Source organism: Anas acuta, chromosome 8 (assembly GCF_963932015.1).
Source record: "Anas acuta chromosome 8, bAnaAcu1.1, whole genome shotgun sequence".
In the NCBI taxonomy this organism is placed as follows: Eukaryota; Metazoa; Chordata; class Aves; order Anseriformes; family Anatidae; genus Anas; species Anas acuta.
Window position 1 is genome coordinate 22533143 of NC_088986.1, and position 1010920 is coordinate 23544062.

The 1010920-nt window shown below is 47.8% G+C and overlaps 32 protein-coding genes and 8 long non-coding RNA genes across 118 annotated transcripts; 25 read left to right on the plus strand and 15 right to left on the minus strand.

Moving 5' to 3' along the window:
* The first annotated feature begins 1799 nt into the window (after positions 1-1799).
* LOC137860651 (dimethylaniline monooxygenase [N-oxide-forming] 4-like) lies at positions 1800-7253 on the plus strand. 4 transcript variants are annotated; one of them, XM_068691174.1, is made up of 9 exons: positions 1800-1954; positions 2850-2987; positions 3263-3451; positions 3778-3940; positions 4242-4387; positions 5001-5200; positions 5372-5724; positions 5920-5989; positions 6670-7249. In XM_068691174.1, exons 2-9 carry the CDS (start codon positions 2856-2858, stop codon positions 7052-7054), a joined length of 1638 nt encoding a protein of 545 aa, XP_068547275.1. In that variant the 5' UTR covers positions 1800-1954; positions 2850-2855; the 3' UTR covers positions 7055-7249. The 4 variants fall into 4 exon arrangements, with proteins under 4 accessions (XP_068547275.1, XP_068547274.1, XP_068547272.1 ...); XM_068691173.1 differs by having other exon boundaries at positions 1814-2076; positions 3148-3451; positions 6670-7252; XM_068691171.1 differs by having other exon boundaries at positions 1937-2076; positions 3240-3451; positions 6670-7253.
* Positions 7254-7620: 367 nt separating this feature from the next.
* Positions 7621-78735, plus strand: PRRC2C (proline rich coiled-coil 2C). 11 transcript variants are annotated; one of them, XM_068691169.1, is made up of 36 exons: positions 7621-7837; positions 8875-8945; positions 25327-25494; positions 26682-26859; positions 29789-29895; positions 32523-32660; positions 33552-33772; positions 34128-34207; positions 35158-35291; positions 35375-35462; positions 35748-35886; positions 36824-36895; positions 37660-38299; positions 39104-39270; positions 39892-40138; positions 41059-41272; positions 42088-44454; positions 45438-45646; positions 46283-46437; positions 46936-47281; positions 47735-47820; positions 48774-48962; positions 50856-51107; positions 56014-56103; positions 57845-57946; positions 62127-62340; positions 63294-63497; positions 64195-64307; positions 64831-64967; positions 66355-66589; positions 66956-67063; positions 68532-68750; positions 70557-70660; positions 71900-72026; positions 73007-73243; positions 76867-78735. In XM_068691169.1, the coding sequence occupies exons 3-36, from the start codon at positions 25380-25382 to the stop codon at positions 77125-77127; spliced, it is 8295 nt and encodes a 2764-aa protein (XP_068547270.1). In that variant the 5' UTR covers positions 7621-7837; positions 8875-8945; positions 25327-25379; the 3' UTR covers positions 77128-78735. The 11 variants fall into 11 exon arrangements, with proteins under 11 accessions (XP_068547270.1, XP_068547260.1, XP_068547264.1 ...); XM_068691159.1 differs by lacking the exon at positions 73007-73243 and having other exon boundaries at positions 7622-7837; positions 33537-33772; positions 39101-39270; positions 66956-67078; XM_068691163.1 differs by lacking the exon at positions 73007-73243 and having other exon boundaries at positions 7622-7837; positions 33537-33772; positions 39101-39270.
* Positions 78736-82114: 3379 nt separating this feature from the next.
* MYOC (myocilin) lies at positions 82115-85103 on the minus strand. Its single transcript, XM_068691175.1, has 3 exons — positions 84335-85103; positions 83539-83658; positions 82115-83390 (listed from the first exon to the last, which is right to left on the minus strand). Exons 1-3 carry the CDS (start codon positions 84825-84827, stop codon positions 82606-82608), a joined length of 1398 nt encoding a protein of 465 aa, XP_068547276.1. The 5' UTR covers positions 84828-85103; the 3' UTR covers positions 82115-82605.
* A 1252-nt stretch (positions 85104-86355) lies between these two features.
* Positions 86356-96883, plus strand: VAMP4 (vesicle associated membrane protein 4). The gene is made up of 7 exons (XM_068690756.1): positions 86356-86533; positions 87067-87113; positions 87455-87505; positions 94223-94323; positions 95119-95198; positions 95549-95600; positions 96210-96883. Exons 1-7 carry the CDS (start codon positions 86468-86470, stop codon positions 96236-96238), a joined length of 426 nt encoding a protein of 141 aa, XP_068546857.1. The 5' UTR covers positions 86356-86467; the 3' UTR covers positions 96239-96883.
* Positions 96884-96941: 58 nt separating this feature from the next.
* LOC137860460 (uncharacterized) lies at positions 96942-99073 on the minus strand. The gene is made up of 2 exons (XR_011098923.1): positions 98857-99073; positions 96942-98726 (listed from the first exon to the last, which is right to left on the minus strand). It is a non-coding gene; the product is annotated as an uncharacterized lncRNA (long non-coding RNA).
* Positions 99074-99225: 152 nt separating this feature from the next.
* Positions 99226-102276, plus strand: ITPA (inosine triphosphatase). Its single transcript, XM_068690755.1, has 8 exons — positions 99226-99378; positions 99516-99573; positions 99695-99759; positions 100334-100407; positions 100927-100958; positions 101476-101591; positions 101722-101798; positions 102086-102276. The coding sequence occupies exons 1-8, from the start codon at positions 99316-99318 to the stop codon at positions 102204-102206; spliced, it is 606 nt and encodes a 201-aa protein (XP_068546856.1). The 5' UTR covers positions 99226-99315; the 3' UTR covers positions 102207-102276.
* Positions 102277-102316: 40 nt separating this feature from the next.
* Positions 102317-107244, plus strand: METTL13 (methyltransferase 13, eEF1A N-terminus and K55). The gene is made up of 8 exons (XM_068690752.1): positions 102317-102679; positions 103228-103975; positions 104326-104525; positions 104768-104963; positions 105129-105272; positions 105403-105615; positions 105819-105950; positions 106467-107244. Exons 1-8 carry the CDS (start codon positions 102527-102529, stop codon positions 106739-106741), a joined length of 2061 nt encoding a protein of 686 aa, XP_068546853.1. The 5' UTR covers positions 102317-102526; the 3' UTR covers positions 106742-107244.
* A 4714-nt stretch (positions 107245-111958) lies between these two features.
* DNM3 (dynamin 3) lies at positions 111959-294112 on the plus strand. Of its 15 annotated transcripts, XM_068690751.1 has the most exons (22): positions 111987-112159; positions 129966-130039; positions 138480-138629; positions 139449-139652; positions 139917-140015; positions 140918-141078; positions 144543-144685; positions 148188-148323; positions 149366-149433; positions 151281-151419; positions 155056-155142; positions 158431-158501; positions 162138-162186; positions 163806-163835; positions 170361-170474; positions 226083-226192; positions 237354-237465; positions 241696-241707; positions 269162-269326; positions 273774-274000; positions 275049-275285; positions 287482-291835. In XM_068690751.1, the coding sequence occupies exons 1-22, from the start codon at positions 112014-112016 to the stop codon at positions 287549-287551; spliced, it is 2604 nt and encodes an 867-aa protein (XP_068546852.1). In that variant the 5' UTR covers positions 111987-112013; the 3' UTR covers positions 287552-291835. The 15 variants fall into 15 exon arrangements, with proteins under 15 accessions (XP_068546848.1, XP_068546847.1, XP_068546850.1 ...); XM_068690740.1 differs by lacking the exons at positions 241696-241707; positions 287482-291835 and adding an exon at positions 293280-294112 and having other exon boundaries at positions 111968-112159; XM_068690738.1 differs by lacking the exon at positions 241696-241707 and having other exon boundaries at positions 111968-112159; positions 287935-291835.
* LOC137860461 (uncharacterized) lies at positions 174241-203736 on the minus strand. Its single transcript, XR_011098924.1, has 2 exons — positions 203417-203736; positions 174241-189289 (listed from the first exon to the last, which is right to left on the minus strand). It is a non-coding gene; the product is annotated as an uncharacterized lncRNA (long non-coding RNA).
* LOC137860459 (uncharacterized) lies at positions 210529-222515 on the plus strand. Its single transcript, XR_011098922.1, has 2 exons — positions 210529-221145; positions 221585-222515. It is a non-coding gene; the product is annotated as an uncharacterized lncRNA (long non-coding RNA).
* A 2164-nt stretch (positions 294113-296276) lies between the features above and the next one.
* On the plus strand, positions 296277-307380 carry LOC137860458 (uncharacterized). The gene is made up of 3 exons (XR_011098921.1): positions 296277-296409; positions 301483-306382; positions 306633-307380. It is a non-coding gene; the product is annotated as an uncharacterized lncRNA (long non-coding RNA).
* On the minus strand, positions 298328-299551 carry PIGC (phosphatidylinositol glycan anchor biosynthesis class C). The gene has a single exon (XM_068690754.1). It carries the CDS (start codon positions 299316-299318, stop codon positions 298425-298427), a length of 894 nt encoding a protein of 297 aa, XP_068546855.1. The 5' UTR covers positions 299319-299551; the 3' UTR covers positions 298328-298424.
* A 75-nt stretch (positions 307381-307455) lies between the features above and the next one.
* On the plus strand, positions 307456-347588 carry SUCO (SUN domain containing ossification factor). 6 transcript variants are annotated; one of them, XM_068690043.1, is made up of 24 exons: positions 307456-307616; positions 317925-318033; positions 320225-320326; positions 321673-321818; positions 325075-325215; positions 325394-325541; positions 327498-327618; positions 327844-327968; positions 328473-328540; positions 329125-329232; positions 329603-329708; positions 331956-331976; positions 332223-332278; positions 333290-333381; positions 334069-334134; positions 337181-337255; positions 337757-337850; positions 338856-340019; positions 340921-341008; positions 342360-342464; positions 343774-343928; positions 344239-344330; positions 345432-345487; positions 345638-347588. In XM_068690043.1, the coding sequence occupies exons 1-24, from the start codon at positions 307564-307566 to the stop codon at positions 346082-346084; spliced, it is 3738 nt and encodes a 1245-aa protein (XP_068546144.1). In that variant the 5' UTR covers positions 307456-307563; the 3' UTR covers positions 346085-347588. The 6 variants fall into 6 exon arrangements, with proteins under 6 accessions (XP_068546144.1, XP_068546145.1, XP_068546149.1 ...); XM_068690044.1 differs by having other exon boundaries at positions 344239-344321; XM_068690048.1 differs by having other exon boundaries at positions 345432-345539; positions 345638-345786.
* Positions 347589-356364: 8776 nt separating this feature from the next.
* Positions 356365-360245, plus strand: FASLG (Fas ligand). Its single transcript, XM_068690806.1, has 4 exons — positions 356365-357043; positions 357340-357385; positions 358339-358392; positions 358840-360245. Exons 1-4 carry the CDS (start codon positions 356654-356656, stop codon positions 359232-359234), a joined length of 885 nt encoding a protein of 294 aa, XP_068546907.1. The 5' UTR covers positions 356365-356653; the 3' UTR covers positions 359235-360245.
* A 15268-nt stretch (positions 360246-375513) lies between these two features.
* LOC137860267 (uncharacterized) lies at positions 375514-508488 on the plus strand. Of its 6 annotated transcripts, none has more exons than XR_011098800.1 (11): positions 375514-375930; positions 376737-376891; positions 391749-391879; positions 425842-425903; positions 481562-482025; positions 482453-482525; positions 485982-486115; positions 487117-487176; positions 489912-490155; positions 492249-497752; positions 499894-508488. It is a non-coding gene; the product is annotated as an uncharacterized lncRNA (long non-coding RNA). The 6 variants fall into 6 exon arrangements; XR_011098801.1 differs by lacking the exon at positions 391749-391879 and having other exon boundaries at positions 375515-375930; positions 492249-493268; positions 493404-497752; XR_011098797.1 differs by lacking the exon at positions 391749-391879 and having other exon boundaries at positions 375516-375930.
* Positions 395595-402543, minus strand: LOC137860476 (uncharacterized). 3 transcript variants are annotated; one of them, XR_011098934.1, is made up of 3 exons: positions 402159-402543; positions 397962-398128; positions 395595-397664 (listed from the first exon to the last, which is right to left on the minus strand). It is a non-coding gene; the product is annotated as an uncharacterized lncRNA (long non-coding RNA). The 3 variants fall into 3 exon arrangements; XR_011098933.1 differs by having other exon boundaries at positions 397946-398128; XR_011098932.1 differs by having other exon boundaries at positions 397889-398128.
* On the minus strand, positions 453665-459172 carry LOC137860264 (uncharacterized). Its single transcript, XM_068690318.1, has 3 exons — positions 458627-459172; positions 456306-456336; positions 453665-455334 (listed from the first exon to the last, which is right to left on the minus strand). Exons 1-3 carry the CDS (start codon positions 458861-458863, stop codon positions 454967-454969), a joined length of 636 nt encoding a protein of 211 aa, XP_068546419.1. The 5' UTR covers positions 458864-459172; the 3' UTR covers positions 453665-454966.
* Positions 478191-490085, minus strand: TNFSF4 (TNF superfamily member 4). The gene is made up of 4 exons (XM_068690319.1): positions 489956-490085; positions 486035-487701; positions 481761-481803; positions 478191-480405 (listed from the first exon to the last, which is right to left on the minus strand). Exons 2-4 carry the CDS (start codon positions 486245-486247, stop codon positions 480032-480034), a joined length of 630 nt encoding a protein of 209 aa, XP_068546420.1. The 5' UTR covers positions 486248-487701; positions 489956-490085; the 3' UTR covers positions 478191-480031.
* Positions 507100-519680, minus strand: TADA1 (transcriptional adaptor 1). The gene is made up of 8 exons (XM_068690304.1): positions 519525-519680; positions 519362-519453; positions 519082-519147; positions 513409-513506; positions 510345-510554; positions 509237-509388; positions 508136-508298; positions 507100-507252 (listed from the first exon to the last, which is right to left on the minus strand). Exons 1-8 carry the CDS (start codon positions 519596-519598, stop codon positions 507100-507102), a joined length of 1008 nt encoding a protein of 335 aa, XP_068546405.1. The 5' UTR covers positions 519599-519680.
* On the plus strand, positions 519659-525346 carry PRDX6 (peroxiredoxin 6). The gene is made up of 5 exons (XM_068690320.1): positions 519659-519896; positions 520007-520163; positions 523529-523675; positions 524177-524323; positions 524684-525346. The coding sequence occupies exons 1-5, from the start codon at positions 519805-519807 to the stop codon at positions 524813-524815; spliced, it is 675 nt and encodes a 224-aa protein (XP_068546421.1). The 5' UTR covers positions 519659-519804; the 3' UTR covers positions 524816-525346.
* Positions 525347-526032: 686 nt separating this feature from the next.
* On the minus strand, positions 526033-534335 carry FAM78B (family with sequence similarity 78 member B). 5 transcript variants are annotated; one of them, XR_011098796.1, is made up of 3 exons: positions 531493-531889; positions 528371-529504; positions 526033-528268 (listed from the first exon to the last, which is right to left on the minus strand). XR_011098796.1 is itself a non-coding variant. In XM_068690315.1 (3 exons), exon 3 carries the CDS (start codon positions 529354-529356, stop codon positions 528982-528984), a length of 375 nt encoding a protein of 124 aa, XP_068546416.1. In that variant the 5' UTR covers positions 529357-529504; positions 533494-533640; positions 534263-534335; the 3' UTR covers positions 526033-528981. The 5 variants fall into 5 exon arrangements, 4 of the variants coding, with proteins under 4 accessions (XP_068546416.1, XP_068546414.1, XP_068546413.1 ...); XM_068690315.1 differs by lacking the exon at positions 531493-531889 and adding exons at positions 533494-533640; positions 534263-534335 and having other exon boundaries at positions 526033-529504; XM_068690313.1 differs by lacking the exon at positions 531493-531889 and adding exons at positions 529712-531137; positions 531225-531433 and having other exon boundaries at positions 526033-529504.
* PLPP6 (phospholipid phosphatase 6) lies at positions 531838-535763 on the plus strand. Of its 2 annotated transcripts, none has more exons than XM_068690316.1 (3): positions 531838-531978; positions 532921-533353; positions 534979-535763. In XM_068690316.1, the coding sequence occupies exons 2-3, from the start codon at positions 532960-532962 to the stop codon at positions 535347-535349; spliced, it is 765 nt and encodes a 254-aa protein (XP_068546417.1). In that variant the 5' UTR covers positions 531838-531978; positions 532921-532959; the 3' UTR covers positions 535350-535763. The 2 variants fall into 2 exon arrangements, with proteins under 2 accessions (XP_068546417.1, XP_068546418.1); XM_068690317.1 differs by having other exon boundaries at positions 531859-531964.
* Positions 535764-536664: 901 nt separating this feature from the next.
* On the plus strand, positions 536665-540273 carry LOC137860259 (flavin-containing monooxygenase 5-like). The gene is made up of 8 exons (XM_068690303.1): positions 536665-537421; positions 537630-537818; positions 537897-538059; positions 538279-538421; positions 538578-538777; positions 538890-539239; positions 539373-539445; positions 539572-540273. Exons 1-8 carry the CDS (start codon positions 537290-537292, stop codon positions 539915-539917), a joined length of 1596 nt encoding a protein of 531 aa, XP_068546404.1. The 5' UTR covers positions 536665-537289; the 3' UTR covers positions 539918-540273.
* Positions 540274-540430: 157 nt separating this feature from the next.
* LOC137860258 (flavin-containing monooxygenase 5-like) lies at positions 540431-544208 on the plus strand. The gene is made up of 8 exons (XM_068690302.1): positions 540431-540924; positions 541590-541778; positions 541858-542020; positions 542103-542245; positions 542568-542767; positions 542845-543194; positions 543508-543580; positions 543660-544208. Exons 1-8 carry the CDS (start codon positions 540790-540792, stop codon positions 544015-544017), a joined length of 1611 nt encoding a protein of 536 aa, XP_068546403.1. The 5' UTR covers positions 540431-540789; the 3' UTR covers positions 544018-544208.
* Positions 544209-544443: 235 nt separating this feature from the next.
* PRKAB2 (protein kinase AMP-activated non-catalytic subunit beta 2) lies at positions 544444-551396 on the plus strand. Of its 6 annotated transcripts, XM_068690307.1 has the most exons (9): positions 545776-545972; positions 546080-546181; positions 546511-546688; positions 546830-547020; positions 547745-547838; positions 548395-548515; positions 549704-549837; positions 550059-550127; positions 550558-551396. In XM_068690307.1, the coding sequence occupies exons 3-9, from the start codon at positions 546527-546529 to the stop codon at positions 550633-550635; spliced, it is 849 nt and encodes a 282-aa protein (XP_068546408.1). In that variant the 5' UTR covers positions 545776-545972; positions 546080-546181; positions 546511-546526; the 3' UTR covers positions 550636-551396. The 6 variants fall into 6 exon arrangements, with proteins under 6 accessions (XP_068546406.1, XP_068546410.1, XP_068546411.1 ...); XM_068690305.1 differs by lacking the exons at positions 545776-545972; positions 546080-546181 and adding an exon at positions 544444-544601; XM_068690309.1 differs by lacking the exons at positions 545776-545972; positions 546080-546181 and adding an exon at positions 544444-544601 and having other exon boundaries at positions 548395-548509.
* Positions 551397-551659: 263 nt separating this feature from the next.
* PDE4DIP (phosphodiesterase 4D interacting protein) lies at positions 551660-579460 on the minus strand. 8 transcript variants are annotated; one of them, XM_068690298.1, is made up of 41 exons: positions 579190-579460; positions 578548-578624; positions 577551-577674; positions 577320-577474; positions 576424-576511; positions 571235-571354; positions 569626-569745; positions 569292-569384; positions 568966-569181; positions 568345-568503; positions 567887-568000; positions 567533-567670; positions 567091-567270; positions 566628-566822; positions 565677-565820; positions 564551-564626; positions 563928-564010; positions 563633-563749; positions 562951-563088; positions 562582-562694; positions 561800-561927; positions 558488-558579; positions 558254-558399; positions 557853-558168; positions 557606-557777; positions 557379-557495; positions 556827-557301; positions 556388-556623; positions 556116-556167; positions 555685-555902; positions 555306-555524; positions 554600-554821; positions 554343-554474; positions 554100-554219; positions 553822-553999; positions 553627-553751; positions 553409-553498; positions 552716-553296; positions 552509-552647; positions 552368-552414; positions 551660-552198 (listed from the first exon to the last, which is right to left on the minus strand). In XM_068690298.1, exons 1-41 carry the CDS (start codon positions 579328-579330, stop codon positions 552166-552168), a joined length of 6429 nt encoding a protein of 2142 aa, XP_068546399.1. In that variant the 5' UTR covers positions 579331-579460; the 3' UTR covers positions 551660-552165. The 8 variants fall into 8 exon arrangements, with proteins under 8 accessions (XP_068546399.1, XP_068546398.1, XP_068546402.1 ...); XM_068690297.1 differs by lacking the exons at positions 576424-576511; positions 577320-577474; positions 577551-577674; positions 578548-578624; positions 579190-579460 and adding exons at positions 574386-575346; positions 575445-575845; XM_068690301.1 differs by lacking the exons at positions 576424-576511; positions 577320-577474; positions 577551-577674; positions 578548-578624; positions 579190-579460 and adding an exon at positions 574386-575845 and having other exon boundaries at positions 552716-552853; positions 553139-553296; positions 557606-557774.
* Positions 579461-583710: 4250 nt separating this feature from the next.
* On the plus strand, positions 583711-587162 carry PHGDH (phosphoglycerate dehydrogenase). The gene is made up of 12 exons (XM_068691223.1): positions 583711-583939; positions 584332-584483; positions 584590-584655; positions 584735-584789; positions 584868-584966; positions 585047-585179; positions 585286-585434; positions 585545-585697; positions 585846-585978; positions 586133-586260; positions 586402-586630; positions 586925-587162. Exons 1-12 carry the CDS (start codon positions 583802-583804, stop codon positions 587077-587079), a joined length of 1590 nt encoding a protein of 529 aa, XP_068547324.1. The 5' UTR covers positions 583711-583801; the 3' UTR covers positions 587080-587162.
* A 493-nt stretch (positions 587163-587655) lies between these two features.
* On the minus strand, positions 587656-590709 carry HMGCS2 (3-hydroxy-3-methylglutaryl-CoA synthase 2). Its single transcript, XM_068691225.1, has 9 exons — positions 590550-590709; positions 589971-590422; positions 589566-589691; positions 589188-589352; positions 588945-589113; positions 588662-588832; positions 588262-588368; positions 588031-588156; positions 587656-587948 (listed from the first exon to the last, which is right to left on the minus strand). Exons 1-9 carry the CDS (start codon positions 590651-590653, stop codon positions 587842-587844), a joined length of 1527 nt encoding a protein of 508 aa, XP_068547326.1. The 5' UTR covers positions 590654-590709; the 3' UTR covers positions 587656-587841.
* An 891-nt stretch (positions 590710-591600) lies between these two features.
* On the minus strand, positions 591601-593341 carry REG4 (regenerating family member 4). The gene is made up of 6 exons (XM_068691226.1): positions 593194-593341; positions 592505-592592; positions 592293-592405; positions 592061-592195; positions 591883-591988; positions 591601-591754 (listed from the first exon to the last, which is right to left on the minus strand). The coding sequence occupies exons 2-6, from the start codon at positions 592584-592586 to the stop codon at positions 591681-591683; spliced, it is 510 nt and encodes a 169-aa protein (XP_068547327.1). The 5' UTR covers positions 592587-592592; positions 593194-593341; the 3' UTR covers positions 591601-591680.
* A 1918-nt stretch (positions 593342-595259) lies between these two features.
* On the minus strand, positions 595260-679801 carry NOTCH2 (notch receptor 2). Its single transcript, XM_068691222.1, has 33 exons — positions 679611-679801; positions 670799-670880; positions 660907-661166; positions 659882-660217; positions 653829-653951; positions 639477-639710; positions 638485-638640; positions 637156-637344; positions 635919-636032; positions 634756-634869; positions 631261-631494; positions 630650-630760; positions 628816-629008; positions 626954-627099; positions 625573-625692; positions 625315-625467; positions 622422-622650; positions 619818-620019; positions 616946-617099; positions 615789-615973; positions 614816-614948; positions 612266-612511; positions 610061-610173; positions 608987-609516; positions 607890-608237; positions 607475-607617; positions 606522-606732; positions 605580-605676; positions 605053-605221; positions 600974-601275; positions 600455-600602; positions 599860-599957; positions 595260-598995 (listed from the first exon to the last, which is right to left on the minus strand). The coding sequence occupies exons 1-33, from the start codon at positions 679690-679692 to the stop codon at positions 597652-597654; spliced, it is 7299 nt and encodes a 2432-aa protein (XP_068547323.1). The 5' UTR covers positions 679693-679801; the 3' UTR covers positions 595260-597651.
* Positions 679802-685025: 5224 nt separating this feature from the next.
* On the minus strand, positions 685026-692097 carry SEC22B (SEC22 homolog B, vesicle trafficking protein). The gene is made up of 5 exons (XM_068690877.1): positions 691923-692097; positions 691664-691773; positions 688258-688418; positions 687327-687473; positions 685026-686988 (listed from the first exon to the last, which is right to left on the minus strand). Exons 1-5 carry the CDS (start codon positions 691995-691997, stop codon positions 686834-686836), a joined length of 648 nt encoding a protein of 215 aa, XP_068546978.1. The 5' UTR covers positions 691998-692097; the 3' UTR covers positions 685026-686833.
* A 184-nt stretch (positions 692098-692281) lies between these two features.
* On the plus strand, positions 692282-758950 carry PACS2 (phosphofurin acidic cluster sorting protein 2). 7 transcript variants are annotated; one of them, XM_068690848.1, is made up of 24 exons: positions 692282-692466; positions 712609-712696; positions 716151-716240; positions 719130-719255; positions 721519-721681; positions 722714-722787; positions 723558-723614; positions 725587-725646; positions 726829-726986; positions 728562-728652; positions 729954-730028; positions 730635-730756; positions 731434-731566; positions 732294-732398; positions 733887-733993; positions 734700-734854; positions 738225-738335; positions 740454-740562; positions 746722-746764; positions 750216-750258; positions 750872-751007; positions 753543-753769; positions 755190-755303; positions 756316-758950. In XM_068690848.1, the coding sequence occupies exons 1-24, from the start codon at positions 692339-692341 to the stop codon at positions 756432-756434; spliced, it is 2634 nt and encodes an 877-aa protein (XP_068546949.1). In that variant the 5' UTR covers positions 692282-692338; the 3' UTR covers positions 756435-758950. The 7 variants fall into 7 exon arrangements, with proteins under 7 accessions (XP_068546949.1, XP_068546942.1, XP_068546945.1 ...); XM_068690841.1 differs by having other exon boundaries at positions 692283-692466; positions 723558-723638; positions 729951-730028; positions 731431-731566; XM_068690844.1 differs by having other exon boundaries at positions 692283-692466; positions 723558-723638; positions 729951-730028.
* Positions 758951-760854: 1904 nt separating this feature from the next.
* Positions 760855-764229, minus strand: LOC137860538 (uncharacterized). The gene is made up of 2 exons (XR_011098982.1): positions 764069-764229; positions 760855-761303 (listed from the first exon to the last, which is right to left on the minus strand). It is a non-coding gene; the product is annotated as an uncharacterized lncRNA (long non-coding RNA).
* Positions 763530-844066, plus strand: MTA1 (metastasis associated 1). Of its 4 annotated transcripts, XM_068690849.1 has the most exons (21): positions 763530-763691; positions 780254-780321; positions 782742-782835; positions 790446-790572; positions 790750-790813; positions 796503-796620; positions 798149-798251; positions 801672-801771; positions 803192-803380; positions 804489-804563; positions 812673-812731; positions 818875-818990; positions 819802-819953; positions 821613-821802; positions 822195-822284; positions 824107-824259; positions 825470-825505; positions 831787-831798; positions 835867-835898; positions 838754-838905; positions 842366-844066. In XM_068690849.1, exons 1-21 carry the CDS (start codon positions 763664-763666, stop codon positions 842502-842504), a joined length of 2097 nt encoding a protein of 698 aa, XP_068546950.1. In that variant the 5' UTR covers positions 763530-763663; the 3' UTR covers positions 842505-844066. The 4 variants fall into 4 exon arrangements, with proteins under 4 accessions (XP_068546950.1, XP_068546951.1, XP_068546952.1 ...); XM_068690850.1 differs by lacking the exon at positions 831787-831798; XM_068690851.1 differs by lacking the exons at positions 825470-825505; positions 831787-831798.
* A 6865-nt stretch (positions 844067-850931) lies between these two features.
* On the plus strand, positions 850932-861316 carry CRIP2 (cysteine rich protein 2). Of its 2 annotated transcripts, none has more exons than XM_068690867.1 (8): positions 850932-851088; positions 857570-857664; positions 859192-859249; positions 859630-859770; positions 859856-859924; positions 860107-860201; positions 860361-860418; positions 860502-861316. In XM_068690867.1, the coding sequence occupies exons 1-8, from the start codon at positions 850953-850955 to the stop codon at positions 860567-860569; spliced, it is 720 nt and encodes a 239-aa protein (XP_068546968.1). In that variant the 5' UTR covers positions 850932-850952; the 3' UTR covers positions 860570-861316. The 2 variants fall into 2 exon arrangements, with proteins under 2 accessions (XP_068546968.1, XP_068546966.1); XM_068690865.1 differs by lacking the exon at positions 850932-851088 and adding an exon at positions 857182-857458.
* Positions 861317-869600: 8284 nt separating this feature from the next.
* CRIP1 (cysteine rich protein 1) lies at positions 869601-872732 on the plus strand. Its single transcript, XM_068690880.1, has 5 exons — positions 869601-869760; positions 871849-871943; positions 872046-872103; positions 872241-872288; positions 872389-872732. The coding sequence occupies exons 1-4, from the start codon at positions 869721-869723 to the stop codon at positions 872279-872281; spliced, it is 234 nt and encodes a 77-aa protein (XP_068546981.1). The 5' UTR covers positions 869601-869720; the 3' UTR covers positions 872282-872288; positions 872389-872732.
* Positions 872733-875974: 3242 nt separating this feature from the next.
* Positions 875975-945181, plus strand: TEDC1 (tubulin epsilon and delta complex 1). Of its 5 annotated transcripts, XM_068690856.1 has the most exons (10): positions 877327-877477; positions 877836-877914; positions 884264-884466; positions 895467-895637; positions 901518-901616; positions 921226-921312; positions 925694-925906; positions 928438-928644; positions 929385-929496; positions 930214-930331. In XM_068690856.1, the coding sequence occupies exons 1-9, from the start codon at positions 877361-877363 to the stop codon at positions 929463-929465; spliced, it is 1257 nt and encodes a 418-aa protein (XP_068546957.1). In that variant the 5' UTR covers positions 877327-877360; the 3' UTR covers positions 929466-929496; positions 930214-930331. The 5 variants fall into 5 exon arrangements, with proteins under 5 accessions (XP_068546955.1, XP_068546957.1, XP_068546954.1 ...); XM_068690854.1 differs by lacking the exons at positions 877327-877477; positions 929385-929496; positions 930214-930331 and adding exons at positions 875975-876109; positions 943924-945181; XM_068690853.1 differs by lacking the exons at positions 929385-929496; positions 930214-930331 and adding an exon at positions 943924-945181.
* Positions 945182-946397: 1216 nt separating this feature from the next.
* Positions 946398-959104, plus strand: LOC137860524 (uncharacterized). 5 transcript variants are annotated; one of them, XM_068690860.1, is made up of 11 exons: positions 946398-949049; positions 950580-950806; positions 952192-952573; positions 952880-952964; positions 953805-953870; positions 955545-955702; positions 956722-956830; positions 957043-957177; positions 957274-957484; positions 957686-957834; positions 958609-959104. In XM_068690860.1, the coding sequence occupies exons 6-11, from the start codon at positions 955548-955550 to the stop codon at positions 958963-958965; spliced, it is 1116 nt and encodes a 371-aa protein (XP_068546961.1). In that variant the 5' UTR covers positions 946398-949049; positions 950580-950806; positions 952192-952573; positions 952880-952964; positions 953805-953870; positions 955545-955547; the 3' UTR covers positions 958966-959104. The 5 variants fall into 5 exon arrangements, with proteins under 5 accessions (XP_068546961.1, XP_068546965.1, XP_068546962.1 ...); XM_068690864.1 differs by lacking the exon at positions 946398-949049 and adding an exon at positions 955388-955422 and having other exon boundaries at positions 949982-950806; XM_068690861.1 differs by lacking the exon at positions 946398-949049 and having other exon boundaries at positions 949983-950806; positions 952192-952295; positions 952467-952573.
* Positions 959105-973758: 14654 nt separating this feature from the next.
* Positions 973759-993508, plus strand: TMEM121 (transmembrane protein 121). 3 transcript variants are annotated; one of them, XM_068690868.1, is made up of 2 exons: positions 973759-973781; positions 991095-993508. In XM_068690868.1, exon 2 carries the CDS (start codon positions 991556-991558, stop codon positions 992492-992494), a length of 939 nt encoding a protein of 312 aa, XP_068546969.1. In that variant the 5' UTR covers positions 973759-973781; positions 991095-991555; the 3' UTR covers positions 992495-993508. The 3 variants fall into 3 exon arrangements, with proteins under 3 accessions (XP_068546969.1, XP_068546970.1, XP_068546971.1); XM_068690869.1 differs by lacking the exon at positions 973759-973781 and adding an exon at positions 974804-974998; XM_068690870.1 differs by lacking the exon at positions 973759-973781 and adding an exon at positions 979937-980183.
* A 6754-nt stretch (positions 993509-1000262) lies between these two features.
* On the plus strand, positions 1000263-1007456 carry LOC137860506 (uncharacterized). Of its 3 annotated transcripts, XR_011098962.1 has the most exons (4): positions 1000263-1000460; positions 1002596-1002716; positions 1002790-1003137; positions 1005701-1007456. It is a non-coding gene; the product is annotated as an uncharacterized lncRNA (long non-coding RNA). The 3 variants fall into 3 exon arrangements; XR_011098961.1 differs by lacking the exon at positions 1002596-1002716 and having other exon boundaries at positions 1000265-1000460; XR_011098963.1 differs by lacking the exon at positions 1002596-1002716 and having other exon boundaries at positions 1000267-1000460; positions 1002947-1003137.
* Positions 1007457-1010920: the final 3464 nt, after the last annotated feature.

Genomic DNA, 1010920 nt, shown 5'->3' on the forward strand with positions numbered 1-1010920 from the left:
TCTGAGCTACATCCTCACGGGGAGGATCACCATAAACTCATCCCTCTACAAATGTGTTTCCGAGGCACCTGCAGAGGCCCACCCTGGCTGTTCTTGGTTTTTTTTTACTCCAGAATGAGTTCACGTGTCCCTTCAGAAGTTAAACCCCACAAGGTGCTCTCCTCTGTTCCCCAGGCTTGTGTCAGTTGCCCCCACAGCCTGCCACAGAGAAGGAAGAAAGTGAGAAGAAATAAAACCAAGTGCAACTTACCACATTTACAGCAGAGGCTAGAAACCAAAAATACCTGACCTAACCCTTGTTTTATTCACTTGCACTGAGCTGATGTAATTTTTGATTTGATGCTGATATTTTGCATGTTGGTGATGGGGAGAAATTAATTCAGGGGACTCAAGGCTAAAGCTTGCCTGAGGAGCTGGGGAATTTGCGATGGTCCTGAGGGACTGAGAGACAAAACAGCAGGGAAATTAATGGTAATAAATGCAAATGAATACAGCAGGATTTAAAAAATAAAAAATAAAAATATGTAGACACAAATTATCTCACCTCTCAGCACAGAGATCTGAGTCACCATGAACAGTTGTCTCAAGGCATCGGCATGGGGCTCATGGAAAGCCAAGAGGTCAAATAAAAGGCTGAGAATTATTAGGAAATGAACAGGATGAACCCAGGAAATTTGGTGGTACATTAATCCGTGCTTCGCTTACATTGCTATAGGAGGAAAGATGTAGAAAAGCAAAATACAGGATCCCACAGAATAATTGCTCTTCGATACCAAACCAGCCATATGTGGCTGTTTTCAGCCAGCCAGAGGTGGGGACGTGAAGATGTGAATTCTGCAGGGCAGGCGAACTGGAAGCAATTCCTCAAGTCACCGTGCATTTCTTCTGTGTTCAGTGGAAATGAGTTTGAGGGGAAACTAAATGGTGCTGCCTTTTTCACACAGCACACAACATGGTTTAGTGGTAGATTGGCAGTCCGAGGTCAACTTGTTGATCTTAAAGGTCTTTTCCAACCTAAACGATTCTATGACGCTCTGCAGAGAGCAAAGGGAAAAATAGGTTAAACAAACAAATAAATATAAGCCACCAAACAAACAAAAAAAATAGTTTGATGAAATCCTTTGGAAAAGGCCCACCAGGGTGCAGAGGGGGTTTGGATGCAACTCATGGGTGATTTATGCACATTTGTGCCAGAGGCAGGATCGCTCTACACATGCTCTGTGGTGGGCAGGAGTTTTGGACAGACCCTGTCCCCACAGTGCCTGCCCAGTCCTTTTCTAAGTACATCCCAGTTGCATTTGGGCACAACAGCAGTGCAGATGCAGGGCAAGTGGTCCTTGGGCTGTTTTCAGCTCACCCACAGCTTTGTAAACCTACTTGGCCAGTGATGGCAAGCAAGGCTTTGCTTGGCACAGCCAGAGAGGAGCCCAGCCCTACCCCAAATCAGCTGGGAACTGGGGTTTTTGGAGGCACATAGCTCAGGCTGTCCCTTCCTCCAGCATTAAAAAGCCCAGGCTGGTAGAACTGGTGCATCTTTTAATTTAAGGAACCCTGGCTGCTGGCCTCACTCCTACCCCTGGTGTGTGGGATGGGGATGGAAATGCTCCCCTCACACTTTTGGCTGCCTCTTGCCCCTCCAGGCCGGCAGGCGGGTACAGGGAGAGCAGTGGCCGATTCCCCGGGGATGCCCAGCAAGGGGGGAGGACACGGAGGTCCCCAGGCACAGACACGACCCCGGCGTCATGGGTGGGCGTCCCTGCAAGCGCAGCGCCTTCGGGATTAAGGTCCAGGCTGTTGTGCTGGCAAGTGCTGGCAGCAGAGCGGGTGTAAAGGTCGGAGGTGCACGAGCTGTGCGAGCAGGGCCAGGCAGACTTCTGCCTCGCCTTTAAATCCCTGCCTGGAGAAGCTCCAAGTGAAACCCGGACGAGCCCCGAGCAGCAAAGGCACAGTGAAGGTTTGCTCTGAATTTCCTTGCAGCTGCATTTCGTGTGCTGTGAAGCCAGCCAGCCCCTGCTCTGCTGTCTCCAGTGGGGTTTGGCATCGGGGGTGGCTGCTCCCCGTGGGTGATGAGGACAGGCGAGTTTGGGGATTTCGTGGGGACGGAGCAGTGACGCAGGCTGGGAGCCGCTCGCTTTGCTACGCGGGGTTTGTGCCTGTCCCTGCAGCGTGGATGAGCTGCAGCTGGACGGGAGCCTTCGTGAGTTTGTTCAAGTCTCTTCCTTTTTCCAGGAGGTTTTCTCTGAATTTTTGCCGTTTCCTCTAACTCCTGTTTAAGTTAGCTTACTCTTTGGCATAAAATTGTCTGAAAACAATGAGCCTTTCTTGCGACTTTGCAGTAGGAGTGTTTATTATCTAATCAAAGTTCACATAGGCTCTTTTTTTTTTTTTTTTTTCATTCCTCTGATTTACACTGAAGCTCTGCGTAGGTCAGTTTACCCAGCCTGAGCTCGGAGTTCCTCCTGCTTGGAGCCTGCATTGCCTGAGTTTCTTTCCGTGCCTGTTTGGTAACAAGCAGCACTTCCACAACACTGCGCAACTTTGGAACTGCCACTCCATGTTGTTCAGGCATCAGGCATCACGATTTTTTTTTTTCTAAACCTTTTTGTTTTCAAGATAACACCATTTAATGGAAATTAGAAAGGAGAGCATTCAAACAAGTCAGCCCAGCTGAAAACATTTTTTAAAGCTCTACCAAGAGGGTGACTTTTGCACAGGCAGAAGGGTTGCACAAACTGCCCACAGACCGGGTGATGCCCACAAGGGATGGGGGTGGGAAGAAGTACGTTTCTGCTGATCCCTGGACAACTTTATTCCCTGATTGTCGTGCTCCATCCCTTTGCCACCCGCAGGACACCATGGTGCGGCGAGTGGCCATCATCGGGGCCGGGGCCAGTGGGCTGGCGTCCATCAAGTGCTGCCTGGACGAGGGGCTGGAGCCCACCTGCTTCGAGAGGAGCGAGGACATCGGGGGGCTCTGGCGCTTTGCTGTGAGTGGGCTCTGCTTGGTTTTGCCACCTCCCCATCTCCCCTTTGCCTGCAGCAACAAGGAGGGGGTGGCCATGCCCTCGGGAAAATCCCTGTCCCAGAGTCCTGCAAGCCCTGTGTGCGACCACTGGCTTTAAACTCAATGCTGACCTCATCCTGCAGCCACCAGCAGATTTTGGGGTGCTGGCCCCTATTTATCACTCACATCCCCACGCTGACCCGGAGGAGGAAAGTCATCCCCTGTGCATCCACAGATATCCCTGCTCGCTTCTCACAGGACAACGCCGACGGCGGGAGGGTCAGCGTGTACCGGTCGGTCATCACCAACACCTCCAAGGAGATGTCCAGCTTCAGCGACTTCCCCTGCCCCGAGGATTTCCCCAATTTCCTCCCCCACGGCCTCCTCCTGGAGTATTTCCGAATGTACGCCCGGCACTTCCAGCTCCTGCGGCACATCCGCTTCAAGGTAGGCTGGGGCCTGCTGCAGGGGGGCCATGGGGGGGCTTCAGGTGGCACCATCACCCGGGTGGGATGGGACAACAGCCCCATGAGGGCTGCACGTCTTGTGCATCCTGATTACAGCCTTTTTGGCTCCATGTTTTAAGTTAGGCTGCTCAAGCAGGGGCTGCCCCATCCCGTGCCATCTCCAGAGGGAAGGTGCAGGGCTTTTGTAGCAGCTTCAGGGCTGAAACCAGGTTCCTAAGGGCCCGGCAGCCTCAGCCCTTTGTGGGCAGCTCCTTTCTGAAGCTTGGCACAGCTCCTGACTGCAATTTTATTGGGTTTTGGTATAAGACAACAGTTCTCAGCGTGAGGAAGCGCCCGGATTTTGCCACCTCAGGCCAGTGGGAGGTTGTCACCGAGACCGAAGGCGTCCAGGAGTCGCACGTCTTTGATGCTGTCATGGTCTGCACAGGGCACTACCAGGTGCCCCACCTGCCCTTAGCTTCTTTCCCAGGTGAGCCAGAGCACGTGTGACCCTCACAGAAAGGGATGTGGGCATACCCAGGAATGCGTAAAAACTCCTCGTGAAGATGCACTGGTGCTCTTGCATGAGAATTTGCAGAGCAGGACCATGATGAGGTTGCATAGGAGGGTGGAGAGGGTGAAAGCATCACTATTAATAGAGGGGCTGAGATCTCTACAGGCTTTGCAGCATTTGGCTGCAAGGAGAGGTGGGGAGCAGTGGGTCCAGGGCCAGGCACGAGGCTGGAGCAAATGTGTCTGGTGGTAGGAGATGCCTCCTGCTCTCTGCCCAGGCATCGAGACCCACTTCAAAGGCCGATACCTCCACAGCCAGCAATACAAAGACGCGGAGGCTTTCCGGGGAAAGCGGGTCCTTGTGGTCGGCATTGGGAACACTGGTGGTGATATTGCCGTGGAGCTGAGCCACGTGGCTGCGAAGGTACAGAGCTATGGTGGCAGGGGCATGGGGAAAGTGGGAGGGAGGATAAAACGACCACTTTTCTTAAAGCTGAAGTTAGCAAGACCCACCATGGGGATGTTTCCCTCCCCTCTGCATGGTCCCTGCTCAACCCTTTCTTGGCATTCAGCGTTTTTCTTCCCTCCCACCACTCAGCCCTCTGAACAAGGCTTTGACACTGCTTTATTTTTACCAAACACCTCCCCAAAACTGCCTACGAGCACTCAGGAGATACTCCCAGTACCCGCAGGAATGGCACTTTTTGCTCCCCAGGGGCTTTGTCTCATGAGGGACACCAGAAGATGTGGCAGCAGGGTGTCCACACCAGTGATGGTGGCTGCGACCAAGCTTTGTCCATTGGGTTTCTCAATAAACAGACCTTCAAATTGAGGCCAGTTGAAGAAGCTCTGCAATCCCTGGAGAATTTGGGCCACCTGGGAACATTGCAAAGGCCACCATGAGCTGGTTCACCTGGACACCGGCTGCTTCCCTCAGGACTCAGCTCCTAAGCACAGGAGCTGGGATTTGCCACGTGGGGCAAAAATAGAAGTCAGGCCTCTGGGCAAGAGGCCCTCAGGCCTGCCTTCTCCGCCAGGTGTTTCTCAGTGCCAGGAGCAACACGTGGGTGTACAGCCGGGTGTCAGACCACGGCTTCCCCTTCGACATGGTCAGCACCACGCGCTTTAACCACTTTCTCGAGTGGCTTCTCCCGTCAGCCATCACGAGAAGGATCAAGTTTCGGAGGTTCAATTCATGGTTTAACCACGAGATCTACGGCTTGGCTTCTGTTAAAAGGTGTGTGTGATTTATTTTTTTTTCTTTTTTCTTGGTTAGTTGTTGATTCTTAATGGTGTGAAATCATCTTTCACTTTGGGGGATATTTGCAGCATAGCAAACCATTGGAGAGGACTTTTTGGCCCCCCCTGGATGCTAACATTTCTCTCCTTCTCTTTCTCCATGTGCAAGTTCCAATTTTCATGTAATTATCAACGAAGAGTTGCCATTTTGCATGCTCTCTGGGACTGTCGTGCTGAAGCCAAATGTGAAAGAGTTCACCAAAACTTCAGCTGTTTTTGAAGATGGGACAACCGAAGAGAACATCGACGTGGTGCTCTTTGCCACAGGCTACATCTTCTCGTTTCCCTTCCTTGAAGAGTCAGTTCGCAGCCCCCTCAAAAACAACCGTTCCCTCTATAAATGCATCTTCCCACCCCAGCTGGAAAGGCCAACCCTGGCCATCATGGGTTTGGTGCAGCTGACCGGCTCTGTGATGGCAGGAGCAGAAATCCAGGCTCGCTGGGTGACAGGCATCTTTGCAGGTGAGAGAGGGGCTGCAGGGATGGGGGAGATGTTGGGGAGGGAGGATGGATCAACCTGCTGCTGCCCTTGGCACCATGCTGGGCATTGCTGCATCAATTCTGACAAGGCTCTGGGAGCATGGAAGGGGTCAAAGGGTTGCTGACTGCTCTGCTTATGGTGCTGTGCAAGGTCTCTGGTCTCTTTGCTCTTCTCAGGTGCGTACAAGCTCCCTCCCGCCAGCAGGATGATGGCTGATGTTTTGAAAAAGCAGCCGCCGGTCAAAAGGTGCGTGACACTGCCACACCTCGGGGAACGCTGTGACAGGCCTTTGCTTTTGAAAACATGTCAAGCTGGGCAAAGTTGATCCTTTCTCCCACTAAACCCTTTCTGCTGATCCATGGCTTTTCCAAGCTGAGCTCTGGGATGAAACAACCGCCCTATAGCCTCCCCAGGCCCCACTTCAGCTCTCAGGGGGCTGGAGCAGTGCTGCCCCCAGATCCCTTCTGCCAGGCCTCCATGTCCTGCCCTTGTTCCCGGAATCTGTGTGGAGATTTGTTTTCCTCCAGACAGAGGGTGCCATCTCGTGGCTTCTCCCTCCCTACTCCAGGCAGCAGGGAGCGTGAGGCTGAGGGCCCAGCTCCCTCCCAAAACCCCACTGGAGCGCTGTCAGGGACCAGCTTCCTAGCTCAGCCCAATCCACAGGTTGCATTTTGGTGGTGACAAGCAGGTTACAGAGATAAAGCAAGTTTCTGCCTCTTCCCTGTGCCAGGACAGCTGCTGGTGACCACCACATGAAGGTTCTTTGGGTGCCTTTAGGTCTCTGTGTCCCTACAGCAGGGACAGGCTCAGAGAGTGTGGCTGACATGTATCCCCTGCAATGTGGTGGCTTATTCAAGTCCAGGGCTGTGAACCGAGGTGGAAACACACTATCTGATTTTCTTTATTGATTCTATATCCCATGGAAGGAATCCATCCGAGCCGGAGAACTTGAAGATGAGTTTCATTAACTACACCTCCGACATCGCTTCGTGTGCTGGCGTGAAGCCCAGTGTGCTGTGGCTGCTCCTGACCGACCCCCGGCTGGCCATGGCCGTCTTCTTCGGCCCCTGCACGCCCTACCAGTACCGCCTGGTGGGACGGGGACGGTGGAGCGGGGCCAGGGCCGCCATCCTGACGCAGTGGCAGCGGGCCTTGAAGCCCTTGAGAACTCGGGTGGTGGAGGACGGAGCCTCCCCCTGCTCCTGGCGCTGGCTGGGTCTCCTCGCCCTGCCCACCATGCTGGTGGTGGGATTCCTCCTCTCCAAATCTCCCCGTCCGGGGTGGGTCCCCAGAGGGCTTTCCCTTTTCTAGAAGGGACTGAGGGGGCTGTGGGGGGTGGTGTTGGGGGGACCACGGACTTCTGCCACCAGCCCTGGGCCTCCGGAGGGCTATGGGGAGAGGCTGCAGGGCTGGTGGGCATGGGGTCAGTGCTTCTTCTGGGGTGATGGGCGGCTTGTGGGGTGGGCAAGGGTGGTGTCGGTTGGTTTGCTGGGAATTGATGAGAGGCGGGAGGCAGAAATAAACCTCAGTGAGCTTTTAATGTTTTTAAAGTTTTTAATGTGAGATTTTGCTGTTTTGGGCAACGGGTTGGCTATGAGGGGCAGGGGGACGGACTTAGGGCTTTGCACCCCGGGAGCAGCGAGGAGGCAGAGACCAAAGGCCGGGGTGTGGGGGGGCATCCCCGGGAGCAAACATGGCGGCGAAAATCCCAAAAACCCCCAAATCCACCCCAAATCCTTCCTCCTCCCCCCCCCCCCCCAATGCGGCAGGGCGGGGGTCACGTGGGCGGGCGGGCGGGCGGGGCCCCGCCGTTCGCGCGCGCGCTCGCCCCGCCGGCCGGCCGGCCGCGCGCGCGCGCACGCGGCGCGGTGACGTCAGACGCCGTTGGCGCCGGCTTGGCCGCCCGCCATCTTGGCCCCTGTGTGGAAGCGGCTGAGGCGCGGCGCCGGGAGCGGCCGGCGGCCTTCGCCGGAGCGCGGTGAGCCCGCGGGCGGGTTAGTGAGGCGAGGAGAAAAGAAAAAAAAAAGAAAATAAGAAAAAGAAGAAGAAAATAAAAGGAAATCAAACCCGCAGCGGGCTCCTCGGCCCCGCCAGGTGAGCCGCGGGAGGCCGCGCTTCTCCCCTCAGCGCTCCTTGGGCGGCCTTGAGGCAGGCGCCGGGGGGGAGCGGGCGGGCGGCCTGCGCCTCATGGCCGCGGGCGGGGGCGGCACGGAACGGAACGGGACGGGCCGGAACGGAACGGAACGGGGGGACACGGGAACCGGGAGGGGCCCCCGGGCCGCTGCTCGCCCCGCCGGGCGCGGGGAGGCGGCGCTGGGCCCACGCCGGCCGGGCCCTGGTGCCGGGCCGCGCCGCATCGCCGCGCATCGCAGCGCAGAGCCCGGGGCTGGCCGCGCCCCGCAGCGGGCACAGCGCCGGGCACAGCCCCGGGGCGGCGGGAGGGGGCTGCGGGCTGCTTCCCCGCCTAGGTAGCCCCCTTTCCTTTACCCAGCTCTTCTTATCCGCCTATTTCTCCATCCCTTTACCCTCCTATTCCTCTTGCCTCCCGGTTTTCTTCCTCCTTCTCCACCTATTTTTCCACCTATTTCTTCCCCTCTTCCCCACCTATTTCCCCGCCAATTTCTCCCCCCTTCCTTACCCATTTTTCCCCTCTTCCTCACCTATTTCTCCATCCATTTTCCACCTCTTCCTCAGCTCTTTCTCCATCTATTTTCCCCCTTCCCCACCTATTTATCTTGCCCACCTATTCCCCTTCCTCCCCTATTTCCAAATTACCTACCTATTTCTCTTCCCCACCTACTTCTCCCTCTCCTTCCCCACCTACTCCCCATCCTCCCCTCTTTCCCCCCCCACTTACCCACTCTTTCTCCCCCACTTACCCACTTATTCCCCTTACCCATCTATTTCTCCCTTCACATACACACCTCTCTCCCCCCCCTTTCCTTTTCAAAAAGCTCCACATCTCTCCAGGGAGATTCCTCAGGAAACCATCCCCTTCAAGCTTTTGCACTCTGTGGCACTAATTCTTCCTCCGCAACCCCCCAGGAAAGGAGAGGTTTTCCTATGGGATGCTGGAGGCACGTGCAGTGCGCCACACTGGGATTTTCTGACTCTGAAATATTTATCCACAGCTCTGGAGACACGCAGTAAAAGGACTTCTGGATTATTTGACTTAGAACTGCACGAAGCACCTTCTGGGAAGGTACTGTTGTTTCTGCTCCTAGGGACGAGATTTGTAGGAATGGGATGAACGTGACCAGGGTGGTTTTATTGATAGCGCTTGAAATGTGGTGTGAGCAGAGGTAGATGACATGGCTAAAATTCAGGCAGCCAGCCTGGCGTAATGGGATCCATCACCCAGGGATGCAGAGCTTGAAAATTTGGGAGCTAAAGGTGGCCCAGCCAGTTTCCAGCTTGGGCCCTTTTTATGGGGGAAGGGGAGCCTGCATGAGAGCCTGGTGCTGGGAGTTGTATGGGACACTGTGGTTTTGCTGTTTCTGTCCCTTTTGTGTCTCAGGTATGCATTTCGTAAGCTTGTCCCTTTGTGAAAGGTCTTGAACTCCTTATCATTGAGGAAGAAGTGTTTTTCCTTATCAGTCTTCGATTACTGGAGTCAAATGGATGTGCTAGTAGAAATAAGCATTATTTCCAGCAGAAGGAACAGGATTTTTTTAATAGCTTTGTTTCTTGTGCAGAGGGACGTCAGGCTTAGCCATTGTTTAGCCTTAAGAGCTCTGCCTGGACAAGAAACTGCTTTTTAAGGGGGGAGGAAGTGGGACATGATCTCATTTGTCCATCAGTGAGAAACAAAAGGATGACCTTTTAATGCTGGCTGCCAGGAGCTTAATGGTTGTCAAATTCCTTTGAATCATACAGCAGAGAGGGTTTTTCTTCAAGATTAATTTTGGGATGTTTTAGTGCAGCTCTGCCACAGCTTCCTCCTTGGGACTAAGGAACCTGTAGGTTTTGAGAGTTCTTTGAACTTGATGGATGCTCAGTGAGGAGAGTTTGTCCCTTAGATTATTGTGCTCTGTGCACGAGGATGTGATCACTCTGAGGCAGGTGTGTTATTAAAGGTGGTCATTTGAGCTGAAGTGGGAATTGGCATAGACCATTGCTGGAGTGCAGAAACTTGTGTTTGTCTGTCGCCTGGAAAGCTGCCTTAGTATATAAATGTTCTATACATAAAGTATTGCTTTGGTAAGTAACAGAGGGTAAAATGGGTGTTAATCAATATACAGCCATTTCTGTGAGTCTTGCTGATACCAATCTCCAAAGACACAGAGTATTTGTAGCAGCCTGTAGTTTCTTTGCTCTACTTTAGACTTCATAACTGGAACTCTCCCTTTTTGTAGGGAAATCTGTTTAAAAAAAAAAAAAGTTCAATTTACAGCTCTAACTTCCTTGTTGCTGGAATCCCTGTTTTATGGCACAGATTTATTGCATGCAGCATCTTTAGGTCCTATTTCTCCATTTTCTAAAGCCTACCTGGGAAAGTGAAATGAGCCACGAAACAGGGAAAAGATGGTGCTGTTCAGAAGGGAGCTCTCCTTTAGGTGCTCTTTGTTTTAAAGAGGATTTTAGAGCAATAAAGTGAAAGAATGAAAGCCAAAGCAGTAGATACTTTGTAAGGGGTCCCCTTCAGCCAGGTGTCCTGGGTTACTCAAAGTGCAAGCCACATTGCCAAGGAGCAATTCCAGAACATTCCCCAAGCCGTCTATGGGAGTGATGTGACAGTGGAGAGAGGATGGAAAACAGCCTAAATACCATATATGGGTGGTATGGGTAAGAAGCTTAGATGTGGAGATAGAAATAAAAAGGTAGCTCGTGCAGAAGGACTAAACCCATGCACAGCATGCTCTTGCAGGGGAGCAAACCCTGGTATAGTGTGTTGGAGGCAGGAGTGAGGGAAAGAAATATTCCTCTGTGATCATTTGTTAAAGGAAGAATGGGACTTCCTTAGAGGCCAGATAAGGTAATGAAGGTTGGGGGGGGCTCCACCCTGAAAACGCACCACATTTCCACTAGCTGGGGATGGATGCTGGGCTTGTAATGACGGGACTGCGAGTGGTGTTTTACTGGTAGAACCAGTTGATCGTCTTCTCCAGTGAATTTTTTCTATGCTCAGTTTCATTCCCTCGTGTTTTTCTTCAAGACAAGGTTTCACAAACCCCATAGAAAGTTCCCATGGGTGAAAGCAGGTGCAAACAGAAAAGCTGAGATTTTTATGAGGAGGTGGGAGGAAATAATACCGTGTGCATGTGTTTGTGAAATGAAAATGGAAAGGACAGAAGTCTTAAAAAATGCATAAAGAGCAGAGGAAGATGAAGTCCTAATAAAAATCAGATGAAGACAGCTTTTATGTCTATGAAGAACAGGCTAACAGAAATAGACTGTTTTTATTACAAATACTTCAGCCATTACATAACATTCTAACTAAATGCTAACGAACTAGTCTGTTACAGATTGCAAACACGTATTAAAGCGAGAAGCTTTTTATCACCATATTTTTTGTGTTTATATGTCTGACATTGTCTCGATTAATGGTGAAATTACAATGCGGAATCGCATATCTTTTATCTGAAGTATGATAATGGTAAATTGTTAGCTGATAGAGTTTTAAAAATATGGTGAGCTATGTTTTCAGGGGCTTACAGTATCGGAGACATGAATTACTGCACTTTATCCTGCATCAGGTACGTCTGCTGCAAAAGTATCGGGTGAAGAACTGTGGAATCACCTGATGCTGCGTAACTGAGAGAAGAGATCTCTAATTTGGTGACTTCGAAAGTGAAAGGGCAGGTTTACTCAATACTTAGGTAGCTGGGATATAAGTTGTGGCTCAGCATGCTCTGAGGTACCACATGGATTTCCATAGCAAGACCTTCAATAGTTAGGTCATCTACTTTTACCACACTACTTGCAACAAATTTTCTTTAGCCAATATGAATAGTAAGTCTGAAGCAAAGGTATGTCCTAGAAAGAGAAACTTGCCTTTGGCTTGTGATATGGTGACAGGATTAATTCACTGGAGTAAATAAAGAAACAAGCAACTGAAAATGTTAAACTTCTTCTGTAGCCATTTGGCAGATGGAAACTGCTATGGAAAATGGGTTCTGTGATGCTGGAGGACAGATACATAAAGCTGAGTATGCTGATACAGCTTTTGTAATTCAGTTCATCTTTTTTAAAGCATGAATCGGGTCTAAAGATGAGGGCTGAAGTTGCCCTTTAATTGACCACTGTTGTCCAATACTCTTGTCAGTATTCTTTTCACAGTTGCTTCTCTTACATGCTGGGTATTCTTGAAGTCACAGGATAGGGATAGTTTCTGCTCAAAGAATAATATTAGTGAGTCCTCTCATGGAAGAACACATAAGCGGAGATCAAGGGAATAACAGGCAGCTGGGAGAAGAGACTGAGTAGTAATGAACTCAAAGCTGGACTAGGCCAAGGTTTCTGAAGGAGCAAATTCTCCTACCTTATACCTTTGTATGCACAAGAGTCAGGTTCTGTACTGATGTCAACAGTGAATTTTGGGCTTTTACATCTGGCAACCCTGTCTCTAGCTGTCATGGTGAGAGTATCTGTGACAGTCTTAAAGATAAATGTATGGCACCTCAATATAGAGGAGAAACTGACGTTTTTTGATCTATGAATCAGTTTAGGAGTATGGTGGGAGTTACAGGCAACACAGATTTGGGGTGTTAAGGTGGTGACAAGTAGCTTAAGACATAACACGACTGAGTAACTGTTACTGAACATTTTAAATCATGCTAAGGGTGTACAAAACTCTATAAAATGGTTCATTCTGCAGATTCCTACTGCTCACGGGGTTGCTTCCATCTTGGGCTTGCAGTCTTCAGTAACAGAGAGATCTTGAGAAGGTGAATGAAAAGATGTTGGAAATATAGCTGGAGAAGAGGAATCTATTTTGGTACATCTATTTTGGAGAGGAATGAAGCTCTTCAGGGGTTTATTCCCAGTGTAGCTCTTGTACACTACCAAATATCCTGGAAGAGTTCATGAGCAGAACAGCTTGCCTGAATATTTCAGAGCAACATCTAACTGATTTCTAAGCTAAAAACCTTATTTAAGTAACACAAATCATTACATTTAAATGTGTGGATAGGTGCTTTGAAAAATAAGTTTAGCTTAAAAACTGACAGATTTCTAATTATTTTCAGCTAAGGTCAGGTATATTTTATAGGTGTGGAAAGGTTTGGTATGGAAAGAAATCTGCTGCTACAAGTGAGTTGTGTTTCCTTGAGATGAACGCTGAAACTGAGCAGTGTGTCTTTCTCGTCAAGAAATATTAATTATTACTTGGAAATTGTGGTAAAGGAGCAGGAAATGAAGGTATTGAAAAAGATCGTTTGAATTATTCACAGCGAGAATTGGCTTTATGTTTGTCTCTTAATAAGTCCTCCCCTATTCCATTGCCCACGTCAATGTGGGGTGAGTAGGAAGGGCATAGGAAGTACGTAGGAGGTCTAATTTGGCTTTTTAGAAATCAGTAGCAAGGACTTTATCATCTAAACCTGGTAACTAACTGGACCAGAGAGGCAAAAGGGTGTTCACCAATTTAAATGGCATCATTTCAGAGCTTGTAGGGCTCTTACAGTAAGAGTGTTACAACAAAAGGGAAAAAGAAAACAGTGAAGAGATGGATGATTATTAAAAGGCTTCAACTTTTGCTCCTTATTTGAGTTAGGAATCTGGTTCATTGTCATGTACCTATCGATTATCTTTTGTCAGCTTTCTAAAAAAAAGTGTTTTGCACCAAACAGTGTGACTGTTTTGCAAAATTGACCCTCGTTGAGCCCAATTCTTGTTTCTGGTAATTTATCCCAGACAGCTGTCTGCAGAGGAGCTCATCCTGCTCACTCTTAAGCCTGCACCTTCAGATCTGCTGAAGCGCAGCTGGAACAGCAGAGCTGTGGCTTGCTGCTGCTCTGTATGTTTAGAAATTTCAAAGAATCCAGTGATGTGGAGGCTTCTTGTTGATACCCTTTTACTGTAGGGTGCAAGCAGTTCATTCTTACTCTTGCAAATGGGCCCTTCAACCCACCACTATCACGAATTCTGCTTGTCCTTTGTAGTCTTCTGCACATCTGAATCTGAGCATAGCAAGTGCAGAGCAGTGCTGACCGTTTGAATGTTTTTAGCACTGGTTTGAACAGGGACGGGAGCATCTGTATGTCATTGGTTGCCTAGCTTCTCCAGCAGCCCCCATGGGGGCTTCCCTTTTCCTTCTCTGTTATCAGACACGCTGTTCTCAGCCTGCCAGAGCAACTGCTACTCGGGATACCACTGAGAAGGGGACTCCCCATGTTGCTTTCTGTGTGCTTGAGGACAATGAGTCCACTAATATTTTTGCCTTCCCAGGCTTCTGCTGGATGGCGTGATGCAGTTGAGCAAGAAACAAAGTGGTACTTATGACAGCATGCTAAGTGCTGTTGTAATTTAAGGGACCGTTTGTGATCTTAAACATTAACAGATGCCTTTACAGAGAGCAGCTGTGGTCAGGATAAACTGATCTAAATTAGTTTGTGAGAAGCCTAGTGGATAGTTTAACTTTCTTTTTCAATTAAAAGAACTGAGGGGTAAGACAGGTCACGTTAGTTTCCTTTATTCAGGGAAACATGCACCCACCAGCCGACTATTTGAGTACTGTGTTTTGATAGCAGGTATTTGGGTTGTTTCTGCAGGAATTTGCCCTAATTTATTCCCCTAAGTTTTTCTCAAATAATGATTTAGTTCTGAGGACTTCAAAGTTTCTTCATTCTTCTAAATAATGTTTTTTGTTTTTTGTTTGTTTGTTTTTTAATAAACTCTTGAATATATTGAAAATAAAAATCTCACTTGGCATCTGCAAGTTGAAAAGCTAATTGGGTGAAAGCCCTTAAGTGGTTCTGTTCCCAGAAGTCATGAGAATGCATCTCGTTGTGATGCTTACTTTACTTATATAGAAGCTGCTCCTACTTTTTTTTTTTCTCCTGGTCCTGGCTTCCTTCCAGCACTTCAAAAGTCCTGCAACAATTAAAAATTTACAGTTTCAAAAAGTTTCTTAAACTGCACAAAACTGGAAAAGCAAAAACCTGTTGTAAAAAAAATGTGCTCTAATACTTAGTGGCAGAGAAATGAAGAGCTGTGAAGAAATTGTCGAGCTATTTAGGAATAAAGAAGCTTGTCACAGAAGTGAACTGCAAAAACGTTTTGGATCTTACGTTTGCAACTAAGAATGTATGTTTCTGAAAATGCATTCGGTAGTCTTGCAAAACATCTAGATTATTCTAATTTATGTTTGTGGATTATCAGCACATGGCAAGAATAGCTGTGCTGTGTTAGTGCCTTAGCTTTATGGTGTGCTAGTTCTGACTTACGTGTGGCACGCACTGTCAGTCTTTACTGGAATCTCTTGAAAAAAATCCTTTCTGGCAAAGAAGCTGTTTAAATGTATTTTGTTAGCTTGAAAATGTGCTGGTACTCGAAGGACTTAAAGGAATACTTCTATTAATACAGTGCGGTTATTAGTATTTATTCATCTGCCATTTTCACTTGAGTTGTGGTGGCAATGCTAAGCTTCTTTCTGCCCATCTGCTTTAAGTTGAACAAGCAAGTAATGGGACTCTTCTGATCCATGGCAGGAGGTGAATGCCATGCTACAGCTGGAGTGACCCAAGTACATTCAGTCTAGTGGCACATTCAGGGTTTCTGATTGTCAACGTTTTATGGTGCTTGTGACATCCCCAGCTATGGCTTACAACTTCCTTGTTCAGGTCCATTTTCCTTGGAGCTTGTATACAAAAAAAAATAGTATCAGGAAATTAGCCTAAAGGTTGTTGCAAAGTAGTTGAAAAAAATGACTGAAGTAAATTCGCTAAGCTCAGAAGCAAAACTAAAACCATTTCTGTGTAAGTCATCCAGTTTTATGGCTGTACTGGGGATTAGAGGCGTAAGGCAGAGTCCTGTCACGGTACTTCACTTCCTGAAGGCGCTTGAATGCTGGAGGAAGTGCAGGAAGGGGGTTCTTTAGGGTTTCCTTAGGAGTGCTTGTGTGTCCATCCATCAGTCCTGCTGTTGGACATAGATACTGGATTTTAAGCTCAGGAGTGCTATGTAAATACACAGATTGTTTTTTAGGGATCTGGTAGAATTGAGTTATTGTAAGCCCTTTAGATACGCTTGAATTTACCCAACTGCATAGACTAAATGGTACTTCAGGTGCTTGTGCTTGACCTTGATACTTCTTAAAAATCATTTTAATTTTCGTTGTAAACATGACTTCAAAATACAATGCTATTGTCCTACCGTTAGAGAGATTTTAAGCATAGCAGAGAGCAGACCAGAAAAAGTAAAAACCGTAACAGACAAGCAGAGGAGTGGTAGTCTCAGGAAATGCCTTTCCTTGCTGGGAAGAGGCGCAGGGTTGATTGTGAGACTTGGTCTTGTGTTCCTTTTTTAAGTCACCTGCTGCTGTTAGTGGGTTTTTGCACTCCACTTGCTGCCTGTTGCTTGGAAGCATTCCTTGCTTTCTCAGGACTGCTGTTCTGTGGCGAGGTGCTGCTGCCTCCTTCCAAACATTTGTTTGATACCTCTTGAGCCTGGTGGTATCTTCTAGCTACAAGGTAAGTGTTAAATATGTTGCTGGCCATTGGCAAGCTTGTTCATGGTAACGTTGAAGCTAACTGTCCTAAAAAGTTTCTAGACAGTCTGAGCTAATTAGATTTGTAGGGTGGGAACTTCAGTCTGAATCGTGTGCGTGTTAGAACTTAATTCCCGTTGACTGTAGCAGGAGCTAGATGCCTAAATAGATTTGAAGGATTATGGCCTTAGTCTGAAATTTAAACAGAAATCTAATTGCAGTTCATCAGCCTCTTCCAGTGAGAGAGGTGGTGCCAGTACTTTCTTCTTCCAGCTTTTTTCTTTTCTTAGAGAAGAAGGTTTTTTGGTTGTTGTTTTTATTTTGAACCACTACTTCGCTGTCTTTATTCTTCCTGCCATGATAAGGATTTAGAGTAACAGACTTGCATTGGATGTTCTTACAACCGTAACAATTCTCTTCAGAGCTTGGGAGAGCACCTTGCTTTTACTTTCGAGAGAACTTGATTTGCTTCAGTAGGCGGCCATCTCTTTACAAAGATGACAAGAAAGCTTTAAAAATAATAATAATAATAAAAAAAAAAAGGCAGTCATTATTGGGTCATCCTTTAGTTCCATAGCAACCTTTAAAACCCACTCTTTTTATGTCTCAAACATGGCTTTTCCTTCTTTGATAATTGGCAATGTGCATTGTTTTATGGCTTCTGTAGGCAGTATTATACTAGTTAAATGCTTCATTGCTAACACTTTGTACAGTTTAGATTTGAATCTCCTCTTGTGATAAAGTTAGCTTTGTGTCTCAAATATGAAAGAATCTACAGCCTGAAGAGTACATAGGTATAATTATAAAGCTAAAGGAGTCAGAAGTATTACATCTTCTGCATGTACAATAGATGAGAATTGAATAATTTAAGTGAGACGCTTATTAACTCCAGCATTTTGTTCATGAGAATAGTTACGTTCATGCTTTGAGTACCTCTTTACATTATCTTCTGCCCTTTAAAAGGTAAAAGTAAGTGAGACTGCTGTGCTGATGAACAGCTTCTCATACAGTATTAACTGGGAGACTAAAATAGAGCCACTGGTGTAAAACATGGAAGAAAGTGACATATAATCATAGAAAGCATTGAATCCCCAGGATAACGGTATTGCCTTAAGTAATATTGAGATGTTATTTGTCAAAACACCAACCAGCTTTATATGATACTCCAAACATATAAAAAAAAAAATAATCCTCAAACAAAATGAAAACTGTCCTTTCTGTCCCTAAAGATCTTAAGTAGCTGTAGTGGCATCATTCTGCTTGTGAGGGGAGGGGGCCACAACCTCTTCATTCCCTGCTTTCACTTCAGAAGGAGAAGATTTCACAAACAGTACAGGTAGTATTAATTACCTTAGCTAAACAAAAGTAACCTGTGATATGAGAAAATATTTAGTGTGTTTTTGACAGTTCTATTGCCAGGGAGAGTTTATCCTGCCTGTGACTTTTTGATCACTGTTAGACGGATGCATTTAAGAAGATATGCTACTGATGGTGATTGATCCCATGGATCAGGCTTCTGCTGGCAGAATTATTCTATGGGAATCTGGTTTCTGTGTATGTTAACTGAAAAACTCATGCACGTATAGTTAAATATATATTCAAATCTGAGTAGAGACAGATTTGAGGTTTGCATGGCTGCTGTCCTTTTATCTGTGGCTTTTGACTCCAGACAGCTGCTTTTAATTCGTATTTCCTTTTGTTCTCAGCAATGCTCTGCAGAAGCTGAATAGAAATGACAGATTATTTTAGTTCCCACTAATATTTCTCTGCTGCAGGATGTGTCCTGAAAGTTTATTTTAAAAGTGTTAGTCACTGCTGCTGGTACCATCTTATTATACTTGAGGGATTCCTCATAAAAGTTCTTTTATATTTGTGGTTTGTTACTGGTTCTCCTGTTGGAAGGATGTGTTGAATGTGACTGGTGTTTCTTAGAGAGGACAATTCAACAGGCAGCCTTCTAATCTAAGGCAACAAAAGTTTTGCTTGCTCTGTGGATTGCTAGTTTGAGCTAAAATGATTTGAGGTAAGCTTAGTTTCTGTATTGAATTTTTGAGAGTGCCTGGTTGTATTTCGTTGCTTGGCTGAGCGGCTCTGTTTAAGAGACAGCTAACTGTAGTTTAAAATTGATGCAGGCGTGTTTGTCAATGCTCATTTCTGGCATCCCCACACTGCATTTTTACAAGATGCATCTGTGGGATAACATCCTCAAACAGCTGTTTTGTGTCATGATCTCTTTTCTACCTGATGCCTACCTGGCTTTGGTAAGTTTTTGGGAAGGCACTTTTAGGCCTTGAAGGGGAGCAATTTGAAGAACTAGCAAAGCCTTCTTCGCTACAGCTTTGTCCTATTACAAGAGCTTTGGTTCTAAGGAGCAGAGCTCCACTTTGATTTTCCATTTGAGGGTCATTCACAGTATTTCTCTATAGATTGTCCAATGCTTAGAGGATTGGCCTGTGCTACGTTTTTTTCCTCAGAGGTGATGAGTGCACAAGAGATAGGATGATTAAAAGGGTTTTCTTTTCCAACTCAGCCCATCTACCTTCAGAAAATTTGTAGAACCGGTGCAGTCTCTACATTGTACCCTCTTCAAGTTTGGCTGAAAACCAGTGAGCCCAACATCTAGAGATCTGAAAGAAAACTGGGGATGGAATTACTAGCCTGGCTCTCTAAATAAATAAAATTTAATATAGATCTTGCTCAAGAATGAGTTGTAGCGAGATCTACTCAGAAAGCTTTGAAGATCTGCAGAGCTACTGTTCTTCTGGATGGCAGAGCTATGTGGTTTGTCTGAGGTATGGGAAATAGCTCAAAAGTCCGTGAAATCTTTAATTTTCAGCCTGCACAGCAGCAACCTACTTAACAATGAACACTGCTGCAAATTACTCTATTTAAAAAAAATAAAAATAAAATCCAAACTACATAAGCTTCTTTGTATTACATTGATTTGAAAGAGTGTTTTGCTAATTATGTGTTACTGGGGGGGGGGAGGGTGAGGCTTGTTTTCATGTTATATCAAGCCACCTGGTCCTGAAGCTATTAAGAACTGTTTATAGTGGGATAAATGGCCAAAACATTGATGTTTTTTTCTTTTTTTTTTTTTTAATAGAAATTGGTCCTGAAAACTGTAGTCCCAGAGTGGTGCTTTGAGCACTATAAAGTTGTACATATGAGGACATGAATAAGAGAATGTTAGTTAATGTGTATTGTTCATACATAATGCTGTCAGATGAAGTCGCTATGTTTAGTTGTAATTCTGTTTATCAATATTTTTGTGCAACCTTCTCCTTGTGCAAAACCGTCTATTCAGTAATTAGATAATATTCTTGAGCATTCAGTTGAAAAATAACAGGATTCTTTTACATAATGGGATATAAATTAGACATAAAGCTTCCAGGGGTTCCAAACACATGATATTCAGCATCCTATGTTTCTCATTTAAATTGGCTTTGCTTATCTGTAAACGGTCCATTAATCTCTTTTCTGAAGATCACAGGTTTTCAGAATTTAATTTGAATTTTCAGAATTTAATATCTAGCTGCAGATTATGTTTAGGTTTTACGATTACGAGGCAAATTTTTAATAAAAACTTAAGAGTCTAAATGTGCCAGAATTTGAGTTGAAATGAAAGCTTTCCTTTCTAACAGAAATTTTTAATGGCATGTTATGTGGGGTGTCAGGTGCGGGGCTTGTTGAGGTATTGAGAATGATTTTTCAAAATAGATAACACTGAGTTTGGGAACATCTGACTCTATCATCCATCTGGCATGTGGCAAGAAAGCTTCGTTTTTTTGTTGTGTTTTGTTGTTCCCAAACTTACCAGAACCACATTCTTTAGTGGGCCCAAAACAAAGCTAATCTAATGAAAGTGGAGTTATGGCCAGATACAGATCTGTATATGAGGCCCCCTAACCACTGTTTTAGCCCTCTTAAAATGAGGGTAAGACAGCATGAGAAATCTTTCTAGATTTGTTTCTTGTCTTGTGTTTTGAGAAGTGCTAATTTGTCCCAGTTATGACTAAACTTTCATGTAGTGCTTTTTATGATGCTTCCCACTTCACAGATGGGCACTTGAGGCACTGAGAGCTTAAGGCCCTAGGAAATATTCAGCAAGTTTGTCTTGAATGGTGTGCCTTGCCTTAAATCATTGCAGCTCATCCTTCTTCAGAATCAGCAATGATACAGACTTTGGAGTGGAAGTGATGGGAACTAGATATCCTGTGTTAAATAAGGAGCGTGAAGCTTATGTAAATGTTACCTGTCATGAATGATTGAGCACCCATAGGCTAAAATGGGGGTGACATGTCCTGAGCTGGTAGGACTGCGTAAAAGGTAGTGGTAATATTGCTGAAGAAATCTATTGACATGTTACACTTGTATTTAAGCAAACTTATTTTGTTTAGCAGTTTAAAAACGCTGTGCATAAAATAGAGTTCTAGATGTTCTCATGTGGCCATCTGTGCTTACATCAGCTAGGATGGGATGCCTGGAAAATACAGGGAATAGTAATCTTTCTGCCAGATGTGAGGAATGGTGTATGTTGTGCTTCAAATGTGTACAGAAGCAGATTAGTTGGAAGACCATAATAGAAAGAGTACAGTTATTTCCCATAGCAATAGCGAGAGTTGATCTGCCTCTCAAAAACTGTGTATAAAGAAGCTTTCTACCTGAACTTTTACACTACTCTCTTCCCCTTTCTGTGCCTGTGTGTACTTTACCTGTTCACTGAGATAATAAAATGTGATGTTAGGCAGAATGCTCTTCTGTTCTCACATGTAAGTTTGTAAAACCATTTTTTGTATGTGTAATAAAACCACAAAATACTGACATGAACATAGTGAGGAAACCAGACAAGAATTGCTGTCATGATGTTAAATGGTTTAAACGTCTTACCATTCCAGTCCTGAAAACTTGACCTCAAAAATACTTTCTTCCTTGTTTAATCACAAAAGAACGTTTTTCTCAATTGAAGGTAAAATCTGTTCTAACCTGTGGTTTGTCCTAATCAAATGCTATGTAAATTTTACAAATACATGAACCACTACTATTAAATTCTAAACAGTTTATTTGGGGGAATGCTGAAATGTTCATGAGAGCTAGGAACTTGCTGGAAAAGGTCTGGTGTGTGGGCAGGGGGTGCTCTGTTTGTCATTTGTCATTTTCTTTTATTTTGGAAATAGGATTCTGGCAACCACAGTATAGGAGAAAAGACTGCATATGGTTTGTTCTACAAACTGTAGGTATATAAGACAGGGTACAAGTAAATGTTCCTTGATGGTGGCCAGGGTATCTAGAAGTTGACAGCTCCATACTGTACTAATTTCTGTACACATGCTTCTGAGTTCATTGCAGGATCTAAATAAGTCAACCGGTTGCAGTCTGAAAAAAGACTGGTCCAGAAATTACAGTACCTTTAATATGCAGGTCCTGAGGTCACAGAGGAAAGGTCAGTTAACTCGATAACATTACGAAGTGGCTGAAAGGTAATCTTTGCTCCAGGATTTTGGAAGCACTGCACCTTCAGTAATTATGCATATAGTGACTGTAGGCTTTCAAAAGGAATTGCTGACTGGCTTAAATTTCTTAATGGTGCAGTAAACCCTGCCAGCTGCCATTATTACTTGTACTGCTGCCTATCCGTCTGTTTGCTATCATGGTAATTATTTAATTTTAGTAAGTAGTTCTGACATCTTTTTTACGTTGCTACTGTTCAGAGGTATACAGCTGTCCTGTGTTCTTACTCATTAGACTGTAAGTCTACACCCAGCAGGCAGTAGCATTTGCCTTGGAAGGGTTTGACTAATAGAGTTCAGACTAACTGCTGGCTACCCATAATTTACAAAAGATAAATATTAGAGAAAATTTAGAATCACTCGGTGGGTCTAATAGTTGCCAACCTAGAACATAATTTTATGTACGAGTTAAGCATGTTTTATGTTAAAATACCTCATAGACAGTACTAAAGAGGGAATGATTCTGATGTTCCTGCATATGAATGTGGTATTGTAGTGGGTATACACAGATGAAGTTGACTGAAAATGCAAAGCCATTGGACCTGGACACAGCCTGAAATTTTATTTCTTGTGCCTTAGAACCACGCAATTATCTCTTTATAACTGCTACTGGATGGCACTGGGGTGCTTGTTTAATGTGTGACCTAGCACATATGTTTGTAGAGGGCCAGATGGGCTCAAGGGGAGGATTTGCCATTTCTGACATAAGTACCTAGTCTAAAGTCTAATTTTGCAAGTGTATCTTCTCTGGCAACCGGCATCAGGTATAAACCGAGTTAAATGTGAATGTATTGACTGGCCTAATTTACAAGAACATTGCTTGCAGTGCTTGAGCTATTTTCTGCAAATCAGATTACTGAGGAATGTGCAGTTTTAATCAGTTCAAAATATTCTGTTTCTTTGTAGCATAACTTCGGAAAAACTTGTCAAACAGTGTGAATCTAAATACTAAAAAAGGCATAGAACTCAGCTGTAATGGGTAGACCTACTTTGTTGATTTTTGTAAACTTGACATCAAAAAAGCACGATTGGGAAACAATTACCACCCTTTGTTCTTTAAGCTATGAAATGTTCCAGGAAAAACAATTCTTATAATTAAGATTTGTCTAAGTATTCTCTCTTCTTCTGTAAAGAAGAGTCATGGTTAAGACTTTACATGTTTGGTTTCTACCAAAGGTATGAGATGTCATTTTTAAATTGCATGGGCAAACAATGACCTGAGGTGTTTTTTTTGCCAACTTCTGTTTCATTCAGTGTTGCGAAGCCATTTTGTATTTGCAAAATTTGGTCTTGGGCTTAAAATTATAACCATGTATGGATTGTGTTCATATAGAAAGAGTATGAGAACCTAGCTGAGTAGCAAATCAATGTGGTGTATTACTTCACATGTTTATATGCCTGTCTGAAAACTTGTTTGCCACCCATGCTCTCCTAGTAATTACCTACCCAGAACCTACTTCTCTATTTGATGCTCCAGGATGACCAAGGTGGTCTGTACCATGAAGAGAAGTCTGGAAGGGGAAGAGAACTAAAGGAAAAGAATTGACCGGGTTCTTAGACAGGTGTTTCACTGAGGACCTGATAATAAACCTGGGTTGCCTTGTAGAAGAAGAGGTTAATGCAGGACCTAGACTCCGACTTGATAAACTAGTCAGCCTTGATTCGTGTCCCCAGACTGGCTGAAAGCAGTTGTCTGGTCATGAGTAATGCTAACGGGTGTGTTGCTGAATCATAGATCAGCATTGAGGCAGCCGTGAACAGTGAGTGAATGGTTGCTGGCAATCTGCTTAACTGTTAGCTCCACAGATAAGCTTATCTAAAGTCACTTAATGGGCTATTTGTTTTTTCTTCTCTGTGCCTGTAATGGTGTTTTAAGCACTGAGCTGTGGCTTCCAGTAAAAGCTTGCAATCTCAGTATGTAGTTTTTTGGATACAAAAAGGACAGCCTATCAGCCCTATCCGAAGTCTGTGTTCTGGTTACGTGGTCAACTTGGTGGGCTGGGTTCAGCCTGCTTCCAGCCTCTTTTTCAGGTTTTTGGATGATGGGAGGATGCTGACCAGTCTGGCAAAAAAAATGGGTAAAATGTTTTCCATTTGTGAGAGGGGAGAATACATCTCTTAGCCATGTATATGGCCCAGAACAAAGCTGAAGAATGTCCCATTTGTATCAGTCTGCACGGATTGTAGTAGAATAGCATCTGTCCAAAACCTACTACTGAAGCTGGACCGTTCTGAGGCTGTATGCCATCTCCACTTCTTAATCTTTTCAATCATGGCTTGTAAATTGAAGTAGAAGGAGGGGAGAGTGGGAATGTTATCATTTGCATATAAATTAAACTTCACTGGTCTTTTGCCATTGGGTTTGTCTGTCATGACCAAATAAGTGTTTTATTTTTTTTGGACTGCTTGTTTGTGCAGACTCTTCTGAAAATGAGTGCCTTGTGTTCAAATTGGGTTTCTCTTGAAGGTCTTCTGAGACTGTGAGTTTGACCAGGGAGCTGCTTGATCACCAAAGGGTTTGAGCAGGATGTACAGCTCTGACTTGGTTCTTCTTGTCTGCTCTTAGAATAAAATGCGAGAGTATCTGATAATCCCTAATTTCTGGATTCAACATGGGAATAGATAAAAATGGTTGTAGTAAGGGGTATAATGATTTTTTCAGCGTTTTTTAAGATTAAATTGACTATATAATACTGTTTAAGTGAATGCTCACTTGTGTTGCCACCTGATGATGAGCAGCCATACTGAGAAGTTCCTTCTAAGAACCAGTGAAATATCGGTGATAATTACTGGGTGGTTCTTCTCAAGACCTGTTATTCTGGGGGAAGGAGAGGGATGACCTGTTCTAGCAGCCCTGTAATTTACTGCTGCAAGAAGAACAGTGTAACTCCTAGTTTAAGAAACTCCTTTACCTTGCCTGTCTGAACATACCCTGTTCCTAGCTTTGAAGAAACTTCTGACTCGGTGTATTTATTTTTTTCTAGCTGCTGAGTTCATGATGGTTTTAATTGGAAAAAAGCAAATTCCAGAAATATTGTACCACAGTTAGTGGTATCTAAGCGCTTGGCTACAGGAGTGGGTGAGGTCACTGAGCTTCCCCAGTGGGGAACTAGCTGCTGATGGAAACTCGGCATGCTTTTTTTTTTTTTTAGTGAGATCATAGACAATATTTAACGTTTGGGGGGGGTTGATACTGCTTGAATGTTGACCCTCCTGATGATTTTGTGATGTTCCTTTAAAATGGCATAGAGATTCATAAGGCTTAGGTGCTCCTGGATCTAATGTATTTGAAGGCATCTGCAGTTTGCTTAACAGAAATAGTGGTAATAGCATTAAATATGCTGTCAAGTTTCTGTCTTGTGAACTCTCCCTTAAGTATTGGCTTATATTCAAGCTGTTTTGCTCTTCTGGTGTTTTGTTTTCAGGCTGATTTTGAGGAGTGAGCGGGAGGTACCAGACTCGATGAGTTTCCATCGAAATGTCGGAAAAGTCAGGCCAGAGTACAAAAGCAAAGGATGGAAAAACAAAGTATGCAACACTCAGTCTGTTTAATACTTACAAGGGAAAGTCACTGGAAACTCAGAAAACCACAGGTGAGTTAAACTGACTTTATTTATGCATTCTGTTTCATCATTACTGTTGTGCAGCTAATTAAGAGTGCAAAGGATGTGATCATTATCAAGCAGTTAAAAAAAATTGGCTGTGGTTACAGTCCTTAATAGGAAGAATTGTGGAAAAAACAATCTTGATTACGTTTGCTGGTTACCTATGAGCTAGAGTTTCAGTTAAGGGGGTCAGTGTTTTCAGTCTATTAGCAAAGCAGAATATAAGTAAATAAGAACTGTTCTACAGCTGCAGTTTACGTTTGTTATCAGCATACGACAAGCCATTTCCCAGCTGTGCTTTTTAGTGAATTTTTAGAAGATATTCTCAGAGGTAAAAGCACTGCTGTTTTGAGATCTTTAGTGAACGCATTTGTTCCTTGAGTGGTATAAGTAACGAACTTGGGCAGAACTGGAATTGTCTGATTACAAAAAAAAAAAAGGGGGGGGGGAATGCATATTTTAATGTTCTTTTTGTCAGTTTTGCTGACAAAAAGGAGGGGGACTGTTTGAAGAATTGGGATGGAGGTTCCAAATTCGTTGAAGTTTACTATAATTTTCAAAGGTTGCAACTGAGATGCTTGATATAACGTGTTTAGGATGTTATCTTATACTTGTTCATCTGAATTGAGTAGCTGGTAGGATGAATGTCCAACGTAGTGTGTTGGCTTCACACTTTTCGTAATAGTGGTCTGGAGTAAACACACTGAGGAATGTTTTTGCAAGAGCAGCATCTGCCAACTGAAACTGGCAGCAAAAAAAGTGGGATGGAACCATGTGGGGATTCCTGGACACAAGGCATGTTAAACCCACCAAAGGACTGAGAGAATATCGCTTGATGACGTCTTAAAGGATATTAAGAAATTAACATAATATTTAAAATGGCTCCTCTAACTTTCTGTCCTGAGCATTGTATACAAACAGGGGCCATATATCCCTTTCTGTTTCTGGAATAGGTTAACCATAGTGATACGTTATTCAAAATGCTCAAGTTCTCTCAGGCCAAGTATTTAAAATTCCCATTTTTAAAATGAAGTCATGAAGAATTTGAATTTCTAATTCTTAGTCTTAAATTTTCTCACTTTCTTGCAAACCTTTAAAATTGATTGCTGCAGCTTTGCAGGAATTCTGCCTGCCACCCAGCATTGTTAACTTGAACTTTGTATTTTGACATGTAGTCGCCACACGCCATGGATTACAAAGCCTTGGAAAAGTTGCTATTTCGAGGAGGATGCCTCCGCCAGCTAACCTCCCTAGCCTCAAAGCAGAGAACAAAGGCAATGACCCTAATGTGAACATTGTGCCTAAGGATGGCACAGGATGGGCTTCAAAACAAGAACAGCACGAAGAAGAAAAGTAAGTGACCAATGAGATCAGGGTTGTTTTGCTGTAATGTTTCTCAAGTTTTTTAAAACTAGTGATGGGTAGGGAGTGGGGAGGAACTGTTTAGACTTGACAGTCCTCAAGATAGCTACTAGAGAGGACAAAGCATCACTATAAATTTTTGTAAGGAGTAATATTACTATTAGGGGATAGTAACTGTAGGAAGGGGGACACAACAAAAAGCACCAAAATTGGCTTAATTGCCTTAAAATCCTCTTCAAGCTCTAAGAGGAATCCGTGGGTACACAGCAGCTAAGTTAAATAATACCTTGCAAGTTTGTGAGAATGCAAAGATGTACAGTTTAATCTGTTTTTCCTGATGTAGGGCAGTAAAAGCTTAAATCCTTGGCTTGTATCCGTTGGTTAGAATCTCCTCTTCGTTTTCCTAGCGGTTCTTAATACTTGCACTTTAATTTGTTTGGTTAGTATGCCATAAATTCCACAGCCTTCAAACAAAAATTTTGTATCTTAAATGTCATGCTATAGTTTCACACTGCCACAAGTAGTAATACAAACAAAACAGAAGTGGGGGTGATGTTGATTTTCAGATGTATGCTGTGTATAATTTAATTGCCTGTGCTCAGTTCAGTTTCATCCGCTAAGTTTGTTTCACAATTGCATGGGAAGTCTCTTGGCAACCTCAAAAGAAAATAGAGTAAAATGTTTCAATAATCTAATCAGAAAGTGCTTTAAAGCGAAATTTATTGCCATTTAAGCTTAAAAAAACAATATTGTTCTCACTGCAGAAGTGGAAGTGGCTTTTAAGTGTTTATTCTTCAACATATAAATTGTTCTGAAAACAGAAGATAGAGGCACTGAGTTCAAGTTGTAGGAAGAAATGTCTGCCATCTTCAATCTGGATATAGATCCGGTTTCATGCTGGAAATTGAACTCATGGAGCCGTGGTTGTGGTTAACTAAGCTCTGCAGCCAGTTTCTCAATCATGCAGAAGAGGCTTTGCTGTTTGTTGCAGTGATGTGGTGGTGGTAGTTTGTTGTGCTCTTGTGGAAGTAACAGATGATTGAAGGCTGGCTTCCCCTTCTTGCTGTCACTTCATTTCTTCCTATGTATTTTCCTACATTTAGATGTCGTTTTTGACATCTCTCTGAAAGGCTGTTAGACTTCAGGAGATAGTTTTTGTGTTTAGCTTTTATTTTAGGTTTATGAAACCACAAATTTACGATACTCTGCCCAGTGTTGTATGGTATTTTTTCCTACACATCAGAGGCTATTTACATTTGGTCTAGTTAAATTGGTGTTGAGCTCAATGGCTTGTTTAATAAAAACACAGTTTATAATGTTTGTCCCAGTAGTTGTGTGTCTGTAAATAAATAGCTACCCCTTATCTGCAACTGGAAGGTGTTTGCCTTGGTTTTCGTTATGCTTTATTCTGATAAAAGCCTTAAAAACCACATACACGTAAAACTAATGGGTGGAAGGAACTTGATGCCTCACAGTGGTGTGTATGCCTAGGCCACAAGTCACGTTTCCTAAATTCAAGCCATCTAGAGTTTGGTCAAGTCTTCAGACCATTTTTCTCCAATTTTCAATGTGTTTTTAAGTGTTGCCATTTCTGAGTGTTCTGATACTCACCCCGAGAATACTGGATAAAGGAAATCTCTTTATCAGCTTGGTATTTAGCTCAAATCCTTTTTTCTATTGTTTCACTATTTTGGAGTTCGCATTAATTACTTGTTTCCTGTGATTACTAATTCTTTCCCTGCTGCTTTCCCAAGTTGTTGCTCTTCCTACGTGTATTGCCTCTGTCCCTTTTCCTGGGTAGTGCAGCCAGTTGTGCATTGACTTGATTAAATCAGCTGGCCTCAAGCTGAGTTCTTTCCCTCATCAAATGGTACGCCTATAGGACAGTGCTTAGATAGCTGAGCCTGTTTAGAACTGGAGTTACGTAACAGAGAGGAGCTCCAAGGAATAAAATCTGAGATTTAAAGCATTTACAATTGCTTTTGAAATATTACGCATAGCTGTCTGTTAGGAAGCTAACTGTATAACATTTATAGAGATAACTACAGAATCTGAAGGGTTGTTTTCCAGAAAAAGATGTTAATGGATGTCAGTTCATTGTTATCCTTCATACAAAGCAAATTCATTTTCATGGCCTGTGGTGCAAAGGGAGTAGACTACAGGACAATATTGTACTAGTTGTCTCTTCACTGGTACGATACAGCAGGTCTAGACTATCAGACTTCCCGTGTCATTCTTACGTTACCAAAAAAAAATGAGTACTTGGGAGCTGGAGGTCCTGACTGGCAGAGACATGGATGCTTTGAAGTCTTAAGTTAATTGTATGTGCAGGTTTCAGACATTCTTGAAAGAGGTTATGCAGCATTACTGAATTTATAGATTAAAAAATATTTTCCTTTAGAATACGCTCACTTTTTGGATTGGAAAGAATGAGGAGTTGTTAAATGTCTGTTTTCATTGTCAAGATGGCAAAATTGAGACTGTCTTTGCTCTTAACAGATGTAAACTTTCTTGTTCCAATTCATGGTACCCATAATTTTTTCATAATGTCTCTAGCTTTCATTATCAGTTCTTTTTACTTAGTAATTTCTCACATGCTCGTCTTCTTTCTGTATGTTCATGGCAGTCTTTTTTAAAGGTCTTTCTTCTCCCAGCTCCTGCGCCAAGAGAACATTATTCTGAATTATACCCTTCCATGGCTGTAGATTTTTTTGATCAAATTAGCTAATTTATTCCAATTTTAACTGTTACTGTCACAACTCCTTTTATATGAGAAAATGCTTTTTCTACAGCAAAGTAGTTAGTGGTTCTTCAGCTGCATAGCTACCTCCTTTCATTCACTTGTTTGCTGTAGTAATCCTGACAATGTTATTCTGTGCTCGTTCTCTTGTATTCATGAGTGCTTTTCCTCTAATTTCAGACAGCCAGAGGTGCCACAGACACAGCCAAAACCTGCTGCTCCTGCTCCTCCAGAAGCACCTCCTGTTACCAAATCATGGGCCAACACCAAGCCAGGTGGACAAGATGGTAAGTGATGTTAAAGGTTCTTGTCTAGCCTTGTGGGCTCTGAATGCTGCTGTGAGAGACCCAAACTCAGTCTTGAGCAAGCCAGCTGGGACTAAGAATGCTGTGGAAGCAACTTTCTTGGCTGAAAGTGAGCTAGTCCTGTCACTCAAGCGAGCTCCAGCCCAATTTAGCAGCAGGTCTGACTGCCTTTAAAGGACCTGTGTAGCCTCTTTTTTTTTTTTTTTTTTGATTGAGAGGGAAGTGGTGGTCCTGGCATAAAGTGCTGAACGTGGCAGTGCCAATCATACAATTTTGGCTTGAGAACCGTAAACAGTAGTTGATGTAGTCATAATTTTGGATTGTTTTCTGCAAAATGTATGTAGTCTCACTTCTATTTAAATGTTTACTATGACAGTACTTTTGTTTTATAGATTCCTTACTTGTTTTGTTTTCAAAGTGAGATTATTTTTTTTTCCCCTGGGGAAAAGCATTAGAGCTGTTTTTACTCTGTTTTGTATAATAGTTCTCCATCGTTTCATACAACATACAATTTCCACTAGTGTGGATCTCAGCTTGAGTGTTTTTGTGACAAGTATAACATCAGAGTTAAATCTTTAGCAGGGTTTAAAAATTGCTCCTAGAGTGAGAGCTTACTTAAGATTCCTGTCTCCATTTTGGAAATTAACAACATGTTTTATCCCTTAAATTTGAAACTTGCAAGCTTCCTGTGACTGAAAAAAATACTTGAATATTGTATTGATAGTTTTCTTAATGAAAGATTTCTCTTTCAGATAGAAATATTTGAGTAGTAAAATCTAGATTGAATGGAGGTAACTCTAAGCCATTGTTTGGAGTTTAGCATGTATCTAATGACTTGACCATTGTTTTTTTGCTGTGTTAGAAGCTGCAATTCTAGATTCTTCACTTCTTGCTCTCCAGTGTAATGTTCAGTGTTTCCTTCATTCTCAGATACAGAAAAATACATAAAGCTCTTGCAAGAGTGTTATATAATAGAGGTTTCAAAAAAAAACACACAATGCTGGAATGCAGAAAACTGCAGCAGGCTTTCTGCATAAGCTGATAAGATCTTCTCTGATGTGACACAGCAAATAGTGATTCAGCTCAATGGCTCCAAAATGCATTTAGCTAATTATTTTATGGTTACCATGGTTGCTTCTGTGCCAAGCCCAGATGGTGTCCTCATTTCATTCAATTAATGCAGTAGGGGGGTTGCTGTTTCAAGAAGAAATACAGAATGAGAATTGGCATCAGCTGCTTGCTATCATCCTCAGTTTGCGACTTGGGATACACCTGTTGTGTTCATACTTTGCTGATCTGCAGTTGGCTGGTGGAACTTGTACTTCTTCCAGATGCCTCGTATGCATTCCAGCAGTCGTCCAGCCAACTGCCTCATGCTCTTGTGTAAGACTCAACTTGAGTCAGGCAGAACTAAGCCCTTCTCTGATGCTGTGGGTGACCACATAGAAAAAAGAAACTCTATGATCTAATGACCAGCATTTATTTTTTGGTCCACACATAGATTAGGAGTTGGGATTAATTGCTACCATCAAATCTTTGATAATTCTTATGCTTGTAACGCAGTTTTTAGGCACAGAGCTAAATATTGTGGCATTTGCTTGTCATACTATCACAAAGAAAATGAAAACAGTGAGGATCCCTGTCTTTTGTCCTGTATTGCTATGAAGGATTTTTTCACGGATCACAGAGAACATAATCTCTTCTAGCTGCTGGCTTAAAAAAAAAAAAAAAAAAGAAAAAGCACATATAATGGAGGTTGGATTTTTGGGGGCTGTAAGTGTTCAGATCCTTTTTTTGTCAGTTTGCCTTAGAGCCCACGTAGCCTAATACACAGCCTCTTACAGTAGCTACTAAAAGCAGGAATATGAGCAGGCTGTTATTCAGGCTGTTAGAATAGATATCTTCCCTCAGTAAGATTATCAGTCATTTGGTATTAGAAGGCTGTTGACCTAAGAGGTCAATATTCATTATGTATATGAGATGGGGAGATTGATTCAGAGTAGATGCAAATGAAACCTGCTATAGAAGACAATCTACTTATTTGGCCTCTCTACCATGTGCAAAAGAAGTCTTAAATTCCAATCTGGACTTAGGATGTTTTAGCTTTTAGAAATCAAAACATGACAGTGCTTTGATACTTCTATTGCAATGTAAATTTGGCCTTTAAAAATCCCGAGAAACGTACTAGAATAGTGAATAATCTCAAGGACTTTTTGCAATACCGTGGTTGCCTGTCCTTGGGTGGACAGTGATTATAGAATAAAAGAAGGGAAATCTTTGAAAGGAAAAAAAAAGATGTGCTAACATAGCTGAAGAACTTCAGGTATTCCCCCATACTATGTCTCATTCCATTGGGCAATTTAAGCTGTTGATTATTGCTCTCTGTTGCTTGCTTCTAGATTATTCTCATTCCAAATAAATGTGATAGCTGGCCTAGTAAATTTAACAACTTCGGTAGCGAACGTGAATGTTTTATGAGGATTGCTCTTGGCTCAGTAAATTAATGCGATTCTATAGTTCACATTTTAAAGATGATCAGGCTTATAGGATTGCTTTCTGAACTGTTGACTACGGAAAATTTGTGACTCTGTGAGTATCTTCTTTTGTAGGTCCAGCTCTTCCAGTAAATAGTTATTTCCAGCAAGAGTTTCCCAGTCTGCCGGCAGCTGGGGATCAGGAAAAGTCAGGCAAAGATAAAGATGCATCTGAAGAGACCCATGGATCTGGACCCAGCTTACGACCACAAAGTAAGTATATGGTACAAATTTTTGTGAAATTGCGTGCAGTTGTCTGGAACTCATTTATTACAGGAGTACATGCTCCCTGCATAAAATAGTTCATGAATTTGTTATTTTAACAAACATACCTACAGTAAAGAAACAGCTGCAAACTGTCCTCCCACATGAAAATCGTGTGACTATATCCATCATACAGTTGGCTTGTTTAAGAAATTGTCAAAAAGATTTTTTTTCTACTTTACTGTGTTCCCAGTGTGGAAAACAGGTGTTCAATCCTCTCCTGCGGTCCACTCTATTTGCCAAGTCTGGTCACTAGTCCACTTGTGCTTTGAGGAGCATTGGTTAGTTGCACCGCATTCACATTTTCTTACTTCTACCTGCCAGATATCACAGTGGACACAATGTGTATTTAGAGAACTCTCTAAATAACTAATTAAGTACAGCCCTCATCACTTCTATTCCTTCCTTATTCAATACAGGCCAGGCTCTGGTTACCTGTCTTTACTTAGAAATACAGTGCATAGATAACGTCATTTCGAGCTGCTTAAGAGAATCATGATAGGCCTCTGCATAAGCAGCTTAATCTTTGCATTTTATTATTATCAATACCTTTCCTAAATCACCTTGTGTTTTGGAAGGTAGAGAAAAACAACTAGTGGTCTGTAGATTTAACTCTTACCCTTCAGGATCACAGCTGGAGGTAGGGCTGGAGAGGATTAGAAATCATTCCCTGTTTCTCAAGTGGCTATTGTTTGTGTCAATAGCAAGTACAAAAGTCTGTCCGTGCACATTGCTATGTCATAGAGCTGCGTAGGAAGAATGTATTTTTCCTCATTCCTGTCTGTGAATCCGCAATATAAAATCTGTCCTTGTTTTCTCGTACTGATTCTGTCAATGCAGATGCTACTAACTGGAGAGAAGGCGGTAATAAGGGCAATTCTACAGCTGATCAAGAAGGTCTTGGGCAAGAAGATGGCAACGCTACACCAGCAGAACAAAACGATGGCCAGAAGGCAGCAGAGAAGAGGGATCCACGGTTACCACAAGTCCCACAGCCCAAGCTGAATGGCCAGCAGCAGCCACCTATCTCATCTCAGTACAGGGCAATGATGCCCCCTTATGTAAGTGGTAACACAAAAAGTTTGATTATTGGCTAGTGTGATTCCTTTAAACCCCTCTCTCCTCCCTCCAAGGAAAGCTTAGTAGTTTAGCTAGAACAGTGGGAAAACAACCAGATCTCCCAAGGATCTGCCTGCATATTGTCACTCCTGCTGCACTAAGTTTCAACTTGTCAGGAGTTGATGAATACTTGAATTGCTCCACCTTGGTGGCTTGATGTCACATGCTTGTCGTTTGAGAAGACTGTTTTAATTGAAGAGCCTTCCTTTACTTCCATTATGATTCCTTTGATGTTGTCAGTATGTTTAATGCAATGATGGTTTTTAACAAATGTCTCCCGTTTGAAACTTTTCTTAGATGTTCAATCAGTATCCTAGAATGGCGTATCCTCCTTCCATGCAAGGCCCCACAAGGTTTCCAAATTCTGAGCCCAGTAGGTAAGACACCTTACAAGTGTTCCTGTTTTGTAAGTATGAATTGTGTGTGTGATTCAAACTGGGGGGAAAAAATAATAACAAAAAAATACTTTGCCCTGTAAGTCTTGATTACAATTATATGCTGTCACTGATTAGTCTCAAGTTTGGCTTCTGTGGAGCTGTGTCATGGAGTGGCTTTTGTTTCACAGCTCAACTGCAAAACTTAAAGGAATTCTGCATGTTACAGAGCTTTTGAATCTGAAGAGCAGGAGACAGTTAGGGACGCAATTGTAACTTCAAGCAGCACTTCGACTGTCAAACGACTGTTGTTCCATTGTCACAAAGTAAATTCCTGGTGCTCAACTCTACTGCTCATCAGTGAAAGTAGAACTCTAATCCTTTATGAAATCAATTCTACTCCTTTCTCTGTGTGTTTCCCTAGTTGAGGATGGCTGTGCACATGCACGAAATGGGATATGAGATAGGATAGGAAATGGGATAATATAGGCAGTATGGTATGAACTTTGACTGATAGTCTGTGGTTGGAATGCAGGAAGAGAGCAGGAGAAGCTGGGCAATGACTGAGAGAACTTGAGTATAGGAGTACAAAGAGTACAGAAGCTTTGACAGTGGAAAAAGCATGAAAAATGCAAACAAATATCTTTGAAGCAGATAGTGGCATAAGAAGGGTGGCTTTGTACTGTCAACAAACAGCATGGGACATTTGGCTTTTCTACGAAGTGTGCAAGCAAGGCTATGTTATCTAATCTTTCTCTTCCATGGAGAACTGTGGCGGTGTAGCAGTAATGATTTGAACTACAGTAGTCTCATGTATGGATGATGCTTCACGTTTAAACTGATGTGAGAGAACAGCGTAGTGTATACTTGAAACAATTGTCATACAAGTTGGCCTTCTATCTAGCTATTCTGCTGGATAAATAATGACGGTCACCTTTGTTTCTCTTTTTCAGAGGGCCGAGGGGAAGAGGACCACCTTCGTGGTGTTCAGAACCTATTGAGCGCCCGTCCATTCTTAGTGCTAGTGAACTGAAAGAACTTGATAAATTCGATAACCTTGATGCTGAGGCTGATGAAGGCTGGGCAGGTAAGAACGTCAGACTGGTGATTTCTGTTATTTGTATATCGAATCCTTCTGAATGATTAATGGAATATTTGTTTATGCATCAGGGGCTCAGAGTGAAGTGGATTACACCGAGCAGCTGAACTTCAGCGATGACGATGAGCAAGGAAGCAGTCAGAAAGAGAAGGAAAGTGGGTGAGTTGGTGTTGCCAGTTGGTGTGAATGCCACATAACTAGCTTAGCTCTTGGGAAAGTTGAATGAAATGTAAGAAGTACTCATTTCAATAACGCTTATTGCAGTAATTTAATATTGTATTAAACGGCATAACTGTCTGCAGATGGCAGTCACGTGGGCATGCAGTGGAAGTGATTTTTGCAGTGAGGATCTTTCACTCCTGCTAAGAGATGCAGGGGATAGAAGATAAATCACCAAAGACGTATATGGAGTACACCTTTGATTTTTCTTATTTCTTTGCCCAGTGATGAACAAACACCAACAAAAGATTCTCAGAGCCCCGATGGCCAGAAGGAAGCAGAAGAGCAGACAAATGCTAAGTCTGCCACCCAGGTTTCCACAACAGCGGCCAAAGGGCCTTATGGCAAAACTCAGCTTGATCAGGTTTGTGTCTTCTTCCCTTCGACTCTTCTGGCATCACGTGTCTTTCCAAACTGCCAGGTCGATTGAGGTTGTGAACATAAGTAAAAGCATTAGTTACTGCTTATCTTAGCTGCAATAACTGATGGAGTGCTGTTTAGCTTTTTCTAGTCCCAAAATAAAGTAGCATGTATTTATCTAGCGTGTTCTAATCCATGGATGTGAGGGGGTAAGAACTCCTATGTTGGTTGCTGTGGCTCGAGTGACGTGCCTTAACTTGGTTCTGTTGCCTGTCTGTTCCTGTAAGAATGAAGCCATTCTGGTGTCCATCATGTTTTAGAGTGGCACAGGGCAAATAGCACCCTGTGAGTCCACACATGTCCTGATTTTTTTTTTTTATATCATGACCTTGCTTTCTTTAATACAAACAGTATCGTATCAGCTTGCTTCTTACCTCAGGTAGACACGTTTTCTATAGACCATGTAGAATTCATCAGTTTGACCTTTTTGATTTTTGGATTATCGTGTAATAAAGGAAGACTGCCAACCAACTCAGTTCACATCTGCTTCAGTCTGTTGTTTTTTTCCCCTTAAGAAAAGATACTGTTGGCTTTGTCTGAAAATTTCAGGGAAACATTTTTTTCTGACAACAGTAAGAGCGAAGATGGATCTTGAAATAGTTTCCATTGCACTTTTTCTCTGTGTAAAGATCACGTAGTCTTCCATGGTTTGATGCTACGTTGAACCTAAGGGAAAACAGTGCAGTGGACTAAACTCTGAAATTTGGATGTGTGAATTTTTAAAGTTGTACAACTGTATCAGTATGTGAAATGGAGATGTTCTTGCCCTCTTTTTGCATACAGATTTATATACAAGGTAGTAGAAAACAGTGCATCTAAAACTTGCTAGCCTTACTTCTGTTGTAAGTTTGTTTACCCTGCTCTTGTGTTTGATCCAATAGGATCGGGGTCCAGCGCAGCCCTCTATACATGACAGAGGCGGTCCTGTTCATCCCAAATCTATTCTACCACCGGTAAGAAAGATTAGAGTTGTCCTTATTTTCTAGAGTTAAATTCTTTAATGTGGTGGTGGAGGGAGTTAAACTAGGAAAAGTAAACATGTTTTGCATAGGGGTAAGCCTTTTCTGTAACAAGTAAAGTGACACAGAACCTGGGGCCGAGTAGGAATGGGACCTCAACACAACCACACTGCAAACTGTGTAAAGCAGCCCCATATTGAAAGTGGCGTATGAAATACATGCAAACTTCCAGAGGTTTTGATTATCCATCGTTCGTGTGGAAATTGGAGGGGACAGGGATGTGGGGAGGTTAAGGGCTGAATGTGGCCGAGTATTGGCTGCATGCCCAGGCAGACAGGGAGATGAAGTTCCAAGTGAAGTGCGGAGGTAGCAGCTTCTTTCCAATTTTCAACAGTCCTTTTAAAAATCAGTTATCCTATGACAACCTTGAATTTCTTTGGTTCCTTTGGGGACTTTGAATTGTCCCCCACAGGCTGTAACCAAATCTAAAAGGTTTATGTCATCTTTGTAGTCACTTTGCCTTAGCAGTGATAAGGAGCAGTGACATGAGCCCAACTGAATCTTTTCTTCTCCTTTCTGAGCTCAGGTTGCATGGGTTGTAACTGGAGCAGGAGGGTGGGGTCTTGGTTTGTCTCTCAAACCTCACTTTTTAAAAGTGCAATCCAAATGCATCTGTTGGCTGTAGTCAAAATGCCCATTTCACCTAGCTGTTCCACATAAAATGTGATCTACCTAACTTAGTGATTTAAATATTGCAGCATCCTCCTCCTCCTGATCGCCAGATACCTGGAAGGCAGGGACCCTTTCCCCCTAAACCAGTACCAGATGAAGATGAAATATGGAAACAGAGAAGAAGACAACAATCAGAGATATCTGCTGCAGTTGAGCGAGCCCGTAAACGACGAGAAGAGGAAGAAAGAAGAATGGAAGAACAAAGAAAAGCAGCTTGCGCAGAAAAGCTGAAACGGTTAAATGAGAAATTTGGCTGTATGACAAAACCCTCCCGAGAAGACCCTTTAAAAGAGCGAGAGCGAGAAAGAGAGAGAGAGAGGGAAAGGGAAAGAGAAAGAGAAAGGGAGCGGGAGCGGGAAAGGGAGAGAGAGAGGGAAAGAGAACGGGAAAGGGAAAAGGAGAGGGAGAGGGAAAGGGAAAAGGAAAAAGAGAGGGAAAGGGAGAGGGAGAAGGAAAAAGAAAAAGAAGAAAAAGAAAAACTGGAGAAAGCAAAAGAGCAAGAAAGGGAGAATGAGAAAGAAAAGGAGGCAGAGACAGAAGTGAAAGAAAAGGAGGAGAAAGAAGAGGAGAAACCAGCAAATGAGGCTCCTGAGCCTGTAGAACCTGTGGCAACACCTGTAGTAGAAAAACAAGAAAGTGAAAGCAGGAATAACAAGGAAGAGAAAGGTATGCTTGCACACAAGTAGGAGTTGTCTTTCTTGAAGCTGAGCCACAGAGCATAGTGTAGTAATCTAAGAGTCTAATTTGAATACCTAATTAAGTGCATCTAGACCATTTATTTTCCTGGCACATTACAGCTGCTGACTGTGTCCTTTGAGCTAGACCTGTTTGGCCAGCTCATCAAAACGTTAAAGGAAAAATTGGTTCTGTGATTTAGGCTGGACATAGAAGAATGCAGGAAAAAAAAAATAGGCTTGCTTTCTTCTTGATAAGAGGGTCAGCAATACATGTTGCCAAGAAGCAATGTGAATTATTTCAGCTATTCTGTTCTTTAAGCAAGCCTAGAGAAGTAGATGCGAAGAGCATGTTTAAACTTGATGCATTTTTTTTGTAGTGGAGCTTGAATGCAACAGGAAAACTGTTATTAAACAACGTTTTTCTAAGCTTTAAATGGATAAAAGTGATTGTGAAACTGAACTTGGATGCATAAATAAGTTGATCCGCATTTAATATGGTAGCATTGATGCAGCGCTTCTTAAATTGCATGGTATTGCAACATAAATGACAGCTGATTACACAGTTCAAGTTTAAAAGGGATGCTGAGAGATGGATTAATGACAATATTTTGAGGTGCTGTTCGTAACATTTTTGCATGTCTGTTCTGAGAACTAAAACTGTGAGGTTAGAGAAAGGTTATTCATCTTAGAGAGGTCCTTTATTTGATGATCTGGTTAACATGAAATTATTGTAGTTTTCAAATGCACTCGTCTCACATCTGTTTGTTTTTGGTTTGGTTTGTTTTCCTAGAAGATCAGCCAGTCTTTACCCGACAAGACAGTGGTCGGAATGAGAAAGAGAATGCACAGGTGACTCATGAGAGTGAGCCAGATGCAGGATCTCAGCCACGTCCTGCTGTTTCCTCAGGCTATTCTAAACAGTTCCAGAAATCACTACCGCCAAGATTTCAGAGGCAGCAGGTAACTAACAAGTTCACTAAAATGATGTCTTTTTGCCTCATTCTAAATAAGAATGTGACTGTAGGGATTCTTTTTAAAAGTCTGAGGTGTTGGCTTCCAGCTTCTGTGATATCTATTGTATTGGCAGAATTTCCTTTGCAGTAAGCACTTCTCATCCCTTGCAAAGTGTATAAGGGAGGACAAGACGAGAGGCTTTCAACGCTGGCTGCTTTTTGCATCGATTGCTGGAAGTAGAGCTTTGCCCTGTGGATTCTTTTGGAATCTATCTGATTATCATTGTTTCTGCAGCTCTTCTTTAAAGGGCATGACACTCATGAATGTAATTTGCACTCGGTTCCTATGCTCTGAAGAGCACTTGTTATTCACAACATGCACAAAGTGTAGATTTTCCTATATCTCAGCCAAATGCTAGTAAAACTATAGTTATTCTAAGTTGTCCAGCCTTTTTTTTCCCCTCCTTTTCTCCTTGTTCATCCTGATTCATATTTGAGATGAATTTTCAGGATGCTTAGTATCCCAGAGGTGACTATACTTGTTGTTTCTAAGGGTTATTAATTCTGCTCAAGTCGTAATCTTTAAAAATATTAATTTAATCTTGTAATACTGTTTTCTATCATTCAGGAGCAGATGAAGCAACAGCAGTGGCAGCAACAGCAGCAAGGTGTACTTCCACAGTCTGCTCCCTCCCAGCCCTCTAGTGGCCCTGTACCTCCTCCCCAGCATAGACCCCTTTACCAGCCAATGCAGCCACATCCTCAGCATTTAGCTTCAATGGGCTTTGATCCCCGGTGGCTAATGATGCAGTCTTACATGGACCCACGAATGATGTCAGGAAGGCCTGCAATGGATATGCCTCCAATTCATCCAGGTATAATCTGGCAGAACGTTTGACTGTTGAACTTTCTCAGTTTTGAAATAGATGTCTTTCCTTAATCTGTGTCTAGTAATTGTAAATGGGTAGGTTTTATAAAAAAAGAAAACTACATTATTTGAGACTAAGTAGATTTGAATGATACTGGGAGAATGATACAGTCATACATCAATGTATATCTTTGACTAGAAAGTAAAATGACAGCTTTCTCCTGTATCAAGGCATGTTAGTGACAGGGCTGTATTCAAAATGTCATCGTAAGCCTTACTTGGCTGCAAATGTTAAAGCTGGCATGAGTTGGGTCATTACACTATAAAAATGGTGTGTTTAACCATTTATCTCTCGTGTTAGCACTTGGTACCACTTTATTTAAAAAAAATACCTATTTTTTTTATCTTGTGTACTAGCTAGCACCTTCAGAATACGTGCTATATTTCTGTTTTCAGATTCCTGGCACTAAAAGTCCTTTTTAACTTTTAGAATGGCTGTCTGACTTGCAATTAGAAAAGTTAAATTCTTTAAAATGTTAATATAAAAAAATAGAGACCTGTAGTCCTTAACAGGGTACCATAAAACACTTGTATGTACACTCATCATGCCTTTGCCATTCGGATCTTGCAGCAGAAAATTAATCCACAAGTTTACAGGTGTACAGGCCTGGTTCTTTCCATTATAGTGGAAGCAGACAGCTTTTCATTTTGTTGTTACATAGGGTAAGGGTGGTGAATGACTTAATCATTCTGAAGTCATCTGGCAGTGAAAAACCGTTTGGTTCCAACAACAGAACGTACAGAAAAAAGATAGGAGGAGAGAGAATAGTGCTTCTCAGGACCCCCTGATACCCTCTGTGTTTTATGAGCTAGGTCTCTTTGATAATGTTAAATTGGTTTCAGTTGTTGAAATTAAACCTGTTCCAGGAATTATGCCTCCCAAACCACTGATGAGAAGAGACCAGATAGAAGGATCAGCAGCTAGTTCGGATTCCTTTGAACACATAGCTCGCTCAGCAAGAGAGCACGCTGTTCCTTTGTCAGAGCCCCGCATGATGTGGGGGTCAGACCCGTACCCCCATGCAGAACCTCAGCAAGCTAGTTCTCCTCCCAAAGTGTTAGAAGAGACTGACAACTTGAGGTAAGCCTGAATTACCTACTCTTGTCACTTCTGAGCAATATGCGATAATGCACTTAACTATGTAATTTATATTGTAAAATACTTTTTCAACTGTAAATTCCGACCAAGTTACTGCTGCTTTTCCACACAAAACTTTAAAAGGAGTTGTGACTGGAGGGACACAATGTACTTGGCGCTCTCGTATAAGACATTTCTGCCCTGTAGTAGGGTGTAGAAGGGCATTTTATCCCTTGTTTAGGATCCATAATCTAATTTGATGAATGGTGATTGCCATAATATTGTAAACTTTCAGTTTTGTGGAATGCTGCTGCAGTATTGTATCCTGTCCTTCATCTGCTTTCCTTCTTCCACATACAAGAGAGCTTCTGTCTGATACATCTTAGTTTCAAAAGTAATGTGTTATGTACAAGTGGTATAAACTGAGATAGTCCCTTTGGACCTTTGCTGCATGCTGAGCAGTCAGGAAGGCTTCCTCTACATCTTCAAAATATCTCCCAAATATTTTTTTTTTTTTTTTTTGCTGTACTGTGGTCTCCATGATACTTAGTGATGTTACCCTGCTATCTTGGGGGCTTGGTTCAAAGTACAGGTATAGTCATTAATACATTCCTAAAGCGAACTGTACATTCGACATTGAATTTTTAACCAGGGTAGAATAAAATGAGTCTCTATAAAAATAGCAGGCACTGAAAATGACTGTCTTATGTTTCCTGAAGCTGACATAAATCCTTCATGCAAACAGAAAATTATTTAGGCAAATATTTATCAATAAGAACTCTTCCCCCATTGTAACATTTTTAATTGCCTTGTCTTAGGTCTGAGGCACACTTGGAGCAAGAACGAGTTGCTGTTCCCTCTGCAGCTTATCCTGTAGAACACAACCAGTTGGACTCTCATCCAAAGACAGACTTTTTCAGAGAATCGGGAGAGGTGGAGGTACAAAAGTTCCCAAGCAGGCCTTTGGAAGATGTACAGCCTCTCCAAACTGACACATCTAACACTGCAGCTAATTTTGAAGGAGTTGATGAGAATGTTTCACGCAGCTCTCCAGAAGAACTTGCCCCTGTGGGGGAGAGTCACTCTTCATTAAAGAGAAGCATTTCCCATGGTTCAAGTCATTCTCTAAAATCAGAAGAACAGAGGAATGAGACAGCAGCAAATATCCCTAAACTGATTAACAGGTCTGTTGAGTCAAAGGACATAATTGAGAGAATTGAGGTTAAGCCAAAAAAAGAAGTTTTGATCAGTAATAGAACAACAGAAGGACCAAAACCTGAAAAAACCTTCAAACCGAAGTCTGAAACAAGATGGGGTCCTAGGCCAGGTTATGGCAGGAGAGAAGAAGGCAGTGATAGACCAGTAAGAAGATCGGGTCCTATTAAGAAACCGGTGCTTAGAGATATGAAAGAAGAGCGCGAGCAGAGAGAAGAGCGTGAACAGAGGAAGGAGAAAGAAGGAGAGAAGATGGCTAATGAAAAACTGAGCAAATCTGAAAAAAGTGACAAAAAGGAAGCACCTCAAGTGCCAGTGCCTCAGGCTGAGCCAGAGACGTCTGCCTCTAGCGGTGCTCCTCTAGCTAAGAAGATAGCCCAGGATGCTGCCCCAACACCTGCCAGCTCAGAGAGCAGTCAGCCTGAGACTGTGGTTAAAGTTCCAGTTCAGCCATCCACGCCTCCAGTCTCCCAGCAGCTCCCAGCTCCCCAGCCTGTTGCTGCTCCCCAGCTGCCCCCTGCCATCCCGCAGCAGCCGCCTGCTCAGCCCACACCACAGCAGCAGCCACAAGCTCAGCAGCCAGCTACCGCGGTGAAGGAGGAGAAGCAGACAGAGAAGGCAGTTAACAAGGAGATTGTGGAGAAGCCACGCTTAGAAACCAGGCCAGTAAAAAGAGAGCCTGGCTTACCACCTAGGACATACTGGAAGGAGGCTAGGGATAGAGACTGGTTCCCAGATCAGGGCTACAGAGGCAGAGGTCGTGGGGAGTATTATTCTAGAGGTCGCAGCTACAGAGGTTCTTACGGAGGACGTGGTCGGGGCAGCAGAGGCCATAACAGGGAGTACCCACACTACAGAGATACTAAGCCTAGATCAGACCACGTGCCTTCAGGGCCTGTTAGGCAGAGAGAAGAGAGCGAAACTCGCAGTGAGAGTTCTGACTTCGAAGTAATTCCAAAACGGCGGCGACAGCATGGTTCGGAGACTGACTCTGACAGCGAAGTTCACGAAAGTGCAAGTGACACTCTGCTTTCAGACAAAGACAGCCTAATCAAAGGCAAGCACCCAAAAAGAGAGGAGAGAACCGATGGCAAGAAACCTATGAAGCCACTGTCATTCAAACCCGAAAACAATATCAGAGTAGACAACAGATCTCTAGAAAAAAATTATATAAGAGATGATGAGAATAAACCCAAACCAGGGTTTCTTCCAAAGGGAGAGCCTTCTAGACGAGGCCGAGGAGGGATGTATAGACGTGGTGGTAGGGATCCTGGCGGGCGTCCTCCACGTCCATCCACAATAAGGAGACCAGCCTACAGAGACAATCAGTGGAACCCTAGACAAACAGAGATCATTAAAACAGAAGACGGAGAGCCTCCAAGGAGAAATGAACATTACGGTCCCATACCCGTTGATAAAAGACCTCCAAAATTTGAGAGGAAGTTTGATCCAACCAGGGAGAGGCCACGAAGACAAAGGCCTGCTCGGCCTCCGAGGCAAGATAAGCCACCACGCTTCAGGCGGCTAAAAGAGAGAGAGGCTGCATCCAAGATAAATGAGGCAGTAACCAGCTCATCAACAAGTGCTACGGTCAGTAACGCAGGTAATGAGCCCTCCAACGCTGCTCTGGAAGTTTCAGGAAGTAAGACACCAGACTTATCCAACCAGAATTCCTCAGACCAGGCAAATGAAGAGTGGGAAACGGCCTCAGAAAGCAGTGACTTCAATGAGAGGCGTGAGAGGGATGAGAAGAAAACAGCAGATGTAGCGGCACAGGTGGCTGCAAAGGCAGGAGAAAACACTGGAGCTCCAAAAAGGGAAATAGCCAAGAGAAGTTTCTCTAGCCAGCGGCCTGGCATAGACCGTCAAAACCGACGTGGCAACAATGGGCCAGCGAAGCCGGGGAGGAACTTCTCAGGGCCTAGGAGTGAAAGGCGCAGTGGTCCTCCACCCCGAAGTGGAAAAAGAGGGTAAGTACCAGGTTCTAGAGGGAAACAGACATAGTTGGGGTTGTGTTGTCCTCTTGTGGTTCGCATATGCACCTGTGTCTGTGTACTGTCTGTATTTGTTTGTTTGCAGACACTTAGAAAATGGAGTTAAGAGTGGAGTACTCCTATGAATGCACAATGTTAAACAAGTTTAATAAAATATAGCCCTGTTTCTCAGGGTATGTTTCCCAAATTTTGGATGCAAGCTGGCATGTTAATGTGAGCACTTCTGCAGGTTAATACGTTGCAGCATTGCATTTGGCCTGCTGTATTTAAATCAATCACCTAACATAGAGAAGCATGTTGAGAAATGCTTGCCATTGAGAATAAACTTTGTTTCTCCATATGGTCAGTTTGATTGGAACTTGATAATTATCTAGTGTCACTGCTTGCCTGCTCTAATCCCTGGATTAAAAATATTGGGGCTTTCTGTGGACTAGTCACTTAAATATGATGTGGAAGCAAAAGCTGGGTTTCCCAGGTACCACAACAAAGCCAGAATGCTGGCTTCTGACTCCAGTGGCTTCAGAGAGCTTTTGTCAAGGGAGCCTGTAAAACAGCTATATATTTATCATTTTACGTTTGCACACATTGCATACTGTAAGCTTCTGTTTTTTTATTTTTACTTTTTCCACAGAAGGCTTTGCTAGAGTTCTGAACTGCGTATCTGAGTTTTTGGTGTCTCTACCTTGACTGAGGCAGAGTTCACCTTAAAATTAAATTGGGCACATTTTTTTCTGATTTTTTTTTTGGCAGCAGAACATTGGATATGTCACCAAAACAGCTTTTGCTGTTTAGCTTCTGCTCATTCAGTTGCTGAAAGTAAATGTCTGGAGCCTACTAAGGAGTTGCACAGTAGACACTCACAACCCTATAATGTGATTTGCTTTAGTTCCGTTCTTCATTTGCTCTGTGGCTAGTCATTAATTTTCTTAACAGAACTTTTTTTTTTTTTTATAATGCAGGCCATTTGAAGACCAGACAGCAACCGTGCCCGGTGTTGATCCCACCACCACCAACTCGTTGCATCAGGAAGAAGGAGGTGTTACTGTTGCAGGACAAAAGAGCACCAAGGATGCAAGTGGCAAAAAGAGAGAGGAACCTAAAGCTGGTCCAAAGAAGCCTAAGGAAAAAGTGGATGCCTTGTCTCAATTTGATCTTAATAATTATGCAAGTATGTATTGATAAAATACCATGCTAACAAGAATTTTTAATCCTGCTAGCTTCTCTGAATATAGTGTTGGATGTTTAAAGCTTACAAAAGAGGAAAGATGGTTTTTTAAACACTAGAACAATTGTGTTCTTTAGCATTGCCACCTTTGTCATATTTAAGTAATGTGTGTGCCTGTAAAAGGTGGCATACCTCATTTTTAGTATAGATGAGAGTAATTTTGGTCTACCATCTAATCTTTACTCTGTCTTTCAGACCATTTTCCACCACACTCTAATGATTTGCTTAACCTTCATAAGCAGATAGTGTATATCACTGAAACACAGCAAATATTCCAGATGGCTGTTCATTATTTTAAATTGCTTTGTTTTAAGCAGTTTTAGTTCTTAGTTCCTGGAGAGTCTGGTACAGGAAGCTCCAGATTTTCAGTTTATAAATATCAGTTTCCTGTCTTCAAGTTCACCAGTCTAAAGTTCTTGCACTTAGCAAGAAAAAACTTATCTTTATCGGGACCATCATCTCTATCTTCTTATGGGGAAATTGCTTCTACTCTAAAGTGGTTTTTGCTTGGTGTATTTTACCATGTGCTGCATCTGATGCTGTTAAGACAGCAGCCTCTATATCTTTCCGTTTCTATAGGTGTTGTGATCATTGATGACCACCCTGAAGTGACAGTAGTCGAAGACTCACAGTCTAACTTGAATGATGATGGTTTCACTGAAGTGGTGTCGAAGAAACAACAGAAACGCTTGCAAGATGAAGAGCGCAGGAAGAAGGAAGAACAAACAGTGCAGGTACGAGACACATCTGTAATGCAAAAGACCTTCTTGTGATACTGAGAATGTTGTGAAGTGTGCAGAATCTTCATCCCAAGAAACTATGTATTTTCATCCCTTAAAGATAACTAGATAGTTGTATTAATACTTTATTTTAATTTTAAATGAAACTCATTTTCAGTGGGACGTTTTAGGATTTTATACTTCTTGTTTGGGCCTTGTTGGGTAGGTGGAGTTGGTAAACTGGAAATGTCATTTCTTCATGCTTGTGTAAATCTTTATCATATTGCTTGTGTATCAGTTGATCCCAAGAGGAAAATGGATGAGAAGTAAATCATTGTTCCTCGGATGAGAAGTAAATCATTTTTCCTCAGCTGAGAAATAAATCACTGTTCATGTGGTTAAATACCCATTAAAAAGTTCATTTGAGATAGGCTTAAGCAGTTCTGCTTTTGCTATTCTACAGCATACGTACAAGCTATTAGCTGTAAGAGTAAAATTGGATTCCACTTCCAGGTTTGGACCAAAAAAGGATCAAGCGAAAAAGGTCGAGGTCAGAATTCCAAGCTGCCACCCAGATTTGCCAAAAAGCAGCAGCAACAGGCAGCAGCTGCAGCTGCGCAGCAGGCACAGGCTCAGGCACAAGCTCAGGCACAGTCTCCGTGTGCAACGCAGACTCCAGGTCAGCCACAGGCTTCTGTTCAGCCTCAAAACCAGGCTGCAGGAGGGACAGCGGCAAGCACAGAATACACAGTGTCAGGCAAAGTTCTGCAGAACACCCAGGCTCACAATGGTCTAGGAACTGAACTATGGGAAAACAAGGTGCCTGCTTCAGCAGTTCTAAATGACATCTCCAAAAAATGTAAGTATTGTCATTACTGGACACTGTTTGTCAGCTCTTTGTTGATGTCTTGCTTGTATCTGTGAAAGTATTTTGTACAGGGAGTAGAGGAGAGCTGTCCCAGGTGTATCACTGTAACCGAAGAATACCCCTGAAAAGAGATTTTTATGGAGTGATACTACTCAGTATTTTATGTTGTTGTCACATCCTTGTCACCCTTCAAAAAATCTGTGTTACTAGACTTGAGCAAGCTTCAGAATGTGATGATCCCACTTAATAAAACTACCTAAGGAGCATATTTTTAACTCCTGAATAGGCTAAAAATTTCTAAACTAGAACCTGGGTAATCAATACATCTAAAATTTAATTCTCCTTAGTCAGTTGGTAACTTCAGTCAAATGCATTTGGCAACTTCAGGATTTTGTCTTGTTTTGGTTTAGATTTTTATTTTTTAACTCTTTTCTCACTTATCAGTGGGACCCATTAGTCCACCTCAGCCACCTTCAGTCAGCGCTTGGAACAAGCCTTTGACATCTTTTGGATCAGCTACATCTCCAGAGGTAAGGGTGAAAGGAAGAAAAATAACTCGTGCACGAAGCTTACCTGAATTATTTATCACTGGGATTGGGTACAGATTATCCACTTAGTCAGGCATCCGCATACTGAAACTGGTGTTTGTAGAATTCCATGAAGTAGGGAGATGGTACAGGAAGAGCACAGGACACAAGTGAGTGCTTTTATTGATTGCAAAACAGAAAAAACGTTCTTTGTTAATCAAACCTCGGCCTTTCACAGCTTCTTTTGATAGCTGCTATGCAGTGTATATTTTCAAGTTAAAATACTGTCTAGTTTGCATGTGAACACTTGGTACAGTTCAGTAACAGAAACAGGATGCCTCCAAGGAATCAAATGGTTTTATGTCCCTGCTTTAAGCAGAGATGCAATAAGCAGTAGATGTCTTCTAACCACAGTAGCTCTACTTATCCCCTGGAATTTTCATAGCACTAACTAATTTATAGTCCTGTGGTTTAGTTTGCTTGGGCTGTATTGGCCTTCTTGACTTCATTGTTTTAAAGTGTTAAGAATGTCTTTAGTCTCTTACAACACCATTGTGACTGCATAAGGAGATCTATAAATCTTTAGTCTCCTATTGTTTCTCTTGAACATTGATTTTGAAGTTTTAGGAGAATATTGTGAAAATTAATCTGGACGTTTTATTATTGTACTTGTCTTTCTCCTCTTCTCTACCAGTTCTTCTTGATCTTGTTTAATTATTTTTTTTATTGCTTTTTCTTTTTTTCCTCCTCTTGAACTCTTATAAACAGTAGGAAGTTGAGGAGGAGGGAATGTGCTTTCATACATTGTTTATTCCTCTTGCAAATCTGTTGCAGTCATAAATAATGCTTTTGCTGTGGTGTTCAGCTGAATGTATTTGGTGCTCTTTTTTGAACCAGTGGCAATGTACTGATTTAAAAGTCTTTTGAAACATGTTAAATGCTTGCCTTTTAAATAGGGAACAAAGCCTGGGCAAGAAGGTGGAGTTGAGCTTGGCATAGAAACTATTCAGTTTGGAGCCCCAGCTTCCAGTGGCAGCGACAATGAAGTTGGCCCTGTACTTTCTGAGAAGTCAACTGACAAGCTACCAGAACCAAAAGAACAAAGACAGAAGCAGCCGCGGGCTGGACCCATCAAAGCACAAAAGGTAAAAGGTCATATCTTAGAAGTACAAACTTTTAAATAGCAAAGAAATTGATTCAAAAAGAGGTTACAAGTAATTGATTTAAAAATGGAATAAAATACTCATTCAGTTAGTACTAGACCTATAAAAGTTGCCTTCCACATTTTTGTTTCCTAAAATAATCAAGTGGTTCTTGGAGAGAAAACGAGGAAGTGCATGTAAACAACATCCTAACCTAGCAAAGGTCATCCATTGACCATTTGGAGCAGGACAGGCTAGAGCAGGAACATGGTTATGGATTTGTGATAGCTTTGTTGGGAGAGTATGGATGCAATAGGGTGTTCTTGTTTTGTAGCTTGGGTTTCTTGGTTGCTCCTGTGCTTGCTTTGCTCAGGCTTTCAGAGCGGTCTTGGCGCAGGCTATTTCTGTCCTGGCTCTGCCTCCACTTTCAGTTTTTCCTGCCTGCCTTCTCCCTACGTACCACCACTCCCAGCCAATGGTGGGTGCATGGTGCTCGTCTTGGTAATCCAGCTACAAAACTAAGCAAATTAATACATCAAATTGCTGGGAAAAAAGCCTTTTGGGGAAAGGGAAGAATGTTAGAGCCACTGATTAGAAGTCTCTAAGGCACAGATGTCTAGATAATTAATTTTTTGTAACTAATTCAGGAAGAGTGAATAGGTAATCAGACTTAGCTCAATTAAAATATTTCTCACTCATCCTCCAGAGATTTAGGTATTCTAGTCAATCATCTTGTATTTCTATTGTTACAACTCACAAGGAGTAATACTTTCTCCTCCTGTCATTTAGATTACACTTAGTGATCTTTAAGATTATTGTTATTACTTTCCTCTTAGCAATTTAACTTCTTGAAGTGCGGCCTTAGTGTCTGGAGGAATTTCTTCAGTTAACTGTTATAGTAAAAAGTATTTGGAGTGAAGTATGTCTGATGATCCTGACTGCTGCATTGCAGAGCTTAGGCATTCACTTCTACAAGTGCTTTCTTCCTTCCCTCTGAAGGCATTTTCTAGTCTTTACTGGCCTCTTGAGGGTACCAGATACCTTAGGGCAAACTCCTGCCCTCTACAAACCCCAAAAGCATATTTTAAAGGGTCTTTATCTATTCCTGAAACAGATGGCTTGTATTTATAGAGATAATACCAGCAGCTTCTGGTTTTCAAGTATCAAAGCCGAAGCAATAGGATTGTAGGGACTGCCTTTAAAGAATTTTTGTGCTGCTCTGTAGTGAGATGGGCTGAGTAGTCTCAGCCAGAAAGGATATACCTCTTTAAATAGAACATTCAAGTTCCCTGAGGTCCTTCATTCTGCTTTAATTCAGCTGCACAAAAAGGAACTACTGAATTACAGCAGCTACTTTAGCCATAGTGATTACACTATAAGGCAACGCTTGAACGTGGGTGGTTTCTTGGTTTGTTTTTTTTATGGGTATTTCTTTAGTGCTCAGTCACTAGGAAGAAATGTTGCCACATGCATACATTGAAACATCAGCAAATGAAGGCAGAGTCTTTTGTTCTAGTTTGCTGGAGCCCTGTAAAATTCTGAGACTCTGAAAATTAAAGTTACCTATATTTATATGAAGTCTTGTGGCTTCCTTACTTTTCTGTGCTTGTAAGAAAAGTCAAAATCATTTTCTATCAATTTTATAGATGTTATGTTAGTTGAACTCTGCCACTTCATATAATAGGTCTTGCTTGAAAACAGTGTTGGAAATTTGCAATGTTCAGAGGGGATGCATTTTACATACTTAGTGCTAACTTATTCTCAGTTGGTTTATATATTAGAAAATACCTGTTGGGAAGGTCTTGTTAGATTGAAACAAAATTATTTTAAGCATGTGGGAATATTCTTGTGGGGACGTAAGGGGAAGACATAACTGACAAGTTAACGCTAACTTAGCTTCCAGACTTGAGTCCAGTAGAAAACAAAGAGTATAAGCCTGGTCCTATTGGGAAAGAGCGTTCTTTAAAGAACAGGAAGGTGAAGGATGCCCAACAGGGAGAGCCTGAGGGACAGGAGAAGCCATCTCCCACCTCTGTCAGAAGTCCAGAACCTGTTACTGCAAAGGAAACCAAAGCAACGAGTGAACTGAGCACGGAAATAGGAACAATGATATCTGTGTCTGCTCCAGAGTTCGGAACAAACACAAAGGTAAGAAAAACATTGAGAAATTACAGAGTGCTGTATGTGAAATAAGATTTCCATGATGCAATTGATATTTGGTTGCCTGCTGGTGGTAGTTATCTGGACAGCAGAGCCCACTGTATAGCAGATTTGAAACAAATAGGTACTGCTTGAATTTTAGCAGTTCTTGGGAAGTAGTATGGGGATGTGCCGTCTGTCATGCTCCTGTACAGAGATTGGCTTGGAAAGTTTTAAAGACTTCTGCTGTCTTCCGAACATAAAAACTGTCCTGATGTTTATCTTGCTGTGGAGAGTGACACTGGAGCCTGGTATAGGCAGATTCTGGGAACTCACGTCTTGAGCATGTTTGTGGTATATGCAAGATGAGAGCTCGAGTCTCAACAGAGAACTGCAGTAATGTGCCCAGTGGTTGGCTGAGTGCATGGATGACCTGAGGCTGTGAGTTAAGGATTGTTCTGTGGGGGAAAAAAAAAATAAATCTTTGAACTAGAAATATGCTAAAGCATTTGATGAGGCTTGTTGAGTTTATCCAAAGGCTCTGTATGTCAGTTCCTATTGGCTTGGATATTGTCAAGGTGTATCTCCTCGCAGGACCCCTTCAGGATACGCAGGACTCATGGTAGTTGTCTGCATGGAAGTCTTCTGACTTCTATCCAGTGAGGTGGTGACTTGTTGTCAGGTTTCATTGTTCTGCAGCTCCGTTCTTGGCTGTGATGCATTGATAGCACTGCGTTGTTCATGGAGAGGCTCTCCTGCTTGCCTAATGGCCTGTTTGGGGCCTGGCTTCACTTCTGGCAGCTGTGTGTCTCAAGCAAGAACTGTGTGTGCTCTTTCTCAAATGTAAAGAGGCCTTGTAGTTGGAGTAGCTCCTCGTTAATAGTTGCACCTGCCTTGGTAAAGGGAAAATGCATATTTTATGTTCGCAAAGCAGTTAAGAGATTAGGCTCAAGTGTGTTGCATGCTGTCTCAACCTGTCTTTTCGTTGTCTTAAGCAGAAATCTTCTGACACCGTTTAGGAAAAAATCCTCTGCAGAAGTTTCACTCATGATTTTATCTGTTTTTAAATCTACAGGTTTTTTAGGAAAAATAAAGCAGTCTTAGCAGGTTTTTCCAGGTTGTCCTGCAAGCAGAAGATGCTATTGCAATTAAATCTTGTGCAGAGCAAGTGTTAAGGTGGATATTTGTTTCCTACATCTTAGCTGCAAACTTGATTTTGAGTGGAATGGCAAATAAGTATGAAAATGCAGTGCTGGGATTTTTCAACCTTCCCAGCAGTTTTCATCTTCTGAGTAGATGTAAATGGTAACAACATAAACCAGAACTGGATGAAATGCTCTTCTTGTATGCAGAATCAGAAGTGTACACTGTAAACACCAGATTTTTCAAATATTTGGTAAGGAGGCTATTTGTATTTTGCTTTTTCACTATCTCTCAAGCTTTAAGATAAGGGAAGGAGACTCCTTTTCTAAGCCTCCTGCAGAATAGGAAACATCCTTGATTACTCCAGACTAACTTGCTGGTGAGTAGTTCTGCTGAAGTAAATCAGTATCATGTCTTCTCTGTAAACATTTGAAAAGAATGAGATCTTCAGCAGGGAGGTCTGAATTTTGTGCCTTTCTGGCCCTAGGTAAATGCAGGTTGCTAAGGTGCTTTGAATTAGCATATCATTAAAATGTCAATCCTCCTTCTCAGGGGAAGACCGAATTGAAAGGAAATCTTCCAGTTTGTGCTGGATATGCAAATTTCCAACAATCTCCTTCTTACTTTAAGTGGCTACTAATAGAAGCATTTAATACATGCTGCAAATAAGCCTAAAAATTCCTGTCTCCATAGTTCTAGGTTTGCTTTTGAATTCCTTTGCCGTGAGTAGTTCTCTGGGCATCACTAAGTTTTCTAGGAAAGGGGTGGTTGTGTTTTATATTTAATTCTATTGAAGTTGAACCAACAACCTGCAGATGTATTAGAGAAGTTGAACTTAATCTGGATTTCACAGAAATAAACGCCTCTTGCTATTTTTCAAAATGCCTTTTAAAATAGCTTTAAATACTGTTCCAGTCCTGGAACTGATTTATATTGCAGCAGCTTTCTCATGTCTTCGCAGCATTGTCTTCACTCATTAATGAGGGAAGAGGTGACAATATCTTTAATCTGTTGTTTGAATGTCAGGTGTTAATGTTGTTAGCAAACCTAAATGATTTATCGATCACCAGCAAGGCACACTTTCTTTAGTGTATTTGTTGATTTTAATGTTTGTGAGAGTCAAGCTAGCTGTCTGTCTTCAGAAGCAGAAGCTTTGCAGAATTGTCATCCATCCCAAAACAACCCCCTTAATAGAGCAGCATGTGCACTTAACCATACAGGTCTGTTCTACCTGAGAAGCTGCAAATATAAATCACCTCATGTTAATGAGCTGTTTATCAGGAATGTAAGTGTGATGCTATGAAGCAATTCCAGCTGGTTTTCTCGGGTTTTGTAGTATTTTTGGAGTAAAACCAAACTGTTACACAAGTGTCTGGATCGGGTGAGACACCTTTAGCATTCCCCCAGCCCTCCATCTCAAACTAGTTTTGAAGCTTTCAAATCACAGGAGTGATCAGTAACTGGTTGTGGATGTGGCAATGAAATGTTTGTGTAAGTAGTTGATAAAGGTTTGTCTTTTGGAGATGATGTCAAAAAGGACACTTGCTTTACTTCAGAGTACAGTTCTTGAGATGGTTCAGTGTCTGACAAGCTGTCTGGGTTAGATGCTTTCTATGAAGCAGGAGCAAACCAAACATGGAGGAAATATTAATGATTTGTAGTCCCCTGCTCCTTTGTAGCAAGGTCACCTCTGAGGTCTACCGTATCCTTTTGCTCATAAAGTCACAGGTTTGTGATCTCTTCTTTTTGAGCAAAGTAGGTAGTTATAAGAAGTTTGCCTGTTTTTTCTTCAGATATAAGTACCCTGTAGGTAACTTCCAAAAAACATGTACAGCTTTTTGCTTTTGCTATTATTACAGTTATTAATTTATATCAACCTATTCAGTTGGGTTCCTCAGTAAAAGTTGTACAGAAAGTTCATTTTAATTGAACTAAGAAAGCTTATGATGATGGTTGAGATGTAAAAGACTCTAGACTTTATCAGTAAATGAAGGATGATGGTTAACCAACCTATGACTTACAGAGTGGTGTTCTTACAGTTGAAGTGCTCTCTTAGCTGCATGTTTGGGATGTAGCTCATCCTTGTACAACAGCTCAGCATTGCACATACGCAATGGCAGTTTTGTATTTAATTTTCTTCTAACCAGGAAGCAGGTGAGTTACACTTCATTAGGAGGACCTTGTGATTAAAGCAGCTTTATGTGCTTGCTTCATTCTACCCAAAGGGAAGTTACCCACTGGATTCAAAGAGTAGCGTGCAACTTGCAGCTTGGTAGTTTGGAGTGTGGGAAACGTGTATCTGGTATCCCACCAGTTTAACAAGTAAGAGAAATAAATAACTACACAGAAATAGATTCTTTCTGTTTCCATCATAAATACAACAGTGTGCACACTGTACCCTCTCTTACCCTGTTATTCTTGAGCTTGTTTTTCTAGGCTTTTAGCAAAATAAGCTTATCTTTTTAGGAGGATTCTTTGTTACTTGCTGGTTAGCATCTTGACAATTCAGTTGCTGTGTTAGGAGACATTGCCATAGGCTCCAGCAGTGAATCAAACGTGCACCTTTTCATAGCTTATCATACTGGTTGAATGCCATTGAGTATAATCTCTCTTGTGCTTTCAAAATCATTGTGTTGGCAACACCAGGCACTCATTAGCAATTCTGCTGCTAATTTTTCCTTCAGTTACCTCTTGGTGTTTGGTTCTGTAATAGGTAGAGCCTACCCTGGGCTTGCAGTGGTTGCTAGTGAATGAGTCTTGGCTAATTCTGAGTTGTTTGGTCACACCGTTTATCTAATAGTCTTTGGGTCAGATTCTGATAATACTTGCGGTTCTGATAACACTTGTCTCGAATACAGTCAGTTTTAAATATCCATTCACAAGAACTAAAAAACAGTGCTAAACGTGGCTTTAGAGAGAAGTACCAGTGCATTTTTTTCATTATAGGTCATTCTCTAGAGAGCTGGTAGTGTCATCAATTAGATGCTTTCATCAGGGAGTTTAGAGTTACCACGTCAACAGTCACTGGCTACATCTAAGTCCATGAAAATGGACTTGATTCGTGGCACATGTTATGGTCCACTTACCTGTGATAATAAATAAGCTTCAAGGAAAGCCTCTGAGTAAATTGGAGACTTCACCCCTTTTCTTCCTTAAAATCACTGCCTGGTGCAGAAACTGGGAGGCAGACTTTCACTGTCTGGAGAAACTGTGTCTTAAGACTTTGAGACAGGACTTAAAGAAAATTGTTCGGTCAAATGGCAACCATCCCTGCGTTCTCTTTTTAATCTGGAAGGCCTTACTTGTGATAGATTTAACCAAGAGATTCCTGTTTGTTTAAAGCTACAGAAAGCTTTTGGCTAATATATTTTACTTTTTGAATGTAGTGGGCTAAAAGTGCCTAGAGGTAGCTAAAGCATCTAGGGTGACGGATGATAGCTGGTTACACCACCACACTTCCATATGCCTAGTGTCCTGGCACTCCATCACTTTGTGTATCCTTGATTTAAAGACAGTATTTTGGCTCATCTCCAGGCATATGTTGTGAGGTCATGAGGCAGACTGTAATCTCCCCAAAATTCTCCTGACCTCAGTAGTAATTCAGCAACAAGAATTGCTGGTAATGCTTTCTGACAAGCTTTTGGGGATGAAACTCTAACTTTCTGTTGCATGATAAGCTTTCCTTCCATAGAAAGGATGACCTCTGTCCAAAAAAACTTAAAATCTGATTTAGGTAAGGGAGATATTTTAATGGAATTATTTTTCTTCACAGGAGTCTGTAACAGACTACACTACACCTTCTTCTCATCCTAACACAGTGGCTACTAGCAGTACAAAAATGGAGGAGACTTTGGTGACGAACGTAAGTCTATTGTAGTGATTGACTTGACTTGGAAGACAAGAAAATATTTTTGCACTTCTTTAAAGCACAAAATACTGCCTTCAGTAAACAAGTCACTAGAGTTTCTTTCATGATAACTAGCCATGCACTATCCAATAGTCTTACTCTGAAGGACAGTTGGTTCATTTAATATCTGTTCTGGAATTCTTCAGATATTTCCTTATTTTGTGAACTACCACTATAAGCTGAAGAGCACAAACTGGAAAACATCTAGGGACAATTAAAAATAAAGAAAAAACAGGGATGAACGTAATCAGTGTGTTCTCAGCAGCAGTTGGGGCTTGAACCTGGTATAAGTAGCAAAGGTCTGTAGGTGAGTTTGAAAAAAGGCTTTTGAAAACAGAGCCGTTTTGAACTGTAGCTGGAAATCACAGTGCTTGCATGTGAATGGAGCAGCTTAATGGTTTTTGAAAGCATACAGCAGGTTTTAAACTGTTCAATTGCTATAGAGATGTGATATCTGCAGTCCTCACAAAGCCGATGATACTGGCTGCGTGCGTGTGCTGGACCAGTTGAGAGGACCAGCTGGATTGTGTGTTGTAGGCAGAGTCAAGTTTGTCTTGAGCTTGCTGGTACCAGGCTGGGGACTTGGATCTTGTTATTTTTGTTGTTGGAGTAGCAGAAATATAATTGGCTCGACATTGAGTCACTTGTTGTTTGGGGGAAGGAAGAATCAATAGTAGAATCTCAAGATTTTACAAATATGTCTGTGAATTCCATCAAAGAAATGCTTTTAAGCTTACTGCAGCATCCTTTAATGCGGTTTTGAAGCAATATTGGTTGAACTTACTCTTCTGCTGGATTTTCTGGTGGTGTTGTGGTTTGTGCTTTTGGTGGTTAGTGGAGAAGATTGAATTCTTTTGCATAAATGGTTAGTGTGTGCTCCATTGTGGCAGGTTGGAGTTGGATTTGCAATGCAGGATATAGGGGCTCCAGGCCACAAATGATCTGTGCTATCATCTGCTTCAGAGCTTCAGTATCTGTCTTTTGGATCAGCCTCATCTCATCGATAGGTGGAATTCTGTTAGCTGTGCTCTTTGAGTGGAGAAAGAACTGATCAGAAGGAGTAGGCTGGCCACTGCAGTGTTTTTGATGCGTTCCACTTAGAACATCAAGGAAATCCATCAGTGTTTTCTTCCATACAGATAGAAATAGCTTTCTGTCAAGTTTATTTCCCTGAGTTTGACATCTTTCATCTTTTGAAAGAGAAAATAACTGAATTCAGTTATTGGATGACAAATCTGTTTTGGTTTGTTTCATGGTCCTGTGACTTTGAAGATTTGTAGCTTCCTCTGTTCAGAAACTGCATCTTAGAACTTGAGAGGTCACCAAACTCCATGTGCCGTACTGGTACGGAAGGGGCCAAACTTGGCTTGGGAAGAATTTTTGTATACCAGGAAAGTAAAATGGTGCTTCAAAGTAAATCCCAAAGCAGCTAATTGGTATTTGTTTATGCAGAAGACAAGGATGCTTCAGAACCCTAGTCTTGAGTCTCTTTTAAAGAGAGATAAGAAGCATCTCAGCACCTGCTGAATGGCCTTTTCCCACCTACTAAATTTTCACCTTATTTTATCAAAACCTCCCTGCCAAATGCTCAAGCCTTGAAGAAGTTGTAGCTCACTTAATAAAGCTTGAGCTTTGCTTTTCTGGGGCTTTCGTAATAGACGTAGTTAGAATGTGATGTGTGTTGCCTGCCTTTCAGGTGCCCCTGCCCCACACCCTTCCCCTCCCTAGGAGGGAGACTCTACAACAGAGCTCCAGCCTAACTCCAGTTTCTCCCGCTACCGTCGACCTCACCCTCAAGGTATGTACCACATCCCTCTAAGGGTTGTTTTCTTGCATGCAGGGGAAAGTTAATGGAGAACTTGCTGGTAAACCTTTTTTTAGAGCCTTCCTTTGTTTCCTCTGCTGAACTGCTTTTGCATATAAATGGATGGCTAAAACACAAGACTGTATCAAAGGATGCATTTAAATTCTAAATTTCTAACCCCATTTTGCATTAACACTCGGCATCAACCAATCTTGGCTCCCACTGCCCTGAAAAAGGATCCTAGCATTTTAGCGTTGTACCATAGTGCTCATGACAAACCATCGGAATCCGATTTATTTTTACCTTTTGGTGCGTGTGGCATAAAGAAAGTTGCTCAGTTTGGTATTAAAGGCTACAGAGAGTTGCTTGGTAAGCCAAGCTTGATTTTCATAGCAGTAAGATTCTGGTGCAGTGATCCTGTGTTTTGAGTTGGATGGTTGAAGTTCTAAATATTGCAATGTAGGTGGCATGCTGGTGACTGAAAGGCAGTTTGATCAGCTAGTCAGAACATGCTTTGTTGTGTTGTAAATGTTCCGTTGATTTCTGCTCTTCAGTGTAGAGCAAGTGTGGAGAATATCTTGAGTAGCTTTTTCCCGTTCTGATGGATTTTGGATGGTGTGCATTGTATAACTCACTAACATAGTATTGGTCTCTAGCTTTGCTACCGTATCTTTAGAAGTTTTTGGTCTTGGGGTGTGTTAGGTCTGCTTTGTGACTGTGACTGCAGGTGACTGAACTAGTAGAAACATTGCTGCTTCTAGTGTTGAGAGTGATTTTTGAAATTAGCTTCTCTAAATTTAAACAAAAAAAGCTGAGAACAGGGAATGGGTGCAGAACTAACACTTCGGAGAAATTTACTTGTCAATCCTGGTGAGACTTCAGTCTTGCCAGCATGGTTTGACAGCTGCTTGCTCACGTTCTCTATGGGTGATAGCTATTAATGATCTTGTGTTGAATCTTTGCTCTTCTTTTGTTAACACCTTTTTTCCTGGGGAAAAAAAATGTAACCACTTTAAAACAATAGACATCCAGGCCTGAAAAATGGGGAAAGGGCTGGAGAGGGATGAGTAAATTAACAAAAATATCTGTTTTTCTGTTGCATTCTTGTGTAACAAATTATCATAATCTGACTTTCTGGCACCTGAAAGTTTTTTTTTTATGGAATAGCTGTTTCAAACTGGTTAGCAGCTGGATTCCTACATAATACAGGTAGAAACATTACTACGGCACGATCCCACAAAGAATGTGATGCTGCTCAGCTACAGAGCAGCCTGCCCTGCTCACTTGTATTTTGTTCTGCAGTTCTAGTGTCAGCGGTTTTATTCATTTCTTAGTGGATGATAAATCTTGGATGTGTGATAACAGAATATATTGCAGATAGGTGTTTTAAGGCTACCTTGAAGTACTTTGTGATCAAAAGCTGAACAGAAACTAATTTAAAATCAGCTTTGACTCAGTGTTCCTTACTCCAGCTACTGGAACACTCCCTCCTTTTTGTAACTGTTGAAGGCAACAAGCTTATTTTGAAGCACAGTGACATGGTCACTTCCACAGAAGGCCTTCTGGCCCAGGCAGAGCAGAGCTGCTCCTTCTCTCCTTGCATTTGATATAATCCTTGCTTTTAAAAGGTACTTTTGGAGCCACAGAAAGCAAAGCATTCCCTTCTGTCTTTTAGAAGAGCAAAGTCTCTAAGCTCTGCCTCCAGAAAGGGATAATCCTCTCTCATATCCTCTTTTTTCCATCCCCTATCACAGAAAGCTATCTGTGAGGAGGCTCAGATGAGGAACTCAGCCAAAATTGTTCCAAGTATTTCACATCATTCTGCAAGGGTGTAGGTGTAAGGTGCTCATCTGAGAAAGCTTGTTGAGCACTGTTTTCCTTGCACCAACTTCACTAAAGAAACCTTTACTAAGGTAGACATCCCAAAAGCACTTACCTGCCACTGCTTTTGCTAGTTAGGATGCTGAGAAAAATAAAGTCCAAAGCCATCACAGACGGAAGTGCCTGGCTCCCTTTATGTTCCAGAGTTCAATCTAAAATTTCTGTGTAGGCACCAGAGTCTGGAATCTGGCATTTTTGGCTTTCTTTTACCAGTCACCTAAACATTGGTTTACATAAGGATATTTACATAACCATTTTTCTCCAGTTAGCTTCTTGTGTGGTTAGTACTGGAGCGGTAATGTGATGCGAATGGCCCTGATGGGTCAACAGTGAAGCAGCAGCCTAAAGCAGCCATGATCTCCAACCTGTGCTCTCCTCTTCCCAGCTGAGCAGCAAAATCGTACCACTTTGCACAGCCTCACTTACTGTAGAGCTTCTTACTCCTTCATATGTGATCTGTAGATGGTGCCGCATAAGCACTTAGAGAATACCAGTCTATCTTGCATCCTCTTACAGTTTAAGAAGTTAGAGATTAAGGAGCTCTCTAAAGGGAAAGCTATTTGAAAGCTTGATAAATTTGAAACTTGAATAATTGGTAGGGGTATGGAATAACCTGGCATCTTGCTATTGTTTAGGTTTGGAAGACAAAATTCAGTATGTAGACTCCAGCTTTTTTGCTATTACTGGTTTTTCCAGGACATCCTGAAACTTGATGAACATAGGAGAAGCTTCCATGCATTCTCTGTTCAGATGTCCACAGATATTTTCCTCATCTCTTCATACCAGTGTGGTATATTTATTATTCTGTCTTACCAGAAGCCTGTGTTGTGTTCAGAAAGGAGCCTCTAGTCTTACCTGTGCTCCATGTTATGCAAAATCTTTTCCTTTTCCATTTTGAAGTTTGCTTTGTCTACAAGAATTAGAACCAATTTGGAGGAGAGTGTTGTGATGGGGAAACTGAGTATGAGTATGTGATTGCTGGGTAAGATAGTCTCAAAAATGAAAACAGATTATTTATTTCCAAGTGATTTAATGTACAACAAAGTTTCTCTCCTTCCCCCTTTCCTCTTCTGAGGAATGCAGAGCTTAGCTTCTTTCTGTATGGACATGTATTGACCATGTTACCCACTTCTTTGTGCATTGCTCTGCTTTTTTATCACGCCTGAAGCATCTAGCCAAATAACAGAAATTGTGTTTGGTCTGCCCAGACTGTGCTTAGTGCAGCTAAATCTGGATAGTTGAAAGTGTGACTTCAGGAGTCTGCGAGTCACAGTTAGGGCGCTCTACTGATCAAGGCAGCAAGGGCAGATTTGCTGCTAAGGGTGCATTTGCCCCTTTACAGACACCTTTAAAGACAGCATCTGGCCTTAAGAAGCTCACAGTACTCTGCATGAGGGATTACAGCCTCTGGCATCCAGCTCTGCTCACACAAACTTTCCATTTCAAGGGAAGAGGACAGTTGGAGGTTGTAGGGATGTCCATGGACTGTGTTTGAGCACTTAAATTGATGGGTGTGGTCTGAACATTAACATTTCCTTTTCACTAGTCTATCAAAAGTGTCTCAGTTCAAAGATACAGCATTGTGCATCTATTCTAGCAATAATTAGATTGTTGGCTGCATTAAGCAATGGTTCCTTCCACTCCTGGTGGAAGAGAATTGTGTACAAAATATTTATTGGAAGCTCCACCTTCCTTGCTGTGCAAGAATGAAATTCATTATTACAGAAACAGAGGAGTGTGAAGCGTCTGTAGCACTCATGTAAAGCAGTGTGCACGAGCTGTGTCAGCTCACAATCACATTTTGAACAGCAGTTGCTTTGGAAATCTGACTTTGACTGCTCTCGGGTTTACTGAAGTGTGCATTAGGTATTTTTGTTGGTCACTCAAAACGGATGACACAGCAAGAAAGTAAGGAGCTGCTTCATTTAAAAGACCCAATACTTGTAAGTGGAGGACTTGTGGAAATATCTGGATTCTTTTGTGCCTTTCTTTAGCTTCCCATGCCTTTTGCTCTCCATGTCAAACAAAACCAAGCCAAATTAGTGGGTGAATTCTCTTTTGAGTATTGAACGTTAAGATCATGAACTGTGCACGTGTGCAGTTGGAACAGATAAGAAGCTCCAACTTCAGGCCGTATGCTTTTTGCATGAACAGAGTTGCACGATTACGGTGATTTTTAAGAGGCTCGCATGAAGCCTGAGTTGCCTTTTGAACTAAAAATAACTGTTAAAAGCTGAAGACTGACTGGTTGAACTTCCTAATAGATGAGGAAATTTGTTTTCTTTTTAAATAGATGGAGTCTGCACGCAAAGCATGGGAGAATTCCCCAAACATGGGGGAGAAGAGTTCACCGGTGACATCAGCAGCGTCTCCCATAGCTGGTGGCAGCAGCAGCAGCAGTAGCAGCAGCAACGCTGGGCCAAACAGTGGTACTTACAGCTCCTTCTCTAGTGCATCGATGCCTCCTATTCCTGTAGCCTCAGTTACACCAACAACTTCGCTATCAGGTACTGGCTGTCGAGATTGCAATATCGTGTTGCACTGTTCCTTGGTTATGTGTTTCAAGAGACTAGATTCCCACCACATTTAATGCAAAAGACTTCTGTCAGCTTTGCGAGCATGGAATGTCAGTTCTGAACAATAGCTTCCCAGATACCTCTTAGTTAACAAGGAGATCCTTCCCCTGATTCACTTCAGTCAGCTGAAAAGAATATTGAGAGGACATCTCTGTTTATGCTGTTTATGTGGACTTGAAAGAGGAGGTAAACTGGTCCTCTTGGCTGACTTCATGGTTTCATTTCGTTTATCTGAACGAAGGGAGGGAAATAATTTTTTTCCTTTCTAAGCAGCTGGTAGTTCTGACAGCCACTCACTTCCAGCAGACAGCTTCAAATTTTTGTCACTTCATCCAGCCTGTTACAGTACTACTTTTCATTTGTGCTCTTACTTTCAGACTCAAGGCTTCAACAGCTCATAGCAAATCTCCCTTGTACTGGGGAGAGCAAGTGTCCGACTGCTCTCCACAAGCAGTGCTGGTTCCCACCTTGGTTCTTTGCAGCAAACAAAAGATCCTGGATCTGATTAGATCTTCACAACTAGGAATATTAGAGTATATGTCAAAATCTCAACTGAAATGGTTTAAAAATAACTTTCTTTGGAGCCAGCCTCTCAACCATGAGAGTCACAGCCACTGTACGTTGCAATATTTTGTTGGATAATTGACCAAGATGTATACTTTGGCACTTTTAAGTCCTCCTGTGCTTGAGAAGGGAGAAGTAACTTAAAAGAATTATTCTCCCTGTCCATGCTGCAGTGATGGAAACGGCTGCATTAGTTTTCAGTGTTCTTTCCTAGTAGCACCTTATGCTTCCATAGATGTCACCAAACTGACCACTGGAAGATGAGGGTTTGTAATGTCTTCATCTGTTTTACAATACACTTCTTGTTTCTCTTCTTGTAGGAGCTGGAACATACACAACCTCTTCACTGAGTACAAAGACTGCAAGCACCTCAGACCCTCCCAATATATGTAAAGTGAAACCACAGCAGTTGCAGACAAGCAGCCTGGCTTCTGCAAGTCACTTTTCCCAGCTGAGCTGCATGCCATCCCTCATTGCCCAGCAACAGCAAAGTCCCCAGGTCTACGTGTCTCAGTCTGCAGCAGGTAACAGTGTTCGGCTGAGAAGCCGTGTGGTTGCTTTATTGGAGTTACAAAGCTGGATAAATGAATTTAATTCTCATTTTATCAGCAATAAGGACAGAAAGATGGCAGCATTTTGTGAGCAAATATTCTGTAATTGTCTTAATCTAAATAGGCAAGTGTCTGTTGTTATAATGATAATACCATGTTGTTAGTTCATTGAGGAAGATAAGTTTGCACCTCTTGATGAACCTTTTTTTATTTCAAAATTTTAAATCAATATTCAAGACGAAGAATGACTTAATCTTGATGACTTTATTAAGTGCCACAATAGCTTATAAGCATGGCATTTTTCTTAAAAGAAAGTTCTACGTATAACCAACCTAAACTACATGACTTCAGAGCTTGTTCTTCCCCTTTCATCACCCAAGTGCCTTTTCTGGCCAGAATCTGTTGTTTTGTCTCCTACAAAATTCATGGGACTGAAGATGCATGTGCAAGACTGATAGATTCTGGGGATGAATAGATGCCAAAGAAAAGATACCACAGCTTATTATGCACCCAGCTGTTCAGTTCTGTTTCTTATCCTAGTCTCTCTGGTAGTTGTCACACTGGAAAATACTGACAGCGGCTGCATCTCTAAATCTTGCTGAAAACTTGTTTAGCAGATAAATGTTTGGAAACAGATACTAATTGTATTCCTCTTCCTGAGGTACTGCAGCTCAAATTCCAGCATTTTATATGGATACAAGTCACCTGTTCAACACCCAGCATGCGCGTTTGGCACCGCCTTCTCTGGCTCAACAGCAAGGCTTTCAACCAGGGCTTTCACAGGTATTTGGGAATTTTTTTCTTCCTCTCCTTATCTACATTGACTTTAAAACTCTGCAAATGGGAGCAGGCAAGAGTAGGACTGAAGACTGTAAAAATGAGATCATACCTGTCATTGCTATTTCATACTGGTACATTCAAGTTATCTCTACTGCTTCTCTACTGTGATTGAAAACAATTGTCATAAAATTTGAGAGAATAAGCTTTCACTCAGTGCGCTTTCATGTAAAAGTGCACGTTCGTATGAGGTGTTGTGGTACAAAGTTGTATGGATATTACACAGTTGTTTTGTACCCAAATCTAAATGATTGGTTCAGGATCTTCTGGTTGTTTTCACGAAAAGCATAAAGCACAACATGAACGTATTTTTTGGAACAGGTGCAATACTAGCTCTCCATGCAACCTCGAGGTTTTAAATTCTTCTCTTTGCTTGAAAAGTTGTTACACAAATCCTGGCACACATTTGACTGTAGCTTTTCTACATGACTTTTATCCGGAGATATTTAATGGTTTCTTCTTTCTGCAGCCTGCTTCAGTTCAGCAGATCCCCATCCCCATTTATGCACCTCTGCAAGGACAGCATCAAGCTCAGCTGAGTTTAGGAGCAGCACCAGCTGTGTCACAAGCCCAAGAGTTGTTCAACTCCTCCTTGCAACCTTACAGGTAAGTAGCACATGTAAATTTATTTCCTTTTTGGGTGGCAGAAATTATAGAATTTGCTTCCCTGCAGACTTGTGTCTTGTGTTCAATAGGTACCTCATCTTCCTGTCTTCCCCAAAATCTTTCATTGTTCAGCTGCCTGAAAGCTGTATGAAGAGTGGGTAGTCTGCATCTGCAGATACAGTTGAAAAATTATTGTTCAAAAATCACGCCAGAGATTTGTATCTCTGGAAAACCAGGCTAAAAAGCTGGAGACATCCCCAGTCTTCCATACTAAGAGAACTGGGGAAAATGAAAGTCTGACTCCTTAATTCAGTATTTTGTTTGTTGTTTTCTGGTCAAACCAGCACTGGAATCTAGAAACACTTTGAAATCATAATTTGAACCCCACAGGTAAGGTAGGGTGGTGGAAATTTCATTCCAGATGCACAGGGGATAGGAGATTACATTTTAGAACAAATGCTTTCTGTTTGCTACAAGAGGTGATAATAGGACCAGTATATTTCAAGTGGCATTGAATTTGTCTGCAAACAAATCAGCATGCAGAAAAATTTACACTGTAAGCCTTTCCAAAGTGTCCTTGCAGTTCCTACCAGAAATTATTCATAGTGGTATTCTGACGAATGTTAGTTCCACTTTAATTACTTCTGCAAAGGAACTTCTCAGAGGTATTTGCAAGTGCATGTAGAACAGCCTCCTTGTTGTGATGTAGAAGGCTGAAGCCAAACAAGGTAGACTCAGCAGGGGTTTAACTGAATACACATGTATCCTGAATCCTTTAACCTGTAAGTCAGTCCTCTCTGTCCTGAGCAGTTTTTGTACTGAAGGAATCCGTTTCTCCAGATGCAGTATGTGGCTTTGGGGTTTATCAGATCCACATGTGTTATATAGCCCTAGTGTTTTCTGTCTGGTACTACAGGCTTGGCTGGCTGACCATTGTTTGGAAGACTTTGTTGGACAAAATATTGCCTGTTCTTTCACAGCTGACAAAAAATGTTACAAACAGTTGGCTAGTTGCAGAAACACAATCAGTCTGGCATGCAGTCCAGATTAAATAAATGCTTCTGGCTGATCTCGTCATGTATACACCAGTATGAGTGGACTTTGGGGTTGTGCTGTTAGTAAGAGTACTAATACCTTTCCCACATCTTTAATGGTGCAGAGGGTTGTAGGGTTTAAATAAAAAGCTCAGTCATTTTTATGTGGGATTTAGTAGCATCTATTATTTTGTTGTGTGCAGAATAACTAGAAAATCTACCCTTCTCGAATGAAAACCTGGATAATCTGCGTGTTCTAATTCTGTTTCAGCAATATAATCAATGTTCTTAAATTTTTGGTGGCTGTTGATCTCTGTTTTCATTTTTATACTTAATGCTCCAATCTCTTGCAGGTCCCAGCAAGCTTTTATGCAAAGTGGTTTGTCTCAGCCATCACCAGTGGTCCTGTCTGGTACGGCCTTACACAACTTCCCAACAGTGCAACACCAGGAGCTTGCGAAGGCACAGTCAAGCCTGGCATTTCAACAGACTTCTAATACACAACCTATTCCTATCTTATATGAACATCAACTTAGTCAAGCTTCGGGACTGGGAGGCTCTCAGCTTATTGATACACACATCCTGCAGGTAGGAAATACTCCAAAATGCTGAAGTTCCACAGTGGTTTGATACAGATGATGCAGTAATCAAGTATTGTCTAGCTTGGGATAAGCCTACCTCTTCTGTAATAATTCCATGGCAGTCAAGGTGGCAGAAAACTTGAGACACTTGGAAGAGAATGTGCTTCTAATTTCATAAAGGTGTATTAGAATAATCTCTGGAGTGAAGATTGTTCTCCAGAATAGAGGAATCTTTGCATTTATATCACTATTGGAGCTTCTGGTTTGATATCTCTTATTGTAGGTGACAAAAGGCTACCACTTGCTAATGATGTGCTTTATTACAAGCTGTTATAAGTGTTCTTAAAGTAATGGTGTCTTTCACTCTTCCTAGGCCAGAGCTACACTCACCCAGGCTTCAAATCTGTATTCTGGGCAAGTTCAACAGCCTGGCCAGAGCAATTTCTACAACACCGCGCAGTCTCCCAGTGCTCTCCAGCAGGTAAACTATGGCATGGTAAATTTCCTAAATTGTATTCTTCTTTAAAGCATGTTGGTGAGGGGTGGGGGTAAACTGCAAGAATTGAAAATTGTTAGGAGAGAAAAGCTACTGCAGAAGTACTGCAAAAATGAGTTACTGGGAATTTGAATGGCCTGCAAGTTCATATTGATCACTTGTCTCTGGCCTCCTTCTCTTAAATAGTTCACTTTCCAGTGAAAGGCAAAGATTTAGTAGGTTCGGTGCTGTTGCTAATTGGTTGAGGTGTATGCAGCCCTTATGGGAGCAGGAATCATGGTGGAGAGAGCCAAGTAAACTAAAGGTGTTTTATGTAGCTTAATTCTTAACACCAGATTTCACTTGAAAATTCAGAGCTGCCACATGTCAGTGAGATGAAATATGTAGGAAAAAAAAGTCAGGAGATAGATGATCATACAAGCAAATAGGACAGCCAAGTCAGTAACTATATCAGGAAGTTTGTAAAATAACTCAGATCGTGGTAAGTTCTTGGCATTCTTTTGTGAAAGTTCTGTTGGTTTGCAATGTTCAAGCATTCTGTTGTATTTACAGCATGCTGCCTAGTGGCTTCCTGGTTCAAGTTTTGATTTTAAGTGGCTTTTTTAAAAACAAAGCTTGCAGTGGGCTGGCTTATTATACTAGCCTATTTCATACATGTGAAAAGTTGCCAAGACAAATATTGAGAAAAGCCTTCAAAAATTGGGTCTCAACTGTTGAAACTATAGCATAAAGTATTAAGGACCTTTTAGAAGGGTTAATGGTTTTAATGTGTTGAAGTATGGCTGTTGTTATATTTTCTTTCTGCTATAATTCAGAGCAGAATCTTGCAAAGTTTTGTCCTCATCTGGAGAATGTCATATGCTCTTGTAGTCAAGTAGTATAATTTTGGAAGTTTGGGATTAATGGTCAAACTAGGAAAAGCAAGAATTCCTGCTAGTCAGGTCACTGCTATGGTATTTTCATATGCTTATCACTTCCATTCTGTGATGTTTGCAGCCCACAGCATTCCCTGTTAATGCAGACAAGCGAGAGGCAAATGTGTTTTTGTTTTTTAAAGCTTGGGAATGCTGGCTACTGGGATTCTTGGAAAGTAAAATTTAGCTGTGATCCCAAACAGTGTCCTGATGACTAAAACTATTTGAAGCTTAAAAGAAGGGGGGAGAATGGAAGCTGGCTGTTTCATTCTGCTTTTATTTCCTGAAATGAATTACATTTACTTATCCATGCAAGGAAATCCCATTGTGTGATGTTGCAGTTAGGAGTTAAATGTTATCTTATTCTGAAATGCAAAGACCAGAGATGATGTTGAAGGCCCCTTTCAACCCAAATCATCCTATGAGTCGTTAAGCCATTCACCCTGACTAGAACTGAAATCACAGAGCTAGTAAAGAAAGTTAAATAATGACCCTTGTGTATATGTTACTGGTGATTCTGTATGTTTTTCTCCCCCCAGGTGACGGTACCTTTACCAGGGTCACAGCTTTCTTTGCCCAACTTTGGATCTACAGCACAGCCACTCATTGCCCTGCCCCAGTCTTTACAACCACCACTACAGCACACACCACCACAAGCGCCAGCGCAAAATCTAAGCAGACCTGCACAAGTAACCCAGCCTTTCAGAGGATTAATCCCAGCAGGAACTCAACACAGCATGATAGCTGCAACTGGAAAGGTGATAACATCCATAAATCTACAATACAAAAACTAACACAATTCTGTGCTGTTTTATAGTACCAGCGTGGCAACCTGTGTTTGACTCTTACGCCATCTAAAAACCTTCCTTGACCTTAAAAGTTTGGGAGAGGAAAATAGGAAAGACAGCTGAGATTAGTCCCTTAGTGACCGGCTCTGTGCATCTTGTGAAGATTTAGCTAAGTTTATGTAGTGGCTGGCTTGCTGCTGGTCCACTTGCACTGTAAGAATACTTTGTTTAGTAATGACTGTGGACTAGCAGGGTACTTTATTCATGTAGGATGCCACATAGAAGGTAGTACAGAAACTATTGTCAGAGAAGCAGGCAAACAACGTTACAATATCAGGGCTGGTTTCTGCTTCTGTCAGTGTTTTTCTGGTCTCATACTGGAGCAAATTGCCAGATTTCACTTGTGCTTCCAAACCACCAAATACATTGAATTCATCTGTAATGCTGCCACCTGCTGCATGGATTTTTTTCTGCCATATACCTGTTTCTGTATCGAATAGGGAGTGCTTGAGGCTTAGGGCAGATCTAATCTTCACTAATGCTGTCCTGTCCTCCAGGTTGATTGATGAGTGTCCCAGAAAATTCCAGTCAGGTAGCTGTGGTGAAAAACATTGCAAAAGAAGCTTGTGCATCCATGTGTAGATAACTCTAGATAACTCCCTTCTACATTTGTAGGGGCACTGTTGTTTTTTTTTCTGTCCTGACATACAATCCAAGAGTGAATGTCAAAAAATGAAATCTTTCTGATTCAGCAAACTGGCTTCCATTCACATGGTCTCTTATCTTAGATGGAATTGCAGATTTGTAGGCTTTGGGGGTTTTTGGATAGCGTACAGCACAGTGCACTTGCAGTGCACTTTCAGGTGGCAGTGATTGGTGATGCTGAACGTGAACACTGCTATAAGCTTTCTGTCAGATTAGCAAGGTCTTTTCCTGGAGCAGGAAGTAATCTGTCTCTGGAGCTGCCCCTGAAATTCTTAGAGCTGGTGGCCTAGATTTTAGGCTGCTTTAGAACATAAAGCAACCCTGTGGTCCCAATGTTTTATAGCTGTGATGAGAAAAATCTCTCTCAGGAATTAATTCCCAGTCTTGGACAGTAATGGCAACCAGAATTCTAGATCAGATGGATCAGGTTTTCATGTTGTCACCCACCAACAGAGTGATTTTGCACCATGTAATTTTCTAGCTTCATAGGTTCTGGCCAAAAGCCTTTCACCTTTACAGTTTTCGAGCCCATCTTCCAAGTAGCAGCTTGTTTCTAGCTATAGTTGTCAGGGAAAATAATTGTGGTTGCTTCAACAAGAAATGAGGGAAAGTTACAGTGGAATGGGGATTTTCCCTTAGGTGGCTTTGCTGCCTTGCAGTAAGGGTTCCATCGTGTTCTGCTAAAGGCAGTCAACAATAAATCAAGTAAGAATTAGTTGTTTTGCCATTATGCTTCATAGCTGTGTGTGGAAAGACACTGTTGCAGAGGCTCATTTATTCTGTTGATTGTGTTTGCAAAATAATGTGTGAAATGGATTGCTCCATTTAAAGTCTGGAGATTTTTCATGTGAATGACTTCCATTTTTGCTGTGCTTTTGTGTTGTGTGTTTTTTTGTTTTTTTTTTTTTATAGAACTGGCTTATTTTATGGCACTCTTCCCTTCAGCATTTTTCAGATAGCATCTAAATATTTTCACGTGGTATTTGTGGTGAGGAAATTTTGTTTTAAACGAAACGTTTTAATTTTTCTTGGCTCCTACTGAATTAACATGTTGATTGTTGTGCTTTTCAGATATCAGAAATGGACCTGAAGGCATTTGGGGGTGGTATCGATGTTAAACCTGGAACACCACCAGTTACTGGTAGAAGTACTACGCCAACCTCCAGTCCCTTCCGGTAAATCTCTTTTTAAGCTCAAAATTCCTTGAAATCACATCTGGAAAACTTAACTAATCATATATGAGCAGCCAATTCTGAAAGGTCTGTGGTGAGGGGCTACTAATGGAAAATAAAATGCTTAATCTTAGCTTAAAAGGAACATTCTAGTAGGTGATCAGATCCGCTATGCTTAGCTAGAATAAAATAATTCTGAAATAAGACCTTAAAAATACTTATGAATTACATGGAACTGAACAAGTTAACTAAAATGACCTGGAAAACACAGAGGTGAGCAAAGAAGAGGTGCTTTGGGGTAAAATGTAAGACTGTTACATGAGAGTAAAGTAAGAATTAAAACCAAACAACCAAACACATCAAAGCTTACACCTCAGAGAGCACTAGTTGTGGAGACAGTTCTGTTACAGATCTTACACTGATTGTTGGTTTTCTAAGCTTTTCACAAGAGAAATTAGTAGGCTACTGGCAGGTTTACTTGGTTAATTGGCAGAATTAACAGAATTTTGCTTATAGGCAGAGTGCTCTTCGTGGTGAATTTATTGGGATGTTTGTGGGTGAAGTTATGAGTGGGCTGAAAGAACTTAAAAATGGAACTCTGGTACTAGAAAATTCTTGAAAATTGCACTCCCATGCATAGTAATTATATTTGGTGGCTTTCACTGGGGCAAGCTGAAAGTGGTCCAGGCTTTTCTAGTCAAGTAGAAATTAGTTTGACCTCCTACATGCAATCCTGATGTCTTGCCTGAAATACTTCACCTAAGAAAAATGTAGAAGGATGAAAAAGAAATATTTGAATTCGCAAGCTAGTCAGCATTTAGAACAATTGATTTGATGGTACATATCTTAAATCCTATGTGAGATGACTCTCCTCTTAACAACTGAGCAAGGCTCACCGTAAACCTTTGGTTTTTAGTGTGGACGTACTGGGAAGGTGCACAAAAATGGAAGAGCTCAGAAGTAAAAACTAAACAAATGTCTGTAAGCTTACAAACTGTGTGCATTGGGTCTAGCTGGCTTCCTTGTCACTGTTGCCCTGCTGCTCATTTTACATTAAGTAAAAACGCGTTGCCCAAATGCTGTGTATGAGAACTCTGCAACTTGGTCACAGTTTCTTAAAGGCTTTTCCACCTTTGTTCACCTCCAGCCAAGCTGTATTTCTAGTTAAGTTGCAACTAAAGACAGATGCATCCTTTTGGTTGAGAGCAGTGTGATTCTGACTGACGTTTTCCTTTACTTTAGGGCCAGTTCTACAAGTCCGAACAACCAGTCCAATAAAATGAACAGCATTGTCTACCAGAAGCAGTTTCAGTCTGCAGCTGCTGCCGTGAGGATGACACAGCCATTTCCTGCACAGTTTGCACCACAGGTAGGCAACTGGTGGCTTCCTACAGACAAATCTATTTCTCTGTGTCACTACTGACTTCGCAGCTTAGCTGTGTTCCCTCAGGTTTTATCATGGGGAGATGCAAAATGAAATCCTTTAAAAGAAAATTAAAAAGAAATGCAGAAGGAAACTGATCTCAAGATCAAGGCAAAAAAAAATCTGATCTTGTTACCTAGTACAGATCTTACGGTGTGTTTAATTTCAGGAGTTCTGTGCATGCTGAGGAATCTGTTAGAAGTTGTGAATGATGTCAGTTGTTTTGCTGGCTTCCCCACACAGCTGTAGTGCACCTCATTCTGGCAGAAGCAGGCCATTTGGTTGGGGAATAAAAGTTTTGTGCCTCAGAAGGGTCCCAGTGCACATCTTAACTGTTAAAAGACAGATTTGTGGGTGTCTGTCTGAGATGCAGCTCTGAAGTGTTCTTGGAGCAGTTCAGGTTGGAAAGGATCCCTGGAGATCACACAGTCAGGCCTCCTGCTCAAAGCAGGGCTGATTGCAAAGGGTTTGACTTGCCTCTAGCTTTCCAGGGAGCAGGGCTCTACAAGGGTGCTGTGTCCCTGCTGGAGGTGACTGGGGCCAGGCTGCTGGTTTGGTTGGTTTTTAGTGTTGGGAGTGTTTGACTGCAGGAGTTAGGATTTGGTTTTTGGATTGCAACTAGCAGAAACTACCCAGACTTCTCAGGACTTCCTTTCACTGCTGCTCCTCTGCTGCCTTGCCTGCATCTTGTCCCTTGTTGCGTGCTGTTTCTAAGCTGTCAGTGGTACTTGAAGGCCCAGCAGCATTACAGTGCTGTGTTTTTCTGCAGTTCAAGCGTGGCTTCTCAACATAAACGCCTATTTTCCTGACATTAGTTTGACAGCAGAGCAGGCAATTTTTTCCCCTTTAAAATAACGCCAACGTGCAATCTAGTTGGCAGTTTTCTACTTGCTAAACGTCTCTTTTTGTTGTTTTACCCCACATAGATCCTTTCTCAGCCTAACCTGCTCCCTCCATTGGTAAGAGCCCCATACACTAACACCTTCCCAGCTCCTGTTCAGAGGCTGCCACTAGCACTGCCTAGTCAGATGCCATCTCAGATGATCACAGGCCTCATGAGCCACCCTCATTTACTGCGTGTGGCCAGAGGTCTTTGTGAATCAGTGTCTGGAGCCAGAGGCAATCAGGCCCAGGCTGTGGTGAAAGCTGAACGAGACATGAAGGTTAGTGTTTGACCTGCAGCGCTGTTAACGCCAGTTCAGTCTTGACAGCTTGTAGGGCAGGAATGTGTCTGCAAATCGTGTCTTAATTAAAATGCCTCTGGACACAAAGCCAGTAGCCTGTCCTTCAGCAGCTGGACACAGATCTTCTCTGAGTCTGGTTTGGTTTTTGTGTTTTTAATTTTCCATTAATTGGAACTTGAGGCTAAAAAAAAATGCAAGGAGCTTCCTTTCTCAAGTGATCTTGTGGGGAATAGTTGTGAAGCAACCACTGCTGCAAAGGCAAGCTGAGAATTACCTCTCGAGTCTGGATTTTTGAATGAGCAATGAAGCTTACGAACTTAACTGCTAGCTGGCATTTCACATCTCCTCCACCCCTGAGCAGCATCATGAACCCTCCTGTCCCAGCCAGCCTTGCTTCTAGGTTACTCTGCTAACTCACTTCCTGGTGAAGAGCACTTTGGGACCCTTCATGATGAGGCCAGATCTCCTTACCGAGGCAGAGACTGCAGGACAGGGAGTCTGCACAGGGACACTTGTACACGTAGCTCATCTACCTGTCTTCTGCAGGGTACTGCTGGTGAGGATAGGTGGTGCTGAAGAGCTCCCTTTGCCATAACCCATGTGCTGAGGCATTCAAGCCAAAGAGTGTGCTTTACCTGTGTCACGTTAAAGGGGTGTAGCTGATTAACCGTTACGGGCCCGGTTGGATTCAGAGTACTGAACCAGTCGGACATTCACCAAAACTGGGGGTCCGTTCGGACATTCACCAAAAACGTAATAACCACCTGGGGGTCCGCTCAGACATTCACCAAAAACGTATTAACCACCTGGGGGTCCGTTCAGACATTCACCAACAATGCATTAACCGTCTGGGGGTCTGGTTAGATTCAGAACACTGAACTATCACGGATAACCACCCTCACCCTAGTTGCATTAATGAGAGCTATCACAATGCAATCAAGTATGGTTTATTACAGCAACAGATAATCAGGTTCTTTTGGATTGCCGGTGATAGTGACTTATCTGCAAAAGCAAGCTAGTATGCATGAAATACACAGGTGTTACAGGTGTTCTAGGTGCGGGTTCTAGGTGTTCTAGGTGTTCTAGGTGTTCTAGGTGTTCTAGGTGTTCTAGGTGTTCTAGGTGTTCTAGGTGTTCTAGGTGTTCTAGGTGTTCTAGGTGTTCTAGGTGTTCTAGGTGTTCTAGGTGTTCTAGGTGTTCTAGGTGTTCTAGGTGTTCTAGGTGTTCTAGGTGTTCTAGGTGTTCTAGGTGTTCTAGGTGTTCTAGGTGTTCTAGGTGTTCTAGGTGTTCTAGGTGTTCTAGGTGTTCTAGGTGTTCTAGGTGTTCTAGGTGTTCTAGGTGTTCTAGGTGTTCTAGGTGTTCTAGGTGTTCTAGGTGTTCTAGGTGCGCAGCCTAGAAATAAACGCGTTAAAAGGATCAAAGACTCTATAGAGATTTATAAGCAAATATTCAGATCTCACCCAAAGGCGTCCCAATGGGGGGGGAAGAGAGGCTCAGCCCGTCAACTGATCCCAGGAGTCAGGAGGTCCTAAGGATGTTGTATGTCCTTGGGATGGTATCTCCCCTGACGATGGTATCTTCCCTAACATCCCCTCTCTCTTGGGCCAATTTATATTATTTTCTGTCTTCTAGGTGGAGCTTGAGTGGCTCTAGTCAAGCATATCTTAGTTATGATTGGTGTAAAGTTTTCCCGTCTCCGTTTAAAGTAATAGGCTCCAAGAAATTCAGAGCGCATGCTCAGTGAGGGGTGGTCGCACCTTGGAGGCGGGTAGCTTTTGGGATGGAGGTGTGTTTTGGTATTATAATGATATTATAATGAGCAAAAAGTACACTAGGGTACAGCATTTGTCAAAACATGACAGGTCTTTGGCTTAGGGTGGCAAAAAGTGCAGCTTTGTGCACAAGAACAATCGAGGCCCCACCTGATTACAGAGCCTAGCCGTGGTGTCTCCACTCCACTCCACGCTCCGTGGTGTTCCTTAGAGCTAGCACACCAAGTTTCCCCAGCGCGATAGCATCTAAGGTTGGGAGCCTAGGGAACGCTCAGATAATGCAGTTATGCCCTACCCTGAAAGCCTCTTCAATGCTGTACCTTTTCCTTAAAAGTGTGAATGTTAGTTTTATTTTCCTGGTTACTTCAGGCATTTACACCACAACCTGATGAGCTCTGGTTGTAGCAGAATAGATTTACCCCTTCAGATAGGCCAAACCTCCAGGATTTGTTTTCTACCCCCAGTTTATGCCAGCTGGAGGCCTAACAGGTGATGCTTAGTGTGTTGTCTTGAGTCTGTATTGCAAATTGAGTCGAACTTGTCACAGCAAATACAGACGTGCAGTCCTGGTTTTCTGAATCTCCCTGCAAGCGCTGCTCAGAAGAATGTAAGTTATTCTGTCACGCTTGGGTGCCTGTGATCAAATCATCCAGCTTTCTAGCCCTAACCTCAGGGGATGTCTGAAATTACACAGAGGATTTCAGGTGTCTGTCTGGCTCTAGTAAAATCAGACTTGTTGCAGTTCATCACAGCAGGGTTCACAGATTTTTCTGTTCTGTTACTAGCTTGGCTTCTTGACACAACTGCATAGTATTGAAACCAAGACCCCTTGTTCCAGGCTTTTGCTTGTTTTTCTGCCTGGCTTTCTGTAAAATGCATAAAATACTGATCAAGAGGTCCGTGGAGGCTTAGTGTCTGCATCGAGGTTGGGGTTCCTTGCTTTAGGCAGGTTTTTGTAGCGTTAAAAAGGCATGTGACAGCATTGGAAACAGCACTATAAAGCCCAGAAGATTTGAATTTTGATTCCTGCTTTGCCCGAGTGTGGGCAGGAGAACCAAGTGCTTGCTCTGAAGCCTCTGTGTGCCCAGTGCTGCACTGCCAAATGAAAGGCCTGGTGTAAGACTGCAGCTGGAACACCTGGTCACAAAGGCTGACCTTAACGGGTGCGAGTTGAGGTTACCAGCAGGATCCTGGGGATGCATTTGCAGGAAGTTTGTGCTTCCCAGAATGAGTGCCTGCCTCGAGCTGGAAGCAGCTGAGGCTTCAGCTTCACATAGCACCATCCTGAGTCAGGTTCAGTTGTGTTAGCACTGCAGACTCCAAAGTCTGTCGGAGCAGGAGGGGAAACTTTGGGCACCCAGGAAGCCCAGAGCGAGGGGCAGGAGAAAAGACACAGCTGGCGTGGCCCTTAGTGCCTGCGTAGCTGGGGCAGTGTTGGGACTCAGGCAGCGTGCAGAGATGTTTTCTGGTCATGTCTGACACTGTGGGGTGAAGCTTCAGATGGAGCCTGCTGTGGGCTGTTGGTACTTTTAGGTGCTGTAATGCTCGTTAGCTGCATAAAAAGGTGTTAGATGGTGCTTAAAATTTGTACTTGGCCCTCTCTTTGGGGGGAGTGAGGATTATAAAGAGCCAGGGAAGTCTAGGTATGATGTTTACTGCTGAGGAGCCAAGTGCTGGATGTGGTAGCTTCTGGGAAGCAACTGGATGGACGTGCCTTTCTAGCAAGGTCTGCCCAACGCGGTCAGTCCTTTCATGTAGGATTTACTTCTGTGAAGTCACTTTTATTCCTGTGCCATCTCTTCAGTAAATATATTTTCTCCCTTTCTCAAGGCAAAGCAGAGAGCAGAGGTACTTCAGTCCACCCAGAGATTCTTTTCTGAGCAGCAGCAGCAGAGCAAACCCATAGGAGGCAAAGCACAGAAAGTGGACGAGAACGGGAGCAAACCCTCCGAGGCAATTGCTGACTCTTCAGGAGTCTGCCAAGACAAAACCGAGGAAAAACCTACCCCCGCACCTGCTGCAGCAACAAAACCTGTTAGAACTGGACCAATCAAACCTCAGGCAATCAAAACCGAAGAAACAAAATCTTAGAGGCTGTATTTCCTTGGAGGTGGGGGAGGAGGGGAGGGCGGGTGAGATGACAGCAGCATGAATTTGTAGCCCCGAGGGGGAGACAACAGTTCTCTCTCCCCGCAAGGCTCTAAACAACACAAAGGGACGTAGAAGCTAGCGGCAGTAATGAATTTAAACTGCTGCTCATCCAGCTCAGCTTCTAGGTTCTTGGGTCTTTTATCTTCTCTGACAGCACGAAGGCTGCTTTTTGGTAGTGTGTGTGCACGTTTTACACGTGCGCGGGGGTTTTGGCTTACACACCTGTGTGCTTCCCAAAGCAGGCCCTGCGGAGTAGCACAGCAGGGCAGCAGGTGGTTGGGGAGTGACGTTCCTAGCTGACAAGACGAATACTCTTATTTTCTTCTGATCTTCAGCTGCTATTTATCTTCTTACAAACCCGTGAGTATGAGAACATGCAGATCTGAAGATGGTGCTGGGCCAAGTAATGGGCGTGAAGTTTTTAGCGACTTCAGAAGCTCCTAGCTCGTAATAAGCAGAGGGATTCACCTAGCTGGCAAAGCTGCCCTTCCCGTGTGACGCCCGATGTAATATAACGCAGAGGGTAACCCTGATGTTGAATTTCCCTCTGAAGGCAGTGCTTTGCTGGCCGCTGCTTCTTGGATGACAATATACTGTATTTAGATCACAATATGAAACCGCTACTTGGCCACCTGTGTTCTCTACACCCGCTCCCCCCTCAGTTGTTCACCTCTGGAGCTGAAAAGTTAACTGCATCAATAGCCAGATTTGTTCTGTTCACCCCTGTCCAGCTATCTTTATATGAAGCGAGTGATCTTTAAACGGTTTCCAGCTTATGTCTGTATACAGCAACGAGCACTTAGAACTGTGCCACAAGAATAAAAGAAACCTTATCGGATTAAAATGAATTTTATCGAAAAGGTGCATTCTTTATATCAGAGCTGCGTCGCACCACCTCCTTGCCCACAGTGTGCTGGAAAGTAGAATCAAGTCAAATAATGCCTTTTTAATTGTATCCTCTAGTATTATAGCTGTAGGACAGTACTGTATGATACTTCTGTGAATGTAAGATATCCTGTACCTGCTTATGATATGTAGTAGTGACTGTGCTATACTGGAGCTGTTTTTAATAATGTTATTCTAGAGGTTTTTTCCAGACAATGATTGAAAAGCTAATAAAAAGCACCAGGTACCACATCAGTAGCAGAATTTGCTGTTTTCTTCTGGGATTTTTTTTTTACTTTTTTTTTTTTGGAAGGAAGAGTGAGTTGAAAGTCTAATGTGTATAATTTTGTTCAAATGACTGCAGAAGCTGGAGAGGCTGTTGCTGCTATTGATGCCTAGTGAATTGCTATTGGTTATCTTTTTATATAAATATATATATAATTTGAATTTTTGGAAACTTTAGCTGTGATGTCAACTTTGGAAAAAAGTATCCCACTTGTAGTGTGAGTTGGCATTGTACAGAAATTAACAGCCATATTGGTCTAGAAATGTTAAACTTAATTTTTTTTCCATTTGTACAGGGGTAACGCACTGTATTAAATATGTACGGTCTTATTTACATGGGTTTGATTACAGAAACTAATAAAGTATTCTCTAAATAAAGTATCCTGGTAATCTCATGATTAGCTGAGTGCTGCAGGATGCAAGGAGAGCACCTGAACGTCGTGTGTCAAGCGAAGAGCGTATATTGCAGCTTGGGGAAGCGGACTTCCAGAGAAAAACAGTTTGAAAGAGCTTTTTTGTGTGTTTCTCCCTGTGCTCGCTGCTCCTGACCCCATTCTCCGGTGCCAGTCTCATGCCACAGGGCTTCCAGCTAGCTGCTTGCATTCCCAGGACCTTACACCGCTGGTGAGCTGCTTGGTGTTAGATGTGTGTTTTTAATTTTGCCTAGGCAGCTAGGAAGCAGGCAGCTTCCTTCTTGTGCTGCTGCTCCTGCTCGAGACAGCTGCAGAGGCCTCCCGGTCTCCCAGCTCGGGGTTGCCAAGCGGAGGAGCTGGAGGATGGGATCAGAGGGTGCTGCTCTCAGCTGGCCACCAGAGGGTATGCTCAGATCGTAACAAACCAACCTTTTTCCTCTATTTTGGAGTCTCAATGCAGAAAAACAATTCCTGCCATGGGAAAAGGTGCTGGCAGGCATTATTCCTCTAAGGAATGCAGATGTATGGAAGAAGGTGGCTCTGCGAGCGCTGGTGGGCTGGAAGGGGTGGTCGGGGGGCACCAGCGCTGGAGTTCTGCCCTGCTGAGGTGGGTTCCTGCAGCACTACGGCAGTTTGGTTAGGTAAAGGTGCTGTGACCTGCAACTGGAGTGATGCACGGGATAAAAAACCTCTGAGTAGGTAACCCCACAGGTCAAATGCCCCGCTTACAAGAACCAAACCAGCGCAGCTACAGTAAGCACTCAGGGAAAGGAAGAAGGTGGGAGAGCTGGGTGATTTTTCTGCCTGGTTCATGTTAGAGGGGCCCTCTAAAAATGAGAAGTTGTTCACCCAACTTTTTTTTTTTTTTAAGGGAATTCTGTTAAATGTTTAATCTTCAGCTCTCCAATAAAAAGAAAAGTCAGCTGAATTTCACAAAATCAGCAGTGGGAACGCACTGAGCTTTTGGATGTTTCTCATGCTGAGCAGAACAAGGATAATATTTCTGCCGGAATTTAACGAAAAGCAAATGTTTGGGCATTTAGTAGTAACATTATAGCATTATTTTGATGTAAGCCTCTCCAAAACAGCCTTGAACCACCTCAGTTGCTTCTGAGGCCAGGTGAAGCATCCAGTCAGTGACCCAGGCTCGCTGGCTGTGACATCTGACAGATAATTTGCTCTTGGCTGTTTATGTTAGAATACCTCTTGGTTTTTGCCTTCGAGTGGCGTTTGGTGTGTAACCTCATTGCCAGGACTCTCTTTGGTCATCACAACTCATTGCATTGAAAGTCCCATAAGGAAAGGAACTACTTTGTTAGAGGAATTCGCTATTTTGTTTTCAATAACGTTCAGTCTGGGTAGAGACCGTAACTTCCCTCAAAGGCAGGAGCAGGGGGGATTAGAGTGACTGGGGCTGGATCCAGCAGCCCCGCTCAGCTCACGCTTTCTTGCTGGGCTGTGGGAGGGGAGGGATTCTCTGGGCTTGTTCTGAAAAGCCTGTTAAGTAAACCCGTGTATGTAGTGCTGTTCAGCTCCAGCCAGGCTTTCTGGCACTCCTGTGTACCCTGGCTTGTTTTCGTTTATTTTCCTGGTCAATTAAACGACGGACTTCCCACCCTGAAAAGCCCCCGGTGCTGGCAGGGAGCGGGGAGCCTGGAATTCCTGGTGTCGGGGCTGTCTGCTCTCAGCAGCTCACCTTACTGAGAAGCCTTTGGTGCTGCTCTTCCCGCAGCCACTCCCAAACAAGCCGTCCCTTCATCCCCAGCGGGAGGAGGCAGGCACACAGGGGGACCCTTTTGGTGGCCTTGGGGCTCTCACCCTGGCTTTTACCCCCGTTTTGGGGACACGGGGTTTACCCTCACCAAGACCTCGACCCCTGGGTGGCAGAGCAGAGGTTTGGCTGCCCCTAGGTCCCCTGTTCACCCACCTTACAGACGGCCAGGAGAGCCCAACGCACACTGCAGGTTTATTGCCCGGAGCGGTGACCCCAGGGCTGTCCCCTCGCCCCACCAGGTGCCCGAGGGATGCAGCTCTCAGCCCAGGTCCCCGTTGTTCCCCTCGTACAGCGCCCAGCTGGTCTCGATGGGGGGCATGGGGCTGCGGTCGATGGCGTGGCCGTGGTCGATGGCAGTGCCGCTGCTCTGCTCTGTCACCAGCGGGGCGAAGGTGTCAACCTCAGGCTCAGCATCCTTCAGGACTACAGGTGGCTCCCCGAGGCCGGCCACCACGCGGAGCCGGGTGCGCTGCAGCATGAAGGTGACGCAGGCCTCGGGCTCCACCATGGTGCGAGCATCCCTTGGCTCCCTCAGCTCCCTCGGCTCCCTCAGCTCTCTCAGCTCGCTCGGCTCCGTCAGCAGCACCGTGTTGTCGTTCCCGGAGAAGACGGCGTGGCTGACGGCCAGCGGGGGGATGTGTTGGCGATCCACCTCGCCCAAGCCCTGCAGCGGAGGGGGCTCCAGGTCCGAGGTGGTGCAGATGTGGCAGGACCCGGTGGAGGTGGCGGCCCCAGGCTGGCACATGTTGCAGAGGGAGTCGCAGCGGCTCAGCACCACAGACGCTCGCCGCGGGTCACGGGGAGCCGTGGGGCTCTTGGGCCGTGCCATGGCGGCGAGGCAGGCGCATCGCTGGCAGGGGGGGCACCTTCGCCTGCGGTATTCTGCGATGTCCCAGCCCTGCTGCAGGCCTGCGGGGAGGGAGAAGGGGGCTCTGAGCCTCCAGGCAGCGGGGGTGCACCCGCAGCCCCCCTCCCCTTTCCCCAGCCCACGGGCAGTAAGCACAGATGCCCGGGTGATGATGGGTTATGCCCCATGCTCTGTCCCCCTGCCAACCGGGGCAGAGCCCTCACGCCCCATCCCAGCGTTTTGGCAGGACCCCAGCCCCCCAAACTCACTGGCCCTGCAGGAATAGGGTGTTGCCTGGTGTTGCCTGGTGTTGAAGCCTGCGTTGCCTTCGCACCCGGGGCATCCCCTTGTTCCCTGCCCTTCTAGAACAGGTCCCCCACCCTGCTGCTGGCGGGGGGGGGCAGTGGGTGACCAGTACCACTCAGTGAGGATCGGTGCCAGAGGGGGCCAGGAGCCCACCCTACACTTGTTGGGGCGAGCACCCCTTCATCCCCTGCCTCCCTTTCTGGCTGCAGGACCTGCTGGGTGCCTGTCCCCATGGCCTCCCGGCTCCAAGCGGTGCCACCCCCTCCATGAGCAGCCACAAATCCCAGCGCTGCAGCAGCAAAAGAGCTGCCCTGTCCCCCCGCGTCGGCCAGCCCAACTCACAGACCTGCCCCCCGCGGCCCATTTTAATCTTTTTAATCAAGCAAATCTCCAAGGTTTACCGCTGAAACTTAGACATTTGTTCTGAGTTAATGTTGCGATGTTTATTGGAGCATGTCCCCCCCAGCCGAGGGGAGAGCAAGCCTCCTACAGCCTTTCTACAATAAATACTTAAAACCGCAGGTTCTGGAAGCAGCGTGGGAGAGCTGCCGGCGAGGTGAGGCCAGCTGCAAGCAGAGGCAGCGTGGAGGCTCCTGGGCTCCGGAAGGGGGGACGCAGGCGGCGAGGCCCCCAGCTGGAGATGCCACCTCACCGGTCCTGCTCTTGCACTGGCCTCCAGGAGTGGGAGGCGTTTCGCTGGCTCGGCCAAGCTCCGGAGAAGCACTTCAATTCTCTTTGCTGCCTTGGAGTACAACAGGATTTCACAGGAGGCATCAGCAGAGGCATTGGTGGCCCTGCCGCGGGGCGGTTGGGCAGCGTGGGGTCCCCACTGCCACCCGGGGCCGAAGCAGGCACGTTCCTGGACGGGAGTGACCGTGGCGCATCCTCTCGGCGTCCCCGGTCCGTGCTCACGCGTGGGAGAGGCGGATGGGGTAGGCGACCATGTTGTAGCTGTCCCAGGCGAAGAGCTGCCGCTCCGCCGGGTTGTAGTCCACCATGCTGAGGTACTGGAAGCGGTTCTCGAAGGGGATGCTGAGGGTCCGGCTGGTGCCGGTGGCCGTGTCGTAGGCGAAGTTGACGGTGGCGTTGGGCGCCGAGTAGCTGCTGACGGTATAGAGGGTGCCGCAGATGACGAAGGAGTTGGCCACCGACTGCTTGCGGATGTTGGTCTCCCAGGTGCGCCGGATCTCCAGCGTCTCGGGGTCCAGCTTGGAGAGGACGATGGCCCCCTTGGCCTTATCGGTGCTGTACACCACCCACAGCCCCGTCTCATCCACCGCCAGGTCGATGTCGGTGTAGCCGCCCCAGGAGTAGGGGTACTGCCCGTGGTAGCCGGCGCCCGGCAGCTCCCTCTCGGCGGAGATGGCCTCGGCCCGCAGGTCGTAGCGGGCCAGGGCGCGGGAGCGGCGGGGCTGGAAGAAGAGCCCCCCCCGGTACACCACGGCCCCGGTGCTCTCCAGGGGCCGGGGCAGGACGTGCACCTTGGCGGGGTAGCCCCGGGCCAGCTGCTCGGCCGCCTCGTACTGGAAGAGCTGGCGAACCTCCGTGCCCACCGTGTCCACGCGCCACGTGGTCTCCCGCGTGAAGGGGGCCACGGGCTCGGGGTCCTTCATCCACACCCCGTACTTGCCAGCGATGGAGTCCGCCCGGCCCAGCACCACCGGCGCCCCGACCCACGCCAGCTCACCGCAGTCTGCGGGGACAGAGGCGTTAGGACAGGGGGTGGAAGGGCAGAGCATGCAGAGCGTGAGGGGATCCGTGCATCTCACGGCCCCAAATATCCCGAATTACCCGGTGACTTCCCCCCCCGCTGCCCCCCAGCCCGGCCCCGGTGGCAGTACCCGAGTCCTCAGCTCGCGGGCGGCCGAGCGCCGTCTCCTCCAGCAGCCGGGACGCGGGGAGCTCCGTGCGCTCCGACTTCAGCTCCTGGTAGCCGAGGGGCTCCGGCTCCCACCTGGGGGCTGCGGGGGGGGGGGACAGGCGGTGGTGTGAGCCCCGGTGCTGAGCTGTCGCCCTCCCCCGAAATGCCCCAAAATGCAGGAGCCTGGTGCCCCGTGCTGGGGCTCAGCGGTGACCCAGGGATGGGGACACTGCTGAGTCCATTGCCCCCCCCTCCCCGAGTTTAGAGGGAAATTGGGGGTCCCCCCATGCTGATGCGGTGAGGAGAGCTGGCTCTGGAGGCTACAAACAGCCCAGGTTTGGGGATGGGGAGGGGATTGGGGAGCTTGGGGATGGGGATTTGGCAATAGGGAGGGGATTTGGGGATAGGGAGGGGATTTAGGGATTTGGGGGGGACTTTGGGGATGGGAATGGGAAAGGGATTTGGGGATGAGGAGAGGATTTGGGGATGGGGATGTGGGGATAGGGAGGGGATGTAGGGATGAGGAAGGGGATTTAGGGATTTGGGGGGGGTTCTCCCAGGTGGCTGAGCCTCACAGAGGATCAGCACTGTGCAGGGGGGGCCAGGAGCACAGCAGATGCTCCAGGTGGGGGGCATGGGCTGCGGGGTGGGGTGTGGGGCAAAGGGACCTGACCAGCACCTCGGGAGAATATCGGGGTGAGAATTTGGGGTGGCAGGGGATGGGATGGGATGGGATGGGATGGGATGCCTGGGGGGATCCCATCCCCGGCACTTACCTTTGCTGGAGCCACGCAGGGTGTCCCGGCTGGGCCCCCCTGCACTGGGTGGGCAGCGCGCAGCCCTGAGCCGGGCGATCTCCTGGGTGCTGCTCTCCAGCCTCCTGCTCAGCTCCTCCTTCTCCCTCTCCAGCCTCCTCTTGTCCTCCTCCAGCCTCTCCTTATCCCTCAGCAGCTCCTCGCAGCCCCCCGCAGCCGCTCGCTGGGGTCCCCTGGTCCAGGCGCCCCCCACCTCCGCGCCCCGCGGCCCCGAGCCCCCGAAGCCCCCCGACCCCTCCAGGCGGCTCAGGCGGGCGGCCAGCCCGGCCAGCTCGGCTCGCAGCTGGGCCACCCCACCGGCCTCGGGGCAACTGGCCTCGCCGGGGCTGGCCACCGTGAAGGTGTAGGTGCAGCGCCCACCGGCATCGTCGGCGCGCTGGAAGAGGGCCGTGTCCCCCGGGGCGCCCAGGGCCAGGCTCCCCCCGAGCAGCAGCGTCAGCCAAGCGCCCAGCATGGTCCCGTCCCGCTCGCTCGCCCCGTGTGCCGCCCGCTTTTATAGAAAGCCGAGGGGACGGGGGCGAGGGAAGCTTCCAGATCCCCGCGGTTCCCCCCCGCCACGGGTGCTGGCGAGGCTCCGGCGGCGTGCGGTGGCCGAGGCCAAAATATTTGAGCTGGAGGCCGCGTGCCAGGGGCGGCCGCGAGGACGGGGGTGGAGGTGGCGGGACCCCCGCGGCACCGGTGGGATCCCAACCGGGAGCGGGGCTGGGGGTGCGGGCAGCCACGGCCCCCCCGGGGGGTGCGCAGTGTGCCAGGTCCTGCCGAGAGGGTGGAGGGGGGGAAACAAAGCCCGGCTGTGCTGCGTGGTTGGCGCTAATTGCGGAGTTTATTGGGCTCGGGCTTGTGCCGCGGCCAGGAATAGAGGGGAGGTGGGAGGGGATGGGGAAGTGAGAGATGGAGGGTTGCCCGAGGGCAGCAGGCAGGAGGAGGGAAAAGGGAGAAAATGGAAATGGGGGGGAAAGAGAGGGGGAAAAGAGAGGGGAAAAAAAGGTGAAATATTAAAAAGGAAAAGAGAAAAGGGGGAAAAGAGAAAAGTGAAAAAGAGAAAAGAGAAATCAAAAAGGGAAAAAAGTGAAAAAAAGAAAAAAGAGGCAAAAGAGAAAAGAGGAAAAAGTGAAAAAAAATGAAAAAGGAGAAGAAAAAAGAAAAAGGGAAAAAAGAAAAAAGGAAAAAAGAAAAAAGGAAAATAAAAAAATAGAAAAAAGGAAAAAAGTGAAAAAAGAAAAAAAGGAAAAACGTGAAAAAATAAATAAGTGGGAAAAAAGGAAAAAGTGAAAAAAAAGTGGAAAAAAAGGAAAAAAGTGAAAAAAAGTGGAGAAAAAAAGGAAAAAGTGGAAAAAAGAAAAAAAGTGAAAAAAAAGGAAAAAAGTGGAAAAAAAGGAAAAAGTGGAAAAAAAGGAAAAAAGGAAAAAAGTGAAAAAAAAGAAAAAAAATTGGAGAAAAGGAAAAAAGTGGAAAAAGGAAAAAAGTGAAAAAAAAGAAAAAATTTGAAAAAAGGGAAAAAAGTGAAAAAAGAAAAAGTGAAGAAAAGAAAAAGTGAAGAAAGAAAAAAGAAAAATGTAAAAAAAAAGATAAAAGGAAAAAAATGAAAAAATAACAATGAAAAAAAAGAAAAAAATAACAATAAAAAAGAAAAAATGAAAAAAAGAAAAAATAAAAAAAAAAGAAAAAATAAAAAAAAAGAAAAAATGAAAAAAATAAAAAAAAAGAAAAATCGAAAAAGGGAAAAAAGAGAAAAAGAAGGAAAAAAGATAAAAGGTAAGAAGAAAAAAAAAAGGAAAAAGAAAACAAGTGAAAAATAAAAAGGGGAAAAAAGAAAATACGGAAAAAAAAAAAATAATAATAAATAAGTCAAGGCCGGCACCACCCGCCCCTCCCGGGGCTTTCCCGCGGGCGGTGGAAATTTCCCCCCCCGTGGCCCCGCCCCCAGCCCGATTAGCCCCGCCCCCTCCCCGCCGTGACCCCGCCCCCTCCCCGTAGCCCCGCCCCCTCCGCGTCCCCGCCCCGCGCTGCCGGCAGGGCGCGGTGCCGCTGGCCGAGCCGCTCGATGTGGCGGCCATTTGGCGGGCGGGCCCGGGGCCGGCAGGGAGGGCAGCCATGCCCCCCAAGTTCAAGCGGCACCTGCACGACGACGAGCTCACGGGCTCCGTCAGGAGCGAGAGGGTGAGGGGGGGGGGGACAGCGGCCTTGTGTGGGGGTTTGGGGGTGGCAGGGGGAAGGGGGAGCCCGCTGTGGGGTGCCTGTCCCCATGGGGTGTGGGGTGTGGGGGCTGCTGTGGGGTGTGGGGTTTGGGGTATGGGGTGTGGGGGCTGTGGGGTTTGCTGGCACTGTCCCTGTGCCCGCTGGCAGCGCTGGCAGCAGGAGTGGTGACCTCCAAATGCGCGGTGTACCTGGCTTCAGTGTGCTTGGGATGTGCCAGGAGGTTGTAGGGGATGGTGGAGTTTGTGGGACCCAGGGTGGGTTTGTCCTGTGGGTGTCCATTGGGGTTTGTGATGCGCCAAAGGGCTCCAGATTGGGGTCTGTGATGCCCCAAAATAAGGTCCAACGCGCACCAGCTGTTTCTGTGTCATAGGGTGTCGTGCTGATGTTTAGGATTAGGATCTGCACCTTGTGGGCATGCTGGTGGCACCCCAGAAACGGGTGTGTGTGAAACCCCGAATGCTCATCGGTGGTGGTTTTGTTTCCTTTGTTTGCAGAGGAACCTTTTGGAAGAAGATTCGGATGAAGAGGAGGACTTCTTCTTGTGAGTTGCTGAACGGGCACCAGAACGCTCTAAGGCCGGAGGTGGTGGACACCAAGAGCTGCTTGGTCGCTTCTGAGTGGCAAGATCACTTTTTTTGTGATCGAAACCTTTGGTGTGATCTCCCAGAGCCTTATCATCAAGCGTTAATTAAGACTTAATGAGTGTCACCTGTGTAAAACTGGGGGTGCCACACACACTGCGTGACATAGGAGGGGCTGGCGGGAGGCATGAGAACAATGCTCCCTCTGCAAGGCGTTGGTTCTCTCGTAAATATCTCAAGTCTTTGGTTTAATGATGTTTTCGTTGAATTTTTCATCATTATCGCTCTCTTTCTACTGCAGGAGGGGGCCCTCTGGATCAAGATTTGGACCCAGAAATGACAAGATCAGGCAGTGAGTTCTTGTTCCTCTGTGTCATTCACGTAATATTTGGTTCTGGCGGTACAAACTCCTGCTGCTCTGTTAGCAGAGCGTTTCTCCATGACCCCGAATAGGAACGTGACTTGTGCTTTGCTTCTTCTGGTCGTAATTTCCCACCCTGCCTGCCCATAGCCAGGGATCATCTCACATTTGGTTCCAGCTACCAACGAACTGCCCCTGAGCAGAGGTGGAGGGGTAGGAGTGTATCACAGCACCAAAACAGAGTTCCCAAAGCCCTTGCTGTATTCTGGTGATGACCTGTTCCACCCTTCTATCATTTTTTGTTTGTTTGTTGAGGTTTTTTTCAGCACTAACCCTGAATTTTAACCTTATCTACCCCATTCTTGCTTCATCGCTTTTTTTTTTTTAATCTTCTAATTTGCTTCTCAATGTTTCAAGAGAGCAGGGGGTCAGGAAGGCACAAGGACCATTTATTTCAGGCAGCTGCTGGCCTCCTGCTCTCCTCCTCAGGTGAAAAACCTGGCGGAGGTGAGCGGGAGATGGGCAGTGAGTCAGGGAGCAGCAGGACAAACAGGAAGCCATTACAGCAGGAGGAGGATTATTGACTGTAGCAGTGCAAGAAGGAAGGAGGGAGCGCTGACTCCTCCGAGGGACTCATTTCCTGGGTGATGCTCGCTCCGTGCCCCAGTTTGCCGTGCCCTTAGCTGCTGGGGACGCGATGGTTGCACTTGATGGGAAGGGGGGGGTTGTTCGCAGCCCCCTGGTTCTCGTGGTGCTGTTTCCTTCGCCGGCCTCCGCAGAGCCAGAACAGAAATCTGGGCAGAGGCTGATGACCAGGCTCTGATTAGCCTGGGTTGTTGTGTGAGCAGCCTCAGAATGGTTCCTCATTAGGGTTTGTTTTTTTTTTTTCATGCCAGGAAGAAGCCAGTGCAGCACTGGGATGACTCATTGGGAGCTAGTGTAAATTAGGTTCTTCAAGATAAGACGTAATTAGGGAGAGTTCTGAGTTTTACAAGTCCACAGCGAAGTGACATAATAAAGGAGTTTGGAGGTTTGTGGGTTCCCGTTTAAACACCTAACCGAAGGAGAAGAGTGGGTCATTTCAGTCCAGAAGGCGAAGTTATTTGGGTCTAAGCAGCTCGGTTTGGGAGGTTTGTTAGCACAAACATGTGGGCAGGGTTTTTTGTTGTTGTTTTCTTGACATGCAGCTATAAAATTCACCTTGGCTCCCTCTGTTTGTATCCTCAGCCCCTACGGTTCATTCACGGTCACTGGAGAGCAGTATGGCTGCGGTGGCACCATGTGTTTGGGATCCTCTACCTTGTTTGACTTTCTTTGGCCTTCTCTGAGGTGCCCTTTAGCGAGGCCTTTGATTCTGCACAGGTGGGCCTGAGACTCTGTGGAGTCTCCCTCCTTGAAGATCTTCAGAAGCCACCTGGATGTGGTCCTTGGGAGCCCGCTCCGATTGTGCGAGTGGGGTCCCACCTCGATGAAAAGGTGTAGAAGGGGGTTAATGGTTGCTTCTGGTGGTGTGGTTTATTATTGAGTTTCTGATCAAACCAGTCCCTGTGCGGGATGGATTGATGCCTGGTGTCTTCGTGATGCACAGTTTGTTCTTGTTTCGGTAGAGGAGGAAAAGGAGAGTTGGGTTGCTGCTGAAACACTGCAAGGAAACATTTTAAGGAGGAATTTGAGCATCTGGAGAACTGAGATGTAGCGGGACAAAGCTAGGGAGGCTGGAGCTGTACAGGGCTGGAGAAAATGAGGTGTGAAGACAGGCATGAATGGGAACGGGATGGAGGACTGGGCAGAGGAAAAAGAAACGGGATTATGGGAGCAAAGGTGCGGAACATGTCGAATGTGAGGGGCAAGACTGGAAACTTTTCCTGGCTGTCCTTGGCAGCGAGTGGACTTGGGTCAGGGTGGAGAATCTGGCAGCAGAGCCCCTCGATGCTGGCTCAGCTGCAGAAGGACTTGTTGGGGAACACTGCAAACCTTGCAGGGGAAGAAGGAGACGAGTTAGAGCCAGTGGTAATGGCAGGAGGCAGCGTCACAGTGCCCCCATGCTGAATTTTGCCCTATTTTGTATTTTATATGTCTAGAAGTTTGGGCTCTGTTGGCCCAGCAGCTGCTTGGTTGGGCTGGAAGCTCCCCTGGTAACTTGGTGGCCTCTGTGGTCCCTCAGGCTCTCTCTGAGACCACCTCAGCTCGTGTACTGCCGATGTTCCTGCTCTCAGGTGGCTGTGCCAGTGGGTTAAGGCTCCTGCTCGTGTTGGGGGTGAGGCTCAGCACATTGCTGTGCTTCACCAGGAGACGGATCTTGGGCCCTGTGGTTTCCCTGTGGGGTCTGCAGCCAGACAGAGTGGCAGCCCAATGTTGTTTCCTGAGGAGGGGGAGAGCAGGAATGCCTTAAAGGCAGGAGCTGGCAGGAGCTTCCCAGGGCCTGGCTGCTCGTCACAGGTGGGTGGATGTGCAGGGGTCCCTATCCTTAGTCCAGGCTTTCTCCTGAAGGTGACAGGAGACCGTGTTGTCATTTTTTCATCGCTGGGTATACTCCTTCAAAGGACAGAGGCTTCAGGGAGGCGTAAACCACTTTGTTCCTCACAGCTGTGTTGGAGAATTTGAAGAAGCAACTTGAAAACAGCAATCTGTGGCATGGTTCGGTGCTGATAGCCCCTCGTCGAGTACAGCAGAGGTCTGTCGGGCAGCCCTGCCTCGTGCTCGAGGGCTCCTCCTGCCTCTGCAGCATCTGCAGGGCTTGGCTCCGGGTCCTGTTGCCTTTTCCCCTTGGTTACTGCCACAATAAGGGGTGTTTGGGCATGCTTTGCCCTGGAATACACCGCGCTATTAATATCCCTGCATCAACTGGGGATGGAAAATAGGAGTGTGTCATGCTGGCTGCAAGCAGACACCGGAGAAACAACAAGGAGCCTTGAGCAGCCCGGCCCTGTGCATGGCCTGTTTACGATGTCTGAAGAATGCTGGGCTGTTGGTCCAGCACCGTGACCGGCCCAGAGACTTTGAGTTTTTCAATAGCTAGCCCAGGGTGGCCAAATGGCAAGGCTTCTTTCTCCCTCTCTGGAGCAGGCAAAGCAAAAAGAAGCAGAGCCTAAACCTGGCTAAGCGTTGGTGGATCTCTTCTTGCTGCCTCGACTGGATGCACTTGTTAAAAGCATCGTGTTTGCAGTCGTTAGTAAGAAGAAGGGTCACGGGAGATGGTCTGTGCTGTTGTCTTGCTCGTTTCCCTGGCAGGTATTTCTTCTGCGTTATTTCTCTTGGAAATCTGGCAGGAATGCAATACATGAGATGTATGTGTCCAAAGCCAAACAGGAAACGTGCTTCGTGTATTAGTGGATTCGTTTTTCCCTTGCCAAGGAAAACACGAAGATATTTTCTGCTTGATGTGACTTGAGTTTCCAGCCTCAAGCATGCCAAAATAATGGGAATTGTTGGAACTGTGTGGTTAGTGCATAGGTTGTGCATCTTTCAGCCCCTTCCTGGGGAGGCATCTCTTGTAGCAGTGACAGGTGGGAGAGAGCAGAGAGCAAGGGCTGTCAGCTTGTGGTTGAGGCTCCGTGCGGGGCCCTGGAGAGCAAAGTTTCTTTCCTTGCCTCAATCTCTTCCTCCCTGCTTTTTCCTGGGTTCTCATTTGCATCAGATAGCGAATGGTATCAGGGTGCTCATGTGTCTGCTTTGCAAGGAAGCAAAATATCTGAATACCTATGAGAGTTTAGGCCTTGATTGCTGTCTCTGCACTTCCCATCTGTGAAATGTCTCATTTCTGGTGGCGGGGGCTGGCTGGCTGCGTAACCAGGCTATGGATAGGCAGCGAAGGCGCGCAGCACTTCTCCAGCACCTCGAGTGAAAAGAGGTGGGATGCTGGGGTGCATACTGGGAGGTAGGAGCCTGAGCTCCATCCTCTGCTCCAATAAAGCAGAGCAGCTTTAAGTCACAGACCTGTCCCTGCTCCCCTGTAACATTTTGGGGTGCCCCGGGGCCGCAGCAGCACCTCTGATGTACTGTGCTGGCCGGGGGCACGGGTGGCATGGCACTGCGCTTTCCCATGTGCGTTGGACTCTGGCGTGCTCCCCCTTGTAGCTGTAACCAAAATAGCTTGGTTACAAATCTGTTGTGGGAGGAAATCTCCTTATTTTGAAACCAGTAATGTTTTTAGAAACATTTACATCCTGAAAATGTGTTCTGCCTGTGAAACTGATGTGAAGTCCTTAGAGCTCCTGCCAGGCTGGCTTGTTTGGGATCGCAGATGTTTCTGCTTTTCCTCTCTCACCCCGAGCTGTAGCAGGGTCACTTGCAGCTCTGAGCTGGGACTTGGCCTCTCTGCCTCGGTAAAAAAATTCCCTCTCAAAGCACGTCTCCTTCCCACCTGGTCACCTGCTGCCCCAGAAAGGGGCCGTGGGGCTGTGCAGGACCTGCATGGGGTGGATGCCCTTGGGGGACAGGGTGACACGAGCTTCCTGTCCTCAGTGCCACCCCCTGTGCAGCTCTGCTGCTTGCTTCTGACCTTGCAAAATGCGTGGTGGGTCCAAACAGGCTGGTGGGTTTGGGGCAGGTTTCTGCTGAGAGACATCGGGGGATTTTCTGTGCCTTTTCCCCTCCAGATAGGAAACTCCTGGCGAGCAGCTGCCACCGGTGTGCGAGGCAGAGGCTGCTGCTGCACACTGTAGGCGGATGCAGAGATGCAGCACGGGGAAGGCAGGTTCCTTTCCTGTGGCATCCTAAAGAAAGCAAGGATTTGCGTGTGCTGCCAGAGCCCGGCATGTGCCGTACGAGGGCTGATGAGTCAGAAATTGGCGCCTGGCTGTTCCCGCTCCAGAAGCTGCAGTGCAGCAGCGCTACAAAGCCTGACCTGAAATGCTCAGGTGGGAAGCCCCCTCGCATTGCTGCATTTCCAGCTTTTTATACAGCTTCAGGGGGAGAAAAAAGCCTTTTAGTGCCTTTCCCGGTTTTGGAAGGCTAAGGGAATGTGTGCTTTTCCATTGAAGCCACTATTGCTTGTCGCAGCTGCTCCTCGTGTGTGCATCTCAGCACAAGTGTCTGCTCAGCAAGAGGCACTGAGCTGTCAGGGAGGCAGGAGAATTAGGTCAGTGCGAACCAGAACTCAGTGTCTTTTAATTAAAGGCATAGTGGCCTCTAATTAGATAGGGCCCCGTCCCCGAGCTCTGTTCCTGGCTGTGCAGGGCCTCACTGACCAGCTTTGGGCACGCTGTTCTGGGTCTCTTTTGCCCCGTTTTCCCAGGTCATGGTGCAGGTTGTGCTGTCCTCTTCTTGCCGGGTGCTGCGAGGCTACATGCTGCACGATGCTGGCTCTGCACGTGGTGGGGCTGGGTCTGCAGCTGTAAAAAAAACAAAAACAAAACAAAAAAAACCACTATTTTGGCAAATAGCGTCTTTTGAATTTTCTATCAAAATGATGCCAATGGGCAGGAGAAGTTTTCAGTGGGTTCAAAGAGGAATATGGAAATGGGATGATTTGGTGAGTTGGAGAACGTGGGTGCAAATGATGAGGTGGGGGCAGTCCTTCCCCTTGGGGACACCAAGGACAAATACACATTTTAATATATTTTGATATCTTTGAAGTGCTTAGTTGTTTTTAAATCAGTGCACGCTACGAAGCTGAACGTAAGACTTCCTGCAGAGCGAGTGGCTTGGAGCCGTTTCAGTCTCGTTGCCTTGTGTGTGGTGTTGCCTCCAAGACGTTGCTGTTGCCACTTACTTTCTGAGATCGGTATGTCTCGGACATACCCCATTGTCTCCCCAGGGCCCCAAGAAATGTCTTATTTCTATCTCCAGGAAAATAAAAGTGTATTTAGTTCCAAAATACAAACCAGCCCGTAGCAGTATTTTTCCACCAGGAGAATTTGTCTCTCTTACCAATGCAGCTTTTTTATGGAGTGAATAAATACATTTATAATAACCCTGCGGGTGTGATTTAGGCTACTGTTCACTGAAACGACTACCCACAGAGTTGCGTAACCTGTGAGAAGATGGATTCTAATAAGTTGCTTCAGTTCATATCGGCAATTTCTTTCCTGTCCTCTCGAGGCCCCTGGCAGAGTGGATTTTCATTTTGCAGCTCGGCTCCCAGCGCGGGGGAGTGCACCTTGCTTTGATTTCACTCCGAGTTATTTAACAAAGGTGCAGTGCTGGCTGTGGGGTTTGGGAAGATAAGGTGGGATGTTTTTTCCCACTTTGGTGTGAACTCCTCTACAGCAAAGGTGCCCGCCCACACCAATCCGTGCCTTTTCCTGCTTTGTTTGTGTGTGAAAGGCTCCCAGTGCTCTGGTTAGGAAGTTCTGTGATGTCCTCACGCTGCATTAAAGCCGTTCAGTTTAAATCCCCAGGCAGATGCGTGCTGGTGACGGTGGTTCCTGCTCACATCATGTGTTTGCATCGCTGTGCCTGCCTGTGACGGGAGGGTGCCCCACTTCTGCTGACTTTCCAGCGTTCCCTTAGAGCCCTTTGCATTCCCTGCCCTACCTGGGATTCCTAGACACACACCCGACACGATGCCATGCCTTTCTCATTCCTTCCTCATCTCAAACTTTCTCAGCACCCCCTCAGCCTCCCTCCACTGTTGTCCCCTTGATTTTTTTTTGCCACTGAGCTCACCTGGGCAGCTCGGAGCGAGGGTCGGTGCTGCAGCGTGCAGCTGGAGGTGCTCGCTGCCTGCCGCTCACGCTGCCTCGGCTTTGCTTTGCTCTGCTCTAGTGTCCAGAACCAGGTGGACGAAGTCATCGATGTCATGCAGGAGAACATCACCAAGGTGATCGAAAGAGGCGAGCGGCTGGACGACCTGCAGGATAAATCAGGTGCGACGCTACGTGCAGCTTTGCTGTCTGTCTGTCCTTTTCCCCACATCTCTTCCCCACTGCTGGGCCAGGCTCCCTGCTTTCATCTCACAACCAGGTGCCCGGTGACGGACCTGGGCTTGTATTTGTGCCTCGGGCTGCAGATTTAACTTAACTTTTCCTACATTTTCCTCTTTCCGCCTTCTGCTGCTGCTCTGCACGGCCCCAGCCCACGCTGACCGGTGTCCATCAGTCAGCCCCTCACCCTGCTGTGGTCACTCAGCAGCCTGGGGGTCTAACCACCCCGAGGAACTGCTCCCTCCACTGTCATTTCACCTGCTCCTTGGCCTCCTCCTGCAGCCAGCTGGTGCTCAGCCATCCTGGCTCCCCTGTGGGCTCATCGTCACTGCAGTGATGTGGAGGCAGCCTCCTGAGAGATTTAGGCATGGAAGTGCCGAGGTTTTAGTTCAGAGGCGTTTGGGTGCCGTGACCTAGTCGATCCTTCACGCTGGTGTGGCTCAGTCTGTCCCCTGTTGGCCCTGAGCATTCAGCTGTCTGCCCGTTTGCTGCCTTGCACAGGGAATTCCTGTCCTCAGAGGGCAGAGGCAGCACAAAGGGGGCTCAGTGGGCCTCCGGTCTGCGTGTGCTCTCTAGCGAGGGGCGGCGCGTTGGCGTCTGCTGTGGCTTTGGGTGAATCACGCTGTGGTTGGGCTTCTCCCTTCTTGCCAAGTTCCTTGCTTGAAGCTAAGTGGAGTTGTTGGGATGAGTGGGGGCTCTGTGCCTCTGCTCAGTTGCCTCTCTTCTCTCCTTCCGCAGAAAGCTTATCGGACAACGCCACAGCTTTTAGCAACAGAGCCAAGCAGCTCCGGAGGCAGATGTGGTGGCGAGGCTGCAAGGTGAGCGAGAGCTGGAGTGGTTTTCGTCACGCGGGTCCTCTGGCCCGGGGCCAAACAACGGGGTCACTGCGTGGTGGAATCACAAGGGAGAAATTTAAGCTAGAGGGAGCACCTGCCCTATAGGTTTTTCTGTAGGTGTGAACGCTGCAGGATGAGGGTCTTGGAGCACCCCTGGAGGTGGCACTGCTGGTACAGGAGCCAGCCCTCCGCTGGTAGGGGATGGAGAAGCCAAGAGTTTAAAAATAAAACACAATAAAAACAAAAACTAAACAGAAGCGTTTTTCTAGCTGGGAAGGTGCAGGAGCTACGTAGGGTGCCACATATAACACACCTCCGTGTTCCTCTTGCAGATGAAGGCGATCATAGCGCTGGTGGTGGTTGTCCTCCTGCTCGTGATCATCAGTGAGTAGTTTGGGGTCACTCCAGCTGTGTCTGGTGCTGAAATTCTTCACTCTGTGTAGCAGCCACAAGCAGCACGCGTAGCCCACACCCTGCTTCTCTTCTATAAGGTTTACCCCTGCATGCAGAGGAGCGGGCTCAAGCCAAGCCCCCCTGACTGGCCACAGAAAGCCAGCGTTGCTCTGACAGAGGGCTGGCAGGGGTGGTTTAAGGGCTGGTGCCAGTGGGTTTATTTTATTTTTGTATTAATTCTCTCTGGGGGCTGCTCTCTAACAGTTCTTTTGCTGCCCTTCAGCAAAGCCCCCTGGCCTGTTGCCCTGCTGCCACAGGTAGAAGCAGGAGAGGCGGAGCTGGCAGCGGGGTCAAGCACTGGAGAGGGAGAGAGACTGATGGAAAATCCCATCTGGTTTAATTCTGGAAAGCTGGAAGGAGACGAAGGTGGCAGGAAATTTTGTCTAGCGTGTGTGCAGGCAGCAGATTGCATTGGTTTGAGCTTGGAAACACACTTTCCCTTGTGGCTGCTCGCCGGTTGTCACTGCGGAGGGGAAGGGTTGTCTTTCTGGTGCCGCTCAGCGTGGCTGAGAGCTTGTTTCTCTGTGTTTTTTTTTCCAGTTCCCATAGTCCTGAAGTACCACACCTGATGGGGCAGCCAAGACGTTGATGGAGCCGGCTGTGGGATAAGCAAACTGCTGTGTAACTTAAGTGAGATATCTGTATATAGCTTTGAAGTTGTTTTTCCTCCAAGGAGGCGGCGGCAAGTAGCCAGCTCTAACAGAGCACTGAGACCTGCCAAAAGACCCTTTTTTGGTTTTTTTTTTGGTCGAGTACCTGGCTCCTGCTGACGTTTTTATAACAAGGTTCAGTTCCCAACACGCTCGTTTTGTGGCACACTGGGTCTCTGCTTTGGAGCCGGCTACTTGCCGTTAGGGTTTATCTGTATATATGGCTGGGTTGTAATAATGCCTCCAGTCGGAGCCGTTCCCCGCTCCCTGCTGCGGAAGGCAGAGGGGGCTCTGTCCTTTCCCCGGGGTGATGGAGGAGGAAAAGAGCAAAAGAGAAAGGTGCCACTAATTATGTTACAGGAAACTGGCCCTTCGGTGCAGAACTGCAAGGGTGGTGTTTTTCTCGTTTGCAAAAAGAAATAATAATAATAATAATAATTAGGTTTTACAATCCTGAAGACTTTATTTATGGTCCTGCCATGGGAATGCACAAGCTCGGTGTTTTCAGTATTGCTGCTTAAAGCTGTGACTAAAGACATTCCAGTAAACCTATTTTTGACTGTACACGTGAAGTTCCTGCATGTTCCTGCTCTCCACTGCTGGGAATCCCTAGGAAAGGTGCTTTTTTTTTTTCCAGTGTTTTATTAACCAGAAGGGAGAAGCGTGTAAAGCCCAGCTCCCTTAGCCCAGGGATGCGAGACACAGCACGAGGGCAGCAGCTGGCCTTAAATCAGTGCCAGCTCCTTTTGCTTCTTTGCAATCCGGTGCCTGGGGCTCGTGCCCCAAGGCTGAGGAGTTTGGGGTGGTGTAGGGCCCTTGTGTTGGACAAAACAGGAGCAAAACTCTCCTGGCTTTTCTTTTGCTGTCTGCCTTCTGGTGAGAGAAGCATTGTCCTGCTTGGCCTGTGTCTGACGGAATTTCACATGGAGAGGGGGAAATGATGTCCCCGAGAACCACCAGCGCTATCTCCCAGCCTCTTCGTGTGGGCCCGGGACCTTTTGCGCAGTTTCCACCTGAGCGGAGGCGCTGCACCACGTGGAGAAGGGGATTAAAAGTGAGCACAGCAGGCTGGAGTGCCGGATGCGATTACAAGCTCCACTTGCCCTGCTGATGTATAAACAGGGCTTTTCCCCTCTGTGGGGCTTGCTCGCTCCAGGTGGCAATCCGAAAGCCAAGCTGGGATTTTCTTCCTAACACGTAGCCACGTTTGAAGGCCCCGAGGGCCAAATCGTGCACTCAGTGGAAGTGATAAAAATCACCTTGGCTGTGCCTCCAGCTGCTCACCACCTGCAAAGGATTGAGAGGGCAGACAAAGAGGGAGGGCGTCTGTCTTGGGGGGGTGGCAGGTCTTCAGGGTGCCTTTTCCTGCCAGCTGGAAAACGAGTTAACAGCCCCGTGAGTCTGTATGGGCTGTGCTGTGCCTGCTCCCGCTGCCTGAGGGCGAGTTTACTCCTGCTTCTGGACAGCCTCGCCACCACCTCTGCCTTTCTCTGCCAGCCCCATCTCGTATCTCCTGCTGCCACCCACAGAAGGACCTTGATCTGCAACAGTGCTGGATCCCAGGATCTCCCAGGATGTTGGGCTGCAAGTGTTTGTACTTGGGAGGCAGGGCAAAAAGCTGCCACAGCCCTGAGGACTCTCCTCTGGGTTGCCAGGATTAGGTTTTGGTCTGTTTGGGGCTCAAGTCACTGAATGCCAGCATTGTCCTGAGCACAGACTGTCTGAAGAGACCAGCTCTGGCTGGGGAACGGAACCAAGAGACAGCAGCAGCAGTAAATCAACAGTCCTGGCCACTAACTTCTAACAGTAATACAAGTAATTGAGCAAGTTTTATGGATTTCTTTTTAAGGCTGAAAATACCATTAAGATATCTGGGCTCAGGTATATTACAGAGCAGTCCTCCCTGTGTTCCTTAACAGTGCCTTGGTCTTTATAGTGCTGCCTCTGTAGTCCCACCATGGACTATTTAGGGAACTGTAGTGACTGGGAGGGGCTGTCATTCCCAGCTGTGCTGGGAAGAAGCCGTCTGAGTGCTTTGGGGTTGGTTTTCACTTCGGAGATGTTATGAAGGAGATTTCACAACAAAAACAACTCCATCACCCGGGTGTGGGGTCTGTTTTACTCATTTCCTCCTTCTGCAGATGACAGATCTCCTCCCTAGCTGCTGTTTTCCACGCGATCGCCTTTCACGGGGCATGGCATGCTTTGGCTGGCGCTGTACGTTCCTCCTGCAGCGCCGGTTCTTCCCAGGCTCACTGCTGTGAAGGAACCCTGGGGTCCCTGTGTCCACAGGCAGAGGGCTATAGAGATGTTTAGCTACACGCTGAGGCAGGTGAGGACACGTCTCCATGCTCCTGGCTCCGGGCACTGCTCTGGCTAAGGGGAAGGAGGCTTCCCTTTAGAAACCCTGTTGGAAAACAGGAACAAATGAGGGGAGGGGCGCTGGGTGCTGTGGTGGGGCCGCTCCTAGTGGAGTACCAGCCTTTGCTGCCCCCTTCCTGCGGGGCTCGGCTCCTCTCCCAGCGCCCTGCACACACCCAGCAGTGTCCGTGTGGCAGAGAGGTGACCGATTTGTTTCCGTACAAACCAACAGCAGCGCCTCGTGCCCTCGGCTCGGGCTCCCGCTGTTTTTGCCAGCGGCCCTCAGGTGCGCCCCGAGCTCCCTCCCGCGGAGGGAGGCACAAGGCCGGGGCAGCGGGCGGGGAGCTCGGACAAAGCCGCAGCGCCTCCTTCGGCCCCCGCTGGAACCTCGGGGCCTGCCCGGAGCCGGGGCGAGGCTGAAGCGGGGCGGGGCGCGGCCGCCTCCCCTCAGAGGGCCCGGGCCCGGCCGCGCTGAGGCGACGCCGCCATCACCCCGCGGTCACCATGGCGACCTTCCCCCTCACGGCGCAACTCTCGCGAGAACCCCCGAGCTGAGCCGCGATTGGCTGCCCGTTGCTAGGGGCGAGGCGGCGGGCGCCGCTGATTGGCTGCCGGCCGCGCAGGCGCGAGGCAAGATGGCGGCTCCCGCCCGGCGGAGCGTGGTGTTCGTGACGGGCAACGCCAAGAAGCTGGAGGAGGTGGGGGGGGGGCGGTTGCCTAGCAACGGCGGTTGCCTAGCAACGGCGGCCCGGGCCTAGGCCTCAGGCCTGAGGCCTAGGCCTGGCTTTGGGCCTAGCCCCGGCCCCGGTGCTGACGGGCCGCCCGCCTCCCGCAGGTCGTGCAGATCCTCGGGGACTCCTCTCCGTACGCGCTGGTGGCCAGGAAAATCGATCGTGAGTTGTGAGGGGGGCGGCGCTCCTCCTCCTCCTCCTCCTCCTCCTCCTCCTCCTCCTCCTCTTCCTCTTCTTCCTCCTCCGTCTCTTCCCGTCTCTAACTCCGTGTCCCGGCCCGCAGTGCCCGAGTACCAGGGGGAGCCGGACGAGATCTCCGTGCAGAAGTGCCGCGAAGCCGCCCGCCAGGTCGCCGCCGTCCCGTCTGCCTCCCGCTGCCGGGTGCTGGGTGTTTGTGGCGGCCCCGCTGCTGGTGCTCCTCGGGGGTGCCCCGTGTGGGGGCCTCTCGTGTCTCCTCAGCGCTGCGGGGATACGGCAGGCCCCGCAGGGCAGCCCCGACGTTTGTGGGATTTATAGTTTTCCACCAGTTCCTCACGGTCACCTTCTAAAGCTGCCTCAGGTTTTAAATAATAAATGAGTGAAGATTGGGGTTCATGGAAAACGCAGCTTTATCTTCATGGCCTCAGCATTCCCTCTCCCCATCCCACCGTTCCTGCCCCCCGTGAGGGCAGTACTGCACAGCTCTGCTCATTTTCCCCTGCCAGAGGTCTTCCCTGCCACTCTTCCCTCCCTTCTGCCTGCTGGGGAGGGCACAGGTTTGGTTGTGTCCCTCTGGTGAGGGCCCTCACTGAGGTGACAGAATGGCTGCTGGGTTTTTGTGATGTCCCTGTTATCCTGGAAGCATGAGAACGGGGTTGAGTAAGATAATAAGGTCGGAGGCAGTGCTTTCCTCTAGGTCTAATGCTTCTACCTTTTGCTGTAGGTTCGGGGACCTGTTATAGTAGAGGATACCTGCTTGTGCTTCAATGCCCTGGGGGGGCTTCCAGGGCCATACATGTAAGTAGGTGGGAACTTCCTTCAGCTCTTGTTTAGAGTGAGGAGCGCAGCTTGGCGGGGCACACTTCAAGGGGGACTAATGCTCGATGCACCAGAATCAGTAGGTTCAGGGAGGTGATTACTGGTCTATGTCCTTCACTTCATTCCACACCACCCTCTTCCAGGCTCTGCTGAGCTAAGCAAAGGCATCAAAGCTTTATCTAGTTATGTGTGTGCTAGAACTGGGTGTAAAACACGAACAAGTTGAATTGAGGAATGTACTTCAGCTTGTTGGTGCTCATGAGTGAGAACAGAGTTATTTACTTTGACCTTAGTACAGCAGTAAATCAAATACTGTTACTTTCGCTGTGTCCCATTTAGCTTAAGAGCTAGGTAAAGAGCCCAGAATGAGGTGATTTGACAGTACATTTCAGAGGGATTTAAAGAGCTATGAAAATGTAGACAACAGTGCCTCAAGGATGCCTTTATTTCTGAGTATTAATATCAAAAAGTCATCTCCTCTTTTTTTTTCTCCTTCAGAAAATGGTTCCTGGAGAAGCTCAAACCAGAAGGTACTGCCTCTTGTGCGCTGCTCTGCATGTAACTTGGGCTCCTGGGGGCAAATGGAGCTGTGGAGCCACGGGGGTCAAATCCCAGCCTGTGCTGGGTGCTGCTGAGTGTGTTGTCTCCCCACCTGGCTGCGCACTTTGTAGCTGGCTCCTTTTCTGTCTGTCCCGTTGTGCTCTCTCTCTGAGCCCGTCCCGTGTCCTTCACTGCTTGTGGTTTCCCCCAGGAGCTTCAGCGTCATTCCTGCATCACTGGGTTCCCAAATTGCTGCCCAAATGGGACTTCTTTGTCTTTCGCGTGGGGGACCTGGCAGACCTGGTTCACCTGGGGGACTTCTGGCTTCTTTACTGGCATCATGAGCGTCTATTTGACATTTGTTACCAAAGCTTTGTTAGCTTTGTTTGCTGTCATTCCTCTTCTTTGTCGGTGTGACCACAGAAGCTGCCGTGAGCTGTCTCTAGGTGGGTGTGTGGTGCTGTGCTGCAAACGCCCTGACCCCAGGACCCTCTTTGTGTTGCTCAGGCCTGTACAAGCTGCTGGCTGGGTTTGAAGACAAATCTGCCTACGCTCTTTGCACCTTTGCATTCAGCACTGGAAACCCGGAGGAGCCGGTGAAGCTCTTCAAAGGCCAGACACATGTAGGTGTTGATGGGGGGATTGTAATGCAGCTTTTGTAACTTACCAGCTCTCTTAAGGACAATGGGGTTTCGAAGGGAAGCAGTGCTGAGGCCCCACGACTCACAGGGCTTTTTGGCTTTCTCGTGGCAGGGGCTGATCGTGGAGCCCAGAGGCCCTCGAGATTTTGGCTGGGATCCCTGCTTCCAGCCGGACGGCTATGACCAGACGTGAGTCGCTTTTTGTCTGTAGCCCTTTAGTTTTAGGGAAAGGAAGGGCTTGAGGCTGCGTTTTGTTACCATGTCGAGAGGAATGTGCTGATAAGGAACGGTGGCAGCGAGAAAACACTGCCTGGACTTGAATGGGGTTACGGGGAATCCTGCTTTGGGGTGGGCCTTGGGGGTGTGTCACTGCCACTCTCTGAGCAGCCTGCACACAAAGGGGGGGTTCTCAGGGGCGGGGGGATGCCCTGCAGCACCTCAGCTGCTGATTCTGCCTCGCTTTTTCCCCCCTCCAGCTACGCGGAGCTGCCCAAGGCCGTGAAGAACTCCATCTCGCACCGCTACCGCGCGCTGAGCGAGCTCTCCGCCTTCTTCCTCCAGAGCAGCTCCGCGGAGCCCCCCACCGGCCCCAGCTAGCGGCTCCGCGCTGCCCTAGGGCCCTTCCCGCGGCACCCGGGCCCGCCCCTATTAAAGCTGCTCCCTCCCAGCCGTGCCCGCTCCTTTTTCTCCTCTCACCGGTCCCGGTCCCGGTCCCGGCGCGGCGTGGTCGGGGCGCGCCACCAGCGGGCAAATTTGGCGCGCTTCCCGGCGCTCAGCCAATAGGCAGCGGCCGAGGGGAGGGCGGCAGCCAATCGGCTACGCGGAACGGGCGCGCCGCGCGCGGGGGTGACGTCAGCAGTGGGGCGCGCCGGCGGCAGCGGCAGCGGGGGGCCGCGGGTTCGAGGCCGGGCCCCGCCATGGAGCTGCTGCCCCGCGGCCCCGCCGAGTTCGGCTCCTCCCGGTACTGGGAGCGCTTCTTCCGCCAGCGCGGCCGCCGGCCCTTCGAGTGGTACGGGGCCTTCCCCGAGCTCTGCCCCGTCCTGCGCAAGTATATCCGGCCCCGCGACAAGGTGAGGCCCCGGCGCGGCGGGTTGCGGCCCAGCAGGGTTTGGCCCCGCCTGGGAGCTCCCCCCCCTAACTCGGGTAGCGTCCTGCTGTGGAAGGCTGTGCTTGTTTGTCCTCTGAGTATGTGGTTGGGGGAGTTTTAACCCTGCTTTACCCTCCCCTAAATCAGCAACACAGAGAACTGGCTCGCTGAGGGGACACGTGGTGCCCTAAGCGGTGTCAGCTCCCGGCCCAAAACATGCAAAGCCTCCAGTGCCCTTTAAGCAAGAGCACAGGAGAGGGCCACGTGTCCCCCTAGGACGGGGCTCTGGGGGCTGAAACACACACATAATTCCCCCAGAGATATGCACTGTAGTTTCATCGCTCTGTGCCAGGGTGACTTGTCTCTATAAAAATGTTATTTTAGGGCCTTGCAGGGTGGGTTTGTAGGTCCTACAGGTGCAGCTTTCCATGAGCTCGTGGCTGATGCCCATGGTGTTTGCTTGTAAAATGCTTTGGGGTGTGTGTTCTGGGTGTTTGCAACCATCACAGCTGCCCTTGTCCCCCTCCCCAGGTTCTCGTGGTTGGCTGTGGGAACTCGGAGCTGAGCGAGCAGATGTACGACACGGGGATGTGCGAGGACATCGTGAACATCGACATCAGCGAGGCTGTGATCCGTCAGATGCAGGAGCGGAGCGCCAGCAAGAGGCCGAAGATGAGCTACCTGCTGATGGACGTGCTCCAAATGGACTTCCCTGATGCCCACTTCCAGGTGGTCCTCGACAAAGGCACGCTGGATGCCATCCTCACCGATGACGAGGAGGCCACTCTGTCCAAGGTGGACAGGATGTTTGCCGAGGTCAGCCGGGTCCTGCAGGTAGGAGGGCGCTACCTCTGCGTCTCCTTGGCTCAGGCCCACGTGCTCAAGAAGGCGGTGGAATACTTCTCCCAAGAAGGCTGGGTGGTGCGTGTCCACGAGGTGGCCGGCAGTGGGGACGAGCAGCAGTTTGTCCTGCCTGTCTTTGTGTACGTCATGACAAAGTTCAAGAAGATCCCTGGCTCTGCGCAGCAGATCCTGGAGATCTGCCCCGAGGAGCAGGACAAACCGATGCGGATGGAGAGCGCGGAGCGGCTGGTGGAGGCGGTGAGGGACAGGCAGCATTACGCCCTGCTCTGCAGCCAGCTGAGCAAAACCCCCTGCGGAGAGCAGCTCTCCCTGGATCTGTGTGAAAAAGTCAGCGGGAGGCCTCGCTACACACTGCACGTGGTCGACAGCCCCTCGGTGAAGCCCTCCCGGGACAATCGCTTTGCCATCTTCATCAGTGAGTACAGCTCCTGCCTGCAGCCTGGCACTGCTCCACCCAGGAGCTGCTGTACCGGCAGTGGTCCTGGTCCTGTTGGAGTTAAAAAAGGAAATGGCTCATTTTTGGGGGGTTTGGTTGATGTCTTAGTCAGCTCTGCAGCGGGACAGGTATTTCTAGAGCTGCGTCAGGCTCTGCCAGAAGGCCCTGGCTCTTGATCATCAGTTGTGGAGCGTGGCTGTAGGTGTGAGGCCGCGTCACGCAGCGGTACCTCCTCGTGATGCCTCTCAGCTCCTCCCTTGAAAGCCGGGGTGGTCGCGTGGGGACCGGCACCTGCCCGGGGCTCTCCTGACCGCAGCCCCCATCTGCAGTTCCACAGGGCAGAGAAACCGAGTGGCTTTTTGGGACGGAGGACGGGCGGAGGCAGCTGGCCGCCAGCGCTGGCTTCGGCCGCCTGGTGACCGTGGCCCTGCACAGGGAGCAGCGCTACGAGGGCATGGCCAGCATCCAGGCGGAGCTGTCGGGGAAGGTGATGGAGCTGGCCCCGCCGGGCCTCCCCGCCCGGCAGCAGGTGAGCCCGCTCGCTTGGCTACCCGAAAATTAGGGCTAGGAGCTCCTCAGCCAGCCCCGAGTTCCTCTGCTTTGAGGGAGACCGAGCTGTAATGCCTGATGTCCCCCGTGCAATGCCCACAGCTCATCCCACTGCCCCCCAAGCGCATCTGCTTCACCCCAACCCTCCCGCTGTGCTCAGGGCAGGGCCAGCGGCCGTCCCCACAGCCTGGCTGCTGCCCCACGTCCCCGTTCTCCCTGCAGGTGCCCTTCCTGTCCGTGGGAGGGGACATCGGGGTGCGCACGGTGCGGCACTGCGACAGCAGCCCCCTGAGCGGGGAGTACGTGGTGGAGGACGTCAAGGGGGACGATGCCTGCTACTTTCGCCGCCTCGTCTTCCTCAGCAACAGGAACGTGGTGCAGTCGGAGGCCCGGCTGCTGGCCCCTGCGCCTCCCCCAGGTACGCAGGAGGAAGGGAAAAGTCCTGCTGGGAGCTGCTCTGCCCCGTCCCAGCACGGCTCTGGGAGAGTTTTTGCTCTCTGCCTTGGTGGTGGGACAGGGTTGGGGTGGTGAGTCCCCAGTAAGAGCCCCTGCCTCCAGCCTCACCTTACTCCTTGTCCTTCAGGCCAGAAGAAACGGAGGAAGGACAAGAAGAAAGCCGGCCCTGCCGAGCCTCCCACGGCAATCGACAAGAGCTACCTGTGCTGCGAGCACCACAAAGCCATGGTGGCGGGGCTCTGCCTGCTGGGGAGCCCTGACCCCGTCCCAGGTGACGAGGTGGGGAGGGGTATTCCTGCCCGTGGAGCCCCAGCGCCCTGCCAGCAGCAGTTTTTGGGGCAGGCGGGTGGCTGAGGAGGCAGGAACTGTGCTGGGGGCTCACCCGGGCCCTCTTTTGGCAGGATCCCCGATTGCGGTGCTGGTGGTGGGGCTCGGCGGTGGCAGCCTGCCCCTCTTCATCCACGACTACTTCTCGCAAGCCCAGGTGGCCGTGGTGGAGATCGACCCCTGCATGCTGGAGGTGGCCACCTGCTGGTTTGGCTTCTCCCAGGGCGAGCGGATGCAGGTGCACGTAGCCGATGGCCTGGACTACGTGGCCAAGCTGGCAGCTGAAGGTACCATGCGCGCTGGGGCGGGGGTCCTGGGCTGCTGAATCCTCTCCTTCCATCCATCCTGACCTCCCAAAGAAACCCCGTGAGAGAGAAATGGCTGAAATGTGGCAGAGGGGACGCCCTGACCTCCCTGTTCATTGCTTCCTCGCCCCACATGGCTCAGCCCTGCCCCAAGGAATAAGGAGTCTCTGCGTTCCCTCTTGCAGCCCCAGCCCAGTACGACGCCGTCATGTTTGATGTGGACAGCAAAGACCTCACGGTGGGGATGAGCTGCCCGCCCCCGGCTTTCGTGGAAAAGCCTTTCCTGCAGAAAGTGAAAACCATCCTCAAGCCAGAAGGTACGAGGGGGGCTCTGGTGGTGCCCCTGCAGTCCCCAGGGTGGGCTCGCAGGTCCCGTGCAGGATCCAAGTGATGGGGCCGTGCCGCCCTTTCTCATCCTGAAAAACAGTGGCCGTGACCAGGATGGCTGCCTGGAAGCTGCTGCTCCCAGATTTCAGCTCTATGTGGTTTTAGTGGGCGTTGTGATGGCACAGAGAAAGGGAGCACGAGGTGCAGCGGATGGGCTGCAGCGCTGCGGGGTCGGGCGGGCTGAGAAATCCCCAGGGGTGTGAAGAAAGGGTGCGGAAGGCAGCGGGTGTGGGTGGTACCTGGGTAGGTACCAGGCGGTGGCAGGGACGTGGAGCTGGGCTGAGGGTGCTCCTCGTGCTGCCAGGGGCTGTGCGAGAGAGCGAGGGAGCTGGTGGCACCAGCTGGGCTGCGTTTGTGCAGGAGGTGATGAGCGGGGTGCTGTGTGGGGGATGTCAGAGCTTGCAGACTGCTCTTCTGAATCCCACATCCCTCTCGCCCTGCTGCAGGAGTCTTCGTGCTTAACCTGGTGTGCCGTGACGCCCGCTTGAAGGAATCTGTCCTGACCGTCCTCAGGGAAGTCTTCCCCCTGCTCTACGCCCGCCGCATCGACGGGGAGGTCAACGAGATCCTGTTCTGCCAGCCCAGCCCCGAGGGGCGGCGCGACCCCACAGAGCTCGGGGCACGAGCCCGGGTGCTGGAGGGGGCCCTGCAGCAGCCTGGGCGCCCCTGGGACAGCTCCTACGTGCTGGCGGACATGCTGCAAGCCGTCACCATCATCTGAGGGGGCCCTCGGTGCAACTGGAACGACAAAAGTCCCTGCGTGTGCCACGGCTGGGATGTCTGACCCCGTAGGGGCCGGTTCTGGCCTGGGTGTGTGCCTGGAGGACGAGGCTGGCACGGAGGGGTGCTCCCCGCAGCGGGACAGAGCCCAGCGAGGTTCCCGGGGGTGCTGGGGCCCTGCTCTTTGCAAGGGCCCCTTCGTGCAGTTTGCCTCTCAGGGGGCTGGGGAAGGGGGCTGGGACCTCAGGGGGGGCTGTGCAGCCCGTGGGACAGCGATGGGGTGGTGAGGGGTGCTCCGGGACTGGCAGGGCTGTGTGTGTCGGTCCCCGCTGCTTTCCTGCTGTGGATAAAACGTCACTCGGACCTGTCCCGCTTTCCTCCACGTCTCTGGGAGCTCTGCTCGCTGGCATCTACGTGGAAAACCCCAGTCCTGCCCTGAGGCTGGTGGCAGACGGGTGTAATTGGGCTGAGCGCCGTACAAATAAAGCTCAGGGCTGCTCTTCAGGCCCGCAGTGCTCTGCCAGGCTTATTTCCCCCTAGCAGTGGTGGGACACCACGGTCCCCTGGTGAGAGATGTCCCTGCGGCCTTGGGGCACACCGGGGAGGTGACACGGCCACGGGCTTTTGGGTTGGAAAATGTTTGAGCAGAGGTGCCCGGGGCTTGCTGCCCGCTCTGCCACTGCACCCGCCAGGAGGGTGCCCAAAGCCACCACCTCCAGAGCCTACGGGAGCCCTGGGGACATGCCAAGAGGAGCTCCCAGCACCCCTAAAAAAGGTGAGGCCACCTCCACTCCTTAGGGACACATCTGCCCGCTGCCCCTTCCACTCACCTTCCCAAAAACAGACCCCACCGCACCCCTGTCCCTCTGCCGCAGCTCTCCAGCCATCATCGCTCTGAACTGGGACCTGTAACCCCCCCAGCTCTCCCCATTGCTAAACCTTATCCCCCTCTCAGTGAGCCAGGCCCTCAGCAGCAGCTCCTGGAGGCCTCGGGACAGCAGCAGGCGCAGCTCAGCCTCATTTTGCAGCCACCCGCATCCCTCGCTGCCAGCAGCAAAGCCGCCGTGCCCTCACCTGCAGGCAGGAGCACCTGGAGGGGCCGCAGGCTGCCTTGGAGCTACTTGTACCACGAGGGTGTCAGCGTGGTGTCCCTCAGCCTCCTGTCGTTCTTCAGCAGGGCCCAGGTCACTCCTGAAGGTCCCCAGCCGGGTGCAGACCATGGGGACACCCCGAGGGCTGCCACCCTCTGAGCCAGACAGCAAGCGTGCCTTGGGATCAGAGATCGTGGCTGCTTTTTAATTCTGATTTGGCAGGGGGATCTGCTCGGGAGGCCGATCTGCACAGATCCCTCATCCCTTGCTCCCAGCGTCGTTCTCCTTCGTGCAAAGGGACAACTTTGTGCCCTACTTTCTCCTCTGGCTGGCCTGCTTCTCTGCAAAGGGAGCAGATGCTGTTTGTTTGTTTTTTTAACTGCTTTTGATCCTCCCCAGGCACTCAGTGAGTGTTGGTGTCCAAATTCAGGCCTGGCTGGCCCTGCTGCAGATCAGCCGTGGCAGCTCTGGGTGCCGTGTTCCCATTTCGGCAGTCACTGCGCTGCATCAGGGCCAGCGCGCGAGCTCTGCTCCGTGACAGAGGCAAGGCAGGAGCTCGAGTTGTGCACAAGTCTGTCTGCCCCCACGCTGTTCATTTCTAAATCTCTTTTTGTGATAAGCACCTTTTTTTTTTTTGAAGGGTGTCTGTTATCCATCTAGCTCGGCGATGGCAAATGTCTCAGCTGGATCAGCAGCGCTGCATTTGGGCTATTTTTAACTCCCTTTCCAATTCTCAACGTAATTCCAATGGCACAGATTAGTGTGTGCGCCCTTTATTTTATCTAAACCCTCTCATTTCTTCCCCAGCAGCAGCTCGCACAAAGGATGCGTTCATCCCTCCTTTGTCCAGCCCTGTGTTTCTGCCGGGTTTCCCAACTGCTGCGTAATGCCACATCCTGCTGGAAAAACAAAAGCCATCTATTAGGCAGAAAGTAACGATGAAATCCCAGCTCCTTGCAGCTGCCCTTGCAGTCCCTGACAGCCCTGCGACGCTGCTCCAGAAATGCATCTCAGCCCAAAAAGTGCCAAATGAACGCATGCTGCGAATACCTGAAATTCTTTGCAGGTAAAAGTGCTCCGCAGCTGGAATAAGTGGCGGGTAGTAAATTTTTCCCAGGGTCACCGTAACGTGCAGATAACGTATACGTTTGGCACCCGTTCCTGTTGGGAGCCCTGGCAATGTATGCTCTGTTTACCTCCTTTAGTCTCCACTTCCTTCCTCCCAGGCGTGGGCACACTGTAAACAGGGGGGATAGAAACAAGCGCTGCTGTCACTTAGCAACCTCAGACGGGCTCGGGGATGCTGACTTCTTTCCTTTCTGGATTTCCCAGCCCAGAAAGAGAGCCCTGTGCAGATCGTGGAGCAGCTCCGTCCTGACCCTGCAACCAGCCGGGGTTGCTCGGGGCTGGTCGTGAGACCTCCAGCTGCAGAGACCTGTGCCAGCGTGAGCCCGTCGCAGCACAGAAAGGGCTGCATCAGCCGTGTCCCGAAGGGTGGCAGGGCTGGGGAGTGTTTCCCCATGAATTTTTTCCCTGGGGGAGGCACTTGGCTTGCCTGGCTCTGTGTCCGAGGCAGGAGGCGTGCTGCCAGGCTGCAGCAGGGGACTGCTGCCATTTCACGGGGTGCCCTGGGTTGGAAAGCTGCAGGGAATCCTCTCTGCAGGCTGCAGTGCAGCACAGCCTTTCTTTGGCTTTCCCTCTATCTTTTGCAGCCTCAAGGTCTCCGTTCTGAGCTCTCCTCCCTGGCAGATGCCCGGGCACGATGCTGACTGGCACGGCAATGCCAGCGCCACAGAGCCAGGCGCTGAGCAAAGCCTGGGGCTTGGTGCCTGCGCTGCCTGCTGCCTTCTGCAGATCGGCTGCGTGAGAAGCTCTGCAAGGCTTCGGGTTGGTTTCTGAACCGAGGAGGAGGTGAGGAAGGTCCCTGGAGAGAAGGGAAAATCACGCATCAAGGAGCCTGCCTCTTCTGAACGTGTCCCGGGGGAGGAAGCAAGCTCGGCCGGGCTCTGCTCCCCGCTGGGCTCTGCTTGCTTTCCTCGCAGGGACAGCGTGCCCAGCTGCTCACTGCAGGCATCCTCTGTGGCAGTTCATATATATAACCCGTTCCTCGTGCAGGGAATTGCGCTGGCGTGTATTTATAAAGCAGCCTGGGGACCTGCTCTGAACGTCCCCGTTTTTAGCATCGCGCTGCCTGCTAAGGGAGAGCTGGTTGTGGGAAAGGAACGGTGGCATCTGGAGGTGACAGCCCCCTGCCCACCGTGCCAGGGGAGCCGGGGCTCCTGGCTGAGCCCAACACGTGGCAAAAGGCAATGATAAATATTGTGGGGCACAGCTCTGAGTGCAGGGTAACTGAAGATGTGCCTCAGTGCCCTTCCTTCCTCCTTCTTTGCCGATCTCTTGGAGCTGTTTGAAAAACGGGCACCCTTGTTTGCACGTGCAGGCATAACGCAAGTGTCCATGCTTTTTCCACAAGGTGGGAAATCTGTATTCTTGGCTTTTAGGGGGGGATATTGGATTTTTTTTAAGTCCTGGAGCTGCAAGGGCAAGCACGTCATTTAGTGGCTTTAATTCAGCTCAGGCAGAAATGGTGTTTGGTTTGGAAGCTTCTCAGATTCAGGGGAATAACTCAGTCTTCCTAATAATAGAAGTTAGCTCCTTATTTATTTAAAATTATGGAAGGAAACAAAGACCATTAAAAAGCAAACTAATGGAAAGGAGAGGTCCTCAGGTTACCAGCTCCAGGGGTGCACAGCATCGCTCCCAAGGAATCCTCCCTTTTCTAGGGGTCATTTCTCCCTTGTATGGATGAGGCCCTATTGCCAGGCTGCTCCGTAATTATTTCACTGGGGTGGTAAGAAGCGCTCCTACGCTCGCACCAGGAGGATTTTGCCAAAAAGCGATGCTGCTGTTCCTGACTCCCAGCCTCAGCAGGAACCCATGGGCTGGCAGAAGGCCAAAGAGCTACTCCAGTGCCTCCTGGCATGGCCTGCTTAGGCGGGAGCGTGAAGAAGAGAATCATGCTGCTAATTGGCATAATTATGTCAATAACCCCGGGCCCCATCTAGACAGAAAGGTTCATGAGGTTTTGCCTTGATGTCTGGGGGGGTGATCTGACCGCAGTGACAAAGCAACCTCTGCACAAGCTGTGCCTGTGTTATACTGATGATAAAAACATTTCAGCCCGAAATAAAGCACAGTCTCTCCTGGTGAGATGACCGATGGCCTCTTTGCTTGGCACCAGAACAAGTCCAGCTCTTACCTCGGAGAGGGGCTTAATGACGTGTGTGCAGTTAGGCCCAAACCCCCAGGGCTGTAGGCATTGACGGGGCACTGGGTTCCTCAAGAGTGTGCTGCTCACACAGCTGTTTGCTCTGGGCTTGTGGGTTGCTGCTCGGAGCACGAGGAGGTGCTGGCAACGTGTTCCCAAATCCGCCTTTTGTGAATGGATGTGCCTGGGGGCTCCTGCTGCTGCTCGGCTCCCACACAGTTATCTGTGTACAGTTTGCCTTCCCTTCTTGTGTTTATGGCTAGAAGCTGTTCAGCTGTAGGGATTCACTTTTTTACACTAACTGAGAGCCCCGGCCAAGAAGTTTTGATGATGCTCCAGCTCATTAGTGCCTGTCAGCCACTTGGATGTTCGCAGTCGTTCCCTTTTGTTTCGCTAGTCACGCTGAGCACGACCGGTGTCTGGCTAAATACAGAGGATAACCATCGCTGCAGGGCTCCAAAGCCTGTGTTTGGGATATTTCTGCCTTGTCACTGCTGCCAGCAATCACAGATAAGTCTCGTGCTACGTGCTCAGCGCAGCCTCAGCGTGTGCTTCCCATTGAACCCAGTGCAGTTCTTCCTCACGGCGCTGAAGCAAAGCCTCGAAGACCTTCACGGGAAGGCAGCGGTGCTCTGCTGGCTCCCAGCAGCGCTTCGGAAGGCTGCGGTCGTGACCTACGCGGGGGTAACCGAGCTCCCCCCGTTACCAGCACCCCACTATAGGAGCGGGGCGGGGGGCGCACACGTGGCCGCGCTCCCGCCACGGGGTTCCCGCCACGGCCGCGGTGGGCGTGGCCTCGCCGGCAGGGGGCGTGGCCTCCCGGGCGAGGCCACGCCCCCCCGCGGTCCGGCTGCGGGGCGCATGCGCGGCGCGGCGGCCGTTACCTGTCAGCGGCGGGGCGGCGGGGCGGCGGGATGGAGGGGCTCATCCCGCTCGTCAACCGGCTGCAGGACGCCTTCGCGGCGCTGGGCCAGAGCTGCCTGCTCGACCTGCCGCAGATCGCCGTGGTGGGCGGGCAGAGCGCCGGCAAGAGCTCGGTGCTGGAGAACTGCGTGTCCAGGTGAGGCGGCGGCGGCCCCTGCCCTCCCTCCTTCCCCTCCCCGCGGTCCCCCCCGCGGTGCTCGGCGTGAAAACGCCGCCCGGGTGCCCCTCAGGGTCCGTTCGCTTTGGGTTTGGGGTTTATTCCGGCCGTGTTATGTCTCGGTCTCCCTCCCGAAGGCTGTAGTGCGTTGCTGATGCTGGCTGCGTTGCCAGCATCCCGCTTCCCAAGCGCTCCTGAAGCCTCCAGAGATCCCTGCCGGCAGGCGGATCCTCAGAGTTTTCTTCCAGCAAATCTTTAAAACCTGTCGAGGTTTTGAGCCCTGTGTTCATGAAACAGCCCAAAATGCGTGCGTTGGGGAGGAGAGGCCTCTTGTCTTCCTTGTGTGTGAGGTGGCGTGGTGCTGGGCTCGCAGGCTTGGCTGGGTGCTGGTGGCTTCTCCTGGGTCCTGCTGGAAGGTCACAGCTCCCTGGTCTTGCTCCTTGCCTGGGGAATCCCAAATTCACAGATTTTGGGGGATCCCCATCTGATCCACAGGCTGATCCGCTCCTGTCGGGTGCCACGTACCCCTGCTCGCCCCCTTGCCCAAACGAGCCTGGGTAGCACAAAAGGTAGAAATGAGAAGTTTGGGCTGGTCTGGGCTGTTTGGACAAGAGGCTGGAGCCTGCTGCACGAGCAAGATGTGAATGTTTCGAGCAGGAATTATGGAGAGAAGCAGAGGGCAAGGACTTCTTGCGCCTGCGTACTGCCACGCACCCTGCAGGCGCTACCACAGGCTCTTCAGAGCAGAGTTTACCAGCGCATGTAAAGCACCAGGGCATCTCTGCCATGCAGGAGCTGCGGTCTCCAACCCTCTCTCCAAGTTCCCCATCGTTGTCCTATGCAGGAACTTCTTCAGATATAGCATCAGCTGGTCTGTAGGACCTCCATGCTTGCCAACTTTTGAAGCCTGTTGTGAACGTGACATTAAAATGCATTACTTCAAGCCTAGTTCCGTGAGGTTTACGTAAATATGTTTTGCTCGTGCCTCTTCTCCAGGCTGAGCGAGTGTGCGTGGTCAGCAGATGTGTGGTTGGTTGCTAAGTCGTGAAAACTTGATTGTGAGCCCTCAGCACCAGATGAGTAAAGAGCCATGAGACTGGAAGAGGGCTTCTGGTTGTCAGGTCAGCAGGCAAAACGTTCTGTACCTCTTCCTAGGACAGCCCTGTTTTTACAGGGTAATGAAGCTGATCTCTGAAAACCAGTTTATTGTGTCTGTGTCTGTCTTAATGTGCCTTGTAGAGGTAACACGTCTTGATGTAGAGACGTGTTGCACTCCTTTGTTTGTAGTCTGTTGCATGTGATGTTTTTAAGCACAGTGCAAATGATAATAGTAGTACCACAGCTTTGAAATTCTTGTCAAAACGAAATAGTCCCAGCATTGCTCTGAAATTTGAGTGTTAACTCTTATGTATTATTTTTTTTCACCACATGAATCGTTATCACTAGTGGAGTTTGAACTCTTAACCTTCAGAGGGACAGCTAAGATCTCCTCCTTTTCAGGAATAGCTGTAATTGGTGCCATGGGGTTAGGAAGGGCCTTAACTGCAGGCCCAGGCTGTTTTTTCTCTGCTGTCGGTAGCCACGAGGCTGTTGTGTCTCCTTCAGCGCTTCCCAGGGTCTTTGCTTGTGCAAGAATGGCTTTATTTTTTCCACGTGGACAAAGGAAACAGATTTGCTAGTTCGCAGGTGGTATTGGAGCTCCTGCATGGAGCCTGATGGCGCAGGAAACATGTTGGGCCAGGCTGCGTTATCCTGTTAGATCCTGGTGGTTAGATTGCTCGTGGGATCTACCTCAGCGCTTGTATTTCACGAGGATGAGTTCTTCATGTGTGCCTGCTTCAGCACTTGTGTGACAGCCAGGCCTGTGGGTATCCTTGGAGGCTGGCTTGGAGTGGAGCTGGCATGGGGCTGTGTCAGGTCTCCCAGTGTGACAGTTATCGTCCCTGTTTGGGTTCACATCACCAAGGTACTCGGCGCTTATTGCTCCTCTGTGTGCAGTGAGATCTTACTGCTTTTGGTAGTCAAGGACTCTGTTTGAAGTCCTTGACTTCTGGGTGTTGTGTTTGGATGAAAATAGAGACTCCGGAGGACAGCTGAGGACAGGAGCCATTTGCGTTTATGGGTTAGACCTTCGTGCGTGGAGCTCGTGGCTCGCGTTTGAGGAAGTGGCATTGTCTGAAGAGCATGGTAGGAATGAGTGTTCTTATTACCTGTTTCTCCCTGTGACATAAGTAAATGTGCCCATAAAACGCTGAAGCAGTGTTTAAAGCAAAGGGTCTACTACGGTCGTGATGGAAGCTGGTGGGAGAGATTGAAAAGCCCCAAGGGGAAGCAAGCTCCGAGTCCTGTAGGAGGTACCTTACCTGGCCTGGCTGCATGCCTGCGCTGAGCACAGGACTGTGACCCTATACGTCATTTGTGCTTTTTGAACATCTTGCTTTTGATAATAGCAGGGTTTCTTACAAGAAAACAAATGGCAGGAAGCAATCCTTGGAAACTATGTCCGGAGAGCGAGCGTTTTCTCTTATTCCATGTATCAAAATGGGCTTTCGAGATAACTAAAGGCACAGATGGCAAGCTATCTTGTCAGGGCCTCTTTCTCCAGATTTGAATTAAAGCCTCCTTTTATTCTAGCAGATAGTGAGAAATTAATAATTTAATTTCAAAGCTGAGAGCTATTTATTTCCTTTTCCGCCTAATACGGTATAAGCTGCGTGTAGGCAAATAATTGTTTTATAAGAGATGTGAGCTCCTGATTGTGAGCCTGTCAGTCATAATCAACCAAGAACTCTCATTTTAAGAGCCTGAGGTCTGGTTTTGCAAAACAGCTCTGCAGCTTTTTGATCTGAGACATTTTTGATGATTGTACGGCCACTGCTTAGTGTAGAGCTATTTATTATGAAATAGGTCCTAATTTTTGTTATTCCAAATACAGTTCCTCGTGTGCTGAGCTCATTCTGATTCCTTGAGATGGCGGTGGTGAAAAGGCTGCGTTGAGTCAGTAGGGGAAGAGAAAGGAGTTTCAGTCTGACCATCAAAGCAGAGAATTTCCCCAAAGAGAGTAGACACACGCTTTGCCTGCTTCCTGGGAGAGTTGTGGTTAAATCGGTGCAAATATTTTATTCTTTTAGTTACTAGTCGTCATTGACAGACAAACTTCTTTTTTACAGAAAGTTCACCTCTGTGTGCAACAGGCATGAGAAAGCCAAGCAATAGGAGACGCGGACTGAAGTGTGGCGCTATGTATTCTTTTTTTAATCTTAAGGATTTTCTGGAAATGAGAATCAGCCACTCCTTTTCCTGACTAATTAAGCCATTGTACAGCTGCATTGAGCCTATTAGTCTAGTTATCAAAATACTCCAGTGCACTGAAAGCAAGAATTGTTCCTGGGTATTCCATTAAGTGGAGAGAGTAGCAGTGAGACAGTGGCTCGTTTTGGTTGCTTCCCCAAATACTTTGTCTACATTTAGAGGTTGGAAAACAAACTTGGCCATTTAGATGTGATATCGATGGCCAGGTTTCGTCCGCGGGTATAACTCTGATGTGATTTTAAGCTCAGTTTTATGTCTGGTCTTGAGAACTGATACCAACAAAGTAAAACAAATGCATAGTTAAAACCAAATATGCTGACTTAATTTTTTCATATGTAAAGTAAAAGTTTTCCTTGAAACCTTGAAAGCTGTTTTGAGGATCTGTGGCACTTTAATTTTATTGATTAAAAGATCTCTTGTTCATTAAGAAAAGCTGTGCTCAGTAGTGAGGCAGGGTATAGGGAGCCCTGACCTGTATTCTGCTTGTAAGTCCCATGCATCAAGCAGTTCACAGCGATGCTAAATCCGTAAGTAATTCTTCTGTAAAGTGTACCTATGAGAATTCACGTGGTCTTAATATAACTTTGGCATTTAATAGGCGATTAGTATGTTGTACTTGTTTAGTGATCGCAAGCTTAGCATTGGAAGTCTGAGACCTAGCTTTCAGAAAAACCCCAAACCTCACCAAAAAAAACAAAAAAAATTAATAAAGTCTCATCTTGAATGCCTTCTGAGAAGTCCATGGTACAAATTCAATTGCAGTTGTTATGGGAAGTCCAGTCCATCTCTGCTTTTTAAAGGTAAATTGTCCTCCAGTGTGAGGTTTCTATGTTGTTTTTTTTTTTCTTCCAAGATTGTATGTATTAATTTGCTTTTTACCTGAACTCCTCCATATTAAGAACTGCACAGAGGCACTTCTGAGAACTCAGCAGATTGCCTGACTCTAACTCGACAGCCCTGCTACACCCTGCCTCCAGGAAGAAGCCCTATCCTTGGCGTTTGGCAGCGCTGGAAACAACAAATAACGCGCCCGGTTGTTGTCTTGCTGTTTCCTGAAGGGCATTGCTTCTGGTAATGGTTCAGACTTGTGTAATTTGCCGTTGTAGACAAAATAGGAAACACCGCTTTTCAGTTTAGATAAATGGATATCAGCGATACGATTATTTTGACATTTCCCCGTAAACATAGGAAGTGAAGCTGCCATGGACTTCAGCAGGGAAGCAAAGTGAGGATGCTGTTCTCCTGCCTGCCTCTGACTTGCTGTATGACCTCAAGCTGGTTTTTAAGCATTACTCGCATCTATATCCATGTGCACGTGCAATCTTTACTCTGTAGGTGGGCTTTAGATTTTTTTTATTCCTTTATTTTTAATTTCCTTCTATTTTTAAAGGCAAGGTTAGCATCTCATCTTAAAATCTGCGTGGAACGTCTGTGACTGTAGTCTAAAACTTGCTGTTGAGCATTTTTTCTGCTTTGTGTCACGACTGCTCTAGATATCTGTGTGACACCAAAACTGAGTGGTGGGTCTGCTTCGTACAGCTCAGGTGTGGCAGCCTTTCTCCTTTCCAGAACGAAACCCTTGCTGCTCTTCAGTTTGCCTCTGACAGCTTGGTCGTTGTTTGGGGTTTGGTATCCATCGGTTGATTATTGAGCAAATTGATAATCTTTGAAGGATTCATGCATTTCTTACATAAAGCCTGCCTAGGCTTGCCTAGATTGCAAGCACAGAGGGGCAGAATCCATTTTTTATTTTTTTATTTTTTTTAAGCAGTGCATTGCAAAGTAAAGCCTTTGGTAAATAGAAGCCTGTGAACTCCCCTTGTTCGCTGTGCTCGTGTGCGATGGGTTACTAGGAGCCCTTTTAATGCTGTGCGTCTGCACTGTAAAGCCTGTAGTGTAAATATGCTGAGAGCAGGAAATGAGCATTATTTAACTGTGACCTTGCATCTTTTTCTTCAGCAAGTTGCAGCGAGACGAACAAGGCAGCATTATTGAACTAGAGAGGAGCAAATCCCATTTAACCGCGTGCTGGGCTTTGATGTACTGCCAACTACTGTTGTCTGTGATAGCCTCTGGGATGCAAAGGAGACTGGAGCTGGAGATAAGAGAGGTTTTCAACCAAGGCATCTAGTGATAATGTCAGCTTTCATAATTTGTGCGAGGAAGTTATGCTTTTAATTCAATACCTAGCATAGTATTTTTGCATCCCAGTTCCTGTGCAGAGTCACCGAGATCTCCTTCTTCAGATACGTAGGAGTTCTCCTAGCTGTAAGAGGGCTCGATGTCTGCCCTCACAGCTGATATAATCACAGCTGGACTAATCTTGTGCACTCGGTGCCTTGTTTACTACGTGCAGCACAGCTGCCTACAGATGTACACGTGTATTCGGTAGTGCTTATCTATACAGGATGCTCCAAAATGGTCTGTGTGTGAGCTCCCCTGCTGAGAATAGGCAGGGCAGGAGTAACTGGAAGATATCTCTCTGTCTGTGGCACGAGTGGGTGAAACGGGTGAGGTTCCTGCTCCAAGCTGTGCTGCTGAAGGCATTTTTACCGTAATCTATCAGAGGCGATGTTGTGCCCTTGGGTGCTCACCTGTTAATTTGTCCAGGTGCTCCACAAATGCTGACAGAAGGTCCCCAAGGTCTGTCACTGCTGGGAAGCCCCAGGAGTTGCTCCTCCCCTGCCACCTCTCTCTTTTTGCTGTCTTTCTGTCTATAAATTCGGGCTGTCTTTGTGCAGCACTTCCCATTGTGTTCTCCCTCCATACATTCAGGGGGGAGTAGGAAAACTGAATCTGCTTGCATTTAAGCTTTGCAAAATGATCTGAAATGGCTTGCCTTGTACAAAGGAAGGTAATTGCACAGTTTGACATGTTTGACATAAAAAAGAAATGCATTTTCACATTGCTTCTGAAGAGGCAGAGATTTTAGACTCGAGTGGGACATGGCATAGCAGGTTGCCTGCTATATTCCCTACCCCTGCTTAAAAATTCTGTCTTGGTGGATCTGAGTTCAGGGCAGGGTGATTTGGGAGGAAAAGCAGAAGCTTATTTTGTCTGGGTTTTTGATGGTAGCACTGAAATCTGCATTATTTCAAAGTTCTGCAGCAGCAGAGTAGCCAGAGGTGAGTTATTTGCAAAGTGCAAATCATTAATTACGTAGCGGCTGGCTTCGTGCAGCTGAAATGTGCACAGGACTGGGGACGTTGCTTACTGTTTAACCCTTGCAATCAGAAAATCTGTTTGATTATATTGTAGAGGAATACTTTTTGCTCAAATCTTTTTTATTTTTTTGAAGAAACATTGTTAATAGTGCTTGTGGTCCAAAAGCTTCAGTGCACCGACAGCAATTTAAATGGAATAAGGAATCTCTGTTGTTCATTCCTCGTGGAGAGACACCAAATCTTGCTGCATTAGTATTCACCCTGAGGTTGGATGGGCTTTCATGCTCTCACAACGTATGCAAATGAGTCCCTTCCTAAGAGCAACCATATCTGATTAGGGAAAATACGGTTGTCCTGAGAAGCCGGCTTCACTCTTTCCGCCGTGAAAATCGGAAGAATTGCTGTTTGTTTTTGGGTGTGTGTGTGTTTGGTGGTTCCTCCCCCTGCCCCCCGGCTGGGAGTTGATGGGGAGCACCGCTGTTTCCGGAAGCTTTTGTCAAATCTTAAAGGAGAAAGAGAGAAAAGGGCATTTTCACAAATGGAATTGGGGTGATGCAGCAGAGCTTTGGACGCCTGCCAGGGAGGACAGATGCACCGTGCGCACAGTGGCTTGCCTACGAGCCTGCACGTTGGCAGCTTCCTGATCTGTTAATACAGCAAGCCCACAGCCCAGCATAATCACTGCAAACAGAGCACTGTTCATCTTAGCACTCCTCTGGGTTTGCCTGGCAAGTTTTCATAGCTGTGTGAGACAAATTTTCAGGCCTGTAAACGTTATTGAGACTTTAAAGCTTTCTATCACATAATAGATACATATTTTTTTAATACTAGGAAGTGCATTTACTTTGCTCAGTGAGCAAGCTTGTCTTTTTCAGTGCAGAAATGCCATGTAAGGTATGCCCCATGCTGCCAAAATATGACAATAGATCTGGGGGACCATTGGTGGTCTGTACCTTCTGGTCAAACATCCCCTCCTTTGGAGAACCTTTCGACTCCAGTCCTGTTTAATGGAAGACTTCACCACTGGGACTGGAGTAATTTTTGGCACTGATTTTCTCATAGCCCAGTAATGTTTCATGGGGAGGTGTGATAATTTCTGCTTGCTCGTTGAGCAGAAGAGCTGCTGCTACTTAGGAAAAGCATCTTCCAGATGTGGGAGGCGTGCAATGTCAGCGTCCATCCAAGCCTGCTCTGTTTCCAGCCTTCTGCAGAAGGAGGGAATCTCAAATGTTGTTTTCTCATCATGATGGTGACTGAGTGTTGTCACAGAACAAGCTGTAGTGGAGGTGCACAGCTAGTGTATTTTATTTCTTACCTTCAGAGTCTATGCTCACCGTATTCCTATGGTTTGGGGTTGGGTGAGGATTTTGTATGTTCAGGTATGGGTTTTGTACCTTCCCCCTCTGGATTTTTGTGTAGCTGGTCTCAGCTCTGTAAAGCAGTGAGGGGAAGGAGACCCAAAGAGATGTTATAGTCTGGTAGGTTGTAGTGCTGGGTAACAGCCACAAGATTTTTTTTTTTCTCATGTGAAAGAAAGGGAGAATTTTGGTTCAACTTGTACATGATCACCTGGGAGGGATGGGTCGGATAATTGAGCAGTCCCTGCGTTGGCTCAGCAGTGAGGGATGCTGCTGGGTTGGAGCATGGCTTCTCAGAGACGCCAGGCGTTGGAGCTAGGAGGCCAATTTATCCCCTCAGATCCAGACATCCTCAAACTGCTGACTACTCCTTTCTAACCCCTGAAGGCATGCCCAGCTGTGTGGGCTGCAGTGTGTAGTTACTGCTCCTGGGTATTGCGTTGCACCTTGGTTCAGCAGTTCAGCTCCCCTCTCAGGTGAAGGAAAAACGACCTTGAAGGAATGCTTACTGCAACCTGAGACTAAACTTTGTAAGAGAAAGCGACCTTAGCACTGAATTGTGGTGGTAGGGATGCCACCATCTCTGCTGGGTGGTTTACAAAAAAAAACCCTGGAAAGACTGGTATTAAGCTTTAAGAACTATCATAGCCAAGATTGCTAAAAACCCACAGCATCTTAATGTGTTTAGCTTGCCTAGAATGCCTAATTAAGATAGGTGTCATTGGTCTTCAATAAAGAGGATTAATGATTTTGTACGTCTTCATGTAAGCCCCATTATGTTAAGCTGAGGTTTTGCAGTCAGCGAACAAAGCTGCGGGAGATTGTGTTGCCTGACAGGCGTGCCAAAACAAAAAGCATTTGCTCTCCTGTAACTAACGAGGGGAGGGATCGAGTGGTGTCTGATTGTAAGAATTGGTCTCTGCTTGGAGTTAGTGAGGAAGAACATAGGTAGCTGAGTATCAGTGGGATGTAGAAAACGGTGTATGCTGCTTTAGTAGTGGATAAAACTGGTTGGTGGTTCAGAATGGCAAAGCACAATAGAGGTCCCGTAGACCTGTACCTCTTTGGATTCATCAGCTGGTCTCGAACTTGCTCTTTGCTTACACTGGGTGGGACTCTGCTCCCCCAGCCTCCATCTATGGGGTCAGGCAAATGAAAGATGGGGGAAGCCCTTCTACCTGTGCAGACAGAGGCAAAGAAGTTGCTGAGTACCTCAGCCTTCTCCACGTCTGTCATTACCAGTTACTCAGATATAGAAACTCACTCCTAATGTAAGAAATTAGCCAGCTATAATCACTCACGCACTGCTGTTTTCACCCCTCGGTTTATTTTTACAAATGTTAAAGGTGGTTCCCGGGGACTCCTCCTGTCACCCCAGCGCAGCAGCCCGAAGGGAGCTGGGGACTCTCTTGGGCTCTTCCTCGAGGCTCTGCGCACAAGGGCTGCCACCTCTCGCACAAGGGCTGCCTGATGGGAAAGAAGCACTCACACAACCTCTGAGAATTGGCAAAGGTGTTTATTGCCATGTGGCTCCAGGCTAATGCCTGGAGTGGAGCCTGGGCGATGCGGAATAGGGAGCTTGCCGAGCCCTTCGGCACAGCTGCCGGTGTTCCTTGATGACGCTTTTCAGAGAGCTGCCGGCGGAGTCCCATGTTTGTTGTGGCCGAGGTGGGTCCACTTCCATCGGTTCCTCTTCATCTCGTGCACCCACCTCCATGGGCTCCGCGGGTTGGAGGACGAGCCAGTCCCTGGCAGGGACTGCCCACACAGGCTGCCTTCCACTGGGCATGTTTTCCGGCCACGGTGCCGCACCAGGACGCCTCCCAGTTCCGGGCCTCGGGTCTGTTCTGTTCTCCGCCTGATTGTCATTCACGGAGTTCCTGCTGTTTCCTTTCCCTTGGCCACGGCTGGGTCCCGCATCATGTTCTGACCGCTGGGCATGGCTCCGCTTCCCGTGGCCCTCCAACCCACGCTCTCCGTCATCACTGGACCTCCAGCTAGGCCCAGGCCTGCTGCTGCTGTCTGTCCGAGGGGCCGGCCTGCTCCCCGCATCGCTTTGGCTCCAATGATATTTATCATAATAGCCTCTGGGCCGGGCACCAGACACCTCCTGGGCACTGATGGTTCTTGTGCTGGAGGTGCTGGCCCTCGACCCACGGCGCATCCATGCAGAGCCAGACATCCTCCTCAGTGGTCCCAGGAACAATTTCTTGTCCTCGCACTGAGAAGGGCTGCTGCTCGCCTCGCGCTCGCTTTGCTCGTAACTCTGGCCTTCCTTCAGCCGCTGGCTTTCGGAAGACCAAATCGCTGAGCAAGTGGCGGGCCAGGGGCAGGGGGGCCCCTTTTATAGGGCCCGGGGCAAGGGCGGGCCCGCTGGTGGCCACTGTGACCTCGGCAAAGCTCTGTGATGGAGCGGCCCGTGCGAGGCCGAAGGCGGCTGCCTTGGGAGAGGCCCGGAAGATGCCCTCATGTGGAGCAAGGACGAGGGTTGGGGGGGCTGAGGGCCCCCTTTCTGGGGCTGGCTCCCCCCCAGGCCGTTTGGCTTGCCAGAGAGAAAGGCTGCCCCATGCAACCCTGCCTCGACCCGTTTTCTCTCGAGATCTCCAAGGGTCAGAGTCTGCCGCTAACAAAAAGAAAACCCCACCAACGAAACCAAACCAGAGCAATTCACAAGGCTAAAGCAGTCAAAACTGAAGTACCGATCACATAATTTCTAGGTTGGAAGAGGCCTCAAGATCATCGAGTCCAACCTCTGACCTAACACTAACACGTCCTCCACTAAACCATATCCCTAAGCTCTACATCTAAACGTCTTTTAAAGACCTCCAGGGATGGTGACTCAACCACTTCCCTGGGCAGCCTGTTCCAATGCCTAACAACCCTTTCGGTAAAGAAGTTTGGGCATGGTTTAGCAGTGGACTTGGTAGTGCTAGGTAGATGGTTGGCCTTGATGATCTTAAGGGTCTTCTCCAACCTAAACGATTCGGATTCGAAGAGTAGAAGTGCCCTGTCCTTAGGGAGATTCTCCAGGAAACTAGAGTTGGTTGGTTCTGTTCTGTCACGCTTTAGGCATCCAAGTTGTGCCCTGGCAAGCTTTCAGATGTAAACTGTTCATGTAGAAGACCAGGTTACTTGCTACCGAGAAGTATTAATTTGCTCTTGAAATTAGGCAAAGAAACAACTAAAAGAACTCACTCAATTAAGCAGTTACATATTGTAAGCTCCTCAGTAGAAATCCAGGTTCAGGTCATCTTACCTACCTATCAACTTGTAGCAACATAGTGATCCAACAAGAGCATGGGGGAAAAACGCTTTACTATGCATACAGCTAAAGGCTTCTCCTAAGCAAATATAAAAATTTAAAGGGTAAATTATGCCCTCAAATTTCATGGGGCTAGGGAAAAGCTGTTTACACTGCTCTTAACACTTCTTTCCGTGCCTCCATTGAAGACTCAAACATCAAGACTCAAATTTTAGACTCAAATTACAATTACACTTTGCTGGGTAATGCAGGAAACACTACGTGAAGTGAAAGGTAAACCAGAATAAAGGAGGAAAGTAGGCTCCCCAGTAACATGGAAAACAGACTAGAGGCAAGTTGGGCCAGATCTTCAGTGGGTACGAACTGGCAGGCAGCCAACGAGAAGGGTGCTACTTTATACTTGCTTAACCTCTACCCTTCATGTTCCCCCCCTTATTCTTGCAAATGTTATTTGTGCTAAGATAAAGCATCAGTTAAGGTAAATCCTTACATTCTGTAGCAACCATAGTTTATTTCCTGGTATTTGTTAATATTACGAGCTTATCTGAAAATAAGACAGCCACAGTAGCCATCAAAGCCTTCTGTTTTTTGGGGGTAAGACACTATGCACTCTTCTTTCTTTCCTGTTTTTTCAAAGGTCCAGCATGTTGCATCACTTCCAATGCCCAAAGAATCTCATGGCTATCAGTGACAGCAATGCTTCTGTTTCTAGATTGCCCAAAATAATCAAAAAGACCTGGGCACTCAACCTGAAGCATGAAAAATACCTAAACTCAATTCAATTTATCTGAACGAAGTCACTCACCAACACTTAAATCAGCCTTCCAAAGCACGTTCCATATGGCAGATTTCATGACACGCAGAAGGAAAAGACAGCTATAGTTTCAAAAAGAAGAGCCAAATTTCAATTTTCTTGCTCTGCAGATAACTGAGCCACCATCCTGTAAATCCCTTGTCCTGCTGGCAAGTCCAGGAACAGAGGGGGGTTTTAGGACGCTCACAGTCAGAGCAAGAAAGTCCTTTTCAATTGGGAATAAACAGGAAAAAAAGATACCTCTAACTTGGAAATGAAACTAGAGAAACATAGAATAAATAAGGTTGGAAAAGACTTTCAGGATCATCTGGTCCAACCATCACCCTACCAACAATGTCACCCACTAAACCATGTCCCTAAGCACCACGTCCAACCTTTCCTTGAACACCCCCAGGGGCGGTGACGCCACCTCCTCCCTCGACAACCTGTCCCAATGCCTGACCGCTCTTTCTGAGAAGTAATGTCTCCTCATTGTTTTACTTGTTGAAGAGCAGTGCTCTTTGTTCAGTCCTTTAATTCTTGAAGAGTAGGGGCATGACGTTTCCATTTTTCCACTCCCCAGTGACAGCACCCCACTACCAGGACTTCCCTGCTGTGATGGAGGGAGGCTTGGCAACTCCATCAGCCGGTTCCCTCAGGACCCTGGGATTCTCATCAGGTAGCTGAGTATCAGTGGGATGTAGAAAACGGTGTATGCTGCTTTAGTAGTGGATAAAACTGGTTGGTGGTTCAGAATGGCAAAGCACAACAGAGGTCCCTTAGACCTGTACCTCTTTGGATTCATCAGCTGGTCTCGAACTTGCTCTTCGCTTACACTGGGTGGGACTCTGCTCCCCCAGCCTCCATCTATGGGGTCAGGGAAATGAAAGATGGGGGAAGCCCTTCTACCTGTGCAGACAGAGGCAAAGAAGTTGCTGAGTACCTCAGCCTTCTCCACGTCTGTCATTACCAATTACTCCGATATAGAAACTCACTCCTAATGTAAGAAATTAGCCAGCTATAATTACTCACACATTACTGTTTTCACCCCTCGGTTTATTTTTACAAATGTTAAAGGTGGTTCCCGGGGACTCCTCCTGTCACCCCAGCGCAGCAGCCCGAAGGGAGCTGGGGCCTCTCTTGGGCTCTTCCTCGAGGCTCTGCGCAGAAGGGCTGCCACCTCTCGCACAAGGGCTGCCGGATGGGAAAGAAGCACTCACACAACCTCTGAGAATTGGCAAAGGTGTTTATTGCCATGTGGCTCCAGGCTAATGCCTGGAGTGGAGCCTGGGCGATGCGGAATAGGGAGCTTGCCGAGCCCTTCTGCACAGCTGCCGGTGTTCCTTGATGACACTTTTCAGAGAGCTGCCGGCGGAGTCCCATGTTTGTTGTGGCTGAGGTGGGTCCACTTCCATCGGTTCCTCTTCGTCTCGTGCACCCACCTCCATGGGCTCCGCGGGTTGGAGGACGAGCCAGTCCCTGGCAGGGACTGCCCACACAGGCTGCCTTCCACTGGGCATGTTTTCCGGCCACGGTGCCGCACCAGGACGCCTCCCAGTTCCGGGCCTCGGGTCCGTTCTGTTCTCCGCCTGATTGTCATTCACGGAGTTCCTGCTGTTTCCTTTCCCTTGGCCACGGCTGGGTCCCGCATCATGTTCTGACCGCTGGGCACGGCTCCGCTTCCCGTGGCCCTCCAACCCACGCTCTCCGTCATCACTGGACCTCCGGCTAGGCCCAGGCCTGCTGCTGCTGTCCCTCCGAGGGGCCGGCCTGCTCCCTGCATCGCTTTGGCTCCAATGATATTGATGATAATAGCCTCTGGGCCGGGCACCAGACACCTCCTGGGCACTGATGGTTCTTGTGCTGGAGGTGCTGGCCCTCGACCCACGGCGCATCCACACAGAGCCAGACATCCTCCTCAGTGGTCCCAGGAACAATTTCTTGTCCTCGCACTGAGAAGGGCTGCTGCTCGCCTCGCTCTTGCTTTGCTCCTAACTCTGGCCTTCCTTCAGCCACTGGCTTTCGGAAGACCAAATCGCTGAGCAAGTGGTGGGCCAGGGGCAGGGGGGCCCCTTTTATAGGGCCCGGGGCAAGGGCGGGCCCGCTGGTGGCCACTGTGACCTCGGCAAAGCTCTGTGATGGAGCGGCCCGTGCGAGGCCGAAGGCGGCTGCCTTGGGAGAGGCCCGGAAGATGCCCTCATGTGGAGCAAGGACGAGGGTTGGGGGGGCTGAGGGCCCCCTTTTCTGGGGCTGGCTCCCCCCCAGGCCGTTTGGCTTGCCAGAGAGAAAGGCTGCCCCATGCAACCCTGCCTCGACCCGTTTTCTCTCGAGATCTCCAAGGGTCAGAGTCTGTCGCTAACAAAAAGAAAACCCCACCAACGAAACCAAACCAGAGCAATTCACAAGGCTAAAGCAGTCAAAACTGAAGTACCGATCACAGAATCACATAATTTCTAGGTTGGAAGAGACCTCAAGATCATCGAGTCCAACCTCTGACCTAACACTAACAGTCCCCACTAAACCATATCCCTAAGCTCTACATCTAAACGTCTTTTAAAGACTTCCAGGGATGGTGACTCAACCACTTCCCTGGGCAGCCTGTTCCAATGCCTAACAACCCTTTCGGTATAGAAAAATAGCTGGTTTTGGTTAATGGGCTTGAAAAAGTGAACCTGAGGAAAGACGTTAGCAATTCTTAATGTCTCTTCTGTAGGCCTGGACCGTGTTTTTTCCTGCTTTGTTGTTGTGTAGCACTGATAAATGCAAAAACAACAGAAGCCCTTTGTAGTACTTGGGCGCAGCACACGTCTGCTGCAGAACTGGAGGCGCGTTGGCTGTGGGAGCGCCTGCTCTTTGCACGACAGATTGAGAGATGGCCGTGCTCCTGGTGTGCCAGTCAGGGAACAATGACCGGTCTGCTGGAAATAAGCCCAGGAAAACTGTTGACTTTTGGCCTAATTGCTTCCTGTTGCAATTGAAGCTGCACTGCATTCCTTGGCCAACCTTGGGAATGAAGGCCGGTGCCTTCGCTACCGCGCTGTTTCCTCTAGCGGCCTGTGGAAGGCACTGAGGAAGGTTACGGGAGTGGAAAGGACTTTGGGGTGTGGAAAAATTTCTGTGAGATGAGTTGCCAACATTGTTTGATAGATTTAGATGGGTGATTTATGCTCCTCTGTAAGAGAAATATGGTTCTATTTCGGTTTTGATACACTTTTTTTCCTTTGTCAGCTATAGTCCTGCATTATAACTAGACAGCCTCGTTGAAGGTAACCCCTGCCTAGTTAGCTTTTCATCATTTTGCTGTGGTTTCACCCCTTCCTGAAATTTAAAAGGATATTCCTCTCCCTTGCATGGGACTCTTCCCATTAATGAATTGTCTAATTGCTATTTCAGCTTATTTGCTTCCTGAGCATTAGAGGAGGTGGTATCCTAAAGCGAAGATGGCACGTAGAGATGTGATCTTTCCTTTTTTCCTTATTCTAACCTGAACCACTGTAGGGAAGATCAGACCCTAATTGTTGAGTTGCTATAAACTGATAGTGTTTTGGTATGGCCATTAATAATGTGCTTCCCCATCCTTTGACATCGGTTTTGGAGACCTGGGTTTTAGCAAGTCAAGTTCAAACTAACATCTCTTACCTTTGCATGTTAAATGAACATTTTAGTGGATATACTTGTTCAGACTTCTGACACTGGAAATGACCAGTATTAGCTACTGATTAAGTAAATACATAAGTGATTTTAAAGCTTCTAGGGTAAAAACTATTTGGCCCTAAAAATATCTAATGGTATTCCAACAGATGAGCGGGTTCTAAGGCTGATGAATTCCTGAAGTGATGTTCTTGACCGCTTGGCTGCTTGCATCTCATTTGTGTTTGATCTATTCAGTTCTGGCTGGGCAGCACTGGACAGGCTGTGCTGCCAGCCTCCAGCTCATCACGTCACAGCTGCATTGCTGCTGGGCTGGGGCAGCGGCTGTCAGCAGAGGGACTTGTGCTGGAAACGCTCTGAGAATCAAGATGTAAAAGTGGCTTGATCCTTCTGGTAGGATGCACGACTTTTAAAGGAGTGTGGCTTTGGTTCCCAGCCTTATTCCTGAACAGCCTTCTTCGTTCTAGAAAGAATGCTTTCTAGACCACGGGGAGGGGGAAAGCATCTTCATCCTGTCCTGTGGATTTCAGAGCAGGCGTTTCTGCACAAGCAGTAGCACAGTGTTTAATGTGTTTCACTGCTGGAGTTGTAAGGCAGTACCATGTTACTTTTCCTAAAAAAGTGAAAAGTATGATTTAGGTTTGATTTCTGTGTATTTAAAGAACTGCTTTTTTTTCTAGAAGGAGATTTTCTGTGTTTGTTTGTAGCACCTGATCTGGGCTGTGCAGAGCAAGTGCATGGATGCCCTTGCCTTGTGGTTAAAGCTGAAATTCCAGATTTTTTGAAAATAATAGTAATAAAAATTCCCTGTCCCTGTGGGAGCAGAATTTTAAATTGAGGTCAGTGTCTTTTTTTCTTTTTTTATACAGGTAAAATATGTATTCAGCACTCTGATATGCCCAGCTCTTACAGTATCTCTGCATATTCATGCAGTGCTGCAGCCGCGATGCTGACACTTCAGCACTGCTGCTTGGTTCCAGGATAAACCAGCCTATTGGGTTTTCTCCTAAACTCTCCCTATGAACACTTTGTTCTCCTCACCCTTTGTCATTTTTTTGGCTTCAGACTGTACATTTGGAGCAGAAGCCTTGTGTCCTCCTGCCATTCACTGTTCAGGTGGTTATCACCCTCGCCGAGCGGGAGCTCAGCCAGCTTTCTGCTCATGCTTGCTCGAACAGACGATGGGCTTTTTGACAGTAGTTCAACTTCTTAGAGAGGGTTATCAAATGCAATCTATTGCAGACAGGGAAAGGGAATGTTCTGAAAGTTGTTGGCTTCATTTCTTTGCAATTTTGCTGTCAGCGTTGTGTAACTAGGAGTTGTGTTAATGTGGCGTTCTTGATCTCTGGCTGTGCTTAGTCTGAAGCAGAAAATCGGTAAGTCTTTTTATCCTCTAACTCCCTGAAGAAGGGTTTTAGTGCCTCACGTGGTATTGTAAAGGGCCCTAGTTTGTTTTAAGCGATCGGTTTGTCCTGAATAGCAATTCCTTTCAGCTTCTTGTTAAAGAGAAAAAATAAATCAAAAATCCAAGTATGAAACTGTCATCTTGGTACGCATTTTCTATACCCTAGGCTACTGTCATTTCAATACAAACAGTAAAAGGAGTATGTTTTTGTTATGAATTTCTCTTCTTCCCCATGAGAAAATATCTGTAGCTGGCACTCTGCTGTGAGACAGGCATCTCCCAGTTGATAGGTAAAAGAAATTGTGATAGACCTTTTGATAAACTTTGGCACCTTTGAGAAAGCAATAGGATACAACAACTAGCTTACATGTTGTAAAACATCACAGTGGATTTAAATTACTCTGTGTGTGATGCTTTTTGCATTATCTCTGTTTAACTAGAGTTTGTATTCATATGTCTATATTCTCTATGTATGTTCAAAGGGAGTAGAGGGTAGGACACATTTATTTGGAGAGTCCAGTAAATGTGGGCATTGTTTTTGATACTCTTTCTATGAATTGTATGTTTTGAGACACTATGTGTGATGATCATGAGGAAAGAGAATCAGTAATGCTCCTAGATTGGTAATTTAATTTTGCTATGTATTTGTTGACCCCTTGCTATCTCAAATTGAAATTAACAGCCCTACTTTATTGTACAGCTTGATGTAAATCTTCCCCCACCAACTTTCCATTTTCATTGCAGCTGAAGGTACAGAGGAAGTTCCAAATTAGTCCAATATCTTAGAAACTGGCCAGTCTTTTCTGGGTTGTAACAACTTATTTCTTTTTATATTTCTAGGGATTTTCTTCCACGAGGTTCTGGAATTGTAACAAGAAGACCATTGGTCTTGCAACTTGTCACTGCCAAAACAGGTAACTGCTCTTGCTTCTCAATTTAATGTCTTGACAAAGTGTTGGTGTGTATTTCAGCAGGAGAAAAAAAGTCCACAAAAATTTAAGCAGTGTGAAGAGAGATGCTCCTGTACTGTCTGCAACAAAGGCCTGCTGCTTTGGAATTGTACCCTCAAGAAAATCAATCTCATTATCCTGATAAATCATTAAAGTGTAAATCCTAGAGCACATAGTCAATTTGGTCCAAGATAGAAATTATGGCAGAGGAGAAAAAACAATACATACAAATAGTTTTAAAAATTAACTTTGATTTTTCATTTCTTGATGAGTTTTTCAATTGTGTTAACACCCCAGAATTATGGTATTTCTGCCTTCAGCTCTTGCTCCAGTGCCATAGATTTGGTTCCACACAGCTTGTTTTCGTGACTTGTCTTTTTTAGTTGGACTCACTGCACTAAGTAGAGCAGAAGGTAGCCTTTGTGAGAATTGGGCTTCTGTGTATTTGTCTGGTCAAAATAAAAATACAGCATGTGTATCCCACTGAGCTACGTGAAGTACTGAGACCTGTCATTGGAATTTACCAACTTCGTACTCTTCCAAGTGGTGCTTTGTCTGCTGTTATGTAGCTTGGTTCTCTGGCATATTTTATAAACAGTTTTTCTGTCATTCACTTTTTTTCCATTCTAAACCAATGTAAGCAACAATATCACTGATTTACTGTTGATATCCTCTTAAAATAGTAAAAAGAAAGAAGTTACATCCAAATCAGCCTTAAAAAGGAAAAGAAGTGCTCTTTAAGTTGTGAAACACTGTGAAACTCAGGAAGAAATAAAATTGAAGCTTCCAGTAGAACTTCAATCTGTCTCTGTGTGAGAGATTTAATTAAGTTTTTGCGTGTTCTTTTCCTTAAAGGTCTCTTTGTCATTTACAGGAAGGTAGACTTCAGTCTGCATAGGCTCTAAATTTTTCTCTGAATTACTGCTTGTAAAGAAAGCTTTTATTTTCAATGCCTCTATGAAGTTTGCCATAGTCTTATACTATGGAAGAGAAAAGAAAAAATGTGGAATCCATTATTTATGTATTCCCATCTTAAACCTGGGAGTTTTCAAGTGTGTAGTACGTGTACTGTGCTTTATATATACAAAAAGGTCAAATTCATTTAAGCTGGAGGTGTGAGCTCTTGTCACTGCTGCATCTCTGGCTTTAGAGCCCTGACAGAAGATGCTGAAATGCATGAATAAAATCTAGCTTTGGAGAATCTTTGTCTAATTTTCCCAGCATCATGTAAGAGCAGAAGAAAAACAAAAAAAAGAATCAAGCTCTATGCTGCTATTCCTAACAAAATGGCTAAACTGTGGGGCCAGAAGAATCAGTAAGCCAACTCTTACACTCCTAACCTGAGGTGGTTGAATACTTCTTCCATGACATCCACATCCTAAACTTATCCTTGCCTGAGCTGTATTGCCTTATTTTGTAAAATCATAATTGTCTGTTTGATTAAATGATCAGTTAAAGGGATTCTCTCTCTTTCTGTTTTTTTCTCCATTAGTATATTCACATAATTTTACCAGCTTTAGATAGACATCTCCATTTTTGTATGAGTGCCTTCCTTGCTATGAAGTATTTTTTTTTTGTTTGTTTTCATTTTAACTTAAAAACACAGCAAGAACTCCAAAAATCTGAGAAAGTGAGCTTCCACCTAATTTCTTGTTTCCTGGATGCTGGGACATACTTCTCCCTTCGGGAAATGCTGTATATTTATTGGTTGTGCTTCAGTGCCAAGAAACCTTTGAAAATACAGGCTTTGATTATTTTGTTACTTTCTTTAAACTGCTCCATTTGTTGTTGTTGGTTTTGGTGGTCAAATTCTAAATATCCTTATCTTTAAGCCACTTTTATCTTTCTGAACTAATTTTAAAGAGAGAAAATAAAACTGCTTAGAGAAGCACAGTGTTCTTTTACAGGAAGCAGATGCTGGACTGATTTTTATCAAGTTCATAATTATTTAAAATGCTATAGAAAGTAATTGGAGGACATTATCAGGTTCTTGCTACTGTAAAAAGCTTGGCTGGTCTCTAATGTTAGGAATTTTCTCGACTCTTTTAAAAATAACTATTCTTAATCTCATTATTCCTTGGGGGAAGGGGAATGCTTTCTATATACCGTAAGAGGTAGGCATGGAGACCTGACTGCAAGATATTTTAGATTCATTTTGGAAGTGGTTAAAGCTTCACTTACCCTAGAGTGGTTGCACTAAGGATTCAAGTTTGGCAGCTGAGGCATTTGTGCACACCCCAGAGGAAAACTTTGGCCACTCAATATTTGGCTTGGAGGTGTCATGGAAATGTACAGCAGGGTTTGGCTGTGAGGAGTTATCGGGACCCTCCAGCATCTGAAAGGACCTGAAATATCTGGGTAAAGTACTGGTCTTGTTCTCTGCTTTAAAAATGAGAGTATGCAGGTGGTAACATGAAACAATTCAATACTAAGAAGTGCATCTCTTAAGACATAGAGGTGTTTTTTTGTTTGTTTGTTTTTTTAAGTTTTGCCTACATTGTTTTTTTTTAAAAATTCTGTGTAACTAGTGCAAAGCTATTTTATAGTGACCTGTTGACTTCCTCTAATCACTGTGACAAGTTTTTTTGTTACATGTGGCTTTGTCATTTGCACTTCCACACCCATGCAAATACTGTACTCAGCTGAAATTTTGGAAACAAATACAGAAGTTTTAATTAAATATTACACCTGGCAAGACAGTCTTCAGCAGCTGTGCCTATTTTCTTTTGAGTGTGATAATGTATGAGTTTGAGAAATACATGGTGGTATAGAATAAGTTAAAATATGTACATTAAAAATAAATGTACAGTCCTTCAAAGGACTCTCTCTTGTTCTTGAGTGTCCTACTTAGGGTTTTTCTTGTGTCTTCTTGGGACTGCCCAGCTGCATTTCAAATGAAGTTTTAAATGTGGCCTGCATTTGATAAAGCACTGTACCAGCTAGAGGAGGAAAAAACCAAAACATCTCCATCTTGTAAATATTTGAGGTTCCAAGCTGGCTGTCTTCTGGCAGTGGGAGGCTGGCACTCGTTACTTGTCCCAGAGAAGTCCATTGGCAGCCCTGTAGGTAGGGTCACGGTTCTGCATGCTCAGTCTTCACCTCATATTTTTGACTCAGTTGCTTCTCTTCTTTTGAAGAAAGATGGCATATAGCATCTTGCTGAGAGGGAATTGAACCAGATAAGCCCAAAGTCACTTGTTCTGCAGCAAACAGACACAAATTCTGGTAACGTGGCTTTGTTTCCCTGCACAGAAAGCAGGACTGAAAGACTTCCCAACAAGCACGATGAACCATCTAGATGTGCCTCCATGTCCTTCTCTGTGACCAGAGTTCTGCAGCGTTGGGAATGTCTCGTGTCAGGTCTGACAAGGCTCTTACTCTTGTGTGCCTTCCTTTTTGCTAGTTTCTGAATAGCTCAGCAAACCGAAAGCTTTAGGAGGAAACAGTCCCCTCCAGGAGGATCCAATTCAGGGAGTTTTTAGAAGGCACAAGTGTGGCAGGGTGCTGTTAGCTTGCTGCCTCTGATGGGGAACTGAGTTCAGGTGTTACGAGGCAGTTGTGATAAATTGGTCCTTGGAGGAAGGGGAATGCTTTCTATATACTGTAAGAGGTAGGCATGGAGACCTGACTGCAAGATATTTTAGATTCCTTTTTGGAAGTGGTTAAAGACAATAAGACATGTCTGTAGGAGGAATTCTGTTCACCCTTCTCCTGGGTGAGAAGTTGGATGTGAGGGCAGTTTATTTTATGAGAGCCTGATGTCCAAAGCAGGTAATAGACGTGCCAGTTCTTCAAGCAACTGCTGCAGCCTCAGATACAGGAAGCTCTCCTCTTCTGACCAGACAGCATTTGTTTTATGTGCTCAGCAGTGGGGATGTTTCAGCAGTTACTAATAAGTGTAGAGTGCTGCTTTCATACTTTCTTGCTCTTGATTCCTTTTCAGGAGGAGAAATGCATCACATATTCTTGCAGTTGTGCTCTTAGAAGTATTTTTCTTTGTGCATCTCTAAGATATGTGCTGGCACCCAGCATGAACTGGAACAAGGGTTTTTAAAGACTGCATTAATGTTCAGTAGTCTTGGAACAGCACAAGTGGAATTTCCATAAGCTTACCTAGGTTTCATTTCAACTCTTACAGTTCTCTTAGGGCACTAACCTGTAGTGATTTGTCCTGTGTTATCATAATTCCTTAAAGGAGAGCTACCGAGCTGGTGAGTTTTTCTTCATTTGAGCTGGTGTGCCTTAATTTAGGTGTTAAAGCCTATTTTTAAACATGCAAAATTTTTGTTTCACAACTGTCAGTATATTTCCTAGATGGATTTTTTGATTTAGTATTGCATTAAGATTAAGTACGTTTCTACAGGAGTTAGTTGATATTGGAAGCTGATACTTGTAATTGGTGCCGCTGAGTAAGCTTTGAGAAGATAATGACTTAGAACAACTGAAAAGGTTTTAAGAGTTCGTTTTCCATTATTATTTATTGCATTTGCCACAGATTCCCTTTAACCTTAGGCAATCTGTTCTTCCTCTTGATGTGTTTTCTCCTGCCCGTGAAAGTGAAATAACTATCTAGACTCCTTGAGACTCGGTACTATGCTTTCTAAACATCAGTGACAACAAAAAGGTCTGGTCTGGTTTTGGGTGAAGCTATTGTCCTAGGTCTTATGTTTGTTAAAAATGCTATATAAATGCTGTTATTTGCTATTTAAATGTTAAAATGTCTTGGTGCTAGGAGGGTTGTTTGCCTCGTTTTATTAGCTTTTTAAAGAAGTCAATTTTTCAATCTCTGTGCTAAAGAAATGGCACGCTAAGGTTTTGAAAATCAGTATTGAGCTGAACGTTTTTAGATGAATGAACTGCATGTACAATTGCTGCAGGTGTTCCAGTTCTGCTAATTAGAACATTAAGTAGAAAGTAAATCACCATAAGGTTCAAAAAACATTGATTTTTTTTTTTTTTTTCAGAAGTCTTGTAGGTATTCTTTCTTATTGAAGTTGCTGAGCTTTAATGCAAGTATCTTCTGCTGTGAGTCTTTTAAGCATATCCATCTTTTATTGCCATCTGGTGGCAAAAAAAAGTCCCCTAAGAGAAAATGGAAAAAACCTCTGAAAATAATTTAGGCTGTTTACTACAGCTAGCACAAACAATCTTACAGACCTCATCAGCAGGCATGCATTTGGAGGTCTTCAAGGACAAAAACTCGAAAGGTGCCCCAGTAAGGGAAGGACTTTGCAGGGCGGAAAGAAAGATTGTGGCTGCCCTTTTCTGGATCTCACTATCTGGCAGCCACTCATTCAGACGAACAGGGATGCTGTGGAAAACAGTGAAGGCTGAGGAGGTGCAAACCCCAAAAGCTAAGAGAATGACCATCACCACAGGGTGGTTGTGACTGGTGATGCCTTCTTGGGCGAATGAGAGATTTGTCATTCAAACAGGGCTAACATGTTAGAAGCGGGGTAGTGCTGCCTGTCTGAAACACGAATTTAAGCTGTGAGAGCAGTGTCTGCAGCCTTACAGCACCTTGCTTGCTGCTGCATGGCTGTGCTGTACTGGTAGCAGCGCCTGCAGCCATCTGAGCTGCTCAGCAGCGGCACTCAGAGTAATACAGTGGCAGAACACAGGCCACTGATGTCATGCTGTTGTAAAATACAGAAGTAAATATTGTGCAAGATCCATTAACAGAAATAGTCTGATCTTTAGTCCTTCTGCTTTTTTTTTTTTTTTTTTTTTTTTTCCAGTCGTGGAAAGATTTTGGCTAAAGCTCTGCCTCTAGCTTTAAGAGAAATGTCTGGAGGATGGCTGTGTGAATGGTCAAATGCACAGAAAGCATCATCTGTAGAAGAAGGCTATCGTTGGCTAGATGAAATCATAAAAGCGTAGGGAGAAATGACACACAGGAAAAAATGAGGAGCATTTGGAAAAATGTTATCCCATAACACTTGTTTGCATGATTTGTCTAATGAAAACTGAAAAGGGAACTTATCTTTTATCGTGATACTTCTGGTTGGATGCATTGAAGATAACTATGCTATGGTAGATTTTTCTATCTATGTTATCCAAGCTGCTTTGAGTGATTCTGTGCTTAAAAACAGAAGAGTATTCTACACACAAAGATGTTTTATTTTTTTCTTTCTATTGACATAACTTAAGTTTTATACAGAAAATATATTTCTGAAAACTGGACAGCTAGGCAGGATCACTCGTTCTGAATGATTTTATGTCGATTCCCACAAAAAGTTAAATAAGATGTGTTCCTGGTATGCTTCTGTGTACGAAAACTGAAGATTGCATTAGAGCATGTGCTCGTCTAGTCGGGCTGAGGGCATCATTGCCAAGGACAGGCTGGGGCTGGGGATCCAAACAAAGCACGGCTTGTTCATCTGAATTTTAATTCCGTAGGCTGTGCGTGGCACCCCAGGTTATGAGGAGTTGTAAAGCCTGCTCCTTCAGAGCTAACGGGACTGCAGATGTCCCTGAGAGGAATGAGTAATTGATAAATATTAATCATAGCTGAAAGGTAGTAAACTTTAAAATTTGAATTATCTTCGTTTCAGACAGGGACTCTTTCTGTTATTAAGTGTGAAATGGAATAAAGAGAAAAGCTTCCTCGAGTGTCAACTGATTATAACTGGGCATGACCTATTAGTTGTTTGAATTTTTGAAATCTTTTTCTGAGAAAATCTTATGAGCTAGTGAATGAAAAGGTGCAGCTAAGAATACAGTTTATTTTGTACTTGAAGCTTGATCTGAATCAACAAAGATGTTTAATTCTGTGTACCGTGTTGTCTTTTAATTGGAAATATTTGAATATTCCTTGTTGTTTCCTTAATAGAGAGTTGAATGTTAAACAAATAAACCCCTCATTCATTGTCATCTTTTCTGCTGGATGTGAAAAGGAATATACTATACACTGGAGTACTTAGTGCTGCGAAAAGTAAGGTGGAGGGGTTTTTAGGTGCTCTTTTGCTCTTAAAATGAGATGTGTTATTTTTTTCTCAGCAAGGGTGGGATTCCCTGACCCTCACACTTCAAATTCAAAGGGATTACAGTACTGTAAGGCAGAAACGCTGGTGTCTGTTTTTTGCCTTCCTTGTTTCACTTCTTTTTTGCTTTAACTGTTGCTATGGTTTTGAATGCAGTTTTGACTATTTTATTTTTTAACAATGCAGTCAGCAACAGTAATAAAGTGACAGTTGGGAAACCTGAGAAGCAGACTTCAGTCCTGATGGATAAGGCCCGCTATTCATTTGTCCCCTTGGATCTGCTCTCCTGAGCTGCCATTCTTTGAGTATCAAGCAAGTTCTTTACCCTGGTGTTTGAGGGATTTTTATCAAAAACATTTTGTGGGGAAGAAGCACCTAAAAGGAACTGTGAGATCAGGCCTTGACTACAGAGCAAAATCAACTGGGATGTGCGCCATTTTGTCCAGCCTTTCTCCAGTCCTGCTGCTTAGGCCCAGTAGGGGTGAGGCGTGAGCTCGTGTCTGTCGTTACTATTTACATCGCTAATTTCTGCTTATGCCCTCGCTATGTGGGATAAACATTGTGTTTGTCCTGTTTTGAAGGAAGAAATTGCACTTTTAAGAGATGTGTGTTTGGTTATGCACCTCAAGGGCAGGAAACCCAGAGGGATACAATAAATAGCATCAGTATTTGGACTCGAGAGTCAAAGCAGGTCATTTCTGAGTCTGACAAATTAGACTGTATCTGTCTCTGAAGACAAGTTGATTCCTGGTTGATGGGGCAAGCTGTACGATGACTGAAGGCTCAGAAATTGTGTTTTACCACCAGCAAAATCACAGCCGCATCTATAAAAACTTTCATCAACTTTTAAATGTGGCTTCAATTTAAGCCACAAGAAGTCCTTAGGCATTGAAGACTTGAGTTTAAAAACATTGAAGTGTCTTAAGTGCTCTTATTTTGGTTATGAATGTGTAAAATGTGCAGAATTCCCGTGGTAAAATCATATGTAACACAGGCTGTTAGCTTTTGAAAACAAATGCTAATAATCTTTCATGATACAGAACTTGAATTACTTTTCCTCAGTGTGGTGATGTATTACAGGCAAAGCAATCAGATGAAAACTCAGATTCTGCACTGAAAACTGTTCTTCATTCTGTTAATGTAAATGTTATTTATTTCAATCTTTAAAGTTTTTCCACGAGATGAAATGCTTAGGATATGAGAGTTAATTTGGCTTTTTTAACTAATCTTTTCTTGGTTTTGGCTGGTTTTCATCTGTGCAGTCATATTTATGGCACATGTTCATATGTAATGCTTTCTGGATATACATGATGACGTGCTTTTGTGCATGAACATCTGAAGAACACAAAGGGCTTGAAAGTAGGTGCTTAAGACTGTTATGAGCCTGTGAAATATAGAGATGCTACTGATATTTTTCACAGAATATGCTGAATTTCTACACTGCAAAGGAAGGAAGTTTACTGATTTTGATGAAGTTCGTCAGGAAATTGAAGTAGAAACGGATAGAATAACAGGAGTGAACAAAGGCATTTCTTCAATTCCTATTAATTTAAGAATATATTCTCCACATGGTAGGTAAAATCATTCTCCTCTATATTCCCCATTGTGCTCTATATTCAAGTGATGTAACATATTTCAGAATTCTGTCCATTTGGTGCTCTTTTTGTACGTGTTCTCATTGCTTGATTAATAGTCTGGGATGCAAAGATTTCTGACACTGAGTTGGACTAAAAGTGGGTATACATGTACATGTGTAAGAATCCTCAGTTTCTAATATGTTACGCAGCCGCTCTGCTGCAGAGAGCTGTTGGTTGGCCAGAACACATACTCTATCCTATTTAACATCCTTGTGATTTAAAAATATTCCCGCTGTACATGAGAGTGAAAACAGTCCCTCCCCCAGCACATATTCTATTAGTAGCTCACTAGTAAACTTACTAATAAAGACACCTAGTAGGAGGTGGGAGACATAGTGGGGAAAAATTTTTGCCACCCTCCAGATGCATTCCCTTGAAATATAAATAGGAATGATCTGATGGCCTGTTATCTGTGCTGTCAGGAATGGAAGAAGCTTGGAAAGACGTTAATTTGTCTAAGAGCACCTAGTGAGGTTCAGTATACAACTCACATAGGTGAATAGTGCTTAATATTTAAAATATTAAATAGTATTCTGAAATCCAAGTGAAAGACTCTGGAGGGAACTATGCTATCAAGTGTACTGTCCAGGTTGTCAGGTATTTTATTTGAACCACTAGCAATGTTTATGTACTTAAAAAAGTAATTATATAGGGTTTATATGATTAAAATCTGTCTTCAGCCTTAGATGTGTAGATCTCTTTAGACATGTCTGGTATGTTAACCAATGTTATGATTCTGTGTTTTCCATACAGTATTAAGCCTGACTCTTATTGACTTGCCGGGAATCACAAAAGTGCCAGTAGGGGATCAGCCTCCAGATATTGAGGTACAGATCAGAGACATGATAATGCAGTTCATCGCTCGAGAAAACTGTCTGATACTGGCTGTGACTCCAGCTAACACTGATCTGGCCAACTCAGATGCTCTGAAGTTGGCTAAGGAAGTGGACCCTCAGGGTAAGCATCATTGAAAAAAAAATTGCTGAGCCTTGTTAAACAGATTTGAGGAATGCTTTTTAATTGCTGGCAGTGATGACCCCTTCTTTTCCAGACATACTCTTATTTGTGGTTGTGGCTGGTCTTGTGCAATACTTGTTTTGAAATAATCACATATTTGTAATAATTGTTATAGAATTATAAGATGTAATTGTTCTTCCTGAATATAAATGATTCTTCACTATCTTTTTTTTTTTTTTTCTGCCTGCCTTTGGACCTGGTCAGGCCTTAGGACCATTGGTGTGATCACAAAATTGGATCTGATGGATGAAGGAACAGACGCAAGAGAAATTTTAGAAAATAAGCTACTCCCTCTTCGTAGAGGTAAGAATGTTCGATTGCCTCTATTGTTTGCAATACAAAAGAAGTTTCAGGTAAAGGTGGTGTTAGAAGGTTCTGGAGATGAATCAAAAGTTATTCTGGATTTGATGAGTTCTTAGCTCTTATCACATTCTATTTAGCAAACGTGGAAGGTGGCTGTGCTAAAACTATCCCGTGAGTAAAATAATTTATTTCTAGACCTGGAAAATACACTGCATATTCCAGAGGAAACAGTCAGTACAGGTTATTAGGTAATTTTCTTTTCTGTGCCATATTGCTGTCCTTTGCAACAAAGGAATCTTTTTTTTTTCCTTATATATGGCAGAAGCCAGCATCAGAGCCTTGGCAATCTTGCTGTTAACATAGTTTTGACCCCTTCCAGAAATGTTCTGTTATTGTTCCAACAACTACTGTACCAGTCACTTGCACTGTTAACAATATCAAGAATTTTGCTCCTACTTATACTTTACTGACAGGACCATCATCTTCTTCCAGTTTATGTTTACAGAAAACAATTGATAAATGTGGCGGTCCAGCAGACATGAAGAAATTTCTCAGTTTTCCTGGGTTTTGCTAATACCATATTATTTACTTATCTTATGCTTACCTGTTGGGTATTTCTTAGTTTTATGTTCATGTTTATTTGAAGAGGTTTCTTTGGGGTACACCAAAATTTCAGGTATTTCTGCATTTGAATTGGAGATTTAAAAGGTAGTGTATCTATTTTACGTAACATCCAATTTGTTTATCCTGTTTAAGTTCATTACAATACTTGTACACAATACCTGAAATATCCGAACTGGAAACTTTAATTTGAGCTGAGCCAGTGTCGTTCAACTTAATATGAATTCAGTTATGCAGAGAATAGCTGCATTCACATGCCCGTTGGTTTTGTGTTGTTTCAGGTTATATTGGTGTTGTGAACAGAAGCCAAAAGGACATTGATGGGAAGAAGGACATTAAGGCTGCTCTCCTAGCAGAAAGAAAATTCTTTCTTTCCCATCCAGCATACAGGCACATGGCAGATCGGATGGGAACACCGTATCTCCAAAAAGTTCTAAACCAGGTAAAACCTAAGTTTTTTGTGGTGAGAGGCAGCTCTCATAATGACAGGATCATTATAAAATCTTCCTTAAAATAAATGTTGGCTGGTGAACCTTATATATTCTTTCCTGCTTTTAACCTTTTCACTTTTCATAATGTAATAAACAAAGTTGTATATTACACGTATCATATACATATGTGCTGTGAGAAGCAGAGGACCTAGTTTTTGGACTCTTGTCAGCATACATACACCTAGAATCATTAAGATTGCTAAACATAAATTATCAAGAATGGAAGCTTTCATAATATTCAGTCTTGACTTTTCTCCTGAGGAATGTTTTGTGGCTCAAAAAAATCAGTCAATTCTGGTATGTTATGTATCTAGACCTAAGCTCATAATGGTACCCTGTGACTGTGTAGTTTTCCAACTTCAGAAGTTCTTTAATGTTTTATTCCAGTTTAGATTTTTACAAATTAGTAAAGTAGCTTCTTTTAGTATTACCTAAAGGTTGAGGTTTGGGCTATAGCATTAGTCACAAATGCAGTACAGTAATGTAGACGTACCCCTTACAATTCTTGGGAAGATGCTGGAGGGTAATGAGCCATTTAATGTACTTCTTTCCTCTGAGGCTATACATGGAAGCACATAGTTGTAACCTACATTCTTTTTTTTTTTTTTTGAGCTGCACTGTGGACAATGGGTGGACTTAGGTGACTATGAGCGAGATTGTGTAGAAGCTGATTTTGACCATTAGAGGGTACAGAGGTTCCCTGCTGCCTTGGGGAAGAATTGGCATTCCTTGCAAAAACTCTTAGAAATATGAGTTTGCTCTAGCAAAGCATAATTATATGCATTTGATCTACAAAACTGGAAGTGCAGGTACAAAAGAAGGAAAATGAATGTGACACGTGTAAGTGGTCTTGGAGCACTGGGGTCGTAACATATTCCAATCCCAGCATGCTTTTATAACCACTCCCTGCCCCTTTTCATGCTCTGGATGAATTTGCTCTTACCCAGATTTATTCGGAACTTCTATTTTTTTTTTTCCTTTTTTTTTAACCTGATAAAAATGTAGTTTCTGGCTTTTACTGACAGTTCTGCACTTCCCTGTTCTGTTGAATACTAAATACGATCATAGAAAGTAAGTTTCTCCTCCCTTCCCAGTTATTTCTACATGTATATTGTCCTATTCCTTAACTGTCACATTTCTTCTCGTTTAACAGGGCTTTTTGAAATCAAACTTAGAAACTGGTGGGGAGGGAAGAAGACATTTTTAGAAATCATGTGTCCTGAGGGTTCCCTGTACGTCTGTACTTTAACCATAAAATCTATGCTTTATTGTAGCTTTTAATAGCAACAGTGTACCATACACTAATGATATAAATGACAAATACTGTGATCAGAGGAGATGATTCACACCGCTTTTATTTTTGCGCAAACCTCTGGTCTGTTTCTATGAGTTCATGCCAAACCTTGTCAGACTGCAGGTTTCTTCAGCAGGAAATGGAAGTCAGCTTCCCAGTTACCTGGAGGAGAAGCCAGTAGCTTACTGTCCAAGTCAGTACACTACCTATACCATGCTTCAAGGCGTTTTTAATTCTTTTCACCACTTCAGTAATGTTCCTTTCACAGCTTGAATAGAACATGACCAATGATGCATCTCAAGTCCAAAATGGACAACATCAAATCTTCCCTGCCTCCCTAGAATTGCTGATGATGCTATGATTTTCTCAATTATTACTGGCATTACTATTATTTTTTCAAATGATTACTGCTATTACTATTATTTTGAAACTCAGTTTTACCAGCCAAAACGGGGTTCTTGGCATTTCTAAATGTCAAACTTTATAGTATTTTCTCCAGTTCATTGGAGAAAAATAGCTGGTTTTGATCTGGAATAGACAAAGACCAGGTCAACCTGGCTTTGTCCATTTTTGATAGCAGCTGGAAACAGAAGAAGAGCTCTTGACTAGAAGAAGGAAACTAAGTGGGGCTGGCCTGCTTAATTTCTTGCTGCAGTGACTTTGCAGCTGTTGAATCTTGACAGCCAGGTTAAGGAATACTCTGGACTTGCTCAGAAGGAATGCTAATGCCATTTATTTGTGCCTTAGAAAAAAAAAAATCAGCAGGATGCAAGAACTTGCCTGCATCCTAAAAGTTGGCCTGTGTTTAGGATGCTTTGCCTCTTTATATTTTGAAAGAGTAATAATGTATTTCTTAGTTTTGAGCCTGAAGCAATTGAACTTCATGTTTCCTTGTCTTGCACGTCCTGACTTACATTACTTTATGTACTGCTACCTTTTTTTTTGAGCTGTTTTTTAAATTTATCTGTTTCAGTATGACCTGTCTTCTGTTGCTGTTACCATATGTTGCATAGATATCCCCATATGTAATATTCAAGTGTTGTCCCTAAGTTGTTAAACACATACTATTCATGTTTATGGTTGCAGGTAGTATTCAAATTTTTCTGCATCCACAAGGTGGTGCTCCAGGGAAACTCCAGGTTTTGATTTTGTGCCTTTCGGGTCTGCTGAACAACTTTTGTTTTGAGTTTACATACTTTGGTATTTGACATTATTTATTTATAGACTGTGTGACTGGGATTGAGAAGAGGGTTTGCAACATAGTCCATTGTTGTTTCAATCAAGGAATGGATACAATGCACGAGAAACTTATGGTACAGGTAGTTGATAGTGCTGTCTAAAGACATTTCAGCATATATCTGCAAGAGTAACTGGGATATGTTAAACCTTTACAACTTTGATAAGACTTTTTTACTGTCCTTCAGTTTATTTTCTAATATTTTTAGGTACGGTTTCACAAATGAAGACCATTATTCTTCAGTCATAGAACCTTCTTTGGCCAAAAATTAAGTTTAACTTTTTTTAAAGTGCTATAATCATTAATATGAGGACAAAATCTCTTCTCCTTAGTGTTCTTCATAGAAGGAGGTAGAAATGATGTGAAAGTGACTTTTCTAAGTAGTGGGAGAGTGCTGAGTGGGTGCTCTGTATGTCTGTATTTCCTTCTGTCACTGTTCTCAAAGGGTTGTGGATGCTCAGAATCTATTCCTTGTCCTACACTGCTTTGCCGCTGTGAAGGAATTATCATGCTTAACAAGTGTATAGAGAATTGCAAAACTTCATTAGGAAAATCAACAAAATAGATGTGGCATCAGAATGCAGAGTTATTATGATTTGAGGTTGTTTCAAATTAAAGTAACTCTTTAGTGTGTAGCTAAACAAGTATGTTGTAACAGGGCTCAGTGAGTGAGAAGGTCAAGAAGTTTCTCAAGCCTCCAGATAGTGTGTGCAAGGGGTGTTGTGATGTTCTTTAACTGTCTCCACTGTTTCAGACATCAAAAGGAATTACACTGGTAAACTAGCACAGGTTACGGTTGATGTGCTTGGCAGTTAGAAGGAAATGGCTGTACCCTTGCTTTCATCTTTATTAACAACATAAAAGGACTTTTATTTGCTTTTTAGCAACTTACCAATCATATTCGGGATACCCTGCCTGCCTTCAGGAGCAAACTCCAGAGTCAGCTGCTTTCTATAGAACATGAAGTAGAAGTATACAAAAACTTCAGACCCGAAGATCCAACCAGAAAAACGAAAGCCTTGTTGCAGTGAGTGTTTAGTCTTTTATCTGTTTTTCCACTGTCTGTAGGTTTGTTTTGCTTTGTATTTTTTTTTCCCTAATGGACTTACATTATTTTAAGATAAGGATATGGCTAAAAATTCTATATGTGAATTCTAAAGAATTTTGTGCGTGGTATTCCAGAACACTTAACCACTTTCAGCATGATTTTCACTAAATTAATATTAGTAGTCATAGAAAGAGAGAAACCAGGACAGGAAAAGATACAAAGATGGGTGACATAGATGATTGAAGGTAAGAAGCTGCTTCTGATTGTATGGACACATTCTTCAGCCTGTCATAAAGATGACCTCAGGCAAAGGGAGGAGATCGTTAGAAATCTGTAAGATGAGGTGCTTGAAAAGAGAATAAGGAATGCTTCTTTTTCTGATACGGAAACTTGGCCATCCGAAAGAATTCGAGGATGGCAAGATCAAAATTAGTTGTAGGTAGTAATCCACAGGATGTGCGCCTATGTTACAGAACTCCTTCCTGCAGGAGCTGATACTAATCACTGGGTTCTTTGGTTTAGATGGTAATAGCATTGGCTTGTGAAAATGTGTGAGTTTTGGACAGAATCCATGCCTTAATTGTAAGTGGAAAATGGTCACCTGAACTAATGAGGCTTTCCTGAGCCAGTTGGAGACTTCGATTTAGTCCTTGTTTTTGTAACAGCTGGGTCTGAAAACATAGACCTAAGTCTGTCCCTCGTAACTTTACTTCAGATGTTCTGGTTGAAAGAAAAACCTGAGGATATGACCTAGGACTCCTCTAGGAGAGTACAACACAGTTTTGTTTTTGTTTTTTTCAACCTGTATATTTGGTCATTTAGCTGCTAGAAAAACATTTGACTTTATGACTTGTTAAGTGCTGCTGGCATCTTAGGGTTGCTCTACTATTGTAACACTGCCTAAAGGAAAAAAAAAATCCATTTTAGCCTAAATTATCCTGCTTTTCTAATACCTTCATTTTAGTAGGTGCTATAGCAGAAATTAACTTCTGTCAGTAAGAATTTTCCTTGCTTTTCATTTGGTCTGTGGAAAGTAACACAGCTAGAAACTTCCCTCTGATTCTCAATAACAAGTTCCATAATACATGTAAGAAAATAAACTACCTGCACTTACCCTGTTTACTAGCAAATTTCCTTTCATGAAAACATCACCCATCTAGTTGACCAAGAGAAGCCATTAGATGTAATCTTTTTGGATTTCAGTAAAGCTTTTGATACTGTTTCTTGCAATATTCTTCTGGATAAAATCTCCAGCTAGGTAAAAACATAATACGATGGGTGAACAATTGGCTGATGGGTTGGGCTCAACGGGTTATAGTAACTGGGGTTACATCAGGCTGGAAGCTGGTCACTAGTGGGGTTCCCCTGGGCTCCATTTTAGGGCCAGTTCTCTTTAATGTTTTCTTAAATAACTTGAAAGTGTTTTGAGTAAGTTTGTAGATGATAGGACAAGAGGGAATGGCCTCAAGTTGCACCAGAGGAAGTTGAGGTTGGAAATCCTGAGGAATTTCTTCTCAGAAAGAGTAGTCTTTGGAGCAGGTTGCCCAGGGAGGTGGTGGAGTCACTGTCCCTGGGGGTGTTTAAGGAAAGGTTGGATGATGTGGTGCTTGGGGACATGGTTTATTGGGTGACATTGGTGGTAGGGGGGTGGTTGGATGAAATGATTGTGGAGGTCTTTTCCAACCTTATTTATTCTATGATACTAAATTGTGAGGAATTGTTGACTTTGTTGTGGGTAGAGAGGCCTGGCAGCCGGGAGGGGCAGCCGCACCAAGGGGGTGCCTCAGGCCCAGCACTGCCAGCCAGACGAGGGAAGGGATTGTCCCGCTCTGCACTGGTGCAGCCTCACCTCGAGCGCTGTGTGTTGTTTTGGGCTCCACAGTACAAAAAGAACACAAAACTATTAGAGAGCCTCCAAAAGAGTTAAAAAAGGTGGTGAAGGGACTGGAAAGCAAGATGTCTGAGGAGCAGCTGAGGTAACGCGGTTTCTTCAGAGCAGGCTGAGGGGAGGCCTCATGGCGGCCTGCAGCTTCCTCATGAGGGGAGCTGAGGGGCAGGCGCTGAGCTCTGCTCTCTGGGGACAGCGACAGGACCCGAGGGAACGGCATGGAGTTGGGACAGGGGAGGGTCAGGCTGGGTATTACGAAAAGGTTCTTCGCTGAAGAGGATGGTCGGGCACTGCAACAGGTCCCTAGGGCAGTGGTCACAGCACCAAGCCTGCTGGAGTTCAAGAAGCGTTAGGACAAAGCTGTCAGAAATAAGGTCTGATTTTGGGGTGATCCTGTGTGGAACCAGGAGTTGAATTTGGTGATCTTTGTGTCCCCTCCATCTCAGGATATTCTATGATTCTCCCCCATAAGATAATCTTAAGTTTCTGCAGTCCTCTTCAAAAATTGATTCGGGGAGCTCTACACTTGCACTGTTTCCATAATTTTTGTTAGCCCAGGCTGCATAGTTATCTGAGGTTTAAGAAAGATGATGTGCACTGTTACTTTTTGGCTGAATCCGTTGCTTCAAACATTAGGCCAGATGCTTGTGCTTACTTTTAAAATAATATTAAAAAATCTCTCCCTGCTTATTCTGTAACTGGAGAAATTCTCATATGTATGTCTAAGTGCTTCTGATGTAGAAGTCTAAGCACAACTGAGTAAGCTGCAGGCTGTGATACTGATAGCTAACGCATTGGCTTGTTAGTACTGGCTCCTGGGCGAGTTGTTTGGCATGGGAAAGTTAAGTAACTTGGCTGCCACTGCTCTGCCAGCACTGATCTGCCAGCCCTGGATCAGTTTAATGGCTTGGTACACATCGTGCTGTTGGACTGTGTCTTTTTGAAAGACATTAGAAAGATCAAAGGGTCATTGTGGAGAAGTGGCCTCTCCACAGATGGTAACTCTTGCTATAAGATTGGAGTTTTTTCCTTGTCGTGGTCTGCCCCATTGAACTCTTATGTTTCTGTAATGACATTTAAGTATGAGTGCTTTTCGATTCATACAGTACAAGTATTATAGCTTAAACATTGAGACTTGTATTTGCTTATCCTACTACAAAGACTGCCATCACTTTTTCTTTTCTGAATAAAATAGAATAGCATGTATGTAATAGAAGATGCATTTACGATTTTGTGATCGTTAGCGAAACAAGGATGTAGCCTGGTATGCTGCTGTATGTGTTTCTGACTTTAATATACAGTTTCATAAGCAGTATTTATAAAAAAAAAAAAAAAAAAAAAAACTATGAAGAAATAAAATAGTATATACTGAGCTATGTCCTGTGAGAGAGAATGATGTGAGTGTATGGTGGAATGGATTTGCAAAGAGAAGTATAGCAACCTGCATTGGCAACTGAGCTGGATGAACTCTTGTAAATACTCTTGTAAATTCCTAAACGTGTTTTAAGTCAATAATACATGCATAGTACTGAAGTAACGGTTGATAGTTGATGTGCTGAAGTGTATCTTTTTTCTCCTCCCTTTGAAATTTAGGATGGTACAACAGTTTTCAGTGGACTTTGAAAAAAGAATCGAAGGATCGGGAGATCAGGTCGATACGCTAGAACTTTCAGGAGGTGCCAAAATTAATCGTATTTTCCATGAACGTTTCCCTTTTGAACTAGTGAAGGTATTTATCCATCTTAGTGGTGTTCTTTGAGTTTTATTTATGTATTCCTATGTTCATAGTAAAGCGAAGACAAAGTTTGATCGGAAGAACTTGATTTTAACTGTGAAAGAAATTACATCAAGTGATGATTGAGACATTTAGTTTCATTTCTAGTTGTGGATACTGAGAGATGCTGAGGATTCTGAAATATAGTAGTTAAAATATGATGAAAGTCATAGTTCTTACTGCTTTCCATGCTTTTTTATTTTTTAATCACAAATGGCATCTTCGTTCTGGTTGGGGTGGGAGGGGGGCAAAGAAAAAGCTATGGTTGGCAAATTCAGGTTGCTGTGTTCAAATAGCTAGTACCTGTTAAAACTAGAGTAATAGAAAATAACTATTTTCTGGCTTTTCTACTTCCTGTTTTTGGAACATAAGACAAAGCCAGCTTTCAGTCCCACCTTTCCATAGTGGGAAGGGGAGGGGAAGTGAAGCAGAAGCAAATATGGTGTTCAGAGATGACATTTTTCCTCTTGATACATCTCTTCTTGCTCACCCATCCTCAGAATAACAGAAAAAACTGTGGTTTTGTAGTCTGTGAAGAAGTAAACTGTTTTTTATGGATTTGTTCTATATTCTTTTACCTTTTCTTTCACTGCAGTGACTTCATTTTCCCCTCACCGTGAACCCACTGTATTTCTAGTCTGCATTCTTTGACACTTTTTATAGGCTTCCTTGCACCTGTTTAAAAAACAAAAATGTTGCATCTTCTGAATGATGTTTCTGGCTTACTCCAGCAACTCCATGTTTCTTTTTGGAATGCTCTGCAAAAACATCCCAAAAGGTTCACCCAAAAGGGTGAATAATTTCCAACACTCCTTATTGTTGTCTGTAGCCTTAGTGTTAATACATTTTAAAATACTTATGCCTTTAGTGTAATTAGAAATTAACAGTATGTTAGTTGAACTGGAAGTATAACTTCCAGTTATATAGAGAGAAGTAATATTTTCTATTTTATTTCAAACTTCACCTCATACGATCTCAAATGCTTTTGTTCTTTTAGATGGAGTTCAATGAGAAAGAACTGCGGAGAGAAATAAGTTATGCCATCAAGAACATACATGGTATCAGGCAAGTGCTCCCATGTTTTCAAGCCTGATCGTGTTGCAGAGGGTTTGGTTTCTTTAACCTGTGGAGACACTGGCTACTGATTGCTAGACTACATTACTAAGGCACTGCTCCCAACAGCTGACTTTTTTCTTCCACTCCTTCACACTTCTGTTTTTCAGGTACCTATTTTGGGCTGATCAGCTGGTTTGCCTGAAGAGGTTTAATTTACCTGGAAATCTTGGAAAAGTATTTTACAGAGAAAATCAAAGACTTTTTTTTTTTTAATTTCCAATATAACATAGGATTTCCACTGCATGAAGGCTGTTGGAATTGGTGTAACTGATTGTAACCATGCATACACAGAAGTTCTTAGCTGCCCCTTTTTCTGCTAATTTTTAATCGCCCTACCCAATTAATTCAATATCAGATGCAACTCCTATATGAACTTTTTGATGCATGGTGGACATCACTGCAAAACATTTAGGGAAACTATTCTTTCATTATAATGATCATGGTTTGGGGAACGCTGATGCAGTGGCTTGCTTGAGGAATTTGTGAGTATGGTTTGTGAGGAGAACTTTGTTCATCTAAGAAAAAGACAAAGTTATGAAGTAACGCAGTTTTGGACAAGTCAGAAACCTCTATAAAGCACATAATGAAAGCACAAGCTTAACGACCAGGCACAACGGTGAGCTATCTTGAATTTCAATTAAAAATCCATTTAAATGTACAGGACTGTGGCAGGCAGCATCATCTGGAATTTCAGTCTCATTATGAAAACTTTTTCAAGAATTTGTCTATGTTGGCAATACAAAAATATAGGTGCTCTTTGACAGGTTCTCTTTCTTCTGGAGAAGTTTTGTCTCTGCAGTTTTTGTCCCAGGGGAGTGGGCATATTTGTCTTCCATTTCTTGTTTAACTTCTTGAAATACTGGGGTAGGCCTTGCCTATTTCTTAAGTAGGATACAAGATGTTGGATTCACAAAGAAGCTTACATAAAACATACACACAAACTCCTAAGACGAAGTGTTTTCTTCTTGGGCATAGCGAAATTGAATTCATATGCAACTGTTGTTACCTGCTAGCCGTTACAATGTTGTTGTGATCTAAGATCATGTTGCAGTGGGCTTACAGCCAGCTTCTATAATATGTGTTTTAAGTTCTTAAATTCTCAAATAGATGATTCCAGTAGTTGTGGTACAGTATTTGAACTTTTTCAGTTTTATTGGGGGCAAGGTCTAGATGAGCAATTTGTGGTGGCAAGCTATTAGTTCTGGGCATGTTTTTAAAGTTTGCTTTTTTATAAAACTTACGATCTGTCAAGCTAGATCTTTGCAAGCAGTGTTTGAAAGAGAAGTAAGGGCTGTTTGTTTAAAACTGTTTCTGTGAGATGCTTGTTTATACAAGTTCACATACGGTGCAGTGGCAAACTGAAATTCTCCACGTATGGCTCCGGGTAACAGAACCATATTTACTGTTGTGAGTGCAGAGTGAAATGCAACTATAGGATTCTTACTGGCATACTCTGCAAGTGGTTGTACATGGAGTGCTGCCATTCACCTCTAAGGTTTGGGGAGCTGCTGAAGAGGCTTCACCATATTATTCCAATACTTTTTAGAGTTTTTGCAGTCAAGTTTTTTGCAGTACTAGGTTAGGGCATGTTTCAACATCTATATTCTTACTACACAACTAGATTTTCATTTTTAAAGAGAAAGAAGCAAATTTAGTTCTACAGAAGACTGTATAGGGATATCATCATAATTCAGCTCTAAGCTTCTGAAAATGTAGATGAGCAACTAGGTTAAAAAAAAAAAACACACAACCTTGCAGGATGTATTACTACCTCACATATTCTTTCATGTCCACAGAACAGGTTTGTTTACTCCAGATATGGCATTTGAAGCTATTGTTAAAAAACAGATTGTCAAGCTGAAAGGACCTTGCTTAAAAAGCGTGGATCTGGTGATGCAAGAGTTAATCAACACGGTCAAGAAATGCACTAAAAAGGTAACTTGTAAATAGATCTGGCAATGTAAGTAGAGCATGATATAGTAGCTAACACTAAGTGTGCCTTGCATTCTAGAGTCTTTTAAGAGATTTGAGATAGTTTATTTACAGAGTAAAACTAAATAGTTTCAACTTCTGCAATACTCAAAAACAAATGCTGAACATGTTCTCTTTTTGAGTCCTATATTTTGAGTATGTTCATCTCCTGATTGGAGTTTTCTTGAGTCAGGAGTTGCCCTCTGGCTTCCACTTTATAATCATGTTTTCGTGGGTGCTGCAAATGGAACGTAGGCAGCAACTCTGCTCATATGTAAATCTGGAAAAAAGAAATTGTACTTGGAAAATCTTCTTTCTTAATGCTTACAAGAGGAAGAAACAGTGAAACTTCTCTAGAGTGAAAGCCTCAGATGTGTTCAGAGAGGTGTCCTATCAAGGAGGAAAAAATACTCATTCTGTATTGGGTGGTACCACAGTTCTTTGCAAAGTCAGGGAGCCATAAAATCTCCTGTGCTTTTCTCATAAACCACCCCAATGCTCACAGTGTCCAGCTGTCAAGAAGTTAGAAGTAGAATGCTAGGAAGATTTCATCTCCCTTCTATTTGTACATCCTTGTATTAGTGTTGACAAATGAGCTTGCTGCTGCTGCACAGAAATGTCAAACCTTTATGTGGAAAGCACTGCTGAGTATTGAGCTTCCTGATATGAAAATTGCATGCATCTATTAAAGTTGTTATCCTACAATAGTAATGGCTTATCAAATTGGTTAATCAAAATTAAACGCAGTGTTGGTATGAGTGTTTGGGAATGTTTTTCCGGAAGCGTATGCGTAAGTTGTTCCATAGTGTTAAAATGAAACCTCAAATTTTCCCCTGCTCAGGTGGGACTAAGGAAGCATGTCAGGTATTAATGTGAAGCTGAGTGAATGCAATGATCAGACATCAGTTGAGAGTACTTCACTGATGTGGAGAGGGACAGATGCTATTTTCCCCCCAAACAGATTTCATAGGAAAGATGTTATCTGTGAATATTACTTACTTGCCTGGAACATTGGCAATTAGCAGTTGATTGTCAGTTATCTTTCCTCCTTTTGCTCTGTTATATTTTAGGTAGTGTTGACTCTTGTAGATTTCTTACCTAACTGGCTACTTTTATTTGTTTCACCTCTTGTTCATTTGTCTTTCTCACTGTGTCAGAATGCAGGGCACCCTATTTGTAGCAAGTCCAGGAGCAGGTCTGGGATATGAGCGCTGATGTGCTGAAGTTGTTGAGAAATATCCTGCCATAATCTTTACATTCCTCTGAATAATGCAGCTCTTTATCTCTCAGGAGATAAATGAGCTATTTCTTAAAACAGGAAAGGATGATTGTCTTTTGGTAGAGACCATAGGGAATTGAATTAATCACAAAATTTTGAGCTGAATTCCTAATTCCTTTTTTTTTTTTTTTTTTTCAAATTGGAAAGATAAGTCACTTGAATTGATTGATTAATTGTGCAGAGTCTTTTCCTAGTGCTATCGGTTAAGCTTACCCTTGCATTTTATTGATGATGTTTTAAAGTGCTGTTATTGATATGCAAAGATGTTGCCACAAGGTGGAGCCTTCAAAGAGCTAGAAACTTGAAAATTATTTAGAGTACTGCTCTGGAATTAGACACACAAGAGAGAGGCATTAAGACATTTCACCACAAGGCTGATAAACTGGTTTTTGGTGTAAATTGTTCCCTGCTCACTTGCTCTTGAGTAAGCACGCTCACAGCATAGCATTATTTTTAGAGTGTGCTTAATGTTTAAGTGTTGTATACCAGCTTATGTTTTGTTTTTTTTTCTTTTGTTTAATTTGTCTTCCGGACTATTCCAGCATGCAATTTATTGATAATACTGCAGCCACTATGAATATCTAAGTTGGAGTAGCTAAGTAGGATAAGTGAACAACTTAGAGATGTAGAGATGAATGTACTAACCAGTTAAAAATGTGCTAATATCTTGTTGTCTATTTTGTCATAATAAACAAGGAATAAGGTAGCGCAGCATGGGAAGCTCTTCTCTCAAAGTTTTTTAGGCAGTCAGGTAAAACGTCAGGTAAATCCTTCTGTTGGAATGGTTGATGACTTGTGCTTTAGCAATTGAGGCTTTGTTATAGTGCTCTTATGCACGTTGCTTTAGAATGTGTGTGTTTGTGTATATATATATATATAAATATATTTAGGAAAATAACTTTTATGCAATGCCTTCCCATTAGTTCCCTGGAGCTTTGTGTCGATTGTAGGGTGTATTCAAGGGACATGACAAGCTAAGGTGAAAGGCAGTGCTGTGAGACTGTCAGCCCTTCCTAATGTTTTATCCCAGATCTGCATTTGGAGCCTTCTGCTACTTCTGAGTGGGATTGCTTAGATTGTGACAAGTTGTGTTGCATCATTGCATCTAAATATTTTTTTATATATGATTTGTAATATTTACAAATGTATGATTCTATGTTTTATGATATTACAATTATGATTATTATCAAATCATTTTATGATACTAAAATTTATTTTATAATTCTCACTGTTTACAAATAATTTGTCTTTAGTAATGAGAAGCCACCCTGGGAAAAGAAATTATTTTTAATTGTGAATTTTTAGAAAGATCTGTTACTCAGCTCATTTCCCCAACTCATTTTTTGTCTCTGTAATGGAAAGAGACCATTAGGTTAGGTAGTGAAGACAGATCAATGATAAGTAGTTGTTAACGATTTAAAGTAGACTGAAATATGCAGATTCTATACACATAGCTCTCTTCTAAGTACAATGTGTAGATATGCGTACATGTCTATATGCACGTCTACATGGGGGTATGTAGTGTAAGCACTTCTTATTGTTATTGAAGAGACTGATCTCTTCCCTCTTTTTTTTATCACCTGAAGCTTTAATTCTAAACAATGACTTCAAAATAGAACGATAGTTTAAGTTGCCATTGTTAATGAGCCTTAGGGCTGGGTGACAACACAGTTCTAGATACAACAGATGGTCTATCAGGTATTCAATTCCATGCTTTTTTTTCCTAATGTAATAACAGTTGACAGAAACCAAAAGCTGGAATAAACAACTTTCCCCCCAAAAAATTCATAATAATTAGATACAGCAAAAGTCTGGATGTTTTTTATCACACCTTGATTCATCCACGCCTTGTAATTACAGTGTTTAAAGATGGTTTTCTTTTAGGTTTACGTGATTGCTTTCTTTCTGTGTTGATATTTTGCTCTCTTAGCAGTGTGCTATTCTTGGTATACATTTATGGATTAAATCCTGTCTTTTCTCTTCATATTTAAGAGAGACTTACATTGTATTTGGATAAAAGAGCTGCGAGCATTAAGATTTCAATGTTGCAGTTGCTTTTATTCCAAACAATGATGTCCCAAATGTCCTTTTCTCAATGTGTTGTGGAGCAAAAGTGCAGAAACAATCTAAGGGTTTAAGTCCCTCCAGTTTCTCTGTAAAATTACCATTAATAGCAAGTAAGGTTTCCTTTGTAGTCTACTTAATGGTTAGCCCAAGAATTTATAATATTTTTCCTGCAGTGAGAGTAGTGGAGGTTTCTCTGTTTGTATTCTACTGAAGCCACCCTGCAGCTGTAAATTTGTATTATTTTCGCTTTTCAGCTGGCAACATATCCAAGGCTGTGTGAGGAAACAGAAAGAATTGTTGCTGGCTATATTCGTGAAAGAGAGGAGAAGACGAAGGATCAGGTGAGAGCATATACAACATTTAAGGAAATGTTCAGGGAAACGTTTGGAGGAAGAAAGTTATTACATATAAAGTAAAGTAAGATAATGAAAGATTTCTGCAGCAGCAGGCTACACTTGGGAACGGGGGCGAAATTGCTCTTCTACCACTGAGGTTTGACAGAGGAGACTAGAAAATCCTAATTGCTATAGAAAATCTTAATTGGCCTTTCAAGAGGGCATGGAGGTAGCAAGGAGAGGTGCTGGCAGTACAGAGCCGGTATCAATCATCCTCTCCCTGTCAATGCCTGTAGAGACTGTGACCCAGGAAGGAGGCTGATGTCCTGATTCTTAGTGACAGCTAAACAACGTAATTTAGAGTAAGCCTTGCATTCCTATAATTTACAGTGGGGATCTGAATACTCTATCACATGTTCATCATCATCTTGCACCCTACTGTGCTTCTTGTGTGCTTCTTGGAAGTGAGCATGCTCCTTACACAGGAAAGTAATGAAAGATGAAAGAAAAATTTATCTGCTTGCTTTATTTTAACACAATGACTGTAGTTCTTCTGTCCCTCTTGGTGAAACTCCAGGCATAGAGCTCTGGGAATTACTGTAAAATGAAAAAGGTGAGTCAGTTAATCAATATCATAGCTTAATTCAGGACAGTTGGCATCTGCAGGCAAACTCTGATCCTGTTTTCTCTTCAGTATCTACGTAGAACCAAGACATTTCTCCAATTGTTCTGAGTTTCTTCTCATTTCCTCTTCCTTTTTTTTTTTTCCCCATTAAGCATTAAGAATGCCGAAGACGAAAGGGAGATGCTTTTGTCTCAGTGCCTGTGGTTGTGAGTCGGGCCATGGGCAGAAAGAGCTCGTTTCTCCTGCTTGTTCCATGAACTGGCTGGACGCGGCCCAGCTCCAGAGTTACATTCAGGCTAATGCAACTTGCCTCTATACCAGGGCCTGATGGCTCAGAAACAGCATTACACAACTGGGCACGTCGCCTCCAGACGGTGGTACCTTGTATCCAGTCAGCTCAAGACATGACTTAAGGATACCAGGCCCCAGTGGCAATGTTGGTTTAGTGATCATTCCTGTGCCACAGCGGGCCATCGTCTTAGCTGTGCTGTAACAGCTGTTTGTGGGGGAATGACTCATGATCCAGCAAATGCACACAGAAATATCCAGCTTTTTTAATGCTTTGCTTTCAGGCTTTATTAACAGACAATCCCATGCTCTAATCACAGCGAGGCCAACAAGCAATTGCACTAGAACTCTTGCAGGAGTGACAAGCCACGTAGAGGATGTGTGAGTTCAGGCAAACATTGCTGCTGAAGTTCTGTGTTGCTGAACAGTAGCAAAAGCACATAGGCTGAACTGAGCAATGTAGCCCTGCTGCCTCTGGCCATGTTGGCAGGCCTAAGGTGCTTAGAACCACTGGAGCTGACTCCTGAGGGCTATTTTGTACCTTGAAAAGCAATGTCTCAAATCTGAAGATTAAAAAGTAATCCCTCCTTTGGATTCTAAAATTAGCAAGAACAAGTCTTCTCCTATAACCCCTCTAAAGCACAGAGGGACTGCTATTAAGCTGATAACTTCTGACTGTGGTATTTTAAACTCAGAGTTTCAAGAGTTTGTTCATCAGCACCTTTCCAGGTTCATGGATGTACAGCTTTTCTGACTGTAATTTTCCTTGAAGTTAAGAATAAATAAATACATTTTGGAGAAATGTCTCTAAGACATTGATCATGCAGCTGAGCACTCCAAATCCAGGAAACTGTAAAGCTTAGACTATATGTGAGAAAATCCACTGGGAGTGGAAATAGGAATTATTGTCTAGGGAGTAAAGAGTGTGACAACAAAAATATTTGGGAAAGAGGGGCTCCTTAGCAGTTCTGGTCTCCTGGCTTGCTAGTTAGTGAGCTGTGCAGCATATCCTACTTCGTTTCCCTTAAACTGTTCTGTGCATGTAGTCTTTAAAAATCATCTTGAAAAACTTATTTGCTGTGCTTGTGCTTGCAGGGAGTTCTAGTTAGCACATCCAGTTACTTCAAAATTTGGAAGAAGATACAAATTACTTAAAATTTTATTTCTTATTTTTCTGTTCTTCATTGTGTGCGCATACCTGGCAATTTCCCAGAACAAAATACAAAATACCCCCTTTCTGTAAATGCCAAGAATTGGTCAAATAGGTTATTGTCACATAGTCACATCATTATTTATGCTGTTAACAGTTACCCCTAATAAATCAAAATGCTAGTGAGGATATTTTTGGAGGTTAGAGCTAAACCCAAATCCCTGCTATCTTCTGCCGTGCGTGAGACTAAGTAGAATTTGGAAGTGGTGAAGAATTTGGGAGTGATGCTGTGTTTGTGGAGCTGTGCAGAAATAACTGGACACTTGGAGGAGACTGAATGCTGAAGGGACAGATCCAAGTGAAATTACTGTCTTAGTGTTTAGGTCTTGTTCAAAACCACAGTAGTGGGATGCTTTGATATGGCACAATAAGCATGTAGAAGTTTGGGCTTCATATTGGAAACAACTTGGTGGGATTTCTTTGTAGGTAAGGAGAGCCTTGTATTCCAATAAAGTAGTTGTTATTTCAATGTTTTATAAAAGTAAAATTCATACTTTATTGTCACTGAGGTTTATCCATCCAAGTGTTCTTACTATCACAGTCTGACAATAGTGTTTACTGATAAGTTGATGCCTCAGGGGCATCAGTATGGATAGTGGATTGGGTAATACACATTTTGATGTTATTAGTTTTGGTTATGAAGCTTTGGATAGGAGTGGGAAGAAGATAATAAAAGGCTTCTTCTTTTACGTCACATTCAGCAGGATTTTGTAAGAAATTTGGTGGCTGTGGTGGTGGCAATAGCTTTTTTCCTTGCTCCCTGCTGATAAATGGAAAATGGAAAGATGGGAGAAAGTCAAATCATGGCTTCCTTCAGTCTCCTGTATGTTCAAGAAGCTGAGCAGGGGTGGGGAGTGGGTTTTCTCCAATGTCTTAGCAAGTTCTTTGCCTGGTTAAATTATAAAGTTTGATTTAAATTCTGTCTCTGGGATCTAGAAGGATCAGCAAGTAGTAAGTTGAAACAGAAAATATGGGGAAGGGGCTAAGCTCTTTTGTAGTCTAGTTAATTTAACAAGCATACAAACAGAAGTGGTGAGATTTAGAAAATATTGTTGCTTTGGGCATGAACAATTATGAAAGGAATATTTAATAATGGAGAAAACTCAAAGTTTTGTTCTTGTCTCACTCTTCCACGTCACCCATTCTGTTTTGGTCTCGTCTCCCCTAATAGGTGCTGCTGCTGATTGATATCCAGGTTTCTTACATCAACACCAACCATGAAGACTTCATTGGCTTCGCAAAGTATGTATATAGATACTTTGTTATAAAGACACTGTCAGAGCTTTTTTACTAAGTTCAAAACAGAAGTTTTGGGCGTGACAGTGGAGATGCAAGTTACGAAGTCCCAAATGTGCAGAAGCATGATTTTTCTCAGTATGTATAGTGCTAAACTGTCACGCTTGATGAGGGTTCTTTACCCTTGTTCACAAGCCTGGGTTCACTGAAGCTTATATCTTGGCCTGGGATCACATCAATCTCAGGAGGCAGCTTTAGAGCTGATGCCCTTGCTGCATCTGTTTTAGGACCACTGAAATATGTGTTATCGGTGGTATTGCTGTATTGTTGCTAATACATATTTTGGGAGCTGTGATTCCATGTGAAACAGTTTTATTCAGAGTAATAGATGTCACTGAATTTTAAGTGTGCCTGCTGTTTGGCTCTAGAAGATAATAGTAACAGAATAGCCTCCAGGGCCTGGTTTGATGATGTCCTCGCTTGATTGAAAAGACTATGAGAATATTCTCTATAACGTCCTGCCCAGCTTCCAGCAGTTTTGTTCCTCAGGAACTTCATACCAGCACTTTGATACCAGTCAAAATGATAAAGGTGCCTGCACAGTTTGAAGAATAAATGTTTCTTCAGTCGTATTCATTTGCCATAAGAGCATTTGGAATCGTAACAGGTTTCATCGATGTGTGGCGTTGGCAACAAAGTTTGGCACTGTAGTCATTGTTATGTTCTGGGCTAGTCTAGATAGCACTGTAAATGAAGGCCTACATCTTTGACAGTATGACTTGAAGGTTTAAGACACAAAATTAATATGCTGAGAAGGGAAAAGAAAGGCAAAGCCAAGAACTGATTGTGTTTGGTTTGAACAACTTTCTCTAATATTGTTTGCAGGTCCTGGATATCTCTATCAGTTCTCTTGACAAAAGGCAGGATGTAGGAATGGTAGCTGGCCTTCTAGAGGTCAAGACAACAACCTGCCTGCTATTTACTTCTTTTCATCCTTTCCTGACAGGAAAAAGCCTGCTAAAAACACTTCATATGTATCATGGTGGGTGTTGTGACCTTGGGAAGTCACTGGTCCAACCTCCTGCTCAGGGGAGGGGTGATGTTTAAGTTCAGACAAGTTTGCTTGGGGCTTTGTCCAATCAGATCGTGAAAAGTTCCAAAAACAGAGATTTACCAGCTACTCCGTACAGCCCGTTCTGATGCCTGTCTCTCCTCACTATGAAAAGATGTTTCCTTGTGTCAAGTTGGAGCCTCCCATGTTTTATAGCCTTGGATAGTGGAGTGCCAGGTACATCTGGAGCTATTTCAGTATGTCTCTCCCCCGGAAATAAAACCTTCAGAGATGCTGTTGTTTGAGCCTGTAGTTCAGTCTGTGGTTCTCAATGCTACACCTTTTCCAAGGAGTTAAAATGTCCAAGTTCAGTTTCTTGGGAAAGCTTCTTCCTCTTCTGCCAGTAGACATGTGGAAATCCCCAGCCCCTGTGCAAGAGGTGTAAGCAGGTAACAAATGGCCTTCCACTGAGGTTCACTAATAACTCTTAAGTCTAAGCAAGTCTTTCCAGGGGTTGAAATTGATGGCTAGGCAAGTGTTTTTTGTTGACTTGTGATCCACTGGGAGAGAAAGCTTGATTAACTGAGAACAATTTTAAGTGTAAAACTTATTTATGAGCTAAACAGTAGAGTATACAGATTTTAGCCTGTAATCATAGTGTTGTTGTAGCAATAATGTTAGAATTTGAAAATGAAATAAATCTGTGTAGCATACAGGCTTCTGCAGTATCCAAACATCCCGAATTGTAGCTTCCTCAGATTCCTTAGTGTTTCCTTTGGTTTGCTGAGTCTCCTAGCCAGCTGTCTCCTGTGACTGCCGTGTTTTATAAGTGTAAGTCCTGTGAACCTTGTTCATAAGAATGAGCACAAGGTATTTCAATTCACCTTGAAGCATTGCTGGGCCTAAGGCAGGTACAGTACTTCAGAAAGATTTAAGAAAGCCAATATTTAGAACAGCTTTGTGAAGTTATGACTTGGTTTTATTTCTTTTGGGTGAAATCTTAAGAATATTAATACTTGTCACATCTAGCAGAATGAGTGGTAAAATGTTGGGATTGGGTTTGTTTCCAGTTGGTGTAACTCAAGCACAGCTACGTGATTCAAGCTACGTGAAGGGTAACTTGTATTCAGAACAGTAAATAAAGAACCAGTTGCTGGGCTATTGCTAAAAGATGTGGGTTTTTTTAGTATGATGTTAGTTGTCTATTTAATTAGCCTCCCTAAGGCAGTGAAATGGGGGGAGAATAAAAAGAACACCCAAAGAATGGCAATTAGGTTTTGTAAAGCCATATTATTATGTGCTTCTCAAACAACAGATGAGAATTGGTGAGGGATTAGTGCTGTATTTTCTGTATGCAGGTTATTTAATCATAATTTATGGCCCCAAATTTATGCAATTCAGATGATGTACTGGAGACGTGCGCTGTCATTCGGTCAAAAGTATCTGGGTGATTGAGAGCTAAGCTCAGTAAATAGGCACATGGAATAAACATGGTTGCGGATCTTCTCCCTGACAACATGTAGACTGCCAGTTTGATAGATTATGGCCCTAAAGGCACGATCAGAGTTGGGACAGAGATGAGTTTGCTGCCCCAGCAATTCTTTGGATCAGCAGCTGTGTACAAAGTAGTTTCAGCCTTGGGCCTGTAGGCTGTGATCCAAGCACATCTTTCTTTCTTACTCTTTCAGAGGAGTGTTTGTAGATGATCTAATACGTATGCTCTTTCGTCAGTTAATTAATGCCTGCTGAAATGGTATAATCTAATCCAAAGAAAACTTGCTGTCACCGGTTGCTGCTCTGGTAGTTGTGTAGCAAAGCCTGCTGCTTGAACACTTTTTCCCTTTTTCCAGCGATATTGTAATTGTATAGCCTAATACTTAGAAGCCACATAACACAAAGGTTTTTAGAATTAATGGCAACTTGTGTGTTTGAGACAGGAGTGTGTTTTGTTTCAGGAGTTGACATTACCAGAGTTCAAGCATTGAGGAAAATATTTTTAAAACATTTTAATTTCGAATGTGCTCTGCTCTTGCAAGGTTCCAGCTTTTTGAACCAACTTTATGACAGCTTCATCCATTGGCTATATTTACACCCTCACAGTGCATATAAATATTAGAATAATATTCAAAACAAACTGTCATGACAAGGCTATTAGGAAGCTTCCAGCAGGGGAGGATTTTGTTGTACTGCTCTAAATAACAGAAATGTCTCACTTTTCATCTCTTTTCTAATATTTATAGAGGCTAATGTTTCCAAAGTTACCCCCCATGAGCCATAATTTCCCTGTGCTTTTAGTAACCTTTACCAATGTAAGTAGGATGTTGTTCCAAAAGGAGATGATTAGTAGGAGTTGTCAGGTGTGCGTATCTCTTTTGTGCTAAGCAGGCAAATGTTCATATAAGAGTAAGTACATTAAGTAAGAAAAGTAGTTGTAAAATGCACCTATATGCAATGATTTTATTGTGTATCTTTGTTACACTCGCTTTCTGTGCTGCAATCATAAGGAACTATTACTACTAAAATCTGCTGCTCAGGAACTGGTTTAGTTTTTGAGTTTCTTCAGTATAACTTTTTTCCTCTGCTTTCCTTAGTGCCCAACAAAGAAGCAGTCAGGTTAACAAAAGTGCAGTGGGAAATCAGGTAGGCACCTTAACAGAGAATGGATAATGGCATGTGCAAGTTAATCCCAGCTGTCTGGTTTTCTTGGCTGCATTTATTTTTTGTACATCCATAATTTATCTTTTCTGCTTGAAACATATATAAAATGCATCATCATCTCCTTTTTACTGAAGTTTTCAGAGCCACCTGACTTTCATTGTTACCATCGTTTATTGTTTAAAAACTTGCTACTGTTTGCACTGCTGTTTGGTGCCTCCCCTCCCATGCCATTTAACACATCAAATCTTTCATGTTACACACAAATGTATTTTTTCATTAACTGTGAACTTGTGAATTTCAGAATCCAAACCACTGGTGAGTACTTGCTTGTGTGTGCTTTGTCATACAGTTATTTTTACTAGTTCTCACATGTTCACAGCTTAGTAGCAATGAAGGGGCAATTCAGCACGCAAAAGCATTTTTGCTTTTATGTCTTTTGAAAGCTTTCAGTTGGCCCCACAAAGATGTTGACTGTGTACCATTGTCCTTTCTCAAAGGAAACAAAAAATAATTGATCGTTGGTCTGAAATTAATTGCCATTTTCACTGAGATTCATTAATAAAATCAGTTGGTTATTTCTTTTGATTCCATAATGATATGGGATTGATTCTGCAAGGTGCTAAGCGCTCCTGAGCCTTGCTTCATTCTTTGCTTTTGTGCAGGCCAGGGGTGCTTGGTACTTCAAAGGATCAATCCTTTTTTTAATATGAAATTAAAAAAATAAATGAAAATGCTACAGCTTTGAGGATTTCTGCTCAAGTTGAGGGTTTTGCAAAGTCTTAAACATGAAAAAATGGAAATAGCACACACTTTAAAGAGATATAAAAAAAAAATAGTGGGGGAAAAAACCTTTTTTTATAATGAGTTACCCACATTGAATGTCTTCTTGATGATTTCGTGTGTAATGGGGTGAAAGTTAATGTTCACATTTGAAAACCTTGAGTTTAAGTGTTAAGCTTGTGATTTCAGAAAATCTCCTACTGTGCTGTTTTAGATCAGAGTTCTAGCACTTTTTGAAAACTCTGTCATGTTTTTGGGCATGGAAACCCAACCTATTCCTCCCACCCAGAAATTGCTAGTTATTTTTCAAGATGTTAGTCGCAGTAATCTCATTAACTTGAATATGATGATCCCCCAGAGTCTGGCTAGCATGAGTGGCATTTTTGATGTAATACATGGTTTGGGCTAAAATGAAAAAAGTTGAAAGGTCTAAACACTGAAATGGCTTCAAAGACTTGTCTCTCCCATCTGAGGAGAGACTTCCTTCTTATCTAGCTGTGCCGGAACATGTGTCAAACACAACAACTGTCATCACTTCGGAGTGTCCCTTAAAAGGAAAATCGACCAGTTATCTGACTCTTCAAAAATACACATATAAAATGAATGGTTTTTTAATTAAGTGAATGTTTTTTCTCTAAAGAAGTGGAGAAGCAGCTTGGAGTTTTAAATTATATGTTGCAACTCGATTACTTATTGATATAAGGGCTGAACTTTTTGTTTAAGGATAATAAACAGATGTTTGTAAGTTAATTGTTTGGAGTTGAAAAGAATGAGAAAATGTTTCTGAAATAAAACTTTACTTTTGCAATTTGCTATTTCAGGGAACCAATCTACCGCCTTCAAGGCAAATTGTACGAGCTAAGTTCTGTAAGCTTTATTGTTGCTTTTTCATTTAGCTTCTCAGAGGGCAAAGTTTGTCTCTAACTCATTGGTTTGTTTAATACTTGCTACTAAACTACTTAATGTGAAGCTGTTTTGTTTGTAACCCTTCCTCAACAAAGTATAATTGCAGTTCATCACTTGACTGCTACTAACCTGCTGTTACAACTATGAACAAATATAACTTAAAATGTTATAGAAAACTTTGGATAAAATTAATATGTTTATAACTGACCAAGTTTCTCAAACTAAAACGACTAATTGGTGTTTATTATATAACTGGAAAGCAGTATTTATCTGATGTAAGTGCCTTTGTTTGTAGTAAACATTTTTTTGGAAAGGTGGGCAAATTACAGTTTTTGGTAACCAAAATGAAACTTCAGCTTTTGCTTAAATGAACATGTTTATGGGTACAGGTACTGTTCTTGGCGTTTTGTTTATACAAAGGAATTGCCTCTGATAGAAAAAGTGAATTTATTAATAAACTTAGAAATATCTGAAGTCTTTTTAGCATTCTTCTCATAGCACAAGGAGGATCAATATATCATGGACAGACTCCTTTCTAACCCTTCCAGCTCATGAGTAAATAAATGTGAATGCATTTAATATTACTAATTAGAATTAATTGTCTAAACAGCAGTTAATTTTGTAACAGATTACTCCTGGTTCAGTGATGGTTAGGTGTAAGAAGTAAATCTTTATCTTGTGCATTATTTGTTAATATCTTTGCTTAAAATGTATCCATTTTTCCATTTTTTTTTGCCATATTATCAAATTATATTAGTTAACATTTCAAACAGACCTGAACCAAACTTAGGTTCAGTAAAGGAAAAAGGATTAGGCAGCACTGATTCTAACAGCAGCTGAATTAAATCTCGAGATCATTGTTTTCTCAAAATTATGAGGTGCTCATTTGCAATCACATTAATTTTCATTTTGTGATTTGCTTTGAACTGGAATGGTGCAGATAACTATTACCTGTTTGTGTGTATCTCAGAAATAAGGTGAGCTCGTATTTTTGGAAGAAGTGTGATGCCAATTCCTCTTAACATGTTTTTGCTCCTTTTTCCCCTACTACTAATTTATCCTCTCATGCTCAATCTTTGGCCTCTCTTTGTCTTTCCTTTGCTACCGCCTGAGGTTTTGACCTGACTCCACAAAGTTTCTTTTTAAGCCACAGGTTAGTCTGTCTTCTAATTTGCTTGAAATAATCAATGTAATGCTTGGTTTTATGCAGCACGTTAGCAAGATCTGGATCCTGAAGGCTGACCTACTCCTAACTGTTGTATTATGTATGTTGAGATTAGGTTTTGTTTAAAACTCCCATTCTTGATAAACCTTTGAAAACAAAGGTGTCACGATCCATGTGCCCAGTCAATACCACAATTTACAAGAATGCAGATTACTCCAATTATAGAGGTTTATGTGTCATTTATATAAAACTCTGTTTTGTGTTTCTAATTCTGTGGTAAAATCTGCTGCTGTGCTTGAAGTAGCCCCTGCAATTGGAGAAGGTGCTTATTCTGAGCTATGAGTTTAATGTCACTGTGCAAGCGATTTGATTTGGAGATTTGGGTACGAAGGTTTTGTCTCCATTACAACGTTACATCCACAATCTGATTAATTTCCTCTGAACACAGGTAGGGTTCAGACCCCATCAGTTGGCCTCAGCTATTGTGCTAATAAGTAACTTTTTCTCTAGCAGCACCTTTTTTTTCTTTTTTCTTTTTTCTTTTTAATTAATCCTGCTTCATTAACATAGTTTGCTGCTTCCTGTCTTCAGACACACTTAAATCAGTTTACCTTGCATGACTAAGGAAAAAAAGAGTTTTCAGAATCTTTTAGAGCAAGTAGGTGAAAGTGGAAATTTGTGCCACACTTAGTGAGGGTGTCAAAAAAACATTACAAGGCTGTTCTGTTAAGAAATGCCAGCATTTCTGTAAAAGATTCTCAAGGTGGTGCCTGTGGATGACAACATGATGCTAACTTTGAAATATCCTAGCATGAGAAATGCTGCTGTTGAATTTTCATATGTTCAGGACTAGAAAAATATTGCTGTTCTAAATGACCTTTACTGATACTTATTTTTTAGGTTATCATTCCTTGATGATTGACTTCATCACCTCAGTCTTTGTTTAACTACATTTGCAAGCATATTTCATTTTTTCACTGCTGAGTGTTTTGCTTTGGTAAAGACTTAATTCTACTTTAAAGTAGAGGTGTGTACTTGGCCACTGCCATTATCTTGAAGTTATGTGATGTATCTTCCAGGGAAGCAATGTCACTTCAAGGTCTGTTTTGATGCTGAACACAGACAAGATGCATAATCTGATCCATTTATATTCTGTTATTTAGCAAATTACGGTGAAATGCTGTGTTAGGCTTCTCCTCTAATCTATTGTTCCTTTTTATTTTCTCGTGTTGTGTGTTCACAAGTATTTCAACGGGGTTACATAATGTAATTTCAGTGGAGAGTTATGTTAATTCAACAAAATGCTGTGTTGTGTGGTTGCTGAAGTAGCCAGTCTCATAATGTTTACACTTGCATTTCTCTCTGCTCATCCAATTTTGCTTGTCTTTCCTTAAATCATCGTTCAAATACTTCTTTGAAAGAAGTGGAATGCTTACTGAGTCTCTAATGTATTTCTTTCACAAATATCTTCTTTGGTTTAATGGCATTAGTAAGTCATACAGCAATACATAAAATGTACTTATATCAAATCCTGCTTTCCTGTTTATCCATGAAATGGTGGAGAATAAGAACAACAGATCTCAGTTTTGTGCAGCGGAACTATCAGAAAATGACTTCCTTCTGGCTTGTTCATGTGCTTTTGTACCCTCGAAGTTTCATTTTTCAGACACCCAGATTAGATATCAGGACCCTGAAGGAAGGAACTGTGTCATCTCTTGTTCATCCTGTACATGGAGTCCAACTACCGGTCAGAATATTGTCTTCACTAGCTTCTGGCAATACTCACATTTTTCACCTTCCTGAGGTACATAAATCGTGTCACTAATATCCGGTTTGTGCAGAGTGACACTTAGAAATATGATGTAAGATACTGAAATGGATCTCTTAAATCCAAACCAACCAGAAAACAAACTAGTGAAAACAATAATGATAAACACCACCTTCATTTTCCATGCCGAGTACTGTAAGATATATCTAACAGGATAGTTTAAAAACAAACAAACAAACAAAACATAATCAGAGCATTTTACTTCAAAAAAAGCTCTTAAAAAATCCTTGTTGCTGTCTGTCTATGGAAGGACATTTATTTCTTAAATACATCTTGGGTTATCGTTTGAGAAATTGTAAGGTTCTATTCAGTTCTTCTGGAAAGTAAAGCTGTCACTGTTTTGCATTTACACCATGATCTGAAATTTTGTTATCCCTTGACCCCAACACTGGTACTGACTATTTTTAAAGTGTAGCTGTTTGTTGTTGGGGAAAAAAAAAAAAACTGCTTGGGAAATGTGAACGATTCAGTAAAAAGAACTTGAAGTCTCACTGCTACTCCTTGGATATTACAGGACACCAAGATTGCCTTCTCTCCCATGGTGTTGCCTGGAACTGCTTCCAAGTATTGTGTATGATTATGATTTGTTGTAGTGTTCAGGATATCTTAGAGCAGGCAGTATCCTATTTTTCCAGAGAGGTATATAGATAAGCAGTTCTAGCAATTTACACATGAAAAAATGTCCCCAAGATACAGCTCTGTACTGCTCTTCATGCTGTGCTGTGGGGGAATGACAGCTGGATCTAATCCTCAACACGCAGGATTTTTGAGGAAATAACTGGCAAATTCCTTCTTTGCAAGACAGTGACCAATGTTTGTATCAGCAAGTCAGCTTGTTTCTGTCCACACCCAGTGATGGTTAGGCATCCATGGGGAGATGTGGTGGACTGGAGCAAGAAGGTCTTCTGGAGTTATCGAGGTAGTCCCTACTTTAGAAAGGCAGTACAAAAAGCTTCATTACTTCTTAAACGGCTTATATAGCTTAGATTTCAAAACTTTAGCTTAGCCTGTGCTGATTCCTCTAATGCAAATGTTGTTCTGTTTAAATGGAGGAAAAATAGACTTTGTTAATTGTTCTGCAAAGCCTGTCGTAATGATGAGGGAAAGCCTTCACTGGCATATGCAGAGTGCTACTCATCCCTTTGAAGCATTCATTACTTGTAAGGGTCTTGAGCCTGCTACTTAGGTGTTTCTCACTAGTTTGCTTCTGGAAACCACCTCTTTATCCCCACTGTGACACCTGTCTTTAAGTCATTTACCTTTTTTAAAGATTTGCATCCAAACCAGGCAGCCAAGGCCAGCACAATACTGAAAAGTGTGCTTCTTGTATGCAATATGCTCTTTATTGGAAGCAACACAGCCTCTTGAATTGCACGCAGTGTGGTTCAACAGTGTCCTCTGTTATCTCATCTTATTTGAGTTTCTTTGCAGCATGGGGATAAGCACCACCTCTGTGCATTTGCTGTGAAGTTGTAAAGTATTTATTCTGTTGCACAAATACAGCTCACCTTGTTATGAGCCTAAGTTCAGGTTGTTGGAGAACCTTAATCTCCTGGCTTTTTCCTAAAATTTCTTCCATGGGGCTGCATTAGTGTAGTTCAGCTCAGAAAAAGAGCGTAATTGGTTTGGTTCTACAACTTAGTCTGTATACTTAAGTGTACTGAAGGCCAGTACACTCATCTGGTAAATATGCCTGCTACGTGTTTCCTGCTAAAATTTTGCTTCAATAAACAGCATAAAACGAGGATTTGATGTGTAATCCAAATCATATCAGTATGTTTCCTTTAACTTGCACTCTGACAAGCTTTCCATGTCTGTTTGTACACAGTAATGCTGCCTCTCCACTTAGTGTTTTTTAAATGAACATGAATATTAAAAGCAATGATAAACTTCTGCAGAAACCTTTGCGGTACTGGCTCCTCCATCCAGTCTGCTCAGGCCATGCCATTGAATCTCTCTCTACAGCAGTCACATCCAGTTCTCTCATTGCTTAGTGAATTTTCATAACCAAATCAGTTCTTAGTGATCAGCCCATAGGCTGTTTCTGGATCTTCAGTGATTTCCTTACTTATGTTATGGCCTCATTGGTAGTGAATGGACGAACCACTATCATCTTACTTGAAATGAAAGTGGTGCTCTTCGATTATGTGCAGCACAAATATTTTTGCCAGTCACATGCAACTTCTAATCTCTTTCTTACTTGGGTTAGTTGTCAACAGCCCAGTCCCTTGCCATGTGCAAACCCAAAACTGGTTAAAATGAATGGTGTATGAAAGGGAATTCTGATTCTGAAACTTCTATGAATGACAAGGAATAGGTCATGGATATTGAATGGTTTTCTTTGGCTCTCTGTGAAAATGAACTTATTAGTCTTGTCAAGTCATATGGGACAAACGGTACAGCCTCAAATTTCCTGAAAAGCATGGGGAAGCATGTTTGATCACACATGTGGGACTTTGAGGGAGTTCTTGAGGGCTTCTTTGAGCCCATCTCAATAGCAGAGTAAAGGGTTTTCTGTGGGGAGAAACAGAACAGTTTGTGGTTGCCTGTATCTGTGACATTAGGTGAGTTCCATTTTCTCATTCAAAGTACGATAGGAAGGAACGCTTTTTCTTGTATGTATTGGAAAACAATAAGTGTTCCAATAAAATTAATTTTTTTTTTCTGTATGATCCATAAACCAGTCCTCGTGACTAGTCTGTCTTCTGCTTCATCTCTGGAGTTCTCATTTCTCTTAAGTTTTCTGTTGTCCCTCTTTCTCTGCACAGTGTGGACTCCTGGCCTTAGTATTTACAGGTATACTTTCCCCTCTGTTCTTTCATCTTTGAGTGTTACTTATTTTCTCCAAGCTCTGCTTTTCCCATCTTTCCCTCAATTTTATTGCCGTCATAGGTTTTTTCTCTTTTATTTTTCTGTTCTACCTTACAAGAAGGAAATAGCTCTCATATACCTCTCCTTGCCACTTCCTATCTTAATTTAAAGAGGATTCAGCTGTGGAAGACCTCTCTGCTTCTGCAAGTCCCCATTGTGTGCAAGAAGCTACTTGCTTCCCCAGAAAGTAGGTGCTGTTCCCACTTCCAAGTTCAGAAATGACCTCAATACTTACACTTGTTTAGTATGAATAGCCATATGTAACTTGTATGGACTTTTACTTGTTATTATGCAGCAAATAAATTTTTAATTAATTAAGTTTACGTTATCCTTAGTTCATTCATTCTTCTTGTCACTGCGAGATGGTAGGTTAGGTTTCTCTTTTTCTCCAGCCTTTTGACTGAAAATGTTATTTTCACTTTGTTTTATTTTTTCCTGAATGACAGGAACCTGAAAAAAAATCTGTTTTCAATTTGCTGGACTGAAAAAAAATGTACCCATTCTTGTTTTATTTAGCAAGTATTTTTTAAAAATAATGAATGCTGCAGGTGAATTACATTGAATGAATAAAGAACTTAACTTCTGCCTGACTGCACCTCTGCACAGGTCATCCGGAAAGGCTGGCTGACCATCAACAATATCGGCATCATGAAAGGAGGATCCAAGGAATATTGGTTCGTCCTAACTGCAGAAAGCCTGTCCTGGTATAAAGATGATGAGGTAAGGAATGAATGACTTCTGTTGTCTATTGCAAAAAACAATATTTACTCGCTCTTCTGGTACCAGCTTAAAACATTAAATCAGCTTGCACTGACCTGAAAGAATGGTTTAAGGTTTTACCTGTGTCCATTAAACTTTAAATTTTTGATTCACAGAGAATACTTACTAAGACTTCTGTCAAAACGTTGGTAACAAATACGGGGTGTTGTATGGAGTGTTTTTCTTTTTTTCAGCTTGTGTTTTTTGTGTTTTTGGGGAGGTGTAGTGCCTAGGCACAGTTACTCTTCAAAGTAATTCCAGCAGTTAATTTAGTGATAACAACTGTTCTTTGATCTTGTATTCTGAGAGGCTGAAAAGCCTGACTACAGAGTTCTGTAGCCAACTGTTATGGCTGTTCAGATTTGCTACTGAAAAACCAGAAAATGCATCTTGCTAAGAAAGGTTGGCGCTAATTATTAAATCTGAGGAGAGTAATAAGATAACTGGAAAAAGGTACGCCTATTCGATATGTTGTTAGGCAACTTTGGGAACCTTTTTTTTTTTTTTTTTTTTTTGCTAGTCTGTTCTGCATAGTCCTTTTTTCCAGCAATGTTAGCAATGGTATCTTCAACCAAAACTCAAAGGTAGTTCTGTTGTGGTATTTAGGATAAGTTAGTTACTTCAGTAATGCTGCTGATGGTGGAAATTGTGCTGGTCAGTAAAGTTGTGGTTTTTTAATCAGTAGTCATTTGGGCATTTTACGTAGATTATAAGATTGATGGATAAACTAGGTTAACATTGAAGACCTAGCCTCTGGATCTTACCCTTTGCCCACTTATTTAAGGTTTACAGGGATTCAAATGTATTTACTGTAACAGGAAAACAATTACACGTCAGTCAGAGGAGAAGAGCCAAGCGCTAGGTCAAGAGAAGTTTTATTCTTAGATTATTGAAATACAACTTGAAGTATTTTACTGTAGCATCATAAAAATAAATCAAAAAGAAACGCCAAGGTGCCCTTATGAATGTGAAAATTCTGAAGCTGTCATTTTTTTTCTGATTCACCTTGAATCTATTAGAACGTGGTGTCTTAGGCTAGGTACAGGTAAGTGATGTGGTGAAAGCAGCACCCTTCTTATGTTCAATCTCAGGCGCTTGGAGATGTAGCTAAAATGTGCTGTGGCAACTTCTGAGTTAGTTTTGGTGTTTTGTTTTTTTTTTGTTGTCTGATCTTTGTTTAGTGGAAAAAGGAAAAAATCTTCAAAATATTTATGGAATGCCCTCCCGTACACAACATAAAAATAACTGGTTTGTTTTCATGGTCTGTTCGAGAGAGTCACCTGGAAATCTTGGAACAGTACACAGAGGGAATTGGCTGCTGTATGATTTCCATATGCCCATTTACAAAAACAACAACAATAATAAAAACCACAGATTTTTTTAATTGCTAAACATTTGTGTTTGAGACTCATGCAAATATCTGTAGTTCATTCAGGCTGATATGGGAGATCACTCAGGAATTTCTTTCAGTAGTAAGAAGATAATAGCATAGTATTCTTTGTTTTGCTGGTGGAAGAGGTGCCTTTTTAGGTACAGATTTATAATTTGATTATAATTTGGTTAGTCTGAACTAGGAATAAGTTATACTGTTTTGTTTATTTTATTGCTTCAGGACCTTTCCCAGTAGGACTTAAAATTTAACCAGGTGTGTCTTAGATGCTCTGAAGATGGTAAAAGCCACAGCTTGACCATGAGGTTAATCGACAGACCAGTGACTTGTTTCAGAAACAAAACTACTGGCTTCTGAAAATAAAGCAGCAAACATTCGGTCTCCTGGCTGGATTCCAGTTTGTACAATTGCATTTGGTGTCCTTAAAATGTTCTCCTCACTTTCAGCTTGGTTTGGTAGTTGTCACATCCTGTTCTTGGATCGTTATTGAGAAGGCTGCATGCTCTTGTATCTCCACCCTGGTAAGATATGGAGTCTTCAGCGATGTGTGAAGTGATACCCATGTTTACGTGTCTGGACTGTGCCCGGCTCTGTACGGGTGCGCGCGCTGCGAGGTCGCAGGGAGTTCAGGTCCCCTGCGCCTCCTGCACGGGGACCAGTCGCTGCTGCCGTCCTTACAGGGTAGCAGGAGCCTCTCCTTGTGGCTGGGGAGGATGCAGCAAGTCTGGTTTCACCTCTGTTCTCCTAAGCAGTTGGCCAGCCACAGAGATGAATTCATTCCCCCTGCGCTTCTACCCCTGAGTAAGGAATGCTGCAGCTTCTTGTGCACCAGAGAGCTCTGACAATGTTCTGTGCAAAGCCGCAGCGCTTGCTGGGACCTCTAGGGCTGTGTACCCCCTCTGGTGTAAGCTGAGCCTGCTTTGTATAGTCTGGAATTTACTCTGAGATGAAAATCACTCTGAATGCGAGTAGTTGCTTGCTAGTGCCATTAGGAGGATGTAAATTATTTCCCTTATTTGTGAGTTGTGGCTTCTGTAGGGAAGAATGCAGTGGAATGCATTTTGAGGCAGATTTCAAAATTTGTTGTATGATATCAGCATTAAAAAAAAAAAAGGAACCAATTGTTTCTTTTGTTCCTTATTGACATGGTCTTGTTGCTGCTCAAACATACAACGGGATTTTAATGCTTGATGAGATGGGAATCAGTGCCCAAGAATGCATTTTAGTTTTGTAGTTGTGGATCAGTGTGGGTAAAGCAGTTGTAGTATTAGTTATGTGAATAGTAATCTGAATTAGTTTCTGATCCTGCGTACAGTTGCTTGTGTTCACAAATTTGTTGCGTGACCGTGACTTTGTGCTTTTTCACTCGCTTAAAATGAAGCGTGGAAAATGTTGTGTGCTGCTTTGGGACTTGTAAATAAGTGCAACGTTAGGACCTTCATTCATGTCGCAAATACAGTTTGCTTTAGTAGAGTATCCCATGCACTAGCTGAAGTGTTATGAGGCATATCTACCAAAAAAAAAAAATTCTGAACGCCTTAGCTCTCAGTTGTTACTGGTTTTGGTAGCACAAAAAGCTGTACATTTTTGTGCTCGGGCTTGTTTAGGGGTCAACCTGCAAATGTGAAGTTTCTGAATTAGCCGCTTCTACGTTAACATGGACTTTGGGGACGTGGAACGCCATTGTAGCCTGAGAATCAGCGAGCTCCTGATCGTAAACAGAAGGATAGCATTTGTAAAGCAACGTAACGTTTTTACAGGGCATGGCCTGAGAATTTAATTCATTCTTCCTTCCAAAGCATCCAGAGATTTCAGTGGCGTTACTGGTGCACAAAGGATGCCAAGCTGGGCTCTAGGATAAGCACTTATCAAAATGAGAAATTTTTATTTATTGGATTTTTTTTTTCTTATTTCCCAATCCAATATTTCCTTTTTGCTTCAATAGTAAAGGGCAGTATCAAGTTAGAGATGCAGTTCAGATTGTAATTTCACAGCATATTCCCAATTCTGCGTGGTTTGGGAGGGAGGCATGAAAATAAGTAAGGAGGTAACAGAGCGAAAAGGGGAGAAGTTTCTCCAGGCTCTACCATCGTGCTTGTTTCTAGGATTAACTTGCCACACAGTAAGCTGCGCTCGGCTGCGATGGCTAACAGGGATGTTAGTGATTTTTATACCGCTGGGAGCTAACAACGCCAGTCGCTCAAGTTTTGGGGCCGAGAAGGGTAAGGGTGTTTTGTCCTCCCATTTACAACGGTGCCGCAAAGCTGCGTACAAATAAAACTTCTCGTTAGTGAGTTAATCAGAACGACTAGGAAAAGAGTACTATAGGAAGCACAGTAAAAATTTCAGCAGTGGGTTTTATTGTCTTTTATAGGCACTGTTGCTTTGTCTCTAGGTGGGTCGCAGTACGCGGCTTGGTCACTGACCGAGCGGCTGAGATCCAGAGCGGGCTCTTGGCTGTAGCTCGTGGTGAAGATGCTCTGGGGTGTGAGAGCTGTTTCCCACTGGCCGGCTGTCATTCAGGCTGGGTTGTCATGTGACTGCCTGTCTGTGCCTGCTGTACAGGTGAGAGGATGTTCTGCACAGCAAGTGTAGACAGGCAGACACATGACAACTCCGTCCAGCCAGTCCCTTGGAGCCATCACCGCTGGTGCGGATCGCTTTGAACCAGTCCGGTTTGGGGGGCTTTGGTGGGGGGAGCACACATAACAGAAGTAAACTTTAAAGCATTGGGAGCTGTAGGACAAGAACATAATTCGATTTTATTCGGAAAATAAGCGTCTCATTACATCGGTTGGCATCGTGCTGACATGTATCAGAAGCGATTTCGACAGAGCGGTCACACTGAACATTTGTGAAAACAAAAAGAATCGAAACCGAGGTTTATTTTCTATGCAGCTTGTACAGGAGTCTGCCTGCACACTGGACTCACACACAGTAATTTAACCAGATGTTTTTACTCTTCTTGGAAGCACAGAAATACTGAAGTTCAAGATAAAGGATATGTTTATACAGTACATATTTTCTAGGAGCAGATAAGTACAATAATCTTGCATGTTAAAAATAAATAAAAATCTTTCTGTATAAATGGAGACAAAATTTTGCACATTAACCCAGTTAAGGGGCATGTGCTGGAAAGAAAACTGGTCCCATTTTATATCAATTTTACTAAAATGGGAGAGCTATACACTTATCACGATATATTCCTTTAGCATTTTGCTTTGCATATTATTTCAGTCTAGCTTTCTCTCAAAATCCATGCTTCGTATGGAAACATTTGAAGACATTCAATAAGTTTTTCAGTTAAATATTAGAAAAACAATGCATGCAAATAGTATCATTTTACATCACAAGACGTGGTATTTTGCTAAACTTTGCTCTGTACAGAATACACGCAATGAATGCAATCCAGTTCTGCAATGATGTTTACACGATCATTAGGCTGTTTCAAAAGGTATAAGCACGTTGGAAGCATAAAAGGGGTGGATAGGAACCAGTTGTATTGCTTTTTTCTACGTATTAAATGATTGTTTTATAATGGTGTTCTTAAATCTCCGTTGCTCACTAGTGCCACCATAGGTAAACAACAAACTTGTGCTTTCAAATCCTTCTCAAGCATATCCTTTACGGAATAGTAGCAAAATGCTTTTTAACTTCTAGCCTAAGAGCTGGTTATAAAAGAGATGAATTTACCAAAGGGCTGATGGTGTGGATAGTGCTGAGGTTTAAATTAGTCCAGTAATAAATTAATAAGCAGTTACTTTGGTGCTCTAGCTGCAATCATTACTTTGCCCTAAAGAAAAAGACATTTTGGCTAATATACGATCTCAAGTATGCAAATTAAGGATATCAATTATGTGACTGAAGTATATCAATTTTCCAAGAAACTAACAAGATAGAGGAACTTATCTTAAAAAATTAATCAAACGCAAAACTTGGCTAGCTAATGCAGACATTATAAATTAATTCCAAGGCATAAAATATGCTTCCTTGGATTTTATAACATGCTTGATTAAAATTTTACTTAGAACTACAGAAATACCAGTGTCTGCTTTAAGTTGGCACATCTTCCTACCCACTTGACCATTTTAAAGAAAAAAGTGTCAAACTAGAAGTACTTTTAAAGCAAAAATAAAACTGTGCTTCTTTTGTAGGTTTCATCAAATTTAATTTCTGAATTTAGTTGCTAAAGAAGTCAGTAGTTTGGGAGAAAAATTAGCTCTCAGTTTATCCATTATGGATCTTTGAAACAGCAAATAATGGTACAGTAAAAATCATTGGCAAACTATTGTATAACAAGATTGGGAGAATGAAAATATGCGTTATTAATTAATAGGTTTTTCTATTAACTGTTATCAGGAAACTTGTGCTGGGAGTACAAGTTGTAAGTAGAAAGCTTGAGCGGTCTTTCTAATAACTGTACACAAAGCAAATTCATCAAGGAAGCAGCAAGTGGCTTTATGTTTTTAGCTGAGGCAAATTTATTTTGCCTTCAATTAATTCATTGGGTACTACTAAGGTATCTCTACGTGTTCTTTATTTAAAAGCTGATATTCCTTTAAAGTTGGTGTTTTAGTTGATTTGATAAAATGGCTAAATATTTGTGTTTTGTATTTCATTTATTCGTTAAGTCGGTAGAGGGCTTATGAATATTTTAGAATACTCGTAACAAATTCCAACGTAATATTTCCAGAAACCCATCTTAAGGACACGGCTTTAAATGTTGCTAGCTTGGATATTAAGTTGAGAATTATATTCTCTCCAGCTGTGATCAGGACTTTTTATTTAAGGGGAAGTTGTTATTTTTAGATACTGTTTTCCAGTGCAGCATAAAATGCAGCACAGAAGTACAGTAGCATTATTCAGGAAAGTTTCTTAACTCTGGTATTTCCTGTCTTTTACTAGGTTTGAGCCTGATCCTTAATATTATTTTAGTTTTTGTTAAAATGAAATGCAGTTCAGGAAGCAAAGCCTTCTGCAAGTAAAAGTTAATTTATGCCATAGATAACACTTATTTAAAAAACAAAACAAAACAAAAAAAAAAAAAACAAAACTAAGATTTACAAATTTATTTTCTATGTTTATTTTCCTGTTTAATGCCTTCTGATTTAGAGATAAAGATCGCATCGTTTAACACTATTGAGGAGCTTGGAATTGTTTGGAAGAATTTCACTATTTTAGTTATAATATTTTCTACCTAGCAGTGATACTTGGGTGGTCTGCAGAAGTGTCTGTGGATGCACAGTGATGGTACAGGAAGAGGGGCAAGGAGTATGGAGAAGAGAGCAGTGTCTTTTAGTCTTCTGGAAATATAGATGTGTTTAATTGCACTGGTAATTGTAATACAGAAGACAACGTGCAACCTAATGGCAAGGCTGAAAAATGGTAAATGCCTTTTTTAAAGGAATTTTTCTTGCCTTTGGTTGCTTATTTGCTCTATATTTCTTTAAAGTTGGGTGACTTCCCCCTACGCTGAGTCACTTACTTTAAACACTTAAGGAATATATATATATAAAAAAAGTTAGAAATATTTTCTCCCTCTTCCCCATTTAATTTTGTTGATTGTATTAAAAAAATTATGCCCCTCCAAAGAAATTATGCCCCTCCAAAGATGAAAGAAGGTCTGTTATATTGAAACGCTGACCTCTTTCAATGTTCATACTGGCTTTAATTTGCTTTTTTTTTTTTTTTTTTTGCATTCTGTGATAACAAGAATCATATCCTTTAGCTCATATAACGGGTTTAAGCATTGGTATCCTGATTGTACAAAACTCTCTCCGTGATTTAGCATGTACTGGAACTTGCTAATATTTTTTTCAGTCAATGCAAAAAGTAATGAAAAAGTAATTGCAAAAAGTCCTGAAAAAATTATATGCAGCTATCTTGGCTTTATTGGCATGCATGTTTAAAACCTCTTTTATTTTATAACTATGGAAATCTCTTGCCATAATTATGATCAGCTAGAATTTGTTTCATCTAAAACAGCACTGTTTCAAGAACCAGAGAATCACTTAATTCACTTTGAAAATGTTTTGCTTACTGAGCCGAAGTAGCTATACTTCCTTATTCATTGCTAACAATGCAGGCTTTCTTTCTCTATCTGCTGCTTTGCGCACTGCAATCCCCCCTCCCCTCCCTTTCCAAGCCCCAAGCCAAGGGGGCCTCCTAGATCTCAGCCTTACAGTCTAAAAATGTAACTTTGAAGAGTCATGGGTGTATGGGAGGGGAATCACTTCCTAAATCCAGAAAGGTCATTTAAAATAAAGATTAATGCAAATAGCAGACTAGAGATAAGAGAAACACTGGTTCCATATGTTTTCATTGTCCTTGCTTACATAGCAGAAGTTGACACAAGCTATCTTTAACGCTGCTTTCATTAAAAGCCTATTACTGACCGGATAACAATGCTTTCTTAATTTCTAGATCAAAATTAAGAAAAATCATAAAAGTGGCTATGCAAATAAGCAACAGATTAAAAAAAAATTTGCATGCGTTCATTTTCTCCATGAAAGCGTAACTGAGCAAGTTTCTCAATGCGACTTGAAAACCATTTTCCTACTGCTTAAAGAAAATCACAAAACTTTTCAGATTTGCCATGCCTAAAACAGCAATCAGGCTTAAAGATTCAGAGAGATTAATGCAAGTCTGAATCTGATTCCGTTATTTTAATTTCTTCCTGTGTCTTCAGATTTGCTATTAATAATTACATTTAACTGTCTCGTAATTTCACTTTAAAGCAGAACGAGAGCAAAACTTCCTTCTCCTAAGACTAACGGATTAAAATCCACTAATTTAATTCTGAAAGTAATCTTTGGTGAAAGAAAGGAGGAGAAAGTGGGCAACCTCGAAGTATATATACAACTTAAAAAGCTATAATACTTTTTTAGTCAAAATACATAAGCATTGATGGGAGGGTAAGGGAAATGACAGTGATAGTTCTTGCTTCCTAGGCTTTAAGACAGGCAGCATAGGTACGGTCACGCTAATTCTACGTGACCAGCTCTTCCCAATAGGACTTCTATTGATTATGGAAGGAGCGATGAAAAAGGTAATAATTATATATATATTTAAAACTTGTACAGCATCAAGGCTGTCTGAAACATAACAAGCATTCTGCAAAACTGACTGGTTATAATACTCATGGCTGCATATTTCTGCTAATTCTTTTTATAGCACGACTATTGCAAGCCTTCCTGGCAATAATGAGCACCATATAGATGGGATTTTTTTTCCGGTTGCAGTAGTTTGTTACTAGTGTTAACTTTAGGGGAGCTGACTCTGGTGTTCAGCTGGTATCAAATTGCAGCCCAGACTTTTTGTATTATTCTGTCCGTGGGGATTTCATTCAGCCTGAGGGTTTTTTTCCCCTACCAGGACAGCTGGAAATTCACCAAAGCAAACTTCTGCATTCGTTTACAAATTCCATTTCTATCAGTGGGATTCAGGACACAAAGTAACTTATCGTTATGTTAGAAGATGTTAGAATGTTAGAAGAAATATCAGCAATGCAAGCTATACACGAGAGCAGCAGCAATCAATTGGTGCTGATCGCTTATAAGCAATGGCCAGGCAGGTATTGGGATGGAAAGCTGCTTGTTCTGTTTTATTTATTTATTGTTTTATTTTTTCCATCACGTCCTGCACTTTCAGAGGTAATTTTTCCTGACAATCAAATATTTTGTATCCTACACGGCAGAAGCCAAGCACGGAGTAGTCTTATATTCCCTATGGCATCCCCCAACCCAGTTTTCATTAGCACATTTAGCATAGGTTACTTGCAAAGAAGTTTCAGTTGCATGTAAAATCAAAGTACAGTTCTCCCAGCAGCGAGATATATATAAATATATATATTTTACAATAGTTTAAAATAATATTCATGCATTCTTTTCTATTACTTTATTACTTTAAGAGAAAATAATTTCTTAAAATTGATCTTCAGATCATAGTTCATAACAGGAGCTATGCAGAATACATACTTCTAGCAAGCCTTTTCTGCATTAAAAAAGATATACTCCTTAAATATTTATACCGATTGCTACAAGTTTAAAAAAAAAAATAAATTAAATTTACCTTTTCAGTTTGTGGGGAAAAATAAGCTTTATTTTAAATTAAAAAAAAAAAAAAAAAGAAAAGGAAATGCCCGACTTTAACTATGCTCTTGTACACTTCTCTAAGCAGTATACCTCTAGGTAGTATACCTCGCTCATTTCTTGCATAGGTTTTAGTAAATCATCAGAGCTCCATCTTTCTTGCAGTGATGACTGGAGGAAGGGGGGGGGAGTCACCTAGGTTCGCCAGGTCATAGGCCAGGTGTTCTTCCAAAGTAGGCCTTACCAGAATGTCTTCCCCGCATTATTCTGCAGTCCTCCTTTTTCACAGTGTCCCTTAGCGTTTCTTATTCCCTAGTGTGCAAAACCTGTGAAGAAAAATACTGTATATGAGATCTGAAAGGAGCAATAACTGTCTTCTCCTTGGCAAGAGCAACTGGCGTCCCCAATAGTCCATGTCGCTGCTTTCCCTTGCCCAGTCTAACCAATGTGCAGACTACTGTACAACAGCATTGTCCTGAACAGGTAGTCTGAACACTGGGGCGACGGAGCAGGATCTCCGGACGCTTCTATTTATTTATTTTAAATCCTCTTTTAGTCTTTGGGAAAAACTGCCTTCCTGCATCACGGGTTGTGCTCGGCTCTCCCTCACACTCTGCAGCACTCACTGAAACACACTGAAGTGCTGTGATTTCCAGTCTTGACGTGGCACATTTGCAGCAGACTGGGGATCTGGCAATGAATTTAGGACCAGGAAAAGGGGGAGGGCTGGGCCTGAGAGTCCATATATGGGATGATGTCACCCTAGGGAGGTTTGGGTATGCACTGTGCCGCTGGTGAGACCGCTAGAATTGCCTGCTCTCAGACATGGGTCTGTGTATAAAATGGTACCAGATGTTTTAGTGTAATGTTAAGCAGTCATTTCATCTTCAGGCCAGATTTTTTTCTTCAACTGGGCAGGAAGTGGGCCCCAGTATGGAAAAGCTGTAAAAAGTCAAGATGTACAGTTTCACTGCAGCCAACGGAGAGCGAGTTAACGGAGACGCAGAATTTGCTGTTTTGTGCAGGCTGAAAAACCGAATTTATAAAAAGAATTCTGCTGGAGAAGCTAATGCAACAAGCCAACGCTTATTTTGTTTCTTTTTAATGCCTCCAGTTGTGCTTTTATATTTTGGCATTTCAGACCAAGAAAAGGGCAAATAGGTTCATTTTTTCTTGGAACTGTCAGCGGCATGCAGGCTGCCGAGACTTGAACAGTAATTAGAGTTACTTCCTGAAAGTGAAGCCCCCATGAAAAGTCTGGAGAAATGTTCTTTGTCATAGCCTCTACATGAGTAATTAGTTCCACATGTGGCCTTCCTATTTCCCTTCAGCTATTTTGGCTGGCTGGCTGAATACTTTGCTATAGCTCAAGACTTAAAGAAGCTTTAAAGTTTTCATTTCAAGCATCCACTGTGAAAATAGCTATTTCTGGTGTCATAATAAATTGCTTCTGGTAGATCAGTACTATTAGGCCTGGCATTGTTTTTCACTGGTAACCCTGCTGGTCCCATTTTTCTTTTAATCGTGCTTGGTGGAATTATCCTGCTAAATTTTATCTTTGATGTTTACCAGATCTATTGAATTTTGCCAAGTATGACTTTACCGTAGATTTTAAGATATTCTCCCCACAGGCATCTATCCTTGTTCTCCTGTAGACTTTTTTTTTTCTTTGTTACTCGTGCTGTTGATTCTAAGTGTTGTATTTGCTTTTTTTTTTTTTTTTTTAGTCTGCCTTAGCCCGTGGTCTAAGACAAAGGGATACTTATCGAGTAAGCTCCTCTGAAGTCAAAACTGGAGGTGATTTTACATAGGTCTGTCTATTCGCTTTATGGAATTGTTGCCAGTTGCTCTTTTTCTGCCTAGAAATCTGAGGCAAATGTCAGTATTGGGACTATATTCTGAAAAGTAGATATCCACCAACTTCCTGAACAGCTTTGGAAAGAAGTACGTGTGTAAATCTAAATGCGTGCTGTGAGGGCTCTGGTATCCTAAATACCTTCTGGGGGATGCAGTTCTGCCTAGGTTATGGCAGATTTTCTGGGAACCACAGCTTCTAGAGGCCCGCATGGGGCAGGTTGCAGAGGTCTAACTTGGGGGAGAATTAATACAATAAACGTGAACATCAGGAGAGATGAATTCAGAGTCTCTCTCCAAGGAGAGGTGGTGACGTTCAGCCTGTGTTATTGCGGTGGCACGCCAAGCACTGTGTATCTGTTTCATATTGTGCGTCCAGTTCCACCATTGGGATCATGGTAGGTTAGTTATGTACCCAAGCAGTGGTGAGAGACTTTAATTCAAGAAAGTAGAGGTTTAAAGAAGCTGTAGAAGGAGTTTTAAGGTGCAGAGTACTTGGCTTTCTTAGAAGCAGTAGCTCCAAATCAACATGTAAAAGAAAGTGAATTGATGGCTGTTACAACAGAGTAAGTACGGAACACCATGGACAGGCCCAGCAGGGCTCCTAGTCTACGTATCACAGCACTTGCAGGAGCTGCATGTTTTATTATATTCCCACTTGGCACTTACCTTGTGGAAGAAGAATACGATTTTGGAAAGCGTGAGTAGTGAGAGATTTTTTGTAGATAGGCCCCTCAGTGTAATGGGTGAGATTTTCCCCACTGAGGAACCATCAGAGGCGAATTGCTGCGTGCGTCACCAAGAGCAAGAAGTTGTTACGCTGTCAAGAAAAGACAGGGTTCCAGAGATCCTCTTCCATCCCAGCAGAAGGGGAGGTAGGGCTGACTTTTCAGTATTGCAACGTAGGTTGCAAAGCTCCTGAACAAACCAGGAGGCAAGGCGTTAATGATCCAAGCAGGCTGAGGGGTATGAAATTTTGAATCTTGCTGCTGACTGCAGCAGCAGTAGTCTGTGAATTTTTCACGAGATGGTTAAATGGAACCAGAATAGCTCACCACACTGCGGCCTGGAAATTCTCCTCCTGTAAGCTTGTTTCCTGGCAAAAGTGGAGCCCTAGGGGAATGGAGTACATGAACGGGGGCTTGGGGTTGTTCTGGGTGCCCAAAAAGATGCTAAAGCCTCAATCCTAATACAGTACAAAGCTATTAAGACCTCTTGTGCACGTTTCTTTTTCCTTTGTAGGTTCTGCTCAGCTAGTTGCGTGTGTCTGCACGTACGTTTTGACTACAGTCCCTTCTTTTTTATTTGATCTCTGTTTGGAAAGGCTGAGGCCCAAAAAGAAATAGGCATTTCCATTCCTTCTGATAACAAGTTCCCATTATACCTGAAATATTTAAAATCTTCCACTAAATAGCTCTCCAGATGTACTGTGAGTGGTTTTTTTTTAAGCGCTTCTGACAAAATTGATACGCTTCCAAGGCTTTTGCTTACCTGGAGCTTCTTAAATGGCAGGTTGCTTTCATGGGTGCAGTAATCTTGACTTGGAGAGTTTATATTAATAAATTATTAAGAGAACTCATCTGAAGTGCCTTCCAAAGGTGGTGATAAATTTTCATTTCTCATGAGTTTATCATCATGCAGACATTTCTGTCATGCCTATGAACTCAGCCCAATGATGAAATTATTTTCCACGACCCTAAAATATTCTTTATTTTATTACTTTTTTTTTTTTTTTTAACTTGGAGGAAACTAAGGATTTTGAAAAGTCCAATTCCTTCCTTCGTCATTGACACTTAGTTGGAGGACTACCATGAAAAAGAAAATCTCTGTATTTCTGCTTGAGTATTTTCTTGTACTGGCAGCCCACATTGTCGTACCAGGCCACTCTCCATACTGAACAGGACAGGCGTCTTTAAAATGGTCTTGGTGTGTAGCTAGCACGAGAGCTGTGTGCTTCTTGTAGTTTGTAAAGCTTTCTAGGCTCTATTTACACTAGAGAAGTGGCTGAACTCTTGCTAATGTGCTTTTTTACATCAAAAAGTTATTGCAGCAAGTGTCTGGACAATTGTAAATTTTGTATTGCTATTTTTCAAACACCCTAGATATGATCCAGGGAACTACAGAACAGTAAGTTGGATGTCTGCAGCTGATAAATTAGTTGAAATAACAGCAGAAAATTGAGCATAGTTATTTTTGAAATCATTCTGCACAAGAAAGTTGTCTGCTGTAATTTGTTCTAGATTTTTTGCACATCCACCAGTAAAGGTTAACCCTTTTGGGCACAAAAGCTAAAACATAATTCTAAGAGGACTGGAAACAGGTAGACATAGAAAACAGGGAACAGTAGGGAGAGTCTTTTTCATCACAGCAAAAAAAAGAAAAAATAAAACCCAAAGAACAACCACCCACCATACAAAGCTACTTTCAGGGTCTGATTTTTGTAGCCAAGGTTGATACATATTTGCAAAAGGATGATTAGTTAGTAACACTTGTGGATGACAGTTACCCCCCAGCTCCCAAATTACTGTGAAATTTTGTTCACTTTCATCTATTGCGTGGGCAATGGATCCAATAAATAAGGTAAGGAAAATGCAGGGAGAGAAGAGGTGAGGGTTGAAGTATCTTCATGTGTGGAGAGAGATACTTGCTTCTAGAGAGTTTGTCACCTGTTAATCACCAAATGTCACTGACATCTGGGTGATCTCTTGCAGTCCTGTTGTTTGTTGGTGTTCTGCTGCTAGTTGACCCGTGGTTTTTGCATTTTTTACAGTCTGTCCCTTAGCAATTCTGTTACTTCTGGCCAATGCACAAAGGAATGACCTGTGCTTACAGGTATCTGTGTCTGTTGCTATGAGAAATCATGAAGTGTTGCTCATTTTGCACCTTAAGCTTGTACCATCAGCCTCATCTACTCCTCACAAGGTTATTTGTGACATGGGAAAAAATTCTGAGGTTGGCAGCAGTTTATCAGTGCTACCCAAAGACTCCCTTTGGAAGGGGCCCTGGGTGAAGGCTGCCTGATTGCTAAGAGCCACATCTTTAAGTGCTGCTCAGCTTTCTGAGCAGGCTGGCCTTGGCATTACAGGTAGGGATTTGCTCTTTTATTATTATTAATATGATTATTATTTGCTCTTTTTACTTTAGCCCAGCTCCGTATGTTCTGGATAACCTTCCAGCCTAATGCTCTTCTTCTGGGTAGTGAATAAAGCAAATAATGTGCAGGTAAACTGTAGCCTCGAAACACCGTGTTCCCAGTCCCTTTGTTGACCTCTATTTCACTTGCTCCCTCTGGCCTGCTTTCCCTCTTCATCAAACATATAACTTGGGTGCCTTAGTACATTCATCATTCCACCTTCTCTGTAACAGTTTTCCTTTCTCCTCTGCCACTCTTTTGTTCTGCACGTGCTTTGCCTCCAACTTCGCAAGAATTTGCAAGAGAGAGACGTGAAAGGGGAGAAAGTGGAGCTGGAAGGGGTCAGTCCAGCTGCTCTGAGCACCTAACAGAGTTGAAATTCACAGCAGCTGAGTTTTGGAGCCTGTGTTTCCTCTGTCCTCAATGAGCAGGGGATAACTCTGCCGATGAGGTGGGTGCCTGTTGTTAGCCAGCACTGATGTCCATCCACCCTTGTGTAGGTGAGGAAACGAACAGTTAACACGAGGTTCAGTTCTGATGCCACTCTTTTTTCCTCCTTAGCAGTCTGGTTATTTTCACCCTGGCTGTAACGTCTGCATCGTTTTGTGTTCTTGTATTGTTCAATATTTTTTGCCTTCATGGCCAGTGGTCCAGATTGACCAATGCAGAACCAGCATTGTTTGAAAATAACCAGAGTACCGTAGATCAGGAATCTTCATGTATGAGTGGCTTTGTGCTCCCCCTGTATTTTCTAGTTTCCATTCTGTGTACAGCCACGTGATTGAACATCTGAACTGATTTTGGACAGTAAGTTGTGTTTGGGGAGCTACATACATTCAGCACGGTGGTAACAAGTGATTGTAATAACTGAATGACAGTGTTTAGTTTGCATGCAGGTTATTTCATTCCTGCTAAAATAAATATCTGCCTTGTTGAATTGTTGTGGCCTAATGGGGGAGGTATCCTCTGTGCCTGTCAGGTTTTTCTTCAGGAAAAGAGCAGGATATGGAATAGCTTTGACATTTCCTTAGTCTTTGCTTACTCATACGCAACACACAATTAGTGGAGATGCAAAATTAGCTGAGCTAAGTTAATTTTCAGAGTGGTGGTGAAGAGCATGATATGCCCTAGATTAACACGGTCTTCTTTCCTGACTCCTGTGATCTCCTCAGACTTTGTTTTAGCCCTAAAGCACGTTGGTGTTAAGCTTTTGGACCCTTTATAAAACCCAGATGTGCAGCTGAATCAAGTGTTCTTTCTCCCCACTCAGACTCAAATGATTCACCCAGGTTGCCACATCACTGACTGATCGTCGCGTCTCTCACAGATGTCACTTCTGTGGCAAAGTGTCTCTAGTATTCAGTAAAGCAAAAGAACCAGAAAATAAAAGGGAACAAAGCATTTCGGTGAGTGTAGGGCAATGCTGCTTATTGCCTAGCCAAAGAGATAGAGAATGGATAAACTTACAGTGGTTTTGTTTTTGTTTGTTTTTTTTTTTTATCCTTTCCTGGGAGGGAAAAAAAAAAAAGAAAGAACAACACTTTTTTGAAAATAGAACTGTCTGGGTGACCAAAAACAAAAAAAAGCACATACTTCATAGAAGTTTCTAGTTAAAAGTTCTGTGTTAAGTACTTTGATCTTGTTGGGTTTAAACTGCTGTTTTTGTCTAATTAGAATTTGGGGTTTGATTTACCCCTTGAACGTATTTTTATGAACATTCTTTCTGCTGCCCAACTGAGAGGCAGTTTGTTGTTACTTTTGTGGGTTTTTTATTTTTTTATATTTTTTTTTTCTGGCAAAATTTTGTGTTGCAGCTATTTCTATGTCTCAGTAACATAATACACTCTGGGGGCAGATCTTGGAGATCTTTGACTCTAATGAATACCAGTCACGTGAGAGCAAATACATGATTTATTACTTGAGCATATTTTTGATAGTAACGCCTGGAGATTGTTTTAGTGGGGGGAAGGGTGATCAAGAAAGAGAAGGATGCAGTTGAAGGAAATTAGTGGCAAAGTGATGTTAACTCTCACCTCAGTTCAAGGCTGTGGTTTGTAATGCCAGCGTTGTGAATGATCCCAAAACAAAAACATCCATCCTTTTCACATTGAAGAATAATCTCGAGGGAATTGTGTTGTAGAAGCAGATCTTAAAATGAACACCAGCAATATTGCTCAGGGCCTCTAAAACTGAAAGCCATTTCTTCTAGTATTTATTGTCTTTGGCAGAACTATTATCCTCTCTTTATATTAACTGCTGCATGAAGTGTCGTCTTTGTCTTGCCAAAACTTCTGTTCATAATATAATTTTTTTTTCTTAGGTTGACTTGCCTTTGATAAAGACTTAACAATAACGAGTCAGGTTCTTGCATGTGAAATTGAGAGTTCCTTTCCTGAGGCTGAATATAGAAATCAGTCACTTGTGCCATGCAGAGACACGTGTTCTAGGAAGAGGTGACTGTCAAAGCGTCTCAGTGAGTCTATTGCTCCAGCTCCCTGAAAGGCTTTGGAGCGTACCCACGTAACAGAACCACTCGTTCTGTTTTATAGCTGAGTTCTAAACCATGTTTTAAAACAATTAATAAATGATATGTAAAGAGTAGGTATGTGAGTCATATCCAAGGGTAGGAATAAGAGCTGAAATTTTGTCTGTCCTTTTTTCAGTTCCTGATGCTTTAATTACCTTCTGTTGCTATTCATCTTGAGTATCTAAGCGTAAACATTTGAATTAAAGTTAAGGGTCAACTTAAAAGCATTTTGATTGCCCAAAGATATTGAAGTGTCTTGTCAGACTTGCTTTCTGTAAAATCTTCATGTGAACTGCTGAATGTTGATGCTGCCAGGTATCATTTATTTATATATATATTTTTAGGGTAGTTGTTCCTTGAAAGTGTGTGAAACAGAAGAATTACTGTATCAACAAAGTCATCATTTTTTTCTTTCAATATCCCTGATATTCAAAGTTACTCTTTGTATTAGTGTCTTCCAGGAAGGAAGATTTCAAAATGCTCACTATCATTCCCGTATATCTTCCAGTAAAAAAGAACAAGAATTTTCTACTCGTCATTTGAGCTTCCATAGCCAAAAAGAGGCTGTGTCCTGCTTTCCTGGAAGTATGTGTTGATTTTGCTAGTAAGTTAACGAATGTGTAATTTATCATTTAAAATCCCGATAAGACTGAGCTGCTAACAGATTTTTGTCTGTGATTTACTTCACCTGATTCCAAGTTTTAGTGCTTTGCCATTGCATGATTTCACTAACCTCCTTTAAGCAGTTGAGACAAGCTTTGTTCTAGAAACCTTTGAGCCACTGCGTTGATCAGGTGGATAATCCTAAGTGTTTGGCAGCATCTGTCCATATTCACTGCAACTACTAACCAGTAGACACAGCCTATTGAGGCCATTTATGCTTGTGGTAGAGTTTCTTTTTATGGTCTACTATATTTTTTCGGTTGTTTATTTAGTTTTAGAGAAACTAAATAACTTACTGAAATAGGTTGAGAGATGGAGCCTTGCAAGAAAGGCTTATGAAAAGGTTTTTAATGGTTAGTTGTTTTAAGTCCCTTTCCTTACGGATCTTCCTGATCATCAGGGATAGCTTAAAAGTGTCTGTTGGGTGATACACTCATGACAAATACCAAAATGGATGCCTCTTGGCTCAAACTATTCAGAGGTCAAAAATTTGGGGTTTTCCCCCTGCTGTTGTCTAGAATCATAGCAATAATTTAACTCGTAGCATTAAAACCCCCAAATGAGTAGTGTTGCTTTTTGAAGTCCCTCTGTCTGCCTCGGTGTCTTTTTCCTGTGGGGTCTTTCGTGACCCTTCTCTCTCCTTTCATGTGTTTGCTTTGCTGATCTGTGCTCTTTCATCTCTCACTGACAGTAACCTTCCCTGTGTATTGATCTGTTCCTTTCGTGGCAGTCTCCACAACTTAATTGCAGGCCTCCCTTTTGCTGGTGGAAAAGACCTTGCCTTGGCTCTACAGAATTACCCCCTCTGCTGTCCAAACTGAGTTCTTCATCCTAAAAATGAAGTCTTTTATGTATGCTGCTTAACCTCTTGAGGACCTAATCTTGATTAAAAACAAACAAACAAAAAATACAAAACCTCTTCAGGTACTGCTATTATAAAAATTCTTCACAAGATAAAATTGCCCATCTTTGCTCACATTTCATGTAGCTGCAGTGGTTTCCTTAGTTGGTGTACTGATGTTCATCTGCTATGTGAATCTTGAGTGTATTTTGAAAATTGCCTGAAGCTTAGGAATGAATTAGACAGTTCTGCTGATTCCTTACTGGAACTTCTCTCATCTGTGGGGAAAAAAATACATTAATCAGGGACTGGTTAAAAGCTAAGACTTCCTGAGAGAACCAAAGGCCCCTACAGATTGTATAATCTTTTACTTCAGCTACAAGGAATATTTATTCAATATGTATTTTCCTAAAACCTGAGAAAATAGTTTTTGGTTGAATACTAAACTATTCCCTTGCAGGTAATGCAGAACATGCAGAAGAAGCAGCAATATTTTATGGGTATCGATGCTTACAGTATTATTGACAAATTGAATGTATGTAGGGTAAGACCTGAAAAATCAGATTAGTGGGTAAATTTCAGAGACGTCCAGGAAAATGATGAGTATTGGTGCCTGAGATATTATGGATACTGAAGTATACTTCCGAAAAGCTCTACAGCCAAGCAGGTGTCACAACCCGAATTCCCAGCTGATTGAACTGAGCATCTTTACTGCTGGAAAAGCTCACATAACTGGTCAGTTCATTAAAAACAAAAACAAACAACTTTGTAGTACAACATGATTATCCATTAGATATTTTTCCTCTATGCTTCTCTCTGGATTACTCAAACAAGACTTTGAATTGTTATTAAATGTGTTAGCATGGCCTATAATGCATTTTAGCTGTGTATTGGATGGTTACACTGAGGACATGAGAAAAGACTCGTGTCTGTAACACTTGCTATTGCAAGCTGGAACCAAAGCACCTTGTGCAAGTATAGATTTCTGCATTCTGTTTGGGAAAATACTTTGTCAATGAATGAAATTACTTTTCTGGCTTAGCAAAGCCAGAGTACCCAAGGACCTGTCTCACGAGAAGGTTCAGCTTGTGACCTTGTAGACCAGGGCTGCTTGAGAAACACTAGGGAGAGGTCCGAGGTTATCCCATCACTCCCCTCCACAGATGAACATACATTCTTTTTCGAAGTGGAGTTCACTGGATTTCTACTCAGAACAGGTAGACAAAAGGAATATTGCCAGTAGATTGAAAAGAATTGTCAGGTATCTGAGAATCCTCTGAAAGCAAGTTCAACATTTTGGTTTGGGAAGTTAAAAACTTTAGCTGATTGGAAAAAAAGTCATCAGAGTGGAAGAGAGTTGGTGATGGAAAAGTTTATTCATGACAGCTTGACTTTTTTTTGGAAATGAATTTCATGTGAAGACTCTGCATTAGAAGGTGTTACCCCAAGGCTCAGAAACATGCTGCTTTTTCAGCAGCCTGGCCTGAACTCTGGTTTGGTATTTGAGAATACTAAGATCTGACGTGCCAGGTTGATCAGCGCTGTAGTCTTCTGTAGGGATAACTGGTCTGATACTAGATTTTAGAGCATGTGATACTGTATAGATACCAAGTCAACAAGTATGGGAAAAAAAAAGCGTAAAATTAATTCCTTGTATCATGTATTCATATATTTAGTATTTGTAAGTTTTCTACAGACTGCTGTTTGCCCTGGTTATGTTTTTTTTTTTTTTTTTATAATATACAAATACAAGGAGACATAGAATCAGCAAGACTTCCTTAACCTTACTTTTTTTTACATGTCAAAGAATTTTCAGTCTGCAAGACTCCATCAAAAATAGACCTGTATAACAAGTAACCTTTGATGTGTTCTTGATTTTTCTAAACAGATGTGTATAGTCAGGTGCTAATTTTAAAGGCTATTTCTGTCAGGCAGGAAGACGTGTTCATCCCTTGGTTGCACACATTTTCTCAATGACAAGGTGTTAGCACATCCAGTTTCTGAGGTCTTGCTGGAGTTGGTCTTTGATTCTGCCTGTAAGTGTGCAACATCTGAGTGTCTTGCCTTTACAGCGGCCAGTGCTGTGTCATTCTGATGTGCTAAGTAATGCTTACTGAGAACATCTCCCCATGTATGCAGTCCTTCGTGGACTTTTACCTTGGAGAGGAAAATGGGAAGGTGCTCCAATGTCTTCTATTTCATTTTTGAATCCCTTTCATGACCCCCTTAAAGCTGCTCTCTAAAGAGGAGGAAATCCAAACAATTGTTAACTGATGGCAACAAGAAAAGCATCTGACAAACAGCAGCTTATCCTTCATTCTTGTCCATTGACATGTAAACCCCCTGGGAGTGCTTAGGGAAACCAGGAGCTCGCTGCTTTTGTAAACCTCTCCTGATCTCTGATGGAAACATGGTGCACTTGCTTTGGTATTTGTATGTCGCCAGGAACTGCTGAGAACGCAGGAGGGAAGAAGAAGAAAAAAAGATTAGTCCAGCCTATGAGGAATAGGATGAAAAGATGCATTTTTTATAAACAAAGTCAGAAAGACCTTGTAAATAATCGTTTAAATCATCCAGGAAAGCTGATGGAATGTAATAGCTATGGAAGCTTCTTGGCATAAGCAGTATTTATTGGCTGGGTTTAGCCCTAGCATGTCAACTAAGTATAAAATTGTTAGTGCAGGAAAACTCCATGCGTTGTGAATGGGCACAAAATGCATTAAGCTGTGTGGTGTGGGCACACAGTCTGCCAGGAAACAGAAAACTCTACAGCAGGTCCACATGGAGACGGCCAGCATCATTTGAGCGTGCATATTTTGTACATACTGATTTATTAGCCAGATCAAAGTGGTGCTTTTTAGAAATGATTTACCCTAACGAGACAGAGCACAGAAGTATTGCAGCGTTTTCCTGCACAGAGAGTTGCCTCCGAACTCCTGTGCTGACAACATTCTGAAAGTGGACTTCAGATCCGGATTTGTGGGAGGGATTTCTTAGTTGACTGTCTATGAAACATTGCATGAAGGAAAATGGAAACCATATGCAATTCACTACACAGATCTGGTTTTCATTTAAATCTTTTCCTGTATTATATTTTCTGCTAGTGGAAGAGAGAAACAAACTGCTAGATGAATAGTATAGAGCTTAAAATAAAAGGCAGTGCATTTTTTAAGAACAGAAGAAAAAAAAAAGTGGTATTTGACCAGTACTGTAATTTTGTGTAGGATTCTATAGGAGTGGGACAATTTGTACATAATATTCTGGAACATGTGTTGTTTTAAGTGTTAGTGGATTGAATTGACATGACATCAACAGAGCTGCAAGGTTGCAGAGTTACTAGTGCCATGCCATTCTAGCAGTGGCACCATAACATAGAAGTTCTGGTGAACTCTGCATTTGAGCTCCGCATGCAGAGCTAAAATACGTAGTAGTTCCTAATATTGTTCAAATAATCCTTTATCTGGTGTGGAGTTATGGAAAATTTCACCATCTCTGAAAACAGTCCAGTGGACTTACTCAGAGTCTCAGGGTTTGGGTTTTTTTTTTCCTAGTTTTGAACAGAAGTTCAGTTTTTAAAAGTTCACTGAGGCTCCTTAGCGCCAAAGCAGTCCCGTGTTTTTGCACAGAGCCTGGGAAAAGAAGTGCCGCAGGACAAATAAAATCGAATACAACGCTTTTTAAAAAAAAGCTGAACATTTTAATATATTGGATATGTTATACTTCAAGTTCAGTCTGTGAATGAAAGACTTAAAGGGCTCAAAAGGGAAGTTTTTGAAGATCTTCTGCATCTTTTGGAAGCTGTACAAAATGGAGAACTTCAGTCATCATTACCAGGTGCTCAGGAGTATGTGAGTGGTAAACACCTACATTTGTGCAGTGATTTCAAGCTGTTGAAAGTGCTACCCAGAAATGTAAACAGCGTGGTAAGGAATCTCTTTCATTTGCTCAGGGAAGCAGTGAAAACGAAGCAAAGGAGATGGATCCCGAGATCCATTTTTCCTAGATTTCCCAGGAGGAGGTTGTCTGGATCTACTTGAAAAATACCGACACTATCATAAAGGAACATTGCAGGCATTCAAAAGTGTTTCTGTACCTCCTGTCAGCTGCACAGATTAAGGAAGGTTGAAGGGCCAGTTTCAGTGCTAGAGCTCTTTAAACAGCCGTGCAGTATTTTTGTGGAACTGCGATTAGAAAGTTAAAATAGCTTCTGAGCACAAGAAATGCACTGAATAACTGCTTGTGCACGTTTTACACAGTGAAGGGCTGCAAAAAGAGATACTAAACCTGCAAAAGTAATTGGAGAGGCTTTCGGAAAGCCTCAGCAGATTGCATGCTGATGACGCTGCTGTCATGCTGTTGGTAGAAATCTGGCTTGATTTAATTAATAACAAAGACCTGGAGGCACACAAGGGCATAACCGAAAAGCAAGGCAGAGAAGCCATTGAATGTTTCTACTGTTTTGTCAGTGTTGCACATCTCAAGTGTACTCTCAGAGTATTCGAATACCAAACGGGAAAAGAAATTGAAATGCAACTCAGTGGAATGTAATTCTGAATTCCTGCTGTTTTTAATGTTAAATACAAGAGCGACTTGTTCTGCTTCATTCTTTTGGGGAAGGTGTTGATGAGATATACCTAATTCCAGAATTCACTCGATTCTAAAAATGCCCTGAGATGCCTGCCCTGTGAGAATAGCTACAGCGTAATTTGGAATTGGTGTAGCCAAAGCTTCATACCAAACCATATGTGTGGTGGTTGTGTGTTTTGTTATTGTTTTGTTTTTTTAAAAATAGCTATGCAGTAGTGAAGTGCTGAGTGGACAGGAGGCATAATTATCATATCCTTGTGTGTTAGTGACAAAATAAGTTGTTATTTGGATTACTATAGAATAATTTGCAAACATATTTCACTACTCAAAAGTCCAACAGCTAAAAAAAAAAAAAAGTTAATCCTCATCAAATATACCTGCCTTGTATATCTTGTTCCCATTCAATATCTTACCCTTATGTGTTTTTAAGCTGTAAGCACATCAAAATGCTGATTGCCTCTTAGTGCATCTAAACCTCAGTGCAAAAGACGTGAATCGAAGTTGTGGCATTTGGAACCTGCAGTGGCAAGAATGGTTACTACAAATAACACTAACGTTTGGCTTGTGCTTTGTTTCATGATATGGCTTTTGTTTTTTTAGAAGTTTTCTTTGAGTTCCTTAATTAATTTTGGAGGGAAAGTGAAATAGTGCGTTTTTCAGGTTGGATAAATCACAATGCTGAGTTTGGTCTGATTTTTTTTCCAGGTAGCTAGAGAGAAGCATGTTTTTCTGTGGAAAATGTAGCTGTTTGGATGTATTTGAATTATTTGAAATTTTATTTATATACTTTCCACCTGTTGAGACATGTTTGTGGTGTTCTTTTAGTTTTCCTTCACGATTCAAGACGCTGTTTTGAAACTTCATATTTGGCATACTCTGAGGTATTGACAGACTGCTGCCTTGACTAGGAAAAACAATCATGGGCATTTAAAAAAAACATTCTTGGTGGTGTCTCTCCCTTCTTCACTTTGAAGATTCACCAAGAGTTTAATTATGTAAAGTCAGTATGCTGCTATTTTAGAAGTCTCAGTTATGTTTAAAGATAGTGTGCATTCAATTCCATATCCGTCAGTGCTTTGTTCGTTCAGGGGAGGGGTGATAGAAAATTTCCTCAGTAAGACAGCAACCTTGTGTAAATCTCCATGTAACGTGAATATTTCTTTTCATGACTGCAGTTTAAGATTTAATATCTGTTTATTACAGCATTAGATATCCTTAAAACAAACAAACAAAAAAAACAAAACACAATTGTTACTTGCAGTTGTAGTAGAATCATAATCTAGGAAATAAAAACAAATATTCAAGCTGATCAGTGATAGCAGAGAGAGTAATACATAAAAGTAGTATTTAATTACTTGAAAAAGGAAGACTATCTGATAAGAGATCACAATGCCACTGTTCTCCCAGCAACCTTGTCCCTGCAAATCAACTTGTTCTGAATGGGCTGTCTCAAAGCAAGGTGGAAAATCAGTGAAGAAATGAGCTGTAACTGTAGATGGTTCTCCAAAGGAGGCTTTAGCCCTAAGTGAGGTCTGTGTAAAGCTCTTCTTCTAAGGCTGAGGTTATACTTGTATGCGTACATGCAGTGCTTCATCTAATGAACAAATTAGAAATTGTTTTGTTTTTCTTTCCACAAGTTGTTCATCTTCATTATAGTACAGGTGTGGGGATTTAGAGGTGTGATGTTATCAATACGTTTCACTGGAGATGCTGAAAAAGCAGTAGCTCAGGAGGCATGGAAGGTAAGGAAGCTTCATAATTGACCAGTGTTGGAAATGTTTCCATCATAACGTTTTTCAGAACATACAATTGGAAAGCAAGAGATCAAGATTCTTGCTCTTGTTACCTGCTTGTTGTATGAGTTGACCAAATTCTTTCTCCTGTGGGGTCTCTTCCCTGTAAAGCCCTCAGAGCAGGCCATGCTACAATGGGGTGCAAAGTTCTTGTCTGGATCTGCAGTGAAACAGTAGCTAAAACAGGTAATGGGGAATGGTTGAAGTTATGCAAGATACAGTAGTTAGCTGTGCAATGGGAGATGGACCGTGTGTGCACAATTCTGTGTTAAAAGGCCCTAAGGCACTAAAGGCACTTCTGTCCTGTGAAATCTTCTGCAGTGTCCCCATTAGCTCATGGAAGTCCTACATTTGAAAAGCTAGGAAAAAAATACAACTCCTTATGCAGTATACTATCCCAGTCTTAGGAGAGGAGCTTTACAGAAAGCTCATGTTTTGATACAGCCTCCCTTGGGAATATAATCTGCCAGCTAGCATTTCTGTAGCCTCACGCCTGTGAAATTTGGCTAGGACTGCCTTGCACTGCAATGAATCGATTCAGTTTGCAACTTCAGTGGAGTCGTCTTTGTCACGTGGACCTAATCTTTGAATTTGTTTTTGAAAACGTGTCACCTGTTGCATCTCCCACATGGTCTCTTGAAGGGATTCTGCTGAGCCTTCTCGGGGTCCTTCAATTCATCCCCCCCCTGACTTTCGTCTGCAGTCATATCCGCAAGCCACAGCCTCCTAATTCTGGAGAAGGTAATACTGCACTTCTTGCTGCACCCAGCCCCCTTCCTGCCCAGAGCCATTCTAGCCCTACCTAACCATTTCTGCACTTTTCTTGTCCATGTCCCATATATTTCAGTCCTATCAGAAACTTTGGTGGCATATTACTCCTCTTGCCTTTGTTATCCTTATCCAAGATTTTACCTCAACATCTTCACTGTGATATTACTGCAGTTCCCAAGGTCTAGTGCCCCAAACCTTGCTGTTCATTTCCAACTTCTTTCTACTTTGCCCGTAGATATCTCATCGGTATGCTTGGTGGGGTTAATAGTTGGTGAATGCACTACGCATTGAATTAAAAGCACAACCACAGTTATCGATGTGTGCACGTGACTGCGCATTTTGAGGGTAGATAACTATGCATTTTTCAAAAAAGTGTGGATTTTCTCAAGTGAGGTTGTGTTACCAAAAGATTGATCTAAATAAGGGAATGACTGTTCAAAACAGAGACTGCTTCTCTCAGGGCTTTGGTCTACTTGGTGTTGTGTCTACTTGTGATGTACTTGAGTGTTCTGACAGAGATTTGGGTTTTGTTCTATTTTTCTGTTGGTTTGTTGCTTTGCTGTCAATTCACCGTACAGCTTGTTAGTTTGTAGCCTGTCATAATCTGAGGCCATGCTAATACCACATGTTGGGTTTGGAAGGAGCATCCTCTAGGAGAGGAACACGTAGAGGTTGGGTCTGTTTCACTCACCTCATTGCAGTTGCAGTCAATCTCCTGCAGAATTTCTTTCTGCCTAGAGGTTACATTTATGATCGCCCCCTATCATAATTTCAGTATTTTAAAATAATTAATAAAGATGTCTGGTGAAGGCCAAAAACCTAATGGTAAATTCCTTTTACATAGGGTATGTGGATATAATTAAAGAAAAACATTCTCCAGAGCCAGGAAGTCAGAAATGAGGCCTTACTTTATGGTATCTGAAGGTAACATCAGGGAGCGCTATTAAACACATGCCCAATTTATAGTTTTCTGTGCAGAATCTGATATATTACACCATGCTGTGTTCTTCATATGTTTATGAAGGTGTTGGTGTTTCATTCGTTTAATGTAGCTCTGCTCTTATCTACAAACTTCATCCTCATTAGTTTTATACCTGAACATGCTTATCTGATTGAGTCGATGTTAAAATCAAAAAGCATCTGTGGTTAGATGAACTATAACTCATTTGTGTAGTTGTCATAACTTTGTTGCATTTATTTACCCCCATCTGATGCGTCTTCCCTGAGTTAATTTGGGATTTGATTTGCAATGATAGCAATATAGCTGATTTGAGGTAAAAAGAAATAAGTAATACCAGGCTGTGTCCAGGAGCATCCCTGGTAAAACCTTAAACATCTGGATACCTAGACATACTTTTATTACTCCTACCTGTACAGATAAGCTTCCAAGTGTGAACTGGTTCCTACCAAGGTTCCTTTTTATTCCTAGAAATGGAATTTGGTGTTTTTTTGTTTTTTTTTTTTTTCCCAGCAAAATTAGATTTGATAAGATAAGCTATTTATAAAGTTAAATGTTTTAAAAGTGCTTGTAAATGCACTTAGAAAATCCTTCCAAGAATGTTACCAGACCCCAAGAGGAGGCAATTATGTTCAATATTGTTGTTCAATATGCCTTGTGAGAGCAAATGTTACTGAATTAACCTCATCTTGTGGATAGTTTCCAGTTTCTTATTTCTGTGAGCCTTGGGATATGCTTGCGAAGAAAGAGAAGGTGAAGATTGTGTCAGTACAGTAAGGGGAAAAAAAAAAAGCAGAGAAGACTCAAGGTGAATACTGTCAGGTAGGAGATCCGAGGACATCAGGCTTGGGACTTGGAGAGGAGCATGGTGCTTAGTGGAGACTTGCTCTTGTGGAGCAGGTGGCACCGCATGATATAGTATTTGCTGCTAGAAGATGTGTGAGCCCACAGTTTTGTATTCTCTCTCCTAATTCAGTGCATACACAGAAAAATCTTAGTTTTAGCAGACCAAGAGGAGCCTAAAAAATACAGGCAGCCTCCCAGAAATCTTCATGTGATGGTCATATGACTAATGATAAAAGCAAAAGTCATCCATAGAATGTAGGTTCTCCAAAACTTTGAGACACAAGTGTCGGTGTCGGACCCTGAAAGAGCATCCAAAGATTGCAGTAGGTATACCTTGACAACCTTCTTAGCTAATTAAAAATGAAGAAGTTGGCATTTAGTTAATACCTTTCAGTCTTAGCTAGGTGGCTGTTTAGTAAAGGATGCTGGTGCTTTCTTGTGTTGAAGTATGTATCATCAAAATTAGCACTTTTTATCTATTGAACATGCAGATGTTTACCTTGATAGGGTTTAAGCATGTGAAGGGCATCGACTGAATGGTCCCACCAGGCAATTAAAGGTTAGCCTTAAGAAACTCTTTCTTTTTATTTATTACTTGCTGTTCAAACTGCTCTGGTGATTTTGTTCTGAAAAATATTTATTTTGATTCCAAGGCATTGCTCTAGTGTGTATGAGAGGAAAAAAACTGCTTTCCTGTCCTGTTATCATCTCATGAGTTCTGAAAATAAATGGCCCTGTTCACACTTCTCAGCGTATACAATACGTTTTGTGGCCATTGCTGAAGCATGGTTCTGTATATTAACAGAAATCTAAACCTGCTTGTGTAATACAGTCACATTTTACCTAAAAATGCTGCATTCTGGTTTCCATCTCCATTAGGACCCGTCATAAACTGTGTTACGGAGATTGCAGAATGAATTGCAATATTGCAGGCCTGATTACCTGTTTCCAATAGAAATGACAACTGCAATTTATCTGAAATGTTTACTTTAGGTAGTGGAAAAACTTGAATTTGCTAAGAGATATCTCCTTCAGAAGTCTGTCCCAGCCTCTCCCAGTGTCAAAGGGAAAGCTTAAGAACCCTCCAAATGCTGGATAGTGCGAAAAGCAAATAGAAGAGGGATGCAGATATTTAGGGGAATGTTATATCTCTCCTTGTATTCTTCTCAATGCTGACTTAATTACTTGGGGGTCTGGATTTGCTTTTACTGCTTTCTGCTCCCCCCCACTCAGTCCATACAACTAAGAAAGTAAAGCAGAAGCAGCAGTTGGCTAAATTGTTTGCTTCTGCCCAGTACAAATGCTCTCACAGTTAAAGGATTTGAATGAGATGAATTTAGCTGAGTATCTGAGACTGCAAGATACACATTCTGTCTGGAGATGTGGCAGAGATCCCAGGCTGAGCTGGGATCATGGAGGGTTTTCCTCCATGAGCTCTCAAAGTGGAATCAAGGAGACCTGGTAATACAGGAGCCCTCAACATTATTTTATGGTTGTTTTTCGAAGTCGAACCACGTTTCACTAACCTGTTTTCCTAAAAATTCTATTTGGGGGCTATGGAGTAAAAGTATCCTATCTGTATTAATCCAGTGCCACCTGCTGAGCCAGCAACTGCATTATTCAGTGTCTTTTCTGATAGCAGAGGCATGCTGACACTGATAATCTGACCTCGGTATAAAAGCTACCGCCTTTGAAGACATGTTTCTGGAAATGTGTGAGGTGCTTTCTGTTTTTTTTTCAGGATGTGTTGGATAAAATGTGTGCCCTCTCCTGCAGCTCAGAACTTCTATTTTGCTAGGACAGCACCATGATCGCGAGTAGCATCAAGAGAAATTGGGGCTTATTTTACTTATTACTTTTTTTCCCAATACTTAAGTGCAATTAAAATGCTGTTTACTATAGGTTACACTCCAGCCCCCACCCCCACCCTTCTTAATTGTTTACTTGGAGCTCAGAGAATACAGTTCATTGTTAGGAAGAAAGAGAATAATTCAGACAACTTGGCCAATCAGGGTACAGCTTGTTTTAATTTTTGTACTGCCTCTATTGTGTGGAAAATATGACTTTTATAAGCATGATAGTGCAACCATGAAATGAGAGTTTTTGAAAATGTTACATCCATAAAATGAGAGGGTTTCAGCAATCGATTATGTCCTCTAAGAGCAAAGTATAATGTCAGTTGCTGCAATCTTCTTCAGCGTACGCTGCGCAAATACTGCGACCAGAAGTCTACGTGAAAGGCACATTATTTGCAAAGTCAAGTGGTCAGAAGCTAGAAAATGCTGGATTTATGGCTGTTTGTGCAAATGTAATTCTTCCCTCTTGTATGTGCTTTCTGCGCGCTGAATGAGGCAGGAGTCCCAGAGAAAAATAGTATGCAATCACGTAATCAGATACTTAATCACAATGCATACACATATGGGGCGGAATTAAGGTTGTGTGTGCAGCCGTAAATCTGACATTCCCTGCCTCTCAGGTACTTGATGTTGAAAGAATTTCATTTAAGTTGCAACATTTGTTGGTTTTAGGTACGATTTCCTGACTTTAGAGAGGAAAAGGCTAAAACACAGTACGCAACTGTTAAGGTTGGATGAAATTCTTAACGATGGAAGTTCAGGGTGAGGGGCTGAACCTCACAGCTGGCCCAATTCTCAAGTAACACAGCACGAGCTACTAGGGATTCAAGCAGTGCAGTGCTGGGGACGTTAGCTGTGCTTCCCCAGCAATTAGCCCACTGCAAGGGCAAGCACTCTACCTGCGTTTTGGACCTTCTGCCTTCAGCATTGCAACACAAATCATTGCGAAAGGAGTTGTAGGGATTAACTGCGGAGGCTGGCAAGAGGCGAAAATTGTCTCTGTGCAGCGGGGATTAATTGCTAGATTCAGGTATTGTGGCCACGGGGAAAGCCAAATTCAATCTGTTTTCCTTCTGGGTCAAGAGAAGTGGAATGATTTCATGTGATGGGGAGTAAAAAAAAAAAAAAAAAAAAAAAAAAACCCTTGGCCTAAGGAATGCTTTTATTCTGCTGTGTTTTATCAAGAGCCTGCTACAAACAGCACAAATTTGAGAGATCTTCAAAGATAAATCCACAAGATGGATTAATAATGGGAAATGCAAGGGAGTTAAAGTATTCTAGAGTAATGTCATCTGCTAAATTTGAAATGGTGTGCCCATGCTGAGTCTCCTACAGAACATTAGGATTTTTGGAAAAGAATAGGTGGTTGTAAGAAGTTATCAGCTCAATTTATCTTCAGTAAATAGCCTGTCAAACCTGATGGATAATTGTTCGTGAGTGTAGCAACCGTCTTGCACAAAATAGCCCACCCCCGAACCAAAACAACCTGTAGCTCTCCAAATACTCCTGCCAGCAGTGAACTGCTTTGGGGAAGGCTTTGTGAGCTGAGCTCGGTGCAGCTCCCTTGTCGCCCTGCTGCCTTGACAGCTCCATCACCACGCCGAGCTCCGCTGTTGGAGCGCAAGTGGGATTTGTGCATGCAGCCCTGTTTTTGGGTCAGAAAGCTCGCGGTGAAGTGAGCAGATTCTTGCCCTTCGACCCCTTGCTTTTTAATACATCACCTAAGTTCTGTAGCTCTCATGTGGAACCGCACTGATCAGAAGTGTAATGTGAAACTGATTTTGCAAAACAATAAATTGCAGAGAGCTTGAGGAAGCAGGTGGTTTTAGTTAGTAAATTGCACATAAAATACAAAACATCAGTAAATGGAAGTCTTGGCCCCAGGAGAGGAGAAGCCGTGTGTTTAGCCCACTTGCTTTCCCTGTTGTGGTGATTGGTTTAAGCTCGCTTGCCTTTGGCCCCGAAGGGGGCTGTTCTAGCAGCCTGGAATAGCCGGCGAACAGCAGAAGTCCAGTCACAACCTTCCTGTCTGCGTTTGCTGAGCGCTGTAAATAGTAAGTTACAGCAGCAAGGAATCCGAGCTTCACATGGGAATACCTCCCGTACGGGGATTTCCCAAGTCGCTGGATGTGGCTGCTCTGAGGACCCCGGCAGTCAGAGGGGTCGTGCGGACCCCGTGAGGCCGTGCGGCGCTTCTGCTCTGCGTGACCTCGTGTCGCTCTCAAAGACGAGCGAAATCATGCAAAGAAAAAAAATATCCTTTCTCTGCAAAGCGGCATAGCTTTCCATGAGGCTCAGACGAGCTGCAGGAAGATAATTTAGTTGGTACTGAATTAATCTCACCAATTCGATGCATGTGGTAAGGATGGTGGTTGCTTCAATCCTTACAGTACCAAGATGCATAAATGTAAACTGTGTTTTCTGAGCTGAGCTCTCTTTAATGTTGACTTCTAGCTGTGTTGCTGCTAAACCCGTGCCCAGATCCAAGACTGCAGACGCTCACACACAATTAATCTCACAAATTTATGAATGCCAGAGCATGGAGCAAAATGAAAACAACTGGAGGAATGTATAAGGGGAATAATTGGACTGTATCCAGATGTGCATGTGTAAAACATCACCGATTGACTCCTCCCCCATATCCTGTCTGAAGAAAGGAATTTTTTTCAAAAATAAACTGGGGTTATTTGAAAGAAGTTGTGGTGTCTGAATGAAATCTAATAGGCAGGATTAGTGGCAATTAGGTACATTCTTTGCCGCTTGTTTTTTTGGTTTTGTTTTTTAACTCTTTGCATCGCTGAATTTAACAGATCCCTTGCCAGTCTCAGTGTTACAGCTAGAGCTTTTGCTTACACATATTTGAGCTGCAGGACTGAAAAAAAAAAATAACAAAGATTGTATGAGTGTGCGTGTTATGCCTTGTAAATCTGATGAGTAGCAGCGGGCATTTGTTGTCTGTTGGGGTATTTTTGTAGTGAAGGCTGGTTAAGACGCAGAGGAACACTTCCAAAGTTTTGTAGACAGAAACTTTACTAAATCAAAAAAAGCCCCATCCCCACGTTATATTTGCAGATTGGAAGAGAGGTGAAGTTTACACAGATTTTGTTAAGCTGCTGCCTTTCGGTGAAAGGACTGTCATCGTGTGTGCAGTCGGGACCAGAGCCTTTCCTGGCAGCCACCACTGAACGCGTTCGGACAGACCTATGATTGCAGTGGGGCTGGGAAGGAAGGAAAGTGGAAGGCAAGGAGAGAAGTCTAGAGTGGAAAGAAATCAACTTTCTTTACTGCTTTGTTGATTAAAAATCTGTTGTGCCCCTGATTATTTTAATACGCTTTATGTTCTTCCTCTTTAACACGTTGTATTGCCCACCTTTAAATACTTGAGTGCTTTCTCAGCACCAACTTTTCCTAGACATTTTGTAACACTTATTTTTCTCCCCAAATTAAGATAGCAGGAACCTTGGCTGAGTTTCACAAAACACTCTCACAGGCTTGCTCTACTGTCTCATGTTTACTTTGGTTCTACACCCAAATAGGTTGAGAAAAAGAAAGAAATAGCACTGAATCTTCTTAAAAGCTGCGATTGATACTTACTGTGGGGAAGACTCGTAACGTTCTGATTCTTTTTCTAGTCCTTGCTCACACAGCAATATCCCTGAATCCAAGGACACAAAAATAAAATAAAAACAAAACAAAAAACTGTGGGGTTTGGACCACGAGACTCTAGCCACCTCCCTCTACAAAAGCCTTTATCACAGAGGCACTCTGTGCCGATTTCTTTTCACAAAATCTCGTTTTGGATTTCAACCTTCATTTTAGCTCTGCTTAAAATGGAGCTGAAGCAGTCCTACAGTTTGGCTTCTGTTGAAGGGATGGGTTAGAAGTTGGACTTTTTGTGTTTCGAGGAGTTTAGATTTTTTTTCTTTTTTCCTTTTTTCCTAATGGAAAAGGACAGTCTAAACTGTCCAGGCAGGCTCGTATTGTTGCCAGAGATGTAAAATTCTTGCACTTAAACTGAATGAACACAGAGGCATGATACTGTTTTTACACCAGGTATAAAATTGCCAGACACAAATCTGATTTAACAGAATATGTTTCTTGAACTTAGTGTCAAAATGTTTCCACTAGAATACAGAGAAAGATATTTTTGAGAAACAGCAATAGTCCTTGGATAAAGAGCCCCAGAGATTCATCTGAAAATGCTTTATAGTTGGAAAGACTCTTTAAAAAAAAATAAAAAAATTAAAAAATCAGGATTGCTACAGCTCGTCATGTCGATTCGCTGAAGTTGCAGCAGCTGTTGAGGTGAGATGGAGTTGCCTTGGCAACAGCACATATTGTATAACAGTACCACACCACCATCAAACCCGCGAGGTGAGAAGTAGTTTAAAAGCGTTACTAAAATTTTATGATACGTCTGCTACGTTTTCAACCTTGTGGTTGGCTGAGTTTACCCAGCTTAGCCTTCTTGGAGCCCAGAAAGCTCAGCTGCTGAATAGTACTTGGTGAAGAGAGGGGGGAGAAAACCCAATCTATGTGTGTTTTCTTTTCTCAGTTGTAGTTAAGCTGTCTCTAAGTCTTTTTGTTAATTGTGCCTGTGCTCGTATGCAGTTACTGCTGGATGTAAATGCATTTCTCTCTCCGTACCTTCTTGTTACGAGAAGAGTGACTTTCTGTCACTGCTTTGTGATGAAAACAGTAGGAATTTCAAAAAATCTATCAAAGCGTTGCAGAGAAAGTCCCAAAAACTGGCCTGGATTTGTGGTTGAATTTCAAATGTGGGCAAAATCCTTAGGGCGTTCAAGCGGTGAGCTTTCTGTATCTGTGACAACACCAAGGTACTGTGCTTTCTTTTGCTTTGCTTTCTTTCACAGAACGGTTAAGGTCGGAAGGGACCTCTGGAAGTCATCTGGTCCAACCCCTCTGCTCGAGCAGGGACACCAATCCTTTGTGCTTTCCACAGCTGCTTAAGTTAAGGGAGTATATAATCACTTCCAACCACATGATTCACAAGGGGTATGTGTTTGAGTGCCCCACCCTCTATATCATACTTTCAGCTGCAGAACTTCAGATCCATTATTTTACCACTCTAGTGGCCTCCAAAAGATCTTTAAGCCTCTTTTCAGCTTTTCTTTGCTAACAAGCACGTGTTGGTGATTAGCCATGTAAATTTGTCATCTACCTACACCGCTATTTCACTACTTCTTGATTAGCTTTATCCGACAAAGATTCAGATCACTTTGGGTCTTAGTTTTGGCTGTGGTAGTTAGATGGCTTTTATTAGAAAGCAGATTAAAAACAGTGGCTAGGTTATTTCATAGTTCTAACCTTAGAAGTTCGCGTGTATTTGGTGGGGGGAGGATATGCAGACACAACCAACCAAAAAGTTGGTGTGAACCTGAAGCAGAGGGAGGGGAAAAAAGAAGCAAGAGGAGCAAGTGTTGTGAAAACCCCACAAATCAGAACCACCTGGTCATAGTAGCGAGTCCCATGTAACATAAAGAAGAGCTAACTTCACTTGCAACGTCCAAAAACAAACCTGCGAGATGCTGCCCAAAGCACTAGTTAATAATTATTGCACACAGCTTGGAGCCAGCCCAGATTCTACAGGGCTGTTGGATCCTCTCATGGGTTTGTGCATACCATAGTGATTATTGAATGATTTTTCAAGGGCTATTGTATGCTCTTACTCCTGGGATTTGGTGCCTCTAGTGTTGAGCTGTGGAACTGTTTAACAAAGCTGCATCGACAGTATGGCAGCATTTCTGCTCTCTAGCGATCTCTTGGGCGCTCTAAGTTCAGTTGGCGTAAGCATGCCGTACGGATCTGAATACAATGGTTTCTTGTGCCTGGGAGCTGATCTAGCTGCAGAATGCTTTGTGAAAGTTATTCATAGTGTGCTTAGAGTTGTTGGAGTCACCTACTGCTGTTTTGGAGAATCAGAGGGCATTCAAAAGGCATCTCACCTGCTCAGCTCCATTTCCCGTTTACTGCACTTGGAGCAAGAGCAGTTGGGTCGTGCCTTTATCATGTAACACCGCTCGCTGAGCGAGCTTACAGCCATTCTGGATCGGAAAGCACTGTTAGCACAGCTGCACAGGTACCCGTGCTGCTGAGCTTATTAAAAATCAGGGCTCTCTCACCTAGGTGCAGCCCTTGGAAAGAGACCTGTCCTGCTTCCAGATTCGTGCTCAATATCTGTGCTGTACAGAATAACAACTTCTCATGTTAACTTCTGTGTCCTTCACACAGGTGATGCTGTATTCCCTTTTGCAGTGTTGGTCAGTCTAGCAGAGGATGTTTGATGTTAGTGTCATGCAGGATGTAGAGGAGCCACTTCTGTCAGGTCTGTCTGGAGAAAATGAGCAGTGTTTGTGGCATCATTGCAGGGATTTGGCCCCAGGTGCTGACCCTTGCAGAGTGAAAGTTCTTATAACAACAGTCTTTCCTCACAAAGAACTAGGTACGATGCTAGCTCCTCCACCACAACGTGCCTCTGCTGCTGTGTGGGAGCCCGTTGCAGTTTTCTTGGCAATAGCAAACTGCTGGCGTTCCATGGGCAGGTACAATGACAGGCTGTAGGGCTGTGCCTTGTATTTATCCTCTACCTGGGAGTGCCCTGTGGTGTTTCTTGGACAGCACTAAACCCTGCAGAAGGCTTAATGGGCAAATGTAGCAGAGGATCCTTTAGTAAATTCACTCCTACTGGATCACGAGAGAGACTGAGGTTTTCTAGAGAGCTGCTGGAAATACTTGTTTTTCTAGAGATTTGCAAAGTAGCAACCAGGAGGTTTTTTTCCTGTGTGCACGTAGTTTTGGACTCAACCCCATGACAGTGTGTGTTGTCTGCGGTCTCTTGCCAGAACTCCTCATGAAAACTCCTCTGCTAGGGAGAAATGGGGGCCAGGACACTTGCTTAGCAGGTTGGTGAGAGGTACAGACAGCCCCCACAACAAAAGTAATAAATAAACAAAGAGGAGTTGCTAGTAAATAAGCATATCCTGAGGGTTGTCTCTTCCCCTCAGCATTAGTTGTTTATTCGTCGGGCTTTTGAAAACTAGGAAGAAGAAATGGAAATAATAGTGATGAGGGAGGAATCTTTCCTTACAGAGGACTTTCAAACCTCTGATAGCATGTTGAACAAGCCCTACTTTGTTCCTAGCAGATGCAATTTTGTTTTGTAGTTGCATAGCTTGACAGTTCATAATTTATTTGAGCATGGCTGCGTGGAGGCAAGTCTTAAAGACAGTATCAGTTTGTAAATAATCCTCATTTTCCTAACATGATATGGTTGTGCAGCCTTTGAAATAGGGTCTAGCTGCAACATCTGAGAAAAGAGCACGTTACTGGAAGACTGCCAGATGACCTCCAAGCTTTCTGTCAAGGTGACGAGGATTGTTAGCCCTTGGGGCACGAGCTGTTGTAAGTATTTTTACAGTACCAATTTGAAATATTCCACAGATCCCTAGATGCTCCTGCAATACAAGTGATGATAACGGTCCTGTTACTACTCTTTGAGTTCAGCAGTAGATTGAAATTACCTGAATTTCTCAGATTTGCCCACCTTCTGCTTCCATTGTGGCACAGACCCGTACATTTTGGTGTGTATTTTTACCAGTAAGTAGAATACACTAGGTTCTACCAAGACATCCCTCCTTATTAACCACAAGTAGTAGAACTAATAATAAAATGCTATGCAGCATTTGGGGCTGAAACGTTTTCTAATTGAGCATTTTAGTTACTTGGGTGAACAACCATCTCACTAACCTATCAAATCTTCCAGTGATTTTAGTACTAATTTGATTCTTGGAAGCTATTTTCTATTAGCTGAGGCAAGCAAATTTTTACCTTGGCACTTGGAGCAAAGCGTTTGAACCAGAGAAAAAGCTATTAGGAAGAGGATCAGAAAACCGAGGAGTACATCAGGCTGTTAGATGTCACAAAGATGCCTGTGTTCTGTGCAGGAGTTGTCATGCTCTGTGGCTGGAGGCTGGTGTGGGTGGGTGTAGAGTCTGTCTGCAAGAATTTTGGCTATCTGGTTTCTGGGAATCCTGAATGAGTGGCCATGGCCCTTCTTTGCCAATTAGGGAAGGTTTTCATAGGGGTAAATGAAAATTTCCGGGAAAGCTTTGTCATGTAGCGCCTTAGCTGAAACACATCCATTTTTCTGATTGTTAGAATGTGGGGCTTCAGCAAGATTAAAATGCTGAAGCATGAACAGAAAGAAGTCACTGAAGTGTGAATTGTTGTACACGTTGGTTAAAGTGAAATGGACAGCCTTTTCCTGGCCGTGAAGTCAGTTAACAAACCAGAGAGGCTGGAGCTGTTTTGAGGGTTGTAAAAAACATCAGCATTAGAGTTGTCCATGACTCTAATCTGCAAATAAGGGTTGTACAACCAGGAATGTTCCTGGGTGATTTAGTAGTGTGGGAGTTATCGCTGCAGATGAGACTGGACACAGAATCTTCTTTACTTTTTAATGCAATTTCTAGCCTATCCTCAGCTATTGGTAAAGGTCATAAAAACAGAAAAACCTTCCCAGGATGTGAGTAGCTTTTATGTATTTTGAGAGACATGCTCCATGTGCTAATCCATGATTCTAAGCATATCTAATGTGCTATCTGTTTATCTGAAAATTTCATACTTTTGTACAGCCCTTTTAACTTTATTAGCAAGCTAACAAGTGAGAATTAAAGTCAGGGTAGTGGTTTAAACACTTTGCAAGAAAAATCTTGTAACTAAAAAATAGGATGAACTGTGAAAAGCTGTGATTCAGTTCATACTTCTTCCACTGTTTATCTCATCATTGGTAAGATTGCTGCAAAGAGGTACTGCCACTGTAAAATGAGACTTCACTCAGACTTTGTTGTCTGTTAGATGCAAACAAAACCTGACCATAATGACAAAGCTAACGGAAAAAAAGCACTCCACTTTAGACAACACGCATTTGACAGCATTTTGAAATGTAGCAATTCCTATCCTGAATCAGATCAGCGTTTTATCTGCACGCAGCGTGTTTGTCTGTGAAAGCAGCAAGTGCCAGATGCTGCAGAGGAGCTAAATCAAAAGGAATACTACAGTCCCCACAGCAGACAGTTGGGTAGTGTTTGGCTCACTCCCTGGTTTTATGGAGCTTTATTTTCCTTGCATTACTTCCTCTTTTCTTATCTAATGCAACTGTGGGCTCCAGAGTGATTCCAGGAATCCTTTCTGCTGAATTCTTAGTCTCAAGGATGCTTGGCATTGGTAGTGTCCATAGCTTAAGTATGTGCTTTGTTTAAAGAAACTTCTGTTTATCAGCTTTCACAGAGGAAATGCAAAAGTCAGTCCCTTGTTTGATTTCATCTTCTGTTTATGCTGGAGCAAGCAACATTCACAAACAGAAAACGAATTACAAAGCTTCAGAATGGCAGCTGGGTGCTTGGAGGGATAGGTAGAGCCCTACACCGCTGAATGCAGTAGTGTTCGGTTTATATTAACACATCACATTAATCTCCTTTTGATCACAAACTGATCTATAAAATATTGTGCATCTTCCCTTTAAGAGTTCAGTTGAATAGTTCATGTTCCTAGAGGGCACTTAGTCTATTATTAGTGCATGAGGGCAAAACCTGCGTGTTGCCTAAGCATTTAAAAACCAGTTTTAATGCTGTTGAGCGTTTTAATGCTCAACAATGGGTTAAGAATACTGCACATTTCTGGTAATGCTAGAAGCCGTAATGGGTGGAGTACGGCGATGGGCGTTTTGCTGTAGCTGGCCTGCCTAACCCCTTACTGTACAGCTGAAATACGAACGACTCAAGTGATGGCCAGCAGGAAAGTGGATTCTCAGGAAGCAGTGTTTGATGAAGCCTGTTTAAAAACCTCTGCTGTGCAAAAGAGAGTTGTGCTCTGCAGTAAGAGCAAGGATTTTAACCACTCTCTAATCACTAGCTTTTTCTTGTAAATGCTGTAGGGAAAAACATTGCAAAAACAGTTCTATGGAGTTAGGAAAGCTCATTAGCAACTAGTTACTGAAATAAGGTTCTACATACTCTACCCAAGTTAGAATAATAAAATTAAATAAAAGATGTTTTTAAAATATAGTTTTGAATGTGGATATGTGTTGATAGACACAGCGATTCACTGGCCAGTTTAATTGCTGTAATAACTTTGCAGTAAACCTCTTGGAAATAATAATTTGTTTCAGATAGGTACATCCTTACATAAAGAGAAGACTGCTTCCTCCTTTGTCTCATTGGTAACTACTATAAATTTCCAGGTAGATTTTTGTAATTGGTAACAACGCAAGAAATCCCAGCTGTATGGAGAAATATGGAAAACGTAAGCACCCACTGAGATGGTCAGTAAGCTGTACTTCTAACAACAGAAACTCTAGGAAGAAATGCCTTTTTTCTTTTTTATGCCTTTCAAATTAGCCTCATGAAGATCATACAGAGGTGCTTTGTGGGAGGGCATTGCAGACTGTGGGAGCAGAACAAGTGCCTTTAGGCATTTGAGGTCAAAATGTGAACAAGGACTTAAGACATTTATAGCTGTGTTTCTCCTTGCTTATGAAAAGATTTATTTCAACAGTTTAGGGACAGTTTATATAGCAATCTTAATTTGGGGATAAGAATGCTTTATTGGCACAAGTTATGTGACGCTTTGAATTTTATGTTCTCAAGGAGCTTCTTCACAGTGCACAGTGTATATGTTCCTTCATGTAAGATGCATGAAATAATGCTTTTCTGTAAATTATTTGCTACTGAAATAACAGGACAACACCCTACTCTACCAAGTGGAAACGATGTCTCCTGGGCTAGGCCGGGACCCAGCCAGAAGGGGATAAAGGAATGCATGTTGCAGTATTTCCCAGAGTCTCGATCCCTTCGTTCTTGGAGCAGAACCAGATGTTGACCTACCCTCTGGACCATGGAGGCACCTCTGTGCATTGAGGCTCTTGCTCAGCTGGTCTTGGTGTTGTGTGAGGGACAGCAGGTGCCCCACTCCCCTGGGTTTAGGTTGGACTGGCAGCTTGTTGAGCAGACTGACAGCCCCCGTGCTGGATAAGCATTGCAAGCCCTTCAGATGTGCACCATCGAGTAGGTAAATCAAATCCTCTACTTCTGCAGTTGGAGCCCTTACCTCTGTCTTCGGCAGCTCTGCCCTGCTGCAGCCAACACGTTGCTCCCAGCACCTTCCTGGTGCTGAGCACAGCATGGGAGCTAAAAAAAGCAGTCCTGCAGAGAAGGAACTCGGGGATGCAGACTTGGAGTAAGCAAATTTGTCTGCACCGGGGTAGAGCAGAGAGAAGAGAATGTGCTTAAAAAAGAAAAACATTTGTGAAGCTTTGGCTTTGGCTGTGTTTTCGATGAAGGGTTACATATTGTCGTGTACAGCAAAGATGCCAGCTGCAGAGTAAATAGAGTAAGAGCAGGCTTAGTTTCAATGAACCCTTGTGCTTTTTAACTCTGATTTGCTCTTCTGTTCATTTCATATAATTTAGATAAGAGGTTTGCACATCACTTACAGTTTTTCCTCTTATGTCTTTAAACTGTTGATTCAAAACAGAGGCACTTGAGAGCGCTGAAAGAATAGTGTGTGAGTGGGGGGTGGTGAACTTAGTTTATGTTAGTGCTTCATTTTCTTTAACTTATTTCTTTTCTAATACCCAACCTCAATTATTTTTATTGTTTCTTAAGCTTTGTAGTGAAGGTTAGTGTGAAGGATTGAATATTGGAGGTTTCTCAACATGGTCTGTCAGTAGGTTTTCCACTCAACCAGGCAGTGGGTCAGCTTTTTCCTTGGTCTCTCTTATAATTAAGATACCTTTTTATCATCAAGTCCTACACTAAGTCATTGTAGTGATGGCTGGAAATCCAGGTGATAGTGATGCACACTTCCTGTTCCTTAGATGCCCACAGGGACTTTCAGAACTTCTATCCCTGTGTTTCGGTGTAAACCCCACACCAATACATTTGTTCTTGATTCCCTGACTTTCCCAGGTATTTTCTGTCTGATTGCCTAAACAAAAATACAAAGATGTGTCGATTTTCTAGATTATGTGAATTATCCCACTAGGTCTTTGTTACATGAATTAAGTCATAATTTTGATTTTGTATTGAAAACTTCTAGATTCTCCTGTTTATTTTGTGTGTAGGTCAGTCCACAGATATTTTAGATACCTATGTGGCAGTTTCCTTATTTTACTCCCTCCATTACAGTCTTTTATCCTGGTCACCATATGCAACACTTATCAGTAGGTATTCCTACGTTCTCATTTTCGTCTTTGAGACCATTTGAACTGCGTTAAAGCTGTCCTCACTATATTCCTCTTCCCCACAACCCTGCTTCCCTTTTAGGATCTGGATAAGTAGAGGACAAGAGTTGTAATTCTGTGATTTAACTTCTTTTTAAGCAACCCTGTTTCTGTAGGGGTGCGTGTGTTTGTGCGGGCAGTGAGAATTTTCTTGGACTGTGGGGTAAGTCGAGACTTCATGGGCTAATTCATTTTAATTAGAAATGTGTTCTTCATGAAGGTCAGCTTCAGTCAGCTTTTGTGCTAAACAATCCTAATAACGGAATAACACAGATCTTTTTACTTGCATTGTTTAAGCTCAGGGAACTTCGAGTACAATGGGAATTAGAGTACAATTATTCTTGATTCAGTGGCTTATGCTTGTTATATATTTTTTTCTCCTTTCCAGCAAGTAAAAGAAAAATTCCATGAAGTGGAATTCTCTTCTATATGGCCTCGTGTCCCAGACAGGGTCTGGGATTTTGTTTGTGCCTTCTGAATATATCAGAGGCCACTGCGTTCCCATCTTCACTTACCTTGGAGAAGGAAGTGGGCTCTGTTTTGCAAGAGGACTGCAACACACAGTTACGGTCCCAGTGCAAACGGCAACTTTCTCTGCAGAAAGTCCCTGGATGTAGCAGTCTTTGTCCACGTACAATCTGTGACAGGAGCATCCTTTGCACTCGAGTAGTCTTCCACCTCTGGCACCAAATGTGCTCAGCAGTAGATGAGGGAGGTGAGTGCAGAAATAGAAATGAAAGCAAGAGGAATTTGGGTTCACCTGTAAAGACTCTGCCAGGTTAATTAAATTTTTAAATCTTAGGTTTGTGTTCTTACGCTGAAGAGTGTTTTTCCCCTGTCTGAATTAGGTTCCCCCTTCCCATGTCTGAAAGTGCAATTTCGGGGCGTATTGAAATGTATTTGAAGTATTCTCTTTCCATTAGGGAATGTGAACTTCTTTTAACTGTAAAATTTCCACGTTTATACTGCCTGGTTTTTGACAGATATTTCTTTTTTCTTTTGAGTAATGGCAATAGTTCTGTAATGCATTTTATTCAAATCTGTGCGTTTAGCCTTATGTCTATTGTCAGGTACTTTTTTCCATGAATTACCAGTCAGCACACAGTTTGGTAATTTGTTAGTCTAAAGCCCTCATTATTTCAAACTCTTTTAGTGTAATATATTATTAGACATTTAAAATAAATTTAAACTGCTAGACAATTTAGTTTTTATAACCTTAGGAATATTCTCAAAGGGGAATAGAATGTTATTTCAGCAAAATGAATGAATTGAGAAAATAACCAAAATATACATTAAATTTGGGTAATGTAAACTTAAAAATGGATTACAGAAAATCACGTTGCTTAATAGGATGTTTAAATAACTCCTAGAAAGACTTGGAATATTTTTAATGAACATTTCATTTAAGCGTTTTGTTTCAATATTTTTGAGGCTTTTTGGGTGGTGGTGTAGTTACTGAAATACTTTTTGGTTGGGTTTTTTTTTTTGGTTGTTGTTGCATGGACAGCTTTGCAATAAGCTGTCCTCTTCTATCTTCGAGTGTCTTGAAAACAAAATGAAAAAATGTTTGTCTTAAATGTTGTTCTTCATTAGAGTAGAACACATTAAAAGATGATCTCTGTTGATATTAAGAGTCAGCATCTGAAATCGGTTCATTGACTGCTAGTAAGATGATTTACACCAGTAAGACTTGGTAGTATGAATTTAATTATCAAAATGAGCCGAAGAATTAATTTACATCTAGGAAATTATAAACTTGTGGGGTTAGTACTTGATAGTTTGCTTCACTTACGTATTCCATACTGAAATTTAAGTTTGTACCGATATTTTTAAAGCAGTTATCTTCTTTACAATTTTTCTCTTGTTGCTGCCATGCCTCCTTCACGTTGAACTAATCTCAGTCTGTCAGTGTTAGAGAAGGTCTGTAATATATTTTTCCCGGCAGCGGTTCCTTGTTGGTTGCAGTATCTGTAAAAGCTAAGGACGTTAAGGAGTAATGGAGTATATCTTTCAAAGCACAAGTAACAAGTAATAGGAGTGTTTTGACATAGTGTTTAAAGAAAAAAAAAAAAATCATGGAATTTGGTTTCCAGCCCAGAACTTTGACTGACTGTCTGGGAATTCAGTGCTGTATGTCAGTGTTATGTAGAATTAGTGTATGTGCTTTGGAGTGGTTCTTTACAAATATAAAAGTGTCCTGCGAGTTTAAGGCCAGTGTATTGATGGTTTACAATGTTCTCTGTCAGCATTGAAGAAGACCTACATTCCTGAGGAAGTGCTGTGTCTCCAAATAAATATTTCTCCTCCTTCTGGAGAAGCAGAAGTGTTATCTATCTTGTCTGCAGTCTGACTGTATACTATAAAAATTCGTTGTTCTCACAGGCTTGTTTCAACTTTCAGATTTCAGTGCACTGTATCTGTTGTCTTCTCTGTGTTTGCACTAATGTCGCTGCCTCTCGCATTGACCTTGTTTACCTTGTTCTGAAACTCCTGGAGACCTCCAAAGACATTGCAAATTTCATAGGTTCTTTGAGACAGCGGATGTTGAGCACGTATAGACAGTTTTACTGGAGCAAAAATTGACGTCTTTATTATTGTCTCTTTAAAGTCTTGTTTCCTTAAAATCACTACAACTATCTATCCAAGCTGCCATTTACAAATTTTTAGCTTGATAAAGACGGTTCTTACAGCTATTTCAATTATTGGTTAGATTTTCTTTTTTCCTTAGGAAAAGCCTTGTTCCTTAAGTGTGTTCTTGGGGAGTCCCAGCTGACAGCATCCTGACAGCGATGATGAAGTGAATGCAGGTGTTTATCATCTTAACAGAACTCCTAGTCTGCATGCTGCTATATTCCATTTCTTTTTTCCTCCCTAAGCAAATAGCACGGAATAAAAGAGAATGTTAGGTGTGATTCAGAGTAATGTTTGGTTATAGAAATCCAGGCGAGGGGTAACTGGGATTCTTTAAAGATCTTGTTATTTTATGCAGAGGAGAAATGACATATTTTAAAATGTCATAGCAAGAAATGAAAAGGTTTGGTGTTGGTTTGGATTAGACAAGACAGAAAATTAGAAAAAAATGATTAAAAATAATTTTAATGATTGGGAAGGGTGTATTTTGAGATGGTGAGAGAATGCAACTGAAGAGTGTTATTCTGGCAGTGAGTGAAGACCTCACCCACCATTCAGAAGCAAGGGAAACTCCTTCTTCTCCCAGCTACTGGTAGGCAAAGACGTACTCGCATCTCCCACTTTCTGTGCTCATTGCTCACAGCAATGACAATAGAGTCTCTGGTTGACTGAGCTTTTGTGGCTGCTTGGGTGGAAATTGCTCTGGCAGCCAGAAGTGGCACGGATGTTGCCTCCTGACTTCAGCATCCCGCTTTCCTCGGTGCCTCTCGCACTGCACAGCAGCAGTCCCCCTCTGCTCACAGCCCTGGGCTGTGGCAGCACACGCTTGGTCTCTTAGCAGAAGGCTGCAGCCATCGCCTCCAGTGAAGTGAGACTGATGCCAGAGGACTAAAAATTTGATTTGGGTTTAAGCTTAACATGTTTCACTAACCTATTTCCTAGCTACACACTCTGTTCTACCTGGCTGCAAAGTGCAGCTTTGGGTAGTCTGCTCTTAGACATCACCAATGTCTGCTCAGGACTGCGGAGCTGGGCCTGTGGGGGAATTGCTTTTGGTGCCGAGTGTTTGACAGCTCTCACATCTGATGTTTCAGCATTATCTTGTCACTCTATTTCAGCAAGGGTGCAAAGGTGAGCACGTATGGAATTGAGAAAGATGTCTGTCAGTAGATGAGTTCTGCAGTCACACGGAAGGGCAGTGATGACAGCTGAGCAGTTGTGGCTATTTCTGTTTGAGGAAGTCTCCTTCCTTCCAGAGGTGCTGCTTTAGGCTTTCCCAAGCTGTGGTACCTCCTGCTGACCACCTCTGTCTGAGTTCACCATCTTCCATGGTATGTAAAGGGAACATGTGGCCAATGCAGTAGAATTTATGCCTACGTTCCTGTTATGTGTTGTTAAGTGCATCAAGCACACAACACCTTACCTTTTAGAGTGATACTGCAGCGGGACCTCTTTTCTGTATTCTACTGCAAGTGGTCAGCCAAGCAACACAAAGCAGCTAGCAATGTGTTGTTTCCTTTTTTGCACACAATTACGTGTATGGAAACAGCATGTTGTTGTTATCAGGAGAGAGCTTATGGGGGAGCAGCCCTTGGACATTCCCATGTAATATGCAGCATCTGCAGATTGAAAACCACTGTGTATGCGCAGCTCTACTGCAGACACTTCCTTCCACACACGTATCCTACTGCTAGAAGTTAGTAATAGGCTGCAACATGGTGCCTAGCACCTTCCAGTCATGTTTTTTTGTTGTTGTTGTTGTTGTTTGTTTATTTTTTTTTTTAATGACAGTAACTTTAAAGAATGGTTTGGTGTTGCTTCTTTTGCTGTTTTCCTCTAGCTCTTGATCGTTCTTCAGTTATAATAGTTTCATGATATCTTGGATGTTTGACCAACTTTTTTTTCCCTGTGTTCCCATACTCATCCTTGTCAGGTTCCTTTTTCAGAGCTGAGTTATTGTTCAGTGTTTGCTATGGTGAAGTCTGCATTCCCCACTCGCATTCAAGTCCCTGCTGGGACAGATGATGTACACTGAGAAAAGACTGTAACCATCCCAGGACAGACTTCTGAGACAAGTTAAGGTCAGTTTGAGGAACAATTTGGCTGTGAATTTCAGGAGTGTTTCCATCAGGAATAGTTCCATGGAAACAGTCTTCCTGATGAGTGTTTCCAAGGAGGCTTCAGTCTAATAACCATTAATTTCAAAGGACAGAGGGTTGCAGATTTTCCTGCACATCACTGTGATTATTTTGGGATATTTTTAGTCAAATTCTGAAACACATTCCAAAACCAACTCTCTTGATGTTTTGATGGCATATGTCACTTAGCATTTGAAGGTAATGTTCTTGATATAAAGGAAAAGTGAGAGATGATTATGGAGTGTTCAATTATTATTTTTTTATTTAACAAAGGAGCATCCCCAGAGTTACCTATTTTACCAAAAAAATATATATTTTTTCATGAAGGAGTAAGCATATGGTCCTCCTTACTCTTTTGTTACAATTCAGCAGTTTCTTTGATGAAATTAAGAAGCCAGTGTATGTTTATACATACTACGTAGAGCAAAGAATAAGATAACTTCAGACAGTTGTCTCAGGAGTTAATGTTTTCTGTGACCCAAGTATCCTGGTTTGCCTTTAAAAAAAAGGGGGGGGAGCTGAAATGTAGCTTTCAAAAATGCTGCTATTAAAAAGAATGAAAAAAGAAAAGAAGGAAAAAAATAGAAAGAGGAGGGGTGGGGGGGAGAAGACTTGACACCAGAAGCTCTGTCATACCAGAGTTTCTCTCGGATGTCTGGAAAAAGTCTTATACTTCTGGGATGCTTTCCAAAATATTTTCAGTGACCATTGCCACAGGCGTGAACTTCTTAATGCATTTTGCAGTAATCTCCACCACAGTGAAATTGATTACTGTCTGAAAGCTTTTAATGATAACAAGCAAGTAGGGCAGCACAAATACCATGAACTAATTTGTGTCTGTGTATTTTGTTGCATCTTCAGGAGTCTTGCAGAGACAGATGTGTTGCCTCAGGAAAATCCTGCTTAATTTTTTTTTTCCTAATTATGTAATTGCTTATTTATCATTTGATTTAGGGGATTCTTTTTTTTCACACATGCATGCACACATGCCTCTCTGTGTGCACGCGCACACAAAAGATCTGGAAACAGTCCCTCTCAGATATTTCTTTCGGTATCCAAAAAAAGTGTACGTTGATTTCCTAAATTTTAATATTTTCTAGGATTTATTTTATAGAAACTGAAATGCATTCAAAGGCTTGGAGTAGTTTTAAGAAATGGCTTTCCAGCAGGAAAAAAAAAGGTATTATAGCAAAGGTGTATCTTATATACCTACAAGGGAATTTCAGGAGGCTTATAAATGAGGGTCTCTCTTTTTATGTGCAGGTTGCGGGAGTTGAAGAAGCTGAAAATACAGTTAAACTTGTTTTTTTCATTTTATTTCAGTGTTAACCTAGTATTCCTAATGCAAGAAAAACTTCAGAACTGAAATATGAGCTGCACACCTAGTCAACGAGAATAGGTTTCAGGAATTATGGTTTTTCTTTAAAGACAAAAAGACGTACTCCCAAATAAGCAAAGTTTTAAACTATATGAATGGAAAGCCTTACGCAACAGAGAAGTTAGATCCCACAGGCACTGCTATGTCAGTGTCACTGTGCCTTCTGCCAGCACGGACGTGCAGCACTAAGGCCCTCCATCCTGTGCTGTGGCTCCCACAAACCACAGTGATTGATGGATGATCCGCAGTAGGTGAAGAGTGAAAAATACGAACTTGAGCACCAGCAGAGAAAAACAAGCTGTCATAAGCAGGCTTCATTACAAGGGATAAAAAGGTCAAAATATACTTCCACCCCCCTGCCTTCCTTCAGAGCAGCCACTAGACGCATCCAAGCAGAATTTTTCCAGACTGTTAACTGGTTCATCAGTCGGGGCTTTCTCTCAATTTTAAATGCCAGCACCACTTCAGTGCAGAGGAATTGCTGGCTTCTTTCCCAGACAAGATTTCCCAAATTCAAAATGACCTTTCAAGATTCTAACTAATAGGAGCTGAACAGAGATTTCCTCTCCATTAGGCCTTTTCTCAGATTGATCCTTCCACTGAGAGCACCTCCCCCAGCACAGAACAGGGAAAGCCCAGCCCTTCTACCTGGGATGATAAAAACCTCTTTTGAAAAGGGGCAATCTTAAATCGTGTTGTTCTACATCCCCAAAACTATTACACTTCTCTTGGATGCCCTGATTATGGAAAGGCACGGGGAGTACCAGCGAACTATCTGGCGTTTTTTATTTTGGATCCAACCATTCAAGGTCTGAATCACACAATGGGATTCACGGTTACCTGCCATAGGGCTGAGGCAGAGGGGTGAGAGGAGTGGCAGAAGAGCCCTGGAGCAGGGAATAAGGCTGGTGGGTGCGTGGTTGTGCCATGCCAGCAGGCTGGCTGGGCTGGAGGAAGGGCTTACAGCATCATCCTGCACTGCAGCCTGTGCTGTGGTGTATAGTCCCTCGGGGACAGCAAGGTCAGGTCAGCATGAAAAGGGTTGGGGGAGGCAGAGGAAGCAGGATCCTAATTCTTATCACCCAGATGGTGTTCTGGCTTCTCACCCATGTCTTGCGATTGTCTTGATGGTGTTGTGATCTTCTGTAAGGGTTTCACAAAGGTTTCATATGCTATTGAACACCGTTAGTGCAAACATCTTATGGCATTGTTGGTTCAAATGAAAGCTTGGGTAACTACTGAGAGAGGGTTTGGCAGAGAGAGGTGGAGGCACAGTCAGCCTGGTGCCTGCTCTGTGCTGCACAGTGAGGAATGGGCTGTACATTTCCCCTCCTGCCATTCAGCATCAGCGCAGTTACATCTAGCTGTGCCCTCTACAGCTACTGGGAAATGAGGCAAGGTAAGGTAAAACCCAAGATTGAGAAACATGGTATTAACAGGTAACTGAAAGACAGTCCTGTGAAGTCTTGAAAAGTAGCAGGATAGTAAATGCCTTTTAAGAATGACAGCAGTGACCGTTTCTTGAAAGGACGAAGTATTTCAAATACAGAATTGTGAAGTTTTATGGTTCTATTCCCGAAGAAGTTTGGGCATGCATAAATAAAGTGGCAGAAACAAATATAATACAGCTTCTAATTGAGAAAAAAACACCGTGGGAAATGAATGCCATACTGTAAAATGAATGCCAATGCCAGACTAAAAACTGAGTACACGTTAGTATCAGGTGTAATCCCACAGCTGAATTCAGGAGGAACACCAGAGATGTGACACATCTCTTGAATTTTTAATAACATCTTGTGGGAGAAGGTACCAAAAGATTGGGAAAAATAAGTGGATGTGTAAAGAAGCGTTTAGGAAAGATTGCTGTAAAATCCAAGGTACCAGCTGCCATCGAGAAGACCAGCTCAAACTTGAAATCACATGATTCTGTCATCAGATCTCCCTTATTTAGCTGCAGTTTTTGGTTTGGCCTCTTCAGCTTTGTTTTGTATAAGGAACACTTCTCTGACATGGTAGAGGATAAAGTCTTGTAACATTGAGGGAATGTAAGATTTGGTATTTCTGCTTCTTTCTCGTAGCAGTCTGGGTTACCGTTCTAAGCCTTTGTCACATTTTTATATTGAGATTCTCAGTCAGCAGCTCTCGTTTTATTCTCCAGCATTTTCCTAGAATTGTTTCTGTTCAATGCTGCATAAATGGTTGATATTTAATAATATATATAGCTACATGTGACAGTTTTCTAATGTCATATGCAATTTTTCTTGCCAATACAGGTACATGTGATAAAAACTGCTTCCTTCATACTGTACATCTGCTGTGATGCAGCACAGGTCCAGAGTTTCCACCTGTGTGCTGGTGGGAGAACAGACAAGGGACTGGAGGCATCGCCCCCCTGCCTGTGGAGGAGTCTCAGGGATTGAGATACTCCAACTATTTTTTTCTTAAAGTTTTTGCTCAAGAACTTTAACTCGAGCACTTCAGGAGTCATTTGTATGTAGCACTTTGGGAGTCATTTGTATGTATGTGAGTGCTTCTTGATGCCTGGGTGGCTGACTTCATTGAAGAATTAGGATCTGTTGTGGCAAACTCAGCAACTGCAATAGGAAACTTTTAAAACAACATCCTTTTAGCTGACAGACATCAGCTGTCTCTGCTGAAAACACTGTTAGGTATGTGGTTCTTTCTTGGAATAGAGGATCTGCACGGTGGTCAACGATGATCTGGTTTCAGCGGGCAAAGAAAAAGTCTCGGAGAAGTGTTTGGTTTCAGTGCTTTATCATCAACAGCTAAAACCACGTAGGGGCTGATGGCAGAAGGCTGGAGGGCGAGGTACATAGGTGGAAGGAACACAGTCTCGTCATCTGCAATTTATTAAGTATTCTTTTGCTGTGCTTTTTGTAAAAATGTTAGAATGTTTACATACGCGTTGTTTTTCTGTCAAAGCAGCTCCTTCGGCATTTTATAGACAATTTAGAGTTATGTTTTCTACAGCTGTACCCAGGAGTGTGTTCAGGCCTGAATTCCGCTAAGTTGTCTGTAACTAAATGACTTGCCTTGTTTTTCTACAAAAGTTTGGAGTAATATGAAAGCATCTTACGCTTCATTTTTCAGCTTTAGAGCCAAGTGTGGTAAAGCAAAGACCATTGTGAAGATGCTGTGTGGCTTTCTAAGCAGAGAGAAAAATAAACCGAAATAGAAACTCAGTAAAATGCTCTTGGGTATATTTAAAGTTAGAATATGGTTAACTTTTGGATATTGATTTAAATGCTATAAAAGTTGCTATGAAATGTTCTAAGAGTTTGCATTTCCATCAGATGCCACGGAGTGGGTTATTCTGCACTGGCAGTGAAAGCAGCTCCTGGATGTAAATGGGTCTGGGCCTTTTCTCTTCAGGAGTAAGCAGGCGTATTTCTAGCACACCCCACCAGCATTTCTTGGCACTTTTTTTTCTTCTTTCTTTAATATAGATCGTTCTGGTTCAGCAGAAGAGCCATTACTTCTTGTGTCTGTCTCTAAAACGGGGATAACGATGCAGCCATCCAAAAGAGTACAGCACTACAGAACATCTTCGTTTTGGTCTTACTTCGTGCCTCTGCTGCTTAACGTCTTTGTCAAGACGTTAACATCTTTGACAGAGGTGTTTCGTGGATACCTTCATTTGCTATTAGTGTCCTGAGAGCTGTCCTGTCAGTCCAAACGACGTACAGAATAAAACCCCACTGTAAAACAGCCTTTGCCACACTTTTCCAGCATGGTCTGCGCTTCCAGTTGGGAGCTTGATTGCTTTGGACTTGGATTCCCCACAATTAGTGTCGTCAGTTCGGTTTGGGTTGGTGTCGTGACCCCTAGATTGGAAACTGGTGTTCTAAAACTTATTTAAAAGCGGTCAGCAATTTGCCACTTAATTCCCAGTGACGTAAGTGAAAGTGCCATTAGGTCAGCGTTCACCTCAGACGTGCCTCGCAGTCTGAGCACCGTGTGTTTGCCTTGTCCTGCCTCAATTCTGCTTCTGGTCCTCAGGATGTACAACGAGGAGTAGTTTGTCCTGCGTGCTGCTGCTGTGCAGTCCCTGGCCTGAAGGGACAAATGAGAAAACCCTTTTTACTGACGGGAAGATGAGGAAGTGATTGAACCATTTCTTTCCCTTGAAGAAATCTGTTTGCCTTACAATTCAGCTAGCTGCAGTTGTGTCCAAGGTTTCTTCTGCTGCTGTTCTGACAACCTACAAAGCTCCTAAAGCAGAGGTAGGGGGAAAAAGTAGCTTTACGTTGTCCTCTGGCTGAAAGCAGAATCAAGTTCATTAGATCTGAAGTCCTGGCTGGGCCCGTGCTGGGGGCAGGGAGCCGCCTTTGTATTTTTTGCATCCCTTGTGCCATTTTGGACTTCAGCAGTATTTATTTTTAGTATGTTTAAACACTGCAGAAGGGAAGGGGCAGTTGTAATATGGCATATTTACATCATGCTGTCAGTTCCTGGCAGCTTATTTGCCTGTCAGAGAGCAGGAGAGAACTAGGCCATTAAGGATGTGAGTGCTACTTATGCCCACGAGTGGTGAAACATCGTCTCAAGGGTCAGAAGGCCTTCCCCGGCTAGCAGGTTGGTTTGTTTTTCTAAGGTGCATTATGGGGATTTTTTTCATGTCATGGAGACAGGAATGGGCCACGCTACCTCCCACTTTTTCCCTCTGCTCCTCTACACTGCATAGGAAAGAGAGCAGCGAAGTCTGTGGCCATGAGATCAGCGTGTGCTGGTTTTTCCCTTCATGTCATGCTTAATTTTTCCTCTCATGTCATGCTGAAGTTCTCTGCCCCTTTATAAAAATAAAAATCTATAAATAAAAAAGAACAAATGCTGAGGGGGACAAACTGGACCCACAGCTATGTGCATGTCGTCACTTGTAGAAGTGCGCCTAGCCCCATTCCTCCCAGGCTTCGTACATTCCCCGTTTCTTACGCTGTCAGCTTCTCCGGATGGGAAACATGCACAGATACAGTGCTGGCTGGAGAATTTTTGCCCAGCCATAATGTGATATTAATTGAGCTGAGGCTGAAATGTTGTAGCATTCATCTTGTGTTAAATTAGCTCATGCTCCGTGTGTGTGTATACATATGATTTTTTTCCTCTTTCTTTGGAAAAAATGTTGCTCTGGGTTTCGCTGCCATGCTTGAATGCTTCAGTAATACCTTTCTCCTGGAATTCAGCAATACTTAGGTCTGATCTCTCGTATGTGACACGCTGTCTCTGTTAGGATTTCAAGCCTAGGCACCCTGTGATTTCCCTTTCTTGGAAACTGCGCTGTCTCAGCATGCGGGTAGGAGGCCATGTAAATAAATACCAACCACTTCTTAGCCTTCAGTAGGCATTTCCTTTTTCCTGGTGGCTACAGAAGAAACACTTTCTCACAGTTTGGCACCAAGCGTTTATAAAACTTTCCTGCTTCTGGAATTTTCGTTTAGACAATCAGATTCTTGGTATAGCTTTTTCATTGGTTTCTATTTTTACTCATCTGTAGTTGCCCGGTTTATCAGTAAACCGTGTCTGTCAGAATAAGCACTTAGCAGAAACTTCTAAATTTATGGTAAGGGAATAGTAAAGGATTCTAAACAAATTTTCTAATAACGAGATTGACTTAAAGAATAAAAATCAAGCTTATCTGGTTTTCTTAGTTACGATGGCATAAATAGCATAGACTTTTCTGCCCAAAATGTGTTTTATTATCTGTCCTAAGTGCTTAAAATCAAACCCAAATATTTTATCATGTAGTGCAGCATTCAACTGGAAAATATGATTTGTTTTAATCCAAATGTTAATATGTTTTCAATTTATGTATTAAAGTATTTTTTCAAGTGTGGGCCACTTTGTCGGGGCAGCAAAGCGAACGTGTCGTTACCTTTTAAATGCTACCAGTACTATTTAGCACGTAAGTTTATAATATCAAAACAGATCACATCAATCAAAGGCAGTGTTAGAGGACAGTGCACATCTCCTAATTTTTATCTGTATGTATTTTATCCATAAGTTCCATATTTTGTTTTATTTACTAATTTGTTTAATTTTTTGTTAGTAAATTATTAATTTACTTTGCTTAGTTTTATTTCTCTCAGTGGTAACGCTTACTGAATAGTTGACAGTATCCTCTCCTTTCAGTTTGCTGATCTCAAAGGCTCAGAGAGCACATATTCCACGCGAGCAGAATACAGACGTGAGCTCTGACAAACAGCTGGAGGCTGGCACAGAACTAGACTCCTTCACTGGAATTCTTGGTAGATGGGAGAGTGCAGAATATTCTATATGTGATCTTCTGTGGGCATACTTTCTAGGATGCCTAAGCCAGAGGCAATTTGAAGATAGATCAGATACTTTTTACGTAATACTCCCACACTGGATTTCGTAACTTTTGTATTTAACAAAACAAGACAGTAGAAACCATGCTTTACCAGCATGCCCTTTTGAAATATGCTTTTTCCTCTACTGAGTTCTGTTATAAAGCTGTCTAGGAAAGTGAGCCATTGTTGGACACATCACTATAATATTTTTATAGTTTCACTCTTAGATACATTCTCAGCTAGTTTAGTTTTGCAATCTGCTGAAGCTTAGCCAAGTTAAATTGTTTCTGCCCTCCCAGCACACACATCCCAGTCTAGCTAGAATTTCTTCCAGTTCTTTGCAGTGGAAGTTACTTCTGTGTATTTCTTCTGGAAACAACATGGAAATACGTATTGAGAAAAACGGGTCTTAGCTAGGCTTGGCCCTTTGTCCTTGTCTTAGGACACGATAAAGTGTTATCACAGGCATGTTTCTTACCTGAGTCAACCACATAATGTCCCTGTTTGCAATTCTCCAGCAAGTGCTCTGGATGCTAGACTTCATAGCTAGTTCTAACTATGGCTAAATGGAGGCCAGGCAGTCTTGCTTCATGTTGGCAGGTAAGGGACTGTGAGAGAATCCTCAGCTTTCTTCCTTTTGTGATTTATTTTGGAGTTTTGCTGTGGTTTATCTGTCAGTGTGAGGACATAAAGGAAGTCTAACACAACAGGAACAAGTCATAATCATTGTGCTTTTTTTGTTCTGACCACATAAAGAAGCTTGAGAGTGTTACTAGTCCTTAATTTAGAGTGTCATGAAGCAAGAAACTAAGAAAAGGTGAAACTTGACTGATGAGACTGCTGTAAATTAGAGTTGTGATGCAAATGAGAAAGGAGTTCACAACAGCAATAGTGAATAGATTATTCCTGCCATGTGGATAAATGAGCTGGTTAGATTGGAGGTCAGTCTTGTTTATGTACAGTATATATAAAACCTTGTTTTTCCTGTGATTTTATATTTTCCACTGGTGAAAAGAAGATTATCCCTGGGATCAGCAAATGCCAGAACAAATGCCAGCACAAAATAAGTGATAACTGATTAATTTCATATCACAGGTTACTCCAGTTGCTACACAGACTTGGTATGAGTGTTCTGTATTGATTAGACTCTATTTAGTTAAATTTTACCCTTTTATTTTTAGAAATCAGAGGAATGAAGAAGAATAAATGTCGATATTTATAAATTTCTGATGGAGTTTTAATTATTATTTTTTATTAGGAAACATTTTAATAGGGTTAATGAAAAACAACTGGAATTGAGGCTTCATTTCTGTTGCAGACGTGTCTATGAGAGATAACCAGACATTTCAGTTTGGGATATTTCCTTATAATAAATGTCCCAAAGGCATTGCTGACTAAACGGAGCATGCTGGTATCAGGCTTCTTTGAGACTTATCACATAGCATTGGTTGGTTTAATCTGTTTTGTTTTGTTTTGTTTTTCCTAGGAAAAAGAGAAGAAGTATATGCTTCCTCTGGACAACTTGAAAGTGCGTGATGTTGAAAAGAGCTTCATGTCTAGCAAACATATCTTCGCGTTGTTTAACACAGAGCAGAGGTAAGAGAATGTGCTGTTCTGCAGATAGTGCTATAAAGGTGCATCTGGCCAAGCATTTTAATAACTGGGAGTGCAGTTCTGGTATTTCCACTGTGTGGAGTGAACAAAGATCTTGATACTTTTGATTTATCTGCTTCCTTGCTGTTGCATAATCATGGGATGAAAGGTTAGTGTCCTCCTAGCCACTCGTGGGGTGAAACAGCTCCATGATTAGTCATCTAGTTTTTCTGTAGGGCTGAATAATCATCTCCTGATCCTATTCTTGTTTTGTTTGGCAATCTCCTAGGCTTACCAAAACATTCATGACTTCTGTACCTTGTGACAAGATTTAACTGGTGTAAATCACAAAAGTGTCATTGCTTTCCACTTTCTCCAGTGGAAAAAAACTTGCTTGCCTGTAATCTTCGGAGTCATTCTATTGTTTGTTTGGGTTTAAATACAGCTGAATGGAGAACAAATGAAATTCCTCTGCCTCTCTAATTCACAAGAATCTTTGCTTTGTAGTGTTTTGACTCACCCTTTTTTTCCAGACTCCATCCGCCGATTTAAGTGGTTTGGGCACTCTGTGGAAGCCTGCTGAGGGGGCACAGCTAATTCAGATAACTGTACACAAATAAGTCAAGAAAACATGAGAACAGGCAAACAAACAAACAGAAAATATGGTGACACGTATTTTCATTGATTTATTACTGAGGAAAAGAGTTACATTTGCAGCTAGCTTGGTGGAATTCCGTTTCAGCAGATGAGGTGCAAGTTCTAGAAATTATTTTTCAGGGAAATAAGTAAAATCACCTCTATTGGTAACATGAATCGATGCCATTGTTCTCCTCTTCTTGTCTGCTAAGTCCCTTCACACCCACTCCCCCCCTCAATCACCAAAGCAAGGCAATCCAGTCAGATGTTGCACAAGTTGATGAGGGCTGGATGTGGCTCCCTGCAGAGCCAGCTGTTGTTGCTCCCGAACTGGCCAGAAATAGTCCTTTCAGAAGCAAAGAATGCCCCTCCCTCCTGCACAGTAAAAGCAAAGGACAGGGCTTCTGGGCTGTCAAGTTTCTGCTGGCTCCAGAAGCATGAGGACGCAACGTGAGTCTCACTCTGAACTGCCCCGTGAAGGCTTTGCCTACATCTGCTGACATCTCAGCTAACCCACATGTGGACATTGTCTGCCAGAGAAATGCCCTTTGAAAGTATGTCTCTCAAATACTTGCTGGGAATAAGATTTCAAACACTTGACCACTTGTATTTCTGGAGCACAGAAAAACACTTGGAAAAACTGTTCATGTTTTGAAAAAGCTTATATGATCTTCAGATGCTGGAAAATAATGTAATTCAAGCTATTCTGCTATAGATACTCGTGAATCATCCCGCTATTGCATTTACTTCAGTCAAGAAAGATAACTTTGTCCTGGTGTTATAATCTGTTAATTATAGCTTGATATTTCTCCTTAGTTTGGTTAACGTTCAAATGCTTTCATCATCTTAAATATTAATCGCCGAACTGCTGTGAAAATCCAAGAGAAGCATTCATTTCCATTGGCAAATTTGGGATTTGGGGTGTTATATAGCTGTACTTTTGCTTTTTCTCCAGATCTTCATACTCACTGGACAGCAAGGATTTCAAAGTCAGATGTCTAAAATGTTTGCCATGTCTGCAATAACCCCGCCCGTTCGGGCTGTGAGCAGACCTTAAAGCGTCTGCAAGCTGCTCTAAAAACATCCTTCTATCTATATGGGCATGTTAAGACATGACAGCACAGTGATAAGATGACAAAATAACTGCCGTGGGAGAGGCTGTTGATGAGGACAGTCCTCCAGCTTGAAAGGAGGCAGAATTTGTTCTTGAAGAAGCGTTTATTGTTCTCATTACAACGGCAATCCCTCCGTTACTGTGAAACAGATGATTTTCTATTTTTCAAGATTTGCCTTCTTGCATAAACCGATGAAAAGAAGCTTAGTATCACTTTGCTTTCCCTGTCTCCCAAATTCATAGTTTGTGTCAGCAGAAGCAGGGATCTGTAAGGTCCCTTCCAACCCAAACCACTCTGATTCTCTGATACTGCAACTGGAGTGAAATGATCAACCCTCAGCTGGGGACTTGTGTGCCCTTTCCCCCTTTCCTAGGGAAACTGAAACATGGAAATGGTAAAAATCTGTTGAAGTAAGGAGCCTCGTCGTATTATTTTCTGCTGATGTATTGATCTGATTTCTGAATATGTAGGGGACTAAATATTGTTTGCTTTTCCAAAATTCATGTAGTAACTTAGTTTCTAGTTCCTTTTGAAAACCTAGTAATTGGGACAGAAAGCAGCTTTCTCTTTCGGAGTTTACTGACGGAGGGTTCTGGCTATGGAAATTTTTTACTAGTTAAGACGTAGGTCATTAAAGAACAAAGGCAAAATCATCTGCTCTGGCTTGATTGACAATAGCATGGAGATTATTCTCTATCTCTTTTTTCTGTAATCTATAGGGATTTTTTTTCTTTGACTGTGCAAACTTTCTTAGTGTTCAATTAAAATATTTTAATTTTCAAGCAAAGTCTCTGTCGGAGAAGAACTTTAATCAGCTTGTTCTCATTTTCATTCCCAGCCCCTCACTGCATAGGTATTTGCTGCAGCCATATGTTTCTGATACTGTACATTTCAATAGTTTCCTGGATTATGCACTGCATTTTTTCCATTTATGAAAACCTTTCCAGTTCTGAAATACAGTTACCAGGAAAATCCTCATTTCACTGCATAGAAGGAAAAACCATCTTGAGTCAGGAGGCTTGGGGATAGAGGCAAAAGGAAACTAACAGTATCTGTCATTTTGATTTACTGCAGAAGTCAACAGTTCTCTGACAGGAATCAAATGTGACTTGGTAATGTATAGTAAATGGAGACTGTGATGATTGATTTCACAGTGAAGATAAATTCTCATGAAACGAACGTAATTGCACGGCTATGAAAACCCTCCATTGTGAAATAATTAAATTATTTTCCTGTTACTTTCTAATTAAAATATAAAAAAAAAAAAAAGAAAAAGAAAAAGGAAAAGGGGGGATAAAAAAGAGAAACTTTGGTGTGAAATAAATACAGTATTGCTTAAAGAGCGGGGATGTGGTGGGGAGGGGTGGTTTAGAGTTTTGTTTTTTTGGCAAACTTAATTTATTTAAAATTGTTGAGTGGGTCTGTGTACTTATTTTATAGACACCAAGAAAGACCTTTGGAGATGGACTCCTCTAGTTCATTTACCATACCAGCACTGGGTATTAAAGCCAAGCACGTTAGAGCAAGTGCCCTTTGACTCCTTATTTGTTTTTGGCAGTGTCCATCTATGTGAATCTGCCCCTAAGCAACTGCAGTTGAGCTGCAGGGTGAGGCAGTATGTGTCTAAACCGAAGTCTGTCAAGAAAGTGAGTTCTCCTTTGTGCTGACCATCCTTTTCTCTTCCCTTTCTATCTCCACAATAAGCTGCTGGCAAGTCATTTAGACTGGAAAAGAGATCAAATGTAGTCGAAGTATTTGAAAATAACCATACTGTAGAAAAATTCTAATGCATGTGTGTTTTTTTTATTTGTTTTGGTTTTCTGCTCGCTCTTGTGAGAAGCGGAGTGATAGAAAGTACAATCATCCTTTTCAGAGCATGATTTTGAGAAATTTTGTGAAGGGCTTGAATCCTGGCTGTTCCTCTCTGTGCAGTAAGGATGCTGCCCTTGAGTACTGCCCAGTATTCCCAGAGGGCTGGAGCACCACTGCAGGAACCCAAGGACCGGAGCCAGCTCTTGAGACTCGTGCGAACACAAGACAGTTGGAGATTTTTCCCTGGTGGTGTGAGGAGATGAAGGGTGGCAGAATTTGTAGATGTAGCTGCTGATTGACTTTGCTAAGCAGAGCTAAGAATGGAGGGGAGAGGATTTTGTTGGCACATGCTTACGTACAGTAGGTTCACCTTTTGTGTCAGAACTGGTGGATGTGTGAGACTCTTGTGCAGAGTTCAAGAACAAACAAATCAAATTCTTCCCATCCTAGGAAATTTACTTTGCTTTTAGTATTTCCCTTTGCCTGTTCCTCATGTATTTCCCATAAAAAAATCCAGTGACTGGCACTTTTTCTTTTAAGTAAATACTATGGTTTGGGACAAGAACTATAGTCTTAAATGTGCCTCCCTTTAGGATCTGTGTAATGGTTGCTTATCCGTAGCCTTTCTTATGCAGGAAGCTCTGTTCAAGAAGATGGCATCAAGTCTCCTTGCTCTTCTACTTCTCTGCCCTGCCAGGATGCAGATGAAACAGAATAACCATGTTACCTTCCTCTCCTCTGTGGTTCAGTATCCTAGTAGGATGTGAGGAATGAATTCAAAGCCCAAAACCATTCCTCTGTTTGTCTTCACAAGAACAGGTCCCTGAAAATGAAACGCTCCTCAACAATTGTGAAGCGGTGTGACAGCTGCCATCCCTGCGTGAGAGCTGACTGTCGGGGCAGGCTTATTGGACAAACAGATCACTAATCTCAAAAACAGATGAATGCCAAGGGGCAAAGCCATCAAAAGAAAGCTTTGAGGGCACCCAATAGGACTGGAGATATAGCTGCCAGATGATAAATTTTAGCTACTGGCTCCCGAGCACACAGTGTCAGGAATCATACAGCCCAAGAAACTGCATTGTCTGCTAGGACCCAGGAAAGTACACTATGTCTACCGAGTGAGAGGTACGACAGTATTTATTTTGGGTACCTGTTGTTGGCTGAACGTTGCCCTAGAAGGGGATGATGGAGCATAAGTCTTCCCTGGGACTCCAAGTGCATTAGAAATTTAAGTACAGATTTTCTTCTTACAGACAAGAACTGGTTAACTGCTATGTGTCTATAAGGGAAATTGGGAAGGAGCCAAAATAAAGGGAACTAGTGAAAGGAGACCGGGTCAGGGAGGTGTTGGATGGAAGCCAGGCTAGAGAAAGCCTAAGATGAGATGTATGTTGGTTACTGTTTTTGAATTGCTAAGAAAGCTAAGCCCCAGGAAGAGCTGGACTGTGAGCTAGTCACAGCCCTCTCTGTTAGAAATGGAAGAAAGAGAATCTAGTTAAGTAAAAAAAAAACCCAAGCTACACAAATGAAATCAAGAAAAAAGCTGCTGAGGTTTGTAAACAAGCTATAAGAGCTGGGGAGTACGATATTTAAGAGTAGGAGAAATGCACAAACCTAAACAAGAGCTAGCCCTTGTGCCCCCAACTCTATTCCATTCAAAGTAAAATGAAATAAAATCTGGAATATTTCATTCTTGTCATTATTGAGAAGAATTCTTTGTATGATAAATAAAACAGGATGGTAGATAGGTGGTGCGAGTATTGAGGTCTAAAATTGGCATTACAGAGCAAAGGGTGGTGCTCAGGCAAAGAAACTGCAATGCCAAACCTGGATCTTAAATCTGGGGTGATACCTGAAGAAAATTCCCAAAGAGACTGAAACATCTGTGACATCTGAAACATCAGTGACACCTACCAGAGAGACAAGTGGTGTAAGCATGGGTCAAGTCATGGTAAAGGTGATTCAGCTTGCAGGACAACTCCTTGCTGGCTCACTGTGACCCCAAAAGGCCACCAAGGCCACCGCTGCCACATGCGTTGGAGCCGTGGACGTGCTCCCTCTGTGCATGGCGAGGCTCTGACAGCTGGGAGCAGCTTTTGTGTCTGTGTGGCCCGCAGGGCAGGTTCCAAAACAGGCTTCCATCCCCTACCACAAAAATGATCAAACCTTCTTCTCTAGGGAGTTACGGAATATTTTTGTGCCAGTTACTGCAGCTTTTGGCCTATGTGCTGTTAGTTTTGGCTGCGTTTCTGTTCTGGATTACATATAGAACTTCAGAAATTCCATTGTCCGGGGTTGGCTATATGCTAGGCAGCATCTTTTCTGTTCATTTTCACCTTAAACTTGTTTGTGTGTGTATTTGTGTGTGCAAACTTGAAAACATCCCTATACTTCTGGGAGACCGCTTACATGAGTTAACGGCAAAAACCTTAAGTGCTGCTATTTCATGGCATTGTCTCCGAGATGGTCTCTCTGGCTTTTCTGGATATTAAGAAAAAAGTCTTCGGAGACTTGTGTAATTAATTTTAATTAACATTCACATTGGACTGATCTGAAATGGCACGCCTTGATAGAAAATGTTAGTCATTGCTGTTAACTCATAGCAGATGGCCAGTTTGGGTTCTTTAAAATATGTGATTTACAGAGCCTCCAGTAGAGCTCTCTCACAAGAAAAATAGCGCACACAGTCAGACCTGCTGCTGCAGAATTACAGGTGGCTAAATGGTACGCTGAGACTCAGGTTAGACAAGTGGAGCAGCCCATTAAAAAAGCAGAAGATACACAGTGGAGTTTCATTCGGGGTTATCTTTCTCAATTGTGCACATATATTTGCAGTGCCTGGATTTTGTTATTTTCTCCATTTTTCGCTTTAGGTGACTAATTACCAAGCCCATATTCTGTGTGATTTAATTTTCAGTCAAATCAAAGCTAAGTAAGGACTGAATCTTCTGCATTTGTTGTGGAATAAAATTGGGCCAATTTGCATTTGGTTCCAGATTTGGTGTTCATTTTAATTTGGCATGCGTCCTAATAAAAGATCAGACACTCACCAAAAAAGGATTTTGGGTGATGAGCACAATTGTTTGTAATCCCCATGAAGGCAGATAGTGATGTGTCTTTCAGTCTGTGAGTAGTTTTGCTCACCTCAGTGTCACCATTTAAGTTCAATGTGTTTTGTGTTCTTCGCAGGATTAAAGTTAAATTGGCTTAAAGGCACCACTCTAAAAAAACAATAATATTCTTGCTCTCTAATTGCAGTTCTGTCTCCTCCTATATATTGGCAGGTTTAGGGGCATCTGCATTAAATCTTGGTTTGTTTTCTCTCTCTTAAAAAAAAAAAAAATATATATATATATATATATAAATATGTATATATAATAATAATAACCTGTACATAATAATATAGCTTTGTCTACTGAAATATTCCAGATCCAACCCAATCTAAAAGCTATGTATATGTGGATATGTGTTAATTTATGTGCATGTATATCAACTGGATTTGTGATGTATATACAGTAATTGCCTTTAAATTTTTTCCAGGTTTGTTGAAGCTAAATACTTAATCTTACCTTGGTATTGAGAAGTTACAAAAGCTATTTTATGTCTTGAGGTCTAGCACTTGTTCAGACAGCAAACAGTTTTGATGTGCAGTCACTGCAGGGGGAACCAGCAGGTGTTGAGTCCACTGTAGTAGACGTCCAGAAAGCTCTTTGTGATATCCACTTCACAGTAATTCCCCTGTTGGTCCTGGATCCTACAGCTTTGCTTTTACATACACAATTGAACCTTCCCTATGCAGCGTTGACAAGCCAGGGTTTGGGACTAGTGGGACAGGAATCTCAGTAACTCACCACTGGGCTCAGTGCTCAGTCTCATCTGGCACTCCTGTTCCTTTGTGGATGCTTTCAGATGCCTTATTCTGTTACAGCTTGTTCTTTAGGATTATTCTGTGATGGGAGGGGTTAAAGAAGCAGCTATGCACAATGTAAAGGCCGTTTCTGCATTAGATACTTTGCTTTGGACCCTGAAATATATGGGGGAAAGGAATTCAGAGTGCTGGAAACAAAGCTAATGGTAAAGTGAAGTTGTACAGCTGGGTGTCTGCTGGGCGCTCAGGTAATGGGTCTCTAGACTCTGGTCTAGAAAAGACGTGTTCCGAGGAGGGAACCATCCCAGAATCAGAAATGACATTTTTAGTCCACTTAGTTACTCATCACCGTGAGCAATTGTGTTGTGATTTTTCTGGAACGCACATCTTGAGGCCTGTGTATTTAGGCTACAGCAAAACCTGCAGACAACAAATAGTAATCGTGTGTATTTTCCACTCTTGGAGGGGGAAGTATTTTAATCTCTAGTAAGGCAGCTATAGGTTTATTTTCATGTACCGTACAGGATATTCAATTACGATGATGAGACTCCACAGGAGGAAGCCACATAGGTAGGTGTGGTGCATGCATGTAGCTTTGCACACAGCTCCCCTGTTTGTCTGCTCACATTTAAAAAAATGTTAAATATCCAAGGGAAATGTGGCATGCAGATTGCACGACGAGGCATATTCCCATTTATTGTATCTGTTTTCTTTCTTCAGTCCCTGAGCTTTAAAGTCTCCTGAATTTCAACAGGGCTTGTATGGCTGCGAGTTCTTTTTTGCTTCTTGGTATCCTGTATTATATCACTCTTGCAAAAGTATGTGGCTGCTGTAGAGATGACAATGGGAGTGTGACCTCACTGTTCCATATGGAGTAAGTAGGTGAGGGCTGAGTAGTAACTGTTCCCCTGCGCTGCCTATCTTCAGCAGCTTTAAAAAGTAGAAGGCAGAACAAAACAGAAAAGTTGAGTTGTTTTCAAGAACGTTTTTACAGCTTTCCATGAGATGCCAATGGCTTCCTAATGAGTAAAACATGTTAATGCGCTTTTTGTAAGATTCCACTAGTAACAGAAAAAGGACAAACTCTCTTCAGGAGTTGCTTTGGCTTTTTTTCCTTTGAAAAGTTCCTGTGCCTGTCAGCCTTTCTGGAAGAAAGAAAGGCAAAGGAAGTCTAGTAGCAAGGGAAGCTGCTTTGGGAAGCACACATCCATCTACCTGCCCTAATGCAAGCTTCCTTGGGAGCTCCAGCTCGGAGCAGATGCTGTTTAGCTCTTCATTTATGCTGCAAAGCTGAAACCTGTGTTGCTTTGTGATGGTTGCAGAGCTCTCAGACACTGCAGGGAGAGAGGCTTAGGAGGGCTGGAGACATTGAGCAGCGTGGTCATCAGGTGCCCCTAGACCAAGGAAAGCTCCTGATATACATGGAGACAGGAATGCAGGGCTGCCAGCTCTCCTGTGTTGGAAGTGGCCAGCTGAAAATCCCATCTCACACAGCTACGCTGGCTGTAGCAAGTCACAAAACGCCAAGAAGTTTGATACATAACACAACAATTCTGAAAAAATGTTGTCACAAGCTGGTGTCAAGTTGTTTTGCTCTCACAGATAAGTATTTTTGGAACTTTCCTATCACAATGTTTTATGGCTTTTATGTGCTCTATTGTTATTTTTAGTCATCTTTTCAGAGGCTACCCTTTTGCCATTTCAGCTTCCCTTTCCTTCAGAGTTATAGCTGCTTAGTTAACTTAGCCAAAAAACTTATCTCAGTAAGAGTTTCTTCTAACGATAAATTAAGCTTTTTTTTTTCTTTTTTTTTTTCTGGCGATTTCATTTTGCTCCTCTTTTTGTTTTCATCAAGTCCCTTCTTTTATGCAGTAAATGTTGATTCAGAGCTCCACAATATTTTAAATCGATTAAAATTCAAGTGTTTTGTCATCGATTCAAGATAACAGCACCTGAAGAGGTTGTCCAGGTCCCCCTTTGCTTTAACGCATGATTATTGTGTTTGGAGTCAGAGGAGAAGGTTTAATTTTAAATTTCTAATCAATAGAAAATCCATAGAGTTTTTAATCATTCATTCTGCCAGTGGCTTTGCCTAAGCTATGGGACGTGATTTGTGCTCTGGTTCCTCCTGGCAGGAAACACAGCTGTGCTGCCCTGCATGGCACTGAAACGTGCCCAGGGGACATCCCCAGCCTGGATGCTCAGGGAATGGTGCAGGGCTTTGTGCTGAGCACACCTGCCTGCCTGCTTGGGTGCAGCCATTGCATTGTGAGAGTTGTCACTGATGTCAGGAAATCCCAGTGTGTCCATTAGTGCTTGTAGGTTTAAATGCCATCTGTATTTCCCTGTATTTGCAGGTGGGTGTGCTCTGGTTGCCATACTGTGGTTTCACGACTGCTAATTTTGTGTGTTGGTGTGATGGTGTCTTCATGCTCAAACATGAACTCCTACCATTCAATAATTTTTTTTCTACGCATGTTTTTCTTGAGAGTGCCCCTAAAAAGCAGGGCTAGGAGCTGTCTGGTGCTACTGGTAGTAGGGGAGAAGAAATACTGTGAAGAAATTCAGTAACTACATCAAGTCAGGTGTATTACAGAAGCATGAAGATGAAATCCCACCAGACCCTGAATGCTACAGAAATGTATTTAGGCAGTGATGCTAATAGCTTTATCTCCTGGTTCTATAGGGTATTCACACTTTTTTCTCAAAATACATGGCACAAATCACCACTTCAATTGCATAATGAAACTAAAGAACCGCTGGTTGTTGCTGGTTTTGAAGGTTAAGTAACCTCTATCAACATCTCTTTCCACCCTCAACTTTCTCTTCTCCATAGCTTGCTACGGAAAGAAAACAGTCTTGTTGCAATGGAAGATTGATTCTTGTGCAGCTTTTAAGATCTAGCAAAATGTGGTTTCATAACCTTTGTCAGCTAAGCTTGTGGCCTTTCCTAAAAAGACTGTTGGCTGACAAATTTATAGCAATCTGGTCTGTATATAGACTATGAATTCGGAAACTAATGGCTAAACCGTAAGGGGAAAATCTGTTCTGTTTATTGGAGAATTTACAAGTACCACCTTCCTACATATTCTGTATTTTTCCTTCTTTCTCTTTTCTTCCATTAAGTGATTCCCTATTCATAATGCTTATATTTATCTAATTCTATTAATGACTTGCAATAGGTATTATTTAAACATGTCCCAGTTTTCTTACTGCTATGGCAGACATGAGAGGGGTTTAAAAAAATGTCTAAATGTCATTGTTTTCTTTCCCCTTTTACCGATGATGTCTAACAGCTAAAAAGGGTCCTCTGAAAGGACCTAACTTGGGAAAAAGTGGCATCCTTAATTGTTCTGATACTTGTTGGTTACAGCAGCAATTGGTGACAAGACGCGTAGTTCTGTTGGCATGTCGTATGTGTTTGTCCTCTGCATCACAACAGTCTTTCTTTTCCTAAATGGACCTTATTTTGGAAAAAGCTGGAAAATTGATTTTAAGTAATTTCACGGTACTTTCAGATGATTATTATTTCCAGAACTGTGCTGTAGCTTTCTAAGATATTTTTAAGTACTCCATGTAATTATTAAACAAGCACCTGTCTCATAAACTCTGTTGTCCAAAACAATTACCAAGTCATTTCTGATCCCAAAGGATTTTTAATTTAAAATGCTGTGTGCATGATACAGACTTGTAAAATTCTCATTTTACAATGTGGTGCTCTTTGTTCTAGGAATGTTTACAAGGATTACCGTTTCCTTGAACTAGCCTGTGACTCCCAAGAGGAGGTGGATAGCTGGAAGGCATCTCTGCTACGAGCCGGTGTCTATCCTGATAAATCCTCAGTAAGTTAAACAGCTCACTAGTTTTCCAGTAGCTGCTCTGTTTGAGTCAGAAAAACAATCATATCATCTGGGAAAACACAGTGTCTGCAGATTTCTCAAGAAATTGTAGCCTTTTCACTGAACTCTTATGTGGTAACTTTTAAATATAATGAAATACCTTAAGAACAATTTGTGTGTCAAACCTCAATATAAAAAAATTCCAAAATGTTATTCATTGGAACTGCGTAGTAAAAGCGTTGAGCAAATCGGATTTTTCTGAGCTTCACTGTTTCTATGAATGTCTTCTAAGGTAAAGAAGTTTATTCCTGCAAGCTCTGTATTACAGAACTGACAGAGGCATTCCAGGCAATCATGTATATTTATTTTACTGATTCACTGCATGTTTTTGTGTATGAAACACATGCTAAACCTTTCCAAAGACTGTTTTACTCTGCTAATCATGTGAAGCAAATTGAACAGGAAATAGTCTTTAAAAAAAAAAAAAAGAAAAACACAAAACCAAAAACCACCTCTATTAATTACACAGAAAAGACAGAAAGTTGGGAAATGGACTATGCCCAACTATCATTTCATATTTCTTGGATTTCGTCATTTTTGTGTTTGCTCGTTTATATAAGCCTGGGAGGAGTTGGCGCTGTTCCTGAGGCCCAGCTTCCTCAAATGCCCATAGAGCCGAGGACATAGCAATATGGACTACAGCACCAGACCCAGATCTTGATGTTGAATAGCAGAGCTGCTTAAAGACCATTCAGACTCCAGCTACTCCATTTTATGGATAAGGTTTCCATTTTGAAAGGCCTTTGCTGTTCATGATAGATCTGCAGTAAACACGTCTTTTTCTCCAAGTTCTGGAACTCCCAGGGGATCCAATCAGTGTGTAAGGGGGGTTCCTCATTTTTGGATTTCTTTAAAATAATTTTGAGCTTTGTGCTTGAGTGGTTTGAGATGAATTTTTTCTTCAGTGTTTTTCTCTATTGCTGTTCACCTCAGCTTTAATACTGAGTGAAGGTTTGAGGAGATGTATCCAGAGAGAAGTCTGACTTTAGCCAAAAATATGTCAGTTGAGCTTTTGAAAGTTTCCCCAATACATGGTTCACCTTTTTTTCAGTAAGTCCACTGGGTACCTTCAGGGGAAGATCTAGTCTGGGAAATGATGTTTTGATTTTGATGGAATTTTTTCCTGTTCCTGCTTGTTTCCTATGGAAAGTCTAGGTCCCTTGAGCCCAGGCTGCTGCGATGTCTTCCATCTTCTTTGTCTCTCTCTTCCTCATGCCTCCCTTATACTTGTGATACCTCCATGGTTTCCAGTATAATTCTGCAGAATTCTGCTATTTATGCACCAAAGCAACTCTCAGCTTTCTCTCTTCATACCAAGTTTTAAGGCTACCAACAAAAGCTAAATCAGAGAATCCTTGAACTACTGGCTTCTCCAGTTACTGTAGGAATGAACAGTGAGGATGATAATGATGATAATTAAACAGGTGTCCTGCTCAATTTACATTTCACCTATCAAATATCTCAGGTTTTACCTTTTTTAAATACATGAATGTATTTTTGATGACTCTTCAGTATATTGCCTGTCCCAGTAGATCTGTTCTTAGATAAGACCATCAGAAGTCATTTTAGAAGGTTTAGTTATGAGAGGTTATCTAATTTTTTGCTAAGATCAAAATACTGCGTTTTGTTTTCCTGCTCAGGTTATGATGTCAAAAAAGCTGATTTAATCTTGTGTTCTGTGACATATTTGTCACATATCTGATGCTTTATCGATTAAAAAAAGGGCACACTGGTTGGGTTTCTAAACTTCTGTCCTCTTGACCCTTTCTCCCTGAAAATATTTTATACTCAAAGTAAGTTTTCTGAATAACTCTCATTGTTTTTGTTTAAAGTTAGTTTGTCAAAGCACTCTTAGATACAAGACAAAAGTCTTCTTTGAAAGACAAAAGCAGGGGGGAGTCAGAATTCAGTTCTTCTCTGAGCCAGAGTTATCTTTACATCAGAAAAAGAGTGACTAGCATTGTTCCAAAACCCTATAGTTTGAAATGCATCCAGTAGTCTATTAAGCTGTGCAGGAAAGATCCCTCATCCTGCTCCAGTCTGGCAAAGGATTTTGTTCCTACAGGACTCTAGGTCCAAACGCACGCTGAAAGTCTGCTCTTAACGTTCTGAGTTTTGTAAAGCAAAAGCTCCAAGGCCCAGGGTACCTTGGAAACTTCATCCAAACTTTTCATTAAAATCATATGCCTGCTCCTCAGTTCCCCATCTTCCCCTGACGATATAAAATAGTTTTAGAGACACCCACCAGTCTTTTATTCTCCTTCGAAGATTTAGAGACCCCGTTTTCATCTAAGAGGCGCTGCCAGGAAATGGCAGCAACTTGTGTTTGCTGCAGTCCTTCCCCGCAGCTTTGCAATCCCAGCGTTAAAAAGGCACGGAGGGACCCCAGCCCCTTCCCGGCTGACCTCCTCGCTCTTTTTCCCGTGTGAGTTACAGCTGGTAACTCCGACTCTCCAAGGCTTTGGCACCCGAAGTAGAAAAATTGCTGCTTAGAAATGAAAAAGAGATTAATAGTGCTGTAAACCTGGAGGACTGCAGTGGCGAAGCTGGCCTGCTTTCTGTAACTGCCAGAGCAGCGTGCACAGCCCGGAGCCTGAAGGGAAGCTGTGTGCTTTCATTACCAGCTCCGCCGCTCGTGTGCGGGAGCACCGATAGAAAACCCGACGCGCTCGCCCCTAGTTGGGTTCCTTCTGCGGTGGCAGGAAAAGTAGGAATTTGTCACCAAATTAGAGAGATTTGTTCTGAATTCTCACCAGGAAGAAATCTCTCAGCTAAGAATATTCCTTTTCCTCTTGTTTTTCTAGTAGTGCTGCTTAAAAGTGTCTGACGACAGTGGTAATGGGGCTCAGGCCATGCTGCCACTAATGGGAATTCCCCAGTACTAATGTGATGCTGTAAGCTAAGGCTAAGATTGACTTTTATTTTTTCTTTGTGCCTAAACAAAACTCATTAAAATATTAAAAATTACAGGCAAATATTCCCCCATTCCCCCATTTCCTTGCTTCCTTCTGCCTGCGTTCTTTGCCCTTCTGCACAGAGACGCGTGCTCACACTCATGTGCTGCACTCCTATGTTCACTCTCTTGTGAACTTATCTTTAATCACCCCTCCAAGTTTCTCTGTGAGTCCCCGAATTCTTTTGCACTTTGCCAAGTCACCACTTTCCCCCAGGAGATTTGCTTTTGTCAGGACGTGGGCTTTGACAGCCACCCGGATAGCAATGAATCAGTGTTTTTATTTTTCCGAGCCATATGCAAGTCAGCTTGCTTGATATAAATCACACTGTGGCCAATTCACTTTGAAACGGGATATCCATTTACCAGCTGACTTTACTGCTGGCTTTCTCTATGGATGCATCCAAACCTCCTTTTTGAAAAAATGACTACAACTTTGTGACTAACCTTTCCAGACTGTATTTCTCAACTGTAGGCTGGTGTTTGTTTTGGCTGACTTCCCACTGTATAATATACACTGTTCGTGCCAGCTCATGGCAAAGCTCACAATTAAAAATAAAAAAAAAAAAAGGCACAGATGTTCGTCGTAACTTGTAACTTGTTCTGCACACTCTACCTTGCTAGCACTATCCATTCTTTTCCCCTTTTTCCCTAATTTCACCTCCTCCTTACTTTCACTGCTCATCTAAACGTACAACATTTGCTTTTTAAAAAGCTTTGGATCGGGAAACTTTCCATTCATTGGCGTGTCGTAGGGAGTAGCTGTCGTGAAAGGGTAAGCAGACACGTTTAGGGGGTTGCTTTGCGTACTGGAAGTTCAGCGTTACCAGTGCACGAAAATCCTGCTGGCTTTGGTCCCATCCCTAGATCATTTCAGGCCTTGTTTTCCTCTCCCTTGTATTAGTGTCCACCGACTTCCCTGGAGCTGCTCCTGATTTACACTGGAGGAAGCAAAAGTGGAATCAGAATGTTTGTGTAGAGAGGAAATTTTGAAAAACAGTGTGAATTTACAGCTTCGCTGAGCATTTTAAATCCTTCGCAAATGTCCTGCGCTCCCTGGAAGCTGTCTAACGAAAGGATTCAGCGAATGTTCTTTGAGTCAATTCATTTGGTTTGAGCCATTTCCAGAACTGTGCGAGTTCGACGGAATGTATGTAAAATAAATGTATCTAATATTTCTTTTTTTTTTCCCTCTTTCCTCCTTGCTGCATCCTGCAAAGGGGAACAACAGAGTAAGTTCTTTGTCCTTTTACAAAATCCTTTTGTGTCCTGTCTCAAGGGTTTTGCCATAAAAATCAGTTTATCTTTTGTTTCACACAACTGTTGCCTGCGTACTCTTAAGAGCAAACTCCTGTTAGAAATGTGGGTACAAAAGTGTCTATTAATAGAGCTTCAGTTTAATTTTGGGGGAAGGAGATGTGTTAAGTGGTGCTGAGTGTTGTTTTCGAAGGCATTTCAGTAAGAACGGGACTATAAAACAGTATTGGGACCAAAGATTATGAAGGTATAGTAATAAAGACCTTCTGAGGAAAGGTTACTACAGTCTGATGAAACTCATTACAGCTGGATTTTTTGACCATACATCAAAGCTTGTATTAATGGGCAGTTATAAAAACCCAGCACTAAAGTCTTAAATAACAGATTTGCTGGCGTTGTTGGCTAAGCTGAACTAGATCAGTGTACTGGCTTTGAAGGTGCCTTAAAATGGATGGAGGAGGGTGGGGTCAACATTTGACTTGGCTTCTAGACCCTTGATGTGTTCCAGCTGGACAGCAGCAGAAGGGTGTGGGGTGTGGAGAGGGAGAGCTGAAATATGCATGGTAGGTTTTTTGAAACTAAGCAGCACATAAAAAGACAGTTTTGCTGATGTTGATCTGATAAACTAATAATCAAGCAGTTCCCAGGGTTTGTACGTTTTGTGCCATTTTTACTTGAGTGTAAGAATGGAAATTTCACATCTCACACTTTGGAATATGCGGCAGAGAGAGTTTGTCATACCACGGAAAGAAGTTACACAGCTTTTGTGCTTTTTTTTCTTTCCTGTTGTGGTTTATTAACCCTTAGGAGGATGTGGCTGGAGCATCAGAAGATGCTTTGTAGCAAATGCTGAAGCTGGCCCCTGAAATATTGTCTGTGGTGTCTTGTCGTGAGCTTGTAGCATTTCTCAGGTATTTGGGGAAGACCCAGGTGGGTTTTAAAAGCTCTGAAGGTCTGAGAATTTGTCTGGTTTGAATTTTTATGTTTTAACCACTTTTTGACTGCTGCTGTCTCCATGGTAACTGGGCTTAGAAGCACCAAAAATCTGCGTTTTGTTGGCCGGCCTGCCTGAGAGAAGGGGCTTTTGGTGTTGGGTGGGGAGAGGTTAGGAGAAGTGGTGCGTTGATGGCGTGGAGAGAGGGACTTCAGGTAGCAGTGGTGTGAAATATCAAGGTAATGTTTGTGATGTTTCTTTATGGTAAAGCTGACTTAAGGCTTTGCTGCTGCAGTAGATGCTGAGCTGATCTCCTGCTGAGAGATGTTAGGCTGTGCGTGGTCTGTCAAGGGAAATGGGCATACGTGGGGCACCAGACATCTCCTGGGGCTGGCAGAAACTAAACCTGGAAGCCAGGACTCAGGTGGACAAGCTCTGTTCACCAGAGACCTGAGCTATGGGGTGCTCCAGGGAGGTCAGGACAAGTAGCATCTGATCTGGAGTTAATTGGTAGCAAAAGGCAAAATACATATATACAAGTGTAGGAGAAACCTGTGAGATTTGAGGTGTGGTGGAGCTGTTTGCTCTCCTTTCACTCTGAGCAGTTCTTGATGTGGGCTCACAAATAATTCCCTCTCCAGGCTGGGCTGTCAGCCAGAAGGTAACTCCAAAGCAAATCTCCATGAAAGCCATCCTGATCTTTCTTTCGGACCGAGATCCTTGTGGGGGATCATTGTATCCTCATCTGTGTCCCCTCCCTTCTTTCACACAAGTCGTTCATGCTCAGTTCTGGAGTTTACGTATCCCAGTTAGGTGGGTAAAATTAAAGGCAGCTGCCTGTGGGGACTCAAATCCCAAAGACACCTTCAGACTTCTTCTGAGACTAGCTGCATGGAAAATGAAATGGGTAAATCTGAGAGGTGGTAAAAGAGTTTGAAGAGGGATTGGGAGAAGAGAGGAGCGGCAGGTTGTGGATCATGGTGGTTCTCAAAGCTGCGTCATCTTTCCTTGCTGTGCTGGTACAGATGAACAGGGCACCTAGCAAGGCTTTAACCCTCCTACTCCTGTTGCCTGGTGCCATTCACGCTGGGTCATGTCATATGTAAAGATCTCATGGTGCTGCTTTTGTGCCTCTGCCTTTAGCTTTGCCTCTTAGATTCGCAAAAGTAAAAATAAACATTGGAGTAACAAGTTCCTAAGAAAAAGCAGGGGGAGGGAAGAGAAGAGGGTTTATAGTCATCGGTGGACTACTAATCATTTTTATTTTTACTTTTTATTGTTGCAGTCATTAACGTAAGTGAGATTTCTCACATGGTTAAAAATAAATACATCTTCAAAAGCTTTGTTGGATCGGATCTGTAGAAGGGGTCGTTTGGAATGAGGTAATGGAGACCTACCTCATTCAGCAAGCACATGTTGGCAAGCCACGGCTCGCTAGCGTTTAAACTGAACTCTGCTCCGCAGTCCTGCGCAGAGGCGGGACAGGCAGAGCGCCGGGCAGAGCCCTGAGAAGCTGTTTGTAGTTCAGTCCAGATGCTGAAGATGCTGAGTGTCTTTATCTTTGCGAATTTGCTTCCTCCCCTGTGCATTTTCATCACCTTAATTTAAAAACAAAACAAAAGCCACCAGCCCTCCAGAGCCTGCTGTTTAAAAACATCAACAAAACCTACAACATTCTCATAAAGGTAATGAACATTTACATGATGAACATTTGAATGTTTACAGATTGCAAGGTTAACCAGATGCTGTGTCCTCCTGAAATTTTGATTTACCACTTAAGTCCCTAGGATTTGGAATCAACAACCACAAGATAAACAAAACCCCAAGGTGACACATTTTAATATAAAGAGTTCACCTTTCTTTTAGCATCCTTGAAACCTGTATTATCACTTCTGTTTAATTTAAAGGATCCAGCTCTTCAATGCTGAGGTCAATCTTGAGAAAATTTAACTTAAAAATTCAAAAATCTGATTAAACTGTATTTTTCGGATCAAAGACTTCAAAATTTTGCTAATTATTTTGAATTACTGTGCTTGCTGATACCCTTTACAAAGCACGTAGAACCGAAGTATCCATATAACATATCTGCATCTTGCCTAGTAGAGTTGTCACAGTGTGGATACCACCCAGCACATTGAGCGTTCATCTAATATAAAGTCAGTATAGTTTGGATTGAAATTTCTCCTGAGAAAAACAGAATTCCCTTTGAAAAGAGAAGGAAAGTACTCTCCCTGCGAGGTCAGTTTTCATGTTATTGCTAAAAATTCTTCTTGGTGACGTATTAATTGCTTAGTTTCAAGTCTCTTTTTTTCTTTTTTTTTTTTTTTTTTGGGGGGGGGGAGGGGGGAGGAATATAAGGGTAGTGGGGGCAGTTTTGCAGAACCAGATTCCAAATCAGCTACTTCATTAAGAAGACCAGATGTCCTACTCTCTCTTGAGACATTCCTGGAAAATGGGAACTGAGACCGAGTGAAGTCAGGGCACTCGTTCTGCCGAAGCGTATGACAGCAGCGCTCTCAGCTCATCTGTTTCGTGCTTGGCTATTGACATGTACACGCAGGTTCTGTGCCAGAAGCCACGCATATCTTTGCGTCGTAGTAGGGCTGCGATGCTCGCTTGCTTTTTCAAACCCAGCCATGTTTCTGAAGGGGCTTCAATTACCTGGTAGACACGCGCTCAGCCTCAGCCAGCTGCTGGCTGCGGTGATGTTCTCCGAGCGTCCCAGCCAGATGCAAACTGAAAGTCGCTGCTTCTGCTCGGAAACTCCCGACGCCGCTCTGCAAGTTCAGGTCCTCAACTGGAGAAAGTAAAAACTCAGTTACGTTTGTTATACACCAGTAAGTTGAGCAGCAAATTGTGCTGATGTGCCAGAGGATAAAGCGGTGCACACAGAAGTCTAAACCGTGCATTGACTGCTTTTTAATTCAATATACACATAGATGTATTTTGAGAAAGAAAGGCTTTACATTCTAGGAAAAGAAGAATCCCCTTCAGCTACGACTAAAATTGGCCTCAGGCCAAGTAGGTTTAAAAATAACTCTTAAATGAAGGAGTGTTAAAATATTTCTTAAGTGGGAAAAATGCCATAATTTTATAGACAGTGTTTCGGTCGCTGCTTCAGACAGACGAGCTGAATTTTATAGTGATGTCACGGTGTAAGGGAGCAGGGCAAGGGAGCGTGTGTGCATGCGCACCGCCGCTGGGTCAGCGGCAGTCCAAACTACGGGGAGGAAAGGAAATGGCAGGCTGTTTTTCACTGCCTTTCTTGCTGCCTTACGTTTTCAAGGAAGTGAAAACACATCTCAAATAAAAACAGCTTTCTTGTTCTTCACACTATTTACAAGTTGAAGCAAAAAGCTAGATGCATCCTTGTTCCCCCCCAAACCAGAGCAGCCCTCTTATATTCTTGTAGGGGTAAAAGAATTGCTGGCACGAGAGAGTTAAAAATGTACAGGGGAAAAAGAGATTCATAGGATTGCATCAGTTGCACAGACTGTAACGAGATGCAGGCTTGCTAACTGAAGGATTTCAAAACCAGCCCCAGCAAAGCTGGTAACTGCCTCTATCAGGGGTCGGGCGTTCAATAGCTGTCACAGAGTTTTACATTTCTCCTATTAAATGGACCTGCTGACATTAAGCAAGCTCCAGGAAATTTAGAAATGAGCAAACAGTTTTTTTTATTTCTGTAATGTATTCATGGTGGGCTCTTTACTGTGCTTTCAGCAAGGCATCTGCATATTAAAAATATTTTAGAATTCTTCATTTTTTATGTTGCAGCTGAGTTTCGCACCACTTCTATTCTAATGAAGGATTTCTCTGAAGCTGTGCAGAAAGGTGGAAACTCTCTGGTTGTTTCACAGCGTGGAGCATGAGGGTCAGCCCTGTTCTGGACATATATGCCTACTGAAAGGAGAAAGATTTGCCCTGGGGAAGGTAGTAAAGGCAGCCAACCTCTAAAGATGCTTCCCTAGCGCTGGTCAATGAGTGCTGAGAGTTGGCTGGCAGAGAAAGGTGCCTCTGGGCTGGGCTGTGTGGTGCCATACAAAGATCATTAGGATCTTTGTATGGGATCCCTAGGACTCCAGGATGATGCCTGCAACCTGAGTCCATGTGTCTCCAGGTCTCGGTAGGTGTGGTTGCCTCTCCATCATCCCTTTAGTGCAGCATCAGGGTGTCACCCACGTGGGGAACTGAACAGAAGGGGAAACACTCACAGCTATCCCAGGACTTTGGGACAATCCTGTAAGGTCTTCCAAGTTAGGTATTTCACAAAAAACTACTCCTGAGTAGCACATAATGATAAAAAAAAAAGTTGCAGCTAAATAAAAATATGCACGATTTTATTTTTCTTTCCTGCCAAAAATGTCACCAAGCTCACACTTCCATAGCATTTACAGTGCAGCAGGAAATGTAGTCATTGGACAGGAGGGTGGAGGGCAGCTGGGAAACAGCCAGATGCTTCTTTTTTTCTCCTTTATAAGAGACAACACAATGAGTCAGAGAAACTGTATGCTATTCTGTGTTCTGAACTAAACCAAAGATGTTCAGTGTCTAGTCTGATGTGCAGTTGCATCCTCGATTTGTTTAACCTACCCTCTCTCTTCTTGTGGAGATAGGTTTGTAATTAGTCTCCCCATGGAGAATCAGTTACACGCATCCTGTGTGTGAAATCCTTTGTACTGAAACTTCATTCATAATTCTCCTTTTGCAATGTTGTTTCTTTGTATTTTGTGGTCACTCCTCAGCTCCTGTCTCACAACACCATTGTGGCCTTGGATTGACCAAAGCCCTTCTCTGTTTGAAGTAGTTGCATGACACCTGATGTGTCAACTGTGCTGATTTTGGAGAGGTGGGTTTTGCCACTAGGAAAAGCTGGCTGTGGGCATTTTGTGAGGTTTGATGTCTGCAGTTCTTCCACTTTGGTGACTTATATACTGTTGTTCCTAAAAACTCCTGCTCCTGAAGTTGAGAAACAAGTGGTATTTCTTGCTTCACCGTTACTATCTCTCTCTCTCTCTCTCTCAAAAACAAAACAAAAACTAACTTCTACTTTTTATAATCAAATTATTTGAAACTCAAAGAGAGGATGACATGTTTGAGTTTGGTGGAATATTCAGTAATAACACGTGAAGTTATCTGGCTAAATAGAAGCTGTGTGGTGGGTAGATAGGAAGTTACTGTGAGCTGTTACACAAGGTGTCGGGCTGGCATTGGACCTTTAAATAGCAGATATTCAAACTTTTCAGTCATATTTGTTGCACGGTGTTCTCTTGAGCTGTTCAGTGGTTGGGGTTTCTATACTGGGCAGCATACTTATGGTTGTTTAGGGAAATCAACTAAAAAAATGAACCCAGGGCATGAAATACTCTGGGTTTATAAGTATCTTATGCAATGTAATGTGGCATTCAGTTACGGTGCTTTTAAACTCCTCCTGATTTGCAGACCTAGATATTTTCCAGTGGAAGCAGGAACCCCCATGAACCTGATGTGCGGTCGCAGGCCAGCGTCCCCAGGTGCTGTGCAGACACTGGAGGCAGTCTGTGGCTGGTCAGAACCAGAGGCTGACAGCTGCTGTATCGTCCTTCTGAATTACATATCTTAGAGGTAACCTGGCCGACTCAAAGAGCAAATTCTCAGAAGCGTTTTGAGCTAGATTGTCCTTAGCTTTGCTGTGAGGACAGTGAAGAAAATGGCAGAGGTTGCCCATTTATCCACTTTTGCAGCTGCAGACAATCAGGCATCCTCAAATAACCCAACCTCTCTTTAATGGCCTCTTGTGACCCAAGGGATGTGGCTGCTGACTCTCAAAAGAGGTGAAGTTTTCATGCCAGCCCTGGGCACCAAAGAGCTCTCTGGGCATTGTTCCTTGCTGTTCCTCACCTGGGGGCTTCGATATAGGTAATGGTCTGACTCTATGAGCAATGGCACCAGCAAACAGCCTCAAATGTACAGGTGTCTATAGCTGTGATACCTTCTTGAACAGGATCATATGTGAACCAGAGTTGATGTATTTCTATGTTAGCCTCTGTACGTACGTACAAGTAACCAATGCCCTGTGCAAAGGCAAATACTCGCCCTTTTCTACAGGACTTGATTTCCAGAGCAGTGGCTTCCAGTTAAGGGCTCACTGTTAAACCTGATGAAGCTGAGAACAAAATACAGCATTGTCTGCAGTCCGCAATACTGTCTGTGTTGCACTTGGTGTGGTGGAAATCAGGACCCTTGCTTCAGGAAGCTTGTCATCTCCAAGAGTTTGAAAACCTCAACCCTTTCTCTCTGTGCTCTTTTTTTATATAGTGCTGTGCACTCTTAAACCAACAAATAAATACATATGCTCAGAAATGGGTTAGTTGCCACCAGCGTAGGTCAGGGAAAGGCTGGAACGTGGGTGAAATAGTGGGCATGGTGAAGCCAATTGCAAAACTCCCGTCAACTTCTCGAGGGTTAGGATTTCATCTGCTGTGACTGGACGTATTCTGCTTAGCGTTATAAGTTTTTAGTGGACTGTTGGTTTTTTCCCCTGCTTTCTGTAGTCTGATGAATGTTCTGCTAAAATAGCGTTCTCCTTTCCTAGAACCAGTCCTGGCATTGTCCAACTGAGGCTGTGATTTCTGCCCCATGTCATATTTCTTTTATTTTGTTCCATCTTATTTGTACAGTTTCTTTTGTAAGCCACAGCATGATGCCTTTCTAGCAGCTGTTGTTAATATTGTGAATAGATGCTATTTGTCTAGAAGCTGCAGTTGTGGACCAGGATCCCATTTTATAAACTTAGAATAAAAAAAAAAAAACGTGGTTCCTGGCTCATAAAGCTTACAGTCAAAGAATGTCAAGAGGGAATCAGTGGGTAATTACTGAACAGTGTCCTGTCTGCATTTTTGGTTAGAGGTTTGTCACTAGCCATTGAGCCCCTGGGGAAATAAAGGGTCTTGAAGCAAGCTACCTGTTTGTCGCCCTCTGACTAACAGAGGACGTGGAAATTAGGATGATGTTTTGAATAGTGAATTCAGTGAAGTGGCAGCATGACTTCTTTCTATAGGACTTCTCTTTTTAGGCCTGCAAAGGCAGGATTTATGCAGTTTGGAGCAGGTTTGCCAAGACATCTTCATCTTTGCTTCTTTAAAAATACCTCACTCTAACATCAGCTGAGTACGTGGTAACTTATTTCTGCCTGTCTTTTAAGAATAAGGGGTGATTCATTAATCCTAATTTGATTCTGGTTCATTTGAGCATCCCTCCTTAGCTGGTGAACTAGAACTATCTCAGCTTAAAGTATGGTTGGAAATTTGCTCAAGTGGTTTTCTTGGGTCACTTGAGTTTGAGTGGTTTAAAATCCATAATTGTTGTAAAGTAGCCTAGATGCATAGGAGATTCTTCATCCTTTTGCTGGTTTAATGAAAGACAAAAAGAGAAACTTTGGAAAATTGTTTCAAATGAGTTTGCCCAACACTCTGTGTGTGTGTGTGTGTCTGTGCATTCAACTGTGTCTGCACTCAAAGAGCTTTGGCATCTTTATTCCAATATACTGAATGTGTTTCCTTTGTGTGTACAACATTTTCCTTTCACGACTCAGATCCTTTTGGATTGTATCCAACTGGGGAATTGCATGTGTTTCTAGGCATCTGTGTCTAGAATAACCTGTGATTATTCCTTCCAAGTCAGAATCTCTTGACTGGAAACTACTTCAGTCTCCCTTTGTAATCAGTGGGTCCTTGGAAACAGAAGTTCAGCCATCCAGAGTGCCAGGTAATTGTCCTGGTTCCTAGTTAATTGTGTAATTACGTCATGACAGTAAAGCCAAGGGACTGAAATTTATGATGGAGTGCTTAAATACACATCTTTTCCCTGGTAAGGCTCACGAGTGTTGCTGCTCTGTAGAAGATAAAACGATGCAGCACTTCTCAGTGTCACCTGTACCCTTCTGTGAGCTCCTGGGTTTTGGAAGAACTTCTCAAAGTCCTTCTTACCTGTGTCCTTTCTAGTTGAATCTTCCATTGGATGATGGAATAGATTATTAGGCCTAGAAGTTGCTCCTATTTTTGAGTTCCTTTTATCTTGCCGCTGCATTTTCTCTGTGCAGAGCTCAAGCTTCGTCAGTATTGATGGCCTTCAGGCTGCTCTTCCATAGCTTTTTAAAAATATGTATTTTGTCATATATTACTTCATATAGGAGAGCATTAAGCTATCTCCCAGAGTTTACAGTTAGTCACAAATATCTGAAGGATTGTCCCAAATACCCTGTTTGTTCCAAATTCAACCCTCGACTTACAATGGAAAATTACAGTTCGGGTATCAGTGATGCTACCTCTCGTGTTGCTGTGCATTTTGGTAAAAATACTGCTTTACTATGGTAACTCCCCAGTCCCTTCGGAATTATTCTCTGATGCTTCCAACCTTCGATTTTTTTCCTGACAAGCTTCTGGCTATATTCTGGAAAACTTCTGGAGTCTGCTGTGGATGTATAGCAGCTGAAAACATGGGCAGCAGCGTAAACTGAAATAAGATCCCTACAGGAATAACTTCGTGCAGGGGAGGTTTCCAGTGCAAGTTAAATCGTCTGCATTCACACTTAACAAGCTAAAAATTCATTAGAGGGAGAGGTAAAATTAGAAAGAAGTTGCTACCAACTTTCCAGTCTGAGCTGGACATCTGCAAACCTTAAGAGGCTTTGCTACAAAATGTAAGCTCTGCTTGCTGCAGAATCTCTGTGCTTTTGTTACTTTTCCTACCTGCAGTCTCCTACAGTAGTTTTTAGGCAGTCCAAATTCAGATATCACAGTTCAGATCTGGTCATTGTTTGGAAACCACTGTAACCTCTCTTATTTTTATAAACTTACTTTAGTGAGTTTAAAATCTCTCTGTTGGAAGAAATCCTTAAAAACACAAAAAGAAAGAAAGGAAAAAAAAAAAAAAAAGCTCGTAGCCAGAGAAGTTATACGTTACAAGTTCAGTCCAGCTTTTCTTTGGATAGAGCACTGTTCCTTGCAAAGCCTGCTGTGTGGCTGATAACATATTCCAGAGAGGCTGTGCATGCAGAGAGCTTTTCATTCACTTTCTCAGGGCGTAGCGTGGCAGGATATTTCAATCCAAAGTGCTTAGCTATAAAAGAGGCAGAGTGCATTGAAATCCAGGTATTTATACATCTTGAGAGTACCCCTGCATGCAGGCAACAGAGAAGCGCTCTTCCAAGCTGTAAGGAAAAGCATTATTTTCACGTTTCTTCCCAGTTTGCCCTAGACATATACAAGAGCTAGAATATAAGACAGATTTTGCAAGGACCCACAGCAGTCCTTACTGTTTTTTGGGGTTTCCCAAAGAGAACTGTGCTTGGGAGGTGGTTCTGCTGCCAGAGGTTTTATCATGTGGGCCGAGTAGCATAACAGAACAGACAACACCATCTTCATGTGTTTTCAGACATGTTATTTACTGGGGTTTCCCTGAAGAAAGCTTAGGAATTCTTTCCTTATGACTCACTGACCAAGTGATTGTTTTTATATAAACTTTCCTTCAGCTGGTTGGAGTTGGAACACAGTGTCTTCTGCTACTTCTGGAGTCTGACTTTTCTCTTAATTTCTTTTAATGGCTGTTCCTGCAGCCAACAGGATGGTTCGAACCTCGTGGCCTTCCCCTGCACCCTGACTTTCAGAGTCTTGAAATCCTACGGTGCAGCCAGCTAGCAGAAGTGCTGGTGGCAATCGCCGCTCGTGTGTAATCCCACTTTGCAGCTTTCTGCCTCGGAGGGCTTTTTCAGCTCTGCACCTTCCTTGCGGCTTAGGGAGAGCGTGCAGTTGACGCTAGCCAAACTGGAGTTTGCGTTTCGTGTGCTGAAATTAAAACCTAAAGTTGATGTTCGAGTTCAGCGGCGTAAAGGTTAAAAGCTGGAAAGTGCCGTTTCCATAATGGAAATCGCTGAAGCTGGAGAGACACATGCCTTCTCTTACATCCCCCTGAATCCTTTCCCACCCTCTTTCGGTGGCTGCAGCAGAGCTGTCTTCTGCCAGCGGAGTGGTGCAGAGTCACTTTTAATTACCTCCTTCCACTGCTTTTGATTTCAAGCCCAACTGATGGCGCCAGGGGCTGAACCACAGGGAGATCTCCAAGCAAGCCCTGCGTATGACAGGCAGCCTTGCCAGGCAGAGTCTATACAGCCCACTGCACTTCCTTGTGGTGTTCTTGGTATTACACTTCAATTTTTTTAGCCTGAGACAGGAGCTATGCTAAAATCTATTAACTCTGTAATGTGCCTACACATGTGAAATTCTAGGTTATGGGCACCAGCTTCTCTTCTGCTCTTTATATCAGAGATAAATGAATATCTCCCACAGCTATATATATTACGTGTACAGGTATGTGTTTGACTCCATGGGTAAAATATCCTGTATACACCGATTTATTAAAATGCATGGCGTTATTTTAAGCCAGTAAACATGCAAAGTTCTTGGAGTCTTTTTCATAACCCAGGAGTGGATTTCTTTATTTTTACAGGAACGGGAACGGTTTAGCTGGAATGAAACCGTTCATTCCACTGCATCATTAGCTACAGGCAATCTTCAGTTGAAGCCTTTCCCATTTTTCATGTTAAAGCTGTAATAGGTTGACCTATTAATCAACATGTAGGATGAATTTCTGAGGCTGAAAGAGCTTGTCTGCATGCCTGTAATTTAAACTGATTTTTTTTTTTCTTATGAAAGGAAGGTAGCCAGAAAATAAATTACATTTTAAAGACTTCACCTCTCTCTCACCCCCTTCTACCATTCACCTTGTGATAAACACCCCAATAGTTCTCCCTGGGCGGATAGAGAGATTTAGCTGGAGTAGCACTGGACTCCAGTGCGTCTTTTGATCTTCTCATACTTCTAAAGCAACTTTCTCTTACATTAGATTAGTTTCTCACATGTCGATCGTATCAGGTGTGATATTCAGTCCTGAGGGTTCAGCCCAACTTGCTTTTATCAGTTTAAAAGTTAATTTCTGGATCTCAGATGAAGTTTTCCTCCTCATCTCCATGGCAAAAAGCTGTAGCCAGCAACCCACGTGATAATGGTAGCATCACCATCTTTAGTCAGCTGCTTCCCTGCCTTTTCAGCAGCCTGCTCTTCTCTCGCAAGTGCTCTTACCAAGCTGGATAAAGGCTTTGGGAAGGGTGACAGAAGGTGACAAGTCAGCCTTGGAGCATAGACGAGGACCTTGTGAGCGAAGAAGGAAAAGAGCCATGTAGTTCATGTAAGATGCAGAGCTATTTCAATTCAACTGTCAAGTGCTCTCAAAGACTGCAGTGCTCTATCCTGTGGATGCTAAAAAGCAGTGTCAATGCTATCACAATAAAATCCTCTTGTTCTGGCCATGCAGTTCCATTTGGCTATTAAAAAAAAAAAGAAAAAGTGCAGCAGCCCTGGAAACAGGGAAATACAAAATGTTATCTTTCACCAGATGGCACATATCCTTCTCCATCAGGGCTTGAGACAAGATTGCACCTGTACTGTAAAAAAAGGGTATTTCCTCTACTGGGCCTCCATTGCTCAAAATAGAGACCAACGTGTTAAGTCCTGTGATGGCCACATTATACCAGTATCTCAGGATTCTTGGTTAGAGGTGTTTTGGCTTTCTTTTCTCTTGTTATTGCTAGCTGATGAACTCTAGTCCAGCACAGCAGCTGTCATTAGTCTGTCAACACAAAACTATTGTTTTATCCTGCTTCTGTTTTTTCCAATCCTTGAAGTTATCCATGTCTTGCAGGACACTGTTTCAATCCTCCATCGTGCTGACAATGCCTTACAATTTTGTGTTATGGGCAGAAAAAAATTTAACTGGCAAGTTCCTACTATTCTGTTTCAATTAGATTATCTAGTGGACACTTGGATGATGAAATCCTTCCAGGCTGCTAGTTCTTCTTCCCATAGTGTCGTCTATTTATCTGTTTCTGACTGTACTGTTCCTTCTCATTAATCCCCATCTTTACAAACGTAATTAGCAGCCTTTGAGGGTATCACTTATCACTTTGCTAAGATCTGTCAAGTTTCCCTTAGACAGAAAATCTGTCAACTTACTGAGTCTGGCATGCTCTGTAACCTTTATTTAGCATGTCTTTCATTAAAAACATGTTGAAAAGCCTTACAGACAGCTTTTCTGTAGATCATGCTGCTACTTTTGTACTGTGCTTTTGCACCCACTCCACGGGCAGTAGCAGGAGCTGTTGTGTTGGCCCTGCTAGGAACTGATGACCAGGTGTGGTCCTTTAGGAGAAGCTGCACAATGTAATTTTCTGGTTTGGGGGTGGTGATTTATTCCCTCACTGCTTTCCTTCACACCTCCCTTCTTAGTTAGGAAAGAATGATAGTGATACAACAAGGTGGTTTTTTTTCACCTGGGACAGTTGGTGCAAGAATGCAAGAGCTTTTCTTTAGGAAAGCTTGATAGCCAAAACACTGTGCTCTGAGGAACCTGATGGAAATCTTCTTGTCATATAGCAAACTTCAGGGTTTATCACTCGGATTTTCCCCTACTCAGGTCTGGATGACAAGAAACTGCCCATGACAAGGATGAGGAGTGAAAGCAGTAATTCACGCTCATGTGACTTTGATCTCATCAGTAAGTTGCACCCTGAAATTCAGCCTGTGGCTCCAGACCACCGTCTTCTCTCTGCGCTTTATTTACTTCTTGCCCGGCCACTGACTGGTTTCCTTTTTCATTTTTACACTAGTTCAGTTCCCATTCTTCGTCCAACACTTCCAAACATACAATCACAATCCCTCAGGCTACTTTTTCCATTAGCGTGTGTTTCATATAAGTCTTCACTTTCTCCAGCCACAGTTTAGTTCACATCCTTGTAGATTTTCTTGCTGATAACCATTGCCCATGTGCATGGTATCTGTGCGGGGACATAATGAAGTACATGCATTTATAGGCATCTGTGAATTTAAAGTGTGCTAGTTTGTGCTGAGATACATTTCCCTCGAATTCTAGAGAGGATTGAGCAGACATAAGAATTGTTTAATTTGGAATATGTAATTATCAGTTGAAAAATCTGCATCCTATCGGATGCCTTGTCAACACTTTGTGTCTTAAAACGTGTAGTAACCAGAAAACCGAGGCTTTAACCTTTTCTAGTCCGTGCTGGTCCTGTGAAAAATCGGTACTTCTGTGTGTGTGCATGGGATCTTTGTTCGCTGTGATTAATGTTCCACTAACAGCGTCCAATACAAGTTCGGTGCAATGTACAAAGTACCTTTGATGCCAGACATTCTACAGTGCTGTGCAGAAACTAAAGCTAATAGGCGTAAGCCTGAGAGGACTGGAATGTTTTCAATTTACTTTTAAACAAATGACTTTATTGTGCCATTCTCGCATGGGAGTAAATTCCACAGCCTCAGTGCCACATTAGACAAAACTTTTTTACCTGCTGATTTCTGTTTATACTTGGAGAAAAGAAATTAACCTCAGTTAGGAATTGGGGGGAATTGGACATAACTATTAAACTCGTTGGGAATTTTGCCAGGGGTTTCGCTGAGAGCAGAGTTGGATGGAGTTGCACAGGATGTAGCTGCAGGATGATTTGTGGCGCAAAGTGGAGTTCAGGAATTCTGGATTCCTGAAAATCAAACTCACGAAGGGCACCTGTAGGAAAACCTTTAAAATGGGTTCTGCATCTCTGGCAGTGTAAGGAAGCTGTTGTAATCTGGTTGAATGCTGGTGGGTATCGAAAGGAAGATTTCAAGCAATTTCAGCTGGTGATAGATAAAGCCAAATTCCTGAAGGTAACAATTCTCAAATAAGTAATGATCATCTGTAGAGATACACAAATAACATCTCTTGACCAGAAGGAGAGAAAGTATCTCTGAATTTGTCACATTGACTGCTGTTGTAGTGGTGAAGGTTTTCAGACTGAGAAAGGGAAGATAAGAATGAGTCTTTAATGCCTAAAGGATGTTTTAATACCATGGATTTGTTAAAATAGGAAATACTTGCAAAATGCTTGAGTAAGCAACATGGATCCATCTGTCATTGCTCCAAGTGGGAGACCTTCTAAAGATAATAAATGCATCGTAGGCTTCTAATAAGTATAATACAGAATTTGTTACAGTCTGTTTTGATCAATAAATGAGTGAATGTTAATTACCAACAGAACCAGTAACACTGGATTTTTTAAAGGCTCACTAGGTCTTTTCTGTACTAAACCTTTTTACTAGGCTTTTGGTTTGTGCACGCTGTGGTTTTATTGCTTTATAAATCCATAAGCAATCAAGAAAAGGGTTGAGTTTTGTTCACACTAATGCTTCTATTTTCACTTTCACCATCTACGCTTCACTAGAATTTTATATTTCAATACTGCATGGAAATCCAAGTTAGGAAAAAATGACAAGTTTAGGTGACACTTAAATAAATGTAATTGCACGAATTGGACAAATAAATCCATGCACCTGAAAATGGCTGTAGATCCTTTGGTCTTCCTCTGATGTTTCTAACCAGTGCCTGGTCTTTTCAAAAAAAGCTGCTTCTTTGCTCACCTTTGTGCAATGGCTTCTTGTAAAACCTTACCTCATTTACAAAATGAACAATGTAAATGGTACAAAAATCATTCTGCAATGTCCACGGAGCCCTAAAGCTTTTACTACCTCTGCTTGTTCCTCAAGATGAGTTGTACCTTCCAGAGGAAGACACTGCAAAAGTTTTTGTAGACTGTCAAGAAAGAAGGGGAAGAAGGCCTCAACTATTTCCATTTTGACTTATAAGACAGGGAAATTCTGTCCTGTTTGTTTCTCCTTATTGGTAGCCTTTTTTTCCCATTTTCAAAACCATGGTGTATGTTGATTATTACTGGAAAGAAACCAGTATGTGTGTAGAGGGCGATGGCTTTTGCATAGTCAAGTGCTGCTACAAGTCAAACCTGAGATGGGGAGCGTTACTCGGCAGCACTGGGAAGCTTGTGGGGGCAAAGAGTGCCAGTTCCACCTGCCTGTGGTTTATTTCCATGAGCAGAACAGTGATTTGGTTACAAACGTGGATTTTCTAAGAAGTCTAAGATGTGTTTCAGGATGTTTTGTTAAGCGTCTCTCCCTGCAGTGGGGCAGAAGCCATCGCTTGTGTGTAAGGCAGGCTGAGGGTCACCGGGCAGCAGGGAGCTCCCAGGGCACGCCAGCAGATACCCAGCTGAGCTCTTCAGATGGGAAATTGGACTGTGGCATGCAAACGTCACCAGGAGCCGAGGCTGTGCTAGCTTTGCAGGCTGGATAGAGCAAGGAGAAACGACGTGCTTTTGCCTGAGGCTCCTCAAGCTATCTCTAACCCGCTTGCTTCCTGCCCATCTGGAAACGCGCGCCTCTGACATGTTGAAGTGTCTTGGGAAAGGAGGCGAGGAGGAGGGAACGCACCGCCGGGGAGGCATCTGATCCCCTTTGTCTCCCCAAATACCTGTGTACGGGAGGGATATAAGCTGCGCTTAAAGCTTGCTGCTTGGGGGGCCCCAGTTTGGCAGGCACGCCGGTGGGGAACACATGCTCTGAAGCCGGAGGGTGTCTCAAATGAAATGCTATTTGACTCTCGCCACGCAGGTCTTAATAATCCATGGGTCTTAATATGGCTATAAGGCCATAAATTCAGGGATTTTGACCTCAAAGTCTTTGAGTGTGTTTAAAAATAGCTCACCCATCCTCATTTTATCACTTCATATACCCTGACACAATTTTGGAACCTGCCTCCGTTCCATCGAGCAGGGGAATGCTGTAATTAAGAATCAGTTTTGAAAGGCCGTTCTCTCCTCGCTTAAGGCAGAATAAGGCTGTATGTATTTTGCAGGAGATTATAAACAATTCATTGGCTAAAATTAGCAGTAAAAAGGGAGCCCCAGTTCTTTCCTGTGCTGTGGTTTGTACCACAAAGACTTAGTGTTTTTAAATCATGACAGAGCTCTCTAAAAACCTTGAAAGCATATTATGTATGTGTCATTTTGGCTCCGTTTGGAATAGTCTCACCTCTAAGCCAGAAGGCCATGGGTTCAAGTTCCTTGCCCGCCCTTGGATTTAGCTGTCTCACAGTAATTTTATTACAGAAAGCATTTTAAACTAGAACCACGGGGGAAGAAGAGTGAAACTTTTGTATCCGTAACTGTACTGCAAGGCGTTCAGTCATTGGGGTGATAATTCAAATGACAGCTCTCTTGCTGCCCGTGTTTGTTTTAGTAGGCATAAACCCACAGAACATACTGCCCTAATGTTGTGGCAGCTTTTCTCCTGTTGACAAAGGAACTTCTAATCCTTAGGAGCGTGGATGTGTGAGCAGCTGCCCTCTGTCTGAAGGAGGTTTGCATTTTCATCGTGCCGCCCCAAGGACAGGGTTCCTTGTGTGTGCATCGCTCTGCAAGAGCTGAAAAACCTGCAAAGTCGAACAAATCCGGGTTTTGCTGAACCTCTTGCTACAGATGAGTAACAGAATTAAAACAAAAATTGAAGTTTTGAACTGAAAATGCAACAGGTCAGTTAGAAGCTAATTTGTGGAAATACCCAACTGAAGTGCTAGCTTAGGGTTGACTTGAACACCAATAAAGCTGAGGGTCAGCTCCATACGTGTCTGCTTGGACACTGAGGGAGTATATATGTCACTGATGCCCTTGTAACTTCCCCACAGAGAGGAAGTCAGAGTGACTAAAAGTTCAAACTTAATAGTTTCAGTTTATTGTGGTTTTTGTTTGTTTTTACCAACAAGCATGTGACCTTATAAAGCGCTGCTTACAGACCTGTAGTAACTTACCAGACTCTCACATCTCTCTGCTTCTTAAATACAATTTGCATTTATTTGGGAGGGGGGAGGAGTGGCAGAAAGTCTTTTAGTTTTCTACTCTTTTTGCAGAATACTTAGGTTTTGGCGTATTTATACAAAATGGAAGCCGTGCAACAAAGCAGTCTCAAATTTCATTTGGTCCAGGATTGCGTGGAGTGTAGTTACGCACAAATTATTTCTTCCCTTCAAAATCATTTTCCCAGTAATTTTCAATTTCTGTTCTTGTGGCGCGAAACCAAAATGCTCCTTTTTGGGTGAATTTCTTTTGTTGAGCAATATTTGTTAGGCTTCAGTAACCGTCGCAGCATTTTCAGATTCCTCTCCTGCTCTGCTCGGAGGCCGTTGTGCCACAGGAATGCTGCAGCTCAGATTTGCACTCGGGAAGTTAAGGGGCTTCTGAAACGGGGAGTTTGCATGGTGGTGATCGCTGGTGCTCTGCTGGGTGCTCAGCTCCTGCCGGAATTTGTAGGCTGTTGTCGCTCTGCCTGCCAGAGCGCTTATGGAAAACCCATTCCTGCATCGGGGAACGTTGAACCCTCGGACCTGAGTTATCAAACGAAATGTTTTGACCAGAACTTTGGCCAAGATGTGTTCGGCATATTAAGAACATCTGGGAAAAGCAGATCTATTTGCATAAGATGCTGGTCTTATATGTCCTCTTGATAAATGAGATTAAATGCATACGTTTTTTTTTTCCTTTTCTCCAGATAACCAATTGCTGTAGGGTGCTACAGAGACTATGAGAATCGGGGTGAGAGACGGGGGATAATCCATCTTGTCGTGGCCACATCTGGGATTCGGGTGGGGTGGTCCGTGCAAAGCTGGAGCTGGTAATGGTCTGTCAAAAGCAGGGGTAACGGCTGGGCTAGCCAGCTAGCCTGGGAGGGAGGTGTCCACAAGACAGATTTCCCTACTAAGATGTGGTCTACAGTGGGAGAAAAAGATTGAGAATCCTACCCGTGGAGTCTGGTGTGGTAATGTGGCCTGAATGCGAGGCAAAGGGGAAAGGAAATGGTGCTGCTCTGGAGCACAGTGATCCAACTGTGTGAAATCGGTGTGGGTGCTATTAAAATGCCGTCTTCCTCTCCCTTCCCCTTTCCTTCCTCCCTCCCTCCCCCTCCGCTGTCAGCCTGGCCGAGGAAAAGTCAAATAACGTACGACTGTGTTCCTTGGCATCCCAACTGCAATTTCCCTTTAGGGGCTTCGGACTCGAGAATGGGAGGTTTTAAATCTTGCTGATTCGTGCTATTCCTGCGAGCATATGTGTGAGGGGAGAGAACAATGCGAGCTCGAAACAGAAATTGCAAGTGAGAGAAATCGTTGCTGCTAAATCAGGTGTTGCAGAGGCCAGTGGAAAAATCGGGCTCTAAGAAAAGTAGGAAATGGCTTTGTTTAGAGCTGGGAAGGTTAATGAGAATGAACTAGAAAGTGCTCTCTGTGTATTCAGCCCCCGAGGATTTGAGCAAAGTTAGAGGGATTTATTTACTGATTATCCAGACTATACAACTGGCAATAAGATTAAGTGAGGAATTTTGGAACATGCTGACATTTCTTATTTGCATCATTTACTATGGAGATCATTTGTCGGTGCTGCACTGAGCTTGTGGTGAAGCAGGGCTTAGTCTGGCCCAGCAGAGACGGGTCTGGTACTTCTCATGGCTCGAGGGATGTGGGGGTGAAAACAGTTTAACGTCCTCTTTTGTGTCTCCGAGAGGAAACATCAAGTTTGTCTAGGTGCTTATCAGAGGAGAGTTTCAGAATATTTTCCTAGACATCATTAATTATGGGGAAAAAAAAGCCCAGTTATAGGTGACACGTTGCATTAGATAACTAAAAATAAAAGGCAAGGCTGTAATTTATCGAGCCCCTGCATCGGATACTGTGCAGAACTGCCCCTCTGTAAGGCCTCCCTCAAGTCCTTCCCTCCCAGGACGCACGGAGATGTGCATGCTGCCCTTCTCCCTCTATTCCCATCTGTTTAAGACAACCTGGAAAGCTGGAAGAAATGGAAGGAAACCAAAGAATAAGAGCTCAGTACCAGATCTAGGAACAGCATTGTGATTTTTCTTCTCTGTTCTGGGTTCCTGCCCCTCAAATGACCACATTTAGCGGAAAAACATGCAGCTCTTCTATGCTACACACATAGGCAGAAGAAGTCAAGCTATATTTTAAAGACGTAGTCCTGGGCAATGTGTTTTCCCTCACCAAGCCACCCTCCACACACTGAGCACTTAATGTGCCTCTTCCTAACCCCACAAGGTAGGACAGCTCCTTGTCCCTAATGGGATCCTCCAGCCAAAGCTGGTACATTGCTGCTGGAACTAGGAGAGTTTTGTATGTCACCCTCTGATGCTCAATTACTAAAAGTCCTCAGTATTGATCAGTTCTGCAGGGTTTTGGAGACCAATCTTCTAGGAATGGTTTTGGTGAGAAGAAGAATAACAGATGAATGGCAAGGTGTTATTTCAATCTTTGTGAGCACTGTTACCATTTCTCTGATCAGCATCATAGGTGATTAATTCTCTGTTTTTCTACTTTCATCTTCTCCAGCAGAAGCTGCAAGGCTTCTATTTGCTTCAGTAGCTCAAATCATCAGATGTCTGGCTGATGCCTTCACCCATCGATCACCTTTTCTCACAGCAGTCTCATGATTCTGTTCCCTTTATAATTAATGTTCGCTGCTGTTTCAGGCTATTGTCTTTGGGAATTTGCTTTGTGTATTTTGTAACAAATGCACAATAAATTTCCCCACGAACGTCTTCCATGCTAATCATCACACTTGAAGTTTTTATCATCATGTCTTGAATTCCTGGGTAAGTCACCACTATATGAGACATCCCAAGATCCACTGACCTCTTCTACACTGAAATAATGGCAAATACTATGCCAGTGATATCTCACATCTAGATTTTTTTTTTTCAAATGTGCTCCTATAAATATGAGGCACTTCATGTGTTGTTATGACAAGGAAATTCTTTGACTGAAAAGTTTGCAAATTCCAAAGTAGTATTTGTTTTATAAACAAAGGTGCTGTTTTCCTTATGCCAGCCTCTTTTTGCTTTTGCTTGTCCAGCAGTCTGTTCTGAAAGGCATGAAGCAGCTGTTGGCCCGGAATCAAAACTTGCAGTGCAGGGAGGGTTATGTAAAAGTCCTTTGTGTGAGAGATGTACATGGCAGCAAATGGTGAAACTGGAGTACAGATTCTTTGAGGGGATTTTGCTATTCACAGCAATGTTTTATTTGTTATTTATTTTGTAAAGAACAGAAAGGAAAGTAGAAAGTAGCATTGGATTTTTTTTTAATTTTTTTTTTTGCATTGTCAAAAATGCTCATTCTTGTTGCAGTTTGTAATTTCATGCTGCTTTGCACCCAGTATCACCCAACGGATGGAAGGGCTGCATGTAGTTGTGTAGTGCTTCCCTTGCTATAGAGCAAGATCTTTGTACTCTGGCCATTTCTGAGGGATGCTGGCCTAACCTGAGGAGAAGACAGCAGCTCCCCTAGTCCATCTGTTGATGTGCTTCACTATTCTTACCATGAAACATTTTCAAATTACTGCTTTGACATCTTTACCCATCCATCTCGGAGAATCATCTCTCCCCTTCCACAGAAGTTAATTCTGAGGTCAGTAGTCCCAGCTGATCCTAGTTTTTCCTTTCAACTAATATTCTGCAGAGCCCTGTACGTCCTCCTCAGTTGTTTCCTCTGATCACTCTTAAAATGTGCCACGAATTCCTGGTAGTGTAATAACCAGAATTGGATACACAATTCTTGTGCTGATTTCATAATAGCAGGACATTGTCAGCTAATACTCTGTTTATACTCCGCTGCAGATGCAGTTCCATTTCTGCTGAGCAGCTTCTTAAGTGGCCATTCTCATGCTGTGTGTTTATAACTGATTTATTCCTGCCCAAGTAAAATATGTTCTATTCATAATGGATTTCATTTAGATCTTTAAACTGCTTCTCCAGATCATTGGGAATTCTGCTCCTGTCGTCTGACATATTTACTACAATCCTTTCTACTTTCTTCTCGCCTGTAAATGTAATAATCACAGGCTGTAATCCACCATCCTGAGCATTAAGGCATTAATAAGCACGTTAAATAATACATCCCACATGAAGTCCCCCGATAGAGTTTTCCAGTTTGACAGTGAACCATCAACAACTTTTCTATGGAAACATGTGTCCAACCAGTGCTTGCAGAGGAAGCACACTTCCCTTAATGAAAACATCACGAGGTAGTGTCAGAAAGCTTGACCAAAGACCAAAACCTGTGGCATCTGATGGCACAGCCCTAAGATCCGAATCTCTGCTCTAAAATGAAATGGGACTGAGTTGATGTTATTAGTTGTCAACCTTGTTCGTTGTTGCCTTTTTCTTCGTTATGTGCTTAAAACTAGATCATTTGGCTCAGTCTTACCTGGAGTAGGCTGGTCCTTAATTCACTGCCTCTTCTTTTTAAAGACTCTACAAGAACTTCAGCTGCACAAAGTCCAGAAGAAAAGGAAAATGGCAAAGTTTACAAAAATTGCCCTAAATGCTTATGGGCTATAAGACAAAAAAAATACTCCAAATGTCTCAGAGTTCTGGTAATTTATCATCCCTTTCAGTCTCATAGTTTCAATCAGTTTCATGATTGAAGGAGGCAGGGAGAGGGCCCAATGCAGAGTTGAATGTTTGGGATCATTAACATTGTGTAAATATCTGGGGACCCGCGTGTGGATTCAGCAGAAGGTTTTAGCTAATGGTCTGTGCTATACAATGTCTGTGAGCACAAAGAAGAACCCAAGTAGACGATTGTTGAAACAAATCCAGCCAGTTACATACTCTGAACCAAATCGAGCTCGGCTGCGGCTGTCTTCTGCACGGATACAAAGTGAGCCGGATCGTGTGGAAGGGAAAGCGGGATCCTAACCTCTGTTTGGAGCAGTTCAAGGCTGCTAATGAGAGCATTGTTGCTGAAAGGGGCAGCCCGTGGGTGGCTCAGTAAAGGCAACAGCAGTTCCCAGGCAGGAGATGCTGAAAGCATGAAGAGGGTGGCAAAGCTGCCCTCTGCGAGGGAAAAGGCCAGCTTCCAAGCTGCCCGGGAAATGTTCTGCTGCTGCTGCTGGCTTTGTTGTAAACGCACAAAAATAATGTATTGTCATTTACTTGTGGTTCCTTCCAGTAAGAAAACCTCACTGTGTGAAGCCGTCATGTGGTTTCAGCAGTCCTCTGGCAAAGGCACACTGTGTACAGCGGAGAGCCTCTCAGCTGAATTGTATCTACAGCTTCAGACAAAAATGAGGAGAGAGTATCAGGAATCGGTTGAAGAGACTTAAGAAAAGGCAGGAGGTTAGGACAACTGCAATTTTCTAAGTGTTGGTGCATTAAAGAAAAGCCCTGCTTGGACAGGAATAGCTAAAACAGGTTCAGCAGCTGTAAATTCAAACGTAAATGCAGTCTGGAGGGAATGACTCATTTTCAGGTTGTTGTTATAAACTTGCATTTGTAGATAAAAGATAGGAAAGTAGCTTTTAAATGATGGGTTTCTCCCAGCAGTTGTGGATTTATTTCACAGCGTACGGAGCACTGGTTTGCTGCTGCTTTGGCTTTTACCCGTTCGCCAGTCACCTTCCCGTCTGCTTCCTCTCAGTCATTTTTAATGGAATGCCTTTTTGATTACATAAAATTGGTTGATACACTGCTCTAATGAAAATGCTAGACAAATGCTCCTTCTTGGAACTGACATCAGGAATGTTATACAAGACATTCTTAAATATGCTGGCAGCTGCCCTGAGTGTAATGAAATCATGGAAATTAGAAGTATTGCTCTCTCTGTGTGGCCAGCTCAGGACTGTTTTCAGTGCATTACCCAGTTTTGCTGCGAATTTCGAAAGGAATTACTTTTCCTGAAATTTTCTTGGGCCACTCTGCAACGTGCTTATAATTCCCTCAATCAGAAAAATTATCCTGATATTCTGAAGTACTATTCCTTTTTTAGGATTGCGTGTCATGACGTCCGCCTTCTTCCTTTTGCATCACGTGAAGTCATTCTTCTTGCACCAGGAAGTTTTCAGTCTTGAGAAGACTGATAACTCTTCTGGTAGCAACGCACATGGAGGGTGAAATCCTTTCCCACTGCAGCCAGCACGAAAATGCCCACAAACTGAAGTGGTTTGAATTTCACATGCAATTTTTAGACTTCTCTTGTGTGACACATTAATCCTTACTACGTTTTTAGTACAGAAGGGTGTTTTTAGCATAGTAGCAATGATGCAGACTTCGTGTTTTGCTAGCAGCTTTTCATGCAAGGATTATAAGGCAGCTTATGAAAGAAAGGTGAGACCTGCTGCAGAGCGTCAGGAATAGGTTTTATTTTCACTTTTGTAAGTGCAGAGAAAGTAGACAGGACTGGCTCCTTACCTCTGAGGCAATGTGTACCCGTGTATGAGCACAAGCACCATCCTGGCTTCCATGCTACCTTCTCCTGTGTTGTTTCACCTATTGTTTGTCTGCACCTTTTGTGTGTTTTCATCACGTATTCTGAGCTTTGCTTTTCCCAGATTAATCTCTTTTTCTTTACCTGATTTCTAGCTCTTGATTCTCCCGTAGTCTCTTTGTTATAGGTTTATAGAAGTTCCTAAAGTAACTGCAGTTGTGTTGATTTGAAATAATAATATTTCATTCCTGACAACAATTATTAGCAGTATTAAGAGCCAACTGATTGAAAATACCCCAGATTTGTATCTATTTGTGTTAGCTGATGCTTAACACTTGCTCTTGGGATCAGCAAGTTCTGGCTCAAGATGAGGACCACTGAAAGGGGCCTGTGGCTGCCCCATGCCTGGGGAAAGGAGGCATAGAAACACACTCTCAGCTTTGATTCTCCTGTTCCATTCAGCATGCTGAGGTGGGTATCTCTTGACCTCCTCTCCAGCGTATGCCAGCGCACTGTGGGACGTGCAGGAAGTGCTGCTGTTCATCAAGAGAAGGCCTGGACAGTGTTTGGAGGTGGTGGCAGGGTTGTGCAGCTGCCCAGTTACCTGGGCACTGGATGCACACCAGGAGAATATGCCAGAGAGCTCCTGCAAGGCTGGGTTTCCTTGCTCTTCACTACAATAGCAAATTTTCAGCCTGTAAGCGCTCGTTTCTCAGCAAGTTACGGTATTTTCCAAGGAAGATTGTGGAAAGCAGCAGTTCATTTAGTAGGTGTTCATTCAAAATTCTGGAAGAACAAAACGTATGTAGAATAGGGTGTCTGCATCGCTTCTATCTTGTGATGCCCAGCATTACCAGGCAGCCTCATTCTCAAATGTTGGCACAGAGAAAAACCTGATAAATTTTATCGGTTTGCTACAGTAGCAGGGAGATCTGTTAGAAGCAACATTTCTGGTGTATGAAAAATGCTCACATCAAGGTGGTTTCTAGCATGACAAGCCTTCAGCTGAGATGGCAAGTCTTTAAGAATACTAAGGCTGAAAGCTTTTGCAATAAATTACTGTAAACTCTTGAAAGATTGATCTTTCTTGATTTTTAGACAAAATAAATCAGCAGTGTGTGCTCAGCTCTATTACAGTTTCAAACAAGACGTGGACTCCTGAAGTATTAGCCACTTTCTGTAAATGTCACCTATGAGCCTGTATGTAAAAGGTTAAATGTTTGCAGACTTATTACCCCTTGCCTTAAAGATCAGAGACAAATTACTATTTTTACTTTACATTCTCTTGATGAGGATAATGATAAACATCTGTCACTTCGCTGCTCAGCCAGCTACGAATCCCATTGCAATCTGTAATTTAAATGAGGGGGGGAACACACCGAAGAAGTAAAAATACACGGACAAACTGTACTTTATGTAGACAACAAAGGCAAAAAGAAAGAGAATACAAATCCGTGGCAACTGGCAAAGGGGAATTTTCTGCCTGCAATCACTTGCCTAAGATCTGTGGTTATATGATAGGCATATGATTTTCCATTTATTTGGTATTTCACAAGGAAAATTCAACTAGTTTAGTTTCAAACGTGGAGACTAAGGAACATAATCTGCATGCTGTGACACTTCAGCATGTGAAGGTTATTAACAGAATGATTAAGGTCTATAGGGTAGTGTGTCTACTGTCGTTACAGAATTGAAAAGCATTTTCATCAAGAGCTCTGCCAGCATCCTCCACAGTCCCAAAATGTTTAGGAAGCACCACTGATTATTTTTCAAGTCTTTAGGTTAGCTGTTTTTCCAGTAATTCATCTGTGATTAAGAACAATCTGATCCGTTGAGGCTGTTAGAACCTGCTCTTTTACACACACTTAATTTTGTTTTTAAATGGTACATTGCATCTTATGTCATAATAAAATTAGGAGTTAACAAACAACTGTCATAATTTCACTTACATCAGACAGATTAAGCCACGGTTTATAAGAAGGAAATAAGGCGTGATCTACCTGCTAATGCTGCATGAGCGTTAGGACATGAAACCGTACGAATGGCTTTTTGTGCAAGGAGAGGCCTCTTTGGTGCTCTTCTAGCTCCAGTGGTCTTTTACTAATGGGCTGGCAATGAGTTTCAACGGGTCAAGGAGTCGGTAAAGTGCCAGTGATGTGGAAATTTCAGCTAAATGCTGTGTTGTAAAAGGCGTTGTGCTGATAGCGGTAAGTCTGGCTGGTATATAACTAGTTTTTGTTACTAGTTTATTCGTTTTTGCACATAATTTCTGCTTCCTTGTGTTATGCTTCCAGCTACCCACAGAATGGGTTTGGATTTTATAGTCCATGCTCGTATGGCTTAAGTGCTCATTTTCTTCGTTTTCAGGGAGAAGTATTATATGTCAGAGTTTGTGGAAAGGACATTGTTCTTTTGACTTTCCAGGTTGAAATTTAATTCTTTTGGCATCTTTGAGCCTCGGAAAGCGGTTTGATTTTTGCCAAAGGGATACTGTTCTTTTATTTTTAAGTTTCCTTGGTTTTGTACAGGCCAAACTGAAGCAAAGTGCATACCTTTTAGCTCCCAGTCAAAGTTCCTGGTATTTTCTTTAATTAGGTCAGCTGTTTACATACAAAGATGTTTTTTTTCTCTCCAATGAAAAAGAAATCTCTAATATATAAACCAGCCTATGTTATGCTGAGCCTTGAGCACTGGAACCGATGATGGTTTTGCTGTTATCCATCATAAATCCTTTGTTTATATAGGTGCTATTCACATCTAAAAAATTTCAGGCTGAATTGCAGAATTTGTCACAACTGAGTCAGCCTTAAGAAACAACGATGTTTTTTACCCATAGGAGGGTAAAATTCAATATCCAGACTTACAGCACTACTTTATTGCGTGAGTCAGGCTGGCTAAATCGGAATGGTGAAAAATAATAAAAATTGTTAATAAATATTGCAGCAAGTGATGTGAGATAATTTCTTGGGGTATCATTTACCTCCACAAATCTTTGTCCAAAAATGTTCCTTAACATAAAATTACAATTGGTGTGGAAATATATAATCGAAATATATATAATATATATTTTTCTCTTTGTGAAAACAAGCTTGCTTCTTATATTGCATTAACCTCTAAAATTCCAGATTTCATAATGTCAAAACACTAATGTTAAACAGGTAGGTACTTCCTGTTTTAACTTCCAGTCATTCTTTGTATGAGTTGTGTTGCTGGATTGTTACAGTTTAAATCCATTTTGTTCCCAATATTTTTCCAGTTTGCTTCAGTCCGAAAGACTTTTCCTTTTTTCTTCCGTGCAGACTGAAAATGATGAGAACGGCCAAGCAGACAATTTTTCAATGGACCCCCAGCTGGAGAGGCAGGTGGAGACGATTCGAAACCTAGTGGACTCCTACATGTCTATTATCAACAAATGCATCCGCGATTTGATACCGAAAACAATCATGCACCTTATGATCAATAATGTAAGTAACAGCCAAGGTTCTAAATTATTTTGCGTCTGCCAAATCTCTTCTGCTCGTACAAACACATTTCTTGAATAGAGCAGCAAAAGCAGCACGTATTAAAGAGAACACCCTGCCATAAATGTCACATTCTAAAACAAAATATTCCACTCTTCTTTAGTAGTATGATGTCCTGCAGCCTTCTGAAAGTCTGGCACAGTGTTCTGGGAGGTTATTCCAGCACGCTGAAAGTTGCATTCATTTATGTCTTAATAAGAATATAAATTGTTATTTAAAGGTAAACCAAGGATCCTTTTCTTTTCTCTGTTTTGCTTTTGATATAGTAGGAAAAAAAAGGGTTGGGAGCTCCATCTAGGCAGTCTGTGAGAGCAGCAGAGCTGTGCTTCCTTGATTTTCAGTCTGTAACCCTTTGTCATGGTTTCTTAAAGAAGTTTGTATTTTATTTGGGTTCCTTTATATTTGCAGATTGCCATTTTCAAGGAATAAATCTGGAAGCGTTGGACACTGTTGTTTACATAAGCTGATGTGGTTGTTTGATTTATTGTGTGTGTCTTTCTTAGATCTGAAGATTATTTGGTTAAAGAAATGGCTTTGAGATATCATTGTTTTTCCACTGCACTAGGATCTCAGCCTTCGTTTTTTGGCAGAGTTCTGAATGGACCTCGTTGAACTGAGCTTGCCATTAGAGCCGTTGCTGCCACGTGAATTAATAGCGGAGCACAGAGATCCTGTTAGTTATGTATAGTGCCTTTTCTGTGGTCTCTCAGGTCATCCAACCGATCAGTTGTTACAAATACAATGTGTTGTAACACAAATCTGGTTAGAAAGGAGCATTTATGTTTGACTTGGAGCCACCTCTAGCCTTAGTCTGATGGATTTCATTAGCCTTGTAGAATTTGTGTTGCACTTAGGTGTTTGGACAGGAAATTTCAGTGGGATTTCCAGGGACATACAATACAAGCAGAATATTTGGAAGAGGACAACAGAGACTCCGTTAACTTCTTTAGGTTTAGGGAAGTCCAACCCCAAATTGTGCTCTAGTTCTGGGTGAGTTTGTGCAGAAGAGTACAGGAATGATGGAGCTGCCTGTTTCTGTCCCATACACAGACACAGCCTGAAATCAGCCATGGTCTCAAATTTGTAAGGTGAGCAAGTTCCCTCTGCTTTCCCTCTGCTCTTGCCAGATCACAGCTAGCAACTTGCTGCTTCAACTTAGCACAGCTTTGGTGCCTTTAGAAAGGGCTGTTTTTCAGCTCTCATTTCATAAGCTGTAGAGTTCAGTGAGCAGATACTTTTGAACGTTTACATTAAATTTTCTGCCACTCACCTCCTCATATGGAATAGCTTAAGGGTCTCTGAAGTGCTGCTTTACTCAGGAGGAGAATACTGTAAGATTTTGTATTTCCAATCTCATCAGCTGTTACGCTGGTCAAGTCTGCCATGCTGGTTGAGTGTGGCACACAGAAACAGCATCCTTACCGCATCACCTGCCTTTCAATTGACCTCATAGTCCATAGCTGTGTTTGGGCTTGCCAGTGAGCTAAGCCCTACACCTCAGTCCTAGAATTTCAATTTCTGGCAAAGAGCCAGAATTTTTAAAAAGACCGTGAAGAACTAAAAACGATTCTGCACTAGTTTCTGTGCAGCATAGGCAGCAAATACCACGTTAAACACAACATCTGAGTTTTAAAAAATCAGAACTATTAAAAAAAAAAAAGAGAAAGAAATGCTTGAATGAAGACTGTTGAGCCAAGCCAAAAGGTTGTGCAAAGATCTGAAAAGCAATGGTGCTGTGAGGGAAGGTGGGTCCCGTTAAGTAGTGCACGTGTTCCTTGGAGTCTTCAAAAGTCCTACCCATCCACCTGGAGTTAAGTGAAAATATTCTCCCTCCCCCTTACTGATCATATTCTGTACTTTCTGCTGCTCCATCATGTTGCTTCCAAAACTCCAGGAACAAATTGATCCCAAGGAATTTGTTTCCATGACAATTGTAACCTCCCAAGTCCTCCTAGAACTTCCTTTCCACTTTGTGGGCCTGTAAACGAGCACTTATAATTCAAGGGGAAGTATCAGGTTCAAACTCAGTGTACAGAAAATAATTAGATGTGTCCCTCAGCATGTTTTGAGACCTAAAACTAGACCGTTGTATTCCAAATGCATCCCTTATTCTTCCCTTAGGGTGGATGTTGATTACCTTAAAAGAAAATACATTTACCGCACAGAACTGCATTGAGTTACCATTAGAAATTCAAACACGCACAAACAAAGCACACATTTCAGAATTTTCAGCATTATTTCATGGTGCCTAGGTATCACAGATTATTCAAGAGGGGTGGTCTTGGAGTAGACAACGTATGCTCCACAAGCAGTGTTGATATTAATCGCAGCTGAGTAGAAAAATGATCAAGTATTTGTTACTACCAACCTTAAGGTTAAGGAACAGATTGTTTTTGCATTTGAGACTTTGATGTCTGTTGTAGTCTGCCCACTGATAAATGAAGGTTCCTTGCAAGCCCATCTCACCCCATTTGGACAGGGTGACAGGGCAAGCTTTGCGGTGTTGGTGCTTTGGATGCTGGCTGTGGTTCAGCTTTGACTGCAGGTCTGATGTCTGCAAAAGAAAACATTTTAAACCCTTGCTTTGTATTTTTCTCTATTTTTGTTTTGTTCTGTGTTTTGGGTGGTTTTTTTTTTTTTTGAGCAAAGGCATGAAGAAATGTCACTTTCCCTTTCTTTCCCAAGCTGTGGCCATCATGGAAGGTCTTTATCTTGTAAAGTGCATCCACTTGCAGAAGGAAGGAGATCTGATTGCAGAACTGTCCTTACCGCAGCAGCCTTCCCTTCCAGAAGGGTTCAGGGAGTTTCTTGAGTTTGTGCTAGTGGCAGGCAGGGATCTCTCATGATAATTGTCACAGGATGATTTTTATTTTTTTTTCAAACAGATATTTGTGGTTTAACAATGCTTTTACAATCAGCTCTGGCCTTAATCTAATTTTAGGACTTCTTTTTTTTGAAGTGATGCCATTAAAATGCTCATTTCATCGAGTAGAATGTGATGCTGTTTAACTCCGATATCTGTTTTTAATGTGGAGTCTTTGGCAATCACGAGGAAAGTAGTGTACTCTGGCTCTTGATCAGTACCATCTACTGGAAAACAGCATGAGACTCATGGAAAATTTTTGCAGGCTTTGCTAAGAGTTTGTGCATCTCCTGTCATACGTGAATGGGAAATGACAGCCAAGCTCGGGCAGTCTGGTGTGTTTCCCTGTAAGGTCTGTCCTGGCTTCTTTTCATCATTAGGTGACAAGAAAGGGTCCCGCACCTGTGCAGTTTAACAGCTCTTAATTGACCTCGTGTGAATGCAAGCACTGCCATAGTCTCGTTGTCAGGATTTAGATCAACTAGCACAAACCCCTGTGCAAGTGGAGCTCAGGTTTATGTAATCAGAATCTCGGGAATGTATTATTGTTAGCATCTCCAGCTCAAAAAGAGCTTTATAGAGCAAAAAGCCAGATGAGAAATAGATCAGAACAGCAATGAAAGGTTTGAATGCAGGGATTTAGTAGGTCAGCAGTTGGTCTATTTACCAGCGTCTTATTTAATCAGAGTACCTCTAGCTTTTTATCTCTCGTAATGTGGCCCAGGTTTCCATAACCAGGGCAGGCATAGCAGGAAATCAATATAGTAAATTAGATTACTTGGAGCCTTCTCCCTTCAGTTTGAATGTGTTTGGATGGGATATTTAGAATTTGACAAAGTTGTTGGAGATGAAAGACACCATCTACAGCAGGGTGAATTGTTGCTAAGAAAATAATTGACAAAGATGCTATAAAGCCTGAAAATTCCCATTCCCAAGGGAATTTTGTACCTGATGGTATGCTAATGGCTGACATTTACCTCTGGGTCAGCCATTTAGTATGGGACCAAAATGCTAGCTGACTTGTGGGAGCCACTGGGAAGACTTGAAATTGAATTGTAAACATAGGTGTCAATTTAGAGACATTGACCAGTGTTAATTCTGACCATGTCCAATCTTTCAAAGACAGAAATAAAAAAAAAAAAAAAAAAAAAAAAAAGGCCACAGTTCATGTGGAGGGACTATACAAAACCATCTTATTCTCAGATGTGAATAGCAGTCTCAGAATGTAGCTTTATATTTGCATTAAAACCATCTACGTGCAGGCAGCTGCTCTGCCCAGCTGTGTGTGCCAGCCTTCCCTTGGGTTAGAGCTCACCTTCAGGCTGCTGTACCATCAGCCCAACGTGAGTTCAGCATTTTTAGTCCCTGATATGACCTAACAAAAGCTGCAGTACCAATAGCATTGATGTAAACAAGGTAGCAGGAGAAACAAATGAAGTTTAGGTAGGTCTCTCTCCAGGTTCTATGGATCTATACTTGTTCAGTACTGTATTTTGCTTTGTTTGTTTGTTTTGTCTGATGAAATAGGTCAAAGAATTTATCAACGCAGAGCTCCTGGCTCACTTGTATTCTTCTGAGGACCAAAACACTCTAATGGAAGAGTCAGCGGAACAGGCACAGAGGCGAGATGAAATGCTTCGAATGTACCAAGCTCTGAAGGAAGCCCTAGCGATCATTGGCGATATCAGCACTAGCACCGTGTCAACCCCTGCACCACCTCCTGTAGATGATTCATGGCTCCAGCAGGCCCGCAGGTAAGGATCTTCATATCTGCTTTGTAATGAAATTTCGGATGCGCAGACGTTGTTAGCATCAGCAGCTCCCTCTTTACCCATCTCTTTGGGCATTCCTTCAGGTCTTCAATGACATTTGGGAGGGGAATCAGAAAATCTTGCTGTTATCTAGATGTTTTGTGCTGCTTTAAGTATTTTAGGGATGAAGAACATGCACGTATGTTTCTTTTCTTGTATGTTGCCAAGAATTTCTGGAGCAAGATAGACCTTAAATACCCGTGAACTCTTCCTAGTAAAGCCACCCGCCTTCTTTCCCAGTATCCTGTGTTCTGTTCAAGACTGGCTTGGAGAAAAGGCTCTTTGTAGTTCAGGTTTCAGCGAGCTGCATCCTTCCTAAAACGTCAGGAGCTTTGTGTTCTACCATATTATACTATCAGGAAGCCAAATTCAGAAATCCAGATGATGAGCCCCAGAACAGATGCGAACCTGTATGTATGTTATGTGGCCCCCTATATGTGCTGATTTTTTAAAAACCTTTTCCCACATATACATGTTCTATGAATATGTGTGTGAACACCAGACAAGGTATTTGCCTGTTAGAAGACCATCCAAGGGATTTACAGTTTGCCTGATGCTTCAGATAGCAGCCATTCCTGTCAGCAAATAGTGTTTTGGTTTCTGTAGGAGTATAATGCTTTTTCCTTGTTCCAGCAATCCCACCTATCTTTGCAAATTAACCCTAAGACCTCTTCTTGCAAGCTGTTGTAACACTTCAGCGCTTCAGGCTCCATGGCCTAGCCAATCCATTTAACATAACTTTGTTAGAATTTTGATAATTATCCCATTAGATTTACCTCTTTGATTGTTTATTTCTGACTGTCTTAAGGCATGCTGTCTATGGGAACGCTCTATGTTAGATCTAAGTATATGTGATGCTCTGGCACTGTCAGCAAAAGAAACGCAAAGGAAAAAAGTATATGTGACATTAAAAAAAAAAAGTTTTCTGTTTTTTAAAACAAACAAAAACTGTCACTTCACTGAATGTCTTAAATATCTGATGTTTCACTAGATCTCCTCCTCCAAGTCCCTCAACTCAGAGGAGGCCTACGTTAAATAATCCCCCAACCAGACCTTTATCTGGCCGAGGACCAGCTCCTGCAATCCCATCTCCAGGCCCTCAGTCGGGGGCTCCCCCGGTCCCGTTCCGCCCAGGACCATTGCCCCCATTTCCAAGCGGTGGCGAAGCCCATGGAGGACCTCCCCAGGTTCCCTCTCGGCCAACACGGGCTCCTCCCAGTGTCCCAAGGTAAGATGGCTCAGCTTTCTTGTGGTGGGCATGGTTCTCTTCCTCTAGCATAACAGACAGATTGTGCACAACGTAGCGGAGGCAAGCACGGTTGTTGAGTAAGTCCTGTAACAAAGCAAAATCGTTTATTCCCTGCAGAGAGTCAAAGGCGTTCCAAGGAAGCAATTTTTAATACAAATATGACTTGTTGAAAAGATAGGAACTTTTTTCCAGTCAGTTCAAAGAAACTGGCTTATATTACACTGAGAACCCCTGTTCTGGTTGCGTTGTATCCACATGAGGTGTTCACAGAGACAAGAAGTTCTCTAGCCCTCCACCAGAACATGGGCAGTGGTACAAAAAAATAACTCACTTTTGCCATTTTGAGTGCTCACCAGAGCATGTAATAGCTCTTCGGGGAGGGAACAAGAGCAAGTCCTTGTAGAATCGGTGGAACAAACTGATAGGAGTAGGATTTTTGTTCTGTAAGCCAAATAATTTACAGCCAGTTGAAGATGGTCCAGAGCTATCTAATGGTGTAGGTCGTAGGATGTAGGTCACAAGCACAAAATGATTGATTAAGGAACGGCATTTTCACAATCACATTTCTTTTCCTCCTGAGGTCTTTGCATTTGTCAGTACTTTTAGCTTTGCATATTTTATAACTTTGTGTGGCACTAACTAGTTTTTTTTAATATAAGCTATATGAATAAAATGTCCTTAATATTTATTTTCGTTATGACATAATACACTTAATGATTCATATATACAAAAGGCTCTGATTCCATGGGCTTCGTTAACTTCCTAAATTGTGAGAGGCATGGGCAGATTAGGTGATGCTGGAACAAAGACCTTTCTCCATTTTTTATAAATTAACTCTTAGATTAGAATTAGTCAGTTTGGAGGAAAAAAAAAAAAAAAGCCAATTAAACAGAAACAAAAAGAAAATAGGCACATTTTCCATTTTAGAAATAGCAATGGAAAATAAAACTAATCCACCTTTGTAGAAAAACTCCTAAATGCTTTATTTTAAATAGGTGAGATATGTTGTAGTTGGAACAACTTAAATTTGACGCTGTTTCTAACATAATAATTTCTATATTGTATAAAATGAAGATGCATATCCCAGTTTGAGGGTGAATGCCAGTTCTGAAGCAGCTCTTCAGCTGAACACATGTATATCATCATCATGTTTACAATATAAAGAGTAAACAAATGAGGCGTATCAAATGAATGGAGTTTTCTATATGTATAATTTCCGATGAAAAGGGCATTGCATCAGTGCCCAATCATGAACCAATTTCTTTCATCACAGTGAGTGCCCCATAGCTTGCAGTAGGAAGAAACACAGAATTGCCTTTGGGGATACTAAAAGGAAGAAGTCCAGGTTAGGGTCCCCCACTGGAAGAGCTTGAAGGGCACTGGCATCAGTGCTTCCACTGTGCCACCACTGGACAAACCATGTCCCAGCTACAGAAATATGAGGTCTGGTGTTCAGTCAGTTGTACTACTGGAAAGAACCACAGCTCCCCGGCGCGTCGCACGTTGCCTTGCGAATGAGCATGTCTCCTTTGTCCTGCCTGGCTGTGAGTTTTGCATGAGCATTGCTTTCCTGAGGTGGCTTGCCAAGAGCATGTCTGATGATAATCTTTTTTGATGCTAAAGTGATAGGTAGGATGGAGACCAGGAAGGAATGGCCTAGCTCACAAAAGACACTTGGGTAAGCAGCCTGTGAACGGCTCAATTCATGCCTGCCACTGGTGGCATGCGAAGCAGTGGCTGATAAAGAAGGTCAGTGCTTTGAAAATGCTGAAGCTGGGTATATAATTCAATGTACAACTGCCTGACATTTTTGTGGAAAAAATATCTGCAATACGCATCTTCTGGACTGGATCCTAGTTGTCTTTTTTTTAGAGCTACGAAAGCCTCAGACACAAAAATCTCAGATGCTTAAGAATGCGGGAGGGGTTTGGTGTTTTGCTGAAATTTCAGGTTTCTCCCGCTGACTAAACTCGGAGAGAGGAAATCCCAGGGAAGGGGCTGCAGGGGAAACCACCTGAGGGGGACAGTGTGGCAGGCTCCTGCGCCTATTAAAACTTCTTGGGAGCCCTGGAATTTCTGCTTCGCTTGGTCTGGTTTTAATAACAGCCTTTGCAGGATCATAGGAAATTGACTCAGAAAATGGGTCTGAGATATTAAAAGGGAAAAAAAATAGTTTTAAGGAAGAGCTTTTGTGGAAACTTGAGCTTCTCTGTGACTTATTTTTGAACTGAGGCTCTGTGCTCTGAGCGCTGTGCCACCACTTTCTGCGACGATTCCCTGAAGTGTCAGGGTCTGCCCTGTCTAGGGAGTAGTTAAGCTTCCTGAAAAGAAAGTTGTGTTTTTAAAGTTTGTCAGGCTTTCCAGAGGAGCTCTGTTTTGCGGCCCCCGTCACTGTCATATGAAACTGAAAATCCTGACAGGCTGAATAAGTAGAAACTTTCTATTTTCTCATGTTCTGCTTTAAGATAAAAAAGACCATTTCCAGAGGTAAGAGTTAGACCACCCTGTTCCAACAAGTGGCTGAACACGCGTTTTGTTTGGGGAATTTGCCACCTTATAGTGATATAGTGAGATACAGCCCCTGCCTTTAAAATAATCTTTTTTTTTCCCCCCCAGCTTTGGTTGGGGAGTTGTGCAGAAGGAGTCAATCAGAGGAGCTGGGCAGAAACTGCGAGCTCTCTGCCTTTTCTCACTGTTCCTCCCTCACTGTACAGGGAAAGGAAAAGGGTTAGGGGAGCAGGAAATAATTTTCTTCCTTGCTTCGCTCTGATTCTAAAGCTGGTTTGGGTTATGTGCTCTGAATATTTCTGTAAGGAAACAGAAACTATTTGCATGATACATGCCTCTTTTAATTAATCCCACTTGAGGTGGGTGGATCTCTCCCAGCAAAGCCTGTGAGTAAAGGCCCCTGGCTTTGTTAAGGGCTTGATGCCAAAGCATATATGATTTGTGAAATATTCCCTGCTGCCAGAATTTAGATTATTCCCTCTCTCTCTTAAAAGGCTGCAGTAGTATTTTGAAAGAAAATGCAGCTGTGTGCTCTCTTTGGTAAGGCGGCTTGAGGCAGGCACTAAAGCCACCTCCGCTTACCGTGATGTGCGTTTGCCTGCCTGCTTGGGGAGCCTGATCTTGATCAATTTTAGTTCTGCTGGGGATGCTTCGATTTATGACTTTTAAATGTCCTGAATGGGAATCTCAGCTTTGCCACAAGAAGAACAATTGAATTGGAAATGTTTGTTTCTCCTGGCAGCAGAGCCCCTGGTGCTAGTGGGGGTAGGAGGGTGCTCCCCTTTCCTGCTCCTGTGGCTTTGTGAGGCCTCCCCAGTGAAATGCTGACCTCTACCATTAAAAAATACATGACCCTGCTCGGTGGGGAGCCCTGGGACCTGGCTACCGAAGGGTCTCAGAGGGCTGCAGCATCCACTCAAGCAGGCAAGAACAGAAGAGCTTTTGAGCACATGCATCGTGTGCTCAGGGCTGGTGGCTCACAGTCCCTGGGGCTCAGGATGATCTTTATATGGGAGGCAAGCAGCAGAAAGAGAATTCATGTTGTCGTGCTGTTCACCAGTGGTCCCATGCTCTCTATACCTCTCTTTTTTCTGCCTTCCTACAATTCAGGTCTATCCACAGCCAGTCAGCGCGGGAGGGGTGATGGCTACTGTGCAGCTACATTTTATTATGTCACTGAGGCTAATTACATGACCTATTATGTTTGTTATATAATGATGGCTTGCAACATAAATAAGTAGTTCTGCCAGCCCAGTTTAAAAAAGTGCTTATACTTGATAGTAATTACAGCTAGAAAATCCCAAAGTCAGATGCATTGCAGAAAGCATCGCTGCCTGGCATTTCCTGGTCTGCAGGCTCTGTAGTCAGCCCTTTGGTTGCCAAATACCAACCATGAAGTAAGTTTTCTGCAGTAGATTTTCTGAATTAAGAGTTCTTTGGAAAGATTTAATGGAATGCATAACCCTGTGTCTTGAACGATGAGGGGATCCCTTGCAAAAATTGCATGAGGTCCTCTGATTAAAGTCTGTCATAAAATATTGGCATATAAGGCCAGAAGGATTTTCCTTCGTTAGTCTGGGAATCTCCCTCGGAGAGTTTGACCTTGCAGTCTTAAAGGCTTGCTACTATTTTTTTTTTAAGGGAACATAAATAATAATCAAATAGCTATTTCTTCAAACTTTTAGGGTCATAGAATCTTATGGTGGGATGAGTAAGTGCCCACCTTAAAGCATCCTCTTGCTGAGTTGGATGATCTTAGTCTGAACACCTGAGGATAGGGGTATAAGTCCATCCAACAGCAGTATCCATCTGCCCGCTCTGAATGGATCTTCTGACTTAAAGTTCTTGTTGAAATGTGCACACAGTAATAGGCTTCTTTTGCTGCTGGCTGCTTCAAGCAGGAGATTATATTTTCTGTTATCTATTAGAAAGGAGTTCTGCTTTCCCCCCTCCTCCACTGGCTCCTTTATCACTATTTTGTTTTCCCCTTTTTCTGTACATCCCTTCTTGTCCCTTTCTCAACCATTCTGGTTGCTTCCTCCTTCACCTTCTCCCCTCGCTTGGTTTCCTGCCTAGCGCATTTGTCTGCCTTCCCCACATATTCCCTCCTTTCCTTCTCACTGTCTCATGTTGGTTTCTTTCCAACTTATCCCTTCCTAGCACCTTTGTAAACCCGTCTCCTGCTCCTCGTATTTGTCTTTTTAAAGCCTTTTATCCAGTTTTCAAACCATAAAATGCAATATCTGGCAATCTTTCCTAACAGAGCCTGGTGTCAGTGGCCGTGACGACCACTAGAAACACCAGCTGCACTCCTTAGGGTAGACAAACCTCTACCATGGGGAAAAAACAGCTGAGGAACACTTGTCATCTTACCTGGGGTCATCCGGCTGCTTCAGCCCAAATAGAAGCAATGAAAGAAGTAACATTGTGAATGATGATATGTACTGGAGGGACTGGCCAGAAAGCAGGTCACAGCAGCTTTTGCAAATGTGTAAAATACCACAATATAACAATTCTTGTGGTTTCATCATAATCCTGCAATACTGATCTTGCGAGAAATTTGGAACAGATTTGCACAGAACTGATTGTTCAGTTGCCTGTACTGTAACACCGTAAGAGAGAAACAGCTCCTCTGTCTGCTCCAGGAGCTTCAGTGATCGCTCACCCCTAAAAGGATGGCTTTCTTCTCGACTAGCAAAAGGATTTTGCTCGCTGCCTTCCTTCATATGCCCCTCCTCCAGACGACTGTCCTGAGGATCAGACCAAATGAAGTTCATGGGATGTCAGACATTGCAGCCCAGGTACGACATCTGCTGCCACTGCGTCTGTCTCCTACCAGCATCTCCCTTCAGCAGCCAGAGGCAGGCCTCTCCTCTTTGCATCTTGGTGGAGAAATTGTTCTGATGAGCTATGGTTGGCAATACAGTATGACAGTTGAATACATTTTTGTGAAGAGTCGCTTGTTTTGCGTGGGTTTTAGGCTTGATCTATTTGTTGTAACTCAGGTAGTTCTGACTATCTTTAGTATTGTTCCTGAGCTACATGCTTCTGCCTGTTTTAAAACTTATTCAACAAAATTGGTTTTTAAAACGAGGTGAATTGGGATAGATCTGTTTCCTTTGGGACTGCCCAAGTTACCTCACAATCTGGTAAAGTGGATCAGGCTGAGAAATGGCTCTTCTTAGTGTAGACCAGTCCCGTGTGATGGAGAAGGGTAATTAAAAATTATGCAAGAAAGAGGAAGACAAAGAAAGAAGGAACCTGAAGAGAGCTGTAAGAAGCGATGCTGGGATAAAGATGATATTGTGAGTGCAGTCCCCAAGCACAGCTGAGTCCTGCTTTGGGAGTGTCAGCTGGCGAACTGGATGAATGAGTAATTTATTCACTTAGGTGCTTTCAACAAAAGCTTTTTGCTTGTTTGTTTTGTGTTTTTTGCTTTCTTAGCTTTTTCTCTCTCGAGATACTATTAGAAAAAGGAAGTGGTTTTTATTTTTAGCATCTCACAACTTGAAAAAGGAAAGTAGAGTCAAACAATAGCAAATGTTGTTTGCCAGGAACACAGACAGGAACCCAAAGATGTGTTTTGTCCCCGGTTATTTATTCAATCTCGTAAAAAGGGTAGTTTAACAACAGTTGCTGTGAAGGTTATATAGGATCAGAGCAAGTGTGTTCAACAGGAAATTTTTGGCCTTGTTTGAAAGAGTGGGCTGAATAGCGGTGCATGTCTAGCCTTCCTTATGCTGGAAGAAAAAAACGTACGACAGTATGTTTGAAGAGAAAGCAATGATGATTCGAACTTCCTGAACCTGCAGGCATTTTGAATGGTTCTCTCTGAAACTCTCCTGTCCCTGCAAGCTGTTCTGTTGGTGAAAAGAAGGGCACTCAGTGGTTACGTTAACCATGGTGATATGGATGATCTTGTTAGTCGTCATCATGGACAAGAAGAAATGCAAGTCCAGTTGGAGGTAATAGCCAGGATGTTGTTCCCTTTCTTGTCCTAACTTAAGAAGAGAGCCACAAAATGGGAGAGGAAGGTTGAAGGAAGGAAGGTAGGAAGGCTGAACAGAGTGAGCAGAAATTAATGTGGTCTTTGAAGATGGGATACATGACACAAATTGACACTGCATGTTACAACACAGATCAGTACACAAAACTTGAACTACTGTTGAAAGATCAGATGTTCCTTGTCCCAGTTTTGTGATCCTTCTGTTGTCATCATCTCCCAGGGAAGGAGGAAGGAAGAGCAGGATTCTGAAGGTATCACTCATCACTCCTAACTCTCTCTTCCTCCATGTGGACTTGGATCTTCTGGACCATCCTGACCTTGGGCTTCTGAAGGCTTACGACAGTCCACTAGTGGACTGACTCCACTGGTATTTGCTTAGTTGCTATGTTCCCTGCTGAAGGGCAAAAAGGACACACAGTTTAAGAATAAGTCTTTTTTGATTGCTCTGTGGAATTATTTTTTTAAATTCAAGCTGTTTTCTCCATGTGACACATTAATTCCCTAAAATGACTAATTCCAAAATGCAACACCTGCTTAAACATGCAAACGTATTTGTGTCTGTGACTATATGATAACTTATGATGGTCGTATAGAAAATCCAGCTTGATTTGCAAAGAAATGAATCTAGTGGAGCATCATCTTTGGGAATTGTTTGCCTCTGGAAGGAATTACCCTATTAGGTTAAGTCATGCCCTTTGGAACCACAGGAACACTGTTAGCATTGAGTTAGTGGAGATTTATACTGCTGCAGCATAGTGGTGGCTAGTGGAAGGACAAATTCTTCCCATTTGCTCTTACTTTTTTTTTCCTTTTACTGAGAAGATATAGGCATCAGATAAAACTACTTAACCTAACAACTTTAACTTGCTTATACAAAACACAAAAATTCTTCCACTGACAGTATCGTTCAGCTGGGTCATTTGAAATAGGCTGAACTGTGCAAGTACCCGGCAGGATGGTCGCACCATGCTCTGTGCCTTCGTGGAGCTTGATACGTACATCTGGAGCTGGAGGGCCACTTTAGCACTAGCATTCACGCCGTACCAGTGTGCTGCTGTGCATCTCAGTGCTCCCATTCCTGCCTTGCTTTCCAACAGCAGTCCTCTGGGCATGCTTACTGGAAACATTTCACGTTTGACAAAACAACAGTTTTCAGTACAGAAACAAATGAGAGAAACTTTCAGTCTCTTGGACCATTACGTGGAGGCGAGGGACCATCTCAGACAGGTATTCCCCTACCACTTCTTCCTTTCATCACTACTGAGGGCTGTTTCTCATTTCTCCCCTAATCATCTCCTCCTCCCGATTCTTGTCCATGATTCCTGCCGTACTGCTCTTAATGTTCCCCTTTTTCTGCTTTTCCTATTTTCTCATGACCTGTCACTGATATCAAGTGCCTTTCTTCCTGATGGTTTTCCCACTCCTGCTCAAGATCTTTTCTCCTGAGCTGATATCCTGGAGTCTCCACAGCAGCCACTCCGCATCTGCTGTAGGTCAGGAAGAGTTTTAAGCATGCGTAGACTGTACGCAGGCTAATCAGGTCTGCAAACCGTGTCTTGCCTCTGTTCTTCACCCCTCGTGGCTCCAGTAGTTTCATTTCTGGTTTGGATTTTCTGCCAAATCCGGAAGCTGGTGAAGGTCAAGAGGCAACATGCGAAGATGGATAGGTTGAGAGAAGAACTGGGAAAAGCAGTTCCTAAGTTGTGTGGGTATTTCAGAATCTTAGTAAAACAGGGAAAATCATATAAAAATCAAATGAGTTCAAGGACAAGCCTAGGAATCAGGCTACCCAGTCTCTCTAAATAATCACCCAAGTAAGAATTGATATTTATTCCTCACGTGAAGTAAGCCACTCTTTTATCCTCCTCTCATATGCCTCATGGCCAGAGTTTTAGTGTCACCTACTTGAAAATTTGCCTGCAGTCCGACTTAAAGCCGTTTAGAGATTTTTTAAGAACTATTTTAAAGATTTAAAAAACTATTTTCCTGTTAGATTCTGCAAAGACGATGAACGTCACGTACCAGGGCACTGCGAGGGGCCTGCGTTATAGGGAAACCAAGCTCACGGAGAAGGGAGAGAATAATGGACTTTTGTTTACAGCCTCAGATCTATAGGAATGTATCATAAAATCCAGTTATGTGCATGCCTTCCGCGAGTGTTCTCTGGTGGTCACAAGCAAACAAGAATGTAAAATGTAAGTGGAAAGGAAAGCCTTTTATTTAGAAGTATGCTCGCCGTGCTCCGAGGAGAGGAGCCATCTTCTTCGAGCGGGGCCTCCCATGGTAATTACAGCCATGCCTTACTGAAAGCATATTTTGTGGACTCTGTGTGGGGAGTGATAGCACTTCTCAAAAGGCAAGCGCTTGAAGAGCTCCCATATGTTTCTGATCGAATTTGAAGTCTAGACTTGCTTTATTTAGTTTCTTTTGCTCCGCGCTTGCCTAGCTCGAGTTTTTAGGAGTTCTTTTAAAACTGGAAAAAACGGGGTGTGCTGCTTACGTTAAAAATAAATGTAAAACTTTTCCTTTTAAAAAAGTGCGGGCATGGGGGCAAGAGTTATCCTCTGCTCAAAACCCCACTGAGCTCTTCAAAGGAGGAGTCTCTGCAGCAACATGAGGGAGTTATTAAATACATACTTAGTCCACAATTTTCATTGGTAAATTCTTTATGTCTGCTTAATGTGTGCTAGTTAGAAGGACTGATTCTTTCTGCAGACTCGTTTACTCAACCCTGGGGACCTATGATCCCCTGCCCCTTTAGCACTAACTTTTACAAACACAGTTTCCTTTTTTTTTTAAAAAAAAATTAAAAATAAAAAAAAATCAGCAGACTGTTAAAGGGGCCAGGCAGTGGGACTCGCCCCCAAAACTTGAAAACACAACGAAAACGCTTGAGACAATACCAGGACTCACTGCAGCAGTGCCATTTTTATACGAAGGAGCTTTCTATGAATCCGCAGCAGCCGTTTGCAGGCTGGGAGCAGCTCGGTGCAACTGCTGGAATCGCCCCGATAACGCAGAGAAGACGCTCTCCGTGCTGTCTCTCCGGGTATCATCTTTTGGCCCCAGACTAAACATTTAATTGGGCTTAGTCATATATTTCCTCGCTGCCATGGCAGCTCAACCCGGACCTGGGGGAGGTTGTTTTGCTGCGGCTGCCCCAGCTGCGCGTCCACAGGCAGGCTGCAGCTCCCTCTGCTGCTCCTCCTGCCTGCCTCCGCTGCACAGCTGCCATTTGGAGGGGCTGGCAGCCTGCATTTATGTAACCTTTGCTCAACTCCATGCTCAGAAAGCGGTCATGCCAAAGTCACGCCAGGTTTCCACGGACCTGTGATTTTCGGAGGTGCCTGCTGCGTTATCTCGGGGTGGCAGTTTGGGTGCCAGGTCCCTGCAGAGCTCCATCCTGGCTGGCACATCCAGCCAGCGCTCCGATGTGATCCTTCAGCACTCCTGACCCTGAGGTTCCTGGTAGAGGAGGGGAAGAAAGGGTCTGAATCCTGCTCCCAGTGTAAAATGGTCATGTATTGACTTGTCACCTTGGCAGGGAAGTCTAGAGACAGGCAGTTTCTGGGCTTATCTTTTCCTTTGCTTTTTGACTTGAGCTTCAGCTCGTGCCTTTGTTACTGTGTGCCGGTGGCAAACGAAGCCAAGGTCTCTTCTTGAGCTGACCCTCTGTGCTGGGCTGTGCCCAGGGACCCAGGAGCATGGCCCATCGTGCTGTGTGACCCCGACACTGCCCAGGAGACCGTCGGCCGTAGGACTGGAGGTGAATGGTGCTTTTGCAGGTTTCTCAAGCCTCCCCTTTTCCCTTTTTGGTTAGAGGGTGCCTCTGACTTGTGGGTGCAGATCCTGCTCCCCCAGCAATAGTGTGTGGGTTTAAGGGGCTGGCATGAAACCCTGAGCAGCAGCACTGCCCTGAGAGCAAGGCAACCCCATTAGGGGCAGAGGAAAGGGACAGGAGCTTAGGGCAGATCTGCCCGTGCCTCACAGACATCCCTGCCCATACCCGGGGGAGGAAAGCACACACCAACATACAGATGCAGAGGGGCCCAGAAACACACACGTGTCTCCATCAGGAGGTCTTTGTGGTGCAAAGCGAGGGGCTCGTTGCTGTGCAGAGCTGCACGCAGGGCATCACACCACAGACCCTCGCAGCGCCTGTGGCAGAGGGGCCCCTAGGGAGCCACAGCTTCTCCTTCACGTGGCAGTCTGCAGCAGGAGCCCGGAGCTGGCTGGGGTAGTTTTCAGCTCAGTTCTGGCTTGAATGAAAATTCAAAATAGCAGTCAGGGTGCAATGGTTCAAGGAGGGAATAGGGCTCAGACCTGATTTTGCTTCAGGTTCGGTTGGAGTGATTAAATCCAGGATATCCTCCCCCTGCGCTCTCCAGTCTCTGATCCAGCCATGCTAAATACCAGTTTGACTAAATCACATTATTTGAATTTATTGTGCTGCATTCAACCTCATATTAAAATGCATGCTTGGGCTTGTATCTTTTAAATTTGATATGAAGACAGCTGTATGCATTTTCCCTTGTTTGTAAATTGTATACACATGATATGATGTTTTCAGTAAGCGCTAAACAATGCAATGTGAGGCATTTCAACAAAGGAATAATTTAATGCAACCCAGCAGAAATGCAAAGCCTTAGAAGTGGTTCTTTATGAAACTACAAATTTTGGAAATGGGTCCAGAAGACCTACACTGGAGCAACACAAGAAACAATAGTTAACACAGTAACATTTTTTCTGTAAGAAAAATACACCATGAAGAAATTATATTTTGCCTTTTTTTTTTTTAGCTTGTTGATTTACTTGAACGCTTCAGTTGGCGTATTTTCTGTTTGTTGCATGTTAGGGATTAAAATTCTCATTTCTTCACCAAAAGAGAATGTTGTCATACAAGATGCAATTCAAGCCAAACAATTTTTTTTGGTCAAGTGTAAATTTGTCTCATATATTATGTTCCAGTTCAAAGGAGATTAACACATTGTTGCATTCTTTTCATCTTCTATTTAGTTTTAACCAAATGAGACGTTTTCTTTGTAATCTTCTTCAGAGACGGGGACAGTTCCTAATTTCACAGGTAGAGGACAGAGGAAGGGAAGGTTTTGCTTTGTCCAGGTCGTTATTGAAGTCTGCCAAAGCTGGATTAGAAGCGAAGAGCCCTTGACTCCCCACCTTGTTCGGACCAGAGCTCAGCTTTATATTCTTGTGATGATCGAGGCTGGATTGAGGAATGGAGAGAGTTGTACCACCCATGAAAGAAAATGGGGAGCAAAAAGGCTGTGAAAGAGAAGGAACGGAACAAATAGCAGCAGGATGGTGCTGAATAGCTAGGTAAGAGAGCAGCCTGGCTGTGAGGACCGGCAGGATCAGAAAGCAGGAATAATGATCATCCCCTGGTGCTTCCCCTGGCCTAAGAGGGTAACTGTGTTCAGAGGTTAAGACTGTGGACTGTCGAATACACGAGAGAGCTGAGGTATGCATGTGGCACTCTACTGTCCTCATTGTCAGGCATGCTTAGAACTGTCGTGCTTTGGTGCATGTGGAAATGTGACTTTTGTGTTTTATGTGCATGTGCGTGTTCACGTAGCGACAGCAAACGGTGCGGGGTTCGTTCTCAGTGTTTGTGCTTACTGTCTCTTTTCTCTCTCTCTCCAGTCGAAGACCACCCCCTTCACCTACTCGGCCCACTGTAATTCGTCCGTTAGATTCATCCCTGTTAGACTAAATGAAGTTTCTGGCATGCCATTCCTTGTTAACCAAATATGTGGAAGCAAATTGCTTGGTAACTGTTGCAATAACCAATGTATAGTCGCATGTATGGACATCTATAGGCAAGTAACCAATTTTACTGATATACTCTGTCCATTCTGCTTTGTTTATGAGGTCTTAAATGTTTTGGGAAGGTCTGTACTGTCTTGACTTTTCCTTTCACAATAGCTGATGTTAGCTAACTTACTGACACACGTGTTTGCTCAGGCAGCCATGCTCACGATCCTGTACACTCAAAGGAGGGCTTGAGTTTGTGTGTGTTTGTGCACGTGTTGATTTGAGCTGCATCTTCTTTTCTCTTCTCTGCAAGGAACCTTGCTTTTTATTTGTACCTTCCAGGTTTTCTGCCATTTGGCATTTTACAGTTGTGCCCACCTTCTTTTTTGATGGTTGAACCAGGCAAAGAAAACCAATGTGGTTTCTTATCAAGCTCTTCTGACAGCCCCACACCTCCATGCTTCTTTTGCAAGAAACTTGCTGGAAGGCTGCTTCTCCCATAATTTCTTCTTCTCCGAAGCCTAGTTTATAAGGAATGCTGTTAAACTGGAAGGGTGTGTATGGGACAATGTGTTTTATTTCCTTTCCTCATGGATGACTGATACTTCGAGCTTGGGTGATTAGTAAGGACCGGGCTGCAGTGCCCCAGCCTGCAAGGTGTGGAGCTGTCTCACTAGCAGCAAGGATGGGAGAAGGGTGGTTTGAAGAGCCAGTACGTGACAGAGTGGTGTGTGCTGGCTCAGTTTGTCCTCTGGTAGTGCTTACTCACCTTAGTCCTCCCACTGAACTCGTAGGAAGGTTTATGCATAGGTGAGTGCATGTAGTGTGTATATATATATATATTGCATGGCGGGATCCAGGGAACTGAGCATTGTTTTTGGCCATTTTGTGAAGCAGAGGGGAGGTAGATATATGTACATATATGTATACACATATGCATACACGCATGCACAGCTGTAAATAGGTGACCACTCCTCTGCCCACTGTGTGAGCCAATTCAGAGCTATGGCCTAGATTTGCATCTGAGCTTTCCAAGGATCCACTGTGGATTTGAGATACTTGCTCACACCAGTCGACAAATTGCCGGTATGTCCTCCAAAAAAAGATTTTCTCTTTGCATTTCTTGATATCCCACACACCTCAGATTAGGAGTCACTTTATCCAGCCAGCTACTGAGAAGTGCTCAGCTGTGCACCCTGGCAGTGTATTATTTTAGCAGACGTTCACCTTCCGAGGTCCTCTCTGCCTGTTGCTTTACACGTTCTGTATCAATGCGTTATAAAAACCTTTTGTCTTAACTCGGCATTACTTCACTTTAAACACTTAGAGTCAGTGTTACCCGTGTAGTTTAAAACTTCTTGAGTCGACAGAATTAAGCTAGAGATTAATTTCAGAAAATATTAATTGCTGTTATTACAATTATGGTTACAGATCCCTAGGCAAAGCAATTGGTGGTTTCAAAGGTCCCCGCTATAATCAGTCCAATAAATTCATTTATTGAGGCTGCATGTAGGGCTCCAGCGCGCTGTAGCTCCGTGGTTAGGAAGAATCCAATCAAAGAGCCACAGCCAATGGGGATTTTTGCTGTTAAATATTCCCAGGCTGCTGATTAAATAAGTTGTGTTTGCCGCTGAAGCAAATCATGTTTCTGCTTGCATAAGAGAGACAAGTTTGGGAAAGCATCATGATTTGTATGTTAGCCTAACTTTAATTTCCTGTAAACCTCGTACTTACGACACACACGTGGGGAGTCTAGAGGTCAACATCTGAAGCATGGGGGAGATGGAATTTGTCAGAGCACCAGCACCTCGGTGATCTCAGAAAAGACCTTAAATGGCTGCTGTGTGTTTGGAGAACAGGCCTACAGCTTCACAATCAGGTGCACAGAGTCAGCTTTCAAGGATGAAAAGGCTGTAAGAGGCTGTAAGTCCAACTGCACGTTTCTGGTTTTTACTACCAAAAACTACTCAAAGCATATTTTGATCATGTTTCTTGGTCTACAGCTTTCTGCTGCATGGTACTCTCTGCTGTTACGTGTAGTCCATCAATCAGGTGTATTTTTATAGCTATAGTAGTCCATTTTGTTGCCTGGCCAGCAAATCTGTGTATAGCTTGTCAGAGCTCTATCACTGACTGGCAGCTGCCTTCTGATAGAAAGTCAAGCTTAGCACCTCTTGCAGCTTAGCCACAGAAGGTCACTGTACCCCCAGATTTGTTCAGTGATGCTGCAAGCCTATGGTTTGGGGTTATCCCACCTCACCCTAAGCATTTTGCTGAGTTGCCTCCAGAAGGGGTGATTCAGACCGGTGTGACTGCATGGGAATGCTGGTAAGGTAGGAGCTTAATTAGATGACAAAGCTCTTGGCCTAAAAACATGTATTTAAATCCTCTGTACCTGAGACTTCTGAATTTAATGACTGTTTCTGTCAAGCATAAAGGAAATAGCTAGCACAGTTCAGCACTATCCTTAACTCTGCCCCACAGGAAATTGTATTTCTCAGCGGCAATCCTGAATTGTAAATGAAGCTCCCAGGAGCGGATTGAGGAGAGAAAGAGGAGGCAGCAGTGAGGCATCCGTGGCCCTGGTGTGAGCACCATCTGGTTCTGTGCTCAGTATTGAGCTTGTGGGACGTAGCAGGTAGCTGCACTCCCCTCCTCTGCATCTCCATCACACCTAAATCTGGACCTGCTGCTAAAATGCAATGCTTTTAGATGTGTAGGCTAATAATTAACCTTTAGCACAGATCCAGAGTTCGATGATTTTACCTCTTCTTGCATATATACTTTTTAGAATCAACTATGTAGAATTGTTTCTAGGAAAAATGCTAAGTGCTTCACAAGAAATTGCCAATTCCAACTGAATAAACACTCTGCTCCTAGCCTTGACCCCTTTTCTTGTGCTGTGCAGTGCCTGGGATGGATGATTCTGGTGAGCCATCTCTCTCCCATCCCTTGTTCTCAGAGGAGCAACTTGCCATCACCTCACTCCACACCTGAAGGAGAGGAGAACAGGCTCACCAGTACCTTAAGGGATCTACTGAGGGGACTGGCTGGCTAAGACTGGCTTCTGTCCCCTCTGCAGACACCCTTCCCCAGGGTCAGCTGAACCTGAGCTTCTGGATCAGAGAAGCACAGGTTACTCTCCCTTCGTTTGATCCCCTCTGGCAAAGCTCAGAAGATTGCTAAGGAGCAGAGGAGACTCCCGTTAAGCAACAGCAGGTTTTTTGAGCTTACGTGAGGCAGATGATGTAGGCAGCTAGGTTTCAGGAGGGTGTTTATCTAGTATTGCGTGTAGGCTAAGCCCGAGTCTCTGCCCGGAGAACATGTTCCACTTTTCCTTGTCATGGCTGACCAGCAGCTGAGGAGTTTGCTCATGCCGTAAATAGTTCTTGGCCTTTGATGTCAGGGGATCTTGCGTTACGTTAAAATGCTTGTATGTTCAGAGAAAAGGCTTACGTACATAGTTAACCTGTGTTTATTTTATTGCTGATCTTGTTGCACTTTGAGTAAGCCTCGTAAAAATAGATTATTATATTAAAGGAGATGTGTTAGAGGTTACGACACTTCATGTTAAAGCATAACATAGAAAATATTATACTCTGTATCGCAGGCCAATACACTAAACGTGTGTACATCATATGGAGATTACTGGCTAGTTCTGTCTTTCTGTCTTAAAACAGTCCAAACCTCCTGAATTGAAAGCAGACCTATTTTGCACATGTGGCACTGGGGAGACATGGACTTTTTGGGATGCTTGTGGCACACGTCCTCCCGCGGTGGCACTGAACCTGCTCCCTGGGCTCTAGCAGAACAGCTTCCCTGTGTAAATGAACGTTACTCTGCCTGTCTTTCCTCTTGCTTTGTCTGCAGGCGAGCTGATACCGATGGCTCCTCCCGTCCAGACAGTCCTCCACTCTTGCTTGATATATGATTTGTCCCGTCTTGCCGGCCGTTTGCTTTACTTCCTGTCTCTTTACTTTTCCAGGATGGTGTAAACAATGACTTCTTTTTGTAAGAAGCAAGCGCTTAATTTCTTTCCGAATTTTGCTCTGTATGTTAATGCCCTGTTTCATATGAGCCAAAACATCTGCCTTTGGTTTCGTAGTCTGTAAATGGTTCCTGGTGTTGACCTTTGAGCACAGTGAGTCGATTCCCGAAACCATGGTCATTACCGAGCATCGCATACACCTGCTGTAAACATGTTATGCTGCATTTCTGAACCTGAAATAAACTGTAACTCCTGCTGGGCTTTTATTATTACTTTCTGGATGTGCATGAGCGGGCTCCAGTCTTGTACCGTAATCTCTGCCTGCTCCCCACCTCGGTTGGGTCTGCAGCGAGGATTTACCGGAGAGGTGCGTTGCAGTTCAGATCACTCCAAGTGTCGGGAAAAGGGGAGACGAGAGAGAAGTAGCCCACGGGAAGCATTCAACCTTCTGCCCTGCTAGGGGCTTGGATGCTTTGGGGATGTTTTGCTGAGTGGATATTTTTCAAGCAGAGCCTGGTGTTGGTTTCATTGCTGGGAGAAGCATATTTGAGGGGGGCCGAGAGCTGAGCACAGGGCCAGGCTGAGTCCTCAGGAGCAGAGTAAAACTGTGCCTGTGTACGTGTGCTGCTTGGAAGGGATTTCCCCTACAGCAGTTGTGTATGACCACACAGCTGCCTCAGAATGCCTTGATTACTCAGTTCCTCCCTCAGATTGGTATGAGCCAAGTAACTGGAATGGGTGCTCGGAGAAGCAGGTCTGCATGGCACGAGCACAGCACAGCAGCAGGGGGCATTTCCCACCAAGCAGCAGGCACTCAGCTGGTCCTTAGGTTTGAGGAAATTGGGAACAAAAGGTGGAACAAGCAAAGCAGTAACGGCCCCATTTGCGTTCACAGCAAGCTTGCTGTAACACTTGGGGACATTTTTTTTTAATAGCCTTTAATGGATGCGCCCGAGGCAGTCTGAGCAGTCTCCCTCAGCAAACAGCAGCATGACACACGTGTCCGTCTGCCTGGGGTACGTTACCTCTCCCTCTGTGAGTTGCTTCCAGGCGTGCTGGCCGGCAATGCACCAGTGCTGTGTGCTGGATAACGGGCTGAGCGGCCGCTCTTCTCCATCCAGGCCACGGAGCCATCCACTGCCAAGGGTCTCTCCTGCAGGTTTTGGCAGTAGATTGATTACGCTGCTGTCACCCAAGCTTTTAGCCTTCCCCAGCAAGGTTCCCTTCAGATACCCCAGTCCAGCTCATAGACACATCTTGTTCACTCTCTCCTGATTTCATCAGAGTCTCATTTGAAAAAGCTCTATTGCAAGAGCAGCGTTTGCAGCAGGTAGTGGTGTAGATTTTAAGGCTGGCTAGAGGAAAGCTCTTCTAGGAGGATATTATTTCCTGCACGAAAAGTAGAAAGCCTCTGAGCAGCAACCTTCACACTTGTGATGGGGTTGTCCTAGCTCTCTGGCGCCAGCACATCAGATGGGAAATGGTGAGGATGAAAGCAGAGGCTGTGCTGATAGCCAGCTGATTCTAATCTCCTTCTTGCTCTTTTCCTCACTGTGCATGTTCGGTGCCTTTTTTTTCCTTAACCCATTTTGTTAAGATAAATTTGTATATGAGTCATTCTATTGTATCTCGACCTTTTGTTTTAAATCTCTTCTCCCCCTCCCCTTGAATTTTGGGTTATTTTTTGTCTTTTTCCTAGGCGACCTCCTCCAGCTGTTCCAGGAAGATCGTCCTAACACACACACATCTTTTTTTTTTTTTTTTGTTATGTGCAGTCTGTCATCTTTTCTCCAAAATTATCTTTAATTTGCACTAGTCTATTTGTAAATGAAATATTTTATTTTCAGATGTCAATGATAAGCCTGGATATAAAGAAAATAAAAGTCTGGCTACAAAATGAATGTGTGCTGGTTTTCTATTGAAGGATTTACCTACTGCTTCTCAAATGGAGCCATTAATGCTCCTTCCACAAAAGCAATTGCCTGTGCTCTGTGGAGACCCCCACCCTCCGAGGTGTTGGAGGGAGGGACATACTGCTGGGATTCCACCTCCAATTTCTGAATTCACAAGCCACCAGGACTGCTCAGTGTAAATACCTTTGGCTTAGTATTAGCAGGAAGAAGAATAATCAACGTCTTGAACAACAGAGACTGCAAAAGGCTCCTAACAGATGCTTAACGCACCCGCAGCAGCACCTGGCTGCGTGCTGAGTGGAAAGTTGAAGATCGCAGCAGTCTCTCTGCTGATGAATCTGCACACTTATAGACACATCGCAGCTGTTCTCACCGCTTTTTTCAAGCTAAACCTCTAAATTCTCTGCGAGCTGACCTCGTTGGAGCATCAGAGCTCAAATAGCTGCAGGTAGCTACCTCTGGGATTCCAAGTATTTCTGTCCCTCTGGCATCCGAGTGAAAGATAAGCAGGCCAGGTAAGATAAATAAGCCAGGTCTGACAAAGCTCTGCCGAGTTGGAGCAGTTCTTGCAGCTGATTTAGGACCCCTCTGACAACTCCTCTATCCAGGGAACTGCTGCCCCACCATGCTGGTAAATGAGTTTGCTCAAATGATAGGGGGTTGTAAGCCCAGAGAGCTGCAGACTTGTACAGATTTTTGTTTGCACCTCACTTAGGCTTTGTCTTTTGATGGAGTACAACAAAGGAAACAATAAAGGTATTAGCAGAAAGTGGGGAAAACACAAAAATGCCAAGTACAGTAACTCTTAGGGAGATAATCATTCCTGCTAGACTTCTGAATTGTATGTACTAGACTAGGAATTGCAGGAGCTGGAAAGAGAATAGTGATGGGCAATGTGCTTCCCAGCACCCTGGTTAAAGGGAGAAGTAGAGGATCCTAATGGTCGTGTGAACATAACTTCCAAAAGGTAGGACGAGAAGTGAGCTTGGGCTGGCTTACTTTGCTGCATCTCTCAGCAGTGGAACTCGCTGCCCTCAGAGACAGAGGCAAAACAAACAACAAAAACAGCATTCAGGAATTGTGCTTTTCAGGATTGCAGGAGAGATGACATCTGTACCCAGCTGGCTCTGCAAGAGGCAGGAGGTTTTGGCTTCACTTCACCTCTGAGGTAAGAGAGAATGGGACCAGGCTGAATTTTACAAGCTACTTTTTTTTTTCCAGGTTGTTCAAGAACCTGTTCTGTACTAGGGCAGCTCTCACTGCTTTCCCTCTATGGTATGGCGTGGTACTGAGAAAGGAAGCAATGACAAAAGGTGGCTGATATTTTATTTCTAAGGCTTTATCTACTGCACCTCAGAAACTGCTGCTGCCCTCCTGTCTGCCAGCCAACCTCAGTGTGTTAGGATGTAAGGCACAAAGTTCTTTCAGGGGACGTTTTATAGTGTTATATCTTTCACAGAAACGTTTACCTTCTTCAGAAGTATTTGATAAAAATGTTGTTGGAGATAGGACTGAACTTCATGGTTTTCAGGTAGCTACTCCTAAAATCTCATAAATAGTAGAAGGGATTGGTTAGCATAAGGGCCTTTGTGCTGGGAAACCTTGGCCACGTGCTTTGGCTTCAGCTCGTGGGGTGACTTTCTGAAGAAGCCGTTTAACCTTGTCTGTGCCATTTCCATCTGGCAATGGCATATGTTCTGTGGGTAGGGGGAGAAGGCGGGTGGTGCTGCACCCCAGCCGGTGACATTATGCATCCCAGGCTGCTGCTCAGGGGATGATTTCAGACCAAAATCTTTGTTTTGGTTTCCTGATCGCTCAGACTGTTGCCGTTGCCTCTCGTGGCACAAAGCTACGTGACGTGCAGAGCAAAGCCTAGCGATTACTGTGGGAATTGGAGAGATAAAAAGGTCTTACCTTCAAAGACTAAAGCTTCACTGTTTCCAGGCTTCCCAGACGCTGGTCTCCCACGTGCAGGAGGGACAGAGGCCCCTGCCAGCCCGCTGGGGCTGCTGTGGGTGGCTGCCGCTTGCCTTTCACTGCTGCACGCTCTGTAGATGGAGATTCCAGACGGCACGTGGCAGCGACTCCCCCAGGAGCACGGCTTAGCCCCAGCCAGCGTGCAATTACTTGCGTTTGGGCCAGATTCAAATCACAAGAAAACGTCCCAGTGAGGCGCTGCATCTCAGTGGGACTTGGGAATGACAACTAGAAAGAAAGGAACTGCGCTTTTGTAACACAAAGTAATTTGTATTTAAAAAGTTTAATTCTGTAGAGGTGGTTGATGATGATTCAGCTACGTGCGAACTACAAAGGACCTATTTCTTTGCTTGGTCTCATCGTGGGCACCAGCAAAGCCTCAGAACGAGGCTCAGGTAGCGAGTGCTCAAAGGGCATCCGATTGTACTGCTGAGTTGAACACAGTTATGGCTAAGTTCTGCTCTGTAGGGCATGTTCTGACCTCAGGCACAAAGACGTACTCATTATGGCCATTTATTCCAGCAGTGCTGCAGAGTGTGCAGGCTAACGAGGCACAGAAAGGAAGCAGCAGGGCAGAACAGAGGCTTGTGGCTGCGTGTGGAGATGAAGCTGCCTGCGGCAAGCTGAGCAGGACAAATCCTGGCTGGAGCCAGGCAGAGGTGGCCTGCTGGATCAATCCAAGCCCAGGGATCTGTTTGTAGTGACCCACTGGGGTCTAGTTGGGGTTGATACGATTGTGGCACAGCCACCACATGCCATGGCTAGCCTCAACTTGCCCAATAGGTCTCCATCAGCTCGAGGCCACCCCACTGGGAACCCATCTCCTCCTCCTCCTGGACATGGCCATTCCCCAGCAGAGCAGGTGACCCGAACATCCCAGTGTGGGGCTGTCCTGCTGTGCACCGAGCAGCTCCAGACAAGCAGAGAGCTCCAGTGAAGGTAAGAGCACGGACTCTGGATCATTTCGAGTCCTCCTCAGGGTCTGAGATGAAGCTTTGCTGGGGGAGCAACACAGAGCCACAGAGTCTCTGCTAGTCCTTGTGTTTCTAGCTCCCTTATTGCCCAGAGCCACATTACTTCGTGCCCATTGCCACTTGGAATCATACCTTGGGAACTGATACTTGCACTTTTCCTAACCCAGGGTTGTTTTTGAGAGTCTGAATTTGAGCGGATTAATTTTTAGGAAACATTTTACTTCGGGTGAATGTGTCTGGCAGAAATTATGCTTTCTTGTAGCCTTAAATCCAGCCTCAAAACAAAAACCCCGAGGCTACCTTGCCCTGTTTGCATTAGCCTAATGAACCATCAGATCCCTGCAACCACCTTGAGCTGGTGGTGAGGGACAGCTGCCCCCCAGCCCCATGTGCTGTGCCTAACGATGAAAACAGCCCCCATGCACACACCGGTTCGTCCCCATTATCCTGGATGTTGCACATTCAGAATGGAGTCAGGCGTGTGCTCCACCTGAGATGCACCAGCAATTGATAACCACAAAGATTTATGACTGCAGTTAGGAACAGTTTGGGGACAGCGGTGTGTTTGTGCAGCAGCAGCTTCAAGTAAACCTGACTGCTGCTAGCACGGCCCCTACCAAGACAGAAATTAACTGCAGGAGCCGGGCAGGCTAGATTTGATTCCTTTCTTTGTCAATTTTTAACTTCTTAAATTTACACCAATCCCACTGGAGTCTTGCCCTACCGATGGACTCTGTGCATCTGCTTGGGGTGGCAGCATTGCAGTGGCATTAGCCTGACACAGGACGGGGCCCCCTGGTCCCTGGCAGCTGCCTGGCTTTCTTGGGAACCTCCTCGTGAAGAAATGATTTTCTTTCTGAAGGGCTGAAGAATGTCATCTTGATTGTGAGCATCTGGCTACTCCGCGCTCCCCGCGAGCCTGGAGCACATACTCTAAACCTCTGCAGGTTTTCTTTAATTAAAAACAAAATGAGATGTAGTTGTCACCATGACAACAAACAGCAACATTTAAAACTTGGCAAATGTCATAACAAAGCGCTGGAGGTGTTGGAGGCTCTGCAGTGGGTTCTCATTTCCTAGGAAGCCCAAGGAGCCAGCGCCTGCTCGCTGGGAAGACGCCAGTGCTCCACGTGAGCCGTTTGCCTGCAAAAAAACCCTTCACACTCGGTGGGTTTAATCGAGCAGGAACTCACACTTCTGCAGCAGCGGGGTGCCTTGCCCTTGTCATCTTTCACCATCCCAGAGCATGCGTGCAAAGCTGGTGCTGCTGCATCTTACAGGAAAACTCACTGGGATGGTTTAAACACCTCCTTGCACTGCTTCCAGGGTAGGAGGGGTCTGAGTGGCCTTTACACCGAAAGGAGCAGGGTGAAACACCGCAGGAATGAGAGCTGTCAGCCTCAGCTGCTGCAGGTCCCGTGGTCTGCAGAGGTGCTGGCGGTCTCAGACACTTGGTGGTGTGCATCTGCATACAGGTGTGTCTGCTTTGCCCAAGTTCGTGCCCTGCTGGACCACCTGCCCCTGGTGTGTGATGGAAAACAACTCAACAGCACAGCAAGGCCGGCTCGTCCCAGGCTGGCCTCCAGCTTGACTTGTTTGCCAGGAGCGCCCTCTGTTGCGGTATGTGCGGAGCTGGACAGACGGACACTGGACAGATTGTGCCGGACAGGACCAGGCTGGGCCCTGTCACCACTGCAGCACCCTGGGGCCGGGCTGGGTGCCCGCTGGGTGCACCCACAGAGTGTGCTGAGCTGCAGCTTCATCCCTCTGCAGGATTCTGCCCCGTCCCTCTGTCTCGATGGCCAGAGCTGGACAAAAATACCACCGTGGGTCTGCCAGGCACCACCCTGCTGCAGGGCTGTTACAGAGCACACACAGACACATTTCCCTGTGTGAGAGGTTTTATTGAGCTGGGGATCCCCCCAGAAAAGTCCCTCCGTGCTGCTTGCAGCACAGAGCCCCTCTCCCCCCTGGCCAGGCCTACGTGAGGAACCTGGAGAGGTCCTCCTTGATTTCTGCCTCGTCCCACGGCCCGTGGATGTTGTCCTTGAGCTGCTGAAGCCGGATGAGGCAGTAAGGGCAGAGGCAGGAGATGGAAAGCAGCAGCGAGGCGAAGAGCACGGCACCCACGCTGGAGACGCTCGCCAGCCCTGCCAGCGCCGCCAGCGCGAAGAGCACGGTCACTGCCACGTAGCAGCGCGGTGTCCGGGCCTTCAGCTTCTTCTGCAGCATGGGCCAGAGGGCGAAGATCTGCATGGCGAAGGTGACCATGACGAAGGCGTGGAGGGAGCGCGGCAAGCGCGAGGCCAGGCACACCGAGGCGAAGATGGCCATGTTAAGGGACAGCGTGCTGGACACGATGGCGGCGTTGGCGCCGTAGTCGAAGAAGATGAGGTGGCCGAGGAGCATGAAGACCGACATGGCGTAGATCGTGTCCGTGCTGATGGACTCCGTCAGCGTCTTCAGCACCGGGGAGAAGCCGTAGGTGAAGGCGAGGAACACCAGCGTGCTCTTCAGGTCTGCCCACCGCGTCCGCCCGCTCTCCCGCCGCCCAACCCCGGCGTCGATGGCATCGAAGAGCACGTAGCCGAGCAGCGAGGAGGCCAGGGCCGCCCCGAACAGCCCCTGTGGGCTCAGCACCCCGGCGTCCATGTACCACCAGGTGACGACGAAAACGCAGACGCTGCAGAGCTGCTGCACCACGGCCCCCGACTCGAAGACCACGGCCCAGTACTGGTACTGGCGGGCGTGGATGTTCTTCCGCAGCTCCTCCAGGAACCTCTGGTCCACGTAGTTATCGGGGAAGGGCTGCCGCTCGTACAGCACCTTCTGCCAGCAGCGCCTGGGGCTCGTCTCCACCTGCGCACACACCATGCTGCAGCCCAGGGGCTGAGGAAGGAGCCCGCTGCGGGACCCCTTTGGGCTCTGCCAGCGGGCTCGGGCAGCACCCACCTCCCCCTACAGCCCCCCCCAGGCACGGATAAGAAGCGGGGGCTGCCCACAGCGGCAGCAGGGACCCCTCAGAGCCCCCCCGGCCGCGGGGAAGGGACGCGGGATCCTCCCGGCCCCGCCGCCTCCGCCTCAGCCGAGCCCGGGCGGGCGCAAGGGACGCCGGGGAGCCCGCAGCCGCCATCTGGCGGTGGGAGCCCGGCCCTGCCCGGCTGAAGGGGCCGCTAATGAAATTCTCGATGATTATTAAATGATGAAAGATCCCCCTCCTTCAGCTCGTGACAGAGCAGCAGGCGCCGAGGCTGATTTTAGTTGAAGCACAGAAAGCGTGTGGGTGTTCCCAGCGCAGTGGGGAGGGGGTGATGGGACCCCCTGGCAGCCCACCCCTGTGCTCGTTTAGCCACCCCGCTTTGGTTTGGGGTCCCCTTGGGGTTCCTGTGAGCAACCGCGATGCTTTGGGGACACGGGGGCACCTCAGTGGACCTCAGTGGTGCGAGCTGCCTGAGTCTGAAGGGCGGCTGGGTACGTCCAGGTGGCCCAGACTTTGCCTGTGAGGCACTGACTCACCTGTGCCTGCGTGCCACGCCACGGGACCGGCCACGTCACCGCCCGTCCCCGCCGGTCAGAGGCGAGCCATGGAGTCACCCCTTGGCCCTGCTGGGGCAACGTGGCCGGCAGGGTGTCTTGGCAGCAGAGCAGCTGGGAGAGGGACATTCCCGTCACGCCCCGAGCAGTGCCTAGGGTCAAGGGTGCGAGCCGCGTTGTGAGCGCCTCAGTTCCCACTCTTCATTCCGTGGAGCATTTGGGGTTTGTGTTTCCTAAACCCCAGCGCAGGGGGAAGAAGCCGGCACCAGAGCACTTCCCCAGTGCCCCCCAGCCTGCGTTTCGGCTCTGAGACCACAAGGAACGGCTGTGGCGTTGCACAAGCGACCCCGCCGCGGACGTGCTTGGTTTCTGCAGGGCTCCCAGCCCCGCAATATGCCGCTAAAGCTGCTTGGAAGCGATGCTGGAAAAGGTGACAGGCTGGGATTTAAATAGCTGTGACTGATCTAGGCCTCCACCGGAGAAATCTGAATATCAAAGCATTCAAGGCACCGGTCTCAGGGGCTGCCTCGAAGTGTGTCTGTGTGTTCCCAGAGCGGGGCGATCGGGTGGGAACTGGTGTTTGTGGTGTGGCCCCCGTGCTTAGGGGCCGAGCGTGCCTGAGGCTGCAGGGCTAAGCATGGATCCTGGGCATCCCTGCATCCTTCAGCTCAGGTTTTTCCCTGTTATCCTGCCCGTGCTGAATCCAAAAGTGCACCAGGAGCAGGGCAGGTCACCTCACGGCACACACTCGGCCCTTTTTGCCATCCCGAGCTGCTGCTGCAGAGCCGGGCCCATCCACAGGCAGGTTTTGCTAGGTGTGGGGGTGGCGGGACCGGCAGGGCCGCCTGCAAGCACAGCTACACGCGCCTGGGCTTCATTCCTCTGACAACTGATCCTTGAGTTTTTCCCTTTGACCCTGGAGCTGAAACCTCCCTTTGCAGGAATGTTTTCGGGGGGAGGTTGGCGCAGCTCCAGCTGCTGAATTTTTCCATGAGCAGAGACCGGCCCCTGCCTTACAAGGCCCCACAGCGTTTGCTGCGGCTGCTCTCCTGCAATCACCTATTTAAGGATTTAAGTCCCCAGTGGGGAGTGGGACAATGCCAGCCCTTAGGCTCTGAGCAGCCCTGCAGCCACAAAGCTGGCACTGGTGGCTGTGAGCCCCATGGGAGGATGCTGGGGCACATGGAGCTGGTTGTCCAGGCTCCCCCTGCAGCAGTGGGCTGCTGACCACCTCCGTGAGGGTTCTCCTGTGCTTGCTGTTCCTAAAAAGTACAGCAGACTGAGCCCAGTTCTCCTGATCATCCCCCTTGCCATGCACAGGTTGGGTTTCCTGGCTCCAGGTCCATATCCCTGTCCCAGGGACAAGGTGATCCTGCCGGGGTCCCCTTCCAGCTCGAGGGCAGGGATCAATGGGATCCTGTCCTGTAGGGGATCTCTGTGCAAGTCAACAGTTCATTTATTTTTTTTAATGTTTTTTCTTTTTTTTTTTTTTAAATGTCCCTAGGAAACAGCAGCCAACAATGACGTGAAGAATGCACTCTGCCAGCTGCAGGCCAGGCGCTCCAAGGTGGGACACGGCCAAATTTCAGCTGCCCAGGTAACCTCAGCTCAACCCACACTGTACGTGGCACATCCTTAGCGCCCAGGGAGGAAACCAGGCTTCGGGACACAGCTGCAGCCTGTCTGAGGGACACGCAGGTGGGTTGTCACTGAAGTTGGGGATGAAAAAAGCAGGTTTGTGAGCAGGTTTGGTCTCAAGTTCCCAACACCAGGCAGAGCAGGGCTGGGGCTCCCAAATAAAGCTTTTGTCAGGCAGCTTCTGACTGCATTCCTTGTTGTTTCACCCCAAATCTGAAGCCTGGGGATGGGATGTGAGGTGCTGACCCAGATCTGCCACAGTCAGTGGAAACACTTGAAGAGCTGTAGGCGGTAAAACTCGCCAAAAAATCAGCCCCTTGAGGGACAAAAGCAGGGACAAAAGTGTTTGGGGGTGCTAGCAGCGAGGGTGATGGTTGCTGGCCCCAGCCTCCCCTAGCAGCTCTGGCACAGCACAAGCGGTGTGAAGGGACGTGGTGTTTCCTGGTGAGGTTTTTACTGTCTGCCCAGGGGAAATTTCTGTTCTTTGGCTGCGTAAGTGAAAAAAAAAAAAAAAAAAAAAAAAAACAGAAACAGGCTGGGGGGGTGGGGCAGGTAAACTGGATGAAACGGAGTACAGAAACAGGGCAGCTTTTATAGGAAGCGTACGGGGGCTGTTGCAGGAATGTGAGTTGAAAGCAATTGTCCTAGGGCAGAGTAAAGGAACCTGGTGTCTGTGGTGCATGCTGTGTGCTCACAGAGATGGTGGCTGAGCGCTGAGGCCATCCCTAGATCCCTGCCCCAGACTCCCCCTTCCACTGATGCTGCTGATCCCTTGTGCTAACCAGGGGGAGAGCAAAGCTCAGAGCAGTGGTGGGGCTTTCCTCTGGTTGTACTCTGTCACTGCAGGGGAGCTGAAAGGGGCTGTGGCCTGGGTGAACCCTACCTGTAACATTTTTTCTTGCCTGCAGAGGCAAACCATCCACTTGGGTTTTGTTTGTTCCTGCCCTTGCAGGGTTGCCCTGGGGCATTCGATTCCCTGGGAATGGCCCGCAGGCCCCTGGTCATCTGCCTCCCTGTCTTTAAATATCCGCCAGAGAGCAGAGGGGATGGAGCCAGGTGGGAATTTGGTTTATTTTAGTGCTTGGCAAGATGGGAAAGGAAGCAGCTGAGCCTACGGGGGTGCCCTTTGCATGACCCAGGCGCTTGCACCACTGTGAGCATGGTGCCACCAGCTCAGCCCAGTCCCTGTGCTGTGCCAGGGGAGTTTTGTCTTTTACAGCCCTTCTCGTCCCTTGGTGTACATTTGGCATGCTCCTTGTGCCACCGGTACAAAGCTGCAGGGGATGGCTGCCCCGGGCAGCCCCCAGCCTGGGGTACTGGCAGTTTTGGTTTTGTGTTGAGGAGGTGACAGCTGTGCCACCCTGCTGCATCACGCATCTGCCTCTTTGCCCTGCTTTGGCCTCAATTTGCATGAGGGGCTGCTCCCCCAGCCCCTCAGCACCTTGTGGGCAGCTTCAGCCCACGCTGTCCTCCCAGAAATAGAGCCAAAAACACAGCTTTACGCCTCCAAAGGCAAGTTTTGCCGTTTCTCTGTTTCTGTGGCAAGATTTGGTTTCTCTCTTTGCAGGAGGGCACGGCCAACAGGGAGCAGTGCTGCTGTGGCATGGGGCTCTGTGACAGCACAGCTGGCATGGAGCAGTGGCCTCCACACTGGGGTCACCCCAGCCCGTGGGGGCCAAGGACGTGGTTTTGGTTGTGTCACAGCTAGGACAGGACCAGGGCAATGGTAGGAGCCTGGGAGGTGTCACACTGCTCACTCCTCTGCCTCAACAATCCGTGCTGGGATGCGGGAGAGTGCAGGAGGCGACCACTGGCATTACCTCCGCCCATCTCCTGCCCCAAGCACGCATCCACCAGGGCTCTGGGAGCCGTGGGACCGTGCCTGGTCTACCCGTGCCAGATGTCAAGGCTCTCGATCGGCGCCGGCTGGCTGGAGATGAAAGCAGCCACGCTCCCACACTGGGTCACGCAGTCCCTGCCAGACACTGCTGTTTGCCGTCCCCCCTGCCTGCGGGGAGAGCTGCCTGCCTCCCCTGCAGTGTGGTCACACACCCAGGCGAGGGTCATCAGTGCTCCACGAAGCAGAGATGGGCAAAAACCTGGGGACAAGAGCTTGCAAACTGCCTGGGGACAGATCTGGCTGTGGGGACAGGTTTGTGTTCAGAAGGAGTGGGTCGTTGCCCCATCTCAGGGCACTGGCACAACCGTGGGATCCTTCAGGATGAAATAGGACCTCCTCAGGAAGCCACTGGCCTCAAATCCCCCTGCTGGAGGCCGCAGTAGGACGGGGAGTGCCGAGCCGTGACCCAGCACAGCACCAAGTTGTCAGTGATGTTATGTTTGGCCAGCACCAGCCTTCCCCGGCCCCGGGATGGGGTGATGAGAGCCCAGGGCAGCGCAGCAGCGTTCAGAAACAACATCGGGCCCCCCAAAAATTACAGTGCTGACTTTGGAAGGTGTCACAGCGGATGGGCAGAGTCCCCGTGGAAGGGGGAGCTGAAACCAGTGATTTCCAGTGATGTGCTTGTTCTGGGGCTCGGTGCCGGGACACATTAAGCAAACGTAACGAGGCACCGCGCAGAGCAAGCCTTTCAGTGACCCTACCCTACTGTATCTGCTGTTTATCGGGGGTCACTGTGACCCCTGTCTCACATCCAGGAGTCTGGCAGCCCCGCAGCACACCGTGGCATGCCGCAGGCTTTAGGTAATGCACAGGACGGGTGCAGGAGAGGAAATCAGCAAGCATGCACGAGGAGTTGCTGGGGTGCACATTTGGGATCGCACAGGAACACAGCACAAATGCCACTAGCACCCCTGGTGCCCCGTGCCAGGGGTGACATTTCTCAGGAGCTCCCACAAAAAAAAAAAAAATAAAAATAAAAATCTATCTCACAGCATTTATTGGGTGATAAAAGAGCAGTTGGCAGCTCTGCTGGAAGCAGCATTTCTCCTGTTTGGTTTTGCAAGGAAAATTATTCCAATCCCACTTCTCACACAGCTCTTTCCCCTTTGATGTGAGCTGAAGAGTTTTTGGCTACCCAGACGTTTCAGGGCTTTTTAAAAAAGTTTTACGCTGTTTCGCTGGATTTCCCCCCGCAAGTGGATTCCCCCCCGCAAGAGGTTAACGGTTCAGCTGTAAGTTAGAGGAAGTTATCTGAAGCAATCTTGCAATTTATAGCTTTTCGTTCACTAAATAAGAAACGGTCAGGAAATTAAACAGGAAATTGCATCTGGAAGGAAAACTCAGACAAAAGTTGAGTTGTCAGAACACGCTTAGGAAGGATTTGCTTTATTTTAAACAGTAAGGAGCCAAGATCAATAGTCAGAAAAAGAAGGAGCTTTGTGCAAATTAAATCACACATTAAGGAAAAAAAATAACAAAACACTTGGGGAAGAAAAGAAGGTTTTGTAAGGAGAAGGTGAGGATATCCTATGAAAAATCAGAAGTAAGGCTTCGCATTTTCAGCTTGGAGGTGCTGAAACACAAAGGCCTAGCTGAGAGCTTTACTTCAGCCCGTGCCAGCCTGGTTCCTGGCGTTGCCCACACCGTGCTTCACTGTGTGAGAAGCAGAAGCCAACAAGTGCCAAACACGATGCAGCTGCAGGGATCTTTCCAGGCCTCCCTCCTCCAGCAAAAGCTGCCGAGACGCTGCGTGCTCCTGGCCTCAGCTTTTCTGCAGGGTTGCCCAGCGGGGAGGGCCATCCCCAGCCGAATGGGAATGCTGGGCAAGGGAAAATGCAGCTGTGAGCACTGCTGCTCCTTCTGCAAACTGCAGTGCTTTATAAGGATCCCAAGCAAATATTTGCTCCCGTGTCGCCTACGTGCATTGTTCTCAGGGTTAATTACAGGCTCCAGCAGGGAGATTGGGTAAGCTGTGATGTTGTTTTACCATCATACTCCTCATCTTATCAGCCAGCGTTTGAGAAGCAAGCTTAGCAAGTGCCGAACTGTACGGGTAGGTCAGGGCTGATGACCCGAAGCCTCTGCCTGGCAGGTGGCACTGAAGGTTTTCAGGTGTACGCTTGTACCTGGCGGCACCTGACTCGAGGAAGCTTTTCTCCAGGATCCTTTATTATATTTACTGTGATGGCTTCCCTGAAACAATCTTTGCTATGACAGCTCTTCAACTGTGTATGGTTCAAGCTGCATGTGATTAATCCCCTGCTGATAAGAGGACCATAACACATGGGAGCCGTGCCAGCCCCAAGCAGCCACGTGGGCTGAGCAAATGTGGCCACAGAGGGGACCTGGAGAAGGCAGCTGTGGCCGAGGGTCGTGTTGCATTGCCTCTCGCAGCACTGTCCACCCCCAGGAGGAAGATTTTGGGCACTCCTTGACATGGTTAAAATAGCTGCGGGTGCGACGTGTGCTGTTGCTCCCACAGCTTGGAGAACACTGAGGAAGTTTGGGGGAATTTCCCACCACCAGGGGCACGGCTGGGGGACCTGCAGGGGGATTTCACTCAAAGCAAGAGCTCGGAGCCTACCACCCATTTCTGACAGGGCATTTTAACAAAGGGCCACCCTCCTCTTAGAAATGCCGTTGTTTGACTTGGCAGCGTGTCCTGAAGGTAATAACTGCTCTATCATCATCGCACTGCCACTGTGGAGACTCTGCCCTTTGCGGGAAGAGGTGGCGTGGTTCTGATGCAATCAGCAGGACATCCCCTGCAAGAAGGTGTGACAGCACTGGTAGAGAAAGGCAGCTGTAGTAGCACACCATCAAACCACGGGCACAGATGTGGGATCCGCATGGGACTCAGCAGGTTTGTGAGCTGGAGGGGACTCAAAAGGGTTGGCCTCAGGCGCAGCCCTGTCCTCACCCCATTGTGCCCTTGGGGACCAATGTATGCACTCACAGGGGACCTGCTAGTCTAAAACCAGGTCTGAAAACACTCTTCAGGACTCAAAGCATACTCAACTTTTGGGGCTTGACAATTTTTGGCAAGAAAATAAAAAAGAGCGGGCTGTGCTTCTTGCGAAAACGTGTGCTTTTATGAAACATTTCCTTGGCAGGCTGGCTCAGGTCCCGCCAAGAGCCACCTCAGCAGCACCGTGCCCAGGACGAGCAACGCAAACACCTCTCAAACACCTCTCCTGCAGCCGGGAGGGCTGGAGCTCCTCGTGGGCCATGACTCAGCCCTTCTGCACCTCCCTCGGGGCGAAGCCGCCCTTCCTCACCCCGAGCCGTGGCGTGGGGTGAGGCTGTCCCCGTTGGCCGGAGTCCTGCTGTGTGCACATTTCCAGCGTGGCGTGCTTGTGACCGTTCACCCACGGACCTTGGGGCTCTCGTCATGCTGTGCGGGTGGGAGAGTGGGGTGTCCACGGTGTGATGTGGTGCTTTGTGTCACTGGGGCTTTGCATTTTGTCACGGGGGCTCTGTGGGGCTGTGTTAAAACCGGGATAAATCCTGTGAGCACACCGCTGGAACACACCTGAGCGTGTTCTGCCCCAAGGCTGACCACCCTCTACTTATTACAATGAATAAATTAATAGTAATAACGAATAATAACGGCTTGGCGCGTCTCGGGCACCCCCTGTGCCTAAGCACGCCCCGAGCTGCCTCCTGTGAGGCACCGTCCCTCCCCCCCCCAACCCTTGTATAAAATGGCCGCCGGCCGCCTCCCCATCACGAACTACAACCCCCATCACCCCCCGCGCTCCCCGCGCGCGGCCCGCTGGGAAATGTAGTCCTCCCGCCCCCCCCAGTCGCCTTTCTCCCCCGGACGGGGCGGGGCTCCCCGGCTGGAGCTCGCCTCGCCATTGGGCGCGGCGGGGCGCGGCGCGTGACGCGCATCCTTCCAGCTCAGCGCGTGCGGGGGGGGGGGGGGGGGAGAGGGGAAGGGGGCGGGGCTGAGGCGGGCGGGTAACGGCCGCGCTCGCGCCGGAGCCGCCTCAACGGCCGCGGCCCCGCCGGCGGGGGGAGGATGCGCCGCCAGCCGCCGACATGAGGGGGCCGCCGGCCCGCAGCGCCTGCCTCTGCCTCTGCGCCCTGCTCTGGTGAGACCCCGGCCCCCTCACGGCTCCCTCACGGTTCCCTCAGGGCCCCCTCGAGGCCTGCGCGGGGCTCTGGCGTTCTTCCCCTGCCTCGTTTGGAAGTGTGTGGAGAATTGGGGGGGGCCCGGCCACTGAGGGGACTCTGGGGTTGTTGTTGGGTGATTTGGGGGTACGTTGGTCCCTCTCGGCGCCTTGTGGGGTTTGGGAGGCAGCGCAGTGAGGTGAGGGAGGTAAAAGGCAGTGCGGTGAGTGCAGAAGGAGCTTCTTGGAAGCCCTGCTGCCAAACTGCTTCATATCGTCGCCTTCTGGGGTTTAGGAAACCTTATACTGAGTACTGACAGAGCTTGGAAGCTCAGCCACTAAATTGGTTCATTTCGTCACGTTTTGGGGTTTAGGAACCAACATGCTGAGTACTGACAGAGCTTGGAAGCTCAGCCGCTGAATTGGTTCATATCATCGTGTTTTGGGGTTTGGGGGGCAGCACGGTGAGTGACCTGAAAGTGTGGCTGCCAAAATTGCTTCATATCGTCGCGTTTTGGGGTTTAGGAAACAATACACCGAGTACGGAAAGAACTTGAAAGCTCAGTTGTCTGATCGGTTCCTATCATCGTATTTTGGGGTTTAGGAAACAACACGGTGAGTACAGGAAGGATTTGAAAGCTCAGCTGTTGGGTTTACGTTTAGGCGTTGGGTTTACGTTTAGGCAGACTTTTTAAAAGGAATAAAAAGCTCCTAGCCGCGTGTGGCAGGCTGAGCTGTGAACCTGTTGAAACTGGCTCCAGACACCTTCCCTTCACTTGTAGGACGATTAAGCCTCTTTCCACACAGGGTTCCTATGTGTATAGGTAGGTTTCTTCTCGGAAGTTTTTGTTTCTTCCTGGGGATTGGAGGCGGATAACCTGTTCCTGCCCGGAGGTATGTTGCTCAGGGAGCTGGTCATACATAGGTGACTAGAGAATTTTGTTGTTCTTCTTAATAGGCTGTTATAACAAGGTTTGTCTCTGGTTTTCTGTTATTTTAAGAAAAATTTCAGGTATCTTTTCCACAGTGATTAAGGAATATCATGTCTAGCAAACTTCTTTAAAATCATATGCTTGCTCTGTAAAGTTCAGATGATTTTTGTGTACATATAGGAGAAGAATTGGCTTGAGGTTTTTTCTTTCTCTTTAAAAGATTGCTCTTTCAAGCAGTCTTAACTGATCCCAGAGCTTGTGCTGCAGTATCCCAGAGCTCTCGCTATTAAAGTGCAGATCATGTTCAACCTGCTCGCTCTGACTACTTCTGATTAAAGAGCTCCTGGACTAATTCAGCTGTTGGAAGGGCACAAATCGCCTTCTATAGTCTCTGTTGGACAAACAGCAACTTGTGTTAAAGAGTTTAATATCCTCTGTTTGCAGCATGGTGCTGCAGCTTTCCCTCAGTAGCCATGTCAGGTCTGCAATTGGAAAGTCTAAGTCTTTTAATCCCTGTCGTGTTGCTGAGCTATGTAACATGGTAAGTTGTGGTGTATTTAACTTCTTCCTAAAAAGAAATTTAGAGCTCTTGTTCGTGTAAACTGTAAAGCAACTTTAAATAGTAAATGGAGGGCTTTGACTGTGTTACAAATGTTGGCATGAATGACAACTGGTGGATTCTCAAATACAGTTGTCTGGAAATGGAATCTTGAAAGGATTTAAATGCTGGGGGGAGAGAAGCTGTTTTTACAGGTGAAAGTAACTGTCAACAAATTAAAACAAAAGGAGGAAAAAATGCCAGGAAGCTGGACCGGTGGAGGAATACCAGTTGGGTTAAAGGGGGGAGGATGTCAAGGTTGATTTGACAGCTTTCTAACTAGAAGGTATTTTAAAATATCTCATCTGGTCAGTTAAAAATGTATCTGCCCATTAGAAATGTTCAGAAAAATAGAAGCAGCTCAAGTCTAGCTTGTTAGCCCGAGCCCCTTTGGTAGTAGCAGTATGGAGCTCTGTGGGAGCACAGGATCACAGGTGTGGCACGGGAGGCTTTCTGAAGCACACTGCACGTGGAAGGAGCACAGCGATGAGCAGCCTGGGCTGGTGAGCTTGTCCCAGGGAGTTCAAACGAGTGGGATGGCTGCAAGGCTTTAGAGAAGTAGTTTTGATGGGGATGAGGCTTGGGAATATACTGCTCTAGAAATAAGACTCCCGTTGTCCTGAATTCACAGAGATTTCTTTGTTATGCTTCTGTGAATCCCTTTCTGTGGATGTTTGCCGCGGAAAAACACCTTTTAAAACTTGTGGTGCTTCAGGCTGACAATGCACACGGAGCTGAGTAAGTGGAGTAGAAGCTCATAGGAACTGAGCTGAACCGAGACAAACCGTGACAGTTGTTTGAACAGTAACCTGTGTAAATTGCTCTGACATCAGCTTTTGCCTAGCATGCGCTGCGCTTTCAAAGGGTTAGCTATGCATTTGATAAAGAAATCATGCATGCGCTGATTTGTCTGGGATAGAATGAATCAGAAAGTGCTTTGCACATCCTGATCTACTTAGCTTTTACGAACCCTTTCATAATCTCAGCTTTGCAAGTATGAATAAAAGGAAAATGGGGATTAAGTACGTGTGCACATCAGGGTTGTTCAGTTGTGGCTGCCTTGTGAGCGTGCTGCATTGGTGCAGGAAGGCTCATATCAAAGTGGCTGGCAGCAAGGTGTGCTGTTGCTGTCAGAAGACCCCTGCTGGAGTCCTGCATCTGAATCCATAATGAGATGTACCCTGAAAGCTGTACAGGTCAGCAGCATGTCCAGGACTGTACAGGTACATCTGTACAGGTACATGCTGCTGTACAGGTACATCTTGGATCACTTTGTATTCCTCCCCGTGACAGGTTAAATGTGAAGATTTATGCAGATCTTAATGAGAGGAAATGAAAGTAGGAATACTTTCCTGGTCTTTGGTTTGCATTTATGGTCTTGTACCTTTTTGAGGGTGTGTTTTTGGAAGGCTTCTGCACTAGGAGAAGAGCTCCGACAGTCTGTGCTGTGCTGGCAGTGTGAGAACATCGCTGGGGTTTATCTTGCCCCCTCTGTCCTGAGCAGACAAAAGCTGTTAGCCGGCTTAGAGATCACAGAAGTAGAGGCTTTGCTGGTTGAGCAATTATTGGCCCTGTTACTGACTTCTTGCTTAAACCTTGGGCTTGTCTGTTAACGACAGCAGGGTGCTGAGTGGCAGAGCTGGGGGCGAGATGGGCTGAAGGCACCGCCATGGGGTTCATGCTCCAGAGCTCAGCGTGCCTCTTGTTGCAGAGCTCTCCTGGGGTGGTTTCAGGGGGCTGCCCAGGTGGAGCTGTTGGGGGAGCTCACTTGTAATGGTGGTCACAGTTCGGTCACTATCTGCTGCTTCTCCCACTGCATAGCTACAGAAACCTCCCCAAAAAACTGGTGCTAAAATTAAGGATCGTGTGCCTGCTTTTTGTGGCAGGAAGAAATAATTTGGGTACTGTCGATATGATTAAAAACTCCTGTTTCAGGCATCCTATTTCAGAATGAAGATGTGCTCTTAGATGTGCAGGGTCTTGTTTGGCAGTGTCTTTGCTCTGTAGCTGAGGCCAGGGCGCGAGCTGCCTTGTGACTCCTGGCTCTTAAAGCCCAAGCCGTGCCTGGTTTTTCCTGGCTCATGTGGAGGTGCTGCGTGCGAACAGGGGCTCTGGTGTCTTTCCTTAAAAACAACCCTTGAATATTTACCTTCATTGATTTTCAAAGAATTCTAGAAATGCTTTCATGCCATATCTTCTAAAAGGTTTGTCCTAGAAACTTCAACTTGTTTGCTTGTTGCAGGAGCGGTGCGTGGGAGTGGCGTGTGCCCCCCTTGTCAGGCTGCCGTGCTCCTCTCCGGGACCCTGCCCCTTGTGAAGAGATGCTCCTGGCTTCAGCGCTTCATCTTTTTCTGAAAGGCCTTTCTCTATCTTACTAGTAGTTCCTCTTCGCCCTCATGTTCTTTCCACTGTATTTTCCAGAATGCTTTTTTGCTTTTGTTGTCTTTCACTTCCATTATTAGTCCAGCACTCTCAAAGTCCACATTCCTTTCAAGGGGAGGATACGCAGCTTCTCTTGAAGTTACCGCTTAGAGGAGGTGAGAACAGCCCTCTGTCTGAAGGGAGTAACGTTTCTGAGCATTAAAGCTAGCACGTATTTTGGCTAAGATCAAGGTAATGCAGAAGTGTAAGTCCACTACAAAACTTGCTGTAATTCTTGGGGAAATCAGTGAGCTGACAGAACAGGCAGACCGATCCCAAAACTAGCACAGGGAACTCTTGCTCAGGTGAGTGAAAATATTGCTGTAAATGACTTAAAATCCTTTCGATTGAAATGTCAGCAAATGGTTTGAACTGTTCAAAATAAGCTTGGGTGCTCAAAGGAAACTTCTTGGCTTGGATGAATTTTGGAATGGCAATCAAGGTATTGTTGAAGTCTATTAAAAATACATCAGAAAACATCTGGGAGTCAGGTCGTAGTAGCTTTGCAGTGATCTAGGGCAGATTCCTGCTGCTGAATTTATGCAGAAATTTCACTTCATGGCTCTTTCAGGCTGTGTTTTATCTACAGTGAGTTTTAAGCAGGAGGTGTTGTCGCAGAGCAGCTGAAGGGAAACCCTCAGAGGTGCCTGGGTTAAACAGTGCTGCAGATCCTTCAGGCCTTCCTGGCAGTCCCTGGCTATTCTGCTGTTCCCATGTAGTGCTCAGGATCAGATTTTACAGCGTTTTTTTCCAGAACGGTGTTCTCCCAGCACTTTAGTGTGAAAGTAACTCAAATTTGATGACACGGGGAGCTTCTCTGAAGCTGAGGTTTCCACTCGGGTGGTCCTCAGCCTGGGTTTCTGTTGTTTAACTTGCAGCCTTGAGCAGATGGTGTGTCCTCCCTCAGTCATGAGTTTATATCAGAGCACGCAGCACCTGAAAGCTTCCTCCTCACCCCCAGGGTTCATCAGTGTGTGTCCATGATCTCCAGACCTGATGCAGGGGTGCAAGAGTGATGTGTGGCTGAGGGTGGGATGCGGGACTGCCCCTCCGGGCACTAGCTTGGGTCACTCGGGTAAAGCATGCGGAGCAACCTTGTTTTGCAGCCTCTGTGTGCTATTGCACTTTAAAAAATAAAAATAAAAAAAAAAATCTGAAAGTCATATTTGAAACTGTGAGGATTGGAATTCATTGTCTGAGGCTATGAAATTAAGAATTGTCAAAAGTATCTTTGTGTTGGGCTCTGAATGAGTGAAGTAACTGTCTTCTTGGCGTGGCATTCCCGCGAGGGGACGGTCTGGAGAGCACATTCTTCACAAGGAGTGGGCAGGATACTGAAAACCAAAATTAACTGCAGAATTCAGCAGGGTTAGGAAAGGCTTTGCAAAAAAGCTCCAGTTTCAGTTGTGTTGTGGCACACGAATCCGGAATGCAAGAACAGAGGTAGCACTGCTCCTCAGTTAGTGGATGGGGTAAGAAATGGGGTGTGTCGGTGCCTTTCTGGCAGCATCCTTGTTAGTCTGGGGCTGTGGAAGGAGTCCTTGGCTTGCTTCTCTCTTCAGGAGCCATCATCATTTTAAAAGCTGTCTTGGTAAGGCACGCTGCTCTTCTGTGGTAATAAATGGCTTCTAAATGAGTGGTGTGTGTGTGTTTAAAAAAATAGTAAGGTAGGCTAATGGTTTTTCTTTGTGTGTATCAATGCTTATTTCCAGTTCACGTGCAGAAGTGAGTATTGTGGCCAGGGGTTGTGCTGCAGCTGCCAGCGCCTTGCAAGGATGTTTTCCCTGACTGGCTGAAGCATCGTTGCCATCCTAAAAGCTTGTCTGTCTTTCTCTGAGGTTCGCTCCCTTCTGTGGGTCCTTTTAAATGCAATTCTGTCTTGCTGAGCTCTTCTGGTACAGGCTGATCCCACCAAACAACCAGGTGAAGGTTCCCCAGTGCCATTAGTTCTGTATTGGCAGCAGATGGGGGGTGGCTGGCTGGGGCCTGGGCTTGGATCCCCTGAGCCCCCGTTCCCGGGGCCTTTTTTTAAGCTCTGTGTCTGGTGACAGGGCCTTTTAAATGGATTTACGCAAGGTAGGTTACCGTGTTACCAAGAAGACGAGCTCTGCAGCCAGCAAAGGGGCACCTCACCCCTTCTGCAGGCTCTCTCCCCTCCAGACCCCAAACCCACCCCGCTCCTCCCGCAGAGGCCTGCTCTGCACCGATGCTCTGAATGTTTTTGGTAGGGACGTGCCACGCGGCAGGGACGGCGACGTCTTCCTTCTCCCTCTTAGCTGCTGAACGCGGTGCATCTGCACCTGTCAGTAACACAACCCTCAGGAGGTGTGCGAAATGTCAGTGGTCATCCTGGAAAGGCTGTTCCTTCGCGTTCAAGGAGGTCCTGCAATCAGTACACTCATGAGAGCTTCCTTTTATTTTCCCTTCGCTTGAAATTACTGTCTCAGGGATGTCAGCTCTATGTTGTAACGAGCTGCTTCTCTCTGGCGTCCAAAAATAGGTCTTGTTTGGGGAGAATTTAAGGCAACTCTTGAATCATTTAGAGGACAGATGTGTCTGAACTGAATCTTGTGCAAATGTTAGTGTTTTCTATGGCGCTTCTGGAAAGAAAAGCTTAGGCTGTTTGGTAAGATCAAACTGTGGCAACACTGCTCTTACCTTCAGGTTTTACTCATTAAATTTGTTTTGGGGTTAGCAGTAACGTGTATGTTTCACTTTTTTCTTACCAGTTGCTTACTTTCAGCTTGATTTTTATGCTTGTCAAAACAGTGAGGAGGAGCCACACCACAGTGCAGCTATTGATACTCCTCATCGGCTGCCTTCACGAGTAAAGAGTTGGAGGTGAGCTAGAACTGGACAGTCTCTCCCGAGAAACCTACACTGCGATTTCAAAGCCACCTGCACTTTGCATTTCAGTTCTGTCAAAGCCCTCCCAGCCATCAGCAGAGCATAGCTAATCCATACAGCAATAAATGTACGTGCCGTTCAGAGGGGTGAGCAGACTTTCTGCTTCGGTGAAGAACCACAGTGTGGGCCTGCCCTGGGAAGAGTATGTTTGTGTTTTTTTCCCCTCCGTGTTTGGGCTTGCAGCTTTTGCTTTGGGGTTTGTGCACATCAAGCTGAAAAGTTCATGGTGGATCAGTGAAAACAGCTTTTAAAATACGCTAATGATCTGAAACGACTCGTGCTTAAGTTTCTTTGTTCTCAGTGAGATTTAATAGCAGCTGCTATTTTGAGTCACACCGAACAAGAAGGGAACTATTGAAGACTTCTGTGTTCGGGTTAAGTCACAAAGTGTTAGTTACATGTTTGGAGCAGCCTCTGGTGTTCCCACACTGTTGCCTCACCTGAAGTTACAGCTTGTGCCTGAGACAGTAGATCTAGTGATTGATCTCCAGGACTGTCTGGACGTCAGGGCTGCTTGCTTCCAAGTCAGCATAAATTATTGCTCTTGCCATGAGGAAGGGAAGGCTGCATTCCTGTGTGCAGCTGTAGGAGCTGCTCTGCTTTCACTGGACGTGCTGCCTGAGTTTGCTCAACTCGGAGGGCTTCTGTTCTCAGTCTACACCCAGCCTTTCGTGTTCCTTTTGCTCTGGGCATAGAGAAATGCTTGGTGGAGGTGCTGTGCCACCTTACGGGCTCTACCATGTGGTCTGTGGCTAAAGAAGCCTGCTGAATGAATCTGCAGGGTGGTGACAGGTGGGGAGGAGGCAGAGCGCTGGTGGTCCAGAGAGGTGGGAGACTTCTTCCAAGCGATGGCCAGTCTCACACGGCCTTGCCTTCTGTGCAGTCACGTTCCTGATGCGCAGTCAGATCCTTCCTGCCACTGCTGCAGCAGGGCCCAGGTTGTCCTGTGCGTGCGTATGTACACACCAAGAGTTCTCGGTCCCCTCCCTGGCTTAGAGGGCTCTTGGCAGGCTTGCGGCATCGTGTTTGAGCTGGGGATGAGACCGAGAAGAACTTCCAAATATAAGCTGTGTTGCTCACATTTTTTATACACTGCAGTTGTGTTCTAATAAAGCATGACTTGTGTTTGAAGGCAGTGTATTGATGATGCTGCTAGAAATGGATGTCTTGCTTCTCTGCTAAGTGCTTTTTGTGCCTGCAGATGCGAAAGTAGTTATTAATGCGGTTGTGAAAATGTGCCCTGTTTTAAAACGCTGGTTCACAGCCAGTGCTCTTGTTCCTTTTCCGTGTTAAGGGATTTAATGTTGCTCCATACAGCTCACTGAGGATTGCTGCCTTAGCATAAGCAAAACAGGAAAAAACATTGGTGTGTATGTATAATAAAGGGCTGGAGTGAGCTGTGGTTATGTTCTCTGTAATTTTGGATCTTTTGTATTTTTATGAAGAAACAGGCAGTCATTATAGCTGGAAGAGGAGTTCAGAGGTGCTGGAATTAAAAGCATGAGAACATTTCACTGCAGAATGATTGAAACCATGCTTCAGAAAAATAAGGGACTCAGAGTTTCAGCACAGCTAATTGTTCTGAGCGAGAGTTAGGAAATAGGACTGTGAGAGGCCACGAAGGTCAGTAACATTGCAATTAGCGTGAACAAGCAACTAACCACCTGATAAGATAGGGATTTAAGATGGGCAAGTGCACATTGCTCATTTTCAGCTTACCTGAGACATGAGACTGTACCCACTGCAACCAGTGGTTATTAGGACTTCCATACCCCTCTGCTCAGTGTGCTAGTTTCTGATAACTCCAACTGCTTCACTTGGGCTTCAAGGGCTTCTGTCTAGTTCGGAGGAAAGCTGTTACCTCAGAGGAAGAGGAGTGGGTAGGTGTGACTGACCTGGCCTGCCTTCTTTACCCACCCTCCAGCCCAAGGAAGTCAGATCCCCTGGCTTCCTTGTCTGCTCCTCTGGTGGTGAGACACCTGGTGTTGGCATGGTGAGCACCTGGCTTGTTCTTCCCCTGCTGATGCAGGTGGAAAAGGAGCAATAGGTTTATATAAACACCAGAAGCCTGTTTTTGTGACAGCCTGCAGCCTGGGGAAGTAGCACTCAGTTTCTGACTATGTGCGGGTGTGCTCACTCACAAGTGCGTGCATGCATGAAACTGCTCAAAATGTGGTACCTGACTGTGGGGTGGTGCAGCACGGATTGCTCCTTGTTGGAGGAATCTACACTGCGTATGCTTCCAATAGGGCTGATCTCTGAGCTCTTAAGGCAGGTGTAATTCAGAGTCTAAACCCCAGGCTCATGCCAGCGGCATAGGCGAATCCTGACCCATGAATGTTGTTACTGTTGTGGATGACTGTTAAGGCTGTGCTTTAGGTTTCAAGTCTTATGTCGGAAGGGTGCTGTTTTCTTACATGTATTTGCACAAAGCTCTGCAGCAGCCGTGTGTCCCTGTGTAGGACAGGCTCTGCTTTTGCAGGGTGTGAAGTGATGGTTGTGTGAATTCATGTGGGGTCAAACCTGCCAGCTGGCTGTCATGTCAATATTTTCTGGGCAATCGTTTGCTTTAATATGGCAGGGGACTCCAGTGTTCAAGTGTAGCTGAAGACCATACAGGATGCTGAATTTGCATAATGTGGTTGGACACAGAGCCTGCATGAAGACCTTTGGTGGCCTTTGAGCCTCCAAGCCTAAGGGGTTGCTGGATGGATGTTACCCAGAATGTCCAGGGGCCGTGTACTATGTGCATTGTGAGATGCTGTTCTCGTGCCTTTGTGTAGATGCTGGCTGCCTTATTACAGAAGTAAATCTATTTCCACTCAAAACAGCTGTTTGGAACTAAAAGCACAAAAAAAAAAAAAGAGGTGTTAGTAAAGCCGTTACCTGGTTTCCTACTTGTATCTGTTTTCATTAGTTTTCTCATGGGCCTTTTGACTGGCAGACTTATTTTTGCTAATTATCTTAAATGCGCTTAGTGATATTGACAGTATAGAATTTTCTGAAGAAATAAGTAAACACAGGCTTTTTTTTTTTTTTAAACTGTGGCTTTAGTTTCAACTTAGTAAAAAAAAAAAAATATGCTGCTGTAGATACTCCATGACTGCATGGCAAAGGTTGATTCAAATTCTTTCTATTATGCAGAAACCAACTTGTCACCTTACACTTTGTGACATGGTATCACCCCAGTAACTGTTTTGCTGTTATTTTTGTGTTTTGGAAGTAATGTATATGTAGTGGTGGCTAGGAATTTCTTAAGGTTTAGTCCTCTGACAGCTTTGCTAAACAAGTATCTGTGAACTGTATACAGACATGTTTTGGGAACAACTGAAAAAAAAAAGTTGAGGGAGACGATGCTGAGGGAATATTAAAATGTTATTTATTCATTTAAAATCAAGACTTTGACCTTGTTTTTTCTGTGTTCTTTAACAGGCTTCCTATTTGGCATGTCTTTTGTGAAGACAGTCTTTCATCTGCAGTGCAATATGCTTCAAGTGATGCTTGTGCCCTGGCAAGTGATGGCGAAAACATCCAGGATAAGGTATGTTAAATAAATCGTGTTAATTAGCTACTTAGTCTGACTTTTTATTTGAAAAAATAAAACTGAATCATACACTTTGGTTCATAGCCTTCTTGGCTGGAATGTTTGATGTACTCACGTGTTCTTTGAACCATGATATCTGCCTGGTTTTGTTTCCTTTACTCCATTTGTTGCTCTTATCTGACAGTACAGCTGGACAGGTTTTGGGGGAAGAGAGACAAATAGTCAAGCTAGTAATGGTGGCTCAGTGTTTTCTTTTATTTGGGGTGCTGGCTGTCAGAAGCGGTTATTGGGGGCTGTACGTGGCTCTGTGGAGACCACGATAAGAACTGATGGCCTTGTGAAGTCTTGGCTGCGGTATGCACATTGCGTCTGTGTTGTGTTAGAAACCCAGTGCACGAATGACTGCTATCCTGAATAGAAGCTTTAAGATAACTCGTTTCATTAAGTCCGTCTTCATCCTTTTTTCATCCCCTCTAATAAAAATTAACAAAGCTAAAATAGGTATGTAAAATAAAAAATTGTCTCCTTCTTACTCACATTGCTTGGCAGTACTGAGTGTACTGGGTTCTACCGTGATTAACCCATGGTGGGTTTCTGCATGTTTCAATTCCACAGCAAGTTCTCAAGCAGTTGCGCTGTATCAGAAAGTCATGGTGATTTGATTCAGTTTTATTTACACAGGTAAAGAATCATCCTATGATAAGCACAGATAACAATGTTAAGGGCGTCCCATTTCCCCCTTCAGTCAGTAGTACTGTCATGGTCCTGATTCCATGAAAATTTCTATATGCCACATAAAAACTGGAAAATCACGTCAAGCATTCTAATTGACTCAGGTGGTGAGCTGTCAGGCTAGAAAAACTTACTTTTTGTCACCCGTTTCTTACACATTTCATTGTTTAGGGCAGCTTTTTGTTTTGCCAGCTTGTACATCCAAATAGCATTTGGTTTTATTCTTCTGGCCGCCTGAATTTGGCAGACAAGCTGTGCTTTAGAGCCATAAGAACACACGATGTGTGTTTTGTTTTGCTTTTTAAAATCCTGCTTAGGTTCAATGGCTGCTACAATAAACCTGGAAAGATCAAGTGAGCTTTGAGATTGGGAAGCTGCTGGTGTATGTCTTTCTGCTTCCTTCAGCATTGTTCCCTTCATTCCATTAGCATTGCTACATTATTAAGATAATTTCTTAGCTTAAACCTCAAGATGTGAAAGCTCATACATCATGCTGCAATTTTTTATTCATTAAGGGAAAATCTCAGTTGCGTGAGAAGTCTTAAGCATTTGGCTGTTACTTCTTAACAGGCTGCTGGAGATGTCTCGTAAGGAGCAGCGTTTCAGCTCTTGTTCAGTTTTCTTTAGTTGTCTTCTTGAGTTATTGTTGGTGTTTAGTCTTGTATAGCATAGCGGCCTGTTTTGGGGTCCAAACACTAGCACTTCTGTTTGACCTGAGAATTTTAGATTACCCTTGTAAAAACAAGGGGTATGGGAATTCCTACCAGATTTATTCTCGTATTTTAAATTACTGTTGTAGAAAGAATGTTCTCAGAAGTAACTTGTGTATTGTGTAGTCATTTTCCTTTTAAAAAAAAAAAAGTTTTGTAGAGTGAAGTAAATTGGTTACACAGCCTGGTGCTTATAGACTATTTTCTTCGTAAATTGCATATTCTTGCTCTGTGAACTCATTGCACCTGACAGTAAATCTTTAGTTGTAAAAGCAAAAGCTTTTTAAAAAGGTTACAACAGACTTAGGAATTTATTGTAGTTTCACTGATAAGACTGCTATAAAATGTGCCAGGTGTTACTTTGTAGTCCTTTTTAATGGTTGTCTTTTGAAAGCCATTGTAGGATCACTTTTCTTCCCTCTTTTGGGCAGCACAGGAATAGGGAGGATCTGTCAGCACAGCAGACTATGGCAGAGTGATTGACTTGCCTTAGCACAGGAGCTGAATGGCCTCAAACTTGCCCGTGAAGGTTTAACTGAATTGATTTAATTTGCTGTAGGGTTTGTATGGATGAGAATTTAACCGTACGTGGGCAGTGGTTCTGAAGGTTCATAAAGCTTAGTTTCTTGTTGATGTTTGGGTGGTTGTAAAGGTAGTAATCAGTCTCTGCCAAAGCTAGCTCCTCTTATTAGATTAAGAAGGCATTTGTTACTGCATACATACTGTTTTATCTTTTAATACGCTAGAGGGAAGAGGCTGGTCCCAGACTGGAGTCTGAGCATGCAGACTCAAGTACGCAGAGTTACTCCACAGAAGAGCTACTTGATGACTCTACAAAATCTGACCAGGTAAGCCTATTATTTCACTCACTCTCCTTACTCTCTTCAAATGCTTCTTGTATTTCAGAGTCTTTCATTTTGAGTTGTCTAAAGCTCTTGGTAACCATCTAGGTAACCATCTATCACATTTCACTTGCACGTAGGGTTGCTGCCAGACTCATTTCCAATGAAGAAGAAAACCTGTGAGCTAGCAGATCTTGCATAAGTAATGTGCATAAGTAATAGTAATTTAGTATTTGTAGGTACTGAGTAAATCTTTCCAGGGTAAATTAAAGATGGATGTTACAGGTATGGATGTCACTTAAAAAAAAAAAAAAAAAAAAACAACTCACTGAAATCTTTTATATAGGTCAGACGTGGGGATTGTAGCAGTCACTTCTTATCTTTCATCTTCCATGCCTTTTGTCAGCTTTTTCCGTTGTTTAAAATGAAAGCATTTTCCAAAGGGTTTTGTTTTAACTATTTGCAGGGTTGTTAATATTAAGTCAGTGCCAGGTGCTAAATGTTACAAAGCCCAATGTTACAGATGACTTAACATATACATTTGTGCTCTGTAGGTTACAAGACAACAGAAGTAGGATGTACTTCCGATGATATATATTGCATAGTTTAAATATGTAATTCTGTGGTGTAAACCTAGACTACTTCATGGTTAGTTAAATGACTTAGAGTAATTCTGGTATTGACAAGAGACTCTTGTTTGAAGTGTTTTTATTGCCACAAAGAATTGATCTGACCTGTTTTGGTGGCTGTGTACTCCTCCAGATTCAGAAATACTTATTTTGGTTAGGCTGTGCACGTGCTTTTAAAACTGAGGAACTAGAATTAGTACACCTCAAGATTACTGAACTCTCAAAAGTGGTAAGTGATTTATCTTTAAGTTACAGCAGAGAATAGACTTCTGAATGCATTTCTGACCTCCATTGGCGTGTTAAAATTGTAAGCCTTCCCCAAAGCGCAGCCGAGGATGAAAATTAAACTGTATTGAAGCATGTAAATAGAACTGCTCATTTCAGTTGTTGAAATACTCAAGCTAGTTTTCTTGTGGTTATCTTTTCGTAGTCTTTTCCTCACAGTTGATGAAGCTGTTGCATATGCTTTTCCAGTTAATACTTTTATGCTGTTGTAGGCTGTGAAAGAGTGTTGTAACTGCCCTGAAGTAGCACATGAACGCCAGCTAGGTTTACAAAGAAAGAAAACTTTTCCGATCTGTCCTGCTGTCTGATAATTCAGGTTAATTGATGACGGAAATCTCAATTACTGAACTGTTAAAATTTTGTAGTAGGTGTTCTTACAAGAACTCTTTCTCTGTTCAAGTTTTCTAAAACTTAGGTTCATCTGTAATGTTTTCACAGGCTAAAGAAGTAAGTGAAACAAGCCAGCTTGAAGCTCAGACTCCAACTTCGGTAGATTTAAATGGAGCTTCACCTAGCATAGTTGCAAGCACTGAAAATAATTCCAGTTCACCTACCTCAGAGATATCTACAGTCTCACAGCCTGAGTAAGTTTTTTTTTTTTTAATTCCATTGTTTTGGGCTTTGACAGAATACCACTTCTTCTGATATTGTTAAAAGGGTTACCTGTTCAGGTGTAGCAGAAGTGTGAGGCACGGTACTTTTCTAGACTGTTACTTGCTATTATTTTGCTGTTCTTTGGTTTATGGTGTCAACACTAATGGAATATGCCATCGCTTAATCTGCAGATTGAGAGTTGCATACTTGCTTGACTGTTGCCATTACCAGATTTAAGGCCCTGCTCTGAAAAGGGGAAATTCGATGTCTCTTATATGCTATGTAGTCTGTATTATAAAAGCCACCAGGTCTTCAACATGAGGATTTCTGCCCCTCACAAATGTGCTGCACATATGTGATAAAAACATCATGGTTGAGTGATGGCCTCTGCTTTCAGTTAAGGGTTAACTTCGTAGGGTTTGGGGTTTTGCTCCAGGACTGGGAACAGAGCAGTCTTAAATGAGTTCTGTTATTAAGAGACTGTCAATAAAAAATGACAAATTTCAGTATAAGCATATCCAAGTTGTTTGTAAATCTAGTACTTAGCAGTGTATTGTGAAGCTACCTCTGCTGCTGTAGACAGAGTCCTTTGAGAATTGATGGCCCTTCTTCTGTTTCCATTCTTCTGTGGAATGCTGTGCAGCCAAATTTGAATAGTAGTATAGGAATTCATGTGTTTATATTTCTAGGTACTTACACAAAATTCTCCTTGTTCTTTTCTGCTTAAGGTTATATATTTTTTTTGACTGCTAATAAAGGTCTAGTATTTTGACAGATAAAATTTAACGCATTAAAAGTGAAGTAGAATTCCCTAGTTCTCTTTTTTTTTTGTGTGTCCAGTTTTGCTGATTTACTAAATTCAGTGGTCTTAGCATAGAAAAGGTCTGAAAATCTTGTTGTCTGACTGATCTTACCTAGTCTGCTGGGGCTAACGCTTAAGTACCTTTAAATGTCTTTAATCACAAGTCTTGGAAAATCAAGCTCCCAAAACTTACAGTTTTCATAAAGCAAAACTGGAATGTAACTTCAGTGTTTCTTTTTATAGCTTTTGTGGACTGCTGTACCAACTTGTTTATGTGACTAGATGCAGGCCCTACTGTTGTCAGGTGCTGGAGAAGATTCAGGATCTTTGTTTAAAAGAAAAAGCTCGGTGTCGTGGACTTGTTGAAAATAGTCTTGTGCTACTGTAGTTGCAGAATGCTAGAGTGGTGAACTATGAAGACTCAAACTATCAAACAAAGGAGTATTGAAACTTGTCTTGGAGCACCTGGTTTATTAGTTGTGGGTAGTAGTGCTCTCTTCCTGGTACTTTTTACCGGAAGAAAGGACAGGATCAATAGAGGGGACATAGCATATTTATATATTTTTTTTCAAACTTCAGTTTTACTTTAAATACTAATTTGTAGTCTATTTTACTACAGACTATCTTAATACCCAATAAGGGTGTGGGTGTAGTCCAGCTCCATAGTTAAACAAGATTTTTAAAAAGACTCAGCTGCATTTGTTATTGTTAGACAACATTTTTTCTGTTTTAGGTACTAATTCTTATCAGTGTAACGAATTGCAGCTCCATTAGGTGTTACTGGTCTGGTACTGCAGCAGGACTTCTCAGACAAGATATTCTGGAAATAATTTTACTACTACTAACTACTACTACACACTACTTCAAAATAAATCCTTTCTTGCTGCCATTGTAGCTTATCTTTGCAGCCCTAATTGTGGAAAGCTTATTGAAAAATAATTTGTGCTCTTCTGGTTTTAAGTGACAACAGCTGCTATGCATGGTAAGCTTGGTAATGCACTTGAAAAATGAAGGCAAGGCTACTAACAAATGAAAGTGCGCAAAGCAGGGGGGTGCTGCAGTTCCTAGGCTTGTGCTACTCCTGCCAAATCTAGATACTGAAGGGCAGGCAGGTACACCCTGATATCTATCTGTCTCTATATGAACTTACAGATGTGTGATAAATATGATTATATGATATATCTGGTGCACATATATGTCAATTCATACTTGTTCTATATTTCAAGTTGATTATTATTCATACTGTCATCTAGTCATCATCTTTTCACCAAGATCAAGAATATGTGGAGCTTTTTAATTAGAAGCAGAGTGGTCACCCCTACTTTGGCTGTTAGTGTTATGTGCAGAATTAGCCTGTGTGCATCTCAGACATGCATCTTGGGGGGTTACGGAGAAACTATTCTGTTTATAGCTATTAACTTCTTGTATTTGAGGGGTTTGATAGATTGTGCTACGTAGTCTTGAATGCCTCTGAGTTTTTTTGTTTTGTATCAAGGGAACTTAATCATGTGAAAGGTACTAAAATTGTCCCCCTTGTGTTTGTTATGGCTGCTTCTTTTTGTGAATGTAGCTGTCAAAACCAAAAAGATCACTTCCTAAGTTGCCCAGGTGCTGTTTGTTTTTGCAGATCTGTGCGCTTACGTTGAAATTTAGGAAGCAGAGTAAAGGCTCTTAGTTAAATCTGGCTTATAACCTTCTAGATCAATATGAAACATCCCTGCACTGGAAACTCATCCCTCCCCACCCACTCCATGACTCCTAAAGAGCATGCAGGGAGGCTTTCCTTGCATTTTTGCCCTAGTATTTGTCTGATGCAGTATGTTTGTTCTCCTTGGGAAAGAAGAATTAAAGCAATGGGCAGATAAGCAAGTTCAGGCTGCTCATGCAGCATAGGTAATGATCTACTGGATTACATCATTTCTGTTGCACTAGCAGAAAAAAAAAACGAATGGAAAAAGTCTGGCAGGCTGTGCCACGTACTGTTATGCCACACCTTTCCTTGTGGAGGTTCGGCCAAGTTCTCTTCTGACTGTTCCCCATTGACTTGGTAACATTAGGAGCTTTTAGTGATGGGACTCAGTCTCCTGTTTAAGACTTTGTTGAAAGAAAGAAGATTGCTGGCATTCAGATTGTGAAGCTTGTGGTTTGTAGTAGTGATGGGCAAAAGTATCCACTGCAATGTTTGTGATAAGTTAAGTGGGAGTTCTGGGAGATGGAAAGCCAGCTTTGAGTTTATTTGACTAGAGTGTGAAGAAGAAATTCTGTTCTCGCACAACTGAGAATGCTGTCCCACGAGTATGGCATACTTCATTCCCCTTGTTTTCTTAATTATTTCTGAGATTGTTTTTTTTTAAAACTTTCAAATATCTTTAGTTTATCTAGTTGATTAGCAGGGTTACTTGTGTTATCAGAAGGGTAAAAAGCATATTGTTTCTTTCCTTCAGTGCAATAGAAAATTCCCGTGCTGATACCCCTGTAGTCAGCTCTAGTGAAGCTGAACAGTCAGAACCTGACTGTGATATTGGTGGGACACTTGAGGCTGACCCTCAGAGTGAGCCTTCCTCTTTTGTCAGTCCACCAGAGAGGTGAGTATTGAAGTAGGTTGTGAGACTGAATAATTTAAAGGTAACTGTTCGTTTCTGTCCTGGCCTTACAACAAAGATCTGCATGTGCTTGCTTATCCGCATTTGTATGTGTGTTTTAATATTGTATATGACTGAAAATGTGATTGTTTTGTAGGTCCTAATGCTCTAAAATTTTCAGCCTTGCAGGCCAACATATAGAGAACATATCTTCTTCACATGGCAAGGGAAAGAAGACAAAATCTGAGTTTGAATCAAAAGTTGCAGCAGCTGAAAAAGGGGCAGATCAAAAATCTGCTCTGAATGCCTCTGAGAACTTAAAAAGGGAGGTAAGCAGTACTGAGATTCTGCTCAGCACGCGCAAGAGTACGAAGGCCTTTGTTAAATAATCAACAGTGTTAAAGATGAGTGATTTCCATCGCTTTTTTGGTTGCCACTGTCTAAATGAATAGCTCTTGCATCATAAGCACTGCGTGCGGGTCTGATGTTGCCCTCTCAGCAAAGGTTTAAAATGGAAGAACAGGGCAGCAAGGTCAATCATTTTGCACAACTCAGTTTTTCTGAGCTGTCTCTTCCAGTACAGGATCTAGGGAAATCATATCAAACAAAACCACCTGGAGCAGAATCCAGAAGAACGGTTCTTGGTATAATAGGTAGTGAAAGTGGGACTTCCTGTAGGATGCTGACTTCCTCTACGTGGGTTAAAGAAATGCAGGGGGTTTGTGGTCCAGGTAAGCTTGTAGAACAGAAGTCTGAAAGTTGACTTCCTCGACTGAGTCAGGAAGTCCTTAAGCAGCAAGCAGATAGCTAGAGGCAAAGACAACACTTGGAGGAAATATACAATGTTTGCTGTGTTGTTACTCTTTCCTAAGTATCTTGTTTGCCCAGTGTTAAAATTGGGTTACTTAGCTTAGACAAGACTTAGCCTGAACTGTGGGACTGCCTTTATGTTCTCATTGAGAGGCATTTTATAAGGCTTATTTGTTTTATATAGGTAAAGAATGTCCAAGGCCACAGTAACACCACATTTTGCTATTTTAGGATCACATTTAGATTGCCACTAATAACTTTGTTAACTTTTTAAATGTGTAGTCTATCTAAGAAGTTATTCCCACTGAACAGACTGCAGTGTGCCTTAAAATGCAGTCAGAAGGAGTATTCTAAAGAATTTGACTACAAGAAATGGTGTAAAGTGATTTTTATAAAATGCTTTAAATAATTTTTTTAAAATAACCTAATTCTTTAATGACTGAATTAAATAATTGTGGCATTGCATTGTGTCATAGTTAAGCAAGAGCATTGTTTACTCAGTTGGCTTTTTGATTTGTCACTTGCCTCATAGTCTGGTGAGGATCAGATGTTTCTGAAATTTCTTGGGAGAAGAAAATAGGCATTTTTTTTAGGTCCTCTGATTTCAAATTATATGGGGATGTATATTTGGATATGTCAAATCTAAAGGTCGATTGCACTGTACGTCATGTGAAGAATTCTGTCATATCACTTTTATCTAAGTATGTGTTATTCCTCTCTGTTTGAGGGCTTTCAGTTACAGAACTGTGTAAAATACTTCAAGTACAAAGATGTCAGCCTACAAAGCAGTCCTTCTGGAAATTACACGTAAAATATTGGCTGCAAAACAACAAATCTTCCTCACTCTAAATGCCTAGCAAAAGGTTTTTTCACATGACATGCTGGAAATGTGTTTATATGAAGAAGTTAAGACTTCAAATGGTAGTACAGACTGTGGTTAAATTAAAGTGTAATTACTTTGGCAAGTCCAAAACATGTTTTCTGTATTAAACATAAAATATTTTTTTAAAATATCCAATTCTGCTGGTTTTTTGTGTTTTTTGGAAACTCCGGGGGACCTCTGGAATTCTGATATGACCAGCGTTTGTCTTTAAAGATTTCTGCTGTAGGGAAACCTTTTTTTCTTAGAGGAGAAGCAAAAATCTTGAAGACAAAGCAGATGTTTTATCAGACAGAATGTTTACATTGTACTTGAAATGTATTAATTCAGTGACAAAAATTGTCAGTATCTCAGTGAAAGCCTAAGATTCTGGGAGGAGACCATCACATGTTTATCTACCTTGGTACTAAGTTTTCAGCATGTGTCTAAATGATGGATCTCCTGTTGACTTGATGTAGAAGTTGAGCAGGCATTTTTTTTGTCTTGTTTTTTAAGAAGAAAAAAAAAACAAACACACAACAAACATTAATTCATCTTTGTTTCAGTGTTTGTATTGAAAAATATTTGCAATTGGTGTTTTCTTTCTTTCTTCCAGAAAGACTATAAGAAAACAGGAGAAATTGACCCTACATCTGTTATAACTCCAAAGGATCCTGGAGATATTCCGACATTTGATGAATGGAAAAAGAAAGTCATGGAAGTAGAGAAAGAAAAGAGTAAGTCCAGGATTCATTTGCTTGCTTTAAATACAGATTGCTTTAATCTTCTCTTAAATCTGAATAGTGAAACTAGCTGAATCCAGAATGCAGCCAGTAGGTTTGCATTCCTACTAAAATTACATGAGTAATGGCATTTATTACATAAAAGCAGTGACAGCAGTTCCCTGCAAGTGAAAACATTTGTTATGTGAGTGTTATAATACCAGTATTTTCTGTTCCTAGGTCAATCAATGCACCCTTCTGCTGTTGGTGGACAGCACGCCACAAAAAAGGTTCAGAAAAACAGAAATAACTATGCCTCTGTAGAGTGTGGTGCCAAAATTCTGGCAGCGAATCCAGAGGCAAAGGTAAGCATTCACTAATTATTTATTAGCATGCATTACTTCAGTTTACTGTCATGCAAAAAATAGTGCAAAGTACAGTTACGTAAAAGTTAACACTGATTTTTTTGAAGTCATCTTTTATTTTTGGGTTTGGGTTTATTGTGAGTTTGGGTTTATGTAAAAATGGAACGTAAACTGTGATCTGTCCCTCTTACTTAAGAGGGATTGCTGTAGAGAAAAGCTTCTCTTTGACTGAAATATTTGGAAGGGGGAGGAGAATCTGCGCAGTATAGAAATTGGACAAAGTTGTATAAAATAGCTCACCACAGTAAATAAGCTGTGATTGCCCAAGGCTAATGTGGTATACTGTCTCCTGTATATTACTGTGCTTAAATGTTATGAAACCTGGTATTAATCTTCAGAACTAATACTAAGTTTATTTTCGTAGAGTGGGAGGGCATGGGAAACTTGGTGATGGTATTATCTTCCATACAACGTAAAATACTAATTGTTGTATTCTTTATACAGAGCACGTCTGCTATTTTAATGGAAAATATGGACCTTTATATGCTAAATCCATGCAGTACTAAAATCTGGTAGGTTACAGAGGTTTGCCTGTTTGTAAAGGCTAATTCTAGTTTTCCATCGCAATGGGGGTGCGCGTGTACTATGGAACTGGCTGGATCTTGGTGCATTTGTGCCTGTGAAATGTATGTAGGGAGCTATAACTGATTTAGCAGAAGTCATTTAATTGTGTCCCCTGTAGAACTATGTCTCTGAGTGCTACAATTAAGGAGATAACTTGATTCACGTTGTCATTTGTAGTTGTGACATAACTGTAATTCAAAAGGAAAAGAGCTGGGTATTCAAGTAAAGCTTTTGGTTTCTTTCCTCAGTTGCCAAATACTGCAGGACACATTACTGCTATTTACCATATATATAAATACATATATATGCCTTTCATGTATGACTTAAGTGTTGGTTGCTATCCTTTGTTTTCAGTTCTGTGACTTGCTGCCCTTGATTTTGAAGGGATCAGCAAGTGATGCCTCCTAATTCTACAGCATTTCTGTAGTGTTCTTCTATACCCAGTGAAGGATGGAGCAACAAAGTAAAGGACTGAGGAGTGTAATCCTACAGGTGAAGTGCTTCTATTAATAATTTCCTTTTTGTCTTCAAGGTTTGTTATTGAGCTTTGTGAACCAATCCAAGTAAAACAGCTTGACATTGCGAATCATGAATTATTCTCTTCAACTCCTAAAGACTTTCTGGTGTCCATTAGTGACAGGTATGTTATCAAAATCAGCTCTTCTGAATGAAGAATGAAATAACTATTAAATGTGTCTGTATCAGGCATGATTTGTGTATTATTTTATGCAAATTGGGATGCATTGTGAAATGACAGATTTTCTTTGTGTGTATACGATCAGTTACTAGCTTTTTTCCCCATGTTTCCTGTGTTTTTTGTGTGAAGAATAGTCTTACTTTGCTACACATCTCTTCATTAAAAAGCACAATGCAGCTATAATGCAACTCAAAAAAAAAAAAGTAATAATAACTTACTTTGCAGACAGGTGTTTTGGAAGACATAAATGTCTTTAAACAGCAGAGTATGGAGTTTTGAATTTCATTAGATATTTTTTTTTTTGGTTTTCTAGGTATCCAACAAACAAATGGATTAAACTAGGTACTTTCCATGCCAGAGATGAAAGGAATGTCCAAAGCTTTCCTCTGGATGAACAGATGTATGCCAAATATGTTAAGGTAACTTAAGCATAAATGTTTTTGCAGGGTTGTCAGAAAACGAAGTGTTTGCTGGTTTTACCTTGTATCTGGAAACATGTTATCAAAGCATTCATTGCTATTAATTGCATTAGTTTCAGTATTGGCCTCACACTAAATGTCTGTCAGACAGTCACAAGTGTTACCTTTCTCAAATGGTACCTGATAATGTGTTGGAACGCATGTGTTACCTTGTGTCCAAGAGCTTCCTTAGTTGCTATCTGAATGTAGAAAAATCCAGGCGATGTTCTGATTTGCTTGACTTACCAAACCGTCTTTTGAATATACGATGAAAAATGTAATCCAGTTTTGTCTTTTGGCTGTATCTGCTTGTGTGTATGTATGTACATCTATGCACATACATACACGTTCTCCTGGAGCACAGATTAGAACAGTGCATTTCTTGATATGTTTGTGCAGTATTCTGCTGTATAGTTGTAGGTGAATGTGAAAGAGTAAACATTCAAATTCTGGTTTTGCTTGACAGACTCAAAGTGCACTCTTGCATTTTTTCAATCATAACTGCTATGTGAGCAAATTACTTAGAATTACTGCTACTGGAGCTAAATGTCTCAAATTATAACTTCAGAAGGCTTTTCACATTACCGCAACACAGGTTTTTGGGGAATTATGAAACACTGTTTGCTTTTTAAAAAGAAATCTGACTTTGTACATTCATTTGGAGGTAAAATTTACTTCCAGAGGCTGCTTTGCTTAAAACATCTTAATTATAAGTAGCCTGTACACCTTGCACGATGCATCTAGTTGTTTTTTAAAGTAAACATCAGTGCAACATAAAACTGAATCTCAAAGCTGAGGCTGAAGTCCACTAAAGCAGTATGACCCTTTCACTTCCTGTGTTACGGGTTACTGGGGCAGTGAATGGAACTGAAAAACAGAAAGCAACTGCTTCGTCATGGTAACTACTGAAATTAGGTTTGCCTGATGGGAAAGATCCCTGTCTTGCGTTTGCCATGATCTCTGACCTATCAAAATAGCTTGCAACAGTGTTTATTCAGAAGATTCAACCAGAATAAAATTCCATAAATCATGTGGTACTTGTATAGGGTTAAAAGTGTTACTGAAGATTCTGTGGTGTATTTGAGCTGTAATCCAAATAAAACGCAGACTTTTTAGGCCCTCTCAGCAATGTTACCTTGTAATTAAGGTGCTTACAAAAACCGAATACTGGATTGTGCTATTAAAATGTTCTGTGCTTTCAAGAGGTAGCTCTAATAGTTATCTATTGAATTTATATACCCAGAAATTCTGCATGAGTCAGGATAAAGACCTCATTTATTTTTAATTGTGTTTTCTGGCTGAATTAATGCCTTAAGGTATCTAGAATCTTGACTGTCACTGAAGCTCCAAAATTACACTGGATGCTTCATAAATTAATCTCCTGGAGGATATGGTATTTTGCCTTGAATAATATACTGTGGTAAATTTTTTTAAAGAACTGTTATAGTAATGTTTTCACTTTATAGCATAAAATGTAAGCAAGTTCTAGGAGTGCCTAGTCTGCAGGAAGAGTCCAAAAAATTTTCAGAAAGGTTTATTTTTTGAAGTAGCTTAATAAATGATCTGAATTTGACTTTGTAGGAGAGTTTTTATGAAAATAGTTACCTTGATCTCATTTGCAAATTATCACAGTCCTTCATTGAGAGTGTCTATGTAGTGGTTTTATAAGTGCATTCTACGCTTCCAAGCTGAATTTAGACTAAATACCAGAGTGTAGCTAACATCTTGCTAGAAATACACTGAATGAAGCTTCCAAATGTTTAAGATGTTCTGTGCACAATTTTCCAGTAGTCTCTATAAATTGGAGCATGTTACATTGAACTCAAAGCAGTAGCAGTACATAGAATGCATGCTATGATTTTTTCTTTTGTGTCACTTCCTGTAATCTGTGCTCTTTAAAGGGGAAAAATTACACATAGTGAATATAACTCACCTTAATACTCTGTCTGGAATCGTGCTGCCTAGAAAAATTGAATAACTTCACAAAGTTTATTAATAAAACGTGTTGCATGTTACTTGCTGTCTGCAAGGTATGAGGGCTAAATGAAATCTGCAGATGAAATAGTATTGCAACTTTATCCTTCATAACTTGTCATCCTAGGCATTATAGTAGTGAATTGAAAACAGCAAAACTCTGTAGTTGCCTGTGGCATGTTTGGCCTTTGTACTGACATCTTTTTTTTTTTCTTTTCCTTTCTCTTGCTTCAGATGTTCATCAAGTACATAAAGGTTAGCAATCTCTTCTTTTGGAATGCTGAATGCATAGGGCTTGGGGTTTCTCTGTGGCTCAGCACATTAATGCATGGCAAGAATAAAGCTTTCAGTCTTTTCTGTTCTGGTGTTTTGGGCAATCTGCAAATCCCTTGTATAAAACAAACAAAACAAAAACAAACAAAAAAAAAACACGCTATGTTAAATGGATTCTTAACTCCATGGGTCTTTGGTCTTTCATTTTAAGTATGTTTTATTCTGTAGGTGGAGCTGATATCACACTTTGGATCAGAACATTTTTGTCCCTTAAGTCTTATAAGGTAATGTCAAGTATTTTGCTTTGTATTTCTACCTTTTTGCAATGTGGATTAGTGTGTTCTAACAAGAGCTGGGAAACAAAGTCTGATTTTCAGTATACCTGAGTTAGCTGGAAATTCTGCAAATTGACATAATTGCCTAAGATGACCTGCTGCATAATGTTCTCTTCACATGTATTTAAATAAGCTTCACATCTTTTAATTCAATTTCCCATTATGTAGGGAATAGTTTGTATTTGCTGGAGGTGAGGCAGAGAGGGTAGAGAACAGGGAGCATGAGCAGCCTCCCCATGAGGACATGGGCATTTATTTCAAGGCTGACCAAGCAAAACAAGGAACAAGTGGTACGCTAAAAAGAGCAGGTGTGCTGAGTGCTGTTGAGAAGATGTGTTGCAGGCACCCGAGGTATAACCAGTCAGTAATATTTGAAACATCTAAATCAGAACTGTACGTGTAGTTCTGTGCTATTCCTGAAAACCACTTTAAGTTCTGCTGTTAAAGCCATGCTAGGACTTGAACACAAGAAATCCAGTGTTGTAAACAAAACAATATTTTTAGTGAGTAAGACTGCTTTAAACTGCTTTTATTTGAATTGATTTCAGCAGAGCAGGTCAAAGAACATAGTGTGCAAAATCAGGTAGTCAGGACTTAGTTTGTCGAAGGTCAAGCTGAGGAGATTTAAGAGCTTGTGGGGCACTTGAGATGAGAACATCTAGATATGAGCTCAAGTTGAAAAGGAGAGCAGACCTCTTTGGAATCGTTAGAACTTAAAACAGGATCTTGGTTTGGAGCAGCACTTGAGAACATGCAACAGACTGGATAGGAGTTTGAGAAACTTACCTGGCAGCGTATCTGCTGCTTGGTCTTGGCTAACTGAAGGTAACTATTGCTTATCTGATTTGTTTGTTCCATACCACATGATGTTACCGTTGCTTATCTAATCATCAGTCATGTCAGGTAATTGCATGGCTAATAGACAAATGCTTGATTTTTGTTTTTTAAAACTGTTTGCAGGGTATTTGGTACTAGCATGGTTGAGGAATATGAAGAAATAGCTGATTCTCAGTATCAGTCTGAACGACAAGAACTCTTTGATGAAGATTATGGTAGGCAATAACTTCTGTTTTTTGCTTTGTTTTTTTGGCATACCTTATGCAAGACTGTTGACTTGTCTCCTGTGTATGTTAAATGATTTGACTGTTCAATTTACGTTGTCTTGTTTGATGTTAAGCGTTTCTGGGCTTATCCAAGCATCCTTTTAAATTTTAAACTGTTAGTAACTCTTTGGAGGATTATTTTAAAACACTAGTAATGTCTTAATCTTATTTGTCAGGCTAGTCAATAACACCTTCATGTACTGACAGTAGTGAAGGATAACTAAAACAATCAGAGTAGTGTCCATAGCCTTTTCCCTAGGATTGTTTGGACCATCAATGCTGCAAACAATTGGAAAGGGCTTAGTTGGCTGGCAGGCTTCATAAAAGATGTGTGAAAACACCTTCCCCTCATCCTACAGCCCTCATGTGGAAGATGGGGGAGAGGCCTGTACTAAGCCCAGTTAGCTGTTGGTGAATCCAGGGGAAACTGAAGCTTGAACTCTGAATCTCTTCGTATTTCTCACTGCATTGAACTCGATACTTCAGTATGTCATTTCTGACCTTTAACTCTTTCTGTAGCTTTATTTTTACGCTGTCAAACTGACAGTGTTGAATGACATGTTAAATCTTGAGGTTTATTTTGATTGTTTGTGACATTTAATTGTGATAGTCATAAATATTCTTCTTTATTCATAGATTATCTGTTGGATTACAATACAGGGGAAGAAAAATCTTCAAAAAATCTCCTTGGTTCTGCTACAAGTGAGTATGACTTGGTAGAAAAATGCTGTGCTGAAATAAGTGAGCTGTTTGACATTGGAATGACACTTCCTTATGCAACAGATATGACTTCCTGATTTTCTTACTGAAGCGATTTGTTATGATTCCTATTTAATTGTGTAGGAGTGAACAGTAGCAATTTGAAAATGGATTATCATAAAATACTCTAAAACCAGAACTTTTAGATATTTTTTTCAGAAACCTTGCTTTCTGTGAGTAAGGATCCTGAGCACCTAAAACAATCTGAATTTTACATAGGGCTATAAACATTCAGCATTAATATGCAGTAGAACCGTAATTAGTTGTGAAACTTGGAAATCCAGGCATAAATAAGGTGCTTTATTTATAGGAAGCAATATAAAGATTTACTTCCTACAGCCTGAGTGGAAGGGATGGAGAACACTTTCTGAGAAGTTTGTGTAAATATTGTAGCTTTTGTGTTTTCCATGAGTACTGTGTGTTTTTTTGACAGAACTGATAGTTCTTGGCTGTCTCTTGTCACTTTTCCCTTTTGGAAAGCTTCCAGATGTGGGTTTTGTTTGGCCAAGTATACTTGAATATTCAGTTTTAATGGTATTCTTAACTCCTAATTTATTTAGGATAATATCAGCTGCCAGACACCCTACACTATGCCGCTCTTCCTTCTGGCCCAAATAATGAAGATCTGTTACTTTTGTGTAGATTTGCATTCAAAATGAATGTTGTTCAGATTCTAGACTGCAACCTTAAGTTCTCAGGCTTTCCTTACAGTCTGTAGTGTATGAGAGCTGCAGGGTTCTTCACAACCGTTTCCTAGAACATAGTTGTCCCTTAAAAAGGTCATGGCTATGCATATTGCACAGCTTAGCATGGTTTTGAATGGGGCAATAGGTAGTGGAAAAGGCAGTTTATTTCTAAATGTTAGCCTCTCGCACATGAGAGAAAGCAGGATATTCTTGCGTGACACTGCTTATCTTTGGTTTGTGGCCCAAATCCAAATTTCAAGACAACCTGAGGCATATTGATATTCTGTCCCCAAGTGCAGTATTGTAAGATATTTTTCAATGTCTGAAAAAAAAATGATTCTGTGTGTTTTTTAAGTGTACTTAAGACAGCGATGAAAAGATTTGAAACTTCATTGTTAGTACTTTATCAGCACAGCTGGGCACTAAGACATTGCAGTGGTAATTATTTAATCCTGACTGGTAGATCTTAGTTTTGAGACCTTTTTTCTCCATAATATGTTCCTTTTTTTTTGAAGGCATACTGTGTTTGAGAGTATTGTTTTGGGGGGCTTGTGTGTGTTAGAACAAATGAGACAGAATTCCATTTTGGATTGTCTGTCTTAAATAGTGACTGATAGCACAATGAGGGAGAGGGACCTCAGGGGAGGGGGATAATGAGCTTCAGGTACATCAATTCAAGAAACATTTTGCTGATTTAGCCTGTGTGGGTAGTTCTCTGCTCTTCTAGCCATCTCACAGACTGGCAGGCTTCTATACCAACCTTCAATTCCCCCTCTCTTTTCTTGCTTCTCTGTCAATAATAAGAAATGATACTTCAAGTTTAACAACTTCAAATTGTTACTTTTCAAAGAGTAAAATCCCAGGTAAATAACGTAATTCAGGAACATGGTTTCTGACCCATTCTGGAGGGAGGGCAACATTGAGACTCAACAAAGCTTTGTGAAATCAAAGAATTTTGTCAGAACTTCTGAAATGCCCTTCTGTAAATTTGACCTTATCCATATAACATATATGGCTGTATGTTGGTGGGTGTGGGAGGAATGAGCAATGTAGGGCCAACTTTGGTGTGTTTATAGTAAGGTGCTCTTTCACTGTTCTTCACTTTCTAAATAAGCCTACGTGTTAGCTATGTTATATATGCCTATATAGAGCAGACTCTTTGCGTCTAGTTTTGTGACTTTTTTTATGAGGGAAAATACTGTTATACTTTGGAGAAGGTAATCCAGATCAGTGGATATGTGTTACTGTTTTCTCCCATTTGCCTTGATTGATCTTGATGGTGATCTGTTCCTTGAATGTTGAAGTGTAAGTTTTCTTCAAATCCCCAAAAACTTGGAATTGTTATGTTGCAGCAGCATCAGAGTTGGAAGTCTGATTCAGGATTAATAAGGTTTGCACACCAACAAAGTCAGCTCAGCCTAGTATTAATGAATATTTATTCTTTTGTTTGTCCTGCTGTGGGCATTTTGTCTTTAAAGGAGGAATTCTTGTCTTGTACATATAGCAAATGACATTTCTTGACTCATTCCTTGAATGCTGTCATGACAAATGACCTGACCTGTCTTCAGTAGAGTTCCTCAGTTTGAGTGTTAAAGCTCAAAGTACCTGAGTCAGGGCTTCCCTCAGTGGTTCACAGTCTTTGCTTGAACAGTTGTCTGTTTCACCGTTCCCTGGTTTGAATGGGCTGATGGTCAGTGAGAGTTTCCTCCCACTTCTTGTCTTTGGTGTTAGAAAGTCTCACTGAATGGTTCAGGCTTGGTGCAGCTGATGTGGTTGGCAAATTGTTGCATTTGTTCTGTGAGGGAGGCCAGATGATTCCTTTCTGCAGGAGTTGCCAAAGCTAATGTAGAAAAACTACATTTAGAGCACAGTCTAAGGCAGCGTTTAGAGATGTGTACTGACGCGTGCATTGGCAGCTATTTGGAATTACTGGGGGAGGTTTTGGTGAGCTGCTCCAGACAGCTCTGCCTGAATGCCTAAACAAAGTGGTACTGTGTACTGAGATTTTCTTCAGCGGTTGTGTGTCCCATTTCCCACGTAAACTGTATTTTAACTGCCTAGAAGCTGACTGAAGAAAGACTGTGACTGGTATTAGATACTGATTTTCAAATACAAGCTTCTGACTTATAAACAGAAATCTCTTATCCTTTAAAAGAAATGGATGCATTTCTTATAATTAGAATGACTTTTTTTAAATGTATAATGTGATTAATTTCAGGCAAGTGTTACATAATAGCAGATTGTTGGATGGTATGATCTTTGAGCCCTCTGAATTTGTCCTCATCAGTTGTTTTCCATTTCAGATGCTATCCTCAGTATGGTGAACATTGCTGCTAATATGCTTGGAGCCAAAACTGAAGAGAATTCTGAAGCTGAAGGTATTTATTTTTAGGTTAAAAGCATTCTAGAAAGTCTTATTCCTCTTTGCTTTTTTTTTTTGTTTGCTTGTTTTAATTGTGAGGAGCTTGATGGTCTGCGTTGAAATGATTTTTCTTCACCATCTTTATGGCATTACATCATCAGTGCTGTAAAATACTTATCCTATTGACTGCAAACCATGGAGTGAAGAAGTTGAATCTGCCAAGAAGGGAACTGATACGAATATACCATATGTTTGCTCAGCTATATTCTGATGAGACCTTTACTCTGTTATGCAGCTTTAGTTGTAGAGTCTAACACCTTCTTCCTGGAAATATTCTGAGGCTGTCCATAACATCTGATAGTTAAACTGTTGTTAGTGTTTTCAAATAACTGGAACTTTAATGACACCTGCAGTTGTTGCTTTGTTAGAGTTAACATCTAATGCCCCACCCCAAAATCATGGAAAATAAACATGGCTCTTGAATCTTTGTCCTAATTCTTCTTCCATCCTGCAACAGGGAACAAAAGCATATCTGAAAATGTCACTGCCACCCCTGCAACTTCAACAGCTGCACCAAGACTGCCTGAACCGACTCCTGTTCCTTCACCAGAGTAAGCAATTGGTGTATTTTTGAGTGTTCTCTTAGCAGAGATTAGCACGTACCAGTCTGGAATGTTTGGGAGTAGAATGCTCTGATACAGCACACTGCCTTAAACAAGTAAAAATGAAAGCATTTGGAAAAGTATGGGAAGTTACTAACCAGGGAAATTTATTGCTTTAGTTACTACTTGTAGCTCTTTCATTATGTTTTAACACTTGACAAAATGTCCAAATGCATCACTAATGTTTCCGATAGTTTATATTAGTTTGTTTGGAAGAAGTAAGAGGAGCATTTCGTTCTTTGTGGCTCTTGCAGATTTCTTGGATGGCTGCTGCCTTAATATTGTTTGAGGTTTTGCAGGTTGTCTCCTGCAAGGAAGGTGAATTAGGAATGTAAGCTATATAGCTGAAATTTTAAAAACTGTTTTTGAAGCTTATATTTTTTGCAAGGCTGTCTTTAATGAAAGCACATATGCGAAGGTATGGAATTGGGTGGGGAGGGGGAGTTGTATGTATGAAATCTGTGCCTTTTTTTTTTTTTTAGGTGATGAGTTGTTTAGAATTGATTTGGCTGCTTAAAGCTGAGACTCTAGCTCATAGATATTAAGACATGACTGGTGCTGCGTATAGTGGTTTTATGTTTCATTAGAGACCAAGGAAGGTCAGATGGAAGACTTTGATTCTTGCATTTGGAGGCTGGAATAGAAGAGTAAAATGTTTGCTGTGTATTAAAAATAAATAGATTAGTGGTATTTGAACTGGCAACCCCTTTACAGGATAACGGGACATACCTGATTGGGAAGGTCTTGCTGTTTCCGAAGCTAGGGTTGAAATAAATTGGTTGAAAACCAGGATGGAAATATAGTAGAAAAAAAACTTATGATTTGTGACTGCATCCAAACTGGCCTTTGGTCATAACTTGGTGAATTTTCTAAAGTACCCTACTTCTGCAATCTTCTAGAATAAGCATGTAAACCTGTTGAAGTAACATCCTGTCTTTAACCTTCTTCTTGTAGACTTATTACTACAGATATTCCACAGATAGATAAAGAGCAATTAAATGTGGATTTGACAAAAGAAAGTCCAATTGTTCAGCTAGTACAAGAGTACGAAGAAGACGTAAGCCAGTCAACAGTAACCTTGCTGCCCAGTGATGATCAGGAAGAAGAAGCATCGGCATGGTTTGAACTTGAGACAGACAAATATTGCCCTGACTTGAGAACAGCATGTTGCATTTCTACTTTCTCAGAATATCTGTTTAAATGGTGTTCGCTTACAGCAGCCATCCATCGGCGGCGTACCAAGACTGAAGGTAAACATAAACAAGATTACTCTGCTCATGCTCAGCAGCCGCAGGCAGTTCTGACTGAATCTGTGCACGTGTCAATAGATGAGCCTCTGCCTGAGCAATTAGAGAGCAAAGTTGAGAGGCTGCCTGGATCTACTGCTGCAGTTGACTTCAGCAGTGTGGTCCATGAGGAGATCAGTAATGAGACCACAGATGCTATTGAACTGGAACCAAGCCATCCTCAAACTGTCTCTCAGTCCCTCCTCCTCGAAGTTACCTCTGAAGTTAAGCCATTGCCAACAACAGAGATGGTGCTGGAGCCTGCTAAAGAAGACTTGGGCCAGATGGCACCAAGGGGCACTCCCCCAGTGGATACAGCTGAGATGAGTGCAGAAACAGAGAGGATTGAGAGCTCTGCTGCAGAAGAAACCCCTGTAGTTTCTGAAACCAGTGTGCTCACTGAAGTAAAGGAGATGAGCACAAGAGAGACCGTCGCTACTCCAGTGATCTCAAAGCCTACAGAGACTGTTCTGCAGCCTGAACATACAGTGGGCATGTTAGCCAGTGATGCTGGGGAAGGGAAGGAAATCACTCCAGAAGTGCAGAAACCTGTCGTGTCTCCTGTTGAGTCCGCTGTATCTGAAACGAAGGAGGATGATCAGGCAACTGAAGAAGCTTTTATGTCAATTCCGGTCTCTGGGGGACCACAGAGAACAGCTACAGACTTCTATGCTGAGTTGCAGAATTCAACAGATCTAGGCTACGCTAATGGAAACCTCGTTCATGGATCTAATCAAAAGGAGTCTGTCTTCATGCGCCTCAACAATCGAATTAAAGCCTTGGAAGTAAATATGTCTCTCAGCAGCCGTTACTTAGAAGAACTGAGTCAGAGGTAAGCCTGAGGAAGGATGGGAAAAAGGTACTGTACATAGACATGATTTTAGCCAACTGTGCAAAGGAATTACACAGGTATGCAAAGGAATGTATGGCAGGTAATGCAGTGGGGAGAGCTTTGTGGAAAATTGAGGAAAAGTACCGAATCCTGAGAAGCTACCGGAGACCTAGACATGTGTGGTTAGCTAGGGTTCTCTTTCTGTGTTTTCAGCTACAGTCAACATTTTATTTTGTTGATTTATTCTTGTATTGCTATGTTTTGGGGCTTTTTTTCTTAAGGATTGAGTGCTGCAAACACTTAGCCTCTCTGTAATCACTTCAGCAAAAGTGCGCATCCTCCTGTTGCTGTTAAATTGAGTGACACACACCTACAATGCCTTCTTCACTGGGCTGCTCGGTTGGTTGCTTCCACATAAACTGCTGTGTAATGACTCCTGTTGAAGGGAGCATGGAGGGGGAACTCAGAACTTTATATGAGGGATGCACGTATATTGGTGTTTCATCTGTGGTGATCCTCAGCCATAGGACAACCGGGAAATGTACCTATTTAAGAACTGGTTCCAAGGAAGATCTCTGTTACATTTACTGTTGTGCTGTCTTGGCAGTGAGTGTTTTGCAGAGTGAATCTGCTCCATAGTGAATACCAGTAAATGAGCACTCAGTTCTAAGGTGCCGAAATTATCTTTGACCTTAAGCTTAGAACAAAACCACCCAAGGTAGAATGAAGTGTCCCTGTTCTACGTCTGAAACTAGAAAAGGAACACCACTTGAAGTTTAAATAAAGCTGTTTTGGACAAATGAGAGATTTCTCCTTGCATAGTGGTGTGTTCTGAAGACAAGTTTAGTGCTGTGAGTTTTATGAACTAGCATTTCAGATCTTTGTGCTGTTTTTGTTTTAGGTACCGAAAGCAAATGGAAGAAATGCAGAAGGCTTTCAATAAAACGATAATAAAACTTCAGAACACCTCAAGAATAGCAGAAGAGCAGGTATGGCTTGTTGAAGTACTTATATGTTTTCCTAAATAAGAAAGACTACTTTAAAGAAAGTTGCTAGGACGTAGTTTTTTTCTACTGAAGGTGTTTTTATTATCTGTGTGTCTGCCTTTTAAAAGCAAGTCCATTCCTTGCTTCCCAATCATTTTCTCTGTAGTAAAACTTTGCAGACATGCTCCCAGTCTCTTTTAAAATAAAGCCCTTTCCCGCTTGTTTTTCAGTGTGTCAGTTGTCAGCTGTTAATGGCTAAAAGTCTTAAATATATTTGTCAGTGGAAGTTACCCATGTCACTTCCAACCTTTGTTTCTTGGTTGTAACTACACTCAAAACCTGTTTTTGGAAGCTTTGTTGGGTTTTGTAGCTCTGGTTTAAAATATAGATAGGCAATTACTCTGATGTTGCTGGAGAGAGACCTAACCTCCAGAAAGGGGGAGGGAGTGGTAATGGCATGTCAAATTTGCAATTCAAAGGGGGGCACATATAGCAGAAGTTTTAGTTCCTTCTCTGAAATGTCATTAAAGAATGTGGGACATGAAAGAGAAGGTTTTGTTGTTTTTTCCCTTGAACTACTGTCCTAGCTTTCCTGAGCAGCTGTCAAATATAGCATGAACTGTGTGCTGAATAATCACAAAAGCAATTGTGCATGTCTTAGCAAGCTTAATCCCAAACACTGAACATTTCTGAAGTATAATCCCAGGCATGTAGTTAGCTCATTTGTCAAAAGCAAAGAAAATCACAAATTCCCTGAAATCACACGCATGCTCTTTTTTGCATGTCTTAAATATTATCAAATGCCTCTCTTATGCTCTTTGCACCTTTCTCAATTCCTTGTAAGATTAAGGATCTTGTTAGGACTTCCTCCAGGAAATGATAGCTGCAAAGGGCTTATTTCTGGCTGTCTTGGGCCCCTCTTACTGGGCATCTGCCCACCTGAGCCCAGAACAGAAGCCAGATTTCAGCTTTTAGATTTCAGCTTTGCCTAGTCATCTGCACACATTTTCTGACATGATGGTACTTGGCTTCCTGATAGCCTGCATGCAGCTAGCTATTTCTTCTGCCTTTCATAAAGATAGTAGTGACTGCAGTGAAATGCACTAGGCATAACGTTACAAAACATTGCTTTATACGTAAAAATGCTGATGTTTTGAAGTGTTTATATGACTAATGCTGTATAAACAGTTTCAAATGATAAGTGGAAGTTGTGTTTGAAAAGTGTGCTAAATGGATCATGTGGCTACATCGTGACTGGCTGTGTTGGACAGAATGCTAATGTTGTGCAAGTAAAAGTCCGTGGTAGCAGAATCCTGACAACTAAACAGCATGGGCATGACTCTCCTTAATACAGGATCAGCGGCAAACAGAAGCGATCCAGCTGTTACAGGCTCAGCTCACCAACATGACGCAGCTAGTTTCCAATCTGTCAACAACCGTGGCGGAATTAAAACGTGAGGTAATTATAAATCAGTAATATGGCACAAGAACTCAAGCAAAGGAAACAGATACATAAACATATCTCAGTTTGAAGAGGCCTGGGCTTTTTAAGTGAAGCTTTTCATTTGGGTCAGTAGTTGTTGCTTCCAGTTCCTGCTTTAGCAGTTGGCCAAGGGACGGGAGGAACAGCTGAGTAGTTCGAGCTGTCTGGTGCACAGTGGACTTGATGTAATAGGTTTTTAGTAGAGCCCTACTAGTCCTGTGATTGTAATCTGATCTTGTGATAAAAGATAGAACTTAAGCTCAGATACTCAGTCCAGCTTTCTGTAGTGCATTGGAGTTGATACTGCTCTGTAAAATGGCTTTTAATTAGACTAAGCACTGACTTCAAAGTGGCAGTAATAGGATTTGTTGCACTCAGTGTTTGAAACATGCAGTTGGGGAATGGTAAATTTTATGCTTCAAGAACTTTACTGCCATTTGATGTATTATGTGACCAGTTGTATCGGATGGCTTTATGTTCTCTATCTTCAGTAGAATGGGATGCTTTACAGTGTCCAGCACTTACCCTGCCCACTTGAACACCAATAGTCTTGCAACAGAAGATGTGTGAGAGTGTACTGAACACTGTTGAAACTGGGCTGTGACAACAGACAAGCGTGTGGAGGGCTGTGCTTTTTGCTATTGAGTGGCAGACTAGCATGGCTAAAACCCCCTTCTCTTTTCTTCTCTGGCTATTGTGATCTTTGGAGATAAAGGGAACCTTGGCAACAATATTAGGAACATGTTCTTTCAAATGTTTACATTCTCTAGCCTGGGATTTCAAGCCATATTGTAAACATGACTTTTTTGTGTGTGTTGCCAAGAACGTGTCTTGAGCTGTTTCCTAACACTTAGTAGGGCTCCCTCGATGCCTGGTTGGCTAAGCTCCTGTTAATGAGTGCTGTGCTTTAAATAGGATCTGACAGTGGGTGATCAGGTTATGTTAGACAAGCATCCTGGAATTTGAGCATGACTTTCCCTGAACTCAGTTCTAGTCACCTGAGTCAACTAGTCTGAGCAATTTGATCAATGATGGTGCTGCAGTCAGCGGAATCTTGTCCTGCATTATCAGCTAGTGGTCTTTAGCTGTTAGTCCTTGAATGCCATATGGCCAACATACTTCTGGAAAAACTATTCCAGTTTAAACATTAGTGATAAGAGGGAAAACAAGAAGGTGACTTGAAAAGAACAGTTGTGTTCTTTTAAAGTTCTGGTGTTGAAAGCAGAGTGTAACAGTATAACTGCATTGTCCATTAGTCTTTAACAGCTATATCAAATTCTTTCAGGTTTCTGATCGGCAAACCTACCTTGTGATTTCGCTGGTTCTCTGTGTCATTCTGGGCTTGGTGGTTTGTGTGCAGCGGTGCAGAAGCACGTCTCAGTTCTGTGAAGATTACTTCTCAAAAATTCCCAAAAGTAATCACTACCCTAGCCCCAAAAGGTAACGTATTTGCACTTGAAGCTTAATTGTTCTCGCAGCTTTTATTGATGTTCCCTAAATCTCCTGGGACTGGGGCATCAAGCAGTTACTGCTCTGCAGTAGTGGTCTCATAGGAGCATTTTGGAGCTACTGAACTTAACATGCCTTGGTAGCTTAGTACAAAGATAGTAACTACCGTGTCTGTTTGCCAGGCTTCCTAGGGCACCTGGGCAAATGCTGATTTTGTCCTTCTGCCAAGGATGCTCTTTAATGGAAAAATGCATTGTCTTGAGAAAAACATGCATAAAATCTTTTGGGTTTTGTTTCTTAGATGTTTTTCCTCCTATGATGATATGAATTTGAAAAGAAGAACTTCTCTTCCACTGGTCAGATCACAGTCTTTTCAGCTATCTGGTAAAGAAGGTATTATTCACATATATAATACAGCTAATCTCTAGTGTTACTCTTGACACTATACAATCTGTCTTACTGCATGTGTATGAAAATGGAAATCATAGGTTAATGTTGAAGTACACTGGATTGTAGTAGTTTACTTAAACATTCTTTATATGAGGTGGTTCGTGAATGTTACCAGATGCTCCCAGAAATGTGCTAAATTAAGCTGAAATGTTAGATCTAGGGTGAACACTACTAGAGGTATGGCCTTCTTGTTGGTTGAAACAGTTGATGCAGGTACTCAAGTCTACAAAGCTAGGAAGTTTATACAGAGTAGTATTTCGTAATGCCAGACACAGAAAGCCTGAATGCCCTATTTGGATGTCCTAATGGCCAATCTTGAAACTTGGCATATATTTAGGGATCCAAATTTAATTTTTCTTACTGCAGCTGATAGACCATTCCTCTTGGTTTGGCTAAGAGGATTGAATGATCTGGTTGTTTGAGTATTCACATCAGACTGTGGGCAAATGAATTTTGATTTCTTAGGCCATCATCATTGTGCAAAAACAAAAGTGGCGTTGATCATACATGTAGTAACTACTGACTATTGCAGTTGATGCCGTGCTTCTAGATTGAGCATTCTTTCTTCAGTTTTTTGTACTGTACATAAAACTGGGTGGAAATTTGACTTGATTTGGGAACATTGCAGTAAAGATCAGACTATTTTTTTTCAGAATGGTGGTTTTTTAGTCTTCTCTGCTGCTTAGGCTTGGAAGAATGATTTACAAAGCACTAATGGGGGAACACCAGACGGCTCTTAAGCCAGTCTGAATATCTGTCTGTGCTTCTAGCTGCACATTAAACACTGTTATATTGTTAACGGTATATTTTTGAGAAGCCCACTTCTGCCAGCCACCTGTCCCTTTTCCCCAAGGGGTGTTCTGGGCCATAGGAGCAGCGCACAACCTGTCAGAAGGTCAGGAGTTTCCGTGTCTGTCACTGCCAGCTGCCGTGATAGCAGACGGGAATTCTTTAGTGCCAACTTCACTTTCCGTGTGGTTGTGTTGAAAATGGCTTTGCTCTAGAGCCGGCAGTGTTAGTAAATTCTTGTACTCTTTCTTATAGTGGATCAAGAGGACCTGTACATCGTAGAACCCCTCAAGTTCTCCCCAGAGAAGAAGGTACAGTAGCTGCAGAGGCAGGCTGAGGCTGACACATTCCTGCCGGCAGGTGGTGTGTGTCTCGGCTGCTCTCCTGGCTCCTGGGGTTGGGCTTTAAGCTCTGCTTGCCTGTCAGAAGCTGACCGTTTCTCTTTTTACTTGTGGTTTCAGAAAAAGCGTTGCAAATACAAAAGTGAAAAGATAGAGACTATCAAGCCAACGGCAGAGCCTCCGCATCCTGTCGCCAATGGGGAAATAAAAGGAAGGAAGCCGTTTACAAACCAGAGGGACTTCTCTAACATTGGGGAAGTTTATCACTCTTCGTATAAAGGGCCTCCGTCTGAAGGAAGCTCAGAAACGTCATCGCAGTCTGAGGAGTCTTACTTCTGTGGCATTTCAGCTTGTACGAGTCTGTGCAATGGACAAACCCAAAAGACAAAAACTGAGAAGAGGGCTATAAAGCGAAGACGGTCTAAAGTTTCAGACCAAGGGAAGCTCATAAAAACTCTAATACAGACTAAGTCAGGGTCAATGCCAAGCCTGCATGACATAATCAAAGGAAACAAAGAGATAACAGTGGGAGCACTTGGTGTCACGGCAGTTTCTGGACAAATCTAAAACTAGCTGAACTTCTCAAACAGGAGAGTGTTTGTTCATTTGAGAACAGTCTGTGGTATTCTGTGGGAGGATGGTGGGAGACGAAGAGCTCAACTAATTGGAAAGTATTCAGAAATTTGGTTTCTGCCTTTTTAAATAGATGGGATTGTGTCAATCTTGGCTATAAGCTGCAGCTTTACAAGGCTGATAATTTCCTATGAGAACATCTTGGGGGGGAGGGAGGGCAGGGTTCATTTTATAAAGGTTTTTTCACAGTTCCTGGGGCGGAGATTTTTTGAAACCCAGTTTGTTGGGTGGAATAGGGATAAAAGCCTAATCCTCTTCCTTCAGCTTTGTTCCTATTTCTTGCACCTTCCCATATTTATGTGCCTTTTGTCTATTTATAATGCCACTGGAAGAGGGGAGATACAATTGTTTGTCATTTGATTTATTTTGTAATTTCTCTAGCTTTTTTTGAAGATGCAACACTACAGTGCTGTAAAGGGACATGTGTTGGCCTTCAGCTGGACTCAGTAATGTGGACTGGATACTGTAAAAATACTAATAGGTGGACTTGCCTGACTAAATCCCGGTTTTGCAAACTCAGTTGAGAAAAGTGTCTCACTAGGGTTAGTAGTTAGATTTATTTCCACCTTCCGTTACAAATCAGAGCTGTAGTCAGAAGTACTGAATGAATGACAGTTCCTCTGTAGCATTTCTTGTGTACGCTGGGATCTTACGCTGACGAATGCGTTTGTTACCTAAACTGACTGCTGTAGTTCTCCAGGAGAGATGAATGGGGAGTGCTCACTTTTTCTGTGTGAAGAGTTTAGGGGAAAGCTCAGCTGAAGAACGTGAGGGTGAGTTGGTGCAGCTGGCGGAGCTTTCCAGGCCAGTTCTGGATGTGTTGAGTTTGCAAAGCCTCGAAGTCTACCCTGTCAGGTTGGTTCCAAGTGGGTATTTCCATGACGTTTGCTTTTGTATTGGCTAACAAATGTGCAGTGTTTGTATGGTTGGTATTTTCATATCCAAGTGTTTTTTATTTTGACTGTGACTGTATATTTGGATACTATAGAGTGCGTGATTGGTAAAATGCTGTATGTATCTGAGTGAGTGGAACAAAAGGTTACTCCTTTTGACAAATGTTACAGGTTCATGTTGTAAAAAATAAGTTAACTTATTGAGCACTTTTAGTGGTACCCTTTTTAACAGATCTAATGCCTTTCCTGGGTATTGTATGTAATGTGACTTATTTAAAGCCTTTGTTTTTTTTGCTGCTTTCTTGTTAGTTTATGAATACTTTAGGGTGATGTACTTTTGGATTTGATCTGCACAATTAGCCAGTCGGAGCACATGAATCAGACTCGTTGAACATGAATTCAAAAGGGTTTCAAACCTGAATGAGGAAAATACACACCACCTGAGTGCAGCATACGATGTTGTGGAACAAGAGTATGTAACTACAGAGCTGTAGTGCCATTAGAAACTGTGAATTTCCAAATAAATCTGAACACTTTGTCTTTAATTTAGTGGTACTTTTCTTTTGATAATCAAACTTGTAGCTTAATTTTACCTCTGAGAAGGACTAGTCTTTAAATTTCCATATGGAACCAGGACACATGGAACCATTTGTAGCAAGCACAGCAGTGCTGTGTGCAGCCCAATGCCAAGCTCGTTGGATGTCCAGCCCCTTCTCAACCCTTTTCTTAAATGAGACTTTCCCAGTGCTAATTTCTCTTGACTCATAGCACTCCCTGTGATGAAGTTAAAAACGAATTGCATGTGGGGTTTGGTGCAGGATGGGGACTGCTTTTGGGGGGGATGAATTTTCCTGGTGTGGGTTTTTTTTGTTTTAAATTACCTTCCTTCCTTTTGACGCGTCATTTGTAGGAAGTCTGCTTTCCTTTACTGCCCTGGCTGTTACTGAGCTCTTCTCATCAGTAAGAATTCTCACGCTAAGAATCGGCTGAAGTTGGACGCTTCTGAATTCTTAGAAAAGCCCATTTAATGACCTTCCCATGAGAGACCTCAAGTATGCTGATAGGTATAGAATGAGGCCAAATGAGTCATGATGCAATATGCTGGTGTCAAATGTCTCTGGTAGGGGTTTTTATTTACCCTTGGTTGCTGCTTGCCTGTAAGCATTAGATGAGGGGAAAAAAGTGTTAAACCAGTGATGATCATATATATTTATCAACTATGTGGTGAGAGCATATAGCTCCGGGGCGTGTTAAGTTTCATGGAAGCAGCTACTTGAAGGCTTTGTGAATCCTGAGCTTTTCTGGAACTGTGGTGTTACATAGAGGGCTGGAAACCTTCCTCATCATCTTTCTCTGTTTTATTGGAATAGATAACTCTTGTCCTTTTTTTCAATTGATTTTCCCTAGACTGAATTACCTCACAGCACTGGAGAGCTATCCATGAAGGTTACATGGAAATTATAATTTAGGAATTAGCAGCACTTTGTTGTGCTTCCTCATGCAAGAATTGTTTTCAAAAACATTTTATGTACTCATCCTCGTTATCTTTTGGGAACGTGATACTTAGCCTTGAGCTGAAATGCATTTTTTACGTTCTTTTGCTGATGTGGTCTGTTTTATACCTAAGGTGCTGGTAAGTTTGAGTAGGCAGTGAGTGTTCAATTTCCAAGTATATGTTCAAGTTTCCAAGTCAACAATTTCAGGTGTGAAACTAAATCACTCTTCCTTTATTCCCTGCAATCTGCCCTAAAGTTGGGCAGGGCTTAGAGATCTAAGAAGTTGCTGCATTCCGTGGAGGAAAAAAATAAAATACCACCAATAAAGCTTGTCATGTAATGAACATATAGGGCACATGCTATGGAAATAACGTACATCTAAAATAGAGCAGAGTTCTGTTTCAGGCATATGGTTTGAGGCCACGTGGCTTGCAATTCACGCTGGAGATATGGCAGTTACTGTAAGTGGTAGCTAACAGGGTCAGAAATAATTCTCACTCAGGCTCCCATGTTTCAAAACTGTCTTGGGAAGACCTCATAGTATTCACTCTTCTGAAAGTGTCCCACAAAATCAGTATAAAAAACACATAACATCATTTAGCTGTGTAGATTCACCGTCCTGAAAGCTCCTTATTGTTCTTAAGAAATGCTGCCTCTGGACTCTACAGAAGCTTGTGTGCATTCATCTGGTGTGATGGGGAGGGAGTAAAAGCATTTCCCACAGTGCAGACTTGTTTTAAGTACCCAGCTAACAGAAGCCTGGGCACCTGTTAGTTTTAAAAAAGTCAACTTTTTTTTTTTGGTGCTGAGTCAGTGGAGATTGACAAGAGTCATTGCTGCTAACAGCAGAGTTCATCTGTCATAGGATCTGGTGCATGTCAATCAACGATCGCCTTTCCATATTCTCGTGTTACCTAAGCATTTCAACTATGTCCAGGTCTAAACTTTCACATCAACTACTACGTGCTTCAACCACTGAAAAAGCATTTGAGGAACCTACTGACCTGCTTGTGCTGTTGTGAACTGGTGTGTTTGCCTCTGGCAATAGGATGGAGACTGAACCACAGCTTCCTCTTGCTCTGCTTGCTGCTTTAAATTATTTGTAACCACTTTTTTATTTAAAAAAAGGCACACTCCTAAAGTCAAGTTCTTATTTGCTTAATGTAACCCTTTCATGTGGGCTCTTGAGTCATTTTTTACTTCCCATTTTGGTCTTATTAGTGTCGCATTGACTAGCTTGCAAAACCTGATTCTTTGAAATCAAGCCTCTCCTAAATTGGTCATAATCTATATAGAGATGAAGGTGGCTCATAACACTTGACAAATTCCTGTGGCATCGTGAGTACTTAAAAGGAGGCCTCGTCTATCTTGTGATATTTCAGGTTGGGCGGTTCTTGGTGCGAAATACCAAGAAATCAGGATTGTGTTCTAAGCGGTGAGGGCTGCATTACTGCTCCTTGGGAACAATCACAGAATTGGCAAGAGCCAAGTCTCTGGGGGTTAATGGCTTGCTCAAGCACCTGTCTTGCTTGCCTCTTTCCACAGGTGGGGCAGGAAGGGTGCTGTGTTCTCTCAGGTTTCCCCTTGGAGTGCTGGCAGCTGTCGCAGGACCTATCCTTGTGGGCTGCTGCAGTTGCTGTCCCAACAGGAGGCAGTCTGCCTCCTGCTCCCGAGGTTTCAGATGTGCAGGGAAAAGATGAGCATCCAGCTGCTGGGCAGTCCATGGCAGAGGAAGACTTTTCTACCCTTTAAACTGTTACAAACGCAAGATGCCCTGCTTTAAAAACACAACTCCTTTTCCCGACCAACTGGTTATGAATTAGGCATGACCTCCTGGTCTTCATTGTGATTTCTAGAGGGCTTTGAGTCAGATTGTGCCAAGTTCATTCAGTATAATGCATAACTTCAAAAACCAAACAGATGTATTGGAATAGCCATGAGATTTTTTTTCAATAAAACACATCTCCCTGTAAGTTATTACTTGGTAGGTGGCTTTGGCAGCAGCTGGTATGAGAAGTGCAGCTGTTGATGATGTTACAATGCAGAGGTCTCATCTTTCAACTCCTCAACTCCCTAGGGCACAGCTGTGCTGTGTGTGGTGGGGGTGGACTCTTCTCCAGGATGCCACTGGGAGGTTTTGTGGAGCTGTTGGAGCCACCTGAGCTCTGCTGCAACCTCAGACAAACCACAACACTCAGCGAACAGCTCCGGGGATTACCTTAAGAAGCGTGTCGCAGCGAAGGGAGCTGTTTCCTGTTACAAAATCTGTTGCATGCAGAAGCACTTGGAGCACTTTCTGATCTCTTTGCACCGCAAATGTTTCCATCAGAGGACGGATAGTCACAAACATGCGCTGTATAAACACATTACTGGCCATATCTGCCAGCAGAAGGTATTTAGGCTGTATACATTAAGCATCAGTGGAAATCCAGTATTTTTAAAATATGCAAACTCTAACTATTGTGGTGATATTGGTAGGAAGAGAACTACAGTCTGAGGTGCCTCTATGGTGGCTTCTGCTTTTGCCAGCTTGCAATGTTGAGATGAGATGGAACAGCTTAACAAGCTTCACTTAATTAGTACAAACACATGTTCCACTTCATTTGGAACACTTAAAGTGTAGAGGTCTGACCACAAAGTGCTGTGGGTAGGCAGCCACCAAGCAGCATGTCTCATCTTGTGGAAACCCTGAGTGTCAAACAGCATCAGGTATTGCTAAGAAAATCTGGGGGCTTGTATCAGCTTGAGAAGAGAGAATGTTCCCGGGCCTTGTTTAGCTAAAATGTTAGCTTAGGAAAGGATGGTGAAAATCAGGAATCTTTCCCATGTAGTCCTTCGTTTGATAATGATAATTTTAAGAGCTGCCAAGGAGCTTTCTGCTGCTTTACTGCTGTTTCTCCTACTGCAACTGGTCTCACCATGCTGCTTTTCATAGGTCACTTACTAAGTTACAGATGAGAGGTAGGGCTTTTGATGAGGACTGGAGATTAAGATAATTCTGTGCCTTCTGAAGCTAGCAACGGAAAATAAATGTTTGCCACTCTGAGGGTATTTTTTCCTTTGTTAGATCCGGTGGCTGGAGGCCACGTCCAGCTGCTGGGCCCTCTACGAAGTCACTGAGAACAAGAATCCCTGTCTGTGACTTTTCAGGAAAAGAGCTTGAAGCAGCTAATGAATCTCTATTATTAGCCACAACTTGACACAGTTACTGCTGAAATTTCAAGGTTGTACACACAGCCCAGAAAACTACCTGTAGCTCAGGGTTACATCTCAGGGATGTCAGCTGCAGGTCCCTCAGTGTTTTGGGAATTTGGCTGATGTGGGACATGGGTGTTGAGGTGTCTGTAATGAGATGGGATGTGGCTGTGGGCAGCACAAATGCTGAGGAGGTGGAATTTGCTCAGTGATGCAGAGCTGAGGGGTGAGCCTGGGGGAAGTTGGTGAGGACTGGTAGATCTCATTTTATTTTTTTAATAGGCTGAGAATGGCTGTTCCCAAGGAGGAGTAAAATGGTCAAATACCGACCCAGCCACGTAGGCCAGCAAAACCAGCTGGCATTTTCCAGGGCTGAGGCTGGCTGATGCGCTGGCAGCGTGAGGCAGTGTTGATCCCACGTGAAGGGTTTGTGAATGCAGTTATTGACGGGAAGTCAACATCTGTGTGTTCACTGTGGTCTTCCTCGCAACCTCTGAGCGGCCACAGCAGCTTGTTCCATTTTCTTTCATGACTAAGTTATCGTACGATGTTTAATAACCTGCTTTTTTCTTTCCTGTATATTCAAGCAATTGATCCCATTACCTCATAACCTCTGTACTTCGTTTCTTTTCTTTTATTACATATGCAATCAAAAGAAACGAAATCTTACTCTGCTTTCAATTCCCTCTTGAGCTGCTTTGGCTCTTTCCCCTGCTCGATTCTCTCCTGCCTCAGGCAGAAGGGCTGTGCAGAGCCCTGTACCTCTCCTGCCGAACTTGCACGTGCTTGATGAATGAGAGAACAAAATCTCTTGTTTGCTGGAAGAGGGCCTTAATATGGCAATGCCAGGCCAGAGCTTTCAGAGATGGGTTTTGTGAATGTGAATGTCTCCCTAGTGGGCTGTCGGCAACGAGACCACATCTTTACACCTGCCTCATGCTTCTAGCAAAGAGTGACCATTAAGGAAATGAAAAGCATCACCTTCCCCTGGGAAAATGGAGCTGTTAAAACCATGTAATAAAGAAACAACACTAAGATGTCAGCGCTCACCACAAGGTCGCACAACCTGTGGGATGCTGTGTGATGCTGGGGCAGGAATGGCAGCTGGGCTCCAATCCGTGTGCCTTCCCCTGCCCTCCTGCCTTACTGGACGACCTAAGGGGCTGTGCAGGACCCTCAGGGCTGGCACACTCAATTATCACTTACGTGGGCTGTTAAACCTGACCGCTGCCTATCTCCGGAGTCAGGGCAGTGCAGGGCTGGTGGTGGGCCCTTTGCTCAGTGGCACAGAGATCTGGCAGTGATGGGTGAATTTTTGTGTCTTCTGCACCCCTTAAAGGCTTCAGTGGGTGAAGATAATAGTATGTGTGGAAGCAGTTTTTTCCCCAAGCTTCCATTCTAATGTTCAGTTCAAAAATAAATCCTTTTTTGTTATAAATGCTATCTCCCTCAGCTTTGGCTTCCAGTTAGTGGCTCTTTAGAAAGGCTTTTTTCTGTGAGATAAGAACTCTCTGCTGATAGAAATCTCGTCTCTCTTTACAGATTTTCACGTGCTGTCTATCCATGTCTGTTCTTGAATGAACCAAGGTGAACAAACACCTTTGCTGTCTGGCAGTTACTGCAGCTCCTTCCTGAACCCCTCTGAAGCTGAATATGAACTTGTAATATGAGTTGTGGGACTGTCTGTATCTTCCCAGTTAGCCTGGTGCTATGTGTAAGCTCACACCCACGGCCCCTGTGTCCTTTCCCTGCTGCAAGCTCGCGTCCAGCTGGGCAGCCTCTCTGTGTTGCTTTCAGACCTGTGGTTTATTTCTAATTTCTTGGATGTTATTTGCTATCTAAAGAGTTTATTTTACGGTCTGTGTTCCTAGACTTGCTTTCTTCTGATTGAATTCTCTGTTCTCGTGTTTTTCTTTTTGGCACTGTCTGATCAGTTATTTTAATCTGCAAATATTACTTGCAGTTAATAAAATTATTTCCTAGCTCTGGGGGAAAGGTGTTCAAATAGCACTGTATAGAGGAAAACGCCTGGAGTGAAATCAGAAGCCTTTTCCTGGATGGTGCTCTGCTTGCTTTTTCCAAGACAGTCATAAGGGAGTGTTAATGGGGTGCATCTCTCCTGCCCTATGTGGCTGGAACTTACTGGTTTTGTACTAATTGCCTCTCCTGTCTTTTGGGTTAATGTTCTGAAACCAACACGCCCTTGGCTTTGAATGCTGTCTTTCTGAATGCTTCTTAACCACTTCTTCAGTTGGTCTTGTGTGTAATTTATGCAGCCTTGTGGGTTTTCAATAGTTGCTTTTTAGCATTTCCAATAGTCAGTGTTATAATAGGAAATATTTATTAATCACTTTCAGACGTGTATCTGTCCAGAACCTTGATGTCTTCCTCCTACGCAGTGGTTCACACTGAACTTAATTTTATTTTTCTGTCAAGTATTAGATCTAGATCATTATTCAAGTTCTGCTTTCCTTGAGATAATATATGCATATATAAATGCGTTATTTAGTCTTTAAACCTACTGACATGAACTTGTATCTGTATTTCTTAGCTGCTGCCTGATTCTACTTGCTGTCAGTACAAACTTTAGCATAGTGCTCTGTATCGCTAATAAGAACTCCCACCTTTCCTCTGGGGGTAAGGGGAGCTGGAGGGAAGAATTCTTCTGAGCAAGCTATCATTTTTATCTGCGTAACCATTCCTTGCGTTTTTGCTGATTTTTGGCATACGTGATCCTCTGATAAAGGGTATGGAAAGCATTTACAATTGGTGATCTTCTGGCAGAGAGACAAAAATCAGACACCCCTTTTGTCCTTATGTCCTTTTTTACTGCTCAGCTGTCCCTGACCAGTATTTTGGGTGAGAACAACCTTGCCTAAATTTTGACTCCCGGCTTTCATTAATTCACCCACCCATTAAAAAAAAAGTCATCTTTGTGAAAATAGGAAGCAGTGGGTGACTGATAAGTGCACTTGTGACATTTAAAAAAGCCTGCTCATGTGCCCACAATCCCACCAGGATGAGCTGTCTGTGGTGAAATGTCAGAAAAAGGTGGGGGCTCAGCCTGAAGACCTATAAGCATCCCGGTGGAGGAGAGGCAGAGGTGACCCTGTTTCATGAGAGTATTTGGAGACTCAGGAAGTTCTGGGCTTTGGTCTTTCCTCCTTGGGCCATTACTGTATTTTTACAGCAGTTGAGGGGCTCCAGCTCCAGTGGCGTGCATGGTCCATGTTGCAAAAAAAAACACAGGTATGGTGGTGCCATTGTCCTTGTTGTTCTATGTTGAAGGTAGGCATGACCAGGTGTGAACTGCTGGAGGTGGATTTGTGCTACTTTTATGTCTAGAAACCTAGAAGGACGAGGAAGATGCAGACAGGCTGCTGAAACTATTCATGCTGAGGATCATCACTTCAGCAAGCGGCTGTGGTGAACATCTTCAAAAAGCAGTGGGGTGGCTGGTGGTGCAGGGCTTTGAGGGCACATCTGACTGTTAGCGGTGCGGTTGGAGGCACAGCTCAGCCCTTGGTTTGGAGAAACCAGTGTGCGTATGTTGTTGAAGCGTGCTGTCCTCAGACGCCAGGTTTTGATGTTCCAGATCAAAGCCTCCGTGTTGGAGCTGCTTTCTTCAGCCACAAGAGACAAAACTCCAGTTTTGTTCTTGCGTTAGGCATTTCCTTTTTTCAATACTGTCCCCTACAAGTACACACATCTGTGAAATGGAAGAGCAAATCACTATGGACAGTGTTCTGAGAGTGCCTGTAAATCTATGGGAAATCACATTACCACCATTTAGATACCTGTGGCCAACGAAGCCTTAAATTGAGAAATAAAAATGTTCTTGTCTTTCCTCGTGATTTTGTCCTTCCAGCGTGGCCCAAACTCTGGATCCTTTCTTTAAGGGTAAGAGAAATTCTATGAAGGTGTGTAGCTCAGCATCTATCCCAGGTTTAATCATGAGTCTCTCACCAAGGTTAGGTCCTGCTGCAACACTCACCATTGTCATTAAGAGAAGATTTAAAAACAAAACAAAACAAAAACCTTCCCTCTCTGATGCTTCAAGAGGGCTGTGGGATTAGAGGTAGTATTTGCAGAGGTAAGTGTGGCAGCAGAAGCTGCTGGAAGAGCAGGCTTTTGCCCCAGGGTGATGTTTCTGGTATTACAGTGCACTGCTGGCTCAGCCTGGCCAGTGTCCCCCAGCGATTTGGTGTGGTGCAGGCAGCCCACGGCACTGGCTGTGCTTGGGCTGTTAGTGCTGGGGCAGCTCTGCTGAGGCTGCAACACCAACGATATCTTCCTCTTGTCGATTGCATTGGTTTGTAATAGTGGGATGGTGTCTGGAACCAGGGTATATGCGAAACTATACCCAGGATTTGTGCCATAGGGAGCAGACAAGGTGGGATACAGTAGAAAGCAGTAATTTGTCTTCTGTGAAATGAAGCAATACTTGAGTGCCTGCAGATGTGCTTGGGATCAGGTCTTCATCCTTCTGCCAAGGGGATCGTCCTCAGCTCTGCCTCTTGTGCAGGGTGCCAGAAGCAGAAGAGTCTTTGTTCCCTCTGCTTGTGGTGCAGGACACCGCAGTGGAAAAGCAACTGCCTCTGCCTGAGTGGGCTGCTGGAAAGGGTGGCTGGCTGGTGGGTGTGTGCTGGGCTGATTACTCAGCCCCTGGCTGCCAGCACAGCCCTCGGGTGTGCTGCTAGCACTTCTCTGGGTGCACCTGCTTCCCGAGGCTCGTGTTGTGCGAGCGCCGTCTGCCACTGGCTTCGTCCCGCTGTGTGTGCGTGCTGCCGCTGTGTGGGAGGAGCAGGCGGATGCCCCGAACTTGCAGACGAGGGCGGAAGCTTTTGGGGTTTGCTGTTTCTGCTTGAGGCTTTCATAGAGTTCTGCAGCATCTGAGCTGGGTGTTCACTGCTGGAGTGATGCAGGCATATAAAAGCAGAGCTGGGTCTTCCCCCAGGGCTCAGTCTGGGCCAGCCCCGGCAGTTTTTGGCTGCCACATGGAAGATCACGCAAAGCACGTCCAGCCCATCCCACTCCCAGCCATGCAGCAGAACTTGAACTACGTGTACCCACAAATATTTTGGGTGGACGGCTGTGCCAACACCAGTACCTCCTGCCCTCCGGCACCCCCTATTGCTCCCTTCCCACCACCGGTACCTGACAGGAGGAGAAAGCCAAAGAGCACCAGGGAAAGGAGCAGCATCGGCTTCCTGGTGATCTCCTTGCTGATCCTGATGGCCCTCACTGGAGTGGGGCTGAGCATGTTTCAGATTTTCCATCTGGAGAAGCAACTGGCAGAACTCAGAGAGGTAAAGTTTGGCTGGCTACCTGCAGAGTCTGTGGGGAAAAGTTGGTGGCAGCAACGTGTCTGCCTCACCAGTGTGAGTGGGGCTGTTCATTGCTGTGGAGGACTGCTCTGTTGGTGACTGTGATATATCTGGATGTCTTGTTTGAGTGCTGCAGGGTCTCTCTCCCTGTATGTTTCTTTCCACCTTGCAGCTCTGCCTGAGCTAGCCATTGTTGAAGATAGTCTTTGGCTGCATCTAGATGATGCCCTTATGCTCTCACCCTGCTAAGAGAGCTTGTCGCTCTTCTTTTTTGACAGTCTGCCAGCACTGAACACATCCCTCCAGCTCTGGAGAAGCTCATAGGTGAGTTGATGTAGGCAGAGGAACTCCTCCATTCCTGCGTCTGCAAATGCTCCTGTCAAATTCTTTCCTCCTCTTGTTAAGGGACAAAGGTAGGGTTGCAGCTCTGATGCTCTGAAAGTGCTCCTTTTGTTTGCTTGGCTAAAGGAGAGCTTTATCTCTGGGGTATGGCAAAGGAGTCCTGCACCCTGCCTGCTGGAGTGCTTGGTGGTGTGAACAACGTGTCCCGGGGCAGTCTGCCTCTGCCTTGGGGCTCCCGGGCCCTAGTGAGGCAATGGGTATGGGGGGACTCTGCTGTGAAAATGAGTTCTGGCTGTCTTAACGCTCAGCAATAATGTGCATGGAACAAGGAGAACAGAGAACCAAGATGGGCACCACACATTTCTGCTTTGTCTCCTCACTTGTTAAGATTTTGGGATGACATACAGGGTTTCGTTTTCTTTGGGGGTGGGGGATTCACTCGCACCCTTGAGAAGGAAACTTATTTTTTCCTAAATTTTTTTGGTATGCAGTCTCACTGCAACCAAAACTAGTTGAGAAGAACCTCATTACATGGTGTTTTTTCTCTTACGAAATGACATTTCAGTGAAATTGAAACTTGCCAAAGAACCTAGAAATGTCTCTAAATTTAGGCTTCTGCTTAAGCCCACTGATGAAGCCATTTTAAGATGAAAACTCTCTCTTTGCTCTTTTTGTTCTTCCCTTTGCTTTTGGTCATGTCTAAATCCTTTACTTCAGTGGTTTTTTTTTGTTTTTTTTTGTTTTTTAAACTCTTCCTATTTCCCTGCAGTATTTGTCTGAGCACCTCTCTGCCTCTTTACATTAAGCCACGGTGCCTGTGTGCCTTGTGCTGCTGTGAATCTGCACCATTTCAGCTTCATGGGCAACTCCCTTCTGCTCTCGGGGCTGGCTTTTCCGTGGAGCACATAGCTAATGCCTTCTCTATTTTCATGCAGGACAGGAGAGACAGGCAGCGAAAAAGGAAGTGAGGAAAGCAGCACACTTAACAGGTATGTGCTGAGGGCCCAGCAAGATGTGGGAGCAGAGGATGGGGCACGTGGCTGGGGGGAGAGGGCAGCCTGGCTATAGTTGTAAGGAGCTGCCTCATACAGGCTTTCTCAGTTTCCTTTTTGGTAATGTGTGTGCTCTGGCAGCTGGAAGTTACTCCCACAGCTAAAATCTTCCCCTTATTCAGGCTCTTCAATGAGAAGAGCTCTAGTTTTTGGGCTGGGTTTTGTTTTGTCTGTGGAGTGTGTTGGGCAGAGAGCTTTCAGAAGCAGCTCAGCACCAGGTGAGCACACAGCAGGTGAGGGCTCCCACCTTCCCAAGGTTGGAACAGACATTTTCATGAAAAGGACACAGAAAGCAGCTGACTTGTTGTGACATCAGGTATAACTTATGAAAAGACACCAAAATGCTTGTACTTACTGCAATGCCTCTCTCCTTTCGGCTTCCAGGAAACCCATCGCAGCGGGACCTCCCTTTGGAGTGGGAGCCCGTCTCTGGCCACGCTTTCACTAATGGCATTCAGTACCGCAACCAGGGCCTCGTGATCAACGAGACTGGCCTGTACTACGTGTACTCCAACGTGCTCTTCCGAGGAAGCATCTGCAGCAGCCAGATGTTGAGCCATGTCGTCTACAAGACAAATCCGGCCTCGCCAGGCAGCCACGTGCTGATGGAGGACAAATACATCAATTACTGTGCAAATCAGAAAATGTGGGCCCGGAAAAGCTATCTGGGGGCTTTATTCAAGCTCAGGGAGAGGGACAGTCTGTATGTCAATGTCTCCAAAATCTCTCTGGTTAATTTTGAGGAATCCAAGACATTCTTTGGCTTATTCAAGCTTTAAATGGCACCGTTGGAGCATGGCTGGCAGCAGCCGCAACTCTCCCAGGCATGCACAGGAGGTAAGGGCTGCTTGAGAGGCAGCAGCCCCATGCCAAGCCAGGGTTTCTCACTAAGAAGAAGGAACCATCTTCTGGCCTTCTGTGTGAGTGGGCTCAAGTGACTGGTAAAAGCTCGAAACCAGGCCTCTGGGAAGCACCTAGGCTGTCCTGTGATGACCTGAAGAGAATCACACATTTTCCTCCTCTGAGTAAAATGACAAACCAAAAATGTAGAGCATCAGAGATGCTGTTGAAACTCACTACTTGCTCAAGAAGGCTGTGCTACCTGAGAAGGCGCTGGGGCCTCCATGGCTTTGGACTACAGATGGTGTTGTGCACCCAAGGAGCTTGGGCCAGCACGCATGTGGGGACAGCTGGATGGCATTGAGGAGGCCCCTCAAGCTTGGACCATGCAGTGCCACACCACAGGGGGTGGTGTGGGAGCAACCTCTGGCTCCTTGCCCCAAGCAGTGTCTGTCTGCCCTGCCTGGGCATTTGGCACTGTAATTGCTGTCTGACAGATAGCCACCTGCCAGGTGGCTTGTTAAGTGGGATAGACTTGTTTTTGTGTTAAATTATGGACTATTCCCTTTCCAGAAAATGCTTTCAACCCTCTTTATTTAAATTGCCCTGACAGCTTCACAAGGAATGTTCTGGAAGCGGTGGTGCCATGAGGGGGTCCCAGCCCTGTTGAGAAACCATGATCTGGCTGGCTCCTCTCCACACTGTGGGGGGATGGCTGGGGGGCCAGGTGCCCCCCACATGTCATCCCCACTCACTGACAAAACCTGAGCAACGTGGCAGTGGAGGGAAGTGGAGCCTGAAGTGGAAAACAGTGGCTCCAGCCCCTTCCTGCCTTTACGGCACCTCAGGTTCTCTGTGGAGACCTGGCCCTGGCTGCCCCTAGCATGGCCCCCGTATGAGTGTTTCCTGAGCAAAACAGAGACGGTAAATAAAGATATATTTTTCTAGAAAATGGCACTGTCCTCTCCTCATTTGGCCCTGGAAGCCTTGGGTCAGGGTCCAGGACCCTGCTCCTTCTCCAGCAGCATGGGAGATATCTGGCAGCTTGACTCCACTTTGCTCCTTGTCACAGAGCTCTGGGGCAACCAAAGTGTTGGATCAGGACTGATGAGGTGGGCAGCTCAGACTGAGTTTCCCAAGCCCTGTTTGGCTATCAGGGAGGGGGGCTAATCTGGAAATTCAAGCCTGAGCTGGGGTGGAGAGAAATGTAGGTGGGAAACACTTTGAGAAGATCTGCTGTGCTTCTGAAATGTTGTTTTGGGTCTGTTTTGGGAGCTCTGTTTTGAATGTGGGTGGCTGGGAGCTCTTCCCCACATGCTGGAGATGGGGTGCTGTGGTGTTTGGAGCTGGATACAAGCCTCTCCCCTGTCCCCAGATCATCTTTCCTCCAGGTCTCAGTGAGGTGTGGAAGAGCTTTGGAAGCAAGTCTGTCACTCATTGCTGAGCACAAGTGCTGCCATCCCCTAAAGCCCCAGTGCTCCGTCACATGCCTGCCAGCCCCAGCAGCACTTCACGTGGCAGTCTGAAGGGCAAGGAAAGAGGTGGTGCTTGGTGTTGGATAGCATTCGCTGACTCCAGTGCCCATGAAGTGGTCTGTGAAGTTCTTCCTTTGCATGTGTTAACCTCAGTGCCACCTGCTGTGTTGCTACTGGGCAGTACAGAAAGGCTGTGGTGCCTCGTCTTTTGACTGTTTTCCAGGCTTCTTGTAACTCTGATGTGGTCATAGCAGCACACAACACTTGTTTCCTTTTCCAGGGTGCTGCTCTCTGCTCTGTGGTGTGTGGCCTGTGGTCTGCTGTTGCCTGAGTGAGGTCAACACTGCACTCTTCTCATGCAGCTGCTCCTACAGCACTCAGACCTTTCCATTGCATTTCTCAGGAACCAAAGTGCCTCTAAAGGTCAAAGATAACCTTTTAGGAACCTTTTTGGTTGGCTGTTTCTTTTCCACTGCCCTACCTCCTCCTGCATTCAGAGGGGCAAACCGCATAGTGCAGGGATAGGGGTGTTGGACCTGGACCTATCCCAGAAAGGCTGGAAGTTTCCATCCCCTTCAGATTTGTTTATGCTGTGTTGCTTTCTAGGCATCCAGCTGGGGGGTGTGCATCTGTATGTGCATGTGCCCGTATGCTTGCAGCTATTTCTGCAGCAAAACTAGCTGAGAACATTGTGTGTTTCCTTTCTCTGCTGGCAAGCAGCTCAGAGACACAGGTCATTCAGCACCCAAAGGAAACTGGCGCTGAGGCTATGCACTTGCCTCGTGCTGTAGTAATGAAGGGCTGGAAAACTCCCAAAGTTTTGTATAAATCCACACAGATTAGCTCATCCGGCCTCAGTGTAAACTCTGGGGCGGGATGTGGCAGTTGCTATTGCTGCACATCAGGAGGGGGCAAGGAGCCGTTAGCCTCTTTATCTGATGTGCTGATGGGAATGCAAATCTGCACGCTTGAGATGGTGGCATGGGGAGGTGGACAGTGATGTTATAAATAGTGCTGGGGTCTCTCGAGGTGGACAGAGCTGCCTTTCCTTGCGGTACAAAGCTATGTGCTTTTAGCCTTGCTCCTGAGTCAGAGTGGCTGTCACTGTGCTGAGTCAGTGGCACTGATGCCAGCAGCACACGTGTTTCTGTTTTGCAATCCTTTTCTCAAATATCATTCCAACCTGCCCGGAGAAAAACCACTGCTTAGCTTGTGGGCTCTAACTAAAGATTCAAAGTAAGGTCATGACAGGATCATAGGACTTCAAACTGCACAGAGTTGATTCAAAGAGTGCATGTGCCAGAGCAGCGTTATTGAAGCCATCTGTTTAATTATCAATCTAGTGAGCTATTCATAGATTGGAATATTTGCTTAATGTTGGCATTAAATACTTGATGATTATTTAATGTCGGCATTGTTATTACTTCTGTGATCACTTAAAGTTATTTGATAAAAATATTCAAACAAATTAAATTTAAATTTTAAATGCTCACATATTTTGTTCCTTTCCCAGCAAGAAGATGTCTGTGATGGAAAGGCTATCCCAGCTGCCTTGGCAGGGCTGACCATTGTGACTTTTTTTTTCCCCTGTTTGAGGAAGTCATTCTTCCTTGTGGATCATGTTTCTGGACTGCAGTGATCTAAGCCAAGCTCCTCTCTCCTGAGGGAACAGCCTGGGCCATATGTGGAGGTACCCTGGAGCTTAGGCAATGTTTTAACAGTGCTCCAGAGAACTGCTTCTCTGAGGAGAACATGGTTGACAAAAAGTGATAAGCCCAGAGCAACCTGCTGATAAGAAGTTCCTGCTCTGCTCCCAACACCTGGGGGGCTTTCTGGGGTTCAGAGCCTTTCTTCCTAGGCACAGCCATGCTTTCCTATGTGATCTAGTGCAGACGTGAGCCAGTGGGTCTGTTGCAGGCACACCAAATCTCATGAGTAGCCAAACCCTTTAGAGGTGATGTCTGGGGTGTGCAGCTGGCCAAACCTGCACGACAGAAACATTCATGCTGCTATGTGGCCGAGCACAGTGAGCTGCCTGAGATGGGCTCATCTGTGGTTGATTCGTATCAGACACCACGTTCTATTTACCATGGTAGAGGAAAGGGGAGGGCAGTGTGCTTAGCATTTTAGAAACCTTGGGCAGCTTCTGAATATGTGTAACAACTAAAGTGGCAGGAGGGAAAGGACTGTGTAGATAGGGTCTTTGCTTCTTCCACAGTAAAAGTGCAGTGGAGATGGGGAGAAGCCTGGAAAGCTCTAAGAGACGCGGGATAAATATAAGAGGTGAGATGAGCAATGAGCAGGGCAGCGTTGGGTGCAGCTCCTGCTGCAGCTCAGCTTTCACCCCAACAGAAGGCAGAAACTGCCTTCAGAGGAGGAGAAATAATCCCTGGGCAGCTATGGCCAGCATCTTTCGTATCCGACATATCAGTAGAGCATCTGTGCCTTCTTTTTAGTAACTCGTGGTTACTCTTGATGGGGAGGAAGGTCACTGGCACACAGTGAAGGCTTGAAGGGCACCTGAAACATGGAAGCAGGAGGAGCTGCTGCTGGTCTACAGCTGATCCCCAGCATGTGCTGAGCCAGCAGAGACTCAGACACATGAAACGGCGCCACAACATGGAGCAGCTCCCAGAGGGCTCACTCAGATATGCATCTTGGCTCAGAAACCACACAGCTTAGTCGTTGCAGCTAGCTGTTAAGATGTGTTATATATGACTGTTTCTGCAGCCCTCCAAAGAAGAGTGAGCATGAGTAAGAATGGAAGAACTGATATTTCTGAAGCCACTCCAGAGTCCTGTGAGTTCAGAGAGAGCCTTCAGTTTGATCTGAAAAGCTTCATTCTTGTTGCTTGTTGCCTTTTTTTTTTTTTTTTTTTCCCTTAAGTGTGTGTGCGTGCTTATTCATTTACCTTAAGACAATCTCAGGGTTTCTGAGTTTCTGTTACAATATCTTGTGGGGTTACTCCCAGGTCGTGGAACTGTAAAGAATCTGCAAGCTAGCTATTTACCAGGCTGGGAAGGAGTGTCGTGCAGTGGTTAGAGAGAGGAGGAAGGAAGGAAGGCAGGGAAGCTTAAATATTACTATTATTTTTCTAGTGCTCAGAAAAGTAGGCATGTTACATCATGGTTACAAAAGTGTAATTTTAGGCATGACTAAGCGACTGAGGTTTAACGCAAAAGAGGATGAGGTGAGTAAGAAGAGAGGACGAATTTGGATGCAAAGTGAGGGAAGTTACTTATGTATTGGTGCTTTTTAAAAGATGAAGAACAAAGGCATGACAATTTGTTGCTGATTCATCTCTTGGGGTAATGAGAGTCAAATATTCCATTCCCTACACAACTGAAGCCCTGATAGTCACAAAGTAGGACTGCATTTTGAGGTGCAGGAGACTGCTGGCAGCATCTGCAACAGTGTCCTCTGACAGCTAGAGGTACAGAGCTCCCGGGCCCCTGCCTGGGGTTTGACCAGCAGCACTGCTGTTGGATCCCACCAAAAGGTACTGGTCTGGCGGGTTACCCAGGCCTGGACACCAGCAGTCATGGGAACGGGCACGTCAGCTTTCCGTTGTGAATTCTTTCTTTGAAAATAAGCTTCTCTTTGATTTGGGTAGCAAAGAGACAGAAAGCTCTGTGAACTAATAAATGCTGATGTGTTTTTCTCTGCCTCTCATCTCACTGTTCCACAGCAAGCTCTGTATGGATTATCCTTCTCTAAGGAGAATAAACTCCATTTTGCAAACAATTTCTATTCTAAATCACAGAGAAGTTTGCATCTGTCACTCTGTTTCCCCTTCTTTGCAGCTAGTTTCCTTCACCAACAGTTGAAAGTCTCCTTGCACAGTTTTCTTTTGCCACTGGGGATTCCTCTGGTTTCTTTTGGCACTGGGATTCCAATCTGTCTTAGGGAGTGATAGCCTGCTGGCCAGATAATTCCCTGGGACACTCAGCATGGAAACTTGAGCTGGCCTGGGGAGTAGCTGGGCTTTGAGCCACCTGGATGACTGTCATTAAAACAGACTGTGCTCTCCTGAGCGGTATGCTGGGGATGTGCATTCCACCTGGCATAGCTCATGAGACTTTTAATACAGAGACAAAAGATTTCAGAAAAGTCATCTGAGACGGAGATTTTTCCCTTCTAATTTAAACAGTCTTCAAGCTAGCTGTTTGTGTGGGAGGTTGGATGGATGTGAAGTTCCCAAAGCGGGGTTCAATCTGTTTATGGCTGTTGCAGATCTCAGCTATCAGTAGGTCAGACAAAAGAAATGGTATGAGCTGCCACAGTCTCAGTACAGCTCTAAAGGACATGCTGAAAGAGTGACTTGCTGCTATTCTCTCTGTCCATGCTCCCTGCTGAGGCATCTGCATGGAGAACAGGTATCCAAGATTTGGCTTTCATTAAAATCCTGAAGAAGAAATCCAAATCAGAGAAGACTAAGAGTGCTTTAGCAGCAAGAAAATGCAATTTGCTCTAATTACCTGCTTGTTTTCAACAGGACAGAATCAGGAGAAATTCAGCATATTCAATAAATAAATCACATTCCTGTGCTTGGTTTGGGAAAGGGCAGGTTGTCTGGTTATTTTTAAATAAGCCCAGAAGCGCACTGTTGCAGCCTGTGCAGTGGTCCTTGCTGTTGTGCTCTGAAATCAATCCTGTGCATCCTTGCCACTGAGCAGCCCTGCCGGGCTGTGTGGGGCTTTGTGCACGCGTTGCTTTGCTGCTGCGAGCTAATTTAAGGCTTGGTGTTGTAGGGAGTTGTTGTGGCTTAGTGAGCTGCTTGTCTGTTAGCAGAGCCGTGGCCACTGGAAACATGAAAGAGTTGTTAGCCTTTGAAGTTTTGGGGGTTGTTTCTGCCTCCTGCCCACAGCTGCGCTTGCTTAATTTATCTAAGTTCCCAAGGACTCAAGTGCAGAGCTTTGCAAGGGCTCTTCTGTCACCCTACTCCAAATTTGCAGAGAGGGTAGGGAACGATAATTTTGAAGGCTTGCTTGAAATTCTCTACTCGCATCCTGCAGAGACCCTGCCTGCTGGGCTGGAAGATGTGTCAGGCAAGGCTGCTGAAGGAGAGAAGAGGACAGTAATTGCTTGATCCAGCTGGAATCACCCTTAGGTATTGCTGGGTCTGCACATGGAGCTTGTCTCCTTCTTCCCTGCTCTTGTAGTATGTGTTTTGTCTGCATATGCATTTCCTTCTGCACAGGGGAGTGTTCAGTGGCAAGACACGGTATCTGCCATCGAGCAGTACACACATCCACGTAGTCACGGCATCAGGTGCCATCCCACTTACTTACACAACGGATGTTTCAGACCTGGCGAGGCCATCTACACAGCGCTACAACAGAAGTACCAGTGCAGAGCACTGGGTCTTGAGATGTGTGACTCGCATTTTGATGCGAATGTAACTTGCTGGTCTTCGCTCCCCGAGTGCCCATAAGGTAGAAAAGATACAGTGATGGTTCCCCAAACTGGGATAAAAGCTCAGGGGAGGACCAGCATGTGTCTGTGCACTGAAGACTACAAACAGGCGCTAAATCTGCCTAGGAGATCAAAGAAAACCATGCCACACAACTCCCACCTTCCTATTTTACTCAGAAATGTCATTAGAAAAGCTTCTAAGTACAAGCTGTAGCAGAAGACATCCTGTGGGTCTTTTGGGGGTTTTATAATTTCCACTGTTAGCTCATATGACAGACAGAGGAGAGAAACAGAAAGCATGACAGAACCTAAAAATGGGCTTAGGACCTTTACTGTGGGGCAGAAGTGAGCCTGTCCCAGCAGGGGATGGGACACCAACAGCAGCCGTTCCAGTTGGTACCAGGCTCTTCACCAAGGGCCGGTGGTTTGCTACAAGCTATAAACTGATGCTGTGAGCTCCTGCCTCTCTACACTGCTTCCTCTCTCCTGCAGGACACTGGCCTGAAAGGTCAACTTGCTACTTCAGCCAAAGCTATCCACCCCCCCACTCCATCATCCTTTGGCTTCGTGGAGAGCTAAGTGGCCAAAATTCAACCCTGCTCATTGGACAGAACTAGAAGATGTGCTGAGGGGATGAAGTATGAGAAAATGAGGTGGGGATGACTGTGGCAGACCTCAAGGCTGCTATTTGGTACTGTTGGGGTTGAATGTAGAGCGTACCAAGAGATGTGTAACCGCTGAATTACTTGAAAAATCCTAAACTGGCACTTGGTAGCGCTTTCGTTTCTGCCTTTCAGCTTGTTGCCTGTAAAGCATGCTTAGCACATAACTTTACAGGACACTGTGAAGAAAACCTTGCTAAGTTTTCCGTAGTGCTCATATTGGGGTTATGACAAGCATTGAAAGTGCATAAGGAAATGGTGACAGTGGTGAGTCTTGCCCGTCCGCCAGCCCACAGCCAGGCCAAATCAACACACCTAGTTCTTCAGAGAGAGAATAAGGTCATATGAACAAAGGACACGACTGAGAGAAAATAAACCGATGTTTGTCTCAAATCCTTAACTCTCCAGTAACTGCACTTACACAGCAAGCATTACTTCTCTGTACAGCCTTTTGGGAAGCTTGATGCTTTTTAACAAGTTGCTCTCCTTTACTAACTTGAGATTGTTTTCTAGTGATTTATACCTTTTGCAAGTCTAGTACTGCTGCTGAACACTTTGTTTTTGCTCTTAGGGGTGTGAAAACCTCTTGCAGAACTGTGGAATTGTCTGTTAGCAATATGCTTCACATTATTGGTTTGACAATTTGGTCTTTCTTTAACCCCTTTGACTCCTCTCATTCTTTACCTTTGATCTCTTCTGTCTGTGCGTGTGTGCATGTGAATGGGGGGAGGAGGAGAGACAGAACAAAACCATGATGACCCTGTAGCCCTGTAGCACCGTTTCCTGTGGTCTTAAAGAGCATTTTTAACACAGAGATGGGAACCTGAAGTACATCTGCTTTCTCTTGCTGAGAGTAAAAGGGAGCGGGTAGGCGGCGGAGCCCCACACTGACTTTCAGTAGCCCCCACTTTTGCACAGAGCTGCTGAGTCTGCAGGATGGCGTCTCTCAGGAATCCCTCCTTCCCCACACCACTCAATGGGGTCGTGGTCTGCAATGGCCCTGTCAGCACTGCAGATTTTTTTCCACCAAAGATAGAGCCAGAAAAGCTGCATTCCCTCTTGGCATCCCTCTGGGCTGAACAGGAACAGTTGCTTACCTCTGGGGGAAGCAGGACCGAGCCATGTTGAAAGTAGTCAGAACTCCCAGCAGGAATGTGCTGTAGAAGTAGCACATCTTAAACCTTCTAGATGATCACTCCACACACCTGTGAACAGTGGAAATTTAAAAAATAATTGTTACTTGTGGTGCATTGACCCTGGCTAGCTCCCAAATGCTCACCCAGCTGTTTTCTCACTCTCCCTCTTCAATAGGATAGAGGGAAAAAATGAGATGGAAAAGCTTATGGGTTGTGATAAGGACATATTACTTACCAATTGCCATCACAGGTTAAACAGAATTGAGGAAAACTAATTTATTCCCAATTAAAATTGATACAGATAGCGAGAGAGAAATTAAAACAATGCCTCTTCCTCACCCGTGCTTCCTTCCAGGCTCAGCTTCACCCCTTCCCTCCTGACTCCTCTGCCCAGTGGTGCAGGAATGGCGGCTCTGGTCAGTCCTTTACAGCTCCTGTCTACTGCTCCTTCCTTCTCCCCCTTTCCCCTGCTCCTTTAGGTTAAACCCGCTCCACTGTGGCCTCCCCAAAGCCTGCAGGGGAACCCCTGCTCAGGCAGCGCCATCTTCTCCCCTCCTCTCACCTCAGTGCTGCAGAGCAGTTTTGTGCATTTTTTTTCCTCAGTCCTCGCTGCCAGGCAGTGTTTCGGCTTTTCTTAAATGCCTTTACCCAGAGCCACCACCTGCGCTGCTGCTGGGCTCAGCTGTGGGGTCAGTGATTCTGTCACTGAGGTGCTTGGAATGTTCTGGAACCCTCTGGAAGTGGCGTTGCCCCTTGGAACGTTCTGGAACCCTCTGGAAGTGGTGGTGCTCCTTGAAACATTTTGGAACCCTCTGGAAATGGCAGTGTTCCTTGGAACATTCTGGAACCCTCTGGAAGTGGCAGTGCTCCTTGGAACGTTCCGGAACCCTCTGGAAACGGCAGCACTCCACATGAGGCAGCCCCCGTGCTCTCCTCACAGAGACCTGCAGCCATCAGCTGGGCACAGCCACCCAGCTTCAAATAAAACCTGAAAGGTTTGGGAGGCAGCATTAATGAGAAGGACGGTACAGCCACGTAATGTGCTTCAGCTCTGGCAAATTATGTGGGGTTGTGGTGTCCCGTGTGCTGAGGAAATAGCCTGCCTCAGGCTTGGGGGAGCGGGCAGAAAATGGAAGGGTTTGGAAATGACCTCTGAGGGGAAGAAACACCGTCTTAGAGGCACAGCAAAGACTTGTGAGAAGATGGCTGTAGCTAGGATGTTAAAAACAAGCAGTTACAGTCCCGACACAAAGGATGACTTCCCAGAAGTAGGGACGCAGCCACGTCTGCCCTCAGGCTGGCATCCAGCTGCAGACGTATCTGACGCTGTGGCCCTGCAAAGCTGGTACGTGTGGCGTGAAGGCTGTGCTACAGGCGAGCTCTGGTAAAAACATCCCTGATGCTGCTGAAACTAAACCAAGCAACCAACCTGCCGTGCCTAATTAGGCGTGCAGCGTGCTACTTTAGTGCGAGGTGGTTTTCGGTGAGACCTCACCCATTGGCACTGTCTGCTGTAAGGTTACGGTGAGCTCAAAACTATTTTAATTAAGAGGAAAAACTGAAGGGTTTTACTGTAAATTACGGAAGTTAGAATACAGCAAAAAGAGAGGAGTGAGCCTGTGGCATCACACCAAACTTAAGAGGAAAAACTTGTTAAGGAAAATTAGTAATTAATAAGCACTATATTTGTGTATAGACAGCTTTTTTACTCCCCTTAAATGGAGTAAAACTAAAAATAATTGCAGCCAGCGCTGTAGCAGATGAAACTGTCAGTGACTGGCAGGACACTTGCAGTGCTTTGGGTTTACATTTGGAAAGAAATAGAATACAATAGTATCATATCCATGACATAATATTTTGTTTCCAATGGAGGCTAGTCAGCTGAACATAAAGCTAGCCCATCAAACGTAAACCCAGAAGGCCTGGAGGCTTTGTATGGAGAACATCTGATATTTTTGTTTCTGACTGGAACTGCCCAAGCTACTGATGTTAGTTTTAACTAATAGTTTAAAGCATTAGTTTTAACCATAGTTTAAATTTTTGAGTGCACGTTGAGGAGAGGCCAGTAGTCTGATGTCTGTTAAAAATGAAATTGCTGCTGTGAACTTGTAGCTAGTGACTGGAAAGGAAAGCCTGAATAGAAACTCAGAAGGACCCCTTTTTAGTAAGAGGCAACTCTCAGAGCAAGGAGAGAGAACAAAACAGATGCATGGAGGTTTACCTGCCCACTCAGTCCTCACAGCTGGGGCTTTGGACCAAGGCACTGGTGAACCCCTGCTGCCCCAGTGAGGTCTTCTTTGGCCCCAAGGCTTGTCTTTGTGCTACAGCTCCTCCCTGGGACTCTTCTCCCTACCTTCCCCACAGTCTCGGGACCTTTTCCTCAGGCAGGCTCAGTACCTCCCTGAGGATGGGGCAGGTTCCCTCCTCCCCTTGAAAGCAGATGACAACTGCAAGATGACAGATGCACAAAGCCAAGTGCAGCCAGATAACTGCCTTGGCAGCAGGTACCTGCCTTCAGTCTCACTGCTGGGCTGACAAATGTGAAATCATCAGCACAGTAATGGTGCTAGCAGTGTCCCGGTGGTCTCTGTGAGGGAAGAGTTTCGCAGGGACTACTGCTACGCTTTTGGCCACCTGGGGAGAAGCCTGTTTGCCTGCTGCTCTGTCAATCCACCAGAACAAACCCCACACAGAACAAATGCTCAGTGTGGTAGTCTGTAGGGAATGCTGCATCTCTGCTGTGCCATGGAGCCCTGCTAGAAAGTGCATTTCCCAGCTATCACATAGAGACTTGCAGCCCATTTTTGTGGCTTAAATGTCCCAGGAATGCCCTGACAAAGATCCTGAGACCAAACTCCTTTGCATCGTTTGCACAGATGACACAGGGGCTTGAGAACTTGACTGCAGGTGTAAAAGCATGAAAGGATAGTTCACTCTTCGTTTACTTATTGCTGGGCCTTCTTTGTTGCAGCAAATTTCCCCTTTGAAATAAGAAAACTTCGGAGTGTGAAGTACCTTTTTTTTTTATTTTTTTAAATGCATGTTTGATCTTCAGGCAGCATTTTCCCACGCAGTGTTTGCTGGCAGCTGAAATCTGTAGCTGGGGTTTGCACCACTCTGCATTGTATTTTTCTTTGCTCTTTATTTCTGGTTGCTTTTTTTTTTTAATGCCTTTTCAGGTGACGCATGATTCTTATTGTTATCCTGTTTGATGATTTATATGTTGCTTGTCAGCATTTAGTGTGCTTTGATGTATGGTGGCATCATGGGGTGTATGTGCACCTCTGCATGTGTCACTGAAGTCCTCTCAGCAATCTGTGATGACTCATATTTTTCTTATCCTTTTTGTGTGTGTGTGTGTTTTTTATTGTTTGTTTTTCCCCTTCACCTTTGTTAATGTTTGCATGAACTTAAGTCCAGAATGTACTTTATTTTGAAGTTCCCTCTGAGGGAGATGCTTAGTTATAGCAAGATACTGGAATAAGTAGCTGGCATTGAGATGAGCAGGGAGTGGGAGCTTGACTGAAGATGCAGTACCTGTAGTAGGTGAAAAATAGCCTAAATAGTGAATGCTGGCAGGTTGCAGCCAATTGTTCATGTGTGTATGTGGATGAATGTCCAAAAGTGAACTAATTTTCACTTACTACGGTATCTAAAGCAGATGCAACATCTCTAGAGGCATCTTCTCTCCATGCAGCTTTTATGGTGGATAGCTGTATGCCCAGGTAAAGGAGGGTATATGACTGGAGGTGGAGAAAGAAAATGCAGGAAGGAACAGCTTCTTGTGCCTGGAAGAGTTTCATCCAGTGCATTCCAGCCTTCCTTGTGCTGTGGCAGTAAGCATGTGCAGATAGTTGCAAATGCCCCAAAAGAAGCACTGCTGATGGAGAAAGGATAAGGCAGAGAAACTAATATTGTATGGGCTGTTTATCCCACCCAAAGGTGGCTACAATACAGTGGTGGAAAGGTGGTCTGTAAAAATACTTCACTTATCTTGTAAGCAAGGTTTTAGTGTCCTTCTACTTTACCAAAGAGTTTTGCTTTGCCTGCACAGGTGGGACCTGGCAGCTGAGGAGTGTGAACACCCCAATGGCTGTGTCTGCAAGGCCTGGAGGAAGAGTGACATGGGTGAGTAGCCAGGAGATGTGTTTGGGGTTATGATGTGTGGGGCTGTGGCAAGCACTGGGGAGTGGGAAATGCCCTGAACTCCTTGACAGCAAGGGGAAACTGTGAGAGGGAGGGCGTGGGGGCTGACCACAGAGAAGGGAGGAATTACATAGAAGGCCTTCAAGATCAGCCTGGATGGTCAGAGAGCTCATGCAGGTGCTGTGATTCCCACATGCAGGTGTGTGGGATGCACCAGAAGCTGCAGCCTGGGGATGCAGTTGCCTTAGATTCACAAAAATAGTGTCCTTTGTCTCAGAGCCTGGTATCCTGAGGACACTACACTGAGCTGACTCTTTGCAGTTCGTGGGCAAGGTCATCTTACAGGGGCATTTTCAACTGATGGGTAACAGAGAGGGTAAAAGGCATGGCCACGCACATTAACCCTGCAATCAAGGAGGGAGCCCGAACAAGGATCCAAACCCAAGGGCCTGAGGGAGAATTAGGATTTTGAGGAACATTGGCAGGGGTCTCCACACCGAATGAAGCCAAGGTTCTTCCAGATGAAAAAAAATCTTCGGTGGCAAGAGGAATGCTGCACACAGGTCTCATCTGCAGGTAGGGCAGTTCCAGTCTCCAGCACCATTGCACATGCACCACTAACCCTGGAGATAAGCCAGTGTCTCTGTCCTGCCTGAACTACTTGGCCCTGTCATGCAGTGCTGCCAGGAGGACTTGTGGTCTGTGGTGTTATCACGTTCATCTGCCAGGGCAATGTGGCACTGTGACTGGGTGGTGTGATACTTCCAAAACAGTCCTGGAGACAGCAGGGCACACAGGTGATTCATAAATATTTGCATTCTGCAAATGACTCTTCTCCTGGGACGGGTGAATCACATCTGATGGTGGTGAGGGCTTGTGGTGAGATCAAGCCCTTCTTTCCACGAAGGGTGATGGAGTCTTCCCCAGCCCCGGGGCTTTAGCATCATGGCCCGTACCTAACTCTGGGACCTTTCGGAAACTCCTTCCTCCCTCCTGTTCAGCAAGCTGCCTGCCTGATGCTGCAGCAGAGCCCATTCGTTGTGACCAGATGATTCCTGGGACAGCACCGAGGGCGCGCAGTGGTGTCACCTGGCACCCCCAGCCTGGGCTCGCCCCGTGCTGCTGCAGGCTGGTGTTTTGCCTGCTCTGGAGAGGACCCATGTCTCCTGCATGGCTGCGGTGACCGCCTGCGCTGCCCTGCCTGCTGGGTGGGAGGTGACGTTCAAACATTTCCATGATGCGCAGTGGTGGCGGGGGCAGGAAGCGCTGATAATCTCAGCTGTGAGGAGACCTTCTTCCCTGGGATTGTTGGTTTTAGTCTCGGGGTGGGTTGTGGGATCCTGGGGACCAGAGCAGGGCTAGTGCTAATGTCTGCCTGGCTGCCAGGGTTACCATGGGATTATCTTAATTCCAGAAGCATGGCTTGCCCTGTGCCTGGGAGACAGATTTGGCTTGTGGCTACGGGGTGAGGCCCTCGCATGAGTGTGCGTTCTCCACAAAACCTGCCTCCTCCCTTGGAGATCCCTGAGCTTGGGGAGGCTCCGCTAGGAAGTGATGCTGGCTCCAAGCAGGTGGCGTCTTGGCACTCAGAGAGAGTCTTATTTCAGGGAAGCTCTCCTCCAGCAGAAAGCAAGGAGGAGAGGATGTGCAGGAGGGGCTGAACAGCTCCTCCCCATTCTAGGCACCTTTTGGGGTGACAGGCTTGTTCCACCCGTAGGTGCTTGCGGCGGGCCATTCCCCGTGACGGCTCTCTGCCACCTGGAAGGGAACGTAACAACAGCGATCGTGATAAACAGCTCAGGGCTCATTAGAACAACAGATAGAAACAGAAAATGTTTCCTCTTTATTTCGTGTAAACACAGCTACAGGAAATTGAGGTACCTTGGGCAGGAAGCAGAGGTTACTGAGGACAGGGACAGGACAGCCAGCAGGGTTTAGAGTGCTTCTGGTAGTGATCTTAATTCCCCCCTCCTGCTCCAAAGAATTGTCACATCTTAATTTTGGGATAGAGTCTGAAGAGCCTCAAAGAGTTTTGATATGGGGTATCGGGGATGTGAGGCCCATAGCCTGGGAGACAGTCTGCTTTGCTGCACAGCCTGCACCTTGCAGTCACGGCTGGATGAATGCTCTCAGGAAACGCTTTACAGGAAAAAAGATCTGAAGGCAGGACAATTTATGAACTGCTGCAAAGAAATATACAAAGGTCTTGAATACCGTGGAAGGGAGGCTTAAAGGGCACAATTAAAACCAACAGCCTGCTTTTCACATGCAAATTTTCAGGCTTGTTAATATGTGACTTCTGGATGCAGATACCAAATGCGACTGTGCCAAAGTAGGTTTTGGCAAAAACATGCCTGGATTGCTTTGTGAATGTTCAATGGGAAGCTGAAGTCAGAGTAATCTTAAAAGCAAAATCCATGGGAGACTCAAAAGAAGATTAAGATCCAAATAAGCATTTTGTCTGAGTCCAAAGAAGTTAGAGATGGCTATTGCCAGTAATGCCTTACTGAGACTATTCACCAGGTAGACAGAATAATGCTACTTCCAGCTGTATCCCTGCACAGATTCAGGCAAATGAGACTGTATTAAACATCTTCGGGACTGGACGTTTCCCACTTCTTTTGAAGGTTTTCACATAGTTCTCTTGGGACCAGCGTGGGCTGACTGTGATATGAAGTATATCAAATTGAAAGTTTAGGTTGGCTCATTAGCAAAGCGCTCAGAATTGAAGTGAAAGCAACGGGTCTGAATTGTTCAGCAGAGGCATCCCACGATACCTCTTCACTGGACCTAGTTTGCAGCCTTCCATGGCTCTTGCTATGTCTTTGATAACCTAACCTTGCCAAGGGATGGGTCACTGTTGCATTCATTGCTAAGCACACAATAAGTAAATAAATAAATAATGTCCTAAATGAAGTCAAGAGAACTCTCATAGGTTTGGAAAAGACTATTTTTGGGTAACCTGGGCCTGCTGTGAGAACTGGAAAAAGGTGAGAGGAAAAAATAAACATGCAGTAATAAGATTTTCTCTGATTTCTAACCTTGCCTAGGGGCCTCATATCTAAGAGTCTGAAAGAGGTTTCTGAGAAACTATGTGCTAACTTTGAATCCTTGGAAGAGAAGGAGATTACAGAGACTGGGAACACACAAGTGGCATGTGACAGTAGGTGTTACAGTGCCCAAAGAGCTAATGTCACAGCCAAGCAAATAGTGGGAAAGCAGTCAACAGGGAGGAGCTGAAGGTGTCTGTGTGGTCTGAATGGCTCACAGGTGTTCTCTGCAGGCTAGGCTTGCAGGTGCTTTTAATTTCAACCTGAGTCTGCAGGCCCTAAGGGTTCTAGCCTATTGCTAAAGAGACAGCAAAATACACCTAAAAGCAGCTAGGCTTGGCCTTGGCAAGCAATTCTTCGTGGCTCATCTGTGGGAGGGAGCAGAAGTGTCTTTGAGCTGGAGCAGGCAGAAAGAGAAGCAAAGAGCAAAGAAGGCAGCGGGTGACTTTCATCCCTCCTACCTCTTAACCAGCTTCTGTAGCATCTACCTCGTAGTGAGACTGCAGCTTAAACTATATTGTTTAAGGACTCCGAGGAGCAATTCAGTTCTGGATTGTAACTGCTATTTTGGGAAAAAGAGATACAGAAAGCTCTTTCTCTTGCTGGAGAAAGGCCTGAGATCCACAGGTGAAAAACAGCCTAAGTGGGTGAAAAACAAAACACTTGGTTTGCACAGGGAGGCATGATTAAACTGCAGAATTCTGACTGGAGGTGTCCTCACACCTGTGTGGAGAACAAGTTTCAGCCAAAGGTTAACAATCCTAATTGTATTTAAAGCAAGGCACAGGGGGTGGTGGCTGGTTTAGTTATTCTGCGCTGGAGAGGAGGTGAGGTTTTGTGCTCTTTTACCTTCATGCTTTAAATCCTAAAGTCTATTGTCCCCATGGAGACCTAAGGCATAATTGGTGACTTACATTTTGTGCTAACTAATATCTGGGTGCTGATAATGCACTCCAAAAGGGGGAGCCTGGTTCTTCATAATGCACCAGCTATCTGTTACTGGGCAGTGCCAGAGATTAGGCAGAGGCTGGGGCTTCTGGTCTGCCCCAGGAGCTGGTGCTGTGTAGAACCGTGTTTGAGCTTTGGGACAGGTAGCAGTACAGAGGCTGGACAAATGCTGAAGACAGCAGAATTCCCTTCAACAAGGATATTTGATTGTTGGCCTGCAGAGAGATTTGTGCCCCACAGCTCTGAAAATCTCCTCCATGCTGCCTGTGCATAACTATGCCTAGTTATGAATGTAGTGAGAGGGGTGCCTCTGTGACCTTTGCTAAAGTGCAGCTCCACATCACCATTTACAGGCCTCCCCACGCATCCCCACAGGAGTGGGTGCCTCCGAAACCTCTGGGATTGCAGTCACAAAAATATTCTTCTGCGGCCAGTGACCCAGATGTGAATCCTGCCCATGTTTGTTGCACAGGAAAATGCAAAGGGGAGAGAGTGAAACTCAGCTAACCAGCAGCTGCAGAAGGATAAAAGTGTTTACAAGAAAGGAAACCACCTGTGATTTCAGTCTTGATTTTACCTGACCTGGCCTCTCTTCCTGCTTCCCCCCAGGCTGCTCCTGGACATGTAATGACTTAAGTGACTACACTTGTGTGCGGGGCTGCCCAGCAGTGTAGGCACCTCACTGGAAAACTCCCAGCTCTTCTGCTGTAATCCAATGGTGCAGACTGGGATGTGCTGGAGCGTAACAGGCGCTGCTGTGCAAGGTAAGGGGGAGAGAGACCTTGCAGCTTTGTGGCAGGGAGGGGGCCCTGCTCCATGGCCAGGTTGGCTGCCTTGCCTTGCCTGGCATGGCTTTGATCCTAGGAGTGGTGTTGGGGGACATCTCTAGGTGGTTTGTCTCAAGCTCTCTCAGGCACTGTTTGATCAGAAGCAGTGTGGTGCGCTTGCTTCCCCTCTGAAAGCTGATTTGGTGAGATAAAGTACTCTCAGTCCCAATGGCAGTAGGTATTTCCATTAGACATTAAAAAAAAGTCCTTTTCCACACCACTACATCAGAGAGCAGCTCTACCCACACTCAAATGCCTCTGTATTTCAGTAGCCTGTACCAAAAACAGAGCAGCAGCAGGATTCAGAATGAATGGATGTTGGTGCTCCAGAATTAGATGGCAACAGTCCTTGTATAAAGATTTTTTTTTTTTAACCTCAGTCCACACCTTGTCATTTTGCCCTGTTATGCCTCAGCTGAGAGTATTTCCAGCCTTCTCTCTGCAGTGGGTCTGAAACATGTTAAAGAAACTAGGAGGTTTTGGATTAGCTGTGCTAGGTAAATGAAATGCAAAACTCTTACTTTAATCATGTTAGTAACCTGAATGTTCTCCTCTTTGCCATGGTTTAAATGTCAAAGCTGAGCATCTTCCTGTAAGGGACTTCAAAGCTGTGCTTAGAGTGAGGCCCTCTTGATGTAGCACCGATGTGAAATGTGGTTGATGAGTGAAGCTGTAGGGTGGAAGCCCTCCTTCCATAAGTTCCTGTGCAGGTGTTTTGAAAGGTTTTGGGTGAGGAAGGCTCATTCCTCTTACCTTGAAGTGCTCTGTCTATCCCTTAATGTCTCAATTTCTCATCTATGCTGAAGTGACTTATACACCTTGTGAGATGTGGCTGTGCAACCAGAGTTTTGTCTAGGGGTTGTCGTGTCTCCTGTTTGAATTGAGCTTCTTTTAAAGTAGGAAAAATACCATCTCTGAGTGACATGCAGCTTTGGTGGCTCATGCCTCTTGCTCCTGCCTGCTCCACCACGAGCAGTGACTTTGTCTTGCTGATAGGTGCAGTGCAAGTGTGATGTCTGGTTCTGGGTTAGCCTCAAGCCTTGGGTCTTCCAGAGAAAGTGGTGATGCAACGGGCATAGTGAAACACATTCCCAGCAAAGCTAGTTTACTTTTTCTTTCGGAAACCCTTTTGTCTTTGCATTGCAACTGTACTGGGTTACTCATCCTTACCACGGGATGTGTGTTTGTCACCAGGTCTGGGACAACATAGTGTTACCTGTTTCCCTGTTAGCAGGAGACAGCCCACTTAAATACTTGTTGGAACACCTTGTCTGTATCTTTACCATTCTGGCTGGTGAAGGGAACTGATTTTTCAAACTCCTTGCAAATCTTCCACAATGATAGAAGATCTTTGTGCTACCAGGAACTCTGTTGTTAGGACTAGAATGCTCCCATGATGCCTTTTCCCCTGAGGTTTTACACCATGTTTTTGACTTCAGTATGTTTATTTGCAGAATGGTAACTCCGTGAGTGTTACTCCTGATGGAAATGCTACCTCTCAGCCTGGGTGCATAGGCGGTGGGTATGGCAGAGGAGTGGTGTGGGTGGCCAGTGCAATGGAGCACAGTCTTTGTTATTTCTCTCATGCATTGAGCTTTGTTGTTATGCAGATGGTTTTATTCTGGGTGAGATGAAAGGTGCATTGGTAACTTTTGAAGGATAGAGATTTGTACGTAACAGCTGCAGCTACTGGGCTACGCTGGGAAGGTGTTTTGCCCATCCTATATGGTTTGTTTCTGGCAGCCACAGAGAGTGAGGCAGGGCTGATGAGGATGTCCTTGTCTGTGAGTGTGTGGGAGCAAGTTGGAGAGCTGTGACCAAAAGGAGATATGGCCCTGTCCTCTCCCCATGTGGTAACTGGCAATAAAGATGTGTGCAGGCAGAGGAGAAATGCAAATGGTAGAGCAGCATGGCATGGAGTAGACCAAAGGGCCCTGAACTCTGGGATACAGACACTGTGCTTGTTTACCCACCATGGCACGGGGGAGGACAGGTGCAAATGGCTTCTTGACACACTGATGTGATAAATGTTAGACATATTCCAACAAGTAGGGAAAAATACCATGCTCCTGGAGATTCTGCCTGCCCCCATAATCACTTATATCTGCATTGTTTTTACCCTGCCCACGCATTTCAGCTGCTCCAGTAAGCACATGAAGAAACCACCCTCCCACTGCCAAGTGACTCAGACCGTCACCCCTCCAGGAAACTGCGAGATAATCAGTTGATAATGGTGGCTCCTCCTTAGCTTTAGAGGCGGTGGGACACCTCTCAAATGGCTGCTTGCAGCAGCTCCAGAGGCATCCCCACCTCCTCAAATTCAAATGTGCTCTGGAGATCAAAAAGCCGAGCTCCTCAGCTGCAGCCTGGGACTGGGTTACCTTTGCACGGTGCAAGCGGGGACTCCTCCTGGGGGTGGCTTTTCTCTTTCCTGCCTTGTGCTGGGTTGCCCTTTGAGGCTGCCTGCTCTTCTTCTCTGCTCTCCAACCCCTTCCTCCGTGGCAGCTGTGTGTAGCACAGTGTCACACGTGGGATGGAGCAACCGTGTTCTGTGCAGAGCAAGACAAGGATGCCCCAGTGTGAGCGTGATGGGGGAAGCCCAGAGCAGGCAGGTTAGGAGGAGCAGGGCCTCCCAGAGCAATAGGATAACTGTCTCGTGCCATTTTGGGGACTGTTTGCTTTAAACTGGAACCTCAGAAAAACAAGAGCAAGGCAGTTTATGGGTTCAGAGTCTGGTGCATACACTGCTGCCAAGGCAGTCCTGATACTTCGTGACACTTGATTTTTCCCCCATCTGATTTCTGTGTTCAGCAAAGCAGTGACCAGTCAGGGATTCTCCTGTCCCCCCTGCATGTCTGGATGTGATGACCCAGGGCCATCTGATTGTACTGGCTGAACCTTTACAGGTGTGACACCACAGTCACTCCCATTCACTCCCCTACCATCCTGGTTCTGAAATAACACCGAGTTGATCTTGATGGTGCTCTGGGGCTGGAGACAGATGATTCTCATTTCAAAGTGGCAGGATAGAAACACAAATTAAGGCTGAAACTGGCTGTGATGGAAGCTCCAAAGTATCTGACAGGGCAATGCATAAACTGCTTTGAAGTGAGATGTGCTGTTATTCAGCACAGGCTGTTCAAAGACACCTTGCTCCATGCACATTCAGCATTGCCCCTTCACCCTGGCAGGGTATGGCTGCCAAAAGTCACAGTGGTGGCTTTTTTTCCCACCAGAGATGCACGCTGGTGCCCGCAGCACATCCCTGCAGGACACAGCAGTGCCTGTGGCACATCCCCGCAGCACAGGCTGCTGTGGGAGAGCCAAGGTAAGGGACTTTTGAGGCAGCTCAGGAAGTGCTGCTTTCCGTTTTGCAGTCCCGGGGGCTGTGCTTTGGTTTTACTTTGACAATAAAATAAATTCTGGTGCTGGTCCTGCACCATAACATGTGGTGCAGGTGAAGTTCGAGCAGGGACCGCTAGATGTCTGTACAAACCAGGGTTTGATGTGCAGCGCTCCCAGCTGTGGTTTATGAGTTTATTGGCTCATAAATAGCAGAGATGGGGCACAGATTTAAAAATCACAGTTCTGTTTGGAGAGCACAGAAGGGTGGCTGCAACAGAACGGGGTCAGAGGCAGGGTCCTGCAGCACAGTGTGGGATGGTGCATGACCAAGTGTGGCTTGAGGAGCCAGAGTAATCCTACAACCTCACAGCACTCTTTAGGAATGCATTGTATGATCACTACCAGAGCTCCTAGCAAAGAACCTGTGCAACCCCAGTGAAGTCTGTCCCTTGCAAGGAAGTTTATTTTGTTTATCGACAGAGGAGAGTTTTTTTGCTCTTTGCCTACAGTGAATCTTTCCAGTCGTAGGCCTGACCCCACCTCCACGGTATGGCTCAGTCCCTGCAGTGAGAGGTCGGTGCAGTTGTGCTTCCACTGGCAAGAAATTGCTTTCCAGCCTGCAGCTTGCCTATGAAGTGGGCATTAAGCTGTGTACCAGAGAGCTTTCAAGCCTCATTTCAGAGGGAAATGCAAACTTCTTAAAGATATCACGCTTCAGGTCCAGGCTCTGGTCCTCTGAGAAAGTCTGCAAAGCTTGCCCAGGATTTTCCTTGTACACAGTGAGGTCTGATCTCCCTCCACACCATCCCAGCAGCCCTATGTCACTGAGCACAGCATCTGCTTTCCTTGAGCAAGGGCTCAGGTCTCCCTGAAAGCAAAGGTTAAGGTAGCTTCAAGATGCCCTGCTCCACTGCTGGTAGTGATGTGTCTCTGCTCCCCCAAATTCCCAGGTGTGCTCGTTGAACCCGCGTCCCACCCCAGAGAGCTGCGTTCCCAAGCTGAGGTAGCTTGCTTTGCTTTACCTCCGCGAGACGCGGTAGGGTGCTGCATGATGGGAGGGACAAGAGGAGGAGGAAGAGGCTCTCCTAACGCTTGTCCCCATTCAAGATTCTCCCACTAGAGGGCAGGGAAGGTCTGCGATAGAGCAGGGTGGCTTCAAAGCCTGCTCGAAAGCGCGGAGCTGTCCCTGGAGCGAGAGTCTGCACCTGAGGAAGGATCCTGGGCTCTTCCTCCTAAAGGGCTCCTGGGGCTGGCTGAGCTCGCTGCATGCTGGTCTGGTGCAGGAACAGTCCCTCCATCCCCAAACCCCATCCCTTCTTGCTCTGCTCCCCCTGACACCTCTCTGTGTCTGTGTGGACCCTTCCTTCTCTGCTCCTCCCTTCTTCTGCCCTTGTTTCAGCTCAGGCTGGAGCATCGCCTTAGCCTGCCCAGGGCATGTGGCCCTGCTGCAGAGGTTTGGGGAACTGTCCCAGGGGATGTACAAGGCTCCCTGCACACATTTCTGATGTCTCTGACATGCAGGGAAGCAGAGGATTCAGTGGCTGGGCTTTAGGTGAGCCCAGGCACCTGGACTGTAGAAATGCAGGGTACTCTTTGAGGTAGGAATGTCACCAGCATGGGCAAGGAGGGAGTAGCACGTCCCCCTCGTGTTGACTTTGCGAAGTGATGGGGAATGGCTGTGGGACTGTGCCCCCTTACAGCAGTGTGTGTTAATCCAATGCAACCTGTGGCTGAGGAGATACGGGCCCAGGACCCAGCCACACCTGAGCTCCAGCCTGCTGGTGTGATGGTGGAGCTCTGGGAGTGCAGCAGAGCTCGAGAGGAAGTGCAGCTGTGGGAAAATGGCCATTACATGGTGTGCTCCTCATACTGCATCACACCAGATGCACACACAGTCCGAGTCAAAGGACTTCCTTGGGCTGTAGCTGGAGCCTGTCTCTGCCTGGGAGTGACTGATCAGAGCTGGGGGTGTTTTAGATTCCCAGAAACATGGCCGTGCTCTTTAAAGGTGCACACCAGACCCATGCCGTGCACGTTGCCTGATTTAAACCCAGCCTGCTAGCCAAGTCACAGGCAGGGCAGCGAGCACTGCCCACCAGCATGCCAACAAGGCCAGTGCTTTGGAGCAGACCACCTGCAGCATCTCGTGTGATGTAGCTGCTTGTCTGCAGCAGGGAGGGGGACTTGCACTTCTGCACTCAAAAGTAGCAACATGTTGGCTTGGGTAAACATTTGTTGATGGAAGATGCTGCACTAAAAAGACATGGCTGTGAAGACAAATCCCCTGAAAGGAGCTGTGCATGTTTTCTTGAGAGCAGTCTGCTCTGTGCAGCACTTCTAGGGGTACATCAACACAGCCAGGCTGGGTGTCTGCAGGTTTAGCTCTGTTCCCCTGGTGAGGAAAAAGGGGCTATGTGGTTTCCCTCACCCAAGCTAGCTCGGGTACCACCACGCTGCTCCTCAGGGTACAGAACGGATGTGTTGTTGAGCTGGGGCTGGGCTGCAGTGACTGCTGGCAGCAATCACAGGGCACACAGCGTTCAGCGCTCTCACACCCTGGTCTGAGCTGCTGTGAACTTTGAGCTCGTGAACCCACAGCTGTCTTCAGTGGGCTTGTTTACTGGCTGGAGCAAAGAAGTGCTCCAGGCAAACAGGAACTCTCTGGGTGTCTCAGCCTTTTGGGTGCTGAAAGAGTTCTGGGACTTGGTTAGAGCTGGTTTACCTATTAAAAGAACACTTATTTCTGGCTTTTCTTGAAGGAAGCTTGGGCTTTCAGGAAGATGTTGCCTAAGGATGTCTGTGGCCAATTAGAGTAATGATGATTGGGCTTTATTCCAGAGACTGTTTGTAAAGCACGGAGCAGATTGTGTCTCTTGGTGATCCTATTTTTGTTTTTCCCTTTCTTTATTTCCCTTCCAGTTAGCAAGGCAGTCTATGGTAATTATTTGGGACGGATACTCTTTAAATCCTGGTATTGGGCAAGCTTTGATATACCCTGTGAGGAAACCCAAGAATCCACACTTCGGGGAAGACATTGCTGCTGTTACCCAGGAAGACACCTATTTTGAGTGTAACAGACAAATTCACCAGCCTGCATAGGGAACGGGAAGAGAGAACGAATGCATTTCTTTCCCAGGAATGAAAATGTGCACACTTACATTTCTGGCACAACCGTGGACAGAGCACAGAGGAATGTGAGAACAGTGCTAAGCCCCAGCTGGCTGCCTTGCAGCTGGGCTGTGTCAAACCAGGAGTTAGTGCTGCCCCTCCAGTTGGGACCCATGTATCCTCGTGTAGCCAGCTTTATCAGATGAAGTTTGTTTATAACTTTAAAGCCCCGTGGACTGGTGTACTCAAGCTTTTAAATCTATAAGCCCTGGATGTATTCCCAAGCCTGAGATAGATTGTTTACACTGGGCTGTTTGGAAGTACAAATGCATCCAAGGCTGTGAGGAAGAAAAATAGCACCTTCTGCAACAGCGTCCTAACTACTGTGTCTGGTAAGCAGCAGGCACAGGATGTAGCTGGATGCAGAGCAAGTGTGGGAGGTTGACATCTGGGAATGGGAGAATTGGCTCCAAGAGGAGTGGAAGTCCCCAGCCAGTGCTTGGTGAAGCCTCTGGACAGGTGTGACCTGAGGCTTGCTCAGCTTTGAATCTCTGTGCAGGAAACTGTTAGCAAAATATTGCAAGAGTGCTCAGTCTGCAACACAGCCTTCCTCTCCGGGAGCCACTAGTCCTGGGCCTTCTCCGAATAGCGGGGATAGAAAGCTATTTGAGTTTTGTAGATGCTCAGGGAGGGGATGCCCTCTTCTGTCACTGAAATCTGAGGGTGCCCCAGGACACTGCGTGATGGGCAGTTTCTTACTGTGGCTCTGGGGAAGGCTGCGAGCTGCTTGCCAGTGTCAGAGCCCTCTGGTTCCTGTAGAGCAGGTCTGTTACCTGATGTCATTCCCCAGATTGAATTGCTTTATGTGTGTGGTCAGCCAGAAGAGTCCTCAAGTCCCATCCTTTTTTCATATTTGCATCTGTCCTTCCTTTTGAGCTTTCTTCTTTTAAACATCTGTGTGCAGTACAACATCAGCCTCTAGTTTGTTCCTGTATGACTCAACTGGATGCAATTCCAACTCGTGATGAAGGCAAAGCCAGTGAGATGGAGCTGGAACATGAATAGCAAAGAAGGGCCATCTAAGAGCAAAATGAAGAGCCAAAGAAGGGAAATAAATATGCAGTGCCCTGCCAGAGACTTACTTTCTTATTCCCGGTTGAGAAGATTTTTCAGTAACTGTTGAAGCACGCTGGCGCAATGGTAACCGGGGTCACATTCGACCACAACAGTGTCTGTGGTTAACGATGGCTCATTGGTGCCTACAGTTACTGCTCACAGCCATGGCTTCTGCTTGGCTTTTTATTCGTGACTGATTTCCTGTGTTTCATTTGGGGTCCTATCTGATTACATGCTCTGTTCCATGATATTTGTTCTAACTCTTGGACTGCTGCCTCTGTAGCAGAGCGCTGTGCAGTTGCCTTTGTCCAGCTTCTTCCCAACAAGCAAAAATTCTTGGAAGATGCAGCGTGCTTGTTGCAGCCAGGCAGGAGCTGTTCCTTTGGCCTGGCCCTGTCACTGTCACGGTGACAGTCTTGTTGGAGATGGTGGGAGAGGACTTGGACATCACCCAGGCTCACAATGACTTGCAGTAAGCCTGGTCTTGTCATTGGGAAGCGAGGTGACCTCCATGCGGAGATGAAGATGACAAAGGGAAGGACTTCTCAGAGGGTTAAGATGAGATCAAGAGGTGGAAGTGGGAGAACTTGTGTGTGCCAGCTGATCTCATGAGACATTCCCAACCACATTAACAAAAGCTGTGTGACTCCAGCCCCTTAGCTTGGGGTAATGCTTAGCCCTGACAAGGCGTGTTTTGTGTCACAGTGAAATTACGGTGTCAGAGCTAGCCAGGGGTGTGAAAACCTTAATAATACTACTTGAGAAAGATGAGTCAACCTTAAGCAGTCAGCGTCCTGCACTGGGGGTGGCTCTGACGTTTCTGAAACATGATGCTGAACAAGTCTGGATGTGCTTCTATTTGAAGGCAGTTGCTTATTTGTTTGACAGCAAATAATCCTTCAATGACTTTTCTGTTGACAAGCTTGGAATCTTATTTCTTGTCCCAGAAAATCTTGCTGTAAGTGAGAACCAGCTGGAAATCCTTGAGAGCCAAATACTATAGCTGTTTCTTTTCTGATCAGATGGATTCATTCTCTTACACTTCAAGCAGTTCTTTCAGTGCCTAAAAATGCTCTGATAAGTGTAGGAGTCCTCTGAGCATCCTTTTTCAAGCAAGCTCAGAGCTGTAGCCTTCTCCCACCTTATGAGCTGTTTGACTGGCTCTGATGTGGTTTGTGGTTACGTGTAACATCACTCATGTGGCCCTCATGTGCTTTTGATTTCAGCATCACTAGTGAGTGCACTTTCACGTGCAAGTGTGAGCTTTGCTCAGGAGAAGTGTGCAAGTACTACAGAGAGGCGCTGAGAGTCACCTTCCCCAGTCTGACCTGCAGGGTCCCTTTATCAGAGGTGCAGGCATGTGGTCTCTTGGTGCTGCTGCTGTGCAGCCCCAGGGGACGCCTTGCCAGGCACAGTCCTTGCACTCAGCTGCTGCAAAGTGCAGTAGCTGTGAGTATGCCAGCGTGGGATGAAATTCCCCAGGGTTAGATGGTATCTACAAGGCAGTGAGACGTTAGTCTCATTCCTGCCTTGCCAAATTACAATGCCTCCGTTGACGCTATGATGCAACGCTTGGGGTGTTGGTCTCTTAAAAACTGCAGTCTGGGTGTTACCCTGTCACAATGCGTGGGCTTTGAAGACATTTGTTCTGCCAGTGCCCATGCTGTGTGTGTTAGGCAAATGAAGAGCAGACACTGGCGTCCCGGGTTGTCAAATGAGCCATGATGTGTTGATGGCAAAGAGGGCAGGCATGGTGCTGCTGTTGGAATGTGGTGTTGAGTCAGTAAATTTTCTGCTAAAAGATGACAAAGCAAATGGCAGAAAGTAATCTTTGCAGAAGCTCTGTTTTCTCTAATTGAGGTTTGGCACGGGTCTGTCTGAAGCTATTGCACTGTTAGTGGTGCAAACAACGTGGTGGCGAAGACAGATGCAGGACGGCCTGTTATATTGGGCTCTACTAGAGGGGAACTAATCCAGAGAGAGCAGGGGCAGCTAGTTGCAAGACTAGCTCAGCTTCTTCTGGGAAGTCCTCGTTAACTGCAGCTTGGTGTTCTGCTTTGACTGATGCAAAGAGGAAGCAGGTAGATGGGATTTTTTTTGGCACTGTATTCCTATCATTCTTGGCCTGGGGATATGTAGTAGCGGACAAAGGGTGAAGCAGTTTGCTAGACCTCTGCAAACTGGGTGGAAGAATGAAAAAGATGGAAGGAAGGCATGAAGCTCACTTGAGCAAAGGGAGGTGAGCTCTTGTAAAGCCATCACGACATATCCTACCGGGCAATTTTCCTTAGTCTCTGCTGACTAGACATTGTGAGGACCCGAGTTCAGTGCTTCTGCAGAAAAATATGAATCCCAGGCCCAGGAGTGGTGTTTCTCTGGGCTTAGTAGGGTGATGATTAAAAATGTGATAGCTGATGAACCAAGATGCTGTTGAAGGAACAAGACGCTTCAGAATGGGAACTGGTGCACAGAAGGGTCCTGTTAGCATGCTTACAGTAACTGGTGTATGTATGCCTTCTTAACTGTATCTTCAACTCTCTGCTTGAATGTCGTAGGGCTTAATGCAGTGGATTAGGAAACCAGCCAAACCACAAAGAATAGTTCTCAAAAAGGCCTGACCCCATTAATCAGCAAAGCAAAGATTTCCCCCCCTCCTCTGCTGTACCGTTTCATAGCCAGGGACGTGGCACGCTGTGTTTTACAGCACGTTGCCTGGCGTTGGAAGTGCTAATGGATGTGTGGGGTGCTAATGTGGTAGTGAGAGGGTACCCTAGATGAGAAGGTGACTCTGCTCCAAAATGGCACCCAAGGAAACTAAAACTGCTCAGTGACAGGTACAAGCAGAAGAAATCATGCAGCTAAAGATCATTAGAAACTGGTGATTGAAGTCACCCAGAAATGAGACTCCATCTGAGAAGAGCTCTCTTATAACAGGGATGCAATTAAAGCTCTTTTTAGAAAGGTGAGTTTTTTACTTTGTACAGAGCTTGAGAGATTTCCCTTAAAACCTCTTGTCTTGGAGTTTTGTCTCTCTTAATTCCTTGGTACCTCTACTTCACTTCTGTCCCAAATGGTGTGAGGCTATGCTGTCCCTTGGAGAGGAGGTAATGCTAGCAGGAAAACCCAGTATCCTCTGGTTTGTTTTGCATCTGCAAGCATCATTACAAGTCTTTTTAGTTCAAAAGCTCTTCCACAGAGGAAGTGACGTTCTTATGCTCTTTTCCTCCTGCCACTGAGTTCATAACTCTTCCCTGGTCAGGCCTCACCTGGGGTACTGTGTCCAGTTCTGGGCTCCCCGGTACAAGAAAGACAGGGATCTCCTGGAAAGAGTCCAGCTGAGGGCCACAAAGATGATACGGGGCCTGGAGCATCTTCCCTATGAAGAAAGGCTGAGAGACCTGGGTCTGTTCAGCCTGGAGAAGAGAAGACTGTGAGAGGAGATCTCCTCGATGTATATAAATATCTGAGGGGTGGGGGACAGAAGGATGTAGCCAACCTCTTCTCAGTGGTTTGTGGGGATAGGACAAGGGGCAGTGGCTGCAAGTTAGAGCACAGGAAGTTCTGCACTGACGTGTGAAAGAACTTCTTCACAGTGAGGGTGACGGAGCACTGGAACAGGCTGCCTAGGGAGGTTGTGGAGTCTACTTCTTTGGAGATATTCAAGGCCTGTCTGGATGTCTACCTGGGCAGCCTGCTCTGAGGAACCTGCTTTGGCAGGGGGGTTGGACCCGATGATCTTTTGAGGTCCCTTCCAACCCTGTACAGTTCTGTGATTCTGTGTTATGCAGTGATCCTCAGCTGCATACTTTAAAGGGGGCTGGGAAGCCATGCAAGGCATCTTTGTTGGGTATTCACAGTGGACTCCAGATACGTGCTACTCAGCCTGCTGAGTTTTTTATGCAGTGCTTTTATGTCATTTATTTTGGGTATATCATGCACTCGTGAGGGTCTTAGGAATAGATATTTCAATACTGTGTTTGTTCTTGCCACATAGATAGGCACACTATACTCGTGCTGGCAGATGTCATTTGGAAGTGTGGAGAACTTATGCCTATAGATCACATTCTGGGTCTGAGTCTTCTAGGACGCAGGCCCCAGCGATATTCAGATCCACCTCTCAGATGGCACCCGGCTCACTTCCTTTCATTCTGTTGTTCTGTGATGCATTTGACTTCCAATATCAAAGCCTGACAGTGCTGTGCAGCTGTCTGAGAAAGGTCACCGAAAGCCAGAGGAGTTTCACAAAAAACATAGATGAAAAGTTGACTCAGATTCGCTGAAGAGAACTAAACCCTTCTCTTTTTCTTTTAGAATTATCTGTTTTTTGTGAAACTCACTGGTTTGCTGTGACCTTTATCTTTTACCCAGACGTAAGAGGCTTTGTTTTTGCATTCACGTGGGGAAGGATTTCAATACAGAGTTCACATCCTGTGCTGCAGGTTGGATTGAGACTTGGTTGGTCCCATCACCAACAACTCTTGTTGCCAGCCTCAGCATCTGCCAGTACCTCTGAGTGGGAGGGTTGCAGCTGGCAGCAATGGGGGATGCCTCAATCCAGCATCTCACTCTGGCAGCCTAGAAATATTCATTCCTGCCCGGATGGCCTCAGACCTTGCAAGGCTGTGCCTGTGCTCCAGAGGTTGTGTCCTGAATCCATCCCTTCCTCAGTGCAGTGTGATGCTGGGGGGGACTTCTGTGATATGATGATGTTGGGCCGAAGTTTTTCTTGATCCTAGGAGATAAACAATAGCTCTGTGTGAATGGTGGTGCCCAAGGCCTTTTATCAGCCTGGGCTGAAATTAGAGATTTTGCTGGCATCATTCTATAGCAATAGTCAGTTATGCTGTTGGTGTGGCTACTTTTCTTTTGGCACAGTTTATTTTTCCTGTGTGTAGGTAAAATAGAAGTTTGATATCTGATGAGGTGCCCAGAAAGTGCCTTTGTAGGACAGAGAGCAGTATGAGGTTGTGATGCCCTAGGTGTCTTTTGGGAGGGCTGGTAGTTGATGCACCAGGTCATAGTCTCAGGTGACTCTAGGATGCTATTAATATCCTGTCAGGCACAACATCTTGCTTTGAAACCAGCAGCTACTGGCTGTGGCAGCTGATGGCCCCTATGTGGGTTGGTGGTTCCCGCAGACACCACTGAAACCGATGCTCTTGTCTAGCTGCTGCCATCTGTAGAGAGAGGTTGCGGAGCAGGGTGGAACCCAGTGACACTGCACAGTGGATAGGAGGAAAGAAGCTGTTTAGCTGGATTCTTTTCCTAATGCAACTGCTTTCCCTTTTGAGAAGTTCCATGAGTCACACGTGGCTAAGTTCATAACAAAGCAAGAAGCTTTCATAGGGTGGAATTCTCTCGCCACCAGCAAGAGATGTCCCAGTGCTGTGGGGTGAGCCTTGGTAGGGGTCCTTGTGTCTGCCCAGGCAGCGTGACTTCTAAAGCAAAGTGAATTTAAGCGTTGGTTTCAGAGCAGACTGTCCACAACCTTCTTTCTTGCTGCAAAGTGATCAGGAGAGGCATCTCATTTTAGGGTTTTGTGGGTGGGTGATGGCTGGATGCAAGGCAGTTCCCCAGCAGCAGCCATATTGGCCTGGCAGGCTCATGCCCATGGGGCTTGCTTGCTCTTTGACTGTGGCGATACCCTAGACTTCTGAAACACTATTACAGCTCCAAGCCCATCGTCCTCGTGTTACATGTATAACCATTTCCATCCCTCCAGGGAGGCCTTGCCTCTGTCCCCTCCTGTGGGAAGTGGATGGGGGTTGCTGTGCCTCTCCATAGCTATCTAAAAGGAAAGGAGCTTGTCTAAGGCATGGACACTTCTTCACCATCAGCAGAGAGGTGAATGCTTCGGGGATGGTCTGAGCATTACTTGTCAGAGCACACCCTAGGCAATTTGCATGGTGTGATTGGGCGCATCAAGTCTAAATGCGTGTGAACGTCCAACTTTGATTTCTGTAGCTCTGAAATCAGAGGGGAAGTTGTGAAGAGGCTCCTATTTGTGGAAATAATAATTTGGGAGCCTCTAGTGATATTTTCAGAAAGCTATAAGAAAAGTATGGCCTACATTCCCAAATAAATCCAAAGAAGAATCTTTAAAATGTGCTTTGTCTCATTTGCAATTACAGAAACTGAAACTGGGCTTCTGAATCATTTTGAAGGCTGTTGGGAAGTTGGCTGTTAGGTATCTATCATATTTATTTGGAAGTTTCCCTAGCGGGATTACCATCTGTGTTATGTCTTTCCCTTTTGTCAAGGCAGGGAAGTCATTCTCGGGGCACATGCTGATTGCAGTAATACAGCACTAGCTTTTTCAGTCAGTTGATCAGATAAGAGGTACAATTTCTGTGGGTTGAAAGAGGGACCGTGTGTATGTAAACAGAGAAGAAAGTTGCCCTGATTCAATTAAAACTGTGATTAAAAGCTTTGGCCATCAACCCAGGGCAGATCCTGCAGAAGAACCCTCAGGATTTGGGTAGACAATTTAAGGTGGCTTTAGGTGAAGTGGCTGCACCTGCTGAGCCATAGCAAGTGTGTGTGCCTGCTGGCCTTCCTTGATCATGCATGAACTGCATCTGAGTTCAGACCAGTTACGCCTTTCCCTGTTGATGCATGAACACACTTGTGCCTGTGGTGATTCACAAATACTTGCAGAGGTTTTTACTGTCAGACGAACTCAATCTAAGCCAACTTCACCCTATTAGGAGTCTGCTAGAGTTGACTAGACATAAACAATTCCTTTAATGAGAATGAGCAACTGCAGGAGTGTTCACCCCTCTGCAGCTTAAGTAGTTGCAGCTCACAATTTAAATCTGATCAGCACAGCTTGTTCTGTCCTTTTACCCAACTGGACATCATTCAGCATGTGAGTCGCAGACAGGAATTTTTCTCCATGTTAGAAGGGATGGGGATTGCTGGAGGAATTACAAAGTGCATTGGGAATTGCTGTACTGGGAGACAACCACAAATACCAAGATCAGAGGTACTGGGATGGCTGGAGGTGAGGAGTACTCAACCTTACCTACAACTTCCATGAATTGCCCTTGATCAAAAAGTCAGTGCTGGTTAACAAAATATGCTTTGGACAGAAGTTATGAGGCAACTTCAGTGTGGAAGGATCAGAACTATCATACCAGGAATACTAAGACCAGAATAATAGAAATGGGCTGAAACTCAGCAATACAGGGTGCTCAGTGACTAATAACAAAAATCTGTTCTTAAGCAGGGGCCTCATCAGTTAGAAAATACTGAGAAGGAGAAAAATGTCAGTGTACTGGCTGATCACAGGATGACTATGAACCATCAATGTGATGTTCTTGTGAAAAAGGAAAATTTACTGTGAAGATGCACCAGGTGAGTTGTGTTGACCCCTGGTCCCCTCTGGGACACAGGCACTGGAGCAGATGTAAAAAGTGGTGTGGATGCCCTGTGTCCTTGGACATTTCAGTGCAATCTTGTGTAATAAAGGAAGCCCAGCAAAAAGTCTTCAAGAATGCTGAATGAAATGAAAGGATTGAGTGAGTGTAAAGGATAGGAGTCTAAACTGAAGAGTAGTGCTGTCAGAAGAAGAAAAATGTTTGTCACTATTTCTTACGTGTTGGTTGCAAATGAGGTTTTTGACCATTAGGGTCTAGAATACCATCCTGCTAGAAACAGAAGCACCAGGAAATCTAGCCTTTCCCTAAAATGACATGCTAGAAGGGACTAAAGGACAGGCCCCTAATAGCACAGCATGATCTGTGAGCTGATTCATCCAGTTCAGTGCTCCCAGACAAGCTGTTGGTTAAGCTGCTGCAAGTTTTGTAGATAGTTTGCTGGCACAAGGTTAATAAGTGTAAGCTAGCTCGCTGAAAATGCATTGAAGTGGGCCTTTGTAACTATTTTTTTTTTTTTAAGTATGGAGTTTTTCAGAGATTTAGAGAAAGCTGTTTTAAGTTGTGTGCTCACAAGTCCCAAGTTGGATGAGCTGAATTAAGCCAAGGTAGATCAGGGGAACACTGATTTCAAGAAAGTGCCCCTGCACGTACTTAAACTGATTTTTAACGACGCAATTTGAAAGCCCGTTACTAGATGACAGAGCTGTGATTTCTCTGTTGGTAAAGGTTATGATGGAGGAAGCCAGAGATGCTCAAAGAATTCTTGGCAAGGTGGGGCAATCAACTATTAGAGATTTGGAAAGCAGAGGTGTGTGTTAGTCATCAGCGTGTGCTGGGAGCTGTCGGTAGCTGATGCACCCTTTTTCTGAACAGATGGCTCTGCAGGCTTGCTCCAAGAGAAAACCTAGGTCACTACTGTCAGATGCAAATTGCTCTTCTGCAAAGTAGACATCCACTGCTTTGTCATTATGAACTTCAGATACTTTTTGCTTGTATTTCTACCTTCCTTCCATCAGTGGTTTCAATTCTGTATTATAAGTGATCTAATTTAAGTAGGAAGAGTCATATCTGCAGGAGGGCGAACCTTTATCCTTGTAGTCAGAAGGAACTTGGGTGGTTTTATTTGAGTCAACAGGATCAAAAAAGGAGCAAGCAGCACTAGGAAAGCTAAATTTAACAGTGCTGCCTTGTGAGGCATGTTCTGCCCTGGTACTGTGCAGACTTTGGGGATTTCACTTCCTCCCAGTGCTGTTCTCCAGCAGCTTGGCCCTGGAAGGACACCACAAGACACAGCAAGGGTGCAGCTCACCCACCTACAGCCGGAGTACAGCATCTTCAGGTTGCAACTGCCCTGCTTTCATGTGCAAATCTGGGGGGTTTGCTTGCTGTCACCTGAAATCCTCCATGGTCTACTTGTATAAACTGTGAGCTAAAGAGGGGCTGTATTGGGTCAGAGCAGGGCCTGAAGCAGATGACTGTGGAAGAGGGTGGGTCTCTGCAGTTTCCTCAGTGATTTACTTTCTTTTACGCTTTTGCAGTTTTTCCTTTGCTCTTTGAATGTTTGTTATGATGCGTGCGGGCCCAGCCTCAACCAAACTAAGAATGTTCCTATTAAGGAAGTCTCTCTTCTTACCCAGTTAATGGCTGCTGTATGACTGATCTAAGCAGATCTCTGGTCAATGGCTTTTCAGTGCTCAGGAAATGGATCGGCAGCTTGCCCCATTTGTGCAGCACCTAGAGCTTCTCCTGGTGATCTGGGAGGTTCACAATGAGAGACCCAAGCACTTTCCCAACATGCCAGGTCCAAGCAGTGTGCCAGTTGTGCTGTCCAGATCACTGATGCTTCTTGCAGCCTTCTGAGGAAGGAGCATCTGATTCCTACCAGCACTGTATTGCCTAACTTATCTACCACTACTGGTCCCAGAAATGGATACCAGAAGCTTTAGGTCATCTCCACTAATGTTCCTGACACTGCTGAACCTGTTACTGTTTGGAAGGAATTAGAAACGATGGGAATTTCCTGTTTTAAAAATCTCTAGCAATATGGAGTTAGAGAGAGGGACTGTCCACTTTTGCTTGTATATTTTTAAGATTGCAGCTCAAAGAACTTGTCTTACAGTATTAGTTGGTGTCTAGCAGGCTGTCCCTTAGCAGTCCCAGTATTTCTTGTGATGGTCACTTTTCCTTTGTTTCCTGCTTCCAGGAAGTGCTATGAACTCCCTGGTAGCAGTTTGTTCTCATACTGTTGCTTTCTGCTGAGTTAATTTTCCATAGGTGCCTTTCCAGCCCCATGTGATTCTCCTCAAGCACTCCCTAGAAACAGTACGGTGTTCAGATCAAAGAGCCAGGGGGTCCTGATGAGGCAGGACTGATGTCCACAACTCTTTCTTTGTTGGGGGCAGTTTGGGCTGCAAATGGAGCTCCCGGAGTGGATTTTCTTGGCTCGCTTCCTCCCACACTGATGTATCACCAGGTGAGAAGTGAAGGGAAAGCTGCTGGAGCAGGCTGGGAGCAGTTTATCCTTGTCCTTGTTTTTTAATGGACATGAAAAGCAGTGGGTGTCTAGACCCGGCTTCTCTTTGTGGTAAAGCGGTGCTGTTGTTTGAAGAACCTGGAAACTACTGTTCTGAACATCACTGGAAGGAAACGAGCTGGTTTTGTGCTTTAGCAGCAGGGGATATTTCTTGCCTGGAGCCCTGCAGGCATGTTGGGGTTCAGTGGTGGATAGGTCACACAGAAATATCTTATAAGCAAAAATCCCCCCCTGGAGAAGTTAAACTTCATGGGTTTTATTCTTCTCTCAGTTGCACCCTCCTTTCTGTAATGTAGCTTCGTTTAGTTCCTTGGAGTTGTTCTAACCCACCTCAATGTGAGTAAAACCAGGAGGAGCTCTTGTATTTTCAGATGCAGCTTTGTGCATGTAGCAACTGCCAAATATCAGGCTTACACCTAAAGCCACTGATTTTAAAAGAACCACTGGAAAGTTTAGGATTTCACTTTGACTCATGCTAGTTTTCTTTTTATGGGAACATCATGAAGACTCCCCTTTCTTGATTCAGTTTTGACCCAACCAGAGCTGGGATAGCCCCTTTGGTGGAGCAGTGTGCATGAATTTCATAGGAACTTAAACAGATGCCAAGGAGAGATAGTTAACTCAATAGCATGTCTTTGTGTTTTTTGTTTTTTGTTTTTTTTTCACCTCAGGAGAACCTCTATAAGCTAAAATTAACATTAGACCTTGAGTTTTCACCTTCCAGGTACTGAAATGACCCAGACACCTTGCTTATAATATTAAGAATGAAATTCTAGTAAGAATTCATATGTTAATGTTTGTCTGAAAACAGAGTACAGGGAAGTCTTTGGGGTCAGAAAAAAAAGTTGATATTTATACAGTAAAGTCTAAACAGGTCAGATTTCCTTTAGCAAAAGAATATGCATTGCTCGGGGTTTCACTCGTGTAGTAAAGCAGAGGGTATTTTTATTGCTGCCAGTCAAACAGCAACAAGTTACAGATAAATTGGCAATACAACATGATAAACTTATCATGGTATGAAACCATGGGCTCTGCTCAAACAGTACCACTAACAATTCCTTGTGACTTGATGTGGTCTAGTTATTAGAGTTAAAAGAATTGAAATAGGTACGACTTTATATTAAACCCAGAAACATTGAAACTTAGACTTTATCAGAAGGTAATTAAACAGTCATCTTTATTTACAGTAAGCCTTATTTTTCTCTCCTGCCAAGGGAAAAGACTATTTGGAGTATCGGCACTTGCTTATGTAAGCAGAGGGTAGATGGGTATCTTATCTGGAAATAGTAACTGCCAACTTCAGCTGGGTAATTCTGGTTAAGGAGGAGGTCTGGGCCAGCAATGTTGAGGGCTTTTGACCCATGAGGCTGCAAGTAACTGCAGAGCCACATGGGGTTGCCACCAAAACATCTCATGGTTCTCTGAGCTTGAGCTGGCACTGGAAGTCATTTTAACCCGTGTTCTGTGCTGAGAAATGAAGCTGTGAGCCCAGATGCCTCTTCGTGTCTGCTTCCATGAGAAGAGCAACTCTTTCACCTGCCCCAGCGTCGTGCTTTGTGTGTGAGAGCTGGCCCTTGCTACCTGGGCTTGGCTGAGCTCTGCAGGGCTGCTCACCTTCAGCATTGTATAAAGAGGCTGCAATGCTAAGAGGAAAGAAACCTGGCTGCAAGCTCAGCAAATCCAACACAAATCAAACACCCTCTCCATGCCTTGTCTCCATGGCATCTGAGCAGTGCCACTCCTGAGAAGAGGGGGCTTGTGCCTGAGGAAAGACACCTGTGCTGCCAAGGCCTGCCCCGAGGAGTACTGACACAGGATGTCTCTTTCTGAGATTGTTCTGTGGCCACCCACAGTTACCTGTCTTGCTGCTGAGGTGTCCTTACAGGACAGTTTCCACCAGACCAAACTCATAGTTAAGAAATCCAAAAACAATGCCTTAGCATGCAGCCTGGTCTCGTGTCCAAACCCAATGTGGATAACGGATATATTTGTTTTGAATCAGTCATTCCGGAGTCTGCAATGGTACTTGTTCTCCCACAAGAGCTGTGGGTGTTTTTAATGTATTCCATTTCTCTTGAGCTTTGGCTGTGGGAATAACTGCTGTCGGGGCCAGCTCATCCAGCTCTTTGTGGTCTCATTCATCACATCTTTGGCACCTCTTCTTCCAGTGTATTGCAGAGCTTCCTGAGTGGTGGTGCTGGAGCTTTTGTAACAGGATCCCTTCTCCCTTGAGCAGTGGAGGAGGAGGAGATCTTCTGGTGCCAACGTGAAATGATTCTGGAGATGTGTCTGGCCTGTTGGCCTAAGCTTGCAACTGGTGAGACGTGCAGACTTCCGCTCAGTGACAGTGGAAAAGCAGCACAGGAAAAATAGCCTATGGCAGCTGTGCAAAGGAAAAAAGCTCTAGTCTCCCCTCATGGATGTGATGTCCTTTCTTTGACTTCTTGCCCATTAAGTACATGACTTTCAATCCCTGCCAGTTCATTTTTGTAGTGTATTAATTATTGGTTAATGAAGCCATCACCCGGTAGGAAACCTTGGCTCAGATTTCCCAGGCTGTGGCTTATCTTGTGGGCAAGACTTCCTTTCTGAAAGTTGTCCCTGACAGATGTATTACTTACTCGTGCCACCTCCTGAGGGATGTGAGACCTGGCAGCTCAGCTGCCAGGCAGCTTGCAGAGTCTAGCTGCTTTCCCAATTTACCAGTGTGTTGTGGTTTTTTTTTTTTTTTTTTTTGTCATTATCTTTTATCTACACAGTTGTATCTCTATTAAGTGATATGCATTAAATTATCTGGAAATAGTGGGAGGCTACTTGATTTCTTTGTAGCCATAGACCCATGGCCCTCTCCATGGGTGCTGGTGCAGCTCCAGTGAGAGCTGAGGCTCTGGCTCACCCCTCCTCATCCTCTCAAGCTGAGGGATATCCCAGCTGCCTGCCAGATCTGTGCTCCCATGTGGCAGAGCTGTACTGCCTCCCACTGCTGCTCTGCCTCTGGCTTGTCCTGCACACTGCTGACCAGAGAAAGGTGCTAAAGTGGTGGTGTTTTGGCACCGCTTGCAGGGTTTCCAGCGCTCTGTGTAGGTGTGTGCTCTGTGATGGGCTCTTCCCCGCTCCCCGTGTGATTAGGGAAAATGCATGGTGTCTGTCCATGGTGTTGTGATTCAGGATATAAAGGCCTTTGTCTCTTGAAGTCGTCATGTGAGAACAAATCTTCAGACAACAACCCCTATAATAATTAAGAAAAACAATAAAAATCACAAACTAATCTCTAAATCTAATTTAATCTTCTGGGGATTAATTGGCCTCCTTTCTTTTTCTCCCACTTCCAGAGAGTGTTCCTTGGAAACACTCCAACTCTGTGTAATTCAATCCCTTTTACTCATTAATTCATTAAGAATTTGTCTAAGGAGACGTTAAAGGTTTACAATAGATAGTTTTAACAGTTTTGACCTTAAAAGTCTTTGTTAATGCAGTCTGTCAGGTATCAGGGTTATCTGATACTTTTACCCAGGTATGAGTCCACCTTTTCTCAGCCATTCTTATTGTCATCTCAGTAGTCAGGAGCACTTGGAACAGTCCATCCCACTAAGTTTCAATTCTCTCCATGTTCACATCTGATCCCAATCTCCTGCTCGGAACTGATGGATCAGGACTTCCAAGGGTGTGGTTTGAGCTAATGATCCTATGGTCCTGAGAGATGACAGAGAGAATGACAGCCTGAGTATATAGTTCTTAAGAAAAGCATCTTTTGACGCATATTGAGGTAATTCATTCCCTTTGTCCATGTACAGCAATCCAAATAATATTTTGTATGGGGTAACTCCCACATCTTTTATTGGTGCAGTTTAAATCTGGAGAAGTACCAAAGATAAGCATTTCGTTTAGGGAAGCTGAGTTTCCAGAACTTAGTCAATTGCTGCTTACTGTCTGATGCTCTCCACACTTCCAGAAGAGGAAGGATGCTGAGGAGTGTGACATTTCCACTTAATTCCTAGAGTCCATATTAGCCCTTGCAATATTTCTGACATAAAGTGATTTCTTTGATCAGAGTCAATATTTTCAACAATTCCATACCTGGGAGTTTTTTGTTTTGGAATTACTTTAGTTACTATGTTCACAGTAAGAGATACTGAATGGAAAGCTTCCACCCACCCTGACAAATGATCTACAAGACTAATAAGTATTTAAATCTACCTACTCGAAGGAGTTCTGTAAAATCTACCTGTACGTTTTGGAAGTGTTGAATTCCTGGTTCTCGCCCCCTTTGGGCTGACTGCAGATAATTTTCCTATTTACCTTTTGTACTATTACACAACTGCTCCTTACTTGTTCAGCTAGAGTGTATATATTCCTACCCATGCATATGTCCATAGCACTGCGTCATACATTGCTTGAATTCCTCAATGACCCTCTTGATGTAAAACAGTTAACATTTGCCTCATTAATACTTTATTCAGCATTTCTCTCCCTGATGGGAGTATCTGTTTTCTTTGGACTTGGTGACTCATAATTCCTTAAAAAACTATTTCTCTTAAAACTTTTTAGTTCTTTTTAGTTTTGGGTAGGGGTAGCTCAACGATTCCTTGAATCCTCTCTGAATTTATTCTTCATCCCCCCTCAGACACTAGATGCCTTAAATATTTGACTTTTTCTATGAATTTTGTTTTCCAATACTTCCAAGCCATGTTTTCCCAGGAAGTCGAATAGCTTGTTAGTGTCTTCCTTCACAACTGCTTTCTACTGTTCTGACAATAAAAAATCATCCACATATAGTAACAGTAACACCTCCTTTGGAGGTTGGAATTACTCCAAAATTTGTTCTAGAACTTGCCCAAATAAATTGGTGGCCCTGTAAACTCCTGAGATAAAATTGTTCATCTGTGTTGCTGCTTCTGCCCCATTTCAGGGTCTTTCCACTCAAAGGCAAATATATCTTTGCTCTCAGGGTCTGAGAGCACCCATTAATAATACCGTTATTCCAGCCTAACAATTTATTATTTGAATGCCCAATTTCATTATCAAATCCTTTCCCTACAAGTTATTGCATGCACCCAAGGCAGGGACTAATTGCCCAGTGATTGTACTGTCCCTAGTCGCAGCTTGGTGTCCCCAAAAAGTGATACTGTTATCCCAGTCCCTTCTACTCCCATCACATTTAGGGTTTAATTAGTTAATTAAAGCCTTAATACTTTACAGGCCAGTAATGACCTGGCTGCCTCAGTGTATTGGATTCACATGGCAAGGTTCTGGTAGTGGGGCGGGGGCTGCAGTGGTAGCCCCTATGAGAAGAATCCCGCAGCTGCCCCATGTTAGTTAAGGGACAGTTTCAGCCAGCTCCAAAGGGGCCCATCCCTGCCCAGAGCCAAGCCAAGCCATGAGCAATGCAGTTTAAATCTTAATGAGCACATCCAAGAAAAGATTTAAAAACAAAAAGATTTAAAAGATTTAAAAAGATTTTAAAAGATTTAAAAACAAACAAAAAAAAAAGTAAACAAAAAAGAAAACAACAACAACAACCTGCTGCACAACATCAGCTGGGAGAATGAGGAATGAGAAACCTCCCTGCAGACACCAAGGTCAGTGCAGAGATGTTCCAGGTGTCAGAGCCGAAGCCCCCCTGTGGCACACAGAGAGGCCCCTGGTGGGAAAGGCAGACCCCCGCAGCCCATGGTTTGCTGCAGCAGAGCAGATCTCCATGCTGCAGCCCATTTAGGAACAGCCCAGGAAGGTCAGCACCCCACGAGAGGGACCCCACACCCCACACAGCTCCCAAAGAGCCTGTTTTTTGCTGCCTGTGGAGGAACCCACACAGGAGCCGCCCAGGAAGGTCAGTACCCCCACAACAGAGACAACAGAGCGGTGGGGAGAGTGAGCCTGAAGGAGTGGTGGAAACGAAGCACCACGGACTGACTGCAGCCCCCACTCCTGCCCCAACCCTGTGCTGCTCAGAACAGGGAAGAGGTGGAAGAGAGTGGATGAGGGAAGGTGCCCCCAGCTTGTTTTTTGTTTGTTTCTCACTGCTCCAGCCCATCAATAGGTAATAAAATTTATTAATCTTCCTATGCTAAGTCTGTTTTGCCTGTAATGATAACTGTAGAGTGATCCCCATTGAGGTGCACTTGAGGAGCCCTTAAGGTACACTTTTTCATTTATCAGGGAACCAGCTTTCTGAGAAGCCCTGACTCCCCTATTCTGAATTTATAACAGCGATCTGTCCTCCTTCTTCCGCTCCATATATTCCTATGTGAAGTGGCCAGCCTGGCCACACTTGAAACATCTTCTCAAAGCCTGTCCCTGCTAGGATTGAGGCTGCAACACAGGTAGCTTTCCTTGTCTGCTATTCCTCTGTCTCTCTTCCTCTCCTTTCCATCCTGGGCCCTCTGCCTCACTACCCAGTACGCTGTGAATACCATTTGTTTTGCTCTCTACTTTTCCTTCCCATCTTCCCTCCTGGCGTGCACCTTCATACTACCTGCACTGTTCATTCCATCCTCTCAACGTCTGCAACTTTAATTACAAAATTAACTTTAAAGAGCCTGTGGGCTATTGGGTCCTCAGGATTCATTCCCGAGTACTTTCTACTTCTGACCCTGAGTCTTTCACAGGATTTCCGTGTTGTGGGTTGTTGTTTATTGCAGTTAGATAAGTGGATGCTTCTGCTCTATTGGAATTACTCTCAGTCCGGGGGTGGGTGTTAGTTCTTTCCCATTTTTGCATAGCTGCCTGGAAAATCATTTCCCTCCTAAACATTCTCCTCCAGTGAATAACATACTCAGGATTGACACTTCCCCCCAGGAATACAAATTAGGCCTTAGAAACGGATTTGACTGTTCTGCTAGGCCCTCAATTAAAGGCTTGCATTTCTGTCTTAAAACTCCTAACCTCTCTGCTGGTAAGGGGGGAGTGGCAGCAGCTCTGTGTCAGCCTTGCGCGGCCATGTGGCCCCACTGGGACCCCCCTGCCTCTGCTCCCGCTGCTCCACACTCCCCAGTGTGACTTCTCCTGGGACAGCATCAATGGCATTCCCTGTCTCCCCTCCTGGAGCGGCTGCCGCTGCCTCCAGGGCAATATTAGGATTGTAGGGAGCATAACTTGATTCCTCCTCTGAAAGCAGAACTTTATTGTTTACATATAAATTTCAAGCCTGGATTTTCATCAGACCTGTATTTTAGCCAAAATACTGAAGTTCCTTTTATTAGCTTTTTAAGCCAGACAATTACACAATGTCAAGCCATTTTATAATTTATTTTTTAATATTTTTCCCTAATTTTTGGGTTGTTTTTCCAAATGTTTATCATTCTCTCCAAAGGGCTACCTTTAGGCACAATCCTGGGGTCTCCAACCCCACTGCTGACTCTTGGAACCCTTAATCCCCAGCTCTTTCTGATGTGCTGCTGTGGACTTTACCACCCACAGGGTACCACACGTCTCTACCTAGGATTAGGACAGAGGTGGGTTGTACTGCCGAGCACCTCACTTCACTGTGCTTGGGGTACCTTACACTGAAGGGCCCAAACTCCTGAGACTCTCTTTCACTCATCTCTCTTTTGCTTTGTCCCTCTCCAGCTGAGGGGACTTGATTTGTTCCCTCACAGGACTACAGAACCTTGTGGTCAGGACTCCACACTCGCTTCATGCTATAAGTGCATCTCGTTCACACTCCACACAAGAGTCTCCCCAAACTCAACCCGAGGCAAGATAATGCTGAAGTTTCCCTTACCTCAGTCCGTGCATGGCTTCCCAGTCTGAGTTATTGGCAGTAATCCCTGTGCCTGTTACTGATCTGGGCTGGACTATATGTGGGCTGTGTCTGCGTATGTCTGTGCTGGCCTCCCTTCTCCCCAGAGCTTTGCAGAGCCTGTCTTCAGATTAACAGTCTCGGTCCTTTGCCAGCTGTACCGAGATGACCCACCACCCCTGACGGGACCGCTGAAATCAGTTTGTCACCTTCCTGTCTGTGGTGGTGAGAAATCTTCGTCAGGCAACAAGATCCTGGATGAGCCCCCAAATTGTGAGAAAAATCTCAGTTTTCTTCAGACAGAATCTTCTGTGAAGCTATTTTATTTGGAATTGCAATGGCGGGCATCCTGTCAATTAGAGTGCATTTTAGTAAACAAATCATAATCTTTTATTCCCTTTTACCCGACCCCTGATCACCACCCCTTTTTCCTCATAGGCTGAGTACTACATGTTCACAAGCTACTCGATGCTCCTCTGTACCATATATGTACAATTTTTCTTTTTTTTCAACCCTTTTATTTCTCCTTTCTTATGTTTTGAGAGCTTGTGATCTTTGTTTTACTGTTCTCACACTGCTCATCCTGTTTTTCTCAAGTTTCTACCTTATTTTGGAACAGTGAGGCCTTCTACTGTCCACTTATCTACTTAGCATTTCCCCTTATTACGACTACACAACTACCTTGGAATACAGAAAACTGGTTCTCTACTGCAAAAACACAACTGTGTTTCTCACGGTCAGAAGTCAGTCTCCAGTCACTAGTGGCGTCCCCCAGGGCTCGGTGCTGGGGCCGGTCCTCTTTAACATCTTCATCAATGATCTGGATGACGGCATTGAGTGCACCCTCAGTAAGTTTGCAGATGACACCAAGCTAGGTGCGTGTGTCGATCTGCTCGAGGGTAGGAAGGCTCTGCAGGAGGATCTGGATAGGCTGCACCGATGGGCTGAGGTCAACTGTATGAAGTTCAACAAGGCCAAGTGCCGGGTCCTGCACCTGGGGCGCAATAACCCCAAGCAGAACTACAGGCTGGGAGAGGAATGGTTGGAGAGCTGCCAGGCAGAGAAGGACCTGGGAGTGATGGTGGACAGTCGGCTGAATATGAGCCAGCAGTGTGCTCAGGTGGCCAAGAAGGCCAACGGCATCCTGGCTTGTATCAGAAACAGTGTGGCCAGCAGGGCTAGGGAGGTGATCGTCCCCCTGTACTCGGCTCTGGTGAGGCCGCACCTCGAGTACTGTGTTCAGTTTTGGGCCCCTCGCTACAAGAAGGACATCGAGGTGCTTGAGCGGGTCCAAAGAAGAGCGACAAAGCTGGTGAGGGGCCTGGAGAGCAAGTCCTATGAGGAGCGGCTGAAGGAGCTGGGCTTGTTCAGCCTAGAGAAGAGGAGGCTCAGGGGTGACCTTATTGCTCTGTATAAGTACATTAAAGGAGGCTGTAGCGAGGTGGGGGTTGGCCTGTTCTCCCATGTGCCTGGTGACAGGACGAGGGGGAATGGGCTAAAGTTACGCCAGGGGAGTTTTAGGTTGGATGTTAGGAAGAATTTCTTTACTGAAAGGGTTGTTAGGCACTGGAACGGGCTGCCCAGGGAGGTGGTGGAGTCACCATCCCTGGAAGTCTTCAAAAGACGTTTAGATGTAGAGCTTAGGGATATGGTTTAGTGGGGACTGTTAGTGTTAGCTTAGAGGTTGGACTCGATGATCTTGAGGTCTCTTCCAACCTAGAAATTCTGTGATTCTGTATAGCCAGAGCAAATATTTCCTGCAGTCATCTCTTCTGTTCTAGCCAGTGGAGATGCTGGAGCTCCTGGTGTGATGGTGCTTGATCTTGCTGCCGTTCTCCAGGGTGATTTGGGGCTTTGTGCAAGTTGGACAGAACAGAGCCCAAAGCAATGGGCTGAAAAGTCATGGTAACCACAAGTGACACACTGATGGTTTTTCCAAAATCAACTCGTAAGGCACCTATAAACCTAGATCAGCTTCTGATTTGATCTATAGCAAGATGTAAATATGCCAAATGACTTTTCAATTTAGACAGTCTTCTCCTTCTGGCTTCTTCCAGTTTACTGCCTTTGTTAAAAGTGCTCGTGTTTTAGCTTCCTTCTGCAACATACTCAGTTTTCTCTATAGGACTTCAATCCTCTTTTTAGTTGGTTTCTCATTGACAGCAAAACCAGCTGCGGTAATTGTATTGCTATTCCTCTGGAATTTCCTCAGTAGTTCCTAAAACAATGCTGGTTGGTGTGTAAGGTTATCTTGGACTGTATTACGCGGAAGAGAGAACATTAATTATGAATGAAATCCAAAGCATTTTCCTACACTACAGCATCAGAAAAGGGAGTGTTGTTTTCTTTAGAACTCAAACTCTTGTATTTGCTTTCATTTGCAATTTCCTAAGAAAGACAAATTGTTTTGTTGTTTTTAATTTGCCAGTATCCTTTAGGCATGTTCTGCTGCTCCAGTGCTGTGCTGCTTATTAGGGCTCTGGCCTTGCTGGCGGTTCTCCAGCCTAAACATACATGAACTCTGCTACTTGTCAAAACTGCTACCCTCTGTTGCTAATGCTGGTTATGGTGAAATATACTCCTGGACTCCAGCATGCCTCCAGACAGCTCTGCATGTTGCCTGTTCTACCTGCTGAGATTTCTTTGTAGTGCCTCATAAGAGAACTCATCTTCTCCCCAAGGCACCTCTGTACAGAATTTTTTCCCATCTTCTGCCCCATATGGGTGAGGAAGCCCTGGGTCTCTCTAGCTGCCACTTTTCATTTGCAGCCCACGCAACACAGAGACCTTGGGAGGATGAGAAGTAGGTCCAGAGTTTCCATGTGAAGAAGCAGACCTCAAAAAGGCTGTGAGCTTTGTCTGATCCCTAGCACCAGCACGAGGGATGTGCACCGTTGTGTCCTCCATCCCCTCCTTCCCAACAGCTGGCAGTCCTTGACTACAAATCGGCTGCAAATCCCTTGAAGCACACAAGTGAGCTTGTCAGTCATGTGGTGATAGTTATGTAGTCAGTACTTCTTAGTGCGGCTTGACTGTGAGCAGGAAGTATCACAAGGGAGCCAGGAATAGTAGGTGTTTTTCCAGAAGCGGGGATCCCCAGAAGCACTGGAGCCAATATTGGATGCTCTCAGCTGGTGCCCTAAGATAAGCTGGAGGACGTGTTCACTGCTCAGCTGCTCCCTGTCTTTTTGTGGGTCTTTGTTAACAGGAGAGGTTCACAAACACTAGTAGAGATGTGACTGGAAAAGTACAGGATATCAGGGTGCTAAGAAGATCTGCCTGGGACAGGGTTAGACTTTGCTCCTCCTAGAGACATTGTCACGAGTCAGGTATCTGTACCATTGTCATTTTTGGTGGTAGAAGTCTCTCCTTCCAGATGTGGCTCAAGAAGCAGTGTACCTGGTGTCAGACCACTGGCAAAAGAGGAATTGTGTATTTAGGAATAGATTAAATTAAAAAAATAGCCCCAAGACTGACAGTCCTCATCTCTGCAAGTCAGCAAACTTTGCTGAGATTCCTTCTATTTTACTTTTTTATGTTACTCCAGAGGATTCCATGTTTTACCTCTGTCAGAAACAGGATATTGGACTAGATAGAGTAGCTGCCCTGGAAGAAGAACACTATGTAAAAGTTGAGAGCAATGTGTTGGAGAGTGACATTATGTGAACAGCTTTGAAGAATAGTCTTGGCTTACTGGGAGATGTCTGACCACCATGACCTGCTGCCTCCTTTCCTCTGGAGAACCTTGGTACAGTGACCCAGGAAATGCTAGCAAAGGTTACACAAGCTTTGCCTACAAAGGTGAATAAAAAATCAAGACAGACTAATGTCTCCAAGGAAATTTGAAAAAGAGGTGGTCTCCCCAGTCCTTGCCCTCCTTCCATGCATCGAGCTTGGAGCATGAGCACTGGGATCCAGAAACAGAGGATCTCAGAGAGGAACTGAGTAGAGCTGAGCATGTGTTCAGACTAAGGAGATCTCTTTTAGCAAGGTAATGGCAGCTGCTGCCTGTTAATAGGGATTGCCTGTTAATCAGCCTACAGCTGTTCTAATGTTTTAGGTTTTGTAGAGTGCTTTCAGCATTAGTTTGAGAGGATTCCTTACAGTGCTCATTTGTTTTCTGTTCCTTGTCTTTGTGCTTGGATTACACAAGCTATATGTGGGCAGAGTGAGAGGAAGAAGAAGGAAGGAAAAGGAAGCCTCACAAAGTTTTTGTGGTTTTACCCACAAGACAAGGCAGATTTCCCCTATTTGCATGTTGTCCTGCTCTCTATGGGATAATAAGTGGTCTCTCAGGGAACAATGGTGCGTATTCCTTGGTTCTCTGAACCTGTGCTGTGAACTTATCAGCTCTTGGGAAGTAGGATTGGTGTGCCTGTTATCTTTTATGGCTTAAGGAGGATGTGGTCATCTTGCTGTAGGATGTTTCTAGGAAAAGGTGCAAGACTTACCAGAAATGCACGATCAAATTGGTAATCTAACTGCCTCATTTATATAGAGTTAATATGTTAAGATCTAACTCATGGAGGTTGAGAAGTTCTTAACCCAATGAATCCTAATTTATTTTCCTGTTAGGATCACCCTAAACAATAGTTTCTTGCTAAAACTAAGAAGATACGTGGAAGGATGACCTGTACATGTACCCTAATCCTGCTAATTCTTCTGAAGTACTCAGTGCTCCTTACTGCTAGAGGCACACTTCTCGCCTCAACTACCCTTTACTGTCTGATCTTGCGTAGCTCTTCTTACACACATCCATGGTGATGAACAGTGTATAGCTGTTTGCAAATACTTTTTCTCCCCTTTCTATTAGGAGACTGCAATGCAGAAAGATGAACACTCTGCCTGTCATGATGGCCAAGAAAACAAAGTAGATCCCCCCTGTAATAGCACAAGTGTGCAGGGAGCTGTACTCCTATTACTTGGACTACTTGGGTCAAAGTGAAATCAGGATGATGAGGTTTTATGCCAGACAGCCACGCACAAATTACAGGATCTCTGGCTGTCTCACAGAGCTGGATGGAGCAGCGCAGGGAGTCAAGGAAGCTTAACATGAGATGCAAAGTTATATGCCAGGCTGAAATCTGTACTTTGCAAGGGCTAGGAAGCACAGTTGTGCTCTTAGATTTTAGCCAAATAATGTTTGCCATCTCTGATGTGGATGGAGGGTGGTGTGTAGCTTTATCTGCTCTCTGGAGTATCGTCTAACTCACACCAGCAATTTGTGTTTGTAATACGTGTAATATGAATTTGCATTAGCAATATGGAGCCCGGAGTAGGCTTTGGTTTTTTGCATCTTTTCTGTTCAGCTTATTGCCCAGCATTTCTACCTAATCAGGGACATCTACAGCTGTCAAGTTGCAGATGAAAAAAGCTGGCAGTGATAGTTGCTGTTGAAGTACACACAGCTGTGCTAACTTGCTCTACAGAGGATCTGATCTTTTATTAGTGGAATTCTGATGATTTGACCTTGTGCTCGTGTTGAGTCTTCCCATGCACTTGCAGTGCAGAAAGTATCTGACTTAAATTCTTCTGTAGTGGTTGTTTGCTTCTTCCCAGCCCTCCCACCCACTGTAGAATGCTACCTTCTTGAGGCTGTGGGAATGAATTAAGGAATTCCACTGGGAGCTGGGAAATCTTTTCTCTACCCACCACTGAACTGAAGGACTTGGGGCATGCCACTTGGACACCATCGTGTTTGTCTGCTTTATGTGGATATGAGTACTTTATGGAAGCAGTTAGTTACTGCCACAAGGTCACAGAAGGCATTGACAAATATGGTTCCTTGGAAGGAGATGTGTCAAAATATCATTCTGTATCCGTATAGGGTGTTGAACATTAAACCAGAACTATACAGCCACCTTATAATTCCAAGTGGCACGTTGCTGTGGTGCTGCTTGCTTTCTGCTGACTCTGACCTCTTTATTTCAGTGTTTCCTTCCTTTCTTAATGTTCCTACCTTATATATTTCTGGCTTCTTAATAAATTTAGGGTTTGAAAGGAAACATTTTTTTGGCATTTCTGGTTTGACGTCCTTCCACTGCTAAGGTGTGATGCCTGTTGGTACTTGCAGTGTGTTATTCCACTACTCAAATTGCTGGTGAAATATTCCAGGACAGTCTATGTAAGCAGAGCTTGAACAGTAGGTGCAATTTTTTTTTTATATATATTTTTTTTGAATTTTAGAGAAATTTGTGTTACAGAAAGGTGCAGTCCTTTTGCAGTGCAAGTCAGATGGCTCAACTTGCATAAGGGAAACATAGTGAGATCTCTTAGGTGTAGACCACTTGTTGTTTGCCTCATCCAAGGTAGGTCAGTTCTTGCTTTTGCTAAGAATATCTGAGGATCTTGTGGGAAACCTCATTCCCAGATGGCCCTGGTGGTGTCTTCTGCTTGTTGGAGAATGCAGCCTTTCACTAAATAAGGCAGGTATGATTCATGCTATAAAAATAGAAGGTATTGGAGAGGCTACACAAAAATCTACTCCCCTCCCACGGAGAATATGAATGTTTAAATATGCTATTTTTATCTTGCTCTTGGAATAAACAATCCCAGTACTATTTGTGAAAGCAGAATGTCAACAGAATTACTTGAAAATTACCTAGTTACTTCTCTTTGCAGATAAGGAAAATGTCAGCATGTTGTAACATCCCAGCTGGAGCCTTCTCTCTTTATTTGCTTTAGCATGCTGTAATAGATGGGGTGTATGGGGATTGATATCTGGGAGCCATGCAGTCCCAGTGATGTCACCTGCTGGTGCCACCGGAGAGGAGGCTGTGGTGAGGTCAGGGAGAATTTGTCTGGTACAAAGCCCTGCTCATAGAGGTGAGCAAGGCACTTAGATGGCAGCTCTGGTGTTTCACCAAAGCCTTTCAAGTTGATGCAGCTGTGTAGTAAACTGACCTAAAGTAAAAGTACTTCAAGAAACTGGTGTGTCTCTACCTTGGAGAACATAACCAGGAATATAGCATTTCCATTTTCTAGAAAGAAGAATTCTGAAGCCAAAACTTTTTTATTTTTTTATCCCTAGTGGAAATGAGGCATTTTACACACATGTCCCAGGAGAAATGTTCCCCAAGGGAACATTTCCTAAGGCTCAGCCTGCATTACCTAGAGGAGGTGGAAGAGAGAACCTGAGAAGGGGGTAACTTGCGCAGAGTAACATTGCCCATTTGCTTGGGTCCTGGCAAAATGCATCAGGTGGATAAAGGCCTCTGAATGAGCTGCCCTCTACTTCATCTGCATAGTCCACACTGACTGTGGTTAACAGGTAGGAGGGAAACAAAACCTTTTCCTGCCTCCAGGTGGAAGGAGGAACCTGCTGCTTGGGAAGTCTTCGAGCATGAACGGGTGGATTGGTGCTGTCTGTCTGGAGGTGCACTGACAGCAGCTCATGACTGAAGCTATTTTTGGAAGGTTGCATTGGGATGATTAGAGACTTTTCTAGGAAGGAAAGCCATCTGAGCAGGAGCATGGTGCATGTACTGGCACTAGGGGAGATACTGATATGTTGAAGTAACTGCCTGTATTTCCAGGGATTCATAAGAAAGTCATCAGGATCATAGAGTGAGGGTGGCTGTGAGGCATTTATTCCTTGCTTAATCTATTCCTGAACAGGGAGTCAGAGTCTTCACAAAAAAGAAAAAGCATGGACTGAACAACATCATGGTGGTAATAGGAAGGAAATCACAATTTAGGATGGTAACTGCATGTCCTCTTTAGGGAAGCACTGACATCCCCAGGCAATGTCAGATGTTCTGTCCCACTGCCCATATACCTGATGTGACCGTTTGTCTGGTTGCTGTATGGGAGAGGCAGAGATGGGGATGGAAGGAAACCCCCCTCTCCCTGTGGTGTGACCCGGCATTATTTCCAGGGTTGTGTGAAATGCGAACGTTGTCAGCCCCTGCTGAGTAATATGCAGAGTGCCACTCGAGTTTCTAGAGCCCGTAGTCAAGGACCACAGCAGGGACCACACTACACGTATTTGTCTGAGCTCACCACAGGACTGGGAAACTGGAATTTCCCCTTGCGCATTTTGCTAAGGGGGTGAGAGAGCCCCACCAGGGCTCAAGCAAGGCAGCCAGCCCACCTCGCTCTACCACGTTTGTGAAGAGATGCGACACATCCTGACAGGAAACAGAGAAGTTGCCGAATGCTCTCTGAACTTGGTGCCGGCATCTTTCCTTCCCAAGTCATCCTGCCTACCAGTGTTCCCTGGGCACTGATGAAAGTGGGCAGGGGTTCTGGGCACAGGGACAGCAGAATTTTCCTTGGAGGAAAAGCTCTAAGAGTGCTAATAAGAAGTCTTCCATTCTGTTTTTTAAATAGTGTAGATCACTTCTGTGGACATTGTGGATGATGCAGTGCTTCCCTCAAAGGAAGTTGTAGGCAATCTTAAGGAACTCAGATCAGCCTCCCTAATGTACTTGCCACTGGTTCTTCGCTGGAGCACAGTTTGCGCTGGGTACAGCCAAGGAACCTTGCTCAATTAATTACTGTCTCCTGGCAACCTGTGTTGGTTCTCAGCTCCATTTTCTAACTTCACCTATAATTTTGGTCACATCCAAATACATACATCAAAAACCAGCTATGGCTGCAAAAGGCTTTTTTGTCAGGCTGCCTAGTCACACAGGCAAATGCTCCATATAGAAGGGCAGTGTACAAAATACATTCCATGAGGAGAAGAATCTACTTTGACATTTAGACACATTTCATCCTTGTTTCCATCCATGAGTCATGGTCCTTTTCTATTCAAAGCAAGCAGAAAAAGCTTCAAAAAACTATCCAAAAGGTTCATGGAACTTCAGGGGAAGTAAGTAGGAATGTCCTGTTGATCCATGAATGAAGCTTCTCTTATTCCATATGCTTTAAGCAAAGAATTTAAAGATTGCTTTGAAAATCAGACCATTGCTAGGAGCAGAGGAGCTGTTTTTGGCTCTGCTGAGATCAGCCCACTCACAGCCTCCAGAGGCCAAGTTCAGAAGCCCTGACATCCACAACAGACAAACAGATTCCTCTGGTTCAGGCCTACTTAGCATTTTTTTTGGAGTCAGAAATGATGATCATTGTGGTCACACCTCGTACCATCAATTGTGAACAATACTGGTTATTGTAACAGCCCAAGCTAAATATGTTGTGGGAATTACTGCAGAGCTATGTTGCAGCTGGGTTTGATAGGGAGCATCAAAGAATTCTGGCAATGGCATCTTCTAAGTGTGTGAGCAAACATCATATGATCATTTTTTAATGCTAACGTTACTGGGGTGAGCAAGCCTTTGATTCAGCTCTGCTCCTTAATATTTTGGATGGAATGAGAAATATTGGCCATGGAATGAAGTCTTTGTCTCCATCTGGAAAAGCTGCTAACTCATATGTGCTTCTCTGGAAGCTGTGGGAGTTTTATTTGCCGTAGCTACTTGTGTGCCTCTAATAATAGCATTGCAATCAATAATAAGCAAATGAGAAACTTTGTACTGAGTGAATTTAGGATAATTTATTCCCCATACAGCAGATAAATACAGTAAGAGAAATGAGCAGCTTCTGTGTTATTTTCCAATGTGAGCAAAAGCTTCTTGTAAACTCTGTGCTGTTCTCCCAACTCTTTGGACTTGTGCGAGCTGTGACAGCCAGTAAAACTCTGGTCTGCTGGTACTATTATATACAGCATGTGTTTGTGCACACAAAAGCAAACAAAAAACCATTATTCCTTTCTGGTCTGCCCATCAAAAACATTGCAAGTAACTGAGAGCTGGCTAGCCCCGTCAGGTGTTGGGTTAGGATGTGTCATGTCTTCTTTAGGGATACGGCCTCCCATATTGCTTCTTAACCATTTTTCATTTCGTATCCCGTAGCTAAATAGTGCAATGCAGTGTTCTGACACTTTTTTTTTTTTATTGTTCTTTATATTCCAGTACACTTTTTACTCACTTTTGATATAGTTTCTTCTATGATTCATTACTGGAAATTGGTTTCTCACACCTTTTAGTTAGGGCATGGACTGCCAGTACATAGCTGAAGTACCAGCTCTCAGGAGGAGAATTCATCCTGTAGTGAGCACTGAGAGGCTGCAATCATGCATTTCCATTGGAGGGAAAGCCAGGTGAAAGTGTTGATGTGCAACATGTATCAGGCAGCCTCAGATATTACTGTTCTTTTATGGCTTTGTGCTGTTCTGAGGCATGTTTTGGACATAAAATTATAGGTGGGGGAAAAAAATTGCAAATATTTGGAATGCATTTGTTTAGCAAAGCTCCAAAGGATGTGGTCTCAGTGGATTGAGCTATTTGTAATTTTCTCAGCCTTTCCCAAATGTGATTTTTTAACATGTTAAAAAAAAAAAAATAAAAAAAAATCCTATGTTCTTTTTTTAAAAAAAAAAAAGCTTCAAGATCAAAAGATATAACTTTTTTTTAAGAGATTAAACAAGTTCTGCCTGGAATTAAAAGACATCATGTTTTATCAGAGAGCAGTTACATGGAAATAGAAGCCAACTCATTTCTATTTTAAGACTTTAAACCCAAACATAATGTCTTTCTGGAAGAAAAGTATCGGTTAAACTACAAAGCTAGAGCTTAATGGAGAAATTAACCTTCCTGTGTTACAAAAAATAAATTGAGATGATATCCTTTCAGGTCTTAGAATTCAGTCATCTGACAGTAAATTAAACAAAACCCAAAAACAAACAACCAAATCTTATAATGCAATTTATGCAACCAGTATTTTCGAGTCTTCAGGGCTTGGTAGAATCATATACAGTAATCTGTGAATTCCCACTGACTGAATGTTTTAGCTTCTCATCCTTTTGTGTACATTTCAGATGCTACTCATTTAGCATGGTATCAGAGCTGTTATTACTTGTTTGGATTCCTCACCATAATGCCTTTAAGCTCTGTGGTTTGAGTTTGGCAAGGGCCGCACTGATGGGCCCTGTTGTGCATGGGAGCTACAGTCATTCTGAAAACTGAGCACTTTCTCCTCTCCAAAGCAAGGAGCCAATTCTTTGTGTCTCCTTTGAAGCTCAGTATGGAATAACTCTTCTCTAATTTGCCTTGAGTTGACTGTACATTGTCTTGTGCTTTGGTGAGCTGCTTTGTGCCACTTTCAAGGTAAGGCCACAGAAAGCAGGGTGCTCTGTACTTAGCAGGTTTCCTTCTGATTTAGCAATCAGTGTCTGGGAGATAAGGCAGGGCAATTTGAAGTCTCGGTGTTCCATGAAAGAAAAATCTCCTTGTTGTGTGGCATGTGGGTAGCCTGCCAAACCTGCCATGGGCAGATAAATGTTGGGGACTGATCTGGCTGAGTGCTCGGTACTTACACTTCAGAATCGCCTGCCTTTGCCGCGGCATTTGTTGTTCCTTGGAGCAGCACAGGGATTTCCTAGGAAAGAACTGCCACAATCAATATACCAATCAATAACAGAGCTATTAACAGACCCAGTTCTGCAACTTTCAGCAGTGCCAGTAGTCACTACTGTAGTTCTACAATAGTTTCAGTAGTCTTTCACACGGCCATAAGAGTGAGATAATTTGAAAGTTGGCTTGGAATGAGATGATCTGGGAGGTCCCTTCCAACCCAAACCATTCTATAAGTTATATCGCTCCATCAGGCACTTCTCTCTCCTTTGGGGGGTCACATCAAATCTTTGTCTTTTTTATTTTTTTTTTATTTTAGTTTATTGGCTTGTAACGGTGGGGAATTGCACACACAGTGTGCCAAATTGTAAGAGCTGGTTGCTGTGGCTGAGCTGGCCCATGGGACACAACAGCTGCAAACAGCAGGGACTCTCCCTTGCCATGAGGCTAACTCGGTTGCTTTGATCCTGACTTTGATCTGAGTGAGGGAAGAGCTTTCCTTGTCCAAGCTGGCCAACCCTAGCACATCAAAAGAGGTAGTTGGATACCTTTTGTATTAGACATCTTCAGACTTTTTCCTGTAGTGATTTCTTGAGTAAACAGGATGAGTGAGGATGAGATGGGGATAGACAGAGGATATCCCCATCATTGTCACCTTTGCCTTGGTGGTTTTAAGGGACTCCAGAAGGTTCATGTCATTTTGGGGCTTGTATTTGCAATTTTGCTTGGCAAGACTGAATTACCTCAGCAAACTTGAGCGACTGCAATTTATTTTTTGCATATTGCTTTAACATCCTGACCACATCTATGTGCCTCCCTACTCATGCCTTGGGCTAGTGTTTCTTTCAGTTTTAGCAGTGGTTAATTTGACACAGAATTTGCCACTGCCATCTACCATCTACTGAGGTAGATGGCAACAAATAAGGTTTTTAATCTGCCTGTTACCTAGACTTATGTTGGCTGGGGTACTACATGGGGGAGGAGAGGAAGGAAGTTGGGTGGGAGGGAGCAGGAACAGGAGGAGTGGAGAAAGAGTGGGGAAAAATGTGTACTAGTACCATTTGACCTTTGTAGTGCTAATTTTCCTTTTAATTTAATAGTTCATTTACCGAACTTCCTTTCTTCTTTGTGGCTGCGTAAAATCCCCGTTCTGTGTCCCCAGTGGTAACACACACCCTTCAGCTGCATCTGTGATGCCAAGAGGTACTTAGTTCCTTTGACAAGAGGGATTTCTCCTGCTGTGATGTGGGATATGGTGATTCAGCAAGGAAATGGGCGCAATTGCTTGGGCTCTGCAGTATTTCAATTCTTGACAGTATAAAGAATATCTTAGTTTTAAGCAGCCTGTTGAGCTAGCTGCATCACCTGATCGTGTCAGCAGTGATGAAGCAAGACTTAGAAAGTGATGGAGAAAGGGAGATGTTTTACTCTTTCCCCCCTTCACCCTTCCTTGTAGTATAAGGGGGCGTAATACCCACTGTCACCCACCCGTTTATTCACAGACATGCATGTACATTCCCTCCTCTGATCTGCAGGGACATGTGTGGCCTGTGTATTATAGAAGAATATCAAGTGAAATGCACCAGCTGTGGATGATGACATGCTGCCTGTCATTCTGGTGGTCTTAGATAAACCCAATTTCATTTGACTTGGATTCATTACCATTTCCCCTGTAGTTTTGCCAGTGGGTCTGGTCCAAGTCACTTCTTCATTTCAGTTTTTGGAGAGCTGAAAGCCATTTATTCCCCTGGAGGTAGGTTGTGGGAGTTTATTAATACCCTTATAATGCACTTCAGAATGCTGGCTGGACAACGCAAAGGCAGTGAAAAACATTTTGGCAGTCATTTCACTGTGAGAGCAGAGGAGGCAATTGAACAGATCTGTATACGTATCCAAGCGTTGGACTGAACCAAGCATGTGCTCTTGTCTGCTCCAGGTTACTGTCTTCACCATGGGCCAGCACAACTTGCCTGAGAGAAAAATGAAGGCTTAGGGAAACTGTTGAATTCTTCTGCAACGAGATTGCTTTTTGTTGTTCTTGGCCCAAAGTTGCTATGTATTTTGGAGCAGGAGAAGTGAGGTTTCTTCACAGTTCCATTTTTTAAATCCATGATATAGCACTCTCAATACAGATCCTCATTCCACAGTAAACCTTATTTCATATTTTTAAACCTGCCAACACCTTTTCCTCCATAGTGCCAGTGGCACTGCTTGCCCACAGGGAACTGGGCAGTGGGTGAACAGGAGCTGTGGACTGACAAGGAGTACTGGGGGACCCTGACCCGCCTTGTAAACCTGCCTTTATGTGCCACTATTTAGCTAGAAATCTTCCTCCTTTGCAGAGGATTCTTTGTGCTTTTTTTACAGGTGTTCATCATGTCTTACCTGAATTTATTAGATGGTAGTCAATAAAGCAAAGAAACCAACAAACATGCTGGCAGATAGATCTGTATGCTTGGATTTCCACCCCCCTCTTTGTACAGCTCAAGACCCTGCTTCTCTGGCACCTCATGTGAGGTATTGCCACCCACATCCATGCAAAATGGATTGTTACTAACTTCTTTGGGGTGCTGTCCAGTTTGGGTTCCTGTAATGGGACCTGGATCAGAATTGTCTGGTTGTTTGGTGACAGTACTCTCATGTAATTTTTCCTATCGTCTTTTCATGGGTAAAAATCCAAAATACTCATCAGCCCATCTTGCCAGTTAGAATAAAAATTTCAGGGACACAAGATTTGCTTAGGCGGGCTGTGAAGTCAGTGCAGGTGCAGACTGAGAGGGCTTTCTCCTTTTTATTCCTGACTGCTGTGAGTTGCTCTATGACCCAAAGCCTCACTTTCCTGCCCTGGAAAGGCAGAAGAAACAACTTTGGATTGGGGAACTGTTGTTTGATGTCTGTAAGGCATGTTGGGAAGGGTGACCTGGGGAGCTGATGTCTGAAATGGAGGCAATGCAAGGTTTCTTGTTTGCAAGGTAATGTTTTAACTAACACATTCAACAACTCGCTATGGACTTCATACTGAAATGACCTGTGCAGTTACAGGGAATTTCCCTGGGACTTGCCATAGACTTGCTGGTACAGTCCTGTCTGCTGTGGATGCCCATCTCCAGTGTGTAATAACAAACTTCCCCAGATTGCACTGATGATACAGCAGCAGCTTTTAGGCAGTTCACCTTCAAGCACCTCGAAGTGAGTAAGGAAAACACCCAAAAAGAAAGTGATAGCTGCTGCAGTACTGGTGCTTGGGGACAACCTTCTGTCGACATTTTTGCAAAGCATGAATCAGGAAATTTGACCTTCCTCCCCTGCACAGGCTTCTCATGGTATATACTGCTGTGTGGCCTCTGCTTCCTGTGACCCAGATAAGACTGCAGTGTGCTTGTTTAACATTTACTATGCTCTTCAGCTGTACTAATAGTAAGAAAAAAAAAAAGTGTAAAAGCACTGCAGGTTATCCCTAATCATCTCAGTACTTGGGATTCCCTGAACTGGGGAATACCACGCTTGCATTGGAGAGGAGGTGGCAGATGAAAAGTACCAGAATAGCAGGGAGTCTGCTAAACATAGAGATGGAAGGGAAAAATCAGGGAGAGTCTGCTAAATGCTGGAAGCTAGAGCAGAGGGAGGCAGGCAGGGCTTAGCTGGAATGTGACACAGAAGAGTTTCTTCCATTTGCTTTTTTTTGAGGGTGAAGCCACTTCACCTTATTTTATCATACTTTAGCCCATTTTAACTGCACTCAGTTGGATTGTGCTCTATAATTTCTATTGTAGTATCTCCCCATAAGTAATTATAGGGTTCCTTGTTGATATCCATATCTTTATTTCTACTGAGAGCTGAGTAGTAGGCCCTGTCTTCACCAAAGATTTTACCATCATTCTTTGCTTTCCTCCACTTGTAACACGGATGTTTTTCAAAATCAGCTGTGGCCAAACCCTTAGTTATTTAAAACAGGGCTGGATACAGTATGAATCTAGAGACTGTGGGGAATAGTGCTTAACCTAGCCTGCCAACCTGGGGTCCAGATTTTGAATATTCATTAAACCTGAGGGTCCTAGGATCCTGCCTTGCCTGTGGAGTGCTCCATTGGTCTTTCTTACCCGATTTCTAAACTCTTCAAATTCTGGATGTGGCAGTTACCAAGAAAAGCATGATGGGGGACCAGCAAGGAGTCACTCACATCTCAGAATAGTGCAAACCAGCGCAAGCTGTAGAGTCCTATGCACTCTGTTCCACCTTAGGCAACTGCGGTTAGGAGAGGCTCCAAACCTTCATTAAAGAATTTTCACTGCTAAGCAAAGAAACTTAATATCTTCTCTGTAGTTGTTATCGTGAAAAGGGATGAAGAGGACATGGGGATTTTCTCCTCTTAATGCATTTCCTGGTGTTCAGATGGGATGAATTGGTAGCAAATAGGAAGAGTTGTTCCTGTGGGGAAGTTGTAGTGCGGGGAACACTCGGTAAAACTCTCAGGTTGTGTTAAGTAGAACATGAGTAAAATATGATCATTTGGGGGCACTTCTTATTGCATTGGGTCTGCACTTAGCTGCATATGTGCTCATTTTGAATTTAATTAGCATTTAGAGCTGCCTTACTCATAGTTGGTTTTCCTGGGGTCTGTGCAATTTCCTAATCTTTAGGATACTGGTAGAGTAAAGGCTTCTTAGATCTACCTGATGATGGGTGTGCTTGAAATGGAGCTCACTTCCAGGCAGTGCTGAAGGGTGGACCTTTAGAAAATCTGCTTCGTTGGAGCGTTTCCAGCAGAGAAGTGAAAACTGAAATATTCATACACTTCAGTGATCTTGTAAATGTTGCTTTTGTAGTACCCAGGCTTAATTCCAAGCAAAATCTCACAGAAAGGGATAAATCCATAGGGGTGAGAAGCAGGCTGGTGCGTGTACCCTGTTAGATGGTTCATTTTGAGGGTGGTTGTATAACTGCTACATGGTAAAGCTGCATAGACTACTGGCTGGTGAGACACTATCCAGGTTGATAGAAACTGGTTTATAACCAGTCCCTCCCTCCCGAATAACACCACTCCATTTTTATTCCATCACCTACAAGGTGGTAACTTTTATCTCGGATGAACCTGATGGCTATCATGTGGCCACATGACTCTAAAGCAGACCATCGTCGTGGCTTCAGGTTTTGGGCAATGTTTCATGGTTGCTGGTGCTGCCAAGCTTTCCCACTTGGGCTGTTTTTACTTCTGGTAGGTGCCTGGGATGAGGTGGGAGATGGCTGTTCTGTGGCAGGTGATAAATGGCTGATCTTCATTCCTCTTCCTTGGAAGTGAGGGAATGCTTTGAACAGACTACTTTAAGAGACACCTTGCCACCTCTCTCATGATGAGAGACTAATTACATGCTGTCATGTGGTTAGTATGGTTTAGGAGAGGGAGTTCTCCCATTCTTGTCACAGCTCCTCCTGCTTTCTGGTTCTCAGGAAAAAAATAAAATAAAAATCCCCCTAACCTTGGAAACTCCATTTACTGAACCTCTTTTCTCCATCTTGGGACCTGTCCCAATTCTGCAAGCTAAAAAAACTATTAATCTGAGAGTTGTGCATCCCTTTGTCAGACTCCAACTATGCCTGAGACTTTCAGACTTTCTTTAAATGAGCAAATATTCTTGAAATCTGTGGAAGAACACCTCCATTTTGTTGCCTTGTCAGGATTCCTGCAGGGGAGACACTTTCTTAATGTGGAAAGCAAAGTCATAATCTCCTTAATTCCCTTATTCCTGCAGTCTGAGAGTTTACATGACCTTTCTGAAACTTCACTTTTGTTTGACACATTAATCCTATCCAGCAGTGCTCTTAGCTGCATGCTTAGTCTGACTTCTGCTCTTTTGCTCTGAGTTGGTGCATCCTCTTACTTATCCTGTTGCTTACTTGGTCAGCATGTGCATTGCTGTCATTGGTGGGGCAGTGTCTTTGGTCAGGCGCTGGTATCTTTGCTGCTTGTTGGTTTGTGCTGACCCCTCAGTGCATTTGTCCTGCTGCTGTCTCTGTCAACTGACAATTAAAAGCCAAAGCAGTGTTATCTCTGGTGATGCTGGTGCTGCTGTGCTGGGGATGCAGCAGGAAGCCCTTCAGAGGCTGCCCCAGCCGTAGCCAAGCCATCAGACAGATGGTCTTAAAGGATGGGATCCTGTCTGGTCCAGCCCCTGAGGCTCAGTGATGGAACATACATGTAGACTGCAAAATCCTCCTCCGTACATTGGTTATAATGTGACTGGTACTATCCCACTAGAGGGCAGTTTTTTCATGCATGTTCCTAGTTTACAAATTTCACTCAGTCCTCTTTTAAAGCCAACTGAAATTCAGATGAAAGTTATGGTCACTGAATCATTTCAGCAGCTACAGTGCCTATATGAATGACAAACCCATTTATGTGGAACTACATGACTCAATATAGAGCAGGTATTAAGGAAATAATTTTTTTTAACTGCATCATGTCTTTTGGAACAACTGTGCAACAGATACCTTGTAGCTACAAGCAAAGGAAAGAGGGATGCAACTAAGGCATGTGTTCTGCACTGAGAGCAGGCACATGGCTTCTGGATGACTTCTGCTGATAAAAGCAGAGAAGTTGTGGATGCACCATTCCTCAAGGTGTTCTATGTAGCAGCTTTGTACAATCGAATTTGAACATAGTGGTCACTTTTTATACATTCTGAAGCTTTTAAGTAAACAAGCAGGCCACCACAATGAAAGAATCCACAAAGCCCCAAACTGTCAGTGAGAAAGGCAAGTGCATATTCCTAGGACATTAGTAGTCCCAGAGGTTTTGTTTCTTAGACAAAGAACACTGCTGATAATATTCAGAAAGCCACATGAATGTGAACCATGATTGCAGGCTTACCAAATAACCTAGAGCAGCCTGGGAAGCCTTCTGCACTGTGAGGCACGGCTGTGTGAGAATGTCACGCTGTTCTGCTGGTATGTGAGCAGAGTTTCCCAGCTAGTGAGAAACTAAAAGGTCAGTCATGACCTTGTCCTGTAACTCATTAAGTCATATTTGATTGTGCTCTACTCCATTGGCACAAGCTTCTCCCAAATACTGAGGAACTTGTTTGGCTCTGCTCTCCCTAGCTGTCCATTCACAGCACAGGGGGGATGTGCTCCTCTGCTCTTCCTAGGTGCCTGGAAACATGAAGGGTTTTGTCTTCCTGTGGTCTGAGCTCATGTTAAGAGGAATGTCAGATGGTGACCTAGCTAGGAAGGTTAGTAGACAACATTCATTACTTGTTTTTCTTGTCCAGTTACGCTTCCCCAGGTCATCTGTCACAGAGCCAGGCACAGTGTCTGGGAAGAATGGCTGAAGACAGGCTTCGTCTCCTTTTCCCTGTATTAAGTGTTTCCAGGAATCATGAAAGGAAACATTGCCAGCAAAGCCAAGCTCTGATTCAGCCATTGGGATTAATGGATGTGTACCTCAATGATCCTTGTTCCACTGCCTTGTGGCAAGTGGGTTCCTGTTGAGGGATTTTTGAAACAGCAAAAATCCCATGGCTTGCTGTAGCTGAGCAAACCAAGCTACCAGGGCAACTATGAGAAGTTCCCATGACAGTGTTCCCACATCGCCCAATTGAGGAATTCAGAAAAATATTGTTACCAGTAGCTGGCTTCAAGGACAAGGTCTATGTGACTGCTAATCACAAGGGGTTGTTTTCTTGCAGGTGGGGTTGTTTTCTTATAGTTGTTTGAGTGCTTTTGACCAATAATCTTGTGTGAAGCACTGTCCGCCCCTGTAAAGTTCACTATAAAAGTTAGGCTATTCGGGCAGTAAAATGGGAGCATGATCTGACTCTACTGGTGTCTGTCGTGCTTTCGGCCGTGCTTCCTGTAACATTCCCCCATAAACAAGGTCAACATGGGCTTTATTCCCTGTAGTGCCTGCCCTAGACCTGCTCCCTCACTTTGCCTTTTGAGGAGACTGTGGTGTGTTTTGGGTCACAGATTCGTTTTCAGCTCTCTTGGAAGCTGCATGCTCCACCCCAAATGAAGTGCTGAGACACAGCCATTGAGAGTGCGCACACACTGTGCAGGAAAACTGTGTTGCCTGCCATTGTTTCTCTTTGATTCATCTTTGTGGAACAGCGCGAGCAAGTTTTCAGCTGTTTGGAGCATAAACTGAATGGCTTCTTTGGGCAGGATGCATGGGACTTCAAGCCCATGCAATGCTGAGTGAAGCCCCTGTCTGGAAGCTATCTGACAAGGTCAGACTCTGTTTCTGTCTGTCATCTCATTGGTGTTATCCTCTGTTGGTTGTGTAGGTGCAATTACTCTTCTGGTAAGCTCCAAAACTCATCTGAGAAAAGAGATCATCAGGTCTGTGCTACACTTTGGCAGATTTGATTTTGGGTGTTCAACCAGGCTTCTGTAACGGGGTTAATTCCCATGGTGTGGGATCATGTTGTGCTTGTTTGGTTTTCTGCTTCTTTCATTTTCTAAGTGCTTCCAGACAAACTGGTTCCTGTCCAGCCTCTCTTCACCTCCTCACTTCTTCCTCTCTTCTTTCTCAAGTTTCCCATGAGAAAATATATTTCTGCTAGGATTCTTGTTCTTCACAATTTTTTTTCTTTTTGTCCATGAAGCTTTTGCTGTGCAAACCTATGTCTAGTCCCCTCCAATAGGAGAGGATTTCTATAGGGTGTGAACACGAATCTATGGGCAAAAATATGCTAAAATACCATTTTGTGGACCCCAAGGCAATGGGATTAATATTTATCATAAATATATATGTACAACCCAACCCAGTTGGGTTGCACAATGTGAGCCAGCACTGTTCTTATTCCAAAATTTAGGGTCTACTGCTAGTAGCTTTCTATTTTGTTCACTCAGAACCTGAAAATATTGAACTATACTTCATCTCTACATGGAAAATGGAACAGATAACATACAAGCAGGCAGAGGCACGGTGACTCATCTGAGGGTTTTCAAAATGGTGAGGCAGAACAAGGGCTGAAACATGTCTCACCTTCCCTGGTTTACAGCTTTTAGCACCACAGCTTGTTAGTCCTTTTGTTCAACACCATCTCCTGAGCACTGCTACAGAAAATGACATAGATTGTACAGGGAAAAGAGGCGCTCTTCCAATCTGCACAACAAGAAGTTCTGGGAATAGCATAGAGGGTTTGGGTCTTATATGACTGTGGTGAACTTTCCTAACTACTGTATGTACAGTATATCCTTTGATTTGCTTGCTTCCTATCACACTTAAGTTTTTAACTAGAATGAAATTACTGAATTCTTCTAACTCAAAATTTTTCTTTTGAAAGGAAAACATTTCCAGCGGTATTACCACTTAGCTGTAAGAAGCAAGGGACGAATGAGGAAAGTTACTCAAATTTTGCTTGCTGGTTCAGCCCCCATTTCCCATTCCAGGAAAGGAAGCACCAGGACTGTGGGTGCTTCTCTGGGCTTAGAACTGAGAGCTTTGTAATTTCTGCAGGAGGGACAGATTGCCTCTGTCTGCTCCCAGGTGTACCTCCAAGCCCTAGAGCTTAGGGATATGGTTTAGTGGGGACTGTTAGCGTTAGGTCAGAGGTTGGACTTGATGATCTCTTGATGGTCTCTTCCAACCTAGAAATTCTGTGATTCTTGCCAGCAAGCCAATCACAGGTGTTTGTATTCCTCCTGTTCCAGCTCCACATTTGCAGCATCCTCGTTCACTTGAACAGGGCAATCTGGCAGGACTGTTGGTTTGGGCATTTGATTTGCTTGCAAATGCACATAGTGCTTTAGCCAGTTGTGTGGCCAAAGAGCCATGTTTTCAGTTTCACTAATTAGCACAGTATGAATTCAGCTGTAAGATTAGACCCTGAACACCAATAGTCATGTACCTCCACTAATTTTCAGGCTCAGGCACATCTAGAGATTAGATCTCTCACTTTGACAGCAAGTAGTCTAGCCACCAAGATGCCATACAGAGGATGTGTACTGCTATTTGATTCTCTTTAGTCTTAATTACGCTTCTGTCCAGATCAAAGCCACCTACAGATGAGTGTTGGTTCTAAAGAACCCGTTAATTCCTTGCAGGAAAAATGATTGAGTAAAAGTCAAAAGTACTTGCGATCTTTAATGACGTAGCCCAGCAGTCCTATAGGCTTTTGTCCAAAAAAGACTGCAGAACTGATTTAATGTCTTGGTTGAAAAAAAACTGCTTGTGATTGATTGGAAGAGGAACTTGTGCAGTCAGGTGAACTTGCAGCATTGGAAGGTTTTGTCTGGTGCTTAGCCACCTTAGGTAGCTACTATTAAGCACAGTATTCCTGTCTAGACGGGTAATCGTTCACTTCTTGTTGCTGCTGGAAGAAATACATCCTGGAACTTTTTCTATTAAAAAATGAAAATTGTCAACTGTCTTGAGCGAGTTAATAGTTAACCCTAGGATAAAATTCTCATCCTTTCTCTGCAGAAAGGTCTGAGAGGTTCAGACGGGCTCAAATATGTCAAGCACTGTTTCATGTGCTTGTCTATCCCAGATAGCTGTCTATCCCAATGAGCTGCAAAATAACAGAATAAGCTGAAAAAAATAAATCTGAATTTCCAAATTATGACAAAACTCTGAAATGTTCTTGTTAGACCGAATAAACTGAAACATCAGGAAAGAGTTGAAAGCATTGAGATATCTTGATATATCCCCGTATCAAAATAGTATGCTTTAAAAAATTGAAATAGTACATTTTCTTTTAGTTTGTTTTGTAGTACGCTTTTCCAAGAACTCATTAACTCATGAGCCATACAGCTCCCGAGCCTGCTGCTGACACTTTAACCCCAGACAGAGATACTCTTGGGGGAATAGTAGTGCCACAGGAGTCATTCTGGCTCCTGCAGCTACCCCACAGCTTGATTCAATTAGATATTTCTTTAACATTACAGGAAAGACATCGCTTCAAAGAGCCTGGTTGGAGCAACATTTTCCAGACTGTAAGGGAAGTGTAGCTCTGCATTTCTGGTATTGTCTGGAAATGAAACAGCCGGGGCGTGGTTCAACAAAATGAAGTATTCCATAAGAAATGAATTACCTTACCAAAACTTTGCTTTATAATTTTCTTTGTGGGAAGTTTGTATTTAGAAAAGAAATTATAAAAATAAAAAGGGCTGTTTGATTATTTGATTTTTGTGGAAACCCCAGTTCTTCTGTGAAAACAGATTGCCATTATGTCCTACCGAAGTGTGACAAGGAATAAGTCTTTTCTCCTTTAAAGAAAGCAAAGCAGAACAAAAAACTTAAAAGTTCAGTACAGAGCTGAATGTGCACAAGGAATGCTTCACCTTCCGAATGTCATCTAACGCTTACCTGCACCTTTCCCTGTCCCTGATTATATGGGCTGAAATCCTGACCTTGTTCAAGTCAATGCCAAAACTTCCACTAATTTCAGCAAGGGCTGTATTTCACCCATTCTCTGTTTTAGTAGTGACAGTTAAAAAGAAATACTTAGCTATCATAAAAGTACTGTGAACTGCTTTTAAGTTCCTGTGTAACTCCAGGTTCAGTCCTCTTAGGTTGCATTGGTTCTGAGCTGCCTGGGGAGTCCTACAAATAAAGCTGAGACTTATTCTGATTTTACACTGTGAATTCTGAGCATTCCTGTTGAAGTTTTGTTAAGGAACTGTGTATCTTGTGGTTACCTGGTTGAGTAATACCCAAACTTGTGTTGCTGGTAGGTGTTATGGAGGTTTGATACTGGCAAGTGATTATGTAAAACTGATTTTCCGAGTAGTCTGGGAAAGGGCACCTCTGCTTTCCTTCCTTGTCTGTTTACCACCAGTGGGTGAATGTCACCAAATGGATCACTGTGTGGTGGGCAGAGTGAATTGGGAATAGTAGAAGCCTTCTACTTCTCTTGGGGAAACAGGAGGCAGGGTACATCTACAGGCACTAAACTAGCTTTTCCCACTCCTACTGCTCCCAACACCACTTCCTAAAGCCAGGCCTCTAACAGGCCCCCACCTGTGTGACTGAAGCTTAACCCACTCGTAGATGTGGCAGGGCAAATGTAGTATCCCCTCTGAAGGAAAGACCTTGCTGAGATTTCTAGTATTTCCCTCTTTCTCTTCATGTACCTACAGTTTTCTGGCATTTTCTTCCCACCCATGAGGAACTTTGCTCAGTGGGTTATGATTTTGACCCAAACCCTGTAGTAATGAAACTCAGTTTGGTTGTTTAGCTCCTGGTGTCTGTTGCTAACCTCTCTGCAGACAGCAGAGTTCACAACACACAGCACAGTGACCTTCCAAGAACTCCTGCTGTATGTTTGTGTTTACTCTTGTATCTCCTCTTGTTTTCTCTCTTTCAGACGTGGTGGCCTTTCTGCAATACAGACTACTGAATATCCAACAGTCCGTGTTCTTCTTCCAGGTAAGATACGTGATGGTGTTAACTCTCCAGTAGGAACAAAGAAAGTGGGTGTTCAGATATCATCTGCAGCTTACAAAATCCACAAAGGCATTTTCTAGTGAAAGTAGCTGGTTTTATTATATATTTTTTTTTCCTTCAGAAAAATAAGTTTGTATGTCCATGACACACCTTTCTTCTATGGGAGGTGGATGTTTTCCTCCCTCCCTCCTTAATGAAGTCATGAGGAAATGAAAATTCAAGCCAGGTGAGGAATTGTGCTTAACAAAGGAAAGAGCAAATGTATTTACCAAAGGCAGAAAAATAGGGAAATGTATGTTGAGGGTTCTTCTGTGAGTCCCCTTGCCACAGAGTGTCAGAGCAAAGCCTACCTGGCCCTAGGTTGTGCCCCTAGGAGGAGCTGATGGGAAATGCTTTCAGAAGAGAGCAGCATGTTGAGCATGTGCACAGTTTGACTTCTAGCAATTTCTGATTTAGGTTGTCATGTTTAACAGCAAAACGTTTACAGATTTTAGAAGGTTACACTGTGTTGTTCAATTCCAAAACTGCTTTTACTTTTGTCCTTTGAAGTTGTCCATGGGCATGAGTCTCCAGTCTGCTTAGTTCTGTGCTGTAAGGTAAACAATTTACTTTTGGTTCCTATAAATGTGCTGCCTGAAAGTGTCACTACTGCCCCTCAATCCTGTACAATAACAAATAAATAATCCTCCCCTATTTATGCTCTTATAACTTGTAGTTGTGTGTCTGGTAATGTTTTCCAGGCTGAAAGATCCTTCTTTGCCTAATCTCTCCTCAAATTCTAAGCTTTTGCTGTTCACCTCGCCTCTCTCTCGACCTTTCTAATTCTAGTGTCTTCTAAGACAATCCTAATACTGTTGTGTTTCATGAGTGCAGAGTTGGCATATTCAGAGTATCCTGCACAAGGTCATTGGGTGCAATTAATTCAGGAAGGATTGGAATGTGCGTATGTTGGCAGACTTTCTTCACCAGATGTGAAGAAACAAGGCTTTTATTGACAGTGCCCTGACAGTTTTCTGTTCTCTTACCATGGGCCAAGAGAGCCTTCTGTGACTCTTTAGGTTTCATTATTGTGAACATTTGAGCAAATTTATTATCTCACCCTTCACCCAGAGTTTCACTTATGCTGAAGTTAGAATGATAGTGTATCTTGAAAGCATTTGAAAATATGTGGGGAAACATCCTTAAACTTCAACCCCTGATCTCATATTTTGTTACAAATCCATTTTGGGAACTACACACAATGAATTTCCAAAATTTGTTTTTCAGCAGGGATAGGCGTATCTCAGGCATTCTCAAATACCTCTGTTTATTTGTTAGTTGTAAGGAGTCTGAAGAACTGTTCTTGTTTCTCAAACAAACAAATTCCCTTTATTGGTAGGTGATTAGCAATTACTACTTTTCCTGGTTCTTTAACTTGTGATGGGAAATGAGAATGCCATTAAATGCTTAAATGCTGTTCACAGTTAATTGTCAGTCTGCCAAACTTATTCACATGACCTCCAATTGCTCAGTTCACCTCCTGTTTGGAGCTGCAGGGCCTATTCCTCACTGACCAGGCAGCTCTCTCTGCAGCTCCTGCACCCAGAAGGGTGTTTGCTCTGCCCCTGGCAAGCTCAATTGAAATTTGGCAGAGAAACCACATGGATTTCAGCAACACACCATTTTGTGACTAAAGCAAAAAAGAGTCTGAAGCCAGCCAATTTAAGGATCTGTTTGCGTCTCCTTCATAGGAACTTGTTCCTGTTTGGCAGACAAGTGATGTGATTGTCTGAAGTGGGTCCGTCTCCTTGTCTGGCTTTGGCTTTCCTGTGTTATTTTGCATTAGCAGCAAATAGCTTTACTGTTTACAGAACCAATTGGTAAGATTTTGCCTTGGTCTCTCAATGCTGCTGGTTCCTAAGTGAAAAAGAAAAGTCATATGGAGTAAAGCATGGTGAAATGTGCAGCAGAAGAGCTGTTGGTGTCTGTAGCAGAGGGAGCTGGCATTAGCAGCAAGGCTGCCAGGAAGCAACGGGTCACACAAGGGGGAGATGAGCAGGGTGAGGGCTGTGTGGGAACTGGGCAGGAGGGAGCCAGGAGGAAGCAGGACCGAGCTGGACGGGAGATGCAGCAGTCAAGTGCTGTCCTTTGGGATATGCTGGCAGCGTAACCGCAGTGTTTTCTGATCTCTTGTCTCTGTGATCTCTTGTCTCTGTGGCCCTCTGCCTGTGGCTGCCTCCTGAGGACCTGTTTTATCTGAGCTGTACAAAACAAACCATGTGGGTTTCCTTGAGTGGTGTTAGCAGTTCAGGACCCAGAAATATTTGCAAGAAGCATAAATTCTTTCTGTTGTCTCATTTTACATTTGTCAACAACTTCCATTGCACCTGCATAATGTAGACAGTGCAGAAAGAAATGAGGCTGTAGCTTTTAGTGGTTAGTCTGTTTTCAGCTTCAGATCAAATATGTTTAAATTTAAAGTAACAGCTTCTTGGCTAATAACTTTATTCTGAGATCTTGAGCCTGAGCTCCTGGATTAGCTTGTGTTATCACTAGACTGCTCTAGCAAGTCAACGTGACGTTTTTGTTACTGGAGTAGGAGCTTGCTTGCTCTTTCCTGGGTGTCTTAAGTATGTTTTGGTTAAGAGATCAAATTAACAGGAACTATTCCATGTAAAAGGAGAAGCCTGATTACAGTCATAATAGCCTTAAGCTTGTTTGAAGACTGTTTATTTTAAGCACAAGCAGGAAGGAAGATGAAACGCTTCCCAGGTCCGTGGTGGACAAGGCAAAAAGTCCTGAGCTATGGTAGTGGAGGAACCATCAAGCTGAAACCAAGAGACATCTTTAAAAGGGAGGGGTGGTGAGGAACTGGCATCGACCACCCATGGTAGCTGCTGAATCTCCATTTTCAGAGTTCTCCTGGGTGAGTGCAGTTGATGCTGGGAGAGAATGAGGCCCAGCAGTAGGTCCTAGGGCTCTCCCAGGAGAGCCAGGCTGCTGAAACACCCCTGGCTCAGGCACACACAGGGTAAATGTTCTCGTTAACAAATATTGTTTGTAAAAATGCACTTGTGGTCTCTTCCTTTCTGTCAAAAGCAGAGTGCTGTTTCTTCAGTGATGTCAGTTCATGAGGAAGTACTGAATTGCTGGGCCTTGCTCATGCAAAAATTTCTTCTTTGTCATAAACCCTACTCTATTCTTCATGGCCTCGTATCTAAGTGCACGCCTGTGTGAACTGGCATCATGCAGTTTTCTTGCTTCTTCAGCACAAAAACCAACCAACCAAACAAAAAAAAATACAACAGACACTATTACCAAAAGAATTGTTTTCCTCTGGCTGCTGGGCTCAGCCACTGCACATGTACACACATGCTCTCATCGACTGTGTTTGTGTTGGCCACTTTCAAAATTGAGCAGTGTAACTGCAGAAGGCAGCAGTTGAAAGATCCTTTTATGAATAAGAGTGCTAGAATGGCTTAGGTAGTCTATCCTGCTTTTCTCATCTCTTTGTAACCAAATATTTCATCATGTGGGAAAAATGAGAGTGAAGGGAAAGAGGTAATGAAAACATCTCATGCATGGAAAGCAGAACTGCTGCAACGCAACCTAGCAGTGACCCGGATACGAGGTGGTCTGAGATACCAGATGCAAGAGCTCAGCCTCCCTTAAAATAATTTCTTTGCACCACACGTGAGCCTGTGCGTAGTGCTGCCTGTATGCAAAGGCTGTGTGATGAAATGAGTGGAAAACCCCCTGTGTATCTGTGAGGTCTGAATTCCTTCAGGAGGTTGGCAGCAGTGCCAAATGACCTGGAAAGGCCCTCTTTCATCTCTGTCTCATCACCCACCCTTTCCTGCAGCTACAAGTGCAACATTGGCCACAGCTACAGCAGTGAATCACAGCAGCTCCTGAGCAGATTTCTTGCTCTCGGTATTGCTCTTCTCACCACTTCTAACATGTAACAAATTACCCCAGTCTTCCACTCATCAAATGATTAATTTTCTGTGACATGAGTCAGGTAGTGCTCCAGGTGTTAAACACGAAACAAACTTGGATGCTTGCCCATCATAAAGTTATCTGATTGCAAGCTTGGTGATCGTTATCCTGTTTGAACCAATTATCTCATGTAACCATCGTGCAGCCACCACATCTCAGCTCCAAGGCTAAAGCACCTGATGATTGCCAGGGTTTCAAGAGTATGGCTAAGGCTGTACTAGCTGCACAACAAAGAATGTGTTTTTGAATGTGGATCCAGTTTTTCACAGGGGATCAGTGTCCAAATTCCACCCTGGTGTTTTAAACAAGCCAGACCTTCGTGTGTCAATACAGGTGTTTCAGATGTTTTTTAAAGGTCACAAACATGGTTTGGAGACACAGCTACTTACGCACTAAGCACAAGACAAGCTGTTTGTGAATACTTCTGAGGAAGGACTGTTCTTAACAGTCATATGGCCAGTGCTTGGAGAGCTATGGCTGTGCTCAGCTAAAAAGCTGTGTAAGCATGATTTCCCCCCTCTCCCCCAGTTCTTATTTAGGGGCTTCTATTTGCCAAATAATGGACTGCACTGTTTCTCTGAGGGACTTCTGACAGCAGTGAAGAAAGAAAACAGCTCAAAACTTTCAACTTTGCTGTGAAATGAAGGAACAAGTTTCCTGTCTGCTGTTGCCCTCACTGTCTGCAGTACTTGCCAGATAGACAGCTGGGCAGTGCTTGGGGTCTTCCTGCCCCAGGATGACTTGCGTAGATGATAGGAAAAATTGCTGCAGTATGAGAACAATTGCAGGAACGATTACTAGCAATTAAGGCTGTTAACACAGACCCCTGACCTGCTTCTCAAGCCTTTAGACTCTCTTCAGGGTTCCCAGTCCCAGATGATCTTTAGTTATGAGAAGTGCCTTGGGTTGGCGTGGGAGTGGGTGCTAGGGAGGGAAGCTGTCCTGTTGGGCAGAGAACAGCTGTCCAGGTGGGATCAGATCAGCTAGGAGAAAAGAAACATCATTTGGTGGATGATTGGGTTGAAATGCTGGGGGACTGAGGGGATAGGCATGATGCAGAGCCCTCCCAGCACACTTCTCAAAACAAATTAACGTCTTACTCTCTGACTTCCACCGTTGCTTATGCAATGTTTCTGAGATTAGGGGCTCCATGCATAGTACTACACTGTGCAATAAAGTGTTTCCTTTCATCAGTTTTGTATATGGCATCATTTATTTCTGGACATTCCCTGCCCATTTGCAATGCAAGTCCCCAGTCTGCTTCCTCTTATTTATTCATTGTTTTGTCTGTATTACTCACCCCTTTTCCTGTGTAAACTTTACTTGAGCTCTAAGTCCTTCTCTTCATTAGTTGTTCTGGTTGTCTTTTTTAATTTGTCTATTTTAAAAATAAACCTGCTGCTGACAGTATATCCATGTTCTTGGTCTTTATAATGTCATCGCTTTGTTTGCATCATGCAATTCATTATCCAAGAATCATCAAATGGTTCGGGTTGGAAGGGACCTCAAAGGTCATCTTACTCCACCCCCCTGCCATAGGCAGGGATGTCACTCACTGGATGTGGCTGGCCAAGGCTCCATCCGTCCTGGCCTTGAACACTTCCAGGGACAGAAGTCAACAGCTTCACCCTTATAGTGAAAAATTTCCTCCTGAAGTCTAATCTAAATCTATCCTCTTCTAGTTGAGGCCATGCCCCTTTGTCCTAACATTATCTACCCGAGTAAAGAGTCCTCCTACAGAGTACTCTAAGAGGACTCTAAGAGATCTCTATGTAAGAACTCTTGAAGTACTGAAAGGTCAAAAGGAGATCTCCCTAGAGCCTTCTCTTGCCCAGGCTCTCATGTCTTCAACATCCCCAGCTCTCTCAGCCTTTCTTCACAGGAGAGGTGCTCCAGCCTTCTGATCATCTTTGTAGCCCTCCTCTGAGACCCGCTCTAGCAGATCAACATTCTCCTTGTAGTAGTAGTACTTCTTACAGTACTCTTCCCTCACAAGGGCAGAGCAGAGGGGGATGATCACCCCCCTCACCCTGCTGGTCACACCTCTGTTGATGCAGCCCAGGATGCAGTTGGCCTTCTGGGCTGCAAGTGGCCACTGCTGGCTCATGTTGAGCCTTTCTTCCACCGTTATGGATCCTTCCTTCTTTTTTGGGAGGCTTGGGGATGGCCTTCAAGTGCACTAAAATCTGAGCTTATTGGGAGAAGAATGCCGTTTGCCCTGTCCTTGCCACTACAGCAGCATTCAAGCAAGCAGAATCTCTGCCACATGGAAGGATGAACGGGGCTTAAGGGAAAGCAGTGGGTTTCCCCAGGTAAAGCCCTGAAAGGAGACGTGAAGGCAGGGCCAAGCAGTGTGACACCCTTGTGCGGAGGTGAAGGTCACCCTCCCGGTGACCCTCTCCCTGGGCAGAATTGAAAGCAGTGCTGTTCTGCAGTGATTAACATACCACACTCTTTCTTTAAGAACCTCCTGTCTCTTTTTACCCTGCCATCATTTTAGCATGAGTAATCTTAGCAGTGGAGGTATTGTGAGAATTGGTAAGCCAAGTGTTATCATGCAGAGAAGGGCTGCAGAGCACCAATCTGATTTCCACCACTAGGCAAAAGCTATTTGTTTTCCTCGGTGTGATTGAACTGATTTCAGACAACATGCTTACAACAGAGTTACAACATGCTTACGTAAAAGCCGGGCATCCTCTTTCATGGTCTCACGCCTACCTGTACTGTTGTGCTGCGCTACTTCTGTCTAGTGATCCTTCTTAAAATTTCCTTCCGGTACCGCTTACGCTTGTCTGTGTGCAAAGGAGAACTCTCTCTGCAGCTTCTCCTATTTTATACTAACATAGAAATCATCTGTTTCAGTTTCTTCTGTGCCAGGAGCAATAATTACTTAAGAGGTCTTCAGGTTTCTACCTAGGTGGTGTCTCAGTTTCTATTTTCGGTTTGCTTCTGGGTTTCCGCTTCCACTGAAGTGGATGGTGGCAAATACGAAGAATCTGAGCTGGAATCTGTGCATAAGTCTTAAAAAAAAAATTGTCTTGGCTTGTTCTTTGCAGCTAATGTAATGCTATGTAATGCTAATGTAATGTAATGCTTTGCAGTTAATGTAACGTAATGTAAATGTACCCAATTTTTGGTACCTTGGTCTTTGGCTTCTGGTATTGTTTTCAGAAAATGGATCTGAATGAATTTTGTTACTTTAGTATAATTTTCTGTTTGCTCCATAACTGCTTGGATGGGGGGTTTTGAAACATCAGGTGTGACAAAAGCTTTCTCAGCCTGAGGCATGGCTAGTTACACAAAGCAGAGCCTTCTGGTATTAGAAAGGTTTGTCACAAACCCACAGACTATGCTTCAGTTAACTGAGGTTTGTTGGGTCTCCAAGTTTTGAATGAAGAAGCAGTAGTTGGACCATTTATCGCATTCAGAAACTTGCTGGCTTCTGAAACAACTGACTTCACGTGGTCACCAAAGGGCCCGGCAACCAGTAAGGAAGTGACTGCAAATCTTCCCAGTTCCATTCTGTTTTACTAGGCCAGTGGTTATGAAAGTTTTTGCTATCCTTGTCCCACAAGTTTTCCTGTGGAACACCACTGCACTCTCACTTGAAGCTGACATTTTTTGTAAATGTCAAGGTTTAATATTGTTCCAAAGGCCATCTGCAGAGCTCCTCTGATAGAGTTTCCCACATCTCTGTCCATTGTCATTCTGGGTTTTTGCTCCACCTCATGCAGAGCGTGGTGAGAGAAGTGATGGTAGAAAGCTGTGGATGTCAGTGTGGTGAAGCTGAAGGCTGGGTGCATTTCTCTGTTTGGTGGTAAAACTCTGTGTGGGTGGCTTATCCTGCATCTGTAGTTCTCCAATATCTGCGTTCCAGAGAAGGTTTTCCTATTCTTGTGTGATAAGGAAGGAAGCCTGGCAGTGCAAAGTGGGATGTGCTTCTGCTTTCTGCCATCTGGGCAGAAGTCCAGGGGAATGAGAACAAATGTCCCCAGGAAGACAAGTCCTGCCACAAACTCGCCAGCAGCCAGACGCCTCCTGGTGCTGTCTAAATAGGAAGCTGAGATTTCTCCTGGGACTTCTGAGTCACAAATACCATGCGTAGGAAAAGAGGAGGTGGGGCTGCTGTGCCTACCCCCCCCCCCCTTTTTTTCTGTCTGTCCATCCATCTGTAAATCTAGAAACCACATGGAATAGAAAGGTGGCATGAATATTCAAACATCCCGTATCTGGACCTAGTCACAGATAAAAAGTTGAAATGAAACATGGAAAAAAAACAGGTCGTGGAAGGAAAATTTTGCCTTCCTCATAAACAGAAGGAGAACAGAGAGGAAGTGGAAATGCTGTACATGAAAGAGGTTGTGTAGGTTGACGTACGACCCAAATAATGAAGGCTTGTCCTCCGCTTTCATTAAGGATGGTGTATGAAGTTAATGTTGTAGTCTGTATAAAAAATACAAATATGGTAAGGGAAAGCCAACATCTGGAAGGGAAGCAAAATTTAAGCTTCTCAGTATGAAAATGTTATGGCCCTTAAGTAATCTTTTTCTTTGATTACTGAATTGGCACGTGAAATTGCAGATTGCTTTGAAATGATTTTTCTTCAAATCTGGGGACAGAGAGGTAGTAGATACAATACCCACCTTCAGAACCAGGTGGAAAAAAAAAACAGAAATTTACACACTTCGTAGCTTTCTGCTGAAAAGTCTTAAAATGCAAGAGGAAGGATAGCTGAGGATTAGAAGGCAGTGAAAAGGGGATAAAGGTTTTTTTTTCTGTTTTTCTCTCACCAAGTATGTCTTTTCAGAGGTAATTTAATACATTTTGTTAATGATAACTTATTTCTTAGGAAGTGTAATAATCAAAAATCAAGTAAAACACTGATCCATAACCCCATAAGAATCTATTCCTTCATGGTGGAAATGATAATGAAAATTACAAGATAAAGGTGGACTAAGCTAAAGAGAGGAGTATTTTCAGATGGCAAATGGTGTCAGCGCTAGGACTGACCCTGTTTAATACTTTTTTTTGGTTATGTAGATATTTAGATGTGTCTTTTGAAGGCAGCACAAAGCTGGGATTCATATAACTGTGGAAGGTTGATTTCTCTTACAGGAAAAAAAAAAGATGATCTTCTGAACTGAGGATTGAAAAGCAGTAGCATGAAGTGCAAAGCTGATTTTTAAGAGAAAGGGAGAAAAAACTGTTGCAATACCCTTGTAAATTGTTCCTTAGAGAGGGCGGAGGAAGACATAGAAGGATGCTTTGTCAGTGTAAATGTGATTCAGCTGTAAGATAGCTTTAAAAGACTGTGGGCTGCATTGCATCAGACCTTAAATTCCTAGCAGAGACAAACATTAGTGCAGTTATAGAAGCCACTTTTAAAACCCCATTTAACGTATTGGGTACAGTTTTGATCCCTGCCATTTAAAACAAACATAAACTAGAAAAGGGCAAAGGGACTCCTCAGACTGTGAGGTCAGCCTTCGTGAATTGATTCCTGTCAAAAAACAGTAGTTTGTTTAACCTAGCAGTTAGTGTATTTGCCTAATATCAACCATAAGCCATATTTCTTACTGAATATGTGTAGTGGGAGACTACTTGAGTATAACAGAGTCCAAGACAAATTAATTATGATTAGGTAAAGCTGAAAACCGATGAAAACTTTGTAACCATTCTGAACAGCTTTGTGTGGCTTGTGGGATTGTTTCTATGTGGAATTTGAGGAGGAGATCATCCAAGAATAATCTTAGAATAAAGGGTGGAAATCTTAATAGTACAGGTCCTTGGTGCCCGACCTGTAGCATTGGGTATAGTAAGGAACTGATGGAGAGCATTTAACAGATGTTGATCTAATATTAATGTTCTGCCACTGCTCTGGGACCTTGTCATCTACCAAGATCAGGAAGTTTTTCTACCTGGTGCAAACTGAACTCTGCATTTGTGGTTTTCGCCTTGCTCTGACGTGTCAGATACAGGTGACAACAGGAGTCAAGAGAGCACACAAGGTGTGCTGGCTCTTTTGCTGGCATCAGTTGCTCTGATGCACTACTGGCCAAGCGCATGGCCAGATTTCTGAAGAGGAAGGAACTTTTTCCCTCTGAGATTGTCAGTGACTGTGGTATGCAGCATAGCCATCTTCCCTCCACCAGCAGGGAGTTTTGTCTAAAGAATTGCCTTTATTGTTAAGCAAATAGAAAACATTTTTGTTTTGCTTCTTTGCTCATCTGTTACATGGTTGGGAACTGAGCTTGGTTACCTAGAATGAAATTTAATAACACGAAGTATGAGGCTACTGTTTTGGAAGCTAATAATAGGAATTGCTGCTGTTTCTTGAACATTCACCTTCTGGAAATGGTAGAAGAGTAGGACTTCTGTCTGTTAAAGGAGTAATGCAACTGCAGGGGAAACACATTTTTCTCGTGTCTTCATCAAATGCAGTCTCCATTTGAGAGATTTTTTGTTTTCCACTTTGTTTTTTTCCTGAGAAAGAGGACATCTGAGGCAATGCTGAAATGTTTTGTACGTTACTACATTTTGCAAATATTTATTTCATCTAGGAATAGAAAATAAATGAGCGCACACACTCTGAAAAACTTTGTCACTATCCTGAAGGTTTTCAGTTTGTACTCAACGTACTTTCCCAGATGCAGAACTTGCTAACCTGGTAAACAGATTTCAAGAAAAGCAGCATTTCAAGAAGGGAACCCCAGTCGTGCTGTCTTAAGCAGATGATTAAGAGTGGGTTTGAATTATTGTCCTCGTGGTTTATTGTACGTGTTTACAAAAACTCTTTTTTTTTGTCCCTTTCAGTGTGACTAACTGTCTTATTGCAATATATGGAATTGTTGGCACAGGGATTAAAAATAATCATAACAAATTGCGCAGGACTGTTGTGCAATAATACAGACAGGCATGAACAGACAAACTTCCAACCTTCTCTAGGCTTTCTATCAATGTCGCTAAAACTTTACTTAAGAAAGGGAATGAGATAATCTGTTTTGTCCCATTCCCATTGGACACAACCTTTCCATACTTTGAAGTGTCTCATAGAAACAAAAATGGAGACGATGTAGTTTAAATCATCTTATTGCTCAGACACACATGGGGAAAATGCTGCTTTTCTGACTAAGAATTTGTGCACGTTTTTATGACCATGTAAAGTATAACACAGCTTGAGTATTCAGCCCAGAGATGTACAGAGACATTGTGTTGTGCCCTAAACCACAGGAGAGCAAAAGCAATGCTGGGAATTGAACCAAGATTCTCCAAGGCTTGCTGTAGTGCCTCTGTCAAGAAAGCATTAAGTTTAGACTTCTGTGGGAAAAGAAAACAAAAATGCTTGCAGCTGTTACAGGCTTGAGCTACGCACATGTTTCTGGGGTCTTTTATGTAGTATTCTGCACCTCTGAAAGAAAACTAAGCACTTGGAAAGACAGGTACTTTTTTAACTCTTAATTCTAAAGTCTGGTATACTAAGCAGAGAAAAGCCTCTTCCCTATACCTGTCCTGAAGATATGCCCAAGTCTGCTGTCTGTTCTTCCTGCTGCTCTCCTTCCCAGCATCTTGCACTCCTATCCTAGGGTACCCTGAAGCACGTGCAGAAACACTTAATGGTTTCTGCTCAGCATCAGGTATTCCCAGCTAGAAAAGCAAGCACTGGGGAGGACTGGGGAGGACTCCAGCAACAGACAGGCATGAGAGAGCTTGGAGAAGGTAACACTGGGATGAAAAAGAAATGCATCTGGCTCCCAGATGCATCAGCTCTGCTGGGTAGGTCACTGAGGGCATGCCTACACGAGTGTCACGTTTACTCCGTGCAGGTCTCCAGCTGGCCAACACACTGCACCATGCCTTGTAAGGAAAGGTAGAGATTGTGCTGGGCTGGAGCTGAGGCAGCAATATAAGTGTCCACAACCACATGCAGACATTACCAGTGTATCTCAGCAAGCTTCAGCTGCAGGGGAGGACATTTCCCTATGTTCATCTAACAGCTTTCAAAATGAAGCTGATGTCAACCTGTGTAAGTTAGGACAGCTCTGCTGAGGCTGTCCTGTGAGGACTTGGTCCTACACATTGAAAGTACTGGGATTTTTAGGTTGCAGTCTGTCTCAAAAGGAGTGGTCATACCAGCCAAAAAGAGGATTCTTTGTATGATCATGCTGCTGGTCCCTAATCAAGTACTCTGTGTGTGTGGCTAGCAGTACTGGAAAGAAAGCTTCAAGCCACACACACAGATGCAATAACCTTGTCCTGAGATGCACATCTCACTGATTCAGAAATCAGCTCTTAGGAATTTATGGGTATCTCAGCAGTAGGGATGGATAAAGCCATTGCTTTATCATCAGCATCTGCCAGGTCCTCTTGATGATACTTTTGTTATTAGCCCAAACAACATTTTAGGATGATGCATTGCTACAGTTCTAAACACCGCAAACCTAAAAGCTTTAACACTGGTAATTTGTAGCTGGTGCACTTGGTGGATCAGAAAGCAGGATGGAACAGTGAATTTAGTCACGTTTACTTGATGTTGTGCCAGTGCCACCACCCTTTTTAAAATAAAACCAAACAAATGCTCTGAAAAGGCTTAAGAGTACAAGGTGATTTCCAATAAGTTTCAGTTTTGTTCTTTTTTATTATTATTCCATCTCTTTCATGTGCTGTCCTATAATCATAAGTTAGTCATTACATTACAGGGTGTGAAGTATTTGAGATGTTTTCCAGGTTCATGCTGAACAAACTAAAGATCTGAGTTTTAAATATAGAAAGCTTTCTATTTTGAAGTGCAGTATGTTTTTCTTTCAGACCAGTTCAAGTGTCTCACTGTCACTCATGCTGTTTTGATGTTGTTACATATTTTGGTCATAGACTTTCATAAGCAAAAGGAGATGATCATTTGTGAAGTTTTGGTGGTCTCTGATTCTCAAGTGTGGTTTCAGAGAAGCTGTAGAGTAATGAAAGAAGGAACGTAACAAATCCTTTCTCAACAGGATCTGAAAGGGGATCCACAAAGGGTATCTTGCTGAAGTTACTAATTCCTCTGTGTGCCTCAAGCAGTAAACCTTGTTCTGAGAATAGAACTCTGACATAAATGAAACGCAGATAACTGAAAGGATACCTGTGCTAACGTTCATGCAAATAGGGGGCTGCAAGCAAAAAAGCCTCCCTGTAGGAGGCTGCGCTCTTTCCAGTCCAAGTGAGCATGAGAACCTGCAGGGGTCAAAAGTACAGTCCTCTTTGTCACTGGAAGTCATGCTCCAAAAGTTATTCCTTTCAGTGCTGCAGCAATGTGTGTGGTTCGTAGCCATATTGTGTTGGAGAAGGGCCTTCACACTCTATTCAGTTGTTTCAAATTACTGCGGTCTCTGGTAATTAATGAAAATGAGCATTAAGCCCCAGCTTGTCCTGTCATAATGAATGGTGAATTTTTTGGTCGAGTTTCTGTCTGTAGCAGTATTCTTTGAAATGCTCGCTGTAGGGCTGGTGCAGGGAAGGAAGGAGGAAAACTTTTGACAAATGATATAAGAAATAGTCTGACAAAGAAGGATTCTGCTTGACCAGGGAGTGGGTATTTTTGGAGTAGAGGAAGCTGATGCAACAAGGACAGACTCTGTTTAAACCGCAAGTGATATGGGCTCCTGCCACTTCAAGTCCAGAAAAACATCAGCCACAAGCCTTCCCGACCAAAGAACAGGGAGAATTAATTCCCAGGTAGCAAAGTACGTAAGTTTCAAAATGATGCAGCCACTGCTGATGACACAAATTATGACCCCAAGAAAAGGGCAGAGGATTGCAAGTCAAACAGGAAAAGCAAAATGGATGGGACCAACAAAGTTCTGTTTAAGTGAGGCACTGGAAAGAGAACAAAACCAGTGGTATAGCTCTTTCTGCGATAGCTGTGCTCATGCTACATATATCAGAATTCTGATGGATGAAAGAAATTTGATGGTATTTCTGTTGAAACCATGACAGTAAGTAGGAGGGAGAGCAAGATATTCTGTTAGGAAGTGAATGTATGTATATTAAAGATTATGAATGTTATATTTCCCTAAAATACTTGTAGAAGTCAACTTAGAGTCTAACCAGGTGAATGAACCAGGAATTTCAGCAGTATGGCAGAATCCCATGGATTAAAATTCCAGACCCAGATAGGAGAAATACAGCTCAGCATCTGTATTAATGAGTGCCTAAACTGGATGACTACTCCGACTGTGATACACCACAGGAGGTCACCGAGGCTGCAAGAGCAGCAAATGCAGTAGTAGTGGAAGACTTCCTCCACCTCTCCCTTTTCTCCACACCCACAGATTTGGCAAGTGTCTTATCAAGACATGATGGACAGAAGAGATTTTGAGATACAATTAGTGGCAGATCCCTAGAGGAGCTGGCAAGGAAGCCCCCAAGAGGCAGTAAAGTCCCTTCATTTTTCCCAGCATGACAGACCCCAGGCTGTAACCCAAGAGCCGTTCTGCACCAGCAGTTACACTGCACACTCAGCATTCTTGCAGGAGTGATGAAAGACAAACGTAAAAACCCTCCATACTCACAAATACAGTCAGCTTCAAAAAGGGAAACCACCTAAAAATGAGGAAGCTTGCTGGAAAAACAACAACAAAGGAGGAGGTAACGGAGTTGACCTTTCCAGGAAGAACGGGCATGAGGGCCCGATACGAGAGGCTCTGAGCCAAAGCGTGGCACCCATGCACAGCCAAGGAGGAGTCAAAGGAAGCAGCTGGCTGAGGAGAACAGTCATGTTCTTGAACTCTGGCAAGTTACTTGTAAAATACAAGGCTGATCAAAGAATCTGAGGAGCAGTTCTGTCCATTTCTTACACGCTTCTAGAGAACTGTTTGGGTAGGGGCTGCTCCGTACCAGAAAAGCACCCAGAGGTGGTTAGATCACAGCAGAAAAGCTAAACCAATCGTGTGCCTTCGCATTTGATGTGGGAGGAACAGGCGTGGTTCCCCAACTGGTGTGCGTCAGAGCTTCTGCTTAGCAGAAAGGTGTGGGACAAACAGGTCAAGAGAGCAGTAGCAAATCAGCAAGATCAAGTACTGCCACAACAGAGTCGTGAAAGAAGCTAACTCCAGCTGCCTGCAGTGGCTGGTTAACTTCTCTGACAACCGCCTTGGGGCCTGAGATCCCAAAAGTTGACAGACATGAGACCATCCCTCTGGGAAGGGATCCCAGGGTGGATGTGGAGAGCCAGTGCCAGTGGCCAGCAGAAACCCACCCTGAGCTCTTCAGTTGGAGCTAAAAGCTGAGTTAGTGGGCAGCAACCCTGGAAGTATAATATATTGGGCAAGAGTTGACTATCAACTATTTGACTTTTTGACTATTGACTTTTCCAAAAGGAAATTCTGCTTCTCAAACCTGTTGAAGAGGAAAGATGAGGAATCCCATGGATAAGAGAGAGAGTCAGAGATGCATCCTAGTTAGTTTTCAGAGTCCCTCTTTTAAAGCAAGTGTCTGAGGTGTGTTTGTCCTGCCATTTCTCTCCATTTTGGTCACTGCTGGCAGAGAGATGCTGAACGAGGAACCTCCATGAGCCATTATCTAAATGTGACGCACAGGGCTCATGAGTCTGGTGCCCCACTGAGGGTTTTGGAGAGAGTTTCTATGAGGAGCTGATTTTTTTTGGAGTAGCTGAGGTATTTTGAGAGTGATTTCTCAGGGAATGATCACCCACATTCTTCTGATGGTGGATCAGCTCTTCTGGAAATTGAAGAGAGACCACTGAAGGGGTAGGGGATTGTTTGCTGTGGCATTGGATTGTTTATAGTAAAGTGTTTTTTGTAGTTTGTTTTTCTTTAGTATTTTAACTTAAAATTTCCATCTTATTTCTTTAAATTAGGGGTTTAGCAGAAGCCGGGCTCTAAGACTGGATTTTTACTTTGTATGTGAATTAATGTGCGTATTTAGAGGTAAAGAGCACAAGTATTGTTGTTTCAGATAGAGACCTCCTTAAACACAGCTAATGGTGCAGACCTCTAGTCTGACATAGTCTGAATGCAGTAGATGAAAACACTGGGAGGCACGTAGGGTTGCGCAGGGAAGCAGGATGCTGGTGAGACAGTGCTCCTTAGCAGCTTTGTGGTAACTCACAGCACCTGGCCGGTGTATGTGGTCAAAGAAAAATGTGTGTAGAGAGAAGTCCTTGCAGATACTCACCATTTTGCACAGTTCGACTGGAGCCATATCCAGTTCCTGTGGGAAACAAAATAATCATTCTTCTCAATCTAGGAGCTAAATTTAATATACCCGATTCTTCTCTTTTTTTAAAAATAAATGCTGAGTAGGCAGGTTTTTCTGCACAAAAATTCTACTTGTAAAATATATCCAATGAATGTTAATACCAGTTATTCTGTACTGACAAAGAATTGAAGATTAACAGTAGCAATGGCCAATGTCCATGCATTAAAAGAAAGGCAGAAATCTCTTTAAATACCTTAGATTGCACCTACATCATTAAATTACTGTACAGATTGGTTGGTTTGGCGTTAGTGAAGCAGGAATCTCTGCATTAGAGCTACCTCCACAGCTTTGGTTTGGTCACCTCTGTGTAGAAATCAGGGCAAGCACTTATTCACTGATCATATTTCACTCCCTAGCTACATGCTCCAGAACCTCCTAGCCTTCTTCAGGGCTAACAATGCTCCTTAATATCTATTTGCTGTGTTATCTATTACATTTATATTACTGTTGTTGTTAGAGTGCTTAGTATGGTAAGCCAGGAAATGGGTGAAAAATGACTTTCTTGTAATCTGCAGCTGTGGATACTTGTAACTCTAAAGATCAAAGTCCAGCATCTCAAGTCAAAGAATAAGGAAAATACAATTAGAAGCCACTTTTAAATGTTTTGGCTTATGTTATTTGCCTAGTGTCACGCAAATGTGCTGTTTACAGAAAGAGGGACAAAAATAAATTTGTCAAATTGTCTTAGGTCATCTGTCTGTGAGGCTGCTGTCTGTCAGCTTGCAGTCATCTCTTCTGTGTCCTTATATATCTCAGTTTCTCCAACATTTACATCGTAAAATCAGAGCTCAGACAGAAGAGGTCTTCCTTTTAAAGAATCAGATCAACCCCTAATGGATGTATTTATGTGGAAAAAATGAGCCTTGGGTGCTGTGAGAATGTGCTATGTCATGTCTTGAAAGGGTTGTTAGGCACTGGAACAGGCTGCCCAGGGAGGTGGTGGAGTCACCATCCCTGGAAGTCTTTAAAAGATGTTTAGATGTAGAGCTTAGGGATATGGTTTAGTAGGGACTGTTAGCGTTAGGTCAGAGGTTGGACTCGATGATCTTGAGGTCTCTTCCAACCTAGAAATTCTGTGTGATTCTGTCTTAGCGTACGCAAAAATAGCTTGAATAATAATCAGCATTTGCAAATGTTATATTCTGATATGTCCTAACTTTTGTCACTTGGCCTAGCGACATGAAGATACTGTCATTTAAAAAGTTTTCTTTGTGCCCTTCTGCTAATGGTGAAGGAAAAGAGGCAAAACAGACTCAGGTTGTGAAACACTAAATAAATAGAAATAAGGTGTCAAAACCCCAAAGTGTACCCTTGAAAGTTTTGCTGTGCCATGTTCTGGAGTGCAGTCTTGTGCACCTCTGAAATGGAGGTGCCTCAAACTGTGCTTGGGATTGTTCTTGGGAAGGACTGCTCTGCATTGCTCCCTGGCAGTCCCAGGCAGGGAAGTGCTCACCTTCCTGGTGCCAGCTTCTCCAGTAGGCTTCATCCAGTTGGTATTTTGGGGATTTTAAGAGAAGAAACGGAAGAAGTGAAGAGACAGTAGCTAACTCTGTCTGCTGTAAAAGACAGCGGAGGCACTCTTGTTAACGTTCTACTCTGGGAAGGGTACGTGCCATGGACTACACCTATGGCTGTAGTCCATGGCAAAAGGTGGGCAGGAAATTCCCATCAAGGTATGTCTCCAGTTCAGTGTTTTTCCTGATCTCTGTGCATCTGTTGCCAATGCTGAGCAGCCACAGGCATTTAGAATAAATAATTGTCGTCTTTAAATAACTTTCCAGGGAAAAAAGTGTGAGGTAGACTTACTGAATCCGCAGTTTGTGTGCTTTGCTCATAATATTTTTCCCAACAGAAAGCAGACCCAAACACATGCTTAAGTAGGAGGAAAATCTGGGAAGCTCTTACTCCTTATTCCAAACACACAGCCCCAGCAGAGCATTCATAAACTGATAAAATTACAACATGAAGATGAAAAGGCGTCCCAAGCACTCCTGTGAAGGGACAAATCATCTGAATGCCCTTATCACAGGCAATTTGGGTCTTCTCAGAACAGATACAAATTTCAACTCTACACTTTCAGAGTGCCACAGTGAGTGGCCTGAATGTCACACTTCGTGGAAGACATGTCCTGTGTTGCTTAGTGCTTATCAGAAAGGGATCTGATACTAAGCCCAGACACCCTACAAGCTCTGCAGCAGGGTTCTGCAGGGATCGCATCTTCTGTGTGTCCCTGTCCGCTACTGAAAAGTGGGCATCCAAGTTCTTTGCATGACCCCAGATTTTCCTCCATCTCCCACCAAGTGAGATGAAAGTTAGTTGTCCAGGTCTTTGAGTCCAAGGCGGACAAATGGTGAAAAATTACGATCATGTTCTTAAAGTCCTTGTTCAGGAATCGAGACTGGTACTGTAATCCCAGATCTGTTTGAGACTCATCTGACTTTGTGCCAGTCACTTAACCACTTTGCACTTGGTTTCCATGAAAGCTGTGATGGTGAATTCTCCTTTTTCACACTTAGAGTACTAAGTGTGAATTTGGGACAGGGTACCATGGTTGTGCAGACCAGGTACCACGTGCCCTTTCACTAAATTCGCATTAATAAACAGCAAGTGGTGGGGTAAGCAGCTGGTGTCGGGCACACTGTGTAAGGGACAGGCTGCCCACAAAACAAGCTCCCTGCGGGAACATCAGAGTCTGTCCCACCAAGGCTATCTAAAAAGTGAGCTGGTAGAACTACCTGAGTGCGACTTCAGCTACCTGCTCACCCAGAAGGCAGAGATAAGGTAAACTCCACTCGTGGAATGAGTTTTCTGAGCACTCCTCAATAAAACGTTTGCTGGGTCTCCATGATCTTATGCTAAAAGCATCAGTCTTAGTTCCTCTGGGTGGGGCTATGACAGCTGTGTTGTTGTGTGCCAAAATGGCTGTAGGTTTCCCATAGGATCCCAGGAAAAAACATTGAAGTAGTCTGGACTGTATTTTTATTGCACTCCTTTGCTCATCTAATTAGCAGTCACATATTAATAAACAATTTTGTGTAGCCTTTGCCCTGAGAGGCATACTTAAATCCCTGCTCACAGTAAAATTATCCAAATCAAACGTCAAGATGAAGTTTGGGATGATCATTGCTAAGGGCGGAGTGGTGTCCTCAGCCCCCGCATATTAAAAGGACAGATGATTAAGCAGGACATGTTGTTGTCTTGGTTTAATATCCTCAGCAGTTTCCCCCACTTATGGAGGAGTTACTATAAACAGGTAAAAATAAATAGTTTATATTTCCCCTCCTAAATAGTATCAGAAAATAACTGAGCTTGTGTTTTTACTGCAATGGCTTTTGTGCAATCACCTTCATCACATAAATAAAAATGCTATATAAAAAAACATGTACGTAAGCATGTTGACAGCCAGGAAAATAATTCCTCAGTAAAATTCTTATATATTTTGATCAATGAAAACAAATTGTTTCACTTATTCTGATAAGTGACTTTATAAGGTAGTCTGCAATAGCTTTGTTCTATCATTGTGTTTGTTGAAATGTTTAATGTGCAAAAATCCGAATGTCTTTTTTTATTATTATTATTATTTTCACTGTGAAGCAGTGTGGATGGGGAAATAAGCAAGCTATAAAATTTTAAATCAGAAGCATCTGATTTCGTTGATTCCTGCTGTGTAAATACTAATGATCTTCAGCCACTTTTTGTTCATTCACTTAAAAAATACCACAGAGCTTTGAGCTGGCACAAGTATGTGGTGCTCCCTAAATTAATTACTTCCCTGCTTCTTCCAAAAACAAGATTAATTACTTCCCTGCTTCTTCAGCCTGGCTTTGGCGTGTGTTGGTGTTGGCTCTGTGGTTCACACATGCTTACTTCCCTCCTTACTCTCAGAGAGGTAAATAAGACACCTGGGAGTGTAAGTATGGGAGAATATAGGTCTGACTGTGAGATGTAGGGTCAGAGCAGGGTGACTGAGAATCATTTGAAACCTCCAGCAGCTCAAAGCTTCTCCAGTGGGGCAGGATGACAATTCCTCGCAGGGTTTTTATTGCAGGTGGGGCAACAGAAGGAATTGCTTCTGAAATCGTTGTGGTCATTGCTGTTAAGTCATCTGTCTTCAGACTGTAATGAAGGCGTCACTGAGTGTTGTGTTTTGCAATAGATGGACAGCTTCCTGCTCCCAGTGCTACAGGATTCTGCACATAAGTCTTAAAAGTTTGTCCTATCCTGTCCTGAGAGGTAATTCTGACCTAGAGTTTGAAGATGGTTGCTTTGATCTACCATACCATTTTGCTTGAATAGCCAAAGGAAATCCCATACCAAAACAAAAATCCACCAAACAATGAAGTAATAACAGTTTACAACAAAGTATGTGGCTGGAGTAGTTTTTAGTGCAGATTGTTGGCAACACATGGGAAGTCAACTCCGAGTACCAATCCCTTCTGAAAAACAGGATTTGAAAGGAAGATCCAAGCTGCAGTTGCCTACTCCAAAGCTTTGACCATGCCTCTAGTGGAAAACATTCAGCCGTCTCTCATTCTCCAGCGTGCAGAGAGAGATTTTCTAGGTTTTTCTTGTGCCAAACAAGACTTGTTACAGATTCACTCCCAGTTTCCATCTCCCCTAGTTGTCTCATAGCCTATTTTCAAAAAAGTACTTAAACGCATGCCTAAATAAACATCTCTGCTTTTCAGGAAGATGCTTGAAACACGCAGCTCGTCCATCCCATGCAGTAAGCTGTGCTTCTGCAGACCTTGGGCTGGCTGTTGAAGGAGGGAAGAAAAGCTGCAAAGAGGAGTTGCGTTATAGGCCTGCAGAAAGGGAGAGATCAAAGAGCTGCTGTGCACCCACTCAGGCACTTTCTCAGATCAGAGACTTAAGTATTCCAGGAAAGCTGCCTAACATTTTAAGCAGGAGGATGCGGAGGCACATCAGGATTCACTGGAACATGATTTGCTTCCTTGGGCATTCAAAGGCCCTCTCTTTACTTACAGTTTGGAGTGTTTGGTCTCCCTCAAAATTCAGTGTTTCCTGTCACATCAGAGAGTGCCTATTCCTGCTCTGCTTCACTTACCACAAATGTGGGCTTGCTGCCTGCAAAAAAATGTCTAGGAAGGCCTCTCTCTTTCCTCTGGCCATCAATTTCCTCATGTTGGAGAGAGATTTTTGCATTTCAAGTTTGCATTAGTACTTTGGGAGAAGAACTGCACATAGAATTAACTTGATCTGGTAACATTTTTAAGATTTTAACTTGATGGACATCAAAAGTCATTGTTACTGGTCCTCCTGGCTTCGAGCCACAAGTTCAGGAATTAGCTATAGATCAGGAAATTGATTTTTTTTTCCCCTAATGTTCAGCTCCAGCTGCACAGTTCTGACTCACGTTTAAAGGAAATCGAGAAATGCCAGTCAGAAACGTGAAACAAGACCTTCATAAGTACATGGGCTTGCTGAGATGAGCACAGAAATGCCAAAAACTGGAATCTGCTTGTTGTCTTTCCACCACCATGTCATATGATGCATCTTCCATGCATCTGAAATAGCCACAGTGTTTCCCATTTTAAGCCTTGTAGCAGGCTCCAAAACGCTGTTTGGGCATGCCACAGCTAGGTGACAATCCTATCATAGTTTGAGTAAAGCTTCCACCTGTGTTTCTGGTATCTGGTGCTGTGGCAAAGCCACCAGCGAGGCTCATGATGAAAGCTTTGTGGCACAGCAGCGAGCTTTCAGCATCACAGGAGAGTTAGGATGAGGGAGGGAAAGGAGCAGTGGGAACCAGTGCCTTGGCCATGGAGGAGAGGGCATCAGCCAGCCAGACCTCATTTAAAGCTGGATATGTTTGAAGTGCTTGAGATGTCCCAAAGCCTTCCAGTCACAAGGATGAGGGCAGGGGTGCTTGGGAAAGCTTGGGAAAGCGGGGTGGAGCTTGGGAAAATTCTGTCTGCAGCAGCAAGAAGTTAGCTTGAGATCACAGGATAAAGCGGCACCCATCTCTCCCCTCTTATGCTCTACTGTAACAAAGCATATTGTAACCCTGCATTAGGAGTGAGTCATACCCCGGGGACTTCCTTAAAGTGGCTCTTCTGTGAATTGTTTACTTTGCAAGGAGAGGATGTGTTACTTCCAAATTGTTTCTACTGCTTTGGCAGTTTGCCAGAGGGATGGGTAGCTAGGATGTTGGCCTGTGACAGCAAATGACCACTGCAGCAGCATGGCCATATCGAGAGGCAGATTCTCCATCCCCACTCTGTGTCTGAGCCTTTGTGTTGTTTGTCCAAAAGCAAACATGTTGTCTGCATCGTATGTGAAGGCTGTGCCAGCAGGCACTGGGAACTGAAATGCTAAGGGGCCTTCACACGGTTCAATGTTGCATCTCCAAGGGAAAAAAAAAAAGTCATTGGGTTCTTAAATCTCAAATGAGATGAAAGGTGGGATTTGCCAAATTTATGCAGGGAAGTCCATTCAATATATAAACCTATTTCAAAAGAACTGAAGTAGAAATGGGTTTCTGCTTCTCACCTTGCCAAAGCTCCGGGAACCCCAGCATGGAACCAAGGGGGCCAAAGGACGTGGGCAGGCAGAGTGCTCGCCCTGCTGGGCAGCCTGCTAATGCTGCTGTGCCCTTAGTGATATGGTTTAGTGGAGGACTTGTTAGTGCTAGGTCAGAGGTTGGACTAGATGATCTTGGAGGTCTCTTCCAACCTAGATGGTTCTGTGATTTTTGCGGCATTTGGAAGCTTTCTTTGTCCAATTCTGGCACATTCCGACTGTGTTACCAGATTTTCTTCAAAAAAAGTATTGAGAAAATCCAGATGTGGTGCTTCTGTGGTTTATTTCCTGAGCATTCTTATCGTTCCTTTTACTGTCTCCAGTGAGGATGTTTGCTTAAGGCCTTGCCCTGAGTCCTATGATTAATTTTCATCTCTGCTTGCCTAGGCTTCCAGTGACCCTATGGAAATCGTATCATCTTGTTGCGCCTTTCTTACCTCTCCCTAAAGTGCTGATAATACTTTCACCCCCTCTAGTATATATTTTGCTTATCAGGTTAAAATCTGTGATGACATGGGTTGTCTTTTCCTAGAAATGGGCACGAAATGCTCAGTGCAGTGGAGCCCTGAAGTGAGGAGGTACCAGCACACACCCAAATCTGGATGGGGATGGGGATTGATTCTTCCCAAAGCATCTACAAGCACAGGCCTGTAGCACCTCTCGTGGTGGGCACAGCCTGTGGTGCCCCTTTGGGGGGAAGAGGCTGGGAGGCACAATGCAAACCCTTCTCTAAATCTGGAAAAGAGAGAAGGAAACCAGAGTGCTGCTGCACAGCTGGGGCATGCACGACTTGTCATCTGGGGCATGACTTGTCAGCAGCAGCCTGGTGCCTATGAGTGTGTGGGCTGCACGTTTAAATCTCCACCCAGCTGAGAAACAAGAGGGGGAGACTTCCACGGAACCCTGTCTCTCTGAGATGATTTTTGGGAAATGTAACTGTAAAAACAGTTCTTACTCTGCAGGGATAGGAACAACGGAAACACTTCTCTATAGGCGCTCTTGGTGGACTGTTAGCAGCAGCTTTGAACTTGCCACGCACTCGTATTTAGAGTTAAAACAGGGTTTTAGTGCCAGGCTGGGATTTTCCCTGCAAAAATTTCATCAGGACAGTTCAGAAGTATAGGTTAGGTTGTTCAAAGGAAAAGTGTTTCAGGGCACCCTGCTTCCATCAGCATCCTCCCTTCAGGACCAAGGCCAGCTTGCTCTGCTGCAGTGTCCTAAGCTGCCTTATCTTATTGGACCAATTTGCAGAACTCTTGAGGGGTGGAAGTTACAACGAAAATTAATGAGGGTTTGCTTACGTAATAGACACTACTCTGGAAAATCAAAACTTTCAGTCCTTTGCCTCAAGCAACCCACAACAGAGGCTGTCCTTTACCTTTCTTCCATGCTTGGGCTCCCTGTTTGTGGAGCATCAACCTCTCATTTCCCCAGTCAGAAAGATAACCTTCTTGTTGAGGCCCACACACCCATACCGTGCAATGAGTACTTCATCTGCAGAGCAGGGCTTTAACCACCTGCCCTTCCGGCCTGCAAGACAAGGAGCAAACAAAAGGTCCTGTGGCTTATTGGTGAATAAGCAAGGTTGTCCTGCCCTCTGACAGTGTGTAGTAGGATTTCATGGGAGAGAAGAAAGATTTAGTACAATCGTGGTTAAAGGCAGCGCCATGGAGCAGCACAGAGAGCTGACAGCCACCTTGCCTACATTTGGAGAGTTTCTTATTCTGGTGGTTACAATTATGAACACACAACTCGCTCGGTTTGGGTATAGGAAAAGGTTCTTCGCCGAGTGGGTGGTTGGGCACTTAGCGTGGCAGAGTTCAAGAAGCATTTGGACAGTGCTCTCAGATGCAGGATTCGGGTTTTGGTGGCCCTGTGCTGAGCCAGGATTTGGACTTGGTGATCCCTGTGGGTCCCTTCCAGCCTGGGATATTCTATGATTCTGTGAACTGACTTTTCAGTAACTGATTCTTTAAAGAAAAGGTAATGATGGCTGTGTTCCTATCAAATCTAAATCAGGTTTTGACGCCCAGTTAATAAGGAAATTTGTAGATTTTCCATTACAATGAGGAACATATGAGACTTTAATGGATACTGCTTAGCATCTGTACTGTGAACTCACTGGGTTTGCACATCTTGAGTTTCTCCTCTGCCCGCCATTTCTGCAGGTTGTGATGCTGGATTCAAACAGCTAAGAGCAGACCCTCTGGTCATAGCTCTTAAATTTTTGAGATTACTTGAGGTCAAAAACCCCATCGTGGTCTTCAGTTTCTAGTGCTCCACTTTAACCCTCCATCATCTTCTTACATTTCTGTCTTCTAGTTTCTGATAAATTATGGTGGATCCAAAAATCACAGCTTGAAAAAGTGTGCTTTAAGAAACCTCAGTTACATGTCCAGTCTCTTTTGCTCGGCCACAGAGATTTCTTCTTTTCTGGATGAAATCCTATTTGTTTGCATATAGGTCAGAGGAGCCACAGTCTTTTGGGTTGAGTGCTTCTGCTCTGCTGTGTGACACTTGCTACTCACTGTGAGGAGGGAGCACAACCTGCCTGCTGCCTCCTTTCCCCCTTGGTTGGGTGGATGGCTGTTCCTCCAAAGCACACAGCCACCAAACGTGTATAGCAAGAGCATTACGACATGCGTCGCTCCGTATTCTAGTAGGGTGCTCATGTTTTGGTGAACATTTCCCCAAACCAGGAACGCAACTTGTAACATGCTGTAAGAAAAGGGAAGTTTGTTTCCAGTTAAGCTGGGGCCTGGGGAAGTCGAACTGTGTTTGAACGGGATGGAGTAGCAAACAGCTCTGCCCTGCCCTGCCACCCTGCTCTGACAGCACACAGAAATGGTCTCCCAGGGAGCTCCAGGCCCTTTCTGGGGGGCTGCACCATGGCTCAGTTCTTTCTCTTCTTGGATTGGGAGTAAAATGAACAAATGTGCTGCTTACTAGTTCTGCTTTTGCAATAACGCCTCAAAAAGGGAGTAAATTGGCTCTAGCAAGGCAAGTCAAGCACATCTAGAGAGATTCACTTGGTTCAAGTAGCTACAGGGCTGGAGGTGCTTCCTACTGGCTCTCTTGTGCTCCTGTAGCAGGGTAGGAATTTTAACAAGTGCTCACATGACTTAGAGAACATGGACCAGTGGGTTTCAGGGGGGCTTCTGCAGGAAAAATACCTGGGGTAAAAAATATCAAAGCGCCAAGGTAGTTTTTGGTGACAAAGTCCATTTTCAAAAGTGCCTCTGACACTTTGCTACCTGCATCCCACTGGCTTTGGGGAAATTCAAGTCACAAGTGTTCAAGGGGCACCAAAGGTGAGATTTGGCCTTCTGCAGCACTAAGACCTTGTCTGCCCAAAGGGTCTTGCAGCAGCACTTGTTTTTTTTAGGTTAGCAGCTCTGTACTAGCTGGCCATGTTGCTCCTAACCCAATTAAATTTTTATATCATGCTGTAACAAAAAGTATGTGACTTTCATCAACGATGGAGAGAGTAGCATACTGAAGTGTGGTGATGCTAGGTGGCTTGAGGATGTTTATTAAACAGATGAACTGACTCATATCTTGTGATATTTTGTATTCAAGTATTTATTTTTTAAAATCTGGATTATTCCATTTATAGAAGCACATTTTGGTTAGTTCTGAAGACACAGAACTCTGAACTTTGAGGGCCTTTGTGCCTCTGATCCTGCACGGGGCTATGCAGCGTACTAAGCTTCTGGGAAAGCAGAAACTCCCTGAGTCCTGTAAAGAAAAAAAAAGGCATTTTTTCCAGGCTGAAGGCATGTGACTAGTTACTTATGAAGTCAATCTCATGATACATTCATGGTCCTTTAAGTCATACTTCCCGTAGATGAGAAAGCACATTTAATTAAAAGGCATTCATGCTACAGAGAAGTACGCTACTTTTCGGTAACCTGACATCTCAGTGAAAGAGAATGTGGTGGCAAATGATAATTTCCTGGTGGGAAGTGATAATTTCAGTCATCAGAGAAAAAAGTTTATCGTGTAAATGACTTTTTGACACTGTACTGGTTTAATAATCCTGGGAATTTTCAGAGGGGCGGGATTTCCAGTTTGAGGCACTGGGCAAGGCAAGGAGATGTTTACATTGTTGAGGAATCCGAACGCTTTGGTCCCTGGCAGGGTGGGCTGGGGAGGAAGGGTTGGGGCAGTGCTGTTGTTTTCATGACGTTCATGATGCTGGCCCCACTGAATGCGAGTAGCAATGTGTGAGGACCTCTGCATGCTCTTCTTGTCAAAGAAGGACGAGAGAACAGAGATTTCCCCACTCTTTTTGAGGCACAGGGGAAGGACACAAGACTTAACAGTGACACGCTGATGGGAGGGGGATGCTGAGACCATCCTGCAGCTCTGCTGTGAGCAGCCTTCTGATGGGCATGTTGAAAACATCCCATGGAACAAGGAGGCCTCCAGGCAGTATCTTTCAGATGACATTTCTGCATCTGCCTTCTGTTTTTATCCTTGCCTGGGTGTCGGAGCCAGATTTTCTGGCTGGGGTATTGCAGGGTTTGTGATTTTGTTGGTTTGACTTTCAGTGAGGAGTCTTTCACCCCCAGTGGGGGGTTTTTGGACTTGCTTTGTGTCTCACAGAGTAACTGAGGGGGTGTCTTCACATGACAGCTTCTGCCAAATGCTGAAGCCATATTGCTTGCTTCTGCTGCCCGTCACTTTGCCCGCCTTTGTGCCCCTACGTGTGCGGGCTGCCCTGGTACAGACCTCCCCTCCTCCCCGTTCCCCTGGGGCTGAGCCGCAGGCAGCTCCCCTGTGTGCAGGGCTCAGGATCCCATCCGATGCTGCCCTGGGACTGTGCAGCTCAAAATACTCTTACTCCGTGCTCATACCACCAGCCGCTCGGAGCAGAAGGTTCAGTGAAAGTAGATGAAGGGTAGAGAAATGCGTCAGTCAGTTATCTTCTCGGTCCGTATCAAAGAAGCGAGAGGTACTTGCGGTTTGTAAGATTTTTTTATTTTAAACTGAGGGAAATAAACCAAGCAAAGTAAGAACAAGAGTAACATTTTCATCAGTAACAGATTGCACGAAACAAAACATGAGACTGGAGAAATCTCTGTGAAAGGTTGGCGCTTGGTTCTTTAGAATTAAAATACATAGAATATAAAATTGTAAGAGCTACCAGCAGCACTAACTGCCCCAACCCACCCCAAGCACCCGAAGTGATTATTTATTTCCAGTCAGCTTCTCAGTTGCTTTGCTTTCCCGTGCAAATCCATCCATAAGGCTGGGATGCTCTCTGAGGCACGGCAGAGGGGTTCCACACACAAAGGTGGAATTGGCAGGAAAGCAAAGCACCTAGCCCCTGGGAGAGCCCAGGCAAGGGAGAAAAACTACACCATGGGGCAGCTGGATCACCACGTGGCCACAGCAGACTGGTTTTCCAGGAGCACTTTGCCCTTGCTAAGGCTTTGAGGTCTTCCCGTGATGTGCAGGTGATTTGGTGTTCATCCCAGCAAGCGCTGTAGGTAGTCAAGGCCTTGAAGCGAGCAGCGTCTCAGCTCCCCAAGCAGGTGAAGGCCATGCTGCTCCCCTGCTGGCTCATATTTCCCACCTCCCCACTGCAGGACCGGCCTGGTTGGGCATGTGTTGTGCAGCGTGCCACAACTCTGCCTGCCTGGGGCTGTGTTTCCCTTAGGAATTTCCCCTTAGGAAGCTCCAACGTGGTGTTTCCCTTGCCAGTAGCACAGAGAGGGCAAAGCTGCAGGTGGGGTGGAGAAGCTTTCCTTTCATCACAGACTGTCTCTGAACTGCCTCACCCCCCACCCCCCCACCCTATATGCACCATTCATGGGCAGGCTGTGCAGGAATCGTGTAGAATACCTTAGTTTTACATGGCACCTTTCATTAGAAGGGACCCAAGGTACCAACGTCTACCCAGCTCTGAAATGCAACCAGCTGCAAAGCAGAGCTCCTCCCCAGCTCGGAACAGATTGAATATAGTGACTTGTCTTTCCAGGACCTCAGGGGCAACCCTGCAGTGCATCAAAGACTCCTCATCCCAAAAGCATCTTTCTCTCGCACTTTGTGGTGATCAGGTGCCATCCCTTATTACCAAAGTTTGCTATCCCCCCCCTTTTTTTAGTGACTCTGTCACTGCAGGGTACCAGCCTCTTACGGCATGCGCTCGAGCAAACTGAATTTCATACAAAGAGAAATTGCACGCTCTTCATCCATGACGATAAGTGCCCTAAGGTTTCCTGGAGGGTGTAAGGGAGGAGCTGACCCAGAGCAGAACCCTGCTATATTTTATACAAGCCCCAGTATGTGTCATTCCCCATCCTAATAGCTTCAGGACTGATATTTGCCTCGCAGTAGAGTGTATCTCCCTTCTGCAGGTAGAAAGGCCTACCAAAATTTACCATGCCCTTTTCATCCCCCGCCTTTGGTCCGATGGCCTTGTTGAGACTGATGTTTGGCTCTTTGTACAGCTCCACTGAAAAAAGCTCTGTCACGTTCTTTCGGCGGCTGATCTGAGCGTAGATGAAGTAGTTGCCATTCTGCTTGATTATCAGGTGTTTGCGGTTCTGCTGCACCAAGTCATCGCAGTGCTTTAAGTTCCACTCCCAGATCATGGTAGCTTTGTTGGTGGATGTAGAATAGTTCAATACTGAGGAAAACACAGACAAAACAGGAATGGTGATTAATTGTGTTTAAAGACAGCCTTGTTCTGTACGTGCGCATTCTATTACTGTCTCCTGTTGCCACATCTTGTTCCCTAATCCCTTTCTGACATTTTCTGTAGATGATGATGATTGTTATTGTTACTACGGATCTTTTTCAGCTTACTAACTCAGAAGTGCTAGAAACGGGTCTCAATCTGCTGAGAGAAGCTCTGAAGGACCCTGGGGCCATGGGTGGCTTGCAAGGGCTCCCTGCCATTGCAGGTGAGCTGCTCAAAGCACCCTAGAGAAAGGGAACCTTTCTGAGGGCTGGGTCTGAGCTGGTCCCTAAGGAGAGCTACTTCATGGGCAGAACTGCAGGATGATGAGGGTTACAGGAATCTGCTCACTGGCTGGAACACACGGCCAGGTTTGACTGGGCATAGCACAAGGTGCATGTTTCTGCAGTACTTCATGCAGCAGGCTCTCGATGCAGGGTGGATCCAATAGCAGGTAACGGGGATACCCAGCCCCAGTGGCACCTGCAGCCACTGCCTCTGTCTGGGGAAGCCTTTCTGGTTAGATTAATGCCTGCCAAAGTGTTTCACCGATTTGATGAAATCTCCCTGAGGCTCTGTGCTGGTACACGGGCTGTTTCTGTAGAACTGCCCTTGCTTGAGCCTGACTACCGGCACCGGGTAGCAACACGTCTGACCCTGTGACACTGATTTTAAGGGCTGATTCTGGCAGGGTTGACAGGGTTGCTGGCTGGCAGCCCTAGGTGCAGAGCTGAGGATATCTGTTTGTCATGGCCAGAGTGTCCTATGGGCTCTGTACTTCTGTGGTCAGAATTTACACCTTCCTGTGGAGCAGGTGAGAGCAGGCATAGGGACTGTGAGATGATACTGAGAGACAGTTATCTTTGTCCCAGCAAAAGTCTGACAAAACCAGAAAGCAGCTCTGTTATCTCCATACTTACAAAATCCGTGTGCCCAGCATGTCTCTGGTGGCTGTGGAAAGAAGCAAGGCTTGGTCAGTGTTTTCTGCTGAGACTTTTCCATCTGTCAGTGAGCAGCATTAGCATCTCAAGTGCACAGAAGCAGTCCCCAGAAAGGGAAATAACATTTTAATCTGTAATTACAGTCACTGCTGTCAAATGCAAACAATGGTTTGTTATGAAAAATAGAGTTGTTCTCTGACAAAATTTTAAGTGTTTAAAAAAGATCAGCCTTCTTCATATCCACTTTGGTGGTATTTTAACAAAATAAAGAAGACAACCAGTGCCTGGAGGAGGTCTGCACGTGTCTCAAGAGCCAGGACTTTCATTTCATGCCTGGACTCAGCTCTCACAAATGGTATTGCTGCAGATATGGACTCAAAGCCATATGCGTGGGGAGCTTTACAACGTTGTGCTAATTCACTCTCATAAAAACCATGAATCATTCCTTATTGTGCATTGCAACTTGAAATCATTTATTCCAGAATTGGTGCTTTGGCGGGCCAGCCTATGCTGTAGTGCAGACGCTGCTTTCCCACTGTGCTCGGGGAGCAGCGGAGGCATGCTGACATCAAACTCCTTGCAAGGGCTCCGTTGCCTTGGAGTGCCCCGAGGGCTTCGTTGCAAGGAGAAAGAGGGAAACACACAGCTGAAGCGATGCCATTGAGAGTGTACCTATGTGCAGGATGGGGAGGACAGCTGCTGACTTTAAGCCTACCTCTCTTTAACTGCTACACCATGCTTAGCTCAGGGTGACAGGCACAGGACTTTCTGGTCCCCTAGCCAGGGCAGCTTTCCGATGCCCTTCCAGCCCAGGGAAGGAGGTGGCTCTGTGGGAGCACACGTGGTAAACTGACAGGAGTGAAAGATTTCAGTACATTCCTGTGACTCATGGCTCGGTGTTTGCTTATGAAGGTTATGCTCTTCCCAGAGAGCAGTTTTGGAATTTTGTTTGCTGTCTGGTCAGGGACCCAAAAGAGCAGACTTGAGGTCAAGTTACAGGCGTAGGCACCCAATTGCCTCTCGCATCTTGCAGGCTGCGAGCTCTGAAATGTTTATGCTCCCTGCTGAAACAGGACCTCCTCTACTCCTTAAGAGGTTGCTGTCCTGCGTGCTGGGGAGGGTATCGTTTCCTTGCAGGGAAAAGCTTTTGATCCTTGCTCCTCTCTCTCTCTCTCCAATGAACATAAACCGATGGGATTAAGGACAGTTCTTTCACTTGCTAAAGGAACTGTCTTTCTGCAAGATCATATAAAGCAGGGTGTGAGAGGGCTGTGGGAAATGCTGTGTGTGTCTGGGTGCTCATTGCCATCAGAAGGATGCAGTTGTGACTGCAGGTCATGAACCTGCTACTCACAGCTCTGAAATAGATAGGGAAGGCTGTAGGAGGGAAGCTAAAAGTACCCAAACATTTTTTTTCTTTTTTTTCTTTTTTTTTTTAAATTGTCTGCTAGATAGTGCTGTAAGGTGCAGAGCAGATTTCTCTCTTATGGAAATTGAGCAGATTTCATATTTTATAAAAGCAATCAGTGCTTTGCAGAGTCAGTTCTCTGAAGGGTCCCTGGAGTCATTGTATCCCAAGGTTAGATGATTCTCAAGACCATGAGAACAAGCCATCCTGCCTCCTAACAGAAGGGGACTTTTTCCTTGCCCATTTTCTCCCCGGGACTGAAATTGGAGGGAGCTACATCACAGTGGGATATTAAATACAAGCCTTGGATATTCCCAGAAACTAATTCAGTTTGGAAAGCAGCAAGTAAAAAGCTGGACTTCAGCACTCTAATGACTTGGCTCTCCCTTTTTTTTTTTTTTTTTTTTTTTTTTTGTTACAGCACATGCAGATAGAGAAAAGGGAAAAACAAAACAAAACAAAAAATGAAATTAGCTAATGAAATCCAGAAGACAACATGATAAGACTCTATTAGCACTTGGCAAAGTAGAGTGAAAAGGCTTTGTGCCTGGTCAAAGACCAAGACTCCTCAGCCTCTTGTCCTGACAGAGCATCATCAGTCCACATCATATTAGGAAAGCATACATCATTGATGCAGGAGAGGACATAAAAGAGAATGAAATAAAAACTTGGGTTTTTGAAGCTTATGGAAATAGAAGCAAAATGCTGAAGATGATTTCCCAAGGAACTGGGTCAAATGTTATCAGATACAACTTGGAAAGCAAAAGAGTTAGCAGTCTCCAAGAGAGAAAGAATGACTAGTTTACAGTTAGATGATGTTATAAACACAGCAGTATTAACCATTAGGAGTATATGCATGTTGTATAGTCCAGAGTCAGGAATTTATCCTTACCTGTTTATGAAGGAGCAAACAGGTGACTACTGAGAGCGCAATCAAACCAAATATTGAAGTATATAAAGCCACTTTGCAACACGGACATCTCCTTTGCTGTGGAATATTTCCATTCTCCAGCAAGTTTGGTGCTTCCATGATGCTTATCTTCGGACAGCCAGAGACAAGGATGCAAACAGCACCAAGGTCAGAAAAGGCACTGACAGAATTCCTGATCTCATTACCAGGACGGAGCATGGAGACAGTTTTATGCTGGAGGTTTCCCCATGCTAATAAAGCTGAGAGGAGGAGCCATGGTGTGTTTCATCACTAATCCGGGACTAAGAGGCAATGAGTGAGTGTTTCCTCATGAAACTGAGGCGCAGAGGACTTTCATTTGGCTCCCAGCCCAAAATGACCAAAATGAAACTCCGGTAATAAGCTGTAAGGGTTCCAAAATGCACATCAGACTTTTGTGCGAGTCAAGTTTACAAACTTTTCAGCAAGCATAAACTGAAGGGATGAGGTGCCAAGATGGCTACATGCAATCTGCTCCCGTCTCTGGAGGTACTGGTGCTTTGCGGGGCTGAGAAGCTGGCACCAGACTAAACCCGTTTCTCATTTTGACACCACAGATCTGAGCAGCGATGACGGAAGGGCATTTCTGCAGTTCCCTGAGGACATGATTCATGCGGTAAAAGTGAAACTACACACACTTAAACACATGACTGCAAGCGAGCAGTACTGTGGAGCCACAAGTATGGTCTCGGTGGCAAGTGGAAACGCTTGCATGCAAACAACAGCTTTGACTTCCAAACTAATGAATTGAGCAGAAGGGCAGAGTACGAAAATAGTCCACATTTTTCAAATTTCTTCCACATTGCAGTTTGAAATGAGCTGGCTGATTTTCAGAGTCTTCCTAAAATGATTGATTTAACTGTCAACATTGGAAGTAGTTTATATTTTTACACTGTACATAATCTTTTGACTTTTCTTCTGATATGAATGTGTTCTTCATTGATGTTTATTTAAAAAATAACTTGGATACCCAAGGAGCTGTCACTTAGAGATCTGTGACAGCTGTGCTGCACTCACTAATTCTGCAATGGATGGAGTGCATAGAAAATGAACTTCATGCACTTCAGCATTCTGCTCTTCCCAGTCCTCATTCCAACCTGCAGAGGAGCCTCCACTTGAGGAATGGGGAAGCTTGCTTGTGCCACATCCAGGCAGCCGCTGGGACAGTGCCAGCTGTTGCCTCTCTTCAGGACATCTCCATCGCCAGCCCAAGCACCCCGGCTCTTCTGGATTGCAGCCCAACTCGGACTTTCTCAGAGGAAAGGTGCCAGGGAGCTACTCAGAGCAAAGCCCAATGTGGAAGGGCAGCAGTGGAGGCAGCAGCAAGATGTGTGCTTGCAGCTGGACGTTGCAGGGTCGTTTGCCATCAGGGCACACTCTGGGACAGCTTCAGGGCAAGGCGTGGGCATGCCTTTGAGGAAAACCCCAGAAAGCCTCAATGTGATTTTCCTGTGGCCCACCACCCCCAGATGGTACATATTTTCTGCCTGTCTTGGTGGTGACTCCACATGGCTGACGTCAAGGAAATAGGGTACTTTCCACAAACTCCTAAAAAAGGCAATTAAGGACTTGGCGTGTATGGGGAGAACCATTAACCTCTACCCTGTGTGTATTTTTCCGTTCCCAACCCTGCAGTGATACAAGGGAAGAGCAATGGCTCTCTTTGCACCAGCTCCCTTCTTCAAAGAAATGGTTCATTGAAGCCATGCCTGCCAGAGCCATGGAGGATCCAGCTACTCCTCTGGGAGCATGCAGAATCATGCAGTCACCCCGAAAGGCAGCAGCACCAGGATGACAAATACACACCACCAGCACTGCAGGGCTGGTTTAGGAACCCCATTTTGGCCCCAAAACAACATTGACCTGTGACTCTGACCCTGCAGCAGCAGGCATTAAGCTTGCCACTCCTGGCTTTGACCAGATAAAAAGCCCTGAACAATCAATTTTAAAGCATGCAAATGAGACTTCCTGTGACATGCCATATACTATGTAGGCAGCGAGGGTCTGAAAAGGTGTACATTAAACACAACAAAACTAGAAAGTGGCCCAAGACAGGAAAAGAAGATCTACCAACAACAATTTGAGCAACATTTTTTTTTTTTAATCCTGTAGAATAACCCTACTTTTTGTTTGCATGTTTGTTTTTTTGCTTTGCTACCTGAGATAGAGCCCAGGGGCAGAAAATTGTCAGTCTTAGCACCCAGAATTTGCTGGTTACTTAGAGAAAAGGGTGTTAAAATGGAAAGGATCAGCTTCAAGAAGGGGCTGGAGCTGGGTCCGGACATCGAACAGGCATTTCACTCAGTGGAGGTGGAGTCCAGCTCGTGTTATATTTGCATGAATTACATACTGAGCATGCATACGGTGGCTTGTGTGTTCACAGTTAAGTAGAAGCGCTGAAGGGGCTGTAAATCCTTCCTGCCATCACGCTATCTGTAAATGCATTGCCTGCTGCGTGGCGGTGCTGCAGTTCCGTGCCGGGATCCGTGATGCTGCGGGGCCGGGGGAGCCTGGGCAGGCACTGGCAAGCGAGGACATTTTGTTCTGCAGTTCCCTGCAGCCTCAGCCTGGCCTGGGTGTGGTGACAGGACTGTTTAAATTAAGGTGTTCTATTTATTTTTGGAGAATATTTATGGCTGAGTCTCAACTGCGTTTCCTCTGTAGATCCCCACGGTTTTTGTTTCGGCCAGTGTTTAGCTATATTGCCCCCGGTTAAGAAACAAACTCAGCCTAAAGCCAGCAGTGCAGAGGATATGTTTCTTCCTTATTTCCCATCACTTCTCAAAAGTAGCCCTGGGTCTCGGAATAGGAATGCAACGGGTGTATTTACTGACAGGGTGCCCACTGTATGCTGGTCTGGTCCTTCCTTTTCTTTCCTTTCTCTGTCCTAACAGCTTGTTAGGATGGGATGGAAACAAGTTCACTGTACAAACAGCCATGATTCATACAACGAAACAAGACGCGATTCCTGCCTGCCTTTCCTCCCTTGCACCCTTTCCCTGATTGGAAATGCACGAAGCTCAACCCTGGCATTTAAATTGTTTTGGAATTTGTGGGTGCAGGAATTTGACTCTTTGTAAGCTTTTTAATACAAACTATCTGTCAAGGTGATTAAAGCGCAACTAGTTAGCTTTAGATTAATTAATTTCTAAGCAGGAATTTCACAGCTGCTCTGCAGTCCTAACCTCACTTCCTCTGCCTAAGTACAGGCCCCGGGGCCGTGCTAATTTCTTGGGCCAGGTGCAGAGCAGGACTTGCAGACTTACCGCCCTGTGTTTAGACACGAGCTTTCCGTAAACCAGCTCGACACCAGATGACGATCACGATCACGGTTTGAGTGTTTGTCCAAGCTCCTCTCACTCAAACGCTGGGCTGTGCTTTCCAGCTCAGTCCTGGGGAGATGCTTTCTAAAGCCTCAGCAGTCACAAACCATGCAGTTTCTATCACCACGTGTGTCACCACCCAGCGTACCTATGCAGTTTGCTTAGCCCCAGGGTAAGTTTTCTGAGTCCTGACTGACTTGTTTTCAATGGCAGGATAAGTTGCCCCATCTTTACCATCTGGTGCAGCCTCTCTTTATGGGTGCTTGCGGGAAGGCTGGCACGTTTCCAGATGCCACGTCTTTCCAAGGATGTGAGAGAACCTTTCACCAGGCTGCAGGAGGCTGTGCACCCCAGGGGCTCAATGGGAAGCTTCAGACCCAGGCCACGTGTTCACAGCTGCTTGGAAATCCAGCCCAGCTGGCTGCGAGCAGATGCTCCGATAGGGGGGCTGGGGGTGACGAGCTGACAAGCAGCACTTTTTGCTCCAGGGCCAGCCAAATGCCTGGGCTGGTTTTACGAGCACAGAGACAGTTAATAGAAAAGCCTCGAGCATGTCATACTACAGGCTTTCTCAAGACCCAGTTCTTTGCCAAGACAAGTTTTTAACTGAGCAAATTCTCCCTCCCTAGATACTCCCAGTTGTCTCCCTATGTCACAGCCACCTCCCAGGTGAGTGGGCCAGTCCTCTGGTTTTGCCTCACACTTTCATCAAAGCAGTGGTGCGCCTGATGCTCACTGTGCTGAGCCTGCCAAGGATGACGATGACAGCATGGGGACTCCTCCGGGGCCTGGGAGGAGCCCCAGCACAACTGGAGGCTGTGCCAAATTTGTGATGTTCTTACCTATTCTCTCTCTGTGTTAAATTTTTGTCTTGGGTGCTGTCTGCCTTCAGTTTCTGTCCATTACGTTTCATTTGGCCAATGGCTGCAAGGCTGGCGAGCGGTACGATTGATTGTTGACAGCAGCAGTAACTGATTGCAGCGGTGAGTGAAGCAATGGCTGTATAATTAATGGAGTCTTAGATGGAAAATTGTCCTTTGCATGGTTGGTGCTGTGACTGGAGCTGTAATCCAGCTAAGCCAGCAGCTCCTGCAGGAAAGCTGGAGACACCCCAGTACCATCAGGTAACTGGGAGCATGCCCTTCTCCCAGCAGACCCGTTGGAACAAGAGGGCTGGTAAAAGGGGCTGAGTCCAATTACAACCTTACACCCCCAGTAGCCTCTCATAACTCCGAGGAATGGATGTTGTGTCTGTGGAAATGCATCAGGACATTTTCATTGCACAACAGAGGCTTCTGGTTCTGGTTTAAAAAGAGGCTGTGACTCCGTGTTCCCATCCGGAGCCTTTGGGCCGAGACCAAAGGGTGTTTCTTCCGATGCACAGTACCGGCACTGCTCTCACATCTTCCCACGGAGCTGCAGTGGGTCTGAGGCTGCAGGCATGTCCCCTCCAGCAGCAGGGCTGGCTGGGCTTTGGCCAGCTCCCCGGCCACTGGCCTCACCGCCTGCCAGTGCCACATGGTGTAGTGTGTGCCTGTGTGCCCCAACCAGAGCCTGGGCTATTCCTCAGTCCTTCTGCACAAGGACTAGAGCAGAGCCTGTCGTGGTTTAACCCGGCCGGCAGCTAAACACCACGCAGCCGTTCGCTCACCCTCCCCCCTCCTTCTCTGGGACGGGGGAGAGAAATGGAAAGTGAAGCCCATGAGTTGAGATAAAGACAGTTTAATGAGACAGGAAAATAATAATAACAAAAATAATAATAACAATAATAATAATAATACAATGGTGATAATAGGTAAGTAATAATAGTATGTACAAACAAGTGATGCACAATGCAATTGCTCACCACCCGCTGACCGATGCCCAGCCTCACCCCGAGCAGCCCGGCCCCCTCCCCCGGCTAACCACCCCTATATATTGTTTAGCATGACGTCAGATGGTATGGAATACCCCTTTGGCTAGTTTGGGTCACCTGTCCTGGGTCTGTCCCCTCCCAGCTCTTACTGCACCCCCAGCCTGCCTGTTGGCAGGACAGAGCAAAAGGCTGAGATGTCCTTGGCTTGGTATAAGCACTGCTCTGCAACAATTAAAGCATCGGGGTGTTATCAGCACTCTTCTCATCCTAAGCCAAAACACAGTATTCCACCAGCTACTAGGAAGAAAATTAATTCTGTTCTAACTGAAACCAAGACAGAGCCTTACACTTAGGTCTTCCAGTGGTTGATCTCATGACTAACCACTAGGCCACTTTTCACTGGTCCAAAATAAATATCTGCTCTTCTCCTTTCCTCCACAGTTGTTGCTGAGGAGTAGGAATCCTCGGCCAAACCCAGCTTTCTTCCTCTCCAGAGGGCTCCCTTCTGTACTCTCTCCTTCCACCTGCAGACAGCTGAATGTATCACAAAATATGCGATGTGCGCAGTGTACCCAGAAGGTGGAAAAGGGAGAGGGGAGAGAATTGTGGGTGGCCTTAGACAAACTGCTTTTATCTGCAGCTGGGAAGAAGCCGTTGCAGTCTCCCAGCTTCAAGCATTTCGCCTATCCCCTGTTTTCACTCTCCACGTTAGTTTTCTTTGCTGATGCCAGGAATGAGCACGAGGCAGGGCTGCACTTCTGGGCTGACCCCTCTGCTCCTACCCCAGACATTCTCTCATAGCCTCCTTCACTTTCCATCTCCACAGTGTCACCTCAGAGTTAATGCTCACTTCCTCTTTGTCTTCCTTAATCAGCAGCCATGTAGGATGGTGTTGTCATATGTAAACACCACAAGTGACGCATTCCTCTACCCTCTTCTTCCTTTCCATGTGCCATCTTTCCTCTGCCTTCCCTTACAAATGTTTTTCCATTTTGTATTTTCCATCTGTGAGTATTTTAGCATTGCAAAAGCCAGATCTGCCACCGGGGCAACCACTGGTGGACATCAGTGGTGTCCCTTGATGCAGCTGACAGGGCTACCGCAATAAACTCGGGTGAGGCACAGGCAGCCCCTTTCCATGGCATTTCCCAGCAGGGCTCTCACCATGTCCATGAGGTGAAAAAGTCCATGGTCTCTGTTATGTGTGCAGCCAGATCTGTGTGCCAGCTTCAGGAATTTTTGGACTCGTGGTGGTGTATGAATTGCTTTAGAAAGAATCGTGCTGTACGCAGGGCCGTGGTCAGCTGGATTCCTGTGCTCCTTGGGCTTACTCATATGGTTCTTGGTTTCTGCATAGGTGCTTTTGAATGTTGTGGTTGACAACTTAGAAGCTTATCTGAAAATTAGACCTGCTCTTGATATCTTTGACAAATTTTAAAGAGTACGGTAGGACTAATCTGAGGAATACTACAAATCTTAGCTGTGGTGTGCCTTTTCTAGAATCTTTTCTTCCCCTGTAAGTTCAGCTCAAACCCGTAATTTTCAGGAATGCGATGCTGTTGTGCGTTGTGTGCTGTGGCAGACTGGAAACCCTTCAGCTAGGAGACTCTTCTCATTAGCATCTGGTCTGCAAAGCCTTCCTCCAGGCTGGCAGCCTTTTGCTTTCACCTTTCCTCACCTCACCAGCTTGGTCTGATGCTCCCTGTCGAGAGCAGCGGTGGCAGTGGCTGTGCAGGAGTGACGTGAGAGCTTTCGGAGACACTTGGCAGGGACTCACAGCTCTCAGTGAGAGAAGTGTGCTATCTGGGAGCTCAGCAGTATCCACAAATAGCCTCTGGCAGCAAGATAAAAGATGTGCTTTAGGAAGAGGAGGAGAGAGTTGGGCCTGTAACTGACAAATTTCCGTTCAAATGAAAAATGGAAAAGTGGTGGCCCCACTTTATGCTCACTCTGTTCTTCTTTCCTGTGAAGAAGTATGTGTCAAACACGATCTGTTGGTGGAGTTATATTTAGCCACTTTCTTTTCCTTGTTCTCTAGTTAGCTCTTTTCTTTCCTTCAGGGGCAATGCCTGTAAACTTCAAGCGGAAAAGTAGCCAAGCTGCAAGCTGTCAGCAGCTGTAAGAGGCAGGCTTCTCACCAAAGAAAGTAGCACCAAGACAGTGGCAGCACTGTGTGGTTTGGATGCTGTTACACTGCAACAAGGCTCAACTGTCATAAAGGACCTGATGAAAGAGAGCAAGGCACAGAGAAACCACAGAGCAGTATTAATTATCTCTGAACACGCTTCAGGGCGTGCCAGCGGTTAGAAGTGGGCTGGGGCTGGCAGTCCAAGCGCGGCGATGCGCCGCACAGGAAGCCCTGCTTCAGGCCCTTGGATGTGCTTGCCCAGAGCTGGGGGTGTCTGGGCCATCGGCGCTGATTGAGGAGGCTTGGGGGAGGTCATAGTTTGGGTTTCCTGCTGCAACACTCCCTCAGCCCGAGTCCTTCAGTCAAAGCAAAACACACACAGGACTGCTGGCAGGGAGATACTGCTGCATCTGGAAACCTGCAGTGAAGCGGTGATTTGCCTAGTCCAAAAAGCTATAAAAGAGTCCTCCCCAATTTCTTGGCCACAGCCACCTGGCTGGGAACAGGCAGCACAGCTTCAGCCCACTCTGCATCCTCTGGCTGTAGGAGAGCTGCAGTGTGGGAGCACGAGTGTTAGCAGGAACAGCATGAAAGGGACGGGTGGAGAAGTTCTGACTGTGGCACTTGCTCTTCTAAAGAGCCCGAAGAGGGAAGTGGCTGGGCTTTCGTCTGCATTCTCCTCATGCAGTGAATACCAGGGGCCTTGGTTTAACTAGAATATCATTGTGCTTCTGCACTGTCCTTGGAAAGTCTGTTTGACTCAATTCTTTTGCAGACAGGTGGGTGAGTTAGTTTTGAAAGTTTCTGGTGCTGGTTCACTCCTTCAGCAAGACCCCTGAGGAGATCCTCTGCCCCCCTCCTCATCCCATGCAGGAGCAGGAGTACTTGCACGGCACACGAAAGGTGTTCAGATCACTGTTCCTAAAGACCCCAAAGAGGCCCTCTCTTCCAGGGCTGCAGATGTCATTAAAAATGAGGAGTTTCTCCTCGGTCTCCCATGGGCTCACAGATTAAGCAGATAATCTCTTTCATGTGGGCACAGAGAACAGGTCAGTTCTTTCTCTTGGCATCAGACATTTACAGACAAGCAATCTGTCCAGAGGACACAAGGACTCCTAGGAGATTTTTTCTACACCCCCAAATACCCCAGTTTTCCTGGGGATTTCGTGTGACTGATTCATGCCCTTCCTGGAAAGACAACATTTGGGATTGGACCTTGCAAGTGTAGCTCCTGGAGCAGAGCAGAACAGGCAGGTAAACTCGGGTCTTCAAGCCTCAGTTCAGCTCTCATGGACAACAAGATGCCTGACTTTTCCAGTAAGTCTCATCTCCAGCCTGGTCCCAGCACACTGTACCTCCCAGGTGCTCTTCTGCCAGACTGTTCCTCGCTGTATTTCTATAGCAGATCATTCCTGCTTAGGCAAAGGATAAACCTGCCTGCTATCCTTTCTGAATGGCAACTCATTATTTTAAATCTTCCCTCCAGACTGTTTGAACGCTACCCCTGCCCTTCAGTAACACTCCTGCTTTTGTGTCCAGGCTTGAGAGCCTGTGTTTGCTCTTCTATACCTGCCCCTCGCATAGTACAGTGATGTGAATCAAGCATGGGGTCTCACTGTACAAAAGGGTTCATCTTGGCCCCAGTGGGCATTTAACCTAGGTTGCATCAGCTCGGTCCATATCCACTGCTGGAGCTGCTGGGGTTTCTGTTAGCAGAGTGGTCAGGGCATTAATTTGGATGGGTTTATTTCAGTTACAGCCACCCCATTTCTTTTGGCTTCTCTCTTTAACATGCTGTCTGTGTGACAGCAGAACTTGGCTCTTCTGTGCGAAATTGAGACACTCCTTGCGTGGGCCGAGCATGGAGCAATGGGCCTTCTAGCAATGTGGGAGGTTGTATAGAGAAGGCTAGGACATGGTTCTCATGTGAAATCACAGGGCACTTGGGCATGCTGCAGGGTGTGTGGAGTCATTCCCAGGGACAGTGCTGCACCCTGAGCACACAGCAGCAAGGAGCCAAGGGAGAGGAGCAAGGGAAAAAGAGCAGTTGTTATCTCATTCAGCTCTTTCACTTTCCTTCCACACTGCTTAAAGAAAGTGAAGTGCTGTTTGTTTACTCATCCATCCTACTCCTTCTCTGGCAGAGATCCCAGCTCACTGAAATGCGAAAGAAGAAATCCTACTGAGAGCAGTGACACACTGGTGTGATGCTTCCCAGCCCAGGGCTGGCAGGCTTACATCACCCGCCCCCAGCCACTGAAATCCTCCTCCTCCTAATCCTTCAGAAAGCCTTACAAAGCAGCACCACGTGTTGCATCAGCATCTGGCAGCTTGCCTCCCTCCGTTTCTGCCCTCAGCAGTGAAATGAAACTATGGCCCTGCTGCTGCAGCTTGCCCAGCTCGGAGCCACGTGCCTACTCTGGGACAGCCAGCCGAGAGACCTGGCTCTGAAAACCTCATTGCTCGGTGGTGGAAGTGTGCTACAAGGCACCAGCCCCTTGGGGCGAGTGGCCTGGTGGGCGATGCAGTTCCTGCCTTCCTCAGTAGCTCCCCGTGGGCAGAGCTGAGCTGCTCGGTGACATCCTGAGCCCTGTGCTATCTGACCTGCCCTTACTCCCCACTGCCATTGCACAAGGGATGCCTGTGCTGATTGTATTCTCATAGCTTAGCGCGTGGATGTTGTTTGAAAGTTCCCCCCTGCTGACTTCCTCCACATTGCATCATCAGGCACTGATTTGATTTCCTCCGTGCATTTGAAGAACAGCCGCTTTACCAGCAAAGTCAGCATCGGGAAACGCTGGAGCCAGGGCTGTGCAAGCTGCCTGAACGCCCTCCCGTACCCTGCCTTGCGCAAACCCCAGGGTCACATGCATGTTGCAAGAGGGGATTTCCTCCTCTAGTGCTGCTGCGGAGGCGGCAGGCATTGGTGCACTGTGCGGCCCAGGGCAGCATCGTGGTCTGGGTGCTCTGGCCACCTTTGACCAGATCTTTTCCCAAAGTATTTACCTTTCTGTTCAGCCTTGTGTAATGGTGGACAAGCCATGTAGGCTCCAAGATCCTTACAGTCCTGCCCTACTTGCCAGCGCTGTGGTGTCTTGTGCTTCTTTGGGTTGAGCAGTTTGTGAGGGATTTCTGCCGTGTGAATCTGCTGTTTTCTGAGCCTATCCACCCAGCTGTGACAATTCCCCTGGTTATTTACCTAGTGTATGGAGAACAAAAATGCAGAGTCCTTGTTTTCCGTTTAAACCTGATGTCTGTCCATTTAATGGGATGCTCACCACCTCCCAAGCTAGTTTTGTATGGAGCAGCGAGTGTGGCTCCCAGCTCGCCCTCCCACCCCTTACAGCTCTGTGGGTCCATGCAGAGTCCCACAGCTGCAGGGCTCTCTGCCCATCCCAGGGCCATGCAGCTCAGGGTACCCCCTCTGAGCATCCGTGATCCATGGCCAGAAGCAGGAACATGGTGGGGACTGCAGGCGTGCAGGCCCCGGTGGTGGAGTACCCATGGCGAAATTGAATACTGTGGCTGAGAGACAAATCTTCGGAGGAAGGAGTTGCCAAACCCCTACGCTACTACAGAGGGATATCCCAGTGCAATGTCTTTTGGAGTTCACAGCGTTACGCCACTTAGAAAAGCAAAAAGAATCTCCCCTGCAGCTTGTGGACAGCAAGCCAGATTGTAAATGCCTGTCACAGTAGTGGCCACGCTGTGCTGCAGCCCAGGAGACCACAGGCTTGGGCGAGCACGTGCCGAGTGCCTGTCACTGCTCCTGGGGGACAGGGCACGCTCATGCACGGCCAGCTGCTGAGCCACCGTGCCCTGCCCTCGCGGCCAGTGGGGCAGCCTCTGCTGCCTGGAGCTGTTTCTCTTTGGCAGGTCATGAACCTGCTGCGCTGCTAGAAACCCTGTGGCTCCGTGTCAAGGCTCCTCTGCAGGAGTCTCCTTCCTGTGTTTACTCAGCAAATGGTTTCTGGGCTCTGTCCAGGGGAAGGGTGGAAAAGCCACAAAGGAAAGCGGACTGGGGAACAGCATCCCACACCCAAGGCAATTCCCTGTCCTTTCGTGCTGGGGCTGCTGGACTTGCCAAGAAGGCAGGGACGCAATGGCCAGGCACGGTCCTGGGGCTCAGCCAAGGGCTGCTTCTGCCCCATCAATGCAACTGAGCTGGGTGGCTGCCTACCATCTCCGCTCAATTGCTTTTTGTCTTCTTTTTGTCTTCCGAGAGCCGAGCTTCTATTCCTGGCTCCCGCGCGTGTTTGGAAAACATGGCTTGTCCTCACTCCAGACCAGAGGTAATGGAAAAACGCAGCCCTCCAACTGCTTTCCATGTTAGCACTGCGGAGCTCCCCAGGTTTGCATTTCCTCATGCAGACTTTCCGACTCCCAGGAGATGGCCTGGACAAACATCAGAGCTTGTTTGAAAAAGCAGCAGGGTTTTCCCTGGGACTGTGTAAATGTCTGGTTTAGTAATTCACTGAAAATTTGGAAAAACATCTTCCCTCGCTCCTCTTTCCAGATGGAAGTAGTCAGTTTTACCAAGGTGTTTTGGTCATCCCCCTATGAAGTGTTTTGTTTTGCTCTTATTTGTTTCGTTTTCATTTGTTTGATTTGAAATAACTGCTGTGTGTTTTGAAATGAAGCCTTATTTTGAAATGAAACTTGTAAACAGTTAATTTTGAAAAGAATTAGCAAAAAATCACTGCCTGTGCGGATGTGCCTGCTCAAATCCGAGTCCCAGTTATGTTAACATGACTCAGTCCAGTCCCTCAACTGATTTGATTGAATGTCTGTATTGCATTCGGAGGAAAGAAGTTATTTTTAGCAGAACAGGGGGTTGGTTTTAGCAGAAATTAAGAGATTTTCATCCGAATCTAGTGTGATAACTCATGTAAAGAACAGTTGTAAACCTTTTCCTCAAATCTAACCCATGAGTTGGCTCTTCAGAGCTCCAGTCCTAAGCTCTCCTCACTCATACCTCTTGGCTTAGGGCCATGGCAGCATCCCCAGTTGCAAAAGAAAGACTTCAACATGGCTTTCTTGACACTTGTGGAGGTTCTTGATGCTGCCTCTCTTTCGGTATGCTCAAACCCATGTTCACAGCCACGCTGTGGCGACTGAGCAGCCCTCATCTTCCTGTGGCCACCTGAAGGCTGGCAGTGGTGGTGGCAGCATGGACGGGGTGTAGAGACCGCGTGTTGGGAGTGCTGAGCTGGTGGAGTCAAACGCTGGATTCAGTCACCCCTTTGCTCCGTGACAGTAGTCACAGCAGCCCCTGCTTGGCTTCTGCAAGTCCCTACCACACTGCAGGCATGAGTGATGTCACTTGTGTATAGAGTGCTAGGAAAACAAGGGCAGTTTTCCCTAAGCACAGCACGAGGGAATCCAGTCAGTGGTCAAGCACAGCTTATCTGATGTTTCATACCCCATCGGCGAGTGGTGGGTGGAAAAGATGGTCCTGTCTGTTTGCTTACATGCCCTCTCTATTTACTTCTGGAACGTAAAAGTTGATTGAGACTCAAGACAAAGAAAATAAAACTTCAGTCAGTATTGCAGCCTCAGCGACGTTTCCTGCCCAGCCCAGAAACCAATGTTCTGGCATTACTAGTTGGCACCTGTTGCTCCCCTGTTTAATGATTAACCTCCTCCAGAAGCCTCTCCCCTCAACCTTCCCTCGCAAAAGAACAGCCGCCTCTCTTCCAGCTCCTCCTGGCTAAGGGAGATGTCATCGCTGAGCTCGCTGAAGCGTGCAGGTTGCTGACAGATGCCAGCTGCCCACCCAGCACCTGGCAGGATGATCTCATGCGGCACGCTGCCCTTTGAAGGCGAGGGCAAGGAGAGGAGGAGGAGGCAGGGAAGGTGCAGCCGGAAAGGAGGCGTATTTAGTTTGCAAACATTCTGGCTTCAGGGCATCCCGGGGAAACGCTGTGAGAAAAACTTGTGATAACAGGATAGCTTTGCAGGATTGCAACCTGCCCCCTTGCTCCTACGCAGAGCTAGCATCCCTGCAGGGCTTGTTTTGCTTATCGAGGTCCAGATGTTTCCTTCATACATCCAAGCTGGTGTTTACACCACCTGCCACCACATCAGATGGCATCCAGTCCTCAAAACCGCAGGGACATCCCATGCCTCTTTTTCCCCCTAGCTGCCAAGCTCGTTGGGATGTACGGTAGTTGGAAACTTGTCTGTTCAGCCCGCAGCTCCCTGGGCACCTATTTTTGGTATCCTGGTATGACTCGGTGTGCCTGTTCTCAGAATATCCCTGTTTGTTTCCTCCCTGCTCAAGTTCTCTTGCAGTGGATGGAGGCGGGAAATCACCCAATCCTCCATCTCCAGGGAAGCTTGAAAAATCAGCCGAAGAGCAGAATTCAGCTAGTGATGGTGGTGTCCTGCGTTTGCATGGTGGAAGACAAGGGGCAGGTGTCGTGCAGCCCGAGAGGGAGGTCTGAACGAGGCCTCTGTCATTGTATGACAGCCAGCTGCAACCTTTCTGTTGAGCTTGGGTCACCCCACAAAAGTGATGGGGCAGCATGAAGAATAAGCCAGAGGGAACCCAGCTGCAGCTGAACAGCTGTCACGGGTGAGATGTCCTTCATGAATTTTGCTTTAGGCCCTTTATTGGACCACTGAAACCAGATCCAGGAACAGACAGCAAATCTCCAGTCCTCAACTTTCCTTACTCGTATGCTTCTTGGCTGAGGAACACAGTGGCATCCCCAGTTGCAACAGGAAGGCTTCAGCATGTCTTTGCTGAAGATCTGATGTCTTCTTCCTGGTGTCCTTCAGCCTTCTAGGCAAGGAGGTGTCGGAGCAAGGCAGCCTGGATTGCCCTCTGCAGGGCTTCATGGGCACCTACCTACCTCCATCGCTTGCAGACAGGGAGCAAGGTTGCCCTCTTGGGGCCAGGAGCCTAGCTTTTGGGACAGGGAACATCCAAGGTGGCACCAAGAGGAGCCCAGGCCCCGTGGTCACCAGCTCTACGGTAGAGCCCAGGTACACCCTGCTGTGGTGAGCAGTTGCAACCACCAGCTGACACTTCAGAGGAAGCAAATCCGATTGTCCCTGCCCTACAAGGCAGTGGGATGCACGGGAAGTCACTCTTTCAGGCAGAATCATGTTTTATGGGAAGAGCTGCGGTCACAACACTCAGCAGGAGGGAACGTTCCCAGCTGAGGCCGTGTTGCTTTAGCAATGGCCGGGGGTGGCCTGGTGGTTGGAGAGGATAAAGCTGGCCTAAAACACAGCCGGTGCCCTAGGGACCATTATGTGTGCTGCTCAGGGGCAGAGCTGCTTTAAAAATAGGCTTTAAAGCTCTAAGTGCCTGTCTCAAGCACTGCTCTGCTATTCAATTAATCAGTGCTGGGGACCAAAGGCATCCGCAGGCGTGGGCAAGGGCTGCAGGCAGTGTCATTATTAAATGTTTATTAAGTGGCTGTCGTTGCGCCAGCTGCTGCTGGAGCTGGACTGCTGCTGGAGGCCTGCTTTACCAGGCAATACTGCACGCCGGCTGCATGTCTTAGCTCTTGCTGAATTTGTCTGTTGGCTGGCCCCAACCAGAGCAGGAGCCAGGGGACTGGCCTCGAACAACGTCAGTGTCTCCTGCAAGCCCCCAGCGGCCGCTCTGGTATTTCAAGCTGTGGAAAACTATCACAGCGATTCGGCATTTCAAACAAAACTGGGAGACTGGCACCAAGGTTCGTTGTTGCATCCCACTGCTGAATCCAAACGCCTTGCTGTCGCTGAATGCTGGTATTGCTGGAGCTGGGAGCAATAGGTGATGAGCCCAGCAGATCTGTGTATGTGAGGATGGAGCCGAGCGTGCAAGCATTGCAAAACAGACTTGGAAATAAACAAGCGGGGGCTAAAATCCCTAGCTACAGCAAATCTTCAGTACCAGAAGTGCTCAGATACTGGTGCACAATATCTGTAACCACAGTCCCTGCTTAATCTGTCTTAGTTAGCTGTTGTAACTTCCTGGGTCTGGTAAAAAATGGCTATACTGCAAGAACGGCATGGAATATGCATGCAGCTGGAGTATTTTAGAATATTCATCGATGTGTATCTGAAGGATTTTAACATACTCATGGCGTTGATGATCATGAGGAGGAGGAAGAGGAAGTTTCAGCCCCCGGGGTGTGACCAATGCTCTCAGTCTGGGACCAGAGGGCATGGAACAGGGCAAAGAAGAAAATCTCATTGCTGTTTCTCCCTGCAGCAGCCCCAGTGACCAGACAGTCCTGGTCTTCCCAGGGGAGAGCTGGCGTAGGCAAAGCCACTCGTTCACAGTTACACTATGGTTATAAATGCCAAAAATATTTGTGTCTGAGTGGAATTATTAAACAGCCTTAGGACCAACAAAAAGGTACGCACAGAGTGAGATACCTGATAAGCATCAGTGCTGAGGTGGCACGTTTATCCATGCGCTTCTGCACATGACCCGTGGCAGATTATTATCTGAGCAACTTTCATTACTTAAGAGAGATCCGTGCTCTTTCCTTATGACTGCGCTATATCCTCTGAGTAATCTACCATTTAAAGGTGTTTTTCAACCAAATTGATTCTTATTTAAAATGATGTGATTCTACAACTTCTTGATATGATTTGTAGTAATCTGTCGTACAGTCACTCCTGACACTGTATAAATCATCAGTTTTTCTCTTCGCCTCGTGGTGCTGATAAGCCAAGATACCGCCCAGCCCGCAGGAGCTGGGTACTGACAGGGATTGACTGTCCATCTGTCCATCCCCCCAGCCTCCCAGCGCAGAGCTCCTGAGATGCCTGCAGCCCCTGGCATTGCCGAGCTCTTCTCTCCACTCTCCTTCCACGTTCGTTCATGGATTTCCCAAGCTGGTGAGCTGCCTGCTCCTTCCTGCTGCACGCTCACCACGTGAAGAACCGGTATCTGTCAAAGCACTGATCTGCTAATTGCAATAGTCGCTGGGCTTATCGTGTCTGGTCTGTCTCTGTGGCTTCCTTGGGTTTCGAAACACACTACCCGAGAGAGTTTGTGTGCAGTGAGCAGTGCTGGCCGGCAGCACGCAGGCTGCTTCCAGCCACAGAGGGGAACTCTCATTTGCAGGTCAAGGGTTTTCACCCTGATGCATGCGGAGGAATGGTGCATCTCTCCGTAAAGCCATCTTTGTCGATCTGCTTGAAAAGCCCTTCAGACCTCCTGCTGCTGGGCTCCCTGTGCCTGTTTAGCTGCTAGCATGATACCTCCCTTGAGATGCTTGTGAAAGGCTTTAGCAGCAAGCAGCTCTCCTGCCACTGGTCTGTGTACGTAGCGTTTGCCTACCTGTGTATCTGACTGTGGCCACAGTGCCAGTTTTTGGTGCCTTTCTCTGCCCTTTTGATTGGCTGTGTTTACAATATGAAGCATTGTAGGGGGAGCACAGATGCTAATTACCCAGGAGAGCTTGTTCCCACTAAGCTCAGGCTTTAGTGGCCCGTTAATCTTCCCCTCTCGTTCTGGTACAGATTTCTTCACACATCAGTGTTGCACTGAAATCTCAGAGCACGACTTGCTTCTGAAGAGTGACCTCATCACTGTTCAGCTCAGCCCAGCCCTCCCACGGCCTCATCCCTGCTTGTGACCCCAGCTTGGCTGCTCCAAACTGCCTGCAGATAGCTGGGTGAGTGAGTGAGTGGTGGGAGAGTTATCTCCTTCATCTGCTTCTGGCTGTTATTCTCACCAAACCAGGCTGTATGACTGTACCCACAACAGCAGCAGTCCTGCCTGCTGCCTGACACGAGGCAGCTGAAGGCTCTGGCTGTGTCGGCGACAGTGCAGTCGGCACAGCTGGAAGGATGCGGCACGTGGGCCATGAGGCCCTGGCACGGGATGGAGGCAGCTGCCCTGCCTCTGGAAAGGAGGAATCGAGCATCACTCCAGGAGGTGGCTCGAGTTATTGCAGCCAGCTCGGATGCAGTGAGGTCTTGCTCTTGCACGCAGAAACAAATCTTTTCTTGTAAAGGGTGGGTGCTGCTGGAGACGACGTATGACTGGTCTGGAGGCTTTTTGTACCTGATAAGAAGCCACAAAAATTAGTCCTTCACGTCGTCAAGAGTGGGACGCGTGAAGCATCGGGAGAAGTTTCTTGTTGGTAGGTGTGTTAACATACTCTGGCTCTTATGGAAAATGATAGAGGGAGAAGCAGATGAATCAGTGTTTCAAACTACTGCACAGCAACCCCAAATAACGTCTGAAACCAAATCTGCTTGTCTCCATTGGATGTATGTGTCCTGATAATTTGCTGTGCTGGTGATAGCAATCCAAAGAAGTGGACATTGACAGTAACAGAAATATCACAAATAATAATGATTAAAAAAAGACAAAGGACAGCAAATCCTTTGACTTCTGTGAGATAGGCCAATGGTGTCTTGCCTCAGAGACCTACTTGGTGCTGAAATTGTGAGGTCGATGTATACTTTATGACTCAGATCCTATGCAGGGTTAAATGTTTATCTTTGGAGGTACGTTCAATACCAATTTTTCTTCATAAATAACAGGTCTCTGGGTTTCCAGTGAATATGTATGAATTTTGGCTTACAGCCAGTAATGAAAGCAATTATTCGGAAAGTACAGTTGTGCCCACATCAAGTTTTGTCTTGCCCCAACCCCCGTCCTGTTTTCTTTCTGAAGGCACACTGATGGAGCACCTTGGCCAGTGGCCCAGCTCCGCGCCTGGGTGCCTTGGCTGGCTATCAAAGAGCTGCATTGGCTACCAACCCAGCAAACCACAGCGACAGGAAAAAGTGCAAGCCCATGGGTGGGAGCCCATTTGTGCTTGGGAGCAGCTCTAGCTTATAATCCCCCTTGGGACAACTTTGCCTTATTAAGAGGTGAGCAATATGAGCTTCCAGAATGATTGGTACCAGCTGTCGTATCTGAAAGGTAGTTGTGCAAGGCTTTGCTTTAGGAAGAAGAAATGTGTGTTTGCAGACGTCTGCTTCAGCGAGTGTGGGTTGATAAGAGTAGCACTTCTTTAGTCCTTCCCTCTTCCTGATGTCTGGAAATCTCAAACAGGATCCATGGAACTGCTTCTGGCATCACGTCCCTCCCCCGGGATGGGTCAGGGAGCCCCACCACCTCCTCCTGCTTTCCCCTGCAGGGCTCCTCGCAGGGAGGGTGAGCTGAGCGGGGCTCTGCCAGACCCCGGCTGGTGCCTGGGGCCGTTCTGCTGCAAGCTCCCTGCTTAACACCTTAATGAAACACATACCTTCAGCCTCCAAAGAGCTTGCCACGCTGCTAGCCTTGGCAACCAGACTCTGCTTTCTGCTGCCTGAGCTGGACAGGGACAGCTTTGCAGCGGGGGGATCGGCTGCGCTTTGCCGAGCACATTGCAGAGTCTCGTTCCCTCTCTATCGACAGGCAATAGTCGTGACTCACGCTGGCTTGATGGTGTCTAAAAACCACAGGTTCATTATCCACCATTAGGTGTAACCGTTTGTGGTAGCAAAGGCAATGACTTTTGGAGGGATGTGAAAGGAGATTAAATGTTTCTATCTGATAATTCTCAGGCCTGCAGTGCTCTGCTCTCAGCAGTTTCCTCTCAGCTAGGGAGCAAGAGCCTGGCAGATGACGGGCACGGATGAGGCTAGCTCCTCCCCAAGGGGGACCAGGGCACTTCCATCAGCTTTGCCACGATGTCCCTTGTTTTACATGGGCAGGGAGTGGGAAAGAGGAAGGGATAAAGGAAGGGATACACAGTTTATGCAGTAGTGTGGCTCAAACGAGATGCAGCAGCAGTTGAGATTACTTTAAAATTGTGGAGGAGCCGGTAATTACTGGCTGATGACTGTATGCTGTGTAATGGGTCTCATGGGAAGGCCTTTGAGGCACAGGTCAGGAGGTCCCCGTGAGTCTGGGAAGCAGAGCGCCCCGTCCCTCCGGAGTCGGAGACTTTCTCCAGCAGCTGCCAGCTCCAGGCCTTGCACTTCAGCAGCTCACGCTGCAGCCGGCTCTGAGGGGAGACCCAAAACCTCAGCACAGTGATGTGGATGAACAGAGCTGTAAGATGCAACTCTAGCACCATCTACAAGCTCCTACGAGGCCATAACAACCCCAATAGCAAAACTGAACATTTCTCCTATGCAGGAGACTCAACTTTGTGGAGAAAGGGGCTGCAAGACACGAACAGAAGCTGATGGCTCAGAAACTTACTGGTGAGGATAATTAGTCCCTTGAGTAATTAAGCTCTGGAATGGAATTGTTTCAACCTTTATTTGAAGACAAGTGTGTGTACATGTATATGTAGGTCAGAGGAATCAGTGTGTGAAAGTTTCTTGCAGTTTTTATACTGGTGAACACGTCTGCTCAAAGACAGGGAAATGGATAATTCGGCAGGGTCCCCCCCTCCCTCGAGACACCGCGAGGTCAAAAAGAAAAGTTTTATTAGCTTTTATGGAAGGAAACACATTCTCACTTCAGCTGAGGAGTGTGAGAACACCAAGCTAGGGTCTGAGTGTCGGTGCCTGGCAGTGCCAGTCAGGAGTAAAAGCCCCAAATGCCCCTCACAGGTGGGGAGCAGCACCCTGTGGGCACAAGCCAGCCCACAGACTCTCAGTCCTGAGGAAAAGCTGAGTAACTGCTTCAGCCAGGGAGGTTTCCCCTGGGGCTGGGGAGGGATGTTTGTAAAACCTGCCCACAGCATTGTAATATGCACGGGAAAAGCTCGCCGAGCCCCAGATTTCCTAAGCTGCCTTTGTCACCTGTGCCTGCAGGAGCGGGTGGCCGGGGAGGCGAGGCAGGCGGCAGCAGGGTGCCCACGGAGAGCAAAGCTCCAGAGCACCAGGAGGATCTGCAAAGAGCTCAGCGCCGACAGCCTGAAGTCTCAACCCTTCCCAGTGTTTCTAAGAGACGTAAAGTAACATTCGTATGCCTGTAGTATAAATACATAAATAGTTTTAAACATTAGACTTTGGAGCGCACAGTCAGCGGGCAACTGCTGAAATGTTGCTGGGATTCACTGGGAGCCAGGCGGTCAACTCGCCCTTGAAGTCTGCCCCCCTTCAAGCAGAAATACAGCAGCGGCTGGCTGCGTCAGGGCACGTGCAGGGAATGGCTGAGAGCGCTCTGTCCCTCGACTCTGGCAGAAGCCAGGCAGGTCAGTGCACGGGCACGTCGTGGAGGTTGGGTCTGTGAGCCTCTCCGAGGTGAGCACCTTGGCAGCAAGGGCTCTGCTGCAGGACCTGTGTGAATCCTCCCAGCAATGCGCAGGTTGCACTCGGTCCATTAGAGAGAACCCACCAGACTGAAAGCCTTCATCCTTCTCTTCCAAATTTTGTGTGCCTGGATCAGTTTTTGGTTGAGCCAGTCTGCGTGTGTCTGCTTGAGGGAGATTGTCCTTCAACTTAACACCTCTGAGAGCTGGTGTCAAGATGTAAATGTCCTACCAGACACTCCCTCGGCTCAGGCTTCAGTGCTCTGCCAACAGCTGGAACAGCCAGCAAGCCTCCTCTCTCAAAAGCTGTTCCTACAGATCTCACAGTCACTGCAGGGCCTGCGTTCCTGCTGTCCAGTGCAGTCAGATCGCTGCAAAGAAAGTCCCTTGCTGCCTCTTTCCCTTCTCCTGGCTTGCCAGGCAAAGGGCTGCTAAGCAGATCTGTTCCCCTCATTCTCCAAATCTCTTTAAGACACTTGAGGTGTCTTCCTGATTTAACAGACCTTTATTTTAGCAAATATACAGAGCGTTTGTACTATATGCAGATACTGTCAAATAAATAGAGAAACCCAGAGGTTCTCTGAATATAAGCTAAGCTTGGGAGGCTTTCTTTGGCTTTCATCTCTGTTTTCCTCAAGGACTTCACACGTGCCTTTCTCCAGCATCAGAAAGATCCATCCTACTGCATAGAGCTCCAGAGGTGAACGTGGCGTGCACTACATAAAGCCCATTTGCACTGTGATTTACCTGCACTCCCACTGAGGCTTTCCACAGCCCCAAAAGGAGAGGCTAGAGCAGTTTGCCTGTCCTAGTACAGCCTGTGAGAATGTCTCCCACGTGTGAACGTATCGGTAGGAAAGGCTGTACTTTACATGTTACGTTTCATGCGTCATCTTCTCCAGGGGGGCAAGAGACGGGTTCTAGTAGCACGAGGCTAAATGACAAGTCCATGATAGTGACATTCAAGCTGGTCCACAGGGTGATGTCGTCTGGGGCAAACAAGTAGAGCATCGTGCTGAGATCTACCGTGCTGCTGCTGCCCTGGATGGTTTGCTCCCAGAGGGGCTCATTGGTCTTGTTTTCCGTATTCCTCATCATCAGCTTCAGTGAGCTGTTGTCATCCAGGTCGGAGGAAAGCTTGGCATTCAGGGACACCAGGTAGAGGCCGTCACAAGTGATCATGATGGAGCCATTCCGGATAGGAATAGAGCCGGACTCTGCACTGAAATTCATGGCCACTCCTTTGATGCTTTCACCTGGAATGGAAGAGAGGAAAGATGATCCCGTGAAGACAAAAGTCTTCTTGGAAGGGGGCAGTTTTGTACAGACTGCCTGCAGGAAGGGTGGAAAAACACGGGAAAGGCAGAGGCTGAACTAGAGAATAGGGCAGACTGGAGCTGGGATATCACCCATTCTAGACACGCACAGTCTGCAGTGGAATTTTCCAGGTTCCCATTCCTGAGCAAGCTGTGCTTTGGACTAAATCTTCAGTTTATATGAATTATTCCTCCATGTTTCTGTTTATATACTATTTATTTGCTGTATTGCTTAATTACAGTACAGATGTATTTACGTAAGTAAGGCATCCCCGAGAGTTTAGAAAATACAGCTTCCTCGACAGCACAGAAAATAAAAACAGTAAATAAGAGGAGAGGAATGTTATCAAAGCTGGAAGAGGGAGGAAAAGAGCTTTTTATGGGTGGGCAACAAAATTCCCTGTCTTTTGTGGGGGTATTTTTTGAGAAGATGGGATAAAAAAGCAGTGTAGAAAGGAACAGAAGAAATGAATGTACACGGATTAGAATCAAGGAAATTAAACCAAAACTCTATCATGAAAGGTTTTCTCCTGGAACGAGCAGTGACAGTTCCCAGGGCTACTCTGGAAACATGTCCCTGCTGTGCCGTGGAAGGGCTTACACCCTGGGGATGCTGATGAGAAAACTTCACCAGAAGGTCTCCTGTCAGGCAAAACAGCTGCTCCGGGCTGAGGGCAATTTCTCAAGCTTTTTTTTTTTTTTTTTTTTTTTCTCTAGAATCATGTGTTTCTATTAGGTTAGCTTCATTGTGACCCTCCTAATGTTCCCTGAAGGTAAAACTGCCAGCAATGTTTTAAGTATGACTTGAAAATTTTAGTCACTCCTATTGCTGAGGTGTGTCACGGGGCAAAACACACAATGTGCTCAGCACACAGAGCGCTGCTATTTCTGCCACCCTTCCCCAGGAAATCATTTACATTTTTCATAAATCAGGAAATCATTTACTTGTTTCAGAAATACCCCAAGAACATGCTGCGCGTACTCAGTAAATTCTCAAAAATGCGTTTTTTGTACTTTCACAGAGCGAATGCTTGCTTCAGTGTGTAAGTACGGACTGCAGAAAGCCACTCCAATTTCCCATGTTTCTTCCCCTCAGGGAAAACCCCGATGTTTGGTTTTGCACCTCGCAGCTCTGCCCCTCATCCCCCAGCTCTCCTGGCCCCGTCCTCTGCCACCGCCGTGACACCAAGAGCTTCACGGCCCGACAGGCAGCTGGAGCCCCAGGGGCACCGAAGGGACCTGTCCAGGAAGCGTGAGCAGCACCCCGAGAGACCCCAGCCCGGCCGCCCACCCACCTGCGTAGCGGATGTAGGTCCACAGGACTTTGTCACTGCGAGGCTGAAAAAAAGGAAGAGAAATCCTCGTTAACGCAGCGGGGCTATCGCTTCTGCCACTTTCGCTTTTGTTTCCCCGCTGGGAGCGGGGCTAGCTATACACCTTATCCTATTAGCGTCATTAGGATGATGAAGTGCCACTTTAGAGTGCTTCCCAGCCAGTCCAACTTTCAGCTGGGTGCTGAGCACACCAGGGAGATTTGGTCCCGCTTGGAAAAACATCCAGGTGAGCATTATGATGCCGAGCTAAGCAGCAAGGAAGGACTTCGGGGTTCAGAGCCTCTCTGCATGAGCTCCGTGAGCCTGGCCGGCAGCCAGGGGTGCCCATCAGCAGAGCTGGCTGAGCCCCAGTGCGGCACCCTCATGCTGCAGGGCTCCAAGGGGTGGGTCTGGAGTTATATGGGCACAGAGCAAGAGCTCTCTGCGCGTTCCTTGTCCTCTGGGTCAGGCTGTTACAGGATGCGTGGCTCCCAGTGGCTCCCTTACAAGGGCACTAAGGCATGATTAAAATTGGTTTGCATTTTATGAGAAAAAGTGAATGCAAGTGCAGAAATATGTGTCTTACTGATCAGATATGCAAAACACCAAGCTTCTATATTAGATTTTTAAATCTGAACTTTGCATCTCAAACCCATCTCTCATCTTAACCACAGGAGGCCCAAATCTGCAGTCTCTTCACAACCACAAGACTTCAGCATCATGCCTGATTAAAGAGTGAAAGGTTGGGTTTGCTGCTGTGTTTTCTTCTCTTTACCTATTCCATAGGTTTCCAACGGGAAAGATGGGCTGGTCAAATGTTTGTCAGGCTGCCTTTTATCTATTTAGCCCATTTGTTACAGAAACAAGAGCAGCCTTCTCACTCTGAGCAGAGAAATGGTGCTGGAAGTATCGGACTGGAGAGTGAGCATAGACAGGCAGCTCCGCAGGTTCAGTGCTGCACCCTGGCAGAGGCAAGCGGGGAAGGAAGGAGATTAGAGCAAGACCTCTGTGACAGGGTGAGGTGGGTGCTGGCAGTGGGAAACCTCTGCTCTGGCACCCTCTAGTGATGCTACAGCTGATGCTCTGCTACTTGCACCACTGGCAAAGCTGGATTTGACTAAAGCTTTAGTTGCGTGATCACCCACTGGCTCTGGTGGAACCCTCCTCCGACATTACTGATCCTATCCGTCGCCTTGGCAGCTCAAGGCTATGCATATACTGTTTGTAGGTGCCTAAATGCTCAACTCTTTGGCTCAGCAGCTGGGATTTCCAGGTAGTTTCCCAAGAGATGACAGCTAAGCACAGGGCTGCTGAGTTTCTGAGGTCAAACAGCATCTACTGCAAGCTGGCCGCTCTGGCCATCAGTGGGCAGAGCCTACTAACCACAGACAGGTTGGGGAACAAACTTGTGGCCATTGTAAGAATATCAACCCCATTGTCACTACGACACGTTGCATGTTTCACATGTCTCCGCTGGTTATTGCACAATCTCAGAGGACTTTGCAATTAGCTCCCAATAAATTTTGCTGAGGAGAGAACTGATCCGTAGCACTGGGAGGGAGCCAGTATCAAAGTTGGTCACCCTCTTTCTCTGTTCTGCCTTGTAGTGACTGCATCAGTTTCCCTGCATCACTTACACATGGTTTCCACATCATGTTTGCCTGTTTGGGTTTCCTGAACATGAGATTTGGTGCGGCCGCTGCCAAAGACCTCCTGTTAAGGACACTGCTCCTAGCACGCTATGTCACGGCAGAAGTTTTAGGATTAGGTTCATATTGCATAAAGGGCAAGCCCCTGGGGATGACAGCAAAGCACGGTAACTCAGAGGACTGCTGCAGTCATGGCCCTGAGCGTCAGACAGACTGCGCAACTGTGTGCTGGAAGTGGCTTGTAACTGCTCCAAACCGGGAGATACTAGGATTATGGCCATGCCTTCCTTATATACATTGAAACTCTGCAAAATTATTAAACATCTTGTGATAGATCATTAGGAGCCTTTGAACATCCCACGCCTGCCCAACCTTGCCTGCATCCACCACCGGGGAGTTTCATGCCCTCTGACTGTGCCTGCAAGTGGCCTGCCCTTGGTCTTTTCCCAGCTGCCTTGGCAAGAAGAGGTGACTCCAGCAAAGATGGGAACTCATGAGCACTGCAGATACAAAAGCTGACTACCGATCACTACCATTTTTAGTAGTCGTTCCTTTGGAAATCATAGCTGAGGCTTGCTTTTCAAGCTGCACTGTGATACAAACCAGCTTGCCGTACTTTTTTGTTAAGCGCAGTGCAGACACTGTCTTTCTTGAACGTGTGTTGTTTGCGCCGTGTTTTCACTGAATACTCCAGGGTGTCTTTTTTTTTCATATGACAAAAATAATTAGATGTGCTCTTGCTCTGAAAAAAGCACAGCTGTGTCTGGCTGTTACGGCTAGCGTGGCACTCTCCAGCCCTGGGAGCAGAAGGACCTTCCCAAGAGCAGGGAAGTGACTTCTTGATCACTCCAGTGCTCAAGAGCCTGCCCTGAGAGTCAAGTCAGATTAATACTGCTCCTTCTACTGTAGGCAGTTATAAGGTCAGTCCACAGTTATCCTACCACACCCTGTAATTCCCATGCTATGAAATCCCCCCAGGTACAGCCTGGGAGACCTTCCCGCGCAGCGTGGTGCAGTCAGAGCAGGATGCCGTGGCCGTCTGCCTAGAAGTATGGAAACTGGCTCTCAGCCTGCGCTCAACAAACATTTAAAACTGAAAGGGTCCTGTGGTGACTCCCAGAGCCTGGACTTTTCATCTGCTGCAGTCGCTGCTCCCTGAGCACCCTGATTCAGTCGTTTCTATTGAGGAAGGGAAACTCCAAGCCTGCACCGTGTACCTTTCCCAGCTGCTGGTGCCTTGGGTTTGTAGGGCTGACAGACAGTGCTGTCAGTGCTAGCCCCTGCCATCGTCCTTTGGAGGAGGAGGATTGGAGTTAACATTTTCACAGAATAGAGAACTACTGAGAGACAAGGAGTCACAATCAGAGCATGACCCCGGAGAGGTTTCTGCACCTTGAGCAGGGCAGGATAGCTTGGCCTTCTACATTGGCTTCCAGAGCAACTTCTCTCAATAAAAAAAATCCTAAAAGGAGAAGAGCTCTGAAATGAATGAAATGTGTTATCTTTTAGTGGCATCAGTGCTATCATTCTGAAGTCTAACAAGTGCTGTGAGGTGCAAGCCAGTGAAACTTGCATGCAGCCTGAGAGTTTTCATTAAACAGCAGGGGACCCAGAGCATGAGGCCATTTCTCCCTTGCAGGGTTATACGCCTGGCTTGTTTCTCTGCCAAGCCTAAGTGGGAGGAAAGAGTGAACTCTGTTAAGATGAAGCACAACATACTTTACAGTGTTAACCTAGCTCTTGGAGAAGATGTGGGAGGAGAAGTAACTAGCACATAAGTGATACTGAAATAGCAGCAAAAAGTTGTTGGCAATCCACCAGTTTGCAAACACACAAAAGAGGAAAACATATTTGCTTCATTTTTTACTAAAATCTTGCAAGTCTCAGGCATTTCTCTTTTGTATATTTTTTGGAGTGGTGTTATGTATAAATGAAACTCTCTCTGGTCACGAAATCAGAGTCTGTCTCTCGTGTACACACAGAGGGGCACTTACTGTCCTCTGCAGATACAGATGACTGCTCCCAGAGCCCAGCATGTGCACAGGCTGGGAGCACGGAAAGGTTTCATGGGTCTTGCTAGAGCTGTCAGAAGCTAGCTTGCTTTCCAACATATCTACCTACACATATAGTACATTTTAACAGGTCAGAAGGTGATATGAGAAGCCTGGCTTCTGATCCTTCAACTTGTCCTTATTTAAAAGCAACCAGCTGCTCAGATGATCCCTTTTAATTAAAGTGAACACGTGTGAGTCACTGCAAGTCAGCTCCAACAACAGCTGCTGATGTGGTGAGGCCAGAGCCGCAAGGAGGCAGCCCTTGTCCCGTGGGGTTTGTTGGGCTCCAGCACTGCTGGGCAGAGTCCCCTGCCTGGAATGAGCTCACCTCCTGACAGCCTAGTCCCCAAAGCTCAACTTCGCAATACTTGGAGTTGTTCTGAGGGCAAAAGATATAAAAAACGAGCGATAGTTATTAAGGAATGCATTCAATACCTGTGGCTAGAATAGGGTAAGCCTAAAAGCTTTTTTTTTGTTGTTTTCTTTTCTTACAAAAAAAGCCTATACAAAAGTTTACAGGCCAGCAGAGAACGGGTGGAACACGAGCTCTTACCGTCGAGAGTTGCAGAGAGTCTAGACCAAGATAAACCACGCAGGCAAGCAGTAATATCCACTGAGCAGCCGCGGACACCAGGTGCAGCGTGTTCCTCCTAACCTGCCCTCTTTTCCAGCTCTGCCACTCATCGCCACTCATGCCAGCAGGTTCTCTTTCGCAGTCCATCTGATCGTCTTGCTTTCTCAGCTCCGCATCTGGCTGTCCGTCCATCGCAGCCACACTGCCAGCAAGCACAGCCTGGGGAGCACGGGGCAGAAGAGATAGGTGCTCCCGTCCCAGGGGCAGAAATGAAATGAACACAGTGCCTTCAGGAGAGGGTTTTATGTGCACCAAGAAGCAGGCGGGGGAACTTCTTTGTGACTAATCTGAATTTCCCCTTCCTTTCTTTCTTTCTTTCTTTCTTTCTTTTCTTTTTTTTTTTTTTTTTTTTTTTTTTCTTTGGTGAACGTGGGGGCTGATTTGTTGCATCCCAGTTCAGTTTTGAGTAAGGCCCTTTGAAAGTAGAGAAGTGTTTATGTCTTTCATAACTTCAGCTGTAAATCTCTTAATATATACGTGACATTTCCAACAATAACTAAGAGTTGGATGGACACTGATCTCTTTGCTCAATCTTTTGACAGTAAAAACTCTCATCTTCCTGTTCAGCCTTAGGTTGGGGGTTTACAGGGCTGTCTGCCTCCCTTGTGGGTAGTATATGATGCTGCCGAAATCTCTTTGCAATAAAGAACCAATTAATAGGAGAAGATGTGAGTGAGACAGGCAGGCAGCATAAAGAACTAGAGGCAAAAATGTGCACCCTCCATTTCTCCTCACCTTTGTCTTCTAGCTTTATGGCCGTGGGATGCTGCATGAAACTTAAGAGGGAGAAAATGGGGAACTACTCTGGGAACATCCCTTTTTGCGCTCAGTGAAACCTGCAGTCTGGGGAAGGCACTCGGAGGGACACCCCTGGGCCATGCAGGTTTCGCTTGTGGAAGAGGATTGCCTGTTTCTTGGGACACCAAGAACTTGAAATGCAATTTTTCCTATATGTGTCTAAGGGATTGTATTAAACTCTCCTCTGTTGTCTCTCTTCCCAGCACCTTCCTGTTGCTTGGTCGTCTTGTGACATTCATGTGTGACACAGGGAGCTGATGCAGGTCAGTTGTCCACAGCAAGGGCCATCTCCTGTGCTCATTTCGGTTGACAAGGCTTCATACCCTCTTTTAGGGCCATCCAGCACTGCTCTTTCCACCAAACTTTCAGCCAGAATTTTTCTGCTGTAAATTAGCATTTTGCAGCTGAAGTCAGGTGCTACCTCCTCCTGCTGAGGATCGGTCCCGTTGGGAGTGTTTCATGTGTCTGTCTTTCAGGGTTGAGTTGGCAGAAGGTTTCCCTTCCCAAAATGTTTTCTCTCAGTCACAAGGCACGTGTCCTTTTGTCAAACACGTACCCTGCATGCACAGAAAGCAAGGGTAATGTTCTTTCATGTCTTTTTCCATTTGGGCAAGGAAATTTGTTATAAACATGAACTGAACAAACTGGGGAGTGCAGCAGTTGGGTAAGCAAACTGCTATGAGGACACTGAGCTCTCAACCCACTTGTTCTTGAACAATAACCTCCAAGTTGCCAAAAGCTGATAGATCAAGTCAGTAATGCACTCTGGTATTCGTCTCAAGAACAACCTGGAAATCATGGAAACATACAGAAAAATGTTCAGCTTCTGAATTTTCCATTGTTTGGGTGCATAGAAATTCCAATCCTGTTTTTGCCAGCGGCCGTTCACCAGAGGTGCTGGAGCCTCAGGCTGAGCCACAGCCCACCAAACCTCCCTAGCCCTCTTTCCTCATCCCCAAATATGACAACAGCAATGGTGAGAGGAGTTGGTGCTGCTTCTGGCATGTCTTGGGGCAGACCCCATGGCTCACAGTCCCCACAGCTGGAGCAAGCAGGCACGGAGGAGCACCATGGGGCCAGAGGTGCCCCGTACCTGCCTTCCTACCTGCAGTGAGAGCCGCCAGCGAGTGACTGCAGAGGCAGCTGGCTGCAGGTCTTGTACAGCCTACCAGCAATTTTGTCTGTATTTCAGTGGGGAATCACAGAAAGAGAGAGCAATCATCACACCACGCCTGCCTTCCTGGAAGAGCAAACACTGCCGTGTGCCAGAGCAGCTCCGCCAGGGTTGTTGCTCTGCCCCGCGCTCTCCCTCCCTGCTTCCTCCAGGAAAGGAAACTCAGGTTTGCTGACGCTGCTTAGTTTCTGCAAAAATGCCAGGGGTGCCAAGCTGAGACATTCCCAGCTCGTGTGATCCCATAACTCCCATTTCTGGGCGAGCCTCTGAAGCAGACACGCTCTCTCGCCCATCTCCCTCCCTGACTTTGGATCTTGCACTGGTTTTGTTTCTAAAAGAATGTACCCTGAAAATGTGGGTGGAGGTTGTGCATATGTATTTCTGAAATTGCCTCGTCATTTCTGTACTCCCCCAGTGCAAGTGTCGCTCAGCATGGGTTAACAACATGGGTAGCACCGCGGATCGAAAGCTACATTTCAAGTAATGTCTCTGGCATCGTGTCCGAAACAGGAAAGAGGACAGCTCATTCAGCAGCAGCATGAACACCTATGCACAGCCTTCCGTAGCTGTAATCACCTTCATCTTGTCCGCCTGCCTTGCCTACGAAAACCCAAGTGCATGCAGATTTGGTGGCTTCAGATGTGTGCTACCAGAGCTCCTGCCTGCCCTCCTAGAGGAAACTTTCCTGGCCTTCCTCACCCTGCTGCATCTCAAACTGGCTGCACATGCTCGGCAGCTGCCGAAATTGGCTGCATTGAGCAAAATTATTTTGATGAGGGAGGTGGGGGCAAGCTCTTTTCCACAGAGAGCCCACACTGGGGACTCTTGGGGTTGTGCTCAGCACTTTCCAGTCATCACTTCATTCTAGTGGGAAGACTTCGGTGGCTTGGGGGCTCCGTGAGCCTGTAGGCACTCTGCAGCAGCCTCTGGTTGCTTGGGCATCTCAGTGATTTTCCAGAGAAATGCCTCACGGTGCCACTTGCAGCAACATTATTCCAGCAAGGACTGAAGGAAACCAGAGTTTGTTATGTGTGGCCTGCTGGGGCTTTTATTTATTTATTTATTTATTTATTTATTTATTTATTTATTTATTCTTATGAGAGTCCTATCTGTTACATTAGGCTATTTTTGAGCTTTCCCAGACCAGAGAGCTGGAGGTTTTAAAACCTTGGCTGAAGCACGTCGGTCAAGGTCGAGGCTAGATCCTGCAGTGTCACCTCTGTACCAGGTCTCAGAGCCCCAGCCTGACAGTGTCCCCGTGCCACAGGGCTGCTGTACTTTGGGAGAGGGTAAAAAACATCCTGACCATGGACGCAGCTCCTGGCCCGCAGGGAACATCCCACAAGTGTGGGGTCTAAGGCCTGACAGACCCCATGGGCACCCTCCTCCTCGCTTAAGTTCCCATTTCCCAGGCAAGTACTCTCAGCACACCAAAAGGAGGAAATGGGGAGTTGTATGGGACAGATGAACTGAACTTCTCAGAAGAACAGTGGAACAACTGATCGAACTGTTTGTAAACATCTAGAAGGAAAAAGGAAACGTGGGTTTCCACAAACAAAAGCTCAGGGGGTCTTGTGTGGGACAAGGCAGCCCCTTGGGCAGAGGAGAAGCTGCGGGAATTCAGGGAGCCTTTAGGAAGAGCTTTAGGAAGAGCCTTAGGAAGACTATTTCATAATGTTCATGAAGCACGGTCTGTACAAAGCTGTTGCTGGGTGGAAGTGGAGCTGTTTGCGTGGTTACTGATGGTTTGGTGTCCAAGTGGAGGGACAGGGTGTGTTCTCCTGGGACCTGCCCTGACTTCATCACTGCTCTGTGTTTCTGCAGCGTGCTGGGCAGTGCTGCTGCTCCTTTGGAGGACAGGATCTTACCTGGAGACTGCGGAGTCCCTTGGGAGCAGCTTGGATGCCAGTTTGTCCTGGTGTGTGCCAGGAAGCCTGGGATGGGGTGAGGAAGAAGCACTTCATGTCGCAGCCCCTCTGGACACAAAGCTTTGCTGCTGCCCCAGCCGTCCTGCACAGCTCGAGCTCAGCTCACAGGCAACATCAGAGCACGTGGGGCATGCTCACAGGTGAGATCTGGCCTCTCAGCTCTTCCTGGTGGTCTTTGCCTCTGACTTAAAGGGCTGACTTCCAGGTGGAATGAATTTCTAGCAGAGCAGTGCTGTTGCTCTCATTGCTGCAGTCAGGTAGAGCACGTCTGGTGCTGTGTTGTCCTCTTGTGTGTGGCTGCTTTCCACCAAGGCTGTCTTAGCCATGAGGATAACCACTCATACAGTTTGACGTGGCACAACAGTGGGAAAAGGCAAAGGAAACCTTGCAGTAATGTAAGAGGGGAAAAAAAAAGTCAAATATAACATAGACAGCATTTCCATCCAGGTCTCACTGCTCGGTGTGTGCCTAGAGTGCTGCTCTCTTCTGTTCCCCAGCTAATGCTGTTTAATGCTTCTGTCCACTCCAGAAATAATTTAACTGAGTCAGATTTCCTTATCAGGGTGAAAGATTTTTGCCTAAAAAGGTTACCAACTCCAGTTTCTTTGTCTCACAACCATGTAAACTATTTTTCACCCTTGATTTCATTTCCGTGTGGCATTTTCTCCTGCTCTGTGCAAACAGCCACTGGCTGATAATGCTTCAAGGATTTCTGCCAGCAGAGGCACCACGCCAATAGGCAGGAGGTTGCATTAGTCAGGCTGCTTTTGGCAGTGTGAAATAGTGAAGGACATTGTGAAAATGCTGTAAAATCACAAATCAAAATGTGGACATTTGTGGGAAGTCAGGTGTTTTGGGGGAGATCCCAAAAGCATGCCCAGCCTCGCGAAGCGATGTTGCATTTTACCTTCCCGTGGCTCAATTTGTGGGCAGGCAGAAGGCTCGGCACTAAAGCAGTGCCTCACCCGGGAGATTTTTCCCAGGGAGCAGCTTTAAGGGAGCAGCAAAGCGAGCAGCCGACGGCTCCCCCCGGCACCCCACAGCAGCTGCCAGTTCTGCTGCTGCTCGCAGCCGTTTTCTCATGGACTGTCACCTTCTCAGCCTCTGGCTGGACACCGTTCACCACAATTTCAGCTGAGTAGGCAGGGGCTGCGTGTTCGCTCTGACACCTTGACCTTTTAAAGGTCATACGGATTTCCCTTCATTTCCCTCTGTCGCTGCTTCAGTCAGAAATCACACCATAGCATACCATCAAACCGTAAGATATCAGGAGAGAAAATCAAAGACATATTTTGCCATTTAAAAAAAAAAAAAAAAAGACATAACTATGCAGCTCACATTTAGACAAGCTCTTGGACTCAGCCAGCTTCACTCCTCCTGCAAATGATGTTTTGCTGCAGCTCTTGATTCTTGTTGTGGGTCTGCAGCGTTGCATGAAAGAGTTGGAAAAGGGTTTGACACCATTCCTGTCCCAGCCAAGCCAGCGAAAAAGACCCCCATGCAGTACCACTTCCTAATTCCTGAGATGAGCCGATTTGTCCCTTTTCTAACCAGGACATGTGCGATTCCACTTTACGTGCCTCTCAAGATCAACTTAATCAGCAAAGATTTATCCATCAATTATGGGACTTTAGGGACTGGATCGAGCTCTGGTGTCACGAAAAGTGTGTTGACCCACATGATGCCTTACAGCATCTTTGTCTTGTACCCTATGAACTCTCTCCCTTTCTTGTTTTCTGAGTATTGTTTCATCGTTTTTAGCAGCTGTCAGGTTAAATTCTGGAAAAATAGTTTCCTCCACTGTTTCTCAAACATTTAAAGAGCTCTTGATTTTCCATTCACAGTCATTTAGTTGGTTGGTGTTTTGTTTTGTTTTAATTGTTGTTTTTTTTTCCATCTGGTCAATTTAGCTCAAAATTTCCCCCAATTTATACTACCTCTGGTGAAACATCCAGTAGCTATATTACTGGCTGGGACTGCCCTCTGTTTGCTCACACTGACCATAATCAGATGGTGGTCGCCACTCCCTCAGCAAATACCACTTCTCCAGTAATTAAGCCACCTTTCTCCATCCCACACAGCAGCCTCATGCTTGTCTGTGGCAAGACATCTATCTGCAGCCCCACCAACACTCTCACAGCATCGTCGCACCTGCTGGAGGGAGGTGCTGGTGCTGAGCTGTGCCCGGTCTCAGCAGTTTTCTCTTTTTATTCTTTATCCTTTCTATTTGCAGAAGTCTGAATTGCCTAGATGCAGCTGGAATGGACGGCTGAGAAGTTGCTATTACAGCAGTCTCCTCGGTTTAAGCTTGTGCTTTGGGAGAGACAAGAAGGGGTCTGTGTATCCAAAAAGCAAGCAGCCCGTGGCTCTCTACAGACATCCCCTGAGGTTTTGAAGCACATCTAAAGCAGGTTGTGTGGCTGACATGACACAAGCCCATAACACAGCAGGAGCAGCCGATATCTCCCAGCTCCCTGGCCCCGCGCATCGTGCCGGGCAGGAGCCCGCGTGCACTCACAGCAGCAGCCCACGGACGCTACGGATGGCAGCACCCACAGCCATCACGCGGCTGCACGTTTCGCTACGTGCTGGGCTCCACAGATGAGTGCGTCCAGCAGCAGCAAGAGCCCCCGATGACTAATCCCGGCCGGAGCTGCTCTCTGTATTACGCACCGCGGCACTCGCTCCCCAGCGGGCTTGGACCGGGGACGGCGAGCCCTGCCCGCCCTGTGGTTGTCACCTCGCCAGCCCCCGGGGACACGGGCGGCCACGCAAGGGTTGTGGCAGTACGAGAGCCGGGTATGAGCCATCTGCCCTGAGTAATGGGGGTTTGCCTATGACCCGTGAGTTGCTTTCCTCTTCACCCACCACTTTCACTGGTCCTTGCGTGGTATTCAAACAGCGCTGTCTTGGGTTGTGCCTTTGGTGCCCTTGGACACAGGACCATGGCGAAGCTTCAGGGCAGGTTCTGGAGGGCAGCTGGCAAGCAGGAGGCAAGCAGTAAGTCCCAAAAGGATCCCACGATGAGCCCCGTGTGCCTTTGGGCACCCTCTCCGTTTGCCGGGCAGGTGGGGACAGAGCCCCATTCCTCAGGGCGGACGCAGTAACCCAGGGGGTGTATCTGCCACCAGCGATGTTGAAAGGCATGACGAATTTGTTGCTTTTCTGCTTCTTTCCAATAGCTGCACCCTTTGGGACAGGTTCCTACACTGATACTACGCTGACCAGCTGACTCCACAAAACTACAAGAGCTGTGAGTTATAACTCAGGAATTTTGTGACATCTTTTTCTTGTTTAATTGCCTCTTTCATATCCAGCATTCTAGGATTCTTCTCATTTTTCAGTCTATGGAATATTTAAGACTTTATTTTACTTCCTTCTGCAACAGATCACTCAGACCTCAGCAGGGAAGGAGTTTGCACCCGTAGGTGACCTTTTCCTACCAACACACTCAGCCTCTGCCAAGTTACAGCTGCAAAGGGGCCTCAGCTGTCCGGAGCATGTTCCCGGTGTCCAAGGAGCCGGGCTCCAGCCCCCACAGCCCTTCCCTGCCCACTGCCTTCCCCATGGGTTCAGCTCCTGGCGCTGCTTCCCCAAGCACAGCATCCTAAATGCCAGGCCAGCTCTCCCATGCTGAGATTTAATTCTTTCTAATCCCCTTCCCTGCTGAAAAAAAAAAGGTTTGTATACAAAAAATGGCTTTAAAAAATATGTATATGTACAGCAGCTAATCTTTGCCTTTCTGTCCCAACTCCTAGCAACCTCGAGTGCCACACGTGAACGTGTCTATTTTGAAACATTAACAAGAAAAGTGGTTTCAAGCGATGAAGACTTGTCTTAACATGCTTAAACACGTCTAACCCGGGCTTTAGCAGGTCCTAACCTAGGCCCTTCTAGCAGGGCGCACCCCCAGCTGCTTTCCCACCTCCCCAGCGCGTGCCTGCAGCTGTGCCCTCCTTCCCAGGGCATCAGCCACTTTGTGCCCAACTGGGCCACCAGCAGCACCCCTCGCTCTGGCCCGAGGAAGAGAAATCAGCTTTTCCCTCCAGGCTGCAGCATCAGGAAGAGGCCAGGCTGCTGTGACACGGGGACAGCCGAGAGCTGTTCCTCGCCCCAGCTTCCCTGCCCACGCAGAGCAGGAGTGCCCCTCTGGGAGAAGCAGGTTTTCCTCCCCGTGGCAGCACAGTGCCAACCACAGCGCAGGATGTCTTTCGCTCGCCGTCTCCCCGTGACTCAACTAGGTCAACTGAAGGCAGGCAGCGAGCGAGCGAGGAGGCAGCCGTGGTGCGAACGGGGGTTTCTCTGCCCTCATATGCCACGAGCTCGGGTCGATTTAGGACACTTTCCAGCCCCGATTCGAAGACAGGAGTGATGGGAAATCTGGCCGCGCTTGGGTCTGCTCTTGCTGGAGTTCCCCACGGGCCCCACCACCCCCAAGAGCCCTACTTGTGCTGTGATGGGAGCGAGCCCGCAGGCTTGCCAGGAGGGCTGTGACAGAGGCAGCTCGGTGCAGGGGTAAGTGGCCACCACCGCCAAGCTGATGCGCCTCCTGGTGGCACAGGGGAGCGGGGAGGCACCCATAAGGGGCCTTGCCGGGTCTGAGGAGCCACCAAATCTCAACTGGTTCGTGCAGCACTTTGCCACCTCAAGGGCCAACAATGCTCCCAGACATTTTCCCACTTCCTCTGCTAATTCCTCTATGTTTAGGTTTCTCTCGGCAGGCCTAACTGCACTAATGGATAAATAATATTTAAGGTTATGACTAAGCAATGGCAATGTTGCTGCCAAAAAATGTAGCGCTGGTTAGAGATGTTGATTAGTGATGGAAAATAAAGCCCCTGGTGCCTTTATGGGGCACCCACAGTTATCTGCTGTTGTGATGCACCAGCCCTGCCTGTGGGCTCTGCTTCCCCGCGGTGACACCGGGGCATGGGGACACTTTTTAAGCCCAGTGTCCCTGAGCCGTTTCATCAGGCCAGCAGGAGGGTTTGAGGAGCTCCCTTTTGATCTGGTTTGCTTTCCAGTATTTGTTTGATACATTTGTTTTTCTTTCAGATAAACTGTAGAGAAATCAGCACTTTTGCAGGAAAAAAAAACTTTTGCTATTTGGTGGCTGAAAAAAAAAATATTAAAAAAAAAAATCCCTGCGAAGTTCAGCTGATAACACGGTGGAGTCATCTGCGTAGTGCTGGGAGCGGGCGCAGTCATGTCTCTCCACCCAGCGATATCATCAATACTGCTATGACTTGTGCAGAATATAGGATGGAAAAAACCAAAAGTGCTAGGGTTGGCTGGAAATTTTCAGATGGAGTGTGTGTCTGCAGGCAAGGCCATCGCCAGCCGGCAGCCCGGCGTGACTGGCAGCCCTAACCACACAGCGGCCCCTGGCTGAGAGCCACACTTGGGTGCAAAAACTCCCCTGGCAGTCAGAGAAAGCCCTGGCCCCAGCGCAGCAGCCCTCGGGTGGGGAAAGCGGAGGCAGAGGGGCTGCTCCAGCCTCTGTCGGGGAGATGGAGGGGTCTGCCCTGCTGGGACAGAGGCTGGGGGCTGCCTGAGCGGCTGGCACCCCAGCAGGTGCTGGCTGGTCCCTGCCATCCAGCAGGGGTGGTTGGTGCTGGGCTGCTGGCGCTTCTTCACCTCATGCAGAGCCTCTGTAGGCTTTTAATAACTCAGTATGGGTGTAGTTAAACATGGGGGAAGAACAGGCTGCTTACTGTGTTAGGGTGGTGGTTGTGTTTGCGGGGGATGCCGGTCCCTCTGTCTCTGTGCTGGGTCTGCCCAGAGCCCTAGGGGACGAAACAGGCTGCTTTCCCTGCAGAGCAGCGCTGACATGCTGAGTGGAAGCAGGGAGGAATTTGCCACAGAGCCCAAAGCCCAAAATTTGCCACACAGCCCTGCAGCTGGACTGCTGTGGCTGAGGAAGCCGCGGGAGCGAGCCTGGCGAGCTGTGTCCATCCGTCTGCATGGAGCCCCTGCCCCCTTCCCTCCCCTCCGCTGCTCACTTCCACACCTCCCTCGCACTTCTGTTCAAGTTCATGCCTTCTGGTCTCAGAATACCTCTTGGCAAGCCTCTGGTTACCATTTAATCCAGCAGCAGGTTATTTGAAGTGAAATGTGCTGCTCGCTGCCACAAAACACGACCTGCATTTGGGAAGCCCTGGCCAAGGGAGGGCTGGGCGCGCACACAGGCTGCCCATCCACGGCTTTTCCCAGCCCAAATCCAGCCCCACCTCTGGTGGCTGCCTCGCTGCAGAGGTGTGATCTGGCCGTGAGGGAAGGAAAGAAACCTTTAAGTTGGCTTTAAGACTTGCCGATGTGCAGAAACTGCTGGAGGAAGGTGCTGTGCGGGAGCCAGCTCGTCGTGCAGCCGCTGCGCTCGGCCACTTCCATGCGCTGCCACTCAGCACCGAGCCCCGCGGCCCAGCTGGCACCGACTGCAGAAGCAAACGAGTTCAAACAGCTCAGGTTCCCCGCGGGTTCCTGCAACACGAATTCCTCAGAGTTACTGGATCCTGGCTTCCTCTGGGACTCGTGCTCTCATTTACAGCATGCGAGCTGGCCAAGAGAGGATGAGCTAAAGGAAGCGAACTTGCAGCGTGGCAGCAGAGGGACGGCGACGGCCCTGTTGTGCACCCAGCCAGTGTGCTCAGCATCTTCAGGAGGTCAGCAAAAGAGCTCTGAGTGCAGCTGGAGCAGCTGCCCTTTCCAGCTCGTGTCCTGTGTTCCTGAAAGCAGTGCCATGTTCCCATTCTGACTATTTACACGTGTCGTGAGGGCCTTACCAGAAGTGAGGGACTGCAGGCTGCCCGCATCATTGTGATGAAATCCTGCCTCTTATCAGGCTTGCATGTGGGTTACTTTCCTTCCTTGCCAAAAGATCCCCACCACAAAATACATCTTGCCTTTGCAGCTGTTTTGGAGAGTCAAAAAAAAATGGGCCATTAACCTTTCTGTGCTTTTTTTTTTTTTTTTTTTTTTTTTAAATGGAAATCACCTGCAAGCACGTCAGCTGCAGCGCACAGCATGGGCTTCGGAGCAGGCACTGCACGCTGTGCTGATGACTGGGGGCTGAGCGCGACCTCGGCTGGGCTGGCCGGGGGCTGTGGCCTCAGGTCTCTCCTCCACGGTGGTCTGACTCACCGGGCAAGTGCTCTGAGAAAAAAAACCTCCACGGAGATGCACTCAGAGATCAAGATCTCAATTACCCAGACCACCCCATCCTCTCTGGTTGTTTTTTTGTTTTTTTTTGTTTTTTTTCCACAGACGTAATTTCCTGGCCCAGTCCCCAAGAAGGGAAAAGCAGCACCCTTGTGCCGAGCGAGACCCCACCTGGGTGAGCTCCGAGCCGGGACCACCGGGACCAGGCCACGCAGCAGCCTCTGAGCTCAAGGAGCAGCGAGCGGGCTTCTGGCCGGTGAGCCCTGGAGGGAATCGGGCTCGAGGCTGAGGTGCTTTAAATAGGAAAGTCACTTCTGAAGCGAGCAGAAAAACCGCAGATAGGGACAGCGCAAAGATGTGGCTAAACTGCTGAGGAATTCCCCCGACAGAGTGCGCCGCGGCAGCGGCCCCAGCGCGCCCCAGCTGCTGCCTCCCCGGCCCCACGCCGCCACCACCACGGAGCTGCCGAGGCCCTGGGGGATTTCTGCGAGGGACAGAGCAACGTGCGGGGACACCGGACCTCCCACAGCACACGGCGCCGTGGCTCCCAGCGCTCTGCATAATGACGGTGCTGGCCCAGTAAGCCGAGTGTGACTGGGAGGGGATGCTGGCCCCACACGCAGCATCACACGGGGCTGGGTGGAGATGGACAGAGTGGAGCAGCGGGATCCTGATGGCTGCTTCCCAGCGGTCACGCCGAGGCTGTGCTTCACGGCCTTTCCCCCACAGCTGTTAAGCTGTTGGGAGCCTTGCTGCGTGCTGCTCCCTTCCTCTGGGTTTGCTGTGCTCAGGCTGTGCTCGCCGCGGCTTCCTGGGGCTTGGCAGCGATGCCCAGGGTGCTGTGCTGCCCTTCCCTGGGCTTTTTGGGGTCAATGCAGTGGGAAAGCACTGACCAGCCAGCAGCAGGGATGGGCAAGGGCAGCGCTGGTCGCTCTGGAGGGACAGGCTGAGCCCCAGCTTGCAGCTTTGCAGCAAAAAACAGCTTTTGGAAACCCACCTCTGTGCCCTGCTCCATATATGCCCCCCAGAGGCATTTAGCCTGGCCACAGCCAGTCCCCCTGCTGCCCCGACCCTTCCCAGCCACACGCTGATGCTGAATCTCTCCAGGCTTTATTTAGTTGAGCCGGGGAAGAACATGCACCTGCCCCAGCACAGCACGTTGTTACCCTGCCCCGAGGGAGCACATGTGCCCAGACATGCCTCAGACATGCCTCCAGTGCTCTGAAGGAAATCCCTGGTGCTGCTCGGCTTCCCCAGGGTCAGCTTTAAAAGCAGCCACAGCTCCTCTTGCCTCTGACACGGGCAGGGACGATGGGCTTGTGGTGCCCTCAGCTCCCAGCCACGGGGTGAGCCTGGCCCCGGCATCAGCCCCGCAGAGAGGGGAGCGTGAGGCTGGGACCCCCTTTCCAGAGGGTCTGGATAATTTGTTGAAAGAAAGGCAGGAAGGAAGGATCCGTGACTAATAATCTGGCTGCAGGAACTGGTAGGCCCACGCTTTTAATTAATTAATTAATTTTAATACTCCTTTTAGTAGTAACAAAAGCAAGACCCATTTAGTTTCCGAGCCTGAGAGGGGCAGAAGTGTTGGGGTACCAGGAGCTCACCCTCGCTGCAATCCCCACAAAGGCACCCACGGGAGCCGTGCTCCTTGCCTGTGCCCCCCAGCGCAGCACTCCTGGGCGCAGGCACTGCCCCAGCCGTGGCTCAGGACCATCGAGGCCACGCGTGCAGTGCTTGGTGAGCCAAAAACAGGCGGGCACGGCGGTGGCACGGGGAGAGCTCACAGCCCCACAGAGCAAAGCCATGGCCGAGCCTGAATCCAGCCCCGCAGGGCACCGCGGGAGACACCACGGGCGCCTCCGGGCTCATGCGAGGAGCTTCAGAAAGGGGAAACGTCAGATTATTCCCACAGCACATGCAGAAGCACGGCTGTGGTTAAGCACCAGCTCTGAGGTATTGCTCATTTGCATCGTGCGCTACCTCAGGCGCTTTGATGTCGCACGTGAGGTTATGGTGCCCGGGGTGCCTGGGGCTCTCCTTCACCCCGGCAGGCCGGCTGTGCTCGCGCTTCTCACCGCTGGACGTGGCTGTGGCCATCCAGGCAGTCCGGGGGGCTGCGGGGTTAACCCCGCTCCCTCCCCGTCCCCACCACGGCCGGCTGAGCCAGCAGCAGCGTGGCACCCAAGGGACACGGCCCCACGCACCCATCGCCCCCTTGCCAGGAGATAGTGAGGGCTTTGGGGCCAGGAGGCCAACTGTGCCTCTTGGGGCACTGGGAAGGATGCTCGGCTTACGCCTTTGGGGTATTGCTGTGGGATGGGGCACAACCCTTTGTGCTGCGTGCTCCGTGCCATCCTACAGCCCCTCTATTGCCAAAAAAAGGCCACCTTCTGCAGGACCTGGTGGCAGACAGGGTGACAAAGCACCCAAGGGGCTTGTTGGCTATGGGATTGCAGCACACAAGGGTCAGGGAAGGCTCAGGGACAGTGCCAGGGATGTCATTAAGCCTCTTGGAGTGAGAAAGACAAAGCTGACCCTGCTGAGCCCCCAGAGTGTGTGTGGGGGGGAACTCGTCCCTTGGGGGTCCCTAAATTGCCATTAGGCACAAGCTGGCCCCACAGGCTGCTTACTGGTGTTGGGGGGGTGTGAGCTCCAGCCTCCAGCTGGATGTTGCTGCTCTGTGTTAATCATCCTCAGCTTTGTTTGTTTAATTTATTTAGGTTTTTGCTGCTGAGGCGAGCAGATTTTCAAGAACCAGCTCATCCCTGGAGCACCACGGCGGAGCGGATGTGGGACACGGACATCTTGGCCTCTTCAATCCCAAAGCTACAAACGCTTCCACCACGTGCACACCAAGCCCTCGGGAGCTGGGGACACCAGACTGGGTGAGCCCTGACACCAACCCCGCTGTAGGGCAACCCCAGGCTGAGCAACAGCCTGCGAAACGCAGCGCCTTCAGCGCGGCAGCACCCGGGGTGAGCGCTTGTCATCACCAGCCGGTGAGTGGCAGCGGCTGGAAGGGGGAGCAGGGCTGTGTGTACATGCAGGCCTGCGTGCACACGGGTGTTTGTCTTTGCCTCCTTTGTTTTTTCCACCCGTGGGCGTCCCAAAGACTCAAATAATGCAAATCGCACCCATCACCGGCCAAGTGGGGCAAGGGTAACCGGAGCCCACGAAACCACAGGGAACATGCGAGGCCAAAGGGTGCAGCTGGGCACGGGGTGCACGGGCACATCCTCCGTGTGCCGTGGGGTGTGCAGCAACTTCCACTGCACTGCCTCGTCCCACCCAGCGCCTGCCACGCTGTGATTTAGGTTTTAGCCCAAAAGCTCAGCTGGCAAAACATAAACCAAGCCCCGCACGCTGTGTTTTCCTGGGCAGCTCCAGGAAAAGGCACAAGTGCTGTACCAGGGGTCGAAGCCTTCCCAGACATCCCCCTCCTGCTGGCACGGAGTCAGGAAACCGCAGGAGCTGCAGCACAGCCACACGCTGCTCCCTGCACACAGTCACTGTGGGGCGATGCCAGCAGTGCCCCAAATCATCTTGGGTCTGTGGGAGCACGTTCCACCATTCCTCCCTCTCTGTTTCCCAGACTGATGCTTTTGCAGTACTTTTTAAAAAAAGGAAAGGATGTGTTCACTTCCTTTCTGCTCTGCTTCTCAAGCACACCACCATTTTTCTTCGGGAAGATGGATGCTGAAGACAGCAGGGCTGCACCAGCTGTTTTGGAAACAGGACGCCTCCACCCGGGTACAGTACAAGCTCTGTTTGAATGCGTCAGCGGTGCTGGCTTTCGCAGCAGGCGGGAGTGAAACTGAGAAAGCTGAAGTGGAGGGATAACACAGCCAGTGCATGAACAGCCCTGGGACACACGGCTCAGCAGTGTGTGGGGGTGTGGGGACAAGCAGCGAGCGGCACCTCCTCACCCTTTACACATAGGGCAGGGAAGGGAGCAGTACCAGGACAGTGCTGGCAGGATGAGGGCTGCCAGGCTTTGTGGTGTCTGCTGCCTGCAGTGGCCACACAAGGCAGGCACCCTCCCTGGGTGCTCACAAACCCCATGGAAAGCCAAAGAGCCCAGCTCAGGCTGGAGGGAGTCACACAGAGCCACCTCCATCTCAGGATAGCCCACTAAATCCAAAACCCTAACCCCTTGTGTTACGACTGGATGAGGATGGAGGTGAGCGTTACTCAGCTTAATTTCCTACAGAGCTTTGAGAGAACAATGAATAACAAAACAGAAAACCAAACTTGGAGCAGTCTTCTGGTGAGTATTTTGGAGAAGGTGAGAGCTGAGGTAAAAACAAAGCAGGCTGATCTGCCTTGTGATTTCTTTCTGATGGGAAAATAGCATTTTAGTGAGAAATGAAAGTTTCAGTGGAAAATGTCTGAAATTTTGCTTTTCCCTAGAGCAACGCAGGAGTATCCGCTATCATCAGCATTTCATATAGTTTAATAACAAAATAAAAATATCTGAGAAGCAGGTCTGTAGTTCACAGCAGGGCTTGGGGCCAAACCCTTACAGAATAACACCCAGGGGTGGCTCTGCCAAGCCCAGGCTGGAGCTCCTGAGCTATAAATCAAATTGTCTGGGAGACTGCTTCCCAAATTGTACTGCTGCAGTCCAGCAGGCAAACAGGAAGCCCTAAACCAGGCTTTTCTACCGTCACCTGCAGCAGGATGACAGTTCTGAAACGTGCTGGGGAAGCCTGCTCAGCCAGGCTCAAGGCAGCAAGGGCTGGGGGAATTTGGAAGGATGAGGGAAGGGGCCACAGTCCCAGGACTTGCACAGGGACAAGGCTGCTGCATGCCAGAATGAGGGCTAAACACTGCCAGAGGGCTGAAGGAGGCTACAGGCTGCTCCGTGGCACGGCCAGCAGCCCTTCCTGCGAGATGAAAGCAGCCCCAGCTCCTTCTCTTTCTTCTTATCAAAGTGGAGTTTCAGAAGTGGCGTGTCATTGCACAGAAACAGCTATCTGATTCCGGGCGCATTTAAATTGAACAAAGACATAGCAAAACCCACCAACGGGAAACTGGTTTCAGAAATTCAAATGGAAACAATACTTCTCTTTTTTTTTTTTTTTCTTTTTAATGATAACCAGCCTTTACAACCCATACCATCAAGGCGGTTATTAAACTGATACTTGCCACCTTCAGTGATGATTTTGGCTGGCGCCAAGCGGCACCGCAATGAGGGAGCGGCGCGAGCCACCGAGCATCCTCCCAGCCAGCTTTCAGCCCTCCTCCAGCCCCAGCAGCAAGGGCTGGGCACAGGGCAGACACCGCAGCGCTGGTTTCCATTTCCTGCTGCATGCTGTACCCCCCCTGCTATTGCAAGAAGGTCAGTGCTCCAACGAGACCCAGGAGCAGCTCGTACCGCTCAAACACACGGCCCTTTTACTGAAACTGCCCCCAGGCAGAACAAATCCAAGCCTCCAAGGCTTCACATGAGCATCCTCAGGCTCAGGATAACCTGTGAGCATGAAAACCCCAGCAGCCAGATGCTATCTAGAGACAAAAGCTCATTTCCTGGCAAGAAATGAATCTAAAGTTCTGTAAAAAGAGACCTTCACTTGGATGAGGCATTTCTCAGTGAAAAAATTATTCTTATAAGTGGATGGGAAATACGTGTAACACAATGCTGCCTCAGCCTTTCATGAGTATATAAAAAAGGGAGGGGGAACTCAGCCATCTGATTGGGACCTCTGACCATAATCGAACCATTTGACTGACCACTATCAAAGGTTGAACTTCAACCTGGAGAAGAAAAGACTCCAAGCAGGGCTTACAGCAGCCATCCAGCACCTGAAGGTGGGCCTGCAGGGAAGCTGCGGGGGCTCTTTGTCAGGGCATGTAGCAAATACAAGGAATAATGGTTCTAGATTAAAAGACGGCAGATTTAGATTAGTAAAGAACTTCTTCCTTATATCTGTGAGGGCGGGGAGGCACTGGCACAGGCTGCCCAGGGAAGCTGTGGGTGCCCTGTCCCTGAAGGTGTTCAAGACCAGGCTGGATGGGACTCACGTTTTTAGGCTACAGCCACAGCTACACCTGAAGGTTTTTGCTGCAGCAACTGAGGCAGGCTGGTGAACTCTCCTCCTGCCAACCACACACACCAGCAACCACACCAGTGAAGAAAGGCAATGCCACAACAAACCCTTTGGCTCTCAGAAGTGATTTCCCTCCACGAACCAGTTGAAATCATGCTGCAGAAGGCATCTTCTAGCAGCAGGCACCATGCCTCCTGCTGGGAAGAGAGCTTCATCATCCTTCTGCTACTGCACTACCTGCAAATCCTTCTGCACATCATTTTAAGACACACCAGTCACCACTCCCAAGTCCCTGCCAGGGAGCAGGCACCACCACCCCTCTCCAGTTCTGAGAAACCAGCTGCAGAAAGACAGCCCCTCCTCTACGGAGGCTTTCTTTGAAGACGTCCATCTGCAGCAATCGGTCACACACTTCCTTCCACACCCAGAGCATAAAACGAGGTTTCCCTTCGTTACTGGTTTGTCTGGACAGCAGAGCATTTCTGCAACCCTATTTTGGGGCTCCGGGCATTCACAGCACAGTTTCTTAGAAATGCCAGCAGTCTCATTTCCTCCTTTTTCCCTTTGCCAGTCATCTCCCAAGCATGCCCAAGCACAAGGAAGGTGGTAGGAAGCCATTAAAGTTTTCTCTACTGAGAAACCAGGACCTGCATTTTTAGGCACTGCTGGCAGAGTTTCTGTCCCTCAGAGGAGTTCCTCTTTGCATCAGGCCCAAGCCCAGCTTTTCACAGCCAGGGGATTCTCTGAGCCAAAGCTCGGGCAACAACTGAGAGCCCCCAGCTGCACGAGAAGAGGGGAAGGGCTGTGCTGTGAGAGGCTAAGCTAAGGAAAAGGCAAGGTGGTGTGTGATAGCAAGTGTCATGCTTCATGTTTCTGCTCTGAACCAACAAGAAGAAACATCTTCCCTGGTTGCACATCTCATGAGCAACACGGTTTAACTATTTAGGGTGTTGCAGAGGGACACGTTCATGGTTCTAGGTTCCTCCTCAGCACCAAGCTGACCCAAGGTCAGACTTCAGGCAGGTCTGGCAGCCTGAACTGTATGGAAAAGAAAGATTTTCTTTCTGCATTCTGTTCTCCCAGGGGGCATGGGCCACATCCTGAGATCAGACAGCCATCCTTACCCAAAGCTCATAACATGAATGGAACCAGGTGAACCTCTCAAGCTCCACCAGCCCTGGCTCCTTCCCTTCTTCACATGGCATCTGAGAGCTTTCTACTGCAAATCTGAAAATCCATCAGAAGTTCTTGAGTGGCAACTTCCAGTACATTGCTCCATTCCTACTGGATTATAAATGCAGGCTGTAATTTTCCAATATTAGAGCACGTTCAGTGGAGGCTATCAAGAGCTAGAGCACACAGCTTAGGAGAAGCTGAGAGCAAGAGGTTTGTTCAGCCTGGAGAGAAGGCAGAAGGGAGATCGCGCTGCCACCTGCAATGCTCTGACAGGGAGCTACAAGGAGAGCACAGGAAGAGCTGTAAGGCAGCAGGCACAGGAACAACGTGACGTTCTGGTAAGATGCGATGAAAACCTTCACTGTGAGCACAGCCACTGCATGTTCCAACACCATGTGACAGAAGTACCACGCTTTCGTGCACATCTGGAGACAGGAGCTCTAATTTTAAGGTTAGCCCTTTATTTCAGCAGCAGGTGAACAACAACCCCCACCTGTCCCTTCCACCTGTATTGCCCCAGAAGTCTATGAAGCACCGCTTCTCACAGGGCCTCACATTTTATGGGAAAGTGCATTGAGAACATGAGCCTCTCAGCCTTCCCACCTGTGAAATGGGGCTGACAGGATTTCCTTATTCAAGCCTCTGCTGTGCAGTAGGTGTCCTGGTTAACCCACTTTCTTCAGTGTGGAATTGATGGCTCAGCTCTTCAGAACAAGAGGCTCCGTCTGCGGAGCTTTCCTCCTAGCACATACAAACAGAAGAGAGCGGCACTGCTTGTGCCATACCCAGTGTTGTGTTTCAGAACTCACTTGTGATACTGTCAGAGGCTGCGTGCTTCCTTCACATCTGAAATCCTGAGAGCTGCCCCAAAGTTTCTAGCAAACAAACTGAACGCTTTCATTTTACACCAGAAACATAACAATTATCTGGGAAATCCCCCTCCCACACCTCGGAGTCCATACTTTGGGTGACTTGCTGATCTCGCCATATACAGTTATTTAGGTTCAATGTTGCTTTCAAGAACTGTCATGTAAAAGCCACTGGGGTCAACTTTTAAGATGAGCATATATAGCAATTCAGAGTGAGCCCTTAAATAAGAAAATAGCAGTTGGGAGCAGGGGGGCAGAAGAAGCCTTCATTCTCCACCCTCCCGTTACCCTCTTGCTTAACTCCACAGGGCCATACCTCAAGAAAAGTGACCTAAGTATACAGCTGCTCTCATCCTGCCAGGCCCTGCTGTAGTTCTTTGCTGTTGCCTTTCCCAGCTTCCATAGTCCTCAAGTGGTTTTCTCACGATGGGAGCTACTGATATCTGTGTAGGCAGAGCAAAAGGCTGTGCCAAGCTCCACAGCACATCCCTCGAAACAATGCAGCAACAGCTGCACAGCTCCTGGCAACCCTGGCCCAACAGAAAGTCAGATGGGTCATGAAAGAAAATTATAAAAGGATAACTGAGAAGAAACATCAGGGGCAGGCACAGTCCTCAGTTCTCAGGGTTGCAGTAAAGAAAAACTGCATAGGAAAAGGGAAAGATTACAGCTCTCCCATCCAAATACTTCCCAGGAGAAAATAAGAAGGGAGTGGAGGCAATCACAAGCTTCCTTTCATAATCTTCCAGAGGAATCGGCATCAGTTCCACTGTCTGAATGGCGCAACAGGGACAAAGAACCAAGTCATCCAAGGTACCAATACAGCTGTGGTTAAGACAAACAAATTAACTCATAATGCCTAACATCTTAAGAAGCCTGTTCCCTTCAGCATCTGAGGAGCACCCAGCTGACTCAGGAAGATGGTGATGCACCTGAAACACCACAGGTGAATTTCCTCTTCTACGTGCTGATCTGGCCTGCTCCCCAGCAAAATTAAGAGTGAAATTGCTGTCCCACCTCAGGATGATCACCCCTTGCTGGGGTAGCTAAATCATCAGCTGTCCTGACAGACAGTGGGCACCTCTTGTCACAGGTCCAGCTCCAGAGAACTCCTAAAAAAATTGAACACCACTACTCCAGGACAGGGATGGGACAAGGACTAGACTGACAGGAGAAGCATTACTCACAACCTTGGCTTTACTGCATATTTGTAACTGGTTGATCCCCAGAACAGCCATTGTGCACCTTTTGTGTTTTGTGATGCAGAACAGTTCTAAGACACAGACTATAGAGAAGACTTTCCCTTTTTGCCCTTTTTATGTGGAGTTTCTAATCAGAAGTCCCCCTGGTATAAGAGAGCTAGTATCACCTTACACCATTCCCACCTTCGGTTCCCAACAGCCCGCCCTGTTTCCACCTGAATGGAACAGATCCCACCAGCTGCAACAGAAGTTAGACTGGGCTCCTGGAGACAGAGCTCAGAAGGGAAGGTGAGGAGACAGGTATGTCATGCTCCCAAAGAACACACAAACACCTTCTTTAACACCAACTCTTTTCACCCTCACATTTATTTTTCTTTATTAAAAAAAAAAAGTCTTTGCAAACAAGTCTCTTGTTCCTCCTTTCCAACTCAGTGGGATTGCTGCAAGCACTCCATGGCACACGACTCTTGGGAAGCAGAGAAAGTGCACCACAACTCCATAATATTTCCATAGGAAAAGCTGACTCTTAACTTACATCTTCCTCGAAATGCCGACACAGGTTTGTGAGAAGCATCCCAGTGTCAATCCAAGGAGCAGCACTGGAGCCACCTGAGCTTGGCTCCATGGCTCTAGCAGAGCAGGAGGCCCTCCTTTGCTGCCAGGCGCTGGCGATGGATTTTATCCTGCTGCAGCTCCTCGTGGTTTGGATGCCAGAGTTTCATGACAATTCTCTCAATGTTTAGGGCGTAGACAGTGTGTGCTGGAATAACTTCTTTGTGTACCTAGAGGTAAGTTCAAAAACACGTTTCATGCTCATTTCCCCATGGAGAACCTGTGTCTGACAGGATGAGCAGAGCCAGCCCTGCAGGGCAGGAGCACAAGGAGAGCTCTAAGTTGCCAGCACTGGCACACCAGCCAGCACAGAACTGCTGCTTCTTACACCACTTTCTAAGGAAGTCATTATTTTGCTCCAAAACCATAAAAAAAAATTTTGTCTGACCAAACACAGCACAAATGCTTGACTACAGCACGTATTATTAACACTCTGCCTCCACAGCCTTGAGATAAAAATCTCCAGGCCTTTTCACAACAGCAGAGATCAAGGAGGGACAGAGGGGGTGGAATTTCTCACAGCTAGCTTTAGACATTTTAATTAGCCTGAATGCAAAAGAGAGGGGCCCACAGCCAGGTGTCTCCAGGGGAAGATGCATCCAGCCCACCTCAGACACCTCCACAGCGTCGGGGTGGTCACCGCAGCAGCCTGTGTGCAAGGACCCCAGTATTCCTCTAAGCACCCAGGCAGAAGATGAAGAGGAAAAAGGGACGTGCCAGGCAAGTCATTCAGGGCACTCCTATCAAAACCTCAGTCTAACTCAGTTCTGATACGATCACTGCAGTCTTGCTGCAGAGGAAGAGTTCTTATGTAGAGACAGGGATTTCCTCACCAGCCCTCTCTGATCAAGGGGGGCAGAACAGGCCTGAGACCATGAGTTGACTGTCAGCTGCTCCCTACTAGCAGGAGCAAGACAAAGCCAAATAATTGTAAATTTGAAAGGGAAAGACTGAAACAGACAGGAGGAGGATGAAATCAAATCCCTCTCCATGCATGTAAACTAAATTTGAGTGGTAGGTGGTACACAGGACAGTGTAGGTTGAAGAGCTTACCTGTAACGCCTCAAAAAGGTCGTACATGTTCACGGGAGGGAGGGACGCTGGCAAGGTGTCTCCAGAGCATGCCAGGAGTAGCGCTGCCTGCTGCTCAGCATCATCAGGCGGGGGCTGCGGAGCTAGACTCTGACCAGCAGAAGGTGTCACAGAGGTTGGAGGGCTGTACAGAGAGCAGGCAGGAAAGCCTTTCAGTCAAGGGAACAGCACTAGTTTGGGAAGAAACCCAGCAGGAGCTTGACCCAGCGTTTGTTTTTCTGTACTTGCTGATTTAGCCCTTGTGTATATGAAATTCTATTATCTGTAATTAAAACCTCTGAAATTCCAGTTTAATAAAAAACAATGGAAACTGATCCTCAGCATGCTTCAGACCTGCTTTATAACTAATTGCCATTTGGTAGCTTTTGTTATTCACAACCAAGAGTTTCCACCCAGTCTAAGACTTGATGGCACTCAAAACATTAAACTGAAAGAGCATAGCTGGAAGGCAGAGTTGTTTGGACTAGACTGCATTTATAGTGCTATAACCAAATTTTAAAACACCCACGACCTCCTGTCAACTGCTAGAAGCCTTGCCATAGACAAACACAACTTCGTGTACACACACACGCTGCCAGACATAGCACGAGCTGTTTGACATTTTGGAAACCAAGATGACTCCGTAGCTTTAGTGACCAGAAAGCCCTGCAAAGGAATCGTTAATACATTTATACATTTGGACACAGGTCCTCATCTCGTGGCACAACGGCAGTGCCCCAACAAAGGCTGGGCTCTTCTGCCCAGAGGCAGTTGTCCTGAGAACTCACTCCTGTACCCCTCACTACAAGCAATAATTAGTAAGAATACTCAGAAGGCAAAGGGTCGCCTTGACAAGCCAGTAGGATGGGCACAGACAAGGAGGAGAGACCTACCACTGCCCTCAACTTTGCTGCTGAAAAATCCCCACATCCTTCCTCCCTGTTCAGCAGCACAGCCCTGCTACTTTCATTGTGCGTGAAAGCTGAACACCATTATTAACAGATTCCATTAAGTAAGAGAAACCAAACAGAGCAATTTCACCAAGCTACATTTGAAATTAACCATGTGCTGAGAGCTCCTTACCATTCAATTAAGTTGTTATAAGCAACAACACTGTTCTTCAGATATGGCTGAGGGTTAACATTGCTCCCAAAGGCGTATTTGAAGTGGCCATCTCTCAGGCGGTAGGCTTTCCGCCGGGATATTACAGAGGTCAGGATATCCTTAAGATGGTTCTGCAATGAAAAACCATTGTGGTATTATGGTCACACGTGCTGCTTTGTTCATCCTAGCAAGTTATGGCTATAAGAAGCACAACACCAACACACAAGACAGCAGCAGCGCTGCTGTGACCACAGGGATGTAAAGACACAAGGGGAACGAGATCTGGAACCCGGACAGGCCGCAGCATTTCTCTCTCAACCACCTGACAGAGCTGGACACAGAGAACATGGCATTGCGTGTGAGTACTGTATGAAAGCACGGTTCACAGGCTAATGTGATGTGCAGCTTCAAATGTCACAAGGAGGTTTCTTAAATGCTAGGGAATTCCCAGCCCCGATCCCTTTCACAAGTTAAGAGGTCTTACAATTCACATTAAACAATTACTTGCACTGAAATACCAGCTCTAAAACCAGAGTGAACGGTCAGTCACTTCACAAATTCGGCCTCCCTCCCACATGGGGAACTCAGGTTGACCTCTGGATCATGACTTGGAGAGACCATCCACACAGAGCTCCGAGTAACAGCTCCAAGTAACACTTGGATCTGACCAGATGTTGGGTAACGCACCGCTGAGGCCAAGAACTTCACCTGCAGCTACTCTCTGGTCTGCTACTTCCATGCCAGTTACGTGCATCTGTAGCTTTATCCAGCTCTTTAAAATGGTGCCACTCCATCGCCGTTTGTACGTGACAGGAGCAGCACTTACCAAACCAGCTACTTGAGCATACTAGAGTTCTTCATACACAAGTACTTTGTAATTAATGCCTGCAGGCACAAACCCAAGGCTTCACATCTCAGATGCACAAACCCAGAAGCCCTTTGCTTCTGATTTGACTCCTCCCAAGGCAACGGGGCAGTTGGAGAAGTAAGTTTCCTCCCTCCAGTGAGGGAGGCCACCCCGTGCTGCACACAGAGCCTTTTGCTGCTGGCAGAAGGGGAACACCACTGCTGGCCGGCCCCGTCTCACCTCCACAGCATAAACGACTGCTGTCACTGCCTCCTCCGTGACATTGTCTAGCCCGTGCTCGTAAGCAGTTACGATCATCCTTCCTTCCAGCTGGCCACGTGTAGGAAGCATCATGGTATGGGAACACAGCTTCAGGTCGTCATCCTCCTGAGGATCTTTTGCCACAAATTGCTGGGCTCCAGACAGTGGGTTCTGAGGCTGGAACCGGTGCTGGGATGAACACAAAATTAGAGCATAAGAAGAGACAGCCTTGGTCAGAGCCTTTGGCTCATCTAGCCAAACACTACTTCTCCAACTGGAGCCAACACCTACAGAACATATCACAGGAAAAGTGATATCCCTGCCTCCCCCCGCAGGATAATCTTCCAACCCTCAATGATTTGGGACTGAAGAAATCTAAGCCAGTGTTGATATCCTTTTATTTAAGCACCCGTGAGCTTGTTTCGCAGCACCCTGAACCTCCTATACTTCAGGTATCCACATCCTGCAGCAAGAAATTCTACAGCCTAAGAAGCTGTGCCACGAGTCGCCTACTCTGGTTTGCTCTGTACTTCCCACCTGCTACATTCATTTAGTTTTCCTGCAATTCTCAAATGCGGTCACTGTCCCTTTTATCTCTTCACACTGCTCAGGCCAGTGATGATGTTAGTGGACTTTCACATCTTTCAGTCACTTCCTTCTATGCCGAGGAGTTCTCAGCTACTTAGTCATTTCTTGTGCAGAAGCCTTTTGCTAGTAGCTAAAAATACACCCGTATCGTTTAGCAACTGTAGTTTCCTACCAAGACAAAAGACGGTTATCCTGAGCTTGGGTGATTCTTACATTTCATTCGAGAATAAGGATTTAAGTGCAACAGCTCAGCCAAATTTCAGGTCTGGATTTTGTACGCTGGTCCCCGCGTGCGCTTTCAGTACCCTGAGCAGAGCTGTGCTGCTGAGCAGCCGCTGTTTGAGTGGGTTACGGCCACCTTTGAGAACTGAGTCAGTTATTTAGGGACAAAACATCACAGAACTTGAATCCATACCCAAAAGTAGCACACTTCCCAGCCGATACGCATTCCAGCACAATTCCCTCGCTGTGCTTGTGCCTCTGAGTACTCGTGGTGGCGCCTGTGAAGTCTCAGTCCCCAGGCAGACAGGGAGGCAGTGGACAGAAGCCACTGATCTTTGGACCCAGACATATGCTTGGCCCAGCCCTAAAAATGCAAGGGAACTACACGACCCTGACTCATCCACCATGTGCTCCCAGAACTCCTGCCTTCCCGCTCTCCGCGACAGATCGGGTGGCTCAGGAATAAACACTGCCATGAGGCATCATGACAAATGCATGCTTGACATATAAACAATGAACATACAGCAAAGTGGAGTTTTCACATCTTGGTTTCAGGCGAGGAAAGGGGGCCTGCTTTATTCAAAGGACAGTGTGGCATTTAACTCAAAGTGAAAAACCAATCCACCCACCAGTGATGCGAAAGCAGGTTTCCCTCACAGTAATTTGGAAGACTTAAGCTTTCATTACAGGAAAGCTGCATGCCTGGAAAAAAAGCCTTCCAAATGTAAGCAACTCTAAGAGGAATGCGGTTTGGGAAACCAGAAGCCAATTAGAACAAACTTGTGGCCATTCCCATAGCTGTTGTTCTGCCCAGCAAGGACATGACAGTAAATATTGAGGCACTTCTATGTTCACACAACTCAGGCACTCCACTAGAGAGACACAGCCTTGTTAACCTGCACTTTTATTGACTATTTACTGACAAACACTCCAGGAACACTTGTATAAACACGCAGCAGAAACACGGGGTGTTCAAGCAAACCAAACTGCGAGACTTTCACTGTACCACAACTTGCTTATCAAACTCTCCTCTGCTTGTGACTGAAAAGCTTCGATGAAGTTTTAAAACAACGAGATAACACGAGCCGCCATCACGATTCAGGTCACTGCTGTGAAAAATGCAAACTATTTTAGCAGCATCTAAATATAACGAGCCTTCAGCTGGACTCACAGCCCTCTGAAGCCCCAGTCTCTAAAGCACACCATGTCTAGCAGGGTGCTGTGCACTTTCGCTCAGCCAAGCAAGCGTCTCACACTTGTTAAGAGGTTTTGTGTGCCCACCTTTCTCCCCTAGCCCCACCTACGCAGCTTTGTCTTCTGCACCAGCTCTGGCATTCATCTAACCACAAGGAACGCCGGTCCAGCTGAGTAAGTCAGCAAGAAAAACCTGGGATTTTTTTTCGGTTGATTTGGGGTTTTTTGCTTGGTTAATTTTCTGCCTCGTCAGAGAACTGACCTGGATCAATATGTGGTCAGACACTTGACTAAGCTGGCTCGGAGGCAGACGCTCTATCTTTAAATAAAACGTGAATGCCATTTCAACTTCCCGACCAAACCCACCCACGAGAGCAAGCGCCCCATCCTGACTCTCCTCCACACGAGACCCCCTCCTCACTGAGCTGGCAGCACAGAACAGGCCCGTGAAGGCACCAGGTGCACAGAGCCTCTGCTGCAAAACAAACTGGATCTCGTGCGTTGATCTGTCACCCACCAGAACGCAGCACCTGGCTTAGAACTGAAAACTCCTTGTGATTACACAAAGCATTCTGCCAAAGGCACATTGCCTAACCACTCAGACCACAAAGAGCCCTGGGGAGGGTGCTCAGACCACCAGGGAAGCCTGCCCGAGAATAAATACGAAGTCAGGTTTGCTTCTGTTTAGCAGATGCGTGAAGTGAACGCGATATCACAGAGAAGGGTTAAGATGAACACATGAAAGACACGGCCGAGCGCTAGTGCAGTGACCACAGAGCTAGTTGCTCTGCTGGTTTCTAGAATACAAGCCTGTGCAGCTTTGACATTTAGGTGCTCTCCCAGGGCTCTCCAAGGTCTAATAAAGTCAGCCACGCTGTACCCTTTCTCCCAAGAGGCTCCCACAGGAGAGGCAGCAGCCACTACCTGCCAGCTCCTGCAGCACAGACCACGTGTGATGTGCTCCCATCATCCTGGGGTGCAGAGCAGCTCACCTGACAGCACTTCAGACAGCCGAGGCCATTTGAGCCCTGACACTTACATCAAACTTCTGTCGAACTGAAGAAATCTTCTTCTTTCCTTTGGGCTTTCCAGGTTTAGTTGCAGAGCCACCTGGCCACGGCAGAGATCCAGCACCTTCTACAAAATGAGAAGAAAAAAAAATCTTGACAGGCATCACTGCTTTAGAGCCAGAGTAATGCTGCCCGTGCAGAAAAGCCTTCACATTTGGCCCCCAGCTAAGCCTCAACCCAAATCCAACAGCCACGAGAAGTAATTCTTGTGAGAGGTTTCTTTTGGCAAGCCCCCCCTCCCTTTGGCAACCCCTTTTCAGCCCCACTCGCTGCAGCTCTGGGCTGTATCCCTCACATCCCCACCCCTGGCAGCACCCTAACAGATAACCCTGTACTGGGTCTGGCAAAACCACCACAAACCCACAGCCACGACCCAAAGTCAGGAGTGTGTTGGGAGGAACACTCATGGCAGCCTTTCCTTTGTCAGCCCCTTGCCAGCCCAACTTGCTCACCACCTGTTACTTAAAGCAGAAATTTCTGGCCACACACCACAAAAACCAACGGTGGAAGGAGACATGAGCACAGGCTCCAAGAAAAGCCACACTGCAGGACCGAGCCGTGAGCTCCACCAGGAAGGTGGCACGGGGCTGCCTGGAGCTCCACAACCAGCTCTGGTCACAAGCTGGATGCTTCTGGTCAGCACCTGACCCCCTGCGCCTGCCTTTACAGTTTTTTCTCAACTTTAGCAAGCTTTGCTTCAGGTATTAGTTAGGTGTTGAGATCGGTTGTTCACCTCACACTGAAGAGGAAAGGAGAGGGGGAAAGAACTGCAAAGGCTGCTGAGGCCAGGAACCAGCGACACCTGTGTGAACAGCGCAAGCAGCTGCAGACAGGACAGGGCGAGCAGCACCTCACCTAACTAAGCCTAACAGAAAGGCCCCGTGTGCTGTTGGGCAGCTAAAGCCCCTCCCGAAAGGCCCCCCGGCTGCTTCCCTACCTCCAGGCTCACAGCACCCATGCACAGCTCCTCAGCACAGCGCCGGGCCGCGCTCGCTCGCTGAGAGCCACCAAGGAGCGCTCCCCGCAGCCTCGGGTCTGGACAGCCCCCTTGTGGCTACCAACAACCTCTGCTTCATGGCTCTGGGTTCAGCACAGAGGACCAGCACCGGTTTTATTTGCTGTTATCAGGGATTTGTAAATATAATTACACTGCAGTTTATGGGGAACTACTGGAAGCCCTCGGTCACGCATCGCTTCACGTGCATCACGGCAGCAGTTCCTGACAAAGGGCTTTAAGGATCAGGCTAAAGCAGAGGAATCAGATGAAGTTTATGAAGTTTTAACTGTTAAAAAAAGAGGTTAGCAGCAACCCATGCATAGGGATGGCATTTGCTATTAAAAAAGTCACTATAAAGTTTCCCTACAGCCTATCAGGGAGCTGAAAGCCAGCAGCCAGTTACAGGGCAGGGCAACACGTAGGCACTCTCCGGAAATCAGAGCTCGTGTCGCTGTTCATCGCTGCAACACTGCACCAGAGACCCTAACGAGGGGATGTGAGAAAACACCACGGACAAGCACATCAAGGATCTCTCCTGCCCTTCACAGAAGTCTCAGGACTTGCGTTTTAGGATCTACCAAAGATAACGGAGATGTTCTGCCCTTTAGAGACAAGTCGTTTTTTCCCCTCCTCCTCTCGTCCACAAGCAGAGAAGACCCCTTGGGCAGGGAGGGAGGGCTGGGTGCGTTCAGGACAGACATTTTAAAGCTTCCAACAAAAAACAAATCTCTATTTTATGAGCTTACCCCACTCCACAGCCCTTCCTCCTTGCCAGGAGTATCCTCAAAGTATCCTCAGCTAACTGTGTGACTGGAGGGCAGAGGGAGAAAGAGACAAAAGCAGCAAATAACCTTCTGTCTGACAACATATTACACGCTAATAGGTTACAGCAGAGGCCAAACTTTTAAAATGCCTTTTTTTTTTTAAAAAAAAAAAAAAAAAAAAAAGAAACAAGTTTTAAACTAAACAGCTACTGAATTCAGTCTCTGGCAGTAGGCCTGGAAGATGCATCTTAGTGGACTCGCAGCCTGTAACAAAAGCTTGGCCAGACTTAGAACAAACAGGTGACATACCGTCACCTATCCCCCCGTTATAAAGAGCCTAGGGCAAAAATCTTTTTTTTTTTGTCTCCTTTGCTAGCTTTTCATATCAACAAGCCTAACTAGCACTAAATGAAGACAGCAAAAATTCCCTCCAGTGTTCTAAGAAACCCGGTATATGCTTTCCTGGCCACAAATGACAAGGCTGGGTTGGCTCAGGCATGAAATTTCAGAGGTGTTAGCAATTTTTTTTTTTTTATTTATTTAATCTCGATAGAAGGCAAGCCATGCCAACAACTACTGATAAGCCTTCAAAGATAAGGAACAGATAAGAATGTTTTTCTCCGATTTGCCTCGTCTCTCTTCTCGGCACCCAGAGCACCAGACAGTGGAGGCAGCTTACGTCAGGTTTTCCTGACATGCTGCACCAGGACAGGAAGAAAGGACCAAGACAAAGCCACGACAGAGAAGAGCGGGCAGAAAATGTGCTCCCCATTTCACAGCCCCCATTCATTTGATTTTCTTTTTTTTTTTTTTATGTGTGTTTGTTTTTTTAATTTTTAATCTTCTTGCAAGGTCAGGGGCTGGGCCAAACACCAAGCACGTCCCTGTGGTTACAGCTCACGCTCCCGTTTTCTTCCTTCTCCTCCCTTTTCAGCTCTCTGGACCATGAGCAAGCTGAAGCTATCCCTCAGGAGTGGCAGCCCTTCCAGCAAAGCCCGGGGCAACCCTGGGGTAATGACAGGCTGCTGCTACCCTGGCAAGAGGCCTAATTCTCTGACCCATCTCTTTGTCAGCTCAGTACTGCTATGAATTAAATTACATCCTTACATCATTAACTCGAGTGCTTGCACTGTCTGTGCCTTACTCTGTTAACGTTTAGCTAAGAAATGAGGTAACAGTTCAAGTGAGATTAACTCCAGGGCCCTGCTAACTTACTGCTTGCGTTCACCCAGCAAACAAGGCGGGCTTGGCAAGCAAGTCCACGTGAGGTTAGGAAAGGCTTTGGACTGGGTTTCCTCAACAGAATTTCTTTGGGGAAGACAGACAACCAGAAAAGCCCTTCTGAACAGAAAACGGAGACAAAACAGTCTCCCGCACCACTCAGGTTGGCACTGCCAACCTCAAACCAACCTAGAGGCGCTTTCTGGTGGTTTCGAGAGTGTGTTTTGGGCCGTTCCTCTCCCTCTCCAGGTACATTCCCAGCCCTGTTACAACTGGGTGCCACTCAAGTATTTAAGGGAATCTTCCCAAAGGGTGCTGCTGGATGAAACATCACCACCCGTTTTTAAGGCCAACAAGTCAGATTTAGGATCCTGCTGCATTCTCAGGGTGAGCTGAGCAGGAGTGAAAGGAACCGGTCATGCTTCGTATTCCAGACATGAACCTTCCTCCCACTCCACCAAGTCCCAAACATCCACAGGGTGCTGAAGTGGGACTTGAAGGTCGCACAACCAGGAGCCTAGCCAGGTGGAAGGGAATAGTGTTCCCACAAAGGGCTACAGTCACCCAGTGCTCACCAAGCCCAGGTGGAAACAATAATAAGGCAAAATTTGGATCAGGTGTGTTCGTTTGCATGGCTCAACTCATTTCTCTCCTTCAGAACACCTCCTGCAAGGTTTCCCATTCCAAATGGGAGTCACACAAACCTGAAACGCTAGCCACGTGACTTATATTTTTAAACACGAGGTAGTATTTTAAAGATGTTTATCCCCCCCTCATCCCTCCCACATGAAGGTGGAAAGTACACTTGCTTGTACTTGTCTCCATAAATCATAAACACCTTGTACCAAGAGGCAGGGTACAGATAAGAGCCCGTTACCTTTCCAGTCTTGCACAGAAAAAAAAAAAATGTCAGTCTGGCAGCTAGGGGGAGAGCAGTAAATCCAGGCGCAACATCTCTCGTTCCGTTTGCGCTGCGCCTCCCTGGGTTTGCAGGTACAGCAACACGCAGCAGGCTGGCCCACAAAACACCCGTGGGACATCTGCAGGTGGCCCAGGCTGAGGCGTCTCAGCACTGGGCAGCCCCAAAGTTCTTGGAAGAGTCTGCATCGCCCTGAGCTGAGCAAAACAAACCCTACAAGGAACGTAACGTTACCTGCAGGGTGCCAATACATGCTTTTAAGAGCACACACGATCAGTTTTTCAAGTTGCCCTCCAGGGACAAGAGGAAAAGTCCCTGCAGGGACTTGAAATTAAAAGGTATTAAGGTAGGAAGCAATAATGAGCATAAGGAAGGTGCCTGTGGAGGATGAGCCCCAGCACAAAGCAGCAAGACACTTGTAACCTGTTCCTGAGCAGCCTGGAGAAGGCAGGTAACAAGTCTGAGCTCTTCATGTCTATAAAGACCGGCTGCAAAAGGGCTGCATGGGACTACGTGACTGGATAAAGCAATGGAGGTCAGTTAGCCACAGAGGTGCACAAAGGAACAAACATCAGCCCAGCACACATAAAAACAAACAAACACCAGCCAGAAGCAGCACTGCTCCACCCTCACACTGAGCTGAAGTGTTCCCAACCCATAAATAGTGTCAGCAGTTCTCCATGCCCCGTCCCCACCTAGTTTAGACTCTGTACTTCAGGTGGTGTGCACAGGGGAAGCGTGCTCTCATCCCGTATTTTATAACCCCGCTGCAAGCAGCGAGGCCAAAGCAAGGAGCAGCACGACTCAGACACATCTCACAAATTCCACAAGTGCAGGCAGCCAGAAGGGATGAGCCTAGGCCTCAGGAAAAGGTGCTGAGAACTCAAGGGGAAACAAAGCAAGGCTTGCTTCTTTCCATCGGGGAAGGTGGGAGGGCAGTGGCATTTTATTAACCTAGCTGGTGTAGCTGAGGACCAGCTGTGTCAAGAAGCTGTCACTTTTTTTTTTTCTTCCTCTAGCTGCCTCAGGTACTCTACCAACAGGTATTTGCTCACTTCAAGAAGCTGCTCTCAGATCTTCGCTCACCACAGCTGCTACAAGCTCCCTCCCTCACCACACGGCAGTTTCACATCTTAAATTGCAGCTCAATTGTCCTTCCTATCTGATCTGTAGACTGGGAGCCCTTTTGAAGGCCACAAAAATTAGCTTATTGCTCTGACAACAGCCACTCCAAGTGCTTACAGAGCTAAAAAAGTTACACAGCACGGCTGCAGAGGTTGCGTTAATTGACCACAGCTCAATTAAGAGTCTGCTGTAAGCATTCACAGTAAGCATTTTCCTATCAGATCTATCCTTGATTTCAGGACCAGTCAGGAAAATCCAGCTCCCTCGGATGCTGACCCCGAGAGGGAGGGGAACAGAGGGGCACCAGGGAGCTCGGACGAGGCAGGAAGCCAAGCAGAGCACTGACAGCGCAGCGCCTCCCCTCAGCACACAGCCTGACAGACAGCCGAGAAACCAAACCACCCGACCACAGACAGCAGGCCAGGCCTCCAGCCAGCACATTAGGGTTGTTTTGTTTTTTAATAAAAGCGTCTCTCCTGAAACCTGGATCGCTACCTGGCTGCCTTTGTAGATCTGTGGCAAAAAACACGAATATTAAGGCTGAGAAAAGCAGAGCACACCCAGGTGCTACCACCCTGCAGCCCGATTACCTCTGACGGAGCTCTGTGGGACTCACCTGGTGCGGACACCAAGATCTGGCAGCGGGTGAGGATGGCCAGGAGGAAATCGTTGTGGGAGTGCACTGCGAGGGGACAGACACAGCCCGTCAGTAACACACCCCTGTGCGAGGCACCCACCTGAGGCAGATTTGGGGCTGTTCTGCCTTGTTCCCCTTAGGGGCTCAGCCACCAGGCCCCAAACTCCAGGCACAAACACCTCAGGGCTCTCGCTTTTTTTTTTAGAGGTAAGGGGTGAGGGATGAGGGGGTGTGGGGGTGCCAGCCCCTTGTCCCTCACCGTTGTCCTGCGTGAGCAGCCGGCGGGCCTCCAGGTCGAACTCCTCCTTGCTGATCTTCTGCTTGAACCACAGCTTCAGGTTGGCCCAGTACCTGCGGGCACAGCGAGGCGGGTGTTAAAAGAGTTAAACGGGGAAGGTTTTGGGGTCCGGGGCCGCACTCACTGCTTCACGTTCTCGCCCAGCGCCTCGCTCAGGCTCTTCTTGGCCGCCTCCAGCTCGCTGACGATGGCCGCCATGGCGCTGCCTCAGCGCCCGCCCGCCTCAGGGGGAGGGGGCGGGGCTTGGCGAGGCCACGCCCCCCGCGCCGAGCCCCGCCGAGCGGAGCCGAGCGGAGCCGAGCGGAGCCGAAGCGCCTCGGGTCGGGACCGGGAGCGGGACCGCGATCGGGATCCGCATTGGGACCGGGATTGGGATCGGGATCCGGATCGGTGCCGCCGCCGCAATGCCGGGGCTGCTGCTGGGCGACGAGGCGCCCAACTTCGAGGCGGACACGACGCAGGGCCGCATCCGCTTCCACGACTTCCTGGGCGACTCGTGAGCAGCGGGACGGGGTTGGGATGGGGATGGGATTATTGGGATGCAGGGAGCGGGGCACGGGGAGCCCGGTGCCGACCCCTCACGGCTCCGTGCTGCTGTGCCGGCAGCTGGGGCATCCTCTTCTCCCACCCGCGGGACTTCACTCCCGTCTGCACCACGGAGCTGGGCCGGGCGGCCAAGCTGGCGGCGGAGTTCAGCAAGCGCAACGTGAAGATGATCGCCCTGTCCATAGACAGCGTGCCCGACCACCTGGCCTGGAGCAAGGTATGGGGGCACCGGGGTGACCAGGGGCATCGGGGTGGCCGGGGGGTAGCGGGGTGACCGGGGCTCCAGGAGGATGGGGTGTGCACAAGGACTCGGTGCCTGGGTGGTGCAATGGGGCGGGAGGTGGCCAAAGGGGTCGTAGGGCTTCAGGGGGGAGAAAGCAGGAGGCAGTAGGACACATTAAACATAAATCAGCAAGTGAGAGTGTGCAACAGCTAAAACCATCCCTAGGAAGCTTAGGAAGCACGGCACAGAAATAAGGAGCAGGACAGCTACCGATGGGAAACCCCAATCACAGCGCTGTGGGGCCAGGTGACGGGGTGTGAAACGAGCTCTGGGAAGGGTAAAACCAGGGTTCGGCAACCCCCGGGTGAGCTACGTGCCTCCCCTCACTCTGGGAATGGGAAGGTGCTCACGGGTTTTCCGGGAGTGAGGCACGCATGCAAATAAGGAGCGATAAAGGTGAGAATTTGCGCAGTCCGGCGTTATTTAGGGGCTGAGCGGGTTCAGAAGCTGCCAAGTGGTGGTGTTGCTTAAACTGACCTCTGTACCTGGGTGGTGCACGGCCCTGGCCCACCGAGCCTCAAAAGGGGCCGGGGACAAACAGCACACAAACCCCACGGCAGTGAGTGGGGTCTCTGTGCTGGAACCACCGGTCAGATCCCATTAAACACAACCAAAAGTTTGGGTCGTGGTTCATAACACAGCCTCGTGTCCTGGTTTGTTGGAGCCCTCTGAAGAACTGTAGGGGTGTTGCTGACTACCACAGAGACCCTAAATTTCCAGGAGGCTTTCAAATGAAAATCAGCGCTGAAAGGGAAGGCTCAGCTCTGCAGGGAGATGGGGGGAAGCACCAAATTGTGTCCAGGGAGGGAAGCAGCGAGCTTCCTGGAGGGTGTACAAGACGTGGGGTGCTCGGCGTAGTCAGAGAGCCTGCAGGAGGTGAGCAACGAGCTGCCTTAGGCGGTGCTCCAAAATGATTCAGCACAACCTCAGGTAAAACCAGGAAAAGTTGCAGAGCAGTTTCAGGGCGCCGGTGGGAACGGCACCTTGGGAAAAACAGCCCGAAAACCACAGAGAAAGTCAGAGGGCAGCAGCCCGAGCTGCAGGGAGCTCGCTGCCAGGCTGGGAGAGGCCTCAGACACTCTGGTGTGGAAATTTCTCCTCTGCACCTGTCGAAAGAAAACCTGTGATCGTCCTCCAGAGCAAAAGATCAAATCGGTGGGGATAAATCCACAGCAGGCTGCGGCCTTCTGTGCAGCCTGTGTTTGGTTCTGCCCATCTCACAGACTGCAGGAGAGCAAGACAAGGTGCAGAGGGGGAACAAAGGTGGGGCAGGTTTTGTTCAGTTCCCGGCAACTGGGCCCCTGCTGGGTGGGAATGGGAGGAGAGTTCCCTGAACTGGGAAGGCAGCTGTTAGGAGCTGAGGCCATAAATGTCCTGCCCAGCCCTGCAGCTTGGCCAGAGATAGCACGCCTTGGTGGCAGGGGCCTCTGGACAAAAGTGGTCTGTGTGAAATGCTAGACTGAGATCTAGAAGCTGCATTTTCCTTCGCTAGGTCTTAGGAGTGTGAGGAACAAGCAAAACTTGGGGCAGCTGGATCTCTGTGCAAAATTCCCCCTCGTTCCTGGGCTTTCTCTCTGGATGAAGCTCGTTTCATCCGGGGGAGCAAATGGCTGAAAAATGGCTGAAATTTCACATGAAACAACAGAGACCTCTGCTTCCTTTGGTGCCAGGTTTCAGTGGGCAGGCAGGGCCTGGAAAGTTGATAAGCGGGGCGGGACAGCTGGCCTGGCAGCAAAGAGCAGGGCCGTGAAGTGGAGCAGAGCCAGAGCTGTGGTGTCACTTTGCCCAGCTCTGCTTTCCCAGCCAAAGATGTCACGGCTCTTCTCAAACACCCCCTAGCCACGACCCAGGGGCTTGCTCAAGGTCTCGTAACGAGCCTGTACCTCGGCCAGAGATCAGTCCTGCTCCACTGCTGCTCCAAGGCCTGGCTGAAGGGAAATCCTGCTCCTTCAGCGGGATTAAAGATGGGATCTGCCTCGGCAGCACCAGGTCTGGGGCATGTGGAGAGGTGCTTGGCCCCCGAGGGGTTGCCGCAGGGTTGGCAGAGGAGGTTTCGGGCCCCTCTTTGATTGCTGCTGCCTTGGCCTGGGTGAGCGGGGTGGATAAATTGCGCTGATGCTGCCTGGTTTCGGCTTGGAGCCTGGAAAGAAAAATGGTTTGCAGGGAAGTGAGTAAGTCGTGTGTCGTATTGCAAAACAGGGTGGGGGTTATGAAGCCGTTTTGTATGGAGATTTCCTGCAGCGTGAAGTTACGTGCGTTTTACAAGGAGTTACAGACCGTGAGATTTGCATACGGCTTCTCAGCTCTCTTCATCCCCGCTCTGGAGAGAGGCCTGCATGAGAGCCACCGCCCAGCTTCCCTGCACAGCCTCCTGCAGCTCCGCAGGGCCTTCAGAGACGGGCTGGCCTCCCGGCTCTGCTTTCACGAGGCAGCTGAGGAGCAGAAGCCATCCCCTCCCAGACGGGCCGGCAGGCAGCCCAGCAGCCCCTTTCTGCAGCACGCCACTGACTCACCGAGGCCTCGGGGGGAAAGCAAGCGGAGAGAAACGCTTCAAAGGCAACATCCTGCCACGGGTGCATCACTTGACCTGCTTGCAGCATCCTGAGCAGCCAGGGCAGGGTTACAGCCCCTTACATCACCACCAGCAGCCTGGGGGTGCCAGCACAGAGCCTGCCTGCTCTCACTTACAGCACGCTCCGAGCAGCACTGGGCATTGCCTGGGGCAGCATTTCCAACTCTGCCCTCCCCACGTTCCTCCTGAGCGGGCCCCAGCCTGCTCCAACACGCTTAAAGCCCAGGGAAGAGAGGTTTGAATGTTCACGGCTGATCCTGCAAAGCAGCAGCGTGCTGGAGTCTGGTTTGTTCCCCTGTAGCATAAAGAGGACAGAGGGAACAGGCAGCTCTGTTCTGGGGCAGAAACCTTGGAATCAATTTGCTTTCGCGCTGGCAGCTGCTCTGCTCGTGCTGCCCTGAGCAAGCTTTTCCCAGCCCTGCTGTGGCTCGGCACAACTCTGCAAACTACAGAGATAACGCCAGTGTTTTGGCCAAATCCAGACTGGATTCAGAGATGGGCAACATACAGTTCCTGTGTGAAGCAGATAAGGTTAGGACTGGCACGGGGAGCAGCCTCACAAACTGGTCACAAGGGAGAGCATCCGTGGGAGCTGATGGTTTTCCCCGGGGTGAAAAAACAAAATGTTCCTTAAGAACAGTTAAAAAAAAAAATGTTCCTTAAAGAACACGGTGTGGTTCAGCATTGTGCCCTGTGCACAAGCATCTGGGTGGCTTTGTCTCCGCAGGACATCAACGCCTACAACGGGGAGCAGCCCGAGGAGACGCTCCCCTTCCCCATCATTGCCGATAAGAACCGGGAGCTCGCCGTCAAGCTGGGCATGCTGGACCCCGACGAGCGGGACAAGGACGGCATGCCCCTGACTGCTCGCGTGGTGAGTGCCTGGCCCGGCAGCTTTCTGTGCCTGGTGACCCCCCCTCTGCAGGGCAGCGAGGTTTGGGACCCTCTGGGGAGCTGGGCTGACCTCCCGGGGCTGGGTGCAGGAGCTGTGCTGCAGGAAGAAGCTGGCGCAGCCCTGAACTGCTGGCAACAGCTCCGTCATGCTGCTGGCACCAGCTCGTCCTCGTGCCCGTCCGGACAGAGAGGGAATGGGAATATTAAGTCCTTGATCTGCTGGACCTTCCCTCTCCCCTCTGTGTTGAAAGGCCAGGGGGGAGAAATTTCAAGGAGCAAAACAAGGCAGCGTTAGGAGGAGGAGCTCCCAGAGCAGACGCTGTGCTCCGCATGCCTGGGAGTCGGTGTTTGCTCTAGGAGATAGCCACCCCTCCTGTCCAAGTCAAACAGGACACAAATTTCCCAGATGCAGTAGGACAAACACCTTCTGCCTGGCCCCTGCTGGTGCCCCAGGAGCCTGACTCTGCCTCCCTGTGCTCAGGTGTTCGTGTTCGGCCCGGATAAGAAGCTGAAACTCTCCATCCTGTACCCGGCCACCACCGGGAGGAACTTCGACGAGATCCTGAGGGTGGTGGACTCCCTGCAGCTGACAGCTTACAAGAAGGTGGCTACCCCCGTGGACTGGAAGGTGAGGAGGGGAGCAGAGCTCAGCCATGCCGCGTACGGACAGGGGATGCTGAGGTGCACCAAAACATCTGCCTGCTCCCCTCGGGGGTCACCGAGGGGTAGGGAGAGGTGCTGAGGCCCCGCGGTACGAGCTGCAGGCTCAAGCACAGAGCTGGAGCACTGCCCAAACTCCTGTTCCTCCCCGCAGGGAAGGGTTGGGCTGTGGGATCCCGTTGGATCAGAGGGTGCAGCTCTCCCTTTCCACACCACCCCCGTTTCCTGGCGTCTCTCCCAGGGCGCGTGCCTGGGGCTGAGCATTTTGGGGGGCAGCCGCATCCACCAGCACCTCTGCTGCTCTCACGCCTCCCGTTTGCCCCCCCAGCCCGGCGACAGCGTCATGGTTGTGCCCACCTTACCTGACGAGGAGGCCAAGAAGCTGTTCCCGAAAGGAGTCTTCACGAAGGACCTGCCGTCGGGCAAGAAGTACCTGCGCTACACCCCGCAGCCCGAGTGAGCGGCCCTGGACGCAGCCGGCAGCGCTGCCCGTGCCCGGATCCGATGTCCCCAGCCCCGTGTGACACTCACTGACAGCTCACCCCCATACTAAACCACCCCACGGCCCTCGTGTCCCCCCCCACAGCCCCTCAAACTACAACCCCGGGTGTTTTCTTGCCTTGAATCAGCCCTGCCAGGAGGAGGTTAGCAGACTGGTGGCAGCTCCGCGGCTCACGCTGGGCTGTCTCCCGCTGAGCGCCGGCTGAGCTGCTCCTGAGAGGGATGGTGGCAGCAGCCAGGCCCCGAGGCGCGTCCTGCTGGGCTCCTGTCTGCCACCAGGTCGCTGAGGGTGCTCCAAGCTGCTGTGTGCCTTTAGGAGCGGCCGTCACTAACCCGGTAACAACTGCGTTGGGTCCCCCCCGTAGGGGGAGGAGCTGCAGAACAAAATCTCTCACTTAACTGCTTTCTCATCTCCTGCTGAAAGCTGACCTGATTATTTTCAGCTTTTATGGAAGAGGGAATAGAGGGAATAAACTGGTCTTCAGTACTACGAGCGGTGTCCCTGGTCTGCTTTTGTTGGGGTTCACCCGTGGCACCCCGAATGATTTTGCTTGCTGTGGCTGGGTGTGTGCCCACGCTCCCGGCTGGTGGCAGCACCACGGGGTGCCTTGTGACTGCCCTATAAATCGGGCACTCGGGGAAATAAATGGCAGTGGTTACAGGGTAGCTCCCCAGGGCACGATACAATCCCTCAAACTCCTCCCTGCTCCTAAACCCCAGCATCTCCCAGTGCCCTCACAGCCAGTGCCTGCCCTCCAGCACCCCTACACGCCGGCCAGGCCACCCCACTGAGGCCATCCTTGCCTAGAAGCAGCTGCTTTTCAGGCTGGGAACTCCCGATTTCATTGCCAAAATGAATTCCATTCATACCTAATTGCTGTCAGGAACAACACACGGAATATTTCTGCAAGAAGTGGGAGGGGGAGCTGCAATTCCAAAGGGGAAACCTCCCTTCTCTGGGCATTTTCTCAGCCTCCCCAAGCTTGACAGCTTCCCAAGAAACCCACAAGCTGCGAGAGCTGCTGGTTTCTTGCAGGAGCATGGCAAGAAACGCCCTCCCCTTGATCTGATTGCCCAAGGGAAGAGGGCAGCGCGCATCCCTCTGCATCCCTCTGCTCCCCACGAGCTCGCCAGCCCGAGGCAGCCGGAGTTACTCGAGCAGACAGAACACCTGGGTTCCAGCACAGGTCGAACGTTTTGCTTTTAATCCCAGAGAAGTGAAATGCAACGTTTGTTCGAGTTTGCAATAACATCCAAAGACAGAAGTCCAAGCCCCCTACTCGGTAAAGTCATTTGTGTTTAAGGCACTCTGCAAAACCAGCTTTCGTCTCCTCTTCCTTCCGATTTTCCCCAGACGGCAGCAGAATACCTGATTTTTCTCTTTCCTCCGTAGCGACACCCACGCGTCCTCGCTCCGATCACCATCTCCGGAAATTGGCAACAGCAAATTCAGTGCGAGCCAAACAGAAAGACACCGGGAGGCCGGGCCGATAAATAGGGACGGGCACGGGAGGGAGCGCAGCGCCTGGGGAGGGGGCACGAGGGGGCTTCTGCAGGGAAAGGACGGGCACGTCCTCCCTGCAGGCATCTGCGTCGTCCCCCTTCCTTTTCCCCAGTTCTCCCTTCCCTCCCAAAAGGGGACAGGATGGGAGCAGGTGCCCGCGAGCAACCCTCCCCGTCGGCGCTCCCAAAATCCACGGGGAAGGGAGAGAGGGATGGGGGGGACCCAGCCACCCCTGCTGACCCCCCCCCCCGCCCCGCGTTCCAGCCGTCGATAAATACAAATCAATAAATAAACGTCAAATAAATAAATAAATAAATAAATAAATAAATACAAATAGGGGAATCAATAAATAAGCCGGGGAGGAGAGGGGCGGCGGTGCCGGCGCCTGCCCCGCAGGCGTTCCCCTGCACCACGAAGCCATGCCCTGAAGCCAGAGGGACGGACGGACGGACGCTTCCCGCAGCGCCCGAGCGGCGTGGGGGCACGGCCCCAAAAACGCCAGGGGATGGAGGAGAAGGGGGCACCTCGGGATCCTCCCTGAGATAACGAGGCGCCAGCTAGGAGCAGGGAAGGAGGGAGGAGGCAGCCCCACACCTGCACCCCCCTGCTCCCAGCACCGCTGCCCTGACCATCGCCTCTGGGGGAAAAACCCCAGCGGGTCAAAAATACACTTTGTTGTTTGTTTTTTTTTTCTTATTTCGCACCAAAAGGTGCTTCCCCCTCCGCCTCCTCCCAAAAATGTTTACAACAAATTGGATCTGAAGTTTCCAAGGGCTTGCCAGGCACACTTTTGATAAAGGAAACCTCAGCGATGGCTACAGCTGCCTGTGATTGTGCGTCGGTATGAAAACCCTGGCCAAACCTCACAAAAACGGGGCGCCCTGCAGCGCTCACCTCCCCCCGCAGGGGAGCAAAGCAAACCAGAGCCCGACGCCTGCCTCCCCTTCACACCCTCCTTGCAGAAGGGTTCACCCAGCCCTCACTGACCCGAAATCCGCCGGATCCCAGCCCACCAAACCGAGCGGGGCCGCAGCCCACAGCACCTGGAAGTGCTCGAGGTGCCGGCACGCAGAAGGGACAGAAGGAGCCGAACCCGTGGCAAGCGCTGCTGAGGATCATAAATAGCCTGGGGATTTCACAAGGATTTTTGGTCTAAGATGCCTGGGGAGTCCCTCTGCCTGCAGGGAGCAGCTCCCAGAGGCTCGGGGTGCGTGTCCCACGCTGGGGAAGCACCCCACAGCCCCACAGCAGCAAAACCTCACAGACAGAAGGACAGCAGGGCGAAGCGGAGAGAGAAGGGAAAGCAGCAAAAGCCACATTCGTCTGCCCAGGCCCCTTGGGGAACACAGGGAGCCCGAAGCTGGCCCTGGGCAGGGGCAGAGCCACCGTGGCTCCTGCTTCTGCTGCATCCAGGAGGGAGCAACCACCAGGGCACAGATGAAAGAGAGGAAACATCGCTCCCCTGCCGAAACAAGCAGGGAATTGAGCGCCCAGCCCGCAGCACCAGCACCTCCTCGCCGACCAGAACGATGCCAGCGGTCCAGGCGGCGAGGCAAGGGCAGGGGCGAGGAGAAAGGCAAGTCAAAAGGAATCCCTTATCTGCCAGACAGCTGCAGCGGCACGAGGCAGCGCGCTCTCCTCCTCCCCGTGCGCACCCCTGAGCTGCTCAGCTCCACGGGTGGCTCCGGATGAGGTCCCCACACGAGCAGGCGTTTGCAGGGAAGATGAGCAAGAGCCCAACTTGTCGCTCACGGGCTCCCGTAAGCAGTGGAAGCACCCGAATCCTGGAGTACCTCCAAGGATTTTTGGCTACCACGCAAACGCCGTCAGTAACTGCCTGCTCTCCCTCGCCTGGGTAAACAGGAGCCGCTCGCGGCTTCTCTGCTGGCTGAGGATTAATTTTTGCTTCTGCAAAAAAAAATTTAAAAATAAAAAATAAAAAAAAATAAAAAGGAAAGAAAAGGGCTGGCGGGAATGGGGAGGCTGAGGAACTGCAAAGATTTAGTGCACCTTAAAACTAAGGGACGGGTAACCTGCCCTTAGGTCTCACTCCAAGATGGGAATGAACTACGCCACCTCCTACGTTCACGACTACTCCAAACACACCGAGATGCATGCAAAACGTCCCGCTGCGGGGAGCCCCTCTCGGGCACAGACGCCCCCTGTCACCGGGCTCCCGCGCTGCTCCCAGGCCCTGCCAAGTCCCAGCGAGCGTGACAACGGGCTGATTATCCATCCAAAATGCATAGGTAGAGACACCCAGGGGCAGGGCGGCTGCGCAGAGCCCCCCGCCCCAACTGGCAGGCATGGTCTCGATGGTCTTGACTCTTCTCCGGCTGACGGGGTGGAAGCAGCATTTGCCACAGGCACGGTTGGATGGCGCTCTCGCTCCTCACGTCTCCCTGCAGGGAAGCAGGAGGTGGTTAGCCAAGCCAGCCTCTTTGCCAGCCCTAGGAGTGCTCAAATCCACCTCCTGGGGGGGATCCACCAGCTCGGCGGCCGGGCCAGGCTGACGCTCTCTTTCCAGCTGAGGAGAAGCCGTGTTTCCAAGCGCAGCTACAAAAGGCAGGCGAACCCAGGAGGTCTGCTTTGGCTCAGGAACCACGCGCCCCGGTGCTGCGCTACTTGGGCGGTATCACCACTATGGGCTGGCCTCGCTTGGGTCTCCACATGAGGACTTGGGCATCGTTGGCGTTGGGTTTCACTAGTGCGTTGGGCGGGATGGGCTCCATCCTGCTCAGGATCCGCGGCTGCTCCTGCTGAGTCCTGCCCACCAGCCGTGCCCGCTGGCCCAGGAGCTGCATGGGATCAACCTCAATGTCCACCCGCATCCTCCACTTGATGGTCTGCAGGATGATCTTCTCCTTGGTGGTGGTGTTCATGGCCACCAGCCAGGTGGTGAAGCTCTGGTCCCTTTTAATCCTGGTCAGCAGCGGCACGTTGCTGTTGCTCACGGGGACAGCCCACGTCACGCTGGGGTAGAAGTTGTCGTTCATGCTCACCGAGAACCTGGAGATCTTGTTCGTGGGGCCGACCAGGGTCACCGTTTCCGTGGTGTTGCCGTACCAGGGGTAGCTCACCCCATCGGAGTCGCTGATGGCTTTTACTCTTCCTTCTCGCAGGTCGGGCAGCTCCCAGCTCGACCTAGGGAACGGAGAGAGAAGGGGCAGGTTATCGGGGAACCGGAGACGGCAAGGGAGAGACTGAGGCGAGCCCCAGTGTGCCAGCACCTGCTTTAGACCAGGGGGAGAGAGCACAGATAAAGGGATAACGATTCAGTCCAAAATCCCCCTGAAAAAGCCATTTCTGCTGCAGCCACCGGAGGCTTCGTGCCCAGCCAGAGCCTCGCACCAGAGCCCGTCTCTGGCATCAGCCACCAGATCCTCCCTCCAGCAGCGCTGACTCAAGAGCAGAGCTTGGGAACCATCTTCCCACCTGCAGGAAGCCACCGAGGACCTCATTCAAGCACAAATTTGTCTTCAGCTCCTTCGCTGAGTCAGTCGGGGCCAGCAGAAGCCTCCGCTCTGCCAGCACAACAGCATTTTAATTAACCTGCCGTCTAACCAAACGGGCCAAAACTCATTTCTGAGCCTTCCGCGGGTCACGCTCTCCTTAATCAGCTCTTGATCTAAAGAAAGAAAGGAGAAAAAGGAAAAAAAAAAAAAAAAAAAACTCGCTGTGTGTCAGCTGCAGCACCGCCACGCCGAGCCTGGAGCAGCTCCCCCCATGCCTGCAGCTCCGTCTGCGATTCCTACACCCCTAAATATAGGCTGAGACACATGTGCGGCAATTAAATATCACAATTCCGCCTGCTGCCGCTGCGATGAAATCCCTGCCGCGCTGCTGGGGTTGTGGGGGGGGGGGGGGAAATTCCAGCCAAAATCTTGGCTGCGGCCCACACCAACACCGCCAGGCGGGTGCGGCCAGGCAGGGGATCTCCACGTGGCCGCTACGAGCTGGGAACGGGGCCGGCGGCCACCTGGCTCCGGCGAGCCCTAGCCCAGGTCCCGGGCATCTTTCCTAAAGTCCCGAGAATGGGAAAACCCACACAATTTTGAATCCACGCTTTTAAATTTAAAGCCACCCAGAGCGAGAGGTGGTCAAGGAGCAGAGCGGGGCCGGGGGAGCTGCTCCAGCCCCAGCTGGGGCCATGCAGGCCCCATGGGGCTTTCTGCGAGCCCCCCCCCGCTGCCTGAGAGAAATTAGGGCTCTGCTGCTCCCGGGGAAGGAACCGGGAGAAATGAGGTCGGTGGGACGGGCCGGGGACGGGCCTGGCTGCAGACGTGCGCCTCGGTGTCCTCCTGAGCCACCTGCGTGGAGCCTTCAAGGGGTTTCACCCCAAAACGCTCCCAGTAGGGTGGCAACAAGGGACACGAGGACATGGTGTTGAGGGAGGACAGCGGGGAACCGTGCTGGGGCCTCTGTCCCCTCACGGAACCACAATGGGGTCTCTGTCCCCATCGTGTGATGGCACCGGGGTCCCTGACCCCTCACAGGGGGCCTGTCCCCTCACAGGACTGCTATGGGGTCTGTGGTGCCTTACAGGATGGTGCCAGGGCCTCTGTCCCATCATGTAATGGCACCGGGACCCCATCACCTCACAGGGCCACACTGGGGTGTCTGGCCCTGCACAGAATGGCAGTGGGGTCTCCGTCCCCATCATGTAATGGCAGCGGGATTCCATCGCCTCACAGGGCCTCAATGGGGTCTCTGACCTCATAAGGAATGGTGCCAGGGCCTCTGTCCCCATCATGTAACTGCGCTGGGACCCCATTACCTCACAGAACCACTATGGGGTCTCTGACTTAAGGAACAGCATCAGGACCTCCATCCCCATCACGCAGTGGTGCTGGGACCCCACCACCTCACAGCACCACTCTGGGGTCTCTGACCCCTTAAGGACCGGCACCAGACCCTCCATCCCCATCACGTAATAGTGCCAGGACCCCACCACCTCCCAGCACCACACCGCGCCCTCTAACCCCTTCCAGCACACCCCCAGAGCCCCCATCCCCACCACACAACAACACCAAGCCCCCCGGCAGCCCCTCACCCTGACCCTAAGGCACGACACCAACCCCACGCACCCCCCCACACACCCCATACGCCCACCCCACACGCCCGCAGCTCACACGCCGAGGTCGCTGTAGGTGTTGTAGAACTCCATGTGGTTGCAGGCCTGGATCCAGCCCACCACCCAGGTGTGGCGGCGGGCGATGGGCGGCATGAGGACGCGGGCGGAGGCGCGGAAATAGGGCGTGCGGTAGCGCAGCACCACGGGCGAGCTCTCCTCGATGGCGGTGGCGGCGGGCTCGATGGTGGCGGACACGTCGGACACCACGATCTGCTCCCGCCGCACCCGCGCCTTGCACGCCACGCTCTGCAGGCAGCCCATGGCCGCCGCCCGCTCCTCCCCGCCGCTGTTACCGACCGGACCCCCCCTCCCCCCCCCGGCCCGGTATCACCGCCATCGCCCGGCACCGGCACCGGCACCGGCACCGGGAGGGCGAAGGCGCCGCCGCCGCCGCTCTTGAGGCCCTCGGCGGCCACCGTCTGCCGGCACCGCCGCTAGGGGGAAGGGGGGGAAGGAGGCGGCGGCGCCCGGTGCGGTCGCTGTGGTAACGGGGGGCGGCACCGGGGGGACCGGGGGGGTACGGGGGGTAACGGGGAGGTGTGGGGGGGGGTAAAAGGGGCATCGGGGGGGGGCTTGGGGGAGACTGGGGGGGTACCGGGAGGGTACCGGGGGGGTATGGGGGATACCGGGGGGCACCGGGGGGGTATAGGGGGGTACGGGGGGGGTACAGGGGGCACCGGAGGGGGAATTAGGGGAGACTGGGAGGATACTGGGGGTACTAAGGGGATACTGGGAGGGTACTGGTGGGCACCGAGGGGTACTGGAGGGTACCGGGAAGGTACTGGGAGGGTACAAGGGGCACTGGAGGGGGGCTTGGGGGAGACTGGGAGGGTACTGGTGGGCACCGAGAGGTGCCGGAGGGGTACAGGGGGCACCGGAGGGGTACTGGGGGGCACTGGGGAGATACTGGAGGGCACCGGGTGAACGCACAGGGCACCAGAGAGATACTGGGAGGGTACAGGGGGCACCGGAGGGGTAGTTGGGGGAGACTGGGGGCACTGAGGGGATACTGGGAGGGTACTGGTGGGCACTGGGAGAGTACAGGGGGCACTTGGGAGGTACTGGGGGCACTGAGGGGATACTGGGAGGGTACCGGAGGGCACCAGGGAGGTACCGGGAGGGTACAAGGGGCACCAGAGGGGTAGTTGGGGGATACTGGGGGCACTGAGGTGATACCAGGAGGTTACTGGTGGGCACCAGGAGAGTACAGGGGGCACTTGGGAGGTACTGGGGGCACTGAGGGGATACTGGGAGGTTACCGGAGGGCACCAGAGGGGTACTGGGAGGCACCAGGGAGATATTCAGGGATACCTGAGGGCACTGAGGGACACCGGGGAGGTACCTGGGGGGCACCAGGGGCAGCTGGGCCTGTGAGGTGACAGCAGGAGGCAGCCCAGCAGTGAGTGACCTGCCTTGGCCTCTCCAGGTCTGGTCCCATCCCGGTCCCAGTCCCCATCCCAGCGCCATGCCCAGCCCTCGCAGCAGCCGTGAGCGCCGCGCCGGCCGCCCGGAGTTCGTGTCCCTGCTGAGCCAGCGCGGCCCCACAGCCCCGGACAGCCCAAATCGCCACCGTGAATCCGGGGGCTCCGCGCCCCCACCGCTGCCCGAGGAGGACTGCATGAGGCTGAACCCGTCCTTCGTGGGCATCGCCCTCAGCTCCCTGCTCGCCGTCGACCTCTGGGCCTCCAAGCGCCTGGGAGTGTGCGCCGGGGAGGCCTCGGCATGGGGCAGCGCCCGGCCGCTGCTCAAGGTGGTGGAGGTGTCGGGGCACGGCATCCCCTGGCTGCTGGGCACCTTCTACGGGCTCTGCCAGAGCGACAGCTCGGCCGCCAGGGAGGTGCTGCTCAACCTGCTCTTCGGTGAGGCCGGGAGGGGGCCGCCACGGTGGGAGGATGGGGCCCGAGGGGTGGGGAAGGGCTGAGGAAAGCTGGGTGTCACAGCCCCGGGGGGGAGCCGTCTGGTTCCCAGCAGCTGGCACGTCTGCCCGGAGCTGCAGTACCTGGGTGGCTGCTCCAGCTTCCAGACATTGTGCCCATGCGGTACCTGGGTGGCTGCTCCGGCTTCCAAAAACCTGTGTCCATGTGGCACCTGGGTGGCAGCTCCAGTTTCCAAACACTGTGCCCGTGGGCTCGCTGCAGGCGCTGATCTGTAAAAGCCAATGTGGAAACTTCACCCAAAGCATGCATTTTAATCACGCCTGGTGCTGCATTTCACCCCCCCCAGCATCCTGTCCTAGGAGGTATATGTAAATTCATTTTTGCTCGCTTTGAAGCAGCCGTAGCGCCAGAACAACAGACCTTTCTGGATTCCCAGCTTTTAAGTTGGGAAATTATAGGTGTCTCACAGTGATTGTTTGAATCTCAGTTTGCTTGGTGGGAACTGTATGCTTTCGTGCGTCTTTTCCATTTAGCAGTGCGTGGCTAAATTACAGCACTGGTGGGAAGGGAGCTGGTGGCTTCTGCCCTCTTTCCACAGAATCGTTTGGGTTGGAAGAGAGCTTAAAGCCCACCCAGTTCCACCCCCTGCCATGGGCAGGGACACCTCCCACCAGCCCAGGCTGCCCAAAGCCCCATCCAGCCTGACCCTGGGCACTTCCAGGGATGGGGCAAACACCGCTTCTCTGGGCAGCCTGTTCAGTGCCTCACCTCCCTCGTAGTGAAGAATTTATTGCAGATATCTAATCTAAATCTGCCCTGTTTTAGTATAAAACCATTACTCAGAGCAAGCGTGTTCTGGCACCAGGGCCATGTCCAGCTACAGCCACCCACCTTGGGGTCCTGCAGCACCCATGTGGGGAATGAGCTGAATCTCCCAAAAGAAGTGATTGAACTAGGTTTACTTCTAAGAAAAAAACAACAACAAAAAAAAACACAAATAACATTTGTTCTTAAATGATTAACCAAAGGGAGCAAACTAAAGTGACCGAAGGAAGGACTTTGTGCCCAGGCACAGGCCGTAGGGCAGAAATCAGTCTCTCAGACAAGATTTCCCTGGACGAAGCAGCTCCTGCCAGCACCACGAGCTGGGCTGAGGTAGCGAAAGTGCTGCCTGGTGCGAGCAGCTGCTCTTGCCAAGTCCTGACGGAGCATTTCTCAGACACTTCACCTCTGACTTCTGCCACAGCAGCCTTTAGACTCCTGGGAGCAAGCTGCTGTTGTTTAGTTCACCCCGTTTTTAAGAGCTGAGTAAAGGGCGTTTAACTTGTACACCGGGGCCCCCAGCAGCAGGGAGAAGCCAGATGTGGAGCTGCAAGCCCCCAGACCCACCGAGGACACAGGGACCCCCCTCACACCAAGAGGCAGCTGAGGTGGATTGATCATTTACCTGGGTCAAAGCAGGGCGTGCAGAGCCATGCTGAGTCAGCAGAGGCAGGCAGGGAATGTTAACCCCGCCGGGGCTTTCAAAACAAGGCAGGATTTGAGCCCTGAGCTGCGAATGCTGGGTTTTACACCAATAAATTTCTCCCTCCTCTTCCTCCTCCTAGCCTTGCTGCTGGACCTGGTGCTGGTGGCGGTGGTGAAAGGCATCGTGCGGCGGCCGCGGCCCACGCACAACAAGATGGACATGTTCGTCACCGTCTCGGTGGACAAGTACTCCTTCCCCTCGGGCCACGCCACCCGCGCCGCCCTGGTGTGCCGCTTCGTGCTGCACCACCTGGTGCTCGCCGTGCCGCTGCGGGTGCTGGTGGTGCTCTGGGCCCTCGTCGTCGGCGTCTCCAGGGTGATGCTGGGCAGGCACAACGTGACGGACGTGCTCTTCGGCTTGCTGCTGGGCTACGGGCTCTACAGCGTGGTGGAGTACTGCTGGCTCTCCCCGCTCAACGCGCCTGCCCTCTTTGCTCTCTGGACCCACTGAGAGCCTCCCGGAGGAGGAGGCTCACACCCCGTTCTCTCCATACACACGCACACAGAGAGAAAGGGGGCTACCGGGACTCGAACTGAGATTTCTCCAGCCAAAATTTCACACTAGCAATGCTGCAGGCTCCCAGGCCTGTGGTTAGGTGCTGTCTCGCCCTGCTGCGGGGCTGCCAGGCACCGAGCGCTCCCCAGGGACAACGCAGAGCCCGGGGAGGGGTCTGTGCACCCCCTGGCAGCTCGCTGCTGATCTGTGAATCAGGGTGCCCTCGCCAGGCACCTGCTGCGTTAGGTGGAATAGCTGGGGCTTCGCAGAGGTTTCCCTGCAGCTGCCCGTGTTAGCTGTGCACTGTAAATACAGGTGATGCTGCTGCTGGGGCCTGTCCTCGGGTTTATAAAGAGCTCTGCCTCCTGAGCAATGCGTCTCCTTCCCATCACTCCTGGTTTAGGCGCTGCACCAAGGCCAACAGGGACACGGGCACCTGGCTCCCAGTGCTGCTGGGAAGGGAAGGGGGCAGCCGGGGGTTTGGGCCATCTTTTTCCCCCCTCCGCGGGATTTTCAGTCACCCAGGGGCAACAATGTGGAGCTGTACCAACTGCCACGGCTCCCCTGCACTGCCACCATTCATCCTGGCAACCTTTTCATCCAGTTTTTCTTGGTAGGAGAGGACCACCAGGAGTCCGGCTCCTGCCTCACCCTCTCCTGGGGTCTTAAAATGTTCCCCCTTGCTGCGGGAATCGCCTCGCTGGGGGGCTAAGGGAAAGCCGTGACCCTCACCCAGCCCAGGGCTGCTCAGATCCCCGCCTGCGTTCCCCAAAACCCTCCCGAAGGTGAGGCTGCTCCTTCCACTGGGCGGCAGGCAAGGAACAGGGCTTCAGCAATCCCTTTCTGCCCTCTCAGGAGGAAGGCATTGCGGGGGAGTAGAGGGCAACAGCAGAGCTGCCAGGGACTCTGCCAGCCAGCGCTGATCCCACTGTACCTTGTAAAATGAGCCAAGAGCACAGATAATCAGGAAATTGATGGTGGCGAGGCCGCAGGCACCACAGGCAGTGAGTGAGGGCTCTGAGCAGTGCTTAAATAGCGCTGGGGGTGTGAGGAACAATTGGGGCCAGGTGGGGCTGCTCGTGGCCATTAAGTTCCTGGAAAAAAATTAAGTTAAAAAAAAAAAACAAAAAAAGCCATGGCACTGATGCCCACACGAGGTCACGGCGAGGGCAGCAGGGTGCCGGGCAGCCTGCCCCATGCAGCACAGAGGTCGTGGTCCTGAGCACAGCGGGGGCAGAGTCCCGGCTTGTGGGGACTTTCGGTTCCTCTCGCAGCTGCCACAGGAGAAGGGACAACACGACAGCAAGCCGTGCAGCCATTTCGCAGCACAGCAGGGTGGGGAGGGACAGGAGGAAAGCCCAGATGAGTTGTCCTCCTTGTGCTGGCAAGGTGGAGCTGGCAGAGGGGTCCCAGCAGAGCCAAGGGGGGCTGTGGGGCTGGGAAAGGGGCAGCCAGGAGCGAGCCATGGCTGTGGGGACGTGGGTAACGCGGGGAGGGTGCCCCTGGGGCAGCCAGAGCCACTTCACCCACCCACAGGGTACCAGCAGCGATCGGCGTAAGCAGGTCTGTGCTGATCCCGATAATCCTGCAGGTAAAAGTTCAAGGCAATGTTTGATTTTCCAGCGTGCACGCCGCGGGGCTGAGCTGCCCCTTGCCCCGCTCCGGGCAGCCCCCCGAGGTGTCCCCCGCCACGGGGGTCCCCAAGCGGGCGCCGGGGCGGCTCCTGGCCCAAATCTCTGCCGGAAAAACGAAGCATCCGGAGCGAGCCAAGAGCTGGCAGCCTGCCCTGTGGCTCCGTGGGAGGAGTGAGGGCAGGGGAGGCTCCCCCTCGCCGCCGAGCGCCATAAAGCCAGGCCACAACCGGCCCCGGCTGAGGCTGGGTGGCGCAGGGCGGCATGGCGAGGCGGGTGGCTGTCATCGGCGGGGGCAGCAGCGGGCTCTGCGCCATCAAAGCCTGCCTGGACGAGGGGCTGGAGCCCGTCTGCTTCGAGAGGAGCAGGGACATCGGCGGGCTGTGGAGGTTTGAGGTAAGAGGTTGGAGGTAAGCCGTGCCGGCTGCGGGTGTCAGTAGGGCACCGAAACCAGCCACGGGGCAGTCCTGGGGCAGGATCTGTGCACGTCCCGGTGGGTCCCGGGGAGCCTCACGGTGGCAGAACCCCCCCGGCTCCATCACGAGGCAGTGACCTGCACGGGGCCGGGGCCAGCGGGGTGCTGAGTCGTGCCCCGCGCCCGCAGGAGCAGCCCGAGGAGGGCCGCGCCAGCATCTACCGCTCCGTCATCATCAACACCTCCAAGGAGATGATGTGCTTCAGCGACTTCCCCATCCCCGACGACTTCCCCAACTACATGCACCACTCCAAGATCATGGAGTACTTCCGCATGTACGCCCGGCGCTTCGACCTGCTGCGGCACGTCCGCTTCGGGGTGAGAGATGGGGACCCTGGGGGGGGACACAGGGTTCAGGGGGCTGCAAAACGCTGATTCCCGCTCCCCCCTGCCCAGACCAGCGTGTGCCGCGTGTCCAAGCGCCCCGATTTCGCCACCACGGGCCGCTGGGAGGTGGTGACCGAGAGCGAGGGCAAGCAGCAGTCGGATGTCTTTGACGCCGTGCTGGTGTGCACCGGGCACCACACCGACGCGCACCTCCCGCTGCACACCTTCCCCGGTACGCCCCGCACCCCTCGCTACTAAAAAAAAAGCCCCAAAAAGCCGTGCTGTGGCTGTGCCTGCTCTCCTCGCTGCTTTTTCTCCCGGTTCCATGGGTTTTCCTGCGTGGTTTGGCCCTGGGGTGGGTCTGGCAGAGCCAGGGAAGGCTCCCTGGGGTCACAGCTTCGTTTTGGGGGGGCCTCCAGCCTGGCACAGCATCCCTCCTCCCTCCCCACAGGCATCGAGAAGTTCAAGGGCAGTTACCTGCACAGCCGTGACTACAAGGACGCCCAGGACTACAAGGACAAGAGGGTCGTTGTCATCGGGATCGGGAACTCGGGCTCGGACCTGGCTGTGGAGATCAGCCAGGCGGCCAAGCAGGTGAGCAGCAGCAGCGGGGTCCCCTGGTGGCACCATCCCCAGGTGGGACACCGCAGGCTTGGGACCACCACCTCCACGAGGACACCCATTTTGGGGGGTTTTTGGTGTCCCCACCACCACCACAGCTCTCAGGAGGTGACTTTCCCGTTCGCCCAGGTCTTCCTCAGCACCCGCCGCGGCGCGTGGATCTTCAACCGCGTTGGGCAGCAGGGCTACCCCATCGACATCGTCTTCACCACCCGCCTGAAGGCGCTGATGAAGCAGTTGCTCACCTCCTCCATGGCGAGCAGCTTCGCGGAGCGGCAGCTCAACATGAGGTTCGACCACGCGCACTACGGCCTGAAGCCAAAGCACAGGTGACAAGGGACGCACCCTCCAATGCCACCCCTGGGGATGAGCACCCCTGGGGCAGGACACCGCAGCTTCTCCCCACCCCGCTGCCCTGACGGCTCCTCCTGTGTCCTCCAGGGTTTTCGACCAGCACCCGACCGTCAACGACGACCTGCCCAACCGCATCATTTCGGGCAGGGTGCGGGTGAAGCCCAACGTCCGGGAGTTCACGGAGACATCTGCCATCTTCGAGGATGGCACCAGGGAAGACATCGACGCCGTGGTCTTTGCCACGGGGTACAGCTTCTCCTTCCCCTTCCTCGAGGAGTGCGTGAAGGTGGTGGAGAACCAGGTCTCCCTCTACAAATACGTCTTCCCTGTCGACCTGGAGAAGCCGACGCTGGCTTTCATCGGCTTAATCCAGCCCCTGGGAGCCATCATGCCCATCTCGGAGCTCCAGTGTCGCTGGGCCACCCGCGTCTTCAAGGGTAAGCGAGGCAAAATTCCCCTGGAGCCTGCAGCCCCACAGCTGGGGCAGACGGTGCCCAGCCGTGCCTGGGAGGCAGCAGCCAGCCGTGCCTTTGCTCGTGCAGCCCCCTGAGCTGTGCCTCTTCCCCCCAGGGCTGAGCACGCTGCCGCCGAGGTGCACCATGGAGGCTGACATCAAGCACAAGAAAGAAGAGATGGCCAAGCGGTAAGACACCACCAGGAACCAGCTGGGATGAGGCAGGGGCACCGCGGGCTAGCGGGGGCTGCCGGTGGGCTCCCGTGGCTACGTGCTACCAGAGATGTGGCTCCAAGCCTCCCTCCCTGCCCGCAGGTACGTGGCGAGCCGGCGGCACACCATCCAGGTGGATTACATCCCCTACATGGACGAGCTGGCCTGCCAGCTGGGCGTCAAGCCCAACCTGCCCCTGCTCTTCCTCACCGACCCCCCGCTGGCGCTGGAGGTGCTGCTGGGGCCCTGCACCCCCTACCAGTACCGCCTGCGGGGCCCGGGAGCCTGGCGGGGTGCCCGTGCCGCCATCCTGACCCAGCGGCAGCGCGTCCTCCAGCCCCTGCAGACGCGGCACGTGGAGGAGAACAGCTCGGCCTCGGTCCTGCCGCTCCTCCGCAAGCTGGCCGTGGCCGTGGCTGTCTTCGCCATCATCTTCCTCCTCCTCTAGGCTCCCGCTCGCTGCCTGGTGGGGTTGGCAAGGCCAGGAGGGGGCTGTGTGACCCCACAGCAGCCGTGCCCCCCGTGCCCGCAGGGCAATCCACTTGCTGGCACGGCCCTGAGCAGCAAAGCTGAGCCTCCCAGATGTGGCAGCCCCAAATAATGCCCCGCGGCTGCAGCGGGATGGGGGAAAAACCCTGCCCTTGTGTAGGGAAAACCCCACCCTGCTCAGGCACTGCTGGCACCCAGCGGGGACTTGCCAGGCTGTTCTGTCACCTGCATACCCAAGGGACCTCCTCCGATGCTGATACCTTCACGGCGAAGGCACGGTGATTTTTCTAACTGGATTAAAGTGTCTTAAACAGAGCCAGGAACCTGTCCTGTTATTCACATCCCCCTGTATATCCACGGCAAAGCAGCCACGGATCTGTCCCACCCTGTCACACACAGCCCCATGGGGACACGGGTTGGGTACCTGGCACAGCGCCGGCTGCCCCGGCCACCACACACCGAGCCTGGCAGCGGTGCCCGGAGCATCCCCCCCCCATCTCATTTTCCACCCCGTGACTTGCCAAAATTTGGAGCGGGGCCACGGCTCAGCCCCCACACCCAGGAAATTCCTGGGGGTGACTCCGAGGTGGTTAAGCGCTTACCCAAGATAATGACCCCTTTGCGGCGGGAGGGAGGGCGGGTGGGAGGTGTGGCGCGACGCTGTGGGAACCTGTGGGAACCTGTAGATCACGTCTGGAGGAAACCTCTCGCAATGCCCCCGCTGCCCTCAGCCACCCCTGCTGGGAAGCACCGGGACGCCTGGTGCTGCCCGAGCGGCCCCGCACGCCTCCTGTGCCCCCCGCCAGCCTTTCCTTGCTGCCACCGCCGGCCATGGCTGCCCAGAGAGTGGCCATCATCGGTGCCGGCGCCTCGGGCCTGTGCGCCCTGAAATGCTGCCTGGACGAGGGGCTGGAGCCCACCTGCTTCGAGAGGAGCGGGGACATCGGGGGGCTGTGGCGCTTCCAGGTAAGCCCCACACCGTGCCGGGCTGCCCATGGACCCGTGACTGGGGCCGGCCCTCACCCCAGGGCTCGCTGCTCTGCCTTCGCTTTTCCCATCCCCTCCCTTCCCTGCTGGCTTCTCTCCCACCCGTCCCTTCCCCCGTGCCCACCCCGCAGCTCCCCAGCTGCCCTGCTGCTGGTGGCATCCCTTCCCTACCTGTCCCCGTCCCCTCCTGCCCAGCCCGGCCCTGGCAGCCTGGGCTGCTCCTCTCCCTGCTCGTCTGCCTCTCCCACGCACCGGCACCAGGCGCTGCCTGCCCGGGGGAACCCCCGGATTTGTTCCTGCCCCCGCCGAGCGCTGCTGCTGCCTCTTTTCGCCGGGACCCCCGCCAACCAGGCGTGCGGCGCTGCCCTGCCCTGCCCTGCCACGAGCACGGGAGCCTGGGGCACGCTGCACGGCACCAGCCCGCGATTTGGGGCTGCTGGGCTACAACAACGCTGCTGCTTTTGCCCGTGGTGGGTGCGGAACGGTGATGGAGCAGAGCCAAGGCAGAGACACTGAGAGCAGGAACAGCCACTGAGCTGCCACCAGCACCCTGTGGGGCTCGTGGGGCAGCGGCACCACGGGGGGCTTTGGGAACCCCTCGAATCTCCCCCTGGCTGGCGCTGAGCCGTGCCCCACGCCCGCAGGAGCAGCCCGAGGAGGGCCGCGCCAGCATCTACCGCTCCGTCATCATCAACACCTCCAAGGAGATGATGTGCTTCAGCGACTTCCCCATCCCCGACGACTTCCCCAACTACATGCACCACTCCAAGATCATGGAGTACTTCCGCATGTACGCCCGGCGCTTCGACCTGCTGCGGCACATCCGCTTCGGGGTGAGAGACGGGGACATTTGTGGGGGGGACACAGGGGTCAGGGGGCTGCAAAATGCTGATTCCTGCTCCCCCTGCCCAGACCAGCGTGTGCCGCGTGTCCAAGCGCCCCGACTTCGCCTCCACGGGCCGCTGGGAGGTGGTGACCGAGAGCGAGGGCAAGCAGCAGTCGGATGTCTTTGACGCCGTGCTGGTGTGCACCGGGCACCACACCGACGCGCACCTCCCGCTGCATGCCTTCCCCGGTACGCCCCGCGTCCCTGCCACCAGGTGCTTACCTCTCCCGAGGCCACCTGCACCCGGCACGGCTTTGCTCTTTTCTTGCAGGGCTGGAGAGTTTTGAGGGCTGGTACTTGCACAGCCGGGACTACAAGAGCCCGCGGGCCTTCACGGGGAAGCAGGTCGTGGTGGTCGGCACCGGGAATTCGGGCATCGATATCGCGGTGGAGCTGAGCCACACGGCCAAGCAGGTGAGCTGCGGAGCCAGCCAGGCTCGACACCCTCCTGCTCCTCTTTGCTCCCAGACTGATTTTATTCCCTGCCCAAGCAATCCGAGTTTGGGCAGGCAGCAAGCTTCAGATAAAATGTCCCTCACTAGGGTATTTATTGAAAGAGCGATCCGATTCCAGAGGGCACCAAACAATATCTGCCCTCCCTCCAGCACTGCACCCATCCAAAGTGCCTCATCCCCTCTCAATCCACCCAAGGGGCACAGTGGGGTTGAAGAGTACCTGAACGGGACCGCAGTGGGACGTGGCTCGACACCGCTGCCTCCTTTCTCCTTCCTCCCAGGTCTTCCTCAGCACCAAGCGCGGGGCCTGGGTGATGCACCGGGTGGCAGAAGGTGGCTACCCCTTCGACTTCTCCTACCTCAGCCGCTTCATCCAGCTCCTCCGGAGCCTGCTGCCCCTCTCCGTGAGCAACTTCGTGCTAGAGAGGAAGCTCAATGCCCGCTTTGACCACTCGCTCTACGGCCTGCAGCCCCAGCACCGGTGAGCACCCAGGCAGTACCGCGGGGACCTGCTGGTGTCCCCAGCCTGGCCCCACGAGCTCTGTCTGTGTCCTCCAGGGCCCTCAGTCAGCACGCGACCATCAACGACGACCTGCCCAATCGCATCATTTCGGGCAGGGTGCGGGTGAAGCCCAACATCCAGGAGTTCACGGAGACATCTGCCATCTTCGAGGACGGCACCAGGGAGGACATCGACGCCGTGGTCTTTGCCACGGGGTACAGCTTCTCCTTCCCCTTCCTCGAGGAGTGCGTGAAGGTGGTGGAGAACCAGGCCCCTCTCTACAAATTCATGTTCCCCGTCGACCTGGAGAAGCCGACGCTGGCTTTCATCGGCTTCATCCAGCCCCTGGGAGCCATCATGCCCATCTCGGAGCTCCAGTGTCGCTGGGCCACCCACATCTTCAAGGGTAAGCGAGGTGGGTGGAGGATGCAGTCAGGATCTTCCAGGTGCAGCAAAGCCAAGTCGTTCAGCTGGTGGCACCTCCTCCTCCTTTTGTTCTCCTCCTGTGTAGGAACAAAAACCAACGCTGCATTTCACAACAAGCCTTGCACTTTTTAACCTTGCGGGGTCGGTAACAGGTCTCCTTGCCTGCAGCCTACTTTCTCCCTTTTCTTTCTTTGCAAATGCCTCCCTCTTGCTCCCTGCTTGGTGGCAAAGCACGAGCAAAGGCCACGCTGGGTACAGAGGCCCAGCTCTCCCTCCTTCCTCTCCTTCCCCAGGGCTGCAGGAGCTGCCGCCAACCAGCACCATGCTGGCCGACATTGCGCAAACCAAGCAGAAGATGGCCAAGCGGTAAGGACCCTACAAAGCATTCCCCCTGCCGTCACCCCCACCCGGTGCCCACACACCGAGCCTCCCTCCCTGCCCGCAGGTACGTGGCGAGCCGGCGGCACACCATCCAGGTGGATTACATCCCCTACATGGACGAGCTGGCCTGCCAGCTGGGCGTCAAGCCCAACCTGCCCCTGCTCTTCCTCACCGACCCCCCGCTGGCGCTGGAGGTGCTGCTGGGGCCCTGCACCCCCTACCAGTACCGCCTGCGGGGCCCGGGAGCCTGGCGGGGTGCCCGTGCCGCCATCCTGACCCAGCGGCAGCGCGTCCTCCAGCCCCTGTGCGGCGCGGCCGGGCGTATGGGGCCGCGCTCCAGCTCGGTGCCGCACCTCCTCAAGGTGTGCTTCAGCATCGGGCTGATCGCCGCCACGCTCGTCTACGTCTTGCTCTCGTCTTAGCCCGAAAGGAAGGGGAACGGGGGTCCCGAACACCTGGTGTTGTTGGTCATATAGCTGTGTGGCTGTATGGTCATATGGCTATATGGTTGTATAGGTGTATGGTCTGAAATTTTGGGTACACCCCTGTGGCGCCAGGAGTTGGACTCCATGACCCCTGTAGGTCCTTTCCAATTCAGAATATTCTCTGATTTTACGATTCTGTGTTCTTATTCCTCACTTTGGGGTTTTGCTGGTGGGGGGGGACGCTTTGGGGACAGGGCACACACCCCCACACCTCCCAGCACCACTACGGGCTGCAGAGGCCGGGACACCAACAACCCAAACCCCAAAAAAAGAGGCAATAAAGCCTCTCCCGGTGCCCCGGGGCTGAAGGACCAGGCTCTGCCCCTCTTTCGTCCCCACAGCCCTGCCACCGCCATGGCGGGCTGCCCACAGCAAAGATGGCGGCGCCAGGCCGGCCCGCCGTGAAGCCGCGCCGCCCTCACCCAAAATGGAGGCGGGGCAGAGCGCCCCGCAGAGGCCGGCGGTGGCGGCCGCCATTTTGAGCGGAGGCGGAGAGGCGGCGGCGGCGGCGTTGGGGGCAGGTGGGGCCGCGGCCGGGGGCTGCAGGGGGCTGGGGGGGCTGCCGGGGGGACGGGGACAGGGACGGGATGGCGGCTGTGAGGCACGGAGGGTGCCCGGTGGGGGCTGTGGTAGCGCTGTGGCAGCGCTCCGTGTCCCCCGCTGTCACCGGAGCCCCCCCGGTGTCGCTGCTCGGGGGCTGTGCCCTTATGGGGGACCCCAAAGCCCACCCAGCTCCAACCCCTGTCATGGGCAGGGACCCCTCCCACCAGCCCAGGCTGCCCCCAGCCCCATCCAGCCCCCAGGGCTGGGGCACCCGCAGCCCCTCTGGCAGCCTGTGGCAGCGCCCCACCGCCCTTATAATGAATAATTTCCCCATAACCTTTAAGCTAAACCTCCCCTCTTTTAGTTTAAAGCCGTCCCCCCTCGCCCCGCCGTTATCCCGTTGAGCAACGAGCTGCTCCCCATCGCTTTTAACCCTCAGGGCCTGGCAGGTTCGCTGGGGTGCTGCAGAGGTTTGCTTGGGCTGTGGTGTTGGAAGCATTTGGGGTGCCTGGGCTGTAGGGACAGCCAAAAGGAGGGGATTCCTCGTAGAGAAAAGAAAGGGGAGCTTTGAGAAAGCCTGCTCGGGTCTGTTTCCATACAAGAGGTTCAGCCCTTCCCCCGTGCCTCGCAGCCCAGCAGTGAGGGAGCCATAGCAGAAGTGCTGGGGGAAAAACCTCTGAACACCCCCTGCAGCCACACAGGGACAGGTTGTGGGGGGAGCTGCACAAACCCATGGGCAAACCTCCTCTGGGGCAGAGGGGGAAGGTGTCGGGGTGTGTGGTGCTCCTCTCCCAGCCTGAGCACTCTTGGTCCTCACTGCAGGAGGGTAGGAGTGTGGGCTAGCTGTCCTCCAGCCTTTGGGATTTAAGAAATACTTCGGTAATTGCTCCGTAATGGGCTAAAGGCTGGCTTTGGCTGGCAGCCTCGCCTGGCACCCTGCGTATAACTCGATCTCCTAAACAAAGCCCCAGATGTTGCAGCTAAGCAGGTGAAGCAAGGCTGGCCGTCCTCCCACCTTGCTCTGCGGAGCTGCAAAATAAAGCTGGGAAGGGGCCGAGAACCCCAAACCTGAGCCTGGAGACTCCCTCGTAACCCTAATGGCTCCAGTGCTTGTCCCAGGAGGTGCGTGGCCAGCTGGGCCTGCGTTGCCTTCTCCAGGCTGGGCGAGATGGGGATGAGGGTGCCGGGGTGGCTGGACGTGCCCGTCCCACCCGCTGTGGGACCTGTGGCAGCCTGAACAAGACGTGAACGAGACACAAACACCATCAGAGCTGAGCTTCCTGCGGGCACCACAGCAATAGCCCCTTGCCTTGGCCGAGCTCCAGCTTGGGCGATTCCACTCGGGTGCTGTAAGCGCTCCCTGCTGCTCCTGCCAGGCTCCAGGCTCTGCTCTTCTGCCCGCGAGCTCTCGGAGACGCGCTGGGAGCTGTTACACAGCTGCTACTTTCACTCTCAGGCTGTTTTCTTGCTGGACGTAGCATTTTTTTTTCTGGAGAGCCCGACTGTGGGGCTGTGAAAGAGGCTCTGTTAGCACCAAGCAACCCATCTGCCAGTAAAGGTTGGCTTTATTTTTCCCGTCTGTGCCCTGCTGCCTGGCGAGGGCTTGTGTAAGACACGGCACGACTCATATCTGCCTCAGAACGTAGCAATTAGCAGCGCAACTATCATGATGGTTCATAAGGATAGGGCTATAATTAGGTCAAGCTGTCTTGTTTGTTAAACTCCCCTCCAGCTCCCAAACTTGGCACTGGGGATGAACTTTGGGCCTTTTTTAGGCTTGCTGTCAGTCTGCCCCGGCCAAGGGCGCTGGGAAGCAGCGCTCTCGCTCCTCTCCTCGCTGCGGGAGCCCGCGGGCAGAGGCACGCTGCCCTCCTCTTCCTCCCCCAGGGGCTGCTGAGCTGCCATGGGCAACACCACCAGCGAGAGAGTGTCCGGGGAGCGCCATGGCTCCAAGTCCCACCGCTCCGACGGCTCCAGCACGCCCCACGCCGCCAAGGAGCACCCGCACAAGATCATGGTGGGCAGCACCGACGACCCCAGCGTGTTCAGCTCCCACGACTCCAAGGTAGGGGACGTTTGGGATCCTGGCTGGTGCTTCAGCTTGTCCCAGAGCCCTGTGCTGGGCTCAGGCTGTTTGCGTGGAGAAGGATTTTAGCGAGTGAATGAGGGGAAGGTGAGCGTGGCCCCCGTTGTCTCCGTGTCTCAGCCAGGCTCTGGTGTTCTTTGTCAGATCCCCGGGGACAAGGAGTTTGTGTCGTGGCAGCCGGATCTGGAGGAGTCGGTGAAACCATCCCAACAGGCTCGCCCCACTGTCATCCGCTGGGCTGACGGGGGCAAAGAGGTCTTCATCTCCGGGTCCTTCAACAACTGGAGCACCAAGATCCCGCTCATCAAGAGGTGGGCAGCCCCTCGGGTCACCCTGTGCTCTCCTCTCGGTGCTGGGCGCTGTTCCTCTTGCTCACCTGGCTTTTCTCGGCTCAGAATGCCTGAGCTGGAGGTCACCAACACGCGGCCAGCTTCTCCCCGGGGTGGTGCTGCCGTAGTGGTAGGAAGTTGTGAAACAGCGGGATGGGACAGGACGGGCCGCTTTGTTTCCCAGCTGGATGCCACACGGCTGCAGCCCTGGCCCCAGAGCCCTGCCCAGGTGTGCTGCAGTTCCCTGGGAGCTCTTCCCCAGGCTGTGGCCTTACTCCATGCCTAGCAGGGGCTGTTGAGTTGTCCCTCACACATCTCCCTGCCATCGTGATTTTCTTGTTGCTCTGCAAAACATCTCTGTTTTTCCTGGAAACGCTGTGTAGGACTCCAGGCACAACCCCAGCAAATATCTGGCATGGGTTTATCTCGATTCAGAGCTGTTGTGCTTCCTGCTCTCATCCTGCAGTGCCAGCACAAGTTTAGATGTGTTGTCCACACAGCCTTGCACGCAGCGTCTGACACAACGGCTTCCCTGGGCACGCGGGGCAGGGCTGCAAGCTGAACTCCTGTGCTCCTTGCAGCTGGGCTCCTAGGGGTTTGGGTCGTGCTGGGGCTCTGAGCGTGCTCTTTTTTGGGACCCCGCGGAAGGGCAGCGTCCAGAGCATCACCGGGGTGATGGTGTGCCACGTCTCTTCTCTCTGCACAGCCACAATGACTTCGTCGCTATCCTGGACCTCCCGGAAGGAGAGCACCAGTACAAATTCTTTGTGGACGGCCAGTGGGTGCATGACCCATCCGAGGTAACTCGCGAAGCTTTATCCCTGCAGATCTTGCCCTGGGCAAGAATTAGGAATGATGGGCCTGCAGCAGAGGGAGAGTAGGAAGAGCAGAGGGTATCCACCAAAAAAAAGGAGAGCTCCATCCCATAAATCCTTTCAGAGGCTGGTTCCTATGGGTTTGGACATGCTGTATGGGAAGGTACTGGGTGCCAGTGAGACCCCAGAAAGCTTTAAAGGCCCATCTGGAGTCAGCTACATGGAAAGACAAGCCACAAGTCAGCATTCACTTGCAGGTTCTCCTCCAACCTGACTCACAAAGGGTCAGGGAAGGAGAGAACACTTGCCCATCAGCATGTAGCAGGAAGGAGAATGAAAGCAGGAGGTGATGCAGGAGCCTGGGAGCAAAGGGAAATCCTCCCAGGATAATCAGCAGAGATCTGCAAGCGCAGAGTAGAGCTAGACTTGTGCCACCTGTGCTCTGAGATAATGACACAGCAAAGGCAGCGTGGGCTGGGAGGGTCTGGGTGCGCTTCAGCTGAGGGTAGCGCAGGAAGACTCTTACCTCTGCTCTCTCCAGCCTGTGGTCACCAGCCAGATGGGGACAATCAACAACCTGATTCACGTCAAGAAGTCTGACTTCGAGGTGTTCGATGCTTTGAAGGTGGATTCCCTGGAGAGCTCAGAAACCTCAGGTCGGGGTGAGTTTTTTTTGGCGTTGCAGCTTTGCATGCGCTATTCTCCACCTCCTGCTCTGAGACTCGCTGCTCGGGGGGGGTGAACAGACCCCCCGAGCAGAGGCGTAGGCCTGGAGAGATTCGGGTTTGGCAGCCTGTCCTGCCCGTGTCCTCAGCAGCCCGCAGCCACGGCCTCGTCTCCACGAGGGGCTGTGCTGCTGTAACTTGCTCTGTGCTAGCACCATCTCAGGGCAGGGTCGGTGCCCGCCTGCGGCTGCCATTTCAGACTGGTGAGCGCCGGGACCATCACCCCTTTCTGTCCGCTCGGCTCTGAGTAAGTCATCCGACCCGGGGCGGCAGCTAGGTGAGAGCAGCAGCCGGGTTATTTTCAGCAGCTGCCCCTGGTTTTCACACCAGGGCGATTTGTACTGTTGCTGGCACGTCGCAAACCTTCCTCCGCTCGTCTTACAGCAGCAGGTTGGGTTACCACGCGGGCAGTGCTGGCAGGGAGCTCAGGCATAAACCCCATCTCAGGGGCAGCCCCAGCCTGAAGAGAAGCCCGCAAGCAGCAGCAGCTCCGAGGAGGTGGAGCCCTTCAGGGTGCTGGCTGTCCCCAAACGACGGGGTTGGATGTGGCTGGGAGATGCAGCCCGTCCCGCTTCCAGTGCCAGCGAGCTCCTGTGGACCCTCACCCAGGCTGAACGGCTCCGAAACCAGCAGTTTCCATCCTGGGACCTCCCCGTCAGGCAGTTGTGCAGCACCAGAGAGCTGTGCCTGCTGCAAAGGGTGCTGCTTGGGGGCTGGCCAGCTGCTTGGCCCGGGGAGAGAGACCCTGCAGGGGCCTTGTGGGGGTCTCAGAGTGGATACCGCAGGCTGCCTGTGTTGTGTCAGTGCATGTGCCAGCCTTGGAAATGCCCAGGGCTTGCCTGGCTGCCTATTGTGCTGTGAGAAGTCTGGTCTGTTGCTATAGGATGTGTGGCTAAGGGGAGACTAACGCCTGAAGACCCCTTTGAAACAGAACAAGCCACCTGCCCCCTAGCTGCTGTGGCTTCGAGTTGTGAGATGTGACAAGCCTGCACTGCTGCCCCACTGCATGCTAACCCATCTGCCCAGGCTGGGCTCATGGAACACATTAATGCCTGAAAGACCTTCTTGGATGCTGCTCTGAGCTTGTCAGTCCTGCTTTATCTGTCTCGTGTCTCTTCCCTTTAGACTTATCGAGTTCACCACCCGGCCCGTACGGCCAAGAGATGTACGTGTACCGGCCCGAGGAGCGCTTCAAATCGCCCCCCATCCTCCCGCCTCACCTCCTCCAGGTCATCCTCAACAAGGACACCAACATCTCGGTGGGTACCAGCACGCTGCCTGCATACAGATAACGTCACTTTTTCCCATTCACCACTCTGGTTTGGCCCCTTGCTCTGCCTGGGGCTCAGCTGGGCCGTGTTCACGTTCAGAGCAGCCACCCAGCAGCTCAGGTTGCCCAAGGTGGCAGCTCCATGCTCCCCATGGTGGTTGGGGGGGTTCAGGGCTCTGTTGTTCCCTCCTGACACTCCTCTTGTCCTAGTGTGACCCAGCCCTGCTGCCCGAACCCAACCACGTCATGCTCAACCACCTCTACGCGCTCTCCATCAAGGTAAGGGCAGGACCTTGGGTGAGGAAAGGGGAGCAGCTGCAGCTCCCCGGAGCTGGGACCTGGGTGGAGACGGTGGCAGGGGGTTGAAAGACCCACGCAAGGAGCTCTCAGCTCCCTGGCAAAACGTAGCACACACAGGGGTGTAGGTTGTGGCCTTACAGCCCCAAAATTCCCTGTAGCTGCCTTCCCACAGTGCGGCGGGGCTGGGATCTGCACCAGACCCTTCCCTCGCCTTGCCCTGTCACCGGGTGGATGTGTTTTGCTGGCTGTGGGGCTTGGGACAGCAGGGACCCACTGGGGGGCTCCCCGACCCCACAGAGCAGTGGGAGCCCCTTGCTCACAGCTCTTTTGGGGTGTCCCGCTGCTGGGGTGGTGTGGCCGGGCTGCACGGAGCCCCCGCGTGCTCCAGCTGACGCTGTGCCTCCCGCAGGACGGCGTGATGGTGCTCAGCGCCACGCACCGCTACAAGAAGAAGTACGTCACCACGCTGCTCTACAAGCCCATCTGAGCCGGGGCCTCGCCCGCCCCCCCACACAGGACACGAAATGCCACTTTGTCTGCACACGCTGGGCCACGGGACTTGTGTGGGGACTGGCCGCCGGCTCCAGCCTCAAACCCGGCGGGGACGCAGAGCCCGAGCCTGCTGGGGCCGGTGCCACTGCCCCATCCTACTGGTGTGGTTTGATTTAAGCCCTGGTTCCCACCCACCTCCAGCTCCCCTTGGCTTCTGTGAGTCCGGGGCTGCTTTGCTGCTCACCAGAACAGCCTTTCCTCACTCCCGACACGGAAAGGGCTTCACCTTACCCATCTCCTCCAGCCTGCGAGGGGCCTCGAGGCCGTCCTGGCACCGTCCTCCGCCCAGGCCAGCAGCACTGCGTCTTCCTGCTGCCCTGGTGACGAGTCTCCAAGGCCACACTGCTCGCTGGGGGCCCTGACTGCGGGGCTGCCCCTTCCTCGTGCTCCCCAGCTTTGAGCTCGCAGCTCCAGCCGCAGCCCTCTGCCGGGTTCAGTGCTGAGGCAGCAGGAGGGAGGGAGCAGCCAAAATGCAGCCACGCTTCCCTGCTGACAGGACAGCGCCCCGAAGGACTGAACGCCTGAATGCCCGCCCCGGCGGCACAGCGAGCGGGGCACCTGCGTGTGCCCATGCTCAAGGGGGGCCCTGGGGAGGAGAGCGGGGCACGGCCGGTGCCCCAGCTGCACCGTCTGCTGCCGAAGCAGTGCCATGTGACAGGGTTTTCTCTATTTATTACAGTATTTATTGGTCTCGGTGCCACTGGCCTGGTGTTGGAGGGGGGATTTGGAGTGGCAAAGCCTCACGTGGCACCCTGCCGCAGCATCGCTCACGGGTGCTGGGCTGCTGGTTGTGGGGCAGCCCCTGGGTGGAAGGGAGCATCCTACAGGGCACAGAGCTGCCCTGAGGGGGCTCCAGAAGGGGTCAGAGCTGTCGCCCTGGGCACAGCCACTGCCTACGGCCCCTGCGGCCTGGGGGGCTTGGGGAGGAGGGCAGAGCTGCAGGGACAGGCGTGCCAGAATCACCAGGACCCACAGGAAAGCTTTATTGGGGACTCTGAAGCCGCTGGACAGAACACGACATTTCTTACATCTTCCTCCCGCGCCGGGGCCCCGGCACGCCCGGGGAGCCCCTGGGACGCAGCTCCGATATCCGTACCTGGACCTGTCTCTATATACAAACAGCCACGAGCAGGGGCAGCGTGCAGCAGGGGTAGGGTGGGACCGAGTCCCAGGGCCAGAGGTGCTCGGCTCGGAGGGCCGTGACACCCCACGGGTGGGAGGGAGCACACGCAGAAGCGTGGGGCAGGCAAAGCCCAAGCCAGCAGCAGCTGCTGCGACGCCAAGCGAAGGCAAACGGAGGGAAAGCAACGCCTGGCGCTGCCCCAAACCCACTGCGCAGTGCCTGGTTTTGGGGCAGCGCCGGGCACCTCCCAGCCCTGTCTGCTCCAGCCCTTGGAGGCGGCACGGCTCGGTGGCTGGCGGGCCGTGGGGTGGCCGGGGACATCGCTCCCACCCCGCCTGGGGCTCACGCGACGGGCAGGGCCTGCTGGGCCTTCACCTGGTGAGGGAACACACGTGGTGAGCGCTCAGCTGGCCAGCAGGGTAACGGGGCTCTTGTGGGACAGGGACAGGGACGCAGAGGGTGGGGACAGCCAGCAGTCCCACATCCACGCCTGTCCCCAGGGCGAGGGCACCCCGCTTTGTCCTGGTGGCCAGGGCAGACTTACCTCCAGGTTGGTCCTGGCCTTGCGCAGCACGCCGTGAGTCCTGGTCACTGCCAGGGAGAAGGGGACAGGGTCAGTGAGGTCCCTGCATCACGGAGCGGCCCCATAAAGCAGGAACGGGGCCAGCTTGGCCGTGCCACCTACGCTGGCTGACGATGAACTGCTCCATGCTGTCCTTGAGCCGGGCCATGCTGCGGAGCCGCTCGGCCGTGCTCTGCAGGGCATCGTCCTTCTCATGGAGCTGGGCACGCAGCGCCGCGATCTCTCCCTGCAAAGCCTGCTCCTGGGACGAGACGAGGGCCGTGAGCGGCGCGCCCCCAGCCCCATCCGAGCGCCCAGCACAGTGCTCACCTTGCCCTGGTGCTGGGCAGGGCTGACGGGCAGCACGGTGCTCCAGAAGGTGGTGAGGAGAGAGGCACACTCCTCCAGCACGCGGTGCAGGGTGCTGGCGCTGCCCCAAAGCTGTCCTGTGCCCGGGTACCCCGGGACCTGTGGGAAAAGGGTGCAGGAGTGGCTGCTGCTGGGGCACCCCCATCCTGCTGCACCCAGCGAGCTGCTGTCCCCAGCCCAGCACAGCAGGGAACAGCCCCCGGGGTTGGATCCCCTCCAATATGCTTCGAGCACACTCGTGCCTGCTACAGGGACCCCGTGCTGCAAAGATCCTGCCCTAAATGCCCCGCAGTGCCACCTTGCCTGGCTGCCAGCAGCCCGATTTATCCGTGGTGCAGACAGAGCCTCCCTCCTTGCTCCAACCCTGTCCTGCCCACGCTTTACCTCCTTTCCTGGGCGCATCACACACGTCAGCTCACGGGCCAGCACCTTTCCTTCCAGGATGCGCTGCTCCAGGGAGCGGTAGGTGTCCAGGCGGCCCACAACGTGAGCCCCCGTCGGTCCCTCGCTCCTCCTCACCGCTGGGTCTGCCCCGAGCATCTCTGGGGAGAGCAGAGCGGGGTGAGGACCCCGCGGTCCTCCTCAGGGCTTGGCTTTGCCCTCTCTCCTCAGCAAGGGTGCCACGAGTTTCTTGGTCTCAGCAGCGGTACCTACCATCCACCTGCACTGATGTCTTAGAGGGTGGTGGGGAGAAAGCTGCTGAGCTGGTGCCAACATCCCGCACTGGAGGGGAGGGGAAGCAGCCTGGAACAAGAAGCAACAGACTGGGGCTCCCTGCCCAGGGCTGCTGGGGGCCTTCCCTCCCTCCTTGCTGCCGTGACAGGGCTGGGACAGGCACCCCGAGCTGGGTGAGCTGTGCACGGGCCCTGTACCTGCACGGGGCTCGGCAGCGGGGCCAGGAAGGCTCTGGTAGACGTGCAGCTCCGTGCGCAGGGCCTGCAGGAGCAGGCGGTGCTCATCACCCTGCTGCTGCAGGAGCGTCACCGTGTGCTGCAGCCTGCAGAAAGGTGCCACGTGGGTCTGGAGCCACCCGCACGCCGCCCAGCCCCGCCGGCCCCAAACCTTACCTGTTGTTGTCCTCCTGCAGAGCCAGCCGCTCGTCCCGCAGCTGCCGGATGCTCTCCTGCTGCTTGCTGAGCTCCTCCGCCAGCCTGCGCTGCTCCCCGCGCCTCTGGCCCAGCTCTGCTTCAGCCTCCCGCACCCGGGAGCAGGCGGCCAGAAGCGCCTCCTGCACCCGTGCCAGCTCTGGGGACACGGAGCACACGGGGACATCACCAACACCCCATTCAGCGAGTGGGGTGACCCCACGGGGACTCAGACCCCGAGGGGTTTGTCCCAGCCCTACCTCGGGAGAGGCGGTCGCACTGCAGCCGCAGGCTCTGGTTGTCCTCACGCAGTGCCCGGTTCTCCCCACTCAGCTGCAGCCCCAGCTCCGGCCCCTGGGCGAACACATCGCCGGGCAAACCTGCAACGGGAGACGGGTGCTGAGCCCCTCTCCGCAGCACCACACCACGCAGGGGCCGAGGGCTTTTCCCCGTGCAATGGGGGCGTGCAAAGCCTGCCACCAGTCCCCCAGCTGGCCCCGCACCGCTGGCCTTGCCGGTAGAGGCCAGGCGGCGCTCCAGCTGCTCCCGGAGCCGGTCGTTGGTGCAGATGGACTCCTCCAGGCGCTGGCGCAGGCTGCGGATCTCCAGCAAGTGCTCCTCCAGCAGGTCTGCCCCTGACACAGCCAGGGAGACGTCTCAGGGCAGGGATGGCCGCGCCGCCTGCCCCGTGCCATCCCCACAGCCCTCCTGGGGCTGCGTCTCCTCCCTTTTCCACCCGGGATGCCCCCAAGGAGCGTACCTGTCAGCTTCTGGCTGGACGGGTACCCTGAAGGCAGCGCCCCGTTAAGTGGCAGGCCAGGAGCGGGCACATCCCAGGGGACACGGGTGTCGCTGGCCCCGGGCACCTTGGCCAGGCTCTGCAGGGCGCCGTGCTGGCAGAGCGAGGCTGCGGGTTTGCCGCCCTCTCCAAAGGGTCCCAGCGAGGCTGTGGGCTTGGCTGTTGGCACGGGGAGAGTCACACCTGCACACACACGGGGCAAAAGGAGGAGGAGGAGGAGAGCAGTGAGGAAGAACAGGTAACAAACCCTCTTGCCACAGCCTCCTTGCTATGCCCAGCCGTGCAGCCCACTGTCCCCGTCCTCAGCCCCACTGCCTGGCTCCTGCCCTGCTCAAACCCATTCACCCCAAAGAGCAGAGGTTCTCCTGGCACGCACTGATTACATGAATTGAGTTGTGGGGTCTCAGCTCTGCCCCTACACAACACCTAACCACACCAACCCTCCCCCACAGTGCCCAGGCACCCGCACCACTTGCTAGTGCTGCCTCAGGCTGTGCCCATCCCACCCACCCCACCCCTCGTGCAGGAGAGCCACGTCCCTGTCATCCCTTAACCAAAATATTGGGATCTGGCCTCAAAGCAGTGGCCCCAGGGAGCAGGAGAAGGACCAGGGCAGGGCAGAGGGGGTCGGGGGGGCCATGCAGCACGCAGGGCAGGCAGCACCAACCCTGTGCAGGAGGCAGGCGCTCCCTTTCTCCCAGCTGCCTCCGGAGCACCTGCAGCTCCTGCTGCGCCTCGGCCAGGGAGCAGGCGGGGGCCCCACAGCAGCCCAGCAGCGCGGGGGCTGCGGGCGGGGGGAGCCCCGTGGGCAGGAACGGGGACAGCCCCGGGGTCAGTGCAGGCAGGGGGGCACTAACGGGTTTGGACAAGGAGTCAAAGTGAAGGCCTAGAGACAGGAGAGAGAGGGAGAGAGGTGTTAACGCAGCTCTGGCTCAGTTTGGGGGGGTCCTGTCCTCCCCGAGGTGCTGAGCCACACGGGTGCCCACCGCAGCAGGGATCTGGGTGCTGCACATCCCCAGCCCGTGGTCATGGCCCCCCCGTGGTACCTGTGAGCCGGGCGGGCTCCTCGTGGCACTGGCTGCACTCGCTGGCTGCGTCCCCATCAGAGCAGGGCTCCAGTGCATCAGACACGAAGGAGGCGCTGGTGGCAGAGCGGGACGACTCGGAGGGCGGGCGGCTGCTGCCCGGGGACTCGCAGCGCTCCTGCAGCTTCGCCTCCAGGCTCTCGATCACCTTCTCCTTCTCCTGGAGCTCCCGGCTGAGCCTGCAGGGATGGGGCATCGCTGGGGCTGTGCTCGCTCCAGCATGACACCCCGACTTCCCACCCGTGCTGCGTGGGGTGCCAAACCCACAGAGGGAGCAGAGGCAGCCCCAGGACGCCCACCCGGAGCACCCTGGAACCCCTGAGAGCAGTGACAGAGCAGCCCAGGGTGCTCCTGCAGAGCAGGTCCCCCCAGAGCTCCCTAGCAGCAGGTACCTCAGTGCCAGGAGCTCGTGGCTGGTTTTATCCTCCCCATCCTGTCGATCTCCTGAAAAAAAACAAGCCAGGTATGAACAAGTCAGCATCCCCATACCCCCGGCTGCCTGTACCCCAAACAGAGCCCTCGCAGGACAGCCCAGCTCAGAGCAGGTAGCCCACATAGCACAGGGTGTCCAAACGGTCCCAGCCCTTCACAGCACCCATTAACGCATCCCTTTCCACCCCAGCACGCCCCATTACACCCCAGCACCCACCCCAAAGGCGCTTACTGGTGCCCAGCTTGTCACTGAGCCTCTCGGCCAGCTGCCTGCCCTGTGCCAGCTGCTCCCGGAAGCCCTGGCCCAGGTAGTAATCGATGTCAGTCCCACGGAGGAGCTCCTCGAAGGACCTCAGGGCGTCACGCAGGTGCTGGGCCAGGCTGCGGCTCACCCCGCGGCCCTCCCGCAGCGTCTGCCGCAGGTGGGAGAGCTCCCGGGCCTGAGCTTGGATCAGCGAGTTGTATTTCCTGGGGGGGATTGCAAAACAGGGGGGTCAAGGGGCTGCTTGACCCCCCTGGGTAGCCTGGCATGGACAGGATGCCATGGAGATGTCCGTGAGAGCTTGGCTGTGGGTAGAGCACGTGACAAGAAGCCACCACCTTGGACAACCCTTGGAAACCCCCAGAAACCCCACAGACCCCTCTCTGGCCCCAATCTCCCCCATCCATACCCTGGCCACGAAGCAGATTGCAGCTCCTTGGGAAAACCCCCTCCGGCCTTGGTCGCGGGCAGCTGCGCCTCGAGGAGAGCGACGCGCTGCACCAGCTGCTCCAGGTCGTGCTGTGCCCACGGGGCGGGTGGGCAGAGGGTGCCACGGCCGTCCGACTGCCAGCCCTCGTCCTCATCGGTCAGGCTGTGGGACGGCGAGGCCAAGGCAGCGGGGCCCGGCGGGGGACGCTCGGTGCCCGAGGTGTAGCCACTGGTGATGGAGACGGAGCGGGCCCGGCGCTGCAGGCTCTGGATCACCTTGTTGGCGTTCAGCAGCTGCGCCTTGAGGTCCTTGATGTGCTGGCACAGGGCCGCCACGTCGGGAGGGGACGTGGCTTTCAGGGCAGCCTTGCCCGCCCTGGGTCCCCCCAGGCGGCACGGGGACCCCAGCTCCTCGCCCAGGCTGGGCTCGCTGAACACGTCCGGCTCCTCGCACTCTGCAGGGGGAACAGCGTCACTTTTCCGTGCCATATGGGCGAGGTGTGGGGTCCCCAGAGCCCCTGATTCTCCTTACCAGGACTGGTGGTCTCATCCCGGTCCACTTCGGTCTCGCTTCGCCCGCAGGTCTCGTAGCCCAGGTCCTGGAAGTCCACCTGCACTTGCTTGCTGAGCTGCTGGGCGTGGGGTTCACCTGCCGGGCACCCCGTCAGCTCAGGGTGCCCCCCTCCAGGCTGGACGCACGCACAGGGCATGCCAGGTTTGGCACAGACCCCCCCCCATCCCACCCACCCCACAACTCACGGAGCAGGACGTGGTATTTCTCCAGCTGCTCAGCCTGCGCCCGCACCGTGGCCTCCGAGGCGGCCAGCTTGTCCTGCAGCTCCTGGCACTGCTTCTGTCCCTGCGCCACCTGAGAGCGCAGCTCCGCGCCCAGCCCTGGCCAGCCCCCGCCTGGGGCCGTGCCCTCCTCCTGCTGGAAAGGGAAATGGGGCTGTGAGCTCCCCCAGACCTCCATCCCTGTCCCCATCCCGGTCCCTGCAGCACTCACGTGGCTCCCGTCCCCTCCGCCAGGGGCACTGGGGCAGGGTCTCTTGGGCGCATCGTCCCGGCACCGTGCCTCCAGCGCGGGGCGCTTGGTGGGCACGGCTCCCCTCTCCGCTGCGAGCCCCTGGCTGTCCCCGCTGCCACCAGCCTGGCGGTCCCCGAGGGCACCGCGACCCTTGCGCTGCGTCCTGCGGGGCTCAGGTGACGCGGAGCCCCCCAGCCCGGCCTCCTCCTGCTCCCCGCTCTCCAGCAGCGACGTGGCTTCGCCCATCCGCTCCTTCAGCTCCGCGTTCTCCAGGCACAGGCTCAGCATCGCCTTCCTGGCAGCACACGGCGCCGTGAGGGGTGTGAGGATCCCCTTGGGGCCACCGCCACCCTCCCGCTCCCACACCGGGGGGCTCTTGCCTGATGTGGGACACGGAGGAGAAGCCGGCTTCCTCCAGCTGCGCCTTCAGCTCCCGCAGCTCCTCTTCTGCCCGCAGCCCTGGCATCGCGCTCCTCGGCGGTGCCTTCTCGGTGCCCCTGCTCTCCTTGGTTATCCGGGAGCTGTCCTAGAAGGACAGAGGCAGAGGGTGACGGGGCACAGCGCGACGCCCGGCCCCACAGCCCCTCTTCCCGGTGCTGCACACCCCAACTTACGTGCTGGGTCACGGCACTGCGAGCCACCTCCTCCTCGATGCCGCTGGCGAAGTCGGTGCTGGCATCACCCGCGTCTGTCCCTACGGCCTGACCTAGGAGACAGCACAGCGGGGTGCTCAGAGCGGTGACAACGTGGCACTGGCTCTGTCCCCACCTCTCCGGCAAGGCCACCGGGGCAGGTGCCTGGTACTGGGGTGCTCCCGGGGGGACCGAGGTGTCCCTTCCATCCCTGGAGCCTGCTGTCCCCTGGCTGCGTGCTGCCCCATCCGCACCCGTGGCACCTCGAGCTCGTGGCACTGCCCCTCGTGCCGCGGTGACATCCCAAGCTGTAGCCACCACCTCCTGGTGCAGGAAACCTCCCTGGTGCTGCTCCCACCCCACGGGGCTGCAGGTGCCCACCCCACACAATTCCCTGCCCCGAGAGCTAAAAGGAAGCTCGTGCCCCATAGTACATGGGGTGGGCAGGGGGCTGTGGCCCACCCTGCCCCGCAGATCCAAGCAGGGACACGCTTTTCTGCTCTGTTCCTGGCCCCAAATGAAGGCTCACCCCGTTCTCTGGGCAGCTCAGCCCCTTGCACCTTCCTCCCCCCCAGCCGCAGGTCCCAACCTGCTCCTCTCAGGTTCAGATACCCTGGGCTGGGACGGTTTGGGTCAGGGGCTTCTCTCCCCACGGAGAGCAGAGCCTGGGCAGGTCCCAGACCCACATTTTGTGGCGCCCCTCAAGCCCTGCGGGAGCTGCAGCTGCTCAGCCCGAGGGCAGAGCCAGCGCAATCGGGGCTGGGGCTGAGCAGGGGAAGGCAGGGGAAGATGCCAAACCTGAAGGTGCCGTGCCCTGGGGGCGAAGCCGGGCACCCAAAATGTGTAGATGCAGCTGGAAGGGGCAGCAGCGCCCCAGCGAAGCAGCAGCGCTCGTGGGTGGCACTCAGCACAGGCAAAGCACAGCCCTGGGACCCCCCTGGGGACACAAAGCTGGCAGGTGACACGCCACCCAGCTCCGTGGGGAGCTGTGAAGGGAAAAAAGGCAGCACAAAGGCTGCAGGATGTGCTGGAGCAGGGGAGGAGCACCTGCACAGGGCTGAGGAGCGAGCACAGAGGCTTTGGGGACGCTGGAGAATCACCTCTCCGCCAGCACCCGGCCCCCTGCTCCTCACCGTCATCCACAGCTTCAGGACTGAAGCACAAAAAGGAGTTTAAAAAAATAATAATCATAAAAAAAGGGAAGATGAGGAGGCTGGTGCTGGAGCTCACTGAGTGCTTGAACCCTCCGCAGCAGCAGCCAGGGTGCAAATTGAAGGAGAGGGGCTGCTCAGTGCTGGGGTACTGCCAGGAAAATGGATGAGATGCAAGCTGAGCGCTGCTCGTCTCAGAATCCTGTGTCTCTCGTGCCTAGCTTGAAGGGAATTAGCTGCATGGCTTGAAAAGTGCACGTATCCCCCAGGTGCAGAACAGCCCCTGGGGTGCATTGGCTGTGCTGGAAACAACCAGGCACTTCGGAACAGGGGAGGAGAAATACGGGCTCCAGAGAAATTAAGAGAGAAAGGAAAGAGCTCCACAGAAAGCTCTGAGAAAGCACAGTTTGAGAGGGGGCCCTCACGCACGGGATACTCAGGCTCACCTTTCTGTGGGGAAAAAGAGGACACAGCCAGGAATATCAGGGATGAAACAAAGCCCTGAAGAACAGAGCAGAAAGTTTGGGACACTCTGAGGGCACTTAGTATCAGGGATGTTAGCAGAGGGCAGGGACAGAGCTGAGCAAAAGGCAAGAGAGGGGAGCTGCCAGAGCACCCGCAGAGCACCAGCAAGGGCCGGGCAGCCTGCACGGGGCCCTGGGCTCCCCAGAGACAGGCATCAGAGCCAGGATGGAGGAGGGAAGGGGGGAAGATAAGGACAGGGACACAAAAGGCTCCTACAGAGGGAGATGCAGAAGGAAAAAGAGAAGATGGCGCTACAGAGAGAAGTGAGAGGAAGGGAATGAGATGAAACACGAGAGGGAAGGCTAGCCAAGGATGAGAGCTGCCCAGCAGCACCAGCTGTCCCACACGAGGGCTGCTGGACTCGTCTCGCAGGGAAGGGAGCGCCGTGCTGCCTCCTGGCCCTGCCCCAGCCTGGGAAGGGAAGGTCTCAGCAGGGCTGTAAGGCACGGGGGGTACACGATGTGTGAGGCGGTCACAGGGAGACGTGCAGCAGAGCAGGCAGGGCCCGATGGCACAGCCCAGCAGGATGGAGCTCTTCTGCTCCACCTGCTCCAGGTTCAGCTTCCCCAGCAAGCAGAAACAGCCATGCCCAGAGAGGTACAAAGTTTGCTCTTGCCACCTTGGGAGGTGACTGAGCACGAGACTGGATCCATTCCCCTCTGCGCTTGGGGAGTCACGTCCTTAGGAAAGCTGCTGCTATTGCTTTGCAGTTCTTACATCAGCACCAACCCTCGCAGGGGAGGTGAAAGATGTCCTAGAAAAACTACGGGCACGTGGAACCTGTGTGTGAGACATGCACGGGGACGTACGGGAGCAGACCAGCCCAGACTCTGGGCTCAGGCACCCCAAACCATCTGTCCAAAAACAAAAACCTTCGAAAGAAGGAAGATCTCCTGCGAGGGCATTTGCAAGCCGGGGTGAGACAACTCACAGTCAGTAAGCAAACAAACAAGAAAATATCAGTAAAATCATCAGTGGTGGATTAGGATTTGGTCTGAGCACAAAGCAAATCTTTGGTCCTACGCTCAAAGGCTTGCAAAAGAGCTCCAGGCAAGTGCCACTGTGTCTTGCAGCCATTCCCAACTGCTCTGGCACCCACTGCTCCACAGACACCTTCTCCTTTTGTACCAGCAGCCATCGACCCAAGCCGGGGATGTCACTGGGTAGAAAAGCGGGGAGGGAGGTACAAAAATTCACACTCATGCACTTGGGAGATGATAGAGAACATCTGGTGTTTCCTTCGGAGAAAGGGAATCTTTATTTGGCCCACGGGGGAGGAGGAAGGGGAAATAGAAGGAAATCAACTAAAATGGAATGATTTGAATGTGCAAATACATCAGTGGCCACCGGGGTGAGTCGGACAGGAACATACACGAGACACGGGTGGATTGCACTGATCGCCGTTTCCAAAGCAGCTCAAAAAAAAAAAAAAAAAAAAAAAGGAGACAACGAGCCCTGCCCCAGTTCTAGCGTACCGTTCCTAAAGTCCCAAAGCAACCCTCCCAGAGTCAGTGAGACAGGCTGGCTCGGTTAGTGAACCGTTTCCGTGGCAGGCGGGCGAGCGCCAGTGCTCAGAAGGCATGCTGGGGTAGGACTCTCACACGCTCCTGTTCCCCACCTCCTATGGCGCCCTGCGTCTCCAGCCTGCTCAAACGCTCCAAGCTTCTTCCAAGAGCTTCTTCCAGCTGGCCCCGCAGCTCCTGGACCCCCTCCAGCTCCACCTGCAGAGTGCAGTCTCTCGCAGCGCTAAGCGGCCAAGGGAAGAGGGTTAGACAGGCTGCAGCACGCGCACAAATCGGCCCCTCTGTCTGGGGATTCCTCTTACTCCAGGCACAGGCCCTGCACGCTCCCACAGGCGGCTTGGACACCTCCTGCCTCACCTCTCGGCCTCCCCGCAGCACAGCCATCCCCAAAAAAGGCTCCAGGCTGCAGCAGGGGGCTCCTAGGCACAGCTGTTCTTCAGTACTTACCCAAGCACTCCATTTACGTGCTGCTCTTGCTGGCAGGTAGCTCAAATATCCCCGAGGCTGCAGGCCCATGAAGGGCAGGGGATTAGTGTGGAGGACAAAGAATGCAGGCCCCACACCACTGTGGGATGACCGCCTGGATAAAGATCTGTCCGGGCGCTTCTCCACCCAACAGTTGGTGGGAACTGGGCAGGGAAAGCAGCCTCGGAAAGGTGGCCAAAGGGGGGTGAGACACAGAGCAAAGCAGGCAACAGGGATGGAAATCCCAGGGCCTGAACATGGCAACACGGGGAGGTTGGGTAGCATTTAAATGCATCTTTAGAGGAAGGCAGCCTAAAATCTGGTCTCTCAACAATCGGTGTCTTGGGGATTGCCCCAAAGACCACCCCCACATGCCCCAGCAGCCAAGCAGAGCCGTGGCAGCCTCGCTTACCTGTCTGGGTGCGTGTGGAACTTCACCAGGCTGCTGTAGAGCTGCCTCTCTGCCTGGAGAGCCTCGTTCAGCCGATTCCTTTCAGCCACCAGCCCTTCCAGCATCAGTAACAACTGCTCGGAGAGGAGAGACGAGATGCAACGCTCAGACAAATCCACGGAGGCACCTTGCTGCCCCAGAGGAACAGGGGCTCCTCCTTCCTGATGCAACAACATCTCATATCACAGGGATCAAAGTAAGCAGCATCACCCCCCACAAAAGACAAGAACAAACTCCCCTCGGCACGTCCTGAGGCTGAGAAGCAGCCCTGTAACTGAGCATCAGCAAAAAATACCAACACACCCAGACTGGCCCCGCAGGGCACGGTACCTGCTGCTTTCTGCTTCCAGTAGCCTCTTGTCCTCGCGACTCCGCTACAGCCACTTTCTCCCGCAGCACCAGCACTTCTTGCGTCAGCCTTTCCACGGCTGGAATTTCTTCAGGATCCACCAGCTGCATCTGCAGATCCTGAAAACCAAGAGCAGGAGGGATCAGGGGGGACGGGATCAATAACAAGGACAGCTGGAGCTTTCTAACCCTCCCTGGAACACATTACCCGAAGTTTCCAGTGTTAGTGAAGACCCAGGTCTAAGAAATGCCAGTGCACCCAGTGTGAATTAAACACAGACAACTGCCTGGGGCAAGAATTGAGAAGGGACACAGCACATTCTGTCTGAAATACTCTTGAAGAAGAGTTTTTGGTACACAAGGAGCAAAAAGCTAAATAACGGCCCTCTTGGGGTTTGGGGTCCTTGCCTTCTGGTCCAAGAAGGAGGGATGCAGGCAAACCAGAAGCAATCCCATCCCCAAACAGATACCCACGTTGCTCTGAAGAGACCCCTTGCTTTAGCAGAGGTACCCAGGCACAGCTACCACAGCAAGCCTGCAGCTTGGTTCCTGATATCTTACCGTTCAGTGAACAGAGTGACGTTGAGAGACAGATGCGGGGAAAGAAGGGATTCCTCTGCAGCCTTTGCAGAAGGAGCTGGCCCAGCAGGGCACGTTATCTCACCTTGATGAGGTCCTCTTTGATCTGGATGGTCCTGGTCAGGGACTCCATGTCAGAGGCCTGCACCTGCAGTTCTTCCTCCTGCGTGGCCACAACAGACTGGAGAGCAGCGAGCTCCCGCTAAGGACAGAAGAGGAAGCTGTGAAAACCTTCAAAAAGCCAAAACCCCAAAGCAAGCTGCTGCCCCATCTCTCACTGGGGGCACCCTCATGGTGGAGGGGGTCAAAATCTCCACGGAAAGGCACCCAGGGGTCCCCATAGGCAAGGGAAACCAACACAGGCTTAAACCCCAGCTCACCCTGCTTTCCCTTTCCTTCTTTGCCATTAGCTCCAGCTCTTCTTTGGCGTTAACAAGATCCTTCTCCAGCTCTGCTGGTGATGCTGTGAGTGCAAAGACAGCCAGGTTACTGCAGGGTCACCCTGTGTCTGCCGCTCCCACTGACCACAGGTAAGACAGAATCCTTCTCTTTGGTCAGACAGCTCCACGATGCTCGTGCTTCCCACTACGCTGCCTCTTACCAAACACTCTCCTTCCCTTCCCGACTCTTAAACAGCAGCCCAGGACAACAGCGACAGCCCAGGCCTGCTGCCTCCACCCTGGCCAAGTCCAGGTGTCCTGACCCCAAGGCAAAACCCAAACCAGCTGCACCTTTCTCATCCCTGCCTGAACCACAGTCAAACCCCCTTCCCTGGATGGCTCTTGAATTGAAGTGTCTCACCTCAAACCCAACACCAGCCTCTTTTTTATACTCCCACCCCCAAGATATTCCTGAACCACCACCCAAAGGGGAGGCACAGCTTTATTTCAGAACACCCACTTGCTCCAAGCTCTCTACTCTGACAGTTTCACGTAACCACGCTTCCCTGCACAGCAAAAATCCCTGGTCATGTTGTAAGACTTTTAGAGAAGCTTTCACCCACCTCCCTCTGTCAGGCAGCTGTCCCCCTGTGGGGGTCCGGCAGGGGCTGTAGCTCCACAAGCTCTCTGCAGCATTTCCTGAAAACACAAAAACCACCAGGTTTACATCTTTACAGGGAACCCAGCACCTGCAGCTTCCCCAGGACTCTCAGACCGCAGCAAAGCTGCTTCGTTGATGCCTCTGAAACGTGACAAAGCAATGAAGAGACAGCGGGGACAAGAGAGTTGCACCCAATCTGTAGGCTGGATGGTTGGGCAACAGGGATTTGGCCTTGTGTGTTTGTTTTTGTTTGTTTGTTTTCCCTAAGAGGTTGCTGGCAGTGAGCTTCTTTATGGTAAGGATTAAACAGGTTTCACTCAGCTGCAGCAAGCGTCTTTCAACTGGACTCTACGTAGACCTTTGTCTTCATCCAAGGACGCGGCCCAGAGGGACTATGCAGGAAGGAAAACACAGAGCTTGGCCCAAACACACATCTCTGGAGGCCTCCAGGGCTCACTTTCATCCTGGGAATAGAAGTGAGCCACCTGTTGAAGGTTTTTAAGCAGCTGCAAACATGTCAGTTCACCATTAAACCATTAACAGCTGCTCTAGCTGGAGCATGGCATATGTGGCCTTAGAGCTGTGCTCAGCCTCCGAGGGGTTTTTAGCAAAGCTGCTTTAAAAATACCAACTCCAATTGTGGAAGAGACAGCAAACACCCAGCAGGCTCTGCCAAGAATTAGTGGCATCTAAAATTAGCTCCCTTGTCCCCTCCAGAATGTGACAATGTCAGGGAGGGGATTACAATGCAGCAGCACGGCCCAGCCCAAGGAAGGACGGGGTCAGTGCTGGAAGGTCAGAGGGTGCATTTCTTTCATCCTCACAAGTGCCCCGAGGACCCACACGCTGCCTGATCCAAACAGAAGGAGGCACTGAGTGACAGAGGCCAGTGAATCAACATCAGAGCATCCAGGCAACATTTCTGCTCCTCAGTTTCTTCTCATCCTCCTCCAGGAAGCCTCTTCCCTAATCCCACTTTCAGCACTACCATTCTGTGGCACACCGCTCGCCCAGTTCATCCCACAGCAACGAGCTCTCTGGAGCCACAGGCAAAAAAAAAACAAAAAAACACAGCACACGACTCTTACCTGCAGGGGCTGTTTGTCCTGCTTCAGCAGACTGGTACCAGCAGACTGGGTCCTGAGGGGCTCCTTTCCCAGCAGGTGCTGGCGCAGGAGCTGTAACTCACAGCTCCTTTCAGCCAAGGCATGGGCCATCTTCTCAGTAGCCGTCTGAGCAGGGAAAAAAGGGAAAGGAAGGGCTGTGACCAGGAGCTGCATCCCCATCCTTCAACTTCTTAGAGACTAAATTAAAACATCGCAATATTTATCTGTTGTTTGGTAACAGAAGGGCTCTGCAAACAGCCCGGGAGCTACTGCTGCTGCCCACTCGCAGTGACTCCACTGCAGCCCCCTCGCCTCTGCTCACCAGGTGGCTGCAGCAGGGCTCAGCCTCGCAGAGGGACAAGTCCCTCGGTTTCCCTCACCCCACTCAGGAGGAAAAAGAGGCAAAGGAGAGACAAAGAGATAGAGCTTTGCCTTTCAGCCCCCTTTTTAGGGAAAGAAACTCAATGTAAAGTATTGCAGCTAACACCGAATCATATCAAGTGTGCAGGAGGAGGAGTAAATAGCATTTCAAGAGCCGCAGCTCCTACGTGCCCAGGATCATGCAATAGTTTGGCTTAAGTCTAAGTTAAAAGGCAACGAGCAGAGCCTCCTCAGCCTTCAGAGCTGCCCAAGAAATATCTTTCCTCCTGGTCTGGTAACACCTACGCGAAGCAGCAGCACCTCCACACACCCGACAGCACCCGGGCCTGCCCTGCCCGCTTACTGAGGGACCTGGCAGCCGAACGCTGCTCCAGGAGCTCCCCTCTCACAACTGCTCCCACGTGGGCTGTTGGGATCGATCTAACAGCACTTTGGTGGCTCTCAAATACTCAGCAGCTCCAGCCGGGCAACGCCAACAGCAGCCAGAGAGCAGTTTCCATTTGCTGAACACAAAGCAAAGCCACCCACACCACAGCGCTGTGCAAAACTCACTCTGCTCCACTGCTCCTTGGTGCTCATGGCCTGCAGCAGCTCCCGGATCTCGGCGTCGTGCTCCATCGCCTGGCGGTTCCTGTCGCTGAGGAGGTCCTGCAGCATTTTTTCCTTGCGCTGGAGACGCACGCACAGCTCCTCGGCCACCTCGCTCTGCCCTGGGCCCAGCTTGCAGAGCAGAGTTGCTGTGAGCTCCTGAACAAAAAGAGAGGGAGGGAGAGATGGAGAGACATCGCCACCAACAAGCTGCGACCTGTTTTGGGGAAGAAAAGCTCTTCAGCCTGGATGAGGCAATGTCTAAGCAAGGACAGGGATTTAGCAGTGCTGAAAGCAGCCAGCTGCCAAGACATGGGCACAGGTTGAGGTGCTCTCCTTAGGCAGGCAGCCAGGAGGCCATGGCCTGGGACCCTTCTCTCCGCAGACAAACCGGCTGAAGGCTCGGGAGGCAAAGCCAAGGCCTCACCTCCACTTCCTTGTTCCTGTCGTGCAGGCACGTCTGCAGCTGCTGGATGATCCCCTCCTGCTCCTTCTGCCTGCTGCACGACTTGGCCTCCATCTCCTCCTTGAGCCAGCGGAGGTTTTGGCAGGTTGCTGACACCTGCTCCAGTTCCAGGGTTTTGGCTTTCAAGAGGCTCTCCAGGCTCTGAGGAGAGAGAACAGAAGCAGCTCAAGCAGGGACAAGGACTTTATCCCAAATAAAACCACACACATCCTCTCCAGGCACCACACTCACCTCTACACCCAGCCCTGAAACACGAGTGACCCAGAAACTTGCCCAGCACACGGGGACAGAGGAAGCCAAGCCCCAGCACCCTCTCTCCCCAGCCACAGTCAGAGCATTCACCCAAGGATTCATTTTGCTCCACACCACAGCCAAACTGTGCCCAACGGGCACAAGCACTCACGTGGATGGTGGCCTCGTTGCTGGACAGGACGCTGCGCAGCCTCTCCACGTCACCTCCACGCTCTCTTATCGAGAGACGGAGCTGTTGCAGCTCTTGCTCCTTCTTCTCCAGGGCAGAGAACTTCTCGTCTACTGCTCGCTAGGGTGAGAATAGGGAACAATGAAGAGGGAAATGCTCAGGATGGGGAAGAAGGGCTCTGCAGGGCCCCCTTCTGTGTGGGGCACCTCAGCTCTGCCTTTCAGAGGGCTCCTCTGGAAGGCTGGAGCAAGAAGAGCACGCGGAATACATGGTTGGCCTGGGCTCAGCTCAAAGACTGAGCCACAGAGAAGCCGGGGAGATGTCACCCGTGCTCACCTCCAGAGCAGCATCCCTGTCACTGACTCGCTGCTGCAGCTTCTCCAGCATGGTATCCATGGCTGCGGGGCTCCTGCCCAAGCTTTGCTGGCACTGCAGAAGTTCCCTCGATTCCTAAAGAAGTGTTACACACACACTACTACTAAAACTGGCAGTCCAGGAAAAACAAAAACACAGCAGCACAGAAAACTCTGTACTAATTCCTAGACCCTACGTTGATGGGTATAAGAATCCTAGCACCTGAGTGTGCCTGTCAGGGCTCACCAGGCTTTGATGTGAGCTGCGACCTTTGGACACCCATGCCTCCTTCCTCACCTTGGAAATGTAGAAGTATCTCTTTAGTTTTCTTTGAGGCATGTAAGAAAGCTACCGACTGATTTTGCATCTCTAAATACCAAAGGAGAGAGGAGCAGGGGCCCTGGCTGATCATGCTCAGTTGAGGTCTTCCTGCATCTCACCTGCAGCAGCTGTTCCTTGCGAGCCAGGTGCTGACTCAAACACTGAATTCTCTGCTCCTGTGCCTGCAGCTCGCGGCGCTTCTCCCACTGCACGGCCTGGATCTGCTGAGCCTTGTCCTGCAGCTCCGCCTGCAGCTGCTGCACCACAGCACGCAGCTCCTGCGAGAGAAAAACATTCAGCCCTCAGCAGACTGGCGAAGAGCAGACCAACCTGAAGGAGCTGAGAGCAACAAGGGCCGTGGGAGCAGCCTGAAACGCCCTGCAATGCTTTCACATCTCAAAATCCTCTTCCACAGCAATACAGTCGGTTTTATTTCTCTTCCCAGGAAATCCATCTAAATGCCATGCTCTGGCCACAGGCAGAGCTTACAGGCAATCACAACTAAGCTGCAGCAGCAGAGATTAGCTCTGTAACACTGCAAGAGGAGATGGACGTTTGCACAAGCGCCTTTGTTGATTCCAACTCCTCAGACAGGAGGCTGGAGAATTCCCCCTGACATATTTGAGACAGGGACCAGGCTGGTGCGGGCAGAAGCGATGAATGGGAGCAAAGTACTGCCTATACCGATGCTTCTTAACCCCTGCAACCCCAGAAAGTTCCAGGCTGAGTGCTTGTCATACCTGGTTGTGTTTCCAGGTTGCCTCTTTCTGCTGCTCCTCCTCGTGCACCGTGGTCTCTAGGAGCTGGGCTGCCCTCCTGGCTTCAGCCAGCTGATGCTCTTTCTGGCGCTGAGCTCTCTTCAGTTTCTGCACCTCCAGCTGGGTGCAGAAAAGCGTGTTCTGAAGGTCCAGCAGTGCCGCCTGCTGCTCCTGAGTCGAGGGTGGGCTCTCTGACATCTGACGAGAGGAAAACAGGGAAACTCGGGATTCACTTCATAAGAAGGATTTAAAACTCAGGATCCCTGCAGAACCAAACCAGATGTGTTTCGGGCTTTCCCAGCACGTACCTGCAACTGTCCCAGCTGGCTTCTGTGCAGCATGTCCCGCAGCTTGGCCATGGTCTCATTCTGCCCTTCGATGACATGGTACAGCTCTTCTGTCTGCGAGACAAAGGGTGGGAAGCCCAGTCACCGGCCAGCTAAGCACAAACCCTCCCAATTCCAAGCCTCCAGCACAGTTATGACACAGCAGCGCCACACAACAGTAAGACCTTTGCAAGAAATGATTTCATGAGCTCCAGGATGCACAGCAATGGCTTACGCATTTCTTTCCAGTGGCTGCTTACAGGGTTAGCACGCTTCTCTTTCAGTGAGCGCCACCCCGCCCGTCCAATCCTATTACCTCACTCTCCTTGCTCTTCAGGGCCTCGTTCAGACTCTGAATCGTCCGGTCTTGTCTCTGCGATGTTTCTTGGGCAGATTTTAACTCAACATTCAGTTCATTCAGCTTTTCCTGGAACAACTGCACACGAAAAAGATGTTGTTTTGTCTATCCTGCCTAATTAATGCTATATATAAACACCCTGGCTCAAGTCCCTACAGCCCAGGCATTCACCAGGTCAAAATAAACGAGCCACCCTCCAGAGCCGGTAAATACAGTTTGAGCTGGGTGGAGACCAGTGAATAAACAACCTCTGCTGTTCCTGCACAAGACTCTCTCAGTGCCTCTAGTCCCTCTAATGCAGCCTGCATGTGCAGGGCGGAGGCTTCGTGCTCCGGTTCACAGATTGGGCTGCCTCCCACATAACGTGGGACAGCATTGCTCAGACTGCCCAGCACCCTTCCTAATTCCTAGTTCCCTTAAGAAGGAAGAGCTGCTTCAGCACAAACATTTCCCTACTGGGGAATGTTGTTGTCTGAACAGCAACAACAAACCACAGCACCACACGAGGAGAAGCTGTACATTCCAAAAACTGTGCCTTGTTTATCTGGGGTCCCCCAGAACACTGCAGCTGCACCTTTCCCACCTTGCAGCCCCTTCTCTTCCTGCCTCCTTCCATCACCCAGGCAGTGCTGCAGCAACTGCGGTTGGAGTGATTCTACGTTTGATCAGATCAGTGGCTTATCCAGCCTCCTGGCTTCAGCACAAAGGAACCTAAAGCGTGCCAGGACACCAACAGCACGGCTGCAGAGCAAAGGGGAACTTCTCGCTAATCTGTCTCTGATTTCCAACCTGAGAAACTTCTGCCCGAGACATTTTTACCTAACGAGAGTGACAGAGTGACGTTATCGCTAACAGTTTCAGGACAGTGCTCTGCTTTCACCACGATGAATAGGAGCAACGTAATTTGTGTATTTAAGCAACTGCTTGTTGGTATTGTTAGTCTTAAGATGATAAGCATCTTCCCTGGAACTGAATCAAGCCTCGGTTTCTTAAAAAGCTGCTGCTGCCATATGATCTCCTCTTATTATTCATTAGTTTACACACTCCTGATGTTATCTCTTCTTTAGAGACACTCCCCCTAAAACCTTTAAACACTTCAGCTGCATTAACTACACCTTTTATTTCTCTGTCAACCTCTGTGGGCCAGGCAGCTCCAACAGCTTACAATGTCCCCACATTATAAATAAACATCCTATTCCAATGATTTTGTTGTTTGTTTTTTTAATTTGTTTTTGTTTGTTTTCTCCCATTTAATCCGTTTTCCCAGAGGATATAATTTACCTGAGAGTTCAAGAGCATAAGAAGGAACATCTTATCCCTTGCAACATGCTAAATTTGATTTGTCTCAAGACAACTTGGCTTTTCTAGGAAACTCATTAGGGCCTTTAAAGCTAAATGAAAGCAGCACCCCCCTCTGTGCTGATCTCCCTTAATGTTTGCAAGAAGAAAAAAGAAGCAGGCAGCTGTCTAAGAAGGCAGGTGCCCTTCTCTCCTGCTCAGCCCATGCAAATCCAAGAGCCAGGGGAAAATTCTGTGCCTAGTGAGCCTGCTGTACACGCAGAAATACCTGGTTGGTAGCTTCCAGTTGCTGGATTTTGCCCTGCAGCTCTGTGGCACGCAGATCGGACGTGTGCTCCTCGGCTGCAGGGTCACCTGGAGATGGCTGCTGACGTTCATCTTGCAGATTCTGAGGAAAAAAAAAATAGAGAAATGGCTCAAGCCCTGCAGCGGCTTCTGTTCTGTTTGCCAGCCCTCACAGACCTAGCAGCGTGGGCTTAAACACGCCCTTCTGGGCCTGTGTGCCTCTAGAGGAGCGTGCTGCCTGCATCTCCCCTCTCCTGGGTGGCAGGTTGGCTCCTGGCTGCTCCCCGCCTGACCTGCCAGCAGCTCCCTGCTGCCCTGAGGCTCTGCTCCTGCTCTGCCTCTCCTCACTCCCTTACCACGAGCCCAGCGTGTGTCTGGCTCTAACCACCGTCTGCAGGCTGACGACAGATCTGCTCCTCACACCCAAACCGCATCCCTGAAACCTCCCCGGCTCCTGTGTGCCCTGCTAGCAGCTCCAGACAAACAGAGCCAGCACCGAGCCGTGGTTCCCTTCAGCTCCACGAGCCGTAGCCAGCTTGGTGCCACAGCTGAGACCTCGTGTACCCACGTACTGGGAACGGGAACGGCCTGCTGGCTGAGCACACACTAATCCCCTGTCAGCCCTTCTTACTGTTTTTCTGTCTCCTGCCCAGCAAGCTGGTAACTGTTTATGGCAGCATCCAAACAGAGCCACCCCTGGGCTCATCGAGTGCTCCTGAACACCAGCAGCTCCTCTTTATCTTTCTGTTTTGTTAAGACTTCAGTGAAACCCTAAACAGCCACAGCAAATAATCCTGCCTTTGCTCAATCAGAAGGCTTCAGACAGGGAGAGCTGCTAGAATCTCCCCCACAGTAACTCTTTTGGAAGAAGGCTGATGAAAAGAAAACACAGAGAGGCAGGAGGGAAAAATAAAAGTCACCACCACCAACCTTTCCTCTCCATTTGCACATTCCAAGGAAAAATAAACCAAACCACCTGCAAACAGCTAAAAGCAGGGAGGGGAAAGGCAAAGCAAGCTCCAGAGTCCAAAGTCCCAAAGCCCAAGCTGCCTCCTCCCTCGTGCCTCAGCACAGCCATCTCTCACCACGCAGAGTGTGGCTCCCCATTTTTTTTTCACCCTACATCAGCATTTTAACTGAAAATCTCTCTCTCCTCAGCACAGCTCCAGCAATGTCAGCACACGCTAAGTGAAACAGAACACTTCTTCAGAAAATAATGATAATAACAACAAGCACTGCATTGTCAAGGCCTGCCAAGCTCACATCTGCACCAAACAGTGGGCAAAAGAGGGGCTGTCAGCAGGGCAGTGCCTCCCTTGGTGCTCTGCTGGCAGCCGAGGCAGCTGTAAGAGTGCATCTGACAGAGGCTGGGTTTGGTGGCGTCTTCCTGGAGCTGTGGTGGTGAAAGGGAAGATCTGCTGGCTCAGGAGGATGGTATCGAAGAGATTGCCTGCCCCAGACACCAGATTGCTCTTGGTCATCGTAAATTACGGCAGCCAGTTTAAAGTAGACTGCAGCTTCCAAAAAATGATAAGGGAACTGTGGTCCTTATACGTTCCCTTCACGTTATCAGAAAGGCATTTATACGTGTGAATCATTGGGCTGCAGTACCTGACTTTGAGATTTCTCTTTTTAAGGATGTTGTCTGTAGAAAGAAACACATGAGAATCATATTGTTAACCAGCAGCATCCAGCTTCCCCTTTCTGCTGTTAAAACCCTCCAAACAATTAAGAGCTTTGCCCTTAAGGCAGGCCCCACTCAGCAGCTGCTGCTGCCATGGCAAAAAATGGGCAGTGAAACACACAGCAGGATGAATCCCTGGCAGGGACGGTTGGGTGGCAGAGGCTGGAGGCTAGAAAAGCTCCTCCAGAGCAGCTCCAAGGCCAGGATGGCAAAGCGTGATGCAGAGGGAAGCTGTGAGCACACCACGCTGACTGTGCCACATTTTGGTACAAGAAAGCCCATTTTTCTGCTCCAAATCCCTCCCTAGCAGTGAAAAGGAGCAGCAAGCCCCACGGCACACAGGAGCAGCAGTTACACCCTGCCTTTTGTCTTCCTTCACCAGCTAGAAGCGCGATGCTTTTGCGCACCAGAGGAAAATCTGATTTTAAGCACTCTGTGCTCCACCCTAGCAATTTTCTGCTGGGTTTCCCAGGGAAATGCCTGAGCAGATGGGCCAGCAAGCAGCACTGGCCGAATGGGGAGCGTAATTCAGCACGGCGACAGTTGCCATAGAAATAAACAAGCCCGTTTCTAATCCCTGAGGCTACCTAGAGAATTAGGCGGCACTAAGGCCGCTAATGTGGATGCAATTAGCCTGACACGGCTGTTCCTGAATTGAAGCTGACTGAGGCCTTCTATTCATGAAGGAAAGCAGCAACGGGAGTTACAAGTTCAGCTTTTTGACTGCATGCTAATGAAGATTTCATTAAAGCCAGCAAAACAGGAGCAATCCAGAGCCACGTGAGGACTACCAGCCAGGCAGGTACCGGCAGCGAGATGCCCTGCGAAGGCGGGGGCGTTTGTTGCCTCTCCGCAACAGCTGCTGTTAATTGATGAATCCTTTCAAAGGCTCGGAAAATAAACCAATTATGGAGAACACCAACCCTGCAGCCACCTGCGAGGAAAACACCTTCTCCTCAGGGCACGCGCCGCAGATCTGCACGCTAGGCGGGCTGGAAGCCTGATCTGCAGAGGCAGGCGTTGCTGACCCTGTGCCACTACCAGGGGACAAAGAAAACACGCGCCCAGCAGCTTAACGTTTTCCCTTCAGTCCTGGGTAAAAAAAATCAACTAAAAGAGAAAGGTGAAGTGAAAATGGAGATTTTCTCAGGAGAGAGTGAGAAAGCACAAGGAGACCTTAGATCCAGCCAGCACGCTGCAGTCGCAGGGGGAGCCGAGGGAGGAAGGGAGGGCAGGCTGATTTCCCAGAACACAAAGAGGAAACAGATGACAGGAGAATGACAGGGGAGAAACGGAGCACACCTAAAAAGGACCGAGCTGCCTATTCTTAGCCCCTGGTTCAGCTACACGTGGCTATCTGCGTTATCTCAGCACGGAAGAATGCCGAATGGCCTCGAGAGGCGAGCTGCAGGGACGCCGCTCAGTCGGACGGCGGCACCATGACCTCTACCTGTACCCGCAGCGGCATATAATCCTCACAGAGGTCGTCCCACAGCTCCTGCAGCTCAGAAAGCTCCAAGGGAAGCCCCAAAGAAGCCCTGGACAGGGATTTTCTTTCTGCGGTCAGGAACCCAGAACCGGCATAGGCTAAGCCACCAGCAGCACTTCCATCTGCCAAGTCCCGGCTGAGCTTAGGAGGGGGCAGGCTGGACCTGACGGGAACAGGCAGCCTGCTGCCCCGCGGGCTCTGGACGGGCTTGTAGTCTAACCCCTTGATCAAGCTGAGGGCCAGCTCCAGCCTGTTCCCGCTCAGCGACGAGCTGGGGGTCACGCGGTCCTCTGCCAGATCCTCACATCTGCCGTTCCCCTTCACCCCCTTATCCACATCTTCATCCTTCTGCTGCAGCGGGCCGGCCTCCACTGTCGTGTCCAGGGACTCCACGGAGGACGCGGGCGTGCCCTCCTCCATGCTCTCCCCATCCACCGGCCCTCTGGCGCCGGCAGACTCCGTCGTGTCGCACACGGAGGACTCCTCGTTGCCCATGCTGGCCGACCAGCGGCCGGACAGCCCGCAGGAGATGCTTTTGGCCACCTTCCGTGGCACTTTGCAGATGGCTTCGTAGTCGGCATCGGCCACGCGCAGCGCTGCGCAGCCACGGCAGCGCCGCGGGCGGTTGCTCGCTCCCTCCGAAGCGTGGCAGCTGTGGGGCTCCAGGCCGTGCTCGTCTTGCTCCGTCCAGTACTCGTACCCAGAATAAGCAAAGTCCTCCTGCAGGAGGGCGGCATACCGCACGTCGGGCAGGTTAGAGAGGTCCACAGTCCCATCCCCGGCTCTGTCATCCGCGCCGGAGTCGTCGTTGTTCCTGCGGTACATGCTGGCGATGCAGAACTTGAGGCGGTCCTTCTCCAGCAGCAGCTTCTGCAGGCGCTCGATGGAGAGGGCTTCGATGCGGGCGATGACCGTGTCGAACCTGTAGATGCGGTCCAGCATGAAGGCACACTTGCTGCAAGCGAACTCGGCTTTGCCGTCCCGGCACAGCTCCCTGCCCAGCACGTGGGACAGCAGCACCTGCAGGTTGAGCTTGGCCGCCGTGTGGAAGATCCATCGCCGCTGGTTGCCGCACAGCTCCCGGGCACAAATCCGGCACGTTTCCTTCATCCTCCCTCCTGACTGGCACCACGCCTGCTGCTGAGGGCTCTCCAGGACCTTCCCTGGGCCTCTCCGGCTCCCTCAGCGCATCCCCCGGGGCTCCGCTCCCTCACCCCGAGCCCACCAGCACCTCGCAGCCGCCCTCGTCAGGGAGGGGGCCACACGCTGGGCCTCCTGGCTCCACAGTGCCCTTCTGCCCTACGCCATCCCCTCCACCTCAGCCCAAGGCTGTCCCCTCTCCTCACAGACCCCCTATTCGCACAGACCCCCACTTCTCCTCACAGAACCCCGTATTTCCTCACAGATCCCCAATTTCTCCTCACAGACCCCCGGTTTCTCCTCACAGAACCCCGTATTTCCTCACAGACCCCCCATATTTCCTTAGACCTCCAGTTTCTCCTCACAGACCCCTGTATCCCCTCACAGACCCTCTGTATCCCTTCACAAACACCCAGTTTCCCCTCACAGACCCCTATCTCCTCACAGACCCCCCATATTTCCTCAGACCCCCAGTTTCTCCTCACAGACCCCCAGTTTCCCCTCACAGACCCCCCGTATCCCCTCACAAACACCCCGTATCCCCACACAGCCCCCTATCTCCTCTCAGACCCCCTGTATCTCCTCACAAACCCCCCGTATCTCCTCGCAGTGCCGTGCCGTGCCCCAGCCCCGCTCCTCCTCCCCTCCTGCCACCCCCGATGCTGCTGCCACGGCGGCGCCCGGCTTCTGGCTCACATTTCAAGATGGCGGCGGGCGGGAGGTGCCGCGCCCGCGCCGAGCCCGCGGGGGCTGCCGGGAGTTGTAGTCCGCCCGGCCCGGCCCGATGTCGGCGACAGAGACCGGGCGATATCGCGACAGCGAGCATGGCACCGCCACCACCGCCGCCAACAGTGCCCACCTGTTCCTCCAGGCCGCGATTCTGGTCTGGCAGTGTCCCCGCGAGCTGGTGGCTGGCGGCTGGGTCCCCGCTGGGCTCCTCAGGGCTCCTGTGAGGGGCGGCAGGGTGCTCAGCGCCATCCCTGAGGTGCTCGGTGCCACCCCGGAGTGCTCAATGTCACCCTGAGGTGCTCGGTGCCATCCTCAGGGTGTTCGGTGCCACCTCTGAGGTGCTCAGTGCCACCCCTGAGGTGCTCAATGTCACCCCCCAGGTGCTCAGTGCCACCCCCGGGATGCTCAGTGCCATCCTCAGGGTGCTCAGCGCCATCCCTGAGGTGCTCAGTGCCATCCTCAGGGTGCTCAGTGCCACCACTGAAGTGCTCAGTGCCACCCCGGGGTGTTCAGTGCCATCCTCAGGGTGCTCAGCGCCATCCCTGAGGTGCTCAGTGCCATCCTCAGGGTGCTCAGTGCCACCACTGAAGTGCTCAGTGCCACCCCGGGGTGTTCAGTGCCATCCTCAGGGTGCTCAGTGCCATCCTTGAGGTGCTCAGTGCCACCCCTGAGGTGCTCGGTGCCACCCCGGGGTGTTCAGTGCCATCCTGAGGTGCTCAGTGCCACCCCTGGGTGCTCATTGCCACCCCCGAGGTGTTCAGTGCCATCCCTTGGGTGCTCAGTGCCACCCCTGAGGTGCTCAATGTCACCCCCGAGGTGCTCAGTGCCACCCCCGGGGTGCTCAGCACCATCCTCAGGGTGCTCAGTGCCACCCCCAAGGTGCTCAATGCCATCCCCTGGGCGCTCAGTGTCACCCCCTGAGGTTACTCAGCACCCTACGGGGATGCTCAGGACCCTAGTGGGATGCTCAGCACCCTGCAGGGTTTGTGAGGGGCCGCGGGACCCGAGGTCGGACATGTCACCCACCTCCATGCCGCGTCGTGGCGGCCGTCGCTGCTCCCGCTGTCCCCCTGCGCCCTCGCAGCCTCCTTCAGCCTGGCTGCCAGCTCCTGGCACCGCTGTGCCTCAGCCTTGGCCAGCGCGGTGGCCTGCTCCGCCTCACTCCTGGCCAGCCTGGCCTCCTGCACGGCACCGGGTGAGCCCCGGGGAGCAGCACCGGCCCCCAGCACCGGCCCCGCCGCGGCCCCCGGCGCTCACCTCCTGCAGGAGCTGGATCTTGTTCTCCAGCAGCTCGTAGACGTGCTCCGACTCCCGCTGCCGCTCCTCATAGTGCTGCCGGAGCGCGGCCTCGCTGCGGTTCGACTGGCTCTCTGCGGCCACCCTGCCAGGCACGGCACGGCATGTTATGGCACAGCATTATATGGCACGGCATGGTATGGCATGGTATGGCACAGTGTTATATGGCATGGCACTGCACGTCACGTCATGGTATGGTATGGCACAGCACAGCATGGTATGGCACAGAGTTATATGGCATGGCACAGCACAGCATGGCATGGTATGGTATGGTATGGCACAGCATTACATGGCATGGCATGGTATGGCACAGCGTTATATGGCAAGGCACAGCATAGTATGATATGGCACAGCGTTATATGGCATGGCACAGGATGGTATGGTATGGCACAGCTTTATAGGGCATGGCACAGCATGGTATGGCACGGCATGGTATGGCACAGCATTATATGGCATGGCATGCCATGGCACAGCACTATATGGCATGGCACAGCACGGAACGGCATGGTATGGTATGGCACAGCATTACATGGCATGGCACGGCATGGTATGGCACAGCACAACATGGTATGGCACAGCATTATATGGCATGGCACAGGATGGCACGGCATGGCATGGTATGGCACAGCATTACATGGCATGGCACAGCATGGCACGGCACATTATGGCACATAGTTACGTGGTACAGCACAGCATGGCACAGCACGGCACGGCATAGCATGGCACAGCACAGCACGGCATGGCACAGTATGGCACAGCACAGTACAGCATGGCACGGCACATCACGGCACATCACGGCACAGCATAGTTTGGCACAGGACACAGCACCCTTAGCAGGGACCCAGCAGGGCTCCTGACGTCCCCCGGCCAACAGGTGCTGCCCTTTATTTTTGGCTGGCACTGGGGCCGTAAGCGGAGCCGCGCTGGCCGCCCCCCCGTTCTCGTCCCCGCGCCTCACCAGGTTTTGTCCAGTGCCTGCTGCTTCTCCCGCAGCTCCCGCTTCAGGCTCTCCACCTCCACCTTCAGCTCGATGTTCTGTGGGGTCGGAGGGACGCAGGGTGACCCCGTGCACACCCACCCCACGGTGCTGGGGAAGCACCCCCAAGCCCCACACAGCTCCCTGTGCCCATTGAAGGCAGAGTGGGGGCACAGCCCCTACCCCACAGCAGGTTTTTGGGTGCTCTTGGCCCCTCTGCTGCACGGGGGACGCTCGGTAGCACTGGGGGCTCCATGTGGCCGAGCCCACCCACCCAGGACAGCTGGAAAAGCAGCCGGGTTATTTATAAAATCAGCTCTCCACCAGCATGTGCTGGGGGCACTGGGATTTCTACCACCAGCTGGGCAGATCCTGCCCTCCCCGTCCTTCTCCCTGCTCTGGTCATAGGCAGCGAGAGGCAAACTCCCCCCAGCCCTGCTGCTGTGCCCAGTGCCCTCCCGCTGTCCCTGTCCCGTGCCGACAGCTGCGTGTCCCTATCCCCATCTCCTCCCCATCAACCCACTCCTGACAAAAGGACAGCACTGGGGGGAAATCCAGAACAGAGCAGCACCCCGTCCCCATCCCCGTCCCTGTCCCCATCCCCGTCCCCGTGGGCGCGCTCACCCGCCGGTAGACATCGTCCCGGCTGCCCTCGCCCTTCTGCTGCACGCGCTCCTCCAGGAAGTAGATGCGGAGTTTGAGGCTGAAATTCTCCTTTTTGAGGTCGTTGAGGTGCTGGGACAGCGTGCGGTACCCGTTAGCCATGGCCGGCTCTCCATGGGGGGCACATCCCGGCACCCCTCACATGGCGGCGCCGGGGCCACGGCCGCTCCCTGCCCGCCCGCAGCTCGGTGACGGGTGCCCCCGCCACGGCCCCTTTCCTTTTTTTTCCTCCTCCCGGTGCTATTTGAGGAACCCGGCGGGGACAGACAAGTGGTGAAACCCGAGCCCCGGGCGGCCCCCGGCCGTCAGCCAGGAGGGCGGCGAGGGGGAGCGCGGCGCCCCACGGGGACGGGGACAGCACCGGGGGGGTCCCCGTCCCCTCCTGCTCATGCTGGGGCTGACACACGCATCCTACACACACACCCAGGACCCCAGAGGTGGTCACCTTCTCAAAATCCCGCAGGGTCTGCGTCTGGGCGAGGGGACCCTCCTCTAGGTCCCGGAGGGGACACGTCTGTGCTGTGGGGCCGGGATGGGGCCACGCGCCCGGGGGGTGCAGGGTCCCCCCTGGTTCGGCCGAGGCGGGGTCCTCGTCGCAGTCACCCCACGGCCCCTCTGCCAGGGTGTCCCCATGGGGTGCAGCGTCCTCTCCTGCCATGCTGCTGGCCATGGGGACGTCACCGTGGCAGGGGTCCCTGCGGAGAGGAGCCCACGTCACACACACGGTCCCCCCAGAAAAGGGGCAGTTTCACCCATTTTTCGCCTCTCCCCCTGCTGGAGAGGGTTTGCAGGTGGCTGCTGTGGTGCTTTTGGGGTGGCGGAGGCGATCTCGGCACCCCAAATGTCACCCCAAATCCTGACAGTGCACGTGCGAGGGCGCGTGTGTGCACGCGTGTGCTCCCACGTGCCGCCACCAGCCCCCGGGGGCCGCGCAGATGGCGGTGCCCAACTACAAGCACTTTGGCCCCATTAGCAGCCCTGACCCCCCTCAGCAGGCAGCAGGGCCACCTGAGCCCCCAATAAAATCCCCCAAAGCCTCCCTGGGGTCAGGAGGAGGAGCTGGGGGGGCTGCACGGGGTGCCCCCCAGGAGGACCCCTGTGCCCCCCCGCCTTATCGCGGCTCACCCGCTGCTGGCGGCAGCCGCCATCAGGTTTATTTTCAGCAGGGAAGCGTGAGTCATTTCGGGGTTTAAAGAATAAAGAAAACAGATTGTTGTGTGTGTGTGTGTGTGTTTTTTTTTCCTTAAAATAAAACAAAATCATTTTTCTGTATTTTTCTTTTCCTAATCCCCACGTTTTTGTAACGTGTGGCACAGCGGCTGCCCCAGGGCCGTGTCCCCGGAGCTGGGCACACCGCGGGCACCTCACGGGCAGGGCACACAGCACCACAGCCTGGCAGCGAGCAGGGGAACAACCTGCCAGGAGGGGAAACTGGAGCACGATGGCTCCAGTGCATGGCCCTGCACCCCGCCAGGCATCATACGCGAGGACGCACGGCACCCAGAGGCACCCAAAGGCACCCAAAACCAACCTGAGGCACCCAGAGCCGTGACATCCAAGCAGCTCGGTACCCAAAGGCACAACACCCGAGGAGGCCAAACACTCAGTGGCACAAAATCCAAAGAAGCACGATTCCCAGAAGCGTGACACCCCGAGACACGATGCCCAAGGACGCACGATACCCAAACACCACGGAGCTGTGATACCCGGGGGCACAGCACCCACGCAGACACCCAACGAGGCACGGAAGGAGCCCAGCAGCACGATGCCCACGGTGCTGAAACACCCAGGCAGGGGCGTGCCAGGCCCCTGTGGCTCCCACAGCCCGGCCAGCACGCCCAGTACCCAAACTGGGAGCCCTGTGCCGGGCTGCGGGGACAAGGCTGGGAATTCATCAGCAGCAACAGGGAGGACAGGGCGGTGCTGCGGGAGGACAAGAGCCCTTTCATGCCGGCTGTGCCACCCCTGGAGCACGGAGCAGAGCTGGGGTGCACATCCCTGGGGTGCAGACCCCTGGGTGCAGACCCCTGGGGCCCCCCACCCTCGCAGCCAGCGTGCCCTGGGCCCCGCGGGCAGCCTGGCACGAGGGGTGCCACGGGGCCCTGACTCACGGCACCCGCTGACTCACAGCATCCCAGCGCCTGCACCGGGACCAGCACCCCGGGGTGCCACGGGGCGAGGGCCACGGCCACAGCGGGGTGCGCAAGGGAGGCTGCTGCCCCATGGGACAGTGTCCCCAAGGTGCCCGGCACCGCGCAGAGCCGGGGACTCACCTCCTGCTGCTGCTGGAGCGGGAATTTGGGGGAGATGGGGAGAGCCCCGCAGCCTGCGCCCCAAATCACGGCCCCACTGCAGGGCCACCGCTGCTCCCAGCAGGGCCCACCTGCGCGGTGACCCCATCCTGGTGCCACCCCGGTGCCACCCAGCAGCTCGGCCCCGCCGTGTGGCACAGCACGCCCTGCCCAGCACCCACGGGTCCCCACGGCACGGTGCTGGATGAGGCCCCGTTCCCATCCCGCGGCTCCCCCAGGGGGATGCGCAGGGGCCGGGCAGGGCGATGGGGGGGGTCCCGCAGCCCCCACGCGTGTCCCAGCCCCGCGGTCTCCCCCAGCCACCTCCCCACGGGTGCCCGCGGACCCCCCGCGCGCCCCCAGCCCCCGTGGCCTCACCTCCGCCGAGGGGCTCGCATCCTGCCCCCCGGCCTCCGCCGCACCGGGGGGCACCGGGGGGCACCGGGGGGCACCCGGGGGGCAGCGGGGGGCGCTCCGCAGGCGCTGCCGGGCGGCCCCAGCGTGCGCCGGGGAGGCGGCTCTGCGGCACCGGCCGGCTCCGCCCGCAGCTGCATCCCTCCTCCTCCTCCATCCCTCCTCCATCCTTCCTCCTCCTCCTCCTCCTCCTCCTCCTCCAGAGCCCCCCCCCCCGGTACCCAGTGGGGTGCCACGTCCCCAGAACCCCCCTAATTTCACCCCAGTTGTGTCCCAGCTGCCACCACAGCCGGTGTCACCCAGTGTCACCCAGTGTCACCCCCCCCACCAGTGCGTGGGGCACAGGGGTAGGGTCCGTATCTCTCTGTGGGGACACGGGGACACGCCAGCTGGCACTGCCACCCATCCCGTGTCCCCTGTGTCCCTGCCAGGGGTGCCTGGGTGCCAGCGAACCTCAGGGCCGTGCCTCGGGCTCTGCTCCCCAGGAGAGGGCACCAAGCAACCGGGAAAAGCCGTCCAAGGCCGCCACCGCGGTGGCTTGGCCATGGGCACCGGCGTGGGATGGGGTTTGTAGGGTGCTGGGCACGGCCAAGGAGCCCCCACCCGCTGCAGGGGGTGTCCCCCACCTGTCCCCGAGGAGATGCACGGACGTGGGTGCCAGGAGCCACCGGACGGTGACACCAGGGAGGTGCCATCGCGGGGGCCTGGAGCGAGGTCTTAATGGTTAACAGCAGCTGGGGCTGTGCCAAGGCCCCCCTGCCATCCTGGGGGGCTCTGTCCCCCCCACCACGCGTCCTGCCCTCGGGTGCCCCCAGCCCGAGGCTGCCGTGCCCTGTCTGTGGGGCTGCCGCCCCTCCGAGGGGCTCTGCGGACCCCGCTGCGGGTTTTCTCCAGCCCCAGCCCTTGACCCCGTCCCTCGCCCTGTGCCAGCCACCCTGGACTTTCCTCCCTGTGGCGTCACGGTTGTTCCCTGGCCGTGGCCGTGGTGGGCTGTGCGTGGTGCCGGGGTGTGCGCGGTGCCGGGGCGCACACAGCCCACAGCGAGCGGGTTTGGGGTAGGCTTCACCACGAGGTTTTGTCCCCAGGACAAAGGGGACCCCCTCCGCCCCTCTCCATCCCTGTGCCGGGTCCCCACACTGTCCCCTATAGGGCTGGCGCTCTCCCCATGGGGTCACCGGCTGCAGCCCCGTGGCTCCTGCCCCACGGAGGGCGTTTGCTGGGCGGCTCCCGGGCACCCCACGTAATTGGGAGCTGGCGGCCGGGGCTGGCCCCGTGCCCCAGGCCCCTTATCGGGGCATTGCTCAACGGTGGGCGCGATGCCGGGGCGGGCAGGGGGCACGGCACCGCCTCATCTATCAGCCGTCCCCCCCTGTGGGGCTGGGGACACCCCATTGCTGGGGGGCTGGGGGCACCATGCCCTGTAGGGCCGGGGATGGGGCTGCCAGCAGCACCCGCAGCTCTGGGGTTCAGCCATTTGGCACCCCACAGCCCCCTCCTGCCTCTCCATGGCAGGGAAACTGAGGCACGACAGCGGTGCGAGGGGGGTGCAGGACCCACTGGGGTGCTCAGGGATTGGGGGGGCCCCACCACAGCCCCCTCCTGAGCTCCCCTCTCCATCATCCCCCCTGCCACAGGGTCGGGGGCTCCGGGAAGGGGGCCAAGACCCCGGGCTCGCAGCCACCCAGCGGGCGAGCGGGGTGGGAGAGGAGGGAAAAGAGGTGGGATTATGGAAATGGGATCCAATGAGGCAGCAGCGCAGCCCCACAAACGTGCCCCTCTGGCAGCATTTAGCCCGGCCGGCGGCCCGCAGCAGCCTCTTGGTCGGGAGCCCCACGGACGGACCCCGACAGCCCCAACGTGTCCCCACCATGGCCTTGGCCAAGCTGCAGAAGGTGCTGATCAGCGACAGCCTGGACCCCTGCTGCAGGGACATCCTGCAGGCCGGTGGCATCCAGGTGCTGGAGAAACCCGGGCTGAGCAAGGAGGAGCTGCTGGTGGAGATCGCGGTGAGCGCCCAGGGGGTCCGGGCACAACGCGGGGCTTGGGACACCACCGACACCACCGACTGTCACCCCCAGGTTGGGTGGGTGGCAGCAGGGTGCCAGGCGGGCACCGCGGTGGCCTCACGGCTCCGTGCCCCGGTGGGACGTGACGGGGACATCATGGGGACGCTGTGGGGTCGAGGAGGTCGAGGGCCCCCTCTCCAAGCGGGTCCCGTCCCCGCCTCCTCCCGTCTGATGCAAGAGCCCCGGCTGGTTTCACGCTGCCGATCCCAGCCCTGCGCCCCCGGCAGTGGCAATTCCCAGCCCGCCGCCCCCACGGGTGACAGGCCCCCGGGGAGCGCCAGCCGTCCCCGTAGCCCGTCCCGACGCACGGGATCCTGTCCCCCCCTCTCCAGGACTGCGATGGGCTCATCGTGCGCTCGGCCACCAAAGTCACCGCCGAGGTCCTGGAGGCGGCCGAGAGGCTGCAGGTGGTGGGCAGAGCGGGCACCGGCGTTGACAACGTGGACGTGGAGGCGGCCACCAGGAAGGGCGTGCTGGTGATGAAGTAAGAACGGGGCCCAGAGCGGTGCCACTGAGCTGGGAGGCGTTTGGGGTGCAGGGGGTGACCCCCGAGGTGAGGCCACGTCGGTGACACCGCTCTCTGTCCCCAGCACCCCCGCTGGGAACAGCCTCAGCGCCGCCGAGCTGACGTGCGGGATGATCCTGTGCTTGGCCAGGTGAGCGTGGGGCAGCTCGGGGGGGGCCACATCCATCCTACAGCCCCCAGCCCCGCTCTGACCTCCCCCCCCATTGCAGGCAGATCCCGCAGGCGGCAGCCTCCATGAAGGAAGGCAAATGGGACCGAAAGAAGGTAGGAGGCGGGCACGGAGCGGGGTGGGGGACAAGGGGGGGGGGCTGCAATGGCTCAGCCTTCCCCTCGCCCCCCCAGTACATGGGAATGGAGCTGAACGGGAAGACGCTGGGCGTGCTGGGGCTGGGCCGCATCGGCAGGGAGGTGGCCACGCGGATGCAGGCTTTCGGCATGAAGGTAAGGAGCGGGGCAGGGGGCAGTGCTGGGGGTGGCACCGGCTGCAGCAGTGAGCCCCCCCCCGCCCCGTTCTGCCCCAGACCATCGGCTACGACCCCATCATCACCCCCGAGACCTCGGCCACTTTCGGCGTGGAGCAGCTGCCCCTGGAGCAGATCTGGCCCCGCTGCGACTTCATCACGGTGCACACACCGCTGCTGCCCTCCACCACGGGTAGGGGGCTCGGATGGTCCGCAGGGGGGTGCGGGGTGTCCGGGGCATCCCCCCTGGTATCCCCAATCCTGGTGGATCCTGACGGGACCCCAATCCTGCCCCACAGGGCTGCTGAACGACAGCACCTTCGCCAAGTGCCGCCGGGGCGTGCAGGTGGTGAACTGCGCCCGCGGGGGCATCGTGGACGAGGGCGCGCTGCTGCGGGCGCTGCAGTCGGGGCAGTGCGGCGGGGCCGCCCTCGACGTCTTCACGCAGGTGAGATGGGTCCCCGAAATAACCCTACCCCATCCAGCACCCCTCCAACCCAACCCCGGCACCCCCAAAATGAGTGCGGGGCTGAGGCTGGGCCGGGGCTGTGCCGGCAGGAGCCCCCCAAGGATCGGGAGCTGGTGAACCACCCCAACGTCATCTGCTGCCCGCACCTGGGCGCCAGCACGCGGGAGGCGCAGAGCCGCTGCGGGAAGGAGATCGCCATGCAGATGGTGGACATGGCCACCGGGAGGGGGCTGGCCGGCGTGGTGAGTCCCCCGTGCGCCGGGGAGAGGAGCGGGGACGCTCCGTGCCTCGGTGTCCCCCTTGGCAAAATCCTTGTGGGACCCTTTGGGCTCACCTGTGGGTTTCCATCTCCCATCCCGCTCCTCCTCCTCCTCCTCCTCCTCCTCGCAGGTGAACGGGCAGGCTCTGAGCAAAGCCTTCGCACCCCAAACCAAGCCCTGGATCGCCCTGGCCAAGGCGCTGGGCTCGGTGCTGCGCGCGGCGGCCAAGCAGGCGCAGGGCAGCCTGCAGCTCTGCACACTAGGTGAGGCGGGCAGGGTGCGCCCCGCGCCCCGAGGGGACACCCCGGGGGTGGAAAAAGGAAAAAGGGTCGGGAGGTGGCTGGGAGATGGGGTGAGGGATGGGATAGGGATGGGCATGGGCTGACCGCACCGCCCGCTGCTGGCTCTGCACCCCAGGGACCCCCCTGAAGGATGCCGGCAGCTTCCTGGCGCCCGCCGTGGTCTCGGGCATGCTGGCTGGAGGCAGGCAGAAGGAGGTGACCCTGGTGAACGCCCTGCTGCTGGCCCAGGAGGCCGGCCTGAAGGTTTGTGCACACCCAGAGCTCCACACGCCAGCCTTATTGATGCCCCCAAACCAAACGGCACGACCCCACAGGGCTGCCGTGGCCCCCGGGGACACCCCATAGAGGACTTTGGTGCTGAGCAGCCACCTCTCTGCCCCACAGGTCACAGCCAGCCACAGCGACGTGGCCCCCGAGCCCCACGGCAGCTCTGGCTTGCTGCAGGTGTCCCTGCAGGGCACCCCGCTGCGTGCAGTGGGGACGGTGCAGGGCAGCACCCCGCTGCTGCTGGAGCTCGGCGGGGCCACCTTCAAGCAGCCGGCCCCGCTGGCCGGCCACGTCCTCATCTACAGAGCCAAGGCCACCGAGCCCAGCACGCTGCCCACGCTCGCTGGTGAGCTCCTCGTGTCACCCCGAGGGAGGGAACAGCCCGAGGGGGTCCCCAAAACCGGCCCGGAGTCAATAGGGGGAAGGTGGCAAGGGGGTGATGCAAGGAGAGGTGGAAAAGGGGTGGTTTGGGCACAGGGTTGGGGTCTTGGAGCGAAGGGGTGGAGGAAGGGATAACATCAGGGAGCTTTGAGGGGGTGTGGGGTGGGCAGAGCCCTGCTGCCCGTGGTCCCACACCGCCACGTGGGGTCCCGGTGCTGCAGGGCGAGCTGCAGACCCTGAGCCCTCTCCTCCTGCCCAGGGCTGCTGGGGAAAGCGGGCGTCCAGCTCCAGTCCTACCACAGCTCGGGCGCCGTGGCCGGGGAGCAGTGGAGCGTGGCGGGGCTGTCGGCCCCGTTGCCCGAGCTCGCCGAGCTGAAGCCGCGCGTCACCGAGGCCTTCCAGCTCCACCTCTAGCCCTACACCACCAGCACGGGCTCCTGCAGCACCCTAGAAGCTGGGCGAGCACCGTGCTAAAGAATAAAACATCCAGGAGAGAACGTGCCGTGCCTCGTCCGTGCAGCTCTGCCCCATGGTGTCCCTCATCCTAACCCTAATCCCTTCCCCGCAGCCTCTGCCCCTCGAGGCTCTGCCCCATCACCCCCAGCACTGTTTGCTCCAGGGTGCAAAGGTCTCAGCAGGCGCTGCTGCCGCACCGAGGTCCTGTCTGGCCACGGTCCCCAGGGACCAGGCAGCGCTCCAAGAAGTGCTGAGCCCACCCTGCGTGGCCTCCCCGCTCTTATCCACCAGGAATTGTCCCCTAAAGCTTTCCCCCGGGGACGGTGCCGTTGTCAGGAGCTGGGAAAATGGGATTTTGGCACCCCCGGTGCTGGGCACCCACCTATCCAAGGGGTACGGGGCTGGGAGGTGCCATGCGCCTTGGGCACGTGGGGTGCCTGGGGATAAATCCCATCCCACACCACAGTATTTGGGGGCCCTTTATGGGGTGGGAGGGCTGGGTAGCAGTGATCATTCACAACTGGGAGCCAGAGCTGGGGCATTCCTCCTCGCACCCATGCTTTATTCCCCGTGCCGCCTGCATTTGGGCAGAAAACGCCCCCGTCCCCACCAGCTCGGGGTCCCGAGTGGCTGCTCGCTGCTTCCCCACCCCAAAAGGATTGGGGTCCCGGGGCTGGGGGCAGGCAGGGAGGGCAGCGTCCCCCCTCACCGTGCCGTGCCCTAGAGGGGCTTCCTGGCGTACTGCCGCCGGTACTTGTCATCCACCCGCTCCAGGTACCAGGTGCCGGGGAAGAGGTCCGTGTGGGAGCCGTGGGGAGTGTGGTTGGCTGCGGGGACAGGGCACGAGGCTCAGCGGGGACGGTCACGGGGCCCCAAAGGGGAGGTTGTCCCCCCCGTGGCCCCGCTCACCCAGGTGGTGGGTCTCCTCCCGGCGCTTCATGATCTCGGCGAAGTCCTGCGGGGCCACGCGCTTGCGGGCGTCCAGGCGGGTGGGCAGGTCGGCCAGGCTGGAGAGCAGCTTGTCCAGGGGCGAGCCTGGCCGGGGGTTAGGGTCAGGGTTAGGGTCCCTAATCCCCGGCTACAACCCCACACCACCCTCCCCTCCTGGCACCCAGCTCTGTTCCCCTTCATGGGGCTCACCCGGGGAGGCGTCCTGCGAGACGCGGAGCGAGAACATGCTGGCGGCCAGCCCCGAGCCGTAGGAGAAGGCGCCGATCCTGGAGCCGGCCAGGTCCTGAGCCGAGCACCTGTGGGGGGAATTGGGTCCCATTTGGGGACACCGCCCTCGTGCCTGGCTGTTCCCACAGCTCCTTCCCGGCCGGTGGCTGGGCACGGCTGCTCTTTGGGCACAAAAAGGGGGTTTTCATCCCCGTGGTGCTGACAGAAGGGCTTTGTGCTCTCCAGCAAAGTGGCATGGAAACGCTGGCTCGGGGACAGCGTGGGGAGGGAGGCAAGCCCGTGCCCACGTGGGGGTGGCACGCAAGGAAATTTTGGGGTCTCCAAATCGGCCTCCCCCCCGCCGCCAGCCCCCGGGACTCACTGTGCCAGGAGGGAGGCCAGGCAGCCATACATGGACGGCGTGTACATGTTGCCGTTGCGGGAGGAGAGGAGCAGGGAGGGCTTGGTCTTCTGGTTGAAGATCTCCTGGCTGGCCGCCTGGAAAGCCTTCTCCACCTCCTTGCTGGTGTAGGTGTCCTCCAGCTTCACGCCGCTGCCCGGAGAGAGCCTGGCTCAAACCCCGTGCAGGCAGCCCCAGGAGCAATCTGGGGTGTCCCCACCGCACCGGGAGGGACGGGGGACATGGAGGGACCCCCTGCACCCACCGAAAAGGCTGCAGCCCCTTGTAGAGACCGCCAGACGTGTCGGGGTTGGGGGCAGCCAGGAAATCGTTGAGCAGCAGCCGCCCCACCGACTTCTGCACCAGCTTGCAGAAGGGCGTGTGGAAGATGAGGAACTTGAAGTCGTCGAGGGTGAAGGGCTGCTGGATGCCGGCTGGAAGGCAGAGCGGGGCCGTGAGCCTCCCGCGGGCTGCGGGGCCGTGCGGGCGCCCCGGCGGCACCGCTCACCCTGCTGCCGCTGGCTCTCCGCCTTCCTGCGGTACACGGCGTAGCAGCGGTCCAGCGCCCGCAGGTAGCACTGGATGGACAGGGGCCCGTCCACCACCGGGTACTCGGAGGCCAGGTCAGGCTTGTAGAAGTCATAGGCGTGCTCCATGTGGGTCCCCCGCAGGCCTGGGGGGCACAGGGGAGAGCCAGGTGTCGGGGGCCCAGCACCCTTGGGTGCTGCCCGTCACGGTGACCCCAGCACCGCGATGGCCACAGCACCCACCGGCCTCCCCGGGTGCCTAGGGTGGCACAACCAGCCGGGACCCTGGGGTGCCCAGCGCTGGGCACCCCTTGGCACTGTCACCCCCTGTCCCCGGGGGTCTCGGCGGCAGCACCGACCTCTCTCCAGCACCAGGGGGGCGTTGGGTCCCACCAGCATGGCGATGGCGCCGGCACCTCCCGTGGGCCGCGCGTTCCCCGTGGCGTAGACGGCGATGTCCCCGCACACCACCACGGCGTAGCGGCCTGGGGGAGGACAGAGGGGCCGGTGGGGACATCAGCATGCAGCAGCCTCCATCCCGCGGCCCTGGCACCACCCCAATACCCCAATCCCTGCACCATGGCGTGCCACGGCTGATGCTGCGGAGAAAAGAAGGTGATGGGCAGCCAGGAGGGGCAGCAGCTGCCTCCAGGGCTCGCTGGAACATCCCTGGCTTTCAGGCCACCTCCTGCCTCCTTCCTCCACCCCACAGTGCCCTCCCCGTGCCCGGCTGCCCCCCAGCCCCACGTCCTGCCCGTGCCCACCGTCCCAGGCGCTGGACTCGACCCAGGCGGCGGCGTTGAAGAGCGAGGCCGTGCCGCCGTAGCAGGCGTTGGTGGTGTCGATGCCCTCCACGTCGCTGTTGCCCGAGTCGCGGAAGAGCTCCATGAGGACGGTCTTGACGGCCTTGGACTTGTCGATGACGGTCTCGGTGCCCACCTCCAGGCGGCCGATGGCGTCCCAGGAGAGGCGGCCGCGCTCCACCAGCCGCTGCACCACCGTCAGGCACAGGGAGTTGATGTCCTCGTGGGCGGCACAGAAGCCCATCTGCTGCTGGCCCAGGCCCCGCGTGTACTTGCCGGCCTCCACGCCGTCGTAGCGCTCCAGCTCGGCCTGCTCCACGTACTGTGCGGGGAAGTACACCTCCAGCGCCAGGATGCCCACGTCCTTGGGCCAGGTCCCTGTGCCGGCCGCCGCCGCCGCGGTGCTGGAGAGGCTGCGGGGCAGAGGGAGCGGCGACGGTCCCGTGGCGGTCCCCTCTCCGACACGCCAACACCTTTGGGTGTCACACCCCCCACCTTTGGGCTTCGTGCCCACCCTGCCTGCTCCGTGAAGGTGCTCACCGTGCCTGCGGGGTGGCCATGGGGCACTGGGACACCCGGGGTGCCCGCGCCGGCCCCCGCCTCGCCCCCCAGCAGCGCGCAGCGCGGCCGACCAAGCGCAGCATCTTCGCCCCCGCCGCCGGACAAACGGAGGGACAGACGGCGGGACGGGCTTGACGCAGCACTTTTATAAACTGCCTGGTCCCACCGTGGGCGGGCAGCGTGGCCCCCCCGGCCCTTATCAGCATGCTGGGCCCTGGTGCTCAAAGGTCGCCGAGCACCAGCCAACACGACAGGGACAGCAGAGCGAGCGCTGGCTTTGGAGGGGGGGAACTTGCAGGATGTCTCTGTTTTGTGTCCCAAAGCTTCGGGACATGCTTGGCTGGAGCCGGGCAGAGCAGCGGGATGGGCTCGGTGCCTGTGAGTGACCCACTCGGCGCTGTGCCCACAGGGCAGTGGTGGCAGTGGCACTGGTGGCTCACCATCTGTGGCCACCAGGCAGTGTGCACAGTGCTGTGTGACCTCCCCTGCTGCCTGCACCAGAAGGTGGTGGGTGCCCGGTGCCACCCACGCCATCTGGGACGCGTCTGCCTTTGTCATGTGTGGCTGCTCCGGGGCAAAAAGATGAGGTGTGTGGGGGCAGAGCCGTGTCCAAAACAGCAGAGCAAACAGGCACGTGATGCTTGGAGCAGCACCGCGGTGGCACAGGAGGGGACCTTTGGTCCTGGTGCTACTGTCAACATGGCCCCTTGGACCCGCGTGTGCACGGGAACCGTTTGCACCCAGGGGGGCCCTGTCCCCTGTGCCTGTACACCCAGGACAACCCTGTCCCCACCCAGGGACACTTTATGCATGCACCCTTTGTCCCATGGCTCCTCGCCTCCCTGGTCCCATGGCTCCTGGGGTCTTACCCCAAACACTTCTCTCCCCACTCAACTCCACCAGCACCAGCAGCTGGGAAGCATTGGGAGCTGCAGCAGCACCCTCCTCCTGCCCCTACCCCTGCCTCGCCCCGACGCCCGTGGGCAGAGCAGCCCAGGTCTTTGCAAAACAGCACACTGAATTTGCATGCTTCTCTTTTTATGGGTTTATTTTTAAGAGATAAGGACGGAGGTGGGATGGGAGGAGGGCAGCCAGCGCGGGGTTCGGCGCTCACTGCGAGGGAGTGAACTTGCAGATGAAGTGGTGCCGCCGCTGGCAGTCGGCGCTGGACCACACGGAAAAACCTGCAGGAGAAACGTGCAGAGGGGTCAGCGGGTGGTGGGACAGACCCCAAGCTGGGACACCAAGTGCTCAAGGGGTTTCAGAGAAAGGGGCACGAGCTGAGAGCGAGCACAGGGCTGCAGGCACTCACCGCTGGTTGGGGTCAGCAGGGCGCAGTCCCCCCCACGGGCACCGTTCCCGGGAAGATTGATGGACTCATTGTACCTGCCCCCGTTGGTCCACTGCCAGCTTTTGCCCTGCACACGACAGCAGGGTCAGAGGCACGGCCCCGCCGCCCCCAGCCCCGAGGGCACCCACCGCCCCCTCACCTGCTGCAGCTGGAGGCCGAACCAGACGGGCTGCGAGCGCTGGTAGTAGGAGATGACCCTGCGCAGGGTGGCCGCCTCCTTGGGCTCCTCCACCCACACCAGGTGGGCTCCAGAGTAGCTGTTCTGGCACTGTGCCTGCGGGGGGGACACGGGGCAGTGCAGGGGCACCGGCACCCCGCAACCCTGCTGCAGGGGTGGGGGGACACCCGGCCGTGCACCCCGGTGGGCTTACCTCTGCCTCGTCCCAGGTGCGGAGCTGGCGGAAATACCTGAAGCAGCTGGTCTTGTAGTAGGACCAGCCCACGGGGCAGTCGACTAGAAACCTGGCGCCTGCTGAAGGGAAACCTGTAGGGATGGAGATTCAGCCCTGTGCCCCCCACCCCGAGCCAGAAGCGTCTCCCCAGCTTGTGGGGTGTAGGGCCCCCCGTGGCCGCCAGGACTCACCGGTGACCTGCAGGATCGCCGTGCAGCCCAGCAGCAGGAGGGCACACCTGGCCGCTGCCACCATCCTCTTCCCTTCTGGCATTGTCCCCTGCAAGAGCTTGGTGGGGTCACCAAATCCCTCAGGGACAGGGGCTGCTGCCTTCACATGGGGTGACCAACCCACCCTGCTACAGCCTGAGCCCAGCCCCTCGCAGGAGCTGGCACCCAGGGCTGTGCCCCCGTCCCCTCCCCAGCACAGGTCACTGCTGCAGCCCCCAGTAGGGTTCAGGGTCCCCAGGGGGCATCGCCAGGGGGGTCCCAGCCCTATGAACCAGGGACCCCGTGCCTTGTGCTGGCCCAGGGTAGCAGTAGGGACAAGGACAGAGCAGGGGCCGGTGGGGCTGCAGGGACTCTGTGCATGATTTTGTTTTCTCCCCCCAGCTTGTATCCCTGCCAGACCCAGGCTACGGAGGCAAATCACATGCCACCGCAGCACAGCTCCCCCTTTATCTGCCCTAATCCCCTAATTTGCCAACCCAGCTCATCTTCCCCTCAAAGAAGCAGCGACAAAAGCCAACGCGGGGCCGAAAACTGCATGGCTGCAGCCTGCCCTGTCCAGCGAGGGCAGCGCCCACCACCCCCGGGCCCCCCGGCGCTGCACTGGGGAGAGCGGGCAGCAGCGGGGGCAGGCTGGGGGTCCCTGTCCTCACCTGCCGAACGGAGATCAGAAGGAATAACGGCCTCTTGTTGAGTCCTCGGGGAGGAGAGAGGAGCTGCCCTTTATAGCCCCGCGCTCATCAGGCTCACTATTTGCCGAGCTGAGGTGATGGCCACCATAAAAACCTTACAGCTTTGCGCCCTCCACCTCCGCTGGAAGCCCGCCAAGCTGTCGGGTGTTTGCGTTCGGCGACAGGAAGAACCTCTCCTAGTTGGTCAATAAACCCCCTGCAATTAGCACGAATTACCCACGCAAACGGAGATGCCTCTCCACACCTTCCAGCCTCACACCTGCCGGGGGGGCCCATCCGGAGCACCACAGGATGGGGACAAGGACGAAACCCCCCCGGGGGAGGCCGTCCTGGGGTGGGCTGAGCATCCCCGTGCCCAGGCCCCGGTTACGACCCATGGGGTCGGGGTCGGGGCCCGCGGGGCTCATGCCCTGCCCGGCTCCGCAGTGCGTCAGCCACCGCCTTTGTTTGAACTGCCTGGCGGCATTGCCAGCAGGATGCAGGGCGCGGGGACAGCCCGCGGCCGGGGGCCATCAGATAGTGGTGGGGACAGCCAGCCCCCACGCCCAGCACTGACGCAGGGCCCCGCGGCCCTCTGAGGAGATGAAGAAGAGGAGGAGGATGAGGAGGAGGAAGAGGAGGAGGCGGCAGCTTCTCCAGCCCTGCCAGGCCTCAAGATGGCCGCTGCTCCCCGCCATAAGGCAGCAGCCATGTGCTCGCCCCTCAGGGCTCTCTCATGGCTCCTGCCTCCCCAAATACACAGCTCCTCCAAGCCCAGCGTGCGCTGGCAGGCCCGGCCCTCGCCCCGTGAGGGAGGGTGGAGGATCAGACCCATCTCCCTCGCCCACGCAGCTGTGATGCAGCCGCCGCATGCTGGGAGCAAAGGGAGGATCCAAAGGAGGTGGCTGCCTGCTATCGCTTCTCCAAGGAGAAAGGGATGACCTTGGAGATAGGGCTCAGCCACTCTGGCTAATGGGGACGCTCTTCGAACACAGCAACCCCTCCCCTGAAGACGAGGCTTCACCCGTGCTTTATGAAAAAGCATGGAAATATCCCCCCCCCGGGAGCCTGAGGCTACTCCATTACTCCTCAGCTAAATAAAAGATGCCCCAGTTCCCCGCCTGGCTGGTTCAATGAGGCTTGTTTGGATGCACCAGGACAGGTTCTCACAGGCCGCTCAGCATCAGGGGCAGACGCACACAGCCAGCCCCAGGAGATGCAGGTCGCAGCCTGAGCAGCCCCAAAAACATTGCAGCCGTGCCCGAGAGGCGCTGCGCTGCTCGGTGGAGCTACCTCAACTTTGGCACGGATGGGGAACCCTGTGGGAGGTGGATGAAAGCCTCCTGGAGACTCCTACTCGTCGAGCTGGCTCTGCTGGAAGATGAAGGAGCTACACTGTTTATTAAATTCTGAAATTGTCCCCCCAGCGGCTTTATTATCCCTCCTAGGCATTGTAATTCTGCTAGCAGCTCCGCCAGTGTCCACAGCGAGAGCTGTAAACCTGCCAGGTGAGCATTTGCTCAGCCTGAGGCTTCAGGGGCAGCTCCCTGCTCAAAACCCAGGAACGAAGCCATTGTCAATTTGTTCTCTAATTGTTCCAGTCTGAAACTTTCCAGGTCTGAGAACACAGCGTGGAAGAGCCACACTTCCCAGCTTCCAAGGCTGGAGAATCGTCACAAATCCCCAGCCCTGCTCCAGCTCCCAGGGAAGCGAGAGCTTTTATTCAAAGCATCTCACAAAAAGATCATCTCAGTTCCTCCCCATCCATTCCAGCTGGACCCCCCCCAGATCCTCCTGCTAAGCTTGAGCGTGGCACAGCTCCTTGGATGGAGCTAATGTTTGTGTGCTGCTGAGCCATGACAAAAAGCACTCCTGAACTCCAAAAGCTCTCTCCTGACCTGGACTGCAGAGGTCCTGATGAGTCCTCCCCTTCTCAGGGGCCCAAACAGCTGCCACACGCTGGAAATGCATTTATAACCCCATCTTCACAATGCAGTGGCTGTGCCATGATAGCTGGGAAGGCAAATGAGAAGAGCAGCACACAGACACCGGGCACATACTCTTTATTCTGGGAATAAAAATTGCTTATACATTTTGCAGCAACTATTTTCATAAAAGACTTTTATAAAAAATGTAAAAATAAGCAAATATTTTCCATTATTAATATAGGAAAATGCTGCTGTGTGAATGGTTATTCTACAACTTACGAGATAAAATACCACCTTAAGGAGATATTATCTTTACAAGTAGTTAAAAAAAGAAAGGCAGAGGGCCATCATATTAACACACCAGGCACGGAACTGGCTTCGTTCCACAGAAAGCACTCATCTTGTAAATGGTAGCCACATATATAAAAAGGCACTTGGTTATTTGGGGCTAACGAGGAAAAGCCCTTTGTTTCTTTAGCATTGATGTAGCAACACTTCATTATTTGCAGTGAAACATGTACCTCGACAGACCTCCAGGAGCTCGCGGGCTCCTGCCTGGAAATCTGAGTCAGTTGCAGCTAAACTTCACAGTACACACTGCGGCGAGTGTGACGGGGAATGCTGTGTGCGTCAGAAAAAGCAGTAACTTCAGGACAAAAACTTCAGCCCGAAAAACACGGCCCCTGGAACCAGCTCCTCCTGAGGCCCTGCCTTCATGTACCATTGAGTTGAATCAAAAGAATAAGAAAAAAAAAAAAGCTTTACTCTCGATTAGAATGGAAAGAAACATCGGAGAAAAATACTGTACACGGTAGGATGCTAAATAACCGCTGCTCAGAGGGGAGCGGCCGCCTCTGTCCTTTGGCGACAGCCGACAGCTCCAGATCTCTTTGGAACGCGTCTGCAGGGTTCCCCCGAAGAGGTAGAAGCGAGCCACCCCTAGAAACCTACACTTCTACTTCTGAGTGCTGTAGAGCCCTTCAGGGAAGTGTTACTCTTGTGGAAAAGGGAGAAACAGCGGCTGTCCGGCTAGGGTCAGGGAACAGCTGCTCTCCCAAACTGCAAAGCCGCCAGGGGAGCTCGATGCCGCTGCCGTGCTGTGTAGGCATCGTACCTCAGTCAGGAAATTGTAGTACAGGCTGGAGCTGAGAGCAGAGGACAGCCCCAAACCTGTGGACCGAACTGCACTAGATGGTTTCTGAGCTATTTGGTCAGCCGCTCGGCCCAGCTCCTGGTTTCAGCTGCGCTGCTGGAAGCCTGCTCAGGACTCAGTGCTGCAGCTTCCTTTTGGGAAGGGGAGGACGAGGCAGCACTGCCCCAGGGCTGGAGCGAGAGGGACGCTTTGGAAGGGCTGGAAACCGTTCCCGACACAGAAGGACACACACTGCAAACATATAACGACATCCTTGACGCTTCTCGATAACACCACAGCGAGGCAGCATACGATACCTGTAGGACAGGACACACGGCAGCCCTCGGATGGAGGGGAGGGGAGTGCCGTGCAAGAATGCTGGGAGCTTGCACTATAAGGTTTTGAAACACTCATGTTAATCCCCAAGAGTTTATCAGCAGGCCTGTATGACATCCAGGGCATCTCTTCCGATAGGGGAGCGCGTGAAGGCTGTCACAGACACGCCTGCCGTGACGGGAGCACGGGGAGGGTAGTGTGTCAGGAGGGTCAGGCGTGTCTCGAGGAAGACATACAGCTCGGGAGAGATGTGCCTACAGGCCACCGTGGGGGGAAGACAGGTCAGACCAGCATTTTCAGAAGGAAAAATTTTTAAAAATAAAATAAAAAGGCTTAAAAGAAGACTATATGTATATATAATCTCAGAATACCTTGAGGGCAGGCAGTGAGAATGGTACGGGGTTATTAGTAGGTTTGTATAAGAAAAAGGCTCTCAAAGAGGAGAGGGTGAAGCTGCGTGACAGAAACTGGTGACTCTAGTCACTTGACCTGCAGGTGTTTTGGGAAGTCTGGCTTGCTTGCTGAGCAAGGAGAGCCGTGGGAAGGAGGGGTCTAGGAATGTGGGTGCAGCTCTGAGCTGAGTCAAAACAAGGCAACTTGAACTCGAGGAGAACTAGTAGAAGGTGCTTCGGAGAGAGCGGTTATGTAGGTAACAAAAGGAGTAACAAAATAAGGATACAAAGCTGGTTTTGGCTAAATTTCTGGAGAAACGACCATGAGATGCATTAAGCTGAAGAGCTGTCTCTCCAGATAAGTGGTGGAACGCGTTTAAAAGCGGACTGGAGAATCCAGTGCAGACAGCAATCACACCCGAGGTGGATGGGAGTTGGTTAGAAGCGACCCAGCTGGTCTTCTCCACCACCAGCTTCTACAGTTCTCTGTTTAGGAAAGCATAAAAGCTTACAGCAACCACAGTCCCTCCAACGAAAGAACATCCTGGGCTCATTAAGACTCTTGGATACTACAATGGTTCTTCATTTCCATCCTGGAAGACCTTCATGAGTTCTGGAGTCCGCTTTAGTCAGGCTTCACCTCGGGCAGCCTTCAGGCGTACACCTGCATGTTGTTCCGCTGCTGCTCCGACATGTGGGCGGCCGCGGGCCCGCGCTGGTTGTTACCGGGACTGGTTGCCACATCAGACCAGTCAGAGGCCGAGTGCGGGGAGGAACTTGACCACTGGTCTGGAGATTCGGGCGACGGAGTCAGGTACGGGTGCTCCCCCTGTAAGTGCCGGTTGTGGCTAGGAGTCCGTTCTGTGGCCGAGGAGTAGCAGCTGTGCTGTGACGGAGGCGTGGGGTACTTCCCCATCGAGCTCTGGAACTGGTGGTAGGCTGGGAGGATTGTCTGAGCCACCTGCCCGTCCTGCTGAGGGATGGCAGCCATGGAGAAGGAGGCGCTGGGCAGCTGGGCCAAATCCGGGATCTGGTACATGGAGCTGAGAGGCCCAGCCATGTTCTGAGCGCAGTTTGACTGGGCCTGCTGCGGCAGTGCTTGCTGGTTTATGCCACCCTTGGGAACCAGCTGGAAAGTCATGATAGGGGGCAGAGACTCCCTGGACACTCCCATGTGCTTCGTATCTGCTTGGACCAAGCCGCTCTGCTGCGAGACGCTGGGGTGCGAATGCATCACCTGCGGCACCATGCCGAACATCTCGTTGTACTGAGACTCGTTCATCTCCATGCGGTTCATCCACTCGCTGGAAACGTTGGCCGGCCGCAGCCTGCCGAGCCCGCTGTTCGGAGGGGTCGTTCTGTGCTGCGAGAGCAGCTGGCTGACAGACGGGAGCACCGTGCCGGACCCACGGCCCAAGGGCTGCATCTCGTGGAGGTTGGAGAAGGACATCGAGTGCGCGGCCTGCACCGACGGAGCGGTCAGCAGGGAGCTGGGCGACGAATGCAACACCCCTGGCGACGGCATCACCGGAGACGATGTTGGTTCGGATGCAAAAGCATGGGGTGATTCGAGGGAGTCGACTGGTGACAGGGTTACCGAGCTCTCTGAGAACTGCCCTTTGCTCTCGCTGAGGGACTTCTTCCTTCTCCTCTTTGCGTCTTTGGTGAGGTTTGTGGGCATGATGCCTTTGGCGTTCGGTTTCCGCGACTTCTTGCTTAAGGAAGCGTGCTTCAGATTGAGAAAGGATCTATTTGGGCCACAAATGACCGGGGAGAGGGCAGAGTTCAGCATGGCACCGGGGTGCCCGGTGGGGCTGTGCGCTAGGTTGTACTCGTTGAGAAGCTGCACTATGTCGTGGTGCATCCGGTCCTGGGCCACGTCCCGGGGCAGACGATCCATGTGGTCCGTGATGTCTCGGTTGGCAAAATGGTCCAGCAAGATCTTCGCTGCTTCGAAACTGCCTTCCCGAGCAGCAAGGAAGAGCGGCGTCTCCTCCTGAAAGCACAGAGCAAGTATTTTAGCAGCTTCGTTACAGTGGGGACCAACAGATACCTCGTGTTCTTACAGGTATGGCAACAACTGGAAGCATGGTCTAATGCTTCATTAATTGCCTCCAAGAATAACCCACCCTGGGTTAAACCACCAGGGAGGGATAAATGCATACTAAACCATCCCATCAGGATGGGTGCTGTTCTGCCATGAGTCCTCTGAGGAACTTTAAAAGCACCCGGTGCCTTTCTCCCATGGTACTCCATAAGTAAAAGTTACAAAGGACTAAAACAGCTCAGAACTGGAGCTTGTTGGGGGCTCTACAATCCACTGGGCAACACAAAATGATTCAAAAAGGAAGATCTAGACAGAGGAAAGAAGTCAAGGACTTAGATGAGGCAAAAACTAACGTAAGTAAAGTTACAAGGCCTGCACAGTGCAGACTGTTTCTCACACAGTGGGGTTTCTGCCCCATATCCTCCCTGCATTGGGGTCCCTGGTAATGAGACAGGACACAGCTGCTGCTGTGCCACCAGATCCGACTCTTGGCTAACCAAAATCCAGCTGCTTTACATCAGCAATGGTCCACCCTGGTGCTCTCATGCACCAACTGTGCATTGCACTCCCTTTCTGCAACAAGGGCAAAACAGCACTGATGCCCAGAACATGGCCAAACAAGGAGAACTGCTGCCCCAAATCTATAGTCATGCAGGACATCCAGCACTTGGGGAGAACTCCAGTTGCAGGCCAGGTTTGGAAGACCCACACTGAGCACCCAGTTCAGAAAATTTGAATTTAGTTCACTTCCAACAGCTATGAGATGCTTTGAGATAGGAAGGACAGCCGTGCTGAGCACCACCCAAACCGTACCTTGTTATCCTGCATGTCTCTGTTGGCTCCATTTTTCAGCAGCACTAGTGTTGCTTCCACATTGTTGACAGCAGCAGCCCAGTGAAGAGCAGATTTACCTGCAGGGAAACCCAAGAACTTCGTTAACAAACAGATGAATTATCCTCTAAAGAGCCAAGATGGACAGAGCACACTGAGGGAAGCAAGCAACTGCAGTACAGTTCACAGCATGTGAACGTATCCTGAAGCGATGTTTGCACTTTGGAAATTGTGTGACATTCCCAAGACACAATGGTACTTCCAGCACTGGCTCTCTTTCTGTGTGTTATTTATTTGTTGTTATTTTTTAACAACCTGTCCAGAGAGCCATGTCTGCTGTACACAAAATCCCAGCACATCCAACCCCATATTTCTCCTGCATCTTTCCCAGGACTTCCTAACCAAGCTGCTCTGAAGCAGCCTGCAGTTTGTGATTGTTGGGAGGACATCTGCCAGAGAGTCTGCTGTCCTATTTAGCTATGGAACTTATGAGCAGCCCAACCTCTCAGAGAGCAGAAACCCTCCCCTCCTTGCTTGCACCACATTTGTCCAGCCTGGTTCATCACATCCACGTTACCGTGGTCATCTACGGCGTTCACATCCGCTTGGCAATTAATCAGCTCAGCCACCATTCCTTCCACAGCCAGCCGTGCAGCCAGAATTAATGGGGTTGTTCCGTCATTCATACGGGCATCCAAGTCTGTCACTCTGTTACGGATCAAGATCTGGACAACACAACAAGACAGATTTATTTATTTTTTCCAATAATGCTACAGAGGAAAACCAAGGATTTCAAAGAAACTCAAGAGCAACTGCATAATGAAAAAGCAGCCTGAGCAATGAAATGCAAGAACCCAGATAATGAGTGAGTGATATAGATGCAGTCAGACTTAATAAATAGATGCAGGACAATTTATGCATGCTGAGCTCTTCAGGCTAAGAATACTTGAGGAAACTGGATCTAAAATAGAGTTTCACCTGGCTATCACACTGTGAAAGGTGTGAGAGCAAGGCAGGGAGTGAACAGAGCACAGCCTGCAATGTCTCGTATATTACAGTGTGCAAACACTCTAAAAAGGTTCTTCAGTTGCTGTACCTGAAAGACACCCTGGGCATCAGCAGCTACAGCTGCATGCAGGGGAGTCCGTCCCATGTTGTCCCGTGCGTTAGCATCTGCACCAGCATCCAGCAAACGTTTTGCAGCATCTGCTCTGGAATAACGGGCTGCCAGGTGCAGCGCCATCTCCCCAGTGCGGTCCGTTTGGGCCTGCAGGTTGGCGCCTTGATAGATCAGGTCTGTTATTATATTTGCTGAGGAGTCTTCTGCATCTTCGTCGTCCTCGCTAATATCGGAACTGCCCACACGCAGAGATGCCAGCATGAGAGGAGTACATCCATCTGTGAAAAGAAGAGAGGTGATCACGTTAACCTAACAGTGACAGCAGAGGAAGAAGTCCTCCCCCAGCGCATTGCCTCACCTTGACCACTGACAGCTAGAGTCCCTCTGGTCACTTCAGCACAAACCTCTTCTCCTAACTTAAAGCCCAGACTTAACCACCTGTTTTCCTTCCAAGCAGAATTCCGATACTTAAATCCAACCACAACAGAACTTAGATAATTCTCAAAGAAGTATCATAAAACAAAACAAGTTTGCTGCTGGAGTGGAAAACTTCCTCAAAACATACAGGCTAGCTAACTTTGTAAGGAGAAGAAAGGGCTATAAAATTAAAAACTTCAAGTGTGTAACTATTCATGTGGATACTGTAATAACATACCTAGAGAAAAGAAACTATTTATAGAGAAAAAATACTGGAGAGCTAACACCCAATTTTTGGTGGCATTTCACAGACATTTTCAAACGATTATTGGTAGCATTTCACCTGAAAAGAAATGCAGACAAAAGCCTTCAGATCTATTACGATCTTTATTAAGTCTTCATTAAAAGGACGTTGAAGTTGGCTAAATGAGGCACATAAAGCTGAAAAATGCCCTAGTAAGACTGCCTGAATCAACTTCATCTTGCTTCTAAGACACTTTACCACACCCTAGGCAAAGCAAGAGGGACTGAGATGGCAGCAGGACTGAAGCACTGTGCTAAGTGGAGCTCCACAAAGATGAGCACAAATTTTGCTTCTCCAGCGTGGCTTGCTAGCAGAAATTCAAGACCATCTTTGAGCAACTGCCTGGTTTATTCCACGTACAAGCAGGAGGCAGTTTGGACCCTATAGACAACAACTTCCCTGCCTGTGTCACTCTCAATCTACAGGGCACTAAACAAAGCGTGTGATCACAGAGTTAGGATTCTGTGCAGATAAACACTGCGATGACAACCTCATGTAAGTGGTATGCTTACACAGGAATATTCCCAACTTCTGATCGTCAGGCTTTCCTAACCCTCTTTTTTAGAACAGCTCCAAAACTTTTATAAAACTCTAGGAACTATCCTTCTACAGCTGGGAATCACATCAACCACCCGCAGAGATCATGGCTGCAGCAGCAGACCTGCCTCCCTGAGCCAGGCTGGCAGCAGGATGCATGCTCCTCCTAGCGGCCCGAAATCAGGGCACACAAACCCTTTCACCAAACTTTCTCAGGATTTGTTGGAAGGCACAGAAGCGTTGACATACAGACCCGGGTTCAGTTCCAAGACCCAGCCATGGCTACAGACCCCCTCGCCTGCTGTCCAGAGCTATACCTCTCTTTGTGCTTCTCCCTCCCTCCCACTGCTGGCTCTGCTCCCCTGTCCCAAATGAACACTCAGTATTCCAGTCAGGCTGTGGTCTCCTCCGTACTGCCCTGATACAAAGAGCAGAGAAATGGAGCACAGAAAGGAGCCCTCCTTTTCGCTAGCACTACAGCCCTGAGAAAAGCACTCGCTCAGTCACTGCGTTTGTCCTGGCCAGATCACACTCGGCTGCTGTATGGGGACACAGTTACAGCGAGCACTAAATCCTTCAAAAAAACTAGCTGCCAGCCTCCAGAAAGTCTCCCAGGTATGTGCAGCTCTTTTCAGAGCTTCCTAAGTTGGCCACACACGGGTAGTTTTATGAGGCTAGCAAAGAAGTTCACATCCAGTTTGGCTGTCACAATTAAGTACTTGTTGGAGTATTAAGAAAAAGCCATGGGTGCAATGCCTTTTTTTTTTTTTTTTCCTTCCTTCAAGCTTGTTCTGAAATAGCTGGAAAAGAACTCAAAAAGATCCAGCTGGAGGCAGACACACAGCATGGAAAATTCCAGTCTGAACCACTGAAGTTTTAGCTACTGAAAAAGAGGGCCAAATAATAGGGACAGTTAATCAGTTTTAATTATAGGTGGTGGTACCAGTTATGCCTATAATTGCATTACCCTGGTTACACACTGACAATAACTCCACTGAAAAGAATGTCCTCAGCACTCTGGGGGACACAGAGAAAGAACAGCACGGAGGGACAAAGGTGAAAGCAGTATTTTATAAAAAATAACTCTTTTTGCTGTCTTCTAGAACACAGCCCCGGGTAAACTTAGAGCAAGGCTTTAAAGCCTAAAATTTCACCAGATATGTACAACTGAAGGATTATAGACACAAATAAAATACCAAAAGCTGGGATGCAGAGAACCCACTGGCAAATTCTATAGGAGATGGGACCTCTCGGACCCCCTTCTTGGGCTTCTGCTTGAGACAGAGGTGGCTGCATCTCAGAATTGACCGTTTCTTCCCTCTGCCTTTTAAGGGAGAGGAAGGTGGCCAGGGCAGATGGATGCCTACATCTGCTCTGAGGAATCCTACCGCTCCTTACTAACCCATTACTCCAGCGCTTGTGACTTTTTAAATAGTTTCTTCCACTGAAAGCAACTCAGGGGCTCACTTCTGATGCTGCAGAAGGGAATAGCTTACGGAAGCTTGCTTCAAGTCTCAGTTGCATCTGAATGGCAGGAAAACAGCTCTTAGATCATATTATTCCACTGCTATTGCTGGACAAAGCTTTGAGTGGACACAAACATAAGCAGTCTGAAGATGTAATAACATTACCGCCTGCACTTGGAAAGCTTTTACCCCCGCCACACAACTAGAAGCTTCAACAGGGAAAATTAAAAAAAGCTTAGACTTGGCAGAAACTGATGGTCTGCGTTCTCACACTCCTTATGCAGAAATCTCTCCTTCCTTGTGCTTTGCATTTAGGAGTGCTAAGGGGTCAAGGAGAAGAAAAGACAATAGAAGGGAACCAAGAGATGGCTCCAGACATCATTAAATAGCACGGAAACATTTCCACATAATCCAATAAAAAGCAGCAACAGCAAGATCATCAGAACCAACTCTCTGTGTATGAACAAGAACCATTTTTTCAGCTCTTCTGACCAGGATAGAATTCTTAGTCGACTTCCCTCAAGAAGACAGGAATCAATTATCAGATGACCCACCCAGTCCCTTTCCAGATTACACAGCCTTAGCGCTACAGTTCTAAAAAGCAGCAGAGCTTTCAGAGCTTTTACTGCATCTGAAAATTTGAGTCTGGCAGAAAGAGAGAATGTGCACGCATGTGTATTAAGGAAAAGTTCTTTCCACGTTCAGAGTTGTGGTACAGCGATCAACAACTCAATGAACCCAGCAGCTGAGGATATAACTGAATTAAAAAGAACTCATTAAAACGCTTGCTGCATTGCTGCTCTGTCCCAGCACAGATTACTCACACACTGCTAATCAGGGCATACCCTCTGCCAGAAGTCATCTTATTCAGGAAAAGGCTGCCCTTGCTTCCACCCCAGATAACAGTGCAGGTTTAAGCCCTGCTAAAACGATCCTCAACAAACTCTGCCATAAATCTCTGCAGTGATCCAGCTGGAGAAATTGGGAGTTACTTCCAGCACAAGTCTGCATTCCACACTTCTGGCATTCTGACATCTTTTAGTCAGGCATTGTCATAAAGGAGATCACAGACAACTTAGTTAGCTCCTAACGCTGCTTGTTATGGGAACTCTGTACTGTTTATATGATATCCCATGTGCTGTAGACCATGATCCAACCTCTCCAGCTTTCTTTTCTGGAGTGCACACGAGCTTTTATCAAGTACCATAAAAGTTCTGCTGGTATCTCTGTGTACCCCATATTGTTTTTAAACGTTAGCAGTCTCAGCAGTTGGAAATAAGGGAGGCCAGTGCCTGGCTTGCAGAACATACAGGACACTCAGGAGTACTGACCTGGCCCTCTGACGTTGACATCCAGAACATCGACTTCTTGATCTGCTTGAGGTGGCGTAAGGGCTAGCGACGTGCTCCCACAGACATCTGCTGCCTCCAGGTGCTGCTGCGTCCACTGGCGCTGGTCTATCTGCTCATCAGCTTCTGGGAGCAAGGCTTGGTCCTCAGCCTGAGCAGAGGAAATAAGCAGTTGCTTCAAAGTGCTCATCAGGTGGCCAATGTCACCGAAAATTCGTCTGATCTAGTCAAACATCTCTGCCCTTGGCAGAGGGGTTGGATTTGATGATCTTTATAGGTCCCTTCCAACCCAAGCCATTCTGAGATTCTCATCTTCTCTTTTTAAAGCTAATGAAAGTCTCTACTTATATGAGCTCTTCAGATATCATTAGTTACGTGTTACAAACACCTGAGCAAATGGAGATCTAGGACAAGGGGCATACTCTGGAAGTAAACACAATTCTTCCCCTCATTAGACAAAAGCAGTATCAGTTGTAAGTGGGCGATATTCCACTCTTGGAACAACTTACCTTTGCTTTCTTTGGCTGAGGTCCACCATCACCCGCCCAGTGTTCAGCTGGCCCAGAATCTGCCAGGTTACCCTCTGGTATCTGGACTGAAAGATTTCTAAGAAACAAGGAGAACACATTACTTTACGGCCTTGATCAGACACTACTACTGCTACCTATACGAGCCCGCAGAGGCAGAAATGGGATGCTTCAAAGTGTGGTAGCTTGCAGAGGGACCAAGAAATTAGAAAGGAACAACTACAGTCTTATCTGGAACAAGTATCAGACAGCTGCTGCATGATAGCAGGCACAATATGGATTAGAGCTGCACACCTAAACAACTACAGCACTGAGCTACTGTAATTTCCAACTGGAAATTATCAACCTGGACACTGCAGGACTAGGTCCTGATGCTCCCATGACCAGGAAGCATTCTCAGATGTCACACAGTCACGCTTGGAGATGCTGGCTTCCCAGGCAGCACAGAGAGCATAAATCAGACTGCATACATCTTGCCCCCAGAACCACGGGAGCCACATAGTGAGCTGTGTATTTTGAACTGCCAATTTGGTTAATTCAAAGGAAAGTCAAAACTGCATAAATGGGATTTGTCTTTTAAAACTTTCCATTATTTCTGAGCCATATCTTTAATGGATCGAGGTAGTTCATTGACACCCACCAACCTAAAAATGTCACACCTAACAGAGAAGGAAATTATGCAATTAACAGTACCTAACTGCTGAATTACACAGCGTCAGAAAACCAAACATAGCCAGGAGATTAGATTACAGGACAATAGATTAAAGTTCTTCTGTCTAATACAGAGGTATTAAATTCATTTTAGCTTAAAGGCAGTTTTTCCTACGGAGTTAAGCATCTTTAATGAAAGATTTATCAGCCATGTTCCTAAAATCCTCTAACATGCTAATTAACACGTGGTTAGTAGCCTAAACGCAAACTTACTTGAGTCCAACTGCATCTTCCCCCACCGGCTCTCTGCGCTTATGATTGCTAGGATCCCTGCGCAGGATGAAGCCCTCTGGGAGCCACAGTGAGCCGTGTTTGCGCTTACGCTTCGCCATCATCACGCCCAAGAGAAGGATTAAGAGGATGATCAAAGCTGCCACGGCAAGTAGGTAAAGCAACTGGGTCTTCGGTGGTAACAAGGGCTCACCTAAAAATTCCAGTTAAAGTACAATGAGATTAGCAAAGTTGAGGCAACAATCTCAAATCTACAAACTTCTTCTAGCTGAGTTTTTTCCCCACAGAGGGTATTGTTTCTATGAAGTGACATCTTTAGAAGAAAAGCTTGATGAATTTTAGCCTCTGCTATGATTGTTTTAAGAATATATCATATGTTTGTTTGGCTTTCCTTGATCTTGTATCTCCAAGTATTTTTATAGCATATGGCTGCTGAACTGAAGATCTTGCTTCTCCCTCAAGAGTCCCTCCTGCTGGCTGAAGACAGCCATCCTGAATCAATGTGCTAATCTGCACAAAGATATGAGCATGACTCAGCTAGGAACAGTGTTCTTAGCACTCTAGAAAAAGGTTGCAGCTGAGGGAGTGGGGAGCAGAAATGAAGGCAATTACATTTTGCCAGAGGAAACAAATACCTGCTAGACTGAGAAATGCTCCAGCACCAACTTTTCTGCAGTGGCACCTTTCTCACTGAATTCATGGCTTAGAGCAAGCGAGTGGTTTCTAGGACAGCCAAGATCACTGCAGCATGTGGAAGATTACTGTTTCTGCAAGCATTACAATGGCTAGGCTCCACTCCTATATGCTCTGCCTTACTAAGGAGATGATACCCCCTCAGAGCAGAAACCACACTGAACAGTGAGACATACTAAGATGATGATCAATAACAGCAGTGTGCATTTTGCAAGCCCAACTTTTCCTCCGCAATTACTTACTTTGGACAGACACAAAAGGATAAGGCAACATGCCCTTGATTGCCTGAGCAGCTAAGAGAGCCGCAGCAGCTTCTGTGTTCTGAAAGCATTGCTCCGAATCCTCTGCACACTGACGGTTGTCAATCTCCAGGAACACCCTGGTGCTGCAGAAACACAGTAGGAGAGCACAGAAGTTAGCGAGAGAAACTTTGCCAAAGCACTAGGTTAAACCGTGGCTTTTTAAGATCATCTTTCCACCCCAACACTGAATTTGGCAACTGCAATGACTTTACATTTCCCTATTACAAAAAAAAAAAAAAAAACAACACACAGATGGGTGACAGCCCCAGATAGTCCAAAAATGCCCCAGACACCTAGAAACGAGAGTGTAAGAGCAGTGTAACAAGGCTTGGGGAATACAAAGGCTTCCACTCACCCGATGACCTCTTGCTCTAATTCCCTGTGCTTGCGAATGACCACAAGGGATCGCCGACTCCGTGCTGCCGACTTCTCCCCGTAGTATGGGAATACCATGGGGTTTCCCTGGGAGTCCAGCTTGATTCTCAGATTGGTGTGCAGGAGAGTTCCCAAAGTGCGCAGAAAGCTGCGGACATCGCCCAGCAGCTCATCGGGGGGCATCAGGACCACGATGATGAGCGTCCCCTCTGCCAGCTTCTCAGCTTTGTCACCAGCACAGTCGAGACCATCCCAGCCACACTCCTCACTGTTACAGCCCTGGTCACAGCGGCCATCTGCGTAGTGATCTGCACAATACTTGTCATACCTGGAAAAGTTAAAGGGTTACGGGCAGCATATAGGACATATATTCATATATTGCATAGCTGCAGCCTAAAGGCAAAGGTCTCACACTTATTTCTAATCATCAGTGGCTGGTGTAAATTAACAATTGTGCTCAGGACATAAGGCAAAGAGATGTAACCCCAGGATAAAGGTGGTAGGGTGGAAGATGGGAGTACAGAACACCCTGTGGTTCATTTCTGGTACCAGTGAAGGCAGCTGCTCATTCTGTTTACTAAGAAAAAGCTACAGCACCTCCTGCCTCATCAAGGGAAAATCATGTGCTGTAACATTCATCGTAAATAACTGAAGAGAAAGAAGCATCATGACAAACAAGCAGGAAAACACATGCAGAGGTAGCAAGCAGCTGGGACAAAAATGCAGGTGTTGCAGGCATGCAGTGGAGTTCAGGACAGAAGGTGGTACTACTAGGATCTAGTACAAGGTGCAATGCCCCCTTTTTCACATTTCCACACATCCATCAGGTGGGTGAACACATTGCCATTGCTCAGGCTATCAATTTAGTATGTAACATACAAATCCCAGAACTTTCCAAAAAAGAGACAAAGTAATATAACAGCAGAAACTCCTTGATCCGAATTTTTAGCAGAGTATGAACCAGAACCAGAGACAAAGGAAGGGACTAGAGCAGCGGGTATGAATACCCACTGTTGAAAGCACTAGCAGGAGATTTATTAGCAACACAGAGAAACCATTCCCGGGATTATGCCTTACTTGCATGTTTTGCTATTTTGCTGACATTCAAAGTTGTCAAACAGACACTCGGGTGTGTTGCAGAACTCGTCACACTGTCCATTGAAAAGCATCCAGCAGCGCAATGAAGTGGAGCAGTTGGCCCAAGGATCTTCCATTGTCAGGGAACAGTCGCCTCCATCCCACTGGCAGGCATGAGTGTTACAGTCTTCATCACAATAGCCATCTTTTGCTTTTTCTGCACACTGGGAATCCAAACATCCTAGAGGCTCTTGGCTGGGATGTGTGAGCTGCTCACACTGGCTGCCTTGGGCGTGATCAGGACACTGACAATAATAGTAAGGAGGCTGAGAACGAGGGTGGCAGCTTCCACCGTTCTGGCAGGGGGTACTGGCACAGCCCGTGTTTGTCTGGCATTCCTCTCCCACAGACAGCTTGGGGCAGTAGCACCGTGGGCCAGATGATGTCTGGATGCACTGCTCGCCCTTCTTGCATTTCACTTGCCCACAAGTACTGTGGCTGCTGAACTCACATTTCGCCCCAGAGTAACCCTAGGGGAAAAAAAAATAAAAAAACAGGCTTAAAACTTATTCTTCACCATTCTGAGGGCAGGAGGGAAGCTGTCCCATGCAAACCCTTTTTCCCCAGTAATTCCCTTAGCCTTATCACAGAGTGTGCCGTGATTTTCTGGATCTTCACGAACAAACTAGGAACTTGCATTATTACATTTCTTAATGGACTTACTGCAAGATTCTCTTTGTTCACAGCTCTAAGCACAAAGAATGAAGGATAGCAAAAAATAAAAGTTAAAATTTAATGCTAGCTTTGACAGAAAAGCCAGCTATGCTTCTTCAACAGCAGAGCTGTTTGAGAGTAACAATAGGCAGCATCATTCTTCTACAGTACCTGGAACCCCTGGGCTTCCCAGCTAAGAAGATAAATTGAGGATAGATAAATTAAGAGATAAACTACGGAGTGTCCAAGGACACACATGCAAGTATGCATAAGAACTGTAACCAACAACAGACCAGTGAAACTAATGTGTCTGCAGCCAGAGATGAGGCAGGCAATCCAGTTTCAGCATGTGGTGCTTACCGGAGGACACTGGCAGATGAACCCGTCTGGCATATTGCTGGCAACAGCACAGGTACCTCCGTTCTGACACGGCTTCCGAGGACACACATCTATCACACTCTCGCAGTGACGACCTGAGGTGTGGACACGTGGGGAGAAAAGAGCAGAGAGATGTACGTGTGCACATCATAAACCAGTCACAAAGCAAAACGCTGATTAACAGCCAACAAGTCAAATGCTCCAGTGAAACTTTTTCCCCTGAAGAAGTAAAGCACACCTTTTCAGATAACATAAGGTAAGTAGCAGCCAAAGACTATTGCTATAACAAAATCTACATGGGTTATCTGGAGACAGCCTGCCTCGTCTGCCTCCTCAACAACACGTGTGACAGCAAAAACACCGAATTTGCTGCTGTCACCCTTAAGTCATCCAGGCACAAGACTCAAGAAAATAAGGGTTCCAAAGATTTCTTCACTTTTGGGGAGATGCTCAATAAATCCAAATGCAAATCACTCTCTGACCATGAGTGAACAACACTCAGCATCTGGCAAGGACAAATAGAAAAGAGCATCTTCAACACCACCTAACACTGGAAGTAACATAAGTGCTCAACCATGGACTAGGCAAGGAATCCTGAACACCAGACAGATCACCCCACTTATGCACCTGATTTCCTGGAGAAAATTATGCTTCAGGACCAGATGCAACCTGAGTGAACAGGATGAGCAAGGAGAGCCTCCTTATGCTGGGCAGCCAGGCAGAGGTCTTACTGCACTGACTAGCATTTGCAGCAGCACCCAGAGTCAAGCTCTGGTGCCAGCATTTAAAAAGATGAGGATGACCTAAACATGACTTGGACCCCCCAGGAAAATGTGAATAGAAGTCTCCCCACATGTGCAGCCAAGCCTGAAAGCTCGCAGACAGGGCAGGATGGCCCACAGAGTCCTGGCATCCTATCAGTCACAAACCACAGCAAAGCTCCCCCTGCCTCCTCCCAGGCAGAAGGGTCAACGTGGAATGTGCAGAAGACGAACGGCTGGAGGAAGAGGCATGCTCCCCCTCTGTGCCTAACATTTCCAGACAGATTTCATGTCTGAGACACAGCAGCTCTCCCTGCTCCTCCTGAGGAGCTGCAGGTCTGCACTCCCCATGCTGCAAGTTCCAGTAATGCTTCCATGAGAGCCAGAAGCAACACAAGGCATAAATTATAAAAGAAGAGTTTGTACTGAAGCCTGTGTTTGGCTAACATCCCACACCAGTACCCTACCAGCTATCCTGCCTCCAACTCCATCATGTGTCATTCTTTTAGGAACTTCTTGTGTCAGTCTATGTGATGCATTCAAAAACCTACTGCATGAACTCTTTAAATGTGTGTTCTTGTGATTTATTTGCATCTGATAATCACAGGTTTAATGGAAAAATCTCATTGTGTTTAATTTTGTAAGTAAAAAGGAGTAAAAACTACTGGCAAAGCATGCAGAGAAGGTCACTGGTAAGCAGGGAAAGTGAAAGGTTTTGATGGAGGAAAGCTGAATACATAGGAAGTTAAATTGACATGCAGACTGGGAAGCTGAAAGTTAAGACACATCTGGAGACTATTAGCTCAAACTTATGCCCAGTGGGAGGCAGAAAGCAGAATAGCAGTAATACTGACAAAGATGATGTCTAGAGAGAGCTAGACATAAGTCTGTGTTGTGTGAATTTTTTGCAAAGTTGTGATTCAAAGTTGGATAAATAACCAAGGAATGTACAGCCCATCTATGCACAGAGTATTCCATCCTAGCCACACCACCAATATTAGAAAAAAAGGGAGTGAGGGTTATAAAAGGAGGCTAAAAGCTAAATATGGATACTGTAACTGTGATTTATATATAAAATTCATACGCTGCTTTGCAAAAGGAAAAACCACAGAGAAGATGACACATGAACAGTTACACTTCCACTATCAGGAATGTGAAATTATGAAGGAGAAAAGCATCGCAGAAGACAAAATCCTGGCAGCGAATCGTCTCAGGAGATTCTTTACTCTGAGACAACTCTGGAAGCCCAATTTCTTTGATTTTTTTTCCCCCCTAAAATGTGTTTTAAAAACTGAAACATGCTATAAGGAAATGATCAGATATTGTAAAGGGAAGTGACTAGATAGCATGACTGCCAGAAAGAGAAAGAACGACCATTTTTCAAGATTATTGCTCTGGAACTGGAAGCATGTTTACAAATACTCACCAGTAAAAGCACTGCGACAGATGCACGTATAATCATTTATCAGCTGAACACAATCCAGACTTCCACGGGGGTTACAAGGATTAGAGAGGCATTCGTTGATATCCCCCTCGCATCGCTCGCCTGCAAAGCCTGGGAGGCAAACACAGCTATAGCCCCCGATCTGGTCGATGCACTGCCCTCCGTTGAAGCAGCGGGGTACTCCCGAGTCCGAAACACAGTCATCCACGTTCTCCTCACAGAAGCGACCTGTCAAAATGGTAAAAGAGGCAGTTTGAGGATAAGGAGTCACGGCCTCATTTCCTATCAGTTTAAGAAACACAGTCCTAGATATGAACAGGTAAAGGTCCCAGCTTAATGCAACCCACACCCAGTGCAGTCAGCAAGCCTCGGATCTGACCTAGGAAGCATGTGGTTTAGATCCAGACTGTTCTCAATGATATGTCATACTGGTATTTAGCAGCTTTCATGCCTGACTTAATTTAAGAGCATAATTAAAAACACAAAAACAAAACAAAAAAAGATACACTCAATTTAGCCCTGTGACTGAACACAGCCAGAGCGCCCTGTGCTGTCCCTCGCAGGGCTGTAAGCTTCCCACCATTCATTTCACTTGGCGACAACCCCGAAACTCAGCAAAGATCATTTGTAGCAGTATCATTAGACCAGGCAACAAACCAACAGAAAAGCAACCGTGATAAAACACAGATTCCTGGCCGGCATGCCGTTTCTGCAGTTTGACTTCTGGGGCCTGACAGTAAATTCTCAGCGCTGCGAGTGATGGCAGCTGCTCCCTCTCCCTGTGGGGTTCCTTTTCAAGGGAAAAGGTCTGGTCCCGGTTCTGCCTCAGCCACACGGTGTGACGGATGAAAGGGAACAGAGATGGTAAGCTGAGCAAAGACTTGTCTGTTAGCACGGTTGATTCATGCTAAGTCAAGCTGTTGCGGTGGCTCCCCAGCTGCCACCAGATGTGGCACTATATGGTACGGAACATCCCTTTGGTTGGCTTAGGTCAGCTGCCCTGGCAAGGCACCTCTTGCTCACCCCAAATCTACTGACTGGGAGGGAAAGATGGGGCACTGAGAGTCCTGATGCTGTGCCAGCACTGCTCACAACAGACAAAACATCGCTGTGCTATCAGTGCTGTTCCGGCTACAAGAACAGAGCACACTACAGGGGCTGCTGTGAGAAAAGTTAACTCCAGTAACTCCATCTGCCTGCATATGGAAGATGCTTATGTGGGCATCAGTAAAGTATCCATAGCCTGGGACAAAAATTAGGTCTTTACATCATAAATGATATCAATCTTTTCTAGTTCCTTTCATTTAAAAAAAGTCACCTCCAGAAAGTAATTCATCTCAACAAATAATGACTGAGGAATTAAAAGAAGCACATTCAGAACCCTGTACAATCTTTCAAAGGTGCAGAGGTCCTCTAGTACATCACAAGTTCTGGCAGCACAGAAAACAGCACAAATACATGCTCTGATACAGAGATGAAAGAAACAACTGTTTTTGCCTTTACACTGAAGGCCCAAATTAAGAACAATAGACAAAGAATTGTTGAACACAATGATTTGCAATAAAATAAACACTTATCCAAACTGGTGAGATGTGCTGACAGCCACACTAAACTGAATGAACTGGCAATATCCATGTGCAGGAGGCAAACGTTAGATTGTAAGTGTACTTACAACTTAATTCCTGGTTCATATTTAACATGCATCTGGAGATTTTGCCTACATTGAGGTGACATACTTCAGAAATAAAAAGTAAATTCAGAGGAATGTAAAATCTAACTGATTTGAGAAATAAGATGCCAGGAAAAAAGTCAAGTAAGAAAACATTTGATGATGGGTTCAAAAAAAAAAAAGTGTTCTCTCTGCAGTCCTTAATATTTTCAACACTAGAAGGTAGGGCAGCCAAGTGGTCAGATTTAACAGGGAAATAAAGGTTAGTTTTCAAGAAAGATGGTATTAAACAAGTTGTGTAATCATACTTACTGAGAACTATCATTATGTAGCTGGTCTTCTTTTAAAGAAGACTTTTATTAAAAGAGCTCGAGGTTGCTGAAACAATTTCAACTACCCTACAGGCATTAAACTATCTGCACAGAAGGTTCCAAGAGAGGACAATGCATGCCCAAAATTTAAATGAGACAATGGAAATCATGGAAGAACTAAGCAAGTTTTCTGTATACTTCATAGCAGCTCAGCTAAAAAGAAACCCTGGATTTACTGAAGCAGATAGGGTTGGGAGAGACCTTAATGGCAATCTAGGCCATCCCCATTGCCAAAGAGGCATCATCTATTCTCAGAGGACACTGTCATGACCTATTCCTTTAAAAGAAAGAAAAAGAAAGCTCTGAAAGACAGATCCCATAGCCTAATTTACATATTTATTTTTAAAGGGAAAATATGTATCTCAAGGGATTCAGTGCACTTTGGGAACATTCTTCAAAGGAAATAATGCATTCCCTTTAGACTCTGTCAGGAAACCGGTCAGAAAGGAAAATTAATTCTTGTAACGTTCACTTAATTGCTGAGTTTCATACCCCGAGTGCCTGGTGGACAGGAGCACTTGAAATGGTTGACGAGGTCTATACACGTTCCTCCATTCTGGCAGGGCTGGAACTGGCACTCATCCACTTCATATTCACAGTTGACACCCTGGTATCCAGGCACACACTGCCAGTATAAAAATACGCGTCAGTTATCTTTTCATAACAGATACGTTAGCAGACATCTGAGAAAGGCTAACACAGACAAAGTGAATCTTCAAAGGGACAGATTATAACTTCCTTTGTAGCTGTACAATTGCAAGTGATTTCAAGGGCTGCACAGACAGACAGCTTAAACACACAACTTGACCACATGACTGCTCGGCTGTACAATGCATGCCTGAATTTGAGTGACTTTTTTTCTGTAAAATACAGCAATCTAATCCTGAAACTTCTGGACACTGAGACTGGCTTGGAAATTTTGACTTAAGGCTTACATAAGATCCATCCTTTCCTTCTGGGCATGTGCTTCCAAGGTGTTCTAACATTTTCCAAAGCTTAGGAAGGTTGATATGCCATAGTCTCATGGTCTACAGTACTCTCTGCATCAGCTTGTAAACTTGAAATGCAGTGGATGGCATTCCCAATTTGAAAGACAAGGGATACTTTGCCATTCACCAACAGCGTGAATACAACATTCCTTTAGTGGATTACAAATTTATTTTAATATAAACCACATCTCAAGAAAAAAAATCAAGATATGAACTCCCACCTCTGAGGAAGCAAGGAGCTCTAATGCTTATCAACTATACCTGCCTTACAAACACACTTCCCATTCAGTTTTTAAAGAAGTCTTGCAGGAGCACTGCTTCTGCCACAGCTAAATTAATTTGTTTCCAGGTATAGGTTGCTTTTATCCCCCTTAGAATCTATTCTACCACTTGCACACATTTGATTTCTTTCTACGCCTTTGCAATACGATGCTTTAAGTATTTAGGACACTTCCTAGTAGAGCACTGTGCATTACCTCGCACTGGTATCCACCCAGGTGATCCCGGCAGGTGGCACCATTCTGGCACGGGCTGGACTCGCATTCATTCAGCTGCTCCTCGCAATAGCTGCCCGTGTAACCCACCCGGCACTGACAGCGATGTGTGTTCCCAACATTCAGGCAATGACCAGAGTGCTGGCACAACTGATCCACGGTGACTCCTGAAATGAAGTTTAATAAAGTCAGCAAACACATGAAACACGCCTGCCATCAGCATTGGTAGCTCAGCCAGGAATTAACCCAGTGAATGGAAAGTGTAAAATTGAAAAATCGAAGAGTTACTCTTTAAATCACAGTGAGTCAGAACCACAACCACCTTGTGAATAAAGTCCCTGCTCTGTCACATTTGGATTAACTACCAGCAGCAACATTAGCATGAATTACATGCATTACTGCATTATTTTACCATTGACAAGTGAAAAACAAGTGAAAACACATCTCTGAAGTATTACTGTTTCAGTACAAAGGTTCAACGTACCTAGAACATCTGCAAAAATTATCAGAGCTTGACACCTTCCTCCTTAGACAAGGAGTCTGCTTATTTGGATTTCCTTGACTGAAACTGGCATGACACTGTGCTAGAGCCTAGGCTCCAAGACTCCTTCCAGGAAGAAGTTTAAATCTTTTACACATGCAATATTTGAAGTAGGAAATTAATACTTGGGGGGACAGTCTTAGCTGTAGCTAAAGTGGGCACTCAGTCTTCTCTGAGACAACATGTTGAAATGTAAGGAGTTACAAGATGCCTTTCACAGACAAAGGCAGCATGTCTGAAACCTGGCCTGCCTGGGATTTAGCAGAAAGATAAAACAGCCAAATATTCCAAAAAGGCTGCCCATGCAAAACAGTATTAGTGAAACAGACTTCTGAAAGCTTTTCAATCTCTCTTAAAATATATTTTTAATGGTAGAAACCAATGTCTTATGTCATGGAGAACCAAGAAAGCCTTGACTCCCAGTACAATCTTGCAGAGAGTTTTCTAGCTTATAAGTGGCTGTGACCAACCTCCTAGAGGTGAAGCTCTCTGGGATTTCCAATGCATGCTGTGTCCACAGGGATGTGAGGAAAGGAGGCATGGATTAATGATTCCCTGGGACATGCTTTTAGTTAGAACACCGAAGATGCTTATTTACCCCTTTGTGAAGCTGCCACTTGACAGGAGACATTGGGCACATCGCAGTAAGCACCAGTCCAGCCAGAAGGGCAGACGCATCGAGTCTGGGCTCCAGTTTGGAGACACGTGCCCTTGTTCTTACAGGGAGACCTGCTGCATAGATCCACAGGTGTCTGCAGAGTGAAAAAACACAACAAGATTTATAGCAAGAGCAGTAGGAAACAGTATTCAAAGTATAGAGTTCAAGAGGCAAAGAAAGTATGGTAAGCTCTGCAAAACTTGTTCCATGTGGTATTGGAAAGAAAGGGACAGTACTTCCCGAGTCTAAGCTAAATGCTTGTATGTCTAAGAACGAGCAAACATACAGGAAAGTAAACCCCAGGTGGCAGCATAATTTCATCACTAAGCTGATCCTCACACCTTGCTATGCAGTGCTGGCTGGCTGCAGAGCTTCAGCTGGCTGGGTTTAAGAAAATTCAGTTGTATTTCAAACCAGGCTTCCATTTCTACTTTAGTAGGAAGTTTCCAGCTATCAACAGTAACAGGTCCTTTTTCTTCTCCCAAACTCCCTCCACTTTTTATTTTTTTTTAGGGTAACAGATGTGTTCCACATTTTGCTCTTTGCTTTTCCTTTCATTAGCTCACCACACTTGCTTTTGGCCCCATTTGCCCTAGTATACTCTGAGTTTTTCTGTCTTTGGAGATCCATTTGAAATCCTAGAACTGTTTTAGAAGCTGAAATGGGGTCAGAGTATACTGCCTTTCTTGATTCCATATATAAAAGAGTACAGTATCTAAACAGACTGAAATTCTTAGTAAGTCATCATACGAAAGCAGAGTGAGGACTCAGAATAGCTGTCTGATTTAATATAAACCAGCCACGAACTATCACTTCCTTTTTGAGCACTTAGTCTTCAAAGCAATACAGCTATTTGATTGATTTCAAGCTGACTTGAGGGAAGGATGAGGTTTGTAAAGTGAGTAGTACTGAATTTTGGCTGCAAAACACAATTTCAATTGCAAAAAGTTCTGCTTTTCAGATGCAAACCGTCTCCCCACAAAGACTAAGGAGAAAAATCTGTGCTTTCACAGGCAACCAAAAAGAAACTTGGAATTCAGTTTTATCACACTCATTTGGGTGTGAAGAAGAAAAACACCGAGCCTCTTGCTTCTGCATTTGTAATGAGTAGCTATTTTACATGCAAATTCCATAACTTATGAATCATTGTCTGATTCTGTTCTGTGTATTTAGCTTTGCTAATTAGGTCAAGCCAATTTTCCCCTAAGACAAGAACTACAGTGTAGCTGTTATCTATAATTCTTTCCAATACAGCTTTCAGTAGTGCTTTTAAGTTTAGAAAGTTCAGATTTCTTGTACAAAGGGAGTAATACAACGCGATCAAACTTCTCTGAATGTAAAGCAAGCAGACTTTCTGAGAATCCACATTTAATTTGGGGACGGGAACATTAATCCTTTTCTCAAGTAATAACAAAGCAAACATAACAGAAGAGGAACTACTAAACTTCACAGGACTTTACAATCACTCTCAATACTAATTCTCCCAATGAGGTTTAAGTGGTGTGCCTGGAATGCATAATTAGAGCAGCAGAGGGGCTGCTTTTTTATATCACTTCATTACTTTGCATTCACTTCCTCCATTAGCAATACTTAGAAGCAGACCTGACAATTTACTGTCTCGCAATGTACTTCTGGAAAAGCACATCCCCCACTGCTACTAAAATGCTTATCTAACACCCACTGTGGTATGAAGACACATTAGCACAAAAGACAGTTTCAAAATCCTTGCAAAATTTTAGTGCTTTCCAGTAGTTTCAGACATTCACCATTCTTTTTTTTTTTTTTTTAAATGGCAGCAGCACTCAGACTTCTTATGAAAGAAGCCAATATGGTGTTTGCTGTTCCAAAGCAAGAAAGTGCCTCAAATCATTCTTGCTATTTTGATAAGCACAGGAAAAGAAATCATTCTAATTTGAAAAAGGAAATCAGCACTGTGCTTCCACTGTGATATGCCAAGATTCACAACTTAAATTCAAGTATTTCTATACTTAGAACTGAGCATCATGGCTTAAATTAGACATATTAATTCTAAAAGGGAAACTGGAACATTGTCAAAATAACATTTTCCCATTTAATCTGTAACTTATCTCTTGCAATGTCTTTGTATTTCTGGCAAACTGTCAAATTTACATAAGTCTAATAGGTATTAGTCATTTTCATTATGGTTTTGCAGCTCCTATGCATACTATGGAAAACTAAATTGCCTGAACTTAGGTATATAAGTAAGGCTGGAGCTTTTTATTGAAGTTGTGAATAGCATCACCACTTCAGTTACTGCCCCAAAACTTTTGCTGACTTTATACGCAGAGAGGAAGACCAAAAAATTTTAATCAACCTGGAAGAATTATACAACTCTGTACAAGAGAACAATTAACTTCCATGCCCTGCGAATCAGGCTGATATTCTTCCATTTAAGTGGTATTTTTTCTTTAAACATAGTATTCTGTCTTAAATCAGGACAGTTTTATGCTTCGAATGAAATGCAGCATTTTCAAAACTAACAGCTGTTTTCATTAAAAACACACTTACCTAGAAAGTTCCAGCAACACCTGCTTCAAAACAAACAAAAAAACCAACTGCAAGTATTTTTCTCCTTCCAGAGTTTTGGCCAGGGGCACTTGCTCTGCTAAAGACAGGGCTCTGGACTAAGTTTTTTCCCTGGGCTTACAGGTCAACTACCTCTTAACAAAATTGATAGAATAAAAGCACTTGCCATATTTGCTGCCTCACATCTGACCAGTAACTTCTGCTGTTGAACACTTCAAACAACAGTTAGTTGCCTGTACAGAACGGGCAAGGAAAAATCACCCACCTGACAGTTCTTCCCAGTGTAACCCAAGTGACATATACATCGATATGTGCCCAGGCTGTCCACGCAAGTTCCTTTGTTCAAGCACGGATGCGAATCACACTCATTAATTTCCATGAGGCAGAAGGGTCCTGTAAATCCCACCGGACACTGGCAGGTAAAAGAATTGATGCCATCCACGCAGGTACCACCATTGAAACAGGAGCTGCAGGAGCAAGAACAAAGGTACGATGTAATAAACTCATAAACAGAGACAGGATGTAAACATAACTGAAATGAGACAGAAAACCAGATTGCAGGATCATCTGTGCACTGGTAAGCTTCAGCTAAAGAAAAAAATAAGAGTAATTTGGTGGGACTCCAGTTTACTGTCTTTTACCCTGATGAGCATAAAAGTAAACCAGGGTTTCAATGAATCATTAGTTACAGAGTTAACTTCTCATAGAAAGAAATCTTCCCAGGTTCAATATCACTACAAACAGTATTGTACCACATAGTTTGCTCAAACTGATAAACTGTACACAAGATTTATTATGAATTCTAATTGCATTACAAATTATGAGAAAACAATTTGCCCTTTTTTTTTTAAGCTTCAAAGGAGTCAAAGGTATGTTTTCTCAAGGAAAAATTTCGTAACATGCAAAACACAAGAGTGCTCTTCACTGAATTTATGTGAAAGCATTGGTACTGCTAAATCCCTTCCTCGTCTTCTCATGAGAACCTTACTGAAGTCCTTGATTTGTAAAACTACTCACATATGCACTGGCAGAATTCGGATCAAAGGAATCGTTCCCACCAACCTTCTGATCATAAGAAATCCTGCCAGAGTACATGTCCTACAGAGAACTTACTGGGAAAATTAGGACCTCATGCAAAATTAACTCCTTACAGTTTATTCCTCTGAAGAAATGCCTGCCAGGAATCTCCTGCTCCTCGGAAAATAACCCTAGATCACACTCAAGATAATCATTTTGATAGAGTGAACAAAATGAATTCCCGTCTGTTATCTGTCTTGTGCACTGTCAAAGGGTACTTTCCGTGAGAGAAGTGACTGATTCATCTCCTAGCAAGTTTTAAATATCTAAGTTCTGACTGTAATTAAGTTAGAGATGTCAACACCAACCTATTTATCAGAGCAGTTCTTCTGCCTTGTGGGCTGAATTCCATTTTACAAGGAGCAAAACCTGCCCTTAACGTTCATGACAGAAGGAGGAAACAACAGGAACTGCAAATCATTTGGCATGTTTCATGGCACTCAGGCCCCCACCTCCAAAAAAAAACGGCACTCTCATAGTTCTCACACAAGACAAGGAAGAATCATTTGAACCAAATTCAAATTAACCAACCATCATCATGCTCTTAAGTATGGCTCAGTAAATTTTGGTGGGGAAGGTGTGACTGGTTTAGCTTGGCAGACCGTGTCAGAATTGCTAGGTGCTTCATTCATACCTGCAAGACTGGTTTCAATTCTGACTGATAAGGAAAACAACCAGGATGAACCTCAAGGAAGAACCAGGCGTTCTGCTAAAACACCCAACATACTTCACTTGATTAAACAACTGTTGTGCAAATTAAACACACCCTCATCAGTGACACAATCCTATTCTTAAGATGTTAAAATATTTCCTCCCCCACAACTGCAATGTTATAAAAGATAAGAAAGATCTTCGCCTTGCAGACAGAAAACACATGAGAATAGCAAGAGCTCTACATTTAGGCACCTTATTTACTGAAACCAGACTGAACAGAAGATATTTTGTTTTTTAAATCATTTCAGGCTGTATTAGAAATTGTTTCCATCTGAGAATCTAAAGTTACTACATCCATCCTAATGAAGCTTAAAATAAATATGCAGAAAGATGATGGATACACAGAGTTAACCCTCTATGAGTTTTTAAAGAGTACCAAGTGAACCAACCTTACAAGGACAAGCTGTTGAGCACTTCAGCTCAGTTCCCTACCTCTTTCTTAAAATGACCTGTTTCTAATCTCAACACTGCTAACCCCCAACTAATTTATGAGCATTAAAAGGTTTCTCTGATGATTAAACCTTCCCAGTACAAAATCTGTGGATTTAGTGCCTTTAATGCTTGGTTGCCTCTCCATACTTTTTCCTACCTTTTGGCTTCCATTATCAGCACTGAACTGAGCGCTAATTTAACTTTCTTGCCATTCTGAGAGTTGGCCATTGCTACCATTTTTGCAGTTTTTCTATTTCTCAACACAGTAATTGTTCATAATCAGTCAATTCATTTCCCTCATTATAATAACACTTACCAAAAACACATTATTTGTTTTATTAAGTTAATAAAACATCTGTTACTGTCTTAACATTTGTTAAACACTGTCATATTCCTCTAAGCTTTGGAGCTTAAGCTTCTAACAACGGAACTAAGAATCTAACAAGTCTTGCAAACACAAGACCAACTTTGACATGCAGCTATCTTTCTGCTGGTATCCTGCACAAGGTAAGCAAGCTTTCCTCACGTGTACTGCAAGCATGTCCCAATGACAGAAGGCAGGAAAGCAGATCCTCATCTTTAAAAAGTGCTTTCAACCCACAAGCACACATTTTGTGGCTCGTTAGTATAGCACTGCAGTTCTCACCTCTCAGTGCATTCATCGATGTTGTTCTCACAGTTGGTTCCCTCAAACCCAGGCTGACACTTGCATGTGTAGCTGTTGACATAGTGAGTACATGTGCCTCCATTCCTGCATGGTTCACTCAGACATTCGTTGGTATCTGTTTGACATTTATCTCCATGAAAACCAGGTAGGCAGATGCATGAGAAAGAGTTTATCCCATCCACACATGAAGCTCCGTTTTGGCAGGGATCTAAAAGAGAAGCATGACATTAAGCATCAAAGTGGGTAACAGTAAAATCCCAGGCCTATACTTGTAGCCTTAAGGAGAAAAAAAAAAAGAAGTAATACACAGCCCAGAGGGTAACAAACTGCAAGTTTTTCTTAGCCACTTTGTGGAAGAGATAATTGCAAAGTATTACCAATAACGAATTCACAAGGAGGTGTGGATCAAGACAAAGCTTCAGGGCCTAAAGGTTTCTCTGCTGAGATTTGTTCAACCAAAACCAGTCCCTCAGTCTAAAATTCAAGCTCTGCTTTTTTGATGAATGCCTACTGATAAGACAATACCAGCAGCTCTGCAACAATTTATTCTTCCTTCCCAAGTCTTCTTCACAAGAAAACTTAACCCATTCTTTGTCCAGACACTCTTCAACAGAGGAGGGAACTTGTATGCTTAATTCTAGGCATGCAAGTAGTCCATTAAAATCAAATGTGTATGTGTAAATTTGTGTATGTGTAAGCATTTACACATAATTAAGCACTTAGTATTCTTCCCAGCGTCAAAAGCTGACTGAAGAAAAGCTGGTGGAAAAGCCCAAAAATTCATACTCAGCCTTGGATTCTTCCCACCTCTGTATTTCTTGGCACTTTATTACTACCAAACTCTTTATTTGTGCATCACCTATATTTTGGTCCAAGCTGCCTCGTACTACTGTATTCCTTCTACTTTCATAAGTACTAATCTACCTGAAAGACCTCAACCACTCAGTAGTTTCTTCCTGCTTTGCTCCTTCCACTTCAAGATTTAAGAGCTACATTCCCACGACAGATACTGCTCTGAAGCCAGCTTCCTTTTCTACTCTGCCTTCCCTAGTCCAAAAGTCTGCATATGTAAAGACAGTGAGGGAAATAGAGAGGAGGGAGGAAAATATGGAAAAATGTCAGTAGTTTTTTTAATCTATGAGTATCTTCAAAAGTACTACTAAAATACAAACTGTAGAATGCAAATAAACTCATCCAAAAATTTGCAGTTCAACGTAAGTACAAGATCATTTTGTGCTGGTAAACGAAGAAAACAGATGTGAAAGGTAATTAAAGCTCATTTATTGACTGAGAAATATGCTCACATGATAAAAACTTGTGTTATAAGACAGACACCTGCATCCATTTAAAGGTCATCTGACTACTGCAGAGAAAGAGCACATTCAAAGCAAGACCCCTGGCAGCTATAAAATATTGTGTCTATAACAGCCAGCCACTTATGACTGAAGCCAAAAGCTGTGTGTTAATGCTCTGTGCTGCACATTTATTGGCAGAAAATGGAGACTAGAGTATCAACTTTTCAATAAGTTCCTGTTATTGGAGGATTTGTTTGCCTCATAGATTAAAGACATTTGGCTCAAGCCATGGAAGGTTTTTGTTACGCTAAATGAAATCAGCTGTAGCAGCAATTGGAAATTCTTCTTCAACCTCATGGGTGTGCTACATAACAGACAACACTGGATGAATCTCACAGCTCAGAGAGATTTTCCAGCTGTTAAAGAAAGAATGATGAACACTTCAAATGTTTGTATCTTCAGACACCCACGTAAAACCTAACAGGACAAGCCACAGTTTTGCTGGCTTCAGGAAACAAAGTTTTGGATCAATGCACCAAAGTGACTTTTTTGTACTGTACCTGTTTGCTCAGAAAGTGGTAAGCAAAATCTCAGGCTGAGCCAGATGTCTTGGAATTACTTGGATTCTTCTCTACAGCAGTCACTTTTTTTTTTTTCCAATGAAAAACACTAAACTCATACCTGAAGTCTGAAACACTTCGGTTTGGTTTTAAGCTATTCCAATACAAACTAATGTGTTTTTTTTTCTTTTCAACAGGCAGCCAATTAAAAAAGTAATAGTATATTGTGATAGACTCCAAGGTATGATAAAGCACTTTTCAAATAGCAATGGATGAGCTTTTAAACATAAAACACTTTCCAGGAGACTGGTTTTATCTGATGATACAGAATATGCCCAGCAAGAAAAATAATTCAGTATGTATTTGGTTTCCCTCGTAAAGATCAGTGTTGAGGGCATGAAATGAGCATTTACTTTCTTGTAATTTAAACTGTTTCAAGACTCACTACCATATGGGTGAGCCTCCTGCCACTGATACCTATTCTGCAATACAGTGCCTTCCCGCTGCTAAATTTGCTTTCAAACATGGATCAACTGGAACAGCAACAGAACCCACTCTTCCCAGAATACTAATGTCAGACAGAGACATTTCAGGAAGGACTGCTATGCCTCAGATTCCCACCACACCTCAGTCACGCTTAACTTTGAAATACAGGTAAGCCCTGCAATATTACTTTAAGTTTGCGTATTAAAATTTCAGGCAAATGGAACTCTTCATTAAACGGTGTTTCTCATTAAAGTATGGAAATCATAAGGTTCACTTCAAGTTAAGAATCTGAGGATAACTCCTATCATCACTTAGAATACAATAGTCCATTTCCAGCATCTAAATGTAATGGATTTTGCCTGCCTTAAGCATGCAAGTATTACAAGACTGAGGTTTTAAGGTGTTTCCCCCCACCCCTGGTAAGAGGCTAGAGAGGAACTTAAAGCATCTGTCAAATGGTATTTATCAACAGTAAAGCAAAATTATTTCTAGGTAAAAGGAGAAAACACAGAACAACCCACTGATACTCACTTGACAGGCAGTCGTCAATGTTACTGTCACAGTCTCCTCCAGTGAAGCCTGGACGACATTCACACAGGTAACTGCCTTGAATATTATGGCACAAAGCATGATTTTTGCAGGGCTTCGAGAGACATTCATCGATATCCACTGTACATCTCTCCCCTGAAACATGGAGAGCCCAGAAGTAAGACCTCTCATTGTGCCAGTGAAAGAAAGGCTCAATGCCAACACTGCTCAGTGCTCAAAGTACATTATGTTCCACATTACCTTCCCAGCCAGGGGCACACTGGCAGGTGTAGCCTTCAGAATCAGGAGATTCTTGGCAAATTCCCGAGTTCTCACATGGATCAGGGGAACATGGAGCAACCACTACCTGGCAGTTCACACCTGGAGTGCAGAAAGGGAAAAAAAAAAGAGAACATACTGCTAAGGGCTCGGTGCTTCTCAGAAGAACGAAAAAGGATTGCAACTTGCATGATTTTCCTACACAGCAGTGGACAGCATTTCCACTTTTGAAAAATCTAAGCAGAAGATTAGAGCATTCCTCGTGGGCTCAGTGGGTACAAGCAGACAGCAAACACAGTAATTCCTACTAACCAAAGTTATTTTGAGAGGAGTGACAGGAAGCCAAACTTACTGCACTGAGCTGTAGAGGAGGACAAGGAAGCAAAGGGCGTAAAATTTCTGCCCATGGAAGATAGAAAAAGGTACAAAGATGCAGCAACTACTGCTTATACAAAGTTTTAGTCTTCTTTAATATCTTTTCCCATTGTTACTCTGATCACATCTTTTTATTTACTCTTCTAGTTTTCACATTACCCTTATGACCCAGTTCTAACACTTTCTTCTTCCTTCTTTGAGTAGTTTTTGTAAAGCCATTGCTAAAAACTGAAGACTTAGCCATTTATTCGCTGGGCAAAAAATTCATCAGCATTCTTAGACAGTGCCACTACCAGGCATAACCTTTTCATTGAAAGATTAGCTTATCACATTCCGATGAGCTGTGCATTAAACAGTGTTGCCTGTGCAACATGTCTTGTGGAATGGGAAAAACTCATCCATCTCATGCATGCCCATAATAGCTGCTTTCATGCTACAATTACAGTATTACTATCTTTTTTTTCCCTCTCCCAAAGTATCTTTTCTGCACTTAGATATCTGAAAAAAAAAAAAAAGTCAACATTCCAAGTAGCTGCATTTCCCCATTAAAGGGTTTCTACACTTCAGAAAATTATTGTGAACAGAGGAGCATTAGACTTCCAACAGATTAATGCCCCTTCAATTCCCAGTGCATGTATATAGCTCACACAGCTCAGTTTAACTTTTAAGAAGTTAATTCACAAAGCAAATTTTAATTTACAAAGTAAATTAAGCTGACTGCAACCAGGACATTTCTTAGTAAGTTCAAGCATGGCTTAAATATGCTCTTTCAAAGCATTCCACACTACTGTATCATGTCTACATGAAACAACTGCAATGCAACTTCATGTAACCACAGCATTTTCCCTCTTGATTCCTATTTCCATGAAATTTAATCAAAAGATTAAAACAGCATTTTAAGGGTACAATAAAGGGTACAATACAGGGTACAATTTTAAGGGTACAATAAAGCAGAAAGGCAAAGGAAAAAATATTTTCAAATTTTCACCTTTGAATCCTTTCCTACAGGTACATCTATATCCATTCAACAGATCCTCACAAGTTCCTCCGTTCTGGCATGGGTTTGATTTACACTCGTTCCCTTCTGTTGAACAGTAATCTCCTATCCAACCTGGGTCACAGACGCACTTGTACCTTTAAAAGGCAAAAACAACAGCAATTTGAGAACATTTTGATATAACTCTTCTCTCCAAAATATTGAGAATCAACTCACACTTAACACCATACTCTCCCCTCCTGTTAAGTTTCCACACAGCACTCAGCCAGCAGTATGTTTCTGCTTTGATAAGACATCGCAATGCATTTAAACAAAGACAGAAAAATAAAAGACTAAAAAAAGTGGAGGGGAACAATAGGTTCTAAAGATGAATAGGCTTATTTAATATAAAGTAGTGGTTACAAATGGAAACAGCTGGCTGGGATCAGCAGCAATTTATTCCACCATGTTTCAAAATCTGAAGCAGAGCAGCACTCCACCCCTATGACGTAGAACCAAGGTGTCAGTGAATCACCCTGAACTCCAGCCACCCAAAATACATGCCGGCCATCATGCAGACAAGACTTATTTTATCTGACCCTGAGCATAAGGTGTACATGGGCATAAGCATGAGTGCAGGTGATGACAGACAAGATGAACCAAATCAACTTTTTTCCAAGCTTGCATGGAGGCTGAATTAGAAATAAAGGCAGTGTTGCTGTCAGCTCCAAGAAAATCCCAAATCCTGCCCTACAGAGCTACCAGAAATGGCAAATCAATTCCTCACCAAGTGCTGACAATGCTTCCCAGGACACAGCTTGTGTCTGGGACACACTACTATCCCTCATACAGTTGGGAACTCTCACATCCTCCCTCCCCACACCTGCCAGTTCCACAGCCCCTGTGCTCCCAGGACCCATGTCTTTCGTTTAGCACAGAGTCATCGTTAACAAACGAGGTCTTCATTCAAGGCTCCTGACCTCAGCATTTGGTCTTCCTGGACGGGATGATTCAGTAACAACTGCTGCTATCAGAATGGCTAGAAAAAGCTTTTCTTTCTTCTCTCAGGCATGCAACAGTGTGACTAAAGCTGATGAAATCTCAGCCTTGGATACACTGTTCAGAGACATACACTGCTCAGCAATAAATCTCTTGGTTTTGAGAAAGCTGCTAGAGGAAATGGTCAAAGGCAACTGCTTACTATCAATCCCTGAACTCAAACAGGGTGCCTTGCTTTTTAAAAAAAATAAAAAAAAATAAAAAATGCTTTTCCCTAAGAGATGTAATGACTGGTTTTACTGGTGCAAAATGTTAGAGCTCCTTTCCCTAAGCCTTGAAGAAGTACCTTTATATAAATCCTTCTAATTGGTTGTTACACCTAAATTTCACCAGCAGGTTTCTTCCAAAGCTGCTTCCTAACTTTTGAAATTAGGAGATATCTGGCTGTTCCTTCATGCTGAGTGTTTGGGTAGCAAATGGCACTAGCCACAAAGACATTCTCTATAATCAACATTTTAGATTTTGATGGAGTAGGTAGCACACTGCTCTCCAAATGTTCAATTTGGGACCATTTCTTTTTTTTTAATTGAGCTCACTTGAATTATCAACCCCTCCCTTTATGATATGACAGTCCACCCTGCGCGACATGCCCATGCAGGGCAGAAAATCCTACGCTGAAACAGCACAGTGTGTAGCTGGTGACTCAAGGTCTACACCTTGCTGCGATTACGTCACAGGCAGCAAATAAGCTGGAATCCTAATCTAACTGAGAAATTACAGAAAAAAAAAAAAAAAAGCGAAACCTCAAGTCAAGGTGAAACTGGCAAAAAAAGACATCGAAGGTAGACAAATTTAACACGATAGTTAGAACTTACCCACTAACGATGTGCGTGCAGTTACCGTGCACGCAGGGATTACTGAGACAGCCATCTGCCTGTGACTGACAGTGAGGGTGGTGGTAGCCTTCAGGACAGACACACCGAAAGCCATTGATTTCATTTATGCACGTTCCACCGTTATGGCAGGGGTTAGATGCACATTCATCAATATCCACATTACAGCGTGGGCCTAGAAACAAAACAAAAAAAGCATTATTAAGCAGTATTTCTTAGAAGAACATTTGCCTTACAAGTCTGTGAGAACATATGTTGAGGGAACTCAGTAAAGCCAACACAGAGGGACAGGCCTTGCATACTTAAGCAGCTTTAACTGAAAAGAAACGCTTTGAAAGATGCAGCACTTTTCTCTGCTTGGAAAACAGCACTTATGCTCAGCAAGTATATACAAACCATTCAAGAATCTGAGTTGCATTAAAAATCACTGATTAATATTCATTAGAAGGCCCAAAATCACTCAGTTGTATCATGCTTGGAACAAGCCTCTTGAGCTCCACTTATCAAAGCCCTGGTCTTCTGTGCTGAAATCGCCTACCCTCTGAACAACCAATACTGCCATGCTGTCTGCAGTAAATATAGTTCTTGTGGTTTATTGCGTAAAAGGAACTCTAAATAATACTATATCCTGTTTTGCCTGCCTCTCTTTACTGCGTGTGCCAGGAGTACAAGATCCCTGAAGTAGTGACCCTGAAGTCTTGTGAGGCTGCAAAGCTAAACAAAATAAGTATTGAAGCTGAAAAGCATGTTTAACATGAGGAAAGGACAAAGTAAGGAGACCCCATGCAGGCCAGCTCTTTAAGTACTAGAACAGGTCGATTCACCGTATTACTGAATTATTTTAGCAGCATAAGTAAGAAGGCAAGTAGGATAATAAATGTGGTATGCCAACAACATCGAAAACAAAGTCAAGAATGATCAGGATCATGTTCCTGCTCTAGGGACTGAAGAGTATCACCATGACAGAGTCAATAGAAGAAAGGAGCTTCAGAAGATTAGAAAGATGCCAAGAGAAATGCACAAGACACATGAAACCTCTTAGCACTGTTTCTAATGCATTTCAGATTAATTTTAATTAGAATCACTCAGTAATAAACAGTAACAAACGTGATGAGAAAACTGTTATAAACAGTACCAACTGCCTTACGACAATTATTTTATGAGCATATTATCCTAACATGGCTCAAAACACATTAAGTCCATTATAAACAGTGTTGAGATGTGCTTTAGTCATCAGAACTAGTCCTGATGTAGATCTAAGTTCTGAGCACAGATCTAAAAGCAAATAAAAGCTGCTTTTTTCAGACTTGCTTTTACCATAGTACATAACTTAAAGAGGAAGCAGAAGAGATCACATTATGAAACAGAAATACTGCAAAAAGCGGGTTATTCAATTGGAAACTTCAGAGTGGAGAGCAGCTCATTAAAACACTGAGTTCACATTTCGCTTTTGTAGAAAGAGAAATACTATTTGTGGTCAATGCCCAAGGTACTGTCTATATTGTTCATCATCTTTGTCCCTATAAAGAACCTGTAAATAATATACTGAGGTCACATGGCTGTATTTGTTATAAAACCAAGAACCATGAATTGGATGTAATTAGCTAACAGGAGTGGCATTTCACAGCACAGATTAGGCCATTTCTCTGCTTGGTGTAACTTGCTATAAGGTAAAACACCGAGATTCAAAGATTAAGGTTCACTGCACTGCAATACTACCTGAATCCCTTGCAGTCAGCACGCAAAGAGCAGATTCCTTTGCTATCAGTCTACCTACCTTCAAAACAACTCAGAGCTATCAGGTAGATGACTTTACCTGTATATCCAGGTTTGCAAGCACAATTGTAGCGATTAATGCCATCGATACAGTCCCCGTGAATGCATGGGTTACTTGCACAGTCATCAAAGTTGTTTTCACAGTTCACTCCTGGAAGAAGAAAAATGTTACCAGAATAAGCAGTCCAAATCTTTCAAGATGGACAACAGAATTAGCCCTTGGAAATAGCCAATTAAGAATCCCACCTGCTAGAAAGTAACACTGACAATATTAACATGAAACGATGCAGAAACACTGAGAGGCCAGGTAATGTCACTCAAGTCACTGAGTGATGACTATATGACCCTGAACTTGCACTAAATGTTTAAATGTAAGAATAAGCCATTTTGAAAATTATATCTATTTTTTATCATACCATACACACCTGCACACTTGAATTTTGGGGTAAAAATTCTTCCAAAACCACTTGCAGTACCAGTGAGGGTTAGACAATCCACACAAACAGGAAAATGCAGTAACCAAAATTAACGTGAAGACACTAGCTTTATGCTCTTATCATAAGCTTAGTCTATAAGCAAATTTAGCACACAAGAAATAATTAAATCTTGAATTCTGCTAGAATCCAAGCCTCCCACTTGTGCTTTATGTACCTGAAGTGCCCAGCAAACAGTTGCACTGGTAGCCATTCACCAAATCAATGCAGCGCCCTTGATGGAGGCAAGGATTGCTGTGGCATTCATCTATCTGCTCACTGCAGATGGCCCCCATGTAGCCAGGATTGCATATGCACGTGTACGAATCAATCCCATCTTGACATTCACCGTGGTGGCAAGGATCAGGATCGCAGTTGTTGATGTTCTCCGCACACAAAGTGCCAGTAAAACCTAAGGAAAAATTATCAATTAGAGTAATTAAAGAGGTTAACTGGTACAACGCTGCAGTGAATATAATGCAAGTAGAGGAAGTGTCATATATATATTCGCATATATATATGAAACTGGCAGACAAAGCACCAAGGGTAACTGGACACCTCAACTGCTGTCCATTTTCCAGCCCTGGAAGACAACTGTCCCTTCACTGCTCACAGCAGTGCAGAACACCTTGCATGGAGAATCCTGGCATCTCAAGCATATCTTCCGTGTACTCAGTACAGCAGTAACGAGAGCAAACACGTACATCTCCACAAAACATTTACATGCATCAAGATAGACTATCTGAAGGCACTCTACTGTTGTTATTTCCTCTACACAATACCAGGGGATTTGACTTTTTTTTTTTTGCTATGTGAAATTACTGCAAAGAGGCTGCAGAAACCTTCCCAGGGGAACTCCCCTGGCTCAATGTCACAACTTCAGCAGCTCTGCTTAGCAAGTCTATTGGCCCTCTCGTTGGGAAACCTTTCAGTAATTCCAGTCAAACACCAACTACAAATTTATGAAAGACTGCATGCAATCTCTTCAGTTTGGAACAATGAAACAAGCAGCAATTTGGCCTGTTTCATTCTGCTTCAGCTGGGAAACATCCTGAGCAACAGAAGACAGAATCTATTCACCAGATGGAAAAAAAAAGGGGAGGGGGGACATTCAGGAAGATAAGAACTGCAAACGACTCCCTCAAGAGCCCTGTTTTCCACAGTGGAGCAGAGCGATATGAAAGGGACAATTTAAAATAAATGGCTTTCACAGATGAGGTTTTGGAGCCCCAGCTCATGCTGCCTTCCAGCAATTGGAGATAAGAAAGGTAAAACTTCAAATTTCAGACATTAACTGGAGACAGATACAAACCAAGCTGCAGGCAATTTCAACAGCTGAAGAGTGATTCTCACCTGAGTATAACAACTGGATAACAGGCTCCCCATTTTTCATACAGGTTTGTGGCTAGTTCTCTGGTCAAACATACCAGGTGACGGCTAACATTTCCAAGTTCTGCGAACGTATGCATGGATGAATGGGTGTGGAAGTAGGGAGGGAGAGGGAAGGGAAGCTAGTTAGAGAGATGGATATAAAAAGATGTTAGGGAAGGGAGAAAACCAAACCGAAAAGAGAACGAACAGTGGCAAAAAAAAACAGAGGGAAGAGGGAAAGAAAGGATGAAAGACCTAAGACAACTCAAGAAAAGAAAAGCCATGATCTACCACCGGGAAGGAGAAGTGGAATAATGCCAGAAGGGAAAGAAAAGACAAAAAGCAAGCAGTAAATAGAGCTATCTGTACAGCATTTGGCCAAACATTTTGCAGTTTTCAATCAGTTCTGCAGCTGGTGAATACCATTCAGGGAACATATATCACTCATATTACGAGATTAATAGAGCAAGAACATATTCAAACGTTACTTTCCAGAAACTGACCTGCCCCAAAGACGAATTCCATATTGCAGTCTTAAAGAAAAATGTCATTATTAAATATGATATTTATATACATTTGTTCAAAAAAAAAAAAAATTACCACCTTGCCTCCTACTGTAGTTCAGCTAAACCACTTCAAGATCAGGTATAAATCTCAACCTCTTAACTGAACACACCTTAATGATGTATGATTTCCCTCTTTGCAGAGTTAGATTAGAAAAAAAAACTTGAACACAGAACATAAGAATTCCTCAAAAGGGAAAGAAAAAAAGCGTTCCATACACCACGTGCCTTTCTGGTAGTAGTAGCCTTCCCTTCTCAGCCAGTAACCATAGCATTTCTGTACTGAGCTGGTTCCCAGTAGTTTGACGCCTGAATTCAGAACATGCCTTTCAAGGCACAGCTCTCCACACTGTGCTCCTAGACACGACCCCAAACTCTGCAATAAGCTCTGCAATGGCTTAATGGCACAACTCTGCATTCTTAGGGAATGAAAGCAACCAGACCACATGCTACCTTGAAAAAGACTTTCTAAGATAGTTTCCAAGTTTGGAAAACATTTCAGCTGCTGCTTAATTTTGCAAGTGACAACTTATTCTGTAATAAAGTAATGGAAAGGAAAAATTCTGGCAATAGTTATTCCTCTCCTGATTAGAAGTACTTCACTCCCCTACTTCCAACAAGTTGTTTCTTCAGGTACTTTGGATAAAGGAGAGAGGCTGTGTGTGATAAGAGTGTGGAGGAATTTTTAGGCTAATCTCAACTGTATTCTGTACAGTGCAGAACGTTAGTGAAGTCAAATGAACGTGCCTTAACAATTTGATTACTGTAACGATTCAAAATGAGAAAATGTGCACATACATCTAACTGACCTAGCAGTACATTTCCAGGATAGAGGCAGCTCCAGGGGCTTTCAGCCTCCTGCATAATGGAAGAGCTAAAGCCAGTACCTTCCACATCTGGTCAGTCTCAATCTGCACCATGAGCAACCCCAGGCACCATTAACTGAAAGCAACCAAGAGTTGGTCCTTACTGAGGATTAAAGTGTTAACAGCTTTGAACTGCCTACACCCTCTTATTTGACTAAATGTAAAAATTAAAGATAAAGATATACCTATATTACTCCTAGAGGTTCAAAGACAAGAAAATCCCACAATTAAGTCTGACACTTCTAAAGTGTTCAATTGACCAAGCAGTCAAGGAATTTAGTGTACTCAGAAAGTTTCGGTTCCATCCACAGATCTATTAAAGTTTAAGTATGATGCCTAAGAAATCATTTAAATAACATTCTTGCAGGTAGCTGCTGTGTGCTGGTGGTACTTCTGCTGGACACAATTTTTACTGCATTTCAGTTTTCCACTTTTGATATGAAATAGCCTGAAGCAACAGAAATCAAAATACACAATGGTACTGCTCTGTTCATCTCTTGTTCTTCAGCTGTATACTATAAAATCTGACTTTGAACAAAGAAAGGAAAGCCAGATAAAAGGCTTCACAATGCTGTTTTTGCATTGGGAGATTCCATAGTACCATAGAAGAAGCTGTCACCTTCTATGGGAAGCAAGTGCTGGGGCTGAAAGAGGGAGGCCAGAAATCCCATCAACTGTGAACTCATCATTATCACAAGTAAAACGGTTTCCATACTTAAATGCTGTTCTCTGCTGCAAAGGAGCAGAGGAAGCTTTATAACAAACAAGAAGTATTTCAGAGAAAGTAATAACTCTGACACTTGTTTTACCACCCCCTTCATGTACTTAGGTTAATGCAACTTCCATTCCAGGGGCTCCAAACACAAGACTAACCTGTGGCACACTGGCACTCGTAGCCATTGGGATGGTCAATGCATTTGGCTCCATTAAGACAGGGCGTGCTGGAGCAGTCATCTATATCAATCTGACACACAGCACCACTGAATCCTGAAAGGCAGAGAGATGGTGAAAATCCAGAGGCAATTTGAAGCTTTTAATCTATAGTTGCACTGTGAGAAAATATTTATTAGCAAATCCTTGAAACCACATAAATATAAACCCAGTAAATCTAAACTCAGTTGCATCACTAAGCACACACACCACACCCTGGGTGGATTGGTTCCTCATCCAAACCACCAGCCTAAACATAGTTCCTATCCTGCAGGTCAAAGAAGCCTCAGCTTGAAAACTGAGATGGCCACGTCAAACAGAAACAAAGCAAATGGAACAGCAGTGCTGTCCACTGCTGACCAGCATGCCTGCCTTTAAAACTGAGAGGCCACCAAGAAACACCTTCCTCCAGTAATCAACACCATTAACTTAAAACAATAACACACGCTTTACTACAGCCTTCAGACTGGAGTTACTACAGCAGCAGAGAAGGTGGTATAAAGCAGTGCTGTATCTTTACATGCATTTCTTGAAATAATCCAACTATCAATAGGTTATGTCACACGATGCAGATCCTTGGGCACTTCAAGAGATAATAGGAAAAAAAAATCAAGAACTCCAGGAATGCTTTTTGGAGGAAGGGAACAAAGGAAGAGTGGGATATGGGCCAGAAAGTCATTATTGAGTAAAAAGGGTTGCAGAACAGGCTTTTGTTGGGTATACTCTGATCTCAAAACTTTGGGAGCCAACAGGAAGACAATGATGTTTATAGCTAATGCTGACCCCCTCAGCTCAGCATTTATCCTTTTTTATTTTCCCTACAGAGGAGACCCAGTCCACCCTCCCTCCTCATGCAAGTACCACAAGCTATACTGATGGAAAACCTGCTTCTGTTTGAAAACCTCAAAAAAAACAATATCAAAATGCATGCAGAGGCTCTGATTTTTAAAACATGTTTAGAATTATGCAACTAACTCAAACATACTCAACTAAGACTATAGAAACTCCCACAAAACACACAGCACACACTCTCACTGGTTACCTATCAAGTTCTTGGTAATGTGAAGCAAAAAAAAAAAAAAAAGCTTCCAGAAATAAGTACTCACCAGGAGGACAGACACAGAGGAACCGGTTGACTTTATCGAGACATTCTCCATTATTCACACACGGATTACTTAGACACTCATCAATATCTTCTTCACAGTGAACACCTTTAAAACCTGTTTTTTAAGGAAAAGAAAGTGACTGAAGGCCTTAGAAAGCATCCCTGAGAGTAAAGCTGCCTCTTATATCACTGGTGAAAGTCCAATCCTAGTTTCACTGCAGTACAGTTTGCAGTTTGGGCAGAACCTATGAGGTAAGAGGTACATTTTCTGGTACATTTTCACCAGAAGTTGAAAACGGGTGCTGATTGTGTGCTTTTCTACAGGGGCTGAATGTGCTTACTTAATCAGTGGTAACAGGAGAAGGTTGTGCCGAATTCACAGCTAATGTTTTCTTCCACTAGATAAGATTATGTTTCACCACTTTGGTAGGTATCGATGTATGTGGGTATACAACAATATAAGGTAAAAAGTAACGAAAATCTCAGCAGACAGCTAAAAAACCCTCACGTTTGTGACAAAGAAAAATGCTAAGAGGAGTGAAATATTTGGTTCTACTTTTCAGAACAGATTTGATATTAATCAAAATTCATTCTAGTTTTCATGGTATTAACTAATCACCTGCAGGGGTCACAATTCTTTCATAATACTGTATACAACTGTCCAACTGGCAACGTACACCCTCTTTTTTTTTTTTTTTACCACTTTCTTTCAGAAAGCAAAATAGCAGACTACATAGGTCATTGGTATGCTGGACATGTTAATATTGGACAAGCACAACTTCAACTGACTAACTTTTTTAGTTAGCTTCTCAGGTCAAAGAGAACTTGCATCATTTGAGGTATTTTAAGTAGAAAAAACACCTGAACACTTTTATCCAGAATGTGTATGTATCAGAAAACACAGTGGCTCCTAAAGTCTGCACCTGATTTGCTTATGCAAACAGAAGTTTCTACACGTGTGTTGCACGGGGTATAGTAGCTGGTGGACTGACTTCCTTCACTGATACAGAGATCGGTTTCTCTCTGTCCTCTAATTGTTTTCTACCACCCCACACAAATGCCAATTCCGCCTGGCTGGTGCCACCACAGAAAGTTCTCTGTGCTTCATTTAGCCTCACCCCATTGCAATTTGGTGTTCCACCCCAGCAGAGCTGGCAACCTTTCCTGGACTGCACCTGCTGAGTTTTTTTTTTTCCACCTGTGCTGGAAGTCCCAGCCTTGTCAGAAACTCCCCTCACCTGGCATACATAGACACGTGAATCCTCCGATTTTATCCAGACAGGTGGCATCGTTTTGGCACGGATTTGAATGGCATTCGTTGATGTCCATTTCACAGCGAGGTCCCGTGTAGCCCTTCAAACACTCACAGTGGAAAGAGCCTTCTGTGTTTACGCACTTCCCAGCATGTTCACACGGATTGCTATTTGCTGCAAGAAAGATAAGTGTGTCTGGCAAAACGTTTCCTCTGACCAGGAAAGCCACAGAATCCCTTATTAGTCACGGTCTTTTCCAGCGGTCATTCCTTACTGACAAGCAATAGAGAGGGAAGGACTGTTGATCCCACTGGGAAAGGATACTGTGGCTGAAGAAAACCATGTAGCACTTACTTGCCTGTCAGAGGCAAGAAGAAATATTACCACCATCACCAGTGGACCACAGGAGCAACTCAGGTCCATGTTACTACCAGCAGTTATTAAGAACAGAGCACCGAGTGGCAAGGATTAGAGTTACTGATGCTTTGAAGGCTTTATCTCTAGGTCATCTCGTACTTCACTCCTGAGGCTGTCGAGATGCTGCCACAGCCACCAAACAACGAAACTAGTCCTTCTTGTGTTTTCAAAAGGGAACAGTTTTCAAAAGGGCAGGTCCAAAAAAAAAAAAAAAAAGTCCAGAAGTCCAAGGCAGGCTAAGGAGTGAAATTCAAAGCACTTTCTAACAGTTCTGTGCTGGTTAGGTACTAGCTTCATGTGGCGCACTCTAGTAGCAGGAACTAGCACACAGAAAACTATCAGCAAGCCTGTGAAAGCCCAACTGATCCCCCGAGCAATACTGTGGGATGACATCAGAGAATTACAGCTTTAAGAGCCTATGCAATCACCAGTCTCAGAAGGAACTCAAAAGATCCAGCCGTATTCCAGCTGTCAAAGAGGCTTTGTATCTCTCTACCAAGAGGAAGCTGCAATAGCCCCCACGCAAACCGAGGTACTTCTGTTGTATTCCACAGTTTTAAGTGTCAGCTTAATTATCGCATCTGTTTGTGCACACTCCTCACACAGCACTGCACAATAAAAAAAAGTGGTCAAGTCCCTCATCTCACTGCTTTCCATATTGCAGAGGCTAGGAGTTCAAACATGGACAGCCACTCTGACTGAGCTCTTTGCCTCAAGTCTCACACAGTATTGAAAACTCATCTAGAGACACTGAAACGGAAGGGGGAGAGCAGGAAAGGAGGCTCACTTATGCTGAGAAGCTATGACAAAATGGGTATCATTGTGCCTCCGTTAGTTTATAAAGCAAACAACACAACCCACTGTGAGCGTACTCACAGAATGCAAAAAGGAACTTACCCATTGCACATTCATCCACATCCTCAGTGCAGTCTGCTCCCTTATGGCCTTGAGGACAGGTGCAGATGTAGTGTCCATTCACAGGGTTGGTATCACACAGAGCACCCTTCTGGCATGGATTGCTAACGCATGCATCATCCAAGTGACACAGAAGACCTAGAGAGGCAGACAAGAGTCCATTCAAAAAACTGAGACACAGCAACCAGAACACATTATGTAATCAAATTATCTATTTGACATACCAGGATGAAGACTCCCACAGCCAGAAACTTAAACAGTTTCGTACAGGCTCCAACCCATAGACTACCACAGGGATTTGACCACACACTTATAAAAAATTACATTTAAATACAGACTCCGTGACTTCAGAGGTCTCTTCAGCACTCTGGAGTGCTGCAATTACTTATTACCACCAAAATCTCCTCCTGGGAGCCGTTAACTAGCTCTTCTCTCTTATGAATGATGATTTTTCTGACAGCTAAAAACATCGGACATAAGAAAGGGTTTTCAGCTTCATGTGCACCTAAATCAAATATACTGATCACCTGTATTTCCTGTAGTAGTTACGGGACATTTAAACCTACCCTAGAACAGCAAATTTCCCATTGTATCAGTAAGCTCATCCTCACAAATATCTAAGTTTGCCTCCTAGACTTCTGAGTACAGTTACCATGAATGACACAGAGCAAGTCACATTCAAATGTGAATTCTCAGACAAATACAGGCCCTGCTATGGGCTGAAAAACATCTGCTTTCCTTGCAACATAAGTTGTACTATTTAGTTTCTTCCAGCTTAGTACAAATACTTCTTTGTTCCTGGCAACAGAAGTTTAAGAGGTCTTTGCTCATGGACAGTACGTGCTTCCTTTTGTCCTTCTGGTTGGTCACAAAGTGTGTAAAATAAACAAACAGTTTTAAGCAAGTGTGCGAACTTCAGAGTTAAGATGCATCTTCCGTGAAGCGCAAGACCTACCCAAGCTTTCCATCCTCACCTGCTTTTCCTTCAGGACAAATGCATGAAAAAGAAGCCACTCGATCAATGCAGGTAGATCCGTTAGCACAGGAGGCCGTGAAGCAGTCATCGATGTTTTTACTGCAGTCGTCCCCGCTCCAGCCATTGACACAGACACAGGCGTAGCCTCCGTTGTGGTTGGTGCAGGTGCCTCCATTCTGGCAGGCGTTGGGCTGGAGCTGACACTCGTCAACATCTTCAGTGCAAAACTGGCCTGATACAGAGAAAGGAAGAAGTTTAATAAAAGCTCAGACACTCTGATACAAGAAGATTCCAGCACGGACAGCATAACCAAGCAAAACACTACTCCAAATTGACTGCCACTTCTGATTTCAGACCTTGGCAGGCTTGAGATGTGGACCTGTGTGAACCTCATGATGTTCGACAAGGCCAACTGCAAGGTCCTGCACCTGTGGCCAACAGGGTGAGGGAAGGGATTCCCAATCCCTGGAAGCGTTCAGGGCCAGGCTGGATGGGGCTTTGAGCAGCCTGAGCTGGTGGGACGTGTCCCTGCCCATGGCAGGGGGCTTGGAATCGGTGGGCTTTAAGGTCCCTTCCAACCTAACCCATTCTGATTCCATGATTTCGAGGACATTCAGAAAGGCACAAGCCTAAGAACTTCCAACAGCACCACTGTCAAATTACACAAGTCAATTGGCATCCTTACATGGCTCCAAAGAGGGAGATGAACTTTAAAAAAAAAAAAAAAAGAAAAAAAGTTAATAAAAAAGCCCAAAACCACCACTGTGACAAAATGACTATTCTCCAATAAAACACTTTAATGACCAAAGATCTTGGGGGGAAGAAAACAAATGTACACTGCGCCAGAGTATAAAGGAAACGAACCACTGAGTATGACCTACTGAGGTCAGCTTCACAGGGCACAGAATTTCACAGTTTCAGCTCTAAGAAACTCTGCAATTTGTGTTTTCTGCAGTGTTTATTCATCCACATCCATCTTGATTTGACATTAAGATCCGGAAAACCAAGCACTTGCATCAATATTTTATTTCAGCCAATACTTACGGCATTGTTTACTCTTCAGAAAACTTTATTTTTTGACTTAAGTTTTAAGGTATTCATTCTTATTCTGAGTCTCTTCAATGAGGAAAAAAATAACGGCTAAGTACCAGCCAGTTTCTTCCCAGGCTGATAGATGGGTACACATGTACAACCACACAGTACTGGTCAGGATCTACAATCTTCTTTTTGATAAACTATTTCTAAGCTTTGTTACATTTAGATCTCTAGCCCTGAAAGCTTTATTTTTCCCTGTTTCCTTTTAACATATTTTCAACACCCTTCTTAAAAGTTCAATATACATAGCAGCAAAAGATCTCTTTATCACACAGTAAGATTGCATTTGACTTTTTTTTTTTTTCCCTTTCCCCTCCAGCTGACACCATGACCTCCCTCATTGCAGTAGCTTTCCATGACTTGGGCCAAGACGGTTTAAGTAACTGCGTTGCTATTACCAAGATCCTCCCGTTCTTCATCTGCAACTATTTTATCAGGTGCACGTTTATATTTGTCTGGAATTCTCCTCTTATTCCAAGAATAAGAAACTCAAGAGTAGGGCCCATATCTTTCCTGCCAATTTTCCTGGGCTCTGGTTTATTCGGGATTGCCAATTTAAAAGTACTTATTAGATGTTGCTTAATAGCCACCGCATTTAATAATGGCCTAGAAATTACGACACACGTGCACGCATCACCACTCCCCTTCCACTGAGATAGAGAACTACAACATTTATTGTCAGCCAAAATGTACAAACGCATACCATTATAACCATCTTTAGTTGTTACACTCAAACCATGATTCCTTTCGTTTTCAAAATACATAAATAAGTCTTAGCCTTTGGTCCAGTAAGCCCTGGATTTTTTCTCTTTGCGGCAAAAGAATAAAAAAAAAAAAAAAGTAGAAGTAAGAAAGAAGTTGCACAACTGACTTTGTCCTGTGCAAGTGTTCCTTCCTACAGCAAGACTGCCTCAAAACCAAGATTTAATCATTTGAAAAAAAAATTAAATAAAGTTTTAATAGTAGTAACAACAACAGAGTTTTCAGAATTACCTCACTTCCCAGATTACTTAGTGAAACAGTTGGGGGTGGGAGGGAAATTAACACTTCATATTGCTATCTACAAAACAGCTCTCTCTATTATAAAAAACAAAACCGTGCATTTGTCACAGTACAAGTCATTTGGTCATTAGCTTTCAATATTAACAACTCCATTAGCTTATCAGTAACCAAACAGAAAAGAGTCAGTTATCTCAGACTGGTTCCTAGCAGTCGTACGTATCTTGCAACTCATCAACACAACGGACTTCCTTTCAAAAAAATAATCAAGACGTTATTTGCTTATTATACCAGATATTTTCCTTCTTGTCTTGGAGGGGGCCCAACCCAGATCAAAGAACGTACACTGACGAATGCTCATCCGCAGCACGAGTGTTTTGCAGAAACACTCTTGCAGCACCTACATCCCTCTTGTGACTGCAGCCAATTTAAACTCGGTGTCCCTAAAGCGTGGACAGTTCTCAGCTGCCAAACCACGCAGTACTGTTACGCCTTTCTCCAAGTCACTTGCCCTGTGATATACTAAATAGCACTCCTAAGGGTTTTTTTCTTTTTTTTTTTTTTAAAAAAAAAAAAAGGCAGAAAAAACAAAGATGTGGAAATTACCCCTCTCAAGCTCTCTGGATTTATTTAACTTCCCATTTCGAGTATCACTAGTATTATCAAATTTTAGGGCTTATTTATTTTTTCCTATCACTTTTACTCCGCCTCTCTAAAGGACAGCATCAAGTGACATCACTGATGTACTTGTAATAACCACGTCTTAGGCCACTCCATATTTCTTCCATCCTAAACTAAACAAACTTTTATTAGGTCTATCAGCATCTCCCCCTCAAGAGAGGAAAAATATAGAGCTACTAGATCGATCATATTTGTCTTTAATTGTGATCATGAATCAAACACAGCCCCATCTTAATGCAGTTTGTTTTAAAAACAAAGGGAATTAAACTCAATATGAGAGAGGCGTAAATGAGCCATTAACTAGTGCACTTTACTATTGGATATTTTAATGAAAAAAACATGTTCTCCATTGAAGTTATAACTGAAATCCAGACTAAGTTCTGGGCCAAAGATATAACAGGCAAAAGCAGCATAAGGCAAGCTGAGCGTATCAACCTAATTACAGTCAGAAGTACTCAGTCTCATCACCTTCAGGCAAAATAAGTAACAAGTCTTGAATGATTTAGGAACCTTTTTTTTTTTTTTTTTTTTTTTTTTTTAAGTACTACAAATGCCAGAGTACTGAAGTCCAAGGCACTTGTTACTTCAAAAAAAAAAAAAAAAAAAAAAAGGAGCTGCTGACAGAAGAGAAATTAAGACACATTATTAAGGAACCCACTGGTTCCTTAGACAGCATTTTTGAATCTTTGGGTGTTAATAAAATGGGATTAATGGTCAATATTAGAAAAAAATGCACTGAAGAATTACTTTCAGAAATCTGCATGCATCTATAAATGGATTCAAAGAGCATCCTCCCTCAGAGGAGCATCTCCACTTACTTCTCAGTGAGCCTAAAGGATGGCCACAAGCTGTCAGGGCCCTGAAAAGGCTGGGTTGCCCTCAGAAAAGGCTTTGACTCCTTATGCAAATGACATCAACAGACGAGTATTTTGGACAGCTGCTGCAAAGAAAAGATTTGATGCTTCTGTTTTTAGCAGCCTAGGTCTTCAACGTGGTGTCTGTCCTGCGAGCTTCCTGAATGGCTTCTCCACAGCAGAGACTGAAGGCTCTTCCAGTATACGACATAAAACAGGATTTAATTTTAAACTGACAAAAAATAAATCTCTGAAGGTTTACTTGAGGGATGCAGCTTGGCTTAACTGAACCAAGTCTATTTACTTGTAATTTTACTTGTAATTTACTTGGAAACCTTGTTTTCTGCTTGCTAGGAAAAACTGAGTCTTTCATTCACAGAACCCAAATTCAACTTCTAAGTGCCAACTCTTGATCTGTTTAGCTAGAAGTTTCTATAGGTATTTCTTTACTTCTGCTTTTGCTACTTTCAACGGCATTTCTAAAAGAAACGTAAATGCAGCGTCAACCAGTGACGGTACGCCCTTACACAAGGCTTGGAGCTCAAAAACCCTAATTGTACAGCATTTTAATGGGAATGTAGGAACATGCATCTAGAACATGACAAGAAAGGAAGCACAGATTACTCCAAGAAACTAATAAAAGCCTAACCTGACCTTGATATTTGCAGAGCCTGGGAAATCAGCAAAATGCCGACTCAGGTTCTGAGTGACCTTGTACAAAGTAAACAGCCGGTCCATGTGGTATTTCAAAATTGAAAACTAGAAGTAGAAAAAGGGAACAGCCCTCAGCTCTTAGTGCTTTCTGCCCACTATGAAACTAGTTACTTCCCGTATGTTCCCCCTCAGAGAAGCTGCAAGGAATAAAGTAGCCCAGGCACACGGGCTGCTTTGACTGATCCCCCTGCCAGCCCAGGGGCTCGGGGAGATTCTCCGTTGGCAGACACAGGATGCAGTGGCTCAGGGTCCCTCATGTTGTTGTACCTGTCCTCCCTGATGAGAAATGGCTAGATTGTTCTCCTAGAGCCCTGGTGATAACAAGGAAAAATAAAGCCTGATGTAAAAGGTAAGGCAGCGCGTTGAGTGAGTGCAATCCTACAGCAAAAGAGCATTAAGCTCTGGACAAATAAGAAACCCCAACAGCCATGCTGGGAAGCAACAACAGACGCATCCAAACGCTGATCCTACTGAACCTTTCGCGTAAACCCCAATTCCAAGACCTCCTCTTTGCACAAAACCCAATTCCGAGACAGGAAACCGGACTGATCCTACAGCTGAACGCAGGCAGGACTTTCTGCCAGTTCAGTCGGAGGTCTTCATCTTTGGCAGACCGTATTTTCCATAAAGGAGAAAGTTTTCTTGGCCTCTGAACAGCTCTCCAGCAGTAAAGACTGCTGATGCACAGCTGGAGTACCAGACGCCAAAGCCTCTGGAGAGGGGATCTCACACACGATTTATGCACTAAAAGCATTTAGCAGGATGGAGGCTGTAAATGCATTGCTGAGCCTTGAGAACTGAGCTGGGAGGAGATCGCTGCATCCATCTCTCTCAAAATCATGATGACCACCGCAGCTCTGGACTCAAACTGACCTGGAAGTCAAAATATCTTAAGAGCTTGGTGATACCAGAAGGGAAAGGTAATTCGGCAAGAATCACAGACTGTGCCTCGAGTCTGTGAGAGACTCACTGGAAGAGGAGCCTCTGGTTTCAAGGCATCTTTTCTGCCCCCATCCATCCCCTCAGTATCCCACAAGCAGCACGCCGCTTGTCTCAGACTAGCACTGCCCTGCACAAAGATTTTACCAGGTCTCATGGAAGGGCTATCCGGGAAACTACAAACCAGTACATTTAGCTAGAACCTTTCGGAAAGAGAAATTCATTTCACAAAGCATTGCAAAGATTGTTGTACAGTCTTTGAACGTGATCTGTGTAGCCGAAGGAAGCACATCTCATTGGAACTGTTTACTTTTTTCCTCTTTCAGAGCACTGCTCAGTCACAAGGTGAACAGCGCCTTATCAAGGCTCAACGAGTGGCTCAGAGATAAGAAACGGTGTTTGGGTAAATGGCCAATTCTAGTTACAGCAGAAGGTTAACCAGCACAGGGGACTGTACTGCTCCTTCCCATCTCTAACCATCCACGCAGACGTTCAGGATGCCAGCAGGCAGACCACGTCTGTCTGGGGAAAGACATTTCTCAGTCCAGTCCTTTCCTTTAAGGCAAGGAAAACGCCTGTGTTGCTTGAGTAACCCAAAGCACATTGCTCTGTGGGGTCAAAACATCAGTTTCCTCAAGTTGTTTTGCACGGCTCCTTAGTAAATGGAAAAGTGTAGGGAAAATAGTGTGGAACCATCAGGACTTCTAATAAAATGGCATTTGTGAGAAAATACTTCACGTGTTTTGTGCATTTGTAAAAACATTCAATTAATCTTTAACCCACAAAATTATTCTTACCCCTTGAAAAAGCTAAGTTACAATTAATGAATACATACAGGCACTGCAGCATCTAATTAACGAGCTGAAAGATGAACAGTAGGCAGCAATATCTTCCACAAAATAATATTTATATTATCCAAGAGGAAGCCAGAGAACTTCAGACAGCTTCAACCAAGTGAGGTCGCTGGGCAGTGCAGCAGCAGACACGGTTTGATGCAACAAATGGCAGATGAAATAGAAGAGCAAACAGGCTTCTGGCTGAAAGCTGGGGTCAGACACTCCTTGAGGAAAGACTCCAGCTCCCCTGGAAGGGTTCGGTGGGGACTTCTACGCAACCCACAGCTTTCATCACCAAAATAAATATCACCGATGAGATATCTGACCACAAGGAGGAATAACTAATGCAAACGGCTGTAAAAGAGCAGTGGCACAGCCTCAGCCTACCACCACGCGTTGCAGCACCGAAGCCACCACCTCTCCACGAAGAGGCTGAAACTGGGGTAGAGGTCGGAGTCCAGCAGGCCGGCTGAAGGGAAGCATTTCATCAGAGACTCACCAAGCAAATATTACCGAGGCAGACACGTTACAATAGAAGTACAATACAACACTTATTGCAAGGAAGATCCAATGTTTTCTTTCGTGTATTTTGCCACGTGCTGTGATTTGCTTTCCTGACACAAGGTATCATCAAAGCAAAGAACTGCAAACTTCTCTGGAAGAGGTGGTGTCTTTGCACAGCAAGAGTGCACAGAGCAATGAACAGGCAATACTGACAGACAGGGGTCTCACACATGTCCAAAACACATCCAAATTCCAGCCCCTCTGATGAGACCACCTCAACAGCTTCCTGCAGGAAATCCGATGAACCTGACTGCTGCTTTCAGCTTCAAGGACAGCTCCAGGCACACACAGGAGTTCATGGTGGACTATGCTGCTTATATTTGCAAAAAGTCTCCCTGGTTGCATGTGTTCACTAAAAGTCTTCCTTAAGTACTGAAAAAACGGCTGAAGCCAAATACTTTTCCTCTTGTAAAAGCAAGGGGCATCACAGTCCTGGAAAAAATATTCCTTCCCAAGGATCTCACAGCATCTTGATTCCCTCCGAAATACACAACTACAGAGCAGCAAAGAGGTAACAACCATCCCCAAATTTCAGGTGGGGTTTTCTTTGTTTTGGTGTTTTCTGTTTTTTTGTTTTGTTTTTATCTAGATCTACTTCCTCTTGAAGAATGCCAAACGATATCCAACATACAAAATGTAAGAGGTTAATATGGAGTTTGAACGCAACTGAAGATCAATCTCTGCAATTGTAGTGAGCAAACATCTGTGTTTATTTTAGGCTCATATGATGGGGGAAACAGTTTAATTTCATAACCACCCTAGGAAGCATGTACTGGAACTAATGGGCTTTTACAAGGGATTTTACAGCCTCCAAATACAAAACTCTGGGCTTTGGGAGAGTTATGCACGTCCTGATCCACCAAGCACGGCCTGAAATCACTCAGCAGACTACTGGGGAGGGAGGGAGGGCCACTCGGACAGAGCTCCTCAGAGGCAGCACTACAAAGCAACAGAAGAGTGTTCAAGGAAGATGACGAGTGCACTAATGATAGACTGGTTGAATATGGCAGAGGCTGGTGAAATGACTGGGGACAGCGCCAAGATAGAGAAGTAATCAAAAGGAAATACACATCACCAAGCTACCCTTCATTCTGCCCTTCTCTTAAGCTCCTCTGGAAAATCCAGTAAACCAGGGAAATCCCTAACAAGCAGAAAGTCCTGCAGGGCAAAACGTAATGACTGAAGCTAAACCTTGCAATAAAAGCTTCATATTCTCCAGCTAGCTCAGCAACGCATCTTTATTAATTACCCAAAGACAAATCACCTCATTCCGAGGATGATGGAAGGGGCAGAAACTGCCAGAAACAAGGCAGCTGCAGATAAAACAACTGTTAGCTATTAGCCTGGTCTCAGAGCACACATGCACCAACCCAGACTCGGAGTGGTCTAGTCTATTTTGCTTTAGAGCCAAACACATGCAAGATGTACTGAAAGCTTAAGACAACTCCACAAGAGATTATTTGGCACATCCGATCACAAAGAGCATTTCCCAGGCTGGAAAGTCACCAAAGGCACAATGGAAGAGGCAGTAGCATGGACTAAATCAGATGCTGTCGTTCTGTCATCGGATCAATTCGGCTGTTAACACCTGAGGTGTTTTATTACAGCCACCTCCTCACCACGGCTTGCTATGGGGAAACAGAAAACAGCAGGCAGCGAACTGGAGGTTGTGTACCTGTAGAGAATTCACACTGGATAAAGCACAAACGGTGTCAATTCGGAGCTTATGAAATCAGCCTGCTCCACGCGATGCTGGAACAAGGCATCACAAGAACACCAACCATCCAGGATAAAGTTTGTTCACATCTGATGCTTCAAATCATTTGGACACCCAAGCTTCTTGCTGCCAAGCTCTGGAACCTGCCCACATGCTCCCTTCTCCCTTTGTATCTGCCAATTCAAACGTGAAGGAAGAAAAAGAATCATAATCCCTCTCGGCCTCTTTCAGAGGGCTGCCTCTTGGAGATTTCGCGATAGTGACAGCTAAGCACCGGCCAACGTGCCAAGTTTGGCATGGGCAGATCTCAGCTAGCACCCAACAGGCTTCGGTGCTTTTTAATACGAGTTTGGAAAAGCACCCAAAAGTCCACCATCAATGCACAGCTGGGAAAGGCAACCAGGCAGGAGTTCCACCAAATTTCAAGCCTCTCAGTATTCCAGCAAGGCAGTATTTTTTTTTTTTCCCCCCAGCACTAAGCAGGCTCGTTACTGTACACTTTCTAATATGGAAGCTGGTGTTCAGCAAAGAAAGTCTCCAAAAGAAAATACCAGAGCGTACGATCTTACATAAAAATGTTAAACATTAGCCTTTTGATGTTTATCCTCCCTTCTTAGCAAAGAAAAGTCACGTCTGCCCAGAGTTTAAGGCTGGGATTTTCAAAGAAAACGAAGGTAGAGAGCAAATATTGCTCTAATTAAATAGGAATCGAATCCTTAACTCCCCTGTTTGAAAATTCCTGCCTAAAGCTCTGCAGAAAGAGTAACCCTTGTGCTAGTGTTTAAGAGCATATGACCAAGCTAGCAGCTATTTTAATTAAAAAGCATTGCCCTGCTGCCTGAAGAGCTTTTCTGCTCAAGACAAACATTTGCTTCTTAAGCTAGCTTCCAGTGCTGGAGCTCTTTGGTGGAGTCAGCTGTTAGCACGCTGTGCTTTCCTGGAGACAAAAGTCTCCTGGATTTTAAGATACACACTTTGCTGGAGCCCCCTTTTCAGGCAAAAAACAAAGCCTAAACAAACACACTTGCCATGGGAGTCTCACCCTCAGGGCCAGAAATGAAAGGAGGCAAACAGGCCAGGCCTGCAGTGCAGCAGGGTAATGCTGGCCCTCCAGGATTTGCTTGAGCACGGACATCACATGTCCCCCAGACCCCGAGACTCGTCCCACTGTTCCCAGTGCAGCACCTGAGGAGAAAACAGTGCAAAGGACTTAACTGGATGGAGGACGCATACCAAACTCTGTTGTGTTCCGTTCCTGAAAGGTGACCTGGGCCAGGCTCACGCTGATCCTCCAGAACTCTCCACAGCTAAGCAGGAGTCTTCCTCGGCCAAGCCAAACAAACACTGACACTGCTTTATAACGTTACTTTAATACCCAAAGTCTTCCTGACACAAAGCTGCACAGGCTAGATCAGCACAGTAAGCAGGTACATTTTAAAGGCAGCCTTGTTTCTTTATCTGAATCGTAGCCTGGAATCCCTGAGCAGCCCTTAAAGCCTCGCTCTCACCACCTCCTCGCAAGGACACCCTAACCTTTCACACGGCTTTGCAGCCCTGCACTGCCATTGCTTTCTCCGTACCAGCTCACTCGTGAGACCTCTCCATGAATTTTAATTCCTGATCCCAAACAAGAAAAAAAAAAAAGGCAGCTGGACAGGATTTTTTTTGCTAGATTAGTGAGTTAAAGTGGCTCACTCCAACAAAGACCAGAGTCAGCCCTGAGAAAAGGGAAGGGTGCCTAGGAGCAGGGAGGGAAGGCAAAGACACTCGGACAGCAGCAAGCCATCCAGTTTGTTTAACTACTGCAAAACAGCAACATAAAGCAGTCTTTATGTGCCACAAACATGACCCAGGCAGGATTTGGGGCTAATTTTAACTCAAATCACACCTGAAGTACACCAAGTTCCTGCCTGGCACATAGGAATAGACTTCAGTCTTTCACAAAGGCCTCTTTATTTCCAAGGAATCTGCAACATTGTGCCTTGGAGGACACAACAAACATCGGTCCTGACAAAGGATGTAGCCCAGGACAAGACAAGTGATCCTTAAACAAAACAAAACAAAAAAAAAACAGCTAACATTCAACAGAAAAGATCTGGAGCAGCTTCCCCAAGACACATCCAAGATCATCTTGCCAGTTACAGACTGAGGCAGCTGACAATCATTATAACCATATGAAATACAAGTACTCTGAAGGTGACAAAAACATTAGTAACAGCAGGAATTTCCCGTGGTTGTCTTTGAAAAGCAAGATTTTATCTTTCCGGAAAAAACAGCACATGAGAAAGAGAAGGCACACGCATCAACAAAGGAGCAGTGAGCTCTGTTAGAAGAGTAGGAAATGAGATGGAAAGCAAACAGCCTCTCAAAAGGTGGATTCCAGTACGAAACAGAAGACATTAGCAGAAAATGCATGCTTGTGTAGTGCAGTCTACCACCTGTCAAGGAACCACAAGAGGCAGATGGTTACCAAAAGAAATTGCAACAGATTCCATTTCAGCAAAGGATGCTTCGATATCGCCTTACACAAAATTGTTCTTTGCTGGATGGAGTACAGCTTCTTGATTCTTCCTGATTTTTCTAACACAAAAGGAGAATGGCTTCCTCAATGCCATCAAGCACAAATCACGTTCACAAACGTGATAGATCTTCATCCGTGGTGCAAAGATTAAATAAACACTAAAACAAACAGACTGATTTAAACTTTTCCAGGATCACTTGACAAGTGTTAGCAACAAAAGACTCCACAAGACCTGTTATGAAGATGGCATATCTACACAGTGTAAGTGTTTTTATAAAATTTAACATCCTTTTGCTTTTGACTGATGCTTACTTACAAGCACATGGCTCTGGGCCTTATTTTTTTAAAAAAATTATTTTTAAACAGCACAGAACGTCCTGTAAACTCAAGGTCTCATTGGAGGCTTTTGATTTCCCAAAGTGTTGACTTTGTTTTACACTGCTGCGTTACAAGTATTTATCAGGACAAACTCTAAGAGTTGTTTGTTCAGTTCTCCCCTCTTCACTAACCTTAGTGATGATTTACAATGTTATAAACCATGTTTGTGCAAAAGATGGACCTGCACTTATATAGTATATTTCCTTATTGCTGAGTAACTTGCTTTTATTGTAGCTTACCGCTGTCAGAATCAGCTGCAGTTTAACCTTGGGAAAAAGGCACCTCTCTCCAAACTATCCTAGAGTCCTCCATCTCTCTGCTCTAGTGTGTGCCCAGCCTCAGTGTCACACCTCGTGTCTCTGTACAGTGTTATCTTCATGGTCTCTCACTGAAGATGCAGGAAAGGATTGAAGTGCATTCAAAGAAAGCTTCATGTAAGAAAATACACTTTGGGGGTGTCACGGAACATCATCGCTTGGCCACACATTTACTGGGCAAAAGGAAAATTACAGATACTATAAATGAATTATTAAAGGCAAGCTTGCCAACAGGTTTTCAGCGCACAGGCTTTCAAGCAAAGCAGCTTAGAGAAAGGCCCCGAATACAGCCCTTCATTGCCATTGTTAGCCATCAGCCTCCCCAAAACACCCAGCCCAGCAGTAACACTGCAGGGGAATGGTTATCACTAAGGCATCCTGTGGACAAGGGCACAGTGCTGCTGCCCTGCTTATGTCAAACACGGTGACATGAATACGCATGGCTGCTGCTGAGCTTACTCATGCTTTAGTTTGAACACCAAAACTCGTGCTGTGCATTTTGGACAAGACAGTTCAATTCCCCAGCGGCTCTGACGTTCATAGTTGAAGCAGCCAAACTGCTGTTTTCTGAACTGTGAGACCAGTTTTAGCTCCCAATTGACCTGAGCCTTGAAGTCTAGGAAGTCACTGGCCTTGAGATGTCATTATCTAAAGCCGCTGCTGCACTGATAACCTCAACTTCACCATAAATGCAGGAAATTCTCAGAAAAAGCATTCAACTAATTTGCTTTATAAAGCCATGGGAACACAAAACTTGGGGAGCGCCTCTCTTTCCAGGGTTTCACAGGAGGGAAGCATCCTCCACACGTAAGATTTTCTGGAGAGCCTGCACAGACAGAAGACAGACAGCACAAGGCCAGGCCACAACGTGGGCCCAATGATTTTTTCCCCCAACGTTAGAGCCCGTGAAAAGGTACGGAGTGGGAACAACTAAGTGCATTGCAAAGAGCTTCAGTGGTTAATCAGAGAGACAATCTACCACAAAACCAAAGAGAATCACAGCCTGTTACCACCAAGGTCTCTTTCCAGGTGAGTTGCAGAAGGCCTCCCCAGCGAACAGCAGCCACCCACCCAAATCCCGCAAGCCAGGTTACGTTTATGATACCTCTACAAATCACAGTAATCCCTCATAAATTTTAAGCTCATGCTGTACACACTCATGGTCCATTATCTCCTCTGTGCTTCAGGAATAATCCCGAGATTGATTTACTACTGACATGTTAGAAGACAAAACAGGGTTTATAATTCCTGCAGCGTGAAGCAGTATTTCAGGGGTCACTGAAGGGTTGCTGGCTCTCCACCCAAACTCTCTTCGTGTTTTCCTTTGCAGGAAAACTTGAACACCATTTAGACAGGGAGGCAGTAGAGATGAAAGGGTATTTGCTCATCAAGGGGAGGACTCATTTTCTCCCATTTATACCAGGTTTCAGAGAGCTATGCAAGCCGTGAGAGGTGCATTTCCTTCTCTAATGTGGTTTTAACTTTAAAATTATGTATTCTTAAGTGAAGTTAATGAGGGTTCTTAATTGGCAGGCCTCCTTGGCAGTTAATGACAAGTTTATAACGAGAATGATGCTCTCTGAGGGGAAAAGCTAAAACAACACAAAACCTTTGGTCTCTAGTAGTCAAACTCTTCACACAAAGTTTGTCTGAGCTACCATTCACTGCAGATGTTCTGGCTTCAAACATTGTTTTCTAGACACAAAGAATGCACTAGAAGTTCTTCAGAACCAGAGGAGTTCATTCAGGCTTATGCTCCAAGGCAAAATACCTCAGTTTACTTAATAAAAGGAAGACTGCATGTTCAGTCCATACCTCAATGTTTTAAGGTTGTTCAATTTCCTGTAATTCCAAAAAAAAAAAAAAAAGGGGGGGGGGGGGGGGGCAAAGATGAACCCAACCGAAAAAGTGTGCCAGCTTTGAATGACTAAAAAATAAAAAAACCCAAACCGGAGGTATTTGTTTATTTTTGAGGTATGGAGACATTTTGTGACTAAAGATGACACTGAATTTCCTGTAAGCTGCTTCCTTACATCATGCATAATGGTTTCTTGAAATTCACATTTCCCCCCCACCTCCCCAGACACACTCAGAGTAAAAGAGACTCATTTATGAAGCAAAAGTAGCTTTGCTAGTTGGAGATACTCCAGATAAAAATCAGCCACAGTAGGCAAATAGTAGCAAAAACATAAGCTTCCCATGCACAGGCTTCTCTTCCCCCCTTTCTCCCACCTATGCCTTCCTCCAGTTTTGTCCTGTTCTTTAGTAGCGTTACCATTATCTACACGAGGATCATTATCCCACATCAAAAATGCCCCCAAACGTGTCAAAGCACCACAAAAGCACACAATTGTAAAAGAAAAGCCATGCTTTGTACTTCTGTGAAATATATACCCTCTTACAAGCTAATCCATACAAGCAGAAGTGCAACTCAGAGTCGCACTGCATGGCAGCTCAAGACCCACACGATTTGTCTGTAAAAATCACATGCATGTAGGCCTGTAACGCTGAGCAGTGCAGTGGGAAATTGCCTCGTTTTGTGGTGGCTTTGATGTAAACAATCTTCTGAAGGATTCACTGACATCTGTCCCCCAGACTGCAGAACAAGGTACAGATGTGAACTACATCCAGCCATTTGCAACTTGAGTTGTATGGCGAGAGAAGGCCAGAAATCCTGCATTTCATCCCTGTAAAGCGTGTCCAGCCCACAGAGAAGTGCTTTGCACAGTACGTACCTGTCCACTGGGGTGGGCAGCGGCAGTTGTAGGTGTTGACACCATCCACACATATGCCCCCATTTTGGCAATTGTGATTTGGGCAGTCATCAACGTTCCGCTCGCAGATGCTCCCCTCGAAACCTGGACAAAGCACAAACAGAGCAGGGTGAAACGGGCTCCACAGAGTCTTTCAAAGAGAATTCATCTTCAGTGCAGCTTCCCCCACAAACCTCATTTTTGTTTGTTTTTCTTAAAGACTCGTCCTGTTAACCTAAACCTGATGGATCTCCACATAGCAAGCGGGCCAGAGCCGTCGCTGAATGCCTTTGCACGCAGGTCAGATTACAGAGGCAGAGCAACACTCAGGACAAGTTCTTCCCATGACAAAAAAGTAGCAGGCGTTCATTGTGTGAACCTCTCAGGATTGTTCATGTGCTTCGGCTATGTCAAAGTAAGATCACCCACGCTTTGAAAATTCAGCTCCCCAATTCCTCATTTGGCCCTCCTCAGCGTTAGGCAAATCAATCAATTAGTCACCACCCAAGCAATGCTGATAAACGAAGCCCTGACTGAAAAGCAGAAGAAACCAGACACCTTTCCCCAGTGAAAATCAAGGCTCCTAACGATCACAGTCACTCTGGCAAAATACCCCTTCTCCACCGTGGTAGAGCTCCTTTTCCCTTCTAATACGGGGGAGCAGGGATGTTGAGGAAGGGAGCTGCCAGTAACCCATCTTCCCCTCGATTTCACACGCTGCTTCACCTCACGCTTCATTAAACAAACCTGCCATTTCTGCTGGACGAGATAGCTATTTATCAAAGCACAAGTGGATGCATGCTAATGTGGATGAAGTAAATGATTCCAGAATGCATGCATTAATTCAAAACATCAGCTCTGCCTCTTCACTGCTTTGGAATGTAATATTAACATGACACAGCCCTCTCATCCAAAGCTATGCTTTAACCCCCTCTACGTTTGATGCCCTGTTCCAGACAGTTCCAACACATCTGCATCAAGTTACACAAGCCCTCTAAGCACCATCTGATCCAACACAGACCCTGCGATGTGGCAGATGAGGCTTAGACCATAAAGCTCTGAAGCAACTTCTCCAGACGATGGCTACTCCCAGGAGACGTGGGATGATTCACATCCATTCCCACTTTCTCAACTCCTCCAGTAATACAGGTAAAGTCAGAAGCCGGGAGGAGCACTGTCGCTGAGCCATATCGAATGGATCATGGTTAACCACCAAGGAAGAACAGGCTCAATGTTAGCACACCTGCAGTGTCACCCTCTTTATTCAAAGCCCTTCTCACCTTCTCCCAAGATCCAGCAGGCCTCATTGCAGCAGGGAAGGTTAAAATGGAGAAAATAAATGGTTAATCCAAATGAGCACAGCAATGCCTTCCTGGCAAAAACTGCTGAGGAATGACTACCAAGGAATACAATTAATAATCGAGTTACTATATTTACAACTGTGCAACCACAAATGACCAAAGATTGAGCTGCAGAACACAGGAGTGTCCTATCAGCTTGTTTTTGAGCTGGAGGAGAATCCTCCCACTGACCACAGATTGCGCTCATGCCAACAATGTGATCAGCACGGAAATGCACCCAGAACCACAAGCTCAGAAGGGTTAAGTTCCTATCTTCTCAGCTTGGACAACCCAAAGGCCAGCCCTGCCTTCTGGTAAATAGGTTCCTGAGAGCAGGCACTTATTCAAAACCATTTCACTGTATTTCAGGCAAAGAAAGTGGCTCATGGTTTTTTTGTATGAGAGCACAGAAGTCACCTCAATACTAAAACCTCCCCAAGCCACTTTCCCCAGCTACCCTAACATCTAAGAGCTGTCCCTCAAGTCTCTCACACAACTGTACAAAGCCATTCATCCTAGCCCAAAAGCAGGAGAGTACTACTAGAGCTGGTGGAACAGAAACAAAAAGCAGCTAAAAAAATTAAAAAACAACAGTGCAGCAAAAGGTTCAAGAGAAGTGTCACACATCCAAGTGTGCTCAGTCAGAAAAAAAAAAAAAAAAACATCTGCAAGGGAAATGAATCAGGAAGGGCTGAAATGGTAAAGATGACACTATTTTGAGTATACAGCTGAAGAAAACACAAGTTTCCTTTTTGGAAACTTCCCAACTCCCAAATCCCCTTTAAAATTCTTCTTACTCTAGAGAACGACTTTGGCTTACTTTCAGACCATCTACAAGCTGTAAATGCGGGGCTTTCACATTGGTTTCAAGCCCGACACACTCTGCAATGCTGTGACCTGCCTAGTTTGTAAATAAAGCTGGCCGAGGCTCACTTTCACTCTTCAGATCAGTCCTTCGGAGCTGCGGCTGTTTGGGCCAACACACCTACACCGGACCACAGCGTGCAAGAAGCTGCTGAGACACAAACCCTTCCCCGGCTGGGTCCCAGGACCTGATTCTGCAGCTACATCATCTGACTCCTTCCCAGAGAGCCAAAGAGCTCGCTGCTCAGATGTATTTGGACACCTGACACTGCTTCCTGCTCCCCCCTGTGCTGGGAGCAGCGTGTTGTCCTTTGCCTCCTCCCTCCCAGAGACTTTTGCTCTGCATCTCCGAGCACAGCCAACTGCAAGAGAACCGCCAGGGGAAAAGCGTTCCCACTGTTAAAGGCATGCTCTTCCTCCTCTCCTACAGAGGGATATACAAGCAGATACACCAAGTTAAGCTGCTGCCAGATCCGGGGACTGCTGACGAGAAGTTGAAGATGTCCTCGTGCCATAGCATGGTGCAGGTTGGTTCTGGCGTGGACGTTTTGGGGCAGAACCCCTGTGGCTTCGCAGCACGGCGGGGTGGATGCTCGGCGGCACGAGGTTACTTCCTCTTCCCAGGAAATGCTCCGGCTCTCGTAAACAGCCCGCCCCGGCCTGACAGATAGTTTCCTGAACAAGCCCTTGGAATTCCCTAGGGTCCTTATCTTAGTTAATGGGTAATTATTTTGATGGATAACAATGAATAATCACTTTCCCAGCTAAGAACTTCCTCTATTGACTTGTTTAACATTCCAGTGAAGGTTAGTTGCCAAAAAAACTCCTTTTTTGTCAAACATTTATAACCATGAGCTCACTCTTATATCTGAAGAGTTGCTAGTACTTCAGGTTAAGGCTCTTTCACAGGAGTTTTTTTTTTTTTTTTTTTACTATGACTTTCTATGACGATGACCTAACGTGCTTACATGTCTACGTGCTTGCTTTGAAATCAAAATAAATAATCAGCAAAGCCCAGAGGAAAAACAATTACGCTGGATGGCTGGAAAAAAAAGAAGTTACCTTTCACACAGATGTAACATCGACAGCACACATCTCTTCACTTACACTTGCCACCAAAAGCTGACTTCTCCTAATACACAGGACTTTATGAATTACCTAATGGAAGATTTGTGTAAACCCACGACAGAAATGGGAACCTGAGAATTGAAAAACATCAGCTTGACTCCACTGTATGTGAACAGTACTTGTGATACTGTAAAAATAATTTTAAAAAGCTGCTGAGACGTGTAACTTCAAGCTGTGGGGTTTCTCCCTATTTTCAAGCTCTCATCCTCAAGTATCTATATTCACAAAAAAATGAAATTCACTTAAACACATGCTTCTATGGGGAGCATGACCCCATTTCAGCACCAGGAGTAATTTAATTATGCCTAAATTGCTATTCTGGTGCAATCGGTTTCTTCAAAGCAGTTTCACAGGTCACAGGATACAAAAATCATTTCAAAAAACCCTTCCAGCAGTTCAAGCTGAAGCTGCCTCCTGCCTCTATGACCTTAACACTGGTAACATCTTAAGGCAGTCCAAAAAGAAGGGCCAGAGCAATTCCTTTTATAGTCACAGTATCATCAGCTCTGCTCCAATTCAGAGAGGGAGTCTGAAGAGGAATTCCTAGTCCATAATCTTGGCACGGTCTTCCAGATGAGCAGGACTTGTTCACCTCTTCCCTGGGTGCAACAGGCCACCGATCCCAGAACTTGAGGAATTTCACAATGGATGCTTTATTCCAAGGGGACAGAAATGGCTGGATGCCTTGCCTTTATCGAACAGTTTTATGTAAACATTTTGGACTCTCCCACCTCTTTTTTTTTTTCCCCCCTCTCCTGTTTTTCAAATGTCTAGTTTTAAAAATGAAATTAGCAAAACCATATGGCCAGCTTAAATGGATACAGGAAATACAGAAGTGAAGGCCCTCATAGCAGCACGAACTCCCCCCCACTCTACATGTTACATTAGAAGTCCAAAAAGCCAGCTAATAATCCAAACCGTTTGTGAGCAGTGTGGGTGTGTAGCTGTTACTATAGTAATCTCATTTTCATTTCCTGACCATCGTGTAGCCAGCCCACACACTTGTCTAAAGGAAAGTGTGCTCCTACCCAGACTCACATCCCTGCACGAGAGTCACAAAAGCAGACTTCCTTATCAGCAAAGGATCAAGCCTTTCGATTTTTCTTTCCTCTTCCCCCCACAGTGACACTTCTGCATGAGATCTTGGATTTCTTGTACTGGTTAAAGAGAATCTAAGAAAATTCTGGATTTTGATGATGGAAACGCTCAAGCCATTAATCCAGAGATATCAAGATGACAATTTTGTTTTAAGATGAAATTGTCAGCTTTTGTTTTTCATTTAAACAGACGCAAACCAGAAAGCAACTGTTGCTTACGGCATTTTCAGAGACCCTGTATGTTTAAACACTTTCTTCAAGCACAGCTAGAAACACTTGCTTTCACACAAACAATGATGATACAACCTTCTATTTTAAGATCAACTTTCCTATTTTTTTTTCTCCAGAGTCACGTGGTTGCTCAGACTACCCTGCAATTTGTTGTGCATACCCCAGCTAAGGTTGGCACCGTGTATTTATTGTCACTTGAGCTAGCAATTCAAGAAAAAGACCTCCAAAAAGTATTCTTTACAACTTACATTCTAAATACTCTTTCCACACATACTTATGACTCCAGTTAATCCTCATGAGAATGCAGTCAATTCAGCATTCGTCCTAAACAGTATACAACAGCAACATCTTTCACATAAATAAGAAAAGAAAAGCTCAAGGGAGGAGAGTTTAGTTTTCTAGATTACCACACACTAAGCGTTCATGTGCCAGACTGCAATACACTTAAGTGGAAGTCTAGTCAAAAGCATTTCCAAACATTCAGTTTCCCATGGACTGAATTACTCATTAAAAATATGAACCTAAAAAAAAACCACACCACACTTATGCAAAGAAAAATAGCGCTGCTCTATGGTTGGTATGATAAGTAGATGGGGGGGAGCAGGGCAGGATGGGACTGCCAGGGTCCCAGGCAGGTGACACCTGGTCATTTGCAGAGACAGATGCCCTTGGTGACTGGAGCCCAGACTTGACAGACAGAATCAATACAATCAGACCATGGTACTGAGTAAGCATGTTATCTCTCCCGTGCATGAGCTCAAAGAAACTAACAGCATCAGAAACCAAGTAAATATAACTTACCTGGAGGTAAGTTACAGGACAAAAAGGGTACGCTGAGCTGGAAAACATACCCTGTAAGATTTGGAAGAACTCGAGGGGAAAAGGAAAGGAAAGGAATGGAAACTAGTGTGTTTTAGTGATAGAGACTGAGAATAAAGAGACAAATATTCATTTTCATTCAAGCACTGATTTTAACTGTGACCTTCATGAGCACAAACAACCTCTTTCTGGGTGTTAACAGAATCTGGCATTCTAAATGTCCATCAGGAAAAGCCCTAACCTCGAATCTACATCACTTTTTACCTATTTGATTACCTTTCTTTCTCATTGGGTTCCGAAGAAATCTGTTCTGGGTGTGATCTAACCAATCCCACCACTCACCCACCCACTATTCCTCTCCCTTTCACAGTATGAAATACTAATACCCAGAAAGCAAGATCCTTGCCGAGCTCCCCACCTTGCTCAGATTTCTCCACTCAATCTTACAACAGTGTCACACATAGACCCCAAGGGAGAAGTCTTCAGAAGAACACAGACAGGAACACAGCGCCAAGGCTACAGAACCTAGCACTTGGAATAAGCACCATTAATTTACCTGGCAGACAGTTGCACTCAAAGGTGAAGTCACTTGTTTGGTGACAAGTCCCTCCGTTCATACAGGGCGATGGGGAACATGGCACATAGGTGCTCTCACAGCGATGCCCTGTATAGCCCGGCTTGCACTGGCATCGGTACGAACCAGGCACGTTGACACACGTCCCACCATGCTGACAAAGGCCTGACGTGGCACACTCGTTCACATCTATCTCACACTTCTGGCCAGTGTAGCCAGACAGACAGATGCAGGAGAACTTATTTCCAGATACTGTACAAGTACTTCCGTTGGCACAAGGTTGAGACGTACAGGCATCGATCCACTGGCAGTCCTTTCCTGTAGGATCAAGGCATAAGCAGCTATTAATAGGGAAAAACAGTTCCATCCTTCATGCTTCATGCTAACTCAAAATGGTTGGTGTGCTACATCTTATTCTAAGCCACACATGTCAAATTATATACATTTTTACAACATTTGAAACAAAGTCAACTTGCTGGTTACAGTAGGGAGCCATTTTATTTATAGGTTACCAGCAAGATATGGGATGGTGTTATTTATAAATATAACCCATGACCTAAAATCGTACCACACTAACATACTCTTCTACTTTCCCTTCAAGAAAGGAAGGAGCGAGTTTCCATGCTTCTCCTCAGGCAAACAAAAGTTTCCCATAGAAAGGTTTTGCTCACCGAATTTACATTTTTTTTTTTTTTAAGGTAGATTATGAATTCAAATTGTAAGACATTTCAGAATAACTTCTACAGTCAGTTTTTTCCCATGAGGACAACCCCACAAGATCTAAATATCTTTCTGTTTATGTATAAAGGCTATGGAGTTTGACTCTCTCTCCCCAACCCCCCCCTTTTATTTTATTTTTTTTTTGGTCATGAATTCATTTGTACTTCCTCTCATTTCCTGTGCTAGAGCTATTAAATTTGAGAGCACATTACAGCTGCCCCAGAACATTCTAGGACTGAGTAATTCACAAAAGAGGGGGGTCTGAAAGCAGAAACGCAGAACCCCACCTGTGTAACCTGAAGGACAGACACACTTGTATGTTTCCTGGCCTTGGGGATGACAAGTTCCTCCGTTCAGGCAGGGCTGGGACACGTAGCAGATGTGTGATTCAGAGTACTGACAGTCCTCTCCCGTGAACCCTGGAGCACACTTGCAGGTAGCCTTTCCTATCAGAGACGTGGTTTCACAGGTTCCCCCATTCTTACAGGTATTGCTTTCACAGGGGTTTCTGTACTGACAGTAGTCTCCAAGAAAGCCTTCTCGACACCTGCAATAGAGAAGGAATTACTTGTAGCACGTTCACCTTAAGCCTTGGTGTCCTGGGAAGATAACAGGAATGAAGTCCCACCACCACCTAAGCTCTCAGAATTTGCCATAAATAATAGTAACACCGAGCCCCAAACGCTAAGGTCATAGATGTAGCAGATGGGATCTTCTTCTGGGATTGAGGACTGTCAACGACACAAGTGAAAACTTCGGTTTGGACTGTGAAATCATTCATGACAAAATAGCGAAGTGCTGCATACAATCAGGGCTGCATTAACAGCCAGAACTTCTCCTTGCACTTCCTTTCAAAATTTCAGTAAAAACCCAAGCGCTCAAGAACTGCTGAGTAACAACTAACTGCTTGCACCTTTCCCCTTCTAGTAAGCGCCCTTTTTCAGAATGAAATCCCGCAGATTAGCTAACGGGTATTAACGCCAGGTATTATCCATCTCCCGGAATATTTATAAAGCTTGTACAAATGCGGTGTCTGAGGGCCTCCAGATCCTCAGCAGATCTTTCTCCCCAGCACTCCCGTGAGACAGGAACACATTGTTATCCTCGTGTTGATAAGTGAATCTGGGACTGCGACATGCTGAAGCCTGCTCGCAACCAGCAACACAAGCACTGAAGTCAGGTCTCCCACGCCCCTGGCTCGCACCCCAACGACAAGGTCATTGTTCCTCCCTCTCCCACAGAAGAATGAATACACACACACACTATCTATAACCAGGGCCATATTTTTATACAAAGATCTGTGATTGCAGAATAATTGTAGTTCTTTCTCTCTAACCTAAACTTATGTCAATACAGCCTGACTCTGCTTGTCAGCTGTAATCCATCTTTTAGCTGGCCTTTGTACCACGCAGTTTCCATTGAATTTCCAGGGATCCAGGACCCAGGCGAGCAAGCCTGCAAGCACCTCCTTTGCCACCCACCGTTCCATTTCTTTCTTTCAGGTAGTGGGAAGCTGCAAAATGATATACCAGAAGAAAATGCCACCAAAATACAAAATTCAAGAGTTCACTTGCTGTTTTTTTCTGCAGTGCACAGCTGCATGCTTTAACTGCTAAGTAATCCAAGATACACACAGGCTGTGTAAGAGAACATCCATTTCACTGCAGAGACTTCAGAGGTGAACATCAGCTATGCTCCCTTTCAGGACAGGATAGGTACAATTATGAAATCAAAGAGTTACTCAAAGAGAGGAGATTCCAGCTCCAAGAAACGCAAAAAGTCTCTTGCCCTAAGAACCTAACTGTGGAGAGACTGCCTCTTCTTCAGCATTTTAAAACATATGGTGGATTTAGAAACCTAACTTGATAGGCCTTAAAATTCCGTTTAAATCCAAGAACGGTCTGTTTTCTGTGGGGCCATGCTACAGGGGCCTGCTCTCAATCCTCTTCTATCAACGAATGACAAAGGAAAACATCAGTGCTGATCAAGCTTGAAGGTAAGAGAAGAGAAGCTCTTGACAGAGAGCAGCACATTGCTTAAGAACCTGGTCACTGAAATACATTTTAGCACTACAAAGTCATATATGTAAAACAGAACGTTATAAAGCATTCTCCCCAAACCAGGGCACCGACCTAGGAAAGGCAGACTTGCTCTCAGGGTTCTCAGGAGTCAGCTGAACACCAATTCCTAGCACAACTTCTGATTTGCCCAGAAATATGTTAGGTGTACAGACTGCCACCACCAAGTAGGAGTAAGTGAGATTGTGACACAGCTGGTAATACTACAACCATTATCGAATCAGCTTCAGTGTCTGCTTTTCATGAAGGAGGAATTGAAGCGAATTCAAAGAAGCCAACAGTAATGATTAATAGAAAACTGTACACGATTAAAGGCTCAGGTGGCTCAGTCCCTTCCAGAGGGAGAAGGGAAGGAGACAGTTAATCAAAGGCTCCAACTGCCCACAAAAAACGAAGATTTAACAATAATTCACAGTCTAGAAGGCACGGGTATAACGAGACTTGGCAGTGAGAAGTTCAAGCAAGATAAACCCCAATTAGAAATAGAACACACTTCACTTTCAGACACAGACTGGCATAGAGGCTCTCAGCAGTGGAAAGAAACAACTGGAACGCCACATTTAAGGTTGCAGTGGAATTTCTCCATCATTCATGCTTGTTTAAAAGCACACCACGATTGGCTGCTTGCAGAAAGAGTATGCACGCTAGTTCAAACACGGCTATTCAGAGAGGTTATTATCTGAGTTACGCAAGAGGTCATTACTAGATGACCACAACTGTTTTTTCTCATGTTAAAATTTATTAACTAGCTTCAGCCCTATGTCTAAAGCAGCTAAGTCATACGTGCGTAATCATAATTTACCGTTCTCCACGCCCAAATTAGGCTCCTTTCGCCATGCCTTAATACTTTCAACTTCGTACCCGAGAACGGACATGAAAGGAGAGTTTTTGCAGGGCAAGGCAGGATTAATAAAGTCACAGACGGTGAGTTCTGAGACAATGCTGTTTGCAGAACAGCCTCTGCTTCTTGTGCCATGCTCGCTGCAACAGCTGCAGGCTCTCAGTCAGCACAAGCTGCTGCCACATCACACCAGAGGCAACCTTCACGCATGCTGGGCCTAAACCGCAGCAGTTCTGCAGTTTTTCCTTCAACATCCCAAATCCCTCACAGATATGGGTTAGAAATCAGCCCAAAACGCCAGCGGGCTACATCACGGCCGTGTGGGAGCTGGATCAGCCAGCAAGCTGGCACCCAGCATGCGGGGCCGTGCCAGGAGCTGCAGGACGCATCGCCTCCCACGGCACTCGGGCCCGCACGCGCTGCGCGGCCTGGCGAGCTGCAGCCAAATCACGTTTCTGGGCGTCCACACGCAGCTAACGAAGGGGTGAAGTCAAGTTGAACTTCAGTCCTGGAAGCTTTCAAGGTTTCAGGATAGGGATTTCTGGTTTTAGCACAGCCAGGGAAGCTCGGCCTCGCTCAGTGGGACAGCGCGGCGGGACCCACAGCAGATGCAGGCTCTGCATGCATAGTCCTCATTTTCATGACAGAAACAGTAAAAAGCAGGACTTCACAGAACCCCTCCTCTAGCATCAGGCAAACAGGGGGCTTCCAACACTCCCAACTCCTCCAACAAATACAAAATAAACCCAAACACGGCAAAAAGATAACACCCGAAATGCCTTTTCATGGGGGGCATTTAACTGCTGCCCCTAGGTGATGGGGAGGGAGCCAAAACACTGTAAGAGCATGGCAGGCACGCTGAGAAAAAAGGAAAGCTGAGACCTAGGCTCCACGATGACACTCACAACCATCACCCACAAACAGCCCAGCACTTTGTACCTAACCATTCTGGCAGCAAGTTGAAGAGCGCTCCAAGACCAGGCTTGTTCCAGTATCTTCTGAGGCTAATCAGAAGAACGTGAGCGCATTTTCCAGCGGGGAACAGCAAAAGCTCTTTTAACTTAAGCTCTTTACACTCGGATAGGGCAAAGCCTCACAGAAAATGCCAGACGAACATGCCTGCCTCCGTAAAGATGCTAAGTCAGGGATACGCAGCCCTCGTACCCACCATTTCGCTCTCCTGATGAAGTGCTCAGTCACACAGTTATGCAACTTTCCCCTCCAGCAATTCACTGCAACCCTTTCTGAACACGAAAGGGCAACAAAAGAAGACAGCTCAGATTTTCAGCCGTGTCTCCTGTCAACAACGTTTCTAGGCACAAATACCAGTGATTTAGTTCTAAACGCTGGCGTAGACAAAACTGTGAGCTTTTGCCCCTGGTTCATGCTGGGCACCAAATTGTTTCTATAAAAACAGAGGCGAACTCTGAAAAAGCTGGGTCTAAGTCCAGATTTCTTAAAGGATATGATTATCCTCCACTGTTCAGAACCTCAGCAGCAACTCCAGCTTCCCACTGCCCCTGCTTAGTTCTCATCCCAACCTCCTCTTTCAAGCTCTTTAGGAAGGGGAGGGAAAAAAAAAAAGCCACTTGTCTACAGAGCAGCTTAAAATTGTAGCAGCTTGTGTCAGCTCCAAATGACATGCTCAGAACAGGAAACCAAATCTTTTCCAAATAAAAGCCACTGTTTCTCCTCAGTTTTCCATCCTAACACTCAGAAACAGAAACAGGAAGATGAAGTTTGTTCTGGCACTTTCTGGAAGGACATGAGCTCTCCTAACCTACTTCAACAGGAATTTAATCTTTTAAGAACAAATTTCACATACAACTTAATTCAAATCATGATTTCAGAAAGCTACAGAGTTTGAAATGGGAAAATGTCCTGTGGGCTGCATCAGCTATGCAGCTGCTTCTAATTAAAGCTTCTCCTTTACTCTCTCTGGGCTACTTTCCAGCACAAATACTTTAGTCAGAGCTCAACCCATTTTTTTTTTTTCCTCCTTTTCAGCTCCAGCCTGCATTTGCCTTCGCACAGGCTCTCATGGAGCTAAACAAGGGACGTAAAAACAAAATGAAGGTATTTATCCAAATCTGAAGTATCCCCATATCCACAGAGCCACATTCACTTGAACACTACCAAGTGAAAACAGGAGACTCACAAAAGCCACATTTTTTGTCTCTTCTGCTACAAAGCTACCCTGAATTTACCTCCAAATATTTAGCTCTTCTTTTTAAAAAGCTGCTGGAAAATACGTCTGTTCTGCTGGAAAAAACCTCCTCACCTGCCATACCCTATTTCCCTGCGCACACTCGTCAGAATAATCCCTTCAAATGCACCTTATAGGCCGTTTTAACCAGTCTACCAGATGTTCCACTTTCATGGGAGTTTCCTATTCGGGCCCAGTGATATCATCTGGAGATGCACAGAAGGAAGCAGATGGTTTTACTTTAGAGCGCGAGGGGAAGAATTTCCTCGCAGGCTCGCTTCTACCCCCATCAGCCCAAGGCTCCCTGGCTTTGATTGGAAGATGCCTCCACGGCGGGGAAAAAAACGCAGCCTGATGACTAACGTGAGAAGGGTCTCAACTATTTTGCTACAGATTTTAACCAGACTTCCCTCTGGCTCCCGGGTTCCGACTCCCACACCTACACCTCCTCTCAGGAGGGAGAACAGGATCCTCTGGTTAGCTTTGTAAGCGTTCCTTCCCATGTCTCAAGGCTCTCATTTATGCGTCATGCTTTGAATGCAAACCATGGGATGGGACGGCCTCTCCGTTCTGCACTTAAAGCAGTACACAGCCATTGTTTCTAGTCCCCAGAAAGCACTTCTACAGCATTCAGCTCGGCTGTACACAAAGGAATAACAGCAGCTGAAGCCTGAACGAGCAACTTTGAGTTCAGCGTTTTCTAACCATTTGAGCTCCGAACAGCTTTTGGTCTGCATGGGTAAATCACAACAGTTTGGATCCAGTGACTCAAGTCACTGCTCTTCCCAGATTTGAAGCAGGGAAGTGTATGTACTCTCCCCTTTCTCCTCTGCCCTGGTCTCTAGGGCCTCCTTTAACTTCTAAAAGGAGACCGAAGGGAACAGGAAAGGGCAGCCCATTCTCAGAAAGGGACAACTTCTCAACTTTTGCATTTAGCCTCTTCTGGAAAACTCTCAGACCTCATCCTGCTACAAGGTCTCCTATGGGTATTCCCCATTGACTGGTCTAGGAGTGATTAGTCCCTCAAGAACAATCCTGAGAAGATATCTGCTGCAGTCCCCAAAACAGTCTTAGTCTAGGATCTTGTCATCAGTCCCAGAAGTCCTCATAAATGAACTCTAACTCAGATCTACGACAACCCATCTGGAAAGACAGGTAGGTCAAAATCCTGGTAGGGGGGCTGAAGTTACTCGGGGGGGGGGGGGGTAGAATTTGGGTAGAAGCCCCTTACTGCCATGCTTGCTGCCTCTGAGTTTAGCATGCTTTGAGGTCCTCCTGTTGCCAAGCTGCACGCAAGAGGTAAAACCCATACCGTGCAAATTAAAAGCATGCACAAACTTCAGCACATGAATAGAAAAAAAAAAGACTGCTTGCTGGAGAGGCACGGAAACACAGAGTTGCGCAGACCCTGACAGCTTCAAGCAGAAAAGGATGTGCTGAGGGACACAGCCCTTTTGGCATCAGCCTGCTTCAACACGTTTGTTTAATGCACCAAACAAGCCACAGTTACTACTGCACTTTTTACCATCAGGACCCAGCAAAAGACACTAGCATTAAAACAGTACTTTAAGTACCAATATCCCTTCTGCACATACAAAGTGCAGCAGTCCTAAGGTCAAAAATCCAGTCTAAGAAGCCTATAAAACATGAGAAGTAGCAAGGCCCAGCTTCCTCCCCAAGGCTTGGAGCACCCCTACCCCATCTCCCTTCCTTCCTACTTCTGCTTCTCCCCCTGGCACAGTCTTGGTTCTGTTCCCTGTCACTGGGGCACAGGGAAGGGAAGCTGGAAGAAGTCACAGCTGCCAAGAAGGGGGAAACCAGCTAAGATATTCTCTTTTTAAGGGTCCTGCCCCACGCCGAGCACACAGGAGCATCGCCATCCAAGTTACCACATCCACCTGCAGTGCTCAGAAAACAGCAGGCAGCGTAGCCAGCATCTCTGCTCTGCTTGTACTTGGAACAGCTGCCTGTACCCACACCTTCTCGGCCTGCCTGCAATCACAAAAATATTGCAAGATAGCAGTACTATCCCCCAGGAGGAAAGGTTTTCCCATGATATTCACAATTAGCATTAAGCAGCAAGATGTTATCCTGACTCTCCTGCTGGAGACAAGGGCATGCAAGAAGGTTCCCTCAAGCTTAACACCCCAGTGTGCAAAAGGCAGCCTAGAGATGCTTTGAGGAAAAGAAAAAAAAACAACACACTGCAGTGTAACATCAAGCCAAACCACAGACTGAAACTGCTTTTTGCCAAAGCAGGACCCAGAAAGCTTTGAAGGACAGGTTCCCCTCATTCTGCTAAAGCACGTTTTTATTTCTACAGCAGACACATCCACATTCCTTGGAGTAAGGTCTGCCTGCTCACCACACCAGTCTCCAAGTGAGCACAGAAAGAACTCTCAAGTAAAACTTCTGCCCTTGGAAGAAGCAAAACACAAGAATGTGTAATTTTCTAAATATAAAATCAAGGTCAAAGAAGGTCAGTAACTATCAAACAGTGCCACAAAATGACAGCCATGGGCCCGTAGCATCACCAGGGAAACTGAGCTACTTAAAGGGCACTCGCAAGAGCAATCTGATAAAGATCCAGTTCTAATTTCCTTACAAGGGTCACACTCGCCGTTCCCACAACAGAAGCCAGATGCACCAGAATACAGCTCGTTTTCTGCTAACAAGCCTCCCTCTTTTAATGGAGCAGAGGCTACACAATTTTCTGACAAAGAAAGCTGCCACTCGCTGCTTTGCCAAATATTTAGAGTAGATGTTTTGCTTATCAGCACTCATGTCACCAATGTCTTATTCACCACATATGATTACCTCTGATGCAGGTTCTCCTTCAGTTGCTCGCTTGTTTCTTACAGACAGCAAGATTAACTAGATGGACCGACCACAAGCTAGAACAAACAACTTTGCCGAGAGGAGGTAGAGAAAGAGGAAGAGAGCCTACTGTATTAATCTACTGCCCAGCAAAGGAAGTACTGCAGAAAACTTGAAAAAAGTGGAAGGGGTGGAGATTTAGCTAATCAGCGAGCTATCCTGCAGATCTACAAGCCAAACCACTTGCTCTGTTAATAAGTTCAGTTTCCTGAAAAAAAAACATATCTGCTCTTACAGGCATCAAAAATTCAGAAAGTCATTTAGTTTACTACAACAGATAAAAAGTTCCCCTATTCAGAGTTCCTCATCATGCAGGAACAAAAAAAAAAAAAAAAAAAAAGTTAAAACCAAAACAGGATGCTAAGAATCAGCCTGCTAAAGGTAAAGTCTCCACAACTGAGGTTTTGGGGCTTTTTTTGGTTTGTTGCTTGTTTGTTGTTTCTTTTTTTGGGGGCTATTTTTCCTTCCTTTCTGACAAAAACGTTCTTGAGCCGCAACTAGAAAACAGACACACTCATCTCTGTGTACTCTCAGCCTTTCCAGTTACTCTGGTGCCTGCAGAAGGACTGAGACATTATTTGAAGGAGGGGTTGGCTTAAGATCTGCATGAAGACCTGCACTAAAAGGAGGAAGCAACATTAGACTTATAAATAGCTCCATGTTCTAAAAAAATTAAGAGTGGTCAAATCTGCCACTGTGATAAGAGAAATGTGTGAAGATCTGGACTACACTACAAACACCAAAAAAGAAGTTAAACGCTCGGATGTACCAAGTAAAGTCTAAGGCATGGTTAACAGGAACATGCAAGTTGGAGAAAATGTCCTTTGGAAGGTACAAGCAGCACCACCATCAATACCAATCTTGTTTATTACCTTCATCATGACCCACATACTTTGGCTCCACAGTCACACACTTACATGCTCATCAGAAAGGCCTACTAACATCACACAATTTCTTGTTTCAGTCTTAAAATGGGAAAGAAAAGCAGGAAAAGTTACAACTTTTTTTCAGAAGGGCAGCTCATTTCTGTTGACAGCAACCTAAAGCAACAGAAAGGAAAAGCCTAGGAAGCAGTAACAGCCAAAAGCTAACAACAACAAAAAAAAACAGGGAACAACAAGTTACATATTTGCCTTTTTATGGCCTTTCTGCATATCAGGGATTTATTTGAAACTACAGAGAACCTTAAATTAGATTATGATTTGTGTGCCACAGCTGCAATTTAAGTACATCAAGTGTCGCACACCATATTCACAGAAAGAACTAATGAGTGCAGCTAGGGAAGATGGATGTATAGGAGAGAGTGAAGAGCCAAGCCACGCGTTTGCTGAGCTAAATCAACATGACAAAATTCATTGATTTTGAAAGAATGTGAGCACTAAGGAAAGGATTTAGAGTGCCAGAAAATGGTACAACTTGCACTGAGGAAGTAAACACAGTTTAGAAAATAAATCCGTTTACTGCAGATGTAGTAAACAAGCCCTGCCAAACAAGGAAGATTTATCTTTTTGTAAAATTACCTCATTTTTAAGAATCTAAATAATGCAGTTAAAAAGATGAACTACATTTAAACAGATGGGATACCATTCTCCAGACATCATGTTCCTCCAAAGCTCTTGCTGATGATCAGTTTTCCATGCAATGACAAAGTGAAGGCTCCCTTAACAACAGGTTTCAACGCTTCCCAAGATCAGTTACAGGAAAAAGATAAATGTGTTTGTTTGGCTTTTTTGTTTGTTTGTAGCTTCCACGTTTGTTACTGTCTAGCACATGGAAGGGAACTGTCGCTCTTCAAAGCACAGAGCAGTTCCGAAAAAAAATCTGGAAATATTTTGGGCTGATGTTTTATAAATTAACACAAGCGATAAGACAGAGAGCAAGTTCTGACTTAACTTGTGCTTACCTCTTATCGATTTAACCTCTCTTCCTATTCAAAGGCAAAGAAATCAAATAGTTGAAATCCAAACCCAAGAATATGAATGAGAACTCTAGATTTCTTACATTATAAAAAGTTAACACAGACGAACCAATGCACTAGCAAGAAACACAGACTTTGCTAAAACTATTATGCTGAATGCACCTGATAAGAAAATCTTAAACCACATTTCCTTTCTTTTATGGACTATGAATGACAGAACATTGGCAATTAAAATGGATAGAAATTAAAGCCAACTTACTTGCAGTATCCTGTACCATTTTGATAAGGAATGCACTTTCCCTCATTAACACAAGGCTTGGAATCATCCATACACTGTAAAGCTGAAAGGAGGAAAAAAAACAATTCAGTAGCTGTACGTGTTAAGTCAAAGCTTTGTTAACATATTTTGCGGAATTCATCCTTTAACTAAAAATTTTATATGACTGGAACAAAACCAAAGACAATATCACATAGTTCAATTTAATCTTTGGCAGCATCAAAAGAGACAGACTGAAAGAACAATCAAATACAGATTTGTTCACCAGGCTACTAAATGCATCCAGAATTTCTTTTAGGTAGATCGTCAAAGCCAAGCATGCAGTAATTTCAGCAAGCTATATACAATCACTTCAGCACTTGCGTATTTTGACTTCAGTGTCAGACAGTTACCACTTCCTGATCAAAATTTTATAATGAAGTTCTCTGAAGTAAGTGGCAACAATTTCTAAAACTTCTTTCACAATAGCTTGTCTCAAAGTTTCTCCTTCCTTTCTACTATCTCCAGGGACGCTTGGCACTGAAACAGGGGCATCTGTCCCTCATAAGCTCCCTTGTATAAGTTTCTAGCAATCCAGAATCCGCTGCTACATCATTACTGTTGTGGTATTCTGATTTCTGTCAGGACTGTCTGAGAATAAATGAAAACATTAAGAGACCTTAAAGTCTTCCAGCAAAGACTTGGGTATTCATAAAGAGTACATACTCTGAGGCTCAAACTTGCCATTTTCAGCACTGTATTTTAAACAAGACATTATGTATGATACAGAATCAGAGAATGGTTTGGGTTGGAAGGGACCTTAAAGCCCACCCAGCTCCACCCCTTGCCATGGGCAGGGACACCTCCCACCAGCCCAGGTTGCCCAAAGCCCCATCCAGACTGGCCTTGAGCATTTCAGAGATGGGGCATCCACAGCTTCTCTGGGCAGCCTGTGCCAGATCCTCACCACACTGAGTGAAGAATTTATCCCTAATCTCTAAACTAAATCTCCCCTCTTTTAGTTTAAAGCCATTCCCAATTGTCCTATTGATATCTGTCCATGTAAAATGTTGGTTTTTGTTTTTTTATAAGCTCCCTTCAGCTCAGGGCTGGTCAATTTTTCTCCAGGTTTACAGGACACTGTAGTGGCATCGATTCAGATGGAGTGACACAGCAAGCACTCGTCCCTTTGCCAGGGCCTGAAGCAGCAAGCTGAGTTGTGGCTAATTCTGAAGCAACCAGAAGGGCAAGAAATATCGAAACCCCACATGAGCAGAGGGCACTCTAGAGCCACAAAAATCTAATCAGTCCATCTAGACCAGAGTCTGCCACTTGAAAAGCACTGAACCAGTGGATAAAGCTGGAGAAATCAGAAGATCTGTGTCCCATCCTAACTTTACCCACATACCCATAAGTCTCACACTCCTCTCAGCCTCCATTCCTGTCCCCTGCCCTTCCATACACACTTCCATGACGTTACATGCCCTATTTCAACAGCCTCACTGCATTTGGGAAAGCATTTGGCCAATTTGAAGGCTCCCAGAGGCATCAGTAATATGCAACCACTCAAACTGCCTGCTCGTGTACCTACTGCTGCTGCCGGGCAGATGGCTTACTCTTTTTCTTTTTTAAAAAACAATGTTTTTTCCTTCCTCGAGAGGTATTCAGCTTTCCATATATGTTTAGCAAGGGGAAGGAGGGAAAACAGGTCCAAACAGTCTCTGAAGGGACGGGCCCAGCTCTTGGGCTGCTCGGAACAGAGCCCGGCTGCCACCACCCGGGGCTCAGTGGGTTATTTGTCAATAACCTGTAGCATATCCTACAAGGCACACAGGGGTGTTTCACATTCACAGTCCTGACAGAACAGAGTGAACTTAAACCAGCTTGTCCCAAAAGGTGAATGGTATTCCTCACAACACGGGCACGCCTGTTCCGTGTTAACTTGGTTTCTGAACACAGGGCACTTCCACAGCACTGCCTCTGCAGAGCTCTCAGGAAATGAACAAAATTCCACTCCGAGCCCCTTTCAGATAACCTCTGGGGTCAGGGTTACTCAGCGACAGAAATATTACCACAGATTTTCTGATGGTATTCCCCCCCGCAGTGGCCAAGCGCACCGCCATGGATTCGCACCTGCCCATCCAGCAGCAGCAGCCACAGGCCTTCAGGCTTCGCCTGCTTTGGCCAGACACCACGGGGACAGCAGTTTTCATGGCAAAAAATGAGCTCCAGCGAGCACCATTGAGTTATGCCACACTCAACAGAAGCCACAAAGGTGCTTTTAATGATTTGGGTGCCTCTTGCCACCTCTGTTACCCCAAGGAAACGGAGGAATGGCACAGCGAGCTGCACCGCAATTTGGAGAACCAGGAGGGAGAGTTGCTCTTCTCACCTCCCTACACTCACCTCCCTTTAGCTTTTATTTTTTAAGCCCATCAAGCCAGCGAAGCAAACACTCAGAGGATTATTTCTTTTGTGCCCAGGCTTTCAAACTGGATTTTGTAACCTCTTGGAGTGCCCGCGTCCCCGGTGATTTTGTAACCCTTGTAGTAAAAGCTTAACTAGCACTTGGCCAAAGCCGGCTGCCAGCACAACCGCAGGGAGCAACAAGGGGACAGCTTTCGGGTTCCAGCAAGGATCCGATTCAGTGATTCCAGCGTAGCTTGCTAGGCCATGCACGGATACAGCACAGAGGCTTTGGCAAAGTAATGATTAATTTTCTCCTGTTTTTTGACAAATTATTTTCGCCTTGAGCTGCTGTTTAGCAGGTCATTAGACTACTAGCAGTCCCTCGAATATTTTATCAGAGTGAGTGGGGTTGCAGTATGCATTGCATATGAAAATGTAGAACTGAACAAACCTAAAAAAGACAAAATGACTCTTTTGTACTTTTTCAGCTTATGAAAAAAATACTGAACATTGAAACGCAACTAAAACTGAAATTAATGTAAATGCAACAATACCCTAAAATGAATATTAAAGAAGTAACGTGATCACTTCTCTTTTAAAAGAGAAATCGCAAGGCAAATTGAAGACTGCAGTTCTCACAACAAAATTAGCACTTCTGTGCACAAAGCACTGTCTTCCTGTATTTCATGATATCTTCAACAATTTCACAATCCATGCAAAAACAAGGCATTTCAACATGACTTACTCCAAAAGCTACTTCTCTGCTACTCTACCACGCTGTGCTCAGAAGTCAATAGTACCAGAAACCATCTTCTACCTCAGCCAGCATAAAAAGTATGTGTTGCTACATCCATCATGCTAACTGGAAGTATTTTATTGTGTACAGCATGAGAGGACACTCTTGTCTTGAGAAGAAAATAGTCGGCCACTTCTCCCGCACCCATGTAAAGTATGCTGCCAAGGCTGGGTCTGAAGCACTGCTTTTGACTGTTCTCTTCTGTATTAAAAGAAAAAAAAAAAAAGCAAGGGGGAATTGTTTGCTGGATTTCTGGCCTTGCTCCAGCTTGCCAGAACAACCAGGATGGACAGAGCCTGGATTCGCCCAGGCCAAGTTCAAGCAGCAAGGTTTTGGATGCCACGCTGCCTCACCATTTATCCAGCACTTTGGGGAGAGCCGCAGGAGTATTGGGAAAACACCCCATGACTATCAAGAGACTGGCTTAAGCCCTAATGACAAAGTGGGCAGGCCACCACTTAGGGAGAGAAGTATCCAATTTCTAGTTAGCATTCTAGCCAAGTTTGAAAGGCCTCTCAGATGAGGGCTTTATGCGTGTCCGAGATGAATGCTATTAGCTATGTGACCCGGCCTGGAGTCCACACAAACCCTTGGAGCATGCCTGCACATAAAACACCAGGTTGGAATTTGCATCCAACAGGCCCACCAATACTCTCCACCATACCGGCATACCACTATTCTCCAAGGCCAGAGTGGAAAAACAGGTAGCTGCTGCCATAAAACAAGCACGAGCAGAAAGTGTTACTCTCAGGCAAGAAAAACAAAAACAGAGAAGTGCTGTGACTCTGAACATCTGAATCCAGCAAAGCTCACATTTAAATGGAAACAGTTGAGCCCAGGTTTAATCTTTTTTTGGCTAGAGAGACTGTTAAAGAAGTTACTTTTCTGCCTCATTGTTCTTTAAGGATGCCAAGAAGATGTGAAAGTTGTGATTTGGTTTCTATTCTTTATCTGCATAATAAAAAAAATGAGACTCCTTCCAGGCTAGAAAACTGAAAAAAATCACAAAGGTCTAACATCAGAAGCTGTAAGTGTCACAATTCAGCTTTTAAGAGAGAAGGCTGCCATAGGGAAACAGAGCCATAACCAGAGAAAATCTGCACGGGCTTTGCAGCAAGCACTGAAAGGAAAGCAAGGCCAATAAACTCTTCACCCACAAGTTCAGAGAAAGTCAAGCAGAAATAAAAACACTGAATACCAAAACAATTAATGCTGCGAGGAAGAGACATTACGAAGCTGGTTTCCTGTAGCTCTGAGAAGTGTGGCCGATTATCCTGCATTGAAGATGCGGGCTCTGACCAAGGGCTTTGCTGCCAACAGGGATCTAAGCTCCTGACAGAGACCCCCGGACAGCTAACAGCAGGGCTGAGCTCACAGTACCAACTTTCCCCACGGAAGGATGCTCTCTTCTTTCTGCCCATGAGTTTTCCATTAAGTTTACAGGAACTCAGTACCTTAAGGATCTGGACTTGTCGTATTTGGCTGGAACCCAGCTATAGGTGCAGAGGCTGTCTTGGGGGAGATGGCTGAAAACAACCTACTTAACACACAGAAGAGTCAGACTAAAAATGTTAGAGACCTGGAAGAAAACTGAAGGACAAGAGGTTTTTGATAATCTTTCTGTACTTAGTGAGTTTACTGTCACAACTGACATTGAGGAGAAACAGCCTGTCATTTGGAACATCACCCATTACAAACCAGGGGGAAGGAGAAGGATTCAAAGCCACCAGGCAGCTGATACACAGCAACGAGAACGCCCGGGGAATCACTTTGGGAAGATCAGGCATCAGCAAGGCCAGAAACCCCAGCCACGCTACCCATCAAGGCGCCCCAAGTTCCAGGGGAGTGGAAACCAGCACCTGATCCCCTTCAGAAAAAAAAGGGCTTGAAAGAAGAAGCCAAGAAAGTGCTGAAGTAGGAAGCACAGTGCCAGAGAAAGACTGGTAGCTCCTTTCCAAGGAGCAAAGTTCTTCCACAGTGGCAGCTGGCACCATGTAAACTGCAGAAACCGATGGCTCAAAAAGCTGGTAAGGAGTACTAAATGGTGAACAAACATGGAGAATACCCTAAGATAACCAATTTTTGGAGGAAAACCACAAAGGAGAGACAGCTCATTATGTTATTCACTAACCTTAAAAGATTACTGTTCAAATAACATGAGGTACTGGGGAAGAATCCTTTAATAAATAAGTATTAGCTGAATATATTAATTTAAATTCTTTCTGGGGAGTGAGGGGGACACAGAGGGAGAAGGTACAGATCACCCCATGGCAGCCACACAGGGATAAAAGAACTAAGAAAAACCAATAAATCTTAATAATTCAGCTCAGATTTAGAAAATGTTATCATTCAGGGAATTTAAACAAGCTGAGCAGAAGGTTGCAGTTAAAGACAAAGCTTGTCTATGCTGCATGAAAATCATCTGTAAAAGTCAAAATGCTCTAAATCAAACTGACTATCACGAGATCGCCACTGTTTTTTTATCACAAAAGCCTGAAATAAATTTTTGTCTCAGCATCTGAGGAGCTGAGCAGAGCTCTGAGGAGTGCGAAGGAACTCAGGCAATGTCCTGCAGCTCCTGAGAGAGAGAAAACCCCAGCATCTAAACTGGTTTCCTTCACCAGCTTCTCCTGACTCCATAGGAGAAGCAGAAAAAAATAAAAGGAAAGTGTATATGTAAGTGGATTTTGGAATAACAAGCCCATAAGAAATTTTGTTTAGAATTTTTTTATTTATTTATTTTGAGCTCAAGCATCCAGGAGCTGGCAAAAGCTACCAATTTGCCCTCTTAAGGGCAGTGCTGAGAACCGTTGCCCAAATTCACAGGTAGAACTGAAGTCTTCCTGTCCTTGAGGTCTTACACCAAGGAGCAGCCAGATGACTAATTTCTAACATTTCAAACATTTGTGTGACACTTTTCCTGTTGAAGAGCTACTGATTAGCTGAAGTTATAGCATATATTGAATTCAGGATGAATGTGTAAAACGGTTTAAAAGTCTGCCAACCACATACTCTATTTTCCACCACAGCTACTACTCCTTGCCTTCCCATATTTCTAGTTCTCCAGACAAAGCCAAAACGCCTAAAATCAACAGCTGCAACATAAAACATTTAGTTTAAAAAAAAAAAAAAAAAAAGATTTCAACAATAAAAATGTAGTGAAGGCATTTAAAGAGCTGAAGAGGTATTGGTGTTTCTATGGAAATCTGGCAGACAGAAACCATGCTTGCGTGTTCTCCATAGCCTTCCGTCATTGTCCAGCACTAAATCTTTATTAATTTGAGCATTAAGAATGCCTGCCCCCGCCGAAACGCGGGGCCATTCCTCGTCCTTCCACCGCAGCCCATGGTGATGTCAGCGAAACAAGATTAAGACTTGCTGCACGGAACAAACAGCAGACACCAGTGTCATTTTGAGATACAAAGCTCTTTTTTCATCCGCATGCAGTCTAAAAAAAGGACATGTGCCCTAGGAACAGACTATTTTCTAAACAGAATGAATGATTATTTCTGCAGCTCTCAGATGACTGGGCTCAGAACGATACGGCCGCTGTTTCTTCTGGATGGGCACTGACAAGACACAGCCCTTGGCTTCTGTTGGCGAGATGGTTTCAGAATGAATGCATAGAAAATAAGAATAAAACTACAGAAGGACTTCTAAGCACAGATGCTTAGAAGAGTTTTTTGAGTTGTTGTTTTTTTTTTTTCCTCCAAGACAGATGACATTTCCTTAATGGGTCAGAATTGAATAATCACTGTATCATTCCTTGCATTGCAGCCATTAGCCAAGAGCACAAACACAACGTCGTTTCCTTTAAGTTTGAAGTCGCAGATCCCGACCCTTCGGTTTTCCTGTTATCTGAGATTCCCGAGCCCAGAAGAAACAAGCTGTCAGCGTCCTGCTGCTCTGCCTCATCTACTCCCAGTTCCAGAAAGGACGCAGGTCCAAATCCCACCCGCCCAGAGCATTACGACAACATTTCGATGGCCACATCCAGCCCAAAGGCTCCAATGCCTTTCACAACCCAGGCACAGTTTGCGAAAATGGGAGAGGCCGAGCGGGACGGGATCACGTTGAAGGGAAATAGCAGCTTATGGTAACAGCAGCGAGACACCTAAAATAATAGGAATCACTGTGGGAGGCAACGAAGGAGGCAAAACAACACCAATCCATCTATTTGGAGAGTGCCAAAGGCAGCCAGAGGCACGAGCCCTCTTTTCCCAAGGATTCAGGTCTTGAGAACATCAGCAAGAGCACCTTCACGTAATGCCACGCTGACTAAGTAATGCCCTGCAGGAAGCGATGCGAGCGAGCCAGATGCTAATCACGCTCCCTTCTGAAAGCCTAAATCAGCATCTTTGATCAGAACCCATTTGCTACAGGAACACCTTGAAAAGATCAAGTCAAACTTGCTGCTCAGCAAGCCCCTATGGCACCGAGCAGGCCAGCGCTGTCAGCGTCATCTAGGGAGTCTTGCAGGGATCCCAAAGCGTGCTCCACGTGGAGGCGCTGCCTTTGGGGTGCTCTCAACCCCAAGGTCCACGGCAGTTTATTAGAAACGAGGGTGGATGCCCAACTACTACTGGGTGAAACTGGGCTTGGCGTAAATCAAATCTTTCACTCTGCCAGCGACAAGGTTAAGAGCGAAGGTGGGTAATTAGGGTGGGCTTCACCGGGATTCCTGCTTCACTCCTTCCATCTGATCCCACGGGGAACAAATCACTGCCATTAACAGTAATTAGCAGGAAAGTGTCCTCACCAAAAGCGCAGGTGTTCCCGCCCCACCCCGGCTTACTGCAGCTCCGACTGCAGGCTTGGACACCCCCAGGAGAAGCTGGACTGGAAAAGCAAGTTGCCGCAGCGCTGGGCTGGCACCCACGGCGCTGAGCACATCCAGGAGCCTCCTCGGTGTTGACCAAGAGGGCTGACATCAGATACCTGCCGCTCCTTGTGCGAGAGGCACCGGGAGAGCGGGACGTGCACCTGCGGACACCTTTGGGTGACTTCACCTTTCATTCATTCCGGCCACGGCTCCGCTCCCAGCACTTGGGCCAGAGGCTGGGGAGCAGCAGGGGTGTCTCCAGCCTGGGTTTGCCACCTCTTACAGCCACGGCTCCTCCAGCAAAGGGGGAAAAGCCCAGCACGGTGCCACGAAGCCCCTCGGTATGGGCAGAGCCCGGGCGGGCACCGTGCAGCACGAGGAGCCGGGGGCCGCCAGCACCGAGGCACGGCTCAAAGAAGAGATAAATTTGGGATTTTGCCTTGCCCCAAAATCCAACCCTTCGCCCTCCTGCCGGCCTGCAGAGCCCAGCTGCACGCCAGGCACAGCCTGAGCCCTGCGCTCCTTTTTGGGGCAAACCCGGGCAAATCGCGTGCAGGAAATTGCTTTTTTTTGTTGGTTTTTTTTTTTTTTTTAAAGATTTCGGCTGGGTTTTCCGCGCAGCCCTCACACCCACCCCAGCACCGCGCCGCCACCACCGCCGCCACCAGCCCCGAGGAGCCCTGGGGACACCGAGGGGACACCGAGGGGACATCGAGGGGACACCCACCCGCCCCCCGCCGCTCCTCCCCCGCCCCCGGGACCCCTTCTCCCGTTCCCTCGGGACTCACCGGCCGCCGGCTCGGCGCGGCTGAGCACGGCCAGCACCGTGCCGAGGAGGGCGGCGAGCGCCGGCCCCGCTCCGGGGGCCATGGCCACGGCCGGACCCGCTCGGCTCGGCGCGGAAGGATCCCGCCGCCACCGCCGCCGCAGCACCCGCCCGACCCCGCCGATGGCGCGCGGCGGAGGGAGACGGCCGCGCCGCGCCGCCCCCGCTGCCTTTAGCCACGCCCCCCGCCTCGCAAGCCACGCCCCCTCCCCCGCCTGGCCACGCCCCCTCGCCGCCAGGGGGCGCGCGCCCGTTGGGTGGGGGGGTGAGGGCACAAAATGGCGGTGGGGTGGGGATGGGCAAGGGGGGGGTGAGGGAGGGCTGTGGGGGTAAGGACAGGGACATGGACAGGGATAGGGACACATATAAGGACACAGATAGGGATAGGAACACGGATAGTGACAGGAACATGGATAGTGACAGGGATAGGGACACAACACAGGGTCACAACACAGGGACAGTGACAGGGGTGGAGGACCAGGTCCGCCCGCTGAGGTGCTGCCTCTGTGGGGTGTCCCCAAAAAGTCCTGAACACTCTCTGACAAATTCTCCCATAAGCGCTGCAGCAGCAGGCACGCGCCCTCACAAAATGTGCACGAAGCACCACACGCCCTCGGGATGTCACCCTCTGGGCAGCACCCAAGGGACAGCGCTGTCCCCATCGCCTCACGGTCCCCTTGAGGTGGCTCTGGAGCCTCAGTCGGGGCTGGTGGTCCAGCCGAAATGCCCCCGAGCAGAGGCAGCCCGGCGTTTTCGTGCCCTTCCCGCGCAGGGTGGAGGCAGCTGCTGGGTAGGGGCCAGCGAGAACCGAAAATGGCTTTCACTGCCAGAGGCTGGCTCTGGGCTGAGTGGGAGTTCCCACAGCTTAAGAGCAGGTGTATGGGCTCACGGTGGTATGTCAGCCCCACAGCCTCAGTGATAAATAAATGCTCCTCGACAGGGCGACAGGACGCAGGAGGAGACACAAATTCCCCCGCAGGAGGCTTGGGGAAGGTAGCGGGGTTGTGAAGCACGTGCTGGTGCTGTGGGGAGTGCCCGGGTTCAACCCCAACGTCCCTTCCAGCCCTGAACCATCATTTAAAGCGTTAAAAATCCTTCTGCTGCGATTCCAGCTCCTCGCGGACTGAGAGCTCTTTGTGTTATGTGCTGACATGGCATGCTGGCCTGCGTCTCCTGCGAAGGGAGGATTGTGCCGAGCTCAGGGGAGAGAGGGGGGCAATGAATAAAGCCCAGTGTTTTCCCCCTTTAATTCACTGGGGCTCCACGGCTCCTCCCAGGCACAGAGCCGGATTGTTACCGCCATGGAAGGAGCCCAGTGATTTTTTTTTTTCGGGCAGCCTGGATGAAACCTCTCCCATTGCCTCACACAGCAGCGCCCTGCAGCTGTGAGCGCTGCCTGTGGCGGTGCTCCGGGCACATCTGGTCCCCTGAGCACCCCACATGGCAGGGTGAAGGCCGGGCCTGGGGCTCTGCAGGGTGTGGGGTGGGAGACGGCATCCCAAAATAGAGGCCTGGTGTTTGAGATGAAACTAGGGAGTACAAACTTACTTACTGCATGTAAATATGGATGGCAGCAAGTAGCACTTGAGAGAAAATGGTCACTAAACCCAGTCGGGAGGAGAGGAAAGCAAGGCAGGAATGTAAGCAGAACTGGGAGGGCTTGGATTCGCTCTCCCTAACGTAGCTAATTCGGGAGGAATTCTGGTATTTCACCAAAGGCTGCAATTTCCAGCTCCCCCCAGCACGGAGCATTACTCATTATCCCAGACCTTGAAATGGGCAGCGCTCCCTCAGCTGCATTTGGCTTGGCCTGGTGGCAAGCTGCTTCTCCGAGCCCGGCCAGCATCTGCAACCACGCCAGCACAGCCAGGCGGGCAGACAGCTCCACCTGAAACACGTGGCCATGAAGGGAAGCCACACAGGTCAGGGAAAGCTTCGTGTCGCTCCTGCCTGACCCAGGACCTGCCTGGTTTCTCCCACCTCTCCCAGGAGCCCCAGCCAAGTCCTGGAGGAGGACGCAGAGGCCGAACAGAGGGCACGCAGGCAGGTGCCCAAGGCAAAGCTCCTCAAGCAGTTCCTTGTCGCAGAGGGCTGTGGGCCTGCCTCATTAGGCACCGAGCTGTTTGCACAGGAGTTAAAAATATGTTTCAGCATTGCCTCACTTTACACACCCCGTTACAGCCCCATTAAGAACACCGTATGCAAATAAAGATTCATCACGCAGGGAAACCCACCAGCAGAAGTAGCCCGCGCTCCGCCTGCAGGCTGCAGACACCCAGCCTTACTGGCGTGCCATTTGGCTCCCAGTTTCCCACCTGGAGAACACCAGTAACACCTCAGCGGGTGTTGGGGACAGGAGGAGGAGGTCAGGGTCCCCGCGGGTGGCAGGCAGCTCGGAAAGCTGTGGCAAGGCAAGCGGTGCCAGCCGAGGGATTAGCAGAGCTGAACAGAGGCAGATCCGCAGTGTCTCTATTTAAACGGCGGTGGCAATTAGGGAAATCCTGCCACTTTGGCTGACAAAGGCAGGGAGATCAAGCCGTCAGCGAGCCCCAGCCCCTGGGTGTGTTGCACCCAGCAGCTGGGTGTGTTGCAAGGCTCACTCCAAAATGATTTCTGCTGCCATCCTGGGGCGAGGGTGCTGGGCCACCAGAGGGGCTGTGGGGCAGGTCCCGGCTCAGCGTGATCCCCAGACCTCTCCCCAAAACAGGGAGAATGTGTCCTGCCCCAGCCCGGGCTCGCTGGCTTGGGGGCAAGGACTTCTGCTGGGGTCATGGTGCTGGGGACATGGTGCAGCCTCCAGGGAGCTGCTGGCAGAGGAGAACACCCGGTGAGAGGCACTTTGCTTTTCCTCTGGTCTGTACCTTGTAGGGATCGCTGGTTTCACCAGCTTTGCAGGAACTCATTGTCTCCTTCAAAATAAATTGCATTTTCTTGCAGTAACCTTTCTGGGACATTGTTGGTGGTTCAGGCATTCAAACCTCAGCTCAGCACACACCCAGCTGCCTGCCTGTATAAAAGTTCCCTTATTTTTACCTGCCCCTCTTTTGGGGGTCTTGAGTTATGCAGCCAAGCTTCCCCTTTTGCAAACAGATCGGGAACTCCGTGAAAATGAAGGCCGGGTTCTTGCTCAATTACAAGACGTCAGCAACCAAGAGGGTGAAGAAAACCAGGAGGGAGAGCGCCTCCGACACAATCCTGGGGGCTGGCATCCTAGCCCTCGCACCGCAAATAGCTCGTCCTGCGGCTCATCTGTTAACCGTTAAACCTCACATGACTTGGCTTTGGCGCTGATTACCTTACCTGCTGGGATTTTTTTTTAAAAAAGAGGGGAGGAAAGGCATTCATTCCTGCGAGCAGCGGGCGGAGGGAGCCCCGCGCCCCGCAGGAATGCACCGCGCGCCCCGAGCTGTTTGTGCGCCGCCCTTCAGTTAATCGCGTGGGGAATTTCGGCTGTCTGGCTCCCGGGCAGCGGCACTCACCCGCTCCAGGAGCCCCAGGAATATTTATAACCAGCGTGCCGGCGGGATCCTGTCCCAGCGGGGCTCTGCTTGCGCTGCTTTTACCAAAGTTGGTGACGTACGGGGTGGCCGCTAAACCCCTGGGACCTTCTCATCCCCCGGGCATGTGATGGAGCAAGAATTCACTTATTTGTGGTTACCAGGAGCAGCTGGAGCAGCACCCAGAGCACACAGCCCCTTCCCAAACAGCCCCGAAGGCAGCAGAAGGCGTGGGGACAGGACACCAGTGGGGGTTTGTCCCTCTGCTTTGGGAGCCGCACGCTCCCCAGGTTCCCTCGGGCTCCACTGCCCATGCACAGGTCCCGGGGTCACCGAGCGAGCACATTTAGTTCTGCTCTTTTATGCAAATCCTGTGTCTACTTCCATTTTCGGGGGCCGGGGTGGTAGGTGGCAGGGAGGGCACGCTTGCAGCTCCGGGCCGTGCCGGGGAGTCCCAATCCCTGCGAGCATGGGTGGTGTGCCAGGGGCTGCAGCGTGCTGGGGTGACGGGCAGCCCCTGGGGATGGGTTCTGGTGGGAGGCAGAGCTAACAGCATCTCGACGTGGGGAAGGGAAAAAAAAAAAAGAAATGACACAGGAAATGGGTTTATCATCTCCGAGCAGAGCGCCAGGGCTCAGCCACAAGGGGTTTTTACGAGCCATGATTCAAAATCACGCTGGGCTTCTCCCGGCAGCCGACACGGCAGAGAAACCCCCATGGCGTGGGTCCCGGTGCCCTCCTCGGAACCACGGAGCTCAGCAGGAGCCCCCCCGACCTAACTGATCTAATTAATATGATCTAATTTATCCCCTCCAGTGGGTTTGCTTGCTCAGGCATGGCCACAGTCAGCTGGGGGCAGCCGCTGTGGGGCTCAGTGCTGCGTGCACGGCAACCCTGGGGTACCCCACATCCCACAGGGGTACCCCATGTCCCACGGGGGACCCCAACTGCGTCTGAGCTGGGGAAAAAGTGGGGACAGGCTGGGGAGGGGTGGGCACCCCCTGAGCCCACTAGCCCCGCTCTGCAGGGTATCCTCTACCAGCCCCACAGAGACAGAGCCCAGGGTGCCAAACAGACCCCCAAGGGAGGCAGGACAAGGACCAGGCACTGTGAGGGCTGAACCCAAGCCCTGGGTGCCACCGCGACATTTGGTCACGGCAGAGCAGCTGCCAGAAACCATCTGAGGCCAAACACCCCGATGACCCCAGAAAGAGGCCAAATGTGTGTTGTTTTTTCTCAGAACCTGTCCGAAAAAGGGGGTTGGAAGTGCGAGGAGCGGGTTGAAGGCAGGGGAAGCAGCTGGTGCCCAAATAAACACAGAAACCAAAACCCTGCAGTACCCAAACCGCTGCTGTCTGGGAGCAGCGATGGTGAAGATGCTCCACGGCCTGTGCCAGACGCAGCTGGCTCGTACGTGACACCCAAAGGGGCACAGGAGGAGGCAGGGGACAGGATTTGCAGGGCTGATCAGTGCTAACTGCTGTCCCTACACCAGTTCCAGTCCTTCCCAGCCACACACCATGGCCTTCGCCCCCCTGGAAGCAGCAAGCAAACCCCAAAACAGATTTTTTTTTGAGAAATAACTCAGGCCAGCAATGCTGTGTGCCCCCGGGGAGGCCAGGGCAATGCAACAAGTTAGAGCACCCTCAGGAAGAGCCCTGTCAGAGCTGGAGGGGCCCTGCGCTGTGCGCCAGCTCCGTGCAGGCACTGCCATCTGCAGGCTGCAGCTCCAGCCCTGCGCTGGCACCGACAGCTCAGGCTGCAGGGCACAGCGCCAGGGAGCTGCGGGTTAACTACGGGGTCATTTTCACCCCCTTGTACTCCCAGGAGGGAAGAGAGCATCCTCAGGGATGATAAAAACACGAGACATGGTGCCAAGGGACTTTTCAGAAGCGTTTATTTCGCAGCTGACAGTGGGGCTGCAGCGGGCAGCTGCTCGGGGAGCTGCTGGTCGCTGCAGGAGCATCACCCCCTGGTCACAACAATCGGGGTACGGTCGGTGTCTGCCCACCTCCATCACACAGCCACAGCCCTGGGACAGCCACCAGGAAGGGACACCACGTGTCAGGATTAAAAACGGTAATCATAAAGCAATCTACAACATAAGACTTGGCATCATGCAGCAAACAGATGATTTCAGCCTACGTGGCAGGTCAGAGTGGCTAGGGGGATTGATGGATGAGTGCTAACTGCGTCCCTGCCAGCCCCACAGTGCTCCCAGGCAGGAAAACAGCCCCCTGATCCCTACCTGGGGCAGGAAACGCTTCCAGGTCACGTTTACACATCCAGAACTACACCACAATGTGCTTTTAAAAGGTGCTGGGGAACCCTGAAACTTTATTGTGACAGTGCCTGCTTCCTACCACGTTAGAGACACTCGAGTGCAGAGAAGAGGGGAAAGGCCTGCAGGGTTTTGCTGTTTTTTAGGTGAAAGGAAAAAAAGGCTGACAGATAAAATTGTACTCCTAGCACAGCCAGACCAACAATAAAAAATAATCACATTACACTGGAACTAGAGAGATTGGCCCATGAGAAAGAAGAAGTGATACACTACTGCCCCATAACGTGTTTTTCTTCACCTATAATTTCAACTTCCCAAGTGAGGTAGGGAGAGGGTGACCAGAGGAAAAAAAGGTGGCATTTCCAAAGGATTCCACTGTTTTACAGTTATCCTCTCGAATCCTTCATGTAAAGTTCAAGTCCTCTTTAAGGAAACACTGCCTTTTCTTCACAACATTCAGAGTTTTGCTTTTTTGGCTGCTTTGGGTGGAAGAGGGAGAAAGAAAACGAGCATTCCAGAGCCAAAATGCTGGCAGTTTTGACATGTTTTGGAAGGAAAGCGTAGTAAAGAGGAAGGAAACAATGCAGTGAATCTGCAGATAGAAGGGAAAAAACAAACAGACAATGCTGACATCGTTTGCACTGTGCCCGCTTCAACAGCACTTGAGCTACACACCCTGTTTTTAATCACATGGAAACATACCGTCATACACAGCTGCCAGGAGAGGGAAAGTGGACACTTAAAACCTGCAGTCTAATTTTGTAGGAATCGGTAATATTTCACTGCCTCTCCTAGTGCTAGACAGAATGTATTTAAGGCATTATTTACCACCCAATTGTTCCTAAAGCAATTGAAAGTACATCAGAGACAGAAAACTCAACACCAGCTAGCTTGACAGAGGTGAAAGCTACTGTAATATGTACAGAGCAGTATTTGCCTTCAAACAGGGGAGTCGTCTTAAAAAAAGAAAGAAAACCACCCCAAAAAAAACACACAGACCCAGATTCTAAAAAAGCAACCATTGCCAACACAAGGAATGTTCATTAGAGTCCAGTTCCCACTAGAGCTACTCAAGAGGAGGACGTCGAAGGTGATTATGCTAAACTGCACCGACTGACTGCCCCCAGAGCTCGCCCCGCAGAGGGGTGCAGAGCCTCGGGAGGTCAGCGGCGACAGCACCCTAGTGCAAATTGCCTCGGAGGAAAAGCCTGCAGACAACAAGCCTTTACACCTACGGTTCGGATTCGCTAACAAGTGTGGTACTCAGGTGCCACCTAACATTTTCAGGCCACTCGCATAAAGGTGATGGTCCTGCGTGGATTCTAATGCACATCCCCCGTGACCGGTGTCCCGCACACACACACATCTGCCAGGCTACCGGCTTTCCCTCTTCGTGCCGACAGGAGGTCACAGCCACCAGAACCTCACGTAGACGATCAGCATGATGAAAAACACAGCCACGGCCGCGAGCTTGGCGTAGGTGGAACGCATGTTCAGGTACTTGGCGTCCTGGCGGTACTTCTTGGACAAGCTGGACAGGTTGTTGGCCTTGGAATCGAGAGCTGTCGGAGGGAAAGGGCAGAGAAAGGGCAGATTAACCCAACCAGGTGATCCCCAAATGGTGGGTTAACTGAGCAAGTGGCTCTGGAGCAGCTGAGACACCACACGGCAGCACGCCTTGTGCCTGTCTGCAGTGCTCTGGTGCTTGTCCTGTTGGGATGAGAGCCACCTGAGGCAGGGACACACTATTCTCACCCAAAAGAAGCACCATACCCAAATGGAGAACCCAAAGCCCGTTGCTCTCCCCAGGAATTAGGAAGCCTTTCCCTCCGGTATGCTCTCCCCACCCAGCTGGCCGAGGGGATGAGGAACCACACACCGAAGAGCAGCCAGACGGTACCTGAAAGTGCCTCTCCGCGCTGTAAGACTTCCTCAATGTTGGCCACCATAATCCTCTGCACGTCCTGCAGCTCTGTGTTGATGGAGCCCAGGTTCCTCCTCGCCCGGCTGTCGATGTAGAGCTTCTTGGTTTTCTGGATGTATGTGTCTGGAACGAGAGAGGGCCGTCAGAGGGAAGCTCCGATCTCCCCAAAAGCACCTGATGGCCCTGCAAAAGGAACTGGGCTGTCCCTTCTTTAGCCAACATCTTCAGCTGAAGGACCCACCACCACTTCCAGTCAATGGTCTGACGGAACAGGGGTGTTCTGTGAAACCCCCCAGGGTTTCTGGTGAATTGTGTTCCCAGAAACACACCCTCAAACACAGAAACAAAAGGGCACAGGGGGTGGAACCATTCAACTTCAGGTTAATGCAGCTCTCACTGTAAATGGAGGGAGCACCAGCAGGAAAACAAGACCTCAACGCAGCCACCAGGAGTTCTCCCTCCCTTCCCAGCACACCGGTGGATACTGGTTTTCCTCGCACTCTCATCCCGCTCCCTCTCACCCAGGGCGCTGTATCAGAAAGCCTTACTGCACCTCCGTAGCTCCACACCACCTCCTGGAGATGCAACGTGGAGAAAACACGTAACAGAGAGCAGCCCAGCTGCCAAGGGAGTGGGAGCAGTGCTCAGACAGCCAACAGACTGCTTGCAAACATTCGCTGGAGACGAGCCAAGAGCCTTAGAGAAATCTGAAGCAAAGGGCATTTACCATTTTCCTGCTATTTCTCTGTTCACAAGCATTCCTCATTCAAAACACCAATTTCTTTTGCACTAAAAAGAGGCCAAACTGCCAATTCCACCGGCCAAGCTGGTGAGCATCCCGCAGCTGTTGCCCACCCCAAAAAAAAAAAAAAAGTTTCCTAGCCAGCCCCCTGGAGAGGGACCTCACCAAATTCAATGAAGGAATAGGGCCTGGAGACCGTCGGCACCTTCTTGCCATGCTGCTCATCGAACTCCGAATGCAAATCTTCCAGGTAGGCAAAGGCCAGCTTCTTCGGGAACGCCGACTCGCACAGGACCAGGTAACAAACCCCTTTCTCGATGATGTAGCTAGGAGAAGCACAGACAGAATTAAGCAAGTGGTTTTGGGTCCATCCTCTCCGGCATCACTTTTCATACCCTGCACCCGGACACATCAACTTCTGTCCTTCACCTTCAAAAGTTGGCCTGAGTATCATCAAAACAAAATACCCGTAACAAGAGTAATAACTTCAGAATGAAAAGGGAGGATGCTGCTGCAGCTGGAAGAAGGGAAGCACAAGAGAGTTTGCCAGCAGAGCAGAGGGGAAGGTGGCCAAGCAGAGCTCTAAAACAGCACCGCACAGCCAAGTTCCTGAGGCCCACGAACAAAAAGCCCTGCCACGAGGCTCAGGCACGCACAGGAACTCAGTCTCAACCCTCTGACAGGGCGCCCAGTGGCTGCCAGCTCCCACCTGCCCTTTTGGGGCTCTGGGTGCCCCCTTCCTCCTCAGCACTCACCTGTTAGCAGGGCGTTGCCGTCCACGTGCACCCCAAAGGCAGCTGAATAAAACACTGGGGCTAGAGGGGCTCTGCTGGCTTCCCCAGCACACATGCAAAGGCTCAGCACAGGGAACAGGGAGGGGTGTTTCCTTCTGAGTCAGCTAAAAACCCTACCGAAGTAAGGGATTGGATGGCATCAGCCCCAAGATTCCTGATGTTCTTTGGGTTTCATTGCTGCTGGGTGATCCTTCCTCCACTTCCCTCCTCAGCTGGCCAATACAAAAAGAGGCAGCAACATTTCTACCAAAGCCGAGGCAGTGGAGCTGGCAGACAGCCCTGGATACACTGAAAATTTTAGCTATTTTATTCAAGATGGAATTTAAACGTTACTCGTACGTTACCTTCCTCTGACTTTCTGTACAAGGCCATTATGTAGCAGTCTCGTTAGCGCAGAGCTTAATGGCATATTAGAGAATTAACCTACTCGTGAGGGCACTGTCATTAAATAAGCAGCTTGAAAACTGTATTAATAGTTGCATCAAGCTTATAGAACAACTCGGTCCCCGCTGTGCTTCCAGACACTCCAAACCCTTCAAATGCACCTTACTCAACTTGCTTCTAGCTCTGAGTACCCAGTACCCCCCGTTGCTTTTCCCTGAGGTGATACCTTGGATCTGAAGTCCATCCATCAGCACCAGGGCCAGCCAGCACACCTCATTCTGCCCCGGAGGCAGAGTTTTGCCAGGCTCAGCCCCCGAGCAGAGCAGCGCTCCCGCACAGCCAGCCACCTCTCTGAATTTTACACCTTCTGAGCTTTAGACAGCACCCAAGCACGCAGTCTGCTCGGCTGGGGCCAATGTTTGCAGTCAGCCAGTTCTAACCTCTGTACCCGAGCACAGCCAGCAGGTTCCTCTCCTCGTTTTGGATGATTTTGAGAGAGCAGCTTTATCCTTCGACCTGCTATCAGTGGCAATGACCAAGGGTTGCTTTCAACATGACAGCTAGGAGCCTTAGGCCATTAATGAGGCAAAGGTCACCTCGCAACGCGCAGCACAGCAGCTACGTGGGTGTTCCTGCACCTGCAGCGACACAGCTTCGGGAGCTGAAGCCTGCACCTTACATTTACAGCCCTCACTTCAGCAGCTGTTCTGTGAGTTTACACTTCACCACGACCAGGCTTTCCTCCGAGGTGATGAAGCTAAAAACGTCCACTGCCACCTCAGCAAGCTCAGCCACGCTCCTCTCGCACCACAAATGGCTCAGCCCTGGCCTGTGCTGCCCTCAGCAGTCGGAGCTCTGACCTGGCAGAACACAAGACGCGCTGTGCTCACTCACAGCACAGCCATCAGCATTATTTCAGCATCTCCAACTCCCCTGTTTCCTCCCCTTCCTGCACCACGACCACAGGAGACGTTCTGATCTGATCACGTTTTTCTCTGCACTGCCTTAACAGCCCAGCTGAAAAGAAGCAGCACTTCATTTGCGCCAGGAACTCTTAGAAACTTTTTAATTCTAGCAAATTTTAATTTCTGGGAGGAAGACACAGAGCAGCACTCCCCAGTTAACTCCAAGAACAGCACCCAAACCCTACAGCAGATAAGAACAGGCAGACAACCCCAATCTGTGCCACCCTCTCCAATCAGACCACGACAGCTCCCTAACTGAGCCAAGCAGAGCCAAGGGAAAAGCCAAACCAAACAATCTTGCAGCAGTCGTTGTACGTTAGCCAACCACAAGAAAAGTTGCCCTGGGGACCACATGGCTTCTGCTGAAGACAGCTCTCCCCAAAATCTCCTCTTCTTGTCTCCTCATGTTGCCAAATCCCTGAACGTTTCAGAAAAGGGTCGGGCGGGAGAGGCACTAAAGGGCCCTCAGTACAGGAAGGCAGAACTAAAGCCAGATGTCGTGGATTTGGAGGCCGTCTACCCAGCCACCAGGGTCTGGGGACAGAGAACAACCCCACTGCCGTGCAGCGATGCCTGGCACAGCGCTGCCAGACCTGCACAGCTCTGCCTTGGCCACCCCACACAGCACCCAGCCTCACTGAGGCTTCCTTCTCTAACAGATGGATTCCTGCTGGTAGCTTAACTCTGAGACTTGACAAGACCTTGGGTTTGAATCAATTCTCCCACAATTATTCTGCTAATTACAGGTCACGTAAAGAAGCATTTCCTCTTCTCAAACACGAGCCTGCTCTGCTGCCTTTCATGGGCTGTCAATTCTTCCTCCTACTTTCCTTCCCTGTCCCACTGCTATTCGTTGGGGACCAAGGGTGCCTGACCCACATTCTCTGCAGGCTTTCCTTACTTTATATTCGAGTTACCTTATTGATGTGCTACTGCAGAAAGAGCTTTTAAGCTGAGAGTTTTCCAATAGTTAAGGAGATTAATTAAACGTTAACACATTTGACAAATGTAGCAGGTGTGAAAAACACATTTGGCAAATATAGTGAAGAAATAAATCAGAGATGCCCTGTGTGCCTTAACTCAAGTGGACGTGTTATGAGGTATGCTCTTATGGATAGGGGAGTCCTGTGCAGAAGGGGTTCACGGTGGTAACGCCAAGCTGCTTTTACCAAAGACTTGCTGAAAGAAAAGGGGAAGGTGTGGAGCATCTTTTTAAGAAGAGAAGACAGAAGGTAGAGAGAAAGCAGTGAAGGTAGGATGGGTGGAAGGTAGAGAGGACCCAATGAAGGCAGACAGGACGCAAGCTAACAGGGAATGCTTAAAGGGAGGAGAACCCATGCTAGGTTCAGCAAAGGCAGAGCTACGAAACAGACTGAAATCCACACGGAGGAGCGGCAGCGGGCTGCCCCTCGGCACCCCGGTACTCACTGGAAAGCCATGGCTCCCGCCTCCAGCGTGCACCTGGTGGGCGACTGCTCGTTCAGCCTGCGGAACAGCTGCTTCGCCTGGCTCTGGTACTGCTGCAGGTCGCGGCCGGACTGCGGAGGGAGAGAGAGAAAAGGCACAGGCTGAGAGCCGCGGCTGAGGGGAGCCCCCGGGCCCGGCCCAACCCCCCCTGCACCGGCAGCACCGCCCACCCACCCGGCCCCGGGACCCCTGCGGGCCCCGCCCGCTGTTTGACCCCCACCTGCTCATCCTCCTGCATGGAGGCGGCCAGCGGCAGCCCGTCGGCCACGCGGGCGATCATGGTGAGCAGCACCATGGCGGCGGGGCAGGAGGGCGCCGCGCAGCGCCCGGGCACCACCTCCTCCTCCTCCGGTGCCGCCGCCGGCACTGAGCTGGCCGGAAGCTGCCGCAGCCACTTCCGGTGGAGGAGAGACAGAGGCGACTTCCGGTTTGGGCGCAGTCGTGTGGGCGTGGCCTCGGCGCGGTGGGCGTGGCCTCACCGAGGTGGGCGTGGCCTCAGCGAGCACAGGCGTGGCTTTAGACACCACAAGGCCACGCCCACCGGCGGCGAGGCCACGCCCACTCCCCCGAGGCCACGCCCCCTCCCACGTGACGCGGCGGCGCGGGGCGGGCGGCGCGGGGCCGGTGCTCGCGGCCATGGCGGCGGCGGCGGAGCGGGGCCGCCTCAGCTTCCCGGGGGGCGCGGGGGCGCTGGGCCGCCCGGTGCCCATGAACCTGTTCGCCACCTGGGAGATCGACGGCTCCAGCCCCAGCTGCGTCCCCAGGTAACGGCTCCCGGCCGAGCGCAGCCCAGCCCCGCCGCCACCGCCCCTCCCAGCTCCCGTTTTAGGGTCCCCGGGGCCGTGGCGGTGCCCGGTCCTCTCCCTGCCCCCTTCCCCATCCCCTTCCCTTCCCCCTTTTCCTCCCTTTCCCCTTTCCCTTCCCTTCCCTTCATTTCCCCTCCCTTCCCCTCCCGGTGCCCGTTACCGGTGCCGTTCCCGTGCCGTTCCCGTGCCGCTCCCGTTGCTTTTGCCCTATTTCCCCGTTTTTCACCCCATTTTCCCGCTGGGTTAACCCCCCCCCCCCCCCCCAGCAGCCCCGGAGCTCTCCACCCGCCCCATCCCGCTATGTCCTGCGCCACCCGCACCCTGCAGCCCTGCCCTGACCGGAGGGGGGTTTGGGGGCAAAAAACCTAAATTTTGGGGGAAAAAAAAACCTAAATCCTGCATTTTGGGGTGAGTGAGCCCTGCGGCGGGTCTGAAAAACCTTGGGGTTTGCAGCCAGCCCTACAGCTGCAGGTGCTCCTGCTCCCTGACCGCATCCTACGGGGGGGATTTGGGGTCTGTGCCCCTATAGGAGGGGGTGGGAGCAGCTGGGGAGCTTTTGGGGTTTTTTTTTGGGGTGCCAGGCTCCAGCATGAATCCGTGTTGTGGTGTGCAGAGGGCACAGACCCCTTGTTGTAAGGCTGCTTTGAAACCCTTCTCGCCCATGGGACAGCAAGGTAGCGGGGTTTCCACCCCCCAGCCTCATAACAGCGGTCCCTAAAATAAAATAACCCCCCGTCAATGAGCGCCCGTCACCGTCAAGGACTTTGGGTCCTGCATCTCCATTTCTGCTGATACCCGCAGATCTGGAAGCGAGCTCCCGACCCGGCGTGCTCGCTTTGCAGCTCCGGGGATGACCCCAAAACGCAGCGTGAGGACGGGGGCTGCGCTGTATGGCAGCGGGTCCCGGTGCCCGTCCCTCCACGCGGGCCATGCTGCGGGGCCGCGATGTCCCCAAAGTGCCCAAAGGGTTTGGGTGCCCCGAGCTGAAGGCAGGAGCAGCCGGGGCTGCGGCTCCTGCAGCGGGGTCGCTCTGCCCGCAGGGTGAGCGCTGCGCCGTGTCCGAACGCTGTCGCAGGAGCCGGGTGCGAGGCCTGGCCCCAAAATTTTGCCGTTTGCAGCTGTTTCACGCCGCCTCCTGCGATGCCACGCCAGGGCCGGGCGGTGCGTTTCGCGCCAGGCTTCCCAAAACGGCGCCGTGGGAGAGGCTTTCGGGCTGCGCTCCCCGACTTGTGCCGCCACCTCGGCGTTTTGAGTTCCCAGTGTAATCGTTTCTCTGCCGCACAAAGCTGTTTGAACGTTTTTTTGGGTTAAAGTGAGAGGGATGGGGATGAAAACCGTCCTGCAGGGGGAACAACGTTCAGAATTGGTGTTCCAGCAGAAATCTGGGATGTGAAAAGAGGATGTGGAGGCCAGCGGGCCTCGGCGTGTCAGCCTGGCTCTCGGGTGGGATTTCACCGGTTGCGAGCTCCCCCCAGGTTCCTACTGCTTCCTTCCCCCTTCCTTAATTTTTTTGGATTAAGGACCAGCGGTGTGCTGGTCTCCCTTGCTCTTCTGACATCTTTCTGACTCCTGACATCTTCCTTCAGCACGTATAGCTCCTGGGGTTCCCGACGGGGCCGCCTCGGAAATGCGAGCACTTTCCTTTAGTCATCCCCGAAACGTGACTCAGGCTGCCCTGCTCGCTGGGTGGAACTGCTTGGGGCCGGGAGGGAGCGGTGCCTTCCTTTTAGTCCCTTTTCTCACCTTCCTCTCCCTTTTCTTACCTCTGTGCTTGAGCTGTTTTCCTTCCTGGAGGGTTACCTTACAGAAAGTTCTCCCTCTACCTACAAAAATGAGGAGTGATGCTCAGCTGAGAGAATCTAACCCTTCCGCTCAGTTTCCTTACGTTGAAAAATATGAATTATTGTGTGTTTTTTTTTCTTTTTTTTCTTCTTTTTTGTCCCAAAGTGCTCTTGCTGTGGGTGAGGATGGCAGGACCACGGTCCCGTCCCGTCTTGAGGGAGCCTCAGGAGGAGGCAGCAGCATGCGGAGGCTGTTCAGAGGAAGAAAATAGGCTTGGGAAGAAAGATTATTTTATTTATTTATTTATTTGGCAGCAGGGTCTGCTGGAACAGGAGGTGGCGAGGGTCAGTGCTCCCATTCAGGACAGGGTTTGCTTTAGGTTACTGCCTTAATTCCCATATAATTAAGAAAGTTCACGTTAAGGGTTGGACTGTGAACTGCAGGCAGGGTGAGTGTGACCTGATGCTCTGTGCAAATATGGGGAGGGGAAAGAAAAATTGGAAATTTTGGAAAAAAACCACGCTGGAGATCACTGCTCGGGCACTGCCTGAGTGTTTCATTGCCACCTTGCCCCCGTAGCTTGCCTGTGGGGTGAGGAAACGTGAGCAGAGCCCACGTGCAGCCATCCCCTGCGCTGGATGTCGCTGCTCGGTGCTGTGGGATGGCCTCGCGGCACGTGGGCTCCGTGCTGGCCCCGCTGCCGACTTCCCTGGGGCAACAGAAAATGATTGAGGCTGTGGATTCACAACAGATCCATGGGTTTGCTCGTGGCTCTGCTCCTCTCGCTGTGCCTCCTCCATCCTTCCACCCCTGGGTGCCGCCGCGGGTGATCGGGGTGCCGTGGTGGGAACTGCTGGCACCCTCCTGTGGGTTTTGGTGCATTTGGAAGCAGGAGGGTGTCTAATTACTCAGATGACTAGGTACGTCTCGCAAGTGCTTATTTGGAGGCTTTGTTTTGATTTTGCTTGAATAGCGTGTTACCACTGAAGGAAACTGAATACAAATGAGCACGCCGGATAGGCTTCGACACAGATTGCTGGCTGAGGCGATGCGAAACATCTGAGATGCGCGAGGAAAAGCAGCCAGAAATGAGCAGTGGAAGCGAAATGCTTGGGGTAAGGCACGGCGGCCAACCCCCTTTCCTCTTGGAGCCCCTAGGTCCTGTTTTAGGAGGAAAAGAAATCTCCATGGAAAAGAAGCAGCCCAAAATCACGCTCCTTTGGGAGGTACCAAGTGATCCCTGCGTGCTCCCGACCTCAATCCTATCACGGCAGTTGTTGGCTTCTTGTATTGAGCGGAGAAAAAAAAAAACACGTTTAGGGGCTGAATGGGTTGTCAAAGTTCCCATCAGACCTATTTTGAGTCTTCTTTTAGCTGAGCTAAGGTTGAGCTTCTGCATGAAGAGCGGTTCTGGGAAAGTTTGAAAGCTGCAGGCAAAAGGTCTCTGGGTGGGATTTTTCGGGGAGCAGAAGGCAGGGGTGCTCTGGAAGGGGGCTTTCAGCTGGGAGGTGTCCAAGGAACCTTCCTCTTGGGCTCCCTGGTGGCTGTCCCCATTCTCTGGCAGCCCTGGGGTCGGATCCCTGGTCAGGAGGGGACCCTGCTGCTGCTGTTCCTCCTCTCACCAGCCCCAAGCCCACAGATGATTTCCGTGGCGAGCTCACGTCCGTATCAAATTAGCAGCGAAGTGATTTGCATAAGAGATTAATCAACCGGCAACAAAACATCCCGCTTCTCTGCCAGAAAAAAGAAAAGGACAGCAAGAAGGGGGCCGTGGCAGGAGGCTGCTGTGCTCCTCGCAGCCCTCAGCCTCTCGGCGTGCCGGCCTCGCGCAGGAAGCCGGGCTGCTCGCCGCCTCCGTTTGCGTCACGGCTTGGCAGCTCTTCCCAATTCTTTTGGGCCAAACTTTGCCACCGCTCCGGTGACCTTCTAGGGAGGGTATTTCCTATGGAATTGGTGGCCGGCTGCCAGCGGGCTCCGTGTTGCCAGGCCCTCCGTTAGCCCTTCCCTTTCCATTGCCTGGCTGGAGAGGAGGAGAGGGAGCCCTCCAGGAGCTCCGTTTCCACGGAAAAGCAGGAGGAAGATGGGCTCTGCCACCTCTCCGAGAGGCAGTTCTCGCCCAAAGGGCTCCCGACGTGCGGGTGATAAGAGGCTTTACACGCCTAATTGAACGTGGGAGCGGGAAGCTCCTCTCCTGGCGAGGTTTAATGGGATTAGAGCCCTGTGCGGCGAGGCGGAGGCTGGCAGGGCGCACGGCCAGCTTCACGAGGAGACGGTGGGTCCCTGCTCACTGCCCGTTTGTTTAAAACGATGAATCGGGCACGCAGGAGCCCTGAAGGGGGGATTCTCCAAAAACAGGGCTGGTTGGAGCTGTATAATTTTTAAATAGTGTGTTAGAAATAAAAATCAGCTGGTGTCCGGCGAGGCTTGCTGGGCTCGGGGTGGTGTGGTGGCTGTAAAATCTGGCTCCCCTCCGTGGCTGGTTCGCTTTTTGGGCACTCAGGAGCAAAACAGAGTAGGGGTGAGGACGTACTGATGCTTAACCAAAACCTGCAGGTCCTTCTGGGCAGCTGCTTCTGTCCCAAAAAGGAGCAGCCCTGGTGAGCCAGGACGCAGTTTTTAAGCTCGTGTTGCTGCCGAGAGGTGAGGGCTTGAAGGTGCGAGGCTGTGCAGGAGGGGGATCAAGTGTGTGCCTGTGCACAGGGTGAGGGCAGGCATGTGCTCACTGCTCAGCAAGATGATTTCTTCTGCTGTTGAAATTCCTCCGGAGAAAGATCCTGTCTCTTTCCATCGGATCCCTTTGCTCTGTTAGGCTTGACACTTCAGAAGTCTTTCCCTCCTCTTTTTATTTCTCGACAAAACTGCTGCAGCGCGAGGGCTCGGAGGTGCCCCTGCCTGGAAATCTCTCGTGCAGGAGAGAGATTGCTAAAAGGATCTTTGCCTCTGCAGGGAAACTCTCTGAGGGCTGCAAGAGGAGATAGGGGAAAACCCCGGAGCTCGTTCTGTGATCCTGGCCTGTGCTTTAGGGGTGCTGCACAGGGAAGTTCATGGCCACAGCTCGCACACACGCCGTCTGATGTGTATTTCCCAGCAGGCAGGCGGCCAGATCTAGATATAGAGCGGAGAATAAGCCCTGTCAAGAGATTCTTAGGAAGCCTTATCTATATTTAGCCGATAGCAGCCCGTATCCCCTTTCTGCTGAGCGCACAGCCCGGGGAGCACGCTGGCACCGGGCGCACCCCAGCTCCTGAGCCCCAGCAGAGGCTCAGGGCTGCTCCATCCCATCCGTGAGCAATCCCAAACTGCACACCCTGATTCTGTGTTGTCGTGACAGGCTGGTGACATGCAGCTTGTCCCCTCCAAGTCAGAGGGAACGGCTGCGAGGGTTGGAGCACGTCGGTGGCACGGAGCTGGCGGTGCCCGTGCCTTTGGGAGCACGTCAGCCCCGCTGGGTGCTCGTTAAGGCGGTGAGGTGGTGGCTTGGCAGTGCCTCGCCGCAGAGCAGCTCTCGTGGGATCGTGTGCCAGGGCAATTCCCTCGCCGTGCAGCTGCTTGCCAGGCGGTGCCACGAGAGGAGCGTGCGCGGGCACACGGCTGCTGCTGGAAAGAAAAACACGCGGCGCTCGGCCCATCTGCTGCATCCCAGCGCAGCAAAAACAACAAAAAAACACACACAAAAACCAACCAACACCACAAAAACAGCCTAGCAGGTGGCGTGGGTGAGAAGCAGGAACACCCAGCTAGGTGCACGGGGCTGCCCCTGCGTGCAGCAGTGTGGTCCCAGTAGCTGTGGTTTCGTGGCTGGGATCTCTGAGGCTGTTTCCAGCCAGTTTTCCCCTCCCTGCAGCACGCGGCTGTTCCAGCCAGAGCACCACCAGGTTTTGTAGCTGGCCTGGCAGCGTCCGAGGGTCAGCTGAGGAGGAGCTCGGCCGTGTTTCTGCTGCAGAGAGCTTGCTGCCCATTGAGCGTTTTCGCAGCGCGTCCTGAAACCAACGGAGTGAGCCTGCGGGGAGGTCTGTCCCAGCTCCAAATGTCAGCGTGTGAATAGCTCGTGCGGTCCTGCTGGACCAGCTGGAAGGGATGTGATCTTTCTGGATGCATTTGGGTATAGGATTGTGGGTTTATGTCCTTCTTTTTAAAAGCAGAGCTGTGTTTTCCACGCTGGAGAGGCTGGTTCCTTTCTCCTGCCTTGCTGGCGGCACGGTCCTGAACCCTGTTGTGGCAGGAGCCTCGTCGAGATGCTCTCTGTCTTTCCTAAGCCCATCAAAGTCGTAGGGCTGTTGGAGGACGTCTCCTCGCACACGTTTTTACAAATATAGCAGGATCGTTTGAGGTCAGTTAGTCTTGAGTTTCTTCAGGGAGAGCACGCTCCAGCTGCGGGCTGTGCCAGAGCTCGATCTGAGCGTCCCTGGAGGGGCTGCTCTGAAAAAGGGTGCCCGTGGCATGGGCTCGAGTCTCCTGACAGGCTTCCCAGCTCACCAGATCCGCGTGCAGAGCCTTTCCCACCTCGTCACGTGTGTCCTGATTGCACTGCAGCCTCCACCGGCTCAGCTTGGTGGTTCATAACGGGGACGGGGACCTTGGGGTTCCCAGCAGAGCCATTCTGGGGTTTGTTTCCAGGCCATGGGGACCCAGCAGTGGGGCTCCCTCCCCTTTCCCTATTCCATCTGCGTGGTGAGTGGCAGAAATAAAGCAGCTTCTGCTTGTCCCAGCAAAGCCCCAGCAGCTCTGTCCCTGCAGAGCCCTCTCCCAGATGCTCGTAGGGCTGGGTGTCCTGCCCTGTGAGCGCTTTGTTCAGTGCTGAAGCTCTCCTCAGCCTCACTGATCTAATTCAGGAGTAAAATGGACTTGAACATTTCAATCCTGCTTGCCTTGCTGACATGTTGGGGCTCACTGAAGGGAGATTAAATTACAGCTATTGAGTTCTGCAGAAAATAATAATAAGACAAGATTAATTGCACTTAAGTTTTTACCCAGTAAATGCATAACCGAGTTGATAAGCCTGATTTTTGGGCTCCTGCGGGAGGTTGGTGTCCTGGCAGAACTTCAAAATCAGGCTTGTTTTTTTCCTGAGTGTGCCATGTGGTGTTGGGATAGATGGTCAAACCCATGTGCACTTAATTTCTTTACGATATAAACAGCCCAGAAATGTTTGCTGTTTATGTCCAAAATAGCCAGCCGGTGAGTGTGAGCGTTTCCACGTTTCTGCGAGGAACGAGGGTAATTTTATAATGAGCCGAGATTCATATGGCTTAACTTCTCTCCCATCTGGCATTAGTTAAGTTGATGTTTTCATCTGCGTGACCTCTCGGGGTGGGGAGAAGTGATGGGAATAGAAAATGTGGCTGAAGAAGCCCTTACTAGGTCATCTGCCGTGGCTGCGTCTAAAGGCTGGAGCGGCCCCGCTCAACTGCATCTGCTGGGGGAAGCCATGCTCCCTGTTACTGCTGAGGTTTTGTAGGGTTTTTTGTTGTCCCAGGAGCTGCCCGTCCTGTATGTGGTCCTTTCCCGGTGTGTGAACCAATGTTCAGCCTAAATAGATGAACTACAGCAGGAAGAGCTTCCTTCTTCAAAGAAAGCTGGTGTTGGAGCATCATTTGCCACCGCCTTCTGCATCTATCCCATTCTCCCAAAGCTCTTTCCACCCTTCTGGTGTACAATTTAAAGGGTCTGCTGTGGCTTTCTTGGGGCTGCCCTGCAGCCCTCCTCCCTGGTCTTTTCCTCCCAGCTGGGCAGCTTTCACTGCCAACGGGATTGTTCCAAAACGTCCCCTTCCCTGAAAATATCTCCGCGTGCTTTCTGCCTGCCAGAAAGCTGATCTGCTGCTTTCCCTCTCAAGTTGCACCCGGTGCCTTAAAATGAAGGATTTGCAAGGAAAGCTGAGAACTGCAAGAAGTGGATCATACATATTTCATGTCGCTGGTGGCTTGCTGGGGGCTGAACTCTGTTCTTTGCTCTTCCACCTCTTCCCTGTGCCGCACCTGAGAGCCTACCACAATTTCAGGTGCTCCAATTTCTCTTTCAGGCTGGCAGGAGCTGGATCTTCTTTCTGCCAGGATCCTGCTTTCTTTTGCTTAAAGGAGTGGAGCAACCAAGCGGGCTTTGTCCTTGCTTCACGGATAGGCTTTGAGCATCTCCAGGTGCTTGGATGAGCTCCTCCTGCTTGTGCGTGGTCCCAGTGAGACCGAGATCTGCAGTTGCTCGCAGATACCAAAGCAAAGCAGAGGATTTTTTTCTTCCCGAGCATAAATCTGCTCCCTGGGACAACATTCTGGTGGTTTTTACCCTTGGCCCAGGGGGATGTGCTTGAGGGTGAGAAGCCTGGCGAGCGTTTAGCTCAAGCGAGCACGTGGAGCCGTCTCCGGGGAGAGGGGATTTCAGAGATGAATTTCCTCAGCCTGGCTTTCGATCAGCACGCTCGTGTTTTTCTGACGTGTAAATGGCAAGTCCTGCTGGTTGTCCGTAAAAAAAAAAAACAAGTCCGTGATAAGTCAGCGGTGTTGATTCAAGTGTTTCCTTGTTCCAGGATCGTACCCTAAACGTGCGGGCAGCCTGGCAGCGCAGGGCAGCTCTGTTTGTTCCAGCTCCACCTGCGGCTCAAGGCCAGCTCCCTGGTCCCTCGCTCTAGCACAGATGAAGCCACGTCTGCAGCAAGTGCCCAGCTCTTCTTGGTGCCCTGCTTCTGCTTTGTGTGGGTTTGGATGCCTTGCTTTGCAGCACTGGGGAGTGGTTGGCTTCCCAGCAGTCCGGGCATGCTTTCCCGGAGCATGGGGCACTGCGAAACCCTCTGGAGGATGCTCATGAAGGCACACAGCTCTTTGCAGGGCTTCTCAGGAGGCAGGGAAAAATACCCTGTTATCTTGTGTGCCTCTAAGTGGGGTGGAAATGGCTCTGCCCTGTCCGTAAGGTGAGCAACCAGGCTGGAGTCCTGTGTGAGGCTGCCTCTATGGCTGGCTCTCGGAAGAAACTCTTGAATTAGTCCAACCGTGGGATGCTTTCACCCCCCTTTTCTTTGCTTCCACTAGGTTGTCGTGTTTCTTTCTCTGGTGGGGGCCGGATTTGCTGATGGTTCACATTTGAGCTGGGAAAAATGCCCCTTGTTGGAGCTCTGGTATGCCTGCATACAATCAAAAATGTTGAGTGGGCTGGGAATAGCTCCCAGCGAAGTTGTATCGGTTTCTTGGAGCTCTTTTGTTTGATAGAAATTCCTTTCTTTTTCTCCCCCCTCTCCCCATCCCCCTGACAGCCCACCTCTTTCCTACAAGGACGCGCTGAGGTATAATTCCCGATTGTCTGACTGAGGGGAAATATGCACAGCTGCAAACACATTTCTGAATGACACTTCATTGTGAAGGCATCTCTCTGAACAGGTTTGCAGTTCCAGTAGCCGAGCGATCAGAACGTGGCAGCAAAAAGAGGATTTTGTTGAAAACGCTTGGCTTTGATTTCTCTGAAGCTTTGGGAATGCTTTGACCGCTCGTGACTTTTAGGCTGAGTGCAGAGAGGAATTACCCAGAGCAAGGTAAATCCCGAGGAGATGCGATGGCTGTAGCCCCGAGAACAGGGTACGTAGCTGAGGTTTTGCTTAGCTCTCGCTGCGTTGTATGTAAAAGCTGGGGTTCAACAAAGGAAGCAGCAGATAAAAGTTTTATTGATGTTGGAAGCATCAGGAATATCCAGTCTTACGTGCTGCAGCTCTCCAGCACGTTGTTCAAAGGCGTGTTTGGGTAATTCTCCTCAACCTTCCCTACCACATGGAGAAACTTTGCATCTCTCCATCCTCCCTGGATCCATCAAACGAGATGCATTTGTGATCCTGTGCTCCTTATGGGGCATTACAAAGCCTGGTGTCTGAAAGCTGCAGGCATATCGGACTCCGTTGCAGTTCCTGTGCCCCCGTGCTGCCAGGATTTGTGTGGGGGGGAGCGAATCACAGCGATACAAAGAGCCAACATCTGTTCAGAGGTAAGATGAAATAGATTTATTGATGTCAGGACAACACGGAAGGCTTGTTCCAGTTTAAAGGCAGAGTTTGGTGTAGCTTAGTGTGCACAGTTCGCCAAGCTCAGGAAACTTCAGCAGTTCATCTCATCTCACCCCGATCTGGCCTCCTGAGCAGCACAGCAGTGAACACAGGCTCCATCTCTAGCTTTTCTTTCTCTGTTTTCTGTCCTCTGCTAGCAAACTGCTGCTGCTCCTGCTGCCAGTCTCCTGGGCTGTCCTGCTTCCCATATTATCGCCAGATTTTCCAACCTATTGTATGAGGAACTTTGGGCTTCCCTCCTGTGAGTGAATTCACGCTCTCCAGCAGCCTTGCTGTGAGTAGAAGCTGATCTGTGTTTGAGGTGGCACACCAGCAAATACAGACCCTGCCGAGCTTCGGTCCCTGGGGACCGTGTCTCAACATGCAGTGTTCTTGCTGATTTAAGTGTGAAAGCAGAGAAATGACTCGGTAATTTGTCCGTTTGTGAACATATACACAGGGTCAGAATTCTCACGTATGCAACGTACCAAGGTCTCTTAGTAAAATCTTAGTAAAATCTCAGCGTAGCACACACTCCCCTCAGTTCTCATTTCCCTTCAGCCGGTTTCGAGGTGCTTGCTGTGAGCTGATGAGCTGACCTTTGCTTCACAGCAGGGGCACTGAAGGCTCAAAATAAACACCTAGAGAGTGGTAGCAAATCCACACTGGCTGTCTGGCAGCCCAGGGTCGCATGCCAGAGCCCCCCAAACCCTTTTATTGTTCTCTGTAGGGAAATGTGGCGTCTTCAGAGGTGTGGGTTTGACTACCTTGGTGCTGGCTGTCGTGCCAAACCACAGCCCTGGGAGACTTCTTGCAGGCTGGTTCTAAAATCTTAAGATGGGAGGCGTTGTTCTGCTACTTGTAAGACGTGAGGAGGTAGCACTAGGCTAAAAAAAAGCTTGATGCATGTGGTAATGGCTGTGGTCATATGGTAAAAATCAGAGCTTGGGTGCGATCCTTTGAGTCAAGGAAGTAGGAAAGGAAGGAAACATCCCGTCCTGATGGTCAAAATATGTCGTACACAACAGCTTGCTCCTATCTCATCCCACCGATGGCCCTGATGTGACAGAAGTGGTTTCGGACAGCTTGAGTGTGTGTATCTGCTTTCAGGATGTTCCTTGACTCATCTGTAAACAGGAGAAGTGGTCACAAAGCGATGCTGATACCTCTCTGCTCTGAGCATCGCCGTCACGGAGCATTAGCTGATTAGGACTGAGAAGGGAGCGTTTTCAGGGAGCTGAGCCTGGGCTGGCTGTGGGCTTGGTGCTCCGTGAGCGGTCCGGTGCTGTGTCCTGCTCACAGGTGGATAATCTGTCTTCGTGCTGGGTGTGCTCCTAGGTAACCTCTCCCAGCGGCGAGCCTTAATGCTCCCTCGCATCCCTCTGCGTGTTCATGCCTCATTTGCCTCCATCTGCACTCATTCCTGCAGAACATCTCCACTTTAACCTGATATGTCTGGCTTCGGCGGGAGCTCCTAGCGCTGATGAAAGGTTGTGGGTGCTGAATGGGTTACGGTTGTTGTGAACCGCTTGTTTTTATTGCTTGTATGCAGCATTAAGAAATCTTACAGAGCTCGGGAACAAGTCCCAAGCGATGTCCATCACAGCTCGCCGTTCTGCTCGGTTACACAAGTCACTCCGATATTTCAATAAATACTTTGACAAATTGAACTAACAAGCCCAGGCATTTGCTTTGCCTTGCTGGTCTCTTCCTGCTTTCAGGAATGAAATATCACCAGCCGTGGTGCTGAAGAAATGTAATATCAAAATAATATTGAATCTCTGCTTGCCAGCTCGACTTCCGACAGCTGCTGAAGAGGATTAGAATATTAAGCAAATGCAAATGTTTCTCCGGAGCAAATCACTACGCTGTGCCCGCCACCAAAAACAGTTGGCACTGGTGGATCTTCCGAACCCCTCTCATAAATATTGTGGTTCCTTTTTTCCCTGGTAAGCCCAAAAGTGCTGTGAGCTTGCAGAATAGAGGGTAACCAAAGTCTGAGTTGCCAGGTTTCCTCCCTTTTCTGTGAGCCATGCAGTGAAATCTCAATTGTGAGTAGTTGTTTCTTTTTTTATAGCAAAGAAAACATATAGACAACGTGGGGAGTTATTTTCTAACACGTGCTATTTATTTCAGCGGCGGCTCCTCAAAGTAGAGCGTGCAGGGTATATTTAGATGTGAAAGGAAAGATTGGGAGAAAAAAGATGTATTCTGAGTGTTGTTGAGAGACGTTTTGAGATCACCCGAGGACTGGCGGTTTCCTTAAAGGAAGCCGCGTTGTTAGGAGTGGATCAGAAGTGCTCTGAAAGCCTGAGGCGTTCGCAGCCCCGCTGCAATCCAGGTGTCCCCCAGGCTGGAGGGACAGCCTGGTCGTGCACATTCCTGCCTCGGAGCTGGGGAAGGTACATCACAGTCCTCGCTGCCGAGTAGCCTGTGCAGGTCAGCTTTAAAAACTGCAAGAGGTCCTAGTTTTTTCCTCATTAGTGCGTTTCTGGCTGGTTCTGTAGTTTTTAAGGCCTTTGGTGCAGAGCTTGTGTTGTGCCTGACAGCAGGCTAGGCACTGCTCTCCCTGTAATCCCTTCCAGTCCCGTTCAGCTGGGTCTGGAAATTGAAATCCTGCTGCTGGTTACTGCTGAAGTTCCTTCCCTGGCGGTAGCGGTGGTAGTTCGACTTCATCCATTCAGTTAACCACGTTGCCTAGGCCGATGTCCTCAAGCATTTGGCTTTTAAAATCTCACCAGCTCCCTCATTCCTGGTCTTTTGTGATTCGTTTTCCGGCTTATCTCTCCTGCAGACAGTGTGCAAATAAGCAAGCGCTGCCCAGAATATTTGATGGAAGCAACGTGAGGATGGTGGAGCACAGCACAGCCTCAACCAAAGGCAGCAGGAGGCTTTTCTTTCCTTTTCTTCCAAGGGGAACTGAGTGCTTTTGCAGTTTCAGCCCTTTCTTGACCACTGGTAATATTGCAAAGCTCCCCTCAGTTTGCCCCCTCCTTGCTAGGCAGGCAAATCTGCCAGGGATAGCATGTTTTAGCTGCTTTACCCGAGTTGTTTTGTTCCGTTTTGAAGGATGTTAACCAGTGTTTGTAATGGGTTGAATGCTGAATAGAGTTCCCCAGCTTTAGTGGCAGGATCTGGAGTTCTTTGTGGATTATATTTAGCGCTGATGGAGCTTGCTTTGTCAGCTGTGTGTGCTGTTGCCTTGTAAAAACTGGCACCATTCAAACCTAAATAAATGCTGCCGAGAAAGAAGAACCTTCCTTTTTAGAACTATTTTAACCTGTTTGACTTGGAAACATCGTTTGAGCTGTGGCCAGAGAGCAAATCAGTTGTCAGAAGTGCAGTCCCCTGTGTGAAGCACCTGTGCATAAATGACCTGGTGCCGTGGGGCATGATGAGAATCGTGCACAAAAAATGATTCTAACTTCGGTGATGAATTTTCCTCTGTCTTTGACTGTCATCCCATTCATCTCTGCAGACAGCAGAGGAGCATTAAAGATGGGGCACAGAAGGGATCAGTGCAGACTGTTGGCCCCGTGGTATGAGGGCGGCGGGATGCACGTGCCTGGGCTGGAAGCAGGCCAGGATGGCAGGCGTGTCGCAATGAGAGCAGCGCTGGGATCTGTGAAGTGTTCTTCCAGCCTGAAAGCAAGCCCAGCAGCAGGATGCTTTGCATATTTGGTTGCTCTGCTGGCTGATACCAAACGTACCATCAAAGTTCGCTCATGTTTTTCACTGCTGTTGGCTGCTCTGTCTTCACCCTTACGGGACGTTTTGAGTTCTCTGTAAAAAAAGCAAGCAGCCATTTGGGCTGTAAATTATGCCTGTGTGGTTCTCTCATCTTGTTTATTTCAGGCCATGTTGCAAACTTTGAAAAAAAAAACCCTTTTCATCTTGCACTCAATGCAACTGGCTTAAATCAAAGGTGGAGTATGGTCTGCATTGGGAACAGGCCACCTGCCTTGGGCCCGTGTGGGTCACTGAGGGAAAAGGGAGCTTGTAAAAGAATAAAACTCAATAAAATCCCTCTGAATCAGTTTTCAGACAGTCTGTTTATTCGGAGTGGTATAAGGTGGGTCTGTCAGAGGAGCACCTGCTCTTAAGGCCTACGTCCTGTAGGGTCTCGCCGGGCCTGACTGTTGCTCATGCATTGAGGGATGGCTGAATGAGAAGCAATTTGCCATGCCCCATGCCATGATCCTGCCTGGTCCCCAGAACAGGCTGTTTGGCTCGCCTCTGTGCCAGGAGGTGTTGTGGAAGTTAATCCGTGTGGAGGGAAATAAGGCAGAAATGGCAAATTGGTCATGGCCGAGAGCAGGCTCTGATATAGGGGTGCCAAGGTGCCGTCTGTCTTTCCTAGCCCATTTTCCTCTCTGGAGGCTTCCTGGTCCTGAGCTCTGGTGATGAAGAGAATGTGGTGATGGGTCAGTAATGCAGAGCAGCCCCGTGCTGCAAGCTCTTCTGACATGGGCCTCGAGTCACGGCTCCTGCTGCCATCGGTTTTCTTTATCCCTTCTATTTCTCTGGCCTGTAAGAGCTTTATGCAGAGCCTCTCGCTCTGCTGGACCTTCTCTGGAAGTCTCCTCATCATCCCCTACCCACCCGTTCAGTTTTTGCATTCCTTCCCAGAGTCTCTGTTCGTTTTTGGCCATGATTCGTTTGCTCATGATGTGGGTATGCTCTGATCTGTAAGGTATATGGTGGGGAGCTGCCCTCTGCCCTGGCTGGCTCACATGAGCGCAGTGGGTTGTGCCTGCCTTTTGTTGCTGGCCAGCTGAGTTATGAAGCCCAGGCTCCAGAAATTGCCTGACCAGCCCGTATTGTACAGGCTCCCCCTCCCTGACGTGCTGCTTTGACCGCTCTCATTAGATGCTGGGGTGGGACCGTGGCATTTCAGTGCTGCGAGGCTTTCTGGGCCAGAGTGGGCTTGGTAGAAACGTGGCTACTACTGGCCTTCAGTCAGCTGGATGTGGCTATTCCTGGTCTGTTTCCATCCTGCTGCTTGTTCCTTGGCAGTGGTGCCTTTGGGTCACTCCAGCTACCACTAAATTAGCACGACAAACATCAGACGTGTTTGTGTCATCCACAGTATAGAAAATGTCGTCCTGACAGTCTGTCAAAGGAGCCTTAACCCTCACTCAGCTTTTCACTGTTTGCTTACTTTAGTCTTTAAAGCTACTATCACTTTCCTACTCCCTCCAAACTTTTAAAACATCAGTCAAACCTAATCCACCAGTACCGAGGGCTCCTCGGTTCGTGTCAAGATGCCATGCAGTTGTTTGTGGTGGTGGATTTGAAGAGGCAAGCTGAGAAAGGTGCGTTTAACTCATCTCCTGCCTGTGCTTGGCTTTGCAGCAACATGGTGTGAACACACAGGTGAGATAGACAAACTCCTTTGTGCTCCATCGATTGTCTGAGAAACAGACCTAATCCCTGCTTGGTGTTTTTTCCTTCAAGTTGTCCTGTAGATTGATTTGAAACCATCAAAATGAAGTGCAAGGAGCTGAATGTGCGAGAACCAAGATGCTGTCTGAGGTCACTGAATGTGTGAAGAAAGCAGCTTCAGCTCTTGTTGGAACAACTTCGTGAAGGGAAGGAAAGCTTCAGTTTCTCAGTAGCACAGTTCTGAGCACGTAGCTGGAGGCGAGCAGTTGGTGACAAATGGGCTGATGTCCTGCTGATGTGACTGGGACCTCAGGTCTTGGTCAGGTAGTCAGGATGTGGTGGGACACAGCTGCCAGCTAGCACACAGTTTCACTTGGCTACCTGGAAAGAGTATTTGGAGTTGTGGAGGCTTCACTTTAACCCCTTGCAGTGCCCTTTCCTTCTGAGATGACTGAAGCACTGTGAAGTGAGACGTGTCAATTAAATACATCAAGTCCACGTTTGGTGATAAAGTTATTTGGCGTGCAAGGGTCCTGCCTCGGGTGAGGCCCCCAGAGCCAAGCAGCAATGTTTTGGCCTGCCGAGGGAAGAGCAAAGAGCTCTCTCTGCATTTTCCCACTGAAATGTTGGATTGGAATATCTAAGCTCAGATGTGGTTTCAGCATTGTGTCATATTGATTGCATGCTGCTCCTCAAATAGTAAAGGCATCTCTGCAAAATTCCAGGATCTCTTCAAAACGATGCAAGTTGCAAAGTTTTGACACCCTCGCCCCTTTTGCGAGCTCAGTTTGGAGCAGGAACATTCGCAATCCATTTGTAGCGAGTGGGACGGTATTTCAGCAGTAAAAGGGCAGTGTCTGGCTATGCGTGTGTGTCCTTGTGAGGTCCTGGGTAGAGCCTGTTGCATAAAATAAGCTGCCATCCTCTTACCTGTTTGAACAAGACCTGCTTGCTGCAGCACTTCTGTGGGTCTTAGGCTCTAGGATCTTAAGAGCTTAATTCTCTGTTAATGCTGGGAAGTGGATTTCAAGATCCTTGAGAACAAGAACAATGAAAAATACTTGCTGTGCAATTGTTTCCTGGCTTCTTAAAGCTTACTTGAATGCATCTGTAGCCAAAACAGCTGACTAAAGCCTGCCGTTTAGCTCGGTGGGACATGTGAAGGAAGGAGAAGGTGGCGGCGGATCCAGGCCCATGACACATCTCTGTGAGTTGCACAAGTTATGTTTCTGGCACGAAGGAAATTGGTGTGCTCGACCTCTGTCTCGTTTAATTTGTTCCTGGTTGGTTTGTAGGCTACCAGAGAGCAGGACCAAGATGAAATAATTTGAGGGAATTAGCTCATAAGCCTTGGAGAATGAAGAACCTCTCTTCTTGTGTTTTCTGCCATTGATACCCGCAGCGGCCTCGCTGTGACACATCAGTGACATTTGAGGACAGCTTTTCTCCCCAGGCTAATTCCCCTGGGCCAGTACCGAGCCCTGCATCTAGCATGTGAGTGCAACAAACACAACCACATCTTGTGCCCCTCTGCCCGGGCAAAACAGGCATAGGAAACTGTGTGCAGTTGGTCGGTTGCGCTCTGCAAGTGTTCATACCTTGCTTTAGCAGCTGCCTTGGAAAAATGCTGTGCAGGGCTTCTCGCTGCGGCCCGGCCCGCACAGCCGCCCCGGAGCTATGCGCAGAATGGCTCTGTTTATCTGGGAAAGTGTGTGTGTAGGCGGCTGTCTCCCTCCACTTCTCCTTCAAGTGGCTCACGATTTATTTTGGGCCTGTCTTGGATGTAAAGTGTCAGCTCGAGAGCAAACCACTCGAGGTTGAGGTTGAAAGCATCGGGGTAGGAGGCTGCTTGCTGTCCTGGACTGCCGAAGCGACTCGGGGGCAGTAAAACCGTACAGTGACCAGGTGCCTTGCTTGCCTCCACCAGCTGATCGATGTGTACTGAGCTCACAAGAAGCGTTCCTGGAGCGAGGTTGCCTCCAGGAATGGTTTCTTCACAGCGCTTAACATGGGCAAAGGACACCTGTGTAGGGAGCTGGAGTCTTCCTGCCCCAGCTCCCATCTTGTGCTTGGAGCCCCTGTAGCTGTGGATGCATCTGTTATTATTCTTGACTTCCAGAGGGCTTAATTAAAATACAGGTCTTTAATTTTTAATTTTTCCTTCCTGTTGATTCGACTGTCTCTGCGTGAACAAGGCCTCAGCACAATTACTGCGCTCCCTGTGGAGAGCCAGACATTTAATTCAGCGAGGCAGAGGCTTTCTTGGAGGGGATTTATTTTCCTGATCTTTTTACTCTGAGGGATGCAAAAGCAAAATACCCGGTGAGTAAAGAATCCGATGCCTTCTCGGGTTGTTCTGGGCATGTTTGGTGGTGGATCATGGTTACCAAAATGTGTAGATAACTCCCTCCTGGAGCAAGGAGCACGTGGCGGAGCTGTTCAGCACCACTTGTATGAGCAGGGCGAGTCAAAGCCTTTGGGGTCAGGTCCAGGTTTCCCCTTTAAAAACAGGTACCTGCAATGCTGCCGCGAAAAGGTTAAATGTTTTATTCCTGCAGGAGGCGTTCGGGTGTCTCGTGATGGGCTAACCCCAGAAAAAAGGGGTCAGGAGAGCACCCCCGTGCCTCCCCGCCGTGGGAGTGCAGCGCGTTGACCTGGCTGCTCCTGCGAGGGACACTGGGCTGGGTGGAAATCTCAGATTTCCTTTGCCCTTTCCGACGTTCGCTTCAGCTCACTCGGTGCTTTGGCTAGCTCAATGCCCCACGTGCAGCCGCGGATCGATGCCGGAGCGCACACACAGAGCGTTTGCCTGCGCTTGTGGCCGTGCAGCTGTAGGCTTTTTATAGACTGCTTAAAATACCAGGAGCTGCTTCAGCCTCAGGCCCGAGGCTTCCTCGGTTCCCGTTAGGTGTCTGTGTACCAGGTGATGTTCCCGTGTTTGCAGAGATCGGGTACGTCCGTGAAACTTCCACATGCAGCCTCAGTCTATTTTTTTTATTATTATTTTTAAGATCTTTCCAGGTCTTCCCGTCTCTGTCCTGCTTAAAAACCTGCTGCTGTGGTTTTGAGGGGTGGATCTGACAGCGATGTGGCCACTGTTCGTGCTTGGCAAGTGGCCCCCGGGTGCCACCCAGCTCTGGGCGTGCTGGCACGCTTGAAATCTGCTCTTTTTGTGACAATTTGAGGTCTGCACGGCCCCTTTCTGCCACTTACTCTGAAGGCTGCTTTGATTTGTAAGCTGCAAATTTAAGACTCGAGACCTGGGACTCTAAACATGTTGAGGGTGAGGGTGTTTTGGTGGGATTTAAACTGCCTGCTTTTATTTTTCTTTATTTGTCCCCTCGTGGAGAAGATAAACATTTCATTGTTGTTGGTGAGAAGTGTCTTCTAGTACCAGCAGTCCAGCAGTGGGGGATAAAGAAAGCAGATGCGTCCCGTCTCTTTTTAACTGCTTTTGTTTTTCTGATCGCTCTAAAGGAGGCTTTTAATTTTTTTAATTTTTTTTCTTTTTTTTTTCTGAGCAGCAAGTGCTCCACAGGGCTTGATCAAAGCTCATAAATGATGGATTGAAGGAATGCCCAGCAGAGAACAGAACGCCCTTCTTGTGCTGTGCTCTGTGTGCTGAGAACACCATTGTTTCCTCGCGTACCTTTTTCCTCCTCGAGCTCGGGGCCGGGCAGAAAAGGCTTTTGTTCCTTGCCTGTCGGCCAAGACAATGGCAGTGTGTTGTCCTACCTCTGCTCTCACCACCTGACCAGCCCGAGCCCTGTGGGTTTTGGCAAGCCCGGTGCAATTGTCCTGCAGCTCCGGCGTTGCAAAGCAAACAAATGGCATCACAGCCTCCTTCCTCCAGATCCCGGCCGGGACGCTCGATGGGGGCAGCCACGTGTGCTGCTTCCATTGGGAAAGCTGTGCCCCGTCCTGCACTCCGGGTCGAGCCTCCTCTAGCTTCCAGCAAGCTGGATTTGGGGCTTGGATTCGGGCTTTGCTCCTGGCCCGTGTCATGGACGGTGTCCGGTCCCCAGAGCCGCCCCTGCAGCTTGCCCTGGCGTCGTCTTTCCTCAAGCTGAGCTGTCTGCTTCAGGTTCAGCCCTCCCCGAAGTTTGTTTTCTAGGCACGCCCTCGTAATTAAACCAGCTGGTGGTAACTTCTGCGAAGCTGTGACAGTGCCAGCATCCCGGGCCCATTACCTCAGAGCTTTAACTCGAGCTGCACCTGGGCCAAGCGCTCTCCCTGCCCAGTCCCGGTGCTGGAAGGCAGACGTGCAAACAGCTTTAGCCAGAACAATGTAGCATTGCCTGGGTAAAGAATGTGATTTACTTGCGTATGTGTGGCATGTGAGCACCAGGGCACTGCGTGAGCCCTCGCTTTTTTTCTTTTCTCCTTTTTTTTTTTGCTTTCCCATTAGAGATGTCTGTTAGCGCTTTTGTTTGGGGGCGAGGAGGAGAACGCGTGGGTTGGCGACAGGAGGTAGGAGGGAGATCTTAGAGAGAGCAGAGCCTGAAACCAAAAAAGCCAACAAACTAGTAAAGCTTTGTAAACAAGTTTAAAATTAGCCTGACCCACTGCTTTTGTATTGCTGGAATTTAATTCCCCTGACCCTACAGCTTTTGGTCTGACTTGGAGCAAGAGTTCCCAGGCCGAGGTCCCTGGAGGTCCGTGCTGCGAGGCCGTGGGTCTGCATCAAACAGCGAGACATACCTGCTGTCCACCTCATTATTTTTTTTTTGTCCTTATATTTGTGGAAGGCTGGAGAAATTCAGTCTGAAAATCCCTTTGTGTCTGTATCTGTGTGTGCCTTGTGGCTGGAGTCTGCTCTCCCTCAAACTGAGATGCTGCTGCGTGAGAGCTGCTCGGAGCTTTTCCATTTTCAGGCATGATTATAACCGTTTCTCTTCTGTTCCTGTTTGCAGGTTGTGCAGCTTGACACTAAAGAAACTGGTAGTCTTAAAGGAGTTGGATAAGGAGCTTATTTCTGTGGTCATTGCTGTCAAAATGCAGGTAATTGCTGCTCGGTGCTGAGAATCAGACGTGTTGCTTGGGTAACGTGCTGGCAGATGCCTAAGCTGAGCTTACATCCATCCGAGGGTCCATAACAGCCACGGGCCACTTCCCACCTACATCAGGGTGTTCTGGGTGTACGGGGAGTCTCTCGTGGTCCTTCCCCTGCGTTCCTACCACATCTCACTGTTGTGACTAAAGCCTGTTGTTCCCTGAGGGCTCAGCATGAGCTTAAGGATGCTCGTTACAGATCACATGCAGTCACCTATTCTTCCTGAGCTGTCACCAAATCCAAGCCTACTCCGTATTTAACATACTTTGTCCCATTCTAGGGCAGAACATCTTGGTAACTCGGTCCTGGCATGGGAGGGTTTGGAGGCTGGGCCATCTCCTGCCGAGGGGCAGCTCAGCTCTCAGGAGCCCAAGCTGGTTTTGTAGCCAGGTGCTTGTCAGTGGATTTATTGAGTGCCTGTACGTTTTAATTTGTTTCTATAAAAAAAACAGCTATCATCCGAAGTAAATAACCTACTTTGCAGCATGGGTTTGTGCCATTTAATTAGGTGCCTACATATAGGTCATGCTGCCTGGAGGCAGGTTCAGAAGGAAGCGACTCAGTTCCACTGTGTGGCACAGCATCAGCTGAGCTCGAGTGCTCCCACCACTGTCAGTGCTGAAGTACTTACTGATTAAAAGCCTGGCGGACCTCTAAGTAGACAAATACCATTAACCGTGCTGAAAAGCAGCGGCTTTGCAAATAAAGGGACAGGCAAACTCCTGCAGAGATCTGGTGGTGTCAAAATCCAGCTTGGGAGTTGAAATCACAAAGGCTGTGTGGAGCAAGAACTGAAGGATTCAGAGAAGGATTCAGAAGCTGAGGATTTAGCCAGTATCTCTCATCTCCGTGAGCAGTCCAGCTGGGACAAAATCGTGTCCCTGTGTGTTGGAGAGGGTCCACACACCCCTGGCAGGGAGCAGAAAGGTAGGGAGCAGTTTCACACGCCTGAACTGATGGGAACCTCTGAAGACACACAGCTCTGGGTTTGAGGCTGTCAGATGCTGCTTGTCACGGCTGAAAGCTTTCCATATGTTTGTACTCCAAGACAGTGGATGCATCGCTGTAAGGGCCTGAGGCTTGTCGGTGAATGATCTACGTGTAAAGTGTGTCAGGAAATTGGGGAGGAAAATTGGGCAGCTTTTGCTAGAACAAAACCTCCTCCTCCTGTCTGGTGCTGAGTGCTTCTACCTTCTGTGGGTGGAAAGGCTGGAAGTGGTGCCCCAGAGCTGCAAGTCTGAAGAGGTTTTAGCAGATGGGACTTTCCTGTCTATTTTGGATACCCGCTGTGACCTGCCTTGCTATAGGAAGTCAGACGCTGAAACCCGAGCAGTTCTCCCGCAGTCCCCTCTGCAGCAGGGCCGATCCCTGAAGACCTGGAAAGTGACAGGACTCCTCCTGTATTGCTGGGAACGTTTGGGGTGCTTCTCCGACAACTCCCAGGCTGCGCCTCACACCCCTGGGCCGTCCTTTTTGCCCTTGGGCCGTCCTTCCAGCCGACCTGGAGGTAACGTGGCCGCAACGACTGCTGTCCTGAGGGTGCCCGTGGCTTCACCTCGGGTGTCCCTGGCACCGATAGGGGTTCGATCATCGCCCCTATCTCGTCGTGATGTGCCATTTAACGGTAGGTCGGCAGCTCTGCCGCTGTCCCCGAGGCAGGCAGATTGGAGGCACTCTTATTAAAGCCCCTCGATGGCTCGCAGGTTATTATTACGGTGCTGACAAGCTCTTCTAAGGCCGCTGAATTTGCCAGCGCTCGGGTGTCTGACACAGCTATTGTTTGAAGCTGGCGATATCGGATCATCAAATATATGATCTCTGTCAAAGGACTCGCTGTCTTTGTACGGGGAATTGCAAGAGAGAGGTGTCAGGCCCTGGAGCCCTTCCAGAGGGGATGACTGAATTCAGACCTAATGAGAGCATCGCACCTGCCTTTCCCATGGCTCCTCGCAGCCACCCGAACAGGGATGTTCAAAGAGTTGTCAACGCCATTTCCCAAGCTGCTGCGCTATTTATCCGCTGCCGTCTCCTCCAAGCAGCTATATTTGGGCCTTCGTTAGATTTAGGGTTGCGTAACGAGCGAAGCAAGACTGTGACTGCTCGGAGATTTGCAGCGGCGGAGCAGATGCCGCTGTTGCCAGCAGCAAGGCTGGGCGTGCTTCACTTGCACGCGTGCTGCTTTTCCTGGGGGGACCCTTCGCTTTCTGCCCCTGCTTGGCTGCCTGTCTCCAGACCTCCTGGAGTTTGGGGAGGAAGGGATGTGAAGGAGTCCCAGCCTCTGTCCCTGGTCTCGGGATGCTCTCTGGGGCTGAATTACCATGCCCAGTTCTGCTTTGGATGTAGCTGGGCCGTGTTTACCCACTTGCCTGTCTCTCGTTCCCCAGCTGGTGCTTTTTGGAGAGCTGCAGTTCCGTGCTGCTGGGAGCTCAGCCCGGCTGGACAAAGCCAGATCTGCAGCCTCAGCAGAAGAGCGAGCCAGCGGCCTCTGAAACTTGCCACTGTTTGAACAGTGCGGGAGCGTTTGCTGGGCAGCACTTTGTCATGTTTCCCTCCTAGTTTTCCCTGAAACGTTCCCCGAAATGAAATGCTGAGGCAGGAAGCAGCCCGGTAACTCAGCATATGGCAGCCCAAACAGCGCTGATGTGGTGTAATCCTGTCACGTCTCCAGCCTCCCCTGCAACGTTTAGGGGATTTCTTTTCTCTGCAATCCCAGTCGCTCAGAGCTGTTGGAACAGGTTGAAATCCCCGCTTTCCCCAGGGAGGGGTGTGTGTAGGAAGAGGAGAGATCAGTTTGTCGTGGCTAGCGCCGGAGGGTTACGTGTGACGCTGCAGCCTGCCTCCAAACCCCGCTGCGGAGCCCGATACCTACGGGCTGAAATCATAAACCCAGGCTGCAGCTCGAGGGCTGGGGGCTGACTCACAGCTTCTGAACGCTGGGGTTTGGCAGAACAAAAGCTGCTTTGTTGCAGCGAGGGACAGTAAATATGCCCAAATCTTTATTAGTCAAATATCTCCCTTTCATCTCATTAATATTTCACAGGCGTGCAAGGTCAGATCCATCCGTTTGCTTTCTCTGCGGCAGTCCCTGAAAACACTTCCCAGTTTTTCTATAAAGGGGAAAGGGCTGGGATGGCCATCCGAGGCTTCTTCCATTTCAGCCCAATCTTCTGCCCACCCCAAGGCCAGAACCACTCCAGCAGTGCCAGCAGATCAGCACCCAGCCCTGCCTGCAGCCTGCTGCCCCGTCTTTTCCCTGGGGAGAGGCAGACCATGCAGCCCTAAAGCAGCTCTGGGTGATACCAGGGAGGGCAGGAGCCCCCTGATTTCACCTCTGAGCCTGTCGGGTTGGGTGGTTAAGGAAAGGGCTGGGGGATTCACCACGTGGACTTTGTTTCTGTGCAGGGCTCCAAGCGCATCCTGCGGTCTCACGAGATTGTATTGCCCCCGAGTGGACACGTGGAGACGGAACTCGCGCTGACCTTCTCACTGCAGGTAGGGTGGGACGCGGCCTCGGGGCCTGTGCTCGCTGGAATTGCTGCTTTTGGGTGAGATTTGGTGCTTCCTGGGTCTGTGGTCAAGAGCCTTGTGTTGGTTGCTCTGTTCCTCAGAGCAGCCTGCCCCGGTGCTGCCTCCTGAGTAGGGGAACGAGGTAAATAGAGGCTGGCTTGCTGCAAGCAGGAGGGAGGATCCTGCGTGCACGCAGCAGTCAGACAGACACTCAGAAGCATTCCGATCTGGGTTAGCTGTATTTTGGGACTAGATTTTGAAGTCGAGGGTTTGATCAGGTAAGAAGAAAGGCTCCAGGGACGATGCGAGACGGAGCGGTTGTTACTCTGAGACCTGGGTAGACTCAAATCTCAATGAGGTTTCGGTGCAGATGGATGATAACCCCGGGACTGCACAGGCAGGTATGCAGATGGCTGGTGTTCGTGGTTGTGTCCTGACGCAGCCCCCAGGCTGGGTTACCTGCAGCGTTGCAGCCCTCCGTTGTGGGCAGGAATGACACAGCCACGTGCTGGGAATAAGTATGCGTGGCCGTGGGGGCTGCAGCTTTACAAGGGCAGGGAGCAGAGCCTTAGGATGAGCCACGTCTCCCTCTGCCAGTCCCGTGTCAGAAAGGAGCAAGTGTTTCTGCCCAGCTTTTTGGAATCAACCAGGAACGCGTGTGTTTTTCTGCAGCTCAGAGCAATCCTGCAGCAGGGCACAGAGCACTGCTGTTAAGTCGGTTTCTCCTGAAGGGGCTGGGAATTGAGCCAGAACAGAGGAGGAGGATGTCCGTGACACTGGCAGCCCTCAGAAAGGAGGGTGTGAGAGGAGTGAGCTTAATGCAGAGACGTGCTGCTGCTCTCTGACTGCAGGCAGGATCAGTGCTCTTGGATGCAGCAGGGCCTGGGAAGCCTTCCTGAAATGGCACAGCAGGACTTTTATGACAGCTTTTATTGTTTCCTAATTGGCCGATGGCTGGAAGCTACTCTTAGCTAATGACTACAGCCTGAGCCAGGTACAGTCTGAATTTAGTGCCTGGGATATTTTGGGAGCGGTGCTGGGCCACCAAGTAAAAGCGTGTGGATGTCTCAGCGGGAGAAAGCCTCGGCGTCTTGCAGCAGCCAGCAGCTCCATCCTGCGCTCTCAGCTCTCCCAGCTCCACGCCTTGCTCGGTGCTAGCTGTGTGGACCTGTAGCCCCTTTTACCTTCACAATCACATCCTCCTCAGCTCTTCCTCCTGGATGCAATGCTTGTTCCTTACGCAGAGCGTTTCCTCGTCAGCATTGAGGTGACAGGACAGGCTGGCACAGCAGCGCGCAGCCCGTTGTGGCTGGCAGGCTCTCACTCCAACAGAAGGGAGGAGTTTCCTGTTGCTGTTACGCAGCTGGAGGAAGGAAAAATAGTGTGTCTGATCCCATTTCACCTCGCTAGCTAGGGCTAGAGCAGCAGTAGCCTTTCTGGCAGGTGAGCTACCTTAAAGGTAAGCTACCCTCACTGCTTTTCCTGACCCGTGGGTTTCTCAGGATCGAATGAAATTCCCTAGGTATCCCAAGCACAACCTCACACCTCTCCAGAGCACTTAATTCCTGTGTTTGATCCTCCCACACTGATTTTGTCACTTGGGCTTCAGAATGAATTTCTTGCACTGCCTCCTGCTGTTCTGGGCTGTGTGATGGTCCCCTCTTCTCACCCCTCGGATGTGCCGCGTGGTGCCCCTAAACATCTCATTTCCAAATATTTTGAGCCAAATTGTGTCACGGACTGGCAGTTACTGAGAAGCTTTGGTTGAAACCAGTCTGTAGAGTTCATAAGCCCTGGCAGCAGTTAAAAATAGCTTGGTGGTGCAGTGGAAATAGCTCAGCTGTTCCAGAGGACCTTGCTTTTAGCCGAGGAGGTGAGTGGCCTGGGTGCCTCTGTACTTTTTTATTGAAATCATCTCTACGAATGTTCATCAGAGGTGGCAAGGAAACACACATTTGAAAATCAGAAACCTGCACGTGTATGGACTTGAGCCATCCAGTTCAGTCCCGAAAGCTGTGCACATTGAGATGTGTGGTGTGTTTTGTGATGGTCTTTTAATTGCGTGGGCTGTTCTGTTGTTCCTCTCTTCTGTGTGGCCACTTCCTCGTGCAGTGCACAGAAGATCCCGTCCTTGCAGAGCAATTAGTTAATTAGTATTCCGCTTGTTTGTGCGGCCACTGCTCCTGGCTCTCTGCAGAGCAGCCAGGCCTGCTCTGGACTGCAAATTAATACCTTAAGGTTTCTGGTGACACCCAACATTTGTATTTATCAAGCTTTTTCCTAGGCAGAAAGTTACTTTCAGAATGTCCAGAGCAAGGGAAAAATACTTTTTGCCTGTGAAATGAAGCATTTTTCTCTGAGGTATGTCTAATGTTAGGATCCCTGCTGTGAGGTTCTCCTTTCTGCAGGCCCATGCAGCCCAACCCATTTCTTGGGGGCTGCTCGTTGCTTTGGAACCAGACCCGGTCCCAGCCCTTACAAACCAAACAGCTCCTCTGCACCCCTGGGCTTGAACTGTTCCTGCAGGTGCAGGGCTCCCTGAGCTCTCCCCCTGTCCCTCGGGTGGCCTTGGGGCTCTGGCAGAGCTTTGCCAAGGCTGCTTTTGGGGTGAGAGGAGGCTTCGCTGCTCCCTCAGGGTGGATCAGGACCGCATGAAGTGCTTGGCTGGGGAAATGAAAGTCCAGAGTTGAGAGCTCCTGTCAGAGATGAGGCCTCTTTGGGATAACGGAGGGCTGTGCGTTGAGGTTTAGTTCATGTAGGCACTTCTAAAAGCCCTGGGGTTAACTCTAGGAATGGAACTGAGCCGTGAACCAGGCAATTGGGAGATAATGTTAAGGGATGTAATAACCTTTTGCATTGTGTTTCCAACCTCAGTACCCTCACTTCTTGAAGAGGGAAGGCAACAAGCTTCAGATCATGCTGCAGCGGCGGAAACGGTACAAGAACCGAACGATTCTGGGCTACAAGACTCTGGCTGTTGGCTCTATCAACATGGCTGAGGTGAGCAGCATTTGGCATGATCAATACTTCCAAGGGGGGATATTTTCCCCATTCCCTTCTCTTTAAGCCCCGTGTTGTCACTCTCCTCGTTGAGGAGTACCTGGATGGATTTCATATAACTGTCTTAACAACTGCAGTTAGTAGTCAGAGAAAAATATTTTTAAAAGATTTTAGTATTGAGCAATAACATTTTGTGTTTTCTAGCTAATATCTTGAGAGCTAAAGGTTTCTTGAGGGTTGCTTATTAGCTTACAAGGTTTGTGGTATTTTTTTAGCCTTGTTTGGTTTTGTTTTGAGTTGGAGGGAGTCCAAATAATTTCACCCAAATGCAATATGAATCCTCTTTGTATTCAGGACGCTTCAGCATGTATTTAAATACTTGTGCATTTTCTTTTTTACTGTGTTTTGGAAAAGAATCAGTAGAAAGTCCAGTTTATTTGGTTAACTAATGCATTTGTCTCATGTTCTTAAATGTAAAAATGTTGTTTCATATATGCAGAAACAAAACTGTTAGGGGCACTTGTGCAAGTTTTCCAACCCTAAGAAATACCAAGGTTAAAGCAACTGAGGTTTGCTCTGTTTCCCTGTGCTACTGTGTGAGTTCAGCATCGCGTAGTTTTCATCACTTTGCTTGAAACACCCTTTGCAATTCCTGTTTGGTTGTTCTTGGTAATTTAGGTGGAATTACCTGTGCGTGAGAGGTAAATAATAAAAACGTTCAGATTTACTCTTAAAATTAATGCTGGAATCAAGAATGGCTAAATTATTCACTAAAGCATTCCGAATGGCTTAGCTCCATGCTTCATTATTTCATGCCCCGTTTAATCTCTGCTGTTTGTGTTCGCATATTTAGAGATGTGCTTAGCAGAAACAAATTCGGTTTAACGCCAATATTTTTCATCAGACTACATTCTATCAGCAACTTGTTACCATCCAAAATAGATAATGTTGTGCTGTGGAGAGTTATTACTGTGTTAAATAATTCATTATAAAGAACACTCCTTGTGTGTGTGTTAAGCTTCACTTAGACTTGCAGGAAATGTTGAATTCCCCATTTGAATCAGCCAAATTCTAATTTATAGTGTTGTAGCTAACATTTTTCCTGTACCATGTTTGGTTTGTTTAAGAACTGGGAGTTAAATATTGCTGTAAGGCAGAAAATGTGTGGGCCCATTAATTAGACCCATCAGTGAGCTTCTAAGCGTTGGGCATTTGCTGCTGCGTGTGGCTTATTTTTTCGGTCTTTCTGTAACGTCAGCTGACTGAGGTTAGAAGGTCATAAATTTTCAAAGGTTCACTTTGTTGGGAAATAGTTGCACTCCCGCTCATCTGGAATACTTCAGAAACTGAAGACTTCAGGTAAACAAACCCTATAGCCTCTTTGCAGTTTGTAGGGTAATGACCTCAAGACAGCACATTAAAAAAAAAAAAAGTTATTGTGGCAGCTGAAACAAAAGAAAGCAATGAAAAGCTATCGGAGGCATGAGTCTGAGCAGAGTTTAAGAGCAGGGGGCATATGTTCCTCATCAGCTCAGGTCATTTTAAAGCCACGTGAGGAGCTGACAGGGCAGCCTGGTGTGCAGTAGAAAGCTGAGGCGCAGGCAAGTAGGGGTGAGGAAGCAATTTCTGACTCTGGGGCAAGAGGAGAACCTGAGCCTTAAGTTCAGGGCATAGCTCTGTGAACTGTGGGTGGCAAAGGGATGATAACTGCAGAGAAACCCACGCTGAGATGGCTCTCTGCCTCCTCCATCATCTTGTTGTTTTTGTAACTCACCTCTTCATTAACCCAGGGTGGCCAGCTCCTCTGAGATTCGGGTGCCAGCTCTCTCAGACACTTTGCTGCGTACCCCACCAAGAATTTTTGCTTTTGCTGGCTCTTCTGTTGGGCTTTAACACAGAAGTGAGTTCCTTAATTAGGTGTTCAGAAGGTTGGTAACCTGATAAGTCAAATCAGTACTGTGTCGTGGAAGCAAATACATAGTAATGAGGTAATCAAGTATCAGGCTTCAAGGATGAGCTAATCAGCTGTCACACTCAGAAAATTTTTCCTTTCTTTCCATCACTTGCATTAATAGTCAAGTAAAATCTCAGCTAGCATTGCGTATTGCCTGCAAGTGGCTTCTGCAGTTGCGGGGTGTTGGCTTCCTTCTGTACTTGGAAATCTGAAGTAACTCTATTAACATAAATAGCTCTCGTAGTATGCAAATGGTGCAAGTTTAAATACATTTAAATGCAGATTGGTGCTGCTTGATTTCTGTCCCAGGTCATGCAGCACCCCACAGAAGGTGGCCAGGTACTAAGCCTCTTCAGCAACATCAAAGAAGCTGCAGTGAAGGTGGCAGAAATCTGGATCTTCTCCTTGTCAAGTCAGCCAATTGACCATGAAGACAGCACAATGCAGCCCAGCCAGAAAATCAAGTCCACAGGTAAGAGTACAACCACATGCTCTGAGGACTAGTGTCTCCTAAACTAGCTGCAGTTAAACCTTAGATGGAAACAGCTTAGATGCTTCTGGGGACAAATGAGGACTGGTTTGCATGAGTTCCCTACCAGTAACTGATGGCTGCAAAGGAAACCAACTTTGCAAACCTGTTGCTGTGTAAGCAGGGAGGGTGACAGGAGTTGGGGATTGTCAGAGGTTCTTCTGCATATCATACCAGGCTTGAGCCATCCAGCAAGTTAGACGTGTGCTCTTCCAGCATTACTGGTAGGTGTGCTGAGAACCTGTAGCTTCTCACAGGGCTAACAGTGTCATGTTCAGGAGATGCACATTTAAGCTGCTCTGCCAACTTCTTTTTCCTCTGGGTGTTGTGCAACAAATGTCGTTAACCTCTGTAAGACCTAGAAAGCTGCCACGTGTTTTCTGTGGGCTCTGGTCTGCTTTAAAGAGAGCAAATCCAAGTGTTGTGCACTGTGTAAGAAAGTCATTGGGTTTTCCCTTGTGATCTTCCACCTTCTTTGTAGTACCAGGCTTCTGCTCACTGCCAGAAGAGTGACCCGTTGGAGGTAGTGCATGCAGGTGTTGCTGCCTGAGGCCGGGCAGGACACCTGAAGTGTCACATCAATAGAATTGAGACTCTCCTGTCATGTCTTACTTGCTTCTGTAAGCTAGTTGTGCCCATGTAAGGGGAAAAATGATTTTCCTTGTGAGGAAACCTCTGTACTTGCTGCTGTCTGCCAGGTGGTTCTTCCCAGAGTAAAAGGGGATGGTATTTCAAGGAGTCTTATCTGCGTGCTGGTTTGTCCTTCCTATTAGATATATCTTCCTTGTTTCTCATCTCCAGGAGGTTCCCATCTCACTGGTTCAGGCACAGATAGAAGATAAGCTGTCAGGCCCCTTGTGTGCCCCCTTTCTGGGTTTATTGCTGTTAGTAGGCTTTCTTTGCTCCTGAGTTGAGATTGTCCCCTCGCATTAAAGGAGTTTCATGGGATCTCTCCCCTCTTTCCTTCCCTTTCAGACAACTATTCCGAGGAGGAGTACGAGAGCTTCTCTTCTGAGCAGGAGGCCAGTGATGATGCCGTACAGGGCCAGGTACTGTTTAGGGCATGGTTTCTCCCTGTGGGGAGTTCTGTAGAGCATGTACATTCTCAGCCTGTGCTTGAAGCTGTAAGTCTAATTCTTTAGCTAGACCATGACAGTGTGAGACTGTTACCGAGTGTTCAGTGCACTGGCAGAAGGAGAATGGAGATGCACAGGATCCCATTTCTTCCACTGTGCTGTGATTTATCTTATGTGTTGATCTGAACCCCCTTTAAACACTAAAACATTGGCATTCCTGTGCATTTCTCTGCTTAATGGTCAAGGCATCAGGTGATTGCTTCTGTAATGCTGACTGGATTCCAAGAGCCCAACTAGGCCCCAGCTGTCATGGAAGGGCCAGTGGGATCCGAGTCAGATGTTAGTCTTTAATACCTGCTGCAAAATGAGTCCTTACAGAGAACCCCTGAGTAGATGTGAGATGCATTTGAGTTTGGATCTGACTTGCTTCAGACTCTGGCATCACTTGCCTTCCACCTCTTGGAGGGACTGAGAGAGGAACCCACTGCAATGTGGGGCTGAAACTATCCTTGTTCCCTCAGTATAGAACTAGGGCCGTTTTGCTTCTCCGTTCTGGTATTCTGGCTCTCTGCAGACCTGGCTCAATTCCTTTTCCCTCTGCCACCATAACCACAAACAATTAAAGCAAATGCTGAATGCCTGGAAGATAGAGCAGCATGTTCATAGAGGGAACGTTGTTAGCACTTAAATGCTCGTCTGTCCCCAAGCCACGAAGGTAACAAAGGAATCCTCTTTCTGTTCAGGATTTGGATGATGATGAGTACGAGCTGGGGAAGCCCAAGAAGCAGCGGAGATCGATAGTAAGAACGACGTCCATAACCAGGGTCGGTGGAAATTAGTTTTACTAACACTGATGGGGTTTGGCCAGGATTTGCAGTGCATGTGGCTTGTGGGAGCAGCAGCACTAGACACGCTGGCCCAGCAGGGAGCCTGGGGGCATGGTCACAGCATGTGAAGAGAAGGCAGAAGCTGTCAGAGCAGGGAGTGGGACAGTCCGTGGTGTGTGTGCCGTGACTGCCCTTCGACTGCAAGATGAGGGAGCTCCAAAAATCATGTAAGCATGTGAAATTCAGCCTCATAACGAAGCCAGGGCAGAATCTGTGCTCACGTAAGTCCTGAAAGCATAGCTTCAAGTGAAGGGAAGCTCTTCTGCTTGTGCTCTGCATGGGAGAGACTTGTGGAAAGGTTTCAAAACAAAGTTAAGTAGCTCAGTTGGGCTGGAGCTTGACGATGAACCTGAGGTGGTGCATGTGCTGTTGAGGAAAAGAAGTAGCTGGATATTGAAGGTTTCGGTAGGTAGCATGCAGCCATCTGCCCTCTCACAGCAAGCATGTGGTTGCCTGTAAAACTCCTGTGTGGAGCACTGACCTGTGCTGGACTGCACCGTAATGCAGCTTTCTGCTGACACAAGCGCTTGTGCATGTCTGTGATGACAATAACAAAAATCACCATAATGGGCTAGGTTTCTTTTTGGACTTAGGAGTCGGTTTGGAGTTCATTTGTACCCTCTGTGAGGCTATTTTTGAAATCTGTGTTTTGAGAAGGTCTGGAATAAACACCGTTTTGACCTGAATCTACAATTAAAAAGATCCTCTATAGACTAGGAGTACGCTAGCTCATGTGCTTGATGTCCTTAGTATTGTTTTCAGGTATTAGTGACAGCACAGGGCAAAATACACACCTTAGTTAATATTTGAGCAACTTCTTCTTAACAAGAATGGCTTTCTGTCGCCGACCATTCAGCTGGTACTGAATTCAGTGTTTGAACAGTGTTTGAACCTGGTGAATTTATTTCACCTGAACTTCAGCTGGCCAGAAGGCAGCACAGCTTGCAGGATTTACATTCAGTGGTAAAGGGCTTCGTTTGGAAGAGTGGGGTGGGGTGAAGTGTCCGAGGCCAGAGTGGTGGGACCAGGGAGACATACAAGAAAAGCTCACATGAGATACAGTCAACCTCGTAGATGAGCAACTTGCTACACCAAAGAGTGGCCTGGCACTAGCCATTTTCTCCTCCCTTTCCTCCTGACACAGGGATGCCACTTCAAATGCCCTGAACCAGCTCTCTTGCCTGTGCCTTCCTGTGCCTTTTCCTTAGAGTGTGTGTGTGAGGTTGGGCAGCGACAGAGAAGGGCTGGGCAGCTCAGGATAAATCTCAGCTGTTTGGTCCTGCGGGAGAGAAATAGCTCTTGTGTGCAAGTGAGCACAAAGGCAGTGCAGCAGTTGGGTTTGTGTTATTTTGGGCTCAGTGCCTGCTGTTTCCTAGATCTGCGGGTATTGGACTTGGAAAGCATTTTTCTGATAGACAAGTGCAAAGGACAAGCCTCACAACTCCTCTGCAGTGCTACTAGTCGTACAGGCAAGCCTGAACTGCAACAGGAAAAACAGTTTGGTAGAAAATACGTCTGGTCTGTGGGTCTGCGGGTCGAGGCCTGTGTTGGCTCACCAGTGTTGAGATCTGTAGGAGCTGACTCTCAAATGCTCACCAGAAATTTGCTGTCCACTGTGAGTCCAGCCAAGAGTGGTGCCATCTATCGGGGCCAGAAGGCTTGTCATAACGTTTAGTGGAGTGGGACTTTGTTGTAATGCAGGGAAGTGCCATAGGTGTGGGAAAGCTGATTTCAACATGTGTATAGCAGAGATTTGGTTTGTGGTGCCAGCAGTTTTTTGACTTGAAGCAGCAGCTAGAGCACCCGTGTCATGTGTCCGGGTTTCTTACTGGGAGAAGACAGTTCACTGATGCTTTACTTACGTAAAAATGTCTTTGACTTGCAGCAACAAAACTTCAAACAGAAGGTTGTGGCGTTGCTGAAGAGGTTTAAAGTGTCTGATGAGGTAAGTAATGCGTGCTGGAAGCCTTCCTGTCTGCATATTGGTCTCTTTTACTGCTCAGTGTGCGCCCTGCTGTAGTCATCAGGAACATTACCCTGTTTCCTCCTAGTTCTCTTCACTTTGTTTCCAAGTCTGCTGTTGATGTGACCTGTCCTAATGCCCTGGCCTTGCATGGAAGCTCGAGGGCCAACTTTAAAATGCCATCAAATGTTTTCTAGATGAGGTTTTATCAGAAACAGATTTTGATAATCACTCGTACCCATTAATTTCAAAGACGGCTTTGAAATTATCTTTGGCTCTTTCAAAGGCAAGTAGACTACTATGTATATTGCTTGTGAAGTTAAATTGCTGCCTGTTTGATCATCTTACTGGAACAGCCAGGCAAGACTTGAAAAACTTTGATAGGAAACGCAGATGCACAGGAGAGACATCTGTCTGGTCAGAGCTAAAAATGAAAGAGATCCAGAATCCAGAAACCTGTGTAACACTGAGGATCTGATAGAAAAACAGTTAACAGCTCGCTTGGCTGTCAGTCTGCATGCAGATCCTGTGGTTTGTGGGAAAGAGTGAGCAACTCCTCATGCTTCCTGACTCTTCCCAACAGCCCTGTAAGCTCTGTTGTTCTTCCCAAGTTAGCTCAGCAGAGTCAGCGCCTATATCTGAGGTCTCAGCCTGCTGTTTTTTGGAGCTGCCACTCAAAAAGCAAGCTCTGAGCTGGGTACAGCAGTGTGCTTACTCTGTATGTGGCAAGAAACCTTAGGGAAGTTTTGTCATGGGATACCTGTTCTCTTCAGGTTTGCATGCGGGTTGCAGCTGATCCTTCTCCAGGTTTCAGACACCTTCTGTGCACGTTTTTGTCACGTTTCTCCCTGCTTGGGTACCAAACATGAAATTAGGACGTGTCATGGCAACTTTTTCAGTGAAACCCAACCCAGATTACTCAGTTGGGAGCCCTGCAATTCTGTGCTTTTTCTAAGAATACTGGGACTCCTTTAGGGGCTTTCTGAAGGCTTTGTTTGCAGAATAGGGTTGACCAGTGAACATACTCCATGGTTAATAACTAGAAAACTAGTCCAAGAGGCAAGTATTGCTTACACAGGCACTGACAAACTTCACCCCCAAACTTCACGGGCTCTGTTTGACTGCTAGCAGAGTCAGCCATGCCTGCTTTTCTCCTGCACATAGGTTCTGGATTCGGAGCAGGACCCAGCAGAGCACGTCCCAGAGGTGGAGGAGGACTTGGACCTCCTGTATGACACGCTGGACATAGAGAACCCCAGTGACAGCGGGCCAGAAATGGAAGATGACGACAGTGTCTTGAGCACTCCAAAGCCAAAGTTAAAGTAAGTGTGGGGTGGCTGATGCTGGGGCAAATGTTTGAGGAACTGCTTGGGGCTCAGTCTCCTGAGAGCTGGGACTGAAGAGGGACAGTGTGCAGTGTCAGCACAGATTAGGTGGTGTTCCTATTCTCTCCCCTCCACCCTGTTCCCACCCTCCCTTGACCTGGTGTCAGAGCAGCAGTATATGTTAGGATAACTTGATAATTGCTTGTGGGTTGGGTGTGGGGTGTCTAATTTCCCTTCTTCTTTTTTCCTTGTTCCCTTTGCAAATATTCTGCCTTCCTGCCACCTGAGCACAGGGGTAGGAACTGCTGACAGGCAGGCAGTGGAGCTAAACTTGACACAGATGTTCTGAAGAGGTGGTAGAAACAGGCAAGGAATCTGGTGCTGCGGCAGAAGAAGGGTTGGAAGCTGCAGAAGCAGTAGTAGTGATAGGCAAGGCGGTCTTTCTGGGAAAGCTGATAAGATCCTATGTGGAAAGAAAGTCTTTGCAGGGATTAAGGAAGTAGAACTGCAGGAAATAAAGGAGCTCTTCAGGGCCTGAGGGTGACTGACTGCAGCAGAAGTAGATACACCCAAGCCTGTTCTGAACTAGCTTTTGTAGGTGCTGGTGTGTGGCAGCACAGTGGGGCTGAGCTGTGGATCGCTTCTAGTTGGTCCTGGGGAGATGCTTTCTGGCTTCCTCTGCCCAGTTCTTGCATTCATATCACGAAAGGAATGTGATAAATGTTGATGCTTGTAGGCATTATTTCTTTCCTGCAACAACAACAACAAAAAATCAGTTCCTTGAATTGTAATCAAGTCTTGAAGCCTGCAGTGATGATCTGCCTTTTTACATGGAGGCACAATCTGATTGCGTGTGCTACCTTATCTTCTTGAGCAAATGTGCAATTGGATCCCAGGGCTGGCAGCCAAGTCCAGATGCAAGCTGGAAATAAAATGCACATGAGCACCAGGAGTCACTTAGCCCACAGGAGCGGAGAATGGGTGGGGGGCAGTAATTCTCCTTCTCTTGCTGTCTTTCAGTCAAGAGCTAGACCTTGTCTGGAATGCCGTGTAGTTCAATCAGCGTTTGCGAAGCTGAAACAAAAGCTGCAGTGTGAAACTCTGCACCTGGTGCTGGGGGTAGGAAAGGCACAACTGCTCGTGTGGGGTGAATGTGCGTTCTGTTCTGCTCGGTGAAAATGCTGGGCCCGTGGGCCCATCCCAGATTTTATGCAAGTAAAAACTTCTGTTTGGTGCGTCGCGTGAGAGCATGCAGGCATTCCTTGTGAGAGCCTTATAAATATGATCTGGTGGGTGACAGCTGACACGTTGGAGCTGGTACATGGAGGTCAGTCAGTCAGCGCCAGGGCTAGACAGGACTCCTTGGACTTTCAGGCTTCTCCTGCTGTCCTGGAGGCCTTTCCTCCCCTTCCTTTCACTCACAGGATCAAAAGTAGCTTGTAAATTTTACTGGAAGTGTAGAGGAGTGGTAAGACGCCTTGGGAACAGTCGCATTTCTTTGCTGGGAACGTAGTGGACTTTCTCTGTTAATGCTCTTAATAAAAACAAACTGTTTTTGCTTTCCTTATTCAGACCTTATTTTGAAGGACTGTCACACTCCAGCTCTCAGACTGAAATTGGTAGCATCCACAGCATCAAGAGCCAGAGAGAGCCATCAAGTCCTGTAAGTCTCCTCAAGAAGGTTATCCGTCTGCAGTTAATGTAGCAGCCTCAAGGTCTTGTCTGCCCATCTGCATTCCCTTTGAAATTAAAGTGCTCTGACCACACGGTGCTAACCTGTCGTGTTCATCCTTGATACCTGCGCTATCTCTACGTACATGTGTAAATTAAAGCACCCTCTCTGACCTCCTCCAAAGACTTGGATGCAGAGACGTGAATATTCTGCCAAGAAAGAGTGATTTTATTTTTTTATTTTTTTAACAGAAATCAAGTGTTAAGTCAGCGCCTTCAGTTTATGTATTGAATGCTTGCTAATAGTGTGAATATCTCCACATTTTCAATGCACTTGCAGTAGCCAGGATGAGAGATGTTGCCTGCGAGCTGTAGGGATTCCCTGACCCTGCTTGGAGGAAGCTTTACCACGCTGATACCAGGTTGCTTTTCCTGGTGGCTGGGAGCGAATGCTGAAGTGAATGCTGCTCACCCTTTTCCATCTCCTGTTGGATGGCAGTACTAGGCACAGCGAGTATCAGCACCAATTCTGGGGGACTTTCTTGCCTCTGTGTACACTGTACGGTGTAAAGTACCTCTTTTAGTGTAGTAATGGATCTGTCTGAGGGTTTTAGGCACTGAGTGTCTAAGGCTGAGGGAAGGGGGGGAGCTGGAGCGCCTCCTGTCACAGCGCTAACGAGCAGCCTCGATGGGAGCGAGTGGGCTCAGGGGCTGGACCTGCCTTGCCTGCGTCCAGGAGCTCCGGAACAGAGCCTCCAGTGGAGGCCTTGCCCCGAGCACCTTCCCTTGGTCTCACAAGCTGTCATATTCATGAGACGTGTGTGTTTCTTATCCGTGTCTGATCCGGCGCTGTGTTGCCAAGAGCAGTGCCAGGCCTTGGCATCGCAGGGAGGCTGCCGAGCTTGAAGGCACCCAGGCTGGTTCTGTGAAGCAGCTGCAGGGCCGTCTGTGCTGGTTAATGCCTAACCACGTCTGGTACCACAGCTGCAGAACCGCGGGAGGAGGCCTTGCAGGGCCTGGGTCCTGTTGGATTGGTACCACATCTTCTCGTAGGGTTTTGTTACCCGATTTTTAAATGCGACGGTTGCATTAAATCTGTTAGCAGGGTTCAGCTGCTGCCTTGCCATGTCCCACGCTAACATGTTCAGTTCTGATGTGAACAGAAGCACTCACGGCTGTGCTGCGGAGCTGTGCAGTATTTAAACTGTGACTTTTGAACAGCCTCATCCAGACAGCATGGGTGAAAAATGGTGCTTCTGTCATACCTTCTAATGGTTTTCTCTTCTCAAGCAGGTAGAAGTGCCTGAAAAGTCAAAGACTCTCGGAACCAAACACCCAGGCGACAGTATTTCTGACACTGTCTCTTTTGTAAGTTGGAAACTCACTTGTTAACGTTCCTCCTGGCAATTTGGTTGTCAGCTGTGAGCTGCGTTCTGTGGCACGTGTCTGCCTGTTCGTGTAGCAGCGTATACAGCACAGCTGATGTAGGCAATGGTAGCTGCAGTGAAGGTAATGCTGGGCTCTGCTCCTGACCTCGGTTGTTGGAGGTTCTTGTCTTTCAGCCTTTTGACATTAAAATGCTTCGCATGGCCTTCTTTTTAAACAGCCTTTCTCTTGGTTTGAGGAAGGCTGGCCTGAAATATGCCACTGAGCACGTGTATCGTCCTGGAAAGTATTCTTGGGGCTGGTGCATTATGTCAGGCAGAACTACTACTTCCAGCTGAATTGGCAAAAATCAAGCTGGTCCTGGGGGAAAAACAACCCAAAGCTCAAGTTGCTCTGCTGAAAACATGCTATTTGTACATTTCTCCAATGTATTTCTCTCTCAACAAGACCGTATTGACTTTGGCCTTGAGTAGTGTGTCTGGAAGGGACGGGCTGCATGTAGCCCAGCCAGGTGTCCCTCCTGCCAGCCCTCGTGGTAGTCACAGGGAGGGAAGGGTTTGTTCCTGACTTGGTTCTGTGTGTTTGCAGGAGTCCAGCCAGCAAGCTGAGGTTCAAGAAGCTGAGCTTCCCACGCCAGATGTGTTTGTTGAGAAGCTCCCGCCCAGCGGGAAGATCACCAAGACGGAGTCCCTCATTATCCCATCCACCAGGTAGAGCAGTGGCACAGCATTGCACCTGCTGCAGGGCTGCTTGGGAGGATGTGCAAGGAGCCCATCCTTGTGTTCAGGCACTTGAGAGGTGGGCCTTGGGCACTTGAAAACCAAGAACCCTGAAAAGGAATACTGCCCTGATGTTGCTCAGGGATGTTTACTCTGGGGCTGCATGCTCAAATATCCTGTTGTTGAATCAGCTGATGCAGATTTTGGCCATAAAGGTGGTTGTCAAGTCTAAGTTCCCTAATAGGGGAGTGAACGTGAACTTCAACAACCACACCATGTAGTTTCTTTGGTTATTTGTGAGCAGATAGATGCTCTTTTGAAGAGGTATTTCTGTGCTGCTTTTGGGTGTGAGTCTACAGTTTGTGTGGATGGTTCATATTATGCTGAAGTGGCGATTAGCGTGGTGTGTGTCTTGCTGTGGAAGTCTGCCTGTGACTCTGAGGACACGATGACAGCATTCTGTGTGGCTGCACCATGTGCTCTATAGCTTCTGCGCCATCAGAAGCAGAGTTAGCAGGTTTCAGGCTAGCTCAGGTTTACGTGTGTGTATCTCCAGTGCTTGGAGTCGCGTTGCTGAGGTTGCCAGATGAGGGGGATCTAGGGAGTCTGGGGGTGAATTTTGCTCAGGTATGAGCCAGGTCTAGAATGAAAGCATTTCTCTCTAGCAGGTCTGAAGGGAAGCAGACGGGACGCCGGGGAAGAAGCACATCTCTGAAGGAGAGGCAGCCAGTGAGGCCGCAGAACGAGAGAGCAAACAGTCTGGATAACGAACGATCTCCAGACACCCGGCACCACTTACAGGTGTGAAAAATATTTCTCTGTCTCCAGCCACTCATGGCTTTTGTGTTCTCCATCTGTCTCCTGTGATCCCTTTCCTTCTGGCCCAAGTGCTGTCCCTGCTGGAGAGGAACAGGACCTCACAGCTCCAGGAAGGAGGAAATTTACTTCTTGGCTGATAATTGTACCTTCCATGCTGTCTGCTGGGCTTTGCCAGCTTGTTGCCAGCCATAAATTGAAAACGCTGGAACAGATTGTTGTGATGAGGAACAAATAGGGATGTTTTGAGGAATTACTCCCTTGAAATAAGGGGAATTACTCCTTTGAAATAAAGGAAGTTGCAAAAGGGGACTGATTTATGCAGAATATCTCTGTGCCATGCTCTTGCTAACTGCAGGACTTGGTTAATTCCCTCCTGGACAGAGATAGTTGCTGGTTTCTGTAAATCCAGAATTCCTCGAGCTACTGTTAGTTGGTATAAAGTGACTTCAGAAAAATGCGTTACAGAAGGAGTAATGGCTGACAAAACCAAGGTGGCTAATAAAGGAGCCTGCAGAATATTGCAGTGCTGAAGCTGACTAATGTCACTGCCAGCAATCAACATGTCCATTAGCATGTGTTGCTGATGGAGTGACCAAGAACTGGCCAGCCCACACAGAGCCACCTCTCTCAAACTGCAGGAGCTGGAGGTGCTGGTATGAGGATTAAAGCTGATATCTTCTGTTGTTCTGTTCTGTGTCTTCATTTCCAGATCCCCAGGAAAACGGTGTATGACCAACTAAATCACATCCTGGTTTCCGATGACCAGCTGCCAGAAAACATTATTCTTGTCAATACTTCTGATTGGCAAGGCCAGGTAAATGCAGGAGACGTTATCTGAAGCACTGTTCTTCTTGGGAATTGACCTTTACCACTAACCAAGTAGATTCTGCAGTGGTGGTTCATGGGGGTGGCAGTATATTGAAGGTTAATTGCCTACACACAGAGTTTCACCAAGAGATGCCATGGATTTTGTAAAGCTTTGTCAGCTCAATCTTTTCCCAGAGACTTCCTCTGTTCTCTGAAAGGCCATTTCTTCTGGTTAGCAGCACAACAGGTATGGCTAGAGCCTTGCACTCAAGAGCTTGCTTCTCCACTATGGTAGGAAGGGATAAAGGAAGCATGGAGGACACGTCTGTGGTTTAGACTGATGTTGCTGGGCACTGTTGATGTCCACAGGAGAAAATACTTCAGCATTGTTGATTTGCACATATTTTTGTGATTCTTGTCTGGGGATGCATTACCACATCTTTTCTTGGTGTGTGGTGTTTGTGTTAAGGAGAGCTCTGAGCACTGCTCTCTTGTACTGGCAATGTGGGATCGTTTGCTTTGGGTTTGGGTGGGGTGTCAGAACAAATTTTGCTCCTTTCTGAACCTCAGTCTGAGACAGCAATAAAATATATAGAGAAAAGGCAAGTTAAATGTGTACTGGTTGACTGTGGGCTGTAGAACTTGTGCCAGGTTTGTGGAGTTACGTTGGCTGGTTCTGCTCTCTGCTTCTAGTAGAACTGGGGTCTCAGTGTCTGAGAGATCAAAAATACCAGTTGAGTTACAGGTTCCAAGTCACTCTAAGCATGGAAGAGGGAGAAATGCCATCTAGAGATGGAGAGAGAGCTGTGCAGGTTTCTTCCAGCAATGTATATGGTATCAGATGAGATGATGATGGCGTTGGCTAGGGTGTGAGGATTAGTGGTGCAGAATTTGAAAGTGAGATAACTGCGAACACTTGTCAATATTTTATCCATATGTACTTCAGATGTATGTTAACTTTTTTTCCCTTTGAGCTGCATGGAGGGGGACAGGTCCAACACAAGGAATGTGTGTTGGTAGCACTATTTTTTGTTGTTGTTTTGGTATTCGAGGGTAGCCAAAATATTAGAATATTGTGTTTGTCAAGTCCTTTTAAATCAGAGAGCAACGCATGTGCAGGTCTGCAGGCAGGTAAGTAGAGAGCATCTGCTCTTACCCAGAGCTGTCTGCTGGGCAAACAGCCTTCTGCTGCTGCCCTGCTCCCTGCGGCCGTGAGAACTGCTGGTCTAGAGTTATCACTGCCAGAAATGCCATGTTTTGGATGTAGCGTTCATGTTTGTCAAGCAGTGCTTCCATCTTTGTAGAGGAAAAGCTTTTCTATGGCTGATGCACAAGGAAAAGGTGTCTGGGAAACAGCGGCGTCACCTACACGTTGGACACGGGGAGAGTGCCCACACTTTGCTGTGACAATCCATAGGAGGCTGGGGGGAGGTGAGATTTTCACGTGGCAAACTGTAGCAAAAAGGACTTTTAACGTGTTCTGTTCTCTCCTCAGTACCTATCAGATGTCTTACAAAAGCATACCTTGCCAGTGGTCTGCACATGCTCCTCAGCTGATATTCAGGCAGCTTTCAGTACTATTGTCTCCAGGATACAGCGATAGTAAGTGACTCTTTGCTTCTTTTGGTTGGTGAGCCTCCCGCAGGAAGGAGGGCTGGCAGTCTAAAAGCCTCTCAGCTCCTGTGCCCCGGTGCTCAGGGAGTTTTCCATCCAACAGTGAGGGAATACTTCTCCCCAGTTCAGTCTCCTGAAGTCTGAGTTGTGTGGTTCTTCAGTACTCGCCAGCCCTGCAAAGTTGTTGCTGTTCTGCCACGTGTGAGGACACAAATCTCTCTTCATTGACCGAATTTAAGAGATTGTACTTTGTAGGCTACCTCCTATGTCAGATCTAATAACCAGTAAAGCATGTGAAGATAATAGCTTTAAAAACAATTTTTCTTCCCTTAAATTAATTCCCAGATAATGTCCTCAATTCCTTGAGGCATTTCCCAGCTATCTGGTGAGGGCTGTAGGTATGTTCCGACACAGTTGTTAGTTGCAATGGGTACATCCCAATGTAGATTGTTTATACAACCCTTTATAAACTATCAAAATTTGTGAAAAAAGCAAGAAGACCAATTAAGAAAGTACTGAACAATGTTGCATTTTGTTAACAATGTTTAAACTGCTGATAATGATTGTGATATTGCCTTGTGTGTTGAACGAGCTCTCTTCTGCCTTGGTTGTTATTAACCCATTTTTTTTGACTTGTTCTGATGTAGTTGGTTGGAAGCACAATTATGAACATGTTCCCTCTTTTTCTGTCTAGCTGTAACTGCAATTCTCAGCCTCCAAACCCCATTAAAATTGCAGTGGCCGGAGCCCAGAATTACCTCAGTGCTGTATTGAGGCTCTTTGTAGAGCAGCTGTCTCACAAAACCCCAGACTGGCTCGGCTACATGAGATTTTTGATCATCCCTCTAGGTAAATAAGGAACAATTTTTCTTCGTAGAAAGATGAATGGGTTAAATGTGATGTGTTCCCTTAGCAGTAGCCCTTGTGAAAGCTTTGGCCAGGTATATGGTTGTTAAATGAGGCAAATCTCATGCTGGCATAGCGTTGCTTAATGCTTGCACTGCTCTTGTGTGAGTGAATTTCATCTTTATTCTTGATGTCAAAGTCTGCTTGTAAACCTTTTGCCTAACATAAGGGTTTGAGTCCTTTGTCCCACAGGGGCAGGCTCGTATATATACCTTATTATCATGGTACAGTGAACGCACAGAATAATGTTCTAGAAACTCTTGCCCTGACTGAAATCTTTAATTCATTGGGCGCTGTGTTTCCCAAAGCAATAACTGTTCAGGCCTTCCTGACGCTGACACAGAAAATGTTTATTATGGAGGGGGGTAGAGTTGAAAAATGTTAAAAAGGCTCTGAAACTGCTGAGAGTTTAAATTATTCAAATTACATGCATCTTTTGACCTTTCCTTCACATGCTCTTCTCCTTGGGTTCTTTCCTCGGTTTTCCAGCACCTTATCTCTGCCCTTCCAACAGCTCAGCAAGCCTGCCTGGCTGGGAAGTAACCCAGCTTGGATCTCTTGTGTCCAGGGAAGTGGTGTGCACTGATAACAACATCAGGGGTCTCGTTGTCACAGTCAGAAATGTGAGGAATGCTGGAGCAAAGAGGCCTGGGCAGCCAGGCAGTCCCTGGTGCTTGTGGCAGGGGCATCTGGGCAGCGTTGGTGCTGTAAGTGTGTGATGGCAGAAGTTGGTCCAGTCTGAGGTTTGGCTTCAGTGAGCGTGAACAGGGCACTTAGGTGACGTGACACAGGCAGCAGTAACCTTGAAGAGTGTTTTTTCCAGTCTTCCAGGCTTGGGACCAGCTGATGGCATTTACTGTAGGAGTCAAGCTGCTGCCCAGCACCCTGAGCAGTGGATAGAAGGCTGTTGATTCGGTGGTGAGATATGCAGAAGTCAAGTGAAAAAGATCAGGAGCCCTGGATCCTTCTGTAAGGAAGGCATTTAGTTTCCAAAGTAGTTGGTAACAATAGGAGAGAGAACCCTTTAGGGGACAGAAACATGAGAAAGAAAGATTTCTGCAGGCTTCAATTTGCTTTGAGTGAGAGTCTGTGGCTGAGGATTTGGGTCCTCACGTGCTGCCTGTCTCTTAGCCTACAAAAAAGAGTTTTCTGTCCTTCAGTCTTTAATGGTCTGAAAATACCGTCTTTTTGAAACTCATGCACAAGATTTAGCTAGTGTTTTGGGGTTTTGATGTGTTTATTTTTTTAACCTTAAAACTTCAGTAATTTAAAAAATAAAGCACTTTCAATTGATAATGGAACTGTGAATGTTTCTTGAATGTGCTTTAAATATAGAAACTTCTCTTCTATCAGGGCCTTTCCCATAGAAGTCTGCAGTATTTCCTGATTGGATCAAGTGCTTATTTCTGGCACTTCATTAAAGTGATTGAGCAGCAACGTCTTCTTCCTGACAATTGAAAAAGCACCAAAGACAAGATGGGGACCATGCCATAAATGTCTTAAAGGAGAAGATTTCTGCTGTTAGCAGCACCTTCAGGGAGTGGTGGGGTCTTTTCTAAGGTGGCTTTACCTTCAGCTACATGCTGCAGGGACAGCAGAGCCAACCTGCAGTGGTTTGTTGGCACTGAGAAATGTTCTTGTCTGTAAATGTCTGTACTGGGGGATTCGGTCCTGCTTCGTGCTGCCAGTTCCGTGGCTGAAAGACTCCTTTAATGCCCAAATTACTGGAGAGACAGTTGAAAAGACGCAAGTAAGAGAAAGAAAAAAAAAAAAAGTTGGGATTATTTTGACTGTAGTTTTTTAAAAAAACATTTTATCTAGCTCCCAGGGATACAACTTGGGATATCTTTTGTTTAGTACTCGTTTCCAGCTGCATCTGCCATGCATGTGTGGTGTGTTTTTCCAGCATGTGGGAAAGCTGTCACTTCTCCAGCGTGTGACGCCGAGCTGCTCCACGTGCGCTGCTAAAAACGCCACAGGAAAAGAAATTACAAGCTCAAAGCAGCCATTTCCAGCAGGCTCCAGGGAAGAGCTAGGCCTCGGTTTGTAATGACTCTGAGGGGAACTCAGGGGCCGTCTGCTTAAACGTGGTGTGGAAGTCTGAAAATGAGCACTGGTTTGGAGGGTGAGAAGCAGTGGGTTTTTCCACAGTGAGCTTTAGATGTGGATGGTGAGCATATTTAAGCAATCAGGGGTGTTTGGGGCCGGAGCTGTCAGGTTAGCGATTACCAGCCGATGACACAGCTGTTGTGGTCTCTGGAAGTGAGGCTTAATGTGAGAAATCAGCGTGCAGGAAGGACAAAAATAGGCTGCTGAGGAGAAGCTCTGAGGCCTGTACAAAGTGTGAATGTACAAGGCTCATGCTGAGCATGGAAACAGCAAAGCCCGAAACGCGGTTGCTGGGCAGAGCAGCCCTGGCACACCTCCTCTCCTCTGCTGGAGAAGTTGTTGTAAGAGCAGGTTGTCTGAGCTGGGGACACATGGCACCTAAAATGGAAGTGGCAAATGTTTTGACCTCTCCCAGGGCAGAGGCGGTGGCTTCAATGCTTTCCCTCTCCTGCTCAGTGGAGGGTGAAGGCAGGTCTCCAGCCAGGGCTGCAAGCTGCAGGCAGGACACAAAGTTGGTGAAATTAGGTCTTTTCCATGCTCTTAGGAGCACGAGGCTTAGCTAGGGCAAGCGGGGACCTGATGCATGTGCCAACATTCACCAGGACTGTAATCCTTGGGCTCTGGCTTCTGTCTTTAATTATAGCTTATATATTGCATTTATGGCCATTTTGCTGCTCCTCCTATTAAATGAGGCTCTTTGGGTGGTTTTTCCTGGTTGCAGGTGATCTCCTCTCTTCTGTTGCAACAGAGCAATGGTGTGCAAATGGTGTTTGGAGGAAGGATCTGTCTCCTGTGGCCACAGTGCCCGCGGGCACGAAGGGCTGCGGGGCCAGCCTCTCGCAAAACTGAGTGATGGAGACAGAGAGCCACGGGGCCTCTGTGTCTTCCAAATCATTTGTTTCCTCAGCAGTTTCGCAGCCCTGTTTTCCTTGGCTTTTTAAAGTTTAATTTGGCGGGAGGGAGAGGGGAGAAGGGAAGGTGTCACTGAAAGTGGTGCTGAAGCAATCTCTCTGCTGGGAAGTCTATTTGCATGCTTTTGTAAAGATAAGCTGGACTACATTTTGTTGTTATAGTTGAAGAAACTTATTTCTGGGATGTCTAGTATAGTTGGATTTTGGAACTTAATTCCTTGCAGACAAAAAGAAAAATATACCTGCGTTCCGTGCTGGGAAGAACAACTGTCATGTTTTCCTTTCTTTCTTAGGATCTCATCCAGTGGCCAAGTATCTGGGGTCTGTAGATTATAGATACAACAACTTCTTCCAAGATCTAGCCTGGAGAGATCTGTTCAACAAACTTGAAGCACAGACCACTGGTAAGACCGTGAGTCTGTGTCTGGCCTGTGTGGGATAAAAGGCTCGAATAAGTAATTTTAGTAAAGGTCAAGTAAATATAAGAGGAAGCAGACAAATGTTTTTGTTCCTCTTTTTTCCTAACTCCACCACATTCCCTTTTCAGATGCTGACCTTTGTATGTCCTCCGCTTGGTGGTTTGCAAACAGCTGTTGGCTCCAGGACGCTAGCTGCCTCTGAGTCACTCTGTTTTTACCTAGCTCTCAGCTTTGTTCTTTGGTGAGGAGCTCTCACAAACCACCACGTTCAGTACATTGCTTTCTGTGACCCTTCAGAAATCGTCCAGCCCAAAAGATTCCAAAAACTGTAAACTTTGGGAGGATTAACTTCTGTTAGTTGCACGGGGGAATGACCTTGGCATTTCTGAAATCCGCTGGCAGGATCTTTCTCATTAAAAAAGAATTTTGTTCTTCACCAGTGCTTGTAACATGTGAGAGCTGCCCTAGGTCAGATCAACAAGTTCCTGTTCTGATCTGAATCTGTTCTAGGCCAGGATAAAGCCTTGCTGTTTGTTAGAGTACTGATTTGCTTAAAATATTAATGCTTACAGTTTTTCCTTCTGTTCCTTCGAGAATGGAGAGAAACAGGCAAAAGGAGGATTTTCGTCCTTCATTTAGGGCTACATGAAGGGTTGAAACTGGAACGAGGAGCGATCCTCTCGTGGTGGCATATCCCCCAGGGGAATTTCACTAGCAGGAAAAAACATCATGGCCTTTGGAACGCTTGCATGGGTGGAAGGGTTGAAGTGTGGTTCTCCTGTTGGAGTTGTAGAGGGTGCCTGAGGCTCCTTAGGGAACAGATGCTCATGGAAGTCCTCTAGCTGTGAGAGGAGGAACGAGCATCTTTGCAAGGGAGTGTTCAGAGCCTTTTCCAGCAGAGGGGAACTTGTAAGGACAAGACCCTAGGCAGCCTGTTCTGGAGGTAGTTAGCCCTACTTGGAGCAGGGGGCTGGACTAGAGCCACCCAAACATTTTTCCTTGATTATGAGCTCATGGAAGAAGAGATGCACAGAACAGTTTTCTTCAAATTCCTTGAAAATGGAGACAAATGTCAGTACAGATTTGGCTTTTGTGTCTGCCTTTTAGGGATACTTCATTACTGTAGAGATCCAGCTCAAGAGCCTTGTTTGTTCTTTGTAGATTGTATGCTGCAGCCCTTTTTTACTTGCCTGTGTGCTATGAGGAAAATGCATCATCATTTTTGTGCCATCCAGGCCTTGTCGATTCTCCATATTTATATATAGAGATGAATATAGGATATATATATATATATGCATCTATATGTATATTTATATATTTATATATATTTATATATATATATAAATAGCCATACAGAAACCCTGTGATGGCATAAGACAATCTGGCAAACAATGATAGCTTTTCATTGCTCTCTGATCAAGAAATTGCAAGAAACTCTGGGTGAAAATGTTCATTAAACCATGGAAGTGCCTGGTGAGGGTAACTTGCATTCCCTTGATTTCACAGTTGAGATGCTTTTTCTGAAACAAAAGGAAACGGAAGGCATTTAGGAAATGCCTTCCTGTCAACTGGAGTCACATGCACTCTCACAGACTTTGGGCACGCTTGCTGCTACACAAAAATGATCTTTGTGCTCTCCCATCCTTGCATGCCTCTCAGTCTTTCCAATGGGCTCAGCAAGGCCATGAGTTCAGTAGGAAATCAGGTAACGCAAATGCTGCTGTGAGCACAGCAACTACCCAAAGGCCTGGGAGAGGTAACTAGGCACCTACTTCAGCAGATATACAGTCAGGATGGAAAAAAGTCTAATAAGCAGCTACACATTTTCAGATAAAAGTATTTTAACAAGTTTCACCGTAACACTTCAATAAATAGTGCTGTGCCACATGCCTGTGTATCTGGTCTGCCTTCCTAATGTTTTTATTTGGTACTCCTGGAGGTTGTTTGCTTTTGCTTAGACACCTTCACAGTCAGCTTCCCTTGGAAGATGCAGTTGAGATGAAGCTGGCTGGGTACCATCAGCTGCTTGGCTGAGCAAATGGAGGGCAGTGCTGGTGATGTTCTGAGAAGTCGCTTTGTTGATTTTCTTCTCTTCTGTTGCAGTTCCAGAGGCACCTGATGTTGTCTCCAGAATAACCCAGTATATAGCAGGGGCAAACTGTGCACACCAGTTGCCCATTGCTGAAGCAATGCTGACGTACAAGCAGAAAAGGTATGTTACTAACAAAACGCTCGCTTTCCAGAATGGCCATCATGTTGAAGTGCTTTACTCGTCTTGTGTGCCAGCAGCTTTAAAGTCACTCCAAACTGCAAATACCATGGGAGCCTCAATGTGTTGCCCTTAGATAACAGTGAACCTGCAGCAGTGTGGGTCATTAAGCACTGTGGTTTCTTTAGAGACCTGCGAGGTTTGGGGAAGTAAGGTTGTGGGCTGTGGTGTGCCCTCCCCAAAGTATCTTCTATGCAATTTGGCCTTTTTGCACTAGTATCAAGAGAACTGAAAGCCTTTCTTTTTGGAGAGTAAATAGCAGATCTTCACACAGGGGAGACAAAGTCCTTGTTAATGGGCAGTTGCAGGCTACCGGCACCCCTACTTGGGAGAGCTGACATTGACCAAGTTTTATTTCAGCTGCTCTTAAGGGATAAACAGCCTGTCAAGGAACTGGGGTCTGAAAACAAGATTCAGAAGTATGTAGAGCCTCATACAGCCGTTGTCTGTGAAGAAGAGTAATTTAACACTGCAGGAGAGAGAGAGATTGTTTCTGAGGTACAGTGGAGAATGAGAAACTCTAAATCACACAGATCCCAATAACTTTTCAGAGCAGGATTAATACCCACATGTGATTTTTCTCTATTCAGGACCAGCAATTTTCTGTGGGGCATGGATGGTTTTAACCATTAATGATTACCCATCCCAGGTTGTATCTGATCTTTTAGATACAGCTGGTCTATTAACAGCTCGTCTGTTAACAACCATCACTGGTGCCTCATTTGCTTACAAACCGGGAAGGATTTAAGGAGGGGGCAGAGTCACTTTTTTCCCTCTTCTTGGAAATATTTATTGCTGGTTGGAATTGCTTTTCCGATCCTCTGTCTGTTCTGCATTACTTTGCAGAAATGATTTAGTGAAGTTTAGCCCATTTATTATGCTCTCCTAATGAAAATATTCTCGATTGACTGGTCCATTAAAGACAATACATTCTCTTTGCGTGTTGGTGAATTTCTGTAATGTTAACCTGATAAAAGTGAAGTTTGGAGAGCCACGGGGAGCTCAAAGCTGTTAGCTTCAGTCTTTTTTTGTTGTTCTTTTTGGTGTGACGACTTACCACAGTTACAAATACAAAGGTCAGTCACCCCTAGTGGAGCATTAACCCCTTCTGAGGGCTGTTTTTTCTCTATTCCCTTCAGTTGCTGGGTTCTGCATAAATCTCCAGTGCTTTCTCCATTCAGTTACAGGTTCATTTTTGTCATTGATGCACAGTTAATCATTTTGAGTATCTAGAAAGACCAACTAGTGTATTTTGTTGAAAAAAAACCACCTGAAATCTACTTCAGCAACACACACACCCCTCTCAGCTGTGCGCATGACCTCTTTTCCAAGCTGGTCTCATCCATTTGGATTTTAGACCTTGTGGACCTTGCAGTGAGATGTTTGCCACTGCTGAGATGGTTCAGATCATGCTGCAAGTTCCAACCTTGCAGGAGATAGCTTGGAAGAGATCACTGAGACTGAATCAGACCTGTGGCATAGCCTACAGTCTTTTAGTATCTGTGGCCACTTTGGAACAGCTTCCACATTTAGCCAAGTACCACATGGGTAAACTGCAGGGTGAGCTAGAGGAACAAGCTGTCCCAGGGAGGGATGGACAGTTCTCTCTTCACGTGGCTTTCTTTGGAAATACAGCGATCTGTCATTGTCAGTACTGTGAAAAAAGAACACAGAGATTGTTTCCGTTAGCACTATCTATGAATTCCTCACTTTGTTGTAAGTATAATAACATCTTTATCTTTTTCTTTGGTTGCTTTCTGAAAAGGAAAAAGAGCTTTCATTTTGATTTTACTCTAAGGTATCAGTTCCTTTTAGGTTCCCTCTCCCATCTCCTGTCTCTCTTCCACCCATGAGCTGGTCTTTTGTGCCTTGTTTAACAGTTCGTGCAGGTCTGGGATGCTCAGTTTGTGCTTCAGGTTAAATTCTGCTCGCTGCTTTGAAACGATGGCATTTGCTGGCAGAATGCATCATTAAAATAACCGCTCTGCCTTTGGGTCACACAGACGGGTTGCCAGGGCATACACTGAGTGGAGTGCAGGGCTTATTAAGGAAATAGCTTTGAGCAGTAACTCACTGAGAAAGGTAGGTTTTTATCTTCCCTACTTGCTAGTTAATCCTTGCTGCTTGGTCATAGCCATCAGAGGGTGCAGCATAGCTCCAGAAGGATTAGGACTGAGCAAAGGTTTTTCATTCCCCATCCCCGCTGGACCTGGAGTGCTCTAGGTGGCACTCGCTGGCTCAGGGCATGCCTCGGGCCCCTGGGTTTGGGGTTGTGCCAGTTGGGGTTCTCCCTCAAGGCCAGAGGGGAATGGCTTCTCTGAGGCCACCTTCCAAGGCAATGGGCCAGGTAGAACCAGCAGCACGACCTACCTTAATTTAATTGCAAGACAAACCTCCCAGGATCCTAGCATTTGCTCTGTTAAACAAGCCCAAGGTCCAAGGAGAGCGAAGCCAGCTAGCCAGCCTGTAGGACGTAGCTGTGTGTGATGAGCCGCTTCCTAACTTTATCGCTAGCTGTCCCTGTTCTGACTGACCTCTGCTGTCCCTCCCGTCCCCTTGTTCTGTCTGTCATGCCGAGAGGCTGGCGCATGCACTGCCTGTGACGGGCTGCACATGGAGCAAAAGCTTTGTCCTGTTCTTTTGCAGCATCTGCTGGCCTTACCTGAAACTGGGGAGGCTGGGAGAGGGGAAAGGTGTTGAGGAAGGAAATGCTTGTCATGTCAACCTGTCTGCATTGCACTGGGTGACCGACCTTGTCCCTGAGCACTGGGAGGGCTGGTGGTTACTGAATTGGCAAGGCAGCACCTGGGGAGCTGAGGCTGTGCTGGCAGAGGTCTGCTTCTCTCTGCTTGGCTTTCTTGAACAAAGCACCGTGGTATTTGAGATCTGACACTGCCAGAAGGTGCTCGCTGGATTGCTGATGAGTTCTGTGTACCTGGGCTGCTGTCACCCACTGTAATTTGGCGTCCAGCACAGCCCATGCCATGTGGCTTCTGGATAGCCCTTGCATGAACCTGGGAGCAGCTTGGCTGTTGGAAAAGAAAGCGCTGCTCGCTTGTCAGGGCGAGGGCTGGGTTAGTTCCTACTTCGTGACGTGTTTATTAAAACCTGGTGTTGTAAGGAGAACTTAAACCGACTCTTGAAACTCAAGGAAGTGCTGTGGGTTGGAAGGTGAGCCAGGTTCCTGGGCAACAGGGAGCAGGGGTAATGCTGGTTTCTGCCCGCAGGGCAAGGAGTCCAGGTCCTTTCTCTGAGTGCTGCTGCTAAAACCCACCTTGCAGCAGCTCCTGAATGTGAATGCAGCTTGTGAAGACGGACCCGGTCCCTCCTCTGGCTCAGCAGTGCCCACATCATCCGCCTTGTTGCTGCGTGAATCTCATGAAGCCAAAGGAAACAGGGATTTACATGTGCCCTTCACCTGGTGCAGCAGTGTGGAAGTCCAGAGTCAAGGCTCAGGAAATACCCTGGACGTCCTGTTGAGCATGGCCGGCCCGCTGTGGGAACGGGAGCTTCCACTGGAGACTTGGGGGGGACAGGGGCAGCGGTAGGCAGCAGAGAGCAGCAGCTCCTCCGTGGGAAGGATGCTTCGTACCAGAGACAAACCTTGGAGGGTTGGTGGTGGTGCCTGGCCTGAACTTGCACACAGGGCTGCGAGTCCTGCCGTGGGAAAGTCACTCCTCACCTGTTGATCCCCTGCAGGACTCGCTTGGGATAAAGCAAATATCTGAGACCCTCCTGCTAGGAAATCACAGTTGTGTGGCTGTGTATGAATCTGCTCTGGGTTGCTTAAATTGGAATGAGATCTTGTGAAAAGGCCAACGGCGGGCATGAGTGGAGGAAACGATTATTCAGTTTCCCTCACTGTAACCTTTGTGTGCTTTGTGGCTTGTTTTGTACTTGGTCCCAGAAGTGAGGGATTATTCCTTCCCTTTGCCAGGTGGGTGACTCCTGGTGATTTGGCTTGTTGTTTCTAAGAGTCTTAAAGCATCTAAATCTGCCTGCATGTCTTTGTTCAATCTGAATTAATTTCTTCTGGTGGGGAGGGAGTATGTGAGTTTATTTCTGGACAGTTACCTTTTGAAGGATTGATCTCAGGTGGATGGATTTTGCCCAATCAGTACCAATAATTAGACAAAACCCATTCCAGATAAAGAAGAGTTTCTTTCTAGCCTCTCTGCACAGATCTCTTTTTTTTTTTATATTCCTCAGAAATGGAGAAGAACCATTAGTGATGCTGTTGAAAAATCACAGACAAGGGTTAGGGTCTGGCTATACATTATAAGGGGCTGTGGTGGAAGGCCTTGGCCAAGGTGAGAGGATTCTGGATGAATGTTTTGGGATCCCAAAGGAAAAGAAATAGGAAAGAGCATAAAAGATAAAGTGAAGAACAAGCACAGTCATCTCATCTGTCCTTCGGTCTGCGTGAAGAGCAGCTGCTCTGATAAGCTGTGTTTTCAGAGGCATGCATGTGAGATCAGAGATCCCAAGAAGACGTGTGCCAGGACTAGCCTAGCCCAGCTGAAATCCAGATGGATTCCTTCAGGGACAGCCTGTGCATCACTGTGAGCTGCGATAAGTGGTGGCTGAAGCAAAATATTCATTTCACAGCTGCCCCTCGGCTCTCTGTGGTGAGAGTCTGAGCTCCCAGGGGAGCAGGAACAAGCTACCTGCTGGAATTGGGCAAGGTTTGCTTTTCAAGAGCTCAGAGCAAAGCCACCCAGCGGCTGTGAGGTGATGAGACCGCGATGGTGCTTCCCTCCCTCCCAGACTTGCTTCTTCTGCCTGCTTCGTGGCCCGTGGAGCTGAAGAAAGGAGCAGAAAGCTGAGCTGCTGTCTGTGTTTCTCCAACATCTGTGTGCGGTTCTCCTTGCCCTTTGCAGAAGAGGATCTGGAAATCTCATGTCCGTAGAGATCTGTTTGCCAGGGGACCTGCAGCCGTGGTTGGAAAGATGTGGCCTTTCTGCCTTCCCACCCCAAACGGTGGGCTCTGCTTGCTATGCTCTGGGGGAAGGAGGGAAGATGCAGTGCCTGGGGCTGAAGGCAGGAAGGAAGCAAAGCCCCCGGCTTGGCTGCGGATCTCGGGGCAGAGCGGAGGCGAGGCAGGAGAGGAGGCAAAAGCACCTCTGAGTCACGTTTCCTGCAGTTATGTGCCACTCCTTCCGTAGGGCCTAGAGTGCAGCCCCTGGTAGCCACAGGGTGGATGGCAACTTTGGTGCGTTTCTGTGCTGCAAAGGGCGCAGAAATACCCGTTTCAGTGAGATATTTGCGCTGTGCTCCTGCAGCCCTGTGCTGCCCCACATGCCTGCCTTCCTCCTCGCTCGGATCCTCCCCTCCTATCGTTGTCGGTTCTCCCTGGCTCCTGCTAGGTGTGGCTGTGGCCTTCGTGGCTGGCCCGGTTGTTGTCACCCCGCCATCTTCCAAATCCCGAGGCAGGAGCAGAGCAGGAGAGGCTTGCAGAAAGCCGTGCTGTCCTCAGGCACCGTGTGCGTGCTGTCTGCCCTGGTGTAGCCGTGTGCTGTCCTCCAGCTGTGTCCCGACCCCCCCGGTACGCCCTGGGGCCTGTCTCAGTGGCTGCAAGCTCCCGGTGGCAGGGAACGTGCATCCACACGCGTGTGCGTGATGTGTGTGATGTGTGTGTGTGTCCGTACGTGCTAGTGCTGCCCCAGTAACCACGTGTCACGGCTTGTAACCCCGTGGCAGGCTGTAACTGCTTGTAGCGATGCCGGGCTGTGCAAGGTATGACTCCCTCCCCAGGCGTGACGGCCTGCGCAGCGCTGCAGGGACTAGTAAGTAACGCCCCGCTCCCCGCCCTGTCGTGCCACAGGCCCGTCTCCTCGTGGCAGGAGCCCGTGTGGCTGCCCCTAAAGCATGTTTCTGTCTCGAGCACAAGGGAGACGCTTCCCTCGAGGGGCCTTCCCCCTCAGAGGCGTGCCGCAGGCTGCGTGCTCCTCCCCACCCGTGCTGGCAGGGGGCCGTGAGAGGAGACCTTGGACTGGCGCTTGCACACTGTCCGTCCCCGCTGCATGCTGGAATGCGACGTATGAAGTGAGTATCGTGCCCGTGGAGGCGGGCTACTAACAACTCTTTTCTCTTTGCCTCTAGCCCCGATGAAGAATCTTCGCAGAAGTTCATTCCCTTTGTCGGGGTGAGTGTGTCTTGGTTGCTGTCTCGAGCCACAGGAGTTCAAACCAACTTGTCACCTGCTTTCTGGGGTGCAGCCGGAGCACTTTCTTCTCACTCCAGAGAAGGAAGCGTGATGCTGAAGTGCTCCGACCCGCAGCCTGTCTCTGCTGCAGGCCAAAGCACCGAGTTAGTGGGAGTCACTCACTGCTGGCCACGTGCAGAGGAATGGGCTGTGTTCCTGAAAACCTGGCCTCAGGGTCGCTGTGCTGAACGTTGCCCCATGTATCAGTTCAGCCAGATTTGTGTTCCAATGTCAGTCCTGTGTGCTTGTCATGAACAGTCTCCAGTCCTCTTAACATCCCCTCTGCTCCTGGGAAATGGAGGGTACGTCCCTCTAGGGAGGTCACAATGCCACGGTTATGTTTGTCTAAGGCAGGAGGTGTGTAAGATATTTTAACAAGTGAGTATGTAGAGAGGCAGGACGTATATAAGTAATATATGTTGAGATCGTGCTCCCTGGTTTTCCTCCTGTCCTCGTGCTCCCAGCTTGTGTGGCCACGTGCAGAACGTGTTTGTGCACAATGTACTCTGCCTTTTCTAGATTCCTTCCCTTTATTTGATCATGCTCTTCAATTCCTTAAGTTTTAGGTATCCAGTCACTGACCTGTGGCCCAAAGGATATATATCCCTTGACTGCTCTTCAGCTGCTGGATGTCCTCTTCACAGCTTGTGCTGCTCTCCTGTAGCTTCTCTCTCTTGCATGCTGGTTGTCTTGTTTTGCCTTCTGTGTTGGGCTGCCTCGTGTGTTCCCATTTGTATCCCTGTCAGTGCATCAGAGCTAATCTGAGATCCTGAGGAGTTCAGAGAGTTTATCCACTCTTGCACTCAGCACAAATCTCTCTGCGGTGCTCCTGTGATGCCGATACACCTTTGTTTGCAGAAGGAAGGATGTCTTCTGCTAAAGCACAGCCACATCTTCCTGATCTGCTCCCTGCTGCTGAGTTTTGCTGTGATATTGAACGTGTCCTGTGATTGCTGGTGAAGAGCTGCTGTTAGGAAACAGCCGTTCACCTTCCCAGTGGCAGGAAAAGCCCAGAAGTGCTTGAAAGCTCCTGGATTCATCTTGCCGGAGCTGTTTAAGCTCTGCAAAGCTTTTCTTTGGGGCCGATGTAATTCAGTGCCACGTGCAATGGGAGTGTTTGTCCGGCTCCTTTTGAACAATCGTTGTACTTACAGCACAGCACTTTATCCAGACTGGATTTGGTTGTCTGAAAGGGGAAGAGTCAACAGGTCTGTTGTGTGTGTAATGCTGCCAACCTCCCCAAATTTTGCCTTGGAGACGTGGGTTGGCTTCCTACATTGGCTGGGAGAGAGGGTCAAATTAAATGCTTCTTATTCCTGCCTCTGACATATTCCTGACACAGTAATTCTCCATGAGATATGTCCAAAGAGACTCCTACAGGCCAATTACAGGCTTCTCACCAAGTACAAAGCTGACCATGAACTGTTCTGTCCTTCAGCTGCAGCCTGCTTGGAGCTGTTGGCCAAGGCGGGGAGGGAGCCAGTGATCTGTGGTTTTGTGTCTCCTGATGCTCCTTGGACTCTGTTGGTTTCTAGGCTTCAAAATCTTCTGTCCTGCAGCTGGGTCATGCAGAGTTTGATCCGGAATCAAGCAGGGCAGCGCCGTGCTGCTCAGTTGGGCTCTGAAGAGGTGAGAGCAGAGCTTCACAAGGGACCAGCCGGGCACAAAGGCTGGCGGAGAGGCTGCATCATCAGCCAGGTGCCAGGAGAGTTAACAGGATGCACATCCTTCCCCAGGGGAGAGGAGGTTGGCTGGATGGAGGCTTTGTTGGAGCTGCAGCAGACTCAAGCCCCTCCCTGAATGAAGGGAGGGGAAGGTGTTGAACCTCGTCTTCCTCTTGTGTCTGAGCTCGAGCATCATCAGGCAGCCAGCAGGAGGGAAAAGGCCAACAGAGATTTCCTTTCTGGCTTGCAGATCAAGGTGGCTGTAGGCAATTTGCTGTATTGCTCGCTCTTCCTCTGACTCTTCTGCCTCCCCTCCTCTTGTTCCCAGCTACTCGGTCTGCGAAACATCCTCCTGACGTTTAACTCACACAGCACGAGTGGATGCTGGACTGCAGGGCCTGACTTGTTCCCCTCTGAACTGAGACTGACCAAAGCGAGCTGCAGCCCCTGCTAAGATCCTAAACTCCTTTTCCCAAGTCAGCGTCCTCTCGGGGAGCTGCTGCACACATACAGCTGTGGTTTGAGATGGCTTTCCTAAGCCGGGAGCTAACAGAGTCTGACAGCTCTCTGACAGCTGGTGCTGAGTGTACAGCACACCCCTGCCCCTCCAGGAACTGTGCAGACTCCTTTGCTTCTAATGATGGGATCTTCTTTGCTCCTGTAATCTGCTCCCTGGAGATGTGCTCTAGACATGGTCATCCTGAACTTAGCCATCTTCTGTTCTCAAGCTAGATAGGCCAAGTGGGGTAATTTCTCACTCCAAAACAAGTTTTATTGACCTGAGGTCACTCTGCAGCTCTTCCCCACTTGTCAGCATGTTTATGGTGCAGACTTTAGCCCAGCATACAGGTGTAAGGCCCTTAAGAAGGGTCTGTGCTGTGGTGCATGGAGTAATGATGCCCATGCAGATTATCCCAACAGGGCCCTGCTTTATATCTCCGAGGGTCATTTTATCTCTCTAGGCCTAGTGTGTTCTTGGGAGCTTGCTTGCAGCATGCCCTGTTCCACAGGTTCCTGTTAGCTCTCTGAGTGTGCCATTTATTCTTGTCCTGGCTGCACTGACCAGTGGTTGTTCATACCAGAACACATTTGTGTCTGTTTTACGGTGTGATCGGGGTTGTTCTGAGCTGTACCTGTGATGTTTTATCTCATGTACAGTTGGTCTGTGCCCCACTGGCCTTGTGAGGAGCTTTATATTCTTTGCTGGACTCTTCTCTTGTTTGGAGATTGGACTCGTCTCTTGTTTGGAGATTTGAAAACTCTGTCTAGAGACTGTACTTTGTCCCTTTTGTGGTTTCCTAACAAACCCCAGCTATGGTGAGCCCTGGAAGCGGCTGCAGTTGTGTGGTGGAAGCAGTGTTAGCAGGTGCATCGGAGCGATGCTGAAGAGATGTTCCTACAGGTGTCACAGGCAGCCCCTATAGCTGACACAGCCTGGGGCTTACCCTGGGCTAGTCCGAGCTGTGCAACTCTGTAGCAGCTCCTTGGGGTCGGTGCTGTTTTTTGGATACTTCGGGGAAAGGTTGTGAGCTGGTTCAGCTTGGCTGGACACAGCTGGGACCTGCCTGGCCCTTACAAGACTCCGCTTCCTAGCATGCTTTTACACTGCTCTGCAGGGCCAGAGCCAAGGGGGGTGTAGGGTTGGGCTTAGTTTGGGAGGTGAGGGCTCCTGAAACTTATGGGACTCGTGTTTCATAGAGCTGTGCTGTTCTGTTCCCCCTTTCTAGGTGGTGAAGGTTGGAATAGTGGAACAATCCTCTGCAACGTCAGGTAACAAGCATCTTGTGGGTGCTTTCTTGTGTCATACAGACTGCGGGAGGCTGATTTCACGGGCTGAATGAGCTTATTTGTTGTTTGTGTCTCGAGGTTTTGTAAGGTGAAACTGCTTTTATTAACACTCAGTTCTCTGTTGCATTTAACTCCGAGTGGCCGTCCTCACCCTAAGAAGCCTTTTTTCTTGATGCTGTATGAGGAGCTTCAGGCCAGCTGAAATTCCCTCATGCAGGGTACTTCCACTCAGATCTGAGCAAACCCCTTTTTTATGTGTCTCATCACTGGGGTGGGTTCACCGCTGTGGTTGTGTGAGGTTCCAGCTCCAAACCAGAGGGGGCAGCTCAGTCACCTAATAAATTCAGCATCAAACACAATCCAACCCTGGGAACTCCAGGACAGGCAGCCAGGTTGCTTCTTACTCCAGTACAGAACAAATACCCGCGTGGTGTGGGCATGGGGGCAGTCGGACCCGGTGAGTTAGCCGATCTCTGGATCGAGCCTGAACAAATCCAGCAGAGATCTGTGGGCAAAGAGACTGAGCTGTTATCCTAGCGTGCGTGTGCTGGGCCCTGAGACAAACCCAGACAAACTGTGGCTTCTTCTCTGCAAGGTGACTCTGATGACGCAGCCCCCTCAAGCTCCAGTGTCCTTTCTTCTACTCCGCCTTCTGTGTCTCCTGCTGTGAAAGAAGCCTCCCCCACGCCACCTTCCTCGCCGTCTGTCACAGGCAGCTTTTCGTCCTCAAGGTAAAGCTCGTTTTGTCTCATTACGCTCCCCCTTGCCTGTGCTATGATACACACAGGGAAGAGGAAATCTGTTCGGGAAGGTTTGTGTTCTCCCTCTTCTGGTATTTGCCCTTTGAGACTGGATTCTGTTGGGGAGAGATGTAGGCCAAGAAAATACCTAATACACAGGACGTGGACATCACCCAGATGCCTGTTCCGTAGCTAGCCTAATCCCTCACAATTGTTATAAAATGTTTTTAAGGGACTATAAGAGCAGAGGTGCTCTGTGGGAAGAGCAGGCTTTTTCTCTGTGGGGTGGTGAGCTGACAGCTGTCAGTGGCATCATGGAGCTGCAGTTTCCATCCGAGCATATCTGAATAGCAAGGAGACGGCACCTGTAGGCAACACGAAGCTCTGGCTTAGCTGCAAATTTTGCAGGTAAAGGGAGGAAACCAGGAGAAATTACCAGTAAAGAATTGCCCTGAGCAGGCCTCTTGCTTTGTTGCCAAACAAGATGTTGCTTTAGCTGTCTTACAATTTGTGTGTGGTTCTGGTACCCACCTCCAGAAGCACGCGGTGCAGGGGAGCGCAGGTAATGTGACCAAGGGGCTGAGCAGCATCTTAGGAGGAGGTACAAAAAGAGCTCGGATTCCCCAGGTTTGGGGAGGAGGAGACAGGGAGGTAAGAAGCTCAAGTTTTGCAAAATCACCATGGTGCTAGGTTTGCTGAATCCTGAGCTGTGGTTCACCAAACCTGTGGTACGAGGCCTGGGGGGACGCAGCGAGACTGGCAAGAGGTCGGTTAAAAGGGAGAAAGGAAGGGGATGCAGGCAGCAGGGAAGGTGGATTGGGACCACATTTTTCTCTGCTACTTCTGTGGCAGCAGGATCAGCAGATCCAAGAGTGCAGGCGAATTCATGGAGAAGCAGATGCATCAGTTGACACTAGGGGGTGATACAGGGATCCCCTCTGCCATCCGTAATCCCAAAGAACGCTCTGCCTTCAGAGACTGGCCTCACATGCGTTCCCTAAACAGCATTTCCTACTTACCCACCACCCCAGAGAGCCCCGTGGGGCCCTTTCAAGCCTGTTTTAGATATCAGAAGTTAAAGTTTCCTTTAACAAGAGGAACTGGAAATGTGGAAGTCCCAGATTAGCAGGTGCCCAGCGACTGGAAGGTGTTAGTGGCCTCCTGGGGCAGGCTGAAGCCTGCTTCCCCCCAGTCCTTGCTGCTGAGCCCCTTGGAGCCCTCCTGCTGCCCAGGCAGGTCCCAGCAGCAGCAGGTTGGCACTGCTGGGGCTGTGCAGGCTCTGGAGAGCAGAGCTGGCTTCTCCCATGCGAGTTCCCCACGGGCTTCTCAAATGGGGAAGTGGTTTGGGGACCCGTTAGGCTGTAAGAGCTGCGAGGCGTGGAGGTGGCACGTCTGAAGCTAACACCTCGGCTTTGGGAATCGGGTACTTTTTAGCCTAGTGCTCTGCGGTAAAATCATCAAGAAATGAGGAAGTTTAGGTTCAACATTATTCCATCTCCACTGATCCGTATGTGACAGCACAGGGGGGTGGAGGGTGACCCAAACTGAAAGATTAACCCATGTGTTTAACCAGGGATGGAGCAGGATGTCCTGTGCAGGCAAAGTGAGCATAAAAATGCTTCGTCTTTACAACTGAAATGAGAAACGTAGAGCCTTAAGACTCAAAGAAGCTGCAACTTTTTTTATTAAAAAAATAATAATAACAGTTTGGAAGTTGTCCTGAGAAATCAAACCCTGGTTTTGGTGATCCAAGATAAACTCTGCTTTGCTCTCTGGCTTCAGATGAGTAAATGACAAAGAAAAGGAAATCATTTGCAGAGAGGACTGTAACAATGGCCCGTCCTTGTTTTACATGAGAGCTTCTTATTACAGAGGGGATGTAGACGGATGCTTATTTTATTCAAGAGCACAGATTCATAATTTTTTTTAACAATTGCGATTTCTCAAGCAGGGCACACAGTTAAATGTAATTAGCCAGCAGACTGGTAGATAAGATTTTGTTGAGTGCTTGCATATTATCCAACACCGTGTTGTTGTGTGGGAAGAAGCACGGGCCGTAGGTCAGCTGCAGGCCCACTGATTGGGAACCCCTGATGCAGAGGCAAGGGGCGGGCAGGGAGGGCGGTGGAATTTCCCAGGTTGTTCATCTTCCCTTTTCTGCCTCAAGAAAGGCAGGCAGCGTGTTTTGGTGACACATGTCTGTTACCACACAGTGCGCGGGAGTCTTGGATAGCACGTTGTGTCCTGAAATCTGCCGTTGTTTAGCAAACATGGCAGGACGTGCAGAGCCTTTTCCTAGCACAGGAATTCCCCAGCCTGCAGCAGGGCTGTGCAGCCGATTGCCCTGCGCCAGCTCTGGGGCAGGGACCTGGGAGATCAGGGCTCCTGTGTGACCTGGTGGGGCGTTAGGACAGGTGCCTGTCCTCTCACCGGCTGCTCAAGAGCAGCAGCCACTCTGAAAAAACACAGACTGGGAGAACTTTGCTGCCTGCCGCACAGAAATGATCATCTTGTCTTGTTTTCTAGCCAGAGCCTTGGTGCTGAGCTGATGGGCCTGCAGGTGGATTACTGGATTGCAGCTCCACCCGTGGACAGAAAGAGAGACCCGGAGAAGAAGGACCCCTCCACTACCAAAAACACACTGAAATGCACTTTCCGGTCCCTCCAGGTCAGCAGGTTACCTGCCAGCGGCGAGATTGCCACCACTCCGACCATGTCCATGACTGTCGTGACAAAAGAGAAGAACAAGAAAGGTAGGCTGGACGCGTTTGCTGCTGCCAGAGGCCAGGAATGCAATGCTGCTCTCCTTGTTCTGCCACTCTGAGGCTGATTTGTCAGTCCCACGTTACAGTGACTTCCTCATATTTTTAGCCCCCAAATCCCTCGTCTGTCTGTAGATGAGAGGTGGTTGTGTAAGGTGATAGTTTGAAGGGGTGGCTCCTCGTTGTGCTGTAAGAAGGGGATGTCTTCACACCTCCAGCTGAGCAGCTAAGGTGGCAAAGCCCAGAAGAACAAAGGTAGGGGCACAGAAAGGTCATTTGGGGGTGGCTGTGCAGAAAGCCAGGCGATGCGCTGCTCTGGACGGCTTCCCCGTGTTCTTTGTCAACCCACTGGTATAGGTTTGGGGTGTTGGTTTAGATAAGGGGGAGCTTGTGACCATGACCACCAGACCCTGCAGCTCGTACAGCTCCATGCTGTGCTCTCTCTGGTGTGTGGCAGAGTTGCAGAGAGAGTCTGGAGCGTGTGGCAGCAGCCCCAGCAGAGCCGTTTTGCTGGATTTGTCGTGGTGTCCTCATGTTAGAGTACAGCTGCCACAGCCAGACCTGCCGAATCCTTGCTAGCTGTGCTCATCTTTGGGGGAGGTGGTGTCACTCCCAGCAGGTTTGCAGCAACGCAAGCTCTGGTGCTCCTGCACTGAGTGCTTTGTGGGACAAGGAGATGAAAAAGAGAGGTTCTCAGAGCAAACAAAGCCCGATGTTGATTAAGCTCATGGCTTTGATTGTATTTCTCTTACCAAAAAAATGCGGTTTAGATAGTGTCAGTAATTCTGTATCTGCATCTGGCCTTGGTAACGTGAAACATTAGGAATGGTGAACAGCTCTGCAGAGGAGCACTTTCAGGGAAGCAGCGAGGCAGTTCTGCACTTGCATTTGACTGCCAGTAGCTGTCTGGTGCAACATCTTCCTGCAGTCATTCCTGGTGGGAGCAGAGTTTTGGGGGCTCTAAGAGGAGGTTTGCAGAGCCTCCCAGACCCGTGGCTGCAGGACATGGGCACGTAACCCATGGGCGCTGTGCCTGGGAGCCACCTGCAGTGTGTGGGACTCCCCCTAGGTGGTGCGGCCGCCCGGCAGATCCCTGGCTGGGGATTGCTGCACATGCTGCTGCCAGCCCAGCGTCCCTGCAGAGCAGCAGGGATCCCCCTGAAGCATCCCTGCGGGGCCTGGCTGTGAGCTGGGAATGCTTCTTGGAGAGACAGCCAGGCCTGAAGTCTTCGTGTGTAGAGGCGATGGTGCAATGTCACCTGGTCAAGCTCCTGCCAAATGGGTTAGAATTAAAATCAAGGTTAGAATTTTGAGACGTGAACAACGTTTAAATGCAAAAACCCAAAGGAGTGGTGGTACATCGCTTGTGAATGGCAGAGATTCACATCGTGCTGCTTTGATTTTCTTCCAGTGATGTTCTTGCCCAAGAAAACAAAAGACAAGGAGGTCGAGTCAAAGAGCCAGTGTATTGAAGGCATCAGCAGGTTGATTTGCACAGCGAAACATCAGCAGAACATGCTGCGGGGTAAGTGTGGCTTGCATCCCCTCAGGCTCCGGGGTGAGGCTCAGCTGCTAATGTCTTCCTGCAGACAAAGAGCTGAGCTGGTCTCCTGCCCTGTGCCCTGGAGCCAACATAACGGTAATGGGGGCCTTCCTGGGGAAGCACTTGCATGTGGGGGATTGCTTAATAGGTCTGGGATGTGGGAAGATCCTCCCTCTCCTAGGAACTCCTCTGAATCAGTGCCCTGGATGAGGACAAAGACTGGGCCAGGTTCCATCTCCCCTCCCTGTCATTCAGGGCTCCTTGTGCACATCTGGGAAGGAAAAGGAATGGTGGAGGGCCGCGAGTGCCTGCTCCTCTAGGCAGGAGTCTGGCACAAAGGCACACCACAGTGATAGGTTTGCCTGCAGATGCTCTAAAGTTCCTGTCAGCGGAGCTGTGCATCCCATATCTGTACCCTGTCCAGTTAATAATCCCCAGTAATTCACTGTTATCCGCACAGAGATTTGCTTTTAGGTCACCTTCCTTAATTCTGGCCTGATCGCTGTGAGAGGGGTGAGCATTAGGGGTGGTTGCAGAACATGTCACCTCTTTAGGAAACAGATCTCCCTTAAAAGTGCAACGAGGAGAGACTCGTCTCCATCTCTGTGAGAGCACGTTTGCTCAGAAAAAGAAAGCGGAGCGTGTTTAGGAAGCTGGAGGGATCAGATCAGGTGAAGCTGAAATCAGTGGTCTGGGGAGCTGCGGCGTCAGCGCGTAGCGATGATACAGGAGTGCTGCAGGAGCGGCCTGAGCTGTTCTCCCTGAAGCTGGTCTGCACTCGAGCCTTTTTCCCTCGTGCCTGCAGCCACTTACAGAGACAGCAGGAGGGTGGCTGGGCAGAGCAGCTCGTACCCTGAGCGCAGAACGTGGCCAGGCTTCCCTCTGCTGACTGCAGGGAGATTTCTAGCAAAGCTGTTTCTGGCTGACCACTTCCACTTGCTATTTTTTAACTCACCTTCTTTTTTTTCTTCTCCTTTTTAACCCTCCCCTGCAGTCCTGATCGATGGGGTAGAGTGGAACGACGTCAAGTTCTTTCAGCTGGCAGCACAGTGGTCCTCTCACGTCAAGCACTTTCCCATCTGCATTTTTGGACACTCCAAATCTAACTTCTAGCCCCGCTCGGCGGAGGGACCTTCTGTCCGTCCCAGGGACTGCACACCAGGAGCCAGGAACTGCGTGCCAACTCTGACTCGCGTCGCTCTGCCCTCTCCTGCAGAATTAATTACAGATGTGCTTGGATTACTTTTGAATTACTTTTTTCTATTAACTCTTAAGTTTACTACAAGGGAAGGAAACCCCTTTAAACAAAGGCAAAAAACAAAACAAAAACAAAAAACAACACAACAAAACAGTCTTAAATATAGATGTGCTGACAACAAAGCTGTGGGGGAGTTGGCAGGAGCAGGCAACCTGCCCGAGAACACCTACCACTTCCAAGCAGATAGCTGAATTACTGCACTGCTTATTAACCTGAGACCTCATTGGTGTGCGCGGGCCGGGGAGCCGCGGATCAGCTGGAACAGATTTTGCAGAAGAGCACGCACGTTACGATGCATTTGGCCCCCTCCCTCCATATTGCTAGCAAAACCAAGGGCCAGTCTTTCTTCCTGCTGCCAAAGGACGAGAGATCAGCGAGGCTGGAGGGAGTTCAGCGGTCTGGTTTGGGAAACAAACCGCACAGCTAGGGAGACCTAGAGAGGAGCTCGCCCTTCGGTGCACCGAGTCCGCCACGAGGACAGGCAGGTGACACCTGAGGAGGGTTGGGCAGGAACAGGAATTAGGGAAACACGAGGTGCAGGGGAACTCCAGTGTCCCAGGTCAGTGACGACGACCAAACCGAGCCAGTCACCACGTCCCCGCCGCTGGCTGCGCTGCGGAGGGACGCTGCGCCAGTGGGGTCGCTGCTATTTACATACTCACCCCGGTTATTTACCTGTCAATAAAACCTCGTCCAGCCTCTAAAGGGAAAGGATTTTTTTAATAGCCGCAGATTTTTTTTAATGCTTTCTAAAAAAAGAAAAACAAATAAAAAATAAGAGGCGGGGGGGTGGGGTGGGGTGTGGGGTGTGAAAAATCCGATTGCCAAAAAACCCCCACCCCAAACCCAGAAGATGAGCCGTTGTCTGTGAAGTGATGCATCACTGTCGTGGCTGGAGTCAGGGCCGGCTCCGGCGCTCTGCACGTCCAGCTGCCTTCCCGTCCATCTGTCAGCCCTGCACACGTGAGGTCGCCTGGGCTGCTTTATCCGCTCTGCCTTTGTCCTGTTCCCACTGCGCCGTGCTCCCCGGAGCCAGCTGCTGGCTTCGCCTGGGTGTATGGTCACCCTGCCCAGCCTAACACCCAGGATTTCTTCGCAAGGGGTGCTGCGGGCAGGTGGCCTCCTGCAGGAAGCTGCCCTTACCGTCTGCTTTTTGGATATCCCTTCGCAGGGGCGTTTATTTCCCCGTGGGCTGCGTCCCTTCCCTTCCCAGCAGGATGTTTGTCCCTGCAGGGCGCTGCCTGCGGGCTGAGGCTCTGCCACGAGATTCAGTCCCAAGCTGCAGCTGGGACACGGGGGAGGATGAAGGCAGCCAGGTTCGTTGTCCCTCCGGGGCAGCAAGGTGTCCTTGGGGGAGCCGGAGGAGTGAGGCTTGTGGTGTCTCATGCCCAGGGCTCGTTTTGGCTTGGCTCTGGCCGTGTTTGTGTTCGCTGTGTGCATCTCGCAAGGACAAGGGGATGCTCCCGCAAGGTGTGGCAGGCAGCAGCTCTGGGCAGCCCTGGTGCTACGGATGTGGCTTTTTGCTCTCTGGGCTTCCCGAGGTGTTGGCAGGAAGGACTGGAAGCAGGTAGATGGGGCTGAGGGAGCAGCGTGTGCCTGCTGTGTCGAAAAGCAGATGCCTCTGGCCTCTCGGGGTGAGGGACTGAAGCTTTGGTGGGGTCCTTTGGGTCCCTGCCTTGTGAGAAGTGTGGCTCCAAAAGCATTTCCAGAGCGTGCTTTCAGAGAGCAGTGATGCTTCTGAACCTTTCCCAGCATCCACTGGTCAGGTTTGTTTTTTTTTTTGTCTTTTTTTTGTCTTTTTTTTTCCCTCCTTGGTTTGTACAGGTCTGGAGAATTTGCTTCGTCCTGCTCGGTGGCTCCTGCCCGTGTGGCTTGGAGCAGGGTGCTGGCCGTGTGCTCTGTTGGGGCTGCTGCTGATGGGGAGCAAGGGGTCACCAGGCGAGAGCATGATCCCTGCTGCCTCTGCTGCCTGTCTCGGGGCTGCTTCGCCGAGTTTGATTTCACAAAATCCTTTCCCAGCACAAGTGCACCCTGCCTGGTGGGGACGGGGCATTCCCTTCGAGCCCCCCGCGGGAGGAGGACGCTGTGTAGTGCTGGGCAGTCTCGTCCTCTTGCTGTCCTCCTCCTCCTCCCCACGGGCAGCTCTACCTCTGTCTACCTGTGCCAGGAGCTCAGCTCCGGTGCAAACGGCGGCGTGTGTCCACTGGTTCGTGCATTTTTGGCTGACCTGAGCTGATGCTGGAGGATTGAGTAGCGTTGCCTAGCAGCAGCAGCGTGGGAGATGGCGTATAAGCACATCGCTTTTCCCTTCTTTTTTTTTTTTTTATTTTTTAATTTTATTGAGGCTGTTGCATCGAAAAAAAAAGAAAAAGGTTTTTCGAGGAAATTAGACAGGACAGGACGGACAGACTGACCGCCTGCAATAACTTTGTTTACTGGGGAGCGAGGGGGGAGCGTGGCCGTGCTCCTCCCCGCGTTTCGACCTGCTGTACAGAACCAGAGGGTAGCTAGCGTGGGGTTTCCGTGGTCCTGCCTGTAAATGTGTGTTGCCCTGCGCTGCTCTGTGTGTGTGTGTGTGAGAGGAGAGCTCACGCTCGTTGCGTTTCACCTTGGTTTGCGTTTTGTGCCACCTCTGTACCACCAAACTCCCCGGGAAGCTCTGCGCGCCCGAGGGCTCGCGTCCCCGCAGGGTTTGTGCCCTGTGGGTCTGGCAGCTCTCAGCTCTCCCTCCAGGCGAGCTCCTGCTCTCCCAGCAGGATTTGGGGTGAGCACCGGGGCTGGGAGCATGGTGGGGAGAGGTGGCTGCGTGTGAGCTGCTGGGTGCAGACAGATGGCTGGGGGCAGGAGGCTGCGTAGCCCCGTGTTCAGCTCGAGGGGTTTGGGGAGAGGCGCAATTTAAAGGAAGAAACACCCCGGTGTTATCTCACCAGCCCGGGTGGGATTGGGCTCAACACAGCTGGTGTCCTTCCCAGTTGCTGGTGGGAGCAGGGCCCCTCCGTGCTCAGAGGTGAGGCCTCAAGAAGAGGCTCGCTGCTGTCACTGTGCTGCGCGAGGCTGACCTAGTTTATCCGTGCTGGTGAGCAGAGGACAGAGGGAAGGGTTTTGTGGCAGCGTGTTGCACCTTGTGCTTCCTGGTCCTCTGCTTTCGTTTTTTTTGGAGACTAAGGCTTGTCCCCATCCCTGCCCGGGCCGGTCAGCTGCTGGCTGTCCTGCTGCACTGGCGATGTTGCAGGGGTCTTGGGTGGCTTGTGTAGCTCAGCACCGCAGTCATTGCTCACTTCATTCCTTACCCTTCACATCTCAGCGGGAGCTGCGGAGTCCCTCTTAATTACACATGAGCCTGGGGAGAGCCCCCGTCCCCGTGGCCGTGTTTCGCTGTGTTATTAGGACGTGCTTGCTGCTTAATCCTGCAGGGCGGGCAGGGGTGGGAGGCTGGAGGCTTTCTGGGGCTGGAGGAGCTGTGCCTGTTGGTGTGCAGTCATCCAGCTTGGCCGAGCACCACGCTGACCCCTGCTCACCTGAGATGACAGCAAAGGCCTCGTGCTGCTTAGGGGTAGCAGGAATTCAGCTGCAGCTTGTCCCAAATGGCTCTGCCTGGTCATTTCTCACCAGGAACGGGTGCTGGAGGGAGCAGCGGCAAGCCAGGGCTTAGGGCATTGCACCTGGTACCTCAATTTTTAAGAAAACCGTGGTGAGAGGAAGCAGAGCTGATGGCTTTCTGCTGCTGGATGTGCTGGGGGATCCTGGGGTGAGGGCAGTCCTGCTGTGCAGCAGCACCGGGCTGGGGGCCTGGTGCTTCCCTGGAGCTAGGTTGGATGCAAGGTCCCTGTTCCTCTGGTCTCAGTCTGGTGGATCGCTGTGTGGTGGCTCATTTTGGTGTGACGCTCCCTCTGGGCTTACCAAGTAGGTAGGGAGAAGGCCAGAACTGAGCAGCAACATCTCCCAGAGGATTTCTGGAGCCTCTTCAGCAGGGCTGTCAGGGGAAACCCTCCTGCAGGGACAGTCGGCGGCCGTGGGACAGGCAGGAGAAGGGGACAGGCCAACGTGGAAAGCAGCAGGTTACTGGTTTCCTTAAGGAAGAGCTCTGCTCTTGGCCACAGCAGTCAGCTGCTGCTTTGCACCTTGGCCGGAGAGCATCACCTGCCCCGCTGGAGATGCCACGGGGAAGCCCCATGCTCTGCTGCGTGCCACGAGCCTCGTCCGGACCGCAGCGCGCAGGGGGATGTTACCACTGTGTAGGTTCCTGAGTTGTCCATCTGTTTCATCGTTGTATTGTTTGGGTTCTATTTTTTTTTTTTTTTGTTATGAAGACATTAAGTGTAAATAGCCTTTTTTTTTTTTTTTTTTTTTATTTTGGAACAAACTGCAACGTGCTCGACCTCGTCAACTATTTTATGGTACTAATGCAACACTAATAAAACTGGACATGAAAGCACATACCCGTCCCTTGAGTCATCTCTCGGCAGGGGCTGTTCTGGGGCAGTTGTTCTCTGGTAGGAAATGCTCCTGGAGGCTGCTGCCAGCAGCTGGTCCCTTAAGGCAAGGTGTTGAGCTCCCATCGTGGCCGGTTTTCCTCCATCCTGAGTGTGGGGTGGGAGATGGGGGGAACTGGGCTCTGGGTCCTCTTCTGGAGCCACGTGGGAGATGGAGCAGTGAGGTGCTGCAGTGTGTTGTACAGGGAGCTGTGAGCAGGACCACGGTGTGCTTTGTTCAACTTCTCACCACTGCTGTAAGGAAGAGGAGAGAGAAGAGATGGTCAGGGCAGCCTTCCCAGGCATAACCTCCTGTGCATGAGCAGGCTGGGAATGCCCTCAGCTCCTCCGGGACAGCAGGTCTCACCGCCCCCAAGGGGTCTTAGCTACAGGAAATCCAATTTTGAACAACAGTCGTGGTTTTTTTTCCTTGTGTTTTGTCTCCAGCTGCCCAGCAGAGCTGGTGGAGCAGCACATCCTCTCCCAACAGCACTGTCCTCTCCTGGTTTTTGCAGCCCTGCCGCCCTCTCCCCTTCAGGAGAGCAGAGGACCAGCCCCCCAACACCAGGGAGCAGGACATCTCGTGTCTTCTGCAAGGGAAGAGAGGTGCAAAGGGTATTTGAAGGGCTGACCTTTGGGTCCTGGTCCCTCAGGGAACTCAGCAGGAGCGGAGAGGGCTGTGCTGGGAGCAGGGAGCAGCAGAGCGGGGTGATGAGCAAGAGGGGAATGGAGCTGGGCGTAGCGAGGATGGGTCAGGGTCAGGGTGTGCCCGCTCGCATGCAATAGGCACAGAAATCTGCCCTCGCCCACGTGTGCTGGGATGAGCTGATTTGGGCCAGGCGGCCTCCGACCGGGCTCTGGAAGCGCCGGCATCTTCTTTTTGCAGGTCTCAGCCTTTCCCTGTGGACGTGCTCCCTCGGTGCCGCACGAAAGGCATCGAATGCAAGAAATGCCCCATCAAAACACACCGAGGGCTTTCTGGAAGGACTGCGTTTGCCATGGGGAGAGCTGGTGGTACCCCCAGGACCGGGCTTTGGTGGTGGGAGACTGGGCTTTGACCATCCCACTCCTTCCCCGGCTGCATCTGCCGGAGCCAGCTGCTCTCCTGCCATTGCACAAGGCCCCGGCGGTGACCACAGCCATTGCTCAACGTGGAAGAGGAGCAGCAGGGAAGTCCTGACATGTTTTTGTTGCTATCGTTTAAAAACCCATTTAGCGTCTGGCAAGAGCAGTCAACACCACATGACTGGCCACTTCTTGGTGTGCAACCACCAAGTGCCCCATGATGCGATTTGTAAATATTTATTCTGGATAATTTTTCTGTGTCCTACTGAATTATTTTCCGCTCGGCGGAGCAGTGGCGGCAGCAGCCGGTCCCTGCATGCGGCACGGATGGCGGTGTCCGCAGCGGCTCCGTGGGCACAGCTCAGAAAGGAGGGAATATCGCGGTGGTACCCTCCACAAAGTGAATGTTTTGGGATTTTCACTGCCAGCTGGGCTTTCCTGGCTCACTCCTTGCAATACCAGGAAGGTGGAGACATGGCCTACTGGGATGTGGGGCCTGCTGGAGATTTTGGCACCTCTGGGTGCTATGCTGAATATGACCGTGCCACCCGTGGGCCCTGCCTGACCATGGATAGGGCCTGGGGCTGGGACCGTGCTCAGCACCAGGCGCTTCCACAGCCCCGGGTCGGGGCTCGCTGCCTGGCCTGGGCCTGGCATGTGGGACATCAGCCTCGTCACCCTCACGGGGAGCGAAAGGCCTGGTGGTTTTGGCTGGGTGTGAGCACCGGTGGGGGGTGTGTGTGAGGATTGTGTGTGAGCACAGGCGGTGTGTGTGTGAGGGCTGTTTTGAGCACAGGTGATACACGTGTGTGTGAAGAGGGCTGGGTGTAAGCACAAGTGATATATGTGTGTGTGAGGGCTGGGTGTGCACACAGATGTTATACATGTGTGTGTGAGGGCTGGGTGTGAGCTCAGGTGCTATATGTGTGTGTGAGGAGGACTGGGTGTGCACACAGGTTGTGTGTGTGTGTGTGTGTGAGGGCTGGGTGTGCACACAGGTGATATATGTGTGTGTGTGAGGGCTGGGTGTGCACATAGGTGATATATGTGCCCGTGTGCGGGCTGGGTGTGCACACAGGTGGTCTGCGTGCGTGTGAGGCGGGCTGGGTGTGCGTGTGCCCGCCTGAGGCGGGCTGTGTGAGGCCGGGCGGGCTGTGTGTGCGTATGTGTATATGTGTGTGTGTGTGTATGTGTGTGAGGTGGGCTGTGTGTGGTGTGAGTGTGTGTTTGTCTCTGTGTGTGTGTGTGTGTGTGGTGTCTCTCTGTGTGTGTGCCCCCGCGCTCCGCCCTCCCCCTCCATCCTCCCGCAGGCCTCTCCCCTCCCTCCCTCCCTGCCGTCCTTCCCCTTCCCCTCCCTCTCCCCGCCGCCGCCGTGCCCCTGCCCTCCCTCTTTCCTCCCTCCTTCCCTCCCGGTGCCTCCTCCCTCCTCTCCCTCCCTCCCCCGGCGGCGCGGCCCCTTTAACTCTGCGCTCCCCTCCCCCGCCCGCCCCAGCCTCCATTTTCCAGCGGCTCCGGCACCTGGAGGCGGCGGCGGCCCGCAGCCGGCCATGGCCGCCAACATGTACCGGGTCGGAGGTGAGCGGCCCCCGCCGCCCTCCCGCGGCTCCTGCGGGGCCGGGACACGCGTGGGGGGCCCGGGGGGGAGCCGCGGGGGCACGGCCGGGGATGGGGGCGGGCTGCGGGGGGTCGGGGCGCGGGGGGAGGCGAGCACAAAGATGGGCAGGCTGCTGGGGGGCTGCCCCCCTTCCCTTCCCTTCCCTTCCCTTCCCTTCCCTTCCCTTCCCTTCCCTTCCCTTCCCTTCCCTTCCCTTCCCTTCCCTTCCCTTCCCTTCCCTTCCCTTCCCTTCCCTTCCCTTCCCTTCCCTTCCCTTCCCCCTGCCTCTCTCCCCTCCCTGCCCGCTCTCCCATTCCTCTCCCCCCCCCTCCCCTGATTGCCCTTTGTTTTAACTCACGGCAACGCAGAGGAGAGGCAACAGGGCCCCGGCGGGGGGATTTTATTTTATATTTTATTTTATGGAAGATAAACACGCAGGGTGGTCTGGCGGGGAGCTCTGCGCTCAGCCATTTTCCCTTCGCAGAAAGTGTGCGCCGCAACTTCTCGCCCCCCCCCCCCCCCCCCCCCAGGAGCTGCTTTTGGGGAGATGCTTTTTGGGGTCCCCCCTCCCCGTCCCCAGACACCCCACGTCTTTCAGAGTTTGGTGAAACCAGAGCGAAGTGAGCGAGGGAGGCGACACAGCCGGGGCGGCCGAGCCACCCTGCCCGGCTGCCACTACTTTGCTGCTTCCTCGGCCTGCCCTCACTTTGTGCTCTGGGATTTTTTGCTCCTTTTTGGCACAGCCATACTTTTTTTTTTTTTTTTCCCTGCTTCTTGGTGCCGTGGAGGGCCGAGATGTGCCTCTGGGCCGTCCCGGCTTTGTTTCTTGGAGGGTCTGAGGCTGGTGTGCGGTGCCTTGTGGTGGTGGCTGGGGGATGCTGAGAGCGGCAGGGCGAGGGGAGCTGGGGGAATTCAGGGCTGTTTAGTGTCACGGCATCGTTCTCGCATGGGATGCCGTCCCCGGTGCTCTGCACGGCCAAGTCTGCGGTGGGCAGGGATCTCTGCAGGCCCCTAGGCCACCTGCTGCTGCTGCAGGCTGGCCTGGAGGATGCTCGGGGCCTGCCCGCCCCGTGGTGGCATCCCGAAGGACCACGGTGCAGGGATGGCATCCTTCCCTTGGGCCCTGCCCAAAGTGTTCGGCCACACTCAGGGCAGATAACAGCATCCAGACACCAGGGAAAACTTCCTGGTGTCGCAGCTGGCGTCCCTCATCCTCTCCCTGTACCCCTCTGAGCAGAGCCCTGCCCTGCCAGCCCTGAGCCTCCTGCTCCTCGCTGTGACAGCAGTGACATCCCCGCTGGGCCAGCACTGCCCACCCCGCTGCCTCCTGTGTGTCCCTGTGCTGCTCCCAGCTCTCCAGGTGGCCTTCCCAGCACTGAGCAGCGGGGCAGGACCCATCCCTTCACCCTGCTGGTGCAGCACAGGGGGATGTTGGCCGCCTTTGCTGCGAGGGTGCGTGCTGGCTCTTGGGCACTTTGTTGTTTCTCCAGTTGTTTTTCGGCAGAGAGGCTCTGCAGTCAGCCTGTGGCGCTGCGGGGAGTTATCCCATCCCAGCTGCAGGACTTTGCTTAGCCTTAGCTGAACTTCCTGAGGTGCTTGTCAGCCCGTTTCCTGGCTTGTCAAAGTTCCCCTGAGTAGCAGCCCTGCCCACAAGTGTGTGGCATGCTTTTCCTGGCTCCCCAAACTTTTGGTGAGCATGTTCCAGTCCCAATCCATCGCAAAACATCCACGGCTGGCATTGTGTCGGTGCCGAGGGATGCTGTTAGCAGCCAGGTGAAGGCTGTGCTGCTGCTCGCAGCCCTCTGAGCCTACTGTTCATCTGGTGAGCCTCCTAATCTGCTGCCCAGTGTGTATCCAGCTTGCTGCCCAGCCCTTATCTCAGCATTTTGGTTCAAAGGCTCCCCTGGGGGGCTATGAGGCCTTTGACACACCACCTCCAACACCCCTGCTCTCTCCTTAGCCACACAGCTGGTCTTTCCATCGCAGCGGCGAGTCGGATCAGTCGGGCATGATTTCCCTTTGGTATTTTGGTTGGTCTCAGTCACCTCGGTGTGCCTGGGAGCAGCATCCAGGCCTCGCTCCGAAACCTTCCCAGGCAGAGGGCAAGGCAGCTGGCCGCTGGCCAGGGTTACTGTGCCCTGGTACCCTACATATGGCTGAAGTCTGGCTTTGCCACACGAGCAGGACCACCATATGGGCAGATGCAGCTGTTTCTGTATGACAGCTCTGTTCGGCCCGAGGAGTTTGTGTCACTGAATTGTTTCTGCCCCCGGTGCTGGTGGCTCCCGTCAGTGGGAGCTGAAGTTGTGCGCGGACTCCAGGGCAGGATTAAGCCCTGAATGGGGTTTGTGCGTCGTCATTTCATAGACTTCCCTCTGGAAGAGAAACATTCAGCAGATAATCCGCTGCTATCCTTGTGGTTACCAAATTGTGTGCGCCAGCTCCAGACCGAGCAGCTGCCAAAACCAGCTCGTTTGTCGTAGATCAATAACGCTCCTGGGAGTATATGGTGATCGCTTCGGGGCTGGTCGTGAGACGCTGTGAATCCCTGTTTTCATAAACCGGTGGGTGGGTTGCACTTCTCTGACAGAGACTGGCTTTCAGGGCCATTTTTTAGTGTTGGTGCCCAGCAGCTCTGTTATAGAGGAGCCTGGCAGCCTGTGCTGGGGCACCCGGGTAGTGGAGCTGCAGGATTTGGGGCTGCTGCTTCAGTGGTCATCACCTGGGTAAGGTGAGTGCTGGCACCTAGAGAAAGCAACTGGTTTTCGTGGTCCTGAGGTTCTTTCAGTGCACCTCTGGTGGGGCAGGGGGTCAGCGCTGACACCAATTGCCCCCTTGTAAGTTAATGCTGTTTGTGGGGGGACGTAAAACTTTTATATGTGTGAAGTTGCTGGGTTATCAAATTGTGAAATGAAGTACAGGAGCTTATTCACCCTGAAGATGCTCCTGGAGTTGTGTGCCTCCAGTCTAGCAGAGGTGAAGATGTTCTGAATGAAGGTTTTCCTAACAGCCACGAAATAAACGGCAGCACGGCGAGAAGGGGGCTCTCCTCGCCTGGAAGGAGTCGTGGGGCACTGCCCTGCTGCCCCGTGGAGCAGAGCGGCTGCTGCCCGACCGCAGGACACATGGGAGTGCTGGGTAAACACCAGGTCTAGGAAACTTGGGACCAGCTGGGCTGGAATTTGGGGCCTCTGATGAAAAAACGCATGTGGGAGAGAGATGCTCATTGTTCTAGCTACTGCTGGCCTCCCCTTTCAGGAGAGTGCTGTGTCAGCTGCCTGGAGGAGAGCAGGGTTTGCCTTCCCAAGGCTGCTTCACCTGCACCTTCTCCAGGAGTTCACCCTCAGCACGAGCGTTTTGCTGGTGGCTGTAAGGGACCGAGCCCCGCTGCAGGCTTGTGGCATTCCCTCGACGCAGCGGAGCGACGATTTTCTGCATTTCCATCTTGCAGCGATTGGAGGAACTCGAATCCTTCCACCTTTCCTCCTCCTCCTCCTCGCGCTTTGTGTTTTTCCGGGATTATTTTTAATCTGTATCAGGCACCCGATCTGGCTGCCCGTGGGACTGTGCGAACAGCTGAATGGGCTCAGTGGGAGGGCTGGGAACAAGGGGATGGGGAAAGAAAGGAGAGGAAGGATGGAAGAAGAACCGCTGAAGCCAACACTTTCGCTGAGGCAAATGTTTGATTTGTGCTTTTAGATGAAAAGCTTTTTATGTGTTCTTGGTTTAGGATTTACTCTCTTGCTTGGGAGCGTGCTAGGTTAGAAAGCGATGGCTGCTTTTGAGTTTATGGTGTGTTTAAGGTGTGTTTGAGTGGCATGGTTATGATCCTAGGTCAGTCAGGCACATGTGTGCCACCTGAATCCAACACATGGAGGGTAAGTGATGCTCTGACCCCGCGTGGGCTCTGAGGTTCCCCCATAACTGGCGGCTGGATTAGACCCGACGCTGGTGTGCCTGTCCGTGCTGCGGGCATGCTTCTCTTTCCAGCGTAACCATCCCCCAAATTTACATACCTTGGCCTGGAATCCAAACTTCTCGTGGCTCCTGGCATCCATAGTACTGCCCGAGAGCTGCTGCAGGTGGCTGAATTTGTCCTCTTGGCATCATAGTGATGTCAGGAATAATTTTCTGTGCTTTTCCTGTTAAAAAAAACTTGGGTACAGAGCTAGTAAGGTGCACGTTGTTGAGTCTAGGCCTAAAGCACATAATCCAGATAATTTAAGTACAGGGGCACGTGTAAACCCTCTCTGTCCCTCTTTACTATCAGCATGTGGGTATTTGGGGTTTTCAGGAGGGTTAGTGGGAGTGCTGCCCCAGGAGCACAGGCTCGGGTGAGCAGTCTTTTTGCTCAGTTTCTAACTTTGAGCTGACGTTGGGTGTTTGAAGGTAACTTGAGCTGAGAGTGGGCTTAGTGGGGAGAGGTATTAAATAACTACTAAAGGTAATAAAAATGAGTTTGTTCTCGCAGCTTACTAATGGGTTTCTGCAGTTGGTGGTCCTAAAGGATATAGGGCGGCTTCTAACTCATCCCATTTCGGCCGCTGGGTTCCTTCACCTTTTCCTTTAGCTGTTCCTAGCTACACCAAAATTCATCTGATGTTCTGCACTCCTCCTTTCCCTCTCCCCCAAGCGGGACTGCTTTGATGAAAGAAAGATGTTAAGAACTGCGGTGTGATGTGGAGCTGCCAGACAGCCTCGGCGTGCCCAGCTGATGTGTAGGGCTGCTGTGGGTGCGCTCCGTGGGGCTGAGCAGCCACGTGCCCTTGGCGAGCACCCGCTCAGCTCCTGCCCCGCGGGGGAATGTGGCTTCTCCCATCCCTGTCCCAGCAGGACGGCGTCTGTAGGGGGCTTCTGCTGGGTGTTTTTTGGCAGCTCGGGGTGCTGGGGGCTGGCTGCGCCCCTGGGTTTTGTGGGCAGCCGAGCTGAGCTGCAGCGCTCCTCCCCTGCTGCTTCCTCCGTCCCGTCGGCCGTGTCTGCCTGTTGTGCCTTCCAGCGGTGGTGGATGACAGACACCTGATAAGCGAAGGCGCTTGATAAGTCCCTCCTTTTCTGTAATTCCGTGAGAAAATGGCTCTCCTAGTGAGGTTTGGGTTGTGTGTGAATGGGAACAACCTGTGCCTGGCTGCTGCTTTTCTAGCAGCAACTTCTGATGTTTAAATGTCTGAACTTTAAACAAATAAAACCACCTCATCTCTCCTGGGAGAGATGCACAAGAAGAGGATAAGGTGGTTGTTAATGAGGATAAGGTGGTTGTTAATGTTTTTAGTTCAGCTTCTAACCTACTCCCGAGTACTTTGGGGTTGCTTGAAAGTGGATATAACCTGTTGGAGTCGCCTCCATCCAGTTCTGCGCCTCTTCTAAGTGATCTGTGAAGTCAGCGTCACTTCTGGGCCAGGATCTTACACTGATATTATTTCTTTCCAAAATCGTGATTTTTTTCACGTTCCCAAGGAGGTTGCTGGCCGAGACTTTTACCAGTCGTGCCCGAGTTTCCAGTGGAGTTCAGGTAACTGGAGTAGCTGGGAAAGGTGCTTTTGTAGGGCACTGCAGTTCCAGGTTTTCAGGATGTCACAGCTTGCAGCTGTAGCTCTAATATACAAAGAAGCCCTGCTTCAAAGCGTGTTTTAAAGTCCCATTTGGTTCCTCCTCTCCTCCTCAACTCGTAAAACCGAATTTGGGCTGTTGGGCTCTGTCGCTAACAAGAACTAATGAGTTCCCCCTGTAATTGTTTAATGTGTAAGAAAGCGTTTCAGTAGGGGAAGACATTGAAGAATTTTTCACATTTAAAAAAAAAGACACAACAAACTTATTTTAAAAGGAACTGTGGTTCAGAGGGGGTCGAACTCTTGTGCGGAGATGAATAATTTAATTTATTCCCAGTTGCAGACAGGGAAGGTCCTCGTGTTGTCCTATAGGATATGCAGCGTGGCCGTTTCGGGAGTTTAATGCGTTGCAAGATCATCAAAACTGGTGCTGGATACTCAAGCATGGCAAAATTTACTCTGGGAATATTTGTGGCAACCTTTTTCTTGCTGTCTTTCGCCAAGTTTGTTTAAAGCGACTGTAAAGCCTAAGATGAACTTAAGGGAAAAAGCGCCGTTTTTGGGAGCTTCAGGAAATGCCGTGTGTGCTTTGTGCTGCTCCTGCTCCTCTGACACACTGCTCTTTTGGGGAGGATATTTAATGGATTGAACGCAGTTTGGTGCCTCAAGATGTGCTGAAACCACTGGAATCTCAGTGAAGAATTCATCCTGGAAAGAGAATAGCCGAATTGCTTCTGATTTGCTTCGTTTGCTTCACAAAAGACTTGAGATTTCAGCTCGACCTTCCCAAAAAATGTTATTTACCTATAAACTCCGAAGGCTGGGTGAGACCTAGGCCTGGCTGAGCAGAGGAGGCTCCTCGAGCACTGCTGCTGATCCCTGTCTGGTTTGCTGCCGGCGTGGGAAATTGTCATTTTTTTTACAGACCTCCTGTGCCCACGGGCTGTCAGGGCGAGCAGTACCTTGTGGCAAACCTGAAGGCTTTCTCAATTTGTTATCCCCACGCTACCGTAAGGAGAAGCTCCAGTCTCGAAGAATGAGGTTTTCCTCGTGGTCTCCTGCAGGCTTCACCTGCTCCTTTTTGGTGCTCCTAACCAACCCCACGTCTGTGCGCTGGCACGAGGGAGGCGGCAGGAGGAGTCGCCTCCAGAAGGACCCGTGCAGGACCTGTGAAGATTTCGGGCTGCGTAGCAAGCAGACTGATTTTCTGGCTCTCTGGCTGGATCATCTTTAAGCAGGAGGAGCATTCTCGAGATAATTTCTCTTGTCATTGATGTACGAGGTTAACTGCGATAAGGAGAAGCTAGTTGGCAGCTTTAAAGTGAGTTTGCAAGGGAAAAAAAGAAAAATTGAGGCTTCTCCTGTCTCTTCCACGTGTTACTTGCAAGCTGCTTAGCCTTGATGGTGCCTGTGCTTTCACGGTCCTGGTCCTGCGCTGCCAGATGTGATCTGCATCGGCCTCAGCTCGTGGTAAGGGCTCTGATAAACCACGCACGGTGCGCCCCAGCTAACGTGGGGACGTTGTGTGAGAGGAAGAGGACGGCTGACACTCGACCAAGCATGAAGCCAGCGTGCTGTGAGCGGACCATTCCCCATTTAGCACGGGGCTTGTTGTTACAGGGTGAAGCTGTCAACATCTGAGCAAAGTCGAGGCAGCCGAGCGAGGCGGTTCCTGTGGCTGCTGCCGGGGGTAGCGGCGTCGATTCGGGCAGCGCCTGCTGGCGGGTGCTCGGCGCTGGGCTCACGCAGCTCAGCGCGGCGTGGCCAAGCACATCGGGGCACTGCTTTGGTTCAGTTCAGCTTTTTCAACCGGGTGAGTTCCTGGCTGGGTTTCCCACGTGCGTGCCTCGCTCCTGCCATCCAAAGCTGCGAGGCTGGCACAGCTCGAGGGGGTGGTACGGGAGGGCGGGGGGTGAATCAGCTGCACTGGCACTCCTGTTTAAACGAAGAAACATCTGCAAAGCTATGGCAGCAATTTATACTGGGACCGTGTCTTACATTGTGGAGCCATGATGTTTTTGGTCTGGCACCGATACCCTGCTCCTGCACTTCGTAGGCTGTCATGCTGTGACCCAAGCAGTTAATTCATGTTGGCTCACCGAACTCAAGCATTGCTCTTTAAAAAAAACAAAACAAAACAAAAAAACAAAACAAAAACAAAAAAACAGCCCACACCAATAAACTTTTTGTTTTGTTTCAAAAGGGTGATAGCAAACTCCCTGTCCAAGTACTTCAGAGGTTCTTGTTTTGCAGCTCTTGGGATACTTGGAGGGAACGTGAAGCTGTTTTCTTCTGATCATCAGCACTGCCTGAGTCTCTGTCTCTTGGAAAAGAGTTTTTCTTCCCTGCCCTTAGCAAGGAGGGACGCAGTGGGACAGGCTGTTCTCTTGGCTGCAAGAGCAGCCCAGTTTTAAGGTGTGGTTTGAGGATACTCGTCTCCCCTGCCTGCCCTCCAGAAGAACCCCCAAGGAGTTCCCTTCCACCTGGTTTCTCCATCTATTAAGTGTTTCAGTGACTCGTCTGTAAATTAAACCATCCTGGTGGTCCCTTACAAACCAGCTTTTGGGCAGGATTTTTGGTTTTAACCCTGGGCTCGTTCCACGGCCAGGTCTGTGGCGTTGCCCCACAAAGAGCTGCACTGGCCCGGCTGAAATGAGAGGCTCGCAACTGCTCCTGGAGAAAGTGGTCATAGAGCTGCATCCTCGGGACGTGCAGCAGCAGAAGAGGTAACACAGAACAGAGGATTGCTGTTGTGTCCCGAGATGCTGTAAAGCAGGAGAGCAGTGGTGTTTTTCCAGGAATACCCCGTGTGCTGTCGTCCTGCAGGGAGTTGGTGAACCCGAAGGTTGGTGCTGCATGCAACAGGCCTCGCTTACAGCTGGGGCATGGGGGGAACTGGTTGGGATGAGGTTCCTTGTGCTGCCCTACAGCTGGTTTCTAGGAGCAGAATTGCTTCCTCATCCTTGGGGAAGTACTCTGGAAACTCAATTTTATTCCCAGGTTTCTTGCCCATTCCCTTTTCGAGTCTTGTTTGTACAGTCTCCCTTTCAGCTGGCATCTCCAGTAGTGGTTATTTCGGCATGGCATAGTTCTCATCTCAGGGCCAGGACCTGTGACATACCTCTGCCATCCACCACCTTTTCCTCAGGTACAAGCTCCGTGCCTTGCCCAGAGCTAAGATCTCAGGTCTGTAGCTCTCTGCTGCTAGCAGAGTGCCTGCCTCCTTCCTTGGCGGAGACAGTGAACTTTAGGGAATGCACTTGGTCGTAATGAATCAAATCAGAAGTTAATCGAGCCCGGGACCTGCCCCGAACAGCCCTGGCAGTAGTGGTGTTGGGAGGTGCCTAAGAAAGCGAGCACTTCTGGTAATTCCCCCAAACGCTGGGGAGCCTCCAGGGATTTGCTTTAAAGTCTAGGCTATTAATTGTTTCTGAAATGGGAACCGTTTCGTAGCTTTGTCTGTCTTACCTTCCTCACTCCTAGTTTGCAGTGTCTCCGTTTTTCAGATAGGGACCGGTGATCAGAACTTAATTATCTTTGAGACTTCTGTTCCTCTGCGAAATGTTTGAAAGTGAACAAAGGGTTCAGGAGTTAATAGAGAAGAACTAATGCATGGATAATGGAGTTGCATAAACCTTGTTTCATGAAGATTCATACAAAAAAAAAAAAAAAAGGATGAGGTAGCTGGACAGGAATTTTTTTCTTCCCCCCCCCCCCCTCCTTTGACATGACAGAAAACAAAGAGCAGAAAACCTTTGGGAAGCTCCAAATCCCTTAATGTTTCATCCTTAAAACTGGATCAAGCGACTGTCAGTTTGTCCAAGCAGGTTGCATGGCATTAAAACAGATACTTTTTGCTCCATAAAGGTAGAGAATTATTTCTTACCTTGAGGAAGGAGCTCTGTGGCGGATATGTGTTTTTGTTTGGAACCTTACAGGCCCTTTGGAGTGGATTTCAGGTTTAGTTTTCAGTACCTGTTGTCGATTCAGAAGAGCTTTCATCGAGAAGAGTTTGTATTTTTTATGGGTGTGTGCATAACCCATAGCCCTGTTACAGGGACCTTGCACGGGGTTGCTCCTACCATAAGGTTACGGTTTGGGGAATTTTGAACCTGGGTTTTTGGAGGCAAGTGGGGAGGATTGATGTGTGTACGTAATCCGTGCTGCTCGATCATTTTACAGCTTGGGAATTCTTCAGGGGAGGAGATCAAAACCTATTCCTGCTTCTCGATACTCAGGGTTTTAATCACCTTCGTCAAGGCAACTCACCTTTAGAGATAAGAGGTTGAGCACGTGGAAGAGAGGTGGGTTAACAGACCGAGGGAAAATCAGCCACCTGTTCCTCACAAGCACGCCGGCTCGGTGTTAAGTATGGACCAAGTGCTGATATTTACACAGCTTATTAGCTCCTGCCCACCTTTGCACAGGTGCGTGGTTCGTGAGGACTTGGCAACAAGTACTTGGGTATTTATGAATTAACCAGTTTCTTCTTTATCCTCACCGGTGGGGGCTGGGATGGCAGCTTGTGCTCTGCTTTATGCTTGAAAATAGAGCAGAAGTTAGCGTGAAAGTGAGAACATGGACTTCTGCCATGTGTTGTGAATACGTGAGGCTCAACTTCCTTTAGTACAAAGCAGTCCTGAGCTGCTCCTGCATGTATATGGATGTAGATGCGTGCTTGGGGTTTGATAGGCAGTAGTAGAGGCTTTAGTTTATTAAATGAAACTGAGCTGTCTTTTCCTTGCACGTATCCTGACTCATCTTACAGCCCCAGCATTCTTTTAAGTCGTGTTTTTCTTGGAAAACGGTTGAAAAGGGGAAGTCGAGCTGAGCACACTGTATATCCTTGTATACATAATGTACGTCTTCAAAGTCATTTTGGGATGTTTTACAGCATATTATCAGAGCAGATAGAATCTGGAGAGGCTGTGTGCTTGCTCACCACCAGTGCCCGGCACACAGGCGATGTGCTGATGTATTTAATACGGAGTTTGTTGTATTTTTCACGTGTCCCTATAGGCTTGGGGCCGTACAGGCACCCTTGTGTTACACCTCCTGCATGCCCTCCAGGAGGCTAAAAGCAGAAACAAAGTTAACATAATGACAAAACAGCATTGTAAATGAAGATTTTCTCTGTGTGTGTAACTTCAGCGTGTAATTAACTAGACGTCACTGCCTCTTTGGAGGGAGCGTGGTCGTGTAATGCCCTGTGTCGGCCAGCCCTCGGTGTCCCCCACACCTGGCAAGCTGTGGGAGCTAACCCAGGGGTCCTGCTCCAGGAAATCCAAGCAGGCTGCAGTAAGAAAGCAGTGAGGGGAAGGGCAGGGCTGCAGCAGTTCCTCTGGAAGGCTTCGCTCTGAGAAGCAACAAGTCCATGAGGATAACTTGGTGGTGCGTGGAGCCACCCCAGCCTTGTCCAGCAGAGTTTGCGATGTCTCTAGACCTGGCAGTGACCTAAAAGGTTTGACTGCCTGCCAGAGGCTGCTGCTGTTTAGGATGGTGGCCCTGCTCGGGGGCAGGGTTGTGGCTGTTCTGGATGGGCGCACGCTCCCTGAGCCGGGTGTCGCTGCTCATTTCTATCTAGGAACTTTACTGCAGGCTTCAGGCCCGAGGAAGTGGTGCAGTGGTTTGTTAATCTTGATCCGTTGCAGAAAACCAGGCTTTCTTCCTCAGCAGCGAGGGAGGCTTGTCGCTTCAGTAGTTTTTCCCAGTTTTGTTCTGCCTGAGCCTTTTTATCGAGACCGGGCAGCTCGTCTCAGGAGCACGCCACGTGAGCACTGGGCTCTTCCAGCGAGCACGGCGCCTTGTGAGACGAGTGTCTCGGTTAAAGATTTCACACAAGGGTGATTTATTTCGATCCCTGTCCTCGTAAGCCTTTTGACTTAGTCATTTTGGTCAGAAGAGCACAGCTAGCTTGATTTAACCGGGCTGCCTCTCCCGGCTCGACTCGATGAGGATTTGCTGTCTGGCTGTGGGGATTTCAGCAGGAGGTGGTGCTCACTTCTGCCAAGTCCCTTGCTAAATGTCGGCTGGTACTGCAGAGGTTGTGTGCTCTTTTGCTCTGCTTCCACCCCATTTGGAGCAGGGCCGTGGTGGTGGCAGCGCTCAAGGAGCTTTTTGGGGCAAACACGCACATCCCATGCCTGCGGTGCTGCTGTCTGGAAAGCGTGCTTGGACGTGTGCTGACAGAGTATCCGTGATTCCTTTTGTCGAGCTGTGAGAGAAATTAATTGTAAATATCTGCTTGCTCTGTGCTGCTAGGTGTATTGGCTCGCCTCGTCCTTTTAGCAACAGAAACAGCTGTTGCAGTTTTGCATCTCCTGTAATGAAAACACTGCTGGTAAGGCTTTCTCTTTTGAAACTACCTCTTGAAACCAAACATCTCGTGGGGTGATACCTTCTGAGTGGTGCTGGTTTTCAGCAGCTAGAAGGCAGTGGGACCTGAGGTCTCCTGGGTGAGATTGCTGGGCTCGTAGGCTGTGAGCAGCTTGGCCTCTCCAGCTTGCCTCCTTTTTCACAGAAGCATAGACCACGATAGATTTTGTATCACCCAAACTGTAAGGTGATCGACAGCTCCGGGAGCGAGCTGCTGAATAATTTGAAAACTGAAGCTTACGTAAAGAAACTAACCCCAAATCGATGCGGAAATGCAGACTGTGAGGAGGCATGCATTTCCCGTAAGTTCGGTCGTAAAGTAACCAGGTCGTCAGAGCTTCATCCACTCTCTTGGTGCTCATCTTCAATTCAGGGCAGCAGCTTTGTGCATTGGGCAGAGGAGATGTTTGCAACCCTGGAGTTGCTAATTTATAACGTGCCGAGAAATTCGCATCGTACCAAGCAGCACTAGTGAGTGTGGGAAGAGGAAGGAAGGCTTCAGCCTCCCTTGCTTCCCGAGGACTGCAGGCTAACGCAGGGCACACAGCAAGGGGAATTTCAGGAGGCAAGGTGAGGAATGCGCAGCCAGGTCCTCAGAAAGCACACGTAGCCTCAAAGGCAAGCGCAAGTTGGGAAGGATAAAAATACTTTTGGGCATTTTTGCAACTTGATCACCTAAAATCCTGTAAGGTTATTAAGTAGCTCAGACATAGCTTAATCTTAGAAATATATGACCTCTAGACAGTGCGTGTTCTTTCCTTTTGCAGTACCCCCTTCTGGTTTTCTTTTCTGCCAACCAACGTAGACTTAATCAACAGCTGACATGAAGAGGGCAGAGGGGGAAGCAATTTTGCAGTGATGTCTTAAAAGCATGTGTGAGCAAAAAGAAAGCGTTGTATTTATTGCTAATTGAGAACAATTATTTTACTGCCTTTGTGGAATATTTCCATCTTCTCTGGTCTGTAGGTCATCATCCTAGCTCGGCAGTTCAGTATCTGTATAATAACATCGCTTTTTAGTAAGTTGTGTATTATCTCATCTTCAGGGAAAAAAAGCAGGGGGATGGAAAGGCTTTTGGGGTTGTTTCAGGGACGCAGCTACTTCTGTAACAGTGTAAGCAAAAGGAAGAAATAAGCTTGGAGTTTGTGGCAGGAGTGTGATGGTCCTTGCTGTCCTGGGATATTGCCACGCTCCTCAGTCATTGCTTCAGCCTGGTTGTAGAGAGTTGCACGATACGCAAGAGCGATGCTGCTAATTACAGTCGTGATGTGGATGCATGGCTGATTAATTCAGGGATTATGAGTTTAAGCTGCGAGCTGCTGTGCAGGTGTGGGATTGAGCCACTGCCTTTGTCTGGGTGGTTGACTGCTGAGGGGTGGGCTTGGTACAAAGTGCTTGTGGCAGTTGCTGCTTCCAAGGAAGCATGCTGTGCTTGTGGGATGCGGAGCAGATAAGCTCGTCTTTTCTTCCATCATGTAGGTAGGAAGGCCGATAAATTGGCAAGGATAGCCAGCCTGTTGTGTTTGAAAGGTCTGACTTGTTGTTTTGTTCTTTTTCAGGCTCTACTCTTCTGTCCCTAGACATTTTTTTTTTTTTTTTTTTTAAGTGTACTCTTTCCTTCCTGTTCTGTGGTAGGACTTGAGATGCATGCATCTTCCTGTTATTTAGAGGTTTGTTAATTTGGTCTCTTTCCCCATCCTCTCTTTCAGCCCACGGCACAGACAGGCAGTTGTGCACGTACAGGATGCCTCCCATCGACAACTGCTTTGCTGGGAGCCTGTGGTGGGTTTCTGCTCGCCACTGTGTCTCTGTGCACCTACAGACATAGCTGCTGTCTTGGAAGCAAACTGGGAATGTTATTAATCATATTAGGTGTGCAATATGAGAAGGATGCATTTACATGGCATGGGAAGAGGCTGGAGAGGAAGGGGAAATGTTGCTCAGGGGGAAAGGAGTTCTGGAGAATAGGGGCTGATGGAGCGTGGTGCTGTGCCTCCTTTAAATCCCAGTGTGTAGGAAGCCAGCCTTGGCTGGGTTTTGCTGCTCGTGAAAGAGGTTAAGAGGAGTGCTCTCACCTGCTAAAGCATTATCGTTTTGGAGAGTGGTTTGTTGAACTCGCAATTTCCTTGCTGCATGTGTGGCACACCGAGCAACTGGAGCATTTCTCTGCGCAAGATAGCGTTTTAATTTTAGATGAAAGTATTTAAAGTCTGTATGAAAAAAATGCAAATCGCTCCTCTCTGTTCTGCTCACATATTCTGTTTCATGTGCCTTGCAGTGGGCTCTGCGCTACATGCAGAGAGGCAGGGACCCTTCTCCAGGTAAACTCGAGGGATGGGCAGCGGGTCCCCATGAGGTGCTTAACGCAGCTGTGCAGTTAGCCTCAGACGTGGCTGGGAAGTACTGGGCCGTGCATTTTGTGATGAAGTCATCAAGCAGCGGCCTAAGCACACCCCTTTACACTCTGTCATGTGTCTGCTCTTGAGGAATGCCTGTGGGACATCTTCATCGCTGCCTTTCTGCCAGCAGTGTGCTGCTTTGTGTAAGGCTGCGTGCCCTCGCTGATGGGGCACAGGTCTGGGGACGCTCCTAGCGCTTGGCAAAACAACAGATTTTTTTGGATTTGACTACTCAAAACTGTTGGACATCAACCTGAAATAGCCATTTATAAGGCATTGGTCTGTGATAAACTTTATTTTAAATTCCCACGCCAGATTTTAACACTCAGTAAACTGTAGTTAACTGAAAAATTGCACGGATGTTCACCTGAGGTAGAAAGCGTGCTGGTGTGGACATGCACACGTTGCACACTCAGAAGAGCTGTTAGAGAAGTGATAGGAACTACAGGGGTTTGTGATGGTCACTTTAAACCCCTGGAAGTAAAGGGGTTGTGTTTCCAGTTGGGGGCTGCCATTGCCATTCCTTCAGGCTCCGTTTGTTCAGTCAGGGTGCTAACAAATGCTATGAGTTTGTGTTTGGTCTCAGCAGAAGTACCTGAAGTGAGGTTTTGGGGGTGGCCAGGGGGCAGTATGAGGGAACTTGGCCTTCTTCAGGGGATGGGCATGGAGTCCTCAAGCAGCCCCCGAGCTTGGAGCTGCCTCAGGGCAGATGAAGGCCCTGTGCCCTTCTAGGGGAGGCTTTCTGCTTGGGAGAAAACTTTTTTCCCCTCTGATCCTAATGTGTAAATTCCTTACAGTCTGTCACTTATTTCAGTCAGCAGTTTGCTGGAGCTGCCACATACCCATCGGGTTGTGTGGCTTCTGGTGATGTCCAGCCCCTTGGCTGGCAGTGGGCAGCAGACCCCAGCAGACCCTAGCTCCTGGCTGTTGTAGGGTGCTGAGAACATTATTTTTCCACAAACCACGGCCTGCCTGGCCTCCTTAGCCTGCTCTCCGGTGCGAAACCTGAAGGGAAGCTGCCTTTGAGAGGAACCAGCTCTGTGGCGGAGCTGGGGAGGAGCTTTTGGAGGCTGACTCTTCCCCAGCCCAGAGGAAGAGTTAACAGCATCCATCTCTGCCCTTTTAGGAGGCATTTTGGGAAGATTGAAGCTAACAGCTTAAGTAGTTGTCTCTATTTAGGCAGGGCTAGCACCGCTAAACACCCATTTAGCAGTGGAGGGTCATGCTAATGTGCTCGTTTCAGCGGATTACCTGAGCGGAGCCCCGAAGGCGATGGATGTTTTGCTCCAAATACAAATAAACTGGGACATCTGAAGGGAAATCGTCTTAAATCGGCTAGAATATCTTTGGAGGGATCATTCTCAGAGCTGAGCGCATGAGAAAACCGCGGCAGGTCAAGACTGCCCCCAGGGCCAGCACCCAAGGGTGGCTGCATTCAGTCCTCTCCTCACCTCGCTGAAGGTTTGCTTCTGGAGTCCTGGCTGACAAAAGACAGGTCTGCTCAAGGCTCTCTGTTTCTGTTTTTGTGAGAAGAAGTGTTAAAGCTTGGAGTTTAGCAATGACGACCTATTCATACGGCATTCCTTGGTGCCTCTCTGAGGGTTTTGTGACAGCACCACCTTAGCGAAGAGCTGCCTTCTTGCCCTCTGGTTGAAGATGTTTATCCTGCTTGAATATGAGCATTTCTGACCTATTTGGCTTACAATATAGAGTTCTGTCGAGGTTATTCCGGGATAATGTGGGTGTAAAAGAGCAGGAAGTAGAAGAAAAGGTAAGAGAGAAAGAATGGAGCAATTTGTAGAGTAAGTAACTGGGCTGTGTGATGAAGCTGAGCTGGGGGGCAGAGGAAGGATAGCGTGTTGCGGCTGCATTTTTGGATGAAAGAAAAGGAAGCAAATAAAGAAAACACTGCGATCAAAATGGAATAACCTGATCAGGGGAGACAGACCATCATATGCTTTGCTTTCCCATTGTACAGGCAGATAATAGAGCTCTGTGTTTTGGAAAGAGAGTTAATGGTCTTCAGATTGCACCCATGTTTGTTTCTTACACTGGTATGGATTTTGTATTTCCTCGCCTAAAATCCGGGACAGTGGGAACATTTTGAAGTGCTGCTTGTGGCAAGAAATTAACTTGGTATGGTGTCTTTAGCAGGTATACATGTGGGCTTTTTATTTGATTTTTAGCAGCTCGTATTTTAAAGAATCTTTTTTCTTTTGTCAGATTACGTCTACTTTGAAAACTCTTCAAGTAACCCATATTTGATACGAAGAATAGAAGAACTCAATAAGGTAAACAATTTTTGCCATCAAGTCTTTGAAGCTGATTTAATTTATGATCTGTTTGATTTGATTAAAATCAAAACAAATCTTTAGCAGTTCTCTGGTAATTAGTAGCTTAAAATACTTTTGTTGTGATAATTTTCTGAAACACTCTGAGGCCTGCTGGATTGTTCTCCTTTGGCATGAAAGGGCAGAGCATCAACTGGAGGTCATTCTCAAGGTGATTATGCCCACCTATGGGGCAGGAGGTTTTTCCTGGTCTTCCATTCTGTGCCCAGATCATGCGATAGGAAGACAAAATAACAACTTCCCAGGAGGATGGAGAGCTTTGTAGTTTGTTTTTTCTTGGGGGAGTGTCACTCAACAGGAAAAGTTGGAGCTATTATGTGCTTCCTCAGACTTTTGTCTTCTTTAGATGTCCTTTGGGTCAGTGTATTATTTCGTTTGCCAGATTTCCCCTTCTTTAGATTTAAAAAGCAGGCATGATGGGTTGCACGTGGGAAGCCAGCTGAAGTCTTCAATGCTGAAATTTTACCTGGCTGAGGAGGGAAGCCTGATCTGAAGCCACTAGCTGTGTCCTAAACACACCGTTTTGAGGTTTAATGCCAGCGTGTGCTTTACAGCCTATACAGAAGGAGTGTAATGTTGCTGTTTTGGTGTTGAATTTAAATTAACTGCCTAAAAATAGGGTGTTTTCTTCAGCCAACAGGGATGGAAAAACATGCCTTGCTGAAACAGTTATTTGGAGGAGAAAATGTATCAATGTGACAAAGAACCTGAAGTTTAGGGCATCCTTGTAACCCCTTCTTTTTAGCGTAGATCTTTTTACAGAACACTTTGTGTCTCTTCCATTAAGGAAATAATAGGAACTTCCTTAACATGTTCCCAGTGGATCCATGGGATGTTATGTTAGTGGCTGTATTCCATCAGTTACAGGGTGCTGAAGTGTGTGTGGGGGTTTCTTGTGGGGTCGGTCCCGTCCCCACCTTTATTCCATTTCCCCTCTTTAAAAATAATGGTACTTTCAGCCTGGACCTCTCATTTAGAGCAACTCTTGCTTAAATTGTAATTTCTCTGACCTGTTCTTCGAAATGGGTCTTTCAGGTTGAAATGAATCATATCTTAACCTGCATTTGTTTTCACTGACTGTAAATGAAGGCCAGACAATTAACCGAAGTGCATAATTTGACATCGTTAAAACACAGACAGCTGCAAGATGACTCCTGCTTTTGTGTTGTATTTCCTCAAAATGTAAAAGTTCTTGATTACTTAACAGAACAGGATAGAAATTCCACAGGTTCTGTACAAAAACTGGTAGGCTGCAAGTGAAAACATTTGTGCGTGTATGTATTCTCTGATTTTTGTGTCTGTGTGTGTTAGGAAAACTGTTGTTATCAGAGATAAAAATTTTTTCCTCCCTTTACAACTTAGCAACAAGCGTGTATATCAGTTTTGTTTGTTTGTTTGTTTCTTTCCCTGTGGACAGATTGCTGGTCCACTACCTTTTTTGGAGACTTCCTGGAGGGGAATTCGTATCTCAGTCTTCTAGTTTCTTAAACTGTGTGCCATCATTCTGGTTTTCAAGGACTCTTCAATAGTAGGAGACAACTCTTTTAAGTTACATTTTCATTATTTATTGACTTATTTTGGAAACAATAGGTTGGCTGGGTCAGTTTCAAACCAGTAGGTGTACTTCCTTTAGAGTCTGTATAAAGCCAGCTTCATAATTCAGCAGCTATCATCTTACAAGAAATTCATCACCAATCTCATTTTAAGAGTTTTAAGGAAAAAAATAAATCACAAACCATTCAAAAATTCTGACCTCTTTGTATGTTGCCACTGGTGTAGAGTTTATTGCCTGGTGCAGCTTCCTTTGTTCTCCTTTTGGAATGATTCTTGTGTTGGTCATTGTTTACCTGCCAGTGCTGTCAGAGAAAGGAAGCATTATGGAACTTCTTTTGTGAGAGCAATAATGATTGTGTTCTTTCTTGCTTTTCTGCTGTCCTACTGAGTTTGGAGAACAGCCTAAACCTGAGTTCTGTTATATTTCACAGTTACTTTTATTAGGATTGTAAAGATGCTTGTGCATTCTGCTAAATGCAGGCATCACCTGGAAAGTAGCAAAGTGGCTTGTTGGTATGCTGTACCTGCAGGTAAGTGATTTTTCTCACCCCTTGAAAAATCTGTAACTGCTTAAAATGGTGAGCCTGAAGAAACAATTGGGAGTGAAGGGCCAAACCTGATCCTGTTCTCTAGAATGGATCCCACTAGAGGTAGTGTTTAGGTAAAGTCTGGGCAGCTGGAGTATGCTAGAAGGTGGTTAGGCAGCCTGCGTGGCAAAATTCCTGATTATTTATGAAGTTTTCTAATTAAGTATGTACAGTTCAAGTTTTGGTTTCTAATCAGTTGTTATTTTTGTCCGTTTTCAGACTGCCAATGGGAATGTGGAAGCAAAGGTGGTGTGCTTCTACAGAAGAAGAGACATATCAAGTACACTTATTGTATTGGCAGATAAACATGCAAGTAAGCTTCTTTGTGTTCATATAATTTCTATGCAAAATTTCCGAGCTAGGGTAGAACTTTGTTGCACTTACAAGTATTGGTGGTGTTATTTTAAAACATCCTTTCCCTGTATTCATCCTCAGCAAATTGCATTACCAGTTTGGCTGACTTCTCTTTCCCTACCCCACTTCCTTAAAATCTCAATTAGTTACGGTTTGGTTATCATGGTGAGGGGAACAGAAGTTTGAGGGTGGATAAAGTCTGTTGGGGCTTAATAAAGGCATCTTACTTGCTTCCTGAAAGTGAATTTTCTACTGGACGGGGTGAGGGAAAACACTCTTTCTTGTATTACTTGCCCATGAACTGTTTGGTTAGTAGAACAAAAAAATGTAAACTTTGCTTAAGAGTAAGTCAAATAGTCTGATCGTAGGAAATCAACTTGAAACATGGCCAACTTGAAACTTGGCTAACAGGAATTGTCTTTACATTTCAATATTAGTAATATTTTTCTCAGTGACATGCTGAGTAAATGCATTTTAAAGCACAGAATTTTAGGACAGTCTATTTCTATTTTGAGCAGCTCAGCTTCTTTTGTTAGGAAGAGAAATAATGTCTAGGCCTGAGAACAGAAAACCATTTTTTTGAATACTCTAGTTAAATTATGATTTTAAAAAGCAAAGAAACAAAACAACAAAAGAAAACTGAACTCTTACGCAATTTGCAGGGTTGTTCATACTGCCTTAGTTTGGCCTCCTTTGCATGTATGCCTTGATTTTATCATTTTACAGAATTTTGTGTTAGCTTATGTTGGCACGGACTCTGTCAAGGAAGTGAGACAGTTGAGCAGAGATGGAAGCTTATTTCTAAACAAAAACTTAGTGACACAACTCTCCAACTATAAAAACAATTTAAAAATACTAAAAAAGTGCACACAAAAACAAGAGTTGTTTGCCTATATAAATCTGTAAGGTAAGTCAGTGCAAGAACAACCAGATACTTTAAAAAACAACAACAACATACACGAAACAACTGAGAAGCTGACGTAAAACTATGCATCCTGAACTTAGGAAGGGGTGAGCATGGTGCACTAACCAACTCTCAAAATGAGTGTCCATCTCTGGGGGAGAAATAGTGGGATATACCCATGCCCACAGTGATGTTGGGCACCTGATTTAGTGTCCTTCCAGCATGTTTGACTCCATTCTGGTTGCCAGTGAGGGTTAGATTTAGATTTGTTCTAATTTCCTCTGCCAGTTCAGCATTCTTCTCATCCCATCCTTGCGAGGTGATGGATGCAGTTTAATAAAACTGGTACCAAAATGGGCATGTTAAAAGTGGGGGGAAGTAAGCGGGTGGAATTACTGAACTCATTTTAATTGTAAATAATCAAGTATGTGAGATGTAACTGTTTAGCTTGCTAAATTTTAGCAACCTAAAAACAAATATGGGCACCCTTTTTAATCCTTATAATTCAAGGATGTCCTGTAGGCACACAGATAAGTGAAAAAGAAACAATCAGATCTGGGCATGTCAAAATTAGGATTTGGCTGCCAAGTACTATTGTCTTGTAATGTGCTTTGTAGTCTGTGTACAAATAGTCTGATGTTTATGTAGTACAGATCTCCAGGGTTGTGTGGCATGGGGATTGATCAAATCAGGTTTGGGTTTTTAACAATTAATACAGCATTTTGAGGCGTTCTTGCCACTGTAGTACTGTGAAAAATGCAGTAAAACTAGCCCCTAAATTTAAATACTTTCTGTTGTATATTGAATGCCAAATAAATGCGTTAGTATGACTACGCTGAAAGAAGTCATGGGGCATTGAGATGAGATTTGGCTGTGTCGCAGAACTGTGGTAGCAGGCAAAGCTTTTTGATCTCCTCGGTGCAGCAGCACTCATTTTATCCAAGAATACTGAGGCTTAATAGGAGCGCCGCCATAAACAACATGACTATTGATTCCTTCATCTGTGTCTCACTTCACTAGATTTAGTAAAGCAAGCAGGTAGGAAAGATTCAAAGGAAGGCACGTCTGAGGCGGAAACTGAAAAGCCTTCCTTGCAAGTCAGCTATATGTTCTTTCAGTCTGCAAAGGCTGATTTTTTTCCTTTTTTTTCCTTTTTTTTTGTAATAGGAAATGAAGATTTTCTTTTTAATGTAAACAAATAATTCATTGTTCATTTTCATATCTGCTTGAAAGACAGAAAATTTCTTCTGTGGAGCAGTCCTAGTAATAGGCTCACCAGAGACAACTAAGGCTTAGTGTAAATTTCATTAGTAGCTAGATTTTTTTCTAGTATGTTTCCTTTTGGTGCAGAAAAAAATTGCTACTGAATTACTTCCATTTACTTAGATAGATGTTCTGTTGTGTGACTTCTCTTCCTCATGAGGAGGGAGAAGAGAGTAAAATTAAGCTTTTGGACAGCACTTAGTTCTTTATTCTGAAAAAAAATAAAAATTACATCCTGCATGATATAATGAAATTAAATTTTGTGGATGTTAACATTCCAGTACAGCTACTCAACACTGCCACTGACTTTGAGTTCATTTCCATAAAGTCTCCTGTTGCCTCATTTTGATGCATTTGCAGTAGATGTACGTATCTGCATCGCTGATCTTTTAACTGCCTTTGTTCAGCTGATTAATGGAGCTTTCTGACTGCAGACATTTCTGGATTCACACAGTCTTATATTTAAGATGCCTTTATTTTAGACCTACTGTTGAGATCAGTGCAGTGAGAGAACCGAATAATGGGAAGATATGGCAAGAGCATGAATGGAAAAATATGGGTGTATTTTGTAATGTTTTTTCTCTCAATAAAAGAAGGGAAGAGATGTGATTGTGAAATGAATCCTGCAAAGTCCGATTTTCTTTATTTAATAGGAAAGAAAAGAAAAAAGAGGCTCTTATGCTCTAACTGAATAATCCATCAGATACTTGAAAATCTGGGTTATGCTGTATTTTCTCATAATTCTTTATAAAGAAGAGAAATGAGCAGGAAGCAGCTTGTTCTGTAGTTGGTGGCTGTAAATTAGTACCTTGATGTACGCAACCTGATTCCTGGATTTGATCTGTGATCTTACTATTTTTATCACATGATATAAAACTTGTCTAGGCTGTCCTATAAATCTTTCAACCTTATAATGGCTTCCATAGATTGCCAGCACTTTTTATTCATAAGCCTCTTTAATCACCTCGCAAATTATTCCAGGACATTTCTCCACCTGATTCTGAAATGAACCCGCTTCACCGGTAGGAGACTATTTCATGTTCCTTGCCCAAAGACTTTGTAGTGGTTGAAGGCAGAATATTGTATGCAAACGGAATTGCAGGCAGAACCTGATGGAAGCCAAGCACGCTGCCTTTTATCGCTTACTCCTCAAGCTACTATTTGGATGCTGTGGCTATATATATGCTCTCCCCGCAGTTTCTTATATAATTAAGCAAATATTTCCAACAGCAGGAGCACAACCTCCTGTCCTCCCTTCCACCCACCCGCCCCAGCTGGCTCCAGTTGCGCGGGGTCTGTCGTGCAGGGCTTCATTCAGAGTGTTTGTCCTGGCTGTAAAACCACGTCGGTAGTAGTTGGGGCGAGCTGGATGGCACGGGGAGCTGTTGGCAGCTCTGTGGTTAGCTTTCAGCAGCTGATGTGTGGGTGCCAGGCGGGCATGGCAGCCTGGTCTTCCAGGTGCTGAAGCTTCTAAAAATAAAGGTCTTGCAGCAGCGAAGTGTCAGTACTCAATCAGTCTGGGAGTTGCGTGAGAGCAGTGTGCCTGAACAAGGGTCCACTGAGGTTTTTTAGATGACACCAGCCAGCGCAAATGCAGTTTGATGGCAGCTTCCCAGACAAGTTCCTGGCCATTTGACACCCTCCATCCCCATTTTCTCCCTAATACTTACATGTGATTCTAGAATGATGGGTTTATTAATCTACTAATGGACGTTTTTGGCCCTGCTGAGAGGAGGAAACTGTGATTTCCTGTTCTGGTGGTGGCGTGGCAAGGAAGGATGTGCTTAACGTCAAAAATAGCATCCATTTGCTCTGTGTCCTACCTGCAACGTTGACCATGGCTGCAACAGATGATCCTGAGAAGCCTTGGAAGGGATCGTGACAAGATGTTGTCTTGATGCTGTGGCCAGCTCCTGAACTGTCAAGGTATAAGGATTTGTTTAAAAACTGTCTCGTTTCTTACAGCTATGAGTCAGTATTAAATTTTTGGTAGGTAGGGAAAAAATGAATGAGGCTAGGAGGTCTAATATAGACCATTAGAAATTGGACCTGGGAAAGGGAATCTATTGTTATATTGGTCTTATATTGGTCACCTCTTCAAACGCAACACTTGTAGAACATCCTGCCTTCCTACTGAAGGAGCTTTAGCAGGTCAGTGCCACTGACTTCGTTCTGTTCCCCAATATTTTGATCCTTTTTGTTTTTCCTTTAAATTTCAGTGGTAGTGATGCCATGCTAACAAATTCTTTTGTTACTGCAGGCATACCTGTCTCCCAAACTAAATATTATAGTGAGCTCTCTAAAGCTGATTTCTGGATTGTTTGCCTTTGTGCTTTTCTGAATTCTGCCATGTAGCAGCTCGTACAACAGTCTGCAAGCAGAGCAGGGGCTGTTCCTTTACCTCTGATGTTGTAGAGAGCCCAGTCTGATCTATATCAAATTGCTATTCTTTCTAGTGTCTAGCAAATATTGATGTTTAATTTTGCATCTCATACACCCAATCATTTTAAATTACACTTTCTGCCTCTTGGGTTTCTCCTGCCAACTCAAAGTTTACTCTTTCTAATTATTTTTCCCCATATACGTTAGCTTTCACATGAGTCTTGCTGTTTGTGTCCAATCTGCCTGTCTCTTGTTTCCAATAGAAGTTGTCTTCAAGCTTTTCTTAATGTGCTATTAATGATTCTGTCATCAAATATCAAATAATACTTAATCTAATGCACTCCTTGCAGCATTCCACTGGCTACTTCTGCATAGCTGACATATTACTGTTTGTACTAAGACTACATGTTTAGTTTTAAATCTGCGTGAGCACATCTATCAAGCAGAGAGATTAATTTTGAAGTAAGCCTTTATGAGAGCCCTGAAGTCCCAGGATACTGCACCTACTGTGCTTTCTCATCACTTACTCTACAGTGCTGCCATAAACGTGGGCAAGTCTTTCTGAAAAGAGTTTATCTTTATGGTTATTATTATTTATTTTTAAAACTATGGACCTTATTTCTCAAGGGCCGCCGTTCTCAAGGATACAGCCTGCTTTGCTGAGAGCTGGAGCTAGAGGAGGCTGAGATGCAGATGCGTCAGACGGGCTTGTCCTGGAACCAGGGGCTGCATCAGCCCCCGTGGTGGTTTACAGCCTGCCTTAAACCTTTGCTGTAAGCGAGGTGGTATTAGCTACAGTTTTTGTCAAAGCCACTTTTGCTCGACTTCAGCAAGGCAGATTCCTGTGCTGAATCTAGGTTGTTGCTTTCCATCTTCCCTGTTTTGCTTCCATCTCCCTTTGGTTCAGAACACGTTTGTCAAAATGCATTGTGCCTTTTTATTTTGAAAGACTATGCAGAGCAGAACTGCCGTAAGAAGAAAACTGTGCTTCCCACCTTCCTTGTTTTATTACAAAAGCTAGGCATATAAATAAAGCAGCAGCTGAAAGGCAAGCCTAGCTGAAGGGATGCAGTTCCTGAGATTAACTTGGTTTTGCTGGGTGGCTTCATTTTGTTTATAGATAAGGCTGGCACAGTTGTCTTTTTTTTTTAATGTAATTTTTAAAAGCTCTAGGCTATTAAATATACCGAAGGTATTAAGTATTTTAGGTTGCTCCTTACAGTGTTTTTTTTTCCCTACATTACACAGTGCACTGCTCTCTTTCTCCAAAAACTCTCGTAAGCGCAGGCATGAATGCCTTTTCATTTTAGTATCCATCGCGTTTTAAGCAAGCTAGCTTGTAACTTGCTGACTTGTTTGTGGATTACTGCCGGTATATTTATAGTGGAGGTCAGCAGCCACAATATTAATTTTCAACTAAAACAGAATCCACTTCAGTAAATAAATTGCAGAACCATGAAACTGTGGCACAAATGTAAATTCTGTGTTCCAGTTCTTAGGAAAATATTAAATTGTAAGTGCTGCTGTATGCTTAAGAGCTCATGTGGCATAATAGATATTGTATGTTGAAGCCTGCTTTAATTTTGTTGCTGGTTTTTTCCTTGCTGGAGCAGCTTACCTGGAGGGCGTATAAACCACAAGTCTTTTTTTCTGGAACAGTAAAACTGAGTGCTAAATTGTGGGGAACCTGAAGGGTACATCTTTTTTTTTTTATTATTTTTTTTGTCACCCTCCCTTTGGCATAATGGTGGCCTATTTAAAAGTAAATGCAATTTTAATGTTTTACAAAAACGGGAGTTCTCTCCCTTCTGTTTGCTTTCTTTTTGGGATAGCTGTGAGGATTATAGTTAACTAATCTTTAGGGTACATTAATCACAAGTATGCCTGTCTGTGTTTTTGACTAGAAATGTTTCTTGGCAACAAGTGTTGAATTAAGCTGCAGGCAGAAGTCTGCTCTTTGAGAGTACAGCTGCAGTAAAATGGGAGTTTTACTATTCATGTATGAGACTTCACAGCTCATTCTACTAGAGTCTGGGAAACTGTACTGTGGTTTTGGAAAATACAGTAACTGCCTGAATTTCACAGGGAAGGAGAGAGTGATATTTTCTTCTGCAGTCCTCCATCATGGAGAAGCTTTGCAGTTTTCTTGGAGTCTTTTACCTGCTACAGTTTTATGTGATTGACTGGGTGCTTGCTAACGAACACAAACCACTAATAATGTATTTCCTACAAGAAAGATGCCTGGAGATGTTTTAGGATCGATTGTGTATCGGTCTGGGTGTGATTTCATGTATTTACTTTGGCATTTGTTTCAAACGGGTGGGATGGAGGTAGTGAAGCTCCAAGCCCCAGGTCGTGGATTCTGGCTGCAGGCTGAAGTGCGTGGTGAGCTGGGGTAGAGCTGGCTGCAAGACTGGCCTTGGGCACTTGGGTAGGTTCCAGTTCATCTTGTGACTCTGATCTATCGGCTGTGGTTGGGGTGAAAAGAGTAAAATAGTTGAAATGACTGACCTCGCCTTCTCGGTGGGCATTTCCCTCAGAAGCTGTTGAAGATGGGCTGGGACAGGCTGTGACTGATAACCTGAAAAAGGAGTAGGGCATATGATAGCTGACACCTGGCAAAGAGGAAGGACTTTGCTTTTAGTGCCTCATTCATCATGCATCAGCTTCTTCCCGATGAAGTCAGCGGTGCAGGGATGATGCCAAGAAGAGCTCTCCCTTGGGCTTGGCTTGTCCATTGGTGGCAGGTTTCTGTGTGACCAGGGCAAGCGTGGACACGGAGTGCTTTCATTCCAGTGATGATAAATACAGTTCACCACAGGCATAACTTAAAGGATCTGCACTAATTATCTCATTATTTATTTGGCTGGAACTTGAGGATTCAGACATAGTTAGATTACATCTGTATGCTATGTCCATTTATTATTTAGCGATGGTTTTGGAGCTGCTTCTTCTGATTGACCCTGAATGAATACTTGCACTGTGCTCTTGATGATCGATTTTTGTCTCTCTATAACTAGGAGAAATGGAAGAAGAGATGGAAAATCCAGAAATGGTTGATTTGCCAGAGAAACAGAAGCATCAGCTAAGACATCGTGAGTTGTTTCTCTCACGACAGTTGGAATCTCTGCCAGCCACACACATTAGGTAATGGCCATCTTCTTCCAGTGCTTTTTATTCAAAAACAACAAATGGCATTAATATTATCCAAGTATTCTTCAATGTAATATTGAATTTTGTGTACAACTTCAGTCGTACCATCTTGTGATTCACACGAGCGTTTAAGATGCATGGATTTTCATAAAATATGTTTCTCTTTTTTAGAGGCAAATGCAGCGTTACTCTGTTAAATGAGACAGAATCCCTTAAATCATATCTGGAACGGGAGGTATGAACCAATTTCGTGAATTGTCAAGCTTGAACACTTTATTTTGGCACAATTTAGGATTGGTGGCTTTTCACAATTTTTAAAAAAAGATGGTTCTTCATTTCTAAGCATGCCGGGCATTGGTAGTGGGAAGCATCAAGCTCAATACAGTTTTCATTCTGATGTAAAGCTTTGTGTTTCTAGCAGGACAGACATCCCTGTGACAAATAAACTGTATCTGCTCCTGTTAAGGGAACCCTTCTTGCTCATCAGCCTGGCAGTCTGAAGGTTCAAAGTGAAGGCTCATGCCCCCAGGCTAGGCAGGGTGGGAGATGAAGTAACTGTAGAAGAGGGAGCAAGCCAGCAAACTGTGTTTTTATGTATTAGCTTTCTCCTGAAATCTTACATATTTATGTTAATATGGTTTAAGCCTGATCTCACCTCAGATCTCTGAGGAGCTTAGCTCCCAGTTTTCTGAGCTCACTGTTGAAAATATTTACTCGTAATCCTCTAATTTGCCACTACAGATGTTTAGATCCTTGAAAAACTACTTGTCAGTTCACTTCTGACTCCTGCAGAAATTTTAGCAATCTGGCTCTTAAAGAGTGCCTCAAATCATCACTTGCAACTGAATTGTCTTGCTGTTAATCACTATTCAGAATAGAAATTTGGGGTTTACTTTTCCAGGTGTTTTGTGATTTTAAAAATTACAATTGCAATCCTTTATTAGTATCTTTATATACCTTTAAATGTGGCCAGACCTCTGGCTGCTCTGGGTTATGCGGTCTCAGAATTTGACAATATGAAGGCTTTATTTTTGGAGATTAGCAGCAGTTTTTCTCTTAAACTTTTACTAACAACTAGTAAACAATTTCAGTGTATTATTATTTGAATAAATCTGCAAGCATTATATTTGGATTTGAAAACATTTAAATGTTATACAAGAGAGGAAATCTTGTAATTGGAAACAGTAGGGTAACGGTCATTAATTGGCCTTTATGAAACAAGAGGAAAACAGCTTTATTTTTTTGTTTTGGAAGGAGCATATTGCAGTCTGTCTCATAATTGGGTTTTATTTAAGTGTATTTTTAACTTTCTTTAGTATTTATTTAAATGTAAGATTAATTTTAATCCAATGCTCCAGTTTAAGAGAATTTTAAACAAAGCATAGGGATTAAATAGTCAGGCTTCTCTTTGGAATGTGAAACCAAAAACATGTCGAGTGTGCTCCGGGCTGCCAAATGGCAGCGCATCAAACAAGGGCTGTTGTATTCAGAAATGCTTGTCACCAGCAAGCAGCCGAGGATATGCCCATTTGAAAGCAAAAGTTAATCAAATTGAAATTAGTTTTAGATTTACCAGTACCCACCCTTTAAATAGCGTTCCTTCGCAGTTGCTCCCCGAACGTTTTTATTAGCAGCAATTTTACAGGTAGGTGCCTTGAGAAGGGAACTGCCTGCCTCTAATCGTGCAAGTGCTTGGTTGCAGATGTAGGAATAGAAAGGGATCTTGTTTTCATCCTTTTGAACTCTCAGAATGCAAGATGAGTGATGCAGGTTATTTTTAAACCGAGCAGGCACTTAGAGATTTCACAGAATGAGAGAGTTCCCTGAATGTGTCCTGTCACTTAGCACAGTATTTTGCCGTGGTGCAAACTAACTTGGACAGATGGTAAAGAAATTAAAAGCTCAGGAACAGAAATGTGCTTGGGTGGAGGGTAAAGAGATTAAAAAAAGGAGGTACTTGTTGCCGGGTGAATTCCTAGCACTGGATGGTGTTGTTTTGAACTGTTGTTTCTACTTTTTTTTTCCTTCCTGTTTTTAATCCTCTGCTTTCAGTGTGCTTTTATTTTTTTTGTATTTTTAATGTGGCTTCTGTCAGTAAAGCATAAGCAGTTCTAGGGAATCTGTCGTTTGATTTCTTGTATATTATGACCACCGAAAGTAGGTTTTTGGCCCAAGGCTGTCTTCATTGAAGAAGGTTAAACATGCAGACAGGAATTTTTCGGGAGATAGTAAGCATAGCAAAATTACATTTGTGTTATCTGTTTTTTCATCCTTCCACTCTCTCTCTCTGTCATGCTCCTCACGAAGATTGCACCATTAATTCAGGGAGGGGCAGAAAGGCGACCAGCACCGACTTCTTTACTCTGCCTGGCAAAAGTGGGTTTGTGCAGAATTGAGGAACAGGAGGAAAAAGGGTAAAAAGCAACAAAATACTTGAATTTTGTGTAGAGACTGGGTTCTTGAGGAGATCTAGAGAAATGGCATAGCCACTTAGGGCAAAAGCATTAAATTTCCCTATTCTGCAGGAAACTATTTTATATGTACCACTTATTTTACTGCGCTGCTAGGATACCTCCATGCACTTGTGTGAATTTTGCCTGCTGGGTAGATATCTGGCATTTCTGTTTCTTTTGGTACCCCCTAAAAATAAAGCGCTATATAATTAAACTTACCCCCTCCGCCCCCTTCACCCCAACTGACTTCACGAGGGTAAGTTTGCAAGCTGTAATAAACTAACCACTCTTTCTGTGCTGTACTTTCACTTTGAGCCTTTTTTTCCAGTGTTTCTGCAGTTGGTGGCTTTGGTTCTTGGCTATAGCTAATGGTAGCTCCGGGGCTTGGGTAGGGAGGCTCTGAGCATATGTGTCTGTATAACAGTTTGGAGAAGCAGAAAGCCACGGTTTAATTTTAACTCTTGGCAGGTCACTTTATTTTTTCCCAAACATGTTGAATGTTTTCTGGGATCTGAAATTAAAACAGAAAGCCCTTCTTTTTCTTGACTGCTGCAAGCTCGACACACGCGGTTTTGACAGCTAGAATGAGCACGGAGGGTTTGGAAGAGCCGTGTTGTTTTGTTGTGAATATCACTTCGTGAAACCCTGCAGAAAAATCTCACGTTTGTATCACGTAATGGTGATCGAGAGCTCACCTATACTCTAGTCCACACAGGGATCTGCTCTGCTCCTTGGGCTGTAGTTTGTGTTGGCATTAAACTTCCTAATGTTTTCAAAAATCCCCCCAAATTAGTGTGAGCTGAATTTCATGTTTCTGTGGAGGAAGATGGTAGTGGTATTGCACTACTTTTAGGGATTGCATTGTTTTGTATTCACATTTCTGCCCCTAAACTTCCATCTTCTCTCTCTTGGAGAGGCTCCAGCTGGGCAGAAGAGACCAGAGACTTGAACTTCTTTATTTTGTAGAGAACTGCCGTTTGCCTTCCCTTGCCTCTGCTTCCCAGAAAAGGGTGGAGGAAGAATGGCAAACAGAAGTGTGCAGCCTGTTCCTTTTTTTTTTTTTTTGTTCATTGAATGATTGTCCTTAGTCTGCTAAATGCACAGCAATAATACACAGAAGAGAAGCATTAGGGCATGTCACAGTCTGTAATATTTTTGGAGAAAACCCCTCCACGATGAATGATTTTTCCTGGCCAACAAAGGTTGCATTAAGAAATCTCTTGCAGAGTCTGGTCTTCCTCGGAGCCCCCCGTGTTATTGTACTACAGGCTGGGCTTGTGCATTTGCTGGGCACTGTGCCTGAAAAGCATTCATGTCTCACTGCATGTACTTTGTCTTACAATTAGGTGTTTTGGAGCTGGAACGAATAAAACACTGTTTAAAAGGTGAAAGCTTGCAAGACGAAACCTTTTCCTACATTTTGTTTATGCGACAATATATCCTCAGTATTTTAATACCTTGAGCTCTGCATGTATCAGGGAGCAAGAGACCCAAATTTCTTTACCCAGCTGTAATATAAATTAGTTTTTTTTTCTACTCTGAAGCTCCCTTCTGATGTTAGGTTGATGTAAATTGACCTTGGTTCCTGTGGGAGCAGGAATCAATTCTGTCAAGAATATTATTGATTTAGGATGCAACTGAATCTCCCAAAATAGAACCCTTCCAGTTCACTTAACTGGGTGTTAGGGCAGCATTTTGCCAGGTGTTAGCTATGACTTTTATCCTGTTGTTGTGACACAACATGAGATTGTTCCTGCCCTTTTGCTGTGGGCAAATAGCACATTTTCAGATAGATGGAGGAGATCAGTGCAAATTCCAGGCTTTCCTCTAGTACTGTGCTCTTGTACTGGTGCCACCTTTTTGTGCATATCCCCCCAGTTCACTTTCTTAAATTCTATAATTGCATGGTGGATGCTTCACATGTAAAACAAACAAACAAAAACACCATGGGAGACCTTACCCATGTAACATCAGTCTTAGATTAATGTGTGCAGTTTGCAGGGCTGGGAAAACAAACCTAATGTGTACCTTTGAATCCCTAGCCCATGGAATATTTGCCATGTACTGGTAAAATTCACAGTGATTCTTCCTTTTTTTTTTTTTTTCTTTCTATGGGACTCTGTTTTCCCTTGCCACCTCTTCGTGAGGATGAACAGAGCTTAGAACTGATGCCGGCTTTGTCCTAATTTCTGTTGCGTGCTGTTGACATGTACAAATGTAGGGAAGGAGAAAATGAGGTGAACGTGAAATGAGATGTACTTAAACAGGGCGCCTGCTATTTACACGGAAATAAAGGGAAAGGGAAAATGAGCCAGAAACCCGAGATGTGAAAAATGGTGCATGCTGTGTTTCTGTTCAGAAACACTTCTCTTTCCTGGTGATGTTGTTACTGTGGATGGAGATCTTGATAGGTTTGTTATTCCGTGTCCTAACAGAGGTCTCTTCTTGCCTCATATCCCGTGCTACATACTTGGTCTCCAATTTGTCACTCAGTAGCTATATCTAAGTACTTATCTGTGCAGAAAAGTTTAATTACTTACACCGTGTAGTTAAAATTGTGGCTGTTTTCTTCCTCCCCCCGGCAGGACATTCTCATTCTGGTGTGACTTTTTGCTTTAATTGTATGTGCTTCCCCAGGTGATGGAAGCCAAGCAGCTCTTTTAGCCTTTTTCTCATCTACTGGAGCAAAAGCAACAAATTAATGTATTACCACCTGCAGCTAGTTGCTGCTGCTGCCAGATCTGCTTCCCATCGCCCAATAACCAGCAGAAGGACAGATGGCAATTTATGCTTAAGTGGGGGCAGGCAACAGGTTGGTCAGCAGTGCATCCCTGCCACAAGGGAAGATGACCACATCCCTGTCTTTATGAGCAAGAGAGCAGTGAGCAGGCGGGGGCAGGGATTTCCACCTCTGCTCGTTGCTTGCACAACCACTTCTGGAGTGCTGTGCCCAGTGTGGGTGCTCCCACTGCTGCTTCTGGTCCAGCAGAGGATAAGGAGATGGTTTGGGGCTTGATTCCTCTTTGGGATGCTGTGTTGGTGGAGCTGCAACACTCAGAAGTTAGGCTTTAGCCTGTACAGATAACTCACTGGCATCTAATTAGTGCCATTTTGATGAACAGGAAAGTGCAGTTGCACGTCCTACACCAGCTGGTATTACCAAAAATTACCTTCTGGCCCTCCTGAGCCCTGCTTGTGCAAGATGAGCCATGTTTGCTTCAACTGCAAGGAGTGTATATTGGGGGAGCTGCTGTTGTATGGGAGAGTTGTTACAGTACAGAAGAAAGAGGCAAATTTTAAAGTTGGGTTTTAAAACTGGTGGTTCATTTATTGCTTGTTCACCCAATTTTAAAATCTATATATAGCTAGTAAGAACAAACTTGCCATGTAAAAGCTTGCTACTATGTATGCAATGCTAAAAATAAAAGTTAATAATACTCTTTTATTTTTTTTCTTTTGTTTTATTTTTAGGATTTCTTCTTCTATTCACTAGTATACGATCCTCAACAAAAGACCCTACTCGCTGATAAAGGAGAAATTCGAGTCGGAAACAGATACCAGGCAGATATAACAGACTTATTAAAAGAGGGTAATTTCCATCATTTATTTAAATTCTCCAGAGGCCACGTTGACTGCGGCCACTTCTACATGTATGTACGTGGCCCCCGTGGGAGATGAGGCTTCTACCGCCAGGTCATGCGTACCCCGATGGCCTGGCTTGGTAGTGACTGAAGCTGCTGCCCACTGAATGCAGTTAATTATGTCTCAAACCAGTCTTTAAGTGGGCATTTGTCCAAATCATAAAAGTTGTTGAAACAAATTGAATTAATTGGCTCTCTCGGAGCTTGCACTCGTGTTATTAAGAGACTCCAGAATTTCCATGGGAAGCGCATGTTTCCAGCACATCTGTAAAGCCTTTGTGTTTTTAATCAAGCCTCACTTCCTTGCGTGAGCCCCTCCCAAATTATTGCCAATTAAATGCTGTCTCCCCTCATCAATTTGCCCATTATTGCCGGGTGCCTTTTCCTTAGAGCCCCCTCCCCATCCAGCGGTGTTGGCTGCCAGCCTCAATTTCTCACCTGCAGAGCAGGCAGGAGGAGGAATTTGGCTCTGCCACTGCGTGCAACCTCAGGCAGCCCTGCAGAAGGAGCACGAGGACCCCAGCCTAGGAAGAGGGGCCAGCAGAAGTGACTGTTAGTGGTTACAGTATGATGGCAGCTTCAGGCTGATCCTCGCACTGCCTTCCAGATCCAGAAGTGGGTGGAAAAACGTTTCTGCAGAGACAGGTCCTCCTGGGAGAGCAGGTGTTGGAAGAGGCTTTGCCAAAGCGTGCAGGCAGAGATAGAAAAGCACCGAGGCCCTTCAGTCTCTGCTTTGGAGTTCTGCTGATAGTGTTAGGCTAATGTTAGAACAGGCAAACAAATTGGTCAGGACTCTTGTTTAATTTGTCTGTGGTATTTATTCAGCAGCTGGGGTAGCCTCCTAAGTGAGGATGAACTAATTTGAAAGGCATTTTCTTCCCTCAGCAGGCCAACACGGGGATTCAGAGAAGGATAATCTCCAGATGTTTGAAAAGGAGCGCAGAAAAAAAAAAAAAAAGCTCAATCGCTCCTGTATTTTTCCATGGTATTTGGGTTTGTGTAGGGTCAGAATAAAAAGAAGCAGGAGGATCTGATGCCACGATTTACCCCTTAGAAAGCAGCTGATGCAGATTGAACCAGCTACTCATTGCCTGCTCAGAGCAGCCAGGAGCGTGTTTGTTTTTCTGGAACTGCTGCAAGGTAGAGGAGAAAGAAGAGAGAAGCTGGGGAGGAGGATGAAGAGGGGCTGGCTAGTTTGAAGAAGACTCTACTCTGTTTCCCACTATTTGTGGCCTTTGAAACTAGTTCTGCACCTGATTGCCTCATTCAGATGAGCAGGGTAGCTGTGTCTGTCAGGCTGGAATTGTCACAGACAAATGGGTGAATGACATTGTCACTGAGAAGTGTTAGGCAGAATATGTGAGATGGGCTGTCAGTTAAATTAATAAATTACTATTAAGTTTATATACAAGATCAGGAGAGTATTTTTATTCCAAAACAGCCATACTGAGCGTTTCTAACTTGTTTTTCAAACAGGTGAGGACGATGGAAGAGATCAGTCAAAACTTGAAACAAAAGTTTGGGAAGCCTTTAACCCACTAGTAGACAAGCAGATAGACCAGTTCTTGGTGGTAGCACGGTAAGAGCAATTTACCTCTTCTTTGAATAAGTAAATTTTAATAACACTTATATTCCAAGCACTTTTGTGTTCTTTTTGCTTTACTAAGATGAATACTGGTTTGGTTGCATGATTCATGGGTTTCATTTTGAAGCGATGGACGTGTTACATACGTGCCTTGCTGGGAACTGCATGACTTCAGGAACTCAGATTTACAATTTTGACTTTCTCAAAGTTAAACACTTACATAAAATCAAAAGTATTTTATGTAAAAACTGTCTTGTAATTGGTGAGGGTTTTCAAATGGGGCAAGTGTGCAGAAGGTGTAGTCAACTGGATTCTTGACAGATCATTACTGTGTCTGTTTTCTCCTTTTCAAACCCAGTTACATTTCAACATGCAATGATAGCTAAGATGTTTGGTAAAGCATTTTTGATGGTGTAGATGTTTTCTAATGCCTCGATTCCAGTAGGTAGGCAGAATAAAGTAAAACCCTGCAAATCTGTACAGATGGTGAAATTTATGCTTCTGTTTAAGCCCAAGGCAATCCTCGTCCATTAATGTTTTTTTTTAAATGCTCATGAAATTTTTCAGTATTGTGCAGTGGTATAAACAGAAGCCTGTACCAAAACTTAGGCTCTTGCAGCAACTGGTGACTGAGTAATTCTAAAAAAAATAAAGAAAAAGGGCAATGCTCTCCAAACTCTGTCTTTTAGGTAAGTTGGTAAGATTGTGGTAGGCATGGGAGTAAAGTGGTGTGAGTAGACAGACGGTTGGACTTCCTGATGTTCGTAGTATTGAATAGTTTGCTATTAGATAGGAAAGATAGTTTGCTATTAGATAGGAAAGGGGTATGTAAGGTTACGATCTGTTAGTATTTGGCTTGCTGCTCTTGACAGCATGCTGATGGAGCATGGTGTGTGACAGAGCCCGACTTGCAGGGCAGCCTGCCACAGCCAAGGGTTTTAACCCTAGAAAATGGAGTTAAGCCTACATTTCAGGTGCTCTCTTGGATTTGACTCTGGTGCTGTCAGACATCTACTTCTTGGTTTTTACCCTCCTGAATATTCTTGCTCATGAATTTTCTGAAATTCCCCGAGCGTGGCATTGGTGTGTACGTAGTGGGTAAGGTAATGGGATGTCTCCTGAGGAGGTAACATGAGAGCTTGTGCATGAGAATTTGTCTGGACGGGGCCCTCTAGTTCTGACGGGAGCTGTTGAATGATGCAACAAGGGTGTGTTTATGAAATGGCAGTAAACGTTTTCAACATGTTGAATGATACAAGCTCAGGGAAATACTGGAAAAAAAAAGGATTGAGGAAAATCAAGGAGCTGGTGAAATGTGTTTTAAGAAATCAAGAAATGTGTATACTCAGAAATATGCAACGGTATTGATTTTTCTATGTACTTTGGAGATGAAGCTTGCTATTATTATGAACTTCAGCCAAAAGTTTTAAAAACAGCTACTCTGAATTGCAGCACTTTAAAACCTTTGTGTGGGTGTTTGGGCCTTGCCTGAAGGTCCAGTAACGGGGAGCTGAGAATGAAAGTAGGTAGGTTAAGATGGAAAAATGTTAATTGCTGTCCAGATTGAAGAAAATCTGACAGTTCAGAATCTATCAGTACATTTTTGTCTTTAGCTAAGCACGTAGTTTTTGTTGTCTAGACTTTTTTTTTAAGGTTCATAAAATCCTTAGCGTTATGTCTACACTAAGGAATCACCATAAAATTGAAGCTCTTGAAGTTTCACTGTTCTGCTTACACAATACGTTGCTGTTTCCCTTGACCTGTGCCAACAGTAAATTCAAACTTGCTGAACTAAGTGATTTATGGGCAGCAGATTAATTCTACTTAATCAGATGGACATAGGGAAATGGATGAAAGTGGGGAGAGGATAATCTCCACCAGCAGTGCTGGAACAAGCGGATGAAGGAGCAATGGGGAGAGCTGGAACGTTTCCAGCAAAGGGTATTCCAGCTTCTTGACAAGCCTGCAGTTTCACAGTTGCTTCTAATCAAGTGAAGTACAAGATACCAACAACATCAACAACAACAAGCTCATTTGCTGGGCTGCTTTTCAGCAGTGTTAATTTAAATTTGCCACTCGGCCATGCAGTTGTGGTGTTAGGAGGTCCCAGAAGGAAGTCAGAAGGTAGAATTGCCCCCGTGGATGGGGCTTTGGACTTGGCTTGGTTTAGAGTGGCTGCGGAGCTGCTTTATGGTGGTGGTTTCCACCTCGTGCAGGCTTTTGGTGGTGCTGCTGTTTTTAGTAGTTCTGGCCGTTCGCTGCTGCCTGCTCGGTTTGCTGAGAGCTGCTGGAGGCTGCCTGCTGCAGAGTTGCTGAACAGATCAGCACAAAGATTGCTTCTGCCCAGAATCAGCAAAGCGATCCAGCAGATAATTAGGTACACACACACGTTCTGGAGATGGGGAATCCATGAAGCAGGGACGGGGATGAGTGAGTAGGAGGCTGGGGAGGAGGTGAGCTGTGAGTGTGCACCAAAACCTGGGCGAGGGAGGCAGCTTTGGCTTTGGGCCAAACTCCATTATTTGACAGACTCCTGCCTAAGTATTTACCTTTCCTCCTCTAATGCACTGCTTGGCACTGGAGTTTTTCCCCCTGTGCACTCAAACTAGTCTGGGGAAGCAATCCGAGTGGGGGGAAAAATGGATTTTTTTGTTGTTGTTGTAGCTGCTCAGAGGAGTTCAGCTCTAGTTCACTGTGCAAAAGCCTTCCCAACTGTGTGCCACGATAAGCATCGAGGGCAGAGGGAATTACTGGAACCAATGTTCCTGTTAAAGATTTCTCCAGCTCATTTCTTTAGGGATAAAATGAGGAGCGTGGGAATTGTGGCCTAACGAGCAGGAGCGGCTGGCATTGGGAAGTATTTGAGAATTGCTATATTCCTACACAGTCTACATAATGTATGTACTTACAGCATTACACTATGTTGTAAAATGAAGACTATTTTAATTTTTTGAGACTTAGAAAAGTGATTGTTACTGTGTTTTTTTTTCTCTCTGTTTTGTCTTGGCATGTGTCTCCATACTTTAAGACAATGTAGCACTGCTCATGCCATTGTGGAAAAGATTTTGTGCCATTCATGAAGCTCACTTGCGATCAGTTTCTGTTAAACCTTAATTCAGAGGTCTGCGCTGAGAGATAGGGGATAAGATGGTTCAAAACTCCCCGTTTGTGATCTTCAAGTCTCGTTGTTTTCTTTCCTAAGCACCCGTGGTCACATGAAGCAAGTACAGTAAAGCGTCTCTAATAACAAACCACATTTGAAGAGGCTGGTCTCTGGCTCGGAACTAGCGCCAAACCACGTAATCTTTTTACTGAGAAAAACGGAGTCTGCTGATCTCAAAAAGCGTTGGTTGGGTGTTGATATTTATGCTTGCTTTGCCTGCAAAGTTAATGCTCCATTTTAATTTCTTTCAGGTCTGTTGGTACATTTGCCCGAGCCCTGGATTGCAGTAGTTCTGTCAGACAGCCAAGTTTACACATGAGTGCTGCAGCAGCCTCTAGGGATATCACATTGGTAAGATTTTTAAGAGGACCTTCGGTTATTGAGAGATGTAAAATAATTCACCTCAGCAATAACAGTTGGCAAAAGCAGAGGGACAGATGGACTGTAATTGTGGCCTGCTGTGAACCAGATCTTGTCTTTGTAAAGGAATTCTTTATTTACATATGAAGTAACTTTTTTTTCTGGCTTTGTGCCTTTTATGATCCATCATGGTTAACTCTTGATTTTTTTTTTTTTTTTAATTAAAATTTTTTGACCATGCTTCATAGCACATCTCTTGCTTGGGCTTAGTAGCGGTCTTGAAAAGAATGCACGTGATTATCTGCCTGCCTGCAGTGCCATAGTGCCAGAATGCCACCCCTTATCGCTTCCCCAACTGCCACTGGCGTCCTTGGGCAAACTTGTCCTGGGGGGAAAAATTTGTGGTCAGATAAGAAATTTCAGTTGATCAAGTTCTTTCCTTTGAGCTTCATTTTTGTCTACCTAAGGAGTGGTGATGTTGTTGTTAATATTTTAAAATTATAAAGGATTCTGAATAGGTAAGAGGAAAGGAAAAAGTTAAATTTCTATGCTAGAGAGAGTTCAATAGAATGTGAATAAAATTTATGGAGTCTCCAGAGTACTGTTATCAAAGCCTCACCTCATAACTGAGTAATGTGAAATCGTATGTAGAACAAATTCTAGGATAAAACATTGGAGATTGATTATGCTTGTGCACAAAACTCCGGTATGATGAGAGGCAAGTGGCATCCTGATTTAAAACTGCAGAAATCAAGAAATAAAGCCAAGCTTTCATTTACTAATGCCAATTCCTCACTCTCAACGTGTTCTTATCCCTTGTAAATCACAAGTCTCAGACAGTCGTAGCTCAGCTTTCTGAGGGATAATTGCTCATGGGGGAAACTCTTCCTACTCAGCTCTGATACGTGACTCAAATCCTTTTTGGGATTTGTGACCTTTGGGACGAGTGTGTGTTTAAATATTCGTTTTTATATATAATTCTTGTGGATTATTTTCTTTGTGGACAAAGAAAGTGCATGGATAACTTGATGAAAAAACACACCCTCAGACCTCCGTCGTTATGCTCCATCTGTTGATGATGCCTAACAGGGCTGCTTAGTCCTGGTGAGTGGAGCTTTCTCCCCTACTTTTTCTTAACAGCAGTGCTACAGCGTTGGTGCTGGATAGTAGATAAGGTAACAGTTATTCAGATGAAGATGCTCACGTTCCAAAAATCCCTCTGTTAGTGAGCATTGGACCTGTACAATGACAATTATCATGAGTCTCAGGTTGAAACAAGTTTTTACTGCATGTAGAATACAGCACCCTCAAATCTCACTGCGTGGTTTGTGTTACTGCTGGTTCATTGCTAAGCATTTTTCGCCCTGGATTCTTGTCCTAATGTTTGTTTTTCTCTTTTACGACCATGTAGTTCCATGCGATGGACACTTTGCACAAAAATGTCTATGACATTTCCAAGGCGATCTCTGCGCTTGTGCCACAAGGTGGGCCAGTCCTGTGCAGAGATGAAATGGAGGAGTGGTCTGCTTCGGAGGCAAACCTCTTTGAGGAAGCACTAGAAAAATACGGAAAAGATTTCACTGACATTCAGCAAGATTTTGTAAGTAGAACGGGGGCCCACATGGCGCGACTGGGTCTGATCAGTGGCAGAGCTGGTTTACAGCTTGTCTAAACAGAGTTGGTTTTCTTCATATTGAGGAGGAGGGCTTTGAACTGGAGCATGTGCCTTGCAGTGAATTGGGGAAAGGCAGACCTCGTACTGAAGACAGCCTGCTGTACAATCAGAATTTCAAATCACCGATGATAGATTTTCCTTCAGAGATGTTAATTTAAAATAGCCTGCTCCACTACCGCTGGGAGAAGATTTGGGAAAGTGTTGTGACAGCCTGGCTACTGTAGATTAATTTGTGTTTGAAAGAGTATTGAGCCTTCCAAAAAATGAAAATTTAGTTGCTTTTACATTATTTCAAAAAAGGCCCTGGGAAAGTCTTAAAAAAGAATCTTGGGCATTCACAGAATCACAGAATTTCTAGGGGAAGTGTCCTGTAGTTCGGCCGAGTCTCCACCCTAGGTGTTCAGCCTGCAGTTTGAATGGAGCACTGTAAAGAGAGCCAAGTTTCACTGTATCACGCCTCGAGTCCTCAGAACAAAGCGAGTAGTGTCAGCGCTGCCTGTCCCGTGCTCTAATCTTTTAGATGGAGGGACTTGGAAGCAGCACAACACTCTGTGGTCCTGCTGAAAGCCTTGTGCTTTTCATGCAGAGAACAGCTGGCACGGCACATTTCTGTTAGTAGTTATTAATTTATTATTTTTATGGGCCGGCTACATAGAAGCGGAGAAAATGGGAGCTGTGATAACTGGTTCTTGCTTGAGCCTTTGCTCAAGCAGCAGGACTGTCTCAGCCAGTGGGCTCCCTTCCACATTGTGCCTCTTTTACTGTGGAGCCAATGCAGCATCAAGGTTTACCTGTAATCTGCTCTGTTTCTACAGTGAAAGCACTGTTTTTTTTGAAAGGCCATGTAATTTATCATGGGGCCCATGTGCATCTAACGTCCTTAGGAGATAACAGGCACTGTCTGGCTTTTTGCTAGCAGGGTTAGTAGTTGCAAACTCTGCTTTAAGCTGTCTGTCACAGGAATCCCGTGAATTTCAGTGAGGCTGTGTGCCAGCTCCCTGCAATGACTGTTGCTTTTCCTTTATGTCCTTAGCTCCCATGGAAGTCCTTAACAAGCATAATAGAATATTACTATATGTGGAAAACGACAGACAGATACGTTCAGCAGGTAAGAGTCCGAATCACCTCTCTCATTCCAAGAGAAGCTGTTTTACTTGCCACTGAAACCAAGCAGTTGCTTTGTTCTTCTTTGTGGGGTTCAGCCTTTCTTATAGGTGGATTCTGTAGTCATCTGAAGCACCAAATAATCTCTTGTTGCTAAATTCATCAGCCATTCTGTAGATAAATACTTGTGGCGTTGGCATTTGTGTGTTTTTTTTCGTGTTTGCTGCTACTTGGAGCTTTCAAATGTCTGTTTTGGAATTCAGTAGCTTGAGGAAGAGTATACAGTTAATCTCTGCCAGTAAGTCAGTTCAAGGTCAGCAGTAATTTCAGTTTTAGCTTTTTATGGGGGAGTGGGCAGTTGCTGTACAACAGGCAATCATCAGTATCCCCCACCTCTGCTTGTCCATGACTTTGAATGCAGATGCACGGAATCTCCCCCGTGGAAGCGCTGTAAGTAGAGTGTTTGGGAAGCATCGATGGCTCAAATTCCCAGACTCATTATACTTGAGAATCAACTTTGGACTAGTGTTTACAGTCATTTTTATCTCCTACTTGTTTAAATACAAAGGCTGCTTGGTACCTTAAATAATGAAAGCACAATGCAAGAAGCATGCAAAATGTTTTAGAATATCGGTTACTGAAAAATACTTATAATATTTAACAGGAAAATTAATTAAAAGGGAGAAATACATAATGTATTTTTTATGGTAATTATCAGTATAATGTTTAGGCATCTATTTAAAGTATTACAAAAAGTGTAGGCTCAGAAATGTCCTGCCTTGACTTGCTTCATTAGATACTCAGCCTATGATAAAGATTTAGTGCCCGGGGCATTGACCAGTATTTGGCATGTACTTGGCCACCAAGGTCTGCGGTGCGATCTTCTGATTGCAATACTGCTTAAATTACAGAGGGCGACTCAGGACAAATCAGAATACTTTTTGAATTAATTCTGTATTACCCTTTTTTTTAAAATAATACTAAGCAGCATTAAAAGTTGAATCTTCATTCCTTCCTATATTTCCCAAGTTCATTCCTGGATGGAAATTTTTCCTTCTGATGAGGAAATGCTTGGTAGGAGAGTGGGACAGTGATGGAAGCTGTTGTGGTGGAGAAAAAATGTACAGTGAGTGCTGCTGTACGGTCTGACTGTAGCCATTTAGGAGACAAGAGCTGAGTGTACTCAACCTGTCCTGTACTCAGTATTTGCACTGAGATGAATCAATTAGTCTTCTCCTTCTGTGCATCTTTTGTCTCACCTCTCTTCTTGTAAAGATAAAAATCCATCTAGCAATGTGCTAGGTATTGGAAAAGGTAAGGAAAGTTATTTTATCTGATAGGGAAAACTAGAATCTTAAATAGACTGTTGCATGAAATATCACCCCCGTGCAGTCAAACCAGCAAGCAGTAGTAGGATTTAGGAACGGTTAGAGGCAAAAGATGATACACTTGCAACTTTGAAGTTTCTGTTTCGGCACATCTCAAGGTATGTAACTGTGTGGGGGCTGAGAAACAAGAGGTTGAGAGCAGGTTTTGTGGTGCCCACTCTTGGATACCGTGGGAGACAGGTTAGTATTGTGGTCCAGGTGTTTGCTTTCAGCCCTGGGGGCTCTGGAGGGTTAGGGGCACGGTGGGTGGTAGTATGCAGTGGTAAGATCAAGGTCTTGAGACGCTGCTTCCAGTCATAGACAACAGAGAAAAAGTAAATGTTTTGTGGAAAGAGAGACCGCTACAGAAATGGTGCTTTCCCTAGGAAGTAGTTAAGTTCTTTTGCTCTTTCCACTTTTATGAACTTTCTTATTATAAAGGCAAAATTGCAGAGGGGATAGTTGCATAAAAAGCTTCATTTGTTCTTGCAGCAATAACGTAACGCCCCCACACACAGTTTGTTATATTGTTTTGCTGTATTCTTATGCAGTGAGTTTTCTGTAATGGTGATAATGTTGTACCTCACGTGTGCTGCCCAGCAGCGTACCACGGAGTGGGACTTGGGGAAAACTTCCAATTAGAGGCTGTGCACTTAGGAGAGAGCATGAGCATAAGCTGAACAGGTAGAAATTGCAGAACAGAGATATCACATCAATTAAGTTTGAACTGAGCTGAAGACCTCATCTCAAATTCCCAGATTGTACAAGCAAATAATACTATTAAACATTTATAAAATGCCTGGGAGAGCTATCTATATATAACCACCAAGAAAGCATAGGAAGTTGTATTTGAAATAATGGTGCATTGCATTTATTTTTTACTTGGTGTGCCCTAAGTCTTAGACAAAGCACATCCCTCACCATTTTTTCCATCTGTTTCTTCGGTGTTTTGCCTGTGCGAATTCTCTCCTTAGCCTAATACCACAAAATGGTTCTGGGGCTAACAGCATTTTCATACTTCAGATATTGAAAACATGCAAAGTAAGGCTATGACAAGTGTGTATCCTGAGTTGTTTCACTTTCACTTGTCCTCCTTTTAAGGGGATGATTAAAGTACCTTTAAGTCCATATGTTACTGTCTTAAAACCACAACAAACCAGAAAACTTAACTTGCTCATTCTTGTAGACTCTTTGGCTGAATGCACTTAAAAACATCTACTTAGACCGTCTATTTTTGTGAATTACACAAGTTCATAATGAAGGTTTTGTCACAAGCAAACTGCTTGTTTTGAAAACCAGTTAGTGGGAACTGTTTACTTCCCTCTGTATTTCCTTTGAGATTTTCTTGGAGCAAGAAAGCACTCTGTCACAATCCTGAAGAAGAATCTATCTGTTTCTGGACTTCGAGGAAGCTAAATTTTGAGCTGACTTTCACAAAAGACCTTTTCTCAGAACTGAACAGTAAGGGTAGTGCAGAGTCCTTTGCAAGCCTAAACCAAGAATTCCAGTCATCAGAACAATCTGGACGTAAATAGCAGAAGGTGTGCAGGCATACACAAGTGTTTGTGCTTGTATGGAGGGGAAAAAGAAGGCCTGATGCTTGGTATTCCTACTTAATATAGCACTTCCTTGTCTTGTGGGTAGGATAATGTGAGATGGATGCAAAATGACCTCTTTTGGAGCATGTTCTTGGATCTCTTACACAGTGATTTGGCTTGAACTCCACCTTACTTCCGACACTTATCAGTGTTAACTAGAAGTTCAGTCACTTCAAGAGGAGGTCAAACCCTCCAAGCAGAGACTTGCTAGAAGGAATAATTCTCCTGCAGTGTCAGCACAGAAATCATGGTCTGATGCATGGTCCTGAACTTATGTCCAAAGTGATCCCCAAAGCTGTCCTTTCAGAGTTGTCCTGAAGAAAACGAGGGAAAGGCCAAATTCAGGGTCCCATATCTTGTTTGAATTAATCTTTTTTTTTTTTTTGAGACAGGTTTCATGTGTCAACTCACAAGAGCGTATATTTCTGATTTGGACAGGCTTGAAATCGCATCCACTGGCTAACTGCTGGTGGTGGCTTTCCCCAGCAATTCCAAAGCTCTTTAGAAGTTCTTTGATGTTTGGGCATGCCTGTGTTTTCATTCAAAATGAAATCTGTGTTTTTATGCAGTTGTGTGTTCCAGGATGATTTTTGGTTTTTAAAATATAAATGCTTCTGCTGTTTTGTGTATCAGGAGGGGAAGTCTTGAAACCTTTTAAAGCATACCACTCTCCAGCTGTTGATGCGCTTCAGAATTGCTCAGGGCATGGCAGTGGCAAATTTGAATTAGTTGTATGTGTTTTTTAGAGTTAGACTTCACTTTTACTTTTTCATTTGTGCTTGAGGAGCATGAAACTTCGAAGAGAAAAATCAAGCATTACAAATTTCTACTCTTTTTGTTACATGGAAGTCCCATTTTAAAATTGCAGCATGTCAAAGATGAATTAGGAGGAAGAGACAGAATCAGTTTTAAGGTATGCACGGTGTTGGAAAAACAAGGTAAAGGAGAAAGTAGTGGAGAAAGTGCAAGTGCCATTAAATATGACTGCATGAGGTAGGGAGCGCAAAGGGTGGAGCTCTGGGTAAGTCTTGATGCAGTTAGATAACATCTTTATGAAGGAAAGCTAACCTTTGTACCTAGCCAAGAGCTGTGTATGACATCTTAACGTACCAGCCTTCATAAAGTACCATGTGCTAGGAAAATAGAAATAACATCAAAGAAATGCTTTTCCACAGACGTAGGACGTGTTATCCCAAAACACCTCCTAGTAAGCCTACAGTAACATGGAACTATGGCAGTTCTGGCAAGCAAGTGACAGAGGCTGTAGGTACTGCATGCCAGTGCTGAGATGTGTTGCAGGAGCTCAGGCAGCTGGAAGCACTTCTGCCAACTGCATCGTGGCCTAATTGCCTCCCCACTGCCTCCTGGCAGCACTTGTGTGTGTGCTCAGAGGTGTTTTGGGGGGCAGAAAAGCAGTATGAAAGTTTTCCCCTAAATCCAGAAAGCGAAAGTTTGAGGCTATTCTTCTTTCCCAGCATGAACCAAAAGAAGCTAAGTATTAGAGGGTATCTGAGCTGCCCCTGCACCATCTACCAACCCAACTCTTGCATTGTGGACCTTGAAATATCTCTTGCATTCCTAGGTTTCTTCTATTATTTTCACTTTATAAGACATTCACTTTTTAGAAAATTCCCACAAAAGTTTCTTTGCTGTGATACGCCACGTTTTAAGACTCTTTCAAACTCTAGAATGAAAGATGTTAAATCCAGGGAGAGGCTACGTGATGGACAGGTGTTTGCAACAACTTGAATGTACAGGATTTTAAAGTATTTTAATCCCTTGGTCTCTGTGGGATTAAAAAAAAAAAATAGTTGGTAACATCTCCCTGTTATAGATAGGGAAAATATGAGGTAAGTATGAGGATATACTTAAGATATGCATTTATAAATAACTCACAGAGACAAAAGATTTCATTTAGGCCAAGCTTCTAGAAGAAGATACAAATGCTCGGGGTGTTGTTTTTTTTGTGGATGAGAACATTCATAACTACATCCAGCAGCATTAAGAATTTATAGCATAAATATGCTTCAGGCACAGATCAATTGGTAACTGGCAAAGGACCTAGCAAAGCACTTCTCTGTGAAGGGACTGTGCTGAAGTTGTGTGGGGCTACGTGTCGGGCACCTTTCTTTGTACCTTCTGTTTTCAGTCACTGTCAGAATCGGAAGCTCCTGAGATCTGCTCTATTGATTCTCCACGGCCACAAATGCTTAGTGCAAAACCAGCCTCGCCTTAGCCCCAGTACATTGCGGAACCTTCTGGTATGTGGAACCTTTTGGCATCCAGTTATCCTGCTCTGTAATAAAGGCAGGACATCTCGTATGGCTTGTGCCTCGATCTCAAGGCAGCTGTAGGAGATAAAGGGGGCATTGCCAGGCCCAGGTGACCTGTGGCATTTATTAGCTTAGAGCTTGCACCACGTTCATCAGTCATCAGCAAAATCTGGTGTGAGGTTAGCATTCATCACTACTTTACGAAAATGTTGCTTAACAAGCTAAATTAACCATGCCTCCGAGGCAAATGACTTCAGATTGTGGATATCAGAATATTTCAGCTGCTGGATATGCTTTGTGTTTGCATGGAGCTTTTCTGCTCGGAGATTTCCAAGACTGTCACAACATAATGTCTGTAGATAGCGCCCTTGGGAGCTTTTGTCAAGAACACTGCAGCTATTTTCCCCCCAACAATTTCCATTAGATATCTAGTGGAAATTTCAAAAACAAAACAAAAGAGTTCTCTACCAGTGCAAGTTCCCTGAATTTCCTGCTTTGGCCTCAGGGAAATATGATTCTTGTACAAGGTTCATCAAGCAGTATTTGAGATATTTATCAGCACCTGATGGTAGACTTCCTTGTAATTCCTGGGGAGGACAGGAGCAGAAGGCTTGTTTTCCAGTCCAGGCTAAGCGTGGAGCTGCCTTCAGCTCCTGAAGATGACCATGCATCTCGTTGAAGGAGGATTTGGGATATCCGTTGAAGGATACTATTTGGGATAGTATCTCTCTGGAAGTTAAAGAAGGGTTTCTGGTGCTATTGGAGAGCCACATATTTGCACGGCCCCTGCTGATGCCTAGATAAAACAACTTGAGGAAGGCGTTTTGAAAATGCCCAGCTCGGAATTTCTGGACTCTATATGGAGCCTCTGTATTGTTGATTGCTCCAAGGCTGCAGGATTGATAAGTATCGGCTCCATCAGGCCTGTTTGGGCTTTCTCAAGGACAGCTTTGGGGTAGCTGCCTGTGCCTGAGACCAGATTTAGCAGAAGCAACCAACCTGGGAAGCAAGAAGTCTGCTTTTGGATGCATCTTTCTGAAGGCATACTCACGGTCTCTGAATACCTTCCAATAGCTGTTTGTTTTTCTCAGTCCTTGTTCTCTTGTCTGACACCTTCATTCTTTGATTTCTAAGATGGATTGACTATTATTTGCTGGGAAAGGTAAGAGGGAATTCTTCAGGAGCCTCGAGAGTTTAGGTGAGAAACTGTCAGGCTGTCAAATGGAGAACTGTTGCTTAAGACTGCCCCTCTGATCAAAGGGAGCTTCATGCATACTGGAAGCTTTTACTTCATTGTTTTTTATGTGTCCATAGTGTCCCTGTAAAGAGAAAGTGTATAGTCCTGTTTTTTTAAGTGAACAGCCTCAAGGCATTTTTTTCCTCAAGGAAAATAACCAAAGCAAACGTCAGTATCTGCATAGAAATAAAAAGCACAAAAAGTGTCAGAAATTTGAAAAAAGTTAAACTAATCTGTTTGCCTAGGATATGTGTAAAATCCCCAGCAAACACTGCATTGCTGGTTTGTCTGGAGAACATCATCATTACTGTCTGCAGGCTGCTGGTACTGACATGGATGTTGAAGGGCGTGGACCCTGCTTCAGCAGGAGAGGCATAGAGGCCCCCAGAGGTTTCTTTCATCCTAAATTCATTTAATTTGTGTAATAAAGAAAAAATTTGAACGTTCAAATGTCTCTATAAAAAAAAAAAAGGGAAGGTTTGAGTAATAAAAGGAATTCTTGGCCAGTTAGTAAAGCTCCTGCTAGTTGTCTTCCTCCTGTGCCATGTTCAGAAAGGAAAGGAGCTGTACGGTTCTGGGGGAATTGCTCCTCTACGTCCCATTGGAAGGACCCTCTAATCTACCTATTCCAGGAGTGTGGATGGAAGTTAATGGTGGGTTTTATCAAAATAAGGCCATGTAGAGACAAAATTGTGTACCCATGCTCTGAAAGGCTACTTTTTGTGCATGTTTTTCACTGAACATCTTCCTTAATACCTCCTGGGAAAGGTGTACACACACATATATATACGTATATTATATCTATATGTACATATAATTTATTTTCTTTTACAAGGAGCTGATTGGAGTTGACCTCTCCCTTTTCATCCCTTTAATGTTCTTTGCTACCTGGCCCCTGAGATTTTGTGTCTGGGGTTATTTCCTTTTGTCTGCAAGGGGGATGATCAAGTAGTTTTTGTCTACCTGAAGCCTTTCACCTTTAGAAATTGCAAATGTATGGCTTGCCCATGGAGTGAGGTGAGGTGAGGTTAGTGTGAGGTGAATACCTACCATAATTAACAAATCTATTGGGTGTTGCTGTTTTTAGTCAAGCTTGTAGGCTTTTTAAGTTTTAAAGAAAATCTCCAGTGTGAGTCAGTTTTCAATCAGTTAAAAAGAAAAAAAAAAGAACTATTAGCAAAAAAAAAAGTCTTCCTTCGAACTCTTTAAATTGTTTCAGCTATTGGGGAAAAATGATGAAGGTGTTTTGCTGTCCTTGTTACTATCCAGTTGTTGCATATTATCAAAGAGGACAAGCACAAACTGATACGTTGGATCTTTCTCTGCAGGGGAAGATAAAGGGTTATGGGGCAAACAGTGTATGAATTTGTATTGGAATGAATGGGAATAAAAAAAAGTCTAAATAGTAGTTTTGTAATCTCGTTAACTTTTTCAAAGTGCTGTGTCTGTAGTCATTTACTACCCACAATTGTTTTCAGAGTATTTTTTCCTGTTGGAAAAGGATAGCTGCTCAGTGAAATTGAAAAACTTACTTGTTTGCTAATGAGTGCTAAAGCTTTCACAGGTGACTCTACTACCAGGTAAAATAGCCCTTATTTTCTTTTTATTCTAACTTTTTTTCTGTTTTTCTTTTTAAAGAAACGATTGAAAGCAGCAGAAGCAGAAAGCAAGCTAAAACAAGTGTATATACCCAACTAGTAAGTATCTTTCTGTATTGTTTTGTGTTTTATTTCATTAGAGGGTCTGGTGTAGCAGTTTCCATGGCCTGCCAGTATTATATATTAGCTTTAATTATATAATGAGAGACATAGTTGAACAAACAATGTCAGAGAATTACTAAATTAGGTTACCAATATAATGAGCCTTCTGCTGATGCTTAAATAGGCTTGAATTCCTTTTTATTTTAGCTGAGTTAATGCTAAGCACCCAGATGCTAATAAACAAGTTGGAGTCCTGTGGAAGACAACACGATTGCTGTTGTATTTCAAAGCTGCCTGGAACAAAGCAGCACTCCTCCCAGTATGCCTGTGCTGCTGCTTAGGAGCGTACAAAAGACAAAGCTGCTCCCACAAGCTGACCTGCTGCTTCTGGAGCACAGGGTATTTCCTCCACGGGTAGCTGAGGGCGTTCCTGGTTAGGATGCTGCTGTGCTGTCACGTTGCTCGTTTCCTTCATACTGTATAGCGTTGCCACCCTGAAGCAGTCATTACTTATCGTCTGATTTTTATTTTTATACGGAAAGTGAGTGGGGACTTGGTAGCAGGTCACTACAGTCATGCATAAAAGGGTAGCTAATTAACTCTTTAATAGTAATTCATCTGGTTTTCTTAATTATTGTCATCAGTGGAGCATGAATGCATAGTTGTTTCCTAATGTCATACACACACACACACACACACATATTAATTGTTAGTAAACCGTGTTTCTTCACTTGTGTTCCCTCTGCTTAACCCAGTCAGTTTTTGTTGCAATGTGGAACTCAAATCTCCCCAGCCTTTCCTCTTTTCATCTTTCATTTCCAGACATGTTCCCATGTTCCTAATAACTCCTTTCCTCTTATTTATTTTCAAATATTTAGGAAGGTCTACTATGTATTCCTGTTAATTAAGGCAAAATGAAGCCTTAACGTGTTTAGCTTGCAAGATGGTCTCTTACTTCTTGTGAAAATACAGGATCCTTGGTTTCTTTTTTGCCTCTCTTTTAACTGAGATGTATCAATATATCTCACGTGAATTTACCGAAAATTAGATGTAAGATCCAGTGTGAAGCCAAATAGATTTCTTGTCATGCGATTTTTCAACAGTATTGCCTTTTCTGGAGGGTGTTACTGTGCAGGGGGACTCTGGACACCAAATTAAACGTGAATTCAAAATGTGATAAGCCTGTAAAGCAACAGCTAGCGTAATTTAGACTGCAAATGCAAAAGGATATTGCAGATGACAAAGCCTGGTAGTCTTCCTGCTGCTCTTGGATTATAATGTGTGTAGGTAGGGCTTTGTATTTGAAAGGTTACAGTGCTCACTTGATAATGACTGTCTGGAGTGGTATCTTATCCCTCCACCCTGTATCTCAGCAAGATAATTCTTGTTGCTATCTAGCGAATGTAATCAAATCAGCAGCTTACCTCTCTGCTTCAGGAAAAGTCTCTCTCTACCTGTGTGCCTGCTATTTTTGTCTCTGGCATTGATTTCCAGCCACGGCTGATTTTGTGAGTGTTGTACCTTAACTCGCATGTTAATTGACAAAACGGGCGTCAGATTTATCTCCTTCTTCAATATCCTTTTGTACGTATCAGGAGAAGTAGCAGTTGTGTACCTGACAATCGCACATGAATGCTTCTGCTGCTTTTTTTTTCCTATTAAAACCTGTAAATGTGGCAACAGTTACACATTTCTAACATTTGGGATTATTCCTACATGAATTTCAGTCCAGGATCCGGCACACAGGGAACACATTGCATCTGCATTACCTTGTGACCTAGAAAAAGATTATATTCTTGGCTTGTAAAAGCAATACACAGTGTAAGGATCTAAATATCAATGTTATTGATTAGTCCTTATCGTGTTACTGAGCTCATTCCTGTTTTGAGGCTTGAACCATAATGATCCAGTTGTGACAAGCTACATCAAGTAATTTATTTTGGAGGTGACATGACCTGTGCAGAAGCATATCAGCTGATTGGGTGAAACATTCTAGCAATAACTGGTGTAAAACTGTTTGCAAAGAGAGACCCAGAAGGATATAATTCAAACAACCTTATTTTTTGTCCCTGGCTTGCTTCCACTGATAGGGATTTCATTTGTTTGTATGATGTTAACAGAAAAATCTAGAGCGATGGGAGGGGGAAAAAGAGTAAGAAAAACAACAGAAGCAACCTTCAAGGTTTGTTTATCATCCTACATGCATATTATACAGTGAAAGATAAGATCTATCAGTGAAACTTTATAGCTGATGTTTTTTTAACCTGAGAGCGTACTGCAAATTTGTAACATGAGGAACTGAATCATGGAGAGGCTAGGTACTCCGTGCAGAGTCGTGCAGGTAATTGAGGTGAGGTTCTCAGGTCCTTAGGCAACATCCTAGGTGTTGGACATAAATTGTCGTGCTCCTTCCAAGAAGAGCCCTGGTTTTGGGGCAGACGTCTGTAGTCGATGTGGCTGAACCCGTTGTTTCTAGGCGTGGGTTTGTAAGGCATCCCTTAGGTTGGAAAACACCAATATGCTTCTGTGGTGAAAGGAAGGTGTAAAATAAGCTGAATTCTGCATTCAGTTAATACTGAAAAAATGTTTTAGATGGGAATTGTGTTAAATAAATCAGTAGCAGAATCCTGAATGCATAATTCAATGCTCTTACTCCTTTCCTCCTGCCATCCACCAGTGCGACTGTAGGGCTCACAGAGCTTTCTCATTCCGGTCTCAGTGTTTCTTCTTCTAGTGTGTCCCCAGACATACTTTTCAAGCCTTTTTGGAACTCCTATTCTGTTTTTACTCATCTTAGGGGCATCCTGTGCACCTGTTACTTGCTTCTATTCGATGACAGTCTGGTTGGGTAGCTGCTGCTTTTTGGGATTAGGACATCTGCAAATCGTGAAGGCTGAGACACGCAATTTTGTGCGGCTTTCCTCTCTTTTGCTTTGATCTAGATGATACCAGAAGTGGTAAGAACAGCAAGGGAAGAATGAATTGCCCAATACAGTCCCCAGTCTCTAAAATATATTGATAGAAAATGTAAATTCTAACTACATCTGTCAATGCAAATTAACGCGTTCTGCTTGGAATATTTTATCCAAGAATCTCAAAGCACTTTCACAACCCATGAATGCTGCCTCACAAACATCCTAAGTAGGGGAATTTTTTCCTCTGCCTCTTTTAAGCCAATGGGGAAATTGGTCAAAGCTTGCTATCACTACAAGGAGAGACTGCTTAACAAGCTGAAGATGATTCCTTTATGTGTTTCTTCGTTGTCCTCTGCCTGAAGAGCAGGACTTTTCTCCTTCCCTGCTTAATGGTGCAGAGGTCTGTTGTAGCAGGGAAAACTTGTAAGTGTAATGCTGGTCTTTCTCTGTAGCTGTGCTAGTTAAAACGGAGACCTTCACCACATTGTTGGAGAAAGCTTTTAATTTTCAGAAAGCATTGCCTAGCAGTCGTTAGACCCATTCTTAGAATTGTGAAAGCTGTGATGAGAGCTCAGCACTCCAGTGCCTGGATAAGGAATCCAGACACTTGAATTAGATGCCTAAATGCAGACAGCATAAATGTTCCCTAAAAAGCATTAAACATTGTTCCTATTCCTTATTTCTGAGCCTTCATTTCTTACTAGTTCGAGACGCAGCAGAACAATTGTATTTTCTTGAATATCTGGAAACATTCACTGATGGTGTTAAGTTTATAGTTACTTCTAACCACTAAAATTTTATTACTGTGCTGTGGCTCAAATGGTAGTTATATAGTGAGAGGATTTCAGTGTTCAGCATGGCTGGGGAATATCTTCTGTTGTTTTTTTTTTTGTTTGTTTGTTTTGTGGTGTGGCTTCAGTGTATGATGGTTGTCATCTTTCTGCATGTGCTTTATCATCGTCATCACTGTAGTTGAGGCTGTTCTGCATAGCGCCCAGAAACCTGTGCTTTGTAATCCCTCTTCTAGCATAACTGAGTGCTCCATCACAGCTGAAACCCATTTAAAAGGCTTCCACTCCTGATTTAAGAAATGGAAATGATAGTTTACCACACCATCAATATTCTCAGTACCTTATTTGCATTTTTCACTTCAGCTTCATCAGTTGCCTAATGATTCATACAGTTATTCATCTAATTCTCTTGTTAATAGCTGCAGCAGGCTTTGGTGATATCAAACAAGTTTAATTAACAAATCACCAACAATCGAGGGCTTTTTGCTTCTCGTCAGATGAAAACAGCTGCCTAAATTTGATGGTCACCCACTGTGATGCTTAACCTCAGCTTGGGGCCAGGACACTTCGTGGTGCTTGTTGCAGCTCCGTTCGTTGCAGCCTTCCGAAATCTGAAGCGTGAAGTTACTGTCACAGCTCCAGCATGCTGATCTTGGGGAGCGGCTTTCACCCACACACTGCTTTCACTTGGGTTTGAAATGCACCTTTGGTAAGGGTTTTTGGGAGGAGAGCAGCCTCCTTTCCTCACGTGAACCCGGTGCTCTGGCTGAGCATGCCAACGCTTGGTCCTGTTCTCAGCTGCTTACAACTGCACCCATCAGGGCTTCCAGCACACTGCTTGAAAAGCAAAGCCTTTTTGTGCTCTGCTGATGGATTTCTGACTCCTGTCGTGCTGCTTCTCAGAGGATAAATTGACACATTCCTGATGTCAGGGTGTAAAACTCAGAGTGGAGCCTTTAGTTTTCCTTGCTCTAGTCTTTTATTCTGCCCGTGGAGCAAACCTGGCTGGTAACTGCATCTGTGAGGGCTGTTTGTTTTGCAGCATCTCAGTCGTGTTTGCACGTGGGGTTTGCTAGTGACTCATGGCAGAAGTTGTGCTGCAGCAGGTGACTGTAGTGACACTCCAGAACAAAATGCTGGGTGGCGTGAGCCATAACATATTGTGGGCCACTTAAATTGGTGTGGCTCCTGTGTCTGCAGCCGATGTGTAAGAAAATGAGTTTTCAGAAACTTATTTCACAGAGCCCGTTTTAAGGTATTTCTGCTTGAATATGTGGATTTCCTAGTTTATTGATTGGAAATAAAAAGAATATGCACACTCCGTTGAGTTTTCAGGTAAGAGAGTATGGGTGAAACATAACTGGCATTAGAGCTTGGGTTTATATTCAAAAACCCACACCAGAGGCTGCCTGCTTTTTGCTGCTTCTCTAAGCTAAGCTCCTCATCACCAGCTTGGAGTCCTTGTGTCTTCATAAATTCTTTGTGTATACTACTTCAATGAAACTTCTTGTGTGTCCCACCTTCTTCCATTCCCCAGACGTCCTGTCCCCGCAGTATGGATTCGCTGTGCTTCTTGTTCCCTCCCATGCCAAGGGTTTTGTGAATGTCTCCTTTTCCCTCTCTGGCATCTTCCCCTGCAGTGCCTGTACTCTTCGTACTGTTCTTCATGCCAAGGTTTTGTTTGTCCTTCTATTCCCAGCTCCTACCATTAACTTTTGTTCCTGAGTCAACACCTTCAGCAGCATACAGGGATGAGTGGAGGCGATGTTTTTATATCAGCATCTATTAATGACAGATGTTGATGGACTTCTTGTTCTGTGGCTGTTAAACTTTTGGACTTTCTGCAATTAGCAGAAGCTTAGATGTTTCCTAGGAAAAGCTCAGATCATGGATTAAGATGATGAAAGCTCATATTCCTGATCACCTCTGTATGTTAGGTCTGGAGATGTAATTACTTTGTAGTAAGGCGATGTGAAAATACGTATGTGACTGTAGCACAGGGTTATCCTTCCCTGAATGAAACAGGGGTCTTTCTCTGCCTGCTTCTCATTCTCCATCCCCTGTGCTGCTTCTTGGAGATTCACATAAAACATCTTTCATGTTGAGGACAGGGAGAGATCTGTAGATAGGATCTTCTTGCCAGCTTGATCAGAATGTTCAGGACTGTAATTAAGATACCTCCCTTGCCTCAGTGGTTTGTTGTTTTAAAATGTTTTTTGTCTTTGAAATGGCATTGAACTAATGTAATATGGACATAGGAGAGTGTATTCATGAAAGACGGATTGCTGGTAAGTACAGCTCCTTGTTCTGACAGCCACACGATGAACAAAATTTCAGTCTTCAGTCTCAAATGTTTTGGGCCATGTTGTTAAGTCTCCTAGGAAATTGCATGCCTTGATTAATGTTTGTCCTCCTTTTTGCTTTGTGTTTTAAGTAACAAGCCAAACCCCAACCAGATCAATGTAAATAATGTCAAACCAGGAGTGGTAAATGGTACTGGAGTACAGGCACAGAACACGGGAGCAGGACGGGCCTGTGAAAGCTGTTATAGTAAGTGACATGCGGACATGGCACTTGTGCACAGAGAGCGAGTGCTGTATTGCAAGCAGTAAATGCTGTGCTTGGGAGGAGGGAGCAGGGGGGAGAAGGCTTTGACATGGTGGGGGGACAATTTGATATAGCAGCATTCCAGCAAAAGTGGTTTTGGAGCTGCTGGTTTTACATAAATATAACTGTGGAGTATTTAAGGGGGAGTTAGCTACCTACAATTACATGTGACACTTACTGTTGAGTATTTACTGTAATCACCAAGCTGTGAACTTGACAATTTTTTCATTATTTTAAAGTAGATCCCCAAATATGGGATATCAGTGTATTTGGTCTGCTGGCTGGTACTCATACACTAATGCTTGCCCTCCTTTATGGGAAGCCTTTAGAGATGCTGGAATGCAGGACAGCACAAGAAGTCAAGCCACAGACTTACCTTTCATTCTTCCATTGTAAAATTAAAGTATTGGGGAGTTCCTGGAGAGAATCTTCCATCTTTCCCTGAAGAAATTGTCTATTAGTCTAGCAAAACGAGAGCTTTCAGTTTTGTTGGCAGGGTGTTTTCCCATCCTAGTAAGCGTTTTTTTCTGTTCATATTTTAAAAGGGTTTTAATGTATGTAATTGATTTCACTGAAATAACAAGTACATTTAACAGTGGTGATGGCAATAAAGCCATCAGCAGGTTTTTAAGGTCTGTTTGAGATTTGCACTGTCTTTGTGTGGGTTTTCTTTTATGATAGTTCTAAAGAGAATAAGCTCTGAAAAGTGATCCTGTTTAAGGATATATATAATTTCCACCTTTGTTATCTCTAGCCACACAGTCTTACCAGTGGTATTCTTGGGGTCCCCCTAACATGCAGTGTCGCCTCTGTGCATCCTGTTGGACGTACTGGAAGAAATACGGTGGCTTGAAAATGCCAACACGGTTAGATGGAGAGAGACCAGGACCAAACCGCAATAATTTGGTAGGTATTAGCAAAAAAGGCTGCTTGGTGATCTTGTCTGGAAAGTTAGGCGATGTAATTTATCAGTTGTTCACTGTTCTTAAATATTTAAGAAAAAGGATGCCTTCAACCTCCATTTTTGTTCTTGAGTTTGTTTTTTTATCACTTGCAAAAGTTGGCATGTTAGCTTCAGCTCTATGCAATTTGTTGCGAAATACCACCCCCGCAGAAAGAAAAACCCACATTATTTGTTTAGCAAAGTAGCCATCAAATGCATGGGATAACTTCAGGAACTTCATGGAAAAAAAATCGGAATGCCAGCCAATGTTTCTGATATTCTCTTTCCATGATTTTTGCTGCAGGAGGAAGAGGACTAATTTTCCATAAAGGAATTCATTATTTCCTGAAAGCTGTTCCCTTTCCTAAGGCACATTCAAAATTAGATATCTCAATCAGCTAGCAGCTTTTTAGAGATCCCTTATCTTGTTATTCTTCTTCCTCCTATTTTTTTCAATTAACCCTGTTTTTTTTTTTAGTCTTTGATTAAGCATTTTGTGAGCTTCATTTTTTGTATTGTATTTATTAAAAGAAAATCTCAGAATTTTTCTGAATTTAGAGAAAGTTTAGTCTTGAAGCATTGTACATTGGGCTGACTGGAAAGAATGGCTGCGTCACAACAGCAGCTATGGAGAGAAGGAGAGTACACAGTGTACTTTGGTTTTAGATTATTTCTTTCCCCTCTCCTAGTCTTTCCTATTGCTGCCTTCCTTTTCTGTTTCTTTTCTTTAGCCACTGTCCTTTCCAGCATTCTGTTTACCCTCTGAAGCTGCTTAATTGCCGAGATAGCTGCCAGGTTTTATCAGCCCTATAGCTCGTTTGTTAGTTAAAAAGTATGCAAACAGTCTGAGAGGGGAAATCCTTGTTCTTCCCAGGCTGAAATTTCCTCTTATTTTTCCGCCCATAGGCAGGTTTGAGATAACAAGATATTACTTTCATTATTTGATTGGTTTACTTTGTTGCTTTTATTAAAAAAGATACTGCTTTTGCTCTCTGTACTAGATAAATGTCTTTCTGTATTATTCTTTATTACATGTAGTGAATATGTGCCTGCTCTGTAAATTGAGTTCAGAGTAAGAATTTAACAAATTTCTGCAGCTTTGAGCCAAAAAAAAAAAAAACTTCTTGCACGCTGAATGTTTGCTTTGGGAGGTGAGTTTGTGATGTAAATTGGCCATACAGCAGCTTTCTGGTGGTGTTCTCCCTCCTACAAATGATTTGTTATAAGGAGTTTGCATTATATATCCAGAACAACTCTAAAACACCCAAAGTTTGGGAGTCTTGCTATTGACTCTGTAAGTATTAAATCACGTGATAGCATCAGGCAACTTCTCTTGGCCTGGCTTTTGAATCCTTGCTTTAAAATTGAGGACAGTACAGAATTGACTACATAGCTGTGAAGAGAAAACGTTTACCTTTGTTTTATCCCATGAAACATTTCAGAAGAAAATTGTTGATGGATAAGACGTAGGAAATGGTAAATAGCTGTGCTGAAAATATTTTCTTCTATAATACTGTTGCTGTTCATATGTCTGTGTATCAGGAGTTAAAAGTGATCTTATATAGTTTCTGTTCTTTAAAGCCATGCTCTTCAAAATTATATTTATTTTTCTTTATTTTTAGAGTCCTCATGGTGTGCCAGTACGAAACAGTGGGAGCCCCAAGTTTGCTATGAAGACACGACAAGCTTTTTATCTCCATACAACAAAACTGACAAGAATTGCCAGACGTTTATGTCGAGATATCTTACGCCCTTGGCATGCTGCAAGACATCCCTATCTGCCTATTAACAGCGCAGCAATCAAAGCAGAATGTGAGTGGTGATGCAGCTGGCACCTACTTGCAAAGGGCAAAGGAGCCCTTTGAGATTCCTTTACGTATTTAAGTTTGAGCTGTAGCTTCCCGGTGTTCTTTTGCTCTCAGTTAGTGCTCCCACAAAACCTGGCTCTACTTGTGGAGTGTTCTAACTGATGGCAGGCTAGACAAATACTGTGAAAATTCATGAGTTATTTGTTCTGAAATACCCCTGTTTGCTGGTACCTTTAGCATTCTCCTGCATTTGCGTCCTGTTGCCAAGACATGCATGCAACCTGTAAATGCTCTTTTTGATTGGAAAGCTCTTCTCTAAACACTTGAGTTATTCACTTAGTTCTACTACAATATCTAAGTGTCGTTGCCCTCTAATTCTTTTTGTTTGTTTTACAGGCACAGCACGTTTACCAGAGGCATCAGAAAACCCATTGCTATTAAAGCAAGTGGTTCGAAAGCCTTTAGAAGCAGTACTCCGGTATTTAGGTATTTAAAAAACAAAAAATACCCTTGCAAAATAAACAGAAAACCTTACTAGCTAATTCTGCTAGCCCTTTCTTTTTCCCTTTTATTTTGAGTTTAGATGCTGGTTCTGGATTTAAAAAAAAATAAAATAAAATTGAAGACTTCCCCATGAACTTCCCCCTTTTCCTGTCTGACAGACCTAGTTGCTCCAGTCCACTGTGGGCTCGCTGAGCTGCAGCTGAAGCTTTTTTATATGAGGGGTGGGACATGGCACAGTTTGCTGTGGTGTCTCATGCATGTGTGGACAGGTTGCCCTCTGCTAATGGAGGCATAAATGTCATGTTTTGGGAACAATTGGTCAGTCCGTTATTGCAATTTTAGGGCAGCCTGAAGGCAGTTACTACAGCTGGGTCCTCCAGGGAGCCTTTCAGGTTTAGCACAGCTTGTGAATCAGCTGCTGGCTGTTCTTGCGTAGGAGCCAGACAATGGGGCATATGCTTCTGTTCATCTTAATTTTCATCTTGTTTTCTACTGTTTTCTTGAATACTTGAGCCTCTCTCACAGCTGATCTGTGGCGGAGTACTAAGTAGCTCTGTCTAGGACCTTAGTGTAAGTTTTTAGGTGTTGGAGGCAGCCAGATAACATGATATACCAGCTCTGACTACAAATAATTTTCCCTAGTGCTGCTGGTTGTTAGAGATACCCTGAAGCCAAGTCTGAGGGTGTAACCTCAGTCTAACAGGAGCCTAACCACGGAGAGCTAGCTTGGACCATGGTCCTTTGAAGGCTTCCAGATTATCAAGGAAATTGATTGCCTTTTTACTCTGATAAGAAACACTGGAGTTAATTTTATGTTTCTTTGAACATTTTTGTTGATGAAATATTGTAAGGCTGAGGGTTTATTAAATATTTACCGCTTCTCTGTTGAGTGTTGTGCTTAAGTGCTGAATACTGATGAGATACACAGACTGGGAAACCTTTGGGTATGTATGGCACGACCACATAAAGCAAATAAAGGGAGATTTTTTGCTGTTGAATAAAATCCTGCTCTTAATAGTTGCGGAGCATGTAACAATAGATTTTGAGATTTCACCTGAGCACAAATTCAGTAGCACCGTGTCAGGATCTGTGACTGTTGCACAGGGAGAGGGGAGTGAAGGAAGTGAAGGGAGGCTGATGGATTAGTGAGAATATAGCTCTCTTTTTGGAGCTCAGTGCACTTTACATCATATGTTACCCTATTGTTGGGGCTGAGAGATCCACTCATGTGAAGCTCTCACTTGCTGTTAGTTGTAATTTTCTCGAAACCTTTTCTGTTGGACAGCCTGTGCTTGGTCCCTGCCTCAGCCAAAAGGTTGAATTCAGGCTCTGTGTTCTTTCTAGTGGTGCTCTGTATCCTCACTTGTTCAGCCGGTTAAAAACTATATTTTTACAAACCTTGCTAACCTGGTAAAGTTGTCATTTTCTCAGAGTCTAGGGGTGCTGTGTGACTGCCCAAAGATGGCTTTTAATATAGAACAGGCCAGAAATTATACCAAATTATTGGAGAACAATGTTTTGAAAATAAATACAAGGTGCTCTTGTTATCATCTCTTATTTTAGGCTAGTGATGTGGTACAGTGGATGTTAGGAAATTGATTTTACCATCTTCAGTAGAAGTGAATTCCTAAATATACTTAAAATGATCAATATAAATAGCAATCCTCAATCAAAATTACTGACTGAGGTAATTGCTGTACAAGGGGAAGTATACTTTGTCACTGTGGAAGTTTGCAGGTTGCTTTCGGGTTTGTAATTCCAGTATCTTCATTAATAAAAGTGACCCCTTGCTGTTCCACCACAGAATCTCATCCATGTCCTCCGAAACCAGATCCTGCAAAGAGCTTATCCAGTTCTCTCAACAATCTGACTCCTGCCAAGTTTACGCCTGTCATTAATAATGGGTCCCCAACTATCCTGGGAAAAAGAAGTTACGAACAACACAATGGAATGGATGGTAAATACTTTTCTACAACGTGTCTATTGTCTGTGTAGGCTTATTCTGTCCTTTCAGTATGCAAGGATATTGTTTAAAATCATAGCCTTAGATATAAATTCAGTGTTTGTTATTCGTAGGGGTTTTATTTCTTTCCCTTTCGTAGAAGTTGCTTGTTCCATTTCTAATTTTGGGTGTGATGTGATGTGTGCTGCCTGGGTGGTACATGCACATAAAGCTACCATGGTAGTGGAACTCTGCCTAGCTTGACCAACCTTGTAAGTGGGGCAGTGAGAGAGGAACTTCCCTCCTTTTTTCTTTTTTAAATGAGCAGTATGAAGAAAACCTTTATAGCCATTTCCAGAGATGCTTCCTTTTCCTTGTGAGGTTTACAGCTTTTTAACCTGTAGGTATAGTAGCTGTGTGCTTCCCAGGTGGCTTTGTAATGTGTGGATCACCTGGGTTTCAGAAAAGCTGCCAGAGGCAGTGTGAGAGGCAGGCTACTGATTAGGTAAGGGAGGCAGAAGTGCCAGACCTGGCGTGCCATAAACCTGCTCCTGCCTTGCTCAGAACTAGAGCGTTCGCTTCTGTTGGCCCTGTCACTGAGAACCTCTTCAGTGAAATGCGGGCTTCGTCTCCCTGAGGATAAAAGGCATGGGGAAGGTGTTTGAAGTGGGAGGTAGACACAGGATGTTCTGGCCTGGAACGCGGGGCTCTGTTCTGAAGAGCTGTTCTTGCCTGAGATTGTCAGGAAGACAAAGTGCAGTTTTTTCCTCAGATGAGGATAAAAGGGCCTATTCAAATGTCTTAACATGAGTAAGGCCATGGAGGGGTATTTCTCCTTAACAGGGGAGTAGAATTATTAGCTTTCAAGGTGGCTCTGAGCGGGAGAGATCTCTACTGGCCTCCCAGGGGTGAGCAAAAGTTAAGTTACGTCCCCTTACAGGCTTTTCCTTAGAGGGAAAATGGATTCTCTCCTGCTGTGTCTTATTCCTGTAGAATTACACTGTCATAGTGCAGGATAATTGCACTGAAGTTTTGATGCAGCTGAACAGAATCTTTCTTATTTTTCACCTTTAGTTTTAACATTATATATGGCTGATCTGAAATATAATTACAGACGTTTGATATCTTACTGTTTCTGTTTTAACATTAAGAACTTTTTAAACTGCTGTTGTTCAGGTTGCTGATGTGATATTTTTCTCTTTTCTGTTCACTTGTGCTCTGTCAGGCAACATGAAGAAGCGCCTGTTGATGCCTAGCAGGGGTAAGACCTTGAAGCTGCGCTCAGCTTATGCTAGGACAGTGACTTTTAGTTTCATCTGCTGGCTTGTCTTGCTTTGTGGCTAATGATGCTGTGTGTACATTCTGTGTTGATGTCTGTGTTCCTTGGGTAACCATTTCCACCTGTGGTTATGCTGCTCACCTTCCAGGCTTTTCACATGCAGACAAGAAGTCATACAACTGTACTGAAGCCATGAAAAGATATATTCAGAACTGACGACCAATTTCTCAAGTTGACAAAACACTTTTCTTGCAGTTTTGTGCAATTACTGAAAGCTGTGATGGTTGGTTTGAAACTAGGTGTTATTTCACTGCTTGACTTTTAAGAAATCGAAGTTTCATACATCCTGAACTGCATAAGATTAATGTTGACCAAAAGAAAAAGACGACAGTATTTGCATCAAGTCCCAGTAAATACAGTGCCTCTGTATTTTCTAGCATGAGTGCAGTCTCACCAGTGCGAGGCTGTCTGCATGTTCTCTACTTGCAGTAGAAAGCATTGTTTTTAAATTTTCACAGAGTGAGAAAAACAAGCAAACTTTTTGACTAAAGAATTGTCCTGAGAAGCTTTAGTTTGGAATAATACAGAAAATGTACGTGTGACCTTGTTTGTCCAAATCCAGTAAAACAGACCAATTCTGAATAGGTAGGCTATAGAAATGTCCACGTGAGACAGACAAACACAAAAACTTAGGTTTAAGCATTACCATTAAATAATGATGTTGCATGCCCTGATGTTAAGCTTTCTGTGTTTTGGCTGAGATAGTGGATGACTTTCCAATATATACGTGCATGCATACGTAAGTGCATGCAGAGAACACAGTAAAGATGAGGACAGTGATCTTTATGTTGTCTTGCTGTCCTTGGGAACTTACACTTTGATGCTGTGCTGCTGAGGCTTTAATGTGCTCTTACGTTTTGGAAAAAAATAACAAACTCTTCTGACTTAGTCAGTTTGGCTTCCTCAGAAGCTTTGTTTGGTAACGAGGGATGTAGCTGTGGAGTAGCCCTCTGAATTTCCATGGCTCCTGGTGACGAGCTACTTATGGTCATTGCTGCTGCTCCCTGCTAAATGTCCTCATCAGCAAGGTGACTGCTGAGTCACTCAGCAGATGACACACTCCTGAAGCATGGAGATGCTGGGGCTCGAAGGAGGAAAGAAGAGCTGACCCCTTCCCTCAGGCTGTCTCTGTGTAAAGCTGTGGATTTCATGACCTCAGAATATTTACTCACTGTAAATGGAGGATTTGTGTTTTAGTAGCAGTGTTTTAAAACCTGTATCTGCAGGTATACCTGTTTCATCAGATATATTTCAGTGTTGCACAGTTTGCACGAAGCAGATCTCAATGAGGTGCCTGTTCAGGCTGCTCAGAACGTGTGCTCCTGTGAACCATGCAGGAGGAGGTGGTGCAGGAGCTGATGCTTGCTGCTCTCTGCTCTGTGCTCAACCAGCTGCTGACAGACTAGGAGCGTTGGTTGTTCCTGTAACTGCCAGGTAGCCAAGTATGATTCAGATCCAGAATCTGTTTACCTGCTGGAGTAGTCAGTGTTGACTAGATGTTCTTGCGAGCAGTTCAGCTGAAACTTGTTGGTTCGGATTCAGCTGTGAATGGAAAATATTTGTCATGCTGCAGTTTCTACACCTGGAGTGTTTTCTGATCCTGGGCTGTTGGAAGCTTTGCAGAGATGGAGCAGGAGGGGGATCACCCGCAAGGAAAGAAGGTTTAAAGAACCTCAAAATCTGCTGGGCAGGAGGGATCAGATGGTGAAAGTCTGGTAGAGGTGCTTGTGGCCTGGAGCCAGCTGTGTCGGTGCCTCTGTGCTGGCTCCCAGTTGCCCTGCACGTGAGCTGGTAAGCTTTGCTGGCTCTGGGCACACCTACCTAATGCCTGCTGCCCGTGCTGTGCCAAAACTGAGGTCCTTAGCTCTGGCTGGAGTTGTACAGGCTTATTAGTTGGGTTGGATGGGTGAGGAGAAGGCATGGGGAGAGGGAAAGCACAAGTGGAAGCATTGTGGAGAAAGGGTGCAAAGCAATGGGATTGATGAGGCCTTGGAAACAGAATTTAGGAGCTGGTGAGAGTGGTATAAAAGGATTGAAATGAACCCATCTATTCAGAAGTGACTGATTTGGGGGTTATAACAGTCCTAAAACGTATGCAAAAGATGAATGAGAGTTGTTATGACCAGGCAGATTCTTCTTTATAAACATAGATGCATTTACAGAGCTCCTATAGGCAGTACAGGAAGGGTGTTTGTATTTTTTTGGTTTCTTTTTTCCCCTCTACTTTTAGTGATACATGGTGGCATACTGACTGCTTTGGGTGATTTTGTTCCAGGAATGTGCTGCAAAGAAAAACTGGTGTTAAAACTACTGCATGGAGAGACTGAAAACAGTCGTTCTGCACAAGTCTAGGTGCAGAAAGACCTTTCGTCCACCTCTGTTGAAATAGTTTTCAGAGATGTTAACCTACTTGTGTGAATTACCCATTTTCTTCCCCTGTGTCTTGCTGACATGCTGTGTTGGCACCTGGAAGATATTTTATGGTTTGTGTAGGTCACTGTGTTAAAGTCTCCAAAATGTGGCAGTAGGCAGCTAGTACGGTGGGCTTCAGCTGAAATCTCTTGGCTGAAAACTGGTGATAAAAGCCTTTTGGTGCTGGGCTGTTACTTCCAGGCTTGTGGGGGAAGGGACCTGGGCTGTAAGGGCTGGTTTGTTGCTGAGCTGATGGTTTGTGATGGGTCTGTGAGGCTTTCCTTGTGGCCAGGTTTTAAAATGACGTGAAATAAAGAGATGGGTTTGCAGGGAACGAGCCAAATAGCAGGTAGGGTTTTTGCTTAGTGTAAAGCATTCAGGTTCCTGTTTGTGTGTGTGGATATTGGTGGTCAGGTTTCTAAGCATTTAAACGCCTGTCTTCGTTTATAATTAGGCAGTCCAATACTGCTGACAATCAAACTGTGTGTAGGTTTTGGGGTGTTCCTCAGGCAGCGCTGCTGGAGGATCCTCATCTGAGGCCTTCCTACTCGGCAGTGAGGGATGGTGCTCGGTGGCTAGAGTTCGGCCCTCAGCAAAGCCTGGTTAATGAAGCTCCTTGAATTGTTCTTTAAATTGAAACCTAAATCCTAAAATGGCTCTATGTGTACCAACTTGGTGGCTGAGGTGGGGAGGTTGGAGGTGGGAGAAAGGCCTAGTCCGTGTGCGGGTATGGGCTGGTCAGCGCGGGCTCTGTGAGGAGAAGTGGTGGTGGTGGAGCAAAGGAAAGGCTGGGAACGGGAATCTTGGCAGTGAGAGGCCAAGGGTGAAAAGAAAGGAGCCTGCTGTTACCCAGCTGCAGCCTGAACTAGTACAGCTAATTATGGAAATGCTGAAAATTGCTGAACTTTTCGGAGTACTTTGGATTTTTCCTTTGAAATTCCTGTTTCTCTCTTGCTAGTGTAACTCCACCTAAATATCTGTAACTTTTCTGTTTCTGAATCATCCCTGTTTAACACGGCAGAGCTGAACTTCTTTGAACTCTGAATGTGACTTGTCTGGCCAGGTACAGAGAGTTTTGACTGATGCTTGAAGTCCAAGAACAGGAAAATACTCATCTCTCTTCTCTCCCTCTGCTCTATTTTAAAAGAAAGGTGTAGTTCTTCAATCTGTATTTTTGTTTTCCCACTTTTAGTCATATTGGAGGCATTATTAGGCATACACTGGCCTCCCCAGCACTCTTCCAGCATTAGGCTGGCACGGGCAAACTCCTGCAGATTGCTATTTTTGGAGCGTGAAAAGTACAGGGAGTCTCACAAGCTGAAGAATACAGCGAGATGTTAAAAATGTATAAGTTTATTCCTTTTTCCATTAAAGTTTTGGAGCTTGCCTGACAATATTCACCATGAAAAATCCCCTAGGGAAGCTGAAGGGATGTTTTATGTCCTGGGCCCTGGTTACTTTTGTCCTTCCAGCTCTCCAGCATGGGGTCTGTGTGATATTCTTCCATACAGATTCCTCCAGGGGGAAGGGAGGGAGCACTCTTAAATTTTTTTCTCTCTTGCACTGTGTTAGCTTTCAACTAATCAAATTAGTTTTTCAGGGTCATCACGTGCACTCTAAAATTGGCTGAAAGAGAGAGAATGTGAATGAGTAGCCAGGACAAAGGCCAGGCTTTTCCTAGCAACGAACTTACATTGATAAAAACGGTAGTGGGTCAAGCTCCATGTAAAACACTGAAAAATTGGAGAGGGTTTATAGAAGAGCCATGAAAATGGTGAAGAGACTGGAAAACACACTGTATAATGGAAAACACTTCCATCAAAGCAGAAGTTGTAGATGTTTGTCTCTGCTGACAGGAGCAGCAGAAGTGTAATAATAGAGGGCTTTTTAGTCCAGCTGGGAATGGAATAATGAGCTGCAGTAGCCAGAAGGTACGGCAGAAAAACTTTGGCTGGAAAAAAGCTGCAATTTTTTGAGTGAGGTTAATTAACTGTTGGAATACCTTGCTCCTGCTACTGGGGATTTCTAAAGCAAAATGGAGCGTCGATCTAACTTAATGTGTTCTGGTTCATTGTCTCTCAGCTCCTTTCAGGGAAATGTGAATGGACTCCTGGAACTGGAAGCCTCGTAGCTTCATCAGGCTAGCATTAGTTTAATTATCAAGAGATGAGCATGAAAATGGAAATAATGTTCTTGATCAAAACCAGCTGTTGAGGGTGGGAATACAGAGAAGTCCTCTAGCATCAGCTATGTAGGAAACTAGATTTATCTGGAAGGTCTTTTCTTGGCTGACGTGGACCTTGCAGAAACTTACCTGGATGCATAAGCTGCATTAAAATTCCGCCTTTATCAGCAGTGGCACTGGCTGCTCTTCCAAAGATGAGGCCCAGGAAAATCTGTCCATCCAGGCTGTAAACAAGAAGGAATATTGCTGCTTTAATGAATAATGCAGTACTGGGGGAAAGGTCCTGGCTTTAGCTGTTGGTATCCTGATCAGTGTAATGCTGACTAGTGTCGACAGAGGAAAAAATGCTCAGTGCTGCTTAACCCAAGGACCGTTTCTTGCCAGCAGCAGCATAGCTGGGAAGAATGACAAGTTGCTTGAAATGCTTTTTGGAGACCCTAATAACCACATGCCTATGCAATTTCCTTGCTTTAGATTGTAAGCCAAAAGTGCAGATTATTTTTGAGATTTTTTTCTTAGCATTCTGTATTCAGATGTTGAATGATTTTTTTCCACTTGTCTTCAGCTCAGCCATGACGCTGTGACAAGTTTCTTTTGGTGTTATGGAGAAAGATCTGGAAATGAAATCAGGGATGGGCTTCACGCTCTATGAATCGAATAGTAAAAACCATTTTATTTAAGAGGGATGGCGTGGAAGAAGATGCAAATGTTGATTTAATGAGAGTAGAGTATATATCCCAAGGCTTTGGTAGGGAGCAGGTGCAATTAATCTGAAAGGAGATGAATGGATAAGAATGCAAGGGTAGAATTGTGAATGACCCTAATGGTACAAAGCCTGAACTTCTAAGCATAAGTGGAATTTACATGTGATAAATATCATACATACATATACACATGATACATATATAAAGTAGAATGCTCCTAATTCTAAGTGCAGTGAATAATTCGGTGGTTTCTAGTTTAGTTTGAATGAACAAACCTTAAAGCAGGGAGGTGCATGGCTTTGTGACTTTTTCTTAACCCCTTGGTGTGTGACAGTCAGAATATACCACGCTGTTCCTCTAGGAAAGAGGGTGAACAGCAGTGATTCACTCAACCCTGAGATGCAGGTCCTGGCTCTCCGTTCTGAACACACCTGTCCAAGGGCAACTACTGACTCCTCGTAGCTGGATGTCACTGCCCAGGCAGCATTAGAAGGGACATTTGAAGTGCTCGTAGCAGAAGGTCCAGCTTTGCATGGCCAAGCACATCAGCTGTGAGATACCATGAAGTGTGAACTGTTAGACTGAGCATTTTAGGAACCGCTGTCCAAATCCAGCGAGGTTAATGCAGGGGTTAGTGGAAGGAGGTGGGTAACAAACCACTGCTTACTCATACAAAATTGAAGCAGCTCTTCGGGGAATTTATTTGGAATTGCTGGTTGTTTTAATGTTGTCTTGGGTTTATCTGTCCAACAGATATCACTTCTGTGTTTCATTAGAACAAAACAGTCTGTGTTTCTGTATGTGTTGCATGGGACTGAGCTACTGTATTCTGAACTATGTGAACCTTTCCTTTTTTTAACCTTAGATCTTTTTTTTTCCTTTTCCTTTGCCAATCTTGGTAGGAACTTACTTAGGTAAGTAAATTGCAATTTTAACATTGTTTTTATACACAACAGAATTTTAAGCAAATGTTAGTCTAGGTGGTATTTGGTACAATTTATGGTCTGTTCTGCTTGTTGCACTTGCATTCCTGAAGGTTTATAGCCTTTGATTGTTAGAAGCTGGACACTCAATCTGCTCACAGTTGTAACACACTCTTGGCAGTTTAAGAAAGAGAAAGGTACTAAAGCCTTCTTGTAGGCTTGCAAAGACTGTGTATGTGTGTATATGTCAACACACGCTTTTTCAAGTGAACCAGTAACTTGGAAATAAAATTCTTGTTCATCAAGCCTCATTCATGCATGTTTGTTTTTTATTTTTAATAGCTTGCTCACAAATGTGGTACTGTTGGTGTTTTTGTTCCTGCTGGGAAGGATGGAATCCCAGGAGGAAGATTACTTTTGAAAAAGGAAAACACACATAAAAAGTGTGGATTTTGAAAGCAACTTATTGTAGTATAGCCTGTATCTTAAGCTTTTGAAAGAATTGACTGAATTCTGTGTTGATTGTGACTGAAGATGTGCTTATGAACGTTGCTGCGTATTGCATGTTCTGCATGATACTTCTCTTAGGTAAGCAGAAGTAAAAACAAAATGCTATGTGTGACTAATTGCTTGATGTCTGGACGGAGGAAAAAAAGATTAGGTTCACACGAGATGAAGCACCCGTATTTCTGTGCATGGTGGATGTGCTGAAGCTTGGAGTAGCTTCTTGATGCTTGATGTAGTAACTACCTGAAAGCAGCTCCAGTCCGTGCTGGGCACGCTGCTCAGGGTTTGGGCTCCCCTCCTCAACACGGCACTTATGCGTTGTGTGGAGTTGGCCTCAAAATAATCATCATAATAAACAAACCTCCTGCAGCTGCAATTCAGTCTGTAATATCTGAATGGCTCCATTCATTAAATCTAAAGAGTTAGCCCCAAATGCGATGAGATTGTTCCACGGGCAGAACCAGGTAGGCAGACGGAGGGGGGGTGTCTGCAGGCGGATACTTCAGGAACAGAAGGTTCATTAGGCCTTCAGAGCCTGCTGTGGCTGTTTTGGACTAAAATCTCTTCTGTAATTGTGCTTTTATGGCTGAGGAACAGTTCTGAGGTCTTGGTCACTAAGTTGGCAGGAGTGGAGGAATGTGTTGAGTGTTTCCAGTAGTCTCTGCACTGTGGTGAGTTGTTTTGTTGCGTTTCAGTAACGATGCAGCCTCATCTGTGGCAAAGGATGTCTGTGCTTATCTCCGGATATACATCCAGTTTACCACGTCTTCACTTAATCCTCTGGGACTTCCTCTTTATTTCAATGTATAGCACAGGCTTTGGCAGGAAGAGCTGTATAGGAGGAGGTTTTCCAGGGCCTCATTTTTTTTTTTCCCCATGCTACAGAAAATAAACAAAAACCCACCACATACTCTTGCATTCTTAGAACATATTCCCATTTCTTTGGCTGCAAAAGACTGGAAGACCTGCTTGGAGCCATCACCGTAGACCTTTATGCTTAGGGTATTCAGTTAGTTCTTAAGAGGCGCCTGTCTCATCTCTTGCACAGAAGCCACTGAACAGTTCTGGGTGAGAATCCATTGTTTGCAGTGCAGATGCATCCTGTTGACTTGACAGCTGTTGTGCAATGGGTTACAGATGCTGAGCTTTCTGCTTCTGCTAGGTGGCTGTAATGGATAAAGGTTGCTCACTTGGAAGCAGCGCTTCAGCTGTGCATATACTTTAATTATTTTTATGGCAAACTGAAGCTCGCCTTTTTTGTCTGTTTTTATATTGATTCCTTCCAACTCCAATTATCCAAGTGTGACTAAAGGGGAAGCTCACAGGTAGTTAAGATTAACGTGCTAATTGGTGCCTTATGACTCAGATAGCAAGAACATAAATTGTACTGAAACTGTAACTTTCTGTGCCTTAATTTGCCGGAGCAGAGCTTTGTCAAGGGGAGCTTATCCTGGAGGTTGTAGCTTTTGGTGAGGAGTGTCCCTGTTTTGAGACCACTCAGTTTCCTCACTGTTTGAGGGCTGAAGCTTTGGGGCCCAGAGCTGGAAGCGGTTCTTTGCAGCCCTCGGTCGGTGTCAGTCTCAGCATCTCGTTATGGAATATTCTGGGTTAATTCTGGTGCTTAGAAATAGCAATTTTAGTGTCTATTGTGCATCCAGAGCGAGTCATCACAGCAGCAACCGCCACATATCAGCTGCTCCTGGCATCAAGTACGTTCTTAGTAGGAAAAAAGAGCTAATCCTAAGTGTGGTTAAAAAGAAATAACGTGGCTTCAATCCAGGGACCAGCATCAGTGGATTTACATCTCTCAGAGCTCCCGGGAAGGAGGAAAATGCTATCTTTCTGGTACGGAAGGGGGAGGGAAAAAAAACAAGCGCTAGGGCTTAGCCCTTGGGGCCGAAGCCAACAGATTCAGGTTGCATCCTGCTGGCTGTGCTGTTTCCCAACATCCACGGGACTCTTTGTCCATCCATCTCCGACGGCTGCTCACAGCTGTGTTTTGCATGTGATTGCTGCTCCTGTGTGTTTTTTTTTATTTATTTAGGAAAAAAAAAAAGTGTGATTATCTGGCGCTTACATTTGCCTTTGTCAACATCCAAAGGTTGTTGCTGGTCATCTTGGTGCCTGGTACATCTGTTCTACGGATCCGATGGAAGCCTTTTTGGCAACTATTTCTTTATCTCTTTGCATACCTAGGCACTAAAACGTTGCAGAGAGTGAAGCTGTGTCTGTGTCTTCATGTTCAAAGTAGCCAACTGCATACATCTCTCCAGAATTAAAAATAAACTTGGTATAAACCATTGATTTAACGTGATGGCACGATGCTCAAAGTGTCCCTCGTTGTGTCATTCTCCTTCCCAGTTTGTTACTGTGCCCTGTGCTTCCTGGCATCCTTGCCATGAATACTTTGTGTTTGCTTTTACCAAGGAGAACTTCGAGGAAATCTGTTGGAGTATAGACCATCCGCTGTAAAAGTCCATTTTTGCTGGGTTATGAGAAGGCTCTGCTGTTCCATCACAACTTAGCTGGCTAACAATGGGAGATCTCAAAAGCCAAACCAAGAGGACAGTGCTGGGAAGCTTGTTATGAATGTGAAAGCAGAATTGCCAGTGACAGCATTTGTAGTACCCGTTTTGCTTTGTTACACTGCCCCTTTTGGTTTTCAGCCAGAAGGGGCTGAGAAAGGTGGTTTGGTGCGTTGATGTTAAAGAAATTGTGTTTTATTGGAGCATGCATCTCAGGAAAACTAAATGGTGGTAACAAGTGTTTGTTTATTAGATCCTTCTGTCCATTCTGTGCCATCCCCTGCTGCATTGTAGCAGCACTTTGCTCTCATGTCCCAAGACCTTTGTGTGTCCTGCGGGGTCTCGTAGATGCACAGCTCAGTTTGGTGCACGTGTGATGGGGAATCTGATGGTGTGGCAAGTGGCAGACTAGGAAAATCCAGCCTTGGTGCTTCACGGGGCTGTTTGTGATGCTGGAGGAGGGCTTTGTGTGGAGTGCTGTGCTCTGTGACGGATGGAGCTAAGCCTGTGGCAGTGTTACTGGTGGTAGGTTCAGAGCAGTCTGTGTGCTAACAGTTTGTGTCTCGTGTCTGAGCTGGATCGTTCCCTGGGGATCCAGGGATGATAGGAGAGATTGTGTTTGTTGCTGTCTTGACAGTATAATACCTTCCTCTTTCTCCTCCTTGATATCAGTGAATTCCTCAAAAGCTAAAGCAGAACATCAGATTTTCCCAAAGCCTTGAGGAAAACGTCAGATCTGACAGAGGAGATGGACTTGCAGCGGTAGTTTGAAGAAAGGTGTGAGAAACTGGAGAGAAGACTGAGAATGAAATGTGCTTTTAACGTGGGGGCTCTGCTCGTCAAACCATGTTGTTAAGGAAGCTCTTAGTCACGTTCCAAGGAGGGGAGAAGTTAGCGTGGTAGAAAACTCTTTATTTTTAGCAAAAACAACACCGTTGCGATCATAGTTGCGTGTTTTGATTTTGTACTTTTTCTGTCTTGGAAAAGCAATGGTCTTACCAGCTCTATTCTCTTTCCTGTTTGTTAGGTCTGCCTAACCACGGACAAACCAGACAAATGGTAAGAGAATGTTCATTTAACCAAAACAGGGAAAAGAAAAAAGAATGATTATTAACCCTCTCTAGATAGCACACCCCATTAAACCGTAGTGCTTCGCTTCCGTCTTTGCTGTTTGCAGCTGGTCATACTTCCCGAGCCACTGAAAAGTTGAAAAAATGAAGTAAAAATAATATTTTGGGGCATATGAAAGGTCCAAGTGGTCAAACAAAATTTAAACCTCAAATCAATCGATGTTTTGTTCAAAATAACCTCATTGACCTGTTTTGTTTGTGCTCGTAGGGAAACTGAGTGGCTGTTCATAGCAAAGGTCTGGAGGTGTTTCTAGGTGGAATGTGTTTCACGTGAAGGAGGAAGGCTTAAATGCTGGAAGGATTTGTATGGAAAAGTTTCTGTTTTTTTTATTTCTTTAGGAAGTCGGTGTTTGAGTTGTCTTCTGAGAATGCTTGTTCTGTTACGTTCTGTTATTTTTTTCTGGAGTAAATCTGATTGCTAGCCTTTCATCCATTCCGCTGAGTTTTATCAAAAGACAGAAGCAAATAGCCAGTCTGATTGATGCATCTCTGGCCAAATGCTTTCTCATGAAACTCACCTCGGTGTGAAGGGGCCAGCACAAGGGCTCTGCACCACTCCACCCCTCGCTGATGGCTTATGTGAGACCCTGACGTTACATCTCTGCTCATGGGAGAGAACTTGAAGCATAATTTATTTTTTTTTTTCCCCCAGAAAAGACCTGCTTCTGGCGTTGATAAAGTGGCGTTTGCCTCAGTAGGTGAGCTGCCACGATGCATTAGTGTCAGCAGAGGCCCTCTGACATGGGTAAATCAGCAGCTCTGAGCTGTGGTCGCTGCAGAGTGATCACAACGAGGATTAAATCTAACAACGTTCTCGGACGGCGGGCAGTATGAGGAGGCTATAGCTTGAGCATGCTAGGCTGCTTGTAACAACGAAGCGTCCGTTTGGCTTGGTACTCGAGCATCTGATAGGAAGGAGTAAATTGTATTTATTTATTCCTCGTTGCATTTAGCTCCACTGCTTGTCACTGAGGAGACTGGCTACTTGTTTGTGTCTGCTGCATAAACCAGCTCAGTGCAGGGGGACAGATCTGTGATGACCCAACGCTTCTTAGCTGCAAGGGAGGAAACCTGGAACTGCCTGGATTGCTTGATAAAATGTGCCACTGAACCCGAAGGGCTACGTTTAGGATGTGCCATTTGAACCATTGTTCTGTGCAGGTAGAGAAAAGGCGACCTCAAAGCAGCTGGGTGCCCCTCCTAGGTATTTCCAAGAACTGTCTCTGGAGTTGTTCTCCTGCCTACATAGCACGTGGGGAGAAAACATCCTTCGCAACACTCACAAAAGGATTTTCTTGGAGAAATCTGGAGGAGAGGGGGAACAACAGCCTTTCACTTGAAGCCTTTTCCTTAATAAATTTCAAATATAAAAGCACTTCTTGAAGTATTTCAGTGGTTTGCCGTGGTGCCAAAAGTGTTGTGTATAAGATGGAGCTGGGCAACTAAGAAATAAAACTGTTATTGAACTTGTATGCAACAGCTTAGGATTTTTACAGGTGGGATTTCATTAGTTTAGCTCTGAAGTCCTCCTTTTCTACAAGAAGCAGATATGGCTAGTATAGTCAATTAAGGCTGGTCAAAAAAGTCATTGATCATTTTTTTCCAATCCTCAGATAAAATGTGAGAGATGCAGGGTTTTGCTGTTTTGTTTTGTTTTTTTCCTCCTTGGTGGACAAGCCAGAGTCTTCCCTTCTTATGTCAACGTGCAGAACTTTGGCTGGGCTTTTGCCATAACCTGACATTTATGGGCTTGAGTACCTCATGTCCTCACCTTTCCTTTTGAGGCGGATGCTCAGTTTCCCATTTCATGCTCATCTGGGGAGGTGTCCTGGCCTGTTACGTACCAGCATTAAATTTCTACTGTGGCATTTTCTGACCAGCTTTAATTTACGCATATCCATTTTCCTGGGCCCTCATTTTGTATCTCCCCTGACTGTCCAGCGTTACTGATTTCAGTGGGATTTCTCGATGCGCTTATCAGCAGGAAGAGGGGCAGCAGAACTGGACTTCAAATGATCAAGGACAGCTGCATTTGTGAAGCTTAATCCTTTGCTCCCTTGTATCTGCACCTCTCTTAATAACAGCTCATGTTTTTCCAGTTGAGTGGAAGGGGGCTTCTGCGGGTTTGGAAAATGGTAGCTGAATTGCAAAGCAAATATGTTATATTTGGGAAATCTGGGTTGTTCAATGCTCAAAATGATTTCACGATGAAAGGTGTTAAGCTTTGTAAATCTGGATTTACAACTTTTTACAACTTATTTAACAATGTACAACTTATTTAATGATGATAGTATATACTAAAATATTAACCTCCTGGGAACAAAAAGGATGTGGGTAAGTTTTGTACCCCAGGGTAACTGTAAATTCTGTTTTTTTGTATTTCATGCTGTGTAGCTAGATTTCTTTACCTGAAATTAATAGAGTTGCTCTAGGTTTATGATAATAGCTGAAGTCTAAGTCTCATGCTCAGTCTTTCAAGTTTGATGTCATCTTACAGACACAAAAAGCAGATTTTTGGTGATGCCTTCCATTTATTATTTGTCCTGTCGCTGGAGTATTGCTGCCCTATTGTATATTGAAGGTGCCTAACTTCTACTGCTTATGGACAATTGCTTTTTTGTGAATTCTTTATTCATCTGTGGGCAAGAGGGTTTATACTCACCAGAAACTCTCAACAACTAACACGAAAACTTTCAACTCTCTTTTCCTTTGTTTGAGTGCTTATCACATGCTATTGCAGCTTTGTTGCAGTCCATAATTGTACTTTTTTATGTGTCACGTCAGGGACCAAGCCGAAACTTGCTGCTCAATGGGAAATCATACCCAACAAAAGTCCGATTAATTCGTGGTGGATCCATGCCTCCAGTGAAAAGGAGGAGGATGAACTGGATTGATGCACCAGATGATGTTTTCTACATGGCTACCGAAGAAACCAGGTAAGAAGCTTGGATTTTTCAGAGGATTTAAGGAAGGTCTTTTGGTTTCTTTTCCACGTAGGGATCTCTTCAGCAGATCTGCTGCTGCAGACTGGATGCCGACACAGCTTTTGGTGTTTAGGTGGATAAAGACTATGATCGATCTAATCATGTCTGATAGCCTAATCAGGCACTTGCATTTCAGAGAAAGCAGATTCTTCTTCTTGAGCAGATTCTTCTTCCTTTAAAATGTTGGCAATGACTTGGGAGGAAGACTGAGGTGGGAGACTCATGTGATGTAGACCCATAGATGCCTTTGGAGGTCCTACCTCAGTGTCTCAGAAGAAGAGTTCTGGCTCATGGGTAATGCTGAGGGTCTGAGCCTCCTCTACACAGGGTTCTCCTTTGCTACTGAAGTTTTTTTATGTTTGCATCCACTGAAAACTGCTGAATTATGCACAACGTTCTCCATTCTTGCAGTATGTCTCTACCCGGGTACAGATTGTTTTGGCCACAATCATTTTTTGAGGCTGCACACGCTCTGAATGCCGCCTTGTGTGCTGACGTCTCTGCTGTAGTGCTTCCCAGAACACTTCTCCTCAGCCTGCAAAGCGTTTCAAGTGTCAAGTGACTGCTCTGTGGGCCTGTTACAAGGTGGGCTTTAAACACAGGCTGAGATGGTGATGTCCAAGTTACCGTGCATCTCACCCCGGTTCTTATCCCTACCCTGCCTTTCTCTTTTCCTTCTCTGGTCCTGCAAGGTGCTGTGAAGGTAAGAAGTGAGATCCCCAATATGAATGAAAAAGCAAAGGGAGAGAAATAATTAAATTTTGAGGGCATTTCTTTTTTCCTGTTGTCCTGTTGCCCTGGTGAAGGGGTGCTGGGATCCTGTTACAGATCTGACAAATTCACATGCCGTTGCAAACGCAGGGTTTTCAGTCTCTGATTCAATCCTCGGATGCTCAAGGCTTATTTCATAATCCTACGTCTATAAAACACTTCTTGACATCTTTATTGTCTGAACCACAAGAAATGCTGTAGATTTGCAGTAGCAATGTCTCAGTACTACTACAAGGTCCTGCTCTCTGGTCGGTACAGAACAGAGAGAATATTCATCAATATCAGGCATGAGAGCTACTTGCTGCGGGGGCACAGAATCGTCTGCTTGTACAGGACCACGGAGCGTGGCAGGAAGGATCAGTGACCGACGCATCTCAAATAGAAATCGTAGCACGGTGATAAACATCAGCTCAGTGAGACGGTATCTCTTCCATTTAAAAAGAAAAAAAAAAGGGAAAAAAAAGAACAGGCTTCTTTGTCCAAGAGCTTTGCTGCTTAGCTGACTGATCAGAGTGCTGAAAAGAGATGTTTGGCAGCCTGCTGAAAAGCAGGGAAGCTTGAGCGATGTAGCTTTGTAAGCGGCACGGGTTTTCTGCTGGGCGTTTCACCTCGAACTTTTCCCTGAACCATCTGCTGCATTCCAGCATCAAGAATGTAAGGCTTGTTTGTGAGCTCTGAAACAATTTGAGCTTTGTGTTGGCTCCGTAGCAATCAATCTAACCGCAATATCTGCATATCATCCTCCAGCTGAGGGTCAGGCTGTGTTTTCTGTCACAGAAAGGAGGTTCTCCTGAAATGTTACCCCCCCTCTCTGTCCCCTTTTGTGTGGGGCTGCTGAGAACGGTGCTAGAAAACCGGCTAGCTTCGAGGGAGCAATTAGAAAAGTTGGTAGATTGAAAGGAACAAGTCTTTGAATGCAGGCCTCGCAGTACGGAGCTCGGCACCTATAATTTATGCAAGTGGAGGCAGAGTGTGACCTGATCAGAATCTAGAACTGCTGAGAGACGTATTTCTGGTGGCGGTGTCTAACAGAAACACGGCAAGAAGCTCCACTGCCTGTAACAGTAAGGCAGCTTCAGCCAAGTGAGTCTGAAAAATCAGCACATCGAGGTTCCCCCTGCTCCCACACGTTTCCACCCAGCTCTCTCCTTTCCCCACCCCATGTCCTATCAGCTTTAGAAGAAGCTGGAGAAACGGGGACCCAGAGCAAAACAGAAGACCCATCTATTCTTATATATGTAGAAGGTTTGTTCTGTTCAGTTGGGCAAAAAGCACAAGGAGAGAACCAAGTCAGACTGCAGCCGATGGAAAATGATCACCTGAAGGTGTTGGTTTGTCCGTGCTGGTGGCACGAAGGGTATTTTGGGGGTTGGGGGAGTATTTTGTCCAGCTTCTTCTGAGATTGTGTCTTTTTAAGAGAAATTTGGCCCCAACAATGCCGAGTAATCACAAATATGTGGCTGCCCTTCCTCCAGTGCGGTGCCAGACCTCTCCTGCTGGGTTAAACCTTGAAGGAAGGAGGCTGTGAGGACAGGCTTCCTCATCACCCCTTATCATCCCGGGCCCTGAGCTGAACGGAGGTTGTGTGTGCATAATGGGTCCTGGTGGGCTGCTGCTGTGAATGTTTAGCACCTTTCTTTCTAATCTTTGGCCACTGGAACGTGTTCTGGAAATGATTTTCTCATTTTAATTATATTGTACATTTTATTGTTGTTGCTGCGTTGCCTTTTTTCAAGGCGCTTCCTCCAGCCCTAAGCCTGGTGTTGTCAGAAGGAAGCGAGTAATCATTCTGCATTGTTTCTTTCCACCTTGTTTTTCTAATTCCAAGCCTGCAGCGTGTCCCTCTCGGTGTTTTACTTTCTCTCCTGACGGAAACCTGCTTCCTGCCTCTGACCAGACTCACTGCCAGCCTTGTAACGCGTAGGGAAACTTAACAAATGCAAGACTTGAATGTTGCCCGTTCCTAGGTCAGGCACGTGCAGAGAAGGGGGGACACCCTGCTAGTGGTGCTGGGGAAGGACAAGTCCCCAGGGCTGGTTCCCTCGTTAGTGACTGTCTCAGCCTCGGGGCACAGCTCGTGGGAGAGGAGATGCTGCCGGGCCGGGCTCGTGTTGAAGAGGCAGCTGCGTGCACCTGCTTGGGACGGGAGATGTCTGAGAGCTCTGCCGGAGATGGATGGGCAGGCAGGGAAGCAACCGAGGTTGCCAGAAGAGATTTGTTGTAACCGGGCTTGGGAAATTCCCACAAAGCTGTCCGCAGCACGTTGTGCCGGGTGTGTTTGCGTGCACCAAAGGAAATCAGCGGTGTGGGAGCTGGCTGCCGTAACTATTTCGGGTGTTGTGCTTACAGCAGGAGCCCCCGGTCCTGTGAAACTGCAGCAGGGCGTCCTCTGCTCCTCTCCAGGGACAGGGAGAGGGCTCTGGACCAGCGACAGCAGTTGCCTCTTCGTTGGCACGGTTTACACAGGGCGAAACAAAAGTTCCCTGGGGCAGACGCTGCCAAAACAAACAGCAGCAGCCCGACCCCTCAGGGAGCAGCCCCTGCGTGTGCAGGCCTGGCTTCCCTCGGGGAAACAGAGAAGCCCACAATGCCTGAGCCTTGGGTCTCCGTAACAGCCTCCTTTCTTCCCTTCTGTCTGCAGGAAAATCCGCAAGCTGCTTTCCTCCTCCGAAGCCAAGCGAGCCGCCAGACGCCCTTACAAGCCCATTATCCTCCGGCCCATCCAGGCAGTGCAGCTGCGCCAGCCCATGAACGATGAACCCATAATCATTGAGGATTAACACATGCTGAGCAGCTCGCTGGCCGCCGGTGGATCTGCCCGAAAGAATCTCTCCTCCGATGTATACTTGAGTTTCTATGGCTACAGCATTGAACTAACTGTTGAAGAGAGGGAACTTCTGAGGAGCTGTTTTGCATCTTTTAAACCCTTAAAAGGAACTCAGCCCTGCTCTGAGCCTCTGACCACAGACTGCTCGCTCTCTCTCTCTCTTTTTCTCTTTCTCTCTCTCTCTCTCTCGCGCGTGCTCTCTCCTTCTCTCTCCTTTCTTTTTATTTTTATTTTTGGTAGCCTATTTTCCCCTTTGCTTCTACCCCTTTTGTAGACAGGGGGAGGGAAAGTAAGTTTAACTTATTAAGAGAATGTGGACTAGTACTTTTTAGCTTTGTTTCCTCTTCCGATGTACGAAGAGCTAGAACCCTTCATTTTGTGACTGAGCTCTCGTTGCGAAGCCGTTTTTACGAGGCTGTGTTGTAAGATTTTTTTTTTTTTTTTAATTTTGTGGACGGTGCCATTTTTTATTTCATTTATATTATTTCTTTTGTAGATAAATTTCCAACCTTTAACCGATATTTGGAAATAGGAGCTGAAAGCCAGCCCCAGGTTCAGCCAGTTTTCTTTGGTCCTGTCCCTTCTGTTTTTTGGATAATTTTGCACGGCCAGTTGTGCTCATGCACAAGACAGCAACAACTCAGGCTGAGAAAGGAGTGAGCTAAGAACCGAAGACCCTTGCAGAACATTACACTACCGTGTGCAGTGGAGGCCAGGCTCCCAGAATTAGGTGTCCTTAACTCTAGTCGATCCCTGGGAGACCTGGCTTGCAGCAGTTCTCTCTGTAACCAGCAGTTTGCGTGCTGCCTTCTCGCTGCCGCCTGGAAGCCTACGTGCTGCGGTACCACCGAGACCCAGCAGTAGGCCCAGCAGTGCAGCAAGTGTAATGAATTGCTTTGCTCTGGCTCCAAGAGTCAAGTACACCAATGCCCAGGGACATTTTGCTTAGAATTCTGAACCTGTTTGTGCATCCGTGTTTTTGGACACATCTCTTCCCCAGGACAAAACCTGCTTCCTCTGAAATTGCGTTGCTGTACGTTTCCCATTTGGACGGGAGTTTAAATTACAGCTGGGTTTTAATTTGAACACATTGTGTCTGAAGTTAAGTGTTTTAATTTCCCCCCCCCCCTTGACATTTCTTGTGTTTGAGGTTTCTTGCATCTCTTGAACTTCTTATGTATTTGCAAGTCTGTATAATTTCTTTTCCATATGTCTTCTCACGGCAGTGCATTTGCTGAATGCCCTGCTCTGTTTTTGAAAGGATGTAAACTATCATTTGCAACTTGTGCTGATCTGTACATGTACCTGCCTCAAGCAGACACAGCATGTAATAACCCCCAAGTCATTCCATACGTGTCAGCAGTGAGATGAGCCAAAGTTGTATTTGGGTTATCACAGTCCAACCGTGATTCTGTGCAGCTCTGCTGACCCCCCCACCCCCCGGGTTAGACAGAAAGGAATCCCCACAAAATGAAAACGATTCAGTTAACTTTACTTAATAAACCTGGAAAGTGAGCTTTTGTGAAACATCTGCTTTTTGTCTCTTGTGGAACCGCTGCCGGGGCCCTTGCTCGGGGTGCCCGCGCTCCTTCCTTTCCCCCCGAAAGTGGGGAAATGTGGAGTGGGGCGAGAGCCATTCCTGGCTCCACTCCCCTTACACGCCGTTTACATATTTCTGACGCTTCCGAATCCCACTTCCTCCTCCTTTCAAGCACCGCAGCAGATGCCACGCCGGAGCTCTGAATGAGCCTTTTGTCTGCCGTGCCTCGTGCAGCACACCCAGGGGTGGCACGGCTCGGACATGTGGCAGGAGGAAAGAAATCCTGCTGGGGGTTAGCAGCTGAACGTGCTGGCGTCCGAGTGCCTCCTTCCTACGTTTCTACGTTTGCTCCTTGCTGGGGTAAGCAGTGGGAGCTGCCTGTCCTCTGCCTGGGAGTGGCGAGGTTTACTCTGGCTGCGAGTAGGTGTGCAGCTTAGCAGAGGTTTATCCTTTCACGTTTTCCTCTCCAAGACTTCCAAGCAGGAGGGGCGGCCGATCCTGAAGGATTCTCGGTGTGAAGGGCACCGAGCTTACCAGACAAAAAGCCTCCAGGCCTCCCGCGAGCACGGTGCAGGACGGTGCCAAAGTCCTCTGGCAGTTCTACTTCGCCTTCGTGGGCCTGCGGCGTTAATTCTAGGTACGTAAGAAATCCTGCTGACAGCAGGAAGGTTTTGTAACACTTGGCTTTTCTCTGCAAGGGAAAGGTCTCCGAGGAGTCTCCCTGTTGCAAAATGAAATCAGAAAGAGACGGCTTTGAAAGGTTTGTGTCCAAATCAGCCCCAGCCCATCCGCAGCAGGACGAGAGCTGATGTCCGAGCTGTTGGTGGGAGATGAGGAGAGCTCCGGGCACACGAAGTGGCTCAGAGAAACCACTTGGGGGTGCCAGCTCTGCAGTTTCCACCGACTTAAAAGCTTTCCTGGAGCGGCTCCAGAGGTTACTTTGGAAATGAGTCCGGGCAAGTAGAGAGAATATCCTGTGCTGCCGTGACTTTGAAGGATCCCTCGCGTGGCCTTTCATGTGGATGCCATTTTTAAATATATTACAGCAGGCTTCGCTCCCTCGTGTTTCACCACCTTCATTCCGTTTGTACCTGCTTGGGAAGAGGCCTGGGAAGGCACCTTTAGCAACCACAGAAAATCGGCAGGTCTCAACAAGTGCCACCAAGCGGTCGGTCCCACCGCTGACCTGTCCGAGCCTGAGCCCTGCCTCTCCCAGACCAACCTCTCTGCTGAAAATCACATTCTCATTCCCCTGCTGCTGTCGCAGGGAATGTCTTTAATGTTTTTATTTATTTTCCTGCTGTAGAGCCTTGCAAACAGGTACACGCAGCTGGGGCAGCAGTTATTTTTCACTGTCCCCTCCACCTCCTGTGCAGCCCTTGAGAGGGAAGGGGACGGCACGTGCTCAACGGGGGGAGCCCCAACCGGATGATTTGGGGTACGTTTGCTCCACGATGCAGAGCCAGGAGGAAAAGCAGCTTGCTTTGCTGTTTTACTCTGGATTTTTGCACCGCACTGGCTTGTCAGTAGCCGCTCGCAGCGATCTGTGCTCCTGGCATGGCAAGGTGAGGGCAGCACGCTGCCGGTACCAGCACTGCTGGAATAGCGTGGAAAGAAAAAGCGCAACCAAAACTCCCGACTCTGCACCGTGAATCCCTGGCGGGGGGGCGGGCTGTAACCGGGACACTGCTGCGGAGTTGTAAAGCGAAATACATGCCGAAATTCCCTTTGAAATGGAAATTTGGAGCCCGTGCCAGCTCCGCTCCAGCTCCAGGCCCTGGATCCTCGGCGTTACACAAGCCAGAGCTTGGGCGGACGCTTGGCGCGAGGACGGAGCCGAGGGGCGGCGTGGGTCGGTGTGCCCCGATGCCACCGGGTGCCACCCTGCGGGAAGGCTGTGCCCAAAACCTTCCAGTCTGCTTTGAGACGGAGGGAGGAGGGGTTTAATGCAGAAACAGGACCCTCCGTGTTTTCATTTCGAGGGCTTAAAACCACACCGAGGTTGAAAGGAGCGTTGGCAGCGGCGTTACGCTGGAAATGAGAACGCTGCGAGCGGGCAAGCTGGGGCACGACCAGCTCCTCCAGCTGCCTCGTTACTGCCCCGTTTGTTTGTGTTTTTTCTGTAAATGTGCTGCTCGGTGAATACTTCTTCTGTGAGAGCCGACAACAGACAATGGTGATGGGATCAGCCGTGATCCCCGCTGCTGGGGCATGAGCACGGCTTGAACAAGCGTGGTCCTCACTGCGCATCCCCGGGGCCCTTCCTGGGAACTGAAAGGTTCAGGTTTGGCCCTGCACGTTTTGGGTTGGAGCCTGGCAGGGGGACCTGATGCTCACAACGCATCCGGGGAGGCAGGCAGTAAATTTGGATGGGCCGAGCAGGAGGCGCTGCGTGCCCCGAGCCGCTTTTACCGTGGGAATCCTTTGAGGAGGAGCGCGGGAAGGCCGTGCCCCCCTTGCCCCGCTTTCCCAGCAGGTCAGCCAGCTTCGCCCTGCTCCTGGCTCGCTTGGCAAATTCCTCAGGAGCAGCGAGCCTGGCCCGGGCCGGCCTCTCCGCCTCCGCTCCCTGCTCCCAGCCCCAGCAGGTGCCGGCGTGAGCCCTGCGCTGTGGCTCCAGCTCGGTGCCGGCAGCTGCAGGGCTGGGGCACGGCAGGCGGCGTAAAGCAGCCCGAGGTCGTCCCCGTTCCCGAGAGGAGGGACAGCGGGGGCAGGCGGGAGCAGAGGCAGCTGGCGAGCGCTCCTCCGAGCAAATATTTAGCATTTTTATGTGCCTGTGTCTGGGGGCTGTGGAGCCAGGCTCGCAGTGCCCAGAAACGTCTGTTTTTTTGGCTCATTCCAGAGGCGGCTGCTCAGCCGGGCTGCTCGGGCAAGGGGCAAAGTCTGCAGGGCTTCAGGCACAGGTCTGTGGGGCCTGCATCTTGTCCCTGCTGGGGTCAGGGCCTTGTCCCCATCTCCTTGGCCTTGGAAAAGGGACGAGGACAGGGCTGAAGCAGCCTCAACCCTGCGATTTCACCACCTTCATGGGGCAAGCGATGGTGCTGTGGACCCAGCCTCCTCCTCGCCTGCGGGGAGAGGCACCTTCAGCACCCCTCACTGTGGGATTTGGCCACGTCCCCTCATCGCACACAGCCCCGTGCCTCCTCCTGCAGCCAGGAGCTGAACTTTGCCACCAAAACCGCCTCCGAGCACAGCCCGTGCCCGGGACACCCGGTCCTCGCCATGGAAGAGCGGGGCCAGAGCCAGCACTGGCGAAGGGCCAGCAGTGCTGTGCCCGACCGTGCGCTGCACACTCCCCTCTTGGGTGCTTTGCTGCCTTTTTTTGGGGTTTCAGACCCATTTTTGGGTGCGTATCCCACCTCACCGAGGCGTAACACCCACTGCCTGAGCTGTGTGAGCTCTGTGCTGTGCCAGCACCCTGGCGTCCAGCCTCGTGCTGGCACCTCGGGAGCTGCCCTTTGGGAACTTCTGCGCGGCCCTGAGTGGGTGCTCAAGGGCTGCTTGTTTGTCTTCCCCTCGAGCAGGGCACTCGGGGAAATGCCTTGGAGTCAAATGGGTGCTTGGACCCAGTAAGTGCTGGCAGCTCGGAGCCAAGGAGATGTTTATAACGAGGAAAGCAGCTCGCTGCTGTTATCAGGAGCATCTGTACCCGCGTTTATTGTCACCACGCGTCGCTGCCCCGTGCTGGGAGCTACTGGCGGTGTCTGGGAGCTCGTCTTCCCCAGGGAGAAATCCTCAGCGGGGACGTCGGGTGCCGTGCAGTGCCCAGCCTGGGTCCCTGCTCGTGTGCCATGAGCCAGGCACATCCCAGCAGCCCGGTGCCCCCCAGGACACGGTGACAAACCGGGGGCTGAGCCCGCAGGGACGGCGGCAGCTGCAGCCCCCTGGGAAGGGGACGCGGGGACATCCTTCCTTTGTCACTGGCAAGGACGAGCGGGCAGGATGCAGCCCTGCTTATCCAGGGCCCCGTGACAGCGCTATCTGCCCTGAGATACCCGCGGGGCCTGGGATGCCTTTTAAAGGAGAGAAGCGACAAGTGGGGGGCCGGGGCGAGGTGGTGACGTGCCGAGCCCCAGGCGCTGGCATGTGCCGCCTGATGAGACCCAGGGCCCGCCAGCCCTGGCACGCCGCAGCCTCTGCCCCCCACCCAGGGGCCCTGGTTTCTGCTGCGGGGCTTGTCTAGGGATGTGGGCGCTTTAGGAGGGACAAAAATCCCCATCAACCCCATAACCTGGGGGACCCCGACACGGGGGACAGGAGGACCGCGCACCGATGGCTGTCCTCTGGGCGAACCCAGCAAGCAGCAACTTTTTTCCCCCTTAACCTCCTTTTCCTTTTTTTTTTTCCCCTAAATACTTTTCCCTCCAGCCTCTTCTCGCCCTGTAACGCATCCAACTGATCCGAGGTGCCAGAAAATGTGAGGGAAAGGCGCGGAGGGGAAGGCTGCGCAGCGCCGGCCCTTCCGCCGCGTTTCCATCTGAAGGCAGGCGGGAGAGCGGAGGGGGAGCCGGAGCAGGGGAGAGGGGTGAGCCAGAGGCGAGGCAGCTGGGGGGCAGTTAGCCCTTAGTTATTTCTTGCCTTCCCTTCGCAGCCTGGCCGAGAGCTCTCTGGTTGACCTGCCCTAGGACGAGGTCCTGGCCGGCTCTCCGGCTTCCTGCGGAGGCGATCCCGGCCTCGCGGTGCTGTGGGGTCGGGGAGCTCTGCTCCCCCTCACCCCTTCCCAGCAGGGCTCCCCATCAGAGGAGCGGTGACCCAGGAGCCCTGCGCCGTGCCGTGCAGCTTTCCCAGCCCGTGCAGCCAGCTGGTGGTGGCGGCGGCTTAGGAAATCCCAGGGCTGGGCTGGGTGAGACTGCAGGAAAATGGGTCACCCGCTGCCGGGGGGGGACGGTGGTCCCCTCGGAGGGACACCCCCGGCGCTGAGCGAGGTGCGTGGCCCACGTCGCCGCACCACAAAGCTCCCCGGGGCTCGTGGCTGCGGGAAGGAGGCTTCGTGCCTGTTGTCAGGGAAACCCGGAGCTGCCGAGAGAGGGAGAAAGCCCCCGACTTTCTGAGGAAAAAGGCAGAGCTTGGGGAGGGTGCCCCCGGTGCCACCCCGGTCACCTGTCCCACTGTCCCCAAGGCCCTGGGTGCGGGGGCACGTGGAAGCTGAGCGGGGGCAGATTAAGAGGGGACAAGCTAAAGCCACTTTGCTCCTCAGCGAGCATATCCGCTTGGGATTTAGCGCATTTGCAGGCAGGGATTCGCACCTTTAGGTGATTTGCCTTAAGTCCCCCCGGCCCGTGTGCGCGAAAAGCCCTCGGATGCTGCCTAAGCCTGGGGTTTCGCCTGCGGCTGCTCCGTGTGTGCGCACTGGGGGGGTGCAGCCTTCCTCCTCCTCCTCCTCCTCCTCCTCCTCCTCCTCCTCCTCCTCCTCCTCCTCTTCCTCCTCCCTGTTCTCCTCCTGCCTCTGTGGGCAGCGAGGCTGGGCCACCAGCTGAGATTTCCAGCTGCTACGGAGGGATTCGGACAGCAGATGAGCGAAGGCTGAGCCCTGCTCCTCCAGAGCCATCCCTCGCAGCCTCTTTTTGCAGGGGGGCTCGTGCTGATGGGCCTGTGGGGGAAGTGTGGGGCCCCCCAGCCCCTTTGGGACCAGCGTGGGGGGACACAGGAGCGTGTAGGGTGTGGTGGCCGGGTGCTACAAAGGGACCTGCCTGCAGTGGCCACCGGTGCCTTGGGAGCACCATCCCCATGGCGGGGACGGGGACCCCGCTGGTGACAAAGCCCCGCGTTGTGGTGGCAGCAGCTGGGCCCGGAGTGACGGGGCCGCCTGGCCACCGCGGGTCCCCACACCCTGCTGGGGTGCGTGGCCCTGGGCGCTGCTCGGCGCCGGGGTTCGCCGCCCGGTGCCGTCCCCGTGCCGGGGGCCGGGCGGCTGCGCGCCAGCTGACGGCAGAGAAAGGAGGAATTATCTGAGGAGAGCAGGGGGAGAGCCGGGCTGCGGGCTGATGAATAATGCAATGAAATCGGTTCCGCGGGCAGATTTCCTGTTGACGGGCGCTGGGCTGGGGACAAGCGAGGCCGCGGGGCCCCTCGGTGGGGCTCCCCGGGATCCCCCTCCTGCACCATGGGGCTCCCCGCGCATCGCTCCGTGCCGGAGGGATTTTTGCCATGGCAGTTCCCATGGCAACGGAGCAAAATGGCGCGGGGATTCACTGCCAGGGGAAAGGCCCCAGGAGCACGCGGGGCCGTGGGCAGCACTGCTGTGCTGTGCCATGCCGTGCCGTGGGGGTACGGGAGCCCTGGTGGGGAGACGTGCCGTGCTCCACGCCTCGGCGTTATCTCTGCTCTCGCCCTTGTTCCCCCGTGAAGGTCTCCCATCTTGTGCCCCTTCATCTGCCTTTCTTGCTTATCCCATCCAGAAAAAAAAACAAAAAACGTGCCTAAGGTGGCCCTGTGCACGCACAGCGCTTTGTAGGGCGAGGGGCTGCTGCCTGCACCCCTTTATTCCCACCGCAGGGGCACCGGGGCGGTGGTGGTGACCTGACCCCATCCATCCCTGCACCCCAGCATGCGTGTGGCCGGGCGGGGGGCCCGGAATTGCGCCCAGGGAAGGGGCCGCGACCCCAACTTTTCCCCCACGCTCTCCCCAACACCCCCAGGGCTGGGGGCCGGGGGCTGAGCGCCGGCCCGCGGGACCCCGCTGAGCGCGCACCTGCCGCGCTGGGGCCGTGCCGAGCCGAGCCGAGCCCTGCAGAGCCAAACCCAGCCAAACCGAGCCCAGCCGAGCCCTGCAGAGCCAAACCGAGCCCAGCCGTGCCGAGCCGTGCCAAGCAGGGGCGCTGCGCACAGCCCCGCCCCGGGCCCCCCCCGGCGGTAGCGCGGCCAATGGGCGGGGGCCGGGCGGAGCGGGGCGCACGGCTCGGCACGGCACAGCACGGCTCGGCACGGCTCCGCTCCGCACCGCTCCGCTCCCCAGCCATGGCATCCAAGTGCCCCAAGTGCGACAAGACCGTGTATTTCGGTGAGAGCCCCCCCGGGGGTCCCCGCTGCATCCCCAGGTCCCCCCAGCCCGGAGCGCATCCCCGCCCGGCTCCCTCCTCCATCCCCCCCCCCCCCCCAACCCCGCAGCCCCCGGCCGAGCTGGGGGATGCTGCCGGGGGTCCTGGGGCGGGTGGTGCTGGGGGGGTGCTGCCCGCACCCCCCGGGTTTGGGGTGGGGAAGATTGGGGAGGGGGGTCCTGGGCGCGCCGGGTGCGCCCAGCCCCGGGTGCCCCGCATGGGGAGGTTGGGGGGGGGCGTCCCGGTGTCCGCAGGGTTGGGGGTGACCCTGGGGGGGAAAATGGGCCCGGGGGGGGGTCCCGGTGCTGGGGTCCCTTGGTGCGGGGCAGCAGGAGGTGGCAGGTGCAGGCGTGCCCAACCCCGGCCAATTTGCGCCCTGCGACACCGGGGCCAGGTGTGCTGATCCCCTTAGCCAACCCCCCAGCTGGGTGAGTAGCCCACATTTTGGGGTTCTGCGCGGTGCCCCCAAACGGTCAGGGATTGGGGTTCTGCCTCAGTGTGCCCGGGGTGGGGTGGTGGCCGGCTGGGGGCGATGGGGTCTCTGTTGGGCATCCCGCTGCGGGGCGATTTGGGGGTGCCACCTGCCCGCGCCCCTCCCTGCCCTCCCAGGCACCAGGGCCCGGCCCTTCCCGTTTGGTTTTGGAGGAATCCCATAGGGAGCCGGAGGTGCCCGGGCGTTTGAAGCACCGGCAGCTTTCATTCCTTTCCGGCCATCTCCAAGTAAACACGGAGAAATAGGAATTTGCTGTCTTCCTCCTTTAAATAAACCTATTTGTGTGGGGGTGGGAACGGCTCGGCCTCTTGCATGTCCTGCCTCGTGTGAATCTTTTCCTTTTTAAGCAGAAAATAGCCCGTCTGTCCGGCCAGCTGGGCACGGGGTCAGCGCGGCTCCTCCTGCCCCGCCGGAGGGGATGTGTCGGGGCGATGGCCGGGGGGACACGGAGCTGCTCCCCGGGTGTGTGCCGCCCTCTTCCCTCCCGCAGCTCCCTGGAGGTGGCCAGGACACCCCTGTGCAGGTCTGGGTTGGCTCCCCGGGTCCTGTCCCCCTCGGGGACACCCAGGGGTGGCAGGAGGGAGGTGGCTGGCGGTGACACCGTCCCCCCCGGCACCCCGTGGGAGTGAGTCAAAGCGGGAGCTGGCCAAAAAACTTCTCCTCGCTCGGTGTTGAAATAGGCTGGAGCGCGTCCCCGCTGACGTCTTCGGCTTTTCCTCGAGGAACCGCCCAGGCTCCCACGGAATAAACCCGTGTGGGTTTATTCAGCGCAGGGGAAGCGAGCAAAACCTCCGTGCCAGCCGTCCCAGGGGCCGGGACGAGATGGGGCAGGGATTACCCGCAGCGGGATCCCGGCACGGGGCTTTGGGGTGCTCCGTGGCCACCCCTATCAGAGCAAGGAGCCCCTCTGACGAAGCCCGGCTTGCCCAGGAGCACGGCCGCCGGTGCTGAATGAACGCTGGCAGCCCTGGGTGTTGGATGCCTGGCGTTGTAGCTTGGGGTCACGTGTGAGAAATGCCACCGCGTCCCGCTCCGGGTCCCGCGGGCCGCCCGCCCGCTGGCTGAGCGCTGGCCAAGCCACCGGCGCTGGGTACCGGTGGAAAACTCATTTCCAGCCCGCCTGTTGCTTCGAGCTCCCTGGAAAAATCCAGCAGACTCCTCCCTGTAGTCAGAAGGATGTGGGCGTTTCCTGAGCTGCAGAATGAGCTTTTATTCTTTAAAAAGCATAGGGAAATATAAAAATAGTTTGCTGGCTTTTTTTTTTTTTCTTTCTATTTTTTTTAAGCGCGTTCAGATCTGCTCGCCGCTGTTTCCAGCAGGACTGGGCGGCTCGGCTCGGCTCGGCTCGGCCAACCTCTCCCCTTTTGGGGCCGGCCCCGTACGCGCTCGCTGCCCCCACGCTGGCAGGTGCCGGAGGGACCGGCGTCACCCGGAGCCGAAGCGCCGCGCATTTCCTGAGCTCCCTTTTGTGCTACCAGCCTTAAATGAGTTTTGCAGCGTCCCCCGGCTGCGCGGGCTGGGAGCTGTGACCCAGCCTTTCCGCCTCCCTTCCTGCCCTTTTCCCAGGGATGGCCGGGAAGGCGGCGCGGGAAGCTTCCTGTGTTCCCGCGCGGCGATTCCTGAGCACGAGGCACCCTAAAACCCCGGGGACAACACGGGCACGTGGGTGTGCGTGTGGGTGCGAGCCAGCCTCGCTCGGAGGGGCTCACCCCTGGTGGCTCAGAGGCACAGCTGTGGTGTGCCGGGGCGCTCTCCGTGCTGAGCCCGAGCAGAAATCCAAGCTGCAGAAGCCACCCTGCAATTAATAAGTAACCGCCGGCCTTGGCCAGGCGCTGCTCGTTGCAGTGGGCAGCCAGCAGAGGCAGGAGGGCTTGATTTCCACCCGGCTGCTAACAAAGGGGCTGCTCTCCGTGCGCGGCACGGCGGCGGCTGCCGTGGGCCTGTGCTCGGTGCGGGGCTGTGGCTGTGTCCCTGTCCCCTGGGGGTGCCCCAAGCCTCTGTGCTGCACCTCGAGCACGAGGGATGGGGACCGGGTCAGCTCGTGCTTGGTGAGAGCTCCCCATGCTCCATCCAGCCTCATGGTCCCTGGTAGCAGCCCGCGGATGGGGAGAGGTGGCAGGACCGGGGAGCGGGGTGGAAAGGAGAGGAAAGGCGGAGCGGGAACGCCCCAGCGAGGGGTAATGGAAAATCTGTCTCTGTAAGGTTACGATCAAATACAGAGAGCAGGGCGTGTGCCCTGGTGCCGCTTCCAGCGGCGATGGGGTGGCAGTGCCCGTGCCACGGGGCAGGGAGGTTTTGGGACAGCTCCTGGGGCGTGCTGCGGGGCTGCAGCTCGCGGGGAGGTGCCGAGCATCCCCTGCCACCTCTCTTCGTGCTGCGTTGCCGCAGGCCTGGCCCGAGCCCCTGGGGCAGCAGCGGGACAGGGAGGCGAGATACCCGGGAGAGGTTTTGCCGCTGTGTGCGCCTGCCCGGGCTCCCCCTGCGCGCTGACTGCTCATTTCGTGGCGATGCAGGGCCCCGAGCAGGAGGAGCGAGGCTGGCAGGAGGCAGACAAAGGCAGACGGTGCTTCCTAGCCAGTTGCATCCCCCGGGAGCCACAAGCTCGGGGACTCGGGGTGTGGATGCCAGGAGCTTGTTGGAGCTCCTGCAGGCAGCGCTCATCTCCGGGGGAGTAAAATATCCCCCGTATTCCTGGGGCTTGGCCCCGGCTGGGGGAAAGGAGCAGCGAGGAGCATCCCGAGGGGCTGCAGCTCAGCCACACGGCGATGCCTGGTTGTGTATCGCAGCGAGCCAGGGGAGCGTGCCCGCAGGAGCACTGCCGGTGCCATCCCAGCACCAGCTCTCATCTCTCTCTTTTTTTTTGTTGTTTTGTTTAATTTTCCTTTGTGCCTGCCACTGCTTTGAAGCGCATCTGCAGCCGTTCTGGCAGCATCTCTCTCCCCCGGGGCCGCCTGTCGCTGGGTCCCCGCGGGGATTTGGCGTCCCCGTGGCTGAGCTGGGCTTTGTCCACGCGGGGAGGCGATGGCGTGGACGGGCCCCGCTCGGTGGCACGCAGCCACCGCCACCTCCACGGCGAGGCAGAGCTGATGTCAGCCCCTGGAAATGCCTGGGCGAGGGCTCGGCAGCCGGCCCCAGGCAGGGAGGAGGGAGGCTCCTTCCCCGTTCCCATCCCAAAAAGATGCGTGCTCTGCTCGCCGCTCGCCCACGCCGGCTGCCTTGCCCGGGCACGGCGGGTAATTAGGGGATGAGCCGTGGTGTCTCGGGGTGGAGCTCCCCCAGCAGCCCCATCCCGATCCTTGCTCCATCTGCCTCGGCTCCGGGGTGGGATAGGATGTGCCGCCGCGCGTCCCGGCGTCCCCAGTGGGGAAGCCAGCTGGAAAATCCCAGTGGGAAGGGAGGGGAGGGGAGGGGAGGCCGCGGGCTGGCTCCCAGGAGCAGAGGCAGCCAGGCAGCCGCTCTGCCTCGTTCCCACCCTCGCCGTGAGCCCCGCTGCCAGCGGGCTCAGCCCACGGCGGGGCTGATAACAGGCAGACAGAGCGCCGGTCCTGAGCCCTCCCAAATCCCGAGGGGTGCCGTGGCAGGGGATGAGGTTGGAGGCGCCGTCACCGGAGCTGATGCAACCGCGGAGCGGCCGTGGCTGGGTGACAGGAAATCTGGCCGCTGGGGCTCTCTCTCCGCAGTGATTTATGGGGCCGCGCGCGCACAAACGGGACGCCGCTGCCCTGGAAATGGGCCGGGCTGGCTCCGAGCTGTTTCCTCTGCCCGGGGTGAACAATGCAGCCCGAAAGCCGCCCCGGCTGAGCGGGGTCTGAGCGCCTGGCTCTGCTCCCTGTCCCCTGGGAGCCTTTGTTTGCGGCCAGGGGGACATCTGACCGCCCTCCGGGCAGCCTGGCAGGGGGCTCGGCGTCTCTCCACGAGGACAAGGGGTGTCCCCGGTGGCTCCCGGGATGTCCCCGTGTGCCAGGAGCAGGACAGCGCGCCGAGCCACCTTGTCCCTCCTGCCCTGTCCCCTGCCAGGGGCTGCAGGTGCCTGCAAGGTCTGGGGAGCAGCAGGGTGTTAGAGGTGTTATCGGGGGTGAATCTCATCTCCCGGGGCAGGAAGGAGTAAATATAAGCGCCACGGCCTCTGCAAAACACCGCCAGGGTTTTCCTTCCTGCGGCTCCTTGCTTTGCACCAGGGGCACAACGGGTGAAGGAGACCCAGCCGGAATGGCCTGGCTGTGCAGCCACTGTGACAAAGCCGAGCGGCTCTCTGGCCCCGAGCCTCTGGCTCGGCTTTCAGCCGGTCACGCTCCATTTCCCTCCCGGGGGAGGCTGCCCTGTGTGCCGGGGAGGAACGGGCAGCAGCACCGCGTCCCCCCGCCCTCTCCTGCAGCGGGCTCAGCCCGGCAGCCCGGTCTCGTGCGTGACCCACGTGCCACCAGGGCATTTGTCCGGTCATTGTCACCACGAGGCCAAACTCAGTTCAGCCCCTGCAGCCTGCCGAGGCCACGCGGGGATACCCGGGGCTCGTGCTGGCCCCGCTGCTGCTGATGTGCATGCAGAAAGCCCGGGGCCGGCGGGGAAGCGTCTCCTTTGTGTGCCGCCCCTTGTGACCCGCGTGTGGCCGAACCCGGGGCTCCAGCAAATTTCTGTGCGCGTGAGAAGGCTGCTGACCCCGCCGGGGATTTTGGTTGCGCAAAGCCTGCCCCTGCCTCCTGCTCGCTGCAGAAGCTCCTCTTGCTCGGTCACGGTGTGGCGACGCTTCGGGCTGACTCCGCACCCCCAGCCCGTGCTTCCCTTGGGGAGCTCTGCCTTCACCTCTGCGGCTCGCCCACCGCCCTGCCTCGCACCGGGGCTGATGTTTGGGGTGCTGAGGGTGCTTATTTCGGCTTATCTCGGTGCTGCGGCGTGCCCCGGGCGCAGCTGTTTGCCCTGGGAGGAGGGCGGCTCTCGAAGCCAGGACCTGCCCTCGCGGAGCTCTTGGCCCCTGACTTGACCTGATGCAAGTTGGAGACGTTTGCTGAAGTCCTTTTATTTTTTTTTTGGGGGGGGAAAGGTGCTGGAAAACAGGCTGCCATGGAGGAGCTGTTCCTGCCGAGCAGGGCCGAGCTTCGGTTGCGCTTTTATTTGCTCGTTAAATATTTTATTTGGCCCTTACCACTTCATTTTACGGAGGCTTTATGGGAAGGCGCTGCTTTCCCGCTGCCTGCGCGTGTGTGCGAGGGGTGGGTGGGCAGGGGCTGACACCCCGACCCCGGAGCGGGGTGGGGGCCGAGCAAGGGACCCACAAACCGCAGTGGTTCCCCGAGCCCGCAGAGGGACATGGGATGAGGGATGTGGGATGAGGTCCCTGGAGCCGTGCTGCAGGCAGAGCCAGAGGAGGTGCATTTGTGGGACCGGTCTCAAAGCGTTTTCCCTCCCTGAACTGGATGCTTTGGAGCCGTTTCTGGTGCCTGCAGCCAGCTGCTCCGTGGGTTCGCAGCGCACAGGGACGCACGTCGCACCCGTGCACCTCCAGCCGGGTGTCTTCCGGGGCCAAAATCCCTCCTGGGTGACTCCGGGGGCTGCGTGCCGTCCCGTCCTCCCAGCTGGAGGCATGAAAATGAGCAGGAGCCGGCGGGGCCGGCGCGACGGGCCGGGTGGGGCCGGGTGGGCATGGCAACTCCAAATATTTGAATGGAGCAGGGCCGCGCGGGGTAACGCGGCAGCAAAAATAGACCCGGGGAGTAGGAAGGAACGTGCTACTGCTGCCGGAGTGGTGTGCTGGGGAGGGGAGGACAACCGTGGCACCACAGAGCTGTCACCCGGGGATGCTGCTCCTGCAGCGAAGTGGCCAGCGTGCACGGCGAGGGAAAGGGGTGCGAGCACTTCGGTGGGGCAGCCCCACACCAAACGCAGCCCCTCTCGTGCCCGGGTTTGTGCAGAGGTGCCAGGCAGTCGCTCACCCGCTGTCTCGTGTCTCCCCGCAGCCGAGAAGGTCTCCTCCCTGGGCAAGGACTGGCACAAGTTCTGCCTGAAGTGTGAGCGCTGCAACAAGACCCTGACCCCGGGCGGGCACGCCGAGGTAAGAGGTGCTGGGGTGTTGGGGCCAAACCTGGCATCCTGCCCTCGTCCTGCAGCCCACGAGCCCTTCCCCTGGCTTGTAGTCAGCGCCTGAGGGGCCCAGGGCTCGCCGTGCCTCCCCGTGGCCTTGCCCGTGGTGCTGGTACCTGCAGGGCCCGGAGGCAGGAATGGAGCAAGGGGAGCAGCCGCCCCAAAGGGGAGCCGCTTGCATTCCCCACGCAGCTACTAATGGAGCTAAAAAAGCCCCGAATCCATTTAAAATGTAAATATTTGGAGAAGCTGAAGCGGCAGGGGCTGTGCCGACACGCCAGGGGGGAACTGATGGGCTCTCCAGTGCCCTGGGGAGGGGGAAGTCCCGGGAACCAGTTTGGGGAAGGTGCCCGATGCCATGCCCAGCGAGGAGCTGGGAGCACGATGGCAGGGGCTGAGCCCTCAGAGCAACTGTGTTAGCCTCGTGTGGCTCCCCGCCGTGCCCCGGATCTCGCACGGTGCCTGTCGTGCCAAAGTGTCACCAGCTCCTTAGCGGCGCAGCTGAGGGGCAGCTGGTGGCAGCGGGGACAGCCGTGCCGGCCGGGGCCAGGCTGCGAGCCCCCAGCCCTGTAGGGGAGGCTGGGTGCACGTTTTGGGTTGGGTTCGGGCCATGAATTTGCCTTTTCTCCATATAAGGCCGGATTCTGCTCCGGGGAGACGGCAGCCAAGCCCCCAGTGCCTGTGCCGGGAGCAGGATTTGGCCCTTCCCAGCTTTTTCCCCCCCAAAGCCAGCTTGTTTGGCCAGGTTGGGAAGGTGTCGCGGGGAGACCGGCTAAATGTTTACCCTCCCTGCTGCCACGCAGCACTCTGGGGACGCTGATATTTTTGCCTAGCAGCTGCTCGCTCCCAGCCAGCTGCCCGCTGGCCTGCCCGGCCCCGAGCCCTCTCCCTCTGCACAGCTGCACCGGGAAGGGAAGGGAAGGAAGGGAAGGAAGGGGCTGCGCTCATTTTGCTCCGTGACCTCCCTCTCCGGTGGCTGGAGAAGATTCGTCTCACCCTGCCCTGCTTGCTTTGGGCTCGGGGGTTTTGCAGCAGAGGGCAGATGGGCCACAAAGCAGGGCTCGAAGCGCTGTGGCGCTGGGCCTGGTGGAAGCAGAGGGACAAACGCTCTTTCTTCGCTCTTGGCTTCGCTTCCAGCGGGCCGTGAGAAGCTGCTGGTGGAGCTGCAGGACGTTATCTGGGGCCCTGGCGGCCCTCTCGTGGGCGGCCGCATGGGAGAAGGGCCCTGGTGCTTATCGCCCGCTTCGTGCCTTCCTCTGATAGCCGGCCCGGCTGATAGCGGGGCCGATAGCGGGGCTGGTGGCAGCGGGGCTGGGACCGGTGCCCGCACGGGGCCTCTGATCTCGGGCCAAGCGAGGGGCACAGCACTGAGGCTGGAGGTGAAGCTGAGCAGAAACCCTCTCCTGGCCTTGCCAGGGTGCATGGAGATGTCCCGGGGCCGGGCAGGGGGTGGGATCGGTGATCGCTGCCCAGCACCCTAACACCGCTCTCTCCCCAGCATGACGGGAAGCCCTTCTGCCACAAGCCCTGCTACGCAACGCTGTTCGGCCCCAAAGGTAGGTCTGGGTCCCCGTGGCCCTAAAAAGCCCAAGGATTCGGGCTGGTGTGCGCTGAAGCAATCCCAAACCTGCAACCGCTTCGTAAAGAGGGATAGGGGAGGGGGGAATCGATCCTGACAACAGTCAATCCTGACAGCTGTCCCTCTCTCTCTCTCTTTTATTTTTTTAATTCAAGAAAGAGACAATTTTCCATTCAGACAGAAGGTGGAGTCACTCTCCCATCCCACAAGTGGCTGCAGAAAGCCTGGGGCAGGAGGAAGGGAGCTGGGGCTCAGCAGGGACGGGGGTGCCCAGGGGAGGAGGGACGGGGCTGGGAGGAGGATGGAGACCCCCGGGTGGCTCCGGGGATGCTGCAGCCCCTCTGTCCCCCTGCACAGGGGTGAACATCGGCGGTGCCGGATCCTACATCTACGAGAAGCCGCAGATCGAGGGGCAGACAGCCCCGGGGCCCATCGAGCACCCGGTGAAGGTGGAGGAGAGGAAGGTGAACGCCGCGCCGCCCAAGGGACCCAGCAAAGGTGAGGGATAGGGGGCACGGGCAACAGGGGTGTTGGGCTGGGTGCTGGCCGGGACGTCCCACACTCGTGTCCCTTTGTCTTCCAGCCTCCAGCGTCACCACCTTCACCGGGGAGCCCAACATGTGCCCGCGCTGCGGCAAGAGGGTCTACTTTGGTAAGGCTGCGAGCGGGCACCGGGCGGTGCGTGGTCTCCACAGGCCCCCTGGGGCGTGTGGGGTCTAGGAAGGGGGTCTGGGGTCTGTATGCACGGAGGTGAGGTCCTTGTGGGGCGTTCTGGCCGCCCCCTGCGTGTTGGTGACGTGTGGGGGTGACTGTCCCTGCTTGTCCCCGCTGCAGCCGAGAAGGTGACCTCGCTGGGGAAGGACTGGCACCGGCCCTGCCTACGCTGCGAGCGCTGCAGCAAGACGCTGACCCCCGGGGGCCACGCCGAGGTAAGGGAACCCCTGTGGGGTCCCCGCAGCATGGGGACCCCGTGCCAAGCTGTGCCAAAGCGAGCCGGGCTGTGCCACCACGAGAGGGCAGAGCGGCTCCACGCGTCCCGCGCCGCGTGTCCCCACGGGTGACACGTTTTGTCTCTTTGCCTGGCGCAGCACGACGGACAGCCCTACTGCCACAAGCCCTGCTACGGGATCCTCTTCGGGCCGAAGGGTGAGTGCTGGGGACGCAGGACTGAGGGGAACAACACCCATCCCACCCGCGTCCTCACCCCCACGTGTCCCTCCTCCTTGCAGGCGTCAACACCGGAGCCGTGGGCAGCTACATCTACGACAAAGACCCCGAGGCGAAGAACCAGCCGTAGGGCAGCCCCCTGCCCGCCCGCCCGGTGCCCCCGCACTAACCTCCCGCTCGTAGAAGTAGCTGGAGCGGCCCTTCACCTCGGAGCTGTGCTCTCTCTGCTGTCTCTACTGCGGGCAGGACGGCCCTGCCCTCCGGGTTCTATATCATAGTCTCTAATATAAGCTTCAGTGTTTAAAGGCAAAGGTTGAAGGCGGCTCTGCTCGGTCCCAATGCGCTCTGCCCTCCCCTCCCTCCCTCTGGCCACCCCCCCAGCGCAGGAGGCAGCTTGGTGGCTCTGTGGCCTCCCGCAGCATTCGGGGATGCCACCACCGGTGACACCCACATCCCCTAGGGGCTCTGCTCCTTCCCAGGCTGCACGCCCAGCTCCAGCAATCGAGGGGCTGGCACCTCCCCGTGTCCCCATCCTTGCCCCCCGAGGGCATCCCCACCCGGGCACCCCTGCGGGGCCCAGCTGCTCCCCACCTCCGGGGGCAGAGCGCATTGGGCTCGCGGCTCGGTTGGGCAGCGTACCCCCCGCCTGCTCCCCCGAGCCCGAGGTTTCTCGTCGTGGTTGTTTATTTATAAGCCGTTGTAAGTGTGCTCCTGGCCGCGGAGAGTGGCGCCGCCCGGGTCTCGCCCCGTCCCCCCGCACGCACGCCCAGCCCCGCTGCTTGTGCTGCCCACCAGGCCGGGCCCTGCGGCGCCAGCGCCGTGCGCTCCCCGGGCCCCCGGACTTTTGTTATTTGCTGACAATAAAGGTTTTGAGAGATGCGGTGTGCGCCTGAGCTTTGGGGGCGGGTGGGGAGGGCACAGAGCCTCCCACCAGCTTGCTCCTGCCCCGTTCCTCCTGGAGCAACACGGAGCAGCCCCAGCCTGTGCCGGGGCGGTGGGGCTGGAGCACGGGGGGCACCCTGGCATGGCCTGGCTGGAGGCAGGAGCAGAGCAGGTTTGTCACTTAGTGCTGCTACAGCCCCCCGCACAACGTGGCTGGAGCCCAGGGCTTTCTTCTTCCTTCATGCCCCACCGCTTGTCCCCCACTGTGCTGCCGTCCCACAGTGGCCACCTGCAGTGCCCCACAAGCAGAGCTCCAGCCTGGCCCAGCTGAGCACCAGTGGTTGCCTCCCAGCAGCAGGTGCCCCAAAGGCTATGTTTGTGGGGGAAAACCGGGCCTGCTGCCTCCCCAAATGTCTTCCAGCCTTGTGGCACAGCTGCAGGGCTGCTCCTGGTTAGCCTCAACGCTGGCTGCAGCATCCCTGGAGCTGCTCCCTTGCCCACAGGGAGCGTTTGGTCATGGTGGCATCTCCCTGGGCTTTGTTGCCCAGCAGGACCGTGCCAGAGGAGCTGCTGGCATGGGAGCTCCTGGCTTTCCCTCTCCCGGCAGCAGCAGCCCGCAGCCTTTTCCCAGGCACGATGGGCTCGACCACAGCAATTCCTGTGCCCAAGACACGGATGTGTGTGTTTGTGTTTGGTGGGGTTCTCGTGGGGACCTGACCCCTCCGAGGCTCCTTCCCTGGTCCTGTGGCTGACATTTATATGGTTGCAGCACTGCACCATGCAGCAGCTGGGCTGGGAGCGGGGTACCCCATTACTCCCCATGCAGTTGCAGGCGAGGCCCCTGGCACGCTGCAATGTGGCAGGGAGGTCAACAGCGCTGGTCACAGCTGCTGCCACATCAGCAAGCTGGCACCAATCAAGCTGTGCTGCTCTCCTTGCAACCCTTATTTACTTAACCATCATTAATTAACGAGCTTAATAAACCCACCTCTTTGCTAGCAGTGCCCCTGGTGCTCCAGGTGCTGCCTGCACCCAACGCAAGGGGGGGACATGAGGCTTGAGGCATGGTGCTGGGCTGCGTGGGGTGGGGACGTGGCTGGGGTGGCTGAGCATGGCACAGTGTGACGTGAGCCACTCCCAGGCGGCAGCCCTCAAAGGCAGGAATTTATTTTGTTTGGGTGGAGTTGGCTTTTTTTCTTCTCTGTTTTTTTTTTTTTTTTTTTTTTTTTTTTTTTTCTTGCTTACGTTATTTTTTCCTCAAGAGAGTTTCGTTGGGGAAAAACTAAAAATAGACAAAATTCAGCTCTGCGCAAGTGAGAAGGCTGCCTCTGCTCAGGGAGAGCCCTGCTGCTGTGCTGCAGGTGGGTGACATTTGTCTCTGTGTCCCCCTGCAGCCTGGGGACGTGGTGAGGGCAGTGGGCACCACTTGTGGCAAAAGGTGGCCACCAGGTACCCATGAGGTGGGTGCTAAGAGCAGGCAGCTGAAGGACTTGGTGGGGTTTTGGGGCCCCACATGGGGTTATCCAGCTGCATGCCAAGGGTTTGAGGTGATCCTGGTGCAGCACAGCAGTGCTTTGCTCGAGCCGGCAGGGCAGCTCTAGCCTCTGATCCTCACTGCATTTTTGTATTTATTTTTGGGAGACCTATGTGAGCTGAAAAAGGCCCCTTACTGCCAAAAGGGGCTTGGAAAACATCTTTCCCCTCGGGGATGTCAAGTATTTTATTATTTTTTTCAGCTAGGACTTGCTGGTGGGATAAGAAAGTTGGAGAGGGCTGGTGATTACAGACATGCTCTCCAGGGTACGGAAGAAAACAGACCAAAGTGGATGCAGCTTTGCCTGGAAATCCCCCAGGCGCCATGAACTTATCCCATGCAATTAGCCTTGCTCGCTTCCCTGGGAGCCAGCAGAGCCCAGCACGGCGCCGTGCCCTGCAGCTTCTCCTCGCTGGGCACAGAGTGGGGATCCCACCGGGTGCCACCATGCGCTGGTGTTGGATGCGTTTTTGGGGCAGTCTGGGTGACGGGGTGCTGATGTCCCTAATATTAGTGACCTGGAAAAGGGAATGATGAGCATTCAAATGGTGGGCCCAGGAGGACTGGGTGAGGGCAGGAATGATGGGGCAGCCCTGTGACGTGAAGTCAGAGCCAGTCTGTGCAGGGGAGAGGTGCTATGGGTGCCTGCCAGCCAAGGACCTCACAGGGCTCCCCGCTGTCCTCCGCTGTCTAGCACCACCTGGAAAGCTACCAAGGCCTCCAGGTGTGCTCTAACACCCCTTGGAGATCTTGCTGCGCTCTCCTGTGCACTCAACCAAAACGTTGAAGTCTCCCAGGGATCTCTAGAGGCATCCCAGGGCCTCAAGTGAAGTTTAGAGAGTCCTAGAGACCTCCCAGTGCACCCTTTAGTTTTCCAGGTCCTCCTCATGTAGTCCAGCAACACCTGGAAGGCTCCCAGGGCAGCTGGGTGCATTCTAATGCCCTTTGGAGACCTTGCAGTGCTCCTCAGTGTGCTCTAGCTTCCCCTAGAAGCCTACCAGGGCTCTCTAGAGGCCTCACAGGGCACCAATGTACTCTCATGTGCCTTAGGGGCCTCCAAGTGCTCTCTAGAGAGACCTAGAGGCCTCCCAACGTGGCCTAGAGGCCTCCCAGGGCCTTCCAATGCATTCTTGGTTGCTCCTATTGCACCCTAGAGGGTTCCCAGGAGAAGGCCCTGCAAGGTCTCTGTGGGCAGCTGGATTACACTGGGATGTACTGGGTGCTTTAGGCCACACTAGGAGGCCTTTAGTGCTCCTTAGAGTATACTAGAGTAAAATGAACAGAGTAAACTCCAGCGAGGCCCTCAGGGGATGCTAGTCTACCCTGTAAGGTGTGATAGACCCCCAGAAGGTACTGGAGAGCTGCAGCAAGACTCAAGGCCGCACTGGGAGGCCTCTAGGGCATCCTCGAAGACACTGGGTGGCATTGGGAGGCATTCAGGGAGAGCTACAGCACACTGGGGGGCCCTGGTAGACGTGCACAGGCTGTAGAGAAGACTGGAGGTTCATTGGAGGCGTGCAGAGAGCACTGAAAAGCCTTTAGGGCACCCTAGAGGACACTGGTGAGCCTTGAAAGGCCTCCAGCTAATGCTAGAGCACACTGCAGGGCCCTGGAAGGCCTCGAGCGTGCCCTAAAGTGCACTAGAGAGCCTTGCGGGGCCTCCAGGGGGCACTAAATTAAAGTAATCTAGGCACTATGCTTGTATAATTAATCTAGACACTGCTAAAGCAATCTAGAGACGCTCCCAAGGGCCGGGAGATGCCCGCAGCACCACAGAGCAGCGCTGACCCACGTAGAGCTGTGGCTGGGAGCGCGGCTGGGCAGGAGAGCAGGACAGATTTAAAGCATTTGCTGGGGACTCGATACGTAGGAGCCAAAAGGGATAAAGTGCTGGAAGGTGTGATTTAAGAGGGAGTATTAACAGGGGCCCAGTGAGCACAGCTTGCTTCCATGCGGGCCAAGAACCACTCTGATGCTCCCTGAAGGCAATGGAGCGGCTCTCGCTTGCTTGGCTGGGCTTCAGCTTGGCCCCAGGGTGAGGTTAAAGTGATGGGTCTAAATCCTGGAGAGGGTGTAGGACAGCAGGCAGGGATACAGGAGGAGGAACAGCATGAAACCACGCAAAGGAGGATTAGAGCTGTAAATCTCCCTGCCAGCCTGCTGGGAGAGCTGCAGCGGTGGTGGTGCAGCCCCTGGCTGCCTGTTGGAAGCTGCTGGGCTCTGCAGCAGCCTGTACATCGCTGATGGATGTATAGTGGTGTACTGATGTACAGATTTGCAGTGGTGTGAGCAGCTGGGGACCTCCCTGGGGGCTCCTGGGGCTGGATGCAGGGCAGATCTGGGGAAGGAATAGCTGTGCTAATGGGATGGAGGTGTGTGTGCTGCTGCTGGGGCTTGCATGCTGCATAACTCATGGCTGCCCTCCTCTCCTTCCCTCTCCTTGCACTATCTCTGTCCCGATTTCTCTGCCTTGCTCCTGTCCTGCTGTGGTAAGGCAGAGCCAAGCAGCTCTGTCTGAAACAGGAGTGCAGCCTCACAGCATTTGGGCTGTCTGTCTCCCTCCCTGTGTGACACCGCTTCAGAGGACGTGGTCTTCTGGCAGTGGGTCTCCCTTATCACACGGTTATCACATCAACAGCCCCACTGCAGAGGGCAAACACCGCTGGGGCAGTAAATCAGGGAGTTCCCCCGCAATAAGGGCTGTGCTGCAGGAGAGGGCGTTGGACCAGGACTCATCATCTGTACCCAGGTGAGTAATGGGGTGCCTGGGGGTCCTGCACTCCCTTCCCCTTCTCCTCATCTTGATTGCTAGGAGCGAGTGAATTGTTAACCAGGACTGAAAGGTGTGGTAGCAGCAGCCTGTCATCATCAGCTGGCCCCGGCTGAGTGGCACAGCTGATCCCCACAGCGGGGTAATGCAGGGCAGGGAGGTGGCCCTGGTGCGAGCTGACCCCACGGGGTGCTGAGCACCCCCAGCTCCAAGACAGCTTCCCAAAGTAGCAGCATCCTCAGCCAGCCTGGCTGCAGGCGGGTGCGATCGCTGCAACAGAACCAGCTGTGGCCATGCCAGGAAAATGCACCAAACCCTCCCACGGAGGGTTTCAGCCAGGAGATTTCCAGGGGCTGCCACTAATGGAAAGCTTGCAGGGAAGAGCAGATGGTAACGGAGCTTTTTGGCCAGACTGCATGCGGGGAGACAGTGGGAAGCTGTGCCTGGATGAAATTTGAGGAGATTTTCCATGTCGCTGGACTTGGAGGGATTGGAGAGGTTCTCCTGTCCCATGTCTGGAAATCCCAGACACACCCCAAGCAGGGACCTGCAGCCAGGCACTCTCCTGAGCGTGCACTCAATGGGGCCGGTGTGCCCCAACCCCATGTGCCACTGCCATCCTGGGCAGCAGTATGGGAGCTGCTGGCACGGGGTGCATTGCCTCTGAGCACACATGGGCATAGGGCCAGGCTGTGGGTACGGACCCAAAAATATTTGCTTCCATGAGCCGCCTGCCCTGGACCCCTTGCAGGAGCAGGAGCCGAACCCTGCCAGAGCACGTGTCTGTTACAGCGTGCGTGGTATCACATTTACGGCGTGATAACAATTCACGCCCATGCTCCCGAGGTTTTGTGTTGGCCCAACAAGCAACTGCTGTGGGCAGCCAGCAGCCTTAGCGGGGCTGGAAATGTTTGTGCACTTACTGCGAGAAACAACTGTGCGATTGTCCGTGGGCACGGGGGGCGGACTCCGGGCTGTGTCTGCACAAGCAGGGCAGGGAATGTGTTTTGCGGTCTCAAACCATTTTGTATTGAAGGTCCAGTGTGGTGAATGTCCCCCGCAGCAGCCAGCTTTTGGGGCAGCCCCGTCCCTTCCCGCAGGCCCCGCTCGGGGCATCTCCTGCTGCCATCCTGTTCCCGATCCCTCCCAGCCCTCAGCCACCTGTCAGCTTTATGAAGACGTACCCCAGATTTTTCCTGAGGGCATAAATTGGCTTGACAGCCTGCTCTGTGCGGCTGTTCCCGGTGCAGAGGTAATGGGATTAGCTGTGTGCAGACCTGGGGGCAATGCCAGGCGAGTGCGTGCCCCCCCGCGCACCCTGGCGTCCCTCCCACCTTTCCATGGGAACCCACATCTGGCAGCTTCTCCCGGCCCATGCTGGGCTTTTTAAGCCGCCCTGTAATTTTCTTGTCAAATTAGTCACATATTGGGCTCGGGAGGACATAGTTTACAACAAACCGTCTCGGTTGAGCGGGCCTGCAACTTGCAGGCAGAAATATGGCCGAGGAGGGGAATTTTGCAGAAGCTGCAGTTGTCTGACCACTCGCAAAGCGCTGGGCCGAGCCCCGTGGCGGCGACGTGCTTCGGACATTCCTGGGTTTTTCTTAGTCACATTTTCCGCAGGGAGGGGACCCGGGGGCAGCTCGGGAGGATCTGAGGTTGGGGAAGAAATGAGCAGAGGCATCCTCCGGTTCTGCGCGGGGGGGAAGGCGCGAATAAGGCCTGTGGTTGATCCATGCAGGGCACGGCTGTCTGGAGCGAAGCTGCTTGTGCCTTCCCGTCATCCCTGCTCAGGAGCTGAGCAAAGCGAGCCGTGCCATCGCTGCCTGGCAGCACCCCGGCACACGCAAACAAACGGGACGGCCCAGGTTTGTCTGAGGGCTGCTGCCGTGCCCTCGGGGAGCGCTGGCGCCTGATGCGCCAGGACGGAGCCTCCACCCCCAGATCGGTATCAGAGGGCACCGGGCGGCTGGGGTGTGCTGTGCTTGGGTGGCTGAATTAGCTGGAACAAGGTCTGCAGATAAGATAAACCTGAGGTTTGCTGGGGAGGCTGTTGGCAGCTGGAGCTGGCCAGGCTGTTTCCCTGGTGGGGGAGCCTTGATTTGATGCAGGGCTTGGGTTGGGACCAGGCTTGGCTGAAGATGCCCCTGGCCCCATCTCCTGCAGGGCAGTGTGGCTCTCTCCCTGCAGCCATCCCGTGCCCTTTAGTTGGATTTCATCTGGATTATGAGGTGGGCTGCTATACCCCCGGTCATGGTGCTGGAAGTCACTGTAGGAACCAGATTGCTGAGAAATGCCTGAGTTCTGCATTCGGGGCATGCAGAGAACCCTGAATCACAAGGGGCAGCGACCAGCTCGCCCCAAATGCTGGAGTGCTTCCAGCCAGCTGGCTGCAGCATGGGCTGGGGGCTGCCGGGGACTCTGTTTATCGCCCCGCTGATGTGTTTCACACACCGTCAGTAGGAGCGTTTATGAACTTGCTCCCCATAAAATGAACAAAAGGCCACATCCTGCGGGTCCCCGTGGCACTGCTGTGCTCCCTCCCCAGCCAGCAGTGCCATTGGCACCCCATGCTCACCCCAATAAGGCAGCCGTGCCAAATCAGCACCACGGGGATCTGGGCAGCCTCGGACCCCATCCCAGCAGGGTTGGCAGCGAGCAGCACGCGGCTCCTCGGCGCCAGCTTTGCAAGCCCTCCTGCCGGCCTTGTGTCCTCTCTGCTGCATGAATAGGCTTGAAAAAGTACAAGGGGGGGGCTGAGTGCTGTCCCCACTGCCTGGCTGGGTCAGTCGGCCTGCGGTGCCAGGGGGACGCTCCCGCTGCAGGAGCCCGGCCAGGCGCTGCGTGGTCCATGGGGACCGGGGCTGGGCCAGCCTGTGGCTGCCCGCCGGCACAAAACCTGCCTTAAAAGGGAGCACAGCTGGGGATGGCTCTCCTGGCCGGGCAGCAGCCTCCAAACCATGTGTGTAAGGGGAAATGGGGTCACCGGAGGGAGGGGGGCATGCCCCGTGTCCCCTGAGTCTTCAGGGTGCGGTGGGTTTGCCATCGCCGAGCCTGGGCGCGACGGGGAGCATCAGCCGGAGGAGCGCGCCCGCTGCAAAGGCGGTGTGGAGCGCGGCGGGGTCATGAAACAATCCCACAAACTGTGATCTTCGCCCTTGGGTGCAGTTTATCACCTCTCCTCCTGCACCCACGGGTGGGCTCGGGCACCAGCAGCGCCCTGTTTCTGCAGGGGGGGCAGCAAGGGGTGCCTCGCATTTCGGGAGGCAGGCACCCGGCGCCCCGCCGCTGGGTTTCACAAGCCCTCTTGACCTTTCCAGCGCAGCAACGTGCCCTGGGGAGGATTGCTTCATGCAAAACAGACCTTTGGATTGGCTTTTTCATTTCCTTCGCAGCCAAGCACAAAGGAACAACAAGTCCTCGCTCTTATAAAACGACAACAGTCGGCGACGCAGATGGGCAGGCTCTTTGCGGTGAGCCGTGTCCTGCACCCACGCCATTCCTGAGGCTCTGGGAGAGGGGGGCTACAGCCCCCCGGCTCCCTCCTGCTTCCTTATCTCCTACCCCGGGCAGCAGACACAGCCCAAGTGGGCTTTTGCAAAACACCCCTTGTACACTGCTAGGAGAAAACAGCGCTGTCTGGAGGGGGGGAGCCCTGCGGCCAGCGCCCCGGGGAGCTTTATTTGGGAGCGTGGTTAATTGGCGATGCTAATTGCAACTGCTCAGCGATTCCACGGCACCAGGGTGGGCAGGGAGCTTGGGGCACGGCGTCTCAGGGTGCAGGAGGTGGGGTGTAATGGGTACAGAGGGTGCAGGATGCGAGGGGTGCAGGGGTGCAAGCGTGCAGCAGGGGTAAGGGTGCAAGACGCAGAGGGTGCGGGGGATGCAAAGGGTGAAAGGGGCTGGGGAAGCAAAGGGCGCAGCGGTGCGAGGGCTGCGGGACTACGCCCGGGGCGGGTGCCTCCAGCTGTGGGCGGGACCTCACATCTGGACCGGGTCCACATCTGGGCGGGCCGGGGCGGGGACCCCGAGCAGTGACTCTGGCGGTGCGGGCGCCCAGCATCCCACAACCGAGCCGAGCCCCGAGCCGACACCATGCCCAAGTGCCCCCGCTGCCAGAAGGAGGTCTACTTCGGTAAGGGCATCCTGCACCCCCACCCCCTGCAGCCCTTAGGCACCCCTATTCCGTGGGTCCTGGGCACCCCAATAGCACCCACCCCTGTCCTGCAGGTGCTCGGGGTGCCCCCTGCGCTGTGGCTGCCCTGGGTGGCCCCAAAATGCACCCGAGGAGAGGAGCTGCGAGAGGCGCAGGGGTGCTTGGGGACATCCTGCCCGTTGGCCCCTGAGGTTTAGCAGGGCGAGGGGATGGCCCCAGAGTGAAGTGGCCCCGGGGAGAGAGGTGGCCGTGGTGTTTTCAGGATGTCTTGCAGGCTGACCGCGAGCTCAGCTCGTTGTGCTTCCTCCTGCCCATGGGGTTTGGGGCAGGTTTGCTGCTGCCGCGTTGGGGACCAAGTTCTGGGGTCCTGCCGAGTGTGTTTTGGGGCTTTGAGCCTCTCACCCTGCTGGCAGCAGCTGCTGAAGCAGCCGGGCTCCAGCTGCCAAACCTCCCCACTTCCCTCGTTTGGCTGCATTTGTCGAGGTTTGCTGACAGAGGCTCAAACACTCCCTGCTTGTAATGCACTTGAGATGAGGGTTTGGTGACCTGAATGCTGTGCCCTGACTTCTGCTCTCCCTCGCTTCTGCTCTCCCTGCCTTATTTCTGCTCTGCCTGTGGGTGTGCCGCAGCTTCCTCTTCTGCTCGGCCAAAGAGATCCGAGGCTGAAATGTGTGGTCAGTGCTGGGGGCTGCCCCATAGCTGCTCCCCCCATCACACAAATCTTTCTGCTGGTGATGCCCACCACCCAGGGGCTCCCACAGCCAGGGACCACAGCTTTGGCTGATCCCGAGCCCTCTGCCTGCACAGTTTTGGCTAATCCTGAGCTCTCTGCCTGCAGCCAGGCTCTGAGGTTGCTCTCAGCTGGGATTTCTGTGCCTGCAGGTGTGGCTGTGGCTGTGAAAGGGCTGTTTGACCAGGGAGGGGTTTGGCCCTGCCCTTATCAGCTCGCTCCCACGAAACTGGCTCTGTTGATGCAGGAGGCTTCAAAAGTAGCTGGAGACACGAGCTCACCGGGTGATTTCTGTGCCTGGAGATAGTGCTGGAAGAGAAGCAGAGCAAGCCCTGCTGTGCTTTCTGAGCCTGGTGGCCCTTCCTCAGAGGTGCCCTGGGCTGCTGTAGGACACACGGGGTTGGGGAGAGGAGAGAGGACACAGGGGGCTTTGTGCTGCTGGAGATGGCACCGGGGCTGCCTCGTGACATTTGGGTGCGGCCCCCGCTCCCACCTCTGCACCGCTGCCTGGCTCCTTGCGTAAGCTGCTGTGGGCAGACTTGGGCCCCGAAGAAACCCTTTGCTCGGCCACCTTGTGCAGGCATGGGTTAAGCACTCGGAGCCGGCTGTGAGCGGGTTCCTGTGGGGAGCTCTGCTTTATCACTTCGTAAATCCCCAGTTGCCAATAGTGAGCGCACACACATCCGCAAAAAATACTGCAGAAAACACCCTCCTCCCCTGCTGGGCCGCAATTAAAAGAGCCACACTGCGTTCTCCCTCCCCATAATCACGTCCTGGCCCGAGCAAGCAGCACGTTGCTCCCTGAGCCCCGGCCAGGCTCCAGCCCGGCTGTGGTTTGTGACAGCACACGGCAAATCAGAGCTGCCACCGCAGCGCTGGGGGGGCCTGGCTGGTGGCAGTGGTGGCCACCCCAGAGCCACCAGCCCAGCATCTGTCCTCCTTGCAGACAGGCTCCAGCTGGCCAGGGGGGATTTATCCCCATTCAGGCTGATGTTGGAAGGGTGGAAGTGGCCAAGTCTTGTCTGGAAGACAGACAGCAGTCTGTCTGTCCGTGTGGGCGCAGTGGTGACCCCATGTGCCACGCTGCTCGCAGCGGTGAGGGCTCCCCGCAGTGCCCTGCCCGGGGTTTTGGATCTGGGCACCTGGATGTGCGTGGTGAGGTGTGCGTGCCTTGGGTTTGGCACTTGCAGGGCTTCTTTCCTGGGTGAGCAGACTTGAGAAAATCCCCCCAAAACGTATGTCCTCTGTGGGGCTGGCAGCAGGGAGGCCAGCTTGCCAAAAACGCCTCGTTGCGCCCGTTCGGTGGCCTCAGCTAACCCACCTCCTTTCTGTGGCAGCCGAGAAGGTGACTTCTCTGGGGAAGGACTGGCACCGGCCCTGCTTGAGATGCGAGAAGTGTAACAAGACCCTGACATCTGGAGGCCATGCAGAGGTGAGGTTTGGTGCCCGGCAGCCAAGGGCTGGTGTCCTGCAGGGAATGGGGTGTGTGCAGCCGGCAGGGCACTGGGGCTGATGCTCTCCTCTCTCCCCGCAGCATGATGGCAAGCCATACTGCAACCACCCCTGCTATGCCGCCTTGTTCGGACCCAAAGGTAAGGTCACCATGGCTGGGGTTTTGAGAGGGAGGGAGGAAGGGAAGGGGGCTCCATGCTCCCATCTCTCGGCGATGCATCCCGCTGTGCGCTCGCTGCCCCGCGGCGTCGCTCACCCCACTCTGTCTCTCTTGCAGGGTTCGGCCGGGGAGGAGCTGAGAGCCACACGTTCAAGTAAAGCTCAGGTTGGTGCCTCCCTCTGGAGCTCCCTCGAGGCTCGATGGGCAGCTGGGGTTGTCCCGGGGGTGTCACCGCTGATGTCCCCTCTCTCCTGTCCCTCTGCAGGTCTGACAGCCAGGGCTCCCAGCACAGCCCGCCGGCGGCACCAACCCGCCGCAGCAAACATGCCTTTTCGTTCTTCATTCACTCTGTACTCCATTAGCACGTCGAAAGCAATAAATAACCACGGATGGGGCCGGTGCGGAGAGGGGCTCCGCTCCACAGGGAGCGCCGCAGGGGTGGGAGGTTGGACGCTGCCCCTAGGAAATTTGGCCGGTACCGCCGAAGGCCGCCTGGAGAGGAGACCGCACCCGTCCAGCCGAAACCCAGCCCTGCTTCTGGCAGCCGGCTCTGCAGCCGGGCCACACTTGTACTTCAGTCTTTAATAAACCCCGACCGAGAGATGCTTCCCCCGTGTGAGTGCTGTGCTCTTTGTACCGGGCTCCGGCGCGGTCCCCGGGCAGCCACGTGGCTGTGCAGCCCCAGGGGTGGGAGCTCGGTGGGGCAGGGTGGGCTCCTGCCAGGAAGCAGTTGAAGGGCACACCAAGAAAGCTGTTATTTGGTGCTTTCACCCCCAGCAGTCATACCGAAAGTCATACATCCCGGGCTTCCTGCTCCCTTTGCCCCGCGGGAAGAGCAGCACCGCCAGATGTAAAGGTGTCGATTTGACGGATGTTTCGAAATTGGGTTCTTAACCGTGCCTTTCCCTAGCGTCAACCACTCGATTTACATATTCTGGTACTCTACACAACACACACAGATATTTTTGTCTACAGTATACAAATGCACTTCGTTAGAAACTGCTGGGTTTTGTTATCACGCCGGTGTTCCTAGGGCTTGGCCAAACCCTCAGGGGTCAGGGTACAAGCCTGGTATCAAAATCTTTGGAGTCAGAAGCAGCCCCGCCTGATAACCATCTGCAAACTCCCCTTGTGCTTGCTGTCTGAAGTCTCCCCTCCACCCCACATCCTCCTTCCTCCGCGAGCTGTGAGTGCTGCTCTGAGGAAGGAGAGCTGCTCGCCTGCACAGGGCTCTTGCATGAAGCTTAACGAGATGCTTGGTGCCTGTGTTGAGGCAGATTTGACCTCGCTCGGCTGCCTGCTGCTCTCCTGCCTGCTGCAGTGCCTCCCTGCCCTGGCAGCGGGGTGGAGCAGGGACCTCAGCCTCGCCGTGCCCGCAGCCCCGTCAGCTTTGTGGGGAGAAGCGTGCCTTGGTGGGGACCTCGAGGAACCTGTGGGAAGCAGGAGGTTGTTTCTGCTTGGCCTGGAGCTGCTTCCCAGCACTGAGCTGTCTGTGGGCCCATGAAGGTGCCTGACTCATCCTGTTTTAGCAGCTTTGGTGCAGCACGGCTGTCTCAGCAGCTGTAATGGGTTCTGCCTTGCTTCCTGAGGTTGCTGTAGCCTGCAGGGCCCTGCTGCCCTTTGCTTTGGTCCCCGCCACCTATGCACAGTGCGGGTGTGGTGCTGGGACAGCTCTGCCTGCTCTCAGTGCCCGCAGGGATGCAGGAGCTGAGCTGTGCAGGGTCTGTGCAGCCTCATGCAGCGTGCAGACAAACTAAGCCCCATCCTGCAGCGTGCCTGGGGGACAAAAACTGGGGTACCTCCAAGGACAAGCCCTTGGATATTGATCCCTGCTGCAAAAACCTTCCAGCTGCACTGTCTCTCTGCCCGTCCTCTTGCTGAGGCTCATGTAGCCCCAGGACTTGCTGTCAGCATGCTCCCCTCCCAGCGCTCTGCTGGCACGAGGCGCGCTCTCCGCCTGCTCCAGGGGCTTGATGCAGTGAGTTTGAGCAGTTCAGGCTCAGGTCACATCCGGAAGGCGCTTCGGTCAAAGAAAATACATGATAAATTGATTTAAAATTCAATTTGGTTTTGGAGAGGAAGAAGGAGCAGCTGTACGGCATTCGGATGGGATGCCAGATGCACTCCTCCGATGCACGGAGCGCCGGGGCAGCGGGGAGGTGGGCTCATAGCAGGCACAAGCTTTGTGCCAGGAGGGGAGAGCACAAAACTGGGGAAAATCCTGGCTTTTTTGGGGGAGCAGTTGAGAGATGCCGCTCTCAGTGAAGGTCAGGGGAGCCCCAAGGTGACCATTTGGGTGCTGGATGATCTCCAGCATGGTGATGCCCGGCGCGAAGGCCCCCGTGTTGGTGACATGAAGCATCGCAGATGCCGATCCCGGAGGAAGGGGCTGTGCTTCCTCTGACATGATTTCGGAAGCTGAGGCTGAGATCAGTGATAGTTGCGGATTGTTGAGCGCTGGTTGCTATAAACACTTCATCATGGTGACAGAAAAACAAACAAAATTAGCCGTTCCTTTGGCAGTGAGCAAGGGCGAGCCCGAAAGCACTGGGTAGGAAAGCAGAAGAGGTTTTGGCAAAGGACAGGAAACAGGATGGGCTCAAAACTGAACTGCTGCGGTCCTACCCCCCGCCCCGCGCTTTGTGGCTTTCTGTACAGAAGAAAAATGGAAAGGGTGACAGAAAGGGCGACTGGGGGCCCTCAGCTTGGCCGATCCCACTGTGTGCCTGCGCAGTAAGATGTGGGGGGGTCTTCAGCCAGGGTGAGGAGGCAGCAAGGAGCACTTTGGGTCACCAGGGCTGACCCTGTATCCTCCTCACCTGCTCCAGACTGTCGTGTCCCCTCTGTGTTAGGGCAGCTGTGTCCCTAAGCCTGCAGCTGGCCAGGGGACAGCTTGGGCTGGAAGCCCTCAGCATCCCTCCTTAGGGGTTGTGTCCTGCAGCGTGGCCAGCAGGAGAGGGCTGGTGGTGAAAACTTGGCCTCAGGCACCAGCACTGCATTGTACCTTCACTCCTCTCCTTTTATTTTCAAGGAAACAGGGAGAGTTTCCAGGGGAGAAGGGTGTAGGAGCTTTCTGCCAGACCTCTGTGTCTGTCTTTGGCGAATCTTGGCTTAAAGGAACGGGGGGATGAGGGCAGAGGGAATGTCCCAAGGTGCAGAGGAACCTTTCCCTGGCTACTGTAGTGAAAAGAAAAGGGCGAAGCTCCTGAGAACAGAGAATTGCAAGCTTGCAGATGTTTATTGGCTTTTATTTTTCCTAATCCTTCCTGATTCATTTCTTGTACTGAAAGTGCAGACCCTGCATCAGAGGGCCTGAAGCGCCGACGCCTACCTCAAGCATCTCAAGCATCTGTCTGCAGGGAGCTTACCCTAAGTCTTGGCGCTGCAGTCCAGGAAAACCTGCCTTAGGGCATTCGTGCAACTATTATGGTCCCTCCCAGGGGCCTGTAGATCTGTAGCTGTTGTGTGAGGCGAAGCAGCCTGCTAAATGTGTGCCGGCCACCCCAGCAACACCGGCATCCCTCGCGCCGCCTGCGCCTCGCCAGCTGTCTCCTCCTCTGCGACCCCATTCCCACATCTGCTGCTGCTGCTCCTCCTCCCTGGCCGGGCTCGTTTTGCTCCCGGCTGCGATGCTGCAACACTGCCAGCCCGCTCAGATCAACCTGGCGTCGCAGCGAGGGGAGGCAGCGCGTGTGGAAAAGAGCTGGGAGCGCGCAGGGAGGGAGCTGTAAGCGCTTGCAGCAGGAAACAATGCAGCCCACTTCATCTGCTGTGAAATGCTGAGGGTGTGAAATGCTGCGGCCACCCGGGAAGGGGCAGGAGAGCCAGCTGCTCTCTGCCGGGGCGTTTGCGGAGCTGTGGATGCTGCAGGGAGGAGAAGGGAGGAGGAGAGGAGCTGCCGGGCGGTGGCGGAGCATGGGAAGCACGGCTGGATGCACAGCCCGGGGGCCTGGCGAGAAACAGGCTGCCTGCCACCTGCGCTTCGGGTGGGTAGAAATAATAAAAAAAAAAGCTTTAAAAAGCAAACGGGGTGTTCTTGCAGGGTCAGAGAGTGACTTCCCATGGCATCCAGGTGCTGCTAGGAAGCCGTGGCACGTGGAGATGTGCCACAGCCTTATCGCATACAATCCGCGTGAGGCAATGGGACACGGCCGTCACGGCGGTGGGTTGCCATGGCACGGCAGCAAACATGCGGCCTCGGCCCCGGCTGAGTCACCCTGGGGCGGAAACGACCCGAACTGACACTGCTGTGTGCAAAATGCCTCCGGCTCTGTATGGCACCGCCACCCCAATCCCCGCCTGGCGCCAGGGGAGCTGAGAGATCGGGGAGGCGGTGGAGGCCTCCCTGAAGGGCAAGCATCCCGGGCTTCTCCCCGCAGAGGCCAAACCCTGGGGTTTCATTGCCGCTGTTATCAGCTAGGCTCATTGCAAGGGATGTGTGTGGGGATGGGGCACTGGGAGACATCAGCTCCACATGAAGGCTCTCCCTCCTGAAGGCCGCAGCAGGGAGGGGAAGGCAGGCTGCCCAGCTCCACTGAGGCTCTGGGCAATGGAGAAGCACCACAAGGGCCCGGCACCAGGGTGGCAGGGCGCTGTGTTGGGTGAATGTGGCGAGGGTTTGGAAGCAGCTGAGCCGCAGGGATGGCCCCTGGTGGAGCAGGATGTCCCCCTGCAGCCCATGGGTCCCACATGGAGCAGATCTCCACGCTGCAGCCCATGGAGAGGAGCCCACGCAGGAGCAGGGGGTCTGGGGGGAGCTGCCGCCCATGGGGGCCATGTGCTGGAGCAGTTTGCTCCTGAGGGATGGACCCTGTGGGATGGGGCTCTGTGGGAGCAGTGCTTGAGGAGCTGCTGCCTGTGGGCAGCCCATGAGGGAAGGATGGAAGGAGGGGAGCAGGGGCAGGGAGCGAGCATGAAGGGGCGATGGAGAAGCACCACAGCTGCCATTCCCCAGCACCACACGGGGGAGCAGGCAGCAGAGGCTGGCTGCGGGGAAGGCGTTTTAATCCCCTTTGCGCTCCAGCCTGCTAGCGACAGCTCCCAACATTCATTCACCTCAATGTGCCCAGCCCGTTTTACCCGCACCACCTCCCCCCGTCCCCCCCGAGCCCCCCCAGGACCCCTCAGCACCCGGGGGGCTCCTCCGGGGCTGCGGGGGGCGCTGCGGGGGGAGCCGCGGAAGGGACGGGGCCATGGTGCGGAAGGGGCCGGGCTCGGCAGCGGGACGGGTCGGGGCCATGCCGGGGGGCCGGGCACTGCCGGGGGCTGTGGGGGCGTTGTGCCGGGCAATGCCGCCCCGAGCCCGCCTGGTGCCCGAAGCCCTGCGCCGGGCCAAGCTGGACCGGCCTCAGGCGGTGAGGCCGGGTGGGGGGAGCTCCGTCGCCCTCTGCCTCCCGGCTGTGAAGCCCATGGGGGTGACAGCAGCTCTGGGGGTGCTGTGGTGGTGGTGGTGGAGCAGATACAGCCCTCTCTGGGATAAAAAGAAGCGGTGCTGGGCTGTGTGTGACCTGCACCGCCATCCCTTCCCACATGCACCTGCCCCTAGGTAGCGTTCATCAGGCAGCCGAGCCCTGCGTGGGACAGGGGTGCCCCCCCCCCGAGCCACCCCTGATGCTCATTTACAGGCTTTAGTGCTTATTTAAGGCTGAATCTGTTGGTGGATTATATTTTTTGGTGTGCTGATCTCCCCCTGTTCCTCTCGTTCTTTTGCAGACCCTGGATTTCTGGAGGCTGCTCTATGCTCTCCTGAAACAAATCCACGGAGGCAAGTGGAGCGAGGCTGATGCCATAGGTAACCGTGGCTGCCCGGTTTCTGTCTGTCCTGGGGAACTGCTAGGGCTGGTGTTTTAGCACCTTTTTTTCTGGCAAGTCACTCTCTCTAAGGAGCACACCCTTCTGAACAACTAGTATATGCCACTGGCCCTCGCTGTTTTATCACAAATGTGAGACGGGTATGCTCTTGTTTGGTCCTGGTATCCAGGAAAATGGGATGTTCTTGTGTCTGCTAGGGTCTCTTGCTTCCTTCCCTTAGACGTTTCACTGCAGGTAAAACTCTGTGATGTCCTTACGTATTCTGAGAGTCTGCAGAGATAATTACAGAAATAGATTTATGTGCCCCATGATCTGTTCTTTCCCCATTCTGCATGTGGTACATGATATTATGGTTAATTTACTATCAAGTCCTATGTCAGGGCAATGAATTTTAACATATGAACCATGAAGACAATGTTATAGAATGAAGTTCTAGACAAAACAACAAAATAAAAATGCATATGAGTATTTTAGAGGGACCATAAATATCTCTGGATGGGGCCTCTACTGCAGAGAGAAGCTGTATAAAGGCTGGCTTCTCACAGTGATAGAGCACTAATTATTTCTTAAATACGTGCTATTCCAAATTTGACACTACTCTTCAGGTTTCCCTCTCCACTCCAGGATTCAGAGCCCTTTCAGTGCAGGAGGAAAGGATCATCTCTGATGGGTAGAGATCTCCTCACACCAAAACCGCTTAAAATCAGTCCACAAAAGCTGAAAGAAAAAAAAATATATGTTTAAGCCCCTGAAGAGCTGGGAAACTGATGTCTCTGGAAACATTCTTTTTTTTTTTTTTTAAAAAAAAAAGGCTGGTCATTGTGGCTGATACGTTTCAAGGAATGTGGGGCAGCACCTGTGTGGTTTTGCTGGTAGCTCAGCAGGGAATTGGCATGGTTCTCTTACAGACAGGACTGCTACTTTTCATTCAGCTGTCCTTCTTTTTCTGCTCATCCGCAGTCTGCTGTGTGCGACTGTTTGGTAAGTCAATTTATTGGCTGTCCACAGCAGCTTTGTGAGGTTGCAATCTCATTGAATCCTGGCTGCTTCCGTACTAATAGCTAGCAGCATTCGGAGACAGGATTCCTGGATGCATGTGGCAGGTTGCTGACTCCAGAGAGAGCAAACCCAGTTGTTGCTGGTAGATTGTCAGGTGAGTGAGTTGCCTGCTGTGAATAGGATCAATATTTCACTGTCTGTCCCACCTTTGGAGCAATTGTGGTCTTTCATGCATTTATTTCATGGAAAGACCAAGTTTTCCACTTCATTAAGGACTAAATAACTTTCTCAGCTCTGTACGGGACCCTGTAGAACAGCAAGGAATTGAAACAGATTTCTCTAATTCAAGTCTAGAGCTTTAGTCCCTGGATCAGGCTTGCTTTTCTTTGCTGGTTTTATACAACCTTTTAATTATCTTAGCTAAAAACCAGCACAAGCACTTGCTGTATCCCAGAGGAGGGCTGTGAACCCAGTACGAGGGTTGCTGTGTGCATAGCCATTGGAACAGCTTTTTGGAAAAGAAGCCGCATTCAAATGGTCTTGTGCTTGTTTTTTCAAACAAAAACCTTACTTTTTTTTAGGACAAAAGTTTTTTCCAAAGTTTGGCAAACTTGTTAAAGTTTTGGTCTGTAGTCTGTGCGTGTTGCCAGGGCTACAGTGGTTCTTTTCTTTACTCTGTAAAGCGAGGCTTGTGTTTCAAGGACAGCGTGTAAGATGGTGGGCCACTTGTGCTCATGAGATGCTAGGATAAAGCAGTGCGTTGTAAGGACAGAATGCTCTTGCAGATTTAGCCTCATGGAAAAGGACAGATTTTCACGTAAGAATTGTTCCTTTAATTTGGGAAACCCTTTTAAAGTGGCTTTCCAAGTTGCACTCCCAGGGTGTATTTCTGTTTCAAGTTAATAGCTTTTGTTAGGTTCAGTTCTGTTACATAAATGAGTTTTAGAGAAGATTACGATTTGCTTTGAATGGTCATTCCCTTTTTATTGGTGTAATGTGAGGCTGTTTAGAAAAACATTCTGCATTATGTTTTTTAAATGAGTGATAAATTTTACAGCCCCACTGGCAAAACCTAAAATATTTGAAAAATCACGTAGAAGAAAATCCCCACAGATTGATGTTTTAAAGTATTGCATTCTTGCAAAAATAACCCAGAAACCCTGCTGAAGTCTTTCAGTCAGTGGCTATAAAATTCTGCAAATATTTTGGTTTCTTATTTCGGAAGAATTTTTTTCTTCCTATAGTACAAAGCGCTCATCCTAAACTGCGGTGGGAAGCATTTAATGCACTCCAGCCACTGCAGCGTGTCGGAGCAGTGGATCTCTCATTAGTGGAGTTCAAGACAAAGCAAGCTGTGCAGTGGCACTCTGAGCACGACTTTACTGATGAAGCAAGTCACAATTAGTGGCTTCACGTTGCTCTTTCTTCACAGAGGCTGAGGACTGAGGGACCTGGTTAACGCCACACCAGGTAGCAGTGCAATGTGCATTTCGATAGTTGGAGGAGATGTTCCTTTTCTGGTGCTGCAACTCCATTTTTTTAGTATAAGAAAGAGGTCTGGAGCTGCAATATGTTTTTGTTTGACAAAAAAAGTGGAAAATTATCTTCTGCAGCAGCCACTACCTCTGCAGGTGCTTCTTGTCCGAGTGTGTGAAGTTACGTATCTGTCTGTTCTTGTACTTGATTTAGTTTCTTTCCCTCTTAGCTTGCTAGACCAATGCCTAACCCTTATTTGAAAATCTTGTGATTCACTGAGACATTTTGTGGGAGTCATAAAGCAGAAGAGCACAGCTGGAGTACAGTTTTAAGAGAACTGAACCGTGAGGTTCATCCACAGCTTGGTTTTATGTGCTGAACATGTTCTTATAAATAACGTGCACACAGAAAGGAATTAGCTGGAAAGACTGAGTGGGTCTTTCTATATGGATTGCCTAATCCTAATAAAATGCTGGAAGAAAATGTTGGCAAAGAGAAGGTGTTCGAGTGACTGGCATTATCTGCTTATCTGCGCAATGTTTTTGCTCTCTCTTGGCTGCATGTTTTGGAAGAATCCATCTTGTTCTTTGGTACTTATATAGCCTCCACTGCCACTTATCTCAGGGCTGTGCCCTTACAAGGCAGAGCGTTGTGGAGATGAGGAGAACCGAGTGACTTCTGTAAGGTCATTTAGGCTTTCTAGAAAGGCTCTGTGACTCTCTGAGCCCCTGTCCCAGATCCATGCCTGGACCACTTGCCCACAATTCCTGCCTGATGCCCGCACCACTCATACCTTCTTGTAGGAGGGCATCATATTGCAGAGAGAGAGCTGAAAATGGGAGATAAAGAACCAGAGCAACAGAGAAATTCAGGTGGCAAACTGCCTTGGTGGATCTGGTCCCAAGTGATCTGCCATGGGAAGGGAAATGACGAAAAAGGGAGGGGAAAAAACGAACAAACAAAACCCTTGCTTGCCCTATGCTGTCTCTTTGATAGGTGATTCCTGAACTGCAGATGGCAGCACGTCTCACTTCTGTGCTTTGAGAAAGAGGGAAAGTAGGTACTGATCTTCCTCTTGGAGGGTTTCTGCCTGAGCCTGTTACAGCTGTTCCTTTCTTGACAAAGACAAATGTGTAAGGAAAAGGAAAGGGCAGCATGAAAATCCAGCCAATGTGAGAATGTTCAGTAGTGATCAAAATAAAACCTCTTAAGATCCGAGTGCTCTCCTGTACGTGTGATTGGAGTGTGTGTCTATGGCAAGGCTGTGAGCAAGCCCTGGGCATCTCTGCCACCATCATGCTGGGAAGCTGCTTGTTTTTTAATATTCACAGGTTCTCCAGCAAGAGCAAACAGTCATTTAGAGGTTTGGGTTTCCTTTTTGTCTGTGGTGCCAAAGCAGGCTAGGTGTAAAAACAATTGTCACACATCTGTGCAGAAGCTGTGCCCTGCAGAACACCAGCCCAGCAAAAATTTAGTAGCTCTGCACCTCACGTTGCCTGCTTAATAACGCTCCTGATGTTTTTTCGTTAGTTTTGAGAGCACTCTTGTGCTCTTCAATCTCAAACACACCTTCTCTGTTTTGTCAAAGCACAAGGAGCTCGATGGCTGGTGACCACCAGCTCCTTCCAGCCTCAGCAGAGCTGCAGCAGTGCCCTGCTCCTGTAGGATTACCAGCACAAGTCAGGTTACAGCTCCTCGTTCTGTCTTGGCTTTGTGTTATTTTCAGTAGATGAGACTCCCTTAGCATTTTGCAAATCAAGCCTCTCTTTTCACTGTGAGAGCCTCTTATAATTAACCAATTCCTTCTGAGAGCAGTATTGTTTTTCTCATTTTTGTTTTGAAGTCAGTTGTGATGTGGTTCTTGAGCTTCAGCAGTCAGTGCTAGACAAAAGAATGATTACAGCGCGTGGGGCTGCTGAGGGATGTTCTTAGCACAAGTGGCCAAGGAGCAGGCAAATGAGTATGTAACGTGATGAATGAGTATGTTAATTAAGGACAGCAGTGACAGTCCCTGATTGCTTGAGGCTTGTGCTTTGTTGGTGTGTGTGTACCTTCTACATGGAGCATTACAAAGATGCTGAAGCATCACACTAGAAAAGGAGAGCAGCTTTTCTCCTTACCTTGTAAGAGTGCCTGAGCTGGATCAAACTGAAGTTTCCTCCAGCTCTGTCCAATAGTGACAGCCATCAAAAATGGATGCCCAGGGCAAAGGACAGAACAAGCACACAGGGACGCTTCCAGGAGTTAAGTCTTTCAGCCTCCAGTAATTTATATTGTAGGCTTCCCAAACCAGAGGGCATGGCTTTGCTTTGAAGAGTTTTGTCATACTCGTTCTCAGTCTTTTCTTTGCTTGTGTGGTCATTTCTTAAAATGAAGCTGTTCTGGGTTTGTGATCTTACTTATCCTTTCTCTTACCTTTTTCCAAATCTTTCATGGTCCTTTTGGGGCTGAAGAAATGAAATAGCACCGAGAGTTTGAGACATGAGGTCATTGTGGGTATAGACAGATAATGTTCTTCTGTGTTCTGTCTAGGTTCCTTTTCAGATTTCTTGCATTTGGTTGTTTTTGGATATATAGAGGGTCGAGTGTTATATTGTCAGGAAAATTGTATAAACCAAAATTGTGTTCCTGACGGCAGTGGTCCGTTCCAAGCCTGTTGCCACGTCAGAAAAGTTGGGATTGTTTTTTCCCATTGTGTGCATCATTTTTCATTTTTAAAGGAATTTTATCTGTCGTTTTCAAATCACAGAACGCAGCGAGTCCAGGCTTTTCGTTATCAGCTTGCATTCCTTCCTACAGAGTAATTGCACGTCAGCGCCAATCGTTCTGTCGCTCTCGTATCGTCCTTGTCACGTTGAGTTGGACGGCAGAGGTTTAGCTCAGAGCCCTCTTGTGAAACCACCGCGTCTTCCCACCCTCTGATTCTTGCCTGCTAGTAACTTGTTGGTGCAAGCTCACCCTACTGGCTTAGTTTCTTTCTGCTAGTTGAATGCCTCTGGGAAGCCTAAATATCCTGCATCAGTTGAATCTTTAACCACTCGTTTGGTGTTGCCTTTGCAGAACTCCAGCAGCTTTTTCAGCAGGACTTACTTCTACAGCAGCTGTTGGTTCTTCCCCAGCATATACTGGTTATCGTTGTGGCCCCTAATTATGTTCTTTATTACAGTTTCAACGACTTTGCCTGGTACAGAGTGGAAGCTTCCTGGCCAGAACCTGTTTGTATAATAATTTTATCTCTCTTTCATCTGTATTTCACAGTTCTGTAGCGCCTATCTCGTAGCTGTCAGGTAAAATTTGCTGGTGTGAAGGAATATGGATTGCAGCGTTCCTGAGCACTAAGTAGCCCGTGCAGGCTGGTATGCAGCGTGGTGTGCTGCGTTATCTCTGCCTGCCCACTGCTGCTTAGAGATTTGCAGCAGGCTGCGAAACTCCTATCTCTAAATTCCAGTTTCGCTCAGGAGTCAAGTGACTCGAGGTATTTACTAATTCATGGGATGCTTGGTGGCTCATAAAAAATGAATAGGTGGATTGGAGTCCTGGTAAAGCGAGGGTGGCTATTTACCTCTTTTGCTTTTGTTAATCTCCACGAAGCCTTGATCTCAACTCTGAATTTTTCATTTCCCTTAGCAGTAATTTCTGTAGGTCAGAGTGGGACAGCATAAGGAAATCTCTTACCTGTTACCACTTTCCTTTCTCAGTTGTCGAATAAAGTACCAAACCCTGCTCTCCACTGCTTTCCATTAACCTTAGGCTAAATTAAAAATCTTATTCTCAGAGCAACAGTTTCTGGAACTGAATGGGTGAACGCATTGAGTAGCACAGTGTGTTATTCGTGATTGTTTTCTTCTTTTCAGATACCCAAATTAGGTTTGTGAAGTCGGCGCTGTGGTACCAGGGCTATGGCAGACCAGAGCTCCATCGGCTCCCCTCCGATGGCTCAGCAGGTAGCCGGGAGCTGCTGCTGGCATTTTCCTGGCTGCTGCACAGGATCAGCCTCTTGGAACGGCTCTTGGCTCGGAACAGAGTGAGGACTGGAGATGAAACCTCTGTGTGCATGGTGAGCCTGTTTGTGTCCTTCCACCTCGTCCACCCCTAAGTAATGTTCTGTGACAGAAGCCGTGTTATCATTAGTGTGTAGTGCACAGTGTGTGGTGTCGTGGTGCCCTTAAAAATAAACGCCTTATTCTAGCTTTGTAAAAAAAAGCTGCAGGGGCCAGCAGCTGGAACCTGTTTTCATTCCCTTCCTAAACTTTGTGTGCAGGTGATCTGGATTCCTTCTCTTTCTCAAACTCCCCTCCCTGAGTGAATGCTGTGATTACTTTTTTTCCTTGCAGTATAGATGAGACCAGTTAGGAGGACTGCAGGTAAGTGCACGGCACTGATCTCTGCGTCCAGGCTGTGGGCATGGAAGTGGAGGTAGGCAAACAGATGAGCTGTGAATGCTGGGTCTGTTGGCACAGGGTAAAGCAAGTAATCCTAAAGCAAACAGAACGTAAAGAAAACATCTTGGGGTAACTAATGACATTAGTTACTTGGGGTAACTAATGATCTTGTAGCTTCCTTGAGAGAATAACGAGGTATACAGTTGTGTTTCCATCAGTAAAAAGATGTTGGCATACAGAAAGCCTGGTCTGAAGTAACGTGTGGATAGCTGTGTGTCTATTTCAGCTGCAGTGTACATGATCGGGGTGGGGGAAAGGCAAAAAGAAAAAGCCCCAAGTCCATGTTATAACACGGATCAAGGATAACTGCTGTTAGAACCCATCCTGTGTGTTTAAGAGCACGTGTTACTATATAGATGGTTGCTAAATGGAAAACAGTTTAAAGGGAAGAGTCATTTCTGTAACAACCTTACGAGCAGTATTTTGGGAAAACAGACCACACTTAACTACACTCCAATTGCTGCACAAAAAAGGGAGCAGAAGAGCTGCAAGGTGGTGCCTGGTGTGCTGGGTGTGAGTGCTGGTGCCCTCTGGTGCTGAGAAGGGCACCTGAAGACCTTAGGAGAAACACACTCGTGAAGATGCTTTTACTTTAAGCTTCTTGTTTTTTCTTGCTTTTTGTTTTGTGATAGCAGAGATTTTTTTTTCTGATCCTTGATTTCTATTACAAAAAAGGGACGAATGAAGTGTAGTAGCAACATGAATTCAGGAAATAGGGCAGTACATACACTGTTTTCTCTGAAGGACTAAGTTTTGCCTTTTCCAAAATAAGCTGAAGTAACTATGGTACAAGAATGTTATCTCATATGCCCACATGGAGAGGCATTAAGCAATTTATTGCTGTTCCTTTTGCGTCAATTGTAATCTGCTCCACCTGTGTTTCTCAAAAAAATACATATTTCATGTTCTTTTTTTCCAATAATTGTCCAAAACAGTGTTTATAGGTCTGGATTATTTTTTTTTGGTAGCTCAGACAAAAAAGTTTATAAACTGGGAGTTGGAGTTAGTGTATGTATGTAAGGCTTGTTGTATTGTATTCTTTGGTGTTCACCTAGAGTGTTTTCATTATAAAACTTGCAAGTAATAAAACTTACAAAAACAGTTGCTATTAAGGAAAGAAATAATAGGTTGTAGTGGTGGAGGACATGTAAACAGCGTGCTTTGAGATTCGGTATCACGAGGCAGTTAAACCGAATTTTCAGGGAGATACCTTATCTTTTGGTTGATAATTACAAAACCAATCCAATTGACCAGTAAAACCTGAGCAAGTGAAGATCTAGAAGTGCGCAGTTCAGGAGATAATGATGGGTGTGAACTAGAAGATAGGTGGGTCACACACCTTCTAATGGAAATGAATCAGTTCCTTGTATTCCACTCAGGAAAGTCTGTTTGAATAAAAGTGTGATAGCTATTGTTGTGTTACTTTGTGGGATACCTTCCTTGGTACCCGCTCATTGGTCAGACAATGTTTTAACCCCCTAAAATCATAGGAAGGAAGGAAGGAAGGTGAGGTTGTCACTTTGAGACCTGATATCTGGTAAGTTAAAGTACAGCTTGAACAACTGAAGTGCTGCAATTTTGACTCTGAATGTTAAATACCAGGCTTTTCTGGTACTTAAACTGGAGTGTTGGAAGATGCATAACAGATTGTACAGACATTTCTAAACATGCCAGAGATACAGTCTCTACAATTGCAACTCTCTTCTATTTGAGTAAATTGAAGGAAAAGGCAGGACAACTAGAAAAATTTTCTCTAGAGAAAGATCGGTCTTAAAGAGCATTTCGGTTTCTTTTTTTAAAACAACTGAAGCTCTCAGCTGAGAAAGAGCCTGAAAAATGTTCCACCACATGGAGCCCTTTTTAAAACGTATTATAAACAATTGAAAATATTTTCGTGAAATGAAAATGTTGCAAAACAAAAAATCCTTGAAATACTATTTGATTCTGTGCACTGCCGAGATCTCTGCCAAAATCAGCAAAGCATGGAAGCCAGTACTTACCAGGAAAGCACATCTGTTGGTCTACTAGAGAGACTAAATGTGAAGAAAATCCTTCCCCTTTGTCTTCATCTAAAAACATGGAGCCTCAAGAACTGTAGGCATAGCTGTAGTTCAGCTGACGTGCATGTGGCTTGCTTTTAAAATTTTGTTGTAAATCCACAGATGTGGACAGGCTCTTTTGTATGAAGAGGAGAGAATGCAGCTAATCCCAAAATTAAGGATGCAGTGAGGACTATTCTTTCGGGCTATGTTGGAAACAAAGCTTACAGGCAGCTAAATTGCTGATAATATGCCAAATACCCAACATATCAAGGGCCAATTAAATTAATTCCGTTCATTTCATTTCAGATTACCTCTCTATGGCCTTTTCTTCTCTGCAGTTCCTTAGCAACACAGTTTTTTTCCCCCCTGCAAATTGAACACTTCCATCTGAAGGATTTCAGGCCAGTTATTTATAGAGGGACAAGGGTATTCATGACACATGATGGACATTGAGCTCAGCCGCTGCAAGGGATTCAGAGCTTTAAGATCCTGAGCTCGGGAAGGCATCCAACAAGCTTAATTTTACAGGCACTTAGATCTTCAGAGTCAAAAGTTAAGTGATTTCTAAAAGTATGAGCTAAACAACGGTAAAAGCATGATGAAAGGGTTAGGATGCTAGGAGGTAGTGCTTAGTGTGTCTGAAATAATTAAAAAAAATAATAATCCTGAGGGTAGTTATTGGTAAGGACAGGTACGGTTAGTAACCTGGGGTGATTATACGGGCTGACGGCTTTGATGTGTTAGGAGAATCCTTCAGGGCACCTTGTCTCACATGGCCTCCAGCTCCTGTTTTTACAAGGGCAGTGCTGCAGCGTCTCTGCTGAGCCAGGCGTGATGTTCCTCCTGCAGGATGCACCAGCTGGCAGGACTGGGGGACATGCTGCCCCTTCCACCTGTGGCTCAAGTCCATTTTATATTTACTGTATGGGTTTGTCAGCAGGTTGATGACACCAGCGGTGGTAGGTGAAAAGTTCAAATATTGCATTAGTCAACTCCTTTAAATATATAAGAAGATAAAAAGTCCCTAGTTCTATCAGTCCTGTAAAGACTTGAGTGCAGTCTGAGTTGGAGGCACACATATAGAAGTCTACCTGGGCATTCTCACCTGTTTTTGTGGCCTTAAAATATGAGTGATTAGTAGATGGACACTGCCTTGAAAGGCTTTTTACACCCTATGTGGACTTCTGTCTCAAATAAGCACTGCAGAGATATTGGATCTGTGCAGTCCAATGTTGGATGTGGCATCTTTTGTTGCTTTTGGTAGTCACGTACGTGAGGAATACTCTCAGGTGCTGTTCATGGATTCCATATGAAAATCCTAGACTGCTGGGGAAAGTTTAAAAACAGACCCAAAACCGCCACATCTGAAAACCAGCCTGTAAAGCATTGCATAAAGAACTACCTGTGACAAGTCCTGCTCAATTTGGCAAGATAATGGACTTTTCCCAGGCAGATTCTTCCTCTTGGTTTCGTGCCTGTGCGGTTGGTGGTGGATTTTCTTAATTTGTTTTGAGTTGTGAAAATTCACAGACAAATCCAGTGCTTCTACAGCTGCCAGGCCGGGCAGCAACCACCACTTCTCTCCAAATCAAACCCATTAATTCTAAGAGGTATAGGTGAAAACTTCCATGAAACCATGCTTCTTGCATCCTGTGGAGGAATTCTGCTAGTTGTGCTGAGTCTCTGTGCCTAATTTAGGTGTTTGTTTTGCAGTCTGACATGTCGCTGACCAAAACTGTGTGCCAGGCATCTCTTGCAGAGTGTCTGGGTGATCTTCTCCCAGGAAGGAAGACAAAGAATGAGAGGACCTTGAGAGAAATCTGGTAGAAGCATTGGCTGCCCACTGCCAAAGGCAAAATAGAATAAAATAAACATCTAGCTGTGTCAGTGAAGCCTGAACCCTGTGTATAAGGCCATAACAATGGAAGTGCAATTGCTCATTTATTTTTCTCTGCCACTCATCACCAAAACTGTCCTTCACTAAACCTATAAAATAGACCTGTGGAGTTCTCACTCTCTCTCCCCGTCTCTTTAGGAAGCAGATAATTGATACAAACCTGCCTCTTTAGCATATCCAGCATTTGACTAATTTTATTTTTGCTTTGCTTTTTAAATTTTACTGATAATACCGCAGCTTTATCCAAATCTGTGCAATGGCTTGTGCAGATAATAGCAGTGCTCTGTGGGCATGCATTCCTTCTGTTCCTGTGGAGGTATGTGGCCTGTGCTGGTATTATTTCTACAGCTGAAATTAATCTATGTGCCCAATAATTTAATTATGTGTGGAGGCTGTGGAGTTTTTAGATGAGGGTAATGATGTTATTTCCCTCATTATCACCAAGCTATGTTGTACAAACACTTGTTCTTGGTTCCAGTAATTCCCTCTGCCTGCTTCTTGCCCTCTGTGTGAAATTGGACTCCCCTCCCCTTTTGTGAATTCGTGGTAATCAACAAATAGAGCTGTTATGGCTGGTGTACTTGGAATTCATGGGTGTCTCGCTAGCACGCCAAAGTGAACTCGGTTTCATTACTTCTCGTGTGGGGGGAAATGAAACTAAATGTGCCTTCTGACTCTTGGGTTTGCAATTTGATTAATCTCTTGTTTGTCACAGCCTAGCTTGGCTCGCTGGCTATTTCCAATATAGTGTGAGACTTCTGCCTGATTTCTAATCTTGCTGTCAGGATGCCCTTTTTTTTTCCAGAAGTCTCGCCTGGCCCTGCTGCTCCATAAACCACACAGCTAGATGGAAGTGTGAACGGAGCAGCCCAGCTTGATGTTACCACCCACCCCAGTACAGAACCAGGACACCTTTGACCCTACTGTCAGAAAACAGCACTTTTCTGTTTTTTTCCCTTTTAACCTATTACAGCGTGGAGAACAGGAGGGAATCTTATTAACCTATTGATTCTGACTTGGAAGCATAATTGCTTTCCGTGTTTTCATGGGCTATATTAGCCTGTCAGCTCTCATTTTTTGATTTGCCTCCCCTATTCCCTTTGCTTACACTTCTGTTCTGTTTGACCTCCTGTCTTACTCTAACTCTCACAATTTATCTTGTTGCTACTACTGTTGCTCTATTATAGTAGCTGTTAATGTACACTACTTTTAAAGACCTGGAAAGCTAAATAGAGGGCACAGGATCCCTGAAGTTTCTTCTGCAGAATTTGTCTCCCCTAACTTTTGCTAGAGACTAGTGGAAAACTTACGGTTAGCAACGTTTATTTTTGTTTGACACAGTGAATATGCTCGTAAGCTTTTTTTTGAGAGCCCCTCGAGCTTTCACAGGCTGAGAGGAAGATGAGGACTGATGTGCTCATGGGAAGCCTTGCCATGGTGATGCTGGTACTGTGTCCTTTGCTAAAATGGGTGCTGGGGAAGCCAAATAATGTTAAAATTATTCGGTGTCTCTCCTGCCCTCCAGTGGCGGGGAGCAGGCAGCACCTTTTGGTACCTTCTGGTTATCTTTGCCCTTTCGATTTAAATGGGAACACCCTCTACTTCTGGTGTCCCACTTCTGTGAGAAGGGTTAACTCTCACTGCAAGATCTTTTGAAGGAAAGCACTTCTTCCTCAGGAGAGCATGGACATGGAAAGAAAGCCTCAGGCAGAAGTGCAGCGCAAGGCGTTATCTGTATTGCATTCACTGAGCCCTGTGGGATTCTGTGGGTTAGAGCTGCCTTACCAGGTGTTTAGTTCAGCAATTTGGCTTCTGTGTGTTGTCTGAATACATAAAGCAGTCATTTGTATCGCTTCTACTTTGTGAGCACTTCTGTTTGTGGATATCTGGGTGTCTAATTGCTGCGTGCATCCCGTGGGAGAGGTTTCTTACACCATCCCTGTGTCCTCATGCGCACAGCTGTCTGCATCCTGCCTTGTCTAGGAGGAAATCCAATTAATGTTGATGGAGCTGTTAATGAAAATAGCGTTGCCCCTTTCGCATCCATGTATTTGAGTTGTTCCTTTTCATGTTTTCCCTCCCACAGGTAGATATAGGGCTGTATCAGGAAGGTGGGTCTGATGCTCTGGTACTTCTGGCTATGGTGTTTAATTAAAAAAAAACAAAACAAAACACCTCTCCCCTATTTAAAGATATGTAATTACATTGATTAACATATGTTATGTCAAATGAAAACCATTGTGTGAATTACGAGCAGTTCGGAATGAGCTCTCAGTAAAAGCTTGCATAAGCACTTTATTGCTGTGATTTATGTGATTGTTTTGTCTCTCCCGAGTCCTGCAGCGAGCGATGTAGACACACGTCTTCCCACCGCCGGGATGCCAGGCTGCACGCGCAGGGTAGCTAGGATTTGAGCAGCACCCGTGAGTAAATAGTTTGTGTCTAGGCACGGATTAATTTGGGTGGAAGTGAGCACGAGGGTGGGAGCACTCATTAGAGGGTTTAACCGGCTGCTGCTTTGTGCTGCTATGCTCGAGGGTTGCTGTCAGCTGGGGATTAGGCTCGGTGCACACATCCCTGGGTTAAGCAGGTTCCAGCAGAGCTGCTTCGCCACGGGAAGAACAGCAAGCGGTTTGGTGGCCGTCCAGATACAGAAGCAGAGAGCTGGTCCTTGGAGGGATTTGGATGCATCACGGGGAGAAGCTACAGTGAGCTGGGGATGAACCAGAGCCTGCTGCGGTCCTGCGTTTACCAACAGATGGCAGCTCATCGTTGCAGAAGAGCATCTCTCAGGGAGATGGCCCTGCCGAAGCCTTGTTTCACAGCAATGCAGGCAGCACAGGCCTTTGCACTTCCGAGTGTGCACGGCAGAATAAGGCAGTGTGGTGTGTGTTCTGCATGGTAGCTGCATTCATGTAAGAATCTGTAAGCATTAAGAGCTCTCTATGAGTTGGGAAGCTGTAGAAGTTTAAGTAAGTTGCCCAATACAGGGTTTTCTTTGAAGTACTATTTGTGCTTTTCTTTTTGTTTTTTTTTTTTTTTTTTCCCCTTCAAGATTTCCCCTGAATCTGGAAGGGATTTTTACTTTAAATCAATTTTTGGAGTTGAGTTTATTCAAAGTGTATGAACAGACCAAGGTCAGCCCCGTCCCAGGTCCCTAAAATGCTCATATCTCAAAGGGAACAAGCAGTGCAGAAAATGTTCCCTTCTCAATTTCTGCTAACGCATTGATGCTTATGTTGTTCTTTGATGAACTATTTATATGACAAAGTGCTTGTTTAATTTATCTTCATCCGCTGCGGGTGAAATTGCTCTTTCATTTCCAATAACACGGAGTTGCTTTGTATTTCAAACCAGCGAGGAAGGCTTTATTTCTGCCATAAGTGGAAACTTCTTAATCTTTACTTTCTCTGAGCAAGTTGCATAAAAGTTGTTTGCTTGGATATACAGAATAGGAATTAAATTGATATATTCCTGTGTCTTTTTTCACACCCTTCCTTCTCACACCCCTTATTCTTTTCTTCTAAGTACTTCTGTATCTGGTGGCTTTTCTCAGTGTTTTGTGAATCTGACTTCCCAGCAGAGTGCCCCACGAGGGCCGTGTTAACTCTTTTTGCATTGTCTAGCCACAAGTGTATTCGAGTGTTTTGAGAATGCTCTGGTATCTTTTTTCATAACAACTGGGCTTGAAATAGCCTGGGAAGGAATGCTGAGGGCAAAACTTGTGTCAGAGACTAAATTCTAGGGTGCTTTGCAGTGATTTTAAACATACGCTCTTAGCTCTGAGTAAACCAGAGTTGATTTAATGAGCTTGGGTAGGTTTTGTAGCTTGTAAGCTGCCTTCCTTGGGCTGGTGCTCTGCTCTGTCCTGGAGCATGCACTTGTTATGGGGTTTAGCTGGTTATTTGCCTGCATCTTTCTCCACAGGAGGCCTGGGCTTAAGGTGTGGGTAAGTGTGGGCAGGTTGGGAGTTCAGGAAGGGGCTGGAAGAGAACTTGGGTGAATATATACGTGTTGCTATTATCAGGCCTGTGCTGAGTTTTCCAAGTTTGCTAGTAAATAGGCATTGAGATCTTCTTATAGCAGTACCGTGAACGTTTAGGGCAGAAAAGTTTGTTGGGGTGAGGCAGTGGGAGTGAAATGGAGAGGCTTCATTCGAGCTGCTGCTTAACAGTTGTGCTGATCACAGGTGCCCTGCTGAGTCTACGTTATCCAGTTTGCTGCGATATCACCAGTGTAATGGGACAAAAATCCAACACTGCACCACGGTATCAACACGTGATAAGGTGGCATTTGTCCTGCAAGCCTGCAGCAAGCATCGTTCTGTAGCTGGAGTCCGCGTGCCTTCCTTCTCTGAAACAGAATCAGAGAAATGTTAATTACAGCAAAGAGTTTCTAAGCAAAAAGCTCTTCTGGTAAGTGGCTCTGGAGCTGGTGTGGAGCATCCAAGTGAGGGGAGGCTGTTGAGAGCGCTGGGTACCTGCCTTGTTGTGGCTTTGCCTAAATAATAGGCACTTCTGTAAATCAGAAGGAACCGCAGGTGTGCACCCAAATTACCGCATAGATTAGATAAATTCACAGTGATATTTGAACCAAGGACTCTAGCTTGGGTTGGTATTTTAGTGATTTTTCTCGCACTGGGAGAGCAGTAAATAGTTTTAGATTGTGGAGATGGCTCTGGAAATTGAGGTCACAGTATAATATGCAAGACTCTTTTTTTTTTAACCTTGTTTACCTTTATGACAGGCTAAGTATTTCATAGCAAAAGGAAATTTTTTGCGCAGTTTGTGGAATAAATAATAGAGTTTCTGTTAAAAATGCATTGGCTGGCTGGCTTATTTTAATATTAATAAGGCAGATTGCTACTATAAAATTAGCTCTGCATGGTGTTTGTCATTTTACTGCCAAAGCAATTGAGTCTAATGCCATTCCTTCCTTAAACGAATCCCCAGGAGAGCAGTAGTTGTGCTATTCTCAAGCCTCTAATCCAGGGGAGTTGGAGTTGAACTGTAATTGATGGGAAATGCATATTTCAGTCTGGGAATCCCAGCTATGAGAGCAGGGCAGAGTCACGTGCTGAGCTCTGTCTTTGGCCCTGTGGCTTGCTGGCTGCTTATTTCAGTGTTTTAGTGTTGTTCACACGTGTGTTTTCTCTGATGTACTAATACCCAGCTGCTTGGGTAGTGTTTAGGGCCAACCCAGTAACCATATCTGTATGATTTCATAGTCCACAAACCTCACCTGATGGTGGCAAGGTGATCTGCACTGCGCAGGTGCTGTAGCTAGGCCTGCAGTGCTCCACAGCTCAGTGCTTTTTGGTTTTTGGTGCTAAAGCTGACAGCATCTGAGGAAAAAGAGTGACATTAGGCTTGCTGCAAAGGAGGTGGTCTTTTCCTTGCTTCTTTTTTTTTTTTTTTCTCAAGACAAATCTGTGCCTTTAAAAGGAAAAGCCCTTTATGAACCCTGTGCTGCTGTGATTTATAGCACGTGTTTATCTGAGCCATAGAACGAAGGGAACAAATCTTGATGCGTTTTGTTATGTGACCAGACCAGCAGTTTTGTGCTTATAAATAATAGGAACACTCATTGTGTTAGAGGCATTGTCAACTGAGCCAATAGGTTAAAACACGTATTAGGGGTTATTTGATCACCGTTACAGATACACACCCTCTGAAACCTGCATTTAAGGCAAGATTGAAACTGCCTTATTTCTGCATTTTTGCAGTTTGCATTTTTAGTTGCGGATCCAAATTGGAAGCAGCTTTGCCTGCCAGCTGAATCTCAGTAAGATTTTATTGAAGGTGAAAGTCTGCGAAGCAGGGAAGCACATATGTTTAAATACCGTTGAGGTCTATGGGTACAAATATCTGCTCAAGTGTTTTCTTGAAAACAGTCATATTTCAAGTAGACTTCTTGAGTTTCTACTTAAAAGAACGTGTTGAATCCAACTGGGAGACACTTTCTTAGCTGGAGAATGCCAGTTCTGAACCTCTGGGCCCTTGCAGTTCTGTGTTATTTCTACTTATATGCTGTAGAATTATGGATTGCTTACTGTATGTACTTCCTTCAGGCTGGATGAAGTTGACAGATCCACCTTTAAGTGGTGTTACTGACATCAGAAGTGGGCCAGCCCATGTGCTCCTCTCTTACTCATTTGCAATCTGCAGTCTTAGCTGAAAATGGAGAAGGAGGTCTGTTTGTAAATGTGAATGATTTCCTTGTGCAAGTCTGGGGGAGCTGGAATTCCTTCCGTGTTCCTTGGGAAGGCGATATGACAGAAATGTCTTGCTTTGTACCATTAGCCAAGGAGAAATTGCATCCACAAGGTGAAGGTGGTTGGTTTGTTTGCTTATTTATTGGCTGCAGCAGAATGAAAATTATGCTTAGTATTTCAGAATCTCTCTTTGTGTCTTCCTGGGTATGGAAAATGAAGGACAAGAGAGGAGACAGCTCACCACATTTTAGCTGAGAAGCTGATGCTAATTCCAGACTTCAGTATTCCTTTAGGCTGTTCCCAGTCCTGTTTTCTAGGAGATTGTAATTGCTCTCTGCCTGCTGGAGTTTGGGGAATTTTTTTTCCTCTTTGCCCCATTTGTGTTGTATGCTCTTCACTACTGATTGATTTGAAAATGTTGAAGCTATCTTAAAATATTTTGGTGTTCTCTTCTGCTTTCAGTGTGAAGATGATCTGTCTCAGAGTGAGCAGGGTACAACTGAAATAGCACCTGAATATGGGCCAGAAGACAGAGTTGACGTTCGATACCTTCAGTGGCTAAATGGGAGGCTGAGGTTCCAGTGGCGGAGTTTGCATGCTCAGCACCAAGAGCAATGCAAACTTTTACATCAGGTAAATGATTCCTGTAACCTGCTATGGCACTGTTTATTATTTAAAAGCCTCGTCAGCTAGTGCTACATGTATAAATTATTCTTGGTTGCTAGTTCGGCATTTTCTCTAGATAAAAGTGAATTACTCTAAATATAAATACCCTCACCTTTCCCCAGTGGGGCAGAACAATGAGAAAATAAAGCACGGACTGTGTTCATAAGGTTATAGTTGTATAAAAGTTTCCCTTCCAGGTTAGCATATTAGTCACTTCTGTGGCCAGGTAAGCTGTCTCCATGTTTCTCAGAAAATGCCTGCTAGAAGCATGACAGAGCATTTGGCTCCCAGAGCCAAGCTGTGACTCTGGATGTTAGTTTATCACAAGAGTGCATTCAAAATGTTGAGCATAGGTGTTGAAAGTCATAGCAGCAAAACAAAATGCAGATTCCCCTTCTGCAGTACTAGGGTGCATCCAAACAGAACTCAGAAAACCTACCTCCTTTTAAAATCAGGATAGAATAGCACTCTGCATCGCTGAGATTCCAGTTCTGTTCCGCTTCATGAACAATGTTTATGTGACTGTGTGAGAAATGCAGCTATCTGGGAGCACCATGTCTGCTTAGCATAGAAACAACCTGTAGGCCCAAAGTTGACAGCAGTGGCGACTGCTGAGACAAGTTAAAATAAATAAATAAAAATACTCCTAAAAGTTATTCAGTGGTGTTTTATTTTACCCCCCCCCCCACCTTCTGCATTCACATCTCTTCAGGTAATTGTATGGATCAGCTTGGTGTTGTACCCAGAAGCTTTCTGAGACTAAGAACAGGTTTAAGAAACTTCTCAAAGAAGGCACATCAGAAAGTCGTCAGAATCAGAACAAGAGGCTTTTGAATGAAGATGCCTTCTTGGCTTTAATCCTGCATGTGACAGAGCAATGCTGAAAACTGTAATGAGGTTACATTTTGTTCTTTACATGAATTGATTGCTGGGGAAGATGTCTGATTGACAGCCCAAGGGAAAGATCAGGTGCTGTGTGTGCAGCATCTAAAGTAACCTTTAGCTTCTTGTTGCCCACAGTGAATGTGCTTTCCTGAGCTGGAAAGGAAGATAGCAATTCACTTTAAGTGCAGGTGCAATCCTCGGCTTTTGCGCTGAGATTACAGACAGTGATGCTGCTGGGAGAGATGCCTTAATGATGTAAAGCTCAAATGAAATGATTGGTATCTCCTCCCCTTGAAAAGCTACCTCTATTTTGGGTACGCTGATTTTTATGGTAGGTGAGGCAAATATCTCCGTAACTCATCATCAGTGCTCTGACTGAGCTAGGAGGTGGCAGTAACAAATCATTAGGCAGTCTCACTACCTCAGCTTGCAGTTAATGAGAGCAAGAAAGAATTAAGAGCAGGTCAAACCAGGGGCCTCGAGAACAGACACTCTCTCATGGTCCAGATCGGGCGCCGAAAGGAAGAGATGTGCTGATTAGGCACCACTGCTTAATTGTTGACAGGGGACATGATGACCTCCTATGGGGACTGTCCTTTGCAGTAAACCTGGGCTCTTTTCCCCCTCTGGCTACCTGAGGGAAAATGTTAAAGTTAGGACTGATGCAGTCAGGAACATAGGAGACAGGTTAAATATGATGCAGTTCTCCACCCGAGGATGGACTGGAGTCCAGCTCCTCCAGTGGTGATCACACACCGATACTATGCATGGTGAAGTATGTATGTGTGACTGTGGGAGTTCTGTTCAGAGCTGTAATAAATTGCAGGGCTCTGATTTATGTTTTAGTCTGAATTAAAAGCAGAAAAATTGAAAGGCAAAAGTGACTGGACGGGATTTCATTACAGTGCCACGTTAATGTTAACTCTCATGGTACCGCAAAACATAACGTGTACAGTTTAACAGCTGCATAAACAACAATTGATGTTTTCTGATTCTTTATAGAAAACTTTTGTTTTTGCATTAACTTAGTTTTAAAACTTTTAAGCTACTCTGCTTTGTTACAGGACTGAGCTGATCCAATATGACCTGTATGAGCTGTTGCTTTTCTCATAGAAACCACAAACATGGTATGCGACAGGCTAATGAGTGTTATGATTTTTAATTACACTGACAGATGTAGAGGGCTTTCTCTACAAAATGATAATTATGGCTTTTACTCTGTTTAATAACTTACCAGGTTATGCATCTCAGCTGTGAAACAGTCTTATTTACTGCTGATCATGAGCTATGGTTTTTGCCAAGCAGTGGCGACACTTCCACAGATTTCATTTTGTGACTCACACAGGCTTTAAAATACCATATTCTCTATTTGGGGCTTTCTGAGAAAAATGCATCACGCTTGGAGAATGTTCTCATTCAGGAAATGACTGCTTTGCCACGCTATTTTTTAAGCATGGATATTGCTATTGGAAATGAGAATTGTTTATTGAGGATCCAACAAGAAGCTACCAAGATGGTGAAGGACTAGCTGAGATGAACGTGGTCTCCAAGATGAAGCTGAGGGAGTTGGGTTTGTGCTGCCTGGATGTGGGAGGCACCAGCAAATCGCTGCCTTCAGCTATATGACAAGTAGTTACACGGAAGATGGTTCTGTATTGTTTTTAGTAGTACCAGATGACAGACTAAGAGAAAAGAGCCTCAGGTGGTAGCATAGCTGGTTCAGGCATGTTAGAAAAAGCATGTTTGGGGTGATGGGCAGCGTTGGAGCAGGTCAACAGAGATAATGAACAATTAACATCCTCAAAGGTTTGCAAAACTTGCATGCATGTGTTGACAACAGGCCTTGTCAGAGCAAGGGGCTGGACTGAAGATACACAAGAGGATTTTTCTTCTGTGATTTTGTGGACAAAATACTGAATTGCTGAGGTGATGGGGGACGTGTGCTTTCAGGTTACAAGTGATGACTCATGTCATAATGAAACAGTGCTGTATTGCCTGGAGAAAGGGAAGAGGAATGGTAGGAGGGAAATAGGAGGTGAAATGGAAACATAACTGACTCTTCTTTCTCTAAAGTGCACAGCCAGTAACTGAAACCCTCATCTCTGGAGTATGGGATCGCTGGGAACCCCGTGTTCTCTGTCCTGTCTGCAGCAGCTTAAGGTTGATGGCGTGAAGTCGTGCAGCAAGCAATTTGGGTTAGTGAGGAGGGAAGCCTCCCTGGATCTACAGCCTAACTGCTCGTTAGGTGCTCAGACTAGCTGCTCCTCCTTGCCAGCCCTCATGAGCTGCTCTGAGTGCCTGCAGCTCCCGGGAGGCTTGTTGGAGCTCACAGACACACACACGTGGCCTGCTGGAGGATGGAGACCTCCTCAGGGAAATCTTAACGTCTCTGGTGCTGAGGAGCTTTGCAGCCTGAGGCTGTGAGCTGTTGAATAACGGTATAATGGCTTCTCGACATGGGCAGGTTGGCCTGCTTTGAAAGTATAATAGAGCAATTCTACCTTAATTCCCTCAAAATTCTCAGTGGTACTTATTTACCTGGTGTGCATTCAAATATATCGAAGCATGAGGGAGAAATTACCATATTAAGGCACGCCTCGTGGCTCCTGCTGTTCCATTTCTTCTTCTTTCTATCAAGTACCAGTGGAATATCTGCCAGGTTTTTGATCCCTCTCGAATTCATAGGGGAGAGCAGCTGTTTTTTGTTAGACCTTGAATTGCCACTTTACCTTAAAAAAAAAAAAAAAAAGTGAATGAGAAGCCTTGTATAGTTTCAGACAAAGAGGTAGGAACCTGATTATTTTAAAATTGTCTTTTTTTAAAAAAATTCATTGTGCCGCAATCAGCATGTAAAAAGAAATAGTGGAGTTTCTGCAAAGCTGATGGATTTCCTGTGGGTATTTTCAGCTATCGTCTATCCACTGAAAACTAGGACAAATTACAGCTGAAATAGGGGAGGGTTGGGCTGAATTAAGATGTGAATTTTGTTAAGCAGGTAGATATCTGATTGTGGACTATGGGCATAGGTTAGTAGGAATAAAACGATATTAAATGGAGTTCCTGACAATAGAAGAGGGACTCTAACATAACTGTTGTTATCAGATTGTGGTAAAATGACTACGGTGGTTGTAATGTGCTTGGAAACTGTAAGAGCAAGAGTTGTGTTCTGTTAAGAGGGATGCGAAGCAGTGCTGGGAAATACCTCCAATGAAAGGAGTGTTTCCTCGTGCCTGCTTTAAACTAAGCAGTATAAAATAAGATGTATTACAGTGGATTAGATTGGTGGTGTCTATATATCTGATAGAGTAAAGGAGCAAAGGGGCAGGGACAAGTCTTGATGCTGTGAATAACAGGGCAGACTGATGCTGAGAGATGACCACGTTACTGGTGATTTGAGTGATCTGAGCTGCAGGTGTTGGGTGCACCTATATCTTGGTGTGAAGTCTGCTGTAAATGTCTGCATTGGTTAAATAAATCTTCTTTTGAGATTTTTGGTATTTGAAAATCTTTGTTTTCCTAACGTGAATCTGCCCTTAGATCTCAATGGTGCATTCTGTAGTGCAGTAGAAGCTTTTCCTCTTGTGCACGCGTGTGAGCTATGAACAAGTCCCTTTTTCATCTTCTCTTACATGGATTAGGCAAGCTGATCTCTTTGCAAATTGCCTAAACTCACAGGCATTTAGGAATTGGGATGGGAAGCTTCCTAGAAGTGGCATTCGAGGAACTGTGCCTGTACTCTGGAGCAAAGAAGGTTAGTGTAAGGTTAAATCGAACCTGCCTCCTCTGTTCCCGTTGAGCACAGCGACAGCTACACATGCCCTGTCTCTCACCCTTTTCTCACCCATTTCTTTTGTCTCAGTAGCATTTCCAGCGTTAGGGTATTTGCTTTGGGCTTTAGCTGGTAGCCTAGCTGCAAGAGGGGTTGAAATTCAGCCCCGGTGCTGGGGCCCAAGGGGTTTGCTGCTGCAGTTACACAAGAATGCAGCCGAGAGGAGTGGTGAGTAGAGAGGAAGAACATTGTGTGGGGAGGTGCTTTTTTTATTTTTAAACTTGCATAGCTTTGCACATGTGACAGATGGTTGTCACCAGAAGTGAGTTTGGGGAAAGGAATGCTAAAATATTCCTAAGTTTCAAGGAAGGGTTGATAATTGCCCAGTGCCTGTCAACTTTAAAATAGTTGTCAATACCCAAGTGTATGATAAAATTCATATTAGAATAAAGAAAGAAAAGCAGGAAGCATTCTCTGTCTTCTGGCAGAAATATTAATGAAATATGAGCGATTGTCTGACAAATGTGCACCGCTATCTTGTTTGGCAGCTGCAGTTATTACAGTAACAAAGGGATCAGCTCTGTATAGGAGGGATTGCTTTTTATTGTTCCCTTGACTAACTTGGGAAGCTTCTTCGTCGAGTAATTGATGACACCATCACCAGTGCAGCTGGGACAAGGTCCCGGGAAGAGAAAAACAAGAACATACAGCAGCAAAACAGAATCTTGCTGTAACAAGGTAGCATTTCCTGCTTTAAAGGAATAAATGGCAAATTATCCTGAGGGTATCCTTTACCCCTGTTAAGACTTCTGCTATCTATGTAAATGTTTTTATCCTTCATGCTACACTCAAGAGTGCGTGTAGCAAGGAAACAGGGAAAAAGACTCAGAGACATAATGAAGAGAGCAATCTTTCACTTTTACTGTGGTGACAACAGTAGCAATTCTCACATGTGTTTCGTGTAATAGTGTTGGACAGACTGTTTTGTGGAGTGTGCTCATGAGTCCCTGCAGAATGCTTTAAAGAGGTCTGTTTTGGTGGTGGTAGTAGCTAGACTTGTGCTTATCCATTGGGAATGGGCTTGTAGCTGCTGCTTCACGTCACCATTGCATCCGTGCAGCCGTCAGATGGCAGCTAACAGTGTTGTTACTGACCTGCTCGTCATACTGACAAATATCTTTAATCTGTTCCAGATCCATTTACTCACTAGTGGCTCTCATGTGGACCAGATCCTTGGACATCTTTCCGTCACAGAAATGGATCTCATCAGACAGCCAGAGAACTACAAGCAGGTAATGCTTTTTCTGTAATACTTGGACACTTAGTTTGCTTTAGACAAACATGGTTCAGCAGAAGACTGCACTCCTCACAATGCTTTTAACCATTTCCAACAGAATTAAAGACTTGTGTTACTGAACTGTCTGTCTTCTCACTTAGAACTTTTATCCTATCAAATATCCTTATCATATCAAATGTTTTGCCCTTGTTTGAAAGGGTACAGAAGACGGATATTAGGCTGGGTTTTGCAAAATCTGGTAGACAGGCAGTGGGGAGAGACCTGACTGAAAGTGCCAGTGAAGAAAAGGATTGTAGAATAAACCCATCCTAGATGAGCAGGCCGACTGCTGTGACTTGTCTGAGTGACCTGGTTCCATGTTCAGTCATCTGCGAAGTGAAAAAGAATTTTCTTCTGTGTTCAGACCGAAACTCCTAGGGCAACATTATTTTTCCTAGCATGCTGTTTTAGCTGTAAGGATATATTTCAGCTGCTCTCAAATATTTGATTACCATAGATGTTTCAATTTATTGTTTGTAGTAGTACAATTCGCCTGTTTTAGTACAATGTAATGCATTTGTTTTACGAATCAGTTCATGGAAGTTCTTCTATATGTAACTAAAACCAGATTGAAATCTAAGACTTTGGTCCTCACAAAATCAGCATTTGGCATGATTCTGCAGTCTGATCACGTCTGTTTACTCAAGGAAGATACTCTTTCTGCTGACACCTTAAGAGTCAAAATGGTCATTGTAAATATTGCACACACAGAAATTCAGGAAAGTAGATTTGAAGATGGGAGATGGTCTTATGTTCAAACTCCCTAAAGTAAAGTGCACATTAATCTTTCATCACTGAGTACTCTTTGGATGAACCGTTTGCATCCAGCCTCTTGAAGAGGTTCAGCTGTTTAGAATGTTTTCCTGGAATACTGTTTTCTTCCTAGAGCAAGTGGCCAGGTCAGCTTGAGATTTTTTTCTTCTTCACAATTCTCCTGCTGTGGTTTGCTCAGCAGCTCAGAGCAGACAGCAGCACGGTCCTGTGAGGCCCATACTTTACGGACTTTGAGCTTAGTAAGTGTCCAGAAAGGTCTGGTGGGCTGGGACAAGAAACTTCTAGGCTGTGTAGAAGAATTTTGCAACCACTTTTTTCCAAAGCCTAATTCTGAAATTGTCACAGCATACCGAAGCATACACTAATGCATAATGATACTCTAATGAAGCCTGTTTGGTTTTGACAGCTCAGTCAATGAATCATTCAAAAAGTCTTCTTTTTTGCATGCTCTTCCCTTTCTTGGGTTAAAACCACAAATCTGGAAGTGGAAGACTTTACCATTTGAACAGGCCCCAAACAAGTTCCAGTTCTAGTGTGTGTGTATTAGAAGTTCTTTTCCTATGTCACTTACTGCTTGGACTGGTCCAAAATTGGAGTTGTTTCTCAGCATTGTCAGCTGTGAAATTTGTGACTTCTTGAAGCTTTCCAACTTATTTAAGGAAAGGGGTTCCTCTAGTCCATTCCTTTGTGCCTGATTCTAAAATGAAAGGAAAAGTTGCAGGCTGTCCTCGCTACACTTCAGTACACATATTTTCAAGAGACTTAACATTTTAACTGTCACCCTTTGAGTAGCTTTTGTCTCCCCTTATCCTTATTTCCCAAAGAGCAGCTTCCAGAAGTCAGATGCTTGGTATGTATGAAGAGCCCGATATAACAAGGTGTTGTGGGCTTGAAAAGGCAAGGCTATTGCAAGTGCCAGTTTTCCAGATGGGTATAGTACTCAGTATGCAAAGTGCTGCTCCTTTGGAAAACATAGTGAAAAGCCTAATTTTCAAATATCTTCATAAGATTAAGTGAATTATGCATATTTGAATAGCTTGGTTTCAAATATTGGTGCAGATGGCAGCACTCTGCCAAATGTTTTTTCTAAAAACTGTGAAGTAATTTTTTCCTCTTTGAGTAATATGACATTTCAGTTAATGTCACCTCAAATAATAACCTGCTGCATGTATCAATAGAGAGAGCAAGCATATACATTTCTTACTGTAATGCACCCCGTAATGGTGGATGGTGTTGTACATTCCTTCTCATGTTAGGCACCTCTCAAAGAGAGAAATGCATAAAAAATCAGCCGTCACAGAAGGGACATTGGACTGGTTTTATTGAAGCCAAGAGTTCATTTTCATCTATAATATCCTGATATAAGATGTTCTGACCTGCAATAAAACAAGAGATGTTTGTTCTGACAGGGGAAGCGTGCTAGAATACAGAGCTGTGAAGCTGAACTTCAGTTTATGAAACGGAGAAGTCGTGCCACCCCTCTTCTATAACAGTTGCACATTCACTTTAATTCGTTCAAATGTTCTTCCCTTGAATTTCTGACAATAAAACTCTTTTGATATGTTTTTATGTACAGGGGTTTTACTGGATGTTATTAGTCTTTTATCATCATAAACGTCTTTGGCAGGTTCATAGAGCTGGAAGCGTTCCCAGTGTAATAGTTTTAATTATGTTTGTCCCTGGTGAGGCACGATCAAAATTCCAACTTCTCCTGCAGTTTGACTTGGCTGTGGTTATCTGCGTGTGCAGTTTTGAGTCATTGGTCACTGCCTTGTTTGATTCCTGTGCCACCAAGAGATGTTGATGAATGGGGGATGTTATTTCAACCCATATCCCATTTCCAGGGATGTGTGCATGCTCCTGTTAGTTCGTATCCTCTACGTGTGTGTCTTTCCTAAGATGTTGTAGGGAGTGGCTGTGACGTGGGACAGATTGTGTAGTTTTTCAGACTTGTGATCCCAACGTGATATAATCCCCTCCTTGTGTATGAAGCCCACCTACCTTAATTCAGCACTGCAGTGTCACCAGCTCTGATGTTGTACTTGGAGCTTGAAAAATGTATGTTGCCCTTCAGAGTCATTAAATTAAGTTTCTCATCAAACTGTGAGCACGTCTAGCAATCAATGAACTTTGAAGCAAATCAGCCTATTCCTTTGGTTCCTTCTCTCTCTTCTTATATCGCTCTATGCGTGGAATTCAGTCTTGCTGGTTTTGTGATTAGCAAAGATTAAAAATTGTAGTCAGAACTCAGGTCGTTGGTGCAATGTTGGCAGCGTTGGAGAGGTCATTGAAACAGTAATGAGTAAAGACGACACCTTTAAATGCCAGTAGATCGATTTACTGTGTGTGTCAGCAAATAAATAATGCAGCTGTCTGCCAAATTGATGTGCAGAGAAAGCCATAGAACTGGGGTGTGAATAGCTAATAATTTTGCTTCAAAACTTGATGGAAAATGTTTACACTTGTTGATTATTAACCTGTTTTAAGGGGAGTTTCTTTGGCCTAAGGATCTAAGGTCCTTGGTAGGAAGTAAATAACACCAAACAAATAGCCTGTCTGGCTTTGTGTACGTTATGCACGGTCAATTCCACACCCATAAAAAATTCAGGTGAGCTTTAGCTCTCCAGGCAGCAGAGATTGGGTGGGCTGGGATAGGATGGTGTTGGCGTAGCGTGAGTCTGCTTTCTGGGTTGTTCACGTGTGAGTAGAAGATGTCAACGAACACCATGTATATTGCTTCCTTCAGTCAGGTGGGACTCCATAATTTCTTCTCAGGACATTCAGAGGGTAAATAATCAAGTTGTAAGGTGAGTTGATTGTAGGCACTAAATCTCTTGGGCGGGTTCTGTTAAAAACATCTGTCCCAGCTGGCTGATACAGATGGGCGACACAACAGGTTTAGTCTCTGTGAGGAATAACTTATTGCTGTTCATGAATTCAAACCTTAAAGAGCTTCTGTGCCTTTCAGAACAAGTAGATGTGGGCTGGGAATATTAGGGCTTGATAGGCTTTGAATTTTTAAAAATGTGGAATGCATTTAAAAAGTTGCTTTGCACAGAATTAAGTGTTCAGTTTGCATCGTGTGCATGCTCCTGTGGGCTCCTGCACTTCTTGGCATAAAATCTTCCTGATCTGCTGGAGTATTTTGTCTGCATAGGCATGTTAAATGGTATGATCATCCAGTGTTCTCAGTGCACAAACATGATGTGTGCAAGTTTTTAGTCCATTTCTATCCGAGTAACAGCACCACCTCCTGGAAGGCTGAGCAGTAAAAGTTATCTAACGCAAGTCATTCGTCTGGTTACCGAACAATTACTCCAGTATTACATGATCTCCAGAAATGGATCCTAAGTTGCTGACTGTCCTGGATGAAAATGGAATAACGGTGGCAGGATGACTCCAGCTGCTGTGCGCCGGGCTAAATTTGGTGTCCTTATAGTGGTCGTTTGGGACCTTATGAAATATTCCTGGTGGTGACAGGCGCTGCAGGCAGGCGCTAGGTGAGAATAAGCAGTTAAAACCCTGCTGCGAAGCTTGACACTGTGTCCCATCGCTGATTTGACACAGACCTCTGCTAGTGTGTAGTGCGTGTAGTGTGCTTGCTGTAATCAGCCCCGTTATGGCCTTGTGTGGTAGGGCTGAAGGATATGTAGCCTTATTTGAATTTCAAAGAGCCTGCTATGGGACCATCTCGTATTTTATGATGTCCTTCTGACTGTTGTAAAAGAAGTGTTTGAACCAACACTGAAAGAGCGTAGATACCAATGGAAAAAGTAGTATTTGTGCTACAGTTCGTGGTTTTGCTGTGTGGAAGATTAATTCAGGAGGTGAAGGCTTGTACTGCATGCAAATTCCAGAAAAAAAAGGTCTGTTCTTTTTGGGGATAAAATGACCTTGAGCTTCAAAGACAAGTTGTCTTCATTGGCATAAATTGTTGTAGATTCATCGTCTTCTGTTATGCTCCTCCTGATCTGTCCCTCAGCTCTTTTTTTTTTTTCTTAAATGTTCATTGTTTCAGTCCCTTGATAAGAGTCATATTCTGTCATCCTGTCCTGGAACAGGGTCCGTATTTTATATGTTTTCACTACTGTTCTAATTCAGGACACCTTCACCTATTGTGTTTCAGTTTCTTGAAAGGAAGAAAAAAATACTTGAAATTTCACAGGTTGACTCTGCACAGAAAATATGACAAACTTCAAGAGTAATTGCAGAGTGGCTTGTGAGTATTTGTGCATTTGTGGTCTGTTTGTATTTTCTGTGCATATTCTGAAATCTCTCCATGACTATCTTCATGGAGATTAATCTTATTAAACGTTATGCCAGGCTCTGTGTGAGCTCTTTGTAGAAAGACTGTGGCATGAACATATTTTCAGTGCGGGGAGAAGCTGTGTTTCTGTGAATGAGATCAGAAAGGTGGAGAACAACCTTCCCCAGAGGAATAGAGAGGTCCGTGACACAATTCTCGGAGCAATAGGGCGGAAGAGACAGCCAAGCCCCAGAGGATCTGCACACAATGAGATTTAGAGTTACTCTACACACTGCCAGAATAAACTCAGTTTGAATTGTTGGTGGCTTCTGACCATTTGCTAAATCTGCTTACAGGGCTTCGGGTGACCAGAATCTTTAAACCTTGGCATTGCTGGATTTTATTTTCAGAACAAATAAGTTGATGCATTCTGTAGCAAGTGTATTTTTTTTCTTTTCCATTTACTGAACTTTTTCAAGGTACAATTATTTTTTTAAACCAATGCTTCAAAAATTCTACCTCTTTTTTAAGCAAGTTTGTTTTCATTGGTGATTGCTGCTAGGTGCATCTTAATTTCTTTAGTGATGTAATGAGAAGAAGTTCTAGAACTGATGACCTTTACAACATTTCAGGGTTCACCAATGAATTGTATGTTAGACGCATGGACATACATGTTTTGAAAAGGTCAATTATGACAAGTGTTTGGAATCTGCATAATTACACTCACCACAATGCTTTGAATAAAAATAGCAAGTGCTTTGCCCTTCTAAATATTTTCCTCAGTTTTTCCTCTCTTCCTGTCTTTAGCTTGCTTTTACTAAACCATTCCAACATTGAGGAACACGGACTGTGTCAGGAATCCCAGCTGCAGGCTCTGAACAGGAGGAGGAAAATGGGAGCAGGATGGACAGAGCTGCTTTGCTCTGGCTCTCCTGCAGTGAAGTCAGACGGAAGCTGGAAGAGATGCCCCTGAACCACCTGTGTTATGTGGGGCCTTGGGGATGGTGGTTCTGATAATGAATTCGGGTTATCTGGGTGAAAAAAGACCCAGGTGAGGCACCAAAGAGATGCTATGGCAGGAGGTATTGAATATGGATGGGAAGGTGAGGACCAGACAGGGGAGAGTAAGGGCAGAGAGGTGTGAATGGCAAAGGTGAGTCTGTAGAGACCTGAGTTACGTGTCTGGTACCTGGCAGGATTCGGAGAAATTCCATGCCTGCAGGCAGATATTTCATCCCCTTCATGCAATGGTTGAGTGGGCAACCAGTGCTGCAGTGCACAACCTGCTGCAGCTGCTAGATAGTCTGTTCACGCAGGAGTCTGAGTGTATCCCGTATCTCTAGAGACTGTGATCCTGCAGATAATCAATGGATATCTCTGGTGCTACAGGGGGAATTTTCAAAAACATATTTAAAGACAAATATATATTAATAGTCCAAGTTGGAGGAAGAGAAGATGATGCAGTGTAATGAGTAGCATTTCTTCAGTTGTAATTTTTGTGGTGTCTTATCCCAGAACTATTTTATCATTTTTAGAGCAGAGTGTCTTGTTTCCAAGTTATAACTGCAGTGAAGAAAGCGTTTGCTGAAGATGAAGCAGTGGTAAGAGTAGGAGAATCCTTGCCAGAGGAAGGAAGCCTTTGTGGCCAAGCCAGTGCAGCTTTGTCCTGAAGATCACAGTACTTCTGTGCCTCTGAAGTTCCACTAGGCAAGTTACTTAAGCTAGACTTTCCGTGGCGTGCCACTGATGGATGTTTCCTGGCTTTCATGTGCCTACTTTGATACTCAGGGATACAATTTGTAGAAATGTTGAGTAGCAGCTTCTGAACTTAGTAGGCCCTCTGCTTTAGAGCCCTTCAAGACTTTTGGCAGTGCTGGCATCATCGTTTAGAAATGTCAGACTGAACCCAAAATGGTCTTCATAGCACACAGCTCTACTGAAGTATTAGAGTGGATCCTGGAGTCAGTGGTGTTAATGCATCCTGAGCCAGCTGCCTCGATTTATCACTGGAGCTGATCAGCAGAGGCCCCACACCACGGTTGTGTTGGCTCAGGAGCTAACTTGATCAAAACTACCTAAAGCATCTCTGCAAGCTGTTGAATTGAGTTAGGCAGATGTATCCGTGAAGTGCTTTATAATCATTTTTAAATTCTCTGGAAATCAGGTCTCAGAAGTCTCAGTTAAGGTATCCAAAAGAAAAAGAACCGTTTTACTTTCATCTCTTTGCTTTCATTTTCCATTTGTAAAACGACAATAATGCTTACCTCTCATCTCACATGGGTCATTAGGAAAGATAACTTGTTTATGTGGGAGATAAGAAATTCTGCCTTCAGAATGGGATTTCAGTGATGTATGGCAAATAAGTCCGTGGTTTTCCTCTGAAGAACAGGCAGAATAATATGCAATTTAAAGAAAGGAAAAGCAGCCAGCTGTTCTGTGACCTCAGTGAGACAGGCGATGAAGGGAAATATTTTGGTCACATAATGCTAGGCCTCACAGCCATGGGAGGGTCAAATTAATGTTATTCAGGTGGCTTGAATTCTGACAGCTTTTAACTTTGAATGCTTCAGTTTCCAGCCCTAGCAGTTATCTTAGTGCACTGTGCATTAAAAGTGTAAGACTTACTACCCTGCACTCTGAACAACACCACCAGTCAAAGCCAATGTCGTTTTTTTTATCCCTCCATGTTAAATTACTTAATGTTTTGTGTTGTTGTTCCAGCCACCTCAGACGTTTTGTATGCATGGTTGTCAGATTGCTGAGAACTAACATGGGGACTGACACAATATTGCAGAGGAGAGCAGAGCTTACAACGTGCTGAATTACACAGCCCAGCTCCAGCACCTAAACGCAGGAGGCCTGGAGGCTCACACAGGAAATCTCGATGGAGCTGAATGATCTGAAGCATGGGTATTTTTATGGTGGTTTTTCAAATAAGAAAGAATATGAGCATCACCTGCAGACTCAAACGAAATACAGCCTCTGAGGTGCTGTGCAATGAGCTGGGTCAGGAGCCTTCTGGAGTGCGTCAGTGATGCCAATGGGCTGGCAGAGCAGGGTGCTGCTCTCCTGTTGGTGTCCTGATGCAGTTAAGCCGAAGGATAAAGCAGGAACTGGCTTTAAACCACCACGGTTTACGGTGGTTGAAAGATTTATTTGCTACATATCCCTAGTTTGGTCTTTTGGTGGTGTGACGACAGGAGCAGAGTGCCTGCTGCGGGGCTGTGCTCTGTGAAGTCTGGCACATGGGGATGTGCAGAGCTTCAGGGCCTGCGGGGAGGATGAGCTCTGTGTGCTAGGAAAAGCACATTTTCCTTCTGTGTGAGGATGTTCAGCACTGGGACTGCCTAGATCACCTTTAAAATCTACAGTACTTATTATTTATTGTTGCTTTTCTCAGAGACAGCTCAGTTGGCTCGAGGTTTGGTACATTGGAGGTTGTAGAAATTGGAAAAAGCTGTTGTATTTTATTTCTTCCAGCTATGTACATGCAAGCCCTGCCTTACAATTACTGGAGCAGCAGTGGATGGTGTTTTACAAATGGGATGACTTGGTTGTTGTCATGTATTTCCTACAGAGTAGGAGAGTGGCTACTGAGAAAACAATTTAAAAATAAAATCAAGAACACTCGGCGATTCAGATAACATTTTTTTCCTTCTCTCATTTCGCTGTAAGGAAAGAGTAAGTGCCAAGAGAGCAAAGAGGCTGTCAGTGACAGCATGTGCTGCCCACCTTGTGCTGCATGGAAAGAACAAAGAATTTTATTTCTGCCTTATTTTAATGACTCACTCTATGGAAGGAGGGGGGGAGGTTGCTGTGTCATTTTCCTCTCGAAATTCCACAGACGATTAATTTTCAGTTCATTTGCTGACATTTATCACATAAAACGTGGCTTGTCATAGTAGTTACTAAGCCCTGTTGGAAACGGCAGATCAGATTCATTTGCAAAAATGAGGCAGAGCAGATGCAGCCCTTGTCGTACATCTAAAATCAGGAAGGATTAGAGGTCAGAAGGCTTCAAAGCTGCTTTTATGCAGTGCCTACTTGTAGCTGGGTTCCTGCTCCTTTTTAAGAAAGTGAAAGGCTCTGGCCGGCTGGGCATCGTAGTAGCAAGAACAATCAATTAATGTCAGATAACGTACATTGATCTTTCTAAGGCAAAATTGAGTCAGTTTTTGAAGGGATAAATTTTTGGGGGAAAAAAACACACAGTTGAGTATGCATGAGCTTGCCTTTGGATGCTTTGTGCGCTCTCCTGTTGGGGCAGAGCACAGAGCTGATGTCCTGGGTGAGGATTTCCTCTCCTACCTCCCCGGCTGTCCCTCTTGCCTTGCTGCTGGAGGTTTTGCCCCCTCCTGAAGCAGTGGGAACTTGGCCCCCAGCTCCTGTCTGGAAGATGGCAGGGAGTTATCTGTGAGCCAGGAAGGAGCTGGAAGTCAGGGTGGAGGTTTGAGGCTGGTGACAGGAGACAGGATGACTGTGTAGCCATGGGAGAGTTAATTTAGGGAGGGCAGAGAGGCTGGAAGTGTATGGAGTGACTCTTCCTCCTGCTGCAGAAAGAAAGAAACCTCTGTAGGAGCAAAACCTCTGCTTTAAATCTCAAAGAACAAGGATGATCAAAACAATCCCCTCTGTGTTCCTTCTTTCCTGCAACTGTCTGCAGTGGCAGTGGTTTCCTGCCCATCTGATGCCTGCTGTTCCTGCCGGTTCAGTCCTGCCTGCTCTGGGACAGGCACTTCCACCTCCTCAGTCCCTTCAGATCCTGCTGGGGCCTCCCTTTCAAAGCAGCTCGGAGTGTCCCATCCCAGCAGGAGGCAGAGACACGTAATTAAAGAGCTTTGAAAAAGGCAGGTAGGGGCAGAGAATGTGCCTGTGTTTGGGTATCGCTAAGGGAAAATCCCTGTATCTGTATAGCCAAGTCGGTTAGAGATGGGCTGGGTAAGTGGATGATAACAGGGGTGTAAAATTGGGCAGGTTTGCAGGCAATAAATAGAATTTTGGGCACAGTCAATGTGCTGGAGGGCAGGGCTGCCACGCAGAGGGACCGAGATAGGCTGGAGGAACGGGATGAGGGGAGCCTCAGCAAGCTCAGTAAGGGCTGGGAGTGGAAAAAATACTTGCAGAGGTCAAGCTGGGAGGAGCTGAGTGCTTAATTAGCAGCTTTGGATCAGCCCTTCCCAAAGGTACACTGGGACAGAAGGGGCAGCAGGCACAAGTGGGAACAGGAGATGTTCTGGCTGCATGGAGGGGAAAAAATTGCTGTGAGGATGGTCAAACTCTGGAGGCAGATCCTGGAGAAAGGGAGACATCTCTGTTTTTGGAGATGTTCAGAACTTGCTGGGCAGAGCCTTGAGCACTGCGTTTCCAGTAGGATGTTGGGTTAGAGACCTCCCGAGGTCCATTCCTATCTACATGGTTCTACTTGGCAGCTGACAAGCAGTTTGTTTGCTTCTTACCCTCAGCTCTGAATCATTCAGTTGTTGAACTCTGTACCTGGCTTCACTTTCCCAGTGCCCCTTCTTGGGAAGGATGCTTTATTTTTTTTATTACTCCAGACAGTTTTAGTGCTAAAATATTTCTTTAGATATTTTTTTAAGCAAGGTGGCCTCTGGCTGCAATTAGTGTCCCGTTGGAGGAACTGGCAGCATTATATAGCAACACTAAAGCAAATCATTCTACCTCATGGCATTATTACCTTGATCTGAAAATTTCCCCAGGCTGCAATTTGTCACTAATATTGCCTTCAGCTAAACTTATCCATACAAAAAAAAAAAAAGTTAATAGAGCTGCAGTTCTGGAGTTGCCATCACCATTTTTTTGGATGAATTATTACTTAGTATATTTTATTGACCAAGCCCGTAGAGTTCTTGGGCCTTGAAAAACGATGCAGTGGTTCATCACGGACTCCATAAATTGTTGGGCTGTGTAGCAGCAATATCTTATTCTCCTGAGCCGTGAGAAGTGAAGGTATCTCTGAAACACTGTAGATACGTACTGCACTGAGGTAGGAATTGCGCCGTGTGGATTGACTGATAGAGACACATCGCTGTGATTGCCAGACAGAAGAACTGATCTGATGACAACTAGTTTTATTGTGGCTTTTGTGCTTTTGCTTGTTTTATGCCGCACGTAACAGAATTTGAATGCTGTGACAGCGACATACTGTAAGATATAATTTTACCTGAGACAATGCAGCTGGAATTAATAAATTGGAGAGACAAGGTTGAGGTGCTTTGTCATCAGCTGGTGCTGGGTAATGCTTTCTTGATGGAAATGTAAGCTGCTTGCTGAAATTCCCACCTGCCACTGGGTTAGGAGGAGCTGCTATTTAGGGACACCCGCGTGAAAGGTGTGTCTTGTCTCCACATTAACAGCAAAATATGCTCCCTACTTCATCGTGGTGTCTCTTAACCTTCCTTGGTAAGAGACTTTGGATTCAGAGTTGCTTACTTGCTGCCATTCTTTGGTGATGGCTTCTGAAAGGGTCTCATTGGTCCAGCCCAGAGGATCTTAACTGAGGTACTGGGCCCTGAAGGAACAAATTAAATCTCAGGAAACAAAATCGTAAGGTGAGGAGCTGTAAAACTCATAACCCATCTCTTCAATTGTGCCTCGAAGCTACCAGTAGCCACTAGAGTGCAGAGCGTTTTTATAATATGCTTGTGGAGTCATTGCTGCTGCTGTTTTCATCTAGAAAAGAAACCAGTTATTAGCTTCTAACAGAAAAGGGACTCCAGGCTTGTCACTTTCCTCTTGTGCCAATGTATGGCTGTTAATGAAGGCTGATCCTGAAATGCCACCGAGCTATGATGGTCTTCTGCTCCTTAGCTGGGACCTCTGTTATCGTGGACACTCAGCACTGCCTGGTGCAGCACTTCCAGTCCCCCGTGCAGAAGAATTCAACCTCAAGGCCATGCTTAGGACTCTGGGATGTCTGATAGAGCCCCATTTTCTCAGTGTAGGTTGCCCCTCTTGGACCAAATGGATGCATTCAGGCCAGTCTGACGGATATGTTGGGTACCCTCCCCTGGTATCTCAATGCAAAATGCCTGCTTTGCTTTCCTCTAGTTCAGCCTAGGCTTCCACTGCCTCAAAACAACACGTAACCCACCTGGAAAGTCAAGCAAAGTAGGGCTATTGTGTTCTCCAGGCTAATGCTAGTTAAAGAAGCAAACTGCAGTTAAATTCATGTATTCCAGTGACTTTGCTCACAGCTGAGCTGTTACTGGAGAGCTGAACTGATTTTTTTTGAGGTGTGAATGCAACTCAGATTAAGAGGAGACTGGTAAAGATTTTTTTTCAATAGCCTTTTAAAATTAGACTTTATGTTCAGTTGGCCCATTATGTTAGCTTAACTTAGTTCTCCTGGCAGGTATCTTGTTTTTAACCAAGGAAATAGAGCTGTAAAACCAGCTGCTACTCACGCTTTGCAAGTGTTTTCAGAGTTGTGGGTCTTTTAAAACATATTTGTCGCTTCTCTTAACACAGTCCTTTAAGTTAAGATGAAGAGAAATCAATTGATGTAAGGGAGAGTAGTGGACTTCAAATAAGTAGTTTCTCTAGTCAATAATGCATATATTAAGATGTGTGAAAATACCTGCGTGCATGGTAGGCTGTGATGGCTTGTCGAAGAGCTGGGCTGGGAGAAACTGTATTCATATCCAGCTGGATATGCTTATGCTAATCTGCATATCAACTAACTTTTTGTTGTTTAAGTGACATGAATGTCCTGCCCTAATTCTGGGTCTCCAGTGGTGAAGGCCATCCTTCAAGTTTCTCTCCCTGTCCTTGGGTGAGAGTTGTGTTTTGTTTAACATCTACATTGGTTAGCGCCGAGAGCTTGGGTTTTGGCTGCTGTGGGCTGCAGACCCGGACACGGAGGATGGTAAGCGCTGTCCTTGATGAGCTGTCCCTTGAAGCAGAAGCAGGGGAGCCCTGGTTGTCACTGCTCTTCATACCAAGGTTCAGGACCACCAAGGAGTCTGGCCTCTGAGCTCCTTCAGGACCGGCAGTCCTTCAGGACCCTATGAGAACAGCTGAACCCCTACGGAGAAGCCCCAGCAGGAGGGTGAGACATCAGTACACAACTTGTGCTACACGGTCCTTTATTTTGAAGAGAAATCATGAAGGCTTGAGGGGAGGGAAAAATGCCAATCTCGGCTTAGTAGGTGTTTGGCAGTGCAAGCTGGTTTTAAAAAGCCATTTTTTCAGCTTTATGCAAGGATAGCGTTTTTGTCTATTCACTGCCAAATGCAGGATAAGGATCTTAAGGAAGGACACGGTAGATAGGCATAATAAACTGGTGGCAAAGATGGATGGGGTAATAAAGGGGGGGGAGGGTGAAACCAAAAGGCTAAATTCCCCTGTTGACGATAGCACTGACAGCTACCACACGCACAAAAGGGACGTGCTCTTCTGCACGGGGTGGTAACATCCAGTGCGGGAACATAATAGGGAAACGGGGATATCAGAATTGTTCAGCAATGTAGCATTCAGTTCTGAATTTATTGAATTTAAATGAGTTTAAAAAGTGGTTTAGAAATGACTCGTTTCTATTTCTGCGTGCGTTTTTGTGGTCTGTTAAAAATACAGTCAAATGGGCAAGTATACAGGGGGAAGAAAAAAAGAAAAAGCTGAATATGGATAATGCTTTCTTCTGTGTACAGAAACAGTCTGAATAAAATCAGATGAGTAATGGTCTTTCTTTGATACCAGCTATGTGGGGGTACTGGATAGCAGTACAATATGAACAGCTGTCAGGCAGTACTGTGATACAATTTGATGTTGTCCTTTGAAATCCTCTGGCTGACATTTCTTAAAGTAAATTGTGATTTTTGGGTACCCACTGAATGTGCTTCGACTGCCCTTGGAAGGGACTTAGTACTGCCTGGAAACTTGGCTCCTCAGGTATGCAAAGTTACATGCCCCAAATCAAAAACACCTTTGGGGAAGAAAACGTGTGCTTCTATTCTCGTTCATCTTGCTCTTGGCTGTTAAAGTATAAAACTTGCACTTCAGTCTTTTTTCCTGATCTTTTTGCCAGGTGTTTAATACGTGCCATGTCCTCAGGGAGAGATGCAAAGTGGTCCATTCGTTGACCTGCTCCCCTGCAAGTGAGTGGCACTGCTACTACCTCCTAGTTCACTGCCTAGCAATCTGAAATGTGCAATTTTTTATGTGCCAAATGCCTCATTTTGTTTGCTCTAAATCCCATTTTCTTTCAGTTTCATTTTAAACAGATGTTTTCTAAATCCGTCCACAAATAGCAATTATGTTTTATAATGATGATCGTTGTCACTTAAGTTTCTAACTAGTGGTTTGATTCCCTGCTCTCAGCAATGTAAAACTGAGATAACTCAATTGAAGTTCAAGCCGTGGTGGTATAAAACCGGTGCTGCTGAGTGGAAAGGTTAGGTCTCTTATGTCAGGTTTTTGGAGGTTTTGCACATTTCCTAGCATCTGGAATTACGCTCTCCATCCAAAGCTGCTCTATTTTAGATTTTACGTATTTTTATTTTCAGAAGATCCAAATTGGATCTTCCCTTGCACCACAGGGGAAAAAGAAAATCTGCCATTACAATTCTGAAATGGTGATGATAAATACCTGCTCCTGCAGCCACAGGGAACCTTTCCCTATCCTATTAGAGTTTTGGTCAAGGTCCCTTACGGGGTCCGTAGCTGGCAGTGGGAGAAGTGCTCATCCACCTTTGTCACCCAGGAGCCTTTCTGATCCATGTGCCTTGGGATAGTTGTGTTGCAGTGTTTCTCCTCCTCTTTCTCAACCCTCAACAGTATTTCTCTGCCTGTGAAATGACTTGAACAGATCTGTATTTGCCTTGTGGCTAGAGGCTGCCTATTGGGCTGTTGGTTTTTGCTCCTCGTACTTCACAGTACTGCAGCGTGACTTGCTGGTTTTCAGGTCTATTTATTTTAGCTTCAGCCTTCAAGGGATGTATGGGATGTTTCAACCAGCTTTGCTTCGGGAGAAATCACAATGTGGAACTGAATCTTGTAGCACTGAGTGTGTCCACCTACAGTGCTGATTTTCGTCCCAGCCAGCGATGGGTACGATATCAAGATTTTCTCTGCATTTTGGTGGAGGGGTCCCAAAAATTTGCCCTGCTGATGTGCGATACAGGGTGTACGTACTGTCCTAAACAAAATGTTATCCGTCTAACAGCCTGCCTGCTGAGGGGCTCTGATTTGTCTAGGTTTGCTTGTTTCTGGCAAGGGAGTTTTGTATGGGTAGCATAGGCAATGAAACTGGGCTGTATTTTTTTTTTTTTTTCATCTGGTGTTTGGTTAGGTGCATCTGCCTTTACCAAGAGCATTTATCCTTTTCTTGTCTTGGTAAGGAACTTCTTTTCTCATACAGTTCTTAGTTATTCAGAAATAGTATGCAGCTTTCCAAAATTCAAGTTGAATAAAACCATTTCCATTTTAAACAGAAGCACGAAACCATCTTTTGATACCTTCCCCTTTCATACCGAGCTTCCAAAACCTGGCGTATTCCAGCTCTGTCTTGAGCCCTGAGTCATCCTTGAGAGATGTTGGCATTTGGAGTGAGGTTTGCAGTGAGCTGGAGCCCGGTGCAAGTTGTCTGTCTACAGTCACGCGTGAATAGGTGATGAATCAGCAGTCTGTTGTCTCTGAGCCAAGAAACATGATTTATTGTTGAGAGCTTGTTTTGTGTGTGTGGCTAACAATGGGATGACTTTCGGAGCATTTAGACAAAGCAATTTTTGATTAAAAATACTTTTTGCAGTTGGTGTGATAGTTGAATTATGGTCTGTGGGCATGGGAGATGAAGTGTTTGTTGCGGGGAGCTCTCTGGAAATTAGCCTATGAAGAGGGTGCGTTATGCTGCAAATTATTAAATATTGATTTCTGTAACAGTCTGCAGGCATCAATGAATTCAGCAATGTGCTCGTAAATAATACGAAAAAGATTAATGTCTCCACAGAAAAAATAATTTCAGATATGTTTAAATAATGACTTTGGTGCAAGTTAGATTATGTGGTTACCGAAGAGGATTTTTGGCCTGTTGCTGAGTATCCAGAACCACCTGGAGGATACCGTTACCTCTGCCTCTTGCAGCTCGGTTTCCCAAAGGTTGGATGCTGAGGGTTTGTCTCTGGAGCTCCCACCTGCACGTCAGGGGATGCTGGCATCTTCTGTACGCAGCTCGCTTTCATCTGCATGGCTCTGCGCTTTCCTGGCAGAGTGCTCCAAAACATCTCAGTTAAGCACAGTTTAGCCTCTGCAGAAAAGCTGTTGCTTGCAAGTCGTTCGCACCAGCGATGGATTCGTTACAATGGTTTAGAGGAGTTGTTACTGCAGAGCATTTTCTCTGTGTTCATTATGGAGTCACTTCTCCACAGAGATTTGCAATTTGAATTTGCCATTACCTTTTCTCTCAGTGTAAGTATTTTAGAGCTGTGACTTCATCCAGTAAAAAAAAAAAAAAGAAGGAAATTGCTTTTGACTTAATTGTGTGGAGGGAGACAATTTTCATACGCTACCCCTAAGCATCATTTAGATAATTGTGTGAGGCACATTTTTGACTTACTGCTTCACTTTATTCGTGAGGCAATATCAGTGGTCTTCTGCAGCTGTCCCTCTTGAAATTTCATTAAGAGGGATGATAACAACTGGGTCCTGAGGTCAGTGAAAATGAGACAGCTTTAGGTGCAGTTTGTGAATTTGTCTTGCATTTTGAGGTGTTTACAGAGCAGCAGGAGTGGAACTGCTCATCGATGCATCTGTGTGAGCTGTTACTGGTACTAAGAAAACGGGTGCCGTTGACCTCAAATTTGTGAAATGCATGGTTTAGTTAAAGAACAAAAAATGCTCATTAGAAGCTTTGAGTAAAGGATGAGGCTTGGGGGAAAGAAGCTGGCTGGCAGATAGCTGTTCGTTTGCCAAGTGCGGGTGAAAGCCAGTCATGCCTGGGTCACGCAGGGACTGTCCTTGTGCCAAATTAATGGCAAGCAGATATGCAGTCTGACGTCCCTCTCCACCTCAAACACTCACTTTTATGGTTTTTGCTAAGGTATTTCAAGGATATTTGCGCAGCGTTGTTTTTTATTGTGTTATGCTTTATTCTCTGCGCTGCGGTAACATCAGGGTCTTGCAAGACCTGTAAAAGGAACAGCATGGGATATGGGATATGCCATCCAGGAGCAGTGCCATCCAGTCCTGGGGCAGAAACTAAAAAGTTGGGTATTGCAGGCTGCCTAACGCTGTCACAGAGCTTTCCAGCTTAGTTGAAAACCGTCCCTGCTAAAATCAGCAGCTTAGTCATCCCGGTACTGATTTATGGCTGCAACAACCGAGCACAGGGTTGTTGGCCTGATATTCCTGAGATGGTAGCATCTTAGTGAAAGGTGAGGATGCGATAGGTAAGTGAGCCAGATGGCTGCTTTCCAGTGAGCTGGTTGGGTATTGCATGACTACTGGCACAGTTTAGAAAAAAAAACAAACAAAAACCCTGAAAGTCCTTAGTTTAGGAGACTGCTCAGGAAGCTCTGATGGCTGTTAAGGTCAGTTAGCTCCAGCAGGTAATTTACAGAACCATATTCTTTCAGCTGTGCTGGGAAAGCAAGTGGTGCATGGATTTTTTCCTAAGTGTTTCCCTTTTTTTAAAAGGCTTAAAGTGAAAAATTCCTCTTTCTAGTCTTCAGTCCTCGTTAGCTGTCACAACACATGCTTGGACTGCAGTCACGTACAGCTCATGACCACGTTACAAAGCTGCTTTAAAATCAGGTAGCATTAGCTGTAGCTTGAATAATTAATCAGGTCTTTATCTGGGTTTATTGCCAGCGTCACATCCTATAAGGTAAGCCATTTGTGCTGCGGATACACCTAAGAGTAGGAAAAATGAGACAGAAACCCATTCTTCCACCTTTCCTGTAACAGCTGAGCTTGAAACTAGCAGAGTCAGTAAGTGTGATGCCAAGTGTCAGCTGTGCGAACAAATGTGTAATAATTGTATTTTGGATCCAGCAGTGTGTTAGAGGAAACTGCTCATAATTTCCAGCAGTTACTTTTGCAAGTGCATTCCCTTCTCTGATTTCTCTATCTCCAAGCTATAGATGCAGAATAAAGTTGCAAAGCAAACTCATGCTTTGCAATTACTTCAGTTATATGGTATGTAGTAAATAACTAACCCCAAGAAAGCTGGCAGAAGTCAGCTGTCTGCATAAGGCAGGTGTAGCTTTACTGATCTCATGCTGATCCTCCTTTTCAAGGCTGCTTACTGTTGGTGTGTTTCTTAAAAAGTTGCTGATGGTGTCAGATTGGTGTTAAAAATGTTTGTGTATATGGCCACTACTGAAACTGTTGAAGCTGGTAAGCTCTGTTTTATTCCTAGCTTGTCACCTGTCATTCTTCCCAAAAATTTGGGCATTACTGATATATAAATAGTCTTGGAATGTCTCTTTTTCTATATACGTGTGTGCATACATGCATGCTGTTCATATAATTACAAAAAATGTGTAACTGTGTAGGTAGAACATTAATCTCTCCCTTCTTCAAGAACTGTCAGGTAAACGGAGGAGTTCCTCATACAGCAAATCAGACAATTTGGTTTTATAAAACATAACGTTTTTAGACGGAGTTCCTCTGTGCTGTTCCAGAGCACCAGAGATCCACTCAGTTTGAGTGGTGAGAATATGGGATGAAAGGTTTTGGGGGAGGAGGTAGGGAGGAATGGAGATACTGTAATTCTGAGTTTTCCCCAGGTATGGGAGCAGATGGAAAGGAGCTGTACTGGAGCAGTAGGGATGCCTGTATACCACAGCTGGGGTTGTTACTATTGAGTATGAGGAGATCTATGATACTCATAGATCCTCCTACTCTATTGAGTATGAGGAAATCTATGTTTACAAATATCCTAAGTGTGGGAGACAGTGGGATTTGGCCAACCTCTTTTCAGTGGTTTGTGGGGACAGGACAAGGGGCAATGGTCAAAAAATGGATCACAAGAAGTTCCGCACCAACATGTGAAAGAACTTCTTCATGATGAGTGTGATGGAGCACTGGGACAGGCTGCCCAGGGAGGTTGTGGAGTCTCCTTCTCTGGAGAGGTTCAAGGCCTGTCTGGACGCCTACTTGGGCATCTTGCTTTGGTAGGGTGTTTGGACCCAATGACCTCTTGAGGTCCCTTCCAACCCATAAGATTTGATTATGGGAGATTCTGGGAGGATTTTAAAATGGACATGCGTCTAGGTGTTAATATATCAGAATTCTGACTCCTTAATACTTCAGAATAATACAGAAATTCACATTCACTTGTGTAGAAGCTGATGACATTTGTACATTTGGAGTGAGGAATAAATTGGTTATGTTGTGGGAGGTGTCTTCAGGTTTTCAATCATGTCTGTGCAGCTGGTTTTACAGTAGTCCTATAAAAAAACATGTATCATGTACCACTGACACTTCTCATGGAGTTCTCTTTTTGTAATTCAGACCAAGTGCCCACTTCATTTAGCTCAGAAGTGAGTAATGTTACCTGATTTTCTTTCCTTTGTCTCTCTTCCTCTAGCTGGTACAACTTCTGGAGCTGGAAACCATGCAACTAGAAGCCTTTCTGGAGTGGAAGCAACTGGAACCAGTTTATTGGCAGTGGATGGTAATGACTCAAATGAATTTTAAAGGGTGTAGCTTTCTCAAATCTAACAAAGAGCTGACCACTTCCAAAGGCTCCTTTTAACAAAAACACTGCAAAACAACTGTTCAGCAGCAGTTGAGAAAAAGGAAAAAAGGCCTTGGTAAAGTAAGGAATGGTTTCTTAGTCCTTCATCCCGCAGTTTTCTTCAGAAAGAATCACCCAGCTAAGCTGAGAAAATATAGGGCAGAGTAGCAAAATTTCAGAAAGTTAATACAGATGAAAATGCTTGATCTTCATCTCTTTAATGTTTTTAAACATAGCATTCGTACATTTTATTAAAATTAAATGGGTTTTCAGAAGAGGGACTCTAAGCTTTATTGCAGACTTCAGAACAACTAAATTTGCAAGCAACTGATATTGAAAACAACTTCATTTTTTCCCAGCCAAATAGTGTGTTGAAATTGCCAATTTCCCCTTGAACTGTGTTGAATGATCATAAGAAAATCAATAAGCCTTTCTCTGTGCATCTTACGATTTCTCAAGTGAGTGTAAACGGTAGCATCCATCTCACTTCTCTCTACAACTTTTGCCCATTTACAGTTGCTGAAAATAATTCTTTAGAGCACTGCATTAGTGGTATGAGTTTACAAAATCCTGAGAATCAGTGAGCTGACTATTAATTGCCCACATGTGTTGTTCTACACTAAAAGCCAGGCAGAGGAGTGTAACGTTATCTGTCCTGTCTTGAAGAATTCTTCCAGTGTAGAGCCAATCGAATTGCCATTAGTTACGTGATGGTTTTTGGCTTACTCATCTACCATCTTATAGCTGTTTGGAAAGCATCAGCACTAGAATAAACCTGTCCCCAAAGACATGCAGTCAAACAGTAGGTGCAAGTGCTATGGCATTTCAGTGTACTCACCGAAATCTTTGCCTCTGACATGTTGAACGGTGTGGGAAGTACTGCGGTTGTTGGTTCTCAGCTGCTTCATTGAGTTAAGTCCTAAATAAAATACTTGCAGAAAACGTGACCAGCACATCTATTAAGTAAGAGTTGAAGTGGTGGTTGAACAAAACATTCAACAGGCTGGATGACCAAGTTGTGTTTTTTGTTGGTGATGGTTGTGTTCCCCATATGATGTATGGGAATGAGGCGCTCTTTGAGGATACGGTAATTTTCTCTTTCCATTTTATCCATACATCATATTGCTGGTCTGATGGAGGAGATGATTCTTGCAGAATTATTGCCAGGTCTTCCTGGTGGCTGTGGGGAAGGTGCGTAGCATGTTCCTGATACAGCTTCCTTACTCTGATGACTGAACCTTTTCCTACTGATGGGCATTGTCTGCTCTGCAGCCTTCCCTGTATGAGGATGTCTGAATCTAGATGCATTGGTCACGTTCCTTACTTTTAATCTTTATATAAAGCGTTCACTGGACATGAAATTACAAGCTTATTTGCAGTTATTTTTAGGAAGAGTGTTTCCATTCCCTTTACCCCGTGCCTTGACTTTTCTGTGCCTTTACAATTTGGGGAAACCCAGCCTCTCTCTGCCTGGGTGTGGATGAACTCTGGCATGTGGTAGGGAATTGGTAATTTCAAATGAGTTCTGAAAGATCTGCCCACAAACTATTAATGCGTCCTTCAGTATTTGCAAATGGAAAGTGCCTGGCTTAATGCCTGGCTTGGCTCCCAAGCCGTAATAGGGATCTACCAGCTATTGCTCTGAAATTGGTTTGTCTCTCAGACTTATCTTTGCCTGATTCAGCAGCTAAAGTTGCACGGTTCTGTAGGAAAACAACTATTTAGTATCTCCACATCTTTTCATGCTTGGTTCTCTTTTTTTAAACAAGTGCAGCAAGCTGTCAAGAGAATTTTTCTTCCATACTGTCTTAGTTCTGGGTTGTCAGATGAAATAAACAGTATTATTTAAAAAAAGAAACGCCACAACTTTTCGGATTTGATAAACCAGGCATTACTGCTAAATATAGATGCTAGCCAGTTATCTGAAGCCTGCTGTTAATGATATTTTCTCACTAACTTTAAAGTCTGAAATTAGTTGCTTTTAGTTGTTACCAAAACATATAGAACCAGTTTTTTACATACCAGAAAAGAAAGATTTTAATTCTTTTTTGGGGAACATAAGGGTTTTAACTTCAGATGCAGAGCAGAAATGGAGAACTCAAGAAAATTAGAGGTAAAATAGAAAAGGGAGGACTGGGTTTACGTTTTCAACCTCAAGTGTACCTGCTGCTATGCTCAGCATGAAGTATGAGATCATGAAGGTTCCTGCTGCTTGAAAGCACAGCCCCTTCCTTACCTCCTCATTTTAGGAAGTGGACCAATTTGCTTTTAAGTTAATGCACTGCAGTCAGCCTCGGGAGATCATAAATAATTTCAGCCACCAAGAATTCATGATCAGTCCCCATTAATGAAATTTTCTGAAAGCTTCAATTATATTTCAGTTTGCTGTTTTCTGGTGTAAATGTGTGTAAAAAAGACGACTTTGAATGCACTTGGGGATGTGTGGCTCTGCATCATGCTTAGCTCGTCCCTGAACTAGGGTATGGCTCTGCTCTCCCTTGCTGTCCCGATGACCTTCCCTCCAGCTTTCCCCTGTTTTCTGCATTTTCTTTCTTCATATTCTTTGCTGTTCTGCTGTCCGTTCTCTTCTGTGCAGTCGCGTGTCCTCCGCTGGATGCAGAGTCAGGCAGAAGGGGATGAAACAGACTCCATGAAGGCAGCAAGGGACTTCATTACCACCCCGTGACTTTGTGTGGGGAGCCTTCAGCTGCTGCTTCCACTGATGGGCTGTGGCACAGCACCCTGACTTAAAAGGGCGAGTATGGTGGCTCTTAAATGTAACATTTAAAGCAAGACGAAACAGTTGTCTTAGGGCAGAGTATGGCTTCACTACAGCAACTGGAGTGACTGCAGTGGTTTTACTTTAAAATTCTGTCATTAAATGAATTTCAAATTAAAGAGAGGAGGAAAAAAAGTTTAGTGTTATTGCTGTGCACTTTGTTAAGGCTGTCGGTGTCCAGACATGTTATCACAGGCTGCTCCTCCAGTCCAGCTGGGGACAATTTGCAGTGCTGATGCTCTCTTAGAAAGGAGGTTTTGCAGGGTGCCTTTTGCCATTCTTAGCTGTCTTGCAAAGTTTTCTCATATCAGCCCCAAAACCCCTGGCTATGGATTAAGCCAAAGTTTTGAATCTGCCTGCAGAGAAAAGTCCCATCCTCTTTACAACAACGTTATATAAAGAGAAGACTGTTAGTTTCTAGGCTAAAAATTGGCTTTCATAACGTCTCTTTGTGGGTCATTCCTTCAAATTTGGGTGGTGGTTGCTGCTCCCACATGGGTTTTTCTGTCCCATTTGTCTGTGTTTAACTCCAGGCACGTCACCTGTACATCAGTATTGCGGTCAGCTCTGCTATCACAAAGGTTCATGATTATACTCTCTGAAATGGTACTTGGCTTTATCAGAATTACGTTAGTGACTTCTGTCTGATTTTTGACATCTCTTTCAGCAGTGTTGCTGCTGAGTCAGTAATTATGCAGTTGTTTTTCCCTTGCTCGCATGTTGACCATGCTGCTCAACTGCTGAATTTCCTCTTACTGTTTTTAGGTCACTTCTCCAGTTTTGAAAGATAATTTTGAATGCTAATAATGTCCTTAAAAGAGATTATGACCTCTCCTACTTGATGTTGTCTTGGTAACAAAATGGAAATAAGTGTTTAATTCTGAGTGATGAGGCTTGGTCCTTTAGTTATCCTGTCATGGCTTGAGGACTGCATTATAATTCGTGTGCTACATTGTGCAGGTGCATGTATTTCAAGGACTCTGAACTTAACAATTTTTTTCCGAGTATTTCAAATAAGGGTTGCCATTTCTGAAGGCAGCCTGGAGCAGAGATCTCTCGGGGTTCCTTGGCTTGGAGCTGTACACGGACACTGGTGGGCCTGTGGGTGCTGCAGCTTACTGTGCCACGTAGCCAGTGGGACTGTCCTGAGCAGTGTGAGCACTTCCCTCTGTCCCGGTCATTGCTTTCTTACAGAAATGCATCCAACGTCAGAGTTTGAGAGGAAAGGGTGTATCTGGAACTACTGCAGTATTGATGATCTCTGTTCCCGAAGTGTTACTTCATGCCTTAGTAATAGCAGTGGAGAGTAGCTCACAGCATGCAGTGCTTTCTAAAATAAGCCGGGTTAGCAACATAAGTTTTCTGTTAACTTACAAGTACATTAGATTGAACTAAGGAGGTTCTCTTAAAATAGCTGTGAAATTGTGGAGCAACCATATCCTGAGATGGCAGCAGTAAATTCCTAGCTGTGGATTACTGGGAAGGGGGTGAAGCATTTTAGCTCCTGCTGAAAAGTAACTTTTATTGTTTTTCCTTTAGGAAACTGTGTTAGATAATATGGCTGAAGAGGGAAATATGTGCAAGCCACAGGATGCTCACAAAGAGAAAAGCAGCCTGCCAAAGGTGACCTCGTGCTGCCCCTGGGCTGACAGCCTGACTGGGCAAATCAACAAATTATCCAGAGATCTGATGGCTCTCCGCGACCAGCTACACGAGCTTGTAACTCACCGAAAGTCGGCATGGGAGGAGAAGGTAAGGTTTCAGGTGGTATTTGTGATCATTAATGACTTTTCAGATGCTGTTTTTATCAGCTCTCTTGCTGCAGCCCATCCCAGGGCAGCCTCCCTGTTGCTGCTCTGTGTCAGCCTTGCTGCAGATCTACAGTAAGTTGTCTGTTTATGCCCACAGCATGCCAGGTGCTCTTTCAAACACAAAGTAGGCATCTGTCCCAGAGAGGCAGCGTGCTGAAACAAAGTAAGTGTTCTTGCATTTGGAAGGGATGGCATCAAAGGATAGAGGTTACAGAGGACAGAGGGAGAAGAGAAGAGGAGGAAATTGTGGCAGCCCCTGGAGGGGACAGAGGCAGAAGCTGAAAGCGTCAGTAATGGTTAGAGTGAGAAAATTAAGAGGTAGGTGTTCAGAGGGAAAGGAGGATGGGAGAGGCCAGAGCTTGTCATCTTTCACTGAGCTAGTAGTCTTTGAAATGTCTGATGGGGGAAGGAATAAGAAGGGTTGGAAACCTGTGAAGTGAGAGAAGGAACTGAGTACAAGATTTGGTGCAAGAACAGACTGGCTGTGGGAGGCTTGCTGCGGAGGAAAGCAGGTGATACGAAGGAAGTGTACGTGGTATTTGCTGGCAGAGGGGTGGGGTAGGGGGCACTGGGAAGCACCAGTTAATGTACATACAGAAGGTGAATCTGAATATTAACAAGCTGGCATGATGAGAAGATCTGATGGAGATGCAAGCATAGAAGCTAATAATATTTTTTAGGCATAAACAGGAAAGAAGGATGCTAGGGAATCCATGAAAACAGTGGATGGAAAAGAAGCAAAAGAAACAGTTGGGTCATATAGAACAGTAACAAAACTGTCATTGTTTGTTATCTGTATTAACTCAAGTGTTATTATTATTTTTTTAATTTTTGGTTGAAGCATAGATAGATGGGGTTACAGATCAGCTGGCAGTGAAAAGTAGCAGGTTGTGTCAGATCAGGAGGTGTTTGCTCAGGAAGGGTCAGGGTCTTGTATGGGAAAAGTGCATGGAGAAGAGCTGATCTCTCTTCCCCTGTAAGAGGGAAGTAAATGGGATCAGTTGGATAGAGATGAGTAAAAGAAACTGCTGCTTCACTTGGTGTGAGGAATTCTTCCCACAGGGCACTGGGGATGCAAGCAGTGTATATGGGTTCAAAATCTGTTGGACACATTCTTGAAAGAAGAAATCCATCAAAACCTATCAAATAGTGAATTACAAATTACAAAACCTATACAAATGTGAATTACAAGCTTAGGGAGCTGAAGAATACAAATCATTGCAGGCTGGAGAATATTCTGAAGAAGTACCTACATATACTTGCTTTGGTCTTGTAGTCATCTCTAGGCAGTTACTGTCAGTGATGGGGTACTGGACCCAGGCAGGTTCCTAGTGTGGTCCCATTTAGTTGTTTGTATGGCAAAGTGGAGATGAATGTTGCAGGATGTCTCAGACTTTGAATTTTAAAGGTAAAGTTTCCATTATCTGATTTCCAAAGCAAGATATGCTTTGACTCCTGTTATATATAACAATACATGTCCTGTTAAATATTACATAAAAATCACACAAACTTTTTATGTTCAAATTGGGAAATGAAGTCCAAAAAGGTTAGCTGATGAATTCTCCATTGTACTGTGATGCTTTGATTGGATTTGGCCGGTCACGTTCCAGCATTCCTGAGATTCAGTGAGTGTCATTCGAGTACAGAACTGTGGGAACCAAATGGGGTGTATCTTGCTAGGTTGTTAAGGGGATGGTTTATCACAGGTGCTTCTGCTTCTACATCCCCTGGAACAGAATCATTTCGTAATGCTACGTGGCAGCATTTTGGAAAGCCTGGAGGTCAGACAGCCCTCTATCAATCCTCCTCATATCAGCCCTTCCTCCTATCGATGAAGCTGCTTATGTGTTGCTTTCTGTCTTTTTTCCCCCTGCAGTCAGGATGCTCGCTGAATGCAGGCTCCTCTATCAATTGTGCCCCCTTCAGTCTCCTCCCTGGAGAAATAAGCTTATCAAATCTTACCTTTGGTGTTCTTTTTTCAGTCTAACAGAAGCTATTGCAGTTGTTAAAGCAGTCATTATCTCTATCTTTCTATCTTGCAACATTGAGACATCTGGAAATTACCTTGTTTCTCACAATCGTGCCCATATGAGGGACAGTACAGTTTATTATAGCTGTTGTGCCCACTGCGTTTGACTTCACGAAAACCGTGATAATCTACAGGGTAATTACGTCCGTTGTTACTGGTACGCCGGGTGTCTGTGCCAGGCAATTGAGTGGAAACTGCTCTGAAGAGCAGAATTGAGGGCATGTGATTAAATGTGATGTTCTGGGGAGCAGCCAGCACGGTTTTTGAGGAGAGGAATCGTGAATCTAAAAGCTGTTGGAGCTCTTGGAGGGACCAGTGAGCACGTGGGCAAAGGAGGTTGGATTGACGTCGTTTACTGCATTTTCAAATGGCATTTGATAAACTCAGATTCTCAGCAAGAATAAACTGCTCCTGTGAATGCCTTTCCTCTTACCCTTGAGCAGCCAGCAGAGAGGAGGCGTCTGATCAGCCTGCAGAGGCAGTTTCCAGCGGGACCTTGTGAGCCCGTGCTGCCCCGTGTGCGTGGTCTGGGGAAGGAGGTGACGAGCGAGGTGCTCGAGCTGGGAGATGAGGCTAAATCCCTGGGAGCACACGTGAAGGACGGCAGGGAAGGATCGCCAAGGGCCCTCGTGGTACCGAGTAATGAAGCGGTAAAATGTCAGATAAAAAATCGGATGGGAGATAAATGTGACAAAAATGCATCTAAAGGGGGAATCGTAATTTTTATATGTGTGTTTATGCGATCTGGCTGTCGTGGCATGTGAATGAGCTCTTGGGGTTATAACGATAGTTCTGCGGAAATGTCAGTGGTGAAAATAGCAAATTGAATCCTAAGAATCGTAAGGAAAGCAGCAGAAAGAGAAACTTAAAATACTCAATCTGTTCCCGCAACGCTGCGTGCAGTTCTGGCTGCTGTCTGAGCTGAAAGAGAGGTGCGGTTGAACCGAAAAGGCCCAGGGATGGGGAGGGGTGATGACCACGTGTGAAAGGGTTTCTGTGCAAGAAATATTTGGCTAGGTTAGGGCTCCTTGCACTGGAAGGGGAGGCAGAGAACAGGGGTGTATGGCATCAGAGCAGGTGGAGACAATTGTGCTGTTCTCCTGCTGCCCCTCTGTTCTCATGAGTGAACCAAAAGGGAACGACTGGATAAATTCACGAAGGAAAAAATTCATTGTTGGTGATAAATATGAAAAATGTTCTCTAGTCAGGGAAGTATGTCAGCTACAGACCATTAGATTTTAGGAAGTTGTGTCTTCCAGTATAGTTATATATCTGTCTAGTCCTAAACTTCTCCCCTAGCTAGGTGCTGTTCAACACTGTTGGAGACAGGGTGCTGGGTTAGAAAGAGCTTTGATGAAACAAGGTACAGTTGTTCTTACTTTATATCCAGTTTTTCAGGGAAGACCAAGTGGGGAGAGTCCAAATGAGAAAAGTGACGATTGTCTTAAGTGTGGAACATATGGGTTTTTGAGGGTCTTGATGTTAAAGATGGGAAGACCAAGGTGAGATATGAATCAGTATCAAAATATGAAGAAGTTTCTATGGAGAAAAGAGTTTGTTTGTTTTTTCTTTTCCCATGCCCTCTGCGAATGGGACAAGAACATGCTTAAATTACAACACATTCTCATTACATGCTAGGGAAAAAATTCCCAATGCCCAAGGCAGAGAAACACTGGAGGATGTTACCTGGCGAGCTGTGTGGTGTCCACCCTTAAGCCAGGTTGCACAAATACCTGTTAGGGATTAGGGATGGATGGAGAGGAGTTGGACCTGCTCTAAGACTGGATTAGGCTTGAAACCTGAACCTGTGATTGATCGATTGATTTAGGACTAGGTAGAGGTATTTCAGGTGTGATAATGTCAACGTTATGCCATGATGCGTGGCTTGCAGCACTAAGCATAACTGTTTATTATTCAGGATATGGTATCAGGGCAATGTATCTATTTCTTGCAAGATTGATGTTTTGTACACTGTGATTCTAGGAGTGGAAGCTATCAATCTTTAATCTTTTAAAAATTAAATAGGCTATTTTCCCTGGGAAGGCTTTGTTTTTCTCCCTGCCCGCAGCTTTTTTTTTTTTTTTTGGTTATGTGCTTGGAATGACCCTGAAACCATTTCCCCTTTCAGTGACATTGAAGATAACTGAATGTTGCTGTGGGATTTGGGTGATTTGTGAAACCCTGATTAATATGACATTTTAACTGATATCCATCTGCAGGCAGTAATGTGTTTGGTATCTTGGAGAAGAGGCATATGACATACCTGTACCGGCAGAGGTGTGATCTGAATATGGGGCTTTCTTGTTCTTATCTCTGTTCCTTTCCATTCAGTCCTAGGTAAGCAATCAGGTTTTTTTCAGTGATGTGACGGTGATTGGGAGAAGATCAAAAAGTTGAGTGAAATGGTTAAGCTTTAAAAAGGTTTCTCTGCTTTGAAACAAACTTAAATGAAATACGAAATTCCTCATTTTGAAAGATGAAATCTCCTAATTTCAAAACAGATCTTTTAGTTGGTTGTTTTTTTTTTTTTCCCTTTCTAAATATTAATATCTATTCTTCTCTTTGAGGGAGAGCTTGATTTCAGGCTGTGTTAAACATCCAGCATCCATCAGCTGGGATGCAGATTATTTGACTCCAAATGATCATCTCTTCAGTTTTAATCACATAAATGCTCACCTGCTACTGAGCTTCTGCTGAAGCCTGGGACATGGTAACTTGGGATCTGTGTTCTCTTGGGTTTAAAAACAAGCCAGACTCCTTTCAGCTGGTGATACGATGGGATGGCACTTGCTCATGTGTGCATCTGTGAAGCATGGCTGGGAAAGAGTTTGAGCCATTAACCGGAGCTGGAACGTGCTCCCTCTGCATCCGAGTCCTCTCCAGAAACAGCGGTGCCCGTGCTGGTGTGCTTGGCCCACGGAGAGCAGAGATGTCACGGGAGGAGCTGTGGGTCCCCGAGCAGCTGCTGCCTGGCCGGACTGCTAACCTGTGTGAAAATCAAAGCGTGTGTGCTGGGGGCGAGGGAAATACGCAATACCACCCTCTGCCCTGTGTGACTGTGCCCAGGGGCAGCAGTGGGATTTGAGCTGCCTACACAAACTTTTTTATAAAGCAAATTGTTCGCGTTTCATTTTCTGCTGTTTGTTCTAGTTCTCCGTGTTAATATGAAGATATTAGTGCAGGGAGCAGTTAGTAGTTATCCAGGCGGCCTGGGGTGTGGGAGGGGAAGGAGTGGTGGGGAATGGTTCGGAGCATCAGCGTGTTTCTGCAGTCGGCGTGCTCCCTGCCCTCGTCCCACTATTTCTGCGTTCCACTTTGTATTTGAAAACCTCCATCTGGAGCACCGAGCAGCTGTCAGTGGAGCTTTTCATGCAAAAAGAAATTGAAGAACTAGCAGGGCCACAAGAGCAGCTTTTGGAAGTGCATGGTTGGCTGGGCCCAGATGCCCGGGTAGGGGCAGGCAACCCAGGGAGATCATCAGAGGGAGCAGTGGAGGATGTGGACAGGAGGACGGCAAGGAGGGACAAGGCTAATGGCTTTTATGTGTAGTTTGTATCCAGTTAAATGTAGGATTACGTTTGCTGCTGATGGAACTGCCACGGTATTAGCAGATTTAGGTTATTAGGAAGCGTGGACCTGCTGTAAGCAGTGGGAAGTAAGACGTTCATGTCTGCCTTCGCTTTTTTGTTGCTGTGCTGGTTTATTTGTCAGCTTTTTATCAGTATTCACACTGGGAGAGACTGCTTGCTTTTGGTAAGTGCCCATGGAGGCTGTGGTGAAGGCCCAGGCGACTGATCCTGGAGGGCAGCATGTTCACCCCTGTGTCGGGAGGGAGGAATTAAGCCATCTCTGTGCATCATTCCTCCTCTTAACAGCCAGATCTAACGTTTGCATTAGACCTGCAGCCTCTCGTTAGCCTGGCTTAATTCTAGCATGTAAAAGCACGTGGAAAGTTACTGCAGATGAGCAGAGCTGGGAGGTTTTCGAAAGAATCTTGCTCTCTTCTGAGGACTTCAGCAGGTTGGTCGGACTTGAATAGTCAATGCTCAGCTTGCAGCATACAAACAGATGAAAAAGATAAATATTCTTTGTTTGCAGATGTAACTTGCTCTGCAGATTGCTGAATGAGTGCTGAACTGTGAGAGAGACTCTATCTACCAGTTGCTAAATCAGCAAACTGATTTCAAACACACACAAAAAGTCTCTAACTGAAAATAAATTATCCAGCCTGACATTTTTCATGGGGCTCGTGTATTCTAAAAGACTCCGGCTCCATAGGGAAGAGAGAAACATTAAAAACTAGAGTGCTGTCTCCTGTTTTGTGCGCAGAACTCTGGGGTTTGAACTAAGTGTGGGTGGAATATTATTTTTTCTTGCTTCCCAAAAGATGCAGTTTTTCCCTTTCGTTGCCAAAATGCAGAATGTTTGCTCAGGTGACAGGATCGGTTAGGGCATAATCGATAACCAGTGTTAATATTTTACTTGCATTATTTACCAAGATACTGGATACCGAGCAAGGCAATGAAACATGTAGTAAATGCAGCCGAAGAATTATACTCCAATAAATTTTAGATGAGCCTTATTTAACAATAAACTGTAAAAAGAAATAAAAAAATCCAGTGTGAAAACACGGTTTGTAGCCACTGTAAATGTTTTAGTGCATTTTTAGGGAAATAAGTGTATACTTATGTTTTCACAGTTAAAGGCATACATAAAACATGGCCAAAATTGGGCCAAAATTTGGATGAGTTCTTCCTCTGCCAGCAGGAGCTGCGAGCATTTTGTGTATTCCACGGTGCTGCTTGGTTTTGGGGTGAGCTGATAGGAGCTTGGTGCTTTTGGGAAAGACTATTCGTGCATTCAAAGCTTAACTCCAAGGTTTTCCGTTTGCTTAAAACCTTGGCCTTTTCCTCTCAGCTGTCTGCCCTGAAATCGAGGGTGCTTGATCATAAGAGAAAAAAAATATCCAACTCATTTCAGATTCTCTGTCCCTTTTGCTTGTAGAAGAACTGACATAAAAGTAAATCCGTAATTTAATATTGTCAGATCTCTTCTTCCCGGACAGAAATGCATCTAAATAAGGCAACAGTACACTGCTGAGCTCAGAACTCACAACTTTTAACTCTTCATCTCATCGTCTCTCTCCAAAATGAGAGCTGTGGGATTTTTCCCTTTGCAGGCTCTCTGCGGGGCTCAGCCTTTGACTTCTGCCAGAGTCACGATGGCCATTCAGGCAGCCTCACATCCACTCAGCTGCTAATTCACCACCAAAACTGTCAGAGAAACTGCTTCGGCTGGTTAAATTTTTCGAGTAGTGGTTTTCAAAAACATCTGCTTTTTCGTTGGAACTCTGAAAATGTTTTATTTTTGACAAATTTCCACCTGAGGGTTACTGTTCATTTGCCTCATGCCATGGCTGTGTTTGGGCTGGGTTGCTGCAGTGACCTTTGGCAGATGCACAGCTCCTGGTTCCCCAAAAAGCAGGGAGAGAGCCACAGGGCTGGGTGCTGTTGGATGTTCTGCAGCGGTCACTCAAAGCGCTCAGAGGTGGCAAGGAAATTGAAATTGAACTGGTTTGAACTAACTGGAATTTTACTGGTTTGAAGAAACTGCTTAATTTTTGATTTTCCATGTAGTTTTTTTCCATAAGAAAGACCATTTTCCAAAAATCTGAATTACTAGGTGATAATACCTTACTCTCATCGATCTATTTGAGGAGTGGTTTGTATAAACGTTCCTCTTTTGGGCTGTGTATACAGGTGCTGCATTGCTTGACTTCTCAGCTTCGCATCCTGTCGTCCCAGAGCAGGATAATATAGAGGAGTGCCAGCCACAAGCAGCACTTTGGTTTCTGAAGTGCCCACTTTCACGTTGCTGGGAGTGATAGAGCTGTGCTTACAGCGAAGTGGGGCCCTCCGTGGCACTTAGATCTGAGATGGGATCTCACGGCGTCACTGTTTGTCTCTGCTGCCCAAGATAAAAATTTGGAAGAACAAATTGAAAGATAAGTGAGCAATTTATTACGTGAAGCAAGACTTGGCTGCCGCCTTCTTTAGTAATTTGTCGTTGTCAGTGTCTTTTTCAAAGTAGCACCGCAGTCTTCTTGCGAGTGCCTAAATCTAATCTAGCAGACCGAAGCTGAAGTTCTGTGCTTTTCGAGTATTTTCAGGATGTGCATGTTACAACATTAATTTGGGTGGTTCTTTAGATGAATGCAAAGATTTAACATGTAAAGATGAAACTAATTAAAAATAAATGCTTTATAAAAGACTCATTCATTATAAAAGTCTGGGCCATTAGACTGGATTTTTTTCATTATTGTAATTAATAGAATGAAATAAGTGTTTATCTCTTGTTCCCTTTGCATTATCTCTCGTCCCCCTTGCATTTTAGGATGTGCCCTATGAGATTTTCACAAGCCTGAACTGCATCTCCCTGTAATCACTGGTAAAGAACGTGCAAGTTTGATGCTCCTGCCTGGAGCCCTGCCACCTTCCCAAGAGCAGTGGGTCTGTAGTGCATGGTGGGATGCCTGCCTTCTGGTGGGCTTACACACTATCTCGAGAAGTAGCTGAAGAGGTTTAGATGCTCTCTGGCTCTAGAGTATGGTGATTTTGGCAGTCTTGTTACGTGTTTGTGTCCATGCTTTGTCTCCTCTTCTCATGCTGGGATCTCTTTAGCAGCGCAGAGGTGATGCAGAGATTGCTGATTTCTCTGAAGTCCAGCTCCTGTTTTGGGATTTGTTCCTGGCTGGTTCTGCCAACAGCGTCGCTCCAAATAATCACATTACGTTTTTGATCCCCAACTGGTTTTTTGCTTTTTTGACTTCAGTACTCCTCAAAAGCTAAACGCTGGGAAAGCAAACTGCTCATGCTAAAACCGAGGAACAGAGATTTCAGAAAATACCTGCAAGGCAGGAAACTTCTGTGTGGTGCTGTGGTGAGAGGTGTGTAGCTGGAGGTTTTCAGCAGCAGCTCCCTTTCTGCTCGCCTCTGGTGTGTCCTTTAACAATCCCACCCCAGCGCAGCCCCCGCAGTCCTTGGGCAGAGTTCACAGCAGCCACAGAGTTTGGTTGCTTTTGGGCCTAAGAGGATTAATTTCCCTTTCCCTCTTCCTGTGCGATAGATATTCATGGGCTCAGCAAACAGGCAGTGTTCTTATCAGTCCTGCACTTTTGTGTTTCGCACTGGTATTTGCAGGTTTACTTTGCATTTTCTGGTAAAGACACTGGAAAATCTTACTGCCGTTCCTTTCCTGTTTTCTTAATCCTTTATCCTTTTCCTGCATCTTAAGCTTGACTGATTTTCCTGACTCCTATCAATGTGGTATTTTAATACATGATGCCAAAAGCAGACTGACTTGGTGGTCTGTTTTGGGGGAGAAAGACAAAAACGACGACAGAAATGAGGTCTGCATCCCTGCGAGGTCAGGTTACTCCTCTGCACCAAATGATCTCTCTCTGGTGCTCGAATGAGCTCTTAAATATTTTTTACTGTGCTTCCTCACTGTCCTCAAGCTGTCCACTGGAGAACAGTGTGGATCCCACCCTGAAGGCTCAGGAGGTGCTTTGCAGTATTGAGTACACCGAAATAAGCACGCAGCAGCGGTGCCTGGCCAGGCTGCTGTAGCTGCTCTCGTTGGTTGCAGCTCTGTGCGTTTCTGATATTAGCATTATATTTTTAGTTTCTCCTCGGAGAACTCCTCCCCCGGTTAAAAGCTGGCCTTCTCTTGCTAGATAAAGTAGGTGTATTGCCTCTCCGCGGCTTCCCTGTCGTTTTGGTTTGAAATGACAATAGGTGTGCCTGGCAGCTAACATTTGAATAGTGAGCGTCTTGCTTAAAATGCATAAGATGGAGATGTATACATTCCTCTCTAATTGCAGGAAATTGCAAATCCGGGCAAAATTTGGAATGCAGCTGCTTGTATAATTACATATTCTGTCAGTTGCTGTAGCTCAGCTTTACAACCCTTCAGAAATGTCTTCAAGAGTTTATAGTAGAAATAACGCACCCGTTAATATTACTTTCATATCACCCCTTTTGTTTATTCTTCATCAACTCCAAAGGCCTAAGGTTTTTCCTCTCGCTGAATTTGACTGTTAAAAGTCAGTAATTATACTAAAGTGAAATTTTGCTGCAGCTATTAGCTATTTGATAAGCCGGAGCTTTGAGTTTTCAGTAAGAAATACCCACGTACGTACCTTGAACCAGTTTGATCTGCTTACAGTTTCAGGTATTGGATATGTGCAGACTTCTATGGTTTGTGGCTCATGAAACAGAAGGTAGTGGGGTCATGGAAAAGATTATTGATAGATTATTATCTATTATATAGATTATTGGTAACTTTTACTATCTGCTACTGATGAGTAAGGTACGGATCACAATTCAGGGCTTAACGAAGCCTGATGGTCCCACTTACACCACCATCACAATTAGAAAATGATAGTTGGTGCTTCTAGGTGAGAGGTTAGGGAAGTGTAACTGAACCAAGGCGAAGGTATTGCTGGATCATGTTGTGTAAGTTCCTAGACAGAAGTGGCGCTTGGAAAGTAGAAGTCTTTTTTTAGGTGGAAAATGGCATAACAAGACGCAGTGGCTGAGGCAGAACTTAGCAAAAAGATGGACATTTTAAACCATAAATACATCTTACTGCTGAAATAACATTGCGATAGGGTGGGGTTTTGATCAACTGGAGCTTGTGTTTAAGAAAAAAAGTTTGTTTCTAGAAGAGACCCTGTAGCTTACCAAAACGTAGAAATTACTGGGTGAAATACTGCAGCCTGTGCTGTGCAGAAGGTTAGACTACTTAAGCAGTTCATTTGGGCTTTAAATCTCTAAATGCATGTGTGTGTTGCTATTAAATGGGCTATTTCAGGCGAACATCAAATCTCTCTGTGTACAATCAAGGATCACACAAGAAGAAAGAAACCTCATTTAGGCAGGACATTGTAGGAAATGTTCAGCTGTTAAAATAGGAAATGATGGTTTCCAGGGTTTTTAACTGGTTACTCTCTCAGGTTGCAGAAACTGCTGCAGAAAATTAAAAACCTTGAAAGCTTCTAGCAAAGACGCTTGATTCAATGAGACAAGTTTACAGAGCTGCAGTGCTAACTCTATAGCTTTCATAGCGGCTTGAAATGACATTTGGGCAAGCTATTAGAGGACATGAATTGGAAATTAGAATAAGGAAGCAGGTGTTTTACTCTAAAAAATACCTCCGTGTTGTAGTGCTTCCAGAAGAGCTGATTGCAGAGACTTGCTGGTACTTTATCCGTGGCTTTCTGTATAAGCAGCAAGTGCCTTTAGATACTTTTCTGAACACTGGGGGTCTGATTTTTTTGAAAGATGCTGCTCAGCAGATGTTTGAATTTCACAGGGCTGTGTCGTGGCGTGGCCTGTCTCCCCCTGCTATGGAAGGAAAGCATTTATCATACACTGAAGTATGGCTTAAAACAGTTTGGCTAGTCGATTTTTTTTTTATTTGTTCATTGTTAAAGACATGTGAAGCCCTGACCCTACTTATGTGTGAAAAAGGATTCCCTTTTCTGCCTTTAGAGATGCACAATGTTTGGGTTCTGACTGCCTGTTCTGTACAGAAAACAGCCACACAGACGTGGAGAGCTGGGCTCGTGGCTTGTTCAGTTCCTGCTCATCTCTGACGAAGTTTGGGGCGAACTCTGCTTGAGCATCTGCTTCCCCAGACGGACAGTGGTGGGTGTTTTCAGCACTTCTCCGTTCCTGTGTGTGCAGAAAGTGTATTTCCATAGTCAGTGCATTCTTGTACAGGCACTCAGAAAGGTGGTGGGTGGGAATTCTGGGATCCCTGTGACTGGTTTTATTGTATTCCGCTTTTATTTAATACTTACAGGTCCTTCTGCTATGCTTAGAGTGGACTCTGCTCTTTCCCCTGCTATGTTTTTGATCCTTTTGCTTATTACTTCCTTTTGTTCTCTTTCCTTTTGCGCTTGGTGCTGCTTTTTCCATGCAGGCAGAGAGGGCTTTCTTAAAAGTAATCTGCAAATCCTTCTCTATCGTGCTCCCTGTATCCCAGATAGACTGTCAGCAGTTCTGCGAGGCTTTTCTTGGAGGAGGTGGTGGTGGGATAAACCCTGAGACAGAGCAAAGGGTATATATAAATACTGATCGTTTATAAGCTGTGTTATTTTAGTCGTTATGAAGACAAGTGTTCGCGAGGTTCAGCCGCTGGGCTGATAGGGATAAGTCTGCAAACTTCGAAACCAGCCTTGTTTTGCTCTGCCTGTTTTCCAGCACTCGGCTGTCAGGATTTCTGCACAGCATCCCTGACGGCAGTCTCCGAGCGATGCCCGTATCTCCATCGTTATCCCGCTTTCATTTTTTACTCACAGATCTGTATCTGTAAGTGATGCTTGCCTGCTGGCTGAGTCTGCTCGGTACACGTGGAGATGGAGAGCTCGGAGGGCAGCTCCTGTAGCTGGGGGAATGCCTCCCAGTGCCGTGCTTGGGATGTTGCCATGCCCTGGGGAGCAGCTCAGAGCCAGCCAGGTGAGTGCACCAGCTGGCCTGGCAGCCCTTTCCTATTTCTGCAAAATATTTTCTATTTTCCCCTAATTAACCAAGTAATTCCCAGCATGTAATATTCCGCTTCACCCTTTTCAGATCCTCAAATACAGGGGGCTGTTGTGGATACGATAGCTTTAAAGTAAAGCTCTGAAGCATGCTTCCTTTGGGAATAAATATCCTGCGAGTTGGCTGCTGTTTGGTGTTTTCGGAGGAACTGGATGAGTTGATGAAAGGGGTTGGGCGATTACGCCCCCGATAGCAGAGGCAGTGTGACTTAATGGTGTGGATATCTCATCCATTCATATTTCCTAATTTCCTTTCCCTGCCCAACCCCAAAAGACAAGATCTGAGGTTTTTTGTTCGTTCCTTGTGGCTCCGAGCACAAAGGAGCAGGTTGCACTGTGCTTTCTAGCAAGGACTGGCATCGCATCTCGTGTTATTTGTGTTGAGTGGGAAGAATAATTTGTGTTTTGTGTCATATGCATATAGGGTCTTCTCCATTCATACGAGAAATGTGGGAGAGGTGAGTAGTCAGATAGGACTGGAGGCAGAAAATGTGCTGTTTGGAGGCTCGTGCAGCTTGTTTTGGGAACAATAGCGTTGTTATAGCCATTTCTGCAGTGCTCTTGGAGTGATTTGAAGAGATTGTGTTTTAAAAATAGTGACATGATTCCAGTCCTTATCAGCCACTTCAAAAGGGGCTCCACAATTTGGTTTGCTGCTGCTTCCTCGAAGCAGCGTGTTCAGAAAATGGAAGTGCTCCCGTGCTCTCACCCTTATTCTCTTCCTTGAAAAAGGTGTTTGGACCTTTTGTTGCTGCATCCCTAGCTCTGGTGGCTTCCTTCACGCACGTACCTGAGTGGGGCACAGTGTTTGTTTGCTGTTTGAGGCTTCTGGGTTGCCACGTGAAGTTTTTCCAAGCTGAATTATTGACATCCAGCCTTTGGAAGATTGCCACTATTGTTAGGTCATTCCTGGAAATGATTTAAACAATGTGACATGGTTTTCTAGATCTTGTAGGATCTTTTTAGGATGTTGTACATTTTGGCCAAATTCTCCCCAAGTCTGTTCCCATCCGTCTTGCTGCTTAGCAGAAAAAGAACAATTTTTTTTGCATCATTTTTATTGCACTTTTTGTTAGCAAGCTGTTAAAACTTGGAGGCAGAGCAGCCTCGTGGGGATCTTTGCGCCGCGCCATGCAGAATGAGACACACAACCCCAGGCAGCTCATTACCAGCAAGGTGCAGGCAAATGCGAGGGAGCTGAGGAAACCACAGCAATTAGGAAGGGCTGGAAGGGCTGATATTGGAGGGGAGATCGGATGAGCTAAATGGATTGCTCATCCTAAGCAGTTGGTGAGAGCAGACCTCCCACAAAGCGGGCAGCTGGAGGCTGGGACTGTCCCCATGACAAATGCATCCACCATCCAGAGAAGGCGAGTCAGGGTAGTACTCTTCTGGCCTCAAAACCTCAGAACATGCGGGGAAAGTGGGAAGCAGCTTGTGCAAAGTGTCAGACACGTTACCCTTTCCAAGAAGTGCTCACCAAACCCATCGCTATAACATTTATTCCAAGCTAGAAGATTCCCAGGGCTGAAAAGAGCTGAGATGCCACTGGCTGTCCTTCTCATCCAGCCACCTACCTTAGGTAGGAGAAATTTTAGAAACGGTGGTGGCAGGGGAGCTAACAGTGTCCGTAGGGGTGTGCAGGTTTGAGGTCCCTCCTGTTCCTGGGAGAAGACAAAGCCACTTGTGCCTTGCCTTCTCCTGTAAAATCGTTGTAGTTTTTCCTTTAGCTTTTAATTTTTAATATGTTTTGAAACCTGCAGTAGCCTTCTGGAAGACTTCCAGAAATCAAGGAGCAGCCAGGGCAGCGTGGCCACTCTCCTGTCCCCAACAGAGTTGTTGGCATGGTGAGGCAGGGTCGGAGGGCACCAGCAGGAGGATGATAAGTAAGTAACTGCTCCTCTGTACTTAGAGGCATGCAAAAGTGTTGTGAAGAGCTAACCGGATCGGTACTCGCTCCAGAGCAGGGTGTGTGCCAGTTGGAAGATGTGGATTTCCCATCAGCTGATTCCCTCTGTGTTTGGTGTGGCTTTTCTCAGAACATGCAGGGTCCCTCTGGGATGAGGTGGTTCCTGTAGCAGTGCAAACGATGATTATCTTGTTGTATTTATTCGGAGAGGATGCGCAGCAGCTGTCAGACAACACCGTGAGCCTAATTAGGAGTCGAAGTTCCAGCTGCTAGATTGAGACTGAAAGGATAGAGAGGGGCAGGCACGAAATGCTGAGGCTCCTTACCTTTTGTAGTGTGATTGTCTGATGCGCGGTGGTCTGCTGAGATTGTTTTGCAGTACAGAATAATCATTGCGTGCTGACTAATGGGAGAGAGCAAGCTGTTAAAAAGCATCAATTAACCATGCAGGAGGGAGGTTATCGAGTGTTTTCACAAGTCTTCAGGATGTGAAGAGTGAAGAACATTACTTGAAGGTAACCTCTAGAGACTTCAGCTGTTCAACAAGGATATTTGTGAACATATGTGGTTGCAGAACTTACTCTTACCAGGAAGAGCAGAGCAAAAAATAAACCGAACTAGTTACCCAACTCCAGATTTCTGGGATATAAATAGCGCTTTACAAAACTTGCTGTCTTATTTCATAGCCATTATATTGAAATTTTCTCTTACCAAATGAATCTAGAAAATTTTCTGTCCCCGGAAACGTTGGTTCTCCTTACAGAAGCTTACAGAAGGCAGCATGTGCAGTGCCATCCTCAGACTTTTGTTTCCCTGAGTGCTTTACAGCTAGGTCGTTGTCCTTGTCTTTACAGCTGCTCCTGCTTCACTACAGTAATTCCTATCGCAGCTGTTCCTATGATGAGTTAAAACTCAGCACACTTACTGCTGAGAGGAGCGTGCTCTTCCATTGTGTGCCTTGCACAATAGGTAATAAAATCCTCCATTTTTGGCTGGTATGAAAACCTATGTTTCATTAGGAGTACTTTTATACAGCCCTACTAGTGCTCTGCCTGAGCTTAATGCAAAAAAAAATAAATAACGTTTTGTGGACTCTGTTTGCTTGGTGATTTCGTTCTCTGTAAGTAAGAGGAAATGTTCCCCGTTCTGGATGCCGGTGTTAAATCCACTTTGTGCAGACTTCACTTGCCATTTATTCATTGGCAGCGGCAAGCCCAGGTAACATTGAATTTATTTTTTCAGTTTTGTTTCTCCTAAATTGTCGTTAGAGGATTGGGCAGCAGCTATTCGTTTTGCCAACAGCAAGAGGTGTCCTGGGGTTCCTTAGGGATTATGATAAAGAGGGACCTTTGGCTCTTGAACAAGGGCAAGGAGAGACTTCTCTCTGCCACAGCTCTCTATTCAAATGCCTCAGTCAACAGAGGTCTCCTTTAACAGATGGTTCTGCGTTGATAAAGCCTTTAAGATGTTGAGAAAAATTCAGAGGAACCTACTCCTTTTCTGACTTGATTGATTTTCTTGATCTTTGTTGAGGGTAGGGAGGGATAACACATCAGAAGACTCTGGAGAGGATTAATTACTCGGCTGCCAAACAGATGAAGATAATTCCGATAAAAGGCTTGGGATAAGTGAACGAAGCCCTCGCTACGTTGGTGTCAGTGGAGGAATTCAGCTGCAATTGCAGCTCTGAGTGACTTCTGGTGTTTGAGATACCAAAATATCCCTGACCTTACAGAGGACTGGTCTGAGCCCTGACGCCTGAGATACAAACATCCTAGTGCAGATCTGCAGACTGAAAACGCCCAGGAGAAGTTCATCCTCACCCATGGCCAGGGAAAAAAGGGGCTGCAGAGCAGCCATGAGGCTGGAAGAAGTGCATCAGCACTGAGCTTTGGCCGAAGGATTCGCCCACAGAGCTGCAGTGGAACGTTTCATGGTTCGTTATCCTCACAGTAGGAAACAACGTCTTAATCTGAAGCTGAGTGTCTAACTCAAATTTTCATCCATTTGATCTTCCTGTGCCTTTGTTGGCAAACTCTGGTCTCTCACTACCTCCTCTTTCACTTCCAGGATTTCAAACAAGTTATGTCTCTGCATGAATGGCAAATTTGGAGCTCTTCAGGTCTTCCAAGGCTTGTTTTCTGGGCTGAGTCTCACTGGGTGACCTGCATTGAGTTCTTTGGTTTCCATGTGTTTGTTTTTTGTTTTGTTTTCTGAAAACTTGCTGTTTTTCTGCTGAGCTGCTTAGGCAGCTGGCTACCCCAGCAGAAGGCTTTGAGACCCCGTGGTCTTTCTGCTCTGCTGCCAGCTGTGTGGGTTCGGCTGATGGAGAAGTGCAGTGGAAGAGCTGTGACAAGGTAAAACGGGAAACGTTTATGGGGTGGGGAAGGAAGGAGCCAGGATGGCCCCTCTGTGGACTGCCACGTGCCAGGCTGCCCTTCCCCACCCAGGATTTCCCCCCTGTGGTCTCTGTGTGTTAAACTTGACCCCAGCCACCACCTGGAGATGGGATGAGACACACCGTGCTGTTGGACCACGAGCCATTTCCCCGAGGGCCCTTAGCGCAGGGTACCTCTCCTTATGGATGTGTTCCCACCGACAGCTACGTTTGGAGATGAGTCACTGAATTCATGTTTAATCCACTTGTAAAATTGGCAAGGCAATTACCATCTTGCAAGTTCTTCAAATCAAATTGTTAGAGAACATTACATCAAATGCTTTGGAGAAACCCCAGTGTATACAATTGCTTTTACCCAGACGGTGATTCTGTCACGAAAAAAGCTTTGTTTTATTGGGCCTATCCGCAGAGAAGCTGTGTTGCCTGGTGTTCATTTTGTTCTCAGCCTGTACTGCTTTGTCTCTGCTCCACTGTTTTCATCGTACTCCTTGCGGCCCCATAACGAGAACGAAGGAATTTCTAGGTTACGGTTGTCGTCCCTACTTTTTCGCATTGCCAAGTACAGAAAGCATTTGCAAACTTAATTAACGCTGTTAGTCATGAAGCAATTAATCTGTTATGACAACACGGTGGCTTAAAGCACGACGGTGATGAAGGTCACCCCGCTAGATCTCCCTTCTTGCTCCGTGTGTTTTGCTCTGAAGCAAAACCACCCACTCGGCAGCGCGAGGGACAAGTGCAGAGCCCTCGGGTATTACTCATCGGTGGAGGGGTTGCTGGACTGTGAAGCTGCAAACAAATTACCACAGGCAGCTTTCTGGGCTCTGGTGCTGCTACCTGATGGAAACCGTGTGTTAGCTTAATTCAGATTTCACTGCCATGCACTTGGGTTTACGCTTGGCTCCCGTCTCCTTGGTACATCCCGATCCAAACTTGACATTTTGTGGTGTTTCCAGGCATGAGTTTTTCACAGAAACCTACCTTGCTCTTATTTTATTTTTTTCCCCTCTCTACAGGTGAAAGCAAGAGCAGAAGATCTACAGAGAGAGGACTTTCCTGCTACTGTTAGAAAGATCCAGGAAGCTGTGGAACTGAAACTGCTGGATCTTTCAAACCTTTGTGCTCCAAAAAAAAATAAAGTGCATGGCTTGTGCAGGCTGGTGTATAGAAGCAAGCATTCTGCCAGCAAAATAAGCTTCAGCAGATCTGTATCCAAGGAGCCTGCTCCAGCTGTCAGTGCTACAGAGGTGATCAGAGAGCTGCAGATGAGAGAGGCCAGCCTGCAGAGAGAGCTGAAGCAGCTGCGGGAGGAGTGCAGGCAGAGGCTGGACGAAATTGCGGAAGGGTTGGACGGAGTGATTTGTATCTCCCCTTGAAGAGATAAAGCTGGACTGAGAAGAGCAAAGGAGTAGACTTATTTGATCAGAACACATTTGTGCAGCTCGGTATGGGGGAGTGCAAGGTGAGGAACCAAATGTGATTTCTAATTTGTAAGCCTGGGAATCATAACTTGTTACTGCTTTGTGACTTGCACTGGTGCCATAACCTTGGTGGTTCTCTCTGCAGCCTCTTTATTGCTAACCTTGCCAATTAAATTCTGCAGCAGGCCTTAGTGGGAGTGTGCTTAAATCTCCCTTTTATCTTTCAGATTTCTAGTTCTTCTGCCAAGCACGGGGCTCTTTCAGAATGCTCAGCTGCCAGACACGGCATATTTTGAGGCTGCAGATTGAAGTACTAATTGCATTCAACATTTTCCAGCAAGTAGAAGTGTTCATTAGTCAAAAAAAAAAAAAATCCAGGTATTGGAGAATGTGTGAAGTACCGAGGCTCGGAGATTGGAAATGTTTGAGAAAGCGAGCTATTTTAATTCATCTGGTTTGCATATTTGTGGCAGCTATAATGCAGTCACCGTAAGGAAAAACAAATGCATAATAATAAATAAGGCAGCACACTGCTTTCATTTGCTGCTGTGATGCACTTCAAGTAATTGGGTTCTCAAAGAGAACAAACTAGAAACCAATTCCACCAAGTTATGAGTCACGGGGAGGTAAGTTATGGATCTGCTCTGGGGAAGTTTCTGTAAAGGAGAAGCATGGCCCAGGCTTCCAAGCTTGAGGAGTCTCCGAGCTCTGTCTCTGGAGGCTCCTTTCAGTGGAATATGCAAATGTTTTTCACTTGGCATGCATTTCCTGCCCTTCTCTGTTTTGCTTTCACCAAGGAATATTTTTATATTCTAGTTGTACACTTTCAGGAATAAATGAGTATAAAAGAAAACAGTTCGCTTCTCGTTTTGAATTGCCGTGAGCAGTGGGCTTTCCTCGTGGTCTGGCTCTGCCTGCTGTCCCAGCTCGGTGGTGCTGCTGCTTGACAGCTCTTCCTGGCTCCCTGCTCAGCCAAATGCGTGGCCCAGCTTGTTTCTCCAAGGACCAGGCTTGAGCAGGGCTGGTTTGAAGCACGTGTCCCCGCTGTCGGTGGGTACAGCCTTGGGAGCGCCTTGGCTGCTGAGACTGGAAGCACAAGAGCACTTGTTCAGACACAGGCTTCACAGAAAAGCTACTCGTGAACGGGAAGGACACCGGCATGTCCTAGACCCAACAAGGATGGCAGCACCCATCTATCTCTTTCTGAGCATTTCATATCCTCCTCCGGCTTTTATCCAAGGAAATTTTTATGTTGCATCATGTTTAGGTTTAAAACATTGCTCTCAAAAGATCCTTTGTTCTCCTGGGATTTTCAGCAGAGACGAGCAGACAAATATTCTTCAGCAGGGAGAGCGAGCTCGGATTCAAGTGCGGGTCTAGCTCGCAGCTTGCTTATCAGCGTTGTCTTAATGCTGTATGCCTCAATGCATTATGCTGCCATCCACTTAAACTGACAGTAGAAACTCATGAGCTGACGTATTTCCTAACACCAGATATTTGTCAGCACGCAGCTCTCAGTGCTCCTCCAAGGATCCCACTTCAGCAGAGACCGGAGCTGGCAGCGTGTGCCCCTGCTTGACCCCCGAGAATTATTTTTCTCTCTGGTGAAATGTAAAAATGATGGTGTTCTGTGTCCGTATATATATGTGTGTGCGCTAAGCATAAAAGTTTCCACAGTGAATCTCCGACAGCTGCGTTTACTGCACGGCACAAATCACTGGGGCAAGGTGGCTGCGTTATGGCTGGGGAGCTGCCAGCAGGTTGGAGCTGCTCCTGCTTGTCCTGGCGTTAACGTCTTGGCTGAAGCTGAAAGCAGCTTCACAGAAAGCAGATAGCCTTTGTACCCTCGGTGCTGTGCTGGCATCATCTGCTTCAGACGCGTTATGCAAGGAGCAGGGAGAGATGTGGTTGTAATTTTCTGGTGCTGATTTCTCGCTGCCTTTTGGTTTGGGCACCAATTAGCAGTTTGAACAAGCGGATGTTCTGCAGTCTCCCTCGAAGGTAAGCAAGGCATTTTGGGTGCTTGAGGCTTTGAAATCAACACCTGCAGCCCCCTCTCTCCTGTGAACTCGGTGACCATGGTTGATATAACCGAGGTTATACCTAATGGAGAGATGTTTGGCACCTCCTACATTGGCACTGGAAGTGTTTGACTTCTCTTGTGCACAACCACGTCACAACCCACTGGTTTTAAAGGCTGCAGTGACCTTGGACAGCCGGCTCGTCCCTGAGTGAGCGGTGGAAGATGCTGTAAAAGGAGGGTGAAGATGTCTGCTCCGGGGGCGAGTGGCCAGCAGCGAGCAGGAGACTCTGCTTGGTCCCTGGCAGATGCTGCGGCAGGCGGCGGATGACTCAAGCAGTACGTTCCATCCACGGGCTCGAGCATGCTCAGGAAATGTTAAGTATTACTTCAGTGAAATTGGAGAGGGTTGTAAACAACCCACTACAGACTGAAAGGCAGCGATACAAGCTGTTAAATGATTTGTCCCTCGCCGTTATCACCAGGCTTATTGTGCGCTTCCTTGTGGAAGCAGGGAGCTTGGTCCTAAGGGAACTGAAAAGGGAAGGGCGTGTGGCTGGGTGTTCAACTGAAAGGAACAGTGATGGTGATGCCTTAACATCTGGAACAGGCAGCAGGGGTGATTTTTCTTTTTCTTGTAAGGAGGCTGCAGCAGTTGTCCTTGTTGGCGCATCCCAAAGGGAGACACTTTGGTTTGAGTTTGGATGCAGGATTTCCAAGTGAGTTCAGGAAGAGAGGAGCCTGGTGGAAGAGATGGCTGGAAAAGCAGGACAGGGGGGTTCTGCCAGCACCCACCAGGGTGCTGTGCACGGGGCTGGGGTACACTCGCTTAAGCCAGGCTGCCTTGATGGTGCTGTCCCTAAAATACCCATTCTGGTGGTGGTTTCCAAGCACAGCCCCAAGAGAAGCCGCTGCAGGATGTTGGCTGTGCATTTTCTCTTAGGCCAGCATGGGGGTGTTGATAGAAAAGCACGTTTTAACCCATTTCTCTGATGCGATTGGTGCCCGCTTTCCAAACATCTTGCTAGGAAAACACAATTGGCCATAAATACTTAATTGGCTGGTAACTCTGGCTTGCATCGCGTCGCTAGAAATAGCCCTCCCCAAATAACTGAGCATCAATCAGCTCGCAGTCAAAACAGGAGGTTTACTTCGCAAAAGGCAAGCGAGGCATCTGCAGTCAGTGCTCCTGACAGCACTGCGCCTGCTGGTAAATAAGGGCTGCAACCTATGTTTAAAAATAAGAGCTGCTGGGAGTAGTGATTTCCAGCGTGGAGTGTTTTGGGTTCCCTGCGGGATTCCTCCACCGGCGCCTGCCGGAGGATGAGCTGGTGGCAGTTAGCGGGGCTGTGTGTGATCCTGCTCGTTTCTCTACCCCTCAGCCACCTGCAGGATGTGCTGCCAGGCTTTCCCCTTCCTCCTCTGCCCGTGGCTGCTGCTCGCTGCTCTCCTGTAACCCCATCTGCCCCACTCTGGCTGTGCGCACGGTGCCGAGGCTGTTCCTCAGCACCTCGACGAGCTCCGTGACCCCAAATTACCACCCAGCACCTCCTGCCTGGCCAAGCATTGCCTCAAGCCACCAACACGGAGAGCAGGAGGGCATTTCACGCTGCCCTTTGCCATGGCACTGCTGCAGAGCTCAGCCTGCGGGGTGTTTTCTGTGTGCCTTAGGATGTGGGGAGCTGGAGCTGTGCCAGCCGTCCCTCTGGTGGCACCACGGGGACGCGGTAGGGCTATGCCCTGTGCTCTAATGTCGGCTGTTAATTGCCAGCCTCCTGCTGCTCCGGGGCACCAGTTATTGCAGGTTCCCATTTGCATTCCCCATTTTTCATCGCTGCCCTTTCGGGGCCAAGAAGGGGCACCAAAAGGCACCGTAACCGTAAAGCTCGACTGCACCTTATTTACTTGGCATCCTCGTGCCTGCCAAAAACTAATATTAATTTTTTCTCTCAATGAAGGAAATATTCCTCCGATTAGCCACGGGGGCAGCATTTGTTCCAGAAAGCAGCCTTAGCAGGCTGTTCCATCATGCTGTACCTTGTACCGGTGAGTAAGGACGAGCTCCCCATTGATGCGCTCGGGGTCTGCGACTCCCAGCTCCGTGGCTGGGGCTTGGGCTGGTCACTGGGATGGCCGGGATAGGAAAGGGTGTGATTAGGTTCTGGCTGCCGGAGAGGGGGATTTTTCCTCTTATCCTTCACCTGTGCTTAATTTTTTTGGAGCAGATGGTGCATTTAGAAAAATCTCTGAATTCATTGCTGGTCCCATGAAGCCCTGGTGCCCAGCTCCCATCCAGGCTGTCCCCAGCTCATTCAGCTTTCCTCGGTGGGAATAATTCAGGGAGTTGCACGCATGCTTTTACAGCTGTTTCTGAAGAACTACCATGATATAGTTCTCGAGATGAATATTATATTCACAAAATTATTACTTTGTTAAATGCTTCCTCAAGAGCATGAAGGTTTAATGCAGTCTCAAGTGTATTTCTATGCAGGAAGGTCCACGTGTTTAGGAAAGACGCTTTTACAGAGCCGTTATCAGGATGTAACTAACGGTGGCATTTCAGTGAAGTCAATAAACGAGGTAGGGTGTGCAGCAGCAAGGGGAGAGCATCCCCAGCATGGCTCAGGATGGAGACAAACCGCACACCGTGCAGGACACCGACGTTCCCAAATCATGGCTTGTCCTCGTCTGACAGCTCGTGGTGAGTAAGTTGTTTGCTGCCGAGGTAACGTAGCCCTTTCTAAGTGATTTTGAAAGGCAATCAGTGGGATGAAGTGAAACAAAGTTGTTAAACTGCCCCCTGCTTCTTTGGTACCTTCTGGCCTTCCCACCCGTGCCAAATACCCCCTGCAGCGTGCGGTTCCTAAACAGGGCCATGCATCATCATACGTGTTTGTTTTGGAGAGATCCAGAACTGAAAAACTGGTGTCAGCCCGTCTGTTAAATGTATTGATAACAGCCTCAGCCTGGCTTTTATCAGCCCCCTGGCTGGTCTGTAGTGAATTCTGCACTGCCTCTCCGAGAGTCGCCTTCAGGGCTTTCTCCTGTGAAAGGGTTTAGGCGCTCTTGCAGCTGTATTTAATCATTTCAGTCCCCAAAACATCCTGTGGAGGGGCTTGTTACTGTCAGAAAGGGAAATCCACGGCCCCTCTGCCAAAGCTGCATGACCCGGGTGCCCTGCAGCTTTGGAAATAACCTAATAAAGGAGGAAAAGGAAATTAGAGGTCTAATGAAAAGGCTGATCTTCCCACAGGCCGGGCCCTGTGCGTTCGTCCCCGCTGCTCAGAGCATCTCTGAGCCTCACTACGTGTCAAATGAAACGGGCTAATGAAATGGATTAGGATCTTAATAGCACATTTGGTGAGCGAAGCTCCCACCCCCAGGCACTCGCTGGTGTGTGTGTGCTAATGGGCACTGCGGGGCCGGAGCCACCCCAGCGCTGTGTGGGGTTGGTGCTGCCTGCCTGCCCCCAGCACCCCCAGCCCAGCTTTTGGGGAAAAAAAAAAAAAGTGTTTCCATCCAGAATGGGAAAACACGCTTTTGTGTATAAAGGGGGAAAAAGGGGAGGAAGCAAACGGGTTGTTTTGTTTCTGAAAAATATGGCCAGACTTAATATAAAGGATTTAGTTCTAGTGGGGATGTTTTGGGTGATGGATTAAGGAGTCTGCAAGCGGTTGGTGCAGCCCCTGGCTGGGGGCAGCTTCCCTCATGGTGGCTGGCCCCTAAAAGCAACCCAGACAGAGAGCCGAGCCCCTGCCTGCCTTTCACATCAGCTGCCTCAGCCAGGTGCCTTCTGCTGGGGCTTTTCCTTGCTCCAAGCCCCAAAATCTCAGAAATTTAGGTGACAGCCCGCAGCCCTGGCTGGGTGGCCGCTGAGGTCCAAAGTGTCCTCAGAAAACGTGGATTTAAAGTGAAACGGGAGCCCAAAGAGATCCTGTGCCTGAAGGACAGGCCTCAGCCTCTGCTGGGGATTTAGGTGCAGGCCTGGGGGGCTGGGGAGGGGTTTCAGTCATTTGCTAGGCAATTAGTCATCGGGTAACGGCACCTGGTGTCACGGCTGTTTCCATGGCAATGGGACAGGCACGGAGCTGTGTGTGTTTGTGTGTGTGTGTGCATCCCTGCTCCGTCACCTGGTTCTGGCCTGGGAGAAGGCCCGAGCCCTCCTGCTCAGGATGTGAGGGCATTCGGGGCCACCCTAACACAGAAAGGCCTTGTCCTGTTGCTCCCACAGCCCCAGTCCATGCCCCTCGCTGCCTGCTGAACAAATATCACACAGGAAAACCGAGGGAGCAGACCCAGAGCAGTGACATCCCTGCTGGCGGAGGGGAGCATCTCCAGGCATCACTGACAAAGGAGGGATTCCCCGAGCCCCGCAGCTGCAGCCTGCGAGCAGAGGGCTGTGACAAGCTTCTTATTAACGAGAAATGTCATTAGCCGTGATGTGGAAGACGAGGCCGGGTGAGTTACGGCCCAGCTCGTGTCATTTACAGCGTGCCAGCTGTGTCGGCCTATTTATCCCGCTTCTCACCTAAGTGCCAGGTTAGCGTCCCTGCATCGTGGCAGAGCGCTGCCTGCTCTGTCCCGTTCCTAAATGAAGCCCCTGCTTGTGGTCCTGGCACCCGCTGGCAGCCTGCAGCAGGGTTTGGGGACCTGCTGCACCCCCCTCCCATCCCAGCCAGGTATTTGGGGCCGGGCTGCTGCCTTTCCGCTCGCCGAGCATCGAGATCTAATCCATGGCGAGGGCAAATTTCGGGAGCTGGTGGAGAGCGTCTGCCGGAGAGGTGCAGCGAAGGGACCAAGCGTAATGCAATTGCTTCGTTTGAAGCAATTAGAGCGGAGCAAAACCATGTTTTTATAAGCGGGTTCGGTATTGGGAAGCAGCGCACGGCTGCTTTCTGTGAGCGCGGAGTCAAAAAGCAATTTTCCTGCATGTGTGGGGGTCTGAGGGGTTTGTGGTGTGGGAAAGGGGGCAGCTTCCAGGGGGTCTGAGGGGTTTGTGGTGTGGGAAAAGGAAGGATTTCCAGCCTGTATGGGAATGAGCTCCGGGCTGGAGCCCAGCAAGAGGGACCTGCTGCCGGGGTACGGAGCTCATCCCATTGCTCCAGCTTTAGGATTTGGGCAATGTAATGCATCCACTCTGCAGATCTGGAGTTTGCAGCAGGAAGGAAACCACGTAGGATGCTCCTGCTTCTGCTGGCACTGCATTGATGGGGCCAGGGGAGTCGGCACCCAGCGTGGGAAGGATGCAGGGCAGGAGCTGGGGAGGACTCAGGCAGGTCCCGCTTCCCCCAAAGCACCCCACCCCATAAAGCCCAGCCCGACTTCTGGGCAGGGGCAGCCCCAGGCTGGTGGGAGCTGTGCTGGATGCTGGGCTGGAGGGGCTGTCAAAGCTTTTTCCAGCCAAGGGAATATCCTGGGGGGCTGTTGGGAGGTGCCCTCAGCACCAGCACAGCCTTCTCCTGGCTCTCAGCCTGGCCTCTCACATTCAGCCTGTTGGTATCGAACTAGAAATTAAGCCTCATTAGCCTAAACACAGCTGCATCTGCAACAGCCCACTAACCTTTTCCTCCTGAAGCTTTGCTTGTGTCTTAAAAAATCCACGTTTTGCTCGAAGACTGTCAGATTTAATCCTTTTTAAATAGCCTTTTCCCCGGTGAGGCAGCAAGATTTCCCAAGCAGCCCTGAAACTCGCAGATAAGATTTCACTGGAATAAGACATCCAAATTAAGTGAAGCCTCTATTTAAAGCAGCCTTTTGGGGGGTATCCCACTTTGTGTTTGCCTCTAACTTTTAAGCAGCTGTGGTTTTTTCCCTTTTTTTTTTTTTTTTTTTTTGATGCTCAGGATAACTCCTCGTGACTTGGTCGGGCACAAGTGGAAGCTCTCAGCTCTGCTGGGCCATGCTGGGGTGCTCCTCGCTGATGGGGACAGCACGTCAGATTTGTAAGGTATCCCATACACCCTGCAGAGTCCCTCGGGGTTGGTAACGGGGCCACGTTACCCATTGAAGCAGAGGCAGGCAGCCACAAACAGCTCTCAGCTGGCAGAACTGTGACCAAGGGGGTTGTTCTGCAAGGATGGATAGGTTTAGTTTTGTATGGTTTGGGGTTTTTTAAAAGATTTTTATGGCTGTAGAAGTGTGTAACTCCCAGAGCACTGAGGAGGTGCAGAAGAGGAGCACGAGGCGCCGGGCCAGAGGTGTCATCTTGTGCCTCGTGATGACAAGGTGAGGAAAGGGAGACGCTCTGCAGCCTTCTCAGCAGGGATTTCAGGGGATGGGGGGAGGACAAGAGCCAGGACCCTCGTATTCGGAGCTGGTTTGGGCTGCAGGACCACAGCAAAGCAAGAGGAAGCCCTATTTCTTCTCACCTTTTAAAGCAGGGCTGATGAGAGTGAGCTCGGCTGTAAAGCACTTTGTTGTCCAAGGATGAAAATTGCTAGATGAAAGCTTTGTATATTATTTTTTGCTTCAAGTACAACTGTTATCATTTAAAGTGATCTTTAGTGGCTGCTTTTGACATCTTCTTTTCAGCCTCGCAGACTTATTTTCATTGGCCTGAAGAGGAAATCTGGCCATTTCGAAGCTGGAACAATTTTCTGCTGGGAATTGAAGCAAGGTCAGAATTAAAGCTAATGCAATATTGTTTGGGACCATTATACGGAAATGGCGTTCGGATGAAAACAAACGCAACGAGGGCCCAAGGAAACAGCAAGAAAGCCGCAGCGCACAGCCGCGATTTTTTCTCATTACGACAGCAGCGCTCCCTTTGAGCTGTCCATAAATTTAGAAATCTTTAAAAAGAGGAAGCAAGAACAAGCCAAAAAAAGAATCAATAAGAACAAGGGGAGGAAAAGCAGCCAGGGTGCGCTTGCACCGGGCTTAATGTGCACCTCCGGGTAATTGCACCCTCATCCCTGCGGCTCCTGCAGGGGCCAGGGAACAGACTTCACTCTTGATCCCTCGGCTGTAGTTTTGGGGGTCAAAAGGAGAAGATTTAAAAACAAAATGTGACCAAATTGCTTCATCTGCAGCAGGGTGGGAGCTCTGGCAGCTGCACGTTGCAGATCTGCTTTTTGATCCGCTGCGAGCCCTTCCTGCTGGCAGGAGGAGCAGCACCCGCTTTCCCCAATTTATACTAATCCAGTGCAACACCCAGTAGCTGTATTACTGGCTGGGGCTGCCCTGACCATAATCGTGGTGGTCACTGCTCCCCCAGCAGCTTTCCCCCGGGCTGTCACCCCCCAGCACAGCCCCCTGCCCCGATGCTTCACGCGATGCCATGCGTTTCTGCTGCAAGATTGCAAGGGGAGTGATTTATAGCTCGGGGATTTTGCGATGCTTTTATTCTTGTTAAGTCATCTCTGTTTCACCCAAGGTGTAAGACTGCGTATTTCTGATAAAAAGAAACAAAAATGGATTTTTGTCTTTTTTTTTTTTCCATGTGGCATCTGCCAAGGCTCTTCTCTGCTGTCGCACCTTCTGCACAGACCCAGCCTTCAGCTCCTCATCCCGCAGCACCAAAGTAAGTTTGTTCCCTTGAGACCACTTTTCCTTCCCCATACGCTCACCCTCCATCAAGGCAGGGACAGGGGAAGCCCCAAGAATTGCCTCTCCCCCTTTCCCCTCTTTCTCTGGAGGCAGCAGCCCCGTGCGAGCCTGGTGTCCGTGCTGCTCCCCTCTGCTGCCAGCGGCTGGGCCACGTGGCTCAGGCTCTATTTGCCGGCTTCTGGTTTTGCACTATATATTTTCATTACGGGAAAGAGCTGAGGGCTAAGGATACTTAAACTGTAATAAATACACGAGTCGCTGCTGAAGACTCCCAAACACCGTGATGGAGGCGCGGGGAAGACACAATTACCTTGCGGCGTAATTGAAGCCCTCGGAGAGGTCACTTTATTTCCATACCCCTTAATTTTTTTATGACGAATGGTTCCTAATATGTGCCTGACAAAAACGCTCGCGTGCTGCTGCTGAGAGAGAATATGAGCAAAGGGAAGGGAAGGCAATCCCAGCACGAGGCATCGCTGATGCCCCCTTGCCGGGTGCTTGGCAGGGGGCTCCCCGTGCCAGCGATGCTCCTGCAGGCTCACAGGCCCCAGCTTGCTGCTTGCACATCAGCTTCTGGCCTGGGACAGCCACAAGGACCCCGATGTCACCACCTATGGGGACACCAGCCCCTGGGGGTGCAGACACTATCCCCAGCCTGGGCGCAGGGAGCCCCAGGAGCTGGGCGAGGGCGCGAGCTGCTGCAGCGTTAACTCTTTGCAGCTCCAAGTTATCCAGCTTTGAGATGGAGCTGAGCGTCTGGGCGGAAGGGGCTGACAGCTCAATTTTTCCGAAATTTATCGTCCCTGATTACTCGTATGACCCGCTTTGGTTGCAGGCTTTTATCTGTGCCTGCTGCTCGTCGCGCTGTAAATCTCTGTCCAGGCGCGGAGGCTCGGGGGGTACCGTGTAATTTGGCTCTGTATGTTCATTAGTGCTTTCTGATACCGCAGTAAAACCTTTTTGCATAAAAGCGGCCGTTCATTCTCCTGCGGAGAGCGTAAAAGACGACCAATGTTACCCATAAAATTAGGGCTGTGTTTTGGTAGTGAGCATCTCCGCGGGAAGCAGCCGCGGCGCTGCCAGGCCAGCTGCCTGCCGTGGTGGCACTGCCCTTGTCCAGGCAGAAAGCAGGGTCCTGAGCGTGCCCGGGGCCACCAGAGGAGACACCACGGGGCCCCCCAGGACCCAAAGGTGCCAGGCTGTGCCCACGGGGCTGCTCCCACCGCAGCTCATCGCTCGCTGCCACCCTCAGCCCCCAGCTGCTCCCCAGCCACCATCAGGCACGCAGGGGGGGTTCCCGTCAGAGGATGTAATTCCATTCCCCCCCTGCTCCCCGGAGAAATGAGAGTTAAACAATGAAAAGATTGATTTTCCGATGAATGCCAATTTGTTTTCTAAGCGGAATATCAAATTACGGAGGGGTCGGAGAGGGGGAGCGCGGCACGGAGCGAGAGGGGACTTGTTATAAATGGGCAAACAATTAATTCCCAGGTTCATTACGACGCTGAGCGAGGGTACGTGAAACGGTGAGCGCATTTAATTTGGAGCCCGGCGTTTCCCCTGATGAGATCAGGAGCTTCAATCTGCTCTTGCCACCGGTGCAGCCTCCCTTCCCCGACACAATTTAATTACCTCCTCCTCGCTCCAGGAAATGGCTGGCAGTGACGTGAGGCTGGCAACTCGAAGCAGCGCTCCCCGAATCGCCTCCTCCACCCTGCCCCGAGTGCTGCTGAAGCCCCTTGCACCCCCAGCTCGTCTCCCTGCCCATGCATGGGCTCACCCTCGCTCTCCAGGAGCATATTCCAGGTAATTACCTAACGAATAGCCAAGGGAAACAGGGCAGAAATGACACCGCAGCCTGCAGGAGGCATCCCCTGCGTCCTTGTGCATCCCTGGCGTGACTGTTTTTGGGGTGCCCAGGGCTGCAGCACCCTTCCTGCAAAGCCCCGGCGCTGCCTCCAGCCCAGGCATCCCAGCCTCGTTTTGCACAGGATCCCGAGCCTCCCTGCTGCCTCGCTTTTTAGGCTCCTTCTCCCAAAAGTCAGCTCCAAAGAGAGCTGTCAGCAGCGCCGAGGTGATAACAGACTCTGTTGGCAGTGCTGGTAAACAAATGCCTTGGAAACCTCGGCTGAAAATAGAGTTGTGGCTGGCTCCTGCTCTCCCGGGGAGCGCGGAGCATCCCCCAGCTGAAGCCCTCTCTGCGGAGTCCCCAGACAGCTCGGGGTGCTGGTGGAGCTGCAGACGCGCCGTGGGCGTGCGGGATGGGGTTGGTGGCTTGGAGCCTTCCCCCGGGGTCCCCAGCGGGGAAGCACGCGAGGCAGCCCTCAGCCGAGCCTGCCATAACCTGCCCACGTCTTTTAGGACAGATGATACGTTTTATGGGCTGCCGTAAAAGCAGGAGGAAAGTCGCACAAATCAGGCAGAACTGCCGTTTCCCCAGAAGGAGCTTTTCTTCTCCGAGCTGCGAAGCTCCTGGGGGACCCCGGCGGTGCTGGGGAACGTGCCCAAGCACACAGCCCCCAAATGGGGCACCCGTGTCAATCCCAGCACGGTGTCTGGCCTGGGAAACACAGCTCTGCTTGATGCAGCACGGAGGTGAGCGCTGCTGCTCCCAGGGGAGAGCTGCTGGAGCAGGCTGAGCTGCTCTGCTTTCCTTCCAACACGTCCTTGCCCTGTAAACAGCCCCTCTGCTTCCAGACAGCCCCTCCTCTTAAACAGGGGTTTCACGGCCGCAGGAAGAGGGCAGAAACACAGTGATTCAGGGCTGGAAATTACCCAGGATTTGGGGAAAGGGAGGGGTTTGAAATCATTTGGTTTTGCTGCAGAGCAAATGGTGGAATCGTGGACCTCTGCCCCGCTATGTTCGAGCCCTGCAGGCGTGCTGAAAGCCTCGGATCAGCGCCCAGTAAAATACGGTTCGGCAAGAGTGTTAAGGTATTCTTTAGGTATGAAATTTATGGTGTGTAATTAAGATGGCAATAATGAGAGGTTATTCAATAATTCATGCCGCCTTATGAATTATTTGGGGCGTGCTTAACTTCGGGGCTGACGTGTTACTTATCAGCGAGTGCCCCCAGAGCCCTTCCAGGCCATGCTGCGAGTGCTGCTGGCTCTGGAGCCCCCTCCTCACACCCTGCTGTCCCCAGGGGCTGCAGCAGGGACCCGTCCATCCTGCCAGGCTCAGCACCCAGGGAAATAACGGCCCTGGGGACCCACGGGTGCTGCCCCCCGGTGCCACCTCCTGCCCGCAGCCTGGGCACATCCATCCCCATCCCCGCCAGGTCAGTCCGTGCTCGCGGCCCTGTTCTGTCTGCTGCTGCTTTTCCAGAAAATGCTGACAGGAGCCAGCCCGAATCTGCCTGCCTGTCTCACTGCAGCATTTCGTCTGGCCTGGTGGGAAGCCGTGCCAAGGCTCATCTCCTCCGAAGCAGGGCTCGATCACCGCGTCACCATCATTACCGACTGCAGACCCAGCGCTGGCATTTTCTCGTGCCCCATTTGCACCATGCACAGGCTTTCCCTGCGGGCTGAGCCTCAAATCCCAGCTCTGTGCCCCTCGGGCTGATGCGCGAGGCCCTGACGTCGCAGGTAAGCCGCCGAAGCGCCCCGCAGGCTGCCCTAGCGCGTGCTTTCCTCCGCCGGCATTACCATTCTCCTCACATTGCCTGCCGTTTGCTGCGCTGCTGCTAATTGCTGCTCATCTAGTTGGAGCTTCACACCTTCCTACTGAGCGTAGCTGCAGCATTCGGGGGATATTTATAATGTTTGCTGCCTTCCTTTCCTCCCTAGCCCTTGCTCCACAGCGGCTCCCCTCGCCCCTCTCCACGGCGAGCCCCGGCTGCCGCTGCTGCACCTTTACCCCCTTGGCTGTCCCCTGGGCCTGGAACCTCAGCAGCGCCAGCTGCAGCCCTCCAGCACCTGCCCGCAGCTCCACAGAGGTATTTTTTGTGGTTGGAGCCGTTTCCATCTCTCTCTCTCTCTCTCCCCTTACGCTTATTATTCATCTGCTGGATTTCAGCGCGCAGCCCTCTGCTTAAATGGGCTGGGCACCCTGAGGCTTTGGCTTTCTAGCAATTACAGTGCCATTTGGTCTCCTTTTTAGTCACGTTGCTGCGCGTGTAACTGGCTTTATGAGTCCCACTGGGGACCGCAGGTCACTTACAAGAGAGCAGAAGCAGTCGGTCCTGGCTTGCTCCATCCTCTTGCACCTCTTTCTCTACAACCTCTTCCCTCTCTTCTGCCTCCTCGCTTTCCTCGGCTCCGCTCAATCAGTGAGCAGCCTCAGCTCCTGAAATACCCCGCTCCCTGATCTGATGCAATATTGACGTGTAGTGCCTGGGAGCAACTCCCTAAAAACCAACAGCAGCATTGATTTTCAAGATTCAGGAGTACATCTGCTGGTGATCTCTGCGTCCCAGGGAGTGCAAAGGGCAATGTGTCTGCGAGGGGAAGGCAGGGGCTGAGTGCACGGGGCACTGCTGAGCTCTCCCCACGCTTGCCTTTTCTCTGTGGTGGTGCAGCACGAAGTTGCAATAAGCTTTTCCGAGCTAATAAATGGAGAGGGTTTGCTTTTCCTTCCCCCTCACCCCCCCCACCCCTCCGCACGGCATCTGAAAGATGCTTTCTGCAGTATCCCGTTGTTCCCTTCCTACAGAATTTATGTCTCAGTGACTGTAATAAATTGCAATGGAAATATTGTTCTGTATTTCCAGGGACTAATCAAGCGTGAATGTGCAGCAGCAAAAAAACTGGGGGAGCTGCTCGGGGGAGTAAATCTCATGGGAGGACAGAGCCTCATGGCCTGGAGCTGCCCCATCCCTGCAGCCAAGCCCGGCATGGAGAAACCAGCACTTGGATCACCAGGCGTTGGCCACAAGGCAAGAAAGGCAGCTTCTCTTTCTGTCTGGCTTTTAGCCATTTATTTCTTGGAGCTGGCTGCGGTTCAGGTCCAGCACACAGCGTGTGATGTCCCACGGAGGGTCTGTGACCGGGGTGCTGCTGCCAGCACCCTGATGGATGGATGTGGCCGGGTGCGTGTGTCGGTGCCCATCGCTGTTCCCGTGCCATAAGCAGCTTCACCATGCCCTGGGGAGGGAGCAGCAACGTGCCACGTCAAAATCACGCTCACGCACTATTTCTCACCATGAATTTCAGGAGATCACACCCACCAGCAGTGCCCCCTTTGAGCACCGTGGCCCACCTTGTGCACAGTGTGCCCGTGGCGAGGAGCAGGGGCGCACGGATTTGGGCTCAGCTGGCCAAGCTGCTCCGGTAGCTCCTGAGCCCCTCGGTCTGCCCAGGACACAGGGTTCTGAATTCTTCCCTCTTATCCATGCATCCCCTTATTTATCCCCTCTTGAGTGCACGCTCTTATTTATACATGCAAATAAACGCCAGGCAATGGCCCGCTGCTTTACGAAAAATCCCATCAAGCCCATTTTAACTGAGTTAGTGCCTGCTAAGTCATTTTCAGGAGATAGGCTTAAGACTGTTTCACATCTCTCTTTTTGAGAAACACAGCACTTTCCTGGACCACGGCAAATTGTCTTCCCTCCAGCTTCCCCTTTGCCACAGGGAATGGATTTCAGAGCTGCTTTTTTTTCGGCTCATTATTCTAAGCATTTCCCGTTAGGTGTCTGATTAGCGCTCCATAGCCCGTGTTGTGCTATAATATCTGCCTCTGACGTGTGCTGCGGCAGCCAGAAGAGAAATCCATCGCGTTTCAGATTGAGATAAGGGTTTCATCTGATCCGCTCTCGGGAAGGGAAGAGCTGCCAGCCCCCGGTGGCAGCGCGCGAGGCGGAGGCACTGCTGGCTCCTGCAGCCATCCCCGGAGAAGTGACCCGTTCCGAAAGAAAGCGCTGCGAGGCATTTGGTCTGTCCTCCTCGATGCCATTTTTCAAGCTCTGCCTAAGCCAGTGATGAGCCCCGGGAGCAGGCACGGTGCCATTAAAAAGAAGTCAAAGCTTCCCTGGCTTTGCCCAGGGCTCGCTGCGTAACGCGGCGCTGGGGGAACCTTGCAGAAGAAATGCTTCTGAGGTCTTCTGAAAGCAGGGTCAAACAGCCACAAAGCTGGGAAAAATAAAGCTAATGGAAGCGAGGAGGGACATGGGCAGAGCTTTATTTTCTCCCTAACACCCTGGGTGGGTGCCTGAACCCCTGCAGCCCTGGGCTGTGCTCCCAGAGCTGGAGCTGGGCATTGCTCACAGCCCCAGCACCGCTCGCTCCTTGCAGCTGTCCTAGCAAGAGGTTCTACCTCCAGCCATGCCCTGGCTTTAAAGAGCTGCTGAAATTTGCCTTTAAAGCTCCAGCTGATGGAACAGCTTGCCAGGAGAGGTGGTGGTGCCTCTAAGGGTCAATTGCTCTCCCTGCGTACAAACATTAGGGCATCCTGCCCTTAATCTTTTTTATGGCTCTGCCTGCTAGATTTAAGAGCCCTGTATATAAACAAGCCCTTAAATAAATAGACCTGGAAGTATAATCTCCTCACGTAGATTCTTACAGAATTGTGTTCAAGCCATCTCAATCTTCGGACAAACTAAATGGATTGAGCCCATTAGGTTTCTCCCCGTAAAGTGGCTTTTAGAGCTGACCCTTCCCTGAGCTCTCCAGGTTTCCCTGCCCGTGCTTTTAGCTGCGCAGGCAAGGCAGCAAGTGCCAACGCTGGCCTGTGGCTCTGCTTAGCTCCTTCCTTTTGCTTCATCCAAGAAGCTCATCAGTCTGGTTGTGCACGGCATTGAGCTGCTCGTGAGCACTCATCATTCCTCTGCGTCCTGACAGCGGCTTCATCTGCATCTGCAGAGCACTTGGGAAGAGTTACACGGTGTGCGCTACCTGGCTGGTCGTTACAGTGCTGGATCATGGACAAAAGCCTCTGATCGACGTCCTGCTGAATCCCCAGGGGGTGTTTTTAGAGCCCCAAAGCTCTAGGAGAAGCTGGAAGCTGCGGGCTGCTTATCCCTGCCCAGGACAAGGTGCTGCTTCCACCCTTGGTGGTTTTTGCGTTGGCGAAGTTGTAGCTGAGCCCCAGCTGGACGAGGGGCCAGGCACATGATTTATGACAGAGCTGCAGCTCGGTGTGCCTCCAGCTGGCAGCTCCATAACAAACATAACTCATCTGCCCGGCCTGAGGCTGCTGGGAGCGCCAGATAGACAGGGAGAGGTTGCACGGGGAGGAAATGAGTGTAGGTGTTGGAGCAAAACCCCCCTGAGGCACTGTCGGATCAGGAGGAACGGAGCCCAGAGCTCTGGGGGTGCTGGAAGGGGCTCGTTTCCTTCGAGGCTGTTCCTCGGGAAGCTTCACTTGGAATTTCTTTCTGTGCTGCATTCATCCAGCCCTCCCAACACCCATCTGCCAGCTGCACCTGCAGCGGTGCGATCGCCCAAGCCTTCTTTTCCAAGCTGCCCCCGTGCTCTTGGCTCTCCCTGCGTGTCCCAGGCTTGGTGTCTTGGTGGCACCCGCTGCATTTTACCCGCTTTTCTACCCATTTTTCTTGTGCTGCTCATTTTCTGCCTGCACCCAGGTCAGCAATCCTTGTTCTGCTCCTCGCTGAGCCTCGCAGCCATTAGCCCAGGCCTGGGCTGTAGATAAAAGGCTTCCCTGAGAGGCTGGCTGCTGCTGCTGCTGCTCGGATGCCGGTGTGCCTCCTCGTGCTCGAGCCAATATCAATATTCAGCCAAGGCTACGGGGAGGAAAATCATTACAGCGCACCAGTTCCTCCTCTCTTCTTCTTAGTGAGCAAAAAAAAACATTCGGGCAGCAGGTTTGGGAGTAGTCTGTCGTGTGCTTTTAGGCAGAGACATCATCTGAGTCCTTCTCAGGATGAGAACTGTCCCGAGCATCCCAGGCAGGTGGCCAAAGCAAGGACCTCCTGGCTAAATGCTCCAGAAGGGGTCTCGGAGGCACATATCCCTGCTGCAGGAAACAAAACCACCAGGGCTCCTGTTCCTGACTGCCCCAGCCCAGGCTCTGTCCCTTCATTCGTTCCCTTGCTGCTCCCCCTCAGCCATTTCTCCCCCCCCAGGGATACAGCACCCACCTGTCCTCCCAGTGCTCCCAGTGCCTGCACGTCTCCCCCTTCCCAGCCCGCGTCCTGGTCTGGAAGGAGATGGGCATTGCCTGTTGGGTCCCACGGAGCAGCAAAGCGTTTGTATGTTGGCCTGTGTGCCAACCAGGAGTCAGCATTAGCCTAATTCATTAAGCCATTAATGATGCTAAAGCATGCAAAGTGCATTAAAAGCCTCTTTTGAAGCAGCGAATTTATCCCCTGGCTTTAGGGTCAGTGAAAATTGATATGCACGGTGTTTGTGCTGCTGTGGGATTTAAGAGCTCGCACACAGTGCTGGCCGGTGCTGCCCTCCCCTCCCTTCACGAGATGTTGTCCATACTTCGTATTTTACATGAATTAAGACAGTTTTGGCCACCTTGGTGAATAAATGGCTCTGTATCTATGAGCGTGCTGAGTGGGGACAACTGCACCCGGAGCAGGAGAGCTGGGGGCTCTGGAGGGAGCAGGATGCCCTAAAATGATAACCAACCCCTCGGGCTCTGCCCCAGCATCCCAGCTCACCCCAGCAGCCTCCCTGCCTCCCCCCAAGGAGAAATCCTCCCGCCCCCTGCACGGGAAGGCAGGGAAATGTGTCCCACAGCGTGCGCGTGGCTTGCCGTAACTATTTCGGGCTCTCTGCACACCCCAGCAGCTGTCTCCCTTTCAATTACTCATTTTGCCGTTCGGAGAACACGAGCTGCAGAGGAAGAGGCATCATTTCTGCTAGCACGGGAGGTCAGGGGACGGGAAGAATTCACTCCTCTGAGGTAAGAGCCAAAAAAAAATGTATTCAACGCTGACGTGAACTCCGGAGCTTTGGAGCAATGCAGGAGCGAGCCAAGTGAATGTGCTGTGCCTTCGTATAATATAAGGCAATCAACAGCAATAGGAAAGTATCTTAAAACTGGATATTGATTTTCTGCCCAGGAGAACCTGTGTCAGCGACTTCCCAGCTGCAGCCCCGTGCTCGGGTGGCGCAGGCACGGGCAGCAGCGATGCTCTGGAGTCCCCCCCCTGCCTTTCCCAGTGCTCGGGGCAGACACCAAGCGGGGATAAAGACAAGCACCAGTAGGATGGTTCAGCCTAAGAGTAAAACCACCAGGGTATCTCAGAAGAGCAGGGGACATCGGAGGGAAACTCAGATTTTGCTTTTCTCCTTCCCCAAGGTATGAAGCCTGGGGGCAGGATGTCACTCGGAGCACGCTGCCATGGGCAGCAGGGCTGTATTTCATCTTCTGCAGGGCTCAACACGAAATTTAGTGTCAGACTAAAGCGTGCGCTCATGCAAGCCACCATGTAAGAGGTAAATATACTCGTTTTGCTCTTACCTTGCTAACAACCAACCTGTGCCGTCCTGGCTCCGCGTTACAAGGCTCTCCAGCCCCCGCCGCGCTGCGCAGGTCACTCAGGACAACGCAACAAGGGAAAAAACCATCATTGGAGGTTTTTCACTCGAGGGGCAGGCAGGGAGCAGAGCCTGGTCCTGTGCAGCACCGTGCCCTGCTGGCCCCCAGCAGCCCCCAGCCTGGCTGCTAATGAGCGGCCCCAGGGCTAACGAAGCCCTGATCCCAGAGGCAAATTATTCAGGCTGCCTGGGGAACTTTATTTTTAGAGGATCCTCTGAATTATGCATGAAAGCCAGGGGGAGAAGGTGGCATTTAATAGGAAATTGCCACGAGGGGCTGCACCAACCCCTTAATGTGGGTACAGGGGGGTCAATGGGCACCTGCGCAGAGCAGCTCTGGCAGCAGCGAGGGGCTTTGGAGCATCTCCAGGTGGAGGGGGGCATCCATGGGGCAGCATCGGCCCCACCAGGGAGCTCTGGGCAGACCCCACAGCAGGGCACAGGGCAGGGGGAGAGGGGCCGGGGGGCTCGGCTGGGGCTGGTGGTGGAATGAGTGAACATGTTGCTAGGAGACACCAAGTTTTGGCTCCATAATTCATGAGGGCTCTGCAACGAGGTGAATAATTTAGGGGTGCAGGAGGCAGGGGGAGAGGTGGGTAGGAGGCTTCGGAGCCCCCCGGTCAGCCCCAGGGGTGTCACGGAGCCAGGATGCTCCTAAAAAGCTGAAGAAGCTCAGATCTCCTCCTGGGGGTCTTTTCCATCTCAGGCTCACCTAAACGATGTTGCGTTTGGCAAAGGGTTTTCTCTCCCTCCCCCAAAATATTATGGCTTCTAAGTCATAATTTTAAGCAGAAGCGATCCTGAAAGGCTCCAGCGATCCGTTAGAAATGTTTCGTTTAGAAATCAAGCCACATTTAAATGAGGGCGGTAAGTACCGGGGAACAAAACCGATGGGTTTGCGCCGCAGTCGCGCTGAGTGCTTCGCTCAATGCACCGTAAGGATTTAAAAAGAAAAAAAAGCAAACAAAACACGCTCCAGTCACTGAACCAGGAAGAATTTATTTATTTTTTTTCCTTCTCGTCACAGCTCCACTCAAAATACATCTCTGAGACTAAGTTTAGGGCTATCACCTGGCTGATAACACCTGCGTGTTTGGATGCTCCCATAAATACAGGTGCAATGGCCGTGTCCGAGGCTTTACCCAGCCCGTGCTCCAGTTTTACCCATCCGTGTGGGTAACCCCACAGCAGGCAGGCTCACATCGGGCTGCCCTGCTCCATAAAGCACCAGCCCGGGGAGGATGGAGGGGTTTTTCTCCCCTGGGGAAGCAGAGGTGCAAGGCTGCCTGCCCCAGGGGTCTCGGCGCTGCCTGCAGGAGCACGCCGCCACCCTCCCTGCCCACAGGCAGCAAGAAAAGGATGCCAAAAGTAGGAGGGAAAGAGAAATCTTCCCTCGTGCCTTTTAAGAGAGCCTGGTGCATCGATTCTGCTGGGAAGAGCCCTGATCACTGGGTAAGACCCGGTGCTCATCAGCATTCACGAGGAGGAGCGCTGTTTGGAGCGGCCTCGGCGTGTGGCGAGCCAGAAACAATTGGAAGCGAACAAGCAGAGTTTGATTTGCTCCGAAATGAAATGGACGTTGGCTGGGGACGGCTTCCCGGAGTGCCTGGTGCTGCCCGAGCGGCGAGGCCAAACAAGCGAGCTGCTCACGGAGCAGCCAACAATATTTTTTTAGCGCTATCGCTTCGCCCTCAGCAGAGGCCGTGGGACCACGGGAGGGTCAGGTGCTGTTCCCAAAGCCATCGGTGACCTGAGGGGGTTTGGGTACCCACGAAGCCAGTTCTCCCCTACCTGCAGCATTACATCCTTCCACCACAGCCCTGATGAAGTGCTGGGCCCCAACCATCTGACCTTTTCCTCGCGGCACAGCTCTGGGGCTAGAGCTGCCAGAAGCTCCTCGCAGCAGCCGGGGCGCAAATGAACCACAAGGAGAATTGATGAGCTTTGGGCAGGGCCGTGGCAGGAGCTGTGCTGTGCTGGGCACCGCGAGCAGCAGGGCTGGGAGCACTGTCAGAGGTTTTGGGGCAGGGAAATAGATCAGCTCACGGTTTCCAAAAGGACAAAGATCAGCTGATCTCAACGCCCCTTCCTTGCGCACAGCGCGCGGCTGTAAGACACGGCCACATTACAGTGATCTACAGGAGCTCTCGCTGGAGCCCTGCCACAGCCTGGCCGGCTTCCCAGAGGAGCTCGAGCCCTGCAGAGGCAGCAGCAGCACCACCACGGCTCCCTCTCTCCCCTTCAGACCCCACATTCCTCCTCCCGAGGCTCATTTGAAGCGGGCACCCCCTGTTCGGGGTCTCCACTTGGAGAGCTCGGGGTGCCTTCCTGCTCCGCTCCGCGTGGGCACGGCGCTGTCGTTCAGCTGAGCCGTGACAGATGGGTGGGATGCAGCAAAACTCAGCACTGACTCACCAAATCCCTGCAGGGGCTCCGGGGGAATTTCGCCTCATCCCCACGGAAGGCAGCGTGAGCAATCCTCACCTGGACCCTCCTTGCACGGGTGCCAGCCCCAGGAAAAGCGGGCATCCTTCCCCGGACGTGGCACGGGGAGCCCAGGTGGGAGCAGGGCTGACACGGAGCCGGGGAGGCGCCGAGTGCCCCCATGGCTCGTGCTCGACGCTGCGGCCGTCTGGCCACAGGTGCCTGCGTCTAATTAGGCACTGCAGCACCACGGTCGTTTTAATTAAGCAAAGCCAACTGCTTTTGCTGGACGCGCTGCTGCTGAAACTCCCAGGCAATTCTCTGTTGCATCTCCCACACCTTTCGGTCTGTTCCCTCGCCCTGCAAGCAGGCGCTGGGAGGACGAAGCCCTCCCCAGGTGCTGAAGCAGCGCCGTGGGGACACCAGGGTGCCGGACCCCCTCCCACCAAGGGCTGTCCTCAGCCTGCAGCGTCGGGCACGGGGGATTTCTGGGCACAAGGAGGCCACCAGGAGCACGGCCCACGGCTTCACCTGACAGCGAGAGGCAGCAGGAGCGAGGAGCATGAAATACCGAGCGCGATTCCCTCCTCTCTCACGGCTGATGAGGAAATAAATTGCCAGAGCGGCAGCTTTAAGGACTCGGGGTAGTCCATTTCCATTATGGGCTAAGCAATTCCATCTCAAGCCGTACGTCTTATTTAACATATGCTCTCCCACGGCACGCTGAGGCCGCTCCATCAGGGTGCAGGTGGCTGCTCTGTGCCCTGGGGGGCTGCCAGACCCCCCCAGCTGTGCCAGCAGCCCCCTCCTGCAGCCTCCCCACCTCCAGGGTGGCTGTGAGGACTTCTCAGGTGCCTCCTGAGAGCCTGGGCCATGTCATAAATCCTGCTCCCAGCCCTGAGCCCTCCCCAAAAACCCAGAGCTGCCCCAGAGCCCCCATGGCAGCATTGGGAACACCGATCTGCCAACTCCAGCAGGACCAGGAGCAGCTCCGTGGAGGAAGCAAGAGAAACAGCAATGTACGTGCAGCCCCCATGCTTTAAAGGAAGTCTTTGGGGCTGCTTAATCTGTGAGCCCAACCCTGCTTAACTTTTTTTAAATGACTCCCATAAAGGCAGCCGTTCCGAGCACCCGCGCGATATTGGGTAGATTCAAATCTCATTAGCCGCGTTCGCGTTAATTAGATTCATCGTGCGCTCGATGCTCCACTCTTCCTTCAAGCTTTATCTCGGAGCATGTGTTCATAATTAACCCAAATTTAGTGTGTAGTTAAGGCCACTTCTGCAGGAAGGGCTCTGTTCCTGCTGTCCCCGGGGGCAGGCTCCTGCGCTTGCCACCCGGAGCTCCGTGGGGAGCAGGGACGTGGCCGAGGGGGCTCGTGCTCAGCAGCAGGCAGCCAAACCCAGCTCAAAAGCTTCACCTGGTGCTGTGTGGTTAAAACTTTGAGTCTCATTGTGCTTCAGCACGGCTTTAACTCATATTTTCCCCCCAAAGACTTTTTTTTTGGGGGGTGGGGAATGTATAAAATTCAAGTCAAATTTGATTCCATTCCGTTTTGACAAATTTTGACTGATTCAAAATGACTTTTTGAAGCAGGAGGAGGGAAAGGCAATAAAACCTGCTGGAAGCAGCCTCTCCCAGGACCGCCCTGCCTGGTGCTGTGCACCAGCTGGTTCACCACAGCTCATTTTGTCAGAAATTGCCCGGTGCTGGGGGCACGGCACGGGGGCTGCTCGGGTGCTGCGCCACCCAGCCGGCTCCCCAGCTCCCCGGGTTTTTTATTTCCCCCTTTCTGATGGATCGCTGGGCAATTTCTCTTTGCTCTGGAACAGGATGCACAAAGCTTGAAGAATGGTGCCGAGAGCCATTTCTCGTGCCAGAATAACTCAATTTTATTGCAGTGCTCTGCTGCGAGCTGCGCTGCCTGCAAGCCGCTGTGGGATGGGAACCTCTTGGCGGGGGGTACCGGAGGATAAAACCCACGGAGAGCTTTGGGGGCTGGCAGGCTGTGGGGCTGGGAAGGGCAGCACATTGCTGCTGAGCCCTCCCCGTGATGTGCTGGGCACCGCAGGGGGATGCTGCTGCTTGCGGAGATCCCACTGCTGGCGATTCCTCGCCCCGCTTGCTTCTCTGCCCCCTAACTTATTTTTTCTTGGCGTTGGGCAGCTCTATGTTTCTTAAAACCCAAATGTCACGCAACGCTTGAGTCAAGTGTCTCGCAGAAACCTGGGAGGCTAAATATAGTTAATTTGCACAGTAACCTTCGCCAGCCAAGCCAATGAGCAGGAGCAATCAAGCCACAGCCGTGGTTGTGCGCGACAGGGGAGCCCAGGGGCCGGGCTGTCGGTCTGTTAAGGCGGCCACGGAGGGGAGAGAGAGCAGAGGAGCTGGGGGGGGATGTGGGCAGCCCCCAGTGCTTGTACTGGGAGGCTCTGGACAGTTTTGGGAGGCTGCAAGCCTTCCCTGCGAGAGGTGGGGTGACACCAAGGGGAGGTGATGCCCACCTCGCTGCCGCAGCTGGAGGCTGCCCTGCCTCGGGCTGTGCACAGCGGCTCTTCCCTCCCCTCTAATAGGATTTGGGAGCTTAGCCACCTTTGTGCAATAAGGCCAGCTCACCCCCGAGCCTTTCAGGCATGGCTGCTTGGCTGCCTAAGAGCCTGTAAGGCTGCTAATGAAAAGTAATTCTGCCTGGAGCTCCGGGTGCCTCGGGAGGGATGGCCACCCGCGGGCACCGCCACCGCTGCGGCACAGGCAGGGCACGGGGCTGGAGCCGTCCTGGCTGGGAGCAAAGGAGGTGTGAGTGAATGTCTGGCTGCCCTACACCCAGGGCTTGGCATTGATTCTGACCCCGCAGATGCCCGTGGAGAAGTTCATGTTTTATTTAGTCCTCTTGGAGCGCCTCCGAAGCAGCGTTTGCGCACCCCCAGCTCCGTCGGTTCCTCGGCACAGCCTGGTGCTTCGCCAAGCCCTCCGTACCCAGCCCCGGTGCTGCAGGCATCCGACCTCCTCCCTGCGAGCTCTGCTGCTCCCAGAGAATGGTCTTTTTAAAAAAATAATAATAAAAAAATGAAGCACGCGATTATTATCGTAAGGGCTGCGGCACGTTCCCCACGTACTGACACACAACATATGGCACGAGGTTGCCTCCCTCTAAATAATTCAGGCAGTTCATCGCCACTGCGATTTTCTGCGCCCTCCCTGGGCAGCCACAATTCACCACCTCCCTCCCCGTGCCTGCTCCCGGGGAGCTGGGCAGGAATACCAAATGTTTTGTGGGCCCAGCTCTCCCCGTCACGCCAGCTGCCTCCAGCCCTGCTGATTGCGCAGGGAGCAGCTGGGTGGTTTGTCTTCTCCTCGTGCTTTTTGGGGCCCTTCCCTGTCCCGTCCAGGCAGGGAGGTAAGAGACAGGCAGGGAGAGCAGGCAGGGCTCCTCTGCCATCCCTCTGTGGGTGCGAGGATGCTGCGAGGACACACGCCCCACAGGTGAGACCGCTCACCCGAGAGAAGAATTTATTAGTCCCGGCGTGGAAAATTCCTTCAAGGAAAGAGTCTTCATTGAGATGCAAATTCACCATCCTCTGCGCGGAAAATGAGCTCATTTTCCCTGCACAAAGCACCGGTAACTTATTTGTAGGAATGAACAGCAATACTTCCAGCTCCCCAGGAAAATTAGTGCCCATTAGCAGGAGCAGGGAGCAGCATCCCGGGCTTGCCTATCCTTGGGATGAATGGGCAAGGAATTAACACCATCTGACTTTTTTGAATTCGCCCATTTTTTTTTTTCTGGGGAACTTTAAATGGGTTTTTAATATAAATGTGAATTGGGAGCCTCGCGGGGCGTTCACCAACATTTGGCTTTGAAAGAAAAAATGTGCCCGGGCGATGCGCGGAGCCTCGTGGTAGGGGAGGCGAGGAGGCTCTGCTATACGCTGCTAGGTTATAGCCACGATCCAATTATCCCATGAATTCGGTGATAATGGAACTGATGCCGACTTATTTAAGGTAAAAAAAAAAAAAAAAAAGCTGACAAAAAGCTCCCTTAAACAAGCAGCGCTCCGGCCGCGAGCTAAGTGCTGGGGTGTTGGGAAAGGCCAGATTTGTGGTTCTGGTGCCACTTTAATTCTGCTCCGCGTGCACTGAAATGAGAGAAAAGCCCCAGGAGGAGGAAGTAAGTGATCGTTTAACTAAACACTGCATCGTAATGTAAATGGGGGCAGAGCCAAGGTCAACCTGGCTTCCATAAAACCCGCGTTTCCTAATTTCTGAAGCTTGAGCTTGAAGCCTTTTAGCAGAGGCTTTGGCAGGATTTCCCAGCCTCTTTTTTTAGGTCTTCCAAATGAAAAAAAAAAAAAAAAAAAAAAAAAACAAATCAAGGGGAAGGAGGAAAGATGGGAAAAGGCTTTTGGTGGCAGTGCCACCCCATGGAGGCACCCAGGGCACCCGGTGCTGGTGGGCACGGTCAGCTCCCTTGGTGCGAGCCCTCGATTGACTCAGCTGGGTTTTGGGGTTAAAAAACTTCAGGTGACGGCTCCATCGCATCAGCCACGAGTTCTCGTTACCCAAATTGCTCCCCTGCAGCCCTGGGCTGGAATCATTTATCTCCTGAGGCCATCAGCTGTGGTTTAAGCAGCTTGGAGGCACCCTGTCCTGGGGCTGTGCCACCTCCCTGCCTGTGCTATGTTGCTGGAGCCCTTCCTTGAGCCTTCCTCCCTCCTGGAGCCTCCCCTCTTCCTCACCAAATTGGGAAGTGACCTGCACTGTGGCTGGGCACCTGCGTGGCTCCGCAGCCCTGCCTGCTGCAGGTGGTGACGCTTTGTGCCGAGGGAGCTGCCCGTGCGTTATTAGCCATATCCCATATGGCACCCTCTGGTATTTGGCCACTGATTTGGAAACGTTTCTCTCTATCGACTATTGGCTACCGGTCCTCACATCAGGTAAAAATGAAGTGGGAAGCATTCCTGCCAGCAGAGGAGCGGGAGGAGTAATTAGCAGTAAAAAAGCAAAATTCACCAACAGCCAGAACGGGAAAGCAGACAGCGATCGATGTGAAACGCAGGGAATTGATCTGGGAAGAAAAAGCAGTGAGCTGAGAAAAAAAAATCTCTGAAATCTCTGGTCTGAGGGAGCGAGAAAGCAGCAAAGGGAAGTTCTCAGGCTTGGTGCTCTGAAGGAAGAGAGGAAGGGGGAGCTGGGGCTGGTGGCCCAGAGCTGTGCTGACATGGAAAGGCAGCGGCTGGTTCGGGTTTCTTACGGACGGAGGCCGGGCAGGCGCTCAGGTACAAAGTGCTTTGGGTGCCTCCTCCCTGCCCTGAGCATCTCCGCCAGCTCAGAGATGACAAAAAGCCCCAAAAGACAAAAGAGCATTTTGTGTTCCCTCCTCCTGTTGGAGGGACGGAGAGCTTGGTGAGATTTGTCTCCACGTCCCTCTTGTCTGCGAGGGAAGCGCTAAGAAACTGCTGTGCTTTCACCAAATGCTCCCAGCCCGCCTCCCCCTCCCGGTGCCGTAGGAATATATTGCTCGACTCGGGTGGTTTGCATCCTTCTGACGGCAGCGGCGGTGCCTGGAAGCCTGCCCAGGAGCCCGGCTTCCCCCGGTACCGGCGGGAGGCACGGTGCCGTGGTGGCACGGAGGAGAGGGCACAGCAGGAGGTACCCGGCCAGTGGCGCTGGGAAGGGCAGCAGGAGCTGGGCACCGGCCCCTCACTCATTTTTCTAATGCCATCAAGGTCTCAGCATCTTGAGGCCCCTCTGTGCCGTTTCTGAGGCTCCTGGTGGAGCAGGAGCAGGGTGCGTGACCGGCAGCCACCTCCTCGGACAGCCTCAGACAGGGACGTCACCCCCGGCGCCTGCGGAGACAGGCAGCCGATAGCAGGCACGGAGCGATGTCTCGGAGGACGCATTGCTCTCCTGAGGACCACTTTTTCAGCAGCAGCTGTGAAATCCAGTCATTTTTCCCCCCTTCCGTTTAAGGAGGTACCGATAAAAAGCCGGCGCGGCACCGCGCTGCGGACCCATCTTTCGGTTTAGAGGAGAGCAGGAATTGCAGCATTTGCTAAGAAAGCCACCATCCGAATGTCCAGGCTCTGAAAAAAAAAAAAAGTGTTTTCCTTGAAAACAACAGCTTTCATCGCTCTTAGCTGGGGGAAAACCACGAGGCTCGCTGCGGAGAGGTTCCCAGCCTCCTGGGAGTGCCAGCCCAGGCTGGGTGCCCAGGGACCCGCTGTCACCCTCGTCCCCTGCCCGGGCACCCAGCCCTGGCCCCTGCCCACCCTCCAGAGCAGCCTGGTAATTGGCAGCTAATTGAATCCTCTCGTAATTACCTTTCCCCTGGTAAGCTTCCACCCTGGAAGGCTGTGCGGTTTGGGGCCGAGAGCAGGCTCTGAAATTATCAGTGCTAATTCCCTGTGGCTCTGTTTATTAGGCCAGAGGACTTCCCCAGAGTAATCAAACCCAGACAGAAATCGCATTAAGCCCGCAGCACAAACAGGGGTGTTTGCAGCACAAAGCCCTTCCTGTCTCATTAAGATCAATTAGGTTGTCTTGAGCAAACTTTTCCCCCTTCTTTCTGCTCCGCCGGGGCCACCAGGCCCATCCTCCTCCTAAGCAAGCGCAGCAGCAGATCTGAAGGTGAAAAATGCCAGCACGGCACCAAAATCACTTCCAGCAGGCCAAACTGAGCTGGTTCAGGGGTGAGGCCAGCAGGGCACGCAGGACGTGTCCCCGTGCCCTCTCCTGCCCACCAAGGAGCACACGGGAGGTCCCCTCCCCGGTGCCAGGGCTCCCCGGCAGTACCCCCATGGGTGCAGAGAGCAGCATCCTATTCCCACCAAAATTCAACATGGGAAGGTTCCTGGAGGGCTTCCCAAATTGTGCCAGGTTCATCTGGAAGAGGAGGTTCTCGTTCCCAAAGGAGAGCAGCCCGGCACAGGAGCGCTCACACGCCAGGCAGCTCACAGCTCCCGCTGCTTGGTATCCCCCCCCCGCCACAGAGAGAACAGATTTGCGAATGTTTGCGAGCCAGGAAATCACTCAGAGAGGATGTTTTGGGGAAGCGACGATGTTTATTCAACGGGGAGGCTGCTTGTGTATTGCTTGGGGGTGGAAAGGCAGAGGGAGGGGAGCTGCCCCCGCCAGATCTGGGAGCCACGGGAGGATCTGCTAGGATTCCTGCTGGAAGGCAAATAACACGGAGAGCCTCCAGAGACTGGTTGGCTTCTCAGAAATCCTAACACGCGAGGACTGGAAAATAAACTGTAAATTCAGAGAATTTACAAAGCCCCAAAGCCTCTCCTTTCCTCTCCTCCTGGTGCTCGCATGTGCAAGAGCGCCCATGGGGGCAGCGCCAGACATTGGGGGCATGCCACAAACCACAGGTTTTGGGGGCATATTTCAACATTTAGGATTGAGCAGGGGATTTAGAGGCTGGATCTGCCCTGACACTTCGGGAAGCCATGCAGGAACAGGGGGAGAGGTAGGAGGAGGTGCTCGGGGTGGGCTCCATCACCCCTGGGCTCTGCACCTGCAGGGAGCCCCGCCGGGGTGCCTGCAAATTCTTGGAGCCACCAACTGAAAAAACAGAGTGTTTGCAATAATTATTTTCAGTAACTGACCAGCTTTACGGATGGGTGAATAATATTCGTCGGATAAATTATTCATGATTTATTTCCACCGATCAGCAAATCAATTAGCTTCAATTATTCCTCCAGCTCCGGCAGGATCAACGGGCAGATTTATGGCACGGGCGACGAACTAACGCGTGTTTCCGAACAGGGACCCGTGAAATCCTCTCCCCTTGTTCCAAATCGGCTCAGCTGAACCGAGGCTTTGATTCACGGTCAGACTCCCCAGGCTCCTGCCCTGAGCAGGGGGGAAGCAGAAGGAGAGCACGCGATGGAAAAATGGGAGGAACGGGAACAGAGAGGGGTGACGGGGTGGGAAACGGAAAGAAGAGGGCGAGAGGTGACCAGGTGTGCGTGGGGGCAGCGTGGTGACGCACGGAGCTCTCCGGGTACAAAATCCCCGGGTACGGCCTGCTGGGAGGCTGCATTTCTGCAAATTAACCTCTACTGATATAATTCACCCTGCGAGCGCTCTTGTGCCGAAATTGAGGAGCGTCGACAATATTAAGCCGCACAGTAAACGCAAGTAAGAGTTATTAAAGTAACAAATAGATAAATTAGCATAAGGGCTGGCTTTGCCTCGCTGGAGTAGCAACCTCGGAGCTGTGTGAGCGTGGCGTAATTCAGCACGGGTGCGCTCAGTGACCGGTGGTGTGCGGAGAGGTCTCCAAATTGCCCCATCCATACACGCAGGGCGCACACACACACATGGCTTTGTGAAGCGACTGCAAACACAGCTGAGAATGTTGTCTTCACACTTGGAGGCCAAAACGCTCCTCGGGAACCTCACGAAGCAAGCGAGCTGTTTGGCAAAGCGACGGGAAGCTACCCAAAAGGAGCCATTCGGTGCAAAATGTCAGGGGGTGTCGCTGCCCCTGAGTGCATCGTTGCCGTTTGGCCATGGGTAATTAATGAGCACTAATGAGCAGCAGCAGGTCTGCGGGGGAAAGGACCCCCTGAGTGCACAGGTGCCTTGCCTCGGCCGGGTGGGGCTGGGAGGGGGCACGGGGGGGCTGGAAAAGTGGCAATAAAACGGGGCATGGGGGTGTCTGGGCTCCCTGGGGGATGGAGCAGGGTCTCTGCTATGGGGCTGCTGAGAACAGGGACGGGGATCCCCAGCTGTGAGCTGCCCCCCACCTCCGGGGGACCCTCCGGGGGTGGCTCCCAGCCTCTGGGGCCGGCGATCCCAGGGATGGGGACAAAATCCCCGAGGTTTAGGACCGGCGCCGGGGCCGGGATCCCGCAGGGCGCTTCCCACCCCCGGGGATGCTGGAGCCGGGGGGTGCCGGGGGATGGAGCAGCGGGCTCGGGGGCGGCTCCCACGGCCGGGGGGGGGCCGTCTCCTCCCGGCTAAGGGGTGGGGGCGATGGGGGCAGCCCCCCCTTCCCTTCCCCAGCGCCCCTCCCCGCCGCCCGCCCCCAGCGCGCCTCCCGCGGCCGGCGGAGCGCGGCGCGGTGCGGGGCCGGCGGGGCTGAGCGGCGGGCGGCCGGGGGGGGGCTCCGCGGCCCCCGGGAGGGCTGGGGGCAGCCGCCCGCCCCCCCTGCACCGCAGCCGGCACCCGCATTTCCAACGGCGCCCGCTGCAGCATCCGGAGCGGACCCCGCAGGTAGGGCGCAGATCGGGCGGCTCCGGCACGGCTCGGTTTTGGGCATCCCCGCTCGTTTTTGGGAGAGGGAGGAAGGGGGGAAGCCTCTGTCGCTGTCGGAGCGAACTTGGGTCTGGGGTGCCCGCCGTGGGAGCTGGGGGTCCCCCGGGGTACGGTGAGAGCATCCCGCTGCTGCTCGGGGTGCTGGGCGCCCCGTCCCAAAGGGGGGGGGGCTGTGGATAGGCCTCGGCTGGAGGCTGTGGGAGCTGAGCCTGTGGGAGCTGAGCCTCGTCCCTGTCCTCTCTGGGGGGTCTCAACTTCCCCCAGCCCTCCTCATGGTGGGGAGTGGGGTGGGGGCAGTGCTCAGGGGGGAGGATGCTCGGGAGGATGCTCTCGGCACTGCGAGCCCTTCCCTTTCCCAGCCACAAAAAGCGGGGTGGGGGAAGCAGCACAGCCTGGGGGGCACTGCCCTGTGCCCCCCCGGGGTGCTGTGATTGCCACCTTCCCCTCTCCCAAACCTGCCCCCAGCGCGGATGCAGGCGGTGCTGGGGTCCTGTTGCTGCTTTCCCCGGGTGAATTCTCCCGGGAGCTCTCCCCACCCGCAGCCCCTGCCCCTTTCTGTCCCCATCCGTGGGGCAGCCGGGCTTGGTGTGGGTGTGGGTGTGGGACGTGGATCTGCAGCGCTGCCCGAGCCCCTGCGGGAGTTGTGCTCAGCCCTGCGTGTCCCCTGGGTGCTCCCCGCCTGGAGGAATTTGGGGGATGGAGTCCTGGCGGGGGCACAAGGGTTCTTGTGTCCCTTCGGGGGGGTCTTGCCAGGAATCTGGGTGCCTCTGTGGCTGTGTGCAGCGGTGGAAGGGCAGAGAGGAGCCAAAACGCTTTCTAGATGATGGTGGGAAGGGATATTCAGGATGAGCTGGAATTCCTAAGTTCACCATAGTGTCCACGGGGACGTGGAGATGCTGTCTTATAGCCACGCAGTGCAAAATCCGGGTAGCACCATTCGGTGTTGTATCTGGTTAAGGGGGGACCCTCAGATGATCCTGGGAACCCTCGGGTGGTCCTGAGCCTAGCATAGTGCCCAAACCCCCCCCCATCTGCCCAAGGCTCTTGGTCCCAGGGTCCTGCCCAGCTCCTCAGGCTGCCAGCACTGATGCTGTGCCGGGCTGAGGGGAGGGATGCTCATCCATCCCCCTACCCCACAGCCACCCGAAAGGGCAGCGCGTGCCCTCTGCCTCTCTCCTGTGTGCCCGGCGAGCCTGTGCTCGTCTGCAGGAACGGAGGTGGATGCAGGGGGCTCATCTCCGCATGCGAAATCCTCCCCCAGAAATCCCCTTCCCCCCAAGTATCCGTGATGTCGGATGAAACCAGCTCGGATGCTGCGGTTTTAGGGCTCTCTACAGGTTTTGCAGCAGCTAACGGCAGACCAGGCTGAATATAAAACGGGTTTTTTTCCTCTCGTTCCCAATGCAAAGCTCTTGCTGTCGGAATGAAAACAGATGTCGGGCTGCCTGTTTCAGCCAGTTTTGCAGAAAATCGCCTCTGGTTGAGACGCCGGCAGTGCTCGGATCTGAAGCCCCATCCTGTTTACCTCTGTGCCTTCAGAGCAAAACCGTCCCTAACCTGCCCTGCGCGTGGCACAGCCGGGGTTTGCCCAAGGAGCTGCGCAAAGGGAACCCAGGGGAGCGCAGCCCCGGCTCCCCGCAGCAGGAGCAGGCGGTGGGATGTCCCCGGGAGGGCTGGGGACAACCTCACACCCACCTTGGGGAGCAGCACGCAGACCTCAAGGCTTTCCAGCCCCCGATCTGCTTTGTGACAGATTGCTGCGTGCTGCCTGCGAGCACAGCCACTGCGGTGGAGCTCAGCACCCCCTGCTCGCTGCCACAACCTGAGGGGGGCTGCACGGGGCAGGTTTTGGGGCAGGTTTTGGGGTGAGGGGCTGAGCCCACCGTGAGCAGCAGCGCGGCCGTGCCGAATGGGAGCCGGCTGGGGCGCTCGCTCTGCCTGCCCGAGGATGCTTTGACAAGTAGCTTGGTGTGTAAACGGGGATTTCTTCAAAACTTCTGGGAGGAGCAGCTGGCAACCGAGGAGCTATGTGGCAAAAATGTGCGTGTGTGTGTGTGTGGATTCCAGTCTAAACGGGGAAGGGAAAACATCCAGAGTTACGGAACTAATGCAAATCGAGTTGGCTTTCATCTCTCCCTGCAGCATCCTCTGTGGAAGATATTTGCATTTCCCCGAAGCCAGCTCTTCCCTACCTGGCCCTCCAGCAAACCCGGAGCCACGGAGCAGGGGAAAACCTTACAAGATTTGGGGCATCTCTCTGGGCATGGAGAGAGGCGAACCCAAACCCCTGGGAAGGGGAGCTCTTAGCCCAGGGCAGGCAGGGGACGGAGGTGGGGGCAGCAGGGGGCTCTGCACACCCCAGCACACATTTGGGGTGCTTTTGGGTGCAGGGTGGCCTGGCACCACCCCGATCCGATGTGCTGGAGCCCCTCGTGACACCCTTGGGTTTGGGATGCGCAAAGCTCTCCGGATTTGCAGGGAAGCCTCCATCCAGCTGGGCAGAGCCAGGAGCGAAGCAGGATTTCGGGAGCACTCCAGCAGCAGCTATTAGCTATGCTAAAAGGATTACCAGCTCTGCAGGACTCATCAAGTGTTTAAAACACAACTCGAGCATCAAAGGCGGCTCTTACAGGCTCGCATTTTCACATCAAGTAACTCCGAAAATTCCTATCCAACTTAATTAAAACATCCTCCAGGCTCGTTAAAAGCAGAAAAACAAAGGCTTTTCTTGCTTTCCTTAAGCACCAAGCTATTTTTTAAGTGAGGAGTTCACAGAAAAGTGTGCAGGCTTCTTTGTAAAAGAGCCACCTTTGTTGAAGCCTCCTGTCCCCAGACCGCTGTGCCTGATTAATCTCAGGCTTTCCAAAAAGGAAATAAATACGGTTTTTATTTTTTTTTATTTTTTGCTGGCTAGGGACCACAGAAGAAAGATGAAAAAGGGAGAAGAGCTTTGTAGAGAAAGTTAGATAAGAGGGTGGGGGAGTGCCAAAAGCAGACCTATAATGGGAAACAAGGCACTGAAGTGCTGGGGAAGCACCTTTCATGCAGTGTGCCCCGTACCTGCAGGCCCCTTCCCCAGGGAGCACAGGGGAGCATCCGACCCCCCTGGATGCTGTTTTTGGCACTTGGGCAGCCTGGCAACATCCCCACCACGTCCCTTGGGCCACCGCTCGCTGCTCCTGCTGTGCCCGGTGTCACTGATGTTGGGTCTGCCCAAGCTCGTGCAAACCTCACCATCACCACGTGCAAACCTCAGTAAATGCTGTTGGAGAGCTGGGAGGCCTCGGACGTTTTAGCGTTTTATCCCGTGATGTTAATTTTTGATGGGTTTGATCAATAATGAATTAGCATCCAAAAGAAAAAAAAAAAAAGGATTGAGAGGATTAGAGAGTTCTTCTCCTTCCTCTTGTTTGTGGGTCAGTTTGATTTCTTCCTCTTGAGTGTCCTGTGTAGCCAGAGGGTGCCTGGAAGGGCAGCGCTGACAAATGCCACCGGGAGCGGAGCTGCTCGGGCTGCATCTCGCTGCGAATATCTGCAGCACGCCTCGCCTCTGTCCTTCCCACCTGGGCATTTCTGTTTTGTGGCAGACAGCAGGACTCGAGCAGAAAACGTCCTGTCCCTGGGGACCCCCTGAGCTGTCCCTGGGGCCATGGAGAGCCACAGCCGTGCAGGGTCCCTGCTAGCAAGTGGCAGCGCCTGGTGCCCTTGTTCTCGGAGCAGGCTCGGGATGTGGAAGGCAGGAATTAGGAGTAGGCAGGGTTTTTACATCAAGTATTTATAGCACCTTCCTCTCTTTGTGTCTAGACACAGCTATAAATGAGGCAGAGGGCTATTACCTAGGAATAAAACTGCCGAAACCAGCCCCGGGGAGCTTGTTGCTGTATTTCCAAGGAGCTGGGAGATTCCTTATGATGGATGTCACCGTACCCAGGGCTGTGAGCTCGCCGCAGCTGGGTACGGTGTCAGGGGACACGCGTACAATGTCCCTGCCACTCGCAGCACGGACTGAACATTAACCACGGGCTCTCCCAGCCCTTGGCTAAAACAGCCCCCTGTGCTGGGGGGAACGCTTGGAGCTGATCCCAGCGCCCCCAGTCCCCATCCCACGCCTGAGCTGAGAGATTTCATGCTCAGTAAATAGTGGGGGAGGCTCTCCTGGATGCAAATTCCTCTCTCTGATCCCTGCTCCCACCACATCCAGCACAGTGGGGTCCTGCTCCGTGCCTGCGGCTTTGCAGCGCTGTCAGAATACCAAAAATACCACGGGTAATGAAGGAGAGGATGGGCTCCCCGGACAGATGCCACAAGGCAACCCAGGGGGACAGAGGGCTCCCAGACATCTCTTCCTGGAGCTGCAAACACCTCAGTTTGCCTCTCGTCATAAAAACCAAGCGGACCGGGCATGGAAACGCAAAGGAAGAAGGAAAGGAGTGTCAAAAACCTGCGTGCACGCCGCCAGCCTGCGTGGTGAAGCGAGCACAACGTGGCTGAAGTGGTTCGGTGGCACACGGCGAGCGCCCCGGTGACCCTGCGATGGGTTTGTTACTGAAATCCGGGAGGATAACTGCCTGGTGAGATAAAACCAGGGCTCGGCCACTCGGGTGCACGCTGCAGGAAAATTACAAGGTGTGCAGCTGGTGATTGAGAGGCAGACCCGGGAGATAAAAGGAGCAAAGGAGCATCTGAAGGCGGCTGACTGCCCTTGCTTAAGGGCATGGCTGTTTTTCCTCAAAATGCACTAATTCCCCAAAACGCACTAATTCCCCAAAATGCCCTAACTCCCCAAAACGCACTAATAAATTATTCCTGGCTCTTTTAAGGGATAACGACCTGATTGGTATCGGCTGCCACAGGGGCTGCTTGGGGCCAGGCAGGAGCTCACCTGCCTCCGTGGTGCAGCACCTATAGAAGGAAGGATGCCCTCGCCCCACTGCCTTTTCTCCGTGTGTTTTGGGGCCAGCAGGGCAAAACCCCATGTTCCTGGGGATGTCTGTGCTGGAGCTTCCCCTGCTCCTCTGTGCCAGCAGGGCTTCTCCCCACATGGAGAAGAAATGGGCCTCGTAAGTGCCCAGGATCTATTAAAAGCTGCTCTCGTCTGCCTCCACCAAGAGCGCCGTTGGGAATAGAGCGACGCCTCTTGGATGTGAGTAAATATTGGCCTCGAAGGAACTCGCTGATAAGGGGAGATAAGTTATCAACAGCTGCTTGACCTAATATTACTGCCATACGAGATAACGCGGGGCTTTTGCGAGAGGTTAATAACTGGAGGTGGAATCCATCACCACGCACCGAGCCACCTGACAAAACGCAGCCTTAATTTTTCCCCTGGAGCTTTATCGGAGCCGAAGCAGCACGTAACGGGGAAACGTGCTGGTGGGTCAGGCTGAGGGCGATGCTGTGGGCTGTGAACGTGTTTCCCTCTGGTGTTAGCTCCTCCGGAGTGGAGGGGCCAGCAGGGCATCGCGCTCTGCAGGGCTCTCCCTGCTCCTGGTGAGGCTCGTCCCCTGTGCTGGGGGGTGGGGGACAATCCACCAAGTCCTCGCTGGTGGCTCCTGGCAGGAGCTGGGCTGGCCTTTCCGTGCTCCTGGCCTTTCCGTGCTCCTGGCCTTTCCGTGCTCCTGGCTGCTTTATCCAGCAGGCCACATTGCTGCTCGGCAAAGCTGGCTGCAGATGCTGGGATGGCAGCTGCGGTCCTATTGATCCCTGTGGGGATGATGAGCCCAAATGAAGCCCCTTGGGAAATCAGCACGGAACATAAAAATCTGGCTGCGAGGCAGAGGCCTTTCGCAGCTTTTCTCATCTTTGCCACAGAAGTCACCACGTGCAATCACCAGCAAGGATTTCGCCTCCCCTGGTGCTGAGCGTGCTGGTTTTTGGCACCCATCCTGCCTTGTGGCCGAGGTCCCGGTGGTCCCGTCCCCGTGGAGGTGCTGTGTGAGGGGTGATGTGGATGAACCCCCCGTGCCCCGTGTGAGCAGGCCGGGCAGAAAGCCTCGCAACCTGCAGACCCTGCCTTGAATGCAAAGGAGGAGAGGAGTGTTGCTTTGAACTCGCCTGCACGCACAAGGAAATTTGTAGTTTGAAAACTGCCTGGCAGCCGATTCCTTTGTAAAAGCAAAAGAAAAGAATACAGGGAAAAAAATAGCAGAGGCAAACGCGGCAGCCTCCATCCATCAGAGGAGGAGATGCTGAAAGAAAGGGGAGAAGTGGCTCCCTTCGTTTGGGTTTGGGATTTACAAATTATTTTTTTTACAAATTTACCTGTGCAATCCTCCCAGTGCCTTCTGGTGGTCTTTTTTTTGCCTTGTTTCGTTGTGTTTAATTCAAGGCGCCTGCGAGCTGCCAGCCGGCTGCCGGGCTCCACGGGCTTGTCCTGGGAAATGCCTGGATAAAGGTAAAACGGAAAAGAAGGGGGCCGTAAGGGGCAGCGTGTGGCACAGGGTGTTATTTATAGGCTTCTCCGTGGCGCTCATCACCATGGCAGCTACCAAGGTCGGTGCTGGCGGCTGTGGAGAAATGCCACGGATGTTTTTAGGGAAGGACGTGTGAGGGGGGACGTGGGGCTGGCGGGATGTGCGTGGGGCAGTGGGATTTAGGTGTTCAGCCTGCTGGCTAGGTCACGGATCCGCGTACACGTTGTGAATGGCAGCTGCGTGCACGTGCCCTAGGCTTTAGCCAAGCGTATCAGTGATAGGCGTCGGGATGAAAATAAATCTTAATACCAACTGCCCTCTGTGAAGCAAGCGCTTATTTTACATAAAAACTAATTTTAGGACGTCGGGACTGTGGCTGATCCACTTTATCTCCCGGTGCTTTAGCTTAACGATGTATAGCCTTGCATATAGATATAAATGTGTTTGTACACACGCTCTTTTTATGATTTTTTGTTGAATTTGAGCGTCCCAGTTACCCTCTCAGTCAGCAATCTCTCTGCTCTCCAGCGATCCTTTTCTCCCCTGCCTAGGTACGGTCGTGCCAGTGCAGGCTGCCAGCCCTGCTATATTAACGTATTAATATTAATAACGCCCTTATAATTGGGGCTGCTTCTCTGGGCAGCAGCAGTCAGGAGGCGCCGAAGCATGGCTTTAATGCTGGCTTCCAGCAGAGCTGGGGCTGGCACGGCCGGGGGGGGCTGTGATGGGACGCAGGGCAGCGTGCCCCAGGGGTGCTGAGCTGCTCCGGCAGAGCCGCAGCCTCCAAACGCGCCGTGACAGGGGATTAAACTGCCTGCACGCCCTCTGATGCCCACCGGCAGAGTTCGGGGAAGGCCGGAGATTTCTAGGGAACGCTCCGAGGGATTTAGGATGTGCTCAGGTTTTAAAGCGCCCTGGGAAAAGTAGCAGAGAGCTTTTGCTTTTCAGAAAAAAAAAAAAAAAAACATAAATTGCTTTTCGGCATTTCGCTTTCCTGCCTTTTTTCCCTTTTGCTGAGAGTCTGAGCCCATTTCTGCAGCTATATTAACTTTCAGTGCACCTTTAAGCGGGGTTTCCTCCCCCTGCATGCCTTTTTTCCTATTCTTTGCCTGGTGTCAGTGACACCTGCAGAGCCTCCCAGCCCTGCGCAGCTCCCGGTGCCAGCGGGGCTCCTCCAGCTGCACGCGATGGCGATGCTGCTTGTGGCCACACAGCCCTGGATGGGCCTTGTGGTGTTGCCAGGCATATTTATTCCTGGCTTAGCTTTGAACCCGAGCCTGTCTCCGCCGTGCTTTGGAGATGTTTTTTGCAGGGGCTGGGTACGGAGCTGGTGCCCCCGGGTGTGTTCGCAGCCGAAGGGCAGCAGGCTCCCGGCTGGCTTGTGCTGGGAGGCAGCGGGAAGCGTCTGGCACTCGTGGCTGCAGAACAAGGCTCTAAACGAGAGCCAAGCACATCTTACAGGCTCTGGAGCCAGCAAGCGAAGCACAAAGCATGGCTTTGGATCGCTCTTTAAAATATTGCCATGATCATGAAGCCGTGAGTGAATAATCCATCTCGGGAGACCCAAACGCTTGGGGCTGGCTCAATGGGGGTGTGTAAGGTGGTAACGTGCTGCAAAATGCCTTGGAGAAGCACGTTTCCATGTGCAGACCCCAGAACGAGGGATGGATCAGGGTGAGGTCTGCCCTGGCCAGCGAGGGCGCAGGCAGGGTCGGCTCAGGGGGGTCCCACAGAGCCCCCAAACCAGACCCTGTCTGTGCGAAGTTTCCTCAGCACGCGCGTTTCGGGATGGACCTGGGAGCAGGTTTTATCCGAGCTCTCTTGTCTTTCATCTTCAATTAAAAAAGTTAGGATTGTAACATCCTGTAATTGCCTCTGCGCTCGCGGAGGTCTGGGAATGGCAAGAAAGCCCCCGGCGGCTCATTGAGCACCTCCTGAATGTTCTGCCTGTAAGCAAAGTTCGCCGCCTTACATTATAAAGATATTTAGGTCCGATTCTGTGCTGGGGTGATAATTTTACGAGGGATTTTCATACCTTTTGGATGCAATAGGCAACGGATCATTACCTTTTTTTTACACTTAATTGCTTTTATCATCCCGAATTATTCTGCGTTTAATGATAATAAAGCACTTCTGCTGGGGAGGCCAAGCGCCACGTGTGGTTTGTCTCAGGCTGCCGCAGCACAACTCCTGGGTACGTTCTGCGGTCCCGTGGGGATGGCAGAGCCCTGGGGAGCAGCAGCTTGTGCCCACAGAGCTGGGCTCAGCTGGGTTTTGGGGCAGCCTGCCTCGCTGCAGCCCATGGTTGGACGCTCATTCGGATTTTTTTGGAGTGAGCTGGATGTAGGAAACCCTCTCCCTCCAGCAGCCTGCCTCCTGCCACGCTGGGCTAGCCCCTGTGCTGCTGACAGCCTGGCTGCAGCCCCAGCAGCCGCCGCTCCCTCCTTGTGCTTCCCTCGGCTCTCCAAGAATGCCATTTCGGGTGGCCTTCTGCAGATTTTCAGCAAGGGAACTTGTGTCGTTCGTGCATTATTTAGCAAGGCTTTGTAGATGCTCTAAGCCCGCTGCTGGCATCGATGGACTCCCAGTGATGCTTATAAGCTCATCAGCAGGCGCCGTAATTGATGGCCATTGATAAGCCATCTGCTGACCCTGTGGGCCCCAGGAGAATTGATTAACTATTCATTAGAGCATCTAGAAACCGCTTATGAACCTTTTATAAACTATTTATCAGTGAGCTCAGACCGGTTTATCCATCACTCTTCAGGGCCGTACAGCGGAGGGGAGGGGGGGAACAAAGGGCCGGCGTTGTCCTGGCTGATGGTGGTGAATTTTCGGATGTTTTGCAGAGCCTCTTGGTTTAGCTAAGCAGGGGCTGGCGAGTGCCCAGCAGCAGGTTTTTTAATATACTATCGGGCTAAACTTAGAGGAGAGGACGAGCAGGCTTGCATCTTGCTTTGCTTCTAGCAGGCTCAGATTAAATTACCCATCCCATTTTCCTGCCGTGAGTATGCAGGAGGACGCAGAGCCAAAGGGAACAGCTGCCAGCAAGAGGCAGTTGGCTGCTGGAGGCTCTCAGGCAGCGCTGCGATTCCTGGTGGAATTGGGGGCGGAGTGTGAGGCTCGGGTTCAGGGCTGGCATCCCGGCACGGCCAGAGCATTTTCTGCCTTCTGCCGCTTCCAGAGCAGGAGGTGAGGGGTGGTGGAGAGGCCGTGCTCGGTTTTGCCTTCATAAATCTCTTCCATGTTCCCAAAGATAAAGATAAAATAATGTGGTGATGTGCAAAGTGCAGGTAAAGAGAGGAGGACGGAGCCTTGTGGCTGTTTTCCCTCTGCTGGGATGGGTGACGTGGAAAAGGAGGGCGAGGGTGGCGGTCGGGTGCTCTCCATGGGGACTGCGTGTGTCAAAACCTCCGCAGGTTCTGTGCCCAAACAACATTTATTGGCAGGACCTGGAGATCCCTTCCTGGTATGCAGCGTTTTTACCCAAAAAAGGAGACTTTCCCTGGTGATTCCTGCAGAAAATATCAATGCCCCGGCTTCAGCGTGGGGAAGAGGGCACGCTCCCCATAAAAGCCCTCGGGTAACGAGCTCCTGCCTGCCTCGCGCGCCCCGACCAGGAGCTGTGATAGAAACTCCCCGCGTGTTGACAGAGGAAATGATGCCTGTAATGGGATCTTAGCACCTCCTATCACTGCTAACAGTCCGAATCTCGCCCGCAGCTGATGCTGCCCAGCGAGGCCAGGGATAAACGATGGCTCCGAGGGAGGTGGCGAGCGGTGCGCCGTGCCTGGCTGCTGCCAGAAGCGGGGCAGATGTGGCTCTTATGGGAGCTTCGTTCTTCCCTTCCTCCTTACCTGCTCCTTACTTACTCAGCCATGTGCTGTGCGTAAATGGGATGGACTGGGAAGGAGGTCCCAGCTCGGGTGGTGACACAGCTGACCCACTGTGAGAGGGAAGCAGGAGCCTGGTGGAAGGAGCAGCGGGGTGCCCCGCGTGGTGCTCGTTGTCTCTTCCTCCTGAGGAGCCCGACCACGTTGCTATTCTGAAGTCAATCTGAAGTTGAGCCATTCAGGTGAGCGGAGGAGGAGAAGGGTAAAATGGCCGTGGAGAGAAAGGACAGCTTTTTCCAGGCTGAACAAAGCATTTCAGATTGACTCCTAGCCGTTCTTCACACTTCTGTGTTTGGCTGAAAAACCCGAGTGCACATAATTATATGGCGGTCAAAGAGAAATAATTCGTATTGGATTTTCAGCCTAACCACTGGACCAAAACTAACTCGGTGTTCAGACACCCGCAGAGGAGCGATGCTCGCCCTGCCCTGCCCGGGGATGCTCTGCATCCCACCTGCATGTCTCCGGCCCCATTCTCCCTGGTAGTCTCAGGGCTCTGAAGCTGGCCATGGTTTTTGGGTGCCCTGGGCACCCCAGGGCAGGGCTGGCAGCGACTCATGCTGATAAGTCAGTGGTTAGTACGTGAGACCCAACAGCAGTGCCTTCCGTGGGTTGTGGCCAGCAGCAGGAGCGCTCCCCGTGCTCGGTGGGATTTAAAAAACATTAAAAAAAATCAGCTTCAAAAGTTGACAATTCGGGGCAGGTTTCCCTTGTTAAAAGCAGGTCCCAAATTAGCCGTTTTGGCTCAGTCTCCATCTCTCATCCTCTGAATCTCCCCTGCCCCTCCTGTATCGCAGCGGGGGGCAGAGCGGTTCGTAGTTCCCCGTCCCTAAATAACATCTTTCAGGAGCCGGCTGAGCTGCAAAATGGATTAGCTTTGCCTTACAGCTCTGCACACAACAATTTCAGGCTCGCGCAGGAGTTGCATCGCCCTTCCAAGCAAAACATTTCCCGTTCGGCCCCTCCTGGTGCTGCCAGGAGCTGGGAACACGGCCGCGGGGAAGCAGGGCGCTGGGCACCCAGGGGCAGGCGGGCGCGAAGGGGTTCAGCATCCGCAGAGACGCCCGCAGCCAGCTTTGGAGGCTGGCAGCCAGGTTTAGAATTTTAATGATATCCTGTGTCCCACAGCCTTTCATTTGGGGAGAAGCCGCTCTAAATGACCCATTTTTCTTAGCATAATGATAATCATTACCAAGAGGAAAATGAGCACTGGAGACGGGGACGGACGCGGGCACGGAGGAGATGGGGTGGCCGGGCCCGGCTGGCAGAACACCGCGTGGAGGAACAAACCTTTTGTTCTTGGAAGGAATGTGAGGACGCCTTTGAACATGCATGTAAATTTGTCACAAATAAGTCACCACGGCTCGAAACGGAAAGCAAAGGAGAGTGGCCATAAATATTTTATCTCCTTGGCAATGAGCTCCAGCGCAGCAAATTGCCACATCCTCCTGGGGGAGAGGCTGCCGCTCGCTGCCGGGTGGGGATCCTTCCCGTGTGCTCATCCTCAGCAGGGTTTTCCCTCCGCAAAGATCAATTTTTCACTTTATTTGGCAAAAGGCTTTTTTTTTTTGTATGTGTGTGTGGTGGTGGAGGAAAAAATTCATTAGCAAAGGAAGCCTGAAAACCTACAGCCCGTGCTGTAGGAACAGCGCGATCCAGCAGCCCCGGGACCAAAGGGGCAGAACAGAGCCCCCACGTGTGGGTGCTGACCCTGCAGGGATGGGGAGGCTCGGGAGCACGAATCCTGCCTGCGTGCTCATTTTGAAGATGAGGAGAGCTTTTTCAGCCTCTGAGCACGGCTGAAACGTGCAGGCACCGGGGCGCAGAGCAGCCCAGGATGCTCCGTGGAGCAGAGCCACCCACTCCTGTGCTTCCAGGTGCCGGAGCGAATTTGGAGAGCAAGGCTGGGTGATGGCTTTGCATGCAACCTTGGAAGTCTTCTCCTGGAGGAATCAGAGGTGCTGTGGAGACCTCGCCCAGCACCCAGACTTCAGGCCCTTCAGTCAGCTGCTTCTGACCACGGTGTTCAAGCATCTCAATAATTCAATTAGACGTGACCCAAGGAAAACCTATGGCATGTAATTGATTGGGAGAGCGAGCCCTGATCCCAGGTAATTGCTCTCTTCTGGAGCAGCCTGCAGCAGCCCCGTGGCCGGGCTCGTATGCCAGGGATGTAGCTGGTTAGGTCTGTGAGTGATGGAAGAAGTCTGGTCTCTGGGTGCTGCAATTGAATTAGACACCAGCAAGACAGATCTTATTAGATTTATTAGATGGCTGGTAGGAGGAAAGCTGGAAAACAGAGGAAGAGAAATGTCTCCCTGGCGACCTCTGGGCTGGCATTACTCCTGCGCCGGGCCGAGATGGGTGAGCTGTTTGTCTCCTGGGGATGTCGGAGCAGTGGGTGGCAGCGTTGCCCCCACACTGCTGGCTGGGACGTGTGTAGGGTTGGGAGAGTGACCCTGAGCTCGGTGTCTACGTGGAGGACCAGCCATGTGTGCCTTCTGTCTTCCCGAGCCCGGCCAGCACCATGGCACATCACCCTGTGGAGTGTCTGGCACTGGGGGTGCAGTGGCACCCCCTGACCCCCAAGTTAATTTAAGACCAGTCACGTTCACGGTTGTCTGCTGGAGGATGTGCCACGGGGAGCTCTCTTTCTGCTAAGACTTCTTGGTGGTGAGCTATTGCCATCGATAATTAACAGCGGGCCAGCCTTGCCAAAATAAATTCAGTGAGCGTGCGGCAAGGCCAAGTTCCCTCGGATTTGCAAGTCACCCACTGTTTCTCCCTTGCTTGCTGTCCCCTGAGTTGTGAGGTGAGCTTTCCTGTGCTTGAATATAACAAAAAGACACGGTGTTCTCAGAGGAGCCTTTACTAGGGGGGTCTGTAGATCATTCAGGCTTCCCTTCACCGCTCAGGGTGAGGAGCACCGCGGGGCTTTTCATGCTGAGGAGGATTTTTCCTGGCCGAGGTGCTTATAGTCTCAGCCCAGATTAGCAGCGGGCTGGGTGTCACTGCAGGGTGAGCCCTGCTGTGCCCAGAGGGGCTCTGTCCCAGGCAAGCCCCCCAGGAGGTGCAGAGATGTGGGAACCTGCAGGCACTGCAGGATCGGTGTCACTTCGCTGGGCAGGAGCCAGGCTGGAGCCAGCAGACGTTCTCCTTCCATCACCGTCACCAGCCCAGCTCCTGCCCTTCCACCACAGCAGCGGGCAGCTGCCTCGTGCTAATTACAAGCAGGACCATTGCTCTTCATCAAAGGCCAGCCCGGAGGCAGCAGCAGCAGCAGGCTGCCCATGGGATGCTCCGTGTGCCGCCCGGCTCCCACCTCCCAAACCCCTGCCAAGGGGGTGCCGGGGGCACCGCTGCTTCTCCCCATCTGGCAGTGGGGAAAAGTGGTTGTATGAGGGCTGTGCACTGCTTTCTTGTTTTCCTTCCCCCTAACATTGGCTACGTGGGGTTATCTGAGGACCTGGCAGTGAATCGTGCGTAAAAGAGCAGCCCCGAGCCCCCGAACTCGGAGCCAAGCTGTGCGCTCTGCTCTGCCCTGGGCTTGTGTTCGCCTTCGTGCCCATTTGTAACTCAGGGCACATCGAGCCACCGGGCTTTGCTCGCAGGTGGGACTCAGAGCAGCTCGGTTATGCCTCTGTAGCCAGGCACATGCACCAGGTCACCACGCGATGTGCTGCACCCCAGGCACGAGCGTGGCACAGCCCAGCCAGCCAAAAACAAGGCGTCCTCCCCAACAGGGGGCTGGCAGCAGCACCTGCGGGCACGGGGCGTTCCAGCCCGGGGGATTTGGGTGCTTTTACTCATGGGGTTTGGGCCTGATTGGAGTAAAATCCCCCGACTTGGAAACACCAAGGGATTCCTCTAAAGAAACAGCAGGTTTTCCTGGGGAAGCAGTAAATTGTTTTGATAGCGTTGAAGGATGGCATTATCATTTTTACGTTTTTTTTGTACAAGTCAAAATGAATCATTTGCCTTCCCCGAACACTATGTTTAAGCACCTGAAATGTCTGAATAGGGCTTTATTTTTGACACGCCTGTCACACATCACCCAGCTGAGCGTGGTTGTGAGCAGGGGGGTGTTCCCCACAGCTCCAGGCACCAGGAGAGCCCCGGCCGGAGCACCCCTGGGCGCTGAGCTGAGCGCGCGTGGCCGTGGAGCTGGGGCACCGAGGGGGTGCCGTGGGCACCAGCACAGAAACAAAGCTGTTTTGTTTCTCCCTCGGCAGGCAATGGTTCTTGCACTTTCGGCTTGAGGTCCTATTTTTTGGGAAAGGAGGGAGAAAGGATCCCTCCAAAGGGGTTTGCTGCGTGGATGCGCTCGCGGCTGCAGGCAGGGTTTGCCTGCCAGCCCTGCTGCGCTGCCTGCTCTGGGCAGGGGCTGGGAACAGTTTGCAGCTCTTTGCCCGCTTCGCCCTGCCTACACGGCAAATTATATGTAATCATTAGCAAGTGGGCTGCTTCCTCCTTCAGACACAATTAGTGGGCAGGGCCCGGAAAAAAAAAAAAAAAATCTGCCTCAATCTCATTTCCTGCACAGGATGCGCTTGAGATGCCTGGGAGGAGGCAGAGAGCAGCTGCTGGGCGCAGAAGCCAGCCCAGGGCACGAGCAGCCCCTTGGCCAGTGCCCAGGGACCGCCTGGGGGGCAGCTCCTGGCCCCCCAGCCTGAGGTTTGGGGAGGGAAGGTGGCAGCAGGAGGGTTGGGGATGCATTGAGGTGTCCCCGAGGACGCGCTGGGCAGCACAGGGCACCTTGGTGGTGACCTTTGGGCAGGCAGGGGGGGTGTGCTGGGCAGGGCGGTGCGGCAGCACTGCTGAAGGACTAGCTGAAGGGGAGCTCCAGATTTACATCCAGGAGAGCTGGAATAAATCAAAGCAATTAAAGTGCAAATGAAGCTTTAAGCAATGCGGCATCCTAACTACCTGGGAAGAGCGGTGTGTGTACTTCTGCCTCGCTCTCTCCCCCTTTTATTTATAGACAGAATTCAAATCACTTAAATAATTAAACTAATTTGCCAGGTAGGGCCGGGGCTCGGGGAAGTGCCTGCTGGCATTAACGAGGATGCCTTTTGACAGCGGCTCCACCACCCACAGCAGCCCTCGGGGCTTGCCAGCAGCCGCTTGCTCCTCGTACCTGGAGATGGGCTCTGTGTGTGGGGACAAACCCAGGCCCTGCACAGCGCCCAGCAGCTGGCAGCGAGCACAGGGGACGCAGGAAGACACAGTGCTGGGTGCTGGGGGTTGCGTTGGTGAGGGTTGAGGACTCATCCCTGGCTGCCCTGAGTTGTGCAGGGGCTGAAGGGAGGGGAGGGAACCCAGCGTTTGAGCTTGGGTCTGCTGGAAAGTCTGCTCAGCACAGGGAGGTCCTCGGGAGGAGGTCCTCGGGAACCGAATTTACCTGGAGTTATCCATCCTGGGCTGTAAATCCCCTGTAAAACCTGGCACAGGTTTAAAAGCAGTCGGAGCAGTGGCTGTATATTTTTCACTGGAAGCCTGGGAAGGAGCGAGGTGAAGGGACAGATGGTGGCTGTGGTTCTTTAGGCTCGGTTTCTTCCCTTCAGCCTCTGTCTTCCACAAAAATCCACTCTGCGTTACGGCACGCACAGGGCACGGTGTTGGGTGCCCATGGGGGGACAGTGCCTGGTGGGAGCAATGTGAGCAGTGCCCTGGTGACACCGCAGGGCTGGGGAAGCTGGGGGGCTGTTGTGCTTGACCCTAACACCCCTTCTCCTCTGTCTTTTCCAGAGTGACGGGATGGAGGGAGGCACACGTGGCCAGGCGCAGCAGGAGCGCACGGTGTTCGTCGTGGGCACGGCACAGCCCCGCCGGGATCGGTGTGGAGGTGATTCCCCGTGAGGACACAGGGACACCCCCTTCCAAGACTGCCTCCCCTTCCTTCTCCCTGCTGCCTGATCGCCTGCCACGTTTCCAGGGATCTGCAGGAGGATCCGGGACTGGGAGCCAGGAGGCTCCTCACTGCACGGGGCTGGAGAGCGCGACGGCGATGGGGACGCAGACGAGGGACCCTGTGTGAGCCCTGGCTGCTGGTGGCAGACTCAGGGCACAGCTCGCTGGGGACGGGGCCACAGGGGCTCCTCGGGGTGGGGATAAAGCCCACGGTGCCCAGGCTGGCTGCTGATGTCCCCCTGTGCCCCTCCAGCTGGATCGTTCCCCTAGTGCCGGCGTGGAGGCTCGCTCGTCTCACCATGGTGCTGCCGCCGCCCGACAAGCGCCACGTCTGCCTGACCACCATCGTCATCATGACCAGCATGGCCTTCATGGACGCCTACCTGGTGGAGCAGAACCAGGGGCCCCGCAAGATCGGCGTCTGCATCATCGTGCTGGTGGGGGACATCTGCTTCCTCATCGTGCTGCGCTACGTGGCCGTGTGGGTGGGGGCCGAGGTGAAGACGGCCAAGCGGGGCTACGCCATGATCCTGTGGTTCCTGTACATCTTCGTGCTGGAGATCAAGCTGTATTTCATCTTTCAGAACTACAAGGCGGACAAGAAGAACCTGGAGACGGTGGCCAGGAAGGCCCTGACCCTGCTCCTCTCCATCTGCGTGCCGGGGCTCTACCTGGTGCTGGTGGCCTTGGACAGCATGGAGTACATACGGACCTTTCGGAAGAAGGAGGACCTGAGGGGGCGCCTCTTCTGGGTGGCCCTGGACCTGCTGGACATCTTGGACATCCAGGCCAACCTGTGGGAGCCGCACAGGACCGGCCTGCCCATCTGGGCGGAGGGGCTCATGTTCTTCTACTGCTACATCCTCCTCCTGATCCTGCCCTGCGTGTCCCTCAGCGAGATCAGCATGCAAGGGGAGCACATCGCCCCCCAGAAAATGATGCTCTACCCCGTCCTCAGCCTGGTCACCATTAACATCGTCACCATCTTCATCCGGGCCATCAACATGGTCCTGTTCCAGGACAGCAGGGTCTCCACCATCTTCATCGGCAAGAACATCATCGCCATCGCCACGAAGGCGTGCACCTTCCTGGAGTACAAGCGGCAGGTGAAGGAGTTCCCGCAGAACGCCATCGCCCTGGAGCTGCAGCAGAACTCCCTGTCCCACAACCAGACGGTGCACGGCACGCAGGGCATCCCCCACGAGCCGTCCCCCGCCAGCGAGATCCTGGACACATGACGGGTGCCCCTGCCCAGCGTGGGTTCACACAGCCCCCGGGGAGGGCGAGCGCGAGGGACACATCCCAGCAGCGAGGGCTCCTCTGGGCACGGAGCACCAACCGCGTTGTCATTGAGCTATGGAGGGTCCCCAAGACGTCTTCATCTCAGGTATAACCCTAGGAGTCCTCCGGGAAAACCAAATGAACTCGCAAAGGACCTGAACCAGCCAACCCTCTCCCTCCTGCCAAATTCTCCCCTCCGAGCAAGGACCGCTGAGGGTGCGACGTCCCTTTCTACTCCTCCAGCACCTCACCCCGACTCCGAGCCTGGACCCAAGATTTTAGTACCGGAGCCCTTTTTACGGCGCGGGGACGGGGCCCTGGGTGCAGGGGCTGGGGGGAGGGCAGGCGTTTGAACCGGTGAATCCCGTGATTATCCGTGTCTCTTATCTCGACTGGTCGTGTTTACAGTTCCCTATTTATAATCTCCCCGGTGCCGCTGTCCCCGCAGCGGGTGGCAGCGAGGACAGCCCCGTCCCGGCGCTGCCGGGAGCAATACGTGCCAAGCCGGAGCCGACCTAACGCTGGTGTTTTATGGATTTCCTTCACTGCAGATGACTCAGCACAAGATTTCTATTTTCGGGAGGGTCTCTCCGTCCCTCCCCACGGTGTTGCCACGCGCCCGCCCCGCAGCCCCCGTCCTGTGCCAGCGCCCGCGGGCACCGAGGAGGACGGCGACGATGCCTTTCACTCCGGCATCAAGCGTTTGTAAAGAGGGCTGCTTTCCACAGCTACTATATTTTTAAAAGAAAATATTTCAAATACTAAAAAAAAAAATAATGCAAAAAACGCCCGGGAAAGCGGTGCTGCCCTTCGCCACTGCTTGGGTGGTGGAGACCTGGGGATGTCCCCAGCCCAGATGTTTGGGGACATCTCCTCTTCTCTGCCCCCCGAGCCGTGGCAAGGGGCTTGGTCCCTGGGCAGAGGGGTGGGAAGCGAGGGCCAGCGGGACAATAAAAGCCCAGTGAGAACGATGGCTTCGTGTGGTCTCTTTTCTGGAGGGGGCAGCAGGGAAGGCAGCTCACCTACAGCCCAACCCCCTTGTCCCCTCCTGCCCCCCGGTGCTGTGCCAGTCACTCACGGAGCAGCAAAAAGCTTGCAAAAGCTGAAATATTTGTCCAGCCGAAACACTGCCCCAAGGGCTCGGGCAGCTCTCAGCTCCCTTAGCTTGGGAAAAGGGAGACAAGCAGTCACGCTGCATCTCCAGCACACCGAAATTGGATATTTTTTGCTTTTTCTAAACCAAGCATTTCATTTGGAGAAGACCGGAATAAAAAGCCTGCCGCTGTTTACATTTTCCTTCCGCGTTTTCTCCTGGCTCTGCTCGCTGGATTTGACCTAGATCCACAACTCATTGGAGTCTCCATCTTTTCAACCCGTCACGATCTGTCCAAAACGTTTCATGCAGCCCTGCCCCAGCCTTCCCAAGTTAGGAGCGGCGCATCGCGGGGCTGTCAGGCTCCCCACGGACACCCTGTCACCCGGGGGTGACACTGCGGGGGCTCCTCTGCTGGGAATAAATGCGCTGAGAAATACAGCAGCATCCTTGCCAACAACCATGAGTTTGCAGGAGAGCTGGCTGGAGAAGTTTCTCCCTCAGGAGGGAGAGAGCAGGTGATTTAAAAGGTATTAGCAGGAATTAATTAAATGGCGAAATTATTCTGCGATACCTATGGAAGTGCATATTGCATCTCTACCGGTGCCATTAAGACGCACATGATTAGCACCCGTGCAATTAACTCCCAAGTATCTAATAACGTTCTGTTACTCTTTCAGGTAATTAATTGACGAGCCTTTATGGTACAGCTCCTCCCCGGCGCTGAGCACGGGGGGCCTCCAGGTGCTCGCGTTGCCCTGCAGGTGCCAGGCCCCTGGGAGGTGTCTGCGTGCCAAATGCTTCGTCTTCCCTCGCCGTAACCTCTGAGCAGGCCTGGGAGTCCCCACGGGATGTGGGTTTGGGTGGCAGTGCCCTGGCTAACCCTGGTGGCACGGAAAATGAGGGAAGGTTCCCAAACGGCCCCAAAACGCGGCTCTGCATGCACCGCAGGGAGCGGGGAGCCCGGCTGGCTGTGGGGAGGGCTGCCTCCAGCCTGGCTGCTGGGTGGGGAGAGCTAAATTACAGCTAAATAGGCTGGGGCAGACAGATCTCAGCTCTCCGCTGTGCAGGTGTGTTGGCAAACTGCTCCTCTGTGAAAGGAGAACGTGAAGTGAGGTACCCCCGGACCCGCAGGTCTCCCCATGGCTCTGAGCTCCTGGAGAGCTTGGTGTGGTTCGGTAGGGAGGGCTGGAAGCTGCCGGGCTGCATTTCATCGGGCAGGTCATAAAAGCTGCCCATTCCCTTTTATTGCAACCCCCTGTCCCTGGCAGGGTGCTGCGTGCCCTCCCCACGCAGTGCCACGCGTCGCGGTGCCACCCAGCGCATCCCCGCGTGCCGTCACCCCCACCCTCATACAGGAATATAACATTTCATTTTATTTTGTTAAATCTGGGCTAATTTGCTGAGCAGGATGAACCCAGGCGTTCAGTCCTGCCCGTCCCAGACTCACCACACCTCCCCAGCTCCCTCCAGCGCTGCAGGAGGAAGGAAGGCAGGCACCCCGAGCTCTGCTCTGGGATCCCCGTCCCCCTGCATTCCTCAGCTCCATGCCCTGGCCAAAAAGCTGGAGTTTCTCGTTAATTTAATCCAAACTTTGAATGCCCTGTTTTTTTTTCACATGGGTCTGGCTTCCAGGCCTGGCATCCTGGAAGGGTAATATCCATTTAAGTCACTGATTCACGCGTGCTCATTTAATTTCGCCTTAATAAAGATTTTATGTGGTTTTGACATCTTCAGCGCCTCGAATGTATTGATCACAGCAGCCCGGAGAAACATTACGACCATAATGTCTCAGGAAGCGTTAAAAAGGCCCTGGCAAGGCATATTGATTGCCCTCTTCTGCAGTTCTTTGGAGACAAAGAGCAGGCGATGTGAAGCGCTGGCACTGCAGCGTGTTTCCATGCGAGCTCCCCTGACGTTACAGCACATTTGCAAACACATCCCTGCGAGTTCTTTGTCGGGACGTGAGGAACCAGCGGGATCCTTGTGGAGATGTCCTGTTGTCGGAGCTGGGAGGGCAGAGAGCAGAGAAGCAGATGCCCTCGTCCCCCGTCACCCAGAGGAGAAGCCGTGGGGCTGGGGGAGCAGCAGGGGGGATGGAGCTGGACGGGGCTGTGGGGCTGTGGGGCTGAGGATGCTGTGGGGCTGAGCACAGCAATGCCTCCTCTGTCCCCAGCAGACATCTCAGCTCCCAGGGCTGAGCACACGAAGCTGGCTGTGCCCAGCAGACTCAGAGCCAGGAGCAGAAAAAGGCACTGTTCCCTTCCTGCGCTGCTGCCAGGCAGAACTTAGTATTCAGAAACTGTTTTCAGATGTTTCACTTCACAGCTGGCGAATGAACTCGGGGAACTCAATAAACCTCTGTGTAAGAAATTATCTCTCATTAATCTTTCTGGTGAGCCTGGCACCTGGAATCGCATAAATCTTTACCTGTATGTGCCAGGACACGGAGGAACGGGCGGGAGGCAGTGAGCCATACCAGGAGGGTCCCAGACTCTAAATAAAGGATAAATCCTCATAAAATTTTCCTCCTGACCTCCCCCTGGGAAGAGGACAGCAGCCCTCGGAGGAGAAGCATCCTTGGTGACCGGGCTTTGGGCAGGAGACGTGGTGGCCCGGCGACCTGCAAACGGAAAGATCAAAACACAGCGAAGCAAATCCGTTCTGCATCTGTAACCAGCACGCGGAGCTGGAGAGACCACTCAGCTCATATTTTAAGAGTCCTATTTTAGTGATGCCTAATGTCCCATGACCGGTGCCCAACGAGGAGCAATTAGGCATTTGCTTGGATAAAATGTGATTCTTCGAGCACTAACAGGGTTTGGGATCTTCCACCGTAGCGTCAGAGCGTGGTTTGGTGCCAGGAGGATAACGGAGCTGCAGGAATTGCTTGGCTCCCCTCGAACGGCCACGATCTCTCGGCTAGGCACCTCCTAGGCACCAGGCAGTCCGTGGGGCAGGCGTTTTCCCTTGGGGACACAATGCCACCAGCCCACGGTGACATTCCCCAGGGACAAGGCAAAGCCGCCCCTGTCTGTTCCCTGGGTTTGGGGCTCTGCCGAGGGGAGGGAGGTGTTCCCCCAGCACCGCTCAGGCAACGAGCACTTTTCACCTCACATCCCCTTTTATGACACCTACAAATCAACGCCAAGGGTATGGCAAAATTAATGAATTTTGGCTGTAATTGCTTTAAAAGCAGACAACATTAAGTCTTCACTCGCTTTGAGGCATCTCTGTAGCTGGATTTGGGCCACTGAATGCGAAAAGCCTAAGGAAAACCAAGCACAGCAGCAAAACTGGGAAAAAAAATAGAAAAAAAAAATAATAAAAAAAAACAGGACAGCTTCAGGATTTGGGAAGGGGCCTGCTGGGTTCCTCACAGGACACATTGGCACGCCGGCCCTGGGAGGGCTGAGCTGCACCTCGCAGGGCACCCAGGAGCACAGCAGCCAGTTCAGCATTTAATCTGCAGCAGGATTTAGCAAAGCACTTTTCTGTAATTGTCAGTGCTGGAGAACTTTTAAGTGTGTCCTTTGACGAGTTCCTGAAGGACTTGTAGTTTTAATGAGCGTCTCAGGAAAGAACAAACTCTCGGTACGGTGTTAGCTTTGGAAGCCAAAGCGATCTCACCAACACCCAACATCGAGTTTGATTGACAAGGCCGATACCCATAAACCGTGCTGATTGACATTAATTAGTCTGCCAGCCTTTGATTGCTCCTGATCATGTCCTACATCGCTCTGATTAAAAAAATCAGTCCCGTGCAAAAAGAAATCAGTGCAGCCGGGGCTGCGTCGAGGAGACCTCAGCCGGGGCGTGGGGTTTGGTGCTCGACGCCCTCGCTCGGGGAGCACGGGCAGATCTTTTTGGAGGGCTGGGGCAGGCAGCAGGGCAGAAACCCTGCGGCCCCACAGTTATAATGCAGCTATCCTGCACAGGGCCTGGTTCCTCGGGGCTCCCCTTTCCGTCTGGCACAGAGGCGCGTTGTGCCGGGGCTCGGCGGTGCGGCACGCACGGCTTCCTGCGGAGGGGACAGAGGGGGCTTGTTCTGGGGACAGAGCCAGGGCACACACTGCTCGATTCAGCTCCGACGTGGGCTTTGCAGCTCGGGAGAAGAGTCCTGCCTCTTCTCTCTGCTTCCCTTCCTCACCGATCTCGGTCCTCGCCCAGCTGAGCCGCAGCAGGGCAGCAGCCGGGCAAATGGAGAGCGGTGCTGGAGGTGTCCTGGCACAGCAAGAGAGGGTGATGAGGTCCCTGTGGGAGGCTCTCTGGGGAGAAAAAAAATCAGGTCCCCACAAGGCAAGGGAATTTGAGGGGTTCTTCACCTCTTCCCTCCCCTCTGTACAGTTCCGTCAGCCTGCACAGAGCAGAGCCGAGGAGCGCTGTGAAATACACAGTTCCCATGGCAGCCAGCAGCGGCTCCCAGCCCAATAAAAGCCGGGCCATGATCACACTCTATTAGTTTGATAATATCATTTATAGTTGACTTAGAACTGCATCCCATCTAATTAAAACGGAGCTGCTCGTGAAAAGCGCAAGAGCAGAAAGAGGCACAGAGGATCATTGCCCTGAGCCCTGCGCCGGTGCAGCTGTCTTGTTGGTGAATGGCTTTTTATTTCCAGTTTCACATCGGAGCTAATTTCATCCATCACCAGAAACAACGTGACTCATGCCCCCAGCAGGCGTCCTGTGCGATGAGAAAGCACGGGCAGGGAGGGGGAAGCCCTGCTCTCCAGAGCGAGTGTCATCTGCAGCTCGCCTTCCCCTTAATCACGCTCTGCTGCCTCCCGAGTTTTGCAGGGGCTTCTGAGAATCCAGGGGAAAGCAGACAGCACAAATCGGATCTCTGCGACAGGGGAATGTGGGATCCAGCCCACATCTGCCTCTTCTTCCCCTTCATCACAAGCACGGGCACGGGGCTGGCTCAGGAGCAGCGGCTACGAGCCCGGCGGCGCAGGAGAGGGCAGGGATTGCTCGGAGGAAAATCTCTGCTTGGCACAACGCCGACTTCCCCGAAAAACAAAATGTCTGAATTCAACGAAACGCTCCCGAATTAAGGAGCCTTCTTTCACAGGCAGCTCGCTGCTGGGGAGGTGCTGAGAGCGTTTGGAGGATGTAGGGCATGGCGATGAGGAAAACGCGGGCGGACAGGTCCCCGGCTCCGCACGGCCTCCCAGCTGACACGGGAGCTGCCGCCCTGCCTTCCTCGCGAGGCAGAGGAGGAATTCCAGTCTGCGTGCTTTAATGGGAAATAAATCCCGTCAAACCCTGCGAGTTAGGTTTTTTCCATATACTTACGGGCTTGATTGATAAAAGTGAATGTGTTGACACGATACGGTTACGCACAGGCACCCGCCGTGGTGCCAGCCGTCAGGCTGATTAACGCACGCACCGCACAGACGTGTGCCATTCACAGACTGAAAATCAGCACACAGACAGACCCCAGAGTACCTGGAAGTGGGTACAGCCCCACGGCTGCCGTTCTGGTGGCACCCCACCGCTACCAAACCTCTGCCCCAGCCTGCTGCAGCTGGCAGCATTTCCCATGGGGAAGCCCCAAGGTGAGCAGGGGCACGGTGTTAAACGCCCAGCTGGCCCCAGGGCTGATCCCACAGTGTCTAGTGAAGACGCAGGGCTGGGTACAGCCAGCCCCACCAGCACTATCCCTCATTTGCAGGGTGCTCCTACAAAGCTGGGAGCAGCTCAGCCACGCTCCGGGATGCTGCTCCCCCTCCCCAGCCTCCTGGCCCTCCCTGCCAGGAAAGCGCAAGGGCCCTGGTACAGCCTCCGCAGCTCAAATCAAAGCAAGCGCATCAAAGGAGACAATAAAGCAGGGGAGAGCAGCCTTCAAAGGCAGCTGGGCACCGGGCCAAAGAGAATTTATCTTTCATCGTTTTCTCCTGAAAGGGAAAAAATCCTGCCAGCCGCTCCTGGCCCTGCCTGCCTCCGGCAGGAAGCAAAGTGGGGGCGACCCCAGCCGCGCACCGTGGCCTGGGAGGGATGGGAGAGGAGGGAAGGGACAGGGGGGGCCCAGCTGACCTGCCCCGAGGGCACTGCATCCTCAGCTGGCGGGGTGCAGGGTTATTGCACCTGGCTCTGGGTGGTGTGGAGAGGAAACGTGCCATGGCTCGCTAGGAGCAGCAAGGAGGGGACGATGCCGTGCCATTTGGAAAAGGCCCTTTAATTACCTGCATGATAAATGTAGGGACTGCCAGCCTGCAGGTAATTTGCAAGGGACAAAGTGCTCTCGGTAAGGATAGAAACTCATCTGAAGTAAGCCTCTTTTGCCAAAAAAAAGGACCACATTTAATTTGGATTTAGATCAAGGTTCCAGGCTCACGCTAAGTGCCTTTGCAAATCACACCCCGTGCGCCACAACCACGGGGTGGGCAGGAGAGGGCCACAAGCGTCTGTATCTCAGGGCTCCAAACGAATTCCGAGTTTTCATCCTTAAAAATTTTCCTGCTGATTTTTTTCAGCTGAAGTACATGGGTTCCTGGTAAAAGCTTGGCTAACTGGAGCATGCTTGCAAGCCCTGCAATTTTTTCCTGCGTGCCCACCCTGTGCTCACCTGGGCCCCCAGCTGCAGGCACAGCTGGGGACAATAATTGGAGGGCATTTAGCAAGAGGGCAGCTCCTAAGCCCCTTTTGGTTCAGAAGCTGGAGGTTTGGGGGTTTTGCTGTCTCCCTGTGTCTTCCCTGGTGAATGGAAATATTCCCTGCTGCAGCCAGAGCCTGTGCTATGTCAGCTGTGATACATGGGATGTGCGGATTTGCTTCTTAATTGTGCTCTGTGCGTGTTGTTCGTGTATGGATGTGCTCGAGGGAAGGTAAGCAGGGAGCTGTGTGTTATCTGGGCAGCAGGAGGGCTGTGTGGGGTGCGTGCTGCGGCTGGTTCTGGGCAGTGGGGCTGCCCCTGGAGCTGCTGGGGGGATGCATGACGTGTTTTTTGAGCTGGGGTTGCTTGTGGGCTGCCCCTGCTGGGGGTGAGCCCGGCCATCCTGCCCTCCAAGCGTGGCTGCTGGTCCCATCCAGCCTACACCAGCTGCCAGATGTTCCTGTCCCGTTCCCCCTCTGGTTTCCCTCCCCAAATCTCTTTGCTTCAGGGAGGCAGCAGCAGAGATCCCCACGTGAACACCTGGGGCCTGATTGCACTAAAAGCATGGGGCAAACATCATCACAGGGAGCACCACTCTGAAAAAAACAGCTCTGGAAAAGCAGCTTCTTTAGGAAACGGCAAGAAGGGGCTTCATTTCTTTTAGGTCCCAGCTGTCAGGTATTTACAGCTCATTTTTCACACAACATCCCAGCCCTGGGCTGTGTAAGCAGACCCCAGGCACGGTGCAGCCCCTGGGTGCCTGTGGATTGTTGCAGCCCCTCCGTATCTGTGATCTGCCAGCAGTGCCAAACAGCACTCCTCTCCCTGCTCTGCGGAGGGGTGGCATCTAATAACTTCTCCCCGGCGGCGTGGCTCTGCGCCTCCTCAATTATGTAACTGATAAGGAAAATAGTGATGAGGCGGTGAGCTCGCAGGAATGCAGAGCGAAGGCTTTCTGCAGCGCGGCGAGGGGAAGTCCTCCTGTGCTGAGCCCTCAAAGACAGGGCCTGAATTATTTACGGGGGAAGCTGCAGTGCCTGCACGGAGAGCAGCAAACAGCTTTATCTAAAAGCTGTGCGGAAACCAAGTGGCACCAAACCCTGAGACAGCCCGAACCGGCAGGGTTGTTTCTCCAGCGTTAATTAGGGATGCTCCAGGCACCTGCTGCAGAGCATCACTGCTCTGGGAGCTGTGCTACAGCATCATTTTTTCCTAAAGATCAATCCCTATGGAAATAAGCAGTGGGAAGGAGGAGGGCAGAGCCGTCCTGCTCCAGCCATGTCAGCCCCTGGGGGCTGAGTGGTTTGGGGCTCTGGGGCAGCTGGACCCCATTGTGCCCAAACCTTCCCCTTCTGCTGGGCAGGGAGGGTAAAATGCTCCCCAGGAAGGATGGGGACAGCTCTCGGAAAGCAGTGCTGTGTGGGACAGCACACGTAGCCATAAGGATGGGGATGCGCTCCCAAATCCATCCCTGACGTCTCAGCAAGCAGCTCCCACTTGGGCTGCAAATTGCCCGGTTTACTGGACTATTTCAGACCTTTTTATTTTTTTAAATGTACGTGAAGCCCTCAGCGTTTCCCTGTGAGCTTAATTCCTGGTTTCTCCCGGAGGCTGGTGCTCTGGGGGTTGCCATGGTTACTGATGCGTGCACCGTGCTAATGACCGTCCCAACCTCTTGTTTGTGGGAGAGGCCGCAGACCCCAAAAGAAAGCAGTGCGGCGTGACAGCGAGCTGCTGCTGGCTCAGGGCAGGCAGTGGGACCAGCGGCCAGCACTAATCCCATTAGTGAGCTGGGATTAAAAGAAGCCAAACCCCTGGGGTCAAGCAGGAGAGCGGGGAAGTCCCCAGGATGCAAGTGCGCAATGAGATATTTAGATTTCTAGCACAGGGATAGAAGCGTGGCATCACTCACCCTACAGACAACAAACCTTTCCTCCTGGTGCCCGTCACCCCTTCCAGGAGCTCACCCGTGCCCCCCAGCACCTGGGGGTCAGGCCCCAAGCATCACAGCTCTCCCTGTGCTGTGTTTTCCCCCAGGCTCGTCCCGTGGCTGTAGGGTTATTTTTAACCCATTCCCTCTTTGGCAGGAGATTTCATGGTGTCACAGTGCCAGGCTCAGCCTGGGAGCACCCTGTGGGGACGTGGGGCAGGGCTGGGGGCACGCTGCTCCCCTCGTGGTTTGGGTAGGGTGAGGGAGAGGCAGCGAGGGGGCTTCTCCACACCTCTGCCACTGCGTGCGTCTCGGTGGTCCCTCTGCCAGATGTGGTACAACAGGCTGGGAGGAGGAGGAAGGGGAGAATGGGATGGGACGGGCAGAGAAATGGGTACGAGGCAGGCAGCACAGGGTTTGGTGTCATTTTTCCATAGGAAGCCAGGTCACAAGTCACTTCTGTCCCCGAGCAGTCTCCGAGGTAATAAGCTCTTCAGCTGTCCTTACAGCAATGAGTGATTTAAGGAGCTCAGTCTGCTTAGCTTATTAAAGAGCTGGGTAAGTAGAAATATGATTGCAGTCTTTAAGCACCTGTGTGGGGAGATGTATGGTGTTAAATCGGTCTTTACAGCGGCTGATGAAGACATCGCAGTGGCCGGCAAGGAAAACTCAGCAAACTTCTAGTGGGGGAAAATGCAGTGAACGTGTGTGAGAGTAGCTGGCACTCGGGGTCAGAGCACACCCAGGTTTTCAGTTTCCAAGCATAAAGTTTCTGTGATCCTCCCAAGCCCTCAGATCCACAAATGTGGCCAGCAGTGATGAGCTGTCCTGAGGGATGGACGGACGGACGGACCCCAGGAGAAAGCAGGCAGCAGGAACCAAAGCCAGAGGAAGAAAATCTCTTCAGAGAGAGGCCCTTCAGAAAAAGTCGAGGAGAAGGTGTGCTCCCTATGGACATTCACAGTGCCTTCTGACCCCGGTAAGCTCCCTGCAAACACACAAGTTAAATTGCGTTTCCTCCTCACCTCTGTGGGCACGGATGTGCTCCGAGCTCTCCCATCGCCAGAGCTGCAAATTCTCCGGCTCCCTCTGAATCGGTTTTAACTTCTCTGCGAGCAGGACAGAGAAGGAAAGCTGTACTTGGAGGAAAGCAATTAAAGATGTACATTTTTATTAAGATGCTAGGCAGAACTGGCATTTCCTAGCACTGCAGAGCAAGGACAGGGAAATACACACCTGTTACCTCACCTTCAAACTGCTCGCACCAAGCTGGCCTTGGTGTGTGCTCACAGCCTGCAGCTCTGCAGGAACACGGGTCACAGCCCTGAAGGAGAAGAAAAGCTGCCTGTGGAGAAAATATTTTTTGGGCAGCACCATGCACACCATGTCCTGCCTTCATAAAAACCCCTGCAGGGATTTAGCCCAGCAGTGCAGATCCCCTTCATCCACCTTGCCCTGCCTGACCCCAGGTGCCAGGTAACTGTCGATGTGCAAGAATTTGGAGGAGGGGAGGGATTGATTATTTATTTAATCCTGTTCCTGAGTGTGAGCATCACAAATTGGTAATCTATCCGCCTTGGTAATTGGGCAGCCAGTCTCAGAAATGCTGATTTACTGCTCTGCTGATGGCATGATGCCTCTGGATGTGGGAGAGGCACTGTCCTGACCCAAATTCCCCCACTGATTCTGCTCTATGGAGCTCATATCGTTGTGACCTGGTGTTTTTCTTACCTGATGTGCTTGATGCATGGGCGAGAGCGTGCCCATGCAGCCCTTCCTCCACCAGCAGCAGGCGGATGGAGATTTCCTCCACTCCTCTGATTTGAGTAAACCCTTGTACAGGATTCAGCATCCCTTCTGGGAAACCCCTTGGCTCTCAGACCTCACGTGCCTTGTGAGAGAGATCCCAAAGTCTTCGTACCAGCACCCAGTGGGGACTTGGTGTGCTGCTGTCCCCACCACGCCTGTGTTCCTGGGGACATGCAGCCTGGCTCCATCCCACCTGGGGACAAGCCCTGGCACCCCCCTGCAGCTGGTGACGCTTCCCACGTGGGCACTCCGCTGCCCCATTGCTCTTGCAAAGGGCTGATAACCTCTCCGTGTGGGTGAGATTTGCCCAAAGCCTCTCTAAACACGCTTCAAATGAAAGCAGGCTTACTGCTGGCGGCACAAAGCCCCGGGATTTAGCGACTGGCAGCCAAATGTCACCGCAGGGAGATGCAAAGCGGGGCTGAGCCCGCAGCCTGGCGGTGCTGGCCTGAGGCTGGGGGTGCCCAGGGTTGTGCTGGCACCGGGTGGCCAGCAGTGCCACCGCTTCCAGGAGCTCCCATGCCACCTGCCACGGCACAACTGCGCCTCTCTCAGGCAGCACTGCTCTGATCTCCTCCGCAGAAAGCAACCTCCTCCGTTTCCCTTCATCTACTGCCCCCAAACCTCCTCCCGCACCCCTCTCAGCCTGCGGGTACAGCGAGCGAGGCAGCAATTTTACCTATGGGCATCCCTACCCCTGCAGTCCCCCAGGCTAAATCGCTCTTCCCATAGCTGGTAACCGTTGCATTTTCTTATTTCCCGAAGGAAAAGCTTCGTCTTCTGTCAAAATTCCTGTGCAGTTCTTATTTACCAAGGAAGACAGCAAGAACCTTGTGCGTTTTTTCTTTTATGCCAGCACTGCATGGGATTGACGTGTACGCATCCCTTAACGGGCAGTTTGGGGTAGCAGAAAACCTGCACCAGAAGGATAACTCCGAGAGAGCAGGTAACGAGGGGAATGTTAAAAAGTCAAAAGCACTGGAAGCAAAAATACTTGCACGAGGCAACAGCGGAGAGAAATCTACCCGTGTATGCCTGGGGAGGATGTCATCCCACACCACCTAAAAAGAATGGGAAAAATGGATATCCCCAGGCAGCGACCCAGGAAGAAAGGCAAGTGACCACAGGAAGGTGTGGAGGCATATTTTGGGTCACTCCTCGCCTCCCTGCCCTGCAGCCCAGGTGTCTGCAGGGTGGGAAGCTGGCCCCAAGGGAGCCGGCAGCAATCAGGAGCTGGGGATGTGGGGGGGCTGCTGATGAGCCCCGTCCCCGAGCTCCGAGCAGCAGGTGGGCTGCAGCGCCTCGAAATGCCACCCTGCCAGCTTCGCCCATGCTAATTTCCCCTGTCTCTTAGTAACTGGCTGTTCCAGGTTATGTTAATATGGATTTAAATTCTCCAAAGAGCAGAAAATTAAGGGAAATTATGAATCAATTTACGTTTCATCTGATTCATAAACCTACACACTCTACAAAATGAGTTGATTTGAAATAATTAAGGTTAAGAATGTCCTCATCACCTCTCCAGTAATTCCACTAGATGCGGTGCGTTCTCATTGTCTTTACTCTTGCTCTCTTTAGCATTTCAAATTACACGCCTCCCTTTGTGTTTTTTTTCCAAGCTGTTGCGAATTTGCCAGGCAATTAAGAAGTGATATGTAATAACAATGACAGCAATAGCAACAATAAGAGCAGTCAGCTGTATTTGGTGTGTTTTGTGTTTTGTTCACCCATAGGTAGGGCAGTTTGGAGCAGCTCCAGTGCTGTCATGCTTTCGTGGGTGCACTGCATGGGTATGGGACTCATTCCCCCAGCCTCCCGTGTGGGGTTGTTTCCATTGCTGGTTTTCCTGCTGATTACAGATTTATCAGTGGCTACGGGGGCTCTCTCCGTGAGCAAATACGCATCAGGCTGGGTGCAGCTGTGGCATTTCACTCCAGCAGACAGCAGCTTTCTGTCCAGATTGCTTCGGTGATAAAGCAGAAGGAAAATGTCACCTCCCCGCGCCTGCTTCTGAAGGGCTGCTGGGAGCGACGATGCATCCTGCCCCACCTGAGCTCTCCGGTGGTGCTGTGCCAGTGCTGGGGAGAGAGACAAAACCAGGGAATTGGTCACCATGGTCAGCAGCAGGAGGGGCAGGCACCCAGGCTGGAGGCCAGGCACCAAACCCTGGTGGCTGTGTGAGGTGGGGGCCGTGGCACCCCTGGGCAGGCAGCGTGGCGCGTCAGATCTCAGCACGCCGTGGAGATGCTGGAGGTATTGACCCCGCCTTAACCACGCTCTGAATTTCAGCCTTGCCAAACAGACTCAGCAGCGTTTGAAAGGTGTAGGAAATGCCCACGGGTGATGTCAGAAGCTGTGAAATACAGAGCAATTAGAGCAACGCCCGGGCAGTGAGACTTCGGGCTGCTGCGTGTTTCTCTCCAAGGCACCCGGTCTGCACGGCCTTACAGGAGCTGCTCCCACATCCTCCCAGCAGCCTGGGTCCCTCTCGCTGACACGGCCATAAATCACTCCTGACAAATTTAACAGCAACTCAAGGGCAGCAAGGAAGCAGAGAATGGATGTCGCTCCTGCCAAAAAGCGCTGTGCGGCCCCGTGCCACCGGGTAGGGTGGGCGGCAGAGGATGGCAGCAGTGACAGCTCCGTGTGGTTATCGCCTTGCTGCCACGAGCAGAGGCTCTGACCTTGTCTCAGGGATGCGTCTCACCTTGCTGTGTGTCTCAGCCCTTCTGCTCTCCAGCCAAAAACCTCCCCATGCCTTCTGAGGCTGGGGCACAATGGGGTCCACGGGCAAAGCCTGGCGGCTGCACCAAACCAGCTGGAGAGGGTGGGAGACCCGGGGGCTATTTGCACTGATAGCAGGAGATGTGACAGGAGTGAGCACCAACCTGCCATCTCCATCATCTCGTGGCCAAGGTAACGGTGGGAGGTGGGTTTGCCTTGCCGCATCCCTCTTCAGATGAAAACTAGCTCGCCTCAAGCTGCTCTCATTCACAGATCCCCCCAGTTCGGTTTCTAATATAAAGATCCAATTTGCTCAACACAGCTGCGGTTTTTGGGCTCTCTCCAGCTTCCGTGTCTGATACAGAAAGCGTGCCTCCTGTGCAGAAAGGAGGCACAAGAAATCCACACGCAGGATTTGGCCCTGTCCCCCCTGCAACGCATTGTCCCTGCGCTCTGGGGTGCAGGAGGGGCACCCATGGGCATCCCTCCAGCACCCACAGAGACTTCTTCCCGTGGCAAATCCAGCCCTGAGAGGGGAAGCCTGAGCTGAACCTACGTGGTCACCTCAGCCCTGTATCACTCTTTGTCCACCCACTGAGCCTTTGGGAAGGGGACGTGCTGCTGGGCAATGGCACAGGGTTGGTGCAGCTCCCCTGTGGCTTCCCCAAAATGCTGCCCTACTCCTTCAATCGCTCAGCGAGATGCCTGGTGGGGTTTATAAAGTGTCTGAGTGCAGTTTGTGCTCTTGGCTAGCAGGAAATTAAATGCCTTTTGGTTGTCTCTTAGGGTAGCAGAAAAAGAGTTCAGGAGGCTTATTAAACTTCATTTCCATTTTCATTCCTGGCACACTGAACAGCTCCGTCTAGCTGGATTTAGAGTATCTGTTTGCTTATCTGCTGGACAAACATGAGTGCAGCTTATTACAAGTTCAAAATTGTAAAAAATCCCATTCATTTATTTTTTTCCCTTTTTTTTTTTTTTTTTTTTTTAATTTACTATCCCCTTGCAGCTGTGAGCAGCCTGATCAGATGAACTATTGCTTCTCCCCCGTCTCACCTCCCTGTTCCCAGACGCTGAGGCTTCAGAGGAATACTGAAATCCAGGCAGGGCCTTGGAGCTACAGCAGGTTTCAAACTTTTGCCATGGCAGGGATGGGCACAAAGGGAATAAGACTTTTATTTCAACCCCCATTCGTATCGTTGCTTCTCACTGCACACCTAACTATGGAGCAGGTTGCAAATTGCAGAGCTTACGGGAGATGTGGAGGTAATTTGGGGCAGGGAACTGGGCTTCTGGGAACCTGGGCCTTTTCTCGTTTTCATAAAATCTGTATTTCCATCACAAAAAGCCTCTTGGCTTGCTGCAAGTGGCAGAATTGATGCTCTTTGGCATTTGTCTTTCTCCGGGACATTTTCCTTTTACATTTTGTATATTAAAACACATTTTAAATGATTGTTATGTCACACGGAAATGGCATAGCTATTTTAGTAATTATCTGTTTTATGGATTCATACGTTTTAGGGCCAGGAGGGACTATTACGGTCTGCGGAGCAGCGGCCAGAGAAGCTCACCCGATGATTCCTCCCTCAAGCCTTGAGTTTCTGGCTGAGTGACAATCCATCTTCAGACGGAGACGAGAGAAACCCGACTGTAATTAGAAAGCAGCGAGAGCCGGAGAATTTACAGACCCTGTGGGTGCCAGCACCTGTGGCACTGCACACCGAGCCCTCTCCCTCTCACAGCAGAGAGGCAGATGAGAGTGGTTTGGGGTCCTAGGGGTGTTGGGAGTGTGCTATAGGAGAGGAAGGTGCTTTAATTGATGGAGTTAAATACGCTGCTGTACATCCCTGGGGATGGGAGTTATCTCGGCCGGGGACCAGCAGCCCTGGACTCGTAGGCCGCAGCGGCTGCGGGGAGCCCTGGTGTGCTCGGCTGGAGGCCTCAGTGTGTGTGGTGGTCATACTGGTGGCTGCTCACACCAACCAAGCCCATGTGGCCATCCTACACGGGCAGGACATCACTGGGGTCGCAGCTCACAGCCCCACACACGGCCTGAGATAAGGGGAGTGCGATAAGGGTGCTCTGCATGCCGGGATATGGCAAAGGGGGATGACCACCGATTATTGTGGGGGCTGCTGCAGGTCGGCGCTCCATTTACACCAGCAAAACCCTCCCTGCTTCACACATTTCTCCCCTCCAAGCATCTGGAGCAGGCGCAGAGCGGGGGCAGGCTGAGGGCCAGCACGAACCCAGCCGGCTGCTGCCATCTACGGCGGGATCGCTGCAGCAGAGCAGCACCCGCAGCCCCGCGCCTGCTGCGGCCGAGCACGGGGGCTATGTGGGGTTCTTAGCTCCTTGCAAACTTTTTTTCACCCAGAATCCAATTTTTATTTATTTATTTTTTAATCTGAGATTAGGTCCCTGCTTGCTGCATGCTACCAGGCACGTGTCCAGGTCGCAGCAGCTTCGTGAGCTGCTTCACCTGCACGCCGCAGTGGGGGGACAAGGAATTAAGCGGCCTCTAATTTTATCACCAGGGTTCATTAAGTTAATTAAATACTCTGGACGCGCTCCGTTAATCAGCTTTGTGATGGGAGAGTGGTTTCGGCAGGCGGCAGGGAGCTGCCTGGCAGCCGCTCCTGATGGAGCTGGATCCAGGTTCCTGCGGTGGCACGGCGCCGGGGGGCCCTCGACATGCATTTTTGTGTGTCTGGGAGGAAGATTACAGACACCACCTCCAAAAAAAGGTTCTCCTGGAAGAAACAATTACCCCAGCCGGTGGTTTCGGGACAAGGCTCTGTGCAGAGCAGTAGCACGGCTGTCCCTGCATCGTGGTGCTGTCCCAGGTCAGCTGCTGCACACACACATAGGAGTGGTGCAACCAGAAAGAAGTGTATTTTCCCCCAAAATGGGCTCAGGCATCCCTCATTAATGCCACCAAATTCGGGGCAAGTTTATTGGGATTTGATGGTTTCAGGGTGGGCAGTAGTCATGTCCTCTACAGCAGGGGCACGTCTCCCCCACCAGCTCCCGAGCTCGTGCGACGCTATTTTAAACATGTACGTACATCTGCATGCACTTTTCTTACAGACGGTAATTCCGGCATCTGCTCTGGCTGCTGAAGCACCTTGCAGCACTGGAATCGCGTGCTCAAATATTTGGTAAAGGACAGGATTATTTTCTGTTGATTTCGGGCTAATCACACAAAGAAAAGCGACATCTGCTCCATGAATGGGCTCCCAAGGAGAATTAACCACTCTCGCACAGAAAAGAATGGGAAAGAGTCGAAGCAGCAAGATTCCCTTTTGGAAGAAGAAGATGTATTTTTAGCCCTCGTGCGGCCCCCTCCCTCCCTGTCCCTGCAGGCAGTGAGCGCTCCGGCACCTGGGGAGGTTTTTCTCCTCCCTCCCCATCCCTGTGCTCTAGGCTGGTGATTTTTTTTTGGAGCATCCTGCTGGTGGAGTGGATTTGGGTAGTTCGGCCTTTTTTTTTCCTAGAAGGGCAGAGTCCCCACAGTCCCTTTTTGATCCCCCTGGCTGGCTGAGCCCCTCAGAAAATCACCGTCCCTAGCGCTTCATCTGCCCCCGAGGCACACCAGCCTGCTGCCGTACACAGAGATGGTTTGAATCCAGGCCAGGGTGACCGATAAACACAAGTCAGCTGCACAGAGGTGGAGTGAGGAGCCCTGGCAATCAGAGGAGGCAAACAGGAAAAAAACCCTAACGAGAGCACGGGACCAAGAGCCGGGCTGCCTGCTCCCCACCGCACGCGGAGGCGAGCCATAAATCAGGCAGGCATCTGCCGTGCACGCCGCCAGGGCTCTCAGAGCAGGAGGAAAAAGCCATCCATCACTGCTAACAGAAGCACGATCCGAGTTTAAATTACAGATTCCCAAGCTCTGCGTATGCAATTGTTTGGAAACAAAGCCCTCTTTAACTCCCCGCTCGGCGCTGCGAGCGGGCTGAGCTGGCTGCAGCGGGCTGCAGCCGGGTATGGATCAGGCCCAAGAAGGAGAAGGAAGGGAAAATTCAGGTGGGATCCAAGATCTGAAACACGTCCTCAGACATGGGGAAAAGGGTGTCTGTTTACCCATTTATCAGGAGCAAGGACCCATCACGAATTGCTCGCCCATGTCACCTGGTGGGCAGGACGAGGCTGTCCCTGTCCCCGCCGTGCCACCCTCCGAAGTCCCCACACATCCTCCACAGATCTGGCAGGCATGTGTCAGA

Coding starts and splice junctions, on each gene's coding strand:
- MYOC (XM_068691175.1), bottom strand. CDS start 84,827: ATGCTGGGCGCTTGGCTGACGCTGCTGCTCGGGGGGAGCCTGGCCCTG. Junction 83,659..84,334: donor CCTGCGTGGCTCCAGCAAAG/GTAAGTGCCGGG, acceptor CCCCCCCCGCAG/CCCCCAGGTGGGAGCCGGAG. Junction 83,391..83,538: donor CCCGCGAGCTGAGGACTCGG/GTACTGCCACCG, acceptor CTGTCCCCGCAG/ACTGCGGTGAGCTGGCGTGG.
- LOC137860259 (XM_068690303.1), top strand. CDS start 537,290: ATGGCGAGGCGGGTGGCTGTCATCGGCGGGGGCAGCAGCGGGCTCTGC. Junction 538,778..538,889: donor GGCCTGAAGCCAAAGCACAG/GTGACAAGGGAC, acceptor TGTGTCCTCCAG/GGTTTTCGACCAGCACCCGA. Junction 539,446..539,571: donor AAAGAAGAGATGGCCAAGCG/GTAAGACACCAC, acceptor CCCTGCCCGCAG/GTACGTGGCGAGCCGGCGGC.
- PACS2 (XM_068690841.1), top strand. CDS start 692,339: ATGGCGGCGGCGGCGGAGCGGGGCCGCCTCAGCTTCCCGGGGGGCGCG. Junction 721,682..722,713: donor CCAGAAAATCAAGTCCACAG/GTAAGAGTACAA, acceptor CTTCCCTTTCAG/ACAACTATTCCGAGGAGGAG. Junction 730,757..731,430: donor CTCATTATCCCATCCACCAG/GTAGAGCAGTGG, acceptor ATTTCTCTCTAG/CAGGTCTGAAGGGAAGCAGA.
- PHGDH (XM_068691223.1), top strand. CDS start 583,802: ATGGCCTTGGCCAAGCTGCAGAAGGTGCTGATCAGCGACAGCCTGGAC. Junction 585,180..585,285: donor GCTGCTGCCCTCCACCACGG/GTAGGGGGCTCG, acceptor CCTGCCCCACAG/GGCTGCTGAACGACAGCACC. Junction 585,435..585,544: donor CCCTCGACGTCTTCACGCAG/GTGAGATGGGTC, acceptor CTGTGCCGGCAG/GAGCCCCCCAAGGATCGGGA.
- SUCO (XM_068690043.1), top strand. CDS start 307,564: ATGAGGGGGCCGCCGGCCCGCAGCGCCTGCCTCTGCCTCTGCGCCCTG. Junction 333,382..334,068: donor ACTCTTTGATGAAGATTATG/GTAGGCAATAAC, acceptor CTTTATTCATAG/ATTATCTGTTGGATTACAAT. Junction 342,465..343,773: donor TGGCGGAATTAAAACGTGAG/GTAATTATAAAT, acceptor AAATTCTTTCAG/GTTTCTGATCGGCAAACCTA.
- CRIP2 (XM_068690865.1), top strand. CDS start 857,197: ATGAAAATGAGCAGGAGCCGGCGGGGCCGGCGCGACGGGCCGGGTGGG. Junction 859,250..859,629: donor AACGCTGTTCGGCCCCAAAG/GTAGGTCTGGGT, acceptor CCCCCTGCACAG/GGGTGAACATCGGCGGTGCC. Junction 860,419..860,501: donor GATCCTCTTCGGGCCGAAGG/GTGAGTGCTGGG, acceptor TCCTCCTTGCAG/GCGTCAACACCGGAGCCGTG.
- VAMP4 (XM_068690756.1), top strand. CDS start 86,468: ATGCCCCCCAAGTTCAAGCGGCACCTGCACGACGACGAGCTCACGGGC. Junction 86,534..87,066: donor GCTCCGTCAGGAGCGAGAGG/GTGAGGGGGGGG, acceptor CTTTGTTTGCAG/AGGAACCTTTTGGAAGAAGA. Junction 87,506..94,222: donor AGAAATGACAAGATCAGGCA/GTGAGTTCTTGT, acceptor GCTCTGCTCTAG/TGTCCAGAACCAGGTGGACG.
- ITPA (XM_068690755.1), top strand. CDS start 99,316: ATGGCGGCTCCCGCCCGGCGGAGCGTGGTGTTCGTGACGGGCAACGCC. Junction 99,379..99,515: donor ACGCCAAGAAGCTGGAGGAG/GTGGGGGGGGGG, acceptor CGCCTCCCGCAG/GTCGTGCAGATCCTCGGGGA. Junction 100,959..101,475: donor GGAGAAGCTCAAACCAGAAG/GTACTGCCTCTT, acceptor TGTGTTGCTCAG/GCCTGTACAAGCTGCTGGCT.
- PIGC (XM_068690754.1), bottom strand. CDS start 299,318: ATGGTGTGTGCGCAGGTGGAGACGAGCCCCAGGCGCTGCTGGCAGAAG.
- FAM78B (XM_068690312.1), bottom strand. CDS start 531,755: ATGGGCTGCCTGCAGAGCGTGGCGTGCAAGGCGCGGGTGCGGCGGGAG. Junction 529,505..531,492: donor ACCTACAGCGACCTCGGCGT/GTGAGCTGCGGG, acceptor TCCGTTCCCTAG/GTCGAGCTGGGAGCTGCCCG.
- TMEM121 (XM_068690868.1), top strand. CDS start 991,556: ATGGTGCTGCCGCCGCCCGACAAGCGCCACGTCTGCCTGACCACCATC.
- LOC137860651 (XM_068691171.1), top strand. Junction 3,452..3,777: donor TGCGGCACATCCGCTTCAAG/GTAGGCTGGGGC, acceptor TTTTGGTATAAG/ACAACAGTTCTCAGCGTGAG. Junction 5,990..6,669: donor AAGCAGCCGCCGGTCAAAAG/GTGCGTGACACT, acceptor ATCCCATGGAAG/GAATCCATCCGAGCCGGAGA.
- PDE4DIP (XM_068690294.1), bottom strand. CDS start 575,534: ATGAAGGAAACGTGCCGGATTTGTGCCCGGGAGCTGTGCGGCAACCAG. Junction 554,220..554,342: donor CTCTACCGGCAAGGCCAGCG/GTGCGGGGCCAG, acceptor CTCCCGTTGCAG/GTTTGCCCGGCGATGTGTTC. Junction 553,499..553,626: donor CGCTGCCGAGCCCCGTGCAG/GTACAGGGCCCG, acceptor TTCTTGTTCCAG/GCTGCTTCCCCTCCCCTCCA.
- TEDC1 (XM_068690853.1), top strand. CDS start 877,361: ATGCCGGGGGGCCGGGCACTGCCGGGGGCTGTGGGGGCGTTGTGCCGG. Junction 877,915..884,263: donor GAGCGAGGCTGATGCCATAG/GTAACCGTGGCT, acceptor TCTTCTTTTCAG/ATACCCAAATTAGGTTTGTG. Junction 884,467..895,466: donor ATGAAACCTCTGTGTGCATG/GTGAGCCTGTTT, acceptor TTCTGCTTTCAG/TGTGAAGATGATCTGTCTCA.
- PRKAB2 (XM_068690305.1), top strand. CDS start 546,527: ATGGGCAACACCACCAGCGAGAGAGTGTCCGGGGAGCGCCATGGCTCC. Junction 547,021..547,744: donor AAGATCCCGCTCATCAAGAG/GTGGGCAGCCCC, acceptor CTCTCTGCACAG/CCACAATGACTTCGTCGCTA. Junction 547,839..548,394: donor GGGTGCATGACCCATCCGAG/GTAACTCGCGAA, acceptor TGCTCTCTCCAG/CCTGTGGTCACCAGCCAGAT.
- TADA1 (XM_068690304.1), bottom strand. CDS start 519,598: ATGGCGGCCATCGTCAGCGAGCTGGAGGCGGCCAAGAAGAGCCTGAGC. Junction 519,454..519,524: donor CTGGGCGAGAACGTGAAGCA/GTGAGTGCGGCC, acceptor CTGTGCCCGCAG/GTACTGGGCCAACCTGAAGC. Junction 510,555..513,408: donor CAGTTCGACAGAAGTTTGAT/GTAAGTGTCAGG, acceptor TGTTCATCCCAG/CACCGGTTCCAGCCTCAGAA.
- DNM3 (XM_068690751.1), top strand. CDS start 112,014: ATGGAGGGGCTCATCCCGCTCGTCAACCGGCTGCAGGACGCCTTCGCG. Junction 141,079..144,542: donor TCCAAAAAGTTCTAAACCAG/GTAAAACCTAAG, acceptor TTTGCTTTTTAG/CAACTTACCAATCATATTCG. Junction 269,327..273,773: donor TGCACCTTATGATCAATAAT/GTAAGTAACAGC, acceptor CTGATGAAATAG/GTCAAAGAATTTATCAACGC.
- CRIP1 (XM_068690880.1), top strand. CDS start 869,721: ATGCCCAAGTGCCCCCGCTGCCAGAAGGAGGTCTACTTCG. Junction 871,944..872,045: donor CATCTGGAGGCCATGCAGAG/GTGAGGTTTGGT, acceptor CTCTCCCCGCAG/CATGATGGCAAGCCATACTG. Junction 872,104..872,240: donor CGCCTTGTTCGGACCCAAAG/GTAAGGTCACCA, acceptor TCTCTCTTGCAG/GGTTCGGCCGGGGAGGAGCT.
- PRRC2C (XM_068691169.1), top strand. CDS start 25,380: ATGTCGGAAAAGTCAGGCCAGAGTACAAAAGCAAAGGATGGAAAAACA. Junction 29,896..32,522: donor CAAGCCAGGTGGACAAGATG/GTAAGTGATGTT, acceptor CTTCTTTTGTAG/GTCCAGCTCTTCCAGTAAAT. Junction 63,498..64,194: donor CGTGTCTCAGTCTGCAGCAG/GTAACAGTGTTC, acceptor GAGGTACTGCAG/CTCAAATTCCAGCATTTTAT.
- NOTCH2 (XM_068691222.1), bottom strand. CDS start 679,692: ATGGCCCCCGGAGCGGGGCCGGCGCTCGCCGCCCTCCTCGGCACGGTG. Junction 627,100..628,815: donor TGCACGCACATCGTTAGTGG/GTAAGTTCTAAC, acceptor TGCCTTTTAAAG/GTACAAGTGCGTCTGTGACC. Junction 600,603..600,973: donor ATGCCCAGGGTGTCTTTCAG/GTACAGCAACTG, acceptor TGTGTTGTCCAG/ATCTTGATCCGTAACAGAGT.
- LOC137860264 (XM_068690318.1), bottom strand. CDS start 458,863: ATGCTCCGTCCTGGTAATGAGATCAGGAATTCTGTCAGTGCCTTTTCT. Junction 456,337..458,626: donor GTTTGCTCCTTCATAAACAG/GTAAGGATAAAT, acceptor TTCTTTCCACAG/CCACCAGAGACATGCTGGGC. Junction 455,335..456,305: donor ATGCTGGGCACACGGATTTT/GTAAGTATGGAG, acceptor TGTTTTCCTCAG/TATTGAACTATTCTACATCC.
- PLPP6 (XM_068690316.1), top strand. CDS start 532,960: ATGCCCAGCCCTCGCAGCAGCCGTGAGCGCCGCGCCGGCCGCCCGGAG. Junction 533,354..534,978: donor GCTGCTCAACCTGCTCTTCG/GTGAGGCCGGGA, acceptor TCCTCCTCCTAG/CCTTGCTGCTGGACCTGGTG.
- FASLG (XM_068690806.1), top strand. CDS start 356,654: ATGCAGGCATATAAAAGCAGAGCTGGGTCTTCCCCCAGGGCTCAGTCT. Junction 357,044..357,339: donor AACTGGCAGAACTCAGAGAG/GTAAAGTTTGGC, acceptor CTTTTTTGACAG/TCTGCCAGCACTGAACACAT. Junction 357,386..358,338: donor AGCTCTGGAGAAGCTCATAG/GTGAGTTGATGT, acceptor ATTTTCATGCAG/GACAGGAGAGACAGGCAGCG.
- PRDX6 (XM_068690320.1), top strand. CDS start 519,805: ATGCCGGGGCTGCTGCTGGGCGACGAGGCGCCCAACTTCGAGGCGGAC. Junction 520,164..523,528: donor ACCACCTGGCCTGGAGCAAG/GTATGGGGGCAC, acceptor TTGTCTCCGCAG/GACATCAACGCCTACAACGG. Junction 524,324..524,683: donor CTACCCCCGTGGACTGGAAG/GTGAGGAGGGGA, acceptor TTGCCCCCCCAG/CCCGGCGACAGCGTCATGGT.
- MTA1 (XM_068690849.1), top strand. CDS start 763,664: ATGGCCGCCAACATGTACCGGGTCGGAG. Junction 780,322..782,741: donor GAATAGAAGAACTCAATAAG/GTAAACAATTTT, acceptor GTCCGTTTTCAG/ACTGCCAATGGGAATGTGGA. Junction 803,381..804,488: donor CTGACATTCAGCAAGATTTT/GTAAGTAGAACG, acceptor TTATGTCCTTAG/CTCCCATGGAAGTCCTTAAC.
- HMGCS2 (XM_068691225.1), bottom strand. CDS start 590,653: ATGCTGCGCTTGGTCGGCCGCGCTGCGCGCTGCTGGGGGGCGAGGCGG. Junction 589,353..589,565: donor CCCCCTGGTGCTGGAGAGAG/GTCGGTGCTGCC, acceptor TGTGCCCCCCAG/GCCTGCGGGGGACCCACATG. Junction 589,114..589,187: donor GGAGAGCCAGCGGCAGCAGG/GTGAGCGGTGCC, acceptor TCTGCCTTCCAG/CCGGCATCCAGCAGCCCTTC.
- LOC137860258 (XM_068690302.1), top strand. CDS start 540,790: ATGGCTGCCCAGAGAGTGGCCATCATCGGTGCCGGCGCCTCGGGCCTG. Junction 541,779..541,857: donor TGCGGCACATCCGCTTCGGG/GTGAGAGACGGG, acceptor CCCCCTGCCCAG/ACCAGCGTGTGCCGCGTGTC. Junction 542,768..542,844: donor GGCCTGCAGCCCCAGCACCG/GTGAGCACCCAG, acceptor TGTGTCCTCCAG/GGCCCTCAGTCAGCACGCGA.
- REG4 (XM_068691226.1), bottom strand. CDS start 592,586: ATGCCAGAAGGGAAGAGGATGGTGGCAGCGGCCAGGTGTGCCCTCCTG. Junction 592,406..592,504: donor GGCGATCCTGCAGGTCACCG/GTGAGTCCTGGC, acceptor CCATCCCTACAG/GTTTCCCTTCAGCAGGCGCC. Junction 592,196..592,292: donor GCACCTGGGACGAGGCAGAG/GTAAGCCCACCG, acceptor TCCCCCCCGCAG/GCACAGTGCCAGAACAGCTA.
- METTL13 (XM_068690752.1), top strand. CDS start 102,527: ATGGAGCTGCTGCCCCGCGGCCCCGCCGAGTTCGGCTCCTCCCGGTAC. Junction 103,976..104,325: donor TCGCTTTGCCATCTTCATCA/GTGAGTACAGCT, acceptor CCCCATCTGCAG/TTCCACAGGGCAGAGAAACC. Junction 104,526..104,767: donor GCCTCCCCGCCCGGCAGCAG/GTGAGCCCGCTC, acceptor TTCTCCCTGCAG/GTGCCCTTCCTGTCCGTGGG.
- LOC137860524 (XM_068690860.1), top strand. CDS start 955,548: ATGGCTGGCAGTGACGTGAGGCTGGCAACTCGAAGCAGCGCTCCCCGA. Junction 956,831..957,042: donor GGTTCGGCAAGAGTGTTAAG/GTATTCTTTAGG, acceptor TGCTGTCCCCAG/GGGCTGCAGCAGGGACCCGT. Junction 957,178..957,273: donor TCCATCCCCATCCCCGCCAG/GTCAGTCCGTGC, acceptor GTCTCACTGCAG/CATTTCGTCTGGCCTGGTGG.
- SEC22B (XM_068690877.1), bottom strand. CDS start 691,997: ATGGTGCTGCTCACCATGATCGCCCGCGTGGCCGACGGGCTGCCGCTG. Junction 691,774..691,922: donor CCATGCAGGAGGATGAGCAG/GTGGGGGTCAAA, acceptor CTCCCTCCGCAG/TCCGGCCGCGACCTGCAGCA. Junction 686,989..687,326: donor GCGCGGAGAGGCACTTTCAG/GTACCGTCTGGC, acceptor TCCCTCCGACAG/CTCTCGATTCCAAGGCCAAC.
- TNFSF4 (XM_068690319.1), bottom strand. CDS start 486,247: ATGGACGGACAGCCAGATGCGGAGCTGAGAAAGCAAGACGATCAGATG. Junction 481,804..486,034: donor ACTCTCTGCAACTCTCGACG/GTAAGAGCTCGT, acceptor CCTTTTTTTCAG/CCTCGCAGTGACAAAGTCCT. Junction 480,406..481,760: donor GACCTACATCCGCTACGCAG/GTGGGTGGGCGG, acceptor CTTCCATTCCAG/GTGAAAGCATCAAAGGAGTG.